Genomic DNA, 1046887 nt, shown 5'->3' on the forward strand with positions numbered 1-1046887 from the left:
TTAGACTTTAAGAAGTACCTTTGACTCGTGTTTCCTGTTTCAGACTACCGAAGCTGTCACGGCTCAGTGCAGAGTTTAGCGTCACTGGATCCGCGAGAGGCCACACGAATACGGAAAGCGCCTCACCTACGACGAGACTCGGACGTCTTGACGCCACAGTCCATGTCCACCAACGGCTACCAGAGGCCAGGATCAGTGTAGGTGTCCAGTTATTATGAGTAACTGTCACGTTATGCCTGAAGTAGTGTTACCATGGCAACTTGTCTCACGTTGCCAGTGTTTGTGTGTGTTCCAGGTTATCCATCCGGGCACAAAAACAACAACGGGAAAGCTCTGTGTTCTCCTCAGCTTTGGACATTTGTGCTCCTGGAAGGTTTGTGGATTCATGAATGTATCTCTTTGTTGATAAATCAAAAAAATATATATATTTTACTGATCTCGCAGGGATGCAAAAGCTCTGTACTCCTGTGAGGCCGAACACAGCCACGAGCTCAGCTTCCCACAGGGGGCGCTCTTTTCAAACGGTAAGAAATGACAGCTCTCTGTTTTGGTTAGCAACTGCAGTCATATTGCTTTACCTCTGCCAAGGAAGCTTTCATCACCATTTGTGAATTAGCAGGAATATTCAAAAACCTTTTTTTTTTTGTTGTTGTCTTGGCAGTGCACCCATCGGTGGAACCGGGCTGGCTCCAGGCAACCTACCAGGGCAGGACGGGCCTCATCCCCGAGAACTACATCGTGTACACCTGAACGTCTGTGATGTCATCACCCCACTGCTAGACTTGAAGACATCCATGAAGCGTATACTGTTTATATTTAAACATGTAGCTGAAATCACTGAACAGTGCGTCTCGACTGATTCTCATCCATTTACTGTACTCGTCTCACAGCAGTGTTTTTATTTTTTGATGAATCGTAATAATTTATGTGTTGCTATTGGTCAGATCAACAACCGTCATTGTCCACACATTTGGGATATGTGGAACTCAACTGTTGTTGTCTTTCTACTGCTGCCTGATGTGCCTTTGAGTCCTAATAAAGGACTCATGCATTCTGTAGAAATACTTTGTGGATTATTTTTTATATTCGAAATGTGCCCTACCTCACCCATCAGATTGCTTGTAAACTTCAATTTCTCTCTTTTTAATTTTGAATCTAATAATACACAATATGAACTACTCAAAATGTATTGGCCCATCTCATGCAACTTTTTTTTCAGGTTGTTTTAAAGTCATTTAGGGTTACCTGAGGAGCTAGTTTGTGGTATACAATTTTAAAAATATGTGAAATTGACGATCGCCATATCGTGCGGAACTGTGCACCGCGCGTTGCTGTTTCACATCGGACCCTTTTCAATGTGAAGCACGGTGTGACTGCGAGGCGCGGTATATGTAAATAATACTGCTGAATGGCTAAGATGGATAAGAAAAACAAAGAACATTTTGAAATGGAAATTTCAGAAGTCGAACAAAATGAGGGGGAAGACGAACTTGTGACGAAAAGAGGAGCCGTGTCTGTGGTTTGGAGGTATTTTGGTTTCAAAAAATACGACTACGACCAAAAAAACATTTTATGCAAGATTTGCTTTACTAAAGTTGCTGCCACTGGCGGGAACACGAGCAATTTGCTCCACCACCTTTGCCGTAGACATGTTTCGGAATATGAAGAATGTATGAAGTTAAAAACGGCGCCCTTAACATCGGCTGGCAACCAAAGAACCATTCAAGAGACGACTACCAGAGGAGCTCCATACGATAGGAAAAGCAAACGCTGGACCGACATAACTAACGCAATCACCATCCACCTAGCAAAAGACCTGGTTGCTCTGAATACAGTCGAAAAAGAAGGCTTCAAGCACATGATCAAGACTTTGGATCCCCGCTATGAAGTACCGAACAGAAAGTACTTCAGCCAAGTTGCAATTCCGAACTTATACGAGAAGCGCCGAACGAAGCTGGAAACAGACATGGCGGCCGTCCGTCACTACGCCTTGACCACCGATATGTGGTTTAGTCGCACCATGGAGCCTTATTTCGGCGTGACAGTTCACTTTATCACTGACGACTGGTCGTTGCAAAGTCACTGTCTGCAGACCAGCTACTTTCCTGAGGACCACACTGGAGAACTACTCGCAGCAGGCCTGCAGGAGGCGCTTGAGTCCTGGGGGCTTTCTGAGGAGAAACTCGTCGCCATCACTACCGACGATGGCGAGAACGTCACGAAAGCTGTGGAACTGAACAGGTGGACTCGACTCCAGTGCTTTGGTCACAGACTTCACCATGCCATAGGTAAGCAACTGAATTTTTTAACCCGGGGAATATTTGATACCTCATATCTTTAATTTAGGCTGATACCAATACTTGGTACCTTCCAAAATTAGTATAAGACAATTCATGTATTTGTTGTTTTTATAGAGAAAGGCGTGAGAGACGACCGCATACAGCACGCCATTGGCGTGTGCAAAAAAGTTGTGTCCACCTTCTCGTACTCAAGTAAAAAAAGGAGGGATCTGGGCATTGTTCAGAACTATCTGGGTCTTCCAAACCACATGCTCACGACAGAGACGCCGACCAGGTGGGGCTCGCGTCAAGCCATGATCCAAAGAATTCTTGAGCAAGAGCGGGCCATTAATCGCGTTCTAAAAGACGACAAGAAATGCAAACACTTGGTCCCGAGCTGGCAAGATTTGGACGTTCTAGAAGCCGTCAACAAGGCGCTGAGCCCACTCCAGGACTTCACAGAAGCTTTGTCAGGAGAGCAGTACATCAGCGTCTCCTACCTCAAGCCGGTGCTCAAGCTCTTCAACACATCCATCCTGGCCGAGGACGGGAAGGACACCCAGCTGACAAAGGACGTGAAGAAAATCATCTTAGCCGATTTGAACAAGAAATATTCGGACCCGGTCGCTGACGATCTCCTCGACATGGCGTCGCTTCTCGATCCACGCTTTCGAACCAAGTACATTGATGAAGAAAAGGTGGAGAGGGTTCTGTCCAGAGCCGTCGAGGAGATTGTGTCACTAATGAAGACTGAGCGGGACAGGTTTCCTGGGGCTGCAGGTTCAGAAGCGGAACCCGATCCACCTACCAAGGTAAAACGAAGGAAGACTTTGGCCAGCTTTTTTAAAAGGCAGGGCGGCGCAATGACGGAAGAAGAGAGCATCAGAAATGAGCTGACAATCTACTTGCAGATTACAGAGGTGGACAGTGATGTGGACCCTTTCAAGTGGTGGAGATGCCACCAGACGAATTTCCCTCGCGTTGCTAAGCTAGCGCGCCAGTATTTATGCATCCCCGCCACCAGCGCGCCATCAGAGAGAGCGTTTAGCACCGACGGCAACGTGGTCCCGTGTCACAGGGACGCGCTCAAACCAGATGCCGTGGACCGTCTGGTTTTCCTGGCTCAAAATTTGTAAATATCGAAATGACGTTTTAACCGATCTGATAGGAAATCAGGGTCGATTGCGTTATAGTCGCCTGATCAGAAAGATTGTATTTTTAATGTTTTTTATTGGGATAAAATGACCAGATGAATGAGTGAATTTACAAACATTAACACATTACAATATAAAACAAAGATCACATTTAACGCCCCACCCCAAGAAAAAAATTCAAAATAATCCAAATTGCAAAACAGGCAAATGTTCTGCCTGTAATTCATCTTTATTGTTGTAAGCTAAAAAAAAAAAAGTATACCTAGACAAATGCTATTTGTTAGCGGTGCATGATTGTGTTGTTTGTTAGCATTAAGCTAATTGGGCGTAAAAGTCAAATTTAGGAGCTTCTCTTAAACGGATTTTGCCGTCAAGCCACACTTAGGCAAGTGACGTCTGCCTGAATCAATTAGGTATGCCTGGGCACTCAGAAATATATAAAAGTACACATCATGCTATTTTCCTTCCATATCATCCATGTTTCGCTGCTTACTTGTGAGTTGAGTTCAATAAATGAGGTCTGTGCCGTTTACATGCAATCCAAGAACAAGTTTGTAGAGTTTTTGTTAGACCCATGTCTGCAGGTTTGAGTTGCGGTGAGAAGTTGCTCTTTGCGGAGGATAAAGAAAATATACCAGTGAGTATTTCATTATCAATTATGTGGATTATTAACGTAACAGCTTTTTTTCTCTTGACACTGAGCCATTTCAAACAATCTTTTTCCAGACTTACTTTCCGGATTCATTCCTCAAGAAAATTGGGTAAGTTTTTATATAATATTGGTGGATAATATAATACATATAAAATACACACTCGGAACGTTTACATTGCATAAATATATTAAAAAAAATAATCTTAGAAAATATCATCAGGAAGATGTAGTGATGTCCCCAAGTCTCCTCATCAGCTCATCCAACGTCTCTGTGTTCTGCGACTTCTCTTCCAAAAGCTCATAGCGGAGGCTGGAGATGTCTTGCTTGATTTCCTTCAACTCGCCTAAGCAAAAGAATATTTTCGTCAAACCTTTTCGTCCACTCTTTGCTAGCCGCTAGCTCACCTTCCGTGATTTCATCACTCTCCCGGTCAGCTCGAGCTTTGATGATGTAACGCTTGATCAGACGCTTCATGATTTTCTGCGTACACGAATGTTGACTATGAGCGTTTTAAAATGCTAGAACCGTTTGTGGTGTCGATACCTGGTATCTGGAGGGGCGTGCGGAATCACTGAATGCTGAATTTTTCCCTTCTCCCATCTAAAATATAAAAAAAAACATATCGTGACATCTCCAGGAAATAGGATTATTGAATCGGAAGCAATCACCTTATCAAGTTGTGTCTCATGTTTGTCCTCCTGTGGTCCTCTCACATACTGCAGCACCAGAGACTTGACGCCTTTAGACAAGCCCAGCAATGACTTGGGACTCGGAACCAGATTGAAAGGCACAGGTAAGGTCCTTCCCTCCTCAAAGTAAGAGAACCACAGTTTGGCCCGAGCAAACTTCCACTCCACGTCGGCGTCGTCCTGGTGGAGCGAGAAATGACACTTTGGTGGGCTTACGTTCAAAACTCTACTACCACCCTCCTTACTGGGTTTAGTTTAACATTTTTGTCCTTGTTTTTACTTCAATGCCATAACAAGTTTGACGAACAGCACTATCACTCGTTTTCCCCCTCCCTTTAAAATCTACTATTTCTCCCCAACATAAATATTAGTGAAAGTGACTCGACGTGTGATCCGTCAAACCTCGATCTCCTGGAAGGAGCTGTTGATCATGGCGATGAGCATGTTGAGCAGCACGATGACCATAGTGACGTTGTAAATGCCGTACAGGACGTAGCCGATGTTCTCGATGAATTTGTGTCCGTTGTTGATGACTACCGAGCGGACCTCAGACAGTCCGAATATGGCCCAGAAAAGCGTTTTGAAGCTCTCCTCCAAGCTGAAAAAAAAAAAAACACCACATGAATAATTTTTAAGCAGTTTCTTAGTGGCTTGTCGGATATTCGTCTCACGTGGTGAAGGCGTCGTTCTGCTTGATGCCCAGATAGTAGGAATATAGGTTGAACATCCCGATCATGAAAGCCAGAAATACCAGCAGGAAGATGACCATGAACTTCAAAATGTCCTTAACCGTCCTGCCCAGAGAGATCTGCAGAGGCCCGAAGCTCTCGTTGGCTGGGAGGATGTAGGCGATCCTGGAGAAGCTCAGAACCACAGCCACTGCGTACAGACCCTCAGAAACTAGTTGGGGGTCTGACGGCAACCAGTGGATCCGTGCTGCAAAAAAAAAACCAAGGCGGGTTATACTGGGTTGGAATAACGGAAGTCTACATACGGAGCTGGCGAGAAAAAGTCACCGAGGGTAAAGTAGAGTATCTCTGGAGGCAACGTGACGTTTGTCAGGTTGGTGTAATGCGCGTCTACGTAAGTCTGAGCAAAGCTGGCGTGTCTCAGGGCAGAGAAGCGACAACCGAAGGAGGCCAGGAAGATTGCCAGCATGGCAAAGTCCAGAAAGTTCCACGGTTCCACCAGGTACTCCCCTGGCCCTAGACTCCAGATCTCCTTTACCTCGGTCCAGATCATACCTGCAGCAGGAGGACACAAGTCGAATGTCCGGCTCCATCTAGCCATCAATTTACTCCTACCCATGACCCATGAGATGATAAGGATCTCCATCCAGGTGAAGGGTGTGGTGGTCATGCGGTAGAGCAGCATTGGGTCCGTGTTGGGCATATTTCGGTGGGTCATGTTGGGCAACAGCGCCGTTCCTGCAAAACGGTCTGCGGCATTCAAAATCAGCAAGCCCAGGAAGATAGTGAAAGATGAAGCATGGGCCACGAACTTCATGAAGGGGCTTCTCATCACCCGCCCAACCTGGTCCACAAAGACGGTATGATCAGAGGGAGCAAATTTGGCTTGATGGGAGTTTTGAGATGATTGGCAGAACCTACTCGACTGCACGGCGCGATCCAGTAGGCCAAAGCCAACCCTGGTAGCCCCAAAGCCACGGCCAGGACCACCAGGAGTTTAATAGCGGTAGTCTGTTGCCTTAACCCGGGCAGGTTCTCGTACCAGATACTTAGCAGCTGCTGCTGACAGTTGGGATGGGCCACAAACTGAAAAAAAGGATGAGTTAGTATTACTGCGACCGATCCCTCTTAGTAGGTTCCGACCTAACCTTTTTCAATTCGTATTTGATGGCTAACTTGAGGCGTGCGAAAGACGGGCGACTGGGCGGGTCGTAGCTGTCTTCGTCGTCCGTTCCTCCGTTCAGTATGGCCTCCACCTCCTGGGTGCTGCGGCACAGGTCCAGGAGGCCCACCACAAAGTCCTTACACTGGCTGGATAAGCGGCAATAGTCGTTCTTTGCGAGAAACCATGTGGGTTGTATCAAAACATGAGCGAGTTAAACACTTGTAGAAACTCTTACGTCAAAACAAATGTCACTCCCGAGATAAGATCGAGGCCTTTGTTGACATTTCGGCCTCGTCAAAAGTCGTTCGTTTACTCGCTCGACTGGTGATATAGCAGAGGTACCTTAAACTCTTTTTCGATGTTAGCCAGCATGGCCAGCTCGTTGCTGAGCTCCAGAGCAGCCAGCACCGGATCCTCATTGGACAGGGAGAGGTAAGCCGGACTGGCCAGTCCGCGGTAGGCGTTGATTCGAGAGCGCGAGTGGCTGAAGGAGTCAAACTGTTGCTGATAGTTGCACGAGTTGCAGCCGCAGAAGTAGTCGTGCGGCGGGTCGATGCGAGCCCCTTTATTCAGAAGGGTGTGGACGATCTCAAATTCTTGGCAGTGCGCCGCCAGGATCACAGGAGTCACGTCGTGAGAGAATCTGCAGATTATTTTCCAGGTCCAAGACCAATGACAACACCCAGCAGAATCCCCGCACCCCCCTTCTGTATGTCTTACCTCGTCCCGTCCTCGTCATAAGCGTAGAAGTCATCCAGCATGTCCACCTGAGCGGGGCTGGCCGTCAGACGATGGTCGTCTTGGAACGAAGGGTGCCCCAGCAGTGCCTCAGTGATGCGGATGTAACCCTTACCTGCAATGTCCACAATGTTGTCTCCATGTGGTTGGATCTAGTTATTGCATTTTTTGTTGTCTTACTGATGGCCAATAGAAGGGCGTCGCCCACCCGAGCCAAGTCCGGCCTCCCCAACAGCAGCTCCGTCACCTCGAGGTGCTCGTTGGCCACGGCCAACTGCAGGGCGTTCTGGCCCATGTAGTTAACCGTGTTGACGTTCAGGTGCGGCACCTGCAGCAGCATCCGCCGCACCTCGGGGATGTTGCCGTACTCGGCCGCCTCCAAGAAGCGTTGCTCCACCTCGGACGGCCCCACGGATGGTGCGGTGAACATGTGGGACGGGCCCCTCAGGGCCTGCCGCCGCTTGACGGCGCTGAGCCGAGCCAGCAGTTGGCTGTGGCTGCCGCAAAGTCATGACAAAACTATCGGTCATGTTTTACACCTTCAAGCTGCAACCCTGAAGTTCGTGAAACTCACCCAAACCATCGGTTATCCTCGGGGAAGTCATCAGATGTCAGCAGGTTGTCGCGACTCCTGGCCCGCGGGGTGTCGGTTGCTGACGCCGCCTGCCTGTGGTTCATCCCGGGAGGAGATCAGACAAAGTGAGCTGTGAGAGCGTAGTTGGACTTTTTCCACACTCCCTTCCTTCATCCCTCCCTCCCTCTGTCCTGTTGGACTCCTTGAGAAAGAATGCATCCTTCAGGGTCCTGCTTCACTTTTATGTAGATTGGCTAGGACATTTTAGTCCACTTTATTTGTGGGGTAACTTTTTCTTATTCAATAAAAATAAACATAATTTTAACATTTGGAGTCGTCACATTAAATATATTAATATAACATTTCATATTTGAACCTACACTGTATTATTTTAGTGTTGATTTCATCGACAGTCTCATCATTTCGAATTGTTGACAACGTGTCGATTAGCGAAAACAACCCCCGAAATGTTCTTTTTACGTTGAGACGTTGTGCAGCTATTTAAAACCGCTCTGCAGTGTGTGTGCGTGCACCGACTGACTGATAGATGATGAACAGCAGATGAGATTCCTCGGGGTCCAAATTCCCAGCAGACTTTGCTTCCTGTGTCCTCCCACCCTGCACAGATCCTCGTCCACTGTGGGAAAACGGCTTCCCATTTTTCGCACATACACAAATGCGTAGATATGCAACGTTTCAACTGCACTTCGTTTTCTTCTGGTTACCGAGTTAATTTATGTTACTAGAGCGCCTCGTTGAGGACATGGCACCTCATGACGTCAACATGAGCATATCTGATAAGGCCTCTGATGTGCAGATTGTGGCCCCCAGTTTCCTTTTAAGGGCCCAATGGGTGAAGATTAATCACTTTAGACTTTTTATGGCATCAAGCTTTATTAGAGGAGAGGTGCGCACGAGAATGGTGCAGGGAGGGAAGGTGCGAGAAGAACGTATGCTCCTTGTCAATGTAAACACTGTAAAAGGCAAGTGTATACATTGTTAATGTGGCGAGTCGGGTGCAATTTATTCAACCTCATATAGCCTAACTTCATGGAACCGAATTTAATCTAACGGAAAACTAACGAGGCATTGTAGTAGTTACACCAGTTGTGTGAAAACAGTTTTTTTTGTTTTTGTAATACATTTAAAACTGAATTATTTACACATTATGACCCCATGATGCAAATTTAACCCTTCACGTCAAACACAAGGATGGTAAACAGCACCACCTGCTGGAGAAGAGTTGCCATAAAGTTGTGAGTTGTGGTTAGGGGTTTCGATTATAGTGAATTCAGAAGTTTGGGTCGCATTTGTTTTGGGTTTTGGCTAACTGCAGTTAGAATTTTAGGGGTTACGAGTATTGCGTGTTAGGGGTGATCAATTAATTTTTACAAGGGGCCACATGAAAAACCTGAGTTGTGTCAGAGGGCCACACCTACGATAACGAACAACTCCGAGTCAGTGATGGCCATCGCCAGGGCCGTCGTCTTAACATGCACCTGAGCAAGACGACCATCGTGATAAATTTATACATACTGTATCTCCTGCGATGTACATTGCTTGCATCGAGTTTCCTTTAAGTATGGTTCTTTCCAACATTCCAAACGCATGCATGCTAGGTGAAATGGAGACTAGAATTGTTCAGTTCCACGATCACGCAACGTATCGGATGCACTGGTCTCGTAGGGCGGAACATGGCCGCAACAGCTCCAAGCTTTGGAAGCCAACTCTCCATTTCTTACATCTGCTCAGATCGCTTTGTGGAAAGTACGTCATTTTGTTTTATTGATGTCAACATTCATCTGTGAGGTATACTGGATGTAGTGCTATAATACACATCCACCATCAGAGGACGCTGGCATGAGTGCCTCTCATAATATTTGAAATGTACTTTTTTTATTTATTTTAATGTATGTGATGTTTTTTTTTTTTTTTTTTTTTTACCCTGTCGGCCAAGCGCCTGTAATAAAATTTATAATTATTCCTCGGATATTCCCTTTTTCCCTCTGGTGGCGTTCTTACTTGGTTTCCACAGCGGATTATATTTTTATTTTTTTATATATTTTTTTTCAACTTTTCAATGTATGTCTTGCGGCTTTCTTGGTCCAACTGGACGAAACAATCACTCACGACACCCACCCACCCAGGCCGCCATCCTCACGAGTCTAGTGGCAGCGGAGGCTTTTTTGCGCCGAGTAGTAATGGCCGCCCGGTCATGTGACGTTAATGCATTTCGGCCTCACTACACCCACCCAAGGCCCCCACCCTCACGAGTCTAGTGGTAGCGGACGAGGCTTTTTGGCGGCAAATAATAATGGCCGCCCGGACTTGCGACGTTAATGCATTTCGGCCTCACGACACCCACCCACCCAAGGCCCCCACCCTCGTGAGTCTAGTGGCAGCGGACGAGGCTTTTTGGCGGCAAATAATAATGACATGTGACATTAATGCATTTCGGCCACTGATCTTCCCGCGCTCCCTTGTCCATATAGTATGCATTTGCGCGGGGCGCGTTACACCCCTCAGTGAAAATAACAGGCTGCCTGAAATGTCAGCGTTTACCTTGGATTATCGCGGGGATTTAATCGATTCTCCGCCCGCCTGCTGTCTCTACGGACGGTGGACAGCAAATGCAGCTGAAGCCTGAACACGGTGAAGGCTTTATTCTAGTTTTTATTTATCGGGGGATGCGCCGCGACGGCGTCGTCCCTTTAAATATTTCTTATCAGTTGACGCACGGAGGCGCAGCTGCCGTCGGCGTTCAGGCGATCGCCAACGCTACATTACAGTCACGAAAAAAAAAAAGAAAAGAGGAATAGTTGAACAACAACTGTGACTTATTTAGATCGTCTGTCGACGTGTTACTCCACGCTTTGCTCACGGTGTGAGCCCCTCAGTGGCGGATTCCATGATGTGTCAGCTCGCTGGGGCAATCCTAAAACAAATTCAAACATACAGACACAAATGAGAACTAGTGTGCTACTCCACGCTTTGCAACAAGAGTTTTTATTTGCCATGTCTGAGGCTGCCAAAGAAAGAATTCGACTTTAGTAAATCACAGCCTCTGTTCAACATTTAGGTGACTAACAACAACACTCATGACATGTGAAAAATGGCAAATATTCTCAAACATCCCCTGATCTTAAACTCCCAAGAGGGCAAAGGAAAACTCAAAACTCCAGCTGCCTTGCGCTGCCTTGCGCTGCCTTGCGCTGCCTTGCGCTGCCTTGCGCTGCCTTGCGCTGCCTTGCGCTGCCCTGCGCTGCCCTGCGCTGCCTTGCGCTGCCCTGCGCTGCCCTGCGCTGCCCTGCGCTGCCTTGCGCTGCCCTGCGCTGCCCTGCGCTGCCCTGCCCTGCGCTGCCCTGCGCTGCCTTGCACTGCCCTGCGCTGCCTTGCGCTGCCCTGCGCTGCCCTGCGCTGCCTTGCGCTGCCCTGCGCTGCCCTGCGCTGCCCTGCGCTCCCTTGCGCTGCCCTGCGCTGCCCTGCGCTGCCCTGCGCTGCCCTGCGCTGCCCTGCGCTGCCCTGCCCTGCGCTGCCCTGCGCTGCCTTGCGCTGCCCTGCGCTGCCTTGCGCTGCCCTGCGCTGCCCTGCGCTGCCTTGCGCTGCCCTGCACTGCCCTGCGCTGCCCTGCGCTGCCCTGCGCTGCCCTGCGCTGCCCTGCGCTGCCCTGCGCTGCCTTGCGCTGCCTTGCGCTGCCTTGCGCTGCCTTGCGCTGCCTTGCCTTGGACTCGCCTTGGACTCGTCTTGCCTCGCCTCGCCTCGCCTTGTACTTGCCTTGTACTTGACTTGTACTTGTACTTGTACTTGTACTTGTATTTGTACTTGTACTTGTACTTGTACTTGTACTTGTACTTGCGCTTGTACTTGCGCTTGCGCTTGCGCTTGCACTAGCCCTTGCCTTGCCTTGCCTTGCCTTGCCTTGCCTTGCCTTGCCTTGCCTTGCCTTGCCTTGCCTTGCCTTGCCTTGCCTTGCCTTGCCTTGCCTTGCCTTGTACTCGCCTTGTACTCGCCTTGTACTCGCCTTGTACTCGCCTCGCCTTGTACTCGCCTCGCCTCGCTTCGCCTCGCCTTGTACTTGCCTTGCCTTGCCTTGCCTTGCCTTGCCTTGCCTTGCCTTGCCTTGCCTTGCCTTGCCTTGACTTGACTTGCCTTGCCTTGCCTTGCCTTGCCTTGCCTTGCCTTGCCTTGCCTTGCCTTGCCTTGCCTTGCCTTGCCTTGCCTTGCCTTGCCTTGTACTCGCCTTGTACTCGCCTCGTACTCGCCTCGCCTCGCCTCGCTTCGCCTCGCCTTGCCTTGCCTTGCCTTGCCTTGCCTTGCCTTGCCTTGTATTTGCCTTGCCTTGTACTTGCCTTGCCTTGCCTTGCCTTGCCTTGCCTTGTACTTGCCTTGCCTTGCCTTGCCTTGCCTTGCCTTGCCTTGTACTTGCCTTGCCTTGTACTTGTACTTGTACTTGTACTTGTACTTGTACTTGTACTTGCCTTGCCTTGTACTTGCCTTGTACTTGCCTTGTACTTGCCTTGTACTTGCCTTGCCTTGCCTTGTACTTGCCTTGCCTTGTACTTGCCTTGCCCAGCCTTGCCTTGCCTTGCCTAGCCCTGAGTAACTTTGCCTTGCCTGGCTCTGTCGTCTCGCCATGCTTTCGCCTTGTACTTGCCTCGCCGTCTCTTGCGGTGCCTTGCCTGGCTTTTGCCTTGCCTTGCCTTGCCTTGCTGCGCCATGCCTTGCTGTGTCATGCCGTGCCGTACCGTGCCGTGCCATGCCAGCTTGTGCTTGTGCCTGCCCGCGCCTGTGCCGTGCCGAGCCTTGACGTGCCGTGCCGTGCCCGTGCCTGTGCTTCCGCCCGTGCCAGTGCCGTGCTCTCCCGGGCCGTGCCTGTGCCTGTGCTCTAGCTTGTGCTTGGCTTGTGCTTGTGCCCGTGCCTGTGTCGAGCCGTACAATACTGTGCCGAACCTGGGCCTGTGCCTGTGCTTGTGCCTGCTTGTGCTCCGCCACGCCTGTACTTGTGCCACTGCTTGAGCCTGCGCATGCCTGTGCTTTGCGGGTGCCAGCGCTTTGCCCGTGCTCGATCCTGTCTGTGCTTGTGCCTGTGCTTGTGCCTGTGCTTGTACCTGTGCCTGTGCCTGTGCTTGTGCCTGTGCCTGTGCCTGTGCTTGTGCTTGTGCTTGTGCTTGTGCTTGTGCCTGTGCTTGTGCCTGTGCTTGTACCTGTGCCTGTGCCTGTGCTTGTGCCTGTGCCTGTGCCTGTGCCTGTGCCTGTGCCTGTGCCTGTGCTTGTGCCTTGCCTTGCCTTGCCTTGCCTTGCCTTGCCTTGCCTTGCCTTGCCTTGCCTTGCCTTGCCTTGCCTTGCCTTGCCTTGCCTTGCCTTGCCTTGCCTTGCCTTGCCTTGCCCTTGCCTTGCCCTTGCCTTGTACTTGCCTTGCCTTGTACTTGCCTTGCCTTGTATTTTCTTTGTACTTGCCTTGCCTTGCCTTGTACTTGCCTTGCCTTGCCTTGCCTTGCCTTACCATGCCTTGCCATGCCTTGCCTTGCCTTGCCTTGCCTTGCCTTGCCTTGCCTTGCCTTGCCTTGCCTTGCCTTGCCTTGCCTTGCCTTGCCTTGCCTTACTTGCCTTGCACTTGCCTTGCACTTGCCTTGCACTTGCCTTGTACTTGCCTTGTACTTGCCTTGCCTTGCCTTGCCTTGCCTTGCCTTGCCTTGCCTTGCCTTGCCTTGCCTTGCCTTGCCTTGCCTTGCCTTGCCTTGTACTTGCCTTGCCTTGCCTTGCCTTGCCTTGCCTTGCCTTGCCTTGCCTTGCCTTGCCTTGTCATGCCTTGCCTTGCCTTGCCTTGCCTTGCCTTGCCTTGCCTTGCCTTGCCTTGCCTTGCCTTGCCTTGCCTTGCCTTGCCTTGCCTTGCCTTGCCTTGCCTTGCCTTGTACTTGCCTTGCCTTGCCTTGCCTTGCCTTGCCTTGCCTTGCCTTGCCTTGCCTTGCCTTGCCTTGCCTTGTACTTGTACTTGTACTTGTACTTGTACTTGTACTTGTACTTGGCCTTGCCTTGCCTTGCCTTGCCTTGCCTTGCCTTGCCTTGCCTTGCCTTGCCTTGCCTTGCCTTGTACTTGCCTTGTACTTGCCTTGTACTTGCCTTGTACTTGCCTTGTACTTGCCTTGCCTTGTACTAGCCTTGCCTTGTACTAGCCTTGCCTTGTACTTGTACTTGCCTTGCCTTGTACTTGCCTTGCCTTGTACTTGCCTTGTACTTGCCTTGCCTTGCCTTGTACTTGCCTTGCCTTGTACTTGCCTTGCCCAGCCTTGCCTTGCCTTGCCTAGCCCTGAGTAACTTTGCCTTGCCTGGCTCTGTCGTCTCGCCATGCTTTCGCCTTGTACTTGCCTCGCCGTCTCTTGCGGTGCCTTGCCTGGCTTTTGCCTTGCCTTGCCTTGCCTTGCTGCGCCATGCCTTGCTGTGCCGTGCCGTGCCAGCTTGTGCTTGTGGCTGCCCGCGCCTGTGCCGTGCCGAGCCTTGACGTGCCGTGCCGTGCCCGTGCCTGTGCTTCCGCCCGTGCCAGTGCCGTGCTCTCCCGGGCCGTGCCTGTGCCTGTGCTCCAGCTTGTGCTTGGCTTGTGCTTGTGCCCGTGCCTGTGTCGAGCCGTACAATACTGTGCCGAACCTGGGCCTGTGCCTGTGCTTGTGCCTGCTTGTGCTCCGCCACGCCTGTACTTGTGCCACTGCTTGAGCCTGCGCATGCCTGTGCTTGTGCGGGTGCCAGCGCTTTGCCCGTGCTCGATCCTGTCTGTGCTTGTGCCTGTGCTTGTGCCTGTGCTTGTACCTGTGCCTGTGCCTGTGCTTGTGCTTGTGCTTGTGCCTGTGCCTGTGCCTGTGCTTGTGCCTGTGCTTGTGCCTGTGCCTGTGCCTGTGCCTGTGCCTGTGCTTGTGCCTTGCCTTGCCTTGTACTTGCCTTGCCTTGCCTTGCCTTGCCTTGGCCTTGGCCTTGGCCTTGGCCTTGGCCTTGCCTTGCCTTGTACTTGCCTTGCCTTGCCTTGCCTTGTACTTGCCTTGTACTTGCCTTGTACTTGCCTTGTACTTGCCTTGCCTTGCCTTGTACTTGCCTTGCGTTGCCTTGCCTTGCCTTGCCTTGCCTTGCCTTGCCTTGCCTTGCCTTGCCTTGCCTTGCCTTGTACTTGCCTTGTACTTGCCTCGCCTCGCCTCGCCTCGCCTCGCCTCACCTTGTACTTGCCTCGCCTCGCCTCGCCTCGCCTTGTACTTGCCTTGTACTTGCTTTGCCTTGGCCTTGCCTTGGCCTTGCCTTGCCTTGGCCTTGCCTTGCCTTGCCTTGCCTTGCCTTGCCTTGCCTTGCCTTGCCTTGCCTTGCCTTGCCTTGCCTTGCCTTGCCTTGCCTTGCCTTGTACTTGCCTTGCCTTGCCTTGCCTTGTACTTGCCTTGCCTTGCCTTGCCTTGCCTTGCCTTGCCTTGCCTTGCCTTGCCTTGCCTTACCATGCCTTGCCATGCCTTGCCATGCCTTGCCTTGCCTTGCCTTGCCTTGCCTTGCCTTGCCTTGCCTTGCCTTGCCTTGCCTTGCCTTGCCTTGCCTTGCCTTGCCTTGTACTTGCCTTGTACTTGCCTTGCCTTGCCTTGCCTTGCCTTGTACTTGCCTTGCCTTGCCTTGCCTTGCCTTGCCTTGCCTTGCCTTGCCTTGCCTTGTACTTGCCTTGCCTTGTACTTGCCTTGCCTTGTACTTGCCTTGCGTTGCCTTGTACTTGCCTTTTACTTGCCTTGTACTTGCCTTGCCTTGCCTTGCCTTGCCTTGCCTTGCCTTGCCTTGCCCCCTGCGCCTTGCCCCCTGCGCCTTGCCCCCTTCGCCTTGCCCCCTTCGCCTTGCCCCTTGCGCCTTGCCTTGCCCCTTGCGCCTTGCCCCCTTGCGCCTTGCCCCTTGCGCCTTGCCCCTTGCGCCTTGCCCCTTGTGCCTTGCCCCTTGCGCCTTGCCCCTTGCGCCTTGCCCCCTGCGCCTTGCCCCTTGCGCCTTGCCCCTTGCGCCTTGCCCCCTTGCGCCTTGCCCCTTGCGCCTTGCCCCTTGCGCCTTGCCCCTTGCGCCTTGCCCCTTGCGCCTTGCCCCTTGCGCCTTGCACCTTGCACCTTGCACCTTGCGCCTTGCCTTGCCCCTTGCGCCTTGTGGCCTTGCGCCTTGCCCCTTGCGCCTTGCCCCTTGCGCCTTGCCTTGCCACTTGCGCCTTGCCCCTTGCGCCTTGCGCCTTGCCCCTTGCGCCTTGCCCCTTGCGCCTTGCGCCTTGCCCCTTGCGACTTGCGCCTTGAGACTTGACTTGGACTTGGACTTGGACTTGGACTTGGACTTGGACTTGGACTTGACTTGCCTTTTACTTGCCTTGTACTTGCCTTGTTCTTGCCTTGCCTTGCCTTGCCTTGCCTTGCCTTGCCTTGCCTTGCCCCCTGCGCCTTGCCCCCTGCGCCTTGCCCCCTTCGCCTTGCCCCCTTCGCCTTGCCCCCTTGCGCCTTGCCCCCTTGCGCCTTGCCCCCTTGCGCCTTGCCCCTTGCGCCTTGCCCCTTGCGCCTTGCCCCTTGTGCCTTGCCCCTTGCGCCTTGCCCCTTGGGCCTTGCCCCTTGCGCCTTGCCTTGCCCCTTGCACCTTGCGGCCTTGCCCCTTGCGCCTTGCCCCTTGCGCCTTGCCCCTTGCGCCTTGCCCCTTGCGCCTTGCCCCTTGCGCCTTGCCCCCTGCGCCTTGCCCCTTGCGCCTTGCCCCTTGCGCCTTGCCCCCTTGCGCCTTGCCCCTTGCGCCTTGCCCCTTGCGCCTTGCCCCTTGCGCCTTGCGCCTTGCCCCTTGCGCCTTGCCCCTTGCACCTTGCGCCTTGCCTTGCCCCTTGCGCCTTGTGGCCTTGTAGCCTTGCGCCTTGCCCCTTGCGCCTTGCCCCTTGCGCCTTGCCTTGCCACTTGCGCCTTGCCCCTTGCGCCTTGCGCCTTGCCCCTTGCGCCTTGCCCCTTGCGCCTTGCGCCTTGCCCCTTGCGACTTGCGCCTTGAGACTTGACTTGGACTTGGACTTGGACTTGGACTTGGACTTGGACTTGGACTTGGACTTGGACTTGGACTTGACTTGGCTTGTACTTGCCTTGTACTTGCCTTGTACTTGCCTTGTACTTGACTTGACTTGACTTGACTTGTACTACTTGCACTTGGCCTTGTACTTGCCTTGCCTTGCGCCTTGCGCCTTGCGCCTTGCGCCTTGCGCTTTGCCCCTTGCCCCTTGTGCCTCGCGACTCGCGACTTGCGACTTGCGACTTGGACTGGACTTGGACTTGGACTTGGACTTGGACTTGGACTTGGACTGGACTTGGACTGGACTTGGCTTTGCCTTGTACTTGACTTGACTTGGACTTGCCTTGCCTCGCCTCGCCTCGCCTCGCCTCGTACTTGTCCTGCCTCGCCTCGCCTCGCATCAAACTTGTACTTGCCTTGTGCTTGCCTTGCCTTGCCTTGCCTTGCCTTGCCTTGCCTTGCCTTGCCTTGCCTTGCCTTGGACTTGCCTTGCCTTGGACTTGCCTTGCCTTGGACTTGCCTTGCCTTGCCTTGCCTTGACTTGACTTGCCTTGCCTTGCCTTGCCTTGCCTCTCCTTGCCTTGACTTGACTTGACTTGACTTGACTTGACTTGACTTGACTTGACTTGACTTGACTTGTACGTGTACTTGACTTGACTGGTACGTGTACTTGCCTTGCACTTGCCTTGTACTTGCCTTGTACTTGCCTTGTACTTGCCTTGTACTTGCCTTGCCTTGCCTTGCCTTGCCTTGCCTTGTACTTGCCTCGCCTCGCCTCGCCTCGCCTCGCCTCGCCTCGCCTCGCCTCGCCTCGAACTTGTACTTGTACTTGTGCTTGTGCTTGCCTTGTGCTTGCCTTGTGCTTGCCGTGCCTTGCCCCTGCCTTGCCTTGCCTTGCCTTGCCTTGCCTTGCCTTGCCTTGCCTTGCCTTGCCTTGCCTTGCCTTGGCCTTGGCCTTGGCCTTGCCTTGCCTTGCCTTGCCTTGCCTTGCCTTGCCTTGAACATGTCTTGCCTTGAACATGTCTTGCCTTGAACATGTACTTGCCTTGAACATGTACTTGCCTTGAACATGTACTTGCCTTGTACTTGCCTTGCCTTGCCTTGAACATGTCTTGAACATGTCTTGCCTTGAACATGTCTTGCCTTGCCTTGTACTTTGCCTTGCCTTGCCTTGCCTTGCCTTGCCTTGCCTTGCCTTGCCTTGCCTTGCCTTGCCTTGCCTTGCCTTGCCTTGCCTTGCCTTGCCTTGCCTCAATTGGTTCAGATTCAATTGGTTTCAACAGAGCCCTCAGTCATAAAATTGGCATTTTCATGAGGCCGTACGCGAGACAACACCATCGGCCATGAGCAGAAGCTCCTGGCCTCCCCTCGCTCGCCAGGGTGGCGACAGCTACGCTTCCACAAGTCCATTAAACGCTTGAATAAATAAGATAAATAAGATAAATCAGCCATTTTCCTTGTCCCCAAGAAAGGAGTCATTCAATGGCCGCATTAGAAGTGGGGGGGGTGTGGGGGCTCCCACATCCCGTCCACACATTCTTTTCTTAGGGCCGGAGGATTTACGGATGCTCCTTTAGAAATTAGTTTGAGGAAATGCGGCAGACTGGTGCTTTTCTTTCCACTGTCAACGGCGTGCGGCTCAGCGATCAAATACATGGATGAATTAAACAACGGTCTTACGGAGAATAAGCTGCGCAGACGATTTGCGCTTATGTGCCGGGAGCGAGACGTGATTTCCGATCATGGAAACCAGATGTGAAAGGGGAAAGATGGCCGCTTGGATTTTACCCCACGACATCCACGCGTCACGTTTCCTCATTATGACAGAAAAGACGCCTCCTGCAGGGTCAGAGCAATTTCTTCCCTGAACTGTTAAAACGGGAAGCAGGGAGAACATTCCGGAGTCCAGATGGAGACGCTCACCTCCTTGGAAAAGAAAACAAGTGAATGAAAGATGGCGAATGCTGTGGAATGTGCACCAAGTGCAAGTCGATAGGGGCCACAGTTTAGGGGGCCCCACAAACACGGGGCGGGGGACAGGGGTGCACAACTACATGTGTCCTTTGTTATACGGTGGATGAGCCCCAGCTGTTAGCTTAGCATTAGCCCATGGACTAGAGGCAATGGAAAACACGTAGTCAAACTCTAGCTAATTATAAGATTACTGTAAAAATTCCTCCCATCTGTAGTAATTATAGACAGTTGGAGCAAAATGTTTAACAATAATAAAATGGTGCGCGAGTTTTTTTCTTTTTCTCCCCCCATAACCCACAGTGTGCAGTACGTGTGCGCTCCACGAGGAGGCGCACATCGTTGCGTGGTTCACTCATACCGGGCAGATGTTTTCTTTTAGTGCAACTTATCTCAAAATAAAATATTGAATTAAAAACGTTCAGTTTTGACTTGAATCTTGTCAAGTTTTTAGGATGACATCAGGGGGTTTGTTTGTCGGGTTTCAAAACTATTTCTTGCTTATGTTTCTGTTTTGGCCGAAAAATGCCACTATATTATATAATTTGTTGTGTGTATTAGGTGCAACTGTGGTGAAATTTGATATTTTTAGTGCGAATGGCTGCACAGGTTTGGTGCAGCGGAGACTTTAAAGGCTGCAACCCCGCCCATGCGCACTATCGCAGGAACGTGGATGTGCACGCGCGCGCACACACGCACAAAAAGTTTGGATTTGTCGTCGTGATTTGTTCCACGCACTTTGTTCCACTTCAAGCTCCGTGGATTGCTTTCTCGAGGAGTCGTGGGATTCTGTCGGAGTCTTATTCTCGCCACTGAGCGTGGATTTTGACGAAAGGAGTGGGGGAGACGGTCTGTCTGCGTGAAGGTATGTGGAAGGCATGTTGTGTGCTCTTTTCCCTATTTTTTTCACCCCCACGCACCCGCGCGCTTTCTCGCGTGTTGATTGCGTGTTTCTAAATAAGTTTGAGAAGTTCTGGTAAAGTTCAGCTGGGGTGTGGGGGGACAAGAGGAAAGTGGGGGAGTAGTGTAAACAATCCGAGCACCACGTCACGCATTGTCTTGCAAGTTTTGCACCCCCCCACCCCCACACACACCACAACGGCGTCCACGCGTATTCTTAATGTCGGATATTGTTTTGCAGCTTTTTGTTATTGTCAATCGTGTGAACCACAAAAAAGGCCCCCACATGGACGCGCACCGCGGCGGCGGCAGCGCGCCCCCGACTGGCCAGCAAGTGGTGCACGTCCGCGGCGACTCCCAGAGCGAGTTGGAGGCCCTGTTCAACGCCGTCATGAACCCGGCCAAGGCCGCCCGGCAGCCTGCCTCGCTACCCATGAGGATGCGGAATTTCCCCGACTCCTTCTTCAAACCGCCCGAGCCCCGGACGCACTCCAGACAGGTAAGGAAGTGTTCCAAACCTTTCCTGGAACCCGGATGATGTCTAAACTCTAGACAATTTCACATTGGCTGTTCTTTCAAAACAAGCATCTGATGTATTGCCCGTTTTTCCCGTCAGGCCAGCTCGGACGGTGGCGCGTGCGCGTCCCTCACGCCTCACCACGTGCGTGCCCATTCCTCACCCGCCTCGCTACCTGTCAACATTCCCGACGCAGCGACCATGGCCGCAGCCGTGGCGGCAGCGACCGCCACCCCCGTCATCCCCGATGACATGCCGCTCCCGCACGGCTGGGAGATGGCCAAGACGCCGACCGGACAACGATACTTTCTCAAGTAAGAGCAGCTTTACAGTCCCTGAAGCCCTGATCTAGTCTTCCCAGGCAACCTCATTGTTAACCCGAAACCCCAACACAGTTTTGAAACTACTCTGAAACCCAAATCCTGTCTTGAAACAAAATTTTAAACCCTCTGCCTGTTTTGGAACCATTACCTGGCCCCTTAATGCGGTCTTGAAACCCCAAATTTGAAGCACTAAAGATTTTTGAAACACTGTCCTAAAAAAGGACCATCATCTGCAACAAAGTAAAACAACTAAAAGGTGCAAATAACAAAATGGAAAGTTGTTGTTGTGACTTGCTAGTTTCTTACACATGTGCGCATGCACCTACACTTTTGTTGTCGTACTGGTCAATCCAGTCCCGCTCCTTCAAGTCATTGTTCTAACTTGCTGTGTACGTGCATATTTGTGTTGTTTCTCCAGCCACCTGGACAAGACCACCACCTGGCATGACCCCCGCCTGACACAACTCCAGTCTGCCGCCCCGCCGCACCCCGGCCCATCCCCGGTCCACGCCCACTCCCTTAGCAACCCTGCCACGGCCACCACGCCGCCGAGCTGCAATCCAGATGCAGGTATTATTCATAAATAATTGCATTAAGTGCTTAATTCCGTGCCAGCCATTTGCAGGTCTTCCTTCACCCACTTGAAGAAAAACAACAACAAAACAATATCAATCAGTAGAGCCTACCAAAGAAAATAAATGTGCATGGAATGCTAGCGAGCTAGCTCCAGCCATAACGAATCGAATCGCAGTCCCACTATTAGCCGAACTGTCTCTTTTTGTGAAGTGAGTTCACTGTCACCATCTCCGTTCGTATGTCAAGGTTAGCCTGACTCCTATCTTGTCGTTTAGCTGGGTCTTTTTTATTTTTACCCACAATCCTTTGCTCAGAGGACCTAAAAAAAGGGGCTCCGATTGTGCGTCTTCTCCTGCTCATGTGTGCTCTCGCTGCTGTTCAGGTGGGCTGCCTGAAGGCTGGGAGCGGGCCGCCACTGCCGAAGGGGACGTGTACTACATCGATCACGTAAATAAGAGCACCACGTGGCTCCACCCGCGTCTAGGTAGCGCCGCCACAGTCCAGTATTATTTGGGGGAGGGTGTGGGCTTCTGCACAGGTGCTTGTTTGTCCACTAACATCACCGCAACCGGGAAGATCGCAAAAAAAAACAAATCAAAGAAAACTGTCGACTTGGACCTCGAGGACATAAATGAATTTTTTTTTTTAGTTATTCTGTTGCATGTTTTTTTTGTGTGTTACAGGCCTACTAAGCTTGGTCATGCAGCAGCGGAAGGAGAAAGAAAGACTGCGATGCAAGCAACAAATGCAGCTCAAGACGCAGGTGATTATAACTGACAGGCAAGACTCGGAAAACTATTTATCCATGAGGGGCGATTCAGCACGGCGCAGTTATTGGCACATGTTTACAACATAAATGGGGTCATGAAAAAGTGCAAAAATGTGTGCATTCGTGGAATCTTTCCATTGATTTACAGGATGTATTAATGCACTGATACGCTCATTACATGTCATTTATCACTTGTGGTGTACGAGCTCCCTCTAGTGGTATGTAAAAGAAATACTCCCCAAGTACCGTTCAGTTGATGAATTGAATCACAGGCTGTTTCAAAACCTAAGACACACCAATAACACCAAATAGAAGGCTAGATTGTGTCAAATGTGACATGCATGTGTCGTGTAGGACATATCTGGAGGAGGAAGCAACCAGATGTCGGCTGCCGTTGATCTTGACAGGAACACACTTGCCCCACCTGTGGATGTCAGGATTCGAGCGCCCACCTATGAACCCACGCTGAACGGGTGAGTGTCAACATCATCGTTATCATGTGATGTTTTGTTTATTATTTGTTCTTTCGCAGCGGCGCTCACTCTCGCAATGAGAGCACCGACAGCGGCCTGAGCGTTAGCAGCCTGCCACGCTCATCCGACCTGGCGCTCGCTTCTGTGGACCACATGGACACCGGTAATGCTCAGCGCTCAATAGAATCAAAATGGCTAAGATGCTAACATGCAAACCGTGTCGTAGGTGAGTGCGTCGAGTCGCCGACTTTACAGGACTCGATGCCCGTGATGAACGAGAACGAAGAGCTGATGCCCTGCATCCCAGAGGGTCTGAGTTCAGACCTCCTGATGGACATGGAGACGGTCCTGTCCGGCTCACACATGGACAGGGACAGCCTGCTCACCTGGCTATAGAGACACCATTTTGTGTCCTCTTCGAGAAGACTTTGTGTGGATTGTTGACACTAACACGACAGAGGACTTCATTTGCCAACACGTGACCAACGCCCAATGCTACACCCTTGAAGTAATCTCACCTCAGGTGGTAAGATGCCGGAATTCTTCCTTTTTTGGGGGCTTTTGGAAGAATCCACATGGTCAACAGCCATATGTATTGTGCTGAAGCCTATTTGAAAGTCAGTTTTTCACAATGGAAATCGAGAAAATGACCAGAAGTAATCCACAAGGTCAGAAATAATACACACAATACTTGAGTCATATTCTTCATACCATAATAGTCACCACATTGCACAGTCGAAATAAAACAGCCAGAAATAATCCACAAAAGATTTATAACTGCCACCTTGCACAAAATAGCAGAATGCAGAAACACTAATACACAGTAAAAAATAATATCTTGAAATGAAGGGAAGGTGTTAAAGCATTTATCTAGTGAAGTAATAGTAAGCATTTAACATAAAATATGTTGACTATTGTGGTTTCTCATACTGAGAGCCGTTCCTGATGTTTCCTTCACCCAATGAGCCACACCGGAGGGTCGAAAGATTAGGAACGGCTAAGGAAGCAAATGCACTGTTCTTAATATTATGGTTTAGCCTTCTTGTGTGGGATTTTAGGAGACGGCCATTTTAAAGTTGTTACTATTAAAGGTACTACAGTACAACCTTTTATCTTGCCAATGAACAGCAAATGAAGACTTTTTTTTAAGGTCGCTTAATGGAGCATCAAAATGATAAATGTTGCGGTGTGTGTGATTTAAAAAAAAATATATATATGTATATTTACATATATTGCTCATACCCTTTCTGTGCAACACAAGTTTATTTATCTTAGGATGATGCATGACACTCCCCGTTCTATGAATTTATGTGTAACATAAGCTTTATCTATTTACAGAGTTTTGTACCTTTTTATGCATGCGCTTCATGTATACATTTATTCTCACTAATTGTTTGAAATACATAATAAACATTTAATAAATAAAAACATGGAGATATTTCTTCAAAATAGTTTCATAATTAAAATAAAATTTAAAAAAAACACGAAGTAGATTGTGCACGAGTATGTGGGTGTTTTTTTAACCTTTACCTCAGCTGGCTAGTTTAGAACTGAAAGGGGATTTTGTATTTTTCATGTACACCCGACTTGAAATGAATAACTGAATAATAAGTTTCGATGACTCGTAGTATTCACGTGTTTTTGAGTTACTTTTCGTGTTTTTTTTGTGTTAAATTAGCCTTTTACTCTTATTGTACAAAATAAAACGACTGTACAATCTGGGGGTGAATTTAATCTGCACTCGTTTTTTGGAATAGTGGATATGAAAATCGTTGATTTCGCTTTCGCTCGAACCCGGAAGTGGCCTAGCTAGCTTGTCAGTTAGCAGCTCGATCCTTTCGGGACTTTCCGGAGCCTGACTCATTGACGTAACCCGCGGTGAGTGTACCGACAATCATGGGATTTTCGATAGACGTATTTTTTTCCCACCCCCATAACATATGACTACATTCGTTGTACTTTTATCTTTTATCAGTAAGACCACCCCTGAGCTCGCGGTAGCTAGTTGCGTTAGCAGGGTATTTTCTCGTTTTACAGCGAACGTGAGTGTTGTACTTTACTTTTACGTGTTATTAAATTGTACAATCAGTCAATTTCTCCCATGAAATACTGAAAATGATTATTCAGCAAATATTCTTTAACGGTTGGATATTAATGCTAGCGTTTCTACACATCAAAGAGGAACCGATTTGAGCATTTTTGTTAGGGAAAATCTCACACAATTCCCCTTTAATTTGACATTTTTTTCACATAAACGTATGTATCGACAGGGTATATTGTCTTTAAACGATGTTAATGTGGCACATTTGAAGTTCCTGTTCCATTTTGAACGAAACATTAAGAACTCCACTCTCTCGTGATACCATGTATTTTCACTCAAAGGCAGCAATTTATTTTTCACTGAACTTTGCGTAGATTTTCTGTTTTATTGCAATATGAGCGCGAACTTCTTTGTAGAGGCGTGGGATCTCAGTCACTTCTCTTTCATAATGACAGGACGTATTTGAAATTGAAAGTGATTCTTGATCACACGATTTCACATGATTTGACACTTCATCTTGTATTTCTCCAGGTGCTGAAGGAGGGGGGAGAGGTTTGAGATATAATTTTTTAAAATATATAGATATATATCTATATATATAGATATATAGCTATATCTATATATATAGATATATATCTATATATATAGATATATAGCTATATCTATATATGTAGATACATAGATATAGTTTTTTCTTTGCTCATCGGAGCCATTTTGTTTAATTGAGGATGGAAAGACGCACTGAACTGGCTTTCGGCTCATCAGTTCCATTTTTGCTGTCTGCTCTTTCTGAGTGAGCCATTTCAAACTTCTTCCCCTCACGAGGGGCACCTCCAACTGCCTACTTGTCTCGTTCATCCCAAAAACCATGGACACTCTGGTTCAACTGAAGAACAATAAGTTTTTGATGGAACGCTGTCGCAGCGGACCTCCGCCTGACCTGCAGTATGACAACTCCTCAGGTAGCTCACCTCAAAAAGCCTTTCGCTAAATCCTTGATATTGAACAAATGCTCTTCAGATGTTTCCTTATGTTGTTTTTTTTTTTCTGAAAGAAAATGGTGTATTCTCCTGAATGAAATGAATTGTTGACTAAAAAATGGTCCTGTCCCGCAGAACTCTTCCGCATCTCCACCTTCGCCCGCTTCCAAGCGTCGGCCGTCAGTGAGCGCAGTCTTGCGCGCGCCGGATGGTTCTACACGGGCGTGGGGGACCGCGTGCAGTGCTTCCGCTGCAACGTGACGGCCGAGGGCTGGCTGGTGGGCGATTGTCCTGCTGAGAAGCACCGGCAGCTGTCGCCGTCCTGCCCCTTTGTGCAGAGTCTGCCGTCCGCCGCCAACCTGCTCTCCTCCTCGCACTCGGCCTTCTCGCCTCTCCGTGTCGCCACCATCGTACCGGTAAGGTACCCGCTCACCTACAGTTTTGTTAGGATATTTTATTCTAACATTTTACTTGCCAGATATTTTGAAATACTCATTTTGATTTCAACATTTTCTTAAATATAGTTTCTCTAGTATATTTATTATTTTGTTTCTTTTTCTTTTAGCTTCCTGGTCCAGCCGCACCGAACCCAGCGGCAGGTCCAGGCGAGGAGCCGGCGGGCTACCTGAACATGGGCTTCTCGGGGCCGCCGCCGCCTTCTAGCCCGCTGAGCTCCCGCGGCGTGGAGGACATGTCGCACCAGCGGCCCGCCTGCCACAACCCGGCCATGCGGCGTGAGCAGGACCGCCTGGACTCGTTCCACGCATGGACGGTGTCCACTATCACGCCGGCTGAGCTGGCCAAGGCCGGCTTCTACTTCCTCGGGCTAGGCGACCATGTGGCCTGTTTCAGCTGTGGCGGGCAGGTGAGCTCACACAGAGACCAAACCGTGTTATTTATTTATTTTTTTCTTCAATGAGATGCAAGTTGTTGCTAACCGCGCGTCATCTACAGCTGAGCAACTGGGAGCCGGGCGATCGCGCCTCATCAGAGCACCAGCGCCACTACCCCAACTGCCGCTTTGTGCGAGGCGACCGCACCGACAACGTGTCACTGGCAGGGCCGGCGCCGCCCTTGTCGTCGTCATCCTCGCAGTTGTCGTCCGCCGCCCTCAACAACGTGTCCAACCCGTCCATGCGGCAGAGTGACGAGCGGCTGCTCACCTTTGTCAACTGGCCCACGCGCATTCCCGTCAGGCCTGAACAGCTGGCCAAAGCCGGATTCTACTATGTCGGTGAGTCAACAGCGATTAGTTTACTATTTCTTTTTCCCAAGAAAATTTACGAAATACTTTCCTCTGAAAAAAAAAACATTCTGTGCTAAGGTCGCAACGATGACGTGAAGTGCTTCTGCTGCGATGGAGGTTTGCGCTGCTGGGAGTCAGGAGACGATCCCTGGGTGGAACACGCAAAATGGTTTCCACGGTAATGGAAATAACTCACAATAATTTTAAATGTTGAGCCTGCAAATAAATGTTGTGGTTGCTGTTCAGGTGTGAATACTTGCTGCAGGAGAAGGGTCAAGAATTTGTGCATCAGATTCAGGCGCGCTTCCCTCGACTTTTTGAGCAGGTTATATTGCCAAAGCACCAATATCTCTTTTTTTTTTTTTCAAATTTAAATCTACAAATCGCTCATGGTCCGTGTTTGTTTCCCCCAAAAGCTTCTGACAAACGGAGACAGCAACTCCAGAGAGTTTGTGGATCCACCAGGTGAGTTTGAACTGTCCTTCAACAGAGTGAAGAATCTTTTGTCATTTTTAAGTTTATTTTTGGAGACTTAAGCCAGCTTTTATTAATAATTGCTTTTATTTTCTGTGTTAGTTGTGCATCTGGGCCCGGGCGACGAGCGTTGCGAGGACGCGGTGATGATGAACACGCCGGTCATCAAGTCGGCCCTGGAAATGGGCTTTGAGCGTGGCCTGGTCAAGCAGACGGTGCAGAGCAAGATCCTCAGCAGCGGCGAGAACTACCGCACCGTCCAAGAACTGGTCTCGGACCTGCTCAGCGCCGTGGATCAGAAGAGGGAGGAGGAGCGAGAGATGATGGCCGAGGCTATGGCGTCGGGTATGTCTCCAGGAACACCGTTTCGAGTCCTCTCAGTTGAACGTGCGTCATTGTATGTTTTCCTCCAGACGGTTTTACGTTTGTCAAGCGACACCAGGCGGCTCTGGTGCAGCGGCTCAAGAGCGTGGAGCCTGTCTTGGAACATCTCCGAGAGCAAGATGTGCTAAGTACGTAAATGTGACGCTAAGACCAATGACCATCTGGGAAATTACACCCATGATTATTATGTTCTTCGTATGAGCAGGCGCCGAGGAATACAGCGGGCTTCAGGCGCAGACGTCGCCGCAGCAGCAGACGGCTCGTCTCATCGAGCTGGTCCTCACAAAAGGCAACGCGGCCGCAGAGGTTTTTCGCAACTGGATCCAAAAGAACGACGTGCATCTGCTAAGAGAGCTCATGGGTACGAAAACACCATCAGTGGATAGAATAAGTTAACACACCCAAATGTCTGTACAACTTTTTGTTCTTTTAACAACACAAAAACAGGGGTGTGTAAAAATGTTCTATCCACTGTGCATGTTCTCTGCTACACTATAGTGATTTTTTTTTTTTTTTAGCTCAGTCCAACGAAGCAGCATCTCCTAGCCAAGACCTGTCAGGTCTTCCTATGGAGGAGCAACTGCGGCGTCTCCAGGAGGAGCGAACGTGCAAAGTGTGCATGGATAAAGAGGTCAACATCGTCTTCATCCCGTGCGGACACTTGGTGGTGTGCAAGGACTGCGCCCCGTCCCTACGCAAGTGTCCCATCTGTCGAGGCTTGGTCAAAGGCACGGTGCGCACCTTTCTCTCATAAAATCACTGTGGTCTTGTGTTATGCCATTGATGAATGTAACACACATCTTGCTAGTTGCTACAAAAGCTCCTCACACACCACATCTATAAATATGTTAATCACTACTCATGCCTTGTGTTGAAAGTGACTGTCTTTAAGAATCACTCGGTTTGAGTTTAGACCAGGCATGTCCAAAGTGCAGCCTGACAACTTTGCTTTACTTATATCTATATTTTAAATTCATATAAATTTAAGGTATTTCATAGTTTGTTCAATGTTGACTCTTCAGATATGAATAAAAGGCAGAATTTGCATTTTTAGGGTTGTTCACATCTGCCTGAGTGGCTTGTATTTGTCATAAAGACATTTGTGACAATGAAAATTGTTTTACAACATTGTGTATTTGCACAAAATTTTTGTAGTTAAAAAAATGTCTGAAAAAACTATTGGCCCCCGGGCCCCTTCGCTAATCTGGTCCTTGCAAAAAGTTTCGACACCCCTGGCTTAAGACAGTCACTTTCACCAGCGCACCTAACTGCTTTCAAGCAACTCTGCCATCCCAGTAAAACTTAATCCAAAATCACCCACGTGAAAAGTTAAGTTAAATAGAAAGGTTGTTTTAGAATGAGAATAGATGGAAACTGATTTGTATCGACAAAATAAACATGTAATGATTTTGAACAATGTGTTATGAATGTAAAGAGCAGACCATATTCATGTTTGGTTTATACAAATATTTATTAGCCCACAAGTCTCTTCCACCATTTTAGATGATTCCAATCTGTAAAATATAAAGAAAAAAAGGTCGCATTAGATGAGGAAACAAAATGGTTAATAGCTGCAATGGCAAAGATTTGTCCTGGCATCAGTGGTTCCTTTGAATTGCAATCACTAATATTCAGAATTGGTTTAGCATCATATGCATAGGACTGATTCTCATAATTGAACCTTTTTCGAAGAAATGACTCAAACTTGCCTTGTTTGCAACGTCCAACGCGTCATAGTCTGGCGCCAGGCGGACGTACGCCTTCTTCTCGCCGTCCGGCCTGCAAGGGAACCATTATGATTTAAAATCCCATCTTCCGGCACCCTTTCACAAAACGCAGTGTGAACGTACGCACCTGATGAGCGTGTTGACTTTGGAGACGTCGATGTCGTAGAGTTTTCTAACAGCGTGTTTGATCTGGTGCTTGTTGGCCTTGACGGCTACAATGAACACCAGCGTGTTGTTGTCCTCAATCTTCTTCATGGCTGACTCGGTGGTCAGTGGGTACTTGATGATGGCATAATGATCCAACCTGGACAACATTGGACATTTCTTAGTGCTGAAAATCTCTCGAGCAAGATGTTGAGCATGACTTTGGTCATCTTATCATTGGTGCATCAGTCGTTATAAAAGCTGGACACATGGCATGTTCATACTTTGATCGCTATTCAGCATCACTTGCACCTTTGTCACCATAAGGGAAGTTCTTACTTGTTTCTGCGGGGGGCGCTCTTGCGGGGGTACTTGGGCTGCCGGCGCAGACGGAGGGTCTTGGGGCGATGGAAGGTGGGAGAAGTCCTGATTTTCTTCTTCTTATGGCTGTGGACGCCTTTGAGAACGGCTTTCTTGGCCTTCAGAGCCTTCGATTTGACCTCCGTCTTAACGGGAACCGCTAGAATGTTAAAGGAACAGCATGCGATATTAAATAACGTGTTGAAAATCATATGACCATTTTATTTACTGGTGCTCGTCAGCAAACGATTTGGTTCAGATAGCATGCTTAGTCTTGTGAAGCCAACATGATAATCTTCATGATAAACAAACATTACTACGCCTAAAATCGACGACTAGAATAAACGCGATCCAAATACTGACTATAAGATAATCGGGGAAATCTTTCGACATAATGACTAAATAGTCAGATCGGTGCTATTAGCTTAGCCTTGGAGTAGCCGAGCATGTTCCGGCAGACGCACACCGGTAAACTCGCACGCGTTAACAAGGTTGCGGGCATATGTGGGAAGTAATCATGAAGACTTTTGTTTTCTTGTTGTCTTTAGAATGTCGATGTGCCCTAAAAGCCAAATGTTTGCTGAAATTTGACACATGGAAGTGTTCAGACACGAACCTGCCTTCTTCACCTTCGGTGCCATGTTGGGGAAAGGAAGTTTAAGTGGGGTTTCCAGTGCTATAATGCAAGGGCGAGATAAAGTGTCGCGATATTTGAGCTGTGGCGAGACTTACACGTCATCGCAATCGCGTACAGGCGGTGGCTTTGACTTGCTGTGGAACTTTACATACTCGCACGTTAATTTTAATTTTTTCCGAACACTTCTAGTTTTAACGTTGTTTTACGTTGTTCTCTTAGCCGTCCATCACGTTCGATAATGATGATGGGTAACACCACCACTAACAAGACAATAACAAGATATGAACGACGTAAGTAATTTATTTTTTTAATCAAAACACAAATCATTAAATCATCATTAAATACATTTAAATTCGCAAAAATAAATAATAATAAACGATATGCGCCTCCCGCCGACTAGTTTTAAAATGTCCGGTTAACCCGGAAGTAGTCTCTTCTCCAGAAGTAGTTAATCACACCTGCGTGAACTTGGCCCCACCAACCTCGCAAACGTCGTACCAGAAGGGAACCAGACCGTTATTTGTTTGTACCAAATATTCAAACTACAGTGAAGGTCGTCAACATTTTTGAAATACATCTCAAAATGTATACAATGTATCAGTGAAAGTTAACAAACTTAATAATTTAGCGGCAAACTTTGTAGGTACTATTTCAGACTGAACAACGAACATGGAGGACAGACCGGGGCAAATTGGGGCATTTCTCCACTGGCTGAACGACGACGGAACGTTGGTTAAGGTAACGACTTTATAATTTTAATTAATTCTATATAACTTGTTTGAATTTATGAATGAAGTCATATTTAATTCAGGTTAAATTTAAAAGTTTCCAAAGTTGTGTGTTGCCAGACGTATTTGGGTGAACTCGTCTTACAGGTGTCAAATGCTTCGCTGTGTCAGCTGTGTGCGAGGCGTTATTAATTAACTAATGGCACTTTTTTTGAGTGTTATGAATGATTTTATGACATATATAAGTTTTTACCGTTCTTTGGCTTATCTGTCGTTCTTTCGGAGGCGCTTTTGTCATGGTTGCACCGTAAAATACATGAAAAGAAGACAGAACGCAAAGTAAACATTTTGTCATAAATATAAAACTTTTATTGCAATGGTTTTCTTACGGCGTTGGCTTTACATACATTTCTTCTATGTTTGCTATGTAGGCCATTAAATTCTCCAACCATGAATTAAAAAAGCAAAAGCTAAGACTGTAACAGATATATTTTTACTGTCAAATGTGTGTTTAAGTGACTGTACAGCAGCTGAGCATGGGTTATTTGTCTTGCATTTTTTCCAAGATGGGCACAATCATGTCAAACTTGGGCCTCTTGGCTGGGTCCTCGTTCATGCACAGCTTCATCAGCTTGCAAATGTGAGGCGAGATCCCTGGTGGGATTTTCGGGCGCAGGCCCTCCAAGGCCACCTGCAAATAGGTTGCTCGGTTACCGCAAGTATGACAAACGAGGTGATTTTTGGATTAAACCTGCTTGCCTTCATGCCAATCTCCATGGGCGAGAGGTGGGCAAATGGTACCTCCCTGGTAACCAGCTCCCACAGGAGTACGGAGAAACTCCACATGTCGGCCGATCTCCTGTTGATGTCTTCCGAGCGCTTCTGGAGAGCTGAAATGTCACAGGATGTGTCTTAGCTTATGGAAGGTTTTATTGTATTCGTAGAGAAGTGAAGCGATACCTTCTGGGGCCATCCAGGCCGGAGAGTACATGCGCCCGGCACACTGGAAGGAGAATTTAGCATCCGCCATGCTTATCCTAGCAGTCATGTCTTCATCAATCTGCCAGTTGATTAACACATTTAATTTAGCCTACCAGAATCCTATCTAAATATTATTTTTTGTACAGATAAATGCATCCTAATTGTCCGTGGCTGCCTTGAAATCCAAGTCATAGGAAAGTGAAGTATAATCGGCAACCTCACCATGATGTGTCTGCTGTTGAGGTACAGCCTTGCCACCAATGGCTCGAGCGTGTGGAGAAAGGTCATGGCGCTGGCGATGTCCAACGCAAACTTGACCGCTTGGCTTTGGTCTACCACCAGAGCTGAAGACCACACGGGACAGATGCACAAAATACTCATTGCTGCGTTGTTTTGTTTGTAACATCCGAGAGGAGGAAGACTCACTGGTGCCCTGGTGGAGGAGGTTGTAGAGAGATCCGTACCGCATGTGTGGGCTGATGATGATGGGGTGAGGGGCCGGGGGGGACTGACACGCTCCCAGAACTGGCAGGATGTTTGGGTGGGAGAAGATCCTGCACAACAAAACAAAACATTTTGTCCCTTCTGGCCACCGTACAGTGACTTATTGTCGGGCCATGCGGTTTGTTTTGATTTTTAATTTCAATATCGTACCTTCTTTGAGTTAGTCGAGTGCAATATTTTACCGTAATTTGGGATGCTCCTCGCTGAAGTCTCGGCTCTTCCTTGTGCTCCAATCCCTCACCTGCAGCACCTTCACCACCACCTCGTCACCCTGCCAGCGACCCTTCCAACTCTGACGTAAACATAAACCTTACAATGCAGCATAAATACAAACAACGCACACACACGAATAGGCGGAGCGAGACGCAAACCTCTCCTGAGTGGTTTTCATTGATTTTAGTCAGCAGTGAAAGTTGTTTGTAATCAATGCCCGCCTGCTTGTTGAGGGTGCCGTTACCTGAAGGCAAAAAAATATGAAATAACAGATATTAATTTACTTGTCAAGAAAAAAGGGTTCATATCAATTGTGCGCTGACTGACGAGGCTTGGTCCTCATGGTGCCCTTCCAGAAGGTTTCCTTGTAAGGAACCTTGGTCAAACTCTGTCCCAGTTTTTCTGCCTTTTCTAAATCAATCAAACAGAGCGACACATTGTCAGTGCTTCCTTAAAATCGGAATAATTTATGAATGATTCCGATCTGACCTTGAAGCAGTTGCCTGAGGTGAGGCTTGGCCTTATCCAGTGGCGTCTGCCCGTACCGGTTGCACATACACACCTGAGCGCCGCTCACCACCAGATCCTATACACGTGATATAATTAAAAAAAGTAATATATAGCTACCATACAATAAAACTGAAAAGTTAATTCAAAACTCTTAAAATTTTTAGATATGCTGTAAAGGTAGTCATATAGATTGTGATTATTGTTGTTGCCATTTTTCTACAGTAGGGGGCGTACTCGGCGTGTAATGTAGTGTACCTGTGCTACTGCCTCTTGTCCCCAGAAGCACGCGTAGTGCAGCGGCGTGTTCCCGTGCTCGTTGACCGTGTTGGGGTCCGCCTTGCACTGAATTAACTGCGCGCCACATGAAGACAATGATGTCACTCCACACTATGACATCATCGAATTGTACACGTGACGATGGCCCACCTTGGCCACAATGTCTGCGTGGCCGTGGCTGGATGCCAGATGCAAAGGGGTGTCATCGCCACGGTTCATGACGTTGATGCGGGCGCCCCTCATGATGAGCATGTCCACTAGGCCACTGCGCCCCTCCCGGCAGGCCCAGTGCAGCGGGCTGAAGCCGTGGTCGTCCCTGGCGAGAGCAAAGTTGTTGTTACGTGTCGGACATGTGTGGTCAAGATCCTTTTGAAGTGTGTAAAATGTGTGAAAGGGGCACAATAACTTGAGGTCAGATGATGTTCTTCACCCCTAATCTTTATTTAGACTCCAGTGCATGCTCTCTCGCACTGCGGGTGGTCTGAGGCTCACCGCAGGCCTGGCGCACTGATAAACATGCCTGTCAGTCTTTTTAAGCACACTTGACAACTGCCAGGCAGGCGGCCTGTTGAAATCATCTCGCGCACACATCCTGGATCTGTGTACTGTTTTGACTCTGTGGATTATTTCTAGTTGTTGTGTGTTGATTGGTCAGTTGACGGTGTTTATTTCCGTTTTGTTGAAGAACTAATGAGAGGAGTTATAGTATGGTTTGCATGCGCATGCGGTTTGGGAATCACTGCCGTCAAGTGATGTCACACTCCGAGGATTCCTGAGCTATAAAAAGAATCCAGGAGCGGCTGAGGGGCCGAAATATTCCCAAGCTGCTCATCATGAGTGCATTCCAGATGCAGTGATGGAAAACATGAAGAGTGACCAGTCCTTCCGTACTGGCTTGGCCCCGCCCACACAGGAAACGAGGGCTGTCAAAATACATATATGGTCTGGACTGAAAATGAGCTTCCTTTTCAGGGAATGCTGCTAGTGTAATGACCTCTCGATTGTGGGGCGATGACATCATTAAAACGACCAAACTGCATGCTCAATATGGAAACTATTTAATGGCACGAACACACTTCATTTTTTTTCTTCCAGTTTAATTTTGTCTACTCACCCTAAATTGAGGTCATTTTCTGTGTTGTCCAACCACAGGCGAACCGCCACCGAGTTGCCCTCTCGACATAGTGTGAAGATATCATCCATGTTTACACTGGGCTGTTCCTTGAAATCCCGTTTGGAGTCTGGGACGTGCGCTTTTAAATGCGGTGAGTAAAAAATCAGCTCAACAAGCACAGCCAAAGTTGTGGGGGAGACAAACAAACAAAGGAACGGAACAAGGCAATGAATTAAAGGAGCTTACCGAGAGTGCTCCTTTTCCGTTTTCCCAGCCAGTCTTTAAAAAGTTCTTCCCCATAAGCGAGGAAGCGCGGCGGGTGCGAGAGTTCGCCCCGCCCCGGGGGTCGTTATCCAGACTGCTGCGGTTGAATGGGCCGGTCCGTAATCGTGGAGCTCAGACGCCCCCTGGCGGACGACTTTAGCAGTGCAGCTTTCTCGCCGCCATGACGTCACTATTATCTCGTCAAACATACCCTCTCCTTATATGGAATTATAATGAGGAACTTTTTGCTATGAATGTTCATAATTTGGTGAAGTGGATTTATTGTTTATTTCATGACGTGACACGATACATGATTCAAATGTGCAAACAAGATGATATAAACATGGCAAGTCAAGTCATTTGTCATACTCTGGTAATATTTCCACTCATGTGAGGCCATGTTGTTTGCCTCATTGTAAGGCTGCCTACCCCCTTCTTGTCCTCCTTTTTTGTCCTCTGTCTTTTCTTCCACTTTGTTTTTCCACCTCCTTGTCGTTCCACCTGTTGTTGTTTCTACTTCTGCTCTTCATCTTGTTGCTTTTCTAGCTTTCACCTCCTCTTTGCTCCTCTCATGTTCCTCTGCCACCTCTATCTGCTATTTCTCTAACACATCCTGCTCACCCGTGAGTCTCTTTCTCCTCTCTCCTTATCCACGGCCACCTCCTCATGCTCACTTCCCTGGTTCTCCTCCCTGCCACTCTGATCTCCCCGCCTGACTGATCTCTGGGGTCTCCATCACTCGATTAGCCCTCCTCCTCATCGCGACCAAACTCCGCTTGGCCTTCTTCCTCCTCCTGGTGGTCATCCAGCGCCTTCTCATTGCTCTGTACCTCCTCCCCCTCATGACCACCCATCGCCTCCCGTTCTCTCTCCTTGACCTCAACCAGCGTTCCACCCAAAGCCTCCTCAGCGCATCGTTCCATCGGCCCACGGGCGCCTCCTCAAAGTCGCTCTCCTTGTCGTGGTCGCCCATTGCCTTGGTGTTGCTTTCCCTCCCCATCTCCTCCTCAACGTAGTTCTCATCGATCTCCATGGCCTCCTCCTCTTGCACTGCCCCGGTGTTTGTCTCCCTTTCCTTGCGGTCGTCCTCCTGCTCCTCCTCCTCTTTCTCCTCCTCCTTCTCCTCCTCCTTTTTCTCCTGGCCACCATCTTTCTCCTCCTCGTGATTGCAGCCCTCCTCACCGCCATTGTCGCCCTCGCTGTCACTTTCCTCCTCGGTGTCACTGTCGTCATCGTCCTCCCCCTGGTCCGTCTCCTCCTCTTCCTCCTCGCTGTCCGTGTCATCCTCCTCCTCATCGTTCTCGCTGTCCTCCTCCTCTTCGTCATCCCGGTCACTTTCCTGTTCGTTGTCTCTTTCTTTCTCCTGCTCGTCGCCGTCCCTGCCTTCCTGGTTTTCATTCCCTTCGGTTGCCTGCTCCGCCTCCCCCGCCTCCACCGCCTGGTGGCGCTCTTCCCCGTCTGGGTCATTTTCTCTCTCGTTCTCCTTCTCCTCCTCTGGGCCACTCTCCTCCGAGTCACTCGTGTCTTCTTCCTCTTCCTGGTCCTTCTGCTCATTCATGTTCTCCTTCTGGTAGCTTATTTCCTCCTCCTCCTCCTCCTCCTCTCCATGCTCCTTCACATGAGGACTCCTGTTTTCCTCCTCCTCCTTTTCTCGATCATTCTTTTCTGCCCCCTCATGGTAACAAATCGTCTCGTCATCCAGGTTATCGTTTTGCTCCTCCTCCTCCACCTGCTCACAGTCCTTCCCACAAGACATTTTCTCTTCCTCCAGGAGAACGATCTCAGTTTCCTCCCTCACCCAGTCAATCTCTTCCTCTTGCTCGTTGTCTTTCTTCTGCCTTGCCTCCTCCTCCTCCTCCCCCTCATCTTTCTCCTTGCAACTCTTCTCCTCCCGGTCGTTCTCCTCACCCTGGTCTCTCCCCTCGCTCTCCTCCTCTCCACTCTTTTTCTCTTCATCTGCGTGGTCACTCTCCTCCCGCTTTTCTTCTTGGCAAACCATTTTCTCCTCTTCAACATCTTCAGCCCCTTTCTCCTCCTCCTCCTTCATCCCCTCTTGGGTGGTCCTTCTTTCCTCCCCCTTTTCGTAACTCCTGTCCTCCTCCTGGGTCCTCTTCTCCTTCTCCTTGGTGCGATCATTGCTTTTGCTCTCCTCCTCCTCCTCTTGGCTGCTGCTTTTCTCCTCCTCTTCCTTCTGGTCCTGATCGCCCACTTTGTCTGTTTCAGTCTTTTTCTCCTCTTCTTCATTATCACTCCTCTCCTCTTCCTCCTCCTGCTGTTCATTCATCCCCTCCTGCTCCTCCTCTTCCTGACTGCTTTGCTTATCCTCGTGCTCCTCGTCATTCTGAGCACTGGCCTTCTCAAGCTCCTCTTCTTGTTGGTTCCTCTCGTCTCCATCCTCCCGGTTGCTCTTGTTCTCGTCCTCTTCACAATTGCCTTCTGTTTGCGCTCGCTCCCACTCCTGATCAACGCGACATTTCTCAGTCCCTTTCTCCATCCAGTCGGGTTCCTCCTCTTGGTCGTCACGCCTTTTCTCCTCCACCTCAGGCGTGCTCTTTTTCTCATCTCCTATGTAACAGCTGACTTTTGTCTCCCACTCTTCTTCCTGCTCGTGGCTTTTCTCCGCATCTTTGTCATCGCCTCTGTTCTCCTTCAGCCAGTCAATCATCTCCTCTTGGTCCTCCCTTCTCTCCGTTTGCTCCTGCTTGCTTTTCTTCTCCCCCTCTACGTGAGCACTCCCTTTCTCCTCCTTCATCCAGTCCATCTCTTCCTGTTGTTGCTTCTCCTTCTCCTGGTCACCCTTTTTCTCCTCCTCACCGTGATCACGCCTTAACTCCTCCTCCTTTTTGTCTTCTTCCTGACTGCTCTCTTTCTGGTCTTCAAGAGCACCGTCTTTGTCTCGCTCTTCCTCCAGCTTTCCATTCTTCTCCTCCTCCACCTCCTCACCTCTTTCTTCTGCACTCCCCACGTTCTCTTCCTGCTTGTCATTCTTCGGCTCATCTCCATGACCACTCTCCCTTTCCTCCTGCTCCTCCTTCTTCTTCTCAATATGATGAAGTTCTTTGTCCCCAGTCACCCAGCCAATTTCCTCCTCGCTTTGGTTCTTGCTTTTCTCTTTGTCAGTCCCGTCCTCTTCCTTCTGTTCATCCTTGTCCTCCTCAGAATGATCTCTCCCTTTCTTCACCTCACTGTCATTCCTTTTCTCCTCCTGCTGGACTCTTCTGTTTTCTACATGATCCCCCTGCTCCTCTTCTTCTTCTTCACCCTCCTCCTTCTCCTTCTTTTGCTCCCTTTCTTTCTCTTCTTTCATCCAGTCCATGTCGTCTGCGTCTCGGTCATTTCTCTTCTCCTGGTCACTCTTTTTCTCCTCTTTGTGATCTTTCTCTGGCGCCTCCTCCACTTGCTTCTGGTCATGTTTTTTCTCGTGTTGTTGCTCACTTTCTTTCTCCTTCTGGTCCCTCTTGTTCTCCGCTTGATGATCACTCTCTTTCTTCAGCTCCTGCTCACCTTTGTCCTCCTTCACCGGGTCAAGCTCCTCCTCCCGATCATTTCTTTTCTCCTCCTCCCGGTTGTTCATCTTCTGTTGATTGTCAAGATTTTCGGCCTCCGTCTCACGATCATGCTGTTTCTTCTCCTTCAACCAGTCTGTCACCTCCTCGTCATGCCTTTTCTCTTCTTTGTGATCTTTGTCTTTCTCCTCCACTTCCTCTCGGTCACTCTCGTTGACGTCTTGGCGATCACGCGCTTCCTTCTCATCCTCCTGGTTTCCCGTTTTCTCCTCACGATCACTCTCTTTCCTCATCTGCTTCTCTTCTTGATCGCCTTTTACCTTTTCTCCGTGATCATCAACCTCCTCTTGCTCCATCATCTCATCTTCACGCTCGCTCTTTTTATCCTTCCCCAAGTCGGCGGCCTCCTCCTGTTGGTCATTCCTTTTCCCTACCTCGTCCTCTTCATCAAGACAATCTTTCTGCTTCTTGGATTCCTCCTCTTCCTCTTGGTTGATCATGTTCTCCTCCTCCTCCTGCCGGTCAGCATTTTTCTTCCCCTCAACTTGCTCACTCTCATTTTCCTCCTTCATCCGGTCTCCCCACGCTTCCTCCTCATTGTAAGCCCTGATTTCCTCCTCTTCCTGCTCACCCGCTTTCTCCTCCTCGCTGCTTTTCTCCTCCACTTGGTCGTTCTTCTTGTCCTGGTTACTCTCCTGCTCCAGGTCCCCCTTCTGCTCCTTTTTCTCCTCCTTCTGCCAATCAATTTCCACCCCTAGGTGATTCTCCTTTTCCTCACTGTCACTCATTTTTGCCTCCCCTGCCTCATGATCACAACCTTTGTTCTCCTCGCGTTCCTTGGCTTTCTCCTCCGCCGCGCCAGTTCCTCTCTCCTCCCAATGTCTCTCCTGTGTTTTTCTCTCCTTCGCCTCCTCCTGGCTTCCGTCTAGCAAGACCTTTGCCTCGCTTCCAGACATTCCCGGTGCTTTTGAGCGTCTCACTGAAGTCTTGGAATTAGTGGCAAATATTTGACGTTGCGCCTCCTCCACACACATCAGGTAGAACTCCAGCCAGCCGTCACGGATGCAAATCGCGTGATGGCGGCGTTCTCCCACTCGGTAATTCTCCCGGAAGCGTCGCACTTGCAGACTCGACAGGCAGGAGGGTATTGGCAGCTTAATTTTACTCTCCATTTGGCGTGACTCCGCGTCACGCTGTTGCTCGCCGTAACGAGACTCGGTCTTCTTTGACGCGATCGGGTCAGCGCATTGCTTACTGGCGGGTTCTGTGTGCATGTGTGTGTTTTTTTTTTCTTCTTCTCTCTCTCTCTGATCCGGCCAAATTCCAGACTTCCCTGCCTCTGTCGACGGCAACTTTCCTGTCTCATAAAGGACGACAGGGCCATGATGTTTGGCGATGATCATTATGACACGTGGGAGTAAACAAGTATCGTGATTGTCAACAATTGTACGTTGGTTATTCCCGAGGCAATTTCACGTTCTGGAACTTAGACTTGGCAAATCAGCGTGTGACCCATTGAGCATTGCTAATAAGAGTGAGCTCAGTTTATTTCCCAGTTGTTTGTATTCTTAAAAGAAGTTCATTCTTGTGTGTGTGTGGCTTCTGTGAATATTGGCAGTGGAATCCAAACAGGCTCAAAGCCAGCAGAGGATCCATACAGAAGCCATTTTTAGTTATTGATTAGCTGTCAGTCTGCACTGGCTAGGTTTAGACGAAGGAGGTTCAAAACGTTTTAAACAACAAAGATGAAAAAAGTCAAAAAAGCAACAAAAAAAATGTCCATATTGTTTATTTTATCTATTAAGGTGGGGCACAATTGTAACCTGATTTGAACCACAAGTTTACATGCGAGCCAAATCTGGACCAGATCTGGATTCAGATCATGTATGGGGCAAATATCATGGAAGAATATCGCTATATCTTAGACACAAAAATGTTGGTAAACGTTTAGTTTGGATCAGACTTAAATTCAGAGCAAGTGGAAATATACATCGCACGGTGTATGTTTGTGCTTATTGTAATGATCCTGTTCAAAACGCATTGGCATCATCCTACCACCAGAGGGCAGACAACCCGCATATCCCTGCAACATCATCAGGGTCTGGGGTGGAGAATCATTTTAACATTGCAATTCATTTTCATTTAAGTTTTAAGAAATGTTCAACTTAAATCGAGCCCCACCTTTTTATATTTTTATTGAAATATTACTCAAGTACATTTTATTTAGAATTTTCTGATCATAATACTACAAGTGGATTACAATGCTTTTTGGAGAGGTGAAGTAAAGATCAAACTTGATTATAGATACTAAATCGAAATTGTGCATTTTGAGCAGCTGACCACCTCCGGGTTCAACTCCCCAATCCTCAATTTCACCTTTTCTGCAGACTGGCCTCTTGCCTGACACTCATCACTGATGAATCTGGACCGCCGAGACGCGCAATTACTCGGGAAAGCCCAATTTCTATATTTTCATTGTTTGGACTATGTTCCCTTGAGAGGATTTAAATAAGGTGGAATAAATTTATGAAGGTGGATTATTCCATCAAGGGGACATTTGTACCAAAGGACCCCTTAAGCCTTGCTGTTTTTATTAATTAGCGCAGAAGGGAATGGAAAGCGGTTGTGAACAAATGAGCTGCCGTGCGTGATAATACAATTATTATTCAACCAGCACGATCAACGCAAACTGATTAAAAATATTATACTGGACAAACTTCATTTTTAGTTTCATGCATACGCTGTAAGAACAAAAGGGGCTTCCCCACATATTCAAAAAAAAAAAGTTTCCCAAACTAAATGTCCCTTGTCTCCCGACATAAAGATAGAAGTAAAAGCTGCTTAACAAATCGTGTTCAAGCAAACAACTTGCTTCCTTTGTTGTTTCTAATCATTTCTATTTTCCAATCTAAATGACTATTTTAGAACCCGAAAAGTTTTTTACAGTGTAGTCTCATGAAAAAAAATCTAAGCAATTTTTAATTTAAAAAAATTGTAATCTTATTACATTCATATTGCAATTAGAGTAAACTATTTTTGGAAAAATTGAAACAATACGATATTGAGTCCTTTTTTTTTAAATTATTTTTTAGAGAAGAAAGTTTTTATGTTTTTCACGCAATTTTTTTCAAGGGAACAAAGGGTGTAATATTTAACATTAGAACCAAGTGGTGAGGCAGCTAATATCATTCCCAAGTGCTAAGTCATGATTCCGGCCACCCGCCAACGTCTGCCAATTAGCATGTGTGCTAAAGGTTAGCATTAGAAGCTTGACCTACTTGTGTGCTTGTGTGCTGTTCTTCAACTTATGTTTTCCAACCCCTCCAACCTAATGGAGGCGAGTATTGTTCCGCCACGTCAGTTCGCACTTGGTGTTAGCTTGGCGCTCATTAGCTGCTGATGTGTCCTACTTTGTCTTTGCCATGTAGGCACGTTAGCCCTAGCATGTGCAGTGTGATTCCAGGGATGTAACCGTGTGGGGCCAATAACTTTTCACTTCAACAGATTTTCAAGCACCAAATATTGCTTCTATTACGTCAATAAAATAGTATTTTTAAAATTGTTCTTAATCAAGAAAATCATTTGTTGGAATTCAATGATTAAAAGTTGCAACAAAGAGTATTTTTTTTGCAAAGAACACAATCTTATGAGAGTTTTTCTTTAATAATAAAAAAAAAATGTTTTCTCAAATAATTTCGGCAAACTTTATGCGTTAACTCTTATTAGGTGGTCAACCCAGACAATGCGTCCAATTAAATCAAAGCTTTGTATCCCCAAATCCTTGACTCGACCGACCTCCACATTCGTCTTACTTCCTTCCTATGTCGTTTATCGTGTTTGCGGTGGGCGACTAAAAGGAAGTCGTTAGCGTTGCGTACTTATATAACCGCGCACACGTGCACGCGCGCGCACACATACGCAGCATCCACACAGCAACGTCAAAGGCGATTACACATGTCGTTGATGATTCTTCTGCCCACATCGCGGCGAGGGTTGCGTAACCCAAACAAAGCAACATCGCTTGTGCCATTTATGTTGTCATATATGCACGTACAGTATGTTTGTGTGCACATTTCTCCTGGATGCAGAATTTATAGCAGCATCTCAGACAAGTGGAGCCAAGATTTTGTTTTGGGGGAGAAAAATATATATTTTTTCCCTCAACAAAAATAAACGAAACTCTTGCATGTTCATAGTTTCAAGGAGAATTTCTTGGCTGGGTCGCCACATGCCAAGGTTAAGGAGCATTCCAGCATCCTCAGTGTTATGTTTTTGTAAACAAATCAAGGCGTGAAAACACAAGCATGGTGTCGGAACTTCACGATCATACTTGCCAAACACGTCGTCATCAGAACCCCCGGCGTGGAAAAGATTGTCTCTTCTTTCCCATTCCCCCGTGTGGGAGCCAGCCTAAAAGAGAAAGAGGGGCGGAAAAAGGGATAAAAGTCTCCCTGTGGTAGACGTGAGGTCAAAGCAAAGTTAGTGTGGAAGAGTCAATGTGGACTGACTGTTGGATCTTTTGACTTTGTCTTACAGGAAGCATCTCTTTCTTATTTGTTCAAAGACTCCGCATCGACTGTTCTCGCTATCGACCGCGCACGCGGCAGACGGAGTCGTCCTAATTGGATCCCGCGTTTGTGGAAGAGCTTTCACGCGTTCGGGAGGTGAGAGACACTTCTTTGAGGTTTTAATTGCAGAAATATAAAAAAAAATATTTTTTTAGAATGTTAAATTACACTCATCCATTCTGATGTTCCCCCCCCCCCCCGCTTCCCGTTTTCATACATAAGTTGTTTCAAAAAAGTGAATCCCTATTAAGCAGCACGGGTAATTCATAAACAATAAAAGCCACAAGGAAAATATTAAGGTTCACCTTTCAATCATGCAGTCTATCATCGGAAGAAAATTGTTCTTTTAAAAAAAAAAAAAAGTTTCGAAATGGCCATTTTCTACTCATCCTTCAAGGACAAACTTATTCTGAAGATCCAGTGCCACCGAGTGACCTTTCAAGGCTCCCTGAACAAAACTTGTTGTCATCTTGACATGCATACAAAACACATCAGTACTAATCTGATTTATAATACAAAAATATGTGACGTGTGCAAAATCAATGGCGGACGACCTTTGCATGTGCACCATTCTGTGAAGGTCTACAAGTAATAACTCGCGCCAAGGACTGTTCAATCAAACAATGTGCTATTGTTATTCTATTGTGTAGTCATACGTACATCGTTCAAGAAAATATACACTATGAACGGGACACACCGTGAGTACTCGATCGATTTTAATAGCCAAGAGGCTGTGATGTCTTATATTATCTAAACTCGTAATCTATTTTTACCCCCCATTTTTTTTTCAATATGATTAAATAAAAGCAATCTTCCTCATTGGAAATAATGGATAATAAAACTAATTAACCCCTACAGACACTAAAAAATGTTTATGAAATAGAGAGTAATATCTAGATGAAAAATAAAATGAATACAAATAATGAAGTGGGTGAGAACACATTGTCATTATACCCAATATTTTATTCATGATTAGAAAAACTACACTTTTCTACCAAACAACTTTTGCCCACACAATCTCACTTCTTTTCAAACCTTTTCGCTTTCACATTGGATAAAACTCGCTTTTAAATAATCTCACGCCGGCAAAGAAAGAAAAAAAAAAGTAACAATGGCGCATTGGAAATGAAAAGTTTTGAGGAGCGCCGACATCAACCATTACCTTTTTTTTGATCGTCTCCATACACAATTTGTCATATTTGATATGCCGCGTGCACTCCCGCCCCTGCAGTCACACAATCCTCCTTTGACGTAAATTGCCATTTTCATTTTTAATTTTATTTTCAATGCCCAGACGGCCCTCAGAATTTTACCTGCAAGCAAACTGAAATTACATTTGACCATTTTACTTCATGCAACAATGTACTTTACTATTGTAGTTAGTTTCACGGTTGGCCTAGCAACAGGAGTTTTGGTAGGCAGCACTATCATATCAAACAAAAAAAAAATATTTTGGGGAAATTCAGCCCCAGAAGCTAGTTAGACTTGGCAGTGTGACATTGGCTAGGCATGTCTATCAAGAGAGCATACATTTGAAAATATTTGCGCTATTGATCTGTCATCCCGCGCCACATAGTCCAAATTCAATCGGATTCTTCCTTCCACATGGGATTTGAACTCCTAAATATTTGACGATTAGCAATCATAGCTTTGCATATCATTCAACATGAATCCAAACTTTGCTCATAACCTCCCTCCTAATGAATTGGACGCCGCACAAAAAGAGGTGCGATGACTCTTTATTTCCACACAATAAACCGCCAAAAAATTATGCAGTGAAAAGGTGGCCGTCATGGGGTCCACGTCAGAGGAGCGTGGCGGTGCCAACACCAAGGGCCTTTCAGAAGGGCCGCTTTTCAAAAGTTCATCCATATTTCATGTGAAAAGCTCGCGCGGGGACAAAAGGCCGGGGTATTAATTCAATGCACGGGGCGCTAATTAATTCTCTTAAGGGTTTTAAAGATGCCCACGTGTCGATTCACCCACTGTGAGAAAAACGCAGTCAGCAAAGCTACGCCAAATTGAGCCCAAAGTAAAAAGCTAATGACTTAAAAACTTATACAGCTGGATCAAATGTCAATACAGTGGCGCCTTTTACTTTCTTTGCATTCTAATCACGCCACGACTGTATGTTCTTAAAAAGATGAAAAAAGTAGCGTGCTGATCACCCTGAATAAATATTATCCTGTTGTGAATCACATCAAATTCCTGTCCTAACTTCGTGAAGTCCTCTCTCTCTCTCTCGCCATTACACTCCCTCAAACTCTGCTTGAACTTTGCGATGACTCATGAAATAGTCATAGCTCGTCCTGCGTCATTCACTCAAGTTGCAGCCAGAGTGGACAATATCGGAATGTTAAAAAAAAAAAAAAAAAAAGAAAGACGTCACTGTCGTTGGAAGGATGAGAACTTCAGGTGTACCTAATCAAGTGTCCAACAAGTCCAATCACAACAAGTAAATCCAACATTGGGTGAATGTTAATCCGCCTGGCATTTGTCTCATCATATTTGCAGTTACATAAAGCAGACTCGGTCACAGTCGTGAACGTGTGTCCTTTCCCTCAAATGAAACCCTGCCGTATTGTTTGGACCAAATGAACTCGCCGATTCAAACCGGTTCTTCTAATTCGCCCTATAAATCGTTAATCTGCGCATTAGACGCAATTAAAGTCGAAGATATGAATTTATTCATCCACCCGCGTCCTCTGTCACGCTCTTGACCAAGCTCGAGATCATTCACTCCCGACATAACTGCATCACTGTCGGGCGCTAGAAATGTGCTTTTACTCACAGAAAATTATTTACGACATTAAATATTCCCATACGTAGTTAAGCGAGTAGGAATATCTATCACAATATCATAAAATCATTGGGGAGGGGGGGGGGGCTGCCTGTTTTACTGTGATCCTATTTCAATGTCTCCAGATGAAGCACAAGCAGATGAAATATTCCAAATGAAGTCCAGGGCAGGCTTGGATGGGTTTTTATTTGATCGAATCTTTTTCCAGGCGGCGGCCCGTAACGAGACTCGCATTATCAGGCGAGCCTTTGAACCCGTCACATCACGTCCGAGCGCATCACGTTCCACACCCCTGGTCCGTGTTTTCGCTCGGAGTGTCCTGCGGGCATCCGGGCGCCGCACCTGTCGGAGAATTCGTGTCAGTGAACATCAACCGAGAGCGGCGGCAGTCAAGCGTGATGTAAGTACTTCGACACCCCTCCCCCAAAAAAAACATCCCTCACCCAGCCTTTCCAGTGGGAACGCGACAAACATTTACCTCCTCCCCAAAAATGAATAAAAAGCAGAGGCTGAGAATGCTGATTAGGTTGCCAGACATGTGCAGCAGGTGGCGCTCTAAGTGCCCCAACCAGTTTATCCAATCAAAAACTAGAAACTACTTTCGAGGAAAATTACATGGCGAAATTGAAGTTCGATGTTTAATAGCGGCATTGTTGTGTATGACCACAATCAGATAAAAATAAAATCTAAACAAAATTTTAATGTGATTAAATTACAAAGAAAGTAACAAACAACAAAAAATATATAATAGAACAGATTAGATAGAAAAATGAAACAAAGTAAAATAAAACCTAAAATAAAAATAAAGAAATAAAATAAATACAATTAAAAAATTAAATAAAAGCAAAAAAAAACCCCAATGAAAATGGATTGTCATTTACTTATCTGGATTCATTTCCCACTAACCCATTTCCGTTTCTATATGATCTAAATGCATCGACTTGAACTAAATATTCCTGTTCCATAGCTAGAGGGCAATCAATAATAACTCATTTACTGTGACCACTTCATAAATTCCACTGTGTGGCTTTAATAATTCATCTCTAATTATAAAGTAGGCGTGTTGTGCCGCTCGTCATAAGCAACATTTGACTCGCGGCGTGCAGATTGAAGGCATCCGCCGCACGCTATTTGTCTATAGCCGCAAACAAGGCGTCAATGAGCATTGTTACATCACTTTGGCCGTGGGCGAGCTGCATTAACAGCAACAGAGAGAGAGAGAGTTCATGTCGGTTCATCCTCCTCCAGTGTAAATCGTCCACAACATGTCAACGAGGACACGTGCAGCCCGAGTGGATGCGTCAAAATGTGACAGCGTTGCGTTGAGTGTCAGCCATTGCCTCTCCGTTGGAGAAGAAAACAAAAGACCTCAGGTGTTTGCAAAGTTTGCTCCATGAAATGCTAATCCCCTTAGCTTAAAGTCTCTACTTTGGCTTCCAAAAATAAAATATACCTCAGAGGTATTGCACATGCTCGTAGGAACGCCCTTTTTTTTTAAAGTTGATCGTATTTAGCACGCTAGCATGTTTGCATTTACTGTTAATATTTTGAGATCTAAAATTAGCGCTTTATCAATTATCAATGAAAAATTTAAAATGGTACCCAGTCATAGGTTGGTGATCAGCTTTATTTATTTATTTTTTGTCCTCAGGTTGCTATTTTGTTTTTCATGATTCAGTTTCATCACGTTAACTCCATTTCCCAGCATTTCTCCGTCCCCCACTGAACCTTTCGAAGACATCCGACTCTTTTAAACACCCCTGCTTTTAACGTGACCCTGTCCCTTTCACGCATGAACGTCAGATGTTGCGACTCGTGATGACTTGCGCCAGGCGCTGCGATCAAAGTGCAGTGCGCTCAAGCGGTGGTGACACTCGGTCAGCGGCCGGGACGCCTCTCAGGCAGCACAGGTCAAGCAGAAGCCAATATCAAACTTTTAATGGCGTGACATGAACTCCCGTCAGCGTGTGAGAGCATTTTAAAAACAGTTCCATAAAAACATCCATTGACATCAATTAAAAGTCCACAGTGACACTAATTTACAAAATATTCTCGTTACATTTTTTGAAAAAAACAAAAAAGGGCGCCCTGAGATGGCGAGAAGAAGCGGCAATGAATGTCATTGAATAACAACAAGAACAAGAGACGCTATAAATTACACGGAATATTTCCTTCATATGAAAATAAACTACCCACAAAAAATATAGATATGAGTGAACTGCGTGTGATGTAGAAGAAAGCGAACCCCCCCCAACATAATTTTACCAATTTCATTATGGGATTGCGTAGCGTTGATGTCCAATTAAAAGCCGATTCAGTGCTATGTATAATATCTGATTTTAATCTAGTTATTAATGTACGTAAAATATAAATTAATGTACTACAGTCAAAACTACAGTACTGATTTTTTGTAAAACAGAAAATTGTCATGTAATTTAATTTAGTTGGTTACTACTAAAAAATTAACTAGATTACATGAAGCTATTATTTCTGATTACAATACAGTCCAATTAAAATGCAATCAAATAATCTGCAATTCTCATCTTCAATTGACAGATTGTCCAACGGGAGGCGTCCTTAAGATGCTACATCACACGCAGCACGCGAGCAGCCAGCCATGTTTGCTAACACGTGGTGAGTGGAGAACAACTTTACTAAGTTTGTCTACATTTTGGCTTCGTATACGGCAGTATACAACAGAACAGGCCGTGTCATTTTCCCACTTTTGCCGGAATTGGATTTTGAGGCTCATATCAGGTGGTCCCAACTCAACGTTGACTATTGTTGTTGTGTTTCCTGCTTAAATTCCGGTAAGACACCCTGATTATCATCTCTGGTTTGATTTTTAAATGATATACAGTTGCAGGTAGTTAGCATTTTATGTTAGCATACCAACTCTAGATAATCTTTCAATTTACAGTCCCATTAGGCAGGTTAATCCAGAGGCACGGGATATTTCCTAAATGAAAATTAGGATTCCAGTGCAGGTTGACAGCATGCTAACTATTAGCATGTTCGTTTTTTCATCAATTTCCATTTGAAAAATGACCCGACCAAAGGGCATGATAGAAAATATCGATTCACATGAACACTTTTGGACTTGGTGCTGTTTTTTCAAAGAAAACCACAATGACTGTTCGCATGCCGGCTGTTAGCCTCTTGTTAATTCTCACTTTTTTTTTTGTCTTGTGCTATCCTGCTATATGCTAGCAGAACAGCTGTTAACATTTTAAAATTTTCCATTAAAAAAATACTGTGAACAGGGCAAGCCGCTGTCACAAATGTTGGGCAAGGAAATAGCAAGAACTAAAAGTTCCTGGAATATTTCTTTTGGTAGCAATTTCTGCTAAATACCCTGATTATCAGTTCTGTTTTTACTAAGTTGGCATTCAAGTGATGCAAGTCGGACATATTTGAGGCTTTGGAAGTTTAGGCCGTTCATGACCGACGGGATTGTTCTGTTCGTGTTATGACGGCGACGCGTTCAGTCTTTGTTGTTGACTCGATCCCTTATCGACTCGTTGTTGTTGAGCGGCGGCGGCGGAGACTGCTTGCTGCGCAGGCTGCGGCCGTCAGTGGCGGCCCGTGACGTCTCGGTGACGAAGAGGCGGGTCACCCACACTGAGGTGACGATGCGCTTGTACTCGTTGCGAAAGTTCCGGTTGAGCAGTCCGTAGATGACGGCGTTGAGACAGCTGTTGAAGTAGGCCATGAAGTAGCTGACCACAAAGAGCCATTCGGGGATCAGCGGCACCACGCGCGACGGGTCCAGCGCCACCGCCAGCCCGATCAGGTTGAGCGGCGCCCAGCAGATGGCGAACAGCACAAACACCACGAACATGGTGATGAAGTTGCGCAGGTCGCTCGGGCGCAGGCGAGGGCTCTCCTCCGTCTTCACTTTGCGACGCACCTAAAAGCACCAACCGGGAAAACTTTCAACATTTTTTTTTTTCTTTTATTTGTGAGATTTAACATTACAATTTTTTGCATCCTACATGCCAGTCATTATTCAAGTGTTAGTATAAATCAATCAAATCAAAACCAATCATATTTCCACCTAACAGTACAACTGTAGAATTTTTTTTATTTATTTTTTTACCCCCTTGCACACGTGCGCTGACATTTGCGCACGTGCTCAACGACGCTCGTAAATGAAGGCTTTTACATTTTGGCTGGTTACGGATCATCATGGTCAAGTTAAAATGTTAATATGTCAGGCAGGATTGTTGTGGCATTTAAGGAATTATGCTGACTGCTGCGGCAGAAGGCTCACATATTAAAAGGTCGTCATGTCCACATGGCGACAACAGACCTGAATCACGAGTATCCAGATGCGCAGGTAGCAGAAGGTGACCACGGCAATGGGCACCAGGAAGTGCACCACCACCACGGCCACCGTGTAGGAGCTGCTGACGTTCTGGGCGAAGGTGCAGGAGTAGACACGCGGGTCATAGCGCAGCGAGCCCACGAAGAAGTTGGGCACGATGGCCGCCACGGTCAACACCCATATTAAGGCCACGAAGAGCAGCGTGTTGCGGTAGCTGTACAGGCGGCCGTAGGAGAAGGAGTGGCAGATGTAGCAGTAGCGATTGACGGCGATGCCCGTGATGTTGAAGATGGAGCCGATCACACTCAGGCCCATCAGGAAGCCGCTCACCTGCACGCAAAACCACATCGACCAGTCAAGACCACGCTGAAGCGGACCGGTCAGATTTTGCTCGCTTGGGGCCTCACCATGCATTGCGTGTTGCCTAGCGCCCATCCGTCATGGAAGAGAGCGTAGAGGACCAGAGGGTACGGGTAGAACGCCACCACCAGGTCAGCGAAGGCCAAACTCACCACAAAAACGTTACCTGACAGAAAAGAGGTGTTTTTTTTTATTTTTTAGTCTTTTGAAATGACTAACCCCGCTCCCCTCCCTCCTCCCCTGCTGTTGATTTTGGCACATTCATCCGCAGCGGTGATATTTTTGAACCGAGGCACTGCTTACTTTGCATTATCGCACGCTCAGCCAGTCTCATTCTACGGAAGAGCGCCGCCGCTCTCCACGTGCGGCGGGCACATGTCCAGTGTGAGCCAGCGCGTAGGCGGATGGGGCTAAAAAAAAAAAAAAAAAAAATTCCCTGCGACGCAGGCAACACTTTTATCAGGAAATGGCAGATTTGCTGCGGGAGCGTGGGCACAGTGGGGTGTCGCCGTCCTGGGCTTTTTTTCAAATCACCTTTTAACCTTAGTCAGTATGGGCTCCGTGTAGGCCGGGAAGCGGACCAATCGTATTGCCAGGATTAAGTTGTATATATTTCATTCAAGAAAAGGGTAGTAACAATCTAAGGGGAATAAAACCTAATTTAGCATGAGAATAAAAGTATATATTTCTCAGCAAGCAAAAACAACACCCTGTCTAATATAAAAGTATTGCTTTGGCGTCATCTTGCTATTCTTAATAGGATGGCTGAATTTTTGAACTCTTGCTTAAACTGTTGTTATTGAGTAGACTGCTCCACGCAGCTGACATTATGAATTGTTCATTATATTTTCACAGGTCCGCATGACAGCGCTTGCCCGCCTTTCTGGTTGCGTGCATGGAAAATGCTTTCACGGCACGTTCTCCAAAGTTCTACAGAGGTAGGTGTAAAGCCAGAAAAGATACAACCATAAAATAAGTCGACGTGCTGCTGCAACCTGTAACCACTCGGGAAATTTGCTGAGTAAGGCAAAAAAAAACAACACGCCGGTCAATACAGGAGAGGGGAAATGCATGGATGAGCATTTCTAATGTTGGAGCACTACATTTAAACGTTATTTCGGGACAAACCTGTCAAAGTGAGGACTTCCAACTTTCTCAGGGGCTAATGTGAGATGGATGATATTTTTAGCGGGGTTTGCAGCCGACCGGTCCCCGGAGGCACCCAGACGATCGATAAGCAGCGATAGCTCGCATATATCAGCTCTGAAATCATCCGCACGGCTGAAGGGAGATAAGGAAAGAACGGGAGGTGCCTCGGGAGGGTACCGTGGGGCACACCGAGCTGCCCGACGTGATAATAGATGTTTTAAACCTTGTTTGAAACCTTGAAATTCAATTCCCGCCCTACCTGAAACCTTAATTTGAGCCCTAACCTTGATTTGGAACCTGAATCCCAAAGTCTAATCGAAAACCTGCAAAGTATTAACTGGCCTCTCAACTCTTGGCAACTCCTTTGTCTAATTTTCTTGCAGCCTTCCGCCAACTTTGAATCCACATTGAAAAGGAACTTTTTTTTTGTGTGCGCAGCTCGACCGTAGCGCGGTCTTCTTTTCAAATCGGAACAGTAGCTGTCGGGTTCCTCGTTTTGAGCAGAGCCAGCGAGAGTGCGTAACGGCGAGTAAGAAAGACTACAAGGACGACAATGAAAAGGGACGTTTTATTCTGTATGGAAAAAAAAAAGGCAGTCTTTTTTTAATTATCGTGTTGGGCTAAAAGGCACAATTCCGCCGGCTTCCTGTTCATTAACTTTGCTTTGCGAGCAGAGAGAAAAATGTCACCTCGAGGCCAGATGAGATTAGCGGCAAACGTCACTTGAAGTCAACCTGGCGGTTAAAGTTCACCCGAGTAATTGTGCTTTTATCTTCCTCTCACTCCAGAAGTCATTTTGGCGCTTCTTGAGGAAATAATGATGATGCAATTATCTGCTGGCCAAACGACCGGTCAAATGACGTTTTATTTTTGTTCGATCGTTATTGCAATTGCCGTATTTTTTTACTCCACTAACTCTAATGATTCATGCTAAGTCGTATAGTGAGGAGCTGGAGACTGCACTATGCACAAAAAAGCGAAATCACATTTTCCACCTGAGGCAAATCCAGCGCCTCAGTGTTAAAGTTTAAACTCTTAATCTGGCGTGCGTGGCAAGGACCAATATCGCCTACGGTGTGGAAAACTTCTACTCGCGCACAGAAATATAATCACAAAAGCTGCATTTGCTTTGCACCCAAAGAAGGCCAAACTATTCAGAAGGCCGTCGGACAACGTCGACACCCACCCAACTCGCCCGCCGCTTAATTGCTGGCAACAAGTTGAGGTTTTAATTAGAGGAAGTGTTGATCCAGGAAGTGCTGACTTGAAAAAAAGATGAATCTCTAGGCGGTGGTGGAAAGTGGATTAGACGAGAGCATCCGAGTAAAGCTTGACATTTGCAATACTGGGGGGGAAAAAAAACTAATGAGATTTTGTCGTGCTCGTCCGCTCGTCTTGCTCATCACTTTTCCGATGACGAGTCCAACGCCTCGCAATACGATCGGTTCCACGCTGGCTCGCCAAGCCAGGCATGAAACCCGAATTCAACTCCCCATCCTCGGCTTACAATACTACTTTGAAAGTTCCCTGTGTTGTATTAAACCGCCGCTAGTAAGTTCCGGCACTGACAAATGTGTTTTCATGTGCATACAGATTTTTTTTTTTTAAAGCCATGTGTGGACATAAAGCTTTTCCCCCGTGCCTGTGTTTGCCGAAGCCCACCTGGGTGAAAGCCGTGACAAAATACAGTTGATTAGATCTTTTGAGCAAACGTTCGTTTTCCTCATTTACATATTCAACTCTAAAGTCAACACAGTTGCAAGGTCGCGTCGCATTAACTATTCTCTGGCGCCGCTGTTTGTAAGCATCAGCATAATTCAGCGTGCGTGCTCAATGCCGTACGTATGCTAACAATGCACCCAAGGAAGTCAAAACTATTTGAATGTGTTGAGTCACAACGAAGCGGCCCCAGAACACAATTGTGCTTGCTTCTTCACCGATTTCATTTAACTGAACTGATGTCATTCTACCCAGCACAGATTCGAGACAAGCGGTTTTGGATGGAACCGATGATGAACCGTCACCTCCGTATTCTTCAGCGAGCTCGACAATAATGAGTCATTTCATCTCCTCCTGAGAAATTTCAATTCCTCCCTGTCACACCTCAAGGTACATACACACCCTGTGAAACGTCAGCTCTCGATCTGAAATGAACTCTCCCCGCTTTCGGATCGGTCGTTACGAAGAACATCTCTCTCGCAAACGGCGTCGAACTGCCAAATGATTCCTTGCGACGCGCCAAAGACAATGAGAAATTGGCTGGATAAGAAAGTGGCGGGTAAGAGAGCAGCATCTTGCGTAACACGGCTGGAGCCAGACCAAGCCACCGACGTGCCAGCCATCGACATTAGCGCCGTTCCCTGCCAAGGATGTGGCGGAATTGGAGCGGCAACTTTAATGCAAAATAAATCCGTCCAGGTGTTACATAAATCTTACTTACTATAAATGCTAAATATTTCCGACAGGGGATGCAAAGATACACTCTTAGTTTTTGTCAAAACAGTCAATTTGCTTTAATAGGCGCCGGGTTCCGTTCCACATAAGACTACACAGTTAATATGATGCCATTCATTAGCATAAATCATTCCTAAAAACTCTGCAACGAAGGCCGCAGAGGTTTGCAAAATCAGCCTTTCATTCAGGGACATCGTTAAAAAACAAAAAACAACTCTTGGAAAGTTTCAAGGACGGACGGCTCTGCGAAGCACAGCCCTCTTTCTTTCCCGCTACGTCGGGTTGCGGGGCGGGTGGGCGGTGCTGAGATGTAATCAAAGAGTCCAAGATTAAAGCGGATCTTGGGGGCTCAGCAGGTCAGCCGATGATACAATAACGGCGTCATGTTTAAGAGCGGCGTACCCAGCGCCGCTCATCAAAAAGGCTTCTTAAGTAAGCTCCTTAGCGGCGTTACGCACACAAGCGGCGCAATGCCTGACTCTTTTCTGAGCATCAAAACACAAGTTTGACCAAAAGTTTGACGGTCATTTTGAAGCATCCTTCATATAAAAAAAAAAAAAAAAAGAAAGGTGTCGCTAGCTAAATGTTGTGCCTGATATTTCCTGACTTGACTTAGTCATCATCGCTAAATCTCCAAAACTGCTTTTTTTAAAATGCCTCCATTATGCATCTCATTAAGAAACAAAAAATATTACACAAAATGAATCTCATGTCGCCAAAGTTGATGAAATGCTCAACTCACCTTGATTAGATTCATTTTTTATGCCGACGTAAAGTTTGTAAGTGCTTTCATTTTAATAGACTACTTATGGCCAGGCTGACACCGTCTTCTCGTCACCGACTGAAGCACCAGTTTTGTTTTTTGTATTTTAAATCCGGCGTGATTTATTGACCCGACATGCACGGGTGGCAATGCAGGCATCTCGTTGCCTCCCGACGGATGAGAACTACACGTGAGCGGCTGTCGGGTTAGGTTGAGGATATTTGGATGCGCCGCGGGGGTCATGGGCAAACAAATGTGTGCGCTCGCTCGCTCGCCCGTTTATTTGCTTGGCTTGAATGCAACTCGAGCAGAATAATCTTACTGCCCTGCAGTCCGAAATGTTCCTAATATTTTGTGGCCCAAATGGGAGCGCAAATTCAATAATCGTCGTTGTAGATCTAATAAACAATCGTACTGGGAAACAAATCGAGGACTGCGGTCGGGTCATAAGTTTTCTTGAGTTCTGTCCAACATGTGGACTCCTGTCACCTATCAATTTCAATCTGAATAATTGATTAGAATTTTACAATATTTTTTGGTTTTTTTTGTTTTCAAATGGTCGCCGACTGCTAGTTTCTCTCGCTGATGTCATCAATTTGCCATGTTTTCGCCTCAAGTTGTGATTTAGCGCAAGTGTAAATATTTTAAACACGGCATTTTTTAGCGAGCGACAGACGTGGCTGCCGGGAGGCCGTTAAGATGGCTTTTAGTTCCCTCTGGAGGCTTCACTTGGTCTCTGCCAGTCTGCTAAAGCAAGTGAAGCAAATTATTGGGGAGGGGGGGGGGCGTACGAGTATTTAGTGCCAACTGCATGGCCCCCTCGAGCCAGATGGCATTTTTCCGAATGTGTTGCGCCGCCTCGCTCCAACCGCCAATTGTGTGCTTTCCACAGTTAAATAAAAGATCGTCTTTGGCTCAGAGGGCAAAGACGATGTCGGGCGAGTCAGGGCAGCGCTCATGCCGCATGCACTTTGCCTCGGGCGCGTAGGCGGGACGCTGCTTTGGCCCCCCCCTTCTGCCTACCTGCACAGCACTTAAGATTCCCAAGAACAATCTGCCAAATTTGAGCTGAGGCGTTTTTGGATTTTCTTTAGCCCTATTAAGAGAATTTAATACCAAATAGCCTTTATTATCATTGTTTCGTGATGAAGCAACCAAATTGAGGACATTACCAGGCGTAGGTCCTTGAAACTTTTTTCGTGCTTTCTATCATGCTGAGCATTTTGGATGCACAAGAAGAACGTCAGAGACTGTCGAACTGTTCGAAACGCTGCCAAATCCAACTGGCGGCGAGTTTGAAGAGCAGAGATGCTCTCGGCGCGGTTGTTTGCTGAAGCTTTCAGATGCCAGCTGCTGCCACCGTCTCTGCTATGGTCTCAACACGGCATCCTCCGGTATGGAGAACGTACGTTCATGTCTTTGTAGTACTTTTTATTTCATTTATTTTTTTATTCATGGGCCTCCATCTGCACTAGACTGGCTTTAATGTGGACGCCAGCAGACCAGACACCCTTTGAACTTTGAGAACTAAGCAGATGATAGAGTCGGAAGGCTGTCGTGGCTCGTGGTGTGAGCGTCGGAGATGATAATCTGGATTAAAGGGGCATGCTGATGAGCGGGCCTTCGGGCTTGTTGTGATGACTTGTTCGCTAGAAGAAATGTCCCTTTCTTGCTGTACTTCTGAATTTTTTTTTTTTTTTTTGAAAACCCTTTATTATTTCTTTTCTTTATCTTCAAGGGAAGACATCTGGGGATTGTAAATACTTGCTTGGCTTTCTGCGCCTCGCCACAGTGTGCTTGCAGTCTTTTACATTCCGCACGCAGCTAAGGAAGCATCGGAAGGCAAACATTACATTCGCCTTGTTTACCGATTCAGACGGAACGCGGAAGAGGTGGCGCACCATCCTCGCCCTCCCCTGGTTTCTTTTCTTTTTTTTTTTGGCTCTCCCTCCCTCCCTCCTTCGCCTTCCCACCTCCTCACCCACGTCTGCCTGGAGGTTGGCAGGAGCCGTTACGTAACTCACTTCAAATTACAGCCGCGCATCTATTATGGATACGTGTTCGCATGCAACAAACGACTTTGACGGATTTCATTGAGGAGGATGACGAGGACCCATACAGGGTCAGTCGTCCACGCTGGTGGAGATTCGGGGGCCGTGGGGCACCACTCTGCAGCGGGATGGACTGAATCATCCACCCTCCGAGTCGGCGGCAGAGTGCACACGAGTGCCGCGTGATTGTGATGTTACATGACAGCGTCGGTAGGGAAGGCACTTACGTCATGCTGCGGACCTCAGCCGGTGTTTCCCAACCTTTATTGACCCGAGGCGCACATATTACGGATCTTAAGAGCGCTAAATGCTGACCGTGACCTCAAGTCAACTCATTTTACGACATGCAGCAAATGACCCAACAATTCTTCCTTTATTGCCATTCTTCTGTTAGCTTCATGCTAACACACAATTAAAAATGTCATAGACCGGCTTAGCATTGATAGCCACGGTGTTAAAACCTTTGAAGCAGCAGATATGTGGTGCATCAAAATATGCAGGTAGACAATTTAACAATACTTCGAGGCACATATTCTTTATCCTCTGTGATGAACTCGAGTAATATTGGCGCCTCTAAAGCCTGGCGCGCTCTCTGAAGCATGCATAATAAATAAACGGCAGCCCACGACGGGACGTATAATGGCGGTGTCGCGTGCAATTTTCACATGCGTCTCCAAATCATTCAATATCAACTGCAATGAATTCATTCTCATCAGGCCCTGCGGCGACTCCGCCACTCTCCCCACCCTTCTTAAAAGCCCCCATTTCCATTGCGCCCCGCTCTTCCTCATCTCATTCAAGAAGAGCTTCCAATCGGGTCCCTGCCTTCAGCTGTCATGAGAAACCTTTTTCACACTCGGCCAAATCTCCCCCGGATTAAACGGATCCCATTGATCTGACAACCTGCTCGCTCGGCTGATTTGCGTTTTTTAAAATCCCGACGGATTCAAATCAACTTCCCCCCGGTCTCCCCGAGGCGGTGAAAACGGCCCCCAGTGGGGAGAACGCATTAGCCGAGGAGGAGCCCGGTTCTTCTTCAACGGTGCCCGCCGAGTTGTAAAAAAAAAAACTGGAATGCAATGAAGGGCATAAGTAGGTTTTTAAAAACTGATGAGGAGAATATTAAAAAGCACTAAAAGCAAAGAGCGGCGAAGCAAGGCTGGGAAATGGGGTCGTGGGATTCCTCTTTTATAGCCAGCGCACTTAGCGGTCCCACCTCCCACTGACATTTCAGCTCCCCTAGTGCATTTGGCCTTCACGTTAAAACAGTCGAAGATGCCGGTCGAACTTTTCAATCACAAACTTTCATTTGCGACACAGTTGAGATCAAGCCCAATGATTGGCACTGTACGATTCATTTATTATGTCTTCAATTTTGTGGAGCTTTTAAAGATTTTAAAGCAATCAAGGTATTTTTTTGCCCTCCTCCTGTGTTTAGACAAAAATGTGATTTTTCTTGAACCTTTTGCTTTTCAAATCTCCAATGCCTTATTCCCTTTTGTATCGTGACTGCAAACAGCTCGAAGCAAACGCACTTTACTTTTCTTGACCTCGTTAGATTGGCAATATGGCCGCTGAGGAATTCTGTTACGGTTGCTGCCGTGGAAACGGCACAGCTTCTCCGTCTTGTGAAAAGTCTTTCATTTGACTTCATTAAAGCCGCCGATGTGGTGTCATAAAAACGCGTAGAAATGTATTCTGTGCAGTGCAATGCTAAAACAACCAACCCCCTTTGAGATAAAACACACCTTCAAGAGAAAGGTGGCTCGCTTTCATGTTGAAATAAATTGATTTGAGCTTTTTTTTTTTTTTGGTTAGATGCGCATGACTTTTTTTTTTTTCATTTCCTTTTTGATTATTTGAAACGCTACCTGCCTCTCGTCTGTTGTTTGTGCCCCAAGGCCTGATAGCGACGGCGTGTCTCAGCGCTCTCGCTTACAAGCCGTCGAGCGCCGCATGACAAACGATGTACATAATTGGTATGGACGTGAGGAAGCGTGAGAGGATTCCTCGCAAGCGTGTCTTTGAACAACATGCCCAAACATCCCCCCCCCCCTCCCCCCACAGCGGATTAAGCGGCCCCGGTGTCAAATTAACCGAAATTGCGTTGCCTTACAGATGTAAGGCAACTTCCCTGCCTCGCTCTGGTTTTTGATGTGAATTTATGGGCTACGTCGACGCGTTGACTCGGGCGAACGCTTCCCTGCTGTGCGTCAAACATCAGCGCCGCACGTAGCCATTCGGAAACACGGCGTCAAGCCGAGCCATGCGGCAGCACAAAAGCTCTGGTTGGGTGGGGGGGGCCTATTTGTGAAGAGACCATGTGGGATTTTGGGTTCTTGTCCTCCTTAAATGATTTTTGGGCATGGTAGGAACCATCTGAATTTCAGACAAAGATTAAAGGATAGCCAATCGATGCCTCCTTCTGGATTACAAAAATTGGAGTAAATTGACAACTAAAGATCATTCTAGTTCTCAATTGGGTCAATTGACGTCCAAACATCTGGATCCATCATGACATTCTTCATAAATGGGTAGCCATTTTGTTTCAGTGAGCTAAATTCTGGTTGACGCATGTTTGGGCAGTGTGACAAAAACACTCTTGATGGAGCAAATTTTGAAAAGCTTGGCCATTTTGATGACAAAACAGTTCCCGAATTACAATGTGTTTATTTTTACACGCGTCGTTCCAAGATCCGTGTGTGTTTTTGTTTTTTTCGTTGAGACGCATGAGAGCTTTGGGGAAAAGTCGCGGTAGTGGGGCAGCAAGGAGTGGGGGTGTTGAAGATTTGAAATAAATAGTCTCTTTGAAGCGACTAACGTGTGATCGCTCTGACGTTAATCCCCTTCAAAGGCGGCGCTCCAGAAAAAAAAACTTCTGACCTACGCAGGGTACATGCACACAATTTGGTGCGCTCAAGCAGCTAGGCCCACAATAGCGGATTATGAAGTTGGACGGAAAAAACCTATCGGCTTTTTGTCATCGCGTCCAATTCAATTCTCCGTAACGCTCATTTTCCCTGTTTGATGTTAATGATGTTGCCATCTTTGCTTTCACTGTTGAAAATCAACAGGGATGTTGTTTTGTTTGCCAGAATTAGTCAGCTAAAATCCTATAAAGTTATCTCGCTATTGTGGAACAAAACAAGTCCGGAAGTTGCTGACAGAGGACTTGTTTTTCTGGATATCATTCAAAATCAATAAGCTTCGCAAAAAAACAGCAATCCCCTGATAACCGTTGAAAATCACTCAATAGTTGTCTTGCTTTAACAATTGAGTTTTGAAGGCTTGTTCAGGAGAAGTTTAAAATCAATGTATCGACAAGATGGTTGGATTTAAACACTAGAATTCTTCTCCGGCACGGACCGACAGTTCAAACTAGCGTTCAGAATCAACCCACCTGTTAACAATAGACCTTCAGCCAAAGTGGGCTGCTGCTGTGTATTACTTAACTTCCCCGCTGCAGCTATTTTTATGCTAACAATATGTAGGTGAGGGCAAAGCCCGCCGTTAGTCATCGTCCAATGAGCTTTGCCCACGTAAACCGCCAGTGGCCTTCAATCGGGTCTTTTCCCACCTGAAGCGCGCCGAGGGCGGAGGGCGTCACCCTCGCCGACGAGTGGGCCCCCACGTAACTGAGCGCGTGTGGCTAAAAGCGCTACGCCGCCTACTGTTAATGCCTCTTCAAAAAAAAAATACACGGTGGGCTGTGGAATAGAGTGTAATGGTTAAGAGTTGGGAACAGCAGTTTACGGGTGACACAAGTTGCCGTGGAAAAATGCGTTAAAATGAAAGATGTACTTAATTTTTTTTTTTTTGTGAGTGGACTAAATATGACTCAATATAAACTAAATATCACTTGGCAGAATTCTGTTGCTAACCAAAACAGCAGCACCTAGTCTCAGTTGAATGACGCAGGTGAAGGAGAACAATTTCTGCTGAACAAGCGGGTTGAAAATGCCTTTGAGGAGGTTTCAAGAAAGTTTAACAAGAATTGATTTGAGTGCTGCGATCCATTCAGCAGGAAGGTGATTCATTCATTCATTCAGAGCAACCCATTGAAGAATACAAAAAAAGCATTCATAAAGAAACTGTACACCGCATGGATTTAAACCAGAAGTGAGTTTTCAAAAGACAAAGTCAGAAAAGAATTAATTTCAGTACAAATAATGGGAATGAAAGATGTTTTAACAAAAAGTCCCCCGTGTGCCAGGTCAGCATTTACACAGTCCCAGAGGACGCATTACATGACGCCCAAGGGAAAACATCCCAAAATGAAGCAAGCGGAAATGTTTGCATGTCGTTGATCTATTTGCAATTGGTATGACGCACACACGAAGGGGCAGCACCCTTTCCATGGAAATGTGCTTTCATTTTGCACCACTGTATTCTTTTTTTATTTTTCAAGCTGCATTGATAACACTGTCAAATCTCAGACTAGACTGTTATTAAACATTATGGCTCCCCCCCCCTTTTTTTTCATCTGGCACTTTTGTGCTCTCTTCACAGAGTACTGAAGTGGCTGCCGGCAGAAAAGGAGACATGGAGCGCTTGGCCAGGCGGGCATCAATCAATGCTGTCAATGCGGAATCATAAGAGATGCTCAAGGCTTCATTAGCCCTCCGACAGTTCTGCTTCATAGCTGGTGAGTGAGAGTGTGTGCATTTATGTCTGTGTACACCTGAGTTCGAGCCAACCATTTGCCCTGATTTCAGGCTGACAGGCTCGACTCACACACAAACCCCCACATGTGATGTTGCGTATTTACAAGCGCGTCTCTCTTACATAATGTCACGTACACAAAACAGACGTCAAGGAGGAGAGCAATGGGGAACACATTTTGCTGCCACAAATTCATGACCAAAGTCACACTAAAAAATGTTCAATCAAAAATAACCCAATTTGCCTCGATCCACTTCTTGACCCACCTTGCTGGGTTGTCTTTGACCCAACAGTTATTAAACATTCCCGTACCTTAAATTGGCTTTGACTTGAGTATACAACAACTGTCCAAAAAAGCCACCACCTTCTGCCTGCCCAAATCCAATTTTTTTTTTTTTTTTTTGGTGGGTTAAAAGTTTGGGGAGCGCCAAAGGAGACAAAGTCAAAACAAAGGCGTCTCTTACCCGAGTTCCTCAGCTTGCGGTTGCGGAAAACGCTGATGATGACCAGCAGGTTGCCCAGCACGTCCACCACGGTGGTGAAGATGAGCACGCTGGCTAGGATGCCGATGACCCAGGCAGGCCGCCCGCCCCCCTGGGGGCCGCTGCCGCCGCCGGTCAGGACTCGCGCCTCCTCCGAGCGGTTGCGGAGGAGCGCCAGCGTGTCGTCGGGCATCACGTCCCGCCGAGCATCGCCGCGCCTCTGCCGAGCCTCCTCCTGGTCGTCCTCCTCCTGCTGCTTCTTCTTCTTCTTCCTGGTTGTTGTTCTTGCTGAGACACTTGACAGGCAGAGGGAAGTGCTCACGTGTGACCTACATAAAGTTACACCAGTCTTTTGTTCACTCCAAGTCATTCATCCACAGTGCGCAAGCTTCTGCTCCTCAGCTGAACTGCTCACGTGTATTGTTTCTCTGAGGTGGGGGTCTCTCTTCCACTGCTCTCTTACATCTAAAAAAAAAAAGAAAGAGAAGCAAACACAGGGGATGTCCGCCCTAAGGCGTTGTGACGCCTCGGCACGGAGGTGGCGATGTGCTCAGCATCCTGGAGGAACGCCCCAGCCCGTCGCAGCCTTCCTCACTCTCCGGCCCCCCCTCCCCACATGCGCACGCACACGCACGCTCCCCCTGGTGAGGCGCATGGAGTCACCCCGCGAGTAACACATCACCTTCTCCCACGCGCCTTTATAGCTTGATGCGCTCTCTCTCTCTCTCGCTCTCTCTCCCGCTCACTCGCTCCTTCTCTTGGCATGCTGAACGATGCGTGGAAAACATCAGTAACGCGTGGCAGCACACTCTCTGTTTACTACCTTTTTACTACTAGACATATTCGAATATATTAAGTTAGTTGTATTTTTAGTTTTTCCCACCTTCCAAAAATGGGCAAAAGCGGTTGGTTGGATTTTTCACAAATGTGGTCATTTGTGATATTCATATATTTTGAACCTCCAAATTATTTTGAAGCAAAAAAAAATCTGGGAAAAATGCAAACCATTTTTTAATTGAAATTTTCTTTAGTTTTTCCAGACATAAAATGTCATAAATTTTTTTTTAAATATTTTGATCTGGAAGTATTTCTAATGTCTTTGTTCTGAGTGTAAAGCACAATGTGAACGTGTTCCCCAAGCATTTGTGGTAAGATTAAAAAAAAAACAAAAAAACATCCAGGCTGTCAAAAGCGTGCCGTCTCACATTCCGGCTTCATTACAGAACGCTCAATCGGAGCAGACAAATCGCATCATTGCGCCCGCCATTGATCCCCGGACCCTTGTGACGTCCGTGCAATTATTCAGCATCGCTTGCATGGATTTTTTTTTTTTTTTTTTTGGGGTGGTGCTTCGTGTCCTCATGTGCGTCTGACACCAAGTGGAACGCTTTCATCTGCCGAGGGCCGGCTGTCGGACGGCCAGTATCGCCGGCCTCAATGTGTCATTGCTCCAAATGTGGATGGCAGGGGGGGGGGGGGGGGGGGGGGGGGGGGGGTGTTGTTAGGACATCCAGAAAATGTGACTGATGCCACAAGAGAGAGCGGATGTAATAATTGGAGACAATTGATTCAGTGAGAACTAGAATGAGCAAAGACCGTTTTTGTGAGTCATTGTCAAATTAGGTAATGGAATTTAAAAATGATATAATTTTTCATGAAAACTTGCCACCTATATTTTCCCTAATCTCAGTTGATTTATTTTTTGCTTTCAGGCAACCTAGGACTGAAGATGGTGACTGTCTTTCGGTCGTGGATGAAAGTGCAGGTAAGATGATCCAATATGAATATCCAATATGCTTGAATAAGTCCTAAATCATTATTTCGTGAAATGCCAAGCTCTGAGGAAAACCATGTGCAAACAAATATCCAGGAGTCATCACCGCCCTATAAATCACCAAATTATAAATCTCGCAGATTTTATTGCAGTCTTAAAAGTTAACACCGCTTTCCCGTAAAATAACATGGACGATATAGAGTTCCAGCCGTCACGTGACTATTCCCACCTGTATTTGTTTACGCAGCCGCATTGGCAGTCGAGTAGCGCCAGCACGCCAAGCGCTGATAAAACGGGCATTTATCCGGCAAAATTCCGTCCAATTGAATTCGCATCTCGCTTTGATGAAATGAGATAAACCGGATTTGGGGAAAAAAAAAAAGAGCCGTTTAGTCTGACACAATAAAAAAAAATCAGACGCAGGTTGGGTAAAGAAATCCCATCTGGGTCAGTCTGTAAAGCAAGCCATGGTGGTCCGGCTGGTCATTGAGATCCTGAGCTGCCATTTTTATTTATGTACAGTTTTAGCTGCAGTTGTTTTTCTCCCCTCTGTAAAAGTTAAGTTTGCAGCACCATCAGAGTGCAATTCATCGAAAACAATATGCTTCTTGTGCACTCTGTTGATAATTTGGAGTGCTTTCTGTTTATGCCGCTAATGCGTTTGCTTTTGTTTGCTTCAACGAAGCGTTGGGCCACTTAGCGCTCCGCTGCCTGTTGATGTGCGCCGCAACCCCCTTTTTTTTGGCCTTGACGCTGTCGATTATTTGGCAGGGGCGTGCAGTGACCTCAGGAGGTGCAGGTGCTCAAAGAAAAAAAAAAAAAAAAAGAGGGAGGGAGGGGAGTCAATTGTAACGGCATATTCAGGATGACTATTACATCGAAGTATAACATACCAAATTTAAAGCTTGTGCAACTTGAGCAACCCCGCATGTGTCTGGTTAGTTAGAGTGAAGGTTAACGTTAGCTGCATAGGATTCCGGTGGGGAAAAAAAATATTAGCATTCCAATGCTAGTGCCCAATGCCGTTTGCTGACCGACCGTACTTGTGATTGTGCATGCGGCAAACGAACAGGCAGGAGCAACAGTCGTAGCGTTCTTGGCATATGTCAAAGGATTGTCCTCCTAATCATCTAGCAGACACGCGTGTGCACACGCATGTGCGCACGCACACGCATGTACGCACACACGCCTCACTGCAGCTGATTACGCCGTTGAAATGAATGCATTGGTGAATAATACATGAGCGTCACTTGCGTGAGATGCTGTTTGTGTCCGTTCCAGCTGTGCATGTCTGCGCCAGGCAGATGTCGGCCACCCAGATTAGGTTGCGCCCCGTGCACGTCGTCCTGCTGTTTGTGAGAAGACCCCCGCCCTTTTGCTCAGTATGATTTCTCACTGTAAACTTCATCCGACATCATCGCCACTGAGCAACGGTGGGAAGCATATTTTTTTTGCTTTGACGTGAACCCCTCGAACGAGGTGAAGTGCAGCCAAAGATGACCAACGCCGCTTGCGCACAGTGTACACGATTTATTCACAGTGATAAAACACAGCATTGAATTGGAGGCAGCGCGTTTGTGTGTGCCCGCACCATCTTAAAAGTGTCTTCCTTTAATTATCTTGCGCTTTGATGCCCGTGCTGCTCGGCCGCCAAACGACCTCCTTATGAAATAAATAATTGGTGAGTAATGTAATGATTAAACAAGGACGCCGTTAATCTTAATAACATCTTTGCAGCGACGCGCCACATGCGGTGAAAATCAAGCGCCGCTAACAGGACGAGAGAGGCATCACTGGGCCGCCGTGTATCTTGTCTGTCATTTGAAACCGTCCCAACCTGCCGCAGGTTCCGACCCGGTGGAGGTTCTGTTGGTCCTCGTGGCCCTCCGGGCGCGTAGCGACACCAAGTTCAAGAGTCTCTCCAGCTCGTCTCCAGAACCGGTCACGGGGCCGGAGCCGAGATTTCCGCCGTCGTCCTCTCGGGTCGAAGAAGCCCAGGCCCGTAAGGGGGGCAGCAGCTGGGCCGGGTGTAAACTGAGGCCGGGCGGGCCCGGTGGGTAGCCGTCATAGGCTTCCCGGGCTGGGGGCAGGGTGTCGTAGAGAGACTCAGAGTCTTGGCTGCCATCAGAGTCTCGTCGGGGCTCCCGGTACTCCTCGTAGACGGGTGATTCCTCACTGCTCCGTTGTCGCCCCTCCCCACCCAGCCATCTTTTTCTCTGCCACTCGCCCGACTGGTTCTTCTCCCACTGGAAGGCCCTCTGCCGGGACTCTGGCGCCGGCTCCCGGCCTCTGTCGCTGTTCTGAACTTGGATCGGGTAGTCCAGCTGCAGGGAACGGGTGCTGCCGCCCCGCCGAATGTTGCTCTGGGCGTCGCTCACGTCGTAGTGGGACCCAAGCTCGGATGGGCGTAGGCGGGAGGGTGAAAACCAGCTGGGGGTCTGCCTGGGGGAGTCCCAGGGGAAGGCTGCAGAGACAAGAACACACTTTTAGTTCATGAGGAACTTTACCCAGGTAGTTTTGGCCCCCGGTTGAGGGTAGGCATAAAATAGGGGGACATTGCTTATGTGGCAAGTCTTGTTTTGAAAGCAATTGTCTCTGTCAGTCCATATTGATAGTCTCTGAGAAAAAAAATATTTTCTGAATGTTCTCACATTTTGCCCTTTAGCTAAAGTCGCGCGCATAATGAACGAATATGAAGATGATTAAGTTTGTTATTGCTAATTATGATGGCTCAGATGCACACTAATGATGATGATGATTAGAAAAGATGCCTTGCGATAAAAGAAGTCAAGACTTGTTTCTCTGTCATCTTTGAAGTTGAACGCCCTCAGAATCTCGTTTTCTGTCTTTTGTTTGCTCCTGCGCAGGGGGAAAAAAGCTCGGCGATATGCACTGTGAGAAGAAGTGGCATCGGTTGCTAGGGAACAAGACATAAAAGTCGATAACCGTCGTCTGAGCTCGGGCCATTGCGCCTTCCTGAACCTGATGGGAAAATTCCAGCGGTTGACTTCGTGTGGCTGCCGGTAAGACCTGTTCTCTCATTTGTTAACAGGTAGTTGGTACCAGCTGAAATGTAGCCCCCTCTTACACCATTTGTCAATTTTAAGGCGTTTTCCCTCATTCCCAGAGCCACTTGTGCGAAAGATTTTTGTCACGCAAGTTTAGCAAATCATTAGCATCAGCACGGCTAGTCGCCGATGTGTAATATCAGATCGCATTTGTAAAGTTTAACACGGCTCAAACTTCTAAAAGTTGACATCATTAGTTGCACATCTGAGTCTAGCCTTAGCGAGGACAGCCCAAAAAAAAAAAAAGTAAAAACAGTCAAATGATTGACGTTAATCAAGTGTACTTACCAGGGCTGTGCTGCCACCGCTCCTTGTCCATGTTGGAAACTACAAACAATAACTTTTAGATGATATTGATAGATTGACAGAGTAGACTCAATGCAGTGTTTCCCTACCTTCGCTCTCAATGTGGTCCACCGTGTCATTGACCAGACGGATGACAGTCACAATGGAGGCTGCGCACAATATCAAAGTAGGCTTTAAAGCTAAGGTTAGGGTTTCATACTAGGGTTAGGCTTTCAAAGTAGGGTTAGGCTTTCCAAGTTGGGTTTCAAACTAAGGTTATGGTTTCAAAGTAGGGTTTCAAACTGACCCCGACCTCCACTTTAAAATCCTAACCCGTGCTCTATGAAACCCCAACCTCAATCTGAAATGTTGGTGCCGGTGCGGTCTAGTGGTGCGACATCGTGGGTTCATGCTCGTCAGCAACGTACCGTTGTCATCAAAGGACTCTGACGTGTACGAGCTGAGCTCTTCTGACGTGGAGTCTGACGAAAGACCCATCGTATGGCTCTGCACAGGTGGCGACCGCTCGCCTGGGTGCACACGCATACAAACACATGTTGCCCAATTAGCCATTGTTAGCATCTAAATTTGACGCGGGTTGACACGAGCTGGAGTCTTTGCTTTTCACAACTCTCTCTCTCTCTGTGTGTGTCTGTGTGTACTGTTTCAAACAAGGGTTAGGATTTCAAGTCTGTGTTTGGGTCTCGAGTCAGGGGTGAGGTTTCAAATGCGGGTTCCTGGTACGGTGAGGGTTTTAAAGTGAGTCACGGTCAAAAATAATTTATGTGAGTGCTCATGTTTTGCGTGTTGCTGCTCCTAAATTATTCATCATATGCTAATGAATTCATAATTCAGCAGGCGCCGTAAATGACCAATCGGCTCACCTCAGCCCGTCGTCAACCAGCGCGCGATTATACCTTGGCCGGCTGCCGCTTCGCTTAGCGTGGCACAAATAAACAAAGTGCAGTGGCTAACGAGGGCGTCCGGCCAGCTCAATCACACACTAATTAGATGTTTTTACTCCTCAGCAAGGGAGCGCAGTGCCCCTATGAGGACATCCTGAACCCCGGAGGAAATCGATGATGCGAGCAGGGAGAGGACGATAAACAGAGATGCTTCCGACTGACTTGTCGCTCGAGCAAGAAGTGAAGTTTTAAGGCAGGCTATCTCGGCTTAGGGTTTCAAACCCATGTCAGTGTTTGAAAGAGGCTGTTGGGGTTTGAAGAAAGTATTCATTTTAAGGTTGCCATTCAAGTTATTGTTTAGGTTTCTTAAGGGTGTTAAGGCTTCAAATTAGGGTTTCAAGGTTCGGTTAAATTTTCAAAGTTGGGTTTCAAGCCAGGGTTTATGTTCAGGTTTTCAAAGCCTGGGATGATGTTTCAAATTGGGGCTGGCTACTTACTAGCCATTCTCATTGTGGAAGTGGTGACTATCGCTGACTATCAATCATGGTGTCGCTGTCTGTCTGGCTCCGCCCCCTCCCTGCCGTATCGCCGCTGCAGGCCGAAAAAAAGAGGACCAAAGGGTTCTTGTCAGTTGTTGTCTTTTGGTCCTTCTTTCCAGCTGGAGCTTTTAAAGGCCAAAGTAGGACAAAGTCGTAGAAACTCCAACATTCATCATATTTATTATTCATATTTATTCATCGTATGGGTTCATTAGAATTGACAATGAAAAAGTTTGAAAAAGTGTATTGAGGTCAGCAAGTACATCTGTCTCCATGGCAACCATGGCAACACACTAAAGTGGCCCCAGCATACATTTCTTTGAACCCGTAGCCCTTGTTTGAGACTATATCCAGCATACATTTGAAACGCCGTGTCTGTCTGTGTGTCTGCTTGCAGTCTGACCGTCACTGGCATCCGTCCGCTGCATCTCAAAGGCTCTTTGACTCCACTCGTCCTCACGTTCGCCCCGCCGCCTCACTTCCGCCGCATCGCTGTCCCCGCCCTCCCAGGACACCTTGTGAGCGGGGCTGTGCTGACTGAGGCGGTGGCAGGGGGACGGCGGCGGCAGGTTGGTGGGCGCCACGCTGCATACGGCCACACCCCGACGGTTGCTGCGCACGTTGGACGTGTCAGACAGGAAGCTGCTAAGCTGTCAACGAAAAGACAAGAGGTTGTTGAGGGATGGATGCGTGTACAAATTCGGATGATTGTCAAATGGATTATGGATGAATCAAAGTAAAAGGATGGTATACATGGATGGATGGATGTTTTTTTTAGGATGAATGCAAGATGACTGACCCTATTTCCGTCCACGTCCCTGCTGTGTCTGTCCCCAGCCGAGTGAGCGTTGGGTCTCACCAGCACCTGAGGAGGTCTTGTCAGGCCGCCGCCCACTTCACCGTCTCCTCCGACGCCCGCCTTCCCCGGCGAGTTGGGCACACGCACCGCCTTGAACTCGATGCCTTCTGCGCCCATGCCGGTCTTGCGCAGCATGTAGCTGGTCTCCGTAATGGCCGACACGGCCAAGACGCCCGAGAGCCCCGGTGACGCCGCAGAGTCCTTCCGAAATGGGATCTTCTTTCGGAAGATGACAAAGAGGATGAGGAGCAGGACGATGACAAAGCCTAGGACGCCGATTCCAATGATCTCGCCGGGACCGACGTATGACAGCGGCTGTGCCTGAGACATGACAAAGATGTTGACAAAGATACTTGACACTGAGATTGGCAGCTAGCACAGATGAGTGGCACTTGTTACAGAGCTTCACATGCCAAGTAATCGTCGTTTACACTGACTCATACTGACGGTGGTTGCTAATACAATTATTATTATTGCCTGTTAATTTCCACGTTGGCCTCTTAATAAGATAGACATGTTTAAAGTAAAAAGTCAAAGGCTTGGATGGTTGGCGTGTACGTGTTTGCACCTGCGTGTCATTGCCTATGTTGCCGTCACCCGGCTCACCGCAGGCCCCATCCTCGTATCCCGGCGTGCAGTTGCAGTAGAAGGATCCCGGCGTGTTGATGCACTCACCGCCATCCCCGCAGTCGGCCTGCTCACACTCGTCCACATCCTCATCGCATCTGGAAAATCAAATATCCTTTTTATTAAGATTCTCATTGCCATGTGTGAGCAAGGACAGTAACATAACAGGTTCTACCCGGAAAGTTCCTCAGTTAAAAAAAAAAAAAAGGGTTTACACCAATTCTTTTCCAGCTCTGGAATTGTATGAACAAGGGTATGAACACACAGCGAGCTGAAATTCCAACAGCATCATGGGGGGCGTTTCATTTATCAATAATGGCCTGTGCTGCGGAGATGAATTCAAGGTTTAAGACACTTTTAGCAGGCGAGCGTTTGGCGATCCACCCCCCGCCAACGCGGGTGCAGGCTTCTGCTTTGAAATGCGGCTCCCCACCGTCAGCCCCCCAGCGAGACTCTGTCGTTTTCTCATTTGCAATGACTTGGAGCACGCGCACACGTCTTCATTTTCCTTTGCATAGCATATCGTTTCTTTCTGATTTGGATGACATTTGTTTGATATTTACACACATTTGTGCGGCAACACTTGGAAATGTCATCACGTTGAATAATATCTGCTGAGTGAGCGTTTACACCTGATTATTATGCACTGATAAGCCGCAGCCTAGAACAATTACAACTCGACTTGCTTAATACACATTTAACCCGTCCACTCACTAAATATAATTTTAGTACAACTTCATTGTTGGATCTATATGTTTAGTTTTTTTAATTATAGAATGTTTTATATCAACAATTATTTGGATTATACTTGTGTGAATTTAAAAATATAACTTACAATATAATATTACATTTGTTTTTGGTGGATTGAGTGGTACAAATCCTGCAATTTATCTGGAGGCAGTCTTTTTTTTTGTTTTTTTTAAATATACTGCGTTATTATTAAGTATTAATTACAGTTTTTTTTTTGCTGATTTGTTTTGAAAAGTCATTTTTAGGACAAACCTAGGTCCTTAATTATTTAACAGCGTCAAACCAAGAGTATAAAGGAGTGCTGCTGCCCTCTTGTGGCGATTCTTGGTAGTAGCATTCATACACCAAGTTGTGTGACATGATACTAATGATCATAAGTCTAGGGTTAGGGTTTCAAAGTAGGGTTTCATACTAGAGTTAGGTTTTAAAGCTAGGGTTAGGGGTTCAAATACATTTATCTGGGTTGACAGTCATAATGGCCCTCCGAAAGAAGCTATGACTACAATGCGGCCCGCCAAAAAAATGAGTTTGACACCTCTGCATTAATGCAAAAAAAGCTTTTTGAACCTACCTAAGCCCGCTGAGTCCTGGTGGGCAGCCACAGACGAAGGCGCTGCCACCCTCAGTGACTTGGCACTCGCCACCAGCCTGACAGGGGTTTGGCGTGCAGGGCGTCACTGGGCTCTCGCAGCGTCCCCCGGTGAAGCCAGAGATGCAAGTGCACTCGAAGCCTGTTAAGAAGTCAACAAGATCCATGTAAAAAAAAAAAGAACAGACATGCAGCACTATCCTGCTTTACTGAGTTATGCAACACAACAGGTGAAGCCCTGTTTTTCCATGACAACAGATGACCCAATTTTGCAGGCTTGATGATTTTGCTGGGTCTGGGCAAAATGTTATTTAGTACAAACAAAAAAAAAAATGTAAGAATGAATGTGACCGACCTCGCAAGGGCATGCTGGTGCACATAGCTCCGTTGAGGCAGGGGGCGCTGACACAAGGGTCCGGGTAGAGGACGCAGCCCAGCTCCACCTCACTCAGCCCAGCAATCTCGGCGTAGCGACTGCGTTCATTTTGCAGCGGCAGCTCTCTACCGTTGAGGGTCAGCCGGCCCAGGCAGCCCTGGAAGCCATCTTGGGCCCTGGCCCCTTGGGCTCCTGCTGCCGGGGGCCTCACCTGCGCCCCGAAGAAGAAGGTGGATTCCGGGGCGCCGGGCCAAAGGCGGACGGGTGCTCGGGCGGCTCGCCGTCGCTCCACGTAGCTGTCGTCCAATGACAGGAGGGTGTAGTTGCTGGTCAGCTCCAAAGCTATGGCGTGCCACAGCCCATCGTTGATCTGACGTCCGGAGATTCCCATGATGCCGAGCGTGTTATCGCAGTCCAGCTGGAACCACAGGCGGCCACCTTCAATCTGGAACGCAGAGACAAGAACCAAATCATAAGGTGAGAACCCATCGCAAAAGCAAAATCAAGTCGAGCCATTTGATAATTATTCAAAGACTTTGATGTTTACCTTGAGCATGGTGCAGGGATTCACTCGGGTGAACATGATGACCCCCCTGGTCTGCAGCGTACGAACGCTGAGGCCTAGCTTCATCTCGCCGCGCAGGCCACTTTCAGTCACTTTGTACTTGATGTAGCCGTTGCCAGAAAAACTCAGAGACCTTTGACCTGTGCGGAGACACAGAGGATTCAACACAGAAATGTTTGGACATGGAAAAGAGCACAAAGTCAAGAATAAAAGGTATGAACCATGTCGGTCGACAACAAACCAAATCTTGCCCGGAACCAGTCAAGAAACCTCATGACATTTGCAACTTGATTCTATTCCGTTCAGCAATCGTAGAAGCAATCCTACCGGAACACTCGTCCAGGCGCTCAGGTAAACACTGGCAGACAGATGGAGCCGTCGGGCCGGAGCGAACGCACTGCATGTCGGCAGGACATGACCAACCTTCACACAGCTCCACGGAGGCGGGGCACGCCCCACCTGCTTGGTACATGAGCAAATCACACAATAGAAACAACATTAGGAACCCCAAAAGAAGACAAATAACGTCAAGGTGAGTGCAACCCGTATAAACTGACGGGGGCAGGTGCAGGTCTCAATGCGTCTGAATGGCAGCGACACCAGGCTGAGCCTCTCTGTGCTGTATGTCAGTAGGGAGCCAGCTTCCATGGCCAGCGTCTGCTCGCACATCTTGTCACCACATGCCAGCTCCCCGGAGCAAGCGCTGCCCACCGCCTCCGCTCCAGCCAGGACACCTCGGAGCCGCCCCCTCGCCTCCTGTAGCTTGCCGACCACTTCTTGGGGCGCGTAGAAGCCCCCCAACCGCCCAGCAGGACCTGCAGACACCTCCGGCCTCTCGATGGCCACCAGAAGGTCCACGTCGGACGTCCCCTGCACTGGCTGCACGCCAAGGATGTGGAGAGGGTCTTGTTGTCCAGCCGACCAGTTCCAGCCAGCGAGCGCTCGCAAGGTCAGCCGGATCTGGTTGAGGTAGCGGCCCAGCAGGTCCTCGGGAGACAGGGAGCGGAACCTCAGGGTGACGGCACTACGCAGCAGGACGTCCGTCACCTGTTCCACTCGGACGGAAACGTCGGCGATCACGGCAAAGCGTCCGTCGCTCACGGTGGCGTTCATCTGGTACCTGAGAACATCAGAAAGATTCAAGAACACCAACGTCCAAAAGTCAGCGTTAAGTGAAGTGTTGTTTACCTCCCCGGCTCGAGGCCCGGTAGCGCGCTCACACTTCCGTCCTGCCTGTTGATGCTAAACATGCTCTTATCCTGCGGCCTGTGGGTGAAGAACAGCGCGTCGCTGGGGTCGCGGTCGGTGGCGTGGATGCGACCAATCGGGCCGCCCTGGAACGTGTCGGTCGCCGTCACCACCAAGATTTCCAGGGGCGAGACGGCCGGCTTGTACTGACTGTTCCCGATGACCCGCAGAAAGACCCACGAGGACGAGAGAAGAGGAGGCCGCCCGGAGTCGCTCACCTACCCGACAAGAAGTTCATTCCTGAGGCAGGTGGTTCTCAAACTATTTCTCGTGATAGAAATGTTGATTTGGCATTCGAATTCTGACCTGGACCTCAAGGGTGAACTCCCGGGGGGACTCTGGGCTGAACTGGTGGTTAGACCTGAGCGTTCCCGTCTGGTCCAGTGTGAAGAAACCACCCTCGTTGCCAGAAACGAGGGCAAACTCAAAGGGTGGGCCGTTTCTGGGGGAGTCTTTGTCGCTGACAGACAAACGTAGGACGACGCTGCCAGGAGCTTGGCTCAGCTTCAAGTTGGAAAAACAGAGTGTCACAAGGTACAAATACTTGAACATAATGTTTGGTTTGCTTCAGCAGTCATATCAAATAGCAAAACCTATTGAGTCACCTGGACTACAGCAGTGGCGTTGGGCGGGTTGAAGACTGGCGGGTTGTCATTAACATCGGCGACGTCCACGTTCACGGCGACGGCCGAGGACATGGCAGGAGAGCCGCTGTCGAAGGCCTGGACTGACAAAGCGTAGCGGGACACCTGCACAGGGGAGAGCAGACACATCTTTATGCATGAGGCTATGCGGCCGACACGCATCGTTACGGCCGCATAATGTGAGCGCTCGCTGACCTTGCGCCGACTCCGAAAACGACTATTGATTTCTTCCTGAGTTATTTTGCACTTAAAGGCGCATCCTTAAGCTGGCTCCACACATACCGGCAATCCAGCCATATCGGAGCATTTTCCTTTCAAAAGGCCCGATTATCGACGGTACTGAGCGTTTACGCTGAGGTGTGTTGGGTGTTAATAGCTATTTGCGATCAGTCAGCTAAGACCAAACTATCGGATGTTTGTAGATGTGCGTAGTTTGCTTTACCAGCTCGCGGTCCAGACGCTTATTGACTTTGAGCAGGCCTGTCACCGGGTCGATCCAGAAGTGGTTACTCCGGTCGCCTTTCAGGATGGAGTAGGTGATGCGTCCGTTAACTTGGCTGTCCAAGTCCTCCGCCAGCACCTTCAAAAATCACACATTCCTTCAGTAATTACGATTCCAGCTAACGGCGCCATTAATGAACCAATCAGACTACCCTGGTTACGGACTGGCCAACCGGCGTGTCCTCGCTGATCAGGACGTTGTAGACATCCCGGCTGAAGACCGGGGCGTTGTCGTTGACATCCATCAGCTGAACGGTGACCACGGTGGCGGCGCTGAGCGGCGGGCTGCCGCCGTCCCAGGCCTCCACTGTCAGGTAGTAGTCCTTGCACACCTCAAAGTCCAGCTCACCGGCCACGGAAATGGAGCCTAGGAGCAAGTTATGTGTTAGGTTTTTGGGATCCAAGCACCTTCCTATTGCACATCGAGATCTCCACATTCAGACCAGAAAGCTCACCTAGAACCATGTCAATAGAGAACTTGGCCATCTCGTTGCCCGAGCGGATTCGGTAGGAGATCTCGGCATTGGGCCCGATGTCGGCGCTGGTGGCCAGCACCCGCAACACTTCAGCGCCCACCGCAACATCCTCTGGCACGGTGACAGTGTAGTCCCGCCTCTGGAACACTGGCGCGTTGTCGTTCACGTCCAGGACCAACACAGTTAATTCGACCTGGTGGACGCAAGTTGGAATGAGTTAGGGTGGTTCAGATTACTTGGTGAAGCTAACACAGCTAACAGACTTGTTTGTGTAAATGTCTCTTTGTGTGTCTTCATGTACTGTATTTTCCACCAGTAGGTGACAGAGAGCTGCTGGCCCCTCAGCTGTCACCTCTCGTCATCTTTGCATCTGGGTGCTCATGGGATAAGCATTGATCTTAATTAAAATCTACATGGCTTGTTATCGCGTCTCCTCGCGGCACATCTCAAGGTGGCCTCCTTAATCTCCCAGTGGGACCTAAAATATTTTATCATGGAAAAATTTGCAACACAGTTGCTCGTGTGCTGATCCATAAAAAAGGTTGGGGACCACTGATCTGTAGTCACTTAAGCTGCTCCATAAAACCATACCTTGGTACAATTACGTGTAATACAAGCCAGGGTTCAATAGTGTAGTGGTTAGTATTCTGGACTCTCAGCCCAGTGACCCGAGTTCAAATCCCAGTGGGACCTAAAATCTTTTATCATGGAAAAACTTGCAACACAGTTTCTCGTGTGCTGACCCAGAAGAAAGGTTGGGGACCACTGATCTATACTAGTCACTTGAGCTGCTCCATAAAACCATACCTTGGTACAATTTCATATACTACAGGCCAGGTCTCCATAGTGTAGTGGTTAGTGCTCTGGACTCTCACCCCACTGACCCGAGTTCAAATCCCACGGACCCCTAAAATATTTTATCATGGAAAAATTTGCAACACAGTTGCTCGTGTGATGATCCATAAAAAAGGTTGGGGACCACTGATCTAGTCACTTGAGCTGCTCCATAAAACAATACCTTGGTACAATTACATCTAATACAAGCCAGGGGTCAATAGTGTAGTGGTTAGTGTTCTGGACTCTGACCCCAGTGACCCGAGTTCAAATCCCAGTGGGACCTCAAATCTTTTATCATGGAAAAACTTGCAACACAGTTTCTCGTGTGCTGACCCAGAAAAAAGGTTGGGGACCACTGATCTATACTAGTCACTTGAGCTGCTCCATAAAACCATACCTTGGTACAATTTCATACACTATAAGACAGGTCTCCATAGTGTAGTGGTTAGTGCTCTGGACTCTCACCCCACTGACCCGAGTTCAAATCCCACTGACCCCTAAAATATTTTATTATGGAAAGATTTGCAACACAGTTTCTCGTGTGCTGACCCAGAAAAAAGGTTGGGGACCACTGATCTATACTAGTCACTTGAGCTGCTCCATAAAACCATACACCTCCCTAAAGCTTAGGGTGAGGGCTCGGGCTGTAGTTAGGAGTAGGGTTGGGCCGAGGGTTACGGTTGGGTTTAGGGTTGGGCCTAGGATTAGGGTTGGATCTAGGTTTAGGGTTGGACTAGGGTTAGGGTTGGGCCTAGGATTAGGGTTGGGGTTAGTTAGGGTTAGGGTTGAGCCTAGGGTTGGGGTTAGGGTTGGGCCTAGGGTTGGGGTTAGGGTTGAACCTAGGGTTAGGGTTGGGCCTAGGGTTAGGGTTAGGGTCTAGGGTTAGGGTTGTGCCCAGGGTTAGAGTTAGGGTTGAGCCTAGGGTTAGGGTTGGGCCTAAGGTTAGGGTTGGATCTAAGGTTAGGGTTAGAGTTGGAACTAGGGTTAGGCCTAGGGTTAGGGTTGGCCCTAGGGTTAGGGTTGGGGTTAGTTAGGGTTGGGGTTAGGGTTGGGGTTAGGGTTGTGACTAGGGTTAGGGTTGGGCCTAGGGTTAGGGTTGAGCCTAGGGTTAGGGTTGGATCTAGGGTTAGGGTTGGCCCTAGGGTTAGGGTTAGGGTTGGGCCTAGGGTTAGGGTTGGATCTAGGGTTAGGGTTAGAGTCAGAACTAGGGTTAGGCCTAGGGTTAGGGTTGGCCCTAGGGTTAGGGTTGGGATAAGTTAGGGTTAGGGTTGAGCCTAGGGTTAGGGTTACGGTTGGGCATAGGGTTAGGGTTGGATCTAGGGTTAGGGTTGGCCCTAGGGTTAGGGTTGGGGTTAGTTAGGGTTAGGGTTGAGCCTAGGGTTAGGGTTAGGGTTGGGCCTAGGGTTAAGGTTGGGCCTATGGTTGGGGTTAGGGTTGTGCCTAGGGTTAGGGTTGGGCCTAGGGTTAGGGTTGGGTCTAGAGTTAGGGTTAGGGTTGGGCCTAGGGTTAAGGTTGGGCCTATGGTTGGGGTTAGGGTTGTGCCTAGGGTTAGGGTTGGGCCTAGGGTTAGGGTTAGGTCTAGAGTTAGGGTTGGATCTAGGGTTAGGGTTAGAGTTGGAACTAGGGTTAGGCCTAGGGTTAGGGTTGGCTCTAGGGTTAGGGTTGGGGTTAGTTAGGGTTAGGGTTGGGCCTAGGGTTAGGGTTGGGTTTAGGGTTGGGTTTAGGGTTGGGGTTAGGGTTGGGATTAGGGTTAGGGTTGAGGTTAGGGTTGAGCCTAGGGTTGGGGTTAGGGTTGAGGTTAGAGTTGAGCCTAGGGTTGAGGTTAGGGCTAGGGTTGGATCTAGGGTTAGGGTTGGCCCTAGGGTTAGGGTTGGGGTTAGTTAGGGTTAGGGTTGAGCCTAGTGTTGGGCTTAGGGTTGAGGTTAGGGTTAGGGTTGAGCCTAGGGTTGGGGTTAAGGTTGAGGTTAGGGTTAGGGTTGAGCCAAGAGTTGGGGTTAGGGTTGAACCTAGGGTTGGGCCTAGAATTAGGGTTGGGGTTGGGCCTAGGGTTAGGGTTGGATCTAGGGTTAGGGTTGGCCCTAGGGTTAGGGTTAGGCCTATGGTTGGGGTTAGGGTTGTGCCTAGGGTTAGGGTTGGGCCTAGGGTTAGGGTTGGATCTAGGGTTAGGGTTAGAGTTGGAACTAGGGTTAGGCCTAGGGTTAGGGTTGGCTCTAGGGTTAGGGTTGGGGTTAGTTAGGGTTGGGGTTAGGGTTGGGCCTAGGGTTAGGGTTGGGTTTAGGGTTAGGGTTGGGGTTAGGGTTGTGATTAGGGTTAGGGTTGAGGTTAGGGTTGAGCCTAGGGTTGGGGTTAGGGTTGAGGTTAGGGTTGAGGTTAGGGTTGAGCCTAAGGTTGGGGTTAGGGTTGAGATTAGGGTTAGGGTTGGACCTAGGGTTAGGGTTAGGGTTGGCCCTAGGGTTAGGGTTGGGGTTAGTTAGGGTTAGGGTTGAGCCTAGGGTTAGGGTTGAGGTTAGGGTTAGGGTTGAGCCTAGGGTTGGGGTTAAGGTTGAGGTTAGGGTTAGGGTTGAGCCAAGAGTTGGGGTTAGGGTTGAACCTAGGGTTGGGCCTAGAATTAGGGTTAGGGTTGGGCCTAGGGTTAGGGTTGGATCTAGGGTTAGGGTTGGCCCTAGGGTTAGGGTTAGGCCTATGGTTGGGGTTAGGGTTGTGCCTAGGGTTAGGGTTGGGCCTAGGGTTAAGGTTAGGGTTAGGGTTGGGCCTAGGGTTAGGGTTGGATCTAGGGTTAGGGTTAGAGTTGGAACTAGGGTTAGGCCTAGGGTTAGGGTTGGCTCTAGGGTTAGGGTTGGGGTTAGTTAGGGTTAGGGTTGGGGTTAGGGTTGGGCCTAGGGTTAGGGTTGGGTTTAGGGTTGGGGTTAGGGTTGTGATTAGGGTTAGGGTTGAGGTTAGGGTTGAGCCTAAGGTTGGGGTTAGGGTTGAGATTAGGGTTAGGGTTGGATCTAGGGTTAGGGTTAGGGTTGGGCCTAGGGTTAGGGTTGGATCTAGGGTTAGGGTTAGAGTTGGAACTAGGGTTAGGCCTAGGGTTAGGGTTGGCTCTAGGGTTAGGGTTGGGGTTAGTTAGGGTTAGGGTTGGGGTTAGGGTTGGGCCTAGGATTAGGGTTGGGTTTAGGGTTAGGGTTGGGGTTGTGATTAGGGTTAGGGTTGAGGTTAGGGTTGAGCCTAGGGTTGGGGTTAGGGTTGAGGTTAGGGTTGAGGTTAGGGTTGAGCCTAAGGTTGGGGTTAGGGTTGAGATTAGGGTTAGGGTTGGGTCTAGAGTTAGGGTTAGGGTTGGGCCTAGGGTTAAGGTTGGGCCTATGGTTGGGGTTAGGGTTGTGCCTAGGGTTAGGGTTGGGCCTAGGGTTAGGGTTAGGTCTAGAGTTAGGGTTGGATCTAGGGTTAGGGTTAGAGTTGGCACTAGGGTTAGGCCTAGGGTTAGGGTTGGCTCTAGGGTTAGGGTTGGGGTTAGTTAGGGTTAGGGTTGGGCCTAGGGTTGGGCTTAGGGTTGAGGTTAGGGTTAGGGTTGAGCCTAGGGTTGGGGTTAGGGTTGAGATTAGGGTTAGGGTTGGATCTAGGGTTAGGGTTAGGGTTGGCCCTAGGGTTAGGGTTGGGGTTAGTTAGGGTTAGGGTTGAGCCTAGGGTTAGGGTTAGGGTTGAGCTTAGGGTTAGGGTTGAGCCTAGGGTTGGGGTTAAGGTTGAGGTTAGGGTTGAGCCAAGAGTTGGGGTCAGGGTTGAACCTAGGGTTGGGCCTAGAATTAGGGTTAGGGTTGGGGTTAGGGTTGAGGTTAGAGTTGAGCCTAGGGTTGGGGTTAGGGTTGAGGTTAGGGTTAGGGTTGGATCTAGGGTTAGGGTTAGGGTTGGCCCTAGGGTTAGGGTTGGGGTTAGTTAGGGTTAGGGTTGAGCCTAGGATTGGTCTTAGGGTTGAGGTTAGGGTTAGGGTTGAGCCTAGGGTTGGGGTTAGGGTTGTGATTAGGGTTAGGGTTGAGGTTAGGGTTGAGCCTAGGGTTGGGGTTAGGGTTGAGGTTAGGGTTGAGGTTAGGGTTGAGCCTAGGGTTAGGGTTGGAACTAGGGTTAGGGTTAGAGTTGGAACTAGGGTTAGGCCTAGGGTTAGGGTTGGCTCTAGGGTTAGGGTTGGGGTTAGTTAGGGTTAGGGTTGGGGTTAGGGTTGGGCCTAGGATTAGGGTTGGGTTTAGGGTTAGGGTTGGGGTTAGGGTTGTGATTAGGGTTAGGGTTGAGGTTAGGGTTGAGCCTAGGGTTGGGGTTAGGGTTGAGGTTAGGGTTGAGGTTAGGGTTGAGCCTAAGGTTGGGGTTAGGGTTGAGATTAGGGTTAGGGTTGGATCTAGGGTTAGGGTTGGCCCTAGGGTTAGGGTTGGGGTTAGTTAGGGTTAGGGTTGAGCCTAGGGTTGGGGTTAGGGTTGAGGTTAGGGTTAGGGTTGAGCCTAGGGTTGGGGTTAAGGTTGAGGTTAGGGTTAGGGTTGAGCCAAGAGTTGGGGTTAGGGTTGAACCTAGTTGGGCCTGGAATTAGGGTTAGGGTTGGGCCAAGGGTTAGGGTTGGATCTAGGTTTAGGGTTAGGGTTGGCCCTAGGGTTAGGGTTGGATCTAGGGTTAGAGTTGGAACTAGGGTTAGGCCTAGGGTTAGGGTTGGCTCTAGGGTTAGGGTTGGGGTTAGTTAGGGTTAGGGTTGGGGTTAGGGTTGGGCCTAGGGTTAGGGTTGGGGTTAGGGTTGTGATTAGGGTTAGGGTTGAGGTTAGGGTTGAGCCTAGGGTTGGGGTTAGGGTTGAGGTTAGGGTTGAGGTTAGGGTTGAGCCTAAGGTTGGGGTTAGGGTTGAGATTAGGGTTAGGGTTGGATCTAGGGTTAGGGTTAGGGTTGGCCCTAGGGTTAGGGTTGGGGTTAGTTAGGGTTAAGGTTGAGCCTAGGGTTGGGGTTAGGGTTGGATCTACCCCAACCCTAACCCTAGGCTCAACTCTAACCCTAACGCTGACCTCAACCCTAACCCCAATCCTAACCCTAGATCCAACCCTAACCCTAGATCCAACCCTAACCCTAGATCCAACCCTAACCCTAGGCTCAACCCTAATCCTAGGCCCAACCCTAACCCTAGGCCCAACCCTAACCCCAACCCTAGGCCCAACCCTAACCCTAGGCCCAACCCTAACCCTAGGCTCAACCCTAACCCTAACTAACCCCAACCCTAACCCTAGGGCCAACCCTAACCCTAACCCTAGATCCAACCCTAACCCTAATCTCAACCCTAACCCCAACCTTAGGCTCAACCCTAACCTCAACCCTAACCCTAATCACAACCCTAACCCCAACCCTAACCCTAAACCCAACCCTAATCCTAGGCCCAACCCTAACCCCAACCCTAGGGCCAACCCTAACCCTAGATCCTACCCTAACCCTAATCTCAACCCTAACCCCAACCTTAGGCTCAACCCTAACCTCAACCCTAACCCCAACCCTAGGCTCAACCCTAACCTCAACCCTAACCCTAGTCACAACCCTAACCCCAACCCTAGGCTCAACCCTAACTAACCCCAACCCTAACCCTAGGGCCAACCCTAACCCTAGGCCCAACCCTAACCCTAGTCACAACCCTAACCCCAACCCTAGGCTCAACCCTAACCCTAACTAACCCCAACCCTAACCCTAGGGCCAACCCTAACCCTAACCCTAGATCCAACCCTAACCTCAACCCTAACCCCAACCCTAACCCCAACCCTAGGCTCAACCCTAACCTCAACCCTAACCCTAATCCCAACCCTAACCCTAGGCCCAACCCTAACCCTAGGCACAACCCTAACCCCAACCCTAGGCCCAACCCTAACCCTAGGCCCAACCCTAACCCTAGGCTCAACCCTAACCCTAACTAACCCCAACCCTAACCCTAGGGCCAACCCTAACCCTAACCCTAGATCCAACCCTAACCCTAATCTCAACCCTAACCCCAACCTTAGGCTCAACCCTAACCTCAACCCTAACCCCAACCCTAGGCTCAACCCTAACCTCAACCCTAACCCTAATCACAACCCTAACCCAACCCTAACCCTAAACCCAACCCTAACCCTAGAGCCAACCCTAACCCTAGGCCTAACCCTAGTTCCAACTCTAACCCTAACCCTAGATCCAACCCTAACCCTAGGCCCAACCCTAACCCTAACCCTAGGCCCAACCCTAACCCTAGGCACAACCCTAACCCCAACCATAGGCCTAACCCTAACCCTAGGGCCAACCCTAACCCTAGATCCAACCCTAACCCTAGGCCCAACCCTAACCCTAATTCTAGGCCCAACCCTAGGTTCAACCCTGACCCCAACTCTTGGCTCAACCCTAACCCTAACCTCAACCTTAACCCCAACCCTAGGCTCAACCCTAACCCTAACTAACCCCAACCCTAACCCTAGGGCCAACCCTAACCCTAACCCTAGATCCAACCCTAACCCTAATCTCAACCCTAACCCCAACCCTAGGCTCAACCCTAACCCTAACCTCAACCCTAAGCCCAACCCTAGGCTCAACCCTAACCCTAACTAACCCCAACCCTAACCCTAGGGCCAACCCTAACCCTAACCCTAGTTCCAACCCTAACCCTAACCTCAACCCTAACCCCAACCCTAGGCTCAACTCTAACCTCAACCCTAACCCCAACCCTAAACCCAACCCTAACCCTAATTCTAGGCCCAACCCTAGGTTCAACCCTGACCCCAACTCTTGGCTCAACCCTAACACTAACCTCAACCTTAACCCCAACCCTAGGCTCAACCCTAACCCTAAGCTCAACCCTAACCCTAACCCTAGGCTCAACCCTAACCCTAACTAACCCCAACCCTAACCCTAGGGCCAACCCTAACCCTAACCCTAGATCCAACCCTAACCCTAATCTCAACCCTAACCCCAACCCTAGGCTCAACCCTAACCCTAACCTCAACCCTAAGCCCAACCCTAGGCCCAACCCTAACCCTAACTAACCCCAACCCTAACCCTAGAGCCAACCCTAACCCTAGGCCTAACCCTAGTGCCAACTCTAACCCTAACCCTAGATCCAACCCTAACTCTAGACCTAACCCTAACCCTAGGCCCAACCCTAACCCTAGGCACAACCCTAACCCCAACCATAGGCCCAACCTTAACCCTAGGCCCAACCCTAACCCTAACTCTAGACCCAACCCTAACCCTAATCTCAACCCTAACCCCAACCTTAGGCTCAACCCTAACCTCAACCCTAACCTCAACCCTAACCCCAACCCTAGGCTCAACCCTAACCTCAACCCTAACCCTAATCACAACCCTAACCCCAACCCTAACCCTAAACCCAACCCTAATCCTAGGCTCAACCCTAACCCCAACCCTAACCCTAACTAACCCCAACCCTAACCCTAGAGCCAACCCTAACCCTAGGCCTAACCCTAGTTCCAACTCTAACCCTAACCCTAGATCCAACCCTAACCCTAGGCCCAACCCTAACCCTAACCCTAGATCCAACCCTAACCCTAATCTCAACCCTAACCCCAACCTTAGGCTCAACCCTAACCTCAACCCTAACCCTAATCACAACCCTAACCCCAACCCTAACCCTAAACCCAACCCTAACCCTAGGCCCAACCCTAACCCCAACCCTAACCCTAACTAACCCCAACCCTAACCCTAGAGCCAACCCTAACCCTAGGCCTAACCCTAGTTCCAACTCTAACCCTAACCCTAGATCCAACCCTAACCCTAGGCCCAACCCTAACCCTAACCCTAGGCCCAACCCTAACCCTAGGCACAACCCTAACCCCAACCATAGGCCTAACCCTAACCCTAGGGCCAACCCTAACCCTAGATCCAACCCTAACCCTAGGCCCAACCCTAACCCTAATTCTAGGCCCAACCCTAGGTTCAACCCTAACCCCAACTCTTGGCTCAACCCTAACCCTAACCTCAACCTTAACCCCAACCCTAGGCTCAACCCTAACCCTAACCTCAACCCTAACCCTAACCCTAGGCTCAACCCTAACCCTAACTAACCCCAACCCTAACCCTAGGGCCAACCCTAACCCTAACCCTAGGTCCAACCCTAACCCTAATCTCAACCCTAACCCCAACCTTAGGCTCAACCCTAACCTCAACCCTAACCTCAACCCTAACCCCAACCCTAGGCTCAACCCTAACCTCAACCCTAACCCTAATCACAACCCTAACCCCAACCCTAACCCTAAACCCAACCCTAACCCTAGGCCCAACCCTAACCCCAACCCTAACTAACCCCAACCCTAACCCTAGAGCCAACCCTAACCCTAGGCCTAACCCTAGTTCCAACTCTAACCCTAACCCTAGATCCAACCCTAACCCTAGGCCCAACCCTAACCCTAGGCACAACCCTAACCCCAACCATAGGCCTAACCCTAACCCTAGGGCCAACCCTAACCCTAACCCGAGATCCAACCCTAACCCTAGGCCCAACCCTAATTCTAGGCCCAACCCTAGGTTCAACCCTAACCCCAACTCTTGGCTCAACCCTAACCCTAACCTCAACCTTAACCCCAACACTAGGCTCAACCCTAACCCTAACCTCAACCCTAAGCCCAACCCTAGGCTCAACCCTAACCCTAACTAACCCCAACCCTAACCCTAGGGCCAACCCTAACCCTAGATCCAACCCTAGCCCTAACCTCAACCCTAGGCTCAACTCTAACCTCAACCCTAACCCTAACCCTAATCCCAACCCTAACCCCAACCCTAAACCCAACCCTAGGCCCAACCCTAACCCTAGGCCCAACCCTAACCCTAACTAACCCCAACCCTAACCCTAGAGCCAACCCTAACCCTAGGCCTAACCCTAGTTCCAACTCTAACCCTAGATCCAACCCTAACTCTAGACCTAACCCTAACCCTAGGCCCAACCCTAACCCTAGGCACAACCCTAACCCCAACCATAGGCCCAACCTTAACCCTAGGCCCAACCCTAACCCTAACTCTAGACCCAACCCTAACCCTAGGCCCAACCCTAACCCTAGGCACAACCCTAACCCCAACCTTAGGCCCAACCTTAACCCTAGGCCCAACCCTAACCCTAACCCTAGGCTCAACCCTAACCCTAACTAACCCCAACCCTAACCCTAGGGCCAACCCTAACCCTAGATCCAACCCTAACCCTAATTCTAGGCCCAACCCTAACCCTAGGTTCAACCCTAACCCCAACCCTTGGCTCAACCCTAACCTCAACCCTAACCCCAACCCTAGGCTCAACCCTAACCCTAACCTCAACCCTAGCCCTAATCCCAACCCTAGGCCCAACCCTAACCCCAACCTTAACCCTATGCCCAACCGTAACCCTAACCCTAGGCTCAACCCTAACCCTAACTTATCCCAACCCTAACCCTAGGGCCAACCCTAACCCTAGGCCTAACCCTAGTTCTGACTCTAACCCTAACCCTAGTCCCAACCCTAACCCTAGGCCCAACCCTAACCCTAACCCTAGGCTCAACCCTAACCCTAACCCTAGGCACAACCCTAACCCTAACTAACCCTAACCCTAGGGCCAACCCTAACCCTAACCCTAGATCCAACCCTAACCCGAGATCCAACCCTAACCCTAGGCCCAACCCTAACCCTTACACTAGGTTCAACCCTAACCCCAACCCTAGGCCCAACCCTAACCCTAGGCCCAACCCTAGGCTCAACCCTAACCCTAACTAACCCCAACCCTAATCCTAGGCCCAACCCTAACCCTAGGCTCAACCCTAACCCTATCTAACCCCAACCCTAACCCTAGGGCCAACCCTAACCCTAGTCCAACCCTAACCCTAGCTCCAAACCTAACCCTAGGCCCAACCCTAACCTCAACCCTAACCCTCGGCCCAACCCCTCAACCTAAGCTTTAGGGAGGTGTATGGTTTTATGGATCAAACCTAACCCTCGGCCCAACCCTAATCCTAACTACAGCCCGAGCCCTCACCCTAGGCCTAAGCTTTAGGGAGGTGTATGGTTTTATGGATCAGCACACGAGCAACTGTGTTGCAAATTTTTCCATGATAAAATATTTCAGGGGTCAGTGGAATTTGAACTCGGGTCAGTGGGGTAAGAGTCCAGAGCACTAACCACTACACTATGGAGACCTGGCTTGTAGTGTATGAAATTGTACCAAGGTATGGTTTTATGGAGCAGCTCAAGTGACTAGTATAGATCAGTGGTCCCCAACCTTTTTTCTGGGTCAGCACACGAGTAACTGTGTTGCAAGTTTTTCCATGATAAAAGATTTTTGGTCCCACTGGGATTTGAACTCGGGTCACTGGGGTGAGAGTCCAGAATACTAACCACTACACTATTGAACCCTGGCTTGTATTACACGTAATTGTACCAAGGTATGGTTTTATGGAGCAGCTTAAGTGACTATAGATCAGTGGTCCCCAACCTTTTTTATGGATCAGCACACGAGCAACTGTGTTGCAAATTTTTCAAAGATAAAAGATTTTAGGGGCGACTGGGATTTGAACCGGGGTCAGTGGGGTGAGAGTCCAGCGCACTAACCACTACACTATGGAGACCTGGCTTGTAGGATATGAAATTGTACCAAGGTATGGTTTTATGGAGCAGCTCACAAGTATAGTTGAGTGGTCCCCAACCTTTTTTATGGATCAGCACACGAGCAACTGTGTTGCAAATTTTTCTATGATAAAAGATTTAAAGTCCCACTGGGATTTGAACTTAGTTCACTGGGGTGAGAGTCCAGAGTACTAACCACTACTCTATTGAGCGCTGATTTGTATCACATGAAATTGTACCAAGGTATGGTTTTATAGAGCAGCTCAAGTGACCAGTATAGTTGAGTGGTCCCCAACCTTTTTTATGGATCAGCTAACGAGCAACTGTGTTGCAAATTTTTCCATTATAAAATGTTTTAAGTCTCACTGGGATTTGAACTCGGGTTGATGGGGTGAGAGTCCAGAGCACTAACCACTACACAATAGAGCCCTGGCTTGTATTATCTGAAATTGTACCAAGGTATGGTTTTATGGAGCAGCTCACAAGTGAATAGTATTTTTTTAGGTCACCAACCTGTGAGAAGAGCGCCCCCTGCAGCCCAGCTTGGTCTGTGGCCCGAACACGCAGCCGGTATGAGTCTTGGCTCTCCCGGTCCAGGGGTTTCTCTAGGACCACTACCCCGGACACCGGGTCGATTGAGAAGAAGCCATCAGCAGAGTCCACTAGGGAGTAGACGATGGTCCGGTTGAGGCCTTGGTCCGGGTCGGTGGCCTGCAGCCGCGTGAGTAGCGTGTTGGGCACGGCATTCTCATACACGCTAGCCACGTAACGCGAGGTCGCAAAAGATGGCGCGTTGTCGTTGACATCCAGGAGCCTCAGCAACACGTCGCAGCGGCAGAAGAGACCGCCGCCGTCCGTGGCTTGGGCGATCAGCTTATAGGCGGGGCGGCTCTCGCGGTCCAAGGGCGCCACTGTGCGAAGCTCGCCTTGAAACGCAAACACTCAAGATGAACACTTTTAACTATCAGTTCACCTAACTTTGTTTGAAAACATCACAAACAATTTTGAGTACACCTAACTTAACTTACTACTACTTAACCCACAAATGGTTTCAAACTTTTGATACAACCAACAGAACATTTGTTATGGAGACAAAGCTACCAGTGTTGGCGTCCATGTAGAAGTCTTCCACGCCAATGCCAAAGAGCGAGTACTGGATCTCGGCGCTGGAGCCCGAGTCGATGTCAGACGCGCCCACCGTCAGCACGCCTGTGTTGGCCGCCACGTCCTCCAGAAACGAGGCGCTGTACACTGCCTGCCGTTCACACACACACACACACACACGCACACACACATCCATTATCCCAGCTGACAGAAGCTAACCCAACAAGGTTAAATGCTCTCCATCGACCGCATCCCAAAATGGCCTCCGCAATGCCCCACCCCACCACCACACACACACACACACACACACACACTCAATCTCAGGCCTTTTATGCATTGTAAACATATCAAGTGGCTGAGTTGACAAAGTTTGCAACGAAAATTAAAGCACTCAAGATTGTAAGTAAGGAGTAGAGACAGCAAATGCCAGAGCAGCAAAACATCCCCTGTCTGTAATGAGGCACATTGTTTACATAAACAAATGTCTTTTGGAGCATAAATTGCCCCAGAGGAAGATTTGCATTATGGGGGAAATGCCTGGGGGTGAGAACTGATTAAATATCAAATGAATAGGAAACTAGAATGGCGCTCAGTGGAGCGTCAACCTCCGCCAAGGTCTTTCTATCCCAGTTTGGAGAAGCACAAACGCAATCATGCAGTGCGAGGGAAGAAAAGATTGAACATTGAACAGCGGTTAAGGGATGGCATTTTGGCGCCACCTCACCTACCTGATTGCAGATGGGGCTGTTGTCGTTGGCATCCATGACGGTGACCTCCACGGCGGCGCGGGCCACGTAGAGGCCGTCGCTGGCCGTCACGTTGAGCAGGTAGCGGTCCTGACGCTCGCGATCCAGCAGCCCGCTCACGTACACCTTCCACTCGCCTTGCACCGGCGCCAGACCGAACACGCCGCCCACGTTACCGCCTGATGCACACACCAACACAACAACTGACCATTTTTGTCAGGTCTTAAAGGGGAAATCAGTAAAAACATTTCTTCACGATCATATATTGTATGTGCCCGACTAGTAAACACAGCATTTGGATTAATCACAGTAACGACCAATCACCTGTTTTCTGGGTTTGGCCATGTGCAACGATAACGCAACGTCTTCAACGTAGCTAACGTACGATTTTTGAGTACGGGGCTCTGACCTTAAGTTTTGTTGTAGACATCAGAGACTAGGCGTCGGAATTCAAAAAGGTCCAGACTGTGTCACCGTGGAGACAAGGCGTACACGGCATTTGGGTGTGTGACCTTTGATTATAGCGCCTCCATTAGGCCAGCGAGTACGCTAAATGGCAGGATATCAAGGCGGCGCAACGCCGCCCTTCATCCGGAATACAAAACACGTCCCGCCATGAATAACAACAAGTCTCACAAGACTGCCGCGGCCACATCGTCTTGATCCCAGGAAGGGTTTTAAACTCACTTCTCCTAATCCGAATGAATCCGTCTCGCTACGGCATAATAATCAGGTATACAAGAAATGAACGGCAAGTCTAATGAGCAAACTAGAAAATGCTAGACGGCTACAAATGAGGACAAATGAGAAGAATGGAAGCACTTGAAAGCTTTGTGTATGATTGATTTTCACCCCAACGCAAATAGAAATTGTATGAATTGGATATACGTGAAGACACTTAAGTAGTAAAGCAAAACATCCTAATATGAAAAATGCTGATGTTGTTTGCAACATTTGATTATGTCACGAATCTCACCAAAGTGTGAAAAGTTTGCAGCTCACCTGTGATGTAAAAGCTGACCATGCGGTTCTGGTCTGTCCCGTCATCGTCGCTGGTCTTGAGCACGGCCACCACCTCGCCGGGCGGGTCGCTTTCCTTGACGGCACCGCGGTACCGCTCCCGCTGGAAGCGCGGCGGGTTGTCGTTGACGTCCGACACGGCCACCGTGACGGTGGCGCCGGACCACAGCGAGCGCGACTCGCCCAGGTCGGACGCCAGCACACGGAAGCTGTAGCTGGAGCGCATCTCGTGGTCCATCTCGGCGGCGGTGGTGAGCCAGCCCGTCTTGCTGTCGATGGAGAAGGCGGACTTGACGCCCGACGACATCTCTTCCAGGCTGTACGTCACCTGCGGGAACGTCGACATGCATAAAGTGCAACCTGGATTTGATCTATTACAGCCGTCACACGTCGGTGACCCACCTGACCGTTGGAGCCCCAGTCGGGGTCCAGTGCTCGCACTTGGACCACCCTGGTGCCGACCGGCATGCCCTCCATCACCGTGGCCACGTACGTGTCTGTCTCGAAGGTCGGCTCGTTGTCGTTCACGTCCATTACCTGCCGCGGTACACAGAAGTTTTCTTTTTTTCCCGGTTGTAATCCTTTTGGTTGTGACTTTGCTATGCCTCCATTTTGTTACAACATGAAAAATCCGTTATCCAGCGTTCTCACCACCGACCTTGACTTCCACGTCCACGCTGACGATGGCCTCGATGAGGTCCCTGCGGGTGGCGGCGGCCACCTTGAAGCGGTAGACGGGCACCCGCTCATAGTCCATGGGCTTGACCAGGCGAACCAGCCCCGTGTCGGCCTCCACCAGGAAGGTGCCGTCTCGGTTGCTGTCGGCCGTCTCCCCACCTACGGCGGAGAAGGTGGCGCTCTGGCCTGGGCCCATGTAGACAGAGCCCAGCGCCGTGCCGGCCGGCGTGTCCTCGGGGACGGTGAAGGAGTACTGGGGCTGGCTGAAGGACGGGATGAAGGCGGCGGGGGGCACCACGTGGATGAAGGCCGACACCAGCGAGTGTTTGGCCGGCGAGCCGCAGTCGGTGGCTTTGACGAAGAAAGACAGCACCGTCCCCTGGAGGTGGAACACGGAGCTCTTGGTCATCATCCAGCCGCTGTCCGACTCCACCTGGTAACAAAGGACTTTGATTGCTCCAGTGAACAAGGTATGTATGTCACTTCCTGTTTTCATTCCGTTGCCATTGGCTCGACAGGCCACTCAATCATTATTTGCTGACATAATGAACTTAAGTGTAGCGCTAACAGACGGAAATCATGAGGGGCTTGTGACATCATCATAACTGTGTACATTAGCTGCTAATTGGGGCTGACCTCCAGGACATCAACCAGGGACAAGCGCGCTTCGCTGTAGAGCGAGTAGACGATCCTGCCGTTGGCGCCGGCATCGGGGTCGCTGGCCTGGATCTGCGTGACCAGGGAGCCTTTGCCCACGTCGGCCTTGATGCTCATGCGGTACTCCACCGCCCGGAAGCGCGGCGCGTTGTCGTTCTCATCCGCCAGCACCACTCGCACGGTGCAGAATGACGCCCGGCCTGGAACGCAACATATGGACTTATGACACGTGTGCTCATGCTGCCGTGATAACGTGATGACTCTAATTTATGGAGCTGACACTTGCTGGAACTAAAAGTGGATCATCAGAAAGTTCTGGACACAATGATGGCGGTTGGTGGTACCTCCTCCATCCAGTGCCATGACAGTAAGGAGGATGTCTTTGTTGAGAGGGTCCTCTCGGTCTAGCCTCTGCGCGGTGGTGACGAGCCCGTCGGCGTCCACGGCGAAGCGAGTCTTCCCAAAGTCGTTGATGAAGGAGTAAGTGATCTGGCCAAACAGACCCGAGTCCTCGTCGGTGGCGCGCACCTGCAAGGCAACACGCAGAGATTGATCAGATAACACGAAAGAAGATGAAGTCACAACATGAACGTACCTGGGTGACCTTTGACCCGGGCGGTGCATTCTCTGGGACTTCTGCCAGATAGAACCTCTGACTGAAGACCGGACTGTACAGGTTGGCTCCCAGCACGTAGACCACCACCTGTGCAACGCCGGCATGTGAGCATGTGTTGATGCGGATGCTAACTCCTATATCAATATGTCAGTTGGCTTTATCGTGCTATAAATGATCTATGATGTCACGTCTGCGCTGGACGTTTTACACTTTTTTTGGGGGGGGGGTGGGGCGATCGCTGCAGTGGAGCACCCTTGTGGCCCTCGTTGCGATTCGGGACGTGTTCCCGCTTAATATAAGCAATTACAAAACAGCTGATGGAGTAAAAACTACGAGACGGAGCGTTCCACTCGGTAGCCGCTCTCATCAGTAAATCCGACGTGACGCGAACACACATTAACCTCGGAGGACTGGGGCCGAGCCGCTCGTCAGACGCCGGGCGTGGACTAATTGAGGGAACGAGCGGGTCGGGACGGCGGCGTCACCTGAGCCGTGTTGGTGAAGACGCCGTCAGACACGGAGACGTTGAGATGATACGACAGCTTCATGCCTTGTCGCCTCTTGTTAGATAGACGTAGAATGCCGCTCTCCGCCTCCATGGAGAATGTCATGCGCTCGTTACCAGACAGGATGCTGTACCTGGGGAAAGGACGGCGAGTCAATAACTCTCACTTGATAATTGCACCACAAAGATCACTAAAACTCGGGCCACAGACAATCGATTTTCAAGAGAAGAAGTTTCTTTTTTGAAGAATTTTTTTGCTTGGCCTCCAATCATTTGAAAAGGGGTGTATTGACTTTTTTTCTACCAACTGACCTGAGCCTTTGAGTGTCGCCCATGTCGGCGTCCGAGGCCTGAACGCAGGTGACAAAGTGTCCCAGCGGCGCCAGCTGGCTGACGAAGGCCTCGTAGAGCGTCTGGCTGAAGTCGGGCGGGTTGTCGTTGGTGTCGGCCACACCCACCGTGACGCTGACGTCGCTGCTGAGCACCGGCTCGCCGCCGTCCGTCGCGCGCACCACAAAGTTGAAGCGCGGCCTGCGCTCGTAGTCCAGCAGCCGCGCCGTCAGCAGCAGGCCGCTGTCGCGCTCCACGTGGAAGTAGTCGCTGCTGTTGTGGATGTCCGACACCATCTCGTAGCTCACCCTGGAGTTCTTGTCCGAGTCTTGATCCTGAGCAGACACCTGGGACCATCCGCAGACGACGGTTTTGATCAGCAAAATGTAAAACGATGAAAAAACATTCAACTCTACTGAGTCAACTCCACAAGGTGAGAAATTGCCCAAACATCGTCAAGTGTGATGAAGGCGCTGCCCCGACGAGATTTATGGGCACCAACTATAAGTGGACTGGCAGAAATGTATAGCTGCAATAACTCTTGCCCTGATCTCCCAAAAAAATCAATGTCGTTCTTGATGGATCAGGAAAGACAAAGCAGATTTTTAGTGGGTGGAAGAAATGCTCAATTGAGCAAATGCTCTCTGTGACAACAAGAGTAATAATGAGCTTTCTCGTTGATGATTTATGACGTGGGCCGTTATAATTACATCGTCTCTGTGAGTCCAGACAGTTTAATTACACCTCGCCTTGAGTAAATGTTTCCACAGTGGGCTCTATTATTCGGCAAAGGTCAGATGCTTTCTCAGGGAAATTCGGGGGAAATTTGCACTGCTTTGGAATAACGTGCTGACTAAATCATCCAAGTTCAAAATCAATAGACCGATATTTTTGGGCCGGTATAAAGTCGTAAATATTTGAGATGAAATTTCTGTTGGGGAAATAATTCACAAGATCAAACTTTTTCCAAGATGAAAAAACTCATGACAACACAATATTTTTGCTTCCATGTTGAAAATTGTGCACCTGCAGGACACTGGTTCCGATCATGGCGTTCTCAGGCAGCACGGCCGAGTACGCCGGCTTCTGGAAGACGGGCGCGTTGTCGTTGACGTCCTGCACCACCACGTCCACGTCCACCTCGGACCTGGCGCCCGTCAGCGTGTCGGTGGCCCTGACCGTGAGGCGGTAGTACGGCGCCGTCTCGTAGTCCAGCGGGTACAGCACGCTGACGGCGCCCGTGTCGAAGCCGATGTCGAACTGCCGCGACGGGTCGCCGCCGGCCAGGGTGAAAACTATGGGCTGCCCTGTTGGGCTGCTGGCGTTGATGCTCAGCAGCGAAGTGGACACGGCCACGTCCTCGGGCACGGTGACGCCGTAAAAGGGCTTGTCGAAGAGCGGCATGGCTCGGTTCAGCACGCTAACAGGAAGCTCCACCTCACTGGACAAAGGGGGGGCGCCGCCGTCCGACGCCACCACCGCCACCTTGAACTCGGCGTTAGACAGGTCGGCCTCGAAGGCTCGCGTTAACGTCAGCTCACCCGTCACTGGGTTCATCTGCAAGGTAATGTTATGGGAACTGAAGTCCTGCTGCAATTTTTTTTTTCTATTTGTATCAGGGCTTAGTTGTGCTGCGTTGCATTGTTACCTGAAAGTTCCTGTGTGGCTCCTTCAGGCGGTAGGTCACCTGAGCATTCACGCCCAAGTCTCGGTCGGTGGCCGTCACCGTGAAAATGGACGAGCCGGGTTCCGCTTCCACCCGCACCGTGGCGTAGTATGGGAGGTTGACAAACTCGGGGGCGTTATCGTTGTCGTCCTCAACCTGGAAGCAGTGGAAGGCTTGTGGAAATGACCCCAAAATGGCCGCTTCAAATGAAAATGACTGACTTTCTCTTATTGAGACTTGATTTTGCGGGTTTGCTGAGATGTTATTCTTACCTGCACTCTGACTGTGACTCTGGCCACCTTCAGCACTTCCTCCTCCCTGCGGACTTCCACCACCAGCTCGTAGCTGTCCCGTTCCTCGCGGTCAAAGGGGACGCCGACAGTAAGCAAGGCCCCGCAGGTGGGCCTCACGGCGAAGAGCCCGCCAGGGTTCAGTAGTGCGAATCTCAGAGGCTCGTTGAGGCGCTGGCCGACGGCGTTGACCACGGCCAGGACGCCGGCGTTGCGGGTGTTCTCTCGTACCGTGGCGGTGTAAAAGGGGGCGGCGAAGGAGAGGCCGCTGTTTACAGTTTGGCGGATGAGCACTGTGACCAACGCCGCGCTGGAGAAACGACCGTCCCAAACCTGCAGCGTGGAAACATGGACAAGCGGAGCGTGTTCGTGGCCATTTTGCAGCTATTAGCTTGCGCCTAATGAAGCGTCGATTGGCCGACCTTCACGTTGAATCGATAACGGTCGTTGCTGAGGTTCTGATTGATGACCGTTACCACGCCGCTGCCGCGCTCCACTGAGAAGTGCTCCATGTTGCGGTCCACCAGCGAGTAGACAAGTTGGGGAGTCTTGCGCTCAAGGTCCGAGCTTACGTCCGGATCGAAGGCTTCCACGCGGAGGACCTCCACTCCGGGGTAGGTGGGCAGCAGGAGGATGCTCTCGTACATGTCCTGAGAGAATCTGGGCGGCGAGTCGTTGATGTTGATCACCTGAAATTCACACAACAGTGAGTGAAGATGAAGAGAAGGCAGAGACGTACACAGAAGGGCCACTCACCTTGATAAGCACCTCAGCAGGACGCTCGGCACTTTGGGGCGGCTGTCCACTGTCTCTGACGTGAACCCTGAAGACAAACTCAGGGAAGGTCTCATAATCCACACTGGCAATGGTCCTTTAAAAAAAATGAGATTCTTGAGACTTTTTTTAAACTGGCTTTGGGGACTCCGTGTCCAAAAACTTGGCACCTACCGGATGGATCCGGTCCCAGGGTCCACGCTGAAGAACATGCGAGCAGTCTCGTCTATGATTTGGAACACCAGCAGGGCGTTGTGATTGCGGTCGGCGTCCGTCGCCCGGATGACTAGCGGGTTGCCGTCGTCCCCCAGGACCACGCTGTTGACCGGCGCCGCCTCGCTGATGGCCCCCGTGTACCTGTCGCAGGAGGTCCGACAGCGAGATGAGGACTTCCGCTCTACAATATGCCCGAAGGGTTTTGAGACCTTAATTGCTGGAAGACGGGCGCATTGTCGTTGACGTCGCCCACTTGAACCACAACTGCGGCAGTGGCCTCTGTGCCCGCCATGCTGGAGGCGCGAACCATCAGGAAGTAGGAGGCCATTTTCTGACCAAAACAAACACACAAGACCAAGCATATATTTTCCTCTGAATTTCCAATATATTTTTGAGTAGGCTAACCCACAAAATGGCATACGCACTTCATCAAACGAGTCCACAAAATAAGAACTGACCTCAAAGTCGAAGCGTTTGCGCGTGCTGATGACACCCGTGTGTTGATTAATGAAGAAGCACCTTTCCTCGTTGCCCCTGGTGATGTCATAAACAAGTGCCGAGCGGCTCAAGGCGCTAACGGTGGTCACGTAAGCTCCGGCCGTGCTGTTTTCCATGATCTGCAACGGCGACAAATCTCAACAGGTTATCATTTTGCGGGTCTCCCACATCCCACCGTGCGTTACCTCGGCCTGGTACTCATTTTGGGAGAATTTGGGTCTGGATAAGTCGGACAGCGTCAAAGATACACGGGCGGAAGCGGTGGCCATTAGACGTGGAAAGCCGCCGTCAGTGACTCGTATGGTGAGTGTGTAAAAGCCCACAGAAGTGATGTCCACGTCCTTGGCGATGAAAATGAGGCCTGTGTTGTTATTGATGCCGAACACGCCTCCCGTATTGCCTAAGGAATCAAACACGTACACAATAGTGTATACTAACTTTGTATACTAGACAGCGAGATGAAAACCAAAAAGGCAAACTAAAACTAATCCCAACCTGCTTGTATGGTAAAGGTGAGTTGCCCATTAACGCCATTGTCCTTGTCCAGCGCTGTGACTTGCAAGACCGATGTACCGACGGGGGAAGATTCAAAAGCGACAGCATCGTAAACCGTGCTGGTGAAGTAAGGGACGTTGTCGTTGGCATCCTCCACCGCCACCAGGATTCGAGCCAGGTCCCGGTTGAATGGAAACTCCTGGTCTTTGACCTGAAACAGACCGCAAGGTATGATAAGATCAAATCAGGGAGGATAACACTGATGCTAGGAGCCCACCATGACAGTGAGGATGTGCTGCGTCCGGGCCTCGTAATCCAGCTGGTCGGCCGTGTACAGCGCCCCCGTGCTCGGGTTGAGCCGGAATAAGCGCATGCTAGCCGGGTCCACGCTGCCATAGATGGAGAAGCTGAGACGGCTGCGCTCGTCCATGTCGGACGCGCGAAGGCGCAGCAGCTCCGTGTCCACCGCCACGTCCTCGGAAACGCTGACGTCGTAGGCGGGTTGCGAGAACGCTGGAGGGTTGTCGTTGCTGTCCTGGACCCGGATGAATACCTGAAGCGGCACGGCGACATGTTCTAAAATAAATAAATTCCACCATGTAGGTTCCCTTCAGCGTCTACCTGTGTGGTGGCAACATTGGTGCCGTCTGTCACCTGCACCGTCATGTTGTAGAAGGCCTGCACTTCGGCGTCCAGCGGCTTGGCCACCACCAGGGTGGCCACGCCCACTTGGAGGTCAAACTGCATATCGAAGCTACCTGCGCACACACAAACACATGTAAGCATGTTAGCATTCGCGTCTCGACCTCACCGTGCAATTATTGTGGCCATCTGGGCCCGGCAGTGGAGCGCAGTAAAGTGAAGTGAAACGCGACAACGTGCCGCCCGGCAGCCGTTAGCGACCTCGCCAACATCTGCCTTATCGCTCGCCGAACACCGGGCACCTCGCGGCCTAGGCCAGCGTACAGTTTATAGGCTTCATGTTTGATTAAAGTCACACAGAGAGAGCGAGAGACAGAATTGATGTATCTTAGCTATTCAAGGCCATCCTCACTCTCATCCCCGCACATATCTGAGGACTCGGGCTTCACGCGCAAGCACATGAATACTGATGCCTACTGCAGTGATTGGCTTACTTTTTTTTTTTTTTTTTTGGTGGAGGGGGTCTTTGTTGTTGCTTCCTCCCTCAGGAGAAGATGGTCAATACTACACTCGGGGGTTGGCTGTCTGGGAGTATTACGGAAAAGAGATATCTTCAAAGAAGCGTTTTGACGCACACCGAATGAGTCGAGCTGACTTCATGCAACACCGATGCGAAGCGATTACAATATTTTGTCATTCAGTGATTTCAAAAATTCAGTTTGATTCTATCCATCTTGGAGTTTGAGTGAGTTCCACCTGTTCGAGCCTGGGACTCATTTCCATTAACGGATTGAAAAGGAAAACACGTTTTGAGATATTTTTCTTCATGATTTGATTCCGAATAGAACATCTCGGAATTGTATCATATCTTCTGCTATTCGCTGCCCCCAAATGAAATCAACTCGTACTGCCAAGGTTTGGGCTGAATGTACCAATTTCTTTTTCGCCTTACCCGTGTCAAGCGAGCAGTTCCTTCCACACGCGTTCTGAGGAATGTAGAACATTTCTCTGGCCACGCGTCCTCCTGCACATAGAGAATGTGAATTAAAAAGAAATGAAAAGACAAAATTATTTGGACGCCTATAGGAAGTGAAATGGGGGGGGGGGGGGCTAGGCAAAGTATGGCACGTGGGTCACTTGCGGCCCACCAAAGATTTGCATTACCAAGAGTCTCGAAATATTTGTTGCCCTGATTGAGCTGTTTTCTTCTCCCCTAAATCTGTTTGTTGAGATGCATTTATTGATTTCTCTACCAAGATGTAATATTCAAATCCCGATTTGTACCCCAGGAAGAAAATAATTTAGTCCCAAACCAGTTCCCGCAAATTTAGCCGCATCTAATTGTACAAAATGTCGAAATAATTTTGTTTCGCTATACAATGTCATTCGACACCAGTTGGGTTCTACTCAAATTGTGGCCGCTGAAGCGTGAAAGATGCAAACGACAATTCCGATGATGTTTTCTCTGCGCCAGTGTAGTATTAATCAAGTCCTTTTTAATTAACGCGTCGGCATGGTGTTGATTATTTTGAACAGCAGCAGCAGTGGTAGAGAACAAACCAGTGCAGTGAAAGGTCATCAAAATCAATTACATGCTGTCGCTGCACAGAGAGAACAAATAAATAAAATTGAACTCCCTGTGCGCGCCCGCTCATGTAAAACTAAAAGGCACTATCGATGCTGACAGACTGCAACCCGATGACGCTTTCGCAAAAAAATGGTCAGGGTATTTTCCGTCGATGTTTCCAAGTGGCCTCACCCACGATGTTGAACCAAACGGGGGTGTTGGATTGGCCCACGGCGACCACTCCCACGGGCTGAGCCACGGCGGCTGTCTCGGGCACGGAGAAGTTGTAGCAGCGCTGGGTGAACAGCAGGGGCAGCGGCGAGGGTGCAGCCCGGCTAATCCACTCCACGTGAAGCTTGACTGTAGACCACAGCGGGGGGTCGCCGCCGTCTTCGGCTTTGATCTGACAGACGAAATGATGTCATCGAAGCGAATTCTACAGCAATGAACTGCATGGCATTGACCAATCAGAAAAGACAAAGCGTATATATGCAGTAAAGTGGTGTTAAAAGAATAAAAGTGACTCCTTTAGTACGATATTTGTTTTTAAATGAAGGCCCCTGAACAAGCTTTGAGTCAGCGTGATTGAATGCAAGCAAACCGAAATAAAAAAAGCAATTCCATCGGCGGGTTATCAAATTCATCTTTGCCGACCGACTCATAAAAATGCATTGGGATGATAAAACGTGGATTGAAGCCTGAGGAAAATTTGCCCCAAAAAAGCGACCCGAGTTCGACCTACCGTGAGGACGTGATAGGTGCCGGCCGCCACCGCCTTCTTGGACACCACCATGGCAGTGCGTGGGTCCACGTTGAACGTCTCGTCACGGTTGCCGTCCACGATGCTGTAGCTGACGTTGGCGTTGGCGCCTAGGTCACGGTCGTGCGCGAAGACCCGGTAGACGGGCTCGCCGCGCCGATTGCGGTCGCGCTCGGGCAGGCGGATGCGGTAGGTGACCTCCGGGAAGACAGGCGGGTTGTCGTTCTCGTCCTCCACGTGGACCATGACCCACACGGTGGACTGGCGGGTGGTCACCGGCCCGTCGATGACCGTCACCTAGGAAACCGACACGGTTGTGTGTGCGGAATGTTTTTGTGTGCTTTAAGCAGATGCACGTCGGCGGCGGTGAGGAGTGAAGCTCATGGGAAATCTCTTTGTATTAGCGAGGCTTGCGGTGGAGGCAAAGGTCTCATCACAACATCGATTGGATCACATCACGAGTGCGAGCTGCCTGACTGCTGACTGGACTCTTGATTACACTCTCTTGCAGGCACACACCAACTACGGCAGCTCTTAGATGGAGAGCCCATTTCCGACTGTCTATTTACATCCACTTTCAAGTGAGCATGCAGAGTTTGAAGGAAGACGGCGCTCAAAGGAAGAAAATGTCTTTTGAAGGACCTCTGGCCAAAATACTGATGTTGGTCCATTCGGACAATATGTAATTTGTTGATACTTTTGGCGAGTCGACTCATTATATTCAAGGCTACCAAAATTCATGTTTTCAAATTAAACTGCTTCAAGGATGGAATTTTCTATTTTTAATAAAGGAATTTGATAGCGAGACTTCAAACTTTACCATCATGCTCTACACCGCATTCTTCCCCAGACTTCACAAATCTTTTTGGGCTTCCTGAGATTTTTTTTTGGTTCGACACACCTACCAGATTTTGTGTTCCTCTGGGAAATTAGCCGCAGGGGCAGAATTTTTTTTTTTGACTGTTGGTGTTTGATGAGGAGTCATTGAACTTTACCGCCATGTTCCACAGATTCCCCGAGTTACTTGGGTATAATTTTTTTTTTAAATGTCGAAACTTCTGATGGCTGTGACTACCAGATTTTATGTGGCAAAAGTGAAACGGACTCCATGGGCTAGATTTGGAAACCATTCCTTGGTGTCCTAATGATCTAAAGTTGGATTTGCAAAAATAGATTTATTGCTCCGGCTCTTCTATTGGCTCTCATTAAATTGGCTACCTAATGAAGTGAGCATCTATGATGTTATTGTCTTCCCCGGTGTCCTCTCACCGTGCTCGCTGAGGCTGAGATATCATTTGGCGACAGATAAACATCTTGGCGGGGGTCACTCGGGGGTTTTATTTCATTTCATAGTGGCGGTTAATACGTTGCGTGAAAAGTCTTAGCAAGGATAAACTTTTTTTCCCTTGTGAAGCGGCGACACCGCGATTATCCGCTTCATCTGCATGCAGCGCGGGCAGCGCGAATGCTAATCGCGACGCTATCTGGACGCCCAGTGTCTGCGCTTATCTAACACTCACACACAAACACACACACGCAAAGTCCTCGCCGGCCCGAGCCAAGGAGATAACCAATGATGAACGATTACATTGAAGAAATCCCCACGCCCGGGTCCCAACCTGCAGACATTCATCAGCGTCTGAGGGGGCCTGGAGGGGCTTGGCGTCTGGCTCGTCCTCCAGCCGGTGTGCTGTGTTAGCGGCGTGACAGGTGGCGACTAAAGATAAACAAATCGGAGGGCCCCCGAGTCCCCGCGCCGCTCGTACGTTACCTCCAGGAAGTGTTCCGACTGCTGCTCTCGGTCCAGCTTCCTCGACGTCGTGGTGATCAAGCCTGGAAGGACACAAGAGAGTCATTATAATACTTTGTCATCGTTCACAAATTTTCCAAGACATCCTTTTTATGGGGTTTTACAGGAATCCAAATTCAGAAATGTCCGTGTTGGGCAGCATTGAGGCGACTCGCCAATACTAATTTCTGTTCGTCCATCCATGATGTTTTCACACCTAGTCACACACAAGAGTATATCTTCACAGAACGTAAAGAAATTAGTGTATGGCGGACAGGCAGCAGACACCAGAAGTCAAACATGCAAATTTTTTTTTTATGCATGTTCACATTTAAACCAGTGCTCTCTATTAAATATGAAATACATTCGAGTAAGAAAAGTCACCCTTTATTGGGGCTGCTGGTTCCTTAATACAGATTGCCTATTAAGTGCATAATTATATTTCTATTTATTACACTCAAGAGCAGTAAAATCTCAGCAGTACGAGGACCTGCATTAACATTCTAGAGGTGCGCCGTACGGACGGATGTATAAGATTTACTTCCTAATCCTCCTCAAAAATCTCATCAAGTCTTCACTTTGAACCCTGCTTCACTTTTAGACACTTTTAGTAGTGTCTGTGTTCATGAATATGCATAAAAACATGTCAATAATTAATACGTGCAAGCAAAAAAGCACATAATCATGAAAGCCAATTCATTTACTTGATGGCAGTGGAATTAACGCACAAGAGTGTGTGCGTTATGAGGTGGAACGTGCATGTTTTAGTCACACACACGTGCCCTCATATGGAAGCGTCACCTTGAGAGGATTCTCTCACTCGAGCATTTGCACACCAATTTTTTGTACCCCGATTGACACTCAGAATTGTAATGTATAAACAAGTCATTGTGATACATCCCGCACAGTGTCCACTAAAAAATAAATAAATCTTGCACAGCCAGGGAGGACAAACATGGTAGGATTTTTTTTCCCCTAGTCTTGAACCTTGTGTCAACACTCATCTCTTGTGTTTACTTCCCTGCCGAGGAAGAAAACGAAGAGGAGGTTGGGTGGGGGTTAAGTGGTTTTTGGGGTTGTGGTGGTGGTCTGGGGGAGTTGTCAATGCACCTAAAGCAGAGAGCAGTGCTTCAATCTTGTGTTGCGCATGGCTACGCGCACGCACACCAAACAAATCAAAGCGTCGGGGTCGAACGGGACACATCAATCAGTTCCGCGCGGGACTACGGGAAGTTGCAGGAGTCCCGACACACACAAAAGTCCCGTCGCAATGTGATAACACGCCTATCGTATCATTCCGCCGCTTTAATAGGATCCTGGTCGGGAGGCGGCGCCGGGTGCGGTAAAAGTCCATTTATCAAGAGACGGGGACGTCAATGAGCAAGAGATAACAACAACAGGAAGGCTCAGACGACGGGAAAGGTGCGACCTCCTTTGGCCCACCAGACTTCCTTTTACGCTTAAAACCCGACATGTGAAAGACTTGGCTGACCTGTTTTGGGGTTGATGTAGAAGAAATTCTGCGGGTTGCCGGCGGTGATGCGGTAGCTGAGGCGGCTGGGCGTGGAGCTGACGTCAGGGTCCTGCGCCTGGATGCGGATGACCGTCACGTCCCGGGGCGAGTTCTCCATCACCGACGGGTGGTAGATGGGGTCCGAGGTGAGCGGCGCGTTGTCGTTCACGTCCTCCACCTGATCAGAGGGCAAATGTGATCATTCTATTAGGTACGCCTGCACACTTTCTTTCTATCTAGTTTATGAATCTCTCAACTGAGCGTGTGTACGGTTTATGTCGCACCCCACAATGCATTGCGAATGTCAGCTTCGCCGTGTACGTGTGCGGAATATTTACGAGCGAGGGCCGCGAGCGACACACCACCGGAACGCTTGAACGGGTAATTGAGGAGCACCTGTGTCTGATTAAACTTGCTGTTCCGGGGTGTGTGTGTGTGTGTGCGCGACCAATCACGACCCAAAGGCACAACAACGACGGTTCCATTCTGCAAAGTCTCTCAAATGTGTCATGTTTGCGCTCGATGCTGAGGCAGATCAATCAAGTGTATTTACACTCTGCAAATTATGACATTGACGGAGTTCCGGATAAAGCTACGTCATACGGGTCCACCAAAAAATCAATATGGCGGTTCCAGCATAAAACTGGATTATCCATAATCTATGATGTTGTTAGCGTGCGAGTCAAAATGTTAACTTTATGGTTGTAAGACAATGCTAGTTGATAATTGAAAACAAAGTTGATGCTATTATTGTTAGCTTGTATACTGCATTCTGCATTATATGTTAGCATGAAGCTAACTAGAGTCTAAATCAATGTTTTATTTCGACAGTAAATTTCCACTGCAAGCCTTTCTTATATTTCTTACAAACATTGCAGCTTTGAAGTTGACTTTCTCAAGGTGTTTTTGATGAACGCCCTGCTGTTCAAGTGTAATACTGTGGGGAGTGAGTATATAATCATACGTAGAGTCCATCCCTGCACTGCAAAAGCTCCGATTGTCATGCAGAGCGTGCGCGTCCTACCTGGATGAAGACCTCGACGGAAGCCGACAGCGGCGTGACCCCTCGGTCTGTGGCGTACACCGTCAGCCAATAGGAGTCTTCGCTCTCGCAGTCCAGGATGCCTGCTGTGTAAATCACCCCTGCAGGAAGGAAGACGTATTAATATCAGCAGGAACATATAACATTCAGGTGTGTGGGGGGTTGTCACGCAGAAGATTCATTCCCAAAGTGGGAAACAATTTAAGTGTAATTTCCCAGAGGACGTAAAGTCATAGCCTCCATCCTCACAGATCAGCGACAACAAATTTCTATAGCTGCTGTGACCTTCGCGGCCATTTTGGGGCACCGCTATGGTCACACGAGGCGATTGGGCCAATCGGAGCTCACTCGAGAATAGTAATAGTTATTTGAGAAAATGTGTTAATTATATCAAATTTAAACAAAAAAATCCTATATGTAATTTAACTGGTGTTATATTTATTTTCCCACAAAAGAAATCTTCAGCAGTGGCGGCTGCAGTGACATTCACGGCCATTTGCAGCGCCGCCGCGGTCACCTTCAGCACTTGGGCCAATCACGGCTCGCCCCTCGCTTGCTGCTACTTTTGTGCCAACGCCAATAAAGTCGCAAACACACACATACACACACACGATGTGTCAGTGGCCTCAAGTCAGACGAGGAGCTGACAGCTCTGCCGCGACCTCTTAATGGACTGCTCTGCTCTGCTCTCCATATCGGACTTTTTGCATTGAACGCGGGCGCTTTGACTGACAGCATTTGAATAGGCTCGTATGGACAAAAGAATTGAGACACGCTTCCTCGGTGGCCTCCACGAGAGAAGTTAACTTTACATTTCCAAAGCGTGTGTGGTCGAAAGCTTCGGCAAAAACAATTTAGGTGATTCTTGAAAAAGTGTTTTAAGCAGGGCTGAAGGAAATGTCAGTGTAAGATCCATTGACATCAAATTTTCCTTTTAATTTCCCTGTGAATAATTCATGACTCTTGCATTCACATGCAAGCGGGTGTGTGTGCCTACGAAGGTGCAAATGAGGATTGTTGAGGTCTAAGTCCAGTTAAATAATCAATAAATCATCAAATGCATACAGACCTTAATTCCGCCTGGATCGTGACTATTTATCGAGAAAATTTACAAGGGCCGTTTTTTACAAACTGCATTCGGGGAGGGTTTTATTTGGATAGAAATCAATTTCTAACACTCACAAGCAATTAATTCAGCATAAAATGCAATTATTAAAATTGACTTCCGTAGTTATGGGTTTTTTTTTCACATAAATATTCAGCATTTAAGAGATTCACGTCGACGATATGGTGGGCCAACGTTCACTCTTTAACAATCAAACAGTCGAAAGAAGCTTTATAGCAAATAACTTCTGACCCCAACTCCTCCGAAAAAAACGAATTTGCGAATGGAAAAGGATGAATATGCGGAGCTCGTGTCCTGTGCGTTCTTGGCGAGAAGACGTGTGTTCGGGGGTACGGCCGCCTTGTTCAAAGAGTGTTTTTGTCTGCGGTAGCGACGCGCTCTTGTGAGCTCGTCCTTGACTTTGTCCCTTTCAGAGTGCATCTCGTTTCTGTCGAGAGAGCGCGAGAAGAGGTGGCGGAGAGGGAGGTGGGTTGACGAGGGGGGGGGGGGGGGGGGGGGGGTGGCAAGAAATCCGCGCAAACCAGACTTTCTTCAAAAAGCTCTTTGAACTAGTGGAGGAGCACCCTGCCGATTTCACACAAATGTGACTTGACAGCCTTCATTTTCAGCGCAAACAACACGCTTCACAACAAACCGAGCTGTCGCCACACGTATTTTTGTATTTTTTTTCATCCCCTCGCAACACGTCTTATCCGTCACGCGTCACATTTCCCGAGTAGATGCACCGCGACCAATCTCGGAGCACATTAAAACGGCTCACTAATGCGAAGGGCGCAACAGATGATGTGAATACCAATGTTCTCGCCGCACAGCGGTTTAACAGCGGCGAGGATGCGGCTCATTGCCGATAGACGGGAGGAAGATCTTTGTTGCGTACGCATGAGTCATTTCGAAGGGAACGATAAGGCCGGACGTTCATGCGAGGGAGGGGCGGGGGTGCAAATACTCGGAGGAATTGCCTTGACGTGAGCAGACGTTGAGGAGGAAGAGAGGGAAGCGATGTTTGATTTAAGTCCACGCGGAAGAAAATGGAATGAAACGGCATGGAAAACAACCACTAGAGGGCTCATACGGCTTCGTAAACAAAACGCAGCTCAGTCTCTGGCTATTTCCGAATTGTTTTGTTTATTTATTTAATTGAGGGGGGGTTATGTTAGTTTAGCGTCTGGATTTATTCGAAATGATTTCCTTGTGTCACCGCTGAACGTAAACTTCCACGACACTTTTGGCTCAAAGTTTGCCTCGAACAATAAATAAATAAAGATAGGTCATATTTCTCCAAGGTGTGTTGTCGGACGGTGCCCTGTGCGCTTTGGAGATAAAGTTGGACGACGGCTATGAAACATGGCAAACTGAATCGTAAAAAAAATAAATAAAAAAAAGAAGTCTTATAAGGTATCTTTTTTTTTTTTCCCCCCTTGCAGTCCCCTGCAATTTTCTTTCACTATCTGCTTCGAAGGGTTCGGACCTCCCCCGAAATCATCTTGGCCTCACCCCCAGCTAGCTTTGCGCCTGGCCGACTTTGTACATAACGAAGCCGCGGGTTGTTAGACATTACTGCGGACGATCAGATAGGTGGAAAGCATCTTTAAGTTTAAAAAGAACTTTACTCTTCCGCCCGCTGTACCATGTAATGAGTTTTACAAATGTTTGCGCATTTAAGATATGAACAGGATATAAACCTATGCGGCCATCCTCAGTCATTTGAATCCCTCAACATGTTTGAGGGACATGCTAAAAAAAAAAAAATGCTAACGTTGCATTTTTCAAGTGTAAACTGTATGTTAGCGTAACAAGAGGGCAGGGGACCTAGCGAACATGCCGATCGGAGCCAACAGGCCTCGTCCGCGTCCTTCAATTGATTGCTCTCTTCTGAGCGGCAAGTCAATACTAATTAGCCTAGTTAAAGGTCAATACGGGCCTTCTGTGAACACCGAAGAGCGTCCAAGACGAGAAGAGCCGCTCGCCGCCCCGCCCACGCTCAATTTTATGAAGCGTCCCGGCGACGACTCTTATCGCTTCACCGACAAGAAGCTCGCTAACGGCCGCTGGTTTTACATGAGGAGACAAAACGATAAATTACGGCGAGCTGGCTATGTATTACTTGATTTTATTTGTTGTTGCGCTGCGGCTTTTGTTTGATGGCTGCGCGCTGAGCTGCCGCCTCTGCAACAAAGTTCCCCTGCGGGGATAATAAAGTTCTCCTTGACCTTGCACAAGTGTCAAAATGAGAAAGGCGCCAAGTGTATGTTATATAAGTGTTGGGGAGGGGGGGGGGATAAATATAAGTGTATATTACTTTGATTAGCGCAGATACATTTGATTGATTACATCATATCGCACAGACAGTGTTGTATCTCATCACGGTTCATTTTCAATCATTAATTGTGCAGTGTGTGATTTTTTTTTTTTTGTGTCATTTATTGTGTTTCGTATTTCACGGGAGATTATACTGTATCGCATCGCGGCTCGTAATGTATCGAATTGAATTATATTACACCGAGCCGCATTTTATGACGTTGTGTTTAATCTTAAAAGTATTGTATAGCGCTGTACTAAAGTGTCATTGTAAAGGCATGTCCGAAGCTGTCCCTCGTTGATCGTATCTTATTTTTTGTACATCGTCCCGTGAATCGCATTGTCGCCTACCATAGCGGATCATAACGCAGACTATCAAAACGAAGCTAGGACAATTCCAGCGCAGCAGAATCCTGATATTGCAGGTGTCCCAATATTTGCACATAACAAATACAGACAATGAAATGTGATTTGTTTGCAGCGGGAGCTGACAGAAAAGAAAATGAGCTCTGATAGCAGAGTGAAAGGTTTCTGCACGCTCCACTTTCATGCAAATATGGAATGTGCAGACATGGGTGGCATTTTCAGCAGGCGCTCGATGAGAAGTCCCAGGATTTCATCTAATCCGCGCGTGCCGACAGAGGTCATGTACAGCAAATGCCAATGTCGTACGCCGAGCGTGACAGAATTGCACTGCCTGAATACCTTTTGACTTTTTTTTTTTTTTTTTTAATTTTAGATGGGACAGAGTCACACGGATACAGGAAAGCCTTGATCCGCATTGTGCTTCAGTTGCGGGGCACGGCCTCAGGCTCTGCCAGTGCGGCTGCCATGCTGGCCTCATTAAAATAATGATCTCCCGACACACCACCACCCAGCGACTCAACGTCACAAAAAAGTATTGAGACACAGTCTGCGTATTATACCCAATTTTCATTTTTTTTTGTTCATCCAAAAGTTGAAAGTGTTATTATGAAAAAGAATCTATTGCTTATATTAATGTGATTAACCAATATTCACAAAGAGTGACTAGTTATTTTAGTTCGGGTTCAACATGAAGCAGGTGATCGATTTATAGTCTTATAGCGAGGCACATGACTCGGGGGTGTCAAACCTGTGTCTTCGTCGATGGTGAAGGCACCCAGGCCGCTGCCGCCTCGGATGGAGTACTTCAGTACGCCGTCCCTCTCCTTGTCGTCGTCCGTGGCGACCACTGACAGCACGCTGGTGCCCGCCCGTGAGTTTTCCTTCACCGAGCCTCTCACGGCAAAGTCGGCAAAGTAAGGCGCGTACAAATTCTCGTTGACGTCAGTCACCTGGGAAACGCTTGACCAGTTAGTAGTGGAAGTAAGGAAGTATAAATACTGTACTTGGTCACTGTACCTCAATCTCCATATAGGTCAGGCTGCTGAGCGTGGGCGACCCCTGGTCCTCGGTGACCAAGGTCAGGTTATAAAATGCCTGCTTCTCAAAGTCCAGCTCCTTCCTGATCCTCAGCATGCCACTCACGGCGTCCATCTGCGACAGACACAGGTGTCAGTAAATGCAGACTTGATCAAATGGGAGGAGCTAAGTTGTTAGTGGCGGTTTTGCAGAGTCTCGGCCGCATGTGCATGTGATAATCAAAGAATAACAAATAGATGACAGACCTCAAAAGTGCCGTTGAAGTCATTGAAGAGGGAGTACCGCACTTGCCCGCCGGACCCGATATCCGGGTCCTTGGCCTGGACCCACATAATGACAGCCCCCGGTGGGAGGTCCTCCAGCACTCGAGTGCTGTAGGTACTCGGGATAAAGGACGGGGCGCAGTCGTTGACATCTTCCACGATTATATTCAGCGTGGTCACTGCCGATCGCCGGTTGCCTCTTTCGGCTTTGTCTCTGGCCTCGATCCTCAGAGTAAACGTCGGGAAGCTTTCCCGGTCCAGGTGGCCGGCCACAAAGACACCACCGGTTTCGCTGTCGATGCCAAACTGAGGGACGCCGCTCAGCAAAAGATAGGACAGCTGCCCGTTCTGACCGGCGTCTTTGTCCAAAGCGGCGACGGTGACCACCTGCCTGCCCAAGGGGGTGTTTTCAGCAACCAGTGCAGTGAACGCATCCTGGGCAAACTCCGGGTCGTTGTCATTGGAATCTTCCACGATGACTGTCAGGAGCCTCCAGTTAGACATCTGGGGGACACCTTGGTCGTAGACGGTGATGTTGAGAAAGTAGCGGTCGGTTCGTTCGCGGTCCAGCGGCCGCAGAACGGTCAGCAAGCCGCTCTCCATGCCCACGGTCAAACAGTTCTCTTGGCTGCCATCGGATATGGAAAAGAGAAGACGCCCGTTGAAGCCAGTGTCACCATCTCGTGCCCTCACCTGGAACACGCTGGCTCCGGGGGGAAGGTCCTCCCGGACCAGAATACTCGTAGGCAAGGCCTCAAACTGCGGCGCTTCTTTGTTTACGGAGAAAACATCTGGGCTCCTGTCATCTTGTCTCACTCGAGCCATCGCTGAGGCCTTTGAGAGCATTTTCTCTGCCATCAACTGAGCCACCTGGGTTTCCTTGCAGCTGAGCCCTCGGGGCGATATCGATCCCCTCACGACGGATATGTTCACAAACATGGGCGTGGAGAACATCTCGCCATCTGTGGCAACGACTTTCAAGGTGAACGTTCCACTTTTTAAATTCGCCCCCGCTAATGACCTCTTCAGCGACAAGGCGCCAGATTCTGGATTCAACCTAAAGTAGTTCATCTCGTTTCCAGAGACGACCTCATACTTGACCATTCCGAGTTCGTCCATGTCCACTGCCGACAGGGTGACAATGGTTTGGCTGAGGGGGAAATCCCGGCCGATCATACCTCTGCAGGAGACCCTCTCAAAGACAGGTGGGTTGTCATTTATGTTTATCAAACGGATCGTTACGTTGACTTCGCTCTCCCGTCGGTAGGGCGAACCCCAGTCCGAGGCTCGCACAGCAAACGTATAGATTTCTTCCGAAGACTCAAAGTCCAGGTCTCGCGTGATCCTCAGCTCCCCCGTGTCTTGGTTCACGGAGAAAGGAAGAGACGGCTCGCCGGTAATTGTGTGAGTGATGTAGCCGTTCTCCCCTCTGTCTTCATCCGAGGCTGACACGATGAGAACAACGGTGCCGACAGCCAAGCTTTCATTGATGGAAATGTCATAAAATGGCCGGCTGAACACTGGGGCGTTGTCATTAGCATCCTCCACTGTGATCTGGACCTTTGCTCTCAGCTGACTGACAGCCTCTAACACTTCCATCTCCATGAAAATCTGTGATATCCTTGTGAGCCGCCTTGAGGTCATAATAACGCCGGTCGACGGATTGATATCAAAGTACATTAGTTCTGAGAGGCTGCAGAAGCTGTAATTGACACTCGTGGGAGCCGGGGAGATTCTGAGCACCTCGACAACAGTGCCCGGGGGAGCGATTTCACTCAACACCACTTCATAAACGTCTTTCTCAAAACTCCCCAGCGTCGGTTCGGGCTTTGTGACCAACAACTGAAGCAACTGAGTGTTGGAGAATTTAGGAGGGACGCCCCGGTCTTTGGCCTGGAAGGTTAAGTTGCAGCCGTAAGGATATTTGTCCCAGTCGACCTGCCGTGCGGCTCTGACCCAGTATTCGTTTGCAACGAGTGGTGATCGATCAATTGCAAACTGTTCAAGCGGGTCACCGTCAATGATGGACACCCACTCTATATACCCGCTCACCCCCTCGTCGTTATCCTCCACCGCCACTTTGGCAAGGACCGGGTTTTGTTCAGTCCAGGACGGGTCCACGGCGACCGCTCTCAGGATGGGGGCAAATTCATTTATCTGTGTCACGCTCACTACTAGCCGGGCCGTGCTGCTGATGTCATTGCTACCGTAGAGCTTCATCCCTCGGTCCACCACTTGTACCTCCAACTCAAAGCGCTCTTGTTTGTCCATCCTGGGCCGCCCAGTCAGCGTGACCACGCCACTCGTGGGGTGCACGGCGAAGAGGTCCACTTTGCTCTTGAATAAGTAGTAGAACTCGCCGTTAGCGCCAACGTCCGCGTCGGTGGCGGTCACGCGGCCGACGCTGGTGCCCAAAGGGGTGCTCTCGGACACCTCAAATGAATAAGAGGTTGGGGAGAAGAGAGGACGCAGGTCGTTGGTGTCCAAGACATTTATGTAGATGGTGGTCAGTGCCTCCAGGCCTCCTTGGGCGGAAGCCTTTACCGTCAGAGTGTAATTGTCTTGAACTTCTCGATTCAGCATGGCACCGGTGTTTGTTTGTATGCGTAGGAAGCAGAAATCTCCCATCGTAAAGTCCTCCGCCTGAAAGATTCCCTCGCTATCGCCGGACTCAATGGAGAACTTGACGTCTAATGGTCGGACCAGGACGATGCCCATTTTGACTTGGCTTCCGGTGTAGGTCCTGGCGGCAGAGTTCTCAAAGATGGAGGCATTATAGGCGGGCTGGCTGAAGAGTAGCAGCCCTTGGCCGGCCCTCACCGCCGGCCAGAATGTGAGCAGAAAGCAAATCCGACGGAAAAGAAAAGGGAAGCGCATCGTGATTCCCCTCAGATTGGGCTTCATGGCTGTTACATCACCCTCATCCTGCAAGAGGAAAGCATCGCAAAAGAATAAACATCTTTCACAGGCTGGGATTTTCACTGCTTGTTAAAATTTTGAAAGTGTGACGGCATATTCAAGTCTGCGCGACGGCGCGTCTCCATTCCAATGCAGCTCGAAGACAAAGAAAAAGGCTTCTTTGAGCAAACCATACATAACATGGAGCAGCCACTTTTCCTCGAACCGGTATTTCTCAGACCGAGACTGATAACATTGAGAGGGCCGAGAGTGACTTTTTAATTGCTTGTATACAAATAGTTGGGTCTCTGGAGGGCCTGCACTCCCATCTAGTGTGAAATTAAACAACCAAATAAATCTTTTGTTTGCTGCCCATTTACCACAATGTGAATGTGAGGGAAAACCCTCGTGAATTTTAATGCTGCTGCACCCACACTGGCTTTGCCACTAATAACTTGGCAGGCAGGTTGAGTGAAGATCTGCTAATTTCTAGTGATGGATACGAAGCACTATCAAGTCAAAGTCAAAAGGTAAGCAGCACTGCAGTGTCAGAACAGATTAGTGTTAACTTCCATAAGGGGCAAACACTCGAACGTTTGGCTAACTCAACACGTAGGGACGGTCTTTTTGCTTTTGTTGACATGTCCATTGCATGCACCACATGCGTGTGTATCCATGAGACTAACTTAGCTTAATCCATCATATAAATTGTCTGTTCCTTGTCAACAAAAGCCATGCTGAGTCTGCATTGGCCCAGCAGTGCATGGGGCAGGGTCAGCATCAAGTGGATCCCAAAATAAAACTGATTTCATCCACCGTTTTAAAAGTGAGTGTTAAGTGTGCTGCAATTCACACACGCTTGCCTAGTCACAACACGAGCGCCTTCTACTTGTGGAAACAGAGCAGTGTGTATGAATGTGCCATTTATCAGAAGTCCAATCTGTTCATTTATCAAAACTCAAAGGAGCTCCACGTGATATTTCAGACGGGCCGCAGGCAGAAAAACTGCTTGTGGGGATAGTTGTTGTATAAATTAGCCAAATTATGTCAAGAAAATTCAGAGGGGCACACTTAGAAATGCGCAACATAAAATTTACTCGGTTTATTTAAGTAGCACTCGAGAGATAGGCTACAGAGAACTAACTCATTACATACATCCTATTAAAAAATCTACTTTCCATGTCAAGTCAGAATAGAGTGCAAAAAAGTTAAAATACAAGATATTGGTCAGACATTTAATGGCGGCAGGGCGTATAATGTTTTTAAATACCCATACAAAGATTGTATATATGCCTGAGGTAGCCTGTCACTCACAAATCTGAATGGGGTTGTCCTTACCTTTCTTTCGTGGATGCACTTAAATGTACATCCATTCTTATCTTCTCTGGGGAGCAAAAAAAGAAAAAAAGTCTTCAAAAGCACTCAGACGAGCACGCTACATCCCGCCAGAAGGCACTCGTCTAGAGAGCCGCAGCCATCCGCGGTCAAAGTAAACGCCAATTGTTCCAGTTTTCACGCACCTGCGTCCTGATGAGCGTCACATAAAATGGATGTTAAAACATCCCGGGTGCTCTTTTATTTAGTGGGGTTCCAACCAGTGATAAAAATACAACTAGAAGGAAGGCTTTGCGCAAGTTTTTTCGAGGGGGACAGACCAGCAGCAATCAGTTCACGCCGCTTGGGGACCGCGGATGACTGAAGGGAGGGAGACAGGGAGGGAGGGACGGAGGGAAGGGTGCGCGAGCGAGCGAGCGAGAGAGAGAGAGAGAGGAAGCGCCGACATGTGCCGAAAAAAGACGAAGAAACCCGGAAGTGAGCATCGTGTTTTATGAGCTAAAAAATAAGACAATTTTTGCATTACAATATAACCTTATTCCTCCAAAGAATATTAAGACTATCTAAAAAAAAATACAATATCCTAGTAAACGTTTTATATGACATTACTATAATAATGTAATATTAGAGCTGACTCGTTCAAAAAACAAAAACGGGGGAGGCGAATGTTCCTAAGAAAACTTTTATTAAAACAAAACCTGACGAGCTAAAAAAAAAATTAGACGTAATTAAAAAGAAAATGTTCTTGACCGACTTTCGCCGGGAAAAGCCGAGAAAAGCCGGAAGTGGGCGAGCGAGTGAGGCTTCGGGCTGAACCTGTGCCGCTATTTGCCGAAACAAGCCGAACAAACCCGGAAGTGAACAAGGGCAGCTTCGTGTGTGCGTGTGTAGCGGTTGCGTCTTCCTGTGTCGCGCTTTACATGTGCTTGCTGCTTTATTAGTGTCCGGTTCCACATTAAAATACATTTATTCGTCCCGATGTCTACTTTGTGCTACAACAAGGGCTGCGGGCAGCGGTTCGACCCTGACAACAACCCGGATGGTGAGTAGCTAACATAGCTAGCGAGGATGACATATCATCTGGAAAATTCTACGAGCCGGCAGGCCAAAAGTGGAGATCGCTAATCGACACAACTCAATACAAACTCCCATCCAAATTATTTCTCTTTAAATTACTTTTAAGAGTTATTGCAGCTGTTAGTCATACTTAAGCTCGATTAAAAAATAAATAAACAAATACTGTTAGCAACTTTGCCCGACCGTTGCACACAACTTGGGCGCACAGAAAAGACCATTTAATGAATGACACTTTAAATGTCATATATTGATTGCACCATTTACCTATGATCAGCCGGTGCCGTGAAAATAAATAAATTGCCCTCTTCTCAAATTCTTGTTTGCATCGTTTTCCCACTACAAATTAAGATCACCAAACAAATGTAAATAACAAACAAAAGTTAACCTAAGTAAACACAAATTGCATATTTATATTGTGATTTTAATTGGGGCGGTACGATTCAGAGCTTCCTGAATCTCTAGGGGGGGATGAAGAATGAAGATTATTTTGTGTTGATTTATTTGAGCTCATACAATGGGTAGCCTAAGTTTTGGGGTCGTCCTTGGTTGCTTTTTGTTTTGTTTTGACTATTCCTCCAACCACTATTGTTGCTAAAACAATGCAAATTGCGGCTCTAATAAAGGTGATACAAACTAATCTAATTCCCCCGGGCAACATTTAACTTTTTTGTTTCAAGAAAGAATTTAACAAACAAAAACCCCATGCAAGAATTACTTCTTTAAATGCAGCACCAAAACTCATTTGAACAAACACTTTGAAGATAAGGGCAGTCAGTTTAGTCCCAAGACTTGGCATCTGTCTGAGTTTGTGATTTGTTTTGCATATTTGTGAATTGGTTGGCGGCCTATTGTTGTCACGACGCCTTTGTTTTAGTTAAAATTCAATCAAGTGTCTGTCTAGTTTTGTGTGATTAAACACGCACACGTCTCCCTGCGTCTTCATCTGCAGAAATTCTGTGCAGGACTCGTGTCTAATTTCCATTTTAATTGCTTGCCACTTTTCATCACAGCGCGCTACATTGCAGTGCCATTACCTTAAGGCTTGATGGAGGACTGTGCGGATTGCCGAAAGGAAATTGTTGCTTTATTAGGTCACCCAAGCAATTTGGTACTTCTTGTGACTTTTAAAGAATTTTTTTTTTTTGGGGTCTCTGCAGGTGGTTGTACGGAGAACCTTGAATTACCACAATAAAGTTACTATTTTACACGGTAGAAAAAGTGTGAGAGTGTTCCTTTTAAGATAAAATGTGATATTGTAGAGGCCATAATTTGGGAATAAAGTTGTAAGGGGAAAGCTTTGGAATGAACTTATTGACATCCAACTGGATTTTTTTTTCTTCCCTATAGGCAGCTGCACGTACCACCCTGGCGTCCCAGTGTTCCACGACGCACTGAAGGTACAAGCCCTTGAAAAACTTTACCTTGTGACTCCGCCGTTAACGTTGGTCTCTCCCTTCCCCAGGGCTGGTCCTGCTGCAAGAGACGGACCACCGACTTCTCCGACTTCCTCAGCATCGCCGTAAGTTTGTGTTGCCGCCCGCGCCATCGGCGTGCGTGTGCGTTTAACGCCACTCTTCTCTGGTGCCGGCAGGGCTGCACGAAAGGACCCCACAACAAAGAGAAGCCCCCCGAGCCGGTGAAGCCGGACGTGATCTCTTCGGGAGAAAAGAAAGACAGAGATGAGCAGAAGGCCAAATTTAGCGAGTACATCATCTCGGCGCCCAAACCCCAGGAGGCCATTTGCAGACCCAGGTTGTCCGACACCTTGACTTGGAATCGATATGTTCGCGTCTAGGATTGAAGAGGAACATAAAAAGAATAGAAAAGGAACGTGGTATTGATTGACTTAGCTACAATTTTTTATGTATTACTGCGCTTGTATATATCTTGAATATTAGTCTCATGAGGGAGTTTCAAGCAGTCATACTACTGTAGTAGTTCTCTCGAATACAAAGTATTATCAAAAATGTTAGTTTTGCTTTTCCAAAGCTGACGAGATGTCACCGTGTGCGCGCCAGTGCCGACGAGCCTATGCTGAGGTTGCAGCACAAAGTGTCGCCTTCTCTCAAGCAAGCTCTGGAGAAGCTCAAGCTGACTGACAACTCGCAGGTGCTCAAAGAAGGTGAGAGCGCCACTCGCTTCACCAAAGTACAGAAAGTCAACCGCGGATGGAAAGAACTCTGCTGGGAATTTGAACTCCATTTGTGTCGGGGAAGCTCAAAGTTGACGTTGATGCATGTCAAGTGTCAGTTGACAGAATTATTTCTCCGCGTGTCCCCACAGAGGAGAACAGTGACGAGGTCAAGATCGGAACAGCCTGCAAAAACGGAGGCTGTACTAAAGTAGGTGGAACGATTTGAATCGTCATATGTGCCAAGTGAGGTGGGGGTTAAGAAAAACTGAAGTGACTCACTTTTTGTCCCGCCCTTCCAAAAAAAGAGCTACGACGGCCCCGCCAGTGACTCGGACACGTGCTTCTTTCACCCCGGATTCCCCATCTTCCACGAAGGGTTGGTGGCACTCCCCACGGAACATCTATTCCTGTAAAAAGAAGCAAGTACATGTTTTATTTCCGCGTTCAGGATGAAGTACTGGACCTGCTGCAAGAAGAAAACCTCCGACTTCAACACCTTCCTCTCCCAGGTGGGCTGCAACAAGGGCCAGCACCTGTGGAGGAAAAAGGATGAGGTAGGTACAACACTGGCATCATCTAGTGGTAGGCCGTGAAATCATCCCACGTGCTGGACTTTTTTTTTAGTCTGGGAATTAGTGAAGCTTCAACATAAAGGTACCACTGTCTATCTAATTGAAGGGCAAGAAGGTGGTGCCGTGTCGATTCGACTGGCACCAGACTGGCTCGCAGGTCATCATCTCCATCTACGCCAAGAACGCCGTGCCTGAGCTGACCTACGTGGATGCCAACAGCACCACATTGCACGTTCGTGTGATTTTCGAGGGTGAGAAGGAGTTTGAGCAGAAGATAAGCCTGTGGGGGGTGAGTACACAGTTGGGGGGGGGTCAATAAGCGCCACCAACATCACTGTTGACGGCGTCTTCTCAGGTGATCAACGTGAGCCAGAGCACCGTCAACATGATGGCAGCTAAGGTCGAGGTGGCCATGAGGAAGTCGGAGGCCATGTCCTGGGCTCGCCTGGACTTGCCACCGCCCGCCGCCCCACCTACCCCGGACCACGAGATAAAAGGCGAGGACGACAGCGATAGCAACGATGAATGATAAGACGCAGCAAAACTTTGGAACATCTGCAGAACTATTCCACTATTTGTGAACTTTTGAAAAGGCACACAATGCAAGGCATGATGTCAATGCTGGATGAACACATTTCCGTTTGACTTTTATCCCACTTTTTTTTCCCACCTCTCAATTTAGCCAAGATGTCAGTACTGGAAAAAAATGGCTGATCATGTTTAAAGCCAAATAAAGTGTTAAAAGTGAAAATTATTTTCTAGACCTTGATGAATAAGATTGATTTGAACAAGTATTTCAATGTCCTTCAGGTGGCAGTAAAGACAAAGAAATGTAGTTAGCAATGGTGTACTGAATATGCCTTAAAAGATACCACAGCAAATTTAAGGGAAAAAAAAAAATACGACTTTACCCTAAAGATTACAACTGGCCATTTTGTATAAACATGAGATTTATGTTCATGACATTACAGCTTTTTTCACTCATCATGCAACTTTAAAACAAAAATAGCATTATTTTATCAGTTATTTTTCCTCTGGAAAAAAGTAATCACTAGGTATGTTTTTTCCAAATCTTTGAAATACCATAACAGCCCTTGTAAAATGTATCTTAAAATTAAGACTTCCACCAAAACCTCTCCCTTTTATTGCAGCTGGAATATTTTAGTACTGTATTTCTGAAAGTTCAAAAAAGTGTAATGTCATAATGCTGTCTGACCACGTTTCCACTCATCAGCACTGATTCAAGAATATTTCAAGTGACAGAAAGTGTTAAAGGAACTGAAAAGTTATTTGCACCTGGAAGCATAGGCCTTTTACTCATGTAATTGTCTCTCTGTCCTCCTGGTGGCGATAAAGACAAGAAAAAGCAGTTTTCAATGACAAAGTGCTATATATAATACTTGTGGATTCTCAAGTACTGTATCATTAACACTGACTGAGTGTTAAGACCAAGTTGTGCTACAATATTGTTTGCAAATAAATTTAAATAAACATTGGAAGAAAAAAAAAAAGAAAAGTTTTTATTGATTGAGGAATGAGTGCACGTCTACCTAATGACTTGTCATCACATGGCCTCCGTGTAGCCTCGTGTTTTCTCTTCATCTCTCTTGATGAGAGGCTGTCGTTCCGGAAAGACTGAGACCGCAAATACACTTTTGCGGAACCAAGGTCGCGCCGGGACATGGCGCTTGATGTGGATGACAGCGACGGTCAGGACTGCGCCGCAGAGGCTGGCGAGCAGCAGCCACGGCCACATGGCTTGTAAATCCTCCACGTAGGGACGCAAGGACTCTGATAGAAGCGCGTCTGCAGAGTATTCATTAAAAAAAAATGGGTTAGAAGAAACTCGCATCTATCAAACACGTAATCATGCCAACACAGATTTGCAGCCACAAGGTGAGGCAAAAACTTACTGCCACTCAGCAGTCGCGAGTACTCGTACCCCAGCTCTTTGCTGGTTATGAAGTATTCTCTGTTGGTGTGCAGGGGGAGGAAGGGAACCATGTGGTATTCGCCGTTGTGTCCAATGGGGGCGTTAGAAGTTGGGTACTGGGTGGGGTCGGGCCCGTGCCTCCTGAGCCACTCTTCATAAAGACTTAACACAGCAAATCAAAGTTACAGTCATGGAATGAAATAATTGTTTTTCCTTAAATATAAAGCAGAATTTTTCCAGCGCGTTTTGGGGGCACTGGTGTGTGTCACCTGTCCACAAAGGAATGGTGCAGGAGGAAAACGGGGTCATTGGCTGAGCCCTGCACAGAGGACATGGATCCATTCATGAAGATATGCAGAGCTGCGTGCATGCCCATTTGAATGCTGCTCCCCAAGCCCGTCTGGGGGTCCCCAAATCCTAAAAGGTGGCAAACAGTCACACAGTAATATTCAAACAGAACTTTTTTTTTTTTCGCCAACCTTCTATGGTGTTCCGAAAGCTCATGTTGGCGGTGCGGTCCATGGTGCCCGTGTCGTAGTTGGCCAAACTGAGGGTGAAGGCGACCTCGGCGGAGGTGGGCAGACGCGGTACCCGCTTGCGATCGTGGTTGCCGGGGTTACGGCGCAAAGGGCCTTCCGCTCGGGCGTCGCACAAAACGCCACGGGCATTGTAGTCTTGCGCTTGGGAGCACAGTGACTGGAGATGGAAATAGACAATGTCAACACATTTAAACTAACCCAATTAAATACTTTTAAAAGGCATCTACTATTTTTTAACAATACAAACTAAAAGAAAAGCAAGCGCATTCATGGAGGTAATAACAAATTACCCTCCAGGAAGAAAATACTGAGCCAGGACTAAGCAGAGTTGGGTCCTGAGGGTCCCGCCCCCCCATAAACTGGTCCGTGCAGACGTCGCATCCCTCTGCGTCCCTCCAGTCCCAGTAAGGGATGGTGAAGCTGTTGTCCCCGGTTATCTTCCTAATCTCACGCTCCCAGTGCAGCAGGTAGACACGGTGCCATGGCAAAAAGCCGGGCGCCCAGTGGGCAAAGTCCACGTCGGCCCACACGTTCCCCGGCCCGCCGAGCAGCGCGTCGCGGGACACGTAGTAGTGCATCCACACAAAGATGTCGTAGACTGACACGTTGGCGAAGGCAGGGTTGGAGCCGTTCTCCATCTCCCGGTAGGTTGCCGTGGCGACCACATAGTCTCTGCTGGGCGTCTGCTTGGCCAGGTTCAGGTAGGACACCAGCTGGGTTCTCTCGGCTCGGGTCAAGTGGAACACGTTTCTCCTGAGGGACTCCCTTCTTTCGAGGCAGTTCTCCCCAAAGTAGCCGAACTTGCAGTCGGCACAGCTGAACCCCATGAAGTTGCCCAAGCACTGGCAGGTTCGGTTGTAGAACACCAGGGGCCACCTCTCCCGGTCGTCCACCCCTCTGAAAGGGTACTGAGTCCCGTCCGGGGTGTCCGCTACCACCACATCTTGGCAGAAACCCCGACCGGAGTGGGCCCCGCACGCCGAGCCGTCCCCGTCCCAAGGTGGGCAGCACTCCTTGGCCAGCAGGGCCTGGCGGGTGGCGCACGGGCGTGGGAACTGCTGGAGCCCCGGCGCCCAAAAGAGCGTGAACACCACGGCAGCCACACGCCACATTGTAAAAGGCCTGAAATGCGCTCCGTCACACTTTCAGGCGTTAAATGTCCTTCCTAGAGAGACCCCTCCTTCCTCACTGAGCCCAGTCACATGCCGCTTGACCTCAAGATGAGGCTTTCACTGATGCCTTTAGGGCGCTCATAATCACTCGGACAGAAATTATTCAGGATGAAGTTGCACGGTTAGAAAATCATCAATGCTGCAAAAAAATTAAAAAAAACCTGTGGGCCAGTTTGGAACACAAAATTTGGAACACATTCAATCGCTAGTCAAGTAAATTCTTTACGAAGCCATTCAAACACAAAGTGAAAAATTCATTGTGACTCAAGTTGAGCAGAAAAGCCTAACCCATGACCACTCCGCTAAAGCAAACAAGCAACAAGACCACATCCCGAAGGCCTGGCCACGAGACTCGGTCGAAAAAGAATCAATCAGAAAACAAAACTTTGGTATACATTTCTCGGAATTACAGAACTTTCATCAAAGGCGGTTCAATGCTACAAATCACATGAGCACCAAAGGCAACTGCCACCTTCAACAAATGTGACTGCCACATAATGCGCTATACACAAGCATCCCCGCCTGAAGCTGAAAAACATGGCAATGCTACACAAGCAAAGTATTCTTAGGAAGAACAATTGATTTCTAGAACACTCTTTACTCAGAGGTTATTCAAATCCAAAAGGTAACTAAAGGGAAATGTGCTTTTGGGAGTTTGCAAACATATTTTTTAAGTTTGTGTTAAACTTATAATCATATTAATATAATATCTAGTATTAGAGTGCACGTGTGGATTGGTGGGGGGCGAGGAATGTGCAGACAAACTGCATGAACTTGTTTTCTTCAAAGTGTTGTGGAATAGGCCCGGATAGGGAGTACCGGAGGAGATCATCTCAAGGTCGGTTAGGAACAAGAACAACAGCACGTCTATGAGACCGGCCTACGAGGGAAAAACCCAACTGTCTGACCTCAGCGACACCTGGACCGGGGAGGAGATGGCCATCGACCAATCATCTCACAATATTTTGCATGCTTTAATATTCATATTGTGTTTCTTTAAAACTGGGCAACCCGGAAGAATGTGTCGTCTTTTGGTGGTCACAAAAACGCACGAGTTTTAGTGTGAGGGACCCGGGACCCAGGCCTGTATTAGTGCGCTTTGTCAGGAATAAATAATTGGTAAATTTGGTCTGATTGATCTACTGGTCTTCTCTTTGACAGAACGAACTCGCAAAATTGTTAGGTGCGCCAGTGTGTGGATTAGGACATAGCAATTTATGTGTTAAGTGTTGATCGCAATTTGGAGTCAGATCAATAACTAGAATCCGTAACCTAACAATTTCTTGGTGACCGCGGACGTGATGTCAAGAGAAGGGTAATTGACAACTCGTGGTCTTTAGCCAAGACACCGGACAGTGTCAGGGACACTGTCTCCCGGTCGGCGAACCGTTTGGAATAAGCGCACAACGTTGAGCTGGTACGACGTCTCCTAAACCCTGAGCTCATCACCGATAAGGTAAGCAGAATACCTGTTACTATAAGTCAAAATGCTGCAAATTGAAAGAGGAAATTTAAGAGGAGACTGTCGTTCAGATCAAATAAGGTGTGCATGAAGTTAAGATACATACGGTGAATAAGTTTGGAACTTACGTGTGTAACGTGTACGGTAAAGTCAGGGACTTACGCGTACTAAGGATAGGTCAGGGACCTAGTGCTTCGTCGTGGCGGACAAGGGTGCGGTGACGATCGTATTCAAATAGCTGGGGTTAATAAAGAGATCCCCGAGGGGAAGTGAGGCCTCCTCAAAAAATATCCGGTGGTAACAGTTCCTCCTGTGAGAGATCAGACCGCTAAAACATCCAAAATGAACCAAATTGGGGGGAGAGTGTGTGTGCGCGCAGAGGATCCTCATGAGTGGGTGTGTATATGAGTGTGTGTGAGTGATGTGTGTTCTATGGAAGAATGGTGTGTTTAAGTTAAGTTGGTTGGAGAAACTAAGATGAGCAAGGTGTGGCAGTAGAGAAAATAAGGTGTGTGACAGAAAGTTACTAGAACGGTGGCTTGATAGGATGAGAATAAGAGACAACAAATGTTGTGTAGAAGACATTGAAAGATGTCGAATGTGAACATGATGAAGGGCGCAACAGCAAAGTTGGCCTGCCCTTTGAGAGGTTGCGACTGATGAGCGTGCCTGCACTCGCGCGTAGTCGCGGGTCTGGGCTGTGCGCGTGGGCCTGTGCTATGCTCGTGCGGGCGGTGGGCCGGCATCATGATTGTTGCAGGAAATGGCCAGCCTGTAACCGGTCAACATTGATGCCGCGACCCCCTCGCACGGGGGGTGCTATAGCCCGGGCGGGGCAGGGACAGTGTGAGTTTCTCAGTGAATGTTTGAAGCAGTGAGATTGAAGGAATGTATATGCTGATGTGGAAGCGCAAATTGTGAGTGGTATTGACCGATAGAAAGTGGCAAAGAAGCTACATGAGAGATGGATTGTGCGTGCGTGCGTGCGTGCGTGGGTGCGTGCGGATGCGTGTGTGTGTGTGTGTGTGTGTGTACGTGCGGTTGTGTGCGCGCTCGGTGTGTGCGTTTATGTGCACACCCTGTGTGCTGCACCCACACAGTGTGAGGAGGAAGACGGCATGGATCAGAGAATGTTCAAGAAAGGGGGGCTAACTCGTAAATAATGAGGAGCTATTGGGAGTAACCTGTTTGTCCTTTCTTTAAGGTTAGGTTAGGTTAGCAACACGAGCGATTTAGAGGTTCAAAAGAAAGACAGTTAAAAGAAAATAACATTTTTGATTTGGACAATTGCAGGCTAACAAGAGCATGAGAAAGAAGGGTAGAGAAAGCGGTGAAAATAGACAAGGAAAGAAATGAATACAAGGGCATTTATCCATCTTTGCATGATGTGACACACCCGAGTGCCCCGAAACTCGGAGTGAGCTATGTTGGACCGCCGCCGTACGGCGACCCCGGAGTAATGGATCCGGTGGTGACGTTGGGTGGTAGGATGGTAGTGGATGTCGAGGGCGAAGGCGAAAGGGCGGATCAGAGTATTGTACAGTTGATTGAACAAGCAGTAAATAAAGAGAGGCGACGGGCCCGGGAGGGGGACACATCCCGCGTGGACACATCCCGCGTGGACACCTCCACCCCCGGTCCGAGCCCTCAACCGTCCAATGTGACAAAAGGAGAAAGCTGGCATAGACTTACTGCCGAGAATGAGGAGCTAAAAAAGAAAATTGATCAAGCCGATGAGCAGCGTAGACAGGAAGCGCAGATGTTAAAATGGGCAACAGAGAGAGAGAGAAAGAGAGAGAGAGAGAGAGAGAGAGAGAGAGAGAGACACGGAGAAAATATAATTTGCGGAGTGGTCAGGGACAGATGACACAGGCCGAGGTGCAGAAAAATGAATTGATGTGTCCGCTGGTGACCACATCGGGCGGTCAGCACTACGAGCCCATGGTGCTCCGTGATGTGACCACGATAATGGAAAATATGCCCCCACTTCACAGAGGAGGCAAGGTGTGGCTGAACAAATTTTTGGCTCTGATGAGTGGGCAGAGCTGTACACTCGGTGACATGCGCCAGATGTTGGCAGGAGCATGCTCCCTGGTGCAACTGCAGGCAACTGAGGAAGCAGCAGGCACAGCGAGACTGGGGAGGGAGGTGCCCTTGCCACAAGTAGCAGCGCCCCTGTTTGAAAACATTAAATTGACTTTCCCACAACCCACCGATCTGGCCCCCACTATGTTTCCTTATGATGTGAAAATGTCACCTGCACAACATTATGTAACATGTGTGGAGAGTTGGATTGAAACCACAGGTCGACATCCGGCTCTCACGCACGAGGCAGAGGTGCTCTTCCGAACGGCGCTGCTGGATGGACTTCCGCCAGATGTGAAGAAGCAGCTAATGTCAGATCCTGACATTCTGGTTTGTGCCGAAGAACGATTTAAACGTCATCTTTTGCATCACTGCAGAATGTTCACTGAGTCACAAGCTAAAGTTGAAAACGAGACAGACGCATTATCTAAACAGTTGTTGAAATTACAGTTGGCAAAAATGCATGGTGAAGCTAAACAGTCTAAATCACAGAAAAAGGAAATGCAAATGTCACAGGCTCTTCAGGTGGTGGGGCGCGGAAGGGGCCAGTTCCGGGGCGGATACAGAGGCCGGGGAGGGAGTGCACCTGCTTACCCGGGGAGGGCAGCATACAAACCCCATTCGCCCAACGCATGTTTCATCTGCGGCGAAACCGACCACTGGGCAAAAGAATGCCCACAGTATCGACCGCGCGGAGCCCCCCGCCCACAAACGCACGGAGGTCAGTACTACCAACATGACGATCTCTGGTGTGGACAATTTGAATAGGGCTGCCCAGGGAGCCAGGAAAGCAGTGGCCCGGCGGAGCCAATGCTTCATGTGACAGTGGAAAGAAAAACCTGTGAAGATGCCGGTGGACACAGGAGCAACTTATTCATCAATAAACACTGCCCTTCCTGTATCCTCACTGTCAAAGAAAACAACAACTTTAGTCGGCTTCTCGGGACAACCACGTACTCTGCCTTTTACCAAACCACTTGAAACTGTGATCACCCGGACAGGGTGTAGACTGTGGTACAAATACATCCATTCCACAGACACTCCGATCAATTTGATGGGAAGGGACTTGCTGTCAGCCGTTCAAGCCAGAATTCTGTGTGGGCCAAAGGGAGTGATTATTCAATTTCCAGATGGCATCAGCATCCAGTGCTCACAGCAGCTACAACAACATGGTCAGTGGCTGATGGCGCCCCTACCGGCAGAAGCAGAAACTGCAACCATCTACTGGGCCAGGCTGGAGCCAGAGACCCCTGCTGGTGGCGGTGTGTTCTCGACCTACCTACTGTGGAAGCCTGGATCTGCTCACTGGCGCCATACCACCCACCTGTTGATCCTTTGCATTGCACTCTATTTTATGACCGAAAAAGTGATGATGTATATCGGGATTTGTTTGAAGAAATTGAAGGGCACATGTGGGATTTAACTTCATCGTGCATTTTGATTGGTAAAGAGGGAGTCGCAGCGGCAACTGAATTGACATATGAACAAATGCAGTGGTTCAAAATGACAGAGAAAGGGGTGCCACACATTTCGCTGGCTCTTGCCCCAGGACACGAGGCCAGACAATTGGGCTCAATGGTCAAGCAGTTGTTGCAACAGACCGATTGGCGGAAAACTCACATTCCTAATTTGTACTGGTCTGAGTCTCAGAATGCATACCAAATTAAACAACCCATGGCAGACACAGGATTGCTGGAGATGATGTTGGTGTCCCGCACACACGGTAGGGAGTTAACTGATCATGAGGACGCTGAAGTAATGCTGGCGGCCTTGCCCGACACACTGTGGTCCCAGAGTCCATTTGATGTCGGGTTTTGTCATTAGGTGGCCCCTATTGATCTCCAAATGGATGAGACGCAGCCTATCAAACGGCCTCAATATCGTTGGCCGAAAGAGGCGGACCAAGGCATGGAAGACACTCTGTGTGGCCTCTGGGACGCAGGGGTGTTGGAAGTGTCCGACGGTCAAATCGCACTCCTTGCTGTGGCGTTACCAAACTGGGTGAAGCTTGGGTCAAGGTGGACAGGAGCTTCATTGTGCACTAAGTTTGACAGAACTGAGGAGATTTGATAAAAATTGAAGAATGCGTAGAGCTACAGAGAAAAGCATCATAGTCAGAGATTGAACAGATTTGGATAAAACAAATAGGCTAAAACGGTAAGAAACAAGAGCGAGATCTGATATTTTGGCTCGTCAGGCTTAAGAAGTAGAAGTCGAGTTAGATACATTTTAGAATAGGACATTTGGACTAAAGTGGATTCGGTCAAGAGGAACAGGGGCATTTTGGCATTTTAACAGGGATTGACAGCAAGGGAGATTGAGGATAGAAGATCTGGACAGCAATGACGTAAATTACATTAAAAACTGCCCATTCTAGGGAGAGGTGCTGGATGGTGTGACAGGCAGGATTTTTAGGAAGAGAAAAAGGGGCGAGTTAGACTCGCCAAGAGGGGCAATAAAGAGAAGCAGACTGAGAAACATATTTGAGCTAGACAACAGGAAAAAGGGGGAGAGCCAAATGATGATGTAAAAATCCAGAGGGAATAGTCGGACCCATCTTTATTGAATTTAATTAGGATAATTAATAGAGATCGAGTTTGTAGGAGCAATCTGAGGTTATGGAGGCTCCCCTGACACGCGGGTCCCACAGTCGTCTCCCCCCCAGATAGACATATATGACAATTTGCGATGAATCTGATGGGCGAGTTTATGGAAAATTGAATTGGAGATTTTACAATAGGTCATGTTGACAAGTATGTCCAAATGTGAAGAGTTACTATTAGGAGTCAATGTTTGCCTGCACACTAACATACTAACTTTGCTTAGTGTGGGAGGAGAGCTGAGTGATAGAGACGGATGTGTGTGTCTGCGAGTGTGTGGATGGGTGTGTGCGCATGTGATCATCTATGACTGTGTGTGCGCAGTATGATTGGCCAGAGAGGTCTGAAGTTGGGGTGATGTGTTTGCAATTGAGGATAAAATTCCTCTCACCTGAAGGGGTGGTACAGACTGGAGGGTCTGGAACTGGTAAATGATGAGTTCTGACCGGAACCATGGCTCAATGATCAAATCAGGGGCACCATCGACAACAAAACGATGTGATGGAGAAGGCCCATTTCAGTGATATGGTCAGACAAGACAGAACTAGTATCGAACAGCAAGACTTTGGACGATTTGACGTGTGACGACTTTGAGCTCACCCGACGGGGTGACGGACTAGGTGGACAGTGACCAATTGTTTGACGCTTGAACGTGTTTGCGACAATAGCACGCTCTGCTTTGTTTTTCTGTGTGACTTGATTTTTTTTTTTTTTTTTTTTTTGCAGCATCAGCCACCAGCCAAGGAGCGGATTGCGCGTTGCTTGCGTAACTTGTTTTCATTCTTGCAGGTTGTCGATTGCATTCGTGGAAAGTTTGTGTTGAATTTACAAGAATATGTTAACCCTTGCCCTTTTGGTTTTTATGATGAACTTGTTGATGACGTGGTTTTCAGGACATGATCCGCGGGCGCCAGGATTCATTTTATGACTGTTTTTAATTTTGATACTTGATGTCAGTTTTTGTGTGTACAAATGTCCACTGTCAGTCGGGCTATAAGCTCACTGACAGGAGTGCGATGATTTTTGTTTGTGTTGCCGAGTGTGTGTGGTGGACAGTCAAGTTTCAAGGACTTGGGGTGATGGTCCCGGGGCCCAGATGGTAACTAGAGGTTCCGCGGGCCTGGCTACAATGAGTGTGGTGATGAGAGGGGACGCTTTGCAGGTTCCTTTTGATACGTAATGACACATTGGGTGAATGTGTCAAAAGGGGGGAGTGGTAAAATAGAAATGGGTGAGTAGGTTTCAATTTGTAATTGTGATATACAAAGTTTTTTTCCAAATTCACTTGCTTTCAAGCTTTAACAGGACATGCCAGAATTCACCCAGCAATGATGGAAGGAGCAGAGGAAGACCAGTGACATCTGGTTGTGGTGTGGAGATGACAAATTATAGGATCGCTTGCCGAAGAATGCATCAGGTATCTGTGCCCTCGTGTCGTTGATAATGCCTGTGGTGGTTGTCCCCATTGAAATACAGAATCTCAATTGGAACCTGGAGTCCCCACTGGCGGGGCTCCTGAAGCGAGCCAAAAGAGACATTTTGCCCCCGTGGTTGAGCGACGACGATCCAACATATATTGACACTATAGGAGTGCCCCGGGGTGTGCCAGATAAGTATAAACTCGTTAATCAAGTGTCCTCGGGATTCGAAAGTATCTTCCTATGGATCACCCCCAATAAAAATGTAGACCGTATTAATTACGTTCATTACAATGTCCAACGGCTGGGTAATTATACAGCTGAATCATTCGCCGCAGTTCATGAACAATTGGCTGCAACGTCGTTAATGGCGTTCCAAAATAGAATTGCGTTGGACATGCTATTAGCTAAGGAACATGGTGTGTGTGGAATGTTTGGTGATGCATGTTGTACTTTCATCCCAAACAACACGGCACCAGGAGGCCGACTGACCAGGGCGTTGGAAGGACTGAGGACACTGAACAAAAAGATGAAAGATCATTCAGGCGTACACACCGATATTTGGTCTGATTGGATGAAAACGTTCGGAAGCTGGAAAGGCCTCATCATGTCTGTGCTTGTTGCTGTAGCTATTTTTATTACAATTATGATTTTATGCGATTGTTGTTGTATTCCATGTATTAGGTCACTCACTGTCCGGTTGATCGAGAAAACCGTTGGCCCGTTGCCACCGATGGGCCAATATGCCCTGGTGACTCAACATGAGCAGCGGGGGGAAGGAAGGATCGACAGCGCGCTGGTAGCTGTTTGCTAGGGTAACGGGTGATGACCTCATAAATGAGGTCATGAGAGGGAATAAAGGGAAATGTGCTTTTGGGAGTTTGCAAACATATTTTTTAAGTTTGTGTTAAACTTATAATCATATTAATATAATATCTAGTATTAGAGTGCACGTGTGGATTGGTGGGGGGCGAGGAATGTGCAGACAAACTGCATGAACTTGTTTTCTTCAAAGTGTTGTGGAATAGGCCCGGATAGGGAGTACCGGAGGAGATCATCTCAAGGTCGGTTAGGAACAAGAACAACAGCACGTCTATGAGACCGGCCTACGAGGGAAAAACCCAACTGTCTGACCTCAGCGACACCTGGACCGGGGAGGAGATGGCCATCGACCAATCATCTCACAATATTTTGCATGCTTTAATATTCATATTGTGTTTCTTTAAAACTGGGCAACCCGGAAGAATGTGTCGTCTTTTGGTGGTCACAAAAACGCACGAGTTTTAGTGTGAGGGACCCGGGACCCAGGCCTGTATTAGTGCGCTTTGTCAGGAATAAATAATTGGTAAATTTGGTCTGATTGATCTACTGGTCTTCTCTTTGACAGAACGAACTCGCAAAATTGTTAGGTGCGCCAGTGTGTGGATTAGGACATAGCAATTTATGTGTTAAGTGTTGATCGCAATTTGGAGTCAGATCAATAACTAGAATCCGTAACCTAACAGTAACCTAAGTCCATTCTGTTCAGTTGATGATGCCAACTACTGGCACAGAAAGGTACTACAGTACGTCTCAACTTTACTCGTAAAGCCACATCGTAATGAAATACGGATGGACGATGTATCAACTAGTTTACTTTGAAAGGATGTGCGCCTATTGACTCACGCGAGCTAACCGTTTTATCCCCGGTGATGTTGTGAGCTGATGAAGAGAAGACGTCCGTGGGTGGGAGGGGACGGGGGCGATGAAGACAGAGACACTTGGAGGGAGGGAGGGAGGGCGCGTGCAGGCGGGCATTCGCTGGTGCTGCCGGTGGTTGTGATGTTCCTACTAAACCTGCTCCCAGCAGGAGAGGCGATGCTTTGTCGTTAAGATTTGCTATTTCCGAGCGATGGAGACGCTCGCATGGACTTCTCGGACGCTGGAAGGACTGCAGGTAGGTTAGACGAAAGTTTGAGGGTGGCTGGCTAATTTCGGATTGGAGAGCAGTCCTGATCAATGCAATGTTTTTCTTGATACATTTAGAGAACGTATAGTCAGATATTCTAGAATGAGGCTAAAAAAAATACGCTTTTTATGCTTCATTTGCATTTTGATGTAATCAGCACCTGATGTAAGCGGCACCTGCACTATTAAAATAACAAAGACCAAAACGTTGAATATTCGACTCGTATCCATAAAATCATGAGGAACCCCACTGAGACTTGTTGGACTTGTGCCAGTGGGCTCCTCTTCAAACGTTCAGTATTGTTCCTTTCATGTTATTAATTTGCAGGACTACAGAAGTTGCTGAGTGACAAAAATAAATGGACTTAAAAGCTGGTAAAGCAACTAGCATACAAAGTTGGTCGTAGTTCTATTTTTTTTTTTTTTTTAAGAGCGTGGTCGTTTTACAATACACCTATAAATTAGACTTGCATGGAAATCACAACAAGCAAACAAAGGAGATTCAAACCTACACTCCTCCGTCTTTGTAATGAAAAGCGAGCATTGTGTGTATGTGCCACGCGCAAGCCCCCCCCCCTCCCTTTTTTGTTTCAGCACAATGGACAGCGGTATGTTGTTTGCGTTTGTTTACATTCAACTGCAAATTAAAATTCTGCTTTCTTTATCCTCAATTTCTAAACAACAACTAGTGAGGTGTAGTATGCGGACCTCACCTCTGAGAAGATGGTGGCAGGCATGAGGATGAACGCCAGGATGGTGTGGAGACTGGGGGTGTACGTGCGGCTGCTGGCGGCAAGCGTACTGCTGGGTGCCGAGCTGAGCCGACTGGGTTTGAGAGATCGGGTCGGCGTCGCCGCACAGAGCAACGAAAGACGGGTTCTGGCTCGCATCCCGGGCGACATCATCATCGGAGCCCTGTTCTCCGTCCATCACCAGCCGCCTGCAGACAAGGTGGGTATGGATGTCAGCGTTAAGTGCGATGTGACCTTTGCATGGTGACCGCTCTCAGGTGCACGAGAGGAAGTGCGGGGCGGTGCGCGAGCAGTATGGGATCCAGAGGGTGGAGGCCATGATGCACACACTGGATCGGATCAACGCCGATCCCAACATTCTCCCCAATATCACGCTAGGCTGTGAAATCAGGTAAAGCTTTAACATTTACAAAAGAACAAGAGCGGCACTAGGCTAGACCCCAGAGGCACACCTCGGTATGTCCCCGCAGGGACTCGTGCTGGCACTCGGCCGTGGCCCTGGAGCAGAGCATCGAGTTCATCCGGGACACGCTGGTGTCCAGCGAGGAGGAGGAGAGCCAGGCCAGGTGCGCCACACCTGGTGGCATTGCACCGGTGCCGCAGAGCAAGAAGCCCATTGTGGGCCTCATCGGACCGGGGTCCAGCTCGGTGGCCATCCAGGTGCAGAATCTCCTGCAGCTCTTCAACATCCCGCAGATCGCCTACTCTGCTACGAGCATGACTCTCAGTGATAAGGTTAGGGAAACTTTAAGCACAAAAAAATCATGACATCACTTTTTCGAGGAAAAGGAGCCTCCATCTTGATGAGTGTCCTTCCTCCAGAGCCTGTTTAAGTACTTCATGAGGGTGGTGCCCTCAGACATGCAGCAGGCCAGAGCCATGGTGGACATTGTCAAGAGGTACAACTGGAGCTATGTGTCTGCCATACACACTGAGGGTAAGAAAGTTCTCAGTTTCCACTAGCAGCAATGGCCAATAGCCCCGCCCTCCCTCTTTGCTCCACGCAGGTAACTACGGCGAGAGCGGCATGGAGGCGTTCAAGGACATGGCGGCCAAGGAGGGCCTCTGCATCGCGCACTCGGACAAGATCTACAGCAACGCCGGCGAGCGCGCCTTCGACCGGCTGCTGCACAAGCTGCGGGCGCACCTGCCCAAAGCCCGCGTGGTGGCCTGCTTCTGCGAGGGCATGACGGTGCGAGGCATCCTGGCCGCCATGCGCCGCCAGCGCCTGGTGGGCGACTTCTTGCTGGTGGGGAGGTGAGACAAGACAGCAAAGGGAGCTCATTCTCATCTTACACATCCCATCATCCATCCTTCACCATCGCCATGGAAACCAAAGGTACCACTCTCTGTTCTTTATGCTTGCTCTGTTGTGCTTTGCTAAATGTGTTCAAGAGTTGGAGGGAAGAAGAGCGTGCGGAGGAGTGGAAGGGAGGGCTGATGATAGGGGAGGGGGGGTAGCTGCCAGTGGGCGGAGGAATAAACGGCAAGTGAGGGGGTTGACGGAGCCGCAGGATTGGCCGCGTCTCCCAAGAAGGTGTTTTATTTTAAGGTTGCCGGGCGTTCTATAAATGCTTCTGCTCATTAGGAGACGCACATGTGGGCTGCGGCGGGAGGGGACGAAACATGTAAAGTAACCTTGAACTACATAGCGCCAGCCCCCCCCCCCCCCCCCCCCCCCCAAAAAAAAGCTTTTTGTAAATCATACAGCGATGTCTATGCTGTTGCTAGCGTGTTTCTAAGACAGAACGACTTCATCATCATCATCATCACGGACGCCATCAACTAGCCGAGCGATGTTTTAAAACGTACTTATGAATACTTTTTCGAAGTCCTGGCATCTCGTTTAACAGCTCTCGTGTCTAGCCGCGATATCGGAGGTGTACCTAACGAAGCGGCCGGTGAGCGCCGACTGAAAAGCACCATGACCTGACACATTAAGTGAAGACCATAGTGGGAGCGGCGCCAAATAAGCTCACGTCTATTCTCATCGCTCCCACCGGACGCCGCTTGATTGCACCTCCGCACGCGCTCGCCCGTTTCAAGAAATAAAAAGCAGCAAAAGTTTACGACGGCGTCGCGGAGTTACGTAAGCTTGGCGTGGGCGTCCATTTGGTAACACTTCCTCAGAGAGGCTACGGCGCTCATGGTGAAAAGCACACGGGGCTCTGACTCTGATAGATTGAATCACTCCTGAAGCTAAACCCACGCACCCCAGCGCTCAGGGCAGCAAGCACACCACTGCCTGTTCCTACACCACCCACACGGGCGCGCACACACACACATACACTTATCGTCAACACGGGTCAACTTGAAAGCAGATCTTTTTTCCCTGAGTAGCTACTTTTACCGCAGCGGAGCAAACATCATCCAGTGTTCAAATGGACCAAAATAGGAAACCACTCGTTCCTGCTGACGAGCACACTCGATGGAAATTGCCCATGTCATAGATTCAAACGTTCATTTGAAACCCAAACCGTGGCTTGATTCTGGAAACCCGATTAACTTTGAAAGCAAAATTTCTTCTCCCTGCTTAGCGACGGCTGGGCGGACCGCTACGACGTGACGGACGGCTTGGAGCGCGAGGCGGCGGGCGGCATCACCATCAAGCTCAAGTCGGCCTACGTGACGTGGTTCGACGACTACTACCTGAAGCTCAAGCCCGACACCAACCTGAGGAACCCCTGGTTCCCCGAATTCTGGCAGCACCGCTTCCAGTGCAAGCTGAGGGGAGTCCCGCAAGAGAGCACCGCTTACAACCGCACGTGCAGCTGTGAGAGAAGTTCCTGCCAGTGCCAGAAGGTGGCAGTAGAATGGTACTTTTATTAAAACGTTTCTTCCGTGCAGGGAGAGAGTCCTTGCGCCACCAATACGCCCAAGACACCAAGATGGGCTTCGTCATTAACGCCATCTACTCCTTGGCGTACGGTCTGCATGCCATGCAGCAGGACCTCTGCCCGGGATATAAGGTACGAACGAACGAGTCGAAACGGACCGCTCCGTTTGCATGACATCACACCAAGTGGCGCAGCGGTCAATTTGGCTTCGTCCAGGGTCTGTGCGAGGCCATGCGGCCCATTGACGGGCGCCAGCTTCTCAACTTCCTGATGCAAACCAACTTCACGGGCGTGTCGGGAGAAGTCATCCACTTTGACCAGAACGGAGACTCACCTGGGAGGTAGGACGAGGAAGTCGCTCGGCGGCGGACGGTCGGTCAAATGACAGCGCATCTGCTCCAGGTACGAGATCATGAACTTCAAGCAAATGGCCCGGGAGGAGTACGCCTACGTGCACGTGGGCAGCTGGGACCAGGGCGGCCTGCGCATGAACGACGAGGAGATCTGGAGCAACGACAGCGACGTCATATTCTCCGTCTGCTCCGAGCCCTGCCAGAAAGCACAGATCAAGGTGTTAGGAAACAAAATTAAATGACGTGATTAAAACAAGTCGATGGATTTTGATCCTTCAAATGAATATGTTTGATTTGGAACGATGTGGACAGGTGATCCGCAAAGGCGAGGTGAGCTGCTGCTGGACGTGCACGCCCTGCAAGGACAACGAGTTTGTGTTTGACGAGTACACATGTCGTGCCTGTCTGCTGGGCTCGTGGCCCACCGACGACCTGCGCGGTAAAGAAACAAAAATACAAAAAACCCGACGAGGGAAATTTGAATGTTTTTTTTTCCTCGCATAGGTTGCGAGCCCATCCCGGTGCAGTACATTCGCTGGGGCGACCCGGAGCCCATCGCCGCCGTCGTGTTCGCCTGCCTGGGCCTACTGGCTACGCTCTTTGTCACAGCTGTCTTCGTCAAGTATGTCCAACGGGGCGCAACGATTCATCGAATTGGAATCGAGATTGCAATGTTGTAGATTGCATGAAGTTGCAACATTGAGGGGCGAGCCTCGCTGTCATCCGATTGGCCGACAGGTTCTGGGACACGCCCGTGGTGAAGTCGTCCAGTCGGGAGCTGTGCTACATCATCCTGGCGGGCATTTGTCTGGGCTACGCGTGCACCTTCAGCCTGATCGCCAAGCCGCACCTGGTTTACTGCTACCTGCAGAGGCTCGGCATCGGCCTGTCGCCCGCCATGAGCTACTCGGCCCTGGTCACGAAGGTGCTTCTGAAGCTTAACAAAAACCGATGCTGGCGGAAGGGCGATTGATAATCAATTTGTATTTCTACACTCACCAACTCAATAAGCGACTTGATCTATTCTGGAACGCAGACCAACCGCATCGCTCGAATCCTAGCAGGCAGCAAGAAGAAGATCTGCACCAAGAAGCCTCGCTTCATGTCCGCCTGCGCTCAGCTGCTCATCGCCTTCCTGCTCATCCTGCTGCAGCTGGCCATCATCGTGGCGCTGCTCGTCATCGAGCCGCCAGAGGTGGGCACCTCGAACGTCGCCCATCGCTCAAACCGACTGACACGTGCCATGTGCTCTTTAGGTGGTCCACGACTTCCCGAGCATACGTGAGGTGCACTTAATCTGCAACCTGACCACTCTGGGGGTGGTTGCGCCGTTGGGCTACAATGGCCTGCTCATCCTCAGCTGCACCTTCTACGCCTTCAAGGTACCGACGCACATGCGGTATGTGTCGTCCGAAACAATCCGCTGAGCTTTGCTTCTTTTCTCGGCGCAGACTCGCAACGTTCCGGCCAACTTCAACGAGGCCAAGTACATCGCCTTTACCATGTACACCACCTGCATCATCTGGCTGGCCTTTGTGCCCATCTACTTTGGCTCCAACTACAAGATCATCACCATGTGCTTCAGCGTTAGCCTCAGCGCCACCGTGGCGCTCTGCTGCATGTTTGTGCCGAAGGTAAACGCCGCCGCGGCACCGCCCTTAACGATCGCCTCACTATGCCGTACCATCAGGTGTACATCATGCTGGCCAAACCGGAGAAGAACGTGCGCAGCGCCTTCACCACCTCTACGGTGGTGCGCATGCACGTGGGCAACGCCAAGAAAGCCACCAAGGAGGGCAAGTCGTCCAGCAGCATGGCCAACCTATTCAGGCGCCGCTCGTCCTCGCATGACAACGCCAGGTGAGGGCTAAACCTTGTCAAAGCAGTATTTCCAGGAACTAGCCACATCCTGCTACACCAGGCAGAAACAAAGAAGCAGGGGGGGGGAGGGGGAGGGGGAGACACACTGAACGAAGGTGACCTCATTTTGGTCGATCGTTTGGGGAATTGTTTTTTCTTTCGAGGAAAGATGAGCAATAATGAAGAGGACTGTACAATTACATGGCCGGAGAAAAAAGTAGGGGGGGGGGCCCAGTAAGTAGAACATTGAAGGTTGCAATCCTTTTGTTTCCAGCTCCAATGGGAAGTCGGATGCCTGGAAGCAGAACGAGCGCGGCTACAGGCCCAACATTTGGAAGCGGATGACCTTTCACGTCAAGAAGAAGGACACCCCCGACACCAACCAGACGGCTATCATCAAGCCTTTCTCCACGAGCGGCGGCGGAGAGGCGGCGGCTACTTTCGAGTCGCAGTGGTTCCAAGACGGAAACGACACCAGACCGCCGCAAGCCGAACTCCCTGCCGGCGACATCAGCGTGGTCGGCGTGGGCGAGCTTGGCATGATGTGCGGCCCGCTAGGGGGCGCTACCGTCATGGAGCAAATCAACTGCGTGGTCAACAGTTTCAACCAGCTGGACGTCGCCGCCCTGTCGGCCGCCGGCCCCGCCGTGAAGCCGGCGCGCCACGTCAGAGACTCGGAGGAGCCAGCCGCACTCACGCCGCCGTCGCCGTTCCGGGATGCCTCGCTCAGCTCCGAGGCCAGCGACGACGCTTGCTCCTCGCCGTCTGGCGCCTCCGAGGCGGAATACGGGCAGCTGCTGCTGCGACACTACAGCCAGAGTGCTTCCTCTCTGTAAACGACCAAACTTGTGGTGCCTTGAAAAGAGTCATTTAGAAGATGGTGGTGCTTTCAGGACTTGCCCACATCATTTTTCAAATCCATCGACAAATACATGCGTTTCCTTGAGCCTGGTATCTTAAAATTTTAGATGACAACACGCTAATCTTAGTGCTACTTTGAACCTTCACATTCCAAAGAGAAATTTGAAAATAGGTCGCAAGAACTATTTACCTTTAATGTGTACATTATTCATGTTCATATTTGTATTTGCTTACCGTTCATTTGGGGTGACTTTTTCCAGGGACCAGAATTTCTTAAAGTTCTTCAGATAGTTTTGAATGAATACAACGGAGCGAAGCACTGTAAAAGAAAACAAAAACAGTCTTGGTTAAGTGATGTCCACGTTAAGCTCTTTTTTTTTTTAATGCTACACGACTGCGATTTGCATTTTTGTGTGCACGTTTTTTTTTTCTTTTATGGACGAGAAGTTTTTATTTTTACGAGCTCAGGAGCAAACATTTGCTCAGCTTGAGGAAAATTTGAATGTTTAAATGGACCAAAAAGCACCTCAGGACTGATCGTGTAGCAGAGTGCTGGAATCTTGTTATTAATGACAAGTTGGTTTTGTAAGATGAGCTAACATTTTGAACTTTCACATTTTTGGGGGTCAAATAATTCTCTCGTTTTAGGTTTTTTTTTTTTTTAATTATAGAATAGTTACTAATATTTAGTGATTTTGTTTTCTTTTCTTCATCTTTAGGTGTTTGTCATTTTTCTTATGAAATTATTTTTAGGATTTACAGTACGTGTGTTGCTGCATGTTTACTGTACAAACACACACACAAGCGTTGGTGCAATTTTTTGAGTAGTGTTGCCATGTTAGCATGTTGCTTTATATTCATTTTACGCCAAATGCGTTAGTTCCACTCCAAAGCAATTTGCTTTGAATGTTTATTAAATTCAGTTTAGTTTACACTGAGTGATTGTGTAAATAAAGTTTTAGTCAATTTGAATTCAAGTGTATTTAATTATAATTAGCGCATTTTGGTTTCCACAAACGTGTTAGCGAGGAAAAAACAAATGAGTCAACAAAAAGTTTTTCACGCATGGATTCAAACAAGGCTTTAGGGTCTCTAATTTTGGTTTTAAGACGGAGCTGTGTGCTTCCGAGCATATTTATTAGATTGTCTGCTGTAATAACCGCAATTAGCATGTCAACAGGAAGCAGAAGAGCATACGCTCAGCTTGACAGGGGCCGTCCCTGCGGGGCCACAACAGGAATCGGCGCGTCTCTGCCTGCGTGTGTGTGTGTGCGCGGCGAGAGAGAGCACACGCGAGTGTGCATGGCGAGCTCCGGCAAGGAGCATCTGTACAAGGTGCTGGTGATCGGTGACCTGGGCGTGGGCAAGACCTCCATCATCCGCCGCTATGTGCATCACACCTACTCGCACAACTACCGCGCCACCATCGGCGTGGACTTTGCGCTTAAGGTGTTGCGCTGGGGCGCCGACGAGACGGTGCGCCTGCAGCTGTGGGACATCGCTGGTGAGTAGAACCCAGGCAAAGTCACTTTACAGGTTAGATGAATTTCCCTCGTATGGGTGAGACTTCCTCAAATTTGGACTTTTTTCTGTAACGAGAAAGAAATGTAAGGGCGCCGCACGATCATGTGAGCGCAATCATGTGGGGGACATTAAGAGTTATTGTGAAAACAAATTAAAATTAAACATTTTAAAACCTATACATTTTGAATATTGTCATGTCAACAGTAAAAACTTCTACTTTTCCAAACGAACGAACGTCAGCCCGCTTCGCTCATGTGAGACTCGCCATTGTTGGAATAAAAAGTATTTAGCGCGACCAATTACGAGAGACAATTGATGTAACGGGTCACCAATGTGCTCTTTGTCTGGCTTGCGTGGAGTGTGACCACCACGTCGGACGTCATGTGACCTTGTGCAATGAGGCACAAGTGAAATAGACTCGTTTTGTACGTTCCGATACTAAAGTAATAGTTTCTCGGAGAAAAAGAAATAACGGACATGTACATGCCATGGGGGATGTACAGCAGTTGTGGGGTTTTTTTGGGTCCAGAAAGGAGGAAGTGCAGGGTGCACATCCTGTCACACGCCAGCCAGTGATTCAGCTGCTCGTGAAATGTCAGCGCAGACAGCGAAAACCTGCTCTTACACACACACACAGAGACACACATACAAGCAGTTCTTGTGTAAATAGTCATTGTTAGTGTCAACAAGCACGGCCTGTGTGCACTGCAGGAATGTGCTTAAACGTTAACAATGACGACTATATTGCGCATTGTGTGGAATTATGTGTGTCCGCATTTTCATAACATGACCAACGACGGCTGCCAGACAAAATGCATCTCCCAATTTAATTTTTTTTTTTTTAAAAATCATAAAATTACAAGCCTGAAGTGGTGTTTCGGAATGGTCGTATTTTTAGCAGATTCAAAAAATTTTATTCCAAGAAAAAAAGTCGGAATGGGTAAATTTCAGGAAAATATATTTGCATTTGTTTGTATTTTACGCGCAGGCCAGGAGCGCTTTGGCAACATGACACGGGTTTACTACCGCGAGGCGACGGGCGCCTTCATCGTGTTCGACGTAACGCGGCCCAGCACCTTCGAGGCGGTGCTCAAGTGGAAGGCGGACCTGGACTCAAAGCTGACGCTAGCCGACGGCCGCGGCGTCGCCACAGTGCTGCTGGCCAACAAATGCGAGCAGGGACGTGTGCTTTCCGCCAACGGCCTCAAAATGGAACAGTTCTGCAGGGAGCACGGATTCGCTGGGTGCTTCGAAACTTCCGCTAAGGTTCTTACACCTTTGATGTTTTGCCAGAAACAACAGGATATGTTAAAATGATTTTGAAAGAAAGCTAATCAGGGATCTTACTATTCTTGCCGCAGGACAACATGAACATCGACGAGGCGGCCAACTTTCTCGTGAAGCAAATCATGGCGAGGGAGCACGTCTTCTTGAGGAAAGCCGCGGCACCCGACACCGTCACGCCGCGGCTCGACCAACAACGTCGCCAGTCGGACACATGCACAGGATGCTTCAAGTGAACTGAAGTAGCCCCTCAAAAACTCCACTTTGCACATGCTCTTTTTGTTAGGTTAACTTATTTGGCATATTTTGACAACTGACATAACAGCAGTACAAGTTTTTCACTCACACATAGAAATTCTTATTTCACACATAAGAACTACACAAAACAAAGTCAATAAAAATTGTACCAAAATAAATGGAAATCAAACAAATGCAAAACTTCAGTGACCTGAACAGCTATTTATGTGCTAGATTTTAAACAACTACTGCTGTAACATTGTGTCATATTATTTATATTAATTTGTATTAATTATTTTATTTGGTGAGCTGCCATACTAGTGTGGTGCTAGTAGTAAAAAAATAAAATTCATCTGTAAATTATAGCCTTTATTTTAATGACTAAACACTTTCAACTATTTTAGAATGATGGTCAGTTTAGTTATTTTTACAATATTACCATCAATGGTTAAGACTTGTATTTTATTTTTCAATTTTCAAACTAATTCAAATCTGCCTCATTATTCGTTTCGTATTTCGTTTTAAGAAAATTCTTTAAATTCTCGTTTTTAAACCCATATTAATCTTAATACAGCATTTCATCTATATTTTATTTGTACTGTTGCATTACGTTTCCTCCGCCTGTATTACGTCAAGCTAACATTTGCTATGCTAACATTACCCCGAGTAGAAAAAGTACTTTTATTTTTACACCATACCCTGTAGTCGGCTGCTATTTTAAACGAGAACTACTACCTAAACACGTCGCTAAATAGTACTAGGTAAAGAAAATGCTAAGAGAAACTCAATTGTACTTTTACACGGGTACCAGAAGTCGCGTGAGAAAAGCTAAAGTTGTTAGCACGGCGAAGTGTCGCCCTGTAGTTCGCTACTATTTCAAGTTATTTCTAACATGCTAAGAGCTGGAATGCTCACATCAAGCAAGATGGTCATCTAACCCGGATACAAAAAGCGCTTAAACAGGTCGACAAGGTAATACCAACAGTCATTAATCGGATTACTGACCTTCTTCCCGCTGAATTGTTCCGCCATTTTGACAAGGATTGGGCTCCTCTCACGCACAAGCACGTTTGACGTAAAGACCCCACCTGAGTGACATTTCAATTAATTGGATTACGTCACGTCATTCTCGGGATTTTAGCGTCCTCTTGTGGCATATTTCTCGCATTGCATCCCTTTAAAAGCGATGCGTTTAATGTTCACACGGAATTGTGGCACTTTGCGTTTTTTAGCCACTAAAAAAAAAAACAAATTAACATTTAAAGTGTGTACTCAAAAATATGTGAATATATAAGTCACTACATTTTAAGTGTTTCGTGTGTTTTGAGAGGAAAAGGAACACAAACAACGTTGACACTAAACACAATCATTTGTCATTAAATCATCTTGAGTTGCTATTTTTACACTTATGAACGGTGTATTTGAGTGAAAATCTGTACATAATAAAACGTATAAAACTTGCCAATGATTAAAGGTTGACAATAAAACGCGTATAGCCAATAGAGAGACAAACAATAGATGTAAATATACTATAAAGTGTCAATTTCAGACTTTTGGCAGGACATTTTGGGTGGCAAATGATCATACAATACTATACAATGCTGGTGTTCACGTCCAAACGTGGTTAAGGAAATTATTAGTGTATAAAAATAGAAAATTAGGACGAGAAAAAAAAATATGTATAAGTCTCCATGCTTCTAAATGTCCCCTAAATGTCCTTCGGTCTCAGCTTGAGTTGAGAAAGATGAGGAAGGAGTCAAGAATAAGGCGTCTAAGTGTGACGCGAGGAAGCATTGGGAGTCGAGGAGCTGCAGCTGGTCTGGTCTGAGGTTTCGGGCTTCTCCGCAGATGCGCTGACTGAGCGCTGAGACGCTGAGGCAGGTGGTGGTCTTCTGATGGCAAAGATGGTTTTGCTCCACCAGGAGCTTTTCGCGCTCGCACTTCTGAGTCAAGACAACATCAAAACATACTTGTCGTGTTACAGTTATCGCCGAAGGAAAATAAATAACTAACCAGTTTGTTGATTTCCTCCTGCAGGTTCGCGATACACTCCAACTTCCTCTTGCGGCAGCGCTGCGCGGCCAGCCTGTTCTTGCTACGCCGTCGGATATCGTTGATCAAGTCCAGCTGTTGGCGTGTCAACGTGTGCTGAGTCAGCAGATTCTGTAGGTCCGCACGGCTCAGACGCACAGCGTAGTCCAAAGAGAACGGAAGATCAACCTGATGACCACACACACCTCAATGTGTTTACTGGAGATGAGCACACAACATCAACATGTACTTCATGAACAAATATATAGTAGTTAAAAAAGTGTAATGAACATAAACACAATAGTTTAGTACAAACTATCTGGTGGATTGACTTGACAATGACATCATACCTGCCAATGAATGCACGCTGGACTCTGAGCGCACACACACGTCCACATTTACTAGTGAATAATTAACTCGTTGCCAAAGCAACCCACTGCAAACATTCGTAAATGAGTTCCCGAGATATCTACGACTCAACGAATCATTTGAAATCTTTTCCGTGTTCCTCCAGAAGGTCATTAGAAGTTGGGCCTGAATCAATAGCGCCCTGTTCTCATCAATGCTCACCTGTCTGGCCCGTTCTCTGGGGCACCATTCTCCCTCGCCATCAGTCTCCGAGTCGCCATCCTCACCCGAGTTGAGGGATGACAGGCCTGACTGGGAAGCTCCTTCGCTCTCCGATAGTGCGCCTCCCTTCCACGGCGGTCCGCCCCGCTCCGGGTCAGAATTCTGTGCCAGGAAGGTGCACTTGAGGTCAAACCGGAGGCAGTTCTGTTGAGAGGGGCCTGGGTCAGCCGCTCCGTCCGAACCTCCTGGAGCTTCATTATACAGCGTGTCACCTAGGACCAAATTGGGACCACAAGAGAATTGCTTTCCTGGTCCTTTTTCTTCATGTTTTGTAATGTTGGTTCCAACCCCTTGATCTGCATCTTTTTGTGAAGATGTCCTGAGAAGCGGGGACCTGGGACTAGCAATAGCACTATTTGCTGCAAACTCTGCTCCATCTTCATGTCCAAGAGCTTCGTCTGCTGCCAAATTAGGACCAACAGAAAATTTTGTTCCGGGTCTTTGTTCTTGGTCTTCTGTGATGTGTGTTTTCTGATGTGAGGGGACTGAGTCAGAGCTGTGATTCTTGTTGGTGTTAGTTCCTGTTCCCAGTTCCGCTCCATTCTTGTGTTCTGATAGGCTGCCAGGACCTTCATGTTTCCGGGTGGTAGCTGCAACTAACTTGGGACCATTATTTGTTCCTTGAAGTTGTTCTCCATCTTCTGTGGTAGTGTCCTGATAAGAGGGGACCGAGTCAGATCTGGGACTCACATCATTTCCTGGAAGCCACTCTATGTCCTTGTGTAGTGTACTAGGACTTTGTACAGACTTGGTCACACATGAGAACCTTGTTCCTGGTCCTTGTTCTCCATCTTCTGAGGCAGTGTCCTTTTCAAAGGATCCAGATTCTGATCTGGGACACTTTTCCACATGGTCACCCTCACTTGCGCAATTTCCTGGAAGCGCAGTTGCATCCTGGCTTCCGCGAATTTCTGTTGTTTGATCTGTATCACCACAGAACTTGCTTCCTTGTCCTTGTTGTTCTTCTACAAAAGCCTCGTTCCATCCGCAATGTTTCTGGGGTGTCTCTTTCCCACAAGCCAACTGAAACTTGCGATACTTGGGCCCTCCAACAGGCTTAACTGAAAATGTAGTCCTCCTGTCATTCCCCTGCGGGCCACTGGGTGAAGCCGATTCCCTTGGCACCGGTTTGACGGCTTTGGTTTGAGCTTCCTCATCCTCACGCTCTTGCTTCTTTATACAACACCTCCTCCTCTGTGATGGCGGTAGCGGTGGGTCCGACTTGAATTTGGGTAGAAGGAAGTCGAAACAGTCGAGGTCAAGGTCTCGGAAACCCAGCGTAGATGCCGCCTGGCGGATTTCCAGGATGTTGTGCTTAGTGAAGACCAACTCGGACGTGTAGGCGAAGGTCAGCAGGGGCTCAAACCCACCCACGGTCACCTAAAAAACAGGAGAATATACGTCAAACAAATATCCAAACACAGTATTTTTTATAGATATTGTTCAGTTCTAAGTTCCCGATGAGCTCCAAAGTGAACAGATCAATCATTGCAGGTGTGCCTAATGAAGTGTCCAGTAAGCACCCTCCCTCGGGGGTAAACAACGTGACGTCATCTTCAGGAATACTAAAAATAGTGAACTGGCAATTACATTGGGTACACCCCCTAAATAATTTCTAAGACCACTTCCAAAGCAGTATTTTCAGTGTCCAACTAGCAGGAAAATGTCATAAAAGTGACGTCATTCTTAGAAAAAAAAACATTTTTATCAATTGGTCAATTAATTTGGTACACCATTCAATACAAATCGTACCGACTGAAGTGGGTCAATGAGCGCACGTGTCCACCCAGTGTGGTAAACAAAGTGACGTCACCTTTCTCGCAGCTCTCACCTCGGGTGGCAGGGTGACGTCATCGTCGTCGTCCTGCTCACGTTGGAGCCTTGCGGCGAAGTAGTCGCTGCACGAGGCCATCACGGCACGGTGGGCGTGGAAACGACGGCCGTCTACCTGCACGGTGACGTCACAGAGCGTACCGCGCAGCCGCAGCTCATCCAGACGCCGCAGCACACGCGCCGGGTGAGCCGCGCACGCGTACCTGTACGAAGGCATCTAAGCGCGCGCGCGCACGCACGATAGACGTCACAACAACTTTAATCATGCACCAAAAATTATGAAATGTATCCTAAAAATAACATACGCTTACCTGTTCGTAGCGTCGTCCAGGTTCTTTGGAGGTTTGGACGACTTTGGGACAAGCTAAGCGAGCTTCACACACTCATCTGTCAAAGTGTGTGTGTGAGGGAGGGAGCGAGGATTGGCGTGTGTGTGCGCGGGTGCGCGTGTGTTGCAACTGCGCTGACTCATTCTGATAAAAGATGAGCAAGCATGTTTTCCCGTCCCACACATTCCCGCTCGCCCCACCTCCCCCTCTCTCTCTCTCTGCTATTACACTTCCTGGAAAGACAAACTCATTTTGACCAAAAAAAAAATAAAAATACTGTATTATAATCTTCAATCCTAAATTAATATCATTATTTTTACTAATTATTTCTACTAGTATACAAGGTTCACACTATAATCCTCAAAATGATTAGGAGTACAATATTTCACTGTCATTTTTTTTTCTAAACTATTCAAGTAAATCAGGTTTTGCAAATTTTTAAAGAACAATAGCAGTAGTTTCTTCAGTAGTTGAAAAGAAACAGGAAGCATCGAGTTCCATTGTGCGAGTGGATCTAACTAAGTGTATACGTGGAACATTCCAGATTGTGTGTATGTTTGTACGTGTTATGGATACTAACTAAACAAAAAAAAAAAAAGCAGAAGTGCAGTCTGATTACGACAGAATTGTCCCAGCAACCAATCAAGTGATGGTTTCAAATCAACTTCCTGTTTCCATGGAAGAACGCCAGTCGGCGTGCGCGTTGGAGTCCAGTTTGGTTTTATTGAAAGATTGTCGTATTTCATCTCCTACACATCGGTGCTTACATTCCCTTCATCTGACAAATAATCGCAACCTCGCCTCATTTCCTTCTCGCCGTGACAAGGGCTTGCAAATAAGGGCTTGGTACATTTACTTAAGTAACTTTTGGGATTGATGTACTCCACCCCGAGCACCGTCACATGACTCCACCAACCCAATGAAGTCACCCAAAAAACAAAAACCAGCTGAGTCTGCGTAAAAAGTGGCATATTTCAGCCGATGAGAACTCAACTGGAATTTGCACATCCACATTTTATATTTTGTGTTTTTGACACTAAATTACAAGATTCTAAACCCAACACGAAGCCCATAAATTTAAGCATAAACCTAACAAACACAGAAAATGAAGTCAGACTTCAAGCGGCGTAGACGTTCAGAAATCCCAGTTTTCTCACACACACCATACTGTTTATAGTCGAGGTCGGGTCCAGAAGTTTGACTCCGCCTTGGACCACATCACAGCATTTAGGCTGTCTCCATGCAGCACCTATGAAAACACCAACGTAGCGGCTAACACTCTTAAATGCTAATCTTTGATTCTACAAAGATGGTTTGCCGACGTCGGAGCACCAACCCAACATTGCATTTGTGTGTATGGCTCGTATAAAAATTAAATAAAATAAAGAAGAAGACCAGTTTTTAGGCGAGCGTGCGGTCAGGACGAGTCGGGCCTGCGTAGCCGTTGCAGTTGCCGCGACCGCTCTCCGTGTGCCGTCACTAGCGTGCGGTTTTCCTCTGACAGACGCCGGAACTCGTCCTCTAGGCGGGAAATCTCCGCCGCCACCTTCTGGTCTTCCACCAGCTCGGCCAGCAGCTGACACCTGAAGATGACGACGGAGAAATAAATTTGGTGATGTCCTACTAGGATGAAGGCATCTAGCGTGCTAGAATGTTAGCTTGGACATGCTAGCTCCATCTTGAGTCATATGCCATTAAAAGTCAGAAGTTTTTTTGAATTATAAAAACCAAAAATTTGAAAGAAATAATCATGGCAATTGGGTTAGTTGGGCTCGTCATTGTGCAGAAAAAGAACTTGGTGACGGGAAAATCCACATAATTTGTAAAGTGAAAGCAAACGGTATCGACAAGTTGGGCGAGGCTTGGTTATTTACAGTGAACAGGTCTGATTGCTTTGTTCCATGCTAACGTCAGTCTTTGCAATCCACTTTGGAATTCTGACGTGCGTAAGGAGATGCTCGACAAGTCGGACAAGCAACATTCCCGTCAAAAGCCATGATTCACGCTTACAGGTGGCGAGTGGGCCGAACCGCCTCGACAAGCCTGACTCACCCATTGGTATATATAGACAAATACATTGTTTCTCATAGAAGCTAGCCATTGCTCTGACTCAGTCTGTGTCTTTGAATCGTGTCGGAGGGAGTCGGGGGCTCGCGCGCTGTGTCGGGTTGCGGCGGACTGTAAATAACGTTTCTATTAAAAGACGAGAGCAGATTGTTTGGCTAATCGGTTGTTTACGTCTGGATGATTGATGCTTGTTACTTTCAACAGAGTCTATTTTGTGCATGGCTTTTTTTTTTTTACGTAGCAATAGCGCGCTACATGCCAACATATAGCTGTATGAAAATGATGATGTAAATAAAAAATTCAGGTGAGGTGCAGCTCACTTGCGTTCCTCCAGGGCGGCGATGTCGTGCTTGACTTGGTGGAACTCCCTCGCCATCCTGCAGTGTTCCTTGTACACATGCACGCTCTCCTTCAGAGATACACACGGCGAGACTGGCTAAACCAGAAATAAAATGGAAGTTAACACAAAGTACCCTAAAAAAAGGAAATACAATAAGTGACTGCATATTAATCTGTGCTCAGTGTCCCAGTTTCCTCAAATGTGTTTATTTTGTCTTCATGACAACACACCTGAAGTCGTTTTTCGAGATCCGGGAAGGTCTGAACGTGGTCCTCGGCATCTCGTGTGTCTGTCGATTGAAAACAAATACACATTGGTGTCGCCGCATGTTGCTAATTTTATTTCATGGCACACATAAATGAGTTGAAAGTGCAAATTACAAAAAAAACAAATAAACTAGGATGCCTCTGTGGGCTTTAATAGATCTTGGGTGCCCCTAGTGGACACGAGACACTAAGCAGGTGCTTAGTTGTCTTGGTTTTGTTTATATCTTAAGCTGGTGTACCTAATGAAGTGTCTGGCAGGTGCAGGAGCAGAGAGAGAATCAAACATGCAGCCAGTGCGTGAAGTCATGCTGAACGCGCGGCGACAATTCCGGGCGGGTGTGACGCAACCTTCTAAAAGTGTCCACGCCGCCGCGCGGAACAACAAGAAGAACATTTGTGCTGCTATGCGGGACGTGACAACATGACAGGCCTGCAGGATGAACCCGGGTCAGGGCTTCGGTTGGAGTGGTGGGGCGGGGGGGGATGTGCTAACACCTGTCACGGCTGCAGCGTGCAATAGTGAATGAGGTGGCGGTGGGCAGGGCCTGCGAGCTCCATTTTTGTGGTCGGAATCCGCCGCGTGTTTTCCACACATGCTGGAAACGCAGTCGGGCTTTGGAGCGTCTTAAATGATCAAACGGCACTTGTGTGGGACGTACCTGAGGTGTGGTCGAGGCTGAAGGAGATCCGAACTTCGGGTGCATCAGGAGACACTCTTCTGGTTGACGTGATCATTTAATCCTGCGTCACAGTTCTTGATGTACAACATCATCATTGTTAGGCTTGATGAAGCTCTTTTGGAAGGAATAAACTTGAAATATAACTTAGAAGTTTTTAGTCTTACTGGCTGATATAGTCATTAATAACATTGCATCACTAAATAAATTATGCAAATGGTGCATTGGAAGGTTTCCTGTGTCCATTTGACAGCTGTCAATCAAAGATGACATCACACCCATGCATTAAAAGCAAAACAAAGAGCGTACCTGAAGCAGCCCCCTCCAAAACAATCACACAAAAAGTCTTAAGGTCAGGCAGGTCCGGTCCACAGAGCTTCCTGAGCTTTCGGGCTGGTTCTGGCCCCCTTCGCCTTCCCCCCCGCTGCCGCCACCTCCTCCTCCTCCTCACGCCGCTCTCTTCGGGGGTCTCGTCTAGACACGCTCCTGTCCGCACACAAACTACACAAAAGCATCAGTAATGTGCCCCCCCCCTCCCCTCCCCTGCCCTCTATCCTCCACCCAACCCTTCACAATAAAACATCTCGGGTGACATGACTTGACCCTTGGCCCCTCCCGCCCCGATGATCATACGGGCCTTTCATAACTAAAATAGCAAAGATGGCAGAAGGAAACATCAAGACGTGTGTAATATCATACGCCAGGCCACTACATTAGGTACACTCTCCAGTAATACCCAATACAATGTTGCGTCATTACGCATAGTTGACCACTCCAGGCCTGTAGGTGGCGGTAAGTGCAATTCAAAGGAGGCTTTTTTTGTTGGTGGTGACACAGCACCACCTGCTGGAGTTGATGGATCACTGCCTCACTAGGCCCCAAAAGGACTGTAATGGAAAACTAACACAGTTAACAAAATTTGGGGGAATTCAAGTCAAATTTACTTAAATTCTGTATTGCATCATTTGTTATGTACAGGGGAAAAAAGTACAGTATTTCGATTATGTAATTTAGCTCTTTGATGTCTGCCTAGCAACAAGTAACACGGCCATTCTGAAAACAGAAAAGAATCAGAGCAAACTTGATTTTATTTCAGTTGTGAAATGCAAATGTTTAAACACTAACAGAAATTTTGAAGCTATTTGTGCTGCTTGTGTTTTTCATAACGCAGTATACCGTAGCTTCATCCTATTTTGTAGTTTCTCATAAACTAAAACTTCTCGGCGGATGTAATGAACATCTTATTTTGAGTAATAATCTTAAAAACCTTTTTCACAACAGCAGCGCCTCATCTGAAAGTCGCCGAGCCACAAAAAGCTTTTTAACGCGCCGCGTCGGTGGGCCCAAGATAGCCGGCGTGTCGTTCAGGTGAGGTCATCGTGCCGCGCTCAGACGTCCTGAATGCCAAGGTCAGCGGTGTAATCCCTGCCCTCATTCATGACGGATTAGACCCTGACGGGAGGGGGCGAGGCAAGTAAAAAATAAATACAGTCGCTCGGGGTTTTAACGGAGAACCGCCGTCCGCCGTGGCGGTGCTGCTTGGGGAGATTACAGGCCGGCTATTACGCTCAATCCCAGAATTAATCCGCACGGCATACATAAAAAAAAAAAAAAGTCATTACATGAAGAGATTAAAAATGGTTCCCAAAGATAAATACTAACCTGTGTCAGGGGCATACAGGATATACTTTTTATATATATATTTTTTTAACTTTCTTGGTCAATGATGTCATAGATCAGGTGACTTAAATTGTCCAAATACAGCTAGGCTACATTTACAAGAAAATTAAATATAATTGAATTGAGTGGTGGAATCGTAAAAATGGATATGGATACAAAAATGGAGAAAAATATGTATTTTAAGAGTTCGAGCGCTCCGTGTCAGGTTGCAAGCAGGTGGCCATTTTGTCCATCGAGACCCGCTGAAAGAAACAAGGACATTTTGGAGTCAACAAAATTAGGTGTCATCCAAGTTTGAATTTCGTAGAGATGAGCAAAGCTAATTTGGTAAATTTTTGTCGTTGCATGGGAGTAGAGTATGATGGCGGCCCAAAAAAAGGATTTGGAGTGCGGTAGACTACGAAGGTTACAAAAAGGAACACACCTCGTAGTTCCACGTTCACTCTGTGTCGTCGCCGAGCAGCCTGCCGCTCTCCAAGTCGGTGGATAAGGACGTGCCCGAAGAAGAGGTGGAGCCGCGCCGCTGAAATTGCCGGGACTGCACGCCGTAAAAGAAGCAGAAGGCCTGAAGAGACAAGACGGAGCTGTGACTTGGAAGGCTTCCTGCGTTGGCGTGAAATCCCGCCCCGCTCACCTCCTCGATGTCTGCGTTACGGCGAGCTTTGTAGATGAACTCGCCGATGGCCACGAAGACGGACAGGACCAGGCCGGCGGCGAGCACGATGAAGATGCCGCCGATGTTCTCCACACCCAAAGCGTTGGCCTCCTTGTTGTCCTCCTCGGGGCAGCCGTTCCCTCGCCACCACTTCTCCTTCATCATGTGGAGCTTGCCCTCCTCCTGCAGCTGAAGGATGGCGATGGTCACCTTGTCTCGGTATGGAGAGCCTGCAAGTTTTATGTAGCTGTAACTGGCTTCACACGCTGAATTTTCCCAGCGTTTCCTCACCTATGGGCGTTCCCACGCCGTATCCCTTGGAGTCGATGAGTCCTCCGATTTGCGTCAGGTTGCAGTTCCTCTGGCTGATGTACTCGATGCTGGTGGACTCCATCAACATGGCGTAGTCGGTGGTGAGGACACGCGTGATGCCCTCCCGGTTGTTCTTGACCAACGCCGTGTTCTTCCTGCTGCTCATGAAGGCCCACATCTTCTCGTAGGTGGAGATCTTGGATTTCTGCCGCACATAAACACATGAGCGCTGTGTTTACGTGCGGGTGTTTTATGACAAAATGAAGCAGCTGCGCTCTAAATCTCATCCGGCTGATTCAATTTGTTCAAGCCGTCAACACGGGCAGCGGTGTCTTATCCGGCCGCTCGTAATCACCCGTCGCAATCCGCCGGGTTAAAGCCCAGCTCGACTCACTCCTGCTGGGACAAAATGCTTCTGGACCGAACCAACAATCAACAAACCTTGAAGAAGGTCATAGTGGAGCCGTCCCTCACGGCCCCGTACTCGATCCTGGTCTGCTTGGCCAGGTCGTCGGCCGAGTCGATGGGAGCGTCCATGCGCTCCACGGTGAGGAAGGCGGCCAGGTTGGCCGTGTAGGACGAGATGATGATTAGAGTGAAGAACCACCAGATGCCCCCGACGATCCGTGTGGACAAAGCCTTAGGCATCAGTTCAGAACCTGAAACAACAATATGACTCACACTATCCTAAATGCTACTAATTGACCAGCTAGCTACTTTTAACTAGCGCTATTTATTCTTTGACCTTGTCGCATGAGTGCCCCGACACCGAACCAGAAGCTGTTGAGCAAGGTGAAATTGTTCTGGATCAGCGTGGATGACGGGTTGCACGGATGCGGGTTGTACCACTCGTAAGGGGTGAACCTGATGATGGAAGGACAAAACCAATTAAGGAGAGCGGAGAAGAACAAAATGCAAGCCATGTGATTACCTGGCGATGACAAAGAGCACGCAGCTGACGCCGGTGCAGGCCAGCAGGACGTACATCCAGATGTCGGGCGACAGCGGGTTGAGGAAGGAGAAGACGCCCGGGTTGGTGCCGTTGGGTTTGCGGTACAGGATGCTGATGCCCAGCGTCATGAAAGGTTTGGAGAAGTCAATCACCTTCTCGCGAACGTACGTGATGGTCAGCGGTGCCACCGCCAGGTCGGCCACCTGTGAGATCAAATATGGCTTCTCTAGCGGTCCCAACTTCTTATTGGTGGCGTCAATAAGAAAAGTGCGGATTTGGCCGCGCCCTCACGTGGTCGATGAGCTCCCGCACCATGCCGTTCCACTCGCCCTTGTCATTCTGGGCTCCGTACTTGCCGTCGGCCACCAGGCGGACCTCGTAGGTGAAGCCCAGAATGTTGGAGAGCTCTTTGAGGAGGTCCAGGCAGTAACCCTCGAAGCGGTCGTTCCCAACCAGGTCCTTGTCGGATTTCTTGTGCATCACGTACGGGTTCTCCTGAGAAGACAAACTCGTCACGTACTGTCCTCTCCTTTTTGCACTTCCTCCTCACCAGGATGGTGGTGACAATCAGCGTCCTGTTGGCCAGCGAGTCGGTCACGTTGTTGTTATTGCCCGTTGACTTCTCGACCAGGTTCATTCCTTTTACCGAGCTCCACGTGGCGATCTGGAAGGGGAGAGAAGCTCTGGATTTTTATTTTTGTCGTGCAAGATGGCAGTGAATACAAATAAGTGTGGAGAAGAGCATTCAAGGGTGTGAGACTCTGAATGAACGTATGCTAGCAGTAATCCACACACACTTGCACACACACAATACACACACAGAGGGGATCAGCCATGTGACAGCTGGACCCTAAAATCCCGCCTCAGCTGCTAAAGAGCAAAATCACTGATGCGATAAACGCTAAGCACGTTAAACAAGCACACTTGACAAGTCAGAAAGTAACACTTGGCTGTACAGGAAGAGCATGACCATATTAGGAAACAAACCTTGATCCATCTTTTGGTGAGGCGATTCACGCCCTCCACGACACCCTGGGTGGAGAAGATGTGAGTTAGCATGACGGCGCTAACAAGTTGCTACGGATCACGGGAGCATTCACTCACCCTTGTGGTGCCGTCTTCTTTCAAGCTGATGATGTCCAAGTCAAATTCCCGCCTCAGGCCGTCGCTCTTGTCGAGGACGATGTGGCCTGTCAGGCCGTCCCACTGCGCCTACGGGATGAGGCAGCAAAGTGCTTGACTTCTTTTACACATGCATGAAAATGTCATCTCTGGAGAGCCGTACCTCCTTGAAGAGGTTCATGTACCGAGGTCCAAAGCGCCAAGGCTTATGTCTGTGACACTGCAGAGAGCTGACGGTCATCTGAGTGGCTCGCTGGGACGCCACAGACACCAGGAACACGGCGTCGTACATCAACGCCGCGTCAGTCTGTAATGAACGCATTAAAAATGTTCGATAAGATATCACAACAATCTTAATTCGGTGTATTTTCTTACAGTCATGACGCCGTCCATGAGTCCACCATCTTGCTTGGGCCCCTGCAGCCTCTCCATGGCCCACTTGTCCAAGGTGGAGGCCACCCAGGGGTCGTCGATGTTGAGCAGCCTGAAGCCTGTCATGTTGACCCCGCTGTAACGGTACGGTTCCAAATCCAACGCAAACAAGTCCTACACCCAGTTGGAAGTAGCATAGTAGTAGTTAGCAAGCTAATCTGCATGGACCCTAACCCATACATATAATTCACTCACCAAAGTAGTGAAGAAGAAATGGTAGTACTCCGTCATCATTCCCATGGATGAAAGCTGCCATTTAACAAACACAAAACACGGTGAGAGGCCAAACAAAATAATTATAAATCCATCCAGATGGTGTTATTTTGAGACCTGTTTGAGTAGCTCCGACGCCATGCTGTAGGAGCAATCAAAGAGGATGAAGAACTCTTTGTCCTTCTTGAGCTCCTTGAGCAGCGGCCTGGCGTCCTGGTTGCCGGGCGTCAGTTGGCGGATTTTCATCTTCAGGTTCAGCTTGGCGGGAGCTTTGATCAACTCTTGCATGCGCATCAGACCTACACAAGAAAAATGTTTCGAACTCCACTAGTGTATAGTGTAAAACGCCGTTACATACCGGTGCTGTCCTGGTAGACAACGGTGAGCTTCTTCCATTTGAAGAAGGTGACCACGTCCAGCACGGCCCTGGCGACTGCTCTGTACTCTGGGTACAGGTTGATGAAGAAGGTGTCCCGGTTGTCCACCGACGGATGTTTCCACCGTGTTTGGATGTGCGGAACTTCTAGAGCGTTGCAGATGGACTGAACAGCGCTCACGGAGGAACTGTGAGATGGACCGAATACGGCCACCACGCCAAGGGAGAGCTGGTCGCACACTTGACAAAACAAAGGGACAAGTTAGCTCTATTCCTTGTTAGTTTGCTTATTGCCACTAGAGGGCATGATTTCACAGTAGTACTGCACTTACACTGATTTAACAATTTTTGGGGTGACTGAAATGTGTGAATAGAATTCAAATAATAATAATGTGATAATCCAGTATTACAAAATGTTGGTGTTACCTCTGCGGGAGGCCTCGAAGCCGTCTTTGGGGTTGATGCGTTGGATGTCGTAGGTGAGCGTGACGTTGGGCATCAGTGTCTTATTCCTGTTGATGTTGTTCACAGCGAACTTGAATGCCAACTCGTCCAAACTCACCAGCTCACGTTCGCGTGTCTCCAGGATGCCGCCTGGTGGCAAGAAAAATAGCAGCAGAATCAAAAACAGCAGAACCAAAAATATACATCCTAAATAAATATGTAACAGAATGTAAAACAATAAAACAGTTTTGATAAAATATTTGGAACCACTGTAAATATTTATGTAAAATAAAATAGTACCTAGAAATAATGTATTCATTCTGAACGACAAGTGCGTGATGAACTCACCAATGCGTAAAACCTGAGCGTCAACAAGCCACGTGTGGAAGAGTAGAATCGGAACCACAAGAACCAACAGGTCCATCGCGTCCATGGTGACAGCACCGCAGTCAGCATCTGGAACTCTCCCCAGGCTCTTCCTATCCTCCTCCTCCGATGATAACGCAGGTCACCTCTACTACCTCCACCACCGACATCATGTCAACTTTAAAAGAACCAAAGAAGCAGCGGCACGAATATAGCCCAGTCCCAAATGACTGTCAGCCAAATTCCCGGTCAAACATAATCCTTGTAAAGTCTTGAAAAGTCCACAAATTGGCGAACAGTCAACACAGACAGCGACAGCAACTAATGCGACTCAAACTGAAAGCAAGCCACATCCGCAAAGCTCTTTCAAAATAAGACAACACCGGAAGTCTTCAAACATTATTTCCACTTTACATAGTTAAGACTGAAAACAATTATATAAATATGGACAGAATGACCAAAGGAAAACCCACGTGGCTTCTTCCTTGCCACCTAAGAAGATACCAATTTTGGTTCTTGGTGATCAACTACATTATTATAAAATAATGGCATTTCAAATATAGTATGTAAGGCAACATTTGTCTACCTACAGTGACATCCTGTGATCACAATTTGTGTGGTTTGTCTCCTGTTGGTGTTTGGGATTAAGCAGCAGATGTGCTGGAGTAATCTTCAGGTTACATGCCAGATGTCAGATTTATCTCTACTACACACGCACGCCTACAACAAGAGAAAGGAAATCATATATGAAGTCACAAGTCAAATAAATGTGAGTATTAAGTGACCTTGGACACAAAAAGTGTAAATGTATAAAGTTTATTGTTGTTGCTGTCATACAAAGGATAATACTCCACGTGTCGTGTAGCAAAAAGTACAAAGACGATCAAAAGGGGATTGTGTCTCACAGTCCCAAAACTTAACGGCTAAGTTAACTGCATCACAATTATTTGTACAAAAAAAGCGGCTCACTGTCAGCGACTGTCATTTTGTTCTCAAGCGCAAAACAAGCCGTGAAACAGCGGCGCCCAGTGGACAAGAGGAGACACTGCAGGGAGGACTTTCAAGTAAACAAGGACCATTGCTGAGGTTTCAAAGGGGGCGTGGCCTACAAGATGGGAGTTGATTGGCTTTAGCAATGGAGACATTCATGTAAATTGGGCCTAAAACACAACGAGAGGGTACTGTCATGTGTTGCTAAGCTAAGTTGCTAAGATTTTGGTTGGCTTGCTACTTCCTGGGCTCACATTTTATGCACTTTATTTTGGCTCTGGTATGACTGGTTTTGCCCGTTCTGCTTTTACTTTGGCATGTCAACTTGTTTTTGCTCCATTGCCCCTGGCTATCGGGTTCCCTTTTATTTTGGTGAGTGTCAACTGTCCATTTCCTGTTTTGATTCTTTTGACCTTGGCTCTGTAGCTTTTATTAACGACATTCCATGACTTGAGTGGTTTACCTGTTTACTTTTGTGACGTTTTCTTCTTCTCGTTTTAGTCGATGACACCAAGCTGCCAAACTAATTTCAACTTTTGAGGCGTGTGAGGGTGCATTAACACTGCAGACTGTGTAGTAAACAATGAGAGCAGAAAGGCAATAAAGTTAACTGTATCTTTTTACAAATATTTCATATCAAAAGTGAGCATTTGGGTCTTATAAATATAAACATCCCGACCAATCAGTCCATCAATAGCGGCCGAGAACCACCTCCAGGCAAAAGTGAATGGCCCTTGAGTGCTAGCAAAAAAAATCATAAAAATAGACAGGTTCAAAGGTTCTGTGTGGAAAAATAGACTTTAGGGCCCTAAAAATAAGTCATCTGGTAGTGCTAAAAAGCAACGAGACTTTTACTGCTGGTAAACTGTGGATGTGGGTCTATCCTTCAAAATCAGCGGGGTTCTCCAACAAGCCTATTCTGGAAGCTCTGAATCGAGGTTGCCTTGGATCTCGACTACCTGGGATAACTTGCATCAAAATGGAAAACAGATTTGGGTTTATCCTTCAAAAGAAATTAGCTTCTAGTTCTAACTGTATATTCTGGAAGTTGGAGTTGACAACTTTGATCTGGGAAACTTTGGTCGTCTTGTATTATTGCTGGTAGACTGTGGATTTGGGTTTATCCTTCAAAAGAAATCGACTTCTCGCCAGAGTGTTGTGAATTACAATCGGTCGAGGGCTGAAAAACATCACAATATTTGATGGCTGCCGCTTTTAAAGGAGAAGTCAAGTCGAAACACAATACTCTGATTAATATTGTTAGATTGTTAATATTAATATTCGTGAAACACTATAAATTAAACACCTTTTTTTCTCCATCTCAGAAAAAACAGGTGGATTTTGGCTTTATTCATATTCCACAACATATTGGAAATAAACTTGACTTCCCTTTAAAAGAACCTTCAAAAATAAATAGACTTGAAATTATTAGGGCTTTTGCTCGAACAGAATATTCTGGAAATTTGGAGTGAAACTCAAAAGTGGATAGGATTCTTGCACTAAAGTGAAAATAGGGCTCATCGGTAATCCTCACGGAGGGGAAAGGCAGAAATCGCACACTCACATCATGGGAGGGTGTACCTAAAGAAGTGGCCAGCGCGTCCCGTCAGACATGATCGGCAGGTGATTGGCGTGCGCTGGCATCAGAAGACGTCGCTGTTGCAGCCGAAGTCGTCCCTGCGCACCCACACGGAGTCGCGTTCGGGCCCCCGCTGCGCCGCGCACGCCTTCAGCACGCCACGGATCTCCATGGCGTCCATCTTGGCGTCCAGTTCGCTGGTCTGCGAGGGCGCCCCTGTGGCGCGCCGTGACTTACAGTACTCGTCGTCGTCGCTCAAAATGTCAGTTTCCTTCACCTTGGCGCCGTTCTCGTACGGTTGCAGGTCGAACCGCTGCTCTGGCCACAGCTCCGAGGGCGCGGGCTGAGACGGCGCCGAGGGAGCGGCGGGGGGCACCGCAGGCGAGTCCGGGTCCCGCTGGTGGTTGTTGTTGTTGAAGACCGGGTCCGTGTCCAAAACCAGGTCCGTGTCAATGGTGAAACGGTTTCGCAACAACTTCCTGCGAGCCAGAGAACGGGACGGCGCTGAAGCTGTACACAGAAGACAGGAAGTTTAGTGACATCTTTTATTTTGGCAAGCATGCAACTTGAAGGGTTGGGGGTCACCTGCTCGGTTGACAGAGTGCTTCTGCGCCCCCTTGAGGGCGTAGAGCCGCTTGCCCCCAAAGGGGACGTACTGCTGACTAAGGGGGAGCGACTCGGTCTTGAGCAGCTGCCTCCGCTGCTTCTCCCTGAGGATGGAGTGCACCGCCTTCAGCAGATCCTTCTTGCTCTCCGCGGAACTGGACACAAAAAGGAAAAACCAGACCTCAAGTTCATTTAAATTCGATGAATGACAAAGTTAAATACGCGACCACATAGTAAATTAAATGCAAACCTGCAGCACAACTGGAACGTTCTCTCGGGTCGCCCCTCGGATTCCGACCTGGTGTGAACTATTTCGCACACGGCCGTGCCTTCAGAGTCTAGAAGACGAAGAACACGTGTAACATACAATCTTAAAATAATTATCAGTTAATTGCGATTGCTATTTTTCTATTAGTTGCTGAGCCAGCAAAACTCTCATAATGTAGCAGAATAGCGTTAACGTACTTGCGAGAGCGCGGACTTGCAGCGACTGGGTGGCAATCATGTGTCGGAAGCGGAACGGATCGCGCTCATCGTTCATGGACGCTCGGTGAGCGGAGCTCTGAGGAGGAATTGCAGTGTAGTGCGTTCATTAGGCAACAGGGGGCACTGGAGACAACTTTATCTTGATTTGAAAATGAACAAAGCTCCTCACCATTTTCTTCCTGTGCTTTGATGAGTCTTTGTACACAAACACCACAGCGGTTTTGAAAACTAAGATACAGAAATAAATGTTTGAAAAATGTCGCGTCGGTACGACATGATGATTTTTGTCGACACTTACCAAAGGCGGCCAATTCTGGGTCCTTCTTGCTCTTTCCTAAAGATGGCGGAGGGTTGATCCAGACCACGCTGGAGTGCATCAGCAGATCCCCCATGGATAGGTCGCTAACCTCCTTCTGCTCGCTGATGAGCTGATCGAACACGGCGCCAAACTCCTCGTGCAGCTTCTGCATCTCGTTGATGTGACTCGCTACCTTGTTCATCGCCTTCATGGCCACTGGAAAAAAAAACACAGCATGTCATGTCGTGCGCTCCAAAGTCTCGAGCAAGCGAGTGTGTGACAAATCTCACTGTCCAGGTGGTAGTGCTCATCGCTGTCGGGGTCGGTGAGGGAAAAGAGCTCGCGGAGGAGCAGGGGGTACTTGAGGACCCTCTGGATGGGCTTGATGAGATACGACTCCAGCGTGGACGAGTGCTGCTGCTTGGGGTTCCGCTCCGACAGGAACGCCTTAAAGTCCGGGTCTGTTTTGGCTGGAGGACACGCCGCGACGCCTTTTTCATGTTGACGTTCAAAAGCGAAGGCTGGAGAAGGCGCGCTTACCTTTGGCCAACACCTTGGGCACCTTGGTGTGGCTGGCGCAGAAGGCGCTGTAGATCTTGAAGCGGTCGGCGTAGTACAAGAACGAGCCGCCCAGGGAGAAGAGCACTTTCTGCGGAAACAAATAAGTGAGGTCGAAATAAATGCGTGACTCCTATAAAGCATCGTTTTTAATCACCACCTTGAACTGTTCCACTCTCTCCAGTTGGTCCAGATTGGGCACCAGTCGGATTCCGTCCTCCAGCGTCCTCAGAAACTCCACCTGGAAGTCCACCATCTCGCCCAGGTTGCCAAACAGAATGTCCAGCTAGGATAGATTAAAAAAAATAAAAGAAGAAAAATAGTCTGTCGGTTCGGTGGTGGTTCAGGCGGAGACGATCTTACCTCGTCCTGCGTGAGGAAGCTCTCCTTCTGGAGCGGCGTCAAGTAGCACTCGATGAGGCAACGCAGGTCCTGCACGGACGAGGAGGAACAAGCTCAGACGTTGCAACGAGGAGCGAGGACACACGGGGGATGAGTCAGCGGGACGCACTTTAACGTAAGTCTTCTCCGTGTCCACCAACTCGCTGATGACTTTGCGCAGCTTGTCGGCGTGCGAGAGCTGACGCTGAGCGCAGGACGGCGGCAGGGCCGACACCGGGCTGGGGGAGAGGGACGAGGAGGACGAAGAGGACGAGGAAGACGACATCGGGCGCTCGGAAGCGTCGTGGTGGCTGCGGTGGTTGAAGGACGACGTCTGCTCCGCGTTCTAAGGGAAGAAGCGCATGATGTAGAACATCGATGAAACCAGTGACGGAGCTTTGACTCTGTCAATCAAACAAGGTCAGAGTGTCAACTTTGACCTTTTCTCCAAATTGCACAGCGCTTCAAATGTAGGCTACAACCGCGAGTGACAGACAGGCTGCAGAGGCGAGAACAGACCCGTCTAAGCGCATTTGCACGCCTCGTCGCTCGCTCGCGCCACGCTAATGACAAAGCCCATTTTCCGTGGTGGTGTTCAAAACCCGTTTGGCAGCACTGGCGCATCTGGATGCACTCGCGCGCACACAGATAAAACATCTTCCATGAATCCAGCGCTGTTCCTCCACTAAAAAGCAACAAACAGTCAAGCTAATGGACAAGGACACAAAACTCTTTAACTGCTGCTCCCCTTTAGCGACATGCTAACACACGCCCAGCTAACATGAACCTAATCCAAATCAGCACAATTCATCAGTGCAGCTCACCAGGTGTAAAACATCACAGAGCAATTTGGACGCCCACTTGGAGCTGACCCTGGTCCTCCTTTTGGACCTCCTGAAGCCGGACATGCCGGCGCTCGGAGCACGGCTCAACCACCCGTCCAGGTGGGAGCCGACAAAACCCCCTTTCCGACGTCCCAAAAGCCGAGAAAAGGTGTCCGTCCCGCTGCGAGGTGCAGCAAGCAAGTTGAGAACAAGCAGAGGCGTCTCCGTGAGTTGAGAAACAAGAGGAGGAGACAGAAGGGAGGAGGGAGAGGAAGGAAGCACGTTCGCTTACTTGCTTATGTAAGCACCACTGACAGCAACAACAAACCAGATCAAAGAGTGATTGGATCAGCACTAAAGCGTCCCGTTAAAATCAACGCATAAACAGACCCCCCCCCCCCTCTTTTGTGCCGTCATGCTACTTCTCCAGAAACCTTTGCGCAAGTCCGCCGAGTCTTTTTTGCACAACTGCTAAACTGCAATGAAAGCTTCCATGTTGGACGTTTGACTCTGTCTTTCATTCCAAAGTCTCCACAACCTGCACAGACCACACCTGGTAGTGCACTTCAAACACACACAATTATGTAATCAGCAAGCCTTAATTCCAATTGAGTGATGCACACGAGTGTGTGAGGGTATCTGTGACAGCTCATTAGCATAACGGGTAGGAGGACCGCTTGTTTGGAAATGCTGCAAATTAAGTCAAAAAATACACCAAATGACGAGTCTTGACAAACGCGTTACCTTATTCCCGGAGCTGGTTCCACGCATCTTTGAAACAGCCTGCGGCTATGGAGCGAGGGTGTGTGTGTGTGTGTATGTGTGTGTGGCAGCAGTGCAGCGTGGTAGGAGGAGCTGGGAAGCAAGCGCCAACCTGTCGCCATCGCCACGCCCGCCAGCAAAAAGTGGGATCAACATGGATTAGTTAGGCATCACATATGCCAGTTCTTGGCTTGATGTGTACTAAATGAAAATAAACGTTGATTCAGATCAAGTGCTCACTTGACAAAGATTTTTTTTTTTTAAAAGCTATTTTGATCACAATGTAATTGAATTGCTGATTTCTTTATCGATTCAAATCTATTACAAAATGCTAAAAAGCTGCATTTTGAAATTTCTTTAAAAATATCTGGTTTTATTGATTTTGAGTGTGGCATGGTAAAATAAATGTAAAGAAAAAAAGGCATTTTTAGTAGTTCATTTGGGAATGAGGGCACTTCAAATTAATTCATGAGGGCTCCCTCTAGCGGACAGACTATGACAGTACAAGCAACTGGCATGCTTGCACATTAGGGAGAAGAAATAGCAAGATTTTTGAGAATACACTAAAGATGATAAATTAGCCAGCAATGCCTGTCATTTTGAACAAATCACATTTTTAATTTCAAAAGCCTCCAGGTTAAAAAAAAAAATAAAAAAATAGAAATGACAGGCGGACAGATTTCTCCTCTGAGAACGACGACAATCAGCACTATCATCATCTCTATGATTGCTGTTATCCCAAGTGATTACCCCCCCCCACCAGCCCCGCCTTCCTTTCTCCCTCTAGTTATCACATTTGTCGGCGGCGGTGGCGCTTTTGTCTAAAATAATGAAGCTCGTCTTCGCACCAGACACTCGTTTGTCTGTGCTAAATGACACAATGAAGCGACGACAGATTCGGGGGATAATTAAAAACGCTCTCGCCTTTGCCGCCGGGTGAGATGAGGTGAGACAAAAGCAAGGAAGGGAGAGGAGAAATGTGGCACGGAAAAAAAGAAGACCTGCCAGAATTTTGTTTGTTGACAGACAGCGTCCAAATTCCTAAATCCTTTATGCTAATGAGCAGCTGAGGGGAAGAATTTTACAATCTAGAAATCTCATTTAAACACACCGTTTACATACGATTCACGCAACCATAGCACATTTGTTTCACTTCCCCTAAAGTAACAGCTGTCACCATGGTGACAAAGGGAACCGAGGTGGCAAGGCAAAAGAGGTCCGCCGCTATTCTGCTAGCAAAAATCATCACAATGCTGAAGCGCTGATGAGAGGCGACGGGCTCTTGATTAATAAATCATACGCTTGTCTCACACCTGGCTTGGGGGGGGGCTTGAAAAACCTCTTGACAGCCAATGTCTGGGTTTGGGAGACCACTTTCGAGTGCCTCGTTGTTGCCACTGCATTGCAAGCTAACATAATCTCCTTGAAAGGAGCTATAAACATCATTCCTACCTTGTGCGCATAGATCTTCTCTTCAGGAGGATCTCCCGGACTCTGCGGGACCCCCTCGTCCAAAGTGTCATCCACGGTCAGACCCGAAACATCGTCCAGGATGTCCTCTGTGGATGCACGCATAAAAATGTTCACATCAGTTTGCTTGTGGTATTAAGAAATATATTTTCAAGGCAATTTCCTCCTTTTGGTCTAACCGGATACATCTTTGCCATTATGAGTAAATAACCTTCCAGCTGGCGTGTTTACTTCCGTCTGTCCTGACATGTGACAGCATCTCATGAATATGTATTAGCTTGCTGTATGTTAATTATTTAAAAAAAAAAAAAAAACGAGACTAAAAATCGTTGCCCTTGCACATGGATGAAGAGGACAGGTATTAAATTAGCAGTAGCTGCCACGTGGCTTTCACGAGACCATCTGGAAGGCACATTCACGAGGTCAGAAAAGTTAAACTTGTCAACCCCCCCCCCCCCTCAAGATGCATTGAGGGACTTCCCGACCTTGGCTCTGTGAGAAGATGTCAGTGGCGGTGCCAGCGGCGGCGGGGTCGGCGTCGCAGCGTCTGGGAGGCGGCGGCGGGCACAGGGTGGCGGGGTCCAGTTGGGGAAGGGCGCCCACGCTCAGCGTCAGGGTCTGGCATGCAAACGCCGCTCGCATGTCGTCCATCTGAAGGGCGGCGGCCGGCTTGCCGTTCAACAGCAGGATCTCGTCCCCGGCTCGGACACCTTCAGGGAAGACAGAGTCGACGTTAATTACTCGGCAAAATTAAATTTTTGTTTAAAATCTCATTGAAACCTTGACCGCTGAAAACAAATCATAAATCGACACCATACCTTGAAACCCGAAACGAGACTTGAAACCCGACTCCTAAATCTACCTTAGATTGAAATCCTAAACTTGGCTCAAATCCCTACTTTAAGTCAGCCCAGACGAAACACAAACATATCCTCTCGCCACCCGCGCGCCGCAGCCAATTAGCAGGCAATTAAGACAGACAGCTCACCTTTGTGCATGGAACACACACAAACACACACATCCACTTTTCTATATGTACACAAATGACACATTTAGCCTCAAGTCGTGACCTACTTGTCCGCAATGGGAAATGTCAGCTGTATAGTGGAGTCTTTATCGGACTGAAAGAAATAAAGCCCCCGGGCCCCACTGTGCGGCCGCTTTGTGTGTGCGTGTGTGTGTGTGCGAGTCTGTGACTACATTAAGAGAGACGGGCTTGGCGTAAAGCCTGCAGAGTTGGCCTGGTTTTCTTGCGTGATCTCTTTCAGTCTCCACACATTCTCCTCAGTGGATCAATGGAACATGCTGGCTGACCCACTAACATTGTGTGACTCAGCAGGCTGTGAAGCCTAGCATCATGCTAGGCTAGCTGTCACTGTACCTTTAGCAGAGGCCAGTCCGCCAGCTTTGACGTCAGTGATGTGAAGCCGCTGGGTGCCTTCCTCATCCAGAACAGACACTGAGAAACCTGAAGACAGGGGGAAAAAAAAATAAACCTAATGTCAAAACCAAATTCCGCTTGAAAACTTTCCGGAATCCCCAAATCAATCCAATTTGAAACGAGTCCGTTGCTCGAGGCGAAGCCGACCTACCGTAGCCCAGCGTGCACGACTCGGCTCGGTCGAACTGGATCAGCCGGGTGATTTTGGTGCAGATCTCGATCTCCTGGTAAAGCTGGAAAAAAAACCACAAGAAATCATCACGCTTGGAAACAAGCTCATGGTTTATTCAACTCTTTTGACGAGGCATTTGTGAATCAAGGTCACAGGGTCAGGGTGCGTGTGTCAAGATGTGAAATGAGAAAGTGATAAGCGTGAATGTTGATCAAAGAGGATGAAGAACACATCAGGCGAAGGTGAAAATAGGCCTTCAACAACACCACTGAATAATACTGAAGCCCGTAATGTTCATTTGAGATAACAAGCGCAACAAGCTCATTTGCATAATTTACCACATACGGTACACATGAATTTTAATGAGCGAGAGACATCGTTGATCCACTTGACAAAGATCTAAGCGTCTAAATGTGTTAAATGGGACTTTAACATGTTACGTTTACACTGACGACAAACGCTGAATCGAGGAAGTGAAATAAAAGTCAATAAAACGACGTGATGACATCAGACCAACTCAAATTAAGTCAAATTCCCCAAAAGGTCATTTCAACATCTCACCACATCGTAGACGTCCTCGTCGTGTTTGGGCACGTAGAGGAGCGTGCGGTCATCCACGGCCACCTTCAAGCGCAGGTAATGACCAGAAGGGTCCAATGTGTGTTTCTGCAGGATGACAACAGTCCTAAAACACTTCATCTCCAAAATGGAGTTACAATTCCCATGGTCACCTTGCAGACGGCGCTGAGGACCTCCAACGTCGTGTCGCCGGGCTGCACCACGGCCAGGATGGGCTGGTCGCCGGGTAGGCACACCCAAGAGGGGGCCAGGTTCTCCGGGAGCCACACGTCATTGTCCAAGGACAGCTGGGGAAGACTTTTCACCGAGCTCTCCCTCTCCTTCTGAAAACATAGACAAGTCATGTTTCCTGGAGACACTTGACAGTGTATACAATTATTTCTCAGAGCTAATACATAACTATTGAAATTAAAGAGCCCAATGGAAGATGCTGGTGGCCTCAAGCATCTGGAGGTCTAATTACAAAAGCTCATTTGTCATCCCCTTGAGCTCCCATGTGGCTCTGAGCCCGTGTGTGTGTGCGTGCGTGCCAATCTGGCAACCCGAGCCGCATCAACAGGACCTCACACATGGTGATCTTTCCGATCATATCAGGTGACAGCTTCCACAGATGTGAATGTGACTGTTTGGCTCTACAATCTGTTTTACAGTCCTACGGTCTGAAAAGGCTGCCATTTTGTGTTGAGGAGGCCATTTTGGTGCATTTGCAGGGGTCCTTCAAATAGGAATTTTGCTCGCCATTTTGGCCTATTGCATAATTTTTTTAAGCTTAGCTCAAATAGGGTCCTTTCAAATATTACATTTGATCCACATATAGTAGACAGTTGGGTGAAGAAAGAACTTCAGATTTAGTTTTTGGCAGGCCAAGTTGGCAAATTGGGCAGAATTGTTGTAAAACAAATGTTAAACAAGCTGTCTCCACAACGTCTTGACAATTTATCGCCTAAAGCCAATTTAATCTGCAACATGAAATTTCATTTTCTATCAGGAGTCGCCACATAAAAAAAAGTTTCAACCAACCTCGCCCTAAAATAGACAGGACGTCATCCATTTAGGTTTAAAGCGAGCATTTAGATAAGGTAAAGATCAAAATGTCCCTCAGGCAGACAGCCGGTTGATCGCCTTCGGGACCCGTTAACTTTAGCTCGCCCCGAGCGAAGGAAAAGAGGAGACGAGAAGGTGCCGATGAGGATGTGCTGTTTGACAGGCTGAAAAGATGGCTGGGAATAGGAATAATTGCATTACGTGCGGATCAGACGCCGAGCGGTTAGCGAGAGACTTAATCTGGCAGATAGCGTCAAGTGAAAGACGGGACCTCGGAGGAATGCTCTCGGATGTGGAAAGGTTCAGCCGTAGTTCCCCCATAATAAGCCAGAACAAAAAGAAAAGAAAAAAAAAACAACACAAAAGGAATCTGACTGAAAGGAATTGGGGAAATGGCAGCATGCTGCTGCTGCTTTTGGCCTCTGGGCAGTGGGGAAGCTTGTAAGCCGTTAAACATGCGCAGACTCATCAAACGCTCCAGTAGGTACAGGAAGTGGCAAACATACCAAATTAAAAGCTGCAGTGATGTAAAACCACGTGGAAATACGACAAAATCAACTCAGGTCTTACCGATTTGTCGCTGGCCGAGTCTTCGTACGTTGGTTCAGTGGGGGCTTTGGCCGGCTCGACGCCGTCAACAAACACCTGTGAAGATTTAGAAAGTATGATGAGCGCGTTGACGAGAACGAGGCGCTCTACAGGGTAGATTTGCGCGGGTTTGTAAAAGTCCACCTGGGTGACGGTGGATTGCGGCACCTTGGACTTCCTGCGGGAGGCGGTGTCGATCCCCCAGAGCGACGAGAAGCGACTTCGGCGTTTGCTGAAGGTGCGAGAAGGTGTGGCTTGCCCGCGCCGCTTCACGCTCAACTCCGTGCGCGCCGATACCTGAAAGAACGCAAAAGTACATTCCATAAATTCAAATAAGACTTTTTACACTACTTCGTTTATCTTTCCACATAAAACGAACTAGAAAAATTTTAACGTCAACAAAAACATCAAAACGATATCAAATAAATCAAATAAATCAAATCGCCTATATTCAAATGTTGTGAGCTACAGAAATGCTAGAATAAAAGATGAGCAGCAACATTAATATACAGCACCGATTTGAAAGCTTCACAATTATGTCTGCAAATAAAACGGACGGTGAGGGGGGGGGGGGAAATCAATTGCGTGTTGATGTCTAATAGTGTGAGACAGCAGGAGGGGGCAAGTGAGGGGGGATATGGAGACAAAGGAAAGGAAGGGAAAAGGATGGAGGGAGGGAGATGGAGGTTAGAGACAGAGAGAGACTTAAGCCTGTTTGGTGAGAAAGCGCCTCGGGGACGCTTCATATTGATCTGCCAATCAACACCATCAAACTGTCATGTGTGTGTGTGCGTTCTTTGTTTTCCGGATAAGATTCTCCCCTTTCTCATAAAACCCGCAGCATTGATTTAGTGAGCCGCATGCTGCTTCACTGAGCCATTATGGGACCTGGTGTTGTTATCACGTGTGCGAGTGGTACCAGCGCGTGGAAGGAGGACACGGAGAAGATCCCAAGGCGTCCCATGGCCAGCTTGGTGGGGCGCGAGGCGAATCCCAGCAGGCGCTTGGGGTTGGGGGGCTCGCCTCCCTGCAGGCTGGCCAGGTAGCAGCGGCAGCGGAACAGGTCCATGTGGAAACGCTCCAGATTCTGCTCCCACAGGAAGATCTGAAGCACAAAAGGCCACGGTGGCTTGAACGGCAAGAACAGAACATGGCGCCTGGCTCCACAAGTGAGATGTGGGAGTGATGATGAAGATGTCCAAGGCAAGGTGGGCCGTGGGAGGTGAAACACACAAAACGATGATAACGCAGCAAATTATATCACGCTTGTCCAGACACACTGAAGACCTTCTGCCAACTTTGCTGTTTTTCCAAAAGTGACCAAATATACAATAAGGGGCCTACTTGCTCCAGGATGGTCTTCCTCTTCTTGGCGTCGGTGACGGTGGACAGTTGCATGTCGCCCATCTTCTTCATCTTCTCGTCCATGTCGATCTTCTGCTCCAGCTTGCGGATTTCGGCGCGCAGCAGGCGCACCGTGTCGTCGCGGTGGTGCTGCCGGGCCAGGGCGGCGGCGCACGCCGAGTGGATCGCCGTGATCCAGTTCTCCAGCTCCGTCTGACCTGACGTCTGAAGGGAGACAAAACGTACGATATTGATATTGTTGTTAAAGTCAGGTGGTATGCAAATGAGGTTCGGGTGAGACCGTGTGATAGCGGCGGCGGTCGGCCAGCTTAATAAGATTCCTTCAGGGTGTCTTTGTCCTCCATTTAGTGAGTGTGACAGGTGTCGGCATACAAATGGCAAATTGTCACAGCTCACAATGCTCAGCGACGGCGCGCCCTTTAAGCACGTCAGCGCGCCCGTACGGACGTGCCGCACATATTTAAGGCGTGGCGTCCTCGTACCTGGAAGAGGAAGGCGTCTCCGGCCGAGTTGCTGAGGCAGAAGACAAAATCCTTCTTGGGGTGTTCCGGAACCGCCTGCACGATGGCGTTCTCGGCCCAGAGCGCGTGTTTGGGAACGCTGGTGTGGTCGATGCCCGAGCGACTGTCTGACTCGTACAGGAACAGCGTGCAGCCTGCAGAGCATGCAAAAAAAAAAAAAAAAAAAAAACACCCGTCAGTCACTGTAAATTTTCCAATCTAACAAATTTGTCATCTCAAAATATTCATCAATCAAAGATAGTTTTCATTCAACTTGAGTCTCAAGATAAATCGTCTTCCTAGTGGTTACAAGTGGAATTACACCAAATAAAAATTGAGAGCTCCACCAAAATAGAGTAGCCCAAAAAATGTTGCAAGGGCAAATACAGTGTCAGCGCGTCCTGCGCACGCCACAAGAAGTGATTTATTCATCTGCGTGGAGATGAGGCAATGCAGTTGTTGTGCATTTCACGAGGATGAAACGGATTAGACAAGGACGCCGGCGTGAAATTAAACGAGGCGGAGGACGGAAAATGGAAAACACAGACGAGGCGCAGCAGACAACCCCGCTCAAGGTCACGCGGGCTGAGTACCTTTGAGCGAAACCCAGTAGTGTTTCCATTTGCGTCTGGTGGCCGGCTCAACCTTCTTGCTCTTCTTGTGGACCAGGAAGTTCTTGACAGCCAACGCGCCGGCCTTTCGTACCGTGCTGTGGGCGCAGGCCGAGGCCACTGCCGACTCCGACGGGTAAGCGCTGCTGAGCGTGCCGCTGCTCTGCTCGTCGCTGACTGCTGAGCACACCTCTAAGCGGTCCTGACCTCGGTGTGCCTGATGAGTAAATATTTAATCACGAATCAATTGACAGTTAATCAAAGCACAATTCAAACTAACCCAGACTTGATTGTCGAGCTCCTTGCGAAAGTTCTCGTAGACGCCTCCGCTGCTGCCCCGCGCCTCCGCCACGCCGGCGCTGCTGCTTCCGCTGTCGCTGCCGTTGTGGAAGAGGGCGCTCTCGACGGCCGAGTACACGGAGAAGGACGCCGACATGGCTTTGCAGCGCCGGGACAACGGCTCGCCGTCCGCCGCCGCCTCCGTCTCGGCCGTCACGCCGTCAATGCCGCTGTCGCCGTACTCGCTGCCCTCGCCCAGCGCGGATGAGATGTCCTGTCAAGAGGAGGAAGCAAGTCATAATTAGCTAAGCTAAACCGATAAAAACTTTTTTCCAGCGGGGAACGAGCGGTATGCCAATTTCACAATAAAGCAATGGTGGAACATCACTCAGCATACAGGAGCAGCTTGTTGGTACAAACACAATGTGGCCATTTATGTTACATATATAGAATGTGTGTGTGTGTTAACGCTTAAGAGTGTGCGCCTGTGTTTCCGCTGGAAAGTTTTCCACGAGAGGTTCAGTGTCCTCTCCTCAGAGGTCGTCTTAAGAAACTGAGACTCTCTTCTGTTTCCTCCATGTTTTGCCGCCTTGTCGTCTATTTATAGCTGCTGTACTCTCCCCCCCCGACCCGACACACACACAGACACACACACGGACATGTCTGAGTGAATTTGTGATGAGCACTTAGGGTGCAGCTTGGGCTTTTTGGGAAGGAAGCTTCTCTTGTTGTGGACTTTGCTACTAATGTGACGATGACACAAAGTGACTGTTGTTGCTTTAACAAATCTCCCGGTGACTTTTTTGGAGTCAATCAGCTTTTTGCCCCAAAGACGAATTCAATTAAAAATTAAACAAGTGTGCGTCTTCGGTTTGGAATGTGTACAACCCTGGAGGGACAACATGCAAGTGTTATATAAGTAAAACATTAAATGAATAAAAAGTTTGTTGTTTGACCTGCGTGGTTTGCGCACGGCGTCCCTGAAAAACAGGCCGCTGAGGCGGCACCGGCGCCGAGCCGAGCCCCGACGGCCCCTCCGAGAGGCAGTGCGAGCGTCGGCAGGGGAGCGTGAAAGCCACGTATGTGCCGCCGCCGTCCTCCTCGCTCGGAGACATCGGCCCCGTCTCGGCGTCGTCGTCCTGTTCGACGTCTCTGCGGCGTGCCCTTTGGCCCCTGAGCTTGGCGCCGTGGTGGCCGCACAGGTGGTCCAGCGATGAGGCGCGCTCGGCTACACCTGTCACACGCATCGGTGCGTATATTCAAAATATGGCATTTCATTTTATTTCCATTTATTGTATGATGCTGCAGTCCATCCTTGAATTCAGCATGAAATAAATTAAAGAGGGCTGAGAAGTATGATGTAACTAAATTCCGCACCGTTGGGTCCTCTGGGCTGTCGGCTGAACTGCTCCTCTTCCTCTTCTTCCTCCTCCTCGCCTCCATCCACCATCTCCTCCGTGCTGGTCATGTGTTCCTGGCTGAGGTCCGACAGCGAGAACTCCAGACTGTCCTCCCTCCACATGTCGGCCGACTTGGAGCGCTTCTTCTTGAAGCTGGACGCGTCGTCACCCGGCGCGGGCGAGGAGGCCGAGGCGTCGTGCTCCTCGGGCCTCAAGGTCATGGCCACGCGCTGAGTCCAGTGCGGGTTGGCGCCGAAGCGGGCCAGGCCGTCGGTGTCGTCGTCCGGGGCGGCGTCCAACGAGCGCGGGATGCTGGGCGTGCTGGAGGAGCGTGTGGACGCCTCGGAATTGCGGTGGCGCTCGGGCTGCTTGGCCGACAGCGAATGGCGAGGGCGGCGTGCCGCCGGCCGCTTGGAGGCCGACGACAGGCGGAAAGAGCGCGACGACGTGTTCTTGCGGGAGAGATGTCCGGCGGAGCCGCCGTGGAAGGCGTTCTCGCCGTTTTGGCTCTCCACATTCCCCATCGTGCAACTGCAGATTACATGACACTTTTATCAACATTTTGAGAAATATTTACCTTATTTTCAGAAATATACATTAACAAAATAACTTCAGAGTTCCAACCTGATGTCAAGGTCTAGGCCTTAGCAGCATCTCAGCCTCGCCATCTTGCAAGCGTATCATTCTCCGCGTCACGCTCGCAAGGCGGCGAGCGCAACGATTAAGACGGCAGGGAAAACCTCACGTTGTCCTGTAGACCAAAAAAAAAAAAAAGGGCTAAAAGTGAGACGCATGTACAGAGTCCAGCAAGTCCTAATGTCACACCACACCTCTTTGAACTCCACCCTGGAAACTCGCAGCCCCGCCACAAAACGTTCGGGCATGTGCGCACACGCCAGCCCGCTTTGCAACCTCGCCAGGAAACATACATCCACTCGTATGCCCGACTGAGCGCGGCGAGCAGAGCGAAAGGATGAAAGTGACTGTGATGTCACGTGATGCAAACGACACGTAATAATTGAAAGGCAGCGGCGAGAAGCGCGACATCACTTCTGCCGTGCGTTACGTTACACAGCCTTGCGGTGTCACATTAAAGAGGGAACGCTTGAAGGAAGTTAAATCATGCAGACGTCTTTGAATGTTTGTTTAGCTTCATGCTAACAAACAAAGAAAAGGAGCTGGCGAATAGCTTAAACATAGACGGTGGCGCGACACTTGTAGACAGACAATATCGCAATACCTCAAGGCATCCTGTCTTGATCCTCTGCCAAGAGTTCATTTTTACTTACTGAGACGTTTTGACCAGGTACGTCTACGTTATACCGCCACCTGGTGGCCAAGCCACCAAACAAGTGGCACATTTATCACTAAATTAAAGCAAATTTCAAGGAATGAAAAGTATCACTTTTAAATGAAAGAGAAAAACACACAAAAAAACTACCACGACCCCTTGAGGCCTTTCTATTTCCATACCTGTTCAGCATGTGTACTTTGTGTATGTTTGAAAGCCGTCTGAGTACACAAGAGGAACATTCTTGCTTTCCGTCTCAGTGTTTACTCTTTTTTTTTGTTGACTTTCCTTTGCCCTACAGCGAGGTGTGTGTGTGTGTGTGTTTGGGGGTACGCAGCTATGAATAGAATGGTGTGTGAAATGGAAGCAGAAGCGGATGCTGCGTGAGGGGGTGAGGGAGGTTATTGGTGCTGAGCTTGAAGTGAAGACAAGTGGTTTTGCCTCAGCCTGGCAGCGGACTCACTCGATTGTCTCTTTGTTAGGATTATTTTTGCTGGATGGTTCGACGTTGGAATTTTTAGCAGCGACACTTTGCAGGTTGCAGCGTTTACGCACGCAAGCTAATTACAATAACTTCAATTCAAAATAATATTTCGGCAAAATGCAAACTAGCCAAGTCTCTCTCATCTATAAACAAAAGGAAACGCTGAGTTTAATTTGTATGATTCTTGAATATCTTGGGCATGCTTCTTGACTGCCTTTTTTTTTTTTTTTTTTTTTAAAAAGATGCGTTCCCAAAGTGAATCACTCTTGAATACCGACACTTTGCACTCCACCCACAGCGCATAAATCATCATCGCGAAGAGGTGTGCATGAGTCAGTGCCGTCGCCTCCTGGAACAACAACAACTTGTACCATCTGTGAAAAATGTGAAATTACTTTGACGGGCTGGATGTTCTGCTAAGTGGTTGTTTAAAGGAAGAGCTAAATGCTAATTAGCTGGTAAGGCATTGTTAAAGTTTGAACTTTGGGGATGGTGCCAGTAGCCAGTACCAAACGTGCTAGCTTGTTTGCTAGCTGCACCTAGCCCTGCCTGAAATAATAGCACTAACAAGCAGTCATGAAATGGTTTGAAATACGAGACTGGCAGGTGGACTGATTTTTCCCTGACCTCCGCGTGGACCTTTGGGCCACTTTGCCCCTTGCAAAGTCATAAAAGCCACTGACGTAGTCCCTGAGCTTCACCTGCCCTCGGGGCATTTCCTGCACCTTTGACATTCCTCACATAGTTAACTCCTCAACCTCTCCCTGCCCATTGAAGCAAGTAGCTGAGGTTGACACTCTTTCTCTGGAAGGGAGCCGGAATTCCTGAGAAGAAGAAAAGTGGGATCTGGGGATATTTCAAATTCAAGATCAGACATGCTTGTAGGCTAGCGGGTTCTCAATTAGCATAGCATCATGACATGTGCGTCAAAGAGGCTCCACGCCCACACTCTGAGACATCAACGGTTGGGTTTCCCGGACGGGAGATTAGTTTCTTATTCATGCTTTCGGGATCTGACGAGCCGTCACAAGCGCAAATCGTCAGGCTCCCCAGCCCTCGCAGCCTCCGTTCCTGACACACAAACGACGTCCCGGCTGCTTTAATCAGACAGCGTTTAAAGCTTCATCGGTGCTCGGCGTTGAGTGGCACAACAAAGCTTCTGGTTTCCGCATAAAAGTACAAAAACGCTAGGCGGGAAACGGGATTAGCGTCACAGAGTTCGAGATGCGCAATTGCTGCCAATTGCTGTCGACGAGCCAAGCCAATCTCACGGGAAAATGTGAGTGACAGCCCGTCCTAAATCCCGATGGCATCGTTTTCCGCACGCCATTTCGGTACATGGCGTGTCATGCGGCGTTAAAGACGTGCAAAATCCTCAGCGGGAAAATTGCGGCCAAACGTGACAGCATGGGCCGAGCGTATGTGGGAGCATCAGGCACTCAAATTTTCTTTGACTAACGTGGGATACAAAACCACAACATTTGAAGGTATCTGACGATCGAGTGCTAACGATAAGCGCTAACGACCGATTCCCTCCACTCTGCTCCTCAAGTGGCGCTAACCTCATTAAAGACGCTCCTCCAGGAGATTACGTCGCACGCTTCTCAGCACAACCCACTGCCGTCTGCGCTACGGTACAGTTGGGGATTACCATAATTTAAAATAAAATCCCCTCAGGCACCATTACGAGCGTGGTGGTGAGGAGGGGGGTTCCGACGCTCCGCTAACTCAGCGTAGATCCGACAAGACAAACACCAAAGATTTAAACCTCCGCCGATGATAGAGTCACCGACTTCCCGGCTCGGGAGGTGGTAACGGTGGCAGCGTGAACGATCAATTACTTGGCTGTTGAGGTCGGACCAGACCAGAAGGAGCAAAGTCCCGCTCTGTTGGATTTAGTGCGAGACAATCTCTCCGGCTAAACTCCCCGAGAAAGGATACCGTATTTTAATCCGTGGTATTTTCACACGTGAGAGCTTATCTCGGCAAATCCGCGGGACTTTTAACCCCGCCGCCAGACAGGTGCGCTTGTCAGCAAATTGCGGGGCCTCGGTTTCATCTGAAGAGTCGGCGAAATAACAGCGAGGTTGAGTGGCCCACAGCGTCGGATAGCAGGCGAAAGGTAGACATGACGGATAGCGCTGATGGACTGATGAGAGGCTCTTAGCGGGGGGAGGGGATGGAGTTGGGGGTGCGCAGGTAGACTAATGAATGTTGGGTGGGGGAAGGGGATCCGTGAATAATGGGGCAAGGGGGGGGGGGTTTCCTGTCTGTTCTTGTGACTGCTTCCATGTAAATTTACAGAATAGTCACAAAGAAGCAAGAATAAGCAATCAAAAATGAGAAAATAAATGTAGCTGTGCCTTTGTCGCCAAGTGTGTGTGTGTGGGGGGGGTTATCTTCATACGTCCCCGCACCTGAGTCAACACGGCTCTCGCAAACAAATCCAGGCCGAGACAGAGGACAATGCGACGGCGAAGAACTCTCGGTGAGAATGTTGCAGACAAACGTCATCCGACCGGAAAGACCTGAACACAAATCAGCGGCGCGTTGGCAAACTTAATGAGCTATTCTCTGATGCCAAAAAACGGGAACGTGAGAACAGTCGCACGTCCGCCACCCTTCTTTCTCTCCGGCACACATCTGCCGCTTTCGTTGTGTTCGTTCACCGGGCGAGCGCCTACGCCCAAGATCATTATGATACCGGTTCGACTAAATACTGTACCGAGTCAGTGTTGGGTTTCGGCCTTCTGGATGTCATTTGAACATGATCCCACTTTCACTCACGCGATTGTATTTGTTAGCGATACGCAATTCTCCGATTTGTACCCCGTGGCTAAGTGAACAGGACGTATTGATTCCTAATTTGTCCATCGGGATTTCCGGACCGCCTCGGTTTCTAGATCTGACGGCAAACTCAAAATCGGCAACTTGGTTCAGCGCTTCACAAAAGCTAGATGTTGTCTTTTTAAAGACGTCTTGGGGACCAAAAGTGGATGGTGTTGGATCCAGGTCAGTGGTTCCATTTCCTGATGGAGAGCGCTCACACACACGCTCTGGCTTATTGTCGGGGATGGTTCGCCGCGCCGAATGGAGCGTGGCCTTTCGGCGCATTAGCGACCTGCGTGGGCTCAATGTGACACTGACACCCAATGTGAGGCCTTAGGGTGAGGGGGGACAAAGTGACCCTACACACATGAAAATAAGCATGGCATGATCAAACAATAATGAATGGCGAGGCTGCATTGCAGTGCTTCGCATCACTTCCAGGTCAACGGGCAAGAGGGAGGGAGCGCCAAGAGGAGACCAAAGTCCCTTTCGCACGAGCACTTTCGACAAAACGGGCGCATCGGGGACAGACACGTACGTGCGTGCTGTAAGGCGACGCCGATTAAAGCTAACGAGTGGACGCGGCCGGGCTGTCACGCTGATGGACGGAAATGGAGGCGGGAAGGAAGGAGGTCAAGAAGGAGGGTCAAGTCCATCGTCGTCACAAGCAGACAAAAAGGGGGGAAATGAACGCACCCCTACGCCCCCTCCCCAGTCATGTCAAGGTGCGCGCTGCTAGCAAAGATGACAACCGGCACAACCGGACCGGCCGCATCGCAAACCAACACGTGTGTTCCTTACTGTCCATGCGGTGTGTGTTTCAAGTATTGATCGGCCTCTGTCTATCTACCTGTGTCCATCCATCCATCCATCCATCCCTCCATCTATAACACAGCTGGCTGGATTATGCTCATCAGTCGTACCATCCATCCAGCAACGCTATCAAGTCCATCCGTCCGTCTGCAAGCAATCCGACGCTCACTATAACGAACATACAGAACAAACATCACCGCCGTCGACTGTCAGTTCCGTCAAGCATGCTTTGTGTAGGAACGCGCGCACACACACGCAAACTCCGCTTGATTGCGTGTGTGTTCACATGGTGGGCGGGTGGGGGGTCTTCCTATATAAGCCTTTGCTGAGCAGAGGGGGGGAAAAAAACGAGGGAAGAACATGAAAGGCCGGAAAGACGAGCTCATCTTCCTCCGCCAATATGACTTCATTTACAAGAAATATGTTTCGTAATACTTTTGTCATTCGCGTTGTTTTTATTCGCCGGCATCGCTCCGCTCCTCCGCTCACGATGCGTTCAAGGACTGCTGACTCGGTGATTTGCATTCATGGCAAACGTGGATTTCGCCGGTACCTATTGTAACATCAAAATAGACGGATCAGTGATGGATTATCGATCGATTATCCGCAAAAGTACCCGAAGGCAACAAGCTCGCCTCGTCTATTCGCACGCGCTATAGGTGACTTCGCAGCGGGGGCAGAGTATCAAAGTGGGTCACTCGCTCCACGCGCACACACACTTTTACAGAACACACACGCGCCACAGGGCTCGCCTCCTCGAGTCCCATCCCCCCCCTCCCTTTACACGATATTAGCTCGACTGTACGCGCACAGAGCACATGCTTGTGTCAGTGCGCACACACCCACCCACACACACACATACTCATTGACGGGGGATAATCAGAGTGTGCGAGATAATGGCTTCTTTGCCTCCGTTCTGCAGCCCCGGGCTTCGGTTAAGTCCAAAAACAAAGTGCGCACGTTCACGCGCACTTTTGGACGGACATACGCAAACACACTTAGGTTTATCCGCCACTATAAATCCTTTCACGGGTCACCTATTTTCAAACAGTGCTGCAAAGTGACCAGGAAGTGACACATTTTCAATATGACAGTCAAGTTGGGGGTGAATAAAGATATCGGCTCTATTGATTGGTACATATTGTTAAATATCAATATACGTTGATGCGTAACATTTGTTCAAATGTGAGTTTGAGCGACCTTATGAGATGGATGGTATTGATAATTTTGTATTTAATAAAAACAAATACGGAATCAAATGGAATGCCCGGGAAGTGTTATCAGGAGAGATGTCAGTCAATCGTGCTGGCGGTTAGTTGTTATCGTACGTGCGTGAGTCACTTTTGAACATGAATGATTGATAAACGCTCGGCCCACTGAGCATGCACGTAAATAAATGAATAGTGGCGCTCGTGCCTTCACGTCGGGATTATCCCGACACACATGGGCTGGAGTCAAACGAACACATATGGGTGAAAAACCCTAAAAAAAAAAAAGTGGTTGGAAATAGAAATAAAAAGCATGCGGGCCGTACCTCAGTGCAGCGGTTGGCCAAGACGGGAGAATCCAAGCGGTAGTCCTGCACACATTAAAGCGCACACATGCTGCCTCCTTGCACGCCCAGACTCGACTGAGAGCTGTGTGGAGAGAGAGAGGGAGCGAGAGAGAGAGGGGGGTGGTGAGTGTGTGTATGCGAGAACCCGCCTACCCACACACACTTACACACTCCTCCCTCAATTCGCAGCGGACTGCCAGCATGTGTGTGTGTCTGTCCTCCCTTTAATTGCTGCTCATTGGCCACAAGACTCACACACACATTTTTTTGCAATAGAAAGTTGTGTAGGGCAGTTTATCCCCAAACTTAATTGGTTCAAGGGAAATTTTTTCAAATGCCTCAAAAAGTACACTAGTGACCCGACATGCAAGTAACATTTGATCCATGATCACACAATTATTATTTTTTTGAATTATCGTATACATTTGTGAGGAGCTTGACCTTGGTCATCGGTGGGGGGAAGGGAGGAATGAAGCGAAGCTACATTCCGATTTTGCTAGCAGCTCGGGAAGTGCACACTGAAAAAGACTAGTCATACAACATGGAAAAAAAAAATGGTTCAATTTAGCAGGAGGCGTGTCTATCATGACCGGAGCGACCATTTTAGGATAAGTTCTTTGACCGATCTGTCGCATGTACTAGTCGGATTTAATTGTTGTTAGTTGATTTCCGGTGGTAATCTAAACCCTGCTTGATGATGAGCATTCATGCAGAAAAAGTGAGATGTTGGCTGCGGGACAAACAAAGATTGCATAACAAGCTGCTGATCTTCATTCTGTCAGAGATCAAGCTTCTGCATCCAACGTTTGGATGTGAAAATATGACGGCGGGAAAGGACAGATGCTTTCAACGCGACCCTCGGCGGGGGTCCGGCTGCAACAGGAAGCGGGCGATTGAGCGGGGTCATAGAAGACCGCTTCCCACAGAACTAGCCAAACATGGCGTTATTGGCTTGTAATAGAATTAAGGGGGTGGCGTGGAAGCGATTTAGCGGATTAAAGGCCGCCATGGCGTGCCGCGACAAGCTGCAGCGCTAAAGGCGCAGGTGGAGGATCGTTATGCAAGAGCGGACGACGGGCAGACGTGATGACGTTTTTTTTTCAGTCCGCATTGTTTGTGAGTTTTGTCCTATGTTGCCACACCTGAAACCAGCCGGCGTCAGCGGCACTTGTTTTATTACATAAGGCTGAATGACATTCCAAACTTTTGCCGATTCGCTCAAGTTGAAATAAAAATGAGCCAAAGTGTTCTTCTACACTTTATATGCGTTGTGCAAATTGATAGTTAGCATAAATAGCTAGCGACACGAGCAATCGCATTAGGCGTTGGACATAAATGACCGAAAAAGATTTTTTGGATTATTTCTAGTCGTTCGGTTTATCTGTCGTGAGCAGCCATGTTGGGTTAACGGCGAAGTGAACTATCTGGTCGCCCGATTTTTTTTCAGCAGCTTTGCCAGATAAAATAGGCTGAATGCATAATGTATGTATTTATATACTTCTGGCCAAACAAGACAACACACATGCGCGCTTGGCTTCTCGTATGACACGGCGGCTTGCAGAGTTCCGCTTTCGCCCCGGGGTCATGTCAGCTAATCCCTGTCTGGCCAACTTATATTTTCCATTAGCGAAGAACACCGTCGTGCATTCTAATGTGCAAGGCAATCATACGGACGGCGCATTGCTCGGTCTTAGCCGCCGGGACGTGAAAGCCTACGTCGGGTGTTCCGGTACCAGGGAACGTTTATGTGACGATAATCAAGGAAAAACATTTTTCAAGACAAACTGTATTAGACTAGCCAAGGCCGCTGAGCCAGATGACCCCCCAGGGAGCGATGGCCAACGAGCCAATGAAAGAAAATGAAACATTTACTAGCGCTAGGAGCTCAACCGGGCCGTTCCACAAATAGGACGCCTCTCAATACTTCGTAAAACCGTCGTAGGGCGTAATTTTCAAAGCTGCATTCCCGCACTTTGTAGAACTAAAAAAATAATAATGATAAAATAGCAACACATCTCACTTTGAATGATAACTGATGCTGCCCAATGTATTTCTACTGGCCTTGATAAATTAGCCCGGATCTCATTTTGAACGGTTCCGCTTGTCCAAACAAAATTTCTCGTTCTGGGTTAGAGTCCCTGCGGTCGAAATGTCTTATTAAAGGCCGTGACTTGAAATGAAAAAAAAATAAAAGCACCATATGTGATGTACCAGCTGCTCTTTTTGCAAACATGCTAACCTACCATTGCGCGCTTTTAAGCACAAGGTCATACAACACACACACATAAACACACGTCTGTAGCCTGCAGCTACTCATGAATATTAATGAGGAGCTGTACTTTTGCTAACCAGGAATGCTGCAATTAGACGAGACAAACAACTAAAAGACTAATTTAGACTAACGTAGCGCACAAACCTTTATTGATTTGATATTTCCTGACAATTTGGTGAAATTTTCCCGTTTCCACATTATGAACAACTTCAAATCATACTGAAATCAAATGCATTTTAATTGCCGTGAATGAATTATCGGCTTTTTCCCCTCATCATGTCAACGTGAGATCAAAAGTCTCGATAAAAATGGAGTCAGCTTGTTTGCTTTGTTGCAGAACTTTCAGTTCGCGGATTCATTTCCGCCTCTTACACGACTGAGTCAGCTCATTGTTTGATTTATGTATCACCCACAGCTCAAAGAGCTTTGAAGAAGAGTTTGGCGAGATGATGTAACCGCAGTAGTTTGCTTTTGTGAAATATCCAAGACTTTCATCTGGTTGGAGCGTAATTTAAAGTCATCTCGGCTGGTGTCCTCCACACCGTCGCGCACGCTTAGCCACGTTGAGCTCCTCTAAAAGCAATGTCCTATTTTTAAACGTGAATCCACTTAATTGTGTGTGAAAAGAGCACTTCGGAGGGCATTGTTAATCATCGCGCCATTTACGTTTGCCTCGCGCACAAACTGAGGAGGAATAAGAAGAGTATTTCGAAGCACGCTATAAAACGAAAGTCAGATTTGACAAAAAAAAAAAATGAACACAGATTTATCTGCAGGCTGCTGTAGTGTATTCACAGACTCCCATCCTAATTTCGGCACAAAGCGACTGTACATTTGGTCGTAGGTCTTCAACTAATATGATTATTTCTGACTGGAATGTCAGGATTCCGGATTAGTTAACAGTTTCCGGGTCAAACAGCACAAGAGTCTTGTTAGTCGCCCAGTTGTGTCTCATCACATCGCTCGCTTCAAGGAACACCAAGCCGGCTTAGTGTCTCGGCCGTTTCCGCCTGCGAGTCGACGGCGGAGATGGTTTCAGTTGGATCTACAATGGCTGGAGCGCTGGGAAGCAGCCGAACGCTTGACGCCGGAGTGATACATTTCACACACACACGTGACAGACTTCATTGGGAAAAAATGGTTGGATGAAGAATCCCAACCCGCATTTGGAGAACGAAAAAAAAAACATACAGGAGATAAAAATAATGTACAAACAAACCAACGTGATTTCCGCTCTTCGTTTTTCATGCTCAGCACTTCCTTCTCAGCTAAATATTTAGTTTGGAAACATGTGAACAAAGAAGGGGGGGGGTGGACATTTATGTAACGGAATTCCCTGCAGGGAAAAGCCTCAACCAGCTGATTCATGGGAACGAAAGATTCTTGCTAAAAATAAAATACCCGTATGTATGAAATATATTTTGCACCAAATCGCTTTTTTTTTTTTTTAAGTTTTCAAGCACTCACTGAAATGTCTCGCATGCTTGACAAATTTCCCTCACTTGATCGATTCCCGTCGGACATCCGAAGCATCCCGGGAATGCCGCGCCGGGTAATCGGCCACTCCCGTCGTCGTGGCGATCGGCACATCCTGGGGCGGGAAGAAACAACAGGTTGTGAGCGAAACGGAGGGCTGAGTGTCACATGATAAGACGAGTCGTGGTGGCATTTGGGAGCTCCACTTTCACATGAGGGACAGCTCAGGGTTCAGAGGTCAGGTCACAGGGTCTTTGTAATTAGTCTGTCTGCGGAGGACCATTTATGACCTCTCAGACCTGGCATCTTCAGTCTGCAGAGTTCCCTCCAAATTTAGTTCTGGGGTCAATTATCTGAGAAGATAGCATAATCTCGACCCTTGTCGTATTTGGAACTAACACTTTGGCATATTTTAGGTAAATACCTCTCGTCCAGACTTTCACAATAAAAGCACGTGAAGGAGGCAGGCATTCCTGGTGCCTTTTCCAAATGTACGTAACTGCCATTAGCACCTCCGTGCGCAAGCGGGTGATGGATATCGGGCGGCAGCGTGACTTTTACCTCTTTCTCTCGAACATGGTGGAGGTCACTTGAATGATTCCTCAATCGCAAATGATGCAATGCTGTACATTTTCTTTACGTTCCATTAAATGCTTTTAGACCTCCTGAAGCTTTTTCTCTTCAGTCTCTATTATTCATCACCTCCGCAAGTAAGGCTATTTATAACAGCTTTTAGCGTCTGTCAGTCAGGCTACAAATGCACTTCTCAAGATGAGCATTGATGCAGCAGAACAAGATGCCGGCATTGTGCTAGCTCAAAAGTATACAAATGCAAGCCCCGTGTGTAATTAAATTACAGTGATGCCGTGGTCAAACATAAAAGTGTGCTTTTAAATGATAAAATCTTCAGAAGAAAAAAAAATCTAGTCACATTTCACATTTGTCATAATCTTGGAATATTTTTCTTGCCCTCGCACTCCTTTGTGGCAGAAGGAAATCACAATTTTGCATCAACATATTCCATCCCCGCAAGTCAACAAAGATCATCCAAGTCTGGACAATTTCTACTAAAAAAAAAAGACAGAAAAACAATCACATGAGCATCCACAAGTGAGTCATCTATGTGTGTGTGCAGGGCACAGCTGCTCACTGTAATAAGAACCTGAAAATCCAATTCCAGCATTCAAAACATGTAATCATAAAATCGTATTCATATTTCAGTAGCTCCGCACGCTCATCTGACAGCTCTGTGAGAGTGCGATGTTCATGAAATGTTTTCATCTGTGCGCAACAGCCATCAATATTTTATACTGAATAATTGTCATCAATATTTGAGTGTGTATTTGAACTCACCGATTCTCTCTCTCTTGTTAAGCAAATGCCTTCATGCATTTAGAAGGGGGGAAAAAAAGTCGAGGTTCTCCATGATGTAACAATGAAGCATTGCTTGGCTGCTGTGAAGGTCAACAACACCGCCATCTAGTGGAAGAAATGGTCTAGTGCAACATATTTTGAATTGGACAAAGTTAGAAACACAATATAGCTCAAAAAGTAAAATTAATATTAAGTAACCCAAGCAAGGGAAAACATGGAAACTAATGTGGCGGTGACGTTAAATTTTAACAGTTATTTTTTAATAAAATTAGATGTCGAATAAACGAGCACCTGTCTCAATGAAAACGCCAGGTCTGTTTAAAAAAGAAAATAAAACTATACAATGGACCCCAGCTACTTAAGGGGAATAAAGACCAGAATCAAATACAAATAGCAAACTATGTTGAGTCTTTCGTGTAACAATTGTACATTTTATATTTAACGGGTTTGAACATACCTGCGTCACGGCTAACGCTAGCATCGATGTTAGCCAACGAGCTAACAAATATTTCGTTACAATTCGAAGTCATTTTAGGGGAGACGAGTACAATAAGAAGATACGTTTCACTCACCTGCCCAAATTTTTCGTTTTGTATCATAGTTTAATTAAATTTCGTCATTTTCTAACCCGGAGGAGGTGATAAGTGATGTTGGCGGGCCGACCGTGAGCCACTGAGCGGCCAACCTATATGCACTTTCGTTACACTCGACGGTTCTTTTTGTGACGTAAAATTAAAAAACAAAATTAGTCAACTATATTTGTTTGGGGACCACAAAAAAACAGTTACAAAATTTATTTACCTTATTTTATAGAAACGCATCAATGCTGCCCTTCCTACGTGGACTACGATTCGTCTTTTTTGGGAGGGACATTAAATAAATTTGCACACGGTCCTTCGTCAAAACACTGACACGAAGCACAATTAACCCGCTCAAACTGAATTAAATTTGGATTTAAATTTAAATATATAATACCTTGCTCTTTTCTGCAGGACAATGGGTAAGAAACAGTACATAGATTTTCAAAACCAAACTATAACCTCACAAAATCACACATTAAGAATATAGACGAAGTCTTTATTTAATCTTTGTTGTCAGTTTGCAACATATATGGGTATATATGGGGTCCAAGCAGACAAAAATAGCATAATTGCTGGCTCATTACGTGGTCAAAAAAAAAAATAAATTACACAGAGTAGCCAAGTTGGTCTTTAAGCGCTTGAAGCTTCCATATTTTCCGCAGTGCTTCTTTTACTGAGCGATGCCGATGACGCCGCAAGCCAGACGTCCGCCAGCATTGCCCGTTTTAAGGCTCTCCTCATTGCCGCCTTTGCCCAAGTCGTCTGCCTTCTCATGAATCTGAAAAGCGGGTTATTTACTGCAAACTCAAATCATGTGGAAGACCAAAGAAGGCAATATAACTTACCACCATGGTTCTGCCGATGATCGAGTTGGGGCCGGTGAGGGAGATGACGCTGTCTGTGATGTTGATTTTAGCCACTCGATTAGCATCCGCAGTCACATTGCCCAAGTCGCCGACATGCCTGTTGAAGCATTTGAAAAGGCAAAACTCTGTGAAACACTGATTGACAAGACAGTAGATGAAATTCTTCCAAACAAGTACACGTGTTCAAAAGTACCATACCTTTCTGCATCGTTGGGACCAGCGTGATTGGTCTTCAGTGGATTAAAATGAGGGCCAGCACTAATACACCCTGTCCAATAAAAACAAGTTATGTCCCCATGTTACATTTAAGACAACACGAGCTATTGTGCGTTATCACCAACCATTGGTGTTGTCTCCAAAGGTGTGGACGTGGAAGCCATGCTCGCCTGGCGTGAGGCCTACGATTTCTCCCGTCAGTTTCACTGGGCTGGAATCACTCTGTCAGGTCAAGAACAGCAACAACACAATATCTGTCAAGGCCAGATGACAACTTGCCTCGGCAGACAAAAAGCTCCTAGTGAGGAGCATTTACTTTATATTAAACAAAAACAGGACAAATGTTGATCCTAGTTTGACCAGTTTTTTTTATGCAATAATAAAAGGCAATTTATGCAATTAAAAGCACATTTAGGTGACAGCAGAGCTTAAAATAGCAAAATTGAAAGTACCAATCTTATCTTGTTAAGGTCTATATCAACGAAGTGAATTATCGACCCATTCGCTAGTGTAGCATGCAAACAGGTCAGTTTCGTAAAGTGTGGCCGTGACTCAGCACTTTCACTCTGCAGGGCCCACCTTAAAATAAAACACTTTAATTTACACAAACTAAAAAAGCAAGTGATCATTTGTTTAGGACAAAATTGTGTTTTTAAGCGAAAACGAAATTAAAACGTCCGATTTATGCAACAGGCGCAACAAGATCATTCATCTTGCCGCGTGCAAAGGTTATGACGCATTTGATTTTTTTAAAGAGGAAAAATAGTATTTAATGCTACAAACATTGCATTAATGACCACCCCATTCAATGGAAAGGGTTTGACTGGAAGATAATTGCACATGTACGTGGTGAAATGACGTATTTTTTGCAAGCTAAAGATGAGTACACATTGAATGAATAAACGGTGACTTATTATGTGATAAAAACTGACTTTATTCGTCGAAAAGTGTCCCCTCTGTCACTATTTCAGTAGCAAATATTGGAAAACAAAACAGTGGGGTTAAATTGAAGACTTCAGCTAGCTTAGCATAAACACTCCGCCGCACCGCGAACTTTAACAGGACAAAATGCTCTTTTAAATTCCCTTAACTGTGACATGAATTACCTCTTGTTCGAAAAACACCGTGCCGGAGGTTTCACCGGCTCCTTTCAGCACACAAACAGCTTTATTCACCATTTTGATCGCAGTAGTTTGAAGTATAGAGATATGCAGGAGTCGTTGTAGCTTCGACTTGACAGACACTCGTGACTCTGTGACAACCAATCATTTTAGCAATAGCTCCCAAATGGGCGGGTGCTCGAAGTAGCCAATCAGAGGCAGACCAACACTAAAAATCTGATTGGTCTGTTTGATTGGTCGGCTTGTGGATACGTAAGCCCAAACCGGAAGTTGGTGACGGAGCGCCAATAATAATGCATTTGAAAATCTAAATACATTTTCGTTAAAAAGAATAAATCAGGTATTTTTACTCGTTTTTTTCTTTTTGATTCTCTTAAATTATAACTGCTGTATACTGGAATTTTGAAAAATAGAGAAATAAATATGTTGAGGATAGTATTATAGTGACAAAAATCCCATATTTGGTACAAAAATAGTTTATTAAAAACACATTTTTGTGGCTGAAATGTTGAACATTTTACATCCATGTCTTTTTTTGTAGGGTTAACAAAAGCGTTCAAACAGCCAAAGAAGTTGAAGCAAATTCACAATTCCTTCTGGGTCCTTCGAAGCTGTGCTCTTGGGTCGACAAACAAGGAGCATAGTCATGATACCTCTGAGCTAGTGACAGTGAAAAGCATATTTACAGTGGAGAGCCAGAGTTGTCATCTCACTCAGATTTCCTTCAGGGTTCAAATGATTCAAGTAAGGGGGCGGGGCTTACAGTTGTTACAGTAGCTTGTCAATGCAAAACAAAAGTGTGAGGGTGAAAAAAAAACACATCAGCAACTGCCTACTTTGGAATAACTTGAAAAATGATTGATAGTCCATCATTTTTACTTTCTTTACAATAGTAGGAGGGTCAAAGGTTAACATGCATACTGTATTCTGAACGGATGCCAATTTATTGCAGTCCTTGAAAGCAGACTAGTTATCTGTTTAATTTGCAAAATGTTTTTACTTTGGAAAACAACTGTTGAAATGTTTGCCTATTTTCGGACATTTTATGAGGTAAATTAGTGAATCGATCAAATTCAATCGTGCATTGTCTGCACTATCAATTTGAAATATTCCTGAAGTGAAATAAATGTTGATTTTAATAATCCGATCCATCGATTAATCTGTTATGAAAAGAGCTAGTTGCAGCCCTAACCTAAACCATTTCAAAATAATAAAGCAGATGACTAAAAATACACTTAAAACGGTCCTTTGGGATGGAGTGGCTGCAAACCATGAAGTTAAAAATAAATCTACAGTCTTGATTAAATAGGTAAAAGATGAAAGGAGCACAAGTAAAACAGCCATGCTTGCGTTCGCACAATGTACAGGAAGGGGAATTATGCAATGTGTTCATGAGGCGCTCAAGTCACAGTTCGTGGAGTCGCGGCTGGAGGGAAACCTGGTGCACACTACGACGCCGCCGCCTTTGACGACTCGGCAGCAGGAGGCGCCGACTCGGCAGTCTTTTGGATTCGTTGGGCTGTTTCCGTAGCAACTGCGTCAAAGGTCCGGAGATTGTCCATTTTCTCCAGGTCGGCCAAGCGGTCGTCGCGGTCCCACCGGCTGGCCCTCTCACGCCGCTTGGGCCGCTCGCTTTCTTTGCCTTTTTCCTGGGCCTCTTTGCTGCCGTTCTCCCGATCTCGCCAGTCTCTATTCCATCCACTACCATCCAGTCTGTCCCTCGTGTCCGGGCGGTCTCCGCCAAACGGGCGCCTCGCCGCGCCGCCAAACCCTCGCTCCCTGTCTGGCTCCGCCTCCATATAGCCCGGGCGCTCGCCCCGAAAAGGGCGGCTGTCCTCGTCCTCACGCGGGGCTCCGGGTCTGATGAACGGGGGCAAAGGGGGACCTTGAGGGGGTGGACCCTGAGGAGGCAGACCTTGATGCGGGGGACCTTGAGGGGGCGGACCGTGAGGCGGGAAGGGTGGTCTCATGCTGTGGGGCATCCCGAAGGCTCCTTTAGGCGGAGGGGCATCGTGGCGCATGTGGGGCGGGTGGGGCCCCCTGGGAATCATTTGAGGTGGGACGGGCGGTGGCGGGAAGCGCAGAGGAGGGCCCGGTGGGCGTTGAAGCGGGATCATACCGGGCCGGGCCCCCAGGAGACCGCCTGTCGGGGGCTGGATGCCGCCAGCTGGGGGTGCGCCTGCCTGGTTACCTGCCGACAAAAACACGTTTAAAATTCCCGCCACTTTCAATATTGGAAACCTTCCATGGAAATGAACAGGCTTGGTTAACATAAGAGACAAAACAGTAACTAACACATGGCGCCCATCTGGTTGTTGAAGAAATGGGGAGCGTCCGGGACCTCATCGTGTTTTCTGCTGAGCATGTCATCCCCTTTGGAGGGTGGCGGCGGCGGCATGGAGAGAGGCATGGGACCCGGTGGGGGGAAACCTGGAGGCATCTGCATGGGGTTGAAGCCTGGTCTCATGAACGGTGGCGGGGGCATGCCAGGCGGGAAGGAAGGCGGCGGCATGCTCATGTTGGCGGGGAAGCCGGGTGGCGGCACCGAGCTCATGCCGAGCATCGGTGGAACCTGAAGAAAAAAAAAACGCCGTCATTGAACCTTTTCGACGGATTTGTATCCAACTTGTTAGACAGACAGCTCACCTGTGTAGGAGGATGAGGAGCCATCAAGTGGGCGTCCTCGGGCTGCTGTGACTCAGCACCACCATTGTGGGTGGGCACCTGTGGGTTCTCCAGAGCTTTCCTGGCAGTAATCCAGTCTGGAAGCGGCGTGCGAGTAAGATTCGTGAATGCGTGTTAAAAGCCGAGCTGGGTGCCATTTGTATGCTACCTGGCGCTAACGTGTCCCCATCCAGGATTCCTCCTTCCTTGAGCTCCTCAAGCTGCTCCTCCCTGACTTTGGACCAAGGCACGTAGGTGACACCCAGCTCCACGTCCCAGAACTGCTTCAAATCAGCCTTGATGCCTTTGTTCAGAGCCCACGCAATCTGTTGCCAGGAGAGAGGGGAAAAAAAAAAAGGTGATAAGCATTCTGAAAACCGTGTAGTTATCTATCTACTGTGTTTTTTCACCTTGATTGCTTTTTGGTTGACTTTGAAGGAGCCTCGACCGAGCTTCTGCAGAGCCCTGAAGGCATCCTGCCTGTGGACCATGACGATGTAGGCGCAGCCCCGCGGAGGGATCATCTACACAAAAACACGCCACATTGAGCTTTCCACCACTCCCGCTAGCACATTCCTACTCACGTTTATGGACTCGATCTGTCCGAACTCCTCCAGCAAGTTGGCCACATCCTGCTGCTGAGTCCTCTTGTCCAGCTGGCCCACCCATAAAGTCGTACTGCAGACTGAAGAGCGCAAACTCAAGTCCACCGCGCAGCGACAAAGTTGGGAGAGCGCACGCAAAGAGATTGCTACTCACTGCTTAGCGTCTCGCTTTTGAGCGGCGGGAGACCTTTTTGTCGCCGCTCCCGCTCCCGTTCCCTTTCCCGGCGTTCCTGCGAGCGTGAGCGCGGGGAATGGTGGCGTCGGTCGCGGGAACGCGAGCGCCGGTGACGGGGGCGGCGTGTGCGGGAATTGGACCGCGATCGCCTTCTCTTCGGGGACCTGGTTAAAAAAAAAATAATTAGCTTAGCGACACACGCAAAATTAAACAAGAGTCTGAAAGCAAATCCCTGCTGATCGTCCAGTGGCTTACCTGGAGCCTGAACGTGACGTGTGACCATGTCTGCCGTCCCTCATGGAGGAACGCTCGGCATTGACTGTCGAATCCTAAGAATGGCAGCGAGAAGATGTGGTTTTGCTTGGTCGCCAACATTTCTCCTAACCTCCTCAGTTTTACCTGCTGTTGCTGGGTCGAGTGAGGAGGGGGATAACCTCCAGGGAATCCGGGGAAGGGCTGACCCGGAGCAACCTGGCCCATCTGAGGTGTCATTCCCTGGAAGCCTTGTCCTGGCATTAGACCGTAAGCCGGGATCTGGCCATTAGGGGGTAGAGGACCCTAAAGACAATGAATGACATTCTCTCATTGTAGTATTTGCAAGTTTGTTCCCAAAATTTCATCCCTGACTACTTTATGATGATTTTAGCACCTATAGAGGGCGCCATTATTTCATGCTCAACTGTTTTTGCTTTAGAAATCAAAGCGTAGAATAAACCTGCTGCGAGAAGTCCTGAGTCATGTTCATCATGGGCGGCTGGAAGGCTGGAGGCTGCTGCATGCTGTCGTCATGGCAACAACAATGACATTAGCATTCTTTTTTTTTTTATCTTTAATCTTTACACCAGAGTAAACTTGCTTTGGAGTATGTGGATCAATAATTCAAATGGTCTTACAAGGAGGACTGCGGGCCGTCATCCTTGTCCTCTGGGGCTTCCGGCTCGTCGTCGTAGTCAAAACGATCCAACAACGTCTACGGCGAAGGGTATTTGTAACACGTTAGCGATTGTTGCGACGGGTATAATCGCAGCTGTGGAGCGCGAGGCCAACCTTGTCGAACGCCGCTTTCTGCTGGGCGGCCTGGCTAGGATGCGGCAGAGCGGTGTTGAAAACCGGGGCGACACTCGGGGCGGGTGGAGGCTGGGGGCTGGGTTCCGCTTGGACGGGCTGCTGCTGATGCTGCTGCTGGAAGTTCTGAAGCATCTGCTGCAGCTAATGCGATTAACAAAATACATTTTGAGTTCTCGAGCAGTATTTAAAAGGGCAGCATCTACTGTCCTCTCACCTGTTGATTCTGCGTGGACTGGAAGAGCTGCGCCACAGCGGTGAAGGGGTCTTGATTTTGCAGTGGTGCCGAGGCAGAGTTCACCACGTGGTCTTTGGTCGGGGTCAAAGGGGAGGAACCTGCGGAAAAACATCAACGGAATCCAAATGGTGATTAGCTCGTTGCTTCTTAGCAAGACAATGACGGACGTGTGCGGCGGACAATCACCCGGATCCTCGGGGCAAGGCCCGTCGCCGCTGGTGGCGCCGGCGGCCATGTCCAGGAGGGGTTGAATAACGTTGCTCTTGAACACGCCGTTCTTCTGCCATAGGTTCAGCACACGTACCAGCTTACTCTGTAAACATCACGTAGAAATCCATGTCATCAAGAAAGCTAAAGATTCTCCTTTTTGACCAGTTTTGCTGTTGTTTCCATGGACTATGTTCTTACTCTGTCCTCCAGGGGGCAAAGGCAAAGGTTCTCGAAGGTGGCCACAATGTTTTTGGTGAAGCGGGGTCCAAAAACATCCTTGTCTGCACCAAACTGATGCCGTGACTGGCGGACGATGGAGTCCACCACATACAGGCCCGCCACTTTGTACTCGGACTTACACTGCACATAAAAAGAGATGATGAGATTGTTGAAATCGGCAATGTTTTCATTTTAAGATCTTACCTTTTTAATGAACTTCTCCACAATCTGTACCACGTGCTTGTAGAGCTGATTAAAGAAGACATATTTCAACATCTGATCATCTATAATAGACATATTGTGCTTAAGACAATAAATCCTTACTTTCATAGCCTTGATGGCCGACTTGGTGATAGAGATCATCTTGGCGCGAGAAATCGGCGGCTTAGAGTCCATCAAGGAGAACAACTACACAAGACAAATTTGTTTTTAAACATTTCATTGGAAGCAAAACAGATTAGCGTGAAAACTACCCTTCTCGCATTGCTCACTTCTGATCTGATTTTGGACTGTTTACATTCGCAATGTGATCTCAAAGAGTTTTCTATTTAATTTCACGATTGTGAAGGTCCACACTGGATCCACCCTGGCTTTGCCCCGACCGGTGATAGGGGCAAGGGTTTCCCCGGAGAATAACGACACAGCCCCGCCTCTCAGCACATTGGAGCTGGTAGACGTGACAACAAAGGTGGTGGACAAGCTTGTGTTCGTGTTCCACGAACATATTGTGAAATTCAACAACATCTCCCTGCTCCCAACATCACAGATGACTCGTGATCTTCACTCCAAGCACACCATGATAATCACAAAGTGAAGATGATGCACGTTGTAGCTGAATATTTGCTCATGCGATGCTAACGTGCTCTGAGGCAACGTTGCCGAACCGGCCCGGTGTTAGCACGCTAAATTCTTTTTATTAGATTTTATAAATGACGTTTCAAAATATACAACTATATAAGGACGCAAATGCTAACGAGTCCAGAGGACTCGACGGCCACAAGCGAGGCCCTCACTTCGGGCCAAACACGGCTCCTCCGCCGGACCTTCAAGCGGCTAAACCGCCTTCAAAGTGCGCCAGGAAGGCAGCCTTACCTCCTGGTTGAAGGCGTTAACGGCGTCCATGGTGGTCCAGAGCCCCCCGCCACAGAGGTCTCCCCTGTTCGCACCTGCTGCCCAAGACGTTTATTCCAGCGAGGGTTGGAACAACATGTCCGCCGCTCGTAGCTAAGCGGCTAGCCGAGCTTCGGTGCAGGTTAGCTGCGCGTCGGGGTCGGCGGGCATAGCAAAGCATGCTGGGAAATCCATGCTGTTATTCCATTGATGACCGATGGGTGTCAGTGTTTCTTCCCAAATACAATTTTCCCTATTCAAAATAGTTGAAATTCCGTCAATCCATTCCGGCACACCAAAATTATAATTTTCCCTTTCCTAACAGTATGCCTTATATAAGGAAAAATCACAGCACATTTCAATGTAAACAAAAATGCTTCTCTTTATTATCACATCGAGTATATCTGTAAACTGGGTGCCTGCAGGTTTGCAGTTTATAAGATGATTGTATTTAGCGTTTAAAACTCTCAGCACCTGAGAAAAACAAATCCATTCTGGTTTAGTTTTTAGAATGGTTTGCATTGGGAAAGAACATTCAAACATATAAAATTACACATGTCCAGAAAGGTAAAAAAAAAAAAAATACCTTACATACAGTATGATATCATAACAGTAACAAAAATATTATAGGATGGTCAATTGTGTGCATAGCATCATGAGATCAGGCCTCATGATTGTGCTCATAAAGTATTAGCATATGTAAACAGCAGCTGCACTTTAAGTCAATGATATCATTTCAGAAATTATACTAAAAAAAACACCCTGATATGATTATTCCAAGGAAAATATCAGAAAGGGAAACATAATATATAACATTGTGGGGTTTTTTTTGCAATATCATCAGCCCTGTAAACATTTGTAACAATTTTAAACAATTATTTTATTACATAAACTTTTTTTTAGGATTTGGTGTTTTCCGTAAGAACCACCGCCACAGGGGTCTCAGCTTTTGGTAAGCACGGGCACTTGATGCTGGGGAAAAAGGAGGAAAATTGTTAGTTAAACAATTGTTTACATCTAAACCTTTTGGGCTATGTCTGCTATCATGGACGGACCGATTTATTGTAACGTAATAAGTGTAACAGAGATGGGTTTATATCACAAACAATATCGTAAAAAGTACATCATCCACTTCTACTGAACTTATTTAATTCATCAAATTAGACCAAAGTAGCTTTTAAATGTCTTCAAATTGCCCTGGTGTATTTCACATGTCCATCTAGATTATCATTTATGGCGATCGTTAACGTACTTGTTTCTCTTGTGCATATGTTGGATGGATTCAGGCAGAGGTTTTCCGAAACTCTCTGGCAGGAGGATGGTGGCGAAGGCAGCCAAAACAGCCAGACTGCCGAGTATGATGTAAGGTAGGAATGGTGAGTAGGACCCTGTTTTCAAATGACATCAGTGTAAAAAACATAGAAGTCTACGTAGTGAGTAATTTGTCTTTGAAGAACTCCTCTAAAAGGTCTAAATGAATTTAAAATGAAATTAATTATCACTCACTGAGCTCCAGTAGGTATGGCATGATGCAGCTTCCCAGCCGAGCTACCGTATTGCAGAGGCCGGTCGCGGTGTTTCGCAGCGCCGTCGGGTACAGCTCGGTGGTATAAGCAAACATCAGGCCGAAACCGGTAGTGATGGCAAACTTTCCCAGCATTTCCAGAGTGAGCGACAGACCAGAGTAACCTGCCGGACCAGGACGGAGACGATGTTACTCAATGTCCAGGTGCTCAACTCATAGGTTTAGAAAATACCAATCACCTTCAGGCACTAACTGTATGAAGTAGAGCGGCACGGCGGCCAGCGCCAGGGAGCCGATGACGGACATCCGGCGCGACACGTAGCGCAGAGCTAGCCAGCTGGACACGTAAGCCGGCAGCTCCACGGCCCCTGAGATGAAGCAGCTGACGTATGCGTTGGCGTGGAACTGTGTCGTGTTGAAGGAGATGCCGTAGTAGCCCGCCGACATGGTGAACCTGGCATAGGAGAGCACCGAGTGACGACATAGCTTAGCTGAGCTAGCTAGCTGCCACCTGGCTCGCCGCCCTAAGGTTCTTTCGGGCCTCGCCTTTCATGCCTTGGTGTGATTTTTCTCCAGCTATTAACGTGTGACAACAAAAAGCACTGCATAGTGCATGGTGTACTCACGCCACATAGCAGAGAATCATTGTCATGAATCCGATTTCCAGATTGCCCACCAGGTCTAGAATACTGTGTGGTTCTTTGGGCTTCGGCTCTGTTGCCTTGCTCACCTACATCATCAACGAAATATTCTTTTTAATTTTTAATTCTGCTGAGTATTTCGTCCCCCAAAATTAAAAACAATGGGCACTCACGATTAAGTCGTCTTCAAAGATGACTTCGGGTGCTTGCACTTTGTTCATCTTGGCCGCCTTCCTCACGATGGCCTCGGCTTCTTCCACTCGTCCCTGGCACAGGAGCCAGCGAGGAGACTCCGGGATGAACCTGCAGCTCACAAAACCCAAACTTAAACCCAACGGAGTAAAACCACAACTCAATCAGAAAGCAAAGAACTAACCACCAGAAGGGGAAAAAGACCAGGCAGGGCAAAGACAAGGCCAGCAGGAGAGACTTCCAATCCCTCAAGAAGTAAGCGCACACGGGTAGGATCATGTAGCCGACAGCAAAACCGAAACAGGTTCCCAGCGACGAGTACAGCAGACGCACGTTGCCCGTCAGGATCTCTGCGCCTGCATGCAGGAACATGCAAAGGGGAACTAAAAATATGCTGTGTGGACATAAATTCTGACATTCGAAACCATTGTGTTGATAATCATGCAAGGTAGTTTGTCTTCTAAACAGACGCTAATGATTATCCGGAGGTGCGAATGTGAGACATACCCAGAACTAACGCCGACATGTAGTTGGACATTTGTCCCAGGCCGTTGATGACAAGCAGGACAGTGAACATAGACCAGGACACGGAGAAGACCTGAATGAAGCTGAAGATGGTCTGAAGAGCCAAAGTGGCAAAAAGGATGGGCTTCCTTCCTAATCTGTTGAGGACACACATGATGTCTGGAATGTACAAACACCAAATAAAGCTTAACCGTACTTGTCTGAGAGTTGCCCCGCAAAGAAGGAGCCACACAGGATGCCCACGAAGAAGATCGTGGTGGTGAACGGCTTCTTCCATTGGTCGTTGCACACCAGGTCAAACTGAAAGATGCGAATGAAAACTGTTTAGCATTATATGTTAGCTTCCTATGTTAGCATTGTAGGTCTATCTGGAGTAGACCCACAAAAAAAGTCTCATGGCAAACCATTTTAATTTTGGTCACTGCTTGTAGGCTGCACCTTGACAGTGACACACACAATCACCTCAGTGACGATCGTGGACTGGTAGACATCCTTGCTGTAGATCCAGCCGTCCTTGCACGTCTCCTCCTCCAGGGTTGTGAGGTTGACATCCCTTTCAGGACTGTAGCCCTGGTCCGACAGGTTCCGGATCACGTCGAGGCGGTACCTGCTGCAGCTGCTCCGCACCTCTTTGCCGTTTACAACCTGCAGGGGGGGGGGGGGGGGGGGGGGGGACAAGACTGTATAGTAAACACATGCATCCTGCTGGAATTTATGGATTGGTGATTAAATGTAGTTAAAAATGAGATAATTTACATTGTTGCCTGATCGTTTGGAGGAAAAATTTGCATCTATCCTCTTGCATTCGAACCTATGAATTCGATTATGTAGCAACATGCAAATGACTTTCAGATGTGAGGATATTTTTAGGTTTTCTTGCAAATCAAAACTGGACGGGAAATGAATGCCATGTGTCTCGTTAAGCTCATTTGTGTAAACTTTCAAGCAGAGGGCGCTGCAGACCACTATTTACTTCACTTTGTATAGTTTAATACAAATTCAAACTTGTTTGGTTAGCATCAACTCGATGAACCTGGCAGCGTGTCTTGCGCCAGGCAATGTTCCCGCTTTTGGCGCACGCGTGCACGCGTAAAACTCCGCCTAACCTCTTAGGAAAAAAATAGGATTTACGTATTTTCCGCGCGAAGACGCTCTAATGCGCCGTTTTGGTTGTTTTATGATAAAAATCACATTGTTTCACTTAATTCGGCAACAATCGGCGCTGTGTTTCTGGCGTTGAAATTACTTTTAAGTGGTGGAATGATCGGTGACCTCAGGGAGAATTGTTCCGGGAAGCGGTAACCGGCCGGCACTCGTGTACTCACCCGCAACGGGATGACGGCATTGCGCCAGTTCTCCGACAGATTGACATCGGGCACTCGGCAGTGGTGAGCTGGTGTGTCGACCAGGAAGACGAGCGTAAAGGCACCGAAGCCGTTTGGCACGATGCTGACGCACAGGAGGAAGAAAACGACCTGCTGGAAGCGTCCGAACTGTCCCAGGAAGGCGACGCTCTCCGGGTAGCTCTTCATGGCGAGTGACAAATATTTGTTTTTCAGTTTAAGCGGTCGAAAGAAGGCATCGCTTTGGATGCATTTGCTTAAAAACGTCAGCTCATTCTCTCTCAGCGCGCCACCGCCCTGCCTCAGCACTCATGGCCCAGAACCTGCCCCCCCACCCCACGTAGCCCGCCTGCCTGCAAGAACCACCTTCCGCGGTTCATCCGAGGAGAACGCTTGTCAATCACGAGAGGACACACGAACGCTTCTGACCAAGTTCTCTGAGTTTCCTGTTTCTTAAGTGCTGACAAGAAAGAAAGATGCTAAGTGTGTCACGTGACTGCCTGGAACACGCCCAAAAGTCAACAACAATAGAAAGATGGGTGGGGATTGTCTCATGTTCTTGCGGTACACAAGGAAGAAGAACTCATCAGATGTGGTTGTTGTTCAGTGGCCGCAGGCGCGTCTGCTGGGATGTGAGGCGTTCAGATACACGCAACAGTGTGGGCCATTTCATTATCTCAGAAGTTCGGACAAGGCGCTCAATTGTATGAGGAAAGTTGTGTTGGAAAATGATGGAGGAAATGGATGATTTCTAACTCCCTCCAGGCGGCTATTTGACGACAGATATAAGTGAAGCTCACAAAAACATCGTGTGGCGTTCACGTGCTAATACGGGAGGGAATAACTGAAACTAAATGTAAAAAAACAAACCACCAAATCGTGATGCGTTTATGTGGAGTGAATAATTTCAGACTGCCCCTGAAGGCAACATCAGTCTGCAAGTAACCACCTAGCTGTAATAATAAACTTACAAACATTGTGGTACATTCATGTACATGCAACTGTGTGGGTCATTTCATCATCCTCCCCGCAGTAGGTTTGCTAAAGCGCCACTCAGTGACACCAAAAGAGGGCGATATTGCTCAGCATTTTTACCTCATAATTAAGGCGGTACATAGTCAAACGACGTGAGACATGCCTGTTCGAGTTTCAAGTGTGTCATTTTTTTATCCTCTCAGCAATTTTGTCATAGTGATCAGATTTGTGAGAATAAATTGGCAAGTCTAATAAAGAGACAATGAGATTGTCGTGATATGTGGTGAACTGTAATAACCTAACCTGTTATTTGTTTACAATATTCGGTTTTGGTTGTAGTTAGCATCTGCAAATAAAAATAGATGTAGCTTTGGGCAATGCACCGATCCTTATTGACCACACTGGGGCGCCAAAAAGCCATGTAAATGGCACTGAACTGGTTTAATATTACTTTTATTTGATCAGGTTGTATAAAATGACAATTGAATTAAAAAAAAAAGGTTTGGAAGTGAGGAAAAAGCTACAAACTCACACGTGGTGGACTTGACATGGTCAACATGCGCCCAAAACCAAAAACTTCCTTCAAGAGACGAAAATAGCAAATCGTAAATTGGCTGACTCCAAAGTGGGAGTCTTGTGTGTGCACTTTTCAAGGCTTGAATTTAGGTCATTGAAATCTATTAGTTTACCACTAGGTGTCACTAAATCACTGAATAATACACACAAAGTAAAAATGACTTCCTCACTGTTACCATGGTGACAGTCTTGAATTACAAGAGAATAAAGCGGTCCAGTAAGCAGTGACGTCAGCACACAAACACAAAAGGCCCACTGTGTCACACTTTTGTGTGTCTCATTGTGTGTGTGTGGTTCCCACTGATATAAAAAAAAGTTCAGAAAACGCCCCTTATTGTAACAATTAACAAATAATTCAATCGTAGTCCAAATTTGTGTATATGTTTAAGTCAAAATAAAATTCTAGAATTTAGGGGGGGAACAGAAGACTTATTAGAAATAATAAAGAGAATTGTCAGTAAAAATAGAAATATAATTTTACATCTTAGTCATGGATCAGAGATTCAAACCATTATTGCAACAAAATTTAATCAACTAATTGAATTACAAAGTCAAAAAAATCCAGAAAGGCAGTTGGCAAGAAAATGATGTCAGCATGGCACTTGAAAGATGGAACCTTGAGGGACTCCACATGAATTTAAGCCTTAATATTCACATTCTAGCGATTATATCACAATAACTGCATATATTGTGTTATTTTCTAAACTGTTTTTTGTGTGTTGAGAGTATTGGAATGACAATAATTTAATAAACAACGACAAGTATGTGTCAACAAGACAACGACATAGGTACAGGAGATGGCAGTGCACACAGATGGCAACAATATACATTTTTCAACATTTACACACTAGAAAAAAATGTTCTCATTCTCCATTATGAAAGTAGTTTTGTCAGAAAAAAATAGTCCCCGGAATGATGACTGTGATTTTTGTTATTTGTTGTATTATTTTACGTACAGTGGTGCCTTGAAATACAAAAATGACAAAACATTATTAATATGGGGAATTAAAATTTTATCTCAAGTCACCAATAAGTGGGGATAAGCAATTTCCCTGAAAATTTGCATACATTTGACCCCATTATACTAAATGTGTTGAAAAAAAAAACTATTTTTTTCCCCTTTATTCTTTAATAAGTTGGGCTAACTCGCGTTTTAAAAAAAAAAAAAAATTGAGGGGGAAAAAAACAGGAAACAAAAAAATTAACCCCATAAAGTCTTGACTAACGTGATAAACCACCCTTCCCAAATTAAATATTTTAAAAAATATATCTATGAATCGAATCTGAGTGGGTTAACACAGCCTGGGAAATGTGGCGTTAAAAGAAAAGTAAGAAAAACTGTTCCCCTTCTCCCTCCTGCTGGCGTTTTTATTTACACTTACGAAGGCGGAGCTGGCATGCTTGCATATGGAGCCGTTTAGCCGGGGGTTAGAGTTCAGCCAAACAACACGCCGACATTCCACCGACGCTCCCAGTGACACACGCCTGTGATCCATCGCCCGCTACAAAGAGGGGAAAAAAGTGACGTCCCCTAAGCCCCGAAAACTAACGCAAGCTAGCATTCTGCCAAAATGTCCGCACGGGGTCCTGCGTCCACCTCACACGATCTCCACCTTGGAGTTGGGGTAGACGGCCACCACGTCGTAACCCTCCGGAGGCTGCACACGAGCCTTGGCGTGCGTCTCGCAGTACAGGTTGTCCTCGATGAAGAAGTAGCCGCGTTGTTTCAGGTTTGTGCCGCAATCGTCGCACACGAAGCACTCTGGGTGGTACAGCTTGTCGCGGGCCTTCACGATGGTCCCCCTGCAGGGAGCAGACGCCGTTCAAAAACATGTTAAAGACATAGCTAAAGTAATTAGTTAGGATTTCATCAACATTCATTTATGTGAAGCAAAAATACTTTTCATTCTTTCAAATTTAGTATCAAACTGTCTGCCACCATCTAGTGGATGACAGTGGAATTACACTTATTATAAACAGGAATCAAAACAATTTGATGACAACACACACATATTGTATAAGAGGGTGTGTGTCTGTTATAATGCTTACTTGTTAATGAGTAATTTATGGCCATGACATCAGTGCTTACTTAGACCTTCTTTCACAAGCAGAAGGGCTTGGTACGACCTTTTGTATTTGTGTGTGTGTGTGTGTGTGTGTGTGTGTGTATTTGCGCATGTGTGTGTTCACAATTTCCTTGATGAATAAGACCCGACTTCCCGGGTCATTTTGCCTGTTGGTGCATGTCAAACCAACTGAGTAACTAGTCTATGTTTAAAGCAATATTTAACATTAAAAAAATACCCACTACTCTCTATACATAAAAAAATATTATTTGAAAATGTATTGTGCAGAAATTCGATTAAAAACTTCACTTATATAGACGTTTAAAAACATTATTCAATGTTAAATGGAATTGGCTTGGACTTAAATGTTAAAGAGCTAGCAGCTAGCGCGGGCGAACTTACACAATGCCGTTGGTGCAGCGTGTACACTGCGGAAGCTTCTGGAGGCCCGACACGCCGCTGGGGAGGGGGCTTCCCAGTTTGGGGACGGACGATCGCACCGGCGACTTCAGGCTCCTCATTCTATCTGTCGGAGACACACCTACAAAAAAAATAATCTAAATGAAAACAGCGCCACTTTACTGTAAATGATACAATTAGCATTTTACAGAAAATCAAATCCATTGTCGGGTTTCCCATGACATCCAAAGCGCTCGCACGCCACGTGAAATGGACCATCAATCAGCGGAAAGGTCTGCCAACGCACAGTTAGCGCGGTGGCACGCTAACGGCGCCATTTTCACTTCTGTTTTGAGCATGTCTGCTATCTCGAGGGAGGCAGATTTTGTCTGAAGCGCTGACACTGCTTTCATCAAACCACGGAAAATCCCCTTTTGGGAGATTCTTTGCTTTGTTTCCATCAAGCGCTTCTGCGGCGGGATGGCGTTAGCTAGCTGCATTAGCTAGCTACATCAGCTACGAAATAACATAGAGAGGGAGGACATTTTTTTTTGACACAGGAAAATCAGAAGAACTTCTGAAGTCTACTTGGACTCCATCTACAGCAGTCTGTGGAATTTCGGTAAACAGCCCCCTGTGTTTGCTTAGGTTCCGAAAGCCCCTCAAAGGCAAATCTTTCTCTCAGCGGGGGCTCAACTTGTCCGTCAACATGATGGACTTTGTCCTCCACCGAGACGGTCGCCGTGTGCTTTATCTCAACGAGACATGCTATCTATTTGCACTAATGCGGAACTTCATTGAAGTGAACTGGTCGAAATCAAGATTTGAAAGATAGCCTTGACTATTTATGATTAAACGTTGAACTTTAGGGTGAAAAAATATCCCATGTGGAAATTCCAATGGTTAAGACAGGCCATTTTTCTCACTTTATTGTCCTAAATGCTTTTTGGAGTTATTTAAAGAGCCCTCATCTTCCTCCCCCTCCTCCTCCATGTTTTGCTTTTCTTTCGCCGCGACCGTCTATAAAAGGAAAAGTATGTCAGTGAGACAGACGGGGATTTATTATGTCGTTACGTGACTAATGCTCAGACAACGAGTTTTCTCATCCAGGTGCTCGGCGTCTCGCGTCTGACTACTCGGGCATCGCTTCGTTACGGAACAACTATGGAAAGGAATTTCCTTTCATTTTCTTTATTTTTTTTGTTTTCTCTTAACAGGGTTAATTTGGGCTTCAAGAGCTGCTTACCTCCGTCCTCGGCCTCCAGCATCCCCTGCAGGTACTTGAAGGATCCGGACTGCTTGGGCTCCGAGGATGGTTGCTCGAAGTCCGTCAGCATCTTATAGACGTGCGACTGCACGTCCACGCCGTCGCGGCTCTGGACGGGGGAGGGGGCGGGAGGCTCGGGGCTAGGAGAGACACTTATCTTCAAAAAACATCTCAGAAGTCACTTGACCTAGGTGTAGGTCATATCCTTACCTGTGGGGGGCGCTCAAGTTGAGACCTGCCATTTTGCCGTGTATGGATCGCTCCCCGTTACTGCCGTTGGGGGCGTACAGCGGAGTCGGGTTGTTGTACTGAGCGTGCCCGTTACCGTAGGCGTTGCCGTGCCCGTTGTTGGTCTTGGAATGGCCGTTGAGCGGATGGTTGGTGGCTTGCAACTGCTGCTGCTGTTGATGATGTTGATAGTTTTGCACGGGGAGCAGCGGCGGGGGCGGTTCGGGGGTATACGAGGGCTTGCGGTTGTAGTTGCCGTAGCCGCTGGTGATGGGACGGAAGTTCTGTGGAGGAAAAAAAAATCATATTTTAGAGGAGAAAAATACAAATTCAAGAGACTGAGACTGTATCGTGGTTGCGTCCCAATACTTTTGTCTGTTCAGCTTTCCTTCAACAAGCAAGAATTTAGTTTTCCAGAGGTGTCCCAATACTTTTGTAATCACGGCTTATCCAGATGGATCATGTCAACAGATGGGAAAAGCTGGAATTCATCCTGTCATGACACTTACTGGGACCACACACATACACGTACGCACGTGTCCTCCATAAGCAGGCCTTTTCTGGAAGCTTCCTCTCCTCTGCACCGGCAAGTTTACATCTCAGTAAAAAAATAAACTTCCCTGTTATCGGCCGATGCGACCCAGACAGACGATAAAATCCAGCCTGAGGAACTCAAAGATCCGTCAAACATTCCGACAATAAATAGGACGTTCAGAGAGGAGTCAAGGAAGTCATGTAAGACTATTGCGCAATGCTAATGCTAATGCTACAAAGTCAGTTTGAAGCCATCTCGATAGCAAAGAGGTTACCTTAGGTCAAAGAGACACAGGCGTAACGGCAAGGTAGAGGACCTTAATCGAAATCATGTGTTTGGAGACCCCTGCCTAGCTCAGCCCTGATTGGCCGGAAACCCAAACATTCACACACAAGCCACTACCTCGTTCTCCCACGAGGTTTAATCCCCCGAAGACGGAGAAAATGAAGCCCCTTCTCATGGCGCTCTGCACCGCTAAGCAAACACAAACCCGCCCTGCAGGGGAGCAGAGGCAGACGGGGGCCACCTGACCCCATCAAGAGAAACCCGAGACGGATTTCGGACACTTTTGAGCGGATGAAGGGTGAATACAAACAAGCAAATAAAGCAAGTTGCAGGTGTTGAGCTCTTTCTAAAAGACTTTTCCGCCACGCTTGAGCGGATTCCCTGGCAGGGGATTAAGCAGCGGTGGTCCCTGTAAACACACAAGAACCCAAAACCCTCAAGTGATTCTGCTAAGACAGTCATCTGGAATGAGTACAACAGTTTTTTTTGGGGGGGTGATTCTTGGAATCAAATAATCTTGTTCCATTCAGAAAAGTATTTGACCACTCGAAAAAGTGCAGCAGCTCACAAAAAGACCTTCAGGACGAACTTTGGAAGACCCTGCCGGGAAAGATTCTTCATGTGTCAGCTCCTGTCGAGCCTGGAAAAGCATCACGCTGCGGCTTCCGAACTGCCACGCATTTCCGACGTGTTCCGCCAGGAATTTTTTTTTTAATACCGACCAGCAAGTTACCCCCAAGAGCTTCCAACTAAATGATGGCGGAAAAACTTGTGGACACTTGGATTCTAATTTGCTGACGAAAGATTGAGACTTTCCCAGAGAAAAATGCTCTCTGGTAGGAAAATACAGTGGGCGGGCGGACATGATGTTATTTTAATTCCATAATGACGTCAAAACCGATGAAGTCATTTTGTTGACATGGGAATATGCATGCGTGCTCAAGGTTGAAAGAAATATCCCTCCGAAAAAATAAAACCACACTTGACTACGTTTGAATAACTTCCAATTGTTCCCTTTGGTCTTCCTGTTTATAATTTCGATTTTGGCCCTCAATGTCGTGATTGCGATGCCTCCAGGGCGTCCGCTTTTGAAGTAGTCCTGATGGATGACAGCGACACCATTTTGTTTCCAGATTAGCTTCGCCTCGGGCTACGTGTGTTTTAAGCAGATGAAGTCTCGGCAGTCATGGAATGTCGTTTGTTACGATTAAGCTAGTCAGACGCTAACAATTATATTCGGCAGATTGTTGGTCATCCCCAAAAAAAATTGTGACGGCAGATCTATTGAAATTCATAAAGTCTTGATCTCGACTGGAATTTCCGACAAGCACGAGACTATTATGTTACGTCAGACTTATAAGTCTTTGAAAGCAACTGAAGTGTATGGCAGCTAGCCATTTGGCTAACTTAGCAATCTTAGCTCTCTCAAAATCTTCGGACTGTTTCTGATTTGTACGACTGCCGCTTTCAAGCCATCCAAAAAAGTGTCAATTGGCTACGGTACCGGATATGATGAAACGGACCGTTTCAGAAACGACCGCCACCATAGAGGCATTCGAAAACACATCCTGAAATCTAGATTGACCTTGGCTGAGGTTGGCCAGTTTCAAATCAGAATCACATTGCCGCAAAAAAAACAAACATTTCAACTTGACCGCAATTCTTGACGAACGACTCAAAACAATACGACTGAAAACAATACTCAAGCGTCTATTGATGAGGTGACAGAAAATGAAAGCTACCTCAGCTTTCCCGCCATGGCATCGGCAATAGGCTTCATTCTGCCCCGGCGTATCCTGGCAGCCGATCCGATCGGAGAACAATCGACTTCTTCAACACTGAATGTGTTCATTTTTTATTTTTATACGCTATCCCCGGGACATGCTATTCTTGGAGTGAATCTCCAGGGTTGCGTTTTTATGGATGCCGTTTATAATCAACAGAGACAGCTTCCTCGCTTAATTTACAGCCCCAGATGGCAAGTTGCGGTTCGTAGCGAATGATCAGCATGACCATCAAAAGAGAAGGATGGAGTTTTAATGGATTTTAAAAATGGAGATCAAAGTTGTTCGCTATGAAAAAATTCAAAAAAGAGATTCCCATGGTGACTTTTTAATTAACAAAAGAAACGGAGACAATGAAAGCATATGTTTGCCACAAAGCAGATAATTAAGAATTGATGTTTGAAAATATTATTTGATATATTAAGCACCTTTAATAACTTTTGGGAATGTTTGAAAGAACAAAATCGGTGATCTACCTGCGAGTCCGATTCCATGTAAGGGCTCATCTTGCCGTCTTCGCTCCCCACCGGTGACCAAACTCGTTCTCCTGATCCCGACCTGGAAGACAAAAGTCTTGATGACCATCCCCGTTCTGGCGAGACCAGATTTTGACACATTACTACTTTATTTCCGTCAAAACAGTTGCAGACCATCCATAAAAAAGATTGCGGACACAATGAACCAGAGCCAGTTCTGATCCCGTCAGCTCATTTAATAAAATGACGACAAATTCTCAAGTGTCGAGATTTCGGTAGAACCGATTGACCCCTTGATCCGGTAGATAAAGTCTTCAGCACGTCATAACTCCACAGTACGAGCCGTCAAGTGGTTTTTGGCTTCTACTGAAGGTTGGGGGGGGGGGGGGTGATGACTTATGACATATATCTTTAGGTTGCATGTAATTGACTCCAGTCGCGTTAAGAACTAAGAACTTACAAGAACTAACATGACTCAGTGATTGGCAGCTGTGAGGAGATACATCAAACTGCGAGCGGATAATTTACGCCTTCCCTCGGCTCAGGTTTCACGTCGGGTTCTGGTTGTAGATTTATCAGTTGACGTCACAGAGGAGCCACTTCTGATATGGACCAAGAGCGCTCTTATGAGGCGTCGGAACGGTTCCGTGGTGTTTTCGGAGTGTTTGGTCTCGATGGCGACCGCATATACAAGAGCCGTTTGTACTCGGAGGGAAATTACACGAGTTGACATTTTGGGGGAGAACACGATGTTCATGTCAATAAGGATATTAATGGGATTGTGGAGACACGAGTGGAAAATGCATCATCTTGAACTCTTGGTTCGTCTGACCCGAGGATTAAAGGCCTTCCAAGGAAGTTAGCTTGATTTATCGAGCAGTAAGCTAACGGAAGGAAAGATACTTTGCATTAAAATCCAACTGTGGGCTATAAGGACTTCTAGAGGAGCATCAGAGAGTTCCAGGATGAGTTTTATATTTTCCAGCCTTTGACCAGGTTTCATCTCCTGAAGGTCTGTTTTTTTGTTTTGGGTCATACCGAGGATGAGACACATAGCTAGGAACCAAATTGAGATGTGTCCTTTCATGGAATAGTACCTGAAGAGTCCTGGATCAAGCCAAAAACAGCAATCAATGATGGATTGTGGCTCCAAAGTTCTATTGTGGCATTTTACTAAGCACAAAAGACAGCCTGGGAAATGGGGAGGGGATGAAGTGAGTTTCTTTTGTCCCCACTGGAGTTCTGTATTGCTTTGGTCCGGTGCAGCCTTGCGTGTAATTCCTTAGCGGTGAGTCACAGGTCACATCTCCCAGCGCCAGGGAAACCCAGACTCTGTCTTTTCTCTGCCCAGTGTTTGTAATTCTTAAAATGAATGTGCCTGGAAAAAAAAATCTACAGGTCTGGAGAAGGATTAGGGTAAAATGATTTGACAGATTTACGCAGAACATGGTGGAGGCAGAACCAGCAGATTTATTTTTTCTTAATTTGAATTTGCCCCTGGTGGAGATGGATGATCTTCGTGATAGCTAGTCATGTTGATTTTGAACTTGAAGCACAGAGAGGGTGTCCTTTTATGAACAAGACATTCTTTCAGGCCGGGCTTTCAGCACATCCATCAACGAGGGGAGGGGGGGGGGGGGGGCAACCCAACCTGGCAGTCATCCCAAGCACCATCTGCCTCTGCAACCGCACGGCTTTCTCCGATAAGCTGATGGAGGTATAAAAATTAGACTTGTGGACTTTTGAGTCCAGAAGGAGCCCGTGACACTAATAGATGAGGAAACATCTAAAGAAACATTCTTGCTTTACGCGGCAGAGGTCGGATCCACGCAGCGCACTGTAATTTGGGTTCCTAGGCAAACTCGTATATTTGTCCATCGGCAGCACGAGCAAATTACAGGTCTCCCGTTTCGACTCGGAGTATTTTTCGTCGGGGGGAAAGAAGCGTTGTCCTCCGTTGGGATTATGTTCCTGTGAGTCAGCACTAATGGCTGCAATTATTTGTGAAATATTTCATGTGGCAGCAGAGCAATACTTTTATGGAAAGTCTCTTCGATCATGTCCTTTCCACTTCAACGGCAGCTCAGTCTTCTTGACGTAAGGAGCAGAATTAAAAGCCGCATTTTTGGCCGTCTTATCGTAAGTGCGGGGAGGAAAAGTTGCTGCAGCTGCACAGTAGCTGCACCTTTGTCACGAGCGAGACCGACTTCCCGAAATAACATCCCGACGTGGACAAACCGCTCAGCTGCTCGGACGGAGGAGCGTGTTGGATGCTTTCGAGCATTTAACTTTTTCAGACTCGATGATACCGATACCTGCTGATGACGAGCGTGAGCTGCCGAGTGGAGTTCTTGATGAGGTTCTGGGCCTCCATGTGGGTCATGTGCTCTGTGATGTCATCGTTGATGGCCAAGATGGTGTCGCCCGGGCACAGGTCGCCCTGGGCCGCCTTGCTGCCGGCCGTTACCTGGAGGCAAGAACCAGGTGAGATTCAGGTCGCGGAAATTCTGCGATACCAATGTTCTCCATCTGATGGAGTTGGTATGAAAGTGATTAACTTTACCAGCTTAGGCAAGCCATTACTTTCCGCCAGTCTGTGATGTGGTTCCAATAAACCCAAAGTGGTTCGCCACTGTTTACTCGAGCCCTACTTTTTCTTTCCACAGCAGCCCGTTGAGGCGGCGAGATAATTGCGCCGCTTTAATACTTGTTGCCAAGTTGTGAAAGCCATTACGGCTCCGTTAGGATGAAGCAAAGACAAGTTCATCTCATAAAAAGTTTGGAGTTGTCTCTGGTTGGAAATTAGACGCCGTCGGGACGCATCCCTTTCCGGCGCCAAATTACTACCCGCGTCCCAATCTTTTACCCGAAGGCAACGGAGTTGATACGATGTTGAAGTTAACGAGCGCCTTGTTTGTCAAGTCGTGAGGATTTACGATCTTCTTGTCATCTGCGTGAGGACGACTCGGCAGTAAACGTTAGTACTGTCGTTTGGAATAAATACAAGTGGGTGAATACTCGGATAATTTAAGTAGTCGGTTTTATCAGCTTTGTTTGAGCCTGCGTGTAAATTTGAGCAAATTGGTTCCGAAACTGGGTACCAATTTGATCCCCCTCACGCGCCGAGCCGTTAAGTGTTTTAAAACCCAAAAAAAGCTGAGACTCACACTCCGGGAAGCGCTAATAGCTGAGTCGTGTGGTTCACATGTGGAATTTTTAATTTACGGCCTCTGACGGCCGCCCCCACCCCTCCCTCTATTTTTCCCTCGCTTTTACCCGTGACTCAGTTCCAGTAAACTGAGAGGTCATTGTGCGAAGTAAGCGCGTGTAAAAACAAATACGACACCTTAACACTACAACACGGCGTGGAAGCAGTGCTTGCTTGTGCGGATAATCTCCCGACAAGAGGTCAGCGTTTACCCACGCCATTTAACCACCACCACCACCTCGAGTCCTTTGTTTGTTTGTGTGTAGCCTTATTGTGAGGCAAACCGACATTCTTCTTAAACAAGATGAAGTTGTACGATTTTTTTAAGTCATGTTGAAGTCCCTGCTATACGTCATTAATTAGAAAAATAACTATAAAGTGTAATTCCAAAAGCGCAGCCACAGGGGGCGCCAGCATTGCTTACTTTCAACTCCCACACTAAGGCCGCTAATTGCTAACAGGGATCGTGTTCGAAATATAAAAGCGTCAATATTATCCAAACTGACACGTGTCATCATTTACATCGCTAATTAGCATGACGTGCTAAAATGCTACATCACCACAATGACATCATTCAGTAGGTCAAGTAGGTCTAATCTGAGTCGTAAAATGACAGAGTGTCGAGGGGACGAGGTCCGATCTAAAGCTTGTGCTTGTTGACATCACGTTGCTACAAACAAACGTCTCCTTTATAATTTGAGGCACCCAACTGTCTCTTGATGGATACTTTATGACATCCTTATTAAAGCATCTCTTGATCTTGGTGCCTAAATCAGTTCTCTATCTTGTTTTGTCAATTTTATTCTTATTAAAGAGATTATTGAAGAGAACATTTGAGTCACAGCGGTTATGATGGTAGCCAAGAAAGGCCCCAAACTTCCAAAAGCTGAAGATTAAGTGGTCGTGTCAGCGAATTGGGTCACATGGTCCTTTCCTCTGGAATGTGGAGGTCAAAGGTAGAAGGACATGGAGTTCACGAGCTAATCTATTCTCGTCTGTGATGTTCGGGGAAGGTAGAAATGCTTAGTTGTGTTTTTGCAAAATAAGGTCACCTTCATGACATTATTTGCGGCTGGGGTGTTTGTGCGATTGCGTTCATGCTAGCAGCAGCCTGCTGTCATATTTAGCACGTCTTCTCCAAACGCCTCGGTTATCACGTTGGTGACGAAAAATGTTTGCGGCTGTCTCGCTTTAGCACCATGGGTTAGCCATATTAGCACTTTACGCTAAGAACCGGCTAACTAGCTTAAATGTTGAAATGAGCTTTGGAGAAAGTTGTCTTTTTGTTTTGTAGGGAAACATATTTGATGAATAGCCGCTCTCAGGACGAATAATCTCTCTTCGTCAGAATGCCGTTGACATCTTCAGCTGCTGAAGCGCAATCAAATATCGTGAAATTGACGTTGCTCTACGCACAGATGCACCCAGCTGCTCGCTTGTCTCGTTTTACGGGAACGACATCTCCGAGTTCCACTCGGTTAAATTACTCTCGGAAATGCAGCTTTGTTTTATTTTATTTTTTATTGCCGCCTCATAAATTCCGGCCATGCCAGGATAATAAGAGCTGTGCTACGTTGACGGTTGGAAGCAAATTGTGTAAATACCAGAAGTGGTAGTGAGAGTAAGTTATAAGGAAGTTTCAGGTTCAAGTTTCAAAATGAGGGCTCTGTAGCTTTGGTTTTCAGGGGAGGGGGTCTTGAGTGAAACACCTGGAATCCTTCAGCAGCACCTATGAGCGATGATGAAAACCAAATGTCAGCAACCCCCCCAAATGCCCCCACCCTTACCCCTCCCAATTTCTGCTGTGTCTTTTCCCGCAGCAGCGCCATGTGTTTATCCTGGCCGGGATGAAGCGAGTGGCTACTGGCGGAACCGCTGCCAAGCCCGCTGACGCCTGACCCATATACTGACCCACTGACGGAGTTCGGGAAAGTTCGCAGAGGTTTCGTACCACAATGGATGGATTATGTTTGTTTTCACAATTGTTTTGATGATGGCTAAAAATCAGAATTCGAACGCCATGCTAAAAAGAGAAAAGGGTTGAACACCATGAATGTGGAATTCACAGATGAAATTAAAGTATGCAAAATGAAACCAATATGATTAAAATGAAAGAAACACAAATTAAAAAATATAAATGAGACCAAGACATATGAATGAATTAAAAATCAAACAGTCAGTAAAATTGTTAAATATAATGCAAAAATGATTTTAATTCAATTAAATAAATAAATAATAAAAATAATTAGTTTAATTAATGCCAATACAGGTTTTAATCACGCAAACTTATCAAATAAACTAACTGACTAATTTCATCATAAATAAACCTTTAAAATACAGTTTTAATAATTCTCAATAAGAAAATGTAACGTCATTATTGAATCGCTGCAAAATAAACTTGTACGCCACTTGACAGCTGGCATGCCCCGTTAAGTACTTTTAATAAGATTAATGAATTAACAGGTTCAAATGCCGAACTTGCACGTAGCTCGAAATTGTCATTTCCGAGAGGCGAAACGTACCCTGGAGATTGTCAGCGGCGTGCTGAAGTCTCGTCCCCCGACCAGGCGAAAGCCCCACGGGGAGGGTCCCTTGAGAGTCACGCTGTAGGGCATGCCGGTGCCGGTGGACCTGGAGACCGCGACGACGCAAAAGTATCCAAGGAAGAAAAAGTCCTGCTCCGGGCTGCAGCGAGTCGACGCGATCCCTCCTGACAAAAACTCTCCCGAGGTCTTGAATCAAGTTTAAATAAAGAGGCGCCCGTGACGCGTTTGTCGGGGGCCGGACCGAGCAGCCCGCCCTCACTCGGGACTCCGGGAGGGAGGCTCCCTCTATGTGCTTCATGCAACAAGTCCATCCTCTTCCTCATTATTTTCATCGTGATAGACTACAAGTGATACTAGTGCTACTACAATTACAGTAATCCCTCGTTTATCGCGGGTTATGGTTCCAAAAAACACCCGCGATAAGTGAAATCCGCGAAGTACGGTCACCAACAAGAAGTACTAGGCAGGCTAACGAGTTAGCGGAAATAAGCTAATTCGGACTTCTAAAGGAAAAAATGAAAATTTAGAGCAATACTACATTGTCCTACAGGTTAGACACGTTTCCTCAATTTAGAAGTTTTATTTTGACTTTTAAATGTTTTTTTAATTTGGAAAAAAAAAAAAAAACACGATGTAGTGAAACCGCGAGAAACGAAACGCGAAGTAGCGAGGGATCACTGTACTACTACTACTAATATGGCCACTAGTATCCACTTTATTTTTATAAAGTCTGTTTTATTGTCAATTTCTTTACATGCCAAAACACACAAAGAGATCCAAATTACGTTCCCACTATCCCACGGTGACAAGACCTAGCGAAACCAGCGTTTTGTTTCTATGGCAACGGTTCATGTGACTCCACTTTCTATGACAGTTTCAGTCTAACTAGGTTGCCGCTTTTATGAGAAAACATTTCAGTCTTGCTTCCTGTTAATCTAGTTTTCTATCACGATAAAAAAAATGGTAAAAGTAATGCACTGAAGTAGTTTACAGGCCCAAACAAGTACGCTGAGCTCATTTGATGATGCGGGCTTGTACCTACTGAAGTTGCCAGTGCGTGAATATTATTTTACATTTGTCACTTTTTGGATTCTGTCATCGTTTGACTCGGCTTGCGAGTGAGTCACTGAGTTTTTTAATTTGCGGCGGGATGATCTCAGAAATTCCGCAGCATCTGTTTCAGACAATTGCCGGACTGTCTTGAGCTCTGAGTTAACCTGAGGCGGCCTTGATTGTGTTGCATCATCACCACGTCACTGTCGTGATAACATTTCACATGGTAGTCATTCAAAATCTCGCAGTGTGGCAAGCACAGACCGCCATTACTCACTTTTATCTTTTAAATTCTGTTGAAATTCTTACAAGTTGTTTGGCAGACTGACGGTGACTCATGACGACACTCGCAACTTGGCAAGTCTTCAGACTCCACGTTGACAGCGTGTAAATTACCAGGCCGCCAAATCCACAAAAACAGATTTTTTGGTTTTGCGTCACCCCAACTTTGTAGCTGCTTTCCGTCAAGTTGCGTTGACGTCCAACAGCACTTTGCTTTGCATCCGGCACGAGCGCTCATTTCTACATGTGCTGAAGCAATCAGGGAGCGTGGCAGCCTTTCAAAGGCGGGGCTTAAGTGCGGCCTCCCCCCACTCGGTCGCCTTAAGAAAATCCCCCGTGGATCACTAAAGGTCCAAAAAAATCCACGTTGCTGTGAGACATCAACTGGGAGGTTAGCGGAGCCAATCAGATAGCGCCTTCACGTCGAAGGCATTCAAAACGAAACCATCGAGTCATGACCTCCTTGACGAGACGAGAGTTGACCTAAATTTAAGGGGTCCGCCGGGGGTTGGGTGTAATGAAGACATGTTGTTACTCTTGGCAGGTGGGGGGGGACAGGGGTTCCGCCACGAAACCCAAAACTCAGCTGACCCATTTTAGCTCCCGCAGTTCTCTCAAAAGAAAACAAAAACCACTTTGTGTTTTCACCGACGTCCTGGTTGTGTTTGCGGTTCGGCGCCACTTTAGACTGGCATGTAAAAAGTCTCTGAGTCATAAACATGTCCCGTCAGAGATTCGACCGATGACCCGACAAGCCTAAGAGCCCAAAGCAAGCGTCTGGAAGTCATTACGCCAAAGAACGCGCCGTCCCTCGTTCCTTGTAAAGTCGGCGTCCTTGAAGGCCTCGCAAGTGTAAAGTTGGCACAACAAACATAAACTGAAGGTGAATCACTCGGCGAAACAAAACAAAACGAGATAAGCGCCGCTTTGTATCGGTTCAGAATAACGATGTCATTGTTTGCATCTTCCGTGCTTAAAAGTCGGAAAGAAAGAAAACCAGTTTCCTGAAAAACATGTTTATAGTTTCTGTAATAGTCATTGTCATCATGCTATCGCTAGTTAGCATTGAGGTTTTAGCTTGACCCCATCAAGAGATGCAAAACAAAATCCAGACACCAGACATTTTCTTTTGTTTGAGTAGATGTGGCGAGGGTGGGAAAGGTAAAATGGCCGACCGTGGGAAAGATAAAATGGCCGAACGGTCGACCATTTTACGCTAAGTGCAGTGTGAAGAAGGCTTAACGGGACTTTTCTATTGCGGTACACAACCCCACAAAGCAACCGCAAAGTCTTCTTCAAATTCTTAATATAACAAGCCGCCTCATCCCAAAAATCGGAACAGGCTGTTTTTCATGGCAATTCTTCCACATGAACAGATTTAGCCCAAGAATAAAATTGACAGTTAGCGCATGAGCTAGCCTTGTTGTGGCAAATCTGTCTTTGTGACTCACACGTATTTAAACACAAACCAGTGTGTCATTTACTTAAATAGTCCAACGCAAACCCTAAGCTGTCTAAGGAAACTATCTTTTGTGTCAAACTGTGTTTTTTGGTCCAGGTCCTTCACCCAAATCCACAAAATGACCGACGTCTCACCTCGTCGTCAGCTCCTTGGCAGGCGCCTGCTTCGTTTGGCCGAGCGGGCCGCTCGGTGTCGGATCGACGTGTTTAATGGGCTTGTTAGCGCTAAGGCGCGGTGGAAACGGGGTCGGGACATCTTCATAGCTGAGTGGACGCTTTAGCCAGATGCTAAAGTTGTTCTGGACTTAAAGTGTTGAAGACTGAGGATGTTAAAGTTTGATTTGTTGGAATTTTAGATTCATCTTCATTGTACGAAATAATGAAACTAGCATGAAATGAAGCCGAGCCGCTACGTCTGGTCCGATTTGGTTCGACTTTTGCATGATATTTTCCCCGGTCTTCATTTTGTTGTTGTTTTTATTTCTTTTTTTACATTCTTCTCTTGACAGTTTGATGAATCTGTTCTCTCAGGAGCACAGCTGCACCCACACCATCAATTTTAGCATGATGGTGAGACAGCGGTGGTCTTTTTGCCCTCTTGGGAACTTCGGAAAGGATCACGTATTGACTTTTTTGTTTGACAAAGATGACATCACAACAAATGAGCACAAATTCTTGGGAACTTGCGAAGAGACTGTAACCACAAACTGAAACGTCAACTAAAAATAAAACTTGTAGCCGGTCGCTAAATGAGACGACTGATTTATGTCTTCTTACTCATAGGACTGGAAAGTAGTACCTCACCAGCTGTAAATCGGGAATGAATCCAATTTATGACATTTCATTAAAAGCGAGTGGAACCTAAATCGTGCAAAGTGTGTTCAATCACTGGTAGGGCAAGTTAGAACTTTTTTTTTCAGGAGCCACCGGGTCCAGACACATCTGGAAAAGCTTAACTCGGGACTAAAACTAAAAATTGGGCATGTGTGACTTTCCAAAACATGACGCCTTTGTGTGAAAAGTTGACGTCATGTCATATTTTGTGAGTGGTTGCTTAGTGTTTAGTGCTTTTGATTAGCTTCCGAGTGCCTGGATGTGTGACATGCCAAACATTCAGTTCTCCGTGTGTAATCGCATACTTTTTATAGCAACAATCTGATGCTTGGGTGTGAGGATGATGTGAAGGAAAGGCTGACAAATCCTGCTTGTAAAAGGCTTAAATGAAATAAGCAATTAATTGAAATAAGAATACTTCGTCAAAGCAAGTTAATCTCTTGTAAAGGCTTGTAAAGGAAATTATTGTGTGTACAACGACACCTGCTGGTTTAACGTCTATCATGCACCTTTACGTTTGTGGAAGAATTGCATCCTCCAGTGTAAAAGATAAGGATTATATTAAATCCAAATTGACCTCTTATTTACATGAGTTGTGTAACCGTTTTTTTTAAATTTTATTTCCACACAGCATGACATTATGGAGATATTGAAATAATAAATATATACATCCAAAATTGCACGTATAATAATAATCAAAGCTTTTTTTTTTTGCATCCAGCACGGGAGTTGACTTTATGTACAACAATTATTAAAACCGAATATTACTAGAGTGTTAATTAAAGTGGACTCTCTGGAGTTTTTGTCAGCATAAAGTAGCGAGAAAACTTTTTGCCCTCGCATCTGGTTTGGGATTATCACAAATCATCGGATGTCATTCATTACTCCCTTCATTCATTCATCGGACAGCGGATGATGACAAACGGATGTTGGCGGTCGGATGCAGATGCGCTATAAATACGACAGCAAACCGCTCTTACGTAATGGCCTAGCCGCATGCGCGTGCGTGCGCGCGCACACATTTGCTGAACTGTGGGATTAGGACCTGAGATGCTCCTGCTCATCGTGGGACATCTGGAGGTCCCTGACATGATCGAGGTCACTACCTTTACCTTGATCTTTAATAAACACACAATAAAATTATTATTATAGGTACACTTGCATTGTAGCAAATTCTGCTATAATTAAAGTAGTTTTAAGACTGGTGGTATTTTAAGGGCCTTTGAGTCAAAATTTTATTTTCTATTATTAATAAGATAATTTTAAAGTAATATTCTAGTAATATAAAAGTGGGAAATTAATCTTTGTTTTTGAAGCAGTGAGTGTTGAGTGCACGAGCCGTCACCGTGACGTCACGTAGACCTGCGGCCGGATAGGCGGCTGCCTCATGACGCTACCCGACCAGTGACGTCAACTAACCTGCGATGACGACACCGCAAGATTTTTAAAGGGACAGTCACCTGCAATGCCGTGTAACTTCCACGATAATAACGACGAATTATTCATCCCTGGCGTGCAATTTGGATCTTAGTGGCTCAAGATTTCACTTAATTACTGCTACTTCATTTCCACCCCCGTTTTAATGTCCTAAATGGAGTCACCCACTGCCATCTCCCCCCCCTCCCCTCTACCATGCACGACGTCCCGTTTCTGCAGCACCGGGCCGCGCGCAGGAAGGAAGTCATCACGCACGGCAGCAGCCAGTCGGCGGCTTGTGCAGCTAGAATGACATAGCGAGTAGAAAAAAAAAGAGGAAGAGGAGAATCCAGGCATCGACGCAAATTTATTTTAAAGCCTTTTACACATCCACTTGCCCAACCATGCTCATCAAGGAATTGTAAGTATGCGTGTGCGCGCGCGACATTGAGGGTGGAGGATGAGAGGATGAAGAGGAGTGGTGTGTGTCGTGGAGGGAGGAAGGGGGGGGGGGGGTATGCATGTCATATTTCACCGCATGAAGCGCGCGAGATGATGAAGGCTGTTGCATCATCATCCTCACGTGCAGCATCTGGCTCAGGCAAAGGCGGCTTGTGCCCTTCAAATTCTGCAAATGGAATGTAGTGCTAAACCTAAGGAATGCGTAAATGACACCTCTCCTCCTCCATGTTCTTGATGGATGCACGGTGAAGGTGAAACACCTCAGGAGGCCACTCTAGAATAATGTGTGCGGCTAGGAAGCAATTAAGAAATCAAGAAATTAGGAGCATTTAAGGTTTTTAGAGCCTTTGTCAGCATTGAAAATGTTAGTTGCTGAGGCCTGCTAGCTGCAAGGGCAAGGCAATCTGCTCACACCTAGCTCAGGCTCTTATTTTATTTATTTTTTTATGGCATGGTCACGTGGATTTAATCAATAAATTGCCACTGCCACAAAAACAGGAGTGATGACATGCAGCGATTAGGGAGAGTCTGGCCTTCAGCAGTGTACCTGGAAGTGAATTAAAAAGCATTAAATGGTGTCAACGCTGATAATTGACATGCTCACACCTGTTAAAATAATCCAGATATAGTGCGGGATTAATAATAATAGCTGAGAAAAGAGTCAGAAATCAAAAGTCCTGACACTGAGATTTGTCAGAATCATCATTACTGTTATTTCGGATGGCAGCTGTGCCAGTTTGGGGTCGAGCCACAGATTAGCAAACAGGGAAAGCGGGATTACGCCAAAGCGGGCATACGCTGCATATTTTGGTTACATTAAAAACAAAGCAGAAGTTTCACAATCATTTAGTTGTTACAGTAATTATTCATTCGCACTTGAGTTTTTCACACTTAGCGAACCAGCATGTGTGTTAGCATTAGCACATTTGTGTCTTCATCATCATCTCGCCTTGTCCTTTCAAAGTTTTTGTATTAATGTCCGTCTTCTTTTCTGTCTCGCAGTCGGGTGATTCTTCCTATCTCCGTGGAAGAGGTAAATTCACAACGCAGTCAACTAAATAAATTCCGCTTGTTTGATTTACTTTTGTATGTAAACAAATTTCTAAAAGCGCATGTCGAATAATCTTTTAAGGCTCCGTCTCGGGTAGCTCGTAGATGTCCCTCCTGATTCATTTATGTGCCTCTAAGATGTGTCTCCTGCGACCTTGACCTTCCCTAGGAGCAGTCATTCACAAATATGTGATGTCGACGTTTTCCCTGAAGGCGGAAAAGAGCCATAAAGACCCTCATTTTGAAATTCCCTCAAGAAGCGGCGGCTTTTATTTCCAGTCGGTTAACGTTCGCATTGTGTCAGGGCGCTCATTGAGATTTATTTTACTTGCTCACGTTTCCTAGTTCAGTGTTGCTGCTTGTTGCTAGGCAGAATTCGTGAGATCCTTTGCCTGGGGGGAATTAAAAGTCATGCTAGTCACACACACAGAACAAAAATGAGGACAATTTTTATTTTTATTTGCTACTCTGTCCTAAATGTAAAATGATCGGATGCCCTTTAATGTTAAAAGCAATTGTCATGGCAGCATGAGAGTTCAAGACGTCGCCGAGCTGTGTCCAGATTTGTGGATTAGATCCGATTAAGAAAGAAAGGCCGCCGTTGTTCTGCGCTTGCAGCAGTCACATGGATCAGCAAGAATGTAGCTGGCGAGGGATAAGCAAAGTCATTCTCAAAAACATAAAGCAATCAATAACACGTTAGCATTTTCCTCCTTTAGTACCAAGTGGGCCAGCTGTACTCGGTGGCCGAGGCCAGCAAGAACGAGACGGGAGGCGGCGAAGGCGTGGAGGTACTCAAAAACGAGCCCTACGAGAAAGATGGCGAGAAAGGCCAGTACACGCACAAAATCTACCACTTGCAGAGGTGAGAACGTCCATGAGCTGATTAAAAAAAAATATATCAGCAATAACACTCTCTATCCTGCAGTAAAGTGCCGTCCTTCGTCAGAATGTTAGCTCCGTCTTCGGCCCTCAACATCCACGAGAAAGCCTGGAACGCGTACCCGTACTGTCGCACAGGTAACTCACAATCGTATTTCACAGCAGCACTTAAGAACTGATTTTACTGAGGTGTTATAATTTCATACTCTGACAATCCTACTGGGGAATGCAAAAAGGATACCATCAGCTTGTGTGGCGTCCTAGTGGAAGCCTTGAATAATTTACTGGATGTCCAGCCAGAGAGGATCACCTGATCCCCACACACACTACACACAATTATTCTGCGTATTGTTAAGATGGCCTCAAATTGCTTAGTCGTCTTTTTTTATCTGTGTTTTTTTTTTCTTTTGGGCTGCTTTCCTTCACTTGGATCCAAAGTTATCACTGTAAGTATATTCGAAATGTTGCACACAAATATATTGAGAACATGAAGACTAGCGAGAGACACTTGATCTGCTAGCGCTAGCGTGCTCTCGTTGGTGACTGTCATCTCGTCTCCTCTCGCGACAGAATGAATACATGAAGGAGAACTTCCTGATCAAGATCGAGACGTGGCACAAACCTGACATGGGACGCCAGGACAACGTAAGCATGAGCTTCCCTTCTCTTCTCAGTTCTGGTCAGAACTTCCGTTTTTTTTTTATAGGTGCATGGCTTGGATGCCGAAACCTGGAAGAAGGTGGATGTAGTCTATATCGACATCGCCGACAGAACCCAAGTGGAGCCCAAGGTGTGCGAAGCTATGTGGACCACACCACCCATGTGGACTTTGAATTATATTTTTGTTCTGGTGGCAGGACTACAAACCGGAGGAGGATCCCTGCAGGTACAAGTCGGTCAAGACCGGGCGAGGCCCTCTAGGACCGGACTGGCGGGTACGGATGGTGTTTGTCGATTAAAATGGGACTTCTGGAAATATTTGACACGCTTGTTTTTGCAGAAGGAACTCCCCAATAAGAAAGACTGCCCACACATGTGTGCCTACAAGCTGGTCACGGTTAAGTTCAAGTGGTGGGGCCTGCAGAACAAAGTGGAAAGCTTCATCCAAAAGGTCCGACTCAGCATTTGAGGATCGGCGGCCGGCCCGACGCAGCGATTGACTTTCCTTTCTATGCGTTCGCAGCAAGAGAAGCGCCTTTTCACCAACTTCCACCGTCAGTTGTTCTGCTGGATCGATAAGTGGATCGACTTGAACATGGAGGATATCCGCCGCATGGAGGAGGAGACACGCAAGGAGCTGGATGAGGTAAGGATGGACGCCAGGAAGTGGAAGGTGGTCATTGAGTACGGCTCGTCTTGTAGATGCGAGTGAAGGACCCCGTGAAAGGCATGGTGGCGCTAGAGGATTGAGATCGACCCCCACCCCTTCCCAAGATTGTGACTGCTGCTGCTCATCAGGTGTGTTGTCAGTTCAGTAGAAAAATGAGTAAAGTTGTGCTGTAGCACCCTCTGGTGGATACATGTAAAAATGGAACAATAAATCTGTGGGTAAAAAAAAAAAAATCTGCCAACAAACTGAGTATGAGTGAAATCCTTTTCCGCCTTCTAGACCCGAATACCGAGACACCAGCGGATTCACGTCCTCCTCCCCACTCCAACCGACTCAACATGCGGCCATCCCCTCCGAAATCCCAATCCTGACCTCCGACCTGTCTCAAATTCCTTCTCTCGGTATCATCTGGTTTGCAAGATGCTGGACCCAGTACACTCGTCGTCTGTGGTCTCCGTCCCTGCCCCCTTTCACTCACAGCTGAGGCGTCCGGTAGAAAATCAAATAGATCCATTTATTCATTGATTCATTCCCCCAAACCACAGAGTTAATTATCTCTGTCTTGTAGGATTTACTAAAGCTATTCCCATGTTGTGTGTGTAAGTGTGTGTGTATATAATATATATATATATATATTAAATATACACACTATGCCAGGTGAATGGGCATAAGGTGGGCATTGGGGGCAGAGTCATTGTATGGAATAATGCAGTATTTATATACTGTACATATAGATATGAATATATCAACAGGGTTTTTAAATTGTTTTGTTTTTTTCGGTAAGTCTTTTATTTCTTCCCACCAGCTGCTACGTGTTTTTTTTGTTTTTTTTTTCATTGCACCTTTGCTTTCCTTTAGCGTTGTTAGTGTGTCGTTTTGTTGTGTAAAGCTAAGAGTTGTAAAAACCGGCAGGTGGAAGGTTTTGTTTATTTATGCCCTGCTAATATTTTGCTGCTTTGTGACACAGTGTGTGTGTGTATGGGGGTGTGTGTATGTGTGTGTTTGTGTTGCATTTGTGTGTGATCAGGTTTGCCCAAATGAAGCAGTTAGCATTTGGTTAGCATGGAAATTAAACATGCATATTCTCCATAGACAAATCTAAAAGCCGTGTTTCCACAGTTCGCTACGCGAGGGCAAAGGTCGTAAAGGTGACATTGTTGGTACCGTTGGAAAATCAGATCGCGACCGAACCGTAAGCGGTGGGAACGCGGCTTTAGCGAGTCACCTTCTCTCCAGTGGATAAACGAGATTATCCAGCGATAGCAATAACTGCCATGACGACCAAAAAAAAAAGGCCCAAAATTTAGTGTTGTTTTTTTTTTTTTTTTTCAGACCAAACTTTGTCCTGTTGTTTTTTGGAATGTGTGCATGAGCGTGCCTGTGCATGTGTGCGTGTGTGTTGTTCAGTGATGTGATTGTTTTGCTGTCCGAGCGGGAAGCCTATTGTTTTGAAATTTTAGTGCAATCTATAATTAGTGAAGATGATCCACTTCCATCAAATATTGTACGTACTGTATTCTCTGCACAAGAACCTCATTGCAGGACCACATTTAAAATATAAAAAATGTTTTTTTTGGGGGGGTTAAATGTTGTCGTCGTGCTGTTGCTAAGAGGAAACCACAAACCCCATTTGGGAAATAACTTTTAATTCCAATTTAAAGGCCAGAAATGTAACAATAACACCCCAGAATCTTTTTATTTATTTATTTTTGAGCTCCTTCGACTATCTTACTTGTGTGTTAGCGTGCTCCTTGCTTTTTCTTGATCTTTTCTTGTGGATTTGTGCCTTTTATTTGTTGTCATCTTAATCTTCCAATAACACAAATTGTACATTGGAAAATGTGAATTGATGAAATAAATGAAACAAAAGAAAAAGGAGACAAGTAAGGATATTTATTTGACTGATTTTGAAATCATCTAAATATGTGAATATATGTCACACACACATTGCTCACTAATGGCAAAATTAATCAGGCTTAGATTACATCAAATCCTGCTTACAGGGACATTTTGTGAGAAGTTCGTGACCCCAAATGAGGCTGAAAATATCTCTTCCATATCCTTAATAGAGTTGTCACTTTCTATACGTCGATATTTCAGGTTGAAGTAACCAATCGTAACTCACAGGAAAGGATTTTTGATATCCAACATGGCTGCCGTTTGGAAGGCGGAGTTTACTTTTGTAGGGCCTAAAAGTGAACCGTGAAACTGCTTGCGTCATGTCCACTCAACAAATGTGTCCATTCACCAATGTCATAATACTTCTCAAGCAAGCTGCATCATAAGCTTGATCCCACCTTTAAGTCTTCCAGGCAGCAGCGGCAGGTCGCTGTTCTTGGCAACCAGCGGCGGCGAGAACAACAAGCGCACAGCTCCAACGACGGGAGTGTCAGCGGGAAAGCCGATCCAGTCTCCGGACTCCTCTTTGGAGATCTTCGTCATCTGCGCCCAAGGGGTTTGCAGCTTCTTCCGGACACCTCGGGATATCTGTAGCCAAGACACAGGTACTGAAAACACACTTCGAGAAGCTTGGGAATATTCTGGGGCTGCTTTGCTACACCTACCTCGGGGTTCCTTTTGGATAAAATAAAACTGCAAGTCTTGTGCCGCCAATGTCAAAGAGCTTACTCTCAGCTGATTAAAAAAAAAAAAAAAAAAATCCATTTCACAAATGACAGCAGTTTTGACTGTTGCCATGGTGACCTGTAGAGATTTAACACTGTGTGTGTGTGCAGAGGACGACATGAGTGCCGCTCGGTTCCCAAGTGGAGGAAGAGACAAGTGCAGGTGAGTTTTTTTTTGGTTCTCATGTTCTTATTCTTGCTCCCTAATTGTAATAAGAGGCTTTTGGCTGGGTTTGCGCAATAAAACTGCCATTCTTCACCTCGCTGAGCTACTTACAAACACCCCGCTTAAATCTCTGCATGTGACTCGCTTATGGAAACGCTCTTTGCTACATTTAAAATGTACGAAATAAAATCACAGATTTAAAAACAGATTTAATAGAACGAGATGGGAAATCTAGATGATGTAAACACCTTTGAAATGGATGTAACAGCCCCCCCCCTCTCCCAAGAATTTTAGTTGACCTATTACCCACTAGGGTGGAAAAGTGGAACACGGCCAAAAGAAGCCTAATGCCATTGTCCGCTCATTAGCCGGCGGCCTGAGATTGCGGAATGGCGGCCTCCCGGGTAACCCGCTTATTCCACCAGCCTCCACATTCCTCACATAAATCTCCAAATCCATATCGCTGCTTTTATTATGGACGGAGGTTTGCGGAGGACACTTCTTTCTCAGTGGACCTTTGAGGACAGCAGGAAGTTAGTTGACCCAAAGATGGACTTCCTGACAGGCCGAGCCCGGACGCGCTCGGATAGCGCGGCGAGCGGCGCGTCCACGTCGTCGTCGTCCTCCTCCAGAATGCTTCTTCGCCAGAAGCTGGCTCAGCTCCTGAGCCGCATCGACGACATGAGCTCGGAGGACGAGGCCAGCGAGGAGATGTCGCGGACGTTGGACGACGCTTTTCAGCTATGCTCGTGCTTTGCGCCGCCCACCCACGCCTTCAGGTGTACCTCCGCCAAGGCTCGTGCTTTGCTTCGGTGTACCTAATGAAATGGGTCTAGATGGAGAAAAGCAGTTATGAAACCTAAATTGCAAAAAAATCAGAAATTGATTCGAAACCAGATGCAGTGTAAACAGGTGTGAAACCAGGACTGATGTGAAAATCAGAATCAGGGTCTTCAAAAGAGAACAACTTATTTTTTATTGACCAATTTTAATGGTGTCAACAGGCTGCACATGGTGACATGGAACGTGGCCACGGCGGAACCTCCTGATGATGTCACCTCACTGTTGCAGCTCGACGTCCAACCGCCCACCGATCTCTACGTCATTGGGTGAGAAACTGATGTGAAACCAGATGTCCGAGAAAGAAGTGAATCCAAATGTGTTGTGCCAGGCTACAGGAAGTGTGCGCCACGCCGGTCCGATTCATCTCGGACTTGATCGTCGAGGACTCGTGGAGTCACATCTTCATGGACACACTGGCGCCGCGAGGTTTTATCAAGGTGACAAATAGACAATTTTGGCTTTCTTGTCGTAGCCTGATGAATGTAATTCCATGTGCGTCCTATAGGTGGCGGCAGTGAGGATGCAAGGTTTGCTGCTGTTGGTGTTCGCCAAACAGTCACACTTGCCTTACATCCGAGATATCCACAGCACATACACTCGCACCGGCATCTTTGGATACTGGGTATGGATTTCAAAATTCAATTAAAAAATAATTTCATTCTGAATTAATGTCTTTTTTTTTATTAGGGAAACAAAGGGGCGGTGTCCGTGCGCTTTTCCTTCTACGGCCACAAGGTGTGCTTCCTCAACTGCCACCTGGCGGCGCACATGAGCCACGCCCTGCAGCGTGTCGATGAGATTGAGCACATCCTAGAGACGCAAGAGTTCGACACGGATGATGCACGGCGGGTTCTGGACCACAAGTTAGTCAACAACAAAAACGGGACACAAAGATCCATTCTACAAAGACAGAAAGCTTTTTTTTTAGGGGGGGGGGGTGAGGATAAGTTAAAAAATTCAATAAGATATCCCAACCACTTTCCTGACCACACAGGCTTGTGTTCTGGTTTGGAGATTTGAACTTCCGCATTGCTGACCATGGCCTGCACTTCCTGCGCTCGTCCATCAATGGTGGACGTCTCAACCTGCTGTGGAGCAAGGACCAGGTAACCCCCCCACATACACACAGACACACACAGGTGCTACTGTACTTCCTGTTTGTGCAGCTCCTCACCATGAAGAAAAAAGAGGCCTTCCTGCAGGAGTTTGAGGAGGGACCCCTGAATTTCAAACCAACCTACAAGTTCAGCCGGAACTCCGACGCCTACGAGCTTGGGTAACACACATACAAATAGACAAATGTGTCTCATCCCAGACTTGTCCAAGCTAGCTCAAATCCTGTTGCTTGATCTTGCGTCATATAGCGGCAAGAAGCGAAAGCCTGCATGGACCGACCGCATCCTATGGCGGGTCAAACCCAAAAACGTACCATCGGAAGATGACGACGACAAGTTGTCGACCGCTACGGACGACAGCCTGGATGAGTACCCTCTGGTGGTCAACCAAGATAAATACACCAGTGATATGAGCTATGGCGTTAGCGACCATAAGCCTGTCATGGCTAGCTTCAGTCTGGAGGTGAGAGACAAGACAGATGACCTTATGACCTCTATCCTGAGCCACTGCACTTCTATGATTGGCTTGTCTGCATTCTGCATTTTTTTTTTTTTTTTGTCGTTGCAGCTAAGGAAACATTTTGACACTCCGCTGGTTCATGTGTCACCTGAAGGCGTCTGGAGTGCCGACCAGGACGCCCTCCTCAACTACACGGTCCAGGAAGACTTCCTCTCCTCAACGTGGGACTGGATTGGCCTCTATAAGGTGCCAGGAAAACCAAATCCATTTTGCTTGGCGGAGGTAATAATAAACAAACGTCGTGATGTCGGATCGCAGGTCGGCTTCAAGAGTTCAAGCGACTATGAGACTTTTGTGTGGGTTCGAGAGGACGAGTTGCCTGAGATTGATGAAGTCATACAGGTGATGCATTAGCATGTAGCATATTTTACAAATAGAAATTGTATGTGCATGTGTTTCCAAACTTTTGACTGCTAATATATGTTAGCATGTGGGTTGCCAGATCTCAGTGGATAAGGATGATATCCCTCTGCTGGGTGGACAGTATGTGCTGGGCTATTACAGCACTAACATGCAGAGCATCATTGGCCTCAGTGCTAACTTCCAGGTGAATATTATTTTATTATATGACATAGAATGTACTTTTTATTCCAAGAATCTCTTTTCAACCAATCTTGCAGATCTTAGAGTCAAAACGTGCCGTCATGGAGGGTCTCGTGCCAGAGAACATCAATGGGCTCCGCAAATAGAAGAAGAAATTTTTGTGTCTTATTAGCTTGATCAAAGATGATGACTGGAAAAGACAATAAATTTAAAAGACACATTTGCATCACAAATGTTCCAAATCATACTGAAAATGTTATTTGTTAGCATTACGTATGAATAAACTATTGTTAAAATGTACATTTCATGGTTTTCATTGTTTCATCTGTGGTGTTTTTGGGATACACTGTAATAAAATAAAAATAAAATAAATAGAAAATAATAAAAATAAAAATGTGGTAAAATGATGGGAAAACAGCAATAAAGTTACCAGAGTTACGATAAACTCTTGCAACAGAATATATGATTCAAATTAATTGGGGAAAAATCATTTTGTTGACATTTTTATGGGCCTTGATGTAAAAACCACGGAGTTGACAGAAATGTTACTACTTGAAGAGATGTCCCGCTGTGCACTGACTTCCGCATTCCCATGAGTCCTTGCGGCCAGACACGGGCACTATGTGACCATCTCCCCCTGTCACAACATCTTTGTACATATACACACGTGTGGACTGGACACATCGGTTACAAAGGTAGGTTTTATCACATTTTGACGCTAAAATTACTTTATACGAGCTCCGATTTAGTTGTGTGAGCTATTGTTGATTGATTTTTGCTTTAAATGCCGTTTTTTACAACTAATTACTAGGTTCAAAACACTCTGGCTCACAACTAGCTAACCGAGCTAGGCTAGCGCTAGCTGGCTTTCTAATGTTGTCAGCCAGAGCTTTGACTGATAATAAGAACTTTTTATTTTTTTATTTTTTCAGCAAAGGGGGATATTTCGCTCAGACGGCGTTTGACAATGGGTGAGAACGTGGAGCGGCTCCTGATTCAGTTTCAGGACGAGAATGGGCAGATACTGGGTTCCTCCTTTGACGTACCTCTCGACATCACTCAGGACAAACTGCAGCTGGTCTGCAATGCCTTGCTGCAGAAGGTACAAAAGTTACACACACATGAATGAGTAGACTTTATTCAACATATCATTTTTGTCCTTTTCAGGAGGAGCCGGTTCCACTGGCGTTCTTCGCTCGTGGTGACACTGAGATCGTATCCAGCCTGGGCGCCTGCATTAAGAATCTGGGATGGGAGACGGAGCAGGTGCTGCCGGTGCTGTACCAGCCCCAAGCCGTGTTCCGGGTGCGAGCCGTCACCCGTTGCACCAGCACGCTGCAGGGGCACACCGAAGCCGTCATCTCCACTGCTTTCAGTCCCACCGGCAAGTGAGTGGCGTGGGAGAGCCTTGGTTTATATCACGAGTGCTGATTTGACTTGTGACTCAAGAGTTTTATGTAATGTCAATTTCAGATATTTGGCTAGCGGTTCCGGTGACACCACTGTGCGCTTTTGGGACTTGATGACAGAGACGCCGCATTATACTGCCAAAGGTACGCTCGCCGCGCTACATCTCTTAGCTAAAATGTTCGTGCAGCATGCTAACTTCTTTTGGATTGTGTTTTATTCGGACTAGGTCACTCACATTGGGTTCTGAGCATCGCCTGGTCGCCTGATGGCAAGAAGCTTGCGTCGGGGTGCAAAAACAGTCAGGTGAGTTTGCAAAACACGCACACCTACACTTGCAGATCTTTTCACAGATATATAATTTAAATTTCTTTTATAGATCTTTCTGTGGGATCCAGTGACAGGCACACAAATGGGGAAGACCCTGACTGGACACAGCAAGTGGATCACTTGGCTTTGCTGGGAACCACTTCACCTGTAAGTATCGCTAGTATCTCTTTATCCTGGAAATTGACACGGAATCCTTGAATCCGCCTTGAAAATGTCATTTTTCAGAATTGTGACCCTTAAATCTCTCAGGTAGTCCTCGGAAAGCTCTAGCTGTCCCAATACTTTTGTTTGCACCTCAATCACTGAAGTGTCTTGTTTTTGCCAGCAACGCTGAGTGCCGCTACCTAGCGAGCAGCTCCAAAGACTGCTCGGTGCGCATCTGGGACGTGGTGCTGGGGCGCTGTGACAAGATCCTGACGGGTCACACGCATTCGGTCACTTGCGTCAAGTGGGGCGGCGATGGGCTGCTATACACATCGTCGCAGGACCGAACCATCAAAGTGTGGCGGGCCAAAGATGTGAGTTCTGTCAGTCAGGCGTTGTGGGTAAAAGCGACTCTGAACGAGCCTCCGTTTGTTGTCTTTTAGGGGGTCCAGTGCAGGACGCTGCAGGGTCACGCCCACTGGGTCAACACGTTGGCTCTCAGCACCGACTACGTGCTAAGGACCGGCGCCTTTGAACCGGCCAACGCCACTGTCAACCCACAGGACCTCAGAGGATCACGTAAGAAGATAAAATGCTCTTCATTACCTTTTAAGTGTGGGGAAGTCTTAATTCTAATACTTCATCTTCTCCTAGTGGAGGAACTTAAGGACAAAGCCTTGCAGAGATACAACAATGTTCGGGTATGTGTATTTGTTGTTGTCTTTCTAAATTTAAGTATATACTTGAAGAAAAAAATACTGACTTTGCGCTCCCACAGGGTTCCAACCCGGAGCGCTTGGTGTCAGGCTCGGACGACTTCACTTTGTTCCTGTGGAATCCCGCCGAGGAGAAGAAGCCTCTCGCCCGAATGACGGGCCACAGCGCCCTGGTCAACGAGGTACTCTTCTCCCCGGACACCCGCCTGCTCGCCTCGGCCTCCTTCGACAAGTCTGTCAAAATCTGGGACGGTCGCACCGGGAAGTAAGTAGTACCGCTGTTAACCACACTGCGGCGCTGTCCACCAAGCTCAACGGCGTGGATACATCTTCACGGCAGGTACTTGATGTCCCTCCGCGGCCACGTGGGCTCCGTGTATCAGGTGGCGTGGTCAGCCGACAGCCGGCTGCTGGTGAGCGGCAGCAGCGACAGCACGCTCAAAGTGTGGGACGTCAAGACCGGGAAGCTCAACATGGATCTTCCGGGACACGCCGATGAGGTGAGGCCACATTTAGAAAATGCTTCAATAGTATTCTTCTATCGTATTTTTTTAAAATTTGCTTCCATGCAGGTATTTGCTGTGGATTGGAGTCCCGACGGACAACGTGTGGCGAGCGGCGGCAAAGACAAATGCCTCAGAATGTACGTCAAAATACCCGCAAACCTTTTCTATCTATTCAAATCCCCCACCCTGACTTATTTCTGGGTGTCTTTACAGATGGAGAAGGTAGCCAAAATGGCCGCTACCCCCATTCCTGTCGAGATTGGAGAGCTGGAGTAAAGGTGCTTTACTTACAAAAAAAAATGTTGTCATGGCAACTCACCGACACAAACAAGGTCAGAATATAAGGGACTTGGGTGGAATGTGTCGGTGACAGTCGGGGGACTGCTTATGAATCCCCCCCACGGCCTCAGCGTTTAATCTCCTTTGTTAAAGCCTCAACCTGCAGATCTCAGAACTGCAATCGATTCACGTACGTCATCGATTTTCCATTTAACACAGCAATGTTTATTACACCATTAAAAGCTCCATTTAATACCTGATGTCATTTAACAGTCAAAACATTAAACAGTCACACACATAAATGGGAGTAATGTTCTCATGCAAAACAGGGCTCATGATTTTAGTTTGGCAAATAAAAAAAGGGAGGGAGTCTGAAGGCATCCTCTAGATTGTGTGCGTGATCAACCCCCCCCCCCTATCAAGAGTAAAAAACGTCATTTAACTTGATAGAAAAGAACATGAAGGAAACATGAAAACACGAATGATAAGAATCGAGAAATGGGCAGCGATATAAAGACCCCCGCACCATGTTTGTTTTTACAAACTCTGGATTTTGCTCTCAAAATGGCCGCTTCAAACAAAAAGGCTGACCACCTTGAATTTCTGTGTTGTAATAGCGCAACAAGTATGAGTATCGAATAAAAGACATAATTAGCATGTGGCTAATATACAAATCGACCCCGCCGTAATAACAACTAATAACGGTTGATGAAAAATAAAAAGTGATATCTTAAAGCTATCTGTGCCGTCTTCTTCGGATAATACTGAACAGGAGTTGCGTGTGAAAGTCTGTTAGCATTGACCTTAGCATGTGGCTAATGAAAAATTATATAAAAGCAGCGTGTGAAAATGATGTGTGCTGGCTTCTAGGTTTTTTTTAGCTTCACGTGTACTTCTACAACCATAACATGACTTAGCCAAGCGGCTAATAGATAATTCCCCGCCCAAAGAGCAGCATGAATCAACTTAATGATCCCAAAAAGTGACCAAAACAGATCTTGGTAACAAAGGACTTTTGTGCATGTGTTTTTCCCAAAACCAAAAAAAAACATTGTGTGGTTTCAGTACAGTGTGCTCACCGACATCCGCCAAACAGAATAAATAATATAAATTAAAAACCCGATGTGGGTTAATGAATGAATTGCCCCGCCTCCTTCGTTTTTCCAGTTCCAGTGTCTCAAAACGTATGCTTGCTTTTTATGTCTTTGTTCAACCTTCAGTATTTCAGTGCTGGAAAATATTCCTAAAGCAACATGTGGAAATGTCTGGTTGAGAACTTTCCAGAAGGCTTTGCCAATCTTCTTCCAGGTGAGTCCTGCCTACTGGGTTTTCCACACGTTGTTGAGCAACTTGACCACCTCCTCATAGATGACAAAGACGATGGCTACATCCAAGCACACGCGACCCAGCCGAGGAACGGTCCCCTTGTAGAACCTTTTGGGATGGAACCAGAAGACTTTAGCCATTGTTATGCTAGTAGCTAATCTGGATTGAGGCTACTCACGCTTGCGGTCCTTCCTGCTTGAGGATCTGGAAAGCACAATCCACTGTGTTCTTGTAGCGATGGGCATCCAGACCCTTTAAAACATCATCTTTAGAAACTTTTTCCAAGGTTAAACAACAAATGTGTCAACTAACCTGCATTCTGGTCTTGACCACATCCAGAGGCGTGTTGCCGAAAACGCTGGCGGCCCCCGCCGTGGCTCCAAACATGGCTGTGACGATTGGGTGCAATTCTTTTCTGGGATCGTCACCTTTATTAGGGTCGATCAAAATATCAGTTATGTCCAAGAACCGCAGGTTTCTGATCTATTGGGTCAGGGAATATCGGAAAGCCACGTTGTCAGGTCTTGGACTACTTGTGATTCTTACCTTTGTACCAATTACGTAATGAGTTCATCACGTAAAATCGGATGGCCTGATTGGTTCCCTGCTTGAGCACGGTTGCTGTCAGACCTTGATATGTTCCCCGGACCCCTAAAGGAAAACCAGATGAAGCTAATAGTCATCATAGCGGCTTGTCGTGGAAGTCTTACCTTGCTCTCTGATGATCTCGCTGACACCGTGAAAGAAACCCCGGTACCGAGGTCTCATCGAACACTGGTCGTGAATCAGCTTCACCTGCAGTGAGGTCCAAACAAGTCATATGAATGTCCCCATCACAAACCCGCCCGCCCTTTCACCTTGAGCGTCTCCATGGGACACACGATGACGATAGCCTCGGCTATTCCCGCACCCAAGCCGCACAGGAGGCTCCGTGTGTTGTCCAGTCTGCCCGTAGCATCTCGCATTGGGTTGCTGAGGATCTCGAAAGTGCCGAATCTGATGGGGAGTCGGTGAGTGGATTACCTGGTGGTCTTGGTTCTTGTGAAAACTGATCTGGATAATTTTGTCATGCCTTGGGGAAAATCTATCAGAACAGAAATCAAACCTGACTGCAGACTTGGGGATGGAGCCGTAGAGCAGCGAGCTGAGCCCTCGGTACAGACCTCTTAGACCGTGATCCTGCACAGTTAGCTTCACGCAGTCACCTGCCAACAACGGGGACATTAAGTCAAGCCCAGACAGGAAGTGGACAGATGGGTTCATCCTGGCGTGACCGACCGATGCCCCGGTAGCGTGGAGGGTTGGCTCGTTCATCCAGCTGCAGTTGAGTCTTGACGTACTCCGTCGGGAAGGTGATACAAATCTCGATCCCGCCTGCAATCCCACCTGATGGGAGGAATTGGGGAAATGAGAACACCTTAGATTACTTAAAATTGTATTAATTTAGTCCAAATGGTGTTTCTCTTATTGGTCAGGTTATACGGAATGGAAGAATTATTGATTGTCTGATTTATTGGGGCACCAGTACCCCAGTCAATATGGATTAAAACATGTTGTACATTACTGCAAATGATTTTGTAGATCCCGGTTGAAGAAACTACAAGCATGGAAGTAGACAGACGTTTTGGTTGATGAGCATCACAGTCTGCTGGATTGCCTTTGTGACCCAGTTTGCCTTATTAGGCGCCAGCTTGTGTAAAAGCAGATCTGCAGTGATTGCAATCGGATCAAAAGAGGAAGAGGAAAAACGAAAGAGCGGACCTGCTAGGATAGCCTTCCCAGGATGCGTTATCTTCCTACCCCCTACCGCCGCCGCCGCCAGACTCCTCCTGGCCGTGTATGAGTGCGACAGAGGAGGCGAGAGCGCCGACCCGGGCAAAGCTTTCCGCCGCCGGCCGTCGCCTTTCTCGCAAGGGAGAGGGGGCTTATCGAGCGGCATGCTGGTGGATAGAAGGGTTCGCTGCAATGACAACAACAAGACAGGCTGCGAGGGTGTGCCAACAATGGGGAGGGAAGGGGTGCTGATGTTAGTATGCAAGGCACTGGGTCAACCGAGCGGACCACCTCATTGGCTGGGGTGGTGTGGGTTGGTCATGTGACCTAGCGCTGTCTCGCTGGACCAATAAGATGGAGGATGTGTTTTTTTAACGATGCTCTAGTGCGAGATAAGCCGGAGCAGATATCGTTAATAAAAATAACGAGGAAAATGTATGGAAGTTGTTGAATTAACCAGCCAAACTCATAAAGGAAATTAAATTGAGCAGTTTTTGAAATTTATTTCATTTTTATGCACGCTAACCCCCGGCAGCATAAGCTCAGTTGATATTCAAACAAAAATGTCTTTATTTTTGTACCCAAATGAAATTAAAGCGGTTAATAAAAATATATATAATGAAAAAACATGGTTAAATATAAACTAAAATAATCATACATGCTGTTATCAATTTTATTCACCTTGTTTCTGCATATCTTCACGTCATATAAAAAAGACAAACAGCAAAAAAAGATACGTTTTTCCTTTATTATTAGCATGGTGATTGGTGCTGTATGGCAAAATTCTATTTGTTCCAAAATTCTATTTGTTGGGGTTGCGCAGCCCGTCAAACTGGAGACACTTTGTCTGCAAGGAGAAGCACAACATATGAGATCAACTGCAGTGTTTTTACTTGTGCAAATGACCCCCCCTCCAGTGTACCTAATATAATATGACGTGTGTCGTTGTGGGTGAGGGGTCGTATGTGTGCTGTTTAATAACCTCGTGCCAGGTGAGCGTGTCAGCGGGCAGTGCCAAGTGGCAGTGGGGGCACGCTCGCTGCATCTGCTGCTGCTCATCATCATCAGTTCCATCTGGAGTTCCCCTGAGCCCACAACTGGGCCCCTCGCTGCCCCACAGGGGACGACACGGCGCGTGCGAGGAGCAGGCCACGCCGAAGTGGGGGCGTGGGTCCGTCTGGTAGTTCATCTTTTGGCCACCAGACGGCAGCAGAGACAAAGAATCCGAATCCTGCTGTAATATCAAAGAAATATCTTAGTCATCATGACTAAAATTCAGATTTTTTTTTTTTTAAAACAGACGTTTGGTAACCTGAGAAGCTCCAGGGTGATACCGTGGGTCAAGAGACCTGAGACAGTACCAACATGGTTCCGATGGGACGTCTGCACCAAAGTAGCCATTAAAATGGGAATGAAATAGTAAGTCGTGTTCACCTTACACCAAAATTGAGCACTTCAATTGATGGAAAGTCATTATTCCAGCATCAGTCCATTTTTTTAACCCACCACTTTTAAGAGTGCATAATAAAAAAAATGCATATAATAATTTACAAGCAGGAAATAATGATAAAACGGTTTCATTCTTTTCATTCACTTATGTCATTACAAAAATGATAGTGTGTGTTTTACCATCTATACTGGAGGGATGTGATGACAATAGCCCGGGTGTCAGCTCTACCTCTATCGGTGGGGGGCACAGTGGGGGGGCATCACTCTGCATGTCATCTTGTGAGCTCTCGAGGTTGTTGACCTGTAAACAATTTTAATTTATTCAAATGCCCCAAAGAAATAATTAAATCAATTTGAGGGTTTGTAATGAGCATTTTTTTTTCAATGCAATTTTTTCCAATGCAGCAACTTTTCATATTTGTAAAGTAGTTTTTATTATCCCAAAAGAACAAACCTTAATCTCTGTCTCCCCATCACAGGCGATTATTTGAAGACGTCCTCCATTTCCTCCGCCCCCGTTTTCCACTTCCGCTGTTTTACCTGAGAACTTTTCACACCCGTCGTCCTCTTCACCGACTCTTCTCAAATCAGTCCCGCCGAGGTGAGATACAGTCATTAAATCCATCCTCCTCTTGCAAAATGTCCGAGTAGAATGTTATCAAGGTGGGCTCACCTTTCTTTCTCCCTGCGCCCGACAGTGTGAAACGGAAACTACAGGTGTTGAATATTTAATGCTAGCGAATGGCTCACAAAAAGATCGCCCTAAAGACTCACAGAGGGGCCGAGGCTCGGGTGTCCTCCCGCTTCGGAGATAAACAATCGGGTCATCCCGAGACATAATTTTCACAAATTTTAGTGTTTTCTGCAACCATTGTATAATGTTAAACTGGGCACTTATCTGATAGGATACAAAAATGAAGAGCAGAATAACAAAAACAAACAAAACGTGACCCGCAATTGTTGTAGTTGTCCACCAGATGGCGCCTAAACATAAAAACACAAGCTAAAAAAATGATTCCTCAACGACTTCAGTAGACAACGTGCTCGCGATTAGTGAAAATCCGCGTATCATTGGAAGCCACACGTGCATAGGATTTTTTTTTTCCTTTTTAATCCGGTTTACATGCTACCCACAAAACACACAACCACTGCTTCCAACGTAACTGTGACGTCACGGCCCATGCACGAGCCACGAGAATTGGACTGCACGAGTAACAAAAATACTAAAATATTGTGTACATGAACATATTATATTTCAAGCGAAAGTACATTTAAAATAAAAATAAAAATTCCAACCCCGTATGCTGATTAACACGTTTAAAGCGGAGACAGGGCCACCTCGTGCACGCCACCAGCATCATTTACCACTGCCAAAGTCAAAAATCTGTCCTACTGACCTCAAGCACCCTCCCACCCCAACCTCTATGCACACACGCCTTTTTTTTTTGTCTGCACTTTGATGCGGTGAGGCAGCCATTTGCAAAGCGCAATCACCTAAATTACACAGCGAGCCAATTGCTGCTTTCAGGGTCATTGTGCAGAACTGGAACGTGTGTGTGTGTCTGTCTGTTCGTCCTCTAAGTGCACGGCAGGTAGGTAGTAATTGGAGTGACCGGCCCCCCTTTCCCTATATATATGTGTGTGTGTGTGTTTGGTGGGAGGAGGACGACGGCGAGAACATAAGTGGTGATGACTCACCGCCAGTCTATTGTGCCAGCAGTGCAGCAGCGAGAGTGCTTTTCGCCCTGTTCGCCTTCCCTTGCTCTTTTTTTTTTTTTTTTTTTTCAACAAGAAATTGCGAGATGAGAGGATGAAAAGGGGCTGGTGGGGGGGGTAAACTGGGGTAGCGGTGAAATAATAGGCAATGAACAAAGGTGGCGGGTAAGGGGAGGAAAAAGGCAGATGAGAGACAAAAGGCAAAGCAAGATGAAGGCCTCCTTCACTGCTCTTAATGGTCGCTGAGAGCTGCATTGATGAGGCCTAATATGTCCAAATAGCAGAAAAAAGATGTTTGATGTTATTTTTTTCCCCCCTTTTCTTATCCGAAGTAGCCACCACACAAAACCTGGCGAAGCAACCGGACCACCTGAAAAATTGGGAATTCGATAGAAATTCGCTTTTCAAATTGTCATCAAAACATCATTTGTACATCAGTTGGCGGACATCATATCCGATGCTCCCTCCTTCGTCTTTGCCCGAGGCAATCTTAAAATCTTTTTGTCATTTCCTCAGCGCTTGTACTATACGCCGGCGTCAGCGTGTAAGGCGTCGGCGCTGCGGCGATAAGAAACGAGAAAGTCAAAGTTAAGGAGTTCTTTCTTATTGAATTAGAGCTCTTTAAGCGCCAAGGATTTCACGCCCGGGAATTGTGGCAGCGGACATTTTGTAGATAAGAAATAGTGCCGTATCAACACAAGGGGAGGTCCGTCGGGGTACGAACGGGTTGTCCACAAACTAGTCATTCAATTTAATTTGATTTGTTTCAACTTTTTAAATGGGATTTAATTTTTGACGATACCAAGTCATTCAACAGCAACAAAACCCGACTTGCATGACAATTTTCTGTTAAAGGTTCGGCAAATTTCCGGGTGGTCCGCAGCCCTCTGACCCACCCGAAAAGATCCGCCCCTGGATCATGCTGACCACCCCAAGAGAAATATGTGGTAAGATGACATTTTGTTTATGATCTTTTTTTTTTTTTTTTGACTAGTAAATGTTATTTTCAGTATACCCTTGAGTGTGCCCCCGGGCCGTAGTTTGGACAACCCTGCCATACACAATACAACCAACACCTGATTTTTTTTATAAATCTTAATCCCTTAAGAATAAATCCCTTTATGAGTATGCACGTGTTTTTTTGACCCCAGCATAAATCATTTCCATTATTTCTTATGAGATGAAAAATTGAAACGAGTTGAATCACAACACACAAAATGTGCGTGTGTACTTTTTCTGGTGTCTGTGTATGCACTTTTTCCAGAATTGTGTGTGTGTCACGGCCACATGAAAATGACTCATTTTAGTGTGACAGCGTCGCAATGTTGAGGTTGCAAGCCGGTGCAATGTCCTTTAAAGTAATGTGTGTGCGTGCACGCGTGTGTGAAGATGGATGACTCATGCGCCAATCACAAGTCAATCACCGCCTCTTTCTTTCCTTCCTTCTTTCCTTCCTTCCTTCCTTTTTACCTTTTTGCTCCCATCCTCACTGCCCGATATCCACCAAAACCACCAAATTCCAAGACAGCCAGAAGCCATGAAAAAAATCACCTTTAATAAAATAATTGCTTTTATTTATGATTTTTTTTTTTTTTTTTTTTAAAGGATAGTATAGCAAAACTAGTGGTCATCATCGTCATGCTGTTCTGTACACATTGCACGGGCATGTTTTTATTTCACACTGTACATGTTACAATGCTAACGGTGACATCAATCACAAACACTCGTTCACACAGATGGCGTCAGCAGGTCTTTCTCCTTCTTGTTTTTTTTAATTATTAGTGTTCACAGTTTTAATGAGAGAAGACAGCCATCTTGAATTCTCCACACTGTTTTATTTTTTTTCCACATTTTTTTGTCCTTTTTTCAAAGATGCAAGTAGAAAGACGTGCATGTTGTTTGTTTGTTTTCATTTTTTTTTTTAAATAGCACAATCCCTGACACTTCCCCCACCCCACCGCAAGCTCGTCATTGAATTTCTTCAGGAAATGAACAAAAGCGATTGGTCCCCCCACACTGGTGGCGGCGGACTTCAAGTATATATATATTTTTAAACAAAACTAAAGTGATGAACGGGCCCTCGTGCCGATTTACACATGGTTAACCCACAAAATGATCAAACTTTTTTTTAATGTATGTCAATTGGATATTACCCCTTTAAGCATTTTTTTTTTTTTTTGGCCAGAATGAATTTCAAATCCCTTATAACAACGCAAAGATTCCACGAGGGCCCTAAAGATTATGGATACAATCAACAACAACAATAAAATTATATGAATCATGCTAAAAAAGATGACATAAAATCGCATCCAATCGGATGGCAAGAATGATGGCGAAACCTCGGCCCACCAGATCTGGAAGTGTTTTGTGCTTTGTGGGGACCGCGGGGCTTCGGGATGAGACGAGTGTGTGTAAGGCAAAAATTCTGGGGGTTAAAAAAAAAAAAAAAAATCAAAAAATATATGTGCCCTCCCTTAAATTGTAAAAGGCACCTGCACACATCTGATACAACCAAAAACTTGTCTGATTTTTTTTTTGGGAGTGTGTGTGTGTCTGTGTGTGTAATGTAACATACAAAGACATGTTGTAAACATGGTTCCAGTGACGCTGTGTGTTGTAGAAAACCTGAATGGAGACGGACGTACTCCGCCCTGTGTTCACAATGTAAACATGGCGAAGTGCAGGGTAAGCCCCTCCCAGCCCCATTCATCTGACCGAACCTTTTCAACAACATCAAAAAAATAATGGATTAGAACAAACTGGAATCTCATTCCTGGACCATCCAAGTGATACATTTTAGCCTTACGATAACACCGCCCCCACCCTGGGCTTCAAATCCCCCCCCCCTCCCTCCCTAAACCAGTCATTCAGTACATTCTACGCTTCATGTAGATCCTCTCGATAAAGTTCTCCAGCTCCTCCTCACTGTCCATCTGAGGCACCAGGCCGTCTTCCTCGTAGTCGTCGTCCCGGGTTGTGGCCGGCTGGTAGTAAAAGGGGGGCCGCCTGCCCCTCCGGGGCGGGGCCAGGGGTTTCGGGGGCGGCAGGGGCTGGTAGGTCCGTGGGTGGGGCAGGATATAGTTAGAGATGTACGGGGTGTCGGGCAAGCGGGGCGCCGGCCTCTGCCTCCAGCCCTGCCCCCGGTTCTTGCCCTGGCCCCTGTGCCTACGTCGCGGACCCTGCGGATCAAGGTCCTGGGTGTTGAAGGTCTGGTCCCGGGCGGAAGGGGGCTTGCCGTAGTACTGCGGCTTGGGGTAAGGGAAGTAGACTGGGTAGTACGCCCGATATGGCTTCTGGTAGTACGGGTAGGAAGGGAAGGCCAGGAACTGTTTCTGGGGTTTGTACCAGTAGTCGATGGGGCTCTGAGGCTGGTACCACAAGTCCTGTTTGCGCGACTTGCCTTTGTCCTTCTGCCACTTCTTCATGGACTTGTAGGAGGCCTTGTAGGGGGCCTTGTAGGGGGCTTTCTTGGGGTTTTTGGAGGCCGTGTAGTGGTAGATGGGCGGCGCGGCTAGAGGGGGGGGCACCAGGGGCCTAAATCGGGGCACCACGGGTAAGGCGGCAACCGCAGGGAGCTGCTGCTGTAGTTCTTTTCGCTTCTTCTTCTTCTCCTCCACGTCGCTGATGATCTCGATGACGTCGTCAGCCGGCAGGTGCAGCTTGCTGCTGATCTCGATGAGACGATCGATCATCTGTTGGTCCAGGTCGTCCTCGTCCTGGACGGGGAGGAGGACTTCCTCGGAGCGCTTGTCCTCGGCAGCGTTGCTGCTTTTCTGCCGCGGTTTGAGGAAGGCCTGCTGCTTGCGGCCCATGTACTGGAGCAGCATGTCGGAGGCCACGTCGGCCAAACGCTGCTCCTCCTCGCGGGCTCGCTCGGCTTCCTCCTGCTGCCTGAGTACCTCCAGCTTCTCAGCCTGGGCCCTGGCCTCCTCCTCCATGCGGCTCAGGCTCTCGTCCTCCTCCTCCACCTCCTCCTCCAGCTCGCCGCCCTCGTCCTCAAAGTCATCCATGAAGTTACCGCCGTTGATGGGGCCGGCCTGGGCGGCAGAATTTTCCTGCCAGTGGAGCTTCTTTCCAGCTCGGGCCAACTGTGTGTTGTACGCCTTGTAGCCCTTCAGGGGTGGCAGAATCTCATTGTCTTGGAGGCCCAAATCAATGTTCTGGAAGTAGCCGCGGATTTTGCGCTGCAGGGAGCTGTCGTCCCCCTGGGGGGCGGAAGCCAGGAAACTATCAACTGGTGTTTTCTCCGGGAGGTCCTCATTTGACCGCCCGTGACCTCGTTCCTCCTCAAAGTCTTGGACAACCTCATCAGCCCCGGACTGCCTCCTTATCTCATTGACGTCCACCAAGCTAGAGGACTCCTCCTGTCTCTCGTCCCCCTCCTGTCTTTCGTCACCCTCCAGGTCCAGAGCCTGTAGGAGGACTGCAAGCACCCGTGCCGGGTCCGATCCCAGCTCCGGACGCTCGTCCCGGTCCCGCGACGTATTGTTGCCTCCGCCATCGTCGCCCTGGGGCGGCAAAACAACCACCGTCTCCTCCTCTTTCTCCGCCGCCCCTCCCTCTGCTGTCCCTCTGCCCTCGGGTTCGGCCCATGCGGGGGCAGCGTTGGTGGCCAGCCACAGAGTGACGGTGAGGAGGACCAATAGGATGAGGCGGGCTGAGGGAGGGGGGTGATGACTGGTCATGACCATGCAGGGCAGGCAGGAGGGAGGTGATGCACCTGTGAGGGGAGGGGGGGGGGGGCACAACATGCAAGCCAGGACAGTTAGATTTAAAATACAAATATTACACCCCCCCCCAAAAAAAATCCTCTGAATTGAAGTGACAGAATAAGTGGAAAAAAATAGACTCTCACGAATATGAATCATACTCATTCCAAAATCATTTGCGCGTGTCACGATGAGGAGGCAAGGTTTGGATTTGAATGTTTTTAAGCGCACCGTCGTTTCTTAACCGAGCCCACACAGAAATGTCCTCAATGTCTTTTTTAATTTCATTTTCATTCTCGATTCTTTGATGACGTGGAGATTTGCTTTTCTCACATTGGGACGGTTTAAATCAACAATTTTGACGCACAGAATTGGCGCAACGCATTGCCATTTCTCTCCCCCCCCCACCCCCCCACCCCCCAACGCAACATTTTGCTTTTAGTACCACCACGTCTAGATTAAACTGTACAAATTATACTTTTTATTTTTCAAACCATTCGCAACAAAATGCGGCTCTCACCTCCTCCTCTCGCGAGCCAACAAAGCCAGGAGGGGGTCGTGCGCTCCAGCCATCTTTTTTTTTTTTTTTGGGCGCGCGCAATTTGTCACGAAGAAAAAAGAAATATGTATTTGGAAGAGAAAAAAAAAACACGAAAGAATATGTAATCCTATAAAGATCCCGTGAGTAAAAGCGACGGCGTGGAAGTCATGCGTGGTAAAAAGCTGCAAGGCACGCTTGAGTTACTTAAACCCCCCCACGTACACCCACCCTCCTCTTCCTCCTCCCAAGCAAATAGCAAATTATCTGGATGGTCCATTTGAAGCCCCCCCGCCCACTGCAATCACCCTCTTTGCAGGAAGAGTGTGGGCGCTGTCATAAAAAAAAAGCTTTTGTCCGGTTTTTTTTTATAGCGTGGGCACGTCCCCCCCACGATTCAGTTTGCGTGTTGTGGCGGAATGCACGCGAGCCCCAAATTTTTATCCGCGCCACACTACATCCAGCACATTTATTTATTTGTATTTTTTTTAATATTTATCTATTTATTTTGCGTTTCCCTTTTGGTAATTCGTTATTTTCTATAACGAAACACGTGCACGCCCCCCCCCCCCCATCGTCCCGTCTCTCCACGTCATCAATGCACAATAATTGAATTCAAATTGAAGTTTAAAAATAAATTCACTGGCTTGTTCAAAATAGACCGATTTAATTGACTATAAATGTCGCCGTTGTGGAGTTTAAAAAAAAACGAAACGAAAACAAATGCGCGTTGTTCAATTTGTGTTAAAAAAAAAATCAATTTGGCGCAATATGGCACGTGCCAATGCGGGTTAAAAGGGGGGTAAAAACAGATTTCGTTTAGTTATTATTCGTATTGCATTATTATACCACATAAGAAAACGTGAGTTACAATGGATTATTTGTAAAGGTATTTTTTCCTCCTCTTAAATAAAATGCGAATAAGAGATAAAACGCGCAATTGCCATTACAATACCACAAAATGATGAATGAATGAAGAAATGGATGAATGAATTTTCTCACCTACCTGGGGTCCCACTATAGTGGGGTGGTGGGGGTGGGGGGCGAGCGATGGGGGGGTAAAAAAAAAAAAAGTCAAAGTAAAGCTCCAAAAATTAATCTCATCAAGTCTGGGGAGAATTTAAAATCTTCTCTTTCTTCTCAGCCTGCGCGCGACATTTAAGAATATTCAGATAAAAATGTTTCTCTTTCAAAACAAATCAAAACTGCTTTTTGTCACTTTAAGCCGTGCAGCTAATGTATTGTAGTGGATGTTTTCAGCACCACGGCCAGCGCAACTTTATTGTATATACCCTCCGTGGAACCACGTGACTACATCACCGACCCCCCCCCCTCCCCACATTCACCACCACAACACCCCCCCCCTCCATACGCCACCCCCAGCTGCAGGCTGTGCTGACGTCACGTCCATTGATAAGAACGTTGGTGTGGAGATGGCACCAACGCCCCCACATACCCCCCCCCTCCCACCCTCCTCCCTTCCACTCCCCTTCCCTCCAGCATGAATGAAGGGAAATGGCATGAATGAAATATTCCTCAATGAAGAGAGAGAGTGAGTGAGTGAGAGATGGAGCAGCCATTTTGCACGACTTCTTAAATCTTCCGCTGCACCAGGGGAAAATTAAGGGGTGGTGTTGGGGAAGGGGGGGGCGACCTTGTTAACGAGCTATCAATTAGTGCTGCTTTGTGCGTGTGGATGAAGTGCACTTTAACAACGTTGTGCTTTTTTTGCATCTCGTTCAATTGTTGGTTGAAATATTTCTATTGGTTGATTGGGGATTTCTGACTGCCCTTGAAGGCAGCACGGGAATTTAAGTTGGTAGACTTAGATGCAAGAATGGAAAATCAGTTATAGACGTAACACTTTAGGAATGTTCCCGAAGGCAACACTAGATGGATGGTTAGAAAATCATTTGGGAGCGAGGAAAGCTATGATTTCTGACTGTCCTTGAAGGCAACACATGACTTTAGGTAGATATTTAGCTTGGTAGATAGACTGAGGGTGTGCAATATACAAGATTTAATATGATTTAAAAGTTCTAAATTGATTTTTCTTGGACTCACTTTTTGTACGTCATAAACTGCATTTGAACAGGGGTGTGTAGACTTGTTCTAAAAATATCCACTGCAGACAGACATATTTTTTTTTGGACTGAACTAATCAGTTGTGCAGGACCAGAAACTGTCCACGAAAGATTTATTCTGCTTGTATATCATCTTTTTTTTTTCCCAGTCCAATTATATACGTCACTGTAATTAGTATTGATTCACCCATGAGAGTCACCCAAGCGTAAGTCAACAGGTGAGAGAAGGAAAGTGGTCTGTTCTCACTGATATGATTGACAAACATTATGACGCGCGCCGCCGCCATTTTGTTTTCCTCTGGCTGTGGGGAATACAGAAATCTTTATTTTTATAATCTCGTTGTCAGGCGAAGACAGTTTTGATGCACAAAGGCTGAATCGAGCAAAGTGGAGAGACTGAGTCATTTCAAGAGTGCACCGAGATGCTAGCAAATATGTTTTTATGCTCTATTTTCCGTTTTGTCAAGCCACTGATCGATGAACATGAAAGCTAGATCAGCTTCTATGATTTCAGACTGCCATTGAAGGCATCATTCAATGAATGAATGGATGAATGGATACGCATTTAACTTGATGAATGGATGGATTCAGTTCGCAGGTCACTTGTGTGAGGAAAATAAGATTGGAGTCTGTTCCTGAAGGCACCACTCAAACAATGGACACTTACCAGCACAGACATTTGCGTGAGAAAAGCTCTAATTTCAAACAGCCCCTAAGGCATCACATGACAACCTCTGCTTGATTAGATTGCATTGCGAGGGAGGGGGCGGAGGAGGGGGGGGGGCATCGTTATTTGCGTGCCGAAATGCTTGATGACGGTGCCGATGATGACAGCGGCACTGGAGGTGTGCCGCAGGGCAGATGTTGGCTAATATCACGGCCTTGGCATTATCAACTGCCACTCTGCATTAGCCGCCCCTTTGCGCAACAAACCACCTCCCCCCCCCACCCCCCACGAGCCCCCGCCACCAAACCTGACTCACACTCGACCACTGCACAACACCTCGCCGCCTTTTGTCTCTCGCTCTAAAACAAAAATGTAATATTTGCAAAGATTTTGAAATGAAAACGGAGGGAACACTTGAACGTGTCTTTGAAGGTCTCTCAAGGTACTGGGTAATGACCTCGTAAAAATGGCCGCCAAAAGGTTCCTCATTCTCTCTCTGTGGCCGTCTGTGGTCGGAGTTAATTAAACGGAACAAAAGGCCATTGACGCGGAGCCTCGCAGGAGCTTGGCTCACGTTTAATCGACGAAAAGTTTCTCCTCTGCAAAGTTTGGAGTTCGACTCAAGAAGGATGCACCATGTGCATGCCAGGCCACTAGTTGGCAGTGTTGTCACCGCCCTTTTTTTTTTTAAGATTTCCATTGGTTCTGCTGACACCAAATAAGCTTTTTGAGAGAAATTCAAAAACCAAGACCAAGAACTGCAGTGTATGGACATATTCATCTTTGTGGTGCTATCGCCAACTAGTGGCCTGGCATGCACATTACAACTTTTTTGTTTGTAGTTCTGCATGAATACCCGTAACTCACGTGAGAGTTTTCTCTGCTGTTTTACTGAGATAATTGAGACTCTGGGCGAAGAGCCTTTATGTTCCCTTTAATCACCTTCTTTTGTGCTGACGTAGGAGGAGATGCTTTGAGAATGATGAACCTGCACGCTGGCATGGCTGTCTTTTACTTTCTTTTTTTTTTTGTCTGCGCTAATGCAGCTGCCGGGAGCACAACACCTTCAAGTGATAAAGTGCAGCCGAGCGATTAGCATACGCTTTTCCCACCCACGCCGCCGCGCTCCGCCAAGGCTGGAAATGGACGAGTAATTGCGTTGTAAGGTTCCCGCAACACAATGGACCCCCGGGAAGGTGGCGCCGTATGCGGGACCTGTGTGCCCACGCTCTAATCTTCCACCATGTTGCACCCTTTTAATCAGAAGAATATCCATAATAGTTCGCACTGTGTTCCATTGTTGTCCCTAGACCTTCTGAGCAATTTTGCTATGCCAAAGCAACAGGTGGCGCTATATATTAGCGCTGCGAATGAGTCGTAATTCGATTGGATATCGTGAGTCTTCTGCTAACTGAAATGAGGCAAAAAACTAAGAAATCTCGTTGTATCGGTAGACTCGCCTGACTTGTGTGTGTGTGGGCAATATTGATTCCCAGAAAGAAGCACTTAACCCAAGAAGTTGTACCTGTACGTACCTGGAAGTGCTTTATTGAGAAAGCTTCTTTAGCATTTAGCGGTGGCTAATGTGTTGAGCAAATGGTCCACTTGAAAGATGCACGGAGAGTGCGGCGTGTCAGCAATGTGCTGCTTTATAGACTGTGAGCGGCTCGTAATGAAAAATCCACAGTGCGTCAAACATAATGAATACCGATCCATAAGGCCGTCAAAGCCATCCAAGAATGAGCCGTGAATGGCTATCCATCGCCACCCATCCAAATTATTTTCCCCTCATTCTCCATTACAAAGAAAGAGGAGCAGGACGAGGGGCGCCAGGAGGGTGGGGTCGGGGGGTGGTCGTGAATGATGGCGGCGGTCCCGGGGCGGCCGGCAAATTTGAGGTTGATGAGGCGTTTCATACGGGCAGCGCAAAGACATCAGCGCCCGCCATCAATCTCCGCGCCTCGCGTCAGTAAACACGCATCCAACGCCAAGGCGGGATCGGCCCCGCCGCACCGAAGCAGTAGCAGGCCTCGGACCCGTTAATAGAAGCTAGAATGGCTACTCGGTTGTTTTTCAACTTCCTGGTGGTTTCAGAGCAACTCCTGGGTTAAGTTTTGTTTCAAAATAGATGCATGTGCTGTTTTCGTGTCATTTCTTGGGTTGTTTGTATACTTTTTGGGTTTTACCATACCGCCACCTAGTGGACTGGAGTAGAAATACAACTCAAATTGACTTTTTTTGCTTCCTTTCTATTTCAAATTTACAATTGACTTTTTCTACTTTTACTAACAGCAAAAGTTGTTTACAAAAATCTCTTCTCTCTTTGTCTTCTGACAAGAATTTGGTATGCTAAGCTATGCTGCTTTTGCATGCATTTATTATTGCTTGAGGCTGCAAAATTGAGTATGCACCACAAGCCATTTATTTCCATGCCAGCAAAGCAATATTTTTCTTCTACCCTTTGGAAGAACAAGAATAATAGGGTTTTTAAAAACAGAAGTTTAAGGGCGAAATCTTTTTTTAACCATTTCATTTTAAAAGCATTTAATACGTATGAATTTGAGACGCGGCGCTTGTTATTGTCAGCCTGAGGTTGACAAGCAGCTTTTAACAATCTGCAACAGTGTGGAGAGGACAAAAATAGCTGCAGCACAGCAAATGACATAAAACAGATAACCGCTCATAATGTCATCATGACCTTTGCAAAAATAAATGCTGCTCTTACAAAGTTGATACTGAAAATTTCAATTTAGCAATAGGTTTGTGAGCGTGATGGCTAAATTCAATTAATTTCCTGGATTTATTTGCAATGTAATTGAAAATATAATCAAGTCAACAATTCAGTACATTTACAAAAGTACAAAAAATTATTTAATCACGCAAAACAATCACCTAAACAAGTACATTACATTTAATTAAATGACATTGAAAACATTGATATAAAAATAAACACATATATATAAAATAAAGGGAAATTATGTTGAATTAAAAAGCATACAATTTTATTAATTTCCATCTATATTAAATTGTACTCATGTTAAAGTTTAATGAAATATGATAAACACAATACTGCATAAAGTTAAATTAAAGAGAAAATTTAAATACATGAAAGCATACAAATGTCATTGTATGGAATTCAGTCTACTAAGCCACATTAAATCAAATAAGATTTAATTTTATTAAAACAAATAAAATAAAATATCAAGTTTCCATTGCTTCGCTCTTGTTGCTACCTAATAAGGCGGAACATTGTGTGGTATGAACTCGTCTGTGATGTGGAGGCCACACACACATACACACACACACACACCCCTATAGATCTAGAATCCATAGTAGTCGATAATATAGCTTGGAGAGCCCGAGGCGAGAGAGCCGAGCGAGTCCTGATGAAAAGTGTTATCGGTTATCAGCGCCGCAGCCCGACTGGCAGGGAAGTCATTTGGAACGCCCTAATGTGCCTGCGTGACTCATTGACAACATCTACAGCGACAAACAATCTCGCATCCTGTGTGTGTGTGTGTGTGTGTTACTAATTCTTCCCGTAAGAAACAATGTGAATAGATTGAATTCATTGACGGTAAATTTGTTGCTAGGAGCTTCTCAATGCCCTAAAATGGCCGCTTCAAAACAAAATGGCCGACTTTAAAAACTTGAGATAGTTTCACGTGGTTTTGGCGGGCTAATTAGCAACATAGCTGGGGTTTTTTTGGTCATCTATGAAGCTAACATGTTTCTGTTATCGTTTTTGTCGACATTAAAGTCGATTAACAAGTCGTTTTTTTTCGTCATCGATGAAAGTAACGTGTTTGGGTAGGCTCCGAAACCGACGCTGAGTTCAAGCTGACCTTGTTGAAAAGCTTGTATGCCTTCAGCTCTTTTCAAGTCGATAGCGCACGGGGGGAATTTTCCCATTTTCTTTATCTGCGACTCGGCGAGGCGCTCGGGCAGCCGCCGGTGTGTTTGCCGTATGTAAGTGGCCGTTCTAAACGCGCCTCTTGTCTCCGCTATCATTTTCACCCCCTCCCCATTTCTTCTCCATTCCGCCGCCGTCCGCTCATTCTCATTTGCCTCCCTATCACACCAGCGTGTATTCCATTTCCAACAGCGGGCGTGCTTATCGCGAGTCTGCCGCCAGACAGCAGCAGCAGAAGCTTCGGCGCCATTTCTAATAATTTGACCCTCTCACATATCACTCAAACCGGAAATTTCGCCGGTCACCGACCTCATTTAAACTTTCTGCGATTGTTGAGGAATGAGTGAGCAAAATTTTGTGCTGAACAATTCTGAAAAAACACATTTTTTAACCTCCTGATATTGTATTCAAGATGGCAGTTTTTTGGGGTGATTATTTTTTGGTATTCAAGATCCTATTCCCATGTAATTTTTTTTTTAAATAACCAAGCTTAGAGATGATAGCTGAGAAGACATTTTGGGTGAGGCGGCGACTGCTCAGGTTGCTGATTGTGCACCACGGGCGACTGCGAACACAAATAACAGACGCAGCAGCGCGCCGAGTTATGTCTGACAGCACACAAATGTAAAAACGCGAGAATGACAACCTATTATCATTTTTTTCTTGAAATGCTTTTTTTTGATAGATCGTTTTTTCCATTCATTATGTAGGCCCCGAAAAAGTCTCAAATAGCCCAAATTGCTAATTAAGTCAGCCATTTTGTTCGCAGGCGGCCATTTTAGGTAATTTTTCCACGGGGGTCCTTCAAAACTTCTCTTTTTTTCACCCCACTCTGCGGCTGATGAGTTCTCTGAAACAGAGGGGCTGTGATTGGGCACATCCGTTTATTTTTTTTTCTTCCAGTCTGTCTCCCGTGGCAACCACCAAGCCGATTCCTCGAGCCTTCTTTCATTGCGACGCCTCCGATTGTGTTGTCGTTCAACCAAGACAATACGCTTTGTGACTATCGTCCGGGATTATACGCAGCAACGCTCGGCTGCGCATCGGCGTGCCCGCGCACGTGCTGCGTGCGTGCGTGTGTGGTGCCTACAGGTGACTCATCGTACTGCAGATGACCACAATGTGCTGCTGCTGTTTGAAAATTCCAAGCTCACGTGTCTTCGTCATCCTCCTATTTCTCCTCGACACGATTCCTACTTGAGCTCAAAATGTCCAGCTCACACACAATTTTAATATCGAGAAAGAAACACATCACGTTGTTTTAAAAAGAACACCGAGGCCTATTTCCATATTCATAATTTTATGCGTTTCAGTGAGAGCTCATGAGCAAAAAATAGAAAATCACGTATGGAAAGTAAATTGCGTGTTGCGTAAGTGTGATGTCACATTTGTTTAAAAAAAAAAGAGGAAAAATAGGTGGTTTATTTTGATTTTTTTAAAATTATTTTTGCACGCAAATCAATGAAATAATCCTGCGGATAAATAATCCTGTTAGGTGACGCTTCTCACTGTCGTGGTTGGAAACATGAGCCAAAATAGATCAGCCTAATCTTTGTCGTGCACACACACACACATTTCCATGGTAATTACCCCCGAGCCTTTCTCAGGGGCCCGGGGGGGCCCCACGGGTGACGGCGGTCTCACAAGAGTCCCAGTTGGCCCATTGAGGAGATCATTAGATTGGTTAGTGTAATCTACAACAAGCCCCCTGAGTGTGTACATGTGTGCGTGTGTGCGTGTGTGTGTGTCCACGCGTTAAGCGGCTGTTCAATGGACTCGGAGGGTCCGCTGGGGGGGGGGGGGTGCGGACATTAGCTTTACTGCCGCCATCGGAGGGTCTTGTTTAGCCGCAGCTGGGATTTGAACCCCCCTCGGGAGTTCGCCTGATGGTTCATGATAGCGCACTTGAATGGAAAAGGAAATAGCTGTTAAATTGCCAGCCCCCCCTAAAAAAAAAAAAAAATGCATTCATGAAACAAAAAGAAAGAAAACATTTTCTTTTTTCCTTCTTATTTTTCCTTTTTTTGCAAAAGATGAGTCATTTTTGTTCGTCTTGTTTTGCTCTCTAAAAAAGAAAAAAAAATGGGGGTGATAATGAAATGTTTTTTCTTCTTATTAGGAACCTAAGAAAAGACTTTTTAATATTTATATAAAAAAACAAAACAAGGCGAGCTTCCTTCTGCAGTCTTTCAGAAACAAGAATTAATTTTGTTGCTTCTAGAAATCAAACCAACGCTATGTCATATCGTCTATTTTTTCATTGCTACCATTTCCTCGTGTATTGTAATTAAAATAAAAAAGACAGCAGCGCTGTTAAAACATTTGATCACACTATTGGTTCTATTTTTTCCTGATTTTGTGCAAAATAGGCAGCTTGACTTCGCCAATCAGCGGCCTGGCTCTTTTAAACGCTCTGCCATTTTCCTGCCGTCGTTTGACACAAGAAAAAAAACAAAAAAAAGCTCCATTTTTTTTTCCTCCCTCGCTCTCTTTCCATCCGGCGGAGTGAAAAGGAGAGTGAGGAGGAAGAGGAAGAGAGGGGCGACTGATTGCTCCTTTTGTTTAAGAGTGAAGCTCGCCACCTCTCGGGGGATAATTGGCGCACGAGGAGGCTTAACGTGGCAAATAAAAGAGAAAGGGGAAAAAAAAAAAAAAGATTGCTTGGGCTCGGAATTTCAACCTTTTCAAGGTCTAACACTTGATTTGTTGTTTTATTGGCTTCTTTGGTGATTAAGAAAACACGTATGACTCAATATTGCTCGGACCTTACGAGGAGAAAATAGTCTTAAATCATTCCATTTGTCAAAGACTCTAAAAATTGCCAGCGCCATTGATGAATCTTTTTTGATGACAAAAAAATAGCGTGTAAGATTCCCACCTCATTTCCAATTCCATTCGATATTCCTGGTGATGACTCACTTGTTTTCTTTTGTCTTTACGTCGGCGTAATTAACGACAAAACTGTAAAGCATACCGCGTACACAATAAAATCCTCGTCTGTCGTAAACACACCGCACACGAGCCACGTCCTGCGCAAACACCGATGACCTTTTTCCCCTTGCAGACGCACGTCACGGCCGGCGAGTACATTGTGACTATCACAGCTGGCTTGTCTTCAACGTCAGTGTGTGTGTCTGTGTGCGTTTGTGTGTCTGCTTCATATTCTAGTCACAACCTGGCATAGTGTGCACATTTTCAAAGATACTGGTTTGAAAGTGGTTTTAATTCGGTTTTATGTACCTGTCGGGACCTTTCCAAACACCATTTAGTTTAAGGGTGCTAATGAGGTTTAAAAAAAAAAAGATGCATGTTTTGTTTGGTCAAATTGTCTTCAAATTTTGCAACATTGAACAATCAATCGATAATTCTCCAGAAAAGTTTTAACTTGATGACAGCTAATTTGGTCAAGTTAAAGCAAACCAGTCATGCCTCTCTTTTTAATTTCCTTAAATAATTTCTAGTGTAAGCACCATTTTCCAAAACATCAATGACAAGTTAGCATCATTGCCGAAACTAATAACCTCCAACTACTCATTCAAAATTTTTTTTTTCGCCAGCCATCTTTAAGTGCAGCAGTGGGCGTGACCCTCTCCGCAGGGCGGTGGCGACGAAAAGGGGGGGGGGGGGGGCACATTTATGAGTCATCCGCTCAGAGAGCGCCCCTTTAGGCTCAAGTTATTTCTTTATTTTGCGCTGACTCCTCTTTCCACACCTCCAGCGCGCCGCGTACGTAGATAAGATGGCCAGCGTGAGTCATATCGTCGTGCCAGGTGGCCGTTTTGACGCTCGCTGAGCTTTGGAGAGGTAAAGACGGTAGAAACAAAGCTACATGGGAATGTGCCGAGGGATGGAGGGAGGGAGGGAGGGAGGCGTGAGGGATGAGGGAAGATGGAGAGAAGGGAGGAGGGAGGGGTGGTGCTGATGCCGGCGGCCTGATGACTCATGGCAGTGCTGCGCTTTGTGCGTCACTGGCGCTGGCTGGAGGAGATAGCGAGGAGAAGGTCTACGCATTTAATTACACACACTGTACGCACACACACACACGCGTGTGCACTAAATTATATCCCCAATTACACTCTTTACATGCGAGTGATTTAAGCTTCCAGGTGTTTTCCTGCACGCTGGTCTCGCTCGTCAAGTATTTGGGAAAAGATCCCGCGAGGTGTACGTGGAAACAAATTAAAAGCGCCTTCAAGCCGGCAGTCGCGGAGATGTGACTGGAATGTGAAGAGGACGCACACACCGGTGATCCAAATGGCGGTCGAGACAATTTGGACTTTTGAGTCGTTAAATGAATAATGTGGCTAAATATCCGTTTCATCTAATGTACACGTTTGCTAAGATGATAAATTCGACGGACTCATCTTGGGTTTTTATTTCTTCTAAAACATCCTTTGCTTGATGCACGTGGGCCAATTAGACGCGGCAAAACCGTGACGGCCGCTACGCTAGGCGTTGCGTCCCCCGCGAGCCGCCTGATGAAACATTGCGTTTTGGCTGCAATAGCTCATACGGCAATAATAGCGATCACGACTCAAGCCTCGGCTGACGGACGCACGGCGTCCCGCGAGGTCCGGTTCAAAGGCTTTATTAGCTCGCCGCTAATAGCGGCTATCTGTTATCTTGTTACGCCACTCGCGCACATTCATCACCCATGCATCCTGCGCTGTCCTGATAAAGCCTGCTAACTTTCGGGATCTTTGTAAGGCTTTTTTTTTAATGAGCTGGATGGGTAGAGAAAAAAAATCTGTCCATTTCAGTAACTGGCGCTGAAACAGTTTTCAAACGGATGCTAGGTTAGATGTTATTCATATTAGCATTGCTAGTCGGGGAGTCTTGATTTGTTTTGACAGTAGTTTGAAAGCGCACTGCCGACACCTGCAGGTTAAGTCCGACACGCGTACTATATATGTAGCTTAAAGCCAAAACAAAACAAAAAAAACTCCCGCCCTGAAGGGTATGGTTTGAAAGTGAGCTAAGCGGCCCACCCGCCCGCCCGCCCTCTCCGCAAGGTCAAACAGCCGCCACAGTCAATGAGCCTCTTCAGTCGACAAAGCTCGGAATTAACGCCGAGTATCGTCCCCCCCCCACCAGTGGCTCGTCGGAGGGTGCCACGCGGAGGACGGCGTGTCACGATGCGATGGGCGGGAGGAGGGGGAGCGTCGGGGGGGGTTTGTGACGCCACGGCTTCGTCAGGCGGATGAGTCACAGGCTGAAAAACGGGAGCCGACGGTGTCTTTTCCGGTAGAAGAAGTGAAATTAGGACACTCGATGCGCCCATCAGACAAGGACTTAATTAAGGGGCAATCACATCTAAGCAAATTATGCCAGCGCTGCCTCGACGGGCTGCCGTTATGATCGCTATCTGTAATGTTGCTCAAACACGGGCCTGTGACTCACTGGCCTAGATTACTTTTCATGTTTTACTTCTCGCAGCACAAAATACAAATATCGCCGCAACCCGTCTAACGTCCTGCTTCGTGCAAATGACACAAAATTGCTCGCCCCCAAATGGTGGCAGCTCAAGTGTTTGCAGGTGACAGCAACCCCCCCCCCCACCTCCCCCCTTTATCATCCTCACCCCCACCTCTCTTTGTGTCCACCCCCTTGACCAAGTTCACTCCCGTCTTGGTGGTTACCCTCTCCTGTCTCGTGATTATCAGCAGCACCAGAACGCGTACCCGCCATTATCTCCGAAAGCCCCTCAAAGCTTTTTAACATGCAATCGGCGCCCCCCCCCCGCCCAATCTACCACCCCCAATCCACCACCCCTTTGTTCCTCCATCTTAGCTCCGCCTCTTGTGACGCTGCCGCTACCATTAACTACGCCACATCACAGTGACGAGCCCCCCCCCCCCCACCACCACCATCACCACCAACCCATCTCGGCGCTATCATCATCATCATCCTAATCACACCACCGGACCCCTTATCTCCCATCACCAAATCTGCTCTGACACAAAGCAATTATCTCTCATTTGCTCACAGATTCCCAGCCGCCAATCAACCACTCCCCCCCCCCCCCCAAAAAAAAAAACCCACCCAACAACCCTCCCATCGCTACCTAGTGGGGAAAGGTGGTACTACGTCATGGGCCATCAATGACACTGCGCATGAACACTGAAAGCGGGCGGGGACGACGGACCCTGGTGGGCTTTGCCGCATCACTGATTATGGGTGATGCCGCCCACGCGACGTGACTTCGTCATCATGGCTTCCTGTCATGAAGCCGAGAGCGCCACCTAGAGGGAGGACATGGAGGTCTTCCAAAACCTGCAATGAGGTAGACGTATTATTAAATAGATTATTTTTGTCTACGTAACCTTTTTTCTTGTAAAATCATCCCGGGAAGAAACTAAGAAATATAAAATTGTTTTAGTAAATAAAAATTTCGTGCTATAGCGTCCAATCAGATTGTTTCATTATTATCTCTAACACAGTACAAAGTAAGAACCTTGTTGATTTTTAGTAGGGCTATACCACTCACAGCCACTTGGGGCAGCACGTTCACCTTTTTTTTTTTTTTTTTACTCTGCTGCTGATCTGTATCTTTTATTGTCTTTTTTTTTTTTTTTTTTTTGAAGGCGCTGGCACTGCAATCCTTTTCATGTCCACACCCAAGATTGAGCACTGCCAATAAAAAATACAACAATAAACGGAGGTCAGAAACTTAAACATGATTGATAACAAACAGCGGGAAGTCATAAAGGTGAACTCCTCGTCGGCGTCTTTAAAAGCTGACACATTGTCACGTCTCAAATCTTCAGGTGAGCACACTCAGGTGAGCTACAACGCTTGCCGCTCAGAATCAGTGTGTGTTGTTATTTTAGTTGTGTTACTTTTTTTTCAACATTGACAAAAGGACATCATGAAGAGCGTATGATTAATTCTAAACTTTTCTCTCACTTTCTTATCAGGAAGGAATAAAATGGGATCCTACTGTGTTCTTGTGTTAGCGCTTTGTGCGGCACAAACATTGTGTAAGTATGACATGCACACACACAAATACACACTAATAACCTTTCAATTCCAAGAAACCAGCATCGTGCGTCATACGGGCGTTTTTGTTGTTGTTGTTTTTTTTCTCCGCCAAGGCCGAATTGTACTTTTGATTGCTGTTTGTTAAAATGTAAAAAAATCAAGCTCAAAATTTTAAGGGGACAAATTTCAATACAATATTAAATTGGACAATTGAACTAATTTTTTTTTTTCTCATCTGCTAATCTATCCTTCGTCCCAAGGCGTCACCATCGAATCGGTGCCCAACAAGGATGGCGAGGGGGTCATCTTGACCGAACTGGAGCGAACCGTTTCGCTGGTGTGTTCCAGCAACCGATCCGAGGATGACGGAGCGGAACTGGTTTGGCTGAGGAACGGCGCCACGGTGATTCTCCACCAAGGAAACCGCAAGGGACAAAGTGCCGTGTGCATCATGCCGGTCATCCACCAGGACAACGGCGCCACCTTCACCTGCCGCCTGAGCAGCAACGCCAGCATTGAGGCTTCCGTCACACTCAATGTCACATGTGTGTTATCTCATTGCCATTGACGGCTATGGACGTCAAATAATACCTGATTATTATACCAGATGCGCCCATGCTGTCGGGATCCGAGGGCGTATGGGTGGAGGATGCCTCATCGTTGATGCTGAGCTGTGACATTTTCGCCAACCCGCCCGTCTCCTCGATGCGGTGGACCCTTAACGGCAGCGCTATCGACATAATCGCAGGGGGCTTCACCCTGACCAACGACGGCTTCACGAGCCGGCTGTCCGCCAACAAGGTGGAGAAGAGTAAGCATGAGGGCCTCTACCGATGCACGGTGGACTCGCCCGTCTACGGAATCAAGAGCAAGGACTTCCTGGTTACTGTCACAGGTGAATCCTTGTGGTCTACAACCCACTGTTGAGCTTCCATGGTCCTAATTTTGTTTGTTGTCTTCCACAGAAAAGACCGTCAAGTTTCCACTGATGCCCATCATTGCCGGCGTGGTTGTGGTGTCCCTTACGGCGATCCTTGCCATTGTTTCACGCTGGGAGAGAATCATCAAGGTAACGTGACAAAAGTATTGAAACAAAAGCCGGGCTTAAGTGTCTTTTGTCGCAGCGTGTCTTTTAACACTCAGCTTTTGTCTGCCGACAGTGCTGCAAGTGAAGGATCGTCTGCGCTCGGTTAGCTTAGCGCTAAGAGAACCAGCCATTTAACCAAGTCATTTTGTAGCGCTCCACTTGGCTGCTCGTTTCCATGACAACAGGAAGGAGCCCTTGCCTTTAATTAGCTTTGCGTGAAGCTAAGGCTAAGATACCCGACAAATTAAACGACTCCTGATGTAGCCCTCTGTGAGGATGCCTGAAGCTGTTGTGTAATGCGTTATATAAATAAAGTTGTATTGTATTTTATTGTATTAACCTTCAAAGTAAAGAGTCCTTTTGTAGCACTCCACGAGGATGCCTTTTTATTCTAAATTATAACTCAACGAGACTGCCAACGAGTAGACATGAAGCTAACGCAGTACTTTTGACTTTTTACTTAAATGCTTACGCTTAACAAACATGTTTATTTATTTTGGTTAATTTATGTGGGGAATCTATTATTTTACCAAATTGGGAGGAAGATTATTTTTCATTGCACATTCTTTTTGCGTCCAAGACACTAAGTGGATTTGCAATGTCTTCTTTCACTGTTAAATTTCAAAGCTTGAACTTTAACTCCCTACTGAATGACGCTGGCTCATTAAAATGGTGTTATACATTTACTTTAAATGCAACAAAAAAAATGATGTGTCAATGTCCAAGGCCAAGCTCACAATGTCACTTAGCCCATAAAATAAAATATGGTGATGTACGTGTTCACATAAAAAACTTGACGAATAATCTAAATAGATAATAAATGAGTTCACACGTTTTTGTGATAGGAATAACCCAAAACCAATTAAAAGAAACAAAGCAAAGTGGTATGATGGCTTGGTAAATATCAATGGTTATTACATAACAAAGAGAACTTAATAGAGCCTTGTGCGTTTATTGCTACTGCAGAGTGATGAATTTAATCACATTGTAATTTAGCAGAAATTGTTTTAAGGCTCATGAGACGGGCAAATAACTAAAGTTGAACTACCTTTTCCCACCCAAAAGAACTATCACAAAGACTTTAGCGACATCTGCAGGTGTATTTATGAAACACAGGTCTTAAAAAAAAAGTTCGGAAGGCGCTGATTTAATTAATTTGATATTAGTGATGATGAAAATCAAACTCATAAAGATTAAATTTGATCACGTAATTCTTTTATATAAAAATTGTGTAAATATTTAACCCGAAACTACCGGAAGTACGACTGGAGGGCGGGCTATGTGTGTGACGTCACAGACGGGGCGTTTCCCAGCCCGCTTGGAGCTTCTGCTTCGCCGCCAAATTCAAACAACAGAAGACTCATCGAGTCTTCAACAAAGTGCTTCTTTTAAGGTAAGGAAAACATGCGTCACTTAAGAAAAATTCTTTGAATGATGTTTTTTTCCTTAGTGATGATGTGGGGAGAGAAAAGTTTTATCTTTATCTTGAAGCTAACGTTGCGTTCAGGGGCGCTGGCCAGTTTGAAAATCCCTTGTGTCCCGAAATCCCTTGTCCGATTTTTGTTGCGTGAAAGATTAAATAAGGTATGTGCGTAAAATTAAAAAAAAAAAGTACCTTTACCTTTTCAAGACGGTTCCAGGGATATAAGAATAATTATATTGTGTTTGTCTTTGATTTTAAATTGTATTTGTCTTTTAGTATGAAAGTTGCTATGTAAATTAAAATTTGATTGAAATAATGTGTTTTATTTTAAAGTTAACACCAAACCGTCCTCTTGCAGTGTTGTACGGGTGTTTTCTTCCATGATGGATGGTGTGGCAAAAGCCGTAGTTGGGATCTGGCGGGCCCAAACGACCTCAGACGATTCGGATGCCGAGAGCTCCCCCGAGGCTCCCGAAGGCTTCCACAAGCTATCCTCCTCATCCTCCCTCAACTCGCTGCGCATTTCCCTTCGCAAGCGCCTCCCGCTGCGCGCCGTTCAGACCAATTCCCTCCAGAAGGATACCGGTGGCGAGCCCACCAAGGAGCAGCCCAAAACCGACGCCGTCCGCAAGCTGACACGCCGCGCTCGGAACTCCATCGGGGGCGTGGTTCAGGTACTTTCACTCTGCACTACAAAAATCTTGCGTTCCCATCTTCATTTTCTTGACCGCCTTTTATTCAGAAGTTGCAAAGGAACAGGGAGTTCTCCCGGGACCAGTGCTTGGTGACGACACCGGGGCGTATCAACGAGGGGGCCGACTCTGCCTCGCCGTCCATCCAAACCCCGAGACGCACCGGCAGGTCCACAGCCAGGACCGGACGCACACCGAGCTCCAGAGGAAAGCAGGACAACGGCGTCCTCGGGGTGAAGCACGGAGGAGGAAGAAGGCAGCTGGTTCGCATGGCGGCGCTGCGAAGCCCCTTTGCTTCTCCCAACATGAAGAACCAGACACCGTGAGTCACGTCCATGTTTCTCCCGTATATAAATCGCTTTTAAACGTCTTTCCCACCACAGGAAGTTTGACCAGGATCTGGACTCGGTCTCAAGTGGACTCCGCAGGCTTAAACGTCTATCGAAGGCCTTCGATGAGCTCATCGGAAGAGACGACAAGTAAGTGTGTGTTTGTGAATGAAACATTTGTGTGCATTCCGGAGAGCCGTTGACATTTTCTCGTACAATCAATCCCAGCCGGCGTCTCCCTCCCACCCCAGCACATTCTTCGCGCCTCGATTTCAAACTGAGGGGAATGAAGGGGCAGATGGGAGGGGACCCGTCTGTTTGTGTGTGCGCGCGCATTCTAACCAGATAAAATTCCAAGAATGTATTTTTCCGGTCGTGCTCTTCCTGCTGTGACATTCAAAGTTACACACTTAAACATGGAGTGTTGTTTTTGCCCCCCCTTCTACAACAGGCGCTTTGGCTATTCTCAAATAGCAGAATAAAGGGAGAAGGTAAATGCATCCAAACAAATGGCAACAACTAAAAAAGGAAATTTGAGCATGTGCTGGAGATGCATGTGCCTGGAATGAGAACAACTTTTCTTTTATTTACATTTCTTTACAGTGGAACCTCTACTGTTACTGATTTATTGAAGATAAATCATTGCCTAATTTACATATTATTTTAAAGGAGCCTAAAATGGCCACTTTAAACCCAAAAACAAAATGGCGGACTTAAGGCGGACTTCATGGAGCTTTGATTACAGTAGCGTTATTCCAAATTGACTTTTCGAGGTTCCACTGTTGTCTTTCTTTCTCACACTTTAGCATCTTAACATTGCTCGTGCGTCTCGACAGTACACTAACAACGACAAAAACTCATTGGAATATTATATTTGGATGTGTTGGTCCTTTAGGTTCAACACAATAGACAAGTGCGGTTCTTTGACAGACATGACGACGACAGCGACCATAGTGATGAGGAGGAGGTTGGACCCCAGCGGGAAACTCAGCTGCTCCAACTTGAGTCACCAAGCCTCACAAGCGTCGCAACGTTTCGGCGGATGGATCCGAGCCGTCCGCAAATGAGGCCTTCATTAATGTCATCGTAAAGGGACCTTCCATATATATGCGGCCATGTTATAGAAACCAGATGTGTTACTTGCCTATTTCTCGAAGCTAATTAGGGGTCACTATGGGTCAACTTTATAGCTAACGAAAGTGGATTTGTTTTTGGGATTGTCCTTCCTCTAGCTGCTACAACCAAATGTATTAGTTACAATGTTCTTGAAACACTTTTGTTAATTAGTCATTATTTACTGTATTTTTTTAATGAATGAAACCAAAATTGTACCCGTAGAACTAACACTACTAATATGTATGCAATAATGAAATTAATATTTGTCTCACTTGGTTTTATAGTATTATCCATATGAATGTGCCTTTTTTTTTTTTTTTTTTTTTTTACAATTTCTGGAGGTTTTTTTTTTCTATGCATGTATATCCTCAAGGCAGATGTGAGAAAAGTAAAATTGTTCTGTAATGTGATTTGCATGACTTACTGTTTAGAATGAGAAAATACGCCATTTAGAGCATCTAAGGACAACCTTTCTAATTACAGAAAGGGGGGAAAATTACCAAATGTGAATTAAACTGCCATTTTATAGTATATACTTGTGTGTGTTTTTTTCTGATGAATGCATTTAATAGATTTGCACCACGTGTTTTATTCTGATGAATGCATTTAATAGATTTGCACCATATTAACATTTTATTTTACCTTTGTGCAATGTGTTCAGAGTGAATAATATTATTTTTCCCCTGATTAAACCTTACGTAGGAAAAAAAAAAGGCATCCTTCAAATGCGATATTGATTAAATTTGTCCCTTCTCGCTTACTGTGGAAAGGCCGACGCCTCGCCACAGGAAGCCCCGCCCTTTCCTCTATCTCTCCGGCTTTGTGCTGTCCACGCTGCGGCTTTCCCTACACGTTGTGACGCCGCAAAAAAACAATGGCTCTCCATGTCCCTAAAGCTCCGGGCTTTGCCCAAATGTTAAAAGACGGCGCCAAGGTGAGCCTATATGTATCTTCAATTTTACGTTGGAACTCCCCCGCCATTAAGACTCGTCAAGCAACGTGCTAGCTAGTTAGCCATAGCCGCCTTGTTAGCGCGTAATGTTGCATGCTCAGACCCGGAGAAAGTTCTGGAGCGTGGTTGGGGTGATGGTACCATCTGGACATCATCAACGTGCTTTACTTGTCCTATATGTATAATGTGAACGTACAGATCTTCATTGAGGATCAGTTTTGATATGACTGCTAAGAATCAAGCTGTCATGAGTTGTGCTAATGCTAATGGAAATAAGCATTAAGGAATTTTCATTTCCCCTTATATGTTTATTTTTTAAATAAAAAAAATTCAAGTATGTCGTTTTTTTAAAACAATATTTCTAGATTTTTAAAAGCCGAAATAATACAGGTTAATTTAGTACAATACTCAATGGAAAAAAAACTTTCTACACATCAATCACCATTTGTAAATATGACATCATCCATTGCAGCACTATTCCGGTCTTGAAGAAGCCGTTTTTCGCAACATCCGAGCCTGCAAAGAACTTTCACAGACCACACGCTCGGCCTACGGGCCCAATGGTATGTGGCCATCCCACACACTTAATTTTACCCCCCAAAAAAGGGATATTAAATGAATGCCGTGCCCCCTTTTTTCCTCCAGGCATGAACAAAATGGTCATCAACCACTTGGAGAAGCTGTTTGTCACCAATGATGCCGCCACCATCCTCAGAGAACTGGAGGTAAGCGTCGCCTGCCATCGCTGTGACATCATCGATTGATTGAGTCTGACCTGGTTCTTTAAAACCCGTTAGGTGCAGCATCCAGCGGCCAAAATGGTCGTGATGGCGTCCCACATGCAAGAACAGGAGGTGGGCGATGGCACCAACTTCGTCCTGGTGTTTGCTGGCGCACTGCTGGAGCTTGCTGAGGAGCTCCTACGGATGGGCCTTTCCGTGTCGGAGGTATGTTGGGGACGCAATATGCAAACCCCTCTCAGATACCTTCAACAAAACAAAATGTGGCCATTAACAAAATCTGGAAACGGCTTGGCCACAGGTGATCGAAGGCTACGAGAAGGCGTGCCGGAAGGCGCTGGAGCTACTGCCCGAGTGCGTGTGCTCAACAGCCAAGAACCTCCACGACCTGAAGGAAGCCTCGGCGATGATCCGCACGGCCATCACCAGCAAACAGTACGGCAACGAAGACTACCTGGCCAACCTCATTGCACAAGCTTGCGGTGAGTACCAGCGCCCCCTTCTGGATGTCACCTCACTCTATCTCCTCTTTTGATGGCCTTTTCTTCCATTTTATTTCAGTGTCCATCTTCCCAGAGTCCGGCAGTTTCAATGTGGACAGCGTCCGCGTGTGTAAGATCCTGGTGAGTGTCCTCAAATTTATGGATAGAGTCTTACTTTTAGGCCTTGTTGACTTTTTAACCCTCTTCTCGTCAGGGTTGCGGCGTGACGGCGTCCTCCGTGCTGCACGGTATGGTGTTCAAAAAGGAGGCGGAGGGAGACGTCACGTCGATGAAAGACGCCAAGATCGCCGTCTTCTCCTGTCCCTTCGACTGCATGGTGACCGAGACCAAGGTGAGCCACTCATAAAATGATGATAGTTCTTTATTTAGTCCCATAAGAAGAAACGTAAATCACGAAGAGAAGTAACGACATTGTCGGGTGCAGGGCACGGTGCTGATAAACAACGCCAAGGAGCTGATGGACTTCAGCAAGGGCGAGGAGGACATGATGGAGGTGCAGGTGAAAGCTATCAAGGACGCCGGCGCCAATGTGGTGGTGACGGGCGGCAAGGTGGCCGACATGGCGCTGCACTACGCCAACAAGTACAAGCTGATGGTGGTCCGGTAAGGAGATTAGAATTGAAAAACATTCTCACGAGATAGAGGAAAATAATTGGAGAAAATATTTCTCTCACTCAGGCTGAACTCCAAGTGGGACCTGAGGAGGTTATGCAAGACCGTGGGCGCCGTAGCTCTGCCCAGGCTGGTGAGTCTTCCTATTTAAAAAAAATTGTATATTAAAAATCTTAACCCTCTTGATTGCCCCTCTAGACTGCACCCACACCTGAAGAGATCGGTCACTGCGACAGCGTTTATCTGACGGAGGTGGGCGACACTCAGGTGGTGGTCTTCAAACACGGTGCGTCATTTCTCGCTATCAGCGTCTCGCGTGATTTAAGCTTCCAAGTGAAAAGTTTTTTTTCTGATGGATCAGAGAAAGAAGATGGCGCCATGTCTACCGTGGTGATCCGAGGCTCCACCGACAACCTGATGGATGACATCGAGCGGGCCATCGACGACGGAGTTAACACCTTCAAGGTCCTCGTTAGGGTGAGGTTTTTTTTTTCCCCTCACAATTTAGCGGTTCCCAGGACTGCTTTTGCAATTGATCTCACCTTCTGTTTCCAGGACAACCGTCTGGTCCCCGGTGCGGGAGCCACCGAGATCGAGTTGGCCAGTCGACTCACCTCCTACGGAGAGGTGCGCGCTTCCCTTTGGACCTCCTTCAAAACATTCTTCATCATCTGACATCTTTGTCATCTTCTCTCTTGCCGTTAAGACCTGCCCCGGTTTGGAGCAGTACTCCATCAAAAAGTTTGCAGATGCCTTCGAAGCGGTGCCGCGCGCTCTGGCGGAGAACTCCGGCGTGAAGGCCAACGAGCTCATCTCCAAGATGTACTCAGCCCATCATGAGGGCAACAAGAACGCGGGTTTTGATATTGAGGTGGGCCAATAAACACGGACGACAATACACTTCTCCAGGACGACGACGACTGACTACGTGTCGTTTTTCAGGGAGACGGCCCTTCGGTGAAGGACGTGGCCGAAGCTGGCATCCTGGACCCGTTCCTGGTCAAATACTGGGGCATCAAACTGGCCACTAACGCCGCCATCACAGTACTGCGAGTGGACCAGGTACGGCCTCCGAGGCGCATTTTGTCCCACGGAAGATGCAAACGTTGGTCACTTCTGCGTCCGGTCCAGAGGTTTTGCGTCGCCGGTTAGCTTAGCTGTGTGTGTACGACCCAGATCATCATGGCTAAGGCCGCAGGGGGACCCAAGGCTCCCAAGCAGAGTGGCCACTGGGACAAGGACAACTGGGACGAGGAGCCCGATAAGTTTGAAACGCACTAGAAGGCGCACAGTCAGTAGGTCCTGGAACGTGTGTGCTCTCACGTGTGAAGAGTTGCCTGGCACTACTAACTTTAGTGGATGTGTTTAAGAAAAACAACTATCGAAAAAAGTGACGTCACAACAAGGGTGTGTTTACGGAATGAATTCACTCAAAACAAACGCAATGATGTGATTGCATGGGCATGCAGTCGATTGGAATTGTAAGACAACAAATGAAGACCAAGAAGACTTTTGCTTCCTCAGACCTCCTTCACGTGGTCACATTATTATTAATTTATGCTTCTGTTTGCTCTTTTTTTTTTTCCCAGATCATCATGGCCAAACCAGCAGGAGGGCCCAAACCTCCACAGGGCAAGAAGGACTTCGATGAGGATGACTGATCATACCCTCCCCCTTCGTTTTTTTTATTTAAAGCTCCACAGTTTGGTTTATTTTGTAGAAAGTCCTCACAACAACACTCGACAGAATGTGGACATGTGGCACTGTATTATGTTCTTCCGCTCAAATAAAAGGCACTTGCGCTGTCTAATCTAGCTAAATTGTGACTTTATTACACAGTGAGTGTAATGAACTATTTTTAGAGCTTCACATCATGCATTATTTGTCGTTTCTTGTGAATTATGTATCGCTTTAGTCATTCGAATTGGACGGTAAATGAAATTGACTGACTGTACATCCGATGCCCTAATCTGGTAGACCAGTAGGCGGTGCTTAAAACTGTTATTTTCTTCCCGCACTCCTATTGGCTGACGAGCATGTGGGCGGGTTCGTTTATGGTCACGCCCACCCAGGATTAACCTTTTTTTTTTTTTAATGTCGCCATATTCTTCGCTCCGTTTTAGAGTAGATTATAGTGGCGTTTGTTCGCGTCTTCTCTCAAGGTTTACAAAACTGTTTTGGCACGAGAAGGTTCCGGAGACGCTCGACGGCACCGATGAGGCGCGCTCGCGTGTGCTGTCACGCAGATGGGGGCCGACGGCAGCAAGAAGGTAAACGGAGGGGGGGGGGGGGGCGACATTTTGGGACGGTATGACGCTGATGATGCGGGGCTCCCGTTTCCATGGTGATCATTTTCCCTGCAAATACGAATTTTTGAATGTACTTTGCGGTACTTTGGTCAATGAGACGGCAATATTTTGTTTATGTTTCTACTACTGGAGGCTCAGTAATAGAATCTTCCACGCTCCGTTACACATACACTGCACATCTGCCGTTTGGCCCGCAGGCGGCAGTCACGTGACTAACACGTCATTCAGTACACTCGTTGATCATGTTTGATGAATCCTTTCTTGACTTCCCAAACTCCACCAGAAGCCGGCTGATCGCCGCGAGGAAGAGCCCCTCTCATCAGGCTGGCGTGGCTTCCTGTCCAGCATGGGCCTGTCACTGCCTGCAACCTTGTGCCGCCTGGCGCCACCCGCTTTGCGCCTGGATCGCCGGCACATGCTCCAAGGCAGGGCGCCTGACATCCCCGAACACGTCCTGAGGCTGGCGGGGGTGGGCCCAGACAAGTTGAGATCCGAATGGAGCCTTCCGGGCTTCGTCGCTATGTTCCTACCCGAGTTCCCCCACAGGGCTGTGCCTGGACAAGAACACTTTCAGGTGAATGCTTTTTTTTCATGCCTTGCATGTGCTTGTGTTCAAATATATATTGTTGTTGTCAGGTGTTAGGTTACATCGCCAAAGGTTCTTTCGGACCCATCTTGAAGGTGAAGGACAAGGCCAAACAGAGAACGTATGCCGTCAAAGTGGGTCTCAATGATCACTCAAATAATTCCAAATAATTTGACTCATGCACTGAAAGTGTTGTGACGACATTGTGCAGGTGATTCCCAAATCTGAGATCCTCCGATTAGGTGTGCTGGAGCAGTCAAAAGAAGAAGTGATAGTTCAGGTGAGTACTTCTCGAGTTCTCGTCAGGGAGAAACGTTTGAATTTCCCCGCTAGTTGTAGCCTCTACTCCCGTCGGAGCCGAGCGTCGGCACAACTCTTTGAATTTTCCCCTCAGCGTCAGATTCGCCACCCGTTTGTGCACGACCTGCAGGACTGTTGGCAGACGCAGCGCCACCTCTACATTAGTGAGTCAGCCACAGAGCAATGACCCCACCCACCTCAAAAACCCCCCACCTTCAACATCCACACCTCACCCCTGAACCGACAATTCTCCCCAATCCCGAGGCTCACAAAATTATGCTGTCTTGACTCCATCTTCTTTTGCTTTTTCTCGTGACCCCCCTCCCCTTGTTCAATTATCCAGTGACTTAGAAAGTGTGACCTATTTTGTGTTACTGCCCGCCCCCACTCTGTGAACAAGAGCACATCCACTGGCCCTCTGGACTTCAGCGAACCCCCTTGCCCCTCTACCCCCCTCCCCACTGTTGTGCTTGGGAATCACATCCCTAATGCACGAACTGAGTGTATGCAGACCCCAGTGAGCCGCATCATATGATTATTATAATGTGATTAAAGTTTGATATTCATGTTAAACTGGCACTGTGCACAATAGAAATGAATACAAGGAAAAAATCAAAGGCGTTTATGAGCACAATCATAACAATCTAGCCATTTATTCACGATATCTAAGACGAGCTTTGTCGCCACCTGGCGTTTCGGAGGCTCATTGCTATTTCACCCAACGTGTGAAAAATGTGGACGTTTAATTACGTCTTCTGCCTTTTAGTGTGCGACTACTGCAGCACCGGCGACCTTTACACCTACTGGCAGATGATCGGACTCTTCGCCGAGGACACGGTGCGGGTTTTTGCTGCCGAGCTGGGCTCTGCGCTGGGTGAGCTCACGTTTGGATTAATTATAAAGACGGTCATGTAATTAAAGCAAAAGGCAGCTCCCATGTTAAATGTGAAGCAAGTTTATTAACATTTGCTCTTTTTTTCCCCTCTGTAGGGTTTCTTCATGACTTTGGTATCATCCATAGAGATGTGAAGGTATGAAAGTTGATTTTTGCCTCAAAGTCATTGATTGATAAATGTATATCTCTCAATTCCTTCCAGATGGAGAACATCTTGCTGACAGACAATGGTAAGTCAACTAATGTCCAGCAGAGGGCAGCAATGTACCATTTTGTAAACTTCCAGAACCTTCCTGACATCTGCTTATTGGTCATCAATAAGAATGACAGTCCGCTTCAGAGGTTCATGAGAATTAATGGTGCATTCCAGGACACCTCCGTCTGGCCGACTTTGGTTTGTCCCGCCGCCTGGAGCGTGGAGGTCGGGCTTTCACCATCTGCGGCACCATCCAGTACATGGGTGAGGAACAACCCGCCACATCATTCTATGAGGGCATTGTGAGCACGCTTTTGTTTACACCGCAGCCCCTGAGGTGCTGAGCGGCGGTCCCTACAACCACGCTGTCGATTGGTGGTCGCTGGGCATCATGCTATTCTCGTTGGCTACCGGCAAGGTGATGTCGTCATGGAAACTCCTGAGTTTTCATACCAGTCAGAATGGTGTTGATGGTTAAATTTCTCCTTAGTTCCCCTTGCCTCCAGAGCCGGACCACTGTGGCATGCTGAGGAGGGTGCGGTCTTTCCCCTATGAAATGCCCCTCAGCCTGAGCCCCCCTTTGGCCATGCTCATCACAGAGGTGAGCACAGTTAAAGAACATCTATTTCTCCTTCTTGGGTTATTTCCACACTCTCTCTGTACAGCTACTGTGCAAAATGCCCGCCCGCCGACTTCGCACCCTGGATCGTTTCCAACGCCAGACCTTCTTCCGTGGACTCAGCTTTGACCAAAACCTGCTGCAGCGCCACCCTGTGGAGGTAATTGAATCTAAAGTACGATACAGCAACTGTTACAACCCAGCCTTTTTTTCCCAGGTGATCCTGGAGTTGAGGGAGCGACCCGACCGCGCAGCCAAAGCCCGCCGAGGCCTCACGCTTTCACTGCAGCCACTCAAAGGCTTCGAGTACGACTCGTTACTCGGGCCGCCAAACACGCCCGATGCGCAGCTGCAGGAAGCTGGCCCGCGTAAGGAGGTGTTTGTTTGATTCCGTCAATTGAGACAGCTTGCTATGGAACAGACTTTGCTAACAAAATGGCGGGTCCATCCCTAAAATGGCCTCTTGGGAAGAAACAGATCCTCCATTGTTGTTTACTGCATGGCCTTAAACTACATTCACTATCAGGTTACCCTTTCACAACAAAGCGTGCTAAACTGGACCGACGACCCGATGTAGAGGAAATATCTCAAGGACTCGTGTGTGTGAAATTCAACAGGAAGTCAGGAAGACATTTGTATTTCAAGCAGCCATTTTGAGCCAAACTCAAATCATCTCTTTCAGGGCCTCAGTATTCGTAAATGGTCAATGAAAGTCTAGTTGGTCAAAGTCTGCTCTCACAGGATGCACAAAAGAATCTCAGGCACCTGAAATGTTTACATTTTGTTTGACACCAAACCCAAAAAGAGAGCACCTTTCTAAAGCTTTTGTGTTTGCACAACAAGAAATGAGATTTGTTCATGGACTTGCCTGTCGATATTGCCGCAACTGGTGTTATGGAACAAAAGGTCACACAAGCGGAGGACAATGCTCCCCATTTTATTTTTTGTGTAGTCACTTGTGCAAGCCGTTTTCCAGATTGATGTTTTCACAGGTACAAAGCTTTTTTTCTTATCACCTATTTTATTTCCCGATATACCCGAATGCCTCACGAGTGATCCTGACTTTTATGTTTTGTTGAGAGAATGCTTATTTATACATATATATATATATATATATATATATATATATAATTACAAAAAAAAATCCTCTTTATACAATTCATAGGAGCGTTTATGATGTCTTTTTAAAGAAAAGGTCTTTGTGTGCTGCGTTTATCACTATGCTTCATTGGAGCAAATTTCAACATGCAGGTTGACTCACCAGTCGTTGCCCAACTGCCAGTTATGACACGTTGACCGAGAGATTACATACAATCCTGCACAATGACATCTAGTGCAAACATTCTGTCAGATGTGATTTCCTAAGTTCATTTTCAACGTTTTTAAAAAACAAGGGTGGAAGAAATAATTTCAACAAATAAAATAGTACAGTTTCCTTGATTCAAATTAAGCTACTAGTACAGAAGGCAGCTACTACTAATTAAAATGCTAAAAGAAGACTTCTGGTTTTAGTGCTGTGTCATGCCGATCTTATTTTGCAACGCTCGTAAACCAAAGCATTAAAAAACAGCTCTCCCTGTGACGCAATGCAGAACCAATGAGAGTATACGTGTTGAGTGTGAATAAAAACAGAGCATTTTATTTTATATATAAAAGAACCACACAAAATGTGCAGATTTACCAATTAAATACGTCCCATCGTTAAACGGTCGAGTTTCTACAGCTTCCTGAAAAAGTCAACTTCCTCACGCATTCCATTGACGGATGATGCTCTTCTGCGCATGCGCACTGCTGACCGCCCTGCCTCCCGCAAGTATGACGCAGTGCCCACTCCGCCCCGCCCCTCCCCGGTTCCCCGAGGTTTTGTAAAGCGTCACGTTGCTCTGCAGCACAGTCGGTCTCCGCGGAAGCTCGGCATCCTTCTCCTTGGACCTCTTCTCGTCACTTCGCACTTCCCCCCACAAGAGAAGGTAAAGGATACATGTCTATCTGACCACAGCTGCCAAGCGCCATTTTGTTTCCTCCCTGTCGTGATGCTGAGGCTTCATCTTGCCTAGCTTAGCTTTTAACCGTGAGCTAACCGTGAATTCTCAACTGTCAGCTCTCAGAAAAAATGTCATCTCTGCGTGTCATTATCATTTAATTTGCTTCTCAATACTTTGTCGTGGGCGAGAATGGGATGACCTTCAAGGGTGACAAGGTGGCCTGTTGCGTCGTCGTAAATGAACAGCTCGGGCTCGTCCAGCGATGCGAACGCTGGTGCGCGTGCACGTTTGATGCCCGTGAGAAAGGATGGCGTGCGCGCGAGTGAGTAGCTGCTCCTGAGCACGTAGACATCCTTGGTGGAGGAGGGGGCGGGGCCAAAAGATATACACTACTAGTGAGATTGTTGGGTATTTTTCAGGAGGTTTTCGAAATTTATGCATTGTTGACTGCTTGAATGAAGTCAATGGATGGCGCAGTGCAGAAATGGCGACTAAAGGCGCTGCGCAACAGGCTGCAACCCCCCCGCCCCCCTCCCATTTTTCCATTTGTGACTGCAGACGCCCCTGCTGCACTCGACCTGTATCATCCTCGGGGTTGCTTGTTTACGTGACAGTGAAGGTCTTTTGACTGTCAAGTCACACATTCTTGGAATTTAAAGGAGTCTGGAAAAAATTCCCCCCTCAAATTGCTAGATGCAAAATTGGGTGCACAAATCAATATAACAGGAGACGCAAAAAGGTCTCAAGAACGTATAATAGAAGGAATCAATAGGCCATTTTGTTTTGAAGCAGCCATTTTGTATACTTTATATTAATCATCCAATATTGGCAGGTTTAAACATGCAGTTAGCCTCATAGCATAATTGGTGTAGGCGTTTATGATGTAATTTGTCTCAGTTGATGTTTTCACAACACTTTTGGCGCTCATACACTATTCCGTGCTTGACAAAAGATAGCTGTTATTTGCTGAGCGTGTGTTTCCTGTTAGCTGACGCCGCCGCCTTTTGTCCACTTTTTATCGAGTGTAAACAAACAGCTACAACCTCGTCACATTCACCTGCATCGGGTGTTGTTTGTTACCTCACGGCGCTCCCTAAGCCGAGGATTAGCACGCAGGAAGAGCGGGGCCTGTTGGCCGGCCTCCAGGCCCGACTCACTTTGTCACCCCGTCAGCACACACATTTCTTTTTGTGCCGCCCGATCCATTGTCTTCGCATGAATGCCCCTCTCTGTGTGGAACTCCATGTGGAAGTTTACCAGACTGCGAACTAGTCCAAAACGTTGTCGTTAGCTAGACGTGGAGTCATCGAATCTCATTTGTATGTCAACATGGTTGTATTGATTTCCTCTTTGTTATAAATGACCTTCTGCGGTGGGCATCACAATGAAAGGTAACGATTAAACAGCATGAAAGAAAGATTGAATGAACGAGGCTGGGTTGCTGAGGAGAGCGCGGCGATCCCAGCAGCATCCCGTTACGTAATAGTAGCTCCGCCTCTGTCTGCTTGTGCAGCAGAGAGCTTGCGTAATCAATTATTTACGGCGGAGCACAGCGGGGGGGAGGGGGGAGGATAAAAGCGTGCTCGTCGGCACGTCCTGACTGCTTGCCGGATTCCCTTCAGTCACGAACTAGACGCCGTGTCAAAGTTGTCTTTTGAGGAACAGTCGGCCTAGAAGTAAAAATGCAGCTTTCTTCGGATGCTAGAAGTTGCCATGTTGGATGGGTGACATAAAGATAATGTTGTCTGTTTGTTTTCAGCCACCATGACTCACCAGTTCCCCGCGCTAACTCCTGCTCAGAAGAAGGAGCTGCAGGACATCGCCCTGAGGATCGTGGCCCCCGGCAAGGGCATCCTCGCTGCCGACGAGTCCACAGGTACGCCTCGGTTGCACGTGGCGAAGAAGAAAAAAAAGCCTGTCATAAAATGGAACTTCAAATTGTTTTAGGCAGCATGGCGAAGCGCTTCACCCCCATCGGCGTGGACAACACGGAGGAGAACCGCCGGCGCTACCGTCAACTGCTGTTCACGGCCGACGGGCGCATCGACAACTGCATCGGTGGCGTCATCTTCTTTCACGAGACGCTCTACCAGAACACCGACGACGGCACGTCCTTCTCCAAGCTCATCAAGGACCGTGGAATTGTCGTCGGCATCAAGGTGCGCACTCCAAATGGCTGCCGGCGGTGTCCATTTTGTCGTCCCATGGGTCTGCTCTTGAAAGGAATCACGCACACACGCACGCTCTCACAGTGTTGTGTCAACACGGGGTCAGGTTTCAAGAGCAGGCAGTTCGTTACATCCACCGCAAAAGTTATTTAACCTGCAAAACTTCAGTTTTATTTTTTTTCTGTCCATTAAAAAAATGTTGCACACAAAGGTTTGCCCATCCCTGATCTAAAGTGACTTTTTTCGCAGGTGGACAAAGGTGTTGTTCCCCTCGCCGGAACCAATGGAGAGACTACCACTCAAGGTCAGGGCGGGCGGTGCATAACACAGATAAATCGTCATCAACCATCTTCAGGTGATTGACTAGCGGATGTTTCTCTGCGTCGCAGGTCTGGACGGGTTGTCAGAGCGCTGCGCCCAGTACAAGAAGGACGGCGCTGACTTTGCCAAGTGGCGCTGCGTGCTGAAGATCAGCGATACCACACCCTCCGAGCTGGCTATATTTGAGAACGCCAACGTGCTAGCACGCTACGCTAGCATTTGCCAGCAGGTTGGTGGTTTTTTTTTGTTCATTTCCTTGTGTTTAGATAAAGGTGTGGTGGCGTTTTGGACACTTCTTTGGTAACCTTGTACGCTACTAATTGCAGAATGGCATCGTTCCCATTGTGGAGCCAGAGATCCTCCCTGATGGAGACCATGATCTGAAGCGCTGCCAGTACGTCACCGAGAAGGTAATCAAGCTCAAGTCCTCTTTTATGATCAGAAAGTAACAAAAGCGTGTCCGTCCACCTCGAGGTCCTGGCCGCTGTGTACAAGGCTCTGTCGGACCACCACATCTACCTGGAGGGCACCCTGCTCAAGCCCAACATGGTCACCGCCGGACACGCCTGCCCCACCAAGTACAGCAACGAGGAGATCGCCATGGCGACCGTCACCGCTCTCCGCCGCACCGTGCCTCCCGCCGTCACAGGTGAGACCCGACCGATGTCGCCGTCACCCCTTGCGCGTAGGCCTCGCCGCTCACTCGTCGTTGCCCCTCTTTAGGCGTGACCTTCCTGTCGGGCGGCCAGTCGGAGGAAGAGGCCAGTGTCAACCTCAACGCCATCAATACCTGCCCCTTGGCCAAGCCCTGGGCACTCACCTTCTCCTACGGCCGCGCCCTGCAGGCCTCAGCCCTACAGGCCTGGCGAGGGGACATGAGCAACGAGAAGGCCGCGACCGAGGAGTTCATCAAGCGCGCTGAGGTAGACGAAGGAAAAAGGTTGTCGACTTGGATTATTATTTTTTTAACGCATTTCGTTTCTTATTTTTCAGGCTAACAGCTTGGCCGCCCTGGGCAAGTACGAGTCCTCCGGCAGCGGTGGCGCAGCTGGGCAGTCCCTCTATGTGGCCAATCACGCCTACTAATAAGGAAACATGTGACCTAGTTAGTCTTATATCTGCTCTGCTATTAAAACCTGCGGCCCTTCCTCCCCACACACTTCTCTATCCATGCATCACTGGCCTGCGCTGTCTACTGAACTTCATTACGTTGATTAAAACATTAGGTGTTAAAAAGCAGAGAAGGAGCACACTGAAAAGAGAGCTGCTGTATTTTTATGATCAAACAAATCAAAACAGATGAAAGTATTTTGGAGGCGGGACCAACACAAAGAAATAGGCTTTTTGTCTCCTAGCATGTTGTGTGGGACCAAGCAATCAACATGGTGACATCGAGGAGACAATGTTGGTCTGAAAAGATGCAAGAGACTCCATTAATCAGTCAACTTTGTGTGTGTGTGCGCGTGTGTGTGTGTGTCCACGTTAGCTTTAAATTGCACAGTTTTAATGTATACGGTTGTGTGTAGCTGTCAATATTGTGTGTCATTCCCCTCTCCCCAGGATTGCAAAGAAGTTCATTAAAAATGATGCTTGGTTTGTGGGGACTCACTCACTGCTGTATTGGATCAACTGTGATTGTTTGTGTTGTTAATATTGTTCTTGAAGCACTCGCTGTGTCAAATAGTTAAGACAAATAAACTATATTAAACTAAATTGCATGTCTGCTTGTATTTTTCCGGGTAGTCTTTATTTTATATATTTTATGTTGCAACTTCACACAGTAAAGGCAAATTATTTGGCTAAGTGTGCATCCTTATTTTGTGAAATGGGTGGAATAATTTCTTCTAAAATATAATAAAAATAACGCTACCTCCTTGAATGTTAAATATATGCTATATTGGGTATTTTAAAATACAAAAATAAAAACTTTGGCCGTAAAGTGTTGCGTGGTGTCGCGAGAATATTGCACGACGTGACGTCACATATTTGAACACGTGACGTGTGACGTTGCGCACCCATTCATTTGCAGAAATGGCTACCGCGGAAGTGGGTGAGTACTTGCAGAGCGCTGCTTCTTTCACCTGTCAATATTAATTTCCATGTTTAGTCAACAGAGCAACTTGATTGGAGATTAATAATAAATAATCATATTTTGGATTAAGCTCTGTAGATGATTTTAAACACTATTTGTGGCCGTCGCGCTTTGAAGAAATCTGGCTAGCATCTAGAGAAACTAACCTCAAAGCTACCTTTCTTTTTAATGCCACAATTAATAACTTCCTGGGGATATTTTAATTCATTTTTTTTAGAGAAAAAGCGCAGCAAACTCGCCACCCTCTCTATCGTGGCCGTGGTCATCCTGGTGGGAATCCCTGTATGGTTGCGGACCACCACCACGTACCGCTCCTGGTTGCCCATGGCTCAGATTCAAGAGCTGGCTGAGCTGCAGGTCAGTCTTTGTTGTCTTTCTCTTCCCTCACCCTCTGCCTCATTTTGACATTTTAAAACGTTTTGCTTTGGACACGGTCATAGCTGCAACTGAGCACCGACGTGGAGGTGGTGTTTGTACGCGGGACGCTGACACCAGAACAGCAGAAGAAGCTTCCCCTGACGCGCACACTAGATGAGGACCATGAAATTGACAGTAAGTTACCAAGGAGCATCTTCATCTCCTAACCTTTCTTCAATGGCGTTTTGCATTAATTAAAAAAAATACTTTGCAGGAGAGACTTCTTTGACTTATAGGTATGAGATGCGTTTTCGTACTGCGACCATCATGGAGGAGGACGCCCTGAACCAGCCCACCGTTGATGGTCAGTCTCACAATTTGCTTTGTGGTTTGTCCTTTGAATCAAGGCCTCTTCTTTTTTTTTTGCAGCCATCGATCAGTCCTTGCACGCACTCAGCGAAAGTCCGTGCGGCTCTTTGGTGATTTACATAATCCCGCTATCGTCTTTGTTGCTGCCTCAGGTTCAAACTTTAAAGTCTCTTTTCCCCCCCAAAAAAAATTCTTTAGGTGTTGTATTGCATCATTAAAAAAAAAAAAAAAGTCATTTTCAGGAAGGAAAATCTTTCTGCTACAGGATGTGAGGGTTTACGTGGGCCAGCGACGGACAGCCCTACTTCGCGGCGGCGCCGAGACGACAGGGGGCAGGACACTGGATCAAGTCCTTGCCTACACAGAGACGCGGGTCAAGGAGGTGCTGCGGACGATTTCGTTCAGTCACGACGACATCACGGCCGCCCTCAGCGACAGAGTGCGACTCAGCCCGGGACGTCCACAAACCAAAGCTGACAGCATGAGAGCCATCAAGTCCAGTCCGGGTTAGGAGCGCGAGCTATACCTTCTAAAAAATACCGAATTCCTTGGTCACCATTTTGCAACTCTTTATAGGTTACGAGATCACCTTCAGCCTGCTGAATCCTGACCCCAAGTGGCACCGCGTGCATTGGGACATAGAGGGCGCCGTTTACACCTACGTCCAACCCATGCTCTCCAAACTCAGCCCCTTGGCCAATTTTAGCGTTGACTCTCAGGTTTGTTCTTCTGTATGGAATCGACCAGATGGTCAGAATATAATTGAATTATCAAATATGAATGAAATAATTTTCTAAAGCACATGTTGTGTCGGCAGATGGTGTCCTACTCCTTTCTGGGCGTCAACGCCAAATTCGACAACAACCACCGCGCCTACACGTTGAGCACCGACAGCCTCCCGCACGTTATCAATCCCGTCGAAGCTCGACTGGGTAACTCGATGTTTCCTTTGGATCGCCTTGACGTGAATGAACTTTTTTGACATTTTACACTCAGGCTCCAACGCAGCCTCGTCCAACCCGCTGCTCAACTTTCTGCTGTATGTTCCTGACAACCAACATATGCCGCTCTACATCCTCGATGAGCAGAAGCGACAGTTTCCCTCCAACGCCTTTCATTCGCCGCAATGGGGCGGAATCATGGTGAGAGATGATCTACGTTGCCGTTAACTGCTAACCCAAATATATCGACATTTAAGATTCAAATGTCTTCCTAGATATATAATGTATTCGGCTTCTATGGACCGGATATGCAAGCTTTCGACATCAACATCAACATGACCAAAGTGATGGGCGTCTTCCTCGCACAACTACGGTAACGTCACACGACTTTAAAGAATGACTCGACGTGAGTGACATCACAAACCCCGCCCCCAGGCTGCTACTGGGCGTGCATCCCTTGTCACCTCCCGCCGGATTCCTCTTGGCGCCGCCCGACAGCTCGGGCCTGTTAGACTGGGAACTGGACCGTCTCATGTGGAGTCGCACCGTGGAAAACATCGCCACGGCAACCACCACCATCACATCGCTGGCGCAACTGCTGGACCAGATCGAGAACATCGTCATCAACGATAACATTGCCGAGCAGGTGTGCATGCTATGAGAAAATATTTTTGACACATTAAAGTCACTTCTTTGCCACAGGTGGCGAATGCTGTGGCGTCACTGCGCCTGGCGAGCGCCGAGCTGGAGTCGGGCAACCTGGCCTTCGCCCTGCAGTACAGCAAGGAAGCCATCTTGGCCTCGGAGCGGGCCTTCTTCGACCCGTCCCTGCTCCACCTGCTCTACTTCCCCGACGACCAGAAGTTCGCCATCTACATCCCGCTTTTTGTTCCCGTGGGCGTGCCCGCTTTGGTGGCGCTGCTCCATATGCTTGTGGAGGCGATCCGCAAGCGTAGGGACAAGCATGCCAAGAAGGACTAAAGAGGTGGGTGAAGATTAAGTTAAGCTTTCCCTGAAGAATGCAAAAAACGACTTTTGGTTTTTTAAATTTGGAGAAAAGAACTAAAGGTACCCTACATGTTTTTTTTTATTGGACAGCAAAGCATTCTGGGGTCTTTTTCTACGTCAGGGATTTTGAATGCTTTTATTGAGTGCCCACTGGGACTGTTCAGCACTATTACTGGTCTACTTGCTAAATAATGTCTTTTTTCTTCTAAGTTATTGAAAATTAAAATCCTTATTTGTATTTACTTCAGACATGGTGTGATGAGACAGAAATAATTCTTCGTGTGCTATTTTGCACATTTTCAAGAGCCCACCCCCCCATAAGAAAGAATCCAGATGTCTTTTAATTGTTACTTTTGTGAGAATCTTTGCGCTTCTCCTGCCACTGTTTGTAGCGCATCCGACTTTTTTTGTATCCGAACTTGCCGATATCCACCATGAACACCCACGCCAGCCCGTACATCACTACGCCGCCCAGCTTCATCGCCAAACTAGTCCTGGGTGAGGTCAGCTCGCAGTAGAACAGGGCAGCGCCCACGCCCACCCGCACGGTGGCAAAAAGGAAGATGAAGAGCAGGTCGACGGCGTCGCCTAGCAGGCTGTCGTAGCGGCCCAGCCGGCGCAGGAACCAGCGGGCCTGCAGCAGAGGGTTGGTGAGCTCGCTGCCGAAGACGACAGCGCACGTCTCGCACGCCGACTCGCCCATTAGAAGCGCCAGCAGGATCCCGACGATGCTGGCGGCGTGGTGACCCATCATGACGGTGCCCTCGCCGCCGAAGCGTACGCACCAGGCCATGTCGAACAGGAAGTAGCCCAGACAGACGCACAGCGCGGACGTCTGAAGAGTCGTGTTTTCGCTACCTGGCAATGACAGTAACTTCTCAGTCCTGCCTAGCAACAATGCAAATAATGGCAAATGTGAACAAAAATGTCAAACCAGCATGTGTGAGGGGCCAAGGTCCATCCACAAAGACCACGTACGCCGTCAGCATCACAATGACGACGCCGTGCGTCAGTGTGACAAGTCGGCAGTTCCACTCGGGCCCGCGCTGAGGCGAGACCCGGCACAGTAACGCGTAGAGACCCGACCAGCCCGCCAGGCTGCTCAGAACCTCCAGCAGTACCATCGCCATCATAAACTCACTGGAATGGTAACAGATTTTCAGTAAATCTCAACCTGTTGGTACACAAGCTCCCTCTAGTGGTATTTGAACGAAACTGCCCAAATACAGTTCAGTTGTATTTAGCTTGAAAGGGCCACATAAATGTCATCAATTTAGACTGCAGTTCAATTTCTACATTAAAGGTTAGTTGAAAAACTCTCACCATAATGTTATGTTCCTTCATAAAGTAGCGTCAGGATGCTTGAAGATCATGTTTCTGACAGGAAGAACCTCGTGCACCACGCATCCCCATGTTCACCTTCTTCCAAAAGTGATCCTCTTAAAGGATTATTGTCTCTGCTTGTCTGCAAGCAGACACGGTGCTTGGAGCTCAACTCAGATGCAATGATCAGTTGATAGCTAACTATTAAATCTAAGTGGTTTTCTACTTTTATCCATTTTTATTCCATTTTAATAAATTTTGAATTATGAGAATAAAGAGGTCAGGAATAAATCTTGAATTTGAAATTCAACTATTCCGACGTGTGCTTTGACCCAGTATCTGGAACAGCAGGTGGCGGTAATTCCCCGTTAGGTGGCCAACCGCCGAACAATCCAAAAAGAAGAAGAACCCGATGACAAATGATAGTGATGTGCATTCCAGTGCATTTAGGTGAACTGAATCTTTAGAATCAGTTCACTCATAAGATTCGTTCAAATGAATCGTTCAAAGAACCCCCCCCTCCACACACAAACACACACACACAATGATACGGCTTTTTTTTTTTTAAATCCAGTGAAAACAACCCATACACATCAAACAATACAACTACCCCCCCCCCCAATTATTATATATAATAATAATTGGCTCGGGGTAATTAACATATTTCTTTGCTCAGTGGCCTTGTGTTAGAGCCTTGTGTCCGCAGATGGCCGAACACACCGGTAGCACCCCCCAAGAATTGCCACTCCGTTCTATTTCACTCTATACTACCAGGCTTCTCTGTAATCGTTCGCAAATAAGTTACGCCCTTCTCCTCAAATCTAGTCACAAATAGTAGTCACAAAGTCCAGGAGGGACATGAGCGGTCTCAGTTGAGCACTTGATACCAAGCACTTTCCCCGATTGCATTTGTTTATTTCTTCATTGAAGGGCTGCATGGAAATACAGTTCTCGTATACCTTTAGGTGCTTTGAATGACCACCTAAAAGAAAATCGAAATTTCTGTGCCACAGTGGCCGAATGGAATAATATTGGTCTGCAGTAGAGGAGAGGCGGGTTCGAGTCCCGCTCCGTGTAACATTTGGAAATGATACGGAATAACGTGCAAGACTCGACAGAATACGAGGCAAAGAGTTCTGCTCTCTAATATATTTATTTATATGTGTATATACTTACAGAAAGCCATGTGTGAGATTCGAACTCGGTTCTCCAGAACGCAAGGCAAAAGCTTTAACCACAAGACCATCACTGGATCTTAAGGCGATCAAGCAATTTTCTGTATTTGTAGATCAGTAGATCTATACACGTTAAATACATAAATATTTTTCGAAATTTTCATGGCAATATGGCCGAATGGTATAACACTTGGACTGGTACTCGGTCGCCCAGGGTTCGAGACCAGCTCTGTCTAACATTTACAAATTAAAGAAAGCGATGGCCAAGATTCGAACCCACATTGCCTGAACCACAGGCAAGAGCTTTAACCACCAGACCATCGGTGTATCTTGCAATAGCGTGGCAGTTGTTCTATATTTGTAGATCAGTAGTGCCATAGACGTTAAATACATAATAAAATTCGAAAATTTCATGGCAATGTGGCCGAACGGTATAACACTTGGCCTGGTACTCAGTCGACCAGGGTTCGAGACCAGCTCTGTCCACCAGTTATTCATTAAACAGAGCGTTGACCAAGATTCGAACCCGAGTCTCCTGAACTCAAGGCAAAAGCTTTATCTATTCGGCCACCTTAGACACAATTATACTTGCTCGCTTCTTTGTACTTAGCTGTTACCTTAGACTTTTCACGTCAATATTTGGGTACTTGAACTATCAATACGACCAAATCAGCTGACATTTCCAAGCAAGCTCTGGTTGAATGGTTAACGCCAGTGCCTCCGAAACCTAAGAACTATGGTTCGAGACTCGACCCTACCTAGGTTTTATACTTTGTCATTTTCCCCTTGCTTCCGCAGACGGCTACTTTTTTTTTTTCTTTCCTTTTGCTTGTTAATGACGTCATCACAAAATTACTATATAAGACGTCACAAACGCGACACTCGTTCTCTTGCTCATTTCTGACAGCGGCACGTCGTGCTGCTCCACCGGCTGCGCAGCACGCTTTTACACAACATGCTGCGTTTCAAAGGTAAGTCTTCACTATTCCTTAACCTTTTAAAACTAACTGCTTTTGCTCTCTTTCAGCGTCAACTCGCACTTTGGACGTGCTTAACACCTTGCTACCATGCAAGCTAAAAAGCGAGCGTTGGTAGAAAACTTCTCCGACCTTAAATTGCATCAAACGCAGTTTTGCTGCCCAAGGTAAGACAAAACGTTTGCAGAAATTCACAACAGAATCTAATCAAATTGTCTGTCTACAGGTGCGACGCTTCAAAACGAGCCTCAAGTAACCTCCTTTCTGTTCGAATAATGTGGATTTAATCAACTGCATCTAATTGTCCATTTCTGTCCACAGGTCTGCATCTGCAACAGAAGACTCAGATTGACTGCAAAAAAGGCAAAATTAACGTTTTTATTTGAAGGACAATTGACTACAGTACTTAACTTTTTTTTTTTTTTGTCTGCAGGTTTCAAAATGGCCGGCTTGCAGTCCTGAGAGCTTCATGAGACGTTTGCAAGTCTACTCTTGCTATCAAACAAGCTCGTATGAGTAAAAATGTAACACTCTGTGGGTTACAACGTTACCTTGTCTTTCAGGCCAACGAACTGAGGTTGGAGAGACGTTCAGAGCTGTTCCTGCCTGCCTTTTTCATTGGTGAAACACATGCACACTCATACATGAACAATTGTTTGACCAATTTATTTCAGGGTGTGCATTCTCTTCCCGTTTTGTCCACCAGGTGGAGCCAAAGGACCTGGTACCTACCTGCTGCAAGGATTGAAGTCAAAGCGCCAGGTTTAAAACCATTGCAATGACAAATTTGGCAAATGAAAGTGCTTGACCAGTTTGTTGTTTCAGGTGGTGCTGGTCCAGGCAGTCAGGAAACAAGGAGTCATGATCTTCCAGTCCTGGCAGGTGACTAAACTTTGCAAATGTGGCATGTTAAGAACACTAACCTGCTTTTTCTTTGTCTCAATGCAGTGCAGCTTCCAGTAAGAGTGCCGCAAAGACCCTTCACCAGCTAGGCCAAGAAATTCTCCAAAACCATGCCAAAGGTTTCAAGGCTGTTTCCATTTTCAGTGTTGCAAATCAACTTGCTTGACTGTTTCCGCATTTGTGTGCAGGTGTCAGTCCAGGAGAGGATCTGCAACATTTCAAAAGCTTTGCCTGATGTTTCTCATCTAATAAACAGCTTCACCAGAAGGTTCCTGTCTACAGTTAGAAATAAAAATGGTAACCCTAAATTGAGTCAGTGTCAATGTTCCTTTTCTTTACAGGCAGAAGTAGCAAATCCTGGTCCAGAAAGTGAAAAACCTGCCAGTTTGCGTCCATTCTGTGAGTTCATTCACCTGTCAGTGGAGTAGAAGCACCTGTGGCTCAAGCCAAACTGTAGCAGGAGAGTCACTTTCTGGACTTGGATTTTTCCCCTGTGGTTGTTGCAGGTGAAATGAAACATTCCTGGTATGCTACTTGCTAAAAGCTTCAAGTCGCCATCTTTTTGGCGGGGGGTACCTTCTTGCTGCCTGGAGAGCCCTCTGCTGGTAAGAGAAGGAAAGTACATTTCAGCCACCATGTTCCAAAATTTGAATGATTGTTCTTTTTGTGTCCAGGGTGGTGCACTATCAAGTACCTGCTTGCAGCGGTGGCCAAGGATCAGAGCACAGCAGCATGCTGGCACCACATTAGTTTTTGTTGCGTCCTTGACTCAAGTCAACCTGAGACGTGGACAATATTTGCACTTAAGGTAATATGCTCATCACTGCACAGTCCCCATGACAACTTAGTTCCTGAATTTTTTTTTCTTACGACAGGTCGCAAGGAACAAGAGCAGCTTTCTGGTCATGCAGATCTCAATACTTGATGCCTTTCCCACTGCTAAACTTTTTCCTGCACTAAACGTTGACTTAACTTTAGGCTTACAGTTTTCTTTTTGTCTTACCTCCAGGTGCAGACTCCTCATCCCACTGGCCGACCACTTCACCACTCGTCCCACTGGCCGACCACTTCACCACTCGTCCCACCTCACCACTTGGCACCGAGCAGACTACCATCCAACTGTTTTGTGATTGAATGTTTACTCTGCAAAAGAAATAAAGTTTGATTACAAAGAACACTTGAACTCAACTCTTTATTCTCAACTTTAAAAATATCTTAATTTAAAGGAATAAAACCCCAAAAACCTAAACGTTTTTCAGATTTTATTTTTCCGATTTTTTTTTTTTTTACCGGATTTTTTTCTGAAATTTTTTCCTGAAATTTTTTCCCCATATTTTTTTGGAATGAGGCGGGTCAAAGCTGGAATACTGCTTCATGATTGGCTGAGGGCTCAAAAAGTGGGTGGGGCAGTGAGAATGAAGGTCACAGATTGGTTGAAACGTGGGCGTGGTTATGCAAATGATGGGCCATGCGATTGGTGGGATCTAAAGTGGGCGTGGTCTCATTTATTTGAGGCAATCTGATTGGTCAGAATGGCAAATACTGCTTTTTGATTGGCTGTTGGAAAAGTGGGCGTGGCTATGCAAATTTACGCTGCGCTGTGATTGGTCAGCCTGAATTTGGGTAGAAGTAGGAGGCGGGGAAAGTGACACTTAGGTTTTTTAAGGCAGTTTTCAGTCTTGAGGTGAGCGTTGTCCTTGTGTCACTGCCATGAACATAGGTTTTTGACTATTACTCTATATCTCACATGACTCAAAGTGACAGGAGTCCTGTGAAATGGAGAGTAACACTCAAAATACCATGTCCATGGCAGTGACGGAAGGACACCGCTCACCTCAAGACTGAAGACTGCCTTTGAAAACCCAACTGCCACTGCAGCACCCACCAGGCATGAACATTTTCCAATGAGTGAAGCAAATCTGCGCATAAAAACACTAAGACTTGCATTCCAGTTGATTCATTTATATGACAGAAAAGCAGATTGAAAACATTTGAGCAGTCAATGTTTGTGTGAGACTAATATAGTTGCACACAAAGATTGGCATTGACAGGCCTTGCATGGAAGCAGCAGTGTTTGATGAGCTCAGGTGAGATGTCACTTACTACTGAGGACCACTAGGGGGAAGGTGAGCACATGCAAACAGCTGACATCTCTCACCCGGACAAAAACTAAGTGCCAGCTACTTCATAATATCATCACACACTTTTGGATGTGATTTTCAATGACACTAATGCAAACCAAGTTAGTTGAATACAAATCAAATGTATATTTCTGACGAACCTGGTTTGCATCAATTTAATTAAAAACACATCTAGAGGTGTTTGATGTTTAACTTGAGCAGTAGCTGGCACTTAGTTTTTGGCCCAGTGAGCGATGTCAGACGTTTGCATGTGCTCACCTTCCCCCTGGTGGTAGGCACTGTGTGCCATTAGAAGTGACATGCAATGAGCACCTCAACCAAGGTTTCAAAGTCCTCAAAATAAAGACTCGTTTTATGTGCCAAAAGTTCTTTTTATTAAACTATTTCTTTGACAGCTTTAATTATGGACTCTACTATTTTTAACACTAACATCGAATATCACAAACTATGAAAGGACCGAAACAGTAATGGAATACGCAACTATAGAGCATTAGCGCCCTCTGCGGGAAACATGTTGTACTGCACCCACCCCACACAATGCCATGTCTTGACCACAACTTCTGAAACTAATGGCCCATCTGCTGTTACCCACTACCTAATTCACGTGGAAACCGTCAAATAACTCAAAGCACGGATTGAATTATCTTTATAAAATAATATTACGTCTCAGACTTGTTCATGATCTTCTCTAGTCACCGAAGGGATACTACTCCATATAAAAAAAAAAAAAGAAGGAAACACAACATGCAGTACCTTTCGAAAATATGTTGGCGTCTAGATGTTCTGATAGACGACCAGCAACCGACGTTGAGCCTCAACTCTTGTAGTTTGGAAATCAGCTTTTGCGTGGAAAACATACAAAACAACATGGAGGTCAAACGCTTTTTCCTAATTAACGTTTGATCGACAGCTGAGTGGTAGTTGTGGGCGGGGTCGCTGACAAGCCACCTTTGTTGATATTGTTCTAGGATAGCTAGCTAGCTAGCGAGCAACAAACAAACTCGAGGAGCTCGTGTCGTAATGATGCTCCTGCATATTGAATGAATATTTATTTCGAACATGATTTAAAGAATAAAAAACAATAAAATACAAACAATATACATCACTGTTCGAAAAGGAGTAGGAAGAAGCCTAAGCTTATCATGTCCTACCCCTCTCCATCACTTAGTTCCAAGTGAGTACATTAAGTTTCAAGATTAAGTAATTTTTATTCACCATGTTTGAGCGTGCCAAACAAGGAATTTGACTTCGATACATCACAGCCTCTGTTCAACATTTAAGTGACAAACAACACTCAGGACATGTGTGAAAAATGACAAATATTCTCAAACATCCCCTGATTTTAAACTTCCAAAAAACTGCCCGTTTATGAGCCAAATGTTCTTTTTGTTAAACAATTTCCTTGACAGCTTTAATGATGCACTCCCTTATTTTTAACACTTTACTTAACATCGAATATCACAAACTATGAAAGGACCGAAACAGTAACAGAATACTCAACTATAGAGCATTAGCGCCCTCTGCGGGAAACATGTTGTACTGCACCCACCCCACATAATGTCTGTTGACCACAACTTCTGAAACTAATGGCCCATCTGCTGTTACCCACTACCTAATTCACCTGGAAACCGTCAAATAACTCAAAGCACGCATTAAATTATCTTTACAAAATAATATTACGTCTCATTTGACTTGTTGATGATCTTCTCTAGTCACTGAAGGGATAATACCCCATATAAAAAAAGAAGGAAACACAACATGCAGTACCTTTCGAAAGTATGTTGGCGTCTAGATCAGTGGTTCTTAACCTGGGTGAGTCGGCTTCAGGGGTTCGGTAGAGATTGCCATGGCCGATGGCCGAACACACCGGTAGCACCCCCCAAGAATTGCCGCTCCGTTCTATTTCACTCTATACTACCAGGTTTCTCTGTAATCGTTCGCAAATAAGTCACGCCCTTCTCCTCATATCTAGCCACCAATAGTAGTCACAAAGTCCAGGAGGGACATGAGCGGTCTCAGTTGAGCACTTGATACCAAGCACTTTCCCCGATTGTATTTGTTTATTTCTTCATTGAAGGGCTGGATGGAAATACAATTCACTCGTATACCTTTAGGTGCTTTGAATGACCACCCAAAAGAAATTCGAAATTTCTGTGCCGCAGTGGGCGAATGGAATATTATTGGTCTGGAGTACAGGAGAGGCGGGTTCGAGTCCCGCTCCGTGTAACATTGATACGGAATAATGTGCAAGACAGAATACGAGGCAAAGAGTTCTGTTCTGTAATACATTTATTTATATGTGTATATACTTACACAATGCCATGTGTGAGATTCGAACTCGGTTCTCCAGAACGCAAGGCAAAAGCTTTAACCACAAGACCATCACTGGATCTCAAAATCAACCAGCAATTCTATGTATTTGTAGATCAGTCGACCTGTTCACGTTAAATACATAAATATTTTTCGAAATTTTCATGCCAATGTGGCCGAATGGTATAACACTTGGACTGGTACTCGGTCGACCAGGGTTCGAGACCAGCTCTGTCTAACATTTGCAAATTAAAGAAAGCGATGGCCAAGATTCGAACTCAGATCGCCGGAACCAAAGGCAAGAGCTTTAACCACCAGACCATCACTGGATCTTAAAATGAACAAGCATTTTTATATATTTATAGATTAGTCGACCTGTTCACCTTAAATACATAAATATTTTTCGAAATTTTCATGGCAATGTGGCCGAATGGTATAACACTTGGCCTGGTACTCAGTCGACCAGGGTTCGAGACCAGCTCTGTCCACCAGTTATTCATTAAACAGAGCGTTGACCAAGATTCGAACCCGAGTCTCCTGAACTCAAGGCAAAAGCTTTATCCATTCGACCACCTCAGACACAATTATTCTTCCTCGCTTCTTTGTACTTAGGTGTTACCTTAGACTTTTCACGTCAATGTTTGGGCACTTAAACTATGAATACGAACAAATCTGCTGACGTTTCCAAGTAAGCTCTGGTTAAATGGTTTACGCCAGTGCCTCCGAAACCTAAGAACTATGGTTCGAGACTCGACCCTACCTAGGTGTTATACTTTGTCATTTTCCCCTTGCTTCCGCAGACGGCTACTTTTTTTTTCTTTCCTTTTGCTTGTTAATGACGTCATCACAAAATTACTATATAAGACGTCACAAACGCGACAATCGTTCTCTTGCTCATTTCTGACAGCGTCACGTCGTGCTGCTCCACCGGCTGCGCAGCGCGCTTTTACACAACATGCTGCGTTTCAAAGGTAAGTCTTCACAATTCCTTAACCTTTTAAAACTAACTGCTTTTGCTCTCTTTCAGCGTCAACTTGCACTTTGGACGTGCTTACACCTTGCTACCATGCAAGCTAAAAAGCGAGCGTTGGCAGAAAACTTCTCCGACCTTAAATTGCATCAAACGCAATTTTGCTGCCCAAGGTAAGACAAAACGTTTGCAGAAATTCACAACAGAATCTAATCAAATGGTCTAATATCTGTCTACAGGTGCGACTCTTCAAAACGAGCCTCAAGTAACCTCCTTTCTGTTCGAATGTGGATTTAATCAACTGCATCTAATTGTCCATTTCTGTCCACAGGTCTGCATCTGCAACAGAAGACCCAGATTGACTGCAAAAAGGCAAAAATCACGTTTTTATTTGAAGGACAATTGACTAAAGTATTATTTGTTTTTTTTGTCTGCAGATTTCAAAATGGCCGGCTGGCAGTCCTGAGAGCCCCGACTTGACGAGAGGTTTGCAAGTCTACTCTTGCTATCAAACCATCTCGTATGACTGAGAATTTAACACTATGTATGTTAAATTTAACGTTACCTTGTCTTTCAGCCCAACAAACTGCGGTTGGAGAGAAGTCCAGAGCTTCCCCTGCCTTCATTCTTCATCGGTGAAACACGTGCTCACTTTCATACATGAACAATTGTTTGACAAATTTATTTCAGCGTGTGCATTCTCTTCCCGTTTTGTCCACCAGGTGGAGCTAAAGGACCTGGTACCTGTCCCTTACATGGATTGAAGTCAAAGCGCCAGGTTTGAACCTATTGCAATGACAAATTTGACAAATCAAAGTGCTTGACCAGTTTGTTGTTTCAGGTGGTGCTGGTCCAGGCAGTCAGGAAACGAGGAGTCATGATTTTCCTGTCCTGGCAGGTGACTAAACTTTGCAAACGTGGCATGTTAAGAACACTAACCTGCTTTTTCTTTGTCTTAATGCAGTGCAGCTTCCAGTAAGAGTGCCGCAAAGACCCTCCACGCCAAAGGTTTCAAGGCTGTTTCCACTTTCAGTTTTTCAAATCAACTTGCTTGACTGTTTCCGCATTTGTGTGCAGGTGTCAGTCAAGGAGAGGCTCTGCAACATTTCAAGAGCTTCGCCTGATCTTTCTCATCTAACAAACGTCTTCAGCAGAAGGTTCCTGTCTACAGTTAAAAATAAAAATGGTAACCTTGAATTGAGTCAGTGTCAATGTTCCTATTCTTTACAGGCAGAAGTAGCAAATCCTGGTCCAGAAAGTGAAAAAAGCCTGCCAGTTTGCTTCCATTCTGTGAGCTCATTCACCTGCCAGTGGAGTAGAAGCACCTGTGGCTCAAGCCAAACTGTAGCAGGCGAGTCACTTTCTGGACTTGGATTTTCCCCCTGTGGTTGTTGCAGGTGAAATGAAACATTCCTGGTATGCTACTTGCTAAAAGCTTCAAATCGGCATCTTTATGGCAGGGGTACCTTCTTGCTGCCTGGAGAGCCCTCTGCTGGTAAGAGAAGGAAAGTACATTTCATTTCAGCCACCATGTTCCACAATTTGAATGATAGTTCTTTTTGTGTCCAGGGTGGTGCACTATCAAGTACCTGCTTGCAGCGGTGGCCAAGGATCAGAGCACAGCAGCATGCTGGTAACACATTAGTTTTTGTTGCATCTTTGCCTCCAAGTCAACCTGAGAAGTGGACAATATTTGCACTTAAGGTAATATGCTCATCACTGCACAGTCCCCATGACAACTTTGTTTCTATATATATTTTCTGACAGGTCGCAAGGAACAAGAGCAGCCTTCTGGTCATGCAGCTCTCAATACTTGATGCCATGAACAACAAATGTTTCCCACTGGTAAGTTTCATGCTAAACTTTTTCCTGCACTAAACGTTGACTTTACTTTAGGCTTACAAGTTTCTTTTTGTCTCACCTCCAGGCGCAGACTCCTCGTCACACTGGCCAACCACTTCACCACTCGTCCCACCGGCCGACCATTTCACCACTCGTCCCACCGGCTGACCACTTCACCACTTGGCACCGAGCAGACTACCATCCAACTTCTGTTTTGTGATTGAATGTTTACTCTGCAAAAGAAATAAAGTTTGATTACAAAGAACACTTGAACTCTTAACTCTTTATTCTCAACTTTAAATATATCTTAATTTAAAAAAAATAAACCCAAAAACCTAAAAAATTTTTCAGATTTTATTTTTCCAATTTTTTCCAGAATTATTTTTTCTGAATTTTTTTTTCTGAATTTTTTTCCACATTTTTATGAAATGAGGCGGGGCAAAGCTGGAATACTGCTTCCTGATTGGCTGAAGGCTCAGAAAGTGGGTGGGGCATGGAGAATGAAGGTCAGAGATTGGTTGAAACCTGGGCGTGGTTATGCAAATGAGGGGCCATGCGATTGGTGGGATATAAAGTGGGCGTGGTCTCATTTATTTGAAGCAAACTGATTGGGCAGAATGGCAAATACTGCTTTTTGATTGGCTGTTGGAAAAGTGGGCGTGGTTATGCAAATTTACGCTGCGCTGTGATTGGTCAGATCTAATTTGGGTAGAAGTAGGAGGCGGGGAAAGTGACACTGGTTTTTTAAGGCAGTTTTCAGTCTTGAGGTGAGCGTTGTCCTTGTGTCACTGCCATGGACATGGGTTTTTGACTGTTACTCTCCATCTCACATGACTCAAAGTGACAGGAGTCCTATGAAATGGAGAGTAACAGTCAAAAACCCATGTCCATGGCAGTGACGGAAGGACAACGCTCACCTCAAGACTGAAGACTGCCTTTGAAAACTCAACTGCCACTGCAGCAACCACCAGGCATGAACATTTTCCAATGAGTGAAGCAAATCTGCTCATAAAAACACTAAGACTTGCATTCCAGTTGATTGATTTATATGACAGAAAAGCAATTTGACAACATTTGAGCAGTCAATGTTTGTGTGAGACTAATATAGTTGCACACAAAGATTGGCATTGACAGGCCTTGCATGGAAGCAGCAGTGTTTGATGAGCTCAGGTGAGATGTCACTTACTTCTCATGACCACTAGGGGGAAGGTGAGCACATTGAAACAGCTGACATCTCTCACCGGGACAAAAACTAAGTGCCAGCTACTGCATAACATCATCACACACTTTTGGATGTGTTTTTCAATGACACTGATGCAAACCAAGTTAGTTGAATACAAATCAAATGTATATTTCTGACTAACCCGGTTTGCATCAATTTAATTAAAAACACATCTAGAGGTGTTTGATGTTTAACTTGTACAGTAGCTGGCACTTAGTTTTTGGCCCAGTGAGCGATGTCAGACGTTTGCATGTGCTCACCTTCCCCCTGGTGGCAGGCATTAGAAGTGACATGCAATGAGCACCTCAACCAAGGTTTCAAAGTCCTCAAAATAAAAAGACTCGTTTTACGTGCCAAAAGTTCTTATTAAACTATTTCTTTGACAGCTTTAATGATGCACTCTCCTATTTTTAACACTTTATTTAACATCGAATATCACAAACTATGAAAGGACCGAAACAGTAATGGAATACGCAACTATAGAGCATCAGCGCCCTCTGCGGGAAACATGTTGTACTGCACCCACCCCACATAATGTCTTTTGACTACAACTTCTTAAACTAATGGCCCATCTACTGTTACCCACTACCTAATTCACCTGGAAACCGTCAAATAACTCAAAGCACGCATTAAATTATCTTTATAAAATAATATTACGTCTCATTTGACTTGTTGATGATCTTCTCAAGTCACCGAAGGGATACTACTCCAGATAAAAAAAAGAAGGAAACACAACATGCAGTACCTTTCGAAAATATGTTGGCGTCTCGATGTTCAGATAGACGACCAGCAACCGACGTGGAGCCTCAACTCTTGTAGTTTGAACATCAGCTTTTGCGTGGAAAACATACAAAACAACATGGAGGTCAAACGTTTTTTACCTAATTAACGTTTGATCGACAGCTGAGTAGTAGTTGTGGGCGGGGTCGCTGACAAGCCACCTTTGTTTATATTGTTCTACGATAGCTAGCTAGCTAGCTAGCGAGCAACAAACAAACTCGAGGAGCTCGTGTCGTAAAGATGCTCCTGCATATTGAATGAATGAATGAATGAATATTTATTTCGAACATGATTTAAAGAATAAAAAACAATAAAAAACAAACAAACAATATACATCACTGTTCGAAAAGCAGTAGGAAGAAGCCTAAGCTTATCATGTCCTACCCCTATCCATCACTTAGTTCCGAGTACATTAAGATTCAAGATTAAATAATTTTTATTCGCCATGTTTGAGCGTACCGAACAAGATATTTGACTTCGATACATCACAGCCTCTGTTCAACATTTAAGTGACTAACAACACTCAGGACATGTGTGAAAAATGACAAATATTCTCAAACATCCCCTGATTTTAAACTTCCAAAAAACTGCCCGTTTATGAGCCAAATGTTCTTTTTGTTAAACAATTTCCTTGACAGCTTTAATGATACACTCCCTTATTTTTAACACTTTACTTAACATCGAATATCACAAACTATGAAAGGACCGAAACAGTAACAGAATACGCAACTATAGAGCATTAGCGCCCTCTGCGGGAAACATGTTGTACTGCACCCACCCCACATAATGTCTTTTGACCACAACTTCTGAAACTAATGGCCCATCTGCTGTTACCCACTACCTAATTCACCTGGAAACCGTCAAATAACTCAAAGCACGGATTGAATTATCTTTATAAAATAATATTACGTCTCAGACTTGTTCATGATCTTCTCTAGTCACCGAAGGAATAATGAAAATGCGAATCACTCACTCACTGAACGGGAAATGCAATTCACAACTCGTTCGTGAACGGGAAGGTCCGTCATTTTCTTCTTCGTTTTGTTTTACGGCGAGGTGGCACCAGTTCAATGGGCATTACCGACACCTACTGGTTGAAGTCATATGAACTGAAAAAAGAACGAATCACTGTAGGAAGTAATTCGTTCACTCTCGTTCACTGAATAGATTCGTTTCTTTGAACAAATCGTTCACTCACGAGCCAACACTAACAGATGAGACGAAGAAGAAAGGAAAGCGGAATTAGAAACATTTCTCTTCCGGGTTGAATGTGCCGGTACGTAAATAAACACGCAAGGATGCCATTGGAAAATGTAATCGTTTAATCAAGTTTTTCTTTCTGAATAAAACACATGAAAGGTGGAAAGTAAGTCCATCGTGTTCCGTGAGCGTGCTTTTGTAGAAAAAAAGCTTAGTTGCCTGCTGGTACGCAAGCAGCATTTCATTTACACTAAGTTCTTACTATCTATAAAATAATTTTATTTAAATGCCCCTCACTCGGTAAATAAAGCTTTTGTGTGTGTGTGTGTGCATGTTTTTTTTATCCAATAAAAACAATTATTTCTGATATACATTTTTAGCATTATATACAAAGCAGGTCATATTGCTTGTTAAACCTTGTTAATTGATGTTTTGCAGTTGAGCATCATGTCTCTTCCACGAGCTCGACGGCGCCTCCTCTCCTCCTTTAAATTCTACTCTTGCGGCCACGCAACCTTCAGCAACGCTTCAAACCCGCAGGAGAAACCCGGCAGCAGCAGCAGCCCGGTCTTCCAGTACGTGGGTCAGCACAAGAAACCCAGCCACAAAGTGTTCGTATGGGGCTTCAGCTTCACGGGAGCGCTGGGCATCCCCAGTTTTGTGCGCCCCGACAGCGGCAGGAAGAAGCCACGCAAGTATCAGCTGACGCCTTACCGACTGGAGACAGAAGACAGGGTAAGAACAAATACACACATCCCGCCCCCAGCTGGAGTTGTGTAAACAGTGGCGCTATTTTGTTTTAGATTTCATCTGCCGCCTGCGGTTATGGCTTCACTCTCCTGGCGTCCGCCACTAAAGATGTAACCAAGCTTTGGGGCGCCGGCCTCAACAAGGACTCGCAGCTCGGCTTTCAGCGCTCCCGGAGCAATCGGGGTAAGATTCGGAATCCCCTTCAACCGTTCAGAAACAGATCATCCATAATTCATCCATTTTGTGTGTTCAGATCAGAGTTACGATTACGTCTTGGAGCCGTCGCCTGTACAGCTGCCCCTCCGAGAACCGCAGAAAACACGCGTAACGCAGGTGTCATGTGGACGGGCGCACGCGCTCGTGCTCACCGATCGCGAGGGAGGTCAGTCCCCGCCTCTTGTGAATGTTAATTAGCATCCAGATGCTGTCAATCATTTCTTGCAATCATACTTTTAAGTGATTGTTGTTCCTCTCAGTCTTCAGCATGGGCAACAACGCTTACGGCCAGTGTGGGCGACATATCGTGGAAGACGAAGCTTACAGGTGTGCGAGAGCGTCTCGCAATAATGGCGGCGTTTTTTTTCCAAAGCTGACGTTTGGTTGCTTCTTCACAGCGGAAGTCACATGATTCACAAAATAAAAGGCGTGGATGGCCGCGTGGTGCAGGTGGCGTGCGGACAGGACCACAGCCTCTTCCTAACGGAGACGGGGCGGGTCTACGCCTGCGGGTGGGGAGCGGACGGGCAGACGGGTCCGTTTGGATTTCTACGTATACATCATTGTACAGTTTCTCATAATGAGGACACTCATGAGGTTGGTGCTTGCAGGTCTGGGGCACCACAACGTGTGCTCTACCCCGACCGAGGTGCTGGGGGAGCTGTCGGGGGTGAAGGTCCAGCAGGTCAGCACGTACGCTGACTGCAGCCTGGCCGTGTCTGTCGACGGGCACCTGTATGGATGGGGGAACTCGGAATATCTTCAGCTGGCCTCCGTCACAGACACCACCCAGGTGAGCATGACCATAGCGCCGGAAATATTTTTACCTTGGGAACCCGCCCCTCCCTCACGGCTCCAACTTTGGTTTCCAGATCAACTCCCCTCGTCGGTTGCCTCTGCCAGGCTGCGGTCGGGTGGTGCAGGCTGCATGCGGAGGCACGCAGGTGGCTGTTCTGAATGGTTAGTCAGTCCAAACTAAAAAAAAAAAAAAAATCCCTCTACATATTGCATTTTATCTCTTCTGGTTGTCTAATTAGTATTTTTTTTACCTTCAGAAAAAGGCGAGGTATTTGTTTGGGGGTATGGGATTTTGGGGAAAGGCCCCTTGCTGTCAGAGTCCTGCTCCCCAGAGATGATCCCCCCCTCCCTGTTTGGACGCTCCGACTTTAACCCCTCTGTCGCCGTCACCAAGATCCGATGCGGCCTCAGTCACTTCGCTGCCGTTAACGGTAAAATCGTGGCTCTCTGCAAATTGACGCAAGGATAAACGGCTCACTTGATGTTTTTTTTTTTTATGGTTACAGATCGTGGCGAGCTCTTCGTGTGGGGAAAGAACCTCCGAGGGTGTTTGGGTATCGGGAAAAAAGATGACCAGTTCTTCCCATGGAGAGTAAGGGAGGGGTCGGGGGGGTGTCAACAAACAAGAATTAAATAAATGTTGGAATAAAATAGAAATAGAGTGCCATTATTATTCAAATAAATACATTTTGATGTCCAATTTGAGTGAAAACAAAATGTAACTGTAATGTATGTGTTACTGGTTTCAGGTTACTGTTCCCGGTCAAGTGGTGGATGTAGCGTGTGGTGTGGACCACATGGTGGCGCTGGTCAAGTCCCTCCTCTGAGTAGGAATAAAAAGCATCTTTGAGCTCCAAAGTGGAAAGGACATTTTAAATGCAACATATGTAAACTAAAAACTTTGTACATGTTTGTAAAATAAATCACCTCGTGCATGACTAAGTTTGCCCTCTTGATTTATTTTCAAACTGTAGAGTTGTTGCTAGGAAGGATTCGTAGGGCACTAGGGCAAATAAATATCACCATGGAGTTTGAAACTTCTCAACTTATCTTGTTTTTCTTGCACAGAAGTCGCCGGCAGTGCGACTCTTGAGTGTGTGCTTTCGCAGTAGGCCTCGTTGTTGTTTTATGCAAAGCGTGCGGAGCGCGATAGGACGCGCCGCAATGTATGCAAATGAGCCTCTCGGGCACAAGCGCCGCACAGGTGAGCCTTCCTCCACTCTGGAAAATGACAAAGTAAGTCAGTTGTCGAGACGGATTTGGCATTCTTGCATCGCTAAACAACACTTGAGGTAAGTTTCTCCCCCTTCCAAAATCAAAAATGAACTGACTCACTTTTGCTGTGCTTTGCTGGGAGTCTCCTTCCATGAATATTATAAGCAGCACATGATGTGGTGATGGTGGCGGTGAGAGCTCATTAGAATAAAGTGTAGGTGATTTTCCTGAGCCTTGTCCTGTCGAAATGATGTAGGAAAATCAGCTGAATTGTATTTTGTCATCGCAGGTCAGGAAGATGAGCGCAGATACTCTGGAGCAGTCGGGGACTCAGGGGGAGCAGACAAGTGAGGCCGTCTTACACTCTTCTTTGTCCGCATGATTCGTAAAATGAACTCACGCTCGTTCGTTCATTTAGAGATTCGTTAAGATGTTTATCGGGATGATTAATCTATTCGGGATTGTGTGAAACTAAAGTTATTTTCTTGGGAGTAGTCTGAACGTAAAATATAAATAAGAGTCAGTTGAAAAGAACGATACATTTAAGAATGGTACTATTCCAAAATTTTAATACGTATATTAAGTATAATATATGATTGTGTGTACATGTGTATATATTCTGGGTACATACAATGTGCATAAATATATATATTTATTTATACATACACAGGTATATAATGATCTAAAATCATGCCGCACAATCAATAATTCATCAGCGCTGTTGCGAAGTCTGTGATTTATTTTAATTGTCATTTTGCATGCTGTTTAACCGTTTTATTCATGAAGTCAATTTTCAATTGAAAGTGGGGAAGGTGTTTGTTTGTAGACACCTCACAGGCAGATTCAGTGAAATCATTTATGACGTTATAATGAGGATTTATATTAGGCTTCTGGTTCCTCGATGTTCCTAATAAATTGACACGAGTGGTTATGATAGAGGAAAATCCTGTGTGCCCTGCTCAAGTATTCCTCGGTGCATGTTTAATCATAACTTGACGGAAATGAAAAGAAAAATCTTCAAAAAGGAGCCACTAAAGCTTTACTGTCAAACTGACTCATTAAAAAAAAAAGTTTCAGTTTTCGAAATTATAAAACCTATCACGAGGATAACCATGGAAAGAAATATAGTCGGTATAAATAAAAGAAAAACCTCATCATTTTATGAAAAAAAAGTTCACGTTTAATACAAACACAGCAGACAAAAGAAAATTAATCATCATCGTAAACAATCCATCATTTTGTCACAGCAAAGCATAATGCTAACATGCTAACATAAAACCATCTTTTAGTGAAGCCCCAGTTAATACATAAAAAAGAAATGTGTGTGTGTGTCCAAACAAGGATCCCTTTGACCCATGGAGAACTCGCTGCGGGCAGACAGCCTTTGTCTGTGCGTGTGTGTGCGTGTGTGTGTGTATAGTGGCAGTTGGTCGCCATAGCAGGATGGCCCCGAGGCCTGTTTGCTGAGAAATGCCGGCTGCCTCGCGGCTGAGGACGGCAACAAAATACAAAACAATAAATGGGAACTGTCAACAGAAATGCAGAACTTCCCTTTCAAACAATGGCCAAGCGTGTGCGAGCCAGAAAAACGTGTAAATGCATTCCATTTCTTAGAATAGATATCAAATTAATATCGGAGAGGTTATCGGAATCCATTCATTTACAGTCATACTAAAAATATAAACGAGGTCCAAGATGGCGGATACTGTGAATTGAGCCCGCCCCTCTGCTTGGAAGAACAAATATGTATTCTTTTTCGACCAATATAATTAAATCATCGTTAAAAAGGTGCCAGCCCTCGCCTGGAGTGAAGGCTGGCTGGATTGCATTGATGTTTTTCCAAAATATTTTTTTTCATGCTAATCGAGTCTTTGATCAGAATGTTTGCATTCAGTTTTTTTGGGGAAAAATATTTTATCCTAATTGGAGCGCTTCCAGCGAAGGTGTGTGATTATTCGGAGATATATACATGAATAAATACTTATTTAGATACGGAGTCACACCCGAGTTGTGTTGCAACGTAAGAAATTAACTACTCGCTAATATAAATTTGGGACTTTTTAATTGTTTTGTCGAGTTAAAGTTGATAAAATATTTAGATCTGCGGTCCATGTAATAAAGCAGTGGAAATGTTTGCCATTATTTATATCAGGAATGTTAGCATTAAAAAAAATGCATGTTAAATTAATTGGCATTTAAAATAAATGTCACATTTATTTTCATATTTACTCAAACCAGTGTTGTCCAAAGTCACCCATTTCAATATTCATTTTTAATGTCCTTTATGATGCTAATTTTAATGTGGCTCTTCCTCACAATGCAAATATTAAAATATATCACTCTCAACAACAGCAAAGTATTTTAATGTCAGCTTTTTTTAAATAATAAAATCCTCAATAACTTATTAAATCATGCAAATATTTTCTGGGGGTAAAAATGCTTTCTTAAATGATTTATCATGATTATATGCATCTTTTTCAATAATAGTTTTCAATATATTTTTGTTTTGTTACATTGTACTCTACTGAAGTTTTAAAACAAATGGAATTTTTTAAAAAAAATCTTAAAAAGAACTTTTTTTCTACTATTTTTTAACTTAGCATGCTAAGTTGAAATAAAATTAAAAATTAAATTAAAAATAAGTTAAAATAAAATAAAAAAAATAACTAAAAATAAGTTTTTTTCTACTATTTTTTTTAACTTAGCTAAATTAAAAAATATCTAACAAAAAAATATTTTTTTACTTTTTTTGTCGTGCGTGTGTGTGTGTGTTCGAAGTCAGCAAAAGTCAAATTTGCATTTCATGGTCATTTTCATACTGGAACTTTGCCATCTGGGCTGCTTGTCCTCAGGGTGGGGCGGGTGGGGGCGACATTTGACACGGTGGGGGCGAGTGTTCGGGTGTTGGGGTTGTTGCTGTATTTGCATGACGCTACGTTAGTGTCTCTCCCGTCACGCACGCACATCCATTTGACATTCAAATGGCGACACACCCACTAAAGTCACTCTCCTCCTCGTCCATCAGCATCCTCACAGTATAAACATCTCCACGTCCGTTTGTCTGTCTCCCTTCCAATGAATTCAAATCAGTTGTGATTGCGCAATCCCATCGAGATACAATCGAGTGAAATTTCCCCAGATTGACTGCGCACATAAAAAAAAAAAAAAAACATTTTAATCATGTTTACTCTCCTTGTCCTTTCAGAGCTCAAAGGATCCGGATTCCACCGACCAGTAAGTATTTTAGATTCATTCAAACCCTTCAAATCCAAGAATGCCCGTTGGAGCTAAGCATCAACGATATTGACAACGCCATTGCCCAATAAACTAATTTTTTTGGGCCAACTAACATCCTCAGGACAAACCAGCAGCAAAGACCCCACCCACCACACCCCCCATGTCAATAATGACTCTCCTCCTCTCAGCACTCCTGAATCACCTCAAATAGTTTGCAGCTATTTGGATACTTCTCCAAACACTTTTTTGGCAGCCGGGAATTTTTGTTTCCACGTTATTTTTTTTTTCCCTCTAGGAAGTGCCACAGCTTTCTGCTTAGTGTGTGTGTGTGTGTGTGTGTGTGTGTCTATTTGCATAATGGCTCGCCTGAAGGGAGGGAGTATGTCACTCGTTGCAACTTGTATAGCGACCAAACTGGTCCTGAAGTGAAAATATATATACACACACACACGCACACACACTCATGACCTAAAAGCATGCACTGTACTTTTCGTAGGATTTGTCATTTTTTGCTGTGTGTGTGGAATTATTACAGATCAAGACCGAGGACATCAACGACTCATCCCACCTGATTTCCTCGCTGAAGACATGTCACATGACGCAAAGTCCGTCCATGCACGCTTCGCACATGACTGGGGTAAACGGAAATAATGATTAGACGTGAGAAAACATTGTTTACATTGGTTTCAACTGTCGCCATGGCGATCAGGACCTGACGTCCCTGCACAGCATGCACAGCATGGTCCTGATGCCCCCGTCTCACCTGTCGTCTCCGTCCCCCTTCCTGCTGTCCCAGAACGCCCCTAGTCATCAAGGTAACCACCACCGCCACAAAAACTCACCCTAAAACCAAAACCTGGTTCTAAACTTCCACCACAGCTCTTCTGCAGCAGAATCTGATGTCGCTACCGGGGCAGAACCAGAACGGTCTCCTGCATCACCAGCCCGGCTTGGCTTTGACTCCGCAGGTTAATGCTCCCCCCCTCCCCTCCCAGTCTACATAATCTGTATAGACAAAACATACAGATGATGGAGAATCCTAATTATCAAAGGCGATGAGCATTTGTCTAATCAAACATGACTAAGGTATGGATTCGGTGAAGCAACATTTGGTGAGCTCAGATTGAGGGAGCTTAAAGGCTTTTTTTTTTGTGGAATTTGAGGAACATCAGATTGAGGATTTTTGTGTTCGACTCTCAAATCACCCAAATTCCTGGAAAATGAACGTGACCAAATTCTTCCAGGCGATGAGTCGTTCGGGTTTGGTGGGCCCCTCGCTGGACAACCACATGGACATGTCCCACCTGCAGATGGTCAAACAAATGGCGCTGCCGCCCCAGGAAGAACCCAGCGACCTGGAGGAGCTGGAGCAGTTTGCCAAGGCCTTCAAGCAGAGGCGTATCAAACTGGGGTTCACGCAGGTATAGATCTCCAAAACCATTCCGTGCAACTTTTTGGGCAGATTTTGACGGGAGTCCGTTGTGACGCATTCCAGGGTGACGTGGGCCTGGCTATGGGTAAGCTGTACGGCAACGACTTCAGCCAGACCACCATCTCCCGCTTTGAGGCTCTTAACTTGAGCTTCAAGAACATGTGCAAGCTCAAACCTCTGCTGGAAAAGTGGCTGAGTGACGCAGGTAGATTAGAAAAAGCCTCTTCAAATGCCAAAAATTCCAATTTCATTCCACCTGTTACCCTAAAAAATATCAACTTTTCAAGAGTAAATATAAAAAATAAGCAACGACGTGGTTGCATAAGTGCGCACACCCTCTTTAAATGGGGATGTAGCTGTGTTCACAATTCACCATGAACCCTAAATTAGTTGAACATTTTCAGAGAACTCCCCTTCCGACTGCATGAACAGCGCCACCTCCCTGCCGCCGCTGATGGAAGGCTACGGCCGCAAGCGTAAAAAGAGGACCAGCATTGAGACCAACATCAAGCTCACGCTGGAGAAGCGCTTCCTCGACGTGAGTCACACATCTGATTGACTTTTGACCATTACGGCAAGTACACGCTGGGGCTATCTTGTGACTTTGCAGAACCCCAAGCCCAACTCCGAGGAGATCACGCTGATTTCTGAGGAGCTAGCCATGGAGAAGGAGGTAGTCCGGGTTTGGTTCTGCAACCGGCGCCAGAAGGAGAAGCGGATCTACTGCCCAGTCACTAGTTTGCCCGTCAACTCCAGGATGGTCAGTCACCGGCCTTGAAAGCGGTCATCCAAATAAAATAAAATAAGATTTTTTTTTTTTGATGTAGGCCACCGCAATGTCACGACCGTACAGCCCGCTAGCTTCAGGCGGAGGTGAGCAAGTCTCTTACTTACGTCCGATGTGTGCAACTTTGGTGCATTTGACAAATCTTATTTTGCTTTCCGCAGTTTCTTCTAATTCATCTCCCAACTGCTTGAGCCGGGAAGTTTCCCCCGTCGGCCTGTCCATGTCCTCGGGCTCATTAACGTCTCACATCAACCCGCCGCCGTCTTACAGCGCTCCAGGGTGAGTTCCACGTTCATCACTGCATGATGTTGGATCGTCTTTTTGAAGTGCTTAGCCAGCATCTGGTGACAGCTCGAGGTAATTGCAAAATCCTTTAGGCGTGGGTGTCAACTGTTTGCAGATTTTCACTATTCGTAGCAGAATTTTTTTTAATTTATTGACATTACAAAAAAAAAAGACCTGGTGGTACTCAATATTAAGTTTTTATTTAAGAGTTTTTTTTTAATTAAAGTGTTTTGCATCATTTATTTATCATTGCAATGTAAATGATTAAAAACAAAATAAAATGTGATTTTAATTATAATAGTTACTTTAAGGTCTAATAAATAAAATGTATTTAGCTGTAGTTTGAATTGATCCAATTAAATTAAAGCAAGCTGACCAAGTCGTGATGTTGATCCAGTTTCCGCTAATCTAATCACCCAATCACGATATTTAGTCACAGTGAGTGAATGAATGAATGCAGCAATTGGATTATTTAAAGTAACACAATGTTCCATTTGTGTTTCAGGCAATGGAGCCGTTGGAATTCGACCGGCTATCACCTCTGAGGTACCTCAGCCACTTTGCTGATGTCTTGAATTTTCGAAGGATGTACAAAGAGTTTGAGAAGGAGATGAGGAAGACTTTGAAACAGTACCCAAGAAACATCGTGAGCTCTCGCCGTCAAGGCTTTCACGGTCCAGCTCATAAGCTTCTAAGTGTGAGACTGTTTATAAAAAAAAAAAAAAAAAAATACACTTTCATATGCACCATGTCTGTATGGCATGTTATTTTTATTTTTTTTTTGTCTACATGCAGTTTTTAATTTTAAACCACTAGCTTGCAAGCAAACAATGGTGCTGAGATTAGTGGGATAACTAATTTTTTTTGCTGAAAATTGAATTTTAAATGAATCCTAACACTAAGTTAGACAAAAGAAACTATAATTACAAACAAGTTCAGTGCAATAGTGGTCGAGGTTTAAACATCTGGCAAAAGACCATCAGATGACACTCACTTGAGAATCCAGTTTCTGAAGAAATGACGTGAAGGCTCAGAGGCTGAATGAAGACCTGTGGAATGATATCGATAAATGTCAAACAATCTTGAATCATATACATACAACAATCATCTGAACATGTTGAAATAGTTTGTAAATGTATGAAAATATAAAAACTCTAGCTGTGGAATGGATCATTAAAAGACTTTATTTGATATAAAAATACTACGAATGGACTCTGAATTGTTTTTATGTAGGAGTTTCAGTTCAGTTTGAATTTAAAAAGGTTAGTTCTTGTCACACGCTTATCTTAAAACATTGTGGACAGCTTTTTCTCATACCCTTTTTGAAGGTGGAGGTAGAATGGCCAAAATGGAGGCAAGCAGGCCTTCAACTAAGGTTTCAACATAAAGGGTTCCAAGAAGTAAACTAAAGTTTGTTTTCTAAATTCCAAGTTCTAAAAATGACAAGCTTGGAGCAGACTTGAAGTAGCTTGAAGCTACGTCACTACTATCTTCTTTCTTTGTTGAACTGAGACTGACTACAAAGTGGGAGCAGCCTATTTACCTGATCAGGTGACTGATCAGGTGACCAAAGGCTTTGTCAAATAAAAGTTCATGGCCCAAGGCCAGCGAATTTTAAAGAAAAATAAGAATTTAAGCTAAGGAAACTAAATTGGCTCCAACATATCCTGCCACGTGTGGCTATAACAAAAAATTCAATTTTTGTAATTTTATTGGTAAAAAAGTGACTGTGGTAAGGCTTTAGTAGTCAATTCTTTTTTTTTTTTTAAATGATCTTTAAAAAGAAAAATGCATGTATGTATGTATGTATGTTTTTTAATTATTTTTTTTAATATAAATGGCTTTTTTGTAAAAAAAAAAAAAAAAAGACAATGTATAGTAAGGCTTTTTTTTTATTGGTAAAAAAGTGACTGAAGTGAGGCTTTAGTAGTCTTTTTTTTTTTAAATGATCTTTAAAAAAAAAAAATGCAGGCTTTCCAGCCACTAATATTGAGCTTACTTCATTTATGGGAGGGAAATCCCCAATAACGACAGTAAAGCCAATTCTTGTATGTACACTTTACTGATAAAAGCATGGCAGAGTGAAGTTAGTCATTTAAAAAGTGTCTTGAGAGACAACGTTTTTGCTTGATGATAAGTCCCAGTTGGTGAAGAGCTGTTGTGACTGGTGTTTCCTCCATTTAAGTTTCCTTGTACCTGCAAAAAGACAACATGGATGAATTGACCTCGTAAACAAGCGATCTAGACTTGGCGCCGTTTCGGTACTGCTTACCCTCTGATTCTCGGGATGCGTCCGCACCAACCTTGAGCTTCCTTGTAAACGAGCCTGGCCAGAAACTGCACAACGAAACCCGTCAAGTCACGCTGTTTGCGTGTGTTGCAAGACAGATTTTCTTCCTTACCAAACAAGCCAGCACGTCGGCAAAGATGAGCATGTAGAAGACGTTGTTCCAGCCCGACGGCGAAATGAGCCCGGCCAAAAGAGGGCCCAGCGCCGCCCCTGCTCACGGCACCCGCATGGCGTTAATTTGACATCGATTTCCGAATGGGCGAGAAGATCTCTTACCCACTGATCCCGTTCCATCGATGATGGCTGTCACCGTGGACAAGGCCCTGGAGTTACCTCTCAGGCTCTCGTGCGTGCCCTGAAAAATTATTTTGATTGATAAAAAAATAGATGTCATAAAAAGTAAGAAATCTTACCAGGTCGGCAGATACGGCAGTGGTGATGAGGGCGTACGGCCCGTTGACCAAGCCCCCGCAAAGCAAGAGCATGCCTAAGGAAAAATCAATTTACTTTAAATCAAAATATTCATGGAGAATAGAAGATTTTTCTCTCTTACCAATTGTGGTGCCGAGGCTTCGTTGTCCGATGTGGTTGTAGAGGAAAAGCTGCGACGGGAAGGTTTGTTGATAATTCACGTTGATTGGTGATGACGTAAAATGTGATACTCACCATGGGTGCGGCGACGAGCAGCATGACGCAACACGTGGTGGCTCGTCCGCCGGTGTAGTCGGACACGAGGCCCGCCATGATGCCGCCTGGTGAAACAAGCAGCACCATAAAATCATATCAGGATGGGATTTTTTTTTTTTTTTTTTAACTCAGAACTTACCCACAATTCCTCCCACATCAAAAAGCGTAGACATGTCTCCGGCTTCTTTGGCCTCGAAATGAGCTGAAGGATATAGACCCGTGAATCAGGCTGGTCATAAGTGTGTGTGTGTGTGTGGTTGAATACCGACCAACGTTGGAGATGTAGAGCGGCAGCCAGTAGAGGAACGTGTAGCTGACGAGCTTGGCGAAGAGCAGACACAGCGAGAACTCCACCACGCCCTGCGGGACGCCAATCTCACGCTTGGGAAATACTCATCCATTGCTCAAATATTCTTGACGTTCAACTCACGGGTATGCTGAGGGCTCCGTAGAAGCTGATGGCCTCCGAGTGTCCGGCGGAGTTGTCGGGCGTGTCGACCACGACGGAACCGTTGGCCACGTGCGACGGACTCTGCAGGAGAGGCTCGGTCTCACCACTTTCATTTTCCGAGTCGTTCTGACGCACAAACACACACGTGCTGACACGGTTTGCTGTACGCACAATCTCGTCGGCCTTGTCGATGCTCACGTGATGCTGAGGAGGGCTGCAGTTGACGTCTTCGGGTTCTGGATGAAGGTGAAGGTTAGGAGGAGGGCCAGAACTCAGAGTCGGCGATTGAGGAACTCACTCTCGACCAGAAAGAAGAAGCAAAGGACGCCGGTGGAGGCGATGATGATGCCTGGCACGATGAAGGAGAGGCCCCACGCCGACGAGACGAAGACGCCGGCGATGAGCGAGCCCAGGATGTTCCCCACCGATGTATGAGAGTTCCACACGCCCATGATGAAGCCGCGCCTGGCGACAGACTTCAATTGCAATTGGGTCTCCACAACATGAATCCAACTTCATCTACGCAGGCTTTTAAGTGTTTCATTATTACAATGTCACAAAATGGTGGGCAAACTTTGGGGCAATTTAAAACTTCAATTGGTTAAAAAAAAAAAAAAAAGGCCGTCGCTCTTCTAGATGTCTGGACAGAGTGGAACTTCCTCCCAGGAATGGTGACTCAGCTCGTCCCAGTTTCCATCGTGTGAAACGAAAATTGCCAAGGTGGCCAAAACGTGCGGCTGTTGACTGACGAGAACATGAAACGTGTTCATTGCGATGTGAAACGCGGAGCGGCGTTGCTCGCCCGCACTTCTAGGAAGTAGCGCTTTTGCGCTTGGGGTGGGAATTTGTTAAGTCGCTGATGTGTCGAAATGCAGAGTCAGCACTAATTGGGTCGTGGATGGAGGAGGGGGGGAGGGGGGTGTCACTGGAGGTACTTACTTCCCTTTTCCGAACCAGTTCCCCACGCAGGCCACCACAGCCGGCCAGCCGGTAGTCTGCATCAAGCCGTTGAACACCTGCAGGGGGAGACGGTGGGGGCACAGATGAGTCCAGAAAAACAAAAAATCTGACTTTTGACCCTTCCTACTTATGCACTCAAGTGCAACCCCTGACTTGTGACTTCAGTCATGTGACTCAACAGCAGACACAAGTCAGCTGACAAAGACAGCCTTGACTGACTCAACTCTGGCCTTATCGAGCATATTTTTCCAAGATTCAAACGATCGGCTCGTCAGCACGAGGCCTGATCGTTTGAGTACTATACTAATGGTGAAAACAAAAATAAAAGATGTCTTCACATGAACTCATTTCGAGGTGTTCCTCACAACGTACCTGGATGACGGCGTAGTAGCCCAAGGAATGGATTTTCCAGTAGAACCCGAGGCCGAACAGACAGGTGAACAAGCCGCTCATCAGCATACCAAAACTCAGGTAGTAACGTAGCGGCAGGCGCTCCCCGAAAATCCCACTGCGGACACGGCCGGTACATATTTCTACTTTCCCTGCTTTCCGGAATTGACGGAAAGTTTCAAGCCAACCTGAAAAACATGCCGATGGCGTAGGCCACCAGGAAGGAGTTGTCCAACACCCCAAAGAGTGTCTTGTAGTTGTCCTGGTCTGGAGAGATAACACCGTGAGTGTCAAATAAAAAGTGTGTGTGTTATTTGGCACTCACCAAAAGGAGCCCAGTCGCACCAGGTGACATTGTTGGTGATGTTGATGTCGGCCGGGCGAATGACGCCGCTGCAGTTTCGATGGAGTTCGCTCTGGCAAAACACAGAGGTGGGTTCGCAAATGTGGGCGATCACACGCCGTAGGGTTTCTTAGCTACCTTGACGATGCTGATGGGTTTCCGAGACAGGTGGTAGGCGGTGTAGAAGAGGAAGGTGAGCAGCAGGATGAATCCTCGATACCTGGGCAGGAGGACATGGAGATTAAATAATCGTTATCATGAATGACACTTATTACGGTTGTGGTAATATGACAAATAAAAAATGTATAAAGATTTTTTTTTATGAAGAAAGGCTCCCTTTGTGTTCACTCTTCCTTTAACGAAACTGCATTACAAAAAGTGATTATTTATCAACGCCTCGTCATTCATTATCATACCATGCCGCCGCCCAAGCAGGATGAAACGATGTTCTTTTCGTGGTATAAAAGCCACAATTTGGTCACTAATTTCGGCCGAATTCTTTAAATACTACATATATCTTTATTTAGCCCAACCTATTGATTTTATAAAGGTGAAATTGGTGCTAGTAAGGAAGGAAGATGTATAAAAAGGACATTTCTTAACCGAGTCTGGTGCGATGGGATTCTCTAGCTGGTAAGGCAAGTAAAACCCCGAGGGCGAGAACAAACTATGACAGACATTGTCAAATATAAATAAGGAATTGTGTTTACTGCTGTGTATTGATTGTCTATATTGATGTAGTTAGGTAAATCGTTAAAAGCCCCGGGGAGATAAGGACAAGTCGTCCGTCCACTCCAGAGAATGAGACGTTCACAGACTGAAAAACTGTGGGGGGAAAAACATATTTTTGTAAACTCACCAACTATCCCGAGAAAAAGACGTGATGCAACGAATGCCGGGGGCCAGGGAAGCCTTCATAGTGGATGAAAAAAATTGTCGGGCGAAAAAATAAAAAACACTCAAATGCTTCTTCCAGTCATGATGAAAAGCGTCGATGAGACCGTGAAGGCACCACTGAGGTCAATAGGCTGCTTATTTGCGTGTTGTTACGATCGTATAATGAATTCTTCAGTGAAAATTAAAAAAACGGCTTACTTGTTTTGCTATGCTTTCAAAAAGTGACATTTAAGGCACTGCCCGAAGTGGGAAACTAATGCTAACTGCTACTAGAGGACAGAAGCGGCCACTGGGCTTCCTGGTGGGATTCGATGTCCGTCAACATCCAGACGACGTTCTCCATGGTGGCAGAGTTTAAATACGAGTCAGCCCGACCTCCAGAAGAATACCAACGCTTGCGAAAAAAAAAAACCTCCGACTTGATATGCAGCTGCGAGGAGTGCTTATTAATAGCGGTTGGTTATTCCACAAGATTTTCCAGACGGAGTCACGAACCGTCCCTGGCGACACGTGATCGGAGGAGGGTGACGTCACAACAAAGACAGGAAGTAGTCGAAGAGTCGCGAATTGTAAACAACTACAGAAAATAGAACACATTTTAATAAATAATTATAATTAAGTAGAGAATTTATTTTCTGGATGATTTTTGTGTATGAAGGTGGAGAAGTCTAATAAAAGGAAAGAATATAGAGTGACAAAGAATTATATACATTGATCTGACGATGGAATGATTTGAATTGGTCTCAAAGGTAGAGGATTAAAAAATATATTTTTTAATTATTTTGTGTAATTGGTTGAATTTTATGATTTAATGGTTGGTCTCCATCTCGTCAGTATTTTTTTTTACTTTAAATCCAAACTGGACACAGCTGCATGTAGTGCCTGCGCGTACTCTGCCAAGAGAACAATATTTTTGTTAGAGGGATTTTGCTTTTTTGTCACAAAGTCAGGTTAGTGTTATCGGCGACCGGCAGTACCTTTGGGATTGTTGTGGAAGACGCAATTGTTGGCGCAAGTGTCGGGGTGCGAGTCCCAGAAAGAGGACGCGCAGCAGCACAGTGGTGGCAGGTCCAACTTCTTGTCAGCCATTCGGTCCCGCACTTGGGATCTCAGAGCATCGATGTACCTGTACGCAAATCAATGGGGATTACACAATCGACAAGGACGGGTAACTCCTCATTACCTGGTGGTCACTTTCCCTTTCTCGGTTTCCCGTTTCCTCTTCTCACGATAGGCCGCTCTCTCTACGTCCTCCAGCTTGAGGCGCTCCAGGATGAGCATCTCTCGCTCCTCTAGGTGCTGCCGGACATGTGTGAGCTGCCGGGTACGCTCCAGCTGCCGCTCCTCTTCCAGGCGAGCCTTTTCCTTGTCCGCTTTGATCCTTCGGGGTGGGAGGTGTAAGAGTTTAATGAGCTTGAGAGACTCAACCACTTTGTTGTGAGGGATGATCAGGTGTTGCGTTCCGTCGTCACCTCGCTGTCTTCTTCAGGTGCTTCCGGTGCTGGTTGTGTTCTTTGACGCGCTGCCGCTCGATGTTCATGTAGTGGCGGCGGTGCATCAGGAACTGCAACTGGCGCTGTAAAATAAGAGATAAGTCGGTATTTTACCGATTTATTATTATTATTTTTTTTAAATGACTCACTATAGAACAGCACCTGTCTTCTCAACTCCTCCTGGTCCTGTAAAGTCCAAAGGATCTTGGAGATTCTCGAGTCAGACATCGCCGCGTCCCACTCGCATGCACTTGTCTGAAACCAGATTAGAATGTAGATTAGAATTCTGGCACGTTGATTTCATTTTGTGATTTCAGACTTTTGCAAAGCACATAAAAATTGCTACAATTGTAACTTCCTTTAAAAGGTGGATGTCAAAATCAAAATATCAAAGGGGATAAACACAACACGCTCTCTGACCTGATTGGAATTATTTAAAGAAAAGTGAAGTTCGAGGGTTATATTTAATGTCAGTTTGGAGATAAAGAGGAACTAAATGAGTCAAGACTATATTTTGTTCTCTTGATTCCTGGCGGACATGTTAATGTTTAAAATTGACACTTGTGGTTGAACACACCAAACTAGATTTGCAGCTGCTTACTGGGTGTCTAGGGTGGCTTCTGTATTCATCTTCCTCTTCATCATCATCTTCAAAATCCTCCTCCTCCTCCTCCTCCCTCAGGGCGTCGCATTCAGTCATCTATTGAGAACAATGGCAATTTGTTACCTCCCATGATTACCATTTAAAAGGAAATCATGGAAGTGGGGACACGTAACGCTCACATGTCTGGCGAGCGAGATCTTGGAGCTGTCTGTGGAAGACTCTGACGTCTCGTCCGTGGACTGGCTGGTCTGGCATGCTGCCAGTTTGAGTCGGACCTGTCTCGTACTGTCAAGGACCTGGAACAAAACATTTAAAAATCTTAAAAAGCATGTCACTTGTCAGAAAATCTGTCTCATCCTTAACTGTACCTCATTTATGTTTGCCTTTCCTGGCACACGTTTTGGGATTCCCATGTTAACAGAAGCCTGCACAAAATATTTGAAGATGCTGTTAGAATAGACACCTCATTTAATCACAATCCAAATTAACAACTTTACCAGTGAATGTACTTCCTGTCGCCTCCTCTTGCTGATTACCGCCACACGATGGCGCACTTGCGCTTGAAATCTTCGCAGGGTTTCTTCGTTCTCCCTCTGCTTCTCCGCCTGGAGTTCGTCAGTGTAAGAAGCCAAGTCCTAAAGGGGGATGTATTGATGTTTTTATCAAATTCAACGTTATAAAATATGAGGGGGGAAAAAATAAAGGCAATGCAGCCAAGTAACGGCTGCACTTGACAACAAGCTTCAAGCACTCACACACGGATGCTCTTCAAACTCTTCGCCATCCTCCACCCAGGCTCCCACGGCCACGATCGGCTGGTTCCGCTCGGCCAACATCTTGCTGAAGCTATACTCTTTCCCCCGCTTGTTGACAGCGATCTTCCGAGTCTTTTTCGCCGTTGTCGCCCGGTTAGCGAGCATTATCGTTGCTAAGAGATCACCAACTCTCGCGCAAGGAAACTCGCGAGTTTTGAGTTAAGCTTGTTTCATAAAATAGCATGAATGTTACGTTAACATCGATTTGTTAAATAAAGTAAATAATACAATTGTTAACTTACATCATTTTGTTTGTGTCAAAGCGACGTTAGAGATTTAAGTTTCGCTCGCTTCTTTTTTTGTTTGTGAGAATTGCAATGGCTCTCGGCTGCCCCTTACGGACTGGAGCCGCATTTCACCACAACTAAAGATCTAGGTCACATAATGCTTTATGACTGTAATGACGGCTCACACACGTTTTGTTCACATTTATTTTACGATTTAAAAAAAATAGCCCAAAATTTAGCACATACAAAGTTTCAGATGTAAAGATTACTCTGAGGGTCTCTGGTTCTGACAATCTTTCGGAGGGCATCTGAGCTTGGACAATGATCCAACTGAGAAGAGAAAGAGTGCAAAAGATTAGAATTTGAACACAATGAAACAATTCATAGATGTAGATCAAACCTTTTCAAGGAGCTGTTAGCAAATTAACTTCAGAGTTTTGGTCCATTTTAAGACCTCCCCATAATAATTAATTTATTCGCACATACTTTGAGCCCTTCTCAATTCTGTCGTTAGCCAAAAACGCAGAAACAAAGCTTATAGAAGCGCAAATAACCTTTATGGACGATCCAAGGTTGACGAGCACCGGTTTGTAGGTTTCCATGGTGACCGAGTCGGTGCCGATGACATCAGTGAAGCACTGGTAGACGACGGCGGGGATGCGGTGGACTTGGCAGTGGTTCAACACTAATTAATGAGCCAGTAGGACATAACTTTATCGTAAGGAAATGATTCCAAAACAATGCGCTACATTAAAGCATTACTGTTTGATGTCGGTGCTACCTGCAGCTGGCAGTCCAGTGAGAATGTTAGGCTGCTCTAAGGCCGGGCACACGGGCGGCCCGTTGAAGGTGGTCGTGTGGAGGGAGCGCAGGAAGGGAGCCGAGTGGCCGCCGAGGTACTCGGCGCTCTTGTAGTCTGCCACGGAGCTGTCCGACAGCACTGTCACGTGCAATTCTCTGTGCTGCAGGCAGTCCAACACCTGCAAGGAGTCAGACGCCACATAAAAATTCAGAAACGAGCATTTTGACAGTTTTACTTTTATCAAAATAAATACCTTTTCTGCCCACTGAAACTGCTGATCTTCAGCAACGTAGCACGTCAATTGGCAGATTAGAACCTAGAGAGGGAAAAAAAAACATTAACATGGATCAACTGAGGAGTGAATGGATGAAATGTAATTTTTTTTCGTTGCCTCACCGACGGCTCGTCCCTGTGTCGATAGAAGACGCACGACTGGTCACTGCTTCTTGGCCGGCTCCTCTCATTCCACACGGAAGCACGTCCCACCGCGTCCCATTTTTCCGAGGCGAGAACGTACACCGACAAAAACCCTGGCGGAGATGAGACATTAGGATCAAGTCTGCATGGGACAGTCCTGTTAGCATTGTGTGCTTACTGGAAGCGTTGTGTCCCACAGCAAGGATGAAATGAGAGCATGTCAGCTTGTCTCCGGTCTTCAGGGCATCACACACGGCGGGACTCCAATTGATGTGAACCTGCCTGATGAGGAATAAATAATTTAGAAAAAAGAAAAAACTGAGTATTTGCAAAGATTAACATTTGCGAATCACACAATTCTTTATAATTTAGCGACTTGATGATGCCTCAGCAAGTTTGTTTTGAAGGATGTGCACACTGATGTGTGATTTATCATTCATCTTCTTATGCAATGGATTGATTTTCATTACAGGGTTGCTGACTAAATTTAAATCACGTACGTAATATCGAGATATCTGGCTTTAATTTGTGGAAAAAAATTTGCGTCTTCTTGTCTGTGGTTTTGCAGCAATGGTTTCTGCTAATTCATACTATCGTCTCTCCCCACGCCAGTTAGGTTAGCTAGCCTCATGTGTACCTCTTTTCCTCGAGTTCTCTGCGGATTTGGGCGTCTTCTTCGTCCTCGTCGAGTTCCTCTTCGTCGTCTTCTTCCACAGCCCGAGAGAAAACAGACACAACCTCACCGAAAAACGTGGCCATTATTCAGCAAAAGTGATGTGAAATAAGTAGATGTAGCGACAATGTGCCGGACAGGAAGTACTTCCGGTCGTTTTCCGCAAGTATCTACCTTTTCAAAATAAGACTACTTGAAAATACACATTACCATTTAAACTAAAATATCGAATCAGTTTTACTTTTCAGGTATAATTTTGTTTTTTAGTTACAAGTTGCTTTGAGGTATAAAAATTGCATTTTACACATTTTATTTATTTTAACTCCAGTTCAGTACATTTGAAACTTTTCATGGATAATCTAAAAGTTATGACCTGCTTGTTGAGTTTCAGAAGCACCTCAGGCAAAAGCCAAATTGTGACAAATTAATTTCTAGACCTGGATTTCCTATTTTTGTTTGTATTAATCATAAAACAAATGAGTGTGGCAGGTGTGAATTAGTTTTATTTAAAAAGAAAAAAAAAAACAGTAATACTAATTCAGAAGTAGAAAAAAAAAAAAAAGCTGTCAAGATGTCAAATTAAATGTCCCGTCACTTTCCAACTCATTTCCAGCATTTGAACCGGAGGTGATGCATCGCTTGTCCCATTCGATGGATTGTGGAGCTCATAACGGCTTGGGCATGTTGGTCACCTCTTCCAGACACTCGTTGTACGCCTCCTGATAATCTTCGTGAGGTCTGATCATGATCACGCAGGTGGGCCTCTTGGAGCAGGCGGACGCGCCCAAGTCCTGCAGAGAAGTCAATAGATTAGCCACAAAGCCTTGAGTGGAAAGATGCTGTATTTATGTCACGAGGAGCGTCTCACCATTTTGGAAGGGATGTAGATATACGGCAGATTTTTGTCCTCGCACATAATCGGCAGGTGGCAGTAGACGTCGATGGGCAGCGTGTCGCCGGCTAACAACACGATGCTGAAGAAATAAAACATGAGAAAAATCCAGGGGGCAATTTCGATAACAGTAGCACCTCAATAGAATTGTTCAAATAAGAGCATTCCATATTGAACCAAAACACCAATGGTGCAGCAACACACATTACAACATGACAACACTATCAGACTTATATTTTTTCTATCCTCTGCAAACTTCTTCCAGTACTGTGTGTTTTTATTATACTGCTGGTGGTCAAGGTATGCATACACAAACTTTAAAATTCTGGTCATGATATTAGAATAAACCTGGGGACAGAACAAAGATAACATGGCTCACCCTTTCTCCCCTTTTCCAATGAACTTCTGAACTTCTTTCACTCCTCTGCGGATATTCTTCAATTTGGACGCTGCCACCATTTGAAACACAGTCATTATAAAAAATAAGACATCTGTCGTTATAGACGCATTGTTTACGACAGTGTCGCAACGTTTGCATCACCGCTCCATAAGGCGCGTCTAAAATGTGCAGAAAATAATATTGCAAGTTAAATCTTACCCTTTTTGACGCATTTGTAGAGTTTCTTGCTGAGCTTCCTTGTGGCAAGCGGCTGCGAGATGGCGTTCAGGTTGGCGACCAACTCTTGGTAAGTCTTCTCAGATTTTTGGTGACCGCCGGCCTCCGGTACCTCTTCGTCATTGGCCACCTTTTCCTTCTTCACTTTCGTCATGTTCGATCACCAAAAACAAGTATCGATCACCTTTGTTTAACTAATAAAGCCCGTTTACTTGCCGAGTCGGGTGAAGCTGGTTGGGAACGGAGGAAATCACATGTGCTTGTCTTCTTCGAAAACGGGGCTGGACAGAGTATACAGCGCCCCTATCGGATCGGAGAGTAAAAACATCGACAACAGCTTGCAACAAAAAAAGCGGTGGTTTTAAAATAAAATAAAATAAAATAAAATAAAATAAAATAAAATAAAATAAAATAAAATAAAATAAAATAAAATAAAATAAAATAAAGAAATTCAACAATACATAGAGTATACTATTTTCCATACATTTTGTGCTTTATATGCATACACTCTGTTTCAAAAGTGTTTTATTGTTTAAATGTACATGGGAGGGGTAAAAAAACTGCATTACTTGCAAGAGATGATTTTTAAATAATGCAAACAAAATGTTCTGATGAAGCCTGTCAGTCATCTGAGATCTCGCCGCAATGGCAATGCATAGGTGGTGGAAGCCGCAGGGTAAATAGTGTCATATTCGTTTGTGTCCATCTGGTAGATGTTGTCTGCGGCCGCAGCTTCGTGGTGGGAAGACGACAACGTAGAGCTGAAGTGCACCGAATGGACGGACGGATGCTGCTGATGACTGCAACACATATTCAGCAATTGCAAATCAGTTGATTCCATAGCTAAGTTAAAAGCAGTTGGTGTTGACCATTTAAAGAATGTGTTTTGCTACATTTTCAATAACTGGTGTCATTAGCCTGATAGCGTCATTGCCAGAGCTGAAAGAAAAGGTGAAGCTTTTTTTTTTTTTTTTTTTTACACTAGTTCACACTTCTTGCCCTGTCTGAGTTTCCTGAGCTGTTCTATACGATGTGACTCATTCTCCTGTCGGTCATGATGACTATATGTAACCTAAAAAATGCGGCACTTCTAAACCATGTATATAACGACAACACATGAAAAGCAGAAATGTGACAAACCACAACGGCAAACTTACATTTTGTTGCGGCGCTGCTTTCTTCTGCCTGAAGATAAAGACAAAAAAAGTTTCAATTCTGGGCTACATTTTCTTTCTTATGGCCTCTTTTACCTCTTTTCTAAGACAGATTAGGGCAAACAAAAAGTTATCTTTTTCTTTTAAGTCACCTACTGATAATAATGATGATGATAGCAGCACCAAGAAGAATCAGCCCAAAGAGGACACCCGTGGCAACTCCCCACGCTGGGACATCACGCTTCTGTATATGAAGACAAAATGTGAAAAGATTCAGAAAAACTGAAAAGAGATTCTTCTCAGTACATATGGTGTTTACAATCTGGGTCACACATAAATGTCTGACCTCGGTTTTGAAGCTGATTGAAGAGGAGGAAGTTTGGAGACCTTCTGAGGAGGTCATCTGAACAGCTAAAAGGAAGTGAAAGTGTTTTAGCCCAGCTGCGTCCGCCTTATATATATGTATATTTACATACAGATATTACGTGTTATTACATTTGCTTGCAGCAACTAATAGACAAGCTTTAAAAGTTTTAAAAGAAACTCACTCTGATTTGGAGTTTTTGTTGCAGATGGTGTGCTGATGCTCTTCGCATACGTGACAGTCTTTAAAGTTGTCGTTTGAGGGGCTGAAACAGAAAAAAATAATAATATTGAATGTTTCATAAATGAGGAGCAGCTACTTTTCATCATCAAATCCACATGTAGTGTGTCTGTATGATGGATATTATTTATTATTTAATTTACGGCAAGATAAGTGTTACAAGTTAGCTGGAATGACTTTCTCACCATCTTTTATGATCAGCTGGAAGTCGTGTTTCTCATCATTGAAGAGACCAGGGACCATCACCCGACAGCCGTACTTTCCAGCGTCCTCCTTCGTCACGTTCAGGATGGTCAGTGAAACGTCCCCGTTCTTCAGCTGGCCCAGAAGCTTGTACTTGCTGCTCTGTTGAGTCACTGTCGACCCGTTGGTCGCAACAATCTGGTCTTTGCAGCCCGTGAACGGTACATTTCCCCGTCCCCAGCAGGCATCCACAGGTCCGTGTTTGCGTATGTCATACTTGCATGTCAGCGTGACGTTCTGACCTACGATGGATGACTTGGACTTGGACTCGGAGTCACAGACTAAAGCACAGAAACACCCATTAAGCTCAGTTACTCAACACATTTTAGTAATGCAAAAGTGAGTTAAATAGCGTCATTTGGACAAAATTAGTCCTTTGACACCAACATTTTGCAGCTATATGCAAATACAACAAATGTTTCTAAAATAATTCGGATTATTTCTATTTGGAAGGCTTCACTTATTTGTCTAATGACAATAATATGAAACAATAAAATCCGTTAAAGTTCACTACAGACTTAATTTTGATAGTCCAAGCTGAACATTTTTTTTTACTCTGAAAAAACAATTAGAGGATGAAAAAAACACTGACATTTTTTTAAAAGAATATAAAAACAGGATACCTGTGAGGAGGCAACAGAAGAGCACTGCAATGAACCGTGTCCTCATTTTCTTGGCGGTCCCGGCCAGAATCATCAATATGATCATTCACGTCCGATGGAAGAATGAGATGAGCGTGCAGATGACTTGATGCGTGTGGTGATCTTTTTTTTTTTTTTTTTTTTTTAAATGATGACCTTTTAAGAATTGGCATATGACTTCATTTTTGTGGTCCAATCAGCTTCCTGTGTAACAAAGGCACTTGGGTTTCACTTCCTGATTGTTGTACTGTCACTTTTCTTAAAAAAAAGTTCAGTCTACTGGTTAAAAGAAAAGAAAAAAAGATGTACTATTTATGATTTTTTTTTAATTGATTTTGAGGCTGATTGCTCTCACTACATTTTCATTTTGACAGTCAAAACAAATCCAAAGGCTCCATTTGAGTCTAGAGAGCCACGTCGTCCTCCGCCGCTTCTGATTGGGTGTCACCGGTGTTACCGTCAATCGCTGCTTTCCGATTGGACCTCCACATTTCTGCAGCCAAAATCAAATGGCAAGAAAGAAACAATGTAAAATGAGAAAATGCAGTCTGTGTCGAGGAGCCCACGCTAAACTGAAATGTGCAATGGTTGAAATATCAAATAATTTCTAATTTTAATTTTGGCGTGTACTGACTGTAGGCCGCAGTCAGTATCACAGCCGGAATGAAGACGATGAAAGCCATCCTGATTGTGTTTCCGAGGAACATGGGCAGATTGTTGCCATCTTGTCTCCGAACGGGCCCCTGTTGCAGAGACGTCAGCAAAGCATCAAATTGGGCCATCTGCCTCCGAATTTTATTCCTCACACCTGAACACGGGCAACCGCCGGTCCGGTTGTGTCGTCGACCGTGCTGTCCCACAATATCTGCGTGACATCACTTCCTGTCCCTGCTTCCAAACTTCCACCTTGGGTAGTCGGCGGTGCGTTCAGGTTCCCGTCACCTAAAAGAATTTGAGGGTTAAGTATGTTTTGGATAAGTTTGATGATGAACCGACCTTTAATGACGATGAGGAACACGGAGAAGGTTTTGTCGTTGAAGAGTCCCGGCAGCTGAACCCGGCAGTGGTACAGGCCCGAGTCAGAAGAACGCACGTTATAGATGGAGAGAGCGGGCGGCCCGCTTGGGGTGGATGACAACGAGTACCTGCAGAAGGGGAGGAGAGGGGTAACCATGGAAACCATCACGTGGTTCAAAAGCGTTACCTGAACGAGCTCTTGTACGTGACCCGCGCGCCCGCCGCGTTGAGCAGCATGTTGTGGCAGGAGAAGACAGCCGGCTGGCCCCGCCCCCAGCAGACGTGCACGTCTCCCCGCTTGGCCGCCGCCACTCGGCACGGCAAGGCCACCCTCCGCCCGGCCACGCCCACCACCGTCTCCGCCGGACCCGCCCACACTGATGCAATAAAAATATGCATCAATTTTTTTTAAAAAATGTTTCTCTATATCTGACATGGTAAAAAAAATATATATATATCAGTTGATGTGTTTTAATGGATAGAAATTGTAAATTTTGCGGTAAATTCTCGAGTAATTTTTCGTCGGTACTCACCTGCGGCGACATAGGTGATGACGGAGAACCGGAGAAGCAGCAGCATGTTCACCGTTGCGCTCCCATGAGACGGACGGACCGACGAGGCAAGAGCCCAGCAGACGACTAAGTTTCGTCTCTTCCCTTTTCCATTCGATCTTATATTTAGAAGCAGTTTCTGTTGTCCAAAAAAAACAGGAATCGAAACACACGGAAAAAATAAACATCAGCTGCTTTCATTTCTGAAACTTCTGCCTGATCATCCGGAGGTGACAGGTCAGCCATTCTCATGATGGACTTCATTCCTATGAAATTAGATTTCTTCATCTGGAAAGACAAACACGACTTTATTGACTCATTGGACGTATGGACGAGCCGACCGACTCCCATGACATCAAATTGATATAATTATTTTACATTTAGAAAAAGCTTTGTAGAAGATAAAAAAACAACAACCCTAAATTGAACATCAGGAACATGCCATAATAAAATGACGCAAGTGACCTACATAATCCCAATTCAGGTTAAAGACGCAGATAACTAGAAGCTTCTGCGTCAACATGTGTGTGGCCGTGAATACAAAACAACACTCCGCCTAATTTGGACTCCGGAACATCATGTCGCCTGCCGTCACCTTTGGAAAAACAAAGCCCCCGCTGAGGAAGAGGAGGCGCATTGTAAAACCACGCCGTTACATCATCATCATTACCCAGGTTAACCTCTGACCTTCCAGCCGACAGGTGGTCGCCAGGACGACGGCCATGAAAGGCTCATCAGCAGTGGCGGAACTAAAGGGGGGGTTGGGGGTAATAATGCCTCCCCGCTGATATTGTTGGTTGGGTGTTCACAAAGTGCCTTTGAGTGTCATCTGAATACTAATCAGTCCGCCGACGTTTATGAGCGCTGCTTTTTTTTTTTTGGTCGCACGTCATTAGCATAGCCACCGGCGCGCGTTTGTTTGCGGGATGCTAATTTAGCCGGCAGCCAGTCAGACACGGAGGCTGTAATAAAAGAGACGAGAAAAGGGGGCAGATGGTGGAGAAGGAACAACGGGAGACGAGAAGATGGAACAGTACAGTCGGGCGCGAGACAGATTTACTGTGGCATGAAATATTTTTTAGAAGGTGATTTCGGAGGGTCTTTCGTTCTTATTGCTCAAATTGAAATCCTTTACAGTCGTGATTTTACGGCGGGGATTATCAAGCACTTTACATCAAAGTTGAGGTTAAAGCTACAGTCCAAACATCTGGATAAATGTCAAATAAAATCAAATTAACATCGGAGGTTTTATGCTAATTAGCGGTCAGTGCTAATTGCGGCTCAAGGCTGAATCTCCGTCACTCAGACTCAAACACGTGAAGAAGATAAAAAAATGAACGCAGCTGAAAAGTTCTCAGCGGGGATTAAAAATAGTTTGGGCCGATTGCGTGCTTGTGAGTGCGCGTGTGTGCTAATGTGCGTGTGTGCTATCTTTTTAAGGCAAAAAAACAAACCCACAGCTTCAAGCTGTTATTCAAGGCTCCATCTGGCCTCCTCTTCATCATCTCAACACCGACCCCCCCCCCCTTCCTCCTCCACCTGCCAAACATCAACAACATTATCCTCACCATGATCATCTACAAAAAGATCATTCAAAAGGCCAGATTTTTTTATTTTATTTTACTTGGCTAGGCTAACTTTGACTGTTTTTGTTTCAGAGGGCGAAGAGCCAATTTTGTAAGATGTTTTTGGGTCTGAATGAGAATTTTGTTGTCGTTCAGTGGCTTTAAAGAAATGTGGGAATGAATGAAAGTTACTTCTAGCTTTGCTTCCCTTGCAGTACGACACTTCTTAATCCTCAACCTCGTCCATCCATCAGCGGTCAAACTCCCGGCAGCTGCCCGAGCGAGCGCTCCCCGCCGACATAACTCAGCCCCGGCCGGGCCGGCGCAAGACAAACTGCCCCCGAGAGGGAAACACAACAAATAACTTTCGCGGCCGAGGGTTTATCCAAGAACGGAGGCTCGCGTCTCCGCCGACTGAGCGCAAGTATTGGGGGGGGGGGGGGGGGAGGCTAAATTTGGAGCTTGGTCCAGCAGGTATCTCCAAATTTGGTGGTATTAAATTTTCTTTCCTTTTTATTTTTTTGAACCTGAGATGTTCTTTTAGGACAGCACGCTGGAGAAGTGCTTTGGACAGTTTAACATGATTTTTTTTTTTTTTTTATCAGATGGATCAGCTAACAGCTAACTTCAAATCCAAGATGTTTAGATTCAGAAAACAGCTGGAAAGTATTTAAGCAAGTGAAAGACCTCTCAACTCCTCTCATCTCATCAGTACAGCACTAATATGAGTCATTCTTTGCAGAGGATAAAGAATATATGTTAAATATCATATGTCCAAATATTTGGTGCTCCAAGACAAATTTCAGGAGAAAAAAAAAATAAGCAGCTATATGGATGGATGGATTCCGCTTAACCAGTCTACCCTGCGTGAGCCGGCAAACATTCCCCAAAAGCGAAATGATTTAATCTTAATCAAAATCCAGAGCTGGAATGCACCCCTGCTCCCTTCTATGGAGGCGAGTTGGAGCTTCGCTTGAACGATACGACACGTCGCCTCTGACAGAGCGCCTGACGTCTGATGCGTTTATGCGGCAGTAACAAATATCCGGTAATGGCTTCAGACATAAACAGTAAAAAGCAGTAAAAGCTCCATTTGACCTCTGTGTGTGTCTGTGTGTGTGTGTGTGATTGTCTGCGAGACAGTCGGCGCTCTTCGGTTGCTCTGCTTCAACCTTAGAAATAAATAACTAAATATGTAACTGAGCTGGCTGTTTCTCCAAAAACTGGAAACCAACCGGACAGGTCCATAAACACTCTTGTCCTCATGGGGGTCACGTCTGGACAAGTCTTCAGCGAACCCGATAGACGTTTTTTTTGTCATTATTTGCATTATGTAAATCCGCCGCAGGCAAACATCAAACAGCGATAAAGTGCCGAAATAATGGCGTTAATTTGTCTGTTCGAAAACACTTGGCCTGACGACAGACGCTTCGGTACCATGGCAACGCTGCGGGCCGTGGGAACACGTCGTTCGCAAACCCATTCGGATCCCCTTGAAAAAAAAAAAAAAGCCCAAAAATCACATCATCTCAAGAATTCATATTTTTGATGAATGAGATGATTCACATGCTTGATAAGCCGCCAAAGGCGAGCTGTATTATAAACTGTCTGGCCAAAATATTAGGAACACCAGGACAATCTCTCAACTCCATTTTCTGCAAAACGGACACCTTAAAGACAAAATATGTAAAACCAAATCTAATAAAAGTCTGCTAGCTTAATGCTAACATAACGCGACAAAAACAACAGCCATTATTAGCATCTTTCGTTCCGCTGCGGCTGTTTGATTGTCTTTTATCGGAATGTGAAAGTGGTACCTACAGCGAAGCGGCCAACAAGCGCAAGCGTATGAATTTATTCAATTATGATAAAGCGGATAGCTGCGGCGGAATATTGAGCAGCGTCCAAGATGCATTGGCAGGCAGAGCAGGCTTGTTGAGGCCTATGGCTTATTGAACAGATAAACACGTACACAACTTCTCTCGTGTGTGTGTGTTGTGGTGTTTTATCAAAGAAGCGCCTCAAGCAAACTTGCTCATGACACGTTTGAGAAATGAGCTATCGGTGGAAGCTGCTATCAGCGCAAGACACTCGACGAGGGGAACAGTAAACACCACCACGGGGTGACAATTAGCCGAACGGCCAAGCTGTCATGGCGGCCGAGTCTTTACACAAAACAATTTACTCTTGTGAGCATTTGGAAGGGGTTCGGATTTGTTGATGCTGCTGCGTGTGTGGTAAAGTAGCGGCAGTAAAGTCTTCCATCAATCTGTGAACATCTTGAAAATGGGAGTTGGCTCAAGTGTTGCTCTGAGCAGTTAAACAAAAGAGCTGGGTGTAATAAAAGACTACCCCCTACAGGTCAGGATTGGAATTTTTTTTTGGATTGATTTCAAAGCTACACAGTGAACTTGAATGTTAGCCAGGAGTTCTCAGTGGTCCATGTTTCTCCAATGTGTTGGGGTGAAGGTGAGATTTTTTTTTGAATTCCAGTGTATAAATGCAGTGGAGCGTGGCAAGCTTGATGAGGAAACCACTTTACAGCCCGCTATGTTATCTGACAAATGATGACAGCAGCTTTGTTGTTAAGCTTGCCTGGGCGGATGGATGGTTGCTGCAGCCACAGCCGCTAAATCAGTCTCCTCCTCCTCCTCCTCCGCCTTGATCCACTGTTGTAATTTAACAATGCAGCTACTTTCTTTAAGGAAAAGGAGGAAAAAGGACTCGTCAATGTCCCCATGGTGAAGGAATGACAAATGGTACATGACATGTGCAGGCTGTGCAGAAATATGCCATTATAAGAAATTAATGGAGTAATGATGTGATGAGATAAATGGCTTGATTTTTTAAAAAAGAATTAAAACGGGTTAAAAATGCAAAAAAATATATAATAATGCACAATAAATGTAAATAAATAAATAAATAAATGTCGTTGTAAATGAGAAAGTGTTCTCAATTGGCTTACCTGGTAAAACATTGAATTAAAAAAAATTAATTAATACATCAAAACTGTTTTTAAACTTTTCTTGCATTCACAACACAAAGCCTATTTAGAATTTTTTTGTATTTGATATGTTTTATAAAAGTAAAAAATGAAAGTAATTTTAGGGGTTAAAAAAACAGTTATATGAATGCAACAAATATTACACGGCTGATAATGTCATGTTTGAAATACTGCTTTAACCTTTCCACTTAATTAGCTTTTTTTTTTTAACATCCATGCTTGCCTTTCGATCTGATTTCACGACTTCATCTCCTACAGTATATTCAATTTGAAATATGTGAAAATGAAAGGTCAAAAGACCACGAACAATTTGCAACGAGGGCCTGCATTTTTATGACTTCATTATGCGCCAATGCATGTTTGCGCCAAAACATTTCCAACGCACAGTGCAGCTTGAGAGGCTGCGCGATGGAGATGTCCACTCGAGTGAAGGATGCTGCAGGTTGGAGAGGAGGGGGGGTGTTTTTTTTTTCCTCCTCTCTTCTTTTCTATCTCCTCCTCTCGTCGGAACTTTCCCACATTAAAACACTTGGACCATAAAAGGACAGACGGCATAGTGACCCGCCACTGAATCAGCACTTTTGTAGCCGAGGTGGAGCTCCGGCAGCCCGGCCAGGAGTGTGACCGATCACCCAGGGGGAAGGTGGACCGCCAGACTCTCACTTTTCCCGGATAATAACCCAAAACAACCGGATTCCTGCGCTTTCGCCTCCACAAGATTACATTTTTATCTTCTGGTGGTCCGACTTTGCCTGGCATCATGAGCTTGTGGACGAACAGCTCCTTGGAGCCTTTAGTCGGCTCGCAGGCGCCTCCGGCGGACTCGAACGCCACGGGCAACCGCAGCAAGCACGCCCCGCCGGAATTGAGCCGGGCCGTGCCGGTGGGTATGGTGCTGGCTTCGTTCATCGCTTTCGCCATCGTGGGCAACCTGCTGGTCATCTTGTCGGTGGTATGCAACCGCCACCTGCGCACGCCCACCAACTACTTCATCATCAATCTGGCCATTGCCGATCTGCTACTCAGCACCACCGTGCTCCCCGTGTCCGCCACGCTCGAGGTGAGACGGCTGACTCGACAGAAGAACCAACTTACTTGCAAATTATGACTTCTCAAACCTTCTAGATCACTTTTTAAAAAAAACTTTCTCCATGTGACACCATTATGAAAAGCGGTTGAAATTACAGAAGTGTAGTAGGCCCAAGTGTTCATCAAAAATCAATGCACAGATATTTAAAATAGATAAATATAGATATATATTATAGATATTTATATATTTTTATATATAAAAAAATGCACTTACATGAGTCATTTCAATAGTATTGCACAAAAAAATCCTCCTAACGCAAAAGAAATTAAAGTAGTCTTAAATGTTTTGCACACGGCTGAACTTGTGGCTTGGTTGTATTTATTGTTTTAAATTAACAGTTAAGTTATTTTGTTTATTTGCTATTATTTCTATTTTTAATTTTGAAATGATTGTATTTCTAATTTTTATTATTTTTTCTCTCTCCAAATTACACCTACTTTTAAAACGATTATTACCCCAGCAGCCTTTATAGGCGCGAGATCAACTAGTGGGGCCTGAATTTATTGCGCCCTCTGCTGGCTTATCAGAAGTACTGTTGAGTTACTCAACTTCCTGCTCTCCATTTTGGTCTTCCATAGTTATCATGCATGTTTTTTGGAATGTGGAGAGCACAAGAAGAATATACAAACTACACACTGTGATTTCCCTTTAATTTTTTTTTTTTTTTTGCTATGTCTCATTTCATAGAGGCCAAAATCTTCGAGCACCCCCACACTCTTCCTATGTCGCAGTGCAGTTTCAAACCACTGCATCCACAAAACCCAAAGCTGCCAACAGTGACAAAATGAGCCCTTGCACCCTATTTGTCATGTCCCGGCCTCCAAACGATCATCAAACTTTTATGCCAAACACCAACCTCACTGGACAACGTAGGCAAAAAAAAAAAAAATCTATGTGATTATCACATCCACCATCTGTCGAGGAAACCTGCTCAATTTGTGGCTCAATCGGGACACTTCCCTAGTGGAGATTCATAAAACCTTGGTATATTCCTCAAAATTATCCTTCGAACCAACATGGCTGGCTTCTTAATCAATTTCACTGTTCCGTTTTTATACGTCTTGATATGATGTACACCCAATTTCATATCAATCGGGGACTCTGTTTTTCTAACTTTCCACATGTACTTCAAAATCTTTGAGCAAAACCACCTAGTTAGAAAATTTAACAAGCATATATTCTTTATCATCTGCAAAAAATGACTTTAGTTCAGCTTAGTTGCAGTATGTTTATATATTATACTGCCCCCTTGTGGCCAAGGCACCACCAAACCAAAAAATGCCAATTTTTTTCACAGATTCTGGACTACTGGGTCTTCGGCCGCATCTTCTGTGACATTTGGGCGGCGGTGGACGTCCTGTGCTGCACGGCGTCCATCATGTCTCTCTGCGTTATCTCCATCGACCGTTACGTCGGCGTGCGCTACCCGCTGCAGTACCCGGTCATCGTGACGGAGCAGCGTGCTCTTCTCGCCATGCTGGGCGTTTGGATCCTGGCCATCGTCATCTCCATCGGGCCGCTCCTCGGATGGAAGCAGCCGCCGTCGCAGGTGGGTGTGTCCAAGCTCTTGTACGTTCATTGGGAGTGATCTACTCCATCCATCCCGCAGGATGACACAGATTGCGTGATCACCGAGGAGCCTTTCTACGCCCTCTTCTCCTCGCTGGGTTCCTTCTACATCCCGCTGGCTGTCATCCTAGCTATGTACTGTCGCGTCTACGTGGTAGCAAAGCGCACCACGAAGAACCTGGAAGCTGGCGTGATGAAGGAACGGCAGCAAGACTCCAATGAGCTGACTCTCAGGATCCACTGCCGCAATCAGCAGATCCAGGATTTGTGCAAGGCCGGAAGCGGAGGAGCAAGCTCCACCGGACGCAGCAATCTGACCGTCAAGCTGCTCAAGTTCTCCAGGGAGAAGAAAGCTGCCAAGACGCTAGGCGTGGTGGTGGGGATGTTCATCTTGTGCTGGCTGCCCTTCTTCCTGGCCCTTCCTATCAGTACGTAGCTCTCATCTTCAAGCATTTGAAGTTTGGGGTAACATTGCGTAACATCTGCTTCTATTTAAGATTCCCCCCTCGCCTATTTTTTTTTTTTTTTATGATTATGATCTACTAAAACATGAGATAGCCAGAAGCTCTCCGCTACGTAAACATACGCCTTCAGAGTTAGTTCTGCAATGTGATAACAAAACTAATTCAGACACGGAGATTTACACCAGCGCACGATCTTCGAAAAAAAAAAAAAAAAACATTTACAGGGTTTTCTCTATTAGCGTTATAACTCACTGAATATTTGATAGTCGAGTCGATGTAACGATTATGAAAAAGCAATAAAACAGGCTATATAGTAGTAAAGATTAACCATAAAATGCTTTTATTTAAAAATATTTTTTCCAAAACTTTATCTATAAATGTCGGAAAACTTTAGGACGGAATACATTATTCATCATATTTATATTTATTTATCTATCGTCCAGGCGCTTAAAATTGCTTTATAGCTACGCTTTGACCTCTGCTGCGGTTTTAGTGCTGAGTTGCTCTGGTGGTGCCTCGTTTCTGCTGAGTCGTGAACTGCTTTTGGGGCTCAATAAAACTGCGCTCGGGATGAAAAAAAAAAAAAAAAAGAAAGGAAGACCAAAAAAAAGTTTCCACTATTAAAAGAAAACGTCAATTTAAATGATGGCGGCATAAACCGAAAACATATGGCATGGGCGATTTTACGACTTGAAGTTTATTGAGGTGGAGCTCGGTGATGCTCATTTTCAGATGTGCTAAACATTTAATGGAATATTTTAAGACGGGCTTTCAGGCCAAACGTTTTGAGTAGGACAGATTGAGCTAAATGAAGTTGAATGAAAATAGATAGCTTGATGCTACAGTTAGCATCATACATTGCATTTCCTTGAGAAGAATGCTAATGTTGACATGAAGGCTGGAACCCCCAAAATGAAGCTAAAATAGAAATTGCCAAACTTGGGTTAGGATGACAGTGATGCATGATGGGAAGATGATGGCCACACACTCGTTATGGTGGCGGGCGGCTGCTTTTTGCGTTCGGCATATATAGTCAGAGATAGCAGGCGGAGATACAAGATGGCCTTACAAGTCCATGTCGGAGGAGAACAAATTCATCTCGCAAGAGATCTCTTATCTAGGAAAAATAAAATACCCATCCGAGGCAAATCCCGGAAATCCCAGCAAAGTCTCCGACATGCACCTGCCTCACCAAAGGGATTTGGACCTGGTGGACTAACATCTAAACTGGATGAGAAGATTCTTAGGGATGATAATGATGTTGGAAGCAAATACTCCCTCTAGTGGCGAGAACTCTCCACTGCACCATTTTATCGTCTTCCATTGCTAATCTGCTCCTAGCATATGGCAGCTAGCCAGTTGGCTAACAGTCAACATCTTCACTCAATGTTCCTTCTTGTCGAACAGATGGACTCAAATGTGTCATTGATTCCTGGGGGTCACCAAAAAACAACTCAATATCAATTCGGGCCAATGTTCTCGGGCAATCAGACAGCAGTCACCTCTTGTGTTATCCAATTCAAATAACTGCTGAAGGTCCAAAAACACACTATGGAATATCAATTATGAACTTTTCCATTGCAGAAGAAAAATGGAAAGTACAAAACTTACCTCCTCAAAAAGAATAAACAAAATTAGCCAGTTAGCATGAGAAGCTAACATAGCAGTTGACCTTTTCACTCAAATTTGACATGTCAGGCTCTCAACCTTTAATGTAACACCAAAATCTCCACAGATCTTCTCAAATTTGATTCTTCTGTGTGTTTCAGGCTCTTTTAACAAAAATCTGCGTCCACCCAAAACCTTCTTTAAGGTGATTTTCTGGCTTGGCTACTTCAACAGTTGCTTGAACCCCATCATCTACCCCTGCTACAGTCGTGAGTTTAAGCAGGTATGAAGCCGCTTTGGCAACTATTTTGCATAATAACAAATTATTCGAAGCACTGCAATTTAATTCCAGGCCTTCATCCGGATCCTCCGCTGCCGGTGGAAGCGGAAGCGCCAGGGGTGGCAAGCGTACTACAACTACCGCTGCCAGCAAGGCTCCAACAACTCGTCCTACCTGAATGGCAGCCAGCAGACGTTGTCCTCCATCAGCCACAGCCCGCGATGCGTCGCCCCCAAACCGCAACCTTGGTCCTCCAACACCGGCCGTAACCTCCTCCCTGGATCGGACGAACGGGCGCCGCGGTCGGGCCCGGTTTCTCCGCTTGTCACGGAAGCTGGTGGACGAGACAGGGGTGTGAAAAAGCAGTAAGGAGCGATGGGGAAGTGCAGCATTTCAACGAGCAGAACGACGGCTGCTTTGGATGTTAAACATCATGGAGCAACACAACATCTGACACCTTGGGTGCTTCGAAGATGATTCGATTGACCTTCCGTCACACAGCGTGTTGTGTTTTCTTGTAATCATATTTATTAACGGGCACACGGTGGACTGGCCTGAAGGCAGCGGATTTCCATGCCCAGTAGACCTTTTCTTGCAGGAGAGTGGTTGCCACAGTTCTGAGGAGAAATTAGACACTCAACTCGGGCCTTGCATGTTCTCCCTTGAGTGTTTTTTTTTTCCTCACCAAAAAGTCAGATGGGATAAGCTCTATAGATAGCGTCTGTATAAGGATGGATGGATGGACTGTTAATGAAGCACATTTATGGAGGTCCGGATTTCTCTTCTTGTGTTCTAAAATGTATCTTAACACAAAAAGCGCGTCCATGTTCTGCCTGAGTGAAGGAAGAGCAGAGAAGCATTGGCTGGTTGAGCCTCCTCATGTGCCAAGTCCCGCCTCTTGCTCGCCGACTGAAAAAGTCGAGTCGTTGTCACGGCTTGCTCTGAACTTAAGCGAGAAAGCCACCATGGCAGAAGAACCACCAGCGACAGGATCGGCTTGATATATTCTCAAAAATACACAAAGGCTCTTTTTAGCGCTATCTACTCAAGAGGTTTTTGTTTTTGGACACTGATTAAAATGAAGGGTTAACAATATTGTTGTTTTAAAATAATAATTATAAAATGATTTTACCTGAACGGCAGTCACAAGGCACTCATGGGAATGATTCTAGGTGCATTTTGATATGTGGGATTGGGGAATTATTTAAAAGATATATCTCAGTACAAGTTGCTTGTAACTAAATATAACAAAATGGCTTCTCTATAATAAAGTGCACCTCAGGATTCACGTCACTTTTTCTTCATTTCCCAGTGATTATAAATCTGCAGAAAACTAGAAAAAGTCATAATTCACGTTGCCATTTGCACTTTTTTGTTTCTCTGCACTACAATTTTGAATGACGCTCTGCACTTCGCCCATATTATTTTGTGTTGATTTTTTTTTTCCCTCGGAAACAAAATAAATAATTAAAATAATAGCCAATAAAGATTATATTCTGCTGTTTTTCCTTCTCCCTTAAACGGTACGCAACTGTCAGTTTTCATTTGCATTCAATTTAACCGCGCAATATTTGAAAATTTTATAAAAGCGCGGCGACTTCCTCTTCCACGCCCACTATTTCGAAACCACAACTCTTACGTCACTCCCAACATAGCCAATCCTGTAGTAGCAACAGCACACACATATTTGCATACAGACGAATACAAAAATCAACTTCACCCGGCTCCACATCACACAGCGATTACCTGAACCAAACATCAAAATGCCAGCAGAACCAGCCAAGGCCGGTAAGAAGGGCTCCAAGAAAGCCGTCATCAAGGCTACCAAACCCAAGAAGGGAAGACGTAAGACCAGGAGGGAGAGCTACTCCATCTACGTTTACAAGGTACTCAAACAGGTCCACCCCGACACCGGAATCTCATCCAAGGCTATGAGCATCATGAACTCCTTCGTCACCGACATCTTCGAGCGCATCGCCGGTGAGGCTTCACGTCTGGCGCTTTACAACAAGCGCTCCACCATCTCCTCCAGGGAGATCCAGACAGCTGTCCGCCTGCTCCTCCCCGGAGAGCTGGCTAAACACGCTGTGTCTGAAGGAACCAAGGCTGTGACCAAGTACACCAGCTCCAAGTAAATTGCTTGTGATCATCACAAGCCCATCCAACGGTCCTTTTCAGGACCAACACAAACTTCTAACGAGTACAAATTCCTTAACTCATTAACTTGTGTACTTAATCCTGAGTAATTTCAAAACTACTTAGAAATTAATAACTTCATAAAGCTTTTCCTGAGAAGGCATGACTGATCCAAAATTTTTATTTCACACCAATAATAAAAAAAAAAAAAAAAAAAAAAGACAAGACTATTCGATCTGTACTACAACAATGTCCGGTTCCAGTTTTTGGATAAACACAATGTCTTTATCGCCCGGGTCCATTTGGTGGAGAACTTCCTCTTCCTGTGGTTCCTCGACCCCCGCACATTGAAAGGGAAGCTCAAAAACCGTGTTAAGGTATTTGTCGCTTCGGTGACTTTTTCTCGACATGGCTAACACTTGCGATGCGAGAGACCAGGCGAACTCCACCTTGTGCTGCTTCTGGTAGACCAGATTGAAATTATAGTCTAAGATTCGGTAGAGGGAAGGCACGTAGTGGAGGTGGTTTTGCTGCACGTAGCGGTGCACCTCAATAAGGACCCCCCTCGTTAGCTGTTGCAGGCTTAACTTCCTCTTGGCTTTCCGTTTGGAGGCCACGTCGAGGTCCAGTCCGATTTTCTTGCAGGCACGGAAGTCATCGCATCCCGTGAGAGGGTCCTCCGACTTGGTCTGTGTGAAGACAGGCGTGTTGAGCCACATGTCCCTGGGGAGCGTGTTGGGTCTCCTCACAAACCATTTCTCCGTCGAGGAGCATTTTTGGAAAACCCCGGCGTACCATTTTTGGAACACAGCGACGGCTTCGCTGTCACTGCTCTGCAAGTCCAACTTGAAATTGTGCTCCAGGATGTCCTTGACCAGGTCGAGCGTGGTGCTGCATAGAACATCCACAAAAAAAAACATTTCCAGCAACGCGCCCACCGTCAGCGTAGACAACGGCAGCTTGTTATCATCCGTCGTCCAAAAGTCCACCCCGATCTTCTTGCAGAAAGGATACTCTTCCATGTCGTTGGATGACGACGTGGACTTTGTTGACTCGACTTCTTTTGCTTTGTCATAAATGTCCGGGAGATGCAAAATGCCGTTGAGGAACTCAAATCGTTCTCTGTCGGGATGTGTGAGGAGGACCTTCTTTTTCATGATTAAATTCCTGACGAGAGTCTCCGTGCTAAGGTTCTTGTGGAGGAAAATGTTAAAGTTACGCTCCAGGATATCCGATAAGAATCTCACCAGGCCTTTATTTATGGCCGTGGCAAACTGGTGAACCGCCATCAGGACGCCGTTGGTCAGCAGATCCAAGTTCAAGGCTCGCTTGGCGCCCGAGCCCACGTCGAAATCTAAACCGATCTCCCGGCAACTCTCAAACTGGTTGTTGGCTTTCTGGGATGTGAGAATGCGCACGTAACTGCTACGCAGCAGCCACAGCTTTCGCTTCATGTCAACGTCCTGGGTTTCACTTTTGTCGTTCGCGTGAGTTGAACTTTCCAGAAGCGCCGACTCTCGAAAGGGGACCCGGCCTTTCTGATTGAGTGTGCCGTGGAACACGTGGCGCTGCCTTTTGTAGTTATCCGCACCCTCCATATTTGTATCCCGGTGTGAGAGAGACGCAAATCTCGTGTCACATCAGTGATACTAGCAAGTGAGAGAAAAAAAAAAAAACAAGTAAACACGTATGCCCACTACACTACTGTTTTGTAATGTTAGTATTTTAAAGACTTTTTATATGGTACTTGTAAAACGTTAGCAAACACTGAATGAAACTATTAAACTGAGTGCTCAACTAGTTGGTTCAACAGTTAAGTTTGTTAGGGGGGGTAATATAAACAAAACTAACAATACAGCGCATGTCCAATGGGGGGGCTACTGCTAGCTTAAACAGTAACTACAAGAAGTCAGCGGCACAAAATACGAGAGACTCGAAGGCGAACTCACCAAAGAAAGCATTCGTTTACTTCTCACCGCCTGGATGAACCGTTCAGGTCAATTTAAAAGACCGGCCGGCAAAATGGCAGTGGCCGAAAAGTTTGGCCGAAATGCGTCCTGTAAGGGTCAGCTCACGTGGTGCGGAACTTCCGGTATGACCAACCAACCCCGACCATGAGTTACAGATTTCTTTTAATTTTAAATATCTATATATATATATATATATATATATATATATATATATATATATATATATATATATAAACCCAGCAAATTCAAACAATTATATTTTTAAAATGCAATATTGTTATTTTTTTCATTATTGAAATTTGTTTTAGGAAATGTTTCCGCCAGGGCGCCCACTATTCGCGCCCTGGCGGTGACGTATGGTATGTGCGCACCAACTACTATATTACGGAAACTCGTGCTAGTTCTGGTGATCCACGACTTAACGAACTTACAGTATTATTTAAATGCAGTTAGTAAAACTAGTCAGTTGAAAGCTAACGCATAAAACCCCAATAATTGAGCATGTCTACAACCATGACAAATACTTTATGATGGCAATTTAATATTCTAGGAAATTGTACTCATTAGATATTTGTGGTGGCCCTGAAAAGGGCCGTTTGATGAGCTTGTGATGATGACAAGCACTTTACTTGGAGCTGGTGTACTTGGTCACAGCCTTGGTTCCCTCAGACACAGCGTGTTTAGCCAGCTCTCCGGGGAGGAGCAGGCGGACAGCTGTCTGGATCTCCCTGGAGGAGATGGTGGAGCGCTTGTTGTAAAGCGCCAGACGTGAAGCCTCACCGGCGATGCGCTCGAAGATGTCGGTGACGAAGGAGTTCATGATGCTCATAGCCTTGGATGAGATTCCAGTGTCGGGGTGGACCTGTTTGAGTACCTTGTACACGTAGATGGAGTAGCTCTCCCTCCTGGTCTTACGTCTTCCCTTCTTGGCTTTGGTAGCCTTGACGACGGCTTTCTTGGAGCCCTTCTTACCGGCCTTGGCTGGTTCTGCTGGCATTTTGATATTTGGTTCAGGTAATCGCTGAGTGATGAAGGCACAGCGTGATGCGGATTTTTGTATTCGCTTGTATGCAAATTTATGTGTGCTGTTGCTACTACACGATTGGCTTGTTGGGAGTGACGTTTATTTGAAATAGTGGGCGGAGATGGTTGGCCAATCAGCTGCGGAAGAGTTCGCGGGTTTTTTATTTGAAATGTAGCTATCTACAATACTAAGAAAACCGCGCGAGAGAGAATAATTTGAACCCAAAGTCGCTGTAAATTACATTTGTCTGAAACACTCCTACAATTCAAATTGCAATTGAATGCGATTTCCTATGTGTCAATTTTTTCCTAATAATGTAATAAGTGTTTATTACACGGTTTATTTTACTTTGGGTTATCTTTTTATCAGGTTATGGTATTTTATCAACACAGAACTTCTCATCCAAATTCGGATTTCCTTGTCATTTGCACGCCTCAAGCGTTCGCACATTACATTTTATGAATTATCACCATAATATTTGGAAATTTACTGTTTAGATCAAGTTGGTGGCTCTTAAAAGAGCCGTTGGTGAGGTGCAGTCGACGGTAAGACTTAAGCCCGCTCTCCGCGGATGCGACGGGCAAGTTGGATGTCTTTGGGCATAATGGTAACGCGCTTGGCGTGGATGGCGCACAAGTTGGTGTCCTCAAAGAGGCCAACCAGATATGCCTCACTGGACTCCTGCAGAGCCATGACGGCTGAGCTCTGGAAGCGCAGGTCGGTCTTGAAGTCCTGAGCGATCTCCCTGACCAGACGCTGGAAAGGCAGCTTGCGGATGAGAAGCTCGGTCGATTTCTGGTAGCGGCGAATCTCACGGAGAGCAACGGTGCCGGGCCTGTAACGATGAGGTTTCTTGACTCCGCCAGTAGCCGGGGCGCTCTTACGAGCCGCCTTGGTGGCTAGCTGCTTTCTGGGAGCCTTACCGCCGGTGGATTTACGAGCAGTCTGCTTAGTTCTGGCCATTTTGAGTTTATTTCGCAAATAGTGAGAAAAGATCAGCCAAACTACAGTCTTTATACTGAAGCGGCAGCGCCATAAGGACGGTGATTGGCCGCATGGAAAATGTAGGCGGAGTTATCTAACGACCAATTGGACGACAGGATTTAAATTGAGCCAATGACAGCGTTGGCGGGAAGATTTGAAACAGGCCCAAGGAGTTGTTCGAACATCTTAGTTTTGTGAGTTGGATTGTAATTAGAATTCGGTCTGCTTGCAAATTCCATCATATTAAATATTTGACAGAATAAACTCCGTTTTTGGACTGCTTTTAAAGCGGGACTGTTTGGAGGAGGGCGGGTCAGGTTTATCAAAGACCCACATCCGACCATGCATTTTCTAACTAAATGTGAGTGTGACACACCTGCCACCTAGTGGTGAAATGTAATTTTGCAACTTCATGAATGAATCTCTGCATAGCAGTTCATTAACTTACCATATTTGAAATTATTGACAATATTCTAAATTAAGGAAATTTCTCTTTAGTGGATGTGGTGGTGGCTCTTAAAAGAGCCTTTGGTTGTTTCAAAGTAATGAAAAGCTTAAGCCAATTCACTTTCTGGCTCTTTTCGCTGCTGGCTTCCTGGCTGCCGGCTTCCTGGCTGGAGATTTCTTGGGAGCTTGTTTTTTCGCCTTCTTCGGAGTCTCCTTTTTCGCCTTGATCTTTGGCTTAGGCTTGCTCGCAGCCTTCTTAGGACTGCTTGCCGACTTCTTGCCCTTTTTCGGGGTGACCTTCTTGTCAGGCTTCTTGGCTTTTCGGTCAGCCTTTGCAGGAGTGCGTTTCTTAGTAGATGCCTTTTTGCTAGCCGGGGTGGTCGCCTTCTTGGTGGCGGGTTTCTTCTTGGTGTCTTTGGGCTTCTTGGGTGATGGTTCCTTCTTGGCAAGTTTGAAGGAGCCAGAAGCGCCGATTCCACTGGTTTGAACCAGGACTCCTTTGGAGACCAGGTTGACCAGAGCGCTGTTGATGCGCTTGTTTTGCTTCACCACGTCCACCTCCAAGCGCGCCAGAGCTTTCTTGATCGCGGCTACCGACATGCCTTTGCGCTCCTTAGATTCCGCAATCACCTGGACGATCATTTTCGGGAGGCTGGTGCCACCGTTGGTCGCTTTTTTCGCCGCCGGCTTCTTCTTGGATTTCGCCGCCTTGGCGGGGGCAGCTGCGGGTGCTGGGATATCTTCTGCCATGATTTTTTCCTCTCGTGTCCTGTTGAAAACAAGTTGTCGGGCTGCGAGCGGGAGGCGGGACTTATAAGGCACATGAGAACCGTAGAGACTCAATCCAGCCGCAGTTTAGCACTCCAGCGAAATGTGGACGCGCTTTTTGTGTTTTCTCTTCCACTTTCAAGCCTAAAATAACGAGATAAAATCAAACCCACGAGAATATTTTTTACTCGAAATAATAGATAAGTCCCCCATCTTTAGCCCCAGATTACTTTTATCGGTGAAAATTATCTGGTTTTCTTACTAGAGCTTCCAAACCGTACCGGTTGTTCGTCATTCGGAGACGTCCTCGACCACTTTTCGTGACATTTTGTCCTCAAAATGTGTCAAATTTAAAGGTGGTCGTCGCGATACAGGTTTGGACATTAGTAGAGACATCTGAGTTTGGATTCAAATCAACTCCGCTTCACAAGCTGGTTTATTTTTTATTTTTTCGCCCAAAATTGGGACAGTGGTAAACACAAGACTTTTTCGCGGTGACCCCGGGGCGGTTACGAGTCGACAACATACTTGAGGATCGAATGTGTTTATCAATTGTTTTCATGCATAAAAAATCAATACGTGATAGAGTATTGATCACATAACTTGAATTTAGTTTTGAATTTATGTGGCTTGATTTGATCAAGTTGTTCACATCGATGTGAGGTCATTTTAAAATCCTAATCCCCATCATCATCTTTTGTTATTCTGAGGCAGTTTCAGACAATTATTTTATTTTTTGTTTCTTTTGTGTCAGGTCATACAAGTTCAATTGATCCACCACAATATTTGTTTCATTGGGGGGGTCAGTTCCACTTTTTCGCTAAATTCCACATCACCTTGTAAGGTGTTATGATTTTACGACAGTGCACATTCTGTGGTTGTGCATTAGAAGGCGATCGGTGACATTTGTGAAAACTAATAATACAAATACTTTAAATTAATAGATTACTTAAAAATGTACACCTAGAAAACATTGAGTTAATCCAATAAGAATGAATCTACTTGAATGCTTTTTTAAAAATCTTTATATGTTTGTGAATGTCTTTGCCGTGATATCATAATTTTAAATAAAGAATTAAATATTCAATTTTTGTATTCAATGTTTAGGGGACATTTTGAAACAAAAGATGTAAAGAAATAAACATAGTATTTATATTAATAACCCAAATTTATGCAGACAGCTTTACTTATGCTCTAATATCAGAACAATTGGCCTATTTCAGATTTTGTGGACGTAAAATATTTTGCATTAGTGTTTACTACTTAAGTCCAATACCAAATAAATCAACGATATTGATTAATCTTGAGTACAAAGGGGAGGAATTTAGAATTTGCACACAATTTGACTGAATTTATTTTTAGTATTTAATACCTTGGCTTTGTCTTAGTGAGGGTCTTGATTTTTCTTACCTTTATAGTGTATGGATTTATTTACATACGCCACAATTGACGTTACTTGGTTTTAATGATGCTTGCAAGAGCATAAAACCAAACTGCACGGAAGTCAACTCTTAAAGAGACATGTGGGTGGCTCTTAAAAGAGCCGTTTTGTTGGTAGGAAGCTACCGTGTTTACCCGCCGAAGCCGTACAATGTTCGGCCTTGCCTCTTCAGTGCGTAGACCACATCCATGGCGGTCACGGTCTTTCTCTTAGCATGCTCGGTGTAGGTAACGGCATCACGGATGACGTTCTCCAGGAACACCTTCAGCACACCGCGAGTTTCTTCGTAGATCAAGCCGGAGATACGCTTCACACCACCGCGACGAGCAAGGCGCCTGATGGCAGGCTTGGTGATTCCTTGGATGTTGTCTCGGAGAACCTTACGGTGACGCTTGGCGCCCCCCTTGCCGAGTCCTTTACCTCCCTTACCTCTTCCACTCATTATTACCGTCAAGTAGTGTCTGTCGATCGAAATGAATAAAGTGTCACAGTGAAGACGAACTTGACTATACTCTCCAACTGCGGACGTGTTAGAAACCACCCTGCAGCCACGTCACTCTTTCACCGCCCCGCTCCGCCTTCCTGGCTTGTACTGCAACGTCATTCAAACGAATGAATGAGTACACGTCATAAAGCTAATGAAATTATTATAATAATATATATTTTTTAATGAAATTATTATAATAATATATATATTTTTTAAGTTTTACACACGCACGAAAGAATGTATAATTTTCCACATTGATTAAATAGAGTTAACCGAGCCGCTGCTGGTTGTTGCTGGACTGGTTGTTGCTAATGCAAGATGTAAATTGTTTTAGCGTAACTTTCTTTACCATTTCCCTTGCATCATTGTTTTCTTTCCCCAATATGTGGAAGAGGAAGTTTGCCAGAGTGCGTTTCTTTCTTCCTCTTTTATGATATCTTGGACTCAGGCCTTTCTGTGTGTATTTAGCACGGTCCTGCAGTGATCTTTTAATGAGGATGCAAGCAAAAGAGGAACTGATGTTGGCAACATGTTGCGGTCGCAATGGAGGCGCGCACAAGCACGCGCACATTTTAAAACAAAGCTCCAGCAGGTCTCTCAAATCATTTGATCTCCATCCGTCCAAACATGGAGGAACTCTACATAAGACACGTGAAGCTGCTCGGCTTTGAAAAACGCTTTTACCCCAGTCAGCACTATGTGAGACTCCAATTATTAATCTTTTTTTTTTGTTATTTATTTATTTATTTATTTATTTATTTATTTATTTATTTATTTATTTATTTATTTATTTATTTATTTATTTATTTATTTATTTCAGGTGTACATGCTAATGGTGAAGTGGAGTGACCTTGCAGAGAAATTGATCTTCAGGACATATCCTGAAATTTACACATTTCATGTAAGTATCTTTTTTTTTGTTTTTTTAATAACAAGGCTGGTTGAAATGCTTTCGATTTCTCATCCCCAGAAATCCCTGAAAGAGATGTTTCCTATTGAAGCAGGCCAAATAGAGAAGAGTGACCGAATCATTCCATCGCTTCCAGGTAAAAAGTACTGCTGAATGATTTGGAAAATTAATCAAATTGTTTTTTTTTGTGTCCTTCAATATTACGATTGCAATTTTAACATAATACTAAACACTTTGACTTGCAGTCTTCTAAGCGGTCGCTATGACAACTTCACAAAAATTTACCAAACATGTATAAACACAGGTCATTAAATCAGATTAAAAATTGAATAATAATATCAATAATAATATCAGTGGCTTCATTGCTTCCAATTTTCATGTTTTATGACATGTTGACGCTTATGGGTACTTTATTTCAAATTAGAAATGCGTATAGGCTCGGGGTATTTTATTTAAGGAAGCACCTGTGTGTCAAAACTTTTGACTTCTCTCTTTTTTTTCCCCTCTTGCTTTCTTTATTGATGCAAGCCAGCACAAGAGAGGAAATGCAACTGAAATCACAGAAAATCCACAATTTTCATCACTTTGTACACAAGTTGATTGCAGCACTTCCTCTAAGGTCGTGCAAAAAGACTTGAAACGTTTTCTGTTTTATTTCTTACCGGTAAAATGGCAAAATCTTAGAACCTTCTTGATTATAAAAATAATTCAAGAGTAAAACAAAATACAGAAAAACGTATCACTCGCCGCACAGGTGACTTTTTGACTAACACTTAATCATCCATTATGACCTTCAGCACCACGGTGGGTGGAGAGCCAAAGGTCACGAGAAAGCAAGCAGAACACGTTGACCGAGTACTGCCTGTCGCTGATCGCTCTGCCGTCGCACATCTCGCGCTGCGCGCACCTCAACGCCTTCTTCAAAGTGCGGCCTGAGGACGAAAATCCTCCAGCTCCAAACACGTCAGTTTCCATTAACATTCAGATTCCAATCATTCTCACTAAATGACTAATTAGCCGTTAGCGAGATAAACTAGCTTAAGTTGTAAGAAAGTAACAACTTGATGATAAATTTTTGTATTGTGATCTGTATTTTCCATAATAATAGAATTAATCACTGTTTACGTCATCCCAATAAAATGTTTATTTTCTTTTCAGAGGCAAAAAAACGGAAATCTTCTTAGAGACCAAAGTTAACAACACCATATCTGGTAAGACTTATTTTTATAATTGTGTCATTTTCTACCTTACCTGGTTTTGTCCCCAATTTTTTAGAAATTTCCGGGCCCATCATACTGGACACATACCGAGTGATCGCAGATTTCACCAAGACGTCCAAACACGAGCTCAACCTGCACACTGGAGACTTGGTGGAAATTGTGGAGAAGAACCAGAATGGTGAGAAACTCGAAAGGTCAAAATAAAAACATGATAAAATGGCATCATTTTATGTAATGCTAGCTAGCTAGCGTAAAATGCATTTGTGTTTATTAGCTGGCTAGCTAAAAAAGGAGTGTTTTTCTTGTTCGCTAGCTAGCTAGCTAAAAGTGATCAACCTTGTTACTAGGTCTGGTAGGTTAGTTATATTTCGTGGACTTCAACATTGCTTTTCTATTCAGGCTGGTGGTTCTGCCAGTGCGAGACCAAACGGGGTTGGGTTCCTGCCACCTACCTGGAACCCTTGGATGGACCCGAGGAGGCAGAAGACGTGGAGCCAAATTACGAAGGTAACATTTGGCCCTTTAAATTATTATTATTATTTTTTTTTAATCAAGTGGATTTATTTAAAACATTTTGCCCCCGAAGGAGAGTTACACATCGCAGTCCAAGCCTACAAGGCAGAAACGGACGATGAGATCTCGTTGGAACGGGGGGAAACTATTGAGGTCATTCACAAGCTCTTGGACGGCTGGTGGGTTGTCAGGTACAAAAGGTCGCTGCTTCACTTGTAAGTAGAATAATTGAATTGTTTGACTTCAGTTTGCGTATATTTCTTGTTTTGCTCAGGAAAGGTGAGGAGACGGGTCACTTCCCTTCCATGTACCTGCAGAAAGCAGGAAAAGAGGCCAAGTTGAACGGCGAGCAACCACAGGGACAGAAACCACCACCTCGCAGGTCCATTAAAAAAATAATTGTTCTTATCCCGTAAACTTAATTTGCTGGATCCCAAAAAAAATAGCCTTATATTCCCTCCAGGTCCACCATTAAGAACGCCAAGAGCATTCACGAGCGATCCCGACAGCGCCTCAGCCAGGAGGCCTACCGAAGGAATAGTCGCCGATACCTGCAGCAGAAGGGCGGACAACCCAGCGCCGTAACCCGGAAATCCAAGATCCCAGAAAAGTCGCCCCTGAGAGAGCGGAAGAACCAAGGTAGGACATATTTCTTGGAAATAATGCCCCCACCATTCCCAAGACAACACACACATAAGGTGACTGACGTGTGACCCACAGGGAACATTCCCGAGCGGCGCTTCAGTTCGGAGAACGAGCTGAAACCAGAAGCCCCGGTCATCCCGCCTCGACCGAGTCCAGAGCTCATCCTGGAACGCTGCACCGACAACACCCGCAAGAAAGTCAGCATCCGCAACTCTGGAAACAGAAGCAACAGCACCTAGTGAACTTCACTTGGTGTCCCTCAAGGGTCAACCTTGCACCCCCTCCCATTCCTACAAGTTTCTCTTCCTGTACTCATTTATTAAATAGTCCCTTTGTTGTGCTGAATCAATTGTTGATTAAGTTATTGATGAATCGCTTCCCAACCGTGTGTGTTATCCAATTCCATTTAATTGGTCCGAAAATATTATCGAGTGCCAACAAATAATGTCATGACTCAATAAATATTGGAAACACTTTTGTAGATAACCTGGTAGCAGTAGTATTGCGAAAAGCTTTGGCGTTTTTGTCTCTTCTACTTTCTTACAATTGCAAAATAATGTCAATAAAGGCGCTATTGTTCCTTATTTGGTGTTACTCAACAAAAAGGTTTGGCATATTTCGGGGCAATTTGCAGCTGAACTTTGCACATGAACTTGTGATGCTTCCAGTCTGTGTTGCAATCTGCTGTCGGACATTTAAATGTCGGCGAAAATGTGAGAATCGTTCGAGGGGGAAAAAAAAACAGGTTGTGGGAGGGAAGAAAATTTATGACCCCGACGTGATTTGAACACGCAACCTTCTGATCTGGAGTCAGACGCGCTACCGTTGCGCCACGAGGTCGACGCGGTGGAGGGTGTAAAATTTTGTATACATAGTTGTAGTGAAAAACGTGCACGATTAATGCGTGCACGTACTGAACGTCAGCTTTTAGCGACTAGCTAAGGCCTCGCTCTTCCTAAATAAAACGCCATGCATTCTCTTAAGCCAGCTAAGGTACCCTGGTTTCTCCTCACTGTCCCACTCCAAACTGCAATTTTTTTTATCTGCATCGTATTTCTTCCTTTTTTATACGGCATGTGTGTGTTTTATCACATCGTGTTTGTCGTCCAAATAGTAACATTTAAAGATGGTCTCCAATGGCGATGGACGCGTTCGTGTTTTCCCTCCTTTTCCCCACTGCAGCGATGTTGCGTGTCTTTTTTGACTGCAGTAAAGTGAAGTCTTTAGAATTAAGGTCAGACTAACCGGATCATAGCTCAGTATATTTTCAAACTACAAAACTATACAACTGACGTTTGTGATGTCAAAGTTCAGATCACACAATACAGATAATTATGTTTAAATTATGTATTATGTTTTCTACAATCTATATACACTTTATATTGATAGCGTCTAGAATAAACAGCAGAAACACGTGACAATACTTTTATTCTGAAAACAAACGGAAACACAAGTGTAATATATTTCGGCAACTTTGTGCTCGCTCCCCTGCAGGCCGAAGAGGAGCAGTGCTTTCTCCAAATGCGACTTGGAGTCGGTACTCACTGGCATTCTTCGTCGGGACCACCATGGCGGTGCAAGCGATGGCCTACTTCGTGCAATAATATCGCCTTTTCCGGTGGAGGCAATTGCGTAATAGGTACGGGAATCTGGCAGGTGCGGGGCGATGCTGAAGGACCGAGGAGGACCATTACTCCAAACAGGTCAGCCAGTCTATCTATCTATCCATCTATCTATTCTGAGCCAACCCTTTTACAGTCCTCCCCCCCATCTATCTATCTATCTATCTATCTATCTATCTATCTATCTATCTATCTATCTATCTATCTATCTATCTATCTATCTATCTATCTATCTATCTATCTATTTTTTTCTTTAACAAGTTGCAAATGCTTTGGCACATCTATACAATTAATTGATTAATTGATTGATTTTGATTGAAACTTTATTGATCCCCAAGGGTTTGGGCAAATTTAGGCCCCAGCAGTATTCATACCACTGAGTATATAAACGATACACAGATGACATGAGCATAACTCAATATATTTTCTACGTAGCGTCCTGTACTTATTTATTGTGTATTATTTATTCATCACTCTTATTTATTCATTATTTGTGCCTTCTTTTATTTTCTTGTGTTTTTTACTTGTACGTACATTGTGAACTATGTCTTGTCACCGTGGGATAGTGGGAACGTAATTTCGATCTCTTTGTGTGTCTTGGCATGTGAAGAAATTGACAATAAAGCAGACTTTGAATTTGAGATAAGGCTGCCACACAACGGCCACAAAAAAAACAAATTAATTGCAAAAGTTAAAAGCCATCAAAGTAACAAAAACACCCCAAAACACACAAAATAGTATTATCATTTGTTTGTGTCATCAAAATGGGTCTCATCCTTAAGGTCCTTATTTTCTAACCAAAACAAATATGACAAGAATGACTAACCATTTTTTTTTAAATAGTTCTTGTCAAGTGAAGAGAATTGTTGTGATGTGGATGACAGTTTGTTTCCAAAGAGAATTGAAAATAATCGGAATTTTGCAATCAACTTTGGATTGTGACAATGTGTCTTTGTTCGCAGGAAGTATGAGAGGAGAGCTAAAGGGAACGGAGCGTTTCTAAACAACAACAGCGACAATCTAACATGGGCTACAAGGTACAAATCGTTAATTGATGATTGAGGAAGTTGGCCGTGTTTTTGGTTTACGATAAGAGTTCTCACAGTTGTAGCGACTTCCCCATTGTGACTCTGAACAGGGAATATTTTCATCAGTAACACACTTGGACGATAATCAGACCTCAAATTATCATGTGTTTAAAAAAAAAAAATATCTTGCAGTTTCACACGAATTGAAAAGATGGAAATAATAGAATCATTAGATATTTTTAATCATTAATATACTGTGAATTGTTTATTTTGAGGACAGTCAGCAATAAGCATCCCGTCAGATTTGTTGCTTTTGTTGGAGTCGGGTCACGTGACCCGCTCTGGAAAAGAGGGCAAGGGGATTCAGGCCGACATCTTTAAGCAGATACTGAGTGACACTGCCATCTGTCGCTACATCCTCGGGCAACCATCATGTTTTTTTTCTCGTTCTTTTTTTTAATGTATTAATTGTCGCGAATCCATTTTAGACCTTCCTGATGAACTTTGACCTCTGATTTTTTTAATGGCACAGTCAGTACTCACCCTATCTTGGAGACTATTGGATCAAAATTTTGCAGGAATTGAATTTTGTGGGGTTTTTTTTTATAATATAATTTTAGTAAAGACCTTTCAAGGTTGTTTTTCCCTTAACAAAAAAATAATCCGCTTTATGAGTTTTTATGTCAACAACAGACTCGACTAAAAACATAAATATTTGCTATTCACACATTTGTCATTGCTGTACCTTGACCTTTGACCTTTATTTGAAGCTTGTGGAAAACCCAGAAGCCAACAAAAAACCAGAACACAGGAAATCATAAATAGGACGCCCCAGTCAAAACAAAATGGAGCAGCAGTCTCCTGAAAGGCCTCTTTACTTTTTTTTTTTTTTTTTAATTCCCCCGAGGGTAGTCCTTAAAAAAAAAAAAAGGGAAAATCTCCTCGCTCGGTCGTCATGCGAAAAGAGCGGATTAATTTTCCATCAGATCCATGGTAACCATCAATCATTACCCGATCCACGAAAAGTGTAAATGACAACTAGGTCAAGTTTGGCAAGAGCGAGCTGTCTTCAGATTTCCTTCTTTTGTTAGATTTTTTTCTCTTCGATATAGTATCAGCCATGTTTATCTTATTTTCTACAGTTGCTCATGTTTCTTCTTGTTCCTCATACGTTGCCCTGAGGGAGATAGTAGGGGAGTGATTTCGAGTCAATCTCTTTCTCATTGACTTTTTTTTTTTCTCCTTTACGATATGACGGCCACAGTTAGGACATCTGGAATGGGAAACACAATGAAGCTTTTATGCACGGTCGACGGGGAAATCCCAAAAACTGATGGCCAGATTTTTTTTTTTTTTTGCCACCATCAAATTTCCATCTTCGTTTCCATCCAGAAGATACAATGAAGAATGAAACATCCACCTGTTGTCTTTCATACAAAATAGATTTCACACAAAAACATGAAATCAGTATTTCAATATTCTGTCTTGACATTTTTTTTTTTTTTTGGAGATCCCTGGAGCAGCGATGGACCGTGTGAGCCTGCTGTGGCGTCTGCGGCGTCGTGCCCGCCGCGGCGTCCTTTGCATGGCCTTCTTCGGCATCGCCATGACGCTGCTGTACGCTCTATGCGCCGAGAACAGCGTGGTCGTCACGGACGCCATCTTCGGCGTGCGGGCGCGGACTCGGGCCCAGCCTCGCACAAACTCCGTCGTCAAGGTACACGTGATAGAAAAACTGATTTTGCAAAATGTAACTCCATCACGTGACCACCCCATCAGGTGCTCCGAGGCGGCTCCAAACTGGCATACGTGGATCCCCAGAAGCTCCCGGGTGTGATCCCCGGAGACCCCCGCCGCCGCATCCCCGTGCTGTCCTCACCCAACCAGACCCACGAGCACCAGCCCACCAAGCCAAAGCCGAGGGAAGGTCAAGGTTTCTTCACCAGCATCCTCCCGCGGCCCTTCATGCGAGCGCTGGACACCATCTTCGGGGTCCGCCGGCGGGGCCAGCTGAGCGGCAAGGCCAGCGACGCCGAGTTCTTCGGGCCTAATAGCCTTCTGGGAAAGGTCTGGAACGAGCACATGTCCAGTGGCATGCTGGGGAACCGGTTGAAGAAGGTGGTCCACAACTACCAGGTGAGAACAACTGAACTGCTTATTTGCATCTTCTATTTTCTTGGGCTAACTTTTCAACCCTCCAGGCGATGAACAAATACGGCGTGGAGCTCCCCGACGCGGCGGACTTGGCCCGGAGGCCCGTGCTGAGCGGGCCGGAGCTTTTGTGTCAGATGAAGAAGAAGGTAGCGCTGTCCACGCTGACAGCCTCTCTGCCGCCTTTCTCTTCGCTACCGTGGGCTTCGCAGTTGCCGCCCAAGTCGCTCGCCTCCGAAGTGGGGCCCTTCAAAAGCTGCGCCGTTGTCTCGTCCGCCGGCTCGCTCCGAGACGCCGGCCTCGGGAAAGAGATAGGTGGGACAAATCGGACGCTCCACACCCCAAAGTGCTTCAACTTTCATTTTCTCTTCTTTCTCACGTCCCCCTTCTTCGGCTTCAACGACAGACTCCCACGACGCCGTGCTACGCTTCAACGGCGCCCCCACCGAGCGCTACGAGAAGGATGTCGGTTCCAAAACCACAATCCGTCTCACCAACTCGCAAGTAAAGCCGCAGTCGCCGTGACAACGACTCAACTTCCCCTCTCTGATAAAAATTCACATCTCGTAGGTGATGGCGTCCGACGACCACCACTTCCTGTCCAGCTCGCTGTACAGCTCAGGTGTATTGGTGGCCTGGGATCCCGCTCCTTACTCCGCTAACCTCACACAGGTATCAGACTTTTCTAGAACGTGGATGAAATCACGTTACTAAGCTGACGGCGTCCATTTTGTAGTGGTTAGGCCACACCGACTACCCTATCTTCACCCAGTATCAGCGCTACAGGCGGCTGCACCCCCAGCAGCCCTTCTACATCTTGCACCCACGCTTCCTCTGGCAGGTGTGGCAACAAATCCAAGACAACATGCCGGAACCCATCCAGAAGAATCCGCCCTCCTCTGGCATGATGGGTATGATCCGCACTGTTGATCCTGCAATGAAATTTGTTTTTCTCTTTAAACATTTGATCTTCTCCTCCCTTCAGGTACAGTACTGATGATGTCCATATGCGAGGTGGTGCACGTGTACGAGTTCCTCCCGTCGCGACGGAAGACGGAGCTGTGCCACTACTACCAGCGCTTCTACGACGCCGCCTGCACGCTAGGCGCTTACCACCCGCTGCTCTACGAGAAGAACCTAGTCAAACGTATGAACCAGGGGTCCGACCGTGACATCTACACCCACGGTCGCGTCACGCTGCCCGGATTCAGGAGCCTCTCTTGCAACACAACACGTCCAGGTTAAACCAGGAAAGAAAATGCCGAGTCGTAACACACACTGGAATTCAATCTTATATTTTAAATGTGCCTGCTGAAAATATTATGTAATATACATTATATCCTTAATAGGATCGGGAAATTCAGAGGGGGAAATTGGCACGGCCGATTCATCGGCTTCAAGGTATACGGCGGTTTCAATAAGTTGCTTTTTGAAAAACGCTAAAATTTTGCATTAGCGGTAAAACAGTGAGGGTAACGCTGAGGCCGATTAATGTTTTGAATTTCGAGTATCACTAATCAATGGTATCATTGATGTATTACTAGAACGCGTTTACAATTGTTGAAATAAATACGACAGACTCCCTTCAGCTAGTTAAATAGCATAGCTAACATGTTTGTTTTCGCCCTGGTGTTAGCTTACATGAGCAAAGGAGTAGCTACTCGTTTTATGAGGAATATGTTTTTTAAACGTACTACATTTTGATTGTACTCAGATAGCTTCTTTTCTTTTTAAGTTCAACTACTGAGGCAGATAGCGAGCTAATTTGCACAGCTAGCTAGCATAGCTAACAGTGTTTTCAATCGGATGTTGTTTCACAAAGCCAAAAGCCAAGAATTTGTTACCGGAGAAATGTTATCCCGTAGCTGTGCTACATTTTGAGTTCATTCTGGAAATTATCATTTTCTTTTTACGTCGTCAAACGTGCCAATGAAAAAAATGTTACAGAAGCAAAGCTAGTTAGCACGTCGCTTCACAATTCAGAGTTTGCATGTTCTCCGGGTGTTCTTGTTTCCTCCAAAATTCCAAAAAACATGCGTGCTTGGCCGATTGACTCCCAAGTTTTTTTTAAATGTACTATGTGTTTCTAAACTCCGTTGAATTATTGATGTCAGTGCATTTCCGAAGGCAACATTTGATCTCTCTCTATGCAGCCGCTCGTCAAACATCGCATGCTTCATTTCTCTTCGCTTTGTTTTACCTCGGAGTTGCACGTCCCTCTCAAATTTTGCCTTCCTATTCCTTCTCTTCCGAGGAGTCACTGTTGCTGATGTCAGTGGGGGATAAGAATATTTCTTAAATGTTACTATCATCCCCAAATATGTTAAACCCAACCAATATACAATAAAAATTTGGGGGATCATTAAAAACTAGTTTTCATAAATTTAGTACAAGACTTTTGGGAAAAGTGGTAGTCATGGTGTTTCATTTTCCTATAAGAAACCTTACGGACAAAAAAATAAAAATAATTCTTGATGTTTTTTGGTGTTTTCAGGGGGTTGCATGTTCTCTTCTGTTCTGTCCGTCACTGTAAGAAACATCACAAATCAATGTCACTGCCTGAATAATAAAGTAGACTGTGATTCAGGCCTTTTGTGTTTTATTATGACATCTTAAATCTGCCATGTTACAAATCCACCATTGTAAAGTAGAATTTGGTCTCAAGGATACAAAACCTGTTTGAGAACTTATTTAAGGATAAGCAGCTTTGCCTTCAAGGCAATTCAACATGCTTGTTTGAGTTGTTTTTATTGGCTCTTAAGGATATCAAACCTGTTTGAGAAGTTATTTGACATCAGGGATATCCGTCTTTCCCCTCCAGGCAAGTTAGTTTCCTAAACAATGGCTGTCTTACAAAATGTCCCCCACCCACACATTTTTTTGGACCAACCCATGTTTATGTAGAATATCGACTAACCTTAAAGAAAGACAAAAAGTGCAGGAGAACTTTGAAAGTTAGCCATGACATCATGCGTACGTAAACTTTTTCAACTCATGTCCCCACAGAAACACAAACGTAACACCTCCAGGACTCATTAAGTCAATATTTGGTCAAAACATGCTGAATAATTGATGCGCCCAAACACGTTGTTTTTTTCCAACAAGTATCCCCACAGACATGCAGACTTAATACCCGCAAGACTCATTAATTAAGTCAATATTTGGTTAAAACATGTTAGTTGGTGTGCCCGGATGAGTCTTTCGGGGACAAGGTCAAAGGTGGGGTGGGGGCTCAACATGGAGCAAGCAAACATATAAAGCCAGCGTGGAGTCTGCTGTGATAGGACTCAACATTTACAGATGTTAATGGAGGGTCCCCCCCTGCATCTTCTACATTCATGCTACCCACCAACGTGACCTTCTGGATCTCCCCAGAGGAGCGAGCGTTGTCTGCAGCCCTCATCGCCGTCATCAGCGTTATATTCTTGGTGGTCAACGGGGTCATGCTCTTCACCTTGAGGAGTAAACGTGTGTTTCGGGAGACATCACGCCACATGCTGCTGTATAACCTGCTACTTGGAGACACGGTGCAGCTTGCCCTCGGCCTGTTGTTGTATTTGTTTAACGTCTCACGCGTCATGATGGCGTACGAGTTATGCATCGTGCTCAGCGTGCTCAACAGTCTCACCAGTAGGATATCACCGATGATGCTGGTGATCATGTCGTTGGAGAGATACGTGGCCGTGTGTCACCCTCTCAGACATGCTTCTGTTATGACTGTCAGGAACACGACGGTGGCGGTGATCACCGTGTGGGTCTTTAGTTGTCTAAATGCTTTTATTCAGGGGGTTTTAATGTTGCTGTTTCGTGCAGACAAGATGGAGAGTTTGCTACGTACGTACAATTGCAACAGCGCAAATTTCTTCTTTGTGCCTATTACGGAAATGTACTATAAAGTGTCCATATATGTTCTGTTCATCACAGCGAGCCTGAGCATCCTTTTTAGTTACGTCGGCGTGGTGGTGGAAGCCAGATCGGCTGCCACGGACAAACACTCGACACATAAAGCTTTGAACACCTTGCTGCTGCATCTGCTACAGCTTGGCCTCTGCCTTTTGTCCACGTTCTTCTCCAGCATTATGACTTACCTTGCATCTTTGATGAGCTGGGAGACCACGGTTCGAGTCCAGCTTGTTTTATTTGTATGTGTTTTCCTACTACCCAGATGTTTGAGTTCTCTTATTTACGGGCTGAGAGACGAGAACATCCGAGTGGTGATCATGGGCCGTCTCTGCTGTCACCTCAAAGTGTCAGTCGGTCCGGTCAAAATCGTTCATATGTCCTGAGAGCATCATTCAAACTTTACTCCTATTGCTGTCAAAAAACACTTGCTGGCTTTATTGGTTAATAAAATTTTTCAGAAAAGGTTTGCCCTCGTATTTTTCGACTTTCCTATGATTTGTGATGTGGTGCCCGTGCCTCCCACGCCCTAACAGTCTTTGAAGGCATCGTCACACAGAGGTCGTCAAAACGAACCTGTCGAGGGGGTGTTGGTTTTTCCTTACAGTCTGTGAAGGCATCTTCGATGACGATACTCACGTTATCGTTACGTCACTACACAGACCGAAACAAACATGGCGCCGCGAAAGTGAGGGAAAACGACGTGAGTGTCTTTCAACTCATTTCCTCACCTACTATGTACTGTTCATTCCTTCGTAAAACTGACGAACATTACATTTTTGTTTTTAAGCCTTATTTTACTGTCAAAACGTATCCCGCCGTGTAGTAACTGCTGTTAATAGTGTGGTTCTATTTTGTCTCGTCAAATTGACACTTGAGTATTTTCAACTTGAGTTTCTCATTTCGCGCTACAATTATCTGGAACAGAAAATTTTATGATAATTACCAGGCAAACATTAACCACGGATGTGTATTCCACAATTTGGTGGCTAGGAGCTTTTTAGTTTTGTGTGAGGAACATTAAACAGTAAGACAGGCAGCAGAACACAAAGGGACAAGCAGGAATGGATTACAACTTCTCTTTTTTTAAATACCACACCGAATATAACTCCAGAAGTTGTGTTCCGTGTGTCAAAGTAATGGTGTAGCCGAGCAGGATGCCACAGAGGAAGCAACGTAACAGGGACGGACACCCTGAAAGCCAGTTGCAACAAGATACACAAAAGAACGTAGCTGTCAATGATGAGGAGCAGGTACAGATTTTAAAAAAAAAAAAAAAAAGAATCACTTGAGCATTTACCGCACTCTGAACAAGCAGCCTTTTCATACCATCCACCGTACATGCCAAACTTAACATTTGACACCCCCGGTTAACAGCAGCGTCTTTGTGTTCTCTCGGGATCAGAGCACCATGTCACGTCTGCCACCATCCTTGTCGGACAGAGAAAGAAGATGGAGAGACAGGAAGTGCAAAGCCAAACCTCAAGGTAGACACGTTTTCCATAAACATGGGGAAACTACTGTTTTTACTGATGTGAAACTGTTTTATAGAGATGACAGAAGATGAGATGATGGCCTTGGCTCTGCATCTGAGTACGCAGGAAACCAGCGCGCACCATGAAGACGCTGCTGTTGCGAAAGCCATCAAAGAGAGTGTGAGTACAGTTAAAGACATCTAAGACGACGTTTTGTCTTGTGAGAAAGATTATAAGTCGTAGTCAAAGTCGGGATGATATTTTGGTGTCTGTCCCTCTTAGATGTTCAGCCAGGGGCCCTCTCGGCGTCAGAGCCGGCTGACCCAATCAGACACCACTTGCTCAGGACCCGTTGGTTGGTACGTCAGCAGCTGGCCAGAGTCGACCATCGATCTGACGGCGTCAGGCGACGGATTCACAAACCCGAGCCAAGGTGAGTCGCTCATAAGCTCTACCTGGAGATTTTGTCATGAATGGAAAGTTCTGGTCCATGTGGTTAACAACCAATTGTAAACTGCTTATGTGTGTTTGTGCTGTTGTAGAGGTGAAAGGTGAAACTAAACAAGATCAAAAGTGGAAAGGGACGGAAACTCCTCTGTCGGACTTGCCGTCAAGCCCCGATATCTCCACTCAGGCGTGGCTCGGTAATTCCGAATCAGAATTGTTGGACTCGCCGCAGGTAACACACTCGGTTCTAAAATATTTAAATAGAATCAAATGACATCATGGCGGCCATATCTTTGTTCTCTCTATCAGAGCTCCGATTCGACGCAGATCGACGACTCTTTACTCCGTAAATCCCCCGTCTTCTCCACGAGCGGTCGCAAAGCCAGGGTGGACGTTTTCCGGCTCAGCCAGGATACGCTGGAGAGCTGCAAGACCGGCGCCGGCTTGACGCTTAACTCGCAACACTCAAATGACGACGGCCTTCCTTCGGCACGGCGCAAAAGTCCCGCCTTCTCCGAGTCTGATACAGCAGACGAATTTGTCCAGTATCTAAAAAGCCCGGTGTTTGGCGATGAGGCTCGGCGTGACCCGTCTGCGCAGGAGAGGAGTTTAGCTTCATCTCCGCCCGTCAGCCCGGTATTCCCGAGGAGTCCGGCGCGCTCCAAGAAACTTGCTGACTCATCAACACTCTCGAAAAGTCATCCGGTCGCGGACGATTCATCTGAAACGGAACTCACGAGCGACACGACGCTATGTTGGTCCGACGAAAACGCGGATGAGACGGTACGTTAAAGAGTTCTGTTCGGGAGGGGCGGAGTCCATCGGTGGACACTCTCGGGCTGATTCTCCTCGAATTGTGTTGTAGCTGCTGAACTCACCTAGTCCAGTCTACCCGGATGAGAAGCGCTTTCAACAGGCCCCTCAGAACCCGGAGACCGAAGTGGACCCGAAGGCAAACAGCAGTTTGCGTGTTTCCAGTCTGAACACTGGCCAGCCTGTCCCCAACCAGTCCACAGTCCACTACTACTGGGGGGTCCCCTTCTGTCCACGTGGTTTGGATGCAGACGCTTACACGCAGGTTGTCCCCCTCGCCCTCCCATTTGCGTTCACACTGGTCTTGAAATAACTCGTGTTGCTTTTCAGGTGATCGTGGCCCAGATGGAGGTGTACGAGAAGAGTCTGAAGGAGGCTCAGAGGGGTCTGTTGAGGAAGGCCCAGTGGGGGGCCCCCATCCTGCCGCAGTCAGACGTACAAAGATTAAACAAGAAAATATCTCTTGATTCGTACGATGATGTCACTGACTCAAATGACGATCGTTTTTTGTTTCAGAAATTCTTGTTATCGGACTCCTCCCATACTAAAGTTCCTCGAAGGTGAGAACTTGCCTGAACCACCGGGAGTAGACCAGCTCGCTTGTTTTTCACCAAACCAAAAATTAATTTCCATGTCATAGGCGTGGCCTCAGACGCAAAGACAGTAAGCTGAGCAGTCAGGACGCGGACAGCCTTTTGTTGGAGGAGGAAGAGGAGGATCAGGAGGAGGAGAATGAGCTGGAGATTGAAACCGGACATGAAGAGAGAGATCAGACCAACATTGACGACTGTGTCGTTTGTCCAGGTACTTCCACGGAGCTTTCCTCCATGTTTCAAGTGACACAATTATAAACAGAAACTTTGAAGACGGAAAATAATTGTCAACAGCAGCTCACGATTATTTCGATTTCATTTGATCATTTTGTGATCCTTTCAGAAACCCAAATGAGTGAGGAAGATTACGTGGATCCGCTTAAGGTGACTGCTGCTTTTGCAACGGAGCTTTGTTTGCTAAACAAGATCTCACCATCTGCGTTCTTCCTCCGCAGCTTGGCAGCCCGGAGTGTCCCAAAACTGTGACGAGCGATGACGGTCAAAGCGATGATGGTCAAGCTATGGACGAGGAAAAGATGATGGATGGTGAGGCTTACTTGAAGGAGACATGCACATAAATGTTTTTTTTTTTTTTTAGAATTAAAAAGACTTTCCAGGTGTCATAATAAAGGCACTGCTAGCATTAAGCTAGCAGACTTTTGTTTAGCACAATTATGTGGTTGTGTTAATTTGCCAGTCAACTCAAATTGAAAAGTCGCCATAAACAGATTCAAGTCGAGTGTCTTTAACTCAGTTACGCTCTCGGCAGACGGCAAGACTCAGACGACGCACTTCGTCGGCGGCGACACGGGTCGTAACCCCGCCCTGACAAATGAGGAGGAGGAAGAAAGAGGACCGGAAAGGTCCCCCTCGCCTGAGTCGGAGACCGTCGGCTTCCAAGCGGACGTGGAGTGTCCCCTTTGCCAGGAAACGTTCCCCGCGTGCAAAATCGAGATGCACGCGGCGTACTGCAACGGCGACATGGAAACAGAGACGGTCGTCGTTGCGGATGAACATTCGGAAGGTTGGAGAAAGGCGTCTAAAAAGTTCAGAGTCACCGCTGTGCTGGTTCACCACTTGATGTCAGTGTTTCTGCTTCCCCCCCCTCCAACACTGCAGAGCTCTTCAAGCCGAGAAGGAAAAGGAAAAGATGGACAACAGAGGAAGAGGGAGACGCCGCCTCCACTGACAAGTATGTCATCTTATCAAAGTGGTTCAGTTAAGAAAATAAAGTTCTTCCACTCTCCCAACAGAATCCAGGAGAAATGTTACATCTGCCAAAAGGCCGTGGCCCTGCGAGACTTCAGCAAGCACACTGATCTCTGCATCCAGCAGAGGGCGACAAAGATACCCGAGGTAGGACTCAAGTGGCCTTTTTTTTTTTTTTGGTCACACATGCACACACATTTACACTAATTTCACCCCGATATCATCAGGGACTCTCAGGACTTGCACAGCATCCCCAAATAATTCACAATAGTCCTTTTATTTATTTTTTTAACCATTCAGCAGGGAAATCTGTTGGCGGCTCTGGAGCATTCAGAGAGCAGGTACGCAGGTAAGCCTAACGCTCACCAGTCGCTCGACTCCCAAAACAACCAACACATTTTTTTTTTTTGTGAACTTATATCTATCCGTCTTTGGCAGGAGCTGGGCCATCCAGTTGCAGACTCCAGCGAGGGTAAGTAAAAAAATTCTTCTTAAATATTTCATTTATTATAATAATTTGTTAGAATATATTTTTTTTGTCATTCTCTAAATTATTTTTTAAATTTGGGGGGGGATTGACAAAAAAAAAAACTTGTTCCCCTTTCAGTGACGTCAGCGATCTGAGGGACAACGACAAAGAAGAGGAAGCTGGCATTTCCATGCTGCCCCTCAGCGACTCGCCCATTAAATCCTTCACGCCCATCTCTGAGGCCACCGACTGTCTGGTGGACTTCAGACGCCAGCAGCGGCTCAAGAAACCCAGCAACAAACGAAGGTGAAGAAGGGGTTTGGGGGGGGGGGGGGGGGGGGCTTAATGAAGACCGAGTGACCAACGTCAGCAAACCTTGGAACTGATGTCCACTTATGCAACACACTTGAATGTTAAGAGGGTTCTCCGACTCCCTCGCAACTGTATACTGTACTGTAACATTCCCTTTTATTTTTTAATTTCATGTGCAATTTTCTTGACTTCAATGCAACAACTGCATTTTGTAATTGCATTTAAAATTAAATAAGAATAATTGTAGTTTGCATAATGCTTAAAAGCTGTAGCTAATACGCGGGCCAATGACATGAACATCGTCTCAATTTCTTTCATTCAGCTGTTTTTTTTTTTCTTTATTTTTGTTATTCATTAAAAGATTGGCTCTTTTAAAATAAAATATTGTTCAAAAATTTGGATAGATCTGACTTTTTAAATTGGGTTTAGAGATGAGGCATCGAGAACTGCCGTGTGATAAATTCATTGTTTATGCAAGTTTTCCGGTTGTTTCTAAATTCATTTAATTGGACATGATTTGGACCCGCAAGGTCCCACATAACCGTGCATGTGAGCAAGAATTTTTTTTTGCTGAGCAATAAAATCTGTTACTTCCATCTCACATGCACACTGCTCATGATTATTTTTTGTTATTTCATCAGGTTGGAGCTTTTGCATTTCCTCCCCCAAGTGTTTGCGTGCGACGCATTGAGACACAGTTGTATTTTATCATTTCCATCTATGTCAATGCTGCCCCCTTCATGTGCCTACTTGCATTTCTTCTTCCTCTTTTTTTTTTTTTTTTTTTGGGTGCGCTCGGGCTCAGACGTTGATGGCTGAGCTCGCTCAGTGTGGAAGAAAAAGCAGCAGGTGAGTGATGTCATCGTCTTTGTACACTTGATTTACTGATTTTGCGGTTATTCAACATTTGCCTACTCGGCAGAACCGAATTGTTTTCCTCCTGTAGGAAATGGCGCTTCTTAGTTTCGTGTAGTCCAACCTTTTTTGAAAGATCTCAAACTTGTTCTACCTGATTGACTGACACTGTTGGCTTATTTGAATTTCAACTGCAGCACACTTAGTCTATTCTGGGCTAATTAATATCTTATTTTTGCTTTTTGTTTCATTCCTGAACAGAAACCAGTTTTGGTGATTCCAGCCTGCTTGAAGAATTGGCCGTGTATTTCAGGAGGAGGCACTTTAATATTTGGTTTGTGGCTTTTGTTGTAAGAGCTGTGTAAATACACCACACCTAGAAAACAAGCATCTTCTGACTCAATTTTTATCATTGTTGACATTGTAGCATAGTTTCCATTCATATTAAGGTGAACCCCCAAAATCCAAAGTAATCCATTACAGCCACACCCACATCAACTTTATATTTGAGTTGAATTCTTTTTTTCTCTTCTCTGTGCAGGTGAGTCATAGAATCACAAAGACAAGCGAGAATGAACGCCGACATCTGCACCATCCACGTTGACGGCATCCCTCTGGACACGCTCAGTAAGGTGCATGTTAAGCTTGGCTCGTAATGTTGCACAAACATTTCGCTCATTTGTATTTGTCATCGAACTTAGCTTAGACCATTTTTGTACGCGCCTCAATTGCGTCCGCTATATGTGTCGGCGACAATAACAAGGGTTACTGCTGTAATTTTATTTATTCTGTTTTCTTTAGCACTTTGAGATTTGCCTTCAAATGTAAAGTGCATTATAAATAAAATTATTATTAACAAAATTCCGTGACATGGCAATGAAGTGCTGCCTCCGTGAGTGAAAATAAAAATACAACCTACGCTTTACCACTAATATTTTGAATTCGGTGTAGTTTCCTCAATTATACTTTCATCCGGCTCTTCTCGGCTGGTTTGAGTCATGATGGAGGAATGAAGTCAAGTAGCAACAGGTCCAGCGGAGAGCGCAAGGCTTCATTATGACAACATGCAAATGGCGAAAGGAGGCGTGCGCTGACATGCCTGTTGGAAAATTACTGGCAAATGACGACAAACTAGCGCCGTTTAGTTTCGTACTTCCACAAATATCCGCTGTGATCATGACACCTGCTTCTACCGAGGAAATCCAACCGAAGCAGGATGTGATGAAAACACTCCGGTGTTGCAATGAACACAAGCACTACTTTTATCCCGTTTACAAACCTGTGCGTTTGCTTAAGAGCGTTTTATTGCAAAAAGAAAACAAGGCGTGTACATCCACTTCAATATTTTATGTTACAGCTTTATTACAAATATTTCTGTTTTCTCCCCATTTTATCATGCTTTTGAATACGATTAGTTCATTGAGAACAAAACCACATGCCTTACATGTTGGAAGAGGGTGTGCACACTTGTGCAACCACACCAGGTATTTTTACAGCTTTATGGGTAGACAGGAAAACGGGAAGTGTTGCTGCGGTCTCGAGGTGATCGTAAGCGTCTTTGCTTTCCTGCCCAAATGACGCTACCCTCTGCATGCCAACCTTTTGGCCCCCCGCCCCCACCTCGCCTTTTTATTCCCTCGTTATTCTTTCCATTTATGGCCATGTAACAAACTAGAAGGTAGAATTGATTAGACTTCCTACTAGACTTTTCTATTATTCCGAGTATTAACTAGCAAAATAAAAATTCCTCCTTGCCGTTCCTCAGGTTCAAACCTACCTGAAGCCGTTCATGCTGTCCCTGGAGGTCCTGCAGCAGGTTTCCGCACGATTGGAACGTGACCTGAGACGAGGCCTGGGGAGGCACTCGCACCACAGGGCCGCCGTCCAGATGCTGCCCACTTTTGTCACAGCCACACCAGACGGGACAGGTAACTCGCAATTCTTTGCAAAGCCTAGAAACTCCTATTAATCTCCAGTCCACGTAAACACGCCCCCTAGTGGCGATGAGCAGCATAGGCTGATAACTGAAACTGGTCGTATATAGTGAGACAAAAAAATATTTTATTCCTGGACAAATAAAAGTTGTTGCACCTGACAGAAAAAGGCGACTTCCTGGCTTTGGACCTGGGTGGGACAAACTTCCGGGTGCTCCGCGTGCGAGTGCTGGAGGAAGAGCAGAGGATGGTGAAGATGGACAGTCAGATCTGCGCCATCCCGCAAGACATGATGGAGGGACCTGGAGAAAAGGTGCAAAAACAAGAACTGGACTGAATCATACCACGATAGCATTTTTTTTCCTTATGCATGCTTTTAAATCGAAATTCTTGGCTGCTCGCAGTTGTTCGACCACATCGCCGCCTGTCTGGGGGAATTCCTCAAGTCGCAGAATCTGCAGGGCAAAATTCTCCCTCTGGGCTTCACCTTTTCTTTCCCCTGCCATCAGAAGGAAATTGACAAGGTCTCACACACACACTCCAACGATCCAGTTTCAGTTTTTTGTCTGACATTCTGTTTGTGTGTGTGTGGGGAGCAGAGCATCTTGATCCGCTGGACCAAAGGCTTCCAATGCTCGGGGGTGGAGGGCCATGATGTGGTGCAGCTCCTGCGAGAAGCAATTCAGCGGCAAGGGGTAAGTCGTGTCGGTCGTTGGGCGCCGCCGATTGAAAACCGACTGACGTTGTCCTTCAGGATTACGACGTGGGCTCCATCGCCATGGTTAATGACACCGTGGGCACCATGATGAGCTGCGGCTACAGGGACCAAAGCTGCGAGATCGGCATGATCATCGGTGAGCAACATACAACGGCGCCGTACCCCATGTGACCCGCTAAGTGGTTGATTCTCCATTCCAGGCACGGGCACCAACGCGTGCTACATGGAGGAGATGAAGAACGTGAAACGTGTGGATTGCACCCAAGGACGCATGTGCATTAACACCGAGTGGGGCGGCTTCGGCGACAACGGTTCGCTCGCGGACATTCAGACCGAGTTTGACGTCCAGGTGGACAAGACGTCCATAAACCCCGGCGTCCACACGTACGTGTATGGAATCATATCACGCAATGTTCCCCGCCGCAACAGATGTGTGTTCTTCTGCAGCTTTGAGAAGATGATCAGCGGCATGTACCTGGGTGAGATAGTGCGCCTCATTCTGGTGAAGATGACAAAAGACGGGCTGCTGTTCAAGGGGCAGGCATCGGAGGCGCTGCTGTCACCGGGCGGATTTGAAACCAAGTACATCTCCCACATAGAAGAGTGAGTTTTTATTATTTTATTTTTACCACATTATTGTCCTTAATTCCTTTTGTTTTCTCATACAAATCTCTCTTGAAATATGTTTAAAGCCATGGTGCGCTGCTTTCTGTTGGACTTTGCTTCCCTCTAGTGGTCATTTTAGAGAGGTGCACATAAAAAAAACAATTTGAAACAAAGTACCAAAAGTAAGGTACCAAAATTAATTTCAAAAAGTGCTTTATTTCAATCAACTTAAATGATGTTTTGATATTAGCGTATTTCATCAAATATTTCAAAATATTGAAAGGAGAACCAACTTTTTGAATGAAAAATATGTAAATGGGGGGAATATGACGATGATTATTATTATATATTATAATTATATGATTATTCAGAGTGTGTCATTTTTTTTCCACCTTCAGAGAGCTCAGTGGCCTGGAGAACGGGAACAAAATCTTGAGCAACTTGGGTCTGGCGTGGGAGCCGGTGGACGTGCGTGTGGTGCGGATGGTCTGCGACACGGTGTCGTCGCGCTCGGCTCGCCTCTGCGCCGCCGCTTTGGCCACCCTCGTCAACCGCATGAGGGTCGCCCGCGGCCTGGAACGCCTGAAAACCACCGTGGGAGTGGACGGCTCTGTATACCGCAAACACCCCAAGTAAGCCACCGAAAAAAAAAATTGCAAACATGGAACAAATTAAAAGTCTTTTGCCCGTGTGTATTTGACTCACCCGTAGCTTCAGCGCCGAGTTGCAGGCCACGGTGCGCCAGCTGGCCCCCAAATGCGACGTCAGCTACCTTCTCTCGGAGGACGGCAGCGGCAAAGGTGCCGCCATGGTAACGGCGGTGGCGCTGAGGCTGGCCCGCGAGTCCCGCCTGCTGGATGACAGCGACGGTGAGGACAGCGACGACGAAGAGCAATGAGACGCCTCTGACGTTATCGCACATGGCTCCGTTTCCCTTTTTTTTTTTTTGTGTTGGTATGGTACAGACTAAATTTGAAAAGACTTGGATTAATCTTGCCCTTCAAAGTTCTCAAAGTCTTCTTTGTCAAGGTTATTTATATAGCCCTAAATTACAAATAGTCTCAAAGGGCTCCACGTAGACAAACAAATTGACAATTATTCTCAAAGCATCCCCTGATCTTAAGCTCCCAAATACTTTGAATGCTTTAGTTAATCTGTTTCACTTTTTCCACATTTTGTTGGGTTCCAAAATGGATTAAATATTTTTTCCTCAAACTCCCACACTCAATAATTGGAACATGAAAAAAAATACAGTTTTTTTTTTAATTCAGAAATTGTATGTACATACAGGCAAGGTGGGTAATATAAAAAACAAACCTATCAAGTCTGGCTTGAATCCATTTTGGAATAACAGTATATTTTCAGCCCAACAGTGCTACCCCCTAGCGGTCAGTTTATATATTTCATACAACTCTAGCCAGTTAAGCTTTTTCAAAAAATGCAAAACGTTTCAGCCACACTCATACTATTTTTTAAAGTTTTTTTTTTTATTTTTTTAAATGTTGTACAGTTACAAGATTAAAATCATGTGTCTTGGATTTTTTTCAGATTATAAAAATGCAAGAATATATTTATATATTTTGGAGAAAATACATAACATTTACTTTTATTAGACGTAATATAACTCACAATTCTACCGCATCTTGAGAATTTGCAACATAAAAGCCTGCTTGAAACATTTAACTCTTCGTCAAAATTGTATTTTCTGGAGACTTCATTCTTATAAAAGTTCTGGTCATAAATCTCGCCTGAATTTGGACATTTATGTGTAACTCTTCACCTTCATTTTCAACTGGGATATCAGAAAATAGCAGGCTGCATATTTCTAGACATGAACAATGGATGCTGTCATTACAGCCTCCATTCAATGCTCAACAACCCCCCCCCCCCCCCCCCCGAAAACCCCCTCCCCAAACTACACCCATATAGTGCGAAATACCAACACCCATAATTTCAATGATAATCAAAATTTGTAATCAAAATTTGTTTACATTTTTTAATCAGACCCATTCAGCAGCTTACATTGTATAAATAAATAAATTAAATTTAATATATATATATGTATATATATATATGATGAATGCCTTTTTTCCTTCTGCAGGCATTGAAGCTTTACGACCACTAGAAAACATCGCCATGCGTTGAACTTCCCGCATGCGCAGTAGGCAAACACACATAACATTGAAAAACACACACACACACAAAAAGAGAGAGAGGAAGAGAGGCAGCTCTGGGATCAGCTCAACTATTTATTTATTTTTTTCAATTTCTCAATGTAAGGCGGCAATATTACCTACGCGTACGCCTTCATGGCTTCCATACTTGGAGAGTCGATTTAATTTGTTTCATTTTCAAATTGGAACTCAACCGACGTGGATTTATCGAGGGAGATTGCTCATCCGTTGAAATTTTTTTTTTGTTATTAACATTTAAGTTGGCAAACTTTAGCCACACCTAGAGCTAGCCGTATTTTTCGCCCCCACACCCCAGAAAAAAAGATTTTTTTAGGTTTTTTTTTTTTTTTTTTTGGTTTAATTTTTTTTTTTGCTTTGCTTTGCTTCCTTTCTCTTGCGCTGGTTCGGTGGTGCGTTTGTTTGTGTGACGGCGAGTCCCGGCGGTGTAACCGGAGAGGGGCCTCACAGAGGGAATGCAGGACTGCAATGGAGCACAATGCAATACAGGTAAAAAAAATATATATTGTTTTTATAATATTTGCTTTCATTTTAAATGCTCGAATTCGCCTCAGTCGATTTTCTCGCTCCTCGCTGCCTTGATTAAATTAAACGTCGTCAAATTAGGCCTCGGATTTGGAGTTTTATTTCATATAGTTTGACCATATCGCATTGATTGCCCCCCCCCCCTTCCCTTCCCACACACACACACACATAGAGTTGCTGTGACTCACAATTCCAACTTTTATTACACCCCCTCCTCAAACGTGGCATATGTGAAAATAATATTCTAATATTTCGATATTTATTTTCTCCCCCGCTCTCAAATGTTCGACTGTGTCACACAGCAAGCTGGAGCCTGACCACCCCCCCAATGGCAGCACGTTCAAAATCCGCGTGTAATAATTTCTTGATATTTTCCGTCGTGTTTAATGATTAATTTCTTTGTGTGGTCGTGTCGACATGAGTCCCCCCGGTTTCTTGACTATGCCAACCGACCACCTCTCACCCACCCACGGCGAAGCATATATTACCGGAATAAAATAACATTTATCGTTTAAAATTGAAGAAAAAACAGGAAACTTTTAAAGCGAACCCCCCCGCCCCTCCTCCTCCTCTTTTTTCAAGCTTAGCCAGCTAGCTAGGTTAGCCTAGCCGCAAGCCAGCTATCGTTATAATTAAAAATAAACTAGATATTATTTTTGATTAAAAAAATGTTGGACAAGGTCGACCGGGGCGAGGTTGGACTGTTTCGTTTCTGTTAAACAGGGATCGTAATAATATTATTAAGCACCGACATTTTGTCTCGGCTGTAATTACCACAGTTTAAGGAGGAATGCTAATATTGAGGCAGAAATATGATGACTTTTTTTTTCTTCCCATTTTAAGTTAGACTTAATAATCACAGAGAGAGCACATGAAATCAATTCATTTCAACATAAACGTTCCACGAGTGTATTTAATATTACTATCTGATATTAATTTTGAAAAAAATGTCAAAATTCTCATTGCTGTTTTGCGTCGCTGTGTTGTTGAATAACAGGATATAGCCAAGGTCAATACTCTTTCTTTCTTTTATAATGTATTTTATATTCTAGTGCATTCTGTCATTAATACCCAAAAAGGGAGCATTCTCAAAACTGTTAGCAAAAAATGTCATTTTATTTCCCAGAAAATATCACGAGCACTGACGCAAGCAGATTAAGGGTTTCCATCTCAAACTCTGTGTGTGTGTATGTGTTCACATTTTGAGACTGGCCTCTCAGATTATATTATGTGGCTTTTTATTTTCCTGCCTCATTTCCACCACTAGGCTGAGTTGAGCACTGTTCGGTTTTTTTAGGCACCTCCCCTCAAGCCCTAGAGGAGAGGGAAGGAGGGGGTAGAAAAAAAAAAAAAAGTCCAGAAAGATTGGAGAATGCTGCATGAAATCCTTGTAATGGATAATAGTATGTTTATCATACTCTCATGTTGCTATTCATCACATGGCTTCACTGTAATTAAGTTAAAGACAAGGAGAATGTACATTCTGGTGCCCCGGTGGCTGCAAAAGTCAAGGGGAGCTTTGTTCTCTTGCTTTTGGACTGATAAATGATTTAAAAGTGATATCATCGGCTAGTAAAATATTCGATTATTGCAGTGCAGCCTTTTCTGTATTCGCATAGCAAAAAAATCTGCCAGTGTCAAACTTTTTACAGGCTTTTAAAAAATACATCAAAAATCAGGTCGAGGTTTTACTCCTAAAATTTAATTTAATAAGAAGTCACTTTAACATTACGGCTAATTTAGATTGATATTAAAAATGCTTTAAAATTACTTTTATTTTCAAGTTCATCATCCTTTATAACTATAGAATAACATTTACGTTTCTTTGAGTATGTTTAAGTTTTTCTTATATGATCAGATAAAATAACCTGGCATTAATCCTGTTCGTCTTGTTCGGCCTCCATTTTGTCAAATAAATATGCTTATGTAAATGCAAGTGCTGGGTGAAATTAATGTTCACATAATCTGTTTCCTGTTGCCTTTCATATCTATTTATAACCTACAGTTCCACATTCCTTTTTAAAATTTAGGCGATATTATGCCTCAAAGCCAAATAGTCAGTTCTACTTTCAAACATTTTGATTCCTCTGGGTATGTGTTAGTACCTTTTTTATTTTTTTTTTGATTGGACGCCTGCTTTCTCTGTCATTATAATATCACTGCAGTCTTCCCACACGTATTTTTATTCTCGCTTCTGTAATTTCAGCTGCTTACGTATGTTTGCCGTCCACCGTGGGCCTCGCCTTTTTCTTTTTTGGGGGGAGACGTCGGGGGAGATGCATATCACGTTAAGAATGAAAAAGAAGAAGACTTTGTTGTGGTTTGGGAGTTTTTTTTTTGTAGTTTTCCCTCTGGGCCTCTGTCATGTATGGCTTCCTTTTCCTCCCAATGCTATCTGAGGCACCACGATTTCACCACGTCACCACTCTGCATTTTTTTTTTTAACTTCCTCCAAATTTTTATTTTCTGCTCTGACTTTTTTTTTAAAATTCATTTATAAATTCATACTGTGCCTGCTGCAGTTTGTCTGCAGATTTGTGGCGGATGGGGGAGGGAAAGAGGAGGAAGGGTGGGTATGCAGTGGGGGAGGGGGTGCACGCCGTGGTGCCTTTTTTTTTTTTTTTAAGGGGGCCTTATTGTGGTTGATCAGCACAAGAGTGGGAATTTGAGGATATTCTATATTTGGGCAGGCAGAGAAGTAATGAGGCAGGCATGACAACGATGTGCCAAACGGGAACGACTGGTTGTTGTAATGTACACGCATGCGTTGCAGGAAATGCAGAATAAGCGCTTTTTTTTTTTTTTTTTGGGGTGAATCTTCAAGTCCGACCTTTTTTAGTAGGAGTAAATAATGAGCGGCTGCACAGGCGACCCCACCCACACACACGCCGCATTGATTATCTCATCTCAAAAAGATATATTTCACATGACTGGAATATAAAATGCATTTTTTTTTCCATTGATATTTATTTTATGTGTGTGATACATTTAAAAGGAGTTCTGTGGAAAAAGCAGCTCACTCAATGACTAATGCATCATTCAATTATTAAAATATGTATGCAGACAATATTTTCAATGCGCTTTTTCGAGCTTGTCACCCAGAAAGATCATCTGTGAAATATTTGCTGTCGTTTGCTGCTGGCAGGCAGCAGCTGGGAGGCTGCGTATTGTGTTTCACCTAAAGCTGCTCTAAGTCTTTTTTTATTCTTTTTTTTTTAATGCTTTCAGCTCCAAACTGGAATCACATAGGCGCGTGATGCATTCAAAATCAGGAGAAATGCATTTCCTTAGCTTCTATGTTTAACATTGGGCCCTGTCTGTGATTTAAAAAACTAAAAAAAATAAAAATTCTCTGCAACAGCAAAACAACGACCCCTGGTGTTCAGATTGGGGAGCAACGTTTTCAGGAGGCGGATTTCAACCAATTTGTAAAAAACATTACCCCGGTAATAAAACCTCCTGCGGGCATGAAAAAAAAAAAAACATTCGTCACTTCCATACCTCATTCCAAGAAAGCTGTGGCTTCATATTTTGTATTTATTTATTAGACAAATCCTCGCATGCTTTCACTTTAATTTTCTGCATGATTTTGCCCGCACCCGGCGAGGCAATTATTAAAAAATATCCTAACCGGAAAAGAATTATTCCTCCAACCATTCACGTCACGGCGTCTAATGCATCATATTTTTTTTCTAAATAGGCTGCGGGTGAGTCATTTGGAAAGAACCTCATGACATTGTCGGACGTTTCCACGCAGGCACTATTTACAGTCAGGCGCCGCAGATGTGACCCGCACACGCAGGGGTTAATTTATAACGCTATTTTTTTTTTTTTGCATCAGCTTCTTGCCATGTTTCAACACGGCAGCAACGTGAGAAAGATTCATGGTGATTTGTGTATTTTGCAAATGACTGACAGTCATATGATGCTTTCTAAAGTTGAAATATGTAATTGATTTGAATGCTGAAGATATGCGGCCTCATTTGCATATGATTTGCATACCCATGCTCACTTCTTCTTCATCTTCTTCTTCTCATAGTGGTTGGGTGCTCCTTCCTGCCAGAGAGGCAGCTATGCCTTCTATAAGTCGGTCGGCAGCAAAAGCCAAACCGACGGCCCCATGCAGGTGTGGCGGCTGGGCGAGTTTTACTTTGTTCGCTGCGGGCCCGAAGATCCCGTGTGCATTGCCGAGGTGAGGTGGAATTCAAATCACGTGACCCTCGTGTCGGTTTTATTTGTTTTCAATCATCTTTGTTATGAATGCCTCTAAGGAAATCCATAATATCATGTACAGGTGACCTTGTTGTGGGAAGACCAGGTGCAGCGCCACCTCCTGGCCAGCGCCAGACTCTACTTCCTGCCGGAAGACACGCCAAAGGGTCGAACCCGAGAGCACGGGGAGGTAGGAAAAGGAGTGAACAAAATGTTGAATCTGCTGAAAGATTTTGCGTGACGGCTTTTGTTGTGCAAATAGTGCCAAGTCCACCCACACACAAAAACAAAACATATGTCAGAACGTGAGGCAGGTTTGGAAATGCCATTCCTGTACGCCGGCGAGTGAGTGGAACGCCATTTTAACGTCATCATTGGAATGCATCAACAACGTCTATTAATAACCTTGTGACAAGAACGTGGCCTCCAAAGGTGTTTTTGAGAGCAATCTAAACAATTTCCACCTTTGAGTATGCCTTTTTATGAGAACGCTCTTCTCTCCCTCCCTCACCCCCCCAATCTACTTTTCTGGCTGAGAGACTCCTCAAGCCTTTTCCATTTCAGCCGTAGCGAGTCGCTGGCTCACTCGCCATTGTTTGAATTACAAGCGGCAGCTTCCGCCTCACCTCGCTCTCAGCAGAAACAAAACTCTTGCGCAATAATGCACCGCAGTGGAGGCTGTGGCGTCGGCCTATAAATCAGCTCGCCAAATAAATGCTTTTTTCGAATTTTTATTATAATAACTTGAGCTTCTTGCCCTACCTGTCTACTGTGTTAACGAGCTCACACCTAGCTACTGTGGGGGGCACGAATGTGGGTAACTACCACCCGGGGGGGTGAAGGTGTGATATTGTGTGGGGGGGTGCAGATGGGCTTGCAAATGGACATCCACTGCAAAGCATCTGGACCGTCCGTCACTGCCTCTTAACGTGCTCTTTATTCACACACGACCTTTAAGAATCGCTTTGCCGGTGTGACCGATTCCCAAAATAAAGCCCAACCTTGAATGTCACAGAACTGCTGGGGGGGGGGGGGGGGCGCTGCACGCATTTGTAACACAGCTGGGATTTGATAAATGTATCATGCAGGATTTTTTTTTTTTTTTTTTGTCCGCCTCCACAATTGACTAAGACGTGAAGTCATCATTTTTCTGGTTCTTTTCAAGTTGCTCTGATTTTCAAAATGCTGTAGAAGTTCAAAATTGATTCGCTGCACCTTTGTGTAGGACGAGGTCCTGGCCGTGTCCCGAAAGATGGTGTTGCGGGTGGAGGATCTGGTGCGCTGGTCGTGCGCCGAGCCGCCGGCGTGGAGCGGTAGATCAAAGGCGGCGCCCCACAGCGCCCCCAATGGGCTCCATAAACCGGCGCAGGAGAGCGACACCGACGGCAACGCAACCGACCACAAGCCACTAAAGGACAGGAGTGAAAGTAAGAAATACATTTTTTTATCGGTCTATGTCAGCGGCCAAAATTTATTTTGTCCCCTAGATGGCGCAGCCGAGTGCCAGAGCGTCAAAGTCCTCAGCTACCCCCAGTACTGCCGCTACCGTTCGCTGCAGAGGCGCATTCAGGACGGCGCCCGGGGCCCGACGCTGCAGGATGTCCACCTTCTAGCCTTGGGCGGCGTCAGGGTGTCACCCAGCACCCGCTTGATGTACTGCAGGGACACCTTCAACCACCCCACGCTGGAAAGCAGCGTCAGCTTTTCCTGGAACTTCCGTAAGCACCTCCTCACAAAAAGTTACTCAGCCGTTTGAGTATTATACATGATTTTATTTTTGGGGGGGCATGCAGGATGTCCGTCTCTTAGCCTCCGAGGACGACCTCGCAAGAGACGAGGCCGCGATGGCAGAGACACTCCGACATCCAGCCAGTCGGAGTCCTGGATTGAGAAGATGAAGGTTTGATTCTTTCTGTAGATCAGAGATCAGACGGATAACAATTGCATCGGCCAAGTCTTCTCCCCTCCCATTTTTTGAAAAATACTTTTTTGCCTACTTTTCAGCCCCCTTGATACAAACAAGAGCCTTTAAAAGATTAAACTGGATTCCTGCCCAGTTTTGGTTTTGATTTATATAGTGTAAAGAAAAAATAAAATAATCGTGGGCGCCCTCTAGTGGTTTGTGAAATAACCATTGTTCGACATCTCATGTAAATTCCACTTGGTATGATTTTTCTGCTTGTGCTCGATGACAAACTCCTGGCATTTTTTTTAGGAGAACGTGATGGGCAGCGTGGAGGTGGGCGGCGATGACGGCTGGCTCCCGCACCCCGAAGAGCAGCTGTTCCTGGACGAGCTCTTCACTTTCATGGAGCGTCAAGGCTCTCCCATCCACAAAGTGCCCAATCTCGGCTTCAAGAAAAGTGAGTTGGCCTCTCGTCTGAGCTCAGCTTTCTCAACAGCGGGGGAGATGATTCATAATAGAATTTTCTTCTTTTTTTTTTCTCTCCCATCTGTCTCGGCGCCCTCAGTCGACCTCTTCCTCATGTACTCGGTGGTCAGACGTCTAGGAGGCTACGAAAAGGTGACAGAAGCAGTTTTGTCTTCTCGTTCTGTCTTTTTGTTCACGATGTGCTGTTTCGAGTGATACCAACAACGGCTTGATGTCTCAGGTGACGTCGGAGCGCATGTGGAAGGTGGTTTACAACGAGTTGGGCGGATGTCCCGGCAGCACCAGCGCCGCCACTTGCACCAGAAGACATTACGAAAGGTCCGACTTAAGCGCTTTTTCTCGCTCGAGCAGCTGTTGCTCCGACTGGCATATCGAAATGCGTCTTTTTGGTCTCAGGTTGATGCTCCCGTACGAAGAGCACCTGATAGCCGGAGGCATGGAACTCAAAATCCCACAATGCAGCCTGGCCGTGAAGCCCAGAGGCATCCGAGGGAGGAAGCCGCTCCCGCGGGGAAGAAAACCCGGACCCAAAGTCAAAGCCAAGATGGCAGATGTAAGAAGAACTCACAGCGTGTGAAGTTGTGAGACTATGGAAGCTCTTCACATCATCTTTCCGTGTTGACTTTCTTCCTGTCTGCGCAGATGACCGCCCCCGGCGCCGGCGAGGGCACGGCGGTGGTGGTGAAGCGGGGGCGAGGCCGTCCGCCCGGCAAGCGCAACAAGGCCACGCTGATGGCCGAGGCCAAACTGCTGGCTCAGCAACAAGCCAGAGTCAAAGCGGAGTCTCCCACGCCTCTCCTGGTAGCCCCAAGCGCCAATGGACTGACGCCAAGCAACAGCGCGCCGCAGGTACGTGCTGCACTCGAGATTCCGATTCAGGTCTCCGTGTCCAAATTCTGTTGAAAAGTCACTTTCCCCACAAGATGCTGACCTTCTATCTTCTCTCTAGGTGTCGCAGCCAGCCCTCCTCCCTGTGAACATGCCCCTCGCCACGGACCCGTCCCCCATGTCTACCCCTTTCCTCCCCTTTCCACCCAAGCCAAAGGAGCCCGAGGATCGGACCGGGGAGTCCGCACCCGTCCTCCTCTCCGGCCTGCCTCGCCACTTTGTGGGCGGGTCGTTGGGAGGTTTTAGCCCCATCAAAGGTCTGTGTCCCCTGGACGTACTAAGGAACTGCGTGGGCTTCCAGAGGGTCACAGAGAGCCCGGCCCTGACGCCCCAAGAACCGAATCAGCCGCACATGACTATCTACACCTTGCAACCCAAACGCGGAAACCCGGACACGCCTCTCCCGAGCGGAGACCAGTTGCTTCCGCCGCCGGCCCGCCCGATTCACCAGCACCACAGCATGTGCTCGGGGTGCACCGTAGACGAGGACGCCCACAGGGGGAGTGTCCGAGAGGCCAGGAACCGCCACCCTCTGCCCCCTCTCCGGGTCCTGCCTTTGGACCTGGACTGTAGTGTCCAAGTACGACAACTGATGAGGACTCGTCTGGGTTCGAGTCAGTTTCAAACCTTCTCCCGCCGGCTGTCCGAGGTGCTTTCCCAGGACTTGAGCACCAAGCCGCCTTGCACGCCCTTCACGCCACCGCCGGAGCAGGCCCTGCCCCTCAACCTCAGCAAACGCTTTACGCTCAAGAGACCCGACGCGGACCCGGCCGAGCTCACTCGATCGACCACTAACGGAACAGAGTACGAGCCGTCTCTCAAAAGAGTCAAAGCCGACTGCTCGGAGCGCCCCGCAGACTTTAGCATGGGCGGTGGCCACGGGCGCCCCATATCGGGGTCCACCGGAGGCGGAGGCCAGGAACTTGGAGCCAAAAGCCAGGAGGAGCCGGCAGACCTGAGCTCCCCCAGCAGGATCAGGGCCTTCCTGCTCGGTCTGCCGCCATTCCAGGTGAAACTGGACGAGGATCTGAACGGAATCAAGTTCGGCAAAGTTCCGTCGGGCTCCGAGACGGAAAGCCAGAGGACCGTATCGGTTAAGAAAGAAGGCGAAGCGGCGCTAATGGATATGAGTAACCACAAATCAGAGTCCATAACCAAACAGGTAGGAAATGTCGAGATGCTGAACGAGGACGTCAAGGAGGATGGGAATGCCTTGGCGGATAAAATGGAGAACTTGTGCGGTCAGATGATAGCCAATGTGGAAAAACACGACGTGGACGTCTCAAAGGGCCACCCGAGCCCCGTTCTGCCCCAGGCCGGTGCTCTGGTCCTGGCTCAGCAGAGTTGAAGAGAGTCCACCCTCAAAAACAATTTTTTTTCTTTGCCAACATCCGCAATCAGAATGTTTCCGATCCCATTCTTACAAGTCGCGCTGACGATTGCAAATCATTTCTTCCCAGTCAAACAAGAAAGAGACTGCCTCGCAGCCCCGCCCCTTCTCATCCATCATTCAGAAGAAACATTAAGAGCAAGAAATAAATTCAAGCTAAGTCGGTTGCGCTTATTGACGATGCTATGCATCGAGGCGCCGAAATGAGCATCTGAACTATAAGTCTGCTAGCTTCAAATCATACTCTAGTTCTGTCCAGACAGATATTTTCTGATTTAAAAAAAAAAAAAAAAATTCTCGGGAGTCTTCGCATCATATATGTACATATATCGCTTCGTTAGTTAGCTCGACAATATGAAGTGTACTATTAACCGGCTTTTCTGACACGAACGTGCCTTAAGGAAGCGGCTCGCGGTTAGCGCTAGCTTCACTTTGCTTTAAAGGAGATACCTTGGCAAGCGGCATGGAAATCCTCACAGCACGCCACCAAACAAAATTATTTTTGGTCTTTTCACTTTTGAAATCATCCGTTCAAATTTGCACACGTCTATAGTTCCACACTAATCACCTCCCCCCCCCAACAATGAGTAGTGGAAGCAACGACTACTACTGACGGCGTCATGATGACTCGGTGCTGTTTATTTCTTGCTATGTAGCGGTTGCCATATTGTTGTTGCGCCAAAGCTGATACTGTATAATTCAACACTCTAAACCTCCACATACACTACAAGTGTGTGTCATAGTGTCACTTTTAGTTTTATTTTATTTTTTTCCAATCATATTTGCATCATTTTACATGGGGGAGAAATATGGATGACTTTCCATTGTTTCACTTTTTATTTATTGAGTGAGCGTAGCGACGGTAGCTGGGCTGAGAATAAAGTTGGATTGCTAAAAAGAAAATTTAAAAGTTAACAGGTTATGCGAAAAAAAAAAGTGACACGGTGAGATTAAAGTGATATTATGAGACAAATTTGTAAATTTGATAGAATTAACAATGTAGAAAATATAGATGGCAGAAGTTGTTTATTAACAGAAAAAAGTTGTCATACTTTCACGAGGGGAATTCTAAAATGAATTGTCCTAATTTTAGGAAGAAAAAGTTGGAATGTTTTGCCATTTTTTTTAGAGTATTTTTGCAATTTACAAGATGAAAATGAAGTTGAAATTTTACGTGAAACAATTAGCTAAAATAGCTAACACTACAAGAATGCCGTAATACACTATTGTGAGATTTACCATAACCTTTTTCCTCAATCATCAAAAACAAATTATTCTTTTTCTTCTCGTATTAAGTTTATTCTCGGAACATTGAGGGTTTTTTCCCCTCTTGTAATTATAGTGCGTCTCAAAACTAATTATTAACAATTAGCATTGCAGGTTTTTTCTTTTAAAAATAAAAACTAAACTTTATTATGACTTTTTTTTCCTCGTCCAACACTAATCCTCTTGAACTTTACCCTCCTTGTCTAAAGTGGCATTTTTTTGTCATAGCCACTTTTAAAACACACGTGCCGTTTCCATTTGGTCTTTCCACTTGAAGCCATTTTGTCTCGCTGACGACATTTTGGCTCAAGCATGTCGCAGCAGCTCACTGGGTGCCAGTTGATTAATTTTTTTCATGATTATTTTGAACATTCTTGCATGTTTTATGTTGGATGAAACGCCACTGAGTGGGTCGGGTTGGGGTCTTATAGTCTAAAGAGCATGTTAAAAAAATTAATTAGTATTTTTCTGTTTGCTCTTTGACTATTTAAGCTTATGTTAGGTTATGAATATTTTCTTACAGGTTTCAATGTTTACATTTGATTTATGTTGTATGCATGTTGATGTACGTATAGCCGGTGTTTTTGCACACTACCGCAACATGAATAGTTTTTAATGGCACTGTACTTAAACATTAAAAAAGTGCCTGATTACTTTGGAGCCAACTAAGATATTTTAAAAAAAATTGGTTGGTTGATGATCTTTACAATTGTTCCTCCCCTTCCATATGTGTATTTGTCATAAATGATGGCAGCACAAGTTCGGTTACCATTTGTTGTTGTTTTTTTTTTCCTAATAGCATTAAAGAAAGAATGGCAGTGTCAGGTACCATTCCATATTAACAGACTGTATATTTATAATAAAAGTATTCTGATAATAAAACTTGTCTTATTTTATTGTTATGCCACTAGTGGCCACATAGAGCACATTTTGATTGATCAAAAATAATTATCAATTAATTTGGTAACTATTATTGTTGATTAATTATTATTATTTGTAGCTATTATAAAATATGGCGGACATGTTTGTTTTCTCCATTAATAATTCCCAGTGGTACGTAAATATATTCATGTATTGTGTTCACTACCACATTGACACACAAGATGGCGGCATAGATAGATAGATAGATAGATAGATAGATAGATAGATAGATAGATAGATAGATAGATAGATAGATAGATAGATAGATAGATAGATAGATAGATAGATAGATAGATAGATAGATAGATAGATAGATAGATAGATAGATAGATAGATAGATAGATAGATAGATAGAATGTTCTTGAGTCATATTGCAGTGATTTATTTTTTCCCTAATCCTGCAAGCCACCAGCCAAACATGTCTATAAACCTTATGATGAAAAAAAAAATACACAAGTTTTAGAAAATCCTAAAATGTAAGTAAGCTTTTTTTTTTTTTTTTTTCCATCTTTAGCAGAAGCTCTGACCTCAATCTGAGGATTTACAAGCGCTCTCGGTGACCATTTGCCGGATTAAACTCTTCCATATTTCTAAGTGTTATTTATTTCTTCGGCAAACCAAGTGCACGCTAATCTGGACCCTGTTCTAATTTGTTCTGTCCGTCACGCTCGGTAGGGAACGGAAAGGTAGCAGTTTTGTGTTAACTCGCTCGGGACCAGAATAGGCCCAATTACCCCAAGAAGGCCGAGATGCTTTTGTATGATATTAATCTAACTGGCTGTGACACCCCTAACAATGGCGTTAGCCCACTCTTGTTCTCAGTAGCTAAATTCACATTCCCAAGCCAATCTTGAATGTGTACACGCTAATTAATAGCATTCCAAAGCTAATCCGATGCATTCTCATTCCAGCAGTGCTTGGATCCAAGCATGCTGTTTGCACATTTCTCCAACTATTATGCTGAATAATCTAGTCTGCCACTAATTGAGTTTAATTTAAAAAGAATGCAACTTTTCTGATTTGAATACATCTCTGAACGTGTTAATCGAGGTCCCCCCCCCCCTCGCTTCATCTCCCTTTATACAGCGCCCTCACTGATGAAGGTATGCGGGCTTGGAGCCAACCCCCGCGAGGTCTATGGGAGGAAAACATCCCCCGTGTAGGGTTGGACACTGTGAGGCAAGCAGGTTACCATGACAACCGGCCCACCACCACCGCCACAGGCCAATGTGCGAAGCCTCTCGAATAAATGTTTCCGGGAATTGAAGGGGGGGGGCCCAATTTCGAGTTCATAAGGACCTTGCACAAAAGAACTTTTTTTTAGTCCCTTAAAGGCTTTGAATGTGTTTATTATCAAAATGTTAATCCGCTGTCTATCATTTGAAATAATTCCAGTCTGACTCACAGGCATATATTCTTTATCCTCTGCAAAAGACAATTAAGATTATTGCAGTTTAGTTGTGACAGTCTACTTATGTATGCATATCATACTTTCTTTTATTTCATTATTACTTTAGCACGCATTTATAATAAATGTTAATTATACCCGTTTTTCCCTCGAATAACTGTAGTTTACAATTTTAGTTCGTTTTTTTTTATTATTTAACGGGTGGCACTAGGACCCAGCAGCAGGTCGTCCCTCCCTGTTGTTGAACCCTGCGGCGCTAGGACCTCTCGGCCACCATGACGTTTCCTTTGTCTCTACCACTCATGGCTTCCTCCTCCTCCTCTTCATCCTCTCCCTCCTTCTCCTCCTCCTCCTCACTCATTCCGCGTCTTTCCTCCATCAGCAGCGGCCTGGATGCTCCGCTGGGCTCGAATATGGCTGTGAATCTCGCAAAGAACAGACTGGCCCTGCTCACCGCCTACCAGGACGTCATCGACGAGAGCACCGACACCGACTGGTAAGTCACCACCGGGTCCCGGCTAGGGCCCACGCCGCTCACCTCGCACCTTTGCCGGCTTCAGTCTATGCGAAGGATGCTGGTGTCTGGTGGTTCTCTTTTTTTCCTCTTTTATGGAGGATGCGCCGGACATCCATAGCCGAGCCTGTAGCTTTGATTTAGGCGATTGAAATGTGTGCGAACTAGTGAAAGTGTGAGTTTTAGGAGCTTTGCAGAGTGTGCGTAAAAAGCTTTTGTTTGCAGCTATGTTTGCGTTGCAGCCAGATGGAAGCAATTTGTGACTTTTTTACACAATGTCAGTCTGTGTGTGCGTGTGTGCTTGAGATATTGATGAGCTCCTGCATCCCCAAAATGAGGGCGAGCAAGGAAAGGGGCGAGGCCAGGGTGGGAGTGGGTTGGGGAGGAGGGGGAAGTAAAGAGAGCATCCATCCTCACCCTTGTGGCCTTCAGTGTACTAACATGGCCAACTTTGTGCGTGGAAGAGAAGATTAACAACAAAAAATACACATATTTAAAGTCACAAAGGCCTTAAGAGGTCATGTTTGATGGTATGCTTCTGATGATATTTTGTCAACATACAATTGTGACAATTGGGTTAGTTTTAACTTCAGGGACAAACAATTTTCATGGAATTTTAATTAGCAAAAATGTACAATTTAATGCTTGGGATTTTTTTGACCAAAATCTCAGAATCCCCCCTGAAATTATTGCTTCAAATCAAAATGGCACACTTCCTTTTCAATGTCAAATTAGTTACGTTAAATTAGCACTATTTTTAGCATTAGCGCCGTTATCTTCTTCTCGGGATTGTTAATTGGACAACAATGCTCTTGACTGCCACCTTAAGGGCTGGAGCGGAACAACATGTCGAAAGTAACTCCCTGGCTTCCATCCACTTGTTTATTCCGTTTGCGAGAGAAAATCGACACATCCAATTGATTTCATCCTTGCCAATATCTGGAAAGAAGAACATAAAATAAAAGTTGGTTCAATCGCTTCACCAAATAGATTATCTACACCGTTAATGGGTCTTTTTTGTGCAATCCTTCCAAATCAATCAACATGCAAGCACTGTTCCAGTTAGATGGATTGAAGCCACCATTTTTCATGTGCGTGATTAAATCAGCGGTGACAGTTTGATGTTGACAAATCAATATTTGATGCCAGTGTAGCAAAATTGCTGAGGGACATTTTTTTGGAATTATTTTTTAATTATGCCATCTAAGTTTCATAATCAATTAGAGGCTTGGCCATGAAAAAAAAGGGGGTGAGGTCCCGTTCAATTGTCCCTCGCTTGGGATTGTGACTAGTTTGTTTATTCCCTCCAGCAGCGAGTGATTTGTGAATAATTTATTCCTTCAGAAGGCCTGATGGTGCTTGTAACATTAGCGAAGGTCATATTTGCGTTTTCAGCAGAGTTGTAGTTAACGTGTAAGCTGCTCGTCCTTGATCGTGACCCCGGTCGAGTAGAGCAAATGATGTTTCTCGTTGATTTTTGGAGAGCGAAACTGTAAATAGAGCCTTTTAACTGCTGGCAGCATAACCCGGCTTGTGTAACGACGTAGCCCGGATTGCATATTTTGGTTGGAGTCGATCACAAGATGGGGAAATGAGAATCGGACACATCTGCTTCTGGCTCCCTCCGGTCTGGAAATAAGAGGGCGTCTTCTTCATTAATCAATCGACGTCGTCATAAATTCGGGAGGGCTTGGTTGTTGTTGTAGCGAATACACAAAAAAATAAAGAGCATTCGAAAGGGAAGTACTAAACACTTTGGTTATACTTTAAAATGGAAACTGTGCTGTTTTGAAAGTAAATTTAACTGCACAGTTTCCTCTTATGAGTTTTTACGCCAACAAAAATCCACTTGAGCCATCCTGAAGTGAACTCAAAGACTTCAAAATGGAAACTCAATAAAATCGTCCCTGATACTTTTTGGATCTAACAGATAAAAAAAAAAAATCACTATTTTAGGGGCTGGATATTTAAGATTCTTGATCAATCAGTCGTCATCACAGCTATGACGATCATGAACAGCTCTGCTCGGTTGTTGTTCACGATCAATACTCATTAGTTTGTGTCCTTCCTTTCCGATCGTTCTGACAGCCTTGACTCATTATTGGCTTGCATTGAAAGGGGGGAATTTTTTTTTCCTAGCTTAGAGCTTCATCTAGCTTCATCTTAGCCCTAAAGTAATTAAAAGAGTTGTAGACACCCAAAAAAAAAAAAAATCTTTCATATTTAAGCTCAAATATTTGTGTTTTAAAAGCCATGTCGGCGTGACGGCAATGACGCCCGGGGCTTCGGGCCTGCCCCCGTTTTTCACACTTGATGAGATTTGAACAAAAGCAGAGACTTGCAAACACGGCTGACCCCAAACAACACGGAACACCTCCCCGTCGCTCCCCCCCCACCGCCGCCCTAGTAATGATACACTCATCAATGACGACAAGGAAGCAAGTACGTCATCAATGTTGTTATCACAGCTGATTGGAGATGGGTAACCCGGTTAGGTGATTTAAAAACAATTTTTTACGTCTTCAAAAATTATTTTTTGTCCCCAGCCACCACCGTTAGGGATCAAAACTCTTTCGTAACGTGTTTGCTCCGAGCATACAACTAGCAGGCATTAACCTTGTTACGCAAGAGGGCGAAATGGCAGCAATAAACAACTTTGATGATGGAAATGTCACTTCCTGTTTTTTTTTGCATCATTATTTTGTGGCCTGATTAGAATCAGGAAGTGTTGCCCAGTTTCCTTTATTTCGTAGCCCCTGAAGCTTCTCTTGTTAAGATTAGATGTTTTATAGCTTATATAAAATATTTTAGAAGCTTGCTAGCTCCCTCAGCTAGCCTGCTAGCTGTTGTTAGCATTCATCCTCCTTCTGCCATGTGATGGTTCTTCCTTCTCCACATCTTCATTTGTCGTGGCTGCTCAATGTCAAAATCCCGCCTAGGTCTTCTCTTCACCCAAACTGCCCCGAAGCTAGAAGAAAAAACCCTCCTCGGCAAACCGCAAATGTCAGACATCAGAGAAGGTTTAGAAAAAAAAAGCTCAGAGAGCGAGCGAGTCAAGGTTATCCGATATCAAACCATCCGTAGACGGTCTGGAATGTCCTCACAGGCCACCCTTCCCCCTCCAGCTGATGATTATGAGATGAAGAAAACAATCATTAGTCAGCAAAAACAGACTTAACGACTCCCTGTCTTCTCTTCAGTGTGACAATCAATGATAATCAATAACTTGTGCTTCCCAAGCAGCTGGGGTCAAATCACAAGGAGATGTTGCTTCACTTTGACCAGCTGGTTCTTTTAGTCTTTTAGTCCCTCTGGACTTCACTTTTGGATCATCCACAAACCCTGAATGGGGTCCAAACGTCCGTTAAACATCAGGCAAACATATCGTCTTTTGATATCGTGTCTTGTCGACTCACTGTGGGAATTTTTTTTGTTCCTTTCGATCAGGCAAGACATTCCGAGTGTCAAGAGGCCCGCAAAAACTCAAGGCCACGACCAAACAAAGAACTGAAAGAAGCAGGAAAAGACTCGGGTCTTCTCAAGTGTTGAATGCTCACTTTTTTTTCTCTTGTGACGGATTTGAGCAATCACAAAATGGCTTCCCAAAAAAAGTACTGATTTGCTGAATCGTCCGATTTTTACAACCAGCTCCGGTTTCAAACTATTTTTAGATGCTCTTTGTTGTCCCTCCCGTCCTGCTTTCTCTTTTTTGCGTGCTTGAAAATAGCAAAACTACGAGCGCTTTCAAGTGCGTGAAGATGTCGAACTACTTCCATAACCCAGACTTGCGGTTGCTTCTAAGGTTGGAAGTTCAAACCTCCGATGAACAAAGATTGTCGATCCAGATCAAGTCAACTTTTGTTATCGTCTCGGCTAACATCTGCGCTCTTCTCGTTACTAAATATTACAGAAGCTCTAATGCATAACAGACGTCTCTTTGTGCTCGACTCCTTTTGCTCCAGGCAATGAAGACTAGACCGTGATATTCTCTGGACAGGCCCGCGATCTCTATCTTCCTACATTTTTTTTTTTTTTTCCCCCTCGGTCTCGAGAGACTCTTTGGTTTCTTTTGTCTGCGAGACAGAAACCTTCATCTCGGCGATTTGTGGTGGATTATTCGAAAGTGTTTCTCCGCTGAACTAAACACGACAAACTGACCTACATTTCCAATTTATATTTTAATATAAATTGTATTTACTCCAGCGGTCTTTTCGGTTTATTTGTAACCTTTCTCACAGCCGCACATTGATTGTCACCGAACGAACCTCCCAAGCGGCGGAAGACGACGAGTGATTTATTTGGTGTGTAGGATGGAGTTGTGCAGCTCCAGACCCCCCCGTTCATGAAAATGAGATTAACAGACATTGATGGGAGAGAATGTGGGCGGAGAAAGGAATCGGATTCATCGGGAGCGACTAATATTCAAACGGGGACTGTGTTTCATTTTGAAAAGCAATCGTGAATGTTAAAGAGGGGTGAGCATACTTTTCTAATTGGATTCCGCGTTAATACCGCCGCCATCGTCAGAAACGCTCTCATCAGATTCCGACCCTGCATTCCATTTCCGTGCGGTCACTCAGGAATGAAGAAGTGTACAAACGCGCGGTCGACTGCTAGCAAGCGTCGCTCTTGACTGTGCAAAGTAAAAGATAAATATGATAATTTTGTCCGAAACCAACCCGCTGTTTTTTTGTTGATTTAACGACTGGGGGGTTGCGCAATAGTCCTCGCTACGCTCTGTGATTTTTACTGCATTTTGAAAGGGCAGCCATCTTTCCTTTGTCATCCTCAGTCTGTTAGCTAGCATGCTGGCATGTGCAGAGTATCTGACAGAAATACATTTAATGAACAATACGGAAAATAAATACCCCGCTTAAGCTAAACTAGCAGCTTCCTGTCTCCACTTGTATCCTTGTCACCCAGCCGAATGATGCTCTCCAAACAAACCGGCTCAGTGGGGCTTTCCTTCAGCTGGACTTTTTAATTCCAGCGTTTATGTCAGTGTCGCGTGCCCCCCCCCCCCCCTCCCTCGTCTATCTGCCGCCATCAATCCCATAAGCCCCCCGGCAGGCGCGTTGGCACCAAAGCAGCTGAGCGCAGCTTGACTCCTCAAACTTGGAGCGTTGTCCATTAGGAGCCACTCGGCGAGCTGCGCCCACGTCAAAACACAATACGAAGAGACAATCTGTCTGATTTGAACCTCCTGCAGTGGCTCCGGAAAAAAGCTCAACAATTACGGTTTTAAGCTCAAAATATTGCTTCTCCCACACATACAAAGCTATTAGACAAGTCGTAGTGCTACTTTCCTATTGGCTGGTGTTTTGGCGCCACCTTGTGGCCTCTTTGGAAAACTACACAAAAATGTGTGAAATTGCAAAGTCGCTTTGTTTCATGCTCGGTAGATTTTTCCGCATGTAAACAATGTGGGGCACATACGCGTCAACTCGCCCGTTAAGCCCCGCCCACTTTGTTTGCACATCCGTCCAGCTGATCCCCGCATCTCCGGCGGCATCGGGACACTTTTGACTTTGTTACGATCGAGCAGCTGCAACAAAATATGTTTGTAAAAAAATAGTGTCATTTTATTTTTCAAATGTAATGCATGTCTAAATATTTAATTATGTAATTGGTTTTTAAGGAAGGGGAGGGGGGGAGGCAACTAAATGATAGCAGGCCTACAGGATTCTTGATTATGTAAATGCTCAGTGGGAGAATGACAAAGTCCTACTTTGCCCACGCCCGCTCTCGCTCCATTCTGCACAAGCATACAAAAAAATTCCAACGAAGGAATCGGTTATGCTCTGAAATGTTCAAATCAGCAATCAAATGCAATCAATTAAGTGGTACTCATTGCATACGCATTTTATGATCACCCCCTCTTGGTAGATTTTCACATTACCTAATTTAGCTTCTAGGAAGAAACTACTATTAAATTAAAAAAAAAAAAAGTGTCAGCAAGACCTAAGTAGTCGAGTCGTTTTTCCGCTGTTGTTATTTCGAGACTGCGGGATGGAATCTCTCCGAGGATGGAGCCGAGCGAACCGAGTAAACGCGTTCCGGGTCTCAGGTGGACATAAAAAAAAAGGATGAAATGGATTTGTGGGCTGCGTGTTCTCCGCCGGCACCTGTGTGTTTGATGGTGGGAGCCTTTGAAGGCTTTGCCCGTCCCTCGATGCGTTCAGCTTCAGGCGGACGGACTACAAGACGATTTTTTTTTTCCAACGCCGCTGTAATGTTAGCCATCTTGCCTCTAGCCAGATGGGACGCTAATAATGCCAAGGCAGCTGCGGCCTTTGTGTTTGATGAGAAGATAATCGGGAATCGGACGATCAATCGGTAAAAAGAAAACTGGGAAAAAGAAATCATCCCGCCCCCCCCCTCCCTGCCATGTAGTGGAGTTTAACTGGGATTTGGATGGCACGCGTGTGTCTGCGGAGCAAAGGATTTGGCTAAACATGTTTGACCCCAGCAGGGGTGAAAGCTCGGGTTGGGCCCCCCCAAGAGGACTAGAGACTCCCCCGTCACTCCTCATTTAATCTCCACTGAAGTTGTCACGATACTAAACCAACCCGAATCGTAACCCCGTGGAAGAACAAAACGACGGACATGAAGACGGATGCTTCGTTTCGGACGTGTTGAGATAAAAGCGCCAGAGCGCAAAAGAACAAACGCTGCTGGAGAATTGCTATTTCGGGGCGTTTCATAATAAGAAGTAAAAGATCAGCAGTCCTGCCGCGTAAGCTCTCCCACCTCCTGCCGTCCTTGGATTGTCTTCCCGTCGACTCACCGTTTTGTTTACCATCCGTATTCTGCCGCTTTGAAACGAATCTAAATAAACGTAATGACGCAACGATCCACTTTTGCTAAATACTCCGAGAGCCAAATTAACGAATAAGCCAAACAACAGATTGCAGCTTGGCCTGACGTTTGCTGAGTTCAGCACTCTGTCGCTTTGCAGTGAAGTGTGTGTTTCGAGATGGGGGAGGGGGGGGGGGGGAGGCCCACTGGGGCATTGTGGGTAGTTTCCACACAGGTTTCACTCGCTCTGCCTGGATACAAGCTGCTTTGTCATTTTCATTAAATTTTATTTGAAATGAATATGTCTCTGGATATCTCTTGTGCCCCGAAGCTCCTCGCGATCTGTTTGCTTCCGACAATCAGCCTCGAGGCTATTTGAGCACCATCACGGCTCAATGTGGACCACAAAAGAGCTGCTTATAAATATTTCAAATTGGATCAATTCTTTCTTTGGTTTCCTTGACTGGAATAAGAAGATGCATCCGTAAATGGTGACATGAGAAGAAATCACAGATTGAAACGTTCTTTCTCTTTTTTTTTTTTTTTTTTTTACGCTTGACACGTCCATCTTGGACCATCTGGGTCCAACCAACTGCTCCTGTCGCTCTTCTCCGTATGCCTGACACATGAGTCTGCTAACAGACATAAGCCAAGACAGAATGAAAGAACACCTCGTCAAATTTTATATATATTTAAATTTGCAATTCTATTTTGATGTGATGAAGCAAAAAGTCAAGAAATTTTGGAAAATAATTCTGAGAAGCGGCAGTTAGAGCCAAAACAAGAGCAATCTGTCCTTGACCACAAACGCAAACAATCACGATCCCGAGGTGGTCCGTGATTGGTTGAAAACGAGGAAGTGAGAGACGAGATGACAAAACATGCAGCCCGAGTGAAAATTCAATCTCCGAACTTCAGAACCGGCTGTGCAGGGCAGAATGCCGGAGCGACAGCGGCCTAAATCATTTATGGAAGCGAATACATCGACTATTGTCGGCCGTAATTGAGTTGGAATGAGCTCGGGAACGAACGCCAACCGGTGCGATGATGTCACTGCCGGCTGCGACTCACTCGCTCGCTCATCATCGGGCCCGGATGCCGCCTGAGCCTAACCGAGCTTGCCTCCGAAGAGAAGCGTCACGCCGAGTCGAGAAAAGAAACAAAAGCGCCGATTAAATCAATGTCAGGGGCCGTTTCATTGTCAAACGACACCGATTCGATTGTCTCTGGAAATAGAAATGATTCACTGCTGCTCCTCTCGGTCGTTTAAGTGCTCTGATCTTCTCGCTTTGTCGGCCCGCAAGCTGCCGTATCCTCGACGCAGAGAGATTAGAATTTTTTTTTTTTAGATTGGCAGAGTTTGTGTGTTACGCAAAATAAGGCTATTATGTAAAGCATGAAGCCGTAGATTTGATCCCACCGGAACCTTCACAGCGATATCAATCTCGGTCACATGACTCGGTCGGTCCATCCTGGTGTGGATTTCAGGAGCCAGCTCACCCTTTGCTCTCTCAGTATAAATCAGTCGCTCCAAAATGGCGGTAAATAATAAAGAAGGTGAAGCAGCGCTATCTGTCACTTTGCATAAGAAGCTATAAATAACCACGGTGGGCCCAGAATCATCCCGCGAGACGGCACCTGTAACTGAGCTAGTTTGAAACGCAAGATCTTCACTTTTTTGTTGCAATCGTTATTTTTATCCATACAGTCAAGCGACGCTTTGAGCGCCACTCCAGATGATTCGGTGGCGTGTCAGACGAGCAGGTAAACGAGTGACGCTGGCACTCACGTCTATTTCTGGCGAACACCCACACGGAGCTGAAAAAATTACCGGATCAGCTAACGATTATCCTAGCTTCTACTTTTGTATTTTCCGTCAATCTGGCTGTTTTCCATTAATTGATACCGCGACAGACTTCTCGTGTGTGGGTCAGAAAATCGTAATTATCCTTGTGTGTGTTGATTTCCCATTTAAAATAATTGGTTATAAAAGAAATCAGATTATCCGCATTCAAAGGATGTCAGGGAATTAACGAGCGGGCGGAACATCTGTTTATCTGGTTCTTCTTCTGCTCCTCCTTTTTGTTTCCAGTCAGACCAAGTCAACAACATGTTTTATTCATGCTGCTAGAGGCTCCTCACTTGATTTATGTTCAAGGACACAGCTCCGTCCATCCGTCCGTTCGTTCGTCTCGCCCGGTCAGCCGACTCTATCGTCCTCGTAACGCTTCCTGTTTTCACCGCAATCGGAGAACGTTATCGATTGAACGAGATGATTTGTTGTCGCTCTGAAGTTTGGCTTTCTGAAGCGCTGGTGGATTTGTTTTTTTAGGAAACACAAACAGTGGAGTCGACTGAGCATTTACAAATCCTAAACAAAGTGAGCCGATGTTTGCATGTGAGTCATGACTTGAGTTGTTCCTCAAAGCCAGCTGACTTTTTTTTTTAGCCTGTTTTAACACTCCATGTTGATACTTCATCACATTACGAGATGCTTTGAAGTCAAGAAAAAAATGTGACTCAATTATCGCATCTTAAGTGCTTTTCCACCCGTTTCTTCATCTTTGATTTACCGTAGCGACAAATTGTTGCCACTAGAGGGCGTGTCGGACATTGACGTGTGTGCATACAGTTGCTAAACTTCTGAGATTGACCGTCGTGACTTTAGGAGATGTTTATTGCGAGCTTAATTTACCCAGACTACTCTATGGCACGAAAAACGAGGGGGGGGGGGTGTTTTGTTGTAGCGCCTGTTGTTGGTCGCCAGCAGCTTTTCTCGCTATCAACAATCCCGATAGAAAGATAAACAGGGTCTGGCTCTGCAGGGAAAACACCATGTTGAGGACCTCATGTGGTGTCTTGGCATGGAGCTGCGGCAACCTCATTTGCTGATGCTCTACATTGAGTCAAACAAGCTTATTTTGCTATTAGGCTGCAATTTACCCGATTGGACTAGAGGGGATAAAAAAGGGGGCGGGGCTAAGGGCGGACAACCTGGGAGAAAATAGTTTTTATTTATCATGGTTTCACTTGTCTGGCATCCGAAAGATTTGTTATTTACTGAAATGTACACCCCGCTAAGATATTCGTGTAACAAGGTAACACGTTATTGAAATTTTGGCGATTTTGGCGATCGGTGACTGGAGTGGGCGTGTCCACGTGTGATTGACAGCTCGAGGGCCAGGAGGCGCATCTCATCATCTGTTTGGGCATCCTCCCACTTGGAAGGCCTTTCTCTCTCACACATTTTTTCTTTCTTTTTTTTTTTTGAGTGGTGGAAGTAATTTCATTTCGATCGCTGCCAGCGCCGCTGCAAGATCCCTGACGAGCATCATAATGCTTCATGGCAGCCGCATGAAGTGAAATCGCGTGAATTGGATGAAATGATTTCGTTCCATTTGGCGCGGCCATTCCATCCTTTTCTTCCTCACGTCATTTCTTCGCCGTAGCAAAATGATAGCTCATTATTTGACACGAAAGCATCAAGTGGGATGGGGGATTTTTTTTTTACTGCCTGTATGAAATTTAAAAATGCTCAGATGTGTTTTTTTTAATTCTCTTTATCCCGATTGAAGTCAATTTAACAAATTTGTCGTTTCCTCTTTTCTCTTACATGTCTCTTCTTTACCATCTGATCTTATCAGGTAAGAAAATGCTTTTTATTTAAAATATTATCACAAACAAGCTCACACTTGACCTCCATTTTGATCACATGGCGCTAAACGTAACCCTATTCAACGCTATCAACCTCGGGGATGTATTTTCTCCCCGAGAAGCCTCGCCAATGTCGATATATGGGGGCGCCGCTTAAAGGTCCAGCGCTTAGTCCTGCTGGGAACACTGGGAGTAGACGCCTTTAACGACAAATCGATGCGACGGGGGACACGGAGCTTGCAAAGGTCGCGGCAAAGTGCAAGCCGAGCCGGACGATAAACTTGATAACGCCGATAAAAAAAAAAACGAGCTGGACTGCAGTCACAATCAAACGTGGAAATAGATTGTTATTTTATTGTTGTGACCAATCTGTGACATTTGCTTTAATAGATAAATAAGACCATAAATGAAGGCCTCCATTTTTTAATCAACAAAACAAAACAGGGTGCAGCTGCAATCATTGATAAGAATATGTTTGCTAACCAAAACAGCAGCAAAAAAAATGTGTAGAAATAAAAGAACGGAACAGCGGGAACGCAATTTCTATCTGAGCGTGGGCAGGACAAGATGAAAAAAAACTAGAGTAGCGAGCAGGCGAGAGGGAAAAGGCCTCGCTGGCTCGCTGCCTACGCCGACCCGGCCTATCAAACGAAATGGCGGCTCACAAAAGCCACTCTGTGTGAGTCCTTGTTTTGTTTTTTAAGAGCAGCTCCCCTCGCGCGACACCGACGGACGTCTCTGTCGGAGGCGACTTGACGCCCGCCGCCGAGTCTCAAATGAAAACTATTCGGCCCACACATGAGCCACTTTTTTGTTGCCGCCCGATTAAACATGAACACAAAAACACCTGCTGGTTCGTCTAAAACATCTCAAAATAGAAAAAGCGACGGCGTCTATCGCCCCAGAACATCGGGTCCCGCTCAAACACTCGCGTCGCCCCAGTCCAAACATTCTCGGCGGCCTCGCTGTTGTTTACACTCGCTCGCATGGCAACGGCCCAACTATTGTGCGGGTCAGCGCTCGGACGCCATTAGCTCCGTGAGCGGAGGATTCGCAGGAAGTCCACCATGAGCTCAATACCGCACAAAGGGACGCTATGAAGGCCGTTTGCAGTCACGAACATTGCGGGAATTTCCTAAATTGTACTCCTAAAATATAATTAGTTGTGATTTTACTTGATCTGGAGGGTATTTGAAATATTTCTGGAATGAAGGACTTGCTTTTTCACTCCCTCAAGGGAGGGACGCACTCTCGCCAACCGAGACCTTTTGCACGAAAAGGTCGGGAAAAAAATTTGCCTTCGTAAACCCGCTCATATCCTGAATAGAACCTTTTTTTTTTTTGTAGTTCCAACTTCTGTTTTACGTGTGCTGCTTTCATTTCACTTTTTGGTCCACGCGAGATGCGTCACATGGTTATTGCGACACCGCTCTCGCCGTTTCAACTTCCGTTCGATCTCGAATCAGAGTTTTAAGATTTAATCTCGTCCTTCACAGCAATCTGAGATCATAATTGCCTTTCTAACTCCTCTACAGCAACGAGCTAAGTGTCTCTTCGCCTCTTTTGTGAGCGCCGACATGTTGCTGACCCAGACAATCTAAACGAACCACAGCTAAAAAACATCGATGGAAAAATCTTGCTCAATTCGCCGCCTCAGCTGCTGCCGCCGATTCTGCTGGTGGTTTGGCCGCGATCGGATTCCCATCTGGTCAATTCATTTTTTAGCCCCGCAAACATCTGCGTGACGTTGTCGCGGGGGGAAAAGCTAAAGTAGCGCCAGTGGTGCTGATGTTTTATGGCGAGAACAAATACATCCTCTTAGCTCAATGCTAACAAGTAATGCAAATTGCAATAGACAGGCTAACAAATAGCCACCCTGTTTAAAACGGATATGCGTAGAGAGACAATATATATATATTTTTTTACTCCCGACTCTTTTTTCAAGTCCAGACTGTAATTTGAAAGAAAATTGCTTTCACTTGAGTGTGAGTGTGTCTACTTGTGGGTCGCTTCCCTTGTCTTACTCATCACCAATGAATTCCCCCTCCTTCACGTCTGTGTGTTCACTCCATTGCTTGTGCATGAAGTCACCGCTATGTTTTTTTTTTTGTGCAATAAATAACACAATCCTGTCTCCACTTTTCTCTTACTCAGATTTTTCCCCCCCCCAGCTGTTTGAGCATAACTCCCTAAGCGGGCTGCATGCTTTTGCCATTGAAGGAGACATTTTTTTTTTTTTTTTTTGGTGGACTGGTTCTCGCCATCTCACCAGCAAATGTATGCATAACACAGTTGGGGGGGGGGGGGGGGGGGGGAGTAAAGACAATGAAAGCACGGCCATTCACCGCATGTGAATTCATTAAATCCGACTTGAAACTCTTGTCTTGAGTTTCTTTGGGTAGAGGTTGTCATGGTAACAGAAGCAAGACTTTGCTCTTTAATGTTCACATCAATTGCACAACCTGATTGAATCATAATTAAATCATATTGCGTTGTTCAAATGCCTGTTCAAATCAAGCTGAACTCTTCCCATTCGTCATAAATATAAATATGATGACATTTTTTTGCTCATCTCCACCAAATAATGAGATTAAATGTAATCAAATGTCAGTCAAATGTTGCAAGACTTTTAATTGGGTTGCTCAATCCCAAAGCTTTTCAGTCTTAATGAATTGAACTAACAGTTTCAATACTTTTGACGGCTCACTCAACTCGGTGAAAAGATCTCTGTCGCCCTCTAGTGGCATTTTGCTGCATATGTCTAAACTCAGACTTCCACGTTAGTAGGCCACAATAAAAGAAACGAAAATATACCCCCCCCCCCAAAAAAAACTAAATTTATATTACCTATATATTACCTGGATATTGATGCAAATATTCAATTTTTATTCCAAGTCATTATTTTAATTTTACAAATACATCAGGGACCATCTGTTCCATAAGCAGCCTCTTTCCAAACTATAAATGCGTTTTTCTTTTCCACTATCCTCGTCCTATCTTTAACGCCACCGCTAGCCTCCGGTCACAAACTGCTGTTGCCTACATTACAGCGAGGGGTGGGTGTGGGGGATGCACCCGGTTACCATGGCGACACTCCCAAGTGGCCTGTCTTTTTTTTTTTTCCACGCTGCTAATGGGAAATAAAGACCCGGAATTGAGGTGCTTGGACAAAACTATAAAAGGAGAGAAATGTGAGGAAAATTCCACAAGCTCGTGATTAATCTGATTAGTTCTTTGCAATCACTTACCACCACTTATTCTTCTTTTTTTTTTTGTCTTCATCAGTACTCTTTTGAAATTCGTCCAGTACCATGATTTGACAGTCTCAAGATTTTTCTTGGAGCAGTTTCTGGGTCACGGGAGTTGTGTATGAATAATAAACAGCTGTCTGCTTTTTGCAAAGAATTATTTATAAGGCACCGTCTCATTATTAACCTGCGTCTCATCTCGTCCCTCTTTTGTTTTTTCTTTTTCCGGCGATATAAAGAGAAATGTGCGATATGTTGATTAGCTGATTGCTGACAAATGAGTGTTGGTCTTCACGTGTCCAGTTTTGCTTCTCTCGGCAAAAATCAGACAGTTCCAGCTCTGCCGTGACCTTTACGAGAACAAGCACGATAGAAATTGGATGGAATATCATCCAAAACTGAAATTTATGATGTCTGGAGCACATTTTTGTTAGCACATTACAGATAGGATGGGGCTGGTAAATGATGACAAGAAGGACGTTGGTTTTTTTTTTTTTCCCCCGAGCTGGGTGACTAAGCAGAAAGAGAATCAGGGAGAGAGGGAGGGAGGTCAGCACAAAGTCAGACAAGCGCCGCAGGCTAAAATAGCGTAAGGTCAGCCAGACCGGCTGCTAATTGCATCCCCACGAGGCACACGCGCGTCTAACACAAAATGTTGTTGCTAACCAAAACAGCAGCACCTAATATTGTCTATAAATAAAACCCTAATGTGATCTTGTGTTTTATTTCCAGGGCCTTGTACACGTACGAAGATGACAGCAACGACTTGACGCTGGCTTCATCAGGAGGTCATCATTTCCGTTTGATCCGCCGCTTCCGTTTTAGATGACGTTTATTGACGACGATTTTTCTTTGCACTGCAGGGGGCGGCCTGGCAGAGATCACGCTGACTTTTGATCACGCCCGGGTGATGTACGGCTTCTGCAGCCTGAAGGAGCCCAACGCTGCCCTGCCGCGATATATCCTCATTAATTGGGTAAGTTTAAAAAAACACAAAAAAAGAAACACACATAGGCTCCAAAAAATTTGTTTTTAAAAACACAGAAAATCTTTCAATTCAGAAAACCAAACTATAGAAGCTATGCTAACAGTTAGCAAGATAGACACTTCTATTAGGATAATCCAGATCTTCCAACCAGAGCTAAAGCTAACATGCTAACAGTTGGAATAAATAACGCTTTGTGTCATTACGTTTTATCACCGTGACGCAACACACGAGCTTCTCAGGAACACTCTCTTCACCGAGTCAGCGCCATTCTTATTATTGAGTTTTATGACTTGACTTCCAGGTGGGAGATGATGTTCCCGATGCCAGGAAGTGCGCCTGTGCTAGCCACGTGGCCACCATCGCAGACTTCTTCCAGGTAATCTTCATCAAGATCCGATGACATATTCGATTTACATCGGTTTCTCGAAATTGAGCGGACATGTCTAGCATGACAACATGCACCAAAAAAGAATCCATGCTGCAAATTAAACAGGAAGTGGCAGCCATTTTGGTTGGAGGCGGCCATTTTGGGCAAGTTGGGACATTTTCCTGTGCACGTCATGACTAAAAAAAGGTTTCTACATTTATGATGGAATATTCTATTTGGGAATCAAGCGTGTTAAACGTGGTAGGATGATCAAAGAGGAGCGTGTGAGCTCGCATGACTAATACTGTCACTCTTTTAAGTGATATATATGCGAGCTACACCTGGCGGACGGCCTATTTTTAGGATTTGCCGAGCCGTTCAAAGGAGTAAAAGATTAAAGCGGCGGTGAACGGGATTGTCCACGTTTATGTCACCACTGAGTATTTTTTGCGCTCTTTCTTCAGGGTGTGGCCGTGATCATCAACGCCAGCAGTCTGGACGACATCGACCCGTCCGCCATCGGACAGCGTCTCACCAACGGGACGACGGTGGCGGCCAGTCCCGTCCTGAGCCGTCTGAAAACCAGAGAGGAGGAGCTAGCAGACGTGGTATTACATAATCGAGGCTGATACGATTAACGCCGATTACAATACGATTTAAAGTTGCGCTATTAGGATCAGGCTTTTTTTGTCATCTTTCACACAAATGTTTTTTCTTTCTGTTCTTTCTTCCCCCCGGGAGAAGGGCGCGGTATACCAAAAGACCAACGCGGAGGTGGAGATGAAGAAAATCAATCGAGAAGAATTCTGGGAGCAGGCCAAGGTTGGTGGAGCGAACCCTAAAAAACAATCATACACTTGGCGAGACGTGGATTTTTGATGGCCAGCGCGAGGAGGAGCTGAGGAAGGAGGAGGAGAGGAAGAAGCTGGCCGAGGAGCGTCAGCGTTTCGAGGAGGAACGGATGGAGCTGGAGCGGAAAGAGCAGGAGAACCGAGAGAGGAGGTACCGCGAGCGAGAGAGGCAGATCGAAGAGCACAGGTGGACCGCATTCTCTCAGGGCTTAGTTTAAAATTAAAATAAAAAAAGACATCATCATAATTTCATATTGTGCTTTGTGTATTTAGGAAGAAGCTACAAGAAGAAGAGGAGGCCAAAGACAGGTTGCAGACTCAGACCACCTTAGTAAGTGGCTGTTGCTATGACAACGGGACAACAGCATTCTCCAGAGTGGAATTCATTTTGAATAAAAGTCAAATTAACTACAAAGAATGGAATTGTGATTTCCGCAGCCTGCAGAGCTGAGCATCGATGACCTCAGCCTGGATAAGAAGGAGTCTGAAGTGGAGGTATGCTCAAACTTTCCTTTTGTCACAATTTTTTTTTTATATATAATCATGCCAAACATGCAATTAAAAACAAAACTTGTCGCATCCCTCTTACATGTTCAGGAGGCGAAAGCCATCATAGCTCAGCGGTCAGGAAACCCCCGCGAGTTCTTCAAGCAGAAGGAACGAGCCATGACCATCAGCGTCGACACCTCACCCGTCAGCATCCACCGAGCCGGTAAGTGCGAACGCTCTCCAGACTTTGCAAATATCAAAATAATAAATCTTCCACCTCGCCATTATGTCAACGAACTTTTCGGAAATCGGAAGTCTGTTGGCTCCGTTGTGAAATAAGCCCTGCCTCCCTCAGTGTTTCTATGGCAACTGCAAGTTGTCATGCGGCCAATTTTATTTTTTTTTTACTTGACACTGCGCTTTACGCTTGCTGGAAGGTTTGGATTTTTCTTTTTCTGCTATTTATTGACACGAAAAGAAGAGGAAGAAGCGGCCGCATTTCATTTTCTTGCATGCACTGTGGGCGTGTGCCAGCTCACTAACCTCCTCCTCCTCTTTTCTCTTTCTTTTCCCTCCATTTAACCCCAACCATCTTTTTACTCACTTCACGATGACCCCCCCCCCTCCCCCCTATTTCGTGTTTCTCCCTTGGTTACGTTGCTTACGTCTTTATGTCGGCTGCGTGTGGGCGTGGCTGCGTGTCGCACTCCCCCCCGTGGCCCAAACCCGCCTCCCCCCACCCCCCTCGTTAGGCCGCTTGGACAGCCCCTTCTTGAGACAGCAGCACAGTCCCAGCAGCCCCACTTCGACTCCCCCGCCCAGGGGTGTGTCACCCCTGCGCACCAGCGCGCCACACGCACGGACGCACCGCGCCGCCGGTAGGTACAGCGAGTTTTCCCGGACGCAAGACGGAGGAGGAGCCAATTGAGAAATCCGATAGAGTGTTTCTTTCATTTCTTACCTGTGAGTGTCTTCCGCACCTTTTTTGACTTTTGTAGCACTTTACCGTGGTGTGCTATTGTGCCCCCTAGGGGACAACGACGAGCAAGCCAGCGGGGAGCGCAATGTGGCCGCCGTCTCGCCCATCCCTAAAATCGTCACCACGCCCATCAAGGAGGACGCTAAAATGGAGAACGACTTCGCATTCGACTGGGGTGGGTAACGGAAATATTTTGTCGAATCAGCAGAAGGCGGATAAGCCAATGGTGTTTGTCGATCAGAGCCAAAGCAGGAGCAGAAAGCTCCGATCCAGGAGTCCAGCACCGCCAAGCCGGTACAGAGCGTGGCCCCCCGGGCCCGTGAGCCCGCCGCCTTCTCCGCGTGGGATTCGACTACAGATGACCTGGCGGACGTGTGGGACGCCGCCCCCCCGGCCGAGCCCTCCCGCGCCTCTTCCAATCTGGTAGACCTGATGGACGACCCGCCTCCCGGGGATCTCGTAGACGGCGCCGGCGGCGTTCGCTCGCAGCCGCTCCTCAGCTTCGACGACGTGATAGACGGCGGCCTGTGCTCGGCGGCCGACGACGACCCGACCAGCCTGGTGGACGTCGACGCCGCCGAGCAGATGACACTCAGCTATCAGCACGCGCTGCAGCACGCCACCGGTGACGGTCAGACGCTCATGACCAATGGCGAGATGCTGATGAAGGAAGCAACTCAGGTATGTTACACTCCTTGATATTTCACGATTAATAATTAATACCCTCAATTGTGTTCTCATAGGCAAGTGAAGGCTACTTCAGCCAATCGCAGGAGGAGGAATTCGGCCAATCAGAGCAGGGCTCGGCAAAACCCGCACCTGTCTTTTATAACAAGCCACCAGGTTAGTCTGCAATGCACCTTTTCTCAAAAATCCCTTTCTCCCCCAGTCTAGTGTGGTGTTGTAGTGCCACCTAGTGGTTCAGGAAGTCATTCCACTAATATTCTTTTTTATTTCTTCTTTTCTTTTTTTGCTAAATAAATCCAAACACTGACTCTTGCTCTTTGGTATTTGTAGAGATTGACATCACGTGCTGGGACGCCGACCCCGTGGCGGACGACGACGACGACTAGCCGGCCGGCAAATCGGAGGCCAAAAGGCTGAAAATGAGGAAGTGCGCTTCATAAAAAGAAACCCATTTTTCTATGAAAAAAAATACAAGAAAAAAATGTAACAAACGAAAAGGTCTGGAACGAAATCGTGTGTATCTTTTTTTTTTCTTTTTTTTTTGGAGCAAAATAACAGTAGCCGAGCAAGCGGGTGTTTCGCTATAAGACTTTTTTCTGTGTGTTTATTTATTTCTTTTTTCTTTTTTTTTTTTTTTGCTATGCAGATGTAATAACCAGGATGTTATTTAGATAGCTCAGTGCTATGTAAAGCTATTTGAGCATTTATTCACTATCCAGTTTAAGGTCCACATACTAGTACACCTTTTTCTCACTAGCAAAGACGACTGAATTGTACTTGTATCGTTTTTTGTTTTTTTTTCCACTACTTTCAATTTCTCAGTGTGTAATTAAACCTGCGCTATGCTCACAAAAGTGACTCGAAGGCATTTCTGCTTACTAGTTGGATAATTGCAGGTGAGACACTTACTAGTGGAGACAAAGAGTGGACTAGTAGGTGGACCTCGAGAAAATCAAGGATGCGCTCTTTGTTGAACTTAGTGTTTGACAACTGCCTGCTACTAGTGCATCTAGTAAGATGATCAAATTTTACTAGTTAACATCTAGAGCTTGACGATAATATTTGAGCATTTATTCAATATTGAATAAATGCTCTTCAGCTGCCTTTCTTCTCATTTTGTCCGAGTTGCTTGTATTTAGTCAGCCTGGAGGCTAAATATTTATTTATCTATCGCATGGAAAGCAAAATATCTTTTTTTTTTTATTATTTTGCGGCTATAAGCGTTTCAATTTCGGTGCATTTTTCTCTTTTAGCAGCGTCGGACTCAATTGTGAAGTTTTCCCCTTTTTTTTATGTATTTACAGATAAAAAAAAAAAAAGCATCCTGATGATTATACTGTAGATATTTTTCCAGGTTTTTAGAAGTTTTTTTTTTTTTTTTAATAGCAATGTTGCACAGTAACAGAAATCGTTTGGACATGTTGATTTGGATTTGATCAAACCGTTAAATGGGTTGAAAATTCAAAGACAACCAAATATCAAAAACAAAATGTGCTACAATTGACACTTTTGAAATATTAGCAACAACATTGTTTTAGTCTCTCTTTTTTTGCTGTATAAAAACTGTAGAAAATTTAAACTAGGCAATAACAAGAATATTAATGTTAATACTCCATGTGTGTGCGTGACATCATCGGGCTCCTTGTGACGCTCACGTCGACATCAGTTCATAAGTATGCAACTTTTACTTTGCTGTTTTAGTTCATTGTTACGTTTTTTTGAACTGATTTTTAATCTTACAAAAGATTTGTAAAGTTGTTATGCGAGGAAAAAATCCTAAAATCACAAGGAATATAAATTGGAATTACAACTTTATCATAGAATACTTTCATGTAATATTCAATTTTAGGACTTTTTCCCTTACAAAAATAAAAACATGATTTTGACTTTACAATTTTAGTGTATTCAAATCTGGTCGTGAAAAGAAATGTTTAATTTATTTGGGTCTTCTGGGCAATGAGAGGAGTTCAAATAATAATATTAATGCCATTAAATTAGAATTAAAATTGAAATTGCTTCTCTTTTCCTCTGAGGATGCCTTTAATCTCTCTCTCTCACACACACACACACACACACACACACACACTTTACTCCAACTTTGAAAGGTTGGAGCTGCTGGTAGTTTTCATGATATCACGGACGGACAGCTGTTTGAATAATCAACTTAACATGTTAAGCAACCTACAATAGACGTCATGTGTTTTTCATTTGTCACAATCTGTTCTCAAAAAAATGTCCACCCGTGCATTCAAATTAAAATTGTTTTCTAAAGGTGCAACCGGTCTGTTTTGATTGATTTTATTTAGACGAGTGTTTTGCACGACATGTATAATCATAGTATGTACTATAAAGTATTCTGTGTACATACTGTATACTTCTATATGCTTGTTGTATGTATATATACTGTGTGTGTGTATAATTGTCATGACAACGGCATAGTGCGGCAGAAAATGTGTTCCGCTGGTAAACGAGGCCATCGAGCTGGTTGCTAGGCAACGCATCCCCTTATTGAAAAATTGGATTATTGTGTAATAAAACTCGTATGAGAATGTGTTTGAACTCATAATGTCCTGCTGAAGCAGAATCTGGCTGCAAGATGATATGAGATTATTTTTTTTTATATGTCAGAAATGTTTTTTTTAAAAAGGGAGGCAGGAAATCTTTTTACTGACTTTAGAAATTACCTTTTTTACTGTCCTCTGTTGATGATGGACTTTGAGAAGATGGAAGTGACGTGACAGTACCGACCAGGCCGAGTCCTTCAACGTCGTCTGATGGAGACCACGTAGTTCCCTTCGGGTACCATGGCAACGGCAGCTTGGCACAATAGAGACGTTCTGGATGAAATAGCCTCTTTTGAGTCAATTAGCGTCCTCCGTGACTGGAGAGTGTGCTTCAGCTTGGAGGGGGGTTCTCAAACTGTGGTCTGGGGAACCCTCAGGGGTCGCAGGTAAGATGGAGCCTATCCAAATCTTATTTTGAAAATCACTTTCAGACTATATGGCCTTTTAATGTTCCCACCGGAAGCGGAAATAGTTTTTTTTTTTTTACTGCTATTAACGCAACAGGTCGCGGCCGCTTGTGCTCTCAACTACTGCAAGAATTGGAAAGTTTTTATGATCGAATATGGACAAAATAAATGGTTGTTCTAAATTGTTTGCAAGTTTAGCAAGGATGCATCGCTGCACGTATTTGGACGGGGATTGCCACGAGGAACGTCGCGTTGGAATCAGCTGATTGTCATTCACACACCTGACGAGTGACAGGTAAGGATGCTGTGATTCATTTTATCATTGAATTGCTTTTGATGGCTTTGTGGAATTGTGTGATGAAATAAGGTGACTCATTGAAAAGCTAATTGTTGGCGTAGAGGTTTTTTTTTTTGGTGTTCCGACCGGAAATGCTTAACTTGTGCAGCATTTGGAAGTTTAATGATCACAAATGTGAATGTGGACAAAATTACATTCAATCGCCAACGAACTATGTTGAACTCAGAGGAGGAGACCTTAATATAGAAATTAATAGTTTTAGTTTAAAAAAGAAAAAAAAAAGTGTATTATCGCCATCTTGTGGCATCCATAAGCAAATACAAACTTTAATTGCACATTTTTGCTTTTTATGGCATGGCAGGGTTTGGCCCCTAAATTGTCACTTGTGAGGGGTCCCCGGACCCAAAAGGTTTGAGAACCCCAATCCTAGACGGCGGTGCTGCGCCCCAATAGGGGGAACGCTGCTGGGAGACCGCAACTGTGCTCCAGTCCTCGTGTCCCATGCCCCCCGATCCCCCCAGAGAACCCGACCTGTAGTCCCCGCCCTCGCCTTCCATCGCCTCCAGTCCTGGGTTCGCGACGGGGCATTGTTGCCGTGGCGACGCCCGGTGGCACCGGGCCGTACGGGTTGAACGGCTTCAGGTCCACATTGGCGAGGAGGTGGCCCAGCGTGTCCCAACGTTGTGATGAAGGCAAACGGATGAGGGAGGAGTAACCCCGTTCGGGGAACACGCAAGACCTCGCCGACCTCTGCGGAGGGGTCTTGCGTGTCTCTGCGCTCGGGTCCTGGTGGTCCCGAAGAGAGGAGGGCGTGGCCCGAAGCGGTGCGAGTTTGGAGTAGCCACTACCCCCTCGTGGTTCTACCAGGACTTCGGCGTATGGCGGCGGAGGGTCCTCCATCAGGACCGCCTCCTCGTAACAGGGCGGGTTCTCGAGCAGATCTGCTTCTGAAACAGACAAGCGAATAAAACCACTAAACTTGAGTCAACCTAGTTCATAATTAGCTTGTATTCCTGACAAGGCACTTTAGGGTTTTCGAAATCCTGCAGACTCATGATTCCATTAGTCGTTTCCATGAGTCAACTCATTAGCAGCATTCCCACGTGTTGTGATTTACCTCGAAAATCTCCGGCAAGTGAGAAGACAAAGACACGAATAACACGCGATAGAAATCAGCACTCTGCGCCCACGCACGCACCTCAGCATCGCGGTGCGCTCTTTGTTGCTGGCATCCGCCCGCCGCCGTATTTATATCGGGCGTTTGAATTCAAGGCGAGCATCTGTTTTGTTGAGCTGTTGCCACGGACGCGCTGGATATTGTCGTATTTATGGATGCGCCTCCGTTCCGCCCGGGCAAAACAACAAGATCTTAGTGTTGGTGATCAAGTGCATGTGATGATGTCATTTCGCACACACAGAAAAATCGAAATCATTAAAAGGTCAGCCAGGAATGTGTCCGGAATGGTTGTAAAAAGTCTTGTTGGCTCCGGCTCAGCTGCTTCTTCCTTTTCAGTCGTCGTGCTGCCTGGTTACTGAAACCTCTTCATCAGTCGTGCTCCGACGCCATAGCGGACATCTTTCTTCTTTTTTTGTTTTTCTTATTTACTTGCACCACTGGTTGCAGCTGATGCTATTTTTTTTCCCTTCAAATTTCTTTCCTGCAGTTTTGTAGTAGCGCAAAAGTGGATTTTGAAAATCTACTGGATTTGAATCACCAAATTCCAACCACTTACCCGGCATGCTAACCCAGTTTGCTTCCGGCAAGGGGTGAGAGACCTGAAGCGGAACAGGTGGTGGCGAGAAAGCCGGCGGGTCCCGCGGTATGGGTTGCCGGGGCGGCGACGGCACCGGCGGTATCGTTGCCAGGGGCGACTGCGGAAGAGGTACCGAAACCGGGACGGCGGGACATCCCTCCGTCTCCACCGTCCGGAGGCGGCGCTCCCTCAGGCGAGCCTCGTCACGCCGCTTGAGGCGACGCTGCAGGACGCTGCAGAAACAGCAAAGCATGACCACCAAGGCCCACACCAACCAGAAGCCGGCGAAACAGGCCAGGAAGGTGGACGTGCCCCGGGACATCACCATGGCGGGGCTGGACGATTGAACGCTGGGACGCCTTAAATGACATCCATGAATGTCAATGAAGTTCAGGAAGCCTCAAACCAGGCCAAGCTCCACAGGCTTGAAAGTCACATCTTGTCTTCTATACGACACTTGACACCCATTGTCTTTCGAGTCTAACGGTTGCGAGGCGGTGAGGGAATCCATTCTTCAGGCATTCATCCACTTGATGGCGGCGGCGCCGACCCGAGTCGGTCGGGGTGCCAAATTCTTCCGCTTCGGACCCCGGCGGGATGCTCCGGCCTCACGCGGCTCTACAGAAAAACACACAAGATGGTCGTAGGAAAAGGAAAAAACGACGGATTTCTCTCTACACCTTTTGTTTCCATGGCAACGCAATATCAAAACAAAAGCAAGGTTGTTGTTTTTTTTTAACACTCAGTTTGATTTATTTGCTGGATTTTCAGAGAAGGCAAGTTGGAAATATAAAGTCCTGCAGGTTTAATGGAAACCACCATCTTTACTCAAGATGGCATAAATAATGTGGAAAAAAAAAAAAGGAAGGAACCTAAGCAGAATCGTGTAGGAGCTGCTATTATGCAAGTGTTGACTTGAAGAAGGTGTACCTAATAAATTGACATTTGAGCAGAATTTCCTTAATTACCCCTACTCAACTACGGCAGTCACATTAGCGAGTAAAACCAAGAAGACATTCTACCTCGACAAAATGCAGATTATTAAACGCATTAAAAATACATCCCTATATTTTATAAGATTAATTACAACAGTTACTTTTAATTAACGTGCAAGTTTTGAAACGAAACGGTGAGAAAAAGTAATTAATGCAAAGGTTCAGCATTGCGGAGGTAAATTACAAATACACAGTGTCAATCCAAAAAATTATTACATTTATATAATAAATTTTAATTTACGCGATTCTTATGAACGCAATAAGGTTAAATAAATAAAATGGTATTTTTTTTAGATTCGGCAGGTAAACGCACCTTGTTTCGTGCAGCTTCCTCCGCGGTTATCTTGGCGTCGTGCTGCGCTCGCTCGAAGCTGCAAATGAGGAGGCGCGCACGAGCGAGCTCACCTCTTCTCTCTCTCTCCACCGCTCCTCCTCCAACGAGGACCTCCTTCCTCTGCCCACGTTCTCGCTCTGCTTCGTGACGCCGTCTTTCCGTGCCGACGACGGGAATACTGATGGGGTTGATTGGGGGGGGGGGGGGGGGGGGCACATTTGGGGCTGTATCAACCCCCCCCCCCCTCCCCAACAGTTGGAGCTTGCTATTTTAGTCCTATTATGATTATTATCCACAGCACAGATGGCCACTTAATGAGAGCATTTACCTTGGTAGGTGCTGCTAGTTTGGTTAGCAACTGCTCTGATTGCCTTTATGTGGGGGGGATTCTTGATATTTCCTCGAGCCTTTGTTCAGATTTTTTTCCCCCTCTCCCCATGAAAACTAGTTAAAGGTGTAACCAACGTATGACGCACACACACGCGCTCAACACCATTGACGGCCCTTTGCTAACATTGTTGCCATGCTGAACACTGACGCCCGTTGTCCTGCCGTCATAAAGATCAGTCTGTTCATCCGTCTGCACAGACGCACAGGCGGGACAGTAAAAATCCCATTCTCGCATTTTTTCCACTCAGAATGTCCATATAAGCAGACAAAAATTTTCCAGGGTCACATGACCAAAATGAAATTCTTCCATTCGGGCAGTCATCTAAAACTTAAGCACAAATAAATAGCGATCCATGTACGTTTATGCTAAAAATAGTTAGCGGTGAAGCACCTTAACGCCACTAGCATCGTTAGCGCTCGCCCCCGCCATCTTGTGACCGATGCGTGAGCATTGCTCACTCTCGCTGAGACTGCTCATGCTGACCTCAAGCCGCTTAGTCACTTACTTTGAGTCATTTTCTCTCTTTGGACTTTTTTTGTATATCATGTTTGATGCCAGGAAGTGTCTGTTACTCCATTGTCAAGGATGGGCAAAGATCCAAAGCCACTTTCAAGTGATGTCGTCTCGTCATACTGTCTGAAAAACACCGTCACGCCTGATGTTCTTAATATAGACATCTTTTGTCTTGTCGTGGGTTAGACTTTGATTGACAGGCGAGTAGGTGGAACATGTCGTACACGTCCAACGACCTTTGAACTTTACAAACCCCCTAAGCTATGTCCCTCGGTGATTAGCGAAGCCAAGGCCGGCCTTCCCCGAATCCCTTCCCGCACTCGGTGGGTCGGAACACGATGTTGGACGGGCATGAAATCAAAACACGCGTGCGTCTCTTTGTAATGCTTTCATCGAGATGCCTCCGTTACTTTGTTGCCGTGGCAACAACAGGAGAGGATGAAAGGGAGGAGGAGGATGATACCAACACGTTTGCTTGAGTCGCTTTCCAGTTAGGTAATGGTTTAATAAATATTATCCTGATTACTATAACACAAAATTTCATAATATATTGATTTAAATACATGTATGATTACACATTCAATTGAATTATTGCGAATATTTTGTATAGGTATATAAATAAACGACAGTTTCACGCGTCTAAAAATGTCAACTCAAGCATCAAAATATACAAGAAGCTTTTCTACCGCCGTCAGTGCTGCTCAGATTTTCCTAGTGAATCAAAAAGCGTGTCAAACCCCGCTGAGGCCTGAAAGCCTCTCGCTTCATTTGCACACTCAAACCTCCTGCGGTGTAATTGCTGCTCATTTTGGCGTCCGCGCGCGTCGGTGCCGCCGTGATGAGGCCCAGCAGGGCGTCTCGTCCCGATTGTAAATGATCTGCAGCGAAAGCCTTCTTAACGTTTAACTGCTACCGGATATGTGTTGAACTTGAGGGGATCTGGGATTTCATTTGGCCCGGTATAAAAAAAAAAAAAAATGAACGAGAGCCGGAACTTCATTCTGCCGATCCGCAATAAGCATTTGAACATTTGTCCAACACACTGTCGCCCTCTAGTGGCTGCACGCCATACGACCAGTGGAAGAAGCACTAACGCAAGAAACTTAGATTTTTTTAAAGCATTTTAATAAGTTAAAATAGGTTTTAGAAAGTCTAAATGTGCTTAAAGCAGGATGGGGAAGGGGTAAACAGCAAAAAAAAAATTCTACAGATTGTGGGCGGGTCTGGAACATATTACCCATGATGAACTAATTTTATTTTAATACGTATATTTCTATAAATATATATACACATTCTGTACAGTTGCATCCCATAGAGTACATCAAGTGGAGGCAATTTTCTCTGTTGTTGGAAAAAAAAAAGGATATTTGTATATAAAAACATTTGTGGGTTTCACTTTCTTTTAGTGAAACTAAAAATAAAAGACACAAAGTAAAAGTTAAGTAAAGTTGGTCACTGCACAGTCTTCAGTCACTTGTTTTATTCCCTGGAAAATTGGAAGAAGGCTTTGCCCTCTCTACTAAGTATTATTGTCACTAGTGCCCTCCAGCAAGGCACTTTTCTGTCTTCTTCCCCCCAGCAGGTGATTTTTCCGTTAGTCTCTTTCCGGGGAGGGAAAAAGCCTCGGCTTAATTATTATTTTTTTAAATAATAAAACATCATTGTTATGGCTATGATGAAAATACATTCGTACATTTCAAGATCGACTATCTTTCAAATAGAAATGTGCAAAAGGTTGTAAACAAATATGGTATGCGTGTGCGCGTGTATGTGTCACAGCCTCGTTGGCTCGTCGTCACTGTCGCTGCAGTTGCCACAACATTCCTGCAGGGGGCGGTACAGTAGGACAAATGTGAGAAAATTGCCCATATGTCACTTAACACTTGTTATACTGAAGTATAATTTTGGTGACTTAGTGAAAACAAACTAATACTAAAAATAATTAAAAAAAATAAAATAAAAAGCATTTAAAAAGACAAAGTAATTCAAATTATTTGTGCTCACCCACCTGTCTACCAAATAGTCGCTGCAAGAGTCCTTGCTTGGGGGGCGGAGACGGCTGCCCTCGCAAGTCCAGATCCGGAGGAACCGCACCGTCCGGGTAAAACACGTTAAGCTCTGTGAAACATTCTGTTTCGATCATCTGCAGCGCAAAAAAAAAAGTATTTTAAAATATTTTGAATGAGATTTTAATCATTTTTTTATAACGTTACCTCATCCTGCCAGGGAATGGAGACGCTACCCGTGGACACTTTACTGTAGAAGGACTCGTCTTTGGGTTCTAGTTCCACGCCTTTGACGGTGGAGAACTGCTCAATGTCCAGCACGTCTTTACAGTAGATGGCTTGTGGCTGCAAACACAACACGCTTGAACACGCTTGTCAATTTTTTGTAGTGAGTGTGAAGAGTTGATTTATTCGAACGACTTACATCAGGAATGAAAGGCGCCGGCAACATTCCGGCCTCTAGCCTTTTGAAATTGATGGAGTGGAAGATAGGGTGTGCTTTGACCTCTGAAGCCCCGCCTCCCTGGCAACCCAGTCTCCCCCTGGGGTCTTTGGCCAGCAGCTGGAAACCACAAGAGGACGTTCGTTGCCACAATAAAAAATAAAAAAATCCCCCTATTCGTCCACTCACCGCTTTACAGAGCGACTCGGCCTCTTGGGAAAACTTTGCCGAGTATTCTTCTTGCACCTCCTTCACCAAGCGCTCCACCTCTTCCCGCTTGATCTTCTTCTTCCTCTGCTGGAAGGGCGACTGGCCCTCGATCATCTCGTACAGCAGGCAGCCCAACGCCCACCAGTCGGGGCTGAAGGTGTAGCACTCGTTGGTCACCACTTCCGGAGCTGGAAGAACCAAAAGGACCAAAACCTTAGACCACCAGAGCTGCCATTTTGGTTTCCGGTGGAGGCTGGGTTCTTCTTACCCATGTATCCTACCGTTCCTACCCGGCCCCGTATGGTCTGACCTTCTGGGACGTGCACGGCCAGACCCAGATCCGATATCCTGATGTGTCCTTAAAAAAAATAAAAAATAAATAACCATCACTCCCAAATCTGCCATTTCTGAAAATAGTTGGTCCACCTTCTCCAAAAACGCTTGGACTTACCATGATCGTCCAACAGGATGTTTTCAGGTTTCAGGTCCCTGTGTGGCAGAAAGACCAGATGAATATAAGCCCAAACTAGGTTGGATCCAGGTGAGCTTTGGGCACCTGTAGACAATGTGCTCCCTGTGGAGGTCCTCGAGGCCACAGCAGATCTCGGCCGAGTAGAGGACGGCTCTCCTCTCGTCAAAGCCCGCCTCGCCCATGTGGTAGATGTGGAACTTGAGGTCGCCGCCGTTCATGAGGGTCAGAACGAGACATAAGGTGTCCTTGGTTTCATAGGCGTACGCTAAGCTCACCTTGAAACGAGGGAGGGAAGAGAATTGATGAAAAATTGACGTTAGATGCTTTCTGAGATGCCGCTAAGGATTATTTTTAATAATCTCTTGAATTAAAAAAAACAATAAAACACACTTTGTGTATTGATGTTCTATTAAGCAAGGCGCCCTCGGCTAGCTAAGGTCTTCAAATCCAGCCCATCCAAATTTTCAAAATGGACCCACTTTTCTTTTTTGTACTCGTGACCACACTGGACACAAGAGGAATTTGTTAGCCGCGTGTTAAAACAAATGCTATGTGTGCGCCACTGAATGAATTCATTGACTATATATGGGCCACATCAACTAGCATCACGCAGATAGAGAATAGAAAGGGCTCTAACATGGATCCCTGAGGTACACCTGAACTTTTCTTTAGGTCATTTGATTGGGTTTTCACCTTTTTTCCATCGCTTTGTAAATTGTCCGCACTACAGGTAGATCAAATAATATTTCTTGTCAACAGGGGTTCAAAATATACCAAGCAGATACCACGTTGAGGTGTTTACTGAGGCTTTTTTTTTTGTGTATAGTAGTTTTGCTTCATAAGCCCAAAGGCGATCTTCACTGAGGGAACACTTTGTGCACTTGAAACAAAATAACAACAGAATAAAATAGGATGATCTATCATCATGCCCGGAGCGACTGCATTATGATCAAGTCTTTTATTTTATTTTTTTTTTTTTTTTTTTTTTTGCTACCCTACCTCAGGGGGATGCCTGTCCCCCCCCCCCCCTCCAGGCATGTCAGCCCCTCCCCGTTTGCGCACCACTGCATGTTGCCATTAAAACGAACTGAGGCTCTCTTTGATGACTTCAGAAGAAGTTTACAATGTGACAACCTCGACTGTGTTTTGTTCGCACCGTGAGAGCCAAGTATTCATCGCTTAAGGTTGGATAAGGCCCATCATGCGGACCCGAGCTGCAGGTTGCATTCAAAGCAATTGCGTTAAACACAAAGAGATGGATTGAAAATGAATCAAAAGCGGTTAGCCAACCCTCCCCCGACGCAAAAGCTTGTCACGTTGAGAAATGGAAACATAATAAATACCTTATTTGTGTTAGAATGTACGAAATAAGCTCACCACAAATCTGCTGTTGACTTTCTCCAGGATCTGCTTCTCGTTAAGCGCCATGGACTCGCCTTTGCGCTTCTTGATCCTCTTCTTCTCCAGTTTCTTGCAGGCGTACATTTTGCCCGTGGCCCGCACCTGACATGCACACACCTGCAAAAAAATAAATAAATAAATGGTACTGGACAGAATTTATTTTCATGGCAGCATGGAGTTAATTAAGTGACTTCAGCGGAAGCCGGCGGGCTCGCTTCTAAGTAGTCGTCCACGAGCTAACAAGTTGATCTTTTCGGCGGAATAATACGTCCCTTGTAGCCTTTTCTCAAGACCCTCCATAAAACACAGCACAAACAGATAACCCATTGAGAGGTCAAACGACCTCGAGGGTAAGTTATAGAGTCCGGCATTATCTTTGTTAAAGGGAAGAAGCGTAACCTGGTGGATGAATGGGAGCTTTGATTGATGGAAATACACAACTGCTCCTGTTTGACGATCAATTAAAATGGCTCCGATTGAATTTGTATATTACAGCAGGTTATATTTTTTAATTTTGGTATTGATACAGGACTATATTTAAAACATCCTCTACAGTATTATAATTTGATTTATGTCTTTTAATTTTTGTTAAATTATACTTAGTTTTATACTGTGTGACATCATTTTTTTATTTTTTAGTTTTTTATTTAAAAAAAAAAAAAACATTTTTCAACACCGTGGCAACAACTTACCTCTCCAAATCCGCCTTTCCCTAAAACTCGGTACTGCCTGAACGTATTCTTTGTCACTGGTTGCCTGGAAAATACAAAAATGACCTTTTGAACCACAGAGATCGACAACTCTTGATTCTGTTTCTGTAAATGCAAACGTCACATTATTCCCGGGCGCTTTTGCAACGGCAAGTTGGGCCCTTCCCGATGTGAACGACGTGCACCCGCACGCCCGCCTCAAGCATGTTCTCGTCTCACTTCCCATAATTCACGTCACCTTGAAACCTCTGACATGACACAACGCATCTGCAGACTAGAAATGTGCCTCGTTGTTGCGAAAGTCACTTGTATTTTTTTTTTTTTTGGATGACTTATGCACAAAACCAATACCTCTCCAGCCACTTCCACTGGAGAAACCTGTTGTAGTACATGCTCTCGAGGTAGTCGGCGAAGGGCGCCACGCTCAGGAAGTCGTGGATCAGTCTGCAAGGAAAATACAGCAAGTTAACCCTCCCAAAATAAGACTTTTTATTTATTTCCATTGAGTAAAACTAGTTGAAAACAACCTAAAACATGGACACTTAATCTTTGTTTCCATACATTGGTTGGTGCTGCTGTTTTGGTTAGCAACAGAATTCAAATGATGTTGCAATTTATAATTTTTCAGTGTGCTTTTACTTGGTGGAGTCCTTGAAGAGCTCCTTGCAGGCCTCCTCCTGCAGTCGCTCGGCACACCTGGCCACCGTGTTCTCGTCCACCTCGGGAACGCGGTCGTCCGACTGTCAGTTCACAAGAGAATCAGTAATTTAGGAATAAACCAAAAATATTTGAAGGATGTCGTAAGCCTGGACCAAACTCATATCAGAAAGGCCCGACTATAACAGGACAAAACATTTGAGATGATGGAGGTGGACCTTTGGATTGAAGAAGACATCGATGAGTTCTTGACCGCATTCCTTCCTCTTCTCATCTGGCGCCACCTCGTACTCGGCCTACGTGAATTAATTTAAATTATGACCAAAACTGAATATTCATATTATACATTATAACAAGCGCAATTATTCTAGTGACCAACAGGTGGCAGCATAAAAAAGATGCCAGCTAATAGAAGCAACCGGGTCTGACTGCCATTAGATTGCCCAGTCTGCCCGGAAGCCCGCAAAGTGCTTCCTCCGCGTAAGCTAACGAGCCAGCCAGCAAACGCTAAGTGACAACAGAGACGCCGCTTGCGTTCTCCTTTTACCATCTCCGTCTCCTGGCGGACAGGAAGCGGTCACGAGGAGGCTTGGAGGAGACCTTTAATGCGAGTCGCTGAGAGCCGGGCCGGAGCCTCTCGCATCAACAACCGCCTCCACTCCATCTCAATAAAAACCTCGGGACCCTTATAATTTGTAGGATACTGTATGTACTTGGCATTAATGGGCAATTTATGGATTTATGGAAAAGAACATTCTGAATAGCTTGTTCCAAAATAACTTACCACGGCATCCAGAAACTTCACGCAGCGCTTCAACTCGGGTCGGGTGTCGCAAAACTGCCGGAAGAGCAAGCGACCTATGGGCTGACGTTCGCAAAGGCTGCTGTAGTCTTTCTCTATTGGAGGACCAGGAAGGGGAAAAAAAATAAATTTAGGCTACATTGTTCTCTCAAATATCAGTGATGTCATCCCAGAGCAACCAACGAAACGTTCTGAGGATCTGTGGAGTGAAATTTCCAATGGCGAGTCTGAACCTACCTGAAGAGTTCTTTAATTGCGCAACATTTGTGATGTCATACGATTATTAAAAAAAAAAAAAAAAAAAAGAAGAAGCTACCAAACGAGGAAGTTCACAGTTTCCTGCCCACGTCTTTCTCAAGAGCGTGTAATGTACTCCAGGTTTCGTAATAACACGTTGAGGTGTACCTCGACACGCATGGGAGCGAACGTTTAGACACGACAACTTTTCTCATGTCCTCAAAATGCTTCCTTCCTGCCTCGCTCAGTCATAAGGTAGTCATTTGACTCATTCAAATTCAAAGGCCATTTGCATGGCAGCCTTCCATGTTGTTACACGGACTGCTGCTCCAAATTGGTTTTGTTGGTCCACATTTTGAATTGGTTCCAATGTGTTTTTAACGACTTTTTTTTTTTTTGTGCTTACCGGTGGATTGTCGCAGCTCTTCGCACAAACTAATGTGAGGGAACTGCAGCATCTGTTTCCACTTCTTGCTCTTTCCTTTCCGGTTTCCACCACCACCTGCAAACAACAACGCAGACAATATGAATTATTCATATCAAATCCGATGTTTATTAGTATAAACACTGTAAACAAAACGCCTTCATGCGCATACCAAAGCGGTCATAATAAAGATAAATCATAACATTTCAAACAACTGCCATTTTAAAAACAACACATGGAGCGGCAACACAAACGAATGCAAAAGTATTCTCTCTCCTACTTTCTTTTCTTCATGCTTTTAATGACGCTGCTACTTTTCCAGTATAGCTCAGTGCTGCCAACCATATTGTGGCACAACATGGTACTGCATGCAAGTTGAAATTTGGGACCTTCTCTGTCTTTTCTTCATGCTTTTAATGACACAGCTACTTTTCCAGTACAGCTCAGTGCTGCCAAGCATATTGTGGCACAACGTGGTACTGCATGCAAGTTTTAATTTCGACTCGCTTCTCTTCTGCATTGTAAAAAAAAAAAAATCAGACGACATCTGCGCTAATATTGAAGTGGGATATATGTAGCTAGCAAACGTCGTAGTTTTCGCTAATCAAAAAGTTGATAGTTGTGCCAAAAGGACGGACGGAGGAGGATGTACGGAGAAAAATGGACGAAGAATGTAAACAAGATGTGACAAGTAAGATAAAAGTTGGCAATAGAATAGCGAGGTTGTTTCCTTCTGTGGGGCCGGCGGTGTTAATCAAGATGAACAGCGTGGGAATAAAATCAACAAGACCACCTGAGGAGGTGCTGATGAACTAATGAACTCCAAAGACACTTGAAAGCGTGTCATGGCGTCCTGTGACAGGCCGAGCGCTGCTGGGGGAAAAAAATGTATAGTCGATCGAGGCGGCGCTTCCTGTTTTGTTTCGCTAGCTTTTTACAACACCGCTCGTAAATCTGAGTGACAATCGGCGACAAGCTGAACCCGGCAAATGGGTTTTGGGGGGGAAATTAGTGATTTAAAGTGGTGAATTTATGACACAACCATAAACAAATTTCATTTCCAATGGAGACAGAAAACAACTGATTGGATTCAGGAGACGCAGGACGGCAGAAAACTAACAAGCGTGCGCATTAATCTTCAGTGGTCTGTATGAAAAAAACAAAACAAAGCAGCATAATGAAATCTTTTGTGCTGAAGTTGGTTGAACTCATAAGAACGGCGCCGCTATCGCTAATAGGAAGCATCTTGCCTCGAGGAAGATTCAGTCTCGGCCGTTAATGTTAACTAGATTAACGGCAAGTGCACAAACGCAGCTCGGCTTGCACGTGCGGTTCAAGCGCCATCTTTTTACTTTTATCCAAAAAATATGACCTCACAAATTCATTTCATAGTTCCCATTTATGTAAAATTAACCTATAAAGGCAAATTCAGCCTCATGAAATGGTTTTAAATGGATTATTGTGAAGTTTTTGTAAGATGAAATGTGGATTTTAAAGTGGATAAATATAGCCGCTCCTTTTTGTAGTCTGCAAGGTAAACACGGATTTACCTTAGAGACTTTGTGTGCTGTCATGTGACTTCCTGGCTCCTTTTGATTGGTGGAATGGAATCATACATCTCTAGTGATTTACATTGGATTGGCGAAACAGAGTCATGTGACAACACCCGAGGCAGATGTTTCTCAGAGAAACCAAAGCAAATAGATTGCGCAAACAATAATATCGGTAGATAAAAAAAACGAAGTAGCCTACAGAATGTGGCTGAATGCAGCGGAGAAAAAAAAAGGAAACCAGTAAAAGTGGGTAGTATTACTGACAAGTAGAATTTATCTTATAATATACTTTAAAATGGAGTAATATTGAGTGGGGGGGTTGCAAGGACATTGAACAAATTCAGCTTTCTAAAAACAAGCCAGGCCGTCTTTTTGTGACACAAAAGAGTCAAATCAGATTTTGCGCGTTTACCCACAAAGTACAATTTGCACACTCTCCACATCCTGTTTCGCAAAGTATGATGCCGCAACATTGAACCAGGGAGAAACACGACATATTATATTTCACACACAACCTGAGTCATTCTGAAAAACACTGTTATCCTTTCTACAATCAATAAGCGCATGCTGAACAGTCACTTTGTGTATTATATTCGTTTTTAACCAGCGGATATGTGTGGGAGGTGACAGGAAATCTTAAATTGCTCAGCTTTCAAATTGAGTTTTGCAGCAATGTCGCCGATATGAGTAATTGCCATAACGATATTCCTCTGCTAAATCAATAAGCAGATACTCAATAGTCAAGTCCTACATTCAACGGGGTTGTTAGACTGATTCGAATGACATCATTATCTCAAATCAATAATTGGGTGTGTTTCCTTTCTTGGTAATAACACAGAAATTGCTAAATTTGCATCTCAGCAATGGTATTAACAGGAAAAGCTAATAAGCAAGGAAGACATGGTACTATGGACTTTAAATTAATATTTTTATGCAGCATCTATAACTTGGAGCTAAATAGTTGGTTGCAGATTAGCTGAGATATATAAAAGGTGTTTATGGTAGGAGAGAGCAAAGTTAATAGACTTTCTAATTGAGTTTTGCACGACAGCAATTTACAGTAATTGACAGTTGGAAAACTTGACCTTTAATACTATTCAGGAACTTCAGGAACTTAAGTCTGTGCCGAATTAATAGCTGGGTGTGAATTTATCCGATCGTGTATTTTTAGTAACCATAATTATTAGGGAGGCGAAAGCAAGATTTTAATTACTCCGTTTTCAAATGGAGTTCTGCTCGTAAGCAGAAAACATCATTCCGGAGTAATTAGTGCGATATAAATGTTTGGTACTCTTAAGGATTTGTTGTCCGAACACTCTGCCCCCTTTGCAGACGATCGGAGCTATTTATCGGCCATCTCCATCCTCACCTTCTCGTGCTTTTAGTAGCACCGTGTTGGCCACGATGTTCTCCAGCTCCATGTTGGCTCTGTGTCGAATTTAGCAGCAGCGGCGACGCCGGGGCCGAGCTCCGTAGAGCCGAACCGCCACCCACTCCCGTGCGGATTCGATCTTGTTGAAACGAACACCGTAAACCACCGAGTCCGACTGGAGAGGGAAGATTGAGCCCCTTCAGTTTGTGCTTTCCCAGCGCAGTCCTGTCCGGTGACATCCGCACTTGTGCGCCCGCCTCCTCCCCTCTCCTCTGCTTTCTCTTCTCATCTCATCAGTCCTCTCCTCTCCTCTCCTCCCGCATTTCAAAATAAGACACACTAAAATTGCAATGTTACAATAAAACGATTACAAATAAAACACCCCAGTACTTCATTTTAAAAAATATAAATAATAACATGAGAGGAAAAAAAATAATTCTGCTGTATTTATACCCATCTATGAAAATGAGTGACATATCCCACTGTTTTAAAATTGTACTGATGTTTTCATCACACTTTTAAAAATACAAAAAGGTCACATTCGTCTATTTCTTTGCATGTATTAGTACAGTCCATTACCACCACTTAGAGTCAAACTGCCAAATGCTCAAATGGTCACCTTTTGTTCTAGTACAGGAACAATTATGCTCTCCTTTCTCTGCATGTGGATGAACCGCTTACAAAGCCATGAATCAATAACTCACGACTCCAGGGCAGATGCTCTTTGCGGCGGGGGATCAATGAACGCACCGCAGCGTTTTTTAAAGGTGCATTAGGAAACACTTTTTACTGTTTACTGCCTCGGCACAAGGCATGACGGCAGCGGCTCGCACATTGTCAGGTTGATGGAGTTATTGATCTGGTCTTCATTCCAAACTTATAATGCAATATTGAGTGGCTTGTTGTTAATGAGACAGCATCACGTCAGCGCTGCACAGGCCTCACCAGCAATTGGAAAACAGAACTAATAAGTATTTGTAGCAATATTTCTTATTTAAGACAGCGTTTTAGCTAAATACAATGTCTTGGTGGAGTTGTGATTTGGTTCAGACTGGTTTAGATCACGTTTCCTGCATTTTTATTATCTATTTTCTTGTCAACTATCATTCGGTTTCTGTGACATTACTCTCTACTGTCCTCTACTGGACAAATACTGATTACAAACGATGACGTCAATAATAAACAACGAAGGGGCAGGGTCTTACTAGTCACATGACCACAACTTCAGTACGTCCTCGCTTGTGAACTAATTTAATAAAACATAATACGTATTTATAATCATATGCATTTTAAGTATCTGTTTTATCAACAACAACAAAAACAAAATATAATAAACGACGGTAAAAATAACAGTGTGGTCACATGACCGGAACTAAAAAACGCAACTTCCTCTGGCGACTTCACGTTTTTCCACATTGCTAACAACACATGGCCTTGAAATAGCTATCACTCTAATTCAACGGATAAAACGTTTTATAATCAATAATCATGGGTAAACTCAAGAAGAATAGCAAAAAGAATACCTTTAACTATAATCGAGACCGTAAGAAACTCAAGAAGAAGTTCATGAAGAAGGCCAACCCGAGGATAGAAAAGTAAGCGACTCCATTATTATTCTTTTGCGATCGTGTTATTACATTTCATTTGTTACTTGTAACGTGATAATTACAACGGGTTGTCATATCTAACGATGCTGTGTTGTGTTATGTTTTGAATGTCTAAAAGCAGTTAGCATGCATGCTAATTTATACATGAAGTCCCTTTAATAGTTCCGAGTCAGTCAAATCAGTTCCAAGTTCACATGACTTCTGCCTGGAGGCTAATTTGATTGTTGTTTAGTAAATATATAGGAAACGCATGGGATCAAGGAAAGTCCATGGCCAAGAACCTGCGGGACATGGGCTTGGTGTCCGACCCGAACCGCAGTTTTCCCATCAAGCAAACCAGCGTAAGTGCAAATGCAAAATACAGACAACTCCATCATATGAGCCACATTGTTATTGATTGCAGTGATTTGTTTTTGCCAGAAGATGGCAAAATAGTGTCGATTTGGAGACAACAGTTCTCCAAATCTCATCAAAATAAATCTTGCACCAATACAGTATGATAAAAGCACATCCATGTTTTGATCCAATCCATGTTTTTAAACCATTACCAGGTCTTCGGATTAAGAAAAGAGAGGAAGGCTCCCGTTGTGATCAAGCCCTACGTTGTCACTCGTAAGTTTCCGGGCATAGCGGTAAAGCGGGGCACCTAGTGTCGTGTGTCATGACACAAGTATCAAATGTGTGAGCAGAGCTGGAGGAGGAGGCCAGCCAGTCAACGAATATTTCCCCGACGCTGTCGACTGACTTGATCGAGTACGTCCAGCACATGATCCGAGAACACAAAGACAACTACAAGGTGAGGATGCAAAAACCTTGAGGCACTTCAGTGCCAACCTCAGCCCTAAATCGATGACATAGTTTAATCATTTTGCATCAAAGTGTATTCCAAAAACATTTTTCCCCCTCATTTCCTATTTTTTTTTGGTGATAAAATCACCTAGTGTCTTAGAAAGCAAGCCATAAATGCTGTGAAATACTTGGTAATGATTTCACAGCTTTTAATAACGGTGTGGAACAAATTTATTCCTCGTGGTTGTTTTTTACCTCTTGATTCCAAATAAGGCAATCAGAACCGGCGCTTGGCGTCTTCCAATTGGCACATTCCCTCGAAATTCTAATAAATGCATCTTGTTCTCTGAACACAGCACATCTTGTGTCCTTCACAGAAGATAAAAATTTATTTTAAACATGACGATTCCCATGGACAAAATCGGATTGATTTCACTTTTCCTCTCGTTCGACCCCCGCAGGCGATGGCCCGCGACGAGAAAAACTACTACCAGGACACGCCCAAGCAGATCAAGAGGAAGATTGAGCAGTACAAGCGCTTACACGCGCAGCAGCACGCCGACTTTGTCGCCTCTCTCCCCAGCCCCATGTCCCACTGAGCGCTTGAAGCTTTACAAGTAAGAAAAAATAGTCTGTTCTTCACCAGAGGACTTAAAAATGGCATTCCCGATGTTGGTAACGCAGACTTTTCACGGTTGACCCAGTTTTGTGTCGCTACAAAAGGAAAAAAAGACATTAAGATGTGTTGGATATAGATTTGTCTCTATATCTTTACACACACAAAAAAAAAAACCCCTATTTTTATTTTTTTGCTATGGAACTCGTGTATGTTGATGTTTGCATCTCAATAAAATTGTTTCCCCATACACCAAATTAATGTATTTTTTTTCCCCATCGGGAAAACATGAATTGTACAGTAGGGCAATATGCTGCATGACACAATTTCTTTTATTTTCCACAAATAAAATGCATTTTGACATGTTCATATATAAAACAGTTTCTGCAGTCATGAAAATCTTGAGTCCAACCAATGAATAATTTTCCATGGTAACAGCGCATCAAATGGAATAAAACATGACATTCATTTAAAACAAGAAAACCCCTCATAATTGTGAGTCTTCGCTCAACCATCAGTCATCGGGCTAAAAGGCGCTATTAAATATTCGAGTGACCGGCTTAACGTTGTTTTTTTTTTTCCCCCAGACTCAAAATATTTACAAATGATACTGGTGTCTAAGCGACAATGTAACATAAAAAACAAATAAGCGTAAAAAGTGGACCACTCAATGTCAACATATGTACGCACACTATTACGCAACATTGGACTGGAAAACAGGTCCAGCTTAGATGGAAGAGAAGCAACCCCCATATCAAACAAGCTGGAGCAGGAGGTCCTGGAAGGCATTCAGGCTTCTGCAGGAGTTCCTCAGGGCGCTGTCAGAATCCAACTGGGCAGCCAGGAGGAACAGCTTCCTGTCCTCCACCACCGAACCCAGAGACAAGGCTTCGTGGAGCTCCGACACGCTCACCGCCTCAGCTTTATCCTGGCGGGAGCCACAAACGCAACCCATTAATTTTCATTTTACTTTCAAGTGTTTTTTTTTTTTTCTGTCTCACCTGTTTGTTTCCCAGGACCACCACAGGCAGCTGGGGTTGCACTTGCAGGAGGCGGTGCAGCTCCGACTTTGCCAGCGGTAGGCGGCCGCGATCAGACGAGTCCACCACGTAGACCAGCACGTGAGTTCTGATCAGATACTCGCACCAGTAACGGCGCAATTCCTCACCGCCACCAACTGTAAAATGGAGAAGAAAAAAAGCACTTTTGTTTTTGGTATCAAGATGCCAGATCAGTACTACTTCTAAGTAAAGCTAATCTTACTTACTCTCTAGAAAATCTAACTGACAAGCGGGTGCCCTGACGCTGATGAAATTAAAGCCTCGGGTGGGGCGGCAGCGGCCCCTCTCGCCCCCCCCGGGCGTCAGGCCCTGAAGCATGCTGCTCTTGCCGGCTCCGTCTAAGCCGAGCACCAGCACCTGGCGCTTTCCGCATTCCTCTTCCTCCTGCGGGTGGAGTAAACGTCAAACCCTTATCAGTGTGGACTTTGCGCAGAATCAGGTTTTCCTTCTTTATCGGCGTTAGTGTTGAGTAGAAACAGTGCCTGGATGATCAAACCGATTGGATGTTTTCCAAGTTAGGTGACGCTATCAAAACATTTGTGAGCTTTGTCTTCTTCAGGGTAAAAACATCTTGATACAGCATTGTCTTGAGATTTTGAGTTTGGTGACTTCACTGTTTTTTTCTATTGATGAACAGCCATGACAGTTTGCAAGATAAAAACATACGACGGCATAAGAATGGCAAATTTAGGCTATGGACATTGTACTGCTCCTGCTGGTGTGGGACAACAAGACTGTCTTCATGTGTTGTCTCATCTTTTGTGTAAGACATTACGATATTTTAAATGAGTTTGAGCTAATTTGCACAATGCCATAAGATTTGGTTAGCAGTCGATGAAAAGGTTCCTCTGACTTTTGGCGAGAGAAGTGAGGTCCAGCCTGCATGGCAGGACCCTAGCATGCAAGAAAGATCAAGATTTGAACCGAGAACGCGCGACCAAACAATGGAGTGCCTTACTTCCTTAATGGTGGCGTATTGCGCGTGGGGTGTCCACTTTCGTCTTGGGTAGAAGTAATTGAAGGCGATGAAGATCGCCGAGCCCAACGTGGCCACGGCAGCGGTCAGTGCCACCGAGATTTGCTGGAGGAGCACCATGTGTGCAGACCGGCGGCCGAAGCGGATTCGATGTTTCCCGGACGAGTGCGGAGGCCGAATGCCGGCGTTTCAGCCGCCTCTGCTGCGGTTCCTCCCTCGACATGTGACCGCGAGCTCGCAATATGGTGTTTTTGTTTTTGTTTCCCCAAGAGGCGCAGGATGACAATGGGGCGTTCAAGTGTTTCGTGTAAATGTGGGCTTCCAATGGGTGCGTTGCGCTCAAGTCATCTGGAGCCCCCACTAACAAAAAAGGAATATCTGACTGCACTTGAACGTTTCATCTCCACGTCCATCTTGTAATGTACATTCAAGTGACATTGATTTGCAAATAATGAAATAATGAGATGTTTTCCCTCTATTTTATTATGTAATTTAATAATTTATATGTTAACGCATATTATATTTCAGGGTTTTTTTCTAAATAAAAAAACAACTGCCGAATTGTAGTACGTACTTTTTATATAAAAAGTAAACAACAGGTAATTTTCCACGAGAAGGTTCCAAATAAGTAATTATGCTGGAAATTTGTTCTTTGGTCTACCCATTCCTAAGACATGAGCAGCTCAACTGACCTTGAATTATGAAGGCGATGCGCAAAATTTCCACAAGCATCCCCATCCTGTTGATCTCTTGCCTCCGGTGGAAGAGTCGTCAGTGTTTGGTGAGCTCCAACCGGCAATAATGAAAACTTGCTCGCCTTCTTGCTGATGTTTGGCAGAGTGGTTCCGTTCCCAACTCCACCAACCTTTTGTTCCTAAAATGATATCATAAAGTGATCTTTGAATGATACAAACATGTAGACCAAGTCATATGGCTTTCAAAGAAATGACTTTGAGGTAAAAAGAAAAAAAAAGTCATATTGTTTGGTACATTATGCAAGCATTGCAATGTAGTGAGGAAAAATAGCTAAAACCAGTTCTAAAAATGTAATGATTTGTATTTGTGAGCTGAGCAGCATAGTTGACTTTGTCCAATCTTGTTTTGCTATTGAGGCTGACTTTTGACCACATCATTTTTCTTATTATTGCAAAAGCCCATGCACAACTATCAATCGATCCATCTCATCGATCACATCTATCCTCCGGTCAGTATCAGTCCCTCAATTGGCCACTTGAGGGTGCTATCAGACTGCTCAAAGCCGTATTGGTACACTGGTCGAGGGTTCAACACGTCCTAGTTATTATGATCCTCTCTTTTGATCCTAATAACAGTCCATATTTTGTCATATTTTATGCAATGATGTTCTTTATAACATCAAAACAAAGGTGCAATTTCGACATTTTCTGATCAATCTGAAACCGTTTAAAAAACATTTAGTTTGAAACTAAAATCACAAGCCGGAAGCTACAGCGGGGAATATCCGGTTTGACTTGACATAGCCGGATGAGTGTAGTGAAGTCACCGGGAGCTAGTGGACGAACACTTTATCCAGCTGCACCATCACCGTGAAAGACGTCATTCAAATCGTAGAGTTTGTTTTTTATTTAGCGACCGGCGTCTCTGCGTCCTCCCGTCGGGCTTATTCCCCCCTTCCCTCTCCCAGTGTTGTGTTGTCAGGCGGACTAGCATCGGTTCCCCATCGGTCCTCCCTCGAACATGGTGGTGGCCTGTGGCCAAGAAGACGACGAGACAGCCCGGGGACGTCGAATGGAGTCTTTTTAAACCCATATTTCGGGTTTGTACTCTCATCTGTCGCGTTTGGACTTCACCGTTTGGACTCACTTCAAGGCAAATCTCCCCTATTAGCGGATTTGTAGGGGGGGGAGGCACAACGCGGTAATTTGGCGTCCGAAGTTACCCTCAACTTTTGGGGGGGAGATAAGATGGCGACATTGGAGGAGACAAGTGCACTCTGATGGGACCGCTTCACCCCCTGCGTCACTTTTAGCAGCCTTTCCCTTTGTTTGTTTACTTGGATTACTACATATTATGGATATTCAAAGTCAAGAGGCGCTTTCTCAGGAATAACCACCATCACCGGTGATGACAATAATGACCGAGAAAAGCGATGGTTTCCCCTCGTCGAGATTTTGAGTAGTCGCGGGCAGTTCATTACATGGAGACTCGGCTGACATGCCGAGGACGGAGTTGCCACTACCCGACGGTTGGGAGGAAGCCCGAGACTTTGACGGCAAAGTCTACTACATCGACCACATCAACCATAGCACCAGCTGGATCGATCCCAGAGACAGGTAAGAAAGGGAACAAGGCTGCCATCAAAGAATCTTACTAACATCTGTACGAATTATGTGATATGTGTTTCTAAAGAAAACTGTGAAGTTCTAAAAAGAAACATTTTGAATTATGTATTTGGAGAGAGCAATAATTTATCTCGGATAAGAAATGTTGAGTTTGAAGTGAACTTGTTATCTTGCTAGTAATATTCTTGGCGTTACATGTATAAAAACATCTCATGGTACCTTTATGGTTTCCTTAAGACCACAGACTTTGACACCAAATCCTTTTCATCCCTCGTGTCTGGAATCCAAACGGCTTAAGCTTGTTGCTTTTTTCATTTCATATTTAATTTCCCTCAGCTGCTCCAGTTGACGTGAGTCCAAACATTATTGTCATGGCAGCGTCGCTCCCTTCTTTTTCCATCGTCCGCTCACGTCGAGAAACGGGTTGATGCTGTCCTCGAAACTTAAAAGCGGCAGCTGCTTTGAGGACGTCTGACATTTGAAGGAGTCATGCAAGGCTGGGCAAACTTTAATATTCAGAAATTTGACTATAAATGCAATCGATTTGAAGGCCACACGTGCCGACCCGGGCAAGTAGTTAAACATTTAGCCACCGGTTTGTGGAAGATCGAACGAGGTTAGCGTCCTTGAAACATACACGCGCACGCACACACATTCCTGAAACGCACGGCGTGAAGGGCCAAGCGGCACTCGCCGGCCAAGCGTCTGATTCATCCCCAATCCCTTTCACCGCCTGCCAAGGTGCGCGGGGTTCAAAGTTCAACGTGAGGCCCCACAGAGTGCCACAGGCATCGTTGACTACTTCCTCTCAAATACCTAACCAATAATTTTCTTTTGGATTAACACAGCTCATTGTTAAAAAGAATCGTCAGAATCCAATTTTTGCTTTTCCATAAAAAATGGCGGAATTGCGTCAAACTGTTACTTGTGTTCCAAGTCATTTGTCATGTACAATTTGGAACACGCATCGGACATGCTTTACAATATCACATGACATGAACATTAAAGCGCAGGAAAGTAACAACAGCTAACCGAAGGTATGTCCGACACGAGCACTTGAGCAACATATTTGGCATTGCTAGCGTTCTTTCCGCCATCCAACTGGCCTGACGTGTCGCACCAGTAATCGTCCGCTGTCGCTAGAAAATACCGCCAATACTTTTAAGCTTCACAAATATGTTGTTTGGATTCACAATTTCAAAAAAAAGCCAGCTGCTCAGCTCTTCTTGAATGTGCAAAATGGTTCTTCTGACGCACCAAACGTGTGTCTTCAGGCTACAGGAATGTCATCTGCTAGATAAGATCGTTTACTAGCGCTACGCAGATCTTCTGATATTCCCGTGACAGAAATCTTGCGTGTGGATGAATAGTTGTTTGCCTTGGAACTCGCCGCTTGGTATTTAGTCATTCAGAAATACGCTTGGTGCTTTCCGCCATGGTGTAATTGGAAAAAAAAAACGATCACAGCCACATCTAAACGTTATGATGATTCGCGACAAAAGCAATCGCTTGACTTTGACTCGGCTGAAATAAAAAAAAAAAAAGCTTACTAACCGCTACTCAGCTAGCATTCAAGTCTCTTTCAAAACAAGTCACTCACAACTACTCTTGGCAACAAGCTAGCATCTTTGTACAAATATTTACGATGTGTACTCCCTCACCCACGGGGCTCTGCTGGATTCATTTCGATTTTCGTTTCGGTGCTGTGAAGCAGTGGAGCACGTGAGCGGGACTTCAAGTGGCAATTGAGTAACTGACAGCCAAATGGAAGCTAGGCCGCCGTAACCAGCTGGCCCTTCAAGTTTGGGTCAGCGGCCGTTAGAGGACACGATTTAGTGGGTGAGAGTACAGAGAGGCCCAGAATCAAATAATGGGGGGGTACGGCCAGCCAACCGGTGGTTGGCAGCAACCTCTATGTCGCTAAATTTAGAGCCAAGCTGAGGCCATCTTACGTGGCCCCTTCTTCTATTATTCAATAGGAAAAAGGACCCAGTTCACTTTCTGTCCGCAGTGATGCTCGGTGTTTATTTTGGGGCTACTTGTCTTTGCTTCAACTAAATTCAGCTGCACTTGACTTAAATATAAAAAAAAAAAATCACTCATGTAAGCGGGGAGAGTTTTTATGCCTCCGCCCTGTAAGGAATTCTCTCCGTGGCTAGTAAAGACCGAGTTTTGAGAAAGAGAAGGTGGCATCATTGAGTAGCCCCGCCCCTCACCACTTCGCTGACTGGTTGGAAGGCCGACGGTTGCCCTAGAAACCTCCAGGCGATGCGTTAGTGCTGCTCGAGGAATGCCGCGGGTCGGTTTCCTCCTATTGTGGTCTGCGGGAGGGACCCCACCGGCCCCCCCTCCCAGCCCTCTACTTTTTTTTTTATCTTACCCCCCCCTCTTGGAGGTGAATAGAGAACTCCGAAACACCAAACTGGTCACCCCCACCTCCTCCAACTGCTTCATGGAAGCTCTTTCAGACATCGCAATGAAAGAACAGGTTTAAAAAACACCCTCGAATCTCATTTGTGTCTAAAAATGAATGAAAATAACGCATAATTTGAGTGACACCGTTCCGACTTCATTGAGGTGTGTGACAATATTTTTTTTTCCTCCTCCTCCGCCGCAGGCAGACAAAGCCTCTGACGTTCGCCGACTGTATCGGAGATGAGCTACCGGTCGGTTGGGAGGAGGCGTTCGACCCCATGGTCGGGGCGTACTATGTCGACCACAACACAAGTGAGTTCATTTGATCTGTCTATGACAGTTCAGTCATTTGTATTTTCTGATGGGATCTCAAACGGTTCCTCCTAGAAAGCACCCAACTGGAGGACCCGCGAGCCCAGTGGCAGCGGGAGCAAGAGGCCATGCTCCGGGAGTACCTGGCCGTGGCCCGGGACGCCCTCAGCGCCCAAAAGGAGATCTACCAGGTGAAGGAGCAGCGGCTCCGTCTCGCGCAGCAGGAGTACCTCCAGCTCAACAACACTTGGCGGGACAAGTCCACGTCGCAGACCAGCTGTGAGCGTCGCCTCGGATGAATGAATCAGTCCGATACGGTGGGGAAAAAAGTTTGAAATATATTTCTGTCCTTTCCAGTGAACTCCAGAACGTCCACCTCCAGCAAGTACGACCCAGATATCCTCAAAGCTGAAATCGCCACAGCCAAAAGTCGGGTAAGAGAACATCACGTAAACGCCATACGAATTTGACTGGACCACATCATTTCATATCATCTACCCTGTCCTCCATTTTGTGTGTGTCTCAGGTCAGCAAGCTGAAGCGGGACCTGGCCTGCATGAAGCAGGAGCTGCAGTACAAAGAACAAGGCTTCGAGACCCTCAAAGAGTAAGCCCTCTCGCTCGGCCCGGCTAAAACGCACGCGCATTTCTCTTCAGGTCATTCCCTCCGCCGTGTGACCGGTCGGAATTCGACATTTGTGCAAACATCATCATTCTCGTGAGCAGTAAACGTCTCCTTATCAGCGTGGTTATTGCCTCAGCGTTTATCGCACATTCCACGCGGCCATTAAACACGGTTGCCTCGATTAAAGCCACAGCTGGCGAGAGTAAGTGCGTGCGGCGGCCATTAATCAAGCCGCTGTTGGCGGGAAGGTCCCTGTTCCAATCCCACACTGCCGCCGTTCTTTTGTTCCGCGTGTTTTTTTGAAAACCACTTCTCGCCGTCCGTCGTAGCTTAGCGGGGGGGGCGATGTGCGTCTCGCGCCGCTCCGGAGCTCATGCAAGTGAGAGTGTCACAGGAGGATTAATGAGTAGCCGAGCGGTTGAACAACATTCCTGCGTGGCTCCCCGCCGCCGCCGCCGCCACCTCTCTCCTGTTACAGTCATCGGGCGGCGCTTGCGCAAATACAAAATAGGCTTAAGCATGGAATGCGGCCGCCCGCTTCCTGATAAGATTTGACTAAATACTTAACAATACTTGAAATTTTTGGGGCCCCGCTGCGTGGGAACTTTTTTTGTTTGAAGTAAATGTTAAATGTCACCCCAAAGCACCTCGGCCTCATGACACTGTTCCTGCGCCGCCATGTATAAGAAGCATTTACAAGAGGATTACGCTCTCCCCTCCTTTCGCTTCCTCATTCTCCGTGCACGTCGCTCGCTGTCTCTCTCTTCTCCCTCTCGCCCTCCGCCTCTTCCCTCCCTGAAGAATGTGGAAGGACCTGTTGTCCTGACGCGCGCATGACTTCATTACCATAAACTCGGCTGCCCCCGGTGGCTGTTTGCCGCAGCGCCGCTCAACTCGACAAAATATTGCCAGCATTTATTCGGGATCCTTCACATCCATGTTGTGAACAAAACTCCCCTTCCTCTCTTTGCAGGATCGACCAGAAGGTGTCCAACGGCCCGTATGGCTTCAAGCTGCAGGAGGCGCAGGCCATCCTCAACGAGGTGCGCTCCATCCGAGACGCCATCAACACTGGCGAGAAGGAGAAACAAGAACTCATGCAGGTGCTTGGAATCATTTCCTCGTTTTCCGTCTGTCATCACTATACCGGGACTTTTAGAAGATGTAAACGAATCAATAATTCGGAATGGATCCACTGTTTTGAAAACATTTATCGTTGCCAATATGATTCACCCATGACTGTATGAATGAGCTCATTAGTTGTAGACCCTTCTGCACTCACCTTCCCTGTCCCCCTTTTGTGATCATTTGCAGCTGACGCGGCAGTCTGATCCCTCGTGTGTGTGTGTGTGTGTGTAGTGGGGGAGGGCTGTAAGTGTAATAGAAGTTTAACAAATATGATTGTCAAGCCCAGCCGTTTTCTGAGGTGGTGGGAAAATCGATTGGCAGGCTCAATGTATATGTTCCATCTTCCACACAGAAACTGGCGATTCTGAAGGATGCTTTCCAGTTGGACTCGGGCTCCCAGCAGGATCTGTGGGGCAGCAGTCCCTCGCTGGCCAACTCGGAGCTGTCCATCCCGCGACTCTACTCTGACGCCGGGTCCCAGACGGACATCCCCGCTGAGGTGAGTCGCGGTTGTAGACCAACAACATGAGAAAAGGCCTTCCATGAAACTGCTTTCTGCATGTGTGCAGTTTGTGAACAACTCCAACAAACTTGCGGAGAAAGTTCGCCTGAGTCTGAAGTACGAGGAGGCCAGACGAAGGTAAGCCGCCGCTTTGTTGGCGCGCTTGCCCTGTTTTTTTTTCTCATCCTTCATCGCGAACTTCCTTCCAGGATCGCCACCATCGAGGTGCAGATCGCCAAGCTGGACAGCGAAGCGTGGCCGGGCCTGCTGGACCCGGAGCGCGACCGCCTCATCCTCATCAACGAGAAGGAGGAGCTGCTGAAGGAGTTGCAGTACGTACGTCCCCAACAACGCCTGGAGCCCAGCGACGCCCAGAAGCTGGAGACGCAGAAGAAGTGTCTGGAGCGAGACCTGCAGGTCGCCAGGGACAACCAGAGCAAAGCTCTGACCGAAAGGTGAGCAAAAGAGTTTCAATCTAAAACAATCCGTCATAACTCCTGAAAAGTTGGATTGTTTCTGAGCACCAAGAAGGGTCACCATAAATGTTAGCGCAAAGTGATGAAAACCAAATGACCTTCAATTGTCTTCTGACCGTGAATGACGTCAAACGTCCGCAACCCTTATCGCAGACTCGACAGCCCCCCCCCCCCCCCCCCCCTTGTCTACCCCGCCGCCTCTTTTCCACTCTCAACAGGACTACCGTTGTTCAGGTCGGACCCTTCCTGCGCCGGAGCTCCCTTTGTGCCCCGTCTCCTGTTGCCGTAACACGAGACGTTCATAAAAGAGCCTCTTGTCGGCCGCACTCGGGCCCTCGTGTTCACAAAGACGCATGTACTACATTAAGTACACTCGCAGAGTGGTCGGAACCACTGCTTCAGAAGAAAATGATCAATATTGCAAATTTTGAGCATATTTTTACATTTAATTTTCAAGCTGTAATGTGGAATTTTCCAAATTGCCAAATATTAATTATATCATATTTGGAATTTAGAATTTCTGTTTTATTCCCATGGAAATTTTCATGGACTTTTGTGACTTTTTTTTTTTTACCAAGAGTTCTTTACTATTGTAAACTATAAATCGTACCCAAATTAGTAGGGTTAGTAAATTATTGAACAGGTCAACACAACAGCAAGTCCCATGAGTAGAAAGTGAAGGTTCAATAGATGTGAACCAATCCGCAGCTGCTCAGTAACCCGAGCGAAGGCTTCCTCGCTTTGGCCCGTTTCCATTCAAAACATTGGATCATGTGACCAGCTGTCAATGGCCACCTTTCCTCATGATAAAGTTGCAATCACCAAATATTTTCATAAATGAATGATATATTTTTTTTTCCAGGCTGCGACTTCACTGCAAGAGGAACAAGCTGGTCAAGGAGCTGGAGGAGTTGGTTCGACTGGCCACGTCGTTGCATACTCAGCTCAAAAGGTTGGTTCACTTGAGATCGTTCTTGGATGCAAAATTAATGCACTTTCTAACTTCGGTACGGATGAGCTAACTGAAGTGTCGAGGTGATACGGAGCAATCAGGGAACGTCCCTCAAGTGCAGGAAATTGTGACATTACACTTCTCAGCGTTCTAGCATTGCTTCTCTGGCACCACCTGTTGGTAGATGTTGGAACAGCTAGCGCTCTTTCATTGACAAGGACATCTTTTGTTCATATCCAAAAAATTAACAATATTGGTTGAGATTTCAGAAAGAACGCTCAATTTATTAAAATTTGGAATTTCTTTGTATGCAGCCTGTCCGCCAGCACGCTATCGTGTTCGTCCGGCAGCAGCCGAGGCTCGCTGACGTCCAGCCGCGGCTCGCTGGCCACCACCTCCAGCTTGGGCTCCTCCTCCTCCCTGAGTTTCACCGACATCTACCTGGAGCAGCCGGAGCTGGCCGACCCGGACTTCCAGAACAAGCTGGACAGCCTCCTGCAGGACGGCGGCCAGGCTGGCTACCGGCCCTCCAACTCCATCACAACCATACACGAACACGAAGTGGTGACGGGCGCCGACGGGAGGGACGACGAAAGGCCCGAAAGCCAAACGCAGAGGCTGGGTGGAGATTTTGGCAAAGGTGTTGCGGGAGGGGAGGTGGGACCATCCAGGATTCAAGCGCTCAGACTCTCCGAGACCCCACGCTCCATGAACTCTTTGTCGCCACGCTCGTCGCTTTCCTCGCTCTCGCCGCCTTGCTCGCCGCTTGTCACGGACGCTACCTTCCTATCCGGGGAGGCCTTTGCCGGCCAAGCGGGGCCCGGTGGCGTGAGCCTAGATTTGGAGCTTCAGAGCAGACTAGCGGAGCTGGACCTCAGGCTGGACTCCCAGGAGCAGCGGCAAGAGGAACGAGGCGCCCCCGGTGGGCTGGAGGAGAAGCAGAAACGCAACGGCTTGCTGGTCGAGGAGGTGAAAGGTAAACCGGAGAAGCTATAGTATGCTTCAAAATGTCTGATCTAGTGCCAGGGTGTCATCTCTGCACCCATCACACTTTCAGTGGCGCCACTTGCAGCGGGGCCAAAGATTGGCGTGATCTCAGCTGTGTCCGACGAGTCTGTCGCCGGTGACAGCGGCGTGTACGAGCCCTCTGAGCGCAGGTACCAACACCATATTTAAAAACAAATCACACATGTTCACTTTAAAACATATTATTTAATAGTTGAGGGTTATTTTTCTGCTTCTTCCAGGCCAGGCCTCCCTGGCGACCTCCTCCTGACCCCCGACGAGGAGAGGCTGCCTCTGGGCTGCGCTCAGGTGCAGCTCGGCTTCCGCTACGAGCCACGAGACCAGCGCTTCACAGTCTCCGTCATGCGACTGTCCAACTGTAGCGCCCTCTGTCTTCCGGCTGACCAGAAAATGTAAGAATTCAATACCCGTGAGAAAGATGGCTTCAAAATCTACACTAGAGCCGGAGCGCAAATGTTGAGTCACAATCTAGCGATCAAAATTTCACTTTGAAAAGCTCATGTGTCATGTGACACGCAGACACGTCCGCGTCGCCGTGCTCCCCTGCGTGGAGACCACACGCTGCCTTTTCCGAACCTGCAGCTACCCACCGGAAGAGGTTTTGGACTTCAACGAGGTGTTCGGCGTCCAGCTGTCTCACAACGCACTACGGCAGAAAACGCTGAGGGTGGACGTGTGCGACACCGCCAAGTCGGGCCACGAGCGATGCCTGGTGAGTCTTCATTGTGTTCTCCAGCGGTAGGAACGAACTAAAAAAACAAAATTCCTCATTCCACAGGCAGGAGCCCAGATCAGCCTGGCCGACGTCAGCTGTTCGGAGGAGAGAAGAACCAAGTGGTACAATCTGCTGAGTCATGCTCTCCTGCCCATTGCCAGCGGCAAGGACAAAGAGAGCAGCTCAACTTGCGGATTGGACACGGTGAGAACCGACGCAAACTTAGCGTAGGCCGCACACATTCTTGGCGTGTTTGTGAAGTGTCTTTTGTTTGTGAAGAAAAGGCGGGGCACTAATCATGGTCGCTTGTTTCAGAGCGGACCTTGTAGGAGTGACAGAGTTGCGGGCGACGAAGAAGCGTGGTGAGTTTCGTCGAGTTAGCACACCTGACTTTCACACCCACGCCTTTTTTGCGTCAACATTTCTGCGGTCAACACTTCTTCCTGTTTACACGTGAGAGAAGATATGAAAGAACGAGAGACATCAGGTCGGGAATGTTTGTGACATGACAACGCTCTGGAACGCGCCGTCGGAATGCCGGCCGGCCGGTTTGGGAACGTAAATAAAGCTGCTTGAATTTCCAAAACATCAAAGTGCGACCTTCGTTCTCAGGCACGGAGACCTGCTGGAGGTCTTTGATGATGAGGAAGAACTCTGCGCTGAGGGGACAGAGCCTGTGGAGGAAGGAGACCTTTTCTTCGCTGATGGCGGCCAGTGGCAAGCAGAGGAGGAGCAACTGCAAGATGAAGAGGAGGACGAGAGCGAGACCAAAGTTCCCCCTCGAGCCGCCATTAAAGAAAAGGTAAATAAATAAACGACAGCAAAAAAAAGCAGCTTTGAATTTGCCCACCTGATGACGTCTCAGGTGAACAAGGAGACGAGTATGGACGGCTTATCATCCGGTCACCACTCGGTGGTCCGACCCAAGGAACGGCGTGCCGACCTCCCGCAACATCAGCACGCCTTCATGCGGGGCACCGCCATCATCCGCTCCAAGACCTTCTCCCCGGGCCCGCAGAGCCAGTACATCTGCAGGGTGAGCTAACTCGCATTGGCCACAAGGGGGCAGCCGACGCTTGGCTTGAGCTCATTCGTCCATCTACTCGCAGATCAACCGCAGTGACAGCGACAGCTCCACGCTCTCCAAAAAGTCTCCGTTTGTGCGAAACGCCTCCGAGAGACGCAGCATGCGCATGAAGAAGGTACAAAGACCAACAACTTTTTTTTTTATTTTTGATGCACCTTAAAATTTGTCATACAAATGTGGTCTCAACATTCCAATGTCAAAACAAAGTTGTTGCTGGTGTCCTCCAGCCTCCCACGCAGGTGAAAGGTCTGGACGGCCTGCTGCGGACCTCTTTGGACCTGGAGCTGGACCTGCAGGTGTCCCGCACCCGCCAGTCGCGCCTGGATCAGGAGCTGCACGTCTTGCGTGAGCTGAAGGCGCAGCTGGAGACGGCGCGGCAACAGGGCCGGCGCGAGCTACCCGCCTGGGTCCGAGAAGACGAGCGCTTCCGTCTCCTCCTCAAGCACGCCGAGAAACAGGTGAACTTCTTTTTGGATTTCACACCTTTTGGGTAAACGCTTTAGCAGCTTCCGGGTTCCTAAAGTAAGCTCGACTGTGTCCGACAGACTCAGGAGGAGCAGCTGCAGGAGAAGCGGGTGGAGAAGATGATGAGGGCGGCAGCAAAGGACGTCCACAAAATCAGAGGTCGCAGCCGCAAAGAGGTCCCCGAGGTGCAGACTTTCCGGTAAGGGGAACCGCCTCGGAAAGACAAGTTGTACCGAAAGCAAGATTGCGTACATTTCTTGAAACAAGTTGCCTATTTTGGAGTTCCAAAACATCACGTCCATCTTTCCAGGGAGAAAATGGCATTCTTCACACGAGCCAAGACCAGTATCCCGGATCTGCCGGCCCATGACGTCTAGCCAAGCATTTCAAGAGAGTCTTAACCCTCCTCTGCACCTCAAGTCAAAGCGGTCGTATGAAGAATTTTACCATATCGTAGACGCAAAACAAATATTACCGTGACCACTCAGCATTGTTAGCTTTTGTAAAGTTAGTGACCACACTGCTCCAGGTTTTCGTTTTGTTTTGTTTCTGTTACTAACACGACTTTGAAATCATTCCAGCACAAGCAACAGCACAAAATGTCTAATCTAACAATAATGGTACTGAAGCAACAAGATTTGATGAGAATCATAAATACAATATGAGAAAGTATGTTTTTAAATGATCTGTATTTGTATTTGAAATCCTCTTGAACTGGAAGAAAAGAACTACAAGTCCCAGCATGCATCGCAGCACCTCGTCACACACCCAAATTCGCTCACAATCTTCACTATTTTCATCTAGAGTAGCAAAAGGAAATATTTGAATGCTTAAAAAAAAAAAAAATCCGATCATTTATATCCTATCAATAGCACTGATGGTCGCGATTCCGTTTTTTCGACATTCTTATTTGAGTCAAAAAAACTCTCACACTCAGGTAGAAAATTAGTTAGTCTGCACTTTAATGGAATGATTGTAAGCAGTGTCAAGAGAAAAAAAAAACACGCTGGAATAATTATTGAAACCTTAAAAAAAATTTGAATGACTGCAAAACGTCGTGATTGTACTCAGCACCAGCATTGGCACCTTGCTCTTCATTCTGATTGGCTGTTTCGTTGAACGAGTTGTAACTGGATGAATTTACAGTTTTCCGCAAACGATGACTGGACTTTTTTGAGGCTTAAAAGAAACAACAGAACCAGTAATCTGTATTTATCAATTACTGGGTTGCAAAGGGGCAGAAAGTTTAAAATAATTTTTCCATGGGGAATTTTGGAAATCTTCCAAATTGGAAATTTTATCGGCTTTAAATGCGGATTGAGGGTGTTTAATAAAATCCTACTGTATTCACGCAGAAGTTGAAACAATAGAAAATTATTTGGGGTCAAAGGACTAATAGGAAAGTTTTTAAATTATTTCTCTTGGTCTCATTTTTTCCCCATATCACAAAACCTGGCCCTTTGAACAGGGATGTCAAATTCACAAGTGATGAGAGTTAAATACTCGTTTAAAAAAAAAAAAAAAAAAAATCCAAACGCTGGAATGTTTATTTTTTCCTCAATGTGAACACTGTCAAGAGAATCTCGTCTAGATCGACTTTTTGTTGCTCTTTACTTGCGGATGAAGGAATGTTATTTTTACCACACGAATGTCGAGAGAGAAAAAAAAATGCTGTTGATGTCCCAAGTGATCTCTTTATTATTTTGTTTTTTAATGTAGAGACCCCCACTCATTAACCTATTTGTGTTGTGATGATGAGGATGTGTGTGCGTGATTGAGGAGGAACCAACCAGCATATATTTATTGCACTTTGTGATTTGGGTGTGCTTTTCCTTTTTTTTTTTTTTCTTCCTTTTTCTCGTCAGGCATCCCGAAAAGCTGTGAATTGAATTCTCAGACACTGTACTGTCAACCAGAGTTGTAAATACTTCACCAGCACAAAAAAAGACAACCACAACAAAAACACAATATCTTTTGTAGTTTCACAACAAATAAAATGTTATCTTTTATTTCTGTGGGTTAGTTGTTCTTGTTTTCAGTTTCCCCTTTAAAACAATTTTGCCTTTTCAGGAGCTTTTCTCGTAGTGAAACTTTGTGTCATATTTCGTCTCCGTTTTTTTCTTTGTGTTAGTGTTGTCATGGTTACAGTTTGCGTCTCTCCGCCCCTCCCCTCCTGTGTCTATTCATAATCAATGTAATCACCGGCCGGCCGCTTTTCCGTGGAAGTCTCGCCGTTTCTGTCAGCGATAAACTTTTAGACACACTCCGGTGCCGCCTCCGCATTTCAAATCGGGTCAAGCAGCAACGTTGCGCTGATGAAATGTCTTCTGGCAGGGATCTTGTTTAAATACCCGCCACCATTAATCGCCTTTTACGGCAGAAGAATTATCTCCGGGACTATTTTTAGAATCAATCATGGTGTTTTTTTTTCTTCTACCAGACACAGACACGTGGATGCTAATGGCTCCCGCGAGAACGCACGCTTATGCAAAGCTGCCTTATTCCATTTATTGATGCACAATCCGACTGTAATTGGCTATTGATTATCATGCGTATGATTGACAGCCATTGGGGGCTCGCTCTTCGCAAATGACTTTTTCCGCCACGATTCGTTCTGCATGACCCCTCCTCACCCTCAGCATATTTTTAATCTTTCAGTAGATATTGGATTTTCACCATTTAGACTTCAGGCACATTTCCCGCAACTGTCACCTCTTGGATTGTTGAAATTGTCTTTTGCAGTGTTTTCATCATCATCATCATCACCATCATCATCTTCTTCTTCCTGCCAACAGGTGGCCGCGAGCGAGCGCGTGCACGCGGACGCTACTTTGAGGGTGCTAAAGAGGGGACTGCGTCTCTCTCTCTCTTTCTCTCTCTCTCTCTTTCTCTCTCTCTCTCCGCCTCGCTGATCTCTCTCCACTGCGCTCCAGATCCAAAGTCATCAACGAGCAAGTCGTGCTCGAGCGCGGCGGTCCAGCAGCGGTTCCGACTCGCTTCCAAGTGTCCAAGGAGCACGAGGACGACAGGGATGATGGTGCCGCCAATGAAGAGGAGAAGGAGGTGGAGACGGGCGTGCGCGTGACAGATGCCGCGTTCAAACACTGTGGATAGAATCAAATCAAAAGAAGAGCGTCTCTATTTCCGCTTGCCCGCACGAAGTTCCCATGTGCAACATTGACAAGGTGGGTGCTTTTTATTTCTTCTTCCTCCTCATCATCCTTTGGATGATGTTGAATTTACTCTCAGGCTGAAAGAAAAATTGCGCATAAAGTGACACGCACGGGCGCGCACACGGCGCAACTTTGACAAATAAGAATTGGCGTTTTTATGACTTGTCGGCTTCCCCGCCGCGCCACTGCAGCGGTTGTCGCTGAGCATGAGTGAGTGTTTGCGTAATCCCTGCGGGGAGCCTCCTTAAGTGTCTTCATCATTTGGCCAACTCGCCCTTTACACTAGAGGGAGGCTGCAGGACCATACAATGCAGATACTGCGGTAATATGCGGCTTCGTTACACTGCCGTATTTGCGCGTGCGTGTGTAAGCGCGCGTGTTCCATAAGTACATTTTGCTATAGCTACGAGAGTGTCAAATCCAAAATTGTACCGTTTACATTGCCCATTACCTTCCTTGCAAATCTGGATTCAATCCAGATTAAACCATTTTTTTGTGTCCATGGACCAGCATCTAATAATTAGAAAAACGAGCAGCTATCTTTTAAGAACTTTTATCTCCTGATAATTGTTTTTGATATTGTGACGAAATCCCGTCCAGAAAAAATAACTTTTCACACCTGTAGTTCCCGATTCATAGTAGCAGTTAGTTCCTGGAACTAAAAGATTTCCCCACTCGGGAGAAAATAAAGGTCAATGTTGAGAATCATAAAAGTGGATATACTGCGTCTTTTGTTTTTAAGATCTGTTTACATGAAGACAGAACCTGTTTCAAATACAGGCTTCAGTGGAGCATTAAAAAAAAAAAATCCAGTTGACTTTAGTTCCCTTTTAAGGCGGCTGCAATTTTTTTTTAACTTTGTTGTTTATGTGATTTTATTGCTCACTTCTGTTTATCGCCCTCCGAGACATTTCCTTGTTAGGACACCGGGGGAGGGCAACAAAAATAAAGTGCTGGAGAGCATCTTTGTTGCCAGGCAACCGCAGCCGCTGTCAATCAATTAGCACACTAATGGTGTTCACGTCTGGACAGCGTCGACCCCGCCCGTCAATCGGCGCCGGACTGCGGCTCAAGCTAACATCATTACTGGCGTCGCTAATTGTAATTAGCTTAGCATTTCAATTGTTGAGTTGGAACAGAAAAGGATTAGGAGACAACACTTCGTGTCAATGGCGTCGTCCCGCATATTAGCAAGCGAGACTTTTAGAACTTCTCTTTTTTTTTTATTTGTCTGGGCTATTTTAATCGCAGGGGCAGACTTTTATTGATTGGTCAAGTGTCTGTTGCAACAGTTGCCAAGCAACTGTTAATGCTGTCAACATTTTCCCTTCAAGACGACGTCTACCGGGCCGGCGGCGGCGTCTGTTAGCATCCTTTAGCTCGGGGCGCCATGTCCCAGCTGTACTACCGGCGCTCGGACAGCTCGTCGTACCGCGACCGCATCCCTCTGAGGATCGTGCGGGCCGAGTCGGCGCTGTCGGCGTTAGAGAAGGCCTACCTGGGAGCCGTGGAAAAGGGCGATTATGCCAGCGTCAAGCAGGCCCTGCAGGTAAGCCCCCCCCTCAGGTCAGGTGGAAGTCACGGTTGAGTCACGCTCAGCTTGCTCTTGCAGGAGGCGGAGATCTACTTCAAGATCAACATCAACTGCATCGACCCGCTGGGCCGCACGGCGCTGCTCATCGCCATCGAGAACGAGAACCTGGAGATCATCGAGCTGCTGCTGAGCTTTGGCGTCTACGTGGGCGACGCCCTGCTGCACGCCATCCGCAAGGAGGTGGTGGGCGCCGTCGAGCTGCTGCTCAACCACAAGAAGCCCAGCGGCGGCGTGCAGGTGAGCGCCGTCGCACGTTTTATCGCTCATGACGTGAGCCTTTCTCCATCTCTTAACGATTAAGAGACGATGAGAGACTTTAATCCCTCCGTCGTCAGCAGAAGCTTCACTGCGGGAGTTCAGTGTTCTTTTGAACGGTGCAGAACGGAATGGAGGGAAACAAAAAAAGAATCCCAGATAAAAGAGAGCGGAAGCCGGCTCTGTGATCTGCCAGCCGTAACGGCAAACGAGACATCGATGTGAGCGAGGTCCATGTCTGTGTGTCGGCGCCATCGTTTGTCACTTGGGATGCTTTTGCTTTATTAGCTAGCTTTCAAGCCAATTTGTTGATTGGGCCTCACACACACACACTTACACACACTGGAACTCGGAATGGATCGGGGACTCGGAGTTTCGCTACCTCAGCCGCTTGTTCATTAATAAAAAAAGGTTTTTGCCTTGTGCAGCAGTTTTGTTTTCAGACTTGTGACTATGTTGGAGTAATGTAAAATCTGCCTAGCAACAAGTCACGCTAAACAATTTCTGCACTTTTTGTTTGTTTGACTTCCAATGTCATCTCTCCGCGCTTGTCCGAGCGCTAAGTGCTCAGTAGCGGGCTAATTTTTCCATTTTAAAAGCGCCGCCGGCTGTCATAAATTTAATCGGAAGGCAAACATTTCCACACTAAATTGGGTCAGGAGGGGGAAAAAAGAATTATGGTGATGGAGCGCTTTTCATTCCGCTATGTCACGCTTGGGTTGCGTTTCGATTGTTTATGCGGCTCACGTTAGCATCGCGACTTTTTTTTTTTTATCAGTAACAGCCTGGAGGAAAAGAACAAGGAGAGGACGGATGACTCTTGCATTAATGAAAATGTGTACTTTTGTGTACTTGTGTGTACTAATATGCACATTTCCTATGAAATGGAATATTGAAATATAACAATGTAAAAAATGTCACACCTCAAATAATTCGTCTCGTAAATGAATTGTGTACCTAATGAAGCGTCCCGTTCTGCAGGTTCCTCCCATCTTGTTGGACAAGCAGTTCTCTGACTTCACGCCCGACATCACACCCATCATCCTGGCGGCGCACACCAACAACTACGAGATCATCAAGCTTCTGGTGCAGAAGGGCGTTTCCATGCCGCAGCCGCACGAGGTGGGCCCAAGTCAGCACTTTCTGTCTCAGGCCGACGTCTCCGCTTGATTTAGCTTCTGGGCGGCTACTTGGAACCATCTGGAATTTGGGTGTGTAGGTGCGCTGCAACTGCGTGGAGTGTGTGTCCAGCTCAGACGTGGACAGCCTGCGGCACTCGCGCTCGCGTCTCAACATCTACAAGGCGCTGTCCAGTCCCTCGCTCATCGCGCTGTCCAGCGAGGACCCCTTCCTCACCGCCTTCAGGCTCAGCTGGGAGCTGCAGGAGCTCAGCAAGGTCAGCGACAAAGCACTACTTTTATTCCTCTGGCCTTAAGCTAGTCAAAATGAGAAGACTCGCAAGGAGCTGATGTAGGCCACCACTCACATCCAGATGCTCACACGGGCTGTCGGGTTGCAGGTGGAGAACGAGTTCAAATCGGAATACGAGGAGCTGTCTCAGCAGTGTAAGGAGTTTGCCAAAGACTTGTTGGACCAAACCAGAAGCTCCAGAGAACTCGAGATGATCCTCAACTACAGAGATGACGTCAACCTCCTGGAGGAAGAGGGCAACGGGGACCTGGCTAGACTCAAGTTGGCCATCAAGTACAACCAGAAAGAGGTACCTGTTATGCCGATTAGCGCGAAGAACCTCGTGATGTTTCGATGTAAGAGAAGGACCCCAACGCCTCGCCGTACGGGTCCATCTCATCCAAAATCCCTTTTCGTGCCACGATTGGGGTTGGCTTTGCACTTTTGTGTTCCGTTGACATTTGTACATCTCAAAATGTGAGTCACTCCACTCAAACACACACTCAATTTAGGAACCGTAGTTGCCATGGTAACCGGGCTGCAGAGTTGGCACCCGACGATGCGGGTCGACTCTTTGTGGCTCGACTTCACATTGTGTGTGTGTGTGTGTTCCGCCTCATTACTCAGACATCTGCCAAGGCCAACATGATCTGAAACATGGCCGTCTGACTTTTTTAATTGAACAATCTTGACGTGTCAGCCCTGTAGGGGGCAGTAAGCAGCTGGCTTTTGCAGGTGGCTCATGTTCAACTGTAACAATTTTACGGACAAATTTCTTCCTTGTGCCTAGCCACTCCAGTCCAATAGGTGGCAGTAAAGAGCAAGTTGTCCAAAAACGACTTTTGTTGCAAAAGTGTTCCCTTCGTATCCTGCAGGGGTCAGTAACGAGCACTGTCGGGATCTTTTCAGTTTGTCGCGCAGCCCAACTGCCAGCAGCTGTTAGCGTCACGCTGGTACGACGAGTTCCCGGGCTGGAGGCGGCGCCGCTGGGCCGGCAAGTTCCTGACGTGTGTCTTCATCGGGCTCCTGTACCCGGCGTTCGCTCTGTGCTACCTCACGGTCCCCAAGAGCCGCTACGGGCTGTTCATCCGCAAGCCTTTTATTAAATTCATCTGTCACACGGCCTCCTACCTGACCTTCCTCTTCCTGCTGCTGCTGGCCTCGCAGCACATCGTCACCACCGAGCAGGACCGCCAAGGCCCGGCGCCCACCACCGTGGAGTGGATGATCCTGCCCTGGGTGCTGGGTGAGTCTGCCGTCCCGACGCCACGTGCTCACCTCATGCTGCGCTTGTTTGCAGGCTTCATCTGGGCCGAGATCAAGCAAATGTGGGATGGAGGTTTCCAGGAGTACGTCCATGACTGGTGGAACCTGATGGACTTTGTCATGAACTCTCTGTACCTGGCCACCATCTCCCTGAAAATCGTCGCCTACACCAAGGTAACCGCTTGGACATCCGCCATCGGGTCTCCTACTTACCCATCTTTGTTCTCCGTCTCGCCGTTGCAGTACAGCGGCAGTAAACCGAGGAACCTGTGGGAGATGTGGCATCCGACGCTGGTGGCCGAGGCAGTGTTCGCCATCGCCAACATCTTCAGCTCCCTGCGTCTTATCTCGCTCTTCACGGCTAATTCCCACCTGGGACCCTTGCAGATCTCGCTAGGCCGCATGCTGCTGGACATCCTCAAGTTCCTCTTCATCTACTGCCTGGTAGCATCGCTGTAGCTTGAGGGGTTCTAGAGACGTGTTGAGTAGCAAAAGATGTCACCCCCCCCTCCCTCTTGCAGGTCTTGCTGGCTTTCGCCAACGGACTGAACCAGCTTTACTTCTACTACGAAACCAAAACCTCGGACGACAGGATCAAGTGTAAAGGCATCCGGTGCGTGGAGCAGAACAACGCCTTCTCCACGTAAGTCCAGTGGCTCCAGCCCCTTTTATAATCTTCAGCAAATTTCATGGACCTGATACCATCCTAACCTCAGCTTCTCCCTTCAAACATCTCCCGCAGGCTCTTTGAGACCCTGCAGTCTCTCTTCTGGTCCATCTTCGGCCTGATCAGCTTGTACGTGACCAACGTGGACGCCAACCATCAGTTCACCGAGTTTGTGGGCGCCACCATGTTCGGCACGTACAACATCATCTCCCTGGTGGTGCTGCTCAACATGCTCATCGCCATGATGAATAACTCCTACCAGCACATCGCGGTGAGGAATCACCAGAACCGCCAAAAGTTCTCCCGCCCGTGCCGTAACCGTACGTCCCCGCTTAGGACCACGCCGATATCGAGTGGAAGTTTGCCCGCAGCAAGCTGTGGATGAGCTACTTTGAGGAGGGGGCCACGCTGCCACCTCCCTTCAACATCATCCCCAGTCCCAAGTCCGTCTGGTACCTGGCCCGCTGGCTCAAGGCACGAGTCTGCCCGGGCGACGGCGACGCCCACCAGGACACCATCGGCACACTCGGGGTGAGCATGGATTCTCCTTGGTTGGCCTTCCAGGAAGGTCAGCTCTCTTATCTTTGTCTCCTGTGCAGAGACGAGCTGCGGAGAACCTGAGAATAAACCATCAGTACCAAGTAAGCTCCGCCCCTTTTATGTGCATGTTTATATTTGTGCATTTCCATCTGCTGCTGGAAGACATTAACGATGAGTCATAGCACCACTCGGTTCTATTTGTGCGCCTCCATGGCGGGTGGGGGGGGTACATATTTTTCTTTGTCGGTCGCCATTAGTCTCCCGCTTAACGGGCCGTGACGTTTCCACGGAGACGAGCGAAAAGGTGCTGATGGCTTCTCTGATGGGCGTGCGCGCAGGAGGTACTGAGGAACCTGGTGAAGCGCTACGTGGCCGCCATGATCCGAGACGCCAAGACGGAGGAAGGTCTGACGGAAGACAACTTTAAGGCGAGCGCCGACATTTTTCCAATGACCTCGATTCCGGTATAGTGCAAAAGTATGAAAATTAGTGCGTGTTGTGCGACAGGAGCTGAAGCAGGACATCTCCAGCTTCCGCTACGAGGTGATGGGCATGATGAAGTCGGGGCGACCGGTCCTGCAGGGTACCGCCGGCAGCCCACCCGAGTCCACCCTGGCTTACCCCAACGCCTCCTTAAAGATAGCCACTTGCGCCCCACCTAAGAACAAAGCCAGCCGCTTCAAGATGGCCGCCTCCCTTCTCCAGCATGTGGCGTCCGCCGCCCGGATCCCCGAAGCTCCTAACGGGCTCCCCAACGGCGCCGCCCCCTTCCTGGGCGGCGGTGACGCTGGAGACTTTGCCGTGTTCCACAAACGACACCCTGGTGGAGGTTGCCGCCACCACGGGTATGATCTTCGTCAAGTCGGGCCCACAGAACTTTCCAGGAAAATGTATTCTCTATCGGAGGAGTCGGAGGAGGACCAACCGGGTGGAACCGGTCCGGACGTCAGTAGCGACGTCGGTAGCGTGGCGGTGCAGGAAGACGAGAGCACAGCCTGAACTTTGACACATGCGCCAGTCGACGCTTGTTGTCCTTTGACAAGAGCCTCAAGGACGCGGAGGTGGTTAATTTCCAACCACTGCTCTAGTCCAGTCCAGTCCAGTTCAGTCTCACACGGGCGGCCTGTGGTTTTCTGTTTACGAAAACATGAAAGATGAATGGCTAAAGATTTGCGCCCAGCCACACCTTCAATGAAATCCCAAGTGTAGCAAGTGTTTGCTTGTTAGCTTAAATGCTAACTTTATGCAAGAGGCCCAATCGCAATGTTCATATCATTTGAATCCCTAAAATGGACTCCAAAGAAAGCTACTATTTATCAGTAAAATATTAATAGTGCTGTTAGCTAGGATGTAAACAAGTGGGTATCCATATATTTTTGGGAAAAAAAATCGACAGCTCATCTCAGGGTAAGTATTGTTAGCTGTACAAAACATTAACACTTAGCTGAAACATGAACATCCTGCTGCTTAAAAGTCCATATTTTGTTTTTTATCCCTTAAAAAAAAATGACAGGCACACAGCTACTTTAACCTAAAAAGCAATGCGGCCATTGCTAAACGAATGCCTTTCTGTAGTTAGCTAAAATGGTAACAATATGCTATCGAAGCGAGTTACCTAAAACATTCATTAGTGTAGCACAAATCTTTTGTTGGTATTTTGTCTTTTGTCAGATTGGGAAGTGAGCCGACCAATCAACGCAAAGCAGAAAAAAATAAAATAAAATGTAGGCAGGACTGAGCAAAGTGCTTGGTGGAATCAAGAACTATTTTCTTGGAGACTCAGGGAGACATTTAAGTGTTTTGTTAAGTTAGCATGTTAGCAGTTAGCCAAAAGGTTTGCCTCTTTTTTTTGTGCACTTTACGCCGATGAATCGATTTCCTCGATTCCTATGGTCCATCGCTGGTTTCTATGCAACCAAAAGATGGGAGGCCTCACTTTGGACGCTGACCACAAGGGGCGCCCTTTCCGAAACCGATTAAAGCAAGTCACTCTGACTCCTCACCGTTTGAGTCTTTACAAATGGTGAAAAGTCTTGAATAGAAACTAGCTAAAAAAATAGCAATGAACTCACGCAGGAACTAAAAAAAAAAAAAAAAAAAAAAAAAAAGCTGTTTATCACAGTACACACAACACAGGTGCGCTGCACAAGGGAGAAAAAAAGGCACTTGTTTAGGAAAGAAAGAATGTTTTGTTGCACCATAAAGTGTATTTTATTGTCAGATTTTTGAAAAATAAAGTCAGTTATTTTCCAGGAAAAAGTAGACTATTTCTGGGGATTTTATTTTTTATTAAAAAGAAAGAATACAGTCACATATTGCAATTTGGGCCGGTCATTACAAAGTTATATTATGGAGGAAATTAAAGTCTGACTTTCCCGGAAAAATACTGAATATTTCGAAGAAAAAAATAGTTTTTGTAATTTCAGAAAAAAAAAAAAAACGAGTATAGAGTCACACTTGAGTGGAAAAAAAAGTTGTATATTTTAAATAAAAATGTCTTTTAGGACAAAGAGTAATTTAATTTAAAATTTAAATGTGATTCAAAGTCATTTAAATGTCCGGAAAATGTATGTGTGTTTTTTGAGAGAATACAACAGCATATTACAAGAATAAATGTAATGGTTCAATATAAAAAATGCTTTAAAGTTGCATATTTTCCTAAAAAAAAATCATTTATCTTACCATAAAGACATTTTCTAGAAAACAAATTGAAAAAGTTACATACTTCACTGAGAACGTCAATATTTCTAGGAAAACAAATTCTCAGCTCAACGTGCCTGTACTGACAAATATTGGCCCCTAGAGGGAGACGTCATTGCAGAATGGCCACGCTATTGAAGCAGACCGTTCATTTGATTTATGCACCTTCCAAAAATTCTCATTTAAATTAACGATGCCGCAAAATGTATTTAAAAAATCGATTCCCCTTTATCGTGCTTGGGAGACTTTCACAGTGATGAATGCCGCATATAAAAGTGTAACAGATTATGCAGAATCTGCCTGTTGCTTGGCAGAATTCATTAGGTGCACAAAAAGAGGCCTCGGGACGACATGATGAATTCATTTAACTCATTGTTCCCAATGACTTCATTATTCCCATTTGGAAAGGGCTCCATCTTGCGGGGCACTTTTTCTCCTGCCCCTCATGCATTGTAGGCTCACTTGTTGCTAGGCAGGATTCAAAGTCAAGATCTGGTTACCTTTACTGATATTTGTATGAAAGACATTACATTTCACGGGGCACTGCTTTCTTTGCCCCTCATGCATCATGACATCATAACATCTGTAAACATGTGTTGTCTGTCTTTTTGAAGTGTGCGTAACAGGCGAGGGCGTCCCTGGTGCTCCAGGATGTGATGGAGGTGTGAACCGGGTAGGAGGGGCCATCACCCGCCTCAGCTGAGTCACTAGTTTGGGTGGGAGGTGATGGAAGGGGGGGGGGGGGGGGGGGGTACAAGTGTGGGAGTGGGGTTCAGCCCTGTGTGTGTGTTGGTATAAAAGAAGCGCCTGGCCCAGTGGCGCACACATCTCAACAAGCGTGTTCCGTTTCAGGCTCGAAGAGCGCGTGTGCGTGTCATGACGACTCCAAGGATGCATCATGCAACGGCAGCCGCCTTCCTGATGGTGGCGCTATGCTCGCTGGCCGGCGTGGACGCGTCGGCCTACGACAAGATCGTCAGCCACAGCCGCATCAGGGCCAGAACCGAGGGGTAAGAAATTTTGCTGTGGGAGCACAAAATTCTGCGTGGAAATGAAGAAAATAAGGCAAGAAAGTTAAAAAGTGTTCAGGAAAAAAAAGAAAAAATTAGCCTTTTTCAGACAAATTCTTTGAAATTTTATTGTTTTAAGAACAAGTTATGTTGTTAGATGGGAAATTATTTTTGAGAACTTTTAAAGATGATTAAACCCTCGATTTTTCAGACAAAAAAATCACGAGAAAAATGTTTTCTTTTGACTCAACTCACATTTTTTATTTTATTTATTTGAAAACATGTTCACAGGTGTTTTTATGGTGGTTCCATGCGCGTGCATGTGCGTGTGCGCTCCAGGCGTCCAAATCCTGTACTTGACTGTCAAATAAAACTTTGCGTGACGTCAATCAGACAAAATGAAGCGTTCGAGCGTGCGCTTCCTTTTGGACGTGTGTGCGCATTCCTTTTGTCTTCTGGCCATCCCATCACTCATCAACTTCCACCTTTCCTTGCTTTCACCACTCAGGCCCAACGTGTGCGCCCTGCAGCAGGTTCTGGGGACCAAGAAGAAATACTTCAGCACCTGCAGGAACTGGTACAAAGGCGCCATCTGTGGCAAGAAGGCGTAAGTGTCATCACCCCCCAACACACACACACATCTAGTGTCATATTGGTCACAAAATTAGGTACACCTGCATTTTTTTAATTTATTTTTTTGCGGTCTATTTGAAAAAAGAAATGGTCCAAAATGGTCGCTGCAGTGCAACATGGCTGACTTTGCTCCAGTACCGAGCCCATGATAAGAAGATTTCAGCTGTTTATTTAATCAAAGTACACAATTATTACGACGAGCGGATAAAGCGGAAGCTAGCCGAAGCTTGTTTTGTTTTTGTAGTCTTCTTTCAACAAGCATGGAAGCAATTTACAGCAAGGGCAAAGCGCCTCAAGACAAACACGTGCGTTCGTTTGTCGAGAAAACTAACAATAAATAAAGAACGCTAATGCGACGGCGACTTGAGTGTTGCCTTCAAGCGTGAATGCAGGAAGGGAAAGAAAAATTGCTGCTTGATGAGGATATGGGAGAGCTTTTCTTTTTTTCGGGGGGGGTCGTAACTGGTGCCAGACACTTGCGGGGTCCTTGAGGCTTTTATTGCGAGTCAGGCACGTCCAACAAATTTCATATTCCAAAATCAAACCAATTGTGCAGCTGGACTTTCCAAATATTCATCCAATTTTTCTTGGCAAATCCTCTAAAGGCTCATCAAACTTTGAAGCTTTGGTATTCCCCCAATCTGGCCGACGTCCTGTTAAATATGGGACACAGGTCCTGTCGATTTTTTTTTGTCATGATAGACAAATCCAGGCAAAAAAGTTTTTTTTTTGGGGGGGGGGGTCCTAAGTGTGTGTTTAATTTGTTCCCATGTGGCGCACATCTGTTTGGCTGTCAGCGGATGATGACATCGTGGCTTCCTGATGTCCAGCTGTGTGTGAAGATATCTGCACATTTTACACAGTGTGTGTGTGTGCGAAAGTTGTTCCGGAAAAATACTGTTGTCTATTAGCTCAGCGTGAAAAACACAATCATTTTACGAGGCGGCTTTTATTCGGCGTGGGAATTCTGAGAGACTCCACACGGCAGCTCACGGCAATGCAGTGTTGAGCTTGAATTAATTTCTATTAATTTTGCTGAGAACCATTTTGTGTCTCTCTGTCGCCCCCTTGCAGCATGGTGGTGTACGAGTGTTGTCCAGGCTACATGCGCCTGGATGGTATGAAAGGATGTCCTGCAGGTGGGTGTGGACTTACTGGAACAATTGGAAACAAAATGGATTCCGAGTATCACTATCTCCGTTTCCCAAAGTGGCTCCCATTGAGCACGTGTACGGCACCCTGGGCATGGTGAAGGCCACGGAGACGCAGCAGTACGCCGACATCTCCAAGCTGAGGGAGGAGCTGGAGGGCGGCGGTTCCTACACCATGTTTGCGCCCAGCAACGACGCCTGGGACCTGCTTGACAACGTGAGTAGGCTCGCCGAGAGCTCCTGGTTGACTCGCAAGACTGAAAGAACGTTGTCGCCGTTCCAGAGCGTGCGTTCGGCGCTGGTGAACAACGTGAACAAGGAGTTATACAACGCCTTGCGCTTCCACATGCTCAGCACGCGCCTGCTGACCAAAGACATGAAGGACGGCATGAGCGTCACGTCCATGCACGACCGCTTGGGGCTTCGCATCAACCACTACTCCAACGGGGTGAGTCGCCAATCGGTTCCCGTCGTCGCTCTATCGCCATCGATTGTTAAAACGTTGGGCGACACGTAGGTGGTGACGGTCAACTGCGCCAGGATCATCCACGCCAACCAGGTGGCCACCAACGGCGTGGTCCACGTCATCGACCGAGTCATCAGCAGCGTCACCAACACCATCAAAGGCGTTCTGGACGTGGAGGATGAGCTCTCGTCCTTTAGCGTAAGAGCGCTGTTTTGCTAACTTTCCTAGCACATGCTAATGCTAAACGTCAAGTAATGGAAATTCCCAAACTGCTGTGACCTCGGTGCTACCAGGCGGCGGCGTTGGCCTCCGGCATGATGGACAAGCTGGACCAGCCGGGACACTACACGTTGTTTGCCCCTACCAACGCCGCCTTCGACCGACTAGGACCAGGCCACCTAGAGCGCCTCATGTCAGACAAGGATGTCATTGCAGGTATGATGTCACATCTCCGTTGATTGACATGTGTAGCAGCCAATGAGGATTCCGGGCTCTTGAGTGACAGTTAAAAAGTCCAGTTTGGACTCCAAATCTGACTCTCCAAAGCAAAACATTGTTTTTTAAACGTGTGAAGATCTTCAGCATGTAAGGCGGACATATTTACGATTTCCGATGCAGTCACGTCGCGCTCTGCTAGCCAGAAACCCGAGCCAGAGTTCTCCGTGAGTCACGTCCTCCGTGAGGACATTCACATTTGGCTTCGGACGTGGCCTTGGCTTCCTTGACGTGAACAACTCTGTCCTGGCAGGCCTTTTTCCTTTGCTTACTTGTAAAATTATTGATGTCATTTCAAATGTAAACACGGAACAAGTGCCTCAAAGACTTTTAAGGGCCGGGACAAAAGTCTGGTCGGATCATGGCTTGTATCTTCTGAGCTGCTGCCGAATGGCTTTAATTGTTTGAAATCTAGAAGGCTGAACAGTTGAACAGTCCTTCCCGACTTCTTTGGTGTCCGGCAGCTCTGGTTAACTACCACCTCCTGAAGAGCGTGCAGTGTTCGGAAGCCATCGTGGCGGGCTCGGTGTACGAGACCGAGGAGGGCAGCAGTGTGGAGGTCGGCTGCGACGGCGACAGTCTGACGGTCAACGGTATCAAGATGGTGCTGAAGAAGGACATCGTCACCACCAACGGCGTCATCCACCTCATTGACCAGGTTCTGATGCCAAACTCGGGTAAGAACGTACGAGACAACCAGGTGTTGGGAATAGCTGGAGAACTCGCCAGCTGATGTTGCTTGCGTGTTTTTCAGCCAAGGATGTGATGGAACTGATGGACAAAGGCCAGAGTACCTTCAGTGACATGGTCTCAGAACTGGGCTTAGCAGCCGCCTTGGGTCCCAAGACGGAGTACACGCTCCTCGCCCCGATCAACTCGGCTTTCACCGGTGAGTCCATCCTGGAACATGCGTGAACGTTTTGAGTTTGACGCGGCTTCCTGTCCATCTCCAGACGAGGTGATGACGACCGACCAGACGGCGCTGAGGTACCTTCTGCAAAACCACGTCTTGAAGCGGAAGGTCACGCTAAACGAGCTCTACAACGGCCAACTGCTGGAGACCATGGCCGGAAAGTTTCTACGAGTCTTCATTTACCGCACGGTCAGCTCCCGCCAGGTTCCGAGTTGTCGGGGCATGAACAAAGAAATCAGTTAGTGCCAAATTCAATCAAAGTCTGGCAGCAGATGATCCGTGTTGGTCCCTCTTCGGATCATCTGGTTTGGCTTTACCTCCTCGTTGCTTACAATTAACGTGACGATCGGCAGACCTGACATCGTGATCTCAGGCGGGCTTTCGTAAGCGTTTTTGGGTCCAGGCGTACCTCACGGGAGTCAATATTTCCAAGTCGTAATTCTCCAAAACCTTAGTCAAAACCGGATTTTCTTTCCCGGGATGGCCTGGTGCGTTTTAGGCGGTGTGCATCGAGAACGCCTGCATGGTTCGCGGTAGCAAGCAAGGAAGCAACGGGGTCCTCCACCTCATCAGGACCATCATCAGACCGTCGGAGAAGACCACCTACAACATCCTCAAAGCCGACGGACGCTTCAAGTAAAGACGTGTACGCATTTTTGGCGGGAATCCATCATTTCATGTCGTTCCCTTTGCAGAATTTTCCTGGCACTGATTGAGATGGCCGACCTGAGCGAGCTGCTGAAGCAGGAGGGCTCGTTCACCGTCTTCGCACCGACGGACGACGCCTTCGCGGACCTGAGCCAAGAAGACATGGAGCTGCTGAAACGTCGGTCGCCGGGCCGCCCGCCAAGCGTCTGTTTTCCGGCAAATCCCAAAACGGCTTTGCCTTCCGGCAGGCGATCCGACGGCGTTGAGGACCATCCTGCTCTACCACATTAGCCGCGGCATCTTCATCAATGGCGGCCTGGAAGGGGGCGTGACCAATCTGCTGAAGACGCTGCAGGGAAGGAACCTCCAAGTTTTGTCTGTAAGTCCAAGTGTCCGTTTTCCAAATCAAATATGGCGCTCGCTCCATCCGGCGTGAACTACGGAGGCGGTAATTACGAGCTCCCCGTTTCTTTCGGCTATCTGGTGACATCTAACGTGGGCTACAAAAGCCGTGTGGAGGAGGGGTAACGGATCCCGGTGTGACTCAGCCGGGCCTCCTGATTGCAGGAAGTTCCGTGGTTAAGCCTGCTTTCACCATCAACCAAAGCGTGAGAAAGAGCAGAAGATTTTAATCACGATTGAACGACAATGTTAAACACGTGTGAGGTTTCGAACCGTTTGAAACTTAAACACAGACTGGTTTGAGCATCTGACAGTTCCTGACCGACGCTAACTGAGAGTCTTCCCGTGTTGATGCAGGTGAACAACTCCATTCATGTCAACTCGGTAGACGTACCTGACAGTGACTTGATGGCCACCAACGGCGTGATCCACGTGGTGAAGAACCTTCTCTATCCAGCAGGTCGGGACTCTCCTCAGAAAAGAATATATCGCTCTCTACTGATGCCAGACTTTCCCTTGCAGATCTTCCAGTGGGTCGTGAGGACCTTCTGTTCATCCTCAGGAAGCTCATCAAGTACATCAAGATTCGGGTAGGAAAAAAAAACCCATCAGGATACAATTTTTTATTTTTTAATACAAAATGAAATCTTCTCCGTAGTACGTGTCAGGATTCTCTTACTCGGAAATCCCGCTCACCTTTGTCAGTAAGTCGTTTTTCACTTTTGAGCCGGAGCATGCTCCGCTAAAGATGCTAACGCTAAAGCTATTTGTTTACCTGCAGGGAGGACCATCACTACCACAGAGTACACCCAGAAAGGTAAGTGCTCTTCCTCATTTGTTTGCTTTTAGCTCAGTTTAGTGCTTGGATAAAAGGAGTGCTCAGAAGCTTTGGTTTGTGAGCCATTTGTTTGGACTTGGAAGGCAACTAAACTTTTTTCTCCCCCTTCCTGGCGTTCTTAGTGTCTTGTTAAAATGCGTACATCCAAAAGTGACATTCGGGCATTAGCGAATTTCCTGAATGGCTTCCTGTGAGATTTATGTTATGAAGAGAGAAGATCCAAAATGTCTTCATTGATGGAATCCTCCCACGCCTCCAGACTCCGATTACATTCATGCTCCCTGTCATCATCCAACGTTGGCGTTTGCTCGTGAGCTCAATTAGCTTAGGAAGTCAGCTTCCTCTCAGACGGTCGTACGCCTCTGCCCGGCGTATTGCGTAACGGAAGAGATCAAGTGGGAGCCAAGTCGGCGAGATGTTTGTGTAAATCAAAAATCCTGTCTGGAAAGCCTGGCCTGGACTTGAAAGCCGAATCCTGTTCCAAATCTCTGATTTGAAATCTTATCAGTGACTTCAAACGCTTCTTTGATACACAGTACCCGAAGAAACCGGAGTGATCCGGGTCATCGAACAGCAACCGTCCATCACCAAGGTGGTTGAAAGCCAACCCTCCATCACCACGGTAACGCGGGTCATCGAAACGGAGCCGACGCACACCCGGGTGGTGGTGGACGGTGAACCCTCGGTCACCACGGTAACGCGGGTCATCGAAACGGAGCCGACGCACACCCGGGTGGTGGTGGACGGCGAACCCTCGGTCACCACGGTAACGCGGGTCATCGAAAGCGACCCCGACGTCACCCGGGTGGTGGTCCGGGGCGAGCCGGTGATCACCGAGGTAACCGGCGTTGTCGAGAAGAAGCCAACCGTTACCAAGGTAACCCGAGTGATCAGTGAGCCCGGCGTAACCAAGCTGACCAGAGTCATCGACGGTAAGACGTCCAGCCGTCTATCCGATTGTTCTTGGTCTCCACTGGCAGATAATCGATGACTTGTGAAATTTTAGGTGGACAGGCCGCATCGGAGAGCGAGAGCGAGACCATTGCAGGTCAGTTTCCCGTCCTTTGAGGATGCTCTTTCAGTGTCTAACAGAACCGTTGTCATCATCGTTCCAACTTACCTTGGTGCTCCTCAGACATCATTCTCATGGTGTGCACTGAATCTCGGCAAAAAGATTCATTCAAGACTGAAATGTCTCGAACGTTTACGAAAAGAACTCAGATGAAGACTTGTCAGGTTTGTTGAAGACTCCAAATCATCTGGGCTGTCTCAGAAAAAGACGGATGTTATACTTATTGACCAGACTTTAAATTGTTGTTTACGACAAAAGTATTTTATTGGGTCTTACTTGAAGGCAGACAGCTCGTAAAGTTGTTCAACGAGAGAGAAAAGCAATAAATAAGAAACTGTAAAGTTGCTCCGCCAAAGTCGTAAATCGCTGAGTGACTTGTGCTCGAGCAAAAAGTGTTTTTCTTTGACGGAAGCAGCTGGATGCAGCACCATGACGTTTGAATGTCTGACAAGAACATACTAGATGCCTCATTGAGTGCCATCCGTTCGACTGAACTGTGCACAAAATGAAAGCCTCTCCTTGATTTGTAGATTTGAAAGAAACTTCTAGTCCTAAATCCTGACAGAAGATTCTTTTAGTCCCAAAAGAAGACGCTGATCTCAAGATCAGGTTCTAGTGCAGCGAAAAGGTTCTCCCAAGAGAATACGATTATCCCAAGATAAGATTCTTGTCCTTGGATAAGACTCTTGTCCAAAGAGGTTTTCCTTCAGCCATAACTTAAGTCTCTAGTCTCTGTTGTTTCCTGGACAAGGATCTAGTTTGGATCGAACGTGATAGTCTCTAAGGAAAGTCCCAAGAAAAGCTTCTAGTCTCAAGTCCTGAGAGAAGGATCGTCTCAAGTGAAGGTTAAAGTCTAGTCCCAAAGATAGGCTTTGATTCCTGAGAGGTGGCTCCAGTGTCGAGAGGCAACCAGAAGAACTTGGTCTTGATTCAAAAGATTCAATGAGGCTTCTGTGTCTGTATGTCTACACCTCTTTGTTTGGTGGTGGCAGAGGTGGTGGCATCTGTCTGTCCGTCCATCCATCCATCCATCCATCTGTCCGTCTATTGTTGTCTATGGTGGAGGTGAAGGCGGTAGTCTATCTGTCTGTCTGTCGAGGTGAATTAATGGATTGATTCTCGCCAACCTCCCAAGGTGAAGCGAAGTTCCCCGCCGAGTTCGAGCCGCATATCATCGAGGGTAGGGTTCCGCTTCCATTTCCAAAACAGCAACAGGAGTCTTGATTGTGTGTCTGAAGTTGAAAGAACATCGACGGTTACGTTTTGATGAGGTTTTAACTCCTCGATTCACGCAGGGCCGGACTTCTCCAGGATCACCACCATCCACAGCGACCCTAACCTGATTGAACAGGAGTCGGAGAGAATCACTAAACTCATCCAAGGTTAGTTGTGGAATCCCTGAAGGTCATAACGAGTCATAACGATTGTGTCCGTGTCGCAGCTGGCGGGAAGCTCGGCGCCGCCAGGAAGGTTCCAGGTAACAAACCGCGATGACAACCGCAATGTGGACTTGTTATTGAGTTCCTCATGTGGTCTTCAGCCGGCATGAGGAGGAGGAGGACACGCTTGGTCAGGCGTCACCGCAAGGCCACGCCCCAGTGAAGAAAGAATCCAGCGCCGATGGATCAAGCGAGACGCGTAAAAGCTCATCTCGGTTTTATTTTTATATTTCCAATGAGGAAAAAAAATGGTGACATGTATGAATTCTTGCAATGGTGCTTTGCGTTCACCACAATGGATGCTTCGGAAATGTTCCCCACAATTAATTTCATTCTGTAAATTATCTCAAGGTCAATAAATACATGGAGTCCAAACTGTCTGATGTTTCCAATCTTAACAAAAAACGTTGACAACAATCCATATGTATGTGCGTCGGAAATCCTTGAAATGATCCCGTGGTGCTTGTTAGCCTTCGGGCTCGTCTCAAGTTAGCACAAGAGCGCCTGGCCTGGCGTCAAGGGAACAAATGACAAATGTTGGATTAGGAGGCGTGTCCTCAAAGCAGGATGAGGCTTGAACTTCAACTCTCATCTTTCAACCACGCGGGAACTAAAGATGCCAAATTTGAAACTGAAGGTTGTTTTTAGCAACATGGCGGCTGTCAATTCGAGAAGATCTTTGACGTTTCCCAGCCGATCCATAACGGATGCACCTCATTAAGCCTCGACGTGTCATTTCCTGTCCCTCCACCACTCCCAGGTGGCCTCCCAAGACAAAAGTTCCCCGCTCTCGGATCCTAACGACCATCCAGCCAGACGACTCGGCGCTCCTCCGTGTCTGTCCGTCGGCGTCCATTGACATCTAGCTAGCAAAATTAGCAGCAGATGAAACTACAGAGGCCACATGTGGGCTGGGACTCGTCAAGTCAACCATGACGTAGTACGGTAAGAAATGTGGCCGGTCCAACTTCATGGCTAGCAATCATTCGACAAAGTCATGTTTGAACCTGTTTAATCAGAGGAAAGGAAAATTGACGCTAGTCCAATTTGAGCGTATGCTAGCTTGAAATAGATTCATGATCATTTTTGCAAGGGACTTGTTGTGTGGCCTTGTTTTCGATGATATTTATTGGCAAGCAACCATCAAAGTGTGGTTTTCTGTGAATTGGGTTTGGTCGTAGCGACCAAAATGTCCTTGGAAGCAACACGAATATAAAACATGTGCAAAACACTAATGGGATGATGATGATGATGATGACTCCATCTTGTTTGACTGTGCACAGGGATGTATTTTAGGCAGTCAACAAAATGGCTCCTCCGTATTCCCAGCCCGAGTGATATCATCATCCCCGCCAGACCATTGGCAGCTTTTTCCATGCAAGGTTTCGGCCCGCCGCAGACATTCACGTGTACAGAAAAAGGAAATATTGCAAATCAGCATAAATTGTCTTTCATGACAAATACTGAAGTCCAAATTAACTTTGCTGTTTTTTAATTCAATAAGTCCAGTGGAACCTTGAGATCGTCTTGGAAAAGGCTCGATGTTGAGCAAAACGACGAATGTTCAGGTTTCAAGGTTGGTTGTCGATTGCTATTGTCGTTTTGCTTTGTTCTTTCTCGTCTTTTTGCAACAGAAGAACCTGACGAGAGCCACGGTGGACAACACCGGTGTAATCCCAATGGCCGCCAACAGCAGGGCCACGTCCACGCCGTAGTAGGCATACCAAGGCATCTCGTAGGCCTGCGTACGCAGATGCGGCGCCCCCTTGTGGCGCATCACATACTCCACCCAGAAGATGGCACGATCCATGGGCCTCATAGGCTGATCCCGGTGCAGTTCAGACAACTTCTGTATGTTGCGGCGGTAGCTGTCATGGCTCAGAACTTCCTTGAGGCTGGCCTCAAAGCCTCGGCTAAGGTCGGCCAGCTCCAGGATCTTGGCGGCTCCTCTCTGCTCCAAACGCACCAGGTTGTCGAACTGGTCAAAGAAGAGCGGGATGCCCACCACGGGGACGCCATAGAAGATGGCCTCCTGGAGTCCGTTGGTGCCCCCGTGGGCCACGAAGACTTTGGTCTGCGGATGGCCCAGAAGATCCTTTTGGGGCATCCAGTCCACCACGAGGGTGTTGTTGCCCAGCGTGGACGGCCGAGGACCCTTGTGACGCCAAATCACCTAAACGTGAAAGACAAAGGGGTCAGTTTCGTTTACTTGTAAGGTTTCGTTTAAAACATTTCTCGCTACGATTCCATCACCTTCTGCGGCAACCTGGCAAAGACGGCGGCGATTTCCTCAGCGTCGCGCTCGGGCATAGCGTTGACCAGGCTGCCCAGACTCATGACGATCACGCCGTGCTCGCCGGCGCTCTGGACAAAGTCCTCCAGGTGCGCAGGCAGCGGGAGGGCATCCCGGCACTGGAAGCCCCCGATGTAGACCACGTTGGGCATGGTGGGCCGGGGGAAGTCAAAGACAAAATCGGTGCGGAAGAGCCAAATGTCAGCCTGCCGGAGGAGCGAGTTGATATCGCAGCCGCCCGGGAAGTGCTTCCTGCAGAGGGCGCTGTAGACGGGCTCGATCAGGATTTTCTGCTGGAGGGTGATCATGACGTAGAAGAAGATGTTCTTTACCCTCTGGAGGAAGTTCATCTTATCCGTCAAGCCTGATCCCGGCATGGGGACGTAGGAGAGGGGCGAGGGGGCCATGGCCATGTGGCCCTCGCCGCCTTGGATCCAGCGTACATTGAGCACCAGAGGAAGGTCCAAATACTTGGCCAGAATCACGCCGGGAGTGATGGCCGGGTCGGTCAGGACCAGGTCGAAGCGGGAGTCTCTTAAACTCTGAACTTGCCTCTCATCATCCAGGAACTTGGAGATTGCGTCTCCCCACGTCGAGTGGGCCTTGTAGATGAAGTTGGCGAACTCGTGGTGCATGGTCCGTCCTTGTCGGAGGTTCTGGGAGAAGAACCAGGTTTGACATCAATCTGACATTGTCTACTTTACTTTTTGACAAATAGTTTGAAACATTTTTAAACTGTCAATGGACCAGCCAATCAGAGCAAAGCTTGCACTGCTGAAATTAGCAGCCAATCGGCCGTCTCGTTATTGAGTGCTTCTCAAACATCTTCCAGGAAGTGAAGTTGGCATGATGGACTTGACCTCTCTTTTGTCTTTGGGGTAAGTTGCCGTTTCCCTGACTCCACTATGGTTGCAAGTTTGAAAAATGAAATTGTTTTGGGCTTTTTCCATGACCTGTGTTACAATTTAACAAACACACACACGCACGAGCAGGATGTTACCGTAATGAGCTCCTCCATAAATTCGAAAAATTCCTGCCACGTTCCCGCCACGTCGATGGTGACGGCAGTGTAGAGCGGCGAGCTTTGCGGCACGTAGACGCTGTTGCCGGCTCTGATAACCGTCAGCTGATGTCCTCGCTGGTGGAGCTCCTCTAGAAGAATCTTCATGTTGATCCAGTGGCTGCCGTCCACCGGGAACACCAAGACGTTGCCCCCGTCGCACCCGGGCGGACCCCCCCATGACGCCAATAAGGCCAGCAGAATAAATGTGAGTGGCGAGGATCCTAAAACACAATAAAAAATGAAATAAATAATAATAATAATACAAATAAATACATAAATAAATAATTTAAAAAAAAAAAAAAAAAATATATATATATATATATATATATATATATATATATTTAATTTGTTTTATTGTTGTAAAAAATAAAAAATATATACATTTAAAAAAATTAATAAATAAATAAATAATTAAAAATAATCAAAAAGAAATATATATTTTTTTATTTGTCTGAAAAAAGAACTACCCTCTATACTATATAGACATTTTTAATCTGATCCAAATAATTTTGGATCACATTGTTGCCTAGTCGCCGTCAAAATACACACACAAAAAATAACCCTCCCCAAAAAATTGAACGTACCCATGGTGTTGATCCTCAGCAGCTACGGAAACTGCCGGCAGCGTGTTGTCGTCTAAATGTTGAACTTGAAACTAGAGCCGCAGGTGAACTACCAAGATAACGGCGGCGGTCACGTGGTCGACCCGGCGGCTTCAGGTCGCAAGTCCAAAAAGCCTGAAATATCTCAAACATGCACCAAATCAGAGCCCTTTCATTCAGGTACAGAGTTAGTCTGACCCGTTATTTGTTTGCGCAAGTGCTACGGTCCTGTGTTATTTCCCCGTTCCCTTGTTTTCGGATCTGGTAAGCGAGGAAGGCTCCGGAATGCGCCCCGAGGCCTGAAAGCTTAGCACTCGCTTTTGTTAGCACTGGTGGGAAGTCGTTACAATAAATCGTTTTATGTGCTATTAAAAAAAGTGTATTCTTGTTAATATTTAGAATTTGTTTTAGTAAATTTTTATGCTTGTATTTTATGTTTTATGAATTTTAAAAGCAGAAATGATCAAGTTGTTGCATAATTGTTATTAGCGACGACAGACTGTACATTTTTAATGACTGATTGAAATGGAAAAAAAAAAATCCAGTTGTTGCTTGTGATTTAGGAAACTGCTCCCTTTTGTGTTTTGCAGGTGTTTCCTCCTTCCCGTCACACGCTTTTATCATCGGCGCAGTGCGTTGGCGGCAAATGGCTTTAAATCTCGGACGTGGCCAGCCGGGTCGGCCGTATTAGTCTGAACAAATGTTTTTTCAGCCCGGTTTGGATAGGATAGAATCCAACCACGGGATGAGACAGGAAGGAAAAAGTGTGTGGTAGATAGAACCGAACCTGAAAGGTGTTTTTTTTTGTCTTTTTCTATTTTTTCAGGAGAGTCTGGTTTCAACCAAACTTTTTTTTTTGTGCATCCTGTCCTGCTTGACATGCCCACCAAAATTCAAAACAAAAACTTAGCGTTAGCGCTAACAATAGCTTCGGGGCAGGGCCACAGTAGTGGGATCCTCCTTAGGGCCAAAGGTCGACGGGAGCACCGAGTTTGTCGGAATGAAGGCGGGTCGGTCGTGCGCCGGCGTATTCTTCACCGTCTTTTTTTCCGTTGTCAACGAGCAGGTTGGCGCTCGCCAAATAACTGCGGGGATGATGTCAGCGTGTCAAACACGACAGCCGAGTCAACAAAAAACGCTCAACCGGGTTGACACGCGGGTTGGCTATTTACGTTTGGAAGAAAACGCTCACAATCGCCCGCCGTGTTGGCAGCGTTCACAACAAAAGAGCAAAGTCACTCGGCGTGCGCACGTGTGTTACGCAAGCCCCGTCCATTGTGACTTGTGTGCAATGAAAAAAAAAAAAAAACGAGGCGGTGTTTTTGTGTGCCCTGAACTCACGAGGAAAATCAATGTGCACAGTGAGTCAGTCACCCCGCCGCTTTTTAACAACCTCATTATTTTTTCTTTTTTGATGCTGTGCGGCCTCAACGCAAACAGTCCAAAAGGTCGCCGCTGCTGTTTATGACGGACGCCATTGCTGCCCGTCTGGATATTGTTGCCAAATTCCTCCGCGAACATGGCAGGAGTTAAAACGCACGTCCGCCTGACGTTGATCCAGACCAGATCCGGCCTCCCTTCCTGCTACCTGAGCCTGATTCTCTCAATCGCTTTTTCCCCAGTCCCTCGACGGTCCACATTACAACAGAAGCTGGACGCTTGCCAAACGCTCCCATGTTCCCGAACGGGAGTCTAGCCGAGTAGCTTAGTGGAACCCTGCCTTAAAAAAAAAAAACGTGAAGTCATCCATTTAGGTTTTGCTTGTGTCATAATGTATACATCGTCTGAACGCCAGATTCTCCGGGGGTCAGTCGCCAAATGTCTGCAAATGGAATCATCTGGCATTGGAGTGGTGATGTCATCTTCCAGATGTGATCTGTATGAGCATGTTGGCGAGCTCGTTCAGCTCTGCTGGCAGTCGAGCTTCGACGCAGCGGCCCGAGGTTGACAGTTCCAAATGAATCCGCCCTCGCACGCGGCGGCAGATCCATTAACAGTGAGGGAGGGGGGGGGGCTCTTCTTAGATGGCAACCCACACTAACTTCTTCTAAGAAGCATTTTTCCAGCCATAAAATGTTAGATTTGCTTTTGGTTCTGAGCTGCCCTTTTTAATAGTGGATATTATGATATACATGTAATGCTTTGGTTGCCGTGGCGATGGCAAGCTTCCTTCAAGGCGATGACAGAAGCATTTTTCATTTCCCCGAGCTTGTTTGGAGAAGCGGAGCACTGTATGCTATTTTTGGCCCGATTCTGACGTGACCGGAATCTAAACTGTTTGAGTGAAACATGGAAAAATTGGACTTTTATTGGATCTCATCTTGGCAAATAGAAATCACGGATAGTATTGCTTCTTTACGGTAACATCCAGGGGGGTTACGGACCCTTTCCCAACTTGTTGGAGGGAGGCTGGATGACATCACTTCACAAACACAATACTGTCGGGTTTTATTTATACATCCTTTCGGTTGGGGATTTCTGTAGGTCGAGATTCTCGCCATGTCAGCCAAAATGTTGAGATTTATTGCCTTCCCTTATTTGGCCTTAAGTAATTTGACCATGTGGAATTGTGTTAGCATGCTGCACAATCCATTCCGCACCACCAGGGGGCACTATAACCCCAAATGGTGAGATTGAGATTTTTTTAAATTCTGCCAGCCAGTTTTAAATTTGGTAGGCATGTCCATCATGAGTAGAGCCACAAAAAGTCTCAGGAACACTTTTTGCCATTTCCGGGATTCTGTAGAGATGAATTTTTTGAGGGAGATTTTCCAAATTTGAAGCTGAATGGAATCATTTTTTATTGTGGACTTCTTCTCTTCTCTCATATTGAGCTCAGATGTCTATTAGTGTTGCCATGACAGCATTTGTTGAAATGGCAACACAAAGTGCAGCATGTCAGTTCCCGTTTGAGCGGTAACATGATTGTGTGCAAAGGCCGCAAACGACAAACCTACTCGTCCATCATCCCCATTCTTGTCCGCTGAGGTCGCGGTGCACGCTAGCACATGCTAGCGCACGCGAGCGTTCCCTTTTGATGACGTGGCAAACAGACTTTCCTCGTTAGTGTCGCCGGCTTTCACTCACTTTGCCACTTTGTGTTCAGCTTTTGAAAAAGTGGTCATGTGACGAGAAGAAAGCTGTATTCTATTGAGAGAGAAACAAAAAAATAATAATAATTGGCGGTTTGTTGGCGCCAAGTGCCTTCGAGTTGTCTTTGGGGGACCCCTGGCGAGTGTTTATTTGCGCTGATTGCGAGAGAAATTGAAATAAACACAAGCTTGGTTACACTTCAAAAACCTAATCAGAGTCTAAACGCTTCAAGGCTGCCGTGTTTTGCGTCTCCTCTTGCACGTTCCCGCCATGTTTAAGGATGAGCTGCATATACGTGGACGTTTAGGAATCCTCTCGAGCTGGTTCGAATTTTGGTACGAATGTCGTATGAACATGGGTAGGGCTGGACAAATGTTTCAAGAACGTGGTTGTCTGATTGCTAACAAGTTTTAGAGGGGCGGAGCTAAATGGTAACAAATAGGAATTACGTGTGACCCTGAGTATGACGTTAAAGATTGATGACTCGCCATAATAGACAAAAGCAATAACTCAGGGCCTCCTGCTACTAAGATCATTTTTCTTTTTTTTTTCTTTTTGGAGGACTCCTACTGCACATAAATTTTAACCAGGACAACTTGGGCGAGCTGTGGAAACGCCCTGAAAATAGCATTTTTTTTTTTTTTGCTAGCAGCAAACCAATGATAGGATGTGTGCACTTTGGAATTCGTCCATCCTCTCGGGAATGAAGAGAGATGGGCGAGATGACAGGATGGATGATGACACTTTGAGCTCAAGAGGGAGGAATGGCTGCCGCTCATTTTTTGTTTTTAAACGCGTGTTTATCAAATGTCCCAGAACGGATGCCTGCCAACTAAATAATGGCCGTGTTGCTTTTGGATTCCATTTTGGATCATCGCTTCCTTTTCCACTTCCTTTCCATCTACTGATGTAAAAGCTTCTTTCTCGCCGTTAGTGTTATTCTGGCTCAACATGGCTCCGCCTTTACAATTACATTTCCCTGGCGAGGAGGATCAACGACGTCTTATCTAAATAGCATCATTTGTTTAATTTGGAGATTTGAATCAGCTCACCCGTGGTTCTTCATTTCTGAATGAGTAGGAACAGGAAACGCACGAGAAAGGCTTTCTGTATTATGTTTACAGAGTAAGTCCACATTTGCAACCAGCAATCATTTTTCAATATCATAAATCATAAAAAGAATATTAGAACTCAAAAGCGACAGCTATCAAAGTTAATTTTCAAGCATGCAACATTGAGACGGAAATCAAAATAAGCACATTGGAAATCGGACACAGCGACAGCCGGAATGAATTTCAGCAAAATCGTCCCTAATGAAACTTTGTAAACAACGTTGAGAATATAAAAACAACATTCCCAACAAAGACACACAGCACTTGTCAAGATGCTTAAAGAGCGTTGAAATCTTACCTAACGGTTGACCTTCTGCAAGCTCGGTCATGTATGTGGACTTTTAACTTTCTAAAGAAAGAGGCCCGTGTGAGTGTGTTATAACGGAACCGCACCCTAAACTCTTGGGCCCTCATAAAGAAACCTCTTATCCCCACTCTGATGTTGACACAACTCTTTCAACAGAGTGCTGAGAGGCGCTCGCTATTGTTGAAATCATATGCATACCATACATTCAATCGCAGCTATTTTCCTTGCCATTTGTCAATTAAAAGCAATGGAAACCCAATTTTTGTATCTTTCTTCTGGAAATAATTGATGGTGGAGAGGTGCAGTCAGTCCTTCTGAATCCAGCACAGTGCTCGTTTTGTGTGCCAGATTGTTTTCTTAAACGCTCAGTGAGCGTTTTGGAGTAAGTGGCAAAGGACAGAAAGCTGCTTTTACACCTCTGGATTGGTATGAGGTCACGTTAAATGAAATTCTTTCATTTACTGTACATTCATTTTTCTCCACCGATTGCAACGTGGGCCGTGCAGAGGCTTTGCAGGCCTTTTGCGCCCCCTGCTGTACAGTTGTGGTACTAACACTGGGATTGCACACTCACTGGCCAGTTTTAAACAGTAGCATAGGCTACTGATGATCTAGATTTTTTTTCTTTTTACCCCTCAGCAAAGGACTGTTAATTTGCAATTTTTCAAATTATATATTTTCGTCAGCAGGCTAGCTCCGCCCACTTCCGCTCCAAAGCGGAAGTTGAGCTGTTGTTGTCACACTGGAAGAAGATGGCGGCCGCTCCTACTTTTTGTCAATGATGACTCCGATGCTTCCCTTCGCTTTCGTTGTCCTGCGTTGGAGCCGCTGTTGGCCCCTATGCAACCCTCAAGGCGAGTACCCCCTCCACGCTAAGCGTGTCATCGTGGGGCCGTCGTTTTCCGCCGAAGAGAACTTGAATAAAAGCCTCCTCGGGCTTGTGCTCCTTCGGAGCGGCGGGCTAGCATGCTAACTTTAGCCGCGCAAGCCTTCAGCTGGTCGGGCATCCATGGAGGAGATCCACATCCACGCATGTCCCATGCCTTCAAATAGTCTCGCTCGGAGCTATCAACTAATTTTTCTGTTGTTATTAAGGTGCTTAAAAGGCATGCTTTAGTGACCGTTGCATGCCCAGTGATTTTCTTCCTAGTTAGTTATGAGGGACTAGTCCGGCTGGTCTTTCAGTTTGCTTAAATGTTCTAAAATGTCTATTGTTGCCACACAGGGAGTGAATCCTCGCTTTAGGAGGCAGCCAGGCGGGCAGCATCGTCTACTGTCACCTTGTAGCTGGCGGCTCACCACAATGGTAGACTTGTTATTATCTTAATCATAAGCCAGAATCATAATAATCCTTACCTTGTTTTTGAAATGCAAGGTCTGAAGTTCCACTGGGCTGGGTTCTTTATATATACACTGATTTATGTCTTTTTCCGACAGCAACAAGTTTTGGAATATGCATTAGATCGAGCTGAGGTAAGCAATGTTTTTTTCTCGCCTTTCCCTGCATCTCAATTTTAGATTTTTGATCTACCATGGCTTGGTTACAGACTCGTTTGGAGTAAACCACTTTAACTGGACGCAACACTTATGATCATTTATTAAGGCTGTTATATATATATATTTTTTTTTGCATGGCTGTGTTGTTCAGTACATTGTGGAAAGCGCTCGCCAGCGTCCCGCCAGGAAGCGTCTTTCATCCGGCGGCAGGAAGAGTTTGTACCAGAAGCTCCATGAGCTCTACATCGAAGAATGCGAGAAGGAGCCAGAGCTGAAGGTCAGCCCCGTCGCTCAATCGTGGCATGGTTGTGGCGGTTACCAACGCATGTCTGGTTTGCGTGCGTGTGGCAGAATTTCAGGAGGAACGTGAAGCTGCTGGACAAGTTGCTGTCTCAGGAGTCTGTGTCGTGTCTGGTGGTCAACTTGTACGCGGGCAACGACGGCTACTCGCTCATGCTCAGGGGCAAGAATGGATCGGGTGAGGAGGGGGGGGTGGGCTCGGACACTCCCCGGCCATTGCAGGTCTGATGTCCTGATATTGTTACGCCTGCGTCGTGCAGATTCCGAAACGATCCGACTGCCGTATGAAGAAGGAGAGCTGCTGGAGTACCTGGATGCCGAAGAGCTGCCGCCCGTTCTTGTTGACCTGCTGGAGAAGTCGCAGGTGTGCGTGCGTCAGATGTGGGCGGGGCTCGGCGTGTGGCCATGCTGCTCCCACATCGTGTCTTTCCGTTCCCCAGGTGAACATCTTCCACTGCGGCTGTGTCCTGGTGGAGGTGCGAGACTACAGGCAGTGTGCCACCACCAAGATGCCCTCCTACCAGAGCAGGCACGTGCTGCTCAGGCCCACCATGCAGACTCTGGTTTGCGACGTTCACGCCGTGACCAGCGAGCACCACAAGTGGACGCAGGTGAGCCGTCTCTTTAGGAATGACGAGCAGGAGCCGGGAGATGCTGTTATACTGGTTTCCATAGCAACCTCTCCCCCCTCAGGACGACAAGTTGCAGCTGGAGAGCCAGCTGATCTTGGCCACGGCCGAGCCTCTGTGCCTGGACCCCTCCATCTCCGTCACCTGCGCCGCCAACCGTCTGCTCTACAATAAGCAAAAAATGAACACTCGCGCCATGAAACGGTATGATGGAGGCGGAAGCCGATACGCTTTCAAATGCTCATCCTTTGTTCTCTCTCCGGGCCAAAGGTGCTTCAAGAGACACTCTCGAGCGGCGCTGAACCGCCAGCAGGAGCTGTCGCAGCTGCCCATTCCGCACCAGCTGCGCCTCTACGACTACCTGCAGAAGAGGAAAGAGAGGAAAGCCGCGCCCGCCGTCGACCTGAAGATCTCCAAGATCGGAAATGTGAGCACTCTCGCCGTATCTTCCATCAGCCTCCATTAGTCAAAGGGAGATGGTGAATTTTTCTCACACTCTTTTGTTTTTGTGGACGCGCAGTGCGTGGACATGTGGAGACGGAACAGCTGCCAGCTGAGCGTTCCCAAAGAAATCGACGTAAGTGCCCGGCGGAGTCTCTCGCGTCTGTCAAAAGCGCCAACGTGTCTTTGCTCGCAGGTGGAAAAGTACGCCGTGGTGGAGAAGTCGCTGCAGTTGGAAGATACTCAGCCCCCCATCGTCATCTGGCCCGCTGAGGTCAGTGCCGTTGATTTGGCGTCTGCCTCACAGTGAGAAGTTCTGGGCTCAAGTTTCATGGTATGCCTTGGTCAAAATCCCTTTCCAGGAGCGGGTGGACGACTACACCTTTGAATGCGAGGTGGGCGGTCAGGCCCCGAGGACCAAGGTGTCCATCGTCCAGTCGCCGGGTGACCCGCTGGTGTACGGCAAGATCTACTGCGCCAAAGACGGCGAGGACGGCGCCGACCTGAAGCTCACGCATCCGCCGTACGGCCTCAGGATTTTGACGCTGGTAAAATGTGACCAGATTGACAGCCTGGCTTTTTTTTTTTTTTGCTTCAGGTTCCTTATTGGCTCTAAAATGGACGCCGAGCGGTGAGTGGGCACATTTGAGAGCATTGGAGTAATTGTATTGAGAGAAAAGATATTTTAATAAATGACGATATTTGCCTGTTTTGCTGTCAGGTTCCTCGCCCAGTACAAATGCGTGTACGAGCGAGACGTCAAGTGTCAGGTCAAGATGTCCCACAACTCAGGCAGCCTGGCTCCGGCACCCCCCTCCCCCTGCAAGGATGAGGTGCCCTTCATCATCATCTAGCCTTCTTTATTCCCTTTTTTGTTCATTTCAAGGCACCTCAAGCTACATTTTGTTAGGCAAAAACAAGAGCTCCATTTTTTCGATCATTTTCCAAATCACTTCATTTGTGGCAGGGCGACGGCTTTTCTCCGCTGATCCAAGCGTCCGTGTTGGGCAAAGGGCCGAAGCACCGGCCGCAGCCCATCAAACTGCCGCTGGGATCGGGCGGCGGCGGCTCCTCAGGTAAGCTCCGCCCCCCAGTCCGGTGATTGCAGTTCCCGGACTCAACCGAAAGTATCCACTTCCGTCTGGCTGCAGGAAATCCGTTCGGCTCCCAAAGCGCAAGTGGTCTTCACAAGTGTCCTACACCACCGCCCACCGCCAAAGGCCAGCCTCTGAGCAGGAAGCACTCCATGGAGCTGGGGCAGGTGGGCCTGCTGTCCCCCGCCTCCCTTTCGCCCATGAGCGCCACGCAAAGTGAGTAGCCAATAAAGACGCTTGCTCTTGTATGCTATTCTGCTGCGATGAGAAATTGCTAAGATCCTAAAAACGATTCATAAAACATGGTGGTGTCCAACGATAAAATGGTGGGTGGGACACAGCCCAAATTGAGGCGGGTGCTTCTTTGCGGCAGGATCAGGCACCCCCACCAACACGCCGTGCTCGACACCGCACCCCGCCGACTCGGCCGCCCCGCCAGAGGCGCCGGCGCAGCCCGCCCTGCTGGCACCGTTCGCCCAGCAACAGCTGGCCCTCAGCCAGCCGCTGCCCGTCATGAGTATCCCCATGCCCACGGCGGGCATCACCACCGGCACCGCCTCCTCGCCCGTCATGGCCAACCCGGCCGGCCTCAACTTCATCAACGTTGTCGGCTCTGTCTGGTAAGCGTCCGCTAAGCCCCCGACCCGTAAACAAAAAACGGAGCCGACCCGGGGGCGGTTTGAGGACGCTTTTGTGACGTTGCCGCAGCAACCCGCAGACGCTAATGAGCGGCTCCAACCCCATGCTCGGTCCCGGACTCAACCTGAGCAAGATCCTGCCGTCCGGAAGCCTCGTGCCCTCCATGCAGACCACCGCGCAGACCGGTCAGTAGCAAGCATCAAGCCGCCGGCCGCCGTTGATTTAAAAAAAAAAGTTCCAGTGTGGATCACTTGAAAAAAAGAACGAGATTTTTCATCAATGTGCGGATTCTCTCCCAAATAGGAACGTTGCAGTTGTGTTTTTCTCTTGCAGGGAGTCATTTTGGCCTGAATAGTAGCGCTGGGCTGCGACCGCTCAACGTGCTCCAGGTAACTGAGCGTTTGTCATCTCTGTTTCGGGCGTCCGCTCGCTCCATCACGCCAACGCGTTTTGTTTGTTGCCGCGCCAAGATCCCGAGCGGTCCGCTCATCTTCAACCCCGTGCAGCAGCAGCAGCAGCTGTCGCAGTTCTCCCCGCAGAGCCAGTCGGCCACTTCCAGCCCTCAGCAGCAGGGGGAGCCGGTGAGTCGTCACAGCAGGCGCTCCCATCTGGGAAATTCGAACCAGTTATTCATTTGCGCTCTCTGGCAGGGCGATCAGGGCGCAGACGCCAGTTTGGCCAACCAGCAAACGGCCGTCATCAACTTGGGCGTGAGCGGCTTCATGTCTCCGCAGGCGGCAGGTACCCCCCCCCACACTAATTCCACACTGAACACATTTCCCTCCTCCGTCTTCTTAGTGTCGCTAGTGTGCTAACGTGTTGTAGTTGACTCTGTAGACAAATCACGGCAGTTGTATTCAACATCCCTTTCTTCTCTGTTGCGTTACTCTGTTTTATTGATCCCCTTCCGCCCCAACCCCTACTCAACCTCCTTTTTTTTTTTTTTTTTTAACTCCCTCCTTCCATTGCACCTCCTCATGCAATGTTTCTCTTTTTTTTTTATCCTTTCACCCTTTTTGTTTTCCCTCCCGGGGGACCCTCCCCTCTCTTTGCAACCTCTCCCCACCATTAGTGCTGTCCCAGTTGGGCTGTGGGCTGGACGGGTCTGGGCCCCCACTGCCTTCTCCAAGGCTTCAGCAGCAGCACCAGCCTCAGATCCAAGTAACTGTGACATGGACATACACACACATGTGCATAAGGGCTGTTGAAGAAGTGAATGAATTTAAAAAGAAATGAAAAAAAAAAGTCCAATTGGATACGTCAGTCACACCATCTGTGTTGTATGTGGAGCATTGTGATTGGCCGCCGCCACGCCAAGCATGGTGCAACAGCGTTGTCCGACCGGCTGCATGAGTGCTGTGCTCGTCACGGTTACCTTGGACCATTGGCGTCTTTCCGCTTTGGGGAGGGGGGGGGTGCTTTTGGTGGCTTAGCTTAGCCACACATTGCAATTGTATGGCAAATGTTTGCTGATTTTCAATTTTGAACAAACTGTTGTGTTCCAACTCCTGGTCCCGTGTGGCGTCTCTCGTTTCATGCTTTGCTGGAGCTTCACTAACACGCCCGCTTGTGTGAAAAGCTGTTTATTTTTGTGCGTACTTTGATGCGCTTTGTCCTCACTTGGGAGACAACTGTGTGCACTGTGTGTTACTATTAACACTTTTTATTTCTGGAAAACATTGGTGGTGTGGGGGGGGCAACAATTAGAACCAGAGAAATTGTTTTACAACAGCAGTGGTTGTCTCTCAAGGACAAGAAGTGCACGAGTACATATGGAATATTTTTCCGCACACTTGTGACATCATCACCGCCGCGACACCCACGACCTGCTCGCTGACTTTTTTTTTTTTTTGTCTTGATGCAGTTGCAATTCTTGCAGCACCAAATGCAGCAGCAGCAAATGGCTATGGCGGCAGCGGCCCCCCAGGGGGCGGCGGGGGGCCCGCAGCATACCGCCAGCCAAGCAAGAAGTAGGAGGAAGAGGAGCACGCCGCAGCCCCTCCCCAAAGCGCGCCAGCCGGAAACGTTGCCCCCCGCCACGCCGAGACGCGAATGATCCGCAAGGAAGAAACTTTGTTCGGACTCTTTTACAGCCACACGAGGAGGAGAAGGTCCTTGTAGCCCAATACTTCCACTAAGACGAACAACAGCAAGGCCTCTCCTCCGTCCCGAGAGGATTCCTCATCGCACATCTTCCCACAGAACAAACTGATCCTGGGGGGCCGTCGTCTACCTCTCGAATCGCTTTTGTACCGCAGCGCTGGATTTGGAGCAGTGAGTGTTGACACATTTCTGGACACTTAAGAAATACTTTTTTAAGATGTCTTTGTCAGCAGTTTTATTGTTGTAAAAAAAAAACAGAGGAGTATATATTGACAGTGAAAATACAGCTTTTAGATATTAAAAACAAAATTTGTCGTATTTTTTATGTGATGCTTTTGATGACTTTGTCGATGAGTTTGTGGAGTTCTTTCTGCCGCGCTGTCGCTCGGCCGATCAACTCTCGGAGCTTCTCCCCAGACAAAGGCGTCCCACCTAAAAAAAAAATGTCAGTCATGAAAAGACATTTCCCCCAGAAGTCATCAAGAAAACGGAAGCCGCGGTCCTGACCCGGTTTGTGCATGGAGCACAGGCGTCCTTCCTCGTCCGTCACCACAGTGAGGCGAGAGGTGGCCAGTTGCTCCTCGTCAGCCGTGGGATCCGCCAAGACGGAGCTGCCAAACGAACAGCGTGCTTGCCGACAATCGTGACGACGTTTCGACGCAAGGAAAAGCTTCCACTCACTCATCAAAGGCGCAGAAGGAGGTGGCCACGGGATGGCTGCCGATCTTCAACCCACATCGCTTTTCCAAGTCCACCTGAGGCACGCCAGTCTCGCCGTTGATGGAGACCTCGGGGAGCGCGGCTGCGTGGGCCAATAACGACAAGATGAAGAGTCGACTGCGACACAATCCGGACGGAGGGACGTACTGTTCTTCAGGGCGGCCAGCAAGGCAAGTGAGCACGCGTCCAACAAGTTGCCGTCGTAGTCCAGACACATCAGGTCGCAGTACAACGACCAGCACAGCTACAACAACATCTCACATGCTGAATGCAACACCCACACACAACGTGATTCATGATTTTGCCCCCGTTTAGTCTCACCTTGGCTCGTTCGATGCACAAATCTTCCGTATGTAACACTTCCGAGCTGCAATGACAAAAAGATCAGACGTAAGAAAAGCAAAAAAAATGAAAGATTAGCGTATCCTGTGCACCTCTCAATGATGTCGGCCATGAACTGACTGGCGGCCTGGGCCTGCTCCCCCGGTGGTCCGGGTCGGAACTGTGAGGAGCACAGAGGCGGCAGGTCCACGTTGGGCACTGGAAATGTTAAAATATATTGTAAAAAATCCCACTACTTATTCATCACCCACAACTCACCTATGAAACCTTTCCCCGGCGCCTCGACTAATGGGTTTGCCAGCTTCTGCACAATGACACAAAAAAAAAAAAATCACTACAACTGATCCATCCACATCAGGAGCTAGTGATGCTTCTCCTTAAGTCATTCACCGCTTTGACCCCACAGATGACGGTGGTGTTGCCCATCTTGACCAGCGCTGAGCCATCTGCTGTGCTGATGGACCCTGAGGACAGTCGCAAGGTGAAAAAACATTTCAGGGATGGCTAATATTTTGTTTTCATTGCTGTAGAAGACTGCAACTAACCAATGTTGATCGACGTGGTTCGGAATTCTGACAGTTCACGTCCATCCGGTCGACAGTTTTCTTTCTGGCAACATAAAAACGTGAAAGATGGTGTTATTACGTGGTGTATTATTACATCAAAAGCTTAGTTACGCACCAGAAAGCTGCGGTGGTACTCCAGAGGTTCAGCCGTCCTGAACACAACCAAAACAAACGCGAAACCAGTTAGCAGATTTGAACCAATTTACCATGTTTTTGTCGTGGTCAAGCACAAATAAGCACACGAATTCACGAAGATGAAACCTGGATATAAGTCGCATTTTGTACTTGGTGAGCTGCTATCTAAGTACGTACAAATTGTCTGTAAAACGCAACAGAATTGTTCATTTGTGAGCCGTCGTTCTTACTTAAATCCAGCCGCCATGATGTTTTGATTAACCACGTGGTTACCGGGTTGAACTACGGAAGCCTGCAAGACAAAACGAAAGGCAATACTCGGTCACAATCATTTAAGTTTTATTTTGGTATAGCCATTGGTTTTGTTATACATACAAATTGGGGTGGAGCTTTATAATATCTGACAAAAAAGCAACATTATTGTTGTTGCTTTTACTTCAATTTTAAAAAGACAGGGGAAGCCAAGTGTTACACGGACATACGGGGAGGAAACAGCGCTTGTTATAAATCCTCCTGGCCTCTAGGTGTCAGTACTCGCCTAACTTCGCGTGTCTACTCGTCACAACCAACGTGTCAACCCGGAAACGACTACTTCCGTGTTGCATCTGTGTTCACTTGTGATTGGAAGCGAGAAGAGAGGAATGGGTAACTCTCGCACTTGAACCAATATGAGCTTGTTGTAGTCCGACTCTGTTGATTTGACGAACCTTTCGGTGGTCAATGTCCTCGAAACTGCGCAAAAAACAAATAGTCTCGCACGCGGGTGAAAGCTGACGAGCTCCGCGGCGAAGTTGCCGTGAGAAATTGTGACTCAGTCAGCATCCTTCAAGGCGTCGGACAAGTGGCACTTGTTCCAAAATGGACTGCATATTTGAAATACTTGAAGCTTTAATATTCTTGGCGATTGTGGCTGTAATTGTGGTAAGTATACCTGGTTCGATTGTTGTAAGTCAGAAAAACTAAATCACTGTTGGGTAACTTGAAAGAAAGGATTTTGGATTTTGTTAGTATCCCAAATGATATGTTTTGCCTCCTCAGTTTGTCATGGTGGCCCACGTGACAGCAAGCGCGGCGAACCTGAAGCGGGACGAAAAGGAGAAACGCTTCGTCACCTCGAGTGGCGTTGAGGAGCTTTTCCCCAGTCTGCACGACCCACCTTCCGTGGAACTCTCCGTGATTGTGCCCTCCTACAACGAGGAGCTGCGGCGTAAGGAAATCAACCAGCTGTAGACCACAGCTTACATTCACACGCGGACTAGCCGACTCAAGTTCCATGTCGTTTAAAGTTTATTCTGCCATGATGGTGTGTTGTTTCAGTCCCTGTAATGCTGGATGAAGCCATGGACTATTTGGAAAACAGGCAGGTCAGTGAGATGCTTCAAAGATAAATAATAATTTAATGCGGCTGCATGCGCTAGCGACAACAGCTATGAATTGATTTTGGTCTCCTCAGAAACGACAAGCTTCCTTCACCTACGAGGTCATTGTGGTGGATGACGGCAGCAAAGACAAAACCACACAAGTGAGAACCTCAATTATTGTCCACAGCTTTGATTCATTTAATGACATTCATACAATAATAAATCTGCAACATTTTATATTTGCAACATTGCCTGTGCTTTAGCCGTGTTGATGACGTCCTAAAATAGAATGCACTTATGTGTTCAACCACCAGGTGGCGTTGCAGTACACCAAGAAGTACAGCGCAGAGAAAGTGCGGGTTCTGACGCTGGTGAAGAACCGGGGAAAAGGCGGTGCAGTGCGCTTGGTGAGAGCCGTTAATCATAATAATAATACATTTATTTCATAAGGTGCCTTTCAAGGCACTCAATGTCGCCATACAGACATAAAATAGCATACCCAATTTAAAAAAAGTGTAAAAGCAAAGAAACATCTGCCTGGCATGCTAACGCTTGTTGTCACAAAGGGAACGCTGAGCTCCAGGGGCCGCCTAATTCTTATGGCGGACGCCGACGGCGCCACAAAGTTCGCCGACATCGAAAAAGTGGAAGCGGCCCTGAAAGACCTCAGTTCCAAACAGGGCGACGTGGCCATCTCGTGCGGTTCCCGGGCTCATCTGCAGGAGGACGCCGTCGCCAAGGTAACCCAAAATGTCGCAACGTTTTCCTTCACCGGCCCCCGGCTCTCCTTTTGAATAATTTTTGTGTTTCGACATCAGCGCTCCTTTTTCCGCAACTTCCTGATGTGTGGCTTCCACTTCCTGGTGTGGTTCTTGTGCGTGCGCGGCGTGCGTGACACGCAGTGCGGCTTCAAGCTTTTCACGCGTGAAGCGGCGCTGCTCACCTTCTCCTCGCTCCACGTGGAACGCTGGTGAGGACGCCGACGTGATCCGAGCTCGAAACATAAGGAAGAGTAAACAATGACCGACTTCAAATTGTGGCGTGATCTTTGCAGGGCTTTTGACGTGGAGCTTTTGTACATAGCGCAATGCTTGAACATCCCCATCGCCGAGGTGGCCGTCAACTGGACTGAAATAGGAGGTAAGGTCACAAATCGTTTTGCTCTTAGCTTTGTCTTCTGCACGAAAGGGGCTCGAGGCCAGACTTGATCGTGCGTGTCCTCAGGCTCCAAGCTGGTTCCATTCTGGAGCTGGCTCCAGATGGGCCGAGATCTGATCTTCATCCGCCTGCGCTACCTGACGGGCGCCTGGAAACTGCACCCGACCGTCAAGAGCCACTAGCCAATCCGTTGAGGGACCACCGCCACTTGCTCCCCAAGCAGAGACAGAAGGCGGGTCCATTTTTCTTTTTTTTTTTTTTTTTATAAAACATTTGTAAGAAAGGAGCTGCCTGTGCTTACCTTATGACAAACTGGTGCTGCGGAGAACGTTCCGGTACATGGACCTTAGGCCGGATAGCAACAGAACGCTCAAAGAGCTTTCCAATTGCGCGAGCCGCCATTTTTGGTGCCAATTTGTTCTTTTGGCCAGACACCATGGCTTATTCTTGTCTTAACAGGATGTGGAATGGGTAAACAAATATTTATGATTGATTGAGTGGAAATAATTGTTAAATAAAATAAAAACATGATTTAATATTGTTTGGTCATATGTTAATCAGCTCACATTTCAGCCAGCTATCTTTTCTGGATCGTTGCGCATGTGAATGGGTTAATTCATGTCACACTACTTAAACACCGCTAGGTGGCAGCAAAGCCTCTTATTGCTTCCAAGGAGGCTCCATTAGTTTTTTTTAGGTGCATTAGACAGCACAGTGGTTAGAAGCCTCACTTGAGTGTTGTTTTTTTTTTTTTAACGGCATGGTGTGTGTGAGGGATGTGGGGGGGGGGGAGTGCATTTGGAAATTTATGAACATCACAATAAAGATCAGATGAAAAAGTTGAAGTCTTCAACGACCACACCTTCTGTCAGTGAGTGATATTCGTCCTCAGCCAATAAGATGCGAGAGCGCCCCCCCCCCCCCCACACACACACACACACACGCACTGAGTGCCTCAAGTTAAAAGTGATGCGCGCAGTTATCGTCTTGACAGTGCCGGGAAGTCAGCCGGCTTGCACGCACATCACGCGACTGCACGCTCGGACATCAATTGTGTAGTTTTTGTGTCTTGCTGACATGTTGTGGGTGCTCCTCATCCTCTGCCTCTCAGCAGCACGCCTTGAGATTTACGCACACCCGCTGCGCTCCGAGTTCTCCGAGGATGCCATCCTGGTGGCCAACAACCGCATCCACGTGCCGCTGGGCCGAAGCGTGTTCGTGGACCCGGTCAACGACCTGGTGGTACAGACGCAGCCGGGTGACCGCTGCAGCGTGATGGTTCTGGAGGATGACCACCTGGTCCAGCGTCCTGGTCGCCTCTCACCTGGGAAGTTCCCTTGTGACTTCGGCCCCAGGGATGTCATGTACACCCACTACGGGTCCAAGAGTGTGGCGCTGGACCGGGTGCGGCTGCAACTGCGCTACGATGAGCACGGCGAGACTCTCGTCATTCCCTTCGTGATAGAGGTGGAGGTGGTCTTTACGCAGATGGAGCTGCTCACTACAAACATGCCGCTGAGCGTAACCCACCTGAGGGGCACCAGTGATGCCATAGACGGTAAGATCTTGGATTTCACTTACGACCGGGAGGCTTACAAGTGCGGGGTGACGTTGGCGGGCGAGAGCAATCTGCCTCGCTATGGGCGACTGCTAGACGGCGGGAAACTGACCCGGACGATGGACTGTGATGAGTTAACGCGGGCCGACATCCGCTATGAGCACACGTTCCAAGGGGCGTCTCCACCAAACCAGGACTACGTCCCCATGGTACTAGAGCTCCGGGATGGAGAAGGGAATTTGGTGAAACGGGAGCATTTCCACCTGATGGTTCGAATCATCAGGGGCCAGGAGAACACCCCACCCAAGCCCAGCTTGGTGGCCATGATGATGATGGAGGTGAGTCAGTTCGCCATGACGGCGCTAACGCCCGAAGCGCTTGCTGCGGACGATGCCGAGTCAGACCCGAGGGAGTTGGTCTTCAACATCACCTTGCCGCTGTCTTTAGAGGAGGGCTACATCGTCAGCACCGATGACCAGAACCTACCCATCACCTCCTTTTTCCAGCAGGACTTGCAGGACCTAAAGATCGCCTACAAGCCGCCCTCATTGGACGCCGAGAGAATCTTCCAGTTAGAGTTTCAAGTCCTGGACCCGGAGGGGGCTGCGTCGGACCCTTTTGCATTCATCATTGTAGTGAAACCCATGAACTCGCTGGCGCCGGTGGTGACCCACAATGTTGGTCAGCTGCTATACGAGGGCCAGTCGGTCCCCCTGGTGACAGGTCACAACCTGGAGATCGGCGACGAGGACAACTTGGAGGCCGTGAGCATCACGGTAGTGGACGGGTTACACCACGGCGTCCTGCTGGTCCCCGGGGCCCACGGGGACAGATTCTCAGCCGCCGACCTGGCCGCCGGCGCTGTGGTGTACCAGCACGACGGCGGTGACACCTACAGTGACAATGTGGTCTTTAAGATGACGGATGGCGAGCACCACGTGGAGTTCCTCTTCCCCATCACCGTGGTGCCCATCGACGACGAGCCACCCGTCGTGAACGTCAACACCGGCCTGGTCCTGTTCGAGCACCAGATGATGTCCGTGTCCCCCCTCGCGCTCAGTGCCTCTGACATCGACTCCGAGGACTCCACCGTTAAATTTACCGTGGTTCCTCCGTTTTCCACCGTCGGCATCGTTCTGTTGAGGCAGTCCGACGCACCGGAGGACCCTTCCTCGTGGAAATTCAACTCAGCAGATGAGGTCTATGAGAAGGAGGTTTGGCAGTGGCTCCAGAAGGATATTACAGAAGGGAAGCTGTTCTACAAACACGTGGGTCCTCACAACGTCAATATGGACCAGTTTGTCTTTACGGTGCAGGACGACAACGACCCTCCGAATGAATCGGGCAGGGCGACGTTTGTCATCCGGGTGGTGCCTGTCGACAATACCCATTTGGACTCTGAAGACCGCATAGCCAGCGATGACCGTGGACAGGTTCAGTCAAGGTGAGCTCAGGCAAGGTTGGATGTATGAGTCACTCCCTAAGTGACTTTTTTGTTCTTACATCTGGTTGAGGCTTCTTTTGACCATTTCATTCTTCAAACAATGCTTTTCCTGCTCACCCAATGTTGATCTAGATGACTGATAAAAAAATTCTTCAGAGGCACGGTTACACTTTGATTTATTTATATTTCCTTTTGTTCTTTTTTTGGATTCGGATGTGTCTGTCATCAGAAGCAATCTAACAGGAGCCGTAAAAGGAGAGAACCTGCATTAAAATAAAACAAGTAATTATATATATATTTTTTAAATTATTAAAAATATTTATTTTCAAAATATTGCAATGTATTTTTTCTAAAAAAAAAATAAAAAAAGAAAACAAGTAACTTTAATACAAGTAATATTTAAAAAAAAAAAGGGATGCTGCTGGCGGCGGCGTCTTGTCACCGAAGTCATCGAGGTGAAAGCGACAACGTGCTACTGCTTATTCACCCGTGAGACTTTTCAATATTTCACCGGCTGACGTCTTTGCAGTTTCCAAGCAGCGAAGAACGCCAAAAGTATTGGGACACTCACGGTCTTGACAGGAAATTGACCATAATTTGGTCTCCAAATAAAACCTATCTTGATAACTTTCTTGCAATTTCTTCTCATTCTGGCCCAAAACAGCCTTGTAGGTGTCCCAACACTTTTGTCTACATTATGACTATTTTCACTTTCGTCTTTTCTCTAGCCGATCTCGACGACCTGAACGTGTGCTTCGAGGACGCTACCTCCATCAATGGCTTCAGCGTGGAAACCAAGACCACTATGAATCCTCCAAAAGGTGCACACATTTTTTTTTTTTTCCATTTGCCTGCTTTTGCAAATTTGCTCGTCGGAAATGTAACTAAGCGCGTGCATGCCACCGAGTGCTTTTGACCCGTTTCCACCCCCCAAGGGCCATCCTCGTCTCCCTCATTAGCCCAAACGCCGCCGGAGTCCGCCGCTAGCAAACGAATCTTTGATACATGTGTTCCAAAAAAGTTGCCTGACGATGATAATTAAGCAAGTTCAAATCTAGCACATAATTTGACCTGCTCTTGCGCTTCCCAATCCTAAAGCTTCATCTTTCCATCCCGTCGTCGCACACTGAACATCAGCAGCAGGAATTCATCTTTTATTTTATTTGAGAAGCATCTTTCATTTATATTTCATCACAAAAAGCGGTGACAAAGTGAAACCTCATTTGCATCCCTCCTGCGTTCCCCTTTACATATTCGTCAGTCTCTTGATAAAAACAAAAAAACATAAATCTGCTCCGGCGCTTTTATGGCACGCGGCGGGGAATTTGGAAGCGTGTTAAGAATTGAACAGCAGAAATGTCAGCCTGGAGCATCACACTTCAACGCCTTTGGGGTTTGGCGTTCATACGTATACGCGTGCGCGGGTTCGCGCGCCTGCGGGAACGTTTCCGTCCCCTTGAGTCGCGCTCGAGGTGCTAACAAAACCTGAGCTTCCTTATAAACGCCTCAGTAAGTACCTTGGGGGTGATAGTGGGTTCACGCTTATTTTTAGTTTCCTTTAGGGTGCGCTCACCCCCCCCCCCCCCCCCCCCCCAGCAATTAAGGCACCCCCCCCTTCGGAAAAACAGCCAATGCGCGCAAAAACGTGTCGCTGAGGTTTTAGTTTTCTTGCTAATTAAGGACTTCAGTGTAGACGCTAATCTAAATCTTCAAATAAGCTAAATGTTGTCATAAAAATATGTTTTGTTCAATACAAAGGCTTTTCGAAAACACATCCAGGAAAAAAATGCATTTATACTTACTCTTGCATGCGTTTTTGTGAACAAGGGAGGGTGAAGAGATTAATTTTTGAAGCTCTAACATGATCAATTATGGATGTGTGCGTGTGTGTGTCAGCTACAAGCTTCCATTATGTAGAACAGACTTACGCTTGACCTGTCTGAAGGGTTGCATTGTGGGTAAAGAGAGAAAACCAATAAAGCCAAAGCAGACATGAAGTGTTGTCACAAGGTGAAAAGTTCAAGTGTGGCGGCAAGAAAGTACAAGCGAGTACACAAACACACTTAAACACACACACAAACACTCTGTTTCATTTTTGTCGTTGTGCCGGGTCAGGCGGCAACAAGCTGACGGGCCAGTGATTCGTCGTGGACCGGATCTTGCTGGAGAAGGACTTCTACGTGGTGGACCAAGGCCACGGGGAGGACGACGCCTCGGTGGAGGTGCCGCTAAGGCGGAGAAGCTCCTTTCGTAGGTTCGTAAAACCAACAAAAAAATGGCTGACGGCCATTTTAATTTGACTACTTCTTCTGTTCCTTCCAGGTATCGGTACTCAGGAAGACGGCGCTCAGAAGGATCAGGACTTCTGGGGCAAGATATGGCTGATCCAAAGTGTTTCCCAACTCAGCCAAAAACTTTTGTCTCTGTAGTTTTACACATTGAAGCACATCAGGCAGTAAGAAAGAGCCGAGGATCGTTTGACACTTGGAGATGCTTATTAATTGAAAACAACACGCCGTCAAAGTCACTACGTTTCGAGGCGAAGATGTCGCTGCCCCCCGGACGTACTTTTGCCTCCAAAGCGGGAGCCTGGCTCGGAGTTTTCGCCACGATCTTCACAGGCCAGCAAGTAATGAAGTCAGGGGGGAGACCAAGTCGGATGATGAGAGCAACCGCGTGTCAATGCGATGCAACATCAGCTCGCTTCATGGCTCCAAAAAAAAAAAAAAAAACCTCCAAAACATTCCAGTCAAGAGAGAAAGAAAAGATGAAGCACGCCAGGCTTGCTGTTAAGTTGAAAACGTTTGAACCCTGTATCAAAAATGCTCCAAGCGCAGACAAAAAAAAAAAAAAGAAAAAAAGCTAACGATGAGCGATAACATGGAGGCTGAGGGAGACAACATAATAGCGGCTGGTCAATTGAAAGAACATCAGGTCGAGGGGGGGGGGGGCGTAGCCAAGAGCCATGACCGTGTCTAACCCTGAATGCCAATTAAGGTTTGTTTTTGTTTTTTTTTCATTTTTGAAAGAGCAAAGGGTATTTTTTCCAGATGAAAAATCGTACAAGATGAAAGATTGGACTAACTAAAAGCTCTCTTCCGACGGTGGTGACATTGTGAGCGAACGTGCCTCCCCTCATAAAAAATTGAAAGTGACAGTGCTCTTTTCCTCACCGAGGTGAACTTGACCCACTTGGCTAAAAAGCAACGCCACTGTTGTCGCGCGTGCACGGGCGCGTGCATCCAGCAGTCAAGCCTGAAATAATTGTAGCAATAATTTCTGGTTTAACTGTACAATATATAACTTAAACTGTTATTGTTCCTAATTATTTGTCTTATTACAGAGAGGACTCATTTGCATATGTGTACATTCTGTCACTCCCATTCATACAAATCCGAGCTATGATGTGATGACGTCATAGCCACGCACGCTCCCCATGCACAAGAAAGTCACAATCGAACGTGAAATTCACTTTACGATTTTATATGATTTTTTAAAGGTATTTAACAGAATAAATAATCATTAAATAATCTTTGAAAGCTTTAAATGTGTTTTTTTAACGCGACTTCTCCCGGTTGCGTACTTGGCCACACCTACACAACTTTTGATTGGTCGAGAAGACAGATGACGCGCCGGCATCGTTTGCAGTCTCTTCCGGCTTTCGGGACTTCCGGTACTGCTTGTGTTTGTGTACGTTACTGCTCCGCCGCGCTGTTGCTTAGTCGTCCTATACGAACGAGTGAGCGAACGAACGACGGACCTACATCATGGCCGCGTCGTCCAGCGACGACGTGAGAAAGGAGCTGACCTGCGCCATTTGCCTGGACTTTTTCCAAGACCCGGTCATCCTCAAGTGTGGACACAATTTCTGCCGTGTTTGCATCTCCATGCACTGGGACCAAAATGGCTTCGACTACAGCTACCAGTGCCCGCAGTGTCGAACGGTAAATGCTTTGTTTTTTTAATTGGCGTGGTAAATCGGCTGCTATGTCGTTGCGTCGAGCTTTGATGTGCTAGCTGGCGTTCTTTAAAGCTAGCATCTTCAAAGTGATTCCTTCCTTTGTAACGTGTTTTTGTTTTCTGGGAGGGGGGGGGGAGCAAGTTCATTCATACAGTTCCCCAAGTAGATAATCAAACATTTGTTGCACTTCTTCTAAATGTTCCCTTCAGGTGTTCACCAAGAGGACTTTCACTAAGAACTACCTGGTACAGAACCTAGTAGCCAAGATGGACAGCTTGGATTGCTTGGGTTCGAACTCAAGTCAGAGCCCTGCCAAGGTGAAAGACGAGTGCGAGCTGCACGGCGAGGAGCTCAAGTTGTTCTGCCACGAGGACAACAAGCGCATCTGCGTGGTGTGTCGTGAGTCACGTGCACACAGGTGAAATGTTACCCCACAGACGCGGGACGGAAATCTTGGTCACGGGAAAGTTGATGACCATTTTGTATTTTAGGTATCACAAGATGTGTCCAGTCTCAGAGGTTGTGGATAATTTGAAGGTACATTTTTATTTTTCTCTTTTTTCGAGTGATGTAATCTCTACTTAGCTATTTTGTGATGCCTTTTTTTTTTTCGTTTCAGGGGGAGTTGAGAAAGCGTCTGAGGGATCTCAATATTTACAAGGCGGACTGCGTCAAAGTCATGACCACCGACGAGCGCACCAAAAACGACATCAGGGTACGCCACGCCGAGCGTCTCCTCCGTGTGTCGGCGTTGAAACGTGTCCGCGTGCATCCTTCAGATGAAGAAGCAGCGCCTGAAGGAGAAGGTGGAGGCGGACGTGGGTGCTCTGGTTCAGTTCCTGCTGGACGAGCGTGACACGCTGCTGGACAACCTGGACGCCGAGGAGGCGGCGGCCGTGGCGGCGGTGGACGACAATCTGGAGAGCATCGGCGCTCAGGCGGCCGACGCGACTAAGCACATCGCTGACATCAACCAGCTCCTCAACGGCGACGCCGGCTTCCAGGTCAGCTCCGCTCGCATTCGCCCGTGCGCACCACGTTACATTTTTAACATCAAGTGCTTTTGTGTCCGTCTCCCTTCAGAGCCTGGTGGACACCTTCAATAAGTAAGTTTTTCCCGTCTACCTTCTCCATCATCCTCCCGTTTTCTGACATGCTCACCATTTTGGATTTATTGTCATTGTGCGGGTGTACGTCAGAGCGTTGCACCAAACGTACGACGAGGCGAAGCCTGCCGACAGTCCCGCCGAGTTCCCCGACTTCCCTGGACCTTTCCAGCTCATCATGTGGAAGAAGATGATGCACGTTCTGCACACCAGTAAGTCACGGCACTCGACCCCCCCCCCCCCCCCCCAAACACAGTTTCTATTTGTGACGAAAACCCGTCCCACACACCCAGTGCCCCAGAACCTAACGCTGGACCCGGACACGGCGCACCCCAACCTCCTGATCTCGGACTTCGACACCAAGGTGGAGGAGCTGCGCAATCGCGGGCAGGAGCCCGACCTGTCGATGCGCTTCACGCGCTTTTGCGGCGTGCTGGCCACGGCCCAGTACTCCGGCGGGCAGCATTACTGGGAAGTGGACGTACGCGACAAGGGTGTGTGGTACCTGGGCGTCACCACCGAGGGCAGCAACCGCAAGGGCTTCGTCAGCCTCACGCCCTCGGCCGGCTACTGGAGCCTGTGCCTGCAGGACCGCCTCTACGCCAACGGGGAGGACGGCCGCGTCCCCGTGGCCGACTACTGGAACTCACCACGCGTGGGCGTCTACCTGGACTACGACCGCGGGCGGCTCAGTTTCTACGACGCCGTCACCATGAAGCGCCTCTACATGTTCGACACCTGCTTCGTCGAGCCCGTCTACCCCTTCTTCAGCCCCGGCAAGAACGACCCGGGCAGCCGCCTCTGCATCTGCCACTACTACTGACCAACGGCCGCCACAGAACGGCAAAGACCACTTTGATGGGGACCCGACTTAACAGGTCGCACGTTTTAATGTGAAAATCTTTGAATACTTAACATTTTCCATTTCATTGTGACTTTTTAAACAAAGTCATTTTCACATTTGATTTGTTTTTACAAAGTATTACCAGTAAGCCAGTATCTTTTTTTCTGTCAATTTATGATGTGCCATTTTTCTCCTTTTTTTTTTTTAAAAACATTTGATTTTTCCCCAAATCCACATTGAGTGCTCGCACAATGAGTTATTTTTGTTACTTTTAAATGTCCAAATGTGTGTGTGTGTGTGTATAAATGCTATTTTACTTAAATTGAAGTGTGCTTTTTTTCCAGTTGCCTCCGTGCAATATAATGTGCGACATATACTGTGATGATCTCTGTTGTAAGTTAACGTTTCGGACTCAACAGGATTAAAGAAATAAAAGAAAAACATGTCCTGTTGGACTTTTTTTTCCTCCATATTTCCATCCAGCCATCCATTACAATCAAGCTTTATTGGTCAGGATGGGCAAAACGCAAACTTGAGGATTTGTTTTTTTTTAAAACTCTCTAACGCTAAGGGAATAATACAGTGATGTTTATAACAATATTTTGATAACGTAAAAAAAAATACGTGACCGTGTTGATTTAACAGCAAAATTATATAAAATATTCAACTAAAATATATTTAGTTAAATATTATATTCAGTTAAATAAAACAAAGGGACTTCCGGTCCGCCAGGAGGCGCCCGCCCAAATTAACGTCGAAGGAAACGTAGCGTAGAAGAAGACGCGGAAGAGTTCCAAAATGTCTGCACCCAAAAGCATCCCCAAAGATGCTCAGGTAATTTAGTTATTTTACCAACCATTTATTTGCGTTCACACGACGGTGTTTAATCCATTGAAGTTGTTGCATCTTTATGCGGCGTAGCTCGCTGGATGGCTCGGCCGCAACTTGCGTGTGTTAGCATGCCCGCTGATAACAATGGATAGCGTCTCTTCAGCACAGCCAATGCTAGCTTAAAGGCTAAAGTACAAATGGTATATATATGGTAAAACTAATTCAGATTTCGCGCTACAAGTATATATATCGACATTTTAAGTTCTCTCATTGACGTGCTAATGAACATATTCACCGCGCTAAACTTAATGTAGAAAATTAATAGGTCGTGTTTTAAGGTGTATTTTATACACGATTTATTTTTTTATTTTAAGGTGATATGTGTAAAATTGTTTTAAAAAGAGTACACGTGATAAAAACGAACAAAATTATAATTTTCTTTACGGTGACGTCTAAAATGATTTGTTTAGGTGCATGAAAAAAGAAGGAGAAAAGTTATAAAATAATTAACAGTTGTAGAGCGCAGAAACAATTTTTGAGGTGAACAGTGTATGTCGCTGGTAGTGTACAATAAATATATTTTAAGTTGACTTCTAAAACCAACTGCATATTTTTTGGGGAGGGAGGAGTCAAACTGTTTTTGGTTTCAGCTGCTGTGTCAAATATTTGTTCCCCTCCAGGTAATGATGCAGATCCTGAAGGACATGGGGGTCACAGAGTACGAGCCCCGCGTCATCAATCAGATGTTGGAATTCACTTACAGTAAGTTGCCGCCACTGCAGAAAGATGATGCTAGCCCCACCTTGGTCACGATTCCTCCTCTTCTCAGGATACGTGACGAGCATTATCGAGGATGCGAAGATCTACGCCACGCACGCCAAGAAGTCCACTGTGGATGCTGACGACATTAAACTGGCCATTCAGTGCCGCATGGACCAGTCGTTTACATCGCCGCCACCCAGAGATGTGAGAAATCGTTTATTTAGATGTGTCTGCATGATTGTGCATGGTTCCTGAGGGCATTTTACGTGTCCGTCAGTTCCTGCTGGAGGTAGCCAGACAGAAGAACCAGACACCTCTGCCCCTCATCAAACCGTACACAGGCCCCCGCCTGCCACCGGACCGCTACTGCCTGACTGCCCCCAACTATCGCCTCAAATTCCTCCCCAAGAAGGTTGGGTCAGCCGGCAGGATATCGGCACCTCGCCTCAGCGCCGTCTCCGGCCGACCGGCCACACCCACTCTTGGTGAGTCCTCGCCTACGGCTCCACGATGGAGCGTCCTATTTTTTGGGGAATGTGTTGTGAGCGATTAACTGAATTGGGACGTGAAATGACTCAACAGAGTAAAACACCTTTTGTTTTTTGACTGGTTGGGGTATGTGTTTGGATGGGCGGGGCTAGTACTGACCAGATGCCTTTGTAGGAAACGCGTCGGTTCAGCAGGTGGGCGGGGCCAAGGTCGGAACGCCCGTGTCGCTGACGGGTCAAAGGTTCGCCGTGCAGATCCCGCCGCCCTCGCAGAGCGGCGGCACTAAAAGCGGTAAGACGGCACAACACCGATCGGTGCTATGTTCCGGACAACTCACGGATCGTTCTTTCCCCACAGCATCGCACGGCACGCCCGCCACCTCCAGCGTGCTCATCAACTCGTCTTTGATGGGCTCCAAGAACATCCTCATCACCACCAACATGGGGGCTCAGAGCGCCAGCAGCGAGTCACTCAAAAGGAAACACCCGGACGACTACGACGCCGTGTGACGACACGCGCAACACATGTTGCCTCACATGTAGGATGCAAGGACACACACACAGAAGGACTCTATTTTTCACACTCTCGCTCATGACATCACAGTAATCCGCCACCCCAATACAACCTTTTTAACTCATTAATGACACAATGACAGTTTTTTTTTCTTCACCTTTAATCCTAAAAACAATTTCAAATAAAAAAAGAAACCGTGAATGATTATGACCAAGCATTAAAGTCACTTCCTGTTTGTGGCAAAAAGTTAGCGCACACGTTGACACATCACACGCGTCGCAAAAAAGTTAGCGCACATGCACGACTAAAACGACCACAACGACCAATCACGGCACTGCAAAGAACATGCTCCGCCTCTTTCCCTTCGGGGGCGTGGCCAACCACTGCACAGAGCCAAAAGATCAAAAGCAAACAACACAAAGAAAAAGCTGAAGTGTTTTTTTTTCCTCCCCTATGATGAGCTTGATGCCACAGGAAACACTTCTTACTGGCTGAATGGGATCATGGCACTCAAGAAATTTTGGGACTCTTAGAATGGGGAAAAAGGCCGAGACAGGAAACGAGGCAGAGAACGCCGCAGGACGTTCAGGATTGGGGCGGGGGAATGTTGAAAGTGAGGTGGACGGTAGGCGACGCCCCCCTGCGGGTATCAACAATTCTGTACAAGATACCATCCTTACCGCATGATTGGAAAAAAAACATTAAACATTCAAAAGGATTTCAAAACAAAAGCAACGTAGCTTCCTTTTTTTTTTTGTTTACGTCCTTCGGAGGATAGCGTTAAGCTTCTTTGAGTAGCGCAGCAAGCCGAGGTTTGAATTGGCAAAAAATGGAAAGTCCGTTCGTTTATCTTTAAAGGAAAAAAAAAATATGTTTTGGCAAACAACAGCAAATGAGGATTGCGAAGCGCCTCGCGTTTTCAATGCACTTTGCTATTTTTGGTCCAAGATCGGTTATGCCAAGATCCAAAACCTCGATTTACTGTCGTATGCAAAGAATCGCAACAAGCCGATTGGCGGAGAAGCCCGTTTGAAAATCCTTCAATCAAATAAAATGCGAAGATGGCGGTGACGCGGCACAACACAGAGGCGACGCCCAAATTTGGTGCCGTCCGTCCGTCCGTCCGCCGGGAATGTTAACCTGTGTATGCGTGCGTGTGTGCGTTGTACATGTGCGGAGACGCGCAGGTGGGCGGCTCGCTCCTAGCAGTCCTCATCTTTGTCGTCCACCACGCCTTTGAGACGCAGCCGGGCGAAGTCCTCGAAAACAAAGTCGTCGTCCTGGGAGACGCTGCTGAGGACAGTCGACTCTTAAGCTTAATCGTCCACGCGCACGGGCGACATCTCGACAGGTACTCACTTGGTGTCGAACTCGATCAGGTTGGTGTCGATGGGCGGGTCCGACTCTGGCGCGGCTGACACGCAGGTTAGGGCGCAGGTTAGCACATTAGCTCAGTTAGCGCAGCGGTGGCGCACACGCAACTCACCTGACTGCGGACGTGACACGGGGGGGTCGGCCGGTTTCGGGTGCATGAGGATGAACGGCAGTTCCACCGACACGTCGCTGTGGAGTCAGGAGGGACATTTGGGACCATGCTCAAGTGACTCCTTCAGTAACAGAGAGATACACTACCCGCCACGTGAGACCACCAGCTTGACTTTGACCCTGTAGGATACCAGAATGCCCAGAACCTCCTTGTTGGTCACATCCTTGACGCTGAAATACATGCGCACACACATTAGCGACAAGTGACGCGTACGTGCGTATGAGCAGGCGTGCACGTTACATGGTGGAGGAGGCTAAGTTGGTATCTTCATGTTTGAGCTTCCCGTCCAGCGCCAGGCCTCGTTTCTCGCGGTTCTTGTCCAGGGTCGGCGTCAGCGTGTACACTTTGCAGAAGGTGGAGCTCGACGACACCTGGTCGCTAATCCGCGCGACACGCTTATTCGCACTAACCCATGCTCCAATTTGCCGTTTTTTTTTCCCGCACACGTGTACTTACTCGGCCTCCAGCTGCGCCACGGGACATTTGTACTGCGCCGTGCTGAACAAACAGATGTCGGCGTACTGACGCACTGCGGGGACAAGGACACGCACACGCGGGGTCAAGGGAGAGCCCACTGCGAATCAGTTCGTGTTTGTCCATTTTCAAATCACGTCTCGTTTTTAGATCAATAAGACGCTTTTCTGTATCTGGTGCATTGAAGAAAAATATTCATTATTCACATAGTGGCAGCCCGAAAAGAAGATATGAGCGGGTCTTTGACAAGATGCGGATTTTGGAGGCTGACCTGAGATCTTGACCCTCTTGACCGTCTTGGTGGAGTTGTTGGTCACGTGCACGTTGACGCTGATGGGCTCGCCGTGGTAGTACAGCTGTCACACGCAAAGTCGTCACTCGACATGCCCCCGCCTCGGCCGCGTGGGCGTGTCGTGTACCTCCTTGTCCAGCGACGCCTCCAAGTGCAGCGACCTGTCCGACATCAAGAAGCTGCGAGTGGTCTCCACCATGGGCTGAGGTCCCGCCTTCTCCGGAGCGTACTGCACCTTGCGGATCACCAGACGCACAGAGTTCCTGGCGAGGAAAAGGGGAGCGTCGGAGGAGGGAGAGCGAGGCCTGGAAGGCTCATGACGGCGTCACCGAGTCAGTGAGTTGAGCGCCGGCCGCTCACCTCTTTTGGATCTTCTCCTCCATGTTCTTGGCACAGAATGCTCGGATCTCAAAGTCCACGCCGCACGCCTGCGAGAGTGCACACAATCCACAGCGAGGATTTGAAGATTGAATTAAAGACGGTAAGCAAACGTGCCTGTGCCAGCTGAACTGAAATAATAGTTATTTTTCTTTTTTTTTTTTATCTATACAGGGGACGCCTCCAGTGCCCCGCCCCATTTTGGACGTCACTCAATTTGCCTTCAACCTCGAGTTTACCTTGCCGGTGTCTTCAGGTCCAGGCTGCAGTGTGACGGAACATGGAAGATTTTGAGGGATCTGCAACACACACACACATACACATTTGAGTGTTGCCTTCTCACACACACTCACAAACTCTCTCACTTACACTTCAATGACACCTTCACACACGTACACAAACCTTCTCATACACACACGGTAACGACATATAAAGGTGGGTGAGGAAAACAAAGTTTGTATTGTATGTACACACACACACGCACAACATGTTCCAGCTTGTCATTGACGCACCATGTCACCAAGCCAACCACTCACGTGAACATGCACATGAAGACCCAGCCAGTGAAGTCCCCATGTGTGTGTACTCACAGTGAAGTAGAAAGGGTGCGCGTGCTGGCCCAACTTCTTGAGGAGCCTCTCCTGCAGTCGACTGTTGGCTTTGCGCTCATCAGGGACGGGCGGGAAGGCCTGAAACAGGAAGTGACATCACGTGAGCGCGGCTCGCCGGTCGAGAAGCGCGGCGGCTTGGCGTCTACCTGGAAGGTGGAGATGTACAGGTCCTTGCGGAAGGACAGACCCAACACGTCCAAGTCCTCGCGGCCATAACGGAAGGCGCAAGTCAGTGTGACGAAGACTAAAAAAAAAGATCAAGAGCAGGAAGTGTGAGCCAGCAGCTATGAGGAACAACTAGAAAATGCCTACCTTTCCGGTCCTTCAGGTACTCGGGATCCACCAAGATGACACCGTCTGTCCACATGGAGACAAATTGGTCACAACAGCAGCCACGAGCGAGGGTCCCAAGCGGGTCACATGACTCACCGACTGGATCCACGTGGTCGAGGTGGTCCACGAAGTCCCGCTTGCCCAGGTAGACTGTCACCTGCATGCAATTGCATTGTTACACTACGGAACCTTCGAGTCACCTCCAAAATACTTTCCAGTACCTTCTAGTCACCTTCCACAGAGTAACTAGAAGCTTACAATCAGATCGGAGAACCCTCACAGGAGCTTATGGCAGCATTCACCTAATACCAGCTTTTGTAGACTCACCTTACAGTTTGGACTGGATTTCTTGAAGACTCTAAAAGAAGAGGAGGAAGAAGAATGGGTGAATGGTCATTTGCCAGGAAGAGCAGACTGAAACAGGAAGTAGCAACTTAAGGTGAGGAGATTTCGCTCTGCTGACTTTGCGCTGTTAGCTAACAGGAAAGATTTTCTGGAAACGGGAAGTCGCTCTTGGACTTTTTTTGGGGGTGAAGCCAATGCATCCGTGTTGACACAACGACCAATCGTTTCCTTTCTCAAACCAAACAGGAAGTAGCTGCTTGTCAAAGCAGAAGTGTCACAACACGATTTAGCTTTTTTTTTAAACAAATTATAGTCCACATTTCTTTTTTTAAATAATTTGATTCATAAGTTTAATAAATGATCTGGGGCACGGTGTGCACGACGCGTGATCGATGACACAGTGGGTGGAGCAGGTGAATTTATTCCACTGAGACTTCAAAACAAATATTAAGAGTAAACACGCCGCCGGGTGTTCCTCTTAATATCGTTTCGAGCGTCTGGAGAAAAGACTTTCAAGCTGCACACCAACATTCTCCCCATCGTACATCTTGTTTTTGTCGGTGTGAAAATGCACCACACGTACGCCAACAGGACAGACAGACAAACAAGCAGGCAAGGAAGCTTGGCGGCGGCTTTATGAATTGATTTCTCTTCTGCTTCATTTGACCAAGCTTGCTCAAAATGACAGATGTTCACCATCCACCCTGGGAATTTGCTTCATTTCCGAAAAACACCATCCATTTGTATTTCATGACACCTGTTGTGGCCCTTCCCTACCTTGCAATGGCGGGTAGGGGTGGGGCTACCTGAGTGGTCGCACCTGTGCTCTTAAATTGCCCTCTGTGCTCATTTATTCTCTTGGCTTGACTCCACCAGGTAACACTTTTGGGTTTTGGTCTTTATTTTTTGTTCCACTTATCTTTGATTTCCACATTTGCACCATTCGCATTCATGCCCTGCACACACCACTGATTCTTACTCACACTTTCATAGCTTATATATATTTTATATTGAATTATTATTGTTTGTAAAATAAACCGTATTGATTGGCCGGAACCCTTTGCGTCATTTCCCCACTGTTAGATTTGTGTTGTGACTTGCCGTCGAGGTACTCTTTGTTACACACTGCAAAATGAACACATTAAATCAGAAATGCAACCCACGCGACGGAAAGTCAAGAGGTGTTTTCCGAGTGTAGCAGAGACGCAGCTGGGGCTAGCAGCTAGTCCGCTAGCTAACCCCACCCTGCTGCGCTCGCTGCGCCGAGCGACAGCGAGCTTACCGATCCCTGCGCAGAAAACACCACCGACGATCGCTTCGGTAATCAAAGACCACGAACACGAAGATCACCGCCGCGGCTTGACGAACACTCACTCGGGCCAATGGCGTGATGCTAATTAGCCCGTAGCGGCTAGCCCGCTAGCTCACCTCGTACTCGCCTTGTCGCCCATCTCCGCGGCCAGCGGACGTCAAGAAGGACCGGAAGAGACGAGCCCGGACTCGGTCGCTTACGTCGTTTGGCTCTAACGGATATTGTCCCCTTTTTCTTTTTTCAGTAGTATGCCAGCGGGCGGCGTTCAACCTTCCATCCGCCTCGGCGAACCGCTAAGCGGGTATGCTAATTTTATTTAGCGCCGCCTCAGTTTGCTGCTACTTCCGCGAGGACTGCTGCGCTGTTTGCTTCGCTCGCTTGCCGCTGTCGTTTGCGCGCGCGCGCGCGTGCCCTCCCCTACGTTTTTCGTCCGTGCCGCGGTTGCAGATGATCACGTTGTCAAACGCAGCGCACGCGCACGACATCAACACGAATTGGCGTGCGCGTGCGGTAGCATTGGTGTGCAAAGTAGCGGAACCAAATAAAGTGGTGCATAGAGATGCGACTCTAATTTGTTTCGTGACCGCGCTCATATATCCCAAAACACTCATTATTTTCGCCATTGAAATCGATGGAAATGCAATTGTTTCGTGGAAAAAAAAAAAAGTTAAACTAATTTCTAATTTCTCAAAACATAAAATCACATTGTGAAATCATATCGTGCGATGCATAGTGGTATCAAGCAGTTTGGTTGTGTCTGGTGTTGCGGAACGGTGTCTCGTTTCAGGTTGTGTGCAATGTAGTGTTGAGTTTTGCAATATTTTGTTGTGTACAAGTGCAATGAATAGTGTGTATTGTTGTGAGTACTTGTGTGTATAATGCATTGGTGTGTATTGCTTGTCATGTGTCGTCAGGTATGTAAGAGATTTGTAATGGCGTGTTGAGAACTGTGTGTAGCAAAATACACTTTTAGTGTCCTTGGAATGGCAGAATTGTGTATCGCTGACTATTGTATGTCTGTTGAGTAATGTAGTCTTGCATGTTGTAGCGTATTTTTATTAGGTTTTAAAAAAGTCAACATACAAATCCTATGCAATATGAATTTAAAAAAAAAGAAAAAGGGATGTCTTCACAGAAAGGGTTCCGCCACCTCAGATGCGGATGGCGTATGAGTCAGAGTGCGTGACGTAGCGTACCCAGCGCTGGGTGGGTCCGCGATGCTGCGTGGGCGCCAGCCGCAGGAAGCGCACGTGGAGGCCGCTGGCCGTCACTTTGGGCAGCTCGAAGGTCATACCCACCGGACCGACCTCCAGTGTGGAGGCGGAGCTTAGGCCGGGAATGTCCAGCTAAGGGAAAAGCAATATTGAATGTGGCAATATGCACATAATACGGAGAGATCTTATCTTTTTTGGGTGAAACAAAAGTGACACTCGAGCGCGCAGAAGCTCTCTTTTGCGAACCTTGAAGCTGGCCGACAGCTGCGTCCCCCCGGGAAAGCGCGGAATCTTCCAGATGACAGCTCGGTTGTGCGGCTGCAGCTCGGCGCTTTGATCGGGACTGCTGAGCTCCTGCGACAAACTGACAGAATCATTTGTCAATCAAATAAATGTCCTCAAATGTTTGGACTCATTCAAATTGGAACAAAATTTGCTTACCTGATGCAGCCTTTGGGTACGCGGACGCTGGCGCTCACGTTGACCGCCGAGCTGCACGCACACAACCCAGTGATGTTATCACAACAAGCTACGTGTTTTTGTGTATTTGTGTTTGTGACCTTTTGGGTGGCAAGTTGCAGCGTAGCTTGAAGAACATCAGCAGCCTGTGAGGCAAACAACAGGAAATGGCCGTCAGCACCTAACCTCTGATTTCCTGTCTGTCGTCCCTTGACACGGGAGGGCGGCAGCCCTTTTCCGTTACGTCTGTCGATGAGCTTTGCTTTTTGCCGTTGACAGCCTTTTTTGAAATTGTCATTTTATTTTTTTTAACTTGCATTGACAAAAGAGTTAGGCAACACTTGAGTTCTTTAGAGTGACATAGTTAAAGCTAACCTCAAAATGACTTGGGAGTTGCTTTAGGGTCAATTGTTTACCTTCCTGCGTTGTCTTTCTCAATGGTGGGAAAGAGTCGGAAGGGCGGGGCTAAGGGCAGACGGTCGGCCAGTCGGTACTGCATGACGCTTTGCTTCACAGGGGGTCAAAGGTCAACACGGTGAGACGTGTCACGCTAGTGTGGGCAGACCTCACCTCGCCCTGGCTGGGGCTGAGTCGCAGGATGCGATGGGCCTCAAAGTCGTCCAGTCGGACCGCCGGGTGGAAGGCGCACTCGTCCACGCGGACCGCCCCGCCGTAACCTGGTCGGGGAAAAGCCGTTGACGCCCTTCCTCTTTGCTCGGCGCAAACGTGTCAAAGGGCGGCGGGCCAGCTGACCTGCGAGATGCGAGCTGCCCACGCTGAGATCCTCGTTGAGGCCGATGCGAATCTCTGCCCCAGAACAGTGTGACATTAGTGGACTTGACGATCACCAAGGTTTTTGCCATTCCCCGTCGCCCCACTCACCCGAGCAACCGGGCAGGAAACACTTGACCTTGACCTCGCCCTCCACCTCCGCCTTCATCGGCATGCCCTACACAGCGCACACGCTCAGTACGTGCACGCTCGGCCCTTACTCTGTGGCGCTCTCCACTCACGTTGGAGCTCATGACGACAGACATCCTTTCTACGACGTCCACAAAGATCTCGCTTTTCCCTCCCTAGATGTGTAGAAGTAGGGCTCCAATCAAATCTTGCATTTTCTGAACCTGTTTTGAAGGCAGTACCTGCAAAGGCCTGGTGGCAGCAGAACTGGGCGCCACTTTGCTCTGCTGCGTGTCAGCTCCAAACTGTGGTGGGACAAGAACAACGAGAACATGGAGGCAAGGAGGAGAGGCGTTGATGCACGCATGAGCGACCACGTACCAGCCCCACATTGGCGAGGTCTAACAAGCTGAAGGGTCGTGACGACTGCGCCTCCGTCTGGATGAAGTTCTTCAGGACGTCACAGGATGTGGACTGGACGTAGCCGTAATCCTGCAGGCAATATCAGCAGATGATTAACTGCATTTACTGTATGTATATGACTCACCAGCATCTCATCCAGAAGTTCGTAGATGAGCGCAAAGTTCATCTGCACCGTCTTCTCCGACAGAGCGCCACAATAATCTTTGATGAGGGCAGCCAACCTGCCAACGGACGCACACCTTCATTCCCTGTGCGCGCATGCTGCCGGTTGCCATGGTTATGTACTGCACCTGTTGAGGAAGTCGATGATGGCGAAGGGAGAGGAGTCTGCTGCAGTGGTGGTAGCGACCAGGTACAGTCCTCCCTGCCACACGTGCACGAAGTGGATGTTTCTGTGCGTCTGTGGACATTAGACAAGATTGCATAGTCCCCACCAATGTCGTGAACACGTGCAAAGACAGGTTACCATGACAACAGGAGGTTGGTCTCCAGTCAATGCTGTTACTTTGTCATAAAAAAGGCCGACGGCGTCACTCCCGATCTCTCCTCGGACTGCGGGGTGGGGGCGGAGTCAAGGCGACAAGTGGGCAGATGAAAGGTGTTTGGAAAATGTTCATGTTCGCTGAGAGCCAGAAAACTCCAATGTGGAGTTCAGATCAAAAATAAAGAGTAGTCTGAAATGAACTCCTGCTTGAACCCCTAATGAACTCAAAGTTGATCTAATCCCAGTTTATTTTCTTTCAGTTAACCGAGATGGTACCGACCTAGCTCCAAGGTGATGAAGAAGATGACAGTAGGTCAGTTGTGGACAAAAGTGAAAGTTTTGTTCAACAAAATGACCCCCCAAAAATGAGTATGTCTTGAAGGATACAATCTTTATAGACGAGGCGGTCGCCTTTGGATGACAAGATGAAGACCTGCGAGATCATTCTGCAGCTGAAACACACTCACCTCCACAAAACTAAACACACCCAAACAAAGATTAACATCACAACACTAGTGATAATTACGTCCATTTACGCCTGCTTCACTTACCGACTGCGAGCTTGACACACACAAAATTAATGCAAATTAAGGTAATCATTTTAGGCTTATCGTGTTTTGAACGAGGTGTCAACAGTCACTTAGCAACATTAAATAAAATAAGCGACCAAGACGAACGGTGTTGTTGACATATCGTTTAGAAGAAGTCGACACACCCCACAGCACCATCTAGCGAGCAGGCGGAATCCTGGTTTTGTTATTTTGTACAATTAGTTCAAAAGTAAGCCCATCTTAAAATTAGCTCTACATTTTTTATATTTTTTAATTAACATTTAAATGTACACCTTTACGTACATAGACTTGAAAAACCAGAATGATAGTAACAGTACAGACCTCCAAACAGCAGGTGGCAGAAGACGTGAACTTTAACCCGGAAGTCATCTGTCTGCGATGCTGAGAAGCCCCAACTTTTCTTACAATGAAGTGAGTTTTTTTACTATTATTTTAGTATTAGATACAATCTACCATACGTGTTTATTATATGTAAATAGCTTTGTGTGCGTAGTTCGTGTTGGACTGTTTTGCTGTCGCGTTTTATCGGTGGTCGATTAACCGGCTAACCAGTGATAGCAGAAAGACGAGCTGGCGAGATAAATCAACAAATAACGTCACTTTTGAGCATCGCTCACACGTTGTTATTCAATTTAGTTGTCTACAAACCCAGCTAAAATGGTAAAGCATGGTCGACAAAATGGGCCATCACAGAACCTAGAGGATTAATTTTTGTCTTTTATTTTAGTCCACTGACTAAAATAAAGCTGATCAATGAGCTCAATGAGCGGGAAGCTAACCTGGGGATCAATGAGAAGGCTTCTTGGCACAGCGAGTACAAGGACAGCGCCTGGGTATTTATAGGTAAGAAGAGCAAAATAATAAATTCAATGAACGTCAGCACCATCTCACTGTCTTCTTGTTCCCTGCAGGAGGTTTCCCGTACGAACTGAGCGAAGGCGACGTCATCTGCGTCTTCTCGCAGTACGTCGTATGCAATCCTGTATTTTTAGTTCCCGCGCCGGCACGTGCTCTGACGGTTTTGTCCCATTAGATATGGTGAGATCGTCAACATCAATCTGGTGCGAGACAAGAAGACAGGCAAGTCCAAAGGCTTCTGCTTCCTGTGCTACGAGGACCAGAGGAGCACCATCTTGGCGGTGGACAACTTAAACGGCATCAAGGTGAGCAAATTAAATTAGTAAGTGGAAGGGACCGCTGTCAACTGAATGGGTTGAATCGAGGAGTGACCGAGCCCGCTTTGTCAGATCAAAGGTCGCACCATCCGCGTAGACCACGTCCGGGACTATCGCCCGCCCAAAGACCACGAAGACATTGATGACATAACGCGGCAACTCAGGGAGGAAGGATGCGCTCCCTCCATCAACCACGAACCGCCTTCCTCCCCGTCACCCGAGGAAGTCGTCATCCCCACCAAGAAGAGCAAGAAAGGTGAGCTCATGTCCTCTTTATGTAGGTGTGTATTTTGCGACATGAGGGTCACGGCTGCTATTTCCTCTACGTGCAGATAAGAAAGAGAAGAAGAAGAAGGAGAAAAAGAAAAAGAAGAAAGCTAGCCGAGAATCGTCATCATCATCATCATCCTCCTCTGCTTCTCCTCCTCCTCCTGTTGCTGCCATTCGAGTGAAAGAAGAGAAGGAAGACAGTGTCTATGACAAGTACAACCACAAGAGGGCGCCAGTCAAGGAGGACAGGGGGAATGGAGAGAAGAGGCGAGGAGATGATGAGAGAAGAAAAGGATACGAAGAAAAAAGGAGACGAGGAGATGACGAAGAGAGAAGGCGAGGAGATGACGAAGAGAGAAGGCGAGGAGATGACGAAGAGAGAAGGCGAGGAGACGACGAGAGGAGACGACGAGACGAGGAGAGAAGACGGCGAGACGACGAGAGGTACAGAAGGTGACCGTGGTGGATTTCCAGAATCTTCTCGTTCATTGTACCAACTGTTTGGGCTTATAAATTGTCCCTTTGTTTATTTGATGTTTAAATGATTAAACTTGTAATGACCAAGCACTATTTGTCTTGTTTGGTGACCCCTTCAAAAGCATCCGGCATCATATCATCTATGACATGCGTACAGTTTCTCTTAGGCCCCGCCCACCTGAGCATCTTCCTGCTCAATTAACCCCCACTCACCTTCGAGGTTGTCCTGGAGGAACGAGGTGAGCGTCGCATCTGGGCTACACAAGCTCCACACACTTTTTTTTTTTCCAACAATGTAAAATTTGGACCCTGAAAACAAGACAAATGTTTCAACGTTGAGATTTTCAAGATGTAAGAAGACTTCTCCACCAGAGGTCGCCAAACATGAGTTACTTTGCTCCCTCATCCAAGCAAACAGTCCAGCAAGAGTTGAAGGCCAACGTGAGTCACGTTACGTGATGTTAGATTTGAGGAACTTGAAGCACATGAGAATCACTGATCATTCAAATAAAAAAAAGAAAGTAAGCAGTTGAAAAGTAAAAGGCATTTTTTTTTTTTTGCCCAAAAAAGAGTAAAATAAGCAGTTGAAAGTTAAAATGCGTTTTGTGTGTGTGTGTGTCCCCAGCGTATCAATCCATTTAACGCTAATCCTTTAATCTGTTTTGCAAAATTTACGATGTAGGATTAATTTGAAGGAGGACGACCCCTTGATGAGGGGGGAGGCGGAAGAGGAGGAATGCGACCTCCTCGTTCATCAGCGACTCGTTCGCACTCGCAGCAGTACTCATCTTCGTCTCGTCAACCAGGAGGAAGAAAATAAGGATGACGAGGAAGATGGCCAAGAAGTGCGGATTCTACCTCGTGTTTCTTCTCCTTTTTCTCCCTGGTAAGACAAACTTTTATTTTGAGCAACTTTCATGTTTTTATTTTTTTCTTAACGCCAACCCTTCTGGAATTTAGGAGATTTTTCCTCGATTATCTGTAGATGTCATTTGAGGAGATTTAAATATTTCGCATGCGGGAAAGGGGTTCCTCAAGGATCCATTTCGGGCCACATTTTGTTGCTTATAGTTAAAGAAGTGGATGTCTCGTGGATGATTTTGGCTTTTCTTGTTGTGGGGGATGAAGGGTGACGCACACGCGCACGCGCGATCCACCTCATGTCCATGTTTGTACATGAAGCTCTAACGACCGGGACTCATATTTTATCTGAAGGTCCTTGAAATGATCACGCTGCCTTGTATGTGCAACAACGCCGGCACAATCAACAAACCACCCTACGATTTTGGCACTCATCCTGATGTCTTACTCTTATGTTGTGACATGTCAGTACGTCGTGACCTCACTTCCTGTGTGTGCGCAGCGTGCCAGTCGGCGCACGGCCGCTACGCTCACAAACTGCTGCGCGACTTATTGGCCAACTACACCAACGCCTTGCGGCCGGTGGCAGATACGGAGCACGTCATCAACGTGACGCTGCAGGTCACGCTGTCGCAGATCATCGACATGGTGACCGCGGCACGCTCGCACAACAACCCCCCCCCACATGTTCAGGCTGATGTCTACATGCATATGGTTCTCCAGGATGAGAGGAACCAGATCCTGACGACCTACCTGTGGGTACGGCAGGTGTGGATGGACGCCTTCCTGGCCTGGAAGAAGGACGACTACGACGGGCTGGACACCATCCGCATCCCGAGCAGCTACGTGTGGCGGCCCGACATCGTCCTTTACAACAGGTCGGTTGGATGAGTTTTGCAGAAAGCCAAGGGAGGCTGCGCTTGATGAAGAAGACTCGTCGAGGTGTTCTTTTCCACCGCAGCGCCGATGACGAGTTCTCCAGCTCCATGGAGACCAACGTGGTTCTGAGGCACGACGGTCAGGTGATGTGGGACCAGCCGGCCATCACCAAGAGCTCATGTTCGGTAGATGTGGCCTTCTTCCCCTTCGACATGCAGCAGTGTCATCTCACGTTCGGCTCCTGGACTCACAACGGTAACCAGATGGATTTGTTCAACGCCTTGGACAGCGCCGACCTGGCGGACTTCATCCCCAACGTGGAGTGGGAGGTGAGCCTGGTTATGTGAAGCCTTTTAAATGATAGGCAAGATGTTTTTACTGAAAAGATCCAAAAGACTTTAAGGCAGCCGGTCCACTTCACTGTTCTTCCCGGCAGATCCTGGGCATGCCCGCCAAGAAAAACGTGATCCTATACGGGTGCTGCTCGGATCCGTACCCGGACATCACCTTTACTTTGCACCTGAAGCGGAGGTCCTCCTTCTACATCTTCAACCTGCTCCTTCCTTGCATGATGATCTCCTTCCTGGCTCCGCTGGGCTTCTATCTGCCGGCCGACTCCGGAGAGAAGGTCTCGCTGGGGGTCACCGTCCTGCTGGCGCTCACCGTCTTCCAGCTGCTGGTGGCCGAGAGCATGCCGCCGTCCGAGAGCGTCCCGCTCATCGGTGAGTCCGCTCGAAACGCTTTGCGGCCTGCTGCGAGGGCTCACGCCATCTCGCCGTGTTTAATGTGGCAGGAAAGTACTACATCGCCACCATGCTGATGGTGACGGCGTCGACAGCGCTCACCATTTTCATCATGAACATCCACCACTGCGGCCCCGAAGGACGCCCCGTGCCGGCTTGGGCCGAACGCTTCATCCTCAAATATTTGGCCCGCGTGTGTTTCGTGCACGAGGCGGCGGAGGCGGACGAGAACCCGCAGCAGGAATCCGACGGCAAGAAGTGCAACGGGGAGGCGCGCGGGTGCGACAGGAGCGTGCAGAAGGATGACACCTTCGTCGTCCTGGAGGAGAGCGCAGACAGCGGCGATGGCGAGCGGTCGGGAGGCGTGGCGGAGAGCGGGAAGGAGGCGTGCGGCGCGTGTCAACATCAGCGAGGACTGCGCAGCAACGTGGAGTACATCGCCAGCGCCTACCAGGACCAACGCATCGCGCAGGTCCGCGTTGGCGAATGGAGGAAGCTGGCCAAGGTCATGGATCGATTCTTCATGTGGCTCTTCTTTATCATGGTCTTCATCATGAGCATCCTCATCCTGGGCAAAGCCGTCTGATGCGTACTTCTGACCACTGCCAATTAGTCACGTGACAAATTAAACATGTCCCCCAAATTCCTGATTGTTTCTTCCTTTCACACGTCCATGGTCATGTGACCTGCATGGTGGCAGATGTTCATGTCTGTGGTCATGTGACCTTCACCGTATCGCGTATGTCGCTTGAATTGGTCCACCATTAAACAAAAAAAGACCGCTAGCGCCTCCTGCTGGTGGCCGACGAGTGACCGTGATGTCGTAATTGCTGTTATCTTAACTTTGAAACATTTAACATGTACTCGTCCACCCCTTGTCTCTGTGGCATCAAGGTTCAAATTCCATTAGACTCCTCCTCCTCCCCTGCGCCCCTCCTCGATTTCCTCTCCGTCTTGACGGGAACAAGCTGCTCCTCTTCACCATCATCATAATCATCTTCACCACCCCCTTCACAGTGAGTGTCATTTTTTCTCGTCTTTTTCTGGACCGTCCGTGCAGTCTCGTGATAATGATGAAGGCGCTTTAAACTTCTGCGCAATTGCTGCGTGCGGAGTTGAACGCGCCCTTTAAATGCAGAAACAAAATCTCGCTCGCGTAGAAGGTGGAGGAAAAGCCTGCATGATATATTCCACCTGTGATTAGCTGCTTCTTCAAGGGAAGTCCACGTGACGTGGACACGGTTTGACGTCACACCGCCCTTTGTGCGCCTTAGCCTGGTTCCGTCCTGTCCGTCATGGAAGCACAAGTGAGGAGCAGGGGTGTCTTCAGCAGCGTCAAGGTATCAATAATTTCATCCTGTCATGAAAGACGCTTCTGCAGATTTTGAGTCCATTCATCTAAAATGGCTGACTTCCTGTTGGATTTCATGAGATTTGTTTTCGCTGCTGTGATGCACATGTAATCAAAACTGGTCTATGGATCAAAACGTTTTGCTTTCTCTTTCCACACTCGAGATTCCACATTTCAAGTGGGTGTTTTGGCACGCAGGTTTTCGTGGCGTGTCACAGCGCGCTGCAGCTCTCGCAGCTCCTGGTGTCGGGCTACATGAAGAGCTCCATTTCTACCATCGAGCGGCGCTACGGTCTCTCCAGTCAGAAGTCGGGGCTCCTGGCCGCCTTCAACGAGGTCGGCGTAACTATATAGTGAAGGTTACAGTCCAGAAAGTACCAATGAGGACCCTTATCCGTCTTCCAGGTGGGCAACACGTTGCTGATCGTCTTCGTCAGCTTCCTGGGGAGTCGTGTTCACCGCCCTCGCATGATTGGCTTGGGCGCCCTCTTGGCAGGTTTGGCCTCGCTGCTCATGGCGTTGCCGCATTTCCTTGGCGGACCGTACCGCGCCGGCGGCGGCCAAAGCTACCGTAATGGCCGTGAGTTCTGACCCATGCGCCGTTAGCGTTCTGGACATTGTGGCAAAAGTACTCGAGTACATGTACTTGTGTTAACTTGCAGTTACTCGGAACAGTTCCGAACTGTGTCACGTGGAGAGCCTCCTCGCCGCCACGCCATCGTCCAACCGGAGCTGCGTGGAGCAGGAAGGCTCCGCCCACGAGGGCATCTACGCTCTACTGCTATTTGCTCAACTACTGCTGGGCGTGGCCTCGGCACCACTGCAGCCTTTTGGCATCTCCTACATCGATGACCACGCTAGCAAGAAGAACTCACCTCTCTACCTCGGTTTGCTGCCGCCCGCCAGACTCGGCGTGATTGCGTCAGATATTCAGGACGGCGTTATTTGTGTCAGGCATCTTGTTAGCCGTCACCGCCGTCGGCCCCGCCTTCGGCTTTCTGGGCGGAGCCTTCCTGTTGCGCTTCTACGTCGACTTTGACAAGATGTCTGCAGGTTTGCATTGATTTCGACGCACCTCGGCCTACTTTGATGTATTTATACGTCATCTGAGATGCTTTATGCTTCTTCTGTCCGACGCTACAGCCGATGTGGAGTTGGATCGCAGCGACCTGCGCTGGGTAGGCGCCTGGTGGCTCGGCTTCCTGGTGGCATCTTGTCTTCTTTTTGTGGTCGCCCTCCCATACTTCTTCTTCCCTAGGAACATGCGTCCCGAGGTTAGGTGGACATTGCTGGCGTGGCACCTTCATCACCTTTGTGTGCTCACATGACCTTTATTGTGCTCGCGCAGGATGAGTCGGAGGCAGAAGAAAAACGGCAGCCGGATGTTTTCCAGGAACTCGGCCTTCTGCACTTCCTCAAAAGTCAGCGTCTGGTTCCTGTCTGCAGCTTTCTTGTCTGGTCTGAACGTCATGTGTGTTTCATTAAGGCTTTCCCAGCATGTTGTGTCGGACCTTGCGGAGTCCCGTCTACCTTCTGGTGGTCCTGGCGCAAGTCAACCTGGCCGCCATGGTGGCCGGCCTCGCCACCTTCATGGCCAAGTTCATCGAAAAGCAATTCAGCCAGCCGGCAGCCTTCTCTAACGTGATGATCGGTGTGTGTGTGTTCACGCACGCGCCAACGTGTTTCCTTCCACCGACCGTTATCTTCTTCCAAGGTGGCGTGAGCATTCCTCTGGCCGTGTTGGGAACCATGTTAGGCGGAGTTATGATGCGGCGCTGGACTCTCGGTGTCGGCGCCGCCAGCAAGATCTGCGCTGTCGCCATCTTGCTCAGCCTTTGCTGTGGCTTCCCTCTGATCTTCATGGGCTGCCCAACGCAGAAGGTCGATGGGGTCTTTCCGCCTCGGTAACAAAACGGCAAACATAAACCGACATCAAAATCAGACAACCAGTAACAGAACCAAAACAGAATCAAAGTGTGTGTCTGTGTGTGTGCGCTTGTCAGAAGTACGGCAACAACGGGTTGCAGCTCGACATGTCAGTGTGTCCCGGAATCGTTCCATCCCGTGTGCGGGTCCGACGGTGTTGAGTTCACGTCTCCTTGTCTTGCTGGCTGTGTCGCCATGGAAACAGATAGCACCAACAAAGTCATCGTAAGGAACATTGTGGCCTAAAGGGGGCGTCGGCGGTGAAAAAATGTCCTTTTTCCACACAGAACTTCACGGAGTGTCGCTGCGTGGGCGGGGCCAGCGGCTGGGCCACGCCCGGGACGTGCGGCAGCGGGTGCGGCCACCTCCTGTTGCCTTTCGTGGGCCTGATGGCCGCCACCTGTTTCATGGCGTCCTTCTCCCAGACGCCATCCTACGTCATCATCCTGAGGTAAGAAGATTCCAGAAGCCGACAAAATGTCCGCCGAGATGGCTGCTAACGCTACGTGCATGAATAGGACGGTATCAGCACGTGACAAGTCTTTGGCAGTGGGCATCCAGTACATGCTCTTCAGGGTCCTGGGTGAGTTGGATGAGGTGGTCACATGACCAGGCACGTTCTCATGCCTCAATTTCGTTGTGGCCTGCGCAGCCTTCATGCCCTGCCCGGTCGTGTACGGCTCCGTCATCGATTCCACGTGCGTCCGGTGGGACAGGAAGTGCGGGAAGCAGACTTCCTGTCTCTACTATGACTTGGACCACTTCAGACACAGGCCAGTCTCTTTTCAAAAGTTGTGAATTTTGCTGTTCTTGCGGAAGATTGAAAAGTTGGAGGTCAAAAGGTCACCAAAGGTCTATTTGACTTCATTTAAAATATTATTTGACTTGTCTGTGCAGATTTTTGGGCGTCCAGGGGCTGTTCATGTGCGGAGGCCTTCTGTGCTTCTTCTTTACGGCGCTGGTCCTGCACAGGAAGAGGGCGGATCTCGCGAGCCCCGAGGAATCCGATCAAAAGATCTATGAGCTGGTGAACGAGCATGACAAGGAACTGCAAGTCAAGCCGGGACACACCTGAGGAAGGTCCAAAAGACACGTTCCACACGCAGTTCCACAGACGTCCACTGGAGACATTCAGTCAACCGGGCTATTTCCCGGCACGCTTCAAGCTAGGCAGCTCCCATGCCGCCATTTTGTGTCAGGCGGCCCTTCTGCAAGCAGCCGCCATGTACTTAAAAGTCCGGCAAGTATTTGTGTGAGTGCGTGTGCGGATTTGTGGCTGATTTGCGTGTTTGCTTCGGTGCTTTTTTTTTTTTATCAACGAAACATTTTTAAGAGTGTGTCCATGATTTCAACATCAAAATTACTTTCTTTTAGTTTTTCCTTTTTTCTGTGTTGTTCCTGACTTGTTGAATCAGATAGAAGACAGGAAGCGTTTTCTTAAATACATTTTCCAACACTGGCCCAACCTAAGGAATGTGACGATAAAATCAAAACCACATGGTGTGTGTATGCGCACACACACACACACACTCCTCATCGACGGGAGGAGAGCAGTGGAAAATGTGTGTTTATATGATCTGATCCACATGTGGAGAGTTCACCATTTATAAGTGTTGTTTTCACTCAAATATTTTGTATCTTGTCTTACGCTAGAGGTCAAAGTTGATGAGTAAAAAAAAAAAAAAAAAGCATGGGTGTTATTTTTTTTCCCATTGTTATGTTTATTTTGTAACGTCACACAAATGTACCACAAGTGACAACGTTAATGATAAATCACGTTTCATCCTCATTGCCCTCCTAGGACCTGCTAAGAGTGTGTGTGTGTGTGTGTGTGTGTGCGTATGTGTGTGTTGATGTGTATGTGTGTTACATGGTCAGGTCCTTGGGATTGATCACTCTGCCAACGAGGAGCAAGGCTCCCGAGGCCTCGTCGCGAAGGAGGAAGAGGAAGGGACGGTCGACGCGGTAGGTCAGGTGACTAGTGGTGGAGGTGGCGGGTGCCGACTGCTCGCCATCGGGTTCCGTCTCCATGACGACCTTATGATAAATGGTGACCAGCTTGGCGGGCTGTGCTGAGATCTTCTCCAAGTCCTGGTCAGCTAGCCAATCCGTGAGCCCTGTAGGGAGGAAGGGGCGGAGCTAAGTGTGAATAGACGACTTTGGGTTGAGGAACGCTCGCTCCCCTGGAGACATCTTTAGAGGCATCCCAGGTCCAATCCACCAAGGACTCACCCAGGGCAGGGAGCAGCGTCATGAGGTCCGTGGCGTACCCGAACTTGAGGACGGGCATGGTGAGGGTGACGTGCGTGGCGTGCAGCGTGTTGCTCAGGTCTTGCACAAACTCGGCCGTCAGCGTCTCCTCCAGGGCGGTCAGGTTGGACGTCACTTCACGAGGCAGGAACACAAACATGCTCACCTGGTTCTGCAGGAGGATCTGCGCAATCTTGAGCAAGAAGGTGGAGGTTGGTGGGTGTGGCCAAAAGGGGGCGGAGGAGCTGCTTCCCCGCTTACTGTGCAGCTCAGGTCGGAATCCACGCCCATCTTGATGGGGTAGTGCTCCTGCTGCATCATGGGAACCCGGACGGGCGCTTTGCCCTCCTGCTGGAAGTTCTGCAAGGATTGAGGCTGGAACGCCGTCATCCACTTCCCTGTTTGGTGAGCAAATTTTGGTTGTTCTCACTATTGATTGCTCTTCACAATGTTGTGATGGTTCTCCTTACCTTTAAAGTAGGCCCCAGCCACGGCGTTGACTCCAGGGTTCCTAGGCAGGGGCTTGGCTAGGAGGCGCTGCACCTTGTTGCCAGTCTCCGTGGCGACCCAGTTGTTGATCTCCTTGGTGTCTTGACTCCCCCCCTGCAGGGCTTTAGGTCGAATACCATACTGCTGCTCCACAGCGGTGAAGAACTCCTGCTTGAGGCGCAGACCTGAGAGAAAACATCACATGGCGTCACGGAATGCGTCAAGACGAGCACGTTCGGGTCACGAGGACTCACGTCTGGCCAGGTAGAGGCGGGCCGCCGCGCTGAATCCTTTGTTGCCCGTCTTAACAGAGGTCAGGAGGTCCCTCAGGGTGTTGTGGAGCTGAGGGTCCTGCAGGGCGTGGTACCTCAAGGCCCGGAACAGCTGCCTCTCGCCACGCTCAGAAGCTCCTGTGGAACCGACCGCATTAGATCCGAGCTTGATATTTCGAGTGATATGTGCTCACCCAAGGCCAGTTGGGTGAGGACCGCAGAGACGCTGATGGGCGCGAGAACCACATTGGCGTTGTCCTGCTGGGCTGCCAGCGCACGGAAAAGGTTGTAGCCAAAGTCAGAGGTGGCGGCGGCCATCTTGGTGGCAGGTGTGGTGAAGAGCTCCACGTGTTCCGTTTGTTCATCCTCGCCGCCTGCTGGCTCGTTCTCCACCGTCTGAGCCTGGATCAGAAAGGCAAGTGCCCGTGTCAACATGTACACACACGCACACACACGTAGCTCGGAGCTTGTTTTTAGATTGTGGAATGGTTTCATCGTCCACATTAATTCACCATGTAGACGATACCTGAACCAAAACCAAGACCAGCAAGCCCAAAAGCAGGAGGGGGGTTGTCGGCTTCATCCTGAAACACACCGAAATTACGTTTTAGTTCATTTTTAGTCCCGCTAGTATTTGATTTGTTTATTGTTGGGGGTTTTTTTGCATTAATTTTCACAACTCTGATTTATTCCACTTGACAAAAATAATTTTTCAGTTCTGTTATTTGTTATGGGTGAGAAACCTTTGACGCATGTGCTGGCGCGGCAGAGAACAAAAATAAGAGATTTCGAAGTAAAAAAGAAAAAAAGAACAACATGTTTGCACGCCCCTCGGTCACGTGACTTGATCCCCAGAACGTTGCCAAGAAGGTCAAAGTGCTCGTCGCTCGACACGAACACGCAGGGAAGAGAAGTAATCGAGTACAAATACTCTGTACTTTCTTACTCTTATTGAAATTGGTAATTAAGTCCATTTCAAACATTTTGGTGCCGTGTGCAGAAGAACGCGCATTCTTTTCGTCGCCAGCACAACCACTGATGGAACAAACGCAAAGTTGCTACAACTAAACTAGCTTTTATATTAATCATGTATTGGTAGTTCTGTCGATACTTTAACCAATCTTTTTTTTTTTTTTTTGCCCAGGTACAGTACTTTTGCGCGACGGTCACGTGGTCCATCTACTGGTGATGTCACGTTACCACCCCCCCAAAATTGAGCCTCCCGAGTATGTCAACGCGAAAAAAGATCAAAATAGGTACGCAATTGGACTTAATTCGAGTGTTTGGCACTTTGGGTTATGTGGCGCGCCCAGGTGGTCAAGTAAAAAAAAAAAAAAATAGGAATGGAAAGAAAAGATCGGAAGAATTGATTGACGCGCACTCACCTCGCAGCAGCCTTGCTCTCTCGCTCCACGTCGCCGCGCGTGACAGCGAAGCGCGCGCACGTCGCCAGCTCGATCCCGAGCGGGGACGCGCGGCCCAGACGGACGCGCAATCCTCATAACGGGATGGTGACCGCAAACTCTTTCCTCTCTGCTTCTGCTCGGGCTTGTTTGTTCAAACATTGAAACGTTCTGGCTGTCCGCTCACGTTGGACACGTCACGAAAACACGGTTGTCCATTCGTGCACGGACATGGATGTGCGTTCACGCGACATGTCAACATTTGTATGTGCGTTCACATAAATGTTAGTCCACGGAACGGATTCGAATCTCAAGGCACCGGCGGGATTGCACTGTCCGACCCCGACTGGGAATGTGGTGGCCGCTAGATGGCAGCAAACTCGCATCACAACTTTACTTAACGATACTCAAAGTTTCCAAAGTAGATCCTTCAACATTCTTTAATTTCTTATTCATTGTCCTTTATCAGTCGTTTAATCATTTTCTTTCATTTATTGGTCATTCATGTATTCATCATTTATTTGACAATCTTTCATTCCTTCGACTATTCATCCACTCATTCATTCATTGGTTGTCTTTGAGCAGCTTCATCACTTCCCAGTCTTCATCATGCAGCGACGAAGGCCACCACCAGCTCAACTTTCCCGCTTTCTCTTTGCTTTGTGCGTGCGCATGCTCGTGCGCGTGCACGCGACAGGTTACTATTTAGCTTGAATGGGGAGCGCGTTGAAGGCAGAGAGAAGTCAGGAGCCGTAGATTGTCGCTCGTCATCGTCATTGTTGTCCTCCTGCTCGATGGCGGTCCTTCCCCTGCGGGTGCGGATGTTCCGCGTTGTGTGGCGTCTCAAGAGCGTCTTGATCGTGGCCTTTGGTCCGCTGCTCCTGCTGCCGCTCGCCCTCAGCACCAAGGTGAGACACAGTCACACACAAAAATTGTTTTATTGAATTTGATTTTGTGTTTATGCATGAGTGTCATTCAATTGTTGTTTTATTTTGTTAACGTAATTTATTTATTTTAATTTTTTCATCAATTCAAACCATTTTTATTCATTTTAATGTCCATTTCTAAACATTATTATTTATTTTTTATTCTTTTAACGTTCTTATACATTTAAATGTTTTTATTTCTAAACCTGTTTTATTGACTTGACATTTATGGTTATAATTTCATTTTTCATTACCATATTTATTCATTTAAACATTTCATTTACAGCACTTATAATTGTTGTACACGGTAATTCCGGTAAACGGTGTTCCGTTCATTCAAAATATTCATTTTCAACGTAAAGATTTAATATCGATTTTACTTCTTCAAAACTATTTTTAATGTAACATTAATTTTTGTCATTTAAGTGGCACTTTCCAAACATTCTCACTTTCTAAATGTGTTTATCCTCAAGTTTTTCTTTTTAGGAACACGTTTCACGACATTTTTCATTCGTGAACCTTTCTGGCCCCATCGTGGCTGTCATTGATTGACCAGTACATCGACGGCTCCAAGTTCAGCGACCTTCTCATTCTTCATCGCTATATTGTCCCCCCCTCCTTCCCTCATGCACGACCCGCCGTGTGCACGTGTGTGAGAGCACGTGCACATGCATGTGTGCACGGCGCGGTAAATGAAACCAAAGTGGTGTGTTTGCGCTCAGCGGGTCCTCCCAGCAGCCTTTGCTGCTTTCTCACGCTTCTCCTCATCTTCATCACATGTCACGGCTGGCATTTTGGCCTTCCCGATGCAATCTTTTGAAACGTCATACGTTGAGGCAACAAGTCTCACGTTCTCCATCCAAACACTTTTCATCTTCATGTTGACACAGTCGATAGGCACCCGTCAACTTCATTGACATGTATTATGATCTGTGTGTGCGCGCAGGAGGCGGCGTGCGCGTACGTCATCCTGCTGATGGCGCTGTTCTGGTGTACCGAAGTTTTGCCGCTGGCCGTCACCGCGTTGCTTCCGACCATCTTGTTTCCACTGCTCGGAATCATGCAGTCCAAAGACGTAAGCGTGCGCATACACATAAAAGAGGACAATAAGTGGGAATAAATTCTGAGGTGTCTCCCCCTGCAGGTGTGCATGCAGTACCTCCGAGACAGCAACATGTTATTCGTGGGCGGGCTGATGGTGGCGGTGGCCGTGGAGCACTGGAACCTCCACAAACGCATCGCACTCAAAGTTCTACTTCTGGTGGGAGTTAGACCCTCACTGTGAGTTGTGTGCTTCAATGGATGCTAGTTGTGTTAGCATGTCGCTACAAACACAAGTTATTTGAAGCGGAGATCTAAATGAATGGACTTGTGCTATGACAGGCTGATGCTGGGCTTCATGAGCGTGACGGCGTTCCTGTCCATGTGGATCAGCAACACGGCCACGGCAGCCATGATGGTCCCCATCGTGCACGCCGTGCTGGACCAACTGCATGGCCACGACGACGTTGAGGAAGGACTGGCGAAGACGAGCGAAGACGCCGCCTCTAGAAAGCAGAGCGTGTTTGTCGTCCAGATGCCTGAAGCGGACGCTTCCGAAAGAACGGGTGAGTAACCTTCTGTCTTTTCATGGAGGTTCACGGTAGGTGTGATTGGAAGTTTGATGGAATTTCTTTGATGCAGGCGAAGGTACGGGAGAAGCCGGAGTTGAGACGGCATCCCACGAGGACATGACGATGTCATCGCTCAAAGTACCACCGCAGGACAAACCTCCATCTGCGCCGAAAGGTCAGGGTGCACCTACCGCCCCATTGAGCACGTCGGAGTTAGAAGAGGTGGACGAGGTGGATGAGGAACGCAAGCGTTTGAGCAAAGGCCTGCTGCTGAGCGTGTGCTACGCGGCCAGCATCGGCGGCATCGCCACGCTCACCGGAACTGGACCCAACCTGGTTCTGCTGGGTCAGATGAGCCAGTGAGTGCCGGCTAACGCGCTAGCGTGCTCAGGCGACGCTCTTATTGTCACGTCCGGCGTCAGGCTGTTCCCACAGAGCGGCGGTGTCATCAACTCGGCATCCTGGTTCGTCTTCGCCTTCCCTACCATGATGATGATGCTCGCGATGGCCTGGATTCTCCTGCAGCAAGTCTTCATAGGACGCAGGTCAGTCCTGAATCCACCACTTCTTATCGATGTCTACTACATCTACATGACCTGACCTCTTATCTATGTTGTCATCTATTGCGCCATCGATGTTTACTCCTCTATCAATCGTGTCTATCTGGCAGCTAGCATGCTAGCTAGCTGGTCTTAACTATGTGCACAATATCGGTACGTCTTCCTACATATTTTTTCATCTGTTCTGTTTCCATGCATACCACACCTGTTCTTCTCATCTTATCTACAATATGTTCTGCAAACTCCTCTCCATGTTCACAATGTGTACACTATGCTTTCTACCTCCTCTATCGTTTGATGGTCAGCCTGTGGGGGGCGTGGTCGTGCGGGGCGGGGCAGAAGGCGAAGGAGCAAGCGGCGCGCGATGCCATCGGAGAAGAGCACCAGCGCTTAGGTCCCATGACCTACGGCGAGGCCAACGTGATGGCGCTCTTCCTCCTCATGGTGGTGCTGTGGTTCACACGGGAGCCGCGCTTCGTGGACGGCTGGGCCTCGCGGGTGTTCAACGCCGACGCAGAGTGAGTCAGCCCATTTTTCAGATGTTTTTTTTTTTACACAAACTTATGCCAATAACATATTGCAGCTCTTTCTGGTGAGTGTGAGATTTAACTTGGCCACCAGGGGCAGTATTGAGCAATTGGAAAGACAAACAAAGATTTTCACAACTATTGTTATCGCGTGTCTATGTGTTGCTCCAAAGTTCGAGTTCAAATAATCGTTGCTTAAAGTGTTGTAACTGCTAAGTTGATGCTATTTGTTAGCTTGCCGATGCGTTTTGAAAATTTTGTTAGCATCAAGCTAAATCATCTTTTGGAAGGCAAAGCAATGTGATTCTCTCAAGTCCACAATATGCTTTGGTTTGATTATTTGTTCATAAATTCTAGCTTAAATTTTTGATTGCGAATCAAACTCGAGAGAGGTCAGGTCACACGTATCGCAAGGGTTCAGTATATATCCATCCATCAAGCCTCGTGTGGGGCCAGTGCTATGTGTCAATCGAAATCTTTGACCCTTTAAAGTGAACGAACGTGGACGCCATTCATGTTCATTCATGAAGTCGCTGCCAGGTTACATAATCACGTCGACTAATGACCTTTCACTTGCACTCTGCATAAACACCAAAGAGCGTCCACGCGGCGCGCATGCATGTAATTTCAATATTTGCGCTGTGCTGCAACAGGAAGTGAACTTGACCTCTGTGTCGCAAGGCCAAAAACAACACCAGATCTCAAAAACACGTGGACCAGAATAATTTCCCGTACCACCTTTTCTTATCACTAACTGCTAACTGTTTGTATGACCTGTACTTTTTTCTCCGCATGATAATACATGTAAGCAGACAACATGACAATAATAACATGTATGTATTCTTTATCCTCTGTGAAGAACAACTGTTATTGCTGTGGCTTAGGATATGTCTGTATTATACTGCTCCCTGGTGGGCAAAAGGAGGAAAAACACATTTTGAAACTCGTGACATCTCCGCAGGTTCGTCACGGACGCCACTGTCTCCCTCATGGTGGCGCTCTTACTGTTCATCCTGCCGTCCCAGCCGCCCAAATATCTCTGCTACTGGAGGCAAAACTCAGACTCGGGTCAGTGACACGCATACGTGTGGCCTCATTATTCAAGTTGATTCTCCGAGGTGAAAGCTTTTGTACTGGTCCGTCCCATCAGACGCGCAGGTGTCCCGAGGCCCCGCCCCCCCGCTGTTGACGTGGAAGGTGGCGCAGGCCAAGATTCCGTGGAACATCGTGCTGCTGCTGGGCGGAGGCTTTGCGCTGGCCAAAGGCAGCGAGGTGAGCTACAAGCAGCTCTGACTCGAAGTGGTGGCGCTGGGTAGCCAATTGCAAATCGGTAATGATTGGATTTGGGTGTGTCGTTCAGGAATCCGGTTTATCGCGCTGGTTGGGCTCCCAGATGACGCCACTTCACTCCATCCCGCCGTGGGCCATCACCGTGGTCCTGTGCCTCCTCACTGCCACCTTCACAGAGTGCGCCAGCAACGTGGCCACGGCAACGCTCCTCCTGCCGATCCTGGCTTCCATGGTAATTTATGATCATCGTGAAAAGTGACAAGTGTTGTCAATTTTCCAAAGATAATTTTATGTACCAGACATGTTTGGAAACCACTCAACGTTTTTTCTTCTTCTTTTGTTGTTGTTATGTAACGTGCTTGTGGCAGTCTCAGTCCATCAGCGTGAATCCTTTGTACGTGATGATCCCGTGCACCTTGAGCGCGTCGTTCGCCTTCATGCTGCCCGTGGCCACGCCTCCCAACGCCATCGTCTTCTCTTCAGGGTACCTCAAAGTAGCCGATATGGTAAGTCTAAACATATAGGCCAGACACATGCGACACATTAGTTGGATAAAAATGCCAGAAAAGATATCAGATTAGCCACATGAGAATTGTTAGCCACATAATTCGCTCCCTGCAGGCAAAAACTGGCGTGGTGATGAACGTCATCGGCATTGTGTGCATCAGCGTGGCCATCAACACCTGGGGTCGCGTCTTGTTCTCTCTGGACTCCTTCCCCGAGTGGGCCAACGCCACCACGCCCATTTAGCGCCGCCCCTTAAGCTGCTTACATTTGTCGTGTACTGCTGAATATGTCAGCAAAATCTTATTTTCTTTAGTGGACAACATGTTGGAAATGTACGTTTTGATACAAACAATTGCTAAGAATCTATCCTTTTTGTTTATTTGGAGAAGAACATTTGTCATATTATAAACTTTATATTTAACACATTCATGTTAATATTATTTTCCTTTAGCCTCAACTTTGAGGTTACGATTTTGTTAATATTGTTTTACTGTTTAAAGCACAGTGTGTGACTTTTGTCACTGGTGTAGATTATTGTACATATGTAACGTTCTAACACTTTTATGCCCTTTAAATAAATATTTCACACAAAACCATGGACGCTTTCGATCAATCATCCGTAAATGAAAGAAAAATCCATCAAAAAGATCGAATAAAATGTATTTACACCGTAAATTATGTTTACACTCCAACACAGTAGGTGGCAGTAATGCACCTAAAAACTGGATCCAATGACATATCAGCTCTGCCGAACCCCTGAAGCCGACTCACCGAACCCCTACGGATCGATCGAACCCAGGTTAAGAACCACTGATCGAGACGCCAACATATTTTCGAAAGGTACTGCATGTTGTGTTTCCTTCTTTTTTTATATTGAGTATTATCCCTTCGGTGACTAGAGAAGATCATCAACAAGTCAAATGAGACGCAATATTATTTTGTAAAGATAATTTAATGCGTGCTTTGAGTTATTTGACGGTTTCCAGGTGAATTAGGTAGATGGGCCATTAGTTTCAGAAGTTGTGGTCAAAAGACATTATGTGGGGTAGGTGCATTACACACATGTTTCCCGCAGAGGGCGCTAATGGACTATAGTTGAGTATTCTGTTACTGTTTCGGTCCTTTCATAGTTTGTGATATTCGATGTAAAGTAAAGTGTTAAAAATAAGAGAGTGTATCATTAAAGCTGTCGGAAATTGTTTAATTGTCGGGCAGTTTTTTGGAAGTTTAAAATCAGGGGATGCTTGAGAATATTTGTCATTTTTCACACATGTCCTGAGTGTTGTTAGTCACTTAAATGTTAACCAGAGGCTGTGATATATCGAAGTCAAATTCCTTGTTTGGCACGCTCAAACATGGCGAATAAAAATTCTTGAATCTTGAATCTTAATGTACTCACTTGGAACTAAGTGATGGATAGGGGTAGGACATGATAAGCTTAGGCTTCTTCCTACTCCTTTTCGAACAGTGATGTATATTGTTTGTTTTTTATTGTTTTTTATTCTTTAAATCATGTTCGAAATAAATATTCATTCATTCATTCATTCAATACGCAGGAGCATCATTACGACACGAGCTCCTCGAGTTTGTTTGTAGCTCGCTAGCTAGCTAGCTAGCTAGCTATCGTAGAACAATATCAACAAAGGTGGCTTGTCACGACCCCGCCCACAAGTACCACTCAGCTGTCGATCAAACGTTAATTAGGAAAAAGCGTTTGACTTCCATGTTGTTTTTGAATGTTTTCCACGCAAAAGCTGATGTCCAAACTACAAGAGTTGAGGCTCAACGTCGGTTGCTGGTCGTCTATCAGAACATCTAGACGCCAACATATTTTCGAAAGGTACTGCATGTTGTGTTTCCTTCTTTTTTAATATGGAGTAGTATCCCTTCGGTGACTAGAGAAAATCATCAACAAGTCTAATGATATGTAATATTATTTTGTAAAGATAATTTAATGCGTGCTTTGAGTTATTTGACGGTTTCCACGTGAATTAGGTAGTGGGTAACAGCAGATGGGCCATTAGTTTCAGAAGTTGTGGTCAAAAGACATTATGTGGGGTGGGTGCAGTACAACATGTATCCCGCAGAAGGCGCTAATGCTCTATAGTTGAGTATTCTCTTGCTGTTTCGGTCCTTTCATAGTTTGTGATATTCGATGTTAAATAAAGTGTTAAAAATAAGAGAGTGTGTCATTAAAGCTGTCAAGGAAATTGTTTAACAAAAAGAACATTTGGCCCATAAACTGAGTCTTTGACTTTGAATCCTTGGTTGAGATGCTGAGTCTTAGACTTTGAAACCTTGGTTGAGGTGCTCATTGCATGTCACTTCTAATGGCCACCAGGGGGAAGGTGAGCACATGAGAACGTCTGTCATTGCTAAATGGGCCAAAAACTAAGTGCCAGCTACTGCACAAGTTAAACATCAAACACCTCTAGATGTGTTTTTAATGAAATTGATGCAAACCAGGTTAGTCAGAAATATACATTTGATTTGTATTCAACTAACTTGGTTTGCATCAATGTCATTGAAAAACACATCCAAAAGTGTGTGATGATGTTATGCAGTAGCTGGCACTTAGTTTTTGTCCCGGTGAGAGATGTTAGCTGTTTCAATGTGCTCACCTTCCCCCTAGTGGTCATCAGAAGTAAGTGACATCTCACCTGAGCTCATCAAACACTGCTGCTTCCATGCAAGGCCTGTCAATGCCAATCTTTGTGTGCAACTATATTAGTCTCACACAAACTTTGACTGCTCAAATGTTTTCAAACTGCTTTTCTGTCATATAAATTAATCAACTGGAATGCAAGTCTTAGTGTTTTTATGAGCAGATTTGCTTTCAAAGGCAGTCTTCAGTCTTGAGGTGAGTGTTGTCCTTCTGTCACTGCCATGGACATGGGTTTTTGACCGTTACTCTCCCATTTCACAGGACTCCTGTCACTTTGAGTCATGTGAGATGGAGCGTAACAGTCAAAAACCTATGTCCATGGCAGTGACACAAGGGCAACGCTCACCTCAAGACTGAAAACTGCCTTAAAAAACCTAAGTGTCACTTTCCCCGCCTCCTACTTCTACCAAAATTCAGTCTGACCAATCACAGCGCAGCACGAATTTGCATAAATTTGCATAACCACGCCCACTTTCTCGACAGCCAATCAGAACGCAGTATTTGCCATTCTGACCAATCAGGTTGCTTCAAATTAATGAGACCACGCCCACTTTATATTCCACCAATCACATCGCACCTCATTTGCATAACATCGCCCACTTTTACACCAATCGCTGACCTTCATTCTCATTGCTCCACCCACTTTCTGAGCCCTCAGCCAATCATGAAGCAGTATTCCAGCTTTGACCCGCCTCATTTCAAAAAAATATGGGGAAAAAAAATTTCTGGAAAAAATTCCGGAAAAAAAAAAATCAAAAAAAAGGAAAAATAAAATCGGAAAATTTTTTTAGGTTTTTTTAAATTTTTTTAATTAAGATGTTTTTAAAGTTGAGAATAAAGAGTTAAGAGTTCAAGTGTTCTTTGTAATCAAACTTTATTTCTTTTGCAGAGTAAACATTCAATCACAAAACAGAAGTTGGATGGTAGTCTGCTCGGTGCCAAGTGGTGAAGTGGTCAGCCAGTGGGACGAGTGGTGAGGTGGTCGGCCAGCGGGACGAGTGGTGAAGTGGTCAGCCAGCGGGACGAATGGTGAAGTGGTCGGCCAGTGGGACGAGTGGTGAAGTGGTCAGCCAGTGGGACGAATGGTGAAGTGGTCAGCCAGTGGGACGAGGAGTCTGCGCCTGGAGGTAAGACAAAAAGAAACCTGTAAGCCTAAAGTAAAGTCAGGAAAAAGTTTAGCATGAAACTTACCAGTGGGAAAGATTTGTTGTTCATGTGATCAAGTATTGAGAGCTGCATGACCAGGAAGCTGCTCTTGTTCCTTGCGACCTGTCAGAAAATATATATAGGAACAAAGTTGTCATAGGGACTGTGCAATGACCATATTACCTTAAGTGCAAATATTGTCCACTTCTCAGGTTGACTTTGAGGCAAGGACGCAACAAAAACTGATGTGTTGCCAGCAAGCTGCTGTGCTGATTCTTGGCCACCGCTGCAAGCAGGTACTTGATAGTGCACCACCCTGGACACAAAAAGAACATTCATTCAAATTTTGGAACATGGTGGATGAAATGAAATGTACTTTCCTTCTCTTACCAGCAGAGGGCTCTCCAGGCAGCAAGAAGGTACCCCTGCCAAAAAGATAGCTTTTAGCGAGTAGCATACCAGGAATGTTTCATTTCACCTGCAACAACCACAGGGGGAAAATCCAAGTCCAGAAAGTGACTCGCCTGCTATAGTTTGGCTTGAGCCACAGGTGCTTCTACTCCACTGGCAGATGAACGTGCTCACAAACTGTGGCAGGCTTTTCACTTTCTGGACCAGGAAAAGCCACTTCTGCCTGTAAAGAAAAGGAACATTGACACTGACTCAATTTAGGGTTACCATTTTTATTTTTAACTGCAGACAGGAATCTTCTGCTGAAGCCGTTTATTAGATGAGAAACATCTGGCCAAGCTCTTGAAATGTTGCAGAGCCTCTCCTGGACTGACACCTGCACACAAATGCGGAAACAGTCAAGCAAGTTGATTTGCAACACTGAAAATGTTAACAGCCTTGAAACCTTTGGCATGGTTTTGGAGAATTTCTTGGCCTAGCAGGTGGAGAGTCATTGCGGCACTTTTACTGGAAGCTGCACTGCATTGAGACAAAGAAAAAGCAGGTTAGTGTTCTTACCATGCCACATTTGCAAAGTTCAGTCACCTGCCAGGACTGGAAGATCATGATTCCTTGTTTCCTGACTGCCTGGACCATCACCACCTGAAACAACAAACTGGTCAAGCACTTTGATTTGTCAAATTTGTCATTGCAATAGTTTTAAACCTGGCGCTTTGACTTCAATCCATGTAGGGGACAGGTACCAGGTCCTTTGGCTCCCCCTGGTGGACAAAACGGGAAGAGAATGCACACCCTGAAATAAATCTAACCAAACAATTGTTCATGTATGAAAGTGAGCACGTGTTTCACCAATGAAGAATGAAGGCAGGGGAAGCTCTGGACTTCTCTCCAACCGCAATTTGTTGGCCTGAAAGACAAGGTAACGTTAAATTTAACATACATGGTGTTAAATTCTCAGTCATACGAGCTGGTTTGATAGCAAGAGTAGACTTGCAAACCTCTCGTGAAGTCGGGGTGCTCAGAACTGCAAGCCGGCCAGTTTGAAACCTGCAGACAAACAAAAACCAACAATTAAAATACTTTGGTCAATTGTTCTTCTAATAAAAACGTGTTTTTTGCCTTTTTCCAGTCAATCTGGGTCTTTTGTTGCAGATGCAGACCTGTGGGCAGAAATGGACAATTAGATGCAGTCGATTAAATCCACATTATTCGAACAGAAAGGAGGTTACTTGAGGCTCGTTTTGAAGAGTCGCACCTGTAGACAGATATTAGACCACTTGATTAGATTCTGTTGTGAATTTCTGCAAACGTTTTGTCTTACCTTGGGCAGCAAAACTGCGTTTGATGCAATTTAAGGTCGGAGAAGTTTCCTGCCAACGCTCGCTTTTTAGCTTGCATGGTAGCTAGGCGTAAGCACGTCCAAAGTGCAAGTTGACGCTGAAAGAGAGCAAAAGCAGTTAGTTTTAAAAGGTTAAGGAATTGTGAAGACTTACCTTTGAAACGCAGCATGTTGTGTAAAAGCGCGCTGCGCAGCCGGTGGAGCAGCACGACGTGACGCTGTCAGAAATGAGCAAGAGAACGATTGTCGCGTTTGTGACGTCTTATATAGTAATTTTGTGATGACGTCATTAACAAGCAAAAGGAAAGAAAAAGAAAAAAGTAGCCGTCTGCGGAAGCAAGGGGAAAATGACAAAGTGTAACACTTAGGCAGGGTCGAGTCTCGAACCACAGTTTTCAGGTTTCGGAGGCACTGGCGTTAACCATTCGACCAGAGCTTGCTTGGAAACATCAGCAGATTTTGTCGTATTGATAGTTTAAGTACCCAAACATTGACGTGAAAAGTCCAAGGTAACACCTAAGTACAAAGAAGCGAGGAAGAATGATTGTGTCTAAGGTGGCCGAATGGTTAAAGCTTTTGCCTTGAGTTCAGGAGACTCGGGTTCGAATCTTGGTTGACGCGCTCTTTAAGTTGAAAATGTTGGACATAGCTGGTCTCGAACCCTGGTCGACTGAGTACCAGGCCAAGTGTTATACCATTCGGCCACATTGCCATGAAATTTTTCGAAATTTTATTATGTATTTAACCTCTATGGCACTACTGGTCTACAAATACACAACAACTGCCACGTTATTGTAAGATACACCGATGGTGTGGTGGTTAAAGCTCTTGCCTTTGGTTCCGGCGATCTGGGTTCGAATCTTGGCCATCGCTTTCTTTAATTTGTAAATGTTAGACAGAGCTGGTTTCGAACCATGGTCGACCGAGCACCAGCCCAAGTGTTATACCATTCGGCCACATTGCCATGAAAATTTCGAAAAATATTTATGTATTTAACGTCAAAAGGTCGACTGATCTACAAATACATAAAATTACCGTGTCAATTCAAGATCCAGTGGTGGTCTTGTGGTTAAAGCTTTTGCCTTGCGTTCTGGGGAACCGAGTTCGAATCTCACACATGGCTTTGTGTAAGTATATACACATATAAATAAATATATTCCAGAGCAGGCCTCTTTGCCTCGTATTCTGTCGAGTCTTGCACGTTATTCCGTATCATTTCCAAATGTTACACGGAGCGGGACTCGAACCCGCCTCTCCTGTACTCCAGACCAATATTATTCCACTCGACCACTGTGGCACAGAAATTTCGAATTTCTTTTAGGTGGTCATTCAAAGCACCTAAAGGTTTACAAACTAATTGTATTTCCATGCAGCCCTTCAATGAAGAAATAAACAAATGCAATCGGGGAAAGTGCTCAACTGAGACTGCTCATGTCCCTCCTGGACTTTGTGACTACTATTGGTGGCTAGATATATATGAGGAGAAGGGCGTGACTTATTTGCGAACATTTACAGAGAAACCTGGTAGTATAGAGTGAAATAGACCGGAGTGGCAATTCTATTGACAAGGTACTGTCGAATAAAATCCCGGATGCGGGGCAATGACATACCAGCTCTGCCGAACCCCTGAAGCCGACTCACCGAACCCCTAGGTTTCGATCGAACCCAGGTTAAGAACCACTGATCTAGACGCCAACATATTTTCGAAAGGTACTGCATGTTGTGTTTCCTTCTTTTTTTATATGGAGCTTATGATCAGGGGATGCTTTGAGAATAATTGTCAATTTTGGCTATGTGAAGCCCTTTGAGACTGTTTGTGATTTAGGGCTATACAAATAAACTTGAGTATTATCCCTTCAGTGACTAGAGAAGATCATCAACAAGTCAAATGAGACGTAATATTATTTTGTAAAGATAATTTAATGCGTGCTTTGAGTTATTTGACGGTTTCCAGGTGAATTAGGTAGATGGGCCATTAGTTTCAGAAGTTGTGGTCAACAGACATTATGTGGGGTGGGTGCAGTACAACATGTTTCCCGCAGAGGGCGCTAATGCTCTATAGTTGAGTATTCTGTTACTGTTTCGGTCCTTTCATAGTTTGTGATATTCGATGTTAAGTAAAGTGATAAAAAGAAGGGAGTGTATCATTAAAGCTGTCAAGGAAATTTTTAACAAAAAGAACATTTGGCCCATAAACGGGCAGTTTTTTGGAAGTTTAAAATCAGAGGATGTTTGAGAATATTTGTCATTTTTCACACATGTCCTGAGTGTTGTTAGTCACTTAAATGTTGAACAGAGGCTGTGATGTATCGAAGTCAAATTCGTTGTTTGGCACGCTCAAACATGGCGAATAAAAATTCTTAAATCTTAATGTACTCACTTGGAACAAAGTGATGGAGAGAGGTAGGACATGATAAGCTTAGGCTTCTTCCTACTCCTTTTCGAACAGTGATGTATATTGTTGTTTGTTTTTTATTCTTAAATCATGTTCGAAATAAATATTCATTCATTCATTCATTCATTCATTCATTCATTCATTCATTCATTCATTCATTCATTCATTCAATATGCAGGAGCATCATTACGACACGAGCTCCTCGAGTTTGTTTGTAGCTCGCTAGCTAGCTAGCTATCGTCATCATCATCATCATCATCGGCGGTCACTCGGGACGAGTATGACTGTCTTTTTCTCAGGGTCGTCTACTTGTGGGTCCGCGTAGAGGCCGATCCGGGATCCACATATTTTTGTGCAGAGTGGGCAGGGGAAAGTAGTGGTGGGTTGTGGTCGTGCTGGAGCCTGTTTTTGTCTTTCCTTACGGAGTTGTCGTTTGGTTTCTGCGACACGGCGGAATTCCTTTTCGTGATGTGCTGCACCTCCTTGCACCGCTGCCCTCCACCAGTTCCTGTTCAAGGCGATGCGCTCCCAGTCCTGAGCTGTTATTTGGAATTTCTTGAGATTGGTCTTGAGGTTGTCCTTAAAACGTTTCTTTTGCCTGCCCGGGGCTCGCGGACCTCTCTCCAGCTGGGAGTATAACATCTGTGCTAGCTATCGTAGAACAATATCAACAAAGATGGCTTGTCAGCGACCCCGCCCACAAGTCCCACTCAGCTGTTGATCAAACGTTAATTAGGAAAAAGCGTTCGACCTCCATGTTTGTTTTGTATGTTTTCCACGCTAAAGCTGATTTCCAAACTACAAGAGTTGAGGCTCAACGTCGGTTGCTGGTCGTCTATCAGAACATCGAGACGCCAACATATTTTCGAAAGGTACTGCATGTTGTGTTACCTTCTTTTTTTATAGGGAGTAGTATCCCTTCGGTGACTAGAGAAGATCATCAACAAGTCAAATGAGACGTACTATTATTTTGTAAAGATAAATTTAATGCGTGCTTTGAGTTATTTGACGGTTTCCACGTGAATTAGGTAGTGGGTAACAGCAGATGGGCCATTAGTTTTAGAAGTTGTGGTCAAAAGACATTATGTGGGGTGGGGTGCAGTACAACATGTTTCCCGCAGAGGGCGATAATGCTCTATAGTTGCGTATTCCATTACTGTTTCGGTCCTTTCATAGTTTGTGATATTCGATGTTTCTCATTTTCCCCTGGCAGGGTTTTTTTGAGTTTTTCCTTGCCCTTTTGGGTGGTTATGATCAGGGGATGCTTTGAGAATAATTGTCAATTTTGGCTATGTGAAGCCCTTTGAGACTGTTTGTGATTTAGGGCTATACAAATAAACTTGACTTGACTTGACTTAAATAAAGTGTTAAAAATAGGAGAGTGCATCATTAAAGCTGTCAAAGAAATAGTTTAATAAAAAGAACTTTTGGCACATAAAACGAGTCTTTTTATTTGGAGGACTTTGAAACCTTGGTTGAGGTGCTCATTGCATGTCACTTCTAATGGCACACAGTGCCTGCCACCAGGGGGAAGGTGAGCACATGCAAACGTCTGACATCGCTCACTGGGCCAAAAACTAAGTGCCAGCTACTGCACAAGTTAAACATCAAACACCTCTAGATGTGTTTTTAATTAAATTGATGCAAACCAGGTTAGTCAGAAATATACATTTGATTTGTATTCAACTAACTTGGTTTGCATCAGTGTCATTGAAAAACACATCCAAAAGTGTGTGATGATGTTATGCAGTAGCTGGCACTTAGTTTTTGTCCCGGTGAGAGATGTCAGCTGTTTGCATGTGCTCACCTTCCCCCTAGTGGTCCTCAGTAGTAAGTGACATCTCACCTGAGCTCATCAAACACTGCTGCTTCCATGCAAGGCCTGTCAATGCCAATCTTTGTGTGCAACTATATTAGTCTCACACAAACAGTGACTTCTCAAATGTTTTCAAACTGCTTTTCTGTCATATAAATTAAACAACTGGAATGCAAGTCTTAGTAATTGTACTAAGTTCATCTTGTTTTTCCTTTTTTTAATCACTTCACTGGTTTCTTTTATATCAAACTAATATTATTTTGTAAAGATAATTTAATCCGTGCTTTGAGTTATTTGACGGTTTCCACGTGAATTAGGTAGTGGGTAACAGCAGATGGGCCATTAGTTTCAGAATTTGTGGTCAAAAGACATTATGTGGGGTGGGTGCAGTACAACATGTATCCCGCAGAAGGCGCTAATGCTCTATAGTTGAGTATTCTCTTGCTGTTTCGGTCCTTTCATAGTTTGTGATATTCGATGTTAAATAAAGTGTTCAAAATAAGAGTGTGTCATTAAAGCTGTCAAGGAAATTGTTAGCAAAAAGAACATTTGGCCCATAAACTGAGTCTTTGACTTTGAATCCTTGGTTGAGATGCTGAGTCTTAGACTTTGAAACCTTGGTTGAGGTGCTCATTGCATGTCACTTCTAATGGCCACCAGGGGGAAGGTGAGCACATGAGAACGTCTGACATCGCTCACTGGGCCAAAAACTAAGTGCCAGCTACTGCACAAGTTAAACATCAAATACCTCTAGATGTGTTTTTAATTAAATTGATGCAAACCAGGTTAGTCAGGAATATACATTTGATTTGTATTCAACTAACTTGGTTTGTATCAGTGTCATTGAAAAACACATCCAAAAGTGTTTGATGACGTTATGCAGTAGCTGGCACTTAGTTTTTGTCCCAGTGAGAGATGTCAGCTGTTTCAATGTGCTCACCTTCCCCCTAGTGGTCATCAGAAGTAAGTGACATCTCACCTGAGCTCATCAAACACTGCTGCTTCCATGCAAGGCCTGTCAATGCCAATGTTTGTGTGAATTTATATTAGTCTCACACAAACATTGACTGCTCAAATGTTTTCAAACTGCTTTTCTGTCATATAAATCAATCAACTGGAATGAAAGTCTTAGTGTTTTTATGAGCAGATTTGATTCACTCATTGGAAAATGTTCATGCTTGGTGGTTGCTGAAGTGGCACTTAGGTTTTCAAAGGCAGTCTTCAGTCTTGAGGTGAGTGTTGTCCTTCTGTCACTGCCATGGACATGGGTTTTTGACTGTTACTCTCCATTTCACAGGACTCCTGTCACTTTGAGTCATGTGAGATGGAGAGTAACAGTCAAAAACTCATGTCCATGGCAGTAACACAAGGACAACGCTCACCTCAAGACTGAAAACTGCCTTAAAAAACCTAAGTGTCACTTTCCCCGCCTCCTACTTCTACCAAATTCAGTCTGACCAATCACAGCGCAGCATATATTTGCATAACCACGCCCACTTTCCCAACAGCCAATCGAAAAGCAGTATTTGCCATTCTGACCAATCAGATTGCTTCAAATTAATGAGACCACGCCTACTTTATATTCCACCAATCACATCGCTCTGCCTTTGCATAACCACGCCCACTTTTTGACCAATCTCTGACCTTCATTCTCATTGCTCCACCCTCTTTCTTAGCCCTCAGCCAATCATGAAGCAGTATTCCAGCTTTGACCCGCCTCATTTAAAAAAATATGGGGAAAAAAATTCTGGAAAAAATTCCGGTAAAAAAAAAAAAACGGAAAAATAGAATCGGAAAAATTTTTTAGGTTTTTGGTTTTTTTTTTTAAGATATTCTTAAAGTTGAGAATAAAGAGTTAAGAGTTGAAGTGTTCTTTGTAATCAAACTTTATTTCTTTTGCAGAGTAAACATTCAATCACAAAACAGTTAGAAGTTGCATGGTAGTCTGCTCGGTGCCAAGTGGTGAAGTGGTTGGCCAGTGGGACGAGTGGTGAAGTGGTCGGCCAGTGGGACGAATGGTGAAGTGGTCGGTCAGTGGGACAAGTGGTGAAGTGGTCAGCCAGTGGGACGAGGAGTCTGCGCCTGGAGGTAAGACAAAAAGAAACCTGTAAGCCTAAAGTAAAGTCAGGAAAAAGTTTAGCATGAAACTTACCAGTGGGAAAGATTTGTTGTTCATGTGATCAAGTATTGAGAGCTGCATGACCAGGAAGCTGCTCTTGTTCCTTGCGACCTGTCAGAAAATATATATAGGAACAAAGTTGTCATGGGGACTGTGCAGTGATGAGCATATTACCTTAAGTGCAAATATTGTCCACTTCTCAGGTTAACTTTGAGGCAAGGACGCAACAAAAACTGATGTGTTGCCAGCATGCTGCTGTGCTTTGATCCATGGCCACCGCTACAAGCAGGTACTTGATAGTGCACCACCCTGGACACAAAAAGAACATTCATTCAAATTTTGGAACATGGTGGATGAGATGAAATGTACTTTCCTTCTCTTACCAGCAGAGGGCTCTCCAGGCAGCAAGAAGGTACCCCCGCCAAAAAGATGTCGACTTGAAGCTTTTAGCAAGTAGCATACCAGGAATGTCTCATTTCACCTGCAACAACCACAGGGGGAAAATCCAAGTCCAGAAAGTGACACTCCTGCTACAGTTTGGCTTGAGCCACAGATGCTTCTACTCCACTGGCAGGTGAATGAGATCAAACTGGCAGGTTTTTCACTTTCTGGACCAGGATTTGCCACTTCTGCCTGTAAAGAAAAGAAACATTGACACAGACTCAATTTAAGGTTACCATTTTTATTTTTAACTGTAGACAGGAACCTTCTGTTGAAGACATATATTAGATGAGAAACATCAGGCCAAGCTCTTGAAATGTTGCAGGTCCTCTCCTGGACTGACACCTGCACACAAATGCGGAAACAGTCAAGCAAGTTGATTTGCAACACTGAAAATGGAAACAGCCTTGAAACCTTTGGCATGGTTTTGGAGAATTTCTTGGCCCAGCAGGTGGAGGGTCTTAGCACTCTTACTGGAAGCTGCACTGCATTGAGACAAAGAAAAAGCAGGTTAGTGTTCTTACCATGCCACATTTGCAAAGTTTAGTCACCTACCAGGACTGGAAGATCATGACTCCTTGTTTCCTGAATGCCTGGACCAGCACCACCTGAAACAACAAACTGGTCAAGCACTTTGATTTGTCAAATTTGTCATTACAATAGTTTCAAACCTGGCGCTTTGACTTCAATCCATGTAGGGGACAGGTACCAGGTCATTTGGCTCCCCCTGGTGGACAAAACGGGAAGAGAATGCACACCCTGAAATAAATCTAACCAAACAATTGTTCATGTATGAGTGTGCATGTTTTTCACCAATGAAGAACACAGGCAGGAACAGCTCTGGACTTCTCTCCAACCGCAGTTTGTTGGCCTGAAAGACAAGGTAATGTTAAAGTTAACATATATAGTGTTAAATTCTCAATCATACGAGATGGTTTGATAGCAAGAGTAGACTTGCAAACCGCTCGTGAAGTCGGGGCTCTCAGGACTGCAAGCCAGCCATTTTGAAACCTGCAGACAAAAAAAATAAAATAAAAGTACTTTAGTCAATTGTCCTTCAAATAAAAACGTGTTTTTTGCCTTTCTGCAGTCAATCTGGGTCTTCTGTTGCAGATGCAGACCTGTGGACAGAAATGGACAATTAGATGCAGTTGATTAAATCCACATTATTCGAACAGAAAGGTTACTTGAGGCTCGTTTTGAAGAGTCGCACCTGTAGACAGACAATTTGATTAGATTCTGTTGTGAATTATGCAAACGTTTTGTCTTACCTTGGGCAGTAAAACTGCGTTTGATGCAATTTACGGTCGGAGAAGTTTTCTGCCAACGCTCGCTTTTTAGCTAGCATGGTAGCAAGGTGTACGCACGTCCAAAGTGCGAGTTGACGCTGAAAGAGAGCAAAAGCAGTTAGTTTTAAAAGGCTAAGGAATAGTGAAGACTTACCTTTGCAACGTAGCATGTGTAAAAGCGTGCTGCGCAGCCGTGGAGCAGCACGACGTGACGCTGTCAGAAATGAGCAAGAGAACGTTTGTCGCGTTTGTGACGTCTTATATAGTAATTTTGTGATGACGTCATTAAAAAGCAAAAGGAAAAAAAAAAAATTAGCCGTCTACGGAAGCATGGGGAAAATGACAAACTGCAACACTTAGGTAGGGTCGGGTCTCGAACCATTGTTCTTTGGTTTCGGAGGCACTGGCGTTAACCATTCAACCAGTGCTTGCTTGGAGACGTCAGCAGATTTTGTCGTATTGATAGTCTAAGTACCCAAACATTGACATGAAAAGTGTAAAGTAACACCTAAGTACAAAGAAGCGAGGAAGCATAATTGTGTCTGAGGTGGCCGAATAGATAAAGCTTTTGCCTTGAGTTCAGGAGACTCGGGTTCGAATCTTGGTTGACGCGCTCTTTAAGTTGAAAATGTTGGACATAGCTGGTTTCGAACCCTGGTCGACTGAGTACCAGGCCAAGTGTTATACCATTCGGCCACATTGCCATGAAAATTTCGAAAAATATTTATGTATTTAAGGTGAACAGGTCGACTGGTCTACAAATATATAAAAATGCTGGTTCATTTTAAGATCCACCGATGGTCTGGTGGTTAAATCTCTTACCTTTGGTTCCGGCGATCTGAGTTCGAATCTTGGCCATCGCTTTCTTTAGTTTGTAAATGTTAGACAGAGCTGGTCTCGAACCCTGGTCGACCGAGTACCAGTCCAAGTGTTATACCATTCGGCCACATTGCCATGAAAATTTCGAAAAATATTTATGTATTTAACGTTCACAGATCGACTGATCTACAAATACAGCAAATTGCTGCATCATTCTAAGATCCACTGATGGTCTTGTGGTTAAACCTTTTGCCTTGCGTTCTGGAGAACCGAGTTCGAATCTCACACATGGCTTTGTGTAAGTATATACACATAAATAAATAAATTACAGAGCAGATCTCTTTCGTATTCTGTCGAGTCTTGCACATTATTCCGTATAATTTCCAAATGTTACACGGAGCGGGACTCGCACCCGCCTCTCCTGTCCTCCCGACCAATATTATTCCATTCGGCCACTGTGGCACAGAAATTTCGAATTTCTTTTGGGTGGTCATTCAAAGCACCTAAAGGTATACGAGTGAATTGTATTTCCATGCAGCCCTTCAATGAAGAAATAAACAAATGCAATCGGGGAAAGTGCTTGGTATCAAGTGCTCAACTGAGACCGCTCATGTCACTCCTGGACTTTGTGACTACTATTGGTGGCTAGATTTGAGGAGAAGGGCGTGACTTATTTGCGAACGATTACAGAGAAACCTGGTAGTATTGACATCCCAGCTCTGCCGAACCCCTGAAGCCGACTCACCGAACCCGTAGGGTTTGATCGAACCCAGGTTGAGAACCACTGATCTAGACGCCAACATATTTTCGAAAGGTACTGCATGTTGTGTTTCTTTCTTTTTTTATATGGAGTATTATCCCTTCGAAGACTAGAGAAGATCATACAACAAGTCAAATGAGACGTAATATTATTTTGTAAAGATAATTTAATGCGTGCTTTGAGTTATTTCACGGTTTCCAGGTGAATTAGGTAGATGGGCCATTAGTTTCAGAAGTTGTGGTCAAAAGACATTATGTGGGGAGGGTGCAGTACAACATGTTTCCCGCAGAGGGCGCTAATGCTCTATAGTTGCGTATTCCATTACTGTTTCGGTCCTTTCATAGTTTGTGATATTCGATGTTAAATAAAGTGTTAAAAATAGGAGAGTGCATCATTAAAGCTGTCAAGGAAATTGTTTAACGAAAGGAACATTTGGCCCATAAACGGGCAGTTTTTTGGAAGTTTAAAATCAGGGGATGTTTGAGAATATTTGTCATTTTTCACACATGTCCTGAGTGTTGTTAGTCACTTAAATGATGAACAGAGGCTGTGATGTATCGAAGTCAAATTCCTTGTTTGGCACGCTCAAACATGGCGAATAAAAATTCTATAATCTTTAATCTTAATGTACTCACTTGGAAATAACTGATGGATAGGGGTAGGACAGGGGTCGGCAACCTTTTTTTATTCAGAGCCATTTGGGACCGCCCCCCAATGAAAAGAAAGCACCCGGAGCCACAACCCATTTTGACATCATTATATATCTTATGCATGTATATATTATGCTATGTACAAAAAACTATTGCATTTATGAAAATGAAATCAACGAACTGCTGCAGAGAACACAGAATTTTATTTCTGCATGTAACAAAAAGCATTTTACACTTGGTTGATGCTTAATTTCAAATAAAATACCCGGTGTCTATTTGAGTCCTCGTATTTAAGAAATAAAAATCTAAACTTACCCAACCCACTGAATAAAAAAATGCAAACAGCCTGCAGTCACCTGTCCTCTTATTTATAAGATAAAAATCCAAACTTATCCAAATATTATCCACCAGCACTGAACGAACAATGCAAACCCAAAAAATCTGTCCCATCGCGTGTACTGGAGTGTGCAGCCAGTTGTCCTCCTGAATTAAATAAAAAGAACTACTTCACTTAATAGTATATAGTTATGTATTTATGTCACTTTTAGTTTTCACATACACGCATGCACGCACGTATGCACGCACACAAAAACTCACGCTGGTAGTGTGCTGGGAAAACGCCGGTTGCCAGACGTGTAGGGACGCCAGGAAGTCGAATGTCGCACATCGACGGATGTGACGCTTATTTTGGGCGGTAGAAATATTAAAAACGTTTAATTTTAATGTTAGAAGTTTACCATAATCTTCAAATTCAGAATTATATTTTAAAATGAATAAACTAAAATAAAATTTAATTTTTATAAAATACTCATTATTTTCCAAAGTCACAGGAAACCACAACAGAAGGAGGCTCAGGAGCCACGGGTTGCCGACCTATGGGGTAGGACATGATAAGCTTAGGGTTCTTCCTACTCCTTTTCAAACAGTGATGTATATTTTTTGTTGTTTGTTTTTTATTGTTTTTTATTCTTTAAGTCATGTTTGAAGTAAAGATTCATTCATTCAATATGCAGGAGCATCATTACGACACGAGCTCCTCGAGTTTGTTTGTTGCTCGCTAGCTAGCTAGCTATCGTAGAACAATATCAACAAAGGTGGCTTGTCAGCGAGCTCGCCCACAACTCCCACTCAGCTGTCGATCAAACGTTGATAAGTTAAAAAGCGTTTGACCTCCATGTTGTTTTGTATGTTTTCCACGCAAAAGCTGATGTCCAAACTACAAGAGTTGAGGCTCCACGTCGGTTGCTGGTCGTCTATCAGAACATCTAGACGCCAACATATTTTCGAAAGGTACTGCATGTTGTGTTTCCTTCTTTTTTTTTTATATGGAGTAGTATCCCTTCGGTGACTAGAGAAGATCATGAACAAGTCTGAGACGTAATATTATTTTATAAAGATAATTCAATCCGTGCTTTGAGTTATTTGACGGTTTCCACGTGAATTAGGTAGTGGGTAACAGCAAATGGGCCATTAGTTTCAGAAGTTGTGGTCAAGACATGGCATTGTGTGGAGTGGGTGCAGTACAACATGTTTCCCGCAGAGGGCGCCAACGCTCTATAGTTGAGTATTCTCTTGCTGTTTCGGTCCTTTCATAGTTTGTGATATTCGATGTTAAATAAAGTGTTAAAAATAAGAGAGTGTGTCATTAAAGCTGTCAAGGAAATTGTTTAACAAAAAGAACATTTGGCCCATAAGTCTTTGACTTTGAATCCTTGGTTGAGATGCTGAGTCTTAGACTTTGAAACCTTGGTTGAGGTGCTCATTGCATGTCACTTCTAATGCCTGCCACCAGGGGGAAGGTGAGCACATGAGAACGTCTGTCATTGCTCACTGGGCCAAAAACTAAGTGCCACTGTGCTACTGCACAAGTTAAACATCAAACACCTCTAGATGTGTTTTTAATAAAATTGATGCAAACCAGGTTAGTCAGAAATATAAATTTGATTTGTATTCAACTAACTTGGTTTGCATCAGTGTCATTGAAAAACACATCCAAAAATGTGTGATGATGGTATGCAGTAGCTGGCACTTAGTTTTTGTCCCAGTGAGAGATGTCAGCTGATTGCATGTGCTCACCTTCCCCCTAGTGGCACTCGTGTCATCAGAAGTAAGTAACATTTCACCTGAGCTCATCAAACACTTAAGCTGCTTCCATGCAAGTCCTGTCAATGCCAATGTTTGAGTGCAACTATATTAGTCTCACACAAACATTGACTGCTCAAATGTTTTCAAACTGCTTTTCTGTCATATAATTCAATCAACTGGAATGCAAGTCTTTGTGTTTTTATGAGCAAATTTGCTTCACTCATTGGAAAATGTTCATGCCTGGTGGTTGCTGCAGTGGCAGTTAGGTTTTCAAAGGCAGTCTTCAGTCTTGAGGTGAGCGGTGTCCTTCTGTCACTGCCATGGACATGGTATTTTGACTGTTACTCTCCATTTCACAGGACTCATGTCACTTTGAGTCATGTGAGATATAGAGTAATAGTCAAAAACCCATGTCCATGGCAGTGACACAAGGACAACGCTCACCTCAAGACTGAAAACTGCCTTACAAAACCTAAGTGTAACTTTCCCCGCCTCCTACTTCTACCCAAATTTAGTCTGACCAATCCCAGCGCCGCACAAATTTGCATATATTTGCATAACCACGCCCACTTTCCCAGCAGCCAATCAGAAAGCAGTATTTGCCATTCCGACCAATCAGATTGCTTCAAATTAATGAGACCACGCCCACTTTATATTCCACCAATCACAAGCCTTTTCATTTGCATAACCACGCCCACTTTTCCAACCAATCTCTGACCTTCATTCTCATTGCCCCACCCACTTTCTGAGCCCTCAGCCAATCATGAAACAGTATTCCAGCTTTGCCCCGCCTCATTTTAAAAAAATATGGGGAAAAAATTCAGAAAAATACCAGAAAAAAAAATTCTGGAAAAATTCCAGAAAAAAAAAAATTGGAAAAATAAAAATAAAATTTGAATGAAATTTTAGGTTTTTATAATGAAGATATTTTTAAAGTTGAGAATAAAGAGTTAAGAGTTCAAGTGTTCTTTGTAATCAAACTTTATTTCTTTTGCAGAGTAAACATTCAATCACAAAACAGTTAGAAGTTGGATGGTAGTCTGCTCGGTGCCAAGTGTGAAGTGGTCAGCCAGTGGGACGAGTGGTGAAGTGGTCAGCCAGTGGGACGAGTGGTGAAGTGGTCAGCCAGTGGGACGAGTGGTGAAGTCGTCAGCCAGTGGGACGAGTGGTGAAGTCGTCAGCCAGTGGGACGAGTGGTGAAGTCGTCAGCCAGTGGGACGAGTGGTGAAGTGGTCAGCCAGTGGGACGAGTGGGGAAGTGGTCAGCCAGTGGGACGAGGAGTCTGCGCCTGGAGGTAAGACAAAGAAACCTGTAACAATCATTCAAATTGTGGAACATGGTGGCTGAAATGAAATGTACTTTCCTTCTCTTACCAGCAGAGGGCTCTCCACGCAACAAGGTACCCTCGCCAAAAAGATGTCGACTTGAAGCTTTTAGCAAGTAGCATACCAGGAATGTCTCATTTCACCTGCAACAACCACAGGGGGAAAATCTAAGTCCAGAAAGTGATTCGCATGCTACAGTTTGGCTTGAGCCACAGGTGCTTCTACTCCACTGGCAGGTGAAGGCGCTCACAGAATCGACTCAGACTGGCAGGTTTTTCACTTTCTGGACCAGGATTTGCCACTTCGTCCTGTAAAGAAAAGGAACATTGACACGGACTCAATTTAAGGTTACCATTTTTATTTTTAACTGTAGACAGGAACCTTCTGCTGAAGACGTTTATTAGATGAGGAACATCAGGCCAAGCTCTTGAAATGTTGCAAATCCTCTCCTGGACTGACACCTGCACACAAATGTGGAAGCAGTCAAGCAAGTTGATTTGAAACACTGAAAACGGAAACAGCCTTGAAACCTTTGGCATGGTTTTGGAGAATTTCTTGGCCTAGCTGGTGAAGGGTCTTTGCAGCACTCTTACTGGAAGCTGCACTGCATTGAGACAAAGAAAAAGCAGGTTAGTCTCCTTACCAAGCCACATTTGCAAAGTTTAGTCACCTGCCAGGACTGGAAGATCATGACTCCTTGTTTCCTGACTGCCTGGACCAGCACCACCTGAAACAACAAACTGGTCAAGCACTTAAATTTGTCAAATTTGTCATTGCAATAGTTTCAAACCTGGCGCTTTGACTTCGATCCATGCAGCGGACAGGTACCAGGTCCTTTGGCTCCACCTGGTGGACAAAACGGGAAGAGAATGCACACGCTGAAATAAATTCGTCAAACAATTGTTCATGTATGAAAGTGAGCACGTGTTTCACCGATGAAGAATGAAGGCAGGGGAAGCTCTGGACTTCTCTCCAACCGCAGTTTGTTGGCCTGAAAGACAAGGTAATGTTAACTTTAACATACATAGTGTTAAATTCTCAATCATACGGGATGTTTTGATAGCAAGAGTAGACTTGCAAACGTCTCGTGAAGTCGGGGCTCTCAGGACTGCAAGCCGGCCATTTTGAAACCTGCAGACAAAAAAAAAAATATTGAAATACTTTAGTCAATTGTCCTTCAAATAAAAACGTGTTTTTTGCCTTTTTGCAGTCAATCTGGGTCTTCTGTTGCAGATGCAGACCTGTGGACAGAAATGGACAATTAGATGCAGTCAATTAAATCCACATTATTCAAACAGAAAGTAGGTTACTTGAGGCTCGTGTTGAAGAGTCGCACCTGTAGACAGATATTAGACCATTTGATTAGATTCTGTTGTGAATTTCTGCAAACGTTTTGTCTTACCTTGGGCAGCAAAACTGCGTTTGATGCAATTTAAGGTCGGAGAAGTTTCCTGCCAACGCTCGCTTTTTAGCTTGCATGGTAGCAAGGCACGTCCAAAGTGCGAGTTGACGCTGAAAGAGAGCAAAAGCAGTTAGTTTTAAAAGGTTAAGGAATTGTGAAGACTTACCTTTGAAACGCAGCATGTTGTGTAAAAGCGTGCTGCGCAGCCGGTGGAGCAGCACGACGTGACGCTGTCAGAAATGAGCAAGAGAACGATTGTCGCGTTTGTGACGTCTTATATAGTAATTTTGTGATGACGTCATTAACAAGCAAAAGGAAAGAAAAAGAAAAAAGTAGCCGTCTGCGGAAGCAAGGGGAAAATCTTAAAGTATAACACTTAGGTAGGGTCGAGTCTCGAACCACAGTTCTCAGGTTTCGGAGGCACTGGCGTTAACCATTCGACCAGAGCTTGCTTGGAAACATCAGCAGATTTGTTCGTATTGATAGTTTAAGTACCCAAACTTTGACGTGAAAAGTCTAAGGTAACACCTAAGTACAAAGAAGCGAGGAAGAACAATTGTGTCTAAGGTGACCGAATGGTTAAAGCTTTTGCCTTGAGTTCAGGAGAATCGGGTTCGAATCTTGGTTGACGCGCTCTTTAAGTTGAAAATGTTGGACATAGCTGGTCTCGAACCCTGGTCCACTGAGTACCAGGCCAAGTGTTATACCATTCGGCCACATTGCCATGAAATTTTCGAATTTTTATTATGTATTTAACGTTCATGGCAGTACTGATCTACAAATACAGAACAACTGCCACGATATTGTAAGATACACCGATGGTCTGGTGGTTAAAGCTCTTGCCTTTGGTTCCGGCGATCTGGGTTCGAATCTTGGCCATCACCTTCTTTAATTTGGAAATGTTAGACAGAGCTGGTCTCGAACCCTGGTCGACCGAGTACCAGGCCAAGTGTTATACCATTCGGCCACATTGCCATGAAAATTTCGAAAAATATTTATGTATTTAACGTGCATAGATCGACTGATCTACAAATACAGAAAGTTGCTGCTGCATTCTAAGATCCAGTGATGGTCTTGTGGTTAAAGCTTTTGCCTTGCGTTCTGGAGAACCGAGTTCGAATCTCACACATGGCTTTGTGTAAGTATATACACATGTAAATAAATATATTACAGAGCAGAACTCTTTGCCTCGTATTCTGTCGAGTCTTGCACATTATTCCGTATAATTTCCAAATGTTACACGGAGCGGTACTCGAACCCGCCTCTCCTGTACTCCTGACCAATATTATTCCATTAGTCCACTGTGGCACAGAAATTTGGAATTTCTTTTTGGTGGTCATTCAAAGCACCTAAAGGTACGTATACGAGTGAATTGTATTTTTCCATGCAGCCCATTGCGGTGTAATGTTTTTGTTTCTTCGCTGGTCTCCAAAAACACTCGGTGGTGGGTGGGTGGTTCCAGACAAATGAACACTTCAGGGACACACGGCTGATTGGGAAAATATTTTATTCAACCGATGTCAGAGTGAAGTCTTTCCAAGAAGTTGAGCCCCAAGGCATGGATGTTAAAAAGCGCGAGAGCGAGCCAGCCAGAGCCAGCCCCTTCTTTTGTCAGGCCCGTAGCTATTATACCTGACAAGAAGCTGATGTCACGGCTTTGGGTAACAGCTGCAGTTTGAGTCTCAGTCTGCTTGTTTCCTCTAAAAGGTCATCCCTTCAGCTCTCCCTGGTCACGGAGAACTGGCCCTTCTATCTTCTCTGTGTAAGGAATAAACAATTGAAAGTGATTGTGATTAAAATCCAAAAGAATCAACATGACTTTGTTTACTGTTGTAGACTAGCGCTATAAATATTACGACAATAAGAACAATGTCATTTCTAAAGACGCTCTGCTGTTCTGACAGCAGCTGAGTGGCTATCACAGTCGAGGTGTCTCGACTTGACTGTGTATTTTATGTTGGTGAAAAATTAACAATCCAGGTTCTCTGGTTGCACTGCATGCTCTGATTTCCATCGGACCGCAAACGCATCACATCCGTCATGGTGTCTTTTGCTAACGGTGCAAAAGCACACAGGAACACACACATAAACTGAATATGTACCGATGCAATACAATCAGACCGACAACATGAAATCTCAAGATTCTCCCATTCTCCACGCATGCACGATTAACAAGTGGCTGACCAGGCCTTGCGCGAACTTACCAGTGGTTTGGCGATCCTGTTTACAATGCGCTCCGTAATTAATATTGGACAATCCCACGGCACAGCTGAACATCGGCACAGTGGTTGGGAAACACTGCCCTAGGGATCGATCGAACCCAGGTTAAGAAGCACTGATCTAGACGCCAACATATTTTCGAAAGGTACTGCATGTTGTGTTTCCTTCTTTTTTTATATTGAGTATTATCCCTTCGGATAATCAAGTCAAATGAGACGCAATATTATTTTGTAAAGATAATTTAATGCGTGCTTTGAGTTATTTGACGGTTTCCAGGTGAATTAGGTAGATGGGCCATTAGTTTCAGAAGTTGTGGTCAAAAGACATTATGTGGGGTAGGTGCAGTACAACATGTTTCCCGCAGAGGGCGCTAATGCTCTATAGTTGAGTTTTCTGTTACTGTTTCGGTCCTTTCATAGTTTGTGATATTCGATGTTAAGTAAAGTCTTAAAAATAAGAGAATGTATCATCAAAGCTGTCAAGGAAATTGTTTAACAAAAAGAACATTTGGCCCATAAACTGAGTCTTAGACTTTGAAACCTTGGTTGAGGTGCTCATTGTCACTTCTAATGGCACACAGTGCCTGCCACCAGGGGGAAGGTGAGCACATGCAAACGTCTAATTACCAAAAAGAGGAAAATGAAGGCGACTACTCTTAATCCTCTGGATTATAAACTGTTTTTGTTGTTTTTCTCTTGTTTTTTTGTAGTTTCTCATTTCCCCCAGTTGGTGTTTTGAGTTTTTCCTTGGCCTCCTGGAAGTTTAAAATCAGGTGATGTTTGAGAATATTTGTCATTTTTCATACATGTTGTTAGTCACCTAAATGTTGAACAGAGGCTGTGCTGCATCGAAGTCAAATTCCTTGTTTGGCACGCTCAAACATGGCGAATAAAAAAATCTTAATGTACTCACTTTGTTGCTCGCTAGCTAGCTAGCTATCGTAGAACAACAACAAAGGTGGCTTGTCAGCGAGCCCGCCCACAACTCCCACTCAGCTGTCGATCAAACGTTAATTAGGAAAAAGCGTTCGACCTCCATGTTTGTTTTGTATGTTTTCCACGCTAAAGCTGATGTCCAAACTACAAGAGTTGAGGCTCCACGTCGGCTGCTGGTCGTCTATCTGAACATCTAGACACCAACATATTTTCGAAAGGTACTGCATGCTGTGTTTCCTTCTTTTTTTATATTTAGTATTATCCCTTCGGTGACTTGAGAAGATCATCAACAAGTCAAATGAGACGTAATATTATTTTGTAAGGATAATTTAATGCGTGCTTTGAGTTATTTGACGGTTTCCAGGTGAATTAGGTAGTGGGTAACAGCAGATGGGCCATTAGTTTCAGAAGTTATAGTCAAAAGACATTATGTGGGGTGGGTGCAGTACAACATGTTTCCCGCAGAGGGCGCTAATTTTCTATAGTTCAGTATTCTGTTACTGTTTCGGGCATTTCATAGTTTGTGATATTCGATGTTAAATAAAGTGTTTAAAAATAGGAGAGTGTATCATTAAATCTGCCAAGGAAATAGATTAATAAAAAGAACATTTGGCACCTAAAACGAGTCTTTTTATTTTGAGGACTTTGAAACCTTGGTTGAGGTGCTCATTGCATGTCACTTCTAATGCCTGCCACCAGGGGGAAGGTGAGCACATGCAAACGTCTGACATTTCTCACTGGGCCAAAAACTAAGTGCCACTGTGCTACTGCACAGCTTAAACATCAAACGCCTCTAGATGTGTTTTTAATGACATTTATGCAAACCAGGTTAGTCAGAAATATATATTTGATTTGTAGTCAACTAATTTGGTTTGCATCAGTGTCATTGAAACACACATCCAAAAGTGTGTGATGTTATGCAGTAGCCGGCACTTAGTTTTTGTCCCGGTGAGAGATGTCAGCGGTTTCAATGTGCTCACCTTCCCCCTAGTGGCAATCGTGTCATCAGAAGTAAGTGACATCTCACCTGAGCTCATCAAACACTTAAGCTGCTTCCATGCAAGTCCTGTCAATGCCAATGTTTGAGTGCAACTATATTAGTCTCACACAAACATTGACTTCTCAAATGTTTTCAAACTGCTTTTCTGTCATATAAATTAAACAACTGGAATGCAAGTCTTAATAATTGTACTAAGTTCATCTTGTTTTTCCTTTTTTTAATCACTTCACTGGTTTCTTTTATATCAAACAAATTGTTTTAGGTTCATTACCTGACATGTTTTGGCGGTTTCTTCCGCCATGTCAGGTAATGAACCTAAAACAATTTGTTTGATATAAAAGAAACCAGTGAAGTGTGCAAGTCTTAGTGTTTTTATGAGCAAATTTGCTTCACTCATTGGAAAATGTACATACTTGGTGGTTGCTGCAGTGGCACTTGGGTTTTCAAAGGCAGTCTTCAGTCTTGAGGTGAGTGTTGTCCTTCTGTCACTGCCATGGACGTGGGTTTTTGACCGTTGCTCTCCCATTTCACAGGACTCCTGTCACTTTGAGTCATGTGAGATGGAGAGTAACAGTCAAAAACCCATGTCCATGGCAGTGACACAAGGACAACGCTCACCTTAAGACTGAAAACGGCCTTAAAAAACCTAAGTGTCACTTTCCCCGCCTCCTACTTCTACCCAAATTCAGTCTGACCAATCACAGCGCAGGAAGAATTTGCATTAAATTTGCATAACCACGCCCACTTTTCCAACAGCCAATCAGAAAGCAGTATTTGCCATTCTGACCAATCAGATTGCTTCAAATTAATGAGACCACGCCCACTTTATATTCCACCAATCGCTAGTCTTCTCATTTGCATAACCACGCCCACTTTTCGACCAATGGCTGACCTTTATTCTCATTGCTCCACCCACTTTCTGAGCCCTCAGCCAATCATGAAGCAGTATTCCAGCTCTGACCCGCCTCATTTCATAAAATATGGGGGAAAAAAAGTTCTGAAAAAAAATCCTGGAAAAAATTCCGGAAAAAAAAAAAATGGGAAAAATAAAATCGGAAAAATTTTTTAGGTTTTTTTTTTTTTAATCAAGATATTTTTAAAGATGAGAATAAAGAGTTAAGAGTTCAAGTGTTCTTTGTAATCAAACTTTATTTCTTTTGCAGAGTAAACATTCAATCACAAAACAGTTGGATGGTAGTCTGCTCGGTGCCAAGTGGTGAAGTGGTCGGCCAGTGGGACGAGTGGTGAAGTGGTCGGCCAGTGGGACGAGTGGTGAAGGGGTCAGCCAGTGGGACGAGGAGTCTGCGCCTGGAGGTAAGACAAAAAGAAACCTGTAAGCCTAAATTAAAGTCAGCGTTTAGTATAGGAAAAAAGTTTAGCATGAAACTTACCAGTGGGAAAGATTTGTTGTTCATGGCATCAAGTATTGAGAGCTGCATGACCAGAACGCCACTCTTGTTCCTTGCGACCTGTCAGAAAAAAAAATATATAGGAACAAAGTTGTCATGGGGACTGTGCAGTGATTAGCATATTACCTTAAGTGCAAATATTGTCCACTTCTCAGGTTGACTTGGAGGCAAGGACGCAACAAAAACTAATGTGTTGCGTGCATGCTGCTGTGATCTGATCCTTGGCCACCGCTGCAAGCAGGTACTTGATAGTGCACCACCCTGGACACAAAAACAATCATTCAAATTTTGGAACATGGTGGCTGAAATGAAATGTACTTTCCTTCTCTTACCAGCAGAGGGCTCTCCAGGCAGCAAGAAGGTACCCCTGCCAAAAAGATAGACTTGAAGCTTTTAGCGAGTAGCATACCAGGAATGTTTCATTTCACCTGCAACAACCACAGGGGGAAAATCCAAGTCCAGAAAGTGACTCGCCTGCTATAGTTTGGCTTGAGCCCCAGGTGCTCCACTGGCAGATGAACGTGCTCACAAACTGTGGCAGGCTTTTCACTTTCTGTACCAGGATTTGCCACTTCTGCCTGTAAAGAAAAGGAACATTGACACGGACTCAATTTAAGTTAACCATTTTTATTTTTAACTGTAGACAGGAACCTTCTGCTGTAGACGTTTATTAGATGACAAACATCAGGCCAAGGTCTTGAAATGTTGCAGATCCTCTCCTGGACCGACACCTGCACACAAATGCGGAAGCAGTCAAGCAAGTTGATTTGCAACACTGAAAATGGAAACAGCCTTGAAACCTTTGGCATGGTTTTGGAGACTTTCTTGGCCTAGCTGGTGAAGGGTCTTTGCGGCACTCTTACTGGAAGCTGCACTGCATTGAGACAAAGAAAGAGCAGGTTAGTCTACTTACCAAGCCACATTTGCAAAGTTTAGTCACCTGCCAGGACTGGAAGATCATGACTCCTTGTTTCCAGACTGCCTGGACCAGCACCACCTGAAACAACAAACTGGTCAAGCACTTTGATTTGTCATTGCAATGGTTTTAAACCTGGCGCTTTGACTTCGATCCTTGCAGCAGGCAGGTACCAGGTCCTTTGGCTCCACCTGGTGGACAAAACGGGAAGAGAATGCACACCCTGAAATAAATCTAACCAAACAATTGTTCATGTATGAAAGTGAGCACGTGTTTCACCGATGAAAAATGAAGGCAGGGGAAGCTCTGGACTTCTCTCCAACCGCAGTTTCTTGGCCTGAAAGACAAGGTAACGTTAAATTCAACATACATAGTGTTAAATTCCCAGTCATACGAGCTGGTTTGATAGCAAGAGTAGACTTGCAAAGGTCTCATGAAGTCGGGGCTCTCAGGACTGCAAGCCGGCCATTTTGAAACCTGCAGACAAAAAAAAAAACAAAAATTGAAATACTTTAGTCAATTGTCCTTCAAATAAAAACGTGAATTTTGCCTTTTTGCAGTCAATCTGGGTCTTCTGTTGCAGATGCAGACCTGTGGACAGAAATGGACAATTAGATGCAGTCGATTAAATCCACATTATTCGAACAGAAAGTAGGTTACTTGAGGCTCGTGTTGAGGAGTCGCACCTGTAGACAGATATTAGACAATTTGATTAGATTCTGTTGTGAATTTCTGCAAACGTTTTGTCTTACCTTGGGCAGCAAAATTGCGTTTGGTGCAATTTAAGGTCGGAGAAGTTTTCTGCCAACGCTCGCTTTTTAGCTAGCATGGTAGCAAGGTGTACGCACGTCCAAAGTGCGAGTTGACGCTGAAAGAGAGCAAAAGCAGTTAGTTTTAAAAGGCTAAGGAATAGTGAAGACTTACCTTTGCAACGTAGCATGTGTAAAAGCGTGCTGCGCAGCCGTGGAGCAGCACGACGTGACGCTGTCAGAAATGAGCAAGAGAACGATTGTCGCGTTTGTGACGTCTTATATAGTAATTTTGTGATGACGTCATTAACAAGCAAACGGAAAGAAAAAATAAAAGTAGCCGTCTGCGGAAGCAAGGGGAAAATGAAAGAGTATAATACTTAGGTAGGGTCGAGTCTCGAACCATGGCTCTTAGGTTTCGGAGGCACTGGCGTTAACCGTTCGACCAGAGCTTGCTTGGAAATGTCAACTGATCTGTTCGTATTGATAGTTTAAGTATCCAAACATTGACGTGAAAAGTCTAAGGTAACACCTAAGTACAAAGAAGCGAGGAAACCTCATTGTGTCTGAGGTGGCCGAATGGTTAAAGCTTTTGCCTTGAGTTCAGGAGACTCGGGTTCGAATCTTGGTTGACGCGCTCTTTAAGTTGAAAATGTTGGACATAGCTGGTCTCGAACCCTGGTCCACTGAGTACCAGGCCAAGTGTTATACCATTCGGCCACATTGCCATGAAATTTTTCGAAATTTTATTATGTATTTAACCTCTATGGCACTACTGATCTACAAATACAGAACAACTGCCACGCTACCGTAAGATAGACCGATGGTCTGGTGGTTAAAGCTCTTGCCTTTGGTTCCGGCGATCTGGGTTCGAATCTTGGCCATCGCTTCCTTCAGAGCTGGTCTCGAACCCTGGTCGACCGAGTACCAGGCCAAGTGTTATACCATTCGGCCACATTGCCACGAAAATTTCGAAAAATATTTATGTATTTAACGTGCATGGATCGACTGGGCTACAAATACAGAAATTGCTGCTTCGTTCTAAGATCCAGTGATGGTCTTGTGGTTAAAGCTTTTGCCTTGCGTTCTGGAGAATCGAGTTCGAATCTCACACATGGCTTTGTGTAAGTATATACACATGTAAATAAATATATTACAGAGCAGAACTCTTTGCCTCGTATTCTGTCGAGTCTTGCACGTTATTCCGTATCATTTCCAAATGTTACACGGAGCGGGACTCGAACCCGCCTCTCCTGTACTCCTGACCAATATTATTCCATTAGTCCACTGTGGCACAGAAATTTCGAATTTCTTTTTGGTGGTCATTCAAAGCACCTAAAGGTACGTATACGAGTGAATTGTATTTTTCCATGCAGCCCATTGCGGTGTAATGTTTTTGTTTCTTCGCTGGTCTCCAAAAACACTCGGTGGTGGGTGGGTGGTTCCAGACAAATGAACACTTCAGGGACACACGGCTGATTGGGAAAATATTTTATTCAACCGATGTCAGAGTGAAGTCTTTCCAAGAAGTTGAGCCCCAAGGCATGGATGTTAAAAAGCGCGAGAGCGAGCCAGCCAGAGCCAGCCCCTTCTTTTGTCAGGCCCGTAGCTATTATACCTGACAAGAAGCTGATGTCACGGCTTTGGGTAACAGCTGCAGTTTGAGTCTCAGTCTGCTTGTTTCCTCTAAAAGGTCATCCCTTCAGCTCTCCCTGGTCACGGACAACTGGCCCTTCTATCTTCTCTGTGTAAGGAATAAACAATTGAAAGTGATTGTGATTAAAATCCAAAAGAATCAACATGACTTTGTTTACTGTTGTAGACTAGCGCTATAAATATTACGACAATAAGAACAATGTCATTTCTAAAGACGCTCTGCTGTTCTGACAGCAGCTGAGTGGCTATCACAGTCGAGGTGTCTCGACTTGACTGTGTATTTTATGTTGGTGAAAAATTAACAATCCAGGTTCTCTGGTTGCACTGCATGTTCTGATTTCCATCGGACCGCAAACGCATCACATCCGTCATGGTGTCTTTTGCTAACAGTGCAAAAGCACACAGGAACACACACATAAACTGAATATGTACCGATGCAATACAATCAGACCGACAACATGAAATCTCAAGATTCTCCCATTCTCCACGCATGCACGATTAACAAGTGGCTGACCAGGCCTTACGCGAACTGACCAGTGGTTTGGCGATCCTGTTTACAATGCGCTCCGTAATTAATATTAGACAATCCCACGGCACAGCTGAACATCGGCACAGTGGTTGGGAAACACTGCCCTAGGAATCGATCGAACCCAGGTTAAGAAGCACTGATCTAGACGCCAACATATTTTCGAAAGGTACTGCATGTTGTGTTTCCTTCTTTTTTTATATTGAGTATTATACCTTCGGTGACTAGAGAAGATCATCAACAAGTCAAATGAGACGCAATATTATTTTGTAAAGATAATTTAATGCGTGCTTTGAGTTATTTGACGGTTTCCAGGTGAATTAGGTAGTGGATAACAGCGTTTCAGAAGTTGTGGTCAAAAGACATTATGTGGGGTGGGTGCAGTACAACATGTTTCCCGCAGAGGGCGCTAATGCTCTATAGTTGAGTATTCTGTTACTGTTTCGGTCCTTTCATAGTTTGTGATATTCGATGTTAAGTAAAGTCTTAAAAATAAGAGAGTGTATCATCAAAGCTGTCAAGGAAATTAGACTTTGAAACCTTGGTTGAGGTGCTCATTGCATGTTGTTGTTGTGTTATTTATTCATTATTTATTCAGCACGCTTTTGTTATACTTGTTTACTTGTTGTCTGTTGTGAGCCATGTCTTGTCACCGTGGGATAGGGGGGAACGAAATTTCGGTTTCTTTGTGTGTCTTTGGCATGTGAAGAAATTGACAATAAAGCTGACTTTGACTTTGAAAAAATGTCACTTCTAATGGCACACAGTGCCTGCCACCAGGGGGAAGGTGAGCACATGCAAACGTCTAATTACCAAAAAGAGGAAAAGAGTGTTGTTAGTCACCTAAATGTTGAACAGAGGCTGTGATGCATCGAAGTCAAATTCCTTGTTCTGCACGCTCAAACATGGCGAATAAAAAAATCTTAATGTACGCACTTTGTTGCTCGCTAGCTAGCTAGCTATCGTAGAACAACATCAACAAAGGTGGCTTGTCAGCGAGCCCGCCCACAACTCCCACTCAGCTGTTGATCAAACGTTAATTAGGAAAAAGCGTTCGACCTCCATGTTTGTTTTGTATGTTTTCCACGCAAAAGCTGATGTCCAAACTACAAGAGTTGAGGCTCCACGTCGGCTGCTGGTCGTCTATCTGAACATCTAGATGCCAACATATTTTCGAAAGGTACTGCATGTTGTGTTTCCTTCTTTTTTTATATGTAGTACTATCCCTTCGGTGACTTGAGAAGATCATCAACAAGTCACATGAGACGTTATATTATTTTGTAAGGATAATTTAATGCGTGCTTTGAGTTATTTGACGGTTTCCAGGTGAATTAGGTAGTGGGTAACAGCAGATGGGCCATTAGTTTCAGAAGTTGTAGTCAAAAGACATTACGTGGGGTGGGTGCAGTACAACATGTTTCCCGCAGAGGGCGCTAATGCTCTATAGTTGAGTATTCTGTTACTGTTTCGGGCCTTTCATAGTTTGTGATATTCGATGTTAAATAAAGTGTTTAAAAATAGGAGAGTGTATCATTAAATCTGCCAAGGAAATAGTTTAATAAAAAGAACATTTGGCACCTAAAACGAGTCTCTTTATTTTGAGGACTTTGAAACCTTGGTTGAGGTGCTCATTGCATGTCACTTCTAATGCCTGCCACCAAGGGGAAGGTGAGCACATGCAAACGTCTGACATTTTTCACTGGGCCAAAAACTAAGTGTCACTGTGCTACTGCACAGCTTAAACAGAAATATATATTTGATTTGTAGTCAACTAATTTGGTTTGCATCAGTGTCATTAAAAAACACATCCAAAAGTGTGTGATGATGTTATGCAGTAGCTGGCACTTAGTTTTTGTCCCGGTGAGAGATGTCAGCGGTTTCAATGTGCTCACCTTCCCCCTAGTGGCAATCGTGTCATCAGAAGTAAGTGACATCTCACCTGAGCTCATCAAACACTTAAGCTGCTTCCATGCAAGTCCTGTCAATGCCAATGTTTGAGTGCAACTATATTAGTCTCACACAAACATTGACTTCTCAAATGTTTTCAAACTGCTTTTCTGTCATATAAATTAAACAACTGGAATGCAAATCTAAGTAATTGTACTAAGTTCATCTTGTTTTTCCTTTTTTTAATCACTTCACTGGTTTCTTTTATATCAAACAAATTGTTTTAGGTTCATTACCTGACATGTTTTGGCGGTTTCTTCCGCCATGTCAGGTAATGAACCTAAAACAATTTGTTTGATATAAAAGAAACCAGTGAAGTGTGCAAGTCTTAGTGTTTTTATGAGCAAATTTGCTTCACTCATTGGAAAATGTACATACTTGGTGGTTGCTGCAGTGGCACTTGGGTTTTCAAAGGCAGTCTTCAGTCTTGAGGTGAGTGTTGTCCTTCTGTCACTGTCATGGACATGGGTTTTTGACCGTTGCTCTCCCATTTCACAGGACTCCTGTCACTTTGAGTCATGTGAGATGGAGAGTAACAGTCAAAAACCCATGTCCATGGCAGTGACACAAGGACAACGCTCACCTTAAGACTGAAAACGGCCTTAAAAAACCTAAGTGTCACTTTCCCCGCCTCCTACTTCTACCCAAATTCAGTCTGACCAATCACAGCGCAGCACAAATTTGCATAAATTTGCATAACCACGCCCACTTTCCCAACAGCCAATCAAAAAGCAGTATTTGCCATTCTGACCAATCAGATTGCTTCAAATTAATGAGACCACGCCTACTTTATATTCCACCAATCGCATCGCCCCTCATTTGCATAACCACGCCCACTTTTTGGCCAATCTCTGACCTTCATTCTCATTGCTCCACCCACTTTCTGAGCCCTCAGCCAATCATGAAGCAGTATTCCAGCTTTGACCCGCCTCATTTCATAAAATATGGGGGGAAAAAAATTCTGAAAAAATTCCAGAAAAAAAAAAAATGGGAAAAATAAAATCGGAAATTTTTTTTAGGTTTTTGGTTTTTTTTTTTTAATCAAGATATTTTTAAAGATGAGAATAAAGAGTTAAGAGTTCAAGTGTTCTTTGTAATCAAACTTTATTTCTTTTGCAGAGTAAACATTCAATCACAAAACAGTTGGATGGTAGTCTGCTCGGTGCCAAGTGGTGAAGTGGTCGGCCAGTGGGACGAGTGGTGAAGTGGTCAGCCAGTGGGACGAGTGGTGTAGTGGTCGGCCAGTGGGACGAGTGGTTAAGTGGTCGGCCAGTGGAACGAGTGGTGAAGTGGTCAGCCAGTGGGACGAGGAGTCTGCGCCTGGAGGTAAGACAAAAAGAAACCTGTAAGCCTAAATTAAAGTCAGCGTTTAGTATAGGAAAAAAGTTTAGCATGAAACTTACCAGTGGGAAAGATTTGTTGTTCATGGCATCAAGTATTGAGAGCTGCATGACCAGAACGCCACTCTTGTTCCTTGCGACCTGTCAGAAAAAAAAATATATAGGAACAAAGTTGTCATGGTGACTGTGCAGTGATGAGCATATTACCTTAAGTGCAAATATTGTCCACTTCTCAGGTTGACTTGGCGGCAAGGACGCAACAAAAACTGATGTGTTGCCAGCATGCTGCTGTGCTCTGATCCATGGCCACCGCTGCAAGCAGGTACTTGATAGTGCACCACCCTGGACACAAAAAGAACAATCATTCAAATTTTGGAACATGGTGGCTGAAATGAAATGTACTTTCCTTCTCTTACCAGCAGAGGGCTCTCCAGGCAGCAAGAAGGTACCCCTGCCAAAAAGATTGACTTGAAGCTTTTAGCGAGTAGCATACCAGGAATGTTTCATTTCACCTGCAACAACCACAGGGGGAAAATCTAAGTCCAGAAAGTCACTCGCCTGCTATAGTTTGGCTTGAGCCCCAGGTGCTCCACTGGCAGATGAACGTGCTCACAAACTGTGGCAGGCTTTTCACTTTCTGTACCAGGATTTGCCACTTCTGCCTGTAAAGAAAAGGAACATTGACACGGACTCAATTTAAGTTAACCATTTTTATTTTTAACTGTAGACAGGAACCTTCTGCTGAAGACGTTTATTAGATGACAAACATCAGGCCAAGCTCTTGAAATGTTGCAGATCCTCTCCTGGACTGACACCTGCACACAAATGTGGAAGCAGTCAAGCAAGTTGATTTGCAACACTGAAAATGGAAACAGCCTTGAAACCTTTGGCAAGGTTTTGGAGAATTTCTTGGCCTAGCTGGTGAAGGGTCTTTGCAGCACTCTTACTGGAAGCTGCACTGCATTGAGACAAAGAAAAAGCAGGTTAGTGTTCTTACCATGCCACATTTGCAAAGTTTAGTCACCTGCCAGGACTGGAAGATCATGTTTCCTTGTTTCCTGACTGCCTGGACCATCACCACCTGAAACAACAAACTGGTCAAGCACTTTGATTTGTCAAATTATTCATTGCAATAGTTTCAAACCTGGCGCTTTGACTTCAATCCATGTAGGGGACAGGTACCAGGTGCTTTAGCTCCACCTGGTGGACAAAACGGGAAGAGAATGCACACCCTGAAATAAATCTAACCAAACAATTGTTCATGTATGAAAGTGAGCACGTGTTTCACCGATGAAGAATGAAGGCAGGGGAAGATCTGGACTTCTCTCCAACCGCAGTTTCTTGGCCTGAAAGACAAGGTAACGTTAAATTCAACATACATAGTGTTAAATTCCCAGTCATACGAGCTGGTTTGATAGCAAGAGTAGACTTGCAAACGTCTCATGAAGTCGGGGCTCTCAGGACTGCAAGCCGGCCATTTTGAAACCTGCAGACAAAAAAAAAAAAAATTGAAATACTTTAGTCAATTGTCCTTCAAATAAAAACGTGATTTTTGCCTTTTTGCAGTCAATCTGGGTCTTCTGTTGCAGATGCAGACCTGTGGACAGAAATGGACAATTAGATGCAGTCGATTAAATCCACATTATTCGAACAGAAAGTAGGTTACTTGAGGCTCGTGTTGAAGAGTCGCACCTGTAGACAGACAATTTGATTAGATTCTGTTGTGAATTTCTGCAAACGTTTTGTCTTACCTTGGGCAGCAAATCTGCGTTTGATGCAATTTAAGGTCGGAGAAGTTTTCTGCCAACGCTCGCTTTTTAGCTCGCATGGTAGCAAGGTGTAAGCACGTCCAAAGTGCGAGTTGACGCTGAAAGAGAGCAAAAGCAGTTAGTTTTAAAAGGTTAAGGATTAGTGAAGACTTACCTTTGAAACGCAGCATGTTGTGTAAAAGCGTGCTGCGCAGCCAGTGGAGCAGCACGACGTGACGCTGTCAGAAATGAGCAAGAGAACGATTGTCGCGTTTGTGACGTCTTATATAGTAATTTTGTGATGACGTCATTAACAAGCAAAAGGAAAGAAAAAAAAAAGTAGCCGTCTGCGGAAGCAAGGGGAAAATGTCAATGTATAACACTTAGGTAGGGTCGAGTCTCGAACCATAGTTCTTAGGTTTCGGAGGCACTGGCGTTAACCATTCGACCAGAGCTTGCTTGGAAAAGTTAACTGATTTGTTCGTATTGATAGTTCAAGTACCCAAACATTGACGAAAAGTCTAAGGTAACACCTAAGTACAAAGAAGCGAGGAAGTTCAATTGTGTCTGAGGTGGCCGAATGGTTAAAGCTTTTGCCTTGAGTTCAGGAGACTCGGGTTCGAATCTTGGTTGACGCGCTCTTTAAGTTGAAAATGTTGGACAGAGCTGGTCTCGAACCCTGGTCGGCCGAGTACCAGGCTAAGTGTTAAACCATTCGGCCACATTGCCATAAAAATTTCGAAAAATATTTATGTATTTAACCTGAATAGGTCGACTGATCTACAAATACAGAAAATTGCTGGATCGTCCTAAGAACCAGTGATGGTCTTGTGGTTAAAGCTTTTGCCTTGAGTTCAGGAGAACCGAGTTCGAATCTCACATATGGCTTTGTGCAATATATAAATATTTCACAGAGCCTTTGCCTTGTATTCTGGAGAAATGAGTTCGAGTCTTGCACATTAGTCCGTATGATTTCCAAATATGACACGGAGCGGGACTCGGACCCGCCCTCTCCTGTACTCCAGACCAATATTATTCCATTCGCCCACCGTGGCACAGAAATTTCGAAATTTTGTTGGGTGGTTATTGAAAGCACCTGAAAAGTATACGAGTGAATTGTATTTCTATGCAGCCCTTCAATGAAGATCGCAATCGGTGAAAGTGCTTGGTATCCCTTATCAAGCGCTCAACTGAGACCGCTCATGTCCCTCCTGGACCTTGTAACTACTGTTGGTGGCTAGATTTGAGGAGAAGGGCGTGACTTATTTGCGAACCATTACAGAGAAACCTAGTAGTATAGAGTGAAATAGAACGGAGTGGCAATTCTATTGACAATGTACGGTACATGTGAGGCAGTCGAATAAAATCCCGGACAATTTTTGAAATTCCCCCCGGACATATTTTTGGGGCTGAGAAGTAGGACATGTCCGGGAAAAGAGGACGTCTGGTCACCCAGACCCAGGTACAATTTTTTTAAATTTTATTCTCAGTGAATATTTTGTACCTGTAGGAATGTACAGAGAAATGAGCAGTTAAGCAGTAGGTTTTCAGAACATTCACAATAAATACCCCAGACACATGGTATACGTTTTAAATTTTTATTAAAAGAGAATAAAGCTCTGATGACACCGGAGACTCTATTTATGAAAAACAAACCATCCCACCGGGAAAAAGCGGATCTAAGATACAAACCACATTTCCTCACTCTTTTTATCCTCTCCCTCCACTGTCGAGAAGCCCTCCGAGGGTTTGATCCCAGCTCTTCCTTTTCCAAACGTAATTAAAAAAAAGTCACAACACTGCCACTAATTATGAAATTCCACAACATGGAAAATTACCACTACATGTGTTTCTTTGGGAACGCCGAATTAGCTTAGACTATGAACTACAATGCTTGAAAGGTTGGACGTGGGAACTTGTCCAGGTACAAACAACAAACAAACGAACAAAGAAAAATCTCCAACGCTCCTGCTCCTTGTATCCATCCTGATGCCTAAAAATCCTAAATCCTGATCCGGCTCCGGATGGGGTGACAATGAGCCCAGTCCAAACCTTCAGAATACCAGCAGAACCAAAGAGAAGGAGTTAGAATCACACCTTCGCATTGAAAGGAAAAAATATCTACATTTTGATGACACTTAACAGGGTTGGAGAAAACTACAAAGCAAATTAAGAGAAAAAAAAAATAAAGGGTGGAGGGTACCACCTACAAACAAAATGAATGCAGAAGCTTATTTCTGCAGTGGGTGATTGAGTATTGAGCAAGAATGGGGCACCATTTTAAGTGTAAAAACATGTGAACAGCCTCACAATTAGATGTTTGTAAAGGCACAACCATCATACCATTGCGTGCCACATTTGTATCCTCCTCCTTCTCATCCTCCTCCTCCTCTTTATCCTAATTTGAACTGTTTCCTTCTCTTCCCATCCTATCCTGTCGCTCTGATCTCTACAGAGAGACACACAAGAAGATCAGCGGACAAAATGCTTTGAGAAGCCAAAGAAAAAGCACAGCAATAGCGGCAGCGTTCAAGGAGCTGGGAAGAGGGGGGTGGGGAAATGACGGAATGGTGAGGAAAATGAAAAACAAAATTAAAAAAAAAAGTCACCCAACACACAGTGAAGGGAAGGAAAGGGGAACGGGCAGCAACAGAAAAGCTCAAAACGGCAGGGCTGATGAGAAATACATGACAAACGGGATCCAACTCCGAGGTTTCTTTTGCCCTCTCTCCTGACGTGCCGCTCTACGTCAAGTCAGCGCGGCACCGGCGGCTCTAGGTGCGGGAGCGAGAACGAGAGCGGGAACGGGAATGGGAGCGAGAGCGACGTGGGGAATAACGTGGCGAGGCCCGGCCGCGACGAGCGGGGGAGTAGCTCCGCGATCGGCTCTTGCTTCGGCTCCGGCTTCTGCTCCGGCTGCGGGAGCGGTCGTAGCTGGGGCTGCGGTGGCCGTCCATCCTAACACGAATGTACGCCGTCTCGCCCTGCACACAAAAGAGATGCTTAGTGTTGCATGGCGAACAGATCAGGTGCTTAGAGAACAGCTGCGGCTGGGCCTCATGACGTGGCCGGTCAGTGGGTTGGGTGTTTTGGACATGTGCCCCCCCCGAGAGCCGCGTCCCCGGAGACGACCCAGGACATGTTGGACAGTCTCCCTTGCTGGCCTGGGAAAGCCTCGGGATCCCGCCTGGAAAAACTGGACGAAGTGGCTGGGCAGAGGGAAGTCGGGTCTGCCCTGCTTAGGCGGCAGCCCACCGAGCATTTGCATTGTGCAGGAATAGTCTTAGCGTTGATTGTTAAACTTAAATTGTGATGACGTTATATCGTCCTCAATGTGGAGTTGCAATTATATCTATACAGCCAGACGGCAAATACAAGAAACATAAAAATAAATACTTCATTTGTCCATTCATTCATTCAATTCAAATGATTTGTGCCCGCTTTTCAGGCTCTTTCCCCTACGCCCCACATACCTCGTGGGAGCGGAACTTGCTGTTGTCCAACTTGTGCACGGCGTATGTCATGTCCTCCTTCCGCACAAACTCCACCACGCCGCTGCCATCGCGGTTCACGTCAGCGTAGCACACATCGCCCGCCTCTCGCATGTGGTCCTTCAGGTCCTGCCAACTCCCACTAGGAGGTAGACCTGAAAAAATAATAATTAATGCATATGTAAATCACACATTAAGTGATTTTTACACCAAGCTAGCACACTGAGGAAGCCACAGCTCACCTGACACGATGACCCTGTACTCAGAGCGCCTAGATGGTGGTCCGTATCGACCCCTAGGTGGGCCTGCTGCCCCCCCTCGTCCACTTCGGGGGAACTCCACTCGCAGTCGGTAGCCATCGTAGTCATAGCCGTCACGACCGTACACAGCGTCATCTGCGTCCCTGTCAAATCAAACAGTTACAAAGCTACTGCATATGTACACACACATACTTTATAAAAGTTTCAAAGTTTGCTTTGTTTAATCTACGCATAGTCTTGGACTTGATTGTATTGTAATGTGGTCAATTATATTTTAAAGAAGCTAACTGCATGACAAAACCTGAGTAAATTTCCCTCATTTTAAATTGTAGAAAACGTTCACTTTGCAAACAATTCGGAATAAAATAAAATTATCGGCCTTTTTATGATACATTTGGGCCTCAAGTTTACCGTAGTTAGGCTTAGTCAAATGTGCCATTAAATGCACATTTCTTTTGCGAAATATATGAATAAAAACGCAATTTGAGTCGATAAAATTTGAATTTGAACGGACAACCCGCGCTAGAGACGTGCGTTTCGCGCTCACCTCGGGTCCTCGAACTGCACGAAGGCGAATGGCGGTCCTCCTCGTCGGTTTTTCAGATCGATATCACGGATGGAGCCGTACTTGTAGAAGAGGTCTTCGACGTCCTTTGAGCGGATATCGGGTGGCAGGTTGCCGACGTAGATGCGGCAGTCGTTGCTCCCCGCGGGTCCGCGGATAATGCCTCCGCTAGACATGCTAGCTAGCGCACAATGGACGTGGTAGCGTGGAAGTGTATGGGCTAGCTAGCTAGCTAGTGAGGCTAGCGAGCGAGGCTACTTAGCGTGTTCGCTGGTTTTAAACGACTAAGAAGGGCAGTTGCAGTTCAACTCCTCTCACCTGGCCGTTGGGAACAACGCGGGGAATATTTTGGGCAAGACTTGGTGGCGGTATACGTTAAATCGCTCAAGGTATTAACGTGGAAGCAGATTGCGCTAATTCCCTCAAGGCGCTTGCCTCTCCACTTTCCGCCAACACCGACTTCTTCTTCGTTGGACTATTTAAAAGTAGCTGGAGAGTTGTGCACACTGACACCTACAGGAGAAACGTGTAAACTACGTCAGTGAGCGTAATCGTCAGTATCTCTTTTGGATTATTTTATTTACTAATTTGATGGTAATAAACCTTGATCAATTGAAATGTAAACATTTTATTGTGCTAAACTCAAATGTATATAAAGTAAATACATAATGAAACACTGAAAATATTATAGTTAATCAAATATTTTGAGTTCATCAAATCTTTCCTTACTAAATTAAATGTACAGGGGTGTCAAACTCATTTATTTCGCGGGCCGCATTGTAGACATAACTGCCAATCCAAATAAATGTATGAGCACCTCATTTTATATACAGTAAAAGCTACAAAACAAACTGACAAATAACTCATTTTCAAATAAGACGAGTAAAAAATGGTCAAATATATACTATATATATAAAAAAGATATTAAAAGTGAAAACAACTTGAAATTCTAGTAATGACACCCAAATTTGATGCAAAATTTGTCTTCACAGGTTACATAAAATGATGTGGCGGGATGTATCTGGCCCCCGGGCCTTGAGTTTGACACTTGTGGATCACCTGCAAAAGCCTCAATATCCATTTTCATTTTCACTTGAAACAAACAAACAAAAAAGTTCTTCATGTTTTTTTCATTATACTGTCATTTGTGGTATGAACCAAAGAGTCACAAGACAATAAGACACGTCATAAGTCATCAGGATGTGGGACTCATCAACACCTCCCATTCCTAAAAGCTTGTTTCAAATGTAATAAAAATACAATATAAAAAGCATGTTTTTCTTATTAAGCAAAAGCAGATGGAACCTTTCAATTGTGTGAAATACCCTAAATTCCTCCTGATGATAACACAGAGAAGGGGGCAGATTTTGATAAATCGGGGGTATTTGCGCAAGACATAAACATGTGTCTCCCTGAAATGAGGAATCCAATCGGACTGCCAACCCCCCTTTTAAGGCATTTCCCTGAGAAGAGAGGGAAAGGGGGGGTCGGGGGGGGGCGGCCCTGCAGGATGTTCTCACAGGATGCTGGAACAAGCAGTCCGAGCCGAACGGCATGAGGAGGAAGAAGGGAAAAGCGTCATCGGAGAGGAGCGTTGGGCATTTCAGTGGCCGTGCGATCTCTGTCGATCTTCTTTTGGGGGTGTTGGAAGGCGGCGTGCGCACACAAGTGGCTGAAGATGTGAAATCGACGTGCTCAAGACACACTGCAAAGATTCATCGGGTGCCAGGAGTCAGGTATCTATTTGTGGATTGTCTAAAACTAAGCTAAAGTTCATTTCTTGTCATTGGCTTTCTGTCGAACCTGTTTTTAAAAAGAAAACAAAAAAGCCCCTTTTGTTAGTATATAAATAGCTCAGTCATAGGTCAGCACAGGTCTACTTCCTCTTGGCCTTCTTTACGTGGGGCCTTTCACTTCCAGCCTGCGCCTGTGCCTGTACAAGCGTCCACTGATGATGTTCTTGTTCCGCAGCATCATGGCCTTCTTCCCGCTGCTCTTCCCGCTTCTGGTTGGCTGCGTGGTGGCGGCGATCCACCCTCCTCACCATCGCCCTTCGTGCCACATCGTAAGTGAACGTTACTCCCTTTCTCGTGTTTGTTCAGCAGATGTGCATTCCTCACATTTTAATCTAAATAAATAGAGATGGCTTAGTTTATTTGGACACGTTGCATACGGCAACGGGGATGAGATTCCTAATCTCCTTGAGCTGTTTCATTTATTTGACTTCACTCTGGAGATATTCCCAGTGAATCACGTTTGACTATTTGACCCAGGTTTCTCAGTATACACACCCTTGAGATTACCGACGCCCATGCTGCGATGTTGTAAGTGGGTGACGAGTCGGGTACGCAAAAGAAAAGTCACCCCACTTCCCGTTTTATGAATTACAAAGGAATTACTCCGTTGCTAAATGATGAGGAATTGAATCACGCATAAGTGAAAGAAAAGTTAGCCACTCAATCATGATTTTGACTAATAAAAATTGTTTTTGGAAACATTTGCAGGATGGAAATGATCGAAAATTGCACGCAGGGACAGAAGAGAGTAAGAAAGAAGGGGCAATCAATGAAAATGCGAAAATAATCCACTTTAGGTGTACCCCAGGGTTCACTAAAAAACATTTACTAGCTAGGTAGCCTTTGTTTACATCATTCGGTAAGCAACGAGAAGCTTTACATCAAAACCGCAAGTATGCCGAGAATCTGAAAGGCTTTAGTGAGAAATTGGAGATGGAGACAGTTTTATGGGCTGTTTTTGGACCGGAGGGGGGACCACGGCTGGTGCTGGGCCGGTGGGGGTCTTCTGGCCATATGTTTTCCATTATAAACGTAAAAAAAAAGTCAAATATATACATTGTGCCAAGCGAGAGGAAGTTACCAACCATGAGGTACTTTTGAACTTTTTGTCGGTACATGGTTTTGGAATTTCCTTCGTGATTTATCTTCTTGGCCCAAGGAGGTGAGAAGCGTCCAGCCAGATGGTGTTACGTCTCTAAACAGCAAAATAACAGATTTACCAAGAGAGGAGGTTTTTATTGGCCCGATGGTTCTGAACGTCTCCGCATCGCAGGCCTTGTAAATCAAAAAGTGCTCTTTGAACATGTTTGGGGATTTTGTGTGTTTGTCTTACGCCGGCAGGCGGGTACGAGTGCGGTCTGCAGGGATTTGAGCCTTACCGGAACCCCCGTTGACCTCCCGACGGGCGTCCGAGCGTTGGACCTCTCACACAACCAGCTGTGGAATCTCAGCCGCGACACACTGGCCGGCCACACGGGCTTGCATCAACTGGATCTGCACTCCAACATGATCCACTTTATTCAGCCGGGACTTTTGGAAGCCATGCGTGACCTCAGAGTCCTGGACCTATCCGGGAATCGTCTCAATTTGTTTGCTCAGGACAAAAATCAAATCGGAACACTTGCGGCCGTGGAGTGTCTGGACCTCTCCAGTAATGGTTTGTACACGGGGATGTCTGACTTCTTTCTAGCCGACACTCCTTCGCTGATGGAGCTCTCGTTGAGCAGCAACAGCATCACCAAGATCGCCCAAAACACTTTCAGCGGCGCCTTGGCCTTGAGGAGGATTAGCCTCCACAACAATGTCATTATGGAGATTGAAGACGGTGCCTTTGACTCTCTTGATGGCCTCAGCGAACTGGACTTGTCCAAGAACTCTATCACTTGCATCACGGACTTTAACCTGAGCTGCCTGAGAGTGTTAAACCTCAGCAGGAACAGCCTGGAGCTCTTCCAGAGCACCAAATCAGCCGAGCCGTACCGCCTCGCCTTTCTGGATCTGAGCCGAAATAAACTCCCTTATTTCCCACTGTTGCCCACAAACAACGCAATCCAACATCTGGACCTGTCACGCAACCGTTTGCAGAGTGTCCAAGTAACGGACATGGCCGAGACAAAGATGTCCGAGACGCTTTTGAAGCACCTGAGATACTTAGACTTAAGTTACAACCAGCTCACAGACTTGCAGGAGTCCTTCTTTCACACCATGATGTCACTGGAGGTCCTGAACGTTAGCAACAACTGCGTCTCCGTGTTTTCCATCACCAACCAAAACCTCCTTCCTGCAGCCAAGATCATCAACCTTAGTTACAACTCCTTACAGAACCTTTCGCTCGGTGAAGGAACTCTGCAGGCTTTGGAGGAGCTCTTCCTGCAAGGTAACGACCTGAGAACCCTTGCACAAGAAACCTTCCAGAAACTTCCAAGTCTGAACCTCCTACAGCTTCACGGGAACAATCTCGAAGTGTGTCCCTCAGAGACAAAACCAGATCAAAATCCTCCATGTTGTGTCTCGTTCTCTTCTCTTCCAAAGCTGAAGTTCCTTTATCTTTCTCAGAACAATCTAAAGACTTTGCCTTGTAGAGCATTTGCTAACACACCTCTCAATCTGCTGGACTTGTCTCTCAACCACGGCATGGAGATGCACCAAGACTCCCTGGGTGGTCTGGAGCACTCCCTGGTCCAGCTTCTTTTGAGGGAAAGCAACATCTCCCATCTGAACACGGATATGTCATCGCTGAGGAGCCTGAAACTGGTCGACCTGTCCACCAATCACCTGACCAGCCTCCCCGCATGGAAGCGAGAGTTGTCCATCGAGACGCTCAACCTGCAGAACAACAGTCTGGTCACCTTGGAGCGCACCACCATGGCAGCGCTAGAACGTTCGCTGAAGACACTCTACGTGGGTGACAATCCGCTCAGCTGCTGCACTAACCTGGATTTAGTACGCCTGCTTCAGCACTCAGCCGTGGTGGTGGCCGACATCGAGGCCGCGACGTGCGTTCTCCACCAGGGCTCGGAACCGGTCAACATCGAGAAGGTCACTCAGGAGATGTGCAGTGGGCAAAAGAAAGCCAACTACATTGTCATCATTGTGATCACTGGGTTCTTGGTGGTGATAGTCTTGGGACTGCTGGTGAAATTCTGCAAGTCCAGGAAGGGGAAATACATCCGAAGGTTTAGCGCATGAAGAATTCAAACAACAAAAACAGAAGTGGATTTCTGATCTCAAAATCAGATTTTCAAAATTCTTAATAGGTAAGGATTTACAGTCATTAATAGGTTTGATATTTTCCATGATAAGAAGATAATCATGCACTAGCAGTTTAGCTAGTCTGGAAACTATCTTGAAAATAAAGCTAACAACACTACAAACGATCGCAAAAAAAATGGGTAAATTATGATGTCATCATCGAAGACTGGCGACCGATCCTCTTCTTACGCCACAAGTAGTTTTGCACTTTACGCTTCCTCTTGTTTTTTTTTGTCATTTGTGAACACTAATGACATTTATTTTTAAAAAAAACCATATAATTTATTTTTATATTAGCCGAGATGAAGATTTTAAAACTATCGGACTGAGCACTCGCAATAATAACTGTGACACTGTTTTATTATGATGGAACACGTTTGTAGCAAAAAAGATCATTTCATAAGATTATGTACACTGACAACATGTGTGATTAAATATAAACGTGTGAACACTTTCTTTTTTCTCTTTTTGACAAAGTAGCTTTGAGTGTACTCGAATGTTAGCTCTGGCGTTTGTGTCAAATGTTTTGCGTGAAAGTAAACAAAAGTATTTCTCACGTATTATGCACAGAGCCTTTCTCTTTGTTTATGGAAACTAGCATAGTTGCTAACTAAATGGTTTATAAAAAGATGCTTTACTAAGCACTAGAGCAATGTCAAAGTGACTTCTGGAAGGCGCTGCTTCTTTACAGGAAAGCCGAGATGGAATCTTGGTCTATATTTAGCCGTAATAAACACAATCAAACGTCTAGACGGTTTTGTTTATGTCACGCTCAAGTGATTGTAATCTGTGGATTTGATCCATAAGCTTGTATTTACTAGCAACACAACAATAAACAATACTAATAATGACAATTACGATAATGAGTGAAAATCCAGTATTGCATTTACAGAATGGGGCCCATGGAGGTTCAGAAGAGGCCTTGGGGGAGCTTAATTTGAAGCAGGCCTCACCATCCAAGTTTGCGTGAGCTGCCAGTGACTCATGGTGACACTCAACAGTCCACTTAAGTCCCACTGAGATCAAAAAACGCCTTTAAACGAAAACATGACTACACAGGAACTTGCAAACATACAATAAATTCCAGAACATGGTACTTATTAGGTTAATTCATTCCAGAATTGGAGGACATTTACGTGATACAAATATGTTTTTTTTTTGGTGTACAGTAAATGATAGTTGTGAGATAAGATAAAAGCTGTGGTAAAAGTGATTTAATTAGATGAAAAATAGCTTTTAAGCACCCAATAAAATGACTTTTCTTTGTCTTGGCCCTTCCTTTTGATGATCAACTTGTATATTAAATTTAACAAATACGTTTTAAACTTGCTTTTCTTGTCATTAAATTGGCTACAAGCGCTGTCGTTGAATGTCCACCAGATGGCGCCCGAGACGACAGTCAGTTTTTAATTATATTTTTTTTTAGCAAAGATAAGCAAGATCAGCGACAACAATGACTTGAATGCCTTCAATTTCACCCTGACAGCTTTTTGGCAGTCAGCAAAATTACACGCGCTCACGCACACACTTAATTGGCTTTACACGGATGTCTATTCACGAGTAAACAATGGGTTTAACACCAGCAGGCTAATCATTTTTATGAACTGCGATGCAGCAATATTATAATACTGTTTTTAATTATATTGTTTAGTTTCAGGACCCTGCTCCATGCCCACATCGTTATTTATATTTGATTCATAATTTTAATTTCCATATAAAATTTGTTTTATCGAAATTGTTATTCTTTGACAGATTATTTAAAAGCATATGTATCATCCTGAAAAATGATCGGTACTGTAGCAATACTCACATTTTACACAAAGTGTTGCAAAAACACCCCGTGATGATAACGAGATAATAAATAGATGATTGTGTGAAGGCGCACACAGCATGTTCACTCAGCGTGTGCGCGCTCACCGACCATTGAAGGTGACTTTGTGTCTCTCGCTTGCCTGCGTGTCTCTTCAATCAGCGACAATTGACAATCAGCGTCCAAAAACTATTTCACAGCCACAAAATGGAAATAATCGGTTCCAGGCTCAAACTGCCACCACGGTAAAACGTTTGCACGTGACTTGAAGAAGAAAATAGAAAGTCGAACTCACCATTTGACGACTTGGAGACAGCAAGAGGTTTCTGCATTTATTAAGTATTGATTTTTTTTTTGGTTTACTATTATTTAACAGAAATATTGTGCTTGGACGAGTGCGGAAGAAGACGAGTGCAAAGGTTGTGGGAGTACACAGAAAGCACTGCTTTTATTGGACTGGGACCAGGTGGGGCGCCACCAGGTAAAAGGGATTTTGGGGGGTGGATTTAAAGGGGAGGGGGTGGGGGTGGCAGCCATGGTTAAGGCAACACACAAAGAGCATGCAGATATACAGTCACAGAGGAAGGACATCATCATATTGCTTGTCAAAGTCTCGCTCCAAACATCCAAATTGTACAAAAAGGAAGAAAATAGGCTTCTCGCGCTAAGGAAAAATACACGTTTGTTTGTTTTTAAAGTTGTCCCTCCCTCCTACAAAGAAGACTCTAAATACAAGAAAATAAATATAGCAAAACAAAATGCCAGAGAAAGATAAAAAATAATTTAAAATAGCTTTTTCTTCTTTTCATATATGTTCAATAGTTCTCTTTGCTATTCACAAATGGCACAACATTCTTTCGAAATAAAAAGAAGACAGAAGGATAAAACCCCTGCGACATTCATATTCATTTGTTGAACAAAATAAAAAGCTTTTGATGCAGCAGAGGATTGATTTTTTTTTTTTTAAGGATTCAGATTTGGATCTGGATTAAGTGCTGCTTTAAATGTTTAGTTGAGGTGCTTTCTTTTTCTGGTCAGAATCAGGTGATGAGTTTGTAAACTTGGTCCATGACCCCCCCGGGGTTCGGTTCATAAAAATTGCAAATGTGCTCTAATGCGTCTCGACGCTGCCCTTTTATTTCTTTTTTTGATGATTTAATACCCATGTGGACAAAAAATTCCCAAATGCACATTATTCTTTTTATCTAATAAAACGAGGCAGAAAATACTACACGTTCATGATGACATGCTAACATGCTAAACCGTCAAGTCTATAATGTGTCTAATCTCGGTTTACATGCTAGTTGCTATGGTAATGTCACCAAGTGGCTGATTTGATTGGCTGAACCGGACCCTAGGGGGGGACCAACTGGATTAAAGCAAACTAAAGAGTGTAATACTAAGTAAACAAATAAGCGCGTGAAATTCTTTGCTTTATAACCTGAAAATTGTAGTTGATTAAAGGTAAAAAAAATGCAAAAGCCAAAGGCAAACGAATTTGTAATAACACTTTGTGCCTCAAGAGGGCAGGAGCGAGTCACTAGACCGGTTGTCTTAAATACAGTACAAGCTCGCAATGAGGTTAGCATTTCAACCTGGTATCGGCGCTTAGTTGCTAAACGCTACCGATGACAAGATGAAGTTGAAATTGTCTATTCAGAAGTGCCATCAAATCATTTATCAGTCCACATATATTATTCTCATTTCCCCTCCACGCTTTAACCATTGTCAAATCTATTCCCCAAATGACTTTCTTCGAGCTATGCTACCTGTTGAATGTGTTTTCATGTGGTCAGAGATTTCAGTTTTTAAAACAAGTGTCACATGACCACAATCCCTTGATGAAAAAGAAATATTTGAAAAAAGATCGGAATATGATCTGAACGTCACAGCCAACAACAAATCCAAAGTAGCACACGACAGTTAGCTTAGCATCTACTCGACACAGGAGGCAAAGATCCCCTCTTGTCTACATTTGCCTAGGAAGCTAGTTTGCGAGGAAGGAGAGGGCGTGGCCGCCACACTGTAAATATTGTCTGATAGCGGTTTGTGTACACTGACAAGACATAACCACCGTGTCTTTATCACTACTACGTGCTACGACCTTTGCTGTCTACACAGAAAACATCAAAAATTGTCATTCTTGTTGCCAGCAGTAATATTAATAACAAAAGACTCTTGGAAGGAGCGCATACAGGAGTATACCGGAGCGTCAAGAAAGGACATGGAGACATTAGGAATGCATACGGGAGTGTCAGGGGCACATCCAGGAGTTTTGTACGAACATACGGAAGCTTCAGGAACGCTTCGGGAACGTATTTGTAGCGTCCGCAACGCTTAAACTCGATAGCTGACGCCTGGTCGTATCATCAAACCCTGTTACACCAAACCTGCCTTAAATGAGTGTGTGATCATCAGTTCAGCAGTAACACGCCGTTTTGAAACATCGTGTCGGAATTGCGGAGCGACATAAAAAAAAAAAACAATACAGGACGTAAAAATTGGGCCCACGCAGCTGATTGGCCTCGGCATTATGATCGTATGACCATACCGAGTGCTCAGTAGTCGTCCAAAGTGGAAGTTTTCGACATACACGCGTCGCTTTCTTTATATATATATATTCATATAGATACGTTAGCGGTTGCTAGCGGAATCGTTTAATTTTTATGCAAAAAAATAAAACATCAGTCAAGTTAGAGACATTATTTTAACCATTTTTCTTAAAACCCCTGAGATAACCACAGACGTCCTTCAATACAAAAACAGCAAAGTCTTCTTTTTTTTTTTAAATCGCACAAATTGTCGGACAAACTTAGTCGACATTACGTGGGAGTTTAGCCTCGTTAGCCTAGCCACGTTATCTGTTGGCTAAAGTAAATGGAACAGGAAGTCGGACGTGCTAAATGCTGCCCTCTAGAGGCTGTTAACTGGCACTGCACAACGTTGAAAACACACCTCTGATGATAGGGCGTGAAAAATGGCAAAATATTGTCCGTACATCCTTTGTTCAGGCACTCTAAAATGATTAAGGTGACACATTCGCATTGATTGTTATAAATCGGATTGGGCGACAGCTGATTGGTCGGCAATTGTTTGGCTAGGAGTGGGGTCTTTGAGGGGAGGGGGTGCGACAGAAGGCACAGAGTTTATTCCAGGCAAAGAAACGCAATTTTGAATAAGGAAGAATGTTTTCGTACGTTCTTATCTTTCTAACTCTTCATCCACGTGGAAACGACCAAGCGTCTTTTTTTCGTAAACCAGCCAGTGCTAATAACGCTATACTTGTGCTTTCCGTCGCCATCTGCTATTCGAAGAAGACCCTGAAACCAGCCTTGGTTACGCTATTTAGAAGAATGCCCCAAAGACTACAATAACGAAGTCTTTAAACGCGCAAAAATCGGATAAAAAAAACGAACGCCTGTTTCCTATTTTCGTTCGTTACCTAGCGATGACACGCGAGGAGGCTAGTGGCTACATTCAAAGAATGCTCAGGGCACAGGTGGAGAGAGTCGGCTAGCGAGAGCGCTAGCATGTCTGCGATGCGTTCAGGGTCCTTAGGACGCCATGACGCTCCGCCTCAGCAGGTCCTCCTTCCCGGAATGCAACTGCGCCAGGCGGAGTTTACGTGCGTCGCCAGGGCGCGTGTCCAAGTCATCCTGCTCGCCGTCGGAAAAGTAACCGTCGCCGTAGAGCAAACGCTCGTCCTTGGGCTCGGACGCTGACCCGCCGCCGCCTCGCCCTCTGGATTTAACTTGGCGGGACATGCGCAGCCGTGGGGACGGCGCGACGGGCGGCAGCCTGGACGTGGCGCTTTTGCTGCCCCACGGCCCGCTGTCCTCAGAGATGTGGCAGGAGTCCATTTTGGAGATGGGCGGCTGCAGGTCGGAACTCCTGGTGTGGTGACGGTGGAGGTGGTGATGGTGGAGGACTCTAGAGGAACCTCGGGACCCTTTGCGGGCACCGTGCTTTTCCTCCGTCCCTCTGCCCGCCCACGCGGCCTTTACGGCAGAGGCGCCGGAACCTGAGCCGGCGGATAGAAGCGTCCGCGGCGGCAGCGGGGCGGTCCCAGAGGTGGCCGTGTGTCCGCGGGCGCGGGATTTGCAGTTGCCTCTGGATTTGCGACCTAGCTGCGGCGTCTTCCACGTGGACTCCATTGAGTTTTCCATCATCAGATTGAGCAAACTCTCTTCACCCTGCAGCAGCTGCAGGACAACCAGGAAAGTTAGGAACATCTAGCCTATCTCATGATTGACATTTTCATATTCCCAATAAAAACTGGTTTAGAGAGGGGTGGGATATAGTTCTTTTTGGACTATCACCTGGTCGGAGAGCAGGCTACCACTCTTGTCTCTGTGCTGTGGACCCAGAGCCCACTTGGTGAGCATGTCGTCGGCCGTGATATGCACAGACTGAGCCAGCCAGCTGTCGAACAACGAGTTGTCCAATGGGAAGGACTTGGACAAACCTAGAGACAAAACACAGATCAAAAAAGTGAAGTCTGTGTAAAAAAATTAATAAAATCAGGAACGATGTGCGGAATAGGACAGCAGGAGGTGCTGTTTGGGTGCCTGCGACACCACTGAGCCTTCACACAAACTGCATACACATAAACACACACGTTTGTTTCCATGACGCAGCATGCCTCTGCAGGAGAGGCGAGGGAGGTGGAAAATTGAGCAGGAAGGTAAACACGCCATCGTGGACACGATGTGACGCATGTTTTTACACATACAAATATGAAAGCATGTTCATTTTGACAGATCCAGAGCCCATTTTCAAATGATGGGTGCTAACAAGGTCTCTCTTGTTTATAAGCACTCGGACAATAATGTTAATAATAGCGTTTGATGAATTTATAGTTGAGTCGTGAAATGTACCTATCTCCTTAAGCAGCGAGTCACTGTCTGACTTCCATCTTTCCTTTCCTTTGTCAGGACTATTCTTCCTCCTGCTCTCCTTCCCTGCACTCAGCTTTCCTCCTCCTCCGCCTCCACCTCCCTTCTGGGCTCTCTCTGCGGGGAGACACAATTATATATTATAAAAGTATTTCGTCGGTTGTAAATATCGGGTAAGTGCCGTTAGCATTGGCAAGCTAACGCTAGTCATTGTTTTGTTATTACTACACGATTGTTCACCTTAATCAACGTTAGTAATCAGGAGCCACATGCTGCTTCATCAAGCCAAGACATTTTTTTTTTCATTTCCTCCATTATGACTGTTTTTTAATCTCCCAAATTTTTGTCACCCATTTAATTTCCTTAATCAGATATTTTTTTCCCCCACTTTTGTGCGCATCGTAGCTCAGCGGGGCAATCATCTTTTGGGCTTTTCAAGGACAAAAACCGAAGACCCCCCCCCCCTGCAGCTTGTAATCTGTGCACACATCCAACTGCATCAGCAATTCTTTCAAACACCATTTTACAAGCTTTTATGTGCATTATTTAAGTCCCTCTATCCTAGCACATATAAATCACAATTCTGAGGGCTTCCCAATACTCAAAATAATGAGCAGGACCTGCAAAAAAAAAAAAGACCACGATTTCAAGCCCATTCCATTCATGCAATACCTCTCCTCCGAAGACTTTCTTTCAAATGCTGTTTACTCGCAGCAGCGTTAATTCTTATTATTTATGCTGTAAAGACCTCTCACCCCTCTCTCGCTATGCGGGAGATACACGTTACGCACAGTGATTAATGACCTTGCTTTCCAGATGCACTCAACTGCAGCATAAGTGTGTGTGTGTGTGTGTGTGTGTGTGTGTGTCCTACTTCGTACCTGAGCTCATTAGCTTTTCTTCCTCCAGCCCTCTCCTTCCCTCACTCCCTCCCTCTCTTATCTTTACTCGGACTGCCATCCCATAAACCTTCCCACCCCTCTTCTTACTCATTTCGCCTGCCTTTGTCGTAGTTGGACACGCACGCACACGAATGTGCACACACGCACACATACTCGAGGCGAGAGCAGATCAGAGAGGCCAAAACTAACCGCTGTCAGCTTGTCACAGTTGGAATGTAAATGTGCTGCACTTCCTGCATAACAATACTCATACTCATGTGTGTGTGCGTGTGTCCTAGAAAAATGTGATAGTGGCCATTTTGTGTTGGATACCACCCCAGAAATTCAATAGGCCATTCCTGCTTTTGAATCACAGGTACAAGGGTTGGAAAGAATTTTATGCTCAAGAGCTGCGACTGCCAGGTTATTCGAAGGGTAAGAAAAAAATAGACAAAAATAGATATTTGGCAAACAAATTAGTTTGCATTGCTCATGATTTCAGCAAAGTAACAAAATGGAGGGGACCGAGAAAGGAACCCTGGGGTACACCACAAGGACCGATGGAGCTGTTTTTACCTCCGGCCATGTCTTCTTCCAGTAGTTGTATTTGCAAGTGGAAGATCTTCTCCTGGAGGTCGCACAGGCTGTGCTTCATCTTCTCCCGCCGCGTTACCATGTAGCACAGGTTACGCACCTGGGAGAAGACGAATCGAAAAAAACAAAACGTTTTAGTTCGCTTTGAAATGAGCTTTTGAGTGCAGGCCAAAACACTTGCAGCTAACACACCAAAAACTGGAAACTTGCCAGTTGAATTGTATGACGCTAACTCGATTATTATGTGTCTCTGACCACATCTGTGTGTGTGTGTGTGTGTGTGTGTTGGCTGCAGGCTGACTGTTTATCTGCTGATCTTGATTGATCGGTCTACTCGGCCTATCTGGCCCGTTCTATCCCCATGAGCGAGTACACGGTGGATGAAAATAGCTTCTCAACCGGGACACAATGTGCGGAACCTTTCGTTGATTAGGCAGCTAATGTGTGTCTGTGCGTGTCATTTTGCAAAACAGGATACATAACAAGAGGGTGGAGCACAAGGGGGTAGTCATTTGTTTACTTTCAAACTTCCTTCTCACTCATTCTCTGCATCATCAAACTGTCATTTTTCAGCCCCTGAAGACATTTGTGAAAATGAAGCCCCCTAAAGACCGGATCTTATCCAAATTTAATTTAATAGACAAGCCTCAACGAGCAAAACCGAACAGCGACACAAAGTCTGCCATTTTAATTCCGAGCGACCGTTTTAGCCATTGCAACCGAACCATGTGCGCTGGCCCCGAACTATTTAAATATCACCGCTATTGATCTCTAATTGGCCCGCTATCAGCGTACGGACAGCCGGGCGTTTGAGCAAAGATAGAACGTTCCCAACGGAGAACGGCGCCAGAGAGAAAATCAACAAGTCATTTGTCACTTGTTGAATCAGCCATTTGTCACCCGGCCGCCACGTAAAAGCCAGACGTCATCACATCAAGCCCCATTTAAATGCCATCTCGACCTTGCTGGCACATAGTGTAGCATACTGACACGCTATCCGTGTCAAAACCGTGCGTGCCGCGACGTGTACGTACATCTGCCCCGCCCCCATTGTCTTATCAAAGCCGTGCAAATTTAGGGTTTGACTGTCCGTGAATTATTTATCTCCGCCGAGGCCGTGGAAACACACAAGCGGCAATAAATATTTATACGCAGCCTCATATTTATTTCATCGCGGTATCAGAGGGGCAGCTAGCGGGAAGGAAGGTAGAAATAAAAACAGGTGAAAGACATTGATGAGGGTTACTATTCGTAGCCGTGCTGCAGTACGACACGGGAGGCAAAATAAAAAAATGTTCCACAAGCACTACAGGATCACCTTATCACGGCGCGGCTTAAAATACCGAAGGAGTCGCGGAGAGAACTATTATAGAATGTCATTTCTGGAGAAAAATTGAGGGTGGATGCTCAAGAGGAGACATAACTGAAATAAAATGAAACTGGAATTCAAAAGTAAATATGGGATTTGCAGATGCCGGTTCGGAGTGTTTACTGAATTTTGGGGATATTTGAAAACTGCAATTCAGAAATGCGGAAGGGGGAAGTGAATTTCTAAAATGTCTGTCATGTTTGTGTTTTGGGGTTGAGGCTGCTCGCATTTGGAGCCCGTCCGACGGGGCGGGCCAGCTTGCCGACCGCCTTGCGGCTTCTAAGTACTCTTGTGAGCTGTATTTGTGTGTGAGAGCAGGCTGAGTCATTGAATAGTTTTTTTTTTTCCCTCGCTTTGTCCTCCGCCTGAACCCGAGGAAGTTACATAAGACAGTTGATGGCAGACATGAAGACGCGAGATGGGCCTCACTAATACGTTTACCCACCAGAGAAATCAACTCAATTGTCATCTGGCATCTCGTTCCCCACGTTTTTTTTTTTGTGTGGTTAAAATACATCTTGGAAAAGTAGCCCTTCCCCAGAGGCCTGTAAAAGGAATGAATTTCGTGTCGGATCTGGGGTTAGGAAATGGTCGTATCCATCTAACAGCGCCATGAATAACAACAGTAAATACCACGGAAAATATGAATCGTGACAATATCGAGGTGAATGGATATGAATGGCGTTCTCCTACGAGTAAGTTGAATTTGTCTCGGGACTTAGCCGCCCAATAAAGAAATACAATTAGTCGACCAACATTGTTGTTAGCATTGCTTTTAGCATTAGCACTGGTAGGCCACAAATGGCGGTAATCCCTCATTCTTGAATCGTTGCGACACCTGCAACCACTCGGGAACGAAATGCCCACTCGGCGAAAAAGCTCACCGATGCTTTCGGGGACATCACGGAGCAATTTGCTACGCTGGCAGCACTTCAAAGACGGAGAGTGAAGCAAGTGGGGGTGTTTAATCCAGGGCGACATTAGCCCCCAGAAATTTATACGCACACACACACACACACATAGGCACGGATGATGAATGGAAGGGGATTTTTCAATTTGCCAACAAATCAGAGTTGATTGGAAAACTCGCTTGTGCAACACACACACGCGCATGCACGTGCATGCACACACAAAAAAAAAAAAAGACATGCAACACTTTCATCCTGACAGACGGTCTTCAGGGCAAGATTTTGAGAACGTGAAGGATGGTGAGAAAAAAGATGACAACCCGAATATTGCCACTTGTCAGGGGGTGGCATGTATTGACTTGGTAGTGAGCCTTTTCCATACTAGCACGACGCTAACGTTAGCTCAATTATATATAAAAAAAAACGTGCTTCTCATTGGCATTTGCTTTTTCGATATGCAGAAGTGCAAAAAAATTGGAAATCTGAATTCTTCAAATTGTATTTTCAGTTAATAAAACAAGTAAAGCAGGACACGGCTATTAATTGATTTGATCAATTAATCCTTTTGCACTTGTAACGGCGCTAGCTTGATGCTAGCATTACCCACATTACTTGGATTTTGCATGAAGTCTTTTCCCACCTTTTCAACAGACTTATCTGCCCCGGCGTTTATTTACATAAGGATTTCCCCCTCGGCCGCCGTTACGTCGGCTCATATTGACGGAATAAACAACGTGAACGGCGTCGATAACGGGCGCTGGATCTCGGGAGAACTCCAGATGGCGGAGCCGGCGGTCAATAGATCGACTCTAACTCGCGGGCGACGTGACCGTGATGAACCCGAGCGGAGTTAATCTTCGCGACGGCGTGAAAGGAGACACTGGAGAGCACTTGTTGAAGTCTCGCCGCCTTCTGGGGAGCTATTGGACACTTTATCACCATAAGAGGTAAGAAAGTGTTTGAGAAAAGATCGATAAAGACAGTAAATCACCACTTGGGCACTCCTCAAATCTGAGGCTACTTGGCTGCCTGTAGAAGGATGCCCCCCCCCCTCCCCCTTTTTTTTTCCCCCACTCACCCTCTCCAAGTCTTGTCGGAGGTGCGTGAAAAGCTTGAGTCTTCGGTAGAGGACGTCCTGCTCCTGCTGGGCCAGGTTGTCCACCTCGTCTCGTTTTAGAGTCACCAGAGGTTGGTTGAAGTTGGCCTTCCTTTTCAGTTTCCAGAACTGGTACAGGAAGTCCACCTTAGGGAGGAATGTTTTGATAGCATTGATCCAAACGTTCGAGTTCCATGAGGTGGTTTTTCTACGAGATCAGGTAGTACCTGCGTGACAGGCAGCGCCATGTTCTCCGCCACCTCACCGGGATCCACCAGTCGGAAGAACTCGTCCTCCAGTTCCTGGAGCTTCTGCTTCCGCTGGCTCACCTTGTCTCGCTCCAGCTGGTCCCGCTCGGCCCTCTCGGACACACTGTACGGTACCAAACGGGATTCCGGGAGCTCGGGCGCCCGCTCGGGTCGGGCCGTTCCGCCGCCGCTGTGCTCCAGACAGAAAGACTTGAAGCGGACTTCGTCGTTCTCGGCCAGGATGGTCCTCATCTCCAGACCGTGGTCGAAGGCGCACGTCACGTGGAAGGCCACAATACACGAGGGCATTGAACACTGTCAGGGGAGAAGAACCTTATCAATTGGCTTTAAGGTCTGAACCAAATTTGCTAGCAAAGAATTAAGGTAGCAGTACCTGTATGCATGTTCCGGTGTGCTCTCGACATAGGCTGCAGGACAGAGCCCATCGGCTGGCGGGAATGTGGGACACCTTAGTGATGGGCTCCATCTTCTCCGGGCAACCTATACTCACCTAGCACACACACATTTTGGATCAATTCAAAACACCACTCATCATAATGCTGCATTGCTGTTGTTGTTTTCCCTCGTTTGTTACTGTGCCCATCCATGACAGACGATTGCTCGCTGCCGCGACTAATTGATCCGTCGGCTAATTGACCCTGATGTGTCACACACATCAACACACACACACGCTGGCACAAACGGAGGGAAGTTACCCAGAGACTGTTTGTGTGTTTCTTTCCCAGCAGGAAAACAGGAAAAACTCATAAAAATTGCATTGATAGAGATGATAGAAGCAAAGCTCGTGTGTGTGAGTGTGTGTGTGTGTGTGTGTGTAAGTGCGTTTAAGTGAGACCCATTGTAGAATAGTAGGCTGCTACACACAACGCTGCAGGGGGTGTATCATCTGAAAGCTTGACACACACGCAAGCAAACACCCCCGACACACACACTCTTCCAGCAGCTTCCACACAAATGGGCCAAACTCTACAAGTCAGATGTAGTGTGTGTGTGTGTGTGTACTTGTGTGAAAACATCCACTTGTGACGATACACACAAATAAACACACTTGAAGCAAATATATCCAAAGAGAGACTAAGGGCCACTGCAGCACTGCACAATAACAAGCTAGGCTAACATTAGCATGTGAGTTTATTTTATAGCAATAACAGCGAGCCTCACCTCGGGTATCCATAAGGCACAGCTGACGTGGACCCACTTGGTTCCACTGCGGGTGGGTTTGAGGGCGCCGCCCCGCTTGGGGCACAGCAGACACTTGGGCTGCACACCCAGGGCGCACGTCCGACAAAGCCAGTTGCCCTGCGGGACCTTCAGGATGCCGTAGCAGGCCTGCAAAACAGTTTAGCAAGCTAAGCTAATCAATGCTAAACTGCAACGTTTGAATTTAGTAAACAACAAAAGGGAGACCTGGTGCACGCAAACGTTGCACTTGTCGCAGAAGACCATCTCGTTGCCGTCCTCGCCCTCGGGCGAGCGGCAGACGTCGCAGACCACGTCCTCGTCGTACTCAATGCCCAGGCCTTCCTCTGCCTCGATGGCCTGCTGCATCTTCTCCTCGCACACCCGCTCCAGCTCGACTAGAACGCGCTCCATCGTCAGCTCTGCCAGCTCGGGCATCGCTGATGAAATATCGGGCTAACGTTAGCATCTTACAGCTAGCTTGTGTCAATAAATTCTTCTTGTTTATTTCTCCTCCATCACTGTCATAAAATAACCAAGATAACAGCGGGCACTCACCCATTTGCGCAAACTCTTGGTTGACGAGTTCCAGCCAAGCCACGTCCGTGTCGTCCAAGTCGTAGCAGCCGTACGCTTGGCCGGGAAGAGGCAAAGGGTCGTCCTCGTTGGACGTTCTACTCGGTGACTCTGGCAGTAACCTGGGCCCAAAAAAAAAAAATCTCAACCGTTCAAATGGCCTGCTTCAAATTTGTAGCGATGACACAATAATTGTAGGACAAGTCCATCTTTGACGGTCCGATGGAAATAGCCACAATGACCAAAATGGCCACTTGAAGTCAAAATGGCAGACTGTGTGTGTGTATTTCCTGGCACGGGATCACGAGACTGTGTTTGTGGGTCACGTCGGGAAATTCCTCCGGGCACTGTCTGCTCTCCAGCGCTTCCAGACTAAAACGTCTCGGCAGTCAACGAGAGAAGGAAATGGGGTCGGGAACTCTGCGTGACCCGCTAGCCCTCGACTGACATTAAAGTCATGTGACGCAACAATCACAACAGCGGAAAAATTCATACAGTCAACCACAATAGGTCAACTAGTTACAAAAATCTGAAAACAACAAAAACCACTTTTGCAGAGTCATCTACATTTAATATTTCACATTTATATCCAAGGAGTGTAATGTCTATACTTAAAACAACTTAGCTTGATTTGTTTACCCAGAAAAAGTCAATCGGACCAGTGAGCGATGAGTGTGGTATTAAAATGCGCTTTTGCAGCTTCTTTTATTATCTGAAAGAAACAGACTGCTCTGATCTATTTCAGTACGAGATTATAATTAAATAACAAATAGATAACACACTGGGTACACACACAGACACACACACAGACACACAAGCAGGGAGATGAGACAATGGTCTGTTATGTAAGGTGCAGCTTGAGTGTCTCATTTCAGCAGTGTGTTACTTTTGTGTGTATATGTGTGTGTGTGTTTGCATGTTCTTTTCGAAGACATTTAAGAGCACCATGTCCATTAGAAATGAGGCTTTCTATTCAATCTGTCACTTTCATTGCTTCCATGACTCACCTCCCACATAATCATCACCAAGGCCACACTACATACAGCGCACACACACAGGCAGCGTTACATAATCATAAAAAAAAAGGCACACTTTTTTCTTTTTTCTATTGTGCAAGGTGGCAGATGTGACAAAGCACAGGAAAGAGGAGCCATTGCATTAACTGTATGAATATATTTGTAGTCTTTGTGTGCAAAGGTGGCGGCGGTTATCATGCGAGACTTTTTACCTCCTTGTAAAACAATCATCTTTTGTCAACTTGTAAGTGTTGACATAGGAGACGTCTTCCCAGCGTGGGCTGGGCTCGTCTGACCCTCAAGAGGCTTTCGACACACGCATAAGAATGCCCGAGGAAATTTGACATCTTTAACAAAGCAGAAGTTGCAAAAGTATTTTTTTTAACATGCTCTTATTAAATTATGGCTTCATTAAAAGCAAATAAAGTTGCACGCTAGCAAATCTGCAAAAATGCACATTGCGAAAGAAAGAGCGCAATTAGAAGATGCCTCCGCCAGACGCAGACGTGACCTCAGAGGAAAGGCATGCACACAAAACAGTGAAACGTGAAGAACACCACAAAAAAAGCACCGCTAAATTACCACACTGAAAACTGGCGGGCTAACTCCCCCCCCCTTCATTCTTTAACATTAAGAAAATTAAATTACAACTAAAAAATTTGACAAAAGTAGGTTAATTTAAAAAAAATGCATTATGTGCCAGAAAAAAAATTAAATCAGTGTAAATAATACGTCTATAATTAAAATTCCAACAATAATTGCAGAATATTTCAACTCTAATCCCTTTCCCCCAAAAATTTAAGACACCATAAAAAAAAAAAGTCATGTTGGCACTGGAAAATATTTGATCAACATCATAAATGTGTGTGTGTGTAATGTCATTCTTGGAATAACTGTGCCACAGTCTGTCTGAGAAAACGGCGATTCCCCTTTCTTTCCCATAATCCCCCTTTTATGCGCAAACCTTTCACACCAATACACTCTCTCTCTCCCGTTGTGTGTGTGCCAAGAGACACGCTCGCTCTCCATCCTCTGTTCCCACACGAGCTTGCAGACCAAAGCAGGCTAAATGTATTAAGAAACATACTGTATATTACGTGAGCACTTACAGCAATGTACAGTATTAAGGCTGCAGTATTTTTCTGGCCACACGGGGGCGGTAAGATCCAAGAGCGATGCTTGGAGTTCAACGTTCACTTATCCTCAAAGGAACACTATTGCTATTTTGTTAAAATATTCATTTCTTTTTAAATATAACACATTGTCTTTTAAAATGACTTTTTTTTCCTTTGTAAATATTTCAACTTTATTTTGGAAATATAACTGTCATATTTGAATTTACAGTGAGCTGCCATTTTGTCTGCTTGAGATGCCAGGAAAGCAAGCCTGTTGTCATGGATATGAGAGCGACTTATTAACACCTCTGCTCTAGAGGAGCCGCAGCCTGTACAAATAATCTTTGACAAAAGGATGAGGAGGAAATCCAAAGGGGAGAGAGGGGAGAATGCGGGCACCGTTTGGGCAAACAAGGCCGGTGGGAATGTTTTCATTCATATCTTTCGCTCGGCTAGTTGAGGAATGAGACGCAGTGGGAGGAGTTTTGCTGCGTCCAGATTTGAGGATAGGCTCAAATAGCAGAGGGCAAATGCAGCCAAGTGGAGAATATGGAGTGGTAAATTGCAGCATCTGGACAGCGACAGGGGTAAGACAGGCTAAACTAGCATAGCCAAGAATAGATTGAAGGCCACGGGAGCAAAGAGCAAACAAGGGCGAGCGGATATATCCAAAGGGAGACTAAGGGCAGCCAAGTGGGGACAGGTTAGGTATGTGAAGGAGGACTGGTTAGGCTTAAGTACATTAGCATGGGGGGATTTGTTTATGTTATTTTCAGCCGTCTATCTTCAAATATGACAATATTGCAGTGCTACTCAAGTGTGTTTGTCCTTCAAAAGATTATCAAGGATCCTGAGAGAGATGGAGAGCCCATTATTAAAGGTACTCAAGACACAATTCCTGGTCGGGATGATGTCACCACACACTTGTGTGTGTGTGTAAATTGCTTTTATGGCCCGCTATGGGAAGGGAATGAGTCATGCTGTTGTTCCAGGAACCAATACAATATGTATGTGTATGGATGCGGTGACGCACAAACATTTACACACAAAAGACGTCAGCATTTGCGGCAAACGTTTTAAAGCGAGTTTGTTTGTACTTTGAAAAGAGACCGGCAATGTGGGCTGAATTTTATCTACTTGGTTGCAATTCATACCTTGGAAACTCCTGCTTCAAAACCAAAATGTCTGACTTCCTGTGACATCATATTGTACATTTTTTTTTCAGTTCCCGCATATGTTCTGCTGCAGATTTTTTCTTGTACTCGCTTATGTGTCAGCCCGGATGTGGTAGGAACCACCAGGATGGGTGGAGGGTGAGAAAATAAAAACAAAAAAAGCATGAAAAACAACATTTCAGGCCACACAATGTTCTCAACTACCCACAATGCAACTCGCTCTCTGTTAAGTGACAAGCAGGTTTGTCTCAGGAGACTTTGTGGCTTCCCTCGGGGCTGCTGACTCGGCGAACATCCCCGTAAGATGAAAAAAAAAAAAATGTCGCAGCTAATAAAATTTAGCGAGCTTTGATTTTTTTTTCCTTTGATGCCACGTGCCGATTTAAAAGATTTGTAAAGTAAAAGTCGACCCAGCGTGCAATAACAAAGCGTCGAGGACCGCCATCTTTCGATACTAGCTACCTTTTTTGCTAAAGTATCAAACATCAAGAAGAGAGGAGTCGTATGAAAATAAATTTGGGGTGGAAGCGGTCAAAGCGGCGTCGTTAATCCCCCTCAATGATCCTCCGCCGCTCGCCGTCGACCGAAGTCGTGGCGGGCAGAAGACATTGCCCTTCTCTGACTGGACGAGATCCAACCAATCAAGGCAGCCAGTTGGAGCGTTCCGACTGGCTGGCTGGCCGACCTCGACGGAATGACAAGCAAAGCTGGACGCGCAGACGGCAATCGTGTCCAAAGAGTGACTCAGACTCCCGAGCTAAACCCGTTCACCTTTTCTTTTCTTTTTTTTTTCTTGGACGGAACCGTATCCAAATAACCTGGAGATAAATCCCTCGATGAAGCCTGATCAGGTTTGGCACCAGGCTCCAACTTTTCGGGAAGCGCTTGATAAACGATGCCGCTTGTCGTGCGGAAAACAAGTCAATTCGGCCGGTTCGCGACCCCACCGCTGCGGTTCTGGCGACGACCGAGCTACGTGTTTATTCACCGCATCTCGTCTCTTTTGTGGTCTTCTTCGAACTGGGATGAATTCATCCCGAACTTTAGAGACATGTTAGCCGCCTGCGGATGCGCTGCATTCTTTCCACCCCCTCTTCAAAGTGAAAGCAAAAACCACAAGTGGAAGACGCTCCGGGCCGTGAACCCGCCGACCAGCGTTCGGCACGTGATTACACAACAAGACTAAATCGAAAACTGGAAGTCTAGGAAAAAAATCTCATTGTTTGAGGACAGGAAGCGGCTAATAATACACAGCCTCTACCAGGGGTCAGAGGTCAATCTGTCCAGTAAGAAGGACACCGAAACAGCTCAGTAAGGAAAGCGTCAGATAGAAACCAGTCTTCATTATTCGATTTTTTTAAATTATATAATTTATTATATAACCTATAAATAAATTATATAATTTATACTTGTGCGACGGTCAGAAAATGTAGCGCGATGTACTTTCGATGTGATAGAGATCTTACAAAAAAAAAAACTTCAGTTTCATCTTTGAGGGATTTTCATGAGCTGCGGCGCAAATAAGCAAATGACACTGTAAAAAACAGCAGCTGCGATAGTTCCCGAAGGCACCGCCACTCATTTCTACCCTTTCATTTTGACTTTGGTGCACGCCTTCTGACCTTTTACTTGACACGGATGACTTTACAAACACGTCACTTACAGCAACCTATATAAAATATATTGTAACATTTTGAAGTGCTAAAAGCAGAACAAATGAAAGCTACACTTTTTTCCCCCCCTCCATTGCTCACACTGTAGTCAAGCCTGAAGCGCTGACATATTTTCCTCCTATTTTTTTTTCTCATGATGAATAATGACATCATCACTAAAAATTGTTGGAGTGAAGAAAAAAAAAGAAAAAAAAGAAAGGGGCTGCGGGCGCGTCTGGCTTTGACAAAACACTCTTCCTCTTGCACTTTTTCTCCCTCTCTCAGTCTTCACTTTTCATTCCAGGCTTAGAGGTTGCGGCCAAGAAGAATAAATCTGCCAATAAATCCATAATAATATGTTTTTGGGTGAAAATTGGACAATAATAAAGTGAGACTAGATGTGTAATATTATGAGCAAATAAAGTTGGAATTTAAATTTGTTTTTAAGAAAATAAATTCTAAAAAGACTAAAGTGACTCCTGATTGGCTAACAGCTACAGCGCCACCCGCTGCTCTGGCATGCTCACTACATCATCACAGTTGAGTGATGATTTCCAAGCGGGGGAGGACGAGTGACAAACGCTGAATGCAAGGTGAAAAACGAGAATCTGTCCAATCACGCTGTGCCGTTTGTGTTATCTTGGCGCCCTCCGTCATGCACGACATCAAAAAGTCGCCTTCATTCACGCTGGCTTATCTGGACCATGTGTCTTTTCTTGACAATCTGCCGCCTATGGACGCACATCCATCTGCTCGCTCGTGTGTGTGCGTGCGTTCGTGCGAGTGAGATATGAGCCCATTACAAAGTGTAAACACTCAGCAAGACACATTTATCTCTTTCCGTGTTTGCCGCACAAACGATCGAGCGCAACGACGGCTCGTCAACTATCGACTGCTTCATATGCACACAAAAATAAACAGGCTGGGAAAAGACACAGGAAGTCGGCCATTTTTTTTTTTTTGCTGAGTCTTTTTAGGACTATTTCTGGCCTTTTTATGTAGCATGTTGGTTTTACCTGACCAGCGGCTGCGGGATGGCCTCCAGGTTGGCGGGCACCTGCACTCCTTTCTCCCACTCTTGCCTCCAAGGGTCCGACAATACATAAAAGTCGTCCGGGCCCAGCTGAGCAGAGTCGGGGAGCTTCATGGCCGTGATGAAATCGGTGCGAAACACCTGAAACAGAAATTTGGTGTTATTTTCAACCGCGCAGGAGTTACTTTTAACTTCAATGTGTTAAGGGGGCAAAGAAAAAACAAAAAAAAAGTTGTTGTTGTATTCATTATTTATTTATTTTTAATCAATCGTAACAGCCTCCAAAAAAAAAATCTATATTGGACGCAGTAGAAGCTTTCAACTAAAGCGGCCCAGACTTGACACTGAATATGTCAGTTTGCGAGTAAATAGAAACGAGATCATCATTAGTTTATCTTGTGACATTTTTTCGCTTGGCGGTGCGCCTAGAGATTTGCGCCTTGGCAGAACAAAGATTGAGAAACATCGCTCCGAGCGATACAAGTCTTACAAGCGTTCCAAAATGAAGCTTATTATGACTTAACGTGATGTCATCATTGCTCAGCTGACCGCAAACACCGATGAAATTAAAATTGCAACAAGGCAATCATTACACAAACAACTTCTGCATTTCTGACTCTGTGTGTGTGCGTGTGTGTGTCTGTGGTGAGGTAGAAGGTGACATTTAAACCCAGGAAGTCCACTTTCACATCCATGTTAATGCACCGCCACACACGATACTGACACTAGGCAACACACCTACATAGACACACGCTTTTGACAACACACACAATTTATATGCATGTGTGTGTGTGTGTGTGTGTGTGTGTGTGTGTATGTTCCACTTGCACCGACTTTACGCTGCTGAGTCACTTTCCCACAGAGGACAGTGACAAAGTGCTTTTAAAGGCCAGCTGACATCACACACCACAAACATGTATCCACACACCCACACATACACACACATCAGTTTAATACTGGGGGTGAAAACAACAACTTTGACATACAGCACATTGGGTAATTAATTTTAATGTCCGTCTGGGGCAATAAGGGAGTGCTGTTATTGTAGCCATGCATCTCTGACAATAGGGGGCGCCTATGAGTGGCTTGCACCAACAGTGTACAAAGTTCACATTTGGTAGCTATCGGAGAACATTTCTAGGAAAAGTTGAAGGATCCCGGGAAATGATGCCCAAACTGCCCTCTTTAAACCAAAATGGCGAAATTGTTGGAGATTGCTTCTTGAGAATTTTTTGTGGGTCTACTTATGTCTACCAAATTTCATGTTACAAAGGTGCTCCAGAGGCAATTGGGGAATTCATTTTCGGCAGGATGAAGGCGCCTGGCCAAATCTTCTGAAGGATGCAGAAGCATCATCGTCATGGCGACCCAACACAACGTCATAGCAGATGTCGCCACTCAGACGGAGGAGGCTAATTTTAGCGCGGGGAGCTTGGAAGGTCAACAAGAGGAATTTGATGAAAACGATATGATCAACTATTAAAATGCACAACGCGGTATCGTGCAGCTGTCTTACTTTATTTTGGAACCCTACCATTCGCTTCCAACTCTAATCATTGAAAAGAATAATCAGTTTTTTTCTTTGGCTCCTTTTAGCGTGAATAAAACGAGTCACACTCAAGATGGCGGCTGCTACTTTGACTTCTATCCTCCCCGGGACGTAAAATAAAAACCGTCAATGGATACAAAAAGCCGCCAAAGACGCGTGAATCGGATTTCCTCTTCGGATTTCCTGCCACTGGCGCTAGCTCGTTAGCGACGCAGTGAGAAACGTTCAAAGAAACGCGCGAGGAAAATAAAAGTCAACAGATTGTGTCACAAGCTCAAAAGGAAAACCGGGATTTGGCTCGCAAATGGATTCCGCACCTGTGACGAAGTGGTAGCACATTTACCGTAATGTTTCAAATCTTTATTTTAAAACCTCGTGTGTTTGAAAGCCAAACTTGCAAAGCCTATTTCGGGAAAAGCTCGGCCACCAGGTGAGAAAGCGGTGCCATGGTATGAATATGAAGTAAAGTGGCGCACGAGCGTGAGGCGGCAAACATGTTCTGAAAACCTACAAAGAAAAAAGTGGGTCACTGACACGCCAGAGAATGAAGGAGACTTTCGAGACCCCCCCCCCCCCCCCAAAGCCCCCACCCCGCCCCATCCTTCTTCTTCTCTCACTACTTGGGAGCGTGGTGTAAATAGTCGAACGTGCTAACAAATGTCTGCGAGGAAGATGTGACCCACTTTTGGAAAGCAATGCTTTAAAAAACCAAAAATCAATATGCAAGCGGCGTTCCAAGCATGCCGCCATCATAGACGACACACACACACACGTGTTTAAATCTGGCAAAGGTGTGTGTGTGTGTGTGTGTCTACAGCCAAGCAGCTCTTATTAATGGAGTAAAAATACAGATGTTTCACACACATCCAGACATTCCTGTTGCTGTGATTTTCAGGTCGCTATGACGTTGTACAGCTGTTTCTACCAGACTATAATGAGCGAGAACAGATGCTAGCCAGCTAGCTCACGCACGCGCACGCGAAACAATAATACACACGGCCTTGGTAGTTCTTACTAACCGCGGAAGATGGTGCACGGTGATGTTTTGTACGGTAAATAAGTTTGCTTAGTCGATAACAACAAATAAAGTTTTGTTGCTAGGCAGATTTCGGTTTCGACCTTGAATATTGATAAAAGCCTACTTTGAAATGGTACGGGAAATCCAAGATCAGATTACGAAATATACTTTGAAATGCTATTGATAAATACTTTGTGTGTGTGTGTGTGTGTCGGAGGGTGATGTTGCCGCCATGTTTGACAAGTGTCGCTTCCCTGCGGGCTACAAGCAAGCAGGCACGTTTCCCCAAAGACTTGAATGAGGCCAATTTGCACACACAAACAAGCGCACGTACACACACACACCGGAAGTTGTTGTACAGTCTTATGATGCACACATACTCTTTTTTTTAAAATTGTAAACGCTGCCAGTAAAGAAGCGGACATTGCCTTCCTGTTAGTTTCCCAAACGGTCTTCATCAAAGCAGCGAGGCGGTTGGCCTTCGAGGAAAGACTCCGGAGGATGAGCAATTTATAGACATGCGGCTTTTCGTTTAACTTGCGTGTGTGTGTTCATTTGAAACCCGAACCCAAAGATTACTTGCAAAATAATTTATTTCCACCCATGCAATCTGACTCAAACCTATCTTAGCGCAGATTAGCTTAGCGTAGACTTGTTGCTTTGAGCACGAGTTATTTTTATGAATTGCTCTCCTTCAACCAGGAGGAATTTGCAAGCCGCAAAGCGTCCTTCGCGGCGACCATTTTTTCCGCTTCTTACACCAGGGTAGTCATTTGAGAGTCCTCGGGGACCGCTCGAGGCGACCGCTCACGGCGGCCGCTCGAAGCAACCACTCATGCAAGCCTGCCACTTTTCCCCACCGCACTGTGCCGGCCGTTCAAGCTGTGTCGGGAGACCGATGTATTGACTTTGGACACAGCAGGCTGATCGAGTTTAACATAAGTGTGTTTAAAGCCCTAATTTGAAACACTAAGCAAGGCTTGAAACCTGACTCGGCAACTGTAACCCATCCTTGAAACCATGATTGGAAACATTAACTCCGGCATGAAACCCAAACATGAAACCTTTGTTTGAAACTTGGCTTGAAATCCTTAATTGGAACCCCATGCAAAGCTCAACCGGGCTTCAAACCCGACTCACGCTTGACAAGATAATTTGCAGCGCTAACTTTTTGTCCCTCACCTCGGAATGCTTCTTGTGCTGATGTCGTACCCACGTGATGCTGGTGGCCGCGGCCGCGTTCTTGGACGACCTGGACCACGATGTCACCTGACCTGCAACATAATGCTGAGAATAAGAACCCAAAAAAAAAAACTCCAACAACACACACATCACACAAACATGTGGAAGCTGCTTAGCAATTAGCACAGGATGCTAAGTGTGTGTGTAAACAAATACCACCTAACGATACAATGTGTTTTGTGCATCATGTATGTCCAACATACTTACTGTCGGTGGTGTCCGAGTCGTTGCTGCTGGTCGAATATTTCCTCCTCTTTGTCTCGCTCTCCATCTACCCGGACAAAAATCAAGAAGAAGGGAAAAAAAATAAAATAAAATCATCTGTGAGATAAACAAGTCCACAATAAATACATTTATTTGTGACAGCTTGCTTATGAAATGATTTTTCATTTTATTCACTATTTATAGATATATTAACATATATTTTATTAATGGGCCCATTAATAAAATTATCCACATACTGTATGCAAATTTGCATCCACTTGATTTTACATGCTGTCTGTTACACACACAACATTGTGCAGTGTCCAGGAACACACACAAGGACACAAAGTAAGAGCTCCGGTCGTCATGGGATACTATTACTGACAAATGCGTCCATGATAAACACACATTAACTAACTTCCTGGCAAACGCACAACCAGCTACACAAGACTGGCTGCGTGCCTCGGAACAACACACACACACACACAGAAGGCAGAGGTCAGTCACTTTGCTGGAGAATCTTTGCATATAAATTGCTTCATAACGCCGACTTGCCATCCTGGTTTTCACCTTCACCTGTCCCTCATCCCTCACGCTCTCACTCTGTCTTCCTTACGATAAGGACATAAGTATTTGGACAGTGTCCACTGGAGGAGGGGGTGATGGAGGCAAAGCTCAGGCCAGCGAGGCGGAACTAATTCAAGTGTTATAAAGGAACGAAAAAAGATTATTTATTGATTATGTGATTTTTATTCAGTCAAACTTCAGAATCGAAAAAAAAAAAGTCCTTATCATAACCAGGCCAAATTTGAAATGCTAATCATCCCTGCCCGTGCCTTGCAAATCTTTTTCCCTGCAGAAAAATGGAAATGTACACTGTGTACAATCCGGAATCGTGAGAACCTCCCCCTCCCCTTTCCTCTTCATCCTCTTCTTCCTCTGTCTGTCATCGCACCACGTGGTGGTCCTTACCCCCCTTTTCAACCAATCACAGCTCAACACTCACTCACACACACACAAATGCACACTTCATACACACGTGTACACTGTATGTACACATGTGAGTCACATGACGATGAAGGCATGAGGGATGAAGAGATGAACGCCTGTAAACAACATCCGGCCACATAGGACACCCCCCCGAGGGTGGAGGGGAGTGAAGCACACACACATTTACGCACACACATCATGACTCATCTCCGGTTTCGGACTCGGCGGGAGGAGGGCGTCTGCACGTGTGAGCGTTTGAAGCGTGTTTGACTGAATGTGTGCGATGTGATGATGGGAAAAAGGGATTTGGTGTTGGGGGGGGGGGGGGGTTGACGAGATGGAGGGGGGGGGGGTTGTGTCACAAATGGGACCATTTAACAAGCCTCCAGACGATTGTGCTTTAGTTGATTCAAGAAGGAGCGAGTGTGAACACCATCAAGTCGTGCCGACACAATGCACCTCCATCGCACAACCCTCATTTGGACAGCCACCAAAACTTCCACACTGGAAAGCCTAAGCCAGTCTGAAAACCCTACTTTGAAAGCCATTTTTTAAAACCACAAACAATTGCAAAGATTTTGAAAATTCAACCTGCTTTGGAAACCCTAACCTGGCCCACCAGCCACATACTGCACACCCCTTCTTTGCTCTGTATTAACTATCAAATCCACGCATTCAAATCCATTTGCCACTTGGATGGATGCTTTGGAGCAGCTGTTGCGCTTTTGACATGGAAAGGGAGCTGCAGTCACTTCCACACAAGAACTGGAGGTAAATATACACGACCCCCCCCCCCTCCTCCTCCTCCTCTTCCTCCAAAGCCTGCTCGATCTGCACAGCACGAAGCGGCAGCAGCATCGCCAGCGGGAGGAGGAGGTGCTGGTAGAGGGGTTGTTCTAATTCCTAGATACGTGCGTGTTTGTGTGTCCTAGTGTGTGTGGTGGCGTGCTCTGCCTTCCTAAAAGCAGAACTGCACCCCCCCTCCTTTATGCAAAGGAACCTGCAATTCCTCTGAGGGCTGTGAAGGTGCACTTCTCAAACAAACCCACTACAACGCGCATGCGCACTGCATCCGCCTCACTATCCGGCAAGTTTGGTGTTGCACGCCGCTGCGAATCGTGCACAATTAACTGCCATTACGCACCCCCCCAAAATACACTTGTCACCACGCGCATGCGCACTATCAACATGTTTTTCTTATTGGAACGATTTACTTCACATGCACTACAGCAGGATGCCATCAGAAACACCAAACCGCCGCTCATGACGTCACGTGTACACAATATTACTGTACTTTTAGTATTGCATCAGAATCGTTGATGTGAACATCACACCGAATTTCACGACTGTACTTGTGCATTTTATGTAACTGTAAAATTAGAATTTCATTCGCAAAGGGGTGTGTTTACCTTCTGCTGTGGGGGGGTCAAACGCGCCTGCGCACTACCAACGTGCATTTCCTCTTTAAATATGTTACTTCCATCACACACACCTTCCCACACGTACTAAGGATGCCAAAGTACTGCATCAGAACCAAAAACCTTATTATATTTGTATGCTATATGAATAACTATAAAACATAATAAAGCGATGTTTACCTTGTTCTGCTGGGGAGGGCGTCCCACCGATCAGGAGACCATCGGGATCCAAGCACATGTAAATGTTCCTCTGGCTTAACTTCCACGTTGGGTTGACAGGAGTCTTCCCCCTCCCACCCACCTTGACAGTTTAGAAAAAAAATCCAGGAAATCCAAAGAAAATGAAAACAAAAAATCGGGGGGGGAAAGTGAGATGGAGAAGCTCCAGGTCACGGAGCCGAGGGGCCGGGGTGTCGCCGCCGCCGCCGTTCAGTGCGCGCCGAGCGGCTTGCAGGGTACGACATGCTGCTTACTGGAAATAATCATGTCGCATTTTTTTTTTTTTTTGCACGAAAATACACCAGCGTTCAAAAAAGGATTGGCAAAAACCGATGTCCCTAAAAATATTGCAGTTTGTTTCGCAACCCCCCTACCACCTCTTCTCTGCTTCTTCCAAAACACACTACCACCTCCTCCTCGTCCCTCTCTGGCCGGCTGCACGGTGCTGGACGCGGTTGTGCACAAGACGAACGTTCCCCTCCGTTCGGCAGCCCTGCACGCTCCTCCTTAAAAAAAAGAGTGAGGGACTAAACAAATGTGGAAGAGGAAAAGAGCGGTGCAGCTTTAGCTTGAAAACTCTTTTGGCGCCATATTTATGGCGTACTTTGAATTGAGCAGCACGGTTGTTGCACTTCCTCGTTGCGCCGACGCTGAGGTGCGAGCGCTCTCTACAGGTCACTGACGGTACTTGTAGAAAGCCTGTAGTCAGTCACGTCATTGTGTACAGGATTGAGGAACAAAATGTACAAATGCTTTTTTGCGTATTATAATTCATTGTTGAATCGATGAAAAACAAGAATCTATTCTTGACCCCTAAAAAATATTTATTTAATAGATGGGTGTAAGTATGTGCTCATTTGTGCCACTCCAAAACTGAACAAATGGTCCATATTTATTTATTTAACAATTTAAAAAGTGTTTCACTCATTTCCATTCATATTTTTTGTAACAAGCGTCTATACACACAAAAAAACACATGAATAAACAGCTTAATATAAATGTGTGGGTAGTCACCTAAGTGTGCACGTGTTTGTGTAACGCCCCCCACACACGCTTTATCAATATCTTGTAGTACCCATTCCCACCGCTGTATGTTGCTGTGTACCAAAGCCCCGTCATCGACATCTTGTAGTACCCATTCCCACCAGCATGGCGCTATATACCAAAGTGCAGAGGAGAAAGCGACATGTGGGTTACTCTTACCAAACCGGAAATTATTTGCCTTGTTTAGCTGCGAATTCGTGCCTGCAAGGAGTTCGCACAAAGATGTCGGGCTCGGACGAGGATGAGTCTATCACGAAAAAGGATGTGGTCCAACGTCTGGAGAAGTTCAGGGGACACTCGGAGAGCGACAAGCACTGGGTGCACAGGAGAGAGTTCATACTACGGAATAAAAAAGAGTATAAGGGCAAGGTGCTGAGGGATCGTCTACTTTCACTTTCAATGGTGTGGGCCAACAATGTCTTCCTCGGCTGCAGGTACACAAGTCACGTTATATGACAACAACACAAAGTGGTTGTGGTAACCGTTTTTAATCACGGCTGAGAGCTCGCTACTGCCCCCTCTGCCTGTGGATATAATGTTGGTGTCAGTTTTGTGACTTAGTTGAACTGCCAATTCTTAATAAATCAGAACTAACGACTACAAAACGTTTTAAAATGTTTGATATAAGTCCTTTGGTGGCTTCCACGTCGACTATTACAAAGTCTTTGTTGCTCTACTAATAACGATGCGACATCCTCAACTCGCTACTGCCCCCTTTGGTTTGTGGAAGGAACAGTACGTCACCTCGGCATAAAATGCAATTATTTTTTTTGTGGCAGATATAACGCGGAGGTCCTGGACAAAGTGAAAGAAATGGCCCAGGGCATCGAGGTGGAGGACGCGCCAGTCTTCGTGACAAGAGATGATATTATGAAGCGGAAGCAGGTAAATGCCTCGCCTGCGTATCAAAATACCTCATAAATATATAATGTAGTGTATCTGCTGACTCAAGTATTCTTCTACTGTGTTTACAGAACAAATGATGGATCCCTCTTGTTCTGAATATACAAGCTGTGCTTGTGTGACCACATTTGTCTTCTCACCAATTTTTGTATGATTTTTAAATAAATGATGAAAGATGACTTCATGTTTTTTTTTTTAGCTCTATTAAAATTAGACTCCCCAAACTCATTTGGGTAGAGCAAACGCACAAATGACTAAAATCGTCTGGAAAAAAATGTGTTTTATTATGTTTTTTTATACAGCATATTGTTATAAGTATACTTTCCTTTGACAAATGTAACATCCCTTCTGCTGGGAACAAATCCTACATACATGATGCCACAACGCCAGTCTTTTTTTTTTTTCCCCTCGCAATTTCCCAGCCTTTTTCATTTGGATACAGGGAGTAAGTGACTGCTTTTTTTAGGATTTCCGGCAAGTCTTTCAGTCCTTTTGCATCTGAGAAGAAAAATTCCACCCAGAATACAAACTTAACCTGACTCACCGCGCTTTGTCCTTTGAAGGCGCTTCTTCTTCTACCCCGGGGCGGGAAAAACCTCCATCATCGTAAGATTCATCTTAAAATCACAGATTGTTCTTTAGAGATTCAAAAAAGAAAGATGATATCCAATCAAAAGGCTTTTTGAATCAACCCATTGGTGTGCGGAATACAAAAAAATGAAAGCTTTTGGTCATAAAACTGCCATTTCCAAACAAACCAAGCAGCAGCACACTCAGCGTATCAATCAAAAAACAAAGATATATTACAAGTTCTGTTAGCAATAACTTATTTCACAACATGCATTTTAAAAAAAGGAAAAAATAAAACATGATTCCGCCTCACTCTCTTGATATAACGTCCGTAGTTTAAGATTTTTTTTTTGCAGGGTGGCACTTGTTGAGTTCTTGTGATATGCGCATCTCCAAACGCACGCGAATGCACGCACACACACACACACACGAGGTAAAATGAGTGTGAGAGGAAGCGGAGGGGGGGGGTGCTTGGTTGGGGTCTCACACGTCCACCCAGCTCTGCTCCACAATGGCTGTCACTCGTTTCTCGTACTCGCGCTTGTTCTCCTGGTAAAGCTGCGCCGCTTGGCTGTTTGCCGGGCTATTGGGGTTGGGCTCATCTAGCAAAGACTAAAAAAAAATAAGAAGAGGGATGGGGGGGTCCCGATTGACTGATTATTGCATGTATTTAATTGTATATTATTTTCGCAGCTTCCTGCGGGATAGCTACAATGTGGCAAGTGACGAAAATGAGATCGACACATCTGAATTAGTGGTTGTGACATCATCGAGAGTATGGGTGAGGAGGGCACCCACCTGGATGGATGTGAGTATGGACGACACGTCATATGTGGGGCTCCAGCGGTTTTGGAGGATGTCTAAACATATACTGCCATCTGCGTAGACTGAGGGAACACGGCGACAACAGTCAAACAAAATGAATTTTTTGCAAGATTTAAGAGCAACAAATTTATAAATACTTGTGTTCATGTGTTGTTAATCTATTTACCATTGGGGTGAAACATTCTGGATACAAAGCGAACCGTGGGAGGCTTGTTTGGATACTCCTCTGAGAACTCAATCAGAAGCTTAAATGTTCCTGCAAAATAAAAAGACACATTTATTTGGATAAGTATTATTGGTTGCCACATTCTGCAAAAACTAAGCCATATTTATATATAAATAACACATATCACCATGCCGATGAAAGACTATAAAATATAGGAACTCACCATCTTCAAATGGCGTGCCGACGGGCCTGTAAAGACAAAAGAAATCAGTCATCAGGAATGGGGGGGTGGGGGGGGGGACCTCCACACTCTGCTACTTGATTTTTTTGTTGACTGTGAAAACATACGGCAACCACCACTATGACTTAACTGTTTATTATCACACGTCCAGGTTGCCGGGCGGGCGGGATAACAAGAGAAAGGACGGTAGGGCTGTGCGGAACAAGCACGTGACTCACCCAAAAATAACGGCGTTCCATAGCATGATATTGTTCTCCGAAGGTGCTCCGCTCACACCGGTGGGAGGGTCCTCTTGAAGTCTGCACACGACAAACAAAAGGCCTTTAAAAATGTCACACTGGGAGTCGATCAATAAAGTTATGCCACTAAAATATCTTTTTACAATACAAATATTACATTTTGTGGGGGACAAAGACAAAATCTTCAATGTTTGGTCGCCACGGCAACACCACAGATTAGGCCAAGTGTGGACCTAATATCAGGTCTGATCAGAGTTTACGCACCAGGTCCATCTGCGTCCGCGTGCGAGAACACCCGACGCACTGCAATTAACCCCATTAACCATAAGCTCCCCCGAGCTCTTCTCTGGCAAAGACACACACTGCTCGGATGTTCTGACAAACGTGGCTGGGTCCATAAAATGAAGTCAGTTTATCCTCTTCGAGGCGTCACACCGTGAGATGAGTGAATATTACAACTCAATAAAATGATCAAATTTAAAGGGTTTATTTTTTTTCATTTGGTTACCTCATGCAGTATGAAAGCAGCCTCTTGCTCTGCCTTACCCTTTGACATTTGGCCTGTTTTACTGCCACTTCTCCACTATCCTTCCCTCTCCTCTTCTGCTTTGAGAAGGGGGCTTAGGAGCAACGATCAAATCTGAAGCTGACTGGAATCTGTGTCAATTGACCTGGACAAGATCTGAAACGGACCACTTCTCCCGTTGCTCAGGAGGATCTGCAACAACCGACCGGGTCAGGTGTCTAACCTGGGGCGTTTCATCCCATTAAATGAACTCTTATTGGGTTCCAACTAACACAAAGATAAATAACTAATCCAGGTTTAGATCAGGGGAAGTTGCTGATGTGTCTGTACCTCTGTGAAGTTCTTTGAGACTCTTTGTGATTAAGTGTCATTCTACGATTGACAGCCATTTTAAAACCACAAACCCTCACCTGTATGCCACATTTCAGCCCAAATTAACACTGGTGCAAACACAAGGGTGACATTTGGTGCATGACAACAGATTGCGCCCATATAAGATCCACTTTCAGCCATTTCAAAAGCACAAACCCCTTGGGGAATCTTTCGAAATATAAACCACGATGCTACGCAAATTAGCATGACATTTTAATGAGGTGATACCGATTACTGCTTGTGGTCGAACAGAACAAAATCTAATATTGTTAGTTTCGCGAGGAATTAACTTGGTTTCGGTTGGTCGTTCCTGTAATGTTAATCTTATCACCCAAAAACAACAGCCTGGCGAACCAGCGCTAGCTAGCGGCGTCCACGAAACAACTCGCCTCGGTTGGAATTGGAGGAATAATTTCAAGTGTCACCCCAAATACAATAACAAACGTAGTATATCACCTAAATGGACATCTGATGATCTTAAAAAAACAGCCAGCGTTCGGTCTAATCGCCGGTAGCTCGAGCTAAGCTAGGTTAGCTGGTATTAGCTTGATCGGCTAACCCCGCTAGCACGCAAACAGAAACAAGGATGTACTGCGGTACCTTTTAAAATCCCTCATAAGGCGTCTCCTCGCCGGGGTGGACATTACTGAAATTTGAAAAAAATAAAATGTATATACAACGAAAGCAGGCGCATCAATCGATTGACGAGCGGTGTATTTCTTCCGCCGAAAGCCCCCCCCTTTTCTTCTCCTTTTTTCTCTTCTCTTTCTCTTTCTCTCTCTCTCTGTCTCTCTCTCTTTAACTCCCCCCAAAACAAGTGTCTGGCAGGCTCACCCCGTGATGACGTCACTGACTGACGGAGGCCCTTCCCCTTTAATGACGCACACGTGGCTATGTAACATGTGGCTATGTAACATGTGCCATGAGCGCTTTAAAAGCGCACAACAATATTTGGCATTATTTATTGATAAAATTATCAATTATATGGTTCGGGGTGGTTTTAAACCATCAAACATCTTTTGCCTCCTTATAAAACATGATTGTACTGTTCGAAAATTGGACATTTCTATTTATTTGAACGTTGATTTGTCGTTAGCATTGTTTTTAGCATTAGCATTGAATTTCTCCACAAACTCCGGAAATACCTTCTTCATATGTTTTGTCAGTAGCCAACAGTTTGAACGGAATGGAACACTGAAGGTTCAAATGACGAGCTCCTCTCCATGTGACCCACATTCTCGTCATGCTAAACGCCTCGGCTTTCTATTGATAGCTTGAAACTCCATCGAGGAAAGATTAAGATAGATTAAACGGCAGTTATATTTGCTAGAGCTTTAACGGCGATTGTACAGAAGCCCCGAGTACCCCCTCACCCCAAATGTCACCTCTCCTCAAAAGTGGCTCTATCTGCTGGATCTACTTGGTTATAGCACTAAAAAATCTCATAATAATGGCACACAATCATAATAAAGTGGTATTTTCCCTTCATGTGACTGTCTCAACTTCATGAGCTTCGATTAATCGCTTAATCGAGCCAACTATGATAAAACTATATGTGAAACTATAGACTGTATAACAGGATAGGACACTGCATATAATTCTACCACAAAATAAGAACAATTGTTTCATAACACATAAAAATGAGTTTGCAGATGAGAAATTTTGTTCTAACCGGCTGTGAAGAAGGTCACTTTGGTCTAACCCATGAATGATTGTGTGTCACCAAAGGGGGAACACAAAATAATACTTCTGTATTTAGGTAGGTGCAGAAAAAAAAGATATTAGCAGCCATATATATTTATCCCACTGGCCTCGCGCTGATATTCACTAATAGTAAGATGACATCATCTGCACAAGATCAAAAGTTCTCGATGATGATGCATGATCGCTGTGTTTGCTGACGTCACAATTTAGGAGTGCTGATGCGTCAAGTTAAACTCGATGTGAACTAGTTAGTGGCACTATTCAGTCATGTTTTTGTCCATGGCACGGATTCTTTATCAATTAAACCACAACAAAAGTTTATTGTTATTCGGTTGGTGTTGTGGTATTGTAATAAACACTAAAATGCATTAAATAAAAAGTGTTCCAATTGCTCTTATTTTGACGGGATTTTATAATGATGCTTAAGCCCGGACGTTTTCGAGATATTAGCAGGCAGGGTGGATCTCCAGCTGACGTCTCCTCCTCTCTTGCTCCTCCTCGACGCGCTTTTAATTGAACCCAGTAAGCGTCGCCTCCTGACATCGGGAGAGAGGGGGGGACGACGGCGCCACCGACAAACAAGCTACTGACAGCCGCTGTCGCAGTCTGCTTAGCTGCGGGAGACAAGACGAGAACACCCGACGCTTCCCCCCCATCAAGCCTATTTCAGCATAAACACAAAAAATGGACGAAAAGCTGTTTACGAAGGAGCTGGATCAATGGATCGAGCAGCTAAACGAATGCAAACAGCTCACGGAGGGACAAGTGAAGAATTTGTGCGAAAAGGTGAGTTATTCTTCTTGACAGCCCGCCTCGAGTTAAGTCCGTCGCGGATGTCTCGCCGCCTGGCGTTCTTAAAATGGCGTCATCGGTTCGTATTTCACCGGGCCTACGTGCCACTCAGGGCGGCTTGGTGCGGCGGAAAGAGCTGTCGCATGGCCCGCGTGTTGGTGGGCGTGTGGCCCGCCGAAGTGGGAGGCACCCATTGGGTCAACAAGGGACTTTAAACCCTCTTATGTCCGCCAGATGTGACACGTTTATGTTTCTTTTGGGTCTTTAAACTAAAAGATACAGATTTGTTGACATTTTTTTTATCCTAGGGATGTTATAATAAACATTATCCTTTCACCATCAAACACACACACTCTCTTCTAGCCTGGTGCCTTTCAAATAATCATAAATTGAGCTGTTTATTGCAACTTTAGTTTGGATTTCTGTCAGTTCTGATCTGATTTTGCTTGGTTACTGGCCGTGTAGCAGAGTTGTTGACTCTGCAACGCGGCTTTGACCTTTTAAACACTGGCTTGTTGCTGAGGCAGGGACTTGATGTTACAGGCTTGTTGAGTCATTTACATTTGTGCTACTGAGAGCTCCCATTTTGCAGTTACCTCTGGATTTCAACATTATTTTCCCCTTGGAAAGTGAAAGGTCACCATTTTATAACTTTTAAAGATCAGGTTTACCTCAGCATTATTTTTACTCCACGGACTCCCTTTGTGTTGCTAGGGCAACAGTTGGGAATGTTTATTCCATTCCCTCTACGTGTAGTAAAGGTGTGCCGCATATTTTCACTTTTAGCAGCATGACACACGGTTTCTATTTATACGTGACGTTTTTGTTTACTCATTGCAGCCACCGCCGAAGAAAAATAACAGGCCGTCACAGCTGACAAAAGCTGCTGACTGCGGCACTTTTTCCTCCTCAAGTAGAGGTTCAACCTCAAAGGGTCATTAGGGTTAAAATGGTTGCATATTTCTAAAATGCTTCACTCGGGCGGTTATGGCTAGTGATGTAGTTGCTAGCTAACTAACAACAAAATAACATCTTCCCTATTTATTTAGGCCAAGGAGATCCTGACGAAGGAGTCCAACGTGCAGGAGGTGCGATGCCCTGTGACAGTGTGCGGCGACGTGCATGGCCAGTTCCATGACCTTATGGAGCTTTTCAAAATTGGCGGAAGATCTCCTGACACAAACTACCTGTTCATGGGCGACTACGTTGACCGGGGCTACTACTCCGTGGAGACCGTCTCTTTACTTGTAGCACTTAAGGTAGCCTTCGTACAATAATTTAGATCCTTTTTTTTTCTTAGATGTTGATGGCATGTTTGATACTTGTCTAGGTTCGTTTCCGGGAGCGCATCACCATCTTGCGCGGCAATCATGAAAGCAGACAGATCACGCAAGTGTACGGTTTCTACGACGAGTGTCTGCGCAAGTACGGCAATGCCAACGTGTGGAAGTACTTCACTGACCTGTTCGATTACCTCCCGCTCACCGCCTTGGTCGACTCTCAGGTAAGTTAGTGGGATGGATCTATAAGTTGATGCTGGAAGAAAGAAACAGAGATGATACTTGTATTTTTTTTTCCCCCAGATTTTTTGTCTTCACGGCGGTTTGTCACCATCGATTGACACACTGGACCATATTAGGGCGCTAGATCGTTTACAGGAAGTGCCTCATGAGGTAAAACGATAGAATAAATAAATATTTTCTGGAGCCCTAATGACTATATATTCGATGTCTCAGGGTCCCATGTGCGACCTGCTGTGGTCAGACCCGGACGACCGCGGCGGCTGGGGCATCTCGCCGCGAGGGGCCGGCTACACCTTTGGCCAGGACATCTCGGAGACGTTCAACCACGCTAACCGCCTCACGCTTGTGTCTCGCGCCCATCAGCTGGTCATGGAGGTGAGTAGAAATTAGCAGCGGCGTCATTTTTCAGCAGACTTGTTAGCCTGAAGGCTAACTATAAAGTTGCACTTGTTCTCAGGGTTACAACTGGTGCCACGAGAGGAACGTGGTGACGATATTCAGTGCTCCCAATTACTGCTATCGCTGCGGCAACCAGGCAGCCATCATGGAGCTGGACGACACCCTCAAATACTCCTTGTTAGTGTCGTAAATTCAATCTGCAAAACCCTTTTGTATAAAAAAATGGTTATTTTTTTTTAAATTGTTCATACCTCCCACAGCTTGCAGTTTGACCCAGCGCCTCGCAGAGGGGAACCCCACGTCACTCGCCGCACCCCAGACTACTTCTTGTAACCTGCTTTGAAAATCCACCCCTCTCGTACAGTGTTGCCATATAATGGAGGACACGGCAGCAGCACACATTGTTCCCTCACACAACAACTTATTTAAGCATTTAGCAAGAAATGCGTGTGTATGCGTGAGTGCGTCTGTGGAAGGACCAAAAGATGTGCCATAAATCCTCACGTTATGAATTCCTGAGGACTTGTCTTGCATTAGGAAATATCTCACCCGGAAAATCAATTAATCAATCAAGTTCACTTGATGGTTAGTACTGACAATGGAGAAAAAAATAGTATATATAAACCTTAAAATATATATTAAGGAGATGGGAAGATCTGTTTGCACTTTTGTAAATCTTGAGAAATGTAACATAAAATGAAGACGAATGAAGACAATATTTACATTTTCTTTTTGTTATATAAAACGGTCCAGAGAACAAGGTTTTACCTGAGGTGTCTTGTCGAATGCGTGAAGGGTGTGTGTGTGTGTGTATAAAGATCATCAACGCACTGAACTTACAAAAAAGTTGTTAACAGAGATGTGAAGAACAATAAAGGTGGCTCCTTCATGACATGTGTGCTACTTGTTATTTTTGTGGTCTTGTTTTATCTCTGAATAATTTTACACATTTGAGAAATATTGGAGTGTTGTTCCCATACATTGATGGCTCAGAAATATTATGCTTACCTTGTGTGGATGCAATTTGGTTCTGAAATCTTTGGAAACTTCAGCAAAAAGCGAATCCCAGTCAATCTGCTGAAAAGAATAGGTAAGCAACTTAATCACGGGAAATGGTCAAATTAAATAAAATGTCTTAATAGAATATGGCTCTTGATCAATACTTTTCTAAAAGATATAGGCCTCCAGAATTTAAATTTAGTTTGTACAGTGAAGGGTATTTTCGTAGTTTGTCATGTTGCCCATAAATGGAACCAAACTATACAACTTTGTTGCCACCCGGATCTATTAACGAAACCCCGCGTAAACATATATTTTTCCATTATTGCATTACGAATTCCCTTCTGCAAAGTAGCAATGAATACACCAATTAATTCTCAAAATAAATTTAATTAAATTGTAACATTTGTTATCATGTTTAAAAATAAATAAAAATTAAACAGCCCTGACGAGTGCTTCGTCCCTCCCCTTCAGTGTAACTGACAACGCCAGCGCCATAGCAGCACACACCAGCGTCTTCGACCCCTCAATTTTCCTGCTAAAACTGACAACAGAAGATAAAATTCCACCTGCGGGTTTGGAATAAACACATTCGTGGTATGTTTAAAGAATTATTTCGTAAGCTGGACAACGAATTGGGCTCGGATCGTTCCCTCTCTGCGGAAACGTCTTACTTAGCGTTTGCGAACAGGCCTTTTGTGACCTAGCTTAGTTATGTAGCCTAGCCCATTCAACCTGCTCTGTTTATGACAGTTACATACCCGATTATCTGATGTGAGCAGCTTAATTGTGACAAAATTCAGATTTTTATTTTATTATGAGAGTCTAATTGAATGTGTTCAAGCGGTACAAAAGCAGTTTAGCATCGCCGACGCAGCATGCTAAACGGTTGTTAGCTGCCAGGCGTTTGTCGCTGTTATTCTTCAACGAGGACGTCGTTTAATGTTAAATTTAACTCAAATTGTAGCTTTGTTTTACTCATAAACGTCAGTGAAATTGAAATTCTGCTCGCAGTTTTTTTTATCAAAACTTACCAACTTGTCTGAAGTGATAATGTGAGGCGAACGGTTGCTTCGAGCAGGCAAACTGGAAATGCTCAGTTTTCTATTTTACTTTTATGATTAATGATGCAACAATAATGTTTGAGTTTTTACATTTGAGTTGTTTGAAAGTCTTGTGATTAAGATAGACCAAAATGCATTAAAATAGTGGATCGCAATTTTTTTGTGTTTCAGAAAATGCCCACAATAAAGTTACAGAGCTCTGATGGGGAAATCTTCGAAGTGGACGTGGAAATCGCCAAGCAATCCGTCACCATCAAAACCATGTTAGAAGGTAACGCTAAACTATCATTGTCAACTCATCATTTAAACAACTTTTAAAGTGTAACGTGTTAATGGCGCTTGTGAATCGACAGATTTGGGGATGGACGACGAAGGAGACGACGACCCTGTGCCGCTCCCAAATGTCAATGCAGCCATTCTGAAGAAGGTAATACATCCAGATCTATTTTTAGCTCTACCCGTTTTGTTGTTTACATTTTTATATCGCACGTGTCAGGTGATCCAGTGGTGCACCCACCACAAGGACGACCCCCCTCCCCCCGAGGACGACGAGAACAAGGAGAAAAGGACGGACGACATCCCCGTCTGGGATCAGGAGTTCCTCAAAGTGGACCAAGGGACCTTGTTTGAACTTATTCTGGTAAGGGTGATATCGTCGTCATGTGGCGGCTCACTCGATCTACTCGCATGTCTACAAAGTATCATAAGAGGTGCTGGCTAATAAAACTTTCCACGAAGTGAAACATGAACATGTTTACAAACATCGCCTTGGAATGGCCATAACTCAAATGTCGCAATTCTGTCGGACAACAAGTTTCAAGCTACTTGACATTGAACTTCCATACCTGTTCCTAATATTCTGCCATCTCCGCTCCATTGGGGTCAGGCGGCCAATTACTTGGACATCAAGGGTCTGCTGGACGTGACGTGCAAGACAGTGGCCAACATGATCAAAGGCAAAACACCCGAGGAGATCCGCAAGACCTTCAACATCAAGAACGACTTCACAGAGGAGGAAGAGGCCCAGGTAAGCTACAGCTTCATTTTTTTCCAATCTTTGCAAATGAAAAACGTTTATGACTCGGATTTGTCACCCCCTGCAGGTGCGCAAAGAGAACCAGTGGTGCGAAGAGAAGTAGTGGATTTCGCCGCCAACACACACCACCCCCGAATATAAATGTGTCCGCTTTATTGCTTGCACTGGTCTTGTTCATACTTTGTTAATATTGACTCTATAGCTTACTTCCATTCAGTTCAGTACACCTCGGACCCAGTCCCTCTGCCTCCTCCTCCTCCAATCTGTGTACAAAACTAGCATGACATTTTTAACACGTGTCATTATTTAAATAACCCCCCCCACATCCCTTTCTTTCCGTGCGTTGTCGTCTCAAAAGTTTTTGGATGACTTCTCCCCTGTGTTGGTATTAATTTGTTTTTTTTTTTACTAGACATTTGTTGTCTGTTAGGTTGATCATTAAATGAGAAAGGCTTGGGAAAGGGAGATGATAGATTTTTAAGTGGGTTTCAACATGTAACACCTGTGATGGAAGGAGGGAATAAAAAGTTTCAAAAAGGAATTTGGTGGTGTTTTTCTCTCCTAACAGGCAGGACTGTATTTTTTTTTTTAATTGACAGTTGTATGAGGAGATAAAATTTTGTCCAGCTCCTTTCTTTTTAGATGTGACATTTAAAACTTGTGGGACAACAGCACTTGAGGACCGTGTTTCGACACTCCCGGTATAAACTCTACCTTTTAATATGTTAAATTACATTCATAGTTTGGCAGTAATACAGTCTCACCTGTTTGCTGGATTTGGTCACGTGACATTTACAAGTTGAGCCCCCTGTTGATAAATTCATTTGACAGCAGGTGGCAGTACAGGACAAAATGGCTGCCCCCTAAAATGGATTAAAAAAAAAAGGTTATAAAACACAACTTAATTTAAAAAGCAACAGCTCCATCTGTTGTGAAATGCACTCTCTCCTTCTCTTTATCTATCTATAGATATATATAGTATTTTTATTCAGACTTCAAATTTTGTTGGCACACAAATGACACGAGCGCAAGATGTATATATAACAAATTTTAATACGTCAATAGAACAAGAATTGATAAAATGACTTTAAAAAAAAAAAAAAAAAAGACCGTTTGGGTCTGTTGGTGTGACATTTAAAAGGAACATCGGGGAAGTGAACTTGCCATGTGAATGCACCAACAACAACAAATAAAAAACACTTAAAAATATTGCCTTATGGTGCGGACATGACTAAAAAAATTTTTTTTTTCCCTTAACTACATGGACTTTCCGACACTTATTAAAAAAACCGTAATATAATACCCATTTGGTCGACTTAAGAAGTTGTTTACAAAATGTTCAGTCAAAACAAAAAGGGAAAAAAAAAGGCATTTGAAAAAATAATCCCTCTCAGGTTTGGCCACCAGAAAACATTCTGACCTTAGAAATGATAAAGGAGGCATAAAATATGAAAGTGAGTGAAGTGCCTAAAAAAGTTGAAAGATTTGATCACATGCAATCAGATGGAAGAATATCTGAATAGCTACAAAAGTCCACCCAGACACTATTTCTTTTAACCAGCCAATCCGCCTCTGCGACAAAACGTTGTAAAATGCATACCAAAGCACTAGGGGGCGCCATAATCCCACACATTGATTTTAAAAGTCTGAAAAGGGGGATTGATCTTTTCATCCAACTGGATAAACTAAACATACTGGAATACTAATACATACAAAAATTGTGAAATTTGCCTTTCATTTGAAACACAAAATAAATACATTTAGTTAATTTATCATTAATTACACAACAGATATTTTCAAATACAAAAAAAAAACGTTTTGTGAGGTGGCGTGTATTTTATGAATAGATCTTTGGTGAAAAAATGATAAATTTCACCAGAAGCAAGAGAAAAAAATGGTAGAAAAAGTTTGCTGATTATATTTTATATGATCATTATTACCTGGGAACAACAAAACTGTTTTACATCTATGCGTAAAATAAAATCTGTTTTCTGTCTGTGTGCCCAAAAAAATGTTTTGAAAGAATATTTCATTGGCCTAATCGCATAATTCGCCTGAGTTATTTTCAACTCATTGTCACGATACAAAAGGCTTATGTGCTTGCACTTATTTTTAGATTGTCAGTCATTGAGGTCGTTTAATCCGCAAAAGTTGACAAAAGGCGACAGAACTCGTTTAATATTTTTCTGAATGTTTTTTCTCGTTTTCTGAAAAGACTGAAAAACAACTTTGGCAATTGTGCTACTAGGCTTGCGATTTGTGTTTGTGTGGCCTTTTATGTATTGTTTTTTTCGACAGGACAACTCCCTACTGTACAGATTTTTTTTTCTTTACCAGTCACCCAGAAAAGCAAGCGACGCGAGTCACGTGGCCGACAACTTGCGTTTGCCCAGGGCCGTGGCGGAAGGGGGGCGAGAGGGGCGCTGATGTAGTTGTTGTTGCAAGGGGGGTCCGCGGGTGAGAGTGGCGGGAGAGGGCGGCGGCGTGGAGTCTACGGCACTTAAATGTGAACAAGTTGGGCTCGCGTAGCCTCCTCCTTGAATGTAGCGAACGCACTTTTTCTTCCTCCTAAGGACAGTCACAGACAGTTATCTGGGAATAAACCCGGATGGCACAACGTCAATAACCAAAGAAGTACAACACAAAAAAATGCACATGTACAACACGCACTATATGGAAAAACTAGATTAATTGGTTTTTTTTTGTTAACTACAACCTTCCAATTTTAATGTGTATATGTTTAGTTTTGCGAACAGTTTGTTGTGTCTGCCTTTATATGTGTGTTTATTTTTTGGTCTCCAGGAAATGCTTAAGAGAATCTGCCCTACCTGGAGAAGTAAAAAAATCTATATTATATAGCATACGGAAAAAAAGTATAGTCGATTATGTTTTTATTGACGGTTTAATTTAATTTCCTTCTTTAAAATAACTGCCATCAAGACTAGTCATCGACTTTCTGAGCTGAATTTGCATCTAGCTTAGCATAGAGGCTAGAAGTGTTAGCATGGCGTGAGTACAAGTGGAAACAAAGTTAGTATTGGCCTTGTTAAGCTAACGTGCAAAGCTAACAGGTATTGTGTTTTAGTAGGGAGGGTGAGAATGAGCATGGGGGGGTTTGGGTTGGTGGGTCAGGTGGCGAACGTCGTGACGGTTTTACACACCTGCAGGGACCGCACCAATTTGTCTGCTGCTTGAGGCCAAAGCGAGCTCGACATTTCTTAGGGGACCCGGGCTCTGAGCCGCAACGACGACAACGAAATAACGGAGAAACGACCAAGAACACCAGCAAAGCGGCACAGGAAGAAAAAGATAAAGAAGACGAAAAGGCATCAAAATGGCTGCCGTAGAAAAAACATTAGTAGCAAACACACAAGTTAGTCAGGGCATTTCACGCAGAGCGGGAAAACAAGCTGTATCAAACCTTTAGCCAAGCGATATTATAATAAAATGAGTTAGTAGGTTAGTCTCTTGGGTGAGCGATTTGACCTGTCACACAGAGGTCAAGGCAGCAGCGAAGCCGCAAAAGATTTCACACAGCATCTCACAATCATATTGTTTTGTTTGTGCCTGGTTTGAGCGATATTAGAGATTAGAGAAATCAAAAATATGACGTTTAAGATAAAGCGCTAACGTAGCATTATCTCAGTGTAGCTATATACACTATAGCGTAGTATAAGCTATGTTGTGTTTACCTTGCTAGCACTAGCGAGTCGATAGCTAAGCTTCTCGCTCAATTTCACATGACTGCAAACTCGTTAGCATTTGTACCTGTGTTGGAATCTTGCTGCTTCTCCCTTTTTCTCCTCTTTTTCTTTCCCTGCAAGAGAACAAATTTGAAGTGACTCACTGGATGATAATAGAAGTCATTCAATGTGAATATTGAGTTTAAAAAAAATTCAAAATATGCTAAACATCTGTCACGTTTGTAGCGACTTGCGCTCGTTTACAGATCGCCACGCACCGGTTATTTTGTTAGGTACACTGGCACAATCAATAGATGTCCCAGTGTGTGCTGGTAACCATAGCAACATGCAAGCCGCCGCCGCCCCTCGCGAGGAAGGAAGCATGCGGAGGGAACGCCGTGCGGCCGTCATCGTATATATTACCCACAATCCCTTTCATGCACACTGACGTATTGGCCCTGGCCCCCCCATCACAGACAAGACGAATCCCTACCCAATCGGCTTTACTCTTTTCACCTGCCGCCTCCTGCAACAGGTCAACAGCACACTTAGCGCAACATGTGCTGTGCTACCATGCGCGTGTGTGTAAGTGTGTGTGAGGAATAAAACGGGGATGATGAAGATTGAGACGTGATGGCGGTCTTACGTAATTGTCGCGTGCGGACCAGGTGGGGTACAGCTGCATGTGAAGTTGTCTCTCCTTGCGTGCCAGCTCGTAGTACTTGGCCTGCTCCTCACGTGTCAACGCGTGCCACTACACGCGTATACACACAATGACTCATGTCAAACACGGCAATCATCGTAATGACCACAGGGGGAGGACTTTATGGCTCTCGGTTGAAATGATAGAAAAAAAATTTGTAAAACAAACACTGTCGTATGGCAAATATGAGTTTACCCTTCGTCCGAGTATCTGGTTGATGGCGGCGCTCTCCTTGAGCGTGCACTCCGCAATGACTTTGGCCCTCATCTCCTTCATGTAGAGCATGAAGGCGTTGAGCGGCTTCTTGATGACGGGCTTCTTGGGTTCCTTCTCCCGCTTAGCCTCCACGTGCGGCTTTCTGAGAAGGGAAATGCAGACTTGAGTGTGCTTTATAGCGCCTCCTATGGTTGTAATATTGAATTACCTCTGCCATTTCATTGCCATAGTTGTTCCCTACACTATTGGATTCAAGTGTGCTACTTACGCGTACATGCCTCTGTCGTAATGGTCGTGCTCCTGCTTGCCTGAAGGGGGCACGATGGCGGGGTGCGGGATTCCCGTGGGGTGCATGCCTGATGGGCCCAGCATGAGCGAGTGAGAGAACCTGACCACACAAAAGAAAAAAAAAAACAAATAAACATAATAATACTGATCATAATAATGGAAGCCAAAGAGATGAGCCAAGAAGCGTGACACAAGATAAACAGCAAACAATGAAGGCCCACATTGCCAAAAAGTGGTAACACTCATTCATTTTGGTAATTTTTACTAACCAAAACTTTTGAAAGGAATATGCTGTATGTGCAAGCCTAAGTAAAGAAAAGCAGCAACAAAGACAAAGCGATACAGACAAATGAACAATAATTAGAAAAGAATGATCATAATACAAATGAATTTTGTCTTTTAAAAAGGGTGAGGTAGCAACTCAGAAAAGAATACAAATAAAAAATGATACATCTAATGCAAAAACATTGAAAAATATTTTTAAAAATCCTCATCACAAACGTCTTAAAAATGATTGTTTGTTCCATTTTAAACTATTCAGAAAACATTAAATTTTTTGCTCGAACTCAATAATTGACATTTTAAAACCGAAAGAGCTAGCAAAAAAAAATCTCAGAATAGCAAAAAAAAAAATCAAACTACTCAAGCAACTGCAATTAGATGATCCCTAAATGAGCAACATAACCACGAGGGAGACGTCCTCATCGATGCTACTCTTTTGCTTTGGGCGTCAGAAGTGCACTTATTGCATTAAAGTAGGGATTTCCCATTTTCCCTTATTTCAGTTGCTTTAACTTGTAGCGAACTCTTGAGTCGTCATCTGACCTCATGCTCGTCTGAAACAAAACAGCACACAGGCGACGCTTGCGACAAATAAAGCACTTTGGCGCCACATTGGACTGTCTTGAAAGAGTGAAAGCGAAATGAAATGACACTTTAGCAGGCGAGCAGCGACTTGCAATTATTTTTTTTTGAGGGAGGGGGGGGATTTTTCTTGCAGCAGATGTGGCTACCTGCTGCAGTACCTGGAGTAGGACGAGGCGGTGGGAAGGTTGGAAGGGAAGGACTGTCGGAAGCCGCACGTTGACAGAGCGGCGGGGTACGCCGTCTGCTTCTGCCTACCACAGCACAACACAACCACAACACACAAGCGCTTCACTTGCCTATTTCACTTTTTGTGACTTTACACCCCGAATACATAAAATACTAAAAAAAAAATAAAAAAATAAAACAGGTAAATCAGTAAAATAGGACATGGAAATATAAATAAATAAATAAATATAATAAAATAATATTTGCAACGTACATCAGTTTGAATATTCAAAGGATGTTTGATGAAACCTTTTTTTTCCCAGACCAATATTCCATTTTTGATACCTGTTGTACTTTTTATTTACAAAATTTTATTTTATACAATGACCAAAATTTGTGATCTTTTTGAGGGGGATGATAATTTGCCAATATGCCAAACTGCCGCAATATAGCGCCAACTACTGCCGAGGAGGACTTAATGTTTTTTGTGTTAAGCATCGGTTGAGAATTGATTAGCAAATCGGGAGTGTGTTTGTTATTTATTTAGCTTTAGCCTTGATTGCACAAAATGCTAGCACAAAACGCAAACTGGATTTCTTTGTTGTGTTTTCATTTGGTGTGTTGCTAGAGGTTAGACAATAAGAGAAAGGTATCCAAGGAACAAATCGTGTGTGTGAAAGAATCTTCTGGAGAATCTAATTTGAAGCTGTGAAGCATAGAGAGCCTCAGCGGGAAGATCCGAGGGGGGTCACCGTTGACAGCTGCGTGTCACTGTGAGGCACGCACGCTCGGCTGGTGTGTGGCGGGGTGCAGGCCCGGCAGCCTTTGATATGTAGCGGACCCCGCCTCCCTTTACAAAGCTTCTTTTTTCTCTTCCAACGAATACACTCACGCGTAACGTCACACACCATCAAGATCATGACAACAGGCAAAAGTTCCGTTTGGGATGAATTCACAATTTAGGTTTACGTTTAGGTTTTAATTGAGCTAACATTTATTTACATAAGTGTCACAAACGCGTAAAATTAGGTTTTGGACTGACTAACTTGTTTATGTGCTTTTGGTAATGTGTTTATTCTAAAAGTCCAAGTTGTTTATAAAGCCAATGAAATGCTAAATACAATGAAATATGTGAATCAAATATAAAACAAACAAACCAAGAAGCTAATCCAGGCTAATCTGCCAAACATTTGGGAGTCCACAAGCGTCAAATTGTCACAATAGGACATGTTTGACATTTCCACCAATCCTTCGCCTCAAATCAAAAACATCGTACAAGGCGCCAGAACAAGACGATCATCCGGATTAAGGCAGATTAGTCGTCAATAATTCCTCAGTGAAGACTACTTGTCCGACAAAGATAAAATTGTTGCCGATTAGAAATACTATATCGAAACAAAGACTTCATTGGATATTGTGTGTCATGTTTGACAGAATTCCTAAAGCAGCTCCTGTAGTAAATAATTCATAAATCGAAAGAGGACTGACCTTTAACAGAATTTAGTAAATGAGATAAAGAAAACGATCAAACAAGATAGTAAATAAATAAATAAATCTAAAAATACGTAGTAAATAAAATGGTACATACTTCACTAAATTATCTAGTAAATAAACACAATTTAAGAAAAAAATTACAATTTCTTAGTACTGATTTTTTTTTTTAATTTACCTCAAAACATGACTAACCTCTCTTTCTCAAAACCTTTTGTATTTCAATTTTTCATCTCGCTGTGTCATTACACACGTTTCAGTTCTGTGTATAATAAAACTTCAGTTTCGAAGACATTAATATGTGTCATCTGACTCGTTTTGATGACTCTATTTAATCACACTTTTATTTTTTGATCACAACTACCAAATTAGCAGTGACTCGCCTTTATAAATCAAACAAAAACGCTAAAAGTTAGGTCTGACTGGTGTTTCTATGAGTGCAAGATGAGTTCAAGTCACCACCAGAGCAGCGTAAAAAAGAGCTACTCCACTTTGAATAAGGTCACCCTAAGTTCACAGTGGAGTCACTCACAGGTAGTGTCGCAATGTGTGTCTTTTTGTGTGTGTGCATGACACTCACCAGCCCATGGAGGGCGTGATCTGTCCGACACCGCCTGAAGGGAGAGGGTAGTATCCTGAAAGGTCCTGGGCTTGGTGCCTGTGAACGCCTACAGGCACATACATACAAAAGTACACAACAAACACACACAATTAGGACAACTACATACGGTATGTACTTAATTATCTCTTTTAAGCACATCATTAGGTCGTTTCGGTGGCCCCATTAGAGCAATCAGTGCTATTAGCAGTATGGGAACCTCAAATTAAGCACACACAAAAACACACACAGTGCGTATTACACTGTGTGTGATTATACATAGGTTAACATCTACTGTAGCTTTAAAATGCACTCACAAACACTTCGTGAAGACATTTAATTGTATAACTCGATTGATTTTATTGGCCTCCACAAACATAGGTGGCGCTAGTCATAATTTCAGCTTCTTGTGCCGAAGAAGGAAATCTCTTTTTGGGGAGTGTTGCAGGCACAGTATTTGAATTAACCTTGGGTTTGTGGAATACAAATTAATCACCTGCTTTTATCCATCTCAGGAGGCGGCCATTTTACTCTCTCCTGCCACTAAAAATGACATCATAGTGCCAAAGGGCAAAGCTTGCGAATGTCACATGACTAAACTCAGAAACCAGATGAGCGATGAGGAAAAATATTCACAGCTCGGGCGACCATTTTCTTCTTCTTCTTGTTCACACAGTAAATAGTGTTGGGTGTCAGCGTAGCCCTTCAAAGGAAGTCATTTGTCAACAGACAGCAGCTAGCATTTAGCCAGGCCCCGCCGTGTTTGCTAAGCAATGTTTGCCGCGCAGGAATGCCTGCAGATGACTGTAATTTAGACCTTGCCTCCGGGTGAGGGGTTGGGGGGGGTGCCAATTGGGACCCCAATAATGACGGAGACACAATAAAACGGGGACGGCTGAGTCAGTCGTCTCCCATTTTGTCTCGGCCGACATTTTCTTAGGTCTGACCACACCCTCGTCTTCGCACCTCCACTCATCATTCACACAAAAAATAAACACAAATTCTTCTATCAATGACAACAGCGATGACATCATTGATGATGCAACAGCATGCCAGGGCGAGGTGGCGACTGATATGTGCGGTGAGGTAACCTGTGTGTGTTGATTCCGAGTAAAAAATTATGTGCGATGGTGTGAGAAAGGTCAGACGTTTTCATCCAGGTGTTCGCGTTGTGTGTGTTTCTGTGTGTGTGTACAGGTGTCTCAGTCTGTCATTAAGAGCTGAGTCACTATGTTCGAGTCATAGACAAGGTGTGTCTGTTTCTTTAGTAAAAGTGGGTCTGTATGGGGAAAAAAAAGGGGGATTCCAGACACACAAGGCGCCCGATCGCCCGAGGTGTGTTCGTTTTATGTCCCGCATGCACCTTTTACAGAGATCATCTTGTGCAAGGTGGGCGGTCCCGTTTAGAGTTGCTCTAAGACCCCAAACATTGTGAGTACACACAAAAAGTTAGTACTGAGAGACTGGAGGAGTCACAGAAAGGCAAGGAAGTGGACTACCTAGTAAACATTCATGGATTAAACATTTGTGACTTTGTGTGTGTGTATTGGTACCCGTCTTCTGACTCATGTCGGTCGGCATGTGCGGCGGGCTGCTACCGAAGTGCTCGTTGCCGTAGGGCAGCAGCGACGTGAGCGGATGCATGCCGTGGGATTGCTGCACCACAGACACCTTGTTGGACTGGAACAACACAAGGAGAACAATCATAAGTCATCAAGGTTGATTTAATAGCAGGTAATTGCGAAACAAAAAGACAATGCTAACAAAAAACGGTTAGCAATAGGTCGGCGCTAATACAAATCCAAAAACCCGATTTGTGTTGTTACGTCGCTATGAAAAATACTAAAAGCGTGCTGGCGCGCTAACTTTAGCGCACATCTGTCACTGCGGCTTCTCTTTCACGTGCTGAGCTCGTTTCGCCAAAGGAGAGAAGCGGGGGGGGGGGGGGGGGGGGGGGGAGTAAAACGTCCCGCCTGTGCGTGCGCGTTTCCTCGCCGTAATTAGCCGCCCTTGAAGTGGCTTCCAGAGCGCCTTCCGCTTTTTCCGAGCGCGCTCGGGGGGAGGCGCTCGCCCCAACCCCGTCATTATCGGACCGCTCTGTAGTTAACCGAGGAGAAATCCCCACTCCTCACCTCACATACACACACGACATACACAATGTACATAAAGTTAGGTTAGCTAAAACAAGTGTGCACTCGTACAAAACTCATAGAACAGACAATGGACGATATTCATCGTCACAAGTCACAAAATCTAAATGTCTCGGTCTGTTGACTAGCAAAGGCGGGACAAGTCATTCATTCACTTTATAACTTTTCAAGTGCAAGTTTCTGTGGAGGGGAAATAAATAAATAAAGAAGAGGAAAACTGAGCAAGTTGCTCAATCACAACATATTTTGTTGTTGTTGCAGGACTCGAGATGATGGCAGCAAACTACACATTAAACAGATTAAAAAAAAAAAAAGTTTGTTTGTTTCCACTCCCAGTTGAAGTTTACTGTAACATTGAACATAAAACCTAGTGAATTACATGGTGTGTTTTCAAACAAACCACATAATGTTACCTTACCAAAGCCTGCTAGCTTAATGCTAACATATTGCAAAATGCCAATGACGGGCTAACGAAACCACCATCAATGTTGTGATGTTATTATTTTTTTAAACAGTGGATGGTTCCACATAAAACACATCAATACGTGGAAATAGACAACTAAAGAATAGTCACAGGCAAAAGCGACAAATATTATTCAGCAGTTGTCTTTTGTATATTAATATTAATTGCAGATCCTTCCATAATTGTGACCAAACCTTTAATCTGAGTTGAAGCCCTTTATTTTTAATTCTGTAAGGCAATTTTACAATCTTTTTTATATATATATATATATACATATATATATATATATATATATATATATATATATATATATATATATATATATATATATTCAGGCAACAAAACGGTGGGGGGCAGCCACTTTCTTTTAATGTTTCATCTTTTCTAAAAGGTGAGATTAAAGACACTCGGGCCAGTGGAGGACCAAAGAGACGAGTGTTTTAATTTCCGCTTTTAATGGAATAAAAAAAAACAACTAAAGAATACATTAGTTGCGTGTGTGTGCGCTCTTTAGCATGTATTTTCGCATGCGTGTGTCGCATCAATCCAAACAAGTGCAATGCGAGCTGACATTAAGTGTCACACTGAGAGCGGAGGAGTGCACATAAAACACTCGCGACAATACCAACATGACTCAAAGAGGCCTTTCAAGTACACACACACATACACAAGGGGTAACACAAACACACGTATGCATTTTACTGACACAAACCAATTAATGATCAAGTAATTGCTCCTTTGAAGTCATTAATCTTTGATATCGTCGGCAAACAGGAAGTGTTTTATTTGTTCAACTTCCTGTAACACATTTTGTTTTGAAACGGAGATTTTAGGAGGTGCGGAAAGCAAATTTTGAGTAGGCTGAGATAGGGATGAGGGTCGGGACTAGGATTTTTTTTTCTTGCTTTATTTACCCTCAGCCACCCACCCCCTTCTAAATCTGGAAGTCATTGCCTTCTCCAAATGAGAGCCTTGCTTGACATCAAAAGCAGGACTGCCGTAACAGTGCAGCCATGTTTTAAAAAAAGCAACACCCCTCCTCACCGCAGACCCCCGAAACCTACCCCACCCCAGAAAAAAAAGCCCACACCCCCCGAAAACTGTTTTCTCTTCTTGAGACTCTGTCACATCGAAACACCACAAAGCACAGTAAAATTATTACGGATTTTTGTGTGTGTCAGCTGTGAAAGTTCGCAACCAAAAAAAAAGTGAATACAATGGATTAAAATGTAAATGGATGGATGGGAAATTTGAATGAAAATAACCTTTTAGGGAGGGATTTTTTTTTTAAATATCCCCGATTGCGATGCCGTCTCATGATCGAGATGACTGAGCTGATACTCATATTGAAGACCCGCAACCGCAATTAGAATTTCAAAAATTCGAATGACTTCAAACACCTGCAAAAACATCTACTCCCATTGCCTCTCGTTGGTGGTTCAAAATTGCCGCTAGCGGTTTTGGCGTGTAGCCTCAAGGGTGATTTGACGCCCCTCTTCCAATGGAGCAGCTGTACCAAAATATGACTTTAATTTAGGATTTGGGAATTTAGCCGTCAAAAAAGCCCTTCGCTGTAGTTGGGCTGGCTTGAATTACAGATCAGAAATGTCTTGTATCGAGCAGACGGTTTGAGGAGCTGAAACGGGATTAGAGTGCAGACACGAGATTGGCAAAAACAATTAGCTCTCGAGATCCCGCGCCTCCGAATTGTGAATTGTTTGTAACCGAGGGCCTTCCTCGCATCCGAGGCGGGAGGGAGAAGGTGGGGGTGGACGGTGGGGGGGTGGATTTCCTCAGCCCGTCCAGATCGTATTACACAGGCCCGAAGGCTCTGATGTGGCTTCAGACAGCGAGCGCAAAACCAAAAGCCCGCAACCGCGCAGGCCGGCTAGGCACTCGGCCTCGTCTTGCGGTCGACTCTGAGGAATATTTTTGAAAGCTCGAATGTATTCCAAACTCCCCCCCCCCCCCTTCCATCTCTCCATGGATGCTGCGCTGTTTGAATGTTGGCAGCGAGCTCATGACAAGTTGTTCCGATGGGATAGCACGCAGGATTTAGATGGTCTTCAGTTACGGGCCCAACATCTGGTGCGGGAAGTGCAAACGGCTTTCAGTTCAGAATCGGTTCTAGAATTCATTTTCTAGTTGTGTTCATCGAGATCCGATCCAGTATAACTTCTCGGCCCTCTTTACGCGCTTCACTGTTTTAAAGCTACAGTCACGGATTAGCGCTAGCTAATGAATTATGAACTACAACAATGTTTTATTTCAATGTGGCTTGAGATTTAAATTACAACTCTCCTTACACAATATTCGTTTGCACAAGGGCACACAAATGGACTCGAGATGCTAACGTGTAGTGAAAAACAAACATGTCCGCCTTTTTATCCCTCACATCAATTAAAGCCCTTTTCCAATGGCGAGCTCTTGTTCTTTATTAGCGCAGAACCTTCTTGCCTCTCTCATGGAGTTTCTCTTTAATCTCAGGGAAATGCTTTTGCCATTGATGCGTCTATTGATCTGATGTTTGCGCCTGAACGCTTTTATCTCCTTAGTCTCAAAAGGAGGGGGAAAAAAAAAAGCCTCGAGTTTTAGGCTCTTGCGGATTTTGGCCAATGAGGACTCAAGATGTTTTCTAGACATTAACACATTTTTGTTAGTCTTTGCAGTAGTTATCAGGCATCTGTACGACACCTGTTACTCAAGCGCATTACTCGAGTAGCGTCTGTTGACGCTAACGTTTATTATTCCGTCTCTTTTAACACTTTGCTAACCCAAGAATCGTCGGGTGTTTCCGTCAAATATGACAATAGATATTTTTAGCAGCAATATATCTTTCCGTTTGTCATCAGGCATCAAAACGGACACCTCGGGTCCTCTCGAAACCGCACACTTGGTAGTAACAACAGTTGTAAAGAGAGAATGTCATTCAGGAAACATTTGAGTGAAAGTTGCCTACGATTGCATATTTCAAATGAACATTAAAGCTAAGAATGGACGTATTCTCATTAAAATCCGTGAGTAACCTGCTGGCCTCGTGTTTTTCCATAAAGCGGCGTCCCAGAACTGGACCGCAAGTGTACTAAAAATCTCCTCCCATCTGCTTATAAACCCCCAAAAAAGTATACTTGAATCCAACGTTTTAGCTGGAGGGCAAAGTTTTCGGTGTGGCACGGCTCCATCGGACTAATCCAAGCGCGGCGACAAAGGGGGGGTGAAAGGAGGGCGCTACCATCCAGCAGACCGCGAGTGGACTTGGTCCAAATCCTTTGCGAGGGTTCGCCGTCGTGTGTCCGACCGCAACGCCGCACGTCGAAGAGGTCATCTGTCAACACTGGCCGCTGTGTGTATTTATATATTTGTACCGTATGTGCCCGTTTGTGTGTTTATAAGACATTTGTTTTATTTTAGTCTCTGGAGGAATGTACCATCTGACAAGCGCAGACATCTTATTTACTTGATTGTTGCTGTCTGATAGCATGGCCTTGCACATTTGAGGGTTTGCGTCCAAGCCCGGTGTGGTAGCAGCTTCGGTTCTGCTATCGATCATCTGTAATAATCACGCAGCGGCAACTTCAGTGTGTAATTATCTTCCCGAAATAGAAGTGGTAGGCTCTGCTGAGAGACCTTTTGCGGACCTTTAAGTACAGATTTTTATAGCTGTCACTGTTCGGGGGGGAGGGAGAGGGGGGCAGAATGAGAACTTCAGGTAAAAAAAATAAAAAATCTCAGGAACTTCACTGAAGTGAGTTTTAATCATGGATAGATGGTTGATTGGAATTCTGATGGATAGGAAGTTTGGGTTAGGATTGGATGGGTAGATAACGAGTCGGATTTAGTGGGGAAAGGTTTGATTGGAAAGGTAGCTAGAGAAACGTTGCTTAGTTTGTTCTATTGGATAGGTGGAAAGATTGATAAGGTGGAAAGATGGGCTTGGACAATTTATACACACTAAGTGTACTTGTTATTAATTTCTTCCATCACTGGCGTCCACACATCCATCTGTCTGTTTCTAGAAACATCTGCTGTTTGCGTCTGCGGCTACAGAAATTGTGTGCTGCTGATTTGTAATGTAAATATGCGGTATTAGTGCGCACAAATAAACACGCGCATCGCGTTTTCAGCCGGCGGGCTTCGCGTCGTCACCGACCCGTAATTGTTACCACACGGGGCGAGTGACTAACCGGCACCGGCAGCCGATATGGGAATAATCAGAGACAGACGAAGCGCATTGCATATTTACACATACGAGCTACCAATCTGCTTCCATGTGTGTGTGTGTTAGCTTCGGCCGCGTACGTCCACTTAGCGCTAGTCCAAAAAAACAAACACGGTGGCCAACCAGAAAAACCCGACAAGGTCTCGGCAGTGCGACAAAGCCAAACCGTCCTTTCTTTCTTTCTTTCTTTCTTTCTTTCTTTCTTTCTTTCTTTCTTTGCCGCCTTTAAGAAGCAGGAGCAATTTTGACTGTTACGTAGCAATCAATTTTACCCGCAATGTTTAAATACGCAAAAGTTATATAATTACCTCATTTATTGTGGATCTTATTTGACTTTTTTTAAATGAAGTGACAATTTAACATCACCTCTGTTTATTTTAAAATAGGATAATTTTACAAGCAGCGCAACAGGAGTTTGAATGAAGATTACACAGCAACTGTAAAAGATGCCATTTTGTTTTACAGTTACATTTTCCCCTGTAGCTCAGCAAGTGAAAATTTTCCATTTGCGGTACGCGAGTCGCAAATGTGCATGTTTGTGTGTGTAGTTCAGGTGAGGCTTGTATTTTCCGTGGTGAACCACAACAAACTATACACAGCGAGCTGCACCTCAGAGGACTCTGGTTGCCAAGAAGTATACAATTTACACAAAATCAGTTTTTGCTGAATCCCTCTTTTTTCAACAATCATTAACAGGTTAGTTTGTTTTAAATTTTGCGACCAAAATTAACTTTTGAGGAACAATGTCATCAAGGAAATGACCGAACTTGCGGCGGTGAAATGGTTAAAGGTGTTGTAAAGGTGTCAAGGAGCGATTTTCGACACAGGCTGTGGTTTTTTTTTGTCATAGCGCACTGCGGTTAGCTGCTAGCGCCCTCATTGTTTACTTCTGACTCCCATCCGAGTGACCCTCACTGTACTCTGGGGTCTTCTTCCTGCTCTCTTTACACTCTATCTCTCATCTTTTCTTGTTTTGTTTTGCACTTTCTTTCTTTTCATTTCACACAATGTTAGCATACGTGCCACCTGCGCTTGAACACGCCTCACCGTCACGGTTGCTCCAGTTTTTCATCCGCCCTAAATTGCTCACCGCTGACTGCAACATGCAAATAGGAAAATCATCACAACATGTCTTAGTTTTTAAAGTACAATATGTTTAAATTTATCACCGCCCCAAAAAAATTGCCAGTACATGGTCAGACTATGTGCGCTAAACCATAATCATTCAAATTATGTCAATATAAGACACACTTAGCATACAGTAGCATCTTAATTTTTTTTTTTTTCCCATTCTATGGATGCAATGAATGTATGTTAGTGTGTCACGGAGAAGAATGACCGTGGCGGTAGATGAAAGCGGACGGCGGGTGGCCCGTGCGTGATCGCAGCCATGTGTGGCGGCGCGCTTCATGCGGCCGCCGAGGCTCCGGCTGGTCTGCGACGGCCACGTGGGCGGAGAGAGGCGAGGATGACAACGACGACGATGAACGTTTGGATGAAGGAGAGGAAGAAGTGGAGGTTTCATCTGGTATGGACTATTTTTAAACAACACTATTTTAATGGTACACACCCGAGTGAGGATGATGATTTGGGTGTGGAGGCCAGATGATCGATCAAAATAGATCGTACAAAAAAAAAAAATCTTTTGTACTTTAGTCAATAAATCCATAAGAATATAATCATATGGCAGGGTAAATAATCCTGCAATAAAATCCACAGGATTATTTTTAGACTTGTTTACTTTGAAAATGGTTGAATTAATCTTTATACGTATTATAGTTGATTACAATTAGTGCTACATATTTGATATAGACTTGTTTTTTGTTCGTGTAATCCAGTTGCTAACAAACAAACAAACCGGATCCTAACATTTTATTGATGTTGTTTAATCATCATCATTATGTCACTTTTTATGAAAATAAAAAAAAATAATAATCACCACTTCCTCACAAAACACGCCAACACCTGTTTGCCCTTCCCTTCTTCCGGAAAATAAAAATTACAGGTATAAACACCCAGAGGCCATCTTAATGAAGGCTTTTTTTGTCACCCCGTCTTTTGATAACTCTTCGACTCTTTTTTGCCCTCCTCTTTTCGGAGATAGTCGGAAGCCTCGCTCGGCCAGCCGCCACTTCAAAGCCGCACCGACGCATGTTTGTGACTTCATTTTGCTTATCTACAATGCACGTGTGTTTACCTCTCGGGCGCTATCATTGTAAAAGGTAGGATTTTGAAGTCAATGTTTAAAAACACCAGGAGTAGTCCTTTTTGTAAGCAAGAGGAGAAATGGTGCCAAGGATAAAAAGTTTTCTGACTATAACTCACTTCGGCAAAAAAAATATTGAGTAGCAATCGGACGAAAAACCGAAATGCTAACCAAAATGGCTAACTTCCTGTTTGCTTTGTGGCATGGTTTTTGTGTGCTTTTTTGTGGGTCAACTCAAGATAGACATGCTCACTAAATGACAAATTGCTAAGTGAAAATGACTTTGGGGGCTGAATTTTACCGCTAAAACATTTCAAGGGGGATTTGGTGAAATTTCACCGCCAAAGTTCAAATGACTTTCTCAGGTTTCTTTTTTCAGTGTCGCTGTCACTCGGGGATTGCATATCACTCAAAATCAATGGCGCTCTGGTTTGGCTAACTCAGAGATCGCCGCCTCTGTCGCCTTTGTAAACAACAACATTGGGCCAAAACGTCACGTGTGACCCTCAGCCGAAGTCGCAAACAAACAAGATCAAAGCGTACGCTTGTTAGCGATTAGCGGACTTCCTCGCGATGACATACACGATCAAGCGCACGCAAACACACGTACTATCAAACAATCTTGTCACAATTAGCAAGCGGGCACATCTTGATCTTAAAATGTGACATTGTGAGTGCCCGTGATTCATGACCGCTTCTTGCTTTTATGTTCCCGCTAACCTCGACTACAATTTTTTTTTTTTTTTAAATCATGTTTAGAGATATGCATGATTTGCTTTTTTTTTTTTTGAAAATTGCCTGTCTGCAAATTTGTATCTGATTATTTAAGACGGTCTGGCTTAAATATAAAATTGGCAAAAATGTAAATAAAAAATAAAATAAATGCATTAATAGGACATTCAAAACTGATGTACTACAGAAGTATTTACATTTCTCAATTTCAGGTGTTATTTACTGATGAGTTTGGGAAAATACAAAAAACATGAAAACATTGAAAATATGGGAAAAAAGTCAAATCAATCCATTTTAACTGAGGAATTAAGTAAAATGGGGTTTAAAAATAGTATAATAAATGCAAATTTATTGAGAAATTAAGGAATATGTAACTTTATTTTCTCAATAAATTTTCTGGTTGATTTCGAGGCTGACTTACCGTTGGCGACACGGAGCCATTAGGTAGGTAGGGGTCGGGGAGCATAAGGAAGGGGTACCCGGGGTACCCGGACGTCTTGTACACACCGCCATCTTGCTGCTTGGACGCTGCGAGACAAACAAACAACAAGTTAGCGGAAACGAAAGTCAGTCGTGACCCAATTTGGACTCTTTTTTTCTCTAGTTCCAAATATGTGCCTTGACACTGTAAACAAATAGCTGATTTACAGCATCACTGCTTGACAAGTCAAGTCTATTTTAGTGAGATTAATGAATTATAATGAACAGAAGTTTCAAAAACATTAAAAAACATGTTCAAAATGTGAAAAACAAATCTACCGTTCCTTTTCTCGAACGTCCATTTTAAGATCGTGAATGTTAAGCGTAAATTTTTGAATAATTAAAAACGACAATCACTAGAGCGACTTCCACTTTTCCATTCCTGCACTTTTAGCGACTTTAAATGATAAAACTCATCAGCAAACAGGATCGCCATGCAAAACATGTCGCAGCAAGCGGACACCGGCGCTAACGTTAGCGTCATGCGTATCAAGTTGGGCAGGACGACTAGTTGGTCTATCAGTAACTAGTTCCCCACACAGACAATCAAGTTATTTGTTGTTAGCATTGTTTTGAGTCTTCCTCGTAAATCTTTATTCGTGTTGACAGTTGGCAACTGCCACTCCTGACACCTGCAGGACTCGAGTGGAACAGCAACAGCTGCTAATGTCCGCTACTAATATCTGGTAATGTCAACAATGAAAAAATAAATAAAATAACATGCCATCTGATGGCGTGACCTACGCTGCATACCTGAAACAGGAAATATATCCCAATTGGATCTGTATTCCTACTGTTCCAAGTTTTAAGACTAAAACAAAACGACAAAACAACAACAGTACAGTGACATTACATAAGTCAACAAACATATAATTAAGCATTCCTTGGGATTTAGTTTGGTCATTTTGTGTGATTTGACACATTTTGTTACTTTTAACCTGCACGTGTAAATCCTTAAAGACGCAATGCTCCCAAATGCAAAACGAGTGTTTACAAGTGTTGTTAGTTACGGCATGTTAGATCCTTTGACGTGTTACATGCATCGCCTGGCCTCTTCCTCCTCCTCCTCTTTCTCAAGTCTAGATGTTAATTTAAATCTTTAAGTCATTGTTCGACATTTTCTAAGTCACTAAAAAGTGCATTTGGGCCCAAAATCTGCCTGCTTTTATCAGGTAGACAACTTAGAACGTGTCAAATTTAGTTGAGAGGAACTGAAAGGGAGGGGCAACAAACAATTAAATTTTTGCGAGAATTTGTGGTTGCCTATTCGATGTACGTACGATATTGGTTTATTTAAAACGATCCAGTCAGCGGCTTGAACTCAGTTCAGTAACTTTTTAGCCAAAAATTGGACAGTAAAATTCCCTATATTGTGTTGATTTCAAATGTATTGCAATGTAGTGGCTAGCAAAGTAAGCTAAACTCACATTGCTGACATAAAAATGAGAATTAATTGGATTTGAGTACATATTTCAAGAAAGGGTGTTTAACTCTAAAATTTTTCTTTTGAAAAAGGCAAAACTCAACTCTCTTAATATGTAAACAACATAAAAAGTTTCAAATTAAATTCAAATTGAGATTCTTTACTGCAGTAATTCTAATACGTTTAATTGATCAATTTCAATAAATGCCCAATAATATCGATAATCAACAACCCTTAGTCATGGAAACACCTTCAAAAATCTCAAATTTAATCCATATGTGCATTGAGACTCATTGAATGGCCTAGGGGGGAAAATGCCTGTTGTAGTTAATGGGAAAACTGTATAAAAGGCTAAATATAATGCTAATTAATGAGATTTCCAAGAGTATTTCATCGTGAACGGACGCCATTAGCACATGCGTGGCCTTAAAAAACAAAAATTAAGTAGCAGACGATCGACATTTTTTACAGCGGCCACCTGGAAGCTTTGAAGTCGCCGCAGCCGACCAGCACGTGCCCCAATGACCAAAATACTTCGACACGCTCGATGAAAAATTAATTTATATCGCCCTGATAAACACATGAATACTTTCACTGAACATAAAATACAACACTTTAGGGGGTCTCCTTACCGGCGTCGAGCTGCTCCCTGTGTTTGTCCGGGAAGCCCCTCTGCTGTTCGGCCGGCTGCCCCCGTCTCACCGCCTGGAGGGTGCGAAAGTGAAAAAGTAGGATGTAGGCTGATTAAAAGTGTCTAAAAGTGAGTCTGGAGTGGACGGAATTACACCCCACATCCCTTCGTGTTGAGGAAATGTAATAAAGTGTGAAAAGAAAGTTACAAAATTAATAAGGGAGAAAAAAAAAAAGCACCCTACCGAGGAGGCGCCGTTGCCGCCACCGGGGCCGCCGCCCGGGCTGTGCTGGTGTATCTCGGACTCGTTGACTAGCGACGACTTAAGGTCTGCCAGGTCCTGTTCGGTGAAGGCGCACTCCTGGTGGACCTTCTCCTCCTGCTCACCTTCGTCTTTGAAGGCGATCATCTCGTCGGTGGCTCCCAGGTCGTCCCCCCCATGCTGAGGCATGTCGACGTCCGGGGACACTTTTCGAAGTGCGTCCAATAAAGTAAAAACCAAGAAAAAGTCGGAAAAGAGACGTCAAATCTGCGGCGTTGTCCTCTTAAAGAGTCCGGAAGAATAAGAGGGAAAGTTGTTCCGTGGCGTCCCGCGGCCGCCTGGAGGACTGATGTTCTCCTGCAAGAGTGAGCAGGACAAGACGAGGACCCCCGACATCAAAGGGAGCCGCCGGGGTGATTGGCAGATCCGATGACTCGTGTGTGTGTGTGTGAGATTGTTTCTACAGAACTTCTTAAAGAGACATCACCATCTCGTCCTCAAGCATAATTCATGACTACCAGGGGCGTGTTCACGCCATCAAATATTGAGGGCTCCGGCCAGCCCGCCAGCATATGCTGCATTCATGAAATGGGGTAAATCCCCACTACTTTGTTTTATGGCATCTTTCATTGAAAATGGCAGCTATTGTTTTTCAATAATTGTTGCGGTATTTATAGTGCCCATCAGTTATCCACAGATTTTTCGCTATTCGCAGGCCGACCCCCTCTTCATGAAAATAGTAAATATCCCACTTGCATATGTAGTTCAATGCTCAAACAAAACAACAACAAAAAACCATTGTTACTTCCACGACCCAGACGTTGCTTTCAATTAAATAGGAAATTAAAAACACGGGTGCTAACCACTCCCTTTAAGCTGCCTTCAATAAAATAGCAAATGTCACATCTGAATCTGTATAGTCAAATCAAAGTACATATAACAAGCAAACAAGACAATTACCCACCACTATACTTCCACTACGCTTACGCTGCATTCAATAAAATAGGAAATGATGGGTTCCTAGGTTTCACCCTTTGCCAGCTTGACTATAAAGCGGGTTCTTGCTTTGCCAAAGCGTGTCGCCAGTGTGCTCCTTTTTGGCCCAAAAAAAGTGTTCATTTAGAAGCGCCGGGCAGGAGGACGCCATGCGGGATGTTGCGTGCCAAACAAGAGGGCGTGGCGCACCCGGCATGAATCTGGCCCCCATTTTGTATGCCGCCTGACTTGATGTCGAGGAGGGAAAGGAGATGGAAAAACACACACAACAGTTGAAAGTTGCAAAGTCGTTCCTTCCCCTTTTTGTTGCTCCCTGTGCCGATGCATTTTTAATGCGCTCGCTATTAATTGAGAAATATTCATACGCGACACTTAATCGTAGGCCGAGTGATGATCTTCAGCTGTGCAGCAAAATTAAATACAAACAGAAAGACGAGCAAGCGTCCATTTGCATAAAGCTGCATATTTATACAATATCGCTGGCGCATATTAATACAAAGATTAAAAGGCGCACTTGCAATGTATGCAAATCTAAATTATGAATGACTTGTTTAAACTCCTTGTTTATTCGCCTTGATTAAATATAGACAGATGTTTCTGCCCGCAGAGACCCTCGTGCGTACTTTTTTCCACAATACGCCCCCTGGAGTGTTCGAAAATAATAGCAGACGGTCTTATTCTTACGAAATCCTGCACGGCTGTTCAGCATGACATGTGAATCAACAAAGAACAAACAGGGCGGTAGTCGGCCATTTTTGTTTGAAGTTAACATAGTTAGCATAGTGTCAACGTAATACCTAAGTTACGGTATTCGGAAGTAAGGCTGAGCCGTGAATTTATTTCTAAAAAAATTATGAAAAATTTGACTGCTGATTGAACTTTCTACAATGAAAACATGGCAGTGAACAGAAAGGTGCTAGCAAATAGCTAGCTGCTAAAGCTAGCTAGTTTCTAGCTAAGTAAATAGCTAGCTACTAAAGATAGCTAGGTACTAGCAAGCTAATGTATAAGCACTGAAAAACTCAAACTGAATTAATTGATCAAATTGGTGGTGAAATCTGAAATTTGTCACCTCTTGGAAGAATTACACTAATTCATCTTTTTTTTTTTTTTTTTAGATGAATCACAGCGGGTTTAAACATTCCGGTACATTTAAAAAAAAAAGATTACGTGTTATAGTGTTCCGTGCTTTTCGAAAGCAACACGCAGGCACAACATTAAGGCAAAGTAATGAAATCATGTCCTCTCATTGGGGTTAAGCCACATCCAAGGCAAACAGCTCTTAACTGGAACCACTTGTGTGCTGTTTTATTGCCCACTCGCCGGTGCAAACATGTCCTTGAAGGCATCACGCAGACAACAAGCACAACACATGCAACCAGCACAAATCAGACATTTAAAAGTGCTAATGTAATGTATAGCAGAAATTCCTCCACTTATTCGGAATAAAATGGTGCTACCCCGTCTCCGTTTACAAACATTGGGAATTTTTCACTTTTGATGCAGTCAAAGCATCCCGATATATTTGTCTATATTGTCTAAAGTTGCTGTTTTAGGAGTTGCTAACGAGGCACGGCGGAGCCTCAGCGGGCGTGTTTGTGTTGACGATTGCGATTGATTCGGTTTCTTCACCTCGTCGTCGTTAGAGGCTTATCAAACATTTATGAGTTGCGATTGCGGATCTGCGCGGGGCTCTGGGGCGGAAAACAACAAACAAACACGAGAAGAAACATTTTGGAAAATATGATGGTGTTGAAGGAGCCACACATAAATTTTGGGGGGGGTTCAGTTAAAGGGAGCTTTGCAAAACACACGTGAAAAATAGAATTATTGGTATTTTTAATTGATCGTAAATGAATATTTCGCGGCGCTATTGAGTTGAATTTCTTTTTGTATGACAGCTAATGTCTAAAACATTGTCTGACAAAGTAATAAATTACATTTATATTAATATAATAAATATACAAAAGTATTGTTTTACCAAGAGTTCACATGAGTGCACCATGCAAAGAACCATCACAACTTGACCTTTCGGTGCACAGGTTAACGTGCCCTACACACATGTACACACACATGCACACAAAGAGTAGGGGGGGGGGGGTTGGGGGTTGGGGGGGTCATGCAGTAATCTCAGGCAGGAAACAAAGGGTCTCGTTAATGCAGAGACTAGCCGGGGCCTTTGATGTGGATCCAAGCCATTCACGAACCCACAAGTACCCTCACACACTCACACACTGATTTAAGGTAAACTTGCTATGTTGTAGCATGCATTGCTATTTAAAGCACATGTTAGCAGCTATGCTAACTGTTTGTTATCAGCCTAGCACCTCCATGCCGTGCAAGGCGAAACTAGTAGCTGGTAGTTTTGCAGCACGACAAACAAGAGGGAGTTACGCGCACGCTCAAAACGAGCCTCCTCGACTTCTTCTGACAGAAGGCGGGTGGCTCTTATTAAATGTGGCGTCCATAGTGGTCTCTTTCTAGTGGCAAAGGGCCCCGCAGATGACTGTCGGCCGCCTGATCTGGAATCAGTTTGTTTCTGCGGCAAAGCGCCCTGATGTGGCCAATGGAAGGATGTGGATGCTGATGATGGATCATTGTTTTTTTTTTTTGGTGTGTGTTTGTAGATGTGTGTATGTGTGCGTGCGTGTGTAAAATTGTTTCCATGCTTGGCGGTAAGTAGGAAAGATCAAGGATGCTGCACACACGATGACTACCGATGAAAGCGTATACATTCAGTTGACTTCAATGGAGAAAATATTATTCATCAATCATGGATGTAAAAAAAAATGCAACTCTGAATGCATCCCATAGTCGCCGCTAGAAAGCTCAATGTGTCAGTTTTGGACATAACACTGGCAGAGGCGACGATACTGCTCTCTAGAGGTAAAAGGTGGTTCATTTGTATTTTTTTTTAAATGTATTCTCTGTAATAGTGATCAGGGGTAAATTGATTTAAACGTTTAAAAAATGAAAATTAATGTATAGCAATTGACATTGAAAAATTTACAATTGGGGAGAATCAAAAAATGAATTTTAGATTATTATTTTTTTTTATAAATCTACCACACTCACCACTTTTTGTAGTCAATAAATAAATAAATAAATAAATAAATAAATAAATAAATAAATAAATAAAATATAAAAAATACAGTATTATTATTGTTGTAAAAGTGCAACTAAGTGTCCAGTCTTGTCTCAATTCTTTTTAAATAATTTTGGACCCAACCCAAAAGTTTCACATTGAAAAATTTACAATTGGGGAGAATAAATCTAAAAATGAATTTAAAATTAAATATTTTTTTTATAAATCTATCACACTCACCACTTTTTGTATTAAAAAAAAAATAGAGCATTATTATGGTTGTAAAAGTGCAACTAATGAAGTGTCCAGTCTTGTCTCAATTCTTTTTAAATGATTTTGGACCCAACCCAAAAGCAGCTGCTCGGCCGTCCGCACAAAGCACAAATATAATCCAGTGGTGCTACTGGGATGTTTGTGAAGGGGGGGCTGGGCTGGTTCAGTTTTGAGGGGGGGTTAATTACATTAATCCAAAACAAATAAGCTCTTGGCAGACCTTAAAAGAAGACACAAGCATGTGTTTTCTTCTTCTTGTGTCCTCCAAACCTCCGACTTTGATGTTTTTTCTTCTCCTTTGGGCTCTCGACTTGGTTTTCCCCCCTAATCTTTCACCACTCTGTTTTTTATATCAGTGTGACTCAAACTCAATGAGATTATTCGAAATTAAAATTGAAGCAATCGCTCAAAATCAATAATCGTTTCTAAAATTGAAATTTGGACTCCAATGTCCAAAATTGTGACTAGCTGAGCGTTACAAATCTACAGAACGACATTGAGGATCTTTTTGAACGTTTTTTTAGAATGCTGACAAAAAAAAAAAATCAACAAATTCTGAAGATGACAACATCTAAAACCGACACAGGCGCTCAGTGGCGAGAGACGTCCGCTTAATCTTACAAACGTCCCTTCCCACAATATATCATCGGTCAAAACGACGACCATGATCATTATGATGATACGCTGAGCGAGCGCTGCAATTAGTTCTGACAGAGAAGCTTATAAGCAGCTGTGGAACACAGCGGAATGACTTAAATACACGTTTGTGGTAATAAAACCAGCGCCAAGCCATGAAAACGACCAACGTATGACAAAACTGTAATTTATCAACCTTAAATAATTATACTTTATGACCTAATACGAAAAGTACTTAGAAATCTTCAACCTGTCCACTAGGCAGCGCTATCACATTCAAACTAAAGTTGACTTCACAGAAGAAGCCGTTCCTGACCGTTAATCATTTAGTACAAATTCAAATTTTAATATGAAAATTCTCATTGTTATTTTGTGAACAAACTATCATACCAGATATGATGATAGTGTACCTAATAAAGTGGACCTTTTTAAGATGCATTCAAATGCATGCAAAATCCGAAAGCGAGGCCTCACCTGCCAGGTGTAGAGTCGAGTCGTGAAATTGCAAATTTCCTCGCTGCTCTGTGTCTCCGGGCGGGTCGTCTCGGGTCGAGATACCACACCGCCACTTTGATGTTAGCGGGACACCTGAGGGGGGCCAAAACGGAATAAATTACTCGATTATTCCCGGACGTACGCCGAGAGGCTCCACGTGGCGGTTTAATAGTTTCAGATGAAAAAAAATACACAATAAAACTAAAAACACACATGTAGCTTCCATTTAGGATGAGTTACGTTAGCATGTAGCGCATAGCTTCCGACTGTTGCTTTGGTGGTTTCAAACTTAATCGATAATTGGATATTATTATCGAAAAAAAACATCAGATGATATAATACTTCTATATGCTCCTCAGTAAAGTCACGGTTGTATTATATCAAGAGTAAATCAATAGCCCAGGAGAGTTGAAGCACATTTAAATAAATAAATAAATCTTTTATTTGTTTTGCTGAATGCGGCGATGACATGCGGTCGACATTGCCGGGAAAAAGAGCGAGAGCGGCGTCCTTCCTGTCGCTAAATCAGACGCCAGTGAAAATGTCACGGCGGTCTGAGTTGCACCGACTCTCACTCAGCTTGTGGGAGGTTTTTATGTGATTGCAGATAGTGAATATGTATTTTCCATTTATGAAGGAAACGGAGATGGTTAGGTAGAGATGTGAAGATAAGCTCGGCTGCACCTGGAGTGTTTTTTGTTTTATGGAAAGTGAGGCGGTTGTGAGATGAAATTAAAGGTCATTGTTTCCTTCGTAACAGAAGAATTTAATAGCTATGAATTTTATTCCTAGAATGGCTGGAAAATGTAATCAACATAAAAAAAGTAAAAAATTTTTGAAATATTGAAAATATTTTTGGCTTATTTTCAATCAAATAGATTTTTTTTAAAAAATGGGACTTTTTGAGGCAATTTATTTAATTTAAAGGAAAAAAAATAACTCAGGAACTATTTTGAAATATTAAACGTTTTATTTATTTATTTATAAATTTAAGTAGGTGAGTTATTAATCACACGGATTAACGTTCTTTTGCACGTTTTTAGAGACGCTCACTAAAAATCATTTAACCCCGATGACGCAATGAACATTTTCTCTCCAAACATTCACGGACGGGAAACATTTGCTATTCATCTTTCATTCTTAACTGTCAAAGCGAAGCAACAAGTTTAAAGACTTCCAGTCCGGATGACGGAGGGGAAGACCGGGAAGCAATTTGGCCTTGGTGTGAACCGCCGAAAATGAGGACACATAACGGAGGGGATGATGACACACGGCCGTATTTATCTCGAGTGGCTGTAAATCTACACATCTGCTCATTTTGAAAATGTATCACTTGGGAGATTTCTCGGTGTGGGCAACATACGGCACGTGGGCCATTTACGGCCTTCAATCCGAGTCGGCTGGACAATTCGTCGAATTCTAATTGAACTGCTTCATTTTAAACAGTCCCTAGGCTTTATATTTTAATTTTTTATTTATTTATGAAAGATTAAAAAGACTACAAGTCAATACCTTGAAAAAATAATAGATTCAATTGAAATATCGAGGGCGGAAAAAATGGGATTTAGCATTGCGTCATGAATTTGATGGCCCTCTGCACAATTTTTTTTTTTTCCCTTCCCAATTTTTTTTGGGTTCCTAGTGTGATGAAACACAGATGGAAGTAGGGCTGTTGGATCAATGACATATTTATTCATCGTCTTTACGTAACGACAACAAGCTGTGTACTTTGGGCAAAGAATATAAAGAGACACATCTCTACCGACTCCATCGCCCCGTTAGCTGCTTTGTGACTCACGCTGTTGGCCAGCGTGCATCTTAAAACCGCTCATTAATCACACGCGAGAGTGTAGCTAGGGAATAAATGGACAACACATTTGATGTCATGTCAAAATGGAGCTAAGAAAGATCAATAAAGAAAAATTGTGTGAATATAGATGAAAATGTTGTGGTCTGTCGTGAGGGAGGGGGAGAAAAAAAAAAAGTGCATTTGACTTGCAGACGTTTGCAGATATGTCGCTTTACCCTGCGGTTAGAATAGTTAACAGTGGCACGCTTATTATAAAAATCCCCGCGGGCATCAGACAACATGTCTTTCTTAATCTTTTAAATGTCTCGCTTTCTAATCCTTCGCCAGAAAGAATTAAATCCCGTGAACAAAATAATTTTGATCAAGTAAATATATTCTTTTAACTTTTAAAATGAGGTCTACTAATGTCAGGGTGACAATTGTAAATGTCAGGGCTTCACAATTGAGCTATGAAAGCTACAGCGCATTAAAAAGTATATTATAGTATGTTTAAATGAAGCATTGAGTTACTACAAAAAAAAAATCCTCTTCCGTATAAAAGCGTCTCCAATTGCAGCAATTTTTAATCGTGCTAAATGGCTTCCCCTAGTGGCCCACATCTAATACTGCAGCTTCAAATGTTGGCAATTTCAAGATTATGTGGAAAAAATGTATTAAGAAAACTTTTTTTGTGCCATAATCAATATTTTTTTCCAGTCATGCACAACTTTGACATACACAAGGACTGCTTTGCTAGCTGTACCACGTTAGCATGCGGCTAATTTGATGGAAATGTTTATCGCAGTAGTAAAGAAGCTGTGAAAAAAAGTGCCACATTAAAACTTGTGAATAACCTGTGGAAGAAAAAAGTTCACGACCAACAATACCAAAATCTTTTTTTTGCTACAGATTAAAAACTTTTTCACCCCCTCTTTTTGTCTATTTACATGTTTTCATGAAGGATTGTGAGCTGAACTGACTGAACAAATTCAAGGCTTAAATTCAAAGCCAAGCAGGAAATTGTTTGTCCCCTTTTTTTTGTCAGCTTAGTTTGTCCCTCAAACCTTCAACTCTTGTCCCTGTTTGGACCAAAAGCACTGAAAAGAGTTTGACTCCGGAGGTCCGTTGTGGCGCGGCACGTCGCTACCTCGGAGCACCGTGCCGCTTCTTGGCGAGTGCCCGTCGGGGCGGTTCCTGAAAGGACCGCAAGAGTGCGCCCCCGTCAGGCCGTCCCATTAGCATACTGGGACAGTTTGTTCTCCAAATCACAGATTCTCTTCTCTTGAGACAACACTGTGGCCTTCAGGTGCTGAATCTCTTCCAGCAGCCTCCCAAGCAGCTCGGGCTGCACCCACCAGGAAAGAGGAAACAAGGAGACAAAGGAGAGGAGGAGAAGAAACAGGAGGAAATAACACGGGGAGACAAGGAGGAGAGCCACAGAAGGCAAGTCAGAAGATATGAAGGCCAGAGACTTGGTTGGTGCAAAGCCATAGTGAAATTGTGAAACGAGAAGCGTGAAGGTGCAAAGAGAAACGTTCTCCTTCCTGCTTGTTATTCTAATTATTGGTGAGGGACTGACCGGCAGGCTGGCGGCATCGCACGTGGACATGCTGCGGCGGGTGGTGGGCCTGGAGTCCAGCAGGTTCTTCCGGGACACTTTGAGCTCACGGCTCTTTGGCGGCACGTAGCCTTCCTTCATGGATATCAGCACGGGGTCTTGGTCGCGGCCCTCCAGCCACTCATCGGGCTCCATGGCAGGCTCCGGGCCGGCGGTGTCCGGGTAGAGGTCGTCCTGGAAGAGGTCCGACTGCCGACGACATTTGAGTCAGCTCAAGTTGGTTGCGGGTGGGATCTGCGAGGACTTACTTTTCGGGGAACGGTCATTGTGATGGGCTCACACTTCTTGTCGTGCAGCTTGTACAACCTTAACGCAAATGCAAGCAGTCTGAGTCGTCCCGTCGGTTCAAATCCGATTGACGTGTCCTCACCTGGCGATCTCGCACTTGCTGACGTCCACGCCCCTCTTGGGCATGAAACCCATCCCTCGTTGCGGCTCTTTACTGCTGAAGGTGTTGAGGTAGTGCACGTAGGGTGGCTCCTCGGTGATCTCAAAGTAGCGGATGCTACTGTCGCCCTGCACACGTAACGTCTTGAGTCAACATACCCGAATGTGAACGTTACCTGGAGACGCACGTTACCTTGCCGCACAAGTAGACCATGTTGGCGTCCGGGTCGTAATATGGTAACAGGACGCCATTGCTCGTGTCCAACTCCAGCAGTGCGAGTGGCTCCTCAAAATTGGTCTGAGCAGGATGAAGAAGTCAATTGGACTGTTTATAAATCATGAGTACTTGGATACATACCGGGTCCCAGAGTCCGAGCTCCCTCTGGCTCATCCTGGTGAACCCTGTGGTGAAGATGTTCCCGTCTCTGGTGAAGATGGCTCTCATGGGTCGGATGCCCTCGTGAGGAGCCAAACGTTCCTGTAGGTCACCGGGTCATGTTAATAAGGACCTCGCCCGGCTCCCTGGCTCGGCTCTGACTACTCACCGCCACCACCTCGGCCTTGCGGGGGTCACAGACACGCAGGCGGCGGTCCTTGCAGGTGGTGCAGAACAAGCTTCCGTTCCTGTTCCAGCTGATGCTGTAGATAAGATCCGGGTGGTCGTCCATGGACATGAGCGGCTCCCCCGTTCCCACGTTCCATACGATGACAAGGTTGTCGCTCCCTGCAGAAAGACTCGTTAATTTCAACAAGTCCACATTGATGGCCTCAAGTGTGCGTCGAACCCGCAGTCAGCAGGATGTTGCGCGTGGTCGGATGCCAGCTGACAATGCCCACGCGTTTGGAGTGACCCTCCAGTACCACGATGGGTTCGGTAAGGGGGCGTATCAGCGAGTGATCGGGAATCTGCCACACCTGCCCATGGCACAAAAGACTCCATCACTTTCACATCACTGTTGATGTCCACGCACGGCTTACCATGGCCGTGCAGTCCTCCGAGCCACTGGCTAGCACGTTATCGTCATGGGGACACCAATCGATATCCAGGACGGGTCCAGAATGCCCGATGACCAGAGGGTAGTTCTTATCTACGCGACCCATCTGCAGAACACACAAGAACCTCCGTCAATGTCAGAACTCCTCCTCCCTTTGTGTGTTGTGAAGATTACTAACACACACACACGAAAGAAGAGTATTTATAGTGAGTGATGAGGCGCTGCAAGGGCACTGCAGAGCCTCCTGGTGGTGGGGGGAGAATGGTAATTATTAATAGCCTGAAGTGACTCCAGCGTTTAGCCATGCCCAATAATATTGTTCACCTTGGGGACATTATACAATTTGGCATAAATTAGGCTCAACTGACCTTTGCAAGGGGGATGACCAGGAAGGCTCCGCCCCCGCTTGACTCCACGATGACGGCGAGGAACTTGGGGTTGACAGCGCAGAAGGAACTGTCCCACGTCACCTTGGAAACGCGGATGTCGTCATAGCTCTGGTCGGCCTTGACGCTTTGGCCGAAGACGTGGCGGAACTTGCTCTGCCGCACGATGCTGCGACTCATGGCTGCAGGAGGTGGAGGTCAAAACTTTTGTTGGCATCACCACAAACGGAGATTTATTGATTATTTGTTGGTTTTTTTTGTTGTTTTTTTTCAGGTGGTGTGACCACTTCCTGCTTTTTGGTTTGAGTGTTAGTTAGATCATTTAGTGTGACGGATGACTAGACCAAGTTGTGGAGATGATAAAAGAAGTTTGGAGAAAAGCCTCAGGTAATGAGGTTGCTCCTCTCTTTGTCCCACCAGCGAGTGCCCCCTTCCTAATTTAGACATGCTGGTGCATGACCACGCCCCCCACCCTGCAAGTCCTTCGCCCTAAATAGTCCCGGGGCCGAGTCTGTCCACTGTGGTGCGTTCACGTGCACGCACATTATGTGCGCGCATTTTAGCAAGGGGTGGGGGGGGGGGGGGGGCGTCAATGCAAGAGTCTCTACGCTACTTTGTCAAATCGGGGTACGTGCCAACAGATTAATAACATCAACACAAACTTTCCTTTTAGCCAGTCACCCCAAAACTTGGACCACAACAACTTTTGTCAACCGACTGCAATGCACACACACGCGCAGGCACAAAAAGAAAGCTCACCTCAGGTTTTGGGGAGACCCCTCGACCCCGACTGCTTGTGGTTCTGGTTTGTTTAGCGTTGTCTGGCGCGGGCCGGCGGAGGCGACTGCGTGTGTCCTTCCCGCACGACGAAAGAAGAGGGGGGGGGGGGGGGGGGGTGGACAGGGGGCGGGGGTGCATGGGATATGGATGACCGTCTATTTTGGAAGCAGCAGCTTGAGTTCGGAGAAAGGTGACGTCACTGTTCGGCCCTTTTCGCCGTGTGGTACAACAGCTGATGATGACGACAGGTTGAATTGATTTGATATTGGATATTCCATATATTAAAAGACACTCAGAACTTGTGACATATATTTCCAGAGTGTAATTATTTAAAAATAATGCAATAAGCCAATGACATCCATTTTAACAATTTAATGTTCACAGTAGAAGGACATGATATAAAAGAACATTGATAGCTTTAAATTAAAAATGAATTTCACTCACTAGCTCTTCCTACTGTCACATGACCCAGCAAGTAGCGACCTCATAACACATGAAACTAAAGCAAAATAAAAATAAAGTGCTTGTATGACAGACCATACGGAAGTTTCGCTCTCCACACGCACCCACACATGTAAGAAAGAATGAAAAAAAAAAGTTGTGCTTCACAACCTCACAAATTTAAGGTATTAAAAAATGTAAAAAGACTTAAAAAGTCACGTATGACATCCCAGTGCAATAAGCATGTGCGCACACGCGTGTGGCATCAGCACTTGATGAGGGAGGCGGAACATTTCAGGTGTGCGGCTCACCGCGACTGAGGTACGAGTCATCGAGAAATCTACAAAATAATAATAATTAAAATAAAAACTCCTGATTGGCCTGACGCACAACCATATGACCTGACTGATTGGCTGCATTCATGAGGCAAGTGGAAGAACAGCGGAAGGGTCAGAAACATTCCAGCAAACATCAGCTGCAATCTTGAAACATCAAGTAGAAGAGGAAGGAGGAGGAATGTATCGCTGCTTTCACCTTAACGCCGTTGGGATCGTTTCACCTTGGAACGTCCTCTTGGGTCACGTCGCTTAAGGCAAGAGGCACTGTTGTTGTGCTGCGAAGCACGTCTACATGGTGTGGTAGAGCGTGCCGAGTGTGCTTTTCGTGAGGCGTCTGACAGGGTGACTTCTTCCGTACTGCTGCCTGGAGGTGAAGAGCGGCGGTCCGGACAAGGAATGTCGAGGCCGGTGCGGGTTCTCCGCCTCGGATGGGGCACCGGGCATTTGTTGGGCTGAGGAGAAAGCGTGGTGGACGCGCTGCTTTTTCAGATCCTCGGTACCTGCGTGCTCCGCGGAGGGGCCTGCCGGCGGTGCGGCGGCGTCCGAGTCGGAGTGGCTCAGCTCCCACTCGGTGAGGTCGTCGGCGAGCAGCTCCAAGCAGCCCAACTTGGCTAACGAGGCCGAGCGCTTCATCAGGGAGGGCGGCGTGAGGCCGGCCCGGCGGATGCGAGCCTGCGCCTCGCGGACTCGCTTCTGCGTGCTTCCTCGCTTCCGATTGGCTCGAGCCACGCCTACGCTCACCTGTTGCAAGAAGGCGCCGAGCTGGCATAAAGTTTCCCAAGTCTCCCTCAAGATGACGCCACCCCAGCCCGGTCCGGAGGTGGCCTCCGGACGCAGGATGCTGACGGTGGACAGCCAGTCGCCATCACCGTTCCCTGCGGCGCGTTTGCCTCCGGGGGCTGCCTGTGAGGCAGCGAGTTGCTGAGCGAGGGAGGGGCCTGCTGAGTGTGAGGGCGGGGACGAGGAGGGCGAGGTGCTACGACAATCTGCGCGGCATTCTCGTTTCATCCGACGCTCCAGCTGGCGTGTCACGCGGCGGACCGAACCTCGCGTCCAATTCCTGTAGAGCCGAGCGTCGTCGTCGTCATCGTCCTCCTCCTCCTGTCCGGCCTTCACTTCCTGCTTCGGGCTCGGACAACAAACATCTCCGACCTCCACTCCCGGCTTGGACTTCCTGACTTCCTGGCCCCCGGTCTCCGATTGGCCTAGCTTGGACCAATCCGACTGCACGACCGGATCTGATCCAATGACCTGCATGGGAGTCGCCATCTGCGCCAAAGAGAACAAAAACAAAGAGTCACGAGGATGGAAAATCTCCAAGCACGCCTTGCTTTGTGAGATGGGCACCTTTTTTTTGGACTCATCTCCTGCCAGGCCGTCGCCAGGCGGTGGGGAATGTCGCGGTGTGCCGCCATCGTCTCTCGCCATCCATTTGAACTTCTCCCTGGCACTGAAGAAGTTAATGTGGTCGCTGTGCCCGAACAAGGTGCAGGTGAGGGTGTCTCCAGCGGCGGGGGCACCACCAGCTGAAGCTTCCGGGATAGAGCAATCTGATTTCCAGACAGGCGACGGTGGATCAGAGCCACCGCACCGGTGTGAGGTCTCCGGTTCAGGCGGCGAGACGGACAGCGGGGGTGGCGTTTCGGGGGAGGCCGGCAAGTGGTGCAGGGTCGCGGGCGGGTGGGCTTGCCCCAGCACGATACTCTGCGCCACCGTTACGGCGTCTGCGCGGGGCAGCTCGGGGACCACAGCAGCAGCTGTTGGCAGGAGTGACACGGTCGGATGCCGCTCCTCTTCATTGGGCTCACGTAGACCGTTGGAGAACGATGATGACGCAGGCCCGTCAGGCGCCGCCACGCCATCGCACGGTGGCGAGCTGAACGGACGAGACGGCATGACGGGCCGGCGGGCGCCTCGCACCGCCGGGCCAGTCGCCGACAACTCCAGCAGTTCTTTAACAGAAGGTCCGGGAGGAGTGGCGGCCTGGTCGTCCGAGCAGCCCGGGCTTTGCGCTTGGGTGAAGGCTGTGCACAAAGGCTCGTGGTGCTCGGACAGGTCGCTGTCAGAGTGGGAACGCCAAAGCTTGTTGTGGCGTTGCTTGCTGCGACACAAGACCATGACCTTTAGGGCGATTTTTTCTCAACATCGGCCGGACACGACTCACCTGGCCAGAAGGATGCCCTGGTACTCCTCCAGCTGCCTCATGAAGGACGGGTTGGGTTTGGTGACAGCTCGGCGCTCCTTGACGTGGTCAAAGGCCTTCCTTAGATCCCAGCCGTACTCTTTCATGGCGTAGGCGATGACCGTGGCTGCCGAGCGGCTGACTCCCATCTTGCAGTGCACCAGGCACTTGGTATCAGACTTCCTGCGAACGCCAACGTGAGCCCTGAATCCATCTGAGCACGGCGTGCGTGCACGAGACTTACTTGGCCCTGGTGATGAACTTGAAGGTGTCGTTCCAGTAGGCCAACAAATCGGTGGCTTCCTCGTCATACACGCGGATGTTGTGGTACTCGAAGACACCCGGGAAGAAGTTGTCGATCTCCCGCGTCACATTCAGGATGTAGTGGACTCTGCGTCACAGACTCCACATAAAGCCTGCTCAAAAGTCATCTGCGGACTTGTCTCCTCACCCGCTGCTCTGCAACTCCTCCAAATTGGACGCGTTCCACTCGGAGCCCTGGAAGAAGAAAAAGCACTCGGCAGATTAGGAAGGAAGCACCGATAATCCAGCAGGTGGCGTAACAAAAGCAGGTTCTCTGCGTGAACTCGGTACGAGCGGTCACATTTGCACCTACCAAGAAGACGTGGTCAAAGATCTGTGTGGGACTGTCCATCTGCCCCAGAATGACGATCATCTCGTTGTCGATGTACTCCTTGAACTCACGCAGGTTGCACGTCATGTGCATTTCCAGCTCCGTGCGGATCTGCGCCACAAGGGGAGCAACTTTGAAGCCACCGAGACATTTTCGCCAAATTGCTACGTCGGCATGACTCACCTCCTTACAGGTGACGTTCTCCAGGTCTTTCTGCATCATGATCTCCCTCAAGCTGCTCTTGATCTGGCGCTCTGTCATCTCGCGTTCGGTGGGCCTACGGGCAGACGCAAGCGCATCGAGGTCACGTGATCAGTCGTCGTCGCGGCGGTCACCTGCCGGCACTCACGTTTCGGAGAAGAGGACGGGGGAGTCTGCGCGGTGCGAGTGCAGGTCCCGCATGGCGTTCCATTCATTGATGCGGGACTGGTCGGACGAGACGCGGCTCTGGTAGTAACTGACCCAGGTGAGGAACAAGCTTCCCGGAAAGTAGTTGTGGCAGCGGGCCACCTCGCAGGCTTTGTGCAGCGACTGAAGCGCCGACCTGCCGGCAAGGAACAGGACGGCGTGCTCAGCGGAACGTTTTGGACGCCCCGCACGGCGCGGACTCACCACATGGCCTGCACGGAAACGGGCTTGAACACGTGCACTCTGCCGTCAGTGGACACGCTGAAGCCGCTGTGAGAAAAACGAGACAGTGTGAGGAAGAGTATGCCGCTGAGGATGACAAGGGTGGTGAGCCCATACCCGTCTCCGTCCAGATGGATCATGGTGTCGCTCCACAGGGGAAGAACCAAGCCCACGGAACACGAGCTGAGGAGCACAGGTCATGTGGCAAGTCAAACGACACGCAACGGCGTCCTGATTCGTCCACACCACTTACCTGTCCACGGGACTGAAGTCCACCCCGAGGACCAGGCTCTCCTCCGTGTCCTGCCGCCCATTGGTGGACACCACCACCATGTAGCGTATCAGAGCGTGAACGCTTTCCAGTCGCACCGCCTGGATTGGGATACACACGTCTGAAATCCAACACGCAGCCTCACGTGGTCTGTGTGTGCTGCATACACACCAGTTTGATGTTGTCCTCCGGTCTGAGGACCGTAAACATGGTCTGGAGATGCTGCTGGATGTCTCCTAAGGGAAAACACAGGAACATTGCCCACACGTAGCTAGCTTGTTAGCCTACATGGCTAATCAGACAAGAGAACTTTACAACTCAAGCAAATAAGAACATGTCTTCACCTGCATGTTTGCTACGCAGCTGCGAGAAGCGGGATCCGCAAGAGGACGAGGAGCCATTTCCCCGAGGCAAGAAAAGCGCCGCCCCTTTCACGGTCAGGAAACTTTCACTGATGCTGGACACATCAGAATTATCCAGAATTACGATGTCATATTGATAAATCCCATAACAAAAAAGAAAGGATATTTCTTAACACTGCAGCCAGCAAAGCCAAAGTGGACAGATGGCAGACAAACGCCAGTGACTCATCGCTGCCCTCTGCTGGCCACGCAGAAGAAGACACCATTACCAAACCCAACTGAGGAGTGTGCGGGCATGTTATTACAGTGCCAGTGGCTTTGAGGACAGTAAGCAGCTACGTGTACATGTGGAGTGGAACAGGAAGAGTGAGATTCCAAAATGATCGCACGTTTGTCTTTCTTGTCACTGATGTGTGCGTGTGTGCACATCACTTTCCAGACAATCACCAAAATAGAAAATGACCTTTGACCATCCCGTTTTTTTTTTTGTTGTTGCTTTTTTTTATGCCTGACCTGCGAGGTTGAGAACGTCGATCATCCTCCCCGCTGCCAGACTCCTGAACGGAAAAAAGGAGAACGTCATTACTTGCCACTTTTTCCCCCGACCAAGTAATCAACTCACTAATCCTCACTGATAATGATACCAAGTAACAGGAAGTGTCAAATTTAATGATAATTAAAATTAATCAACAATTAAAATCAGCAACTATTTTAAATAGAGTATTTCTTAGGCCATTTTTTTTATTTATTTAAAAAGATCCAAGTGATCTGACGTCATCCTTCTCATGTCTGGGCTAGTCCACTTGTATTCAGTAACTGCAAAGTTGTGAAGAGTAACACCAATGATTTAATTTGTTCAAAACAGTAGACCAGCATTCCAGAGCACACCTTGTTACACGATATTGCAATTGTTTCTCGTGAAAGGAAACAAAATTTGAAATGAGGACAACGCGTGTGTGAACGTCGACGACGTGCACGCGCCTAAGCACCCGCTCTCTTCACGCACGCGCTCAAGACAAACAGGAAGAGGGAGGCACACATGCGAAAAGACTTTGCGACACCAAACGAGCGTCAACGCAGAGGAAATCACAACACGAATGACACGCTCACTCCTTTGATTTTAAAAAGACACGACGCAAGTAGAATGAAGACAAGACAGAATTAGGACTGGTAACTTTGGGGCCCGGTCGAAGCGGTTCCACCGACCGGAGGTGCTTTGACCCCCCCCCCCCCCCCCCCCTTCCTTCAAATAAAGAGCAAAACATGCTGCAATCACGCTGTTCATATTCATATTAGACTTTCAAGCAGAAGCACACCGCCTTGTTTACATTGTCCCGATCCATTCAATAGACTTGTCTATGCAAACCAGCAGATTTGGGAGCGACCAGCTGCCATGCTGGCGCATGCGCACGAGCACAAAGGCCAGCTCGATTGTGACGGTCGGCAGCCGCGAAAATAAAAACGTCCAAACGCAAGAGGGGGAACTCGGTGCATAAAGTGATCTTAGCACGGAGCCGGCGAATAACTTCTTACCGACACGCAGGGGCTGGAGGTGGCGCTGGGGGTCGGGGAACGCTGTACGGTCACCAGCGCCATTCAGCGAGCCGGACGCCGACACCTGAGCACTGAGAGCATAATCAATGGCCGACGGGAGACGGAAGCAGGTGAACGGCAGCCTCGTCGTCGTCTCCTGTCATCGCCCCCCTCGCTGCTCCATGGTGGTGGCCGCGCTGGCTCGCTCGGGAGTCCGGCTGCTGTTTGAGCGTGTTGGACTGCTTGACGTTTTCTCCCCGCCCGGCCGTCCGCTGCCTGCGTCTGTTGAGCTGCCGCGCATGCGCACTGTGGCCGCCGAAAACAACTTTCTTATTAAATCCTCGTCACGCACGCACAATCACAATATACCAAATGCATTTTATTTACGACTAACCCGCGTCAAAGGGATGGCGTCTAAACAATCACAACGAATTAGAATAAACTTCCAAAACAGTCCATTACACAAGCACAATACTCCAAAATTAGAATATTCACATACATTGATATATTCCAACGTATATACAACTATAAGAAGGTTATATAATTTACTATTGTACTAATATTACGGTTCATAATGTATTTACTATTATTACTATTGTATGTGGACATTTACGTAGTGTGTAGTACTGTCGCCATCTAGTGGACAAATGCAATAAAACTACCCTACCGTTTCAACAGTTGCGTTTCGTCAAAAAATATTTTGATCATTGTATAGCGAAGAAACAAATCGCCCATTCATAAAATATTCCATTGATCAATTTTCCATTAAATTATGAATATAACTGATTTGTCTATTTTTTTTAATGGCACAATTTTAAAATGTGTCGAATCTGCCGCAGCGTTGAGCTCGAACACACAAAGATGGCGGTCCCTGGTAAACAGTAAGTAGGAGCTAACACACGCAAGTAGACGATTTGGGTGGTTTAGGCTTTATAAATAATTTAAATTAAAGATTTAACATGATTTGCTATTCTTTACTTTTTTTGTGGTGAAGCTGCTTTGAATAGTTTACTGCCCCTGTTGCTAATCGAGCTAACGACGTGCAAAATTGAGATTTCAAAGAGGTGCACTAGCATTCATTGTATTTACAAATCAACTGACTTTTGTACTCACTCAGGTACGGGCTCATCCTGCCTCAGAAGAAATGCTTGAAGCCAACACGTCTCCAGAAACTTTGTGTGTTTGGGGATGACTCCGATGATGAGGTGGTGCAATCAATCCACAAATGGTTACTTTGAATGCACCATGTTTTCATTTTAAAACAATCCAAATGAATGCTTGTATTGAATCAGACATCTGTTGGCGAGAGTCTTCAAAAAGAAGCAGACAAGAAAAAGACGATGAGGCAGGTGAGGCTAAGACCGACTCGGGGCTGTCTTAGCTTGGGATGTGATTAATAAGATGGCTATCGATGTGTGTGTGCGTGCAGACTCAGCTGGAGATGAAGAAGGCCCTGGAGGAGGACAGCACCGTCTACGACTACGATGCCGTGTATGATGACATTCAAAAGCAGAGACTGGAAACCAGTAAAAAGGTTTTGTCAGGACCAGCGAAGAAGGTATTTAGTTGCCCAAACCAACCTGGTTATTTTTTTGTACTCCAGAAAGTAATTTTTTTTTTTTTTGCACTTGCAGCCTAAGTATATCCATCAGCTGATGAAGGCGGTGGACAGCCGCAAGAAGGAGCAGGAGCGCAGAGATGAGCGGAAGATCCAGAAGGAGCGTGAAGCGGAGGGCAACCAGTTTGCTGACAAGGATGCCTACGTCACAACGGCCTACAAACGCAAGCTGCAGGAGCAGAAGGAGGAAGAGGAGCGCGCCAAGCATGAGGCTGCTATTGAAGGTGAGACCCGGTAACATCACAGTCTCCTCTCGAACCGGTAACACGACAAAATGTCCAAAATAAACAATATGGCACTTTAATTAAGGAAGTACTTTGTCTTTCTCACCAGCTGCTTTGGATGTGAGGAAACAAAACGATCTGAGTGGTTTCTACAGACATCTTCTCAACCAGACTGTAGGAGAGGAAGCCATCCCGGATCGCTTGGCTAACAAGTATGTGTGTGTTTCTTCAGAAACAATTTTTTCTTAATACATTACACACATTCTTTTATGTGGGCTCTTGCATAGAAGTCTAAAGTCAGAAGATGGAGGGATCCCAGAAACATCTCAAACGAGTCATGAAATCACAAGTGACGGAGAAGCACAGGAGGAAAAGCACAGCAAGACCTCCTCCTCGCATTCCAAACGCCATTATAGACGCAGGTCACCAGCCTCTGGTAGTGACGACGAGCGGGAGAGAGAGGCGCGGAGGAAGAAAGAGCCAAAGAAGGATGAGAAACACAGCGAGAGGAGAGACCGTGACAAAGACGGCCAAAGTCACAGACGTCGAGATGAGCCGAGGGAAAAAGGTGACAGGAGGAAGTCTGACGAAGAGAAAGGGCGAGAGGAAGAGGTGCGGGGAAAAGGTAAAGGCGAAGCAGCTGGAGAAGAGAAGGATGAAGGTGAGAAGGAAGATGGTGAGAAGGAAGGCCAAACAGAGGAGACCAAGGTCAATAAGTTTGCAAAGCGTTCCAATGAGCAGACGTTGAGCTCAGCCAGAGATCGATACCTCGCCCGCCAGATGGCTCGCTCGACCTCCAAGAGCTACATTGAGCGTGAAGAAGACTGACACAACAGATTAACTGCAGAAAATATAAATAAAGAGGCAAAGTCAAAAAGAAAACTTGGGTTTCTACTGGTTTTTATTCAGTTACACAAGGTCAGACAAGGCATGTTGCCAAAAAAAAAAAAAAAAAAAAAACTTCATTCAGGGCTTGGCTTCTCCATCACCAATTGGCACTGAAGCCAACGACTCAGTCAACCTGCACAGGGGAAAAGTCACAATTACTGTCATGAAATATTGCAGTCTGACAACCTGTTAAGCCCGTCTTGTTTGTGTTCAGAAAAGTGAATATCACCACTAAGCATCTGACGGTAATTCCAGCTTTTTCACTTTGAATTTCATCACAACAAGCCAAGTTAGTTAGATTTAAAGTCTGCATCTAATGTCATTTACTCTGGCATCAAATGCTACTTACTTGCCGGTGCAGGACTTGAGCAGCAAAGACGAAGTAGACTTTCAAGTCTTCAGGAAACTAAAAAAAATAAAAAACAACTCAAATCTTCTCAGCCTCTACGTCAAGTGTGCCCAACATTCCATTGTTTCATTTCAAAGTTCAGAAAACTGAGTCACCACTAAAAATCTGTCGGTAATTCCAGCTGTTTCAGTTGTTATTTCATCACATCAGGTTAATAAATCAATAAATAAATGAAAATAAATCTTTTAATACCTTTCGAGCCAAGACTGGTTGCTCCAAAACATACGATAATGTTGTTCATCTGGACACGTGACCTGTTGGAAAGTCAATACTTTCCGTCATGTACAATTATGATTGACAGCATGTAACAACTGTTACCATGGCGACTCAGAACCGTGATTTAAAAAAACATCGTCAGTTATCGCATCGGACGGCACTTCCTATTCACAACTTTCATCATTGCCACGTTCATCTGAATTCAAGAGGAGAAAACGCTCACCTCTCGACTTCCATCATTTGGAAGGCAAAACCGCCAACGTCAATCAAGGCGACATTTCACGATCTGACGCCCATCTGAAAACATGTCATATCTTAATATATATCGTTGGCATAAAAAGTTTCTATGTCTTATTTTGAGATGACGAGAGCAAAAGCTCACCATGGTGTCACGTTTTCCATCGTCGAGTCCACGTGGTCAACATGTTCAACTTTGCCAAGCCAAATTCAACATTTGACTCGCACAATCAATTGCACTAACATTTACAAGTCAGTAGGAGTTATTTGCTCGCTTTTTTTCTTCTTCTTTCGTCCTTCATTTTTCCTTTTAGCCAGCTTGACTGAATACCCGCACAGCTCAAGCAGGAAAGACCGAAAGCGCGACAACTGTGCTTATTTAATAGCCAGGATGTCGCATGTATATGACGTCACAAGTCCCCGTATGGCAGTACAGAACGCGCCCTCATCGATGTGCTGGTTCTCGCTCCAGCCACACAGCGGCGCTGTTTGCTGTTTTCCTGTAAGGAGTGAATTGATTTGATTGCGAGGGAAGTCTCCTGACTTGATTTTGTGCCGTCAGCTGCTCCGGTTTAGTTTTCTCCGCAAACATCACTTTTCATCTTCTTCCTCAGCGACCGATAGCTTCAGCCTTCAGGTAAACTTTTTCTTTTTTATCATCCATTTTACATTGCTCAACATGATCGTCCTGAAAAATGATTTATGTGAAGTTGACTTTCGGCAATGGGAGGGGGCGGGGGGGGTCCACAGGAAGAGGTTTGGTGGGGGTCAGGGATCACAACACTGAACCCCGAACCTCAGAATGGTCGCTCATTGTCAAACTTTGCAACTAAAAAAATGTCATTTGATCTAGTATTTGAGTAAAGTGACCTGCAGTGCCCACCTGGACATCTGCGTGGACGTGCAGAAGTTTGCAGGTGGATCTACTGTCACGTCATGTTGCCTCCACCCAAGAGCGACCGAATCATAACACATATGCCCAAGGTGACAAGCGCACAATGTAATAACAGCCAAACTAAAAATGCAACAATGCACTAAAAATACAACACAACATTTTAATAATGTTACAATGATGTAATAACAATGTGGCGTGATGATGTCACGTCAGTGTTTCAGTCCCAATGCGGCGCTGCAGACCAAAGAGGTTTTCCATCCTCTGGTGAAGGCCGCATGTCAGACGCCGAGGGAAGATACCGTCAGGTAAGGTTAAAGGTCACGCTAAATGCTTGTGTGTTTGGCACATCTGCCATTTGATCATCCATGTTTTCATCTCTTGAAAGGTAAGTGAATGCCAAGACTTGCAGTTTGTGGTCCAAAAATTTTGTTTAGAAGATAAAATAAGTTCTGAAATGAACTTGGTCACGTTTCCAGCTTTCATGTCCATCCTGCTCTTTTGCAGCTTCAATGTCGCTAAAGTTATCGTGGTGGGCGATGTCTCGGTCGGGAAAACTTGTCTGGTCAGCAGGTAAGAAGCTGTTCCACAATTCCACACTGATGGGAGTCGCATTTGGCATCTGGACCTTCAGCACCACAATCAAAAACAAACTTTCACTTCTGCTGACCCATCACATGCAAGTACTAAAAATTGATATTGTTCCTGAAAGGTTCTCCAGAGGAGCCTTCAACAAGAACTACAAAGCCACCATCGGTGTGGATTTTGACATGGAACGTTTCCAGGTACTCGGCGTCCCCTTCAGCTTGCAGCTGTGAGTATGTCGTGTGCCATCAATAAAGAGGAAGGGGCAGAGTATGGAGCCTTGAGGGACCTCTTAGAAAACTGGCACCATGCATTACAGATGGGACACAGCGGGCCAGGAACGCTTCAAGTGTATTGCCTCCACATACTACAGAGGAGCTCAAGGTCAGGGAGGCTCCTCGCCATCTTCATCTCCAAATCCAACATGTTCTTGTGTGTGTGTTGCACCCACAGCCATCATTGTGGTGTTCGACTTGAGCAAAGCAAACTCCTTAGACCACGCCAGGTGAGAGGAACTTCTGGATGTATTCAAGCATGAACATGATTGTTGATGTGTCTTCATAATTAAGTCAACGGGAAATCAAGGAGAGGGACAAAAGCAAGGTGCCTTTAATTCTGTCCTATGACTACAGAAAACAAGTTTGTGTGCACGTGCAGGGAGTGGCTGGAGGACGCCATGAAGGAGAACGACCCATCCAGTGTTCTTCTCTTCCTTGTGGGCACCAAGAAGGACCTCAGCGTGGGTGAAGAACCTTTCACACAAACTATTGTGTCCTCAAGTGATGTTTTTTTTTCTTGTCAGTCTCCAGAGCAGCTGGCTCAGGTTGAACAGGAAGCCGTCCGAATGTCGGAGGAGATCCAGGCAGAGTATTGGGCCGTGTCGGCCAAGTCAGGTGCGACGTATTCAAACCTCACGAAGCGTCAACGTGACATTCAAATGATCGTATGTTGGCCACAGGAGACGGCGTGAGAGATTTTTTCCTCCGCGTGGCCTCTTTGACCTTCGAGGCTAACGTCCTGGCCGAGCTGGAGAAAAGCGCGGCGAGGGACGGGGCCGACGTCATCAGTGAGTCGCTAGCACGACGGCTTTCTTCTCTACTCCTGTACTGACGTGGTTTGTCGTCAGAGATAACGAGCGGCCCGAAGGACAAACGCGGGAGGAAGGCTAACTGCTGTTGACGTGAGAAGACGTCACGATGCCAGAGCACAACGGCGAAGAGTTGGGCGTTTCAATAAAGTTGTCAAAAGTGTTTCCCACGTGTGGATTGTTGGCTTAGCGCACGCGTCATGTGCTGCAGCGTGACTAATCGGACATCTCATGACAGTCATGACATCACGCCTTCCTTCTGGCGGGCAAATAAAGGAATGATTGTTTGCAGAAGAAGCTTGCGCTTCCTTTACAACTCAACTTTCAAGAGACACTCATGGGATTTTAGGATGCGCACAAGATGAGTACGCGATCGTCCTTGACCTTCAGGTCCTCCCTCACGGCGACCCTCCGCACACGACGGCGAGCGTATGTGATAGATGCGCACAGTGGAGGCTTAGAAGAGTCCACCAGGGAGAAAAAAAAAAAACCCCAGTTGTCTTTATTTGTTCTATACAGAGGGTCGCTCGCCCGGTGGGTGTGGCTAAGAGCCGTCGATCACGAGCGCAGATGTTTTCTGGCCGTGGTGGGCCCTGCCCCCTTCATCCCTAACTAAAAACGAGGCAAACCAACGGGGTCAGCCCGCCTGACAGCAGGTCCATTTTGTACACGCAGAGAACACTGTGTGGGCGGTAGCGGATGGGAGGGGGAGCGGGGTCATAGGGTAACGCCAACGCCCGTCCGGGCGCCCTACCGGTCCATCTCGTCCAGCAGGGGCGTGGCGTCCCCGGCGATGGACATGGGGGTGCTCTCGATCATGGGGCTGGGTGAAGGTCGCGGGGTCATTCTCTGAGTCTTCTTCCGACCTTCGGCCTCTTTCTCTTTCAGCCACTGCTCGGCCATCTTGCCCCAGTCCACTGCGGCGGTGGAGCCGCCGCCGCTTCCGCTACTGCTTGGCCTGCAGACGATGGAAGATTTAGGTTAAGCGCCAACCGTACGGAAGACGTTTGTTTTGTATTGTCCCCGAGTGACTTACTTTGGCTGCTGCTGCTGAGGAGTCCGGCCCCGCGACGACGACACGGTTGAGCCCGGCGTGCCCGACCCGTGACCGTGGTGGCTGCTGTGGTGGTTGTGGTGCGCGTGCGTGGACTGGGGGGTGGAGCCCGGGTACTGTGGCGTGCCCATGTTCTGCTGGCTGGGCGTAGTGAATGAGTAGCTTGGTGTCATCAAGGGTGTGGCGATTGGCTGCTGGGGCGTGGCAAACACCTGCATAGGCGGATGGACCACGGACGGACACGTCAGTTGACACATACACGCACAAAGACCGGGTTGCCGCACTAACGTGATAAGCCGAGGAGCTGCCGCCTCCTCCAGTGCTGCCTCCGTATCCGTATTGGCTGGATCCCCACTGGGCCGGTGTGGAGTTGGGGTTCTGGTTCTGGCCCTGACCAGTGACGGCGGCGATGGCGTTGAACATCTGCGAGGTCATGTTTCGCGGGAGCGAGTTAACGGCTCGCGTCAGGTCTGCGGAGAGAAAGTGCCACCGGGTTGACGACGAGTTTTTCCGAGACGCGGCGAGGAAGATTACGAGACTCACCGGCGATGTTGATGTTGGCCGGCGTGGCGTTGAGCGAGGCGGGCGTGCGTGTGCGGCTGCTGTTGCTGTTGGTGGGTGTGATGCCTTCAAGAGAACATGATCGTAAGAACTTGCCAATCCAACTGTGTGTCCTCTTCTGAGAGTAAAACGCTCATCAAAATACCTGGAACAGGCTCCTGGTAGTGGTCCTTAAACCAGCGGAACAAGCCGTTGACTGAGGGAAAGATCTGCGAGCGGTACCTGAAGCCATCCGGGGTGATGGTCACGTACTCCACCCTGTGGACAGGCCGAGAATGGCGTCTTAAGTGACGCTGACCGATTGCGCAATGTCTTGTTGAGATGATCACCGACCGTGGCTTTCCTCGAGGTTGGTAGCCTAGCAGGAACTTTCCAGGCAAAGCTTTACACGCAGACACAAAATACGGAATGAAAGTGGGCTTCTCCCTTTTGGTCCTGACCAGCAGCTCCTCCATTTTCTGTCAACGCAAGAGCAGCTCATGACTACGAGCTCATCAATGGTCACGTTTAGACAGAGTGGCAGCCATCTTTTTTTTTTTGCCAACACAACTCGCCTCCTTGCTTCCGCCGTTACAATCTTGAAAGTATTTGTGGCTCAGCAGGTCCCGAGCGAACGACGCCATGGGTTGAATGAAGCGTGCTGTGATTTCATCCAGGTCTTCAAATTCCTGCAAGGATCCAGTCGCTCATTAGAAAAACAACCAACACAAGGCTCCACCAATGACGTCGTAAATTGAGATGAGAGTCTCCTCATGTCAGCCTACCTCACTATTGATCCAGAGCGTATGTCCTAAGCTGAAGGCGTTCTCTTTGCCTTCTTCTCTCACATCCACATGTTGGTAGATGCCGTCAGCCACCTGGCAAAAGTATAAAGAGAGGTTTGCGAGTGTTCAAGCGTCTCCTCCTCCTTCTTCTTACCTTCCAGGTGACAGTGAGGTGGTTCTCTCCCTTGCTGCTGGGCCTGATGATCAGGTCTCCCTGGTCCAGGGACTCCATCATCTTCTCAGCCTGGTTGAAGCTGATGTTGTGAAAGTTGGGGTGAGCGATGACCCGCTTGATGTACGCTGCAGAGAGAAAGCCGGAGAGTTAGTTCAACTCAGATGGGCGACACCAAAGATCTCTTCTACCAACTGACGCGTGCGCTGCTGTTTCTTCTTCAGCTCCTCCTCCAGCTTGAGATCTTCAGATTCGGCGTCAAAGTCGTAGTAGGTGTCTTTGGGAAGCTTCCACTCGTTGGCCTTGTCCGAGAGGTCGGAGGTGCGACACGTGAGGTCCACGCTGAACTTCTCGATGTCGATCTTCATGATGCGACAGTGAACCGTCATGCCCACCTGAAGGAGGAGCCGCAATTGTGAGCGCTGACACAAAAAAGCAGGTGGAAACAAACATCTCACCTTCACTCTCTCCTCGGGGTGTTTCACCACTTTGTCGCTCAGGAACTTGGTGGGAATGAATCCCTGCACGCCGTTGTCCAGTCTAGACCGCACCCCGATGGCCTGCCCGGGACAGGAGCCGCTATCGAAGTGGTTCCACACCTGCAGATACACACACGGTGAGATCAGAGAGCAAGCACGTGGTTTTCCGTCAAGTCAGGGGAAGAGGCGCCCGATAGTACCTCGCTGAGCTCGGGGAAGTTGTCTTGCTGGCAGAAGGGACACTGCCACAGGCCGGTGGCGTCATTACGGATGGCCTGATCATAGCTCTCCCCCTGGGGGCGCCGGTGAGCGATGCCAGTCACTATGCTGGTGATCAGCTTACCTGGAGGCCAAAGCATGATATCAGGAGAAACATCACCGAATGACACTCATTTCACATGTGGTGTGGCGTCTGGTGTAAGCAATTTGATTATCTCACCAATATAGAAGGTCTCTGGTGTCTCCTTAGTGAGCAGGTTGAAGACCTCCTCCGTGTTGGGGACTCTGTAGGGGACCCGCAGGTCTTTGTACCTGCAGCTCAGCTCAGCTCTGATGTCATACAGCGTGATGCCCTTGTTGCCGTAACCCTGCAGACGAGAGAGGACGTGAGGACAGCCGCCGTCCAGGGAGCCCGCAGGCCGGGCGAGAAGCGAGCACCGACCTGTCTCTCCAGCTCCTCGGCAAAGGCGTCCAGGTCGAGATCTTTGAGCCTTTCGGGGTTCTCCAAGATCTCCTCCAGGGCGCCGGCCGGGTTGGCGTCCTCGGCGGATTCGTCGTACTCCAGCGCATCCACGGCCATCTTGCGAGCCCACTCGTATGTCTCGGGGTGGACGCGAGAACCATCTAGGACCTCGATGTAGGAATCGGTGCTGCAGAAGTAAACGGAGATGAGTCGCGCAGAAGACTTGGGCGGCGTGACGACTGGGATCACACGCAGACCTGTCTCCGAGCGACGCCGTGTCGATCTTGATGAAACCTGCACAGTTGATGAAGACCTTTGGCCCCATGTGACACATTGTGACCAGCTGGGTTCTGTTCTCCAGACGCGTGTTGTTCTGCTTCAGAATCTGCTCAGAGCAACAGGACGCTGGTCAGGACTCAGAGCGGAGGGCCAGAGAAGCCTCAGAAGACCCACACCAACCTTGATCAAGTGCGAGCCCTTCCTCGGGCCCAGACCGCACACGTACTGGACCAAACTCTGAGTGTGAGGGTGAGCGATGGCCCGGTTCACATCCACGCCCACCTCGTTGACCCGATTGATGAACTCGCAATAGAGAGCGGAGAGCAGGTCCTCCTTTACCACGTGTTCCTGAGATCCAAGCAGACTTTTTAACGAACGCCGTCGATTGTTGCGTATGATATATTTTGTGCGGCATCACAGAACCTCCCAGCGGACGGGACCCCCGGCTCACCTGTAGGGGATGCAGCTTGAGGCAGATGATGTCTTCATCAGAGCTGCAGACCTGTGCGTACTCCACCAGAGGATCTTGAATCTTCCTGGCAATGGACACAGCCTGGCGCAGCAATGGTGGGTAATCCCGAAAGTCCGTCTGCGTGGGACCGCAGGGGGTGTGTCAAACGGGAACCCAAATTGCCGCCAAGGCCCGGGCGGGACGGCTCACCTCGGACTTTTTACTGTTCATGTAGAGCGTGCCCAGCTCGTTGTCGACCAGCTCCACGCCGACGGAGGGCAGCGACGACTCCTGCTCCAGCTCGCTGATGGTCCTCTTGATGTCCTCTATGATCATCTGAGCGTCCCTGCATGCATCACATGGTCACAAAAAGGTCCTCGTTGAAATACAGACCACCACTTTTGGAAGAAAGAGAGAGAAGTCTTACCGGTTTTCACCAGCCACGGCGACCACGTGAGGCTTCTTGCTGGACAAAAACCTCTTGAGGCTCTCAATATCGTTGGCCTGAAGTTGACGACACTAGTGAGCGACGCTCAAACGCACACGGTGAGCACACGTGACTTGCTCACGCACCTTCTTCTCTCGCTCGTCCTCCCTGAAGGCGTTCCTCCTCTTCATGAAGTAGGGCAGGCGCAGAAAGTCCGCCACCTCGCCTTCGCCATTGATCAGCGCGCAGAAGACGGGCGTGTCTCTGTCAAAGGGGGAAACGTGTCACTGCAGCGAGAACATCCATCCATCCTCCAGAGTTGACTGTACGTCGGCGTCACCGTGTACCTGCTGGGTGAGTAGGCCACTCCCAGCACCCTGATGCCTTTGCCCTGACTCTCGTCCATCAGGTCGTCATCTTCCTCCAACTGCTGGTCTGGCCTGTAAGGAGACACCTTCAACCAGTTGTACAGTCGACGGCAGCACGACTGCGGAAAGAAAAATAAGAAGTCATTCGATTTGTACAGGACATCGTGGATTGAGATCATTCGAATAACGTCAGCATACCCGTACGATGCTCTCTTTGGCTTCAGCGAGGAGCTTGCTCTTAAGCTCTTTGGCCATCTGAGGGTAGAGGAACTGGTTGAGGGATCTCTCGATGGCCAAGGTGCGCTGACGGTTCCACTCCTGCACTTGATGGCTGAACTCGTCTCGGTAGTAGAACTGCTTGATCTCGTCAAAGTAGGTCTGGTCTCCTGCGTACCTGGGAAGGGAGCGAGACCGAGCCGGTCAGAAGAGCTCGCCGTCTTGGCGTCTTTCTTTTTCTTACCCTTTGACTCCAACGAGGTCGATGCAGATGTCAATGGAGAGCAGGCCCTCGGTCTCAGCCAAGCACATTTTCAGGAACTGATCCCCGCTGAGCTCCTTCACCGCCTTGTTCTTCAGGTACTTGAAGGAGTAGGCAAAGTGGGCCTCGTCCACATCCTGCGCGGGCGGATATCAAAAGACGTTAAAACCGTACATGAGAGCGTGCGTGTGTGAGCGCGTGTGACCTTTTTGCCCTTCTTGGTGGGCTTGATGTTGATCTTGGCTCTCTCTTGGAAGGTCTGGCGCAGCACGTGTCGGACCAAAGGCTCGCGGGCGATCTGCATGGCCACCATGTAACGGGTGCCCTCCAGGACGGCCTCCGGGCCGGGGAACTGGCTGCACACGTAGTCTTTGGCCAGCTCCATGGGCTCGGCGGGGAACTGCTCCGTCTCGTGCCGCTGGTAGCTGTCTCGCAGATTCTCGCCAAACTGCTCAGGCGTCAGGCCGAACTTTTTGGCCAGGCCGTCTGCAATCCAGGAGGAAAGACCTTGAAGCCCGGCACGAGGGGAAAACCATCTCAAAGGAAACCAGAAAAGTAGACGTACCGAGGCCCACGCTTTGGCAGATGCTGTACATGTCCCTGCGAGACGCCAGCTTGAGATCTGGACCCTTCTGCTCCTCCTCTTCTTCTACCTCCACTTCCTCCTCCTCACCTTCAAAAGGAGCTTACAAATCAAGTCTCGGCTGATCTCTCTGTAAAAACTTCTCACCTACCGTCTTCTGTGACTTGATTGATCTTGCGGAGCCTCTTCTTGCTGGCCTTGGCGGCGTTCTGCATCTTGGGAATATCTCGGCCGTAGTAGAGCAGGAAGTGGTTGTACACGTCACCGAGCTCTTCCAGCGTCTGGACGTCCTTCAGCCTGCGGCAACAACGACACACACGTGCTTACAAACCAAGAAGACAGCAGGATGCAATCGCACAGACCTCTCCATGTCGGCCGTGTCCAGCGGGCGTATCCCGTCAGCCAAAGGTTTGTCGGGGTCGGCAGAGATCTGCTCAAACTGGTAGGACTGCATCTTTTGAAAGAGTCGCGAAAGGTTCTGCTTGCGGGTCTTCAACTGAGTCCACTGGTGGAGGGAAAACATGCCCATGAATCCAAGATGGCGGACATAGAAGATCAGGAGGGGATTTGAAGAGTCCAACTAGGTTACCTTTTCATCCCACTGCCACACCTTCCACAGGTCATTGATGTTCAGCTCTGGTTCCACGTACTCTTTTCTGTAGAATGCAATAAATGGAACCTGCAAAAAAAAAAAAAAAAACGAGAAATTATTTCAAGAAGTGTCTATTGTGTTAACCGCGTCAACATGTGTCTTCCTCAGCTTCTCCGAACAAACCTCAAATTGTTGATTCCTCATGAAGTTGAGCGCCTCTTTGATTTTGGCAATGGTACTGGGGCCTTGGCGGCTGAAGTTGGTGGACGTCCCTCGCTCCAAATAATCGGCGCTCTCCTGTTGTCAGACGACGAGCGTGTGGGTCAACCGAACAAGACCGCCGGCGGCTTTCGGGAGAAGAGCGTCACAAACCTGAATGGAAATGGTGAGCGTGGAGAAACCGTGTCTGAAGATCCACTCCGCTTCCTCCTCCAGCTCCTCGTCCTCAGCTGGTTTGACGGCGATCGATCGCAGCTGCCACGGAAACGAGATCGTCCAAGGACACGTTAGCGCTGATTGTAATCGTTATTGCTTGTTTTTCGAAACGCCCCAAAAGAGCAAAACCAAATGCATCGTCCACCTGGAACCTCTCGGGCATGTCGGTGGTGCGGATCTCGTTGTCCTGGTCGGTCATGTGACTGCTCTCCAGCTCACTGGGCTCGTAGAGCTCAAAGATGCTCTTTCGGCCCTGCCGCCTCTTGGTCTGCTTCTTGGGCCGGTCCCAGCCCTCTTCATCCTGGTCCTCCTCCTCCTCCTCACCCTGGTCATAGGCGTCGACGTCAAATTCAGCAAAGTCAAAGTCGCCGCCGAAGATCTCCTGCGCCTCCTGGAGGGCACTGTAGGAAGACGAAGAGCGGTAATTCAGCGAGATGAAGTGGACTCGTTTGGACAGAACTTAAGTTTGTTCCGGCTTGCGGAACAGAACACTCACGCATCAGTGTAGCCGGAGAACTTCTTGCCCCGTTTTTTGGTGATCGGCTGGCCATCATCATCCACGATAAAGTCGCCAATATCTATAGAATTCAAGAGACAAAACAATGTCTGGATTTCTGGCCGCAAGAAATAATATTATATTCTCTTGGGTTGCTGATCCATTTTGGCCACAACAGGACCTGATTGCGCAATCAGACATTCATGCTTTACCCGACTCCTCGTCTTCTTCTTCCTCATCATCGCCTGCCTGCTGGAGAGGCTCGCGGACGGCCTCGCCCTCCTCCTGCTCGCTGTCTCCGTCGCCGTGAAAGATCTCGTCGGCGATCAGGTCCTTCTCATCGTCGTCGTCGTCATCGTCCAGCGTTTTCACACGGTCGTATTTCTTCTTCTGAGGTGTACAAACGGCAGCGAGTTGAGTCTTGTGGCACCTTGCGAGAAACCGAGCGAGGACAAAAAGACGCTAACCCTCCTCTTGACTTTCACACCCAAGTTTTCCTCAATGAGGTCCAGATCGTCCTCGTCCAGGTCATTGTAATCTGTCAAAAGAAAAAGTGGCAGAAGACACTTTACCGCTTTATCCAGTTACCGTTTTAATGACAACATCTTAATTATTTTTTTTCTTTTCTCCCACTCAAAACCTTTCACAAACTCACTTCGCTTCTTACGGCGATGCCGGACTTCCTCCTCCGAGTCGCTATCACCTCCACTTGCACTTTTTTGCCCTCCCGTGTCCTCTTCTTCATCGCCATCATCGATGAGCCCACGCAAGTTGCCTCGCTCGTCCTGGTCCTCAGTGTTCTCTTCTTCCTCCTCGTCTGTGGGGGAAATGTCATGAGTGTCCCGCACACACGAGCCCAACATTAGACGTGTCTCACCATCATCCTCCATGAACCTCTGTGTCTTCTTGGGCTTTAACTCTTTCTCTTCAAACTCCTCCTCGGACTCCTCGGCCTCACTCTCGATGAAGTCCGACATAACTGCTGCCCCTGTCACACATTACATCATTTAAAATTTGATCACAGGGTGTTGAACCTCATTGTACTGTATAAAGCAGAATGATTCTTCTACTGGAAGATACAAGATTAAAAAATATACGATTTGAGAGAAAAATCGGAAACTTCCATAATAACAAATAATTACAGTACAATACTGGCCTTGAAACGGAGACGCGAAGGTATTAGGCCACAAACTGGCACACTCACCGACGCAGAATTTGCACCCGCAGTTCTCGCACGATTCACGGAAAAGTAAAAATCGGGGGTGAGTTGACGGTCACGGCAAAAATAACCACGACTATTCAAAGCGAGAAGCGGCACGCGATGTTGATGTCGCAATGCGGAAAACATCAACAACACGTCACGCGAGCATGTTCTCATCCCTCGGACAAAATCACGAGTGGATTTCTTGACATTATTAGAAGAGTAGTTTGTTTTTGCTGAAATATTTAAGATGGTTTGTACGAAGCATCAATCTTGTTTGGTAGTGCAGCCGCGAGTTAGCGCGTGCTAAAAAAATGAGCAGCTAACCAATTAAGTATCTGTTAGACTCGCTCAGGTCCCCAATTCAGGTTGGAACTCAGAAGGTCACATTTAAATACGTGAGAATAAAAAAATATAGACGCAGAAAGGAGGCCTCCAGTCCGAGTGAAATACCGAACGCGCTTAGTTAGCATTAGCATGAGCTCCAAGCACAACATCCGCGACAACGTCGAGGTCTCGTTGGCTAGCTTCACAACGCCTACAACGAGCGTGCAACCAAGACTTACGCGTCCGTCTCGCTGCCGTGACAAGCTCGGTAAAAGAGGACAAAACCTGCTCGCTGGGTTTTTGTGTGCGCTTGGGAGAAAAATGGCGGACAGCGTGTTGACTTCCGGAAAGCCGGAAATGAAATATGAGGTATTTTCAACCAGACGCTACCGCCTCCTGCTGGTTCATCCACACATTGCATACAGAACAATGTCGGGCCGGGCGACCAGTGCAGTTCTGCTTCGACGCCACTAGGAGCGCTGTGATATCACGAAGACAAAGAAGAGGAAGAAGAAAAAGAAAAAAAGAAGAAGAGCTGCCGAAGGATGAGAAGGATGGCTTCAGTGGAGTCAGTGAAGCTTGTGCTTTTTGCTCGCCTTTTTCCTTATCTTGTGTTTTTGGCAATTTTGTTCCGGAGCTCACTCGGCTCGGAGTTGAATTTTGTCACATGCGGTTCTGTGCTCAAACTTCTAAACGTCAAACACAACGTGAGGCTTCACTCGCATGACGTGCGCTACGGCTCAGGTTAGTCATTAAAAGTGCTCTCCTGCGTTTCATCCTAAAAAGTCATTTTGTGGTCACAAGTCTTCCGAACTGAGAAGACGACAAACAAGTCACCCGCTCTGATTCCTATTTATTTGTCAAGTGCCATTTGACCCTTTGACGCTTGAATGATTTGCATGACGTGTCCAACCAGCGTCTTTCGCCGACGTGTTGCCAAGATAACGCTGGAAGAACATCGCAGTTGCCGAACGTCCGATCACTTTGCTCTGACGTGTCCTATGTGTGTTGGTGCGTGACCCAGGAAGCGGGCAGCAGTCGGTGACGGGTGTGACCAACGTGGAGGACAGTAACAGTTACTGGAGCGTGCGCGGCACCCGCGACGCCACCTGCTTTCGAGGAAATCCCGTCAAGTGCGGTCAAAACATCCGTCTCACGCACGTCAACACGGGACGCAACCTGCACAGCCATTATTTCAGTTCACCGCTGTCCTCCAACCAGGTGGGGGCGCCCTAGAGTAGCAGTAGACTGCTTCACTTCTCATGCCACTAATTGTATTGGGCAAAGTCTCAATTTAAAAACAGACAGAAAAACTTTTTGGGTTGATATGCGGTATGTCTTAACAGGAAGTGAGCGCTTTTGGCGAAGAGGGTGAAGGCGACCACCTGGACGAGTGGACGGTGGAATGTGGCGGGCAAGCGTGGGAGCGCGCTGAGGCTGTACGCCTGCGCCACAAAGCCACCGAGGCGGCGTTGTCAGTGACGGGCGAACAGTACGGGAGGCCCATCAGCGGCCAGAGGGAGGTCCACGCCATGGCTGGCCACGGGCAGCACAGCCTGTGGAAGGCCATGGAGGGTGTCTTCATCAAGCCCACCGAAGGGCTCCCCGTCGCTCAGCGGGACTACACGCACACCGAGTTCTGAACGCCTCCCTCGTCAGCGGCAAACTTCCCGTCGCCGCATTGTTTCGGCTTCACGGACTTCCTGTCACATGGCAACTTCCTCTCGGACGATGGGTGCTCTTCAGTACAAAACGTTTGCACCATTCGGGAACTACAGTAGAGTGGAATGTCAATCGGATTCCAGTGCATGCGTGTGCGCACACACCCTGATATTTATTGTCATTGGTGAGGTGCATCACAAATAAATCCTTCAAATTCAACTTTTAAGATTTGCAGCGTCTTTCATTTCGATTTAAATGTGACCAAAAGGAGGGGCAACTTTCTTACCCAAACGAGACTTTATTGCATAAAGGTGGTTTTCTTTGCACATTTTCCCAAGATGGAGCCGAGGCAACCGCTACCATTTAGTTCCAGGCGGTCTTCTCTTGCATATGTGGACAAGCCACACCTTGAAGGACTGGCAGCAGCATCAAATCCAAAGACTTGTTGCAGCTGCCATTTTGTTTGGCTCTTCGAGCGAGCGCTAACCACGTCGTCACATGCGATACGTTCCTTTATATATTAATCTATCTAAAAATCAGTGATTTTATTTGAAATCAACTCTGATTAAAAACTCAGTAAATAATTGCTCCATGCGGATATAAATTAGCATTTTTAAAAAAAATCGGACCATTATGAGGTCATGTTACTAACTCATCCGGGTCACTCAGACGTGACAAACATTCAATGTGGAAAAAGCGTTTCCATCACATGACACATTCTAGTTGTGACATCATAATATTAGTCAACTTAACTTGCACTTCTCAAATGGGCCACCAGGGGCAGCGTCGTCTTCCCAGACTAAGCAGCACCATCCCATCCATCCTGCTTATCCTCACGAGGGTGGCTTGAGCCTATCTCGGCTGTCTTCGGGCAGTAGGCAGTGAACACCCTGAACTGGTCGCTAGCCAATCACAGGGCACACGAACATGCATACATTGTGTGTTTGTTGAAGCACACGTGACTCATCTTATGGTGTGTACTGCTGAGATGACCTAGATACGCGTGTACGCACACACGGAATTGCAATGAGATGCTCCTCCGGAACCTTTTTCTTTTTTTTTTTGCACCAAGCATACATCAGCTCTTCTCTGTCCTCGTTTCAGCACATTCGTAATGTTGCTGTTGACGCTTTGCTCATTGGGTATGTAAGTGCACATGGTTGGAGAAGATGAGAACATGTTAGCGTCCTTGAGGAGGTGGCAATCAGTTCCAAGCACCCAACGCTTGTTTTTGTTCTTATCTGTTTTTCATTGCCATCAATTTACATTCCCCCAAAGTGTCCTTATTTTCATTTGTTTAAAAAAAATGATGCCAACTTTCCGGTTGGAGATGAAGGAACATCTTGAAAGCAACACAAGGAGATAGGTGGTCCGCTCCTGAGCCCAAAGAAAGAAAAAGTTGACAGACCTGCCGGGATCCTTGCGGGCGTACCCACGAATGCGTCCGTCACAGTGAAGAGTTTTCACTCCATGCCGTTGCGCAACATCTGATTGGCGGCAATGAGCATGACGCTGATGATGAAGGCCATGGCGAAGGCGCAGATGAGACTTTTCCTCACGCACGTCTGCCGGTTCTTCTTCTTGGGATGCACTGAAGCACCATATAAACATTAGCACTCCAAAAAATTACAATTGTTAAAGGAAAGAAAGACGCTGACCTCCCTCGTACTCGGGACAGCTTCCCGAGGTTTCGTTGAGGCTCTCCTCCTCGGTGATGATGATGTTCTCGATGTCCTTCATGGTCAGGTGATCGCGGAAGGCGTGGAAGAGAACCTGCTTCAGCTCGTCCAGAGACAGCTGCTGCATGTCAAACTGCGTCCGCACATACAAGATGTCTTTGCTTAATTGAACGGAGTGAGCTGAAATGAAACGAGGAGGAAGAACCGACGCCGACAAAGATTTCCCGCTCACCTGCCAGAAGATGCTGTCGATGGTGTTGCCTAAGAAACCTTCTCTGTTGTCCGACGACAGCAGCTTTGGCCCGAGTATCGTCATGAACTCCTCAAAGTCCACCTGACCGTCTCCTGCATGCACAAAGTAGGAATAAAAACTGGCCTGCAGAAACATCAAGAGATGTCCTCACCATCCATGTCCAGCTTCTGCATGATGATGGCGAGCTCCACCTCGCTTGGCATGTACCCCAACGAGCGCATGGCCATTCCCAGCTCCTGCTTGGAGATGAAGCCATTCCCATCGCGGTCCAGCACACGAAAGGCCTCTCGAATCTCTGAGGTACACACAAGTGTGTGGGTTCATTGGCACACAATTAACATGCACCCGGCATCCACTATATTAGGAACACTTTGTGTGCCATCCATTCATTTTCAGGGCTGGAGCCTTTCCCAGTCCCCACTTTATGGGGAAAGCCTGTATGTGTGTGTGTGTGATTGATGAAGGGCCTGAAGCAGCCTGAGAGCGGCGGGTCCACTCGGAATGATTAACAAGCTCAGATGATCCTTGAAGAACCTTCAGAAGCCCTGGAGTGGATGTGGAGAATGACACGCCAAAACAACACAAGGTGCCATGTCGAGGCACGCCGTCAAGGTCAGCGTGAGGTCAAGATCCACAATCACAAAGAAGATGATGCCGACTGACCTCCAAGCTCCTCGGTGGAGATGCTGGTGAGCTTGAAGGCGTCGTCGCCTTCCGTGAGGGAGCCGCTCAGGTAGTTGTCGGGGTACAGGAGGCCCGCTCGCACGTGATGAAACGGCATCTTCTTCCTCCTACACACATGCACACGCTGGATGTAACGTGATGAGATGATCATCACCCGACAAGCGGATTGCAGCATCGGGCATCATCACATCGGAATTCCAGCGGACGCTAAGCGCTAACAAATGTCAACTTATCATCAAGTGTTGTCCTCAAAGCAATTGGTTGGTGTACCTAATGAACTGGCCACTAAGCTCTAAAGAATTGCCGTTGCGCGCATAAGATACAGTTAAACATTTCTTTAAATAGCACATGAATTAATAAAACATCATTGTGAACACACACACACACACACACACACACAGACACACACACAGCTTCAAAGTCACACGAGCACACACACAACAGACACGTTGCTGATGTACTAACCTTTTCTGTCATGGGTGACATTTTGGACTTGTGTGTTTGTGTGTGTAGAGTATGTGTGTGTTGCACGAGGTGGGGGGGGTTAGTTTGAGTAGTTTGACCTTTTTTTTTAAACTTATTAAGATGAAGCTTTTTTTCTGATGAGATTGCAATCATAAACAATTTGATTAGGCTGTGAAAGGATCCACTTTATTATATATATTTTTTTCTGAGTAGTCACAGTTTGAGCTTTAAACAGACCGCATGATTTTTTTTGGGGGGGGTGTGAAACCCAAGGCCCACGGGCATCATCTCATGTTTTTATCCGGGCCCATTTTTAGAGAGTCGTTTATCTCTGCACACACACACAAATATTGTTTTGATGATGATCTGGCTGTTTGCCTCACAACAGGTGCACAATGTGTGTGTGTTTGTGCGAGCGGGGGCTTGATGCAGCCTACCTGCAGCGTGTGGAGTCAGCCGACCCCTTCGAGCCGGTCCCCCCGCTGGGCGTGCCGGTCCCCGGTTGGCGATGGGTCTAAAGGAAGTCAGGACGCGGCGGGAGACGGTTGCCGCTCGGGTCCGTCTTCTCGTGCGCACGCCGCTCATCCGCACACGCGCGTCCCACTTGTGGGGGCGATCCGTCAATCAAACTCAACTGAATCAATCAATCAAGAATCCAAAGCGCCGCCTTCTCGCTTACGCCCACACGTGATAGAGAGACGAATGTCCGGTGCGTTCATCAGACGTCAGGAAATACCAACGCCGTGCTCGGTGAGAGAGCGAGGCAACACTCGGTGCTGTGTGCCGGGGGATGCCTCAGACTCTAAAAGATGGAGAGAGAGGGAGAGAGAGAGAGAGAAGGAGGGTGGGAGGGAGAGGAAAAAAGTCTCGGTGCAGTCAGCTCATCCTTCCCGCCAACACAACAGTTGTGTTCACCTTTTGTATGTCGTTACAACTTGATTGGCACGAGGAAAGCCCTGTCTGACAAGAACCACATCTAGTTGGGGTTCCTCCAGGTCTCCCTGATTCACACCATCAGTGAGCAAAACCGGAAAAATCTTTTCTCGATTTATTGTAAGTCGAAACTGGACCTTCACAAGTAATCAACAGTTGCTGTCTGATGGCGATGGCAACAGGCCGGCGGGTTTTACGACACGCCGATGAGAATTTACACACAACCGTCCTCTGCTTGTTGTCGCTGTAATATTACTTATGTGCACGCACACACACACTAAAATGTGTCGTAAACACACAACATGGCGGAGAGCTGGAGGTAAACGTTACGGCTTGTCCTGTGAGGGTTGAATCTGCAGAGCCTCATGAATAATGCAAAACACCACGTTCACATTCGTTCCCCACTTTTTCACAGTGTGTGTGTGTGTGTGTGTGTGTAAGCAGCAGCAATCAAGGAGAACACGAGGACACTGCAACAGACTGCTAACTACCAGCGACCTCCGCCAAGGCCCGAAAGTGGAGGCAGATGGTCATGGTTGCTAACCTCCCGCGAATTGCGCAATAACTAGCATAAGAGCAGGTTGATGACATCATGGTCTAACTTGCTAAGACTTTTTTTTTTGCATTAAGTCGGAGTTGAAAAGTTCACCAAGCAAACAATGGCGACCTCATGAATATTAACACTTTGGTCTCGCTTCCGCTTGATTGCTTTTTTTTTGCTGTCAATATTGATTTGAGACTTCTTATTTCACCATCTGACCCCGCGGTGACCCCGAGGACCGAGTAGGTCCATCTCCTCAGGACACAAATAAGACAAATACTTCAATATGCTTTTGTCTCCATGGCAACAGGCTGCTGATGTAAAATAAATATGATTGCAAGCAGATCAGCCCTGTAGCAGCTGTCACTCGTAATATTGCACTTTTCGTTATCAATGACATCATCTCGTTTTAGCTCAATTAACTCCATTATTTTCTCCTTTTCAATCTTGAGCCTTGTGGCTCATTCCAGCTCTCATTGGTCTCCATCTTCTCTCTCGCCTGACCTCCAACTCCCCTTCCTTCTCGTGCGTGCTCCCTCCCAGCGCATCATATCCAATCTCGCCGTCTTCTCCCAAACTTGCCCTCCTCCTCCTCCTCCTCCTCACTCTCGGCTTCACCTCCTCATTCATGCCGCTCGCGTCCCGTCGCTAAGTCTGATTACGTTGCGGAACTGAAGGGCGCACACACATGCAGAGGTGAATCCATGCTGAGCCATCACGAGTGGCGTGCGGGTAAATGAAAGCAGATGGAAGTGCGTGTTGGAGCACACTGAGGGGAGGGGGGGCGGGGGCAACGTGACACCTGAGGACGCATCAAGGACGTGAGATCTTATTGTCCTTCCACGTCAAGCGGGACACAAAGAGTCCGCCCGTATGTTTGTCTCCCCTTCGTTCACCTCCCGTCTCCACACGTGGCCCGGCTAAGTGACAAGAATATGAATGTGAACTGTTGCCATGGCAACACAGCAGCTTTGTGAGTCATGGAGGCAGAAAAGGATGACAAAACAAACCTTTCCCTCTTTCCTTTCCTCCACATTTCAAACTGTTTTGGAAGTTCACCACATCTCCTTTTTCTTGTCCTTAACCATTTCCTTCTCTACCTTTCCTCATCTACATCATCACCTCCCCTATATTCTCCCCAAGCCCTTTCCAACCCACTTTCCATTCCAGCACTGTTCTGCAGCCCCCCCCCACCCCGAAATGTAAGAAAGGAGGTCACACGGTTGTCACGAGGGAGAGTGCGTCGTAAGATTTTTTTAAAACCAGCAACAATCATAATATATCCTTTTTTTTTTTCTAATCGTGACTAAAATTGGATTTGAAATTGAGCTCCCTGAAGGTTGGGTGGTCCTTTCAGACTTTTCTGTTGAGCAAGGAACTGAATAATGAGAAAGGAAAAGGATGTGAGGCGGCAGAGACGGAAAAAAAAAAAAGAGGCGACAGGCGGCGCATTGTCACAAATTCTTTTGAAATGCTGCGTATGGTAAAAAATGCTTTGCAAAGAAATTCAGTCATTCAAAAGTGAGTCATCAAGTAAAAACACAATAAAAGGTCGCCGTAGTGTTAAAATGAAACAAAATTTAGTAGCAAAACTGAATTGTAGCTTAAAAAAAAAAAACGAGGTGGCTGAGTCCAGAGTGTCGATGTGAGGTCGTGCCGACGGCGACAAAATGGCACCCGTCGATCGAAGATGAGCGCGAAGGCAAAAATCGTGAACCCGAGGACGCGTGTGGAGAAGACGAGCGAAAAGGGAGGAGGGGCCAACGATGATGGAAGGAGTTGCCTTGAAAGGCGGCGGCTGTCTTGTACGAACGCCGATCAAATACAACAAAAAGGCACCTGTCCATAAAGACTGGAGAAAATCCCAAAAAGTCTTTGGGTCGGACCCTCTCCTTGCTGCTCTTCCTCAAACCTCCTCCAAGAAGGCCATATGAGACGCGTAGGCCGCGTTTCTCTGCCCAAAACGAAACCGAAGACGGCGTCAACAATTTGTAGCCAATCAAAATTGAGGACAGTACCGTGTGCTCTCACACAAACATGCTTGCTTACGTTGGCGTGAGGAATGTAGAGCGGTTCCGGCATGTAAGCCCTGGCGTCGTGCAGCGTGTACACCTGCTCGTGAGGAAGGTGAGGATGATGATGATGAAGATGCTGCTGCTGCTGTTGTTGTTGCTCCTCCAGCTTCAGAGACTCAATCTCAGTCTTGAGTTCCTTCAGTTGGTCCTGGAGATGTTTGCTCTTCTCCATGTACTCCAACCTGACACACAGACACTGTGTGAAAGACCTGAAGAAGCGAGAGGAGAGTTGAGCGTACGCCTGACCTCTCGCGCTCGATCTCCATGGAGAGCCTCTTCATGTCAGAGTCTTTAAAGTCCAGACGCGACGACGTGCCTTCGTAGGCCGGGTCGGATTCCGGGGGCGCGGCGGGCGTGGCGGCGGGAGTTGAGGCGGGTGCGGGAACGGCAGCGGAGGGAGGAGCTGAATAGGCCGCGATCAGCTGAACACAGAAGAGCGGAGAAAACAAATGTTTGACCCCGATGCTTGTTTGTCTATACGTGCTCTCCGCGTACCGGGTAGGTGGTCTTGGTGATCTCCAGCAGTTTCTGCTTGGCCCTCCTCTCGGCATCCCTGGCCTCGCTGAGGTCCTGCTTCAGGTGGTCGGCTTCCTTCAGTCTGCCGGCGTGAGCGGCGTGAGGACGGGAAGGCCTGGTGGCGAATCGCGGCGGGCTTACCTTCTCTCCGACTGCTCCACCAGCTTGACGGCCAGCTGCTCGGCCTCCCTCATCTTCTGCTCCATCAGCCTCTTCTCCTCTTTGGTCTTCATGGCGTTGACCTCCAACCTCTGGCGCTCCTGCTCGGCCTCGGCCGCCTTGTGAGCCAGCAGCTTGGCTTCCTCCTCGGCGATCTGCGCTTTCTCCGCCAGGAGATCGGCCGTCTCCTCCGAGCGTAGCTGAAAGACGAGCCCGCGTTAACTCAGGGTAGCGGACAGGCAATTCTCCTCAGCGTGAAGCTCACCAGTGCTTCGTTGGCCAGACGCGCCTCATCCTGCAGCTGGAATAGCCTCCGTTCCATCTCCTCTTTGGCTCGCTCAGCCTCCTCCCGCATCTGCTTCTCCCGCGACAGGATCTGCCGCTCCATCTGGAAGAAGAAGGTGAGGATGTCAGAGCGACCGGCTTCCCACTGCAGCCGGCTAACATTCTCACCTTCTTGCGGGCCTTCTCCTCTTTGGCCTGCGCCTTCATCTGCTGCACCTCGATGGAGTCCACCTTCCTCCTCCGCATGAACAGATCGTGGTTGCCGATGCACAGCTGCAGGATCTGAGGACCCAAAGACGGCGTCAAGTCTCGACGGGATCTCGGCGCCGCTCGGACTCACCAGCTTGTTGACTCGCAGCTGAGACGAGTAGAACTTGAAGACGTCTTTCTTCTTGTCCAGAGGCTTGATGGTGAACTGCAATGGCGAACAGCATTGTCACAAGATGAAAGGCAAAAGGAGGAGGAAGAAGGCTCTGAAGGTGCTTGCCTCTTTCTCGCTGTAGGAGATATTGCGAATGCCGCTCCATGGAAAAGACTTGTTGGGGGTGAGCTTGCTGTTGGGGCTGTAGATGTGAAGACCCTGCGCGTCCACGCCCAGCAGCAGGTCCGTGTCACGCTTGTTTTGCTACGGCCGAGAAACCTCACCAGTTAGCGGCCGTGCTCCAGAAGAGACCCTGCCCCCCACGAGAGCACTCACGGTGATGTCGAAGTAGCTGACGCCGTACATCTCTAGGTCCTGAGCGATCTTCAGGTATTCCATCTCCGCCTCGTCCCTGCCGGGAATCACACCGGCGTCAGCGACAACATGGCCGACCAGTGTCCGTGCGCCGAACATTACCTGGCGATGCCCCGGTGCTCGGCGTACCAGGCCGTGATCTTCTCCTCCCACATGTCTGCTGTCATCTGATACTGCATCAGCACCTGATATCAGGACAAAAAGATTTTATTGAACCCAGTACGACATTTTATCTTTGTCCATCACTTACTGTTTTGGGAAGAAGTTCATCCTGCGCCAAGAAACCCGGCTTGTGGAAGTTGGGGTCGTAGTCACCGTACTGGAACGACCAAAGGGGTGAGATTGTTCGTACGTCGTTAAGGAAGTGACGCAGCGCATAACTTTGCTGCCCTTACTTTAGCTTGGACGGCATACGAGGCCAGAAGAACAGAAGCTTCAGGAGAGCAGAAAATCTCCTCATCCAAGATTTGTTTCTTCACCTGAAACAAAAGCAAGTCGGCATCAACAAAAACTGCAAATGAACTTGAATTGACTTTGGGGAAATAAGCCCCGCCCCCTCTAATAATAAAACTAGTCTGTTGAATATTTGTGGAATATGACCGAAGCAGCAAAATGGAGCCATTTTGAGCCATCTCAGGGGTAGCCACTTGCTGTGCGCGGAAAATGACATCACAGCGCCAAAGGGCTCGGCGTGCCAACGTCAGGTGAGCAAACCCAGAAAACAGGTGAGCCGTGACGATGGTTAGCTGAGCCCAACTGAGCGGCCAACGCTTACTTGCCAAGGAATCTAACACTTCTCTGAGGAATGCTGGCTGCCCCCTTGGGACGGCTCCGAAAGGTCGTGTGTTGCCGCTTCATTCATATTGCACGATGGCAATATTCCACAGTGCTTAGACCCAAGGGGGGCTGCAGAGAACATCTTCTTGTCAAGACAATTTTCACACTTCACTTTCGATAGAGAACCTGTAAGAAGAAGAGGTGCTGTGTGATTTCTTGGACGAGCTCTTCCTCAACTTTCTCTGGAAAGAATTTGGCCAGGAAGTGAAATGTGATGGGCGAGTCTTTAGGAATCTCCTGGTCCAAGACCTGAAGGAGGACATTTTAGTTAAAACTATAAAACAGACACTCAAGTATCCATTTTTATGCTTCCTTTTCTACACTTACTCGTTTGTCAGGTTTGAGCCACGCATAGGTGCCCTTGACGGTGCAACGAAGACCGAAGAACCAGGTCTCCCTCAAGCCCACCGTACGACACACTAGGTCAAACAAGTCTTTGCCTTTCCACTTCACCTGAAGAACAAAAACACAACATTTGGAGCAGCCAGTTGAGACGTTTAAAAGATTTGTGTCGTTATACCTCACAACTGAATTCCATCTCAGCATCCATGGTGGTAACTTTGACTTTGAACGTCTTCGGCGTTTTCTTTTTTAAGCCTAAAATGGACATTTTAGCTGCGTTGCTGTCAGGGAAACCTGCAGAAAAGCAAAGAGGGTTTTTTTTCTCAGCATGTTCACGCCTCAACAACACTAACACAAAGATTTTCTAAAAGTCCATCCATAATAATCCAAAATACACTAAGCTCTTTACCAGAATGAATTTCTCGATGTTTCTGGCGGTTGAAGGGGACTTTTTGCTTGTTGTTGTTGGGCGGCTTGAAGCTAAGCTAACTTGCTTTGAAGCTTCGAGTAGAGCACGAAAACTCACCGAAAGCGACTCAAACAAGTCGGCAACTTTTCGCAAGACTCCATCACTAAACACAAACATGAATTAACTACTTATCTGCTTGAGTTTCCCCCTTTCCACAAAGTACCTCAGCAAATGCGTGTTAGCTGCTTGTTAGCTAAAGTTTAGGACAAGCAACAAGCTTGTTTTGAAAACGCCCCCTACAGGCAGTATAATTACCTACAGGCTGCAGCTCCGAAAAAATGCACGTCCATAGACATCATATTGAAATAGATAAAGCGCAAATAATCTATCATCCATCCTATAAAAGTGACTTTGGTGCCTATGTATCTCTTTTGAAATACATTTGTGTGTGAATGATAGACATGACTTGACGTTTGTGCACTTTTTGCATCTTCATTCTCTGACTCTGATGACTCATTTTTATCGGGAGTCCACGTATATGACACATTCAATATGGCGGACGCGCTGACATTCCAACGCAACAGCTAGTAGCCCAGACATTTAAAATTGTGATCATTTTGAACCTGTTTTTTTTGTACTGATTGTATTTTAAATGTAATCCATTAAATATAATAAGAGAAGATGGCTGCTTGAAGTCTGACGAGTTGTGCCTGCGGGCGGTCAAAAGGATTTGACGGAAAGTCCTTGGTTGTATTTCAGGGCCGTTGAGTGAATCAAACGAGGGACAACTTGACTTCATGGAAAGTTTTTGATTCAGAAATTCGCACATGCAGACAAGCATCACGTTATTGTATTAAAAGCTTCAAAGGTAGCTGTTAAAGCTTTTCAAAAAGATAAATGGATCCAGGAATGTATGCCTTTTCATGATCGGTCACCTCTCGCTGAAATTGGATCACGGCAGTCACGTCGACGCGGCGCCACAGTCCCTCGTCCTCCATTTGCTTCATCTCGCCCTCCAAGGCTGCCTTGTACTCCAAGTTTTCATGGCTAGCCCGAGTGGTCATGCAGATGAGGCCTCCTGTGAGGTCAGAAGTTAGCTTTAGACCTGAAAAGCTCCTAATGGTTTCCAGAGTGTCCTCACCCTCTTTAGTGACCCGCGGTAACTCCCGGATCGCCTTCACTGGAATATGACTTGAACTTAAACCGCCGACGAGGATCGTTATATCAAAAGCACCTAGGAGACGAGGATAGATGAAGAACACGTCTTTGGATTATCGTCATCACCTGTTCATCATGGCCTCACTAGTAGCCCAAAAGCCAAAGTCATGGATGGATGGACAGTTACCTGACGGGACAGGAATTGGTTGATCTCCCAGCGTTGCCGTCTTGAGGTCTTGGTACAAGCCGCTTTGTCGGGCGTAATGCAGCATGCCCTCGCTGCTGTCGACCCCCACAAAGCGCTCGAATCCCTCCCACTTCATCTGCACCACACGTACAGATTTTGAACTTTTAATGAGCATCAGTCTGCTGGATCTCTTCATGGATGCCCACCATCTTGGCCACCATGCCAGTGCCGCAGGCCAGGTCCAAGACTTCTGCCGCTTGGCGCTCTCCGCTGAAGTGGGCGGAGACTTTGCTGGCTGCCAGACTGGGCGCACGGTAATCAATAAGTTCAACATCCTGTTGAATGGATGCCAAAAATAACAGTCAACAGTAAAAAAAATATTGATGTGGTGTGGTTTTCTGCAGAAGTTGTGGGCAACGCTAATGGGTGGAATTAAAAGTTAAATGAATTCGAGTCAAATCAGTGATTGCATTGTAGACCTGCTCGTAGGTTTTGGCCCACTGGTTGTAGAAGTGAGTCAGGTCCTCCGCAGAAGGGCCTTCGTGTAAGGACAGGATGACGTCTCTGGCCATTTCAAACGTGCGTGCGTCCGCGGACGTCATCGTGCACGAGCGCCTATCAAGAACGACACGACATGACGTCCGAGCGCAACATATGTGCCGTCATAAACACATGCAAGGTAAACTGTTATCGTGTGCTTTACCTACGATTAGAACGTCTACTTTATGATATTAGTAACGGTTATTGAGCAAAAAAAGAGGATGATAGCGTAGTGATGAAAATGAGTTGAACGTGAAACCGTTAATTTACCTCCTTTAGCGTAGTGATGAAAACGAGTTGAACGTGAAACCGTTAATTTACCTCCTTTAGCGTAGTGATGAAAACGAGTTGAACGTGAAACCGTCAATAATTGCCCTCCTTTGCCTGAGGGTTAGCCCAGGGACAGCAAAAAGAAATAGACTCAGTCTTTATGAACTAGCAGCTAGTTTGACTTGTCAAACCCGTTTGACCGGCCGCAGGGACAACTTGTCAGACTTCAAGTCGCCATCTTCTCTTATTATATTTAATGGATTACATTTAAAATACATTCAGTACCAAAAAAACAGGTTCAAAATGATCACAAGACTTGAGGTCATGGGTCACAGAACACAACAAAGACAAATTGAAGAAATTTTATCACGAGTTTGGTTAAGCCAAAGTGCACAAGTCCACATCAAAGGTAGGATTCTGACCTTATATAAAAAAGTTGCTCTCATTCTTTGGAGTGGTCAACAGTAAGACCTTGAGCTAGTCCAGATCTTGGATATGTCAGGTCAGAGGTAGGTTCTTGTAGGATTGGAGGATGTATCTTCAGGTTGGCTCCCATCAGAACCTAAGTCTTGCGGTTCTTCTCGTCGGGCTTCAGCTGAGACTTGTCAGAAGATGGCGCTTCGCTTTGCTCTGAAGGCGCCGAGTCCATTCGCATCAATTGAGACTTGGTGGAGGACTTCTCCGAGTTTTGTCTGCCGTACCCCCAAGGGGTCCCGACGGGAGGCTCGGACTTGGCGGAGGCAGGCTGATAACCGGGAGGCCCGCTGAAAAGGGTCCCGCCGGACCTTGTGGCCGGAATCCTGTGGAGTGACCCGGTGGGCAAACGGACCATCAGGTATCGTACGGACAGGCTCTTGTCAGCGCTACGTGCTTCGAGGGGGCAATTGGAGCTGATGAAAAGCCCCCCTCCTAGAATGAGCATGATGGCCGTCCCCCAACCAATGTAGAAGCAGGCGCTGAGTTCACGCCGCTGAGCGTCAACCACGGCGCCGGCCACCCACGAGGTGGGAATCAAACAGAGCACTCCCGCCAGGATCAGAACAGCCCCTGCCACCACCGCCACCCTCCCTTTGGAGCCGGACCCTTCCCGATCCAGGAAGCGGGTGCACTTCCCCCCGATGAAGGCCAGCATGAGGGCCTTCGTAGGCCGGGTCGGCTTCCGGAGGCGCGGCGGGAGTTGAGGCGGGTGCAGGAACGCTAGTGGGAGGAGGAGCTGAATAGGCCGCTATCAGCTGAACACACAAGAGCGGAGAAAACAAACGTTTGACCCCGATGCTTATTTGTCTATACGTGCTCTCCGCGTACCGGGTAGGTGGTCTTGGTGATCTCCAGCAGTTTCTGCTTGGCCCTCATCTCGGCGTCCCTGGCCTTGCTGAGGTCCTGCTTCAGGTGGTCGGCTTCCTTCAGTCTGCCGGCGTGAGCGGCGTGAGAACGGGAAGGACGGGCGGCGAATCGCGGCGGGCCTACCTTCTCTCCGACTGCTCCACCAGCTTGACGGCCAGCTGCTCGGCCTCCCTCATCTTCTGCTCCATCAGCCTCTTCTCCTCTTTGGTCTTCATGGCGTTGACCTCCAACCTCTGGCGCTCCTGCTCGGCCGCCTTGTGAGCCAGCAGCTTGGCTTCCTCCTCGGCGATCTGCGCTTTCTCCGCCAGCAGGTCGGCCGTCTCCTCCGAGCGTAGCTGAAGGACGAGCCCGCGTTAACTCAGGGTAGCGGGCGGGCAGTTCTCCTCAGCGGAAGTTCACCAGCGCCTCGTTGGCCAGACGTGCCTCATCCTGCAGCTGGAATAGCCTCCGTTCCATCTCCTCTTTGGCTCGCTCAGGGAAACCTGCAGAAAAGCAAAGAGTGTTTTTTTTCCACCATGTTCACGCCTCAACAACACTAACACAAAGATTTTCTAAAAATCCATCCATAATAATCAAAAATACACAAAGCTCTTTACCAGGATGAATTTCTCGATGTTTCTGGCGGTTGAAAGGGACTTTTTGCTTGTTGTTGTTGGGCGGCTTGAAGCTAAGCTAACTTGCTTTGAAGCTTCGAGTAGAGCACGAAAACTCACCGAAAGCGACTCAAACAAGTCGGCAACTTTTCGCAAGACTCCATCACTAAACACGAACATGAATTAACTACTTATCTGCTTGAGTTTCCCCCTTTCCACAAAGTACCTCAGCAAATGCGTGTTAGCTGCTTGTTAGCTAAAGTTTAGGACAAGCAACAAGCTTGTTTTGAAAACGCCCCCTACAGGCAGTATAATTACCTACAGGCTGCAGCCGCCGTTATAGAGCTCTGTACACTAAAACCAGCAGACACAGAGACAGCTTCTTCCCCCAGGCTGTCGCTCTGATGAACTCACACCACTCTTAGAGTCTCAGAGTCATTACTGTGCAATAACATCCCGCTTGCCACACCTTTTTTGTCTACACTGTTTGTACTATGTGTCCTCTCTGCATCCATTGCAGCCTGGTCATCCTAGAAGAGGGACCCTCCCATCTGTGGTCTCTTCTCAAGGTTTCTCATTTCCCCTAGCTGGAGTTTTGAGTTTTTCCTTGCCCTCTTGGGAGTTTAAGATCAGGGGGTGTTTGAGAATATCTTTCGTTCTTCACATGTCCTGAGTGTTGTTGTTAGTCACCTAAATGTTGAACAGAGGCTGTGATTTACCGAAGTCAAATTCCTTGTTTGGCACGCTCAAACATGGCGAATAAAAAACTCTTGAATCTTGAATCTTGAATCTTGAAGTTTAGGACAAGCAACAAGCTTGTTTTGAAAAAGAGAGACGAGAATAGAAAGACGCCCTCTACAGGCAGTATAATTACCTACAGGCTGCAGCTCCGAAAAAATGCACATCCAAAATGCATCTTCATTCTCTGACTCTGTTGACTCATTTTTATTGGAGTCCACGTATATGACACATTCAATATGGCGGACGCGCTGACATTCCAACGCAACAGCTAGCTCGTAAAGATTGAGTCTATTTCCCTTTGCTATCCCTGGGCGCGCCTTCCTCGGGTAAAGGAGGTAAATTATTGATGGTTTCACGTTCAACTCGTTGTCATCACTACGCTATCTTTTTTTTTTTTTGTTCAATAACAGCTTAAGTAATATCAACAAGTAGACGTTCTATTCGTAGGTAAAGCACACGATAACAGCTTGCCTTTTGTGTGTTTATGACGGCACATATGTTGCACTTGGACGTCATGTCGTGTCGCTCTTGATAGGCGCTCGTGCACGATGACGTCCGCGGACGCACGCACGTTTGAAATGGCCAGAGACGTCATCCTGTCCGTGCACAAAGGAACCTCTGGGGAGGACCAGATCCACTTCTACAACCAGTGGGCCAAAACCTACGAGCAGGTCTACAATGCAATCACTGATTTGACTCGAATTCATTTAACTTTTAATTCCACCCATTAGCGTTGCCCACAACTTCTGCAGAGAACCACACCAGCCGCCCCTATTTCAGTCTTTTTTTTTTTTTTTACTGTTGACTGTTGTTTTCGGCATCCATTCAACAGGATGTTGAACTTATTGATTACCGTGCGCCCAGTCTGGCAGCCAGCAAAGTCTCCGCCCACTTCAGTGGAGAGCGCCAAGCGGCAGAAGTCTTGGACGTGGCCTGCGGCACTGGCATGGTGGCCAAGATGGTGGGCATCCATGAAGAGATCCAGCAGACTGATGCTCACTAAAAGTTCAAAATCTGTACGTGTGGTGCAGATGAAGTGGGAGGGATTCGAGCGCTTTGTGGGGGTCGACAGCAGCGAGGGCATGCTGCAGTACGCCCGACAGAGCGGCTTGTACCAAGACCTCAAGACGGCAATGCTGGGAGATCAACCAATTCCTGTCCCGTCAGGTAACTGTCCATCCATCCATCACTTTGGCTTTTGGGCTACTCGTGAGGCCATGATGAACAGGTGATGACGATAATCCAAAGACATGTTCTTCATCTATCCTCGTCTCCTAGGTGCTTTTGATATAACGATCCTCGTCGGCGGTTTAAATTCAAATCATATTCCAGTGAAGGCGATCCGGGAGTTACCGCGGGTCACTAAAGAGGGTGAGGACACTCTGGAAACCATTAGGAGCTTTTCAGGTCTAAAGCTAACTTCTGACCTCACAGGAGGCCTCATCTGCATGACCACTCGGGCTAACCTTGACAACTTGGAGTACAAGGCAGCCTTGGAGGGCGAGATGAAGCAAATGGAGAAGGAGGGACTGTGGAGCCGCGTCGACGTGACTGTCGTGACCCAATTTGAGCGAGGGGTGACCGATCATGAAAAGGCATACATTCCTGGAGCCGTTTATCTTTTTCAAAAGCTTTAACAGCTAGCTTTGAAGCTTTTAATACAGTAACGTGATGCTTGTCTGCATGTGCGTATTTCTGAATTAAAAACTTTCCATGAAGTCAAGTTGTCCCTTATTTGATTCACGTCCCTGTGACTGGCTGGCAGCTGGTCCTAGTCTGGTGGCAAGCTGGAAAAGAAAGAGCTGGGTGAAAGCGAAAGTTGACCAAAGAAACTATTTTGACATCTCCAAACGTAGAAGAGCAGTAGGGACTTTGATGATACTAACAAAAGGCCGGTGTGAATGGAAGTAAAACATGCCGAGTGAAACCAACTTGGCTTCCACAAATACAACAGAGGACTTTCTGTCAAACCCGTTTGACTGGCTGCAGGCACAATTCGTCAGACTTCAAGCAGCCATTTTCTCTTATTATATTTAGTGGATTACATTTAAAATAGTCACTACAAAAAAAAAAGGTTAAAAATGATCACAATTATATCAATAATTACTACAAACATTTTACACAAGTGCAAATATGTGTCTTGGATGTTTTGGAGTCTCGGCTGGGGAAAAAAATATTCAGAGGTTAAAAGATTCACATTGTCATTCCTACATTAAATGGTTAAACATGAAGTCAATTGAAGGCAGAGTTGAGGTCAGGGGTCACAGAACACAACAAAGACAGATTGAAGAAAATATTATCACGAGTTTGGTTAAGCCAAAGTGCACAAGTCCACATCAAAGGTAGGATTCTGACCTTGTATAAAAAAGTTGCTCTCATTCTTTGGAGTGGTCAACAGTAAGACCTTGAGCTAGTCCAGATCTTGGATATGTCAGGTCAGAGGTAGGTCCTTGTAGGATTGGAGGATGTATCTTCAGGTTGGCTCCCATCAGAATCCAAAGTCTTGCGGTTCTTCTCGTCGGGCTTCAGCTGAGACTTGTCAGACGGCGCTTCGCTTTGCTCTGAAGGCGCAGAGTCCATTCGCATCAATTGAGACTTGGTGGAGGACTTCTCCGAGTTTTGTCTGCCGTACCCCCAAGGGGTCCCGACGGCAGGCTCGGACTTGGCGGAGGCCGGCTGATAACTGGGAGGCCCGCTGAAAAGGGTCCCGCCGGACCTCGTGGCCGGAATCCTGTGGAGTGACCCGGTGGGCGAACGGACCATCAGGTATCGTACGGATGGGCTATTGTCAGCGCTACGTGCTTCGAGGGGGCAATTGGAGCTGATGAAAAGCCCTCCTCCGAGAATGAGCATGATGGCCGCCCCCCAACCAATGTAGAGGCAGGCGCCGAGTTCACGCCGCTGAGCGTCAATAGCGGCACTGTAGAACTTGCTGACCACGGCGCCGGCCACCCACGAGGTGGGAATCAAACACAGCACTCCCGCCAGGATCAGAACAGCCCCCGCCGCCACCGCCACCCTCCCTTTGGAGCCGGACCTTTCCCGATCCAGGAAGCGGGTGCACTTCCCCCCGATGAAGGCCAGCACGAGCCCCACGGCGCCGATCAACACGGCCAACACGATGAGGGCGCGGGCCGCCTGCAGGTCGGCGCTCAGCGCCAACATGGACTCGTAGGGCTTGCACTGGATTTGACCTGTGCTCTGGACCACGCAGGTCATCCAGATGCCCTCCCAGATGGTCTGCGACGTCACGATGGTGCTGCCCACGAACGCCGTCACCCGCCACATAGGCAGCAGGCAAGTGATGATCACGCCCGCCCAGCCAAGCAGGCACAGGCCGCTGGCTAGCAGCTGCATGCCCGTCGACGCCATGGCGACCACCTGCGACACATGTGGGTCAGACGGCATTGGCGATGACAGCGAAGATCACAATGGCTCATTTCTTTTCCACAACATACCTCAAAAGAATTCTTCTCCTTCCTGGTCAGACTTGTTGACTGTCCACATGTGACGCACGTTCTCCTCTGGTGTTTTGTAGTTCGAAGCTCATCCGGGAAGTTGCAGGCGGCCCTCGCTTGGTGTCACCTGAGAGATACTAAAGTGAAGGTAGATGCAGACAACCACACCTGGTCTTTAGGGAGCTCAGGGGGCGGAGCCTCACATCACTTCCTCGTCCCTCCCTCCGAGTGTATGCGCATTATTTTGAATAATTTTCTAGCCTATGATTGAAATGTCTTGATTAAAAAAAAAAAAAAGAATGTGATACTTCTATACAACAAAAAATGCAGTAAAGCTGACAATAAAGATTTTTTATTTACAAACTGATTTTTGCATTTAAAATTATATAAAAACAAAATACCCCAATGTAGATAAATGTTGAAATTTGCAGGCCATAATTGCGATGTGACGTACAACAAATGAGAGCTGACTCCTTCCTTAAGATCAGAATCTTTTCTATCCACTTGCCCTCTTCTGGGTCATGGGGGGGGGGGGGTATTCGGGATTTCTACAAACTTCAGAAAAGCTGCCTCTATGCACAACCACAAAAAAGTCCACATGCGTGACATCAACACTCCATCAGCACGTGTAAACGGAGCATACAAGCACGCCACCGATGATGAGCAGCGCCCCCGAGGTCCATCCCACGTAAATGGAAGCGCCCAGTTCGCCGCGCCTCTCCTCGGAGGGCAGTGGGTCAAAGAAGCCGGTGATAATGGCGTGGGCCGACAAGCTGACGGGAATCAGGCACAGGACACCAGCCACCACGAAGATCACACCTGCTGATAGCCCCACGTTGTTCTTGGTGGGCCAGTCGTGGCGGAGGAAAGTTGTGCAGCGGGCGCCCAGCACGCTCAGGCCCAGCGCCAAAGCGCCGACCCCCAACGACACACACACCTGCGAGAAGGTAGCTTCAGATTCATGCCATTGGAAGATGTTACGCATATACGCACCAGTGCCCGGGAGGCCTGCAGGTCACGAGGTAGAGCCAGGACAGAGTCGTACGCCTTGCACTGCGCATGTCCCGTGCTCTGGATGACGCAGTTCATCCACAAGCCTTCCCAGAAGACCTGCGCCGTCACGATGTTGGAGCCCACGAAAGCTGACACCTTCCAGGCTGGCAACGCGCAGATTAGACCCGTGCCCAGTAGACCAAGCAAGCCCAGCAGGACACCTACAAGCTGCGTCCGCATCTCGATTTTTGTCACGCCGAGGTGACATACACACACCCAACGCAGATTTTCGAGACACCCGAACGCAAACAAAGCCGAGGGGGTGGAACGATAGATCACCTTTCTGGCTCGACCTGATTCCTCAGAAAGAAGAACCGCGTAAAAGGAAAATTAGAGAATCAAAACATTTATCTAATCGCCTGCAAGCCTCAAGAGCTTCCCCTACTGGATCGGGTTGGTCATTGCAAGCATCTTCGTCGTGCAAACCATGGCTCAAGTGTCTCACCTAGTGTGGACCTGCAAATGTGGACTCAAAGTGTTTCTTAAATTTGAGAATACCCCTTCCAAAAAAAACAATAAAATAAAACCCAATTAAATTCCAACTTAAATCACTTCAAGGATAACCTGGTGATTGAAAGACGAACCAAAAAGGTGGATTAAAGTTAAAAGTTACGTTTATTTAAAAATCCAAAAACTGATCAAAAAAGTAAAAGTCCGTACGCATAGGTCAGACGTAAGCGCCCCCACCGGTGGCTGAGCGGGGCGCAGAGTATTTCACGGAGTATCTGCCGTCCCGGCGGGAGGCGCACTGGCCCAAGAAAAGCGACCCCCCGATGAACAGCAGGCCGGCTGCTCCCCAGCCGATGAAGAGCGAGGCGCCCAGCTCCCGCCTCTGAGAGTCGCCCAGCAGCGGGTTGTAGAAGTCGCGGATCACCACGTGCGCAGACCACGAAACGGGGATGATCAGCAGGACTCCACCCACCACGCACAGCACACCCGCCGCCGCCGCCACACGAGTCTTGGCTGCTTGCTCCTCCAGGCAGTTCGTGCATTTCCCTCCGACGCCGACCAGCAGAAGACCCACGACCACCACCAGGATGGCGATCACCACCAAGGCGCGCGCTGCTTGCAGATCGCTGGGCAGCGCCAGCATAGATTCGTAGACCTTGCACTGCATCTGTCCGGTGCTCTGCTTGACACAGTTCATCCATAAACCTTCCCAGAACACCTGCGCCGTCACGATGTTACTGCCGATGAAGGCGGACACGCGCCACATGGGAAGCGCGCACGTCAAGATGGCACCGAAGAAGCCCACAATCACCAGGAACGCGCCCAACAGCTGCAGGCCCACAGACGTCATCTTGTTGCGCGTACTTTGGTGCTGGTCTTGGTGCTGGTCTTGGTGCTGGTGCTGGTGCGTAAAAGTGCTGACCCATGCCCAACTGCTATTTAAGCACCTTCCATGGCCATCTTGATTGGCTGGAAGTCTAAACAGAGATTGGAAACACGTGTGGGGGGCATCTAGACGCCCGCGCACGCACGCACGCGTGCACGCGCACGCACGGAGCCCTTTTTTTGAGAGAAACATGAACAATTAGAAATTAAACTATTGCAGTAGAGGTGGAACAACAAATCAATTCCTCAATAAATAAAAATAAAACACCCACACACAAATGGTTTATCTCTTTTGAAAGTACGTCATGTTCTTTGCAGACCAAACGATTCAGAACATCTCAAACACCTAAAGGAGTGTCCTCCAACTTTTTTTTTTGTCTCGCTCTTTCCATAAACGCACAATGAAAAGTAGCCAGCGGCAAAAGCAGCAGTCGAGCGTTTGTCGTCGATCTGGTTTGGGTGCGGCTAGCAAGTTGGATGGTGACGTTTCTTTGTTCCTTTGTTTATCAGCAGGCTGAAGTCTCTCAGAGTTCAGAAATACATAAAAAGGCTTTTTATCATCATTTCACAAAAGGTCCATCAATCACATAAACCAAATATATTGAGAGACAATCGTTGCCCTCTTTTCTGTAATTAGCGGCTTGTTAGTTTTAAGTCAAAGCACCGAAACTCGGGCGTCAACTGTTTGCCAAAGGCATTGCTGCTCCCCAAATTTGCGTACATTGGTGTTTGAATAAAGTAAGCGAAGCCAGTTGCGATTACTAAATGAAAGATTTATTTACATGTGGTACAAAATGACACAAGAGAGAAGCTTGCTTGCATTTATCAAAGTAAAAACATGGCGAAAGGACAAAAAAAAGTTGTGCTTCCTGCGGGGGGATTCCCCCCCGTCAACTTGTTGACTTTTTGGGCCTCCGGCATTCCTGGCCAAGATGGCGGCCACTAAGGGCTCGTCTCGTCGTCCAGATCAACTATTCTTAACTTTCCAATTTGATCTCATCAGGTGGCACAATTCTCTATGTAGGCCAGTTCAAGGTTGTGGAAGGCCGCCGGTTGGTCTTTGGTTTGGTGGTGCTCCTTCCGAGGTGAAGAAGGACGTCTAGACGTAGTCCTTGCCGGACGTGGGGGCCGAGACGTCGGAGCGCGCCGCCTTGTATCGTGCTGCGTACGAGCCCTCATCCTTGCGGGGGCAATTACAGCACAGCATGCTGCCTCCTACAATCATGAGGGCGGCTGCCCCCCAGCCGATGTAGAGGGCGGCGCCCAGCTCTCGCTTCTGGGCGCTGGACACCAGCGGGTTGTAGAAGTCGCGCACCACCGTGTGCGCCGTCCAGCACACGGGGATCAGCAGCAGCACGCCAGCCACGATGAAGACCACCCCGCCCGCCAAGCCCACCTTGACCTTGGCCGCCGGGTCCTCCACGCAGTTGGTGCACTTGCCGCCCGCCACCGCCAGTAGGATGGCGAGGATGCCCACCACGATGGCGATGATCACCAGGGCCCGTGCCGCCTGGAGGTCGGAGCTGAGGGCCAGCATGGAGTCGTAGACCTTACACTGCATCTGGCCCGTGCTCTGCACCACGCAGCTCATCCAGATGCCCTCCCATGACGTCTGCGCCGTCACAATGTTGCTTCCGATGAAGGCCGTCACACGCCACATGGGCAGCGCGCACACCACGATGGCACCGATCCAACCGATCAGGCCTAGGGCGGCGCCCAGGATCTGGAAACCCGCGGACACCATGGCCGACGTCTGCTCTTTTTTTTTCTTCTTCGACTGTTTCTTGTGATGTCGCGTGAGGAGCCAAGTGACTTTTCTCTATGGGGGAGGACGGGGTGAAGAGCGGCTACATATGGCCTCGCTCAAGGAGGCGGGGCCACCCAAGAAAACACCTCTTTTGAGTCAGGGCCCGAAACCTGTTTGTCAGCCCTCAAACACGCTCTCACGAAGGCCTCTGAGGAAGACGTTAACTGCCAGCGCACTAACAATTAACCAAGCCCGACCCCTAAATCCACCTGGCCCAGGTTTCTCCTGAAGCTACACGATGAATGTCCCTAGTGACTCATTACCCTTCTTTACCATTTATGGTCATTTCCTGGATCACACGATTGCACAAACACAAATACACGTAGAGAAACAAAAGTTACACAAGCTGACGTCCTGATGATGAAAGTTGGTGAGATTGAACGTCAAACTGAGTTTCCCTCTGTATCATCATCAAATACTGTAACCAGTACAGTGCAAAAACTCAAATTAAAGCTAAAACAGTGCCCTCTGCTGGAAGCGGAAAGCATTCCTGCCATTTTGAAGGTGCGTCTCCACCGTTGTGACGTCAGAGGAGCTGTAGCCTATCACAGCCGACTTTGGTTTTAAACCTAATTTGCAAGAATGTCAGGAGCATCAGATAAAGATATATATCAAACAGAAGAGAGAGTTTTGACATCTTGGGTTTAGTTCAATGTTCCCCCGAGTGAGACAAAACAGAACGCAGACCACAAATAGAAGAAGAAGAAAGCATTGAGTCTTCAGCTCAGTGTCAGACGGGGTCACTTTTGAAGGGAACTTGAAAGAAATTAACCAAATTCCTTCTGCGAGCGACATCAGAGCTTGGCAGAAGAGAGAGCGTCATTGAAAGGCTCAGCGTGGACTTTTTTCTGAAGAAGAAGGGGGAAGAGGAGGTCATTCTTGCTGTGACTCATTCATCAAATCATATTGACAAGCGTGCACATCTGCTGTGTATCCGGAGGGTGGCCGAGCGAGCCACCAAGGAGGAGAACAAGTAACGGCGCCACGACTCCGCCGCGCGCCTTCTTTATTGACGTTCGTAAAGTGACATCACAAAGACTCTTTCACGATGAAATCCAAGGCTGCGGAAATCCCCGTTAACTTCCTGACCTCGTCTGGAACCTTTCGGGTTCTAGCGTCGGCGTTTACGAGCCGAGGTTTCGATGACGGTGAAGCTTCCCAATAGAAACTTGTTATCTTCTTTCAAGGGAGGAGGAGTCTATTTTAATCATATAATCATTCTGATTTGGTTCCTGATGAGTCTGCCTAAAACTTGATGATCGTTTTCATCTGAAGCGACCGAATGCTCCACCTGAATTTGATTTGATCATCAATTTTATTCTCCTTAGCTACTGTTCACATGTCATCATATAATAATAATACATCATAAATCAATGACTGATTATGACTGTGCTGCTGTTACTCAATTATGGTTCAGTTCCGTTGAAAAGAAGACGATACTGAACGGCCTTCTAGTTGTGTTTATCTTATCTCTTGTTAGCCGCCGCTAGCTGGCGGGAAGCGGTGCTAGCGACCCAACTCAATCGCGATTGTGATTGCCTTCACACCGAGTTGCCCAACCAAAGTGTGTCACGCTCTCATCTGACCTACTTCTCAGTTCTCCAATGTAGAAGTGGATGAACATCCATCTCTTTGTTTGATATTTAGTTCCGTAAAATAGTTTGTGGCGTTTACACAGTACGTACTTCCCCGTGCCGCCATTTTGTGTCACTTTGACCTATTTCTTAGAGAAGCACAAGAATGTTAGCAGGAAGAAACACTGAAGTTGTCTCGCCTCAGGTTGCTCATTAACCAAAATGTCACACTGGGACACGTTTGAGTTCTCCCTCGTCACAACAAAACTTTGGATGAAACAATGCCAACAAGTAAAAACGACCTGCGAAGGGGTCAAAGTTCATTTGAGCACAATCACACGGCAACTCCAGTGGATTGAACTTTTAGACCTAAAACTATAAACCTTTGATTTCCACTCCTTACTGCAATGAGTATTATGTTTCGAATTCTGACCCAAACATTCAGCCACTCAGTAGTCATCGATGCGTAAAAGGCCGAGCGAACGCTGGATGATCATTAGCTAGTGACAGCAATAAAAGCACATGAACGAGGCAACCATGGGCGAAAGGTCCAACCATAAAGTCGTTAGCTTGTTTGAAAAGCTCCACGCCCAAGTGGTAAACAGGGCCAGGCATCGCCTCATTGGTTCGCTCATGTCGTCTCCTCAGAGGGCCGGACGCTCGATCAATAAAAGCACATCCAGATAAGAAATCCGCATCAGAGGAGAATTTCGACGACCTGAACCAGAGTAGCTGAAGCTAGCAAGCAAAGCCTCACGATGTCTTCTGTTGGACTGGAACTGGCCGGCGTGTCGGTGGCGGTGGTGGGTTGGCTTCTGAGCGTGGTGAGCTGCGCGCTACCCATGTGGCGGGTGTCGGCCTTCATCGGCGCCAACATTGTGACGGCGCAAGTGTACTGGGAAGGTCTGTGGATGAGCTGCGTGTTCCAGAGCACGGGCCAGATGCAGTGCAAGGTCTACGACTCCATGCTGGCGCTGCCCCCGGATCTTCAGGCGGCTCGCGCCCTCACCGTGGTGTCCATCATCATCGGCGTTCTGGCTCTGCTCATCTCCATGGTGGGCGCCAAGTGCACCAATTGCATTGAAGATGAAGGCGTCAAAGCCCGGGTGACCATCACGTCCGGCGCCGCCTTCATCGTGGCGGCACTGGCCGAGCTGGTACCTGTATCCTGGTCGGCCAACACCATCGTGGTGGAGTTCTACAGCCCCGTCGTCCTGTCGGGACAGAAGATGGAGATCGGGGCGGCGCTGTACCTGGGCTGGGCCGCCGCGTTGTTGCTCCTGGTCGGGGGAGCCATCCTGTGCTGCAGCTGCCCCCCTCAAGAAGAGAAGGCCGGCAGGTACGGCGTGCATCCCCTCTCTCGCGTGGCCTACTCAGCCACCCCGGCCAGGTCCGTCGCCCAGAACTCCTACAACAGGAAGGACTACGTGTGAGCTCCAGGACACCACACGGTTGATGACCCAGATTCTTGTCTGGACGGACGCTAGCATTAACATCGACTTGCGACTGCTTTTCCTGAAGCTCACGCCAAGAAACAACCGGTGAGAACCAACCAAAACCGGACCAAGCCAGTTGACTTAAGAACGTCATGTGATGTTCTGGACCAGTCTGGAGGTGTCTTTCTATTTATTTGACTGCTGTGGACGTTTGTAGCTTGTGTGGACCCGGTGTGCCGTCGCTTTTTGTTGCCACGGAGACAAGGACAATGACTCTGACCGACAAAATGGAATCGTAGCGCTCGTAAACTGAGAAATCAATGTTGATAAAGTTTTGATTTGAATGTCGCAATCATTTTTTTGTTGAAAAAAATACTCAGCAAATACTAGCAAAATGATCTGGAGATTTTTGTCTTTATGTTTTCATATCGGAGATATATTAAAACTCATTTCTATCTGATGACTTTTTTTAATCCTTTTTTTTCTACATTTTCTCGCATGCCAGTGAAAATGTCACACTTAGTCGTTTTGGAAGTTGAATAAACAATGGCCGTTTGTTTTGACATCAGTCCGAAGGGACTTCCTAATGCTTAAGGCCAAAATGAACAAAGAGCTCAACCCTATTTTGAATATTCAAATGAGTCCGAAACTAATATGTGAGTAGAATCCAAATGGGCGGGATTTTGGTGCCATAAGCGTGACATCCATTGTCAAAAGGTTAAACACAAATACACACGGGGTCGTTCTTTTTTTTGTTTAGTTTGGAAGTTCACTTCAACTGGGCGTGGCCATAAACACTCTTTTTTGGAAAAATTGTCGATTTTTGTCATAAGTTGAGCCTAGCTTTAGCATCTCCAATTTTCGCTTGCTAACCAAAACACAAAATTGACATTTCTATCTTAACAAAAATGGATACTGGGAGGAGGAAGCTACTTTGCGTGTGTGTGTGTGTGTGTTTGAAGCAGGCTCATGTTTACATTGGGAGTGGTTATTCCGGTTTGTCCCTGAGCTTGCTGATTGTTTTCCCAACACGGATGCTGTTGAGGAGGCAACAAGCCAGCTTCATTCAATTACCTTCCACAGTTCTCGTCGTTGTTTCTTCGTTCTTCATGTGAGGTGCCACAGAACATGATCCTCCACAAGATCCCCTTTTTCTCACGGATTCTAGAACAAATGACATCATCTGTCTATCTAGTGCCTAAAGTATTTGTCGATATCATGCAGGAAGTGAAGGATGAGGAGCAGCTGTGTGGTTTTTTTCTCTCTTCCATGTCATGTTCTCCCTCAAGCATATGTTTGTTATTTGCAATCAGCCATCTTCTCACCCACCCCCAACACACTCCTCCCACGCCCGCCCCTTGCACAGGTGTGTGTTTTTGTATTTTCTGAGGGTGTCGCGAAAGGGGCGTGGTTGGTGGCTTTATAAAACATGCGACATTTCCGTGGCGCCGCCTCACAACCGAGACCCCGCGGTTCATCTTCAATCAGGAGACCATTCACCTGAACCGGCAGTGTGGCCCATCCTCCACCTAGGTGTCCCCCGGCATCTTCCTCGAGCATCTCACTGAGGATTCCTGTCGCCGAAGGAGCATGTCGATGGGAATGGAGCTAGTGGGCATCTGCCTGGGCGTGTTGGGCTTCCTGATGTCCATCGTGACGTGCGCCCTGCCCATGTGGAAGGTGACGGCGTTCGTGGGCGCCAACATCATCACGGCGCAGACCATCTGGGAGGGCCTGTGGATGAACTGCGTGACCCAAAGCACGGGCCAGATGCAGTGCAAGGTCTACGACTCCATGCTGGCGCTACCGCAGGACCTTCAAGCGGCGCGGGCCATGATGATCGTGGCCATCATCCTGGGCATCCTCGGGGCGCTGGTGTCCACCACGGGAGCCAAATGCACCAACTGCATAGAGGACGAGGGAGCCAAGGCGAAGGTGATGATCCTGGCGGGGATCATGTTCATCCTGGCCGGCCTCCTGGTCCTCATCCCGGCGTGCTGGACCGCCCACGTTGTGGTGCGCAACTTCTACAGTCCCATCTTGACCAACCCGCAGCGGCGGGAGCTGGGCGCGTCGCTCTACATAGGCTGGGGGGCCTCCGCCCTGCTCCTGATCGGTGGCGCCATCTTGTGCAGCAGCTGCCCGCCCAAGGAGCGACGCTACAAGCCCCCCAGGATGGCTTACTCGGCGCCACGCAGCAACAACACCGGGTACGACCGCAAGGACTACGTGTAGCGCTGCTAGCTTGCGCGAGTGACAACGTTGGGGACGGCAAGGTCAAACTTTGCTGCTTTCCTCAAGTCGTCCATGAAAATTGCAATTCTTTGAAACTCGACTCTTCAGTGGTCCTTCTGCAAGAACATTTCAAAAATCAATGCATGCCTTTCAATTTGCATCCAAAATGTCGAGATTAGAAAAGTCATTGTGTCCGTGTGTGTGTTTGTCAGTGTCGTGTTTCAGTGAAACTGCTCTCAATTTACATTTGCTTCTTCTTCAGGACGATTGACTTTTGTGCGTGTGTGTGTGTGTGTGTGTGAGCCCACAGTGTGGCTTCCCCACAAAGACTCCGACATGAAGGTCCTATTTTCCTGCTTTGCTTTAGCGTTCATTTAGTCATTTCCAAGTGTGTGTGTGTTTAGTGGTGTCACGTTTCACACTGAAACTGTGTGTCACCAGCAGCCCGCTCTCAACTTACTTCTTCCTTGTGTGTGTGCGTGCGTAATATTTGCTTAGAGCCGGACTGAAAGTGAAGATGTGGTCTATTGGCTTCAGGCCAAGAGCTCGTTCGCTCGCTCTCAAATTTAGTCATGGCGCAAACCTCCTTTTCTACATTGTAAGTCTCGTGATTGTAGAGTCATCACCATGATTAGTCATGATTGATTACATAAATTTTACGAGTTCATTTAAGTTTCGTTGTATTAGTTTCGACTTTTATACGGTTAGCGTTAATGGATTTTTTTGTTTATTTAAAAATGAGCCTTTGTGTGAGGTTGGCATGACTTGTGTGGTCCATTTCAATAAAAGTAGTAAAGTTTTGTCCTTGTTGTTTTTTGGGTTTTGAACATGATGACTCGTGACCTCCTTAAAAACAAACAACTTGAGAACATGTGGAAGGGGAACAAGTTTTTTCCCTTCATCTCGCCCCTTCCACTTTTAACGTACGTCGACGCTAACATAGCGATGGAGGCCGTGGCGCGTGCCTGCTGGGGACGAGGGCTGCTAAAGGAGATGATGACCCTGCTGCAAAGTCCAACAGCTGATAGAGAAGACATAGGTTATCTTTCTTGTTTTAACCTCTCCTCAAAACACTTTGCATGATTATCATTATCCACATTGTTTTGACCTCTGCCAGGAATCTTATCGACAACGTTGGCGTCAGCATTGTATCATTTCTGCCTTCTTGTGATGAAGTGTTGCTGTACTTTTGGTTGTGTTGCTTTCGACCACGCACTTTTGATTAGTGTCAGAGTTTGACATTTACATTTATGCGAAGGTTGAGATTGTCATACAGGAGATAAATTGATGTTTAATTTTTCTAAATGGGTCGACCTTCGCTGTTAAATGGACTGTTAATAAAGTAATCAGAATAATCATATTTGCTTGATGAGGACAGGATATTTTACTGGAAGAAATGTGAGCGTGCATCATGAGTTCCCCTGGGCCTGCAGCGCCTCAAGCCGTTGCCATGGTGACAACGCGCGCACAGTCCCAGTAGATTGCTTTCTCATCGCAACCAATGTTTGCTACCTCCAAGGCAGAAAAACAATCGTCACACTATGACGCAATAGGAAACTGAGAGTGAGCACTAAAATTTCCTTCGATTCATCGTTGTTTTGATTTTAGTATAGAATATTGCGTGAGAGCAAGCTAGACGCCTGGCGCCGCCTTGAGGTTTGTAGAGAGAAGCAGCAGCATGAACAATTTTTGTCAAGGCACCTGTATGGAGGTAGATTGGGGTCAAACGTACTTAAAAAAACAAAACTAGTACTTAAATAAATAAAACTTGAAAGTGGAAATAAACGTGTTGAGCTTGAAACTTGAAAAAAAATATTCAAGATAAAAATACTTGTATGAAAAGTTGAAAATAGTTTAGCCTCGCTTTGGTAATTTTTTTTAATAAACAATTTATTTTCAGGTTTCACCTCCATTTATTTTTCAAGTTTTAACGTCTTCTTTTTCATCTAATAAATAGGAAGTTATGTTTTTGTAACTGCACCACACACTCCACTTCCATAGGTGGCGATAAGGTACTAAACGTGGTTTGCTACCCGCCCTAAAAAAACACAAAGAAGAGAAGGAGCCACCACATGCATGACGTCATAAGAAGGCGGGAATGAGCGTACTGTACTTCAGGAGATTGGAAGACGGGCTGGAAAACAAAACTATACGGGAGGTGCCCTTGAAGAAGTTGTCAGCATGGCAAAAGTTCGAATTCGTTGCGAAATGGAATTGACAGTGTTTTAACAACCTAATAGTGTTAATTACAACTCTTCGTCTGAGCCCAGGCTATGAATTCTATGAGCGGATATATTCCTGCGGGACACAGCAATGGCGGTGAACCGGTAAGTTTTGGAAAAAAACGGATTTCAAAAAGCTTTATGAGAGAATAGTCGCTCGTAACTCACTTTGATTCGTAATGAAGGCACTGTCAAATATGTCAATACATTCGAAGTGTTGTTTCTTTTAAGCGAGGCATTTGAAGTCAAATGTCTGTCAAATGGCTCAATACATTAGAAGTATTCCTTTAAACGAGCCTTTTGAAGACGCAATTGATCCAAAACAGTAAAATAAAGTTGCTTTTTTTACTCTAAAATGGTGGAATATTATTCCCATTGAGGAATGTGAAGTGGGACATGAGCAACAGAAGCATGTCAGCGCTTGTAAATGTGGCGTTATCTCTCCACCGTCCACATTAGTTGCTTAACTAGCAAAATACAGGAAGAGTGTTCTGGATTGTATAAATGTAAATAAAATATTGTATTTTGGTCATCCAGTCTACTTCACTGGTAGACATAGCATATAACATATAGCATTAAAATGTAATGAGGGATTAGAAAGTTTAACTTCTACCCCTGTCCACACATCTAATATGATCCAATCCATGTGATCCCCAAGGGACAAAGTAGTTGCCAGGCTGAAGTGAAAGTGATTGACAAGATTAAACGGGACACTTTTACTAGAGGGATTATGTACTGTAGGTAAATCCTTGACCCATTAGTGTCTGCTCAAGCAAGTCACTTTGTAGGAATATAGAATGTGATCTACATCTTATACATGGCATTCATCATCAAACTTTCTTTCTGGTTCACTCTTGCAGGTGCAAGGATCGCTACAAAAGGTTTCGTCAAAGGATCCATGCCTCACTGACTCACTCGAGGATGAAAATCTTGCCTTCCTTATAGATGATGAAGCCCAGTTGCACACATATGACGATCTCACTAAAGTCAATCCTGTGACACCAACAACTGGTAACCATAGCTACAGTATATATTTATTCAAGCGTCTGTAGTAATGCATCCTAACTAGTGAGCCATTCCAGACTGAAAACCTGCTCGACCTATCGGGGCATTCAAATAAATGACATTTCCTCACGCCTAATGAGACCTATCTTTGTCTGTGTGACAGTGCTGAGATGCCTGCAGGCCAGATACAGCGTGAAAGTATTTTACACGCATGCTGGCTGCACCTTGGTGGCTCTTAACCCCTTCCAACCTGTTCCTGACCTTTACTCTCTGGATGTGATGAAAGAATATCACCATGCTCCCCAGCTCAAGGTATTTACATGCACACAGAAGCAGAGGTGTGGTGTTATTATAATTACGAATAGCTGAGTGGCCTTAAAAGTGTGGAGTTTTAAAACATATTTACAGATAACGATGTCTTTTCTCCAGGAGCCTAAGCCGCACATATTTATTGTGGCAGAGGAAGCCTACAGGAATGTTCAGGGTCAGTTGGGGCCAGTGGACCAGTCCTTGGTGATCAGCGGGGAGAGCGGTGCGGGAAAGGTAGACCTTTTGTGGATGAAGAAGGAATTGTGATTTAATGCACCATAACCAGTAGAAAATGGACGGATGGTAAGATTGTATCAGTCTTTTCTATTTTTTCCACAGACATGGACTTCTCGTTGCCTGATGAAATACTATGCCACAGTGGCAGCCTCCTCATCAGTGGTGGAGAAGCAGGACACTGTAGAAAGGATAGAGAGGAGAGTGCTGGACTCCAACCCCATTATGGAAGCTTTTGGTACGATCACAACCATCTTGTTGGCGTGGTACACAAGTAAACATTCCATCTTCTATGCAGGCAACGCGTGCACACTTCGCAACAACAACAGCAGTCGTTTTGGAAAGTACATCCAACTCCAACTTGACAGGTAATTACAGTGAAGAACATTTACGAATGTCAAAAAATATTTAGACCTGTTTGTCTGTTTTTCTATGTAGGTGTCAGCTTTTAATAGGAGCATCTCTGCAGACATATTTACTGGAGAAAACCAGAGTTGCTTACCAACCAGCTAATGAAAGGAACTTTCACATATTTTACCAGGTAACGGCATACAGAAAACTTCTTAATACTGTTGTATAATTCACAAATACTTAAGAATCATCTCATTACATTGACGATGGGCATTTTGTGTTTTAGATGATGAAAGCAGCTACCAAAGAGCAGAGAAAAGAGTGGAAGATGCCACACGGTCACCATTTTGTGTGGCTGCCAAATGTAGAAAAAACAATTGAGGGTAGGTATTTTGATATATTTACCTATTGCCATCCCAAGTGACAGCTGAATGTCTTGCAGAGGACTGTTTTCAAGAGACACTTGATGCGATGGTCCATCTACGTATCAATACAGAGAGGCAGAGAGAGATATTTAAGGTAATTTTTCATTTTGTTCTGAATATTTGCATTGTTCTCAAGATATTTTTCTATGCTGTAGATACTGGCAGGTATTCTGCATCTGGGGAATGTGAAATTCTCAATTTCATCAGATGAATCACAGCCATGTGACATACAGGAACAGTCCGAAGGTATTTCTCATGAATATGATATGCAAATGCAGGTGCATCCCCAAAAAATAACAGTTGGAAAACTTCTGTTTTGTTGATTGATTACACACATTAAAATAGATCATGACAAAACAAGATTATTTTTGATTGAAGCTAACAATTTGAAATTCACATATTTAGTTTGATGTTGAGTCTGTACAACATTTGTGAAATAATCAAGATTTCTAAGATGTTCTTGATTTGAGACTCAACTTTATGTTTTAGATTCCTTGCATCAGGCTGCTGAACTGTTGCAAATCCCTTCTGAGGAGCTTCAGACCTGTCTAACTGTGAGGACATTAAAAGCAGGGAGGCAGAGCGTACACAAACCCTGTTCCCAGGTAGAATGCTGCCTGCGGAGAGACTGCCTTGCCAAAGTCACCTATGCCCAGTAAGAAGAAGCAGTTGATCATCCAAAAATACAGTAAACACCCATTATGCTGTTTACGTCCAAGACCTTTTTGTCATCAAACTCTGAAATGTTAAACCATGATATCTTTTTGTGGACAGTAAACACCAGTGAGAATGTTGCTTGTTTTTCTCTACAGATTATTTGAATGGCTGGTGACATTTATCAACAACAGTATTTGTGCTGACAAATCTACCTGGTCCAACTTCATAGGTACATTACTCCTTCGTCCGTTTTGAAGGCTGCATTTATTTTGCTTATAATTTTATTTTGTTTTCTATACAGGTGTGCTAGATGTGTATGGCTTTGAATGTTTCCAGAATAACAGTTTGGAGCAGCTTTGTATTAATTACGCCAATGAAAAACTCCAGCAGCACTTTGTGACGCATTATCTACGAGCTCAGCAGGTACGAATAATTATTTTGCCGTACTTTCGTTTTGCTTTTTCATGTATATTTTTTTAAATAAAATACATTAGAATATTTCTATCTAAGGTGCTTATTCTCAGTTAATTTTGGGCAAGCGTAACTCTCAAACCTGGGAATTGTTGCTAGGATTATTAATGATCTTTTACATATGATTATTACATTTTGTATGAATATTTTGCATTTTTTCCCGCAAGGAGGAATATGTGTCGGAAGGATTGCAATGGTCCTTTGTGAAATACCAAGATAACCAAAGCTGTCTGGATCTCCTCGAAGGAAGCCCTATTAGTGTGTTTTCTCTTCTTGATGAGGTAATTTTCTGCCATTTGGTTCCTTCAGTATTTTTTTTTCCCCGCAATAAAGTACCATTTTGTTATCTACCTATGTGTCTTAGGAGAGCCGTTTAAATCGAGCCTCGGATGCTAAAGCGCTTCGGAGTCGCCTGGAGAAGGAGCTTGCTGACAGCGGCAACATCAGCTGGGATAAATTCAGCAAGGTGCCACATTTCACTGTGGCCCATTATGCTGGCAAAGTCAACTATATGTTAGAAGGCATGGTGGAGAAAAACAAGGTGTGTTTAGCATCGATATACATCATGCTCTACTATTTGTGCCTAACTCAGGCCTTGGATGGCTAATGTCCTTCTCAATTTGTGTGCTCATTTATATTCCAGGATCCAGTGGCCCCTGAGATCATCAATCTGCTTCAATTGTCAGATAATTGTCTGCTTCAGGAAATTTTCACCGAAAAGGAAACTGAGAACATCTCAAGCAAGGGGCTCAGTAAAGTCACCGTAGTCTCAAAATTCAAGGTAGGAGTAGATTCAGATGTGAAGATGACTTAAAGTGGGAAATAACACCCACGTTTTGGTGGTTACAGAACTCTCTGGAGAGCTTAATGAACATCCTCCACTCCACAACTCCTCACTACACTCGCTGCATTAAACCCAATTCAGACTGCAAGCCGTTCATCTTTAAAAAGGAGGAGGTACATCTGGAGAGGACAATGAAGTCCTTTTTTATGTGAGAGAAAAATGTTAATATTGCCTGTTGACAGGTGACCATGCAGTTGGAGGCTTGTGGGATTGTCGAGACAATACACATAAGCGCTGCCGGCTTTCCTATAAGGTAAAACGGTTTCTCATATCTCCCTCATTCCTGTGATTTATTGATCGATACGTTTGTTCACAGGATTCCATTCAAGTGTTTTATACAACGCTATGGATGCATCCTGACACACTCAGGTTCCAAATTAGAAGCTCAAAATCCTGGTGAGTCCAACTTGTTAATGAATTAACCAAAAAAAAAGATCGTTTGGCATGTTTACTATGGGCCAATGGTGATTTTATTTCCTCTCTTTAGGTCCTCTGGTTTATTCTCATTTCCCCCCCTCACTAGCTTAGTTAATTTGAACCTCAATTCTCTCCTTGGGACATTTCACTTACATAAAAACAGGATTGTCTAATAATAAAAAAAAAAGCAGCTCCTTTTGAACTTTCCAGGTAAATGCATGCGTTGTCTGGCTGTCAGAGCTTGCTTTGCTTCTTGTTTAATCCTGTTAATTGTGCTTGGATTTCTGTTTTGTTTTAGTTGCATGTCTGCAGGCATGATTTGAAATTCATATGTGTCGATAAAAATCATTTGCGATGCTTCTTAGTGTTTTGTGTGCTGCTTATTTATTGCTTATTCTCAACGTATTCTCCTCTTATTGTGTAAAAAGTGAAGGTAGGCTGGGAAAAGGAAAATGATCTGCAGGAGGTGCAGAAGCTCCTTGATCTGGTGTTTCAACATCCAGGTCAACATCTTAGAAGGGAACCCAAATCTTTGGTGCATTGTGGGAAGACCAAAGTTTTTCTCACCCAGTTAATGGTGAGTAATTAATCAAATAACTTCTCCAACAGAAACTTAGTTTGGCATTGGATGCTCACCTATTTATTGGCCAACAGTTAGATTTACTGGAAGATTGGAGGAAGAAGATTCTCTCTAAGTGCGCTATCTGCATCCAGTGCTGCTGGATACGCTACCAACGGCACAAACGTCATGAGCGGCGACATTCTGCTACTGTAATCCAAGCAGGTAAATTTATAATTCCTTCATGAGCTAACGCTACATGTGGTCCATTGGCTCTTCTAGTTTGCCCCTTTTGACCTGGCTGTCTGGCCAAACAGGAATCAGCGGGAAGCATCTTATCACCCTGATTAGCTCGTCAGAAGCAGCAAAAAGTCAGACACAACATTGGCCCGCCTGATAAACATGTTTTTTTTCCCCCTAGAATAATGCTGCTGTAAACTCTAGACAAATTAAACTCAGTTTGGATGTAACGATTAATCTAAATTCAGGTCGGCTTTATTTAGAATATGTTTAGATTCATCCGTCCTATCTACATTTAGAGTTGTAGGTTGGCCTTGTGTAGTTTACCAGCTTCCCCCACTAGGTGGAGCAATAACACTGTAGTGTGGTCCACTGATTAGAAGAATATCTTGGCACAGCACCAAACAAATATGTGTACGTATCCTGAAATAATGACAGTCTTGTCTAAATTCACGTAAAAAGAAGTTGCTTGGTGTGAAACCGTTAAAGTTAAACAGTTATTGTGTTGTACAAATAGTTCAGTTGTACCATCTGATCTGAAAATCATTGACTGAGGATGTCAGTTACATCGTTTCGGTATTTGTGCCGGCACTTGGTTGATTTAAAGATTCAGAAGCTCACTTGTGCTAGATATTGCTGTAATTTCCAAAAAACAAGTACTTACAGCTGATTTGTATGCTTCTTGCAGCGGTACGTTCTTGGCTCGTCAGGAGACAGGTCCAGAGATGGGACAGAGCTGCAGCGCTGATTCAGAAATCCTGGAAGAAGTGGAGGGTGAGATTTGACAAGGCTGGACCTTATGTTAACTACAAACATTTGGTGATTGTTGGGTTCTCACATCAGGCACTGCTGAAGTCATTGGCTGAGGCGGAGCTCGATGACGTAGAAGATCTCATCATGCAGGAGGACCTGCCAGAATTAAACACCATCATCAGGGAACAGGGCTCGGTGCAGCTGTCCAGCATCCAGGAGCCCGTCACAGTGCGGGGATGGCCTATGGGGCTGGTTTTGCCCTCTCCTCCGACCATCTCTGTGTCCATGAGGGCCACGGCGTTTCATAAGATGATGTCTGTAGTGGCTTCTCTTAATCTTCCATCCAAGAGAGGAGAGTACAAGGTGGAGACCAACCAGAACACGCAAGGGATCGCCTCCATTCGGGCTCAACCCAAGGCAAGGAAGCCTCCCTATATTTTCTTCTGTTTGGTGTCTTCAAGTGTTCTTACTTTTCAACCATATTTCAGGGATCCATCAAACTGCACTGCCAACAGTCGCCCCTGCTTTATGCAAACCGGCAACCAGAGATGAGGAGTAATGTGACCGGCTTCAATGAAATCCTGTTGGAGAAGACACTCTAAAGTTTGTAAGCCGACTTCCATGAGTAAGGTGCTTTTGTAGAAATGTCATGTGACACACAAAGAGAAATTTTGTTACATTACTTTTCAACATTAGGTGGCTTTTCAATGCAGTAATTAGGTTTAAAAAAAAAAAAAGTGCCCTTACATATTGGTCACAGGCCAAATAAGGTATTCTTGCTACATGGTGCTGCTAACTTCTCCATAGCGGCCTTTGCGACTCAAATACTTTAAGGTATTTGTGTATATATGACATGCTTTACATGATTTAAGGGAATGTACATGGCAGGGCGTGCAGACCCACTATAAAAAAAATCAGTGTGAAAGATTGTTGACAAAAAAGTTCTGCATAGTGGGCTTTTAAGCAAAATTCAAACGCACTATAACCTTTACAGGTGAACTTAATTTGACCTTCTCTAAAGAAATGATTGAGAACGCATGTCTAATTTTGTATTTCGCACTTTAAGAGTAGACGTGCAAAAAGGACAGAAACGCTGAGCAGTTGGACATGCATTGAAAATTTTACTAAACGTTAACTTTGGACACTAATGACAAGCACTATTGTAAACAGATGAATATTGCCTCTTGAGGAAAATGTATATATATTTTTTTACTTTTTCCTTGCATTGAGTCGTGATTAATGTCGTTATCACCAACGGCCTGCTGATATTAATTACTGAATAATGAAAGACTGACATACACACCAAATATCAAGATATAATTTTTCTTGTATGCTGCAGAACCAAAGAGGGTATATATATATATATTTCTTGCACATCAAATGCAGATATTGCACATTCCAAACAAATCACGTGATCAGGGGAAAAAAAAGAATCAAGTTCTTCATACTGCTGCTTTAAAATATGCAACCCGTGGGAATATTTGAAACTTGTTTCATCCATCTATTGTAAAATATTTTTGAATATTGTGCCATTTACTAATGCACGCAAGAAAATCTAATTGTTTATATTTGTTCGCGAGCTTTTCTTAATGGGAGGTAAGGTATAAAAATGGAAATAATTGATATGTAAAAATAAATGACATTATAAAACGACCCATGTTTAACATTCCTGATTATGTTTTTATAAAAATCGTTCTCAAAGTAAATACAACTTTACCAGTCCTCACTGCACTCCTCTGGGTGGGCTTCGTTTTCTACAACCTTCAAACATTGATTTGAAAACTCCACAAATAAGGGCTCCTGCATCGCTGCCTTCATTGCTGCTTCCTTGTTGTCTGCACTGTTTATGCTCCTTAATAATTCTCTTAGGTGGCGATTACAAAGAACATCCTTAAGCTCTTTTGATTGACCTGTGGAATAATACATTGGGGACTATTAATTGCATCAAACTATTTGAAAATAACATCTCAAGTAAGACCGTGTGAAATAAAATATTCAGTTCATACCTAACAATTGAAGCTTCTCTAGAGGGACTAGATCAGCAATGTCCTCTTCAGGAAGAAGATCCTCCACATTCCACTTGTCTGCAGGGCGAGTGTCTGTGTTTCCTTAAAAATAGTATTTTATTATTATTACTCTGATCTTATAGAGATATTTAGTGGAACATACCCGTATTGACAGCATCCTTTTTTCCATTGGGTACTGGCTGCTTAACAGGAAGGCACAAATCTGATGATGGAAGATCAATTATTATTTTACTGATCAATGGCTTCATTATTTAAACTGATTTACAACAATGCTTCTCCTTACCTTTATGCTTTTTGTAGCAGGAAAGAGAACAACTGAAAGGAGAAATTAAGTTTATATATTTTTGATTTAAGAACATGCAAATATTCATAATAGAAGCACTGCGCAATAAAAACATTTTCCAGTTTATAATGTTGGATTGCTCGGAGTGGCACTTGTAAACACGAGTCAAACAAGCGAGGAAGCACACACACGTGTTTAACAAATAAAAACATCTCGCACTTATCTTCTCGTACTTACTATCTTATTTCGCAGACGGGACATTTGTATTTGTGTGTTTGCTCGTTGCACACTTTACACAGCCGCATCATGATACAACAAAGTTAAATACTGAATGTTTGCGTAGGCTATTTCCTGAAAAGGTAGCTACACGAGGCAATGACCCGGAAACACTTAGCTATTTCCGGCCACCATACCCTTCAAAATAAAAGCAATGACTCGTGTTTTGTGAAAGCAGTATAGTGCTTCCGGTACAGTATTGTTTTAAAGAATGTGTGGGAAAAAATACATCTTGTGAAATTCTAACACGTTTTTTTTTATGCAAACTAGTTCGTTGCACAATTTTAACCGCTGTTTTTGTTTTTTAATTAAATGTTGATATTCAGTGTGTAGTAATCTACATTAAACAAATCTTGCTCTGTGTGTGGTCTATTTCAAGGCATATTTTAAATCAACAACAATCAATAGAATAGAAACAAACTCAATCTAACAACATCAAGTTTATTCCAATAAAATACATTAAAATATCTTATCCACCCAAGACATTTGTCTTTACATATGGATCAAGCACACATGGGTGACCTACTTTGCTCAACACAAACACTTCTTGCACAACTGTTAATTGAGATGATCAGATCCTGTAGTAGAGGATGAAGAGCGAGAGTGACAGAACTGCTGTCAAGCGACACGTGATTGAGCATGTTAATCACTTCAGTTTCTAGGTCAGGAAAGGAAGAGACTCTTGGCCACAGTCAACATTAGGGATACAGCAGGGGGTCCAGACCTACATGGAAGGGGGGGATGAAAAAAGCAAAATGCAAAATTAGATTAACCCTCGTGTTTGTCATCATTCCTCCAGTGGATGTAATCTGAGTTTGTATTTAAATCGGAACATGTCACTAATGCAGAAGTCAGAAATTCAGTAAATATTATTAAATTACATTTCAGCCCAGTTTACGTAGGATAAGAAAGTTGTGCTTGCAGTTCATTAATTTTGTATTCATAGCTTAGTAGTGTTTTTAATACAATTGCACATCATGACAATTCGAGGTTACTAAACTGCACGTATGAACTAGTTTGCAAATCGGGATGAATTTGTAGTCACACCTCATGCGATGGTATTCTCGATTACAGCTGTACTTTGTTTTTCATTTGACTGGTTTACGATTATAACATTTTTTTCAACCTATAGGTAGTTTGTTTTCATACAGAGACCTTCTGACGTCATGTACTAGGCCACATACTTTAAAGCTACACTACAAACACTAAAACGAAAATGAAGGTTTTGTTGTTATTCACTTGGCAACAGGACTGCAACAGACGCAAGGCCATCAAAGAAAAATTACAATCCCCCACATTTAACAGTAAAACAATTCAAACCTGTAAACATTGAGAAGGCGATTCCAGAGACATCAAGAAGAAGAGCTTTTGGTTCTCCTGCGTTTCATCTCGCTGTTGTAAAATTTAGTAGCTATCTTCCTTTCGTGTCCAGCGGGGGAATGGCGATTTGTATTGAGCTCCGTTTCTTTCTTGGACCTTCCTTTACCACCGACGTGACACGAGTATTCAACTAGGTTATAATAGTCATATTGGTCGTAGTGGGCCGCCTCGAAAGAAAACAGTGTTTCAACGTCGGCCGCCATTTGTGCAGCGATCAGCTGTCGGTTGCAGTAAGTAGTAAACACTTGATGTCACGCCTGTGTTTATATGCGCCGAGTCACGTGACTCTCGTTGGCTCAAGTGACAGAGCAAACGTTGCGCACCGTCACTCACTTTTTGAATTTGCATAAAATGCGAGGAACATAAAATATTATATAATATACATAACAAAATGTTAAAAAGTAACACTTGACATTATTATTTTTTTTATTATTTTTAAGCGGCTATAATTAACAAATCGTCGTTATCGTCATATTGAAATTGCTTTGTGAAAATATAGACGAGAAATTTAAGAAAAATACTCTTGTGAAAATATAGAATACCAAAAATTGCTGACTAATTAGCTGTATTATTTTTGTTTAAAAATTAATTGTTAATCATAAATTATTGCTGAATATTTTTGGAAGCTATACTTCCATCTCCTCGCTCGGTATGCGCTTCCGTGCAGGCGTGCTTTTGTTCTGGGACCGTACCCAGGCGGCGGCGGCTTCGGCGTGTCCCGCCCCCTCGCCGTGTGGCGCGTCCTGACGCTTTACCACGTCGCAGTCGAGTCCTCAGACGAGCGAGTTGCGTATGTCTGCGTGTCTCCGGCTAGGCTCGTCGAGGGAGTGATGGCGGCGCCCGTCCTAAGAGTGTCCACCCCGCGCTGGGAGAGAATAGCCCGGCTCTTAGTCTGCCTCCTGGGCATCCTATTGTCCCTTTATGCTTTCCACATCGAAAGGGAAAAGGCCCGGGATCCGACTTATCAGGCTATGTGCGACGTCAGCAGCTCCATCAGCTGCTCCAGAGTGTTCAGCTCAAGGTAATTTGAATTCAGCCGAGGGCGCTCACGGTGGCGCTCATCGCTCAATGAATGTGACTGCTATTAAAGCAAATCCGGTCCAAATCTTTTTTTTTTGCCTTAATGCTACCCCCAAAATGCTCCGGCTAGCTAATTGGTTTAGCTTAGTTACTGCAGCCTTTATTTTAGTCATCGCGCCTAAATTAAACCTCACAGATAGCAACGAGCTATCTTAGCATGAAGCTAACTATAAGCTAACTGTTATCATTTACTCCCTCTTGACCTTTCTATTCTATTCATTTGTCTTATTTCACACCGTAGCATGTGACTAATGTCCATTAATCAGTCCAAATGAAAAAAAAGATAAGATTTGGCTGGTGTAAAAGTTTCCTTCTGTTTCACTGTGATGTTTTGATTCTAATCTGTCTCACTGTAAATCAAAGAAATGTCCCAAACTTTGTTGCTCTCATGTTAGCTGTCATTAGCCGGTGAGCTAATGTCACCACCCACCTTAATCATCTGCTCACCTCATGGTACAGAACACGCCTCTTCTCCTTAGGACTCTTTAAAAGCATTTCCTCAAATCTATAGTACAGCTGCTTATTTTCCCATTCCATAAATCACATGTACTTTACCCAGTCAACCATTTAATTCAACATTCATTGGTAGTTTTAAAGTAATTGCGCCACACAACTTCAAACAAATCAAGACAACCCCACCTAGTAACTATTTAAACGAATCTCTACACTAAACAAATAAAGTTGGAATGTAACCAGTCAAGCCCTTGCCTTGAAATCTTTAATGAATGTTCCAGTTACGCTGGGACAATATTAAAATATTGTTAACCACCCTTTAGTGGTCATGCCACTTGTTCTGTAATGTTTTACCAAAACTTGAAAATATCTTGTGGGATTATTTGATTTTATTTTTTTAGGTGGGGTCGAGGATTTGGACTCCTGGGCTCCATTTTTGGAAATGACAGTGCACTGAACCAACCCAACAGTGTCTATGGAATTGGTTTTTATGCTTTCCAACTCCTTCTAGGTAAGCAGACACGATTATCATCACAAAAGCTTGCTTAGTATCTGTCCCTAAAAAGTGCCAACTCAGTTAAAGCTGAATGTCACGGCTACTTCTGACTCACGTCTCACATGACACTCAAATGAAATTTAGTGGACATTAAGCCATTCTTGCAATTTTAAGCTGTGGGCACATTTTGATGTGGCTATCAAACTTATTTTATTTTTAAAGGCCCTCTGAGTATCATCAATAATTGATTAACTTCAAGGAAGTGATCAATTTGATCACACACACTGCCTTCAGTCACCATTTGTAGCATACTTTACACACTTGTCTAGTTGAAATTTGAGTGACCTGCATTATGTGTGCCAGGCATCTGTGGTCATTTTCAGTTGACAACAAGTGGCAAAATGGCCGCCACCTCCCGCCATGGATGAAAACAGGTGGATTTTGCCTGTTTAATTCATATTCCACAAACGTAATATTAATCTGAATGACATGTTTCGACTGCGCAGAACATATTACAAAAGGCTTGATTTTTTTTTTTTAGTTAAGAATCAAATGGGGGGGGAACAAAGCACCAAACGTCCTCCATGCATACACATGCACACACATGTGAGTCGAGTGCACAGATTTGGGTGTGTACTCGGGACCAGAATCAGCCAAAATGCCCTTAAGCGACAAAGAGCAAAAACTCCCATCTTTAACTTGTGCTCCAGGTTTGTTTTGTTTACACATAGCCTCTCGTTCACATGATTCATCAACCGATATTATTTAAACGTTCTTCCAGTTTTTGAAGATGGTCAAGAACTTATTTTTTGCACATTAACACGCTTCATGTTGTATTTATTTTCAAAATGTGTTTTGGAAAAGCTCTGGATATGAAATAGCCTTTCATGCTAGCTAATAAAAAAAAAAAATTGAATCTCTTTTTGTGTGTTTGCGTTCTTCTAGGAATGACCGTTAGTGCGGTGGCTGCCGTCATTCTGATGACCACATCCATTTTGTCGGTGATGGGCTCGCTCTACTTGGGCTACATTCTCTATTTTGTCCTGAAGGACTTGTGCATCATCTGCATCACCACGTATGCGCTGAACTTCATTCTCTTCACCCTCAACTACAAGCGACTGGTATACTTGAACGACCAATGGAAGCAACTCCAACCCAAGCAGGACTAAAGCTGTGTGAGGACATCAAAAAAAAAAAAAAAAAAAATGACACAAACAAGAAATGTGACTGACTGAACATTTAACTTGCCACCAGGAGACCTTGCTTCCAAATGTTTATTCTGCTGTGTGTTCACAAAAAAAAAAACAAATGAAGACATCTAACCTACATGTTGGGTCTGACACTTTTCGAAAAAGGATTCAGAAGCAGGAGGTAACTTTACTTTCAAGTGGTTTTAAATTGTTTAAACTTTCTCGTCACACAAGAACAAGGGTGGAACACCCACAAGCAAGTCCGGAAGGCGGTTCTCCCGCTTCTCAAACAAGAAGGATCTCTTACGAGACAAGCGCGGCAGATGCACTCAAAAAATGGTGGATTCCAAAATGTCCGCAAAGTTCAGCGCTTGCAGATAAGTCTTGAAATGTCAAGTTTGGAGGGAACAAAACAAAAAAAATGCAGAATTTTGTTTTGTCCCTTCGTGTTTACACTTTTTCGTAAGCTTTTTCTTTTAAGGACCACTCAAAGTGTGTGCAGATGGGTCAGATTGTTTTTTCCAATTGTGTACATAGCCGCTGAGCAATATTTCCACCAAGATTGGTCGACAAAAAAAAAAAAAAACGGTGAAGAAACTCACCGGCCATGTAAAGCCGCAGACACAAAACGAGAAGGTTCTTTTTATCATTGTCTGTTCCCCGCTGAAAAACATACGTGCCTAAAGCATTATAATTCGATTTATTTTGAAAGCAGGGGCACATTTGACCACTACTCTTGTTGAGTTTCCTGTCAACGGTCTGAGGCTTTATTTTATTTTCTAGGCTCACTTTTTTTTGTAATGTAACATACCGGTCGAGCGTTACTCCCTTCTCGAGTTTCAAGCGGTAGCAGAGGCTGCTACACTGTGATATAGTGTCAATTTCCAGTGATGATGATGCTGCTCGGGCGGAGTTACAACTTGAGTTGCCGGACAAAAGTTTGCCAGGAATTTTGTTGACTCAAATAACAGAAGCAAAACCAGTTGTTGGAACTCCTCAAACAGCGACGCAAGCCATATGAGGGCCAGCGAGTCGGACAGGTGAACTTTTGAGTAATAATTGGAAAATAAATCAAGCTGAAATTTATAGTAGGCTAATTTTCGATTCTTTCCCCATTTCGATATCTGAGCGTGGCCTTAGGACTCTGTACAGTCCCACTCCACAACCTACGGGTTGGCCACAGGATGATTTCACGGCTATATCGAGCCAATTTAAAAAATGGAATTTAGAGCATGCTATGAGCTGCTTTTGTCAAATGGACTGTATTTATTCAAGTCGATAACAATGGGTTACCTTTTCAGTAATGTGCTTCCTGAAATAACTAATTGAGTATACTGCAATCTTCCCATGTTGCTGTCAAAGGTTTTTTCTGTTCTCATCATCCTCAAGCGGAATGTCATTTGTATAAAAAGATCAAATAAAAGTAATGATTTCCATGCATTGAAGGAAACACTACCCTGGATGAAACCGATGTAAAACAAAAGTGGAATGTTTTGAAATTCACTTGGTGGCTATCATTCCCCAAAAGCATGCAATTTGTATGTGCACAGTACAAATCCTCCTCACAATATTATTTTCTGTCAACATGAGATCACTCCCACATTTTTTTTTAAGTATATAATAGTTCATTTGACATCACAGTTAGTGAGCATGGATTCAGATGTTTAAGCTATTGGACTATAAGGGATTTTTTTTTTAAAGGAGGAAAACAAATCAGTGCTTCTTCATTATTTTTTTTGAGTGAGGCACTGAGGATAACTGCCATGTTAGTTGCATCACCAATGTCAACTTAAGTGCCTTCTGTTTGATCACCAGGCCTTGAGCCAAAGATGGGCAAGTGATAGCCTTTCAAATGACAGATGTAACAGGCACTTTTGTTTGTCTCCCTGATAACAGAAAATTTGGCAAAATATGGCACCCCAAAATGACCAATCGAGCAAAAAGGCCGTTTCGTTACACCTTTAAATGTTCATTTTGTCTAGCTTTGTTAGCAAGGAAATCACTTTCATCAAAAAGGATTGTAATGTTCCTAATTTTAATTTGCTGTATAGACTGTTAACATGGATAGTTTTAGTCATAAAGACAACTTGATGGGTGGATTGCTGGGAATCTGTCAGTTTCTTTTTTTTAATTTTTTTTTGTGGAGAAAAAGAACTTACTGGGTTTGCTTCTGTATTGCCAAATGTGTTTTAAAACGCTGTATTTTCTTACTTGGAAAAAGTGTTACAACCAATTGCAGGAGGGTGTGTTAAAACTTCCATTAAGGGAAAACTGGATGAGACTGACTTGAGAACATTTAAAATTGTGGCACTGTCACGTGGAAATGAACAACCATTAAAACATTCCCTCTGAAATCAAGTTTTGTCTAAAAGGTTTTTTTATGTTGTCCTTGGCTTAGAAAAATGTCTTGGTTGTGGATAATTAATCAGAAAAATCTGATTGGACTCAATAATGGTCAGTGTCTTTTTTTAATTTCTATTTTAACATCAATAACCTTTTGAAATTAATTGGAATCAGTATGTATAAAAATCAGACTTTAATCCAGCTCTTACTCCTTGAATTTAACATTGTCTTTTGCAATCAGACGTTTAAAAAAATAAACATAAAAATGATGATCACTGAAGAAATTTAAAGGACTAGCATAAGGATAATCACATTGTTGACAATAAGAAATATATTTAGTATATAGCCCTTAATTACAGAAAGCTCTCAAAGAGCTTTCCATGCCCATATTTGACAAATATTAAAAACATCCTCTGACAATTTATGCATTCATAAGTTTGCCAGTGATTCAACACATTTTATGACATTTTTTTTTTTTATGCTACTCAGTTTGCAATGAATAGTGTTCACACGAGTCCGCAAGGATATTTGGTCCAAAAAGGTATCTTCCCCGTTTCATTTGCCAGTTTCCAGTACCTTTCCTTCAGGATGAACGCTGCAGCTTTGGGTTGTCTTTGCCTGCTGAAGACACCTTTCTTGTTGCCCACCACACGTGTGACTCCTGCAAAACACACAAAAATCACAGAATGGATTAAGGAAAAATTGTATACAGATTTTATTGTGCAAAATATTTTGTTAATTACAATAACAAGCTAGTATTTAAAAAGATAAATAATTGATTTGATATCCGCATTGAGAGATGACACTCCACTCGTGTTGCCTTCTGCAGTACCTTGTGTAGTCATAAAGTCGGCAAAATTCCAGATGAGTTCCCCGACGACATACTTCTTCCTCTTCTGGTCGAACACGTTGTGGTAGCTTTGCAGGACCACATTCTGGTACTCCTCAGTAAACATCATGGGCGGGTCCTGCAGAGAGCAGACAAAAATCTTACCTGAGGGCTTTCGACAACACGTTAGTCACGTTGGCTTCCTCACGCTGTGAAGTCCTGGCACTGTGTCTGCTCCATATTCACTTTGGATGATGGGCTTCTGGTACTTTCCGTACCAGTTCTCAAATTGGGTGTTGAGTTGGATTGGGATGACATCTAAGTGGCCTGGATCGTGGTACCAGGAGAAGTAACTGTTCACGCAGATTACGTCCACATAGGGTGCCTAGGCATAGGTTCATTTTCCGTATTAAGCAATATTGACTCAAAAAAATATTCCCAATATGTGTCAGATGATAAAACTCACTCCTCTGTCTCTGGCATAGTTACTATCAGTGATATAAGTTACAGGCCGGGTCACGTCCAAAGTTTTAGTATGGGTTATCAAAGTCCTGCGGAACAAATTAAATTCACATTTCAGCCTTGAAAACACAACACAATCACAGGACTAACATGCAAGTTTGTATGCGACATGAACTTCAACGCAATGTCAGACCCACACATGAAAACATTCAAATACCTGCAACATAAAAAATTCCTGCTGTTCCTCAAACTTACCTGTCTTCTCTGTCCCTTTGGGCGTCATACTTATAGGATTGCTAACGAGCTTCAGCAGACCTTGCTAATTATCTGCCCATTTGAATCAGGTGTGTAGAAAGCAGGACACCGGGCCTCGTGGACCCGGAATTGCCCAACCCTGGTCTCAAAGCCAATCAGAGGAGGGCATATTTAGAAAAATAACAAATAGAAAACTCACTTGAAATACACTTCAGCAGGAGGCATCTCTGCTGCTGGCTCATTGGCTACTGACCACATGACCACAGAAGGATGGTTCTTGTCCCGCCGCACAAGCTCATCCATTACATCCAGATGATGGGCCAGGGAGGTGTTGCCAAAACTCCGACTGTCAATGGGCAACAAGTTTTATTTCCACATGATGGATACAACGAATTCGTACCTACATGTCTTTGATGCCAACCCCCGGGCATTCGTCTATGACCACGATGCCGTGGCGATCGCACATCTGCAGGATCTCCTCGGCGTAGGGGTAATGGCTGGTGCGGAATGAGTTGGCTCCCAACCATTTTAATAAATTGAAGTCTTTGACAATCAGGGACCAGTCGAAACCTTTACCTCGAATCTACAATACAGATTGGAATAGAGAATCCATATATTTGAATCTGGAAAAAATCTGATGAGGCTTAAACAAGTCCTCAAGTGGTCCTCACATCAGAGTCCTCATGTTTATTAACCCCGTGGAAATAGAAGGGCTTGTTGTTGATGAGGAACTGGGTGCTCGTGACATGAACAGTGCGGATACCAACTGGTACAGTGTAGATATCTCCATATGTTGATCGTTCATCTGCTGCCATCAAGTGAACCTTCATGTGGAATTAAAAAAATATATATAACACATAGATCATTTTTCTGGCAAAGTGACTTAACACACCTCCAAAGAGTAAAGATAAGCTGGATTGTCATGCATCAAATATGGCCACCAGAGTTGGACATCAGTGAATTTGAGCACTCCAGATGACTTGTTGGAGGAAGCCACACAGTGCCTGTTTTTGTCCATTAAAGTGACTTTTATGGGGGCTTCAACAGCATTTTGGATTGATATCTTGTACTTGACAAAACCTGAAATAGAGAATTCCATCACAGAACTGCTATTGTGGTATTATATATATATATATATATATATATATATATATATATATATATATATATATATATATATATATATATATATATATATATATATATATATATATATATATAAATATTGTGTATATTTTTTCAAGTGTTACAGTAAAATAAAATGGCTATTACTGAATAAGTTAATATGAAGTTTAAAAAAAAAAAAAAAATACCTGTGCTATCCAAGAAGTCCGTCACCACTGTGATGTCATCGATATAAACTTTAGGGGTAGTGTACAGCAATACAGGACGGTGAATCCCAGCATAGTTGAAGAAATCAAAGTTGGTGTTTTGCACAAAAAAACCATCAGGATACCTGTGGAGGAATTATATATCCAAGTCAAAATGAAGATTTATTTCAGCAATTTTATTCAGTGATTGTGTTAGGTCAGCACATCCACGAAAAAAAAAAATGTCGGAGTGTGCTTACTTGGTGGGGTCATTGAAGTACTGGATGGTCCCAGGAGGGAGAGTCTCCAGAGTTAGTGTGTTGTTGACCGCGATGGTGATCCTGCAAGGACTTTTCGGGTCTGCTCGGATCACGCTGCCTATTTCTGCCTCAAAAGGAAGATGGCCGCCGTTGTGTTCGGTCACTTTCACCCCGTTGACCCACTGGAAAATGATAAAAGATTATTAACGCACCTCAACAGTGAAGCACAAAAAAAGAACATTCATGCTTACCACCACGGAATAATAATGAGCACTTCCAACTCGAAGAACTACTCTGGTCCCTTCATCTGTGACCCAGCGGGACGGCACCAGCACTTCTCGCTCGTACCATACCCAGCCAATGAAATCTCGTAGTTTGGGGTCTTGAGTAATGTCGTTGAAGCTGGCGGGAACAGCCATATCAATCACGGGTCCAGTCTATCACATGACAACATGGATACACACATGAGGTCAAAGTCAATGTCATAAAACAAGTTTGGGTCTTTGGGTTTTTATTAGAAATTATTGTTAATTATGATTTTTTATTATAGCATTGTGCTGCAATTTCAGAAATTTATCATGATCTTCATCAGCATAATAATGACGCTCACCTCAGCCAGGCGACTTTTGTACCAAGCCTTCTCGAAGCCTTGATTCCTGTTTGGTGACTTGTCCGCTCTGAAGCTCCACAGCCCGCTTAGGTCCTTCACCTCCCGAGATGAAGACTCCCTGGGGAAGAGCATTCCCGTGGCCAGCAGGCAGAAGGAGCCCGGCAACACCGCACAGAGACATAGGTACCAGAGCCATCTGGATCTTCCCAATGTAAACATCTTCAAACTTCCATGGGGACACTTGACAGGATGTGACGTCATTTGTTGTAACTGCTTAAGTATGCCGAGAATTTCAGGCTCTTGCCATTAGTTCCGCTTATTAAACAAAAATAATATCTTCCCCAAATAATAATAAATGGATATCCATAGCTAACAATTATTATTAATTAAATGATCTTGGGTGAAGTATGTAGTTTTTGGAAAAAAATTGAGCAATATTTGTTTATTACTGTTTTGCAATCAAAACAGAGCAGACTAGCAGATCAATTCTGTACAACATTGCACATAACATTCGTTTAAATTAACATGAAAATAAAAACATCAATTCACAGCCATCAAATTCTTAAGCACTCAATTGTGTTAAGTCAATAGCATGGACAGACTTTACTCTCATCCATTTGTGCATTTGAAATTTCAATATTTAATTGTATGACAACAAAAATACATCCCCCAAAAGAGGAATTAGCTCAAGTCCATTTCCTTCCAGCAGAATGTCAAAATACATTTCTAATTCACCGATCCTGATGGCTATGCAAGTATGCATCGTAACTGGGAGAGCTGGGAGTGAATGAGTTTAATTCTAACCCAACAATGTTGGAATTGCCCGTCACGGGTCACCCACTACTCTAATCAAATCATCCACATGACCTCACGTTTTTAATTGTCCACTAGTTGAGCTCAGTCGATGACTCGGATGGAATATATCTCTTTAGCACATGTGTGGGCTACTTGTTTTTGCAGATGGAGTCCAACCGATTAAGGAGTTTAATATCATCCTCCAGCTGCTTCATTTCCACCTCGAGACGTACCTTACGATTCTTCATCGACGGGGTGTCGATCATAAATGGGAGGCGCTGGTACTCGGCATTTAGCTCGTTGTATTTCTCCTTCAGTTCCTGGAAAGAGACCCGGATCTTGGGTTTGTATGATGATCAGTATGATCATCAAAATGATGTGTTGAGCAGACTGTACCTCAACGATGGCCTGACATTCCACGTCAGAAAGGTATTTCATGGTTTCATGCTCCTCCTGCTTTTTCAGATTCATGTTGTACTCTTCCAGTGCCTTTTGATACTTTGCTTTGCGCCGCATTAGGTAGTTTGGTACTTCTCCATAATCCTGCAAAAGCAAATAAACATTAGCTCCAAATGTGGATGATTTTAAAGTTTTATATGTATAAAAATATCCAAACCTCACTATTTTTTGCTGCTTTCCATAAAATGCACTCAATAGAATGAACTTTTTTTTTCTCAAGTATCTCAGGAAAATACCTTTTTCCTTATGTACACAGGGACAAGCCCTGAGTTTACATTATGGGATTCCTTGTGTCCCTTGTTTGTGTCAACAACGCATGGGGGCTGTTTGGGTCCTTTTGGTGTGGTGGTCTTCTTCTTTGTAGGGGTGGGACTAACGGGTGGCAGAAACGAACCAGTAGGGACGGCTGGTTTCTTCGTTGAACAGACGTAATGAGTCTTGACCTGTTTGACTAGAAGACAAAGTTAAAGGTTAGTTGGGGAGATGAGATAAGTTTAAATTAAAAACAAGAATATAATATGGACTAAAATAAAACTCACTCTCTGGTAGTTTGGGTTCTTTGGAATGCTTTTTCAGGTAATTGGTTGGGACGGGCAACTCCAATTTATTTGGGCCCATCGTTTTCATATAATTTGTTGGCTTCCTCTCCTCAAGAACTGTTGGCCGGAACTTTGACACATACCTTTGGAAATAACATCATTTAATAAAATTTGCTAAAACATTTAACTCATTAATTCTAAAATAAAGTTATTTTCTATGAGTAATTTATTTTTGTCAATGCCACCGGTTGATATTACCTTTCTGGCTTCTCGATGATAACAGTCTTCTCAATAAAATTATGAATGGACTCAAGAGGGTAGAACTCTCCAGCCATTTTTTCTGAATTGGACCAGATAAGCTAATTGCTAGCCAGTATTGAAGTCTGTGTCAGCTGAGTGTCACGGGTTCCGATCCAAATATGTCTGAATAATGCATGACTCAATAATGTCACATGTAAAAAGCCCACGGACACATTACCGATGATGACGTCATTTTTGGTGACTCTGTAAAAAGGCTATATTTTCTCTTGTTCGACACGTCACCGCCCAGTGAACGCATCGTTCGGTCAGCTGACGTCACCACGGACTTTGTTTACACTCGAACGTCACATTGGAGTCACGTGACAAGAAGTTGCCTGTATGCTCAGTTTGGGAGTGAAACTTGCTTGCCTTCAGACCTCCTGGAAAATTATGTTTTTTTTTTTCCCTGGGAGAAAGATGAACTTCTCCACTTCCAGGGACAGAATAACTCAAGAGCAATGGCACATTATATATTTTTCACGTTTTTTTTAAATGAGAATTTTCATGTTTTTACTGGGGAAATACAGTAAGGCTTTCTCAATATAAAAAAATTACCATGCAAGGCTTTTTCTAAAAAAAAAAAAAAAAAAGACCATTTATGGTAAAGCTTTTTTTTTTCCTATATGCCATTGTATATTAAGGCTTTTTAAACGGCCTTATATAGTAAGGATTTAAAATATACCAAATTATAGTCATTCTCAACCAAACGACAAAGTATGAGCACAGTACATAAGTAACAGACTAGGTTAGATTAAAAATTATTCAATTGTGATCTTGTGTCCCTCAAATGTGTACCAGCAAGTAACAAAACAACAAACATTTGCTCTTGTGCTGAAAAAGAACCATGGAGAAACCACCTCTGCCTTCTTCTTCCCAGTCATCCCCTTCTGGTCAGCAAAACATCCTGAATTAATTTAAATAAACATTTACGGTTGTGTGTATTTGTTTATGGCTTCAGCACTTCATTCATGATTACCAATAAAGCAAAACATTGTTGGAGAGCCCACAATGCAGTCAAAGTGGAATGCGGGAGAGCGATGGTGGCTCCCATCTCAACAAGTACAATAATATATTTAATATATATTATATATAAAAATATCAGTGCTAGATTTAGGATAGGACCCTTTGTTGATGGTTCAGACATGATGCAGAGACTGGCTTTAAAAAAATAAATCGATGTTCGATTTATTGGTATAACCATATGCCATACATGTTGGCATTTTCACCAGAGACAGAAAACACGTAAACAAGTTAGTTGGAACAATCATGCAGGATCAGAAAACTATTCCAACTTGAAAACTGTGGTCCCAAACCTGCCTGATTAAAATAGCACAGTAAACATGATTGACTTAAAGCTTTTTATACTGCAATCACATCCTGATTAAATTACTATTAGTGGCCCATTGCTACCAATCAGAACTCTGCCTTGGACCGTTCATTTTGAAGTATACATAATACACATATAAACACACGCAGCACATTTGAACAGATTTAAAAAAAATATGTATACACATATAAACAGCACATTTGAATAGAAGTTCTAACATAAAAAAAAATATGTCATGACTGCAGTCTTTCATCGTATTCAAAGAGATGCAAAGCAGAGACTGTTTCTGGCAGACTTTGGTGAAGACACAGACGGCGTGGGTTCATGTGCTCTTCTTGTTGGACACCAAAGTTTCAATGAGTTCAATGTCAGTCTCCACCTGTTTCAGATCAGCTTCCATTCGCAATTTACGACTCTTCAACCAAGGCGTGTCTATGACTAATGGAAGGTGCGTGTAGGCCTTGTTCAGCTTTTGAAGTCTCTTTTTCAGGTACTTAAGAGGGAAAATATTACTGGTTAATAACTCAAATATGCATACCATGGGGGATTTTTGCTATCTGTAGGTTTGTGCCACATCTAAAGTAATATTTTAAATAAATATAGCTTTATATGTAGCTGGGATTGGCAACCCATTGTGGGCTCTCTATCAATGTTTTTGCTTTATTGGTAATCATAAATGAAGTCGAAAAGTTTTGAAAAATATAAACATTAAATCTGTTATTTTGAATATAATAATATAAAAAAATGTGTGAGGAAAAATAAAACCATCTTTATCCTGTACTGCCACCTGTTGTCGATTCAAATTGATGTCACGGTGCAATTTGCAGCTTTGTGATGAATTAATTACCTCAATGATTTCACGAAAGTCCTCTTCTGTAAGCTTTTCGATATCTGGTTCCTCTGGTTTCGCCACCTCGATAACGCTCTTTTCCTGAGGAGACTTCGGGGGCTTTGGTCTGCGGCGTAGAAGATATTTGGGTACCTCTCCATAATCCTGCCACATAAAAAAAAAAAGATTAAGCTCTAAAACAATTATAATATCTCTCTATATAATCAATACCTTTTTCCTTATGTATACTGGCACAAGTCCTGAGAGTTTATTTAGGACCTCCCTGTGCCCCATGTTGTTGTCAACAACACAAAATGGCGGCTTGGATGACTTTGGCACGGCTGTAAACATCTTTTTTGCGGGGAGGCCAGTAGGAAGCAGAAATGTCCCCGCAGACAACATTGGCTTATTTGTAGCACTGGTACAATAAACATTGCGGACATGTAGTTTGTCTGGAAAATAAAGTATATACTCGTAAGATGCACAGCAATGCAATGAATGGCGTTTTAGAAGACTCACTATCAGGCAACTTTGATTGGAGGGAGAACTTGGTCAGGTAGTTTGCCGGATGCTGCAGCTCGATTACTGTTGTTGTTATGTTGTTTTGCCTTGAGCTGGACACGTACCTGAAAAATTAGCAAAATAAATTCATTATTTTATATTTATATTTATTCAATATTGGTCATTGCTTAGCACAATCATCAAAATACGGTACACTCAAATATTTGACTCCAAGTACCACCCTGAAAATTATTTAAACATATTTATTATATATTAACTATTTAAATACTAAAGCAGAGTGAGCCCATGTGTTCAGCCCCCCCAAAAAAATTCTATAAAGTGTTGTTAATTAATTCTATTAAAAAGTGTTGCATAGAAAACTCAAACAGAAATACTAAAATTAGTATGTTGCTTTAGTAAGTGTTAAAAACAAAAAGGAACACACATGCTGTACACACAAAACAAACTCAGCATGTGCCAAATATGCTCAAAAACTTCATGAGCGTACAAAAAGTAGCTAATTTATATTATTTGGTCGTTAAAAAACACCAATGAATAATTTCTCCCCCTCTAAATTACCTCTTTGGCTTATCCATGATCACATAACTTTGATTAAAATTAAGAACTGTGTCCTGTGGATAGATTTCCCCCAAAGAGCTCAACAAAATAACTCCTATAACCAAGCCCTCAGGCAAGCTCGTTGGTTCCGATCCAAATACCGTAACGTAGCCTGCAAAAAAAAAAAAACGTCCGCATGCCATGCTGTTTAATCAATGTGAAAATTGACGATGCAGTTGTTGCGTCTGTGTATTAAGGCGAGTCGCTGTTGACGCGTTCAAATCCTGTAGTAGCCAACCGCATGACGTCATCGTGCTTCACTGTGTATTAAAGAAATCCCACTCAACGAACGTGTCAGCGATATCCCGCGGTTGTTAAAAAGAATTCCATTTCAATTTGATTCCAATAAGTTTAATGAGCTTTTCTAGAAAATATCAATTTTCCTTCCATGTCCTCATTTTGTATTACATTAATACGATTTGCCGGCACCATATGTAGTGACGTCATAATCACTAAGTATGAAATATGAAACATAGTAGTTTGTAATTTCAAAACAAACCGCGTAAAGTGAGAATATTTTTTTGCTAAAATGGAGACATAATAATGCAAATTTAATTATAAAGTTACTTCTTTTGAGTCTCCCTGAAATACCTGGTCAATGCATTCGTACTGTAATAATTACTTGACACTAGATGGCGCCAAATACAAAGCTAAAGCAGTCATCAGTTTAGTCAATGTACAGTAATGAAGCCCTACTACACTGCCTTATTTGTCCCGCGTGGTAAGGTCAAAGGGCAATGTTCTCAACTCTTAGTATTCATTAAAATGTTTGTTTCTGGAAATAGTGAGATTTACCGCTTATTGTACTTTGAGTTTATGCTTACTCTAATTTCAGATTCATGTCTGACGTTATATTTGCAATTCCCTCCTTGAAGAGTTTGTTTCCTCTGCTAAATTAACACAATGACGTTAGAATGTGTTTTTATTGGAATATTGGCTAAACTATTCCAAACTCAAATATAATCAAACCCAGGGAGTGAAACATTCAAGTAAGTTGAAGTCGGACTTTCTGGCATTGGATGGTGGAATTCAATTTATAGAGCTTCCAGTAAATCAGTTTGTGTTTTATACAGGGACAATCTCATCCAAACAATTTATGCTACTGACATCTTGCTGACATTAATGCAAGGTTAATGGTTGCTCCTCTTTTCATTTCCTGTGCGAAGAGACTTCCATGTCAGTTTCCCACTGAATAATTTCAAAGGGTCCAAAATAAAAGGACTATTTTGGGCACTTTTAATTAGATTCCCACGTGTTCAACGATGCAAAGATTGTTGCATGTAAAACTGTCCAGGATAAAAAAATTACAAATTTGATGGAGAAGTCATGGCTACAGTCAAATTTAGCTACGTTTATATTTAAGGATTTAATTTTTTACATTTAATTTTCACTTATCACAGCATTAAATTTGCACACATTTTTTTTGTACTGTAGTTGAGAGCTTTTTTTTTTTTTTTTTTCACAGTAAAAAAAACATTTGAGTCAATAAAAAAATAAAACAAAGTTCCAGGAAAGGAAATGTTGTAAAGTTAAAATAACCCTTAAGCACAGGAAAGTGAGTCAAATGAAACAGGCAACATGACAACTAATAAGACACAAAGTGAACAAAACCTGGAGACTAACTCACACTTCTACTGTGACAAAACAACACAGCTGGGAAGATGCCAAGAGGGGAAAAAAAAAAAAATCAGTTTGCAGGCGTAGACAACTTGACAATGAGCTTGGATAAATAGAGAAACAGGAAGACATACACAAGTGGGGAGTTTTACACGTTTTAACTAATAAAAAAAAAAAAAAATTAACAAATCTTTGTACATGAAAACGAAAATGCTTTTCAAAAAATAAATTACAGCTTACTTTAGAAAACAAAAAATTGTAGAAAAAAAATGTCCTCCTTTTTGTCTTTGCTTTCACCGTTCATTTGAAATTTAAATATAAAACTAGAAAATTGTCATTAGATGGTTAATTGCTATATTTTGATATACAGGTCTTTATAATAATCTGTCATTGATGGATCAAAATGTACTAGTGGTATTCTGCTTTGCCTTTCCCACATTATAATCCCAAGTGAGTTGAAAACATGCAAACTCAAAAGCAATAAAATCCCGAGCCTATTTTGAAAGTCACATTGTCACCCATTTAGGAAATAATGAGCCCATACTCGGTCACACAGTTGGCAGTCAACCTAATGACATCTAATATTAGCTCCTATTAGATTAGTTGAACATTAAAAAGGATTGTGTAAATGTGTTACTAGGCTAGGTAGGAATGCAGGAAGTTGGCTTTTCATTTCAGGTAAGTCACATCAACACACAAGCATCCCGGCGTGGCAATAAATATGAAAATGTGTAATTTCCTGACAAAAATGATCTCCCTCCTGAGGTTTGGAAATAAAAAACGATCGGGTATAGCCACACCGAGGTGATGCAATATTATGACAGATTGTGGAAGACGTTTGCGAAGTCCCACTGTGCCACCGCATCTCTGCCAAGACTGATCAAGAGCCCGGATTCATCTCGACTGCTCCATATTTGCTTGTTTTGACGCAGAATGGAGTCCGATTTGAAATCATCCTAACGTGATTCAATAACGAAGAGAACAGACTTCAGACAAAAACGGCATTCCTCATATCTTCCCCTCACTGTTCTCGTGTGGAAATACCAGCGTTGAATAATTCATGATCTGTGGGAGGTGAATAATGAATGTGCGAACAATTAATGCGTGCAACCCCGATGAGCTGGAAAAGATGAGGGCTTCCCCCTGCTGAGTCTTCTCTCTCCTACTTCCTGCCTTGCCAAAAAAACATAACGCAAAGGTGAACTTAAAATAGCTCCCTTTCATTTCATGGAGTTACCGAAAGGCACTCTGACCACCGTAAAAGACGAGTTTGAAAGGAACGAAATGAAAAAGAGAATCGGCGAGGTAAATAATGCATCAAGTGAAGCATCACGCAGAGTCGCTTTTACGAGCTGGAGTTTCCTCTGCAGGGCGTGACACCATGTGTGTGTCTGAACGTGTACAGGTGCATCAACACACTCCGCTCATAAATATGCATTTGTGTTAGTCCCACGCAATGCTCTCTCTCTCGCTCGGCTACACGTTCTAAATATACGCCTCGCATGTATGTTCCGTACGTCGTGAAGCAACAACCCTGAGGCGAGACAAAAGAGCTTACAGCAATGATTGAAATCGTGTATCATCATTAATGCATCATTAAAACACCAGGGGGCGCTTTAGTTGATTCTTATGTAAGGAGAATCAAAAGTCACTTTGTACTGGGCTGCCATTGATATTAAAGATGGCTGGGTGTGAGTTCATGAGAGAGTCCTGCCTTTTTCTGCAGGTGCCGCAGTAATCGTTCATACTCCACGTGGTGTGGAAATGCTAAGGTGTAAATCTTTTACAGCTGCAATAAAGGTCATATAGTCACTGAAGGCTAACGGGGGGGAAGAAATGCAGGACAATAAATAAGGGACACTCCACGACGGTCTGCTCATAGAATCACATTTCATCACCTCCAATTCGGAGCGCCACCCACGACTCGTAGCGGTATTCATCGATGAACCTAACGGTGGTAACCAAAACAACCAAATGGCCTCCCTGGTTACCAGTCAACTGCAGGGCACGTAGACGGAAAGACCACTTTCACTCCCTTTTACACCTATGGACAATTTCAATTAAGTTAGCAGGCATGCTATTGGAATGTGGAAGGAAGCGAGCATACCGGGAAAAGCCCACGCAGGAAACTCCACACAGGAACAGGAAAGCCGGTGCCAAGATTCAAATCCAAGTCCTCTTGACTGGAAGGCAAGAGCATATATCTACCAAAATGTCATATTTTTGAAATCAAATGAGACTGGCTGGCGACCAATTTTGCTCAAAGTGTGCTGTGAAAGTCTCAAGGTCTCCGTGACCTAAAACAGGATGAGTGGATGGAAAATGGAGGTCACGCCGTACTATTGATTATATTTTTTTTGTACACTCCAATTACCGTATTTTCCAGACTATAAGGCGCACCAAAAAACCTAAAATGTTCTCAAAAGCAGACAGTGCGCCTTATAGTCCAGTGCGCCTTATCTATGGACCAAATTCCTAAATTTAAACTGTCCCGAAGCATTGTGTCATGAAATCAATCATAAGTGGCCAACTGAAGACTATGAATCATGAATCAAAAAGACTATGGATCGTTATTTTGTGATTATAAAGTAATTTGTTGCGTCTGAAGTTGAAATAAAGATAAAATGGAGAATGATTTGGATTAAAAATCTGACATGATGTATTAATGGTGCGCCTTATATAAGGACAAAGTTTTAAAATGGGCCATTCATTGAAGGTGCGCCTTATAGTCCAGTGCGCCTTATAGTCCGAAAAATACGGTAACTTCCTTTGGTTGTTCATTATAAGTCAATTCCATGATCTTTTTTTTTTTTTAACCCCAGCTCGGTCATCTACTACGTAAGATCTCTTTGAGTACAGGCTGTTCAGTTTGAACCGACAGGAGGTCTGTTCTCCTAGTGTGTGTCATCGCCTTGGGGGTCTTCAGCTGACAAAATAAACCAGCGTTCCCACTGTCCGCAACTTAAGCTAGCCAACATATCTCTCCGCTCGCATTCCCCAATGTGACCCATTTACAAACAGGGCGAAGACGATAAATCTGAAATATTTCCCCGGCGCTGTCTCATTGGACCTATTCATATTGTGCCATGACGTATTGTTAAGAGGCTTATTGGTAAGTGCACGAGTGACTTCAATATGTGGCTTCCTCTTCCTGCTTGTGCAGGAGCTTGAGTCACAGGCGACATGGCGGGAGAAAGTCTGTAGCGACACAAACACAGAGGATGTGTGCCGAGTCTTGTCATTGTTTTGTTGTGGACGCACACACGAACAAACACACCCAAATTCTTTTGTTGAGCAAAATGCGAATGTCTCAAACTTTAATTTAATAGACGTCACGAGCCTCAGGACAATATCTGGTAAACATCTTAGCCCCGATGGGAAATACGTCATGGTGACGACGTATCAATCGGAAATTAAGCGCCTTGCGTTTGATGTCCGTCCATTCATTTTCTGAAGTGCCCATCTGCGGAGATATTCTGATCTTCTAAAAACATTCACGGTAGGGTAAAGAAAAATTCTCAACAAGCGGTACAAAGAACTCTCAAGAGAGCTTGGGCACGAGCCAAGCCATTCTCTAACTTGGATAAACACTTTTTAATTTTATTATCTTGGCTTCTTTTTTTGCGAGGTCTTTTCAGGTAAACAATGTTTACCTTTCAGTCCACATTCTTTTAAGACACACCTCGTAGAGGACGCGGCGCTTTTTCCATTGTTGCTCGTCTCTATAAAATGATTCAAATGAGGTCAAACGCACACTATTCCTAGAACCGGGCCAATGGCTGACGTCAAAAAAATACGGCGAGCGATGGATTGTACACGATCCTATCGTTCATGTACGATGTAGATCAGTTCCTTTACGAACGAGCTACGTTTTATATTGTTCTTGACATTACCGTAGGGATTTGATTTCATTTCTTGTGCCAGCAAGAATTTAATGAGAGCAACTTGATGAGCTCTGTGATTTTTATCAGTGGAGGCAGGTGGGGGCGCCAGCACAATGCGCCACACGGCCGGGCATGTCGGAATAGGGTGTCGAGAGCGCCTCACCTCACAGCCGACCTGTGCTGAACTGGCGTGACCTTTATCCTCCCAACTGCAGCGTGCAATGAATGGTTGTGCCGTGACGCGACACAGGTTTGTTCCCATTGTCCCAGAGTGGACACAACGTCTCTACCTCTTCCTTTTGGTCATTTCGGGTAGGCTGCGCCATACAAGCTACATCTCGACTCTTTTCCTGTGTTTTCAGACAGCCAAGCGTCCCACTTTACGATATCAAATAGAAGAATCACTGGTAAGATTAGTCACCTGATGACCTTCTGGGAAAGTCTGGAGGTGAGTTTCACACTATGCTTTCCTGGCAATCACCCCTCAAATAAAAGAATCTCTACGTATCATGTCGATGGACAGTACTGAAGACAAACTATCAATAGAACATTTGACCTGAAGATACCGCAATCGGTCGTGTTGCCTAAAATGGACCGTCCCGTCCAAGAGTGTGATGAACTGCTCTTATCTGACAAGACGACATGCTCCTCATTGTTTTGTCTTCACCTTGAACATGGTAGGAAATGTACGTACGTATATATCGCCAACAAACTGGGTCAACTCTATAGGGATAAAAAAACGGAAGCATGCACAATACGTATAACATTTTAAAAATAAGTCAATAAATAAATAAATAAATAAATGATAATATATTAGAATATTAATAAATAAATAATAATAATAATAATAATAAAACTAATAATACCTTTCTGAAAGTGTCAATCAAAACTGACAATTATCTTTATAAAGACAAATTGACAGTTGTATCGTATTTTTGTGGCCACCATGTCCCAGCATGGACGTCAGCTTACTTAAAGATGACCGGATGTGGTCACCTTGACGCGGTCTGTGGCAATGGTGAGAAAGTTCCGACCCCGTGCACAGACCAGCTACAATAAACACATCTGTACTCGGCCCAAAACTTTAATTACACTCGGCTGTCAGTCACGTTCCCCATATTTATACTAATGTTATTAAAACATATGAAATCAGCCCAATGATGTATTGTTTTCCTTATCTCCCGTTCTCCAACACGTCAGCTTCCCCCCCAAGCTGAAAACAAACAAGATTCTGGGTGTCTATCGGACATCCTCCCTCGCTACGGACTGACTATGTGATGTCACTGTCCCTCCTATAGACAGCAGCCTGGTCACCTACAGTATGTTATCTGGAGAAGAAGGTGACCCGCTCCCTGCTCACACAATGGGGTCGAGGCTGGAGGGCTGACACGACAGTCCTGCATTCTCTGTCTACAGCAAAACAAACATTTGCAAAAGGAACACAATCTTGGGTGAGCACCAAAATGATAAATCTCACCTTGATGTCAATTTCTATGAATGGTGTTTAGTCTTCAAATAGAAAGACAAACATTTTGGAGTATCAGTCCAATTGTGCATTCTTTTTTTTTTTGTATTATCAATATTGGACATTTGTTATTATGATGGAATTCCATGATGAAAACTTGCATATTTAAAAATGTGGCTAAGCTAATGGGTGCTGAAAATTAGCTTTGTGTTCAATTAAATAGGACTAATTCAAAACAATTAGATGTCACGATTCATTTTTGTTTGGCACTCTGCCATGAGATTTGTGCAAAATGGCTCAAGTAAGGTTGGGAAACAGATGATTTAGGAGACTGGTCAAATTCTGGTCATCTTCCCTCCCTACTAGCATCCTCTGAAGCTAAATTTATAGTGTAACCTCCCTAAAATGTACCATGACAATCGACACACACACACACACACCATTCTTTCCATCGAGTAGTGTTAAGCAAAGTTATGTTTCGTAACTAACATATGGTGAGACATCGTTTCGTCAGCGGTGACTAAAGGACAAAAGTGAGTCTCAGTAACGTCTCACATTAATGTCAACTATTATTTTCCAGCGCTTGTCAGTCCTCGAAATTGTCATCTTCCTAAATGACCCCCCCCCCCCACCCCGATATATAGTGCACCAGCTCACAGGCATTTCGAATCTCATTAGAGTTCCATTTACGGCGGCAATAAAAGATAATAAGATCGTCTGTGTTCCACATAAAGGTCCCCCGCGACACCATCAAGGGATTGTAGTCAAATTGAAGTTCACCATCCAGTTCAAGGCAGCGTCAAAAATAATAAAAAAAAAAAGGTTCTTTGTGAGGTTTGAATAATGCCTCATTGAGTAATTGCCTAAATAAACACTGCCCCATTTTTTTTTTTTCAGTTAGAGACAAAATCTCATCCCTTTGTGGAGAATAATTGAAGGCAGGATGTGTAAATGATAAATATTAATAATCTATGGGGCTAATGTTTTGGGAGTCGCTCATTTGGTGGGGGGAAGAAAATCCAAACATGTTTCCAAAAATGCATGCAGGGCCGTGGGAATGACAAAAATTACTCACGAAAGTGATAACAGGGAGGAAAATACATGAAATGCGCTTTTTGATGCAATCTTTTTGTGTACTCAGAGTGAAGGACATGTGACTTCTTGATATATTCTCGCTATGAATAGATGCTTGGCTAAAACGTGAATGAAAGTCTCATTAATTTTGCAAACGTTTGTTTTTGCGTCTTTCTGTGCAGTTTAAATCCTTATTTCTTTGCTGTGAGCCAAATTTTTTTTAAAAAAAAGCAAAACTTCAGACATTTAGTGAAATAGCTCAAATTTCAAAAAGTTTCTTGCATACACATCCTTGCAGCTGTTTTGATGCTGACAAAAGATGCTGTTTGTGCAGCATCATCACTTGCTCGGACAATTAGAGGACAAGGACGGAGCAATTAATGCTGAGTGGGCTTTGTCACATTGGATCAAAACGCTTGTAAACTAACAGTAAGGATTCTTTTTAACATCACTAATCTACAAAACGTACTGCTGATTTCTTCACTTCGAGGAGTCGAGGTGCAATGAACCCAATTTTCCTTACTATAGCTTTTAAAGGATACAAAAAAAAAACCTGAACAAGCAAGGTTTCGTGGGGGGGTGTTTTGTGGAGCTTCAAAATCAGCACAAATTCAACTGCAGGAGAAAAAAAAAGCCCCCCCGGCGCAGGAAAACAGCTGAATGAAGCTAAAGCCGACATTTGAGAGGATGGCTGTGTCCACCACCGCACAGTGCTGCAATGCGTGGGTGTAAGCGATTATGACTATTAAATATAGATATCGATATCGACCCAATGGAAGTGATAACAACCTGCTGAGATGCAATTAACAGAATCAAAGAAAAAAAAGATGGACGCTGTACCTTCCTGTTTTGGAAGGATGTCAGAAAGAGGACTTGACTAACCTGCAGACACCAGAGCATTGCTTGATAATATGAGGAAGGGCAGAGTAAAGAGGAGACACTTTTGAAAAGTATAGAATCTCATTATAACACATATTTGTCTCATGCAAGTCAGCCAGCTCTCATTCCACCTCATGTTAGACTGGATTTTGTTACCATGACAACCAGGGGAGGACCCAGAGCTTTGCAACGAGAGGCTTTGCACATTGCCTCTCATCATCACACCAGTGTGTGTGTGTGTATGTGTGAGTGTGGGTTGAGCTGACTGTTTGCTTCTAATTGTGGAAGCAGAGCTTAGAAGGTGGAAAAATTATGCTTAAGCAGAAGAGTAAATCTGCTGAATGCAATTCCCTAATAAGTTTTTTTTAACTTCACTTACTACAATCAACTCATTGACTAGTCGGTTTAACACTGATTTGTCTCCTTTGAGCAAGATTGATGACTAATTAAATTAATTAAAAACTGTTAATGTCTACAAAATCCTACAGACATTTTTTGGGGTCATTGAAATTGACTGTAAAGTTTTGCTCTTACCAGCCAATCAGAGGACGGAGAAGTGATGACATCATCGAAGGCGAGCACTCTGCCCCTGCGGTGACACATTTTAAAATCTGATTAGGGCAATGAAAATATGAACCGTCACGCGAGTCCCAATAGTCATGACAGGTCAGATCCCGTTGACCAAATCCAAAAAGAAAACTGAATTCCTCACAATATAATGTAAACACGATATTTTTTCGGTGTAATTCTAAACATCCGACATCATGTTGAGGACAATACATTTTGGTTTTTGGAAAGCACAATGCAAACACTGACCCCCTCAGCCCTTGCTGGCCTGTAGAACAATGCACTCCAAACCAAACAAATCAGAGAAGAACAACTTGTCCGTGTTTGTATTTGGGAGTGCTGCTACGTAAATCTTATTCTTAACATTTATTGACATGGGGGAACTTTATATTAGTTAGCCATATTATTAGATTATATGATACATTTAAAAAAAAAAAACTTGAAATATAGATGTCTAATTAACATACAGATGCATTTTAATAAATTTAAATATTGCAGAAAATTCAATTTATTGCAGTAATTGAAATGTGGAAAAGGTGATATGATTATTTAAATTTTCACAATAGGAAGTAATAGGTAACAAAATAGCGAGGTGTTTTTTTTTATATAAACAAAACGAACGAGTCACCTTTGTGCCAAGTTTTGTAATATCTTGCAAATGACACAATCTTATTTAGTAAAGAACAAACATACAGTAGTGATATGATAGCAGCTGGCGTGTGCTGAATCATATCGTCACGTCACGTCTGACAAAGCCGCGTACTGTCACAAGTCACAATTGTCAACAGGCAAAAGCAAAGTCATACACTTTCAGCGATACACACTAAGTCAAATTTCATGTTGAAGTTGCAAGTAAGTCTGAAGTCACACCACTGACTTTCAAGTAAGTTCTAAGTCAAGTCATAAAAGGAAAAATGACACATTCTGAAGAAAAGGCACACTATAAATATATTAACATTTAAATAAGGATATTTAAGTCTAAAAATTGGAGAATTCATTCTTTTACAAGTGAGCAAACTTCAATCTCCCTCTTTTTTGCATGTCAGAAATACTTTTTACTCTTTAAAACTTTCCAAATGCAATTTCATCAATCATTAATATTGAAAAGAGAATCTCTAATGGCGGAGTAGCTTGCTTAACTTCCTGCTCCTATTACCTGTCTCTCTCAATTTTTTTTTTTTGTGGTAATATTTTGACGTGGTTTACAACTGCGATCAAACTGTTTTGAATATTTAGAACATTCCTGCATCTCTTATTCCATTACAAGAGTAAAAAAAAGGAACAATGATAGCGCTCAAAATACACTCGGCGATCGTATGACCACTGCAACCAAATTACGAGTCCGTTGTGTTCAGTTTGACCTCATCAACCTTTGACCTATTCTGCCATTGATGCTCAAGAGTCCATGAAAGAGGGAACTGGCCTTTTGAAAAGTCTTTTTCAAGCCATTGTTCCGGCCTGTGAGATCAGAGGGCTTCAAGTTGCTGTACACTCTTGGTGGTCATTTTTTATAGAGTCGTATGTAAACTGATGTTATCTGCTGTGGAGAGCTGGCGGCCAGGCATTAGTCATTCGAGGCAGACTCCTCCGTGGGGTCCTCCACGTCACCCAATTTTCTTCTTATGTGGGGTCAGGTTGAGGGCTTTACATGAAGAATATCTCGCAGTTTTTTCCAACTTTCATGAAATGATCCTCTTGATGAACTCGGAAGGAAATAGGGACATATTTATGAGTGGATGAAGGGGTTTGTTTGGATAGGAAAAAGGAAGGTGCCTCTGTTTTCTCCAAAGAGAAAGCCATCCTTTGTCACGAACGTTAGGGAAACGTTAAGGGGACATCGACGAGCGCTGTCGTGCGGTTATTGTAGTTTAAGCCAGACATTAAACATCCTCCGCTTTGATTCCCAGTCTTTCCCGATAACTAACTGTTGAGAAGTCTTAACAAGGAATGAATGAACAGGAAGCTTTCCTTCAACTTTTTGTCTTTTCCTCAACATCTGCACGTGCATCACGAAGAGGCTGATGTCTTCCTGCGATTTTGAGTCTTTTGATTTCTTAGTCGTGGAATATATCAACAGAAGGGAAGGGCAACACAATTAATCACTTGAAAGGAGTTTTTAGGAAACAAAATGTAGTTTGTGTGATTTGTGGTTGACCGCTGTATGACATACTGGAAGAATATTCAGAAGGAAAAAAGGAGTTTGCTTTTGATTTTTCATTACAAAATCTCCACAGTTAAATTAATGTCATGAAAATCTAATCTATACTTTCCTATTTATTTTTAACAATGACAATACTTGACAGAACTCTAGTCTACATTGTGTGGTATCTTTCTGAGCATATATGTTTTCATTTTGTCTGGTTTAACAAACGTTTTAAAGTAAAAAATGCATACTTTACAAGATGGCTGTCCAGATGTTGAGTCTTTTGGCCGAACTACAAAACCTAAAGAAGAATATGGACACAAAAACAATAAACATGACTAAATATAGTATGCCCAAATAAGAAAATTAGCAAAGTTTATGCAATTCAGTACTCACATAAATATTTGGTGAGGTAATGTCTTCCAGGTTTTCATGTTTTACGTTTTTGAGAATAGACATTTTGTTTGTCAAGCAGGTGACAATAATTCGACAGAAGCTGGCCCACTCGCCATACGTAACTAAAAACTTATTAGTGGGTTTGTGTGCTGTAGAAGCCTCCTATATGATAAACGGAATTTTATATGAACCTTAAATCAGGTAAAAGGAAAAGAAGTCACGGAAATAAAACTGAATAAATATGCAGCTTGTCACCTGCATGAAGCAAAACTACTAATCACCATCTAATGAATCCGATTGGCTGTGTAGCCCCATGTGATTATGTGACGTCACGAAAACTGATCGGCTAAGTACTCACAGTACTCGCATACTATGTAGTATAGCAAAGAACTTTTTTTCCCCCATCAAAAACCATATGTGAGAATTTTGTTGACATTAATCAAGTTTTAGAATTAAAATTTTTAAAATTCTGCTACCCGTAACCGTTAACATTGGTTGATTTGCAATGCTGATTTAATTATTTTCTCCCCTAGTACATGAACTTTTTGAGATATTTTAATTTTTAGCTTTTAATTTTGACCTATAAACGCTTGTGCAACACGAATTTGCCCATTATTGGTATTAATTGGTTTAGATCGTAATGGCAAAAAAAAAAAAAAAAAGACAGATTTGTACTTAAAACGGCATATGTTGTTTATTGTTCAACAGCATCACATTCTTCAGCTCACAAGTTGACATCCTCAAATGCGTACAACTCGATACATATGACTTTTTTTTAATACATAAATATAATACCAATAACTTTGCATCTCATATCAATAGAAACATTCAGTGCATAAAATACAAGTGAATCATGTGCATTAGAATGGCTTAGAAATATAAGTTAATGCATCACGAAACTATGGAGAAAAAAAATATACAGCTTCCTTGGTCATCGCAACAAACGTGGTTGAAAGATGGCGGCTGTCTCCCATCGAAGTAATTCACAATCAGTAGTATTACAACCCAATCACAAAGTCTTGGAAAGTGTGCATGCGAATTTTGTGCATCCTCAAACAGCAACCGTGAAGAAATTTTCAGTTGTTGGTGGTGCATGAATAAAACAAATTTGATATGATGCTGGCTTACATAGTTGCCATTTTAATCAATTTTTTTCAGGTTTCACAGTAGCCTCAGAGATCCCCAGCATGAACTGAAGATAAACAACATCTGCTCTTCATTCCACCTGCTTGAGGGGGATGAGAAGGCGGACTTGTTTGATCGCTGGCTTTGAAATGGAGCTTGTTCTTCTGACTCAGTTGTGCTATTAATAGCCTTGTGCAGTTCTCATGTGCCATTGAGAGTGAATGAGGCATCACGTGTCTCGTTCACGAGACCGGAGCCACTCACGCTGATATGAGCGGAGACTAAATTTGTTTGACATTGTTCAAGGTGGCTCAACTCCAAAGTGCATGAGGATACGTTGATGATGCTGTGAAATATCAGAGTTCTGATTGGTCGCCTACTTCATGGCACATTAAGGCGGATGTATGACCTACTGATTCGTTATGCATGCTAATTAACCCTTATACACCTCCAAGGTGTCCTTTTAACACTTTTGTCATTTGTGTCATAAGGGGGGTGCCCAGGTGAGTCATTCATGCACTACAACAATTTGTGTAACCATTTTGGAGATCATGCGGCAATGCTGTCATAAATCCAAGAATGATGTTCAATGTTCAGTGCAGCACCTTGCTGCTAATTGAGCCGGGACAATCCCAAGGCCATAGCCAAGGCGGCTACAAGGAGAGGGGAGCAGATCGAAACCACCGAACCTCCAGATCGGTACACTTGCCGGCCATTGAGGGGCTGAACTGGCCGGAAGGTGCCCACCATTGGTTTCCCGTCATGGAACTTGAGGTCAGAAAAAGCTCGCAGCTGAGGGAGAAAATCAAGTTATCTAGTGGACCGAGTCATGTTTGGATAGAAAATAAGAAGAATTTGCATCTCCATACCAACCTGGTCAAAGCTCAGAGGGATGGGGTTCTCAAACAAAGTCCAAACTACAGCCTCAGTGCAGCCTGGTGTGGTCAGAGATCCTTTATAGCGGTAAAAGGAGGTCAGGTTGTGCTCAGGTGGAATGAGTTGCGCCAAGGAGGTAGGTGGAAGAGAGGTATTGGCGTCTGGAGGGGGGGGGGGGGGGACATCATGAGGACCGTGGCAATGATTTCATGCACGATTTGTTTTGATTGGACTTCGGCACCTACTTGAGTTTTTGATGCTTCGCAGAGCACTGATAATGGGCTCGTACTTTCGGTTTGCACTGTTGGACATCTTGAAAATGGAAAGATTTTCCACTTAATTGTGTTTTTTGAAGAAAAAAAAAAAAACATGGTATTCAAATCGTTACCTCATAGAAAAAACCCAAGACTGCGACTCCTTCTGGATCAGCCAATGCTGTCGACAGATCCGTGTAGTGATGCTTCATGTGCACAATGTGCAGCTGCGTGATAAAAGTTCAAACGTGACTACTTTATCAATTTTTTTTATGTTTCTGCAAACTGACCAACAAAACTATCGAAACTTTATCAGAAATTTCAACATTAGGTAGACAAGAAGTTGCGGCTACAATAATCTAAGGAATGCAGCTTGCGTAAAGTCAAACAGCCCTAACAAATAACCAGAATAGAACCTTCTAGATTAATTTTTTTATTTTTTTTTTTAGGGTACCTCCATGGGATATTGCTCTCCATCAATGGTGTGTTCAGAGCCTGGTCCGCCATTGCTGCCCCAGTGCAGGTGGAACTGGACCGCCTTATAAGTACTTGGCAATCCTCCACCCGAGATGGTGCTTAGGTGAGGAACTCCAACTTGAACTGAAGATAAACAAGTCAGCACCACATCCGGACTTCTAGATTGTTGACCCCCCCACGGGACTTGGCGCTCACCCGAGTGTCCGTTATTCTTCATGTTGCCTCGGAAAATCTGCTGGTAGTTGTTGAACTCAAACGGAATCAGCCGCTCGTCTTTTAAGGTCTTCCTGGTGACGACGTTGATGGGCGACTGGGATTTTCCGGCGCAGTCACCGTTTGCATGGTTCCACTTTTCTGGACCTAGAAGAAAAAAAGTTCAAAGCTGACACAAGCTCTTAGTTTGGAGATTTCTCAGAAGATAATCTTACCATTGCATTGATGGTCACAGGTGAACTGGGACTGATAACACCAATCTGAAAAAGGGAAATATTTTGTGAATATTAAATTATTTTAATCCACTTAACCTGTCAAGTCCTCATCTATATTTAACTCCGCTCTTCTAACCATCCATACAAATACCCGACACACCGGATCTGTTATTATATTCTCAAATACTTTCCTTCCTATCAGAATAAACATAGATACAATCTCTTACATGAGTTGGAACACGTTCTCACATGGTTTGTCGGGAAAGTTTATTAATATTTTACAATAGGAGCGCACGTTGCCTTGCCATATACTCGGCGAGACAAATATCTGCCGCTATCTGACTAATCAAATATTTATGAAAAATACTCATGCCATTGAAAAAATTGCACGGGGGCACCAGGTTTGTTATTAGAATTGTATGAAGGCTTCTCCCAGCATTGGAGAAGGAAGTCATTCCCATGTCAAGCTTTTCCTCTCGGTCATGGACAATAATGGTTGCTAAAAAACAAACCCTCACCAGCACTTCTGCTATGGCAGGCATTGTAATCCATGTCAACCCTATTTAGTTCCTGGTATGATCTTATCCACTTGCAATGATTGGAACGTGTTTATTTTTCTAATATGGCAACGGCAGCAATTGTTTATTAAAATTGGGATTCTATTGTTTTATATTAGATTGTAACATTACAATGAAGTTTATTTTATTTTGAATTGGCTTGATCAACAGTAAATTTGAATCAGAGATGACTGTGTCCCTAAATGTATTTTGGACTGTGATTTAATTTTTTTTTATAAATTATTTAGGATTTTGGCCTATAATTGCTTACACAGTACGAAGTTTATCGTGTGTAATAATAATTTATGGCTGTAAGTTTTCAGCAAAAAATTACGCTTGTTGAAACTAAACTAATTAGTTATTTATTTAATTATTATTTATTATTATTATTATTAATAAAACTTGAACATGCTGCATATAATTGCTTTACATTTCCTCCTGCATTTGAACGGGAGCTTTTTGTGACTCGGAATGAGGCAGTGGCTGGCACTACAACCACAAATATGACATTTTTTAATTTGATTCAAACTTTTAAATTATAACTATTATCATTTTGGGTTATGAATACTTAACTTCATCCAGGCTCCGAGCATTGTGCGTGTTTGTATAAACAACGCCTTATAAAACGGTTGTTTGAGTTCAGCCAATTAAATCGCTGTCCGCATATGTGTCGACCAATGGGAAAGCGGTACGAATCTGCCGGTCGCCAAGCGAAGAACAATATAAGCAAGGGTGTCATTGTATTTGCGAGGAAACGCGGAGGGGAAAAAACGGCAAAATGCACACGGCAAGGTAAACAAACACTGAATTGCTCCCTCATTTTTAAATTAAAACATCGTGCGCTACTTCTAAAAAAAAAAAGAATAAAAGAATCAACACAACCCTTCCGCTCCACTGCGGTCTCACGTAGCGGTGGAGACTTCAGAGGGCAGACATGGAGACTCAATTGTCCAATCTACCTCACGAACTGCACATAATCTCACGTAGCATCTAGCAGAACCCCGATTACTGCATTGGTGCGGCTGGTTGGCTTTATTTACGCGAAATAAAACACATGACGCCCCCCCCCCCGCCCCCACCCACCCACAAAGATCGGAGGAGGGCAATAATTCCCTCATTCAATGAAGATTTTTAAGAGACAATTCATCGTTACAAATTCCATAATTTAAATGCAGCTCTTTATATTGGATTCCAAATTTTAAGTACACAGCGCACTTATGTAATGCAAACTTTTTTTTCCCCCCAGAATAAACATTAGAGCTGGAGTGCCAAAGTAAATTATAGGTGGAATGTACCGAGAAATTTCTGCCGCAGAAAAAAAAAACGCAAACGTCATTGGCTCATGCGCAACGCAGGTGCACACTGCACATGGAGAGAAAGAAAGGGAGAGAGAGTGAGACGAGAATCTCAATAGGAACTCTCCCTCATTGGGTGACAGGTCCAGGATACGGGCAGGCGGGAGGACATGATGACGCAGGCGGGAGGACAGTTGCTTGACCCGACAGGTGCGCACAAAATGAGCTCTGCGTAAGAAACTCATTCATGTGGTTCTTTCCTCTATTATTTTTTTTTCATTATTATTTTTAAGGAGATCCGCATGCACTAAATCAACTGTCACGCAGGCATAGAAAAAAAAAATTCAAACCATTTGTCGAATCAGATGATTATATATATATATATATATATATATATATATATATATATATATATATATATATATATATATATATATAAATAATCACTGACGCTGTAAAACATGTACTATATCTAAAAAAAAATTAAGAAAAATAAGGGGGTTATTTAAATTTAACATATTAAAAAAATTGATACTTAGTATTTCTTTTTTTATATATGCAATCCGACAAATAAACATGAATGAATGAATGAGGTGACAGATGAACTCACCACCAGCTCCAGCGGAGAGGCTCCAGGGGGATGCCAAGAACAGGATGAAAAATGTGAGATGCTGCATATCGGCGGAGGTGAAGGCAACGAAATGACTCGCTCGTGGTCGCATTGTTGCAGGGGGGTCTTATACTTATCCATCAGCATGCCACGCAGGAAAAGACGACGCTGGCCCCGCCCACTTCGACAGGCATCCTCTCTTCCATCAATTAACATCTTGGTGTGTCAAATCACAAATCAAAGATGCTGATAAGAGAGTTGAGTTAATAACCAAGGAGATATAATATATAGATATTAACTGTTTTCATATCAAACCCAAGACACTGAATTTATGGAAATTGCACCTGCTATGTAAAATACCCTCATCCTGAATTATTAATCTTACCTACAACGATAAAGAAGTTCTTTTTAAAGTACATTTAAGAAGTTGGGTTCATGCATGATGTGTGTGAAGATTTGTTAATGTGTAGGAAGCAAGGACGTATAAGGGTTTTGGTTTGAGGAAGATATTACAATACTGTATAGACGTTTCATTACAGGGAGCCCTTCCCTTTCTTTGTCATGTTCTCGACAGTACTGAATGACTCTGCACATTTGTGGACAGCGTGGAGCTAATTTCTGATAAGGAAGTTTACTCACTCAGGAACATAAGGGAGGATCAGAAAAGACGAATCATGCAGTGACGTTTTGATTTGGTGAAGGTGCCCGCCCTGGGATCGTTCCAATGCACAGGTGGCGAGAGGCAGTTTGGGGAACTAAGCAAGAAAGGTCGCCACCTGGTGGACAAATGAAGAATTACTCTCCACTAAAACTTAGTAAATATAGTGCTTCTCAGGTCAATTCCTACTCATCCTTTTTATTGATCATTTGAGCTGTTAATATATTAAAAATAATTTTAAAAATTCAATATATTAATTTCATGATGCTGACTCTGCTAATTAAAATGATCAAAACTTGGAAATGTCTTTTTTTTTACGTGTCGTGAAGATCGATCATACACCACAGCAACATTAATTACCAATACCGAGTACTAATAACATGGTAATGCAGTTTTTGATACAACTCCTGTGTATTTGCATTGCTAAATATAAACAAAACAGCTGAGACATCACTACATACACTGTCATATTTATTACAGGCATTGTATTTATTGTTTGTCTTTAGTCACCCATTATCCATCAGAAATGGAACCTTTGTGAAGTCTTTAAATCGCAGAAGCCTGCAGTGAAATCACGAGACTGAAGCACACATGACCATATTGATGTACTTCCTGTAGATAGATGATACGTTATATACCGTTTGCATCTTTCTGGTGACGTGCAGCCGAGTCTCATCCTTGTAGACACCGTATTTTTTTTTTTTCCAAAAATAAACAAGCTGGGAAACAAATCCATCATATAATTTTTTTATCTTTGCCAATGGGAATTTACTTTTACAGTGCAATTCTTTACAACAGTTACTCATCAATTAAAAGACTGTACTTGCTGCCACCATGGATCAGATGGTTCTATGTTACACTTCAGAGCTTCCTCTAAAAAGAGATGTTAACGGCGTCTGAAAAAAAACAACCTAAATTATTAGGTCAGCTAATTTAGTGACATTTGATCATCCAGTGAAATCATTAGATCTATGTTAACTTTAGCAGCTAAACATCTGCACCATGAACACATAGGAGGAGTCAAATAGTAAACTGCTGCCATCTATGAAAAGAAAAACATTGAGGGGGGGGCAAAAAAAAAAAAAAAGTATGGCACCATTTAACACCCAGTAGACAGAAACAAGTACTGTGGCCGCCCTCCCCTGTTGCGGAAAAAGAACTGTCAATCAATTCAGTCTTTCTTCCTTTAAGTGCCAATCAGGAGGACAATGAGATTTTTTTTTTCCCGAGGGGGGGGGGCGTTCAGTCAGAGGTAACGCAGACCTTGTCGGAAAATTCTCAGTCGTTTCCCAGAAATACCCTCAATGATTTTTATCGAAACATGCCGTGTCCCAAAACACACACACCAACACCATACGTGTGTCTCCCGCCGAGTTTTCCAACACCAAAATGTAGCTGCGAGAGCAATCGCCGAAGACCTCGGACTGACACTTAAATCGGAAAACACGAAACGGACCCACCAAAACGCACGGGATTTACATTCCAAGTTACGATGGCAAAGTCGACAGCAGATCTCTCCCTTTCTTTCCGCTCAAGTTTGGTCGCGAGATTCCCTTCGATACACGACGACATTTAGAGGTGCACAAAATAAGAATACAAAATTAGACTTTTAAATACAATAGCAGCGATTCTTTTCTTTCCCAGCTGAAAGCCTCCAGTAGATCAGGTAAAGGTTTTGGAGTCACCGATCGATTGTCCCTCTCAAGTATGACTATATGGAGAGTGCAGGTATTTAAGGTGGGCTCAAAAAAAGGGGAGGGGGGGTACCACTACAGAGTGTTGCCGTGCTAAAAGCCGAAATATGTTCTGTCCAGGACTTGGTCCTGGGGCATTCCCCCGCCCTTCCTGCCACCACAGTGCACCCCTATTTTTCAGACAGCTCATCACCTCAACCAAGATCCACAGCAGGGCGACACCTCGTGAGTTCAAAGAAGGACCATGACCCAACAGGAGACCCTTTTGCTCAACTTGAGGCTGTGGCGATGGCCTTTTTGAACTGCTGGCTGCGGATCTCGCGGGTTCTGGATTCCAGGAGCTGGTCGTGGCAGGTGTTGCAAACCAGCACCGGGTCGTACAGCTGCTGGTCTGGGATTGGCAGCTTCAGATGACAACAGTCTTTACAGAACACATTACCGCAGTTCCTACAGAGACGGACCAAAAAAACCAAATAAATCAGCTGCTTTTATTTGCATAGGTGAAGAATAAAACAAACCTTCAATGTATTAAGACCAAAGTTAAGGATACTGGCATTAGGCAGGGTCATTATGAAAACAATCGAAACAAAAAAGGAAACCACACCACTGATTTTTATCAGAGAACATATAGAGATTAGCACTTTTTTTTTTTTTTGTGTGTGCTTGTGCAAAAGGAAAACTAGTGAAGTCCCACCTGCAGTGGTGACGCCGCTTGGCTATCCAGAACTCACAGTCACAGTTGAAACAATGAGAGGCCATGTGGTCAGGCACCCACCTCGTGACCTACACGTGCATACATTTCCATAATTAGAGGTGCTTAAACCCAATAGAGTGAGAAGGTGAGGTGGAGGAGAAAAGAAAGTGAGGATTTAAACAGATGCTGACCTCTGTGTCCTTGCTCTCCACTCGATCCCAGCTGCCCTCAGACAGTCGGTCTTCGCTCTGGGTCGATAGAGAGTCTTCCTCGGGACTGTTGTCCGACTCCCTTAAACATGTCTAAAAAAGCGAGAGAAGAAGGAGGTGAAGAAAGGCTGACAAACGTGGATCGAGTGAGAAGAAGAGAAAGCAAACTAACAATATCATCCTCGTAGTCCACGTCGGGCTCGGAGGGCGGGGTGCTGTATTGTTTGCTCTCGAGTCTCATCCGCAGCTGTCGCACCTGCTGCCGCAAGACCTCCACTTCTTGTTTGTAGCCCGCCTCGATCTGACGCAGCCTTTGCTGCACGGCGTCCATGGGCACCGGCAGCCCGTCGTCGTCTAGGTAGGCCGGAGTTTGGGGCGGGACGGGTGAGCTGCAGACGGAGGGGGATGCGGCTGGAAGCTGGTGGCACGCCACTGAGCAGGTGTTCATCATGGCGGGTGCGTTCAGGCTGGTGAAGCCTGCGACGCTCCTTGCCGCAGCCGGCCATCCGGGCTGCACGGGGCTGCTGGGGCAACAGAGCGCCTCCTTGCGGCAGCACTGGGAACCGCTGGCGAGGGAGATTCCTTGCGAGCGCAGAAGCTTATAGGCCAGCCGGCGACTCTGGTAGGCTTGCGGAGAGCGGCTGCCATAGTGGCTGGCGCTGCCGCAGGCGGACTGCATTAGGCCCTGAATGCTCTCCCAATGGGGGCCCATGAGGGACATGTCCGACAGCGGACTCTGGGAGATGAGATGCTGAGAGGATCCTTGGAAGGAGTCCATTGGAGATGCTGCAGCAGATAACGTTTGATCTCTTCCCTTGACATGATCCATCACCTGCTCTTTGAGCGGCGGCGGTGGCGGCGGCGGCATCACCTGCTGCTCCTCCTCCTCATCGGTGAAATGACTGAGAGTAGGACCGTGGCTTTGCTGATGGGCCAAGGTGTGAGAAAGTTCTCCTTGATCTATAAGCGTCTCAGTGGAGTCCTCCAAGGGAATCTGTGGCGTGAGAAGCTTCAGAGCCATGAGGTCAGCAGACTCCATGAGGCAACTTTCCGGGCTATCAAGGTGTAGGGTAGCTGCAGGTGGTATGGCCTCGTGGCTCAGCGTAAAGCACGGCTCTGATAAAGGAGTGGGCAGTGTGGTGCTCTCAGCAGTATTACATGGGCTCTCAGCGTCCGGTTGAGGTGTTGGAAGAGGGGGGGTTGTTGTGTGTGGTGAAGCTTGCTGTAGGACAGGACCAAGGAGTGGAGTGTGAGCCTGGATATCACAAGTTAGGGGAGCAGGAGGAAGAGGTAGGGAAGGCAGCGGCTGAGTGGTGAGACACGGTTCCTTTGGTGTGTCCTCCACACATTCAGCACTGGAGCCATCTGATGGCTGGGTAGGACCTAGTTGTGGAAGGTTCTCATCACCATCATCAGGTGCGATCTCATCCGAGCAGTCGATAGATGGACTCTCAAGGGTGGGTGCGGCCTCCAAAGCCGGGCGATCCTCTTGGCAGTGCTTATTAAGATTGGGGTCACTGGATGTCCGAGTTAGGGGCGCCCCATTGTCAAACGCTGACAGAAGATTGTCCATGGAGCGGGTCTTGGGAAGTCTAGAAGTGGACATAATACAAGGGGAGGTCATTAATACCACCATATTTGTAGTTCTTTATTTGACTGTTTTATATTTAATAAAAAAATTAAAATGTATTTAGCACAAATTGGTGTGAAGGAAAAGTGTGCATATAACAACATTGAATCTAACAGAAGAATCAAAACGTACCTGTCAAGGGAACGGGAGGCGAGTTCATCCCCCGTGACACTCGGAGACAAGTAGAGCTCCATCGAGTCGTCCACGGCTGTGCAAGGAGAGGATGTGGGGAGGTAGACGGCTGTCCACAGGTGTAATGCGCGTGTGTGGCAGACAGGCTGCAGCACCTTGCAGGCAAACAATGAGAAATGAGCCACAATACTAAATATCACATACAACCAGTAGGGGGCAGCATAGAATGACAGAAACTGCTTACTGAAGCGATTATAGAAAGGTTGTGGAATTCAGCTCAAAGAAAAATCTCACAAAAATTGTAAACACTCACCATATCATGACTGGGGATGTAGAGGAAGTTCTGAAAGTTCTTGTTCCCTGTGCGTAGCAAGGACCATACGGAGCAGGTGCGTTTGTAAATGTTCCTCGCCTCCCTCTCACGAGCGTTGTTACACAAGAAAGTACCATATAGACATGAGTACGTATGTTGCACCAACTTGACCTGCACAAAAGAGAGAAGAAATAGAATCAAGAATTGCAAAATGGCATGATTGCGTATATCTTCTCGAAAAATCACAAAGCAAGTCTGTGGCGTAAAATGGCAGATGACAAACACCCACCAAGAAGGCCTCGTTGAACTCAAAGAGGCAGGGGAACTGTTTGAGCAGCTGGTGAACGCAGTCAAGCCACTGCAGAAAGACGGGACACTGCTCGCTAACGTCATCGGCGTTCTCCTGGTGTCCACAGCGGTCTCCAAACTTGTGACCGTAGTCCAACCAGTCAGTCTCCACAAGTAACTGGAAACCCTGTGGATTCATTTCATGGTTGTGCAAAGAAATTCTATTTCGAAAAGAAAACTACACTCAGCGGATGATCTCACCTCGAGTGTTCTGTAGTAGGGATCCAACATGATCTTGGCCAGGGCAACAATCTGGGGTGTACGGTCCCATCCGTCTGAACAGTGCACAAGGACGGGGCGACCTTCTCGCTCCAAGGAGGAACACACCAGAGTGGCCGCTTTCAACATTACAGACAGGTGCTGCAGCCAGCGGGTGCTCTCCAAAGCTGAAAGCCAGCTAGGTGGAAAAAGAAGAGAAGGTTCATTCAAATGTGTGTATTTGTTGTAAAAACAATTAAAGACATTTTTCTAATTATTCCATTCAAGAACTAATTGACCTTTGACACCGAAAGAATCTCAACATCCTTTACAATGTGACATCACAAACGCACGTACACGCGGCCGCAGACAAAAACAAACGTTCATGTAAACACCGTGGTAAACAGAAACACATGACTCCAATGTCTCAGTAACCAGACAGCCAGCTGGCCCACTCAGCAGGTATGAGACTGGATGCCGGGCAGCTTCTCCACCTCTTGGGGGTGAGCGCATTACCGAGGGGGAGGGAGGGAGGGAGAAGGGGGACACCAAGATACTCAGAGGAAAAAGGTCAAAGGGATCAACTTACTTTCCTGGATCGGGTATCTGACTGCAGACTGTCCTCAGGGCCTGGAAACTGTTCCGGATGGCGTGGATGTTAGCCATTCCCATAAACATCACCTCGCAGTTCGGGTAATATTCTAAACACAAACAATAATAATAAAACATATGAATTCTGTGTATTGTTATAAAACACTCAAGATTCGAACAACGACAAGTCTGATATTCCAGAAACAGTGGCATGTATGATTTGTATTTTTTCTGTATCATTTTATATTTTTGTACTGAGCTTGTAAATTAATTACTTGAATGGTCCAGTAGCCAACACTATACTTAAAACAATTGCTATATATTTAACGGTCAAAGTTTGACGCTTAGTAATTATGTTTCAAATGACAAATAAAAATAAAATTTGATTTCTAAGCATCCACCTGAATATCTACATGTCTCCGTTTTGACAATGGGCACTACTGACCTTCGCACTCACAGCCTCCACCTTTGGCACGGTTGGCCACTGCAGCAGTGTAAGAGCGAGCATCCAGAATCAGAAGCTTCTGCGGTACGGTGTTGTCATCACAACCTGAGCTACCCGTCAGTGAGGAGTCTTCCGAAACAAGATGGACATGACTTGTATTATTACAAAATTTGCTTTCTAGTAAAATGACGCTGGGTAGGCAGATAATGCCGCTTTACCAAAATCACTGTCGGATGAGTCGGGAGCTTCTCCACGTTGCTGGCAAGAAGGTGCACCACAGGTTCCCTTGGCTCCTGTGTCCATTTGACACGCTTTGGCAATGGATGTCACCAGGTACTCATCATCCGGGTTTCGCCAGCCCCACCAGCTGATTTCAGGTTGGCTGCAGCGTGCAATCACGGCCCCATTCTTCTGGTGTCTGGAAATCATGATCAGAGTCGTGAGCTCAAGGTCCTTAAAAATGCTAATTAAGAAGCTGACCTGTAGACCACCACGGGAATCCTCTTCCAGGATCTGAAGGAAGCCACACTCTCAAGCTCTTTGTCAGTGATCCATATTGGAACCAGAAGCTTCTGTGGGTAACTGGAGCACAGTCTGAAGACATAAAATGCAATTTATTATTTATTTATTTTTTTTTTTTTACAGCAAGGTAGCTTTACTGGTTAGCCACTGTGTCAAACAGCAAAAACAACAAACACATACATTTTCATTAATATATTTTTGTTGCCAATAAGTTGTATTTATTCCATTTTTATAGGTACGTGTCGGAAATGGAGGGAAGACTGAGCGATACAAAAAAAAAAATACTGTGCCGAGTTATGCGCCTCAGCATGCTGTGACTTGTTTAATTAACACGCAGGTTACTCGTGTGAGCATTGATGCATGTGCAAAATAGTAGAACACGTGACATACTTATAGTTGCAATTTATGGATGACACCCTCCAGATGTTTTGCGTGTCAAAGCCCATCCTTTTAACTTCCATCTCCATTCTCTGACGCACATGATCGCCTGTAGACAAATAGAACAAGGAAACATTAAGGGGGGGAAAAAAACTTTAAAGAAAAAAGGGTGTGCACAAATTTGGACAGACCTGGCCGACACAGATGAACATGCTGGTCCTCATCATCAGCACTGCCTCCCAGACACCAAGCATGATAAGCCAGTGCAAAGAGGTCTTCGAGGCGTGACGGGTGAGCTATTGCCCTGCTCAGACGTTTCACCCACTCCTGACACTGCTTGAATGTTGTAAAGTGGCATCTAGGATTCATAAATTTTTTTTAAAAAAAGTGAAGATTCCAAAAAGTGTTTGCTCTCCATCATTAATATCAACTCATTTTCTTTACCGAACAACTTTGGAGTCTTTGCAGATGATGTGCAGCTGGGCCATATCTCTGCTCTCCACGCTCTCGATCAGTCTGAGGGGCACCTGTAGGGGGAGACAAAGAGCAATGTGCAATGAGTGGACTGACAGCTAGAATGCTAGCAAACAGAATCCGATTCAAGCAAAGCCTTTTTCCATCACACTTTCAAGGCCTTCAGCACACAAAGCAGCAACTATAAACCCGACTTTGCCCACAGGAATGACTTTTAAATAACAACTGGAAGGTGGCCATGTTGTCCCAAGTCTGTCTAAACTTACTGCACAATAACTGAGCAGGAAACGATAGCACGTCGTTGTTTTATACGGGATACAAGATGCAATGTGTCTTTGCACGGATAACGTGCCACTTCCGTGGCAACTTGGGGGCGTTTCAGCATGAGGTAGTACTCACAGATATTTCATTGTCCACATCTGGGTAGGTCTAAAGCACAGCGACAACATGGAGGAGCACACAGAGAAGGAGGACACAAGACAAGAGGAAATGGAAAATTAATTAAAACCAGGGAGAAAATAAGGAATGACAAGTTAAAAAGGGGAAAGAAACAATATGAGTTGAAAAGGATGTCAGATAACAAGAGGCGATCACGCAGTGCGCTACGTGACCACATGACCTTGCCATATTGAAATCATGGAGGGGAAAGACAAACATGGACAGGAGCAAAGGGCAACAAAACAGCTTGAAAGAATGAGGATAACCTGTGAATGGGGAGTGTGGGGAAGAGGTTGTGGATTGTTGGAATTAAGTCAGTATGAGGGACATTGAAGGCATCGGATTTTTCTTCGTCCCATCTGTTCGAAAAATGTGCTGGGGATTTGTTTGTGTCGGGATATTGCAACCTATTATTGACCCCCATTGAAATGTATTTAGTCCCCCAATAGATTTCAAACTACACATTCAATGGTTGATTTATTTGTGAATTCTTATGTACGTGTCTGAGGTGGACTTACATTGATGACAGACTCCTTGAACTTGATGTGGAGTCTGTAGTTCGAAATGGCAATGACCGCCTCGTCTGCATGGCCAAGATATTCTACCCCTTCCCCCTGAAGAACTGGGAAGGGGACCTAGAAAAGACAACAAATTAGTATCAAAGCCGCACTTTTTCCAACTCTAAGCAGGTTTTATTCATTTAATTGCATATAAAAAAAAAGTTCTGTCAAGAGTAATAAAAACATAATGGTACAATTCATTATTATTGCGCCACCACTATTTAATCTGACAATTTATCGCTTGATTATTCGGCCATTTTGTCTGGCCTCTTTCTCCCCAACACATGTGCATGATCAGCTGTCCAGCACGTCCCTCCATCGTCAAACGACCGACCGCAAGCCCAGTCCCGCCGTTTGGCAGGTTGCGAGACCACATTAGCTCGCCCCCCCCCCCCCTCCCGCATTAGCATGCCATGCCGAGTCACGCAGGGGAGGACCCGCTGATGCATGACAAAGACGACATGCAGCAGAGCAGATGGGGATTACCGGCAAAAAATATCAGAACGTCAAGATCACTTGGAACTCCATCTAACTGGGTTAACGGCACGGGTCACAATAAAAAGGAGTTTGGATTCAACTTTGAACCTGAATTGAAACTCAAATGTGATTGGTCAGTCTGCGGTTACGTTTATCCTGTATGTGTGTAGACACATCTTGACCTGGGAATTGGAACAAATGCTACACTGCATGCTGACACGGCAAAATATACGGCTAGCAGACACAATCTACCAAAAGTATATATTAAATTCAATTCAGAGATTTATCCAATTTCAAATTAAGCATCGACACCAGCAGAAATGACAATGTGGGGGTTTCTGTCACGTGCTACTCTGCAAAAGAGACACAAAGATGTCCTGTTGTGTTAACATGTTGCACAGCCTGACAGCGTTAAACCAGCTGCACTCCAAAAGTAGATGCATGAGTCATTGAGCGCCTGCGAGTTCAGCAGAAGATAGTGTCACATGTCCTCCACAGGACAGCAGAAGTAATCTTGAAAAAAGAAAAAAAAAAAAAAAAGGGGGAGAGTGCGAATATAAGCACGAGTGAGAGAGGGAGGGAGAGCCGGAGTGAGCGGCTCATGAATAATGGCCGACTTGTGAGTCGTGACTTCCGGTTGAGGAAGCTGGCCAATGAGAACGTGCACGTATGCACACACAGCTGCATCACAGCCGAGAAAGCAGCGGAGTGTGTTAAACGATATTTAGTGGGAGGGGGGGGATTGCCGGCGAGAAAACTATCGTAGGAGTAACTTCACGGAAAATGAGACCGATATAAAACATTTGCAATCTGTTACTGTAGCGGATCTTTCTCACTGATCATCTTTCTGGTAATCTCTGGTCTATCTCCGTGTTGTAGCATGTCCGCGTGTGTGCAACAACCACCTGCAGGCAAAAACTAGACGTGTGATTAATGCGCCCTTTAAAAAAGGAGAACTACAGCGCAACAACTGAGTGCACCTTAATGATAGACTAACCGACCCATTGGAGAAAATGGGTTGCTAGCAAATCACATTAACTCAGGTAAACGGGTGCAAATGATAATATGGGCTAGGCTAATTTAGCACAAGCTAATGCTACTGATTGGAAAGCATGTTTTGAAATGCTACATCGACTTGCCTATGGGCTAGCAGCATTTACGTCATTATTGATCTGCAATTAACATTTTTTTTTTTTACTTCCACTTGAAGATCTCTCTGCAGAGGCAGGAATGATGATGCGTGCGCTGGAATGTAGCTAAAAGTGTTTACCGAGTAAACTGAACTTAAAGCGGTGTTTGTCAAGGGCTAGCTTAAAGATTGGGTCATTTACCTGAAGACTTTCATCCTCCTTCACCAGCTCCTTCTGGGGGAATAGATCCTTGGCCTTAATGTACTCCAGACTGGGAGGCCCCTCTTCACCCTATCAATAAACAGATTGTGTTATCATTTAAATAGACTTGGAAGTCTTGCAAATAATTGTAAAGATAAATATAATCGGAATACAAATGGAGCACAAGAGTGGTCGTTGGTTAAAGCACTGCTAGTATAAATCAAATCATGTTAATCTATTACCAGGCTTGGCCTTTTGATGTGGAATATATGCCAGACAGAAAATTTCACAATAGCGCACTTACTGCCCCACAGACAAACATTGAGCGAAAATTCAATATAAAACAGTGAACAAAAAAGGTACTGCACTCTCAGGCTCCATTAGTCAGGATTTTTGATGGATCATCTATCGACTCCTGACAATCCTTGTTGATTCTAAAGTTGTAACACTTGACCAAATCTTAGAATTGTATCGGAACATAGTATCTTGGCAATATGCGTGGATTTTTCTTTCTCTAGCGACGGACTTAAAAAGAACATTAAATATAACAGATGTCGCGGTGACACGGTTAAACGAAAAAAATGAGTCTTGACGCTGAAACCTTGAGTGTCATCACTTATAAAGAACAACAAAGTCAGAGGCAAGGTGCCTCAGTATGATATTAAAAAAAAAAAGAGACATCAGTATCTCCCAAATATGGAGCACAGCTGGCTTGAGCACGAGTTTTTTTTTTGCCTCGTCATTGCCTTCAGCCTGCAAACCCTCCCCAACCGTAGTCGGAGTAGAAATGCAAGTGCCGGAGTCTCTTCAAATATTAACACCATAGCTGAGTACATTCCATGTTTTGATCGTCTGATAAGAGTGATAAGTTGCAACTAGGTCTGACACAGCGTAAAGATTAACATACCAACAATTCCTTAAAAAAAATAAAAAAAAAAAAAGAGCCCAAAATAAATAATAATAATCCATGCAAGACAAAAAGGTAGCAGAGGGACATGCAGAAACAAAAAAAAAAAATCCTGCACAGGCTCCAAGAATAAGTCGCTGGTTGTCATGGCAACAGCAATCGCTTGATGTTAAAGCATGTTGAAGAAAAAAAAAATAAAAACTCCCTCCTCACTCAAAAGATGACTAAATCTGATTGAGGCTTTGTGAGATTAGAGATCCACCGTCTGATGTCAACACGTACAATATTCAACCTGTATATTTCAGAAAGGCTGCTCTGCTCATAAATAAGGTAAAAAATTAATAGATACGAAAAATAGGTCATAAAAAGTTATATCAGAACACCATTTTCTCAAGAAGAGCCAGGCCGTGTTGCAGACTATATTAATAGGTCAAGAACAAGGACAGAGCATGACAAATCTTCCCAAATGGACCTTCGCTGCCCATCCCTTCTCTCGCAATCTAAATATTTCATAGGCCACAGTGTACTGAAGGTTCAGTACAATTACAGATTCATAACTTGAATAATATGTCAGAAGTAGGGAAACAGGAGAGAGGAGAATTAAAAAGTATAACAAAACATTGTAGTAAAAAAAATAAAATAATTGGACTGCCTTAATTAGCTGGTGTCCATTCAGCTCAATGAAAAATCTTTAGTTACTCTTTTGGACCTCAAAGTTTATTATGGACAGGAGGGGGGGGGGAGCGTTTTATATTTTTTTATATCAGTGATGACGATGAGAGCAATACGCTAAATTGTAATTTCATGAGAGTACGAGGCAGAGCGCTCATCTATTTAGAAGGGCATGGACAATAAATTACGCAGCCAGTGACGCGGAAGAAGAACTGATGACTCAGCGGAAGCGCAGACGATTGGAAAGCATTTCAAAATTGTGAAATGAAATGGCCGCCCATGTGTGCTAACACACACCAATGCTTCTTCCTTTTAACATGCTCAATAATTTCTTCATGCCAATCGTTTAGGTGAATGTTGAGCATTATTAAATATACTTTGTTATATTCCTGATTTTAAATCATTTTCCACAATTTGAGGAAAATTAGTATAGATGCTCAATCGACTCATATTTTGTTGCTTTTGCACACAGAAAAATTCATTGCACGAATATCACTGATCATTTTTATTTTTGAAATGGTGGCAACAGTTTAACTTCGGAAACCATTTCTTAACCTTATAATCCTACTCTATTTTGAAATTAGAATGACTAAAGTCCACTTTAGCCAGCCTGACTTTAGCCTTTGCAGAAGTGAGCCGGTTTCAGTCATGCCACGTGCAAGTGAGAGGAGGGTGGAGGCTGAGCCTTGCGACTCCAGCGCCTTCTCCTTGCGGGAGCAGAGCCCAGAATGTGGGGGAAGGAACGCAACCGCTCCTAAAGACGACAAAATGCTCACTCGTAGTTTGAATAATAGGCAGTTAGTCAAATTTTTCCGTAATATTTGCCTTCTAGATGTGAAATAAACAAAGTAGATGACTGAAAGGATTAGCAAGAACACCAGGACCAAAGATGGAAACTAAGTGAACCACCTGTTCTGTATCGGTCATTGTCACTATGAGCTTCTCGACATATCCCGACACTCGAAACTCGCCTCGCGTACCGCAGTGAACGCACACATGGGGAGTCTGGCCGAGCGAGCAACACGTTTCATTTGAGCCACACGCATTTTAACCACCGGCCTCTTGACATCCAATCGGGATCGGCGGGCGGCCAGCTCCGACACGCACATCGTGGTGACTTTAATTAACATTAGCAGCTTTTTCATCATCACAAGACACTTGTAGCCTCCATCTACATTCCTTACTTAATAACTGCAGCGCTCACGTGTATCAAGCATCACCACCCCTCAGTGACTGGCAGCTAGGCAGGCCCAACTAGCAAGTTAGGGTGAGGCACAACCATTAAAAAGCAAAGTCATGAATGTATTTAAAAAAAAAAATAAAGCAGTCAAGAAATAAAAAGCATTTCGACTTACAAAGCAATTGAGCATGGAGCAGGACGCCCTTCCTGCAACGCTCATGTCGAGGTGACGTGGAGCTGTGCTCGGATGACACGCAGCCTATGGAGGAGCAGCACGACCACAGCACGAGGAGCCGGCACCATCATTCTTCACGTCGCCTCGCCCTCCCTCCGGTTATCTTCCCCTTCAGCTTCCCCGCCTAATTCACCGCTTCTTAAGGCTGCGGGACAACACGCCGGGGTCGCCGATCTTAAAAATCGGGGGATTCACCGCACGACACCACACCCCCCAAAAGCCATGTGTCAAAACGCCATCTGCTGCACAGCCGAGAAAGCGGCCCGTTAGTCCGTAAAGATACAAAAAAAGGGGGGGCAAGCAGTCCACTGGGTCAGACGACTTGGGTGGGGGGTACAAAAGATAACTGCGGATAGATGCACCCCGTGCTGTAGTAAGTGGATGAAGAGTGAGAGATGTTCAAGCAGAGGGGAGATGCCACGCAAGCTCCGCCCTCTGCATTAGCATCCACATCCCTCGCTCATATTCACACGCTCACATTTCTCCTCTCATCTCCGTACTCCTCCCCCACTCCCTCCTTGTTCACCCTTCACCGACATCTCATAAATACGCCGCTCCCTCAGCAACGAGGCAAGGTACAACTAGCGCCGGGCGCGCAGCGGGAAAAACGCTCGGGCTCCTATGCAGACATGCTGGCTTGATGAAGCACACAGCTGTCAGTAAAATAAAAAAAAAAGGATAAACCCATCGTCATAAATAGAGCACCCTGGTTGGACAATAGCATATCATTTGATAGCACGTGATTTAGGGGGGGAGGAAAAAAAAAAAAATACATTGCGGTGGATAGGACAGGGGGAGGAGTTGCTGAGGAAAGTGACAATGCGGAGAGTTCCAGTGACACAGCATTCTACAAACGCCACATCATCCAGTTCCCTAGCTAAGAACGTGTCTGACACGTACAGCCAATTGCTTCCCATTGTGAAGGTCAGAATATTTCAACTGGCTATTGTGTCCCCGTACAACGCGAGGGGAACACCCGCACCCTCATCCGTCACCACCCTATGGCTTCACGGGCAGTCGTGACATCCGGCCGCCATCGACTGGATGACCTCACATTATGCAACATATGTACAATAGGCGTACCTGCAAAAAGGGAAGTGAGATATGACATAAAATTAACCTGTATAATAAATGGAATTGGTGTAGATGAATAAAATGTAAATTGACCCAAAATAAATAAAAACCACACTGTTCATTTTATCAACTGAGAGGACAATTCCAGGTATTTACAATTACCTCAACCGAGGAGGTTACGTCGGGATACATTGCCTGTCAGATGGATTACGTAAAAACTAAGGAAATGTTTAAAGAGAAGTTCAACGACCGAGTATGAACTATGGGTCAACTAAACATACATGTAGACCAGCAAAACAAACCATCCACGCTAGTCTACCCTGCTAAGTGCTAGCATACGTTAGAACTCCTGAGGCAGAGATAAAATTACACCATTGTTCCCAACTTCCACGCTGGCACTATCCGGCAGCACGAGTGGAAAACAATATGGACTCAATCCTTCCCTTATTGTTTTGGTGAGAACACTGAAAGCAATTAATCGCTGCTTCGCAAGACTGGATTAAATGGATCCTATTACCAACGGAGCAAAATGTCTTCTAATCCCACCTGAAAGAACACGACCCAAGACAAGTGTCACAATACAGTCGTTCATGGATCTCGCACTTTTCATAAAAAAGTCTTGTGTTGTAACGAGACGCAATTGTTGCATTGCGATGTATCAAACGGAATGTCAGGACATGACTAAGCCTCCGGACAAACGAAAAAAAAAGGTCTGTGCTCTCGCATTCACATGCCTGGGCAGGCCCATTATTTGCTCATCAGACACGCTGTCAATTAAACCAACTGCTTGATTGTGTGCCCCATAAAAGCAAAGCACTGGGCGGCCGGCCACATTTGCATTCTATCCACCCATTTGACCGGAACTTTGGGACACGTATCCTCCCTCCCGCACTTCCCTTTTGTGCTGAATAAAAGCTGTGCCTAGGAGTCTCTCTCTTTTTTTTTAAATAATTCGTGCCTGATCTGGTTATCATTTGCTCTCTTTTGAAGTAGTGGCTGAGAAAGAGCAACCACCGTGGCTTTTTATGAAGCAACTCTCAAGAAACTTGGGTCTCCACGATTTACAGACATTATGTAAACTAACCTGGCTAAAATAATCCTTGAACTGGAAAATGCGCATTGGACAATTTTTGTAAACATCCCGAGGAGTCCATTTTGTTTGGGCGTGTGAGAGCGGAGTGCGTCTTCCTGTTTGAGGGCAGCGTGTCCCGGAATTTTGTATTTTTTTTTCCCCATGTGTCGAAAACAAACGCAAAGAAGCATTTGGAACAAACACCCGCAGCACCCGTCTTATTGGCTTACCATGCTGAAGACAGTAGGCGTGGGTGTTCCTCGTCCCACCCTCTCCCTCCTGTCTACTGGGCTTGGCCTTGCCACTGACAACTCCTGCCAACATAGGGAAGAAAAAAAAAAATCAACTTTGACAGTGTGTGTGTGTGTGTGTGTGTGGAAAGAGGTTTGTGTGTGTGTGGGCGGATGAGTGAGTAGTGTGCATGCAATTGCAAAGGAGCTAGCTTGAAAAGTAGCCCTTCCCTGGTCTAAAGTACAGCATGCTGAGGAGAAAAAAAAAAAACAGGCAAGCACTTCATAAAATAATTCACGAGACTTTGTGGTTAGAGTAGCTGCTGGAATCTTCAAGCATTCATTAGTTCACATAAAGACAGAACATTCAGTTCTGCAGAGGGATATACAGGTTAATGCCTGTTAAAGACCGCAGCCAAGGGAATAAATTCCACTTCCACACCCAACGCACAAATTGTCCTAATCATTTTCATCTCTGGATAGTTTCGAAGAGAATCGTGAGCCGTTACACTGCCCTTGAAAGTGAGAGGTTTGGGCAATCTGAAAAAAAATATGCGGGTTGATTGAAACCAAGTCAAACAATTGAAAAATTTGAAGACAATTCTCCTGAGAGAATATCCCTGGAAAAATCACAAACCCTTGACATTGAAGCTCCATCACATATTTTTTTTGCAACACTTAATCAAACAGATCTCACCTAGCAATCAAGTACAATGTAAACAGAGTTTGGCTGTCTCCTATGGCGCGTGAAAGCAATTTAACTTCTGGAGGCAGAAGTTAACTCTAAAAAAGTACATCGACGCCTTCACAGAGTAAATTAAGTAAATGCCGATTCAGTAATAAAGCACTCCAAAGATCCAGTTACCTATTTAAAGGTCTCCTTTGAATTTTAAACTTTTTCTTTTTACCTTAACACTTGACATTAAGAATATTTCTTCAAACATGAATTAAGGGATTTTATATTGGCAAGGTTAATTACATCGAGGTCTACCAGACATAACATACAGACTTGAATTTATTGAGCCTTGACCTCAATGTTATGTCGAAACACACCGAGAAGCACAAGGACAACTTTAAACCCGACATTTTTTCACAGTACAGAGTTGTCTCACTTCCCTACGCTTCTCCCTTCAGACACACCCCCTTTTACACACGGAGAGGGGGAAAAAAAAAAAAGTAAACTGCTTCACCAACATGCTCAATATAAACTTCTTACCCCCGGCAAAGTGCAGAATCCTCACGTCCCGAATATATTTGCGGAAATCTTTCTCAATTTAATCGTCGGAGTTATAAGTGCAAATCCTTGCAAAGGAGCTGTTTTTGCAATCGCCCAAACACACACATTCATACACACACACACACTGGGTGTCATACGGGGCATGACACACCTCCCTCCTCTCCTTGTGTGGTGGAGTAGTTACTCTGGTCTCCCTCCCACTTTTTCGGTGCTAGATTTGCCAATGTGAGAGGCAATCCTACTAAGCATTCAACTCACTTCAACTTATGACTCAGTGACTAACAGGAAAGGCCTCAATTGTAAGTGGACCATGAAAAGTAACAGGCAATTATTTCAATGCAAAATTCACTTTACCTCAAATTGACGCCACGATTTTTATGCCATTCAACTTTCTCCTCCCAACAAATGTGACAGATGAAATCAGCATTTTCTAATCATTTAGGGAATTAAATAAATAAAAAAATTGTACTTGAACAAGTCAAACGCAATTAATAAAATAGGAAAATGCAGCTTCTTTTTAATTATATTACAAAATTTAGACTAAACAATACTGTAGCAAATTCCCGTAAGACAGCACGTCACTTACCAGGTGCTTCTCTCACTACTGACAAACAACAGGTGTGAACGTGTACAAACCCCTGAGAAGTTTATAGACTAGTCAAGAGAAAGTGAAAGCATATTTCATAAAGTAGCTGACCCACTGATTCAAAACAAAACTCGATAACAAGGCAAAGTAAAAGTATATGACTGAGGTGGGCTGTTTGCAAACGTTAGCATATCAAGCTAGTTACCGGCCCGGAGTACTAGTTGACTAGGATTGTATATTTTAATGGTTCAGCACTCACAAAATTCAAAGCGCCTCTTCACTCGTGTCTCCAAGCACATACCGAAACCCCACAAAACGTCACGCATGCATAGTTTATTCCCAAATTCCATATGATAAAAGTTAAATCAAGTTACTCACTCCACGGGAATCAGCTGACACGACGGTGACTCAGTAGCTACACGACTTCCGCATTCTTGTGCGATGACAGCCCTGTCGACCAATTGGGAGAAAGAAAACTAGGTCTTATAGCCCAATTGCGATTGAAGGTTCATGATAGCCAATGATAATCGACAATACTAAACCTTGTGGCTCATACACACCCACAGCAGAGCCAATCAGGTCTCAATATAAGCCTTGCACCCACCAATAGAAAATCACAGCGCGGCAGACACGGGACACACGTACACGACGCCGTATTTCAACTCAGGCACGAACACGAATAGTATAGGCTGTCCAAAACGTGATCGCGTGTTAACTAGAACAACGAATATAAATGCATAAAACATAATTACATTTAACTCGTTTATTTATTTTTATTTATTTGCTATCAAACATAACAGAAAAAATGGCACACTGCAGCATTTATGAAAGAAGTGTAACCCAGATACAGTTATGTTTACATTCGCTCACAGTAATTGAGACAATGATGATGTATGGCCTCTGTCATGGAGTGTTATTTTTGTTGGTTGGCCTTTTGGTTACAGACGGGAATTGACCTAGAATATTCCCCGATACCCAGTAAGCAACCACGACACCGCACATCAACCAAGTTATGAATGATTTACTCCAGTGACATTTTTATCCTGAGACGCCGTGAGTCTCAATGTTTTAACACATGAATGGCATAAAATGTGTATGATTTGCAGTTAAAATTTATTCTATTAACATAATCAATCAGACTTTTGGATTAATTAATCTGATTAATTCACACAATAATTCAGATCACAAACAAGCACATGCCAAAATGAAACCACGCTTTGTGACTGACCTCTCATGTCACGTATAATTGCGTTCTCTGGTGGCAGAAAAAGGAATATTTATAGATTTATACATTTCAGGAGTCCTCGGTTTTCATTCATACGGCGGTGACGTACCTGCAAGCTGCACGTAAATTAGTCAAAACTACAGTACATATATAATATGAATGAAAAGCTCTTCTAGGACATGAATGTGAAACATTTAAATGGAAAATTACATAAATTCTAATTAACTATGCTGTCTATACACACACTGCCGTAGCGATAGAAAATAATATGAAAACGTCGCGGAGAAATCAATGTATTCAAGTTAGGCGCACTACGGCGACGATGACGCGCATACTAGTCCTTTCTGTACTACAATTCCCATCACTCCTTGCGGATAAAGCAGGCGCATGCGCAGTTAAAAGGAGGTAAGTCGAGATATCTAGATTAGAATTAAAAGAGGCAACACAATTTTAAAAAGCCGATTAAGAACATATTCCCTTTTCTGCGACTTTATTTATTATACATATTTATTCATTTCATTTTGTCCAATTCAAGGTGACTCAGCTGAGTGCTATAGCGCCCTCTATTGACCTACCACCACAGTCCACATGCGTCATCACTGCACAGATTTACTTCATGATACTTCCTCCCATATTCTAAAAGCATACCTAATAATTTTACTTAAAAATCAATTGTTGACAGTAATCGTAATGCTGGTTTGTATTTGCTCTGCAATTGACTGATGACTTGTGACTTGAACTGTGGCTGGAAGGCAAATGAGTAGTTGAACTTGCTCCACAAAAGTGACACGAAGAGGAGGTGGACACTGGACAGGTGGGTGTAGATACCCACTGACCAATCACAGCTTGCCATCAGGTCAGTACATATCAGCAGCAGAGACATAGATAGATGATTTTCATGTTACTCTCGTTGGACTGACGCTCTAATTGCACCATGGTAAGATTATCATAGCCAATTAAAATGATGCTGTAGAAAGTGTAAATAACAATAGGAAATATACACTATGAAGAATTTGATGATGTTATAATAATAATTATATATTTTTTTAGACAAGCTACACTGATAAAGGGGAGAAGGTAAGTTAGTGTCAATTTTGAAGGCCGGATGGTACGTTCAAGAATAAATTAAATGTAGCTAGTGATATCGCTGAAATACGCAAAAAGAAAAATCACATCTATTTTGTCTTTTCTAGCATGAAAGGGGGAAATTTGTCAGGTTTCATCATGTCACTTTCTGGGTCGGCAATGCCAAACAGGTCAGTATATGCCATAAAACAATTTTTTTTTACTTGTCTGTACTGATATGATGAATTTGGATATGTAAAATGATACAAAGTTTTTTCCCCGCGTAATAATAAATAGTAACAGAGTAAGCTAGACTTGACATCATTTTCTATTGCAGCACAGTTTATAATTTGTTTAGGACAAAATTAAATTATGTGAAACCTACAGACAGATTTTGAGCATTTTTTTTTTTTTTTAATAGCTGTACTAGTATTTTTACTGTCCTTCCTCCCACATTTCAAAAACAGGGATTTTAGGCTAATGGAAGACTAAATTATTAATATATACATGTTTTTTTTTTTTTGTTGCCTCTCACTTAAAGCCAGAGATTGGCAGCAAAAAAAAACCCCACAATTATTGAAATAATAATATAATAAATATTTTCTATTTTGTAAATATTTTGACAAAAACTTTCATGTCTAAATTATTAATATTCACATGAGTAAATATCGAATGCTCTAGAGGAGGGGTCAGTGACATTTTGTCAACCTGTGAGCTACTTCATGGGTACTGATTAAAATATTTGAAGGATACTTCTGAAATAACAATGTTGCTTATTTGGGGGTAAATCATTTCCTAATCCTCAATGCACCAGCTATCTTTGTTTTTGGTCCTGCGCTACAATACTGACCTTTGCACTACACTTTTTTTCAACAGTCAACTTTTTAAAAAGAATAACAACATAAGTTAGATGCATTTTTTTTTTTAACAATACACAAATTAGAACAGGTCCATTCATTGACACTCCTTTATCATTTCTAACTACAAACTATCAATGTAATAAATAAATAAAAATGAAATTTTATTTCAAAATGTGGCCAGGATACAAATATTTCTAATTTTGCTGAATAGAAATGAGACATAAATAAAAATGAAATTTTCATTTTAAAATATAAAAAAAAATTCAAAATACAAAAAATGTAATTCTAAAATATAAAAAAAATATATCTAAAATACAAAAAATAGAAATAAATAAAATTAAAATGTAATTTTAAAATGCGGCCAGGATGCAAATATTGATCATTTTACTGGTTTGGCTAGACTGAATAGAAATGAGCCTGCCTTATCTATCATCAATATTATGAATTGGTTATGTCGACAGGCGGCATCCTTCTACTGTGACAAGATGGGCTTTGAGCCTCTGGCCTACAAGGGCTTGGAGACTGGCAGCCGAGAACGAGTCTCCCATGTCATCAAGCAAGATAAGGTACAGACAACTTGAACATCCTTTATGGCCACTTTTTTACCTCCATTTTGACCCTGCTCTCCACTCCAAACAGATCATATTTGCATTTGAATCTCCTCTCAATCCTGGAAATGAAGGCAAGAACCTTGAGAAGACATGACATAAAAAATCAAACATTTCTACAATAACATGATGTCATTTCCTGTCAGAGATGGGAGCTCACTTGATGAAGCACGGAGATGGCGCCAAAGACATCGCCTTCCAAGTGGAAGACTGTGACTACTTAATCAAGGTCCAATTAAATCTTTTTGGAACATGACCACTTCTCCAGCTTGGACGAGTGCAGCCAGCTAAAAGGGCACTCGATTGAACTCGTTATCTACCCCAAGGTCAAAGCAGAGGTTTAAACAAATAAATAAAGATCCGGACTCGTCACAGAAGTACAAACAAGTGTAGAAGACAGTGGAACGGCCAAACTTGATGACCAAAACATTTATTCCACTTTTAGACAGCCAAGCAGCGAGGAGCTATCATTGTGAAGGATCCATGGGTGGAGGAGGACATCCACGGGAAGGTCAAATTTGCTGTGGTGCAGACGGTGTGTTAACGCACACACTCAAATTGACCTGGATGTATTTTTATGATAACAATAAATCTCTGCCTACAGTATGGAGATACGACACACACGTTTATTGAGTACCTGGCGCCCTACAAAGGTCTTTTCCTACCTGGCTACAAAGAACCCATGTTTCGAGATCCACTCTTAGCCAAACTGTGAGTCATTGCTATCATTTGTAATCTCATTTACAAAATGGATTGAGATAATCCAAAGGATGTCAGAGTTCATCCCACATGTTTGTTCATCTCAAGAATCAAGGTACTTCTGTTCTCAGCCCACATGTAGGTTTGCGCTTCATTGATCACGTAGTTGGCAACCAGCCAGATGATCAAATGGTGCCGATATCTGACTGGTAAGCACGTCCACATCGTTGACATAGCAATGTCCAAAGAACATTTACCTCTTGTGTCCCCACCATAGTGAGGTCTCCTTTTTCTCCCTCCAGGTATCAGAAGTGCTTGTTGTTCCATCGGTTCTGGTCCATAGATGACAAGCAGATCCACACGCAGTACAGTTCACTCAGGTCCATCGTGGTCACCAATTATGAAGAAACCATCAAGATGCCCATTAATGAACCTGCAGTGGGGAAAAAGAAGTCACAAATACAGGTGGGAGCTGAAATAAGCGTTCAGCGCAGGAACAGGGTTTCATCACTCTTCCATATGCAGGAATATGTGGATTATAACGGCGGAGCGGGGGTTCAGCATATCGCCCTCAATACATCAAATATCATTCAAGCTGTGAGTGAGTGTTTTATTATCATCTAAATTTCTGGATTTTTAAAATCAGCAAGTTAAAACACGTTTTCTGAAGATTGTGAACCTGCGCGCCCGAGGGATGGAGTTCCTCTCAGCACCTGACACCTACTACGAAAGCCTAAGGGAGAAACTCAAAGCTGCAAAGATAAAAGTGAAGGAGGATCTCAACCGCTTGCAGGTGAGGAAATATTAGTCGCCATTTTGCTGCTATTCTAATATGAATAACACTGAGTTTTCTTTCAAGGAACTGAGGATCTTAGTGGACTTTGATGACAAGGGTTATCTCCTCCAAATCTTCACCAAACCTGTGCAGGATAGACCCACCTTGTTCCTAGAGGTCATCCAGAGAAACAACCATTTTGTAAGTTGAAAACAATCATTTCATAAAAGAGGTCAAGTTGCATCAATGTTATTTTAAAAAAAAAAAATGGCTGAGTAGGCTCAACACCTGTTTATGGTTGCCACCCACCAAGTTCAGTAAATCAACCAGACGCAGTTTCAAAGGTTTCCCGCGTCCCCGCAAGGGTTTGTCTCCTCCATTTTTTTTTTTTTTTTTCTCCGAAGGGCCAAGCGTCTCGCCAAGTCTGGGACGCAATGTTAGAAAGTAACCTCCTCAATTTCAAAATTAACCCAATTTTTTAATCTATGCTCTCTCTTCAGGGATTTGGAGCAGGAAATTTTAAGTCCTTATTTGAGGCTATTGAAAAAGATCAAGACGCCAGAGGCAACCTGACCGCGGTGACGCCCGACGGCCAGGTTCAGGCCTTCTACTGATTCTGCCTAGCGACACATCTGAGAGGCGATTAATATCGTCCGTAAAGCCAAACAGGAAGTGCTGGCTGTCTCCGAGTAAAGATAGTCAGCCATTTTGACATTAACAACACTTGGAGCACATCATGTGTCCTATATGTAAAATACATTCCACAATTATACATGCATGTATTTATTTACATATAGGACTTGAGTAAATTCAGCCATGAATAAAAAAAAATAAATAAAAAAAGAAGAGCTGCTGCAATTTGTGCTTGTTCCCCAAAATACTGGTTAGAAGAAGGCAAAGCAGAGGTGGCAAAATTTTAAAGTAAAATTTTTTTGAGTACATACATAATAATTAACTACCAAAAATTTTACCAAATAGGAAGATGCTAATCTACACGAATGTAGAAGTCAAGCTGGAATTACAACTCTTTCTATGGAAACGCAGGAAACACAGATATTTCAAAATAATTTATTTGCATATAATTGGAATGAAGACAGGTTGATACATTTGTGATGGCACTGGTTATTTTCCATAAAGAAAAAAAAAATAAAAGAATTGGCCTATACAGAAACCACCCTTTCAAACCTGAACAAAATGGATAAATATATTAGTAAATAAATATATTAGTGACATGTCACTATATTGAAATGTTCTATTATACACTATTTGTTTTTGTTGTACTCTTTTTGTACACAAGTATCTAAAACATACTGACGGATCCCTTGGTGGTCTGGAGGGATTTTTTTTTTTTTTTTGCACTCTATTTGAAAAGGCAGTGTAAGCTTAAAATTCTTGCAAAACATACACAAACAGAATTGTTTGAAATTGTATGAAATTTGTGCACTCTGCCTTTTTGGGGCTTATTTATACTTTTTTTTATGTCATATTTTTTCTGTATACATGTGCTTCACCCAAAGTGCTGCTTTTAATTCAGTCACGTCCATGGAAGAGGAAAAACCTGGCATAGACAATAAAAGGCGCATGAATCCTTTAGCTAGGGAATATTAGTATAGGACAATATTTCTGTTTTTTGCACCAAAATTGATTACCACTTTCATTTTGCTTCAGTTGAACAAAGGGGGCGGTATTTCAGAAAATAAAAAAGGAAACGTTGCAAATGCATTAAGGCACATATGAGGCTCTAAGTGCTACAAGTTACATTGCAATGCCCTGGAGCTTTAAGGGCACTAAAGTGTATCCGCAGTCAAACTGCCCTTTGTCAAAATAAAATAAGGCACGTAGGGAGAAAGAACTCCTACCGGACTCCAATGTAGCGCGGTAAACTGCAAATATGGAGAAATAGGGTTGGTCATTTTGTGATTGAAGCTGTATGTGCAAAGGTCAGGTGTTGAGCGATTAAAAGGGTCCAGAAGATTCTCGGAGCTACCCATGCGGAAGATATCCATCAACGTTTGTTGATCATTTTACAGTTTCAAAATATGATGTTACTAAATGGGCCACACTGAAAAATATTTGCTGATAAACATTGTAAATAATTCCAAAATAAAAGCCATCATTTTTCAATTAAGGAGGAGCCCAACCAACCCCACCCCCCATTTCTTTTTAATTATTATTATTTTTTTAATATGGCCTAACATTGACTGACTGCGATAACTGAATGTTTCCAATGTTTTCGAGGGTTACAACGCAGAACCATTTTTAGTAGCTTCAGTTGCTGGAGAAGTTTAGATCACAAAAAAAATTCCCTCTGAAGCACAGTGCCAACGAGACTTGTCAAGTTGACAACACTGTTCAGTCATTTTGAAAAAAAGAAAATAAATCCCCCCCTAAAAAAAAAAAAAGAAAAAAGCTGCCATTATTGAAGTACTGTATTGAAAACAAGGCCCACGGAAGGCTCAGCAACCTCGTTGAACTTTTATCCCTCTCTCACATTAGAAACATTTTTAGATTGCGGGAGCTAGTTGAATGTGACAAAAAAAAAAAAAAAACTACAGCAGTACCTTAAAAGAAAACCCTGTGTGTGAGGCAAGACAAAATCGGAGCTGAGGTAGGCTTAGTAGAAAGAAGAAAATGAAAATTACGCAAAGGTACCATGGTGAGAAAATCAATTGTGAATTACGAGAAACCTGCACACATATCTGACCTCATGACTGTCAACAACCAGAACAAAGATCTTGCAAGCAGAATGACTACGTGGCAGCAGGCAAAGAGTGCGAGCAACTAAGACCATCATCCATTTGTGCCTCCTGTGTAGCAGCGTCATATTAGGGGGAAAAAAAAGTTCTCTCACACACCGGACTCCTCTTCAGATCCTGCCGACACATAAAAGAAAAATTCAATTTTCCCACAGACTTGGTGATAACGAATAAAAACAAAATGTCACCCACCCTGATTGTATATTTTTTGGCAGTATAAACAAATGTCTGTGTTGCGATCTGCAGTAAGGCCATGATGGGATGTGCAAGGAGGTCTCTCGATGGAGGTCTTGGTCCCCAGGAGCTGAGGTTCAGAGTGGGCCTCCTGCACCCGTTTTTGCCAAACAACTCCGGCGCAGCAGGGCCAATCGTCTATACCTCCCGAGTCCAGAATGAGAGGTACAGGAAGGAGGGCGGGGTGAAGTTCAGGGGGAGAGCAGCAAAAGCCCGAGCCTTGGCCGAAATGGACGCGGATGCTCCGATCATCCTGAAGGTCCAAGCTCTGGTGGAAGCGAACAGAAGGGTGGTCTCGTACACAGCTCCGCCCGAGAGCTGCGGGAGGGTGTCCCTGGTGGCAGCAGTGGGTTTGTAAATGTAAGGGCACTAAGACAGAAGGTCCCGAAGACGGGCTTGGGTCCTGATCCCGACCTTCTGCCCCAGCACTAGGCAGATGTGTACAGTCTGGTTTTTGGCACTGGCAGTGACTGGACTTAGGTGAGTCTTTATCCAAGACCAGTGTCGGAGGGGGGGCGGCTGTCCCGACCTCCTCATCCGAGCCTCTGTTTGGGCCCTGGCCGTGCTCCCCGTCCTCGTAGTGGTGGTGTCGATGGCGGTGGTAGTGAATGTGGCTAAACACAGCCTGCGGTTGCTCCTCAGGGCAGCCCACTTTGTTCACCACCGAATCCAGAGACCGAGGCCGGCTCTGGGCTTCCACTTCCACAGAACCCGGCCCAAAATACACAAACGGGTCGTAGTCGCTACTCAGCGAGCTGCGAAAAGTGGACCAGCTGCCGTAAACTCCCTGCAGGGACACGTCGGTACAGTTCAGAACCGAGTCGCTGGAGGAGCCGTGGCACGGTCCGGAGCTAGAGTCGCTCGCCGGCCCGTCGGCTAAATATCCACTGCGGTCCGTGTGGTAGCTGCCGCCGGAGCAGCTGCCCTCGTCCAGTCGGCCGTGGGCCGCCAGTCCACGGCTTTGTGGGATGTGGTGCACTCTGGAGTTGGAGGCACTACGCTGAGCTGGACAAGATGAACGATAGTTGTGACAGGACCGGCGAGGGGTGTAGTGGTGACTGGAAGGCCTGCAGTTACCCCCTGTCCTGTGGGGTCTCCTGGGACCTTCTGCTGGAAGGTGATAGCCACAAGGAGCACCCAGCGGCCTGCTGCTGGTGAGCAAATGAAGCGTTTGGTTGGCCATGGGAGATGAGGAATTGTAGTGGCCGACTGAGGAGTACGAGCCAGAAGGTCCACGGGGATAGTGTGGCCTCATGGAGAAAGGGATGTCATGCTGGGGGAACGGGTGGTTTCGTGGGCTGCTGTAAGCTTGAGGGTGGAGGAAACGTTGCTCCGGACTGGATTGGAGTCGGTTCCTCTGGCCGTGCCTCTCAGCCCCTGTGGATGACAACAATATTTGGATGGATTCTTAATGGACTGATCTCAAATGATGTCAAAATAAAAGAATGAAAAGTTCCCTGAGTGTGTCAATGAAGGATGCCATCTATTTTTGCGGTCAATAGATCCTCACCCATGATGTTGTGCATGCACAGAGGACAAGTGCGGTGCTGCAGCAGCCAGGGATCGACACAATCTTTATGAAACTCATGAGCGCAGGAGATGATCCTGAGATGCTTGGGTCCAAAAAAAAAAAAAAAAGATGGATGTTTATAAAAGGCAAATATATCTTAGGTGCCTTTCTTTTTTTCTTCTTACCTGGCCATCCTGGAACTCCTCCAGGCAGATAGCACATACTGGGGTGGAGTTGGAGCTGCTTGCTGAACCCCAGGCCCCACGGAGGCGCTGTGAGCTTGAGCACCCTTGGGAGATGTAGGTTTTGGTCTCCAATCGACTAATTGCCCTCATGGTCTGCTGATGCACCGAGTCCTACATGACGGACGGTACAAATTTAGGCGTAAATAATAAATATATATATATCTACACTAAATATGAAATTATATAAAATTTAAATATATTAAATATAAATACAATATATAAATATATATAAAATATATTAAATTTCAAATAAATACTGGTTTCACCTACCCAAGTTCTATTGGACTTGCATTTATAGCGGAAAGCAAAAATGAGGATGATGGTCACGACAGCCAAGACAATGGTGAGCAGGATACCCACCTCATGTGACTGAAAATTGAGCAAATATTAATTATAAGAAAAAAAAAAAAGGAAACATTCCTTGCAACCCTTCATAGACCCCCAACAAATAAAAAGTCTTGCAGCTGCATGTGTGATTTTGTGAGCCAGTACTTACCCATCTGGACTGCTCCACCAAGATCTCAATACGAACTTTAGCCTCCTCGTTCTTGTTGACCAGAGTCATCAACTCCTCCGCATCCTCAGCATACACCAGCACGACCGGGCGGGGAAGGGAGTCCGTTTCTCTCAGCTGAACGACAGTTGTGCAAACCACAATGATGCAAAAATACCATCAAACTTTATTAGCATTGTTTTGACACACAGGCTGACCTTTGAACTCACCTCGGCAGCCGCGTTGTCGTCATCGCTGACATCAAAAATAACCGCCTGAGCTCCCTTTTCCAGTGCCATGCGGGCCTGCAAGAGAAAAGTTACACGGCCAGTTCAAATAATTTGTAAATATCATTACTATATGTAAAAAGAGGTCTTTTTTTTTTTATTATAACATTGTTTTGATAGAATAAATTTCTTGGTCAATGCTAATACCCTAGCTCTTGTTAGGAAAAAAAATAATACGATTTTTATTATTATTAAATATAAAATAACTATTGCTCATTCAGTATATTGAACTGCCACTAGGTGGCAGTGTGGCAATATGAGCACATTCTCGACACATGTTCAGCTCTCCTTTGAAAATGTGTTCCTGGGAATCTCATGGTCACAGTACCAACTTGCTGCATGGCCAAAAAAAGTTCTCATAACGATGAAGAGCGTGACCAAGAGTGTGTGTGTTGGTTATGAGGAGTCATGCAAGCAGAATGATCGCAAAGATTGTTCACACTTTAAAACTCAATTTAAAACTCCATGTCATTACAACTTTTTTTTTTCATTTTCTTCACACAACATTACAATCTAAAGTTGGTAGAGCCTTTAAAAAACATTTATTTACAAATTCTTTGTTTAATTGGATTTATACTTTATATTCTAGTTTAATGACATTTATGGGAATTTGACAACAGAATTTTGAGTTAATTCAAGAACGTAATCCAGTCAGGTTTGCCCCGCCCCCAAAAGTGATCAAGAGGATTCAGTTAATTGCTTGGTATTGGAATTTTCCTGTATCAGATGCACGGATTTTGTTGATTTTCTTGTTGGATTCTTGTCTGTTTTTTCCCAAGCACTTACTTAGTGTTTACTCATTCCTCTGTCTGGCTCTCAAGTGAGAGCCTTTTATCCCAAAGCAGCTGCATGCTGCAGCTGAAAACATTGCTAAGAAAGCAATGAGAGTTTTGGATGAAGGCGACAGGGCAGGAAAAAAAAAAAAAAGGAAAGCGTGAAAATAAAACTCCCCTTTTTCATCAGTGTTACATCACACGGCGGGCAAAATGAATCTGCAGTGCCGCCTACACATTCACAGAGCAGGCATCACTCAGTTGATCCATTTCACAAGTTAATGAAAAACCTCGTTTGTTGAGCGACTGTTGAACGCAGAACATTTTTTAACACTTCAAAAGCGGGGGAAAGTTAATACATGACAAGCAATGAACAGACGGTTCCTTTGTGTAGATGCAACGTTGTAAATGAACTCCTCCTACATTTGTGCCCTCTCAAAGCATAAAACAAGTTTAGAGTTTTGCAAAAAAATAAAATAAAAATGAAGATTGACAGTACAATCTTTTATGTGGAATCCAAATCGGTTGCCAGATGTATTTCCTTGTTTCATCAAAGCGGTAATTGTGGGACGTGTAGGGGCCAAGATGAGGTGCGGCCACATCGGTGGGAGAAAAAAAAAAAAAAAATAGAAAGCAGGATCTTTAAAATTGGATTTACAATTCAGATAGACACTAAAGCGAATCCATCTAATCCATAAATCGCTAATTTATACACAACACAAATAAAAATTAAAAAAATCCACCTGCTTCAAAAAACAATAAAATGCTAAATTACAGATATCACTAAATAAGATAATTAATATGGAGGCTTCCCTCAATTAAATTGAATTTAGCAGCCTAGCATAACATGTTCACGAACACAACACCCCGACATCTCTGCTGAGTGACGCAGCCGGAAATCACTTGAGAGATCTGATTACATGATTATAGGGGTTATATTTAATCTTTACGAGCGCAGAGGATACGCACAGTCATACGCTAACTAGACAAGTCGAAAAGAACCTCCGAGCAAGATTGATCGGAAGCGAAACAGACATCAAATAGTCACCTTGGTGAATCACTAGGGAGTCAAAAAATGAGAGCCTCTATTAATTTTATATCAACACCAGATTTCTAGCGAATCTATTTTATTCCAAGTAAATCTGAGGTCAGTTTTTTTCTTGCTCCGTCACGCATAAAGCACACAAAACAAAGTGAGCAAGAACATTTGCTAGATCTCAGTTTGAGCAACACTCACTGGCTGTTTGCACTAATCGTAGCTGCCATTGAGTAAACACCACTCCAGCCATTGATCTGCCCTCTCCTTCAGTGGGTGGCCCTCCTTGAGATCAGCCAGTGTGGTTTGTTTACATCCCTGCTGAATCAAGTGGGTTGGTAAAATTGACCCGAGTGACAAAAGGATGGCTTCATTTTGCATTCACAGGGGGCAAGCTCATTCTTTGCATCACTTGAGACATTCAGTTATGCTTTAAAAAGCCAATGTACCGTATTTTCCGGACTATAAGGCGCACCTAAAAACCTAAAATGTTCTCAGTGCGCCTTATAGTCCAGTGCGCCTTATTATATGGACCAAATTCCTAAATTTAAACTGTCCCGAAGCATTGTGTCATGAAATCAATCATAAACGGCCCGCTGAAGACTATGAATCATGAATCAAAAAGACTATGGGTGATTATTTTGTGATTATAAAGTAATTTGTTGCGTCTGAAGATGAAATAAAAAAGATAAAATGGAGAATGATTTGGATTAAAAATCTGACATGATGCGCCTTATAGTCCAATGCGCTTTATATAAGGACAAAGTTTTAAAATGGGCCGTTCATTGAAGGTGCGCCTTATAGTCAGGTGCGCCTTATATTCCGGAAAACAGTTTTTTATTTTTTTTTTTTACTTTCTTTAACTCTTCTGCATTTTTGGGAAGCTGCAACAAAATAAAGAAATATCAATAAATTTAAATGAAGATTTTTTTATTTTATTTTAATAGGAGAAGAAAATATAGCGCACCTCTTTAGGATTGAGCGTTCCTGTTAGTTTGATGACCTTGTTTTTATGCCGTAGTATATGTATATGTGTCTGCTCTCCTCTGCAGCTGTCCACTCTTCTCACATAAGACAACACAGGAAGTTCGAGTTAGTTCAAATATGCCAGTCAAATTGTTACGTGTCAGTTTTATGTGTTTTTCTCCAACAATGAAATATTATTCATCTTAAGGCACTTTTTATTTACCCCCAAAAACAAAAAAAGGAACCACACTCATTACATTTTTTATAATCAATCAAGCAAAATGCTTGTTGTCAGACCCACGTAGATTCTCTTTTCACTCTAAGTACCCACATCATTCAGCGTAAGGGTAAATTACAGTGGAATCTTACGTGTGGCGCGACAAAGTGAGAGTGAAAAAAGGGCCTCAAAAAAAAAAAAAAAAAAAAAAAAAAAAAAAAAAAAAAGAGAAAGGCCGAGAGGCGAGGGGGGGAAAGTGAGGCGTGCATGCTGTGGTGCTTCTGTTACATTAAAGTATCTAATGACAGAGTACAGAGCTGTGGGCCTACAAGCCCGAGGCCGACTCTCCCTGCCCTGTCATTTCTCCCGAGCGGCTCGGCACACGGGAAGCATTACTGCGGCCCAGGGACACGCCGCTCGGCTAAATGAGGAGCAGACAGGGGTGTGGGCGAGTGGTGATGATAGCAGGGTTAACTGGCATTGAAAACAGGTGCAGTCTGCATTTACGCTGCGGACATTGTGTTTGACAAGGTATCCGCTTTAAAGAATTTGACCCACGACGACTGCTGCACAAGTAGACAAAAGTTCAAACCACCTGTAGTTTGCTTTCTCGGAATCAATTTGTAAATATTGTTCACACCGTAAAAATTCCAAGCGTACCAAAACAGAAAGCTCTTCTCTTATTGGTCGCAAGAATGAAAACAGGAAATAAAAGTTTGCCATATGGGTTAGTAAGCGATAATATTGGTTGATAAGTTGAACAATTGGGAATTATTATGCAGGGTATAAAAGAGGATGACTCAAGCACATTTTTAGCACAGATGATGTGCTAATTGAGTCAACATGCTACATGGAGCTATGTCAACATTATGCTAATCAAGCATAGTGGGATCTTAATATTAAAGGAGACGTCAAGTCCCAATTTTTTTTGTAATAATATGTTCTGTGCGGCTCAACGACTCAAAAATATTGTTCTGATTCATGTTTTGTTTGATAATTATGAAAGAAATCCAAAAGCCACCTGTTATTTCCATTTAAGGGGGCGGCCATTTTGATTATGACATCACAGTTGCCTGATTATGTTCCATAGAACATGCCACAGATTAATTATTAAAACGGTAACAATGGGTCTTTATTTTATTATTCTTTTTTTTACAGCCATTCCAGGTCAATGTTTTATGAGCCATCGTGGTAATCATATGGATCAAAAGTGAGGACAAGCAACAATATGCACTAAATACTTATGAATTGACTATAAATGTCACAATAATGCTTTTAATTGACTTTTCCTCCGATGACTCAAATAAGCTACACACCATTGCACGGTTCACTTCAACAAAATCCCATTATACATTATTTCCACCATTAAAATAACAATCTGGTCTTTTTATGACATGAATTGCTCCCCCAAGAATGACGTTCTCCCTATTAAAAAATACTTCTTAACAATATAAAACCCTACATAAGTCAAATATGACATCTCCTGTTAGATAATTTGGGAATTATTGTATATTTTCCCAATGTCCTTAAATGGGCATTAAAAAAAAATCATGATTTTTTATATTGCTGGACTTTAAGATTACAATAAATGATGACATTGAGTTTAATTCCCAGTGTGACCCCAATTTTCACCACGGAAATTTCTTCATACTCCTTCAGACCCCCGCATCTTCATAATTCAGTCAAGTGTGACAACATAAGTCGAACTGCATGACAAATTATTCCGCGAGTGTGTTCTGTGCCAGTTACTGACTGAGTGGCAGTTGAATTAGATGAAGGAGGGAAAGGTGCGGCCCTTCGAGGTATCCATTACTTACTTTGATGTGAGGCCACTGTAAAAAAGGTAGGGGGGGGCGTTCGAACGTGAGGAGGAGGGGCCGAGCGGCATGTCGGGGCAGGTGAGCAGGTTCGACACTCTCGGGTAAAGTATTAAGCCTCAGGGGAGGATCTGAATCACATTCTCCTCCTACTTGTACTTCCCATTCATGAACATATTATTCCGAGACAGGGCGCCGCAAAAAAAAAAATGTGTTGAAATGATTCACCTGATCTTGTTTGAACTCATTCAGTACTGAATCAAACACTCTCAGGATCTTTTGCTGGTTGCAATGTGACACAGATTTGAAATGCATAGCAAAAAGGTGACAGCCAAATGCCACCTGACATGCAATCGCTTGCTTAACACGTCTGCGAAACATGAAAGCGGCGGACGGAAGGTGCCGCCAGCGTGTGGCGCTGATGCGACTGATGTTGATGCCAGCAAATATGTGATGATGGGCCTTAGGGGCATGATTCCAAAACACACACTTGTACTCAGATCCAATTTTAAAGTTGGACTCCCTCACTATTATTTGTGATATGGAAAATTCATTTTAAATCTCAACAAATGAAAGTTCGAGTTCTGAGGGTCTCCTGTAATTTTAAATAAGCTGTCCAAACATGAAATATGTCTAAAATTCTTTATGGCTATATAGTTCTTTAATTGTAGTGGGATTTGACTGTGATATATATAATTTGGAAAAACCACCTAGGTTACATGTCAAACAGAGCGATGTTAAATGCTTTGATCATGTGGGAATTATAAACACACCTTTTGGTTGCTTTTTTTTTGTGCTCCCATAAAAAAAAAAAAAAAAGATCATCTGATCCAACAGAGCAGGGGTGTCAAACAAATTTTTGTTACGGGCCAAAATGGTTAAAATATTTGAAAAGATAATAAAAAAAAATTGCTAGCAATAACTCTATTTTTTAAACGTGAACTATATTTTTAATTTCGTATTGACACATGAAGTCAATGTATAATTTGCCACATAAAATGACGAGGCGGGCTGTATATTTAAATAAAATAAATAAAATGACGAGGCGGGCTGATTTCAATGTAAAATGTACGGGCAATGGATTTATACCATCCAAATATATATATTTAAATAAAATAAATAAAATGACGAGGCGAGCTGATTTCAATGTAAAATGTACGGGCAATGGATTTCAAACATCCAAATATATATATTTAAATAAAATAAATAAAATGACGAGGCGGGCTGATTTCAATGTAAAATATACAGGCAATGGATTTATACCATCCAAATATATATATTTAAATAAAATAAATAAAATGACGAGGCGGGCTGATTTCAATGTAAAATGTACGGGCAAAGGATTTATAGTATATATTTAAATAAAATAAATAAAATGACGAAGCGGGCTGTATCAGGCCCCCGAGCCTTGAGTTTGACACCTATGCTCTATTATTAGACAAATAAATTTCTCCTAAATGTTGAGGGCAAACAGGAAGATCATCTTAATTTCTTTCACTTTTGCAACTGCCACATTTTTGTCTCGGACTTCGAGTCAGGGAAGCCAATTAGAGAAGCTTTCCCGTCCGTTTTTCGACGTAGATAATGTCGTTGTTTTCACAAAGCATCCTGTTATTTAATCAGGCCTGTAAGTGAGAGCCTGACACCCCCCTCCTACAATGTTGAGCTACCTCCCTCCACTCCCGCCTGTCATTCCTGCCTTGAGCACTCCATCTCATTCAACAGCTCTTGTAAGCTTCCAGGAATTCATTCTTGGAATAGGCCATGCAGTAAGCCGTGTCTTTCTGCAGATCAAACACACAGACCGAACCGAGTGGCACACGCTGTCTGTAAACACACACAGCATGACAACAACAAAGATGTCCAACTTCAACGCCGCCTTGCACAACTGCAATAACAGAAATCCAAGGTCAAAGACGACACCGATTTATATTCTATGTGCTGTAAAATGAAGATACCAGTTGACATCACTTCCTTCCTTGTGCAAAATATAGGTCACGGGGTTAGGAAGTATGTTTGGTTGTTGTTTGGTGAGCTTTGAAGCAAAGTGTAAATTAAAAATTGAAACTGCAACAAATGCTCTCCCAGAATGAGTTGCTGAGTCCAAAATTCACTTTTGAAGATTCATTTTTGATGTTCCAGATATAAAATCAATATGGATATGATGAAACATACAGGTGGAACAGCAAAGGTTGCATCACGGGAAAAAAATAAATAAATAAATAAATAAAAAAAATGTCCGAGGTGATACAATGGAGTCTTAAAAAAAACTTCATCTTCTCTTCTCTAAAGAGAGTTACCAGCCTATTAGAACCACACAAATGTGACTTCCTCCAATCCACATAGGCTTACTATTTCTGCAAAAAATCTTTTTGTCAAACCCTTGCTAAAAGTCGGTCGGCGGGGTGGAGCACTTGGCACGGACCTTCCTGAGTCACACTTTAAACAGGTTCATAGTGAAAGGGAGAGAAGCACTTTGTCTGCATTGTAATGGTTTGGATGCTTCATTTCCTGCCTGGGGAGGAACGTATTGCTGTGTTTTCCGCCTAGTAGCAATGGGAACGTTCCCAAAACTAAGGTGGTGAGCAAGAAAAAAAAAAAAAAAGACAGCAAACAAGGCACATGTCAGTGAAGTGTGAAGGTGTGTCTGTCTTTTTTTATGAGAATTTTTCACTTAATCTCATAAAGGCACCATGAATAACCTCCATCTGTTTGTCAAGGAGTTCAAAAGAGACTCCGCATGCCTCCACTTGCTGCCGTATAAAAACAACATTCTAAGAGGGCCGGCGGCTCAGCTCGGCGTGTACAACGAGAAATGGGAGGTGGCAGACTGGTCGATTAAAGAGAAGTGTACATGGGAATGTGAGCGACAACAATGGGAAACAATAGAAGAGGAAAGATGTGAAAGTGGAGAGGAAAGTTGACAGTAAATTTTGTAAAGAAAAATTGTGACCTGGTGAACTTTGACCAAGAACAGGGATGTCAAACTCATTTTTTGTCACGTCATAATTTCCTCCATTATGACTGTCAACCCAAATAAATGTAAATATATATAGGCTACACAACAAAGTGATGACTAACTAGTAAAAACAGTTCAAATTTTAATAATAGTATAAAAAATAATTAAAAAAAACAAATAAATATAAATATATATAGGCTACACAACAAACTGATGACTAACTAGTAAAAACAGTTCAAATTTTAATAATAGTATAAAAAAAGAATTTAAAAAAACAAATAAATATAAATATAAATATATACAGGCTACACAACAAACTGATGACTAACTAGTAAAAACAGTTCAAATTTTAATAATAAATAATATTAAAAAAATAATTAAAAAAAACAAATAAATATAAATATATATAGGCTACACAACAAACTGATGACTAACTAGTAAAAAGAGTTCAAATTTTAATAATAAATAATATAAAAATAATTTTAAAAAACAAATAAATATAAATATGTATAGGCTACACAACAAACTGATGACTAACTCGTAAAAACAGTTCAAATTTTAATAAATAGTATAAAAAAATAAAAAAAAACCAAATAAATATAAACATATATAGGCTACACAGCAAACTGATGACTAACTAGTAAAAAGAGTTCAAATTTTAATAATAAAAAATATAAAAAATAATTTTAAAAAAACAAATAAATATAAATATGTATAGGCTACACAACAAACTGATGACTAACTAGTAAAAACAGTTGAAATTTTAATAAAAAATAATTTAAAAAAGAATATAAATACAAAAAAAAACCTAACAACATCTCTATTTTTTTTTTAAAGTGAAGACAATTTACAATTGTAGTATTGACACAAAGTCAAGGCACAATTTATCTTCACGGGCCAAATATAATTCCACTGCTGGTCAAATTTGGCCCGCAAGCCATAGTTTGACACCCCTGACCTAAAAGAAAAAGATTGCCTGGATCATCAAGCCCACATTTAACTGAATCAAGTGACCGGAGCAGTAGATAACTAACGTCTTTTCCTCTTCTTCAAAAGAGGACATTTGCCTTTGTCATTATGAAAGGAATGTCTTGGCTAAAATATTGATTGTGGCTCCGGAGAAGCAATTTAAAGCCAGTTCTTCAAATCACAATAATAAAGAAAAAAAAGCACAGACGGAACAAGCATTATTTTTTCTCATTCAGTAGCTTCTATGAATTTTTTCGGGACTTGCAGTCCATATCGCTGAGCCACCAGATGAAAAACTGAAAACCAAAGGATGATAACGACTGACGGGTCCAAGCTCCAAAAAGAAAGTGACAAGTGGAAATCTAAAACTGACAAAGCTGAATACCAGTAAAATGAATCTCTTATTATGGCTACTCTTTTGGTCAAGTGTGTTATTGTCTGTCTTCTGTCTCTATTTAGACATATTACACAGCTCTCTATTTTTAGGGTCTCATTTTCTTACAAACCTCTGCGGCCGGTGGCGACGACAGCCTGATGAAATCCCGACCCGTACGCACTCCCTTTGAAGAAACCAATGAGGGATGAGCCGCCCCAATAAGAAGGCCTTGAGGTGCAAAGTCTGTATTCGGAAACATCTGTGTGTGAGTGAGTGATTCCTCTCTGTTTTGAGTAAATTAGTGGTGTTAGCGTGCTAACGCTATATACGAAGATACCTCAAATGTCAGACTGTAAATAAAATTCTATTTTGTTACTAGGCTGCTTCTTCATTATAGTTTCTACAGAAATGATTATTAAATATATAATATAAATTATATAGGAAATATAATTATTCATTTTTATCTCCCATGATTTTTTTTCATTGTTTTAAAACACCAAAGCGAAAAACGAGATGGAAAAATACAGTTTGAATTTTGTTGAATTGAGTCTAATTGAATTGCACATTATAAATAAATCAATAGCCAAATTTGACATTTAAAATACGGTGATTTTAATGTAAAATGTACAGGCGATGGATTTATAACATCCAAATATATATAAAAAAATAAAATAAACCTGTATGTTTTGAAGATAATTGTAAAATAACTGATTTGGAATTAATATTCTTCAAAAAGTCAGCGTTCCATTGATTAGATGTATATTTAAAAAAAAAAAAAAAAAGTTCCAAAGTATTTGTCCATCCACATAAACGCATGCAGGTGAAATTCCAAGTGCTTCTATTTTGGAAGAGTTACTTCCCACTGCAAGGCACTGCAGACATCTCACTGTTTGTTTATAAAAGTTTTGTGGTGATGCTGACGGCAAACTCAACACCAATAACTTTATAGAAGCTACGGAACGTTCTGTTTCAATGAGGGTGGAAAAAAAGGGGAGAACAGTGTGAAAACATACTTCTGATAGTCGCTTGCCAAGGAGAGAGAAAAAAAATGGCCCTAAGCAAAGAGAACATCATTTAGCATCAATGAGGAGTAAATATTTAGCCCAACAATGGGAGGGGAAACCTTTAGGCCAGAGAATTTTCCATTTATTGAAGGTGTCAGATGACTTTGGAGAGAGTGGCGTAGAGGTGCAGGCCCTCAGAAAATCACTCGCACCTCCTTGATAGGAGTGATGACAGCAACTGAACTGAACTAACCGCAACAATGCTGCAGGTCCAAGTGACATCTGTTCAATGTGCCGATTGATAGAAACAAGGATCATCTCAATTTCTATAATATTTGATTTTGTTCTCCTCTGGAATGCGTTTTCCCTCGAGACATTTTTCAGCTAATTTACCTCGACTGGTGACAAAACAAGTTTTCTAATAACTACAAACGAGCAAAAGAGCTTTTCAATTTGGGTTTTAGCTTAGCTTCTCATGTTTGGGTGAGGGTAAAAGCTTAATCTCTTATCTAGGGGGTGTCCTTGGACTTGTAACATAGCAGATACTTGACAAGATGTCAAAACAACTCTGTGAATTTAATCTGAAACTCTGTTCAAGTTTACATGTTCTTCTCTTCATTCCACATTAGCATGCATGGCTAGTTACCGTATTTTCCGCACTATAAGGCGCACCGGATTATAAGGCGCACCTTCAATGAATGGCCCAATTTAAAAAACTTTGTCCATATATAAGGCGCACCGGATTATAAGGCGCACCTTCAATGAATGGGCCATTTTAAAACTTTGTCCAAGATAATTTGGCCCACGGGCCGGACTTTGGACACGCCTGCCGTAGTGGCTCAATATTGGTCCATATATAAGGCGCACCTGATTATAAGGCGGCTTTTGAAAAAATTTGAGGTTTTTAGGTGCACCTTATAGTGCGGAAAATACGGTAATTGAAAACGCTAAATTGTCTTCCCTATTTTTATTGTTGGTATTTGTTAGTTAGCAGTGTTGAAGTCTCAGTGGAAATTACAGAAATAAAAACTTTTTGAGCTCATGTTAGTCATGTGGTACCTGTTAAGGAATGAGGATTTAAAAAAAAAAAAAAAAACAGAAGATGCCCACGGATCTGCCTGGATAAAAACAACTCCTGTGGTTTGCCTGTTAGTATCATTATGAAAGAAAAGAGTCAGAGTGGAAGGAAAGTACCCAAGTGGGATCACAGTGCCCTAAAAATGACTGCAATGGTTGACGTCAAGTAAAAAAGAAAGATCCAGAGTGGGTGAAAAGAAGGTAACCATTACTCCAAAGTTATCTTCTCATTGACATAAGACAGTGGCTAACTTTAGCAACAGGGGAAATGGGAGGGAAAAAGATTGTGGCATGAGGGTCAAGCAAGCAAAAACAGAGGACTTTGCTTTGAGCAGTTAAAAGCAGGAAAAGAAAAAAACATTTGTGAGGAATGGCGAAAGATGTGCCTTGAGCTACTTTTACATGATTATGAAGCTTGTGCGTTTGAGATGAAATGATCAAAGCAGAGTCAAGGAGCACGGAGAATTTGCCCTGGGGGCAAACAGGAAGAAAGGAAACTTGAAGAGTGATTTTTTTTTTTTTTAATCCTTGAAGAGGTTTCTAATTTTTAAGCTATGATGAACAGTATATGTTTTGAAACGCTCTAAAAATGTAGACGTAGATGGGTTTCAAAGTGTGAGGAGATAAAAGTGGATCCTGCTGGAGTATTGTAAGAAAAAAAAATTGGACGTCAAACTTTGCGGAACAGGTATCGTCTATCCGTTTTGAAGTGTTCCAAATTCTGGCGCTGACTAGCTGAAAAAACATTTCACGAGGGGGAAATGAATATAAACCCAGATCTCATTCTTTGTGTACCTGCTGCTTTTGAGATTTACCCTCTACGTTCAAAAAAAAAAAAAAGCCTTTTCCAGATGTCTTCTCGTGCAATTGAAAGAGATATATTGGACGCGTGACAAAACCTCCCGTTGTCGCAGTTCAAATTTTTAACTGCAAAACAGCAAGCAGGAATAGACGAAGGTCAGAGGCACCCCCGACTGATAATGAGACACGACAAGACAAAAAAACATTGTCATGAGGGTCATTCTTCTCCGGGCTTCCCTTGTTTTTGACCACTTCCCGTCACTGGAACTACTTATCCCAAAGTGACCACCAAAGGAGATCTTACGACACAATGTGTATCATGTTAGGCCAAAGGGTATTCACAAGATTTATTTGTTTGTGACCACACTTGTAAATCAAAACACGCTTATCGCAAACCATCTGTCCTCAATGAAATGAATGCAACCGCAAAAAAAAAAATCTTTGGAATGCCTTTTAGTAAGGAAAATAAGCAGTTTATAAAATGTACTTTATAAAACATACACCTTGAGGGTGTAAAAATTCGACAGTCCCAGGAAGTTGACAAGTAGACTGGGGTTGTTTTATAAATAAATTAAATAAATAAATGGCTAAATAAATAAATAAATGGCTAAATAAACAAATGACTAAATAAAAAAATGACTAAATAAATAAGAAAGAAAGAAAGAAAGAAAGAAAGAAAGAAAGAAAGAAAGAAAGAAAGAAAGAAAGAAAGAAAGAAAGAAAGAAATTTCACCTAGCATTTTTAAGTGTATATTGTATTATCATAATCAAATTGAATGTAAAAAAATTTGACAGTTTCTAGATTCTTGATTCGTTTATCGGGACTTGTTTTATTGAGTACGACTTGGCCACTAGTGGGCAGTATAATCCAGCCGTTCAGACAAACGAAGAAGAGTTTCAAAACTACTTGAAGTTAGTAAGCTGCAGTAATAATCTTTCATCATTGTCTGTCTATATGTGTTGCTGCACCGACTAAGACAAATCACTTTTATGTTGAAAGACACTGCAGCTGTCTAAAATGCGGCAAAACCACGCATCTCATTATCTTAAAGCGCATCGCCGCGAGGTCTGCATGAACAAGACATGGCAATGTCCCACTTTGACAAGTTCTGCCAAAATGGCAGCGTAGAACGAATGGCTGTGATGCAGCAAATTTCTGACCGCGAATCATTTGACTCATCTCTCTGATCACTGTCATCATAACATTAAGGATACTTTTCTGGATCTGAATGCATGAAAAACAATTTTTGATGTTCATGATTTGTTATGAAATAAAAAATTTGGAAAGTAGTCTTCAAGAAACATGATCTCATAGCGAACAAAGATCCACAGGAAAAGCCGAGTTGACGACAACGGGATTACGACACAATTGTAGAAAAGCTCTTTTCATCAGAGACGAGTCGAATCAATGAGCGAGGCTTTCAATAAGAGTCAACAGGTTCAGGCATGGGCCGAAACACTCAGTGTGAGCACTGTTCTCACAAGAAACGATGGATTCTTTGTGATGGAGACGGTTTGTGCGTGAATAAAAAGTCAGTGAAACCTCCCGAGCATAAAACTCCGCTTTGAACTTTGTCGATTACGGCATTTATTCAGAGCAAAGTACAGTAAGCCTTGTGTGGAGTTTAGACTCGGCCGTTGTTAATGTCTTTGCCCAGTGAGTCATGTGTTGCTTTGAGAACTGTTTCAAAGCTTTCGTGTAAACAAAACCAAATAACAAAAAAAGCCAATAAAAAATCACTTCCAATATAATCTGATGGTTGGGTAAGTGGTTGAAGCAACAAGATGGTTTGGATTCACGCATATGAACACGTGAACGAACAAAGTGAGTGGCCTGTAATGATTTTCCGACAACTAAGCCATCCATTTTCAAAATGGCTTATCCTGTTCAGAGTCATAGCAGAGTTGGTGGACTAATTAGATGAATGCTAATAAAAATTGCTAGCAATATCTGTATTTTTAAAAAGTGGAGACAATTTGTTAATTTTAGTAATGAGAAAATCTAAATTTGTCTTCGCGGGCCACATAAAATGATCCGACGGGCCGTATCTGGCCCCCGGGCCTTGAGTTTGACACCCATAATTTCGCTTGTGTGAAAGTGACAATAAAGAGAGCATGGGAGAGGAAAAAAAAATCAGATTTTTGCCCTTACTGAGGAGCTAAGCTAAAAAAAAAAAAAAAAAAGACTAAGTATAATCCAAAAATTTGGCAGCTTTGTGTTATTTAGTTTCCAGTCTATTTTTAGTGTGGTGCAAAATGAACCCTCTGTGGGCATCGGAGTATCTATAGATCAGTGGGGTGGCTTCCACTCAGACTAAACTGTAAACAAGTCTCATTCAAAGAACCGCACATCCAAACCATCTGACTCATCCTTTTCAAAGGAGAGCAAACTAACCAGCAGCTGCATGATGAAATCCCCTCGCTGAAGAAAAAAAATAAAAAAGAAGTCCAAGCCCTAAAAAGTGATGGATGCAGGTGGCTGGAGTGGAGCTTACATATTTTTACAGACAACAACAACAACACCCTCCCTCGTTCCCCTCCCGATTTCAAAAGCGGGTGAGGGAGGAACCGCTCAGCCTTTGTTCAAGGAGGACAACACAGTGATGCCATTAAGGCTTTAATCAAAACCATTACTGCATTAAGCCTTGAGTGACATCCCTCCCTTTCCCCAAAACTGGTTCCGAGTTCCCACCGAGCGGGCAAAAAAAAAAAAATTGTGTGGGAAATGTCTCGACATCATCGCCGTGGCGGCCAGGGTTCTACAACATGGCTTTAAATTAGGGGAAAAGAAAACACAAGTTAAAAAAAGGCAGTTCCCTAACTACTATACTCCTGCCTGCTAATTTGCCACCACTTGAAAAAGGAGGAAAATAGCAACAGTTTTAAATCACACTACTTTTAAGTTTGTATGGAAGAATACTTAAACACAAGGGAGATCCAGGTCGCTTGAACATACATCTTAACCATTGTGGGTGGAATTCTATCTATAAGTTCTGGCTGCTCTCATATTAGAGGGAAGCAAAAATGCACATGGCCTATATTCTGGTTCCGATGGGTCCGAGATGGGACAAGTGACGTCTGCCCTTGAAAGCCACTGAAAAAAAAATCAAGATGTCTACCTTATCCAGCAGAGGAAGACAGCGGGGAACCTTCTTCTCCAGTTTGACGATGGTGATGAAGTCACCCTCTTGCCGTTCATCTTCGCTGGTGTTGCACAGTGACAAAGGGTGATACTGCACGAAAAAAAGAGACAGAGATTACAAAATGAAGGTAACATCATTGAAAAAGTTAGACACTTCAGCACCATTGACGGATATAGACGTCAAAGATATTGGCACTGAATGAGCTAATAATGGGAACAAAAAACTAATACAAGAGCTCAATCCAGCTCACAAATCAACCCACCCTGCCGGACCACTAGTCCATCACGGCCAGGTCCTACCCCGATATTCATTCATGTGGCTGCAGGCTGAGGTCAACAGGGCTCCCCCCCCCTCATCTTACCCAAGCGGAAATCTCTAAATTACCCCCCAGGGGTGACATCAACAGCTGGTCGAGAGGGATTTGACGTAATGTTACGCAAAGGGCTGGTGCTTGTCTGTCAGAAGCAAAGCGGAGGAATAAGATACAGAAACATGACAGATGCACCAATAGCTTCATTCAAAAGCAGACAGAAAGAAAACGGGACCATCCAAGTGACAGAGGAACCCTTTACATTCTTGCCCCCCCCCCCCCCCCCCAGCCCCCTATAAATACAAAAACAATGGCCGCCTCAGGAAGTAATGCAGCATACTGTTCTGCCAGCTGCCGAATTAACAAACAAAAGACAATTTTACAAGATGGTTTAATGATGGCATGACCTCCGATGTTAAAAAGGTCGTTAAAAAAACTGATACATTACGGTGGTTTTTTTTAAATATTTTAAAATTGTCCCTCAACTTCACACTGAAAATCATTTTGATCAGGCAGTTTAAAGGCCACCTTTTGCATCTATTTAAGATGGCTGCAATTACTCTCCATAGCATTAGGATAAACTGAATCGTCTTCATTTGTTTTTTGTGTGGCCTTGAGAAAAAAAAAAGGGGGGCCTGGGAAACCAAATCACCAAGTCTCCATTTCACAGAGACAAGAAACCACAGGGCACGCAAACAGTTCCCCACAGACTGTTAACAATGCTCACTCCTCCATTGCGCCTCCTCCTCATCTGTCTAGATCTGTTGCAAACTGACGGGGACATGTCCCTTGGCTCTTTTGTAGCCACGATTAAAGGCATTCCTTTCCAGTTCAATCAAAGGCTGTTACAAAAATATTCAGAGCACCCCCCCAAAAAAAAAAAAAAAAAAAACTTAACAGCTTCAATAACAAATACATGCACAGAAAAAGAGAAAAATAAATAGTAGCTGTGGTGAGAAGTCAATAATATTTTCCCCTTGCTTAGGCCTGCGGATGTTCTTTTTTCAGTTGCCAATAATCAGCAAAAGAACTTTCTAGTTCATCTGTTGCCAGCCAGTGTTGGCGGGAGGAAGCTCATCAGGCTCCACCACTCAATTACTGGCAGTTTATCTTTTTTTGAAAAATAACTATTGGATTGAACTGTCGACATTACATGTGGAGTGCAAAAAAAAAACATTATTATTATATTCAACAAAATAAATAAAACAAAAAAAATAATGAAAATAAATAAACATTAAATCACAATCGCATTATTTAGGGGGAAAACATTCAGCCTTATATAAACTACTTTTTTTTTTAATCCAAAACAAATAGTGGTGTTTTTTTTTGAGAGAGATGGAAGAGTTTAAAGTCAAGAGTTGATACACCGCTACCGATGAACAGAATGAATCAATCTCGTAAATTAAATTACCACAGAAGACAAACTAGAGTCCACTGAACAGATATTGAGACACCTTTTGCAATAAATAAAGTGTTTGAGAAAGAAAGAGAGCCAGCTTTGCTAATGGATTAAAGCCCTCAGGCCTGCCAGGTTTGTGCATATCAGCAAATACCTGTACAGTAATTAAATCCACTCACTCTGGCTTTTATTCCCAGAAGATGTACAGAATCTAGATAAACATGCAGAGCACACACATTTTCCAGCCTGATTATTGAGCAAGTGACTCAGTCAGACAAACCTACTGTAAAGATTGCAAAATGCCTTGGCATTCTTCTTTTTGTGCCAAGGACATAATGTAATTCTTAATAGCTGCCAACTTTGGCACCTTTGCTGGCTTTCGAGTGAAAAGAAACCCGATTACCGATAACACACCTAAAACTATTCCAATAATCATAATGCTTTTGAAGAGACAAAAGAACACAACCAAAGATGGAATATATCAGAATTATTTTTCAATTATGTGACGCACCTTGTGTATAAATGGCACTGCATAAATACAGCCGCCCTGCCTTGCCGATTGTGTAAGATGGCGGTTCTCATTAATAAGGAGCAATTACATCGATTACACAAACTAAACACGTTCATGCACTTTACGTCTGAGCCAACTTTCTAAAGTGAGGCTCGCCTTTTTTCCAATCGTCCTTTGTCCACGTAAATGCACAACCCAAAGATTACCTGAGCAAACGGCCAAAATGGCAGTTTGAATCAATTCTTGGGTGAACTAAGGAATTAGGAAAAAAAAAAGCGTCATCTTACAAATGCAAAGGAGAAGACATTAGTGCTTTGGACCTGTCAAAACAAAATGTTCGTCTTCTTTATCAACAGTGTCAGCCTACGTTCAGTAACCACAGAGAATGATGATGAAACGTAAGCCCATAATGAGACTTGACTTAAGTATGATGAGGGCTTAATTGGCTTGGATGTGTTTTAAGGGTGGGTACTTCATTAAAATGTTTAGATTCTATAAATGGTATGAAATAATGAACTTGGATTGGGGGAACGTTAAAGGGGATATGTTACGGGAAAAAAAATGACTTGTCTGTCCGCCATTTTTTTTTTTTTTTAAAGCATCTGGAGCAAGTTCTTGAATTTTGTTCAAAGTTTGCCATCATTTTCAAAGCACATGTTCACAATGGCGACCACCAACAACTCGTAGCGCTCCATCAGCCTCAGGCGAACACTGCACTATACATTTCAAAGCCCCCCGAGTTAAACATAAACACAACACTTCCCTGTCATAACAGGTCAGCGGCTTGCTAACCCAACAGTTTGTTAGTATTGCAACGATCCCTCTTCCATGGAGACACGGAGGCCACGTCCACACGTCCTCCAGGCTTCCTCTGGCCTTTCGCTGGCCTGCAGGATGACTCCACCTCGCTCACGTTTCCACAACATCACCAAGAGAGAATATTTGAACTTTTCAACCTTGTCAATCATTTTTAGGTAAATGTCAAGTAATGTAAGAATTAAATAAGAATTATAATTTCGGAATTGCAAATTGATTTTTTCGAAGTTATCTACATCTCTGAGATTTCTCTCAATGTGTAAACAGTGCAAAAATACTCCACGCTAAAATATTAGCCACATTTTCAAGTAAATTATGAAGACATCTGTCGTAAACAAAAGGAATCTGCTTGACTGAATTAGACTTTCAACTTGGATGTGGTACACCCAGAAATGTTCTTGGCAAAAGAACATTCTAAGATTCCAAACTAAAAAAAGCCTTCAGATGATAATTTTACCCTTATATTATGTCACCCAACACGCCACTGATGTCAGCCGGTGACATCGAGGGAAAGTAAACAGAAAATACACAGGAAAAATAAATGAAAGGCTTTTCCACGTTATGCGTGATCTTCTCCAGTGATCATGTGGTCACACTGTCCGCACACTTAGCAACTCCTTAGCAACTTGCCAGTAAATAGTTGAAAACAGCATCTCCAACTAGTTTGAACGGGTAAGTCGTACTGTACTTTGTATGTTATGTTCGATAGGGGGGGGGGGGGGTCGAGCGGTTAGCGTTGCCGTGGCGTGGGCACGCAGCCAAGAGCATGGAGCTCCACGTGGAATGCCATGGAAAAACGAGACAGAGGAATGCAGACTCCACTGAGCAGTGTAAACAGGCTGGGCTGAGAGAAATGCTGCCACGCCGCTTTGAAGTCGCTTCAATCTCCTCATCGAGCGCACGTGTGTATCATAAAACAGGGAGGGGGGGGGGGGGGATTATTCAGGGAAGGCATTTCATGTACGCAGGTTATACATGACTTTGATACATTGAAGTTGCACAAAAACCGTCTCGCTTGACATCATGCGAGACATCGCAATATAATCTCACCAGACCAAGATGAAAACATTTTAGCTGTCTGATTTTTTTTTTTTTTTTAACTGGGATTAACAGTGAGAAGCCAGCAGGCCTCATAGTTGGAGATGTGACATCCACGATGACTGCACCCGCCTGGCCCCGCCCCCTCCCACTCTGTTAGCGGCTGTTTCAATATGTACTTTCAAAATGTTTCTTGAACATGCAGCAGTGATATCAGACTAAGAATGTCTCCGGAGTAGACGGCAGACATGTAGGCACCGGAGCCTCGACCTCAGCGTGGCAGCCAGCAGGCTGTGGAATCCACTGAAGTGGGCAGGTAAACACGTAAAACGTTGCCCTTTGGAACACCACTCTCGTCAATCCAAAGTGTGTACATGAACCTGGTTTTCTTTCCCAACAAAAGTGCTCCAGTAAAAACTTTAAGGCTGATATTTTATAGGTGTCAAACCCAAGGCCTGGGGACCCAGATACGGCCCGCCACGTCATTTTATGTTCCCCGCCAAGACAAAATGAATTAACTACAAATTATCTTCTCTTAAAAAAATAGAGCTATTCCTAGCAATCTTTTTAAAATATTTCAACAAATTTTCTGATTTCAAAACTAATTATTCATCCGTTTGTTAGAATTTACAGTCATATTGGCCCACTATGGGTGGTTTTACAAAGATGGCATTATTTATATACCGTAATTTTTGGACTATAAGCCGCACCAGACTATAAGCCGCACCAGCTAAAACCCGTGATTCCGGGTTCAAAATTTACGAAAAAAGTTGCAGCTTATAGTCCGAAATTTACGGTACATTGTTCCTCATTGAAATATTTCAAGCCGCATAATTACAGAAGAGGCTACGCGTATTGACCTTAGAAGAAATCTCCAAAACACACGGCGCCTTTCTACCACAGCGGCAAACATTCCGGTGTCGTACTTCCTACTTTAAGGAACTTTCGGCAGTCGTCTCTGCGGGATGAAAGGTAAGTCTTGAGTCAGTCTGTCATCAATGTTATGCTGTCAAATCACACGGAGGCTTTTAAATTGGCACTTGCTGGTGTATTCTAGTACTCAGACATATCTCTTCACTAAATGTCTGTGGTTTCCAGGCCAACCACCAGAGAAAGTTCTCCTGGGACACCTCAACGATGGCTGGCTGGCATTTTTTATTTACAAATGTCAAGCCGTTATATCCGTAGGAACGTGTACTGGAGTAATAATGATAAAATAATAATAATTCGCAAGTGTACTTATCCCCGCTGTGATATTTTCAAGTTTGACAGTTTCTCTTCTCCTTTTATACACAATAGTGGCAAACATCACAACCTAAGTATGGCTTTGCTAAACTGGTTTAAACTCCAAATTAAAGGTCCCATACAAAAACATATAAAGCATTGTTCTATTTGTGTTGAGTGCGTCTATCATTAAATGGCAATTATAGTATGAGTCAAACAAAAGCTATTTTCAATCAAAATTAAAACCCGTCTGCTTTCATAGGAATGTGTAGAAAATTTCATGCAAAGGATCAAATATATTTTATTAAATTGCCTCGATATTTTCCCGGACTTCTTTTTGAACCCTGCAGCTTATACTCCAGTGCGTCATTCATATCGACTTCATGAATGGTAAGAAAGGAATTTAGATTTCCGCTATGACATTCTGCAGTCAGCGCCTGTGGGTAGGGTCCAAGACCCTGAGATCAAATCCAATGAGTGAGGAAGATCAAGTCAGGTTGACAATGGGAAGCTAGCTACTTCTGCAACCTGATCTAGCATCCTTCCATCAGCAGTCTAACATTAGACCTTTACACTTCCTCTGCCGGCCCTCCTCATCTGGCCCTGAGGGCGCTATGGAGATCGGCGGCGTCTCCGTGACGCTGTGCGACCCGGAGACACAAAAGAGGGTGACCTCATATGGCATGAAAGGAGACTCAAGAACGCTGTCTCGACTGGAGTCAACTGGAGGGTCGACGATTATTAACGGTCACCTGAGTCAAGAATGTCTGCTGGTTTTTAAAAAAAAAAAAAAAAAAGTCTTATATTGAGGTCTTTTTTTTTGTCTGCTTGATCAAATTACAGCAGGGGTGTCACAAAAACTGACAACACGTTTTCAAATCAGATGAGTTAAAACTGGTTAAATATTTAAAAGATATTATTAAAAGTGAAGACAATTTGGAATTCTAGTCATTAGATGCACAATTTGTCTTCGCGGGCCACATAAAATGATGAGGCGGGCCGAATCTGGGCCCCCGAGCCTTGAGTTGGACACCCGTGCAGTACTAGAAGGAAACGTCTCACTTACCAGCAGGTGAATGACAACAATGTGACAATAAAGTTTCAGATCTTTTATTTTGGGTTTCTTTGAAACCCACGTGAGAGGAGGTACCAAGAATAAAGTGGAACCAGAATTTCCTGATCCATTCTTGTCTGTGAGCCTTTTGTAGAGACTAAGCAACAAATCTCCCCGGCACACACCTGCAGCAGCTAAAAGGAGAGGGACAAGCGTAGGAAGTCTTAACTGTAGACTAGTCGTAAATGATCACATAAAAAGTTCAGGCAGGTTAGCGATAAAGGGAGTTGTAAAGCACCGCCTTTTTTTTTTTTTTTTTTTTTTCTCCTAAGGTCCATTCAAATCGTACCGCTGTGTGGGTGGCCTACAAATCAGAACCAGCTTTAACAGGCTTTTATATTCCAGGAATCAGCAGCGGGTGGCAAAGGCCAGCTCTGCCAAACTGAGGCTCTTTTCCTGCAAAACCACATCAGAGGGAAAAACAACAACAACCCTGACCTTTTCCAGCACCCCGATTTTTCACATTCGCACCTGCTTATCATTGCGGGGTACTATGAAAATAACCATTTTGAATTTGCCGGCCATATCCACGCACAACAGAAGATCGTAAAGTTATGAGTCATAAAATTCAAGCTCGGTAAGACGTGAGGAATTACACTTGTCGTAATGCGGTGTTAGGTAAGCAGTGGGTGTGTGAAGATTATGGAGTGCTGTCCGTAATCTTGACTGAACTATGAAATGAGAAGCGGCATATTTAAAAGAGGATGGTTAGTCATCGCGACGCGGTTGATCTGCGGGGAATCACAGAGAGAGCCGACGTGAGTCATCACCATTGCGCAGACTGCTGTGCACGTCATGCTAACTCTCGGGATGAACGAGACGTCCGAGCAGGTTTACTAAATGACAAAATATTTTGAAAAAAATGCATTTGAATTCTACAGTAAATTAATTTTTGACAAAAAAAAAAATGCATTTTAATTCTACAGTAAATTAATTTTTGACAAAAAAAATGCATCTACAGTAAATATATTTATTTTTAAAATTAATATTTGATTAAAAAAATGCATTTTAATTCTACAGTAAATTAATTTTTGATTAAAAAATGCATTTTAATTCTACAGTAAATTAATTTTTGACAAAAAATGCATCTACAGTAAATATATTTATTTTTAAAATTAATTTTTGATTAAAAAAATGCATTTTAATTCTACAGTAAATTAATTTTTGACAAAAAAATATGCATTTTAATTCTACAGTAAATTAATTTTTGACAAAAAAAATACATTTTAATTCTACAGTAAATATATTTCTTTTTAAAATTAATTTTTGATTAAAAAAATGCATTTTAATTCTACAGTAAATTAATTTTTGACCAAAAAAATGCATTTTAATTCTACAGTAAATTAATTTTTGACAAAATAATGCATTTTAATTCTACAGTAAATCTATTTCTTTTTCAAATTAATTTTTGATTAAAAAATGCATTTTAATTCTACAGTAAATTAATTTTTGATTAAAAAATGCATTTTAATTCTACAGTAAATTAATTTTTGACAAAAAAATGCATCTACAGTAAATGTATTTATTTTTAAAATTAATATTTGATTAAAAAATGCATTTTAATTCTACAGTAAATTAATTTTTGACCAAAAAAAATGCATTTTAATTCTACAGTAAATTAATTTTTGACAAAAAAAATGCATTTTAATTCTACAGTAAATATATTTCTTTTTAAAATTAATTTTTCATTAAAAAAATGCATTTTAATTCTACAGTAAATTAATTTTTGACCAAAAAAATGCATTTTAATTCTACAGTAAATTAATTTTTGACAAAAAAATGCATTTTAATTCTACAGTAAATATATTTCTTTTTCAAATTAATTTTTGATTAAAAAAAATGCATTTTAATTCGACAGTAAATGAATTTCTTTGTCATTTCTCACTTAATAGTGAAGTCTTGTAACATCTGCCCGCTTTTTCGAAACCTCCCATTCAGGAAAAAGTTTTTATCACTTGCCTGAGGGGCAAACCACTAAAAAGGCCCAGCTGCTCAAAGTATATCCGCGCTTGTAGAAAGCAACAAAAAAACGTAAACATTTAATGCTTACACATTATCACATTACACCAGCTTAGAGGAATAAAAACCTCAATTATAATAAATAGGCTGGAAAGAGGACTAGTTTTCAAAATAGACAAAAATGATCAATTATTTAAAAAAAAAAATGCAAATTAATCAGAAATTCATCCTGTACAGATTTGACCTTCTTGAACTCACGACTTTAAGTTGAAGCTGATGTTCTACTATGTTTGTCTCATCACAAGGAGCTTAGAAGTTAGACAGTTTAGTGAAAAGGAGACACTACTGTCGCCTCGGGAGAGATGAATGTGTCGGGAGATCAGCGCATGGGGTGTGAAAGGAAAACGGCTAGGGAGGGGAGGGGGGGGTGAGTCTCAACACGTAGCCCCTCTGGACATCCAAAGCACTTCCTCCCACCAAAGGAACACGTTACTTGCTCATCAATATATTATTTCCTCACGTATCTTTCAATTTTACCGCATGAGCAAACTGATTTGAAGATTCAAAACATAAACTGGCAAAAACTTGTCTAAGCAAATTACGAAACCTCAACCGGCAGGTGAAAGCCACTTGTCCGACAAGGAAGTCGTGTTGTTTTCAACTTTCCACATCGAGTATGTTTTCCACATTACATGCTCAAAAAAAAAAATGGAGATAAGAATTCCAGGTGCTTACTGTTGCTGCTATGCACTACAACTTTTTTTTCGGGGGGGGAGTCTTCACCATCATTACTTTATCTAGCCAGAAAACACAACCAGGACAACTTTCCAAACGGAGTTATAGATAATGAAAGCTGCCACTCCCTTGAAAAAAAGCTTAATTAGAGGCTGTAGTATTTCAATGAGATGAATCTGGCCCTAAGCAAAGACCGGTGACACTCCTTTGGTGCGTCTCCAAATGGAAGAACGCAGTCAAAGTGGGCCTTGGGGCTTATCAAAAACATGCCTGACAAGCTATGAAGACCCCCAAGGTGAGCAAGATTCTTGCAGGTAAGTCATTAAAAAAATGCCATGAAGAAAATAAATGTCAAACATAAAGCTGATTTAATTGTATTTAACGGAAAAAAAAAAAAAAATCCCTCACAAATTGTCAACAATAAGCAATAAGAAATTAAACTATAAAGTTTGTATTCTTGAGAAAAACACTCCGCCTAAAACGGTGATCATCAAGTGAGCCGTGGAAAATTAATAATAGAATCATTTGAATTAATCGGTCCTAAATTGGGGCAATTAAAAATGTTAATTAAAAACATTGCGCAACAGGTGCTATGTTCGACGAAGCCTGTAAATGTCATGACTGAGATTTATGTGACTTTTTGACATAAAAGACAAAGTTGTAAATTATCAAGTATAGTTTACACGACAATGTAGTTTACCAAATTATTACTGAAATCCATACTTTACGGCAAAAAAAGAATTACGTAAGACTTTATTATAACAACCTGTGGAGGGAAAAAAAAAAAAGCAACAACAGACGTGGAAAGAAAACAACTTGTGTATAAAAGGAAACTGATAAGCAACGTAGATTGACGATAAGAGACAAAGACCGTACACGAAGAAACACGTCAGCCTCGGCGAAATGAGGGCCTTCGACAAAACATAGCGGACTGAAGGTGGCAAAACGTGTCTGCGACGGAGACTGAAACCTGAACGAGACCGAAGTGCGTGTCATACTTTTGCACCTGTGTGTAATCTGGCCTTCGTCATGGTGCTTCTCTGTAGGCTTCACTTCCTCTAAATTGTCCAGATGAATATGTAATCTATCTTCTTTCATCCCGAGCCTTTCTTCCATTCTAGCCATCTACTTAGCTTAGCCCGCTCTGCTGCTGATTAGAGGACCACGAAGACTCCAGACGCGACGTAGCTCTTTAAAAGGTCGACCTGTTGGAGCCAACATATAGCCCAAAAAATCTACAAAAAAGATTTTTTTTTTTGGTCACGAGCCGTTTCCTTCGGATGACCAAAACAGTTAAAATATTTTAAAAAATAAATAGAAATAAAAATGGTTAGCAATAACTCTATTTTTTTTTTAAAAAGCGAACAAAATTTTTAATTTCGATGTACAATTTGTCTTCACGGTCCACATAAAATAACGTAACGGGCCGTATCTGGGCCCCCGAGCCTCGTTTTGGACACCTACGGTTTAACTACTGCATTTCATCTTGCTGATTAGAAACCAGGAAGTATTACTTCACCCTGTTTTACTGTGAGGTTCCAATCCAGCCACAGGAATCTCAATCCTCCGCTCGAACACATACAGAACATTCAAGCACAAGGCATGAGAACTATGACACCCTCAGCTGATTTCAAAAAGGATTGCTAGATTTCAACACACACTTGAGGAGAACTATTCCAATCATGTCTCAGGGGAGATGGATTAATGGCGATATGGATCACAACTGTTTTTTTGTGATTTTCTCACATAAGACAAAATGGTAGGGGGGGTCAACACAGGGCTCACTGGTTGTCCCCTGTCCAGTTTCGAAAAGCACTCAGCTTGGAAAACGATCTGCTTTCCAGATACTTTTCATCCACAGCTGCAAACAGGTGGTGGCAACAGGGAATAAACAAATCGGATCCACTTATTCAAAGGGAAAATAATCCAGGCGGATTGTCCAACTCGCAAAATGCATTCAAGACGAATCCGACCTGGACAAATGGTCATCAGTATTGCCGTATGCATGTTCTCCATCGTGCAGCTGCACGGCTGGACATCAAGTGATCCTCTTCAGATGGAAAAACCGAGAACAGCTGGCTTGATATTGTCTCGGCGTTGATTTGTTTAACCATCCATAATCGGAAATGTTTACCGAAGGGTCTGCCCAGCTGCTTGTGATGTCTTTAGGCGACTAACAAGCGCTTCATTCCGTTTGGATCGTATGCTTGCAGAACGGTGTCCTGACAACATGTGGCCTTGAGAAACTCTGTGTGAAAGAGCAGATGCTGGGTGTGTAGTAGCACATGGCGTGTACGTTTCCCACCACTTTCTTCGTTAGCAGCGGGGTGGAAAGCTTGATGCTTTGTAACTTGATGCGTGCTGGTAATGCCGTTTTATGCTTTGGAGTGTGTGTGAGGCAGAAGGCTTGAACTCGTAGCATCCGTCCGAGGGTCGGACGGTCCGGCAGAGGGCGAGCGACAGCTGGCCCTTCATTGACAGGCTTTAATTGTGAGCGGTTAAAATTTCACTCCGAGGGGCAGGGGGTGTTGATATTATTCCAACTGGAGAGACCAGAGCTCCTGATTGTATGCTATAGTCTAAAGCCTGGAGATTACTTAAGGTGTTGTATTGCCATGCAGGCGGAGGGGGGGGGGGGGGGACTAGTCAGACTAGAGTTACCCGGGGAGACCAATGATGTTATCGCAATGGCTAATCAAAGATCCTGATCCAATTATTGGAGTGTAAACAACAACAAAAATGATATTTCTTCTTCTATCATTTGTTTCCAGGTCTTAAAATACAAAAACAAAGACTTCCGCCCTTTGTTCGCAACAGGTCATGCCAAGTCGAGCACCGATTTTGACACCACATTGATCCCTCTAGTTATATTTAGCTAAAAGTGCATCATGTACTCGGAGAGTAGGTATTGTGTGTCCTCCCTACGCAAATCTCCCAGCAACCTGCTCGGTTCTGTAACCACCATAACCAGTTGGTTTCCCATATTTGTGCATCACGCTATAGTGCTAGCCAACGTTAGCCCCATAAAGGGCCAATGAGCTCTGAACTCCGCATGGAGTAAAAGTTTAACAATTTTGGAATTTATTTTCAAAGTAGGGAAGACAAGCGGGCCAGATCTGGCCCCCGGGCCTTATGTTTGACACCATAATGGAGAAGCTCAACACAAATCATTAATCGTGCACACCTTACTCAATCTATGCAACTGTCTATAATGCTAAGGATAATCTGTACCCATATAAAAATGAACTAGCTAACAAGCGCTAATTTCATTAGCAAGAAATTAATCTATTCTTTTCAGAGTCACAGATTTTCAGGGTGATAATTCTTTGGAATCGGCAAGAACATATTTCAAAGGCAAAATCAGTACAGATTTACAAACAGTATCATTTGCATGTGTACACAGTAAAAAAAATTAGCATGCTGCTTTAAAAAATCAATGTAATTTTATATCCGGAATCATCATCAATTGTTTTTATTCTAAAAAAAAAAAACGATGGAGGTATCAGGATTCCACTATCATAAATTTCATTTCATTGAGCAAACTGAACGCAGTCTAAAAAAAATAATAATAAATGAGGTCACATTTCCTTCGTATTTGCCGCTCCACGAGCTGCACCCTTCAAGCTTTTCACAGAATAAAAAAAAAATAAAAGTGACTCTGATCAAAGAAACCGTTGATACCGGCTGACTGACGAAACCTGCAGCTATCAATGTTGACTCAGCATGACAACATCAGATAAGAGATCTAACAATATCCGAAAAGATGACAGTAAAGTGTGCAATTACTGAACCGGTATATAAAGAACACGGAGTTAAAACCGGTTTCCGACTCGATTGGACTTGACGCCAACATAGGCAGTGGTGACAGAAAAAAAAAAAAATGTAAATACTGCTCAAAATGAATTCATAGGGTTTAAAATTTCACACATTTTGAAAGTACCGTATTTTTTAGACTATACAAAAAAAAAAAATAGTTGCTTCAAAGTCAATTGGATGGAACACACCTGTAGCTCTTGTAGCCAATGATCTACAAGAAAGAAATCTCCTTGAAAAATAATTGACAAGCCAAGGTTTTGAATGTTGGCCTGAAGATGTGTTTCACACCCAATGCAGATAGCGTCGCCCACCTCGTGTTGCCTTCTACGTCTTTGCGGTCTCTCATTCAAACAACCATGCAATATTATATAGACCTGGCATTCAGCCCGCCCTATTTATTTCCCACTAAATTTACGATCCCTTGTTTATTCTCAAGCCAACTCTTCTAATCTTCCCTTTTGATTTGCCAGTACATTCCTTTCTATTAAAACGGCGCAGAGCGTGACTGAGTCAATGATTGCCGGGGCCCTGCGCTTGAACTTTGAACTGCTAAGGCAAAAAGTACCCTTTCCTGTACATTGTGGTTAAGGCATGATATAAAGGGGACTTGAACTAGGGGAGGTTAACTTGTTTATCACTCTCACCAGTAGGGTGATCCGATCCAACGACCTGTCAAGCTTTCAACAAAAATAGGGTGTGTACGTTTTTGGACATTTTCTTCACTGGGCACTTTTTATGGATATCAAAAGGGCTAAAAAAAAAAAACTATTTATGCAAGCTATCCCCTGAGAGGCATCAATGTTGTGAGATCACTCCCACCTATAAAGATCAAATATGAGACATTTAGGGGACTTATCTCGCCCTCCCTATCTGATGGGCTATGTAATAGAGAGGCTCTGGACAGATCCACTTTCACTACCCTGAAAAGCAGGGAGAGGTGACCCAAAAGGAAATCATTATTCGAGAAAACAAAGGTGGCGTGGGCCTGCGGGAGAGAAAAGAAAAAGGCTAAAAAAAATAGCCTAACAGTAAAATTAATGAGAGCAAAATCGGACTTTCGCATCACACACTTCAAAGTGTTTATATATCACCTCAGGAAATCAGACGCCATGAATGCGTCAACACAAAAGTAGTCACACTTAAAAAAAGAGATGTTTACATGGCAACAATGATAGCATGAGAACAGACGGAAGCTAATATGGGTGCACACCTGATCAAATAATTGCCATGGGACACACAGACAAGGACTTAAATCGGACCAGTTGATCTGGATTAAAGGTCTGATGGTGAGGAAAAAAAATCATTTTAATCAGATTGAAGAAATTTGCTCAATAGAAACATCTAAGCGAGCTAAATATATCTCTTTGTAAACACGACGTTCGAAATGAGTTTCTCAACACCGATTCATTATCGTATCGCTAGATCATAATTATCATCAACACATCAAATTATGATCGTTGTAACCCCTAATTAAAAAAAAAAAAATTAACAGTTGTTGACCAGTTACCCTTTCATAAAATAGTCATAATGAGTACCATTTTAAATATTTGCACTGAAAGCAATTCTGAGGAAAATGAAGGCAGACATGAAAGTGATTATTAAAAAAAAAAAAAAAAAAACATTACCTGCCAAGTGCAGTTTAACCAATGTGCATGTTCAAGCAAGAGCATTAGGAGAATGAGAGCTGGGAGAAAACTACAAGGAGTGCTTCGGTGCCCGGGTTTGGTCTTTTAGGGTTGAAAAGCGTTGCCTTTAGGAAAGCCTCCAGAGCTCGGGTCTCCTTTGATAATAGAATTGGGTTGTAGCCAAGATACACAACCTTTTGGTAATAGTTAACAGTGTGGGTAAACACTGGAACTCAGCAGCATGGAGGTAGGTCAGAGAACTGCAGTAGAAGGATTGCTAACTAACGCCCCCCCGCTTTTTGAGTCAAGCCCAACCTTCTGTCCCACGTTCGCTTGATCTGGCAGACTATTGAAGCGCTTGGCTCAGCTTCTGACTCTTGGGTTTGGAAGAGAGTTTCATAAACAGGCTGCTGACTGATATAGGACGGCGCTGAAACTAGCACACAGGAAAGTTGTCGGGATTTAAAGATATAAACAGTCCCGCTTTGGCTCGTTCGAATGTTCGATCGAGCAATATCAAGAACGACAATTCCATGCGCTTAAACTTTGGAGCTGCCTCTTCTGCACCAGTGCACAAAGTCCATGGATGACACACTCGGATGTGGATGAACACAGAAACCTGACCTTAACCCGATAGAACACCTTTGGGATGAATTAAGAGTGGTGAGTGAGTGACGTCACAAATGTGCTTCTGGAAAAAAGGTCAAGAATTCCCGTAAAAAAACACTTTCCAGAAGAGTTGCCATAGCTGCAAAGCTCCAAATCCTCAAGTCAAGGCACTGAATGATTATGCTATGTTCCGGCGGCCATTTTTAATATTTTATTTAAGTTGTGCAGAATTTGCGTACCGCTCCCCTCATTCGTAAAGCTTCTCGGAAAGCTTCGGAAAATCTGATCAAGGCTTAATGTCACGATCGAAAGCTGTATGTCACCGACTCTTTGCGGCTAACCATGCCCCGTCCCATTTGGCCGAGGCGAAACTTTTTCATGTTGTTTCTTCTACCGCAATGTTAGCCTGCCATGGTGATTCTCGGAGGTCAAATCTAGAAAAGGAAGTTCTGTACTTTTACATATACTATAAGTGCTTATCCCTTCATTTCCAGACAACCCAAGGACTTTGGTGATAGACATGTCATTAACTAAGCTTGCGGCAAGTGCTGCGCTAATCTCGGAGCGTGCAGACCAAACACCAAACCGCTAGCAACTCTGCTATAGTCCTCAGACGTCTTTAGCTTTCAGCAATACTGCTGTGTAATGTAACCCGAAATGAGGAACTGGAGTGACACCATCCTTCAGTCCTCCATAGCAATAGGAGGATTTAAATAGTGGAGGTAAAGGGAGTCATAACTATTATCAAAACGATCCAATATGACAGTCCTAAAAAAAGACATGACACACACACACACATACACACATACTCGTAAGTGTACTATAGTAGCCCCCTGCAGTGAAGGTTATCGGGTGAGCGGCCCTGGCAAGATACCAGAACTTGCTCTTTCAAACACAGACTGCCTTTTGAGCCGCGCTGTGTTTTATTTTAAACGAGACAATGTAAATACACAGGTTATGTCATCAAAATATACACTAATTGATACTGTATCGTTTCCCTTTCAACTTCCAAGGTGTGGTCAAGGTTATAATTTGAGCAAGCTAAGCTCATTTTATCGGTGTATATTGAGATTTTGTAGCTCAACAACCAAGGCAACTTTGTTTTATATCCTGTAACATTGTTAGGAATTCACTGTCTAGACCACAGGTGTCAAACTCAAGGCCCGGGGGCCAGATTCGGCCCGCTATATTATTTTATGTGGCCCGCGAAGACAAATTGTGCATTAAATGACTAGAATTGCAAATTGTCTTTGCTTTTAATAATATCTTTTAAATATTTGACCAGTTTTTTACTTGTTTTGTAGCTTTTACTGTATATAATATGAGGTGCTCATACATTTATTTGGATTGGCAGACATAATGGCCTTCCGAAAGAAGCTATGACGACAATGCGGCACGCGAAAATTTTTTTTTGACACCCCTGGTCTAGACCACAGGTGTCAAACTCAAGGCCCGGGGGCCAGATTCGGCCCGCCACATCATTTTATGTGGCCCGCGAAGACAAATTGTCATTACTAGAATTGCAAATTGTCTTCACATTTAATAATATATATTTTTTTTTTAATATTTGACCAGTTTTTACTCGTCTGATTTGAAAAGGAGTTATTTGTCAGTTTGTTTTGTAGCTTTAAATGTATATAATATGAGGTGCTCATACATTTATTTGTCATAATGGCCCTCCGAAAGAAGCTATGACTACAATGCAGCCCGCAAAAAAAAATTAATTTGACACCTCTGATCTAGACAGTCTAACATCACAATCAGAAGCTCGATCATCAAATTTATATCTGTGTTAAATATCAACGCAATCTTTGAACGATTCAACACCGTCGATATACTTAGATAGATTTACATTTCTGCTTCTCAAGCTATTAACAGTTGACAGTAACGGACACGTTTGTCATCAAACACCCAAGATATTCTTCCTCACCGTCTTCTTGCTGACAGACTGAACAAGTTGTCGAATGTAAGGAGCTCTCCCGCCTCACACAAAGCACCCAAAAGTGCGGTCTGTCAACATTCCGCTTGGGTGCCAAGGTATTTACTTTGGACAAGAGAGAGAGGGGCACAGCAAGGGACTGCTTCTAATTACAAGCAGCCAGTCAGGAGGTCACGGCCAATTGGAACAAGTCTTGTAGATACGCAGTTCTTTTCCTGATGCCTTTCAGACACTTAAGTTCGGGTTGTTTTTGGAGCAAGGTCATAGCATTGCCGAAGCAGCTATTCCAAAAGAAGACCAAGAAATAGCAGGAGGCGGGCGGTACTGTTATGACAGGCTAGATGTGTTTGTGGTCAACAGTTTAGAGTAGCGTTCAAAATGGCCTCAGCTAGATAGAACCTTGAAACATATTGTCGGAAGGATCAGACCGTGAAGCAGTCTTGGACAAATATACCAATCAGATAGCAATGGGTACACAGTCGCGTTCCAAAAATGTGTTTTGTTCATTCCTGTTCGTGTCGGAATTTCTTTCGGAAATATCGTACAGATGATACATTGTATGAAGTGAAATTATGTTTTATTTCTGCAGTTTATAGTCCAGCTATGAATTTTTCTTAATTTTTTAAAATGATATATTTCATTTAAAACAACTTTGACAGGTGCAAAACAATTTTGTTCATTTCACACTTCCGCCATCTTTTTCCAACATCAACATAAATTAGCCTCATAAGCTAAGACCTTCTTGTTTACATCCCTCCCAGGAGACCAGAAGGAGAAACTTGTAAACACCAAGATCCTCATGTTAATTTCTAAGGACATAAGCACATGGTCATTATGTTTTAAAAGCTTCATCGAATCAAACGCTCCCCGCAAGACGCGGTTGGCATTCAGTGGTCTGCCATCTCTGTGATTTGGCCCCACAGGGGATTTCCAGAGCATGATGCATGTGTGTAATCCATCTTTCCGTTCAACCATTCATGATCGCTGTCCTCCACTACGGTAATAATGGTGCGCTCGCGAAGTCTCTCGTTCTTCCTATTACTCTGAACTCTCAATCCCTTGAGTCTCTTCTTCATTATTTGCTTTTTTCCCGATACCGAGAGTGACAGAACATCATTAGCATATCTGTTATGCCCAGTCAACCTTTCCGAGATACTGAACAAAACCAAAAAACGTGCTCAGTTTGATTTTAAATTCTTTTCATATCTCTTATAAAGACTCATATAAAAAGTCTACACACCCCTGTTCGTTTGCGGTCTAATGTTTTACCGCTAACATTCTTTTTTGGACTGATAGCCATCGTCGGAATTTAAAAACTACTCAAATCGAGTTTGTAGTCCATCCGTTCATTTTCTATAATGCTTGTCCTCATCGGGGTCACGGATGATCCCAAGGAACAACCTGGACTGGTGGCGAGTCAATTACAGGGCACATGTAGACAGACAAACAACTTAGCATCTTTTTCTGGATCTTTCAATGGCTCGACAACCGTAAATGTTATTTTCGGAAATTACTTCAAGTGTGGCTTGCCCGTCCGTGCCGTTGGAGATATATATTATGTATGAAGACTACTGGAGATTTTTTTGAAACCTAACCGGTACTTTCCACTTTTTTTTTTTATCTCACAAAAAAATAACAGTGACATTCTAATTAAAAGTGAAACAAAATGACTATTCCAGAGAATATGTCACATGCATACAACACTGCAGAGCGTTGTGCAGATGTTTCCACATAATTTAAGACCATCTTTAATGCGCAATAAATAATAGCGTTCTACGTGCACCACAACACAACCACAACTGTGACTGCATTGCTGATTTAAGCACTGACAAACTGAAACCAAAACCAAAAGAGCTTCCTTATTAACCAAACCATCCATCATGTTTTGGTCATATTGCAAGATGAATATCAGAAGAGAAAATACAGTGCGTCTAATTTTAATTTCCGTAACATTGATGCTTATATTATGTTAGATTTAATCCAGCATATTTTTATAGTAAGGGATTTTTTCTTCACCTTCTCATTTCCCGATTGTTTCTCCGCAATGTTTAGGGAAAGGAAACCGTATTTTGTTGATTGTCTGGAGGTGACCATGTGACTTCTGAACGCACGAAGCATTTCTTGTTATCTACTCAGACCTGAAGTTGCAATATGGCCTTTGTAGTCGTGCGCCGGTGGAAGAGCTGAGTCACTTTGATCCCACTTAATAGAGTTTGGTAAATGATCTCAGAATAGGAGACGTGCTTCCTATGCGTAAAGACTCACTGATGCTTGTACACAAATCCATAAAAAAGTCTCACAGGTGGAAAGTTCTTTCTCTTGGATGGCTGAGCCAAGCGTTCAAGCAGAAAAAGAAGAGACTTTACTTCCACTCAAACTGCTTTGAGCTGACTCCAGATTTTTTGGCTCTCTATGTGCAGAAGCTCTCCGCCATGCTGGCCACTAATTTACTTGTCATAAACACCGAGTACAAATAGCTTTAAGCATGTCGCAGAAGAACCAAATAACTGGAAATTATACCGCCGGGACATGTTTTGCAAAAAAATCAACAAAAGTCAAAAAAAGTGAAGGAGCAACGGGGAATCTGAGAGAGGGAGGGAGTTTGTCAGAGTGTATTTATCTGTGGAATGGTGATGACTCTTTTCCTCCAGCCTCTCAGCAAAATAAGAGCTTCCTGCCTTTTGAGTGCATGTAGCCATTTTTGTCCTTGAAAGTGAAGCACCCGCAGTGAATTACAACCAAGAGCTGTCAAGAAACAGGAGAAGGCTGCTTGGAGGGAAGGAGGTGAGGAGGAGGAGGAGGAGGTTGGGAGAAAGCATGGCACAAGTGGAGCAAAGAACAACGGAAGAGCCACTTCACCTTTGCCATCACTTTTCAAGCAATGGATGGCATCATTTACTTCACTCCAAAGTCAATTGACCGATTTAATTTGCTCAACCATTTACACAAAGTCAAGCATTAATGGGGATGTTATACTTTGAGGTTTTTTTTTGCTCAATTTCCCAAAACGTCTTTGATTCCAAACCATACTGGATTATCTTGTATAATAAAGATAAACCCACCTGTACTAAAAAAAAGAACATGGCTGTCAAAGTATGAAAAACAAGAAAGAATGTATTGTGACTGGAGAATTCCAGACATGTTCTAATGATTTAAAAAGGAGGTCTGCAGGATTGAGAGTTTTGCCATGCCCCCCCCCCCCCCCCCCCCCTCCACTTCCCTGACTCTTCCAGTGCCATAAGAAACATCTTAACAGCCATCTTTAATGGAAAAGGGCGGACAGGAGAGCACTAGGCCTGCTTCCTGTGCTGCAGATGGAGTCCCTACATCCCTGGACTGCCATTAGTCCACGCCAGTCTTTATCGAGCACACGCACGTCGTGCTGCGTTCAAGGCGATGCCAAGTCAAGGGCGACAGAAATGCAATAACAGGTTGAACCAATAGCCATATGGAAATAAAAGTCTACGTGTGAGTGAACTTCAATTGGCCTTCGAAAGGAATGTGAAAAATCACATTATGCCACATGATGACTTTAAAAGGTTGACGATTGTCCCTGAGTGGCCTTTTATTCGACAATTTAAATTGCACTGATGTCATTGACTAAAGACTGAATGATTTATTTATTTTTATTAACAAAAAAAATGATCGTCAAAACATTTTCACAATGACTGTTGCATCTCACCAATCTCTCAACGTTTACCAACCAAAAAAAAGTGGCATGCTAACAGGTTATGCTAACTTGCTAAGCTAACTTTCACAAAGCACATTTGTGTGCACAAGCTACGTGGCAGTAAATAAACACCATTCTCACAATAGGAGGGCAAAAGGAGTGGCTGAGCACTGAGGAAGAAACAACTGACGAAGTCAATGTTAAACTAATGTCGTGTGACCAGAAACCAGAAAAAGTGCTTCGGTGTGCTTCTCACCGAATTCTGGCACCTCATCAAAGCGGAGAGCGGCAAGCTTTGAACGGCAAATTAACAGGTCAATTAAAAAAAGTGTCTACAGAAAAAACAATAGTACAATGAACACACGAAGCTTTCACACACAACCCAAAACCACAAATGAATCAGTTGCATAAGCCAGGACCAAGCTGCTTCAAAAGTACGTTACTTACTATATAAAATATTTCCAAAATTATTTGGTGTTTAAGTCACATGCATCTTTATTCCCACCATTGTAAAAAAAAAGAAAAAAAAAAAAGGTTTTTGATCTCCATCTGTATGATCTGAGGCTTACGCCCCAAATTCAAAACACACATTTTATGCTCTGTTGTCATTCTCAACGTTAATGGACTGCAGAAGAACAAGCGAGTTGACAATCATTTGCAAATGTGTGGCTTTAAAAATATCATTTGAGGCTTTATTTGAAACTTTGTAAGCTAACAAAAATTTGTTTTTGCAAATTGGCCTAAAAATGACGTTCAAAGGTAAACTAATTACAAAGTCTCACACAATCTATTTGCACAAAAACTGCTACGTGGGTGATGAGTCAAGAACTTCACATGACCCAGCAATTAAAAAACTTATTGCTGTGACAACCCACATTTTTCACGCGGGAAATACCCTGCAGAACCATGTCGACATTTTAATAAAGCCTTGTTTATCTGGCAATCTAATCTAATTATCCAAAAATGTTTTGAGGTTATGCTACATTAGAAGGCAAACGAACCAATTATCAATCAATTAGACTTGTTAACTTAGCAAACACTTTGAACTGCCGTCTTTTTGGCGAGCGTAAACAAATCTGTAACGACTTCCATTGCACCTGCATGCATGTGAAGACCAAAAAAAAAAATGCAAATGGGCAAACATCTGGCATGAACAAGCAAAACTATGCTAAGCAGCAGCATTGTGGGGAGCCCTGGACAGGCTTTTATCTCATCCAGGGAGATAGGAAGTATGGACAGGAAATCTAGGGGGAGGGAGGGGGGGAGTCCTGAGCCCATATGGGAAGTGCAGTGTAAACACTCTTGGTTTTTAATCATCCCAGCTCACGTTCACAACTGGACACACTTTGATGTTCTCCCCCAGAGCCCCCTCCGCCCTCGTTCCCAAAGGTCTGCGCAGATGTTCCGAGAGGCAAACATGCAGAAGCCGCGATCCAATACCTTGCGGGACTTAAAGAAAGTTAAGTGGCATAACTGCCCTGCGTGCTTTAATGACAACCCCAAAAGTCCCTGAGGTCAACCCTCAAATATACAAAAAGATTTACCCCAAAAAACGGCTAATCGCTTTCACAATGTTTAGCCTCCCCTTAATTGGCGCAAATCCCATTGGAAGATGAAACTCCGAGGCGATCTCCCAACAAAAGTGGAGATATCGTTGACTTCAAAGTCATCCCAGAAGCCTTTGCACTTCTTCTCCGGCCACCGTATAAGCTCCATGTCTGGAAAGGGGATAGAGTCGAAAATGCCTCTGTACTTTCTCCTAATAGAGTTGCCAGACTACGGCCAAGTGCTCCAATGAACGTGTCCATTCAGGGGACAAGGCACACGTCCAACGTGGCCACTGTTTAATAGACCACAGGGAGACGTGTACCAGAGCAAGGTCTTTTGACTGCAATAAACAGAGAGGAAGTGGGAACGCAGTCAATCAATTTTCAACTATATTCAATGTAGGCTGCCATAGAAAGCTCAAAAAGGAAATACAGTGATTTGACTTGACTTTGTTCCATGACCAATGGCTCGTATAAAATCAATATTCTCCATTGAATTGAAAAGTCGTTAATCTGTGGGAAAACAAATCTGTTTTTACGCGATGGCTCATAACGCAAAAAAAGGTACAACTTTGTTCACATTTATGAATAAAAAAAAATGTTTTCCCAAGCTGAACTGTTATTATAGTGACATCATCAAACGTAAGACCAATAGTGGTTGCTAGCTGTAAAATACGGATAAAGTAACAATAACTCAGAATTGGTTACAGCGAGGAATGCGTTATTAATTTTCCTTATCCTTAAAAAATCAAATAAATCAAGAAAGTTTATACTGTTACTTTGACCGCCTGTGTTTTGCAATAAATATTTGCAGTATTTTGAGCAATATTTGACAAAACTAACAAATTTTCATTCATATTGCAAGATAAAATGGCCATGAATTGGTACTTCCTTCTTCTCATACACGGTTTGAAACACAGGAAGTGGTCATGAAAGTCAGAATGGAATGCAAACCGCAGTCAGCCGTGAAAGTCCTAATAGTGAGTCAGTGTTAATTACATTTATTCACTTCGAGTCATTGAGTTAATTGCAACCTATTTATTCACTTAATTAAAAAGTCTACTGCCTTCAGGGTCTTTGTTTTGATCCATCTCAAAGGGCGGCCATTTTTGTCACTTGCTGTCGACTGAAAATGACATCACAGTTGGTCACAACCAATCACGGCTCAGCTTCAGAAAACTGATGAGCCGTGATTGGTCAAAGGAATTGCATCACAATGGCGCTAACATAATAGTTAATAAAATCATAAATACAGTATGAGAAACGCTCAAATGTAAAACCAGGTCATGTCTAAAAGGTCGTACGTTGGTCACTGCAAACCAAGGACCTCCACAATATTATAATTCAGATGTCAATAAGCACTTTTAGCCCTCTTGGATTTCATTTTTGTGCCTGACTAAAAATAAGCAAACAGTAGAGCTTCAGGAGGGATTCAGCACAAGTTTGAGTGTTTGTCAGAGGACCCCCCCTTCCTCACATCCACTGCCAGGCAAGAACATAAAGCCTGAGCGTAAAGCGCCTCACATGGGCCCTTGAGGACCTGTTGGAACAAGCCTGAGCTACAACAAAGAGCATCCTGCAGCGTCTGACAAAACCAGGCCCTCCTCACCTCGGACACAACCGCGGACCGACCCAATTGTGAGCAAGCTCTTCTTTGTGTTCCTTTCCATCTTCCAGTAAGTTGCCGAGACCTGATGACAGCAGCTTTGACACAGCGATCATCTTAACCTCCTTTTTCTTCCAGCACATTCCTTGTTGACGGATTTTCAACCTCAGTGTAAAAAGTTTTACGGCGGACTAATAAGGAATGTCGGAATTCCCTCGGTACGTTTGATGTGATCAAAACCTGTTTTCTCACAAAGGCATAATCGGTTCTAAGTGGCGTGCCGAATGGAGAGCTATCGGCGTGAAGAAGCGAAGGGAATGGTCAAAGACTCAAACACCTGCGAGCGAAGAAAGACAAGATCCTACGGTGCATATCTACAATCCCGTTTCTTAGGAGACGGTAAATAAATTGACGCAACGGAGCTTTATGGCCAGGGAACCTTAATCCAATCGTAAATGCAAAAAAATGAAAAGAAACGCAGATTTCTATACTTCCTTAAAGGGCACCAGAAAAAAAACCTCAAATTACAGTGTGTTAAGATGTCTCATTTAACTGTCATCGACCACACCTTGCTAATAAAGTTGTTTGATGAAAAGTTGATGTTAAACATTTAGGCACAAACATGACAGACATGTTTTTTGCCTGATGCGTCAATTTAGGTCAACGTCACTGGAAAGAACACACGTGTCATCACCATTCTTAAGGAATTTTTCAAAGTTCTGTCATTACAGAGAGTGGGGAAGGGTGAGCAAATATTTTGTGGGCAGATGCAAGGTCACTGCAGGATAGAGGATTGCAAAAATGTAGGTCTTTGAAAATTTTGAGGGGAACCACACCTTGGAGGCATCAGTAAACTGAGACAAGGGATTAATGTATCAGTATCTGAATACACAAATTATTAGGCTGAATTTTCATTTTTTATACTCAAATTTGTTATTTTATTGAGAAACACAAGTACATAAAAATTTACTGATTTATTTGATTTTTTTTAAAGCTTTTAATCATAATTATATTTTAGGATAAAAAAAATGTCATTTTGTTTCAACAGCAGCTACATATTGTACACTAAAAGAAAAAAAATGGCTATAAGGGAAAATTAAACAACTAAAAAATCGTTGCCTTGTTTACTTCTGTACCTCCATTTATTTTCATCTCATGCTCTGATTGATGAGCTAACAGCAAATCAGTGGATTCAACTGTTAAGGCTATTTTGCATACTGGCTCATTCATTTAAATCGCAAACAAATATTAGTAGCAACCTGCACACAGAAATCAGCATCCCCAAGTATTATAATAATAATTCTTTTTCAGCCACTGCGCAATTGAATTTCAACTTATTAGCCATAAAATATCATCTCTAACTTACGCCTCTAATACGCAGGTTTCTTTTACTTGGCTCTATAAGTGGGGCATTTTTTTTTTTTTACAACACAACACGATTGCAAACCTCAAGAATGTTTGACATAAATGTCACTCTTGCCGTGTCAATCAAAGTTGGATACATTGTGTACCAACACAGTACACGCTAAAATAGGCTGTCTTGCTTTATCTAGCCATGTGCAAGGTTAGGTAACCCATTATTTATTTATTGACCTGGGTCAAAATCTCTCAATCCAAGATGTATTATTTAAATCGACTCATCTGATGGGTTACGAAATATTTTACCTATTATGGGTTATTTATATCTGCAACTGATTCAGCAAATGGAATGCTTTACTTAGACTATTGGCAAGGTTAGGAAACGCTTTACCTATTGTGGGTTATTTATATCGGCAACTAATTCAGCAAATGGAATGTTTTGTTTATCCTCTTAAAAAGGTAAACTACTGATTTTGTGCACACTTTGGATGCAAGTCTCATTGTCCGCCTTTCGTTACATACAGAAAGTTACATTGTCGAGGCTTCCTAGCAAAATTTGGCAAAAAATTATTGCTAGCCATTTTGTTATCATTGAAACACACACAGATATATAACTTTTTTTTTTGTCAGCCATTCACTCAATCAGTTAACTCTTTGTCAATCCTGTTTTGTTGTTTGATTAAAGTGCTCGCTGAGGTAAATATGATCACATCATCAATTGTTTTAAAATGCATTATTCAAATCACCAAGCCATCCGTTTTTTTAACATATCACGTGACCGGGCAAGTAGCCACAAGGTGGCGCAAACTTTTCGGACTAAACTAACCTATTTTTGGAGAACAGGCCCTATGGCTACCTTGGTGGTTTACCTGCCTGTCAACACCACATTGGTGACCCAATTGTGATTTAACTTGTGTTGCCCTGCACGCAATAGACTAATAATGGGTTCAAATAAATCAAAATCATCCTTCCTCGATATTTCACTTCAAAACGTGTTGATTACTTTTGTGTAAAATATATGGCGTGACGTCATCATGGCTGGGAAAGAGTGGATGTGCTTTTTGGGTGATGTCATCCTTACCTGCATGAGTTTCCCCTCCGCGTAACCGGCGCTGCCTCCCACGAACTTCCCTTTCAGAGTGATGGGACTCCCCGTCGGTTCGTGCTTGACCAGCGTCACCTTGATGAGCGCTTGGAGGGCCGACAGCTCGGATTCCGGGCCCGGCTGGCCCAGCACCACCTGCAGGGCCGCCATGAGCAGCCACGGCCAGAGCCCGGCCAGGCGCCACGGGGGGACGGTCATGGCCTCGACTGAGGCAGCGGAGCCCGGCCGCACATGGTGGACTTCAAAGCAGGCAGCAGGAAATCACGGAGGAAGCGTGTTTTTTTTTTTAAGTCCAAAAAATTATTGTACTTCTTTAAACAACGGAATCAAAGCTCATGCGTGAGCGTCCCGATCCTTCCATTGAGACTTAATATTCAAGCGTGCATCCAGGCGCATATTCCGATTCCAAAAAAGTTTTAAAAAAGTTTAAATTCATGCTCCGGGTTGCAAGTGTAATAAATGTCCGCACGTGTCCACGCGTGCAGATTAAAAAAAGCCCAGCTCCAGTCCATGCATGAGTCGAATTTCATTTAACTTCACTTCTCATTAATAATAATAATGAGGGTGTAACAAAAAAAAAAAAAAAATCCACAACGCCAATCGCTGCACCTTTATCAACACCGCACTAAGAGTTGACAAGCAGCGTCGCCAGATAGAGAGTCCCGAGGGCGCCACATTTTTCAACACGCACACATCCACGCACGCACACGGAAGAGAAGTTCAACTTCAAAGGCGAACGTTCCAGCCAGGTTCCCTGTGCAGGGGCGGTCGGATCACAGCCCAACCAAATGGTTAAGTAACATGTTTACAACTTGAACGGTGCGAACATTGTTGTTCCCTAAAGGATTTAATTACGATGCGTAAACATCGTTTGTTGGCTCCTTTCCTTCCTTCCGTCAGATCAAAGTTATTCCCACTTCCAGATTTCAATCACGAAACTGGATATGTTCCTCGGAGATCCGTCATAAACCGGGTGCAACTGCAAGAAACGCCACAGTGTGCGGAACACGAGTGCTCCAAACTCCATGTGATCCTCATGTGAAGTCGGTCAACTTGAGCGACGGCGTGCACAGTTCACCCACACCGTCCTACTAATCTTCTCTCCCGTGTCCGTGACTCCGTGTGACGCTGCTTGCACACTAAGGGGGTTCTCATTTACTTACACCCGCTACCTGCTCATTCGGTATGCTGCCTTCAGGGCCACTTCGTCATCGGCGAAGATTTGTCGGGACATAAAAAAAAAGCGGCAATATGAACCGATTGTTGGATTGGAATTAAACATAAAATTAAATATACTTGTATTATATGCTATACGTTTTGAAGTGTCACTTATGAAAGTTGAGCTGCTGAAAATGTTTACTTTTTTCCCGTATTTACATGAAGGCAACGGCACGAACCCTTGCGAAGGCGTGTGGGACTCCACGCACCAAAATGGTGTTAATAAAGTCAAGCACATAGCTCCCTCTCGTGGTTAAACTTTAAAAGCACGGCTCCTTTTAGTGTGGCCACTTGGGGGCAGTATAATAAAAATGCATAGTTGCATACACGACGCAATATTCAGTTCAACAACAAAAATTTGTGGGAGCCAGTCACGACAGGATGATGTTATATTTTTGTTGTTATTCGGCTTGTCATTACAAATAATGCAATTGCGTGTATTTTTCTAATAAGGCACATCAAATGGATGCCTAAATAAGGGTCCTTTCCGAACTTTAACGCATAGTGATGACGTAATAAGCCCGAGACTAAACCACAATAAACATTAGCCAGTTTGATCTAGGTTGAGAGTACAATGGCTCTGGAAACCGTTCCTAAAGACCTTCGACATCTACGAGCGTGTTTGCTTTGCTCCTTAGTGAAGGTAAATTGAATTACGACAAATGAAACGCTTGCTCCATTTCGGCTAACACGTAGCCTACATTGAGAAACTCATTTACAGTCAATTCGTTCCACTACCGCAATGTAATCAATTTTGCTTCTCTTATAGACTATTGACCAGTTTGAATATGATGGCTGTGACAACTGTGAGTCGTTCCTTCAGATGAAGGGTAACAGAGAGATGGTGTATGATTGCACCAGTTCTTCATTTGATGGGTAAATGCTAATCTTGCTAATATGTGAAATATCTTTAAAGACAATAGGTTTTTACCATTTTATGTTTCTTCACACAGCGTGATTGCTCAGATGAGTCCTGAGGACAGCTGGGTTGCAAAATGGCAGAGAATAGGTAAGAGACAATACAGCATTAAAAAGTTGATGAAACTAATTTTGTCACGTCTTCCATGTCATTGTACACAGGCACATTCAAGCCAGGTGTTTATGCTGTTTCGGTGACTGGCAGATTACCCCCAGGTACAGCCCAATATCAATACTTTAGTTCTCCTGTGCTAACACTATCACAAGGTTCCCTTAATTGTGTTCTATAGCGTCACCTTCAGTGTACATTGGTCATTCTCAATTCTTTTGTTTTTCCAGGTGTTGTGAGGGAGCTGAAAAGCAGGGGAGTGATCTACAAATCCAGAGAGACAGCTGTGAAGTCCTAACTTTTTTTTTTCTAACGGCTGTTTCCAAGAAGCCCAAATACTATTTGTACAAAACTGCTTTTTTTTTTTTTTTTTAACCAGAGAAATAAATCTGTGTTTAAAATGTAATCTATTGTCTTGCTAGCTGTATGCGCAATTAGCAATGAAGACTACACGTCACCTTGCACTTTGGACAAATTCAGTTTTATACTGGAATACCTTTTTGAACAGACCTAGATTTTTTTTTTTAATGTGACCAACCCCACTCAAAAAATAAGGTTCTCACTCCTCTCTATAATGTAGTTCTTTATGATCAATACAACATCTCACAAACTGATACCTCCAGATGAGCCAACGTATGAAAAGGAAAAAAAAAAACAAGTTTCAAGTTAATTTGAGTTTCTGGAAGGCGTTTGCATCTAGTGCCCTCTTGTGGAGACAACAGGTAATCCATCCATCATGGAGGGTGGCCCAGAACACGCCAATCAGAGCAAAATGTCCCACGTTGTGCAGAAATGATGCGCATCTGCTCGTAGTCATCCCGACTAATTGCAAGAATGTAATTGGTTGCGCTATCGGCGTAGCACCATGTGACCATGGGAGTCATTCGGTTATATACGTTTCTGAAGAATGTGACTTTCTAATTTTCCAAAATCTCATGTTAACATTTTTTTAAGACATTTTCATAGAAATCAAAGCTTCTTCACCTAATCATTCAAGACATCAATTTTGAACCAAACAAGCAAAATTATTTTGACTGGTGAATGTCTGCAAAACATGCCGACTTTCAATCTAGAGCAGATAACATGCCGCAGGGTTCCTCGCAGAACAAGGAAATAGCGGGCAGCCCAGAGCTAGGTAACCGTGAGGCACACGTGCAAACCACGAGGCCACTCTTCGGCCCTACAACGTCAAGTCTCCAATTTTCACAATTTGTTGCTTTTATTTGGAGAAAAACCTCACCAGTTTTAGGTGAATTCTTCCCTTTGGTTCCCAAAATAAAAACCACAAATGAGTAAACCATCTGCAGGTTTTCTATTGGGAAGACATTTTGTGACCAGACAACAGGTTGCCATGGAAACATCAGCGGAATCATTTTAAATGGCCAAACACTGAAGAGAGAAAAATAACTTAGACAAACATGAGAGCTAGCTCACCGGTGACATCTGGCCTACCTGCTCAAGAGTTCAAAGGGCAAAGCACCCTCACTGACTGATCTCCCGCAGGCTACGCAGGGAGGCGGCGCAGCTGGAGATCAGGTTGCACAGCTGGATGCTGGACTCCAGGGAGGCGCAGGTTTGCAGCTGGTCGCTGGCCCAGCGCATTTTGCTTAGCACCGCCTCCTCGGCATCCTGCAGCACGGGACGTCGAGGGAGCGGACGCAAGGCCGCACTGGGCGCCGGTGGGCGGGCGGTGGCAGCAGCCCCCGAAACAGCTGCGGCTGCGCCAGGGACGATGACGGCGGGGGGTGCTGGTGCCGGCGGGGCCACGGGCGCGGGGGGGACTGCCCTGCCGCCGGCTGCCGCTCCCTCGCAGTGCTCCGGTCTGGGCTGGGGGACGGCGACAACGCCGCAGTCACCGTTGACGTGTACCGGATCAGACGGCGCCGGAGAACGGGCCGCCAGACGCCGTTCTCGCACCTGAGACAACGCCGCCTGTGCATTGAGGGCTGACAGGACACCAGTCATGTCAGTCTTTTGTAGCAGCTAACAAAGTACTCCAAAAATCCATCTGTGATGACTTAAGAGTATTTTATTGATTATTTCTGCCCTGGTGTCAACTACACAGTCCCACTTTATGAAAATTCTTTCATAATGACTCGCTTGGTGTGTATACGTGTCTTACCAGGATTGTCCTTGTCAACGTCAGAGTCCAGCTCCTGGCATGAGACACAATAGTTCTTGTGTGTGCGGTCCTGCAGCAAGATGGTCTGCAAACAAACAACATTCACAATGACACAAAACAACCCCACCAGGTCTTAGTGACTTAATGTTAGTGTCAGACTTACGCCGCAAACTTCACAGCACTCGCCCAGCATCTTGTAGCCTTTGAGGAGATAGTCGCCCATGACTTTGCTGATCTGGTCCTGTCTCTCCCTCCGGGCCTGGATCACCTTCATCTCAGCCTCGGTGGGAGGCTCCCACTCCAAGTCTTCCTCCTCTGGCATCATGGAAGAAGACCACCAAGAATACCATGGGCAAAGACGACATGTTGTATGGCCAAAGACTTTGCTAAAATGATTAGCTGATGATGGCAAACGCAGACATTCGCTCATTCTTAACTCCCCGATCACAGACGACAAAACTAATGCTAATGGTGAGAAAAATTTATAATAAAGTAGTTAAGAATACAAGTGAAACTACATTTCTACAATTATAATTTACTTCAGATTAACTATAGCAAACATGACTGTTTTTCGTCAATTAATTTCATAATTGGAATTACTATTAACGTGTTTTTAGCGGCATTTGTTCCATAAAAGGAGGCTAAAACTTCTATTTAAGGTTTTCAGTTTATGCTTTTATTCATCCTGAGATTTAACGTTCTGCATAGAGATTGATTTATGAATAACGAACATGACTTGATGTTGTCTGTGTTGAGCGGGCTTTCCAATGACTGCAGTCAGTGTTGCGGAAAAGATGACGACAAATTTAGGAAAGTTTCAAACGGCCACGCGACAGCTCAGACTGTCTGAACAAAGACGGTGGCGCGCGCAAAGTGGCCAACTAGTCAATTTTAACTCATTGAAGAGCCTTTGACCCAGCTAGCGAACGCTACTTAGCTCAAATGTGACAAAGTAGCCTAGCTAGGAAAGCAAGCTAGCAAAACCACGCTCACGTTAGCCGAGGCAACCAAACGTCAAGTTCGCAAAAGTCAAACGACAGTAGAGAAGATTTTCCAAAGAGTTCCCAACTTGCGTCGCTTGTTTCGACAGTTGCAAAATGGGAAGCAAATAAGCAGGGAAGTAATAACAACATACCTTCATGAAGCGACATATTGCTGCGCGGCGCCGCACGCACGTACAGCGTCACGACGTCACGAGATTTATTTTCTGTTGTCGGCGGAAGTCGAACAACGCACTCCTAAGAGCGCTACTGCCTTTTAACGGCGCCTGGGTGGAACTGCAGGAAAGGGACCGCACATTTTTTGTTTGGTTTTTATTGGAAAATCAATTTAAAATCGACTACAGTCAAATTCCTTGATTTAATAATGTCTGACACTTCTCCCAAGGCTTATTCAAATACAACAAGGTCATTTTAATTCACGAGTATCTATTTTTCAGTTTTGAGCTTACTCGGCTACCGTAGGCACGCCAGTTCACTGTGCAGCTAGCATGACCGGTGACTACTAACTGTGAGTATTGCAAACAATTTTAAGCTCTCTATTTTCCGTTTACATGTAAATACTCAAAAAACAAGCAAAAAATCCCAGGGAACAGTCAAAATGTATTTATTGAAAAAGATAAGGGATATAATTTGAGAGGAAAAGCTAACTTTGATAAGGGGTATGCTCGCACCAATCTCAGGAGCAGGTGCATATCATCCTATTGGGTAACTGTGTAGAATGGGCTGGAAGATAAAATGAAGGAAAGCAGAAATATAGTTCTATTTTTTTTAAATATATAAAGGAATGATATTTGCTAATTACCACAAAAAGGAAAATGAAGGTAACTACTTTTAATCTTCTGAATGATATTTGCTAATTACCAAAAAGAGGAAAATGAAGGTGACTACTGTTAATATTCTGTAACTGTTTTTGTTGTTTTTCTCTCTTTTTTTTTGTAGTTTAATGTACTCACTTGGAACTAAGTGATGGATAAGGGTAGGACATGATAAGCTTAGGCTACCTCCTACTACTTTTCGAACAGTGATGTATATTTTTTGTTGTTTGTTTTTTATTGTTTTTTATTCTTTAAATCATGTTTGAATTAAAGATTCATTCATTCATTCAATATGCAGGAGCATCATTACGACACGAGCTCCTCGAGTTTGTTTGTAGCTCGCTAGCTAGCTAGCTAGCTAGCTACCGTAGAACAATATCAACAAAGGTGCCTTGCCAGCGAGCCCGCCCACAACTGCCACTCAGCTGTCGATCAAACGTTAATTAGGAAAAAGCGTTTGACCTCCATGTTGTTTTGTATGTTTTTCACGCAAAAGCTGATGTCCAAACTACAAGAGTTGAGGCTCCACATCGGTTGCTGGTCGTCTATCAGAACATCTTGACGCCAACATATTTTCGAAAGGTACTGCATGTTGTTTTTCCTTCTTTTTTATAGGGAGTATTATTCCTTCGGTGACTAGAGAAGATCATGAACAAGTCTGAAACTTAATATTATTTTGTAAAGATAATTGAATCCGTGCTTTGAGTTATTTGACGGTTTCCACGTGAATTAGGTAGTGGGTAACAGCAGATGGGCCATTAGTTTCAGAAGTTGTGGTCAAGACATTGCATTGTGTGGGGTGGGTGCAGTACAACCTGTTTCCCGCAGAGGGCGCCAATGCTCTATAGTTGAGTATTCTCTTGCTGTTTCGGTCCTTTCATAGTTTGTGATATTCGATGTTAAATAAAGTGTTAAAAATCATTAAAGCTGTCAAGGAAATTGTTTACCAAAAAGAACATTTGGCCCATAAGTCTTTGACTTTGAATCCTTGGTTGAGATGCTGAGTCTTAGACTTTGAAACCTTGGTTGAGGTGCTCATTGCATGTCACTTCTAATGCCTGCCACCAGGGGGAAGGTGAGCACATGAGAACGTCTGTCATTGCTCACTGGGCCAAAAACTAAGTGCCACTGTGCTACTGCACAACTTAAACATCAAACACCTCTAGATGTGTTTTTAATGAAATTGATGCAAACCAAGTTAGTCAGAAATATAAATTTGATTTGTATTCAACTAACTTGGTTTCATCAGTGTCATTGAAAAACACATCCAAAAGTGTGTGATGATGGTATGCAGTAGCTGGCACTTAGTTTTTGTCCCAGTGAGAGATGTCAGCTGATTGCATGTGCTCACCTTCCCCCTAGTGGCACTCGTGTCATCAGAAGTAAGTGACATCTCACCTGAGCTCATCAAACACTTAAGCTGCTTCCATGCAAGTCCTGTCAATGCCAATGTTTGAGTGCAACTATATTAGTCTCACACAAACATTGACTGCTCAAAACTTTTCAAACTGCTTTTCTGTCATATAAATCAATCAACTGGAATGCAAGTCTTAGTGTTTTTAGGAGCAAATTTGCTTCACTCATTGGAAAATGTTCGTGCCTGGTGGTTGCTGCAGTGGCAGTTAGGTTTTCAAAGGCAGTCTTCAGTCTTGAGGTGAGCGGTGTCCTTCTGTCACTGCCATGGACATGCTATTTTGACTGTTACTCTCCATTTCACAGGACTCCTGTCACTTTGAGTCATGTGAGATATAGAATAACAGTCAAAAACCCATGTCCATGGCAGTGACACAAGGACAACGCTCACCTCAAGACTGAAAACTGCCTTAAAAAACCTAAGTGTCACTTTCCCCGCCTCCTACTTCTCCCCAAATTCAGTCTGACCAATCACAGCGCAGCACGAATTTGCATAAATTTGCATAACCACGCCCACTTTTCCAACAGCCAATCAGATAGCTGTATTTGCCAGTCTGACCAATCAGATTGCTTCAAATTAATGAGACCACGCCCACTTTATATTCCACCAATCACATGTCCCCTCATTTGCATAACCACGCCCACTTTTCAACCAATCGCTGACCTTCATTGTCATTGCCCCGCCCACTTCTTGAGCCCTCAGCGAATCATGAAGCAGTATTCCAGCTTTGACCCGCCTCATTTACCAAAAATTTATGGGAAAAAAAATCCAGAAAAAAAATTCTGGAAAAAATTTTGGAAAAAATTCCGGGAAAAAAATTTGGAAAAATAAAATCTGAAAATTTTTTGGGGTTTTTTTAAATTAAAATATTTTTAAAGTTGAGAATAAAGAGTTAAGAGTTCAAGTGTTCTTTGTAATCAAACTTTATTTCTTTTGCAGAGTCAACATTCAATCACAAAACAGTTAGAAGTTGGATGGTAGTCTGCTCGGTGCCAAGCGGTGAAGTGGTCGGCCAGCGGGACGAGTGGTGAAGTGGTCGGCCAGCTGGACGAGTGGTGAAGTGGTCGGCCAGCGAGACGAGTGGTGAAGTGGTCTGCCAGCGGGACGAGGAGTCTGCGCCTGGAGGTAAGACAAAAAGAAACCTGTAAGCCTAAAGTAAAGTCAGCGTTTAGTGTAGGAAAAAGTTTAGCATGAAACTTACCAGTGGGAAACATTTGTTGTTCATGGCATCAAGGATTGAGAGCTGCATGACCAGAAAGTTGCTCTTGCTCCTTGCGACCTGTCAGAAAATATATATAGGAACAAAGTTGTCATGGGGACTGTGCAATGATGAGCATATTACCTTAAGTGCAAATATTGTCCACTTCTCAGGTTGACTTGGAGGCAAGGACGCATCAAAAACTAATGTGTTGGCAGCATGCTGCTGTGCTCTGATCCTTGGCCACCGCTGCAAGCAGGTACTTGATAGCGCACCACCCTGGACACAAAAAGAACATTCATTCAAATTGTGGAACATGGTGGCTGAAATGAAATGTACTTTCCTTCTCTTACCGGCAGAGGGCTCTCCAGGCGGCAAGAAGGTACCCCTGCCAAAAAGATGTCGACTTGAAGCTTTTAGCAAGTAGCATACCAGGAATGTCTCGTTTCAACTGCAACAACCACAGGGGGAAAATCCAAGTCCAGAAAGTGACACGCCTGCTACAGTTTGGCTTGAGCCACAGGTGCTTCTACTCCACTGGCAGGTGAATGAGCTCACAGAATGGAAGCAAACTGGCAGGTTTTTCACTTTCTGGACCAGGATTTGCCACTTCGTCCTGTAAAGAAAAGGAACATTGACACGGACTCAAGTTAAGGTTACCATTTTTATTTTTAACTGTAGACAGGAACCTTCTGCTGAAGACATTTTTTAGATGAGAAACATCGGGCCAAGCTCTTGAAATGTTGCAGATCCTCTCCTGGACTGACACCTGCACACAAATGCGGAAAAAGTCAAGCAAGTTGATTTGCAACACTAATAATGGAAACAGCCTTGAAACCTTAGGCATGGTTTTGGAGAATTTCTTGGCCCAGCAGGTGGCGGGTCTTTGCGGCACTCTTACTGGAAGCTGCACTGCATTAAGACAAAGAAACAGCAGGTTAGTGTTCTTACCATGCCACTTTTGCAAAGTTTAGTCACCTGCCAGGACTGGAAGATCATGACTCCTTGGTTCCTGACTGCCTGGACCAGCACCACCTGAAACAACAAACTGGTCAAGCACTTTGATTTGTCTAATTTGTCATTACAATAGGTTTAAACCTGGCGCTTTGACTTCAATCCATGCAGCAGGCAGGTACCAGGTCCTTTGGCTCCACCTGGTGGACAAAACAGGACAATGTACACCCTGAAATAAATTTATCAAATTGTTCATGTATGAAAATGAGCACGTGTTTCACCAATGAAGAATGCAGGAAGGGGAAGCTCTGGACTTCTCTCCAACCGCAGTTTCTTGGCCTGAAAGACAAGGTAACGTTAAATTTAACATGCATAGTGTTAAATTCTCAATCATACGAGCTGGTTTGATAGCAAGAGTGTAGACTTGCAAACGTCTCATGAAGTCGGGGCTCTCAGGACTGCAAGCCGGCCATTTTTAAACCTGCATACAAAAAAAAAAAAAAAGAGGTAAGTAATTTAGTCAATTGTCCTTCAAATAAAAACGTGATTTTTGCCTTTTTGCAGTCAATCTGGGTCTTCTGTTGCAGATGCAGACCTGTGGACAGAAATGGACAATTAGATGCAGTCGATTAAATCCACATTATTTGAACAGAGAGTAGGTTACTTGAGGCTCGTTTTGAAGAGTCGCACCTGTAGACAGACATTAGACCATTTGATTAGATTCTGTTGTGAATTTCTGCAAACGTTTTGTCTTACCTTGGGCAGCAAAACTGCGTTTGATGCAACTTAAGGTCGGAGAAGTTTTCTGCCAACGCTCGCTTTTTAGCTTGCATGGTAGCAAGGTGTAAGCACGTCCAAAGTGCGAGTTGACGCTGAAAGAGAGCAAAAGCAGTTAGTTTTAAAAGGTTAAGGATTAGTGAAGACTTACCTTTGAAACGCAGCATGTTGTGTAAAAGCGTGCTGCGCAGCCGGTGGAGCAGCACGACGTGACGCTGTCAGAAATGAGCAAGAGAACGATTGTCGCGTTTGTGACGTCTTATATAGTAATTTTGTGATGACGTCATTAACAAGCAAAAGGAAAGAAAAAGAAAAAAGTAGCCGTCTGCGGAAGCAAGGGGAAAATGTCAAAGTATAACACTTGGGTAGGGTCGAGTCTCGAACCATAATTCTTAGGTTTCGGAGGCACGGGCGTTAACCATTCAACCAGAGCTTGCTTTGCAACGTCAGCAGATTTGATCGTATTCATAGTTTAAGTACCCAAACATTGACGTGAAAAGTCTAAGGTAACACCTAAGTACAAAGAAGCGAGGAAGAATAATTGTGTCTGAGGTGGTCGAATGGTTAAAGCTTTTGCCTTGAGTTCAGGAGACTCGGGTTCGAATCTTGGTTGACGCGCTCTTTAAGTTGAAAATGTTGGCCATAGCTGGTCTCGAACCCTGGTCGGCCGAGTACCAGGCCAAGTATTATACCATTCGGCCACATTGCCATGAAATTTTTGAAGTTTTATTATGTATTTAAGGTCTACGGCTCTAGTGATCTACAAATAGAACAACCGCCGTTAATTTGTAAGATACACAGATGGTCTGGTGGTTGAAGTTCTTACCTTTGGTCCCAGCGATTCGGGTTTGAATCTTGGCCATCGCTCTCTTTAATTTGAAAATGTTGGACAGAGCTGGTCTCGAACCCTGGTCGACCGAGTACCAGTCCAAGTGTTATACCATTCGGCCACATTGCCATGAAAATTTCCAAAAATATTTATGTATTTAACGTAAATAGGTCGACTGATCTACAAATACCGATAATTGCTGCAGCTTTCTAAGATCCAGTGATGGTCTTGTGGTTAAAGCTTTTGCCTTGAGTTCAGGAGAACAGAGTTCGAATCTCACACATGGCTTTGTGTAAGTATATACACATATAAATAAATATATTCCAGAGCAGGACTCTTTGCCTCGTATTCTGTCGAGTCTTGCACATTATTCCGTATAATTTCCAAATGTTACACGGAGCGGGACTCGAACCCGCCTCTCCTGTACTCCAGACCAATATTATTCAATTCGGCCACTTTGGCACAGAAATTTCGAATTTCTTTTGGGTGGTCATTCAAAGCACCTAAAGGTACGTATACGAGTGAATTGTATTTCCATGTAGTCCTTCAATGAAGAAATAAACAAATGCAATCGGGGAAAGTGCTTGGTATCCCTTATCAAGTGCTCAACTGAGACCGCTCATGTCCCTCCTGGACTTTGTGACTACTATTGGTGGCTAGATTTGAGGAGAAGGGCGTGACTTATTTGCGAACGATTACAGAGAAACCTGGTAGTATAGAGTGAAATAGAACGGAGTGGCAATTCTATTGACTATGTACGGTACATGTGAGGCAGTCGAATAAAATCCCGGACAATTTTTTAAATTCCCCCCGGACATGTCCGGGAAAAGAGGACGTCAGGTCACCCAGACCCAGGTACAGTGTACCTAATAACAGTCCACTTCATTAGGGAAAAATCATGGTCAAAGCTCAACTGACAATGAAAAGTGCCACACCCGCCCTCACCCCCACTTGCTGATTGGCTGGTTGATCTGCAACGTCACTCGGACACTCCATTAGGTACACCGCCATTTTCAGGTGTACCGAATAACAGGCCAGTTCATTAGGGAAAAATCATGGTCAAAGCATAACTGAAAGTGAAAAGTGCCACACCCGCCCTCACCCCCACCTCCTGATTGGCTGGTTTCTTTGTGACGTCACTTATGGACACACCACCATTTTCAGGTGTACCTAATAACACTGAATAAAAATTTAATTTGTTTAATTTAAGTTTTATTTATTTGTGTGTTTGTGTGTGTTTCATTAGGGAAAAATCATAGTCAAAACTTAACTGAAACTGAAAAAACAACTCCCTCACCTCTACCTCCTGATTGGCTGTTTTGTTTGTGACGTGCTTCTTGGACACTTCATTAGGTACACTATTTTTACACAGTAATGTATTTATGCGCACACGCCCAAGGATCAGCGTCAAGGCGCCATCAAGGCCGCCATCTTATCCGGAGTGAAGATCTCGATCCAGTAGCCGTCGGGATCTTGAATGAAGGCCAGCCCTTTCCTCTTGCCTGCCAATGAATCACAACTGTTGTCAAGATCATAATCTTCCGTTTCAAAAATCCAAAACAATCATGTTTACATTGCCTGATTTACCTGAATGTGGCTTCTTGATGAAGGTGACGCCCAGAGATTGAAACAAGTGACAAGCGATGCCAACGTCGGGTACAGCGATGCCAATGTGACCTTAAAAAAAAAATTAAAATGTCAAATTCAATTGAAAATATGAATATTTGAACGAGGGGCTGCACTTCTCACCAAAGCCGATGGGGTCGCTGTTTCCATTGTGGTAGGTCAAGCTGGCGTCCGACTCTGAGCCCCAGTTACTGGTACATGCGCACACACAAATAAACAACATACTTGACGTTATATTCCATGGATAACTATGTCTAAGTAAATTTAATTTTTATTATCTGATAACCTTCCTGTGTGCATGCATGTTAAAAAAAAAAAAAAATGGTGACATCATAAATCTCCAATATGAAGTGTTTACACACTGGGTAAGCTCCAAGGTAGCTCGGCGGGAAAACGTCCAAGCCGTCCTCTCCCGGATATCGGTAGGAATATCGGCCTTGTTCTCGAAGCCTAGGAAATAAAGGCTGAAGTGCACCGACGGGAAGTCGATCTTCTGCAGCAATCTGACAGACAAACAAACACACACACACACACTTTGTAAGGTGGCGTGGGAGTTGCGAGGCCTCCGGTGGCCGGTCGGCACTAACGTCATTCCGAGGATTCGTGTGTAGAAGTCAAGGGAGCGAGCGGGATCTTTGACCCTCAGCATGGTCTGCTGCATCATGTAGTCCTAAAGCCGGCAAAGACACGCTCTCATGACGTCACTTTCTCATTAGCATAAACCTCGTACCTGGCAAGCCCAGAATTACGCCAAACGATACGTGACCTTGGTGGCGGGGTCTCCGTCCTTACAGGCATCCGCCACCGCTTCCTCCGACAAACCTCTGTCCATGGCGCGAAGATTCCGTCAGGCACAGAAGCAGCCGTTAATCAGCCAGCTCGGATTTCCGCTAGCGGGAACCTCGGCAAAGTACGAGGCCTTTTTCGAAGTTGACTTCGAAGCCTCGGTGTCGGCCGGCACGTCTTTCCCAGGACGACGAGCGGCGTGTGCGAGGCTCAGTGTAACAAGCGCGCCCAAAGGTGTTGTGTTGGCACGCCCATACTGGAATGTGGCTGCGTGTGTCAACATGTGTCGTCTATGTCGCAAGTAGCGGAACCAATCATTTTTTAATGGCTTTTACAGTACACTTATTTAATTCCCTTGCATGTGGGAATATGCATTAAGAAGTCAAACTGAGTAGACTCATGTATTGCAAGTGCTGCTGTTGGCCACAGCTCACATGTTCCCCCTGAGTGACATCAACAAAAAATTCAATAATTCATTTAATTTCTATTCCAATGACTTCTTGCAACGCCATGCGACTGTTTGGAAGGATGACAAAACTGTAGGAATTTTTTATCAAATTAATTCGTTGATCACTCTATACTAAAATGAATTGGAAAAACGTAATAGCGAGCAAAAAAAAGCCACCCTAAAAACGAAATCAAACTATATTTTTCAACGATGAATCTAAAAGTAGCAACGCACAAACACCAGCTGCAGTTTATAAAAAGAAAACAGTTGAAGTCTGTTTGGGACACTTTCACTTCTCTTAATGCACACGGCACACAAGCAGGCACACACACACACATACACACACGAGTGATCCGTCAAGCAACTAACATCATGTTGCCATCACTGACAAAACTGACCGGTAAAATTTTGTAAATCGTGATTTTGAACAGCCCTGACACACAAACTCAGTCACAAACGCTCATGCACTCACACAAATGCACCCCCCCCCCCGCCCCCTCCCACCCATGTTTCTATTTCCATCCTGCTAGTGTGTGATGTTTGTGAGTTGTTCTTGTTCGCTCACAGCATCTGTCGACGCACCGCCCCCCCACCACTCCCCTCTCACTCCTATACGCGCACCTATGATGTTGGATTTGCTCTCATTAAATCAGATTCAAATTAAAAGAGACACTCAGGGAAGTTTTCGCACTTTCATTTGTCCTCATTGTTATTTCCACGTGTGTGTGTGTGTGTGTGTGTGTGTCTCACCTCATTAGGTGTCAACCAGAAAAGCACAAGTAGCGTCTACGTGTAGGTGCGTGTGTTTGGTTGATACCCTAACCCTCATCATCATAGGAGGAGGAGGAGGAGGAGGAGGAGGAGGAGGAGGAGGAGGAGGAGGAGGCAAAAGCCATTCTTCCCAAGAAGAGAAACGCTCAAGAGAATGATAATTGTTGTGAGCTAGCGTTCCCACATCGATTTCCGACACTGCTCTTAAGTGACTATTCGGTGAGTGCGTGTACGTGCGTAGCTTTGGAGTGTCATCACTGATGGATTTTTATCAGTTTGAAGTCGAGCACGCCACGTGCATTGTCCTCCAAAAAGGAATGCCGGCAGCTAACGGAGTCTCACACGGAAATAGTTCCTCTTTGATGAGTCCAAATCGACGACAATCATCTCGTATTATTGCTCTTCCGTCCACTCAAGTGCGCTAAAAGCAATGTGAGCGTGTAAAAAGCAACACTTTTCATTTGGCTGACTCGTTTTGAGCATTTGCATACGTTCAACTCGTAAACTCGTGCATTTTGCTTAAGGCGCGACAACAGCAAACTGATGGCGGACGAGACGATGAAAGAATCGAGGAAAGACATCCATTAGCTAATGGATGACTTCGCTCACGCGCACACGCACGTCTCCGATTCTGTCAAGTAGACGGTTTCAAAACGGCGCAATTTCTGCATCGGATGCCACAGTGTACCTAATGAAGTGTCCGCTGAGGAGAGTCATGCAAATTTATGATTAAGCTGAAATGAGACAGAAGTAGAAAAGAAAAATGGAAAAAAAAAATCAATTAAATAACGCAGTGCCAAAATCGCAGACGGGAAAGTTTAATTCAATGCCACAAACGTTTGCTTCATTTACACTCCAAAGTGAAAAAAAAGAATAGAAAAGTGTTTTTTGTTGTCCTCCACTCACAACAAAGCAAGAGAATAAACACCAAGAAGCAAAACTTCCCTTTCATGCACAAATCATGGTGTCAAATCGAAGTGCTGCTGTTGCTAAAGATGGCACAGCATCACCGAGGCACCAAAATGGAGAGTGCAAAGGAAGACAAAAGGTGACTCAAACGTACATCAGCTTGACACTGGGGAGGCGGGGCTTCCTGGGACGGCCGTCACAAGCAAGAGGAAGACAAAAAGCATTTTTAGAAAAAGAAGAAAAAGCAACAGCTTTTCCAAAATTGGGACACAAATGATTTCCTGGAAGATTGGTGAGGACGCAGATGAAAACAGGAAATGAGGTCAAGAGAAAAGGCGGGACCTACTTTAACTGAACGCCAGCCCTTGAAGCGCGCCCGATGAGAACTTCACCGGCTCCGCAAAGTTGCCATCTGTGCAAAAACACATGCAATTTGACGACGTCCTGGTGGTCAGTTAGTGTCATTGCATCACCTTGCAGTCCGCTGGCGTTGCTACAAGATGGTGGCGGCGGCGACGACGACTGAGGTCTGACTACCGGCGCGAAGGCTGACTTCTGCTTGACGGCGGCCGACACCAACGTGGCAGGCGAGAATGAGAACACGCCCACCGCTGCTGACGACGCCGAACAGTTGGCGGGCAAAGACGTTAACGACGCCATCGTGGGGCTGGAAGGGACCACTGCACGCACGCACACTATTAGCATTGGTGGAATACGTCAAGGAGATGCGTGGACTCACCGGCGTAAGGCGAGTTGGCGGCCGATGCGTTGATGAAGGTGGGCGATGCTCCCAGGTTGCTAACAGCAGCGTTGCTAATATACGCGTGCGGCGATGGCGTGCGTGCGTGCGAGTAGCCGGCATGCAGCGGCGTGGAGCTGGCAGATGCGTACGCGTGAGGTGATAGTCCATTACCGCCGCCGGGCCGGACGAAACCTGTGGGTGGTTTAGGATTAGGGGGAAAGGACTGGTGCCGGGTGGGATTTGGAGATCCACGCACCCCGATCGGTCTGCGAGGGCTCGGTCAGGTTGACGCACCGCTGCCCGGCGAATGAGCTCACACCTGTTGCGTCGGGGTGGGCGGTGCCAGATAGCTGGGCGTGGCCTCGTGGAACGCTGTATAGAGCTTCTGCAATGTTCGCCGCTCGCTTCGCCGACGCTTCCTGCACAAATGTGTCACATGACATGTCACATGATCACTACAGTCACAGATGTCAAGACATGTGACATGACATAGCCCATGTCAAAAAACAGGTCACGTGACTTCAGCACAAGCCCAAATGATGTCCCGTGGCTCAGGTGTGCCCCAATTAGCTAGACGTGAGCTGACCTGGTCGGTGTGCGGCAGGGCGTAGAGCGCCTCCAGCAGGTCAGCCGCTCGCTTCAGGATTACCTCCTGGGGGGGAATAAAGAGTTTAAAAAAAGATTTTAATTGCTTTTTCGTTCGTCGCACCCTTTTTTTGGAGGGGGGGGCAGTTCTGGAGAACATGTCGGACATGTCTCCCTCCCATTATCATGATGTCATTCCACATACGCAAACAGATGACCTCATTTGATCACTTTGTCTTTAAACTAACCCATGACCTCAACATCCAACATGACATCATCACTGGGAGTCAAGTCACATTAGGGGAAGGGCATGTGTGTTTTTGTGTGTGCCGTGTCGAAATGAGTGTGTGGATGCATGCTTAAAACATATGCAGATCAAAATATTCATTGAGCAATTCCTCAATCATCTGTTTGTTGTTAATCCTCTCATACGGCCCGCTGCCCCGCGTGCACCTTTGGCAGGTTGTCAGTGTCTCCAGGGTGGCGAGGGATGACCTTCTGTAGTCTTTGGAAGCCATAATCGATGGTGGGCTCGTTGAGAGCTTCGCAGGGCACACATTAAAAGACAATTAAAAAGACTCAAAGAGATGATGGGTCTAATTTTTTTTATACCCGTGTAGATGAAGCGTCCCGGCATGGCCTTGCAGAACTGCTTGGACTTGTAGGCCAGCGTGACCTCCACCACGCCGGGGATGTGCCGCGACGGCGTCTGCACGCGGATGGCGTGCGGCGTGATCATCTGCAAGAGGAAGGCAAGAAAAGGCAAATGGATGAATGGAATTTACATTTCCTCCATTGATAATGAGGGCCGCGTGGCCTTACCTCACTCCACACCGTCGCCGATCCGAAGATGACCTGCAGGCCGTCAAAGAAGTTTTCCCCGATGACGATGACCGTAGCACCCCCGCTGGTCCAACCCTCTCCGGGGCTGATGGCGCGGATGCACGGTGAGGCCCCTACTCCGCACACACACAGCGGTACATACATTGTGTGTGTGTGTGTGTGTGATGAGCCAGATGGAGGGACAGGAATCACCTGATAGGATTAACCCATCAACCATCTGCTGCTCATGATACACACCCACACACACACTTGTGTAGCGTAGTGTCATGCGTTACCATGGAGGAGGTACGACGGCGTGGCGGCGGCCGGCTGGAGCCTCCGGGCCTGGCGGCCATGTTTGGAGTTATTGTGGACAAACATGTTGTCGGACACGGAAAGCACGTGACCATCCACGCTCACCGTCGTGGACACCACCACCTGGCAAAGAGCAATTGAGGAATTTGGATTTCCATTATTCAGAAGAAGACTCAGTAAATTGTTCTTTTTTTCAGACTGTGGAACTTTTGGGTGTTTCTTTTTTCTTCCACCTCACGACTCGTGAAAAGCAAAGTAGAAGAGGCGCCCGAAGCTACTGCTTGCGCTGAATCTGACACCCGTATGCGTGTTTTGCGGTGGTGCGGCGCCGCGGCGGTGAAGGGTCCGGCCCTTAATGATCTCCCAGAGAAACAGAGCTGTCTCCGCTGGTTTCACTACAATAGCTGCACAATTAGGCACACGCTGCTGCTGTCAGACACCCTCTCTCTCTCTCTCTCTCTCTCTCTCTCTCTCTCTCTCTCTCTCTCTGACGCCATGCAACAGCTTCGTTAAAAAAAGCGTGAATGGGACATCATCCTTTTTCTCACTTCCTGTCAGTGTGTGTGTGGAAAAGATACTTTTGTAGCACACACGCACGCAAGTGCGCCCGTACCTGGAACCTCCTCATGTCTCGCGGGTTCCCGGCGTTTTTCAGACAGTTCTGGTTGCACTTGAGGAAAAACTTGAGGAAGAACCTATCCAGACACAGAAGATGACAAAACACAACAAAGGGCTTCTCGTCAAGTATTCGGCAGTGTGAGAAACCGAGATGGGAACGAAAGCATTTGTTTCCTTTTGCTGGTTAACTTGATCGTGTTCAAAAGCGATATGTGGTGGTAGGAAAACACTTGCATCCTCGGGCGGCGTCAAGTTGCTCCTTTTTGTTCACGGGGAGCTGATCTGCGAAGGCTTATTTGCGTCTTGTCACATCTCACGGCTTCCTCGTGTTACTTGGCAAGCGTTTTTTTTTTTGAGACATCATCGCGCGATTTCCTCTCGGAGGTTCAACTGCTCGGAGTGAGAACAAAGCGGAGGTAAGTCGGCCGGCGTGGCAGGCGGCCGCGTCAAAGCGCGCGTTAACGAGCTCGGGCCGGCTAGGAACACGAAGCGCCGCCATTCGGCCTGGCTAATTACGATGACCTCTGCTACTCGGGTGACAGCCTATCACGGCGTAGGACAGCCACACTGACCTCCTGCGACCTCCCCCTGTCCGGTCCTCCTTGCACACACGTATTCCAAGCGCAATCAACGAAATGGGAAAGTTTGCAGCGTCTTGCAAGACAACAAAATGCTCTCTTTGCTAAATCAAGTTAAAAAAAAAAAAAAAAAAAAAAAAAAAAAGTGGGAATGCCATTCATCTGCTCCATCCTTACACGGCCACCAAACTGTGATTTTGCATTTAGCATAACCCCAACACACAGGCACACCATTTTTTTTTTTATCTTTCATCCTCTCATCGGCTTCATTTCAACCCCCCCCCTCCCCACACAATGACCCTATCTGACCTCAACTACGGGCTGCGCACACACAGCGCATAAATGGCTTGCATGAGTGTGCAGTCGTTAAGAAGCCTCCAATTAAAGCAGGCAATTATAAAAGCTTCAATGACCGTGTGTGGGGAGGGGCAGCGCTCAGCCGCCCTGACAACCCCCACCCAACATTCGATCATGTTCCAGTGATAACATGGCCTTTGACCTTTGCTACTCTCAGAGCAGCACACACACGGATGCAAAAAAGTGTGTCCAAGTGTCTACTGTAACGTGACATCAGCACAGATCTTCCTGCAGATTTTTAGTTTTGCAGAACGTTAAGAGTCTCATGACGGCAATTGAGTGAGTGAGGGAGGGAGGGAGGGAAGGGGTGTGGGAGGGGAACTTCCTGGGGAATTCCATCAGCTTTCACTCAATGCGTGCATGCCCGTTGTATTCCCAAAAGGCTCACTAGGCTGTCGCTGAGCTAAGAATAACCACGCTACCCCAAACTAAAACAGTTGTTAGCAGGTGCTTCCTAAATTGGGAAGCCCTCTGATTGGTCTCCTGGATTGGTCGCCAGTCACAATAATTGTGACCAGTTCACTTCCACTCCTACAAGCTTCTCTGCAAGCGTGCCCGGATTAAAATGTGCTGACAGGGCGCTTTCTATTGAGGTGGCTTGACCTTTGCAAGGTCGCTAAATGAGAGCACATGTCAAGCCACCATCCTGTCTCACACGTACGTACACACACATGCTCTGTGTGTGTGTGGGGGATAAAACATAATCATCCATTAAAATGCAGCTTCACAATCTTCACCGTGGAGGTGTGTGTGTGGAAGACAAAGGCGGAAAAGATGAAGAGATCATTTAATAGAGTCCCTCCTCCTCGAACTCCTCCGCCAAATGATTGACAGCCCCCTCGCCCCCCTCCTTCCCTAATGCAGCTCTTTGATTGACAGACCACCCCCCCATGGTGGTTTTATCCTGGGAAACAAAGCAAATCTTCTCGTCCTCCGTGCACACCTTTCCATACGCTGACTTCAAATCCTCATCTTGCTCTCTGTCCTCCCCCTCAACTTCCTCCTCCTCCTTGTCTTCTTCCTCATCTTCATCTTCCTCGCCGTCATCCTGCTTTTAGCGCTGCGGCGCCGCATGTGTGCTCATCTTCCCTTCCGAGTTTCCTGTCGACTTTTCCTTGGGTCGCGACCCCTCTTAACCCCAACCGACTAACCCTCGCAAGATACGTTACACACCAACAGTGACAAATGCACAGGTCACACACACACATACAGTGACATCATTGATGAGCTCAGCATGCTTTAGCTGTGTGTTGACTAAGTTCCTCAACATAGCCAATCACGTGACTTACTGCACGATTGCCTCGAACACACACATTTCTTCCGTGTGTCTTTTTCAAACTTTTGCCATGAATGGAAAGTTTCACTTTCACATGCACGTGTGTGGCCCAGTTAATCCGTCTCGCTCGGGGTTAATCAAAGGTCAACGAGATGCAACATATCCGATCACACGCCTGCTTGACTGCTAAAGAGCCTCATGCACTCTGTGTGTGTGTGTGTCTGTCTGGTGTGTTTACATGTGGGTGAAAGAGAGATGAGTGTGTGTGTGTTGCAATACGAATCTGTGAATGGCCAGTGACAGGAAGTCTCCCACGGTATCCACGGTAACCTTGACATTCCATCTTTGCCACCTACCCTGACATCTCCCATCATGCTCTCTGCTATACACACTCGCTCACATACACACTGCTGTTTTTTTTTTTAAACTTCAAGCACTGTTTTTTCTTACTGGTGACCCATTTTACTGGGATAAGGGGTGTGTGTTGTGACATAGATGTGTGTGCAGTACATGTGTGCGCATGTATGCATGTTTGTGTATTGATGATGACATCACATGTAAGAATCGTTTTCAAGAAACCAACGCAGATGTCAGAGCTTGTGTGTGCGCACACGCAAAGGTGACACACACGCATGCGCACACGCTAGCGTACCTGTCGATGATGACGGGGTCTGAGGGCGTCTCGTTGCGATTGCCGCAGCTCTTCTTGTCGCAGCAGCGACTGAAAAGAGACAAAACAGCTGTTAGCGGGCGCACATGAAAGGAAGGCGCCGGAGCGAGCGTTGGCTGGCGCAGACAGAAATAGAGTTGTGGTGGAGATGTTTCGCTTGACACTGTCAGCGCACTTTTCCGTCAGACTTTTATCACACCTCACACACACAGATGGAGTGGATGTGAAAGTAGGAGTTGTTTGAAGGGCTCTCTAACTACCGTGCCGAGTGATTCTGACCTGCACATGATTTCGTGCGTGAGCAATACCCGACACATCTCGGGGTTCTTGTCTTGGCCCTCGTAGACAATGGGCTGGGAAGAACCACAAGCACCTCAACTTAACTATATATTATCGTGAATAATTAAAAAGAAAACCCGTTCTTTAAAATGTCTGTGGTACACGTCCATATAGCTCACAAGCAGAAGATCTCACCTGTTTGCTGGTGGAGTCAATGAGTCGGACGTAAAAGTCTTGCTCCGTTCTGATACCTGCACAGGAGCAACACAAAGTTTGTTCTCATAATTTACGCAACACTCGTTTTTGCACGGACGTCTACGTATAGCTGCGATAAACATTTTATGATATTACGTGCAAAAAAGACACACACACACCACTGTATATAAAAGCGAGCGACTGACCACTGTTGTAGAGCAGCTGCAGCCTGTAGTGTATTCCATTGTTGGTCTTCTCACCCGCACTTTCCTGCACGTGCACACACACAACGACAGCAATATGTTTTTAGGGTGTGTGTGTGTGGTGGGGGTGCATTTCAGCACAAACTATTGACAGATCCAAAGAAAAAAAAAATGTGTGATGAGGCGCACCTTGTCTTTCTCGATGAAGTCGATGAAGTTGGTCCTCTCCACTTCCACGGGCTGCCCTTGGCGGTCATAAAGCGCCACGACGAAGTGAAAGAAGTTGGACTTGCGCAGGTTGGAGGGTGGCTGCTTCTCGAAGTGCGCCCGACCCACTGCAACACCGCTGCACACGGACGCCCGGACCAGCCCGTCCAAATCGCACGTGGAAACATTCAACACAAACACAAAACATGAGTTGTGTTTTTTTTCTCCTGGACGCAAACTTAGTGTTGCGCATCCAAATAGAAGATCCTGACCTCTGCGCGGCGGTGTTAGCGTCCAGCAGGCCGCCGCTGCCCCCCTGCGGACACCCCAGCATCCATCCCCGGGCTGCGTTCATGCCCGCCACTTGGACCATATTGCCCAGCGGAGGCTCCTCCTTCAGGCTGCTGCCGAACATGCGCGCACCTCAAGACAGCTGCGCTCGCCGACCGGTTCGGACCCGAACCGCCACTTGGTCGCGCTAATGGCTCCCAACCAAGGAGGGCGGAGCCTCTTTCTACTTCACGTAGCAAAACGCGTGGCCTCAAAGTAATCACCGTGTCCTCTTCATCACGGGAGGGATCTTCCGTTCCTCAAGGTTCCCCTTGAACTTCTCTTGCGAGGATGGTGATGAAGAGTTAGATGGGAGGGGCCGCTAATGGGAAGGGGGGGGGGGGAGGCAGCAGTCGTGGCCACGCCTCTTCAACACAAACTGGGTAGATTCATTCTATTACTATTTGTAGGGGGCTACCAAACTCACTCCTCTTAAATACATCAAATACCTTGACATGTTTTAATTAGTACCAATCAGAATTTTATTTTAGGGGTTACCTGGCCATTAGCCCCGCTGGGATCAGAGCTGCATTTTGTCGACTCAAAACTCCGGGTTCCCTGGAGACCTCACCCATATGCCAAGAGACAAAGATGACATCTGCTCCCATGTTAGTCGCGGCTTGCGCATTGACAACACGCACGCACACATGACCCTTTTATTAGGGAGGATACGATGCAAATATTCTGGAGAGCTAGAAATGATTCAATAATGTCCTGCAAACTGTAAGCAGCATTGTTGCATTAAAAACTCTTGGACAGTGTGACTAAAGTATAAAAAAAAATTTTTGGGAACGTTCCAGTAGTCTTTCGAAGGAAAGAGACTTGGAAACTCACCTGAAACTGAGCCTGTAGCACCACCGTGTGGCCGACCTGTCAAGTTGCACCTCGTTGACGTCACACACTAGAACACCACAGAATGGTGGGAGATGAAGTCATCTGATTCTGTAGGCAGGTGGTCACGTGACACCAATCGCCTCAAGCTTGGACTTGAGAGCATTTCAAAATGAGCATGAATGAGTTTGAATTAGCATTCATCATTTATTTACATCAACAGTTGACCTTTTACTTTTGGCGCACCTTCTCATTGTAAAAATCACAAGTGCATATTGGCAGTCAGCTCTGACGTCATCCTCATTTGAGTCCTTCACAAATTCGAGCGCAAAGCAAAGTTTACATTTCATTTCGTGAAATAAAAAAAGAAAAGAAAAAAAAAAGACTTGCAGGTGTTCATCATACATAGCTCATGGAGCATGTATTCATTCTGAACCCCGCTAACACTGTGTGAAGGTAACAAGCGGCGTCTGCGTCCTGCTGCTCCCACTCCTGACAGTGGAGTGATCAAACCAGCTGGGGGGGGGGACGCGTCATACGTGCCGGGTCGAGGAGGAGTGGGGGGGGTCAAAGGTAAAGTCACAGTTGTAGAAATGACATCAGTGCAAACTGTCGCCGTGTCCACGCCCAGAACAAAATGGCGTCGGCGGTTTTGAGAACATCAGGGAAGTAAGATGCTTAAGATGTTTTGGTCACCGTGCAGGCGTTTACGCTCAAGCATGCGTCATCGTTGTCAACATCATCAAAAACTCATGCTCGTCATTGGCCTGGTCGGGAAACGGGCAAAAGATTGCCAATGCGGTGGCCGCGTGCGCAATCGCCTGCTCATTTCCGACTCCCCGATCACAGTGACGGGATTTCCAATAGAGGACTTCACGAACTATCTCAGTCCACTACATCAAAGTTATGGCGAACAGACCAGGCGGATGCTTTGAGTGCTGGGAACACGCATGTTCAATTGGCAACGACATCACCTGTTATGTCATTCGACGTCTTTGTGTGAGGCGCCGACTCAGGATCATGCGATAGGTTGCTGGGTTTGGCTCCGCCCACAGGTTTGGCACCTCCTTCCAAACAGGAAGTCGAAGGCGAAGGGGGCGTGTCGGAGGATGCACAAGACTGAGACGGAGCTCCTTCATCATCCGCCTTCTCCTCGCCGACTTCTTCCTGTCTCGCACACACGTGACTGGCCGGTGGTGCGTCAGCTGCCGCTTGGCTCTTGAGTTGCGCGTGACAGAGAGGACACGTCTCTTGCACGTACAGCCACTTCTTCAAACAGCCCGCATGGAAGAAATGACTGCAGGGCGTGATGACGGCACTGCTCAGGTCCTGAAGGAATAAGTCCACACACACAGCCACAACCAGACGTTACATGTCAATGGACCACACCGACCCGACACGTCACCAACGGGTGTGTGACCTGGTAGCAGATGGCACAGATGTCGTTGTGTCGTTGCAGCTGCGCCGGGCTGGCGGTGGGGAGGCTCTTGATCTTGTTGACGGCGTCGCGGCGCAGCAAGAAGCTCTGCCAGCCCAGCTGTGCCCGCAGCCACACGTTATAGTAGGAGTGCACCAGGATGATGGTGCCGCCCATCACGCTCCACTCGCCAAACACAGTCTCCGACACGCCGTAGCACACCACGCACACCGCCACCTGATGGACACACATTGCTGTGACACGCCATACGTGCGTTCGTTTGTGTGTGTGTGCATGCGCGTGCGTACCAGAAACTCCAGCAGCCTGTATGTCCCGTTGACGTAGTAGATGACCTCATCCATGTTCTCCACCGGAGCCTTGCGGAACTCCTCCACCATGAAAAGCACGTAGATAAGCAGAGTGCCCAGCACCTGAAAGCATACACACACTCAGTGACACCTGTTGGACATTCAGAGCCCACACTCCCACAATCGCAAATATTCAACAATCCAAAACAAACACACACACTTCCTGTCACTCACTCTCACACACACACACACACACACACACACGCCTGCCCCGCCAACCTGCAGTGATGTGAGGATGGAGGACGAGATGATGATGAGGAGCCAGAAGTCCATGTGGAAGAACTGACATATCATGTAAGCCATGTAGGCCGGGAAGACCAGCAGGAAGAGGCACAGCGACACGGCTCGGAAGTGCTTCCACAAACTCCTGGCGGGAAGCGCGACAAGGACGGCGGCTGAAGCGCAGAATGATGGGCAACCAAGTGTGCAGGCGGCGAGCGGGACCCCGTACCTGTCCCTGGAGGCTCCCAACGCCAGAACGATGGGATCGGCGATCTCCAGCATGGACTGCAGGATGGAGGCCACCACGATGAACAGGATGATGGACAGCAGAAAGGCCCGGTGGATCACCTGCAGCTCAATCAGGCCCGTCTGGACGGCCAGGATCAGCAGAGTGATGCCCTCCGTCATGCCCCTGTGCATGTGCACAAACAGTCTGGGGGTGTGGGTGGGACTGAAAAGTGTATATAACTGATGTGTGAAAGGTGAAGTGTCCCACCTGTGCATGGTGTTATCGTTGATGAAGGCCCGGTAGCCCTGCAGGTAAAACTTGCAGAGCGTGAGAACACCCAGCGCGATGAAGGAGACTGTGAAGACCAGGCCCAGTAGCGAGTAGGGCGTACTGCAGCATTCGGCCACGCTGCACAGGGGTCATACACAGGTCACACACATGCTTCGGCCGCAGCTCAGTCCGCCGTGGTACGCACCTGGTGAGAAAGAGGAAGAGCAGCCTCTCCCTGGAAGTGGGCTGGTCCCTGGTGCTGAAGTAGGAGTAGATCTGCAAGGCGAAGAGCAGCAGCCAGAAGCTCATGAAGAGCACGGGCAGGACCAATTGGTTCCACAAGGACATGCCCAGAGCCAGAAGACCGTACACCTCCACCACCTGGACACGCAAGCCCAAGACAAACTCAGCCCAATCGTGGCTCACATCCATTAGGGTACGGCGTGGTCGCCGGAGACAGGTCGCTGACTTGCCTGAGCCAGCTCGCGGTAGGCCGTTTTGGCCAGGTTGTATGGTACCAGCAGGTTGGATGCCAGGAAGTAGATGACCTCCAGACCCGTGAAGATCATAGAGAACTTGTTGATGAACACGATAGTCTCCATGGGCACCAGGCACAGCCGGGCCACCAGGGGAAGCAGGTGGGCGGAGAACAGCCAGATGCGTTTGGTTTGCATCACGCATGAGCACAGCGTGCACACCACCAGCTGACCTGAGAACAGCAGGCGCCGCACATAACTGTTATTCTGCAGCCTATTTTTAAGCAGATAAAAAAAAAAAAAAAAAAACACCCGGACATGTATCGCTCGCTCTCACCCACGAGTGCCGTGGTGAATCGGTTCATGGAGAGCGGTTCCAGGTACACGGCGCCCTCGTGGCCCGACTCCAGCTCGCTGCGCACGTAATCCCTGACCACAACACAAAATAGATGCGTTCCAGTCCCGTCTCATGTCTGTTCCCGGTGTGTGCACGTACCTGGACACCTGGTGGCCAGCAAAGAGCAGCAGAGCCGTGAGCACGTAGAGGTAAAGCTTGACCAGGTGCTGACGAGGCAGCGTGAGCAGCACCAGGCTCAGGATGTAACCTGTAACACACACATCAGATGCATACGTGTGTGTGGTAGGGGACAAAAAAAGAAAATACTTGAATGTGCGTGGTACTGACCCACATAGTGCAGGTAGAGTGCCAGGTACTTGTATTGGAAGAGGGGGTTGTTGGACAGGCTGGAGCGCTGGATCTTCTGGAAGAATGAGCTCACGTCCCAGCGGTACAGCACATCCAGCAGCATGATGCTAGGCACCCGCAGGCCCACATTCAGCACCGCCTCCACGCGGTCCTTCACAGCCATGGCCGCCCCCGATGGTGGGCGCGGCGCACCACTAGGATGGGACGATCTGGCAGGTGGCGCTGCGGCATAACAACAAAGCTTGCGTTACCTTCAAGAACGCTTGTCGAGCATAACTGTGGGAGTTTGTTGCGGCTTTGGCGAGATCACACATCATGCAAAACGTCTGCCTGAAAATTGGCAGTGCAACAGAATTTGAATGTGAAGGGTGCGCTGTATTGACATTATTGGAGCACACACACACACACACACACAATACGACCCAAAGTGTTTTTTTTTTTTATCTTCATGTGTGAAAAGAAACTTGATCTGTCACAGATCTAAACAAAAAAATGCTATGATCTGTTACAGATTTTATGTTAAATATCTTAAGGTGTGGGATATGAAAAAAAATCGCCCAGACAAGAACAAATCAAGGATTAAAATATTGCGCTAAAATTCCTTACGTGTAACAGGCCTGAATGACTGTTGCCATCCCAGCGACAAAATGCTGATGATGTGGTGTTACCTAATAGTCAAGTGCCGATGCTGCTTGCATAACATCACCGCGGTCGTCCGCTGTATTTTGATCACTTAATCCGAGTACTTGGACACAAATAGTTTAAGTAAACGAGCTGTGACACTTTCACGGCGGATGAACAGTGACCGAGACCGATATGAACTCGAGTAACCTCTCCGTCTGTTTGTCTGCTTCCGACGCTACATTGGCATTCATTGAATAAACCAAACAATAATTCGTTTGACTCGCTGAAACGACATTTTACAACAAGTCTCACATGTAATTTAATCACGATTGCACACCAACATTGACTACTTGTCCAGCTAAGAGCTAGAATAGCCTAGCCGCAAACTAGCTAGCGCATCAAAGTGTGACGTCACACAAACAAGTCACACCGCTACTTCGAGAAAGTCGCGAATATAAAACAAGTATCCAGAGGGTCATAAAGGCCTAGTAGCTTTAGCGGCACATTTATTTCGGCAACATAACTTGGGCCTCGCTTGTCTTGTTTCAGCTTGGCCGGCTGGCACGTCGCTTGACCTGTTCAAAATGGCGGAGAAGGTCCAACTTACGCGCGATGGCCGCCGTCGGCGTTTTGAGTGCACGTTGGATCCCCGCCGAGGGCACGGAACATTTTAGCCGGGCCAAGCCCTAACCGAGCCGCATCGAGCTCACAGGAGGCGGCCGAGCCACGCGTCTCCAGCATCTCGCCCACACGCCATTCTAGTACGTAGGCGGCAGGCAGATAGCCAGCTAGCAAGTAGCCCAGCGGCTCAAACGCGAGCCTGTAGCGCAATCCGCGCATGCGCAGTCGTTGCCAGGCTCCTGCAATGACTTTTTTCCTTCCCCATTAGGCTCGCCAACTCTCGACTGTGGAACCCATTTGACACTCACGCGAAAAAACATCACCGCATAAAAAAAAAAAAGATATGAGCAATTTTAATTGAATTTGACCAGAGAATATTTCACACTTCGGCCAAATACAAGTGACTACACGGGAATGGCAGAATGTTTCACATGCAAAAGTGACAGATAAAGTGGCACAAAAAATTGGTATGAATATTGATTTAGCTCTCTAAATGATGTATTAACAGTACATTTTACAATAGATGCCACTGCCACAAGCATAGTACTAAAATATATTCAAACACACAAGCGGAAATTTGAACATCCGGAAGGGATTTGATGTCACTTATGAGAGCGTCGCGGTTGCCATGACGATCAGGCTTTGCCATTACGTCACTACCGGCTGAAGGCGGCGCGCTAGGAAAAATCTCTGCTGTCTTTTTGAGCTCCCTTTCACGCTCGCATCGTCGATACCTGAATGAAAGAGACCCAGCGATTGGACTCCCTGCCGGCCGTTTGGACCGCGTCTCATGTTAGCATTACGTGCTAACTCGCTCCGCCAGGTAAATCCTGACGTTCAGTACACCGGTAAGTGCGCGCGCTCGCGTGCTTGTACACGCGGCTAATGTTAGCGGTTAGCCGCCCGCTTAGCTCGCCGGGTTGGTCAGCCAGTTAGCCGCCTTGGCTAAAAACATCAACAATACCGGCCGCGTCTCATTTCACCTTGTGCTTTTGCAGAGCGTGTGTGCGTGCGTCTGAGCCATGTCCGTGTCCGTGATCATCAAATGGGGGGGCCAGGAGTACGCCATCACGTCCCTGTGCGAGGACGACACCGTCATGGACCTTAAGCAGTCCATCAAGACCTTGACAGGCGTGCTACCTGAGAGGCAGAAGCTGCTCGGGCTCAAGGTCAAAGGTGAACGAACTGTCGAGGTTTCCGATTGGGTGGGATTTGCGTTCTCATCTTCACGTCCGGTTCTTGCCTTGGCCTTGTGACATCAGGAAAAGCAGCGGAGGACCAAGTGAAGTTGGGCTCCCTCAAGTTGAAGCCCAACACCAAGATCATGATGATGGGCACAAGCGAGGAGGGCCTGGTAGGACTGTATTTTCCATTTTCCTTTCCTCTTCTGTTTCATTTTCTTGTTCTTAGTCTTCTCCCTCTCTGAGATTTCTCAGTTTTCCCTTTCTCCATCGTTCTTCTCAACTCTTACGTCTCTTACTTGTGCTATTCGGACTTGTGCAGGAGGAGGTCTTGGCCCCGCCCCCCGAGAACGACGATGTGGTCAACGACTTTGACATCGAGGAGGAGGTCATCGAAGTGGAGAACAGGTCAGACGCATGAATGATCCCTTCCAGCTTCTGACAACTTCATTACTTGAAGTGTGTGGCAAAATTTTTGCAGCCACCATTGAGCATTTCAGCTGTCGTACATCAAATTTAGAAAAATTTAGACAGGTCACGTGATCAGAAATCCAAATAACAAGCCACTGTCACGTGCTTGCAGAGAGGAGAACCTGGCAAAGATTGCTCGTCGTGTTAAAGATTACAAGGTGGAGGAGATGAATTCCCCCAGGGAAGGGAAAAGACTTCTGGTCCTGGACGTGGACTACACTTTGTTTGGTGAGTGCCATGTGCATGGCTTCGTGTGCGTGTATGTTTACACGTATGTGTGTGCGTATGTGTGTAGATCACAAGTCATTTGCAGAGACCGGTCAGGAGCTGATGAGGCCTTACCTTCATGAGTTCCTCACGTCAGCCTACGAAGATTACGACATCGTCATCTGGTGTACGTATGACCTCATTATGACATCACCCCGATGAGTCGACATCATCATTCTGTTTGTTTCCTTGCAGCCGCCACCAGTATGAAGTGGATCGATGCCAAAATGAAGGTCAGTCATGGCTGAGACACCCATGTGACTTTTTTCAGCCAATCAGAGCAGACACATGGCAACAAGAGAACACAGCAAGGCATGACAAAGGGTGGTGTGTGTGTGTGTCAGGAGCTGGGTGTGACTGATAACCCCAACTACAAGATCACCTTTATGCTAGACAGCGCCGCCATGATCACCGTGCACACACCCAAAAGAGGCGTCGTCGAGGTGAGGCAATTATCCCAAAAAGTATTAGCCGCGTCCACGTTTGTGATGCTACCGATACGTCGGCGCAGGTGAAGCCGCTGGGTGTGATCTGGGGAAAGTACGAGCGCTTCTACAGCCGCAAGAACACCATCATGTTTGACGACATTGGACGCAATTTCCTGATGAACCCGCAAAACGGACTTAAGGTAGGAATTCGCTTCCATGGCCATCAAGTGATGTCAGACCTAATGCGACCGCTGACGCGTGGTTTGCAGATCCGACCGTTCATGAAGGCGCACATGAATCGCGAGAAGGACCGGGAGCTCCAGAAGCTGAGCGAGTACCTGAAGGAGATCGCCGCACTGGATGACTTCACCACACTTAACCACAAACACTGGGAGAGGTAACACCAGCGCATGATGAAAAATTAATATATTTAATCGTATGTAGATGTTTGACTGTACACACACATTTGTCTCTGCATGTGTGTGTAGGTACCTGTCCAAGAGGCAGCAACACTGAGACCACCATGAAGACCTCATCACGACACCACACTGGAAGATGACTCATCCTGCGGCCAAAATCCACCCATTACGCACTAGCACTGTGCGCAACCCTAACCCTACAATACAGTGACAAAACAAACACAACACAACAAACGCAGGAATCCAACGCAACGACGCTCCACACGCAATGCGGCGCCAAAAACGACAACGCAACAGCGACATTAACAAAGCAACACCTTGTAGCAACAGAAGCAGGAAAAAAAAAAGCTGCCGATACAGCAAATGCGTCACGTCATGGAAACAACTGGGGGAATGTGTGTGCGTGTGTGTAAATAGGATATTCATAAAAAAAAACATTTTTTGTACCCATACTTGTGATTGATTTCATTTGTGTCTTCATTGATAAAGAAGTCAAAAGGTCAGCTAGTTTGTGTGTGACTATGGAACAGAGAAATCTCGTACAGAGGAGCTTTGGCTCAAAGAAAGCAAGAAAGGACAGGACAAGTTGCAGAAGAATAGAAAGAAAAAAATGGCTTTTAATTAAAAAAGTTGGCTTCTCTCAATGAAAATATGTTGAGTCATCATCTTGATACTTTTCATGTGTGCTACTCTCACACGATTGTGAAATGAAAAGCCATTCCAGTCCAGCATTGTTTTTTTTTGTCCTCGGGCGTTAGCATGAGGAGCTATCCCATGTGCTAGCCCAAGCGTTATCCCAATCTTGTCAAGGCAACAACACAAATGTGGTTAGTCTTTCTTGTGATCATGCCTGACATAGTGACAAGCAAGGTATTGTATTCCTTACCAGCCAGCAAAGCATCCAAAATGTTGCCCTGTCACCTTTAAGCGTCCACCGGAGAAGGCTGGTGTTGCGTTTCCCGACTGGGGGTGCGTGGTGGCGGCACATCCCCCAGCGGCTGGCTGATAATGACTTGCACGACGTAATCCCGCGAGATGTTGATCTGCTCCAATCGCAGCCTGTCGGTGAGCGGGCGGCCTGAGAAGAACCAGCGCTGGGCGGTGGCGTCCACGCCTTCCTGAGCGTGCAGGCGCCGCTTCATGGCGCCCACCGTGTCGCTCGAGCGCACACGCAGGCGCAGGTCGCGGCCTGTGGAGAGGCGTAGACGCAGCTGCCGCTCGCCACCGCCGTCGTCGTCACCCTCTACCGATGCATCGGCCCCGGCAGAGTCTCGGTCGGAGGCGTCTGGTTCGTCGGAGTGTTCCTCGATCATGTTGATGGGTGGCGCCAGGCAGTAGACAGGCAGCTGGTAGCGGTTGCCCAGCTCATCGTAGCATTCGCTCAACAAGCCTACGATGACAAACATTGACCCAAAAATGCAGTTTTGCAGCTTTCAGTCAATTCCATCATTTCACTGAATTATAAATAAATCCAAAACAAGGATGAAAGGCCTACATGCAGGTTACTCGACTGACCGTGCGGCAGCGTGATGCTGGCGCCGTCCAGGATGGCTTGGGCCAGCTGGTGGTCTCGGCTCTCAAAGGCGCCGGCGGCCGCCCTCAGCGCGTCCCAGATCTCCTTGCGGCCTTCGAAGGCCGGCGCCGTATCCCAGAATTCGTCACGCTTGCTGCGCAGCTGGCCTTCCGTCATGGGGTAGTCGCTCTTCCATTTGGGACGCTCGCGCTTGAGCAGCTGGTTCCGCCCCAGAGCAACTGACCATAACAAAGATCAACATTCCTTAATTAGACAGCCCATCGGTGCAGACGTCGGGTCGCGTTTGCACGTTTGTCGACATCTTTCGACTTGGATTTCGGTGCACTCAGCTAACAAACATAGAAGTTGACTTGACTTGACTTGACTTAAGCTACCCCAACATGGTAACTTTTGTTCTGATAATGACTGTATGGAATATACTACTACAACATTGGAGTACTGGAACGAAACAGAAACAAAAATGTCAACTTGAGGATTCTGAAGACAGTCCAGATGTCTCATTTCAAATGCAAGGGGAAAAGAAAAGAAAATCGTCCGGAAAATAAATTCAAGCCATTCGGAAGAATCGATTTAAAAAACAGTAACTGAGTACTTGCTAAGTTGTCACCACTTGAGACATTTTCATCATGTCAAGTGCGGCAACATTCACGACATTTCCATGAAAAAACTAAAACATCCATTAAGCAACCTTTCGAAGCTCACCGACGCTTGAAAACGAGCGACAATAAAATAAAAGACGTAGCAGTTAGCCTGCTAGGAGCTAGCATGCTAATTTAGCATCCTTACCAGACTCACATGCTACGTGAACAAAGGCGCACACGCATCTAAAAACGTTATATTCTGCTACTTTGTTGACATGTTGGGTCCGGAACTCCTCTGTTTACCTCACCCGGGAGCAGACAAGATCGTAGGCAGAACCCAGCCGGACCCGACCCGGTGCCAAAGCGACACCTGGCCGTGGCCCCCGCGAGGCGCCAGGAGAGAGTAAAGGAAGGAAGGACGTTACCTCCGGTTCCGTCGGAGTTGTCGTTCAAGCTGCCCGAGGAGTCGTGCTGGCTCCCCACACAGCCACCCATGGGTGGTTCGGTTCGGCGGCCCGACCCGGGTAGCTCGCCGCCTCCTCCGCCCCGCCGCGGCGCTGCGTCGCGTCGCCTAGACCTCCCCCCATCACCCCCCACCTCAGCACACTTCTCTCCTAACTCGCTTGCATCCCCGCGTCCTTTACTTCTCTCTCGCGTCCTTCTTAATTTCTGTCATTCTTGTTTTCCACCCATGCTTCCTTCCTCACTTTACCACCACCTTGCTTGTTCCCTCGCTTTCCTCCTCAGCATCTTCTTCTGTGTCCCTTCTCCTTTTTTTTTTCTCTAGTCTTGCAGTTTCACACAACTTTCCCTACTACCCCATCTCCATCCCTTGCTCCTTTTGTGCTCCCGCTGACCATTCCCCCGCTTTTCCTTCCTTTCCTTAGGCAGCTTCTGCATCCCCATCTGTTCTCACTCGCCTCCTCGTGCCACCGTGCATCCTTGCATCCTGCTTTCCTTCTCCCCTTCATCACTTTCTTCCCTAGCCACGCACACACACACGCATGTCATATGATAGCAAATGTGTAGAAATCATTTTTAGAAACATTACCATGAACCCAAACGCGATTTCCTCCTTAATAAATAATCGGAACACTTGCATCCGCTAGGTGGCAGTATACAGCATCCGCTCCGTTGTGCGTTCATTCAACCCTCGACGCCCCACCACCACTAAATAAAAACCAACAATAAAAATATACATATATATAACCAAACTCATACATATTTCCCAAAAAAAACTCCCACAATCATCCGAAAAGTACACAATAGCACATTTCAGAGGCTGTCAATATGGTGCTTTGGAGAGATGAAACACAAAAGGTCACATGTATGACATCTTAAAATGTTTATTGGATAAGACCAAGCAGAAACAATACGTGTGTGTGCGTGTGCAGTTCTACGTGTGCATTGAAGTGGTTGTTTTCCTCAGTTTTACGTTGCCATCTTCATCACTTCCCGTCTGGATTTCTGTACCATCAGTCCAGCTCCAGCTTGACGTTGTCGCTAATAACGACAATATTTCATTATACATTAATCATGCCACGTCACACGTCACTATAAAAACAGCACTCATAGCAGGTAAAAATATTAAAATATTAAAAACGTGATGTCACATGACATCATCTATGGGACGTGAAACTGCTGAGCTGCACTAATCAGAAGCGTGTGTTGCCGTGGCGACACTGGATCATTTTTTTTTAGGATGAGGAGTACACACAAACATACTTACATATGTGCACAGCCTTTACTCTGACGACCAGAAAAGAGGAAAAGCAACAATGAGTGATACATTTCCCAATTACGACCTCAAATGTTTGCAAATATAAATATATTTTTTTCATGGTACAACACTAAAGAAATACAGCTTGGTTTAGGGTTGGTTTAAGACATCACCTTCAGGTTTGGGGTGCATGAGCATCAGCGGCACCTCGGCGGTCACGTCGCTGTCAAGGAAAGGAAAAAAAAAGTCAACTCCAGATAAGGCTTGGGAAGGAAGTTGAGCAGTCACGTGGTAGGAAGTGATGTTCACCTGGAAGTGAGTCCTCCCAGCAGGCTGCGGAACACAACACAGAAAAACTTCACAAATCACTTCACACAATCCTTGTGGCGGCCCAATCGAGCAGACCGACACTCACCCTCCTCCAGCCACCATCAGGTTGACTTTGAGCTTGTAGGACACCAGAATTCCCAGCACCTCCTTGTCAATACCCTGTCGCAACCTGAAAATATTCAGTCCAAACATTGGCAACGTGAGAAACACTCAACTCCAGCCAGCTTCCATACAAAACTGCCCATGGAAATATCTTCTTACATGGTGGTGGAGGCCAGGTTGGTGTCCTCGTCCTTGAGGCGGCCATCCAGCGCCAAGCCTCGCTTCTCCTTGTTGTCTGTCAGCAGCGGCACGATGTTCAGCGTGTTCTCCAAGGTGCCGCCCGCCTCCACCGTCTCGCTGCCAAACAAAGCGGACCGTGCGTCAGGCGGCGCCACCCGACATGCAGTGTGGCTTGGTGCGTGACAGCGCCACCTACCCGAACTCCTTGGAGAAGACGCACTTGGTGTACTTGTCGGCGGAGTAGAGGACGATGTCGGTGGTCTGGTCCACTGCGAGGAAGAGTGACCTTGAGTAACCTGGAGCCAGGTAGCAAGCTGGGACACCCACCTGAGATCTGAATTTTCTTGACGGTTTTGTTGCTCTCATTGTTGATCTTAAACTTGATGGGAATGTTCTCGCCATGGAAGTAGAGCTGCAGCACATCCACAAAGATCATTTCGGGGCCTAAACGGCCATTGCTGTTGTGGTTGCGGCAGGAGCGCATACGTACGTCCTTGTCCAGGGAAATCTCAAGGTGCACGGGCTTGTCTGACATCATGAAGCTCTTGCAGATCTCCGCCTTGGGCCCGGCGCCCACCTGAGATGGCGCGAACTGGATTTTGCGGACGATGAGGCGCGCCGTGTCCCTGCGAGCGACACGCACGCTCGGCATCACGACGATCCCGCAAGACAAACGAACGCGCACCCAACTCACTTCTTCTCAATCTTCTCGTCTGGGTTGCACTTATCGTTGGCCAGGAAGGCCTTGACCTCAAAGTCCACGCCGCAAGCCTGAAACACACATACACGCGTCCAAACTGTAATATATTCTCCCGCCATCGAAAGAATGGCCCTGCTAACATAGTGCTAAAGCTAGTTAGCATTTATGCGGCGGTTAATTATCTCTTTTTCTCTTCTCTACATTTTCCCTGTCTTTTTTGAATAATTCTTTATCATTCCTTTTTCCTGTGGCATACCTTCCCCTTGTCGTCAGGGCCCGGTTGGAGCGACACGGAACACGGAAGGTTGGTGGGAATCTGCACACAAACGTGAAAACGTTAGCCGGTAGCATTAGTAGCATCAACGCTTATGATGGGGCAGCAGTACTTCAAAGCTGAAGGGGCGGGCGTCATTGCCGGCCTTCTTGAGGAGCGTTTCGTGCATTTCGGAGAGCGCCGGCTTGTGGTCGTCTGGGAAGAGCTGCTCGATGTGGATCCAGATATCCTTGCGGAAGCACAAGCCCATCACGTCCAGGTCATCGCTGCCGTAGCGGAAGGCGCACGCCAGCTGCACAAACACTGACGGGCGGGCATGGGTAGTACTGTGTTAGCATGTTAGCGAACTGGAATGTTAGCAAGCTGTAGTCATCAATTTTCAAAAATCCTGCAGCTTCACCTTTTCTGCTTCCAAAGTTTGTTGGGTCCAACTTGACAACGCCATCTGCATGAGACATTTTTGTATAAGTCACTTGACGGCACACACACACACACACGTGTGCGCACATGCACAGGCACTCACCGAGTCTTTCCACATTCTCGATGTGGTCCACGTAGTCTCGCTTTCCCAGGTAGAGCGTGAGGCCGCCGTTGCCGCTCGTCTTCTTGAAAACTCTGCACAAGGCCAAAAGTGTGATTGGACGTGAAAGGGGTTAGGAAACGCTTCCTCGTACATTGGATGAGAGAGGGAGCGAGGAAGCGCTCGGTCGGATGAGCGAGAGACTAATGTCGAGGCCGATCGTGTGCCTGCGGATTGAGCGGTCACCTTAGGTGAGTGTTTGACCTTTTGCGTGTTTGTGACTGAGATATTGGAAGGTGGGCCGGTGCTAGCAAGCGTCACCATAATCATAGAAAAGAATAATCGTTTGTGCTGTCTTGCATGTGTGCAACTTACTTTGCCATGTCTGGAAACTTCTCAAAGGGTTCTGAGGAAGACAAGGAAAGAGCATCTTAATGTGATTGTTAGTGAAGATCGCGTCCATCTCGGGCAGTGTCGGCAAAGGTTAATCCCAGCCCGCGGGATTAGGCCGGCGGCGTGATTGAAGATGAGGATGCCGTAACTATTCCTGGAGCACTAACTGGATCTATTGGGTATTAACGGCCAACTAAATCCTCAGAAGGCTACAAAGTCTTCTCACTTGCTTGATTTGAATGACCTCCACAGGGCAGAGGGGGGATTGCCCAAACAAGTCGTAGTTTCATCTTGCTTAGCCATCTCTTTAATTGAACCAGTGAAAAAACATTTTCCACCATATTCCAATTTATGTGTCACAATCCAGCCGCGATTAACCTGATAATCGAGTCGAAAGATTTTGATAGTTCTCCGATGAATGGGATTATAGAACGTGTTGTAACTGCTAATCACTTCGGACTTGATTGCGCAACACGCCACGTCTCATACATATTCAAGCAATATATTTTATCAAGAGCTCAATCTGGACTTTGCATTATCTAATGAGGTCCGGTTGAAAAATTAATTTGTGCACTGGATTTAAGACAAATTATCAAATTATTAGAAACACTGCACGCTCGTGAACTCTGTCAAACTACTGGAATGGTAAAATCATTCAAGGCCATTCCAATTACATTGGAAGTATTTTTTTTCCCATATTCTCGATCGGTTTCCACAAAAACAATGAAAACATGGCTCCTCAAAAAGCATTCATCAAGACACAAGACACAAGTGAGCATCAATACGACCCACATTGAACGTCACACAAGCCAAGGGAAGGAGCGGGTGGGCGGGCGGGCCTTACCTGCGCTTGGCGATGGACACTTGTGGGAAGGGCGAGCGCCAGCAGGTGTGTGTGAGCTGCAACAGAGGCGGAGGCCCTTTTAAAGAAGGTCCAGGTACGTGGGTGGGGGCAGCCTTGAGGCTTAGCGATGACAAAATCCAATCAAGCGCTTTTGGAGCACAAAAGGGTTGAAAATAGTCCAAGACGCGTGTATGCAACCTGCCTACTGCCTCCAGTTGTCATCTTGTTGACCCTGCAGGTTCCAAACAACCCAAAATTTCTTACAATTTAATTGTTCATGTGACAAACAAAAGCTTTTGCCCCAAATTTTTGTTAAACTTTAAAATGGGCCGACTGAGCTGAACCCAAAACATTGCAGAATTGCCACCAGTTTATTTTTGTTTTTAAAACATTTATCATCATCTTTGATGTCTTTTTATCCGGTTTGCATATTAGGTTATTTGATTAACCTTCTCCAGTCTCAAAATAAAAGAATGGGAATTAAGACACTCCTGGAAAACTTTTGTTGTTGTTGTGACGGGGGCGGGATGCTGTGCCCTCAATTTATGGTGATGCCTTCTTGGAAATGTTTACGTGATGAGAGGCCAAATCAAGTCCATGTTATTTGTAGCTCGGATCAGCGTGGACATTCTCGGAGCTCCTAAATCTAAATCTGGTTTGCGCGTGCACATTGAGGACTCTCCGCGTGGAGCTAAGCCTTTTTTTTTTTTTTTTCCAGTTGGTCTCTGGAACGTGCCAGGGATTAAACGCCAAGATATAACCCAAGATTTATTTGTAATCTCTTGGGAGCTGTCGCGACAAAAATACCAACAAGTAGTGTTGAAGGCGTAAAGCTCACTGGGTGTCTTTCCATAGCAAATTCGTCTCCTCTTTTGTGACAGGCCGCTGTAGAACATGTGGTCCTCCAGGATTACTTTTGATGGTCAACTGTAGTCCTCAGGCAGGATTCAAAGAAACTTGAAACACAAAACAACAAACACACTTTTTCCCCCAATAAAAAACTATCACACCGGGCTGCAAAATCTTTTTTCCTAGGATACTTCAGGCATTTATCTTCACTTCTCAGCCAATCATGAAGCCAGAAACCGCTACGTCATAATCAATATTTTGTTTCTCTCGATGGTATCACACGCTTTCTACTAGTAAGACACATATTGTGCTCTCTAGTGGTCGGAGGAAATTTCCACATGTGTTTCCACCTTGAAAATAAATGGTGGTGAATTTGCTCCTTTCCGTTTTTCCATGGTTGCACTAAAGTTATAAATAGCCCATACATCGACTTCAATACGTAACTAAATCCAGATTAATTAATTGGGTGGAACCACTTGACAAAAGAAGCCCTGCAGCGCCATCTAGTGGATTTGTCTCGGGCTGACAGCTTGTAGCATTTTCTTGACTAACGTGTAAAGTGACGTCAGAGTGACGTCATGTGTGACATCAGGCGGACGTGGTCAGGTCAGGTGTGTCCCTGCCGCAGAGGCCTGAGCACTTCCCTCCCCTCCCGTTCCGTTCCGTTCGGATACTGCGGGGAAGATTCACGCGCGCACACATTTGCTCGTCCTCGTCGAGTCCCACTGCAGAGTTGCTGACTTCCGGAAAACATCCCACAACCGAGTGGCACTAATGGCTGAGTCCAAGCCGCAGTGGGGCTTCCCGCGTCTGCGTCGCGCCGCGGTAAGCTCCGGTCTGCGTGTTTGTGTGCGAGTTTGTGTTTGTGTGTGAAGGCGCTGGCGGATGCAAGAGGTTGTGGAGGATGCTGATGCTGCAACACACGCACACACACTCAGGTGCGCGTCACCTTGAGAAAGTACGCGCGTGCGTAGAGGAACACTGCTGACTGAGTCACATGATGCGGCTCCAGTTGTGCGTTATCATCCCTCCTTAAAGCAGACTGATGATCTTTTCTGTTTAATTAAGGGGAAGTCAAGTTTAAAGTGACACCCTATCTAAATGACCTCAAAGCTGTTGCCATGACAACCGATGCTCATCCTCCTCAGACATCATTTCCGGGCAACCTGCATTTGGTGTTGGTCCTCCACCCCTCTACGCTAAGTTCCACCCCCAGCCCATCCTCCAGCACCGACCTGGGCTTCCGCTTCAGCCAGGATGACTTCCTGTTCAAGATGCCGGTAACCCAAAGTCGGCACAATCGGCGCCTGAGCCGACGCCATGACGTCAAAGACTTGTGATGTCTCAGGTGGTGATGCTGCGTTCGGTGGGCGACCTGCTTCGCTACATCGACGACAACCGCCTGACCTCGGAGGCGTGCGGCGGAGCCGAGCGCCGTCAAAGCGACTGGATCGTTCTGCGCTCGGTAAGTCAACGCATGTCAGCACGTTAGCACGTTAGCATGTCAGAGAACAAACCTACTTTTGAGGGATTTGGATTGGATTGGCTGTTGGCTCACTGTTTCTTAGCATGTTAGCGTAGCGTGACATGGCCTATGCTAACGGATGTGTGTGTGTGGATGGGGTGGGTGCAGGCCATCGAGACGTTCGCCGTGACGGTAAAGGAGGTGGCTCACCTTCTGCAAGGCTTCGGCTCCGAGTTGTCGGACAGCGAACTTCCGGACGAGGCCAACGCCATCGACTTCCTGCTCCGCTCGCACACGCAGCGCTACCGACACATGAAGGTGTGCGTGCGGCGCTTCTGGCGGGCTCGTGCGCTTGTCATTACTTCTGTTGCCTTGCCTTGTAGGAGGACATTGTCGGGGTGCTGAAGGAAGGACGCCTCCTGCTGGACAATCTGGAGACGCTGCAAGCCTCCAAGAAGGATTCGGCAGAAGACCGCGAAGATATCCAGTCAGACTTGGACACGGTTCAAAGGTCAGCGCACTCACCTGACAACAAACACGAGAAAAGTCTGACGTTGGAACAAATCTGTGCACAGGCTGCTGTCTCAGCTGCGTGACATGGAGGATGCCTTTGACGGCTTCTTTGAGAAACACCACCTGAAGATGCAACAGTACCATCAGCTGCTGCTTTATGAGCGCAACTTCCAGCAGGTGTGCGTGTCCGTGTAACCCCCCCATACCCGTCCGCTACAACCTGCGTGTGGGTGCGCAGATGGAGGAGGAGCTGGAGAAGATGTCAGCCGAGGAGAAGGCCATCCCCGCCGTGGGCCACACGTTGCTGCACACTGAGCAACTCATCAAAGATCTGCACGCTCTGGAGCAACGTGCACAGGTCTCAAGAGTCCGTGCAGGAACGCACATGTGTGCATACTCACACCGAGTTTTCGTGTGTGTGGTCAGGAGGTGATGTCCCGTGCTCAGGTCCTGACTTTACAGGGCCACCAGCTGGCCGCTTGCCATCATTACGCGTTGGCCCTCATCATGCAGCGCTGCAATGAGTTGCGTCATCACTGTGATGTCATCAGCGGGGGCCTCCGCGGCAAACGCGCAACGCTGACACGAGCGAGAGACTTGCTCGTACGGCTGGACCACGTAAGTGTGTGTGTATTGTTTTGTGCAACACACACACCGAACGTGTGCGCATGCCTGTTTTTGTGTGTTTCCATGCAGGCTCTGCGCTGGTGTGACGAGGGCGCGTACCTGCTGGCCAGTCAGACGGCGGAGCGCTTCCAGAGCCGCGAGGGGGCTCAGGAAGCCCTGCGGTGCCTCAGCTGCCACCAAGAGAGGGCGCCAGACGTGGCGGACCATAAACGAGACGTCCTCAGTCTGGAGTTTGAGGCCATTCTCACGCCTCAGCTGCAGGTAGCGCCCCCTAGCGGCCTTCCTAGGTCAGTGGCTGGGTGGCTGGGTGGCCGAGGGCAGGTGGTTTGGGGGCTTCCATTGTCAGATTAACCTATCACGAGTTACCGATTGCAAACGAGCCTGCCGCCTGTCCTGCGTCTGATCACATGACATTATTGCCCAGTGTCAGATCTCCATGGTGGCCGACAAGCTGTCATCCGTGCGGACCATGATCCAAAACCGGGAGCGGTATCTTCGCAAGACGACCGACGTGAGGGTCAGACCCATCCAGCCGGTGGCGCCACGGCCTGAAGTGGAAGCGACGGTGCAGCAAGGAGCCAAGGCACCGCTCTTCTCGCCCAAACACAGTAAGGCCCCTTCATCTGGTTTCCATCAGAATCAAAATAAAATGTTCTGCTGTAAATTTGGTTCTGTCTCTAGGTGTGGACTTCAACCTTCTCAACGCCAGGTTCTCCTTTGATATTCTTCCTGGAAAGAGGGCCTCCAGGCGGAGCGGCGACCAACGAAAGGTGTGTATTAGAGATGTTTGGTGGTTGATGGAAACAAATCGATGCGACCATCTGGATTCTTTTGTGTGAATAGATCGAAGTGATGCACGACTACCAAGGCAACCGCAGCTCTCTGTACGGCTCCGCCCCCACCAGCGACTCTGAGGCGGAAGAAGGGGTGGAGCAAGTGACAAGGTGCGTAGGTGACTGACTGAAATGTGGTGTCGGCAAACCTCAAAGGTGGCGGCGTCCTAACCCAAATTTTGAACTCCACAGCCACATCATGAAGGAGCTCATCTCCACTGAGAAGATTTACGTGGACCAGCTCCTGGCCGTTCTTCTGGTGAGCTCACAGAGTTTTACATCCTCTTTTGGTTCCCGTCCGTGCTGATGGCCTTTCTTATTCTTGCGTGTGGTGGTGCCCTTCAGGGCTACCGAGCCGAGATGGAGGACCCGTCCGTGTGTCATCATCTGCCACCGCCTCTCCGTGGTCACCAGGACGTCCTTTTTGGAAACATGCCAGAAATCTACCAATTTCACAGCAGGTACCTTCAAGGCCCAAACCACCTCTGCCTGCTTGGCCTTGGTCAACACATGTCTTGTGCTTCCAGAACCTTCCTGCAGGACCTCCAGCGCTGCCTGAGCACTCCGGAGCAGGTCGGCCAGTGTTTCCTGCGGCGGGTGAGAGCGATGACCACGACGTCCTTCTGTGCCACAAGTCAAATCAGCCTTACATACGTGTGTATGCATGCGTCCGCAGAAAGCGAAGTTCCAGATGTACGAGCATTACTGCCAGAACAAGCCACGCTCCGAGTCGTTATGGAAAGAGTGCTGTGACTCCGCCTTCTTCCAGGTGTGTGCCTTGATGTGTATCTGTGTGCGTTCCCAGAGGAGCAATGATGTAACGTTTTCTGGGCGCAGGAATGCCAGAAGAAGCTGGAGCACAAGCTGCCTCTGGACTCGTACCTCCTGAAACCCATCCAGCGTCTCACCAAGTACCAGCTGATCCTCAAGGTTCCCATTGCAAGCACTGACGCAGCATGGCGGCCGGCAAACACGCCTCACACGCCTGTCGCCCGTGTGCCTCCACGCAGGAGCTTCTCAAACACTGCACAGAGCCGCAGTACCGCTCGCAACTGCAGGAGGCGCTGGACTGCATGCTCGACCTACTCAAGTCCGTCAACGACTCCATGCACCAGACCGCCATCATTGGATACCAGGTGGCCGTCTGTCACGCCTCATCGAGAGCTGTCAATGCGCATGCTGACCGATGGTGGGCGTGGCAGGGCGAGTTGGGCCTGCTGGGCCGCGTGGTTCTCCAGGGCAGCTTCAGCGTGTGGAGCAGCCACAAGAGGGCGGCGGCGCGCATGCGGGAGCTGGCCCGCTTCAAAGGTGCCCAGCGCCACGTCTTCCTCTACGAACGAGCACTGGTGTGCTGCAAACGCCGCGACGACCGCCAAGGCTCGCCCGTCTACAGCTTCAAGTCCTGCCTCGGTGTACGTACAGCACACACACACACATTATTTTGACGCATTCAACAAGAAAAAAATGATGTCATTCCAAAAATGTCATTTGATGTTTGCCCATCTCTCCTGTAAATAGAGGAGCAGATCATCTCATTTCATTCCTTCCATATTTTTTGTTTCTTGCATCTGCGCTCAGATGAATTCAGTGAGCGTAACAGAAACGGTGAAAGGAGACCCCAAGAAGTTTGAAGTGTGCCACAGAGGAAGCCAGGAAGTCTACATCCTGCAGGTAAAGAGTTCAGCGTCAACCAGGAGTCCTTCATCCGTTCCTTGAGCGATAGAAAACTGCCTAATAATCCAAACACGAGCCACTCAAATTGTGGAAAATACAACAATCACAACTTTGCACAATCGCCCCTTCTGTAATTTGGGGACAACAAACATAACACCCCCCAAACACTTCCATTTTGCAATTAACATGCTGACATGCCTGCACAGGCTCCCAGCGTGGAGGTGAAGGTCGCCTGGCTCACAGAGATCCAAAAGCTCATCAGTCAACTGCACAAAGGTAACTTGAGGGATGAATGGAGAGACATTTCTCCATTCATGAATGGGTAAATGAAACTACTACTTTCACTTGTCCTCCCTTACCTTCATTGAAGCAGCGTGTGACTCTTCAGTCTTTCCTTCCGTGTCGCCTTCGAGACAAACATTTATATGGCCCTCCTCCAGCTGTGTGGTCGGTTCGTGTGCACCGCACCGCCCCCAAGTGGCCAATGCGTACACAGCAGGAAAGCCCGACCCACGCACAGATGACGCGTGCAAATAAAATAAAATAAAATAAAATAAAATAAAATAAAATAAAATAAAATAAAATAAAATAAAATAAAATAAAATAAAATAAAATAAAATAAAATAAATGTATTATGCAGGAATTAATGTTTGAGGAATGACTGAGCGATCTTTGGTCTTTCTTTCAGACAGCCTCATCTCGGACAGGTGAGCCCCACACACATGCACACGTTTTTTTATTTCCATATTTATGTTCATATTTCATTTTCTATAATTTATTTATTTTTGTTTTTTTTAATTTGTAGTATGCTTGCTAAGTGTTTTTTTTGTCACTTGCAGCTCTTCCGCCTCCAGCCCCGCCCACCCCAATAGATGGGAGGAGTCTGTGAACACCAGCCACGCCCATTCGGACCCTCTGGGATTCTCATCCCGACGCGGTGAGTACACTTGCGGCCGCATCCCTAGCTGAATGCTAACTTCCTTTAGATTGAATACTTTTTTGTCTGGCATGAATCAAAGCTAGCTTTGTCATGTTTCGTCCCCCCCCCCCCCCTCCCCCCCTGCAGCCTGGTCAGCATCTGCACACTCGGCGGCCATCTGCGACGGCTTGGAGGACTGGGGCGCCACGGACGGCTCAGACATGTCCGATTCGGAAGAAGAGGTCAACGCAGGGGAAGAGGACCGACCCCCGACGCTGGTGAGACCTCGTGACACCCGACATTCTTTGCTAACCGGCTGACTAGCTGTTCCCGTTTGCGGCGCCGCAGGTAGCGGGTCGCTATCGAGTCCTGGTAGCCAGCACCGTGTCGAGCCACGATGACATCATCTTCACGTGCGGCGATGTCATCCAGCTGCTACGCCGGGATGAAAATGGAATGTGGTCAGTAGCTTCTTACGCGCACGCTCAGTCCACTGTGTGCGTACGTGGCATAAATGTGTATGTGCTGGCATCAGGTTGGTGAGGAACGAGAGTCGCCACGAAGAGGGGCTTGTCCTGCCCTCAGACCTGCATAGGATCCTGGGAGAGACGTGTTGAGAGCTAATCGGAGAGGCAACGTCTTCCTCACGGCGACGTAGCAGAAAAGCACAACATCAGCGCTTCCTTCATCATCGTCACCACCAACGACACGTGCCAAATTGCTTGACCAAACCTTAGCGTAGAACGTTAGCGTAGCATGGCAGCGCAGCGCCTCTCCACGCACATAGTCAATCATAGAAGAATGTCAGAAGTGCCTTACATGTGACGACCAGCAAGGGGTGCCTGTAGAGAAGCTTGATGTCCACGAGCGATGACATCATCAGTGGCTTTCGGATTCAACGCTGCGCCCTTTAGCGCTTTGTGGTCTTTTTCAAAGCTCATGTTGTGATTTTCAATTCTGTGCAGGACTTGGGTTGAGTCACGTTTGTTTCAAAAGTGCTGAGTTGGACATTCACAATTAAAAGCACACAAATCACGTTCGTGGCTTTTTATTGTTTGAAACGTGAGAGGAAGGGAAAGCGAGAAGGAGGTGGCTACTCTAGGAAGCAGAAGATGGAGACAAAGAAGTGCATGTTCATGAGTTGGCGTGGATGCCCATGGTTTTGCTGATCCAGCGGTAGTAGCGCGAGACGTGTGTGTAAACGCCATACTTGCCGGGCGTGGCGCATTCCTTGCCCCAGCTGACTATGCCGGTGAGGAACCAGATCTTCTTCTGGTAGAGAGTGACGTGCGGCCCCCCGCTGTCCCCCTTGCAGGCGTCCTTCCTACGGCTGTGGAAGCCGGCGCAGAACATGCCGTGGGTGATGGTGGACGAGCTGCTAGCCATGCAGACGCTGCGATCCACCAAGGGAACATCCACCCGGCGCAGCACCGATGACTTGGCCCCCCTGAATGTCACTTGGCCCCAACCGCTCACCACAGAGGTGGGCGCCTCCTTCAGGAGGGTCTCCGTGAAGTCTTTGGGCCCCAAGCAGACGGGCCGACGCTGCGCCGAAAACTCCACCGCCACGGCCAACTTGAGCAGCGCCAAGTCGTGGTTATATTGTGACTTTTCGAACTTGTATAATCTGTGCACGTGCTCCTCAGCCACTTCGTGGTCCCTCTCCGTACCCTCGGGCTTATCCGTGTCGTGTTCGCCTGCCGCGGAGGCACAGCGCCGTCATTCTGGTGCTCACAGAAGCATTTGGGTGCCGATCGATGAGTCACCTAATCGCACGAAGAAGGTAATTTCCCTCATGCGGGCCTCTATCACGCAGTGTGCCGCCGTGATCACCCAAAGCTCGCTGAGCAGCGAGCCGCCGCAGAAGGGTTTCGCCTTGGCGTCCATCAGCCTGTCCGAGTGCGAGATCAGCGCCGCCTGCGGGAGCGCTGTTGGTGGTAAGGCATTGTGGGGGTGGGGGCGGTGCGGCCCATGTCATACCTGCCAGGGAAAGTCTCCCGCTTTGGCCTCGTCGCCGCCCACGATCCTCTGGTCGGTGTTCTCCTTGGCCGTGATGCTGGGAAGCGTGGGGAAGAAGGATTGCCACGGCAGCGGCGACGACGACGGCGGCGATGACGACGGCTCTCCGGCTTCCCTGACCGAGCGCCTCCTGAGCTGAGAGCCCGTGGAGGCGTTGTCGCCACGCTCCGGCTTGTCCTCATATTCATAGTCCAGCCACTCGTCCGGGATGATGTCATTGTCTGGCTTGGCTCCGTCTGTCGAATTGACCGAACGCGGTATCGGGGCCGACGCCGTCCTGCCACAGCTGAACTCGCCTGCACCCACATGCTTCCTAACTTCCTCCGTTCAAGTATATCTGCGTGCGTCGCGTGCGCGTTTCACCTGTGGGCTCGCAAGTCACGAGATCATTGGCTAGTTTGTATCCCGACGCACAGTAGCAGCGCACGCCGATTGAGTTCATGTCGCAGAAGTGAGAGCAGCCGCCATTGTTGATCGAACACTGCTTGGAGATCTCTGCCGGGGAAACACAAAGTTCAGTCCAAGTGGCATAACAGTGTGTGTGTGTGTGTGGGTGTGTGTTTGTCCACCACACTCACCAATCTCGCAGTTCTTTCCAGTAAAGCTCGTGTTGCACCAGCACATGTACGATTTGATGCCATCTTGACAGATACCGCCATTTTGGCAAGGGGGTGGCTTGCACTGGTCGCCATCTATCCGCAAACACACACACAGCCTTTAAAAAAATCTCAAAGAATGAGACACAGAAAGCGACACGCAGGTGAGCAGAAATAGCGAGACGGGAGAGGCGTGCCTTACCGCTGTATTTGGCCATGAATTCCATCTGAAAGGAGAAAAGTTTTTTTGAGCCAACTTCCTGAGTTGTTTTGTATAAAAATTGAGCAGACACGTTACGTGTGTGCGTGCGCACCGTTTTGGTATCGTCTTCAAAGATCTCGCGGGCCTCCTCGTAGTCACATGTTTCCTCCATGCATTCCCGCTCCAGATTGCCAGCCTTCATCTCCTCGAAAATGGTGTTGAAGCGGCGTTGGCGTTTCAGCACCTCAGACGCCGCCCGCCGCTCTACCCGCACCTCGCCTGCTTGCCCAAAACATACCAATACAATGCCAAAGAAGCAAACAGTGCCCCCTGCTGCCCCCCTTCTAGCTCCGCCTATGGTAGTGCATTTAATGTATGTTTGTCGGTGATAGTATGTGTTTCATCAATATGAAATTTGATTGGTTTTGAAAAAAAGTAAACAAAAGTGAGATCAGATCATTGTGAGCTGAAGTTGTTTAACTCAGACGAGCAAACGCGTGGGTGGGCAGTAATCAGAATTTGTTGTTTCTATTTATATTATCATCAATTAGCATTCGTTGAGGAAGCCAAAGGTGACAAAGCCTCGAGAGAGGGGCTCAGAACCGACCCCCGTTTTGTCACTCACGCGCGTTTCCATCCATATCGTCATTGGTGGCGGCCAGGACTCCAAACGTTAGCAGCAACAGCACCAAACGCACGGAGGCCATCTTCAATCTGTTTTGCTCAAAGTACAAGTGCAAACACAAGTTTTGGGCAATCAATCTTTGGTGTTTGCTTTGGTCTCAACTTCGTCCGACTGTTTGAAAGTTCAACTTGCTGAGCGGACGTCTTGCTTGTCTGCGCTTTTTCCTTTCAGCACTTTTTAGATACGCGCGCGTGCCCGCGGCGTTTGCGCGCAACAGCAAGTCGTGTTGCAAGATAATGGACGTCATATGTAATGTATGGATGGATTATGGGAAGGATGGATATATATATCTTTCAAACTCAACAGAATGTTTTGCTCCCAGGGGCGGACATAGGGTGTCTCAGTGGCCTGTTGGGGGCGCCGTTGCAAATAGTTGGGCACGAAACCCACGCCGGGCGAAAAAAAGGCCGCAAACGGGATTCCGGGTGTCCAGGTGGCGAGATTTGGGAAGCGTCCCGCCTCCAAACCGGCGAGGTGGAGATGAAAGATTGATGAAGTCCTAATGGCCTCTAATGTCCTATAACGATCGGCCGACTGGGGCGGGCGGGCCTAATGGATCCGGAGCCCAGGAGAGAATCGAGCGCTTGCAACTTCCGCGACTGGCCGACGGGAAGTTGCCAAATGCCACAAATGCCAGGAGCGCAGAGGCTCCGGAGCTCCGCTGGCGCAGCATGACCTTCCCTCTTCGCAGATCCACCTCAGGTAGGGTGGACGGGGCGGAATGAACGGGGCAAAGCTCGATGCGGGATAGATTTTTTTGGTTAAGTCGAGTCTAAGTTGTGGTAGAGGAAACCAGAGGGAAATTCTTGATGGCTTGGGTGGATGTTCTCAGTGGATCTCAGAGCCAAGTGAAGCCATGGCTTTTGGAGGGATTTAAGAGGGTCTGGGCAAGTCGAATTGCAAGGCTTTGGTGTAGTACCACTTTGGGCCACAAAAAAGGCAGGCAGCACTGAGCTCTCCTGGATATTTACAGTGACTGTACCATCTATGATAATTCCCGTTAGCATTTCTAAGGAATTTTACATCATCTGGTAGTATTAAGATAGTGGATGTTATAGAACAAAGTATTTTAATAAATGTTTTGAGAGAAGTTTGAAAATTGCGAGTTGTTTTTCCTCTTTGTTTTCCACTTTTGGAGTAGGGGGCCGCTGCTTGCTCTTTTTCTTACATTGCAAACTTGCCGCTCTGAGCCAGTTAAGAAGTGGCTTTTGGCTTGCGACTCGGTGCAGCTCCCTCTGGTGGACACCACGAGGTACAAGTCACGTTGCAAAGCGAGGGATGAAGTGGAAACGTGCGTCTCGAAGTTCGTCTGTTTTTGTGTGTGTGTGCAAGTGACAATGCGCTTATGAGGGTGGGGTGTTTTTTTTTTTTGTTTCTTTTAGACAGGCCCTGAGTGCATGCTAATGTGTCTGACTTGTCTTTTCAGTGTGAGAGAGGGAGTGCGTGTTGCAGAGATCTCCTTGCAGCACCTCTGCACCAAAACAGCAGCACATCCCCGCCCCTTCACAAGCCCCCCCCCCCTCATACTCCTGCAGCTTCCTCCATCTTCCTTCATCCTCCGTGCCCCCCCCCCTCCCTTATTTGTGAATGCTGCTTCGTTTCATTGACAAATAGAAGGACTGGAGGGGGCAGCTGTGTGTGTGTGTGTGGGGGGGGGGGGGGGGGCTTACTTGCAAGGAGGGCTCACTGCAGCTGCGCAACAGCTTCTCCAAAAACACACATAGCCACGCATACATGCTTGCACACACGTGCACACAAATGCTGTTGCTCACACACACACACAAATTCACACATACACGTGCACACTAGAACGTATACTAAAAAAAGTCACACAACACTCACACAAAAACACACACACACTCACAAAACGAACTGCTTCTCACACACACACATTCTCACCCACAAAGAGCCACGCACGCACTCTGTGACACACACACACACAGACACACACACCTTCAGATGCAAGAGCAGATGCTCGGATGTGGACGGAGGTCGTCCGGACTGAGGGGCGTCGCCGCGGCAACCAGGCTACGCGGGGGGGCCGCGGCAGTCTGAGGAGCCGGTGCAGGAGCCGGCAGGAGGGGGCGAGGCGGGCGGGGGTCGTCGGGGGTCTTTACCAGATTCTTGAAGCGCGCCGATGGACGTGAGGACGTGTGGGCGCGCAGCGGCCGCTGACGCCTCCGGGCCGTGAACGTCTCACCTCGCCTCGCCCCCCCCCCCTCCCCTGGGCTCCCATGTCGCGCGCGGCGGCCATCGCCAGCTCGCTGATGCGCCAGAAGCGGCAAGCGCGGGAACGTGAGAAGGCTAGCGCGTGCCGCGCAGGCGAAGCCAACGACAGCACTGGCAGCAAATTGAACGTGTTCGCGCGTGTCAACTTGTTTGGCGCCCGCAAGAAGAGGAAGAGGAGGAGGCCACCAGGTGAGCTTCATCCTCCGCATCGTCATCATCATCATCGCTGCATCCAGTGGTAGTAATCAGAGGTTGGGGGTTCGAACCCCTGTCATTGTGACTGTGTCGAAGTGTCCTTGAGCAGGACATCATCAGGAGGTGAATTAGGAAGCAGTGCCAGAAAGTAGAAAAGCGTGATACTAGTGGCAGCCAATTAACCAATTAGCATCTTCATCTCAACTTTGATTGGCCTCGTCTGCTGTGCGGTTCTCGGTTCAGCCTGCAGCTGAGGGGGTTCCTTCCGTTGTTTGTCCACAAAAGCCCTTTCGGCGTCCAGTTTGTGATTTGTTGAGTCCTAACAGGCTTTTTTTTTTTTTTTTTTTCGGAGCAGAGCCGCAGCTGAAAGGCATCGTGACGCGGCTGTCAAGTCGGCAGGGCTTCCAGCTGCAGCTTCAGCCCGACGGCACCATCGATGGAACCAAAGAAGAAGACGCCGCCTACGGTCAGCGTACGCACATGCCACCGAGCCAGTCAAATATTCTGCCTTAATTCATATTATCGTGTAAGCGTGAATGAGCAGAATAGAAGTTTTGCTTCACTCACAGCATCTGCAACAGCACACCAAAGTTGAGCAAAAATTCCATCCAGGACTAACAGTGGTCAAAGAAGATACAAAGAAGGGACCTCATGCTGAATATGTAAATGCTTGCACACTCACAAATTGGCATATTTGTGTGTGCGTGAACAGCCGTGTTCAATCTGATCCCCGTGGGACTTCGTGTGGTCGCCATCCAAGGCGCCCAAACCAAACAGTACCTGGCCATGAACAGCGAGGGCTTCCTCTACACTTCCGTATGTCCACACACACAAACATATTCAGAGCCGCACACAAATACACACTCGTCCGTTTTTACATGTGCACTCTTTTGCAAAACCACACACACAGGAACACTTCACGCCCGAGTGCAAATTCAAGGAGTCAGTGTTCGAGAACTACTACGTGACCTACTCGTCCATGATGTACCGCCAGCAGGCGTCGGGCCGAGCCTGGTACTTGGGACTCGACAAGGAGGGCGCCATCATGAAAGGCAACCACGTCAAGAAGAACAAGGCCGCCGCCCACTTCATTCCCAAACCGCTCAAAGGTAACTTTCGTTTTGTTGCAGGAGCTTCCTAAAAATAAACTGTTGACTGATTTTTTTTGTGTGTGTGTGAGCAGTGGCCATGTACAGAGAGCCGTCCCTTCACGACCTGACCGAGCTGTCGCGCTCAGGCAGCGGCACACCGACTAAAAGTCGCTCCGCTTCGGCTCTACTCAATGGAGGGAAGTCGCCTAGCAACAACGATCTGTCCTAGCCCCGCCCTCGCCTGCTCAAGCCCACCCCACACGCACACACACACAAACACACACACACACGGTCTGCGTTGGGAATCATTCACTCCTTTTCTATCAGATGCAGACGGCGAATTCAACAGTCATCACTATGGCGTGATTTTTCTACAGTGGACCTTGAGAGCTCCCCAAAAAAGATCTTCTGCGTTGGCAATCATTTGCTCATTCCCAGTCAACGCGCACGTAAGGCAGATTTGATTCTCGAAAGCAACTTTTGAGCCGCCGTCCGTTTTGGAGGGGAGGGGCCTATCTTCTCCTCATGCTCATCACGCCCCAGCCGCACACGGGCCTGCAAAGACAATCGTCTGACAGACTGAAGACGCATCCAAAGAGGAAGGCGGGCTGTTGCTAGGGAACAGACGGCCATGTTTACACGGAGCCGGTGGCGGCCATCTTTGTAGCTTTTAGCGAGGTGTGGCACGTGCCTGCAAGCTGCGACGTTTACAAGCCCGCCTTGCTCTTCACGAGACAATTCTTGGCAAACCACAACGAGGCATCTTGCACACTCGTTTGGACATTCCAAGAATGAGCCATTTTCGCAAGCTTTCCATGACAAACTGAATGAAAAATCGCCCATTTTGCAAACTAGTCAAATAACGTCAAATTACTCATTCGGGACAGATCCAAGTCAAAGCATTCCAACTTCAACTTGTTCCGCTCACTCAGGACATTTGCGCTTTTCCTAATCACTCACTACTTTGCTATGTTAGCATGGCAGCCGTGAGCAACCAACTCCGCCCCCAGCTCCGATTGCACATTTCTTCCATTTCAAAGAAACCTCCACGTCGCAATTTCTCCGCAAATGGCGTCGTCTTTTTTGCTTCCTTAGTTTGCTCCCGTTTGTGGCCCGGTGCTTGTCTTGCCGCATGAGCGCTCGCTCGCTGACATCCGACCTCGTATCAGCATGCCGAGGTAGCTCATTATGTTTACGCTCTCCGGAGGGCGCCAGTGAGCCACAAGGGTCAAACCAGAACACTTGCGACGGGGACCAACGAGAAAGCGGTGGCGGCTGACGGGGGAGCGCCGAACCCTTTCCTTCCCGCTGTGGACTGAACTTGACATGCACTGAATAAACTTTGTAAACAAGTCACTGCTCGCTCTGATTTGTCATTCTCATTATGAACAGCGCAGTACACAGGGTGGACACCAGGTGGTGCTGCCACTCAAAAAAAGACAACAAAGTAGACGTTGACCAAGTCTTTTTAGTTCAAAGCCATAAAGTGCAGCAGTAGAATACACCAAACTATCATCATTTATGAGTTCAAGTCATCCAATCAGACGCCAGGGGGCGCCGCTGAGTGGTCATTAAGGCACTTTCTGAATGATATGCTGGTGAGAGGAGGGGCGGGGCCCATCCTTACCTCCCGTCATCATCGCGTCCAGTCCACACGCCAAGATGGCGTGGTCAAGGTCACACTGTCCACGTGTCCCTTTGGGTCTTGCTCATGTCCTCCAGGCGGGAGTCATTACGTGCACGTCTTGGACTCCCACTCCTGCAAACCAGCAAAAAAAAAAACTCAATCATGATTTGAGGTGAATGAAGGAATGAAAGCTGAAGTCTGCCAGGCACTCACTCACCTTGGCCTTCTGCATGACGTTTCCCTTGGAGGAGGCGTAGAGCGAGGGCGGGCGCTTTCGCAGCTCCGAAGCCGAGTTGACGGGAATCACGCTGTTGTTGGACACTTTGCTCGCCTTGTCATGGCACACCTGCACACATGGCGTTCCTTTTTTTGCTTTTCAATTGAAAAACCAAATAGTAGCTCATTATGCCTGATTTTTCACGACATTAAAAAAAGAAATATCGCTGTACGCATTTACAAGCTTATCAACTTTTTGCTACCTTGGTGACGAGCTTAGCGCTGGTGGGCGGGGCCGTGATGGCGCCGCCGGCCAATGACTTGTTGAGGTTTTCTTTGACTTGGGTCAACTTGAGCTCAAGCTCCACCCGCTCCTCCTCCTTCTGCTTGCACAGCGTCTCCAACTGGACCAAGCGACGCTCCACGGCCGGGTCTGCGAGCGCTAAAACATACAGAAACAGATTCATACACACAAACTAAATACACACGGGCGCAGGTGCAACTCACCTGTGTCGCGAGCGTCCTTTAATTCCTTCAAGCTTCTCCTCTCGGCGCGCAGGGCGTTCAGGGTGCGTCTGAGGGTATCCTTCTGCCTCTCCAGCTCCGCTTTCTCCGTCACGTATCTCCTGGCGTCGTCCTCGGCACGCAATTTCCCGTAGCGAGCATACTGGTTGACGCCTGGAAGGCAAAAGGCCGACCCACATCAACAGGCCCAGTGGTGACCATTTTGGGAATGGCTTAGGTCAAAGCGAATGACGAATGAGCGACAGATGTTAACTCACTGGAGGCGTGTCTCTTGATGGTGGCCTGCTGCTCCGTCTTATCCGAGTCTCTGCTGGAGAAGGACGCGCGGCGCCTTGGCGGGCCGCCTCTGGTCGCCGCGCAGTTGTCGTCGTCGTCCTGTGGGGACGCATGACGTCGTTATGAAAGCTGAAAACAAGTTGTCCTCTTTACCAGAACAAAGACACCTTTTGTCGGGAGAACAACGAAGAACAGTGGGGCGCTATTTGTGAGCTAGTCACAAAAATGTGCGGGTGTGTGACTGTTCTTAAAAAAAATGGGGGAAAAAAGGGGAGTGGTTTAAAAAAATGAGTGTGGTTAAAAAAAGAAACTCGTTAGCCTGTCATATTTTAGCTTTTCAAAAAATTGAGAAAAAGCAGAACTCTTGGCAAATGCGGTGGAATCTCTTTTGATATGGGGATGTTGAGCGGACGGATAGCACCCTTACCGCCACGCTTTCGTAGACGTCGTCGTACGTGACGGCGCCGCGCTGGCAGGAAGTGGCCCAACTGAGAGGAAAGGAGGCAGAAAAAGATGAAGGCGGACCAGAGGAAATGGGTGTGGGGAACTCTGAGCGTCTCACAGGAAGGAGTGTCGGGCGGCGTGGCGGATGTCCGTCAGCGTGTCCACGTCAACGTAGTCGTAGTGGAGTTCTTCGGGCAGCGCGCTGCTGCCCGTCTCGGCCAGCAGGACGCCCAGCCAGCGACCCAAATTCTCCGAGCAGCTGGCCTGACACGCATGTAATGTAGTTGGCCAATGAATCGCTTCTCAGAATTTTATTTTGTCCAGCAGATGGAAGATTACCTCCAAGGCGACTAGCTCCGCCCCTCCCTGCAGGATGCGGAAGGAGAAGGGACGCTTGGGGCCGAGCCCCCCGGGCACCACCTCTGCCCCCCGCAGGGGGACCGTCGCGACGGGGGGCCGCTGGTCACCCGGGTCCCTCTGTAGCTTCAGAGTTCCCGCTTGCACCGTGCACCAGCACTCCTTCCAGACTCCGCCCACGCAAGCGCTGAGATACCCTGGGGAGAGGGGGCGGGGCATCATGAGATCAGCTGATTAACCGAACCAATCAGAAAGGCGCCTCACCGCAGCCAGGGTTTTGGTGGCGCCCGGAGGGGATGGGCGGCTTGCGTTTGGAGAAGGTGATGATTTGATTGATGGTCTTGCCCGCCGCGCGGCTCATGGAGCCCGTCAACTCCGACAAGGCGCCGCCGCGCTTCGCTTTGCCTGCAAGCCAAACACACATGTTCACCGTCACGTTATTCAAGTTGTTTTTTCGGTAGAGTTTTGTAAAATAATGCAAGTAAGGAATGACATCATTCATTCTTTGTCAGCCCCCCCCAACGACTATTTGTTATTTTGTGACATGATGGGGACACAATGGCAGGAAGGACGTCCTACTGTATCTGCTGCCGTCTCACTTCCTTCCCCCCCCCCCAGAGCACAAAACAAAAACACAAAAAGCGCAAAAAGCAAGATTTGTGTTAAACAATTGAACGATGACAGCTTGAAACGTTCGTGCAAGATACAAAGAAAAAAGACGACTATGATGGAGCGTAAGCCTACTGAGTGTGTCACTGGCATCCCGTCCTGGTCCCGGTCCCAGCGGCGGTCCATGCGGGAATGACCGGCCGTCTGTGGTGGGCCCGCTGTCCGAGTCTGACGTGTGTCTGTCAGACTGCAGCATCTGAGACAAGAAATCATTTTGTCACATTTTACGGCGGTCACTTGAAAGACAGCAACGATGATGTCATCAACAGTCAACGCAGCAGCAGTAGCTGATGTCGGCGCATGCTTTGGAGTCAGTCTGCTCTCTTCTGAGTCACCTTCGGAATGATGATCAGCCACCAAATTCCTTCTTAATAAAAACCGGGCAGTATTCCGTTTTGGTTGTCACGATTTTCCATGACTTCATTCCAAATTCTCGTAAAGGCCATTTGAGGGAAAGCAGCAAGTATCTGGAAGGCCTGGCCAAAAATGACTTGCAGAATGTGTGTGTGTAGTGTGAGTGTGGAGAGGACGAGGCGGAAGCACCTTGTCGATCTCCGTCTTCCGCTGAATGACGGGAGAAGTCGATGCGTTGAGAGGGTCCATGTTGCCACAATGGCTGCTGACATCTTGCACCACCTGCGAGTTTATATTCATTTCAACAAAACAAAATCATCTTATGATGTTAGATAGTCGTGAAGCAGTTGAGACGGCCGGTCAATGGGCCCGAACGGCGCGTGTACCTCCATCCATCGCTGGGCCTGCTCTTTGCTCTGCACGGCCAGAACCAGAACCTCTCCGGCATGCGTAGAGAAACGCAGCTCGTGCCTTTTCTTCTTGCGGCCGTCCTTGTTGACGTATTGGACGCTGCACTGGCCGAGGGGAAGCTCCGTGTGGGGGCTGCTCTCCTTGATACTCTTGTAGCACTGCACACACACACACACACACAAGCTCTTTCTGTCTCTTTGAGTGCCTCAGCCCCTCCCTCCCTCGCTCTTACCTGTAGTTTGTTATCCCGAACCACCACCAGCTGTTTGGCCCACTGCCCGAATCGCTTCTTCCGCGGCAGAAAGGCGCAAATCCGGCAGTCCCTGATCGGAGCGTCCACGGGGCTCCGCCTCCGAGGAGGACTCTGAGCTTTGGACTCGTCGTCCTCCTCGTACGACTCGTAGGAGCTGCTCACTCCGTCTGAGTCGTTATCTGAGCGCATGGAACATTTGGAGTCTTTCAATACAATCTAGTCACAGACACTCAAAGTCAAAACACGTCAAGACGTCGAGCGGACTCACAGGAGTTTTTGGGAGGCCCGTTGATCCTGGTGGTGGGGTAGTTGTCGTCTGCGTCTTCGTAGTAGGCGTCTTCCTCAGAGTTCCTGGAAGCTGCTGGAGAAAAACAAGAGATGCTCAATTTTCATGTACTCAGTGTGTCTATAAATAGGACATGCGCCCACCGTCCACGTTGGTGGTGAAGTACTGGGGGGCCGAGTCCTGGTCCAGCGGAAGGGCCTCCTCGTAGTAGTCCTCCGGGAGGGGCGTGGTAGGCAGCGGAGGGGGCGTATCCGTGGGTGTCTGAGGGCGGCAAAAAAAAAAGTCCTTACCGAGCTCATGCAAACCACAAATAAAATACAACTCACCGATTTGTCTGGAAGTGTCTCCTCTTCCTCTTCCACCCTCTGTTGGACGGGAGAGGTACTGAGCGTGTGCAGATCACAGTCTGGTGACACAAAGGATGACATCATCACCACTTGACTGACTAGGCAAAATAAACCTTTTCCAAATGAAGGATAAAGTTATTTTTTCAGAATTTTTTTTAAGATGATTATGTTATCAACTTTTTAACAACTGAACTGTGAACTTGAGGACTAACCAAAGCGCTCGAACAAGGACTCGACGAAGCTGGTGCCGTCGCCATAGCTGTTCACGTACACGTCCGAGCCGCCGCCTGCCGAGAATGCAACGAGTCTTCATTTGCTATCATTCAATTTGAAACGTAAGCTGAAAGTAGACAGGAAGTGCCTGACTTGATCGCTACCTGAAACCTGCAGCGTGTCCAGGATGTTGCGCACGGACGCCATCTTGTGGGCAGTGGTGGCGCTGAGGTTCTCGCCATCCAACATCTCGAGGAGAGTGGCCAGCTCGCCGAACAGCCGCTCCACCGCCTCTGCGCACAAACAAACAGACACTTTTTAACATGTGTGCAACAGCTGAACTTAGGCTGATAAATATCTGATGGCGACCATCTTATCTATTGTCATTTTTTTTTTTTTTTGCAGTAATTGTGTTCATGTCAAAAGCTGACATCCTGTTTGTGACTATGCACGCGCGTGCTTGCAGAGACCTCGACACACACTCCAACATCCTGGCGTCAGGATGTTTCCTTCCAAAGAGGAAAAGAGGTCAAAGTGCAGAAGAAAAAGGGGCAGACGAAAAGTTGAACGTGAGCATTAAAACCGGGAACAAAATAACACGGAGCAACATGGAGTGTGCGTTTCAGATGTCCTGCTGATTCATTGTCTTCACAGATCTGTGAAATTCAAAGCGGTTCGGAGACAAAACCAGGCAGGCACCAAAATGGGCTGCGACACACACCACAGCTGCATTCATCGAGTGTGTGTGAGCGGCCATTCATGCATCCAGCCCGCAGCTGCGCGCGAGTATGCGTGTGCACGCGCAGGCGGGCGTGTCGGCGTAGGCGAGCAGCTGTAGTTTCCTGTCTGGCTTGTTGACAACTCCTGTCCCGTCCTGCGTGTCCATTCGTGTCCTCACCATCATCATGAGGTGGCCATCTTGGAAGGGCAAATTTCAGATTTGTCACAGTCTTGCACATTTTTCCATCAAACGCGGAAAAAAACGTGCTGGACAAAGGCCAATCATTTTCTTTTGGGATTTTTTACGTGAATCCAGACAAAAAATGTGCCATCGTCCTGCTGGACCAGGACTCTGCACGTTTGCGTGCAACTGTGGTTGGTTCTTTCATGCCAAGAAGCAAAAGAGGATCAGCTGTTCAACCAGCTTGGGGCCCACTTCGCCCACACAGCCGGCATTGTAACCCGCCCAAAACACACACGCACACACACACAGTCATAAGACTGCAACCATGCGACTCCAATTTTTAGATCTTCTGAGTCTCTGTGATGTTCTCACGCCAAACAACGACGATAGCATGTGTTGTTGGGTCCTTGTTCTCCTCTTTCATTTCTCCAGACACCCTTTTTGGCCTTGACGGGGGTCCATGTCTTCATGTGGAGGGTCAGAGTTCACATCTTGGCGCCCCGGCAGAAACAATCATCTTCACTGTCTTAGTCACTTCTCATTTCAATTTGGGGCATTTCCACAGCAGACAACCAAGCAAATAATGTCGATTTTGGAATTTGTTTTGAAACTTGGAGTTGGTGGGGGGGTGAACGTAGGACGCTTCCAGTTGTATACTGCCACCGCCTCCCATGACGTCACCGTACCTGCTTGCTTCGCTATGGCGTCACTTCCCTGCCCTTTTTCATCCGCGCCGCGCTGACTCGGTTGTCGATTACTTTTGTAACGCAAGTGGTGTGTCAATAAATGCCACACTTTTCTGAGTCGGTGCGCTCAAATTGCTCGTATCGTACCTGTAGCGCTAAGTTCGGGAGCCGTGACGTCAACTTGACGGGACCGAAGGCGGCTAGAAAGCTAATACGAAAGTAACGGCGAGATGACGTCAACATGAAGAGCAACTTTGCGTAAAAACTTGACGTGAAAACTCACCGTTTTGGCGTTTGGGCTCCATGCGCTCCAAATATGCACTTTTGATCTGCTGCCTACACTTCCGTCGCTTGGTCGTGGTGTTCGGAGCGGACCAGGCGCGAGGCAATTAAGACAAGACTGGACGATGGCAGTCCGTCCCATTTCCGTAAAACAGACCAACCACAATCTTAAACGTCACCGTACTTTTCTTCCAGCTCATCCTATACCGTGACGTCATCCAAAATGTTAGAAAGTGTAAGGACACAAACTAATATGAAAGGTCCGAAAGTTATAGTAAACGTTTATGTATAGAATAGGAAGTATCGTCGTTATAGTTAAAGTATAGTAAGGCTTTGACTTAATAAAATTGAGCCTTTTTATTTAGACAAAAAAGACCATAAGGCTTTTTTTTAAAATAAAAAATTACGATATCTAGTAAGGCTTTTTTTAAGCAAAAAATGACAATAAGTATTAAGAATTCTTATTAGAAAAAAAATGACCATGTAAGGCTATGTTATTATTGAAAAGAATAAAAATGTACCGTGAGCCTTTTTTTCCCATAATGACCATATATGGTAAGGTTTTTTCCATTAAAGGCAAAAGTGAGCTAACCCCATGACCCCTGACCTTTGATCCATGACCTTAGACCCCCTAACACATTGATTTTTTTTCATCACCAATTATATCACACATGCATTGACTGAATTAAAACACCAGCTTCAGCATCCACGTTTATTATTTGACAAAGTAGCACACGTTAACACCTCCAATGAAGAGAACGACATTTACTGGCGGGAATTCTCTCTCCTTTCTTTTCCTGAACTGGAAAAAATGCCACAGAGTTCCCATCTTTTCCCAACACACGCACGCACACACGCATGCACGCACGACAGCCAGTCACTGTCAATCAGCCGGTGGTTGACCCCCCCACGGAACTGACAAAGTTTGCTACTTCAGTCGAGGTGGTTCTGAGCCAATCGGGCCGAGCGGGTTTGAGTTGACTTTGACCGTATGGGGCGAGCACGCGCCCGCGTTATTTATTGATTAGTTGTTGAGCGTGAAAAGCAGTTGAAGAGAAGGCCATAAAGTCCAGATTGACGTCTTGGTTGTTGGCGTGCCATATACAGTACAGTGATATAGAACTTCTAAGCCCCGCCCCCTCGTTAAGTCACAAGTAGAAATCAGTTTACAAACGCTAACAATATAGCATATAGCTCTCTAGGCTGGATATCACCCTGAAAAAAGTCAAAGCGCAATCACTTTTCCATAGGAAATCTCATCTCAAGGCAAAGGGATCACCGTGCGCGCCGGGATTTAGACCCGGACCAGACGACGGGCTTCCTAGGAACCACGCACGGTTCCGAACCCGTTCCTAAACCGCCTCGTAGACCTGGCCGGGCCGGGTCACGGACCTGAGTCATATAGCGGACAAAGTCAGCTCACAATGTGGCGGACCAGATCGGAGACGGCAAAGGGTCGAGGTCATAGACCGCACCGAATCCCGTCACAGACTGTGCCACGATCATCATAAGGGTGAGCCGTGGGCCGCAACCAGTCAGGTCCTAAGCCGACTCCCAAATATCAGAGGCCGGCCCGGTCCACGAAGAGCGGCCGAGCTCGTGGCGCTCAAGTACACTTGCAGCATTCACACCAGGCCTTTTTATTTTTAGCAGCAAATGGAAGAGAAATGCTTTTCTTTTTTCTTTTTTTCTTTTTTTGGACAAAGTGCAATTGCGTTAAACATATATAGGATTCTTGACATGTATATTATATATATATATTTCTTGATATAGTGACTCTTCTATAGTGTAGATATCAAGCACACTTAACTTTGTAACTATTTACAGAAATGGAACTGGACGGGAGAGGAGAGGAAAGCCAGTCAAATAAGAGTCTTGGATCGTCGTTCCCAAAGAGCACCAAGTTCTCCCTTCTTTCGACGCAACCGCACCGGTACAAATAGAAAAGATTTTGACAGATCCACGACGACGACGACTTCTATGGTTGTGCAGCGCAAGCTGCGATTCGCTCTCACTGTGCGGAAAACAAAGAAAGCAACATTCTGGAAGCGGGAACGTCAACTTGCTGTGTTACAATTGCTGGGAATGTAAGTTTGCGTTTCCGTTGGCGCACCTTTCAAGCCTTCGATGCTGGCCGGCCAGCACGCAGCTAAGGTACAAAAATAGGAGCGCAACTTTGATTTTGTCCGCTTTTCAACGGAAACGTGGGCGACGGACATCACGGGGACTTGGAAAAAAAGTGCCGGCATGCAAACCCGAAACTTCTGATTTTGACATGATTACAGAAATCGGAGGTCCCTGCACGATAGTCGTTTTGTTTTGAATAAAAGGCAGAATAGTACAAGACCATAATTGTACATTTTGAAATTCTGATTTAAATTTTGCTCGCCATGTCGCAAGTGCCTTGTGAAGTTTTTCCAAGCGCTCGAAGAAACAAGGACCAAGCCCTTTCGGCTGTGCGGCCGAGCGGCAAGCCTTCATTTTGCTGCACGCGCACGTCCGAAGGCACCACGCTCACGCTCGCTTGAAGAGCGACAGCCGCAGCAACTGATGCGGCCAAAGACGGCACAGTGCGCAGGGCAGGGGAGCAGATAAGGAACATTTTGGTTCTTGTGTTTACGACAACCCCCCCCCCCCCCCCCCCCCCAAAAAAAAACAAACAAACAAACAAACAAACAAACAGGTAGCTTATCTAGTTAGCGCACTTAGCACATTTAGCTTGTCGCGTGGACCGAAAAAGAAATGTCTCATTTGTGGACCCAACGAGCTTCACAGTTCCATTGGGGTACCTCAGACCCTCCCACCCCACCCCTTCCCCAATATACCCCCCCAACTTCTACATTCAATACGGCGTCATGTAAGCTGTGCAAAACCTTACGTTGCCTGGCTGGGTGGCCATTTTGTTGCATGTCTTTGGTACAAAACAATCAATGAAAATAGATTACGAGTGTGCAAATATTCCTTTGTAACGCAAAAATAGCTCTCAGCCTCGCCCACCCGGAGAGTACCACCCAGCAACTGTCATCTATTGCAGAGCCCCCTCCCCAGACACACACACACGCACACACGCACACGCATACAGTGACTCTGTGGCATCGAGCAAGCAGAGCTCTCATATTTACGCACATTCACAAGATCTTTGAACATATCACAACTTCTCTTTCCACGCGCACACACAAATATTTCTCCCGCCGTCACACGCGCGCACACACACAAGGCACAATGAATAGAATCGGATCATTCGGAACACTAGCATGAACTCACTCACGTCTACTGTACAAGAGGGGGGGCGGAGCCATCTTCATCTTCCTCCTTGCAGCCCGATTCGCCCCGCCCGTGTAGAACTAGCACCATACTACATCCCGTTCCGCTCGGCAATCTCGAGGCCTTTCTGTTCGCCGTGGCGACGGGATTCCACGCTGTCACGGCACAGCTGGCCTGGAGGGTGGGTAGGGGGGGGGAGATGGGGTGGGGTGGAAAGCTGGGGTCGTGCGACTACACGTGTGCATTGAGGCCAGGTGGGAAGGGCATGCAAAGGGGGCGTGGTTATAAGGGGGGACAGGGAGGCGGGGACACTGATGCCGCGCCTCCAGAGTGCTGGTCTACATTTTGGAGGTGGGCACCCGCAGGCCCACCAGCCCGCCGGTGGGGTCGCCGCATCCCGTGTTCTCCAAGATCTTGTTGACGAAGTCCGAAGTCTGTCCGGCGACAGGCGGCGACACTGCCGACACAAACGGGAAGTCAATTGATGGCAACACAAACCCAAATTGATCAAGCGATGTCAAAAAATGTCCTTGAGTGGTTGCCGGGAAAGTCGGTGCAGGGCGGCGGGCCTCACCGATCTTGTCCTGGATGATTCTGTCCAGCGTGTCGCTCATGCTGCTGGTGCCAGGGGATGAGTCCTCGGCGCGGCTCACGATCTCCTCCTTGATGGCGTTGATGACAAACAGCAGGCGATCTACGGGAATTCCGCACTTGTGAATATGGTGAAATGGCAAACTAATGTGACTAAAGGGAGGAAGGAAGCGAGCCCCAAACAGACGCCGAAAACATACCGTACTCGGTGCTGAGCCCCCACAGCTTCACCTTGTTGGCTTCATACTGCGCCTTCTTCTTCAGACGGCAGGCCCTGCACACAGCGACACGTCAGCGTGGTGCCACTCGGGTGTGTGTCTGTGTGTGTGTGTGTGGGCCTTACCTGGAGGCCAGCTTGTTCTTCTCCTTGCGTGACCACGGCCTGGCAGTGAGCGGCAGCTCGCTAACGGGCGTCAGGTCTCCAATCACCTTGTTGAGTTTGCGCAGCTCTGTGCCGATCTGCAGGAGCTTCCTGGGGTTGGGGGTCAAGTCCTCAACGTCAGTGCGCCGAGACCTCTTCAGCATGTGTTTTCCTGCGAGGCGCAGGGCGAGACACACTGTTACACGCAGTCCATTTTCGCTAAGTTATAAAACGCACAAAGCGAGCGGGTTTACCGTGCAGAGGTCCATTCTTCTGGTACAGGTTGCTGGGCAGGGTGTGGCGGTCCCACTCGCAAGGTTTCAGCATGCGCTCCTGCTTGGACGGCGTCAGCTGCTCGCTGTACTCCCAGAAGTAGCGGCGCTTGCCTCGCTTGCGGCTCGACACGCCCGGCGTCAGGCCCTTGGCGTCCTCCGGGAGGGACAGGTCGCAGCCTGTCCCACCAAAAGGATGAAGATGAGGAACGTGTGAAGAAGGAAAACGATGTGGATGTGAAGACGTGAAGATGAAAAGAACGACAAAGAAAAGAAAGTGGCAGCGTGCCTACCAGGCTCTGAGAAGGCGTCGCTCATGTAGTCGTCCTTATCGGCCTCGTAGTCGTCATCTTCATCCTCCTCCTCGTTGTCGGACAACTCGTGCTCGCTGCCAAAGCCTTCGTCATGGTCTTCGTCGCGGTCTTCCTCAAGGTCTTCGTCACGGTCTTCCTCACGGTCTTCCTCGTCCAGCTCCGGCCCGTCGCCCTCGTCGCCTTCCTCCTCGTCCTCTTCGTCGTCCTCTTCTTCCTCCTCCTCCTCCTCCTCTTCATCATCCTCGTCTAGCCGCGTGATGCTCCTGCCGGCGAGGCGGCTCCGGGTGAGGAACAACGAGTAGTTGTGTTCTTCCTCTTTGCTCTTGTCCTCCTCCCCTTGCCCGTCGCTCTCAGGCCCTCGGGGCACCCCTCCCGGGGCGCTGCCCTCCAGGGGAGCGGGGCCGGCGTCCTCTGGCGGCGGGCCTGCGCCGAACCCGAGGCTGGCGGGAGAAGCCAGTGAAGCAGCGTCGATCGACGTGGACGCTACGCTGTGGCGCTGCAGGGGCTGGGGGGCCTCCGCCTTCTCCAAGCAGGTCTGTGAAGGAGCGTCGGCTTGCGCTTTGTGAGCGCTCAGGCGTACTTTGGGCTTCCGCACAAAGTCAAAGTTGGTCGGCGGGGTCGCCCGTACAGCGCCTTTGCCAGGAGAACCACGCAGATTAGCCTCCGTCTTGGACATGGTCTCTGTGCTGGACGGGACTGGCCGGGTGGCCTTCTGGAAGCCTTCGGGGAAGTCCGGCAGGAGGCTCCTGGAGGGGCGGGATGAGGAGGCGCAGCTGGCCGAGGGACGGGTGAGGCCGGCGCTTGACGCGGGGAGTGGCGCTCGCTTGGCGGGGGGCGGCGGCTGGGGCCCGGGCGGACTAGGCTCGGTGGGCGGGTACAAGGCCTCGCACACGGGCTGCGAGTCCTCGCTGTTGAGCTGAGCCAAGGTGGGCGTTTGGCCAATCACTTCCTCATCCTGGTACGGGCTGGAGAAGTCATCCAGGCCCAGGAAGTCCACCTCCTTGGTGCCCCAGATGTCGCAGCTGGCTAGACGTGTGTATCTGAATGCAGACGGATGCAAGAACACACACACGTGTTAAAACAGAGGCAGGCTCCGCGTGGGCGCTTGGCATCCTGTTAATTGCAGTAGGGCATCGTGAGCCTACCTGGTGAGGTCCTCCCAGTAGGAGTCCCACTGCTCAAACGCCGAGCCGCCATGCGGCGCGTCGCATTCTCCAAGCGTCATCATCAGCTGCTGCTCCGTTCCAGCGTCAGAATCCTTGGCCCCATCGGCCGCGCCCACCATGCCGTCTCCATACGGACTCTGTCGGTGACTCATGTCTCTGTCCTGGGGGGGGGGGGGGGGGGGGGGGGGGGCAGAAGGCAGGACATTTACAGACCTAAATGACCTTGGATCTTGAGTGTTTAACTCACCAGCTCATACATAAAGTCAGGGTCGGAGGTGTTGGCGAGCAGTTCGGTGCTGGTCAGTGCCTGGTCGGCGAAGGAGAAGTGTTGAAAGTCGTCCCCAAAGGGAGGCTCCATCCCACTCACGCTGGGCTGCAACATACGCGTTCACACGTCAACATTAGCACAGATGCGCTGGCGCTCACTCAATTGCTTGATTGAAATGGCGTACATCCCAAGACAACATTGTACTGCAGCTCTCCTTGCCCACATGCCTGGGCAGAAGGTCTGTCGCCATAGCAACACACCACGTGACAAAGGCCTACCTGAGGCATCGCAAGATGCAGCTTAGCGCTTCAGCGGTGGGGAACCTCTGGGCCTGGCGTCCAGTCCCAGGGGTGTGAGGTCGCTCGGGAGAGGAGCGTGGGAGAGCTGGACCGAAAGGTGGCGGCGGCACTCGGGTGGGTGTCGTGACTCCAGACGATCTAATTTAAGACGATCTGATAAACATCAGAACAAGACAGAAAACACAATCAGGGAAGAGAGCAATGAAAGAAACGATAAACATTATATTGCTTTTGCAGTTGTCATTCTGAGTGTGTGGATGATTTTGTCTGTTTATTTCCAAACACAAGAAATCATAAACAATAGACAAGCAAGGACTGCAAAATCTAGACAAATTGCTTGTTTGGAATGACACTAAGTTGCTATTTTAGAAAAGGAAGGGGCGTGGATGTATGTAATAAATGAGAAAAGACAGCATGTAAAGTACAATTTCTCATTCCTTCATAAACTATGCAGGAACGAATATAGTTTATTGTTGTGGAAGAAAGAAAGGATAAACTTTTACATCCTAATGATAAACAGGATGTATTATTATCCAGATTCTTTCAAAGACAACAATCAAACAAGAATGTGGCAACAGTGGTGACGAACGAAGATGGTGAGCTGCCTCTCACATCCTCCAGCAAGCAAAACAAACGCTCACTCTAACCCGACGGCGCCAACACCCACGCGGTCTCGCCCCCCCATTGGTCGAGAGACTGTGTCAGCCCGCCTCCGCGCTCAACATGATTGGTCAGGTTCGCCGTCAGTAGCGAGGCGCTCGTACATAATGAGCGAGCACTCGTTCAAGGTTGGTTGAGGCTTAAGATAAACAAGTCGGAGGCCTGCCTCTCGCTGGCCTACTTTCAAATGTTCCGCGTTTGGTTCGCCACAGACGTAAAAAACACACGACAACAAAGTCAACCATCAAGCCCCAACCAACGCGTGCTAATGGCTAGCTGATCGCCGTGAACGGGACACTAAAGTGTTCGCTCGAGGAAACATTCCCACTCGCGTCAAACATCAAGTTTCCTTCTAAAACATGGATACCGCTTTTTTTTATTAACTTCATGAGAAAACAAAGCGTGCGTGTGTGTGTGTGGGGGGGATGTTCTAGCATGTGCGTGTGTGTGTGTGTGTTGGGGGGCGTGTACCGTGGCAGCGAAAGTCAACGTTCCACGCCATCCACGACCACTTCAACACACGTAACAAACCACAAATCAGAATGTCCTTGTGCAAGTGTGTTCATTACAAAAGTATCTTGTTACGCAATTGCTTTCCAGTCGTAGTGGCCGGGAATTAGACGGGCACCCCACGCCTGCTAAATGTTCCCAATGAACATGAGAAACTACGAAAGGGTGCTTGTTATTGTTGGTTGAGCTAGGGGGGGGCGGGGTGTACACGATCATTTGCACCCACGAAACAATTGCAAACACAAGCCGAACGACTTCAATTTCTTCGTTTTCTTATTGTTTTCCGCCGATTTAATGCGCAACAATAATAAGAAGAGCGAAGGAAGGGAAGGAGGAGGGGCGCTAGCTGGCAGGCTAGCCGCGGAGCTAATAATCCTCCGCGGCGGCCGAAATCTCCAAAGCGCAAAACCTTGGCCCGATCACCCAAAAAAAGCGTCGCACTCACCGATTTGCTGACTCACTTCCGGTCAGGCCGCGCTGGCGTCCCTCTCGCAGGCTTGTTTGGTTGGGTGGTGCGGTTCAGTTGGCTGGCTTGTTTCTTTCGTATTCTCACCGAGTTTGCTTCTCGCTCTTTTGTTTTGTTTTGTTTTGTAGCTTCCTGGAAGGCGCGTGACTCCCCCACCACGTGGTACGTGGCTCGGCCAATGGGAGTGACGTCTTCCGTGTTCCGCAGGATAAACACGATTTGCGCACACTTGATCCAAAGTGTTATTGCTGTTTCATATTCCTTTTGTTAAGTAAATTTAAATTAATTTATAAAAAGAGAAATAATTGTTGATCTGAAATTGTGGACCTGGCCAACTACTGCGTAAAATGATTTTTTTATTGTGCTATTTTTCATTTTGTGTAAAATAATTTATTCTAACAGTAAAATCATTGATGCTAATACCTTATTTTATTAAGCACAATGAATTAACTTCCACAAGTTTAATAAAAATAATTTAACATTGTTTATTTTTGCAGTAACAAAATAATTCATGGTCACAATTAATTTGACAGATATCAACCTATACAAATACATATTTCCTTCCATAGGCGCAAGCAAAACGGGTGGGAGCAGGACGCCTCGAGGCCCCAAGCCGTCCAAGGTCAGAGTTCAGTCTTGATGGCGCGCGGCAGGTCTTTGTGGTCCACTTTGAGACTGCGTCCATTCCACCGGTGGTAGGCCAGCAGGGCGATGTTCTTGGCGGCCACGGCGCTCATCTCCATGGCGCTGCCTGCCCACTCGATGCCGCTCAAGTAATAGAGGTGCGGCCGCAGCTCCACAGGGGGCAGCGCTGTACCCGCCGCACTGCCGTAGCGAGGGTACGCCTGCCACTCGGTCGCCTGCGCCGAGTAGTACGACCTGCGGGGTGCGACGACATGCATCAAGGGCCTGCGCGCCGTAACTTCCGTGACGGCGTCTCACCTGAAGAGCGTCTTGAGCTGCTCTCTGGTAAGCACGTTAGGTGAGAAGACTTTGTAGACGGCGGCCTCGTGCGCCCGCTTGCGGCGGAAGTCCGGCGCCACGTCGACAGGATAAACGCCGGCCACGCTGTTAAAGAAAAGCGCTGGTGTGGCCGTAGTCAGCACGCTGGCGTACGGGAAGAGCCGAGCATCCGGGAAGCCGAAGAGTGACGTGTTGAGGTAGCCGTGCACCAGTGTGGCCACTGTGGCCTGCCACTCGCCCTCGCCAGGTGCTACCGCTGCTTCCCAGTCTGGCAAGGAGATCCCGGCGCCACCTCCCCGCAGCGGCGCCGCCACCACTACCAGGTCGTAGACTCCCGAGCGCCGCTCGCCCTCCTCATCCGCCACGCTCAGCTCATACTGAAGCGCGTCGCCTGTGAGGAAAACCGCGACAGGCATGCAAATCACAATGGCATCAAATAAACCAGGTCACATGTCGCCGTACAGGAAGTTGGATTCCTGCGGCCGAGGATTTTACCTGCTTGGAGCGGTCGCACCGAGGTGACACGCGCCTGCAGCAGGTTGGCCTCGGCGAACTTGAGTAGGCCGTCGCAAAGCAACTTGTTGCCACCTTCCACCGCCCACAGGTTAGAATGGGCGCTCGCCAGCGACACCGCACCTGCAAAGGCAACCAGGTATGCCCCATCTGGATCAAACTCAGTGACGGCGAGCACTCTAACCTGCGAAGGCGGGTACGCTGACATTCTGGCCGTAATTGAGCCATATGACGGGCGCCACCACCTCGTCGATGAAGCGCTGGGACACGCCCAGCTCCAGCAGCGAATCGGAGAGCGGCTTGCGCGTCATGTTGACAAAGCCGCTCCCGCCCAGCGACTCCAACAGCTCCTCCAACGAGCTGAAGGCGTAACCATGGGCCTGGTACTTGTAGATCCTACCACAAAGGGATGCTGGGATGATGGCGGCAAAGCACTACTTTTCCAGTCTGAATGCATGCACTCACCTGATGAACTTCTCCATGATCTCCTCCAGCCACATCTGCAGCCGTATGAAGCTGATGCCATAGCGCCACCACAAGCGCAGGAGGTCCAGCAAGTACCAGTCCGTCTCCTCCACAATCACCGAAGTGCCGTCAAACACCGCCGTCTTGCCCGACACACTGCGACGCTGCTTCAGCCCTACGCGCACGCGCAAAAAAAATTCAGCGCATTTGTGCGTATGCATACAAACACGCACTCACCGAGTTGCTTGACAAAGTCATGCATGTGCAGGTTGAGCGCGTGGATAATCGAGCCGCCCGACTCGTACTGGTTCCGGTTGACGGTGACAGTGGCCAAGCGGCCGCCCACCTCACCCTTCTCGTATACATCCAGCTGCACCTCGGGCCCAAAGTGCTGCCGCAGGAAATGCGCCGTAGCGCTGCCCCCGATGCCCGCGCCTACCACGGCTGAAAACACAAAACAGCGCCACACCTTTATGGCAACATCATCCATCTATTCATCCTCTTCCGCTTATCTGAGATTGCTGTGGAAAAAGGAGAAGGTGGAATGCAGTTCCGGGGATGTTGTGAACGTCCAGATATTGGGCAACATTGCACAAATAGGCGATTGGGTTGTTGTTCTTACCTATTTTGGAGGGCGGAGCTCCATCCACGTGAGCGGCGGACGCAAAGTCCGACGAGAGGGCCACGAGAGCGGCCAGCAGCGGCCCGAAGCTTGAGGGGCGCCGCATGCCGAACAAGAGACGAAAAGAGCGGACTGACAAAGAGAAACGTTCCCCTTCGCTCGGCTCACACTTATGTTAGCCGTTAGCAGGCTCATCGATGCCGCTGCGATTGTCGATTAATCGAGTCTGACCGCGCTCATCACGTGACATGACAAGGTGGCCTGGACCGTTACGTTGTGTTCGTTGAAAACATGTAATATTTTTATTTTTATCTCGTTTCTTATTTGCATGGGAGTTATGCTGCATTCTAGTCAGGTGGTGCATTTTTTTTTTGTTTACTTAATTCTTGATACGCATTTCGGTTCCATGTTTTAGTGATTTCCTTTGTTCAAATTAATTGTTTTTGCTGTCTCGATATTATCCTGTGGAAGAAGCGTTTTTGGAGGTTGAAAAAAACAAGAAGTTGCGTTTATTAGAACGTGGAGACAAAGTTTGCGAACATTCCGGACGGTGGTGGCGCTGTAAGGCTTGTCTCACCTCCGACACACGCACACACTAAAGATGATTTACATGAGCTATCATACACAAGCGGCCGCAGAGTTGATTGCAGCATCATCATCTCATCATCCCTCGAGACCGAAGTGAAAGGTCAAAGGCGACGGGGGGGCTCCATCCCTACATGGACAAGCTTCCAAGAGGCTTGCAAAATTGGAGGAAGTGGTAAATTTTCCATGGGAATTGATGGAAATAAAGCAGAACAGTTGTGCTTGACAGTTGCACTTTTTACAGTTTGGAGCCGTCGCTTGCTTGGCGGCCTTTTTTTTTTTCTCGTTGCGAGCTTTCCATTTGCTAAGATGCCCGCGTCTGTGGGCAAGGAGAGCTAGCTAGTCTGCTCGGATATCTGCTCTGGACACAACTAAAAAGTTTCAATGTACTTAGGCATCAATTCCCAGGGTAAGTTTGCCGTTTGGAACAGTCTATTTCCCCTGAGGGCCCGAGGAATCGCAGCCTTTTGCAACCCGTGCACCCGGTGGTGACAGCGGGTGGGGGTGGGAGCTGGAGGTCACTTAGTGGAGCGGCGCGTGGGCTCTGAGGCAGTGGGAGGCGGGGGCGGGCCGCGGCGGTCAAGGTCCTCGATGTAGAACATAATGAGCTTGCGACGCTCCTCGGGGACGCACTCCAGCACCAAGTAGCGTTTGTCGTTCTGCAGGATTTTCTCGACATCCTTCAGGTGCTGCTCCGATTCCTGGATCAGTTTCCGGGACCTGCGCGTCGGAAAAGGGGTCAGCGACGGACAGACGCGGCGGTTCATCAGCGGGCGGGAACAAAGGGAAGGCACAGACCTGTACGTGATGAACTTAGTCTCCTTCAAGAGAGTTCTGAAGTCAGCTTTGGCCGTGATGTACTTGTCTTTGATGTAATCTTCAAACTCACGCTGACGCTTCTAAACGCAACAACGTAAAAGCCTCAAGGTTGTGTCTTGGTAATAAAAATAAAGTGGGTGGATAAAAAAAAAAAAAAAGCTGTGCCTTACTCTGTCACTAGAAGAGAACTTAATACATCGAGGGTCCTCCTTGATGATTTTCTTGACCTCCTTCCAGGTGGTGGTCAGTGTGATCTGCAAAATAAAAGGCATGTATCGCTGCAAGTGAAGACAGACTTTAAATATGGCGCACTGCGGCAAGAGCTGACTCACCACGGTGGTCTCATCCAGCAGCTGCCTGAAGTGTTCCTTCTTCTTCTTAGCCAGCGCCTCCACATGGTCATTGAAGAGCTTCTCCTTCTCCTCGCGCTCCAGAAGCGACGCCGACTCCCAGCGGTGGTCTTTGCGAAGGTTCCGCCGCGTGTCAGACCACGTGGCGTCGGACGAGCGCACCTGCGAAAAGATGGGGTGAGGCCGGGCGTGTCTCATTGCAGTTGCGCTCGCGTGCGTGAGCACCTCACCATGTCGGACATGAGCGCTTTGAAGTGCTGGATGGCTTCCTCCCTCTTGTGCTGCTCCCTCTCGCGGTCGATCTCTTTGGTCTGTTCCGATCGGGCCTTCTGAACCTCGCGCTCGCGTTCCCGCATGCTGGCCTCGATACGAGCCTGCCGCTCCAGCTCGCGCTCTTTCTCCAAGTCCAGGCTCTGCGCGACCACAAATACGTTAGCGATTCCACGGAGTAGAGAAAATTGTTGTTGAAGCAAACAATGTTGGGAGCGACCTTGGCTTGCTTGTCTAGGTACTGCTTGAAGAACTCCTCCCTGAGGGCGGAGCTTTCTACCGCCTTGTAACGAGGATCCGTCTCCATCTTCTCTTTGACTTTGCTCCATCGCTGTCCTCCTTCCACGTGCTGGTCGCTCAGCATCTCAAAGAAGTCCTGCCTCACCTGCCGCCGGTGCACAAGTGCTTGTGAGTCAGGTGTGTGTGTGTGTTGGGGGGCTCTCCTTACCTTCTCCCCTCTGGACTTGGAGTCGTCCTTGTCTCGCTTCTTTAGGGCCGTCATGTGCTCGACAAAGATGGCTTCTCTGTCCTTCATCTTGTCGATGCTCTTGAAGCGAGGATCACGCCCGTGTTTGCTGGCAAACTCGCTGAAGGTGGTCCTGCCAGGAGCACACGAATGTTAGAAGAGGCCTCTTGGGTGACGCCAGCGGGGCATCTCACCTGGCCGTCAGCTTGGCCTCGTCCATCATTCTCCTGAAGTCGTCTTTGGCCTGCATCAGTTTGTTCTTCTTCTCTTTCCGCTCCTCCTCTGCTCTGGTCTTGACGTACTGGTCGAAGACCTGTAAGCGCAGCCACATGGTGGAACCGGGCGGTAGGCGAAAAGGCAAGGAGGAGACAGCCATCACCTGCTTGCGTTCTTTGGGGTTGAGCAAGAGATAGCGAGGGTCGAAGACAATCTTGTGAAGCTCTTTGTCCCATGTGGAGAAAGCCGACACCTGTAGGGAACAAACGCACAAGTGTCAAAAGGTTTTCATTTACCTAGAAATGTCAAAATACACAAATACATACCCCTCTCTCCAGCAGCATGTCTTTGAACTGTGTCATCCTGGACTCCAGGGGCACCACGGCCCTCTCGCGGGCTGCCCGAAGCTCCGCCTCCATCACCGCCTCCTTCTCAGTGTCAGCCTCGTTGGCGTCCTCCTTCCTGATAGCCAGAAAAATAACGTACGCGGGCGTGTCAGACCAACACAGCTGACAGTCACGAAGGCACGTATAGGTGACTGACTTTCTCTTCTTGGCTTTGGAGGATTCACCGTCGTGTAGGTCATCCGCGGCCAGGCCCAGATCCGGCTCCTCCTTGCTGAAAACTACACACACACACAGTTACAAACACACAAAGGAGCCACACAAAAGCCAGAGAGAGTCAGCGGGACCTGTCCTCCTGGCGTCATCCAAGGCTCTCTTGTGCGGAGGCTCCTGGATGTGTTTGTCAACGTCGGTGCGTCCCAGCAGCTCGTCAGGGCGGTCCCACATGGACAGCCGAGTGGTGGGGTTGTAGAAAAAGACGCGCTCGTCCCCCGTCCACACCACGCACCTGACGGAAAACACAATAATTAGCGCGGACGCCGGCCCTCGTCAGTCACCGCTGGCGTGGAGACGCACCACGGCGTTCCTGGAATAGGGTTGGTGGCCACCGGACGAGCTTTTTGGGCTGCCTTCTCTTCCTCGCTCATTTCTTCTTCTTTGCGTTCCTTTGGCACACACAAAAAAACATTTGATTTGATAACCGGACTTTCGGCATTGTCACAGACTATTCTTTGAGTGAGGGGGAATTCTTCTACCTGCTTCTCATTGTTGATGAGCATTTTTGCCTCCTCCTCCTCTATCTCCATGGCCTCGGCTTCCTCCTGCGCCATACGCTCCTTGACCTTCTCCAATTCTTTTTCTGCACACGCACAAACATTGCAGTGGTGAGCAGTAGGGCACCTAAGTTGAGTTTTACAGCGCTTGGTTCTCACCTCTATCTAGTAGGCTTTGTGGCTTCTCCCAGGTGGACTCCATGGTGCGGTTGTTGTAGTAGTACGTCTTGCCGTCCACCGTCTTGTACTCGGACCACTCGGGCAGCTGCAACGCTGGCGCTGCCGACAAGGCCAGCTGTGGGTGCATCATGGACACCAGGGGCGGCCCCATGCCGGGTAGCATTCCTGAGGGGGGCGGGGTCAAAGTTATTGGACCCAGCGGTGTCACATGACCATTAACAAACCCAAAGTGTATTATAGAATGATTCAACCACACTCACAGGTGGCCTCCAACATACACAAGCACATATTCACAACCCAAAACACAATTTTGCATGTGTGGTTGTGAGCGAAATCACAAAATGTGCCATCCATGTGGTGTGACTGTGTTGTGTGAGGACAGCAAAAGAGGAGTGCAGAGTGGCGGCGACAGACTAGCATGCTATTGAAGCGGGCGGGTGCGTTTACCGTTGGCGCCGGGGCCCGCCTTTACGCAGGGAGCGCCAACTATCTGCATCATTGCTACACCTGCAACAACAACAATGCACAAGCAAGCATCTGGTTGGTGGGAGCCACCAGCAACACACACTGTTTGTCTTTGTGACGGTGGGGGAGCATCAGGGGTGGGGAATCTCTGCTACTCAAGGGCCACATTGGCGGGGTGGGGGATCTGGAAAATAATTCTGTTTGTCATGGTAATATTTTATAGATAGAAAACTAAATTTTGCCAATTTGACCACCAAAAAAAAAAAAAATGCTGAGTGGATGCAAGCAAGCGCCCTCACACCAGATAGCACGTGGAGGAAAGAAACGAGAAGAGGAGAGGAGGAAAACAAGCACGACATCTGTCGCCAAGCACTCACGGACAAATTTGGCGTCTTGCAAACGAGGTCTTTCTTTCTGTCAATCATTTTGTTTTGACATGCATCTCTGGCTTTGATTGTTAATTCAAGAAATTGGTGAGGATCATGCACACAATGTTCTTCTATTTGCATCAGTTGATGGCTTCAAGCCAAAACTGAATTCATAACTTGATGCTTTTTTTATTTATTTTTTATTTTAGACTCTGTGGTAACGTAAAATCAACACAAATGTATTGTTTACCTAATTTTTAAGCCAAGCATCTCAATCAGCATCACCTCAAAAATCTATATGAAGAATGCATGGAAATGTGCAGCCGGAGTTAGCAATGTTCTTCTCACCTGGCAGGGGGATGTGCATGCCCGGCAAAGGCACGCGGAAGGGCGGCACCATGACAGGCGGGAAGGCGGGGATGGCAGCAGTAACGGCGGGCTGGGCCACGCTGTGCGGCAGGGCAGCGGGCAGCATCGGGACAGTCTGCACGGCTGTGACGGGAGACGGGGACAGCGTCGTGGACACTGTCACCGCAATGATTGGAGCGGCGGCCGCCGATGAGCTGACCGCGGAGGTGGGGATAAGCTCCGCTGTGGCACCGGCTGCTGGAAGGAACACAGGCACATGTGTGACTTGGTGATGAGCATGCATGCGGTGTGGGGGTGTCCAAACTAATCGTGTCTGACTTGCATCTCAGGAGTTTCCCAAAAAGATGCCCTTGGACGACCATGTTTGGAACCCCCTGATGTCGTGTGACCTGTGTGTTGCAACCTGCTATGGTGACGGAGGGGGCCAAGGTGAAGGTCGGGTCCGGACTGGAGCTGAGTGTGCGAGAGGGGGTGCTGGAAGCGGCGCTAATGGGTGAGGCGGACGCACTGGCCGTGGTGCTGATGCTGCTGGCGCTAATGACCACAGTGCCGCCGGGGCTGGAGGTCCCAGCACCAGGAGCACCCACGCTGGCGCTCCCCGTGCCCGAGGTCCCAGGGGCCCCCGCCGCGGCGGGGCCAGTCCCCGCCACCAGAAGAGGGTTGAGTTCTGCCTGCTGGAGGATTTTCACACCCTCCGGTTTAGTCCACGCCGACTCTCTGGTGCGAGCGTTGTAGTAATAAGCCTGGGGTGGGGTGGAAAGCGGTGAAGCCAGGCAGCACGGCACAACGCAAGGGCATCCAAGTGCAGATTTGTTTACCTTTCCCTCGGGCGTCTTGTTCTCCACCCAGATCTCCTCGGTGGGCGCGGGGCTTGCAGAAGTAGGGGCCGGGGGCATCCCAGGAGGAAAGAGCATCCCCGGAGGGGGTGGAAGGTTGCCCATGGGAGGGGGAAGGAACGGGGGTCTCTGCAGGAAAGACGCCACAAACTTCCAACAATGATTTCATCCATTAATATATTTAAATTCTACATAATAGTGGTTAGCTAGTGGTTAGCGGCAGCCAGTGCTAAACATATGTCACCTGCAGGTGGGGCGGTCCTATGGGGGGTGGCATTCCTGCTGGTGGCGGGATGGGGGGCATACTGGGGTCAAAGGGTGGCCGTGGGTAAGGGGGACGAGCCGGCGGCGGTCCCCTCATCATTCCAAAGGGGGGCGGTGGCGGCCGGAGGAGGGGTGGCGGGCCGCGTAGAACAGGAGTTTGCCCGGGACCCGGTGCGGCGGGGGCAGGCGAGGTCACCGGTGCCGGGACGGGTCCGTGGAACCGCACGGCCTGCTGGGCCATCCTGCAGCACATGCACACTCAAATGTAAATATCAAACGGCCATCATGGTGACCAAGAAGCCAGAAAAACAAAGCCAATGCATATGTTTTATTAAAAGTAAACAAAAGAAAATGCTGATTAACTGTTTCTGTGTGTGTATGGGTTTTTATGGGTGTTGTTGAGCACAATACTCCAATTTGAAACGTCTGCGGGTAAAGACCTGAGCTCAAGCAAGCTTTTCGGGGGCGGGCGCCTTCAAAACGCCGCACGCGTTCCATTTGAGTGCAGCCAATCGCAGCTGCCTCGGCTAGCCAGCTATAGCTAGCAGGATAACTTGGGAAAACAATCAATTGTACTTGCCACACACGAGTGAGCGTAAAAGCTCAACAAAATAGACTAACGCACCGCGATTGAAGGGACACATTTCTGTGGAGATGCTCTGGATGTGCTAACGTAGCGCTTAAGCTAACCACAACTAGCCGCCAGCTATTTAGCCAAATGAACATTAGCTTCCAAAGCTACATCCACAAACAGCGTCTTGGCCTCACACATTCGGGCAGTAATAGAACCGCCCGGCGATCTCATTTTAAAGCAGCAACACGCACGGAACATCACGCGGCGGCGTGAAGGCTCTGAAAACTCAAGTCGGTTCATTTCTGACCTACTGTCGCTGAATCCGATCGCTTCGCTCTCCGCCTGCTCCGCCATTACAGGAAAATGCAAGCAGCCTCTTCCTGGGAACGCCCCGAAGTACTTTCCTGGCTTTCTATTCGACGTAGCGCGCTGTCAATCAACAAAACTCCACGTTGATTTGTCGCATCGCCTCCAATGGAGCGCCACGTCTTTGTTTGGTCACAATACAGGCCTCGCAGCCATTGGTCCATTTGTCTTCATTCGTATGTCGCTCGTGTGTGCGAGCGTTCGTGGAATTAATTAAATAATGAAATAATGAAATAAATAAAAATCACACAATGTGTCATTATTTACCGCTGTGGGCAAACGTACACAAACAAAAATTAAAAGTTGATACTTGAGAAGCGATACCTGAAAAACCGAAAGTACATACAGATGCATTCGTAAGCTACTTGGTTACTTGCTACTCGCATTCAAGTAATAAAATATCAGGATGATTCACTGAGGTTGCTGCAATTTAATTGAATGTCGAAGAAAGCACGTACACAATTGCAAGAAACTGACTTGTACTGAAAAAAGAACAAACATCAACAATGTCCTTTATGAAGACGAGTAACGCAAACATTAAACGTACATCTACGGAATTGTCATTCTGAGAGTAACAAAATAAAGATTTGGTCATTTGAAGCACGCAAAAGTCTCTGCTTAGCTGTGTGCCCGCACGTCAAACAAAAGAGCCCCCCCCCCCACCAATGTTGAGTTTGTCCCTCGTATTTTTGCAAGTCCATGGCTTGAAGACGGTGGCTCCAAAGTGAAGACCTCGGGCCCGCCACGTTGTTTCTTGCAACTTGCGCCGGTTGGAAGGAGAAGGTGGCGGAAGAGACTCAAGTCAGGGAAATGTATTTAGAAGGCCAAACTCAAGTTGAAGATGGCGGAGTTGTCAGAGGGACGTTTGCCCTGAGGAGGTTTGGGGCCACTCACAAAAAGTTTGCGCTAACCGGCTTGGGGGTGGGATGACCGACAACACTACCAGCTAGCGAGGATCCAAATGTGCTTCACCAAGCTCCCTCAAGAGTATTTTCTTGTCTTAAGATGGATTGCTGCATAAAAAGTCCTGAAGCGATGGACAGTTGGACGCTCAAAATGGCCCATTGAGTTGACTGGAAAGGTTAAAGTGCATTTTAGGTTCATCCTGAACCCCAAAGACCAATATAGCAAACTTGTTGAGAGTGGCATACATGGCAAAGGGCGACACGGAAGGGGGTGGGGTGGGGGCTTGCAGCCGCGGCATTTCCGCGCTCTTAAGCACATCCCATTATCTCACACGCCCGTCCTCACCTCAACAGGCGCACACCTCCAATTTACAAAGTTGCTCAAGTTAGAAAAGGCATCTGGCTTTGACGCGCCGCGCCGAGCCCCGGGGTCCCCATCCTGACGGGAGCGGCAACGCCCATTGTCGTCAAAGGTGGCATGCTGGGATTGGCCTGAGGTCCAATGAGTGGCGCCAAGCCTCGCTTGAGGTCCAGGCCTCCCAAGTTGCTGGCCAGTGCATGGATGGGAGGCACGCCTGCAAAAAGTGTCCCACATCAGTCAACACCTTCAACCACCCTCCCAAAAACTCCCAAATATTTTGACCCCACTGGCCGCCAAGTGAACTGCACCCACAAATTGCAAAGCAAGCAAATAGTGAAGAGTCGGGCCGAGCTACCTTGTTGCTGCAGCTGCCGCATGTTGTTGGGGAGGGTAGCCGGCGACTTTACGGGATTGAGGCCAGATGACAGGAAGTCCAGGCCGATGTCGACAGACGGGTCGGACCAGGTGGAGCCTAAAGAACCCTGCCCTCCGACCATCTGCTTGAATCCAGTGGGCTGCTGAGACATCAAAGTTCCCAGACTCTGACATCACATACCCAAATAAAACAATTCATACGTAATCAAGAGGGGAAAGCAACGTGTGAAAGCACAAGATGGAAGAGTCCTTCAGACCTGCTGGGAGCGAGACGCTGGGACGTTTGCCGCGACGGATGGGAAGGTCAAACTCTGAGATGAGCTCAGTGTCGTCGGCTGGCTGACCCCGCCCATCAAGTCAAATAGCTCGGCGGATGGCGGGACAGAGGTGGGGTTCGTAGGTGGGGGGGCGCCAAACAAGTCGACAATCGGCTGAGAGGCGGAGCTTGATGACGTCGTCGTTGGGAGGTCGGCAAAGGCGCTCCAGTCTCCGAATTCTGCGGTTCCGTTAGCCGGTGCCGCGACTGGTCACATGACAGACACATATTACATATCCAATTCTGCCAGCAGGTGGTGCCTTGGATCAACTACCAAACTTTTATAAAAACAAAATTACCAGTGGAGGAGGGCAGGCTGACAGACGCCACTGGCGACGAGAAGTCAGCGAAGTCGCAGATGAGGTCGCTGGAGAAGCCCCCTGAACAGACACACACATAGGCAGTGACATACACACACATGCACACACACTCCAAGCCATACCTGCAGAAGAGCTCTGATGGGTCGAAGAGTCAACAAGCAGCAGGTCAGCCAGCCCCCCGCCACAGGGTCTCCTCCCGGATGCCTAGTGAGACAGTATAGAATGGACCTTTAAAAAACTGTCCAATAAATGGCATTCACAAAAGTCATTCCCTGAATCAACTTGAAGCATCTCCAAAATAATATTGAAGTGACCTGATCGTCATCGGGACTCTTGTCTCCGGTGTAGTGGGCGGCGGCGCCGAGGTCCAAAGTCTTGTTGGCGGGGGTCCCGCTGCGTTTGCGTGTAGCAGCGGTGGTCGCCTGAGTTACGTGGACGCTCTTGGCGGGGACGCTATCCTCCTCGTCTTTGAACTCGCGAGCTTCCAGGCGACCGTTCCTGGATGTCCTCTCCCCCTCGTTGTCGCTACCGTGACAGCAAGAAGAGCAATTATTTTCCATTTTCAATTCTCAAAATCGATTCAGCTCCTACCTGTTCCTGTCCGGGGAATCGTCTCGCTCCTTCTTGCGGAACTTGCTGATGGTATCGTCGATGGTGCTGCCGATCTTCTCGCCGATCTCGCCTAGCTTCTCGCTGAAGGGGAACGCCGCCCGGCTCTTGTCCCAGTCCTCCTCCCATTTGCTCCGCTCCAGCTCACAAGCTGCACACAAACACAGAACCGTTGCGGTTCGGGATGGATATGGGCTGAGGGACCACTCACAGTTCTTGGTGCTTCCCCCTCCCACGCTGTCCGAGGAGACCCCAATGTATTTGTCCTTGTTCTGCTTAGCTTTCTTGCGCTCCTCTCGGAGCCGCTCGTCATCTTGGACAAATTCCACCGTCTCCTTCACCTTCTGACGCACGTTGATGCCCTGGTCTTTGCCGTTCTCATCTGTCCAAGCCAGGCATGCATTTCAAAAGAGGGAAAACAACGGAGGCAGAAGGGGCGGCCGGGCACTGACCCGTGAAGCGGTAGTTCTCCAAAGATCTCAGGTCGTAGATGTGCTCTCGCGCGCTGGTCACCACTCGTTCCGATCCGTTCCTGATCAGGTAGGCCAGCAGCAGCAGCGCCTGCCACGTCACGCCACAACTTCACCAGACTGTGCAAATTGGGTAGAAATGGCGCCACAACTATGCAACCATGTGGGCATGATACTGACTGGAATTCTGCCGCCACGGAATTTCTGCCTTTGAAATTTAGGCTAGGAGGCGCTATCTAAAGAGTTTGGCGCTAGATATGTGATGTCAGATGTTAATCCAGGCAACTTTTCTCACATTCTAAACTGCACAGCGCTCACCTTGTACACGCGTCTCCAGTTCTTCTTGTTGTCTTTCAGCATCCTGGTCCACAGCATGTTCATCACCTCGGGGAACTGCTCGTACATGAAGGTGGACCTGCTCACATGCAAGCGTACACCAATATGCTAAATAAACGTGTGCATGTGTCTAAGTAAGTGCATGTGTTGTACATACTTGGCGATTTCTCCCATTAGTTGGCCAGACGGCCCCCAGGGGTCATCATTGGTGGCCTCTCTCACTTTAGACTCGATGTCGGAATAGTTCATCACCACGTTAGTACTGGTGATGTGCACAAACACACACACATTGTTATTGTTTTTTTTGGGGCGCTAGAGATATTCTCGTTTGCACGTTGGGAGGAGACGGAAGCTTGCGGGCCAGAAAAGGGCGTGATGCTCCTGCAGCAGATAGCGGCCGCGGTCAAGCTACTGTATGGTTGCCTGAATGCTCAACCTGAATCTCATTTACAATCGGTTCAGACGAGCTGAGCTCATTCCCGAATAAGAGTAGGAATAGTCGAAGTAAAAGGTTTCATTATTGACAAGTGGGCTACAATAGGATGGAAGGTAGCTAGCTCACCAGCTAGCAGCGGCTAACAGCTGAGTCTCTGAGCGTCCGTGACGTCACAGCCGCTAACCGGCTTTAGCATAGCTTAGTTGCACCTGGCTTATTCGCGGCCCGTTACTTACGCTTTGTCTACGAGCTCTCGAACCTTCCACATGTTCAGCATCTTCTGCGCGTGGGCGCCCACCCACGCACACACAAACACGAGCGTCCCACTCACGCACACTGCCAGCACGGCCGTGCACGAACAACGCCGCCTCACGAGCTTTTCTGTACGTCGCCGTGACGTCATTAATCACATCGACACGCCCAAAGAGCTCGCCCGCTGGCTGTCATGGTAACTTCGGCATCCCCAAAAGTCTTTTTTAAATTTTTTATCTTACATCCTTTCCTCAGAGATGCTTTTTTGCATCCTCACCTGAAAGCTAGTTTGTTACCTTCCTTGACTCGGGCCTATTTAACTCATGCTAGGTGATACTTAGAAGTTAATGCTGGAAATTAACAGTTTGAAAGTTTATTTGCTGTTGATTTGCTGCATTTTTTGATGGATAATTGAATCTGAACTTTTATTGGCTTCAATCTATTTTTTGGAGAGATTTTCATTCATATTTTGATTCAATTTGTGGCGCTTTTGTGCATGTTGAAATGAAATCAAAGAATCAAAATGAAATCAGTCAAGTCAATGATGCTCAACAAGTTTAATGTGCAGACGTAGAAGCAGTAATCAGTGCTGTTTTTGAAGTTGCCATTGAAACGAAACATGATAAATAAACTAATCCAAAGGTTGAATAAGAAAAAAAGGTTTGGTGAACGTTGAGTGCTTGTTGAGCTGGACAACACTTGACCTTTAACCTTTGAGGGAAGACATTCCGGCGCGCATGATCTCATCCACCAGCAGGATGTTGCTGGCGATCACCGTGCTACACACAAATGGAAAAACTGTTAAGAGCAAGAACCAAGATGTGGACGATGTCACGGACGTGGACGGTTTGCTCACCAAGAGTGAAGAAGTTGCTTCTTGACACTGTAGTTGTCCCATACGCCCGCCTCGCCCGCCACCATGGGCTCCCCTGAAAAACACACACGCTTGCTTTTCACATTGTAGACACAAAAGCTTTCCGCGTCTCGGCCTCTGGGCTGTTTTGCAAACACTGCCAACATGAGATTATGGCCAAAGATATCGCCTACTGGTTGTCATGGTAACAACAAAAGCCCACTGACTCACCTTACACATGAGGATGTGTTCTGGTGTATGGTAAAAAAAAAAAAAATGTTCTGTAAAACTGCTTTAGATTTTTTTGTTCCTTGTGGCATTTTGTCAAGCACCTCAGAGATGTTCACAAAAAACTTAGCCCCTCTGATTTTTTTTCTTGTTTCCTTTATGGGAGTGTCGCGTTGTCACCTGTGCTGAGGTCGACGCCCACCAGCTGTCCGGACTCCTTATACTCAGTCTGCAGCTTCAGGAGAGTTTCCTGAGGGTCGTACCCAGAGTTGTGGGCCAGAACCTGTCGGGGGTAGGGGGGCATCGCGTTATTTCAGGAACACATGAGGACGAGCCAAAGAAAAGGGACGATGCGGTGGTGGTGACGTGGACCTTGGGAATGATGAGGAGGGCGTCGGCGAAGGCCTGCACGCCCAGTTGAGCTCGTCCCTTGACGGAGGCCTTGTGCTTGATCAGCGCGTCCGCCAGGGCCACCTCCAACGCACCCGCGCCTGCCACCACGCAACCTGACAGCAACCCGAAATCAAAGTTCCTTTCACCATCACATCTTTCACATCTGGCTTCATGGGCTAAACTGCGCTCTCACCGTCCTCCAGGGCGTTCTTGACGGCGCGCAGGCCGTCCCTGACGGCGTCTTTGATTTGCGTGAGCGTGTGCTTGTTGGGCCCTTTCAGCAACAGCGTGACCGAGCGAGGGTTGCTGCACTTCTCCACAAAGGTGAACTTCTCCTCACCCTGCAAACACCAAAAGCCAAATGGCCGTTAGGGGGACTGTCGGCTGCTCTTGTCTGCGACAAACGTTTTGGTGGAAAGCTGCTAGATTTTGTTCAACAAGCTTCTTTGCGGGTTCACATCGGCGTCACTCACCAGCGTGTGCTCGTACACCAGCCCGGCGCGGCCCAAACAGTCGGGTGTCAGGTCGTCCACAGAGTTCATGGCCATGCCGCCGCACGCCAGCGTCAGCCTGCCGTTCCAGAAAAACATCAACGCGTCAGCACACGACATCTTATAGTGGACACTCGTACACGAAACTATGTGGACTCTATTGAACTTTGACCTCTCCATGTTCCTCCTCTTGGCTCTGCGCAGGGCGACGATGCCTTCCTTGGCGAGGGCGTCCAGCGAGTATGGGTCGATGCCCTGAAGCGCAGAAAGAGAGCATTAAGGTGCCGCACGAGAAGGGGTGTGGCCATTGTAGTGCCGTGATGAATACATGTCAGGGGGACGGGGTGCCCCCGCATGCAGAGGTACACGCCACACTTTCTCTAGCACAGTCATGTGACCGAAAAGCGCCACGGATTCGGCGCTTCCCGGGTGTTCGCCGTGCCGTCAACGGTGATGCTTTTAGCGGCGGGGTTTACCTTCTGGTTGATGACGACGAAGCCCGCATCGCCGTCAGGACACACGCGCTTCTTCAGCTCGATGATTTTACGCACGCGGTCGATGATGAACTTCCTCTCGGCCTCCACAAACTTCTCACGCTCTCCGGCGCTCTTGTAGAAAAAGCCCGAGTTGACCTCGGTCTTCTCGTACTCCAGTGACACGTTGCACGTCAGCACAAAGGCGTTCTCCACACGCTTCTTCATGTCAGGGTGCCTGGCGCCGTGGTCCAGAACCAGCCCTTGGATTAGCCTGTAGACATGCAAACGACGGCCGTCAGGTCTCACTTGGAAAACGGCGCCTAGGTTTGAGAGGTAGCCCCTCCGCTGTCCCGCCTCCTGGTTGCGAAGAAAGGAAGGAGCTCACTCACTGTGTGTCGCAGTCTGTCTTGTGTTTCATCTCCATGATCTCCACCATGTACAAGTCGATGGGCTCGTTGGGCTTGGCGATGGTCAGCACGGCATCCACCACCGCCTGCATCACATTTACAATTCACACAGCTCAGATGGCATCCGAGGACACAAGTGGGGGAAGGAAATCTATTGCAGAGGATATATCGCCGACGACAAGTGATTGCATTTGAATATGCTTGTAAAAGGAATTGGAGAGCCGAACCTCAGTGAGGAGGTCAGCCAGCTCAGCGTGGACTTTGGTCCTGAGGGAGGTCCGAGCCACAGCTATGAGGGTCTCTCTGTCCATCTGCCGCGTCACCTTCACCTGCTCCAGCACGGCCAGAGCCTTCTCCTTGGCTGAATCGAAGCCCTCGGCAACGATCCTCGGGTGAAGACCCTGATTGAGGGGCGCGTGAAGGTATGTCAGCCCAAATACGTAAACAAAATCGGACGCCTGTGGTGTTACAATAGGTACCTCTGAAACGTAGAGGTCGGCCTGCTTGAGCAGCTCGCCGATAATGAGGACGTTGGAGGTGGTCCCGTCTCCCGTGATGTCATCCTGGGCTGTGGCAACCTTGGCAATGAGAGACGCTGTCGGGTGCTGAATTTGCTGAGAAAAACAAACGATCCAAAACAAAGGTGTGAATTGAATAAGGATTCAAACAAAAACATTAATGCAAGTTAAACAAAAAAGACAGTAGGGGAAGGGGGGGCAGTCAAATGCGAGTCCAAAGTGGTCAATTACCATCTCATGTAAGAGGACGTTTCCGTCTTTGGTCAGCTTGATGTCTCCTGATCCAGAAACCAACCTGTTTGCACAACAAAAAAGCTTTATTGTAACCTTTCAAAGCCCCCATCGAAAAGCCAAAACAATTCAAACATTGCATGAAAACATTCAAATCATTGATGGTTGGGAAATCGTAGCATCTTTTGCAAGAGACGATGAAGCTGATGCTAAGTTTAGCATGTTTAGCATGATCATGACGGGGCAGGGAGGCAACGTGCGTCGCCACAGGGTTAGCATTTTTTAGCGTAGGCTATGCGAGGCCTAAAATAAAATCACCAACTTCCGATAACTTTACACAAAAGAGAAAAAAACTAAACGGAAATGCAGTTCCTACTTCTAGGTGAGATTGCATGATTAACATTCGATAAGAACGAGGGGTCCGATACGAGAGCTACTTAGCAACTTAGCTTAGCCTAGCCTAACCTAGCATTGAGCAGGAGCAAAGAACGGCTCGTGGCTTGCGCCGGGTACCGACATCTTCATGGTGCCTTTGGGTCCCAAGTTGCTCCTGAGGACGTCCTGTAGCCCCCGAGCCGCGCTGATGTTGACCGCTAGCGCGGCCTGGGCGCGGGCCACCTCCGCCTTGGGGTTCAGAGCTTTCACGGCGGACATGGTGACGGCGAACCAACGTGGCGGAGAAGGGAAAGAAAGCGAGCGAGGTGCCGTTTAGCGGGACACGCCAACCGGAAGCTAAGAAAAGAAAGAGGCTTCCAGAAGGCCAACACGTGCTCCCCCTGATGTGTTCATGGAACACGACGAAACTCGGACGTTCGAGAGTCATATCATACGTCATATCTTGTTTTCTTTGGTTCTCTTACAACCAGGCAAATAACACTAATTCTCCGGGGAATAAATTATTGGAAAGACATTTTTGTCAGCTTTATAAATTGTAATATGTTCAAATCAATTAAAATGTGCAATTCGGTACAGATAAATTACATGCAAGCATTATGTGTGCTGTGAAATAATACGAGAGGTGAATTGATTCGAAGTTTAATTTCATTCTGTACAACTAAATCATTCAAGCAGGGATGGTCATACACGTTAGCACAGTCCCATCTTCTTCCACCCATGAAGCGCCAGCAGCAGCAGCCCCATCACCACCCTATTAGCAGCTCAACAAAAATCAATAAACCCAGCTCAAAAGACAAACAAACCTGATCAAATCCTCACCAGATTCTACATTATAAGAAGCTTCAACGTGTTTAATGGAGGAACTACGAGCATCGCCAGGGAAACCAGAGTTTAATCATCCTTCCGTTTTTGTGTATTCGTTTCAAAAATCAATCAAGTTCATCAGTAATCATTTCTTGGGAAGTCGTCTTAAGTCTTCCTCAGAGGAGAAGACTGTAGTGGTAAAGATGTTAAAGATGCTCACACGTCAGAAGCTCACGCTCCAAGCAAAGCCAAGCGGGACACCCTCCTGGCCCCGTCGCTTCCTCCGAACGGGGTTGCAGGGCTCACTTTAAAGGCGAACTCTTCAAGGGAATCATGACTCGAGATTCCATGTGCTGAATAAGCGGCACTGCAGGAAGAAACCAAACCATCACAACAAAATCTGAGTCATGGCGCCCAAATAAGAAGCAAGGCCTCACCTGTGTAGTAGACGACCTCGTCCCAGCCTTCTCGCTGCCAGGCTGCATTTCGAATGTTTTCTCTGGACTGCAGATCTTTGTAGGCTGGAAGATTATCACAAAATGAAGAGGCGCTGGAATCCGATAAACACCTGATGCAACCTTGCAAGGCACTCACCCCACAAGTGGTGAACTTGGTACAAATCTCCGATCTGAGAGAAAAATCCTCCCACGGCTTCCTGGTTCTGTTGGCGGATATCGATGGCGCGCGCCCTGCATGGGGGAACGGAACATAAGCGGAACGCCAGCCATCAAGGAATGAATCACAAATCATTTGTTACGGAGACGGAATGGTGGACGGACACAGCAAACATCACTCCACGGACTCACCAGTAGTTGCCCCACTCGATCATGGTGCCGGGCTGGAATGCAAACAAACAGAGGGCGGCGCGTCAAGTGATGGGTGGCAGAAGCGAGCGAGCGTGCAGGAAGCCATTACCCTGAGCTGATACGATCGCAGTTCGTAGATGTTGGGCCCGTCGCGGGGGACTGGCTCATTCCAGAAGCTGAACTCCAGCAGCAACTGATTCCTGCGGGACAGCAACATTTTCCCGCGCTCCTGCCGGTACTCTGCAAACATCTGGCATGATGCGTGACATCATCATCAGGAATTATCAAGGTCCACAATGTCAAGCGATGAAGGAAGGAGCAAGTGTAATTTTGTCAGCAGTCAACAGGTGGCACACTTACCTTGTTCTGCCTGAGTTTGCTCATGACTTCCGTGAGGGCCGGATAACCTCCTCGATATCGCCACAGGTGCACTGCAACATCAACAAACAAAATTCATCACTGGAATTCAAAGATCCGTTGCTATTGATGCTAACCGTTAGCATGTCAATGGTATGTTCCTTATAGTGTTAGCATTAACCTCACAGGCCACTTTGCTTGTGCAATGATCTTTTTTTGTGTTTAGTTTTCGAGTAAGCTTCAACTGGGTGGGGCCCAAAACAGGTTTAGGCCTTATTTTAGATTAAATGCTCACTTGTTGCGAAACTTCAATTTGTCATCGAGCCAGTTCATTTGAGTTCAGCACAATTATCATATTTCAATCATGCGCTCAGCAGAAACGTAATTTCAAAAATATGGCTCCCATCTTGAAAACCTGCATGTGTATGAAATATCTTTTTGAGGATGAGAATCTCTACATTGTCTGAGAAGAAAATCAACTGAATCTGGTAGTACAAATTCTTACAGGACATTGCAATCTCCAGAAACAAAAACTATGTCCACAGCGTGCCCAAAACCAGACAAGCCAGTGTGTGTGTAACAAAAGAGTTGGCGTCTGACCTGCCTGGTCCTGTTCTCCGTACCACGTGTTCCATGTTCCGACAAGCTCGCAGGGGTATTCAGGATCGGTGTGGATGGAAGGCAACACGCCCTCACTAAAACCATATGCAGAAGATTGACTTGTGAGCCAGTGAGAAGCATACAAAAGCACGTTACCATAATTGGTTGTAGTCTTCCAGGCATTCGGGCTTGACGTTGTGAACTGCAAGAGTGAGGACGCAAAACAGTTTGGATGGAGAGCGTCCGAGGAAGGCGAAGATTACGCACAGTGCGCCACTCACACTGGATCTTGTACAAGTTGTTGTCTTCCTTCTTAGCCAGCAGGTGCGAATGGGCGTCCTTGCGCGGGTCCACCTTTCTCACAAACAGAGACTTAAACCAACTGTCCTGAATCCCCGACAAGCTCCTGGAACACACGACAACACAATCAGTCAACAATAAAAGTATGTTAAAACAAATTAAAAAGTACAGCGGTCACAGAAGTTAAGCAAAACTGCTTTATCACGTGACTACTGAAGGGGCAATCCGTGCACTGCACCAGTCACAAGAATGTTGACAAGTCAATATTGTGACTTTAAATACACTTTACCAATCACACCGTTTCTGCTACTCGTCCTCGAAGCAAGTGGAAACATTTCATGGAGAAACACAAGTCGCCATTGAGTGAGACGGGATCGGGATCTCGGCGCCTAAGGAACGACGTCAGCGTTATGTTAGCGTTAGCCACCGAGGTTAGCCTTAGCTTAGCCACCGAGGACGTCGCTGGAGCTTGACATTGATGCGGCGCAGGAGCGGACTAAACTCTAAATTGACTTTGTGTGACGGCCTCGCCCAAGTTGGGGTCGATGAAGACTCACCGGACGGAAACACGAAACTTCCCGCATGTGGCGAGACTTTGGTGTGACAGCTTGATACTCGTTAGCCACTTTGGTGCCGTGTGAAGGACTCGCGCCGCCATCTTGCTTCAGGCTTACACCAACGGCGGCGGACGGAAGGCTGGTTGGATCAAAACTGGTCGAGAAGTTGCACACGCTCCGCTTTAGACGTGATCGTGACACTTATATCGGGTCAACTTTGGCATTTCAACAAAAGCATTTTTTAAAATCCACTTTGATTAATAGAAAACTTTTTTTTACCTGGGAATGCATTATTATTCATTAGTTGCATAAAACATAAATCTTGTAAAAACAATGCGACAGGTGAGCTTTTTATTGTAATCTATTATTGAATGATCTCCATAGGACTTGACTATGCAGTTTTGTCATGGAACAAAGCCATAAAAAGTACTTCCCAAATACCCCGTTTGAGGTCCGACCAATTAGCACTGCCTCACAGTTGTGCAGTTCTGTATTTAAATCCAGTGGCATGTTCTCCCAGTGCTGGAGTTGCTTGTCTCTGAGTATTCCACCTCCCTCTGACACTCCAGAATTGTCTTCGGAACGCTCCACAAAATCCTCCTACAATGGTCAAACCATCCAAGCATTAATGTGACGTGTCCGCTGAGATGTTCAAGCTTTGCACTTTGTGGGCCAAAGTCTCGCAGTCGACGTGTAGGTCATCCAGCGGCTCCAGGAATTCGGCGCCGGCCACCCGCTTGCCCGTCAGCGGGTCCACGGCACGGCCCACCTTGTGGACCACCTCGGCCAGCTCGTGCTTGACGTGTTTGGAGCGCGGCTCGGCCAGAGCCTTGAGCAGCACCACGTCGCCCACTGTGCACTGCTGCTGTGCGTCGTGCGCAAAGTAGGTCTTCCTCCTGTTGTAGTACTGAACAACATCAACATCAAGATGAACTGATGAAACGTTGCTCGCTGACACCATCACCAATGTTCACATGACATCACTGCACATACGAGCAGCCACATGTCATTATTCCTATTATTATTATTTGGCCATGCCGTTATTGCATACCTTGAGCAGGTAAGGGTCGAGCACGAGCCGAGTGACGCGTACTTTTGCGGTCTTGGTCATTTTGGTTCCAATGACTCTGCCGATGATCCACTTGGCGTGCACAGACGCCTGCTTGACCGACATACTTCTTCGTCTGTTTCTTTCTGCTCAAATGAAACGAGACCAATGTCAGCCGGAAGTCAGACAAAAGTCAATAGTTTGTGGACGCACTGCGTGCTAATGCTAATCAACTCGCGTTCAGGTTGCTGTGTTCACGGTAGCCTTGGCAACCAGACAAATTTTTGGAAACGTAGTCGTGACGTGAGGGCCAAACTTACGTTTTGAGAGAACCAATTTTGGGAACTACAAGGTCACCCGAGACATCTGGACATGCTCCTGCTCTTCACAGTTCACGATGCAATGCGTGTCCCACTTTGATGACGTCATGTAATTCCTACGGCAACGGAACAGGGACAAACCAGCAATTTAAAAAATTCCGCGTTTTTATCTAAACAACGTCACAAACACCAAAACAAACATCTTAATTAAGTTCTCAGCACCGATCTATAGACGACATGAAAACATGTTTATGTGTGCGTCAATAGAGGAGAGCAAATTTTTAAACACATTTTTTTACATTCATATTTAGTATCATGTATGATGTAATATATCTGTAATTTTTTATTTTTAACGGGCAGATCGAGTAAAGGTAAATATGAGTCTGGCAGTGAGTCTGGCAGACAGGAAACCCGGAGAGGAGCTTCCTGTGAGCGGCGTGTCGGCCATTTAGGGCAGCGAAAGCCAAGCCAACTTCTTGCCTTCTTTCTTCTTTTTCTCCAATGACTTCACTCGTGCAATCACGTCATCATGCGCACACGCACCAACTCATTACTATTATGATTACGATTATCACCCTGCCGCCTTGTATCAAATATTACAATATTTATCCGCACATAATCTCCTGGCTGACACACAGTGCAAATATTTGCAGAACATGTGACGTTCCACATGTATGTTATGTTTTCAATGACAACACGCTAAGCTCCTTATCACACGTTTGCTACAATAACAACTTTTTGTTCTTCTTCTTTGTCGTTACATTTCCAGATGGGAATGCTTTTTCAAGAGATCCAAAAGCGATGATAACCATAGAAAAAAATGCAGATTATATAGTGAACGAGTTTTACGTTTCAGAGTCGCATTTCATTTTTAATCACTACGCTAGGCTGGTCTTTTGAAGCCTTCCTGTCAAACAAAAGCATTGTTTTACTTTGCACTGATTGACGGATGGAAGTCACGTGATTGTACCGCCTTACAGGGAGATTTGACTTGCAGGTTACCAAATATGGTTCTTATTAATGTCTCCATTCGGCTTTGTGTGTAGGGTGTGGGCGGGGCTAAAGCACAGAACGACAGGCAACACATGAAGTCAATCAAACATCAGTCGAGAGCTCAAGAACAGAGTCAGAAGACACGTGAGACCTTCCTGAGACTCTAATTGAATGAAGTAGATTGCTTCATACGAGAGCTAGCGGTTAGCATGTTTGGTTCCAACCTCCTTGTGTGGAGTGGTGAGTCAACCTGTTGCCTCTGTGCTGAAGTAGAATTTCTAGAAGTTCTGCTCATGATAATGGGAGCAGATGTCACGATTACGTCAAATTTATAAAGGTAAGCAGAGCGCTGACGTAAATTCGGCTTAGCTAAGGGTGTTGCCAGCGTTGGCGTCCGAAAAGAAGTTACAGTCACGTTCAACTCATGAAACTGGAGCTTTGTCTCCACAAAAACAACACTTGTACAAGTCTTTGCAGTTGTGTGTGTACTGATGTCATAGTGTGACATCATCAGCAAGCGTTCAACCTCATCAATCATTTTAAGTTTTGCTGAAAACAAAACCCAGACGATGAAATGTTCAGCTGGTTAAACATGCTTAAGTGTCCGCCTTGACATGACAAGTTACAAAACACACACATGAAGAAATGTGTCCCAGAAGCTTGTGAAAATCACCTTCGTCTTCATACGTAGACGCCTCAGGTGATGTCACAAGCCTGGCTTCATCCAACTCCGGTGAGCCTCACAAGTGAAAAGTCACGAAGACCTGGACAAAAGCATTGAAAGTGACTATTTAGATGTGGAAGTTCATACAAAGGTCAAAATCTGACTGATTGGTGGTTTGGACAAGACCGCTTTAGCCCTCCGCCCCCCAACTTGGTGTTTGATGTGCTGTGGCGCGTGCGAGTGGATCAGCACCAACCCGTGTTGGAGGCCCTCAAAGGTCAAAGGTAACAATGTGTTAGCAGTTTGCTAGAAGCAAACATCAAGTCTGGAGGGATTGGGAGATATTCCCTGGGCTGTGACATCATCTCTTGCACCCCCCCCTCCAGTGCTTTACATTTACTCACTTTGCTTTTCTTTTGTCCTGACAAACATAATGTAACAACAATTGTTGCTTTCAAACTTTTCGTTTCACCCCACAGGATCATCGTGATTTTCCAAGCTGATCATATAATCGACATGTAGCATAAAGTGCACACGAACATGTTGACGTCAGGCCGAGACTTTACAAGCTGAAGGAAGTCGGCCGCCGGCCATGCTTCACCTTTTCACTGGCGGTTGCCGCACAAAACTAAATATTGTGCAGACAAGCTGACCCCCACCACGCGTACCCCCTCAAAGCCCCCCCCCCACCACCAACACTCTGCCAAAAAAAGACCCCCCCCCTACTCCCCCCAGTCGGGACGGCTTACACTTCACGTTAACGTGTTTACAGAGTGTCGTCATTGTGTGCGGCGGCCAGCAGTGTTGTTCATGCACACACACACACACTCCTCCACACACCGCTCCTCAAGCTGGTCTTCAACATAAAGCGCCACTTGTTTGCAAAAAAAAAAAAAAAAAAAAAAATTCAACAACTTTGATTTCATTAAAGACTTTCCGGGGCCACCAATGACAGAAAGAAAGCAGCTGCAATCTATCGTTTGACACACATACACGAGTAAGCTAGGTAGCTCGCTAGCTGGTCATGTCGCTATCAGGGCTGCGGCTAACGATTTTATGAATCCATTCATCTTGTCAATCTGTTTTCAATGAATTGATGACTCGGCTGCGTTTGATTGGTCGAATGGTGTCAGGGTTGGTTAAAGAGAGTCACTGTATGGGCTGGCGTCGCCCATCCATGGCAACGTGGGACTTTGCGAGCCGTGATAAGCGTGAGAGAAACTTTTGCAAAGATTATCCAACGCCAACGATAACACTTGCAAGCTTTGCTGTCAGATAAACAAAAACATGTTTGCTCCATTGGGGCAGCAAATGTGACACATCGGCGCAGCGACACGCTGGCTTGTGTTGTCCGGCGCTTCTCACGACCTGCTGGCAGCCCCGACGCTGCTCGGCGCCAAGACAAACGGCGGCAAAGCAAAACGACCGCTCGCCGAACAATGTCGTGCAGACAGGCCGCCATCTTTGAGGAATTTCTAGACTAGCGGGGAAAGGCAAATTGACGAGCAATGCGTTGCGTGTGTCATTATTGAGTCTTCCTTCACGAGAGATAAGCGATTATTCAAATGTTGCCGCCAAAAGTTGTGAACTGAGCTGTCCTTGTGTGGTGTTGTTGCAGGAAATGTTGTTGGACTTTGGAGGTCCTATTATTGTTGTTGTTAGCATGTTGCTAAGCTGCCACGGCGTGATGGATGTTGTTGCTCAAATAAAGCTCATCATGAATCATGAGACTTTCCAACATGCGTAATGGCGTCCGATCCAATCTCAGTCTGCTTGTAAAAAAAGCTGCCACCCACCTGAGGTCCGTTTCCTGTTGCGTGAACCCCCGCCGCCGGGTCGCCGCCGGACCCGGTTGGACTTGATTGACACTTTCAGCACCTGCGCAAATGAACGGACAGACTCGTAAACATCTCAAAGCTGAGTCACCATGTGCATGCTCCGCCTAGTCATGGCACACATGAGTAAAACACCGTGGGGTGAACCTGCTAGCCTGCAAAAACATAACACAGGCATCAAGACAAAGCAATAAAACAAACCATGGCACATGACAACAAGCTATAACGTACCATGAGCAGACGACATTATGTGATGAAGCCCATGTGACAGCCCTTATGGACATTCTTGAGGACAGGCGACAACAAAAGTCAACATGATGAGTCTTAAGGGCTCATGACAATATGCGATGACGCGTCATGCTAATTGATGACACGCCACGTTTGTCACAACGACACGTCAAATTGTTTCCAGACATACAGTACGCTGAGAATCCCCCACAAGTTGTCATTTTGTCGCACTGAGGAATGCGCGAGCACTCCAAAAAACCAGCAGACGTTAGCTAACGTCTACATTAAGACGCAGCCTCAAGCCAGTGACGGGTCGGCCCCCCCACTGGGCAAGCCTGAGGGTACAAGTGCACAAAGCACGCAGACGTCCAGAAAAACATCAGCGCGATAAGGTTGATGAAGGGCAGACTGCGGCAAAAAGGCGCCAACGCGTCTTGACTCGGCGCCACATCGCGCTAGCCTAGCATATAGCATGTAAACGTTGGCCTTGACTGATTCTCAGTGAAATTTTTGATGAGAGCGAGGTCGGCGTGGCTCGCAGATCTTTCCCATGACTCATAAGGACCCCCACCACGCGCGACACCCCCCATCACCTCCCGAGAGGGTTGGAACAACAGGCAATCTCGAACTACGCCATACATAAACATTGAACGCAGACATCATCCATCATGGTGTCAAAAATACAGCCACTAAAGTATTGGGACAGTTCTCTAATCAATCAATCAAACAGTCAAATGAGCTGTCAATCAATCAGAGGCTTTTCCACAGGAGGAGCCCGAAAGGCCCAAAAGACCTTGGCATTGTTTCTCTTTGACAAAAAAAAAAAAATCCATTCTTGCACGTTCGAAGACTGCTACACAATGGCCGACTGACAGGGAGGGATTCCCACCGCAGAAGAAATCCTGTCTGGAGGGGGTCACTTCGAGCGGCGCACGTCTAGCAGAAGCACACAAGAAGGTGGCTTGTGTGCGAAGCTGTTTTTGCAGGGCGACAAAAAGCAAAGCAGGATGGCGAGCAAACAAGTGGAAGGAGGTCACTTCCTTGGAGCCGGCCGGCACCACAACTTATTTGCCAGCCTTTACGACACAATCCGGCGCCATGAATGGACGCTGTGTCACGCTCGCTCATAACAAACGTGGCCATCTCCGAGGGCTTGGAGATACCACCGCATCCTTCTGTGAGGACGCTGGCTCGCCCCGCACATGCAGTACGTCAACACGGACGCGCCTCAACGCCACACGCACACATGCTGCTGACATGTTGACGCCGTTGACTGCTGCAGGTGTGACTGCCATGATGTCACACACTCAAGGATGTGAGCACAGGTTTCCATTGCTACACACACACACACACACACACAATGGAGAAAGTGCAGCAAAGTGAATGCTTTGACTGTTAAGTATTGAACGAGGCCATTCTTTTCCCTTTTTACGGGCGGCGGCGCTTTGAGATGCGAGTGAGTCATCTTAGTTTTTCCACATACGAGCTGTGTGCCCACTTGTCGCTTTGACTTGCGAGCGTGAGCTTGAGATACAAGCTGACTGAAGTCACTTGAGCCGACAGTTCCCGTCCAGCGGATGCACGATAGGCTTTTTTTCTTTGGTGACATCATCGGAGAAGATGCTGGCCACGTTGCCGGCTTGTCATGTTTCATCACACGCAGTTGAACGAAGTAACCGCGGCTGTAAGCGAGCGGCCGTTTTTTTTCTATTGTTTCTTTTTTCTCCTGAAATTGGATCGTGTTTCAGCACATAGCTATGCGTTGACATCAACGCAACAGAGCAGACGCAGAAAATCATCGCACACCAAGTATGGCGGCTCAGGTAGCAAGCGCGCACACGCATGTGCACACACCTGTGGTCATAATGCTGAAGCTCCGCGCTTCACTTAAGTCCTTCAAAGCAGACAAGTCAGGTCATGTGACCTCACATGACCTTTGCTCATGGTTCCAACCCTGCATTTGATCCCAACCTAAGAAGAGAATCCCCGAGGCGTCCTACCCAGATGCCCCAGCCGCCTCATCCGGCCAATCAGAACCGATCTCGAAAATCTGCTAATCGATACGCGACTGTGCTTGCTTTTCCACAAACATCATGGACTTCATCATCCATCTTCATCATCCATCCATCCATCCAGCAACTGTATCTATGCTGGTTGTGGTCCACTGGTCTTAAAGTGTCCAGTTAGAGTCTCCCTTTCCCTCAGACACCCCCCACAAGACCGCCCCCCCCCCCCCCCCCCCCCTTCCATGTTCTTAAAGTGTTTGGCAGTGCGGAGGCAAATAAAAGTGTACTGTACGGGTGTGTTTGTTTGAACAAAATGATTCAATGTGTTTTCTCGGTTTGTCTATCTGAGTGTGAGCGTCTGCGCTGCAATTAAAGAGTCCCGTCAGTCCAGCCGCTTCGGACCCCCCTCCCCGACAGGCACCCCCTCCTGGAAGCCAGGAGGGATAAAAGCGGCCGGCTTGGAGCGGGCCACGACATTTGGGAGCAGGATGGCAGGAGGGATGAGGCGCTGGTACCTGAGAGACGCCAGCCCACCGGTGCTGATGCTGCTGGTGGTCCTGGCGTTGTGCAGACCTTCGCTGCAAGGAGGTGAGTCGCTTTTTCCTCTGCAAAGATCACATGCATGCTTTAGAATTCTCAAAAGTGATGAATCGATATCTCATCAATGATCAAATTGAACTCTTGAGGATTGATGGTCGCTACAAATCGTACCAGTGACTGAATTGATGTTTCTGAATGTGGATGGTCCTCTTTTTCAATTAATGGATGGAAATTAAAAATATGTTAATTCTTATGCAATTGGTTGACGAATAAAAAAAAATAAAAAATCGAGTGTGAGGGTCTGGGTGCGAGTTGTGGTCGACAGCAGCTCCTTGCGAGTCTTTTCATTTTGTATTTGTCCCGTTCAGTCTATGGCTCTCCTTGCCTACATGCCATGGCATTCAAAACCTGACTCGAACAGTTCCATTTTTTTCACTTCACTCGAGTGACGGTTTAATCATTGCTAAATATTACGGCAGAACTATGTACAGTCGCTCGAGAACTTCACAGCTGTAGATTTGATGTAAACTGGGTGAAACAAACAAGTGGACATGAATTTGTCTTCTAGTCCAACATGTCTTGGCATCTTTTGCACTAACAGTAGTGATGCAATGAATGCATGAATTATGTTCCCATTGGTCCAGTTATCCAGAAAAATTCATATAATTCTGAGTTTTGGGGGTCTGGCAGAACCCTGGTGGGCTTTGGTGAAGGGGAGCCTGGGGCCAGGGGGTACGCATTGAAATGCTACATGACGTTACAATCAGACGAGTCATTCACATTCTTTAGGAATCCCTGTAGACTGTTTTTTTTTTGGGGGGGGGGGGGGTGTATAATTGTGCTTTCCTTTTATAGCTAACTTTCTATTTATGGAACTCGGGTTACATCCAACACAACACAAGCCTCTCAATTAACGGCAGAAGTAAAAACATGTGTTCTGGATGAGGGGCTTTCTCCACTCGGACCACTCTGGCTCATTTCATGTACACACACACACACACACACACACACACACACACACACACACACACACACACGCACAGCCAAACGCAACCTGGATGATTTTTGGTGTTTACGAATTTGTATTTCCCAATAAAATTCAAAGTCATTAAAGAGTAATGACTCGTACGATATTAATATTCACGTTTAGAAGAAACAAAATTGTTTTCAGGGAAAATAGTTCTTGATCCAGTTCTGATGCCAGTAGCAGAAAATTCATCTGATTTGACATCAAATGGAATCTGTGTACAGGTGTGATACCCGCTGGTGTTGGAGGAGCAGCTGGAACTGGCGCCGGTGCTGGAACTGGGTACGGTTCAGCTGGAGCAGGAACTGGATTCAGACAAGGTGGGGCAGGCACAGGATTCGGTCCTGCTGGTGGAGGCTTTGGTCAAGGAGGAGCAGGAGGTTGGTGAATTTAGTTTTATTGAAATAAAACCAGAAGTCAGTCTTAAGCATTTATATGCATTCTGTCTTTTATAATTGTATTGCTCAGGTGGCTTTGGTGGTCAAGGTCCAGGAGGATTCCAGCCTGGCACCTACGGTCCAGGCAGTGGTGGAGTGGGAGGTTATGGAGCTGGTATGACAAATTCAACTCAAATGATGATTCTTATTTCATATGGTGCAATTGTCTAAGAAGACTTACTTAATAGTTCAAACTTCTTGCAGGTGTAAAGCCTCCAAAAACAGGTAAGGCTTTCTTCTCCTGCTTGAGCGCAGTAGTCTCTATTTATGTCCTTAGATATTTTTCTTTCATACATACTGTATAAAATGATCCTGGTAAATTATTCTAAACATGACTCAAGGTGGCGGCTATGCTGGCCAAGGAGGAGTCAATGGAGGCTTTGGACCAGGACAGGCAACCGGGGGTAGAGGTTTGGGTGCAGGTGGACTTGGATTAGGCGGTCTTGGAAGTTATGGAACTGGGCCCGGGGGAGCCTCTGCTGCTGGTTTGGGTCCAGGAAGTCAAGGGGGTGTGGTTGGATCACAAGGTGCCAGTCAAGGGACCGGAGGAGGCCTCGTACCTGGAGGTTCGTTCAAATTTACATCATCCTGTCATCAGAATCGAGCAACATCATCACGTTGAATAGAAAATAAACCAAGTCTGTTTTTGATTCAGGTGGATTTGGTGGAAGTTACGGCCAAGGCGGCAGTGTACAGTACCCAGGACTTGGTGGAACTGGACCCAAACCTCCTAAATCAGGTACCTGATCAGTAATGTATGTTTATTTATTTACTGCTTCAAAAAGAGGAATATAATTCTGATTGTGGTAACAGGTTACACCCCAGGGGGAACAGGATTCGGACCTGGTGGTGCAGGGGTTGCACCAGGGGGTGCTGGATTTGGGCCTGGAGGTGCTGGATTTGGACCTGGAGGTGCAGGAGTTGGGCCTGGTGGTGCAGGATTTGGGCCTGGAGGTGCCGGCGTAGGGCCTGGTGGTGCAGGATTTGGGCCTGGGGGTGCCGGCGTAGGGCCTGGTGGTGCAGGATTTGGGCCTGGAGGTGCCGGCGTAGGGCCTGGTGGTGCAGGATTTGGGCCTGGGGGTGCAGGGGCTGGGCCTGGTACTGCAGGTTTTAGGCCTGGGGGTGCAGGGTATGGGCCAGGAGGTGCAGGGGTTGGACCTGGCACTGCAGGTTTTGGACCTGGAGGTGCAGGGTATGGGCCAGGAGGTGCAGGGGTTGGACCTGGCACTGCAGGTTTTGGGCCTGGGGGTGCAGGGTTCGGGCCAGGCGGCGCAGGATTTGTACCAGGGGGAGCAGGGCTTGTGCCAGGAGGTGCAGGAGTTGGCTCAAGTGGGAAGAGTGGGAGCAAAGCATCAAAACAACTTCCAGGTACATTGCTATAGAAGACAACTCATTATTTTATATATAGGACACTAGGTCACTTTATATACAGGACAGTTTGGGGCCCTTGATTGCTAAAATTAGCCTCTGCTCTCATACAGGTGTAGGGGTTCCTGGACTATACCAAGGTGGATTTGTACCAAGTCAAGGTATATTTAAAGACACAGATTTAAATCCACCAAATTACTGAAACCCAAACAAACAAAACTTATTTTTTTTATTTCTCTTGACTAGATTTTTTAAGCCGAGGTGTTGTCCCTGGAGTGGCAACAGGAAATGGACTTGGGCCGCAGACAGGTGTGAATTCCATTTCAAATCTGCCATTGCTCTGTGGAGCATACCTTACAAATTCAAGTGTTGTCTTCTACCTTGCAGGTGGCGGGGTACTCGGCCAAGGTGCAGACAGTAAGTGAGAGCACATATTCAATCGGCAAATATCATAACAATACCCACACGGAAAGTCAATAATGGATTTCTTTTTAAGATGGTCGAGGACAGCAGCTGCCAGGTGTTTTTCGTGGGTACCCTCTCGTATCACCCAAGTCAGGTAACTAAAGTCTGAATTAAAACCCAATTGGTGAATACAGACAAACCCAAAATGGATTTTCACATCAACAGGAGTAGGCAAGTCAAAAAGTCCAGCCAAAGCAGCAGCCAAGTATGGTAAAGGCACTTCCTGTCAGTTTTATCCCTTTGACAACATCCAAAATAATAAATGCTGGAGCTAACCTCATTGTGTCCAACAGGTGGAGTTGGAGCAGGTGCCCTTGGTCAAGGTGGTGCTGGAATACCTGCAGGAGGGGTTGGTCTCCCTGGTTTTGGAGGTGGAGCTGGAGCAATAGGTGGACCTGGAGCTGTTCCTGGATATGGAGGAGGAGTTGGAATGGGTGGCGGACCTGGAGCTGTTCCTGGATATGGGGGTGGAACTGGAACAACAGGTGGAGCTGGAGTTATTCCTGGATATGGCGGCAGAGCTGGAACAGGTACCAAATTTCTCAGTATTGCTTTACAAAAGAAAGCATACATTAATAAATAGATAAGTCCGTAAATCTATGACTGCTTTGTGCCCTAGGTTATGGTCCTGGGTCATCCAAAGCGCTCAAATATGGTGAGACATATTCACCAAAAGTTGGCATCTTATAAATTTAACAACCTTTAACAATTCAAGTCTGAGGACACGTCGCCAAAAACTTTGTCCAGGGCAGTCTGGTGGTGTCAGCACTGGTGCAACCGGAGGCCTTGGTGGACCAGGAGGAAGGGGTAGTGCTGGATATGGTCCAGGTGGTGCGGGCACTGGGACAGGTGGTGCTGGATATGGTCCAGGTGGTGCGGGCACTGGGACAGGTGGTGCTGGATATGGTCCAGGTGGTGCGGGCACTGGGACAGGTGGTACTGGATATGGCCCCGGTGCTGCTGGAACTGGTTTTGGTGGTGTTGGCAGTGGACCTGTTGGAGGAGGTTATGGGCCAGGTAGCACCGGTACAGGACCAGGAAGCGCTGCACCAGTACAAGGAGGAACGGGAACAGGATCTGGGGGTAATTATGACTCAATTTTCTGTTGGAATAACTCAAGCGCCCGTCTGACATTTGTTCCAATTACATTGTCTTCATATTTCAGGATACAATGCCGATGCCAAAGCCCGTAAATATGGTAAGATAAGTCAGGTGCATATTTATTGTTTGGGTGTATTTATAACAATAACAAAACATCCCCCGATAGGTATGATGAGTGGAACACTGGGGAGTCAAGGAATAGGTACTGGGGGTGTTGGACCGGCTGGTGCTGGCACAGGCTACGGACCAGGAGGAGTCAGGCCTGGTGGTGCTGGTACAGGGTTTGGACCTAGTGGTACTGCAGCAGGGTTTGGCCCATCAGCATCTGGTGGCGCAGGGGGATTTACTGGACCTGGGGGAGCTGGTACAGGTTTTGTACCTGGAAGAGGTGGTGTGAGTACTGGCTATGGACCAGGGGCAGGAGTTGGGCCTGGAGGTACTGGATATGGACCAGGAGGTAAGAAACTAATTAAGATTAACTAATTATGGACCAATGACGAATGTGTTATTCTTAGTTGTTAATGGGTCTTAATTTTTCAGGTTATGCAGGTGCCAAAGCCAACAAATATGGTAAGAGGAACACAATTACCAATACTTGATTACAATTTGAGGTCTGTAAGTAAACTTGTCCTCTCTTGTGTGTTTTCCTGGTGGTGCCATGGGTGTAGGAGGACTTGGTGTTGGAAGTGGACCAAGTTCTGGACAAGGTGGGGGAGCGGGTGCAAGACAAGGGGCAGGTGGACTGCCTGGTTCTGGTGTTGGAACCAGTGGAGGACCTGCTGGTTTTGGACAGGGTGGTGCCGGAGGTATAAGGAGTTGTAAAACAATGATTTATATTCAATCTGTCGTGCTGTTGCCTGTCCTGAATAATGATAGTGTCAATTGGGGACAGGTGGAACTGGGTATGGACAAGGTGGTTACAACACTGGAGTCGCCCCTGGAACAGGTTTTGGGCCAGGTGGAGGCTACGGTGCAGGGACAGGAACTGGATATGGACCAGGTTCAAATTACTTTCTGGAAACCATCATAATCAAAATTCTAACTATGACTTAACTAAACAAAATGTCATTTACAGGATATGGCGCTGGCTCAAAAGCTGCCAAATATGGTACAAATATTCGATTGCTTCATTCAAATTAACATTCTAATAGATGATTTTGTATTTGCTCCAGTTCCTATAAATGATCTGTGTGCTGGGTGTAGGTCAAGGTGGACTCGGCGGTGGGGGAATCGGAGGCGGAGCCGGACAAGGTGGACTCGGCGGTGGGGCAATCGGAGGTGGAGCCGGACAAGGTGGACTCGGCGGTGGGGCAATCGGAGGCGGAGCCGGACAAGGTGGACTCGGCGGTGGGACTATAGGAGGCGGAGCCGGCCAAGGTGGACTCGGTGGTGGGGTACTCGGAGGCGGAGCCGGACAAGGTGGACTCGGTGGTGGGGTACTCGGAGGCGGAGCCGGACAAGGTGGACTCGGCGGTGGGGTACTCGGAGGTGGAGCCGGACAAGGTGGACTCGGTGGTGGGGCAATCGGAGGCGGAGGCGGCCAAGGTGGACTCGGTGGTGGAGGACTCGCAGGTGGAGCCGGACAAGGTGGACTCGGTGGTGGGGAACTCGGAGTCGGACAAGGTGGACTCGGTGGTGGGGTGACACAATGTTGTTGATTTGTCTTGTCAGGTTTCGGAACAGCTGGATCCAAAGCAGACAAATATGGTAGGAAATTGGACAAGTTTGAAGTCCATAATCATTGAAAAGAAGACATTGGCTGGTAAATGAATTGAAATCATGATGTCATTTTGTAGGTCTACCAGGTGGAGTGCAACCAGGTCCAGGAAGTGGCACCGGCGCTCCAGTCAATGGCACTAGAGTGTACATGAACGGAACCAGTACTGGTGGTGCGACTCGTGTAACAACTGGACCCGGTGGTAAGGTTCTGTCTGTGTAAAAAATATTATTTCAATGAGGTTAGTCAGTAATCCAAGTGTGTGCTGGGTCAGGGCGAGGAACTGCACAAGGGACACTGGCTCCACTTCCAGAAGGCATGTACACGACACAATCTTTTGTGATTTCTTTGTCGAACTCTAACATGTTGTTTGTTACTGATCTAGGTGGGACTCGCACTGACGTGGGAAGAGACGGAAGAGAATTTGATGGAGGTCCGTGTGCAAAAAAATTAAATGATCTTACATAGCTTAAATCTACTTCCAAAAAGTAGATCGAAATTCTGCGACGCATCATGTTCTGGTTTTCAGCTATCAATGACATCATCAGATTATCAAGCAATCATTTCAATTTTAACGATCTGTTCCATTCCAGGTGAGGGTGGTCCGGGCAGTGTGATAGAAGGTTCTGGCATTGCTGCAGGAGAAGGTGTGTTGAAATGAAACTTCTTGCATTGGAAGCTCGAAAGATCCACAACACTAATCAAAGGGGGACGTGTTCATGTCTAAACGAGGGAAATCGTTTCAAACAACTGTTTTTAGTTATTCATTGTTGTTTTACATATGAAGCACTCATAAAATTGTGCACATACATCCACCGCTATTGCTACAGGGGTCGGTGGGAGACCATTTGGTGCAGGAGGGGATGGAGATGGTCTGCGAGGAACAGGAATTCCCATCCTTGGAGGAAGACCAGGTTATTATCAGGCATTTCAAAGAATTCTTCAAATGAGATTTTGTTGATTAGTCACACTGCTGTTGTTGTTTTTATGAAACAGGTCTTGGTGGGACTCCTCTTCCAGGTCAGCGTTTACCTTTGAGATTGTGCTTGTTTGCCTTTGTGGACATTGTCTAAGGTGTGCTTGTTGTTCTACAGGATCCACAGGAGCGGCACCCGGTAGGTTTTGATGGGATCACGCAAAGCTTGCATGGAACTTCACAATATGGTTTGTATTCCTTATCTTGTCTTTCTGCAGGTGGGGGAGGAGCTGTCCAACCAACCGGTATGATTTTAGAGATTACACTATATGTCTAACAGAAGACAAGCTAACTGCCCTGTCTCGTATTTACAGGCACAAGTGGGGTCCTACCTGGAGCCCAACCTCTCAAACCACCAGGTGACTCACTGACACATTTGAACATGACCATTCTTAGACCTTTTAATTGGATGCATTTTATAAAGATCTGCTGGTCCTTTACGCGAAGGAGTCCCAAGAGGCGATACCCCTGGTGAAGGAGAGGGAGAAGATGGTCGACGTTGGACAGGAGGAACCAGTGCAGGACCAGCAGGAGGAAGTGGAATTGGATTTGGACCAGGAGGCACATCAATAGCAGTTGGGGCAACACAAAAACCATCCAAAGGTGCCTCCTATACCTTTTCTCATCAATGTGATATTTCATAGCAACAAAGAAACAACATTTACACACAATCAAAATCCATGGATGTGGTCCTCTATACAGCATACAATCCAGACGGGACCAAAGTTGGAGCTTTACCTGGTGGAGGGGGAGGTGCCACCCAGGTAGTTGGAGGAGGTCAGGGAGGAGCTGGGAGCGGACCTGGTGTATTTGGAGGAGGTCCAGGAGGAGCTGGGAGTGGACCTGGTGTATTTGGAGGAGGTCCAGGAGGAGCTGGGAGCGGACCTGGTGTATTTGGAGGAGGTCCAGGAGGAGTTGGAATCGGAACTGGTGTAGTTGGAGGAGGTCCAGGAGGAGTTGGAATCGGAACTGGTGTAGTTGGAGGAGGTCCAGGAAGAGTTGGGACCGGTCTCGGTGGACTCGGAGGAGTTGGGGCCGGCACTGGCGGAGCAGGAACCGGTCTTACAAAGCCTGGAAAAAGTGAGCTGAATAAAAACTGCTCCTTGAACTATGTGAAAAGTCTAGGCAGAATTGCAAAAATATTTCTACAATCCATGCGTCCTCCATCGTAGGTTATGGTGCTGGTGGAGCTGGGCCTTTACCAGGTGGAGGTATACCCATGACATTTTATCCACAGATTTAAGTAGCAAATGTCTAAAAGTGCAGTCTGACCCTTTTCTCACTCTCAGGTCTACGCTTCCCAAATGGAGCTGGTGTAGGACTCGGAGGAAAACCAGGCAAAAGTACTGTACTTTCCTAGATTTGAGTTTTTCCATGTGAAAGAACTTCATCCAATAATGAATGTTTTTGTGTGCTGATCAGCATATGGAAATTTCAGACCAGGAGGCCAGGGTGGGGTTGGGCTTGGTACCTATGGTGGACCTGGAGGTGGTTATGGTCCAGGAGGAACTGGGACAGGGACTGGTGGAGCTGGAGGAGGTCCCGGAGGATTTGGGACTGGACTTGGTGGAACTGGAGGGGGGGCAGGTGGAGTTGGGAGCAGGACTGGCACGTATGGACCTGTTCCAGGAGTTAGGCCTGGTGGAGTAGATACAGGTCTCACAAAACCTGGAAAAAGTGAGCTGCTTATAAACCTGTTTATAAAATTTGTTGTTGTAAAAGTTTTAAAAGATGCATTCACTTCACACGTCGTCAATTGTAGGTTATGGTGCCGGTGGAGCTGGAGTTTTACCAGGTGGAGGTATGCCAATTATGTTTGACTTGCTAAATAAAATGACAGACATTACGTAAATATGTGTTCCTTCCTCACAGGTCTACATTTCCCGACTGGAACTGGAAGTCAAGTGGGGGTTGGGCCTGGTGGATATGGTGGTACCGGAGGTGGTGGCGTCGGTCCAGGAGGAGCTGGGACAGGATTAGGTGTACATGGAGGAGGACAAGGACGGTTTGGAGCTGGGCCAGGTGCTGTTGGCGGCGGTCCAGGAGGTGTCGGAACGAGTCAAGGTGGCATGGTGCCTGGATCAGGTCTCACAAAACCTGGAAAAAGTGAGCTGCGCTTGAACAAATGTGCAAAGTACACAGTAATTCTTGGTCGATTAAATGTGTGAAGAAATCTCCACATTTCACCTATCATGTATCATAGGTTATGGTGCTGGTGGAGCTGGAAATTTGCCGGGTGGAGGTACGCCAATTGCATTTCATTTGTGGATATCTAAAGACGACAGATATTTCCTTCATTCCATTTTTGTCTTCATTTCAGGATACGGAACATTCGGAGTAGGAGGCCAAGGTGGCCTTGGAGCTGGTGGCTATGGTGGTCCTGGAAGTGCTGGTACTGGTCTTGGAAACTATGGTACAGGGCTTGGACGTTATGGTACAGGGCCCGGGGGTTATGGTGCTGGGCTCGGCACTTATGGTGGTGGACCTGGGGCCTATGCTGCCAAGACAGGAGGCAGAGGTGTGGGTAGTAATATTGGTGGAACTGGAAACCTTGGAGCAGGAGCTGCTGGAGCGGGTCCTGGAGGTTTGGGAGGAGGACCAGGTTATGGTGCTGGTGGTGCTGGTGGACTGGGGGGATATGGTGGTAAGATTAAATTTCTGAAAGCATGGTTCTTTACAACCACCTGAAAAATAATTGATATGGTATTTCCTCTTATTCAGGTTTAAGGTATAGTCCTGGAAAACCATCAAAAAGTATGTTGACATTGACAAAGATCCAGTCAGGTCTTCACATCAAGAACACTAACAGAAACATTGTTTATTTGTAGGCTATGGGGCAGGAGCTGGTGGAAATAGAGTTGGGCCTGCTGGCTATGGAAACGGAGCAGTTGGAGCCGGTTCTGGTCCAGGAAGTTTCGGAACAGGTGGTATGGGGCCTGGATCTTATGGGCCTGGCTCTGCGGGAGCAAGATTGGGCGGTGCTGGAACTGGAGCAGGTGGCTATGGACCAGGTGGTGGTGCCACAGGAGCTGGGGGAGCAAGATTGGGCGGTGCTGGTAATGGAGCAGGTGGCTATGGACCAGGTGGTGGTGCCACAGGAGCTGGGACCTATGGAACAGGTGGAGCAGGACTGGATATGAGGAAGCCCCCTAAATCTGGTATGATGACATCTTTTTCAGACATTAAAAATGTCAAGTGAAGGCATACTAAAGTTTTTCTCTCTTTCTGACAGGATATGGTTCATCATCACTTGGAGGAGCTGGCTATGGCACTGGTGGCTTTGGACCAGGGGGTGCTGGTACAGGTGGATTTGGACCAGGTGGTGGCATCAGACCTAATGGTGCTGGCATAGGAACAGGTGGCTATGGACCAAGTGCCGCTGGCACAGGAACCGGTGGCTTCGCACCTGGTGGTGGTTTCAGACCAGGTGGTTCCAGCACAGGAGGCTTTATGGCTGGGAACACCGGCCCAGGAACAGGTGGCTTTGGACCTGGTGGTGGCTTCAGACCAGGTGGTGCAGGCACTGGAACAGGTGGATTGGTGCCAAGTGGTGCTACCAAGGGCACAGGAGGCTTCCCGCAAGGTGCTGCTGGCATGGGAATTGGTGGATATGGGCCAGGAGCTACTGGAGCAGGCGGCTTCGGTCCAGGTGGTGCAGGCGCAGGCACAGGTAGTTATGGACCTGGTGTTCCCAGCGCAGGAGGAGGTGGCTTCGGCCCAGGTGGTGCCGGTGCAGGATTAGGTGGTTTTGGAACAGGTGGCCAACAATTTGGCACAAGAAAAATGCAGAAACCAGGTAATGCAAATTACATTGTGGACACACAGTCATAAAAATTAATATTTTTAACAGAATTGCATGCATGCTTTCCAACAGGAGGCGCTATTTCCAATGGATATGGACCTGGCAGCTATGGCCCAGGGGGATATGGTCCTGGGGGAACTGGGACGGGCTCTTATGGAGGTCAAGGTGAGTGACTAGGATGATATAAATCGACTTTTTAATGAAATGCTTAATTGGGCGCCTAGCTTATCATCTTAATTTGAATGGACGTAATTAGCAATTCAAAGCTGTAATGATTTAAAAAAAAAAAACATATTTCAACAAAGATTTGACGTGTGTGTGTTTGTTCAGCAGGGGGTGCTATCAACGGCTTTGGTGGAACAGGTCCAGGAGGCTATCGCGGTAAACAAATCTTGATTCGTTTGAGAAATGTCTCGGGTCTGTTAGAACTTGTTTTCAAATGACGCACAAAGGTGTAGGCCACTTCCAAATCATTTTATCTTAATCGTCAAAAACAAATCACATTTAATCCAAAAGAGTCAGTACTGTTTTGATTCTTGGCGTACTGTAAATGGCCCGGTAAGAAATCAATGCGGTTTTGATAAGGCACTTGTGAATTTCGTCGGAAAAGGAAAGAATGACGGAATGAATGGAAGCAAAAGTTTGACTTTTTGTCCTTCCTGTCTTGCAGGATACATGGGAGCTGCACAAAAATGTAAGCTACGCACATTTCACTCCGGCATCACAAAGAACGGGGAAACCCCTTGTAATATTTTAAAACATTGCGACAGAACCTTCACAATAACATTGTTGACTTCTCATGTGTGTTACAGCGAGCGCCCAGAAGGCAGCCAAGTACGCCGCCATGCAGAACCTTCTGGGAGCTGGAGCCTACAGAGGTCTATTGTGTTTTTGTATCATGTTAGCATTACGCTAAACGACATATGGTTGTGTATCCATGTGTGTTGTTGTTGTTGAAGGTGGCGGCTGTCAGGGCAAATACTGCGGCCGAAGGAGGAAGTGAGAGCGCAAACCAGGATGTGACCTCATTGCTCCAACAGCGGTGCTACTTCGACCCCAGACCAACCACGTCCTACCTTCCGTCGGAGCTTCGGCAACATCCTGCTGACGTCAGCAGCTCGCCGTCGTCGTCAGGATTCCCTCGAGACAAACCCAAAATATTCATTTAAGCCAAAAAGCGTTGAGAAGCACTCAAGAAAACCTTTTTCAGTTCGGACGCTGCTGAGAACCTCCGCCAAGGAAAGGTCTCGCACCTTGGAGGAGGTCATCATGTGCTAAAGACCCAGCCCACCTCTAACACTGCTGATGAGGAATAACACACACAAAAATGTGATGAATTATTTATCAAATGTGAGGTCCTCACAAATAAACCCCAACTGTGAGGTCTAATATTCCACACAAACATCCGAGGAACCTCCTTTAGATATCATGAGAGAGTCTGTGTACGTGTGTGTGTTGGTGTGCGCATGTGTGTGTGTGTTTCCAGTGCGCGAGTATTAGTCCTAAGTTATAGTGACAAAGAGCAGAAGAAAATTAGCTTCTTAGCAATTTAGCCAAGTGTTACATTCAAATTTTGGAAAATTTGCTTCCCACAATGCTGGTGAAGGTTTTGCATTTGGAGATGTCAATGAATGAATTCCAAAGTCACTTTGGTTTTGTTGAAACATTTTCAGTGCGAACAAAATGGAGCACTTTTTGTACACGCCGCTTTTCAAATAAAATATCAACTCATGACCTTATTGCAGCACGTGGGTTATTTTGCATGTCACACACACACACACACACAGAGGGCGGTTGCATGTGACTCCCTGAAGGAAAGCTCCAGATGAGACTTGACTTTTTGTAAGTGGATCCAAAGCAGGACGTAACAGGACCAGGAAGGTGGAGTCTAGGTTCTATACTGGGACGAGTCCACCAGAGGAGGGGCCACCATCTGGTGTCAGTGGATCCCGTTTTTTTGTTTTTTTCTTCACTCACATTAGCAGGAAGTTAACACACACACAGAAGAAAGCAACCTGTGTGAGCTTGCCCAAGATGTTACGCATGGAGCAGGTTTTTCTTCTTCTTCTCTTGCTTTTTGCGGCTAAGCATTGACGGGACGCCATCAGGATGTCTCGGCGGGATCTGAGGTTTCGACGTGGGATGAGAGGACGGTAAGAAACAGCGACGGCTATCATCTTATGTGTGTCACTTTTTTGCAACAATGCACACAAGTTGCAATACAAACATATTTCCTTCCTGGCTCGAGCAAGCGAGCGGCAACTTCTTAACTTTTGCTTTTAGTTCAAGAGTGATGGGTGGCGCTCTTGTACATGTGCTTGGCGACGAGAGGAAGGAGAGGAAACGAGGTGGAGTCATACAGGAAGTGGTCGCACACTGTTTGTGCAGCTTTGTAGATTAGCCACAACAACTCCTTCATGGTGGACATCCAGTTCCATTGTTGTTAAGTTTTAATCCAAGGCTTGTGTAAGAAGAAGAAGAAGATCATCCCAGCAAAACTTGGACCTAGAACTTTCAACCAAGCTACCAGAAACATGCCAACTGCCCACGGATAAAATACACCTAAAGCTGTAAATTTTGATCTGAAGCTATGCTGCCCTCTGGTGTACAGGTGCAGGGAATGCAGCTGCAACCTGTCTCACTGGTACTTCGAGCGAGGCGGGCAACTGTACTGCAAGAAGCACTACTGGCAGCGTTACGGCGAGAACTGTCACGGCTGCGCTGAGGCACTCCAACCGGGACTTGTCATGGTGACTCAGCATTTATTTCAATTCAGTGACATCATTGTACTTGTAAAATAAAGCGGACTCACTGACAACTGAGAAAATACCGGTGATGTTTTAAGTCTTACTGCATCGAGACAAAATCTTCAGCGGTGTGACGTCCCGCGATTAACTAAAAACTTGTTAGTCTTGTGACGTGGTGAAAGAGCGTCCTATGAAAAGTTCCTGACAATGCAGCACTTCATAACCTTCATGCACAAATCGTCACGAGGGCAGAAGCTCCGAACTTTAACCGATAGGGCAAACAGAGGTACGAGACAGAAGAATCTCAAAAAGTGAGACGAAAAAACAAAATGGCAAAAACCCAATAACAAAAAAAAAAAATGTACCGACAGGTTGCTGGAGATCAGAAGTACCACCCCGAATGCTTCAAGTGTGTGAAGTGTCAGATATTGATTGGAGATGGAGACAGCTACACACTTGTGGAGCATTCTAAACTCTTCTGGTAAGTCAATATTCCATCTCTGAGGTCTTTCTGTTACTTTGGGTCGTTGAGTTGTCGTTTGCGTCCCAGTGGTCAGTGTTTCAGTCAGGGTGCCGCATCGTCGCCTTCGTTGGAACCCATCAAGAGCCCCCACACGGTGGCGCTGGTGTCACTTCCTCCACAGACAGAAGGCCAACGAGGTTTGAAGGTGGCAACTGGACTCAGTCAAGAAAGCGGTCCTTTGGTTACCGTCACAGCGTGAGTCCAACTTTAGCAGACATCCTGAGTTTCAGGTTCTCGATTTCCAATCCACATCATCCTACTTCAGGTTAGACTCGGACGCTCTTGGTCCTGACACGCTGTCTTCCCTCCACATTGGAGACAAGATTCTGGAAGTCAACGGCATTCCTGTCCACAATGTTTGCCCCAACAAGGTTCTTGATGACTTAATGAACCAACCATGATGAACTTGACAAAGTGAAGCCAAGCTAAGGTCAACCTTGCTTGCTTTAGGTAGCGCATGTGATCCAGGACACTAGCAGACAACTGCAGCTGACCGTGGAACACAATCCACGCTCCAAGACCTCCAACGACGATCACAAAGACTTGAACTGTGTCTGCGAGAAAGTGCCTGCGACACACGTGCTACCAAACCTGGAGGAGGAGCCCGGCTCAGGGGTGGAGACACCGGACTCAACCAGAATGTCACCTCACCATCACGGAACCATGGGAATGCGATCACGAAACATCCTGTAAGACGAGTTCCCGACTGTCTTTGATCCACCAAAACCATCTACCTAAGTCATGTTTCCTCCATCAGGCGCAGCTGCAGCATCGAAAAGTCTTCCTTGTCACTCTTCTCCCAAAAAAAAGACATGGTGCGCTCCGAGTCTCTACGTAACGACCCCGTCGATCGAACCTATCGCATCTTCAGGCCTTCTGATCTCATCCACGGAGAAGTTCTAGGCAGGGGCTTCTTTGGACAGGCCGTCAAGGTAAGGTACGAATGTGACAATCTTTCGAACCAAAGGTGACCGAATTCTGATCTTCATGTGGCTGTGAAGGTGACACATCAGGAGACAGGAGAAGTGATGGTGATGAAAGAGTTGATACGTTTTGATGAGGAGACGCACAAGAGTTTCCTGAAGGAGGTAAATGTCCATCAAATGACTTAATCTTGACTGTCCATTGATCTTCTGTCTGGTGATCAGGTCAAAGTGATGCGCTGTCTGGATCATCCCAATGTCCTCAAGTTCATTGGACTATTTTACAAGGACAAGCACATACACTTTGTGTCCGAGTATATTCAGGGAGGAACGCTCAGAGAAACCATTGCCAAAATGGTAAAGTACTTTTTTTTCCCCTCCTTAGATGTTTAAGCCAAGTCCAATTCAATTTACCACAGCACAGTGAACAACAAGCATGCTAATGCTAATGCTTGATCTCTATCTGGTTGGTAGGACAATGACTTTCCGTGGAACATCAGAGTGAGTTATGCCAAAGACATTGCCGCTGGAATGGTGAGTCTATGCTCGAGGTCCATAACCAAATCACCATCTTACCTTATATTTGAGATTTCTCCTTCATAGGCTTATTTACACTCCATGAACGTCATCCACCGGGATTTAAACTCACACAACTGCCTGGTCAAAGAGGTAAACCGATGGTTGTAGTTCTTTGCATAAATGACTGCTCGTCTCATAGTGCTTGCTTGCTTTCATCTACATCTAGAATCAGTCCGTCGTGGTTGCAGATTTTGGTCTTGCTCGTTTGGTGACTGCAGAGAGGAACCGCAGCAGAAAGCCTTCTCTGGATCAACCTCCCAAGGGAACTTTGTCAGAGCTACGCAAGCCGGACCGCAGGAAGCGCTACACAGTGGTTGGGAATCCTTACTGGATGGCACCGGAGATGATCCACGGTGAGACATGAATAATTATGAAATATAATATAGCTTCACTTTGAATGCTTGACCTTTGCGCCTCTCAGGGAAAAGCTACGACGAACGTGTGGACATCTTTTCATTCGGAATCATGATTTGTGAGGTAGGCAAGTTGAAATGATGCCCGATCCTCATCCAGTGAGAGCTAAAAAAACAATATGGAATGGCTCTGAATATTTTTCAGATTATAGGACGAGTGAGTGCCGACCCAGATTTCCTTCCTCGGAGTAACGACTTTGGTTTGAACGTGTCTGCGTTCATTGAGCGGCACCAGCCTTCCCAGTGCCCTTTGGCCTTCCTTCCGCTAGCTGCCATCTGCTGTGACTTGGATGCTGATCAAAGGTAACCTCAGAACCTTTCACCACATTGTAAATATCAGGATTATAATCTTGACAAACCTGTGGCAGGCCTTCCTTTTCCAAGTTGGAGGAGTGGCTGGAGAATTTGCTCATGCACCTGGACATGCGCCTGCCTCTCCGTTCCGAAATGGAGCAACTGAGCGGAACCTTCTGGGAGAACCGCCAACACAGTTCAAAACTGGAAACCTCGCCCACTTCTTCTCAGAGTCCCGTGACGTCTCCCGATGACGAGAACAATCAGCAACTTCCTGAAAGCGCAAATTGCATACCTCAGAACACTAATGAGCATGTGAATCAAGAACTTGCACAACAAAACACCCACAAAAGTCACGGACATGGACAAGACCCCTCGGGAGAAACACAAAACCAAACAGAATGTTCACAAGTTGCCAGTCTACCATCAAATAGGTCCAGGAGGATCTCCCGAGTCTTGTGGAACAATAACATAAAGGACGATCGATCTTTGCTGTGACTGCTTCATCTTGTCAAGGGTGTTGGAAACTTATTTATCTTTAAGTATGACAACAAAGTTTCTTTTCAGAAAAGCAAAAAGAAAAACAACTACGCTGTCCAGTATGTATTTGTGTATGTTTTACTTTTACAGCGAATTAAGTGAATCAAGCTGAAGCTGTGCCGAAATGTGATATGTAAGCAAACTAAATTTGCACTCACTACAATGGTGCTAAGGGTTTAATATGCTTCAAGTGTCATTTTTCTAGAATAAGGTCTATTTTTCAGATATTACAAGACATACAATTGAATGTTTTTTTTGTAGTGGTCTATAGCTTGTTTAATTAATATTGAACTCATAAATTCAGAGTTCTGGAATGTTCACACAGCATCATGTTTGTGCCCTTTTCTGCCTTTTAGTTTGAAACATTTTTCGTCTGATTGTGATGAATAAAAAAACAGATTCATCAGTTGTTGAAATAATTGTGGTTTTGAGGAGTACTGTGCATAAATCGATGGAAATTCGAATAAAAAAGAGGGCCAAATTATTCATCCCTATGGTCGAGTCAGAGTACAGAGAAAAACGAGAAACACACAAACAAATGATAAAGAACAATTAGAATAAACACACAACTACTTACTTCATGTTGCCACAACGGAATTTACGAAACATTTACTAAAAAATGTTTTAAAAAGTGTTTAAATTGGAAGCCATGTTTCTTCTTCTTCTACTTCTGTTTCTTGGCAGTGGGCAAACAATTTAAGGTGCATTAGCGCCCCCTTTTGAAATGGAGTGTAAATTTAGATAATCCCACCGACGCGCGGTCCAGTTGAGCGTGTAGTTTCAACATGGAGCACATGTCCTCGCCGGTTCGCTTCCGCAGCAACACCAAAGGTACAAATTTAATTTAGCTCATACATTTCCACTTCTACTTGTTGAATTTAAACTCTGGGATGAAGGTTTTCCATCCACCTTCCTCTGTACTAGGGCACAATTTGACTTTCCTGCACACTAGCTGGCGCACCCGTTTATAGTTACAGTATACCTTTATTTATTTATTTATGTATTTATTTATTTATTTATTTATTTATTTATCAAAATATCCTTATTTCTTTACACTACAGGTACTTGTATGTTGTTTGTTTACATGCTCTTCTATACTAACAAGCTTATGCCTGCCTATTTATTTCATGGCACGTTAACAGCTGCAACTTTGTCAGAGAAGGAGGTAAGCAAAATTAGCTGTTGTCTACAAAAGGTAGTGTTTGTAACGTGTTTGAAGAGTGTGCGTTGTGTGTTCAGTCTATCTCCACCCCCCACCCCCGGCGGCAGCATTAAAAGCAGGATTAAGTGACTGCAAAGCTTTGTGGGTAATGCGAGATGATGGCAAAAAGGAGGCCAGACGTGGCCTGCTGGAGTCTGCGGCTCAGTGAGCCCGCCTGACCTCGGGTTCTGTCAGCTGACGATTGACTCCAAGCTCCAACGCACAGGGTTGATTTGAGAAAAAAAAATCTCACAGCACATGCTATGATGAGCTCATGCTAACAGGCAAGGGCCCAGAGTTGAGATTGGAACCGTGAACCTCCCACCTGCGAGGCAATTGTACTAAACACCATGACACCATGCCGTTGCATAACTCCGCCTCTTTCTGTCTCAGCTGTCCAGTCTGCGAGTGAAAGACGAGGACCACTTCCCCTTTGCCAGCAGGGCCCCGCCCCCCGCCTCGCAAACTCTTTCCTCAGCCCGGCGCGGGACGGAGGTGGCGGGCGCCAACGGACGGCATCCCGGTCTTCCAGGGACGCCGCCGCTCTCACCGAGGGTCTCCGATTGGTCCTTCCCGCTCTCCGGGAGAATGACTATGTCACGGCGTTCGCTGGACTCGCCGCTTAGCCCCGCCTCCCGCCCGCACAGCCCCTGGGGATCTTTCGACCCCTATGACTCGGCAGAGGTGAGAACCCAGCAACGCTCGCATCTCGAGGCACCACTTGCTAAATTCTCTCGCGTTTTTTCAGGATCAGGATAAAGAGTACGTCGGCTTTGCCGCGTTGCCCAATCAGGTTCACCGAAAAACAGTGAAGAAAGGCTTCACCTTCACGCTGATGGTGGCAGGTGAGTCTTCACATATGACTGACATCTTTCGTGGCAGAAATGCTAATAACGATGCTAACTGAGCAGGAGAAAGCGGCCTGGGAAAGTCCACGCTGATCAACAGCCTCTTCCTCACCGACCTTTACAAAGACCGAAAGATTCCCAACGCCGAAGGTCAGCAGCTCGGAACCATCCAACAAATTTCGGGCCCAGAGTCCATTTTAATCATCGGCAATTATTTTTAGACGCAAGAAAGTTCTCGATGACGCTAATCGACTAGCTGTCCGTGATTAGCTTGTGTGTGTCCTCGCAGAGCGTATCAGTCAGACAGTGAGCATAGTGAAGCACACGGTTAGCATCGAGGAGAAAGGCGTCAAGCTGAGGCTGAGCATCATCGACACGCCGGGCTTCGGCGACGCCGTCAACAATATGCAAAGGTCTGACATGCATGAGCTCCTTCACGTGACTTTGACATTTGGGGTTTTTGTTTTGACGCCTTGTCTCCCACACGCTAGCTGGAAGCATTTGGAAGACTACGTGGAGCAGCAGTTCGATCAATTCTTCCGAGACGAGAGCGGCCTCAACCGCCGCAACATCCAAGATAACCGCGTGCACTGCTGCCTCTACTTCATCCCTCCTTACGGACACGGGTAGGCTAAACTCCTCGTTTCCGGTCGTGTTGGAAGTCGAGATGCTGGTGCGTTCAAGTGCCGTCTGATTTGTGCCTGCAGCCTGCGACCTCTGGACGTTGAGTGCATGCGAGCACTGCATGACAAAGTCAACATCGTTCCCGTTTTGGCCAAAGCTGACAGCCTGACGCGGGCTGAGGTGTACAAGAAGAAAATCAAGGTAGGGCCCTCATGCTAGCGCTAATGCTAACACACACGTCATGTTGGACAGAGGTAATCATTTGTTCCCAAAAGTGACTTTTGCTTCCTTTTTAGATCCGTGAGGAGCTGCGTCGCTTCGGGATCAACATCTACCAGTTCGCCGACTGCGACTCGGACGAGGACGAAGAGTTCAAGAGGCTGGACCGGCTGCTTAAGGTCAGCGAGCGAGCCGGACGACGTTTGTGTGCGACGGCCGACGTGTTGTTTTGTGCACGCGCAGGACAGCGTCCCCTTCGCTGTCATCGGGAGCAATGTCCTGGTGGAGAGTCAAGGCCGCAGGTTCAAAGGTCGTGCATACCCCTGGGGAGTGGTGGAAGGTAACACTGGGCGTCGCCTCGATATTTTCCACACAGCTTGGAAAAACTAAACTTCCCGTGTGTGTCGTAGTGGAGAGTCCGGCCCACTCGGATTTCCTACTCCTGCGGGATATGCTGGTGAGGACTCACATGCAGGACCTGAAGGACGTGACCCGCGAGTGCCACTACGAGAACTACCGGGCCCACTGCATCCAGAACATGACGCGCATGGTCGTCCAAAACCGCAAGCGCAGGTTGTGGGAGGGAATGAAGGCCACGCCATCCACATCATCTCCTTAATCTTTATCGTCTTGTTTCTGGGTAGCTTGCGTGAGAAGTACCAAGAAGAAAGCCACCTGGACGTCCCATTGCCGCTCGCTGACTTCGACACAGAAAAGGAAAGACTCATCTTTGAGAAAGACCAGGAGGTACGCTGCTCACCTCACCCTGCTCCAGCTTGAAAGCGAGATGACCTTCCTGTTGACCTTTTGTTGTTGCGCTGCAGCTGAGGAGGATGCAGGCGCTTCTGGAGAGGATTCAGGAGCAGATGCAAAGCAGTCGCATATGAAAGCACTTGGCGGACCTGTGAGAAACATCCATGTTTCATTTGGCATCTTTTTCATTGTTTCTACTGCCATCTAGTGGCTGTTAAATAAAGTGTTAGAAAGAGCAGGCGACAAAGGAGTGTTGTAAATGTAATAATATTTATTTATTAAGAATCTTTCGGATTAATGTTGACGGCCCACAGTGCTCAGGCCTTTTTATATAACTTAACACTTTCGCCATAGGGAAAACAGCCGTGCTTGTATTAATATATAATATCAATATATATAGCGTGAGGTCCAACGTCTTGTTCACCCGCCCGCTTTCCACATGGTCCCGCTAACATGCACCACAACACAAAGCAGCGTTAATAATCAGAATCGGAATAAAGATAAAAACAAGTCCGCCGCTCCAACGTGCATCACATTTAAGTCCGTCCACATGATGACACGACGCAAATGGAATCACCAACAGAAAAAAAATTACATCGTTAGCAAGAAAAGACAAAACGCTGTTTTCGTTCCAAAAAAATGTCCACGTTCAGTTCCAAAGAGCAAAAAATCTAAACTTTGACTGGTTTTCATTTGCTTGGTGTGTGTGTGTGTGTGTGTGTGTTTTGTCACAGTGATGAAGAGGTTAAGTGTAGGCACACGCAAGCGCAAGCATGCTGGCACAGCCGCTATCACTCCAACGCAGAAAATGGGTTGCAGGGAAAAAAAAAAAAAAAAACTTTCACGCAGTATCACACAATTTAAAAAGCTAAAATCAAACCCATGATTTCAGGGTTGGAGGTTTGCAACTAAATTTTTTTTGTTTATGCTCAGTCACTTGTCGTTTGTTTGCTGTGCACCAGGGGGCGCTGTGACAATCTTCCCTTGCAAAGCACTGCATCAAGCTCCTCAAGTCACTTTGACATAGTCCCTAGGACCAAAGATGGTGCCAAAGCGATGCGCGATGCTTTGGCCTGAGCACAATAATGCAGGCTATCACCACCCCCACCAAAAAAGTAACTGGAAAAAATCAATTGCAGTTATGCAGGGGAACATGTCCATCATTTTTGGGGGCTAGGGGGTCTGTCTAGTCCCGAGAGAGTCTGATGCGTGTGACATCATCACGGTGACATCATCGTCACTTTCCACAGCGGCGTTCAAGCCAGTTTGATGGTGCTGACAGGGAAGGTGGGCACCGTTACCATGGTGACAGCTGCCTGGCCCACCAGCTGAGGGTGGGGCGCCAGTACGGCGGTGGGTTTTGCCAGCGCCGCCGCCTGCTGGCTCGCCATGCCGCCGTTGGCGCCGGCCTGAGGAGGGGGCTGCACGCGGGGCAACGCGTGATGGGTAAAGGTGTGCGTGATGTGGCCCACCATGGCGGGCTGAGACACCGACACCCCCTGCGGGTACAGGGTGGGAAGGCGGGAAGGGAGGGGCGCCGCCAGGCGTGCCACTGGGTGCACCGTGATGTGGCTGATGGGGGTAGGGCCCGGCAAAGGGGCGATGTGTGGGAGGTGCTTGTGATTGGCAGGCAGGGCGTGGCTGACGGCCTGGATGACGGAGGGGTGCGACACGGACGAGACGGGGACATGAGGGACGGCGGCGTGGGCGATGACAGTGGGCGGCGGTGGCGGGCCCTGAGGGGGAGGGGCGGCTGAAGACGAGGGGGGCATGGCCAGCAGGGCTGTGTGCTGGATGGATAGGTGGGGAGCCAGCATTGGCGCCTGTAGAATGGGCGCCGCAACGCCGGCCGGAGCCTCCTCGCCATCCTGCTCCAAGTTGTCTTCGCCTTCTGTCAACAACGGACACCAAAAATAAATGCCCCTAATTGCACGGCGGCGAATAAGCTGAGTCAGCTGAGCGAGGTATGACGCGACGTACCTGACGCAGTGGAAGTGGACACCTGGTCGTCTTCGGGCTGGATGCTTTGGCGGATGAGGCGTTCGATCTCCAGCGCATCCATCCGCTGACTCAGCTCTTTCTTCAGCTCAGATAAACGCTGCTGGGTGGCTATCTTTTCGCGAGCCAGCCGCTCCATTTCGTGCTCGTATTCCTTCTCCTTGCGCTTCAGAGTCTGCAAAATCAAGCGCTGCTTTCAGCCCACCATGATAGCCGCGTGATGGCGACGTTAGCTTTCCTGAAGTTAAACGCTAATGACATGTACGGCTTTTTGTATAAATATATATTTTTAAACATATGAATTTTGTTCAAAAATACTAAATATGAGAGTTTACAATGTATTATTTATTTTATAAAAAATATTTTGGGGGTGAAAAGGACGATAAAAGGAAAAGGAAGTTAGCCCTGGATGGTAAGTGAGCTCTTTAGTGATTATGTCATCCTGTATCACCGTGGCAACAGCTGCCTGCACGTTGCGACTGGACCCCGCCTCCTTTCACTTCACTTTTTTCCAGGCACGCGTCGCAACTGTTGCCATGGTGAGAAGGCGACCACATTCGCGCCAATCAGAGCGCGAGAAAGGCGATGGCGCCGTCCTCGGGCGGTACCTGAATGTAACGCCAGGCACTGCGCAGGACGCTGAGGTTGGACGTCTTCTTGTCATCCACGTTCGGGACATTCTTCTTCAGCGTCTCAAAACATTCTTTCAGGTGAGCGCGCCTGACAAAAAACATCAAGTTCACGCTTGCGTTCAAGCAACACTTTGCCCGCCATCCACAATTACCCAGTGGTTGATTGTCCTCCTTTTTCGGAACTCACCTGTTCTGCTCCAGCTTGTTGTGGACCTCCCTAGTTCCCGCCCTGAAAACACACAACAAACACACTCTAGTGCATGCAAAGATCCATGTGGTGCTTTTTTTTTTTTTTTTTAAATACCCAAATTTCTTTTGTCAAAATGTTAATATACAACTTGTGACTTATTTTGGGGTACTGACCCTCCAGGCCTCCTCTTGGCATTGGCCCCTCCTTTCATGTCATCCAGCGTGAGTCCATTGGTCTTGAGGTGGGACAAGGGCTGAGCTTGGTGGGACACCAGAGCGGGCCCCACGGCCGACCCGTCGCCACATACGGGGGGCGGGTACCGAATATGAACCTGAGGCTGCTGCGATGGGCTGCATTTGATTAGCCGGTTAACGCCGTCCATTTTGACATGGGGGGCACACAACAGCTGATGGGGCGGCGCCTGCGGGGGGGACTGAGAAGAGTTGTTGGCCAGCAGCGGGCCGTGGGGCATGGTCGCGGCCAGAGGGAGGGGCGCAGGCGTTGCCGCAACCACCGGCATCACAGGGATGACGGCGACGGGCGCTTGTGGCGGCCGAGGGGGCGGGGCCACAGGGCACGGCGGCTGCTCGCCCCGACTGACAAGGTCGGCTCCGACCTGCTGCGGTGGGAGTGGCTCCAGGCATCTTGACTCCGCCTCCTGGTTGATGAGCACCGTCACCTTCCACTGCTCCTCATCTAAAAAGGAGAGAGGAAATGAGTTGTGATGTCATCAACAGGCTGCAACGTGAACAGCTTCATAGAAAATGTGTGTGTGGGAATCCGTGTGTAAAAACCCAGTTACCATGGAAACAGCGGCCATAATGGGAGCATCCCCATTGCAGGGATTCCTCCAACGCGTTCCAGGGCCTGTCGCCCACATCTGACGCAATGTCGAGCCAATCACATGACTTCCTCATTCTTCACACGCACGCCCACACACGTGACAATATGGCATGCGAATGTCCGTGTAAAATGTGAACCAACGTGGAGATAATCAACGTCAGCGGGAATTTTTTCAATTATAAAACCCATTCGACACATTTTGCTGCACTTTTGATCATTTAAACGCTTAACCTGGTTAGTGTAAATGGCGCGCGTGCACGTCACAATCCACACGCAAGTGCACGCGCAAGTCAATTGCGTAATAGAGTGGAGTGGAAAAGCTCGGTCGGCTGGGGAGGGGGAGCCTGCCCCTCACCCTCCCATCAATGAGTGTGTGTCTATATAGGCGAGGGCAGGGCACGTGGTGGTAGTGGTGGGGGGGTGTCTCACTCGATCTGACACGTCATCAGAGGAGGAGTCACCCTCCAGACACACACGCACACACACATTCCTTCCTTCGCCGCCTCCACGCTAGTGCCCGTGTTCGTCAACAACAAGCGCCGTGCACGGACGGGCGAGGATTGGGGGGGGGGGGGCGTGAACGCAAGGGAGACCCGCTCTTCCCCCCCCCGCTCACGTATCATAAGCTGGCTATTATGTAAAAAAGCGTGTGTGTGCGCGCTGCCCGCGCACGCCGCTCAAAGTAGGACAAGTGGATTGCGCGAGTGACACACTTCGAGCACGCATGGCCCCGCTGACGTCACACTTGTGTCTGCGTGTGTGTGTGTGTGTGTGTGGGGGGGGGGGGGTTAGGGGTCGTAGAAAAGCAGAGGGAAAAACGGAAAGCTCGTGACAGGAAGTCCTTAGCGACGACGTACACGCGCATGTATTTCCGCGCAGAAAAAAAATGCCATGAAAAGACACCCTTGGAACCGGAAGTGGGTGCATCGCGAGTCCAAGCCGAAATCGGAGGTTCAGGCGGGGGAGCGGGTGCGCGTCGCTCGGTTCTTACTGTGTGTGAGACGCCGCGGTTCAGCCTGACGCTCGACCAGCTCGGTCCGATCCCGCTCGGCTTGCAACTCCAGGTAGCGGGCGGCCTCCAGCAGCGTGTCGATACTCATTGCCGAACCGGGACAAGGTGACGACGACGGCCGAAGAGAAGAGAGGAGAGCGGTGCGGCGGCACGGGGAGGAGGGGGTGGGGGTGGCCCCTCGGGAGCGCGGGGGGGGGCGGCGCTGGTGGTCGGTGGGCTTGGCCTGCACAGCTCCGCGTCCCCTTGGGCTGCTCGTGAATCCGGCTGGCTCGCTCCTCGGCGGGGCGGAGCGGGCCGGGTTCGTCCAAAGTGTTCGGGCGACAAGATGGCGATGGGGCTCGTCTAACTCACAACAAGCTTTGAGGCGTCCCACGCCACGCCCTCCCGCAGTCTGCCCCCGCCCTTTTACTACGGCATCTGCCAAAACACGGAACACGTCACGTGCTTTTTGCTTGCAAAATATATCTCCTCAAATCCCCATCGGTGACACCATCCCAGCCCTTTTGTTGTCCTTCATGTTCATTTAATCATTGAAATGCGGCGTGGCCAAGACGACGTCACAGCCTCCGCGTCAGAGTCGTCGCGACGCCCTCCCATCCGCATGATGGCACTTCCGAGTTTTGGTGAAGACCATGCGGCTGCAGCGCGTGATGGCCACCCATTGGCTGCATTCGGCGGCAGCCGGCCAATCTGCGCCGAGAACAACAAGCGTGCTGCTGGGCCACATGGGCGCCCACCCCGCCCGGAGCCGGCGCGCGCGCGCGTTATTTGCATGGTTAGCGCGTGACTTACAAGCCCCGCCCCCCTGCGAGAGAAGCTGTCAGTCAAAGTGCGGGGGGGGGGGACTCGTTGCTATGACGTCACGGAAACGTGTGGATTTTGACGGCAACCTGCAACTCCTTTCACAGATATGATCAGCAATGTTTGTCTTATTAGGAATACCTCACATCCACAAATATCGCCACGATTTTTTTTAAAGTAGTAATTTTAATGTATTGATCATAAAATAGATATCTGAACCCAAGGTGGCATGGAAAGCATGCAAGCTGTAAGGAGGAAGGGGAAGAGGGGTGAGTTTGCAGAGGAAGCAGCAGCATAGTGGTGACCCAGATCGAAGTGCTGCATCATTCCATCTCCCTGGGGAGACCCAGAAGGGTGGGGATCGGGGGTGGGGGGGGGGGTTACCAGTAGACACCTCCATCCTGTCTCTTCGTTGCCTCCCTTCCACGTGGTCCTCACACGAACCTCCTCCTCGCGGTGCCTTTGCGCAGCGGTCACCTCGGCAACGGTTGCCAAGATACGGGCCAACCCCGGGAGTTGCCTGAGCAAGCAGCAAGTAGGCCGGGCAGCGTCCATTAGATTATTGATGAGACGCCTTCACACCAAGAGCAGGGGGGGGGGCAAAATGCCGACTCAAAATCTCATTCAAGTCATCCGACGTAAATGCTCACAATCGAAGTGCGAAAAATAACAAAAAAGACTCGCAGATGTCCAAAGTGTTATTTACATCCTTTTATTTCTTGAGCCTGCAAACATCACACCCACAAATACGTATACAGAACTCTTAGATGAATGAACGTACGTGTGTGTGTGTGTGTGTGTGTGTGTGCGCACGCGTGTGAGGCAGCAGCCCTCAGAGGGTCAACAAGGCAGCTAGCGAGCACTGGACGACAGCACACGCACACAAGCAGCAAAGTGACGAGCAGGCGCTTTCCTCTACCGGTGTGTGTGTGTGTGGGGGGGGTCATGGGCATGTATGCGTGAGTCGGGCATCGAGCTTGTGCGGGTTCACTCAATCATCACATCACAGTCGCACACACTTTCCACACTCACGCCAGCACACATTGAAACTCGTCATTCGGTTTCTCACATAAACCCACTTTGAGACCCGCACTCCCCCATGGAAGGTGCCACTTGTGGGCAAGGAGTCAATCATCTCCCACTTTTCGTCACATGGACGAAAGGGGGTGTGGCTTATGGAAACCAGGAAGTGATTGGCCATGCAAGGGCGAGCACCAGCGGTCACTGTGCTGCCGTGACTGACGTCCGCAATAATTTACATCGAAGGGCAAGCGTCACCTGGGGGGGGAGGGGGGAATACCGCGGGACTGGGGCCGGGAAGCCGACTCAACGGCACTGCCACACTTTGACTGTCTGGTCCACACTGCCCGTAACCACGTAGGGGGCGCTCTTGTGGAAATCTGACAACCAAAAGAAGAAACGAAGAAGAGGAATGAGCGGGAGAGTACAACGTACAGTCACTTTTTTTAGGAGAAAAAAAATAATAATTCAAGTGACCTAGAGAGGTGACAAAGTGCTCGTGCGCGTTGAGCGTCTTGGTGCAGCGTTTATTCTTGTAGTCCCAAATGCGCAAAGTCTTGTCGTCGGCGCAGCTGAGGATGAAGCCGCCGCCGGGGTGCACAACCACGCCACGCACCCAGTTGTCGTGGCCCACCTGCGGCAGCGACAAAGAAAGCTGTCAAACAGGCTTTGCGACAGGCACTCCGTTGGCAGCACGTGGACTTGCCAGAGTCATGACACAGATCCCGATGGAGACGTCCCACATCTTAATGGTTTTGTCCCTGGATCCCGAGAGGAGGAAAGGCCCGGGCTTGGTGCTCTTCTTGTTCTAGGATGTGACCAGAGCGAACATGAGAAGGGCGGGTGAGCGTTCACGGGTGGGCGGGGCTTCTTACCTGCGCACCGGTGGCCTCTAAGACGGTGGGGTGCGCGCTGTCAGGAACCCAACAGATGCACTCCACCACGTGTTCATGCTCGCGCAGCTCCACCTTGCAGTCTTTGGATGAGACGGCCCACACACGCACCGTCTGGTCGTTGGAGCAGCTGGCGATGAGCGAGCCGTCTTGGTTGGGCCGCACCATGCGCACCCACTCCCGGTGGCCCGTAAACGTCTTTACACAGTACCTGTGCCCACACCACCACAAAGGCAAACTGTCATGTCTTGCCAAATGGCGTGCTGCGCCGCGCTCGCTGGTGCGTACCCGGTGGCCACCTCCCACATCTTGATGGTCTTGTCTCGGGACGCCGAGAGGATGTGGTCGGCGTTGGGCATGATGGCGACGGACGACACGTTGTGGTCGTGGCCTGAGCGCCAAACATCCGAGTGAGCATGGCGACATGGCGAGAGCCGGCGTTAGCGTGCGTGCTCACCGTGCATGGTCCTGATGCACTCGAAGCCTTGGAAGTCCCAAAGCTTAATGCTCATGTCGGCCGAACACGAGGCCAGCAGCTTGCCCGTCTGGTCGAAGGAGATGTCCTGAACCGAGTCGGTGTGGCCCTTCAGCGTCCGCTCAAAGTCCCCCGCCTCGTAGTCCCACACCTGACAAGGTAAAGCGGGTAAGGTGACGAGGACACACTTGAACCAACCTGACAAGGGGGAACGATACGAGATCTATTTCAAACCAAAACTTTCAAGGTTTTATCTGCTTTTGGGTGGGGAAAAACTCGTGTTTTGGGGGAAGAAAACTGGTTGTGTTTAATGATGGGTGAAAAATAAAACAAATCTGGTCAGTCTTTTGATGGTTTTGGAGTTTCTACCGGACTGACCTTGATGGTGGCGTCCTCGGAGGACGTGACCATGACGGAGAAGACGGGGTGGAAGAGGACCCTGGTGACGGGAGCGCGGTGGCCACTGAGGGCGTACCTCTCCGGGGGCCTCGGGATCCACTCTTTGGGGTCCCTCTTTTGAGAGGCCGGCCCGCCGTGGGTTATCTCCTCCTTGGCCTCGTTCAGCTTGGACTCCAACTCCATCACCTGCAGAGCCAGCAAAGTTGATGCTGGCCAACTAGCTGGCCGACGGGAGAAATGTGCCTCACCTTCTTCTGTAAGCGGATGACCGAGGTCCACTTCTTCTCCAAGAGCCCAGCGAACTTTTTATCCACATCTTCATTCTGGAAAGCCCGCGCAAACATTAGCTCAGGCTGACTTCACCACGCCGTGCTAGCAGCTTTATTTCAAGTCGAGACTATTCTCCAAGATTGTGAACTTCCGTTCCCGCTTGACTTACTGACCATGTCCAAGTCGGCCTCCTTCTTCAAGGTGGAGTACGCGCCATCGAATCCGTTGGAGCGCAGATAGTCGGCGATGGCTCGATTTCTAAATCCGCGTTACCATGGAGACCACACACAATTAAAGCTAGCAGCTCACATGCTCTGCTGCATGACGAACAGGATACGGACAGGCTGCGCACTTACAGTTCGTCTCTTTGTCTCTGTGACAGCACCATGACGACGACGACGGCAGCGGCCGTCTACCGCACGAGGAGCTGAAGTGGGTCAGGTGATTTGCACGTGAATCCTCACACACTGAGAAGCAAAGTGGACCGGGCAGGACCGGACAACGGGGAGTGGAGTGGAAGGGATTTCTCACTGGCTGGCCACCACCTGAAGGAAGGAGCACATGACAATTATGACCTCATCTCACAAGGGCAACTTGATGGAGCACACGACGCATGGAGTCAAACTCGACATCAGCTGACAGGATGGTGTTCCACAAAGGAAAACAGGGCTCATGCTAAAGATGCTAAGGATGCCAAGAGCAGCATGAGACCACGCGAAGACGCAACACGACTAAGCTACTTAACCGCAAACCTGTGAGCAGTTGAAAGTTGCAGCCATAAACATGACCGAGCGTCACTCAACTACAACCTTTGTCGCCGATCAGATTTCGATCTCCTCACCCTTCTGATTTCACTCTGACGTGATGTTCAAAGTTCAACTTTGCCGCCAGTCGAGGGAAATTAAAAATCAAGCTCCAAGCAACAACCTGAAAGCAAAGCGATGTAGGAAGGGCCAAGTGTCCTTTTTACACTACCAATTAAAAACTATGGATGGACTCCATCTATTTTCCTTCTTGACGGTCCTGTCGTACCTTTGTTATCGGTCTTCTTCCCTGATCATCTTGGCGAGGCAGAGTTGCAAAGCGGTCAGGACTGAGCCACCACCAACAATAACAACTACGCCCTTTTTGTCTGACGTTAGCTCAACAACGCGCTCCTAAGGCGCCCGGATCTGTCAGATTTCCACAGCGGGAGCTTGGCAGCCCTACCTGCAGAACTCACGACTACGATGGCGGCTGCTGTTGCTGCTGCTCTCGAACGTGTGCAAGTTGCAAAAAACATACATGCACGCACAGGTTCTGCAGCCTGAAGAATAAAATCGACCTGGCGCTTGATACTTCTAGCCGTGCACCAAACGGGGCGTCACTCACAACTTGTCAGCTGCACACACGACGTCAGTCTTTTGGGATGAGCGCTCAACGCCCAACACGTCAAATTACGTCAGCAAACTCTCAATTGCACAGCCGGCCGGCGGCCGTGGTTAGCCTAGCATGCTAACTTAGCAATTAGCTCGTCGTTCCGCGTCACAACTTGTGGGCTAAGGTTAACGGGACGCTAATGCTCGCTGACAGGCCACACGTGACAACACGAAAGCACAAAATATTTGGCAATTAAACGCTAGAGTTTTAACCTCGCCGCCAAAACATTTTAACAGCACAAAAAGTGCGAATTTTCAGCGATCCCCTAGCCTAGCTTAACTTGCTGCCTTTCCGCCATTTTGAGACAGACGAGAACGAGAGCGCGCGCGCACTGCAGGGAGGCAAAAACGTCCCCCAAACCCCGCAAAATGTCTTCGTGGCTCCTCACTGGTAAAGGACGCATAAGTGTGCTGGTGACTCACCCGGAGACAAATGTCGGCGATCATGTTCTCAACAAATGCTCGCGGATCGTGAAAAAAATGCTATCCGGCGGCGCGCACATCAGCCGGCAGCCGCGAGAGAGCGCTCTGCCTTGCTGCACGCGCACACGGCGGCGCGCACGCTGGAGTTTATTAGGGGGGGGGGGGGGATACGTGCGAGTAAATCAAAACAAATTTAAACTACTAGTTTTTAACTGCAACGTTGACCCTTTTTTAGTGACAATTGGCATTGCACTTTAAACGTCTTAAGTCACAAAATCAGGATCAATATCACTGCTACACACACACACACTATGTAGGTTGAATTACGCCAAATAAAAAAAAAGTAACTTGAGACAAAATGAGCTCACGTACAAGAATACAAGGATGTTATCGTTAGTTGCGGTTTTCTTCATCTTTACGTTAAAACAGCTGACACCGGGTATCTGCGCGTGCGCGTCAGACGACCGGTAGCCGGTTACTACGGCAACACTGCCTCCCCGCCCGGGGCTCAGCATCCACTCCGCGGCGGTGACGAGTTCACTTCCTCTTGTCGGCTTTTCAAAATTAAACCAACTTTTTAAGCACAGGAAAAGGATGTGAGCCGTGTTTAATTTTGTTGTATTTAGTCTTTTGGATGAAAACCTTCAAGAAAGACCCCAAAAGTTTGTCAAGCAATGATTTCATTTTCAAAGTCGGCACCGATGACAGAAAGGCAGGTTGGAACAAAAGAAAGAAAGAAAGAAAGAAAGAAAGAAAGAAAGAAAGAAAGAAAGAAAGAAAGAAAGAAAGAAAGAAAGAAAGAAAACATGCTCAGCTTGCTCATGGCGGCGCTCATGTTAGCCAATCGCAAGTCCTCTCGCAAGGGGTCCGGCGGCCGGACTCATATGACATCATAGGGCTGTCTCACCCTCGGCTGCGCCCATGTCCACGCGTCCCCGCAGGCCGCCGCCCTCATCCACATCCTCCCAGTCGTCCGCCTCACCCCCTCGCAGCAGGAGGCGGTACCGGAGGGGCACCAGAAAGAGGGCGGGGTCCGGCATGGGGTGCGGCTTCTGCGGAGACGTTACTCTCTCCTGGGGGACGCACGCCCGCACCCGCTCCGCCCTTACGCTGGCTCTGGTGAGCAGCGGTGATGGGAGCTGCTCGTCATCCTCTCCCTCATCTTCATCTTGGTCTTGGGGGGCTAACGGTTCCCCCTGCTGGCGGGCGCCACGTTGCTGGCGCAGCTTTGCACGGGCGGCGTTGAGCTGTCGAAACAGGGCGGCCGCGGCACCCTTCTGCAGCTGGAGCTCGCGATTGAGCAGGCTGATCTTGTGGCTGCGCCGCTTCAGCTCGTCCAGGAAGTGACGCTCGTCCCGGCGCAGGTTGCGCCCCAACTCTGATGCCCGTGCCCCCCCCAGGCGCAGCTCCCCGCGAGCTGTCGCCGCACTACCGTGCTGTTCCTCTAGAAGACGCTGCGCTACCTTGCAGCGTGACGCCAGGTCAGCTTCAATCAGAAGATGATCATATAAAAAAAACACACAAAATTCAATCTTTTGTGTGGCAATCACGTGACGAAAGAAATGCCGACAACATCCTAACTCACCTGCTGTGGTCCTGTGTGGGAACCTGGAGTCCAGCTCACAGCTCAGCTCTACACACATCCACACACACACACAAACACACACAGAGGACCAAAACATCAGCATCCTCTTTGGGATGTCCTGTGTGTGCGTGTGTGCACCCACCTTGGCATCTCCTTTTGAGGTTGCTGATCTCCACGTGCAGGCCGGCCAGCAGCGTCAAATGCTCTTGCTCGAGGAAAACGATGGCTCTGTGCACGCTGGCTACGTGATGCTCCAGCTCACTGCTGGCCTCCATGGCGGGACAGGACTTGACCTGCAGATGTGCACGCGCACAGAGCACGTCAGAAAACACAACAGGCAGACAGAATTTGAAACTGCTGCTGATGCTGCTGCGGCTGCAGCGCGCGCGCCCTCGCGTCAGCCCTGCAAACGTCGCTCGTGCACGTGCGTGTGTTGTGTGGTCCTACCGTTACGTGGATTTTCGTTCCGCTCCTCAGTCGTCCGCCACACAAAAGATCCACGCCGGACGGGTTGAGGGACGCCGCGTGCTCGCGCTTCGAGCCGTCGCTGCAGACGACCACAAGCCAGCGGCGTGCGGAAGAGGGGGGCCGGGGTGTGTGTGTGTGTGGGGGGGGGGGGGGGACGACCTCGTCCTCGTCTTCACTTCCACGTAGACGCGCCTCCGCGACAACGCCGCGTGCACGACAAAGCTATGCGTGTGTTCGTGGGCGCGACTAGTGCCACCTAACGGCAGGAAGAGAAGATGTTGGAAGGGATGGAGTGTTTTTGGCAGGGGGGTCTTTTTGAAGCCTCCTATGGATGATGATGATGATGGCAAGTGTGTGACGTCATAAATGCCGTCACTACAAATTATTAATGCCAAAGCACAAGTTGGTAATTTAGGTCATTTAATGTTCATCACACCAAGTTCGTGTGTTGGTGTGTGTGTGTTATAAATAGATGGCGCGTGGGGCCCATGAAAAGTTCCACAGGTGGTCTGCTGCTGCTTTTTTTTGTGGGTCACTTAAAGTCGATCGTTGATATCGAACACATGCAAGAAATAGTTGCTGAGATTTGAAGGGTTCAGGCGCGTAACAGGTGAATGAAGGTGCAAGGACATTGAGAGTGTTTATGCGCGTTTGGCAGCTGTTTGAAAAGGAGAGGACAGAATTGGTGTGCTAATTTTAACTTGAACAACTTGACTCCTAGTCGAGATGCTTAAAGGAAACGCCAGGCACTTTCCGCTCCACTGTGCGGTTTGGAGTAGGCAGCCGGTACCGGTCGGGGATTGCGAGGTCTAACAGAACCAATGGTAAGTGCACGGAGACACCACGGTGAGGTCGCCGCCATATTGGATGAGGCAAAGAAGCATGACGCTTAAAAATGACATTTCGGGTGCCAACTTGCATATTCACAGTTCGCCCATTTCACGCGTTATTATATATATGTTTATGAATATATTTAGACATATGATTGATACAAGTTTCGTGTGTGTGTCAGCACAAACACTGCGAGAAATGCTACAACCGGCGCTGCAGGGCGCGGGTGGAGGCGGGCGTGTGCTGCGCCCTAGTGGTATGCCACCTGCACTGCGGGGCACTCTTCCATTCGTGCAAGGAGGAGGGGCACCTGTTACTGTGCCCCTGTGCTAACGTGCCATGCCTCAACGCCACCTTTGGCTGCCCTGTCCGGCTGCCCCGTGCCCAGCTGGCCACCCACCTGCAGGCATGCCCTGCCAGCGTGGTGGTCTGTTGCGTGGAGTGGAACCGTTGGCCCGCCATCGACGCACACTGGTACCCGAGTCCTGACCTTCATAGCAACCTGATGGGGAAATGCCAGGAGGGGGCGTGTCAGGATCAGGACCTGGACTTGGCCCTGGCGCTTAAGGACCAGAAACGCTTGTTCTGCTCACTGAAGATGAAGAAACTTTTCCCAGAACTGACCCGGTGCACTGAAGAAGAGGACCAGGAGGAGGAGAGGAAGATGAAGGAGGAGAAGAGGAAGAAGCAGGAGAAGAAGGCCACCTTGGAGAAGGAGGCTGCATCAAAGATCTGGGAGTCTTTCAGTCCTTTTCAAGTCAGCGTTATTCCTGAGGATGAACATGAAGATAAAGAAGAGACAGAAGAGGAAGTGGAGGAGGAACTGAGTGAGCAGGAGTGGGAGGCCCTAGCCAGGGAGCCTCAGGGGGTGAGTGAAGCTCGACTGCGGGAATTTAATGCCTGGGAGAGCATGTTTAGCATGGCCATGGGCGGCTGCAGGGAGGCGGGCAGGGGCCAGCAAGAGGTCCCGGGCGTTGCAGAGAAGTCTGGTGGTGCCGCAGAAGGAGCCCACGCCTGTAGGGTCTCCCCCATGTTGCACCCGCCCGCCGAGGAAAAGGACCTCCTGTACAATCACATAGAGCCCATGAAGATTGTGGCTGTAAGAACCTTCAAGGTTCCCAGCAGTTTCTCGGCCAAGCAGGGTCGCATCCGCAACCCGGGATTCTATAGGAGAGACCACAAGGCTGTGGACACCTCAGACCTGCAGGGGGCGTCAGAGAACATGCCCGTCTGGGAGGAGGTTCAGGTCAGACGCTTGACTTAATGCTGCCAATGAAGCTGATCATGAAGATAATGACGTGTCGGTCCTCAGGCGTCGCTGCTGTGCTCTTTGGAGAAGGAGCAGCGAGGTCACCTGATTGCTGAGACGCTTTGCACCGACGGCCTACTCCAGGACGAGGGCACGCAGACTTTCCAGTTCCTGTCGGCGCCCTTCGCCAGCGTCGCCTCCCTGGCAGACCTCACGGCCGGCCGGCAGGGCGAGCTCCACCTGCAGCTGCAGCTGGAGAACGTCAGCAGCCGCCATCACAAAGCCAGCTCTGTCTTCACCGCCGTGTGCGGGCACGCCGTCCGCAGGCGTGAATACGCCACGCATTACAAGTTTGTCTCATCAACTCATACATGGATTGATTTCTTGATGACCATCACCTGACTGATCAGTTGATGCAGGAACGTGCACAGCGACATCCAGATGAACGTCAACGGATGGTTCCAGCACCGGTGTCCACTAGCGTACTTGGGCTGCACCTTTAGCCAAACCAGGTTCACGCCATCCACACACCAGGCCAGCGTCGTCTTCACGTGAGAGCAACACAGATGAGTTCTTACAATATCTGCTTGACAAGTCCTGGGATGAGTGCTGGATCCACTGAACCTTGTTTTTTCCTTCAGGGAGGACCTGGGCTGCTTTCAGCTACGTCCTGTTAGCCTAAGCGCTGAAAGTCATGTGACTTCCTGTGATGCTCTGAGCTCCCTACCCTTTGAGCTCCTGTGTCACGTGGCGACCTTCCTGGACAGCCTGTCGCTATCCCAACTGGCTTTGGTATCTCGTCTCATGAGGGAAGTTTGCTCCACACTGCTGCCCACACGAGGGATGGTCTCGCTATGCTGGGAGAGGACGGCCCGCCCTGAAGGGAGGGTTCGATGGAGTGCGAAGCGCAAGGTCTTCAAAAATAAAACTGGATCAATCAAAGATGCGTCCAGAAGTTGCTTCATTCTTGTTGGAATTGTCAGGATGACTCCGCCTCAAAGAAATTCACAAATTGTTTCTGCCTGCAGGTGTGGCGCTTCAGCAGCACCTTCTCAGCTGTGGACACGTGGAAATTCCGAGACATTCCGTCCATGTCGGAGCACCTGAGTTGGTGTCCTTACTACGAGCGCGAGAGGAGAAGCGAGCGCTTTCTGCTGCCGCTGCTGCCGGACGACAAGTGTAGACATCAGAAGAATGCACTCAAACCAAAAGCAATAATTTAGAGGGTTAGCATTAGCCCACATTAGCATTAAGTAAGGGTTAGCGGTTATTTGAAAACAACAAGGTGTTCATTTGCTTTCTTTAGTTTTGTTTTCAAGTAAACTTGAGTGACCTTACTCAGCTCCAAGTCTCATTTTTTGACGAATTTGACGGGTCAAAGCAAGCAAACAAAATCACTCCGGACCTTGTCTCCAAACACTCCAAAGTGAGCTCACATGTATCTCAAGATGCCACATTAGAACTATTTTAATTTTGTTTCTAGAATAAGAACAAAGATTGATTTCCAAACCAACCGAGGACGTTTTGTTGTTGTTGACTTGGGTGTCGACATTGGGAATTCCTTGAGCTTGTTTGACCTTCAGAGCGAGTCGAGGCTCAAAAGACGCCGAGGGGTTCGGGTGAGGGGGTCGGCCAGCTCAGCGTCTCGCTGGGCGACATAGCGACGCCTCCTGCTGGCCCGATACACCTCCAGCCTCTCTTCCTCCGCCTGGGGGTCCTGTAGGACCCCTTCCCACCTCAGACACTCCCTCCCCTGCATTTCCAGAAGCGTAGGTGTTGGTGTTGCAGGCGGAGTCAGCTCTTGAGCCTCAGCCGGGGTCGGCGCTCGAGCCCCGGCCGGGGTCGGCGCTCGAGGCCCGGCCGGGGTCGGCGCTCGAGGCCCGGCCGGGGTCGGCGCTCGAGGCCCGGCCGGGGTCGGCGCTCGAGCCCCGGCCGGGGTCGGCGCTCGAGGCCCGGCCGGCGTCGGCGCTCGAGCCCTGGCCGGCGTCGGCGCTCGAGCCCCGGCCGGCGTCGGCGCTCGAGCCTCAGTCGGTGTCGGTTCCCGAGCCTCGATCGGGGTCGGTTCCCGGGCCTCGGCTGGGGTCGGCTCTCGGGCCTCGGCCGGGGTCAGCTCCCGAGCCTCGGCCGAGGTTGGCTCTTTAGTGTTGCTATCTGAGGCGAGGTGGGGCTCGGGCTCTCTCAGGCGGTCTTTGCTTTTTTTGCACGGCGCTCGTCGTTTAGACGTTGGACCTCGAGGTACCGGGGTCACCTGCACCAACTCGGGGAGCTTGAGTACCGGGTTGGGCTCAACTAGGGTAAATGAGTGATGACAAGCGTTCATGAGTTGGGACTATGCTCGAATTTGAGATAGATGGGGGAAGAAGAATAGCATTTGAATTTACCTGGTTGCTGCAGAGGTGTGTTTGAAGCGCAAAGTTTCTTTTTTTTCTTCCTTTTCTTCCTCCTCCTCTTCTTTTTGTCGTCCGTCTTGTGGTTGTCTTCCTCCGACATGCTAAGAGGCTAGCTTGGCGACTCGTTTGCGCTGTTTGGTGTTGATAAAAGCGACTTTATTATGGTTAACTTTGTGTTCTCAAGCTACAAAGTGTGCAGGACACAGAAGCTAGCGCCACGTGACGTCGCCATGGCAACAGTATGTAAACTACTTCCTATTTAATGCAAAAGGAAGTACAACTACACATACCGAAATAAAAGCGTCTTCAAAGCCTCATCGTGACGTCATTTTATCGCGAAACTTTGATATGGAGGCACACGATCGGAATCAGTACTGTGTGACTTTCCAATTTAAAGTTTAGGATTTACATGGAAGCCAGGAAAACTATTTATATTATATTAAATTCTTTGGGGCATGTTGAATGTGACCCGACACAGATCAGTATCACCACTTGGCGGCGCTGCGAACCTGTTTTTTTCTTTTTTTTTTTTTTTAACCGCCGGTGTAATGAAACATAAATCTGAAATATTTCTTTACAGAGTAATAAATATAACGTATTTGATGTATGTAATGTATGAGACGCAAACGACTGAAATAAATTTGAAGAAAAAATATGGAGCTTGTTTCCTGGTTGATGCTATTAGGAACATTATAATCAAGTCAATAATTGATGAATGCACGCATTTATAGCCATTAAAAAAATCACTGTAATATGGGCGTGAATTCAGCACGAGCGTGACGTCACAGCCAAAACGTGGCACTAGAATGACGGAACAGCTCACGGTTTCTGTTGAACTATCTATTGAACATCTTTGCCGCTCTCCAGCGAATTCGGTGCGCCCAACCACAGCCATATGAGCAAACGGGTCTCCTCGCGCAAAAATTGGAGATTGGAGAATTGTCTTAGTTTTGGGCAAAGCGCGTGCTCGTGTATGCAGCTGGATGCGAAGAGTAGCTCAAAAGGCTTTCCAGCAGAGTTGGCGAGTTCCTCGGCGGATGGGTCCATTAAGAGCGGTACCGGTTCGACTGAGCTCTGCACTTTTGGGCTGGACGCAACACGCACACGCATCTGAGTCAGCAGCAAGGCGCGCGCGTGCACTCATCGGCGTAAATGGAAAGCTTTTACGCGCCGCCTGTCGTGCACGCGCTCCTTAAGTGTTGTCTGTGGGTGTGGGTGGGGGGTGGTGGTGGGGATGTGGACCTGGATGAGAGCATCAGAAGCTCCTGGGCGATCACACGGATGGAGAACCTCTGAGGTTTGCCTCCTTGCGAGCTGCAGGAAATTCCACCAAAAACACCCAGGACGACTTTTTTTCCTTTTTGTTTCTTTTGGGCCACAAACATGGCCGTCAACACGGAGAGCAGCGCGGTGTTAGTCCAGAGGGATCCGTCCGGCACGGGAGACTTCCACGACACTGAGAAGCTGCTGAGCGCCGCTGCGGCCGCCGCTGCCGAGCGGTCGGGCGGCGGCGGCGCGTGTGACGGGCCGGACCTGCGCGGCAGTGTCCGCTCGCTGAACGCCGATCAGAACGGCCACCGCTCGCCGCTCAAGTCCGGCTCGGTGGGCCATCTGACGGCCACGCCCAGGTCATTGTCACGCCTCAGCCTGGCGTCCGGTGGGCCGCCGGGCGCCGCGCCGCCCAGCTACTTGTGGCTGGCCGTCCTCTCCTGTCTCTGCCCCGGCGTGCCGCTCAACGTGTGCGCGCTGTGGTACGCCAGCGTGGTGAGTTCCCGCCAACACTTGCTTACCTTTCGAAACACTTGGCCTCAATTTGATTCAGCTGCTTCCTTTTGGTTGCCCTAATGCGCCAAACTTTGCATGTTTTATGTGAAACTTATCACAAAACGTGTCACACTCTAACGCCTAATGTGTGAAATTGTCAAACATAACCTGAAAGTGATCACGTTAGCACACAAAAACTTTTATTTCTGGTGTGTTAGCAGAAACAGTATTATTTATTTCTAGAAATAATTGAAATATTCATCAATGAAGTTGAGTTGACCAGTTGAGCGCGTGCATTTTTGCCTGTCACTGACCTCTGACCTGTGGCCGCCCCACCGCCAGTCTCGCTCGGTGCTGAACAACGGTGACGTGGAAGCGGCGCGGAAGTACGGCCGTCTATCTTTGCTGCTCAGCCTCCTCGCCATGCTGCTGGGTGTGGCCGTCATCGTCTTCATCGTCTTCACTATCGGTACGGCCCTCGCCGCTCCGTTTTGCCCTCGTCTCCAAAAACGTGGCTTTCTAGAAAAAAAAAAAAAAAAAAACCTTGAGGGCAGGTCGTTATGGACCTTAAGATTGCTGACGTAATAAATGCTCAAAGTGGTGTGTACGTGTGTGTGTGTGTGTGCAGAGCTCCAGCAGTGAGCAAGAGCGGCGTCCTGAGCTCCTCACACCAGGGAGGAGGAGGAGGACGGGATGGAAAAGCACAAACGCAAGAAGAAGAAGAGATGTAATGGAAGACAAGCCATGACATCAGTCTGGTACTGCTTGACCCTGAAGGTCAGAAACAGAGGAAGGAGGGGCTTGAGACGCACACGCAGTGTCCCCGTTGTCGAGGAGGTTGTGCTGCTGGCGACCGAACGAGGATGACTGGCTTCCCACTGAACAATTTCGAGGAGCTCAAAATACTTCAGTTCCTGCGACCCCCCCCATAACCCCTTTTGAGACTTTTGAGCGCCCGCCCGTGTCTCTGGTGTTGCCGTGTACTTTGTATGTTTCTACTGTATGACTGACAGGCTCGTTTGTTTGCATGTGTCAAATAAACCGGAATGAGCATGTGCCGCCAGGTCGCCCCACTTGCACAACTTCTTCTGAACAAAGTCACCGAAGGCTTCGGGATTCCTCATGAAGACCTGGATCAAGTGGAAATCTGGGTTTCTCCGCTAAAGCTGCAGCCCATCCCAGAAAAAACAATTAATTACAATGAAAATATAGTTTACTGCTAAAAATGATCCTCACACAATGCGTCAACTAGAATAAGCCAAATAAAACGAGTCGAGTGGAAGTAGGAAGCTCAAAAATGTTAAATGACATCCTAAGAGAGTTCACGAAACGAGTCACATCCAAAAAGCCAATTGTAATCAAATGACTGAAATCATTGCTAGTTTGTTCGGGAGGCCGAGCAAAAGAAGAAAAAGCCAGCAGCACTTTCCTGACTCCACACCAAAGAAATCGATACTGTTTTCGACTCTTCCGCACCCCACCCCCCGCCCTCCCCACCACCGTCATCCCTCTTGGCCCCAGTCATCTTGTTGTTTTCTTTTTTTTTTCTTGATTCGTTCGAACGGGAAGGAAGTGGCCAAATCGCCGCCGGCATATCTTTCCTTCATGTCCTGCTTTTCAATGAAGCCAACTGGAAATACTTTTCCAAAAAGTCACAGGCAGACAGATAAATGTAGCTTAGATGCTGCCGTGTAATTTATCTTCTACAATTATCGGCACGGTGATGACTTGAACTTCCCGTTTGCTCGGCTGTGCCACCAAAGAGCCAGACGGCGTCCCCCGAGTGGACGAAGCTTCTCATCCATTGCCAACTTCCTGCATTAAGGCTTTTAAGCGATTAGCGCTGCTTAACTTGCAGCATCTCTTATTTACACCCCCCCCCCCCCTCCCCTATCGTCACCATCATCACCACCATCCTCCTCTTCTTCTGGCGCGGCGGCGTTGGGGACGTCTGCGGGGACAGGATGGGCAAGCTACGTGTAAACACTCTTGCGTGCTGCGTCCTGCGGTTTGATTTACTGGAGGAGGCACTTAAGAGGGAAGCAGCCCCCCCAGAGAGAGAGAGATGGGGGGTTGCGGTGGGGGGCAGACTCCTATTACAGGCCTTTCAGCAGCCTTAGCCCTCTGCTGGTGACGCGAGGAACGACAAACCTCAGGACCCGGTGTTGCTACTTCCTCTGTTTTTCTACGTGTAGAATTTAGAACACTTCTTTCATCCCCAAGCAAAGTTACAGGGTAGAAATTTTCACGGGTCTCCTGTTAAAAGTGCAATATGTCATAAATGCTTTAATATGCTGTAAAATGCTTACTTTAACCAGGCTTCATTTCACATAAGTTGTTGGACCCGGCGGCCGCCATGTTGAAAGTCGACGTCATCGCCACAGTCGTCAAGTGCGTCTAACTGTCGCAAATTGATTACGCGGGCACAGAGTGACCTCTAGCGGCCACAACTGAGCAATGCGTGGAATTAAATCTCTCCTAAAAGCTCGATGAAATATTCAGTACTGAAATATTCAACGACGTGTGTGAAAGAAGTGATAAGAGTGATAAGAGTGATAAGAGTGACGTCACACAGGCCTCGTGTTTGCTTGTCTATATTCTTTTTATTCAAATATGACGAAGAGAAAGGGATGACAAAATGTTAGCACCTTGCTCACACGGGTCTCACATTTTTCATCATCAAAATACAAAAGTGCTGTGCACCACAGCAAAGCACCTGAAGTCCATCCTGGGATCACGCTCGGACCGGCCGCACCCAAGGAGGCGGCAGTACCGGCGGCAAGATGGAGGACGAGGAGGAAAAGGAAGGATGAAGGTGTCGACCTCAGTGCTGGATCCTTCTGATGGACTGGATCTGTGGGGTTTGAGCTTGAGAGCCAAACTCCCGGAAGGACTTGTACTCGCCTCCACGGCAATCCGACTCCACGATGTACTGCTGGCCCCGGTAGCCTGGATACTGGTAGCATACAAACCTGACAGAGAAGAAACAATGAAAATGAATAATAACGAAAATGATCAAGTTAGCGAGGAGGTAATTTCTGTGTATCTTCACCAGGTCATGGACTTACGCGCCACTCTGGATGTGCATGGATCCAACCTGGTTGTTCAACCAGCCCATGGCCTGCAGGGAGGGGTAGTCGTCAGACAGCTCAAACTGGCGACCCGTCATGTTCTCCAACTCGTAGATGGTCATGCGAGCTTCCTTGTGGTTCTGAAAAACGAGAAGAAGAAGCGGGAGATGAGCCGAGTGGCGTGAGGTCGCCGGTGTCATGTTGGGAGCTTACAGCGCAGCAGATAGGCCTGAAGGAGAGCATCCTCTCGATGCGGTAAGAGTTGCTACCGCCGTAGGCCTCAAAGCGAGGGTAGTCGCCTTTCTCCAGGACGAACTGCTGGCCGCAGAAGCTGGAGTGCTCGTAGCCTACCCAGCTGGACGTGCCAGGTGGAGCAAATCAGTACTCGGTTTCCTTTCCGGAAATGAGGCGTTGGGAGCATACGTACGCGCCGCACTCCACCTTGAGGGAGCGGATGTTGTCCAGGCCGCACTCCACGATGTTCTGGCAGCTGGCCGTGAACTCCGCGCGCTTGCCTTGGAAGTGTTCCTGGTCGTACACCGTCATCTGCACACACAAGGAGCCTCGCTCAAGGAGTCCACCATGGAGGGACAGACGACGGCGGAGGCCGGCTCACCTTCCAGGGGCCGCTGGGCGAGGGCTTGGGCACAGACATCTTCTTCCTGTGTGTAAACAAAGTTCAAGTCACCAGTACTAAGGAATCTCTTGAAGTCCAAAACCTTACCGAGCAAAGCGTTGATCCGAGTGTCACAGGGTTCCGTTGAGGTGGTTGTCGAGGTGCTGCTCGCGGGGGGCTTATATGTGCACCGCGCTCAGGGGGAACCCGGGGGCACGGGGGGGGTGCCCCTTGTCAGCAATTTGCTTTGGAACTGCCACGCGCGCAAACATACTGAGATCGCACACACACTTTGTATCACCTTGTTGTGCACACACATGCAAAACTAATACAAGTAAATACACACATAAGTGAGATGTGTCGGTGTGTACCATTGCTTCATTGGAGAAGCTCTAAAGACATTGTTGCGCAAGACATTCCTGCAGGATGTGTGTGTGTGCGTGTGTGTGTGTGACGCGACGTCAATGCCTCACATAAGCCTGCTGAGTTTGCGTGTCTCATTGTGACAGGGCACACGCATCAGCAGAATCGTGCACACATGGCTAACAACGACAGCGAAGACAATTACGGTCTGAATTGACCCCCCCGACTCGTTACTTTTAGGAATTTTTAATTTTAGGAACACATTGGCAATCACGACACTTTTTTGAAGCCTTGTGTATGACTTGGCTTCTTCGATTAAAAACACAAAAGTGAGACTAAGTGTGACGTCGCTGTCCTCTTTCTCACCTTTTAATAAAAAAAATCTCGACATCATCGCCACCTAGTGAGAAAAAAACACACAGCGGTTGTTTTTGATGTGTTTGTCAACATGCTCAAGGTCTGCTCTCGAAATCAATAGTGTGTGTGTGTGTGTGTGTGTGTGTGTGTGTGTGTGTGTGTGTGTGTGTGTGTGTGTGTGTGTGTGTGTGTGATTATTGTCACACTAGTTAACCAAAAGGACACACGGATCAGTGTGCATTTGATATCGATTGACCCCCGCTAAGCAAAAAAATCAAACATGACCTTTGGTGTTGTGGAGTAGCTGGACCAATGGGACGGCAGAACATCCAGAACATCCCGTCTGCTTGTTTTTCATCGTTGTCCTGTTGCCACTTTGAACTCAGACTCGTCGAATCCTCTTGTGGGAACTATCACCGCTCAACGTTTGACGGCTTCTTCTCATCTTCACTCGGCGCCATGAAGACGCTAAGTATCTTCATCGTGGTGATGATGGTGATGGATGCCACCTTGGCTGCAGACGGTACAACAACTCACATCTTCATTGTTACGACATATTTTCAACATGTCCGTGTTTGCAGAGACGTGCTCTGGTCGCTGCGGTTCTTTTGACCCGTTGAAGAAGTGTCAGTGTGATTCCATGTGCGTTTACTACGGAAGCTGCTGTGATGACTTTGTCAAATTGTGTCCCAAGAAAAGTGAGTGACCTTCAAGTGTGTCCTCATTTGAAGACGCTCAGGTGTTTCTCACCTGTTTCTGTCCTTCAGCAGCACGTGGTGACACGTTCGAAGAAGCTGAAGACAACCAAACTACGTTGGAGACACCGGTGGACGTGTTGGCCCTGACTGCGGAGCCGACCAGCTCCAGCGCGGTGCTGACCACCTCCGAGGAACCTTGGCCTCCGCGTCCTACAATGCAAGAACCCACGGGGCCACCTGCCGACCGAGACGCAGCCATCTGCAGCGGGCGGTCCTTTGACGCTTTCCTGCAACTGAAGAATGGATCTGTGTACGCCTTCAGAGGTACGCCCCCTGCAGGAGAGACATGACATGTGCATTTGGACTCATTCATGTGAACGGACACTGTGTTAGCATGATTGAGATCTGGAGTGTCGGGTTGCTTGCAGGAGAATATTTCTTTGAGCTGGACGACATGGCCGTGCTTCCCGGCTATCCCAAACTGATCGTGGATGTTTGGGGAATGCCGGGGCCCGTGGACGCCGCCTTCACGCGCATCAACTGCCATGGCAAGTCGTACATTTTTCAGGTGAGCAGCAAAAATATCATCTGAAGAACTTCCAAGCATTTGGGAATCAGTCAGCAAAAATAAAACTCTCAACCTCCCGCCCGCCTGCCTGCCGGTGTCCCTCAGGGAAGGAAGTACTGGCGCTTTGAAGGTGACGTCCTGGACGAAGGTTTCCCCAGGGACATTTCAGAAGGCTTCGACGGGATTCCAGACGACCTCCACGCCGCCTTCGCCGTGCCGGCGCCCAATCACCGGCAAAAGGAGAAGGCCTACTTCTTCAAAGGTACGCCACACAAGAACCGGCGTGAAGGTACAGGTGCACTTTTCACACGTGTCCTTCTCAGGTGATCAGTATCACGTGTACGAGTTCGTCAACCAGCCTACCCATCATGAGTGCGTCCAGATGAGTCTATCTTCACCTTCGCTCTTGTTCTCACGCTATACCGACCTCTTCTGCGACCAAAGTCTGGACGACCTCTTTGCCGAACTCTTCGGGGCCGCAGGTCAGACTCGGGGTTCTGCGCCCGCATAGCCCGTCCTCATCCTCAACTTCATCTCAATCTTCAGCCGGCAGCCACTCAGCAGGTCCGCGGTCCATCAGAATGAACTGGCCAGGCATCAGCCCCCCCGTGGATGCGGCCATGGTGGGGCGCGTCTTCTTGAGCCCCAAAGCCACGCCGCAGCCGCCATCCGCTAGGAGGCAAAAGAAACGCAAGTGGAGGAAGCCCAGCAGGAAGTCCCGACGCAGGCAAACTCGCCAAGCGCTTTTCGACTTTTGGAGCGGCATGTTTGACTACAGCGACGAATCACTGGAGGCCGCCACCTTGCCGCCGATGGAAGTGCAGACGCCCGTTAGCACGCCCAGTCAATACGTCTACTTCTTCAAGAGAGGTGAGTTGTCGTGCTCGCTGCGATGTGTGTACACGCATGTAATGGCATGTGCGTGTTTCCCCTTGAACAGATCAGTACTACAGAGTGGACCTGCGGACCAAACGCGTGGCTCAGGTCGTCCCGCCTTACCCGCGTTCCATTGCCAAGTTCTGGCTGGGCTGCCAGCAGGAAGACACTCCTGACGCCACACATGCCGAGAAGAGATAAAATAATGACATAAATAAACACACTGACTAAATAAAAGGATAGGTAGCATTGTGGATTATTTTTTTCTTGTTAAGATACCTTGGTTAATATTAAGTTATTTTATTTATAAGTAACATTTTGTCATGGAAAATACTGTGATTAATGACGCAAGGTTTTTGTTGCGCAAGGTAAGCGCGTTGAAAAGGCACCGCTGGGATTCGAACCCAGGATCTCCTGTTTACTAGACAGGCGCTTTAACCAACTAAGCCACGGCGCCGTGTAGGGATGAGAAGAGTTATTTCAGGGGCAAGCCTGCAATACGACGCGTGGGAATGTCCGCTTGTGATAAGGAATTATATTTTTTATATTTTTGCCCTTGAAATGGCCGAGTTAGGGTAAGAGAATTCAAATCACATTGCGAGTCACAAAACGCATTTTCAATTTCAGATACGCACCATGCAAAAAAAAACCAAATACAAAGTCCACATTTCACGCTTCCAACTTAAATCTAATACGACATTTCAAATTGTGGCATATTCTGAGTAACACTCAACATCTGATATGAAGTGTAACCTCTTACCTGATAAGAACAGTACCCGATTGACGTGTTGGTGACCTTTGACACATGAACTTTGTGACCCTGTTTGAAGAAATTCTTGTCTCAAATTCACGTGGCAAAAACACGGGTACGTGATGACGTCACTCAACTAAGCTGGTTTCTTGCATTTAGCTGTATTGTTTTCTTAAAACTGCTTAGTCAAATACATTTTTCCTCATTTTTAAAAGTCATTTGCATTCATTACCTATCATTTTAACGGACTAAGTGTAAATAATAAAATACAATTTGACATTTAATATAATTTAAAGCTCTAAAATACGTACTACAATATTAAACAAATATGTGAAATTAATTTTATGAAATAACGCTCATTTTGCAATCTGACTGGACGAAACCAAGCGGCGTGGTGTCGTAAAATCTCAGACCCCGCCCACTATGAGGCGGGCATAGCGGGGCTGTCATTCCAAGTCAAGACCGCTACAGTCCGCTCGACTCCGACTGGTCGTCGGACTAGTCGCACCGTTAACGACGAACTCGCACCCACGCACAAGCAGAATTGCACAAGGTAAGCCTTCCACACGCCCACGCAAATGTTCCGGTTCGGACTTGTACTCGCCTGAGGGACTACTTTTAGTCGCGGAAGTGCGTGCAAGCTCGCACAGAACAAAAAAACAGTCGAAAACAAAGATCCGCTGCTCGAGCCCCTTGCGCTTTTATATGAGTCAAGCGTTTACTTGACTTTATGACGTTTTAATTTTTATTTTTTTTTACCTTATTCTATGTGTGCGCGCGTACGTGTCGGCGACGAGCCTCCTCTCAAGTGCGCGTGCGCGTGACAGTGTGTTTACATGACGCTCGCACGCACGGGTGTCCTGGAGGACAAGCAGCGACATCCAGGAGGGAGATGTTGTCTTCCAAAGTTGTTAAAGTTCCTTTTGGGAACGCAGCAAAAACCTTTGTGTTTCTTACTTGGCCGAGCAATACTCCAAAAAGTTGAACCACAGAGAGCAGAAAAGAGCAAAGCTTAGCTCGATCTTTGTCCTACTAAGGAACACGTGTTCCATCTTGTGCTGACTAAAGATCTGCTAGTGAATGATTGCAACCGCAGTCAACAGAACCTCCAAAAAGAGTCGACAGTATTCGTATTTGGTTGCTAACCTGGTACTCTTGGCATGTATGTGTCAGGATGTCTCGCGAACAGCAGGTGGTGGCGGCTGCCAGGCGGGCTTTTGAGACGGGCCGCTCCAGATGTCTGGAGCATCGTGTCCGGCAGCTGAAGAACCTTCAGCGTTTCCTGACCGAGCGCCGGGATGACATCGCCCAGGCTATCAAGAAGGACCTCAACAAGGTAGACAGATAGATGCCTTTACAAATGCCTGTTTGAAAAGGGACAAAGTCCGAATCGGTCACAAATCTCCAATGGAGCTTTGAGCTGACTCTCGGTTTGTGGCTCAGAGCCCGCTGGTGGTCCAGATGTACGAGACGCTGGGCCTGGAGGAGGAGATCGGCCTGGCCATCCGCAAGCTGAAGGAGTGGGCGGCGCCGCGGCCGGTGGAGAAGAACCTTATGACCGTGTCGGACACAGTCTACGTGAAGGCCGAGCCTCTAGGCTTAGTCTTGATCATCGGCGCCTGGAACTACCCGTGGGCCGTCACCTTGCAGCCGCTCGTTGGCGCCATCGCCGCCGGTAAGTCGATAGCGCTTGGCAGCATGTTGGTAGCTAAACTAACCTAGTTTTAAATCTCGCCGATATGCGTCCAAAGGCCAAATGGGCTAATAATTGCCTGCTTCTAAACTCTGTGCAAGCTTTTCTACAAAATCAACCTCCATTTTAAGGTCGACTAACTTTTCTGCAATATCGACTTCTCACCATCCCCCGCTCATTTGCATTTATACATAGTTCTCATGAACACACGCAGGTTGTTATGTAAATTTTGTGTGTCATGGTAATCCCAAGTGTAAAGTGTGCGTTAGCATGACACTACAAGGGGGTTGGGGGGGGGGGGGGGGCACTGCACCACCCCCTCCCCCCTCAGCTGCTTGTGAAGCTCAACCACTCACGAGGTGACGCTCGTTGCAGGTAACGCGGCAATCATCAAGCCGTCGGAGGTTTGCGTGCACACGGCCAAGGTGATGGACGAGCTGCTGCCACTCTACCTGGACAAAGTAAGACATCTATTTGGTCACTTGTGGAAGACCTCCTTGCAATCATGACATCACAATAATGCTCAATTAAATTTTCGTGTCATGCAGGAGCTCTACCCGGTGGTAACAGGGGGCGTGCCCGAGACACAGGAGCTACTGCGTCAAAAGTTCGACCACATCTTCTACACGGGGAACAGCGCCGTGGGAAAAGTCATCATGGCGGCGGCCGCTGAGCATCTGACACCTGTCACGTTGGAGCTAGGCGGGAAAAGTCCGTGTTACATCGACAGCAAGTGCGACGTCACCATCGCCTGCAGGTAGCTCCAACTCGCCCCCCCACCCCTTTGAGGAACAGCATCTTGCTACTTCCTTGCTCCGTGTGCAGACGTGTGGCGTGGGGCAAGTTCACCAACTGCGGGCAGACCTGCATCGCGCCCGACTACATCCTGTGTGAGCCGGCTATTCAGCAGCGTGTCATCCAAGAGCTCCAGAAGGCCATCAAGGTAAGGCAGAAGCTCCTGGGTGGTGGGACTCCATCGTCAATTGATGTCTCATTTCTGACAGGAGTTCTACACGGACAATCCCAAGACGTGCCCGGACTACGGCCGCATTATAAACCAGCGCCACTTCAAGAGGATCATCTCCATGATGGAGGATAGTACCATCGCTGTGGGCGGAGACACCGACGAGGAGGATTGCTTCATAGGTGACGCTTTCACGTGGACGACGGGGTCCACTTGAGCACTAACACAACTTGTGGGTCCAGCTCCCACAGTGCTACGGGACGTCAAGCCCGACGCCAAGGTAATGCAGGAGGAGATCTTTGGACCTCTGCTGCCCATCCTCACGGTTGATGGCCTGGATGAAGCCATCCGCTTCATCAACAAAGGCGAGAAGCCTCTGGCCCTCTACATCTTCTCCAATGATGACAAGGTACCACACCTGCAGACCTTACTTAACTGTTTAGGGCCGAAGCGAGCTTGCTACGTCAAACTTTGCTAACACGTTTGCCATCCTGGCTGAAGGTCATCAAGAAAATGAGGGACGAGACCTCCAGCGGAGGACTTTTGGCCAACGACTGTCTGGTGCACTTCTCGGTCAACTCGCTGCCTTTTGGGGGCGTTGGTAGGCGCACACACCCTCTTGATAAGATCCAACCTTTAGACCTTCACCTAGCACAAGTTGCCACTGCCAGTGCTGGCCACTAGAGGTCACTGTGGCTTCCTTTTCTGCAGGTAACAGCGGGATGGGCTCCTACCACGGCAAGCACACCTTTGACCAGCTGAGTCACCTGCGAGGATGCCTCATCAAGGCACTTAAGATGGAGGGCATGAACAACATGCGCTACCCACCTCACACAGCCAGCAAGCTGGGTTGGGCACGCTTCTTCGTGCTCAAGGGCTTCAACTTCGGCTTGATTGGACGCCTGATGCTGCTGTTCGCTGCCGCCGCCGTGCTGGCCGCCATCGCCGTCCAGGTCAGAGCAGCCGTAAATCGAAGTTGAAGAAGGCCTTACCTGCTGCGTATTTCTGCTGTTTTGCAGAAGTATGACCTGCCGCACAAGTTCTACCGTTGAGGTGTCCTCAGTGCCCGCAACCGACCAATCACTTTACACAATATTTGCACGCACGTCATATAGTGCAAGCGAAGGTCTAGCTGCTAATTCCTAACATTTCAATGTCCGTGATGTCATTCTGATTTGAACTTTTATCAACAACCTGCTTTTAAAAAGGTTTTTATGCTCAACAAAGCTTTTAAGTCCGTTTCATTTCATAAGTCCGCGTCTAGCTTTAAGTTTCCAAAAGTTTCAGACTGACCAATCGTCGCTGTCTTTTTTTCTTGTTAATTGTAGTCGCTGTAGTTTTACAGCACAGGATTGTATTTTGATAATCCATAAAAGAATATATAACTACATAACAATGTAATTAAAATTATCATTGTAATCAAATACATCCATATCTGCCTCTGGAGTGATTTTTCATGGTGTACTGAATGAATAAAAAAAAAGTCCAACTGCAGATGAAATTTGCAATGATGTGACTTGGCCTGCAGGGGTCAGTGTTTACATGCTAAAGTCAAAAATAGAGCCTAATGCACACCTACCTGTTGGAGGTGAGGTGACAAAGCAGTGACAGCAGAGGAAAGGTCACTCAGCTTCTGTTGGGAGTCCATCATGGATCTTCTTCTGTGCCTGATGCTTGCTCTTGCTCCGTTCTTCTGTCCGTGTGCAGGTAGGACTTTTTGTGAGCTTTATTTCATTTTGAAGTAGAAATGCAGAGAGGTAAGTCAGGAGTATTGGAACTTGGCAAAAATCAAGAATTGGAGATAAGGAAGCTTTCTAGTTTATATTATGGTTGAGTTCCACGGCACAAGGAGGACTTCAGGAAAGTGCCCATACACGTGTCCCAATATTTTGGAGCATTAGACCACTCCAGTTGATTAATTTGTGAGATATATTTTTTTATGGCTGTGGATGTTGGGAACGCAAGTGTGCATTCATGCACACACACACCTACACACAATAGGTGTCTTGTCCTGAGGTGAGTTCAGTCTCACAGGTGTGTGTGAGGGGAATAAAGAAAACAATGGGCATTCATTAAGCTCGGAAAAGATGGAGGAGGGGACGGCACAGTGAGCCAGATGAGAAGTGGAGAAGACCTCATAGGTGGCACAGATCCCTGACCACGGGAAAGCTCAGAAGGTGTGTGTTTGTGTGTAGGTGGGTGGTGTTACGAGAACCAGCACTCCTGTGATGCCACTTGTAAAGGTAAGCGTGTACCTAATCAAGCGTCCCGATGCTACGAGCGTGACGGTTTTGGGGTTCAGACCCGAACAGGTGGTCTTTGGACTTCCCTCACTGCGGCGGACTGCGCCAGTCGCCCATCAACATCGTCAGCAATAAAGTTCACGTCAACACGGCGCTGCCCCCGCTGGAGTTCATAGGTCACGATGAGCGGATCAACATCACCGTGGAGAACAAAGGACATTCGGGTAAACGCGGGATGAAGCAAAAATCCCGTCCCAGTGTAGGGCGGTTCGGGAGGATTCCATTCCTCATCATGGACAAGAATGGAAAACTCCCGAACCACGAGCCAGGGGAGAAGAAGGGGCCAAATGAGTGACTTCTTGATCTTGTTCTCTCCAAACATTTTGCTTCAGCTCACTTCCACCTGCCCCAATCGGTGCGTCTGACCGGAGGCGCGCTCCCGGGCCACTACCGGGCCGCCCAGTTCCACTTCCACTGGGGGGCTAGCGGAAGCCCCGGGTCGGAGCACACCGTGGACGGAGAGCGATTGCCCATGGAGGTTTGCCAGTGCACTTGCAAATAAACATCAAGTCAGATCCACCGACTTCCACCTTGAAAATATCTTCCAAGCTTTCCATGTTACCACCTTCCTCCAATACATTCTAGCTTCACATCGTCCACATCAAGGAGCCGTACGGATCCCTGATTGAAGCCGAACATGACATGGCAGGAATCGCTCTGCTGGCCTTTCTCTTTGAGGTACACACGTAGTAGCGCCAAAGTGTCAGCACGCAGCTGACATGAAGTTCTACTGACAGGAAGTTAGTGACGATCACCCTCACCTGGACGCCATCATAAATGCTCTGGGACAAGTCCGCCACAATGGTAACCGGCGCTCCTCTAACTTTTTCCGCCTTGCCCTCATCTGCGCCTTCTTTCCCATCCAGGCTCCACGACACTCGTGTCCGACTTCAAGCTGAGCGATATCGTCCCTCCGTCCGGGGAGCTGCACGCCTACTACCGCTACGTGGGCTCCATGACCACGCCCGGATGCGAACAAGCGGTAGCCTGGACCGTCTTCCTCAAGACGCTGCCCATCAGCAGTCGGCAGGTAGGCGGGCGAGGGTGGTGGGGTCACGTACCGTGCAGTCACAATGGGCGTGTTCCTCGTTAGTTGGACGCCATCGTACGGCAGTGCCTTTTCTGGACGGGTCAGCCCATGACGGACATCTTCAGACCTACACAGCCGCTGGATGGACGGGTGGTGTACCGCTCCAACTCAGCTGTGCGCCCACGCTTCGCCGCCTTCTCGGCCCTGCTCGCCACGACCGCCGCGCTCATCCATTGACGCGCATACACAGAGCAAAACATTTGTTACTCCGCTCCACAAATGACAAACCCAAGTTCACCATCACAACTTTTAAGAAATGGAGAAATTGGATTCTGCTTATCATACATCTATCATTTCTGTGCTCATAGTACTCATATTTATAAATCGTTATGAAAAGATTCAGATGTGTATGTAAAATATGGAAATGAGATTTTTTTTCAATCGTAAAATAAAATTGATTTTGAAATTACATTATGCACAAATATTGACTGAATTATTTATTTATTTTTTTTTCATTAAAGCCGACTAACAAAATTATTACAGGACTTGAGAAAGACTAATAGTCTTTAATAGTCACTTTATTAGGGACACCACACATTGGACCAAAGAGTTCATCAATGGGCTTTGCTTTGATTCATTTGACTGATACCAAGTGAAGACTTTTTTTCACGTTTGATTTTGCTTCACTAATTGAGGCGAGAGTGCCGGTGCGGCGTTTACGTTTTCTGCAGTGCCACCCAGGCGCGTAGGTGTTCTACCTGAGCGCGCACGCTGCTCTCGGCCGTGCCGCCCGGGGCGCTGTACTGCTCCACGCTGGACTCGTAGTCCCACACAGACGCCACGTCGCCTTCCAACAGCGGGCTGTCCGCATGCAAACAAACACAACATACGATCACCATGAGTATGTGTGGGCGGGCCCACGTGCACACGCACGACCCAACCACCTGATGGCCTTGAGGTCCTCGCGGGCCAACTGGTTCAATGGGACCTTTTTGGATTCGGCCGTGAAAACCACTTTGCCAGCCAGTGCGTGAGCTTCCCTGAAGGCCACCTGGAGACACAAGATGGATGGAAAAGCTCTCACTCTGGTGAAGGCTTTTATCTGCATGTACGGATTTGCACTCACCCCCTTCCTCACGAGGTAGTAGGCCAGATCGGTAGCCAGCATGTCAGCACTGAGTGCCGCCTGCATGGCGCCGGCGTCGATCTGAAAGACCAAAGACCTCTGAGTTACCTCAGAGCGAGCAAGAGCTTTGCTAAGGCATCCCGGCGTCTGCTGACCTTCAACGTGGAGATGACACCAGCGGTGACCTGGAGGACGGCCAGGATGGAGTCGTAGCAATCGAACATGGCCTCCTTGTCCTCCTGAGGGGAACAGCACAAAACAAAAGTACAGTTGACTCCCATCTCGGAGGTGTTCATGTCATAATCTTCATCCTGGAGTCATAAATCAAAATGTAGATGGAACATGAGGAGATGAGAAGGAATGTGGTACCTGCAGGTCTTTGTTGTAGGTGCTGGGAAGGCCCTTCAGCGTCATCATGAAGCCTGTGCACTAAAACAAAAACAAATTTTGGAGGAGGCCGCAAGCTTGGTGAACGAGCAAAAAAAGTAGGAGGTCTTACTCGGCCAAAGATTCGTCCTGCCTTGCTCCTGATCAGCTCCAGACTGTCGCCGTTCTTCTTCTGGGGCATCAAGCTGCTGCCCGTGCTGCGGCACACAAACGAGAGACGTTGGCTTCTTCTGAAGGGGGGGCGACACGTGAGGCGTTGGCGGCTAACCTGTAGGCGTCGGCGAGTGTGACGAAGGAGAACTCTTTGGTGCTATAGAGCAGGAGGTCCTCGGCCACCTTACTCAGATGAGTCGCGCACAGCGAGGCCCAGAACAGGAACTCGGCTGCCTCACACGCGCATCAAAGAAATCAGACGCTGGGACGGGCGGCCGGTGAGGCGCCGACGAGCATACCGACAAAGTCTCGCTGGCCGGTGGCGTCCATGCTGTTCAGGCTGACCTCGTCGAACAACAACTCTGTCAACAACAACACAACATTTAGCGTCCATTGAACCAAGTCGATGCCAGCAACGACACGCGTGACACCATTCGGACCTTTCCTCAGAAGCTCCCTGTCGATGGCGAAGGGAGTCCCGGCGATGGCGCCGCTGAAAAGCACAGGAAGCGATGCGGTTAAGACAAGGGACTTGAACGTGAGGATCTTGCAGCGTTGCTGGTGGCTGCGCTGCTCCTACCTGCCCAGGGGCAAGACGTTGACACGCTTGCTGATCTCCCGCAGCCGCTCCACGTCCCGCTGCAAAGCCACGGCGTGACTTCCCGAAGACAAAACCATGAATACAAGTTGTCCTTTCTTCTTAACAGCTTTTGCACTCACCTCAGCATCCAGTGGCTCCATCTGATTGGCTGAGCTCGCTGCATGTGGGTGTAACCAGGAAACAGGACCTTTATCTCTCTAGATGGAGGAACCGCTAGTTAGGAAGCCATTCCCAAGGTGGCGGCGGATGGTGTGCGCCATCTTACACTGCGGCGCGCTCCACCATGGCGGAGATGAGGAGGAGGGCCTCGTTTGTCAGCGTGGCGATGGCGTCACGCAGCCACAAACGCATGTCCGTCACTACCTGGTCGTTCCTGCTCCTGCCCGTGTGAAGTTTCCCTGCAGCAGGGCCAATCAGCTCCTGCAAGCCCACACATCGTTTCTAATACATTTTTACCCAGGAAGGGACGGTGAGATGAACGACTCACCTTAAGTCTGCGTTCATTGGCAGTGTGGATGTCTTCATCGCCGTCTTTGAGCACGAAGGTGCCTTTGCTCCACTCCTCGCTGACCTGAAAGCACAGCGCCGGTATCGTCAACATATCACGTCATTGCGGTGTGGGCTGGATGTGCGAGTACCTGGTCCAGGCCTTGCAGGATCTGTTCCATCTCTTCAGCGCTGAGCAGTTGGGCCCGATGCAGAGCCTTGGCGTAGGCTTTGCTGCCTCTCAGGTCGGCGTCCCACATCCTCTTGTCGTACGATACCGACGCGTTAAAGCGCTCCATTGTTGGGTCGATGGCGCCCACAAAACGACCCCCCCACAGCTTGGACCCCTGACACACACACACACACACACACACACACAATGTGACAGAAATTGCTTGACAACTTCAGTTTGTATAGCCTATTTTTTGTCCAACCGCTTAAAAGGGAACTCAAAATATTTGGGTGCTATTTGACATACCTTGCCAATAAATTGTTTCTTTTGCGGATTTGAAAAAAGATAGATAACATTTGGGAAGGCAGCCCCAAAATCGACTACACGTTTTCGTGTGTAAAACAAAAAAGGTGGATGAGTTGCTTACCTCAGCAGTCATCTCGGAACACAGCTGAATTCTCGGGGTCAATAGAAACCGATAAATGAGCAAAACCGGTTTGCCTTGTTCACAACGAATGAGAAAAAGAAAAGAAAAGGTGTAGAAAAAAACAACTTTCGTATCTTTTTACTCACGGCACCTGCTGTGAAACTTTACAGACGTTTTGTTTTTTTGTTTTTACCAGAACACTTGTAGCTAGTCCTGAAAATTAAACTCGCCGCAATGAACAAATGCTCCTGAAAAGTCTTCGGGTGATAGACTGATGGTCGACATAAAGAAATAAATCCAAGTAGATATAAAATGGTCAATAAATTAAATCCGTGCAGTAAATATTTGTGACATCGCCCGTCAAGCCAACGTGGAAACTGATGGCACAGCTGCTTGCTTGTTGTGGCCTAATGCATCCTGGGATATTATCAACCCATTATTAAAATAAAAAAATAAAATAAAACACAAAAGCGCTCCAACTAGAGTTTCGTCTCAAACGAAGTTTTATTTTTTAACAATTGACATATTTAGCTGTTACTAAATCGGCTGTTTTGCTACCACGGAACTAAACATCTGAGGTCGTTTCGGGCGGACTTATTTTTGTAAGGCACCAACACGCCTGGCAACATGGAAGTGTAAGTCAAAAAAGGGCTCATGGTTTTTTGGATATATCTCATTCGTACACAGAAAAGATGCTATAATTGTTGTAGGAAGCAATATTGATGATGAAACTTTATATTGCATCACCCTTTCCGCTGATTGATCGATTGACAAAGATTAACATATACGATCCTTTTTAAATTTAATCTATTGTTTTTGTAGCGTGACATTTGATTAAAACGTTTTCAACACCAGATTACAGAAAAAAAAACATGCATGCATCCATCCATTATCCGAACCGCCTATTTATTTTTGGAAATTATGGACAAAACAACACACGATATTAATAATCGTACCGCTACAGTGAATATTCTAATTCCATGAGTCAACTTGTAATATTTTCTTCTTAGGAAAAACGCTAATGCTGCCATGCTCAGCAACTATGAGGTGAGGCAAATCGCTCCATCTTGCTTTTATACACTTAAATGTTATTAATAGGATGTTGCTTGAGTAAACGTTTATCAATTATTTTGTGAAATATGCGCACAGTCACATGGATGAGTTGAAATGCAATCCCGTATATTTGTTTGTTAGGTGTTCCAGCTGCTAACTGACCTGAAGCAAGAGAAAAAGGACAGCGGCAAGAGCAAACACAGCGCCGGGCAGCAGAATCTTAACACCATTATGTATGAGGTTAGCACGTTACATGTGTCTTCATGTCAAGGAATATGAAAAATAAATAGAATAGTAAGATCATTGCAACATTACTTTTGACATGCATGGCAAACAAGGAGCCCTTCTTACCCCACAAGTTGCTCTCACTTGTATGTTGCAATACGTTGTCACTTCCCACCAGTCACCCTTTTGTGTCGGCAGACGCTCAAGTACTTGTCCAAGACGCCGTGCAGCCGCCAGCGTCCTGAGATGCTCGAAGCCTTTCTGTCCACCATGATGCGGCACAAACTCACAAAGTCAGTCCCGGCTCTGGAAAATAAGTTGTTGTCATGTCACCTTGATACATTTTCACATCTTGGCCAGGGCTGAGAAGCTGCAGTTACTCAACCACCGACCGCAGACTGCCGTGGAGATGCAGCTGGTGAGTCTTTTCACTCTGGTCACAACAAGGAACAGCGTTATTGATTGTTCTCCAGTGAAGGTCATGGGCAAAACCACCCTAAAAAGTAAATGTTTTTTTACTGCAAGGAACAGTTGTTGCTGATATGTCCACTAGAGGGCGCTCTGACTCCAATGAGCACTTCTCATTGAATTGATACTGCAGCTCTTGTGAAGGCGAAAAGATGCCAAATTGGGGTCAATGTGGGCCATGAACCTAAATGAGTTTGTTAAAGATAGCTGGCCTCACTTTTGATTGTCCTTGTGGCAAGCATTATCGTGATTGTGTGTGTTTGCACCCGAGATGGTGGAGGAGAGCGAGGAGCGTCTGTCAGAGGAACAGATCGAGGAGCTCATCCAGATCATTTCAGAAATTCTACCCGGCGATCCGGAGCAGGAAGACGCAGCGGCTGCCGATGGGGAGGCGGCGTGAGCTCCTTCATCTGAACTGGGAGCGCCCACTTTCTTTGCAAGGAAGAGAACATTTTATTTTATAAAGACATTGGAATGTATTTTGTCTTCTTCATGCAGTCTTAGTTCCACAAAGTTACTGATGATTTCAAACGTGGCAAAATCAAGAGATACAGTCGAATGCACTTTTACACTTTCTTCAATCCAATTCCAAATTCCAAACATCAGCATGAGGCATGATAATGTCAATTTTGTGCCTGGACAAACACGTCTTTATTGTTGTAAATGAGGTTATTAGTTGCCGTTGGCTGGAAACGGAGAACGGCAGAAGACGTGTCCTCCAAGCAGTGTGCTAATGTTTGCTTTGACAACAACAGTCCAGATAAAAAAAATTGTCTCATTCCAGAAAAAAAAATCGATCTCCGTCATTTGCATCACTTCCCGTGTGACTCTTGAGCCATCTGCTGGCACAAATCAATCATCCATTATTTATTGACATGCATTATCGAGTGTAAGGATGCAGACTGCGCATGTGCGCGTCCAACGCTCATGTTTAAGGGACAATCAAAAAGTAGGACGAATTACTTGAGGTGGGCTTAGCTCTCAGGAAACGTCCCCGGTGAGCTTTTAGCGAGAACGTAACCGATCGATGAACTGAAATCTTTTTGGTCTCGAGTACGGAAGTGGAAGGGGAAGGGGGAAAAAAAAACAAAAAGCGTTCTACTATGGCGGAATTGCCATTTAAGAGCTCCACCAATGGGGAGGATCTAAACATGCGGGCGTCCAATCAGAATCGAGCTTTCCCCAAGGGGGCGACTTGCTTTTTTCTGCCTTTTTTTGCTCCATCCTCTTCGGCAATTGGTGCCTCACGAGTACTCGTATAAGATTTACAAGCGGTCGCCAGCAGCAGCGACTGGAAACTTGGATATTCCTCGCCGCTTCTTCGTGACTACATGGCCAAGGCATTTCCGCTGCAGTAGCAAAGCTGAGAGCTTCGCAACGATTGTGCTCCTTCGGTAGGAGGCTCGGGTAAGTCGTCCATCCGAGCTGAACTCACGACGTCTGGCTAGCTGGCTCGTGTCTGGACTAGCTTCTTACACTTCGCCTTTTCGGGCCTGCTGTCTGGCGATGGCTCACCTGGAGGAGGCTCGTCGGGTGCCTGTCCAGATGTGGCGCTGCCGCCAGGCCTCGGCGATGGCGCGCACGGGTAGCTCGGAGCAAATTGACCTGTTGATGGCGCTGCTCTTAAATCGTCGTCGTCACGTAATGGAGCACACGTTCAGTCGTCTTTGCTTTCCAGTGGTTGTTTGGTGCAGCCCGAGGTCACTTGCAACTGTTGACTAGTTCATATGACGTCACTTTGTTTAGGTTCAAAACAACCTAGACGTTAGGATCAAAGTTTTCATTTGCACATATTGGATCTATACGTTCGGAACCAGCTAAGGCGTAGCGACTGTGAAGCTCCTCAGACCTCATATGACCGCACACAAGGAGGCTCAGAACCAGCTCAAAAGTGGGTGGTGAGGCTCCTCAGCTCACATAAGGGGAGTTGTCAGCATCAGTGCAAGCAGAGATCCTCCAGACAAGAAAGCCCTTTTGTGCTCAGGTTAACAAGTGGAAGCTCCCTGGTCCAGTGAGCCCCCGAGTGTCGCAGTGTTGTACTTGAAAAAAAGAGGAAGCGCCTTCGTCAGCACATCGGAGCGGTGTGAGAATGAGGAAGTTTGCGGTTCTGTCAGGTCGATAGGAACGTGATCCACTGGCTCGGCCAAATTGTCAATGATGTGTAATTAGCGAAGGCGCGGTGTTGGCTCGAGGGTGTTGAGAACTCCACTCCTCTTACATTCCCCCGAGGACCAAGCCCAGCGCTTGGGTGGTTGCTCCTCAGGACCGGCCCGGCGAAGTGTGCTTGTGACGCAGATGGCCTCTTTTATGCTTTCAGGTGGACACAATGGATGTGGGCCTTCACCTGAGCGTGCCGGCGGGCCCGTAACCTTTCCAGCGGAACTCGCGAATACCCAGTCCGGATAAAGATGCGAGTGAGCCGCTCCAACGTCCTGCTGGGGTGTGTGCTCCTTTGCTCCGCCTCCCTGCTCTACCTGGGCTTGAGTGGGTTGGACTGCCCCCCCGCAAGCCGGCGCTCCCGCTGGGCAGAACTCCATCGGGGCTCGGGCAATCCCAACGCTTCGCTGGGCGAGCACCTTCCTGAAGACACACCCCTCATCTTCATCGGCGGCTTTCCCCGCAGTGGCACCACCCTGATGCGGGTCATGCTGGATGCCCACAAGGCCGTGCGCTGTGGGGAGGAGACCCGCGTCATCCCCCGACTGCTCACCATGCGCGCCTCCTGGAGCCGCTCCGCCAAGGAGCGCTTACGCCTGGACGAGGCCGGTGTCACCGACCAGGTCCTGGACTCGGCCGTGCGCGCCTTCCTCCTCGAGGTGATGTCATCACGGACATGACTGTGGGGACGTCTCGTATTTACGTTACAGCTGGGGGCATCATCCTTGTGGTTGTTGACATTTTTGTTGCTGGCCAACGTATATGTGCTTCAGGTTATCGTGGGCCACGGCGAGCCGGCGCCTCGTCTGTGCAACAAAGATCCCTTCGCCTTGAAGTCGCTGACTTACTTGGCTCACATCTTCCCTAAGAGCAAGTTTGTCTTGATGGTGCGAGACGGACGTGCCTCGATACACTCCGTCATCTCACGCAAGGTGAGCCCCCGTTGCCGTGTGCTAGCAAAGCGCTGTGTGGTGCCCAATGAGTCTGACCTTGAGTCCGGTGTCCCTCAGGTGACCATCTCGGGCTTCGACCTGAACAATCCACGCGACTGCCTGACCAAGTGGAGCAACGCGGTGGAGACCATGTTCAACCAGTGCGTGGCGGCCGGCCCCGAACGCTGTCTGCCAGTGCGCTACGAGCACTTGGTGCTGCATCCTGAGCGCGAGATGCGTCAGCTGCTGCGCTTCCTGGAGCTCCGCTGGGACCCGGCCGTTCTGCACCACGAGGAGCTCATTGGGAAAGCCGGCGGCGTCTCGCTCTCCAAGTGAGTCGGGGTCTTCGGGGTACTGCCAGAAACTGCACAAGGCAAATCATTTGCATGTTTTGTGACGCATGCTAGGGTGGAGCGCTCAACGGACCAAGTCGTGAAGCCGGTGAACACTGAGGCGCTGGCCAAGTGGGTGGGCCACATCCCCGACGACGTGGTGGAGCACATGGCCGAGGTGGCGCCCATGCTGGCACGACTCGGCTACGACCCACGGGCTAACCCGCCCGATTATGCCCGCGCGCCGCCGCTCTCCAACCCGGCGCTGGTAAATCACAGTGTCACAATATCTTAGCCTACCTGTCACTGAACGGCTTTGTTGCCTCTCGCTCGTTTTCTCCTCAGCCTTGGAAGGTGGCAGAACCTTCCGGAGCTGTTTAGAGAACAGAAGGCAGCGGAACTTTCTGGTCGCTACAACGTGCAAACGCTGCGGATCCCAGATGCACCTTAAAGGCACTCTTCCTGTACCGCCCCGCCCGCCTGCCCACCACAGCTCGCCAACATCTTTCTGCCTTTTTTTTTTTTTTTTTTACTTTCCCCCCTTCTTTCTTGTGGCTGTTTGTGGACTCGTACGACATCCGTTGTCGCCGTCGTGGATCTGCAAGATCTGTGACCTCATTGCCAATGTGAACCACTCGCTGGACTTTTTAAAGACTATTTTCTTAATAAATTATTACGAAAGAGCGATGGGCTCCCTTTCCGGTGGCGGGCGGGCGGGTCTCATCGCTCGAGCATGTCGACACGGTCTCATTACTGCACAGCTCGTCTACGTGGTTACAAACGAGTCAATAATAAACACAAATCAAAAACACATCATGGAGGTGTTGCTTTATTTAGCAGTTAACTGTTAGCATTAAGATGGCGCACCTGAATCCATGGACATATTCACATTTGTGACCCGACGCCCTGTTTACTTCCTAACATGAGTTGAGAAGAAAACTAATCTTCCCACACTGGAAGCAGTTCTACAAGCTCATTTACATCAAATCCATGAATTGGAAAGTGGAGGGTACCTTGAGATAAGAGTGTCTTCACTTATAAAATGAGGAAAAAAAGACTCTGCTAGCCACCTCAAGCAGAAAGAATTATTTTTGCTTCATTTGATTTTGCCGAATGCCAAACTTGCCCTTTGTTTTTTTCTGACGTGACTGTAATGTATTGTAATGTTTCATTAATTTAGCAATCTTGATTCAAGTTGACCTTTGCTGTTAGGTTAACTGTATGTCGTAATATGATGAGGTAATTTTCAGAGTCTAAATGATAACTTTCATGAAAATGAATTTGACGTGATTTAAGTGGACGTGTGAAGCTACTTGGTGAAGTCTCGGTTCCGGTCTCGCCCGTCAAGCGTTGTCATCGTCATCGCTCCCCGCCAGGCTGCTGTCGGTGGACTTGGCATCATCGTTGTCATCCTCTTTTTTGCCTTCCTGCGTTTTGTCAGGCTGTGGCGTGTTTTTTGGCGGTGCGGCGCTGGACGCCTCTGTGGCGCCACCCGGTGGGAGCTTGGGACCTCCACCCTGCTGCGCCCCCTCCAGGAAAGACGACCAACCTTTCAGGCGCTCTTCACGTTCACGGCTCGTCTCCTCCACCTTCACAAGCACAAACGGTATCATCACCATGACAACGACAAACTGTGTGTGTCTTCATCGATGAAGAAGCCAATTGTGTATCCAAAGGAACCCCCCACACACACACACCTGATAGTCGGTGGTGCCGTCCCACAGCTGCGCGGTAAGCTGGCGACCTCCGAACCAGCGCCCGTGGAAGGACAGGATACAGGCGTCGGCATGCTCCTGCTCCTTAAAGGCCACCGAGGCCACGCCGTCCGGATGCCTCTGCCCGAGCACAACAACCGCTACCAGCTGGCCGTCTCACGCGGCCAATCGGACGCCGGCGTCGGCCACTCACGTCGAACAGGATGACCTTCTTGACCTCGCCGAACTTCTCGCACTCTGAGCGCAGGTCTTCGCGATATTCGTTCAGAACCAGAGGGTCCTCCTCAAAGTCAGTCGGATGAAACATATTCCTGATGATGACGACCTTTTCGTGTCGCTTCCTGGCGTCTCCTTGCTTCTCGGGCCTCCAGTCCAACTGCCTGCTCGGACACAACCGCGCAACACGTTAACGTCGCAATGACGGGATGCACGCGCACGTACATGGTGCCCACTTTTGCTGCATCTGCATCTTCTTGCGGTAGTCCTTGTTCTTTTTCTTCTTCTTGCTGGCGTCGTATTGGCCTTTGAGTTGGAAGCGAGCCACCTCCACGTGCACTTTGTAGCCTCTGATTTCTGACTCGTCCATAAGACGCACAGCCAACTCCACCGACTCCCTCTGAACACCCACACAAACACACAAATTTCATCACATTGGTTTCAACGATAGAAACAAATCTCTAATGTTCTGCTCCATAAAAACAACTTGCACTCAAAAGAATTCAGATTCCCATTAGAGGATGTAGGCTGACACGACCTTGAGGTAGCAGCAGAGTCCGTCTCCTTTCAGGTTGCCCTCTTTGTCCTTGTACAGTTTGACTTTGTAGTCTTCAGTGATGGGGTCTCTCATGACGATGCCGCACTTGGACATCAGCTCCACAAATTCCTCAGTGCTGGTGTCTGGGGGCAGGCCTGCAATCAAGCGACGGCCAATCAGGGAAAGAGGACAAAAACAAAATGGCATCAAGCACAAACGGAAAGCGCATAACCCACCGGACACGTACACGTTGGTGTTCTTGGTGTCCTCCATGTCGAACCAGCCTGAAACACACATTGGACATGCCGCCATGATTAGCATTAGCACCATCACTGTCGTCATCATCATGGCTTCACCTGGATCTGGTTTCCTCTTTTCTCCTTTGCGCTTGCCGTCAACGCCTGTGCTTGTCTGCTGCTCCGATATCGGCTCTTCCTCAGCTGCCGGCCGCTTCTCCGCTTCTGTGGCGACGGGCTTAGCGGCGGCGGCAGCATTGGCGTCAGGGTTGCCTTCCTGATTGAAGCCGTAGTTAGCCTGGTAAGCCGCCATGAAGTCCTCTGTAATCTGCACACAACATGGTCAACGCGGGATTCTCAAGACACGCGATTACGGCGTGCGGTCATACTTTGGGGAACCAAGCTTTCTTGTCGTGGTCCCAGTCGTACACTGTGCCGTCGTTGGGGTCCGTGTACGTGAACGGATTGGAGGCACCATGGCTCGTCTTGCTGTACAGCTCCTGAAGGCGGAGCTGCTCCTCAAACTCCTTGTTGGCCTCGCCGCTCATCTGCGGCCACAGCGTCATAATCATCAACAACACTGCTTAATTGAGTTAAATCATCGAATAATATGTCTGTAAATTATCTGTCAGTTACTATTTTTAATGAATCAATAAATCGGATAAAGTTTTCATTTCTTTATTGAAAAAAAAACAGGATAGTAAGAGTGCAAATAATGAACAGAAAACAAATACTTATTAAATCCAATATTTATTCAGTGAAATTCTAATGTAAATATGAAAATTTCATGTATTTAATTTCAAATATTCTTCTCAATGAATTTAATCTAATTTGCACCACCCTCACTCGTAAGCGCAATTTAATGCTCTGCTCTCCGTGTCAACAAACTGAGAAGGACTTTGGAAGTTATTTTGGTGCATGGACGTGTTTTCTATTTTGAACAGCACACGCGCAATTGATGCTAACTTAGCATCACTGCGTTAGCCTTGCCTTTCTGCAGCGTTGGACGTCTGAATGGCGGCGAAAAGCTGCGGGGGTCAGCGCAACGAGCTCCTCGTTGGCATTCTTTTGGAACTAAAAGCTTTCGTTGGTATTTCTTGACGAATAAAGACGCTGAGCTAATGTTTTGTTCGAGGCTTCATTCGTGGTGAGGCTTGAATGAAGCTCTTCCGGCGCCAAAGTCCAACTGCGCATGCGTGTCTATTCTAAGACTCGGCCGCTCGATTTATTGTACGGGTGACCTTGCGTTGACAAAGAGTTACACTCGAGGACACGGTCACTCCGCCCGCCCGTGTGGTTCAGGGTATTATATCGGTTGCACGCGCTAAAGCCAAACAATCGTGCTAGCTTGTAGCCAGTAAGCTAGCCCTGATGGCTAGCCAATAGCTTAGCTTGTCTTTTCGTGGAAGCTGTTGTCATTAGTGCAAATCTGCGGACGATGGCGGAGGCCGGCGGAGGCCTGGATCCGGCTAGCTTGCCCCCGGGGGACCCGCAGCTTATTGCCATGATCGTGGAGCACCTGAAGAACCGAGGGTTGTTCGACGAGTTCCGACGAGACTGCCTGGCGGACGTTGACACCAAGGTAAACCCACTCACGCTAAATCAATAGTGCAGCATATTTTAAAATGATCATATTGCCCCTTTGGAGTCCATAAATTTATTAATATATTTTTTGCCATTTTATTTGTGCCAAAATGGCCATGAAGAAGTTGTGAACGCCAACCAGGCTGTTGTTGAATTTGTTTGCTGCTTGTAGCCGGCCTACCAGAACCTCCGTCAGAAGGTGGACAATTTTGTGACGACGCACCTGAGCACCCAGGAGTGGAAGCCGTCCATCAACAAGAACCAGATGAGGAACGGACTCAGACATAGCGTGGTCCAGTAAGTCACCGCTGTTTGCTCTGCCCATTTGCTGCAATTTTTGATTGGTTACAATTTGTGTGTGGAGGTCAGGCATGTTGGAGTCGGGGGTTGACCGGATCATCACTCAGGTTGTGGACCCAAAGATGAACCATACCTTTAGACCGCATATCGAGACGGCCATCCATGACTTCATTTCAGGAGAAAAGAAGGATGACAGTGCTGTTGGAGCTTCAGAGCAGCCAGAACCATCTGAGGGACCCAAAACACCTTAGAAGGGAACTAAAGCTCCAGTTTTATTTTATTGCAAGAATATTTTGTATGCATGATGTCACATGGGCCAATGCGGATTTTGCTTGCTGCCAGGCAGGACACGGCGTGTGGACGAGATGATGGTGACGTTAACACGTGCGACAAATTCGCTCTGAACATTCCGTGTTGACTTTCCCTCTCATGGACCCCAAAGCGGGTCACGTGATCGTCACATGCCGTAAACATGTTTGCATTGTGGGTCACACTCACGCGCAGGCAATCAACTTCATGGAACTACGCTAACTTCACCTTTGTTCCTGCAAATGAAGGAAATTGATTATCAAAATGAGACATTTTCTAATCCCGTTTTCTATTTCCAAACTACAGTGGTGCCTTGACATACGAGTTCAAGTTGTTCCTCGACTACGATTGGAACACGGATTTTTTTTGTAATATTTTCTTTTTTATAAAGAAAATAGCACTCTAATAAAAACGTTGAGGAATTTAAAAAAAAGCGTCAATGCATAATTCATTGTGCAGTGGGCTGCGCTCGCATGACTGAGGGTCAGAGGTCACGGTGCTCAAAGTCAAAACTGCTTTGAAGTGAAGATGAACCTTGACCCCTGTACAATAATACGATATAGACAGAAAAACAAGAGCGATAACTTCTGGAGTTTTGCTTGACCTCGTCGTAAGGTACAACAACAACACCACACTCACTGAAACGGCCGCGTCATCTTCTCAGGTGGGTTTTCCGTGTAGCACCATCAATCTGCTCCTATGGAGTCCTCCAAAAAAGTCAGACGTATATTATAGTCACTGGAGTCCCTTAAGGGAAAATTCCACACGGAATGATTAATCATCAATATTAGAGACAGAACTTGCACACAGTCCAGTTTTTACCCTGAGCGCGTGCGCGTCACTGTTGCTGCTGCGCCATTGGCCGTCGCTCTGGTGACGGATCATAGTAGGCCCGTGAGCGCGCGAAGATATATAAAAAGCGTGACCGCTACTAGCGCAAAGGGAAAAACACACAAGACTCGGAGCTCGGTGGACCCTCTCCGGAAGCGCTTGCATGAGCGCAACATGGACGAACATGAGCGGCTGCTGCATTTTTTTCTTCTTGCGGTTCTGCTGCTCCCCGCGTGCCTGCACGTCTGCGCCTCGGAACCCTTCCGTGACGTCACGGATAAGCACGTTCCGAAACGGCGCCTGACTCTGCAGGGCACAGGTAGGTGCTTTTGCGTTTTTGTAACAAGAAATTTAATGACTTATTCTTTAAGCCTATATATTTTTTTTTTTTTGCAAATTTCCCTCCAGATGAGAGAAACCTGACAACCACAATTCAAACCAATCAAACGTGCTGAATTGGAATAATTGTTTTAGTCCATATAGAAACATGAAAAAAGACAATGTTGAAGTGGCCATGCAGTAAATCAGAGTAATATTAATATTAATTAATGTAATCAATCTGTGCTTCTCAAACTTTACACAAAGTATCACCCAAGAAAGTCCTTAAAGGAGAACTATCATGCCAACGCTAAGATGTACGATTGTTGTCCAGTGGACATCCAGAGCTGCCTGTCGACTTCAGGTGAGGCCGGCTGCGAGACCTTCCGGTGCTTGGACAACACCTCATGCAAGATCGACGGCCTGCATCGCATCTGCGTCACGCTGCTCCAGCACGCCGGACGATACGAGGCCCAGGTGATGCAAAAACTCAGACCTGCACTGGATCTCGATGTTCCCGTTGTGTTTCTCATCTCAGGGCAAGTGGCGGGTGAAGGAGTCTCTCCGCTGCCTGTCTTCGGGCCTCCGTCAGCGGCTAAGCTGTGCCGGTCGGCGCTGTGCGGCCGTTAAGGATTTGCTCTCGGCGCTGCAGAGGGAATGCTTCGCCAAACATCAGCTGTGTCTCGCGGTTCGGGACCACGAGGACACCTTGGGGAGCTTGGTCCATTTCCACCTGCTTTTCCCACCAGGGTGAGTTTTGTTCAGAATCACTCTACCTTAGCAATGTAGTGAGTAGGTCATGTTTTTGAAAAGTATAGTGAAGAGTATTGGTGATTCTAATTAGTGCTTTCAAAACCCAAATGCTTGTCATAATAACTTGCAAAAAAAAAAAAAATCTGGATTTTGCGACGTGCACTATTGCAAATGAGCAATTTCTGATCCTGCAGGCCGCACACCGAGCTCATCAACTTCCTGTTGAGGTGCGGCGACGACGTGGGTCCCTGGGTGGCACGCCGCCTCCGAGCGCAATGCCGAGACCACTGGGGGGCGCTGTGCGACAGCCTCGCCCTCACCTGCACCCGCAACCACACCAGCACCGAACCGACCGTAGCTGGACAACTGACGTCTGACAATGTCACCAGGCATCAATCGGGATTTTGAGTGACGTTTCAGAACGAACAGAACCTGTGACGTTGAATTAAACTCGAAAGTTTCCACCCCGCCTGACAATAAGTGCCCACCCGCATCCAGGAAGCAGGAAGTGGTTTAAAAAAAAAAAAATCAAGACACTCTTTCAAACACACTAAACGTTTTTGTTGTACAATAAACTTTTACCTCCGCCAATTAACTTGTTCTACCTGTAAATGGAAATGGAACAAGCCTCAATTGTTTTGATCTTATCTTTGAATCTGTCGGATGATGTCTTCACGCCTATTTTGGAAATTTTGTGGTTTTGATGGCTGTGCGGGTGCAGGACAACACCGGTGACGTCATTGCCGGAGCAAATGACTGGCATCGAAACCGGAAAAACGAGTTTGGAAACATTCTTGCAGCTGGAATTGTTCTTATAGTGAATCACCTGCTAGTCGTTCCTTCATTTGCGTCGCGATGAACTACTCAAGGCAGCAGCCCCCCGCCTATCGGGACCCGGACTTCTCTGCAGACTTTTCGGAACTGAACTGGCGTCTTCGTCCCAATCCGCGCATGAGCGCCACCGAACAGCTGTACTGCTCCCTCAGCAGGTTACCGTCCAAATCGAACCGGCGAGGTCCCGACAAGCCACTACGCCGAACTGCTTCGTTCTCGGAGACGGAGGATGACGGCCCAAGCGTTCGGGACTCTGCCGACCACTCGCGGGTTCCGGATTCTGCCGGCCACTCACGCGTCCCTGACGCGTCCGGTTCCGACGGAGCCCCAGATCAGGAGCGCTCCGATTCCCCGACATTGGAGGGGGGCGACACCCCCTTCCAGAGGAGCTACGGGACCCTGCCCGATCTTATTAACAGCGGCAGGCCGCTCAGCAGGCGCAGGACCGTCGGGCATGTCAATGACACGGTAGGTAGACAACATTATGGCCGTCAAAAGGGTCCTGGAAATTTTGTTGATTTCTAAAAGTGCTTTGGTTGGATGTCATGAAATTATTAGTTCAGTGACTGCTTGGTGTTGATGGGATATAGTCAAATTAAAATCAGTATATTTTAAGTGGCACAAATCTGACAGTAATTTGTTGCAGCTGAAAGAGGTGCGTCGGGAGGTGGAGCTGTCGCGAAGGCGCAGCATGAAGCTCAAGGCCCAAGTAGACAAACTGCAGGAGAGCCGACACGGACCCAAATGGAGTCAAGACCAAGAGCGGGTAAGTCCACGCGTGAAACGGGGCGAGGAAACGTCTTTAACGTGCGTGGCGACCTTTAGGTGACAGAGGAGGTGCTGTCCATCTTGCGGCTGATGCAGCTGATGGCGGAGGACTCGGGGTCCCGCCTCCCTGAGCCGCTTCCTTCCGGTGAAAACCGCCTGGACGCCGCCCTGGCCCAGCTGCAGGACATTGCCCGCAAAATGGCCGTCAGCGGCATCGCTAAAAAGGTTATGCTTTTATCATGCTGCTTGACTCACGTTGACCCTCAACCTCTACGGCCGCTATCCTGCATGCTTGAGATGTTCCACCTCCTCCAGCACAGCCCATTCTAATGATCAGGTTCTTGCAAAGCTTGCCAATGAGCTGACCTTTTGAATTAGGTTTGTTGGAGGAGAGAAACATCCCAAACATGGTGCATGCAGCCTTTGACCTTTAATATTTAAATGGCCTTACAAAAGCAAAACCTAAAATGGCTTCGATGGGGAGACCTTTGGTAAGCGCACAGGAATGTTGGCGGGCCTCCTTCTGGTCTGTTGCAATGTGGACCAACCAGTTCCAGCTTAAATGTTCTTTTTCAAGTGAGAGTGCTCGATGTGAGGGGGACCTCGCGTGAAAGATGTAAAGGTAGTAAAGTAACGTTTGGCCGTGGCTTCAGGATGCCAAGTCGACGGGAGGAAGCAGCTCGCCGGACAGCGCCCTGCTGCAACAGGCGCTGAGGGATCGAGACGACGCTATTGAGAAGTGAGTGGTCCGAGCGGACGCTCGTCCTTCGCTTTGTGCAGCGGCTAACGTGCGCTGCGCCGCTTGCGGCAGGAAGAAAGCCATGGAGGAGGAGCTTCTGCGCAGTAAATCGGAGATGATGCTGCTCAACAACCAGCTACTGGAGGCCGCGCAGAAACGCTTGGAGCTCTCGTTGGAGCTGGAGGCCTGGAAGGTGAGTCGTCAAACCCGTTTGCATCACACCCGCCCTAGGTCTCAGAGCCACGGGGAAAATTGAAGAACTTCATGCGTTGCCAAAAGCTAACTGACGCCTTTTGTTTAGCAGGCTCGTTTAGTTGTTGGGCTGTTAAAAACACGCCCGGCAACGACCTTTTTAGACACAGCAAGGCGTGACGGAAAATGGGAGCTCGCCTAAGCACGGAATCCTGCGTTGCCCTACTGAATGTGCAAAAGGGCGCTCTTGGCCGTTCCTCAATTGACCTCCAACTTTTCTGCTTTGTTCAGGACGATGTCCAGCTGCTACTGCATCAGCAACTGCTGCTACAGCAGCAGGTGGATCAGAACCAGAAGAAGCCCTCACGTATGGGCATCCTGAGGAGGAACAAGCCGCCCGTGCAGCGGCCTGCCAACTTCCCAGTGGCGCCCGCACCCGCCTCACCCGCCTCGCCCAGCTCACCCACGCAGAACCCCACCCAGAACTTCTTCAGCCGCCCTCAGCTGTCGCCCACCTCGCCCAGCCAGGCCACCTCCGGTTGGAGGAAGTGGAATAAAACCAACGGGGGGCGACCCTCAGTGGAGGCACCCCAGCGCAAGGAAGACGACGGCTTCCAGGTGGTCTCTCTTGACTGACGTGCAAACAAAAACACCACGACCAAGTCTACCAACCAGCTGACTTTATTCCACGGGCATAATAAGCAACACATGAATAATATTTGATAACATGAGAAGGACAACAACATTACTACATTAATCTCGGTCTCTCTCTAGATTTGTGTGATTGCTTGCTCTGGTTATGGCTTTGTAAATAAATAATGCCAGTCACCGCATTCACGCTCTTTCACATTCTTACAAAAGATATAATAAATTAGACTTGTATAAATATATATATATATAGTTGACGACAAAAAAGCATCCACGTACTCATCATCTCCATGGAAACGACTCTTGTAGTGTTAAATTCTATTAAGTTGCAGCGTACACGATTATCAGCTCGTAAACACGTCACCGGAACACACACATGGAAAGTTGGGTAGGACAGTACGAGCCTTCACACACATGGATTTCACGTGTTGGGATTAACAAGCAGAAACAACGTCCATCAAAATGTCTGAGTCAGCCCGCCCTACTCTGACTGTTTGATGGAATAAATGATAGTGATTCTAAAAGTAATTGATAGCGACAGCGCTAAGTTGACCCTCATGTTCCATGCTACACTTCTGTGTATTATTAAAAAAAACAAAAAACAGTCTAATAGTACCCCACTATATCACACTTTACGCAACATTGCAGATTTTTTTTCCGCCTTTTTACAGTATCATGTATGGTCAAGTTGTGCCCCTTTAGTGTAGTACCGCAATGTGCCACAACATACCTGGCAGCACTGAGCCCACCGCAGCATCCTCAACAGCATGAAAAAAAGAGGAACAATTAATGCTACTGCACGACTCATTTGCGTTTCTTGTTCCGTTAAACTGGGACTGGCTTTTGGAAGCAGGATCAGAGTGTCTTCTCCTTTTCCATTTTCTCAAAGTGATGTTATACGATAAGTCTCGCACTTTGCATGGTAGCGTCCGGTACAGGACAAGTAAGAGCCGGCAGCCCAACCAACCTTCTCGTGGCTTCTCTACGACCGCAGGAAGGAAACGACGGAGCTGATGAAGTCCAAAGGTTTGTCAGCGTGGATCCAGTGGCCAGCGTCAGGGATGTACTGGATGTCGGCGGACGGGAACAGCCTCTGGATTTCCGGGTAGTCGTCGGAGCTGCAGGGGAGGGCCACACAAAGCTATCAGACTGGATACTCAGAGCGGAAGGGTGAGAAAGGGAGCGAGCGAAAAAGAGAGAGCTTGAGACCGAAAGAGAGGGGCAGAAAGAGACACACCTGATGTAGGCAGAAGAGGCTCCGCCCAGGAAGAGGGTGGGGCCGTTGTAGGCGGAGCTAAAGGTGGGGAAGTCCATGATGTCATGGAGGTGAGCTGAGATGGCGTCCAGGTTAAGCCGCCAGGCGTAGCGGCCGTTGGACTCCACCAGGTTGCTGAGCAGGAACTGACGCACCGAGCGCTCCTGAAAGACAAAATGGCTGTCAGGTAAGAACCAATCGCCACGCAGGACACACCTGACTTAAACGCTCAGGGGGGCGGCTGACCTTGACTGTGCGTCGCAGCTGGTCCTCGGCCATGCGTCTGGCGGTGGAGCGCGGCAGCTCGCCAGAGACGTTCACGTCCCGCATGGCGTCAATGTACTTGTGAAGGTCGTTTCCGGCGATGCTCGGGGCAGGGCTGATGTCCACCACCACCAGCCGCTCCACCAGTGTCGGCTGGCCAGTGGGAAGAGCGGCGTGGAGAGAAAGAGTCGTCAGCGTTTTTTTCCACACCTGAAGAAAAGACTGGGCGGCCTGACAAATGACACCTTCGTGAGGGCGAAGGTCATGGCTGTCTTCCCGCCCATACTGTGTCCGATCAGGATGCACTTGTCGATGTGCAGCTGAGCCAGAAGGTGCGACAGGTCGCCGCTCATAGCCTCGTAGGTCAGCTGGGGATCATGGGGACTGTTGCCATGGTTACGGGAGTCAACGGTCAGCACCTGACTGGACAAAAGGACAGTGAGGACACTTGGACCAAAAAACAAAACAGCCACAGATGCGTGGATGCATTTTTCATGCGTGTCTGCACGCTTACCTTTCGACCCGTCCGCTGCACCAGCGACTTGGCGATGGATTGAAAGTTGGATTTGCTCCCAAACAATCCGTGCAGGAAGACCAGCGGCGCGGCGCTGTCTCCCTTCCCGTCAAACACGTCGTACGTCAGGTTGAGAGGGCTGCAACAAGAAAACGCTTACAAATACGCTTGACAATGGCGCACAAGTTAACAGTGCAGGTCATAACAGATAATAGATAACAGATAACAGATAATAGACGTAAAGCTTAAAACATTTTACTGCCATGGCTCAATGTTTTACTTTAAATGAGATAAGACTGAATGGCAAACCGCGAGGGGAGTCATCCATGTTGTTTGTAAAAGTCAAAACATGACAACTGCCTTCACACACATAAGGTGTTAGCGGGTGTAGCTAGTTGGGTAAGGCTAGGTGCTAGCCGGCCAGCTAAGCGGCTAACTAGCTAGTTGAGTATACCGGGTGACACGCGCAGCCCATAGCCGACTGTTACCTGGTACTGGCCGAGCTGGCATTCTTCCGTCCGGACGGCGTCCAGAGTCCGTTACAGCTCGGAAGCAGAAGAGTTCGTTGCATCCGATGGACCAGGCGACACAGGGCGTTCATGATGCTGGCGGCGGCGGCGTATGGCAAGCGGATGTGATCATACTACACATATTCGCGTTTATTTTGAAGGAGCGTTCGGAACTCCGTTTTTCTTACTCAAGCGGTGTTTATTTTGAAAAACCGATGAACAGCATCCGGAAAGCAGACAAAGAGAAGAACGCACAGGTGCCTTGACAAATTGCCTTTGTCACGTGACTTTAAACCATATTGCGGTTTCGTGTAGTTTGTCCAAGTGGAATTGCCGTTTAATTTTGCTGCACCTCCACTTCCGTGTTTTTTTGGGGGAATCAGTTCATCAAACGTCTCTTGAATTGAATACAGAAAAGGCTGATCCAGCCTCTCCTGACATGCGATTACTTATGTGAGTCTGTGTTAAGACAAAATCAATGGTAAGTAGAGTGCAATGATGATGAAATTGCGAGAAAATGGTACAGAATAGCTTCATGAAGGAGCGTCACCGGGTTCGGGACACTTTTTCAAAGTGAAAGTACATTACATGTCAAATTTGGGTTGGCCGATTAAGCTCTAATCTCTGATTTAATATTTTAATCGGTTTTGCCCTACACGGTTATTAAAAAATGACAATTCTGGTCAAAAACATGGTGTATTTAACCAAAATGATTCACAAGAGCAAAAATGTACTTTTTAAGATTTATTAAAACACTCAAGTGCACATAACTAGCCAAATTCTTTAATTCTAACAAAAAAATATATTTTCCCTTTTTGTTGTTTCCAGGTCATGTCTCAGAAGGATCTGAAAGAAGCATTTGTCAGTAATCTTAATGGGACCAATTTACAGGAAGTGGTTGTGGGCTCATTAGTCACACCACTATGCATCCTCCAGCGAGGGATCATTCTGATCCTCTACCATCAAGCTAAGGGGACTCTACCTCTGCCATTTCCACAGGTTTCTCACCTACTTCTCGATTTCTCCGTAGTGGTCCTCCCCCTCGTCCTGTCATGCACCATCCTGAGCGACCATCTTCGTCAAGTCGTCTTGAGTTTTGCCTTTCTTTTGTTATGTGTGCTTTTTTACCTCTACCGCAGTAATCGGCAAACGTCTCTCAACATGTTCCTCAATCGGACTGTTCATTTTAAACAGGTTCCCTTTGTGACCATCTTTCGAGTGATGGTGAATGTGCAAACAGCTATTAGTATTTTAGCTGTTGATTTTCGAGTCTTCCCAAGGCGGTATGCGAAGACAGAAACTTATGGAACAGGTGTTATGGATTTTGGTGTTGGAACATTCATCTTTGCTAATGGTCTGGTGTGTCCAGAAGCACGTGGTAAAAATGTTTATGGATCCAAGATGAAACATATTGGAAAGCAGCTCCTCTCCACGTGGCCTCTGATTGTTCTCGGTGTAGCACGACTTATCGCTGTCAAAATGAGCGACTACCATGAACATGTGACTGAATATGGTGTCCACTGGAATTTTTTCTTCACGGTGGCCCTTGTCAAGGTTGTGACATCCATGCTTTTAGTTGTTATACCCGCAAGACACTCGTGGTTCTTGTCTCTTGTCATAAGTGTCGTTTATCAATTTGCTCTGGAGACAACAGGACTCAAGACTTTCATCCTACATAATAATGACAGAGGGAAGGACTTCCTGCATGCTAACAAGGAGGGCATCTTCTCCATAGCAGGTTATGTTGCCATCTACATGGCAGGAATCCAGGTAGGATGTTATGTCATGCAACCAAGACTTCATGTCAGAGATTGGCTCAAAGCAGTTTTGAACCTCCTGATGGGAACTCTCACTCTGTTTGCTGCTTTGTGCATATGTCAGACTTTAGTGGAGCCAGTGTCTCGCCGTTTAGCTAATCTGACTTTTTGCCTCTGGAGTGTTGCGCAATCTCTCCTTTTTGTATCGTGTCTTGGTTTAGTTGATTTGATTGTACTGTTTGTCAAAATAACATCAGGATGTCAATTTGTACCATCCTCATGGGACTCGTATTCAGGGACCCACAAAAAGAAAGATGAGATGGAAGGTTTGTGCCTTGTTCAAGCTATCAGTAGGAATCAGTTGTTATTTTTTCTGCTGTCAAATGTTTTGACGGGAGTGACCAACGCTTTAATCAACACACTTAATTGCAGTGATTTATTTTCTGTCTATGTCCTGCTGTCTTACATGCTTACAAACTGTGCTGTTGTATATGTTTTGCATCTCGGCAGAATTACAATAAAATTTTGGTAATTTTTTTCTATTCTATATTTCTATTTTCGACACAGTGCAGCTTGTCCTCATTTTGATGGACTGAGGCAGTCTAACCAGTAGGGGGCACGATTGCAAAACATTTAATTTCAGACTTCAGGTTTGACTAACATTAAATACAGATTAGAATAATTTTCTGTCTTGACTGTGGAGGTGTCCACCACAATGGAGAGTCCACGGACAGCGACTTCACGTTGCAGGCTTCAAGCCAGGTGCCTCGCTCTCTGCTCGGATCGCGGACATATATAGAATGGACTAACTATAGGCCCCTCACGGTTGAAGCCAGACGGAAGCCATCTTGCGTTGCCACCGTTACCCACAACCTGTTTTCCCCATTATAAATCTTAAGATTATCACTGAAAGAGCAAATTATTTTCATCAACTATCTCAGTATCGTGAAGTGTGCACTTTAAATTTGTCCAGGTGGCCTTTGCTTTTATTACATTGTTGCTGGTTCTGACATAATGCGGACGAATATTTAAGCAGTACTCAGAGAAAATAAAAATAAATCTAAAATATTTTTTTTACTGATTAAACGTGCATGCAGCGCTTTCCCCAGAATTATTGGTTCAACTGTATGCGGTAGACAGTAGCGGGATTGGTAACGTAAGATGGCCGCTGGTGGCTTCAATCCTCCCAACCGCCACCAAGAATCCAGTCTATATATGTCCATGTTCAAAAGGCGTTCCCCTCGCCCCACCCCTGACAGGAATTGGGAAAATCCGACTTTTGAAAGCAACTCGAACGCAGCATCAACTCATTGGGAAGCCGCGCTTACTCAGTCGTGCTTAAAAGTAAGTCTGTAAAAGCGGGTGAGTTCAAACTATAGATGTCTTCCGTCAAATGACAACTTATTAACAAAAGCCAAAAATAATGCATTGTGCGAACCGTTTAACCAAACGAGGCTGACAGAAAAAATGTCCGTCTTTACGGCTGAATTTACTTTAGCGAGCTTGCTTATGCTAGCGGTGCTGACTAGCAAAGCTAACAAGTGGGTTGCCAAGTTTTCTCGCGTCTACCGGTTACTAACTAATAACAGAGCAAGTGATCGCAATGCACACTTTTGTGATTCATCTATTAAAATTCTCAACGTATTAACGGGACGATTGTTACCTCCGCGTGTCAACGATCGTCTTTCGTGACCAGCTGATCTAACGTTAGCATGACGTCGCCTCGTAAGATGCACCCGAGTATCTTTTCCATGACATAAATGCACTTAACGCTTTAAAAAAAAAAAATTCGACTCCAATAACCTACATTTTATCGGGCCTGCTCCCTTCTTGGTTATTCAGCTAACTACTGCTTAAAGTGCTTAACCCAAAATGTAGGTCAAGCCAAGCGTAAGTGGTTGCTGTTGACAGCATTGTCAGCGTTAGTTTGTCTCGGTTTTTTAAAAACCGCAAATATTAGCAAAGGGAACAATAGATTTGCTTTATTTGTATTTACTGGATCTTTCATGAAACCTGCAGGTGAGCTGTATTGAAGGTGGGGGGGAGAACATCATGGCAAGTCTGGTAGCTGTATGCAAAGAAAATGAAAAGGACTACTGCTTTCTTACCGGACAGATTCCTCTCTTTATCGATGACTCGTTCACGGTAGGTCACCTTGGATGACACTATAAACTGCTAGATTTAGCCACAAATTTTCAAAGGAGCATATTTTTATTTAACTTTGATATGTAGCAATACAGGATAAAAGTAATTTACTGTTAGTAGCTTATTTGGGGCGTTATGACAATTATTTATCAAATGCTTCAATGTTGTGAGTTTCTAATAAAATATTTGGATTTTTGATACATTTCTGTTGTTGACAGATGGTGATGGAATTTTCTGATCGGGTCATGGACGTAGACAAAAGAGTAATTAGTAGTTCCCATTGGAAACAATTCATTGAGGTTGGTACATCAGGAATATTCCTTCTCCTGAGTATTTCTTGCTTGAGTTTGAACCGAAATATGGTCCTTCTACCTTTAGGGTCACTCCAAATTGAAGCAACAGGACTTGACTGCGGCCTTGTCGGTGGTGTCCACACAAGTGTACAAAGCATTGTCCCAACTGGTGCCATGCGTGAGCTGCAGACGCAGTGTGGAGCGCCTCTTCTCCCATTTAGTGGAATCGGGCACCCCAGCCTTGGAGCCGCTCACGTTGAAGCCGACGGGTGTGCTGTCTGTCACCAAGGCTTGCTTAGCAGATGTAAGGAAGCTGTACAGCCTCCTCTACATCCAAGGGTAAGAAATAGTTGATTTGACAAAGTCTGTTTGAATATAAATTTTTAAAAAACTTTCTTTGTTTTAATATAAACAGGTCAAAGTTGAATGCTGTAATTGATGCCATTCCTAAAAGTAAAAAGAGCACTCGGTGCCAGTTGCACTCCTTGGACACAAATAAACTCAGGCCTGTAGGGTAAGGACTTTTTATTTTTATTTTTTGTTTTTTTCTTTGTTTTTAATAGTGTTGTGTTCGCTTCCAGGGGAATCTGGATGGATGTGTGGGAGCGGATGTCCAAGGAGTGCAGGGATGAGGTGGTACTTATCGATTGCGCCTGTCTTTTAGAGAAACTGGAGATCCACTTGCAAAAACATGGGTAATGTTTGATTGACACCATGTGAGGTTCAAAGTTGCGCAATCTTTATTCAGGTCCTTTTTGTCTTTTAGATTGTGCACCGACTGCAAGACCAAAGTTATGCGGGCGTACGATATCTTGATTGGGGAAGTGGACAGCAGCGAGGAGAAAGAATATTGCGCCGGCCTGTATGAGGGATTGTGTTGCTGCCCTTGTGAGCATCACATCCAGGTGTGCAACGAGACCGACTTCATCGCCCGTCTCCTTAGCCGGGCCGAGCTTGAGTTTGCAGGAGGTTCTGAGTAAGTGAAAGTTACTTGGCTTCCAGTGTGTGAACTCTCTTTTGAGCCATTTGGTCTTATTATAGGAGGAGACATGCCAAGACCATCGATAATGCCCAGGAAGAAGTGCTGACATGTTTAGGCAGTCTTCTCTACGAGCGACTGCACAAGATTTGGCAGAAACTACGAGCAGAGGAGCAGACCTTCCAGATATTGTTCCATGTGGGCATTGATGAGTTGCGCAAAAGCTTTGAGGTACTTGTTTGGAAAAGGCGTGTGTTGCGTCAACTTGACAAAATGCTAACATCCCTAACGTTATGTTCGAAGATGGCAGTGGAGAAGATGCAGGGGATCACTCGGCTCGAGCAGTTTGTCGAGGAGCTGTCGGAGAAAGAGAGAGCCAAGGAGCTCAAGCAGGAGAAAAAGAGGCAAAAGAGGAAAAATCGTCATAGAAACAGGTTGGATCAGGAAACGGCGATCCAGGAAAAGTATGAGGAGGTAAGAGATGATAAAATTGGCTGGATTAGCACTGCAAGTGCCCAATTAAAAAATAAATAAATAAATAAATGTTTCTCTTTGTTACAGGGGTCTCTCGAGTCTAAGGAGGGTAGTTGTACTGCCTGCGGGAGCAACGATAAGGGCGAGAACATTCCTCCGAATGTCTGCACAAGCTTCGGTTGTCCGGATAAACAAGATCCACATAAGACAACCAGCAACCAGCCCAAACTTACATTAACAAGTAAAGGAGGGAAGCAAGTTTGCATTTTGCATCCTTTTGCCGTTTCCACCGCCAGCGATTGCGGCTACGCAAGCATGGAGGGCAGTGAGATGGGGTCACGAGAAGGTTCCGATATTTCCTGCTCCGAAGGACTCTGCAACCACGATGAAGCAGGTCAGATATGAACACACCAAATAAAAAAAAAAGTACTGCGACTGAACTTTTTATTTTATTTCCATCACTTAAGGTGAGCCCAATGAGTATGCTGAAGATAAAGAGGAGGAAGAGGAGGCAACAGACAGCTGTGTAGACTGCTGGACACACACTGAGGAAAAGTCACAATGCAAGAGTAAAAAAAAGAAAAGAAAGGGAAATAAACCGGTAAGTGTGGTCGAATCATTCTATTTGAGCCAGTGCACCCAAACCAAAGTGTGTGAACTCTCGACAGGGGCGCACAGATGAAAGTGTGACACCATCCAACGTTAGCCAAACCAAAGGTCTGAAGTCCTCATGTGTTAAGAAGAGTTTTGCACAACTACCATGGGCACGACACGGAAGCAACCTTGATTCCAGACCATTCGAGGCCAACATGGGTCTAGTGGACTTCCTGGTATGTGACAGTCCTCTAACTAAGATCTCTGATTTCCCAGCAACGTTCTCAGGTTGGTCTTTTCTCGCAGGATGATTCCGAAGTCATTTCAGATGAAGAGAACGGTCTCACGCAGGATGAAATCCAAGCATTCGTAGACAGACATCGGTTGTTCTACAGCAACCGTCACAAGTATCGACAGCTCCTGAAAGAGAAATTTACCAACTATTGCTGTGGAAGTGACCAAAGACTGCCTGAGGCAACTGGTTTGTGAAAGTCTACACTTGTTACAGCTCAAAAGAAAATCATGGTGACCACTCCTAGTGCGAATGCAGAAGGTAGAAATTTTGGATTGATTCTTTGTCAATTTTAATGAATGTGATTCGTGTCTCATCTCAAGTCTGCACTTAGATGATCTGATTTTTGATTTCCCCAACCTCGTACCTTGATTCTCATTAACCAAGCCATGTGACTTGGTGGTGCTTGTACAAGGCTTTTAGATAAGAGCACAGTGGGAAATGGAAATCTATTGTGAGCTTGCAGAAGTCTTACTTGTCTCGAGATGTTCTCTTAGGTGACACTTCAGCATGGTGATAATGGTTGCACTCTAAAAGTGTATGAAAATGAATTCTTAAAAAAAAAGGTTCTACATTGAATTGAAAAGAAATGGGTTGTGACAGTGCAGAATGAAGTTAATAAAGCATTTATTCATCCACATGTTGTCCCTGATGTGATAGAAATGTTTTATTATGATATATAATATTTTAACATTTACATTGTTAAATTATCTGGTCTGTAATGATTCACCTTAATAAAAATATGATTCAGTGGTTGTATTGAAAATGCTAATTGTAAATGGAATTAATTGATCCAGTTCGAGAGGATACATTTGGCACACTGTCCTTGCAATTTTTTGCAATCCCACTAGGTGGCGTAAGAAACATTTTAAAGCTGTTGAGCTAGGGAACGGATCGCTGAAAGAAAGTGGGCGGCGACGTGCTGGAGCAAACATTTAACACGATCAGGACTCATGTCATCCAAAGGAGCGCATGGATCTACCTTTACGCACCAGTGCTACCGCGCCTTTGGATGCTGCGTACTCTGAGGCAGGAGCTTGAAGCATCCTCAAAATCGAGGGCGTTGTACATTTAACCGCAGTATCTTCCTAAGCAAAGCGAAAACCCGACGGTTCGTAGCACGGTTTCGTTATCGGCGATGGAGCGGTGGAAAGGCAGAGTGGCCCTGGTGACCGGAGCCTCAGTGGGCATTGGAGCGGCTGTGGCCCGGGCACTCGTCCAACAAGGCATGAAGGTAGTCGGATGTGCCAGGAACGTCGATAAAATCGAGGTAATTTCACTTCCATCATCGGCTATCATGCAACGCGTGAGTTGCCTCATAGCATTAGTGCAATGCGGTGTAATATATCAGCTAATGCACGTAACCTGCTTGCTAACATTAGCTTTACAACTTAAGCTAACGTTTGATAATAAGAGCGAAAATTCATGTTTGATGGGGGCTTTCATGCGACAATTTTAATAAATAAAACATTTTAATGCAATTTATTCTTTTACATTTAAAACCATATGCTTATATCGATCTATCAAGTCTATCTAGATGTCCATCCATGTAGTTTGTTTACCTACAATATAGATGAGAGATTCAGAATATTAGAAACACCCCAGTACTATGTTCTTACTGGTGTTTAGTGAAATCAGGTAACACCCAAGTGTTTTTTTGCACCACGATGCTAATGTGTTCAAGTCTTGGTGAGAGCATTTGGGCAATCTTCTGCAGTGAGGTCACAAGAGGAAGGAGTTGAGCAATCTCCACATTGATGTCCACTTTTTTATCCTTCAGAAAGGTGGTGAAGTCTGCTAAGCTGCGTCCACCACTCTCAAATATTACAACAATCGATCGTTTTATGCATGGATGGAAGAGTGAATTGGTGTTTACTGTTTATCACTTGTGCATGTTCTCCCACTCTTTGTTTTGGTTTTCTTTAGGTACACTGACTTTCCGCCACATTCCATACACGCATGTTAGGTTTATTCAGATCATGCTGAAGGCATAGAAGCCATATTTGACCCTCTTCCTAAAATATATACCAACATTGCAAATTGTATTCACTTTTAAAAATGAAGCATTTTTTTTCCTCTCAGTAAAACCCTTTTGAAATCCTTTTAAAAATGTTTTAAAACTATAACTATCCTTTACTTTGTTGTGGTTATGTAATTTTATTATTAATATATGGCATTCCATGTCCCTTGAAGTTGCCGTCAAGTGGTAATGACGTCACAGTTTGTGACGTCATTTTCACTTGACAGCAAGTGATAAAATGGCCGCCCCCTGAGATGGATAAAAATGAGTGGATTTTGCCTCTTTAATTCATATCATAAAACAAACCGTGGTAAAGCTATGAAAAGTATTTTCAAATTTATTATTATTATTTTATTATTATTATTTTTTTAATCAATATATATTTTTTAAAATAAAAATTGCTTCACCATTTAAATCTGGAGCAAACCACTATGGCATTTCTGAGGTCAAATTCCCTTTATACCCAGATGATTAGGTTAACTCTTTAACTGTTCTTTATTTTAATTTCCGTTAATAATAGTGTTATCTTCATGACACAGACATTCTTGCACCTCCCACTAGGCCATAAGGCACTGCACCTTCCTTATCTTGTCAGCCAATAATTAAGCCTCCCTCTGTCTTAAACTGTCTTAGCTCTATCAGTGGCGCACAACAGGTCAACTACACAACGTGCATGTGTAGTACAAATCCATTTGTGTCTAATTTTATATAGTCATGTGAGTCTGGACCGTTTCCCCCCCCTTCTATTTAATCATTGTGTCCGGTCTTTATTCTCAATCGTAAAAAAAGTAAACAATTGACTATTCAATGGTGTCAAGTTGTGTTGTTGACAAGCAAACATGTTTAACAACGTGCTTGTACATGCCCACAGCGAGTGCGACTTACGCAATCGACTACTCACCGTCATTCTTACTTTAGTCACATGTCTTCTGTCAATAGTTAACCTCATTCCTTCTGTCATGTACGTGTGGAACCCTCAAGCAAGGTCATTGCATTTTAAATAAGAAATCATTCTTTGTGCAAATCATTATTCCAGTTATTTAATCATTCGGGGTCAGGAAAGAGCTAAATATGATGCAATCGCAATCAATAGCAGGATGAGTGATCAATTGTTATCGCTTTTATTTGATGGGAGCTTTGTTCTTGCGAGATGGAAGACAAAGCTAGTATTGTACGCTAGCCGTTGTGTCAACGAGGCTGTAGTTGTCCGTGCCAGAGCAAGTGGGGGGGTGGGGGGGGTAGTATCTGTCACTGAGCAATTGTTCTTGACTTCCTTTTGGTGTGTATTTCTTTCACGGCTAGGAATAAAGACATTCTTGTTCTTACTGTATTAGAAAGGAGCAGATGTGTATTTAGATCGTGTAGTTTGTCCTAATTTGGTGTGAACTCAGAAATAAGACTTTTTGGAGTACACACAGTAAGGGGGGGGGGGAGGGGGGAGATGTGGTCGCTATGGGCTTTCTGCAGGAATGAGGTTGCATCCAAGTAGCAACAATCCACTTTCACATGAACTCTTTTTTTAGACCAGTGCAAGACGGTTTGTTGCAGTACGATTTTTTCCCTCAGAGGTTTTAAAGTAGGCCCGATTGATTGAAAGCTTGATGAAATTGCAAAGCTAGCAAAACTGCTTTCTGCTCAATATGCTTTTGGAGGACTCAACCGGTTTGTTTTGATGTTTGTGTGTGACAGTGCTGCTCTTGGAGTTGCGATTGTAAAGTGGTCAAACACCCGCAATCCTTAAAACCGGCATGGCCCGTATGTTTATGATACCTGCTTACCTAGCGACATGTAGTGTAAATATAATTATCACCAAATCTGTTCTTAACAGCTGATCTTAAGAATAGTCTAGGAGAATGCTAATCCATTCATTCTATTTTTTTTAACATTGGGATTAATTTAGGGTTAGTTTTAATCTTGATGGTGAAAAAAGCTTGTTTTTTTTAAGTACAGTATCTAGTTTCTATTTATAACCTTGACCCAAATACCTGAAGTGATAAAGTCAATATTGTTCGGCATTTTGTTACTGTGTTATTATGTAATTGCCCAGATTTTTTTTTTTTTTTCGAATAAGTCATGTTGTCATTTGGACTGTCCATCTTTTTGATTACACAATAAATACATTTCATTCCGGAAAGCATTTGAAGCGGGTCAGGTCAGACCGCTTTACTTTTTTTTTTTTTTACTCTTACACGCTCAGCCTCTGCTGGTGTTTTTATCGTTCGAGCTTTTCCACTAACATGTTTTCCATTTGAGCGTTGAGTCAATAAATCCAACCAAAAAGAATCCATCATGTGTCCTTAGCGTTTGAAGAAGAAGGAGATGACTTCCCTTCACTTCCTATTATTCTCCTTACTGTATTATCTAGAACATAGGTGTCAAACTCAAGGCCCGGGGGCCAAATACGGCCCTCCACATCATTTTATGTGGCCCGCGAATACAAATCATGCATCAACTCCATGTGTCAATACTAAAAATCCAAATTGTCTTCACTTTTAAAAAACATAGCTATCGCTAGCAATTTTTATTAGCATTCATCTTTTTAAAACATTTGAACAGTTTTTACTAATCTGTAATTTCAAAACTAGTTTGTTGTGTAGGGGAAACGAGGGAAACGCTGACTACAAAAATCGGGCGGATTATTTGTCGGTGGTGGCTTTCATCAGTTGTTTGCCGTAATCTCATGAGGTCAATGAGGCTGGACAACCCGGTGACCCCTATGAGGCCCCCCCCCCTTTCTTGCACCACTGCTGTGCTGTCCCCTCTTATCACTTTTCAAGGTTTACTGGCCTCAACACTCCCCGGTTGGGCCTCCTGCTATAATAGGTGGAGCGATTCATGTTCTGTCTTGTTGAAGACACTAGTATGTTCTTGATCAGGGATGGTAGAGCCGCTATATTGCAAGCTACTTAAGCTTGATGGTATCATATTACATGCTAGTGGTGAGCATTAGCGCTGGCAGTCAAGCCTACAATGAGAGATTATTGGAGGCATCACTACACCTTCATTTTTATAATCGATTCAGCTACTTCTGGTGTGAGAACTGATTTAAAAAGTTCCAGTGAGAAGAAACCTTGAAAAGAGCCCAAAAATGTCAACCACCTGAGTTGGATGAGGCATGTGATGCATGCAAAGGATCACAAGTGGACTTCAAGCTTCAGCATGTCTCGACTACAAACAAAAGAAGCATTTATGTCACACGATTACCGTGTGAACATACGGATAAAGGCCTGCTCTCATCGTTGATCCTACTGCTGACACAGATGTTCCATGTTGCTTGGTCTCCCTGATTCATCAGAACTTTGTTTGGGGGAAAATACAAACTTGTACACCCACTATCTCATATACCGTATTTTCCGCACTATAAGGCGCACTTAAAAAACTCCAATTTTCTCAAAAGCCGACCCTGCGCCTTATAATCAGGTGCGCCTTATATATGGACCAATATTGAGCCACTATAGCAGGCGTGTCCAAAGTCCGGCCTGCACCCCAAATGTATATATCTTATATATGGACAAAGTTTTCAAATGGGCCATTCATTGAAGGTGCGCCTTATAGTGCGGAAAATACGGTACTCTCCCTTTCACACTGCATTTAGCACAGGATGAGCCGATGACCAACCTATATGTCCTCGAAGGGACGGCGCCATGTTGTAGGGCTTGCTGTACCCCCTTTTTTTACTTTATAAACATAACCAAGGTTTTCCAGATACCTGCTTATCTTCCCATCTTGATTAGATGCATAGTGCTATCTTGTTCAACCTTTAAACCTTTTACTTCCTGTGAATGACAATGACTTAATTATCCACATAACGGCAAAGCTAACAGTCCACAGCTCACCTTTAACCCCGTTAGGTTTCGATAAGGCAACTCGAGCGGGCCTGGCTGGCGAATCAAAGCCGGGTTGCTCCTCCGCCGAGTGCCGACTTTAATCTTACTAACATAACTAATTCTCTCGCTCTCAAAATACCAGCCTGGCTTTTTTTCTTCCTTCGCTCTCTCCTCTATTTACTCGCGTCACTTTCGGGGGCCCACTTCCTCCAGGGGTCAAAAGTGACAAAGGTCACACTCTCTACAGCTGAAACAAATATTGTCAGTGTTTCAGTGTTTTCACAGATCTGTTCAGCTAATGCCCTACTCTAGATAATCCGGGCTAAACAGCTTACAGATAGCAAGGAAATCTGCAAGTCTGAAATGAGGTGTTTAATTATCTATATGCTGGAAAATATCAATTATCCGACTTCATCGGACCGTGCAACCTGGTTTCACTTTCAATTCCGAGTCCAGTGGATGCTTAACAAAGCATCGCTAATAATACCAAACGAGTACCTGTGATGTTTTTCACGACACAGCATGCTAACCTGCTATGGTTCCATCTCATCTCAGTGGGGCTCCTGCATAACTGGCACTAGCAGCTAGAGATCAGGTGATTGGTGCAGCTATGTCTGGCAGGCTGCTGGGTCCGTGTCAGCTTGTTCCAAATCCCACTGGCGCTAGACGGACAGCTGACCTGCTTGTAACGTTGCCTGCTCATGCAGCGTGACATCACACCACAACAGTGTTAGCCACATCAATCGTCCAACCCGAAAAAAAATTCCCATCGTATACTTTCTAATGTACTTTTTAATTTGTGTCTTTTAGAAGCTGGCAGCGGAATGTCAGAGCGCAGGTTACAGCGGCACACTAATCCCGTACAAGTGTGACCTCTCCAACGAGGAGGAGATCCTCTCCATGTTCTCCGCCATCAAAACGCTGCATAAGGGCGTCGACGTGTGCATCAACAACGCCGGGCTGGCGCACAACGAACCTCTGCTCAGCGGGAAAACAGAAGGCTGGAGGAATATGATCGATGTGAGTGATCGGGAGATCCAGATTATGCAAAAATATTGGCTCGGGTGAGCAACCCTGGCACAGCAGAGGCCCGCTTTTGAAAGCCTCCACTATTTCCCTTGTTAGACCCCACTCTTCGGGTTCATTGACCACAAAGGACCCCGTGCTGTAAAGTTTCCAGGGTCCAGCATTGGTAATGCTGGTCCATCTGTTGTCATGGCAGCCCAAATGACCCTGTAGTGCCAGTGTATTATTTTTAGCTTGGGTTTAATCTGCATGCTGACCCGATTTGGTCACCTTGCCCAAGCTTGCTTCACGATGGAATTTAACCTTACGTCCATCAGTGTCTCTAGAGGAGAAGTTTAGATTGACAAGCTGGGGAAATTATGATGGTAGGCAGCTAAACAAAGAGGCTCTGTTAAATACATCAAAAGTATTGGGACAAAACTGTTGCCATAAATTTGGAAGCAATCGGAGAGTTTCTTACTATTTTAAATTATTATTATTATTTTTTTATGCACCACAGGTGAATGTGCTAGCCTTGTCCATCTGCACCCGTGAGGCTTACAAATCAATGAAGGAGAGAAACGTGGATGATGGTCACATTATTAATATTAACAGGTAAAATTGGAATTCCGCCCCACACTTCTGAGGTTGACGGATTCAAATCCATGCTTGTCACTTCATCTGCTGTATTGAATTTTTTTTTTTTTTTTGGTATTCTCAATTTTGACTGTACGTTAGTCCTCCTCTTCCTGTTGCAGTATGTGCGGGCATCGAATGGTCCCAAGTGCTGACAAGCATTTCTACTGTGCCACCAAATATGCAGTGACGGCTTTGACAGAGGGAATAAGGCAAGAATTAAGGGAAGCAAACACCCACATCAGAGCCACTGTGAGTGTGTGTATAATGTATTTTATATGGGGAAAAAATGTCCGTTGTATTTTCATACACACTCATAAATCTGCCACATTTCTGTGAAATATCTGGAGTAATTGTAATTTTAAAATTAGTTGTATGACATTTTAAAATATATTTAAAATCAAAACTCTTTAACAGCACAGCCTGGATTTAATTTCTTTTTTTTCGCTTTTTGTGTAGTGTATATCCCCCGGGATAGTGGAGACTGAATTTGCCTTCCGTCTCCATAACAATGATCCCGAGAAAGCAGCTTCAGTGTACGAGAGTATAAAAGTAAGCAAAAAAAAAAAAATCCTTTATATCTACAGTCGTAGTACTTTAACTTTTTTTTTTTTTGTAGTGTTTAAAAGCAGAAGATATAGCACGTGCGGTCACATTTGTCCTCGGTGCCCCTCCTCATGTCCAGGTAATGGTAATTTTTTTTTTTTTTTAATGCACCTTTTGTGTGTCTTTTATTGACCTATCATCATTTTTTTTCTGCAGATTGGAGATATTCAGATGAGGCCAGTTGAGCAGGTGTCCTAGCAGTGAAACAGTAGCCAGACGTTGCAGAAGGAGCCCAGAAGTCAGCAGCCATGGTGACTCAATAGCGACCTCTGCTGAGCAAGGGTAGGAGTTGGGTGGAATGATAAATGGATGGGAAAAGAAAGAAAGAGCGCAAGGAGTCAAGAAAAGGCTGGATGGAGGAAATGAAGGGTGTGGACGGAAACCACAATGAAAATACTACTGAACGAAGCCACCAGTTTGTTAACTGAGACGACTCGAAAGTCCTTGCTGTGCTTATGTGGTCATCGATATGACCATCGTTTCAGATGAAGACTATGCTATTGACTGCACCTTTTTTTTTTTTTTTTTTTTTTTAGGTCATATTACATATCTATTTGAAAATTAAATCGGAACGGTAATTGTCTGTTAATAATTTTTGGATTCTTTTTATAATTATTTGACCACTTGATTGATGATAGATCTGCTGTCATAGAAAAAAAATAACCGTAAAAAGTACTGTATTGTCTATTTAACTATTTAATATTCTCTAAGGCTTGACACCTTGACTTATAATATGGACATACTCACTTTTAGTTTTTATTTTAATCTGTCCAAGAAAAAAAAAAAAAGCAAACATACTAATGATAGCATTTTTTGTCTGCATGAGTCCCACAATCCAATGATTAGGTGTTTACCGTAATTTCTTGAGTGTAATGCACACTCGCGTCTAATTTAAATTGACTTAAAATGGCCCTCTAACATTCTTGTAATGTACCTTTGTCTTATACTTTTCCCCCAAACTGCTGGTATTCATTTTCACAAAATGAAGTACAGTTCAGCTATTATCCACAAAGTAATTTGTATTTTTATTTTTATTTTTTTAAGACATTGGTAGGGGAAAAAAAGCACAGTTGGTGCAACTGGTCATGGCAGAAGTTGAAATTTACCATAGCAATGCAAGAAGGGGTAAGTTTCCATTTAACATTAGTCAGACCTTTTCATATTTTTATTTTTACCATTATACACTTATCCAATATAACCCCGCCCTTTTTTCCACCTATGTCTCATACCCACCATCAATTTTAAATTAAAACCCGCAGATAAAAACGAGTTCTCCACTCGAGAAATTACATTAATTTATATCGCACTTTCAATTAATAAACTTTTGATGAGTTATTTAAACGCAGAATTTACAGATATATACGTAGGTGTAAATGTACACACGCACAAACACACATCCAGTATGTCATTTCAGTGGGATGTTATCAAATACTTAACATTTATTGCCTGCCTATATTCAAACTAGACAGTGTCAATGCCTATACTGCATACGACTTTATAATCATTGTACTCTGTAAAACGTCAAGGAACCCTGTGAAGTTTTTATTACACCATACATGCAGCATGACCTGTGTACCTGATAACAGACATTTGTCATGTTAATCACAAACATATCATTTGACCTAATAAATAACTTGCCCACACTGAATGTATCTCTGGCGCTTTATTTAGAAAAGTTTATGCTCATGGAAGTCAGCTGTGGTTTGAAATGCATCTAATATTTAAATACAGTAGAAATATTTACATTCACAACCTCATGTACCATTATAGGTTAATAGAGAGATAATAACTGACACTGATTTGCTCAATTAAAAAAAAAATGGTAATAAATCGCTTTAATTAGTCTCGTCTGGGAGTTTGTAGTCTGTACTGATGGCGTTGCTGCTGATGACGGCCATGTTTGGGGAGCTCTCATTTCCTCCACTTTCACAATATGGTATTTTGGATTTGTCATTCAGGGCGTAGGGTGTGATGGACAGCTTTAGTTTCTGTGGAGCAATGAGGGAAGTACCAAATGGACAACAAAAATTTCATTACAGTATTAAATAAAAAAAAAATTAAAACATGGCAAAGGATTTTATCGAACGATACAGATGAAAGAATAATTTCATGTCACGATGATATTAATGGAATAATCCACCGCCAGAAACATAATCCCTAGTTCACTGAGCTTTTCTAAAGTCCTATTTTTGCTATCTATTTATTTATGACGTAGGCCCAACACAAATTTTGCACCATTGTCTGTCATGAACTCAATAGCATAGTGATAAGGACAATAAATATTTGATTAAAATCACATTTATGCCCAAAAAATTTTTGCAGTTCTAATTTTGTTCTTTGTTTTTTTCTTTATTCGTGATGTAATTTCACTTTCAGCGCATACGATTGTTTTTAACTGTAAATTTGAAAGTAGGAGAGAGTTTCAAACGATGCCTCATTTTGACTGCAGAGATTAGAAAGAGATTATTAAATCTCGCAATCCTCTATCATTCCACATTTCGCCTACGGAAAGCAACGGCTTTGGATTCAATTTATTATGTACATCTTTAGACATGATGCGATATTTAGTATACGGTGAAGTTTAGTTAGGATAAAAAAAGAGGATTTATTCACTCTAAACAGGGCTATTTTTTTGTATTATCCATTTCTCTTACTCTCTCATAATATATTATTTTTAAAGTGTATTTAAAAACATGCTTAAGGAATATTTCAATTGGATATTTCAAGGTGTGTGGGGGGGGGGAATAGTAAATATATTTACATTACCTGCACAAATGATCCAGGCAGCACCCACAATGTGTGAATGGTGCCGAGCGGAATCCAAATCATGGAGGCCATGGCAATGACCCAGCCGACCCCTTGAGCCCAGGGAGGGAAGACGTAGGCTTCATAACGAGCCGGTTTGAACTGGATAATTGAAAAAATGAGGATAACCTGCCCCCCACGAAAAAAAAAAAGAGTATTAGCTGTACTCCAGATTGATATAATACAAATCGTCGGACTTACAGTGACGAGAAAAGGAGCAATGATTTGCCAACACAGTCTGAAGAAGATGTTGGGCCTTTTCCCAGTCATCTCCTCCAGGTTGTCAGATAATCGATTCACACCTAAATACCAAAATGAGTTCAGATTGTGCAGATTCATCAAATATTTTTTTTTTAAATACTGACCATAAAACCAACAAACGCCTATGACCTCAAAGAACGCAAGGAACATGATGGACACGATGGCAGTGTAATGATCCATCAACTGGAAAACATAAATCCCTGCCTGCAAAGATATGAATTATCTGTAAAATATAATTGTGAATTTAACACATCCAGGAAAAAAACATCTTTTACCTGCGTCACATTAGGAATTCCAAGAAGACAAGCGATTCCACAAACTGCAAGAACTAACAGTTCTTTCTTCTTAAAGAACTTCAGCAGAGGCTGATTGGATTGATCCATCAGAGTGGTCACCATCACTTCAACCATAGCAAACTAGTAATATAGAAAAAAGATATTAACTGATGTTTATTATTTGAAATATTGTGTGTGATAGTCTACCTCACTGTCAATTCCAAGAAAAAGCAGCATGCAGAAGAACATCACAGCCCATAGTTGAGGTACTGGCATACTGGCAAAAGCTTGTGGGTAAACGACATAAACAAGTCCTGGACCTACATAACAAATCAAAATAAATTTAATTAAATTTAAGCTGTGATTGCTGGATTTATTTCTTCCCTTACCATCCACAGCCAACTGGGCTACCGGAATGTCCTGCAGATGCGACATATATCCGAAAGCGGAGAATATAACAAAACCTGACAAAATACTGGTGAGGGAATTGACGATAGATATCGTCAGCGTGTCCCTGTGTGAAAAAAACACAAAAGGATCTTCATAAAATATCACGCTAGGACTCATTGGAGTGGTGAGTGAGGCTTTTACTTAATAATATTATTGTTGAAAGAGTTATAGCTAGACATAGCTATGAGGAAACCAAATCCTATCCCGATGGAGTTAAAGATCTGAGCTGCAGCGTTTACCCAAACCTGCAAGCAGACGATGCATTTTCAATTTCTTCAAATTCTTCCACACAAATGAATCTCCCTCACCTCCACTGAGAGAAGTTTTTCCCATTGCGGCACAATGAAGAACTTTATACCCTCCATCGCTCCAGGAAGTTGCACATTATTAACTAGCAGGGCAATAAGGATGACGTACGGGAGCAACGCTGTGAGGTACACCACCTGTAACGTATATTTAGAAGGTAATCGGAAGAACCATCACTTAACATCTTGCGTCAACTCTGCTCACTTTGCCTGTGGATTTGGTCCCCTTGAAGATGCAAAGATAGATGAGGATCCAAGCAAGCATGAGAATTAGCATAAGGTCCCATCGTACAACTCCGGCTTCCTCGATTCCCGTTGTTTGTTGCAGCATCTTATATCTTCACAAAAACATGTATGTAAATATTTCTTATCCATTTTGGGAGCAGATTAATGGCATTTCTATTTATTTCAATGGGAAAAGATGCTTTGTTTGGGATGTGTATTAAAAACTAAACTCATCTCAAAGCACCATTATTTGTTTTTCACATGTGTATATATATTTATATATTCTCCCAACTGTCTCTATATTTAATTACATGCAAAAGAGAGCTGACTAATATTTATACAAGTGTCTTAAAATTGAGTTTTGACCTCTCCTATCATTTTGACTGATATCATTCACATGGCTGCTGTGATAAGCTCACGCGACACTGTTACGTCGTTCTCCATGTTGTTTCTTTTGGGAAATTTCAAGTCTCCCAGCCGGTAAAACGTACTTGAAGAACTCCTGGCTGGCCGTCGACGAGTAGCTGTTGTTTGTAGCGTGATCTGTACAGTTTGGAGTGTTCCACGTGTTGTTGCAACCCTGCCAGGGTAGCGGCGTTTGAAAAGAGCTGAATAGGTAGTAGAGGGCCCAAGTAATGACCACGTTATAATACGTGCACATGATGAAGGAAATGGCCACGGATGCTACTCCAACACCTGTGTGATAGAAATATGGATTGAAATAAAATAGTACCGTGTTTTATAAGGCGCACCTAAAAAACTCCAATTTTCTCAAAAGTGCGCCTTATAATCAGGTGCGCCTTATATATGGACCAATATTGAGCCACTACGGCAGGCGTGTCCAAAGTCCGACCCGTGGGCTAAATTATCTTGGACAAAGTTTTAAAATGGGCCATTCATTGAAGGTGCGCCTTATAATCCGGTGCGCCTTATAGTGCGGAAAATACGGTACCACTCAAAGGTTGTTGTACCTTTTAAAAGAGGGCAGAATTGCTCAAGAGCATGGACAGGCCCTCTTTTGGTGTATTGGCCAACGGTCAACTCCATATGGAGGAGAGGGATCCCCAATACAAAGAGCATGAGAAGGTATGGTACCAGAAAAGCACCTACAGGGAAATGATTCATGGATTGAAGTTAATGCACCTGTAAATTAATCTGCAAAAACACAAGTCGCCAATTTATAACTTGGAAAAAAATGATTTGATCTTTTTCAAAACATTATTGTGGAGCGATTCGAGCAAATCTATCAGTTTTAGTGTAAAGTCAAGTTTGGCACGTTTCTTATTTATTTACTCACCTCCTCCACTCCTGAAGCAGAGGTAAGGGAATCTCCAAATGTTGCCCAGCCCCACGGCGGAGCCAATGCCCGCCAGAGTGAACTCTATTTGCCTGCTCCACGTCGGTCTGCTCTTTTCCTTGGCCATGTCTGCTGTTGGGATCCAAGCGGTTGCTCTTCTGGGCCCTAACTCCATGGAAAAGGGTTTTGTAACTCTGGTTGACATCACTTTTTATTATCCTTAATGATTAGCAGAAGGGCCGCCGGTGGGCAATACGTAAGTCCATTCAGTTTAATGTTTGCCATCACAATGCTTCGAATCATCCATTCATTTTCTTTCACTTATCCTCAAATTATGTTTTTTTTTGTTCCTCCTGTAAAAAAAAAAGTTTTCAAACTTTCACTTTTTCCAGAATTTCCTCGCAATAAATATCTTAATCTAATTTATCAACTAAAATAAAGTGTATATATTATATTATTATATATATATGATATTGATATTATAAATCTTAAATATAAACAATACCATAGCTATTGTTTCATTTGATATAAAAACAATACAGCTATTGTTGCTTCTTTCAATTTATTTAAAATTGTTGAAAATTCTTATGGCCTGCCTTCTTCAGGAATACTATTTTAAACATTATCTCGTGTGCTAGATAATATTTCAAGGATCGTGTCTGTTAGATCACATTTCCAGGATGATACAAAGTGCACTTTAAACACGTGAGCCCCCACAACTGTGTGAAGGTGGAAACTTGATAAGCATTATCATTCCTTCTATAAGTATATTATCTATACCCCAACGATAAGAATCAAGTTTGGTCAATGAGAATGAGTATTTGGAATTTAAAAAAAAGATTTTTTTTATATGAAACGAGTCAAATGACAAAGGATACAATTATTTTGTGCAATTGTTTCCTGAGATCTCCTCAGTAAGAGTTGGAAATTGGTGGAGAAATGGGGAAGTAGTACAACAGCAAAAATTGGGGGTGCAATTATCATAATCAATAATTTGGATAAAAAGGAAAAAATATGAAGGCTTTATTCCAGGACCCTCTGAAGTCCAGAGTAAATTTGCTTGATTGCTTTTTGGTATTTGTGAGCCATCTGCTGGGCATAAGAGAATACTGCACAAAAGGGGGCGGGGATTCCAGTTTGTGCACTATATAGTATTTTATTGTGTTGTATTTATTTTATTAAGCTATGCAATATATGTATACCGCAGGAAGATGGTGAGTGATATAGCGATTGTCTGTGAAAAAACTCAAATTCCAAGTGCACAGACATGCAAGCAGGTGTTGACATCATACAACTTTCTCAAGCCTGCATGGAGGCACTGCTGTGATATCAACATGCTGATCATATTGGGCCAATATGGGTCATGATCCATGAGTAATGTGTCTGTCAATAAATTGGACTATCAGCAGATATTTAAAAATGTAAAATAGTATCAAAAAGAGACAAAGAAAAATAATTTCAAAACTGTTTGCATTTATTATTGTGACCTATAATGTGTCCAAGCTAATTTTGATTTTTTTTTAATCCATAAATTTAGAATTAACCATTCAAAGGTAAACTTTTTACATATCCTCTCAACGATTAAATATGTCCCTTATGAATAATATTAGACCAAGATAAGCGCTAATTAGTTTTTACTTAATTTTAACATTTTCGTCTCTCGCGGAAGGACACTATTACGTCATTTCCTCTGTTTGGGCGTTTGGGAAACATATCCGGTAAATTAACGATAGTCATCAAGTTAGCTATAAATAAGAAACTGCGTCGTCAAAAAAATAAAAGCTTCGGAATTCCTCCAAAGCAGGCTCCATGTGTTAACGTTGGGACGCATTTATTTTGAAGGATTTAACCGGAAAAACGGATCGATCTTCCTCAGTGCGAAGAAAATCGATACGGGTGTGGGTGTGACGCGTAGCCGCTCCGTTGATGTTGTGTTGAAATAATTGTGAGGGTTGGAGGGGGTAAAGGGGGAACGGTACATTTAACATCTTTCGGTGTCGAGTCAAAAAAATCGTTTTAAAAATGGGAAACTGTCACACCGTTGGACCAAACGAGGCGCTTGTGGTTTCAGGTAACGATAAAAAACCGCGCGTTTGTTTTTATTATTATTTAAAGCTCCGCGGCCTTTGCTTAGTTTAAGCTTGAAGAAGGGATTTAAGAGGCGGGCCTTGGGGGGCGTTTTTTTTTTTTTTTTTTTATTACCTTCACTCGATGAATCTCTTTCCATCGTTTGAAGTTCTTCTCACGAACATGTACATTAAACATGCATACGATGAAGATATGCACGTTTGCCCGATTGACGTAAAAAACAAAGGCAAATAAATCGTACGAAATACTACTACCGATTACGTAACGATTTTCAACTGGTCGCTTTGATAAGCCGGTTTTTTTAGTGTTTAAGCTATTTTATTGACTTGTAGCACAAACACTTTTTTAAATATTCTAATAAAATATATGTTTTTTATTCCATTGGTATTCGGACGACATTCATAGCGGAGATCGGACAATTTCCTATTCCTCACGTGCTCCTGTTCTTTTGGTCTGTTTCCAACATATGTTTTGTTTTAGATATTATAAGACGAAGAAGATTTGTGTAAGGTTTGCGAGTTTATTACATGGCGAGTAGCAAGACATGGCGGTTGCTCTCTGCAGAGGGGATATAGCTGAATAAATTAGATTACAGGGGAGAGGCCCATAAAGTCTCCCCTCCTGGTATCAGTGCACAACATAGAATTGCAAACCATCAACTGAGAAATCATTTGAATCCCGATTAAGTTGGTATCCTTTTTTTTTTTAGATAATCAAATATCAAATTGTGTAACTAAACCACAATAAAACTGATTTTATAGAGAAAATAACCTCCAGTTTGCACCCCATTTGACAATACCACAGAGAGAAACTTTAGGAATCAAACTTCCCTACCCCCCACTTTAATAGAATGCAGTCAGGAATGTTTGTTATGCCAGCACTAGCGAGACATGAATAACGTGCCGCTCAGTGTATCTCTAAAGATTCTCAATCTGTGCCATTGACAAGGAGTTTATTTTGCCCCGGAAATCATGTGCCACCAACATCTGTTTCTATAAAAGCCACAAGAATTTAATCATGTGCCCAAAAACTTTATTTGTGGCAGAGATACTTCTCTACTTTTTCCAACCGCTGAAAAACAATAACCTCCTGTTTTCTACAGTTTAAAGAAGTCAATACAAAACAGTTTCTGTTTCGGATTTCGATTAGAAACATTTCTTCCACTGTTAAAATTGTCTCCCACTTTTGTTACGTTTACAAGCAATATTTGTAGTGACCTTTTAACATCAGTATCAAATCAAGCTGTGCCTATGTGGCGGCCATGTTGGCAGGGGTAACTTTCCAATTAAAGGCAATGTATAGACATTAAAAACAAGTTATAATTTGCTTGTTTCATAACCCAGTTTCATTAGATTGATTATTTTGTCAATGCTAACGCTAACAATATATATTATTGTACCAGCTGTTCACACACAAGGAATTCACTGACAACTTTGACCCTCCTAGCATAGCATGAACGCTAATGTGGTAATGGAAAAATAATACAATGGCAGTGTTAGTTGACATTTCTATTTGATTTTTTTCATTATCAAATCACAGGAAACTGTTTCGGAAACTCTTGATTGTAAAAGTCAGTGTTGTACGGTACAACAACTTGTATTTGATTGTGTTTGGGTAAATATAGGCGCGGGTGTGTCTGTAAATATAGTCCAGCTCCGACCCCCCTTTTTCTTCCTGTCTGTTAACATGACAGCTGGGAATGCCGACCTAAACACTGGAGATGAACCAGAGCCTGTGTGATGTTTCTTTTTTTTTTTTTTTCTTACCAGACCGTTTCCGTGTAGTGTTTCTCCCGCACCTCACAACTACAGTTCCATAAATGTTTATGATGATGATCTTTTTATTTGTGTTGTTCCTAAGGTGGCTGCTGTGGCTCGGATCAGAAAACATACGTTGTGGGAGGCTGGGCTTGGGCATGGTGGCTCATCTCGGACATTCAAAGGTAAGAACGGTTTGCACGTCAGCCCAAGCGTACCAATGGTGGGAAGTACATCATTTGATATTTGGTGATGCAATGACTTGATGCGCCCTTAAATCCATCGTCACGTTGCAGTTGTGAATGATGACATGCCAGGAAATTGAAATCCATCATTTGTCAGATATTATTCAGATTGATTACTGTCTGAATTCAATGGATGGTCTTTTCTAAACATTGCTCACCACTCTCAGATGGATTTAAGCTCCAGAAAATGTAGTTGAACCATTTAAGTTACCCTTTTGCAGATCTTGCAGCTTAGAAAAGCGCTTGTCCTCTTCTCAATGTTTCTATTTATGCAACATTTTTGTCTGTTAAATTTACTTGCTTGGACTAACTGGTGCTGGTATTAATTTGCTTGGTCGGGGCACCTAGTTTGAATGTATTCATGTTCTAATGTTTGCTCGTCTCCCTGAGAAACTGTTTTTCTGTGTGTGTCTTGTGTCCGCTTCAGGTTACCTATTTCCAATTAAGAACCTGACTTCAGTGTTGCTCGGTAACATAATGATAGACCACAAAAACAACAGTCAAGTCAATGCATGGATGAACTTGATAAATTCACTAAGCCCTTACTGGCCAAGATTATGGTCATGTTTTTTTTGTTTTTTTTTTTCCTTGGAGGATGACAGAAAGAAAGCACTCACTCATCTCTAGAGTCACGAGCACTTGAAGTAAAAGGCTGATGCTTGCGGGTGGGGATGTGTGTGTGCTGAGGACACACACTCTTCCCGCTTCTGATGCAGCAATCTTGTTAATGTTCGGGCCCGTGACTCATTGATCTCCTGGAAAGGAGGAGGAGGACGTGGTTGATGCTGCTATTTAAATCCTTCTGCCTTTTTGCTCCCTTTTAAAAGGACAGTCCCGTTTTTATTTTAATCAGACGATGCAAAAAAAAAAAAGTGCAATATTTACATTTTGTTTTTTTAATTAAAACCATTTTTATTCAATGCTAGAAAATGTTACTTTTTTTTTTTTTTTTGCAAATACTATTCTTATCAGCACTGACAAAATTAACAATATGCGGCTGAAGCAAGGAGCTGCGAGGTTTCAGGTTCTGACCTCTTTCTCTTAACCTTGGTGACTGACCCTCCCTAACAGCTGTTGTTCAACTTACTGTTTTGCCTCTGCTACTCCGGCCTGCCTCCCTGTCTGCGTAGAATGTCTCTGGAGGTTATGACCATCCTGTGTCGCTGTGAGAATATCGAAACCTCGGAGGGTGTTCCCCTGGATGTGACTGGGGTGGCCCAGGTAACGTATGAGACCACCCCCGGCAAAAAAACAGCAGTTGGCTGCTGGTACTCAAGACCAAGAGAAGATGCTGCAAAAAAGTGGCTCAGCTAATTTGTGTGTGAGAGTGAGCGTTCCTCTGTTTTCTCGTCTCTGCGGCCACTAACTAAAAAAATATAAGCTGAAGCTGAGCTGCTTTTCAAAATCAACAAACCGACCCAATGTCAAAGGTCGGTTTTTGGGGCGCATCACATACTCCATTGTTAGTGCTCTGGAGTCCTTGGGTGAATGGTTTCACTTTGTCCTGATTTTTTCTTTTCTTTTTTTTTTCCTTGTGTTCTCGCCCCTCCCTTCATTTGCTTCCCCCCCCTTTCCGAACATGCCTGTTTTTATTTTATATATTGTTTTCCACATTCTTCACAGGATAACGCTTGAGATTATGACCCTGCAGCCCAAGTGTGAGGATGTAGAGACAGCGGAGGGTGTAGCTATTACTGTCACAGGGGTGGCTCAGGTAAATCACCATACTGTTTCTTTTTGGGAATGCCAGTTCAGATTTAACACCCCACCCCCCCGATCACCCTGTCCGTCCCCCCCTGCATCCCCAGCGACTTCTTTTGGTCTGGCATCACCCCATAATCACGTCGGAGGTGCTTTCACACAGAGGGCTCAGGTTACAATACAAGCATTTATTATTATTATTATTATTTTTTAAGATGGCGTACGGAGACACTGCATGTTTTGCCCTCATTGAATGACATGGGTGTGGTCAAGGCTAACATTAGCACTGGTTAGCATAAAATTGTCAGTATTTCAGATTAGTGACAACAGAGCAGACTCCTTTTATATATATATATATTTTTAATTTTAAGCTTAGGCTACGCATCGGTACCCATAATAGTCGAGTCGATCGTTTTAAATAATAAACTGTCCTAGTGTGACAACAAAAAGGTGTTAGCGCCTTACCCGCATGCTAATCTCACTAATGCTAATCATATTCATTGCTTTTTTGAATCTTTTTTTTTTTTTTTGTGTGAGCCTCCTTTTCCTATAACTTTCAGGGATCCAATAAGATTTGATCACCAACACTCATGCAGAATATTATTTCAAAAATGTTAATAGAAAATTATTTTAATTGTTGCAAAAAAAAACCCCTCTGTATTCTAAAAAGTACCAAAATAAATCCACCTGGGATTTTCAACTTCAACAATATTCTGCATTTCAGTTCTTGATTTGGCTGTTCACAAATTTTTGTGTGCATGCCTTCTGTGTGTTTGAAAGGAGATGCCTCATTATCCGTTGTGTACTGTGTGTTCCTCTGTGTGTGTTTTCAAACATGCATGCTGACAATGAGCCCGCTGTCTGGAATGACCGCTCACTTTCTCACACTTCTTTTTAGCACACAATTTCCCTCTTCCCCCCTCTGCCAAAAAGCCTTTGTCGGGGCTCATGGCAACGGGACTACCATGACCGTGAATTAGGAACTTATTTAGAGGGAATTGCCCATCCACTTAAAACTAAAAAGAACCACAGAAGACTATTTTTGCTTTGGCCTTTAGATAAAATTGATTTGTTGACCGTACAAATTTGTGCAATTGGCTCACCAAAACAAATTCTTTGAGTTCAGTCAATTGAAAAATAAATACGGAAAAGTCATTTGTGTGACATTTCCTCTTCTATTTTGTTCAGAAGGAAGGGCCAATAAAGGGGTGGGGTCAAGAGGTCGAGCTACACTCACTTTTTCCATACACTATTTTAGGCTGAGCCCCAGCACAGCTCCCCCTGCTGACTCTTTTTGATCTGGCCTGCTGCGTGGTTGTCCATGTTGCACCCTTTTATCAGTTTTTACACCGAATGACGATTGCCACGTCTTACATTGTGTGTCCTTCAATCTTGGTATGAGTGCATGTTACCCGACCAAATGGTGTGACCACTTGCCTAAGGACCCAGCTCACTTATCTCTCTTTTGACAGCCCCAGTGGAGTACAGCATCGTGGTTAACCTTTTTTTTTTTTTTTTCATTTCTTCGCCATACAAATGAGCTGTCAATGATGCCCCCATTCCCTTTCCTTTATTTTTATGTGCATGGGTAATGAGCATGATATAAAATATGTTCAAGAAATTATATAGTAATGATGTTCCACATTTAACATAAATAATTGTAACTTCTTTATTGAGCCAGGGCGTGTCCACATATATGTTGCTATTTAAAAAAAAAAAAATGTATTTTCCGCTCACAATGGGGCAGATCTTCTACCTCACATTTTGGCCAATCAGACATATTTATATGGGTGGAAAAAAGGGCCAAAAGTTATTCTTAAAAGTGTTTTGGGAATTATCTATATACATGTGGACATGACTAAAATTATTTGAGTTTGTATGGAATTATTTAAAACAGCAGCTGCCGTTCTCTGTAGAGAAAAAAAAACAATGATATAGGAGCAGAATTATTTTCAAAATAAAAGTATTGGCATTTTTTGCTTAACTTATTTTTTTAGCCATGTAAAATAATAAATGTATGCTCAGCTGACAATTTTTATCCCCACCCACGACAGGTAAAGGTGATGACAGAAAACGAACTGCTGGGTTATGCCTGCGAGCAGTTCCTAGGGAAATCTGTCGTTGAGATCAAGAGCGTCATCCTGCAGACTCTTGAGGGTCACCTACGTGCCATCCTTGGTAGGTATCTCATTTCTAAACATACATAAGCCATTTTGATTAACACCTATGTTTGTCTTCCAGGAACTCTAACTGTGGAGCAGATTTACCAAGACAGGGACAAATTTGCTTCTCTGGTCCGAGAGGTCGCTGCACCTGACGTCGGCCGAATGGGCATCGAGATTCTCAGTTTCACCATCAAGGTGTGAGACTGGAAAGATTTATTAGTGATATTTCCCACGGGTTATTTATGATTCCGTTTTAAAGTGCATTTCTACTTTTGTTGTCAGGATGTGTATGACAAAGTGGAGTACTTGAGCTCACTGGGCAAAACGCAAACGGCTGCAGTGCAGAGGGATGCTGACATTGGCGTGGCGGAGGCAGAAAGAGATGCTGGTATCAGGGTAAGAGGAACTCACAAATGGACCATCATCTGATTTCTGAAAGCAGAACAGGTTAGAAACTCACATCTCTATTTTTTTTTCCAAACAGGAAGCTGAGTGTAAGAAAGAAATGATGGACGTTAAGTTCCTGGCGGACACGAAAATGGCTGATTCCAAACGAGAGTTGGAAATGCAGAGAGCTGCCTTCAATCAGGAAGTCAATACGAAGGTATTCATTCCGATTTCCCTGATGACCCACAAATAAAGGTTGAAGTAGTTTTAAGCTATCCTGTCTCTCCAGAAAGCAGAAGCTCAGCTGGCGTATGAGCTTCAAGCAGCCAAAGAGCAGCAGAAGATCCGTCTGGAGGAGATCGAGGTGGAAGTGGTCCAGAGGAAGAAGCAGATCACCATCGAGGAGAAGGAGATCGATCGTACTGACAAGGAGCTCATCGCTACTGTGAAGAGACCTGCTGAGGCTGAAGCTTACAAGATGCAGCAGCTGGCTGAGGGCCAGAAGTAAGTGTCCAAGTCCACCTTGGGTTGATGAAATGAAATGAGATCATTCATTTCACCTCCATTGAACCCAAAAGCGTCACGTTAAAGCCTTTTCTCGCCCTCCGCCAGGATTAAGAAGGTACTGATATCTCAAGCCGAGGCCGAGAAGATCCGCTTCATCGGTGAAGCGGAGGCCGCCTCCATCGAAGCTGTGGGCAAGGCAGAGGCGGAGAAAATGAGGCTGAAGGCGGAAGCCTACATGCAGTACGGCGAGGCCGCCAAGACGGCTTTGGTCCTGGAAGCACTGCCCAAGGTCAGTTGCATTTATTCCTATTAAATTTCACATCATGACGTTTTTCTTATGAGTCACGCATTCTGATGTTTTGCTAACTTCTAAACACTTGAACTTCTAGTCTAAACACTAAAAGATGTTCCCCATGTGTTTTATTAGATCGCCAGCAAGGTAGCAGCACCTTTGGCCAGGACCAATGAGATCGTAATCCTGTCCGGCGATAACAACCGTGTGACAGGAGAGGTGAACCGTCTCTTAGCCGAACTCCCGGTTTCTATCAACGCCCTCACCGGCGTGGACGTGACCAAGGTAGGGTCGCTCTTGTCATTTTTCAACCTTGATTTGATTATTCCACACTTAATGGCAGGATATTTGGATTCCGCTGGTGTCTTAAGTGAAAAGTAAATATTCACAATATGTGTGCTTGTTTTGCTTGAAATCGTTGAGGTATTTAAATGACATTTTAGATACGTCCAGCAGATGGCACTACAGTTCCTGTCTCACTGGCAGAAATGTTCTTACGTGTTCTCCGCCTACAGATCCCACTGCTACAGAAGATGACCGGGCAGACAGCCATCTGATGAAACCCCCCTGTTACACCCCTGACAAACAATATCTGCCTCAAGCATGACAACACTTTCTCTAGCCTCTGACCCACTTATGCAAAACTGCCAGAAACACCAAACGAGATTTGAGCTTTTTTTTTTACTTATGCAAAACTGCCAGAAACACCAAACAAAATTTGAGTTTTTTTTTTTTCTTCTCCACCAAATGAAATGAAAAGCTGTGGCGCCCCCTTTCTTTTATCTCCTTACCACTCAGCCCACAATTTTGTGCTGCAGTCAACAACAAAATTCTAATTGTGCTGGAAAAAGTCCCAAATTCACTTGAGCTGGTCACAACTGGCCCCCTTTTATTCCCTCTTTTTTTCTTCAGCTGGTATTCTCATGCTCTTCATCCACCGGGATGGAAATATGGCTGGCCTATACAGAATATTACTACTGTACAAGGATTGTAAAAAAAAAAAAAAAAAAATTTGAACCACTAGTAGCTTGCCATCACCTCGCCTGTCCTCCTCGTGACTGTCCAATCATCACTCAAGTGCCCAAAACCTTTTTCGGACAGATCATCTAGATCCCCCCTGCTGTCAGTTTTTTTTTTTTTTTAAACTAACACAAAGAACGTTCTTGAACATCAAGCCATGTTGAGGAAGCCTTTAAAACGAACCTTGGACGCAGGCTCACCCATCACTCGTGTAGTACATCGCATGGCATGTGGTGGACGCTCAGGGCTATTCCTGCTACTCAAAACTTTGCCCCCCTCCCCCCCCTAACAAATTCTTTTGTGCAAAATAAATGTGAGCAAACGCATCTTTTTTACTTTATTATCACAGGAATGTTTACACAGTACAACTGTGTTGTTTTTTAACTGATATAAAAAAAAAAATAGTGCTTGGTTTGTTGTCATTAAAATAAACCTTTTACTAACAATAACTAACAAGTGTTGCATGTGTATAACCTCTTGACAAAACCTTTGACACTAATTTAGTGTTTTGTAACATCTTTAAAGTGAAGTCAAAATAGTTTGACACCCTTTTCGTTTATTTTTTAAAACAAAAATGGGAAAAATTCATTTCTGTGCCTCCTCCCCCCTGTTGAGAAAAGGTTTCACTGTACGCGACAAAAGAGGTGCTGTGTCGTTATTGTAACCGATCTTAATCGCAAATCATTTATCGAGCCGGCTGCTAGCTTAGAAGTGGAGTATATTGTTTGTAATATGTTTTGTACACAGTGCCTTTGTCAAAAGAAGAGGTTATGAGTGTGCTGTGACTATTTCAATCCTACACGCGTAGAACTTGTAATGAACATTTCCGCGCTTATACATTACTCATTGTTACCTGTCGATGTGAATGTTGTACATGCATACCTGTCCGATTTAATTTTGTACTTGTTCAGCTTCACGCAGAATTTTCCGTCGTAACCACATACATGGGAACACACAAAAAAAAATGTTGCTGCAGGATTTAGACCTAAATGTTATTTTTTTGGGGGGATTGTTGTTCATATCAGCACTTATTATGTTATTATATGTATTCGGTGCAAAAATAAAAAAAAAATTGCAGCTCTTACTCCAAGTAGAGATGATGTGGATGAAGACCAAACCTTAGACCTACGCCTTAAAAACATCCTTCATTTGTATGTCATAGAAGGAAAAAAAACAATTGTCTATTATGAGTTAGATTTCTATTTACGCTTCTAAACTCGGATCTTTTGACAAATTTATCCAGCATGGCGTTGGAAGCACGTGTTCATGTTACTCTGTTGTGCGCCATCCTCTAATAAAATATATACATACCACAATCTTGAAGCCTTCTGTGTTTTTGTAAAAATATAAATGTATTTTTTTTAATAAAACCTCAATAATATTTTGTTTTATAGAAAACTATTTAATATAACAAAAAATGATCTACATATTTTTTTTAAATCCCGAATAAGATCCACTAATAGATCAAATTAACGGGAGTGGAAATATATTTGTCAAGCTTTTTAGAGCAGATAAGTTCGTGAAAGAGCAAACCACCCCGATAGTCTGACATGTTTCTTTATCTGGGCCTGCAGGTCCACTTAAGCTGGTGCCACACCCTAACTAGTGATGGTTACCATGGAAACAGCCAGGCACCATTTAATGTCCATTGAAACATGAGAAGCCGTTGAAATATGTTCTCATGTACTTAAACCTGCAGCATTTTTTTTTTTTTTTTAGTTTTTAGAGTCCGAGTAAAAAGTCACCTGCAAAGTTTATTATTTAATAATTTAAAAAAATTGTGGTGCCTGACATATCTAGTACAAATCTAAATCCTCGAATTTCGGGAGGGCAAAACTATTAAGTAGAAAAAGTCAGATAAGACATCATCTGACATATCATGCTATTACATTTTTTTATCTACCTAAAATATCAGGGATTAATCTGTGGGGGTGTCAGATTGCGATCATGCATTGCAAATTGAACTTTATTATAGCACAAAACTATTTTTTTTAAAAAAGCCTCACTATATATGATCAATTTTAAAGTAAAAAAAAGTCTTGCTATATAAAAAAAAATACTATACATGTTTTTTTATTATTTAAAAACCCCTTGTCATTTTTGGTCAGTTTGTACTTGGTGTAAAAACTTTGAGAGAGCCTCGGCTGTCAAATATTGAAAATGATATCTGTAAATTTCTTTGTGCAAATAAAAGCAGGGTGTGGACAGAGGCAAGAAGGTTGAGATAAGACCAACCCTCATGTTATCACTTTATGCTAATGAGCTTGTGGTACCCTTCTAATAGGGGAGATCATGCAAGGGGGGCCCCAGATCCAAGCATGGAGATGCTGCCTGCACAAATGAGTGAGTATGAGCCAAGTGTTTAACCTTATAAATATATTTCAATCACAAAAGAAGCTTGTGCCCTGGACAGGATATCATCTTATACTGTAAGTTTAATGAAGAGACACTACAGTATAGATGATGTACTATCCAGGGGGGGTCATTCCTTCCTCGCACTTGGATGGACCTAAACTTCAGAGAAACTGAGAGGGGGGGGCCGTCAAACCGTTACCATTACTGAGTTTTAGTAATGGTAAGGGTTATATGGCTCTCACTCATTATCGACTGAACCAGAAAGAAAACATAGTTGTGATGATTTTTTTTGTGTTTTGAAATAATAAAGTTTTGGAAGAAAATTTTGTGATGGAGAGATGCAGTTTTATTCTGATGTGTGTGGAACATAATTAAGTCTACAAAGAAAAGGGAGAAACAGTCTTAATAAATAAAAAGAAATTTTATAAATAGAATATACTATGGCCCGCACTTGCCTGAGTGTATTGCACTTTTAAAGTCTAACACTAGAGGGAGCTGCTGTTCTACTACGATTGTTGATTAAGGCTAAATTAGACGAAGAAGAAATGTACCTTGAGATGCTAAACATGGCGGAATCAATTAAGCCAAAGTTAGAAAGTTAGCATCACTGCTCCCACAATGCCGTTCTCAAATTAGGTGAGTAAAAGATATATTCTACATTATGTGTATGTTAATAATCATTTATGTTAAGGTGCACTTGTGACAAATATAAATAAGATTAAGTGACATTTGTCCGGATTTTTGGCACGAGCGCAGCTGATACTGACCAGAATAATTTACTTAATAATAATTTAATTTAAATTATACACACTTCTGTTATTAAGTCCATTTCAGTCAGTTAATGTTGATAACTATTTCAAACGAACGTTAATAGGTGTGACGCTAAGCTTAATAACTAGCTTGAAATTTACCCGCCCCATTTTCCCCTTTGTTTTTCTCTATACTATAAATCTTATGTCCAATAAAAAATCTGAGAATGAACTACCAAAGCTTTTTATGCAAAACTCAATAAAGAGCCATTAATGGAAAGCTGTGATGCATGCAGTGTTGAATTTAAATGTATTCAACAATATAAAATAGTTGGATTTTTTTAAATTGATTTTTCTAACTTTAATATACTAAAGTTAAGGCTATTTTTCTAATTTTAATACATGAGTAATTCTTTCTAAGCCATTTCCAGCCCCCAAAACACGTGTAGGTGGTATCAAGTGAAACCTCCTGACAGCAACTGATAAACCATGAGCCGGCCAAACCTGCTCTGCCGTGAACATGATATCAAAACCAAACAATGTACTGCAGTTCATTTTCAAGACAGTTTATTTGTGAAGGAGTTTATTCTGACGTTTGGTCGCTTTGGTGTTTACATGGAACATAATTTTATATAATATCTGAGTTAATAAGCGCAATATAATGCTAGTTAAGGGTGTGCTATGCCTTTTGCTCATAATCATGAAGAGCAAAAACACTTAAACCAAATTAACCTCATCCAAGTTTAGATGTCCTAAAAAATAAATAAAACAGCCAGCTCATCAGGGAGCCTGTCAAGCCATTGAAAAGTCATTTCCTTTTCTTCTTCATCATCATCACTTCTTCATCTTAACTGACAGCTTCAGCTTGACCTGTCTCAGGAAGATGGACGTGAGCTGTTCGCTCGTCTCCTGGGCGACCCGTGCTATCATCTGGCCTGACGTGCCGATCAACATCCTCTGCACGTGTAGAAAAAACAAACAAGCGCCTGCTTTGAATGTAAAGTACAAGAAAAGCATCACATATGTCGAAATGGCGCATTAGAAGCATATGTCCACCAGGTGGCGCCAAAGTAATACATTTATTACTTTGCCCTAAGCCCAAAAACAGTGAAAAGGAGTTTTGAGGGAAAAACAGAAAGACCCCACCCCCCATGATGATTATCATCAATTTTGCATGGTTGAAAATATCCCATGACTATGAAGACATGACCTACCATGTGAGTTTCTTTCTTGGTGTAAATTTTCACCATGATGTTGAGCTCTCCGTTCTCATCCATGTCCCAAAAGTCAATGAACTGAAAGCAAAATACATATTTAATGTAGGTCAAAGTGGAGAAGTATGTGAGTGGAGTCACCAAAGCATTATTTATTATCACCTGTGTGATCGCATAAGGCACCTCCTGGGGTAGGTGCTCCAAAAGCTTCTCTCGGATCATGTTGATGCACATTTCCTCAGGACGTTGGTCTGTCAATACCTCGCTGTGGTACTGCCAAGCTCCAGACTTGGCTGTGATCATTAGGTAGTCCTGTGAAAAAAAAAAAAAAAAAAGGGTTTGAATATTTTATATCATGTCTCATGACTGATTTTCCAAACCTTGAGTGTTTCCACGTCCGCTCTATCTAGAGAAGAGAGCATGAAGACATCCTTAAAGTGAGACCAGCCCTTCTGGCTCATGAGCGTCCTCAGCTGTTCCTTAGTCAGCACTGACTCATCTCCATCAGCGGCATCCTGGTCTTGCGGCTCTTCCAAATCCCTCTCTGGCGTCTTCTCAGCCCAAGGGGGCTTGATCACGGGTCGAATGCGCAATTTACGGCCATTCACGACACCGCACGTCAGCTCGGCTGTGACGTCCAGCAGCTTGTCCTTCATCTTCACCTGGTCCACCTTTAAAGATAGAAGATAATGAAAGGGATGAAGTGAAAGCAATCTAAATGAGAATACCTTATTGAGGACAAGTATCGCTGGGATGTTGGGGTGGCGTGCCAGACATTTAAGCACTTCAAAATCCAGCTGTCTGCTCATCCATCGGTCCGAAACATCAACCATGACCACCACTGTGAATGGAGAGTTATTGTTATTAAATATCCAACTCATATATTAAAAAATAAATAAAAATGCAGCCTTACTTAGGTCGGCCTCTGTCACTGAGCGCCAAGGATCCAAAAGCAAAGACTTCTCAAGCTGGTGTCTGTCAATGCAAATATATTAGTAATAATTTTCACACACTGAGCACACTAATTTACCTTTTGACTTTGGATGGCGTAGTGAGACCCGGTGTGTCCAGTAGAATCTAAAATAAAATATGTCAATTACAGCACTGGTTTCAAATCAGATCATTAGGAATAAATCCAAATTCTTACAATCTGTGTATCACCCTCTGTTAGGACTCCCAGAGCTCGTTTTCGTGTTGTGTGTACTTTCTTGGAGACAGCAAACACCTTCAATGTGAAAGGATGAATTAAAAAAAATCACTAAACAGTGTATTCTATTTTAGCGCTTCTTTATTGATTCAAGAAGCCAAAAGATAGAATTATAAGTCAAAAAGGAAAGAAACCTTTCTGCCAAGAATCTGGTTGGACAAAGTCGACTTCCCAGCATTCGGAGCACCAATTATTGCCACTTTCAAAACTTTGGAGTCTTCAGGCTGGTCGGGATGTTTCGTTAATAATGACATTTGTTCACCTATCATGAAAACACAAATATAAGTCAATAAATATGAGTATCAGTGAAGGGTGTCCATTTTGGAGACATTAGTCAAATTACCACTGTTTGAAGGGACGGAGGAGGGAAGGCGAAAACAACTGTTGTCTGCCTCGGCGGTGTTGCCTTTTAGCAAACTGCTCACAAATGCATCTGTTGTGATAAAACAGGCTGGAATGAAGGTCAGCGAGTTGATCCTTCCACAGCTACATGAGGAATTTCCTGTAAACACACCAGCATCTCCATTACCATATTGCTAAGAAACGAAAACTCACTGTGTAAACAGAACAATGGGTTTAAAAATGTTACTACACATATGGATGATGGTTTCATGATTTTTTTTTTTTAATAGCTCTGCTCAAATGGCTGTTAAAAGGCTAACCCGTGGCGAGAAGCAATTGCGCAGGTTCCTGGCGAGGAGACACGACGAGTCTCCTGGAGAGGACAGCCGAGTCCCTGATAAAACGTCTGCACACTCTGAGTGCCATTTCGCGTTGTGACGAATAATTGGTAAACTTAATTAGAAACGATTAAGGGTATAATTTAAATCTGCGTAGCTGTTTCTCTTTCACATGAGACCCGTCAATTGGGCGCCGCCATGTTTGTTTGATCAACGAGGCAAAACTTCCGGTTTCAAGACGTCACATTGACACTGCCTCCTAGCGGCAGGATTTGTAACTGCACCAAAACACCCGTTAAGGCTTAAAAAGCTTCATCTTATCTAAGTTATTCTCCTCTACTGTGTTAATTCAAGTTCACAATCGTTTTTTTGCAAACTGGACGATGATCACTGATATTATTTGATAGTATTAAGAATTGTAGGCAAATTCATATTTTAGTTTGACTAAAAATAACTTCATTTTTCACTCACCTTCTCTCCATTGGGATAATTCTGCTTCATTTTCATTACAATATCAGCAAACTCATTAACATAAACAACATATATGTGAAGTTTATCATCTGACTTTAGAAGATATGATTGCATATGAAGGTAACATATTGTTTTCATTTGCTGTGCCAAAGACAGGACGAACAGATGTCTCCTCATCGTCCAAACACGCCGGCTGTTTGTTAGTCCTCGAGGACTCACTCAGGGTGAAGCACACACCTCCAGTGGGGAAGGATGATGAAGGATATCAGGTAGCTCACAATCTGTCATCATCAAACACTAAAAGCTCTTCAACCACCGACGAGAAAAACAAAAATGGAGCTTTTACCTGACACTTTACTGCGGAATTCAAAGAGAAGCTGACACCAAAAGGATATTTGAGGATCAGTAAACTTTCTTCCCCCCCTTCCTCCCACTCATTCAAGGCCCGCACCCCCTCAGGGCTTTCCTCACATGGCCCTTTCACGTGGGCATGTATCAGACTGCTCTCTATGACTGCATTAACTTTGGCCTTCAGGAAGAGCACTCTCGCTAAAAAAGGCTTTGCCCACAGAGCATTTAATCATAAGCTGTAGCCCCGCACTGCCATTCGAAGAGCACTGCGACTTCACACGTTTGGATGAAAACCTCTCCGTGCTGCTACATTTCACTCAATCAATTTCATGTAAATTAAAATGCGGCATGTGATGTATATGACAGCCAAGGTGACGTCAAGATTTTATGCTTCAGCGCTAACGCTTAGCTGGGATTAGACAAGGCAGTGTTTCCACTAATAAGACCCGGCTGCTCATGAGGAATAACAAAGTTCACGGAATAATAAGCACATGAGCCATGGAGGCATGTCAACGGGGAGCAAAGGTGGGGGGGGAGAAACAATGTGTCAGTGCATCAGAGCATCCATCACGTCGTGATTGCATTGAGAGGCGTGATGCCGCGCAGCTGGCTGGCTGCAAGGAGCCCCTTCCTCCCTTCTCGCACATTCTTAACAGATTAATGAACCGATATGTGACTTTTGACTGCTTATCAATCAGACATGGCTCAACAGCACGCTCGATTTCTGCGACAGACCCCCAAGGTCCCTGGACTTAGCAATCACTGTTTTGTCCTTGCTCCGGCTTCTTTTTTTTTTTTAAAGAAGCAATTTAACCCGAAAACTAACCATATAGGTCACACTCACGCTCTGATTGTACAATCTCTTTCACAGCGGGGGAGATCAAGTAAAGACTTCCAATCGATGAAACTTGTCCGCTGAGGGAATCAATAATGCCTCCCTTTCAAATCATCGCTCATGTCATCGGTGAATATAAAACGAATAATTGGGAACAGCGTTCTTTTAACATCCCGTATTGACGTCGTCGTCGCTATGAAGCGAGAGAGCGCCATTCTGCGTCATTAACTTTGTATTATTTCCTGATGGAGCCCGCTGCTACTGCTGCTTTCCCCACCTGCTGAACTTTAAGCGCCGCGTGTGATTGGGCTTTCACGCTGCATTTTCACTTCCTTCACTCACTGATGTGGAGAGTCACTCGCTGGCTGAATTTAGCAGGAGCATTATAATACATGCAGTGCAACCCGGGTGACAGCGGTGAGGATTTTACACAAGGCGAGGTTCGAAACCACAGTGTGTGAGGCATATGTATTAACCACTAGGTCTCTGTGCTGTGTTGTTTCTCTTTCTCATATCACTAATAAGTGTCAGGAGATAATCTTGCGTCAATACTTGGGAGTTTATTGAAGTAGTCACACAAATATACTTCTGGTTGAATTGATTTGTACACATGGGCTTGCACAAACACAACCTTTAATCTTTTAGGTGTCAAACTCAAGGCCCGGGGGTCAGATACGGCCCGCCACATCATTTTATGTGGCCCGCGAAGACAAATTGTGCATCAAATTTGTGTCATTACTAGAATTGCAAATTGTCTTCACTTTTAATATCTTTTTTTTTTTAATATTTGACCAGTTTTTACTCGTCTGATTTGAAAAATAGTTATTTGTCAGTTTGTTTTGTAGCTTTTATTGTATATAATAAGAGGTGCTCATACATTTATTCATAATGGCCCTCTGAAAGAAGCTATGACTACAATACGGCCCGTGAAAAAAACGAGTTAGGCCGTGGATATATGAACACTAAAGGTGGAGCAACACATGTAGACAGCTGATATGAAATATTCATCCTTTGTCCTCTATATTATTAATATTACAGTCTGACACTTAACAGACATTTGCTAACAGTTTTAATGGTCGCAAAGAGTTTTTTTTTTTAATGCAATTACACCAACAAGAAAAACATTCAGGGTAAGTAATATGGAGTTTCAGGCGTGTTCTGGTTGGAATATCCAAATGCATAATAACTTTTTCTGCACATTTATATGCTAATCAGAGCAAGACAACACGGAATTTTTAAAAATACGTTGCATCATGGGAAATATTTAAAAAATGCCCGGATGTTCGGAATTTATTAACAACTGGACTGTCCCTTTAACTCCAGGCTAGACGTCGCCGTGTAACGCGCATGCGCCGGAAGTTGCCTACCGCAGACAGCAGCAGCAGCAGCAACAGCAGCAGCAGCAGTGATTCGGCAGTGCAGAGCGTCGGGAGTAAATCTGTCCGTTTTCAACCATGGCGACCAACTAAACGATGCCTTTTGCAGAGGTTGACGGAAAGTAAGTAGTCGTGTCTTTATTATGCGCTTTTCGCGCTTCCTTCTCGATGACACCTGCGCCGCATTTGCTCGCACGTATTTGGGAAAAGGCGAGGAGGAGAGGGCAACAATGGGACTGTGTACGTTTGAGATGTGCTAGGAGGTTAGCTAGCCTGGAGCTGGCCACTCAGCTGGTTCTTTTTATTACTAGCAACCTGCGGTTATGGACCTCCTCTACTATCCAGAGTGGACGCTTGGTCTAATTTCAACTCGCAATACAATCATACAGCAAAGGAATGAAACTGTGTTTTATTAGTACTATTAAGATGCTTAGCTAGTTCTTGTGACAACAGTTGTGGATTTACGACCATTTCCGTGCCTAATCATCCTTATCATATTAATACAGTTTTGCCCCCCAGGCTTATTTATGTGGTTGAAGTTGTTTGCTATTCGTGTCAAGGCTTTATTTAGCCATAATGAAGTTATCGGTGCACATGAAGCTTGTTTGGTTGTCTCAATGATGTTCCTGGAAAGTGAGAAAGCTTTTTTTATCCACCTGCAAAGGCAAGTGTTAAAGGTGATAACAAAAGGTTGACGTCACCGGCCACCTCGCACATCAACCTCGGAGGAAGAGGAGGAGTGATGAAAAAGGAGTTTGGGACTGAGGAGCAGCCTTTTTTCACCACAACATCTAATGGTTTGTGTCTGGACAGAAGAGGTCTGTCTCTGATCAAATTTCGGCTATCCTAAGGGCGCACTTAACTAATGGGATCCTATCGACGTTTCTGCCCCCTTTGAGTCTGATCTTTGCATGGCGGAATGTTAATGCCGCTGTTGTTTTTTGGGGCTGCTCTGAGTCATGAGCCCGGCCGGCTTTATTCCCAAAACCAGGACTATGGCTGGGTAATGTTGAGCTCAATGTGTATTTTGTGTACTAAAGAAAAAAAAGAGCCTTTAAATAGTTGTTTGTTTCATGACAAGCTGGCAAGAGATGAACTCTAACCTTACTTGTCCAAAAGTACACTTTTTGCACGCTAGCTTTCTTCCATTTTCCAAAAGACTAGATAATTAAATTTCAAAGCGTGTCGTCGGGGAAACTCAGCCCCCCCCAGACTCAGTGCAATTATCGAGTAGAACTTGAAGGAAGCCTTTTTTGCAACGGGGTGCTATGTTTCCCAGCGCAATGAAGATTAATTAGGTCTTCGAAACAAATGACTCGAGGGCCTCTCCCATCTGTAAAGTGCTCTAATGTCACCTCTACCCGAATAAAGCCTTTATAGTAGACGTTCATTACGTGCCGTTTGTAACTTTAAAACGTCATGCATCGGTGACACTTTAAACCGAGGACCCAGTTTTATGATTAAAATGGAAGCTAACCAGTCAGTGGCTACATGGCTAGCAGCCAGAATTAGCTGTCAGTGACCTCACTGTCACTTCATAAGGAATGTGTCTGCTTACTTAACCCAACTCCCGGTTAAATAGACCTCACAAAGCGTCCAAAGAAAATTCCAGAAGACACCAGACTTAACGCTTTGACGCCGTGTACTCATGCATGATACTCTATTTGGTTATGAATGATGAGTTCATCCGCCCAAGTTTTGGTGAGTGTTTTCCAACTGCGGGAAATGATTTTTGCATGTTCGCTTATCAGCTAGTAGACAAGCCTGAATGTCGAGAGCACCTGGTTCGATTGTTCATGTCACGCTGGTCAGCACGCTAGAAAAGTGAGTGCGCTCCACCGAAGGGAAATGCCACTCGTTCATGAGTCATGTGCTGACTCTTTGACCTGTCACCACAAACCAAAGAGTCTTTGCTCGAGGGCAGAAAAGCAAGTTTGCCTTAAGGCTTTTCTGTCAGCCACTGACAACTGTGTTGGAATGTATTGATTTACAGTGGAGGCAGAAAAGGTCTATTTGCTTTTTGAAGTGTAGCATCTTGCCTTTTCCCCCCTCTCATTCTCTCTTTTTTTTTTTAAATCTATGTTAGTGCATTTAAGGCTGAGTCGAACGAAAAGGAAATATGAACAACATGCTAAATCTTATCAGCCTCTGAAATATTTGACCTTGCATCCAAACAAAATGATCGCGGATGAACCTTTACCCCCTTTGTAGTTATGAAGATAAGGATAACAACGTGAACTTAGGAGTTTCTTAACATGTGGAATGTTATTTTTGCATTTGTGATATCATCTCAGAGGGTGGCCATTTTGACACTTGCTGTCGACTGAAAATGACATCATCGATCCAGAAAACAGGTGAGCCGTGACTGTCGGTAGCTGTCATTTTCAGGTGACAATAAGTGGCAAGGCAAAATGGCCGCCCCCTGGATGGATACAAAAAGGTAGATTATTGTTTTTTGGGGCTTAATCATACACAATATGAGTCAGAATACCATGTTTAGACTAGAGTGGTACAATGTGAATTGTAAAAACCCACACGGCAGCTTTCCAAATGCTAAATCGACTGGATTAAACCAAGAGCCGACCTATGATTGGTCTCGCAAAGTCAAAGCAATTGTTCTCGAGTGGCTCCCATTGAGGCCCACTTGCTTTATGTTGCAGAAGGCCCCTGCACTTGTCAGCAGAACAATCTGCTGCGCAACATCAAGACTGCAGCAATAAGATGATGATGATATCAAAGCCCTACTTTATGTGAAGAACAAATCACAAGGTACAAAGATTGTCCTGGCACTCATTAATGATTAGTCATTGGTCATTTTTATTCCCCCTGTTATTGTTGACTGAAAGAGCCCGGCTAACTAGCACGTGTTCTTTGGAACGAGCACGATTAAAAGTGGCATTTGAATTGGAAATGTGCAAGCAGGCTCTCTCTCCCCAAACCTCATTTCCCTGCAGGGGCCAGTGGGTGTTAAATCTCCAGCAGGTGTTGCCTGTAAATTTTATGTGCATATATAAGGGATTTTTATTTTCTGCACCTCAGTAGTTTTTGAAGAGCAGGTTGTCCCCGTATTTGTATGTCCTTTTTGCTGTGGGGCAGATGTTTGGTTGTTTTTGGAGACAACAGTGTGAGGGTCAAAAGCAGGTCAAGGGAGTTTAAAAAAATGGCCGCACGTGATCCTTGCCAATCGTGCGGACAACCTAAGCGTAAGGAAATGACCTGGCATTTGCTTCGCCAACCCAAAAAAAAAAGATAAAGCTTTTTGTTTTACCGAGCAGATTGCGCAATCAAGAAACCCAAAACCAGGCAGGCCCCTTGCAACGAAACACCAAAAAGAAAGCTTTTAGCGATTGTTGTGTCTTCATCTCGAGGGCAATGGTGAAAGAATGCATGCCTCACTGTGACATTCACGGCAGTAACAACAGCCATAGCAGCGGGGAGGCACGAGGGCATCTCGCTGTGATCAGCCTCCACGGAGTCACTGGAGACAACAGAGCTGTTTATCCGCCTCCATCAGTAGCAGAGGAGCAGGCCCAGATGCGGCGTTCTGTTTATGGCACAAGATAAGGCTGTCTCAATCAGATCGCTGAGCCTCTCCAACCCCCCCCCCTCCCCAAAATAGGCTCTCGCTCTAATAAGAGAGCTCCAAATTACATCCCAGGCAATGCTAATAAATATCATTATGGCGTCCATTGCTGTCGTTTTCCAAGCGTACATATCGGTGGCATCATTAGCTAGCTTTGAGGGTGACCCGGTCGGCGGGGGTCGCAAAACAAAGCAACAGTAAAGCCGCTACTGGTGGAGCTACAACATTCACACCCTTGTTCCGTTTCATACTTGGCATAAACATTAGATAAAGCTTCCAGAGGATTAGAAGAGAGGCGGAGGAGATATAAAAGGCTGTCGGCTAATTGGGCTTTATTTTTAATATTTCAAACGCTTCATTAAAGACTGAATTTCTCCTCTGTTTGGAAGCTTGGTTTTTTTGGGCAGGGAAAGGCCTCACAAACAGAATAATATCAGGATTCATCACAAGATTGAACTTTATTTTTATCATATGAAGTGGAAGTGGACCATGTACTGTATATTAAGCATACAATTTCGTCCACATGGCACAAGTAGTTAGCGCTATTTCGACAAAATTACCCATAAATGTATGGTATGACATCATGTGGAGTCTCAAAAAGCTCTGACTGGTGGAGGAGGCTGTGCCAGGAAGCTCTGGAGGCTCCTTTTGACAGAGCTACAGAGGTGAGGATTCAGTTGGCCCTTTGCCCGTGACCCTTCCCCACGCCCGAATGCGTGGGTGCGTTTTTATTTCACCGTCCGTTGTAGAGCAGACGGCACTTCCAATGGCTCTCCGCATAACCTCCTCACCCTCCGGGTCCTGTTTGCACCCATTGTTGGCCGCAGTGAATGCTATCTCCGTGCCTTGAAAAGTAACCAGATGACATTCTTCCTGTTGTTAGAAAGAGCTCCGGGGGTTGTGTTGTGAAAAGCGGCTGAAAGGATAGGCTAAGATTGTGACCTTCACTAGCTAATCGCTGCCACGTCATTCACCGGGCGCTTTAAAAGCAAACGCAAATGTCTTTTTCTCTCGACATAGTCGTGAACTTTGCCAATGGACGTCATGTTCAACTTTTTATATAAATATACAAATGATATATTTATATTTTATTTCAACTGCCACTTTTGTCATTTCTTTACAGGCAGTACTTCCGACACCTACATTTCCTCCCCCCCCCCCCCCCCCCCCCCCGTCTTCTCATTCTGAAATACTGCCACGGCCGTGAATGGAAAGGCATTTACTGAGGCTGTAAGCATCAACGCAACCCTCCATGTTGTTTATGTCTTCGGCAAGTGGCGTTTCCTGGAATGTGCAGTGGCGCAGTTGTCACCCTACGGGGGGGGATGCCGGCTCTAATCACGGTTCATAGTTCAACTCTAGTTATTGTTGTAAAAAGCAGAGGACCACACTTGACATGAACAGGATGTCGCGTTGCTTTTTTTGGTTCCGTGTACTTTAAGATGGTTTAAAACGTGAGAGATTTAATGTCTGACCTTTTAGCACCGAAGCTAAAATTAGCTATTTAATAGCCTTTACTACTTACCAAGTCTATTGCGAGGGTTCACTCGGTTGGAAGTGGATGCAATTTACTTTTTTGTTTGTTCAGGATGTGCTTTTCTAATTTCCGAAAGAACCGATGTGGAACATGACACAGAAAGAAAAGCTGTCAGGTTCTCAGGGCGTCTTTTGTCTGACATCTTTCAACGATCAATGATTGGCATATCTCCTACCATTTCCACCTTTTGTTTGCACCCTTTCGGTTTCGGAGCAGATAATAAAATTGACCATTATGCGTATAAAAAAAACCACAAGGTTGTTTACAAAGGAAGCATTGAGTTAGAAAAGGGAGAAAAAAAATGTCAACTTTTATCACGCCACTGCACAAGCATTTTGCGTTAGTCAGAAAATATCCCCTCGAGTTGTGCTACATCCGTGGAATGGAAAGCGGGGGCCCAATTTGAAAGACATTCTTGTAAGTATTCATGTGTAAGGAGTCCTCAGGCAGGTCACGTTGCTGTGTGACAGGCAAGCGTCGGTCTTTGCCGCGTAGCTCACTTCCCAGGTCTCGTTGCGGGGATTTAAGTGTCGGCTTTCTGTAATTAATAGCCGGTAAGCCCCCGTCGTGCCTCATCGCCAGACCAGGTGCCGCTCCGGTCTTTTTCCACCTCGTCTTGACATGTGTACATAGCAAAAAAGCGGCTAGCCAAAACAAAGTCGGCTCGAATCATCCCGGTGAATTTTAATGCCGCGGCGCTGATGGAAAGCTTATTGGTAAAGGATGTGGTTCGTTTAGTCGACTTTGTGTCAAGCGCCATTCCGCTCATGTCCCGCGCTGTTTAGCAGAGCTCGCGGCTCTTGACAGATTGCCGTCCCGATGGGGAGATTTATCCAGCCGGCACTGCCAAAGGCACTGACACCATCATTAGGCTTTGATCAGCCCGCAAAGTCTGCGAGAGGAAGAGGAGAGAGTAATATTCTTGATCTAATTACTCGGAGACATTTCAGGGGGATGTAATATGTGATTTAACCTCTTCTCAGAGGCTATAAAAGGAAGCTGGGTTAATCTTCCTGGCAACCTCCTTTCCACGTAGTGTCTTAAATTTCCTTTTCCCATGAAGCCGGTAAAAGCCAGGCGTGACGCGACAGTTTGCTCTCGGAGTGCTTCAACATTGCGCTGACCTTTTCTTTTAATGCGAGCGCCGCTGTTGCGTGGATTTAGATGCTCGGAAAAAAACCCGGTTGGCATCCTCCAAATAGAATCTTTTGTTTCCACGCTCCTCTCAGCGACTTGCAAAAAGACTTGATTCGAACAAATAGATTGCAACTGGAACGGAGGGCTTTGGGGTTAATCAGTCAAACATGGTTAAACAATTCTCGGGACATGAAGAGATTAGTCTTGCTTGCCCCCGAGCTCATCGGAGGCTTTTCTCTCAAGCGCCCGGGCGAGGCTTTTAGGGCCATGGGCTGTGGCCTGGCCTGCTCCACGGAGAACCCACACACTGGGCCCTCAGCATGCTCCATTGCTTCTGAATGCCCCTCCACTTTCCTCTCCGCCTTTGTTAGCTGGCACAATTGCAGTGATGGATTAGCAAATTAAATGCAGACCTTTTCTGTTCACGGCCACCCTCTTTGCAAAAGTCGATTCGAGATATATCCCCGCACCTATTTATTCCCCCCCCCGCTTATTAACATTGTGCAGTGTCATTGTCAGAATGATTCCACCGAGCCGTCATAAAGCCTCCAGGCATCTTTTGTACTATAGCTGAGATCTTGGACTTTGTCTTCCTTTTTTTTTTATGACTAAGTGCTGATCACACTGATTTTTCTTGCACAGGCCAGTCCTCTCTCTCCTTCTCGTCCACCCTCTTGATCCCCTTGGTCCCTCCTCCGCTCTTGTCTGGAGGGTAGACTGAAGAGACCCCAATTAGCAGGACTAGAGGGCCTCCTGAAGGTCACTTCCAACGCATTGGTGTGAGAACAGAAGACTTCTGGGAGGCTCGGGAACAGCCCTAAATCAGCTGGCTTTACCGCACAATAGCAGATTTTTTCTGTTAAGAAGGCCATATCTCAAAGATCCATTCATCATAAGCTCCAAAGTCTCCTACTTTATCAAGCCACGTCGAGTCTCGGCTATCGAGACCTGATTGATGGTTCTGTCCTTATTGCAGGGAACGAGGGTCGATGGTAGAAATTTGCCGCCGGGTGCATTAATGCTCTGTTCAATGGCGTGCACCTTTGAGCATGCATCATCAGTCTTAGATGGCCGCTGGAGATCTATGTGATGCAAGAAAGTGAGATATGGAAAGGAGTTTGATCAGCTGGGCCTAGTCTTGTTCCTCATATGACCGTATCGCTCTCGCAGGAGGAGAAAGGATTTATTCTCGAGTTAGCCTTCCTGGATTTAGCTGTAGTTATTGTTTCTGTGTTGAGCGTATTGAGATGATGTTCCAGAAATAACACAAGGTTCAGCTCATGGTTAAACTTGGAATTCAAAACTGCAGATTTGACTTTTTGTCGGACTATTATAAGATGTAATTCTGGCGTCATGACAACGCGAGTACACAACTGAGAACTTGTGTGGGCTGAACAGACCAGATGTTCCCATGCACACATAGAGGTGAGATGTTTGCCATGCTCGGCCTCTATTTGCCTGCCTTTTCCGCAGAGTCATCGGTTGGCTGACCCTTGCCTGATGCCCACAACCAGTGGCGGAAGAGCCAAAGTTCTCAGAGGGCACCCACAAACAAATGGGAGATGGAGGAGAGAACTATTGGCAGATGGAGCACTTCTCGTATTGAAAAGATGACTTTTTGTTCTCCATGCGTGGAGGAACTGGTTTGGTCTGGCTGCAGGGCCAGACTGAATGTCAGAGCTGCCACGGAGGCGGCTCACCCTAGTAACCTTTCGCAGGGCCAGCGAGGAGGCGGGCGGATCGGGATCTATTGAACGAACACACAGAGAGTCGGATTTTGAATCGGCATGGATGGATTTGTCCTGTTTTTTGTACGAAGCTCCATTTTAAACAGTTGGACTTCAGACGAGCTGGAACTAGAGGTGGTCCGTGGGGCATTTCGTCTGCGTGGGAGAGAGACTTGTGGGAACAGCTGCGTTGATAGTTTTGTTTATGGAGCACTCAACGCTGAGACATAAGCCGTGGGAACACCTGGATAAGAGGGCAAAATGGTACACGAGTTGGCGTCGGTTCTGCTTTTTGGATTTAAACCAAACCAAAATGCACACACGTGTGAGCATACCCTGAAATCCCAATCAACTAGCACTTAACAAAGATTTCCTGTTTCCCCTTTTTTAATCGCAGCCTCAATTTGTCACTGGGGGTGTCCAATTTCTCTTTCACCGAGGCAAAGCATGGATGAGGCGGGAACACAAAATGGATGCACCTGCTAACAAATGAAAACCGCTCTATCCTGATTTAGTTTTACACCTGGGGAAAAAAAAAAAAAAATCGACAGCTCTTAAGCTGTCAGCATGTTATTTCCCCCCAAAACAAGGAAGCTCAATAAAAAGTATTTTCAAATATAGGTCGGGCAAAAATCATGGACGTCATGATTGCATCTTTTCAGAAGTCAAATCTGTGGAATCAATACCATATTTTCATTTTCCTAAAGGCCAGATGTCCCAGTATTTATTCATAAAGTATCTTCATTTGAATTAAACATGGCCGTATATTTGTTTACACCTTTTCCATCTGCTTCTACTGCAATTATCCAATTCATAACAGCACATTGAAGGTGTAAACAAGTTTAGGAAAACATCCGTCTGGAGTGGCGTGATCATGTCACGCCGACTCCTGCACGCACACTTTCAAATACTCGCGGCAAGTGTAACATCTGTTCGGCAATGTTGTTCCGAGCGTGCCCGCACCCAAGCCTTGGCATCTGAGAACATGTGACTCAGCTCATTGTTGTCTGCTGTGATTCTGGGATATGCGACTTTGAAGTCAAATAAATGGCTTAAAAATGTGTATTTAACATTCCTAAGCGTAGAAGTTGTCGAAACTGCTCCACCGCCAACTTCTCGTATTCTATGATCAAGCAACTTTGCGACTCGCTAATGTCCGAGAGCAATTTTCCCGGAAAGACATTTATCCTGATCATTAGTGACAGCGTCGCCAGCTAACAAGATGGCGACGGGTGTTTTTAATACGCTCCCACCATGTCATTATGGTGACGTAACATCAGGTGACATTTAAAAGTGCAGATGTAATCAGTGGAATATTTGCTGCATTGCTTTGTTTTCACACGAGGATATTGTTCGTGCATTTGTGTCGTTGATAGTTATCAACAAATTCCAGTTTTGCTACATTACATTTTCTTTTCCACCTTGTGACCCATAACAAAAGATGTTTTTGCGGAAATATTTTGGGTATGCGTGGAATTGTTTTGTGTTTTAATTCGGTTTCTGCCAACAGCACATAACGTGGTCTGTGTCAACGCTTAACGTGCACGTGTTTCCGCAGATAATTGTTTCATTGTTTACATACAAACGAGACACCCCCATTCAAATGTTTGGGCTTTCAGGCTACAAATGGAATGCCTGTTAAGTCACTTGTAAACTGAGCCTCGGTGTGATGGATGTCGTGTTTAGTCAGGTCTAGTATAACAAGGGATCGTTTGATACCACTTTTTTTCCAGACTGATACTAGCTGAGTAATCACTAATACAAATACCAATATATCTAAAATTTCAATGAACATAATCCTTTACAAATACCTATCTTGAAATAAATGATTATTATTAATATATTAATCTCCTCGTAGGTAGGTATCGTTAAGATTTTAACGATAAGACTACTCATAACGATACTGCTTATCAATTCGGTACTTTGACTATTTTTATCAGTTCTTTTTTTTTTTTTTTAATTGAGGGAAAACCACCAACACCAAAAAATTGAATCAAGTGAAACGAGATGCCCCTGAAAATGCGTCTTAGACAAATATATTAAAAATGGGATCATCCAGGTAGAAAGTACAAAATAATCAAAATGAGTCATTTCTCCAAACCGTAAATAATTGTGGCCTTCAACTACCATCTATACGTTTTTCCACAAACTGTTTGCAAAACCTTGGTAATAGTAATCTTTTCATTTCTTGTCAACATACGCAAGAGCCTTTTTTCTTTAGACTGAAGGCTTAAGCATTCTAGAAACGGAAAAAAAAAAAAAAAGCTCTTCATCCTGCTCCCTTTCTTTCTATACTTCCTATTCACACAGCCGGCTGGCAAGAAAAGTACTGTAATTTCTCTCTCTGCCCTGAGAGAATCAACAGACTGTAGTTGCATTGAAGTTGTGTTTTTATTTGGCTGTGATTTCAGACCTATAACCTGGGGGTAAACATGCAATTAAAATAACATCAGCCTGCTTTCACCACCACTCTCCTCTCCTGCAGCAGCACTAGTTAGTTAGCACAAGCACTGAACAACACTGACTTGCTTTCTCCTAATTGCTTTTGCTCTTAATCGGCATCAAAAGCCTGCAAATATTGCTCCAGTGTTAAGTTTTCATCTTTTTTTATTGTTTATCTATTTATATAGCTACTGTTTAAAATGAGCTGGCGGATCTTATCAGTTTGATTTAACGATTATCAAAGTCGGTTCCCTAAATGTTTTTCCCGCATCAGCTCTCGACTTTGTTCTTATTGCTAAAATAAGACAAAATGTAGGTCAGCTTTAATGGGAACAATTTGACAACACACGACATCCCTTGCACCAATTGTGCTTTGTTTTTTTTTTGGGCATTACTGAAAATGCAAGCACAATGTTTGTGTAAGTTGCCGTGGCGACTCGCCGAGTCACAGCCAGCCAGAGAAGCCTCTGTCGACTGCCTGCCTGCCTGCCTGCGCGGGGCTGATAGTGCGAGATGCCTGGCTAAAGTCCACCAAACCAATGCCTGCTCTGCTGGCGAGGAACCCCAGTTCTCCACAGATGAAAATCAGTTTCCGCATCGGGCAGAGCGAACTGTGTCTCTGCATCACAAAGGCTCCTAAGCCCCCCCCCCCCCCCCCTCCCCTCCTCTCTGTTTGTCAGGAGGGGATGATGGCTGGAGGCTTCAGACTAGACAGAACCCCCTGCCTGGTGGTCAGAGTGCAATCCAGAACAAGAAGAAGCCAGTCAAATACTGACTACCACCTGCAGAGTGGTGCCAGAGACAGCTCAGTCTCTGTCTGGGTTATTTCTGTCATAGCATTTGGAACAGGTCTCATCAAAACCTGATCAAATTCAATAACTTTGATTAAAATTAATAATTTTATTTGACTTTTTTTATTATTTTTATTTGTTTATTTTTTTAATTCTATTTAAGTATTTTAATTTTTTTATTTTAATTTTATTTTATATAAATTATCCGTTAGGCGGAAGTGCCCTGACTTTTTTAAAATTATTTTTATTTGTTATTGTATTTAAGTATTTATTTATATTAAATTCATTTTAATTTTTATTTTATTTTATATCAATTATCTGTTAGGCAGAAGTGCCCCGGTTAGACCCCCCCCCCCCCACTCATAAATTGACGACTACCTATAACAAAAATCTCAATTTCCGATCAGTACTTGCTACGTGTAAGAAAAACAACAAAATGCCGCATGTCCTCCATGCTTGTCCCTTTTCTTTGCTCTGTCCCACCTGATAAGAACTGATGCTATCTTTGTAACACCAGCTTACCCTTGACAAGCTGCAGGGAAACCAAAGGCGTTTCCAAACCGTAGCCCGTCTGGCAAGCTGATACAAGAAGACCCGTTGGAAACATGACATGAAGTAGCTCCGCATGTAAGTTGCTGTGACACTGGTGCTGATACCGACGCCAGGCTTCCCCCCCCCACGCCCTCCCTCCTTGCTCTTGGCTGTAAGGCGGAGTGTCAGCTGGGGCATTACCATAGGCTGACCTTTGCCGCCGCACTCCCCACTGCAGCGTTTTCTGACATTCAGGGGCGCTGTGGGGGAGAACAGGAAGGGGGTGGACTGATGGCCTGCTCGCTGTTTCTCGCCTGTAGCGGCTTGGCGTCTGCGTGTCCTTTTAACAGACACACTGCTAGCTTACGCTGGCATTTTATTTCCCGCGGCATCAATCAAAACACGCTTGTCACCCCTTTTTTTTTTTTTTTTTTTCCCCGAACGCCGCGCTGTATTTGATATGTGCTTTTGCCCCTCCCCAACCTGGCCGCTGCTTGTTGTCTGAGAGATTGCCGTTATCTTTATGTGAAATCTTGGCACCCTGATAAATGAGAGCTGGAAATCCTGTCTACTGACATCAAGGCGATGTGTACCTAAACTCCTTCCAAGGCTGGGAAAAAAAAAAAAAGAATAACATATCAGACCAATTAAAGTTAATTCATGGTGACACAGTGAATCGAGAGCAGGGATTGCTGCCATATGGCGGTCCAGGCTGTAAATCAGTGTCGGAGACTCAGCTTGCAGAAAGGGTGCATACAGTATCAAAGAAAATTAACCGAAATATTTTTTTTTCTCTTCCCAAGGTGCAACGTTCTCAGGTATCTGTGTGGAAGTGGCAGCTTCATTAAGGCTTGTTTTTCCCTTCCACTCGCCAGGAGGATTTAAATGAGCTGTCGTCCTGACCTTTTTGAGCTCCTGCTTTTTAAAGCAGGTTCACCCCTCCCCTCCCCCCCCCCCAAACCTGCCACCTGCCCTTTCTGTCTTTCCACCTCTCCGTCTCACTTTGTCACCCTTTCCTATACTTGTCTTTTTCCCCGCAGGGGGGGGCGACACCTTTAAGCCATCGTAGGCATGCCAAGGTTGTTTTGTGCGTAATTGCCTCCCTCTTGCCACACTCGGCTGATGCCACGCCGTAAAAGGAAGAGAGGGCACCGAGTCTTTAGACTTCATTTGCTTCCCCCGACTGTTCTTTAGTGCTGATTAAGCAAGCATCTGTGTTGTTTGGAATCCAGCAGTAAGCCAAGTGGAGCATGCCTAACGTTTTTCTCCCTCTCTATTACATCAGGGTTATTGCACAGATTGGCAGCCATTTTTTTTTCCCATTTCTTTTCACTTCATCCCGGTCCGGCTCCCTCGGTAAGACGGTAGCGGGATTCTAGAAGCATGGAGGTGGTGGAGGGACTCCATTTAAACCTGCTCCCCTCCCCTCAGGCTCATTTTACTTGTGAGGTTTGATGTTTAATTCAAGTTGTTAACAGCATCAAATGTCACCTTACCTCACGCTCCAAGTGTGAATCAGTGTGTAATTCAACAGACTTCCTAAGGTGTCTGCCTGTGGGGATAAGTTCTTTTAATCAGTATTGCTAAGCAACACCCCCATTTTTTTTTTTTCTTGCTTCCTTTCCACAGTGTGAGGAGAAGTGCGTGCCCCATGTTGCATTAGTGTCTGTGTGAAATGCTGGCCTGTCTGCCAGGGCCAGGTGACCTCCCCCTCCAGCTTCTCCCCCACACGCAGATGAACACTGGACTTCAGAAATGTAAGTAGCGACCATCCCACACGGCCGACCAAGTCTTTCCCAATCGTGCCGGCGTGTACACATGCCAGACATTCTTTTCGATATTAAACAAATATTAGATTGAACAGCAATGAGGGGGGGAAAAAAAGTATGATCACAAACAATACCAAATTTTGAAATGGTTTTAAAACACTTTCATGCCCAAATCCAATTTTATTCAATGAATTGACAGAATATATTACTTAAGCTTCCTTAACCCCAATCATAAAGGGCAATGCCTTTCAAATCACCTCCATAAATCAGTCACATGGATTAAAGCTCACACCGTGCTCCGTTCAATCCTAAAAAGTACCCCCTCAACGTGACCCATTTCTGTTTTTTTTTTTTTTTTTTGGGTCACAAAAAAACTCGCAGCTCATCAGGACTGTAATTTCAGAATGCTAGTAATCAGCCAACCCCCTGGGAGATCAGCAAGCATGAAGCAGTCTAAGTGCCAGCGTCTGTTGCCTCACTCAGGCAGGTTTGTGACGTGCCCGCCATCAGTCGGACTCTTTCCCCTGCTCCCAGACAAATTGAGGCAAAAATGATATTCCGTTTTTTTTTTTTTTTTGTCTGCCCTTTTGATGACGAGCACAGTATATTTAGTCATTTCAAGCCAATATCATAATCTCCTAAAAGTACATTCTTGGCCTCGCTTGACCTCACCGAGTGAGTCATCACTTGTAATCAAGTTAATGAGCTCCTTTTTTTGTTAGCATTTGAGTTTTAGAGAGGTCTGGACTCTGTCTTTCACCCACCTCCATTTTCACCTAAGGTCCCAGACCACCAGGTTGGCCACTCTCTGCCGCGGCGGTGCATAAGAGAAGTCATTTAGAAGTTACGAGCTAGCGGGTTGCTATCAGAGGCAAGGGAGCAGCTGCTCTATTTATCGTTGAGGAGTGTCTGTTCGCAGATGATGCCTGTGAAAACCAAAAAGGATACAGCAGGGTCGTGCAGCCATGATGTCTCACATCCCAGGAAATAGCCCTTGGTCCTCCATTCTTCTAAGCAGAACAAACATGGAGCCCGGCGGGGGCAGATTTTGATTATTATTTTTTTTTGCATCTCACAAAGATCAAAAAGCAGCCCTCTTTGTGAGATTTTGAATATCTAACTCTTTGACCCTTGTCAGCGTGACACGCTGCGTTTTGAAGGAGGGCGGGCTCCACACATGAATTCAACACCGAAGCTTCAATTTCCTGCTACTGAGTGAAAATTTGCAATATCAAACAGCGTGAGCGCCTTGGCACCCCCCCGCTGCTTAAACCATGTTCAATAAGAACAGTTGTTTGAATAAAAGAAGCCCTAATTAGAGCCTGCTGACTGTGCACTTGGGCGCCAACAGCGGGGTAATTAACACACAAGCTAACGTAGCCCCCCCCCCTTTCCTCTGCTTGCTGGAAGAGAAGGTTGCTTAGTTGGGAGATCTTAGATGATGCGCCCGTCGCCGTCGGCGACCGCCAACAAACTTCACTTATACCCTCATTAACCCTCCCTTGATACTTTAAGCCCTTCAATTAATCCAGGTTTGAGGTGAAGGTTGAAATGCTAATAAGCGAGCACATACATTTGCAGCCTGGCCTTTTTACACAGGTTTATTGATTCATTTTTATTCCCCCCCCCCAAAAGTTTTTCTTCCACTCAACTACTATTAGCATATACAAGCCAAGATAGACAAAGGTTCCAAGTGGCGGTGTCATAAAAAAATATTTGAAATGCAAACGTCAAGCAAAGTGATTCCTCCCGGAGTCTAAAACACTTTGCCAGCCTTCTCTGTCACGCTATCATGCACTTTTTTTTTTTGAAGGATCCTTCCGGGGATCCTCTGCAGCGCTGTCATCACGGCCATCTTGATGTCATCTTTCAAATCGTCCCCTGATGATGCCCTTGAGTTTGGGAACGAGTAAAAAAAAAAAAAACTGAGCCAAGTCAGGTTGAGTTTTCTTAACTAGGAATTGCTAGTTGCGTTGAGAGCTGGCCTGGTGCCTTGAGTTGAAACAATTTAATATTATATAAAGTTAAAAATGAGTTTTAAATTTAGACAGTGAGTATGACTTGGCAAGATGAAACTCTTTCTTAAATTTGGCCTCCCGGGTCATACTCCAAGCTCCATGACTCATCACTCCCTAGCAAGTCATTATTACTCACTCTCCTCATTGCTTGATGACCTGACACTAAATATATGTATATAAAAGAAAAAAAAATGGAATTAGATACAGCGAGCTATGGTCAGACTTTCCTACTCATGATTACAGTGTAGCGATCTTGTGACACCATCGCAGGAACATTTCTGACATATCTTCTGTCAGATGGAAAAAAAGAACACAAGATCCTCTTTTTTTTTTAGCAACAAAAATATCAAAAAAATAACTACACTGGCAGCATTGATGCCGCCTTTTCGCTTTTCTATATCGGGTTTTATCACCAAGTGCGGTATGTTCTGTATGCTGACACTGTGAATAATGCGAATACCATTTTGTCGTTGTGCAGTCAGCGTTGATGTCACAAAGGCCATTTATCATTAGCGGCAGTTGACAGGGGGGGGGGGAGTCCATCCTCGCCATGTGTCCGCCTTTGCTTGCCCTGGCATTTATTCAGTGACACACATTCGGTCGACGCGATGGCTGGCGTCCACTCAAGCACCTTGGCCCCGGACCTTGGCATTAATAAGGCTGTCATCGGCTGGCTGGACATTTAAGCCCATTGTTTCCCCATTCCCAAATAAAAGGGGGGATTAATTAGCCAGTTGGCAACGTTTGGGTTCTGAGTCCCTCAAGCCGAGTCAGCTCACCGTGTGACTGAGACATTTCACATTGCCGCTCCATCAACTTGGTGGAAACTACTTTGGCTATCGACTTCACATTAACAGTCCAATAGCAATAAACGGTAAAGGCAGTTGAGTTCAATTTGCCACGGCACCATTAATACTTTCTTTTCGACTCCCGAGCGCACCCGGGCGGGATGACATTAGCAACATTCCACGTTTTGTTTTCCTCAGCGATGACATTGAAAACTATGCGGCGACACATTGCTGCTAACGTCTACGCTAGCCTTTCTTTTTTTAGTGCCTTTAAGACAGGGGGCTCATAAGTGAAGCCACCTTCAAGTCACTTTGAGAGGTTAAATTTAGCCCGGATGCTTAGCAGGTGTAACAAATGTCTGTTAGCCGGAACCGGCAAAGTCTCCCCCGCAGATCAGAGCCTGTGTCTGATTACTGTCATGTCGCGCTCGCCACGCTGTTTTCCTTTTCCGCGACGCAGCCGCAGGGGGAGCGTCATTCCCGCTTTTTTAGAGGTTATTTTTTTCCACCCGTGTCTGCCTTTGTCCCAAAAAACTAGCTGGATGATTCTCGACAGGAGCCGGTTAAATATTTGCGACGGGCGTCATGGCAGCTGCAGTGTGATCGAACACGATTGATTGTCATTGTGAGTCCGATTGGTCTCTTTCTCATAATCTTTTTTCTCTCTCATAGGGGACACCACACAAAGGATGAGATCCACTCCTTTCCCAACCCCTGCAGAATTGGATGCCTATGCTAAGAAAGTTGCCAACAACCCCCTCACCATCAAAATCTTCCCCAACAGCATCAAGGTCCCGCAGCGGAATCACGTCCGGCGTACAGTCAACGGGCTGGACACATCGGGCCAGCGCTACAGTCCTTACCCTTCCTCTCAGGCCAAGACTGGCCTCCTCGCCATCGTCAAGGTGCCCTCGGTCAAGGGCATCCTGAAAGATTTCGCCGGCGGCCGGTCTCGCTTGCACCCCGAAGTCATCATGAACCACCTGAGGAGCCCTTACCAAGTGACTTCGACCAGCACTTTAAACCCCCGCCACTCGACTCTGCCCAACCTCCCCCAACCTCAGCAGAGCTTAGCCCTGCAAGCCCAGGACGCACCTCAGACTCTACAGATGCCACTGGCTCAGCAGCAGAGCCTCAGACACGCTCTCCCCGTGGCCCAGCACTCTCAGGGCCCGCCTAGACTGCAGACTGTCTCCCAGCACCCAGCCCTCGGCCACCCCTCTGCTGTCCTCCTCCAGCAGCAGCAGCAGCACCTCCAGCAGCAGCAGCAGCAGCCCGGCCTGCAGGGGAGCAGAAAGCTGCCAGATGGCGACGCACCACCTAACGTGACCGTCTCTACCTCAACCATTCCACTCCCAATGGCCACGGGGCTGCACCAGGGCCACCAGCCAGACCTGAGCACCATCGTGCACCAGATCAACCAGTTCTGCCAAGCTCGGGCCCAAGGGGCCGGATCGGCCTCTATGTGCGAGGGCCAGATCGCCAACCCCAGCCCCATCAGTCGCAATCTCCTTATCAGCGCTTGCTCCAGGGTGTCCATGCACAGCAACCCGGCCGCCGCCGCCGCCGCGGGCGGCTTCCACCCGCACAACTGCATCCTCGGCCCCCAAGAGAAATCAGCCATCCCGGCGGGAGCCCACCCTTTACCTAGCGTGACCATGAACCACTTGCCTTCCAACCACACCGATCTCAAGCAGCAACAGCAGCACCCTCAGCAGCATCTGCACCCAAAACCCAATCAGCAGTTGCAACAAGCCAACGCACAACAACAGAAGATGCGCTCTTGGAATCCGCAGCATTTGACCCACGTGCCCCATATTCCCAACGGTTGCAAGCAGCCCACCAGGGATGCCGGCTTCCACTTGACCTACCCCGCGGACATGTGCGTGGGGCAACCGTACATGCTGAAACCCCCTATAGAAAGGCCCACCCCCTCTCCGCCCGTCAACCACAACGGCATGACGGTGGCCCACTACCCAAACGGTCACTACTTCCAGTCCCACATTTGGAACAGCAACATCCTCCCCACACCAAACAGTGACAGCTCCGGGTCTCAGGACTTAGCCATGCCATTCCACGGGGCGGGCCCGGGGGGCTGCGGCGCACTGGAATGCGGGCCCCCGGGGGCTCCCCATTACAGGCTACCGGCGAGCTCCTCCACCTCCTCTGCCCAGACTAATCTGATGCAAACCACAGATTACATGGGTGGGGACTTCCAGACGCCCTACTTCCGCGATCAGAATCTCGGGTTAATGGCCAAGATGCACAGGCCCCCTATGAGCAGGGTGGGGCCGGAGCTCGGGGATGGTCGAAGCGCTCTCATCCAGCATCCAGGGTACAGATAAGCTATGGCCTTGTCTCCGCAAGTTATCAGCCCCCCCCCCTTTTTGTTTAGTCTTAAGAAACCACATGATAACTTGACAAAACTGCTAATCTTAAAGAGGGTAAATGAATATATTTAATTCATGAAGAACAGTAGTTTTTTTTTTTTGGATAAATCTTGCAAGTGATCAATTTTTTTTTTCTTTGGGGGTTAGTGAATGCTTCTACCTGGAACATTTAGGAATCACCTTGTCTACTGTGTGTCATTCCTGCTTTCTGCTCCTCAATATGTGTGTGCCTGGATCTCGACAGATCCTGTGTTATTTCCACTTCACACGTTTGTAAGTCAATTCCTCACCTAAAAAAAAAAAGCATCCATTGTTGGATGTGCTGTGAGGAACTTCTGGCGAGGAAAATACTTTTTCTGTGTGTAATAATCTTGTTTGAAACAGCAGCCAGAGATGTGCGTGCGTGCTGAGCTTTGACTATTTTCGGATGTAATTATTTATTTGTTATAATAGGACTATTGAAACTTGACTCCTTGCTGTTGCTTACAAACGCAATCGGGTTGTTTGTATAAAGCAAGGACCCAGCAGGCAGCGTTGCCATGGCGACGTGCTCCTGTCCTGCTTCAAATGCTGCAATGAATTCAGGTGTTTTAAAAAACTTTTGGGGCTGGGCCAGGAAGGCTTCAGTTATGAAAAACAGAAAGGTCATAAGCGTTAAAGATGGCCTGAGTCTAACAAAGACTTTTTTTTTTTTTTTTTACAGCGCTCAACATAAATGGATTTGCGTTCAATCACTCCTACCAACAATAGATGGATGGAGAATACGCCATAGGAAAACGAGCAGAACCCGGTTATTGTTAAATCAAAATAATAATAATTCAACCAAAGGATGACAATTCAGGCTTTTTTTCCAAAGGGCGTGTCGCCGTTTATGCCGAGCGCTGCATTGGGAAGACGTGCCATTTTATCTTTTTTTTTTTTTTTTCCGTAATCCTTGACAAATGTATTACTTGAATGTGGACGACGATTCGTGCTGAAGGCGATACAATAGTACAAAGTGTTACTAATGTCACGTGGGGGATCAAACCAAGTGAGTCCCGGGGGGGGGGGGGGGGTGAAACGTGTGCTTGCTACTGATTGTGATGTGAAGACCAAATTGATCACTTGCAAGATGACAACGGATGGAAACAAAGCAGACTTTTTACGTTGAAACAGCAAACGCATTGTTTATTTTATTGTACACTGGCTTACCTACTAGACTACTGTAACATTTAAACTTTAATGATTGTGTGAGTGTGTGTGTGCGAGCGTGTGTGTGTGTGCGTGTGTGTGATCACGATAAGACCCATGTTCTGTTCACCTACCAACCCCTAAAAAGCCTTAATTGTTTGGTCCTTGGACTTTCCTTGAGCATGGTTTTAATGAAAACCCCAAATAATAAGGAGAAGGAAGATGGTGAGAATACAGACACAGCGCTTTTATTTTCGGGTGGGGGGTAATTATTTTTTTTTCCCCTATTTTTTTAATTTTAATTAAATTGTATTGACTAGACAAAGCAATTCCTTAGAGATTTGTTATGGGAAGCAAGGAAAGGATAATTATACCGTATTTTTTAGCAATGTGTAGTTACTGAGCTGTTTTTTTTTTTTTTTGGCCAATTTTCAAAGCTTCGCTTTTGCAATTGTGACTATTTATAATACTTGATTTTCTTATTTAAGTCCCCCCCCCCCTCCTGTTCTTTTGCTGTGAAAAGGAAGAAGGTCCATAGCCTATCTTTTTTGTCATCTTTCAAGACGGATAAGAAACAAGAGCGTGAGAGTTGTGCTACTCTTTTTTGTAATATTGTAATAATAAAATAAAATTCTAATTTATGCTTTCATATGGGTTTGAGACACTGTTTGGACTTTACGGCGCAGATGTTTACAAACGGGAATCAGATATTGCACTCGATTTTAAACACCAAATGTGATGTTCGTCAAATCATTAATTATAATTGTTGCAGCAATCTCACACGATTAATCGAGGCCTGCCGCCTCCAAATAGCGACGGGAAGAAACGAGATTACACTTGCCTGGCTGTGATGAAAATGGAGGTTGCATAAAATCTGGAATCACGACCTTTGTGATGATTACTAATAATAATCAACCAACATTTGTGCCACTAATTATTTTATTGCATTATTACATGCAGACTAAAGCACTAATTCTTGATATTTTACATATTTTTCCTTTTTAAAAACTTGCATTTTCTGTGTGTTCACGGTGAAAAGTTGCACATCTCCGTGGACTGTGGTACTCTCCTGCTCTTGTCAAGTAAGTCTCTCCAGCGCCCCCCTGTGGAACAAAAAGGAAATAGCGTTGAAACTATTGTCTATGCCAGTGTTTACCAATTTTATTTTAACTATGGCACATAATTGACCACCAAAACAAATCTTATGGTAAACTAGTTTACTAATAGATGGACTGGATACACAGATTAAAAAAATGATACAATAATTTGTTGCCCTATCAGGTGTAATTTGATAATTTTGCCACAGTACATTGGTCAAAAATTAATCTACACATTTATTTTTTTGTGAACCACCGTGCGACTGAATCGTCTGGCCGTCCGACGTCAGTCGTCTCCTTCGATGATAGTTACCGGGCTCCTCCTGGATTATGCCCAAGTAGACGTTCCATTTGTTCCAGTTGACTTCCTCCACTCTACCATGACAAGAGAAACCATGCTTCAAATTAGAGGTCAGAGTTTTCCCCATGTTTCAAGCTCATCATTGTTCTCCAAACTTTCCATGACTTCACTTTGTCATTCTAATTACAAACCTAAAACATCGACGGTGATCTTGTTCAGAAGGTGTGCCCAAATTTTTGTCCACCCCACAGCGAAGCCTCTTCCTCACAAATAATGGCAACTTTCTCTCCATGTCCAGGATGGTGATGGCCCTCTGACATATCGGAGCAAAACACGTCAAACCAAAGCTGCTGAACCTGACCAGCCAGTGCAGCTGACCTGTAGCTTCCAGATGCTCGTGCTCTCCATGGTGATCTTCTCCACGGTGCGGTTCATCAGGGCGATGAGCATGTTCAACAGCAGGATGTAAGTGAGAATGATGTAGAAAATGAGCAGAACGTAGAAGACCTCCTTGTACTGGTACTGCTCGGTGAACTCCATGTCACCCATGCCGATGGTAAACTTGAAGAGCTGCAGCGTAGTGTAGGAGATATTTCGGAAGGTGGGCTTGATGCACTCGGACTCGGGGGAGGACGGTCCGAAGAGGCGACCCTTTCTGGTGGTGTTCCGCACAGGAGGCTCAATGAGCAGTGTGACCACAGCTGTGACAGAAGATAAAATGTCAACGATTCCATATGGACAAAAATATGAGGAGAAATCTCAGAATATGACCATTATTAAAATACAGTAGACTACTAGACCCAAGTGCGGAGCAAACTAGTAGTCCTACCTGCTGAGAATCCAAACAGGAAGACAACATAGACAAACAGGAAGCGCAGGATATCGCTGAGTATCATCTGCAAAGGACGAAAAGGTTCCAAAATGGTTGCTGAAGGCTACCGTATTTTCCGCACTATAAGGCGCACCGGATTATAAGGCGCACCTTCAATGAATGGCCCATTTTAAAAATCTGTCCATATATAAGATATGTACATTTGGCCCGCGGGCCGGACTTTGGACACGCCTGCTGTCGTGGCTCAATATTGGTCCATATATAAGGCGCACCTGATTATAAGGCGCACTTTTTGAGAAAATTTTTAAGTGCGCCTTATAGTGCGGAAAATACGGTACTCGCAGTCCTGATATACCTTCTGTATCATGACGCTGTAGATGCCCATGTGTTTGCTGCCCCTGGCAAAGTAGAGCATGTTGACCCAGCTGAGCGCAAGACACAGCACCAGGAAGCCCAAGTACTCTTGTCTCCCACAGACGTAGAGACCGGCTGCGACCAGGAAGAGGATAGCCTGCACAAAGCTGAAAAAAAATGTCCATCGTATTTCCGCTTTGTGATTGGCTGCATTAGATAAGTGCTACTTACAAAAGAATATCGTAATATCCATCAATCAGCAAGGTCTGCAGCTTTGGTCGTTTCCTCTTCAGATCTAATAACTGCATATAATTTTTGGATTGTTATGAAGTTGCTGAAAAGGCGAAAGACATTAGATACGTACCCCCATGACAAAGAAATAGACGTTTGCCAATGTTATTAGGAGCTGCCCGCAAAGATACAGGTAACCTGAAGTGTCGTGCTCTAGAGGGAACGGTGTCTGGGTAGAAAAAAAATATTTTAACAATTGTGGCTTTTGGGCACCAAGATGACAGTTTTCGACAGCCACCTTTCCATCCTTTTTATTGTAGGCCACCGCAGTGAAGATAAACAGGTACACAAAGTAGACCAGGAAGTTGAGACCAAACATGAAGCCTGCAAACCTCTTCCACTTGTCCTCCAGCAGTTGGTGCAGAGGTTCTGTCTGGAGCATTTCATGGCGGTTCTGGGAGTAGACACAGAACATTTAAAAGCAGTCCAGACTACACGAATGCATTTTAGGACTCACAGGGATGTCACTGCCATAGACCAGTATTTCCAGGACAGACTTTTTGTCCGCAGAGTCCACTGAGGCCAAGTCGTATAAGGAGCTCTGGACTGGCCCGTAAACCCACTCGGTGAATTTACGAGACAAATGCTTGGTGTGGCACTCCTGGAACTCACGCTTCAGGATGTGTCCGAAAAGCTGCCAAAAGGAACATGACATGTTTGTAAAGGCTCATCTAGTCATGCAGAATATTTAATCTATAAATGTGCTTACTGTGAGGTCACTGTGGTTCTTTTTTTTTTTTTTTTACAGTAAATCTCTAAAATAATGTAATTTTCTACAGTATGTTGCTGCACTTATAATTTCCAGTATAGTACTGGAAAAATTAGTATTGTTCTTTAAATTAGTATAGTATTTTTCTGGATCACAGCTGCCGGTAAAATAAATAAAATAAATATATAATATATATATTTATATATGTATTTTTGGTGATCCAGTAAAATACAATATTTTGTATTTATTATATTTTACAATAAACGTCTGTATGTTGATATTATTATTGAAAATAATTGATCGTTTTTTTGATATTTTAATAAAAAAATATTTCATCCATTTAAGCCGGAAGCGCATTACCGCATTTCAACCGCTATAGCCAGAAGCGCTGTTGCGCCTTTCTAACCTTAAAACCGCAAAGCGGATTGTTTTTTTTTGTTTGTTTGTTTTGGTTTTCTTGACTAATTATCGATCTCGCAGCCAATGAAATGCATCAGAATTAACACGTGCGGGCTCGTTGAATTTCCGGCACTTTCGAAATTAGTGACGACGCTCATGACGAAATTGGTAAGTGTACGTTTGCTTTTATTATTATTGACAATTATCATTATTATTATTACATTTGATTAATTTTTATTTAAAAAAAATGAGGTTTGATTTACAGTATTTTTATACTTTTGAATTATGATTACCACACATTAAAAAGTGCTGTCTGTAATTTTTGGTCGCCTTGGGCTTAAGTATAATAATTGACCAAAATGTTTATTGTTGTGTTTGTATTTTACATCGTTGTAGAATTGCACTGCATCAAATCATAGTTTGCAAATATTTGGTTGCCTTATGTAGCTACTGAAAACTATTCAGCATCCATTTAATCACTTGTTATTGTGCACCTCCTGAGCCTTACCCCACTTTTTCCAGTCTTGGCAGCCAGTTTGAGAGGCGTCAGGCCGTTTTTGTTTTCAGTCACCTCCAAGTTGAGTTTGGGCTTCAGCCGAGCCGTGGTGGTCAGGATGCGATCGTACATGCTCGCGATGAATAAATCAGTGTTCTCCTTGGTGTTGTCGGCCACCACCACCAAGGCGTGCAGCACCGTGTTGCCATGAGAGTCGGGCGTGTTTGGGTTGGCCTGCTGATACTCGTTGTCTAAGAGGAACTCGACCATGTCAGGCTGGTTCGTGCATGCTGCCAGGGAGAGAGGAAGCTCACCTGGGGACGAAGAAGATGGTATAAAAAATACCTTAATCAAATATAAGTGGAAAAAAGCAATCTGGATTTGTAAAGCATTTACACTCAGGGATGACTTCACTCCTGTTTTTAGTTTTGTTCCATTTGAGTGCAGCATAACAACTAAATGAAGCTTCACCATGTTTACTTTGAACTCTAGGCCAGATTTTCAAATAGTGGAGGACCGGTATGTGTGTGTACTTGACATGTTTGTGAAATTCCACAAGAGGGCGCTCCTCGCACTCACCAAAGTAGAAATTGGGGCCTTTATGTGGCCGGAAGAATTTCCCAGAGGCTTTGGCGTGGACGTCGGCTCCTTTACTGAGCAAAAGTTTGACGTAGCTCAAACTCCTCCGCTCAATTGCGATGTGTAGCGCCGTCTGTCCTGTTTATTCATATAAAGACAAATAAAAACCGTAGCCTGGGATAGAGTCCAGTTTATCTTGACCTCTGGACAAGATTAGCTGTATAAAATATTGAATTTCCATTTACCTTTATAGTAATCGTCGGTGTATTTTGCATTAACAAATTCGTTAATGTCGCCGATCCTTTCTGAGATGTCCAATAGTAATTCAACATTGGGGTTCTTGCCGTCCTGGAGATGCAGAAGGGCCTTCATCAGGGCAGTTTTACCATACGACTTATCTGCAAGTGCGAGTTAATTTCGGAAGTTTAGTATCATCGGTATGAAGCAATTGAATGAAACCTGTTAAAAAAAAAAATGGTGTCATCACACTCACACAGAGAGTCAGAGAGTTTCTTCAGGTTTTGATGCAGGTACTGATATAGTCCTTCCAATCTGGTGACATCACCGCTAGCCGCCGCTTCAAACAGCCTGTCGATGTCAAACGTCCGACTGTCTCTCTTGGTGTTGTCCTGATCGACACCTCGGATGCCTCTGGAAACACAAGACATGAAATAGCAGCTTTATTTTCTATTTTTTGTGAGAATTCTACTCCAACATGGGGATTACTACCACTCAAAAATAGAAGTGAAGATTTTAGATGAACATGAAGGAGAGTCTCACTTGTCAAAACCGAGGTTGATTCGTATTTGAGGTTTGGTTTCTTCCTTTTCCTCCTGGTAGTCGGTGTCCATGGGGGCTTTGGGTGCCTTTTGTTTTGGTGCTTTGTGTCGACATTTCTCGTCCTCCGTCCTGTCGTCAGTTTCTAGAGAGAAAGTGTCTTTCTCTGACTTCTTCATCTCCGCGTACAGAAGTCTATAAATTTTGAATATATGGAATCATTCAGCTTTTACCGCCAACTATCCATAAAGTTGCCTATCTTGTGTATACATTTTCATTTGCATACTTACTGTTAAATGAAAATAAAAATAACACGAAAATAAATACAATGAAAACACAATCTGAAAAGTCAAATTGTATTTGTGGAATGTGGGAAAAGCAGAAGTTACCATGACTACAGAAAATCACCTCTGCAGCAGACATGTGATGTTTGTCTGCCACTGACTAACAAAGACTTTGTTTATATATAAAAAATAAAAAAAATCTCCATGACTGCCTCTTAGGCTGAGGACACAGCACTGATTTAAAAATATTTTTTATTCACCCCTAAACATGCTAATGCAAAGTAATATTTTTGTTCCTCTTTTAAAATGGGGGAAATAAATGAGTCAGCATGGAAACTGAGAGATCCATTAAAAGAACATGATAGCGAACATGAACATGATTTAAATGCAGCAAGCTTTTAAAACTCTCATTGTGAAATAGATTTAATCCATCCATCCATTACAAAATGTCGAGAAAACAACACAAAAGCGCTTTCCCGTGATGTCACAATTTTCTTTGAGATTTCAGGAAACAACCTTCATAATGTTGAAATAATGATATCAATTGACTTACCACAAAGAGATTCCAGATTGTGGTTTCCTTTGCATTAAAACACAAAACAATGGGATCGCCGTTAGGTCTGCAGCCGACTGTCGAGAATTCCTGTCCTGAGATGCTTGCTTTAATGCAGCACAGGCGAGATGAACATGAGGAGAGGGTGGGGGGGGGGGGGGAGTGACCCGCCCTGGAGAATATCAGAGCACATTAGTGTAAGTGCATGAAATGAAATAAGGATGTATTGATTGGCTGTGCACAAGCCCACACACATGCATCATGTATGAAAACCAGCGAATCAGATTTTTTTTTTTTTTAATACACATAACATTTAAAAGCAATTTTTTTTAGCCCATTCTAGTTACTGTGTTTAGTTTCACTTCAACATGCGTGTTGTGTGGTCACAGGTCACGTGATCACAGTGATATTTCCTGCCATGCGACGTAGGCTCAATTTAGTGTGGCAACATGCCACTTCCTGTAAAATCTTTTCAAGACAGTCTGAACATCATTTTGAGTAAAAATATTGACTTTGTATTTGACGTTTTTTTAATCAGGCTTGACACATGACATTTTTGTTGATCCACTTGAATAAAGCTTAATTATATGTGAGGCGGGCATTTCCATTCGTTGAACGACTCCTTTGTGCTCTTCAAGAAGCTACTCAAAATTGTCAGTGCCATGCCGCATTGGTAGATCTGAGTCGGTCACAGAGAACCAAAGCGACGCCAACGGCAGAGTCCGCATCCCGTCCATATATCACGGGTTGGGCAAACACTTTTTCCACTTCCTGTCTCAGCACCTGATTACGTGCCAGGGCGCTCCCGCTACCAACTATCCTGTTGACCCCCGCCTGCTGTAGCCGCTCAGGGGTCATCATGGAGGCCAGATTCTCCAGGATCCCGCGGCAGAGAGCTCTGGTCACGTGACCCAGAGAGAGATTACTTGTGGAAATGTTGGTCACCTGACCCAGAGTAAAAGGGGCGTGTCTCTCTCCTAGGACTGTTGGATGCACTGCAAGGTCGCTGCTTTCCTGGTTCAGAGCACAACTGATCATCTTCTCATATAGGGATTGTTCGTTCAGCTCCACACCTGCAATGTAGAGGAATTGAGAATGGCCATTTTTAAACTGTGAGTCTGCGAAAATACCAAGACAAAGTCGAGATGTGCATGCTTTGATAATATGATCCAAAAAATGTACACACCGAGTTCTTTCATCCATCCGGTGAGCATATCCACAAAAGTGGCTAGGACGTTCCCTCCGTTGAGCGCCGCCGCCACTGCCAAGTATGAAGAGCCAAAGTAGGGGAAGAAAGCAATGGACGATTCAGGCTGAGGACAGTCAGGAGGTTTGAAGTCAGCCGGCATGGTGAAGGTCAACTGGGCTGAGGTGCTTATGTTAAGAACTAGAATGACAAAACGTGCAGTTGTGTGAGTTGAGGTTAAGATAAATGATGACTTAACATGCAAGGAGAAAGTTTAATGTTGTTAGCATACGCAGTGGTATGGTGTCTGTCAATATTGGTCCATATATAAGGCGCACCTGATTATAAGGCGGCTTTTGAGAAAATTTGAGGTTTTTAGGTGCATCTTATAGTGCGGAAAATACGGTACTGGACAACTGCGATACAGCTGAATTAGACTTCCTGTTTTCACCTGCATCTGTCTGTGCACTCAGGCAGGAGTAGACGGCGCACTGGAAATCTCCCAGAGCGGCCCCTACTGGCGTGCCCACGGGGATGCCGTGCCAGCCGGAACGAGTGTGACCCGCCAGCTCACCGGAGGGGACACACTGAGGAAGTAGGTGCAAAGGGAAGCCGACGCCATTGAGACTAGAACATGCACACACACACACGGGTTATGTGTAACATGCATTTAGTATGAAAGTTAGCACGTAACTCAATAAGTGTTACATACATGTCCAGATTCCACTGCTTGGAGGATGTGTTGTAGAAACCCCAGCTGGCTGCATTCTGGGGTGTCATGAGACATCGGTCTAACCCACACAATTTGGATACAACATAGTCCTGGATGGTGCCTGCCACCGTGAAGTTCTTAAGGAACTCGGGCCTACAGAAGAATCACGCTTTTATTCACACCTTAGAATAAGACGAACCAAAAAAACTAAACTAACCACATCTCAAATCCATTGTGGTGCTGTTTAGTGCCAAATTGGTGAGAATTAGATCCGTGTTCCAAAATTGATGCCCTGTTTTTTTTGCTTACCTTTGTTTCATATACCAAAAGATGGTGGCACAGCCGAATCCTGTGGCAACGGCGAGGTGCGAATCCGGTTTTGGAAGGGAGGACAGGAAGCTATTGCTGCAGCGGCCATCTTGCCAGGTAATCAGCTGACTGAAGTTGCCTCTGGACCAATCGCAATCTACAGTATGATGCTCATTAATCATTTTTTTTTTCTTGGAGATTTTTGGCGAATTCAAAAGTTATGGGTAAAAGTAGTTCTCCAAAGCCATGTGATCAGATTAATCTTTAACTGTTGTCCATGTCAAAGTACAAACAGGTACAAGACATGATCTGATTTTTTCCACTTATACTTTCCATGCTATATAGTGGTAATAACCATAACTAAACATTTGAAAATAATTTAGAGGCCAATGCAAAACAATAAGATGGTAAGTGAGCGCGCATTCTTGCGCAACGCGGATTGTACCAGAACGCAAGCACCAACCGTATTTTGAAACTATTTGATGCATTTATAAAAACTCGAATAGTGCAAAAAAACTATTTTTACCACTTTCAGCATTCCAAAACAAAACCCCGTGCATCTGTCCAGATACCCCGATGCTGCACACATGTTGCAGTTTGTCCGCTGGTAGCAGCCCGACGCACTGGTTAAGAGTTTCCAGAATCCGGCCAGTATCCTGCTCCTTAGCCTGGATATCGATAACACGAATCCCGATAACAAGCAGATGTTTACGGCAGATGTTTGTCGAGATGTTTGTGGAGAACTTACCTTGATCCCATTCGAATCGGCTACGTCAGAAGCAGTTGGCAAACTCTGGCTTGCAGCAACGCTCCTTGATTCACTTTCTAATAAAACTGCTTTAATCGATGTGGTGCCCACATCTAAACCGAGAATGTACGGAGGCATACCAGCTGCGAATCTCATGCAGCTCCGGTTGAACTCGCTCTTCTTCTTTGGTGTTTGTCTTGATAACGAACTAGTAACTACACAAACGCATTGCTGCACCCACCTGGAAGTCATTCAGCAGGGCATTACATGAGTTTATATATTATATTATTTAAGGAAGCGTACATTTTAATGTGTTTTTCATCGATACCACACTTGTGTCCGGTGCACTAAAATCCTACGTTTTACCCGACGTCGAACGCACCATTAACATAATTTCTGATGACTGTACGCTTTCCATTTCCCATAATCCATTGCGACTAGCATGGACGAGGACTGACTGGTTAGCACTCCGAATCGCGGTGGATAAAAATGAACGTGGTTTTTCCTTGCAGCAGCTCCGTGTTCAAGTCGACGAATTAATATTTTGCTCATTATGCATTTGTAAGTGTGAGGAGCCGAGAAGCCCTTCGTCATCCTTCCGGTAAGAATCACACATTTCTTAGCATTAGCATTAGCATGAACACTGTTAGCATGATGGTGCTAGCGATGATATGTTGAAATAGACCAGGGAAACCTCGCACAGCGCTGGTGCCGCTTATTTTACTGTTAAAAAAAACATTTTAGGGTCTATTACGATGTTTTCCGTAAGGCTAACGTCACCCGATGTAGGTGCAGATTTACCCCTGCTAACTTTAAGCATTTGTCAAATTCCCTTGATTCTGTGCGATGTAAAAAACAGTGTAAATAATTTCAATTATCACCTGTCACCTGTAAACTGTCCAAAAAAAAAAAAAATGGATGGCAATTCAGTACTTGTGTTTTTTTTTTCTTCTAAACATTAATGCACGTGATTGTACATAATTAATTCAAAGTTTTGTTGACAATAGAACTAATCTCATCAGCATCCGGTTGTAAATTGTATCCTGATTCTCTGCAGATTTTTCCCGTGACCTGCGACCAGAGCAAAGATGGCAGCCATAGTAGCCAAACGAGAGGGGCCGCAGTTCATCAGCGAAGTGGCAGTGAGGGGCAATGCCGCCGTGCTGGACTACTGTCGTACCTCCGTGTCAGCGCTGTCCGGAGCCACCGCCGGTATCATGGGCCTGACGGGACTGTATGGCTTCATTTTTTACTTTTTGGCCTCCTTCCTCCTATCTTTGCTGCTCATTCTCAAGGCTGGACGACGATGGAACAAGTGTTTTAAATCTAGGCGGCTGCTCTTCACTGGGGGCTTGGTTGGAGGTCTTTTCACCTACGTCCTCTTCTGGACTTTCCTCTATGGAATGGTGCATGTGTACTAAAATGACCCGCCTTCTCAAACTAATTGCATTTTGTTTGAGCTGTAGATGAGCCAGAAATAGATTTTAATGTTAGTCCATTATGACCTGCTGACACGACTATTTTTTTTTTTTTTTCTCTCCACACACTCAACAATGCCTTTAATTGACTCCAGGCCTCTCCTTATTTATGAGCCTGCCCAGGATTAGGTTTTGGATTGTACTGTAGCACATGACATCCTAAACAAGGTGTAACTATTTGTTGCACTTTTCTGTACAGTACTGAAGTTCAATACAAAATGTGATTAATGATTAGAATAAATACCTCTACTTATATGCATATGTCAGATTTTTTTTTTTACTGTTTTGCTCACTGTTGAGACAACATACATTCATTTGTACAATAAGACATTTGAAATAAATAGGAGTACACTCACATTTTAACGGTAGCACGCAATTCAAGGCAGACAATTCGTCATTGAAATTGGATGTAGCAAATTTCATCTCAAAATTGGCAGGTCATTGAGGTATTAAAAAAAGTAATAGGTTATCAAAGTAACTCGTGCTCATTTTTTAAAAATCAATTTAGCAATTAAACATTTTTTTTTTTACAAAAATGTCAAATATATTTAAAAATATCTTTTAACCCGAATTATCTTCCTTAAATAAAAGTTAATACATCCAACAGCCATGTCAATAAGGTGATGAGACCATCGCTGAGGATCATTTTGATCTTGTTTTCAATTGTCTGAAGCAAATGTGATATGAGGCTTTGTTTCCGCACCCTGCAGAGAGAGGGTGGTACCGTACCGCTGGCCCGTGTTGCGTGGAATGGTGGGACCCCGCTTATTTTTGATTGCCTTGTCCTGAGTCTCCATGGCTTCAATGTCCTCTGTCTTTTTTATGGAGTTAGTAGCCTCTTTTTCTGCAGCTAGTTTCCTGGATTTCCGAGTCTTTTTCTCTCGGATTGACTCACGCTCTTTCCTGTAATATGCAGTGAGGCAGAGATTTGAATTGTGAAGAAAAACAGTTGATAATTTTTCCCAAAATAGGAGGTGCATAAATCATACTTGAAATTGATGATCTCAAATTTCTTGTTTCGATAGAAGGAGCTGGTGTTCATCATGTACAGCAGGATCATATCACATACAAAAGCTCCCTGGAAGGAGAATTGAAAAAAAAAAATCCAATACAGTCCAATTCAAATTTAGCAACGATATTAAAACGATAACTCACTATTCCTAGAAGAGCAACACCCGAGCCAATGGCAATTATTGTGGGAATAATGTTGAATTTTCCAGCCTGCAAGAAGCAAAATAAAACAAAAAATATAGCGTAGTGACAAATACTGAAATCCTAATTTCTCCAATTACCGCTACTAACCTGCCCATTGATCATGATGTCAAAACGAATTCCATATACTTTATACAAAGTGCGAAATGTTTCCCCATTTTGATCCTTAAAGTATCTGGCATATCTGCAAGGAAAACACATCAGATGGTTGAGTGAGAAAAAAAAAATGGGGGGACTGAGGTGACATACCTGAAGTTGTACCCTGATGTGACAGAGTTATTCAAATTCATGTCCAAACGAGTGAAGCTGTATTCTGGATTACACTTGGAGTAGTCCTTATCCAAATCACAGTACCACTCAATTAATATACCAACAGACCCACCCTAAAATAAAAATAAAATAATCAGATAAAAAGAGATTTTTTTTCCTCTCCTATACTTACATTAATATCTCATTGGATTATATATTTGGAAAAAGGAGAACAGATTTTTTTTTTTAATTACATCCTGGCACTTAGTACCTTTGAAGCCATGTCCTGGAAATCGTGTCCAGCACGTTTGATCAGATCTCCAAGTCGAAATATGGGACAGTAAGGATGGTCCACTTGGTCGTAGGAACATCTTTTCAAGTAGCTGTCATCAGCTGTATCAAGGACGTTGGACCTAAGAAAGTGAAGACAGCAAAACCCCCCATAAATTATTATTCGATTAATCGATTCTGCAAATATTTTATAACGTTTATTAGCATTTCGACCTGACTGCTGAGCATCTTAAAAAAGCTCTTACAGCACTCAACCAGTTCCCCATCTGTCATAGGGCTATGACCATACCATTGGCATGCCTGCCTTAATTTAAAACCCATTACGAGCAACTGTCGAGTTTACCAACGACAGTTAATGGAGTTTCGGATTACCCGTCAAAAAAGACGACGAGTCAGGAACCCGAAGAAAGACGTGCTTCATTTCAATGAGTTCATGATGTATGTTATTGCCGTGACTAGTGCCATCTGTCCACAACACTTGAAATAAAAGGGGGGGGTCAATTTTGCGTGACACCTGTCCACAGTTAGGCTCGCCGTCAAGGGCATCGAGCATGACTCTTTCACCGTCTCACTGAGTGCAATGCACAGGGCGTATTAATAGAAAGCACTCTGCACTATTTAAATCATGCACGGGCCACATAGTATATTTCTCAGATCGCTTACTGAGCTATGGAGGCACACCATCACTCATCACCACTTACTTTGAAAATTCAAACTTTGGAAACCTGATGAAGTTCTTGATGTAAACGGTGAAGTTTTCAGCTTCGTTCAGTAATGGTACTCTGGGAGGAAAGATAGGAAACAGTTGTTTAAAAGGAATGGCAGTTATCGGTAAAAAATAGAAGGTGTGAAAATGTCTTGAGATACCCACATGGGTCTCTTGCTGTACTCGACAGGACACCAGGCATGAATCTCACAAGTGCCAGTGCTGTTTATACACAAGCCTGTTTTAATTCCTGATGGAGAGAGCAACGTTTGTTGGCTGGGTAGTGCTGAGAGAGTGGCGATTTAAAATCAGATGCATTGAAAAAGGGATTGGATCAAATCAATAAGTGGTACGTTGACTTTATAAATATAACATAAAAACAGTCATTAGGAGGAGATACTCAGGCCACGCCCCTTAAAGGCACACTTGGAAGAAATGAAACGTCAAAGTCGAGGTACCACTGTATTGCATGTTGTCAAAACACAAAGTAATTAGGATTTATTTTTACACTTTTAATGATTGACAAGAAATGCTCCTCACCATGCCCTGCTATGACAGTTTCCCCCTCAGTGCAGTCATCATCACTAAGACATTGGCCGTTTGGTACCTTCAAACTCTGTGATGCACACAGTAAATGATATGTAAATAATATTTGGTCATCCAAATGCAGAACTGATGATATTTAGGCCATTACAGAATTGGAAGACATTTTCTGGCCCTTAAAATTTCTAATAATCAATACGCAAACTCCGGAAACATCCACTTGTGTGATTTATGGTTCTTCCGAGACAAAATGTAAACAAACTGGAGTTTTGACTAAATATTATTTATTGTAAAATACCAAATATCTCTTGGGCATTCCTAAAATAAATGTCATTAGTCGCTCACGTTTGATCACAGATATAGATGAAATATAAATATAGATCAAATATAGCAAATAAAATTGATCGCTAATTGCTACGTCTTCCTCGTGTCACAACATTTATTAAATTAGACACTTAAAATAGTATTATGTTCTGAAGTTGTGTTTTTCCACAAACACACAACCCTGCTACTAAATAAAGCCATTTAAAGAAAGAGAATAACTCATTACAACAAGATATTAATATCTAAATTTTTCTTTACCAGTTAGCTTAGCAGCTAATACAACTTCCATGTACGCTCGAGCAAAAAATGCTAACATTAGCATTGATTTGCAACCCAATTATTCTCAGTCCTGTTATTGTCCTTACAGTAATAATTAAATTAAAATAGTATTAAAGTAAAATGCACCTAATTTAATTATAAAATAATAAATTAGCTGTTTTTTAAAATATATATTTTCAGGTTCCTGACTATCTGTAATCGGGTTGCTCCATACACAACAAAATATACGATAAGACGAGACTGAGTTGGATGAATCAAATAATATGGTTTATTACAAGTTTTTCTTAAAAACATAAATGGGAAATTATAAAACGAACGGTTGCTTGCTGGCTAAATTGTCCTCCGATTCTGGAATGAGCCATGAAATAACACGGAGACTGGCCTATGTGGACTCACCTCGGCACAGAAGCCCAGCCTCTGATTGGGGGTCTCAATGTAATTTGTAACCACGAAGAAAACCTGCTCTCCCTGCACAATACAATTAAGGTTTGATTCATTCTAACGAAGAAGGAAAAGGTTAAACCAACCCCTGGGGAAGATCAATATTATTAAATGTAAATCTCATCAGGCAAATTCTGCTACTAATGACATCTAGCTAAATTATATTCCTTCTTGACAAGGGGAGATTTTAATATACGGTACATTTGGCGGAATGACGTAATCCTCGGCACTCCACAGGTGAAGGCCGCTCTCTGAGCTGTTGGTCAGTGTGACGCCTTTGAGCTTGGTGATGACGGAAGATTGGATGGCCTCCTCTCTTTCCTGGTAGCCCTTCTTCATCACAAACACCCACCTAATGCAGAGTCATGAGTTTTGTCATCAAGTCTTACTTGCTGCTTTGTCGGACATTTTTTTTTTAATCTAGAGCATTCTAATCAGGTTTTCTTAGAGCATAGATTTTCTGTCTTGTCACTTCAATTTCACTTTTGCGTAAGCTCCTTACATGTGACGTCACACACCTATATACCCTTCTGAAGGATTAAAAAGTATTTATAATAAAATAACCCCACACACATGCCCTGCCACTTTAACAGAGCAAAGCACAGGACTTTCACAGGCACAACTATTTTTAACTTTGTGAATCACTTTGTGGAAGGTTAGTTTGTGCAAAGGCACCATTGGACAGATACAATGGGCGGCAAGGCATGATTGCACCTTACCCGATTATGTATCCCAGCACGGCCAGTTGGTAGATTCGAAATAGTATTCCGATTTTTCTGTTCTCTGCGATGACATACTTTTCCGTCTTGTAGTTGAGGAGGGAAAAGAAGAAGGTGCCCCAACCGGCCATGTCGGTGGTTGTGAGAGGGAGTGAGGGAGTGAGGGAGCTGCACCAGGCAGTGCTTGTCCCCTCCTCAGCTGGTTGACTCGTCAAAACCACTGTCACTCCAACAAGCTTCTCCAACATGCCTGAAGGCAACATGAGCACACATCACATTCAACCATCCAACAGGCTTTTAAGATGACTTTTGAACTTCATTTATCAGGTTATTCAAAATGAGGTGATATTGAACCCAAATAGTTTTTGCATAATTGTATTTCAAGTTGTGGGCCGATAATCAATTTTAGGGCCCTCTATGTATTTCTGGAATAATCAGAAAAGTGCCATCTAAATTCTTTATTTCGAATTATGGAAAGGGACAATTGCTCATTTACAATGTCGACCTGACAACAAAGGGCAAGGTAAAATTCTAAAGAGCAAAAAAAGTGCAAATACACACACAAAACATACTGTTAAATATTTGTATTCTTTCTTCTAAGGCTTTCTCTCTTAGTACATTACTCTTGTTTAAATAAATGTGATTTGTTTTAAAAGACAGAAAAATACGTTCTGTAAATGTTATAAACACATGCTTAGAGTGTATTTAAACAGTTATATTCTAGTTCAGGAATTTTCAATTATTATTGCAGACAGAAACGTAATCTCCGCCTCTTTATTCTACAGTGGCATCTAGTGACTGAATTGTGTAATTGCATCACAGTGTCAGGACCACAGTTTTAGGACACTTGTTTTTTGCCAGATCACAAATGCAAACATAAGGCGGTTGAGAAAGGCCCAAAAAACTCCAATAGTCACAGTCTAGATTCTGTTGATTTAGGGTTTTACGCAACTTATTTTATTTTAAAGAATCCCACCAAAAAATTAAGAATGATGTTTTGCTGTTCATTTACAATTTTTCAAATGTATTCCTCCCAAACTCCTGAGAGAAAATTCCGGCACGAAGGACCCCAGTCCAATGTAATATTAATCCGCGAAGCAACCCTTGTCAAAAATATCATTTTATAAGTACACTATTAATAATTGATTGTGTACATATTCTTAAAACACAATTTAAGCGTAACAGGCGTGAAAGAAATAAACGCCAGAGTTTGAAAAGTTATATGTCAGGGAATAAAAATATATTTTTTTAATGCGGATGGATATTTTCAGTGACGTGGCAGCCTCTAGTTTATAACGACGCTTGCGCCATCTTCAACACTTTAGTAGAAAGCAACAAAGACCTTACGGAGGACCAACACAATCTTTAATATCGTCACTTTATTGTAAGTAGGAATTAATTTCGCTCGTTTCGTTGATTCTACTGTCTGTGGGCCTGACTTGTATCGTTTCCCTCTATTTTTATGGAAACACTCTAACCTGGTCTTCAGCATCGGCTGCTTTTGTGTTTTAACGGTGACTGATTTTAAAAAGTGTTACGATACTTGGGTGTGCTCTTTCGATTAACGAACCACTGTGTAAGATTTGATATTACAATTTGTCGATGTTAGCTGTTGACAATAGCAAGGACTCAACATTTTCGGTGATAACGTCCATTATGGTAGGCAGCAGCTGAACATAAAGAAGTCAACAAGGTCTCAAAATGGCGCTGGTAGATTGTTAACGGATGAATCACCCCCCCGCCCCCACACACTTAACATGCTTTCGGTTATTGCAATTAATTCAATTTGCCTTTTATTAACATGATTTTATGAATAAATCCCATGGATTAAATGTGTACCTCATAATTAACTCACATTTTCTTGTTCAGGTTATTAATACACTTGATGTCTTATGCTTTTAACATCAAAACACATTTTTCTGTTCAGGTTTTCAATACAGTTGATGTTATTTATGCATTTTAGGTGCAAACATGCAGATCTTTGTGAAGACCCTTACTGGCAAGACTATCACCCTTGAGGTTGAGCCCAGTGACACCATTGAGAATGTCAAGGCCAAAATCCAGGATAAGGAAGGCATTCCCCCCGATCAGCAGAGGTTGATCTTTGCTGGTAAGCAGCTGGAAGATGGCCGCACCCTCTCTGACTACAACATCCAGAAAGAGTCCACCCTCCATCTTGTCCTGCGTCTGCGTGGTGGCATGCAGATCTTTGTGAAGACCCTCACTGGCAAGACCATCACCCTTGAGGTTGAGCCCAGTGACACCATTGAAAATGTCAAGGCCAAGATCCAGGACAAGGAGGGCATTCCCCCCGACCAGCAGAGGTTGATCTTCGCTGGGAAGCAGCTGGAAGATGGTCGCACCCTCTCTGACTACAACATCCAGAAAGAGTCCACCCTCCATCTTGTCCTGCGTTTGCGTGGTGGCATGCAGATCTTCGTGAAGACCCTCACTGGCAAGACCATCACCCTTGAGGTTGAGCCCAGTGACACCATTGAAAATGTCAAGGCCAAGATCCAGGACAAGGAAGGCATTCCCCCCGACCAGCAGAGGTTGATCTTCGCTGGCAAGCAACTGGAAGATGGCCGCACCCTGTCTGACTACAACATCCAAAAGGAGTCCACCCTCCATCTTGTCCTGCGTTTGCGTGGTGGCATGCAGATCTTCGTGAAGACCCTCACTGGCAAGACCATCACCCTTGAGGTTGAGCCCAGTGACACCATTGAAAATGTCAAGGCCAAGATCCAGGACAAGGAAGGCATTCCCCCTGACCAGCAGAGGTTGATCTTCGCTGGCAAGCAACTGGAAGATGGCCGCACCCTGTCCGACTACAACATCCAAAAAGAATCCACCCTCCATCTTGTCCTGCGTTTGCGTGGTGGCCAATAATCTGTTACAATTTTGTGTTCAAGTCAAAAATAGTGTTAATTTCAAAAGCATCTGCTGTGATGGCTAAATGTTCAATGCAAATGGTTGAAATAAAGGCTTAAAGCTATTATTTTGGTGTTTGTCTTTAAAGATATATGAATACTGTGCAACAATACATTTAAAAAAAAAAAATTGCTGTTTTATTACAACTACTTTGAATTTCAGCAGACCTGCTTGGTGCCAGGGATGATGTTCCACATCTGTTTTAGGATCAAATCAACCCAGCTTACATTTGATACCAACTGATCCCACTCTGCTTGGCTGTTCCTACAGGTGAGGTGTTCAAACAATCATACTGAGTAAAGATTTGGAATAAATGCTTCTTGAATCCTTTTAACTGAAAATCAATGTAAAATTGAATATTGTGCAGCTGTTATAACATGTGCTATATATATAGTATTGGAAAAGTTACTCATATCCCCCAAAATGCCCTTCTACCATATAATTTTAAGATGCCATGACTTTTAATTTTCTGTAACTGAGCAGATTCTACAATTGATTCCCTCCATTTTAACCGGTTTTGTGCAGTGCTTCTCGCGTGAGTATGTAAACACTGAGCCTGCATCATAATTTGTAGATTTTAGTAATTTGCTCCAGGTCCATGTTGTCTGCATTTAAGATAGCCTGGTGGTAAAATATACTGCTAAGAAAATTGATTTAGGGCAATAATGGCCAAACTTGACTTTCTGCCATTTTAACATCTTCAGTCATTAGATATTCATAACTTCAGTTAATGATCTTAAACGTTTTTCATTTTCATGTTATACTCTAGATGGCAACACCACCTTATTGCATTAGCTACTTTAGTGTCTTAACTAGCACTAATGAAAGTGTATTTGTATCAAATTACACAAGTAATTTGTGTAATATGCATTTTGAACCATTTTATTACAAGGAGAAAAAAAACATCAGATAGATAATTTTATTCATTTATTCAAAGAATTTACAACAAATTGGTCATGGCAAATGCCAAAACAAAAACATGGAATTGCAACCAATTACTGGCCACCCCTCAAACGCAGGACAAGATGGAGGGTGGACTCCTTCTGGATGTTGTAGTCTGACAGGGTGCGGCCATCTTCCAGTTGCTTGCCAGCGAAGATCAATCTCTGCTGGTCGGGGGGAATGCCTTCCTTGTCCTGGATCTTGGCCTTGACATTTTCAATGGTGTCACTGGGCTCAACCTCAAGGGTGATGGTCTTGCCAGTGAGGGTCTTCACGAAGATCTGCATGCCACCACGCAAACGCAGGACAAGATGGAGTGTGGACTCTTTCTGGATGTTGTAGTCAGAGAGGGTGCGGCCATCTTCCAGTTGCTTGCCAGCGAAGATCAACCTCTGCTGGTCGGGGGGAATGCCTTCCTTGTCCTGGATCTTGGCCTTGACATTTTCAATGGTGTCGCTGGGCTCAACCTCAAGGGTGATGGTCTTGCCAGTGAGGGTCTTCACGAAGATCTGCATGCCACCACGCAAACGCAGGACAAGATGGAGGGTGGACTCCTTCTGGATGTTGTAGTCAGAGAGGGTACGACCATCTTCCAGCTGCTTGCCAGCAAAGATCAACCTCTGCTGGTCAGGGGGGATGCCTTCCTTGTCCTGGATCTTGGCCTTGACATTCTCAATAGTGTCACTGGGCTCAACCTCAAGGGTGATGGTCTTCCCTGTGAGGGTCTTAACGAAGATCTGCATGCCACCCCTAAGACGCAGGACAAGATGGAGGGTGGACTCTTTTTGGATGTTGTAGTCAGAGAGGGTGCGGCCATCTTCTAGCTGCTTGCCGGCAAAGATCAACCTCTGCTGGTCAGGGGGAATGCCTTCCTTGTCCTGGATTTTGGCCTTGACATTCTCAATGGTGTCACTGGGCTCAACCTCAAGGGTGATGGTCTTCCCTGTGAGGGTCTTAACGAAGATCTGCATGCCACCCCTCAGACGCAGGACAAGATGGAGGGTGGACTCTTTCTGGATGTTGTAGTCAGAGAGGGTGCGGCCATCTTCTAGCTGCTTGCCAGCAAAGATCAGCCTCTGCTGGTCAGGGGGAATGCCTTCCTTGTCCTGGATTTTGGCCTTTACGTTCTCAATGGTGTCACTGGGCTCAACCTCAAGGGTGATGGTCTTGCCTGTGAGGGTCTTCACGAAGATCTGCATACCACCTCTAAGACGGAGGACAAGATGGAGGGTGGACTCTTTCTGGATGTTGTAATCAGAGAGGGTGCGGCCATCTTCTAGCTGCTTGCCGGCAAAGATCAACCTCTGCTGGTCAGGGGGAATGCCTTCCTTGTCCTGGATTTTGGCCTTGACATTCTCAATGGTGTCACTGGGCTCAACCTCAAGGGTGATGGTCTTCCCTGTGAGGGTCTTAACGAAGATCTGCATGCCACCCCTCAGACGCAGGACAAGATGGAGGGTGGACTCTTTCTGGATGTTGTAGTCAGAGAGGGTGCGGCCATCTTCTAGCTGCTTGCCAGCAAAGATCAGCCTCTGCTGGTCAGGGGGAATGCCTTCTTTGTCCTGGATTTTGGCCTTGACATTCTCAATGGTGTCACTGGGCTCAACCTCAAGGGTGATGGTCTTCCCTGTGAGGGTCTTAACGAAGATCTGCATGCCACCCCTCAGACGCAGGACAAGATGGAGGGTGGACTCCTTTTGGATATTGTAGTCGGACAGGGTGCGGCCATCTTCTAGCTGCTTCCCAGCGAAGATCAACCTCTGCTGGTCAGGGGGAATGCCTTCCTTGTCCTGGATCTTGGCCTTGACATTTTCAATGGTGTCACTGGGCTCAACCTCAAGGGTGATGGTCTTGCCAGTGAGGGTCTTCACAAAGATCTGCATGGTTCAACCTGACGATTTAAAGATAAAAGGGTAAAACATTAAAATCCTCTCTCAAAACCCCAAAGTGAAATATTAGATTTTTAACATAAAACAATTTGAATGTAATTTTATTTTAATTAACATATTGTATGTAAAGGTGTTGAGGAGATTGAAACAAAATCTATTAGCGCTCATGTAGACAGCGCCATTTTGAGATCTTGTTGACTCCCTTTTGTTCAGTTGCCGTCGCCCATAATGGAAGCTTCCACTGAAAATGTCGAGTCACTGCTATAGCTAACAGCGATCCATTGAATCCATTGATAGAACAAAAAAAAAAAAAAAACTATGAAATTGACGACAATGTAATATAGACAAAAAACTGTCATATAGTAGTTTGTTAGTTTCGTTACATTATTTGTTTTAAAATGCGTCACCATCAGTTATAAGACCAGGTAAGTAAGCGAATGTTTATAACCGCAAAACGATCCAATTGATATAGAAATAGATAAATATATAATACATTTAGAAAATAAATACTTACCTTAGATAAACGAAGTGCTGGAACAACTCAACTTCGGTTTCGTATCGAAAGTGGTGGGTTGACGACCTCTACTGCAACGCGTCAGGAAAATCCCTTTATATACAGTAGCAACTGCCACGTCATTGACAATATCCATCCGCAGTAAAAAGTAGTACGCTACTTCCATGCCAGACCGTATTCCAATCCATACGGTCAATTTTGTTGACACCCAGTACACTTAAAGTACGTTTTAAGAATAAAAACGATCGAATAACAACGACAGAAACATTATAAAACGACTTTCTTTTTAAAACTTGGATAGCCCGGCGGAATAATATTGCATGGTAATAAGGTCCTCCTTGGAGTTTTCTCGAAGGATCTCGTCATCTCGAATTCTTCGTGCTTTGATTGGACGGAGGGATCGCTTGATTTGTCATTGGTTGCTGAGCAGTAAGTTACCTAAAATGTCGACGAGAATAGTTAGAACAACAAACAAGACACAACTAGACTTATCCAGAATTTGTACAAGGCCCTTTTTGTTTCGCCTTGACGCACTACTGAGTGAATTTGTTCTCGTTTTGTTTTTGTGTCGTGTAAACTTAATAGCACAACGTGAGACGACAAAATGGTGGGGACTAATTTGATCCCACTGAAACGTGACTGCTAAACACGTGCTGCTAGCTTGTGTTATTTTAGTCTCTGGGTGAGGACTGCCACAGTTGGCCTCACCTTAATCACTTAGTAAATCTTTTGGTTGGGGTATTTGTTTTTGACTTCTGAGCAGAAAAGTACAGACGTAAGTGTAATTAGGTACCAAAAATATAAATTCATTTTATGATCACTGTCATAGCTACATCTGCCTTTTTTTTAAATGTCCTGTATTCATCCAGAGATTGAATTAAGTCTATTTTAGTAATGTGACTTGTAGAAAATACTGTACATATTTTCAAATGTATGTAGGGACACCAAGGGCCAAAGTCAGACACCCTTCAATTTGTCATGTAAAATAATAAACAAAGTGCTTAAAAATCTATATATGGCCTTGTGGCTTTCTATATGTGGATGATGATTTGATAAAATAGAGATTATATTTATGTATCTGGGTCATAGCGTATCATCTCGCAACATGTTACATGACACCCAACCCGTGATGTACCGCGTCAGAGTTTTCCAACACAGAGCTATGTGTCAGGCTGAACTAGTTCAACCCAGGAGGGAATGTGTTTGTGCAAGTCAGCTGTACTTTGCCCTCCTCCATGCTTGGAAATAATTACCTGACCCCAAAAATCTTCCAGGAAGAAGCCAATCCCTTGTACATGTAAAAACTGGTTTATCACGTGAAAGGCATCTAGCACGTCTCTGATCAGCAAAGATATTTACGATGATCACATTTGAATAGATCTGGGAGGAATCAGTAGCTGAGAATGAGGACATTTTTGTTATGTAAATGACTTGTGATGGACCTTTGACGTGGTTGCGCAAACAAGTTGGTCCAGTTTTGCTGGAACGTTCTAAGGTTAGCTGAATACAATCACCTTTCATGTAACTGTTTGAAAAATATGAATGAATTCATTGTGAAAACTTCTGTTTGTTTCAGAATGGCTCTCGTGAAACATACCGGTGGCTGCCATTGTGGAGCTGTTCGGTTTGAAGTCTGGAGCGCTCCAGACCTCCATGTTTTTGACTGCAAGTATGGGTATTTATTTTTCATGAGTATGCAAAAACATAACATTTATTGACATTGTCGTTGTCATTTCCAGCTGTAGTATTTGCACAAAGAAACAAAACCGTCATTTTATTGTCCCAAAGGCCAACTTTAATCTTTTGCAGGTAGGGATTTTGTTTTACAAAGAGTTTACAACGGCAAAATAAATATAAAGTCATGTTTTCATCTTTTTCTAGGGTGAGGATCATCTGACCACTTATACATTCAATACTCACGCTGCAAAGCACACCTTCTGTAAAAAGTGTGGCGTTCAAAGTTTCTACACGCCACGCTCCAACCCTGATGGATACGGTATGAAGGAGAATTGTTGACGCACCACATGATGATTCTCCATGTAAACATGTTTTCTTTATACTGCAAACACCCAACTGAGCATAGTGTGAGTTTGGTGTAAACAGATTTTACATGACAGGCAAATACGGCAATCCACAAAAAAAACAACTTAAAAATAGGACGCAAACAATTTCAATTTATCATGATCTTTTTTTTTTCCCCATTATGTCCTTTTCAGGTGTCGCTCCACACTGTCTGGATCTAGGCACAGTGCAAAGTGTTACAGTAGAGAAATTCTTGGGGGACAAATGGGAGGAAAGCATGGAAGCACACAAGACAATCAAAGACATGTCAAAACAAAAGAAGGGCAGTCAGTTGGAAGAGACAAAATAAATTTGCTGTGGTATAAAAATCAGTATTTTGATCAGCATAAAATACAGTGCAGATTGACTTTTTTTTCACATGATTGAAAATACTAATTGTGCTTATTTTTGAGCCAAAACTCTTATGAGTTTAATTAAGTCAGCTTATTCAAGTCATAAATAGCATAGTATAAAATCCTAATACATTTGATTAACTTTTGGTCCCCGTGGAATCATCTGGAATGTATTAACGAACATGTAGCGTGAGAAAGTGACGTATAGATAGCGAAACCAAACCAGTTGAGTGCGATGACAAAGCATGGCAGCCTAAAAAAAAAATAAAATAGAAATAAGAAAACATTTTAAAAACAGATAATAATGGTTAAACTGTCTTTACTATTCTTACTTTGCACTGTCTGTAGCCCTTTGAGCCTATTATGCAGCAGAGCACTGAAGGAAGCAGCCAGCTGAGAGGAAGTTCCAGGAAGGAAACATATTTCCTTAACAGGCTGACAGTTACCAAGGAGAACAAACAGCAGTCTAGGGAACAGGAAGAGAGTTTTTGGTTCACGTTCAGCACATTTGCAGATGATTATCATTAATGCCGACCATTTCCTGGCACCTTAGCGGAATTGAAAATAATACAGCGTCCTTATATGACCCTGGCTGTTAAATTACATTGGGCGTAACTATACACACATACAATTTGTTTAAAAAAAAAAAATAAAATTTTTTATCTTGTTGACAATTAACCCTTTTTTTTGCCAACATTTTGATTCAGTGTAGTGTTTCACTCATTCCAAAAAAGTGCTTTGCTCTCTTTTATGATGCAATGTCAGTGTTTGAACAAATCTGCCTTTTTTTTTTTTTAGGATCTCCTGAATTTATCGACCAAATTTCAAACTGTTGATGAAATTGAAAACCATGCATGGGCCAAAAAGGCTTAAATCTTTTTCTTAGGTTAACTTGCTGTATAGTCACGTGAAGCTTAATCACGTTACAGGTCGGTCAGACAGATGACGTGCTACTAAGTCCATTCAGTTTAAAGCTGTAAAACCTGCTTGAGCATGATTGATGACAAGCCTTCTGGTTTTTAGATGACTCACTGAAGGTTGCGTTTGATGGAGCCTGGCAACTTCGCTGACGATTGCGACATGATTAATTGCTCTGTTTCTTAACAACCCCTGTTGACCTGACTCGCTCTCAATCTGTTCACGTGTTGCCCCAGTTTTTCCTCGGCTCCCTCTCACATTTCAAAAAGATGCATATTAGGTTAATTGAAGACTCATTTGTCTAATATTTTGAAAACTAATCACTAAAGTGGTCCTAAAGCTCACCATGGACAATTAAATGACACTGAATTTAGATCAATTCTTTCCTTTTAAATCTGTTAATCAATATTTAGTTTTTTTTTCTGACACTGGCCCCAAAATATTGAAAATGCTTGCTGTAAAGCATCACAAATTCCCTTGCGAATACAAAATACAAATATATTTTTAGTACAAATAAAAATCACTTGCATCTGTGGTGTGCACAAGGGGGCGCTATATCGTAACAAACAAAATGTAACTAGCACCAAATGCACATTATAAATTATGTAATGTACATTATCAGCATTAATGAACCTAACATTAATGCTGATAATGTACATTACATATTTTCTGACAAGTATAGCTCAAAAGAACCCTAGGTTGACACAAGTAGAAAAATTACAAAATACGGTGAAGGTATCAAATTTACCGTTAGGTAGTTGGTGAGTGGAAGCGATGTGCCTGAGGAGAAAAAAAAAACATTTGACATGATAAAAAGACGATAGATTTGTGATTATAATACAAATGTAATCAATGTCCGAAAAAACGAGGCTATGTAGTTGGATCAAAATCCATAACTTAAGTAAAAGATTTGTGACCAAGACTGATCTGATTGGAAGATTTAAAAAAAAAAAAAAAAAGTACATTTATGCCAGGAGAAAAAGCTTATTTGGTCATACTCCCAAACCAGAGCTGTCCCACTTCACCAATTTAGTGTCAAGATTTATTGCTTCTATTTGAGAGCGCAGCAGACTGCTTTTGAGAATTATTTTTGGCATGTACAGATGTTCTGAAAAACATTGTAAAAATGCACAAGGTTCAGTGTTTTTGGCAAAATGATTGTTTTCCTGTGCCTTTATTTATTTTTTTGCCATGTTGTGTAAGATGATTTTTAATGATTGACTAAGGCGGAAATGTCAGTGGATTAAAAACACCAAACAAGCCTTGAAATTCAATCTACCTGACAGCTTTATAGATAGCTACGTGATTGCTATGGCCACTGACTCCTCTTCCATCGAAGGTCAGCGCCTGAAACAACAAAAAAATGTCACTTTGTGGTTGGAAGGACAAAATCTGTGCATCCAAGAGTGAAGACAAATCTAAAGCGAGAACAATTTTCCTGGTTAGCTGTCGGGTTTCTGACCCAGTCTGTGGAGCTACTTGGCATCTGCCACCTGATATTTAGAGGCCATTTTTTTTCTTTGTGCATGCTTGAACCTTTGAGCATGTGGGAGAAAAAAAAATGCCTTAAAATTTGGCAGTTGCTATGTAGCATATTCCAACTCGGGATTGACATGAATCTGTAAACTAACACACCAAATCCTAAATGCCCTACTTATATTTTAGGAAGGCCCAAAAATCCCGTCATGCTTGAACAGAAATAATAGTGTTGCAGAATTTTTATAGAAACCACAGCAAAACAGAATTAAGGGCAAGAATGTTGCGGTTCTAAAACATGCTTAAGCAAATAGATTGCCTTGGCAGAATGAAAAGTCGGAGTTATCACACAGGAAATCAAAGCTATGTATACCATGTGGAATGTATGAGCTCGCAAATGCTTCACAATTATAGAGCTGACCAGGGAGACTCTCCATTCTGCTTTGGGATCATCTGGAAGGTTCCTGGAAGGCAAAAGAAAAGCACTTTGGCTTCACTTGCTTGCAGGGATATTACATCAGAATTTTATTAAGACTAGTCATGTCTGGGTTGTAATCCCCCCCCCCCCCTCCCTCAGTTGCCTGCCTGAGATAAATGTGCGTGCATAAAGCAAAGGTCGTTGCGGGGTCACGTCTACTCCCGTTCCCCTTCCTTTTGTCGCAAACAATGAGTCAGGACAGTTGAGCAAGTTGGGGGAAGTGATGGATTAGGTCACATAACTATTGGCAGTGAGGCAGGCCAGTGAGGGTCAGGCTTTGGGGTCACAGTGTCAGAGGGAGGAGGGGCTGCTGTTCATAGCCATCATGTGGAACATCACATCATGTGTTTGGACCTTTTGAATAGGACAACTATGCAAACAGAACAACCAAATGTATTCTGCCGCAAATTAATAAGTGTTTAAATTTAGACTCCAGCCAAAGGCACGAGCTGTCTTTCACTATGAAATAAATCTGGTGCAATATTTTATCATTTCTTTCCTGGATTTGGCTTTAACCTTCCCAAAAAGTTCAACACGATTATTTGCTGGCTTATATTTCTCACTACTGCATTCATTCAGCTGTTATTTTAGACATTTGGTTTCTGGGTGGGAGGGATGTTGGAAATGAACAAAAGACACAAGATACCTGACCTTTCCTCAAGCAGACCAAGTGTTGGCGTCACTATGGCAATGCAGCAAAATGGCCTAAAATAACCGACGTACTTGTAGCTTTGCACGTGGATGCCTAATTGATCGCAGGCGGTTTTATGTGCAGTCGCCGAACTTTAGCCAAATGTCGATTTCCAAGGATTGCAATTCTGTATCTATTTAACAATTCTTGCTGATGACATTTTTGTGACACAGAACTCAGCTTAGTCGTGTTAATCAAATTTTTTTGTGGTCATAGCAATTCCAATTGAAGCGGAAAACATTGGTTGATTCGTAAATCGTATGCCTGTCGTGCATTTTTGATATTTGTCGTGCATTGTAGATATTCGTTATGGGATTAAAACCCAAGCTGAATTCACCGACTAGAGAAATATCAGGGGAAGTCTAGATTCAGTTTGATAAAAGACGACACTGTTGTGCAGTTCTAATCTGCCGGGAGCAGACCGAGGTCAAGCCAGTGCGAGTGCAGAGGCAGCCGAGCGTGTTCCGATCGAGCGTGATCACAATGGCTACAAAATGCACTGGGGCCCCAAATTCTGTCAACACAGCTGTCCTATTCATAAGCAATAATGGGAAAATCCCATTTTCAAACTGGATTTACATGTCATCTGACATTGTGTCTTAGAGTTCCAAGTTACAGTTGTGACAGGGGGGAGAGAGAGAGCGCAAAAGGACACTTTTGGTAAACAGTACTTACTCGTAGGATAAACATCTACTGTCTGTGCAGCTACTTATAAATTAAACTGCAGATTTAGTTATTCCATTAATACAGTACATGTGTATTCCTCATCAGACTTGCCGACACGTCTTCCATCAAAATGACATGATTATCTTATCGGCAGACCAAATAATTCAGTCAGTGGATTTTTCTGCATGGAAGTTTAAAACAGAGATGGTTAAGAGCAAAGTGTGGTTCGCCACAAAGCACGAGGCTTTCGATGAGTCAGATAGTGTGGTACGACCTATATTAGCTGTGCTTCAGAGCTTTGCCAAAATGTAGCCGACTGGAGTTGGGGATGCGGGTGGAGGGGCGTGCAAGGAGAGCGGTGAGAGAGCGAGCAAATGCGAGTGGGGCTGGAGTTTGCCAAAAGCTGATTAAGTGGGTGCTCAAACAGCTGAAGGGGAAAATGGGCTCCAATCCAGTTCTGAGATCAAAGTTCAGATACAGTTGCTGACAGACATACACGCAAACAAATCCATAGTTGGGCAGCAGCCTGGGGGTGCTTTAATAAACATTTTTGACAGAAGCTGTGCTCTTGCAAGAAATTCTCTTTTCGCATCATCACAGTGGTCGTGATTAAGGAGTTTAAGACATTGAATGGTGAATGCTTGGAACTGGTACATGGTAGCATCGTTTTAAAATGAATTATTACATATGTGAAATTTGCTTACTTGTGGTTTAGTATGGTAATTCTGGAGGATGGTATCCCCAGTTTAGCACAGCTGTTGAAAAGTTCTTGTTTACGCTCAGCACCTTGATTGTAGTAGTTCCCTGTAAGCAAATTGATGTTGGACACATGAGGTTCCAAGTGCATTGAAATGTTGGAGTGTTAAATATAAGGTTTCACAGATTTTTTTTTCCAATTATAATTTGCTTAGCTCCAGTGCACAATAATATCAATTTTGGATCCCAGATTCAATTATTAAATATATCTGGGGAAGCTTGTATGTTTTGACTATTGCAATAAAATTCAGCGAACACACAACTACTCATCATAAAGTAGACTTCATAGAAATTTGGTGTTACCGTACCTTCCGATAAACAAAGCAAATGCACGTTGACATTACATTCAACAAGTCGTATGATCGTTGGTCCAAAGAACATGCATTCATCATCCGGATGCGCGGTTACAACGAGACAGTTCATATCAGATCCATATGTGTTTAACTTGGTTAACGCATGGATTCCATGTTTTAAAGATCGCCGATGTCGATAATAAATGCATTTTAAACAATACAGATATGCCGCAACTACGATTACGACCAACAACAAATACATTATTTTTGACCGTACTCATAAACAAACCGTGTTAGGACAAGTGTAGTATAATTGGTTCCGTTAGTAAACTACGTAAAATTGTCGAAGCAATTTGACAAATACGAAAATAATAAAATATAATAAAATAAAAATACTGACAACGAGCTGTTTTGGAAGGTTTTGTGTTTTATTGGATAATTATGATGGATAATTTTGTTGGATAATTTACGCAGATGTAAATATTGTAAAACAAATTATGGTGACGGTAAGGATACAAAATTATTTGAAACGGAGCTGAAATAAGAAAAGTGTTTTGTGAAATATTTTTTTCCCACATTAACTTTACAAAATAAACAAAACATTGCAGTTTTGGGGGGAATGATTTAGCGAACACACCGCTTTGTCCTTGCAGGTACATAAATAAACACTATTACAAAATTCAACTGTCTCTAAAGAGAAACACTGATAATCGCAGTAAATTGCAAATATTTACAAATGATGCTTTTCATAGATATTTGAAGGTATATTAAGTAAACTTAAGCTTGTGCATCTAACTAAACAAGGGCAGTTTACTATGCCCTGTCAGGATATGAAGCGACAAATGCAGCGCAGCCTAGTCTGCCCAGCGTTCACTGCCCGTTACCCGCGGATTTCCTTAAAACAATTCCACACGTTCCTTCCTACCGATCCCATGTCCCTTCTTTGGTGAACTCTCCAAATATGAGGTGAGTGCTAATCTTTTTTGGGCAAATCAATATGCGTAGGTATATCCGATTCAAGTGCTCTGGTATACGATGAAAATCTGCTTTGCAAGATGGCGACGTGGTTGCGAATTCAAAGGTGAAATACGGGTAAGTTAGCTTGCTAGCGACAACAACAACAATAACAACAATAACAACACCGCCTTAAATATCCTGCTCGTATTTTTGAAGGTCTACAATCGGGTACGCTTGTTGGTGATTTATTATTTGAGCCTTGCGATATGCTGGGTAGTGGGGCCACCCCCTCAAATGAGCGACAGATGTAATGAGTATGCTATCAAAGTAGGACGATAAACATTTTGCAATGTCATTTACATGTAAAGCATTGCTACAGGGGGTTAAATTTAAACACTAATGATAAGCAGTTAAAAACGTCACTGATAAGCTATGCTAAAGCTAACATAATATTCGCACCATTCGTAGATGAAGCTACTTCCAAACTACTTCAACGATTGCACGTATGCTACTAAAAGTGATTTCAGTGAGCATAATTCATAATATAACGTGAAAAAGATCTTATTGATAACGTGAAAGGTTAGCATCTTATTGTTAGCATGTCCCGTTATAATTGGTTGAATTTAATGTTTAAAAGGACGCAGGAAGTAGCGAGGAAGAGCAAAGGATTTGGATTTGGATTGTTTGTTTGTGTAAGGAAGGGAGAGAGTTGCATCATTGAAAAATTTGCATTACCAGTTTTAACAATCACTCATCCAAGTACCCTACATACACTTGTTGGACATTCCAGTTCATGCAAATAGACAGCCGATGGAATTTTTGCACAGTGCAGTGTTGCGCAAACTTGACATCTATCTATCCATTGATTTTTTTTGTTTTTTTTGTTTCTAATAACGCTTGTCCTGTCCTGAGCTGGAGCTGCTGACTTTGGGTGAGATGTAATGTGGAACTAGCAGGTCACCAATGACACATTAGCACCTTAAATATCCTGAATTAGCACACTAATATATAAAAATGTGTTGTTATGGCACGTGTGTGGAAAAAGTTGCCGTATTGAAAGCAGTTTATTCCTTCTAAAAAAAAAAAGTGATCTTGAAGTCTACTTTGTGTTGTGTCTTAATCACGACCATCAATATCCATGTTGTGTGTTTTTTCTGGGACACAGACAGACGCTGAAATGGCCTAGTTTCCTCTTGTCGTTTGCGTCGTC

The 1046887-nt window shown here is 45.9% G+C and overlaps 167 protein-coding genes, 17 long non-coding RNA genes and 5 other non-coding genes across 347 annotated transcripts in view; 86 read left to right on the forward strand and 103 right to left on the reverse strand.

Annotated features, from left to right (window-relative positions):
- Positions 1–1062, forward strand: part of arhgap42a (Rho GTPase activating protein 42a) — a 7495-nt gene extending 6433 nt beyond the window's left edge. The window contains exons 21-24 of the mRNA XM_049742730.1: positions 44–197; positions 296–373; positions 445–524; positions 662–1062. Coding sequence (XP_049598687.1) covers positions 44–197; positions 296–373; positions 445–524; positions 662–750 — 401 coding nt within the window. The 3' untranslated portion in view covers positions 751–1062. The remainder of the gene's footprint in view (positions 1–43; positions 198–295; positions 374–444; positions 525–661) is intronic.
- A 212-nt stretch (positions 1063–1274) lies between these two features.
- LOC125982600 (E3 SUMO-protein ligase ZBED1) lies at positions 1275–3983 on the forward strand. The gene is made up of 2 exons (XM_049743426.2): positions 1275–2288; positions 2415–3983. Exons 1-2 carry the CDS (start codon positions 1409–1411, stop codon positions 3413–3415), a joined length of 1881 nt encoding a protein of 626 aa, XP_049599383.2. The 5' UTR covers positions 1275–1408; the 3' UTR covers positions 3416–3983.
- On the reverse strand, positions 3494–9121 carry trpc6a (transient receptor potential cation channel, subfamily C, member 6a). Of its 2 annotated transcripts, XM_049742738.2 has the most exons (14): positions 7942–9120; positions 7548–7864; positions 7350–7482; positions 6972–7272; positions 6613–6798; positions 6386–6550; positions 6080–6308; positions 5792–6019; positions 5447–5711; positions 5178–5373; positions 4755–4955; positions 4630–4686; positions 4491–4566; positions 3494–4429 (listed from the first exon to the last, which is right to left on the reverse strand). In XM_049742738.2, exons 1-14 carry the CDS (start codon positions 8043–8045, stop codon positions 4302–4304), a joined length of 2586 nt encoding a protein of 861 aa, XP_049598695.1. In that variant the 5' UTR covers positions 8046–9120; the 3' UTR covers positions 3494–4301. The 2 variants fall into 2 exon arrangements, with proteins under 2 accessions (XP_049598695.1, XP_049598694.1); XM_049742737.2 differs by having other exon boundaries at positions 5792–6308; positions 7942–9121.
- A 10458-nt stretch (positions 9122–19579) lies between these two features.
- On the forward strand, positions 19580–23322 carry LOC125982360 (transcriptional coactivator YAP1). Of its 2 annotated transcripts, XM_049742893.2 has the most exons (9): positions 19580–19795; positions 20072–20329; positions 20447–20661; positions 21089–21240; positions 21629–21730; positions 21930–22009; positions 22370–22488; positions 22548–22651; positions 22715–23322. In XM_049742893.2, the coding sequence occupies exons 2-9, from the start codon at positions 20117–20119 to the stop codon at positions 22882–22884; spliced, it is 1155 nt and encodes a 384-aa protein (XP_049598850.1). In that variant the 5' UTR covers positions 19580–19795; positions 20072–20116; the 3' UTR covers positions 22885–23322. The 2 variants fall into 2 exon arrangements, with proteins under 2 accessions (XP_049598850.1, XP_049598852.1); XM_049742895.2 differs by lacking the exon at positions 21629–21730 and having other exon boundaries at positions 19582–19795.
- Positions 23323–23478: 156 nt separating this feature from the next.
- Positions 23479–29030, forward strand: birc2 (baculoviral IAP repeat containing 2). Of its 2 annotated transcripts, none has more exons than XM_049742777.1 (12): positions 23479–24530; positions 25061–25491; positions 25645–25925; positions 26075–26374; positions 26464–26743; positions 26834–26933; positions 27002–27080; positions 27172–27220; positions 27332–27574; positions 27643–27741; positions 27819–27974; positions 28132–29030. In XM_049742777.1, the coding sequence occupies exons 2-12, from the start codon at positions 25398–25400 to the stop codon at positions 28365–28367; spliced, it is 1917 nt and encodes a 638-aa protein (XP_049598734.1). In that variant the 5' UTR covers positions 23479–24530; positions 25061–25397; the 3' UTR covers positions 28368–29030. The 2 variants fall into 2 exon arrangements, with proteins under 2 accessions (XP_049598734.1, XP_049598735.1); XM_049742778.1 differs by having other exon boundaries at positions 23479–24366.
- Positions 29031–29065: 35 nt separating this feature from the next.
- On the reverse strand, positions 29066–30618 carry rpl23a (ribosomal protein L23a). Its single transcript, XM_049742984.1, has 5 exons — positions 30461–30618; positions 29824–30004; positions 29468–29644; positions 29323–29392; positions 29066–29127 (listed from the first exon to the last, which is right to left on the reverse strand). The coding sequence occupies exons 1-5, from the start codon at positions 30483–30485 to the stop codon at positions 29113–29115; spliced, it is 468 nt and encodes a 155-aa protein (XP_049598941.1). The 5' UTR covers positions 30486–30618; the 3' UTR covers positions 29066–29112.
- A 282-nt stretch (positions 30619–30900) lies between these two features.
- LOC125982443 (uncharacterized) lies at positions 30901–72983 on the forward strand. The gene is made up of 15 exons (XR_011088155.1): positions 30901–31034; positions 31125–31219; positions 34846–34958; positions 43114–43241; positions 46154–46345; positions 48502–48579; positions 51488–51570; positions 53756–53890; positions 61559–61694; positions 63906–63958; positions 66835–66990; positions 68349–68478; positions 69162–69435; positions 69602–72743; positions 72837–72983. It is a non-coding gene; the product is annotated as an uncharacterized lncRNA (long non-coding RNA).
- LOC125982345 (integrin-linked protein kinase) lies at positions 31550–34940 on the reverse strand. Of its 2 annotated transcripts, none has more exons than XM_049742857.2 (12): positions 34808–34940; positions 33844–34009; positions 33673–33768; positions 33397–33493; positions 33235–33318; positions 33066–33151; positions 32877–32986; positions 32617–32744; positions 32413–32534; positions 32170–32269; positions 31969–32099; positions 31550–31900 (listed from the first exon to the last, which is right to left on the reverse strand). In XM_049742857.2, the coding sequence occupies exons 1-12, from the start codon at positions 34894–34896 to the stop codon at positions 31751–31753; spliced, it is 1359 nt and encodes a 452-aa protein (XP_049598814.1). In that variant the 5' UTR covers positions 34897–34940; the 3' UTR covers positions 31550–31750. The 2 variants fall into 2 exon arrangements, with proteins under 2 accessions (XP_049598814.1, XP_049598815.1); XM_049742858.1 differs by having other exon boundaries at positions 33844–34028; positions 34811–34892.
- LOC125982274 (golgin subfamily A member 6-like protein 22) lies at positions 35394–39995 on the reverse strand. Its single transcript, XM_049742712.2, has one exon. It carries the CDS (start codon positions 39978–39980, stop codon positions 35742–35744), a length of 4239 nt encoding a protein of 1412 aa, XP_049598669.1. The 5' UTR covers positions 39981–39995; the 3' UTR covers positions 35394–35741.
- LOC125982349 (melatonin receptor type 1B-B) lies at positions 47555–63090 on the reverse strand. The gene is made up of 4 exons (XM_049742863.2): positions 62176–63090; positions 50680–50798; positions 50258–50602; positions 47555–49855 (listed from the first exon to the last, which is right to left on the reverse strand). Exons 1-4 carry the CDS (start codon positions 62561–62563, stop codon positions 49430–49432), a joined length of 1278 nt encoding a protein of 425 aa, XP_049598820.1. The 5' UTR covers positions 62564–63090; the 3' UTR covers positions 47555–49429.
- On the reverse strand, positions 65478–113396 carry LOC125982264 (protocadherin Fat 3). Of its 3 annotated transcripts, XM_049742660.2 has the most exons (51): positions 113024–113393; positions 108770–111712; positions 108504–108638; positions 108235–108436; positions 103679–103797; positions 102634–102832; positions 101124–101185; positions 99335–99649; positions 98785–98995; positions 97978–98049; positions 97005–97141; positions 96661–96936; positions 96384–96594; positions 96074–96288; positions 95849–96007; positions 95600–95721; positions 95349–95531; positions 95157–95271; positions 94823–95089; positions 94383–94733; positions 94093–94266; positions 93471–94001; positions 92427–92791; positions 92095–92248; positions 91589–91696; positions 91338–91521; positions 90973–91193; positions 90317–90769; positions 90061–90195; positions 89641–89986; positions 88621–88817; positions 87890–88043; positions 87302–87714; positions 75379–75592; positions 75076–75290; positions 74865–75002; positions 74384–74527; positions 74085–74282; positions 73719–73996; positions 73088–73650; positions 72858–72989; positions 72513–72670; positions 71945–72410; positions 71572–71731; positions 70192–70348; positions 69564–69944; positions 69168–69414; positions 67749–67850; positions 67431–67490; positions 67324–67362; positions 65478–66431 (listed from the first exon to the last, which is right to left on the reverse strand). In XM_049742660.2, exons 2-51 carry the CDS (start codon positions 111689–111691, stop codon positions 65785–65787), a joined length of 14007 nt encoding a protein of 4668 aa, XP_049598617.1. In that variant the 5' UTR covers positions 111692–111712; positions 113024–113393; the 3' UTR covers positions 65478–65784. The 3 variants fall into 3 exon arrangements, 2 of the variants coding, with proteins under 2 accessions (XP_049598617.1, XP_049598619.1); XR_007486316.2 differs by lacking the exons at positions 65478–66431; positions 67324–67362; positions 67431–67490; ... (6 more) ...; positions 72513–72670; positions 72858–72989 and having other exon boundaries at positions 73503–73650; positions 73719–73864; positions 73930–73996; positions 113024–113395; XM_049742662.2 differs by lacking the exons at positions 65478–66431; positions 67324–67362; positions 67431–67490; ... (15 more) ...; positions 87302–87714; positions 87890–88043 and having other exon boundaries at positions 88671–88817; positions 90310–90769; positions 113024–113396.
- Positions 113397–113888: 492 nt separating this feature from the next.
- On the reverse strand, positions 113889–121076 carry LOC125982324 (tyrosinase-like). Of its 4 annotated transcripts, none has more exons than XM_049742808.2 (6): positions 119566–121076; positions 119216–119432; positions 119006–119153; positions 118746–118898; positions 118354–118609; positions 113889–116638 (listed from the first exon to the last, which is right to left on the reverse strand). In XM_049742808.2, exons 1-5 carry the CDS (start codon positions 120385–120387, stop codon positions 118402–118404), a joined length of 1548 nt encoding a protein of 515 aa, XP_049598765.1. In that variant the 5' UTR covers positions 120388–121076; the 3' UTR covers positions 113889–116638; positions 118354–118401. The 4 variants fall into 4 exon arrangements, with proteins under 4 accessions (XP_049598765.1, XP_049598763.1, XP_049598764.1 ...); XM_049742806.2 differs by having other exon boundaries at positions 118717–118898; XM_049742807.2 differs by lacking the exon at positions 113889–116638 and having other exon boundaries at positions 118307–118609.
- On the forward strand, positions 113920–117557 carry LOC125982365 (cysteine and histidine-rich domain-containing protein 1). The gene is made up of 10 exons (XM_049742900.2): positions 113920–114062; positions 115445–115494; positions 115560–115616; positions 115689–115849; positions 116116–116219; positions 116381–116439; positions 116537–116607; positions 116680–116785; positions 116910–117092; positions 117159–117557. Exons 1-10 carry the CDS (start codon positions 113999–114001, stop codon positions 117330–117332), a joined length of 1029 nt encoding a protein of 342 aa, XP_049598857.1. The 5' UTR covers positions 113920–113998; the 3' UTR covers positions 117333–117557.
- Positions 121077–130682: 9606 nt separating the features above from the next.
- grm5a (glutamate receptor, metabotropic 5a) lies at positions 130683–137594 on the forward strand. The gene is made up of 17 exons (XM_049742717.2): positions 130683–130910; positions 130969–131102; positions 131182–131446; positions 131534–131648; positions 131719–131968; positions 133249–133484; positions 133559–133680; positions 133765–133889; positions 133951–134119; positions 134214–134340; positions 134406–134523; positions 134640–134826; positions 134938–135096; positions 135158–135283; positions 135353–135535; positions 135592–135761; positions 136036–137594. The coding sequence occupies exons 1-17, from the start codon at positions 130683–130685 to the stop codon at positions 136595–136597; spliced, it is 3276 nt and encodes a 1091-aa protein (XP_049598674.1). The 3' UTR covers positions 136598–137594.
- LOC125982449 (uncharacterized) lies at positions 130753–139135 on the reverse strand. Its single transcript, XR_011088156.1, has 4 exons — positions 138634–139135; positions 136857–138211; positions 133883–134097; positions 130753–130899 (listed from the first exon to the last, which is right to left on the reverse strand). It is a non-coding gene; the product is annotated as an uncharacterized lncRNA (long non-coding RNA).
- rab38b (RAB38b, member of RAS oncogene family) lies at positions 137688–140030 on the forward strand. Its single transcript, XM_049742920.2, has 3 exons — positions 137688–138126; positions 139135–139412; positions 139508–140030. The coding sequence occupies exons 1-3, from the start codon at positions 137688–137690 to the stop codon at positions 139664–139666; spliced, it is 876 nt and encodes a 291-aa protein (XP_049598877.1). The 3' UTR covers positions 139667–140030.
- Positions 140031–141263: 1233 nt separating this feature from the next.
- On the reverse strand, positions 141264–144707 carry LOC125982303 (transcription regulator protein BACH1). The gene is made up of 5 exons (XM_049742762.2): positions 144473–144707; positions 144160–144378; positions 142269–143708; positions 141681–141887; positions 141264–141610 (listed from the first exon to the last, which is right to left on the reverse strand). Exons 2-5 carry the CDS (start codon positions 144376–144378, stop codon positions 141365–141367), a joined length of 2112 nt encoding a protein of 703 aa, XP_049598719.1. The 5' UTR covers positions 144473–144707; the 3' UTR covers positions 141264–141364.
- Positions 144708–145193: 486 nt separating this feature from the next.
- On the reverse strand, positions 145194–148204 carry map3k7cl (map3k7 C-terminal like). 2 transcript variants are annotated; one of them, XM_049742990.1, is made up of 6 exons: positions 148150–148204; positions 147823–147917; positions 147128–147186; positions 146878–146993; positions 145886–146073; positions 145194–145739 (listed from the first exon to the last, which is right to left on the reverse strand). In XM_049742990.1, exons 2-5 carry the CDS (start codon positions 147896–147898, stop codon positions 145908–145910), a joined length of 417 nt encoding a protein of 138 aa, XP_049598947.1. In that variant the 5' UTR covers positions 147899–147917; positions 148150–148204; the 3' UTR covers positions 145194–145739; positions 145886–145907. The 2 variants fall into 2 exon arrangements, with proteins under 2 accessions (XP_049598947.1, XP_049598946.1); XM_049742989.1 differs by having other exon boundaries at positions 145194–146073.
- LOC125982454 (uncharacterized) lies at positions 146072–147993 on the forward strand. Its single transcript, XR_007486393.1, has 2 exons — positions 146072–146548; positions 147422–147993. It is a non-coding gene; the product is annotated as an uncharacterized lncRNA (long non-coding RNA).
- Positions 148205–148910: 706 nt separating the features above from the next.
- Positions 148911–155097, reverse strand: grik1a (glutamate receptor, ionotropic, kainate 1a). Of its 2 annotated transcripts, XM_049742736.2 has the most exons (19): positions 154983–155097; positions 154375–154570; positions 154009–154176; positions 153565–153822; positions 153324–153505; positions 153189–153242; positions 152937–153107; positions 152725–152868; positions 152544–152651; positions 152427–152471; positions 151990–152103; positions 151731–151934; positions 151419–151642; positions 151233–151351; positions 150929–151146; positions 150467–150692; positions 150155–150405; positions 149945–150085; positions 148911–149762 (listed from the first exon to the last, which is right to left on the reverse strand). In XM_049742736.2, the coding sequence occupies exons 2-18, from the start codon at positions 154457–154459 to the stop codon at positions 149960–149962; spliced, it is 2697 nt and encodes an 898-aa protein (XP_049598693.1). In that variant the 5' UTR covers positions 154460–154570; positions 154983–155097; the 3' UTR covers positions 148911–149762; positions 149945–149959. The 2 variants fall into 2 exon arrangements, with proteins under 2 accessions (XP_049598693.1, XP_068509178.1); XM_068653077.1 differs by lacking the exons at positions 148911–149762; positions 154983–155097 and having other exon boundaries at positions 150155–150364; positions 154375–154954.
- A 95-nt stretch (positions 155098–155192) lies between these two features.
- On the reverse strand, positions 155193–177379 carry LOC125982271 (rho guanine nucleotide exchange factor TIAM1). 5 transcript variants are annotated; one of them, XM_049742700.1, is made up of 28 exons: positions 177277–177379; positions 170950–171076; positions 170303–170856; positions 169882–170159; positions 168927–169199; positions 168629–168863; positions 168018–168190; positions 167515–167739; positions 167090–167275; positions 166339–166467; positions 166153–166227; positions 164691–164858; positions 164521–164625; positions 163939–164020; positions 163728–163814; positions 162832–163056; positions 162329–162435; positions 159421–159636; positions 159273–159341; positions 159070–159195; positions 158892–159000; positions 158642–158821; positions 158352–158567; positions 158223–158281; positions 158033–158129; positions 157818–157905; positions 157547–157722; positions 155193–157471 (listed from the first exon to the last, which is right to left on the reverse strand). In XM_049742700.1, the coding sequence occupies exons 3-28, from the start codon at positions 170847–170849 to the stop codon at positions 157026–157028; spliced, it is 4677 nt and encodes a 1558-aa protein (XP_049598657.1). In that variant the 5' UTR covers positions 170850–170856; positions 170950–171076; positions 177277–177379; the 3' UTR covers positions 155193–157025. The 5 variants fall into 5 exon arrangements, with proteins under 5 accessions (XP_049598657.1, XP_049598656.1, XP_049598655.1 ...); XM_049742699.1 differs by having other exon boundaries at positions 164691–164861; XM_049742698.1 differs by having other exon boundaries at positions 166315–166467.
- Positions 177380–183482: 6103 nt separating this feature from the next.
- On the reverse strand, positions 183483–185356 carry sod1 (superoxide dismutase 1, soluble). The gene is made up of 5 exons (XM_049742985.1): positions 185189–185356; positions 184208–184304; positions 184065–184134; positions 183846–183963; positions 183483–183778 (listed from the first exon to the last, which is right to left on the reverse strand). The coding sequence occupies exons 1-5, from the start codon at positions 185258–185260 to the stop codon at positions 183671–183673; spliced, it is 465 nt and encodes a 154-aa protein (XP_049598942.1). The 5' UTR covers positions 185261–185356; the 3' UTR covers positions 183483–183670.
- Positions 185357–185663: 307 nt separating this feature from the next.
- scaf4a (SR-related CTD-associated factor 4a) lies at positions 185664–191644 on the reverse strand. The gene is made up of 18 exons (XM_049742731.2): positions 191472–191644; positions 190704–190787; positions 190584–190628; positions 190359–190520; positions 190137–190263; positions 189930–190048; positions 189695–189856; positions 189541–189617; positions 189363–189426; positions 189047–189205; positions 188903–188976; positions 188627–188811; positions 188452–188552; positions 188278–188391; positions 188037–188193; positions 187850–187965; positions 187499–187775; positions 185664–187394 (listed from the first exon to the last, which is right to left on the reverse strand). The coding sequence occupies exons 1-18, from the start codon at positions 191499–191501 to the stop codon at positions 186652–186654; spliced, it is 2796 nt and encodes a 931-aa protein (XP_049598688.1). The 5' UTR covers positions 191502–191644; the 3' UTR covers positions 185664–186651.
- A 201-nt stretch (positions 191645–191845) lies between these two features.
- Positions 191846–196207, reverse strand: LOC125982321 (solute carrier family 22 member 4). Its single transcript, XM_049742799.2, has 11 exons — positions 195698–196207; positions 194835–195017; positions 194569–194672; positions 194355–194509; positions 194032–194203; positions 193829–193958; positions 193641–193744; positions 193254–193468; positions 192996–193178; positions 192742–192877; positions 191846–192461 (listed from the first exon to the last, which is right to left on the reverse strand). Exons 1-11 carry the CDS (start codon positions 195902–195904, stop codon positions 192389–192391), a joined length of 1662 nt encoding a protein of 553 aa, XP_049598756.1. The 5' UTR covers positions 195905–196207; the 3' UTR covers positions 191846–192388.
- Positions 196208–197775: 1568 nt separating this feature from the next.
- On the reverse strand, positions 197776–210265 carry pdlim4 (PDZ and LIM domain 4). Its single transcript, XM_049742896.2, has 7 exons — positions 210037–210265; positions 206622–206773; positions 204307–204388; positions 201209–201510; positions 200978–201138; positions 199735–199873; positions 197776–199069 (listed from the first exon to the last, which is right to left on the reverse strand). Exons 1-7 carry the CDS (start codon positions 210127–210129, stop codon positions 198865–198867), a joined length of 1134 nt encoding a protein of 377 aa, XP_049598853.1. The 5' UTR covers positions 210130–210265; the 3' UTR covers positions 197776–198864.
- Positions 210266–215330: 5065 nt separating this feature from the next.
- On the forward strand, positions 215331–220713 carry LOC125982413 (phosphatidylinositol transfer protein alpha isoform). Its single transcript, XM_068653219.1, has 12 exons — positions 215331–215527; positions 216571–216601; positions 217338–217483; positions 217547–217638; positions 217939–217946; positions 218071–218145; positions 218207–218290; positions 218358–218435; positions 218501–218611; positions 218684–218806; positions 218863–218958; positions 219110–220713. Exons 1-11 carry the CDS (start codon positions 215511–215513, stop codon positions 218908–218910), a joined length of 813 nt encoding a protein of 270 aa, XP_068509320.1. The 5' UTR covers positions 215331–215510; the 3' UTR covers positions 218911–218958; positions 219110–220713.
- Positions 220714–220995: 282 nt separating this feature from the next.
- On the forward strand, positions 220996–224941 carry LOC125982322 (inositol polyphosphate 5-phosphatase K). 3 transcript variants are annotated; one of them, XM_049742803.2, is made up of 13 exons: positions 220996–221334; positions 221566–221617; positions 222625–222729; positions 222792–222900; positions 222969–223085; positions 223151–223326; positions 223458–223569; positions 223630–223739; positions 223828–224041; positions 224147–224284; positions 224357–224440; positions 224526–224645; positions 224719–224941. In XM_049742803.2, the coding sequence occupies exons 2-13, from the start codon at positions 221574–221576 to the stop codon at positions 224785–224787; spliced, it is 1398 nt and encodes a 465-aa protein (XP_049598760.1). In that variant the 5' UTR covers positions 220996–221334; positions 221566–221573; the 3' UTR covers positions 224788–224941. The 3 variants fall into 3 exon arrangements, with proteins under 3 accessions (XP_049598760.1, XP_049598757.1, XP_049598759.1); XM_049742800.2 differs by lacking the exons at positions 220996–221334; positions 221566–221617 and adding an exon at positions 222024–222399; XM_049742802.2 differs by lacking the exons at positions 220996–221334; positions 221566–221617 and adding an exon at positions 222027–222399 and having other exon boundaries at positions 224541–224645.
- A 292-nt stretch (positions 224942–225233) lies between these two features.
- Positions 225234–228762, forward strand: nle1 (notchless homolog 1 (Drosophila)). The gene is made up of 13 exons (XM_049742811.2): positions 225234–225336; positions 225574–225743; positions 225809–226029; positions 226115–226194; positions 226278–226354; positions 226428–226525; positions 226704–226896; positions 226966–227101; positions 227177–227223; positions 227301–227503; positions 227579–227738; positions 227811–227881; positions 227958–228762. The coding sequence occupies exons 1-13, from the start codon at positions 225234–225236 to the stop codon at positions 227968–227970; spliced, it is 1572 nt and encodes a 523-aa protein (XP_049598768.1). The 3' UTR covers positions 227971–228762.
- slc25a1a (solute carrier family 25 member 1a) lies at positions 228226–231407 on the reverse strand. Its single transcript, XM_049742901.2, has 9 exons — positions 231111–231407; positions 230628–230735; positions 230455–230554; positions 230207–230345; positions 230060–230144; positions 229896–230000; positions 229662–229777; positions 229528–229601; positions 228226–229457 (listed from the first exon to the last, which is right to left on the reverse strand). Exons 1-9 carry the CDS (start codon positions 231286–231288, stop codon positions 229343–229345), a joined length of 1020 nt encoding a protein of 339 aa, XP_049598858.1. The 5' UTR covers positions 231289–231407; the 3' UTR covers positions 228226–229342.
- A 455-nt stretch (positions 231408–231862) lies between these two features.
- Positions 231863–233493, reverse strand: LOC125982408 (uncharacterized). The gene is made up of 5 exons (XM_049742966.2): positions 233026–233493; positions 232752–232872; positions 232435–232505; positions 232105–232356; positions 231863–231969 (listed from the first exon to the last, which is right to left on the reverse strand). The coding sequence occupies exons 1-5, from the start codon at positions 233194–233196 to the stop codon at positions 231925–231927; spliced, it is 660 nt and encodes a 219-aa protein (XP_049598923.1). The 5' UTR covers positions 233197–233493; the 3' UTR covers positions 231863–231924.
- On the forward strand, positions 233051–254618 carry tmigd1 (transmembrane and immunoglobulin domain containing 1). Of its 2 annotated transcripts, XM_049742929.1 has the most exons (9): positions 233051–233172; positions 235143–235234; positions 252187–252481; positions 252783–252965; positions 253116–253178; positions 253440–253724; positions 253787–254074; positions 254145–254248; positions 254340–254618. In XM_049742929.1, exons 4-9 carry the CDS (start codon positions 252875–252877, stop codon positions 254349–254351), a joined length of 843 nt encoding a protein of 280 aa, XP_049598886.1. In that variant the 5' UTR covers positions 233051–233172; positions 235143–235234; positions 252187–252481; positions 252783–252874; the 3' UTR covers positions 254352–254618. The 2 variants fall into 2 exon arrangements, with proteins under 2 accessions (XP_049598886.1, XP_049598887.1); XM_049742930.2 differs by lacking the exons at positions 233051–233172; positions 235143–235234; positions 252187–252481 and having other exon boundaries at positions 252839–252979.
- si:dkey-175g6.2 (uncharacterized) lies at positions 235840–240816 on the reverse strand. Of its 2 annotated transcripts, none has more exons than XM_049742792.2 (2): positions 240541–240816; positions 235840–239007 (listed from the first exon to the last, which is right to left on the reverse strand). In XM_049742792.2, exon 2 carries the CDS (start codon positions 238976–238978, stop codon positions 237155–237157), a length of 1824 nt encoding a protein of 607 aa, XP_049598749.1. In that variant the 5' UTR covers positions 238979–239007; positions 240541–240816; the 3' UTR covers positions 235840–237154. The 2 variants fall into 2 exon arrangements, with proteins under 2 accessions (XP_049598749.1, XP_049598751.1); XM_049742794.2 differs by lacking the exon at positions 240541–240816 and adding an exon at positions 239517–239736.
- Positions 254619–255501: 883 nt separating the features above from the next.
- LOC125982388 (protein PIMREG) lies at positions 255502–258357 on the forward strand. Of its 5 annotated transcripts, none has more exons than XM_049742935.1 (6): positions 255703–255850; positions 256048–256363; positions 256432–256703; positions 256765–256860; positions 257162–257201; positions 257641–257780. In XM_049742935.1, the coding sequence occupies exons 2-5, from the start codon at positions 256070–256072 to the stop codon at positions 257190–257192; spliced, it is 693 nt and encodes a 230-aa protein (XP_049598892.1). In that variant the 5' UTR covers positions 255703–255850; positions 256048–256069; the 3' UTR covers positions 257193–257201; positions 257641–257780. The 5 variants fall into 5 exon arrangements, with proteins under 5 accessions (XP_049598889.1, XP_049598892.1, XP_049598891.1 ...); XM_049742934.1 differs by having other exon boundaries at positions 257606–257750; XM_049742932.2 differs by lacking the exons at positions 255703–255850; positions 257162–257201 and adding an exon at positions 255502–255659 and having other exon boundaries at positions 257606–258357.
- Positions 258358–258590: 233 nt separating this feature from the next.
- Positions 258591–262447, forward strand: cct8 (chaperonin containing TCP1, subunit 8 (theta)). 2 transcript variants are annotated; one of them, XM_049742797.1, is made up of 16 exons: positions 258591–258760; positions 259251–259341; positions 259424–259503; positions 259576–259725; positions 259820–260000; positions 260080–260141; positions 260215–260352; positions 260446–260624; positions 260700–260766; positions 260832–260919; positions 260995–261110; positions 261189–261260; positions 261340–261504; positions 261576–261695; positions 261810–261928; positions 262223–262447. In XM_049742797.1, the coding sequence occupies exons 1-15, from the start codon at positions 258701–258703 to the stop codon at positions 261912–261914; spliced, it is 1674 nt and encodes a 557-aa protein (XP_049598754.1). In that variant the 5' UTR covers positions 258591–258700; the 3' UTR covers positions 261915–261928; positions 262223–262447. The 2 variants fall into 2 exon arrangements, with proteins under 2 accessions (XP_049598754.1, XP_049598755.1); XM_049742798.1 differs by lacking the exon at positions 261810–261928.
- Positions 262448–262603: 156 nt separating this feature from the next.
- On the forward strand, positions 262604–266751 carry rskrb (ribosomal protein S6 kinase related b). Its single transcript, XM_049742862.2, has 13 exons — positions 262604–262903; positions 263226–263516; positions 263579–263662; positions 263740–263808; positions 263923–263992; positions 264595–264702; positions 264819–264859; positions 264926–264953; positions 265094–265183; positions 265249–265337; positions 265410–265520; positions 265585–265698; positions 265756–266751. The coding sequence occupies exons 1-13, from the start codon at positions 262880–262882 to the stop codon at positions 265924–265926; spliced, it is 1290 nt and encodes a 429-aa protein (XP_049598819.1). The 5' UTR covers positions 262604–262879; the 3' UTR covers positions 265927–266751.
- A 594-nt stretch (positions 266752–267345) lies between these two features.
- aldocb (aldolase C, fructose-bisphosphate, b) lies at positions 267346–271725 on the forward strand. The gene is made up of 9 exons (XM_049742898.1): positions 267346–267508; positions 269283–269399; positions 269471–269682; positions 269941–269995; positions 270081–270241; positions 270339–270422; positions 270487–270661; positions 270736–270935; positions 271006–271725. Exons 2-9 carry the CDS (start codon positions 269288–269290, stop codon positions 271096–271098), a joined length of 1092 nt encoding a protein of 363 aa, XP_049598855.1. The 5' UTR covers positions 267346–267508; positions 269283–269287; the 3' UTR covers positions 271099–271725.
- A 251-nt stretch (positions 271726–271976) lies between these two features.
- pigs (phosphatidylinositol glycan anchor biosynthesis, class S) lies at positions 271977–275026 on the forward strand. The gene is made up of 12 exons (XM_049742796.1): positions 271977–272062; positions 272322–272461; positions 272545–272656; positions 272736–272825; positions 272891–272982; positions 273096–273336; positions 273407–273549; positions 273648–273762; positions 273827–273972; positions 274047–274144; positions 274207–274417; positions 274474–275026. The coding sequence occupies exons 1-12, from the start codon at positions 272044–272046 to the stop codon at positions 274750–274752; spliced, it is 1686 nt and encodes a 561-aa protein (XP_049598753.1). The 5' UTR covers positions 271977–272043; the 3' UTR covers positions 274753–275026.
- LOC125982403 (TLC domain-containing protein 5) lies at positions 274887–276636 on the reverse strand. Its single transcript, XM_049742957.2, has 3 exons — positions 276103–276636; positions 275714–275919; positions 274887–275637 (listed from the first exon to the last, which is right to left on the reverse strand). Exons 2-3 carry the CDS (start codon positions 275910–275912, stop codon positions 275120–275122), a joined length of 717 nt encoding a protein of 238 aa, XP_049598914.1. The 5' UTR covers positions 275913–275919; positions 276103–276636; the 3' UTR covers positions 274887–275119.
- A 1093-nt stretch (positions 276637–277729) lies between these two features.
- LOC137840954 (uncharacterized) lies at positions 277730–286485 on the forward strand. 17 transcript variants are annotated; one of them, XR_011088175.1, is made up of 12 exons: positions 278226–278248; positions 278305–278421; positions 278576–278617; positions 278818–278875; positions 278961–279016; positions 279080–279136; positions 279203–279276; positions 279346–279425; positions 279499–279556; positions 279664–279762; positions 279832–279965; positions 280033–280101. XR_011088175.1 is itself a non-coding variant. In XM_068653130.1 (11 exons), exons 2-11 carry the CDS (start codon positions 278345–278347, stop codon positions 286454–286456), a joined length of 819 nt encoding a protein of 272 aa, XP_068509231.1. In that variant the 5' UTR covers positions 277730–278248; positions 278305–278344; the 3' UTR covers positions 286457–286471. The 17 variants fall into 17 exon arrangements, 9 of the variants coding, with proteins under 9 accessions (XP_068509231.1, XP_068509230.1, XP_068509237.1 ...); XR_011088172.1 differs by lacking the exons at positions 278226–278248; positions 280033–280101 and adding exons at positions 278481–278506; positions 286346–286399 and having other exon boundaries at positions 278309–278421; positions 279208–279276; XR_011088174.1 differs by lacking the exon at positions 278226–278248 and adding an exon at positions 278481–278506 and having other exon boundaries at positions 278309–278421.
- Positions 278905–282360, reverse strand: LOC137840956 (uncharacterized). The gene is made up of 4 exons (XR_011088180.1): positions 282052–282360; positions 280161–280300; positions 279852–279936; positions 278905–279759 (listed from the first exon to the last, which is right to left on the reverse strand). It is a non-coding gene; the product is annotated as an uncharacterized lncRNA (long non-coding RNA).
- On the reverse strand, positions 285625–286255 carry LOC137840957 (uncharacterized). The gene is made up of 3 exons (XR_011088181.1): positions 286168–286255; positions 285883–286070; positions 285625–285743 (listed from the first exon to the last, which is right to left on the reverse strand). It is a non-coding gene; the product is annotated as an uncharacterized lncRNA (long non-coding RNA).
- A 30-nt stretch (positions 286486–286515) lies between the features above and the next one.
- Positions 286516–299392, reverse strand: LOC137840955 (uncharacterized). The gene is made up of 5 exons (XR_011088179.1): positions 299337–299392; positions 292722–292840; positions 289396–292607; positions 288388–288473; positions 286516–286653 (listed from the first exon to the last, which is right to left on the reverse strand). It is a non-coding gene; the product is annotated as an uncharacterized lncRNA (long non-coding RNA).
- On the forward strand, positions 289653–292328 carry rcc1l (RCC1 like). Of its 2 annotated transcripts, XM_049742851.1 has the most exons (11): positions 289653–289735; positions 290061–290357; positions 290426–290555; positions 290626–290754; positions 290849–290915; positions 290987–291123; positions 291200–291381; positions 291461–291548; positions 291644–291817; positions 291893–291978; positions 292136–292328. In XM_049742851.1, exons 1-11 carry the CDS (start codon positions 289691–289693, stop codon positions 292211–292213), a joined length of 1413 nt encoding a protein of 470 aa, XP_049598808.1. In that variant the 5' UTR covers positions 289653–289690; the 3' UTR covers positions 292214–292328. The 2 variants fall into 2 exon arrangements, with proteins under 2 accessions (XP_049598808.1, XP_049598810.1); XM_049742853.2 differs by lacking the exon at positions 289653–289735 and having other exon boundaries at positions 290070–290357.
- On the forward strand, positions 292500–299546 carry pou2f3 (POU class 2 homeobox 3). 2 transcript variants are annotated; one of them, XM_049742892.1, is made up of 13 exons: positions 292500–292585; positions 292884–292948; positions 295807–295835; positions 296374–296475; positions 296548–296653; positions 296718–296806; positions 297083–297259; positions 297334–297475; positions 297675–297808; positions 297881–298030; positions 298098–298143; positions 298219–298336; positions 298848–299546. In XM_049742892.1, exons 1-13 carry the CDS (start codon positions 292515–292517, stop codon positions 298885–298887), a joined length of 1269 nt encoding a protein of 422 aa, XP_049598849.1. In that variant the 5' UTR covers positions 292500–292514; the 3' UTR covers positions 298888–299546. The 2 variants fall into 2 exon arrangements, with proteins under 2 accessions (XP_049598849.1, XP_049598848.1); XM_049742891.2 differs by having other exon boundaries at positions 292571–292678; positions 292891–292948.
- An 839-nt stretch (positions 299547–300385) lies between these two features.
- slc37a2 (solute carrier family 37 member 2) lies at positions 300386–304875 on the reverse strand. Of its 3 annotated transcripts, none has more exons than XM_049742822.1 (18): positions 304323–304875; positions 303602–303683; positions 303446–303536; positions 303309–303387; positions 303103–303238; positions 302710–302786; positions 302069–302235; positions 301942–302006; positions 301750–301851; positions 301589–301679; positions 301459–301521; positions 301299–301384; positions 301186–301234; positions 301046–301119; positions 300909–300987; positions 300745–300842; positions 300615–300679; positions 300386–300538 (listed from the first exon to the last, which is right to left on the reverse strand). In XM_049742822.1, exons 1-18 carry the CDS (start codon positions 304379–304381, stop codon positions 300523–300525), a joined length of 1479 nt encoding a protein of 492 aa, XP_049598779.1. In that variant the 5' UTR covers positions 304382–304875; the 3' UTR covers positions 300386–300522. The 3 variants fall into 3 exon arrangements, with proteins under 3 accessions (XP_049598779.1, XP_049598780.1, XP_049598778.1); XM_049742823.2 differs by having other exon boundaries at positions 301969–302006; positions 304323–304874; XM_049742821.2 differs by having other exon boundaries at positions 301750–301896; positions 301969–302006; positions 304323–304873.
- Positions 304876–305110: 235 nt separating this feature from the next.
- On the reverse strand, positions 305111–307578 carry ccdc15 (coiled-coil domain containing 15). Of its 4 annotated transcripts, none has more exons than XM_049742882.2 (10): positions 307213–307575; positions 306955–307092; positions 306826–306882; positions 306637–306753; positions 306431–306553; positions 306016–306108; positions 305833–305936; positions 305544–305741; positions 305338–305486; positions 305111–305253 (listed from the first exon to the last, which is right to left on the reverse strand). In XM_049742882.2, exons 1-10 carry the CDS (start codon positions 307375–307377, stop codon positions 305204–305206), a joined length of 1194 nt encoding a protein of 397 aa, XP_049598839.1. In that variant the 5' UTR covers positions 307378–307575; the 3' UTR covers positions 305111–305203. The 4 variants fall into 4 exon arrangements, with proteins under 4 accessions (XP_049598839.1, XP_049598840.1, XP_049598841.1 ...); XM_049742883.2 differs by having other exon boundaries at positions 306455–306553; positions 307213–307574; XM_049742884.2 differs by lacking the exon at positions 305111–305253 and having other exon boundaries at positions 305339–305486; positions 306003–306108; positions 307213–307578.
- Positions 307579–307685: 107 nt separating this feature from the next.
- psmg1 (proteasome (prosome, macropain) assembly chaperone 1) lies at positions 307686–309566 on the reverse strand. Its single transcript, XM_049742936.2, has 7 exons — positions 309356–309566; positions 308897–309000; positions 308698–308831; positions 308555–308617; positions 308281–308479; positions 308054–308184; positions 307686–307829 (listed from the first exon to the last, which is right to left on the reverse strand). The coding sequence occupies exons 1-7, from the start codon at positions 309475–309477 to the stop codon at positions 307752–307754; spliced, it is 831 nt and encodes a 276-aa protein (XP_049598893.1). The 5' UTR covers positions 309478–309566; the 3' UTR covers positions 307686–307751.
- A 310-nt stretch (positions 309567–309876) lies between these two features.
- nhp2 (NHP2 ribonucleoprotein homolog (yeast)) lies at positions 309877–311181 on the reverse strand. The gene is made up of 4 exons (XM_049742983.2): positions 310882–311181; positions 310663–310732; positions 310260–310365; positions 309877–310182 (listed from the first exon to the last, which is right to left on the reverse strand). Exons 1-4 carry the CDS (start codon positions 311051–311053, stop codon positions 310057–310059), a joined length of 474 nt encoding a protein of 157 aa, XP_049598940.1. The 5' UTR covers positions 311054–311181; the 3' UTR covers positions 309877–310056.
- Positions 311182–311407: 226 nt separating this feature from the next.
- LOC125982382 (hepatitis A virus cellular receptor 1 homolog) lies at positions 311408–313689 on the reverse strand. Of its 2 annotated transcripts, none has more exons than XM_068653172.1 (7): positions 313524–313689; positions 312843–313181; positions 312602–312682; positions 312400–312464; positions 312210–312294; positions 312057–312084; positions 311408–311699 (listed from the first exon to the last, which is right to left on the reverse strand). In XM_068653172.1, exons 1-7 carry the CDS (start codon positions 313606–313608, stop codon positions 311525–311527), a joined length of 858 nt encoding a protein of 285 aa, XP_068509273.1. In that variant the 5' UTR covers positions 313609–313689; the 3' UTR covers positions 311408–311524. The 2 variants fall into 2 exon arrangements, with proteins under 2 accessions (XP_068509273.1, XP_049598881.1); XM_049742924.2 differs by having other exon boundaries at positions 312210–312297.
- Positions 313690–313847: 158 nt separating this feature from the next.
- LOC125982401 (hepatitis A virus cellular receptor 1 homolog) lies at positions 313848–325023 on the reverse strand. The gene is made up of 7 exons (XM_049742954.2): positions 324864–325023; positions 315092–315248; positions 314746–314935; positions 314538–314686; positions 314350–314483; positions 314176–314284; positions 313848–314034 (listed from the first exon to the last, which is right to left on the reverse strand). Exons 2-7 carry the CDS (start codon positions 315135–315137, stop codon positions 313946–313948), a joined length of 717 nt encoding a protein of 238 aa, XP_049598911.1. The 5' UTR covers positions 315138–315248; positions 324864–325023; the 3' UTR covers positions 313848–313945.
- On the forward strand, positions 320079–326164 carry LOC125982346 (alpha-1A adrenergic receptor). The gene is made up of 5 exons (XM_049742859.1): positions 320079–320738; positions 322066–322317; positions 322378–322765; positions 324571–324692; positions 324762–326164. The coding sequence occupies exons 1-5, from the start codon at positions 320439–320441 to the stop codon at positions 325056–325058; spliced, it is 1359 nt and encodes a 452-aa protein (XP_049598816.1). The 5' UTR covers positions 320079–320438; the 3' UTR covers positions 325059–326164.
- Positions 326165–326323: 159 nt separating this feature from the next.
- Positions 326324–328475, forward strand: LOC125982431 (histone H2B 8). Its single transcript, XM_068653173.1, has one exon. The coding sequence runs from the start codon at positions 326453–326455 to the stop codon at positions 326822–326824; it is 372 nt and encodes a 123-aa protein (XP_068509274.1). The 5' UTR covers positions 326324–326452; the 3' UTR covers positions 326825–328475.
- Positions 328476–329348: 873 nt separating this feature from the next.
- LOC125982432 (histone H2B 8-like) lies at positions 329349–329821 on the reverse strand. Its single transcript, XM_049742996.1, has one exon. The coding sequence runs from the start codon at positions 329790–329792 to the stop codon at positions 329421–329423; it is 372 nt and encodes a 123-aa protein (XP_049598953.1). The 5' UTR covers positions 329793–329821; the 3' UTR covers positions 329349–329420.
- Positions 329822–330258: 437 nt separating this feature from the next.
- LOC125982428 (histone H3-like) lies at positions 330259–330869 on the reverse strand. The gene has a single exon (XM_049742991.2). The coding sequence runs from the start codon at positions 330780–330782 to the stop codon at positions 330372–330374; it is 411 nt and encodes a 136-aa protein (XP_049598948.1). The 5' UTR covers positions 330783–330869; the 3' UTR covers positions 330259–330371.
- A 392-nt stretch (positions 330870–331261) lies between these two features.
- On the reverse strand, positions 331262–332029 carry LOC125982410 (histone H1-like). Its single transcript, XM_049742968.1, has one exon. The coding sequence runs from the start codon at positions 331998–332000 to the stop codon at positions 331368–331370; it is 633 nt and encodes a 210-aa protein (XP_049598925.1). The 5' UTR covers positions 332001–332029; the 3' UTR covers positions 331262–331367.
- Positions 332030–333365: 1336 nt separating this feature from the next.
- LOC125982435 (histone H4) lies at positions 333366–334004 on the reverse strand. Its single transcript, XM_049743000.2, has one exon. The coding sequence runs from the start codon at positions 333899–333901 to the stop codon at positions 333590–333592; it is 312 nt and encodes a 103-aa protein (XP_049598957.1). The 5' UTR covers positions 333902–334004; the 3' UTR covers positions 333366–333589.
- A 485-nt stretch (positions 334005–334489) lies between these two features.
- Positions 334490–337818, forward strand: ncf1 (neutrophil cytosolic factor 1). The gene is made up of 11 exons (XM_049742864.1): positions 334490–334645; positions 334767–334847; positions 334917–334992; positions 335654–335819; positions 336015–336067; positions 336132–336254; positions 336476–336583; positions 336663–336780; positions 336864–336971; positions 337053–337228; positions 337310–337818. Exons 1-11 carry the CDS (start codon positions 334574–334576, stop codon positions 337471–337473), a joined length of 1245 nt encoding a protein of 414 aa, XP_049598821.1. The 5' UTR covers positions 334490–334573; the 3' UTR covers positions 337474–337818.
- Positions 337819–338002: 184 nt separating this feature from the next.
- Positions 338003–338074, reverse strand: trnaw-cca (transfer RNA tryptophan (anticodon CCA)). The gene has a single exon. It is a non-coding gene; the product is annotated as a tRNA-Trp (tRNA).
- A 628-nt stretch (positions 338075–338702) lies between these two features.
- On the forward strand, positions 338703–344622 carry st6gal1 (ST6 beta-galactosamide alpha-2,6-sialyltranferase 1). Its single transcript, XM_049742825.2, has 9 exons — positions 338703–338937; positions 339819–339893; positions 341395–341601; positions 341664–342020; positions 342086–342350; positions 342442–342539; positions 342606–342707; positions 342772–342946; positions 343021–344622. The coding sequence occupies exons 2-9, from the start codon at positions 339882–339884 to the stop codon at positions 343278–343280; spliced, it is 1476 nt and encodes a 491-aa protein (XP_049598782.1). The 5' UTR covers positions 338703–338937; positions 339819–339881; the 3' UTR covers positions 343281–344622.
- Positions 344623–345327: 705 nt separating this feature from the next.
- LOC125982373 (odorant receptor 131-2-like) lies at positions 345328–346395 on the forward strand. The gene has a single exon (XM_049742910.1). The coding sequence runs from the start codon at positions 345374–345376 to the stop codon at positions 346319–346321; it is 948 nt and encodes a 315-aa protein (XP_049598867.1). The 5' UTR covers positions 345328–345373; the 3' UTR covers positions 346322–346395.
- Positions 346396–346504: 109 nt separating this feature from the next.
- Positions 346505–351854, forward strand: uimc1 (ubiquitin interaction motif containing 1). Of its 2 annotated transcripts, none has more exons than XM_068653071.1 (18): positions 346505–346638; positions 347341–347422; positions 347487–347590; positions 347693–347843; positions 347953–348089; positions 348167–348640; positions 348723–348935; positions 349001–349105; positions 349187–349230; positions 349311–349474; positions 349607–349647; positions 349719–349809; positions 350033–350287; positions 350383–350455; positions 350517–350619; positions 350773–350821; positions 350911–350944; positions 351080–351854. In XM_068653071.1, exons 1-18 carry the CDS (start codon positions 346561–346563, stop codon positions 351249–351251), a joined length of 2370 nt encoding a protein of 789 aa, XP_068509172.1. In that variant the 5' UTR covers positions 346505–346560; the 3' UTR covers positions 351252–351854. The 2 variants fall into 2 exon arrangements, with proteins under 2 accessions (XP_068509172.1, XP_049598704.1); XM_049742747.1 differs by lacking the exon at positions 346505–346638 and adding an exon at positions 346669–347188.
- A 128-nt stretch (positions 351855–351982) lies between these two features.
- LOC125982330 (hexokinase-2) lies at positions 351983–357112 on the forward strand. Of its 4 annotated transcripts, XM_049742818.1 has the most exons (12): positions 351983–352102; positions 352370–352442; positions 352650–352740; positions 353874–354036; positions 354207–354355; positions 354447–354566; positions 354642–354737; positions 354797–354896; positions 354961–355144; positions 355208–355363; positions 355765–355998; positions 356078–357112. In XM_049742818.1, the coding sequence occupies exons 3-12, from the start codon at positions 352681–352683 to the stop codon at positions 356262–356264; spliced, it is 1449 nt and encodes a 482-aa protein (XP_049598775.1). In that variant the 5' UTR covers positions 351983–352102; positions 352370–352442; positions 352650–352680; the 3' UTR covers positions 356265–357112. The 4 variants fall into 4 exon arrangements, with proteins under 4 accessions (XP_049598775.1, XP_049598774.1, XP_049598773.1 ...); XM_049742817.1 differs by having other exon boundaries at positions 352370–352469; positions 354447–354737; XM_049742816.1 differs by having other exon boundaries at positions 354447–354737.
- Positions 357113–357539: 427 nt separating this feature from the next.
- On the forward strand, positions 357540–369113 carry zgc:77151 (uncharacterized protein LOC337153 homolog). Its single transcript, XM_049742733.2, has 12 exons — positions 357540–358047; positions 362123–362275; positions 362378–362485; positions 363521–363722; positions 363783–364013; positions 364089–364195; positions 364511–364658; positions 364767–364819; positions 364908–365005; positions 365084–365240; positions 365330–365536; positions 365637–369113. The coding sequence occupies exons 1-12, from the start codon at positions 358027–358029 to the stop codon at positions 366921–366923; spliced, it is 2772 nt and encodes a 923-aa protein (XP_049598690.1). The 5' UTR covers positions 357540–358026; the 3' UTR covers positions 366924–369113.
- Positions 369114–370820: 1707 nt separating this feature from the next.
- On the forward strand, positions 370821–391413 carry dbn1 (drebrin 1). Of its 4 annotated transcripts, none has more exons than XM_049742772.1 (15): positions 370821–371056; positions 385507–385562; positions 385638–385750; positions 386064–386138; positions 386594–386737; positions 386871–386951; positions 387016–387167; positions 387254–387311; positions 387419–387475; positions 387572–387692; positions 388222–388347; positions 388501–388623; positions 388690–389129; positions 389192–389291; positions 389466–391413. In XM_049742772.1, the coding sequence occupies exons 1-15, from the start codon at positions 370836–370838 to the stop codon at positions 389519–389521; spliced, it is 1923 nt and encodes a 640-aa protein (XP_049598729.1). In that variant the 5' UTR covers positions 370821–370835; the 3' UTR covers positions 389522–391413. The 4 variants fall into 4 exon arrangements, with proteins under 4 accessions (XP_049598729.1, XP_049598730.1, XP_049598732.1 ...); XM_049742773.1 differs by having other exon boundaries at positions 370848–371056; positions 386874–386951; positions 387578–387692; XM_049742775.1 differs by lacking the exon at positions 388222–388347 and having other exon boundaries at positions 370848–371056.
- Positions 391414–392268: 855 nt separating this feature from the next.
- Positions 392269–395113, forward strand: LOC125982452 (uncharacterized). Its single transcript, XR_007486391.1, has 2 exons — positions 392269–392401; positions 394069–395113. It is a non-coding gene; the product is annotated as an uncharacterized lncRNA (long non-coding RNA).
- LOC125982381 (proline-rich protein 7) lies at positions 392545–394486 on the reverse strand. The gene is made up of 2 exons (XM_049742923.2): positions 394138–394486; positions 392545–393351 (listed from the first exon to the last, which is right to left on the reverse strand). The coding sequence occupies exons 1-2, from the start codon at positions 394484–394486 to the stop codon at positions 392831–392833; spliced, it is 870 nt and encodes a 289-aa protein (XP_049598880.1). The 3' UTR covers positions 392545–392830.
- A 2511-nt stretch (positions 395114–397624) lies between the features above and the next one.
- grk6 (G protein-coupled receptor kinase 6) lies at positions 397625–406956 on the reverse strand. The gene is made up of 16 exons (XM_049742795.2): positions 406675–406956; positions 403735–403830; positions 403074–403186; positions 402508–402585; positions 402272–402372; positions 401984–402076; positions 401615–401678; positions 400899–401039; positions 399606–399796; positions 399501–399538; positions 399318–399407; positions 399029–399237; positions 398822–398959; positions 398605–398742; positions 398400–398534; positions 397625–398215 (listed from the first exon to the last, which is right to left on the reverse strand). The coding sequence occupies exons 1-16, from the start codon at positions 406724–406726 to the stop codon at positions 398165–398167; spliced, it is 1728 nt and encodes a 575-aa protein (XP_049598752.1). The 5' UTR covers positions 406727–406956; the 3' UTR covers positions 397625–398164.
- Positions 406957–408047: 1091 nt separating this feature from the next.
- nop16 (NOP16 nucleolar protein homolog (yeast)) lies at positions 408048–409946 on the forward strand. The gene is made up of 5 exons (XM_049742979.1): positions 408048–408272; positions 408517–408625; positions 408836–408896; positions 408974–409080; positions 409535–409946. Exons 1-5 carry the CDS (start codon positions 408166–408168, stop codon positions 409670–409672), a joined length of 522 nt encoding a protein of 173 aa, XP_049598936.1. The 5' UTR covers positions 408048–408165; the 3' UTR covers positions 409673–409946.
- Positions 409947–410000: 54 nt separating this feature from the next.
- On the reverse strand, positions 410001–412058 carry arl10 (ADP-ribosylation factor-like 10). The gene is made up of 4 exons (XM_049742967.2): positions 411709–412058; positions 410957–411134; positions 410691–410866; positions 410001–410617 (listed from the first exon to the last, which is right to left on the reverse strand). Exons 1-4 carry the CDS (start codon positions 411844–411846, stop codon positions 410444–410446), a joined length of 666 nt encoding a protein of 221 aa, XP_049598924.1. The 5' UTR covers positions 411847–412058; the 3' UTR covers positions 410001–410443.
- A 1844-nt stretch (positions 412059–413902) lies between these two features.
- On the forward strand, positions 413903–425758 carry wwc1 (WW and C2 domain containing 1). The gene is given in 21 exon segments (XM_049742715.1): positions 413903–414038; positions 416665–416774; positions 416850–417053; positions 417132–417208; positions 417301–417380; positions 418372–418501; positions 418879–419025; positions 419096–419166; positions 419238–419483; positions 420367–420456; positions 420771–421613; positions 421704–421874; positions 422002–422194; positions 422261–422401; positions 422513–422559; positions 422810–422999; positions 423063–423233; positions 423307–423399; positions 423512–423742; positions 423830–423948; positions 424060–425758. Coding segments are annotated over 21 exon segments (3540 nt in total). The 5' UTR covers positions 413903–413919; the 3' UTR covers positions 424127–425758.
- Positions 425759–425858: 100 nt separating this feature from the next.
- Positions 425859–435290, forward strand: LOC125982288 (short transient receptor potential channel 4). The gene is made up of 15 exons (XM_049742735.1): positions 425859–426934; positions 428257–428471; positions 428535–428753; positions 429753–429893; positions 429991–430167; positions 430291–430491; positions 431091–431427; positions 431482–431621; positions 431691–431891; positions 431969–432090; positions 432190–432385; positions 432451–432645; positions 432714–432755; positions 432993–433082; positions 433162–435290. Exons 2-15 carry the CDS (start codon positions 428313–428315, stop codon positions 433651–433653), a joined length of 2712 nt encoding a protein of 903 aa, XP_049598692.1. The 5' UTR covers positions 425859–426934; positions 428257–428312; the 3' UTR covers positions 433654–435290.
- Positions 435291–436163: 873 nt separating this feature from the next.
- LOC125982287 (periostin) lies at positions 436164–444796 on the forward strand. The gene is made up of 23 exons (XM_049742734.2): positions 436164–436364; positions 436873–436971; positions 438072–438136; positions 438208–438365; positions 438432–438596; positions 438666–438812; positions 438908–439049; positions 439574–439786; positions 439864–439998; positions 440063–440211; positions 440522–440658; positions 440718–440848; positions 440919–441049; positions 441430–441532; positions 441595–441662; positions 441731–441776; positions 441854–441889; positions 442447–442842; positions 442917–442958; positions 444118–444162; positions 444278–444364; positions 444424–444459; positions 444523–444796. Exons 1-23 carry the CDS (start codon positions 436231–436233, stop codon positions 444582–444584), a joined length of 2727 nt encoding a protein of 908 aa, XP_049598691.1. The 5' UTR covers positions 436164–436230; the 3' UTR covers positions 444585–444796.
- A 426-nt stretch (positions 444797–445222) lies between these two features.
- Positions 445223–447907, forward strand: LOC137840983 (uncharacterized). Its single transcript, XR_011088248.1, has 3 exons — positions 445223–445366; positions 445705–447592; positions 447783–447907. It is a non-coding gene; the product is annotated as an uncharacterized lncRNA (long non-coding RNA).
- LOC125982328 (UDP-glucuronosyltransferase 1-2-like) lies at positions 445417–452936 on the reverse strand. 3 transcript variants are annotated; one of them, XM_049742815.2, is made up of 6 exons: positions 452883–452936; positions 451337–451526; positions 448362–448514; positions 447715–447998; positions 446675–447370; positions 445417–446594 (listed from the first exon to the last, which is right to left on the reverse strand). In XM_049742815.2, exons 3-6 carry the CDS (start codon positions 448363–448365, stop codon positions 446013–446015), a joined length of 1566 nt encoding a protein of 521 aa, XP_049598772.1. In that variant the 5' UTR covers positions 448366–448514; positions 451337–451526; positions 452883–452936; the 3' UTR covers positions 445417–446012. The 3 variants fall into 3 exon arrangements, with proteins under 3 accessions (XP_049598772.1, XP_049598771.1, XP_049598770.1); XM_049742814.2 differs by lacking the exons at positions 451337–451526; positions 452883–452936 and adding an exon at positions 449418–451244; XM_049742813.2 differs by lacking the exons at positions 451337–451526; positions 452883–452936 and having other exon boundaries at positions 448362–451244.
- Positions 452937–453607: 671 nt separating this feature from the next.
- On the forward strand, positions 453608–459912 carry supt20 (SPT20 homolog, SAGA complex component). Of its 4 annotated transcripts, none has more exons than XM_049742739.1 (23): positions 453608–453749; positions 454121–454197; positions 454329–454364; positions 454540–454665; positions 454740–454866; positions 454949–455052; positions 455129–455299; positions 455382–455521; positions 455588–455744; positions 455838–455894; positions 455955–456032; positions 456121–456281; positions 456357–456389; positions 456480–456591; positions 456726–456834; positions 456910–457068; positions 457226–457472; positions 457561–457676; positions 457825–457880; positions 457962–458072; positions 458142–458232; positions 458564–458652; positions 459356–459912. In XM_049742739.1, coding segments are annotated over exons 1-23 (2550 nt in total). In that variant the 5' UTR covers positions 453608–453748; the 3' UTR covers positions 459548–459912. The 4 variants fall into 4 exon arrangements, with proteins under 4 accessions (XP_049598696.1, XP_049598697.1, XP_049598698.1 ...); XM_049742740.2 differs by having other exon boundaries at positions 458151–458232; XM_049742741.2 differs by lacking the exon at positions 458564–458652.
- On the reverse strand, positions 459813–461661 carry exosc8 (exosome component 8). Its single transcript, XM_049742939.1, has 11 exons — positions 461588–461661; positions 461338–461374; positions 461202–461265; positions 461047–461120; positions 460915–460960; positions 460749–460854; positions 460636–460681; positions 460462–460558; positions 460276–460396; positions 460102–460205; positions 459813–460026 (listed from the first exon to the last, which is right to left on the reverse strand). The coding sequence occupies exons 1-11, from the start codon at positions 461602–461604 to the stop codon at positions 459917–459919; spliced, it is 822 nt and encodes a 273-aa protein (XP_049598896.1). The 5' UTR covers positions 461605–461661; the 3' UTR covers positions 459813–459916.
- Positions 461662–461876: 215 nt separating this feature from the next.
- alg5 (ALG5 dolichyl-phosphate beta-glucosyltransferase) lies at positions 461877–464412 on the forward strand. 2 transcript variants are annotated; one of them, XM_049742906.2, is made up of 9 exons: positions 461877–462002; positions 462396–462564; positions 462675–462721; positions 462811–462879; positions 463033–463125; positions 463285–463458; positions 463537–463688; positions 463773–463858; positions 463943–464412. In XM_049742906.2, exons 2-9 carry the CDS (start codon positions 462402–462404, stop codon positions 464056–464058), a joined length of 900 nt encoding a protein of 299 aa, XP_049598863.1. In that variant the 5' UTR covers positions 461877–462002; positions 462396–462401; the 3' UTR covers positions 464059–464412. The 2 variants fall into 2 exon arrangements, with proteins under 2 accessions (XP_049598863.1, XP_049598861.1); XM_049742904.1 differs by having other exon boundaries at positions 461928–462278.
- Positions 464413–464569: 157 nt separating this feature from the next.
- On the forward strand, positions 464570–469644 carry LOC125982299 (FRAS1-related extracellular matrix protein 2). 3 transcript variants are annotated; one of them, XM_049742759.2, is made up of 6 exons: positions 464570–465434; positions 465629–465772; positions 465882–466878; positions 467607–467699; positions 468994–469132; positions 469201–469644. In XM_049742759.2, exons 1-5 carry the CDS (start codon positions 464954–464956, stop codon positions 469130–469132), a joined length of 1854 nt encoding a protein of 617 aa, XP_049598716.1. In that variant the 5' UTR covers positions 464570–464953; the 3' UTR covers positions 469201–469644. The 3 variants fall into 3 exon arrangements, with proteins under 3 accessions (XP_049598716.1, XP_068509240.1, XP_049598715.1); XM_068653139.1 differs by having other exon boundaries at positions 465651–466878; XM_049742758.2 differs by having other exon boundaries at positions 464570–466878.
- An 877-nt stretch (positions 469645–470521) lies between these two features.
- On the forward strand, positions 470522–473235 carry trim47 (tripartite motif containing 47). Its single transcript, XM_049742849.1, has 8 exons — positions 470522–470822; positions 471049–471257; positions 471331–471376; positions 471459–471554; positions 471619–471843; positions 471923–471945; positions 472039–472157; positions 472239–473235. The coding sequence occupies exons 1-8, from the start codon at positions 470646–470648 to the stop codon at positions 472766–472768; spliced, it is 1425 nt and encodes a 474-aa protein (XP_049598806.1). The 5' UTR covers positions 470522–470645; the 3' UTR covers positions 472769–473235.
- Positions 473236–473529: 294 nt separating this feature from the next.
- taf9 (TAF9 RNA polymerase II, TATA box binding protein (TBP)-associated factor) lies at positions 473530–475594 on the forward strand. The gene is made up of 6 exons (XM_049742953.2): positions 473530–473623; positions 474301–474382; positions 474450–474586; positions 474660–474867; positions 475046–475162; positions 475229–475594. Exons 1-6 carry the CDS (start codon positions 473588–473590, stop codon positions 475378–475380), a joined length of 732 nt encoding a protein of 243 aa, XP_049598910.1. The 5' UTR covers positions 473530–473587; the 3' UTR covers positions 475381–475594.
- A 450-nt stretch (positions 475595–476044) lies between these two features.
- Positions 476045–481094, reverse strand: LOC125982352 (arrestin red cell). 2 transcript variants are annotated; one of them, XM_049742872.2, is made up of 16 exons: positions 480792–481094; positions 479346–479376; positions 479115–479175; positions 478998–479042; positions 478832–478929; positions 478665–478763; positions 478314–478373; positions 478057–478124; positions 477824–477959; positions 477676–477760; positions 477387–477459; positions 477171–477308; positions 477017–477100; positions 476871–476947; positions 476744–476798; positions 476045–476674 (listed from the first exon to the last, which is right to left on the reverse strand). In XM_049742872.2, exons 1-16 carry the CDS (start codon positions 480812–480814, stop codon positions 476587–476589), a joined length of 1221 nt encoding a protein of 406 aa, XP_049598829.1. In that variant the 5' UTR covers positions 480815–481094; the 3' UTR covers positions 476045–476586. The 2 variants fall into 2 exon arrangements, with proteins under 2 accessions (XP_049598829.1, XP_049598828.1); XM_049742871.2 differs by having other exon boundaries at positions 476045–476677; positions 480792–481092.
- A 621-nt stretch (positions 481095–481715) lies between these two features.
- Positions 481716–484767, reverse strand: ap4m1 (adaptor related protein complex 4 subunit mu 1). The gene is made up of 16 exons (XM_049742860.1): positions 484707–484767; positions 484543–484632; positions 484138–484223; positions 483962–484071; positions 483796–483892; positions 483630–483740; positions 483491–483553; positions 483362–483424; positions 483231–483297; positions 483102–483155; positions 482919–483025; positions 482765–482856; positions 482450–482494; positions 482331–482381; positions 482136–482253; positions 481716–482021 (listed from the first exon to the last, which is right to left on the reverse strand). Exons 2-16 carry the CDS (start codon positions 484598–484600, stop codon positions 481827–481829), a joined length of 1317 nt encoding a protein of 438 aa, XP_049598817.1. The 5' UTR covers positions 484601–484632; positions 484707–484767; the 3' UTR covers positions 481716–481826.
- A 291-nt stretch (positions 484768–485058) lies between these two features.
- Positions 485059–486737, forward strand: rbmx2 (RNA binding motif protein X-linked 2). Its single transcript, XM_049742919.1, has 6 exons — positions 485059–485138; positions 485455–485570; positions 485639–485690; positions 485761–485890; positions 485975–486158; positions 486235–486737. Exons 1-6 carry the CDS (start codon positions 485134–485136, stop codon positions 486627–486629), a joined length of 882 nt encoding a protein of 293 aa, XP_049598876.1. The 5' UTR covers positions 485059–485133; the 3' UTR covers positions 486630–486737.
- Positions 486738–486767: 30 nt separating this feature from the next.
- Positions 486768–489775, forward strand: LOC125982339 (neuronal acetylcholine receptor subunit alpha-10). Of its 2 annotated transcripts, XM_049742847.1 has the most exons (8): positions 486768–486888; positions 486990–487090; positions 487332–487535; positions 488013–488158; positions 488234–488388; positions 488472–488718; positions 488826–489111; positions 489183–489775. In XM_049742847.1, exons 3-8 carry the CDS (start codon positions 487472–487474, stop codon positions 489716–489718), a joined length of 1434 nt encoding a protein of 477 aa, XP_049598804.1. In that variant the 5' UTR covers positions 486768–486888; positions 486990–487090; positions 487332–487471; the 3' UTR covers positions 489719–489775. The 2 variants fall into 2 exon arrangements, with proteins under 2 accessions (XP_049598804.1, XP_068509310.1); XM_068653209.1 differs by having other exon boundaries at positions 486880–487535.
- Positions 489776–489984: 209 nt separating this feature from the next.
- Positions 489985–495825, forward strand: slco2b1 (solute carrier organic anion transporter family, member 2B1). 6 transcript variants are annotated; one of them, XM_068653200.1, is made up of 17 exons: positions 489985–490148; positions 490337–490472; positions 490648–490888; positions 490980–491063; positions 491146–491370; positions 491438–491536; positions 491627–491757; positions 491832–491904; positions 491970–492134; positions 492198–492387; positions 492487–492634; positions 492697–492860; positions 492928–492992; positions 493062–493182; positions 493307–493649; positions 494288–495064; positions 495269–495825. In XM_068653200.1, exons 2-15 carry the CDS (start codon positions 490428–490430, stop codon positions 493482–493484), a joined length of 1929 nt encoding a protein of 642 aa, XP_068509301.1. In that variant the 5' UTR covers positions 489985–490148; positions 490337–490427; the 3' UTR covers positions 493485–493649; positions 494288–495064; positions 495269–495825. The 6 variants fall into 6 exon arrangements, with proteins under 6 accessions (XP_068509301.1, XP_068509303.1, XP_068509302.1 ...); XM_068653202.1 differs by having other exon boundaries at positions 489986–490148; positions 490682–490819; positions 490889–491063; XM_068653201.1 differs by having other exon boundaries at positions 490024–490148; positions 490350–490472.
- On the reverse strand, positions 494107–496905 carry serpinf1 (serpin peptidase inhibitor, clade F (alpha-2 antiplasmin, pigment epithelium derived factor), member 1). Its single transcript, XM_049742873.1, has 8 exons — positions 496806–496905; positions 495947–496004; positions 495615–495822; positions 495403–495558; positions 495130–495333; positions 494921–495057; positions 494642–494852; positions 494107–494526 (listed from the first exon to the last, which is right to left on the reverse strand). Exons 2-8 carry the CDS (start codon positions 496001–496003, stop codon positions 494276–494278), a joined length of 1224 nt encoding a protein of 407 aa, XP_049598830.1. The 5' UTR covers position 496004; positions 496806–496905; the 3' UTR covers positions 494107–494275.
- LOC125982306 (Na(+)/citrate cotransporter) lies at positions 495842–502842 on the forward strand. The gene is made up of 13 exons (XM_049742766.2): positions 495842–496676; positions 497521–497731; positions 498696–498824; positions 498894–499030; positions 499133–499356; positions 499433–499721; positions 499785–499907; positions 500228–500440; positions 501411–501517; positions 501600–501721; positions 501810–501971; positions 502108–502245; positions 502361–502842. The coding sequence occupies exons 1-13, from the start codon at positions 496609–496611 to the stop codon at positions 502487–502489; spliced, it is 2052 nt and encodes a 683-aa protein (XP_049598723.1). The 5' UTR covers positions 495842–496608; the 3' UTR covers positions 502490–502842.
- A 6561-nt stretch (positions 502843–509403) lies between these two features.
- LOC125982444 (uncharacterized) lies at positions 509404–529586 on the forward strand. 2 transcript variants are annotated; one of them, XR_011088222.1, is made up of 9 exons: positions 509404–509517; positions 510989–511074; positions 513921–514106; positions 514341–514426; positions 514524–517500; positions 519301–519386; positions 521179–521475; positions 521558–522135; positions 529450–529586. It is a non-coding gene; the product is annotated as an uncharacterized lncRNA (long non-coding RNA). The 2 variants fall into 2 exon arrangements; XR_011088223.1 differs by lacking the exons at positions 509404–509517; positions 510989–511074; positions 513921–514106; positions 514341–514426; positions 514524–517500 and adding an exon at positions 518889–518976.
- A 173-nt stretch (positions 529587–529759) lies between these two features.
- Positions 529760–530416, reverse strand: LOC137840973 (uncharacterized). The gene is made up of 5 exons (XR_011088221.1): positions 530313–530416; positions 530141–530256; positions 530049–530074; positions 529939–529979; positions 529760–529865 (listed from the first exon to the last, which is right to left on the reverse strand). It is a non-coding gene; the product is annotated as an uncharacterized lncRNA (long non-coding RNA).
- Positions 530417–533132: 2716 nt separating this feature from the next.
- Positions 533133–536982, forward strand: LOC125982446 (uncharacterized). Its single transcript, XR_007486381.2, has 4 exons — positions 533133–533499; positions 535386–535592; positions 535843–535928; positions 536026–536982. It is a non-coding gene; the product is annotated as an uncharacterized lncRNA (long non-coding RNA).
- Positions 536983–538938: 1956 nt separating this feature from the next.
- On the reverse strand, positions 538939–542150 carry LOC125982398 (serine/arginine-rich splicing factor 1B). 2 transcript variants are annotated; one of them, XR_007486370.2, is made up of 5 exons: positions 541653–542150; positions 541088–541248; positions 540828–541000; positions 539698–540338; positions 538939–539406 (listed from the first exon to the last, which is right to left on the reverse strand). XR_007486370.2 is itself a non-coding variant. In XM_049742951.2 (4 exons), the coding sequence occupies exons 1-4, from the start codon at positions 541844–541846 to the stop codon at positions 540129–540131; spliced, it is 738 nt and encodes a 245-aa protein (XP_049598908.1). In that variant the 5' UTR covers positions 541847–542150; the 3' UTR covers positions 538939–540128. The 2 variants fall into 2 exon arrangements, 1 of the variants encoding a protein (XP_049598908.1); XM_049742951.2 differs by having other exon boundaries at positions 538939–540338.
- Positions 542151–543224: 1074 nt separating this feature from the next.
- lrrc32 (leucine rich repeat containing 32) lies at positions 543225–547172 on the forward strand. Its single transcript, XM_049742761.2, has 3 exons — positions 543225–543406; positions 543642–543735; positions 544808–547172. The coding sequence occupies exons 1-3, from the start codon at positions 543225–543227 to the stop codon at positions 546653–546655; spliced, it is 2124 nt and encodes a 707-aa protein (XP_049598718.1). The 3' UTR covers positions 546656–547172.
- On the reverse strand, positions 544131–546535 carry LOC137840974 (uncharacterized). Its single transcript, XR_011088224.1, has 2 exons — positions 546401–546535; positions 544131–546292 (listed from the first exon to the last, which is right to left on the reverse strand). It is a non-coding gene; the product is annotated as an uncharacterized lncRNA (long non-coding RNA).
- A 1776-nt stretch (positions 547173–548948) lies between the features above and the next one.
- jade2 (jade family PHD finger 2) lies at positions 548949–573575 on the reverse strand. 2 transcript variants are annotated; one of them, XM_049742743.2, is made up of 14 exons: positions 572888–573575; positions 570303–570366; positions 570036–570127; positions 566270–566427; positions 560278–560417; positions 559948–560159; positions 559702–559869; positions 558914–559030; positions 558499–558834; positions 558254–558418; positions 554881–554998; positions 553406–553540; positions 552848–552993; positions 548949–552730 (listed from the first exon to the last, which is right to left on the reverse strand). In XM_049742743.2, the coding sequence occupies exons 2-14, from the start codon at positions 570364–570366 to the stop codon at positions 552083–552085; spliced, it is 2499 nt and encodes an 832-aa protein (XP_049598700.1). In that variant the 5' UTR covers positions 572888–573575; the 3' UTR covers positions 548949–552082. The 2 variants fall into 2 exon arrangements, with proteins under 2 accessions (XP_049598700.1, XP_049598701.1); XM_049742744.2 differs by lacking the exon at positions 553406–553540.
- Positions 573576–574089: 514 nt separating this feature from the next.
- cdkn2aipnl (CDKN2A interacting protein N-terminal like) lies at positions 574090–575052 on the forward strand. Its single transcript, XM_049742988.1, has 3 exons — positions 574090–574404; positions 574750–574855; positions 574945–575052. Exons 1-3 carry the CDS (start codon positions 574193–574195, stop codon positions 574951–574953), a joined length of 327 nt encoding a protein of 108 aa, XP_049598945.1. The 5' UTR covers positions 574090–574192; the 3' UTR covers positions 574954–575052.
- An 86-nt stretch (positions 575053–575138) lies between these two features.
- Positions 575139–578638, reverse strand: ube2b (ubiquitin-conjugating enzyme E2B (RAD6 homolog)). Its single transcript, XM_049742987.2, has 6 exons — positions 578413–578638; positions 576894–576974; positions 576658–576683; positions 576435–576524; positions 576242–576330; positions 575139–576055 (listed from the first exon to the last, which is right to left on the reverse strand). The coding sequence occupies exons 1-6, from the start codon at positions 578454–578456 to the stop codon at positions 575927–575929; spliced, it is 459 nt and encodes a 152-aa protein (XP_049598944.1). The 5' UTR covers positions 578457–578638; the 3' UTR covers positions 575139–575926.
- Positions 578639–579966: 1328 nt separating this feature from the next.
- On the reverse strand, positions 579967–584346 carry LOC125982457 (uncharacterized). The gene is made up of 3 exons (XR_007486397.2): positions 584264–584346; positions 583239–583307; positions 579967–581844 (listed from the first exon to the last, which is right to left on the reverse strand). It is a non-coding gene; the product is annotated as an uncharacterized lncRNA (long non-coding RNA).
- Positions 580155–583122, forward strand: ppp2cab (protein phosphatase 2 catalytic subunit alpha b). The gene is made up of 7 exons (XM_049742913.2): positions 580155–580302; positions 581358–581567; positions 581639–581812; positions 581892–581981; positions 582045–582206; positions 582289–582407; positions 582491–583122. Exons 1-7 carry the CDS (start codon positions 580201–580203, stop codon positions 582561–582563), a joined length of 930 nt encoding a protein of 309 aa, XP_049598870.1. The 5' UTR covers positions 580155–580200; the 3' UTR covers positions 582564–583122.
- On the forward strand, positions 583667–585870 carry skp1 (S-phase kinase-associated protein 1). The gene is made up of 6 exons (XM_049742980.1): positions 583667–583826; positions 584465–584564; positions 584647–584720; positions 584790–584933; positions 585180–585320; positions 585397–585870. The coding sequence occupies exons 2-6, from the start codon at positions 584468–584470 to the stop codon at positions 585430–585432; spliced, it is 492 nt and encodes a 163-aa protein (XP_049598937.1). The 5' UTR covers positions 583667–583826; positions 584465–584467; the 3' UTR covers positions 585433–585870.
- Positions 585722–607961, reverse strand: tcf7 (transcription factor 7). Of its 12 annotated transcripts, none has more exons than XM_049742829.2 (13): positions 605889–607961; positions 605646–605718; positions 603532–603638; positions 594894–595020; positions 593323–593410; positions 591233–591337; positions 590200–590319; positions 589911–590073; positions 589659–589766; positions 589506–589538; positions 589098–589146; positions 588491–588563; positions 585722–587897 (listed from the first exon to the last, which is right to left on the reverse strand). In XM_049742829.2, the coding sequence occupies exons 1-13, from the start codon at positions 606093–606095 to the stop codon at positions 587693–587695; spliced, it is 1458 nt and encodes a 485-aa protein (XP_049598786.1). In that variant the 5' UTR covers positions 606096–607961; the 3' UTR covers positions 585722–587692. The 12 variants fall into 12 exon arrangements, with proteins under 12 accessions (XP_049598786.1, XP_049598787.1, XP_049598788.1 ...); XM_049742830.2 differs by having other exon boundaries at positions 591245–591337; positions 605889–607960; XM_049742836.2 differs by having other exon boundaries at positions 587793–587921; positions 605889–607960.
- Positions 607962–613061: 5100 nt separating this feature from the next.
- On the reverse strand, positions 613062–617463 carry coro6 (coronin 6). Its single transcript, XM_049742854.1, has 11 exons — positions 617326–617463; positions 616549–616748; positions 616164–616286; positions 615971–616100; positions 615731–615909; positions 615544–615663; positions 615379–615483; positions 615169–615314; positions 615047–615104; positions 614760–614987; positions 613062–614525 (listed from the first exon to the last, which is right to left on the reverse strand). The coding sequence occupies exons 2-11, from the start codon at positions 616744–616746 to the stop codon at positions 614403–614405; spliced, it is 1410 nt and encodes a 469-aa protein (XP_049598811.1). The 5' UTR covers positions 616747–616748; positions 617326–617463; the 3' UTR covers positions 613062–614402.
- A 240-nt stretch (positions 617464–617703) lies between these two features.
- On the reverse strand, positions 617704–624043 carry ssh2b (slingshot protein phosphatase 2b). Its single transcript, XM_049742726.2, has 15 exons — positions 623738–624043; positions 622718–622761; positions 622187–622299; positions 622014–622078; positions 621825–621943; positions 621689–621754; positions 621554–621619; positions 621291–621485; positions 621125–621218; positions 620924–621052; positions 620759–620805; positions 620552–620698; positions 620290–620490; positions 619473–620226; positions 617704–619394 (listed from the first exon to the last, which is right to left on the reverse strand). Exons 1-15 carry the CDS (start codon positions 623798–623800, stop codon positions 618414–618416), a joined length of 3084 nt encoding a protein of 1027 aa, XP_049598683.1. The 5' UTR covers positions 623801–624043; the 3' UTR covers positions 617704–618413.
- A 456-nt stretch (positions 624044–624499) lies between these two features.
- On the forward strand, positions 624500–626461 carry nsrp1 (nuclear speckle splicing regulatory protein 1). 2 transcript variants are annotated; one of them, XM_049742888.2, is made up of 7 exons: positions 624500–624618; positions 624855–624942; positions 625030–625086; positions 625167–625295; positions 625372–625579; positions 625689–625791; positions 625870–626461. In XM_049742888.2, the coding sequence occupies exons 1-7, from the start codon at positions 624557–624559 to the stop codon at positions 626405–626407; spliced, it is 1185 nt and encodes a 394-aa protein (XP_049598845.1). In that variant the 5' UTR covers positions 624500–624556; the 3' UTR covers positions 626408–626461. The 2 variants fall into 2 exon arrangements, with proteins under 2 accessions (XP_049598845.1, XP_049598844.1); XM_049742887.2 differs by having other exon boundaries at positions 624501–624618; positions 625867–626461.
- A 214-nt stretch (positions 626462–626675) lies between these two features.
- On the reverse strand, positions 626676–626748 carry LOC125982859 (small nucleolar RNA SNORD65). The gene has a single exon (XR_007486514.1). It is a non-coding gene; the product is annotated as a small nucleolar RNA SNORD65 (small nucleolar RNA).
- A 204-nt stretch (positions 626749–626952) lies between these two features.
- Positions 626953–627023, reverse strand: LOC125982858 (small nucleolar RNA SNORD65). The gene has a single exon (XR_007486513.1). It is a non-coding gene; the product is annotated as a small nucleolar RNA SNORD65 (small nucleolar RNA).
- A 178-nt stretch (positions 627024–627201) lies between these two features.
- LOC125982857 (small nucleolar RNA SNORD49) lies at positions 627202–627280 on the reverse strand. The gene has a single exon (XR_007486512.1). It is a non-coding gene; the product is annotated as a small nucleolar RNA SNORD49 (small nucleolar RNA).
- A 527-nt stretch (positions 627281–627807) lies between these two features.
- On the forward strand, positions 627808–630056 carry LOC125982377 (ras-related protein Rab-34). 7 transcript variants are annotated; one of them, XM_049742917.2, is made up of 11 exons: positions 627808–627966; positions 628183–628313; positions 628438–628529; positions 628729–628794; positions 628934–629035; positions 629126–629190; positions 629260–629311; positions 629464–629545; positions 629609–629699; positions 629765–629872; positions 629933–630056. In XM_049742917.2, exons 2-11 carry the CDS (start codon positions 628266–628268, stop codon positions 629983–629985), a joined length of 759 nt encoding a protein of 252 aa, XP_049598874.1. In that variant the 5' UTR covers positions 627808–627966; positions 628183–628265; the 3' UTR covers positions 629986–630056. The 7 variants fall into 7 exon arrangements, with proteins under 7 accessions (XP_049598874.1, XP_049598872.1, XP_049598873.1 ...); XM_049742915.2 differs by having other exon boundaries at positions 629126–629311; XM_049742916.2 differs by having other exon boundaries at positions 629464–629699.
- On the reverse strand, positions 629394–639624 carry supt6h (SPT6 homolog, histone chaperone and transcription elongation factor). 2 transcript variants are annotated; one of them, XM_049742693.2, is made up of 37 exons: positions 639482–639624; positions 638592–638702; positions 638370–638531; positions 638182–638252; positions 637927–638104; positions 637715–637796; positions 637364–637619; positions 637156–637257; positions 636967–637080; positions 636781–636870; positions 636554–636696; positions 636343–636488; positions 636174–636281; positions 635814–636094; positions 635591–635745; positions 635329–635524; positions 635110–635249; positions 634909–635026; positions 634763–634839; positions 634546–634681; positions 634336–634473; positions 634065–634232; positions 633863–633990; positions 633585–633792; positions 633363–633510; positions 633124–633266; positions 632903–633043; positions 632644–632839; positions 632427–632572; positions 632273–632365; positions 632063–632176; positions 631842–631966; positions 631654–631766; positions 631491–631574; positions 631236–631417; positions 630930–631159; positions 629394–630851 (listed from the first exon to the last, which is right to left on the reverse strand). In XM_049742693.2, exons 2-37 carry the CDS (start codon positions 638689–638691, stop codon positions 630644–630646), a joined length of 5220 nt encoding a protein of 1739 aa, XP_049598650.1. In that variant the 5' UTR covers positions 638692–638702; positions 639482–639624; the 3' UTR covers positions 629394–630643. The 2 variants fall into 2 exon arrangements, with proteins under 2 accessions (XP_049598650.1, XP_049598651.1); XM_049742694.2 differs by lacking the exon at positions 639482–639624 and adding an exon at positions 638919–639456.
- Positions 639625–639742: 118 nt separating this feature from the next.
- sdf2 (stromal cell-derived factor 2) lies at positions 639743–641123 on the forward strand. The gene is made up of 3 exons (XM_049742958.2): positions 639743–639986; positions 640267–640463; positions 640589–641123. The coding sequence occupies exons 1-3, from the start codon at positions 639788–639790 to the stop codon at positions 640883–640885; spliced, it is 693 nt and encodes a 230-aa protein (XP_049598915.1). The 5' UTR covers positions 639743–639787; the 3' UTR covers positions 640886–641123.
- A 59-nt stretch (positions 641124–641182) lies between these two features.
- On the reverse strand, positions 641183–644440 carry LOC125982439 (calcium-binding protein 8). The gene is made up of 6 exons (XM_049743005.2): positions 644423–644440; positions 643500–643627; positions 642988–643131; positions 642816–642928; positions 642563–642716; positions 641183–642495 (listed from the first exon to the last, which is right to left on the reverse strand). Exons 2-6 carry the CDS (start codon positions 643615–643617, stop codon positions 642368–642370), a joined length of 657 nt encoding a protein of 218 aa, XP_049598962.1. The 5' UTR covers positions 643618–643627; positions 644423–644440; the 3' UTR covers positions 641183–642367.
- Positions 644441–646908: 2468 nt separating this feature from the next.
- On the reverse strand, positions 646909–651283 carry nf2b (NF2, moesin-ezrin-radixin like (MERLIN) tumor suppressor b). Its single transcript, XM_068653206.1, has 17 exons — positions 650819–651283; positions 650588–650703; positions 650395–650520; positions 650194–650316; positions 649626–649709; positions 649481–649549; positions 649333–649415; positions 649192–649267; positions 648982–649119; positions 648835–648909; positions 648663–648776; positions 648475–648597; positions 648192–648409; positions 648030–648132; positions 647781–647956; positions 647509–647716; positions 646909–647413 (listed from the first exon to the last, which is right to left on the reverse strand). Exons 2-17 carry the CDS (start codon positions 650675–650677, stop codon positions 647366–647368), a joined length of 1854 nt encoding a protein of 617 aa, XP_068509307.1. The 5' UTR covers positions 650678–650703; positions 650819–651283; the 3' UTR covers positions 646909–647365.
- A 329-nt stretch (positions 651284–651612) lies between these two features.
- LOC125982406 (methyltransferase-like protein 27) lies at positions 651613–653109 on the reverse strand. 2 transcript variants are annotated; one of them, XM_049742960.2, is made up of 6 exons: positions 652974–653109; positions 652643–652778; positions 652370–652498; positions 652164–652299; positions 651960–652052; positions 651613–651896 (listed from the first exon to the last, which is right to left on the reverse strand). In XM_049742960.2, exons 2-6 carry the CDS (start codon positions 652763–652765, stop codon positions 651694–651696), a joined length of 684 nt encoding a protein of 227 aa, XP_049598917.1. In that variant the 5' UTR covers positions 652766–652778; positions 652974–653109; the 3' UTR covers positions 651613–651693. The 2 variants fall into 2 exon arrangements, with proteins under 2 accessions (XP_049598917.1, XP_049598918.1); XM_049742961.2 differs by having other exon boundaries at positions 653025–653102.
- A 690-nt stretch (positions 653110–653799) lies between these two features.
- Positions 653800–655830, reverse strand: LOC125982407 (merlin). Of its 2 annotated transcripts, none has more exons than XM_049742962.1 (5): positions 655785–655830; positions 654717–654799; positions 654441–654652; positions 654279–654381; positions 653800–654205 (listed from the first exon to the last, which is right to left on the reverse strand). In XM_049742962.1, exons 1-5 carry the CDS (start codon positions 655813–655815, stop codon positions 653951–653953), a joined length of 684 nt encoding a protein of 227 aa, XP_049598919.1. In that variant the 5' UTR covers positions 655816–655830; the 3' UTR covers positions 653800–653950. The 2 variants fall into 2 exon arrangements, with proteins under 2 accessions (XP_049598919.1, XP_068509318.1); XM_068653217.1 differs by lacking the exon at positions 655785–655830 and adding an exon at positions 654914–655704.
- A 362-nt stretch (positions 655831–656192) lies between these two features.
- Positions 656193–657369, forward strand: mettl27 (methyltransferase like 27). The gene is made up of 5 exons (XM_049742959.1): positions 656193–656322; positions 656484–656612; positions 656683–656818; positions 656930–657022; positions 657086–657369. The coding sequence occupies exons 1-5, from the start codon at positions 656200–656202 to the stop codon at positions 657286–657288; spliced, it is 684 nt and encodes a 227-aa protein (XP_049598916.1). The 5' UTR covers positions 656193–656199; the 3' UTR covers positions 657289–657369.
- A 294-nt stretch (positions 657370–657663) lies between these two features.
- Positions 657664–659329, reverse strand: LOC125982374 (claudin-4-like). Its single transcript, XM_068653211.1, has 2 exons — positions 659110–659329; positions 657664–659032 (listed from the first exon to the last, which is right to left on the reverse strand). Exon 2 carries the CDS (start codon positions 659021–659023, stop codon positions 658088–658090), a length of 936 nt encoding a protein of 311 aa, XP_068509312.1. The 5' UTR covers positions 659024–659032; positions 659110–659329; the 3' UTR covers positions 657664–658087.
- A 116-nt stretch (positions 659330–659445) lies between these two features.
- Positions 659446–660482, reverse strand: LOC125982415 (claudin-4-like). The gene is made up of 2 exons (XM_049742976.2): positions 660103–660482; positions 659446–660046 (listed from the first exon to the last, which is right to left on the reverse strand). Exons 1-2 carry the CDS (start codon positions 660340–660342, stop codon positions 659729–659731), a joined length of 558 nt encoding a protein of 185 aa, XP_049598933.1. The 5' UTR covers positions 660343–660482; the 3' UTR covers positions 659446–659728.
- Positions 660483–660758: 276 nt separating this feature from the next.
- LOC125982441 (claudin-like protein ZF-A89) lies at positions 660759–663344 on the reverse strand. The gene is made up of 2 exons (XM_049743008.2): positions 662756–663344; positions 660759–661462 (listed from the first exon to the last, which is right to left on the reverse strand). Exons 1-2 carry the CDS (start codon positions 663239–663241, stop codon positions 660830–660832), a joined length of 1119 nt encoding a protein of 372 aa, XP_049598965.1. The 5' UTR covers positions 663242–663344; the 3' UTR covers positions 660759–660829.
- A 2014-nt stretch (positions 663345–665358) lies between these two features.
- Positions 665359–669349, forward strand: LOC125982440 (claudin-4). The gene is made up of 2 exons (XM_049743007.2): positions 665359–666124; positions 667904–669349. Exons 1-2 carry the CDS (start codon positions 665637–665639, stop codon positions 668547–668549), a joined length of 1134 nt encoding a protein of 377 aa, XP_049598964.1. The 5' UTR covers positions 665359–665636; the 3' UTR covers positions 668550–669349.
- A 1278-nt stretch (positions 669350–670627) lies between these two features.
- On the forward strand, positions 670628–678689 carry LOC125982282 (unconventional myosin-XIX). The gene is made up of 24 exons (XM_049742727.1): positions 670628–670876; positions 671632–671782; positions 671940–672088; positions 672206–672319; positions 672425–672557; positions 672618–672687; positions 672758–672860; positions 672957–673053; positions 673113–673189; positions 673251–673341; positions 673585–673750; positions 673908–673981; positions 674054–674175; positions 674391–674504; positions 674588–674764; positions 674867–675004; positions 675073–675180; positions 675250–675320; positions 675384–675463; positions 675913–676061; positions 676139–676268; positions 676972–677057; positions 677127–677453; positions 677525–678689. The coding sequence occupies exons 1-24, from the start codon at positions 670823–670825 to the stop codon at positions 677636–677638; spliced, it is 2895 nt and encodes a 964-aa protein (XP_049598684.1). The 5' UTR covers positions 670628–670822; the 3' UTR covers positions 677639–678689.
- znhit3 (zinc finger, HIT-type containing 3) lies at positions 678138–679753 on the reverse strand. Its single transcript, XM_049742986.2, has 5 exons — positions 679584–679753; positions 679347–679378; positions 679206–679265; positions 679043–679144; positions 678138–678946 (listed from the first exon to the last, which is right to left on the reverse strand). Exons 1-5 carry the CDS (start codon positions 679652–679654, stop codon positions 678750–678752), a joined length of 462 nt encoding a protein of 153 aa, XP_049598943.1. The 5' UTR covers positions 679655–679753; the 3' UTR covers positions 678138–678749.
- Positions 679754–681704: 1951 nt separating this feature from the next.
- Positions 681705–686579, forward strand: vkorc1l1 (vitamin K epoxide reductase complex, subunit 1-like 1). The gene is made up of 3 exons (XM_049742978.2): positions 681705–682023; positions 682937–683046; positions 683977–686579. The coding sequence occupies exons 1-3, from the start codon at positions 681833–681835 to the stop codon at positions 684198–684200; spliced, it is 525 nt and encodes a 174-aa protein (XP_049598935.1). The 5' UTR covers positions 681705–681832; the 3' UTR covers positions 684201–686579.
- Positions 686580–687055: 476 nt separating this feature from the next.
- On the reverse strand, positions 687056–690556 carry gusb (glucuronidase, beta). Its single transcript, XM_049742770.2, has 12 exons — positions 690291–690556; positions 689932–690117; positions 689681–689862; positions 689424–689566; positions 689003–689190; positions 688782–688934; positions 688515–688693; positions 688310–688456; positions 687860–687944; positions 687602–687778; positions 687397–687532; positions 687056–687225 (listed from the first exon to the last, which is right to left on the reverse strand). The coding sequence occupies exons 1-12, from the start codon at positions 690549–690551 to the stop codon at positions 687071–687073; spliced, it is 1992 nt and encodes a 663-aa protein (XP_049598727.1). The 5' UTR covers positions 690552–690556; the 3' UTR covers positions 687056–687070.
- A 149-nt stretch (positions 690557–690705) lies between these two features.
- LOC125982396 (enkurin-like) lies at positions 690706–693389 on the reverse strand. Its single transcript, XM_049742947.2, has 5 exons — positions 692342–693389; positions 692084–692226; positions 691781–691995; positions 691482–691628; positions 690706–691405 (listed from the first exon to the last, which is right to left on the reverse strand). Exons 1-5 carry the CDS (start codon positions 692416–692418, stop codon positions 691235–691237), a joined length of 753 nt encoding a protein of 250 aa, XP_049598904.1. The 5' UTR covers positions 692419–693389; the 3' UTR covers positions 690706–691234.
- A 338-nt stretch (positions 693390–693727) lies between these two features.
- Positions 693728–707986, reverse strand: LOC125982390 (enkurin-like). 2 transcript variants are annotated; one of them, XM_068653098.1, is made up of 7 exons: positions 707684–707986; positions 707539–707588; positions 705112–705166; positions 695059–695165; positions 694771–694991; positions 694558–694704; positions 693728–694203 (listed from the first exon to the last, which is right to left on the reverse strand). In XM_068653098.1, exons 3-7 carry the CDS (start codon positions 705144–705146, stop codon positions 694033–694035), a joined length of 681 nt encoding a protein of 226 aa, XP_068509199.1. In that variant the 5' UTR covers positions 705147–705166; positions 707539–707588; positions 707684–707986; the 3' UTR covers positions 693728–694032. The 2 variants fall into 2 exon arrangements, with proteins under 2 accessions (XP_068509199.1, XP_049598895.1); XM_049742938.2 differs by lacking the exons at positions 705112–705166; positions 707539–707588; positions 707684–707986 and adding an exon at positions 695620–695886.
- LOC125982455 (uncharacterized) lies at positions 700813–703458 on the forward strand. Its single transcript, XR_007486395.2, has 3 exons — positions 700813–701409; positions 701522–701607; positions 702458–703458. It is a non-coding gene; the product is annotated as an uncharacterized lncRNA (long non-coding RNA).
- A 365-nt stretch (positions 707987–708351) lies between the features above and the next one.
- ca4a (carbonic anhydrase IV a) lies at positions 708352–713472 on the reverse strand. Its single transcript, XM_049742903.1, has 8 exons — positions 713306–713472; positions 710844–710888; positions 710611–710775; positions 710393–710538; positions 710073–710165; positions 709930–709996; positions 709682–709845; positions 708352–709600 (listed from the first exon to the last, which is right to left on the reverse strand). The coding sequence occupies exons 1-8, from the start codon at positions 713415–713417 to the stop codon at positions 709421–709423; spliced, it is 972 nt and encodes a 323-aa protein (XP_049598860.1). The 5' UTR covers positions 713418–713472; the 3' UTR covers positions 708352–709420.
- A 945-nt stretch (positions 713473–714417) lies between these two features.
- On the reverse strand, positions 714418–728050 carry mtmr4 (myotubularin related protein 4). 3 transcript variants are annotated; one of them, XM_049742713.2, is made up of 19 exons: positions 727332–728044; positions 724398–724487; positions 722548–722664; positions 721991–722020; positions 721562–721644; positions 721309–721475; positions 721130–721226; positions 720698–720811; positions 720436–720635; positions 720218–720346; positions 719771–719882; positions 719185–719380; positions 718925–719110; positions 718636–718806; positions 718323–718477; positions 716733–718152; positions 716543–716653; positions 716352–716440; positions 714418–716104 (listed from the first exon to the last, which is right to left on the reverse strand). In XM_049742713.2, exons 1-19 carry the CDS (start codon positions 727374–727376, stop codon positions 715927–715929), a joined length of 3690 nt encoding a protein of 1229 aa, XP_049598670.1. In that variant the 5' UTR covers positions 727377–728044; the 3' UTR covers positions 714418–715926. The 3 variants fall into 3 exon arrangements, with proteins under 3 accessions (XP_049598670.1, XP_049598671.1, XP_068509198.1); XM_049742714.2 differs by lacking the exon at positions 721991–722020 and having other exon boundaries at positions 727332–728040; XM_068653097.1 differs by lacking the exon at positions 716352–716440 and having other exon boundaries at positions 715943–716104; positions 727332–728050.
- A 5626-nt stretch (positions 728051–733676) lies between these two features.
- On the forward strand, positions 733677–737594 carry hpda (4-hydroxyphenylpyruvate dioxygenase a). The gene is made up of 14 exons (XM_049742890.2): positions 733677–733752; positions 733866–733892; positions 734009–734071; positions 735202–735306; positions 735380–735422; positions 735495–735577; positions 735794–735883; positions 735953–736059; positions 736179–736256; positions 736350–736512; positions 736573–736644; positions 736718–736840; positions 736907–737023; positions 737323–737594. Exons 1-14 carry the CDS (start codon positions 733750–733752, stop codon positions 737434–737436), a joined length of 1188 nt encoding a protein of 395 aa, XP_049598847.1. The 5' UTR covers positions 733677–733749; the 3' UTR covers positions 737437–737594.
- A 282-nt stretch (positions 737595–737876) lies between these two features.
- LOC125982295 (E3 ubiquitin-protein ligase RNF43) lies at positions 737877–784065 on the reverse strand. Of its 4 annotated transcripts, none has more exons than XM_049742750.1 (10): positions 783844–783994; positions 757462–757575; positions 745124–745217; positions 742291–742365; positions 742064–742198; positions 741838–741936; positions 741508–741678; positions 741323–741425; positions 739771–741189; positions 737877–739695 (listed from the first exon to the last, which is right to left on the reverse strand). In XM_049742750.1, exons 2-10 carry the CDS (start codon positions 757539–757541, stop codon positions 739670–739672), a joined length of 2202 nt encoding a protein of 733 aa, XP_049598707.1. In that variant the 5' UTR covers positions 757542–757575; positions 783844–783994; the 3' UTR covers positions 737877–739669. The 4 variants fall into 4 exon arrangements, with proteins under 4 accessions (XP_049598707.1, XP_068509204.1, XP_049598706.1 ...); XM_068653103.1 differs by having other exon boundaries at positions 742279–742365; XM_049742749.2 differs by lacking the exon at positions 745124–745217 and having other exon boundaries at positions 783844–784065.
- Positions 784066–785501: 1436 nt separating this feature from the next.
- On the forward strand, positions 785502–786770 carry supt4h1 (SPT4 homolog, DSIF elongation factor subunit). Of its 2 annotated transcripts, XM_049742998.1 has the most exons (5): positions 785559–785728; positions 785855–785961; positions 786039–786094; positions 786166–786219; positions 786343–786770. In XM_049742998.1, exons 1-5 carry the CDS (start codon positions 785660–785662, stop codon positions 786408–786410), a joined length of 354 nt encoding a protein of 117 aa, XP_049598955.1. In that variant the 5' UTR covers positions 785559–785659; the 3' UTR covers positions 786411–786770. The 2 variants fall into 2 exon arrangements, with proteins under 2 accessions (XP_049598954.1, XP_049598955.1); XM_049742997.2 differs by lacking the exon at positions 786343–786770 and having other exon boundaries at positions 785502–785728; positions 786166–786293.
- znrd2 (zinc ribbon domain containing 2) lies at positions 786008–789482 on the reverse strand. The gene is made up of 4 exons (XM_049742955.2): positions 789370–789482; positions 788398–788549; positions 788235–788319; positions 786008–788058 (listed from the first exon to the last, which is right to left on the reverse strand). The coding sequence occupies exons 1-4, from the start codon at positions 789383–789385 to the stop codon at positions 787595–787597; spliced, it is 717 nt and encodes a 238-aa protein (XP_049598912.1). The 5' UTR covers positions 789386–789482; the 3' UTR covers positions 786008–787594.
- A 2889-nt stretch (positions 789483–792371) lies between these two features.
- Positions 792372–794714, reverse strand: LOC125982399 (uncharacterized). 4 transcript variants are annotated; one of them, XM_068653294.1, is made up of 13 exons: positions 794545–794707; positions 794373–794488; positions 794281–794306; positions 794045–794211; positions 793898–793955; positions 793761–793816; positions 793641–793697; positions 793501–793574; positions 793323–793431; positions 793016–793050; positions 792807–792941; positions 792666–792743; positions 792372–792583 (listed from the first exon to the last, which is right to left on the reverse strand). In XM_068653294.1, exons 8-13 carry the CDS (start codon positions 793507–793509, stop codon positions 792428–792430), a joined length of 522 nt encoding a protein of 173 aa, XP_068509395.1. In that variant the 5' UTR covers positions 793510–793574; positions 793641–793697; positions 793761–793816; positions 793898–793955; positions 794045–794211; positions 794281–794306; positions 794373–794488; positions 794545–794707; the 3' UTR covers positions 792372–792427. The 4 variants fall into 4 exon arrangements, 3 of the variants coding, with proteins under 3 accessions (XP_068509395.1, XP_068509393.1, XP_068509394.1); XR_011088278.1 differs by having other exon boundaries at positions 793016–793278; positions 793352–793431; positions 793898–794211; positions 794545–794703; XM_068653292.1 differs by having other exon boundaries at positions 793898–794211; positions 794545–794708.
- Positions 794715–796412: 1698 nt separating this feature from the next.
- Positions 796413–797957, reverse strand: LOC125982416 (lactoylglutathione lyase). Its single transcript, XM_049742977.2, has 6 exons — positions 797615–797957; positions 797436–797518; positions 797211–797351; positions 796972–797039; positions 796810–796899; positions 796413–796724 (listed from the first exon to the last, which is right to left on the reverse strand). Exons 1-6 carry the CDS (start codon positions 797678–797680, stop codon positions 796630–796632), a joined length of 543 nt encoding a protein of 180 aa, XP_049598934.1. The 5' UTR covers positions 797681–797957; the 3' UTR covers positions 796413–796629.
- Positions 797958–799655: 1698 nt separating this feature from the next.
- Positions 799656–807892, reverse strand: LOC125982316 (transcription factor COE1). Of its 4 annotated transcripts, none has more exons than XM_049742789.1 (18): positions 807774–807892; positions 806882–807537; positions 806592–806748; positions 806406–806469; positions 806200–806255; positions 806005–806078; positions 805708–805776; positions 802840–802921; positions 802208–802349; positions 801912–802045; positions 801702–801828; positions 801543–801631; positions 801091–801156; positions 800824–800923; positions 800502–800696; positions 800236–800442; positions 800109–800174; positions 799656–799946 (listed from the first exon to the last, which is right to left on the reverse strand). In XM_049742789.1, exons 2-17 carry the CDS (start codon positions 807022–807024, stop codon positions 800110–800112), a joined length of 1770 nt encoding a protein of 589 aa, XP_049598746.1. In that variant the 5' UTR covers positions 807025–807537; positions 807774–807892; the 3' UTR covers positions 799656–799946; position 800109. The 4 variants fall into 4 exon arrangements, with proteins under 4 accessions (XP_049598746.1, XP_049598747.1, XP_049598745.1 ...); XM_049742790.1 differs by having other exon boundaries at positions 800300–800442; positions 800761–800923; XM_049742788.1 differs by having other exon boundaries at positions 800761–800923.
- Positions 807893–807963: 71 nt separating this feature from the next.
- On the reverse strand, positions 807964–812922 carry LOC125982308 (RING finger protein 145). Of its 2 annotated transcripts, none has more exons than XM_049742768.2 (12): positions 812690–812922; positions 811438–811680; positions 811249–811357; positions 811090–811181; positions 810750–810985; positions 810482–810657; positions 810274–810414; positions 810007–810189; positions 809775–809922; positions 809496–809618; positions 809191–809424; positions 807964–809099 (listed from the first exon to the last, which is right to left on the reverse strand). In XM_049742768.2, exons 2-12 carry the CDS (start codon positions 811619–811621, stop codon positions 808725–808727), a joined length of 2001 nt encoding a protein of 666 aa, XP_049598725.1. In that variant the 5' UTR covers positions 811622–811680; positions 812690–812922; the 3' UTR covers positions 807964–808724. The 2 variants fall into 2 exon arrangements, with proteins under 2 accessions (XP_049598725.1, XP_049598726.1); XM_049742769.2 differs by lacking the exon at positions 812690–812922 and adding an exon at positions 812065–812657.
- Positions 812923–813342: 420 nt separating this feature from the next.
- On the forward strand, positions 813343–815921 carry ublcp1 (ubiquitin-like domain containing CTD phosphatase 1). 2 transcript variants are annotated; one of them, XM_049742908.2, is made up of 11 exons: positions 813343–813551; positions 813702–813879; positions 813966–814057; positions 814207–814292; positions 814468–814583; positions 814651–814749; positions 814818–814855; positions 814967–815065; positions 815134–815250; positions 815320–815447; positions 815539–815921. In XM_049742908.2, the coding sequence occupies exons 2-11, from the start codon at positions 813726–813728 to the stop codon at positions 815564–815566; spliced, it is 957 nt and encodes a 318-aa protein (XP_049598865.1). In that variant the 5' UTR covers positions 813343–813551; positions 813702–813725; the 3' UTR covers positions 815567–815921. The 2 variants fall into 2 exon arrangements, with proteins under 2 accessions (XP_049598865.1, XP_049598866.1); XM_049742909.2 differs by having other exon boundaries at positions 813344–813526.
- A 145-nt stretch (positions 815922–816066) lies between these two features.
- On the reverse strand, positions 816067–818631 carry ubtd2 (ubiquitin domain containing 2). 5 transcript variants are annotated; one of them, XM_049742942.2, is made up of 3 exons: positions 818010–818631; positions 816985–817221; positions 816067–816859 (listed from the first exon to the last, which is right to left on the reverse strand). In XM_049742942.2, the coding sequence occupies exons 1-3, from the start codon at positions 818077–818079 to the stop codon at positions 816393–816395; spliced, it is 774 nt and encodes a 257-aa protein (XP_049598899.1). In that variant the 5' UTR covers positions 818080–818631; the 3' UTR covers positions 816067–816392. The 5 variants fall into 5 exon arrangements, with proteins under 5 accessions (XP_049598899.1, XP_049598903.1, XP_049598900.1 ...); XM_049742946.1 differs by having other exon boundaries at positions 817888–818014; XM_049742943.1 differs by lacking the exon at positions 818010–818631 and adding an exon at positions 817893–818009.
- A 281-nt stretch (positions 818632–818912) lies between these two features.
- arr3a (arrestin 3a, retinal (X-arrestin)) lies at positions 818913–825248 on the reverse strand. The gene is made up of 17 exons (XM_049742881.1): positions 825172–825248; positions 822648–822703; positions 821786–821816; positions 821414–821505; positions 821291–821335; positions 821003–821193; positions 820873–820932; positions 820611–820687; positions 820407–820542; positions 820244–820328; positions 820113–820185; positions 819896–820033; positions 819720–819803; positions 819614–819637; positions 819478–819527; positions 819314–819333; positions 818913–819087 (listed from the first exon to the last, which is right to left on the reverse strand). Exons 1-16 carry the CDS (start codon positions 825231–825233, stop codon positions 819329–819331), a joined length of 1209 nt encoding a protein of 402 aa, XP_049598838.1. The 5' UTR covers positions 825234–825248; the 3' UTR covers positions 818913–819087; positions 819314–819328.
- A 25-nt stretch (positions 825249–825273) lies between these two features.
- On the forward strand, positions 825274–830144 carry LOC125982601 (proto-oncogene DBL). The gene is made up of 23 exons (XM_049743427.1): positions 825274–825279; positions 825345–825472; positions 825537–825651; positions 825713–825832; positions 825901–826092; positions 826171–826362; positions 826526–826709; positions 826783–826871; positions 826945–827045; positions 827127–827193; positions 827280–827395; positions 827462–827531; positions 827611–827703; positions 827772–827864; positions 827945–828070; positions 828137–828346; positions 828513–828605; positions 828815–828884; positions 829297–829315; positions 829448–829545; positions 829675–829805; positions 829876–829988; positions 830063–830144. The coding sequence occupies exons 1-23, from the start codon at positions 825274–825276 to the stop codon at positions 830142–830144; spliced, it is 2508 nt and encodes an 835-aa protein (XP_049599384.1).
- Positions 830145–830559: 415 nt separating this feature from the next.
- Positions 830560–835094, reverse strand: LOC125982327 (coagulation factor IX). The gene is made up of 9 exons (XM_049742812.2): positions 834983–835094; positions 832970–833058; positions 832457–832623; positions 832345–832369; positions 832125–832238; positions 831910–832041; positions 831508–831842; positions 831294–831444; positions 830560–831224 (listed from the first exon to the last, which is right to left on the reverse strand). The coding sequence occupies exons 2-9, from the start codon at positions 833049–833051 to the stop codon at positions 830662–830664; spliced, it is 1569 nt and encodes a 522-aa protein (XP_049598769.1). The 5' UTR covers positions 833052–833058; positions 834983–835094; the 3' UTR covers positions 830560–830661.
- LOC125982397 (fibroblast growth factor 13) lies at positions 833286–837900 on the forward strand. Of its 2 annotated transcripts, none has more exons than XM_049742948.2 (5): positions 833286–833731; positions 835809–835919; positions 836166–836269; positions 836364–836562; positions 836637–837900. In XM_049742948.2, the coding sequence occupies exons 1-5, from the start codon at positions 833542–833544 to the stop codon at positions 836771–836773; spliced, it is 741 nt and encodes a 246-aa protein (XP_049598905.1). In that variant the 5' UTR covers positions 833286–833541; the 3' UTR covers positions 836774–837900. The 2 variants fall into 2 exon arrangements, with proteins under 2 accessions (XP_049598905.1, XP_049598907.1); XM_049742950.2 differs by lacking the exon at positions 833286–833731 and adding an exon at positions 835130–835447.
- A 92-nt stretch (positions 837901–837992) lies between these two features.
- On the reverse strand, positions 837993–844613 carry LOC125982296 (actin filament-associated protein 1-like 1). Of its 2 annotated transcripts, none has more exons than XM_049742751.2 (19): positions 844396–844613; positions 842687–842815; positions 842522–842596; positions 842289–842368; positions 842106–842223; positions 841945–842037; positions 841656–841855; positions 841399–841581; positions 841202–841294; positions 840734–840854; positions 840254–840394; positions 839972–840186; positions 839751–839896; positions 839616–839676; positions 839170–839287; positions 838895–839065; positions 838651–838829; positions 838389–838517; positions 837993–838303 (listed from the first exon to the last, which is right to left on the reverse strand). In XM_049742751.2, exons 1-19 carry the CDS (start codon positions 844415–844417, stop codon positions 838277–838279), a joined length of 2301 nt encoding a protein of 766 aa, XP_049598708.1. In that variant the 5' UTR covers positions 844418–844613; the 3' UTR covers positions 837993–838276. The 2 variants fall into 2 exon arrangements, with proteins under 2 accessions (XP_049598708.1, XP_049598709.1); XM_049742752.2 differs by having other exon boundaries at positions 841945–842034; positions 844396–844612.
- Positions 844614–847398: 2785 nt separating this feature from the next.
- On the reverse strand, positions 847399–852713 carry crebrf (creb3 regulatory factor). The gene is made up of 10 exons (XM_049742763.2): positions 852545–852713; positions 850909–851082; positions 850610–850735; positions 850342–850523; positions 849176–850236; positions 848865–849062; positions 848593–848782; positions 848450–848523; positions 848233–848352; positions 847399–848115 (listed from the first exon to the last, which is right to left on the reverse strand). Exons 2-10 carry the CDS (start codon positions 850915–850917, stop codon positions 847997–847999), a joined length of 2079 nt encoding a protein of 692 aa, XP_049598720.1. The 5' UTR covers positions 850918–851082; positions 852545–852713; the 3' UTR covers positions 847399–847996.
- Positions 852714–853025: 312 nt separating this feature from the next.
- LOC125982332 (prenylcysteine oxidase-like) lies at positions 853026–855469 on the reverse strand. The gene is made up of 7 exons (XM_049742820.1): positions 855129–855469; positions 854744–854950; positions 854507–854681; positions 854226–854437; positions 854024–854164; positions 853508–853919; positions 853026–853444 (listed from the first exon to the last, which is right to left on the reverse strand). Exons 1-7 carry the CDS (start codon positions 855232–855234, stop codon positions 853189–853191), a joined length of 1509 nt encoding a protein of 502 aa, XP_049598777.1. The 5' UTR covers positions 855235–855469; the 3' UTR covers positions 853026–853188.
- Positions 855470–855614: 145 nt separating this feature from the next.
- Positions 855615–862395, reverse strand: tcerg1b (transcription elongation regulator 1b (CA150)). 7 transcript variants are annotated; one of them, XM_049742724.1, is made up of 21 exons: positions 862315–862395; positions 861414–861675; positions 861152–861319; positions 860737–861076; positions 860313–860570; positions 859579–859638; positions 859111–859296; positions 858934–859037; positions 858755–858843; positions 858526–858686; positions 858378–858459; positions 858161–858296; positions 857998–858087; positions 857813–857931; positions 857601–857751; positions 857373–857537; positions 857113–857295; positions 856865–857044; positions 856703–856786; positions 856512–856612; positions 855615–856433 (listed from the first exon to the last, which is right to left on the reverse strand). In XM_049742724.1, exons 1-21 carry the CDS (start codon positions 862359–862361, stop codon positions 856232–856234), a joined length of 3168 nt encoding a protein of 1055 aa, XP_049598681.1. In that variant the 5' UTR covers positions 862362–862395; the 3' UTR covers positions 855615–856231. The 7 variants fall into 7 exon arrangements, with proteins under 7 accessions (XP_049598681.1, XP_049598678.1, XP_049598682.1 ...); XM_049742721.1 differs by having other exon boundaries at positions 856703–857044; positions 860313–860567; positions 861152–861298; XM_049742725.1 differs by lacking the exon at positions 859579–859638 and having other exon boundaries at positions 861152–861298.
- Positions 862396–862783: 388 nt separating this feature from the next.
- Positions 862784–866907, reverse strand: LOC125982314 (clathrin interactor 1). Of its 4 annotated transcripts, XM_049742786.1 has the most exons (12): positions 866738–866907; positions 866223–866327; positions 866048–866144; positions 865712–865820; positions 865471–865641; positions 865242–865410; positions 864965–865175; positions 864773–864854; positions 864630–864710; positions 864272–864537; positions 863995–864181; positions 862784–863853 (listed from the first exon to the last, which is right to left on the reverse strand). In XM_049742786.1, exons 1-12 carry the CDS (start codon positions 866902–866904, stop codon positions 863660–863662), a joined length of 1839 nt encoding a protein of 612 aa, XP_049598743.1. In that variant the 5' UTR covers positions 866905–866907; the 3' UTR covers positions 862784–863659. The 4 variants fall into 4 exon arrangements, with proteins under 4 accessions (XP_049598743.1, XP_049598742.1, XP_049598741.1 ...); XM_049742785.1 differs by having other exon boundaries at positions 863995–864154; positions 865242–865641; XM_049742784.1 differs by having other exon boundaries at positions 863995–864157; positions 865242–865641.
- Positions 866908–867295: 388 nt separating this feature from the next.
- cct6a (chaperonin containing TCP1, subunit 6A (zeta 1)) lies at positions 867296–871093 on the reverse strand. Its single transcript, XM_049742809.2, has 13 exons — positions 870868–871093; positions 870351–870414; positions 870081–870215; positions 869829–870002; positions 869584–869687; positions 869195–869465; positions 868891–868973; positions 868701–868797; positions 868421–868568; positions 868207–868340; positions 868015–868117; positions 867610–867682; positions 867296–867532 (listed from the first exon to the last, which is right to left on the reverse strand). The coding sequence occupies exons 1-13, from the start codon at positions 871002–871004 to the stop codon at positions 867460–867462; spliced, it is 1596 nt and encodes a 531-aa protein (XP_049598766.1). The 5' UTR covers positions 871005–871093; the 3' UTR covers positions 867296–867459.
- Positions 871094–871369: 276 nt separating this feature from the next.
- Positions 871370–874337, reverse strand: LOC125982383 (protein NipSnap homolog 2). The gene is made up of 10 exons (XM_049742925.1): positions 874171–874337; positions 873595–873719; positions 873470–873515; positions 873314–873408; positions 872717–872787; positions 872466–872606; positions 872357–872388; positions 872145–872239; positions 871988–872071; positions 871370–871917 (listed from the first exon to the last, which is right to left on the reverse strand). The coding sequence occupies exons 1-10, from the start codon at positions 874269–874271 to the stop codon at positions 871853–871855; spliced, it is 855 nt and encodes a 284-aa protein (XP_049598882.1). The 5' UTR covers positions 874272–874337; the 3' UTR covers positions 871370–871852.
- A 170-nt stretch (positions 874338–874507) lies between these two features.
- Positions 874508–875667, reverse strand: mrps17 (mitochondrial ribosomal protein S17). The gene is made up of 3 exons (XM_049742992.2): positions 875539–875667; positions 875222–875364; positions 874508–875077 (listed from the first exon to the last, which is right to left on the reverse strand). The coding sequence occupies exons 2-3, from the start codon at positions 875342–875344 to the stop codon at positions 874796–874798; spliced, it is 405 nt and encodes a 134-aa protein (XP_049598949.1). The 5' UTR covers positions 875345–875364; positions 875539–875667; the 3' UTR covers positions 874508–874795.
- Positions 875668–876727: 1060 nt separating this feature from the next.
- LOC137841001 (uncharacterized) lies at positions 876728–893909 on the reverse strand. 3 transcript variants are annotated; one of them, XR_011088275.1, is made up of 6 exons: positions 893774–893905; positions 885378–885574; positions 883065–883175; positions 881780–881869; positions 878992–879073; positions 876728–877295 (listed from the first exon to the last, which is right to left on the reverse strand). It is a non-coding gene; the product is annotated as an uncharacterized lncRNA (long non-coding RNA). The 3 variants fall into 3 exon arrangements; XR_011088274.1 differs by having other exon boundaries at positions 885378–885622; XR_011088276.1 differs by lacking the exon at positions 885378–885574 and having other exon boundaries at positions 893774–893909.
- On the forward strand, positions 881511–894436 carry elnb (elastin b). 8 transcript variants are annotated; one of them, XM_049742676.2, is made up of 49 exons: positions 881513–881852; positions 883056–883211; positions 883300–883383; positions 883473–883493; positions 883610–883834; positions 883924–884007; positions 884082–884636; positions 884750–884797; positions 884883–884945; positions 885024–885053; positions 885133–885195; positions 885267–885326; positions 885395–885631; positions 885721–885756; positions 885849–886184; positions 886267–886299; positions 886369–886659; positions 886743–886772; positions 886871–887008; positions 887095–887202; positions 887278–887310; positions 887406–887801; positions 887874–887909; positions 887999–888121; positions 888194–888235; positions 888305–888352; positions 888513–888566; positions 888750–888833; positions 888916–888939; positions 889014–889034; positions 889114–889140; positions 889210–889254; positions 889343–889498; positions 889598–889975; positions 890068–890106; positions 890185–890238; positions 890318–890572; positions 890658–890696; positions 890768–891001; positions 891099–891137; positions 891216–891539; positions 891617–891649; positions 891724–892053; positions 892128–892691; positions 892770–892862; positions 893028–893078; positions 893368–893391; positions 893510–893575; positions 893657–894436. In XM_049742676.2, the coding sequence occupies exons 1-49, from the start codon at positions 881753–881755 to the stop codon at positions 893698–893700; spliced, it is 6354 nt and encodes a 2117-aa protein (XP_049598633.1). In that variant the 5' UTR covers positions 881513–881752; the 3' UTR covers positions 893701–894436. The 8 variants fall into 8 exon arrangements, with proteins under 8 accessions (XP_049598647.1, XP_049598623.1, XP_049598624.1 ...); XM_049742666.2 differs by having other exon boundaries at positions 881512–881852; positions 884883–885053; XM_049742667.2 differs by having other exon boundaries at positions 881512–881852; positions 884883–885053; positions 893031–893078.
- Positions 894437–894662: 226 nt separating this feature from the next.
- Positions 894663–899122, forward strand: LOC125982300 (LIM domain kinase 1). Its single transcript, XM_049742760.2, has 15 exons — positions 894663–894850; positions 895309–895447; positions 895816–895925; positions 895995–896162; positions 896233–896338; positions 896418–896656; positions 896725–896899; positions 896969–897055; positions 897116–897247; positions 897365–897424; positions 897494–897559; positions 897636–897822; positions 897891–897946; positions 898028–898185; positions 898251–899122. The coding sequence occupies exons 1-15, from the start codon at positions 894807–894809 to the stop codon at positions 898672–898674; spliced, it is 2151 nt and encodes a 716-aa protein (XP_049598717.1). The 5' UTR covers positions 894663–894806; the 3' UTR covers positions 898675–899122.
- Positions 899123–899424: 302 nt separating this feature from the next.
- Positions 899425–902594, forward strand: LOC125982335 (septin-4-like). Of its 3 annotated transcripts, XM_049742827.1 has the most exons (13): positions 899457–899547; positions 899859–899881; positions 900311–900601; positions 900666–900762; positions 900829–900915; positions 901055–901178; positions 901257–901391; positions 901473–901590; positions 901686–901787; positions 901852–901948; positions 902019–902181; positions 902253–902355; positions 902433–902594. In XM_049742827.1, exons 1-13 carry the CDS (start codon positions 899502–899504, stop codon positions 902493–902495), a joined length of 1449 nt encoding a protein of 482 aa, XP_049598784.1. In that variant the 5' UTR covers positions 899457–899501; the 3' UTR covers positions 902496–902594. The 3 variants fall into 3 exon arrangements, with proteins under 3 accessions (XP_049598785.1, XP_049598784.1, XP_049598783.1); XM_049742828.2 differs by lacking the exon at positions 899859–899881 and having other exon boundaries at positions 899425–899547; XM_049742826.2 differs by lacking the exon at positions 899457–899547 and having other exon boundaries at positions 899566–899881.
- Positions 902595–902612: 18 nt separating this feature from the next.
- Positions 902613–907398, reverse strand: LOC125982323 (max-binding protein MNT). The gene is made up of 6 exons (XM_049742804.2): positions 907016–907398; positions 905355–905877; positions 905179–905220; positions 904968–905079; positions 904342–904534; positions 902613–904252 (listed from the first exon to the last, which is right to left on the reverse strand). Exons 1-6 carry the CDS (start codon positions 907122–907124, stop codon positions 903618–903620), a joined length of 1614 nt encoding a protein of 537 aa, XP_049598761.1. The 5' UTR covers positions 907125–907398; the 3' UTR covers positions 902613–903617.
- A 1135-nt stretch (positions 907399–908533) lies between these two features.
- LOC125982351 (lissencephaly-1 homolog A) lies at positions 908534–912881 on the reverse strand. 5 transcript variants are annotated; one of them, XM_049742866.1, is made up of 11 exons: positions 912736–912881; positions 911251–911439; positions 911068–911152; positions 910873–910947; positions 910604–910810; positions 910208–910376; positions 910039–910141; positions 909733–909961; positions 909564–909665; positions 909335–909491; positions 908534–909237 (listed from the first exon to the last, which is right to left on the reverse strand). In XM_049742866.1, the coding sequence occupies exons 2-11, from the start codon at positions 911280–911282 to the stop codon at positions 909164–909166; spliced, it is 1233 nt and encodes a 410-aa protein (XP_049598823.1). In that variant the 5' UTR covers positions 911283–911439; positions 912736–912881; the 3' UTR covers positions 908534–909163. The 5 variants fall into 5 exon arrangements, with proteins under 5 accessions (XP_049598823.1, XP_049598825.1, XP_049598824.1 ...); XM_049742868.1 differs by lacking the exon at positions 912736–912881 and adding an exon at positions 912266–912631; XM_049742867.1 differs by lacking the exon at positions 912736–912881 and adding an exon at positions 912104–912259.
- A 444-nt stretch (positions 912882–913325) lies between these two features.
- Positions 913326–914910, reverse strand: LOC125982393 (coiled-coil domain-containing 92B). Its single transcript, XM_049742941.2, has 4 exons — positions 914768–914910; positions 914463–914613; positions 914321–914368; positions 913326–914221 (listed from the first exon to the last, which is right to left on the reverse strand). The coding sequence occupies exons 2-4, from the start codon at positions 914593–914595 to the stop codon at positions 913626–913628; spliced, it is 777 nt and encodes a 258-aa protein (XP_049598898.1). The 5' UTR covers positions 914596–914613; positions 914768–914910; the 3' UTR covers positions 913326–913625.
- Positions 914911–914956: 46 nt separating this feature from the next.
- Positions 914957–918211, forward strand: LOC125982458 (F-box only protein 40-like). Its single transcript, XM_049743011.2, has 6 exons — positions 914957–915612; positions 915801–916865; positions 916932–917218; positions 917288–917419; positions 917510–917780; positions 917897–918211. The coding sequence occupies exons 1-6, from the start codon at positions 915610–915612 to the stop codon at positions 918089–918091; spliced, it is 1953 nt and encodes a 650-aa protein (XP_049598968.1). The 5' UTR covers positions 914957–915609; the 3' UTR covers positions 918092–918211.
- Positions 918212–918319: 108 nt separating this feature from the next.
- LOC125982459 (cornifin-B) lies at positions 918320–919720 on the reverse strand. The gene is made up of 2 exons (XM_049743012.2): positions 919250–919720; positions 918320–919157 (listed from the first exon to the last, which is right to left on the reverse strand). Exons 1-2 carry the CDS (start codon positions 919356–919358, stop codon positions 918448–918450), a joined length of 819 nt encoding a protein of 272 aa, XP_049598969.1. The 5' UTR covers positions 919359–919720; the 3' UTR covers positions 918320–918447.
- Positions 919721–919955: 235 nt separating this feature from the next.
- LOC125982460 (trafficking regulator of GLUT4 1) lies at positions 919956–922085 on the forward strand. Its single transcript, XM_049743013.2, has 3 exons — positions 919956–921022; positions 921365–921491; positions 921651–922085. The coding sequence occupies exons 1-3, from the start codon at positions 920642–920644 to the stop codon at positions 921662–921664; spliced, it is 522 nt and encodes a 173-aa protein (XP_049598970.1). The 5' UTR covers positions 919956–920641; the 3' UTR covers positions 921665–922085.
- A 1520-nt stretch (positions 922086–923605) lies between these two features.
- LOC125982725 (beta-crystallin A1-like) lies at positions 923606–925627 on the reverse strand. Its single transcript, XM_049743713.2, has 6 exons — positions 924818–925627; positions 924710–924755; positions 924521–924639; positions 924307–924448; positions 924091–924233; positions 923606–923994 (listed from the first exon to the last, which is right to left on the reverse strand). Exons 2-6 carry the CDS (start codon positions 924746–924748, stop codon positions 923847–923849), a joined length of 591 nt encoding a protein of 196 aa, XP_049599670.1. The 5' UTR covers positions 924749–924755; positions 924818–925627; the 3' UTR covers positions 923606–923846.
- Positions 925628–925741: 114 nt separating this feature from the next.
- vtnb (vitronectin b) lies at positions 925742–927808 on the forward strand. Of its 2 annotated transcripts, none has more exons than XM_049743636.2 (8): positions 925742–925952; positions 926011–926127; positions 926197–926451; positions 926556–926695; positions 926801–926957; positions 927019–927177; positions 927242–927565; positions 927636–927808. In XM_049743636.2, exons 1-8 carry the CDS (start codon positions 925742–925744, stop codon positions 927770–927772), a joined length of 1500 nt encoding a protein of 499 aa, XP_049599593.1. In that variant the 3' UTR covers positions 927773–927808. The 2 variants fall into 2 exon arrangements, with proteins under 2 accessions (XP_049599593.1, XP_049599594.1); XM_049743637.2 differs by having other exon boundaries at positions 926200–926451.
- Positions 926808–929498, reverse strand: LOC125982740 (uncharacterized). The gene is made up of 3 exons (XR_011088197.1): positions 928927–929498; positions 928332–928391; positions 926808–927743 (listed from the first exon to the last, which is right to left on the reverse strand). It is a non-coding gene; the product is annotated as an uncharacterized lncRNA (long non-coding RNA).
- trnat-agu (transfer RNA threonine (anticodon AGU)) lies at positions 927955–928028 on the reverse strand. Its single transcript has one exon. It is a non-coding gene; the product is annotated as a tRNA-Thr (tRNA).
- aldh3a2b (aldehyde dehydrogenase 3 family, member A2b) lies at positions 928731–932401 on the forward strand. The gene is made up of 11 exons (XM_049743684.1): positions 928731–928875; positions 929496–929658; positions 929766–929997; positions 930391–930476; positions 930564–930772; positions 930841–930958; positions 931020–931161; positions 931222–931388; positions 931481–931580; positions 931691–931932; positions 931999–932401. The coding sequence occupies exons 2-11, from the start codon at positions 929497–929499 to the stop codon at positions 932029–932031; spliced, it is 1491 nt and encodes a 496-aa protein (XP_049599641.1). The 5' UTR covers positions 928731–928875; position 929496; the 3' UTR covers positions 932032–932401.
- Positions 932402–932466: 65 nt separating this feature from the next.
- Positions 932467–934753, forward strand: LOC125982716 (carbonic anhydrase 4-like). Its single transcript, XM_049743702.1, has 8 exons — positions 932467–932686; positions 933175–933222; positions 933282–933446; positions 933615–933760; positions 933868–933960; positions 934020–934086; positions 934149–934312; positions 934376–934753. Exons 1-8 carry the CDS (start codon positions 932629–932631, stop codon positions 934547–934549), a joined length of 915 nt encoding a protein of 304 aa, XP_049599659.1. The 5' UTR covers positions 932467–932628; the 3' UTR covers positions 934550–934753.
- A 105-nt stretch (positions 934754–934858) lies between these two features.
- Positions 934859–939206, reverse strand: asl (argininosuccinate lyase). 2 transcript variants are annotated; one of them, XM_049743654.2, is made up of 15 exons: positions 939069–939206; positions 937218–937412; positions 937067–937150; positions 936845–936999; positions 936699–936776; positions 936559–936636; positions 936419–936471; positions 936278–936340; positions 936094–936208; positions 935938–936022; positions 935808–935867; positions 935594–935677; positions 935439–935519; positions 935257–935363; positions 934859–935173 (listed from the first exon to the last, which is right to left on the reverse strand). In XM_049743654.2, the coding sequence occupies exons 2-15, from the start codon at positions 937362–937364 to the stop codon at positions 935029–935031; spliced, it is 1335 nt and encodes a 444-aa protein (XP_049599611.1). In that variant the 5' UTR covers positions 937365–937412; positions 939069–939206; the 3' UTR covers positions 934859–935028. The 2 variants fall into 2 exon arrangements, with proteins under 2 accessions (XP_049599611.1, XP_049599610.1); XM_049743653.2 differs by lacking the exon at positions 939069–939206 and adding an exon at positions 937665–938067.
- On the forward strand, positions 938206–939889 carry crcp (calcitonin gene-related peptide-receptor component protein). Its single transcript, XM_049743724.1, has 6 exons — positions 938206–938299; positions 938675–938711; positions 938859–938957; positions 939141–939235; positions 939303–939360; positions 939682–939889. The coding sequence occupies exons 1-6, from the start codon at positions 938292–938294 to the stop codon at positions 939808–939810; spliced, it is 426 nt and encodes a 141-aa protein (XP_049599681.1). The 5' UTR covers positions 938206–938291; the 3' UTR covers positions 939811–939889.
- Positions 939890–940446: 557 nt separating this feature from the next.
- tpst1l (tyrosylprotein sulfotransferase 1, like) lies at positions 940447–943642 on the forward strand. The gene is made up of 6 exons (XM_049743680.2): positions 940447–940817; positions 941728–942226; positions 942341–942499; positions 942578–942831; positions 942907–943099; positions 943177–943642. Exons 2-6 carry the CDS (start codon positions 941819–941821, stop codon positions 943210–943212), a joined length of 1050 nt encoding a protein of 349 aa, XP_049599637.1. The 5' UTR covers positions 940447–940817; positions 941728–941818; the 3' UTR covers positions 943213–943642.
- A 2-nt stretch (positions 943643–943644) lies between these two features.
- Positions 943645–946721, reverse strand: htatsf1 (HIV-1 Tat specific factor 1). Its single transcript, XM_049743661.2, has 9 exons — positions 946527–946721; positions 945926–946084; positions 945657–945864; positions 945537–945584; positions 945301–945455; positions 944999–945162; positions 944740–944926; positions 944529–944666; positions 943645–944420 (listed from the first exon to the last, which is right to left on the reverse strand). The coding sequence occupies exons 2-9, from the start codon at positions 946082–946084 to the stop codon at positions 944175–944177; spliced, it is 1305 nt and encodes a 434-aa protein (XP_049599618.1). The 5' UTR covers positions 946527–946721; the 3' UTR covers positions 943645–944174.
- An 81-nt stretch (positions 946722–946802) lies between these two features.
- bod1 (biorientation of chromosomes in cell division 1) lies at positions 946803–950226 on the forward strand. The gene is made up of 7 exons (XM_049743428.2): positions 946803–947118; positions 947293–947417; positions 947485–947670; positions 948509–948879; positions 949213–949355; positions 949417–949628; positions 949826–950226. Exons 1-7 carry the CDS (start codon positions 946975–946977, stop codon positions 950037–950039), a joined length of 1395 nt encoding a protein of 464 aa, XP_049599385.1. The 5' UTR covers positions 946803–946974; the 3' UTR covers positions 950040–950226.
- A 142-nt stretch (positions 950227–950368) lies between these two features.
- On the forward strand, positions 950369–952997 carry bicdl2l (bicaudal-D-related protein 2-like). The gene is made up of 6 exons (XM_049743666.1): positions 950369–950933; positions 951112–951231; positions 951291–951458; positions 951887–951972; positions 952045–952165; positions 952456–952997. The coding sequence occupies exons 1-6, from the start codon at positions 950487–950489 to the stop codon at positions 952798–952800; spliced, it is 1287 nt and encodes a 428-aa protein (XP_049599623.1). The 5' UTR covers positions 950369–950486; the 3' UTR covers positions 952801–952997.
- A 376-nt stretch (positions 952998–953373) lies between these two features.
- abhd11 (abhydrolase domain containing 11) lies at positions 953374–955491 on the reverse strand. The gene is made up of 6 exons (XM_049743701.2): positions 955334–955491; positions 954846–954984; positions 954577–954750; positions 954314–954484; positions 954050–954231; positions 953374–953930 (listed from the first exon to the last, which is right to left on the reverse strand). The coding sequence occupies exons 1-6, from the start codon at positions 955444–955446 to the stop codon at positions 953795–953797; spliced, it is 915 nt and encodes a 304-aa protein (XP_049599658.1). The 5' UTR covers positions 955447–955491; the 3' UTR covers positions 953374–953794.
- A 159-nt stretch (positions 955492–955650) lies between these two features.
- Positions 955651–957653, forward strand: pigw (phosphatidylinositol glycan anchor biosynthesis, class W). 2 transcript variants are annotated; one of them, XM_049743644.2, is made up of 2 exons: positions 955651–955807; positions 956183–957653. In XM_049743644.2, the coding sequence occupies exon 2, from the start codon at positions 956186–956188 to the stop codon at positions 957641–957643; it is 1458 nt and encodes a 485-aa protein (XP_049599601.1). In that variant the 5' UTR covers positions 955651–955807; positions 956183–956185; the 3' UTR covers positions 957644–957653. The 2 variants fall into 2 exon arrangements, with proteins under 2 accessions (XP_049599601.1, XP_049599600.1); XM_049743643.1 differs by having other exon boundaries at positions 955671–955835.
- Positions 957654–958368: 715 nt separating this feature from the next.
- Positions 958369–962654, forward strand: ggnbp2 (gametogenetin binding protein 2). Its single transcript, XM_049743528.2, has 13 exons — positions 958369–958455; positions 959131–959256; positions 959475–959555; positions 959635–959888; positions 959965–960063; positions 960131–960244; positions 960316–960525; positions 960591–960759; positions 960832–961002; positions 961090–961396; positions 961470–961603; positions 961671–961832; positions 961903–962654. The coding sequence occupies exons 2-13, from the start codon at positions 959164–959166 to the stop codon at positions 962083–962085; spliced, it is 1977 nt and encodes a 658-aa protein (XP_049599485.1). The 5' UTR covers positions 958369–958455; positions 959131–959163; the 3' UTR covers positions 962086–962654.
- A 146-nt stretch (positions 962655–962800) lies between these two features.
- On the forward strand, positions 962801–971630 carry dhrs11a (dehydrogenase/reductase 11a). Its single transcript, XM_049743705.1, has 7 exons — positions 962801–963158; positions 968546–968755; positions 969261–969355; positions 969499–969628; positions 969836–969928; positions 969996–970061; positions 970139–971630. The coding sequence occupies exons 1-7, from the start codon at positions 963027–963029 to the stop codon at positions 970178–970180; spliced, it is 768 nt and encodes a 255-aa protein (XP_049599662.1). The 5' UTR covers positions 962801–963026; the 3' UTR covers positions 970181–971630.
- Positions 971627–978386, reverse strand: si:ch211-283g2.1 (sodium- and chloride-dependent GABA transporter ine). The gene is made up of 14 exons (XM_049743609.2): positions 977803–978386; positions 975601–975953; positions 975275–975409; positions 974795–974999; positions 974284–974416; positions 974082–974216; positions 973915–974018; positions 973713–973837; positions 973531–973643; positions 973324–973464; positions 973153–973252; positions 972989–973089; positions 972749–972916; positions 971627–971970 (listed from the first exon to the last, which is right to left on the reverse strand). Exons 2-14 carry the CDS (start codon positions 975803–975805, stop codon positions 971818–971820), a joined length of 1818 nt encoding a protein of 605 aa, XP_049599566.1. The 5' UTR covers positions 975806–975953; positions 977803–978386; the 3' UTR covers positions 971627–971817.
- On the forward strand, positions 977496–987078 carry LOC125982694 (flotillin-2a). 3 transcript variants are annotated; one of them, XM_049743663.2, is made up of 11 exons: positions 977496–977671; positions 979549–979630; positions 980821–980911; positions 983446–983569; positions 983633–983751; positions 983839–983952; positions 984041–984160; positions 984233–984447; positions 984556–984739; positions 984878–985027; positions 985258–987078. In XM_049743663.2, the coding sequence occupies exons 1-11, from the start codon at positions 977623–977625 to the stop codon at positions 985297–985299; spliced, it is 1290 nt and encodes a 429-aa protein (XP_049599620.1). In that variant the 5' UTR covers positions 977496–977622; the 3' UTR covers positions 985300–987078. The 3 variants fall into 3 exon arrangements, with proteins under 3 accessions (XP_049599620.1, XP_049599619.1, XP_049599621.1); XM_049743662.2 differs by lacking the exon at positions 980821–980911 and adding an exon at positions 981314–981404 and having other exon boundaries at positions 977498–977671; XM_049743664.1 differs by lacking the exon at positions 980821–980911 and having other exon boundaries at positions 977505–977671.
- A 1552-nt stretch (positions 987079–988630) lies between these two features.
- On the forward strand, positions 988631–1015532 carry fam222ba (family with sequence similarity 222 member Ba). Of its 6 annotated transcripts, XM_049743606.2 has the most exons (5): positions 995045–995122; positions 997295–997354; positions 997661–997769; positions 1008378–1008505; positions 1011996–1015532. In XM_049743606.2, the coding sequence occupies exons 4-5, from the start codon at positions 1008424–1008426 to the stop codon at positions 1013666–1013668; spliced, it is 1755 nt and encodes a 584-aa protein (XP_049599563.1). In that variant the 5' UTR covers positions 995045–995122; positions 997295–997354; positions 997661–997769; positions 1008378–1008423; the 3' UTR covers positions 1013669–1015532. The 6 variants fall into 6 exon arrangements, with proteins under 6 accessions (XP_049599558.1, XP_049599559.1, XP_049599562.1 ...); XM_049743601.1 differs by lacking the exons at positions 997295–997354; positions 997661–997769; positions 1008378–1008505 and adding exons at positions 988631–988753; positions 992591–992707 and having other exon boundaries at positions 994948–995122; XM_049743602.2 differs by lacking the exons at positions 997295–997354; positions 997661–997769; positions 1008378–1008505 and adding exons at positions 988633–988753; positions 992595–992707 and having other exon boundaries at positions 994948–995122.
- Positions 989417–992190, reverse strand: eral1 (Era-like 12S mitochondrial rRNA chaperone 1). Its single transcript, XM_049743658.2, has 11 exons — positions 991950–992190; positions 991631–991789; positions 991422–991549; positions 991228–991305; positions 991111–991157; positions 990994–991055; positions 990809–990921; positions 990461–990751; positions 990243–990392; positions 990081–990161; positions 989417–989823 (listed from the first exon to the last, which is right to left on the reverse strand). Exons 1-11 carry the CDS (start codon positions 992053–992055, stop codon positions 989701–989703), a joined length of 1338 nt encoding a protein of 445 aa, XP_049599615.1. The 5' UTR covers positions 992056–992190; the 3' UTR covers positions 989417–989700.
- Positions 1015533–1015804: 272 nt separating the features above from the next.
- trpv1 (transient receptor potential cation channel, subfamily V, member 1) lies at positions 1015805–1021762 on the reverse strand. 3 transcript variants are annotated; one of them, XM_049743522.2, is made up of 16 exons: positions 1021556–1021723; positions 1020722–1020913; positions 1020435–1020592; positions 1020187–1020339; positions 1019942–1020079; positions 1019375–1019676; positions 1018216–1018392; positions 1017997–1018152; positions 1017832–1017927; positions 1017699–1017769; positions 1017469–1017634; positions 1017111–1017177; positions 1016660–1016982; positions 1016473–1016594; positions 1016237–1016355; positions 1015805–1015986 (listed from the first exon to the last, which is right to left on the reverse strand). In XM_049743522.2, the coding sequence occupies exons 2-16, from the start codon at positions 1020895–1020897 to the stop codon at positions 1015910–1015912; spliced, it is 2301 nt and encodes a 766-aa protein (XP_049599479.1). In that variant the 5' UTR covers positions 1020898–1020913; positions 1021556–1021723; the 3' UTR covers positions 1015805–1015909. The 3 variants fall into 3 exon arrangements, with proteins under 3 accessions (XP_049599479.1, XP_068509252.1, XP_068509251.1); XM_068653151.1 differs by having other exon boundaries at positions 1016294–1016355; positions 1017832–1018152; positions 1021556–1021762; XM_068653150.1 differs by having other exon boundaries at positions 1017832–1018152; positions 1021556–1021762.
- Positions 1018892–1030941, forward strand: LOC137840962 (uncharacterized). The gene is made up of 4 exons (XR_011088196.1): positions 1018892–1019034; positions 1023215–1023336; positions 1023784–1023879; positions 1030846–1030941. It is a non-coding gene; the product is annotated as an uncharacterized lncRNA (long non-coding RNA).
- shpk (sedoheptulokinase) lies at positions 1022068–1024901 on the reverse strand. Of its 2 annotated transcripts, none has more exons than XM_049743639.2 (7): positions 1024511–1024901; positions 1024289–1024430; positions 1023763–1023919; positions 1023454–1023606; positions 1023193–1023368; positions 1022742–1022816; positions 1022068–1022628 (listed from the first exon to the last, which is right to left on the reverse strand). In XM_049743639.2, exons 1-7 carry the CDS (start codon positions 1024760–1024762, stop codon positions 1022210–1022212), a joined length of 1374 nt encoding a protein of 457 aa, XP_049599596.1. In that variant the 5' UTR covers positions 1024763–1024901; the 3' UTR covers positions 1022068–1022209. The 2 variants fall into 2 exon arrangements, with proteins under 2 accessions (XP_049599596.1, XP_049599595.1); XM_049743638.2 differs by having other exon boundaries at positions 1022742–1022942.
- On the forward strand, positions 1024932–1026243 carry emc6 (ER membrane protein complex subunit 6). The gene is made up of 2 exons (XM_049743726.2): positions 1024932–1025111; positions 1025568–1026243. Exon 2 carries the CDS (start codon positions 1025599–1025601, stop codon positions 1025929–1025931), a length of 333 nt encoding a protein of 110 aa, XP_049599683.1. The 5' UTR covers positions 1024932–1025111; positions 1025568–1025598; the 3' UTR covers positions 1025932–1026243.
- Positions 1026009–1031015, reverse strand: p2rx5 (purinergic receptor P2X, ligand-gated ion channel, 5). 2 transcript variants are annotated; one of them, XM_049743632.2, is made up of 12 exons: positions 1030753–1031015; positions 1030235–1030385; positions 1029989–1030060; positions 1028987–1029062; positions 1028612–1028696; positions 1028442–1028522; positions 1027721–1027862; positions 1027450–1027583; positions 1027291–1027384; positions 1027144–1027209; positions 1026978–1027066; positions 1026009–1026891 (listed from the first exon to the last, which is right to left on the reverse strand). In XM_049743632.2, exons 1-12 carry the CDS (start codon positions 1031013–1031015, stop codon positions 1026648–1026650), a joined length of 1497 nt encoding a protein of 498 aa, XP_049599589.1. In that variant the 3' UTR covers positions 1026009–1026647. The 2 variants fall into 2 exon arrangements, with proteins under 2 accessions (XP_049599589.1, XP_049599587.1); XM_049743630.2 differs by having other exon boundaries at positions 1028612–1028732.
- A 960-nt stretch (positions 1031016–1031975) lies between these two features.
- LOC125982714 (polyubiquitin-B) lies at positions 1031976–1033747 on the forward strand. The gene is made up of 2 exons (XM_049743697.2): positions 1031976–1032136; positions 1032716–1033747. The coding sequence occupies exon 2, from the start codon at positions 1032724–1032726 to the stop codon at positions 1033639–1033641; it is 918 nt and encodes a 305-aa protein (XP_049599654.1). The 5' UTR covers positions 1031976–1032136; positions 1032716–1032723; the 3' UTR covers positions 1033642–1033747.
- A 99-nt stretch (positions 1033748–1033846) lies between these two features.
- cenpv (centromere protein V) lies at positions 1033847–1041629 on the forward strand. Of its 4 annotated transcripts, XM_068653055.1 has the most exons (6): positions 1037328–1037457; positions 1038407–1038523; positions 1038605–1038697; positions 1038768–1038837; positions 1038910–1039024; positions 1039245–1041629. In XM_068653055.1, the coding sequence occupies exons 3-6, from the start codon at positions 1038606–1038608 to the stop codon at positions 1039397–1039399; spliced, it is 432 nt and encodes a 143-aa protein (XP_068509156.1). In that variant the 5' UTR covers positions 1037328–1037457; positions 1038407–1038523; position 1038605; the 3' UTR covers positions 1039400–1041629. The 4 variants fall into 4 exon arrangements, with proteins under 4 accessions (XP_049599680.1, XP_068509155.1, XP_068509156.1 ...); XM_049743723.2 differs by lacking the exons at positions 1037328–1037457; positions 1038407–1038523 and adding an exon at positions 1033847–1033953; XM_068653054.1 differs by lacking the exon at positions 1038407–1038523 and having other exon boundaries at positions 1037321–1037457.
- LOC125982660 (polyubiquitin-C) lies at positions 1034589–1037162 on the reverse strand. 2 transcript variants are annotated; one of them, XM_049743551.2, is made up of 3 exons: positions 1037029–1037162; positions 1036461–1036516; positions 1034589–1036232 (listed from the first exon to the last, which is right to left on the reverse strand). In XM_049743551.2, exons 2-3 carry the CDS (start codon positions 1036506–1036508, stop codon positions 1034679–1034681), a joined length of 1602 nt encoding a protein of 533 aa, XP_049599508.1. In that variant the 5' UTR covers positions 1036509–1036516; positions 1037029–1037162; the 3' UTR covers positions 1034589–1034678. The 2 variants fall into 2 exon arrangements, with proteins under 2 accessions (XP_049599508.1, XP_049599503.1); XM_049743546.2 differs by having other exon boundaries at positions 1034589–1036516.
- Positions 1038801–1045024, reverse strand: pigl (phosphatidylinositol glycan anchor biosynthesis, class L). The gene is made up of 7 exons (XM_049743704.2): positions 1044736–1045024; positions 1044376–1044475; positions 1042210–1042300; positions 1041640–1041707; positions 1041109–1041140; positions 1039775–1039908; positions 1038801–1039695 (listed from the first exon to the last, which is right to left on the reverse strand). The coding sequence occupies exons 1-7, from the start codon at positions 1044980–1044982 to the stop codon at positions 1039567–1039569; spliced, it is 801 nt and encodes a 266-aa protein (XP_049599661.1). The 5' UTR covers positions 1044983–1045024; the 3' UTR covers positions 1038801–1039566.
- A 503-nt stretch (positions 1045025–1045527) lies between these two features.
- Positions 1045528–1046887, forward strand: part of ncor1 (nuclear receptor corepressor 1) — a 27040-nt gene continuing 25680 nt past the window's right edge. For both annotated transcript variants that reach the window (XM_049743469.1, XM_049743471.1), the window contains exon 1: positions 1045528–1045686. The gene's annotated coding sequence lies outside the window, so the exon portion shown is untranslated. The remainder of the gene's footprint in view (positions 1045687–1046887) is intronic.

This window comes from Syngnathus scovelli, chromosome 15, assembly GCF_024217435.2.
Source record: "Syngnathus scovelli strain Florida chromosome 15, RoL_Ssco_1.2, whole genome shotgun sequence".
NCBI lineage: Eukaryota > Metazoa > Chordata > Actinopteri > Syngnathiformes > Syngnathidae > Syngnathus > Syngnathus scovelli.

Bases quoted from the DNA above. Each gene is read 5' to 3' on its own strand.
- LOC125982306 (XM_049742766.2), top strand. From the start codon at position 496,609: ATGTCACGTTACCACCCCCCCAAAATTGAGCCTCCCGAGTATGTCAAC. The intron at 499,908-500,227 runs GTCAGTCCTGAA...TTTGATGGTCAG, and splicing joins CAAGTCTTCATAGGACGCAG to CCTGTGGGGGGCGTGGTCGT. The intron at 501,972-502,107 runs GTAATTTATGAT...TGCTTGTGGCAG, and splicing joins TGCCGATCCTGGCTTCCATG to TCTCAGTCCATCAGCGTGAA.
- sdf2 (XM_049742958.2), top strand. From the start codon at position 639,788: ATGAGAAGGATGGCTTCAGTGGAGTCAGTGAAGCTTGTGCTTTTTGCT. The intron at 639,987-640,266 runs GTTAGTCATTAA...TGCGTGACCCAG, and splicing joins TGACGTGCGCTACGGCTCAG to GAAGCGGGCAGCAGTCGGTG. The intron at 640,464-640,588 runs GTGGGGGCGCCC...ATGTCTTAACAG, and splicing joins CACCGCTGTCCTCCAACCAG to GAAGTGAGCGCTTTTGGCGA.
- pigl (XM_049743704.2), bottom strand. From the start codon at position 1,044,982: ATGTATTTGTTGTTGGTCGTAATCGTAGTTGCGGCATATCTGTATTGT. The intron at 1,044,476-1,044,735 runs GTACGGTAACAC...ATTTGCTTACAG, and splicing joins TTTGCTTTGTTTATCGGAAG to GGAACTACTACAATCAAGGT. The intron at 1,041,141-1,041,639 runs GTAGATTGAATT...TTTTCTCCTCAG, and splicing joins GCTATCTATAAAGCTGTCAG to GCACATCGCTTCCACTCACC.
- trpc6a (XM_049742737.2), bottom strand. From the start codon at position 8,045: ATGAACCACAGGCAGGCGGCGTCAGCAACCGACACCCCGCGGGCCAGG. The intron at 4,956-5,177 runs GTTTGACGGATC...TCGCTCCACCAG, and splicing joins GCTCCTTCCAGGAGATCGAG to GACGACGCCGACGTGGAGTG. The intron at 4,567-4,629 runs GTATCGACACCA...TCGTGTACGCAG, and splicing joins CACGCCCCTCCAGATACCAG to AAAATCATGAAGCGTCTGAT.
- LOC125982373 (XM_049742910.1), top strand. From the start codon at position 345,374: ATGCTACCCACCAACGTGACCTTCTGGATCTCCCCAGAGGAGCGAGCG.
- znrd2 (XM_049742955.2), bottom strand. The intron at 788,320-788,397 runs GTAAGTCTGACA...GTTTGTTTGCAG, and splicing joins AGTGCTGTGAAGTTTGCGGC to ACCATCTTGCTGCAGGACCG. The intron at 788,059-788,234 runs GTAAGACACGTA...GTGTCCTGTCAG, and splicing joins CGTTGACAAGGACAATCCTG to CCCTCAATGCACAGGCGGCG.
- elnb (XM_049742666.2), top strand. From the start codon at position 881,753: ATGGCAGGAGGGATGAGGCGCTGGTACCTGAGAGACGCCAGCCCACCG. The intron at 889,499-889,597 runs GTGCCTCCTATA...TCCTCTATACAG, and splicing joins AACACAAAAACCATCCAAAG to CATACAATCCAGACGGGACC. The intron at 892,054-892,127 runs GTATGATGACAT...TCTTTCTGACAG, and splicing joins GAGGAAGCCCCCTAAATCTG to GATATGGTTCATCATCACTT.
- LOC125982716 (XM_049743702.1), top strand. From the start codon at position 932,629: ATGGATCTTCTTCTGTGCCTGATGCTTGCTCTTGCTCCGTTCTTCTGT. The intron at 932,687-933,174 runs GTAGGACTTTTT...GTTTGTGTGTAG, and splicing joins GTTCTTCTGTCCGTGTGCAG to GTGGGTGGTGTTACGAGAAC. The intron at 933,223-933,281 runs GTAAGCGTGTAC...TTTGGGGTTCAG, and splicing joins CTGTGATGCCACTTGTAAAG to ACCCGAACAGGTGGTCTTTG.
- ssh2b (XM_049742726.2), bottom strand. From the start codon at position 623,800: ATGGCGCTGGTGACCGTACAGCGTTCCCCGACCCCCAGCGCCACCTCC. The intron at 621,620-621,688 runs GTATGGGCTCAC...TTTTTCTCACAG, and splicing joins ATCCATCTGGACGGAGACGG to CGGCTTCAGCGTGTCCACTG. The intron at 620,227-620,289 runs GTGAGTCGTGTC...CTTGTGTCGCAG, and splicing joins CAGGGCATCCTTCTGGCCAG to CAAGCAACGCCACAACAAGC.
- skp1 (XM_049742980.1), top strand. From the start codon at position 584,468: ATGCCCACAATAAAGTTACAGAGCTCTGATGGGGAAATCTTCGAAGTG. The intron at 584,934-585,179 runs GTAAGGGTGATA...CATTGGGGTCAG, and splicing joins CCTTGTTTGAACTTATTCTG to GCGGCCAATTACTTGGACAT. The intron at 585,321-585,396 runs GTAAGCTACAGC...CACCCCCTGCAG, and splicing joins CAGAGGAGGAAGAGGCCCAG to GTGCGCAAAGAGAACCAGTG.
- LOC125982459 (XM_049743012.2), bottom strand. From the start codon at position 919,358: ATGTCGGAGGAAGACAACCACAAGACGGACGACAAAAAGAAGAGGAGG. The intron at 919,158-919,249 runs GTAAATTCAAAT...CATTTACCCTAG, and splicing joins CACACCTCTGCAGCAACCAG to TTGAGCCCAACCCGGTACTC.
- ccdc15 (XM_049742882.2), bottom strand. From the start codon at position 307,377: ATGCTCGCTAACCGGGCGACAACGGCGAAAAAGACTCGGAAGATCGCT. The intron at 306,109-306,430 runs GTGTGTTCAACC...ATCTGGTTTCAG, and splicing joins GCAGCTGCAAATCTAGTTTG to ACAAGTGCATGCGAGTGGGA. The intron at 305,487-305,543 runs GTAATGAGGAGT...ATTTGCGTACAG, and splicing joins AAAGGGAAAGTGACCACCAG to GTACATCGATGCTCTGAGAT.
- LOC125982601 (XM_049743427.1), top strand. The intron at 826,872-826,944 runs GTGTGTATTAGA...TTGTGTGAATAG, and splicing joins GGAGCGGCGACCAACGAAAG to ATCGAAGTGATGCACGACTA. The intron at 828,071-828,136 runs GTGGCCGTCTGT...TGGGCGTGGCAG, and splicing joins CCGCCATCATTGGATACCAG to GGCGAGTTGGGCCTGCTGGG.
- sod1 (XM_049742985.1), bottom strand. From the start codon at position 185,260: ATGGTGAATAAAGCTGTTTGTGTGCTGAAAGGAGCCGGTGAAACCTCC. The intron at 183,964-184,064 runs GTATGGTACTTT...ATGCTTCAACAG, and splicing joins GGTCCCAACGATGCAGAAAG to GCATGTCGGCGACTTGGGCA. The intron at 183,779-183,845 runs GTAAGTTATATT...CCCGCTTTTCAG, and splicing joins TCATCGGCAGAACCATGGTG to ATTCATGAGAAGGCAGACGA.
- mettl27 (XM_049742959.1), top strand. From the start codon at position 656,200: ATGACGTCCGCGGACGCACGCACGTTTGAAATGGCCAGAGACGTCATC. The intron at 656,613-656,682 runs GTGGGCATCCAT...CGTGTGGTGCAG, and splicing joins CTGGCATGGTGGCCAAGATG to ATGAAGTGGGAGGGATTCGA. The intron at 657,023-657,085 runs GTGAGGACACTC...CTGACCTCACAG, and splicing joins ACCGCGGGTCACTAAAGAGG to GAGGCCTCATCTGCATGACC.
- ca4a (XM_049742903.1), bottom strand. From the start codon at position 713,417: ATGCGACCACGAGCGAGTCATTTCGTTGCCTTCACCTCCGCCGATATG. The intron at 710,166-710,392 runs GTACCCTAAAAA...TTTATCACGCAG, and splicing joins GAGAGCAATATCCCATGGAG to CTGCACATTGTGCACATGAA. The intron at 709,846-709,929 runs GTAGGTGCCGAA...CCCCCCCTCCAG, and splicing joins GCGAAGCATCAAAAACTCAA to ACGCCAATACCTCTCTTCCA.
- LOC125982399 (XM_068653293.1), bottom strand. From the start codon at position 794,055: ATGAGACGTTTGCAAGTCTACACTCTTGCTATCAAACCAGCTCGTATG. The intron at 793,817-793,897 runs GTGAAACACGTG...TTTGTCCACCAG, and splicing joins CCTTCCTGCATTCTTCATTG to GTGGAGCCAAAGGACCTGGT. The intron at 792,744-792,806 runs GTAATATGCTCA...ATTTTCTGACAG, and splicing joins GGACAATATTTGCACTTAAG to GTCGCAAGGAGCAAGAGCAA.
- p2rx5 (XM_049743630.2), bottom strand. From the start codon at position 1,031,015: ATGTTGCCTTCAGGCATGTTGGAGAAGCTTGTTGGAGTGACAGTGGTT. The intron at 1,028,523-1,028,611 runs GTGGGTATCTCA...CTTTCCTCCCAG, and splicing joins GAGTACAGCAAGAGACCCAT to AGTACCATTACTGAACGAAG. The intron at 1,026,892-1,026,977 runs GTATGATTTATG...TGCATATTACAG, and splicing joins TTTGAGATCATCAATTTCAA to GAAAGAGCGTGAGTCAATCC.
- supt6h (XM_049742693.2), bottom strand. From the start codon at position 638,691: ATGTCGGACTTCATCGAGAGTGAGGCCGAGGAGTCCGAGGAGGAGTTT. The intron at 635,525-635,590 runs GTAAGAAAAAGA...CTCCCTTCCCAG, and splicing joins GACCTCGTTGGAGTCAAAGG to GTACGCAGGAGACCAGACCT. The intron at 633,793-633,862 runs GTCTGCGTGTGA...TTACTTCTGCAG, and splicing joins ACGGCGTCGCTCGGAGACAG to CACCGATTCCTACATCGAGG.
- LOC125982401 (XM_049742954.2), bottom strand. From the start codon at position 315,137: ATGCTGCTGCTTCTCCGGTTCTCCGTCATCACCTATGTCGCCGCAG. The intron at 314,936-315,091 runs GTGAGTACCGAC...TTATTGCATCAG, and splicing joins CATCACCTATGTCGCCGCAG to TGTGGGCGGGTCCGGCGGAG. The intron at 314,484-314,537 runs GTCGGTTCATCA...AAATTCTTTTAG, and splicing joins GTTCCTCATCGTCATTAAAG to GTGACGGGAACCTGAACGCA.
- crcp (XM_049743724.1), top strand. The intron at 938,712-938,858 runs GTGAGGCAAATC...TTTGTTTGTTAG, and splicing joins CCATGCTCAGCAACTATGAG to GTGTTCCAGCTGCTAACTGA. The intron at 939,361-939,681 runs GTGAGTCTTTTC...TTTGCACCCGAG, and splicing joins CTGCCGTGGAGATGCAGCTG to ATGGTGGAGGAGAGCGAGGA.
- LOC125982328 (XM_049742815.2), bottom strand. The intron at 447,371-447,714 runs GTAACATCCTGC...TTCTTCTCCCAG, and splicing joins TTATGGAGGAGCTCATTACG to AACCTCCGACAAGGACGGAC. The intron at 446,595-446,674 runs GTGATGGAATCG...TTTCACGTTTAG, and splicing joins TTGCCAGGTTGCCGCAGAAG to GTGATTTGGCGTCACAAGGG.
- LOC125982388 (XM_049742932.2), top strand. From the start codon at position 256,070: ATGATGGATGGTGTGGCAAAAGCCGTAGTTGGGATCTGGCGGGCCCAA. The intron at 256,364-256,431 runs GTACTTTCACTC...CCTTTTATTCAG, and splicing joins CCATCGGGGGCGTGGTTCAG to AAGTTGCAAAGGAACAGGGA. The intron at 256,704-256,764 runs GTGAGTCACGTC...TTCCCACCACAG, and splicing joins AACATGAAGAACCAGACACC to GAAGTTTGACCAGGATCTGG.
- grk6 (XM_049742795.2), bottom strand. From the start codon at position 406,726: ATGGAGCTGGAGAACATCGTGGCCAACACGGTGCTACTAAAAGCACGA. The intron at 403,187-403,734 runs GTAAGCACAAAA...GTCCTCCAATAG, and splicing joins AGAGCTGCGACAATCCACCG to AGAAAGACTACAGCAGCCTT. The intron at 402,373-402,507 runs GTCCACCTCCAT...GTGAACTGACAG, and splicing joins ATGTCTTCTTCAATCCAAAG to TCGGACGACCGCGTTCCCGA.
- pigs (XM_049742796.1), top strand. The intron at 273,973-274,046 runs GTGAGAGATGAT...ATGTCTTCCTAG, and splicing joins CGCAATGGGGCGGAATCATG to ATATATAATGTATTCGGCTT. The intron at 274,418-274,473 runs GTGTGCATGCTA...TCTTTGCCACAG, and splicing joins ACGATAACATTGCCGAGCAG to GTGGCGAATGCTGTGGCGTC.
- vkorc1l1 (XM_049742978.2), top strand. From the start codon at position 681,833: ATGGCGGCGCCCGTCCTAAGAGTGTCCACCCCGCGCTGGGAGAGAATA. The intron at 682,024-682,936 runs GTAATTTGAATT...TTATTTTTTTAG, and splicing joins TCCAGAGTGTTCAGCTCAAG to GTGGGGTCGAGGATTTGGAC. The intron at 683,047-683,976 runs GTAAGCAGACAC...GCGTTCTTCTAG, and splicing joins TGCTTTCCAACTCCTTCTAG to GAATGACCGTTAGTGCGGTG.
- si:ch211-283g2.1 (XM_049743609.2), bottom strand. From the start codon at position 975,805: ATGTCAACCAGAGTTACAAAACCCTTTTCCATGGAGTTAGGGCCCAGA. The intron at 974,217-974,283 runs GTGAGCAGAGTT...TATACGTTACAG, and splicing joins GGACCAAATCCACAGGCAAA to GTGGTGTACCTCACAGCGTT. The intron at 973,838-973,914 runs GTAAAAGCCTCA...TTTTTCACACAG, and splicing joins TTCAACAATAATATTATTAA to GGACACGCTGACGATATCTA.
- jade2 (XM_049742743.2), bottom strand. From the start codon at position 570,366: ATGGAGAGCGAGACAAAGAGGAGGAAATATTCGACCAGCAGCAACGAC. The intron at 566,428-570,035 runs GTGAGGGACAAA...TTTCTGTTTCAG, and splicing joins AGCACAAGAAGCATTCCGAG to GTGTTTCGCACCGATTTCAT. The intron at 560,418-566,269 runs GTAAAACCAACA...TTTTGGGCCCAG, and splicing joins ATCCCGCAGCCGCTGGTCAG to GTTACTGCCAGAGTCACCGA.
- LOC125982396 (XM_049742947.2), bottom strand. From the start codon at position 692,418: ATGGCTGGAGAGTTCTACCCTCTTGAGTCCATTCATAATTTTATTGAG. The intron at 692,227-692,341 runs GTAATATCAACC...TTATTTCCAAAG, and splicing joins ATCATCGAGAAGCCAGAAAG to GTATGTGTCAAAGTTCCGGC. The intron at 691,629-691,780 runs GTATTTTCCTGA...TTGCTTTTGCAG, and splicing joins CTGTGTACATAAGGAAAAAG to GATTATGGAGAAGTACCAAA.
- rpl23a (XM_049742984.1), bottom strand. From the start codon at position 30,485: ATGGCACCGAAGGTGAAGAAGGCAG. The intron at 30,005-30,460 runs GTTCGTGTCTGA...TTAACATTCTAG, and splicing joins ACCGAAGGTGAAGAAGGCAG to CGGTTCCCGTTAAGACGGAG. The intron at 29,393-29,467 runs GTGCGTACGTTC...GTTCCCTTGCAG, and splicing joins AAAGTCAACACGCTCATCAG to GCCGGACGGCGAGAAGAAGG.
- LOC125982274 (XM_049742712.2), bottom strand. From the start codon at position 39,980: ATGATCATCGCCAAACATCATGGCCCTGTCGTCCTTTATGAGACAGGA.
- ube2b (XM_049742987.2), bottom strand. From the start codon at position 578,456: ATGTCCACCCCGGCGAGGAGACGCCTTATGAGGGATTTTAAAAG. The intron at 576,975-578,412 runs GTACCGCAGTAC...TGTCGTGTGCAG, and splicing joins CTTATGAGGGATTTTAAAAG to ACTTCAAGAGGACCCTCCCA. The intron at 576,056-576,241 runs GTGGGTGCCCTC...ATTTTTTTTTAG, and splicing joins CCATACTCACATCCATCCAG to TCTTTGCTAGATGAGCCCAA.
- LOC125982332 (XM_049742820.1), bottom strand. From the start codon at position 855,234: ATGCGGCGCCCCTCAAGCTTCGGGCCGCTGCTGGCCGCTCTCGTGGCC. The intron at 854,682-854,743 runs GTGAGTGCGTGT...GCGTGCGCGTAG, and splicing joins TGACTTTGTCAAGCAACTCG to GGCTGAAGCAGCGTCGCAGT. The intron at 854,165-854,225 runs GTTAGAGTGCTC...TTGCCTTTGCAG, and splicing joins CAGCGTACCCGCCTTCGCAG to GTGCGGTGTCGCTGGCGAGC.
- grik1a (XM_049742736.2), bottom strand. From the start codon at position 154,459: ATGGACGCGATGGACCTGTTGGTTCTTGTGGTTCCGATTCTACTCTTC. The intron at 154,177-154,374 runs GTGAGTTCATCA...TCTTGCCACCAG, and splicing joins CGCTCAGGTTTTACGCATTG to GCGGCATCCTGGAGACACGC. The intron at 152,472-152,543 runs GTGAGTGAATGC...TTCTCCACCCAG, and splicing joins AAGAAGACGGCACCACAAGG to GGTGTCGTGGAGGGCGTGAA.
- ap4m1 (XM_049742860.1), bottom strand. From the start codon at position 484,600: ATGATCTCGCAGGTCTTCATCTTGTCATCCAAAGGCGACCGCCTCGTC. The intron at 482,382-482,449 runs GTCACAAACACA...GTGTGCGTGCAG, and splicing joins TGCAACTTGCCACCCAAAAG to CTCGGCGGTCAACGTGAGCG. The intron at 482,022-482,135 runs GTTCGCAAAAGA...CTTTTCCCTTAG, and splicing joins AGCTGTCGGCCAGCTTCAAG to CTGGACATTCCCGGCCTAAG.
- aldh3a2b (XM_049743684.1), top strand. From the start codon at position 929,497: ATGTCTCGCGAACAGCAGGTGGTGGCGGCTGCCAGGCGGGCTTTTGAG. The intron at 929,659-929,765 runs GTAGACAGATAG...TTTGTGGCTCAG, and splicing joins TCAAGAAGGACCTCAACAAG to AGCCCGCTGGTGGTCCAGAT. The intron at 931,933-931,998 runs GTCAGAGCAGCC...GCTGTTTTGCAG, and splicing joins TGGCCGCCATCGCCGTCCAG to AAGTATGACCTGCCGCACAA.
- cct8 (XM_049742797.1), top strand. From the start codon at position 258,701: ATGGCTCTCCATGTCCCTAAAGCTCCGGGCTTTGCCCAAATGTTAAAA. The intron at 259,342-259,423 runs GTATGTGGCCAT...TTTTTCCTCCAG, and splicing joins CTCGGCCTACGGGCCCAATG to GCATGAACAAAATGGTCATC. The intron at 259,726-259,819 runs GTATGTTGGGGA...GCTTGGCCACAG, and splicing joins TGGGCCTTTCCGTGTCGGAG to GTGATCGAAGGCTACGAGAA.
- LOC125982314 (XM_049742782.1), bottom strand. From the start codon at position 866,904: ATGACGTCACGGCGACGTACAGAAAAGCTCGTGAGGCGGCGTTGTTCG. The intron at 865,176-865,241 runs GTAGGAGCTGAA...CTGTCACGGTAG, and splicing joins GATTCCCCGGACAGGAACAG to CGACAACGAGGGGGAGAGGA. The intron at 864,538-864,629 runs GTAATTTTGTTT...TCATGTGACCAG, and splicing joins CAGCCTGCCCTCCTCCACTG to TCGCGGCACCGGCTAACGGA.
- nhp2 (XM_049742983.2), bottom strand. From the start codon at position 311,053: ATGACGAAAGTGAAGAAGGAAAAGGTGGCCAATGACGAAGAGGTACCG. The intron at 310,733-310,881 runs GTAAGATTTAAC...AAATGGTGGCAG, and splicing joins CTACAAATGCGTCAAAAAGG to CGTCCAAATTGAAGAATATC. The intron at 310,366-310,662 runs GTGAGCCATGTT...TTATTTCTTCAG, and splicing joins ATTGGAAAAGGGGAGAAAGG to CATCGTGTTGTTAGCCGGCG.
- gusb (XM_049742770.2), bottom strand. From the start codon at position 690,551: ATGACGTCACATCCTGTCAAGTGTCCCCATGGAAGTTTGAAGATGTTT. The intron at 689,567-689,680 runs GTAAGCACACTC...ATTCCTCCACAG, and splicing joins TACTTCAATGACCCCACCAA to GTATCCTGATGGTTTTTTTG. The intron at 688,457-688,514 runs GTAGGTACGAAT...GCCCATTGACAG, and splicing joins GGGGTTGGCATCAAAGACAT to TCGGAGTTTTGGCAACACCT.
- LOC125982339 (XM_049742847.1), top strand. From the start codon at position 487,472: ATGACGAGGAAGATGGCCAAGAAGTGCGGATTCTACCTCGTGTTTCTT. The intron at 487,536-488,012 runs GTAAGACAAACT...GTGTGTGCGCAG, and splicing joins TCTTCTCCTTTTTCTCCCTG to CGTGCCAGTCGGCGCACGGC. The intron at 488,159-488,233 runs GTGACCGCGGCA...ATGGTTCTCCAG, and splicing joins TGTCGCAGATCATCGACATG to GATGAGAGGAACCAGATCCT.
- LOC125982377 (XM_049742914.2), top strand. From the start codon at position 628,266: ATGTTGCCTCCACCCAAGAGCGACCGAATCATAACACATATGCCCAAG. The intron at 628,314-628,437 runs GTGACAAGCGCA...ATGTCACGTCAG, and splicing joins TCATAACACATATGCCCAAG to TGTTTCAGTCCCAATGCGGC. The intron at 629,700-629,764 runs GTGCGACGTATT...TGTTGGCCACAG, and splicing joins GGCCGTGTCGGCCAAGTCAG to GAGACGGCGTGAGAGATTTT.
- LOC125982428 (XM_049742991.2), bottom strand. From the start codon at position 330,782: ATGGCCAGAACTAAGCAGACTGCTCGTAAATCCACCGGCGGTAAGGCT.
- alg5 (XM_049742904.1), top strand. From the start codon at position 462,216: ATGGACTGCATATTTGAAATACTTGAAGCTTTAATATTCTTGGCGATT. The intron at 462,279-462,395 runs GTAAGTATACCT...TTGCCTCCTCAG, and splicing joins CGATTGTGGCTGTAATTGTG to TTTGTCATGGTGGCCCACGT. The intron at 463,859-463,942 runs GTAAGGTCACAA...GCGTGTCCTCAG, and splicing joins CAACTGGACTGAAATAGGAG to GCTCCAAGCTGGTTCCATTC.
- LOC125982440 (XM_049743007.2), top strand. From the start codon at position 665,637: ATGTCTTCTGTTGGACTGGAACTGGCCGGCGTGTCGGTGGCGGTGGTG. The intron at 666,125-667,903 runs GCTGTACCTGGG...TCGCCGAAGGAG, and splicing joins AAGATGGAGATCGGGGCGGC to CATGTCGATGGGAATGGAGC.
- rcc1l (XM_049742851.1), top strand. From the start codon at position 289,691: ATGTGCCGGTACGTAAATAAACACGCAAGGATGCCATTGGAAAAT. The intron at 290,916-290,986 runs GTGTGCGAGAGC...GCTTCTTCACAG, and splicing joins GTGGAAGACGAAGCTTACAG to CGGAAGTCACATGATTCACA. The intron at 291,979-292,135 runs GTAAGGGAGGGG...TACTGGTTTCAG, and splicing joins ACCAGTTCTTCCCATGGAGA to GTTACTGTTCCCGGTCAAGT.
- LOC125982383 (XM_049742925.1), bottom strand. From the start codon at position 874,271: ATGGCGGCGCGAGTCCTTCACACGGCACCAAAGTGGCTAACGAGTATC. The intron at 872,607-872,716 runs GTAAGTGTGCCA...GCATCATGCCAG, and splicing joins GCAAACTCAGGCAGAACAAG to ATGTTTGCAGAGTACCGGCA. The intron at 872,240-872,356 runs GTGAGTCCGTGG...TCCCCCATGCAG, and splicing joins ATCGAGTGGGGCAACTACTG to GGCGCGCGCCATCGATATCC.
- slco2b1 (XM_068653200.1), top strand. From the start codon at position 490,428: ATGGAAGCACAAGTGAGGAGCAGGGGTGTCTTCAGCAGCGTCAAG. The intron at 491,064-491,145 runs GTGAGTTCTGAC...GTTAACTTGCAG, and splicing joins CCAAAGCTACCGTAATGGCC to TTACTCGGAACAGTTCCGAA. The intron at 493,183-493,306 runs GCCAGTCTCTTT...TTGTCTGTGCAG, and splicing joins TTGGACCACTTCAGACACAG to ATTTTTGGGCGTCCAGGGGC.
- abhd11 (XM_049743701.2), bottom strand. From the start codon at position 955,446: ATGAACGCCCTGTGTCGCCTGGTCCATCGGATGCAACGAACTCTTCTG. The intron at 954,751-954,845 runs GTAAGCGTGCAG...TTGTCCAGTCAG, and splicing joins TGCAGCGGACGGGTCGAAAG to GTGCTGACCGTTGACTCCCG. The intron at 953,931-954,049 runs GTGTGTCTCTTT...CCTCCCCTGCAG, and splicing joins GCCTCTTCTGCCTACATCAG to CTCCGACGACTACCCGGAAA.
- LOC125982407 (XM_049742962.1), bottom strand. From the start codon at position 655,815: ATGTGCATTTTTTCGGAGCTGCAGCCTGTAG. The intron at 654,800-655,784 runs GTAATTATACTG...GCTTTTCTGCAG, and splicing joins TTCGGAGCTGCAGCCTGTAG to GTTTCCCTGAGCGAGCCAAA. The intron at 654,206-654,278 runs GTACGCGGAGAG...TTGTGTGTTCAG, and splicing joins TCACCAAGACCACCTACCCG to CTGATAGCGGCCTATTCAGC.
- htatsf1 (XM_049743661.2), bottom strand. From the start codon at position 946,084: ATGAGCGGCGAGGCCAACAAGGAGTTTGAGGAGCAGCTCCGCCTTCAG. The intron at 945,456-945,536 runs GTGGGTTATGCG...GCTTGATTGCAG, and splicing joins CACCAACGTGTACGTGTCCG to GCCTGCCCCCAGACACCAGC. The intron at 944,667-944,739 runs GTGAGTGGCCGA...GTGCTCGGGCAG, and splicing joins AGAAGGTCATCCTGTTCGAC to AGGCATCCGGACGGCGTGGC.
- dbn1 (XM_049742772.1), top strand. From the start codon at position 370,836: ATGACGTTTCCTTTGTCTCTACCACTCATGGCTTCCTCCTCCTCCTCT. The intron at 387,476-387,571 runs GTATGCTCAAAC...TCCCTCTTACAT, and splicing joins AGAAGGAGTCTGAAGTGGAG to GTTCAGGAGGCGAAAGCCAT. The intron at 389,130-389,191 runs GTATGTTACACT...GTGTTCTCATAG, and splicing joins TGATGAAGGAAGCAACTCAG to GCAAGTGAAGGCTACTTCAG.
- LOC125982299 (XM_049742758.2), top strand. From the start codon at position 464,954: ATGTTGTGGGTGCTCCTCATCCTCTGCCTCTCAGCAGCACGCCTTGAG. The intron at 466,879-467,606 runs GTGAGCTCAGGC...TCTTTTCTCTAG, and splicing joins CGTGGACAGGTTCAGTCAAG to CCGATCTCGACGACCTGAAC. The intron at 467,700-468,993 runs GTGCACACATTT...GTGCCGGGTCAG, and splicing joins CACTATGAATCCTCCAAAAG to GCGGCAACAAGCTGACGGGC.
- LOC125982288 (XM_049742735.1), top strand. From the start codon at position 428,313: ATGTCCCAGCTGTACTACCGGCGCTCGGACAGCTCGTCGTACCGCGAC. The intron at 432,091-432,189 runs GTAAGTCCAGTG...CATCTCCCGCAG, and splicing joins CAGAACAACGCCTTCTCCAC to GCTCTTTGAGACCCTGCAGT. The intron at 433,083-433,161 runs GCGAGCGCCGAC...GTTGTGCGACAG, and splicing joins TGACGGAAGACAACTTTAAG to GAGCTGAAGCAGGACATCTC.
- aldocb (XM_049742898.1), top strand. From the start codon at position 269,288: ATGACTCACCAGTTCCCCGCGCTAACTCCTGCTCAGAAGAAGGAGCTG. The intron at 270,242-270,338 runs GTTGGTGGTTTT...TACTAATTGCAG, and splicing joins ACGCTAGCATTTGCCAGCAG to AATGGCATCGTTCCCATTGT. The intron at 270,662-270,735 runs GTGAGACCCGAC...GCCCCTCTTTAG, and splicing joins CGTGCCTCCCGCCGTCACAG to GCGTGACCTTCCTGTCGGGC.
- LOC125982660 (XM_049743546.2), bottom strand. From the start codon at position 1,036,508: ATGCAGATCTTTGTGAAGACCCTCACTGGCAAGACCATCACCCTTGAG.
- LOC125982330 (XM_049742817.1), top strand. From the start codon at position 352,681: ATGAACGCCGACATCTGCACCATCCACGTTGACGGCATCCCTCTGGAC. The intron at 354,356-354,446 runs GTGCAAAAACAA...GGCTGCTCGCAG, and splicing joins TGGAGGGACCTGGAGAAAAG to TTGTTCGACCACATCGCCGC. The intron at 354,738-354,796 runs GTAAGTCGTGTC...GTTGTCCTTCAG, and splicing joins AAGCAATTCAGCGGCAAGGG to GATTACGACGTGGGCTCCAT.
- nle1 (XM_049742811.2), top strand. From the start codon at position 225,234: ATGAGTCCTTGCGGCCAGACACGGGCACTATGTGACCATCTCCCCCTG. The intron at 225,744-225,808 runs GTACAAAAGTTA...TGTCCTTTTCAG, and splicing joins GCAATGCCTTGCTGCAGAAG to GAGGAGCCGGTTCCACTGGC. The intron at 226,195-226,277 runs GTACGCTCGCCG...TATTCGGACTAG, and splicing joins GCCGCATTATACTGCCAAAG to GTCACTCACATTGGGTTCTG.
- st6gal1 (XM_049742825.2), top strand. The intron at 342,351-342,441 runs GTGGGACAAATC...CTTCAACGACAG, and splicing joins CGGCCTCGGGAAAGAGATAG to ACTCCCACGACGCCGTGCTA. The intron at 342,947-343,020 runs GTATGATCCGCA...TCCTCCCTTCAG, and splicing joins GCCCTCCTCTGGCATGATGG to GTACAGTACTGATGATGTCC.
- uimc1 (XM_049742747.1), top strand. From the start codon at position 347,093: ATGCCACAGAGGAAGCAACGTAACAGGGACGGACACCCTGAAAGCCAG. The intron at 348,641-348,722 runs GTACGTTAAAGA...ATTGTGTTGTAG, and splicing joins ACGAAAACGCGGATGAGACG to CTGCTGAACTCACCTAGTCC. The intron at 348,936-349,000 runs GTTGTCCCCCTC...GTTGCTTTTCAG, and splicing joins ATGCAGACGCTTACACGCAG to GTGATCGTGGCCCAGATGGA.
- supt20 (XM_049742739.1), top strand. The intron at 457,677-457,824 runs GTCAGTAGCAAG...TTTCTCTTGCAG, and splicing joins GCAGACCACCGCGCAGACCG to GGAGTCATTTTGGCCTGAAT. The intron at 458,233-458,563 runs GTACCCCCCCCC...CCCCACCATTAG, and splicing joins CATGTCTCCGCAGGCGGCAG to TGCTGTCCCAGTTGGGCTGT.
- LOC125982365 (XM_049742900.2), top strand. From the start codon at position 113,999: ATGTCTACTTTGTGCTACAACAAGGGCTGCGGGCAGCGGTTCGACCCT. The intron at 115,495-115,559 runs GTACAAGCCCTT...TCCCTTCCCCAG, and splicing joins TGTTCCACGACGCACTGAAG to GGCTGGTCCTGCTGCAAGAG. The intron at 115,617-115,688 runs GTAAGTTTGTGT...TGGTGCCGGCAG, and splicing joins CCGACTTCCTCAGCATCGCC to GGCTGCACGAAAGGACCCCA.
- nop16 (XM_049742979.1), top strand. From the start codon at position 408,166: ATGGGTAAACTCAAGAAGAATAGCAAAAAGAATACCTTTAACTATAAT. The intron at 408,273-408,516 runs GTAAGCGACTCC...ATTGTTGTTTAG, and splicing joins GCCAACCCGAGGATAGAAAA to TAAATATATAGGAAACGCAT. The intron at 408,626-408,835 runs GTAAGTGCAAAT...AACCATTACCAG, and splicing joins TTCCCATCAAGCAAACCAGC to GTCTTCGGATTAAGAAAAGA.
- LOC125982416 (XM_049742977.2), bottom strand. From the start codon at position 797,680: ATGGACAGAGGTTTGTCGGAGGAAGCGGTGGCGGATGCCTGTAAGGAC. The intron at 797,040-797,210 runs GTGTGTAAACAC...CGCATGTACCAG, and splicing joins GCTACCTTGGAGCTTACCCA to TAACTGGGGCTCAGAGTCGG. The intron at 796,725-796,809 runs GTAAATCAGGCA...ATTCATTGGCAG, and splicing joins CATCAAGAAGCCACATTCAG to GCAAGAGGAAAGGGCTGGCC.
- LOC125982321 (XM_049742799.2), bottom strand. From the start codon at position 195,904: ATGAAGAGCTACCCGGAGAGCGTCGCCTTCCTGGGACAGTTCGGACGC. The intron at 193,959-194,031 runs GTTAGTTCTTTG...TGTGAGCTGCAG, and splicing joins GTCTTTTTCCCCTTCTGGTG to GTTCATCCCGGAGTCTCCTC. The intron at 193,745-193,828 runs GTGAGTGCCCAT...TTGATGATGTAG, and splicing joins TCTTTGAAGACGACTTAATC to GTGAGCAAGGCAACAGAGCC.
- LOC125982393 (XM_049742941.2), bottom strand. From the start codon at position 914,595: ATGGAGGCCAGCAGTGAGCTGGAGCATCACGTAGCCAGCGTGCACAGA. The intron at 914,369-914,462 runs GTGGGTGCACAC...GGATGTGTGTAG, and splicing joins CCTCAAAAGGAGATGCCAAG to AGCTGAGCTGTGAGCTGGAC. The intron at 914,222-914,320 runs GTGAGTTAGGAT...TTCTGATTGAAG, and splicing joins CCCACACAGGACCACAGCAG to CTGACCTGGCGTCACGCTGC.
- cct6a (XM_049742809.2), bottom strand. From the start codon at position 871,004: ATGTCCGCCGTGAAAGCTCTGAACCCCAAGGCGGAGGTGGCCCGCGCC. The intron at 868,569-868,700 runs GTGAGTGACGCC...TGGTGTTTGCAG, and splicing joins TGGTGTACGAGCACACGCTG to GGTGAGGAGAAGTTCACCTT. The intron at 868,341-868,420 runs GTGAGAGCGCAG...GGTTGCTGTCAG, and splicing joins CAAGAACGCCCTGGAGGACG to GTTGCGTGGTGGCAGGCGCG.
- tcf7 (XM_049742829.2), bottom strand. From the start codon at position 606,095: ATGCCTCAGCATGGGGGGGACGACCTGGGAGCCACCGACGAGATGATC. The intron at 591,338-593,322 runs GTGAGTGTCATG...GTGCTGTGGTAG, and splicing joins ATCACGCCCTCCATGGGCTG to GCAGAAGCAGACGGCGTACC. The intron at 590,074-590,199 runs GTAAGTAGCACA...TTCCCTTCTCAG, and splicing joins TACGACAGAGGCATGTACGC to AAAGCCGCACGTGGAGGCTA.
- zgc:77151 (XM_049742733.2), top strand. From the start codon at position 358,027: ATGGAGCACAATGCAATACAG. The intron at 358,048-362,122 runs GTAAAAAAAATA...TTCTTCTCATAG, and splicing joins TGGAGCACAATGCAATACAG to TGGTTGGGTGCTCCTTCCTG. The intron at 364,659-364,766 runs GTGAGTTGGCCT...CGGCGCCCTCAG, and splicing joins CAATCTCGGCTTCAAGAAAA to TCGACCTCTTCCTCATGTAC.
- ncf1 (XM_049742864.1), top strand. From the start codon at position 334,574: ATGGAGGAACTCTACATAAGACACGTGAAGCTGCTCGGCTTTGAAAAA. The intron at 334,848-334,916 runs GTAAGTATCTTT...TCTCATCCCCAG, and splicing joins CTGAAATTTACACATTTCAT to AAATCCCTGAAAGAGATGTT. The intron at 335,820-336,014 runs GTCAGTTTCCAT...TTTTCTTTTCAG, and splicing joins AATCCTCCAGCTCCAAACAC to AGGCAAAAAAACGGAAATCT.
- rskrb (XM_049742862.2), top strand. From the start codon at position 262,880: ATGGGGGCCGACGGCAGCAAGAAG. The intron at 263,663-263,739 runs GTGGGTCTCAAT...GACATTGTGCAG, and splicing joins AGAGAACGTATGCCGTCAAA to GTGATTCCCAAATCTGAGAT. The intron at 265,521-265,584 runs GTGAGCACAGTT...CTCTCTGTACAG, and splicing joins TGGCCATGCTCATCACAGAG to CTACTGTGCAAAATGCCCGC.
- arl10 (XM_049742967.2), bottom strand. From the start codon at position 411,846: ATGGTGCTCCTCCAGCAAATCTCGGTGGCACTGACCGCTGCCGTGGCC. The intron at 410,867-410,956 runs GTAAGTAAGATT...TCCATTTTACAG, and splicing joins TCAGTTAGATTTTCTAGAGA to TTGGTGGCGGTGAGGAATTG. The intron at 410,618-410,690 runs GTGAGACAGAAA...GGCTCCCGCCAG, and splicing joins TGGTCCTGGGAAACAAACAG to GATAAAGCTGAGGCGGTGAG.
- LOC125982408 (XM_049742966.2), bottom strand. From the start codon at position 233,196: ATGGATTTAATGACTGTATCTCACCTCGGCGGGACTGATTTGAGAAGA. The intron at 232,873-233,025 runs GTTTGTTCTTTT...AATTGTTTACAG, and splicing joins ATGGGGAGACAGAGATTAAG to GTCAACAACCTCGAGAGCTC. The intron at 232,357-232,434 runs GTTACCAAACGT...TTGATATTACAG, and splicing joins ATCACCCTGGAGCTTCTCAG to CAGGATTCGGATTCTTTGTC.
- LOC125982432 (XM_049742996.1), bottom strand. From the start codon at position 329,792: ATGCCAGCAGAACCAGCCAAGGCCGGTAAGAAGGGCTCCAAGAAAGCC.
- LOC125982397 (XM_049742948.2), top strand. From the start codon at position 833,542: ATGTCCTATAACGATCGGCCGACTGGGGCGGGCGGGCCTAATGGATCC. The intron at 835,920-836,165 runs GTCAGCGTACGC...GTGCGTGAACAG, and splicing joins AGAAGAAGACGCCGCCTACG to CCGTGTTCAATCTGATCCCC. The intron at 836,563-836,636 runs GTAACTTTCGTT...GTGTGTGAGCAG, and splicing joins CATTCCCAAACCGCTCAAAG to TGGCCATGTACAGAGAGCCG.
- LOC125982406 (XM_049742960.2), bottom strand. From the start codon at position 652,765: ATGACGTCCGCGGACGCACGCACGTTTGAAATGGCCAGAGACGTCATC. The intron at 652,300-652,369 runs GTGGGCATCCAT...CGTGTGGTGCAG, and splicing joins CTGGCATGGTGGCCAAGATG to ATGAAGTGGGAGGGATTCGA. The intron at 652,053-652,163 runs GTAACTGTCCAT...CTCGTCTCCTAG, and splicing joins ACCAATTCCTGTCCCGTCAG to GTGCTTTTGATATAACGATC.
- emc6 (XM_049743726.2), top strand. From the start codon at position 1,025,599: ATGGCAGCCATAGTAGCCAAACGAGAGGGGCCGCAGTTCATCAGCGAA.
- vtnb (XM_049743636.2), top strand. From the start codon at position 925,742: ATGGGACGGCAGAACATCCAGAACATCCCGTCTGCTTGTTTTTCATCG. The intron at 926,452-926,555 runs GTACGCCCCCTG...GGTTGCTTGCAG, and splicing joins ATCTGTGTACGCCTTCAGAG to GAGAATATTTCTTTGAGCTG. The intron at 927,178-927,241 runs GTCAGACTCGGG...CTCAATCTTCAG, and splicing joins CGAACTCTTCGGGGCCGCAG to CCGGCAGCCACTCAGCAGGT.
- LOC125982322 (XM_049742800.2), top strand. From the start codon at position 222,095: ATGGACGGAGGTTTGCGGAGGACACTTCTTTCTCAGTGGACCTTTGAG. The intron at 224,042-224,146 runs GTGAGAGACAAG...TTGTCGTTGCAG, and splicing joins TGGCTAGCTTCAGTCTGGAG to CTAAGGAAACATTTTGACAC. The intron at 224,646-224,718 runs GTGAATATTATT...CCAATCTTGCAG, and splicing joins GCCTCAGTGCTAACTTCCAG to ATCTTAGAGTCAAAACGTGC.
- LOC125982296 (XM_049742751.2), bottom strand. From the start codon at position 844,417: ATGGAGCCCAAACGCCAAAACG. The intron at 840,395-840,733 runs GTAGGCTTACGC...TTTGGCTTGCAG, and splicing joins GGATGCCAGTGACACACTCA to GCAAAGCGAAGCGCGGCGGC. The intron at 838,518-838,650 runs GTAGCAAAAAGT...CCATGTGTGCAG, and splicing joins GCGCTAAGCTCGTCACCAAG to GTGTGCCATGACAAGGCGAG.
- LOC125982435 (XM_049743000.2), bottom strand. From the start codon at position 333,901: ATGAGTGGAAGAGGTAAGGGAGGTAAAGGACTCGGCAAGGGGGGCGCC.
- LOC125982300 (XM_049742760.2), top strand. From the start codon at position 894,807: ATGTCTCGGCGGGATCTGAGGTTTCGACGTGGGATGAGAGGACG. The intron at 896,339-896,417 runs GTTCTTGATGAC...TGCTTGCTTTAG, and splicing joins ACAATGTTTGCCCCAACAAG to GTAGCGCATGTGATCCAGGA. The intron at 897,823-897,890 runs GTGAGACATGAA...TGCGCCTCTCAG, and splicing joins GGCACCGGAGATGATCCACG to GGAAAAGCTACGACGAACGT.
- LOC125982308 (XM_049742768.2), bottom strand. From the start codon at position 811,621: ATGGCTGTGAAGGACCGCGTGGAGGCGGTGCTGAATGTGGGCCTGCGG. The intron at 809,619-809,774 runs GTTGGCGGGGCA...GTATGCTTTCAG, and splicing joins CCATCCTCACATCACTGCAG to GTGCTGGGCACTCTGCTTAT. The intron at 809,425-809,495 runs GTACGCACGCGC...TGTGTCCATCAG, and splicing joins ACAGGCTGCTGGAGTTTCTG to GTGGCGGTGTGCGTGGTGTG.
- LOC125982415 (XM_049742976.2), bottom strand. From the start codon at position 660,342: ATGCGGACGCAGCTTGTAGGTGTCCTGCTGGGCTTGCTTGGTCTACTG. The intron at 660,047-660,102 runs GTGCGTATATGC...ACCTTCTCGCAG, and splicing joins TGCAGGCCTCCCGGGCACTG to GTGTGTGTGTCGTTGGGGGT.
- hpda (XM_049742890.2), top strand. The intron at 736,645-736,717 runs GTGAGTGAGTGT...CGTTTTCTGAAG, and splicing joins CATCAAATATCATTCAAGCT to ATTGTGAACCTGCGCGCCCG. The intron at 737,024-737,322 runs GTAAGTTGAAAA...CTCTCTCTTCAG, and splicing joins TCCAGAGAAACAACCATTTT to GGATTTGGAGCAGGAAATTT.
- slc25a1a (XM_049742901.2), bottom strand. From the start codon at position 231,288: ATGCCGCTCGATAAGCCCCCTCTCCCTTGCGAGAAAGGCGACGGCCGG. The intron at 230,736-231,110 runs GTCCGCTCTTTC...TCCTCCCATCAG, and splicing joins TGGGAAGGCTATCCTAGCAG to GTGGGATTGCAGGCGGGATC. The intron at 230,346-230,454 runs GTTTGATTTCTG...ACTCCCCATCAG, and splicing joins ATCCCCAAGTCTGCAGTCAG to ATTCGGCACTTTCGAGATCC.
- nsrp1 (XM_049742887.2), top strand. From the start codon at position 624,557: ATGTGTCGAATCTGCCGCAGCGTTGAGCTCGAACACACAAAGATGGCG. The intron at 624,943-625,029 runs GTGGTGCAATCA...GTATTGAATCAG, and splicing joins GGGATGACTCCGATGATGAG to ACATCTGTTGGCGAGAGTCT. The intron at 625,792-625,866 runs GTATGTGTGTGT...GCTCTTGCATAG, and splicing joins CCGGATCGCTTGGCTAACAA to AAGTCTAAAGTCAGAAGATG.
- dhrs11a (XM_049743705.1), top strand. From the start codon at position 963,027: ATGGAGCGGTGGAAAGGCAGAGTGGCCCTGGTGACCGGAGCCTCAGTG. The intron at 963,159-968,545 runs GTAATTTCACTT...TGTGTCTTTTAG, and splicing joins GGAACGTCGATAAAATCGAG to AAGCTGGCAGCGGAATGTCA. The intron at 970,062-970,138 runs GTAATGGTAATT...TTTTTTCTGCAG, and splicing joins GTGCCCCTCCTCATGTCCAG to ATTGGAGATATTCAGATGAG.
- LOC125982441 (XM_049743008.2), bottom strand. From the start codon at position 663,241: ATGGTGTCCGCGGGTTTCCAGATCCTGGGCGCCGCCCTAGGCCTGATC. The intron at 661,463-662,755 runs GCCCTCTACATC...ACGCGCAACAAG, and splicing joins AGAAGCGAGAGCTGGGCGCC to ATGACGTCTGTGGGCCTGCA.
- LOC125982349 (XM_049742863.2), bottom strand. From the start codon at position 62,563: ATGACTTGGAGTGAACAAAAGACTGGTGTAACTTTATGTAGGTCACAC. The intron at 50,603-50,679 runs GTGAGGCCCCAA...TTTTGCGTGCAG, and splicing joins TAGGCAACACGCAATGCATG to GTGAGCGGCTTCCTGATGGG. The intron at 49,856-50,257 runs GTCTGTTGTCGC...TGGTGCTTTTAG, and splicing joins TCTGGATACTCGTGATTCAG to GTGCGTCGCAAAGTGAAGAC.
- trim47 (XM_049742849.1), top strand. From the start codon at position 470,646: ATGGCCGCGTCGTCCAGCGACGACGTGAGAAAGGAGCTGACCTGCGCC. The intron at 471,258-471,330 runs GTGAAATGTTAC...TTTGTATTTTAG, and splicing joins CGTGAGTCACGTGCACACAG to GTATCACAAGATGTGTCCAG. The intron at 471,946-472,038 runs GTAAGTTTTTCC...GGTGTACGTCAG, and splicing joins CTGGTGGACACCTTCAATAA to AGCGTTGCACCAAACGTACG.
- ggnbp2 (XM_049743528.2), top strand. From the start codon at position 959,164: ATGGCAAGTCTGGTAGCTGTATGCAAAGAAAATGAAAAGGACTACTGC. The intron at 960,245-960,315 runs GTAATGTTTGAT...TTTGTCTTTTAG, and splicing joins ATCCACTTGCAAAAACATGG to ATTGTGCACCGACTGCAAGA. The intron at 961,397-961,469 runs GTCAGATATGAA...CCATCACTTAAG, and splicing joins CTGCAACCACGATGAAGCAG to GTGAGCCCAATGAGTATGCT.
- LOC125982335 (XM_049742826.2), top strand. From the start codon at position 899,786: ATGTTGTTTGTTTACATGCTCTTCTATACTAACAAGCTTATGCCTGCC. The intron at 901,949-902,018 runs GTAACACTGGGC...TGTGTGTCGTAG, and splicing joins CCCCTGGGGAGTGGTGGAAG to TGGAGAGTCCGGCCCACTCG. The intron at 902,356-902,432 runs GTACGCTGCTCA...GTTGCGCTGCAG, and splicing joins TCTTTGAGAAAGACCAGGAG to CTGAGGAGGATGCAGGCGCT.
- pou2f3 (XM_049742892.1), top strand. From the start codon at position 292,515: ATGCAAAGCGTGCGGAGCGCGATAGGACGCGCCGCAATGTATGCAAAT. The intron at 297,476-297,674 runs GTAGATTAGAAA...GAACATTTTCAG, and splicing joins AAAGTGGCTGAGTGACGCAG to AGAACTCCCCTTCCGACTGC. The intron at 297,809-297,880 runs GTGAGTCACACA...GTGACTTTGCAG, and splicing joins TGGAGAAGCGCTTCCTCGAC to AACCCCAAGCCCAACTCCGA.
- pdlim4 (XM_049742896.2), bottom strand. From the start codon at position 210,129: ATGCCCTACAGCGTGACTCTCAAGGGACCCTCCCCGTGGGGCTTTCGC. The intron at 206,774-210,036 runs GTACGTTTCGCC...TCTTGCCTCCAG, and splicing joins CGCCGCTGACAATCTCCAGG to GTAACGGCCGGCAGCAAGGC. The intron at 201,139-201,208 runs GTAAGGATATGA...TGTCTCTCCTAG, and splicing joins AACTTGAGCGCCCCCCACAG to CCCCGAGCCTCCCGCCCCCT.
- LOC125982360 (XM_049742893.2), top strand. From the start codon at position 20,117: ATGGACGCGCACCGCGGCGGCGGCAGCGCGCCCCCGACTGGCCAGCAA. The intron at 21,731-21,929 runs GTAGCGCCGCCA...TGTGTGTTACAG, and splicing joins GTGGCTCCACCCGCGTCTAG to GCCTACTAAGCTTGGTCATG. The intron at 22,652-22,714 runs GTAATGCTCAGC...ACCGTGTCGTAG, and splicing joins TGTGGACCACATGGACACCG to GTGAGTGCGTCGAGTCGCCG.
- LOC125982264 (XM_049742660.2), bottom strand. From the start codon at position 111,691: ATGAAGCCCAATCTGAGGGGAATCACGATGCGCTTCCCTTTTCTTTTC. The intron at 94,734-94,822 runs GTCGGCCAATCG...TCCACGCTGCAG, and splicing joins GTTATCGATTCAACGTGAAG to GTTTGGGACGGTCGTTTCTC. The intron at 73,651-73,718 runs GTAAACAACACT...TGATGTTCTCAG, and splicing joins CCGGGCCTCGAGCCGGGGAG to GTACCAGATGAACGCCACCG.
- LOC137840954 (XM_068653130.1), top strand. From the start codon at position 278,345: ATGCAAGCTAAAAAGCGAGCGTTGGTAGAAAACTTCTCCGACCTTAAA. The intron at 279,017-285,419 runs GTTTAAAACCAT...TTGTTGTTTCAG, and splicing joins GATTGAAGTCAAAGCGCCAG to GTGGTGCTGGTCCAGGCAGT. The intron at 286,074-286,147 runs GTAAGAGAAGGA...TTTTGTGTCCAG, and splicing joins GCCTGGAGAGCCCTCTGCTG to GGTGGTGCACTATCAAGTAC.
- birc2 (XM_049742777.1), top strand. From the start codon at position 25,398: ATGGACACTCTGGTTCAACTGAAGAACAATAAGTTTTTGATGGAACGC. The intron at 25,492-25,644 runs GTAGCTCACCTC...CCTGTCCCGCAG, and splicing joins GCAGTATGACAACTCCTCAG to AACTCTTCCGCATCTCCACC. The intron at 27,221-27,331 runs GTGAGTTTGAAC...TTTCTGTGTTAG, and splicing joins AGAGTTTGTGGATCCACCAG to TTGTGCATCTGGGCCCGGGC.
- mrps17 (XM_049742992.2), bottom strand. From the start codon at position 875,344: ATGTCGGTCAAGCAGGCGTCTGTGCACGCCAAGTGGATCATCGGCAGA. The intron at 875,078-875,221 runs GTATGCAATAAC...GATGTTGTTCAG, and splicing joins TCGACCCTTACCTGCTCAAG to TACTACAACAGGAGGAAGAC.
- asl (XM_049743653.2), bottom strand. The intron at 937,151-937,217 runs GTACTCGCACAT...CTGTGCTTTCAG, and splicing joins TCCTGCAAGGCCTGGACCAG to GTCAGCGAGGAGTGGAGCAA. The intron at 936,637-936,698 runs GTGAGTGCAAAA...GTCTTCGGGAAG, and splicing joins TGGAGCCACTGGATGCTGAG to TCACGCCGTGGCTTTGCAGC.
- LOC125982324 (XM_049742806.2), bottom strand. From the start codon at position 120,387: ATGTGGCGTGTGGCTGCCGTGGTGTTCACGCTCTTTTGGGCGCCGGGG. The intron at 119,433-119,565 runs GTAATTTGTTAT...TTCCATCTCCAG, and splicing joins CAGTATTTTCTTCCTGGAGG to TCACTGTGCTCCCAAGCGCA. The intron at 118,610-118,716 runs GTAAGTTTTTGC...AATACTCTGCAG, and splicing joins CTCGCGACTGCTGAGTGGCA to ACGCGCTTCTATCAGAGTCC.
- supt4h1 (XM_049742997.2), top strand. From the start codon at position 785,660: ATGGCTCTGGAAACCGTTCCTAAAGACCTTCGACATCTACGAGCGTGT. The intron at 785,729-785,854 runs GTAAATTGAATT...CTTCTCTTATAG, and splicing joins TGCTTTGCTCCTTAGTGAAG to ACTATTGACCAGTTTGAATA. The intron at 786,095-786,165 runs GTAAGAGACAAT...CATTGTACACAG, and splicing joins TGCAAAATGGCAGAGAATAG to GCACATTCAAGCCAGGTGTT.
- LOC125982694 (XM_049743663.2), top strand. From the start codon at position 977,623: ATGGGAAACTGTCACACCGTTGGACCAAACGAGGCGCTTGTGGTTTCA. The intron at 983,570-983,632 runs GTAGGTATCTCA...TTTGTCTTCCAG, and splicing joins TCACCTACGTGCCATCCTTG to GAACTCTAACTGTGGAGCAG. The intron at 984,448-984,555 runs GTAAGTGTCCAA...GCCCTCCGCCAG, and splicing joins CAGCTGGCTGAGGGCCAGAA to GATTAAGAAGGTACTGATAT.
- psmg1 (XM_049742936.2), bottom strand. From the start codon at position 309,477: ATGGCCACGTTTTTCGGTGAGGTTGTGTCTGTTTTCTCTCGGGCTGTG. The intron at 308,480-308,554 runs GTATTTATTTTG...GACTCCTTGCAG, and splicing joins AGTTTCAGTGGGCAGAAAAG to GTGTTGGACTGCCTGCAGCA. The intron at 308,185-308,280 runs GTAGCACCGACA...CTCATTAATTAG, and splicing joins CACTGGACTGCCAGCTGCAG to TGTTGAACCACTGCCAAGTC.
- LOC125982346 (XM_049742859.1), top strand. From the start codon at position 320,439: ATGAGCTTGTGGACGAACAGCTCCTTGGAGCCTTTAGTCGGCTCGCAG. The intron at 320,739-322,065 runs GTGAGACGGCTG...TTTTTTTCACAG, and splicing joins CCGTGTCCGCCACGCTCGAG to ATTCTGGACTACTGGGTCTT. The intron at 324,693-324,761 runs GTATGAAGCCGC...ATTTAATTCCAG, and splicing joins ACAGTCGTGAGTTTAAGCAG to GCCTTCATCCGGATCCTCCG.
- nf2b (XM_068653206.1), bottom strand. From the start codon at position 650,677: ATGTCCATTTTAGGCTTAAAAAAGAAAACGCCGAAGACGTTCAAAGTC. The intron at 648,777-648,834 runs GTGAGTCCGAGC...TTGGGTCCTCAG, and splicing joins AGCTGCGAGTCAACAAGCTG to ATCCTGCAGCTGTGCATCGG. The intron at 647,957-648,029 runs GTACGCGGAGAG...TTCTGTGTTCAG, and splicing joins TCACCAAGACCACCTACCCG to CTGATCGCGGCCTATTCAGC.
- rab38b (XM_049742920.2), top strand. From the start codon at position 137,688: ATGGATTCAAACAAGGCTTTAGGGTCTCTAATTTTGGTTTTAAGACGG. The intron at 138,127-139,134 runs GTGAGTAGAACC...TTTTACGCGCAG, and splicing joins GCAGCTGTGGGACATCGCTG to GCCAGGAGCGCTTTGGCAAC. The intron at 139,413-139,507 runs GTTCTTACACCT...TTCTTGCCGCAG, and splicing joins GCTTCGAAACTTCCGCTAAG to GACAACATGAACATCGACGA.
- LOC125982458 (XM_049743011.2), top strand. The intron at 917,219-917,287 runs GTTTGTCTCATC...CAGTTGATGCAG, and splicing joins GAATACGCCACGCATTACAA to GAACGTGCACAGCGACATCC. The intron at 917,420-917,509 runs GTGAGAGCAACA...TTTTTCCTTCAG, and splicing joins CAGGCCAGCGTCGTCTTCAC to GGAGGACCTGGGCTGCTTTC.
- map3k7cl (XM_049742990.1), bottom strand. From the start codon at position 147,898: ATGATCACGTCAACCAGAAGAGTGTCTCCTGATGCACCCGAAGTTCGG. The intron at 147,187-147,822 runs GTACGTCCCACA...TTCAATCGACAG, and splicing joins CAGCCTCGACCACACCTCAG to ACACACGAGATGCCGAGGAC. The intron at 146,994-147,127 runs GTGTGTTGTCAT...TTTCTGGTTTAG, and splicing joins ATCTCGAAAAACGACTTCAG to CCAGTCTCGCCGTGTGTATC.
- eral1 (XM_049743658.2), bottom strand. From the start codon at position 992,055: ATGGCACTCAGAGTGTGCAGACGTTTTATCAGGGACTCGGCTGTCCTC. The intron at 991,306-991,421 runs GTTTCTTTCCTT...TTCACATTGAAG, and splicing joins ACCAGATTCTTGGCAGAAAG to GTGTTTGCTGTCTCCAAGAA. The intron at 991,056-991,110 runs GTAAATTAGTGT...TTGCATTGACAG, and splicing joins ACGCCATCCAAAGTCAAAAG to ACACCAGCTTGAGAAGTCTT.
- LOC125982282 (XM_049742727.1), top strand. From the start codon at position 670,823: ATGAATTCTATGAGCGGATATATTCCTGCGGGACACAGCAATGGCGGT. The intron at 673,342-673,584 runs GTATTTCTCATG...TTTATGTTTTAG, and splicing joins CATACAGGAACAGTCCGAAG to ATTCCTTGCATCAGGCTGCT. The intron at 673,982-674,053 runs GTACATTACTCC...TTTTCTATACAG, and splicing joins TACCTGGTCCAACTTCATAG to GTGTGCTAGATGTGTATGGC.
- LOC125982271 (XM_049742696.1), bottom strand. From the start codon at position 170,849: ATGGGGAATGTGGAGAGCCAAAACGGCGAGAACGCCTTCCACGGCGGC. The intron at 168,864-168,926 runs GTTAGTTTGAAT...TTTACTCATCAG, and splicing joins AGCTCGACAATCAAGTCTGG to GCACACCGAGGTCAGGACCG. The intron at 167,740-168,017 runs GTACGAGGACGC...GTCTCCCTTCAG, and splicing joins GAGACGCCTTCCTCTTCCAG to ACGTCAGGTCAGACGGAGCT.
- tpst1l (XM_049743680.2), top strand. From the start codon at position 941,819: ATGCGAGTGAGCCGCTCCAACGTCCTGCTGGGGTGTGTGCTCCTTTGC. The intron at 942,500-942,577 runs GTGAGCCCCCGT...GGTGTCCCTCAG, and splicing joins ACTCCGTCATCTCACGCAAG to GTGACCATCTCGGGCTTCGA. The intron at 943,100-943,176 runs GTAAATCACAGT...TTTTCTCCTCAG, and splicing joins CGCTCTCCAACCCGGCGCTG to CCTTGGAAGGTGGCAGAACC.
- si:dkey-175g6.2 (XM_049742792.2), bottom strand. From the start codon at position 238,978: ATGGTCATGACCAGTCATCACCCCCCTCCCTCAGCCCGCCTCATCCTA.
- grm5a (XM_049742717.2), top strand. From the start codon at position 130,683: ATGGTGGCAGGCATGAGGATGAACGCCAGGATGGTGTGGAGACTGGGG. The intron at 133,681-133,764 runs GTACGAACGAAC...GGCTTCGTCCAG, and splicing joins ACCTCTGCCCGGGATATAAG to GGTCTGTGCGAGGCCATGCG. The intron at 134,827-134,937 runs GTGCTTCTGAAG...TCTGGAACGCAG, and splicing joins ACTCGGCCCTGGTCACGAAG to ACCAACCGCATCGCTCGAAT.
- LOC125982381 (XM_049742923.2), bottom strand. From the start codon at position 394,486: ATGGTGATGTCCCGGGGCACGTCCACCTTCCTGGCCTGTTTCGCCGGC. The intron at 393,352-394,137 runs GTAAGTGGTTGG...TGTCTGTTTCAG, and splicing joins AAACTGGGTTAGCATGCCGG to AAGCAGATCTGCTCGAGAAC.
- znhit3 (XM_049742986.2), bottom strand. From the start codon at position 679,654: ATGATGCGGCTGTGTAAAGTGTGCAACGAGCAAACACACAAATACAAA. The intron at 679,379-679,583 runs GTAAGTACGAGA...TTCTCCTTTCAG, and splicing joins CCCGTCTGCGAAATAAGATA to TTGTTCTCTTTCCTGCTACA. The intron at 679,145-679,205 runs GTATGTTCCACT...ACTATTTTTAAG, and splicing joins AAAGGATGCTGTCAATACGG to GAAACACAGACACTCGCCCT.
- trpv1 (XM_068653150.1), bottom strand. From the start codon at position 1,020,897: ATGAAGAAGTCAGAGAAAGACACTTTCTCTCTAGAAACTGACGACAGG. The intron at 1,019,677-1,019,941 runs GTGAGTGCGAGG...CTTCGTCCCCAG, and splicing joins AGGCCCCAATTTCTACTTTG to GTGAGCTTCCTCTCTCCCTG. The intron at 1,017,635-1,017,698 runs GTAAGTAGCACT...ATTTTTTTTCAG, and splicing joins GGATATTACGATATTCTTTT to CTTTGTGCAGGCTATCCTCT.
- slc37a2 (XM_049742821.2), bottom strand. From the start codon at position 304,381: ATGAAGGCTTCCCTGGCCCCCGGCATTCGTTGCATCACGTCTTTTTCT. The intron at 303,684-304,322 runs GTGAGTTTACAA...CCTCCTGCCCAG, and splicing joins TCTTTTTCTCGGGATAGTTG to GTATCGAGGATTCATCCTGC. The intron at 301,897-301,968 runs GTGAGCATCGAC...TTTGTGCGTCAG, and splicing joins GCAGCCCTCCTCAGCATCAC to AACGACTCGGAAAATGAAAG.
- crebrf (XM_049742763.2), bottom strand. The intron at 849,063-849,175 runs GTAGGCACGCTG...TTGGTGGGACAG, and splicing joins CGACGCCTTCTCAGAGCCTG to GCTGCGACCTGTCCCTCCCG. The intron at 848,353-848,449 runs GTATGTTTTCGG...GAATTCCCGTAG, and splicing joins GGGGCTCAGCACCGAGTACG to ATCGCCTGCTGTTTGTCATC.
- LOC125982725 (XM_049743713.2), bottom strand. From the start codon at position 924,748: ATGTCTGTGCCCAAGCCCTCGCCCAGCGGCCCCTGGAAG. The intron at 924,640-924,709 runs GTGAGCCGGCCT...TTGTGTGTGCAG, and splicing joins CGCCCAGCGGCCCCTGGAAG to ATGACGGTGTACGACCAGGA. The intron at 923,995-924,090 runs GTAAGTCCATGA...CTTCTCTGTCAG, and splicing joins ATGCACATCCAGAGTGGCGC to GTTTGTATGCTACCAGTATC.
- arr3a (XM_049742881.1), bottom strand. From the start codon at position 825,233: ATGGCGTTGGCCTCGTCCGGAAGTTCGCTGTCCGACAACTCGGAGCCG. The intron at 821,817-822,647 runs GTAAGGCCCGCC...TGTCTTCCTCAG, and splicing joins GTGTCCATCGCCAAGCGCAG to AACCCTTTGAGAAGTTTCCA. The intron at 820,543-820,610 runs GTGAGTTGGGTG...TGTCGCTCGCAG, and splicing joins GACGAGAAGATTGAGAAGAA to GGACACGGCGCGCCTCATCG.
- LOC125982323 (XM_049742804.2), bottom strand. From the start codon at position 907,124: ATGAGTATCGACACGCTGCTGGAGGCCGCCCGCTACCTGGAGTTGCAA. The intron at 905,080-905,178 runs GTGAGTTCCGAA...GTTTTTTGTCAG, and splicing joins AACAAGCTGGAGCAGAACAG to GCGCGCTCACCTGAAAGAAT. The intron at 904,535-904,967 runs GTACCGCCCGAG...TTGATTTTGCAG, and splicing joins GTGCCTGGCGTTACATTCAG to ACTCTGAAGCGCAAGGAGAA.
- tmigd1 (XM_049742929.1), top strand. From the start codon at position 252,875: ATGATTGATAACAAACAGCGGGAAGTCATAAAGGTGAACTCCTCGTCG. The intron at 252,966-253,115 runs GTGAGCACACTC...CTTTCTTATCAG, and splicing joins GTCACGTCTCAAATCTTCAG to GAAGGAATAAAATGGGATCC. The intron at 254,075-254,144 runs GTGAATCCTTGT...TGTCTTCCACAG, and splicing joins CTTCCTGGTTACTGTCACAG to AAAAGACCGTCAAGTTTCCA.
- cenpv (XM_049743723.2), top strand. From the start codon at position 1,038,606: ATGGCTCTCGTGAAACATACCGGTGGCTGCCATTGTGGAGCTGTTCGG. The intron at 1,038,838-1,038,909 runs GTAGGGATTTTG...ATCTTTTTCTAG, and splicing joins CCAACTTTAATCTTTTGCAG to GGTGAGGATCATCTGACCAC. The intron at 1,039,025-1,039,244 runs GTATGAAGGAGA...TGTCCTTTTCAG, and splicing joins CTCCAACCCTGATGGATACG to GTGTCGCTCCACACTGTCTG.
- LOC125982327 (XM_049742812.2), bottom strand. From the start codon at position 833,051: ATGGCCTCCGTGCGTTTGGTGCTGTTGCTGCTAACGTTTGGAGTCCTG. The intron at 832,239-832,344 runs GTAAGGCACGCC...GTTTGCGGATAG, and splicing joins ATTCATGGCCAAATACAGCG to ATGGCGACCAGTGCAAGCCA. The intron at 831,445-831,507 runs GTATGACATGGG...GCGCTCCCGCAG, and splicing joins CGGGAGACTTTCCCTGGCAG to GCGGCGCTGATCTCGCACTC.
- coro6 (XM_049742854.1), bottom strand. From the start codon at position 616,746: ATGAGTCGCAGCATCGTGCGGCAGAGCAAGTTCCGCCACGTCTTCGGC. The intron at 615,910-615,970 runs GTTCGACGCACA...GTCTTTCTGCAG, and splicing joins CAACATCCTGCTGACTGCGG to GGAGCGACAACCTTGTCATC. The intron at 615,484-615,543 runs GTATGTATCCAA...CATCCTGCTCAG, and splicing joins AGCTCGGACTCTGGGACCCG to ACCAATTTTGAGGAGCCACT.
- cdkn2aipnl (XM_049742988.1), top strand. From the start codon at position 574,193: ATGTCGGGCTCGGACGAGGATGAGTCTATCACGAAAAAGGATGTGGTC. The intron at 574,405-574,749 runs GTACACAAGTCA...TTTTTGTGGCAG, and splicing joins AATGTCTTCCTCGGCTGCAG to ATATAACGCGGAGGTCCTGG.
- ppp2cab (XM_049742913.2), top strand. From the start codon at position 580,201: ATGGACGAAAAGCTGTTTACGAAGGAGCTGGATCAATGGATCGAGCAG. The intron at 581,568-581,638 runs GTAGCCTTCGTA...ATACTTGTCTAG, and splicing joins CTTTACTTGTAGCACTTAAG to GTTCGTTTCCGGGAGCGCAT. The intron at 582,207-582,288 runs GTGAGTAGAAAT...ACTTGTTCTCAG, and splicing joins CCCATCAGCTGGTCATGGAG to GGTTACAACTGGTGCCACGA.
- LOC125982295 (XM_068653102.1), bottom strand. From the start codon at position 784,065: ATGACCGTCCCCCCGTGGCGCCTGGCCGGGCTCTGGCCGTGGCTGCTC. The intron at 742,366-757,461 runs GTAGACATCTTG...TTTCTCTTGCAG, and splicing joins GTCTTCCTCTGCTGGATAAG to GCCCGCATGGCACTGGAAAA. The intron at 741,937-742,063 runs GTAAGTACTGGC...CTCAATTTTCAG, and splicing joins TGGTGGAGCAGTCCAGATGG to TCACATGAGGTGGGTATCCT.
- bod1 (XM_049743428.2), top strand. From the start codon at position 946,975: ATGGCGGAGGCCGGCGGAGGCCTGGATCCGGCTAGCTTGCCCCCGGGG. The intron at 947,119-947,292 runs GTAAACCCACTC...TGCTGCTTGTAG, and splicing joins TGGCGGACGTTGACACCAAG to CCGGCCTACCAGAACCTCCG. The intron at 949,629-949,825 runs GTGAGTTTTGTT...CTGATCCTGCAG, and splicing joins CACCTGCTTTTCCCACCAGG to GCCGCACACCGAGCTCATCA.
- LOC125982382 (XM_049742924.2), bottom strand. From the start codon at position 313,608: ATGATCATATTGATGATTCTGGCCGGGACCGCCAAGAAAATGAGGACA. The intron at 312,465-312,601 runs GTGAGTTTCTTT...ACTTCCTTTTAG, and splicing joins AACAAAAACTCCAAATCAGA to CTGTTCAGATGACCTCCTCA. The intron at 312,085-312,209 runs GTAGGTGACTTA...CTTTATCTTCAG, and splicing joins TATCATCATCATTATTATCA to GCAGAAGAAAGCAGCGCCGC.
- fam222ba (XM_049743601.1), top strand. From the start codon at position 994,972: ATGCGCCGGAAGTTGCCTACCGCAGACAGCAGCAGCAGCAGCAACAGC. The intron at 995,123-1,011,995 runs GTAAGTAGTCGT...TCTCTCTCATAG, and splicing joins TTTGCAGAGGTTGACGGAAA to GGGACACCACACAAAGGATG.
- LOC125982431 (XM_068653173.1), top strand. From the start codon at position 326,453: ATGCCAGCAGAACCAGCCAAGGCCGGTAAGAAGGGCTCCAAGAAAGCC.
- ublcp1 (XM_049742908.2), top strand. From the start codon at position 813,726: ATGTCCGTGTCCGTGATCATCAAATGGGGGGGCCAGGAGTACGCCATC. The intron at 814,856-814,966 runs GTCAGTCATGGC...TGTGTGTGTCAG, and splicing joins GGATCGATGCCAAAATGAAG to GAGCTGGGTGTGACTGATAA. The intron at 815,448-815,538 runs GTAACACCAGCG...ATGTGTGTGTAG, and splicing joins AACCACAAACACTGGGAGAG to GTACCTGTCCAAGAGGCAGC.
- LOC125982316 (XM_049742788.1), bottom strand. From the start codon at position 807,024: ATGTTCGGCAGCAGCCTGAAGGAGGAGCCTCCGCTGGGCAATATGGTC. The intron at 801,157-801,542 runs GTGCACGCGGGG...ATTCCCCCCCAG, and splicing joins ACACTGACAACCTGCCAAAG to GAGGTAATCCTGAAGCGAGC. The intron at 800,697-800,760 runs GTGCGTGGATCT...AACCACCCACAG, and splicing joins GCCCTCGCAGACCGATCGGG to GTTTCGTCCGGCCCGGCGGC.
- scaf4a (XM_049742731.2), bottom strand. From the start codon at position 191,501: ATGGACGCCGTTAACGCCTTCAACCAGGAG. The intron at 188,812-188,902 runs GTAAGCCACTGG...TTTTTTAACCAG, and splicing joins ACGTCACGTTCAGGCTCCAG to GTCCCCGAAGAGAAGGCGAT. The intron at 187,395-187,498 runs GTTAGTTACTGT...TTTTGTCGGCAG, and splicing joins CAACCAGATGGGCGCCATGT to GTAACCAGGCAGGCGCACCC.
- LOC125982287 (XM_049742734.2), top strand. From the start codon at position 436,231: ATGACGACTCCAAGGATGCATCATGCAACGGCAGCCGCCTTCCTGATG. The intron at 441,663-441,730 runs GTAGGAAAAAAA...TCTTCTCCGTAG, and splicing joins TCAAGTACATCAAGATTCGG to TACGTGTCAGGATTCTCTTA. The intron at 444,460-444,522 runs GTAACAAACCGC...TGTGGTCTTCAG, and splicing joins CGCCGCCAGGAAGGTTCCAG to CCGGCATGAGGAGGAGGAGG.
- shpk (XM_049743638.2), bottom strand. From the start codon at position 1,024,762: ATGACTTCCAGGTGGGTGCAGCAATGCGTTTGTGTAGTTACTAGTTCG. The intron at 1,023,369-1,023,453 runs GTATGTAACACT...TGCATGTTCTAG, and splicing joins AAGCAGTGGAATCTGGACAT to TCTCAATGGCGTCGGCTTCC. The intron at 1,022,943-1,023,192 runs GTGAAAACAGGA...TTGTCATTCTAG, and splicing joins GAGTGCACAGACAGATGCAG to TTCTTAACATAAGCACCTCA.
- LOC125982600 (XM_049743426.2), top strand. From the start codon at position 1,409: ATGGCTAAGATGGATAAGAAAAACAAAGAACATTTTGAAATGGAAATT. The intron at 2,289-2,414 runs GTAAGCAACTGA...TTGTTTTTATAG, and splicing joins CAGACTTCACCATGCCATAG to AGAAAGGCGTGAGAGACGAC.
- LOC125982352 (XM_049742871.2), bottom strand. From the start codon at position 480,814: ATGGGCGACAAGGCGAGTACGAG. The intron at 478,764-478,831 runs GTAGACGCCAAG...TTCCTGTTTCAG, and splicing joins TGTACATCTCCACCTTCCAG to GCCTTCCCGCCCGTCCCTGA. The intron at 476,948-477,016 runs GTAGTGTATCTC...CTGACTCCACAG, and splicing joins CTGGTGGTCTCACGTGGCGG to CGACGTGTCGGTGGAACTGC.
- exosc8 (XM_049742939.1), bottom strand. The intron at 461,266-461,337 runs GTGCGTAACTAA...TTATGTTGCCAG, and splicing joins AGTACCACCGCAGCTTTCTG to AAAGAAAACTGTCGACCGGA. The intron at 460,027-460,101 runs GTCAGGACCGCG...TTTTTTTTTTAG, and splicing joins GTGCTCCATGCACAAACCGG to GTGGGACGCCTTTGTCTGGG.
- LOC125982390 (XM_049742938.2), bottom strand. From the start codon at position 695,801: ATGGCATGCGGACGTTTTTTTTTTTTTGCAGGCTACGTTACGGTATTT. The intron at 694,992-695,058 runs GTGAGTCTTCTA...TTTATTTTCCAG, and splicing joins CCAATCAAAGTTGCCTGATA to ACAAACTACATGTCCGCAAT. The intron at 694,204-694,557 runs GTAATTAATTCA...TTCCCTCTTAAG, and splicing joins ACTTTCGTGAAATCATTGAG to TACCTGAAAAAGAGACTTCA.
- rbmx2 (XM_049742919.1), top strand. The intron at 485,571-485,638 runs GTAAGAAGAGCA...TGTTCCCTGCAG, and splicing joins CAGCGCCTGGGTATTTATAG to GAGGTTTCCCGTACGAACTG. The intron at 486,159-486,234 runs GTGAGCTCATGT...CTCTACGTGCAG, and splicing joins CACCAAGAAGAGCAAGAAAG to ATAAGAAAGAGAAGAAGAAG.
- taf9 (XM_049742953.2), top strand. From the start codon at position 473,588: ATGTCTGCACCCAAAAGCATCCCCAAAGATGCTCAG. The intron at 474,383-474,449 runs GTAAGTTGCCGC...TCCTCTTCTCAG, and splicing joins GATGTTGGAATTCACTTACA to GATACGTGACGAGCATTATC. The intron at 474,587-474,659 runs GTGAGAAATCGT...CGTGTCCGTCAG, and splicing joins CATCGCCGCCACCCAGAGAT to TTCCTGCTGGAGGTAGCCAG.
- ubtd2 (XM_049742942.2), bottom strand. From the start codon at position 818,079: ATGGGTGGCTGTGTGGGGAGCCAGCACGACTCCTCGGGCAGCTTGAAC. The intron at 817,222-818,009 runs GTAACGTCCTTC...TGTTATGGTCAG, and splicing joins CAACTCCGACGGAACCGGAG to TTGCTCTGGGGCGGAACCAG. The intron at 816,860-816,984 runs GTCAGTCGAGTA...TTGTCATCGTAG, and splicing joins CAGCATCACGCTGCCGCACG to GCTTGTTGAGCGAATGCTAC.
- LOC125982714 (XM_049743697.2), top strand. From the start codon at position 1,032,724: ATGCAGATCTTTGTGAAGACCCTTACTGGCAAGACTATCACCCTTGAG.
- LOC125982374 (XM_068653211.1), bottom strand. From the start codon at position 659,023: ATGGCGTCGACGGGCATGCAGCTGCTAGCCAGCGGCCTGTGCCTGCTT.
- LOC125982351 (XM_049742866.1), bottom strand. From the start codon at position 911,282: ATGGTGCTGTCACAGAGACAAAGAGACGAACT. The intron at 909,962-910,038 runs GTACGCACCAGC...GTGTGGGCACAG, and splicing joins ATGTGGGAGGTGGCCACCGG to GTACTGTGTAAAGACGTTTA. The intron at 909,238-909,334 runs GTCACTTGAATT...TTTGGTTGTCAG, and splicing joins GCACTTTGTCACCTCTCTAG to ATTTCCACAAGAGCGCCCCC.
- LOC125982460 (XM_049743013.2), top strand. From the start codon at position 920,642: ATGGCCGTCAACACGGAGAGCAGCGCGGTGTTAGTCCAGAGGGATCCG. The intron at 921,023-921,364 runs GTGAGTTCCCGC...CCCCACCGCCAG, and splicing joins CGCTGTGGTACGCCAGCGTG to TCTCGCTCGGTGCTGAACAA.
- LOC125982439 (XM_049743005.2), bottom strand. From the start codon at position 643,617: ATGCCGTTTCATCACGTGCGAGCGGGCCTCCTGTACCCCGACAACTAC. The intron at 643,132-643,499 runs GTCAGTCGGCAT...TGTGTACCTCAG, and splicing joins CTCCACCGAGGAGCTTGGAG to AGATTCGAGAGGCCTTTCGT. The intron at 642,717-642,815 runs GTGAGCGGGAAA...GTGCGGACGCAG, and splicing joins TCGACAGCATCTTCTGGCAG to TTTGACATGCAGCAGCTGTC.
- bicdl2l (XM_049743666.1), top strand. From the start codon at position 950,487: ATGAACTACTCAAGGCAGCAGCCCCCCGCCTATCGGGACCCGGACTTC. The intron at 951,973-952,044 runs GTGAGTGGTCCG...CGCTTGCGGCAG, and splicing joins CGAGACGACGCTATTGAGAA to GAAGAAAGCCATGGAGGAGG. The intron at 952,166-952,455 runs GTGAGTCGTCAA...TGCTTTGTTCAG, and splicing joins TGGAGCTGGAGGCCTGGAAG to GACGATGTCCAGCTGCTACT.
- LOC125982398 (XM_049742951.2), bottom strand. From the start codon at position 541,846: ATGTCTAGCGGAGGCATTATCCGCGGACCCGCGGGGAGCAACGACTGC. The intron at 541,001-541,087 runs GTGAGCTGTGGC...TTATTTTTTCAG, and splicing joins GTACAGGGTCATCGTGTCAG to GTCTACCTCCTAGTGGGAGT. The intron at 540,339-540,827 runs GTATGTGGGGCG...TTTTGTGTGCAG, and splicing joins GCAAGTTCCGCTCCCACGAG to GGCGAGACGGCGTACATTCG.
- LOC125982413 (XM_068653219.1), top strand. The intron at 218,436-218,500 runs GTACGGATGGTG...TTGTTTTTGCAG, and splicing joins CTCTAGGACCGGACTGGCGG to AAGGAACTCCCCAATAAGAA. The intron at 218,612-218,683 runs GTCCGACTCAGC...ATGCGTTCGCAG, and splicing joins TGGAAAGCTTCATCCAAAAG to CAAGAGAAGCGCCTTTTCAC.
- LOC125982345 (XM_049742858.1), bottom strand. From the start codon at position 34,892: ATGATATCTTCACACTATGTCGAGAGGGCAACTCGGTGGCGGTTCGCC. The intron at 33,494-33,672 runs GTACACTACATT...TCACGTGTATAG, and splicing joins GACAAGAGGCAGTAGCACAG to GATCTGGTGGTGAGCGGCGC. The intron at 33,319-33,396 runs GTCAGATCGGAA...TGATTGATTTAG, and splicing joins CCTCAGGCAACTGCTTCAAG to AAAAGGCAGAAAAACTGGGA.
- mtmr4 (XM_049742713.2), bottom strand. From the start codon at position 727,376: ATGAGCGTTGCAGGAAGGGCGTCCTGCTCCATGCTCAATTGCTTT. The intron at 722,665-724,397 runs GTAAATGACCCA...TGTCTTTTCTAG, and splicing joins AGGAGGATGAAAGTCTTCAG to GTCCCCTTCCCAGTTCTTCA. The intron at 718,807-718,924 runs GTGGGTGTTTGT...TCTTTTGTGCAG, and splicing joins AGTTCAACGAGGCCTTCTTG to GTCAAGTTGGTGCAACATAC.
- LOC125982410 (XM_049742968.1), bottom strand. From the start codon at position 332,000: ATGGCAGAAGATATCCCAGCACCCGCAGCTGCCCCCGCCAAGGCGGCG.
- lrrc32 (XM_049742761.2), top strand. From the start codon at position 543,225: ATGAGGAGGAAGAAGGGAAAAGCGTCATCGGAGAGGAGCGTTGGGCAT. The intron at 543,407-543,641 runs GTATCTATTTGT...CTTGTTCCGCAG, and splicing joins CATCGGGTGCCAGGAGTCAG to CATCATGGCCTTCTTCCCGC. The intron at 543,736-544,807 runs GTAAGTGAACGT...TTACGCCGGCAG, and splicing joins ATCGCCCTTCGTGCCACATC to GCGGGTACGAGTGCGGTCTG.
- tcerg1b (XM_049742718.1), bottom strand. From the start codon at position 862,361: ATGGCGGAGCAGGCGGAGAGCGAAGCGATCGGATTCAGCGACAGTAG. The intron at 858,844-858,933 runs GTAGAAGAATTC...TGTGTGCCAAAG, and splicing joins TCATCAACAATGAGAAGCAG to GAACGCAAAGAAGAAGAAAT. The intron at 856,613-856,702 runs GTAAGGCACAGC...TGTTGCGTTTAG, and splicing joins AGTTCTCTTCTAGTGACAGA to AAGCGTCAGCGTGAGTTTGA.
- LOC125982303 (XM_049742762.2), bottom strand. From the start codon at position 144,378: ATGCCTTCGTACAGGTACGCGTGCGCGGCTCACCCGGCGCGTGTGCTG. The intron at 143,709-144,159 runs GTGAGAGCTGCG...CCTGTTTTTTAG, and splicing joins ACGTCACCCTGCCACCCGAG to GTGACCGTGGGTGGGTTTGA. The intron at 141,611-141,680 runs GTTAGTTATTTA...GTCTTGACTCAG, and splicing joins AGGAGGAAATCAACAAACTG to AAGTGCGAGCGCGAAAAGCT.
- LOC125982403 (XM_049742957.2), bottom strand. From the start codon at position 275,912: ATGATGGCGATGGTACTGCTGGAGGTTCTGAGCAGCCTGGCGGGCTGG. The intron at 275,638-275,713 runs GTTTGACATTTT...TGTCATTGCCAG, and splicing joins TTGGCCCCTCACACATGCTG to GTAGCGAAAACACGACTCTT.
- serpinf1 (XM_049742873.1), bottom strand. From the start codon at position 496,003: ATGAAGCCGACAACCCCCCTCCTGCTTTTGGGCTTGCTGGTCTTGGTT. The intron at 495,823-495,946 runs GTATCGTCTACA...TTTCTGATCCAG, and splicing joins TGGTCTTGGTTTTGGTTCAG to GCTCAGACGGTGGAGAACGA. The intron at 494,853-494,920 runs GTAAGCGGGGAA...TTCTTGCTCAAG, and splicing joins ATTCCGACCTGAGCTGCACA to ATTGCGCAGATCCTCCTGCA.